A 1,153,433-nucleotide genomic window follows, 5' to 3' on the forward strand; every position below is an offset into this window, starting at 1 on the left:
ATAATAGATATACTAGGAGTATATATCCAAAGAAAACAAGGCAGTCTTCTGAACCTGTAAGAACGCCCAGGAAAGCTGAATGCCAGAATGAGCTGAAGCTTGTGAGAGATAAACAAAACAAAAATGTGTGCATTAGAAATGCAAGAAGCCAAAGAGGATGTAAGTCTGTGGCAAGGAGAAAGTGATGAGTTACCAATCAAAGAGAATATCTGTAGCTCAGGGTTGAACTATGGAGTCCTTGGTGCTCTCTGAGCCTTGTTGTTTTCTTGCAGATGTTTCATTGCCAGACTTGGCAACATCTTCAGTGTGAAGAGGGAGTGGGCCTTGCTCTCCGTTTATATACTGTGGCTTGCCCTGCTTGGATCTGGATATGTTTAGCCTATGGAAAAGATAACTGAGGAGAGATATGATAGCAGTCAGGTTGTCATATAGAAGAGGGAATGGATTTATTCTCTGTTGCTTGAGAAAGCAGGATTAGAATTTATGAGTTAAAACTACAGGGAAGTAGGTTCAAGCCGATGTCTTGAGGAACTTCCTCATAGTACAAGCTGTCAACCAATGGAAACAGCTGCCACAGCTGAGATCTTCTTCACTGGAGTTCTTCAAACTGAGACTGGATGGTTATCTGTCAGAGAAATTCTAGTGGAGGTTGGATTAGATAATCTCTAAAGTGACTTCTGACTGTGATTCTATGACTATTTAGCCAAGAGAAATGGTTGCAAAGTTTTGCAAGTTCTGAAAGACACCCTCTTGGTCTGGCAATTTTTGTGGATCCTTTTGAAAGAGGTGGAAGAATTTATGAGACAATTTATATGGAAACCAGATATCCTGCTGAAATAATTAGATCAGTGTTCCTTGATTTTACTATGACAGACTATAATGATAAAATTCCCATAGTGCATTGTGGAAAGCCATCATTTTGGGTCACCTGGAAATGGAAAATGCTTTTCAGAGTGAGGGCACCATAGGGAATTTACTTGTCCTTGCTAACCATCATGAAGCCTGATTTGACTTGTCGTTAGGATGCTTATATATCTTCATACTGATACTGTAATGTGGTTCTTGTTTTGCAGGGAAAATCTGTTTCTGATGAAGAATGCAGTCATACCCTTTTCTTTTCAATGACATTACAACAGTAGCTGAACTGTATGAAAAATGAAAGTGGTCAGGACATTTTGCATTTCCCTCTAGAAGTATCCATAAGTTCAAGTATTCCTCTTTGAAATGCTAGTGTTGAAAGTGTCATATTCAAGCTAATTAGGCACTAATGGGACAACTCAGTTTTTGGAGCTACTTAGGGTTTTTCTCAGAAATATGATGGGTTATTCCCTCTTGTCCTTTGTTGATCTCTGGAACTCAAAGGTGACAAGGTCATTGGATGAGATTGTCCCTAGGCAATCTTTTCCCTCCTGTTTTTAATTAAAAGACTCTTTAAAAATTAAAGCCTAATATGGCAGAGAGCACGGCAAATATCAAGGTAGGTGTCTATAGATGCATGGATGTTCTTAGTACTGTGTTGCCTACCCTTGGGTTGATCTAGTCCTTCAGTTGGCCTCCAACTTTTTCTTCCATCCACAGTTGATCTCCTACCAGTTGCTCAAAGCCAAGTGACTTGACTTTGCCTGCCTTGATCTGACTCTGGCTAACTGCATCTACTGGAACACAGAATTCCCTCCTCCTGTAAGCCTCAAGCCCCACAAGAATAATTCGCCTCTCATTAAGATGATAAGTCAAGTGGGAAATCCACCTGTCCTCCTTCATTGGATAAAAGAAACACAGTAGTAGAGAGGTTATTTTTCTTTCCCTGTCAGAATTAACGTTTTGTTCTTGTAGGAAGTACATTCCATCAATCAGAGAGGATGATGACCAAGTATGTTAGTTTAGAAAGATCTATATCCACATTTTATTGTGTTTTTTAAAAATCTAAAATAGTAACACAATTCAATAGTTTGGAAAAATATAAATGAATCATTTAAAAACAATGGAATGTTAAAAATGAACAATTTAATAAACCACCAAAACATATTTTAAGCTATAACCCCCTTAAGATGCATGTAGGTTACAATGCTGCATGTGAATTGGAGGGTCCCAGGTTCAAAGCTCCACTTGAACTCAGAATTTCCAAGCTTGTGGTTGTGGGGAATAAAGTTAGGGAAAACCTATCATGTATATTACTACATGCTCTGAGAAAAGACAAGAGGTCAGTGCAAAAAATAATTCCTAGTGCTCTGTGAAGGCAACAGTACAATACAGAGAAAGGCATGCAGCAATAGCAGTTAATTAAAGGCCTGGTTGAACAGATGCCTCTTAAACTGGACTAAAAACATTGAAGGCTCAGCACCAAGCATAATGGAACAAGGAGGGCATTTTACAACTAGGGTACTCATACTGAAGTACCTGCCCACTGAGGATGTCACATAACAAATTGCTTGAACCCTTCCAACAGTGGCACAAATTTGCAGAGGTAGCTGTCAACCATTGATCCATAATCCTAACCTTAATCTATTTGGCAGGGCAAAAGCTCAAGAGACACCTGAAATAAGTGGACATAATCAATTGCTGCACAGGTAGAAGCATTTTGGTGGGCAAGAAAGGAGCAAGAGCTGTATATGTGATACACACACACACATGCACACACCAAAGTAATACATATTTATATACAGAGTTTCTCACAATCACTTCACTGTTTGTGAAATTCCCTAAACTTAATCCTTGCTTTGTTATATTGAGTCCTTCTTTAGGCAGCTTAGCAGTATTTTCCCTTTCTGCTCTTAGCCAAGAGAGGAGGGAAAGAAGGAAAAATACTCCCCCCCCCCTGAGTTTCTTGGAAAGTCAGGGCCTTGTCACACTTTCCAATGTTTTTACTCCTTTCCAGCAAGCTCCAGTCCTTTTACCAGTCAGTCCACTCTGCAGATCAACTCTTCTGATTCTGCTGGGTCCTGCTGAGCCCTCAGTTACACCTCCCCGCTTCTCCAGGATCCTCTCTCCAAACCCATTGCCTGCTTTTTTTCCTTCAGTGGCTTCAGTCATTCTTGTCTCTGATACATATACAGCCCCCCCAGGCTACACAGAGATACACTGCCCAAACACAGCAACCTTTGCTTGACAAATCTGCTCCTCATAAATCTTGTTCTAGGAGGCAGACATTCCTGCTCACTAGTGTCTTAAGAACCTTCTTACTGTCTATGTGACCATTTTAATGCTTTTGGCAAAAACAAAAATTCTCACTTTGAGACTGAAGTATTCACCTTGAGACCAAATCATGGGACTGAGTCATTTGACAATTCAACAGCTTTACAAATCAAAATCCAAAATCCAAATCAGTCAATTAGAGATTGCAACATAACCCTTATTCCAAAACATCTTGTTGGGCCACATTTATTTATTTATTTATTTATTTATTTATTTATTTATTTATTAATTTATTCACTGCCCATCTCTACCTCATAGGGGACTCTGGGCAGTTTACAATAACATGCAGTTAAAATTTATAACCATTTCAATACAGCAAGACAATAAAATAAGAATATAATAAAATCTAAGTGGCAAGAGAATTTAATCAGTCAGTGAAAGTAACAGGTCCCTCACAATCACTTAGGGCGCTAGCCATCCCCAGGTATAACTACTCCCCCTCCCATTCTAAGCCTGTTGACAAAACCAGGTCTTTAGTCTTTTTTGGAAGTCCAGGAGCAAGGGGGGCTGTCTGACTTCTGGGGGAAGGATGTTCCAAAGGGCAGGAGCTACAGCAGAGAAGGCATGCTTCCGAGACCCCGCTAGATGGAATTATTTTACGGATGGGGTCCGTAACATGCCCTCCCTGCATGACCGGGTGGGGCGGGTTGATGTAATAGGGATGAGACGGTCCCTCAGATATCCTGGTCCCATGCCATGTAGGGCTTTAAGGGTAATAACCAACATCTTGAATTGGACCCGGAAGCAAACTGGGACCCAGTGCAGCTCACACAACAAAGGTGTTACGTGTGCAAATCTTGGAACGCCCAAGATTGTCCACATGGCTGCATTCTGAACCAGCTGAAGCTTCCGGATACCCTTCAAGGGTAGCCCCATGTAGAGCGCATTGCAATAGTCTATCTGAGAGATAACAAGGGCATGAGTGACTGTTCGAAGGGCCTCCTGGTCCAGGAAGGGGTGTAACTGGTGCACAGCACGTAGCTGCACAAAGGCTCTCCTGGCCACGGCTGCCACCTGCTCTTTGAGCAGGAGCCATGAGTACAGGAGGACCCCCAAGTTACGCACCAGGTCTGTCTGGGGCAGTGCAACCCCATCCAGAGCCAGAGATGTTAATGTCCCGGATACAGAAGAACCATTAACCCACAGCCACTAGGTCTTACCAGGGTTCAGTTGACCCCCAAGTTATGCATCAGGTCTGTCTGGGGCAGTGCAACCCCATTCAGCACTAAAGATGACAAATTCCTGGCATCCAAGGTGCCATTAATCCACAGCCACTCCATCTTACTAGAGTTCAGTCGAAGCCTGTTGCTCCCCATCCAGGCCCCCACAGCCCCCAGGCACTCGGAAAGGGTGGTCACAGCATCACTTACTTCACCTGGGATGGAGATATACAATTGAGTATCATCAGCATACTGATGATACCTCATCCCATGGTGACGGATGATCTCACCCAGTGGTTTCATGTAGATGTTGAAAAGGAGAGGGAAGAGTGCTGATTCCTGCAGCACCCACAAAGAAGGGCTGTGGTGCCGATCTCTCCTCCCCTATCAACACTGACTGGGACCAGCCCTGGAGGAAGGAGGTGAACCAGCTGCCCACCCCCAACTCCCTGAGCCGACCCAAAAGGATACCATGGTCAATGGTATCGAAAGCCTGTGAGAGATCAAGGAGAGCTAGGATGGATGCACTCCCTCCATCCCGCTCCTGCCAGAGATTGCCCATAAGTGCTACCAATGCCATTTCTGTCCCATAACTGGGCCTGAAACCTGACTGAAAGGTGTATAGATAATTCGTTTCATTCAGGATCCTCTGGAGCTGCAGTGCCACCACTTTCTCGACCACTTTCCCCAGAAAGGGGAGGTGGGAGACTGGGCGAAAGTTGTCCAATACGCTAGGGTCCAGCAATGGTTTCTTGAGGAGGGGGCACACCAGTATCTCCTTGAAGGCTGCCAGAAATACCCCCTTTCTCAAGGAAGTATTTACCATCCCTTGGACCCAACCACATGTCCCCTCCCGAGCTGCCTTCACTAGCCAGGAGGGGCATGGGTGTAGTTGACAAGTGGTGGCATTTACAGTCTGGAGGATCCTGTCCACTTCCTCGGGCTCAACAGGCTCAAATCGTTCCCAGATAACAGAGTAGGAACGTCCCCCAGGCATCTCCCCAGACACTGCCTCACACTCAGAGTCCAACTTGGAACGGATCTGAGCGATTTTATCCTGCAGATGCCCAGAAAACTCCTCAGCTTGGCCCTGTAGATGGATCTCTGGATCCCCTTTCCCCAGAAGGTGACGTGTAATCTTAAACAGGGCTGCTGGGTGGCATTCTGCAGATGCAATAAGAGTGGAGAAATACTGACATTTCACCGCTCTTACCACCACAAGGTAGGCCTTAATAGCAGCTCTAGCTTGTGTTTTGTCAGGTTTGGTCTTTGTCTTCCTCCAGCGGTGCTCTAGGCATCTCTTAATCCTCTTCAGAACCCTGAGCTCCTCTGTAAACCACAGGGAGTATTGGGTTCAATGGGATGAGTGAGGCTGCATGGGCGCAAACTTCTCCAAGGCCCTAGCCACTTCCCTGTTCCAGGCCGCCGCCAGGGCCTCTGCTGGACTGTGCAGCTGATCCTCGGGTATAACCCCCAGCTCCCTCTGAAACCCTGCCGGATCCATTAATCGCTGGGGGCAGACCAATTGAATGGGTCCTACCTCCCTGCGGAGGGGGGTGGCATAGGAGAATCTCAGGCTCATCAGGGTGTGACCTGACCATGACTAAGGGGAGAGATGTATTTCTCCCCTCAGATCACATTGCCATTGCTCTGACAAGAAAACTAAGTCCTGAATGAAGCCACTGTCCCGAGTTGGGTCTTGTATAATCTGAATCAGGTCCATGGCCACCATGGTGGTCATGGACTCCCGAGCTGCCTCTGAGGCCCGACCCAGAGATGGCAGGTTGAAGTCCCCCAGAACCATAAACCTGGGGAACTCCACCGCCAACCCCGAGATGGCCTCCATTGGCTCAGGCAGGGAGGTTGCTATGCAGCAGGGAGGCTGATACACTAGCAACACCCCCAACTGTTCCCGAGAACCCAACTTGAAAAACAGGGTCTCACACCCAGTCACTTGTGGAGCATGGCCCCTGAAAGCCATAAGGGATTCCTGGATGATAATAGCCACCCCTCCTCCCCTGCCCTGAGGTCTTGGCTGGTGCCATACTCGAAACCCAGCAGGGCACATCTTCGAAAGAGGAACACCTCCTTCCAGGCCCAGCCAGGTTTCAGTAATGCACGCCAGGTTGGCCCCCTCCTCCATGATCAAGTCGCCGATGAGGGGGGCCTTGTTGTTAATGGACCTGGCACTGCAGAGCAGTAGCCAAAGCCTAGGGCCTCCATGGGTCTGCTGACCAGGGTCTGGGTTTGAACACAGAGGGCTGGAACACGCCACTGGTAATAAATACCTGGGGCATCTTTCCCTTAGATGGCTCGCCCTCCAGTTCCCATCCCTGACCCGTCACCACTTCAATCCTCTGTCCCGCCCTACAGTCCCCAGAGTCTCGTCGTCCATTAGCCCCCAATCCTGGACTCCGAAGACCCCTGGTTAAAAATAAAGATTCCTCAATCCAAACATACACTCACTCCCACCCTCACATTCATTCAATCACAATGCGATGGTGGGCCCTTCGAACACACCAGCTCCTGCTTTCAGCGTTGTCAGGGCCTCACCATCTCCTGTCCACTCATTCACAGCCCCCCTGCTTCTCTCACTAGTCTGGAGGGGGTGCACCAGCCACTACTCCTCGCCCCCCTGCCTCTCACTCAGGGGGCGAGTATGTCCATACAGTCCTTCTCACCCAATAATCCGTACTCCCTCCCCGCCTCTCATGCCTGGAGGAGGTACCCCATACACCTGGAGGAATCTTCACAAGGCTAAAGATAACTGATGATAACTAAAAGGGTTGAGGTAGGGGAGATGGCCAGGGTTAAAACCCAGGGAATTCAGCTCTTAAAATTAGAATTCGTGCCCATGGACCAGTTCTACAGAGCGCTAGATACTCACTCAGTCCAATTATCCTGCGCTGTTGATGTAATTACACCCAATCTGTCATCTGCGTCTGTTGCCACCGGGTCCCATCGTCCCTGAATCTCCCATGCCACCAGCATCCACGTCTGTGTTGCCGGTTTCCGTATCCTGGTACCACCACGCTGCTGATGTCCCCCGGGTCCCATCACTGCTGGGCCCTGTTGCCGCCGGGTCCCGTTGCTGTTGTGCCCTGTCTCCGCTGGGTCTCATTGCTGCCAGGCCCCATCACTGCCAAATCTTCTGCACTGCTGGGCCCCATCACCCACGGGTCCCATCACCTCCAGGTCCTGTCGCTGCTGAATCTCTTGCGCTGCTGGCATCTGAGTTCCGTGTTGCCAATGTCTGCGTCCCGGCACCGACGAGGCTCGGTGAGGTCTCCCCAGTTCCCTTGAGTGGAACCAAAACCTGTCCTGGTGGCTCCAACCACCCCAGCTCCGAAATCCTCCAGCTCCAGCTGCAGCCCCGGTCCTGGGTTGCTCCGGTACAGTGCCCCACCAGGATGCACTGACCTCCACCATTGCTCCTTCCAGGGGACCCCTCCAATCCTACACCAGCCCATCAGGTAAGGGGATTATAAACCCCCAACCTCAGCAGGCAGGCAGGCAGGCAGGTTAGGTCGAAAAACCTGAAAAATTGGAGCCCGCACTGAAGAGCATTCACTCACGGCATTCGCTCACGGCCGCCATCTTAGATCTCTCTTGTTACTAACTGTTACCATCAATGCTCCATATCTAAGTCCTGTAACAATTACACAGTCAGAGAATTTTTAGCAATTATATCTGTAATCAATGTCCTGTACCCCAAAGAACTAGAAAGGAAAAAAGATTTCCCCCTCTGGAATGTTTTGTATTGTACAGAATGGATCTCTAGTAGAAATAAAGTAGTGGTCCTTTAACCACTAGATGTCACACTTGTTCCAAGCATCTTTGATGGAGCACCTAATTTAGCAGAAATTGCATATTCCAATCCAGTATAGTATAATTTAAAATATTGTGTATTGTGCTTATTGTGCTTAATCTTTTTAATATCACATATGTGACAGCACATAGGGAATGGAACTGTTCGCTGCATACATTCCTTAGTGCACCTATCTCTTCCTGGGACACTCTATAATTGTTGAACTACATCACCTTTTATTCCTGAACAGTAACTGCTGGTTGTGGATGATGGAAGGAGCCAACATACCATGTAGTTTCCTCTACATTTTATCCCAATACTATAATATCAGTCTCACTTAAGCTGCACATGACACACTCCTCAGTCAGTTATCCTGGTTCTACTTCTTGCCCTACATCCTGTTTTTTCCTCTAAAGTGTTGTTATGATAGCATTTTCAGCACAAGTCTCCTTATACCTTCAAGTTGTGTGTGTTGCAATTTACTATCACACAAAGACACTGCAACTCTTTTACGACATTTCTTTGACCTTGGGCAAGGGGAGGTGGGATATGGAATGCCGTGGTAGCTTCCCACTCAGAGCTAATTCATTGCCCAAGTATTTAGCTGCTTCAATCTAATCATATAATCGTTTAAAAATCTGCATTTCTGCACAGTTGCCAAAGCATTCTTTTAACTGAAAGAAAAGAAGCAGTGCAAAAAAGAAATTTAAACCCAAGGCACCTGCTTGCTCTGAAGCCTAAATAACTGGAACTGAAACTTGCATGACTCGTCATGTAGCTACTAGCTAGCCGACCTAAAACAGCAGCTTCACTTGAAATGGAAGTTACAATTTATAAACGGCTTATAGGACATATTTTCCTTACAAACACAGATGATAGAATACACGCACATTTTCCAGTGCTGCCAATTTCTTCCACAATTAGCACTGATAGATGGCACTAATTAGCACTGATATGTAAGCATGACAGATTTTGCAGCGCATAAAATCTTAACAGAAGTCTTCAATTCAGGAATTGCATTTGGGGGGGAAAGCAGTGCTCCCAGAACAAGAGGCATGCCAGATCAGCCACTTAGGCAGGCAGCCGGGGAACCTGCTTGTTTCAAGGATGCAGAAGCGGCTTTGTTAGAGGACACAAGGCTGTGACTCGGAGGAGGAGGTGGCAGAAAAGCAGCAGCGCGTAAAAGAAGAAAGTCCAAAGATAAAAAGTGGAACAAAAAGAAGATGGAAACAGCTATAGCCACTAGATGTCAGACCTGTACTTCACATGGTGGGCTTTGTAAGGACATGCACAACATTAATTTGCAGTCCTTTAGTCTGACATCTGAGGAAACGTAGCTGTCACATTTTCAGCCTTCAGCAGCGTCAGAATTAATGGGATGACGGGTGCCAGTTCCACGATGAACTCAGAAGTGAACCGTTAAAGTGGAGAAAGGGACGGGGAATGTGACCTACTTCCCCTATGCTTCCTGTGAGGTAATTCCTGGGTGAAAGTAGTAAGAAGTTACGCAAGCATCTGTACATTTTAATCTATGCAATTCTGTGATAGGAAGTGTGAGAAGCAGGAGAACTAGATCTAGAATTTAAATAGGTTGCTGGATATTTTGCACCAGGTTGGCAAAGAAATTTGTTTCCCTACTTGTGTAACCACAGCAGCAACAAATGGTCCCTCCTAGCTACTGGTGAACTAAGGAGAATTGAAAATAAAGGCTCAGATACTACAGTTCCTCTGCCCTGAGTTCTTTAATTCTAGGAGTCTGCCATTTCCACCCAGTTGGTAAATCTTGGGACTAAAAAAGAAAAAATACAAAGTAGATCCTGCAAGCTTGAATCTATGCAATCTTGTAGGGTACATGGCCTATAATAAGACTCCATGTGGTACATAGTTGGTTCCCCAAGTGGCTTCTGATGCAGTGATGGATCACACTCCAATTATTTTTATTTATTATAATTTAAAGGGAGATAGGTTGTTTTGGCATGAGCTTCTCTACTGTATTTTCAGTACACACCATCCAGGACACTCTGTAGGAATGGTTTTTCCTGTGACACTCTATGGAAGTGAAAGTTGGATGGAAATATTATTGATGCTTTTGAACTTTGATTTTGAGAAGACTTCTGAGAACACCATGGATTATAGAACAAACTAAATCAGTGTTTTCAGTTGAAGCAGAAATAATCAGGGTCAAATTATCATATTTTGGACATATTATGTGAAGACCCGACTCCCTTGAGAAGACTCTAATGCTGGGAAAGGTGGAAGGAAAGAGAAGAAGAGGATGGCCAACAACAAGGTGGGTGGACTCAGTTACAGTATCAATGATTGCCCCATTGGAATTGCTGAAGGACCAGATTCAGGATAGATCATGGAGAAAATCTATCTATGTGGTTGCTAAAAGCTGACAATGACTTGATGGCATATAATCAATCAATCAATAAATCAGTCAATCAATTTATTTTTTATATCAGCTTATAACTAATCATGTTTTTAAACTATTTGAATTATTGCAAGACAAATTTACCTCAAACCGCTGAGCTGCTGAGCGTGCCGATTGGAAGGTTGGCGGTTCGAATCCGTGTGATGTGGTGAGCTCCCGTTGGTAGTCCCAGCTCCTGCCAACCTAGTAGTTTGAAAACATGCAAATGTGAGTAGAGGTACTGCTTCGGCGGGCAGGTAATGGCGTTCCGTTTAGTCATGCCGGCCACAAGACCGTGGAAGTGTCTACGGACAAACGCCGGCTCTTCGGCTTTGAAACGGAGATGAGCACCGCCCCCTAGAGTCGGACACGACTGGACTTAATGTCAAGGGAACATTTACCTTTACCCTAAACTGAAAAACAGCAGTATACTATGTTAAAACTTCTTTTGAATTTGTAATTTGTTCTTGATGCATTAGTAGCTTTTAAAAATCCTAAATTATTGAAGATAATGGAGGGTGTTTTAGATGATGTTAAGTATGCAGTATGTTTTTATAAACATTTCAAGAGTACAATTATGGTGGATATTAGCTATATGCAAGAACTCTGCAATAAAGAGTTAATGTCTTTATATTAACAAACCAACAATTAAGGATTTTTAAAAATATGAAGTATGTTTTTATTATGTTAAAATGAAATTAACTGAACAAAAAATTGCCTTACCTATTTATTGGAAACCTCAGATATTTTTTTTAAATGGTTAAGTCATCCTTGTTATGCTGTAAGCATAAAAGTGTGAAATTGCTAATGTGATAGAGGCCCCACTAAAGCCTCATTCTTTTTAATGTTTATATTTTTTGTTAATATGGCATTATAAAGATTAATAGGATTTAAAGATGTGAGTATACTTTTGAATTACATACAAGCAATCTGGAATTTATCATTATATGAAAGGGTATGGATTTTTATGGGTGGGGAGGGAGGGAAGAAGCAAGAAGAAAGATTACTCTTCAATGTCAAAAGAATAATGTGACTTTATTGAAAATGTGAACAACATGAAGGGACAGTTTACCATGTTTGGTGAATATGTAAAAAAGCTAAAAATATTTGGATACAAATACGTATGTTAATCCAGAAGATTTTAAAGGTTAAAGTACAAGTGAAATCAGAGACTTTCCTTTTGGGATTAATGGACAGGCAATTAGGAAAAAGTCATGAAACTTTGTTTTTATATATGGTAACTGCAGCAAGACTATTATATGCTCAAAAATGGAAAGGTTCAACACTACCCACAATGGAGGAATGGCTGGTGAAAATGATGGAACTTGCACAGATGACTAAACTGATTTCCTTGATTAGAGAAAAAACAGTATCTACATTTATGGTTGACAAGAAACCAGTTACAGACTTTTTCCATGAAACAAACAAAATGCACTTATGATTTGTTGTTTGATGATTAGAAAAAAAAACCTGGATAATAGAAAAAAGTGAGATATTTTTGTAATCATAGAGTAAGAGTTGATTTTGTAATTGTACTTGGATTTGCTGCAGAGGAAATCAGAAGCTTCTTCTTTCTATTTATTATTTATTTATTATTCAAATTTTGCTACCACCCATCTCCCCCAAAAAGGGACCCTGGGCGGTTTACAATAAAATCAAAACTATAATAATAAACAATTAAAATCCTATAAAAATAAAACAATTTACAAATATAAAATACAATATAAATAAGTGTAAAATCCAAAAGGCTAGAAAATTCTAATCAGGTGGGAGGGACTCTAAGGCGCGAGCCAACCCCATGAATGGCTGCCCATTCTATTTCTTTTTGTTCTTTCTTTTTGTTCTTTTACTCCTTCCTTCCTTCCTTCCTTCCTTCCTTCCTTCCTTCCTTCCTTCCTTCCTTCCTTCCTTCCTTCCTTCTTTCCTTCCTTCCTTCCTTCCTTTTCTTATTAGTTTGTGTTAATTTTTATGTTTTTTGTAATGTTTTAAATAAAATTTATTGGAGGAGGAGGAGGAGGAGGAGGAGGCAGAGGATAATGTGACCCCAAGATTATAATCTCAGATTGATCATTTGTATTTACTTTCTTCCCTGAACTGGCTATCTATCAGCATAATGGAAAGACTGATCAATATTATTCCATGTGGTCAAGGCTTAATGATGTCTTTAAAAATTGAGCTGAGTGACTTTGTCTATATGTAAAAGAATACATTTCTCTTGTTTTCTTTTTTTGCCTGTTTTGTGCTCTTTTAGGTCTTTTGTGTGTGTGTGTTTCTCTATATTAAAGCATTTTTTTAAAAAAAATGAAAGCATGCTTCCTTTTGCTGATAAATAAACATCTAGTAATAACAATCATCTGCAAATAAGGAACTTTGAGCTTATATGGAACTCATGATCCTTTTCCTCTTCTCCCTTCAACATCTGCCACCAGTCTACTTTAAACTGGTGGCTGTTATGCATGCATTTCAAATAATGTTTTCAAATCTGAGTTTGGATTAGGCTATAAACTATATTAGGCAAGCAGGCAGGCTAGTGAGACAGACCATTCTCATCATCTTTCCTGCTATCATTTTGTACCCTCGACTACCACCCCTAAATCTGCCCCACAGTTCTACACCCTCTACAGCAGTATGCTGGCTGTGGAATTCTGGGAGTTGAAGTCCATGCATCTTAAAGTTGCCAAGTTGGATAAATGTTAGCAGCATAGGGAAACAAGGAGACTGCCAGAGGGGAAAGGTTTTAATGGAATATTTGGTTAGTGGATATCAGCCCCACTAGGTAGACCAGACCATGAAATCAACTCCACAGGAGGTCTACAATTACTGTCATTGAGCTCACCATAATGATAGAATCTTGCAAGTCTAATTTTGCTGTTCCTTCTCCTCCTCCTCCTCCTCCTCATAGATCAGTGAATTAGGGAGGTGTCTGTCTGAACCATTATTATCTGGATGTTCTGGACTTAAACAATATTTTAGCCCTCGTTGCCTTGGCAACAGAGTCTGCATATCTCTGCCATGGTCATCTTCCTTCCTCTCTATGTTGGGTAAACAGAGTTGGATCTACTTTTTTTAAAGTGGTTCCTCTTGCAGGGTTGTAGGGAACTTTGAATCAGGCTTCCCTGCAAGCAAGCACTCCCTTGAAACAAGCCCCTGAATTGCCTCACCACCAACCTGCCCTCTGAGCAGCAGGATGGTTGCTCTGCTTTGCTTCAACTGGCTGAAGTGGCTTCCGTACATGTGCGGAAAACACCATTTTAGAGATCAGACTGTTGATCGGGGCAAATCAGCCTATATTGGCATTCTATGAGGCACAGTGCATCGAAAGTGGGGTGAAACCTTGACCAGTGCATGCCAGCTTCATATATTCCCATGATCTTGTTGTTTGCCTTCCTAGGAATTGGTTAATAGAGAATGGGTCTTTATATTCATAAAATAAAATAAAGAGAAAATAGAAGAAATCCAGCTTGCATATGTAGAAAAAGCCAGGAATGTACATTCCCACCCTCCCTCCAGGCACTGATTACAGGGCTACCATTGTGCCTTTGCCTGCACAGAGGATAATAGGCTCATTTCTTCCTGCAACGTTCAGACTCTTGCCCAACATGTGCTACCCACCCATGCTGATGATGGGCATTTGACTGGTACAGATCATTTCTTTTCTCTCTGCATGTGTACATATGAGTGAGTGAAAAGGTCAAGGATAATGAAAACTGCTAATTAGAAAGCATCTGGCTATTCAAACTAGCCCCTTCCCTAAAGCATACAATACTTCCAATGATGTTCGTTTTCAACAGAACTTAGCCAATTTTCTGTAATATGATAATAAGCCCAATGTTCATTTGCCAAATCGTAGCAGATGTTTGGGGCTTTGTGATTGGATTCCCTGCAGAAGAGAAATCAGTCACCTTGATTTGGAGTTCATCTGAAGTGCAGTTGATTTACTTACAGGCAGAGGACGTCTTGTTTTCTTCAAACGCAGTGTCCCAAGCCAAGGCGGCAAGCCTCTGATCCCTGCAACAGTGTCTCAAGAGGCTATACAATTAGGTCAGATTTTCCATTCTGTTTAGACATCAGCAGCCCTTCCCTTCCCACAACTGTAGCTCTGACAGCAGGAGAAGGAAAAAGATGAAGAGTGGGTTGTGCGGATTGGCCAAGGGCCTTCCCAACAATCCACTGTATACCTGTAGATCAGTCACCACTTTTCCACTTGTAAGGAGGAGACAAAGATGGGGAAGACTGTTCCTTTCAGCATCCTTTTCAGCAGCACTGTGCCCTTAAATTCCGTAGGGCTTAGCAACCTTTTCCCTTAATGAAAGAGATCCTCTGTGTGAGGGTTCTTTGCTTTCCCAGGACTGGACATGCCACAGCATTGCAAATCTGTACACAATGCTTTATTGCAGCACACGCCTTCCCCCAACAACAGGCTTTTACTACAGGTCAACTCCACCCTTCTAAGACTTGCAAGTTGCTGTTGCCACATAAACAGGTCTTTAATAGTCGGTCCTTTATACTTTAAGAGTGAGTCCTTTATACTGAGTCTTTTAATACTCAGTTCCAACAAAAGTCTCACAGTCTATAAAGTGGCATACAACCTTCACCTCCTTCCAAACGCTTTTCCTCTAGTTGGGATGAGGTGCTGCGTCGGTGTGGTGGTGGTTCTTCTACTTGCTACTGAGCTCCTGGCAAAGCTCCAAGCAGGGCCGCAATGGGGGTGGGGGAAGCGGGGCATGTGCCCTGGGCACCGTGCTGGGGGGGCACCAAAATGAGCACTGGGGGGCACCAAAATGGGTGTGTGGAATCCATGCTTGCCCTGGGTGACACAGACCCTAGTTGTGGGCCTGGCTCCAAGCTCCAGGCAGGACTCCCACCAGGATATGCTCCTCACCATAACTTGTGGTCCTGGCAGTTGAATGATAGTCCTCTTGCCTGCTTGTAATAGCTGCCAATCTTCAGCCGTGGCTTCCACTTCCCAGTCTGTATGCTGTTTGCTTATCACCTTTCCTCCTACACACACCTCCCCACTCTGTCTTAGCATTTGCTTTTTTGAGCTTAGAGCCTGGGTGGGGTAAGGCTGCCTCTGGATGTTGGCATGTGCTTGAAAATGCCAGGGTGTGGCTCAATTATCACAGGCAGCAGGAATGCCGGCTTGGATGCTTGTAAGTAAAGTTGTGTGTGAATGAATGAATGAATGAAAGAAAGAAAGAAAGAAAGAAAGAAAGAAAGAAAGAAAGAAAGAATGAACGAATGCATAAGGGAAATGGGGGTGAGAAGCATTTCTGCCTGGCTGCAGCTACCTTTCCCAGCTTCACTCCGTCACATCCCCCCTTTCTCCCAGTGATGGAGAGCAAAATGCCCCACTTTCTCTGCCAGTAGTGGAGAAATGCAGGGACTCAGAGTCCTTTTGCTCGAAGGACAATGGAAGCCATGGGATTCCATCCCGGAAAGGGGGAAGCAAATACTGCTATTCCACTGCCATTCCCAGCAGGTCTTTAAGAACATCACATCTTGTCATCAAGTTGACAGCCTCTGAGGAATGCATCAAGTCCTTCTGGAAGCCACATGTAGTCCATGGCTGCAGCTTTTCCAGTGTTGCCCTAGGCTCCTAGTGCAGATTTTTCCAGTTGTACAGTAGTACTAGCCAGTCCTTTTCCCCCCAAGAGCATTCTCACTCTGATTTTGTCTTTCAACTCTTGTTCATGGCTTTTTATTTACAGAAGTGTAGATGGCTTTGGATATTATCAGTGCTTATCTTGAATTCAATATCTGTAGCCCAAATGTGCAAGACTCCTTATCCTAAACCTTTATTCCAAATTGCAGAAACTGGAAAAGGTTATGATGAACTACAAAATGCATCCTGTGCTTTCCTGTAGTCATCCAGTCCTGTTGGGTCCCAGTGCCCCACAAATAAATGGTAGGTATGCCTAACACTTTGAGTAAATTAATTGGGCATATCCTTCTTATGAATTATCTTTCATTTCCAAGAAGGTTGCATGAAATCATCACTCAGGAGATGACCCTTCTTTCAATTAGATTTGTTGATTAGCAAGAACTTAGTCATTTCAGAAGAAAAACTATTGTTAAAAAAAGTTAGAAATTATGGAGTAAACATATTCATTGGATTAGTCTTTGTGGTATTGAACTTTAACAGAACTGAAAGGCAAAACAAAACCAGCTTAAATATCTATTCCTGTTTGGAACACATATCTATATTGCATCAGATTTTAAAGCACATCTCCCAGATAGTCCTATGAATTCCTAGTTTTTCACTGTACATAAAACATATTTCCTTCCAACTCTGTTTCTACAAAAACATTCCAATAAACCTCATAGGATGATTATTTGCTGTTCCAATTAAAATAATTAAGGCTACCAGTAAAGGACTGTTTTACTCATCAACTGAGTGTTCCTTAATTATCCACATGTGAAATCTTTTTTATTGTTGCTTTATTTGAAAATCCTTAGTATCCAATCCATGCACAAATGATATAATAAATTCTGCCACTTTGGGATATTCATCATCTTTGCAACACTTTGGGAAAGAGGAGAAGTAAAGATTGTCAAATCATTATATAAGGGGGAAAACATCACTACAATATTGTGAAGGAAGCAGATACTCAGGCAAAAATGTGTATGTATATTTAAACAGGTGCTTTGCCACTTCCAGCCCACGCAACACAGACCTGTTCATGAATCAATCTGACCATTCATGCCTCAGTCATGGTTACCCATCATAAAAATATTTCATGGTTTTTTTTTCATAAAATAAACGGTGGGATAAAGCTACATAAATCATCTCCTGGGAATTAGACAAGGCCAGCATCATGGGGATAAGGGGGAAAAAGTAGGTTGGCCAGGCCATTGAGATGACTTTGAAAATAACTAATGAAGAAAAGCTCTTAGAAAAGGTTATTTATTTCATGCTGTTTCCCATCCTCACCTATTAGCATAATACATTACTTTTTGTTTGGTCTTTTAGATATAGGTAGGGTGCTATTTTCAGTTCATTGTCCTTATGCCAGAGGCAACCAGCATTTCTGGATTTTCTCACCTTAATTTTGTGGCATTTCTTAATTAAAGATTTTTTTTTTCATACAAACTGCTTCATTGACATAAGCTCTGTAGTTTTCTTGCTCCTCTAGGATTCCAGATTATCTGCTTGGCAAATTTGAGTCAATAGATAACATTCCAGCTAGATGTTGTTTCAGTGCAACTAAAGTTCCCCACGGTGGCGCTGCGGGTTAAACCGCTGAGCTGCTGATCGGAAGGTCGGCGGTTCGAAACCGCGCGGCGGGGTGAGCTCCTGTTGCTCGTCCCAGCTCCTGCACACCAAGCAGTTCGAAAACATGCAAATGTGAGTAGATTAATTGGTACCGCTTCGGCGGGAAGGTAACGGCGTTCCGTGAGTCATGCTGGCCACATGACCCGGAAGTGTCCCTAGGGACAACGCCGGCTCTAAGGCTTAGAAACGGAGATGAGCACCGCCCCCTAGAGTCGGACACGACTGGACTTTACATCAAGGGAAACCTTTACCTTTACCTAAAGTTCCCCACATGCTTAAACAAAGCTCCAAACTTTAGCAGCTTTTGAAGAAACTTATGCACTACAGGGATCCACAGTTTTAAGCTGCCATATCTATGAATATTGTCATTGGGATACATGCCTGGAACCATGGGTACATAACTTAGATTTTTTTTTCTTCCAAGTAATTACAATAGAGCTACTATTTCTGGGTTTTCAATATCTCCTTGCTGCTATCTAATAAAATTCTGGATTTCTGCAGCCCAGTTAGAATAACTTTATTTATTTATTTATTTATTTATTTATTTATTTATTTGTTTGTTTGTTTGTTTGTTTGTTTATTCATTCATTCATTTATTCATTCATGCATTCATTCATTCATTTATCTATCTATCTATCTAATTTATCCCTGCCCATCTCCTCCCATCGGAGGCCTCTGGGTGGTTTACAACAAGTGATTAAAACCATCAGAATAATACAACAAATAAAATACAGTAAAAATACTATAAATAGAAATAAAGAATAAAGAATATTTGTGAATACTCACAGGTTGGGGTTTCTCCAGTTGGTGGGATCGCTAAAGACTTTCCAGTAAAATTTGATGGCGACCTCACGAACCTGTCATTTTTTTTAACCAACGCAACAAATTATGTTCCGCGATACGGACATGGTTTTGCATCGGAAGGGGCTAAAATCTTGGCTATTGCCACAAAACTTAAGGGCAGAGCCGCGGACTGGTACGTACAAATGTCAGAGTCCGGAGCCCCAGCCCTGGCTACCGTCCACACCTTCCTGGCCACCTTGAAGCGGTACTTTGAAGACCCCCTGGCGAAGGAGAGGGCTAAAGGTGCTCTTAAAGAACTCAATCAGGGGCAGAAATCAGTCGCAGATTACGCCCTAGAATTTAAGGTCTTGGCAGGGAAGGTCCCTGAATGAAAGGAGGCCACCCTGATCGATATGTTTAAGGATGGCCTCAATCGAGAGGTGTTGCAATGGGCACTGTACAGAGATGATCCGGACTCACTGCATGACTGGATCTGTCTTGCCGGGAAGGCTGAACATGCCCAGCGCACCTTCATGCTGGCGACTAAGAGAGACAGGCATCCTCCCAGCGGGAAAGGGCCAGTGCCACAGTCGGGCCCGACATGGGACACCGAAAGACAACGTCGCTTTGCCTGTGGGCAATGCATCAAGTGCGGTAAGGCAGGTCACCGTGCGGCAGAATGCGACAAGGCTAGGATGGCGGATCGCCTACCTAGACTGACGCAGAAGGCTCCGCAGAAACCACCCAACCCTCCCCGACGGCTAACAGGGGCACTAGCGACCCCGGACAAAGAAGAGAACGTCTACCTCATGGGGGACGGGTTGGCCATCCCAGAGCAGCCGGCGGAAAACGCCTTCCACCTGTCCTAAACAGCTCCACTGGGCAGGTGGTGGAGAATGGGCGCAATACCACCAAGGTGAGTGCGGACTGTCCCATCCTGGCCGTAAAAATTGAACTGAGCTACTGCTCCAAGACCATCGAATCAGGGCTTTGGTGGACTCTGGGTGTTCCAGATGCCTGATCCACCCTAACCTAGTCTCTGCGCTAAATTTACCCTGTTTCTCTCTCCCGAAGCTGCTGATCTTCCAGCAACTCGATGGTTCCATGGTGGGGGGGGGGGGCGGCCACCCAGGGTACAGGGAATGTTACCCTACAAATAGGCATGCACAGGAAAACCATAGAATTCGTGGTCACTCCGGTGGGCAAGTCTATAGTGGTTCTGGGAATCCCCTGGCTAACTTGCCACAATCCCTACATTAACTGGAGGACCCGTACGATAATGTTTGAGGATGGGTTCTACCAGGCGCCTGCTAAGGGGAAATCCCTCACTTTGACTCTGGGGAGGGCTGAGATGGTCGACCCTCAAGTTCACGCTTCCCCCATGGAGGGGTTGCTGGAACAATACACAGACTTCACTGACGTCTTCGGGGAGGAGGAGGCGGACCAGTTACCCCCCCCCCATCGCAAGATGGACTGTGCCATTGAACTGCTCCCTCATGTCCCATTGCCTAAGCCAAAAATTTACCCAATGACACAAAAGGAATTGGAGGCGTTGCGGGACTTCCTCGATAAAAACCTCGCTCGGGGCTTCATTGAACCTGCAAACTCGCTGGTTGGAGCACCCGTTCTGTTCTGCGAGAAGAAGGACGGTACCCTAAGACTGTGTACAGACTATTGCAGGTTAAATTCAGCCTCCTTGTCAAACAAGTACCCCCTCCCCCTCGTGAAAGATATGTTGGCACACTTATCGACTGGAAAGGTTTTTTCCAAACTTGACCTCCGTGAGGCGTATTACCGCATTCGCATCAGGGAGGGGGATGAATGGAAAACAGCTTTTAACTGTCCCTTGGGCTCCTTCCAGTATAAGGTACTGCCTTTTGGTCTTGCAGGGGCCCCGGGGGTTTTCATGCAACTAATTAATGAGGTTCTGCATGACCATTTGTTTAAAGGAGTACTGGTTTATCTGGACGATGTCCTGATATACTCCAAAACTGAGAGAGAACATGAAAGATTGGTAAGACAGGTTCTCACCAAGCTTTGGCACGCTAAACTTTATGCTAAGCTTTCCAAGTGCGAATTCTATAAGTCGAGCCTGGATTACTTAGGTTACAGGATTTCGGATAAGGGTATTGAAATGGATCCTGCTAAGGTTCAGGCTGTTTTGAGCTGGGAGCGCCCGCGGACCCGGTGCCAGCTCCAAAGTTTCCTGGGATTTGCAAATTTCTACAGATCCTTCGCAAAAGGGTTCACAGAGATTGCCCTGCCCTTGACTGATTTGTTGCAGACCAAAGGCGTTGGGGAAACGCGCAAGGTAAAAAACCCAGGGGCCATGCTCAATTGGACTCCCACCTGTCAGGCTGTGTTCAACCGGTTGAAAGCTCTCTTTACAGCGGAGCCAATTTTATCCCATCCCGACCCCGAACGGCCTTTTGTCGTTCAGGCTGATGCCTCTGATTTTTCAATTGGGGCTATCCTATTACAAAAGGATTCTGCCGGACTCTTGAAGCCCTGTGCCTATCTCCTGGAAATTTTCCGAGACGGAAAGGCGCTGGCATGTCTGGGAAAAAGAGGCATTTTTCGTAAAAACAGCACTGGAGGCTTGGCGTCACCTCTTAGAAGGGGCGACTTGCCCTTTTGAGGTCTGGACAGACCACCCCAACCTTGAGGCGCTCCGCACGCCAAGGCACCTCAGCCCTAAGCAGATTCGCTGGGCTCAATTTTTCAGCCGTTTTAACTTTCAGCTGAAGTTTATTCCGAGGAAGAAGAATTTTTTGGCAGATGCACTTTCCCGACTGCCCCAGGATGCAGAGCCTGTCTCCAATGTCGTGGGGACGGCGCTCTCTGAGTCTCAATTGGGTTTGGCCACTGTCACCCAGAGCCGCGCTCGGGAACAGCCTCCCCCCCCCCTTGCGAACAACTCCAGCGCAGCCCACTCTGGGCCGCAGGCAACCACAGATTCCGGGTAGGTTGCGTGCAGATTTTGCCCTCGCATTAAAGTCTGATCCCTGGCTCCTTGTTAACCCTGACAAGGTTTCCATGGAACAAGACCTCGCCTGGGTGGAGGGATGTTTATACGTCCCTGACTCGCAACAATCAACTATCCTCAGCCGGTCTCATGACAGCAAACAGGCTGGTCATTTCAGGTTTCTCAAATCCCTCCACTTGACCTGACACCAATTTTGGTGGCCCTCGCTGAGGAAGGATGTCAAAACGTATGTGGCATCCTGCCTTGTTTGCGCAATGTCTAAGCGACCGTCTGGTAAACTCCAGGGGCTGCTGCAGCCCCTGGCTAACCCTTCACACCCTTGGGATGAAATCTCTATGGATTTCATCGTGGATTTACTGCCCAGTCAAAAGAAAACAGTCATTTGGGTAGTCAAAGACTATTTTTCCAAACAGGCTCATTTTGTCCCCTGTGCCTCTACCCCGTTGGCGCAACAGTTGGCGAAGCTGTTTTTGCTGCACGTGTACCGCCTTCATGGCTGCCCCTCTCACTTGGTGACCGATAGGGGCACACAATTTACCTCACGGTTTTGGTGGGCTTTTTTGAACTTAATTGGCACCAAGCAAGCATTGTCAACCTCCTGGCATCCCCAGACTGACGGATCTACTGAGATCCTCAGTGCCACCCATGAACAATTCCTCCACTCCTACATCAACTACCACCAGGACGACTGGGTAGATTTGCTTCCTTTCGCGGAGGTTGCATACAATAATGCTGTGCATCAAAGCACGGGACAAACCCCCTTCAGGGTGGTACGGGTCGGGACTTCATCCCCATTCCCGAGCTCCCACAGCCCCCGTCTCCAGTAGTGGCGGCCTGTGATTGGGGTTCTAAACTTGCAGACTCCTGGCCCGTCATTAAGGATGCCCTCAATGAGGCACAGACCTCATACAAACTTCAGGCTGACAAGCACAGGCGCCAACAGCCACCTTTTCGAGTAGGGGACCTGGTTTATCTCTCCACTAAATTTATCAAGTCACCTCAGCCTTCCAAGAAACTGCCCCCCAAATTTATTGGCCCCTTTCAGGTTACACAAATTGTGAACCCGGTCATGGTGCGTTTGGATCTACCTCATAATTTGAAGCGGCTGCACCTTGTGTTCCACTGCAGCTTACTCAAGCTGGCCAGTGACCCCTTCCGGTGGCATCCACACACTCCCCCCCCTCCATCCATCATGATCGATGGACAGCAGCACTTCAAAGTCAGGGAGGTTCTCAATTCCCACAAGCTTTGTGGCTCTCTCCAATACTTAGTGTGCTGGAAACACTTTCCCCACCCCGAGTGGGTCACTGCTCGCAACATTCAGCCCCCCAAGCTAGTCCGCAACTTCCACGTTGCATATCCCTCCAAGCCCACGGCTTGATTTTCTTCAGGGGGGTGGTTTGTCATGATCGCTGTTGCGATGTTTGCGACATCATAACGGCTCGCATGACAAAGCGCAGATGCGTGTCAATGGCTGGAGAGGTGCGGGCGATAAACCGGACAAAGAAGGTAATGGGGTTGGGAGATCTACTGAACAAACAAGGTCCCATCGCCCGGTAATCGGCCATTGACGCCCCTGATAAAGAAAGGATCAGGGCGAGGTTTGGAAAGGTGCGTCCGGGCTTTCGAGGAATATCGAGGTCTAATCGCCCAGTAATGGACCATTACCTCGCAGGAAGATAAACAGGGCGATGCTCGGGGCGAATGGGGCTGGACAACCTCTCACCTATCAAGTCTTGATGGCCTGTCACTCCGTGGAACTCGTGGGGCACACCCGGGGAGTGTGGGGGTGGAGTGCTGTTTGACACGAGACTATTTAATTCAACTTTTGGCGCGCTTCCATCACTGTCAGCTTTTTACTGGTGTGCATTCTATTCTAAATAAAAGCCAGAGCTTAAACTTGATTTAGAGTCTAAGTCTTTTATTTGGTCTTAGTCATTCCTTACACCAGGTCTGTCTGGGGCAGTGCAACCCCATCCAGAGCCAGAGATGTTAATGTCCCGGATACAGAAGAACCATTAACCCACAGCCACTAAGTCTTACCAGGGTTCAGTTGAAGCCTGTTGTTCCCCATCCAGGCCCCCACAGCCCCCAGACACTCGGAGAGGGTGGTCACGGCATCACTTACTTCACCCGGGATGGAGATATACAACTGAGTATCATCAGCATACTGATGATACCTCATCCCATGGTGACAGATGATCTCACCCAGTGGTTTCATGTAGATGTTAAAAAGGAGAGGGGAGAGTACTGATCCCTGTGGCACCCCACAAAGAAGGGGCTGTGGGGCCAATCTCTCCTCCCCTATCAACACCAACTGGGATTGGCCCTGGAGGAACGAGGTGAACCAGCGTAAGACTACGCCGCCCACCCCCAACTCCCTGAGCCGCCCCAAAAGGATACCATGGTTGATGGTATTGAAAGCTGCTGAGAGATCAAGCAGAGCTAGGATGAATGCACTGCCTCCATCTCGCTCCCGCCAGAGATCGCCCATAAGTGCTACCAATGCTGTTTCCATCCCATAACCGGGCCTGAAACCTGACTGAAAGGGGTCTAGATAATCCGTTTCCTCCAGGACCCTCTGGAGCTGCAAAGCCACCACTTTCTCAACCACCTTCCCCAGAAAGGGGAGGTGGGAGACTGGATGAAAATCCATGTGCCTACTCCATTTGGAAGATTCCCTAGCATTTCCTCAACCCTCTCTCCCATGAAAAAGGAGTAGAAGACACAGAGAAAGAAGAAGAAAGCCATCTTAGGCAGATTTGGGAAGGAATCAGATCTGAAATTTTAGAAAGTTGCTCCAATTAGAGTAAACAATTCTAACATGGATAACTGGATAGTCGGATTCCATATCTGATAGATTCATAGGCTCAAAAGACCCTTTATGAACGCCTGTGGGATGGAGAAACCCCTCTCTTTAGCCTGTGAAATTCTTAGGACGCAACAAAATCTATAAACTCCCTCTATTGTCTATCCTTTTATTCCCTTTATTATTTCTTTTACTATCCAGCCTCACCTATCTGTAGGACGTTCTGGTGATTCAGAAATGTGATTTCCTCTATTCCAGCTTTCCTCTTTAGATGAGCCCCATAATATCAACTGTAGGTATATAAAATGCTAAAGAACGTTCAAGTAGTTCCTTGTGAAATGAAGTTCAGATAAGGAAATAAGCAAATAGAGTACACTTTGAACATTGTCAGAACTGTCAGAATTTAACATGATTGTTACAAATTACACCACACTGCTCTGTTATTGTTCTCTTGAAGCAGATTGCAAAGCAGTATAAACTCAGGCTAGTGTACATAGATGAAAGCAGGCATCAGGTTTCCACCTGGGCACAGCAGTACAATAGCACAGAATCATCATCATCATCATCATCATCATCATCATCATCATCATCATCATCCCTAAACAGAGACAGAAGCAGAATAAAAGCAACTGGAGTCTGACCTTTGTTGTTTCTGGGTCGTTATATACCTACAGAAGAAATAAATGGCACAAGAACTGTTTTCTCCCAAGCAGAAAGGTTTATTTAGAAAAACTGAAATAAATAAAGGTCTAATCCAACTCACAGAGAGTATCCTTACAGAATTAATGTTCTATATAAGCCTCCTTTCTCCTCCGCTTGAAAGCTAGCCCTGAGCAAGATACATTACTGATTGACTTCTTTCCATTAATAGCAGCAAGACTTCTCTGATCTGCAAGCCACACTTTTTCTCAGTGAATGCTATCTGCCGCCTTCCTATTTTTCATCTTTTTCAACACACCCAGAAGAATTCCTCTACAGTAAAGATATTATTTTCTATCCCCCCACATCCACACACACCCTGCTCAGTGGCCTGCAAACCTTCTGGATCTCAGCTCTTACATTTCCTAAAACCAGTCTGGCTGGGAATGGTGGTGATTGGTCATTATCTTCTATGGGCATTTTAGCTTGGGCTTCCAGAGAGATGGGACCCATGGCTTCCACCCATGCTCCTATGGAATGACTGACCAGGTGTAATGCAGGCTGCTCAGGTATACAGAATTAGCATTGTTCCAGGACTTTTAAACATGCATTTAGCAGTCTTCTGTAAGTGCACTAAAGATGTCTTTGAAAGAAAGGACTGATGCTGTGGTTGATATAAACTGAGAGTATGGTTCTGCCAACTGGGTGTTGCTGATTCTGTCAGCAGTGAGTGCATTATAGGAGCTGTGCTGTTAACAAGAGATTTTGCATGGTCATTTTTAAATTGTTTTTATTACTTTGGGGAGAGCAGTACCATTTTGCATACTACATGGGCTGCTTCCAGGTGCTGCCAATCACAGTAACTGACACTCCCTTGAGCATATCAGTTTTGGATATATGGGAACTGAGCTGAAATTGACAAGACTTCTGCCTGTCTTCTCTAGAGAAGTGGGAGGAGATCACTCAGTGCTCCTTACAACCCATCCAGTGTGCTAATGATCTGTCACTTGATTTTGGGGGGGGGGAGGGAACATGGGTTAGTGATCTTCTGGAAGTCTGCTAGACCCATGTCAAAAAGTAATCTGGCGGAGAAGTTGATGGGGCTGAGAAGGGAGGTAGGTCAAAGTGGGAGGGGATTACTCAATGAGCAGAAAGAACTCCATCCCACTTTATCACCAATGTTCCTTCACTTCTACAATCTGTCAGCCAGATTATTTTTGGGCATAGGATTAGGAGTCTTTCAGAATTTTGCTAGATCCATGTTCAGAAAGCCTGAATGAGAAGTCATCAGCATGGATAACTTTCATGTCAGCAACCTGTCATTCAGGCAACTTGAAAGATGACTAAAGACCTTGTTCCAGGTATCTACCCAAGTCAACCAAGCTCATCCCATCACATGCCAAGAACAGTGATTAATAGTTGTTTTTGCTACCAACAGATGCCGCTGGGAGGGAGATGAAACACAATCCACCAATCACTGCTTTAACTTGTCCTACATTAAAACTGTAAGGACAGCACTAGTTGCTGACAGAGCTCAGCTATCAGGACAGGACAAATTATGCAGGCACACTTTTCTGCCAACAAAAGGAAGGGAGGAATGCATGATAATGTGGCTGTGAAGAAGAGCCCATAATCTACTAATTATCTATCAACCATTAATAGTAGGTTACAGTAATCTATCTAACAAAGTAATCTTTAGCCAACAGCTGTGAGAAACATTCAAAGGGGATATAAATCTCATCTGTGAAAATATAAATCTCTTTAGTTTTAGCTCAGAAGGTCTTTTATACATGCCAGAACTCAAAATACCTCCTTGAACCAGCACAGAATTCCAGATTCATCATGGATACTGACCAAAGCCAGAAGATGGCAATGCTGGTTCACTTTCCAGTGAAACATCTAACAATCCTGCTTCTGATTTCTCCCCATTTAACTCTGCCTTTCTCTTCTTTCACTTGCCTGATTTAGCTGGATCATTCCAAGTCACTTATACCATAAAAGAACTAGAAAGACCCCACTATAATTCCCAGCACCACTTCTCCCAGAAAAAATTCCTGCCCTCAAGTTTATTTAACTCAATTTAAGACCATGTAGCCCACAGCATATAATGGACCTGCCATTTGGTTTTAACATTGGAATATTCAGCATGCTCCCTGATGAGACATTTATGACTTTTTGGGTGAGCCATGTATCCCTCTAGCTCATCACAAAAATATGACGCCAACCTTCTGCTCTTGGCAGCAATTAGCATGCATGCATCACCGCATTTATGCTTCTCAGTGGGTTGCAAAGTGAAGTCACTGCTTTTATGAATCCCATAAATGAACATGCAGCCCAAGGGAAGTGATCCATTGGTACTACCTTGCATATGCATGTGGTGTCCTCCCATAGCCAAATGCAGCTCTTCCTCACCTCCCACCCTGCCATTTTCAATGTGCACTTCTGGCAACCTTTTATAGACTTTCTGCTGACACCAGGACAGAAAAGTTGATGTTTTATGGATTTGTCTATAGATCAGGGATGGGATATGGGATGAAGAGATAATTGTTTGTAACCTTAGGAGGGGGCGAAGGGTCACTAACTTTGTTTATACTTGTTATGATGAAGGTTGGAAGTCACTTCTTTATATATAATCAATACTGTTTAGTAGTCTGGATGATGGCTAGGCATTTAAATAAGTTAGATATGGATATATTAAACTGCAACCTATAAATCAATAAGACAGGAAGCAATCAAACTGTGCAACAGTAAAGTACACATATTAAAACAAGTCATAGCACCTAGCAATTTGGGTTGATTTAAAAAAAGTTAAGCTGGATAAGATCTTGGATGAGAGATCACTAGGAAAACCTAGGTACTGTGGGTAATCTAGATGGGGAATGAAAAAATCCCAGAGGAAAAAAATGGAAAACTACTACTATTTTTTATTGCTAAATAAGCTAAATGCATGTATCTATATAGATACTAGGAGTCACACTTGACACAAAGGAGTCTCTACCTTACTAAGTCAAGAAAAAGGCTTTGATATCCAATATAGCTTTAATACAAGGTTGCTTTCCTCATGCTGTCCAGATGTTTTGGAAAGCATCAAGTGCCATCTGGATATTTGGGGCTATAACTCTTTGATCGTTGGCCATGATGCCTGGGGCTGGTGAGTTGTAGTCCAAAATGTTTGGAAGGCATCTGGTTATCTAATCTTAATGTGGTGCATAGAATGTTGCACTAGATCATGCTGAGTTACAAGCCATACTGTGTACCCTCAAATAAGCTATTGGCTTGCTCCTAGTTTCAAGTGGCTTTCACTCAGTTTTGATTCCTAGTGACCACATGGACAAGTCCCTGCAGGTTTCTAGGCAACATTTTCAGAAGTAGTTTGCCACTGCAACACACACACACGCACACACGAGCCAAAAGTCTTCCTCCTTGGGTGCCTCAAAATGAAATGGGTTTACCCTATTTTGGCTGGCTTAAACTACTTGGAGAAAGGATAGAGTACAAAAGTTATAAATAAGTCCTTGAGCCTCCCAGCCCATTGCTGAGGTAGAACATGGTGCTGTAAAACATTTGTCCTGATCAAAACACCATTGGATTAAGTTACAGCTCTTCCCATTTCACAGATCATGGACTGGACTGAAGGTCAAACTATATGTGCAATGCCAGTTGACAAATGTTTCATTTAAAAGTCTGTTCTGTTCTTAAAGTGGGAGTGATGGGATTGGTTTGTTTTAGCACCGAGAGAGGAAAGAAATGAGCACCAAAGGAGAGCAGGCATGGCTCTCTCACGAACCCCGAGCCTTGCTTCTTAGTGCAACTACTTTCCTCCCTTTGTGGTTCGTGTCCACTATCTGGGGCAGTGTTTCCCTACCTGGCAGCTTGAAGATGTGTGGACTTCAACTCCCAGAATTCCCCAGCCAGCATGCTTGGGAGTTGAAGTCCACACATCTTCAAGCTGCCAAGGTTGAGAAATACTTACCTGGGGTGCCCGGGATTACAAAGAGACCGGATGCAGAAGGATGAGAGGATTCAGTATCTCTTTCTCAAGTGCTCCCTTTATTCTTAAAACCACTTCCTTCTCACTCCTTTGTACTGACAGATCAAACAATGCCCCCAAACAAACATATTCTATTCTGCTCAGCTCTATCACCCAAGTGGCCTATTGCAGAACTGGAAATTGCTACCCAGATTTCACTGAAGTAGTTTGATGATCTAGCTTTTGAACCAGAGTCATTCTCTCTTCCCACCCCACCTCTCTCTGTATATATGCATATGTATGTGAGTCTGTGCATGAGTGTAACAGACACGCGTGCACCCATATACATTTCATTCCATTTGTCAGGCTTCAGAACTGTTAGCATGGAGTAGCTGGATTATTTCAAAGTGCAAGGAAGCTCATTCTTTTCCCTGACAGCACTGAGCAATTTGTATTTGCTCCCTGCTCCTCTCTAGTCTCAGTGCAGGATTCTCGTGCTAAACGATTCTGCTTTCTTTCATTATTCAGCATATTAACTCAAGGTCATGCTCTGCAGACATTTGAAAGAGGTGACAGTCAACCTGTCAGTCACAGTTATGCTCAGAGGCAGATTGAAAGGAATTTCAGACTAATGGTGTGAGGATGTTAGTCACAGACCACTTAAGAGAGCATGTTCACATTTGTGTATGGAGGCAAGAAGGAAGTCTACACTGCAGAAGTAGCAAAACATCTGTGCAAAGATGCAAGGGAGCAGGTCAAAAGGGGATGCTGGAAAAATGTTCTGTATGCAACACCTATCTGTCCCTGCAGAATAGAATATTAAATGAATGCCCTACAAAAAAGATGCTAATTGGTAGCTTGGTTGGGGAGGAGAGAAGTCCTCTTATCCTTTGCATTCCTCTACCCCTGTGTTTCTCAACCTTGGCAACCTGAAGAAGTGTGGACTTCAACTCCCAGAATTCCCCAGCCAGCTGGAGTTCTGGGAGTTGAAATCCACACCCCTTCAAATGCATATGGAGGTTCAATTTCCTGCTACAGTGGATGGCTAAGAACCAACTGCATTTATTTATTCACTCTCACTGTTTTTTTAAAAGTGTAATCCTGCCTCTTTTCCAGGGACATTTAGCATGGCTAAAATAAAGGACTCATACAAATCTGAATGTTTTTCTTGGAAGACAGTTTCATTAAAATCGATGGAAATCCACAACTGCACAAGATGCTGGCTTATTTATTTACACTTCTAATTATCTGAAAAGTCTGCCCTCTTTGACCAGTGATGGGTCCTCTTTTTTCATTTTCATATGCTGTACCATTGCTGTACAATATAGCCATATTTCTATATTTCAAATTGTTAATTATTATTCCCTAAAATTCTTAGTTGATTAAACATAGTTTTCAAGTGTTATAGTTCTCTGGGGCAGAATTATCATATATTGGGCTAGTGGGCTGTGAAATCAAAAGCTTTGCTGGCAGGCTAAGAATTTTTCCTACCTACCACCAAAGAGAAAAACTGAACGAGCAGTGAATGTTCCAAGCACAGAGAGAATCTTTACTGCTAAACTTATGGGCTCTTTGAATCACTATCTATATTCTTTCACTCCAAAATAATTTTCCCTGGAAATGGTTTACGATGTTAAGAGGCCTCTCCTTGAGCCAAATTAGCAGGACCTTTTTAAGACTTTGGGAGGCCTGGGGACAAACGCTCTTTGAAGCACCCCCCGTTTCCCAATCACACACACTTCTTCTTGCAGATTCCTTCATCAGTGTAATTTATTCTCTCTTGTCCATCGAAATAAGTGGCCCAATCACCAGGAACATGTGTGAAATACTGTAATCATTCTTGCATTATATTTTAATGGATTAGTTTGCTGCCTTGCAAGAAAAGAAATACTGATCTATTGGATCATTTCAGATGCTGTATTATACTTTGGCTGTTGGGTCCCTTCCTTCTATAGGGCCTGGGGCATTTGCCCCCTTTGCCATCCCTGAAAAATTAAATGGAATGTTAAACATGTACAAGTTTTGAAAGAAGCAGAGAGTATCAGAAGGCATGGAGGAAGATTTTACCCCTTCTCTTCCTGTTACAATTTTGAGATAAATCCCTCTCCTTAAGAGACTAAGAAAGTCAATTCTTCTGATACCAAGCAATATGACAACATTTCTTAACTAGAGAAAGCTGATAGAGCTTTGGGAGTATGAGTTCTGTGTATTTCCTACTGAAGAGCTCCAAGCATACAATGCTGGAGGATCAGGGCTCAGATTCTGTCTAAGGACATGCTGTCCACATATCTTCTGTCACCATAATGGGTATAAACTTGTTCTTTAAATGTGTAAACTGGGGGACTTTTATTAAAAAAAATAAACACACCTATAAAATGGAGAGCCATGTTGCACATATGCCTTTGCAGAGGCCAAGTGTCTCCTTTGGCACATTTTTTCCCCCAAAGGGAAAGCATCAGGCAACTCTGCAGAACACAATCCTTGAAGAGACAAACAGGAATGCAAACATTCTGATGATGTTAGTGTTGACTATGCTCACTAATTCATCTTAAAGTTCTTTTTTCTGTTAACCACATACACAAGAAACATGCCTGTGTAATACATCAATGCTTTTCTTTGAATGACTGAGAACTTTTGCATTATTTTAATCTCATTAAGGTATTTATGGCAAAGTAGGATCTGCACTTGACTCTACCTTGAGAGGGTAATTGTGTGTTGCTAATGTAATGGCTGGAGCTGGTGATCCAAATGGAGGTATAGGAAAGGACACTATATGTGACACAAGGACAGCGTGAACAAGCAGAAGAGAAGCAGTTCCTGCTTCATACATGGGCAAAAGAAGAAAGAACATCTGGAATTTAAAAACTGCTTGAAGTTCCTTGGGACAGTAAAGAAAACAATAACTGTTTTTAAAAGGGCAAAAGAATGCATCAGTGAAAAGTGATTTTAGCTGTCATCTAGTCCAAGTCTTTGCTCAGTTCAGGAATCCACTAATCCATCCCCAAAAGGTGACCATCAAGCCCATGTCTGAAAATCTCCACTGAAGGGGAGACCACCATTGTTTTAGGCAGATTGTTAGACTTAAAAGCTCCTAGAATCAGGAAATTCATTATATTATTCAACAGAAATCTCTTTTTTAAAAAATGTCAGCCTATTAGCCCTTGACCTGCTCAATTTCAAAAGAGAACAGGTCTGCCCCTTTTTGCACATACAGTATCCATATTTCAGATGTTTGTAGATTGCTATCACAGAACATCTCCCCTTAGTCTTCTCTTCTGCAAACTAAATTTGCCGGCTGTTTTTGTTGAGGTTTTTCTACTAATAGATTAAGACTGCTATTGTGCCTAATCATTTTGGCCGGGTTAAAAGGTTGTATTAGATTGTCTCCTCTCACGTGCTTCATGCAAATCACCTGGGGGGGGGGAGGAAACCTGCCCGGACTTGTTCTCACTTCCTCTTTTTCTCTCTGCCGGCAATGTAGGCGAGCAAGGCTTGCTTCAAAGGGAGCTAAGTCCTTTAAATGTTTTGCTTTTGTTTTTGCTTTCTGTAAATAAATTATTTTTATAGAAATGCTTGGTGTGTGACTTTTTTGACCTCTCCTGGGCTAAAGGCTTTCCCAGCATCTGCCAACAGTTTTAACCATTCCTCATAGCGCTTGCCCGTCCTTGTCATCCTAGTAGTCATCCACTGAACCTGCTTCAACATCTCTGTTCCCTTTTGAAGTACAGTGCCCAGAACTATGCACAATGCTCCAAGTATGGTCTAACCAGCTCTAAGTGCAGTGGAGTAATTGCCTCCCATGATCTGGATGCAGTACTTCAGTTAATGTGGCCTAAGACTACAGTGGTCTTTAACTACTGCGTTATACTACTTTCTCACATTTGTTGGTGGTCCACAAGTTCCCTGAGAACTTTCTCACACACCGTGCCACCAAACTAGGTTTCCCCATACTCCTCCCTATTTAAAGTGAAGAATTACATGTCATTTAGACAGCTAACATCACCCAACAATTACAAAACAATTCTGTACAGGTCTACTCAGGAATAGGTCACAGTATGCTCACTATTCAGTGTCATGTTCATCGTTTCAATGTGTTTGTACATCGTAACGGTTCACATGCCAGAGCGCTGACGCGTGTTCCTGGCTAGGAGGGAGCTGCTGATAAACCTTATCTCTCTGTGCCAAGCAGGAATGTGTTTGGGTTATCTTTTTAATGTCAGGGTCTTTTTGCCTGTTGATCAGCAGAGCTCGGTAGGAGCACCTGGGAATGTGGGGTTGGTATGATTGAAGGGGGTGGGTGGGACGCTGTCTGTAATGGGGCTATTTAGTTTGACTTTAGGCGCGCTTTTCTCATTCTCAGCTTTCTTCCTGTTTGCACTCTATTCTGAATAAAATCAGAACTTAAACTTTGATTTTGAGTCTGAGCATTTTATTTGGGTTCAGGCAATCATTACATTCAGTGAAATTCATTCTCATCTAAAAGTACACAGGACTTTAGCCTTAGGCTCAATTTCTTGGAAATAAGCCCCAGTGAACACGAAGAGACATACTTTTGATATAACATTGCTCTTGTATCTATAGGATAATAAAAGAGATTAATAAAGTTGCTGCTACATTTTATCCAAAACTGAATTTAAGTTGGAAATAATTTTCAGAATTGCATCTAGCTTTTACGGCTTTCTGGGAAGAGCACTGCCAGCTAGCTCCAGAACAGTAGGCAACATCAGATTCATGTTACACATTTCTTTTGTGGTCTTTGCAAGCTGTCCATTGCCTTTTGAACCTACTTCAAGCTTCTGTTGCTGATTTACAAAGCCTTAAATGGCTTAGGCCCAAGTATTTCCTGGAGCATCTTTTCTGGTATGTATCAGTTCAGTCATTAAGATCTGTTCAAGGCAGTTGTTTATCTGTTATGGTGCTCTTGGTATGAAGCTCTCTGTCTTCAGAAGTTCTTCTGACATCTTCAGGATTGTAATTTTGTCATTTATTTATGACCTAAACAACAGATGATGTTTTGCTGCTGATCTGTCTGTGGTTTTATCGTACTGGTTTTACTGTATATTTTGCATTATTATTTAAAGTTGTAGATTGTTCTGTTAGTTCTTTATGAGTGACTGTGCCTAAATCCATCAAAAGCTTTATCTGGAAAATCTTGTATCAAGATCTGGAATGGTAAACTATAGATTTGTAGTCTGTTCATGAAATTCATGAAGCTTTTTAATGCTTACTCATTTTCTTTACTCTCTGGTAGAAACCTTTGGTTCTATTCTTAGATTTTATTTTGAAAGGGAAAAGACAATGTAAATTACATTTTCCCTGGCTACAAGGTATGTTAAAAATGATATCTTGCCACATCAGCTACCTGAAAGCAGCTGCTCCCTATTTTAAAATGAGAACAGTTGTATGAGTTCAGCTAAGAATAGCTCATGTGTAAACTTTAAGTGTATTGCAAGTGATGGGAAAACTATAATGGTAGTTAGGTACACTGATATAAATAGAGTGAATCAAGGAATTTTGCATTTAGTTTAAATCTGATAGTTTTGGATTTAGTAGTTAGTTTTATTAATTTATCTTTCATTAGTTCAATTTATTTATAGTAAAATAGACTAATAAGTTCTACATTCAGAAGCTTGATATGAAAAAATAAACCTCACAAACAGAATATAGCAAGAGAAGGTAGATCCCAAGCTTATAGGATCTTCCAGAAGTCCAGAAATTAGAGCTACATTTTCTTGTAAACTGAACAAAATCTCTTTCTAATTTTTATGCTGAGTGATTGCTTTTTTTTGCTTTTATCTTTCTATTTTTTATATATATTATTTGTTCATTGTTAAAAGAATTATGCTGTGAACTATTAAAGCTGCACTAAATCACATTATAGTGATGTGTAGGTAAATATGGGTTCTATATACACTAGCCATATAAAAAGAACTGTCATGTTCACCGTTTCAATGTTCCTGGTACATGGTAATGTTTCTTATGTCATTTCCCTGATACGTTGTAATCTCGGGAGGGAGGAGGATTCCACTTCGGGGAGTTATTATCTGTTGGCTGTTGGGTTGGAATGTGTTTGGGTTATCTCATCCGCTCAAGGTTGCTTTCCCAGGATCAGTGGAAAACGGTTACCAGCACCTGGGAGGGGGGTGGCTGCTGCAGTTGGGCGAGGGGAGGGATTACGTTTCGAGCCGAGGGTTTTTAGTTTGTATTTGGCGCGCTTTTATTCATTCTCAGCTTTCTCTGTATTTGCATAGGTAAAGGTAAAGGTTTCCCTTGACGTAAAGTCCAGTCGAATCCGACTCTAGGGGGCGGTGCTCATCTCCGTTTCTAAGCCTTGGAGCCGGCGTTGTCATAGACACTTCCGGGTCATGTGGCCAGCATGACGACTCGGAACGCCGTTACCTTCCCGCCGAAGCGGTACCTATTGATCTACTCACATTTGCATGTTTTCGAACTGCTAGGTGAGCAGGAGCTGGGATTAACAACGGGAGCTCACCCCGCCGCGCGGTTTCGAACTGCCGACCTTCCGATCGACAGCTCAGCGGTTTAACCCGCAGCGCCACCACGTCCCCCTGTATTTGCATACTATTCCTTTAATAAATCAGATATCATTAAGTACCTGCTTGTGAGTCTGTGTATATCAGGATAGGCAATCATTACAAGAACATAAAATATTTATAAAATGTATAGTTCACTCATTTTTTCTTATATAATGAAAAATACTTATTTTATTTCTTAGATCTTGGTAATACTTCATTTGTTCTGGAGTACTGGAAGGTGATTGCTAAGAATCTTTAATATATGACAGTGAAATATGTTACTACATTTATTTAATAATATTTCTCACCCCCCTTTTTAAAAAAAATGCCAATTTGCTACAATTAAATTTTGATTGAAACTAGAATTAATAACTTCAGAAAATGGAAAAGTGACTTTCTTCCTTTCAACTGATAAATGGTTGTCAAAAACTTGGGCTTTAACGGTGACAAGTAAAATTCCATTTTTCAGATAAAGCAACCAGGGCTTCGTTTCAACATCTGCATTTTATGACATCAAAAGAAACCATTCTAATATTGCAGAATAATAGAGTTTTGAAGACATCTGTAGAAACTCCTTTAATTATTTAATCAATTACATGAATGATATCAAGTAACTATAAAGATCTCAATTAGATTTTTGGATTATATGCGTGTTATTTATTTATATTCTGGTACTAACAATCGAAACTGGATAAGAGCAATGCAAAAAAAATTCTAAGAACAACAAATACAGTACAGTAAAACAACAACAAAAATGTACAGGTAAAGCAGAAGCATTCTATACCCTATGACTGATTATGTGCCTCAAGTCAGTGTTGACTCTTAGCAACCACATAAATTTTCTCCATGATGACCTGTCCATAATCTGGTCCTTCAGATCTTCCAATGGTGCACCCATTGCCACTGTAACTGAGTCTACCCACCTTGCTGCTGGTTGTCCTCTTCTCTTTCCTTCCACCTTTCCCATCAATAGAGCCTTCTCCAGAGAGCTAGGTCTTTCATAATGTGTCTGAAGAAGGATAACTTGAGCCTGGTCATTTGTGCCTCAAGTGAGAACTCTGGATTGATTTGATCAATGACCCATTTGTTTGTTTTCTTGGCTATTCATGGTATTCTCAGGAGTCTTCTCCAACACCAATGTTCAAAAGCTCAATACTCTTCTTGTCCTGCTTATCTAACAAAACAAACACCCGTCTGAACAGGAACATTTTGTTGCTATCATTATAAGAGAAAAGGCCACTCAAACCCTTAGGAAAAAGACCCCCCCCCCAAATTAAAATATAGCCTTTTCATTCATATTCTTCTACTGAATTACTGCCATATTCTAGGAAATAGACTGTTGACTATAATAATAGTTCTCGCTGGTTTTATCCCCTTGTCTTTCCCTTTTCCTTCTTCTTTCTGTTCCTTAAGATTTTTCACATTTCCCTGCTTACCAAGCCCTCCACTGCTCTTCATCCCCTACCAATTAATGGACTTGTTGTTGTCACTGTTATCTTGCAAGATTTAATATATCATGTTTAACTTCACCTTTAGAAATGTAGATTACTAGGTAGATATGCAGCAGTTTGAGATGAATGTGAACATGAATGATGATATCAGAACTCAAGTGTTGGAATTGAGAGGCAGCCTGAGCCACTGGCTGAATTTCAAAAGCAGTTTTCAAGAAATTAATTCAAATCTATGGCAAGAACAGCTTGTTGGGGAATGAGGGAGAAAGAAGGGAATGGGGATAGCTGAGAAAAGGAAAGGAGTAGTTATTCTTATTTTGAGGCATAGCTTCATCCATTGTTGGCATGTGGCCCATAAGAGATTACCTTTGAGAGAAAGTGGTCTTTGACAAAAAGAGATTCCCCATTCCACCCAAAGACACACTAATATCTTGGTCATTAATTGGTCATTAATTAAACAGGTTTGATCACCAAAGGATCAGGTAGCAAAAGATGTGAAAGACCTTTAGTTGAAATCTTGGAAAGCAGTTGGCAGTAATAGGCAATACTGTGATAGGTGGAGAATAGCCTGACTTATACAAAGCTCTGTGTTTCCATAACCAAGGGGAAAATATTGCCATTTCCATGGAGTTAACCTTCTCTGGATTAGATCAAGGTCTGTCTGCTTTCAATGAGTCTTTCAGATGGTTCTGAGAAGTCCTCATCTACTTTCAAGTTTTTTTTCTCCACAAAATCAACGTTCAGTGACAGGGCAGCTGTGAAGGATCTACATAGCCCTGACAAGTTTTTAGGTGGAAGAATTGCTTGGAATGCTTTCATCCAGGAAGATCTGCAATCTTTTCCCTACTTTTAGAGGCCCAGCTATATTTATAGGATGATTAGTGTCTCTTCTTAAATATGTCCTCTATTGGAGATACTAATTTATGCCACATTTTCCTCTTTTTTTCTTTGAATCTTTAGTGTGACACCCTACTTAAAATCATGCTCCAGAGTAAATGTTTGATGCCATTATGAAAGATTCTTTATATAAGCAGGTCTTTACACATAATCCTAAATATTACATTACAAAAGAAACATTTGCCATATCAACAAGAAACACTAGCATGAAAGCTACTCTACTTTTTGTAATTCCTGAAGTATGAATTGAAGTGGATGTGGACTGTACTTACATCTGCTCATCCTTCTTAAATTCTGTTTCTTCCATGTGTTGCAACCTTCTCTAAGAGTCAGAGACAATAAGGAAGAGATTTCAAAACGAACTGTTCTCTCAGTCATCTTCCCCTTCATTTCAAATATCGCTCTTGATGGTTTTTTGGGGGTGTTGCATAAAAACACAGCTCTGGAAGAACTTGGAGACAGGAAAGAAACCAAACCAAACTTAATCTTTTCCACATGCTCTCAAATGCAAATAATTTTACTTGCTTCCTTTAACAGTGATGCAATTCATTTTACTGACTGTATAGGACCCATAAAGACAATACTTCTTTCTACCTTCAATTTCCTGGAAAAAGGTAATGATAAAACACTCCCATATTTTTGCCAGGAAAGGTACATGGACATCTCTGTGCAATCACAAGAAGTCAGTTTGATTTAAGGAGACTTTATATTCACTTTCAAATTGCTTGGAACCATTTTGATTAAAAATAAATAAAAGGCAACGTACTTGTTGGGCATTAGCAATGGTGAAGTGTCTTACGGTCAGACAACTTTAAGGGTCCAATTTTTATGCACATTGTGGGGGCAGTGATGTTATTAGCAGAACTATGATGCAAAAACAAGTTTGCTTACCTCACACCTAACAGTGCCATTAAATGTTCCTCAGATCAATGTCATACATGAATTTGGAATGTCCCATTCAGATGGTTTTCAAAAGAAGTTAAAATATCAGTGAGAATTGCCTAATTGTTCCTTCCTCCCTGTCAGAACATGTTTCTGGGGGAAAAAAAAGTGCCCAGGCATCTGTAAGTGCTTTAAGGTAGGAAAGGTTAAGAAACAGGAGCAGCAAATGTTTCAAGAATGTTCTTTACTGTTTTAGGATATAATAGAATCTTGAAAGCTTGTCAGAGTTTCTCTCTTCTTCATCTTATGCCAAACAAAATCAAGGCAGGATTATTTTGAGTTTCTTTCTCATGCTTCCTTCTTTTCCAGCTCTGAAAAATCTTTTTTGGACCTCCTCCCATATCAGTTTGTTTATTCGTTCCCCATTCCTAGGGCCCAGGTTTACATACCATCACAACATCTAAGGCTTGATTTTTCACCCTCTGCCAGGCTTTTACGAAAGAGGTCACTACATATAACCCTGATGAGATCATCCCAAGCTGTTTGTTGTTCAGTGAGAATCACAGTACAAATCCATTGGGGGGGGGGCAGCTGCCTACCCTCCCTCCATAGCAACAGCCTTGCTTGTGAAATCTTCCTTGCCTGTAACTGGAGGAAGAGGTGGAGTTCCATGTGATCTCTTCATCAAGAAGTTGTGTTATGAACTATTCTCAGGATTTAAGTTCCTTATTAGTATGCTTTAATTAATTAATTCTAGTAAAGGTAAAGGTTTCCCTTGACGTAAAGTCCAGTCATGTCCGACTCTAGGGGGCGGTGCTCATCTCCGTTTCTAAGCCTTGGAGCCGGCGTTGTCCCTAAGGACCCGTCCATGGTCATGTGGCCGGCATGACTCACGGAACGCCGTTACCTTCCCGCTGAAGCGGTACCAATTAATCTACTCACATTTGCATGTTTTCGAACTGCTTGGTGTGCAGGAGCTGGGACGAGCAACGGGAGCTCACCCCGCCGCGCGGTTTCAAACCGCCGACCTTCCGATCGGCAGCTCAGCGGTTTTAAAACCAGCTGATAATTTGTGAGTTTTTCTCACCTTGGCTTTTTAATAAATATAGTCTACTGGAAATTGTACTTGATTAAATTATTTTATCTAGCCAGCAGTTAGTCTTAATGAAACCTAAAGCACTTGATATATCATTCCATAGTTTAAGGAGATTAAAAAATAGTTCAAGGAAAAGATCTTATTCTTTTCAAAATGTATAAGCTGTACATCTGGATCTAGATGACTTGTTGTTTATTAATCTGACAAATAGTGACTTTTCATCTGAACTACATGAAAAAGACATCTTGTAATCAGGGTTGAAAGAGCAGACTCCCATTTTTCATGATAACAAATTAGCAGGAGTATGTGGTGGAGTGAACCAAATTTGCAGAGTCCTTCAAGGGCAAAACATGAGTGGGAAGTTGGAAGGATTTAAAAAAATAAGTTTTAACAACATTTCTCAGATTTATATATGTTAATGTTATTAAAAGCAACAATTGTGCAATGACCCAGATTGACTTATCTCTCTCTATGACGAATATGTCCTATGAATTCAAATCTAAGTGGTTACCTGGCAATGTGACATCAACCAGTTCACCATATTACTTTTAACTTGATGGGATGACTAATACAGCTAATCTAAAAAGCAGCAGCTGAATTAATTGGAAGGAAAATGGAACTGAAGCAACAGCAAGAAGGGGAAACAATGCAAACATTTATCTCCTGAAGTAGTTACGTTTTCAAGGAGGAATAGTTCAATATATATTGTTAAAACAATTATGGAGATGGAGTCCCTCCTCAGGGGGAGATGGGCAGCGATAAACTTGATTAAATAAATACTGCCCTGCTATTCAAATATGCTGGAATTCATATTTGAAACTGGCGACCATTCTATATTCACTGGGGTATGTATCTATTCTAGAGGTGACGGACTCGTCCCTGGGGGAGCTGGGGGTGTTGACGACTGACAGGAAGCTCTGGCGTGGGCTGGTCCATGAAGTCACGAAGAGTCGGAAGCGACTAAACGAATAAACAACAACAACATGTACCTATTAAGATTGGCAGGTACACAGGAGTTATAATCTTGTGTGTGTGTGTGAGTGAGAGAGAGAGTGAAAGAGAGAATGCCTTGAAGGACCAGCAGATCTGAGTGAGCCCTGGGCAAGGTGATATCTACCCCCAGCTACCACTGGCTCCTGGCTTCTGTTCTATCCAAGCTGGTTGACTGCTCTGCTGTCCCTTTTCCCTTCTTACAGGGGAATCTGTGGCGTCGGATCAAAAAAGTCAAATTGGTGATTGCCACCACACAAGCCCTGCCTCTGCAACAAACATAAAAGGGATGGGGCTTCAATTGCATGGTGGTGGCCATTATCTTGACCATTTTGGCCTGCCCCATGGATAGCCTGACTCCTCAGCTATTTTGCACTTTGCCACTTTCTCCTCTTCATCTCCACCAGTTTCCCTCCTTGTCTTGTTAGCTCTTGCTTGCCATTGCAGCCTTCCTCAGTCTGCAGCCACTTCCTTCTCCTTCCTTTTCACTGGCACTGCTGCCTTGACTTCGCACCATCCTTGCCATCCATGTCTCCTTGCTGATGCACTTCCTCTCTTTCTGATGCAGGAATGAGAATCTTCCTCTGCTGGTATCTGGATGCTGTGCCCTGCTGAATGCATGACTTTGTACAAAGGTAGCACTGGATCTGAGAATGTGTGGACCATGTATGGCCTACACCTTTTTCTACAGCTCCTTATAATAATAATCCTATGAACTAGTCACGCTTTTTTTTAAAAAAATCATTATGTGATGCTAAATAAATATAGCAAAAGCAGTTAGCTCTAGTACAAAGGAAAATCGCAGCATGTTCCTCTTTCTAAAAAAGAAAACATCAAACAGCCATCAGTAGCGACTGAAACAGAGAGATGTCGCTCCACTTAATTACTCCTTCTTTAGCCTGTAAGAGTGATTTGGCTTTTGCAAACAGTGATGCTTGATTCCCATCTTCCATCCTTGGCAACAGCTGTTCCTCAAGCCATCAGCACAAGAAGGTTGCTTCCAGTAAAGTGAAATGGTGGTTCCCCGTTCTCATCCTATGGAAGTTTTATGAAATAATTATTTTGCTCTGTCTCCAACAACTTGGCTGTGATTGCTTTAGCAGTGAAAATAATTTGAGCTTTAAGAGGAAATTACAGTACTTGTCTTTTAACAGGATCCTGTAATGGTTGCCTATTCTAAAACACCATCAGACTCATGAGTAGGAATTCAAAGATATCTGATTTATTAAAGAATAGTATGCAGGATCACAGAGAAAGCTGAGAATGATGAAAGCGCGCCAAATTCAAACTAAAAACCCTCAGTGCAAATGAAATCCCTCCCCCCGTAGAATCTTCTCAAGTTCACAATCCCAGGTGCTCCTAACGGTTTCTGATGGTCTGCTGGAAAAGTCCTTGAACAGAGAAAATAACCCAAACACATTCCATTGTACTGATTTCACATACAGAGCTTGGCACAAGGTCTCACAGCAGCTCCCCCACAAACAGAAACGCACGTCAGCGCCATGGCATGTGAAAAGTTACGATGTATAAACTACATTGAATCAGTGAACATGACATACTGCCCCCCCCAAATGAAGAATACATTAAGCAGCAGGCTTCAAAGGATAAGCAAGGTGGAAACGGTTAACTAAATCAGGAGCATTAACATGGTGGGCAGACACCCATTCAGGATGAGAAAAGTGTTTCCATCGGACCAGATACTGCAGGGTGCCTCGAAGCTTGCGAGAATCAATGATGTCCTTGACTTCAAAGTGTTGTTGGCCATCAATCATAATTGGAGCAGGAGCAGGAGGTTGAGGGTGCCAACGTGGTGAGTGGTGCACAGGCTTAAGCAAGCTGCAGTGGAAAACAGGGTGCAAGCGTTTCAAATTCTGAGGCAGTTCCAATTTAACAGTAACTGGATTGACAAGATGAACAACAGGAAAAGGACCAATGAATTTCAGAGCAAGTTTTTTAGAGGGTTGAGGTGATTTGATAAATTTAGTAGATAGATACACCTGATCCCCAACTTTGAAGTCGTGTTGTAAAGAACGATGCTTATCAGCTTGAGACTTGTAAGCAGCCTGGGCATCAGCCAAAGCTTGTTGAATTACTGGCCAGAAATCAGACAGTTTAATAGCCCAGTCAGACACAGAACATGTTTGGGAAGGGGGCTGTGGCAGTTCAGGGATGGGAACAAAGTCGTGACCAGAAACCACGCAAAAAGGGGTTTGTCTGGTACTTTGATGCACAGCATTGTTGTAAGCAACTTCAGCAAAAGTTAACAACTCCACGCAATCATCCTGATGGTAGTTAATGTATGCTCTAAGAAACTGTTCAAGAGTGGCATTTAAAATCTCAGTAGAACCGTCAGTCTGTGGATGGGACGATGTGGACAGTGCTTGTTTAGTGCCAATCAATTTTAGAAATGATTTCCAAAATTGGGAAGTAAACTGTGTTCCGTGGTCAGAAATTAAATGGGAGGGGCTACTGTGGAGGCAGTAGATATGGTGGAGAAATAGGTGCGCTAATTGTGGAGCTGACAGGATAGATGCACATGGAATGAAATCAGCTTGCTTAGAGAAAAAATCCTTTACAACCCAAATGATAGTTTTCTTCTGACTGGGAGGTAGGTCCACAATGAAATCCATAGAAATCTCATCCCAGGGGCAGGATGGGCTGGCCACTGGTTGTCGAAGCCCCTGTGGTTTCCCCCCTTTTCGTTTTGACATGGCACAAACAGGATAGGAAGCAACATAGTCTTTTACATCATGTCTTAAGGTTGGCCACCAAAATTGACGGCGAAACAAATGCAAGGTTTTGACAAAACCAAAGTGTCCAGCAAGTTTATCATCATGGGAACACTGTAAAACATCAGCTCTTAAAGTTTCAGGCACATAAAGGTGGTGTTCCACCCATGCCAGACCATTTTCAAAAGAAACATTGTCTCTATTAGCTAGCAACCAAGTGTTAGATTTCAGTGCCTGGAGAAAGTCCTTCTATAACTGACAAGGAACTTGCACTTTCCGCTTCCCAGACTGGGCTGGGGGTGGGGTTGCCTGTGCATGGGTCTGGCTCCAAGTGACAGCAACCAAGCCCAGTTGTGGTTCAGTGAGAACAGTCCCAACCACATCTGCCACCTGGTCAAGGTCCTGAGGTAAACGTGCATGACAAAGCATCGGCCAGTTAGTTTTTCTTTCCTGGAATAAATTTTAACTGGAAGTTAAAGCGACTGAAAAACTGAGCCCAGCGAATCTGTTTAGGGCTGAGATGTGGGGTGCGGAGGGCTTCCAAATTCCTGTGATCAGTCCGAACCTCGAAAGGGCATTTAGAGCTTTCAAGGAGATGGTGCCAGGTTTCTAAAGCTGCTTTTACAGCAAACGCCTCCTTTTCCCAAACATGCCAATGGCGTTCTGTTTCAGAAAATTTCCTGGATAGATAAGCGCAGGGTTTTAAGTGATTTTTTGAATCCTTTGTAACAAAATAGCCCCAATAGAGGAGTAAGAAGCATCAACTTGGACCACAAAGGGGCATTCAGGATCAGGGTGCTGTAGAATAGGCTCAGCAGTGAACAGGGTTTTCAATTTCTCAAATGCTGCCTGGCATTCAGGTATCCAATTCAGCACTGCCCCAGGGTTTTTTCCTTTGTGTGTCTCCCCCAAGCCCTTGGTACAGAGTAAATCAGTGAGGGGTAGAGCAATCTCAGTGAACCCCTGGATTAATTGCCGATAGTAATTACTGAATCCGAGGAAACTTTGCAATTGCCTCCGGGTGTGGGGATGTTCCCAACTTAAAATCGCCTGAATTTTTGCAGGGTCCATTTCAATGCCCTTGTCAGACACCCAATAGCCCAGATAGTCAAGTTGGGTTTTGTGAAACTCACATTTGGAAAGTTTGGCATAGAATTTGGCATCTCTAAGTTTGCGTGACACCTATCTGAGGAGGCGTTCGTGTTCCTCCTCTGTTTCAGTGTAAATGAGAACTTCATCTAAATAAACCAGGACCCCTTTAAACAAATGATCATGTAATACTTCATTAATCAATAGCATGAAGACTCCAGGCGCCCCTGCCAACCCAACAGGGAGGGCTTTGTACTGAACCGATCCTAGTGGGCAATTAAAAGCAGTTTTCCACTCATCCCCAGCTTTTATGCGAATGCGGAAGTAGGCTTCGTGAAGATCGAGCTTGGAGAAAATCTTGCCCTTTGACAAATGAGCCAGCATGTCCTTCATGAGGGGCAGAGGGTACTTGTTGACAATAGAGATGGAATTTAACCCTCGATAGTCCGTACAGAGTCGAAGCATGCCATCTTTCTTTTCCCGGAATAACACAGGAGCACCAACTGGGGAATTAGCAGGTTCAATAAACCCTCTTGACAGATTTTTGTCAATGAAGTCCCGTAATGCCTCGAGCTCTTTCTGAGTCATTGGATAAATTTTTGGCTTGGGCAATTGAGCATTGGGGACCAACTCTATTGCGCAGTCAGTTTTCCGGTGGGGGGGGTGGGTAACTGATCTGCTTCCATCTCCCCAAATACATCTGCAAATTCTTGATATTGAGCAGGCAAGCCTTCTAAATGTGGCAAGTCAGGGCGCGGCGTGACAATTGCTGCCCTTCCAACCCCCGCACATGCAACTATCTCCACTGTAGGAGCTTGGTAAAATCCATCTTTAAAAGTCACAGTTCTGTGCTCCCAGTTTATATAGGGGCTTCGATAGGTCAACCAGGGGATCCCCAGGATTACCAAGGGATTGCCAACAGGTGCTACAACGAATTTCAAAGTCTCATGGTGGCTGCCCATTTGCATTGCCACAGTTCCAGTGAAATGGGTTGCCACCCCTCCCCCCTTGCTGTTGAACCATCCAACTGGGTGAAGATCAAAGGATGCTGGAGGCGGAAACTAGGCAGTTCCAAAGCAGCAACCAGATCAGGGTGAATTAGACACCTGGAACACCCAGAGTCAACTAAAGCCCATACCTCTGTAGTTTTTGTGTGGGAACCCAATTTCACTTTTACTGCTAAAGTGGGACTGTCAGTACTCACCATAGCATCTTCGCGCCCATCCTCTTCCACCTGCCCGCTGGCGCCCTTCATGGCAGGTGGCTGGCATTTCCTGCCGGCTCCTTAGAGTCGTCTTCAGACTCTCCTGAGAAGTAGATTACTTCTTCAGTGTCGGCTGTCCCTTTGGCTGTTGTCATTTGCTGTGGGGGGGGGGGCGATTTGGCCAGCGGCTTCCCCGCTCAATCTCCAGCTTTGGCTTTTGGGCAATCAGCTGCTTGTTGGCCCTCCTTTCCACATCGGAGACACTGACCCCTCACATAGCGCCAATCTCTCTCCTCATACCAGGCTCTATAGCTTGGCCCGGCAGCAGTCGCAGCACTTCGGGGTCCTCTCATGGTGGCGGGTGGTTTTTCAGGTTTTCTAGTTTGCATGAAGGTATGCTGAGTGTGCTCAGCCTTTCCTGCCAGACAGATCCAGTCATACAATGACTCAGGGTCATCTCTACACAACGTCCAATGCAGGATGTCCTGGTTGAGTCCCTCTTTAAAATGCTCTATTAGAGTTGACTCAGACCAGTCAGTGATTTTCCCAGCCAGAGCTTTAAACTCTAGGGCATAATCAGCTACTGACATCTGGCCCTGGGTAAGATCCTTCAGCGCCTTCTTAGCTCTTGCCTTGGCCAGAAGATCTTCAAAATGCAGCTTTAACGCCCACATGAAATCATTGAAATAATCAAGTGCAGGGGAGTCAGCATCACTTCACTGAACATACCAGTCAGCTGCTCGACCCTTCAACTTGGTGGCAATGGCAGTTATTTTAGCCTCTTCAGAAGGGAAGCATGCCCTAAACTGCCTCATATAAGTTTTAGCATTAGTTAAAAAGAAAGATAACTTTGTTGGATCCCCATCAAATTTGACAGAAAAGTCTCTCACTCTGCCTCCGCTTGGAGTGGAACCAGCAGGTGCTTGAGTGGTTTGGCCCCAGGTTACAGTAGCTTTCCCTTTTGGGGGTGGGGATACTGATGGCCAGGCTCTGAGGGTGGAGATTCATTCCGGAGCCATCTCCGGCCCCGCTCCACCGGCAGTCTGGATGGGAGGATGGGGGATGGTTGCGGGAAGCTGGGATCTCCTCCGCGTCTCCCCTGCCCCTCCAGTGACAAAGACAGGTTTTTCAACATGTACTCCATCGATTCTATTTTGGCTTCCACCACTCTTAGTCTCTCAGGGGTTTGACAGTCCCCTCTCCTCTGTGTGCCCAGTTTCCTCTCAGTTGACACTGTAGTAGATTCTTTGTCTGGGGTTAGTGGGAACCGATACTTCCAGGATGTCCACGGCATCCCTGGTTGGGGTTCCCCCACTTCATCCAAGGTGATCAACTCTGCGAGCAATTCGCTGGGTGCCGGTTGCTTTGGCTCTTCCCCGTTGTCAGATTCCTCTGCATCAGAATTGGAATTCGATTCATCCCTTGACAGGTCTCGGGATTCTGAAGGTTCTGTGGTGAGATTCAGTTCTCTGCTCTTGACCGTCGACTTGGGTATCAAGCTAGCCGTCTCCTCAAGTCCCCTTGTCATGGATTTTGACTCAGCCATCATTAACTATTTTCCCTCACAAGAGACTGATCTTGGTAGGAGCTAATGGTACAACTTTGGGCATTCTCAGCTTTATGTAATGGTTGCCTATTCTAAAACAACATCAGACTCATGAGTAGGAATTCAAAGATACCTGATTTATTAAAGAATAGTATGCAGGATCACAGAGAAAGCTGAGAATGATGAAAGTGCACCAAATTCAAACTAAAAACCCTCGGTGCAAATGAAATCCCTCCCCCCGTAGAATCTTCTCAAGTTCACAATCCCAGGTGCTCCTAACGGTTTCTGATGGTCTGTGGGAAAAGTCCTTGAACAGAGCACATAACCCAAACACATTCCATTGTACTGATTTCACATACAGAGCTTGGCACAAGGTCTCACAGCAGCTCCCTCCCAAACAGAAATGCGCGTCAGCGCCATGGCATGTGAAACGTTATGATGTATAAACTACATTGAATCAGTGAACATGACAGATCCCTTGTTCTAACATGGCATGAGACCAGATTCTTGCTTCCCAAATTTCTTTCATCTAAATCAGACCTGTGGAAAAATGACTTTCCAGCTGTTTCCAGTGGACTCTGACTTTGATCAACCTCATCCAGCAATGGCCAATGGGAAAAGGTGATATCACATGAAATTAAACAGCTGCCCCCCAATTTACTAAAGAAAGCCATGTGTTCTTTTTGCCCCATCTATTGTGTTTAAGTCTTCTTGTTGCTACCAATGGTTTGAATTCTTAAACGAAAAGGTGTTTTCTTTTTGAAAAAACATAATCCTAGTTGATTTCTTCCTCTAGTGCTAGTTGGGAATTTGATACCAGAATTATCCTCAGGAGAAAACTTTTCCATTCCAAATTAACAAAACATCTATTTTAAAAATTCTTGTTTTATGATATGCTCCATTGATACTGTGGCATTCTGCCTATGTGGGCATATTTTCTAACACATTATGCAAAAACAAGTTAGGGAAGATGCTGAGGATTGTAATTTTCTAATTTAATTCTGCCATTTCCAGTAATGGAAAGCCATACTCTTTCCATTTATCTTCATAAGTGACAGATGCATTTCATTAGGACTTCCTTAAATAATTTCTCATGACATTTGAGGAGTGGGGAGGAAGAGTGAGGACATCTCCACTTTGCAAGCACACCCGCATCAGTGTTTTGAAAGCTGTTAAACCCATAAATGATCTGCAGCAGAGCATTAAAAAGGTCAAATAAAAAACCATTTGCCTGGCATTTCTGAAATGTTGATGCCTGTTGAACAAATCGTGAAACAATATAACATTGTCTATGATGGGGTAATACTACACCAATAATGTTTCTATAATGCTGTTTACCATGAAGGATCTCTCTAGTATTTTGCATCTGAAGCAAAGAAAAATGCTTAGGTGATCACCCACACAGGAACCAACCAAGAGTGGATACAAAAACTACCATATCTGTAACGTTCAGTGTTTAGCTCCAGTGGTTATGCTTGTTTCATATTAATTCCAGAAGGTCAAACTTTTTCAGCTGAATGGTCACAGTTAAAAAAAAAAGACCCTAAAACAGACTGGTGATAATGGTGAGGCAGGATGTAATAAATATTTCTGTGAGAATTAAAAGAAAAAGGAAAAAGTGCAGAAAAGAAAAAGAAAAATAGAAAAGAAAAAAAATAATATAGAAAAGAAAAAGAAAAGAAATATATAAAGAAATGACTCCCCCCTTCATCACAACAAGTATAAACAGTTTTAGTAACTTACCACCTTCTCTTAAAATACAACAAATGATCTCTTCTTCCCATATCCCGTCTCTTATCTATAAAAAATCCTTAAAGCCTCATCATTTCAGTCCCGAAGTCAGCAAAAGTCCATTAAGGGTTACCAGAGATAACAATATATCTATTTTAACGTTGATCAAAGAAACCATGTTTATATTCCTCCTTTTTGCTTTTAACTATCTTTAATCCCTTCAAATAATGTCCTAGAATTGATTTTTTTTCGTTTTTTCTTTATCCCTTCTCACAAAATTCTTCAAAGCTTTAACAAGTCTCTTTTGTAAATCCAATATAGGAAAATTATCCCGGTCACTCTTTTGGTTTGTTATTTGTATATCCCTTTCAATTATTAAGACATTAGCTGGTTTCATTTGTACATCCAGTGTACCATCTTTTTTGATATCTTTTCTTGTAGCCTGTCATTTTTAAATCCACTTTCAGATCAGTCTAAGTCTTGTCCGGTAAAATGTGTTCCTCTTCCATAACATCTTTCAAACACAGTCTTAAAATTAACCTCTGGATCCATTGTTCAAGAACATCATCCAATGTTAAAGTATTTTGCCCCATTCTGTATTAGTAAATCAAATGTAAGTGTTCTCCTTTAATTGTAATTTTTAGTTCCTTTTAGTGTCCAACCTTCACAGTCCCATTCTACCATGTTTCTTTTTTAAGAATTCAAAACAAAAACATTTTCCCATCAGAAGGATTCTTATAATTAATTCCAGAATCTTATTTCAAATCCATCTGGACCCTTAGTCCATTTGTAACTTTCCAAAGTCAAAGTTCTAATCACCCCTTTGCCACTCATTCATTCATTCATTCATTCATATATATATATCCTTAAACTTTAAACTTTAAAACTTATTTTGCTAAGGGTTGAAGGAAACTTACCCAGTGTTTTCAGACTTGTTGATCCAAGGGTTCCTAATAGCTGAAAAACAGTTAACAAGCAATTTCCAAAAGTGATTAGAAAAGGTATGCAAACTCAGTGCCCTTTTAAAGGCACTGCTTGTGGTTTGAGCAAGATGACTATTCCCTCATCTGTGTGGAGCAGCTGTGGGTCATCTTAAGTCCTCTCTTTGTCTGGAGAAGAATTATGAAGAGCTGGTCTACTCGCTGGCTCTCCATTCTGCTGTGGTTGTCAACTCTGCTTTTCGCAGAGCCATCTTCAGCTCACCATTTCTTCCCCAGAAGTTCCCCCAGTGGCTACCCCTTAACTCATCCCTGGAATAGGTCTTCATCAGCTTCCCCATATCTAAGGTCACTGAGGTTGACATGCACAGGTCCTAATACATGATAGTGTAGTTTAGTATACATAAAAGTGGGGAAGCATGCAGACCCTGGCTTCCTGAAATACTTTCCAATCCCATAGTAATATTCTGTTCTAGATCAGAAGAAGAATGAAGTAGGAGGGGGTGGGGCTTATAATCAAGGAATCAGCAACATTCTGAGCTATTGCCCAAATGCCTTTTCCACAGGAATGCACTGGGGGAATTTTTTCCTCTGCAGTCCCCAACCACCTAGCCAACTTTTAAACTCTATCTTTCTTTTGCCAGTTTCTCAACTTGACACTAGTTTGACACCAAATTTCCTCCCATTTGTTCAGTTTTTGGAGACATTCCTTTGGGTGGGAAAAACATAATTTTGTCTCTGTGGTCCCAGCAGTTGGTACAACAGAAACAGACAGCTTAGATTTAATTGCAAATCTCATTCTTCTAAATGCATTTGTGGTATAACACTCAAATTTCTGAGTGGATATAAAATGTAAGAGTGGAGTTTGTCTTTCAAAATCAAGATCTGAACAGTAAAACCTGAAAAGCTTTATTTTTTAAAAAAACATAACCAAGAATTTAACTCAAGAATTCTAGCAGTCAATTAGGGAAAGTAATTATATATAATTAGAGAGAGAACTATTTTGTATTAAAAATGTAAGGCTAGATTGAGACAAATGCTAATTTCTTAACTATTTTTTTTATATTGTGCTTGTAATCACAGGAAAAGTTGTATTTTCAAGAACACAGGTCCATCCTCAATCACCTCTTTCAGAGCTAGGGGGAGCTAGAGGATGGAAGGTCGGGCTCTGCATGGCGGGGATACGGAAGGTCGGGCTCTGCGCAGTGGGGACGCATCCCTGGTAGGTTTTGGTCCCCGATCAGCCACCGGCCTCGCTAAAGGCATGGGAGAAGTCTGCTGATGGGTATCCTTCCCTCATCTCCCCAGGCTCTCCATTGACATGGACAGGTTCTTTAACAAACTCTCTAGGGATTCCATTTTTGCTTCCAGCACCTGCAGCCTTTGGGGGATTGGGGAGTCCCCTCTCACCTGCCCTCCTGGCGTCCCATCTGTCCATATCGTGGTGGATTCCTTCTCCGGTGTCAGTGGGACTTGGTATTTCCAGGATGTCCCAGACGTCCCCAGCTGCGGGTCATCCATCTCATCCAGGATAATTAGTTTGCTAGTTGAACTCCATGGGTGTCGGTCCTCCTCTCGACACCCCACTGGCTTCCAACTCTCCTGAGTCTGATTCTGTATCTGACGACTTGTGTGGAGGATTCAGGGCACCGGCCGGCTCCGAGGAAGTGTCTTGCCTTCTGCTCCCGGTTGCAGGTTCAGGAGCTGAGCTGGTGGGCTCCTTGGGTCCTTCAGTGCTCTTTGACAAATCAGCCATCATTAACTATAATCCCTCTCAAGAAGTGGTTCTTGGTAGGAGCTAACAGTTTTATAGGATTCTCAGCTTTATGTAATGATTGCCTATTCAAAATCACTATCAGACTCACACAGGATATCATGGATATCTGATTTAATAATGAATAGTATGCAGGATCACAGGCAAAGCTGAGAATAGTAAAAGCATGGGATGTCTCCCAGTAAAAATCCCAAGCAGTGTCCAGTCCCTCCCCCCAGAGTCAGTATAATTCCATGCCCTGCAGGTGCCACTAACGGTTCCTGCTGGTCTGCGGGAAATGTCCTTGGTCAGGCAAGATAACCCAAACGTGCATTCTTCACTCCTTGCATCGCAGCTTGGTACAAGGAACAGGAGCAGCCCCCTCCCGTTCAGCAACCCGTGTCAGCACCAGCATGGCATGGGAACAGGTTACAATGTTTTACAGGAACATTGGAACAGGGACCATGACACTTGGTTTAACTATTCAATTTTGTCCACAAGGAAACCCGCCAAAACTTGTCATTACAAAATTTCATGCTTAAATAAAATTCTTATTTCATCAATTTTTTGGCAGTTGGTGTTTTACTCATTCACCTGCTTTGCAGCTGTTTATTTTACTGGATGGCATACATTATGTTTCAGGTTTTAAAAAAAAGGAATTGGCTTTTAAAATGAATGATTGCAACATGTTTGTAAGCTTCCCTGGATTCATAGAAGTGAACTATACATTGTTTTAATATTAAGTAAGTGAGTAAAGCTTTGTAATAGACAGCAATGGCTGAGCACACTATTTACCAAGTAGTAAATTTCCAAATGGTTACAGTGTGATTTTCATTCCACTTGTCTAAGTCTACTGTCATATCACTATTGTTTTTCTTGTTGCTGCACAATTAATGTGTCATGACACTTTAACAACTGGTCACACTTAACAATTTTTGTCAGCTGTTTTTAATAGCATTTTTAAATTAAAAATTTAAAAATTAATATTTTCATTTTATTGTAAAACTGTGGCAGCCCTTGATAGCCAGTAGTATAATAGTTTAATAGATAAAACAAAAACAACAAAGCAAAACAGGAAATTATTCCAAAAATAGGTGTCTACTCAGAAAAGCTAACAGAAACTTACTTTCCCTTGGAAGAAAGTTTAAGGAGAAAGTGAACTCTAAAGAGTAAATGTGTGGTATTTGTCCTGTTCAGACTATGCAGCCAGACAAGGTCTTAAAAAACACACGTTATTAAATAACTATTTACAATAATGAAGTCCTTGGATATGAAGACTCAAATCAAAAACCCAACTGGGCACAACAGGCAGCTAAACAGGACTCTCTCACTGGACAGGAAGGCTGGATGAGACTGGAACAAAGTGCTCTGGAAACAACAGATCTCGAACTGGAACACAGTGCCGAAGCTATTCTGGCACAGAATCACTGGCAATATGGAACTGGTTTAGGACTAGACACAGCAACTAGAGCTTGGAAGCAGGACTCGAACTCAGAACAAGGCTAAACTTGGTTAGGAGACTTGGACTAGATGAAATTCTCAGGACTGGAATCTTGAAGCAGGACTTGGAACCTGGAGCAAAGTTGAGAACTGGATGCAAGACTGGACTCAGCTGGAAGCCCCGGAGTAGGCTGAATTCTCTGGGCTGGAAGCTTGGAACAAGGCTGGGAACTGGAAGCAAAGCTGGACTCGGCTGGAAGCCCCAGACTAGGTTGAATTCTCTGAACTAAAGGCTTGGATCAAGGCTAGAATCGGATGGAAGCCCCAGAGTAACCAGGGACCCAGATCCTGAACAAGATAGTTGTGAAATTTCCAAGCACGGCTGAGTCTACGAAATGTGGTTGCACAGGACTGAAGACAAGCGGTGGGATGGAAACCTCTCAGCTTGACTACGCTGCTGAGGAGATCGCAGAGTTTCAAGGCTGGATGCAAGGTGAAGGCTGCTGGGCATGGTTGATGCTGGTTCCTCGGTTGCAGCAGACGCAAGACTCAATTCCTCTTTGGAGTGGAGCTCAGGAACTGGTTCCTCTTCGGCCACAGACGCTGCCTCTGACGCCGGTAAGGACTCTTCTCCTGAAGCTGCAGGCTTGAAGGATCGATTGTCTCCGGCAGCTCGGTCTCTGTGCGGCTGCCTTTTATACCATTCTTTGGTGCGCTTGGAGTGTCCTGTAGCCAATCGGGCTGCTTTCTCCTGTGTGCGCTTTTCAGCTCGTCGTTGGTGCTTGCTGATTGGTGTATTCAAATCCTCCCCCAAATCTTGCCCAATCAGCACTGTGGATTCTTCTTGTGCTGCTGGGTCAGACTGGAGTTTTGTGTTCCCAATTTTGGGCTGATAAGTTGCCAATTCCTCCTCTGATTCTGAAGAAGTTTCACTTTCTGAGTCAGAGGCAGATTCTGATTTTATCCTATGCTACTGAATATAGTAATAATATACATTTGCTCACTGACTGCTCAAACAATTAAAATGGATATGAGAATCTGCCTGGCATTTTTATCTAGTCCCTGAAAACAGGGGAAATATTTACTCCTTTAAAAGGCTACCAGCAAAGCCTGAACAATTCAAGGCAGAACAGTTCAGCTTAAACACCCCCTCTCTCATATGTACCTGCATTCCACTTCAGCTGAACTGGTGCTTGGCTGATCAATCACTCATTTATACATGAGCAAACCAGATACGGAGACACTTCAAAGGATCCTCTTGGTTCAATAATCCAGAACCGGATGGAGCAAGCAGCTTTAAGCAAGGTAATATTAGTGCTAGTTTGTTCACCTTTTGATATGTAGCATGTCCTCCTCCATTTTACCCAACAACAACCCTATGCGTTAGGTTGGGCTGAGCGAGAGGGACTGCCACAAGGTCACCCCATGAACTTCCATTTTGCTGTTTTAAAACATCCTTAATTAATTTATCACCTATCTATTTAAGCTGGTTTAATTTTTCTGATGGATTTATTTATTTATTATCATTGGTTCAAAAATGTATTAGTGATCTGCTGGTTCAAATCAAATCCTTTTTTGCATTCTGTAATGCCTCCAGATTTCAGTAGATGACAATGCATGGCTACCTTTCTCTGGATTAAGAAGTTAAGCAGGCTTAGAGCTGGTTAGTACTTGGATAGGGACCTCTGTTGAATACCAGGTCTGTAGGATAGAGTGGGAAATCTCAGGAGAAGGCAGTGACAAATCACTTCTATTTTTTTTTGCCCCAAACTAAAGGGATGTGTTCTTGAAGTCACAAGGATTCATGCTTAGCTCAAAGGAGACTTGAGTAATTGTTCTTTGTATTATCTTAGTGGAAGTTTCTATTCCTTTTTTCAATTTTCTAACAAACAACCAAATCAAAAAACCAAAACAAGAAACAAACTTTATTTTCTTTATCCTGGTTTATTAATCATCTGGATAACTTCTTGAACTCAGTGGTACCATTTTTGGCTTGCAACATACATTCTGGATGGCATTCTCTTACTGTAGTTTTGAATAACTCCTAAGTATTCTAGAGAGATTCTTCCATTTTACCTTCCATTCCCAGCTTGCTTTTTGCCATTCCCCTCACTGGAAACACTTGGTGTCTTGACAGTAAATAAAACTACATTGGGCTTACTGTAAAAATGACTTCCAAGAAAGTCATTTCATCAATAAGTGGTAGCCATAGAGACATAAACTCTATATTGAACTTCATTGGCAATTTTCCTATTTATACATAAATAATGTTTGATGACACTGAAAGCTCAAATTATATGTATATCTATGAGAGTTCATATATGCATGGCCACCTAGCAACAGTTATTTGTGGGATGATCTGCAAAATGTTTGTATTGGAGGCAAAGAGGATTTTGTTGGCAAGCACCAACAATGTAGGATGACTTTTTGTTTTTAGAGTCCATGCATCTTCAAGTTACCAAGGTTGAGAAACATTGCTTTATATTATTGACTAATGATAGAATAAATGCTAAGGCAGCACTTGCTTTCAGACGTGGCACTGCTCCAAAACCTGGCATTGATTTTTCCATCATCACTTATGAACTCCAAGTACCATGCAGCTTAGCTGATTCCCTGTGGTTACAAAAGTCGTACTGATAAGGGGCTGCTTCTTCTGTTCTATTTATACTCACTCATAGGAGTTTCATTCCAGTTGAATCCAGTGTGATTTGCATTTGATTGAAACATTTAGGATTGCAATGTTAGATATATTTGCTGCATTCGAATTTATATTTTGGGGTGTGCATGTGTAGATAAAGGTATATACAGTATGCCACATTTATATGAGCATCATACCTTTGGCATATGTGTTGTTTACCTTACTCATGGAACCAATAATGCCCCTTCCAGTCTATCTTCTTGACACTGCTTTTTCTCAAGAGCACAGGCTTTTCTATGGGTGACTTTTATGTCAAGGTGGTGTTCTTTTTCTTTCTTTTTTTTTTGGGGGGACAATTATATCTTCCATATAGGGTCAAATACAAGATTTTTAGAAGCTGAAATAATATCAGCTTGAATTGTGGATCACTCTTAAGGAAAGGTACATGGTACTTTTATGAGCAGAGGAGATCAAGAACCAGAGATTGACGTAAGCGTTGAGAAACTGCCAAAAAGGGATTAACATTAGGCTGACAGATAAAATCAGCTGGCCAAATGAACAGTGTGCAAAGCAAGGAGGGGGCAAAGCAAGACAAGAAAGGGTTGGTTTATTTTAAAATATGCTAAAAGCATAGGTGTGAAGGAAATACGGTTCCAACTTATGGGGGCTATAGAAAGAAAATTGTGGGAGGGGAAGGAGAAGGAGCTTTGGAGTACATGTATTGGACACTTACTATTGTCTGAAGTTTTCATTTTTACTTGAGGAACTTAACTGGAAAGAAATCTGCTTTGTCTTGTGACAGGCCATTGGTCCATTTAGTGCAGCGTTTTTGTCTGAAAAACACTGATTTAGCACAATAGGACCTATATTTGTAGTGGTCCTCTGAAGTTTCAGGCAGAGTGTTTTGCTAGTTATACCTTCAGGACTTGAATCTGGGATATGCTGAATCCTGTGTGTTTTATCAAAGTATATTTTATAGGATTTTAAAATGATTCTATATAAGGTAGCCACCTCGCCTTTAGCAAAAGGCAGGGTAGGAAGAATGTTGCAAGTAAAATAAATTAAAAAAATAACTTTTTAGGAGGAAATACAGTCATGCTTTCCTTTAAGAAAGCAAAACTGGCAACCACAAGAAGATTGTGATGGACCACTTGCCATTTCTAAACAAGCTACCTGAATATTTGACAGGAACAACAAAGGCACCTATGAAAATCAAACTAATGTATTTACAGGATGAATGACACTACTGTAAATTCTTACGGATTCGCTTTCAGCAGAAAAGCAAAATTTATATCACTGAAAGAAGTGCCCAGCTTAGTCACCTACTTGCTCAAACTGCCTAAGACTGGAGGAATGAGGAGGTAGCATTAATTCCAGGGTCAGTGGAATGATATCTCATTTTACTTCCACTGATGGGCTTTATGATGAAAGGCAACTATTTATTCATTTCTTGCACTGTTTTCTTTATAAATGGAAATTAAATGATTTTCTCCTTGGAAATCCTGGAGTATGGGCACTGAGAGAAAAGGTGATAAAGCTTCCCATACTAAACCTTTTCAGACATATCTGCTTCATCCAATTCATTTGCCATGCATATTATTTTAAAGTCATATTATAGTTCAAATCTTTTTTTCACAGTAATTTATTTTGCAGTGTAGGATGATTCATCCTAGAACTACCATATTTGGGGCTGCAAAATCTAGATAAGCATTTGGTGGTTGCAAAGAATTTTGGTATCTCTTTGCTGCCATCCAACTGTCATCTGGATTTTTACAAGCCACATATGTAACTCTAGTTTATCCCCCCCCTTTCCCCCCCCTCCTTTTCTTTCCTCTTTCTGCTTCCATGCCTACATCTCTGGCGATTCTTAACTTTCAGTACTGTCCTCTTTCTACCCTGATTTTCAATTGTATTATCCCAAAGCAAGAGAAGTATTTGAGGTAGAGATGAATCATCCATTGGTAACCGGATTGCAACAAATCACTTATTTGTTTTATGCAGATTAAAATGGGGGCTTCAAAGCAGATTGAATAAAATGTTGGTCCCCATGAAAAAAATGTTCAAGGTTGACAGCATAGTAGTAGAAATATATAGCTCCTGAGCCATACAATTAGCATTCAGGTTTCTAATTGAGAACAGGAATGGTGCTAAATCAGCAAAACTATAAAGTTTATGAACCCCCACTTGATAATTTCTCAAACATGGCTGCCAGGCTGGCTGTAAACTCACTAGCTAGGTATCCTTCCCTAAAAGATGTCTACCCTGGCCTCTTCCTCTCTGTTCGCTTGTATTCCTGTCTCCCCTGAAGATTCCAGACTTGATTACAAGTTTCTAATGGTCAGAACAGGGTATGTGAGCAACATTTCAGAACTGATTTCCTGAATCCCAGGACAATAACAGTACAAACTGGAGGCTTGCCAGATCCACTGCTGCTGGCGTTTACTTATGTTATCCCCATTTATTGATTGCATTTCCTTTCTTGTTAAACTTTGCTTTGGGAAGGAAAGTTGCAGCTTTAGAGAATATGAGATCTGTGACAAAATGCTGCAGTATATACTCATTCTCTAACAAGAATGCACTTAAAGGAGCTAATTCATTTCTCCTCCTCATTATTTTCCTTTTTTTTTTTAAAGAGATACTCAAGAGATCACTCCTCCCTCCTCCCACCAGTTCTCTTTCTTTTAAAATATTGTGTGCTTTTCCACTTTTTGTGAGGTACTTTGAATATGGCAGATACCTCCCTGCTGAGATATCTGAAGGAAAATCTTCTAAGTGCCTAGAAACAGTGGTACAAAAAAACATAACATTCAAAACTCCATGAAGGCAACAATAAGATAATTATCCTCTACTTACTTAAAACTAAAAGTAGCAAAAAGCTGTTTGTAAACTGATTGATTTTATTCCCTGGGGTTTGAGGCCTCATGTCTGTTGCACTATTACTGTATGCAGGGGCCCTTTTTGATCATGAGACCCTGGTATATATATTTCTGCTGCACAAACCTGAGATGGAGGAGTTTCTAGATCAATGTTTTTCAAACTTGGCAACTTTAGGATGTGTGGACTTCAACTCCCCAGCCAGCATGGGGATACATGCAGAACTTTCTATAACGTTAATGAGAAAAGGCTCAGGTACAGAAAATGGAAGAAGAACATAACCAAAAAAAGGTAGTTTCTCAAAACTGTACAAACTCTATCAGAAAGGCTAAAACTCAGAATAAGTAGAGACTTTTTAGAGATAACAAAAATAATACCCCCCCAAGTCCTTTGTGTATGTTAGAAATAAAAGGAAATCCCAAGAAGATGTAAGTCTATTGAGACAAGAAAGTGGTGAATCAACAAGTAATGGTAAGAAGGCAGAACTTCTTAATTCCTATTTTGCATCTTTCTTCTCTCAGAGGGGAAATGGAGCCTTAACTGGTCATTCTTATGTTCCTGGGGGAATGAGGGAACTGCAGTTTAGGGTAGAAAAGGAAAAAGTAAGAGACAATTTAGCTAATTTAAATGAATTCAGATATATCACAGGGTCCTGAAGGAAGTAGTGAAAATGATCCCAGCACCACTCTTGGTTATCTGACTGGAGGGGAGCTGACGTCATCCCCATGTTCAAAAATAGAAGAAGGACTCAGGAAACTGCAGATGTGTCAGCTTGATCTGCATACCTGACATTTGTTGTTTATTTGTTCAGTCGCTTCCGACTCTTTGTGACTTCATGGACCAGCCCACGCCAGAGCTTTCTGTCGGTCGTCAACACCCCCAGCTCCCCCAGGGACGAGTCCGTCACCTCTAGAATATCATCCATCCATCTTGCCCTTGGTCGGCCACTCTTCCTTTTGCCCTCCACTTTCCCTAGCATTAGCGTCTTCTCCAGGGTGTTCTGTCTTCTCATTGCATACCTGACATACTTGTCTTTGAACAGATTATCAAGCAGCATGTTTATAAGCACTTGGATAGCATGCTGCAATTAACAGGAGCCAGCATGGGTTTGTGACAAACAAATTGTTCCAGACTAACCTTATCTCCTTCTTTGATAGAGTTACTGGCTTAGTAAATCAGGGAATTCCATAAACATAATATACCTGGACTTCAGCAAAGCCTTTGAAACAATTTCTCATGCTATTCACCTTAGTAAAAACATAAAATATAGGCTAGAGGATACCAGTCCTAGATAGACCTACACTTGGGTGAATGACTGCACTCAGTGTGTGTATCACTGGTTCCAATTCAACTTGGAGGGAAGTACTGCATGATATGCCACAGAACTCTGTCCTGGGCCCTGTGCTGTTCAACATTTTTATTAATGACTTGTATGACAGGGTTGTTAGTAACAACAGAAAAGAGGTGTCCAGGGACTGACTGTAGAACTGACCATGAACTACTCATCTGCAAGTTCCAAGTTAGCTAAAGTGGAAGAAGGAAGCCTACTATTTACCACAATATGATTTTGAGAATATACCCACCATTTTCAAGGAGAACATCAGGAATCATGTAAAAGTTCTGAATCTCATTGAGAGGGAACTAGAGAGCTATGCAATGAACTTAAAGAAATCACTAAGGATGAATGTGAAAAGAGACTGCCAAAGATGAAGAAACAGAAGAAATCAAACTGGATGTCAGAACCATGGAAAAACAAAGAAAGTCTTCCCAAATGTCTCTGAACTCAAAAGGAGGTTCCAATTTTTTAATTAGTATGATAAAGAATGATGATAGTAACTGATTCATACAGAAGATGGAAGAAGTATACTTGAATCAGATAGTAACTAATTTAAACAAAGATGGAAGGAGTATACTGAAATTCCGTAGAGGAGAGATGTCAACATCCAAGATACCTTAGAAAATGTTCCCTATGTACAAGAGGGACTAGTACTAGAAGATGAAGTTAGATGAGTACTCCACTCATTACCAAGGAGGAAGACTATAGTAACTGATGGAATATTTATAGAAATAAGGCAAGCAACAGAAGAAGAATCAGTAAAGGTTCTAACTGAATAATGCCAGCAAATCTAGAGAACAACACAGAGGCCAATCTACATACCAGTACCAAAGAAAGAAGTTTTAACAGTGTGCAAACTATTGTACAATATTCTTAATTTCTTATGCAAGCAAAATAATGGCTAGACTCATCCAATGCAGATTAGAACCTTACATGGAAAGGGAGATGCCAGATGTTCAAGCTGGCTTTGGAAAAGGCTGAGGAACACGAGACATTATTGCTGATGCATGCTGGATAATTGAGAAAGCCAAAGAATACCAAAAGAAGTCAGTATGTGCTTTATTGATTATAGAAAGGTCTTTGATTAACTCAAGCTATTTAACCTATATGCAGAATATACTGTATATTGAGGAAAGCTGGATTGGAAGAAGATGAGCTTGGTTATAAAATTAAAGGAAGAAACATCAATAACCTGTGCTATATTGATGACACAACTCCGATATCTGAAAATGCAAATGATTCGCAAGCACTAGTAATGAAAGCCAAGAAGCATGGTGAAAAAATAAGACTAAGATTAAATGTAAAGAGGACCAAACTAATGACAACTGGTACCACAACCAACCTTAGAACTGATAATGAAGTAATTGAAGTGGTAGATAGCTTCTGCCTTTTAGGATCAATCATCACAGTAAAGGAACCAGGAGTTAAGAATACACCACAAACTAGTACTTGGTGTGTCCCCAGGTACAGCGTGAAAGATGTGGTCTGAAAGATAAAAAAGCTTATCCATCACTGTTTTAGATAAATAATAAACATGGCCCTTGTTAACCTGATTCTTAAGTCCAACTTCTTCATTTCTAGGATGATCAAACCTAGCATGTACAATGCTTGCTGTGTAGTATTATTAATACAGTCCCATCTACACCATGTCAGCCCTTGTCTCTCTAGATAGGCAATTGAGGCTGTTTTTCTGCTATTAAACAAGCTCTAATAGTTGCAGCCAACAGGCTATCTATTATCATGAATGAGCGCAATTACTATCCCAGTCACAATCAATATTTGCTTACACAGAGCTGAGATATTGAAAGCATACAGTGTGTTTAAGTGGCTGTTACCATTCAGATAGTGGGGAAATGCACAGAGGCTGAGGGGAGTTATATTAACCAAGGATCACCTTTGACTGTGTTTCTACGTTCATCTGCAAAATGAAAATTGGAAAGCATCACTGCAAACACCAGGGTCTTTCACATTGCACGCGGCCAAGAATTAAAGTGGGGGGGGGGTAGAGAGAGAGAATGAAAGAGAATGACTGTGTTATGGCAGGGGGAGGGCATTAAAAGACTTTAAAAAAAAAATATGGACGGTAGAAATTTGACAACTGCTCTATTCTCTGTTCATTCTCTGCTTTCCCCTGCACCCTGCCCACCACCCAGAATCCAAATAGAATAAAATACTCTAATCATTAAGGTGATTGTAAATTGAATTATCAAATCCAGAACTATCATTCAGAATAGAATATAAATTTTGTAATGGGTGATAGAGCACCTCGAATGCTAAAATATATTGAGTTATTGTATCATCTCTCCATCAAAGAATTATAAATAAATAAAAACAGCCTAAACTGCTCACTTCAAAAACAGAAATTGAAGAGCTTGGATGATGGGATACTAAAACTTGCTTTTGACCATTTGATTCAACTTTAATTTCTCTTTTTGAAGGATTGAAATAGCAATGTTTCCTTCCCAAGTTGGGTTTTATTACTTTGTTTGCCAAAGTTATGTATGATAAAGTTAGTGGAAACTGTATGTGGCTAGAAATAAAAACAGGAACTTTCAGGGATCTCTTCAGGGTAGGGATTAGATTCAAAAAGTCAAGATAATTACTTATTATTTTTTTAAAAATCAACCATTTTAAATTATTAATTTAATAATAATTTAATAATAACAACCACACAATTGAAGCACTGCTCCTGTTTTTAAAATGGTCTCAGCTTCAATCGTATGGTTGCTGCTGGCATTTCCACTTTTTTAGCCCTCTTTGCAGACACACCTAATAACATCCGGTGAGTGATGAAGAAACAAATGAGAAGTTTATTTTGTTTAACCTCTTTTTTCATACTTGGCAGTAGCTCCAAAACATTTTCCCTAGTGATGCCAAGTCTCTCTCTGCCAGAGAAATGGATGGACCCACTTTTCTTTGGCAATGCCACCCCCACCTCTATGTGTTCAAATGGCTAATAAGTGCAGTGGTTGTATAACTAAACCTTTCTGATATAAATTGTGTCCCAGGTTATGAAATTATATTTTTAAATGACCATTTAGAGATATGGATGGAGATGAATTCTAAATCTACTTGTTCATGTCAAAATGTCTGTGTGACAATCCCAGTACTAAGATCTTAACTTAGAAATTCTCCAGACAGTCCGTTAGAAAGCTTAAAGAATTCCTTATTAAGGATCCGATTAACACAGGATAGTAATCAAAGCTCCAAGTGAGAATTTGGTGCCAAGACATTCAAAGTGATTCTTTCCTTCCTCTGATCTCACCCCTCCTCCCTGTCTTGCAAACAAGCTATTTCTCACTCTTGATTTCCCCCTCCCATCTCGGCAGTTCGTTAGAATGATTAACAGCCCAGGCGCCTTATCAGCAGCAAAGCGTCCTTGGTTGAAATGCCTGAGGCAAAGGAATGTGAAGCTAACACGGGTTGGTTCTCTGGGAATGCAGTGAATGTGAGAAGCCAGCTAACATGTGTAGAAACCTCTAATGGCAGGCAAACCAAGAGAAGGGAGTCTGACAGTCTGTCACTATTACATTTTATTCTGCCATGCATAATGTATATTATACTGCAAATGCTTCAAACCTATGAGAACTGGAAATGTAAAGGTCAAAGAACCTCTTGTACATGTTGCTTAGCAGTAAATCCAACTGTGTTCGTGGGGGTTAATCCCAGGCAATTGTTCTAAGAAATGTATCTTGATTGAGGTAGCAAAATTGCCCTATGAGTGCATCCATGCTGACTGACAAATGGGGTGTAATTGCTTCATCCCTGTTCGGAACTAGCATTTATCTTTTATTGCACCCTCCAAAATGTGTACTAATGCCAACAACTTGGTAAATGTGAGCTGATTTGTTACCATGGCATATGCTAAAAAAAAGCACAGATTAATTTATATATAGCTCCATTCCATGCTCACCTCTAATGTCCAGTTGTGTATGAATTCCAGATTGATTCTAATGCTTTCCTCTGTACTTGGACATGGATTCTCTGGGATATTAATTATGCAAGCATGAATTTCATCCTCCTTTTCTCCTTTTAATAAATTTTACAGATAGCAAACCAAAGGAGTACTTGAAAGAAAAAACTAAGGAATATCTGCAGTTATATCTGACTAGGTGTTTAGCTCAAATGCACATTGGACAAAGAGCAGTGGGGGGGGGGGATTTCAAGGGCTCCACCAGCCTTGTTGCCAAAAATAAGAATCATTGTGATTCATTAACTATATTGTGTATAATTTAGAGCAGTGTTCCTCAACCTTGGCAGCTTTCAGAGTTGAAGTCCACACATCTGAAACCTGATTTAGAGGGAATCAGACTTCTATCTCTAGTACCAGGTTAGTAAGAGTCAAAGGGAATCCATGTCCAATCCATGTCAGCTAAAGATTATACAAACCTTGAACTGTGGAAAGCTACAGGAAAAGAGCCATTTAAAATGGTAATGGCTGTACGTCAACAAATATGGCGGACTTCACATTGGTTTAATAATGAACTCAATTTACAAACTCAGGTCTCTCCCACGTTAAGGGTCTATCTCCCCAGCTCTTCATAATTCCTCTCCAGAAAAGGAGAGGACTTGAGATCACCCACATGTGCTCCATACAGTTGCTCCTCACAAGGAGACCACAAGACAATGATCTCTGGTGGGTTTAGAGGGAGACGAGGGAATAGCCAACTTTTTGCTCAAACTGCTTTGGCACCTTCAGAACGGACACTGGGTTTGCATACTCCTTTTCTAATCATTTTTGGATATTGCTTGTTAACTGCTTTTCAGCTATTAGGAACCTTTGGATTGATAAGTTTTACAGCACCAGGTGAGTTTCCTTCAATCCTTAGCAAAAGAAGTTTTAAATACAAGTTTAAGGACTTTGTTTTTTTAATAAACAGCAAAAGGGTAATCAGAACATTGATTCTGGAAAGTTACAAATGGACTAAGGATCCAGCTGGATTTGAAATAAGATTTTGGAATTAATTCTAAGACTTCTTCCCGTGGGAAAATGCTTTTGTTTTGAATGGTCTTTAAAAAAATGATAGGATGGGACTTTGAAGGTTGGACAATAGAGGGAAACAGAAGGAACAAAAGATTACAATTAAAGGAGAAGAACACTTAAATTTAAATTACCAATACAGAATGAAGCAAGATATTTTAACATTGGACATATTGAAGGATATTTTTGAACAATAGACCCAATTTTACGAGTGCCTGCCTTTATAGATAGACTATGGTTAAAAGATGCTAGGGAAGAGGAACATGTTTTACCGGACAATACTGAGATTGATCTGAAAGTGGATTTAAAAATGGCAGGCTACAAGAATGATATGGAAGAAAAGATGCTGCACTGGACATACAAACCAGCTGATGTCTTAATAATTAAAAGGGATATACAAATAACAAACCAAGAGAGTGACCTGGATAACTTTCCTATATTGGATTTAAAAAAGAGACTTCTTAAAGCTTTGAAGAATTTTGTGAGAAGGGACAAAGAGTAAATCAAGTTTTGGACATTATTTGAAGGGCCAGCTCCTGCTAACCTAGCAGTTCAAAAGCATGCAAATGCAAGCAGATAAATAGGGACGCGGTGGCGCTGCGGGTTAAACCGCTGAGCTGTTGATCGGAAGGTCGGCGGTTCGAAACTGCGCGGCGGGGTGAGTTCCCGTTGCTCGTCCCAGCTCCTGCTCACCTAGCAGTTCGAAAACATGCAAATGTGAGTAGATCAATAGGTACCGCTTCGGCGGGAAGGTAACGGCGTTCTGAGTCGTCATGCTGGCCACATGACCCGGAAGTGTCTATGACAACGCCGGCTCCAAGGCTTAGAAACGGAGATGAGCACCGCCCCCTAGAGTCGGATTCGACTGGACTTTACGTCAAGGGAAACCTTTACCTTTACCTTTTTGGTGGGAAAATAACAGGGACATGAAAGGAGCCCCCTCGGGAGTCCCCTGGGCAACGGTGATGTCACCAGCAAATCCTTTCAGTGCACACACAAATTTTGAAGGGCCTGAAGATCAAGATTGTTAAAAGTAAAAGGAAGGAATATAACATTAGTTTATTCAAACAAGGTTAAAATAGATATGTTGTTATCTCTGGTAACCCTTAATGGACTTTTGCTGACTTTGGGACTGAAATGACAAGGCTTTAAGGATTTGTTTATAGATAAGTGATGGGATATGGGAAGAAGAGATCATTTGTTGTATTTTAAGAGAAGGTAATAAGTTACTAAAACTGTTTATACTTGTTGTGATGAAGGGGGGAGTCATTTCTTTATATATTTCTTTTCTTTTTCTTTTCTATATTCTTATTTTTTTCTTTCTTTTCTATTTTTCTTTTCTTTTTTCTTTTCAGTACTTTCTATTTTTTCATTTTATTCTTTTTTTTAGTTTGCATTAGTTTTTATCTAATTGTGATTTTTAATAACATTGCTATAAAAAAATAAACTACTGGTTGGTGGTGATAAAATATGGGTCTAATATCAAGAAGATAGGCAAAATAAGGTTTTCCCCTAATTCTTCAGAAGTACAACTGCTAGCTGAAGAACAGCCCAAAGCTTTAAATACAGCTGAATTTATTCCTGAGAATAGACAACGTATCAGAGAAGGATATTTACATGGAGATGTTTATCGCTTTAAAAAAATCTTTCCTGTAATTTACTGTATTTCAGAATGAGTGATTTTATGGGATAGAATCCTTAATGTATTATGTGAAATAAATGTTTGAGCTGAAGTAGAAATTTGATGCTTTAGAAGAGAAAATGGCAGTGTTAAAAACCTTAGTGATTGATGCATATAAAACTAGCTTGATAATTCTGATAAACAATTTGCCACAGATGTTGACATTATGTTCAAAGTCAATAAAGATATTCAAGATGAAGTGATCTGTCTACATGATCTATTTCATAGATGTAATTTCTAATTTGTTAACACTGCTATGAAGCGGAGCAAGATCAGTTCACATCAGCCTTTGGGGAGAAATGTGTATGTAAGGTGTCTGTTATGTTTTACTTTTGTGGGAATACAAGCTTGAAATCAAAACTGCTTATTGCAAGGGTTTCTGTTTCCATTCAGTAGAAAAGCCCAGTCATATTGTGAGTCTTCTTAAAAAAAATCTACAGTATGGGAGCCATACTCATTTATTTCAGCAAGTTGGACCTTCAGAATGGAATGCATAGATTTTTCTTGGTTTTTTTAATGTTTCAGTTAAATTATTTTTTCCCTCTTTCTTGACCTATGGAGATATTTATATGCCTTTTTAATAACATGTATCTTTAGTTTTATGGAATTGTAAAATTTAAATGTCCTTCCAAGAAGACACTGATGCTTCTTATTTTTTTAAAATAAGAATCTCATATCCTTCCACATGAGAAAGATCTTTTATCTAGAATATATGTTGGTCAAGTATATATTAATTAAAATGAAAAATCTACTAGGAGTACAGAAATTTTGATTAATAAGTCTTCAAAATTTGTAGTGGAACATGAAAAAAGCAATACCAAAGCATTTTTTAAACTACTGATGAATAAATGTTTTTAAAACTGTATTTGCATTTATTAATTATTACGGTCCTACTAAGGATTATCCAGATGTCTTGCATAAGTGTTTTGAATATCTTTTTAGTTCAGTTGTGCATCAGATAAATGTTAATCAAGTTTTAGATATATCATTATATTGTAATACTTTTCCACTAAATTTAATTTTCATACAGGGAACAGATACAAAGTTACATGTTAGAATTTAATTTAGTGGATACATGGTGACTTCTTTTCAACTCTATATAAAGTCTGGTTCCATTTTTAGCTATCTCAATCTTCAGTTGATGAGACTGATAAATATAATATTGCAATATCCATTCATGTTCAACTATCATTATCAATAATAAATAATCATCCTATTTTTTCAAAATAGTTTTAAATACGGTACATCATTATTAAATTATCCATGTTTTATAAAACTGATAAAACAAGACTTTGAAAGGTTTTAAAAATAAACAGATTGCAAACAGTGGTTGTTTGGGATGGTTTTAAGGCATATATTTATGGTTATATTATTTCATATGCATCATAGAAAAAGAATCAAAAGTCCAAACAAGAAAATTCGGAAAATAAACTTTTGAGGAAATATGCAAGAAAATCTATATTTATGTAAAAGTTTTATATCTGCTAGATTGGAATTTACTTGCCTCTATGCACTCAATATAGAATAATCATTGAATTGTGTAAAACAAAAATACTGTTTTATAGGGAGGAATAGGGAATACATCTGGTGAATTATTGGCTTCTCAGCTGAAACAGCAACAACAAAATTAATTATGTTTTATAATTAATGTTCATTGCAAAGTATGCAATGACTCTGATCTAATAAATCAGCATTTAAAAAATAAATAAATGTGCTTGATTTTATAATATTGAGTCAAAGATTGCTGAGAAAGAAATTATTTAAAACAATATATCTCTTCCAAGTATCTCACATACCTAAGGTAATTATACAGCTGCACCTTTATTTCTTCACTGATACTATTAAATCTGAAAATAAGTGAAGCTCCCACCCTTTTTTTCTCCTACATTTTTGCAGTTTTATAATGAGGATTTTTGAATGAAGTATTACCATCTTCCTTTAATTAGGTTTACACAACTGAACTTGAAGACTAGTAAAGACACTGCTGATAGTGCAAATTATCATTTGAATTCTTTTATAAATGTTGATGCCAAAATGTTGGTGGTGTCACTGAAATGTAGACTACAGATGAGATTATCTTTGATTGTCCCTCAAGGACAATTTTGTTTCATGAAAGTTCAATAAGTCTCAGATAATATTAGATTATTAATTGATATTGTAAATATAAATTCAGAATAGTGGAATCAGTGTTGGTCTTGTTCAACATGGAAAAGGCCTCTGATCATCATCATCATCATCATGTTTAAATTCCCGGAGCAAGTTTTGGTGAAACAGTAATATCTTTTTTTTAATTGATTGGATTAAAACTTTAGTCCTTCAGCCAGTACGAAATTACCTTCATTGATGTCTTGTCAGGGGTGCCTTTTCTCTCCTCTTAAATTGAATTTGATACTGAAACTACTGGCCTCATTTATCAGGCAATTTAAGGATATTCTGGACATAAAAGTGGCTGAGGCTAAAAACAAAATGTTATTCCAGACTGATGAAGTATTATGTCTTATTGATAATTCTGAATGTTCTGTACTAAAACTCATAGATAGAGTAAACCTGGCTGGTGAATTTTCAGGTTACTCAATCAGCTGGTGTAAGCCGAATACATTCATTTCAATTCTTTTAAATACCTTGGAATTATTATCCCACACACATGTCTTTCTTGTAGCTGTAAATATTGATAGAAATACATTGTTTAATACTGATAGAAATTCATGGTTAAAAATTCTAATGAGCTTGTTGGGAATGATAAATGGTGTAAAAATGAAAATTATTTCAAGATTCGTATACGTACTGAGAAAGATTCCCAAGTTAATATCTTTAAGGTATTTCAAACAGATATGGTGTTTTTTCTTCCCTGAGAAGGTCAAGCACCCAATTAGTCTTTATCTAAATTTCAGTTATCATATGGGTTTTCTGAATTTCAGCTTTATCACAGGCATACATTTTGACTTCTATTTCTCCCAGGAATCAAAGTGATCTAGTTCAAAACCATTATGGAAATCATTAGAAAGTAACTATGTGATTCTTCAAATATCATGGCAGGCACTTGGTTCCTTTTTTAGAAAAAAAACTCCTTACAGTATTTCCAGTACTGAAGGTTGTAAAATATATTTGGAGGATGTTGGGATGGAAGTATTATTCATATGGGAATGTTCTTTAGAATAATCCTGATCTGAAAGTTGGAAGTAAACTTCTTTTTTTAGCAACACTCAAAGCATCTCTACCTATTCCAGCAAAAGGGAGTTAGTCACCCTGGAAGGAAACTAACTTTCTATCTATCTATCTATCTATCTATCTATCTATCTATCTATCTATCTATCTATCTATCTATCTATCTGAGGTTTATAGGCCACCCCAATCTGTTATGTCTGTTGGTCTGCCTGCCTTTAATACTGGATTTAAAGTTCTTAAACTAATCACAAACTTAGCATATGATGAGTTGGATGTGAGGGAGTGAAGTAGGGGAAGGCAGCAGAAATATCTTCCTAGCAATTTCAAGGACTTGCCAATGTCCAGAGGCAGCCTCACCCCATCAGGGTTTATCTTATAAAAAGAAATGTTAAGGCAGAGAGGGAAGGGTGTGTGTGTAGGAGGCAACCTGATACCAAATGAAGAAGCAGGAAGCAACCTCTGAAGATTGGCAGCAGGCAAGAGGACTGTCATTCAACTACCAGGACCACAGGTTGTGGTAAGCAGCATATCCTGGTGGGAGTCCTACCTGGAGCTTGGAGCTTTGTTGGGAGCTCAGTTGCAACTAGAAGGAAGGAACCACACTGAGACCACACCTCAACCCAACTAGTGCAAGAACTTTTGGAACAAGGCAAATGTTGTATGCCACCTTATAGACTTTGAAACAATTTTTTGTGCACTGAGTATTAAAAGACTGAGTATAAAGGACTGAGTAGTAAAGACGCAATTATGTGGCAACAACAATTTGCAAGTACTAGCAATAACCTGTTGCCGGGAAAGCTGAGGGTTGTAACTGTATATAGATTTGCAACACTGTGGTGTGTGCAGTCCCTGGAAGACAAAGAACCCTCACATTGGAATTATGAACTAATAGAATTCATAGGCTAACAGAGTTATTAATACTTTAGATCTAATTGTTAATCAAACTTTTAAACCATTTGAGTTATTGCAAGAGGAATTTAGATTGTCAAACAGCAGAATGTCAGTATATTCAATCAAAACATCCCTTGATATCACAATTTGTTCCAGGCACATTGGCAGCATATAAAACTCTGGATTTGCTATGTCAGCAAATATGTAACAAGACCATGTGGCCTAGAGACTGGAAAAGACAGGTTGATATTTATAATGAAGAAGGGAAATGCAAAAGAATGTATTAATTACTGAACCATTGAACTAATTTGTCTCCCAAGCAAAGTTTTTTTTTTTTTTTAAAGATCTTACAAAGAAGAATTGAACTATGCATGGAGAAAGGAATGCCAAACAAACAGGCAGGTTTTAGGAAAGGCAGAGGTACGTGAGAGAGGATAGCTAACATGAAATGGATAATGAAGAAAGCAATCTGTGAAGGAGTTTACCTTTGTTTTATTGACTACAGCAAGGCCTTTACTTGTGTAGATCATGGCAGAATTTGAACATATAGTTGACAGTGCAGAAGTGAAGGTGATGGATAGTTTTGTTTTCTTGGGCTCAAGAACAGGTAAAGATGGACAGTGTGCTGGAGAAATAAAGAGGAGATTAATCCTAAGGAGGAAGGCAATGACAAACGTGGACAAGTTCAGGGAGGATAAGAATATTTCTATCACAGCAAAGATCAGAATTGTTAAAGCAATAGTATTTCTAATGGTAATGTACAACTGCAAAGGTTGGACATGAAAAAGAGAAAGAAGATGGATGTCTAAAGTGTGGATCTGGAGATGGTTACTAAGAGTACCATGGACTGCAAGATGAACCAATCAAGAGAAAAAGCTTGACTGCTTACATGAGCCAATGGCCAGCAAGGAGAAACTTACATACCTTGAGCAATGTGATGCAAGTAGATAATGGAACAACAACAACAACAAAATTACAATGCCTGGCAAAATTTGATCGAAGTAAAAGAAGGTGAAGGCAATGGATGGATGGTATCAAAGAAATTACAGGGCTGTCCTTGGAAGAGCTACAGGTTATTACTGAAGACAGATTGAGATGGCAATCATTTGTCCATGCAATCACCAGAAATTGTCCCTAACTCAATGGTGTGTAACTATCTAATAAATTCAAAAACAACACAATATCTTCCTAGCAGGAGGACAAAATTCACCCCTTTCTACTTTATGTGTTTTCTCCTTAATGTACAACACATTAAAGTACTGATTTAAAGATATACCTGTCAACAGAAATAATGTGAGCCCAAGCTACCACTGAAATCCCTGAGTTTTAAAGTTAGCACTGCTGAGTATCTAGCCAGTAGAACAGAAGCTTAATTAGTAAGATCCAAGATTGAGAAACTTGCTTGGTTAATTCAAACAGAAAAGTAGGTGACTGTTTGCATCAACAGACACTAACACACTCTCTCATTTATCCACACCCAAAGACCTCTTGTGCTTTGTAAAATTAGGCTATACAAGAATGTCATACTCATTCAGGGATGGGTCCCAATGAAAAACAGCCAGAAGCACCCCTGGCAATCAGAGATGTATCAACACTCAAGCATACCTGCCTATTCAAGCAAGAGATACTTCATCACCTCAGGTCAAAAGGGAAGTTAGTCTGTCAGCTTTGAAACTAGATTTAAAACACGTAGCATTTAATGAGAGCTAGAAAAAGAGAATAAGTTCTTTTCATATTCATTTCTAGTGCTGTGGCTGATTTTTAAGTAGGTGTGCTGGCGCTGTAATACAGAGAAATGTGTCTTTGTAACAACAAAAGCTGGGTGGAGGCATAAACTCTCTTTCTGGAGAAAAGGAGAAACACACTTAAGCTAAATGGAAACAATCAGTGGCAAACACCCAGGCATGCTACCAAACTTCATCTGAATACATGTGGGAATCATAGGAGACACTACCCTTGAAATCTGGGCATGCAGAAGATCTAGATGGGTTTGCCAAAGATGTTTAATAAGGCTAAAATGGGGTTGAGTAGTTGTGCCTCAGCATGTTTTGGGAAACCCAGGTGTTTTCCTAGCATGCTGTGTGAACTAGGCTGTCACACTAAGGTGTAAGTTAAGTTCATTTGTTTGGACATAAGCTGTTATGTGAAGTTGGGCCTAGGATTTAGTATGTCACATGAATTTAGCTTCTGAGTATTGAGTTACACATACAAAACCTGACTCCTTTCAATACTTCATGCTATATACTGTATGTGATCTGAGAGCTACATAACATGCATACTTGAAGGGAGCAGAGCTGTGTTTTAAAAGCATATTCCATATGTGTGTGTTAGTCAAATTACTTTGAGCAATGCCTGAAGAGTCCTAATACATAGAACCATGTAAGTTACCTTGATCTCCTTGGCAAACTGGCATCATTCAGAAAATATTACTTTGTGACTGTTAACATGATGAGTATTATCCCCAAAGTCTTAATCTCTCATTACCTGCACTGACTACATGTTTCCTTATTAAATCACCACTTCTGTTCATTTATTTAAATTTTATTTTAAAAGATTTATGTGGCCACCCATCTTAAACACAATAACCCTGGGAGGCTCCAAGGACATAATACTGTAAACATAAAATAACCATATTCATTTCCTGGGCTCCAACCTCACCTTAGATTAATGCTTGGGGCTTCATAGGTTATTGCCTCAGATTTTGTGGCTGATCAAATGCTTTGTTTTTCTTACAGTGGCCAATTCTGACCATTTGGATGACTTTAAGCAGTTAAAAAGGTTGTCCTCCTTAGATCCCGGGGTTTTGTTTTCTTGGCTAGCAAGTTGACCTCACAAGTCTGTACTGATTATTTAGGTCTTGAGGAAGTGAATTTAAATGCAAGCAAAACAAAGAGTCAAGAGCTTGGCTCTGCCTTACTTGCTGCCATGTTCTTAATTAGAACATAAACACTGTCAGATTATAACATTAGCAGCTCTAATTGGCCCAACAAAACAAGAGACTAACTGTCACATTAGCAGCCAGATTGCTTGCTGGCATGATCACTGTTCAAAATACAAAAGCACTAATGGCTCTGATGGGTTGAGTGAAAGGAGTACGAAACAAACCCAGATTAATAAGGGGGTGGGGGTTAGTGTAAGGAACGTGCAGTATCCAGAGAGAAAGCAAGATAAGCAACTGTGACAAAGTGCACTGTTATTTCTGTATAGCCAATATGGGTATTTAGGCCAATTTTCATGGCTGAGAAACAGCACTTGAGGACATGAGAAGTCCGCTGTGTATTACCACTAGCCATGTTACAAAGTGGTGACTGTGTTGTTCCACTGAAATGATTGATTGATTGATAGGAATATGAAAAATAGCAGCGGAGACTGTAGTGGTAAATATATTGATCATGCTCCTCTAACTAAGTACAGTACAGGTATAGGATAAAGCAGCAACTGAAACTAACATATTACAAACAACTGTAAAAATCACCATACAAAAAAAGGAATCTCTTCACTGAAAGGCCCATAATGTGTAATAAAATCAACATTCCTACATTCAAGTTAACTTTTTTATTATTATTATCTTAAATTGTAATGGCACCACAGAGGTCCAAGAAATATATGTGTTTTAGTGTTTTTTTAAATCTAAAAAAGCTGACTCCAAGTATAATTCTTGTGGGAGTTGATTTAAAAAATCAGAGCTTCGTCACCTACTAAGAACAAAGTAAGCAGATGATAACATGGCTGACTGGCAACAAGAATGCAGACTGAATTAATGACTTGGCTGGTGACACTTGGCTATTATGTGATCCAATCCTAGGAATTTTTTTTAATCCATCCAGTGATGTCCAGTCCCTACAGTTTTCTCGGCAAGGTTCTTCAGAAGTGGTTTGTCATTGCCTCCTTCCTAGGGCTGAGAGAAAGTGACTGGCCCAAGGTCACCCAGCAGGACTAGAATTCACAGTCTCCCAGTTTCTAGCCTGATGTCTTAAGCACTAGACCAAACTGGCTCTCAATCCTAAGGATAACAGCGTACAATTATGCCAGTAAGAGAAACCTTAACCCTGTCCTATAGGTTTCAGAGAGTAAGGGAGAACAGTGTATTGATGCATATTGTATGCTCCATTGATCCTTACAATGTAGAGGCCCTTCTACTTTTCCACCCATTTCCTATTAGGCATTTCAGCAACAATAAAGAAAAGAAAACCTTGTCAGTTGGTTTATGTTCTCATGATTACTATGATAAATGTCTTGAAAGCCTTGATAAAAATTATTAGCAAATAAAAAATTTAAAAATATCCTTGAACTTGGTAACCATGGGTTATTCAATAATCCACAGTTTTGCATGATCTACAAATCCAATCATAATTGTTTCTGAGCAACATACCAACACAACAATACTATTGTAAATTGTTGTATCTCTTGATTAGAAAAAAAATAGATAATAGAAAAAAGTGAGCTTTTTTTAGTAACCATGTTGTTTGTTGTTTATTCGTTTAGTCGCTTCCGACTCTTCGTGACTTCATGGACCAGCCCACGCCAGAGCTTCCTGTCGGTCGTCAACACCCCCAGCTCCCCCAGGGACGGGTCCGTCACCTCTAGAATATCATCCATACATCTTGCCCTTGGTCGCCCCCTCTTCCTTTTGCCTTCCACTCTCCCTAGCATCAGCATCTTCTCCAGGGTGTCCTGTCTTCTCATTATGTGGCGAAAGTATTTCAGTTTTGCCTTTAATATCATTCCCTCAAGTGAGCAGTCTGGCTTTATTTCCTGGAGGATGGACTGGTTGGATCTTCTTGCAGTCCAAGGCACTCTCAGAATTTTCCTCCAACACCACAGTTCCAAAGCATCGACCTTCCTTCTCTCAGCCTTCCTTATGGTCCAGCTCTCGCAGCCATATGTTACTACAGGGAACACCATTGCTTTAACTATGCGGGCCTTTGTTGTCAGTGTGATGTCTCTGCTCTTAACTATTTTATCGAGATTTGTCATTGCTCTTCTCCCAAGGATTAAGCGTCTTCTGATTTCCTGACTGCAGTCAGCATCTGCAGTAATCTTTGCACCTAGGAATACAAAGTCTTTCACTGCTTCTACATTTTCTCCCTCTATTTGCCAGTTATCAATCAAGCTGGTTGCCATAATCTTGGTTTTTTTGAGGTTTAGCTGCAAACCAGCTTTTGCACCGGATATTGGCAATTTGGTCTCTAGTTCCTCTGCCTTTTCTAAACCCAGCTTGTACATCTGGCAATTCTCGCTCCATGAACTGCTGAAGTCTACCTTGCAGGATCTTGAGCATTACCTTACTGGCATGTGAAATGAGTGCCACTGTTCGATAGTTTGAACATTCTTTAGTGTTTCCCTTTTTTGGTATGGGGATATAAGTTGATTTTTTCCAATCTGATGGCCATTCTTGTGTTTTCCAAATTTGCTGGCATATAGCATGCATTACCTTGACAGCATCATCTTGCAAGATTTTGAACAGTTCAGCTGGGATGCCGTCATCTCCTGCTGCCTTGTTATTAGCAATGCTTCTTAAGGCCCACTCAACCTCACTCTTCAGGATGTCTGGCTCTAGCTCACTGACCACACCGTCAAAGCTATCCCCGATATTGTTATCCTTCCTATACAGGTCTTCTGTATATTCTTGCCACCTTTTCTTGATCTCTTCTGCTTCTGTTAGGTCCTTGCCATCTTTGTTTTTGATCATACCCATTTTGGCCTGGAATTTACCTCCAGTGTTTCTAATTTTATGGAAGAGGTCTCTTGTCCTTCCTATTCTATTGTCTTCTTCCACTTCCGTGCATTGCTTGTTTAAAAATAATTCCTTATCTCTTCTGGCTAACCTCTGGAATTTTGCATTTAATTGGGCATATCTTCCCCTATCACTGTTGCCTTTTGCTTTCCTTCTTTCTTGGGCTACTTCTAGTGTCTCAGCAGACAGCCATTTTGCCTTCTTGGTTTTCTCTTTCTTTGGGATGTATTTTGTTGCCGCCTCCTGAACAATGCTGCCAACTTCTGTCCAGAGTTCTTCCGGGACTCTATCTACTAAGTCCAGTCCCTTAAATCGATTCTTCACCTCCACTGCATATTCCTTAGGAATATTAGTGAGCTCATATCTAGCTGATCTGTGGGTCTTCCCTAATCTCTTTAGTCTGATCCTAAATTGTGCAAGAAGAAGTTCGTGATCTGAACTACAGTCAGCTCCAGGCCTTGTTTTTACTGACTGTACAGATGTCCGCCACCTTTGGCTGCAAAGGATGTAATCAATCTGATTTCGGTGTTGTCCATCTGGTGAAGTCCATGTATAAAGCCGTCTCTTAGGTTGTTGGAAGAGAGTGTTTGTTATGCAGAGTGAGTTGTCTTGGCAAAATTCTATCAGCCTATGTCCTGCTTCATTTTGTTCTCCCAGGCCATACTTACCTGTAATTCGAGGTGTCATTTGACTGCCCACCTTAGCATTCCAGTCTCCTGTGATGAAAATAACATCTCTTTTAGGCGTGTTGTCCAGTAGGTGCTGCAGATCCTCATAGAACTGCTCTACTTCAGCTTCTTCAGCATTTGTGGTTGGGGCGTATATTTGGATCACTGTGATGTTAGATGGCTTGCCCTGAATTCGAATTGAGATCATTCTGTCGTTTTTTGGGTTGTATCCAAGCACTGCTTTAGCCACTTTACTATTAATTATGAAGGCTACTCCATTTCTTCTGTGGTCCTCTTGTCCACAGTAGTAGATCTGGTGGTCATTTGATGTGAAGTGGCCCATTCCAGTCCATTTCAGTTCACTGACGCCCAGAATGTCTATCTTTAATCTTGACATCTCACCAATAACCACATCCAATTTGCCCTGGCTCATAGATCTTACATTCCAGGTTCCAATGGTGTGTTGATCCTTAGAACATCGGATTCGCCGTTCACCACCAGCACCGTCGGCCACTAGCCGTCCTTTCGGCTTTGAGCTAGCTGCGTCATCACGTCTGGGGCTAGTTGAACTCATCCTCTGTTCCTCCCCAGTAGCATTTTGACCATCTTCCGACCTGGCGGTCTCATCTTCCGATGGTATACCGACATATCTCTGGTTGTACTGATCCATTTAGTTTTCACGGCAAGAATACTGGGGTGGGTTGCCATTACCTTCCCCAGGGATCGCATTTAGTCTGACCTCTCTGTCATGACCTTCCCGTCTTGGGTGGCCCTTCACGGTTTAGCTCATGGCATCATTGAGGTGCTCAAGCTCCAGCACCACGACAAGGTAACGATCCTTTGCTGAAGTTAGTAACCATAGAGTAAGAAATAACATAATCATACTTGTATTTGCTGCAAGGGAAATCAGAAGCTTCTTCTTTCTATTTCTTTCTCTCTTTTCTTTCTGCACTTTTGTCTTTGTCTTTTTCTCTTTCTTTGTTTTCTTTATTCTGTATTACTTCTGTTAGTTTTTATCTTCTCTTTAAATATATATATTATTTTAAAATATTCTTTAAAAGCTACACTGGTGTTTTTAACTTGGACAAAGACCAGGCCAAAAAGGCAAACAACCTTTAGAAAATGTAAATTATTTGTTTTTCTCTTTTTTTCCTCTCTTTTTCTTTTGATTCATCTTTTATTATTTGAAAACTCTTAACAAAAATAAATAACAAAAAAGAAAATGTAAGTTATTATTTAGCCCAGTTCAGTGGAAAGTAACTTAAATAGCATTGCTCCAAATTTTAACTGAAATCTATGATGTTATTATTTTCTGATGTGTAACAATTACATTGCTTTCATTGATAGACACACAGTCTGTACGCAGAATCAGGGTTGATAATTGATAAGATAATGAACTCTGTTACCAAACCTAGAGCTATTTATTGCTATGATTATGTGAGAGCTGCTACAAAAGGCTTCATGAGAATTCTACCATGAAAATTCAAATCATAGCTAGATGTATATCATTTTTTTTTTTTTTCAAATTTTGTAATGGCAGTCCAGGATGGAAACTTAAAGTGACACTTTCAGGACAGCAAAACAGTAAGTATACATTATGAATAAACATAAACATAAATAAAGCAAGACCCAGTAAAATACCACAAGCAAAAATAGCAGAGTATGAACTTCCTTTTGCTTGAGCAAGATTATTACATCTCTTAAACTTCAGCACTTGCAATCTTATTCACCCAGAGGATTGATCCTGTTCAGTATATCAAAATACTGATTTTTTATCTTGTTCTCTGGGTCCAACATAGCAATCAATCATTCTTTCAGTCAAATTATTAGATCTCAGGCATTTACTTCTTCCCCAACACACAGCGTTCTGTTCTCTAGTTGGATCCTTAAGGCCAGTCATTGACATCTGGCATGACTGCACAAAGCTCCCTCTCTTTGGAGATCTCCCCTTCCCCATCTTCTTTGCATACTTTCATTTTTTATAGATGGCCAAAGTTTGGTAGACAAAGAATTTGATTTGCTATTCTCTTTCTCTCTCATAAGGAATATTCACTGGATCATTTTAAAAAGATCTAGACTACATCCCTTCAGCAAAGGATCGTTACCTTGTCGTGGTGCTGGAGCTTGAGCACCTCAATGATGCCATGAGCTAAACCGTGAAGGGCCACCCAAGACGGGAAGGTCATGACAGAGAGGTCAGACTAAATGCGATCCCTGGGGAAGGTAATGGCAACCCACCTCAGTATTCTTGCCGTGAAAACTAAATGGATCAGTACAACCAGAGATATGTCGGTATACCATCGGAAGATGAGACCCCCAGGTCGGAAGATGGTCAAAATGCTACTGGGGAGGAACAGAGGATGAGCTCAACTAGCCCCAGACGTGATGACGCAGCTAGCTCAAAGCCGAAAGGACGGCTAGCGGCCGACGGTGCTGGTGGTGAACGGCGAATCCGATGTTCTAAGGATCAACACACCATCGGAACCTGGAATGTAAGATCTATGAGCCAGGGCAAATTGGATGTGGTTATTGGTGAGATGTCAAGATTAAAGATAGACATTCTGGGCGTCAGTGAACTGAAATGGACTGGAATGGGCCACTTCACATCAAATGACCACCAGATCTACTACTGCGGACAAGAGGACCACAGAAGAAATGGAGTAGCCTTCATAATTAATAGTAAAGTGGCTAAAGCAGTGCTTGGATACAACCCAAAAAATGATAGAATGATCTCAATTCGAATTCAGGGCAAGCCATCTAACATCACAGTGATCCAAATATACGCCCCAACCACAAATGCTGAAGAAGCTGAAGTAGAGCAGTTCTATGAGGATCTGCAGCACCTACTGGACAACACGCCTAAAAGAGATGTTATTTTCATCACAGGAGACTGGAATGCTAAGGTGGGTAGTCAAATGACACCTCGAATTACAGGTAAGTATGGCCTGGGAGAACAAAATGAAGCAGGACACAGGCTGATAGAATTTTGCCAAGACAATTCACTCTGCATAACAAACACTCTCTTCCAACAACCTAAGAGACGGCTTTATACATGGACTTCACCAGATGGACAACACCGAAATCAGATTGATTACATCCTTTGCAGCCAAAGGTGGCGGACATCTGTACAGTCGGTAAAAACAAGGCCTGGAGCTGACTGTAGTTCAGATCACGAACTTCTTCTTGCACAATTTAGGATCAGACTAAAGAGATTAGGGAAGACCCACAGATCAGCTAGATATGAGCTCACTAATATTCCTAAGGAATATGCAGTGGAGGTGAAGAATAGATTTAAGGGACTGGACTTAGTAGATAGGGTCCCGGAAGAACTCTGGACAGAAGTTGGCAGCATTGTTCAGGAGGCGGCAACAAAATACATCCCAAAGAAAGAGAAAACCAAGAAGGCAAAATGGCTGTCTGCTGAGACACTAGAAGTAGCCCAAGAAAGAAGGAAAGCAAAAGGCAACAGTGATAGGGGGAGATATGCCCAATTAAATGCAAAATTCCAGAGTTTAGCCAGAAGAGATAAGGAATTATTTTTAAACAAGCAATGCGCGGAAGCGGAAGAAGACAATAGAATAGGAAGGACAAGAGACCTCTTCCAGAAAATTAGAAACATTGGAGGTAAATTCCAGGCAAAAATGGGTATGATCAAAAACAAAGATGGCAAGGACCTAACAGAAGAAGAAGAGATCAAGAAAAGGTGGCAAGAATATACAGAAAACCTGTATAGGAAGGATAACAATATCGGGGATAGCTTTGACAGTGTGGTCGGTGAGCTAGAGCCAGACATCCTGAAGAGTGAGGTTGAGTGGGCCTTAAGAAGCATTGCTAATAACAAGGCAACAGGAGACGACGGCATCCCAGCTGAACTGTTCAAAATCTTGCAAGATGATGCTGTCAAGGTAATGCATGCTATATGCCAGCAAATTTGGAAAACACAAGAATGGCCATCAGACTGGAAAAAATCAACTTATATCCCCATACCAAAAAAGGGAAACACTAAAGAATGTTCAAACTATCGAACAGTGGCACTCATTTCACATGCCAGTAAGGTAATGCTCAAGATCCTGCAAGGTAGACTTCAGCAGTTCATGGAGCGAGAATTGCCAGACGTACAAGCTGGGTTTAGAAAAGGCAGAGGAACTAGAGACCAAATTGTCAATATCTGCTGGATAATGGAAAAAGCCAGGGAGTTTCAGAAAAACATCTATTTTTGTTTTATTGACTATTCTAAAGCCTTTGACTGTGTGGACCATAACAAATTGTGGCAAGTTCTTAGTGGTATGGGGATACCAAGTCATCTTGTCTGCCTCCTGAAGAATCTGTATAACGACCAAGTAGCAACAGTAAGAACAGACCACGGAACAACAGACTGGTTTAAGATTGGGAAAGGAGTACGGCAGGGCTGTATACTCTCACCCTACCTATTCAACTTGTATGCAGAACACATCATGCGACATGCTGGGCTTGAGGAATCCAAGGCTGGAGTTAAAATTGCTGGAGGAAACATTAACAATCTCAGATATGCAGATGATACCACTTTGATGGCTGAAAGTGAAGAGGAACTGAGGAGCCTTATGATGAAGGTGAAAGAAGAAAGTGCAAAAGCTGGCTTGCAGCTAAACCTCAAAAAAACCAAGATTATGGCAACCAGCTTGATTGATAACTGGCAAATAGAGGGAGAAAATGTAGAAGCAGTGAAAGACTTTGTATTCCTAGGTGCAAAGATTACTGCAGATGCTGACTGCAGTCAGGAAATCAGAAGACGCTTAATCCTTGGAAGAAGAGCAATGACAAATCTCGATAAAATAGTTAAGAGCAGAGACATCACACTGACAACAAAGGCCCGCATAGTTAAAGCAATGGTGTTCCCTGCAGTAACATATGGCTGCGAGAGCTGGACCATAAGGAAGGCTGAGCGAAGGAAGATCGATGCTTTTGAACTGTGGTGTTGGAGGAAAATTCTGAGAGTGCCTTGGACTGCAAGAAGATCCAACCAGTCCATCCTCCAGGAAATAAAGCCAGACTGCTCACTTGAGGGAATGATATTAAAGGCAAAACTGAAATACTTTGGCCACATCATGAGAAGACAGGACACCCTGGAGAAGATGCTGATGCTAGGGAGAGTGGAGGGCAAAAGGAAGAGGGGCCGACCAAGGGCAAGATGGATGGATGATATTCTAGAGGTGACGGACTCGTCCCTGGGGGAGCTGGGGGTGTTGACGACCGACAGGAAGCTCTGGCGTGGGCTGGTCCATGAAGTCACGAAGAGTCGGAAGCGACTAAACGAATAAACAACAACAAGACTACATCCAGCTGTTCCTTAAATGGGAGGTGCAGAACCTGAAGTTCTAGAGCACACACTAGACTCCTCCAAAAATTGATGCTGCTTTATGATTGTTAGTGTGAAATGGGGGAATATATCAAATCTTTGGGAAGCAATCATATTAACTGCATCTACCTGCAGTTGAATTTTTAATTTAAAATAAATTAAAAGTAGGGATCCTTTTCCCTATGCTTATGGCCCCACCCACATTTCAGAGTGCAGCCCTCAACACACCACTCAAAGGCCAACCGTAGCCCTTCCTCCTTCTCTTCAAAAGCAGTTGGGTATCCCTACCTTAAATCATTGAAGAGTTTCTTACGTTTTGCTTTTGTTGTCTTTTCTATTCCCATAGGCACAATCAATCCATTACAATCTATTTGGACACATACATGGTCCAGAATGATCACTTGTCTCCAGAATATTTTCTTGTTCTCTTTGACTTAGTTAACAGTTACTGTAAGAAAATCTTATTTGTCTGTGTCATTATTCCTACCTTAGTAAAGACTATTAATGCCACAAAAGGGGTAGTTCGGTCACTGGAGATTTTACATTGAATTTTCTCTCTCTCGCCTTATGTATTAATGGGCTTAATTTTCCTTCTCTTTTTTGTGTCTCTCATGATACATTAAATCCTCTGATATTCCTTCCAAGCCTTACTAGTAAAGTCTTCTTTGATGTAGCTTTTGCTCCTAATGCCTCTTCCTATGTCTTTTCTGATCTTGGAATGTTACATATTAGTAATGAAATGCCGCTGATACAATGGGATACAATTATTATCTTTTGAATATGTTACCCCAACTTTGATGACATTCTCAAGACAAGCTGATATACAGAGAGGACATTCTCTGCCTCCTTGTATTCTCCACCTTTAGCCAGGACCCATGTGTTCTCATGTGACTTTGTGTCCAAAGAGCAAAGCAAAATAAAACCAAGTTTTTTTTAAAAAAAGGAAGAGGAGGTCAAAACAAGTGTGGAGTATTTCAGTCTGGATTCTTATTTCTTCTCACTACATTTATCTGGTTTTACCCTCCCATTACCATTCTCACTGCCATCAAAATGTAATTACATGTACATCTTTTGGGGGGATTCCACTGGTCGTACGTAAAAACACATTACTCTGAATATAATTCAATAAAATGTTGACATGAAGGTTCTTATCATAATTTACGGACACGTGTCTTTTTGTAATCAACAGATTTGGAATCTAAATGTATGTGTACATACACACACACACACATACACACACATGATTTTATTTGCTTTCAGGTTTCATAGAGTTACATATTTGGCATTAGAGTAGCTTTACAAAACCAGATATCAGGTCCCTCTGGAACTCCCGTTTGCTTATCCCATAATTCATGTAGGCATGGACATCTATTATCCTGAACAAGTTTTTCAGGGCCATGTTAATCCTGGTTAATGTTTCAAAAAAGCATCATAACTGGATGACTCCTAGTAATCATGGTTACTATACAGACAGAAGAGGCTTTGTGTTCTCAGAGATGTCATCACATAATGTCAGCCTTGCAGGGTAAACCAGATAGGAATCACAACCAGATGAGCTAATTCTACTTTATTGTAAAGCTACATTGACAGAATCTTGCAAGTCTGAAAGTACAATTTTCTCCCCACCCCTGCACATCTCCTTTACAGCCCAAGAAACTAGGGAGAGCCTCTTGCCCCACCCACTGTCCTGCTGTAGGCCGTGCTGTATCTTATCTGACCGTTCCTTGGCAGCATCTCTTTGCCCAGTCTCCCAAGGCCTTTCCCACATACCATTACACATAGACTATTCTGATTGGCTGAGTGACACAATGACCATTACATTGATCCATCACATGATCTCTTTCCAGAGAGCAGATGCTCTTTTATAAGAGAGAGTCCTTGATTTTGTGCCCTTGGCAGAATTTAATGCTGAGGTTATCCAATTAGAAGCAGCTCAGAATTCCATGCCTCCATGTTGGCTATAGACCTGTCTTAATTGGTGTATATGGTCCCACACATGCAGAATAGCACATGTTAAATTTGGATATTTGGGTGAACTGGTGCTTGCAAGGTGAGGGAGTTGTGTGTTACTGTTTTCATGGACAGATCACTCTGTAGTTGGCTTTAGACTGGCAGTTCATATAAATCCTGATCCAGTAGAGCCAGAAAGAGTCTGGAGAGCTTCCCCTTTTATCTACCAAGAGATATTGTAAGGCAAGAGGTATAACAGCTGAGACTGGCAAGGCAGGGAGTCCAGACCAGAGAGCGTTGTTTGGTAAACATACCTCAGCAACCACCTCCCAAGGCCATCAAGCATCCTACCACATATCCATTAATTTGGAAGGGTGAGAGGAAGAAGCCTAAACACTGAAGTATAGACATACAAAGCCTCATGTTTCTTTGCACTGCAGTGGGCATTCAACTGTTGTGCTTGGGACTTTAGTCTTGTCTGCAATAAAGATTCTAATGTAGGTGAGTTGTGTCTGGGAATCTTGCCAAGTCTAGCTGAGGGCTGAATTAAGGAGTAAGGATCTGAAGACCAGTGAGTAACTGGCAAACCTGGATCTGAAGCCTAACAAATACTACTGAAATGCTTGCTGATCTTTGAAATATGAAGACAGTTAAGGTGTTGTTAATGTTAGTATCACTTCTGAATGCCTGCTTTTCTGTCACAGAGCCAGACCAGACCTTTTGTTTAATAGGCAGCTGAGAGAGATGAATCAGGTGGGATGTCTGCTGGAGTGTAATTGGAGTAACTCTTGAGATGGATCTTACTGAGCATCAGCTAAGGTCTATTTGCTACCCCATGGCATGGGAAGCAATGAAGAAAATTTATTTCTATGCCTCAATTGTGTCTGCACAGAATAGCCAGTGTTACTTTCACATACTGTGTGGCACCTTCTCCACTAAGATATTGGATGGGAAGTGTTGGCACAATCAGTGGCTGAGTGTGAGCAATTCAAATATTGTAATTCTTTATGGAAGAGGTTGGATTCTTGGATTCCAATGTTTCTGGAACGCTGATTATCTTTATTTTATATTAATTGCCTAGAAGTTACCAAGATGTGGGACATGCAATAGAAATGAAAAAGGGAGTAGATATAAATTGCATAATAAATAAATCACTTGCAAGACTCTGATGTGTATAATTCTGTCTACAATTCTGAAGGAAAAGATGCAGATCTCATTCAAATATCTACCTCAGAACATAAGCAGATAAAATAATAAATAAGGGAATATAAAGTCAAGAATAAAGAAATAAGAGCAAGGAAATATGACCCATAGTCCAGGACTACATTTATTGTGAGGTGTTCCAGCATAATTGTCCTGTTCAGACTATGCAACGAGGCAGAGTTATATCAAAAATACTCTTTATTAAATAACTATTTACAATAAATAAGTCCTTGATATACGAAGACTTGAGTTCAACAAACCCAACTGGGCCACAACAAGGCAGCGGAACAAGACTTCTAACTGGAACTGAGATGCTGGAGGAGACTGAAGCACAAAAAACTGCTACAGCTGAAAACCCAGGTCTCGAACTGGGGCTGGTAACTGGAGTCTCAAAGCAAGGCTACGAACTGGAAACAAGGCTGGACTTGACTGGAAACTCTGGACTAGGTTAGAGGCTAGGAGTAAGACTGGAACTCAGAACAAGGTTAGGCTTGGCTGGATACCCTGGACTAGGCTGGGTTCTCTGGACTGAAGACCTGGAGCAAGGCTGGGAACTCAGAACAAGACTGGACTCAGCTGGAAGCCTCAGGCTGGACTGGAGCACAGATCCTGAACAAGATAGGTGTGAAGTACAGTACCTGAACATGGATAAGCACACAAAGCACGGTTGGATGAACCGAGGACACACAGTGGCACTGGAGTTTCAAGGCATGAAGAAGCTGCTTGGAAGATCATGGAGTTTCAAGGCTAGAAGTAAGACTGAGACTGCTGGGTGTGGTGAGCAGTGGATCCTCGATGGCAACAGAAGTGGGATTCAAGTCCTCTTCAGAGCGGAGCAAAGATGCTGATTCAGCAACAGACGCTATCTCCGATGCAGGTAGGGACTCTTCCATGGAAACTGGAGGCTTGGAGAATCGGTTGTCTCCAGCCGCTTGCTCTTCGTGCGTCTGCCTTTTATCCCGATACTTTACGCGCTTGGATCCTTCTGCAGCCAATTGGGCTGCCTTCTCTTTCATGTGCTTTTCTGCTCGTTGGCATGCACTGATTGGCAGATTTGAATCCTCCCCTGAATCCTGGCCAATCAGCGCCTTGGACTCTTCCTGTGCTGCTGGCTCATCCTCAAGTTTCTTTTTCCTGGTTTCAGCCGGGTAAGTTTCTATTTCCTCCTCTGACTCAGAAAGGGTTTCACTTTCTGAAACAGAGGAGGCTTGACTCTGACAATAATATAATATACAGTACAGCATATAACAGTGCCAAGCATGACCATGCAGCAGTTTATAAAATGGATTAAACTATGTGGTCTAAGCAAGTACACATGGGAAAATATTACCTATAAATCTAGGTTTAATGCAAGATAACTTCAAGGGTGATCAGAGTTCCCAAGTGTGGGACAAAACATATATGTAATGCCAAGATTGGACCTTGTGGAAAAAGGACATGGAAAAAGGAAATAAGGAAGGAAATAAGTGAGAAAAGCAGGACTTACTGCAGGAAGGAAAAGTACAAATCTGATACTTCTGAAAAAGTATCAGAAGATAGACTAATCTTCTAACAGAATAACTGGAGAGTGGATGTAAGGAAAGAATGTGGAAGCTTGGAACAGAGTGTAGTGATGGTGGCTTCACTGGAAAATTGGTGGGGAAGAATTAGATAGTTGTGTGCATGGTACATAGGCTTTATATTCCCGTGTTATTATTGTGTATGAAATACAGAAGTAAGGAAGCATTTGTTTTTGTCACTGAAGAATTACTGTATACTTTGTCCTGTTGTTAGGATGCAGTGGGATGATCTTTCTCATTTTCAGTACAAAACTTGGTAGTAATATTTCTTAACCTTAGGATGGTCTCAGCCTTAGCAGAAGTAAAAGAATAAGATAAAATAAACTTAAATCTTCTTTGTCCTTGGCAAAATCAAGAGAAATAAAGCCACTGAAAATAGGTATGGTTAATTATGGCTTGGAGTCTATATAAGCTGGTCAAACACTCCCCCCTCCCCCACCAAATGGGGCTTTGATGCAGACCTAGCCTGGAAGGTGCTGTTTATTTGCCACCATAATCTCTTTGGAATTCCCGGACTGGCAGAAGAGGCATAATGCCTTTCATAATTCCTCCTCCTCCTCCCCTCCCCCCTCTCCAATTTCTTTGGCTTACTATTTCTTACTCCTTTTCTGCACTTTGCATAAGGGAATAATATGAATGGGGCTAGCATGGTGGGTATGTGGTATATATGCATGCAGATAAATACCTGCAGCCCTGCCAAAATAAGATAGCAATGTTAAATGATGTGCTGCTATGATGACATCAGAATACTTCACTTTATCATACATTTAAAAAAAGAACTCTTGAATCTAAATCCTTATACACTATCTGTAATTATCTGGCACAATTAAAGTGCAGTTGTAGGAAAATACCAATCAATATTTGCAATTGCTTCTAATTTCCTATCTTGATATAGCAATGTACACAAACAAATTATGTCACTAGAAGAGACTATATGTACCTCAGGGTTGAACTGTTCACTGGAACAAAAAGGTATCAAACCCACAGAAGAAGTGCAGGTTTCCCACCGATACTGATGCCCCTGACACCTGCTCTGCATCATAGTAGAATGTAAACTGTAGAATATTGTTTTCTCTACCTTTCTCTTTTTAATCTACCTCTTTCTGTACTTACCAGTATTTTTAAAAATCAAACAAACTTTAAAAAATTCTAACTATTATAAACATTGATTTGCTGCAATCACATCTGCTGCCATTAGTCCTCATCCCATGTACATTGCGTGAAGAGAAGCTGCATATAGAATGGGATTGTGATGCCTTAATGATGAAGACATTACCTAGTCAGGTAATGAAACACCTGCAAGCAAGCAACCAAGCTCAGAGAGCACCAAGGGCTCCACAATAGAGTCTTTGGCACATCAAAGACTGTGATACAAGGGTCTTTATAATCCAGCCCAGATGACTGGCTTCTGGGTGGCAGCAAATGTGAGAATGGCTGGACATCTTTTATGGCTTGTGTAACTATGGAAAGTGAAGCTTGGAGGCAATTATCTCACCCTACCAGGGTAATATCTGGAGAAGCAAAAGTCATGCCAGTCACCTCCTCGATGGGCAAACTTTCCTGGTTGTGCAAAGAGTAAGATGCCTAAGCTCATGCTCTTAGATTCCCCAGTTTGAGGCTGTAAGTACCTTACAGGTGATTAACATTGTTTTCAGTTTCCTGGTTTGTCTTTGTGCCATGCACAAGCCTGTGACCAGCCCAGGGGGGTATAAGAGGAGTCGTTAAACAGAAAGGAAGCAAGGCAGAAATTGGCCAATTAGCTAATCTGCTAAACCGACATATAGCCTCCTTTGCTGTCTTGGGGCCTACTCATTCAGCTGAGTAGGAAAATGGAGTAGGAATCTTACCTGGTAGCTACGCAGGAGGATTATGATAGCAATAATGTAATAAAGTGGAATACAAAATTTCTCAGTTCAGAAAGCACTGCTGTGTTATGAGCTCAGCAGAGAACTCTTCAGGTGCAGGTCCAGCTACAACCATAAATCCTCTTGTCATAGTGTGATATGAATTATGCCCTCTTCTGTTTTGTCATGCAACCAAGCCAGAAGTGATGTCCAAACAAGGATTATGCTTTATAAATAACTGCATCACTGACCAACCAATTTCAACCAAGGGCACTTTTTGTTTTGTTTTTTATCCCTCCCTCTCAAGAATACTGAGTCACTGTTACTAATACTTCCAAAATATTTTCATATCAGTCTTTTTTATATGAACCTTATAAACCTCTTTCAACACAGTTACTGATAAAGAGTGATCAGACACTTCAATTGCCTCACTTTTAATTTACTATTTTATTGTTTAGAAAGTTACAGAAAAATCCTACTATGCATTGGATAAAAAATTAAAAAGGAAGATAGTATCTGCTCATATCTGAATAACTGGACAATCTATAATTGGATTACAAATTTTGTTTTTGAATTCTTGATTTTTTTAAAAAAATGTCTTGTTTCCTAAGAAGTTCAGATTAAGAATATGTGGGTGGATTAGTGTTTGGGATGTTTGGGTATTATTGTATTATTTTTCAGGATATTTTAAATGAAGCATGTGGTGGATATCTGTGGTCCCAGTATATGGAGAGGTGCAGAACATATTAAACTGGAATAATGCCAGAGTGCAAGAGAAGGTCTGAAAATGCAATATTCTGAGTGTTGACTCAGAAATAAGAGAAATTTCCTTTCCCTGCAGTGCTGTGAAAGGGGCATTTACACTTGCTTAAATTCCCTTTTTCAATCTGCATAATAAGGATATCAGCAGAATACAGTATTCTATTAGAATAAATGCCTAGAATAAATGACAGTAGCCTTAATAAACCTTGCAGGTATGGGTGTCCTTTGGCCTGTTAAGGAAGAACCCATGGAAGAAAAACAAAATATGAGTGCCATAAATATCTTGTACGGAATAAATGAACCTGAGCTGGGAATTGCCAAGGTTTTGTCCCGCAAAACATGCTTTGATAGAAATACATTTGCAATAGTGTGAAGCAACATTCTCTCAGTTCAGTTTGTAAAATGTTTTTGGCAGCAATGTACAGTACTGTAAGAACAGAAAATATATCTTTTCCCATCAATGTTTTCACCATAGCGGACTTCTGAGCAAGTTAACTGGCAGGCTTCTCCAGCCTCTGCTTTTACTCTTCACAGAAAGTAACTTCACCTTTTAACTAACCCCTTTGCAACTGATACATATATACACTAGATCCCCATCATGGCATTCATGGTTCCAATGCAGCAGTGGATATCTCCCCCTTTTGCCTGAATCACCCTGACCCACTCGATGTTACCATTTTCTTTTGACTTAAAGGGGGAGGGGGATGGGAAATTAGTCTGCTGCAAAGCAATGCCTCAGCATCAAACATCACCAAGCTCCATGCCAGAATTTTTTTTTAAGTCGATGTTGCTATAAATGGCAGCCATTTTGAGAGAATAGCCATTTGGCTCACAGTCACTCATGTCTTAGTCACCTCCCAGTTGGATTACTGTAACATGCTGTACATGGGGCTGCCCTTTAAAAGTGTTCAGAAGCTTCAGGTGGTGCAAAATGCAGCAGCCTGGGCAGTTACGGGTGCCAGTCATTTGGCACATGTGACATGTCTGCTCCACGAACTGCATTAGCTACCAGTATGCTTCCAGCTGCAATTCAAGGTCCGAGTTACTTATGGGACCATCTTTCCCCAGTGGTGTCTATCCATCCTCTTAGATCCTGCAGGAGAGGCCTGCTCCGGGTCCCACCACTAGAGAATTCCATGTAGTGGGACTTTTCTGCCATGGCACCCTCCATCTGGAATTTCATCCCCCCTGAGGTTAGACTTGCCCTGCCCCTGCTGGCCTTTCACAAAGCACTGAAAAGCTGGCTTTGCCATCTGGCCTGGGGCCCTGGAAGTATGGCTGATTTGAATGTGAGATGTGAATGTTCTTGGCAGATGTTCTATGTTATTGATGTTGGTTTTTTAAAACATTGATTGTTTTATCCTGTACATGTACAGTATACGAAATGGGCGGTCATATAAATTTATTAAATAAATAAGTAAATATTTATTAGTCTTTGGACATAAGCATTTAAAGGCTGGGGACATCTATCTAATCTATAATGTATGGATTAACAAAACAACTTGAATTCCTACCCCTGTTCCTAGAATATTTTTGCTTGTCATCCCGCTGTCAGGGACCAGGAGCTTATGGGAAGGGGAAACTGACATTTGTGGTACTGAAATAGCTACTTAATTTCTGATATTGTTCATAATAAAACTCATTATGTTTGTCCAAACCTAGAACGGAGACTGCCTTTATGTGTCTCTTCACTTGAACAGTTCTTGGTTTTTCATTTAAATTCTCAAGTGTTGTTTACAATATGAACTAAAAACAATACAAATTAAAGTCACTGCATGAAACCCAGAAGCAAACCAATAAAAAGCAGCAGAAATTGAATTAAACAAACAAAATAAGCAGAAGCAGCACTGAGTAGTAGCATTAATCATCAGCACAACTGGAAAAGTACCTGCAAAAAGACCTGCCAGGGTATGAGCAGAGTGGTTTCTATTGACCTTTAAGTCCTCACCATCGCTAGCCCCTATTTTGTAAGCCAAAGGTTCAGAAAGTATATTAACTTGGTAGGTTTGAAGGCTCCCTTTTAAAACAGAATTTATTTATTTATTTATATTTCAAATTTCGTCTCCACACATCTCCCTCAAAATATTGAATGGAGTAAATTGAATGGAATTTGCCAAATATTTCAGCTGAAGCCTTAAGTCCCTTGACTGTAGCTTGGCTGGAATGGAAATCAAATGGAAGTACCAGCTTGCATTGTACCTTCTACATTAGAAAGGTAAGACCTACCATTATATTATTATTTATAGCAGCCTTTCTCAAGCTTTTGACCCTGGAGGAACCCTTGACATATTTTTCAGGCCTTGGAAAACCCCTGCACATTCAGGCTCAAATATAGGCCAGAAGTTACAAAATTATTATATTCATTTTATGTGTAGGCGTGTATTTTAACAGTATTCTTAAACTGAAAATAAAGAATTAAACTTAACTCTTTAATGTGAAGTTACCCAAATTTGAAATAATGTTTTAAATAAATCACGATCTTCCAGAGAACCCCTAGTGGCCTTTCATGGAACCCTAGGGTTCCACGGAATCCTGGTTGAGAAACCCTGATTTATAGTGTCAAAAAATGCAGAAGTCACTCCAGTGCACAGCCTATTAATCTTCAGGTGGTGGGGGATTGCATGCATGTGGCCTTTTATGATAACTTCTACCAAAGGCAGATGAAAATTACACTTTGGCATTCAAGAAGATTGAGAGACAGAATTATTCTGTATAAGTGCAAAATGTAATACTGATGCCATGGTTTACACATTAATATTTGCCATTTGATAAGCTGTACTGATTTCTGCAACAGGCAAGAAATCATAATGGGGACAAGGAGAAAAAAGGCCAGTTTTTGCCTGAGAAAAACTACTAATATCAGTTGTGGAGGATCAAGCTGTCATTTTTAATTGACGGAAAAATTGTTATTCCTTGGTGATATTGACCAAAAATGCATATTTCCAGGTGCAGGCACTTAAGCCTGAAATTCTTGCAATATTTACTCTACTTCCTTTACTTTTTTTCTCATCACTGCTAAGGGGCAGTTGCTCCAAGAAGAAATAGGAAGGGAAGAAGTTTCTCTTGCAATGACCTACAGTTTTCAGTATTAGAGGATGACCAGCAGCAAGGTTACAGTGGTGGTGGGCGAATGCTGAAAAAGCTGAAGGACCAGGTTAGGGACAGATTGTCAGGGAGAAAATCTATCTATGTAATTGCTAAGAGTTGACATGACTTGATGGCACGTAATCAACCAGCCAATGCCGAAAGCAGATGGATTGGAGAAATAGAGTTTTCCTAAGGGCTACTGTGGATGTCACTTACCACATTTTCCAATATAATTGTAATTTACTAGTTGCTGGGGGAGAGTTAGACCACTTTGCTTCTTCTTTCCTACTCTCATTGGCTGCTATAATTGCCAGAGAAATCAAAAGTGAGGGAGAAAGATTTGGGCTAGGGTTCAGAGCTCTAAACAGCCAGGGCAGCTGCTGCCTTTGGATAAAGCATTTCAGCTTGAGAGTTTCACTCCCATTGCCATTTAGCAATGGTGAGCCTACTCAGTGAACCTCTGCTTTTAAAGTATTTATCCTTCGCTGCTGTAACAGTGCACTGTCTTCCTTACGCCTCTCCTGTGTTCAGTATGAATCACCTTATTTCTCCTAGACAGTGATTTATAACATTTTACAGTTCCAGCAACCAGAAGGGGTGAATTAAAGGCCTATGCACATTCTATGGTATTTTCTCAATGGGCTTTCTCTCGTTAGATCCATCTAATACTTTACTACAAAATTAAGGAAAGTATAAGATGGCAAATTCCTCTTCAAGGGATGTTTCATTCATCTCAAACAGCGAGCCGGTGCCGCCATCAGTAAGACCGGAGAGATGTTTTTCTCAATGGCTGGCTCTTCTCCAGTTCAAGCCTTCCCTACCGATTCTCTGCTCATTTGCATAATGAATTCTTCTGAAGCGGCTATTGGCTGCTGCGAGCCGCGCTCGTGCGTGATGTCAGCACTCACAGGGTATTGCTTGGGTTGTGGCGGGTAGTTGGAGCCTGTCAAAAATCTTCGCAGCGGCAGTCACCGCCGAGGAGGAAGAAGCGAGGCTGAATCGCCCAGCAAAACCCGGCTGTCAAGCAGCAAGAGGAGGGGAAAAAAGGAATCGCACGCAGCTCGCCGAGGTTCCTCACGTATGGCTTGTGGTCCCCATCCTTAGAGACTCCCGAAGAGCTTTCAGGAATTGACAGAGGGGCGCCCTTCCCGCCTAAAGGAGCTCCTCTGTCACCTGCTCCAAGCGAAGGAAAGCCCAGTGCTGAGGGAAAGGCAACGTAGTAAGGGAGTCTCCCCGCTAGCCAGGGTTGGTTCCCGCTAAATACAAGGGCGCCAGGGGCCGCCTCAAACGCCTCCCCCTTGGGCTACCTTCGTTCCAGTCCCGCTAGTAGAAGCCCTGCGAGCGCCCGCCTCCGCTTAGGACAGATAGGGGGCCGCGCGAGCAGACGCGGAGGGGAGCCCACGGCTTCTTGAGCGGGCTCGCCTGGAGACCGGAGGGCGCCGAACGACCCGATAAGCACCCCCTTCCCGGAGGAGAAGCTTTGGCCTGCCCGGTGGACGTGGGCAGAGGTTCTTCCCGACTCGGAAAAGGCTGAGCGTGTGCCCGAGTGGGGAGGCGGGGTTGCTGGGTCCCCTCTTCCCAAGCATTTCCCGGCCGGCGTGCAGGAGTTCTTCGGACCGCTGAAAGAGGCTGACGCGAGATCGAGGCAGGGGACCCTCTTCCGCTCCGAGTCCTCTCCTTCCAAGGGAGTCAGAGCGCGCCACGGGGATGGGACGAGACCCTTAGACGCTCGTCCGCTCGGCTTGCGAAGGTGATCCCAAAGTGTGCGCGACCGGTCGCGAACCTGGCTAAAAGGGAGGACTGAACCGGGGGATCGCCGGAAGGGGCAGCGGTTCCGACTGGAGGCTGGAGCGGGCGGAAGATCACTTTTTGTCACCTAGCCGTTCCCGCCGTAGCAGCCCGATCCCCTGATAATATGAAAGGCGCTGGTTTCCCGCCTTTCCTTCTGGCTGCTCTCCTTATCTTTGCCATGCAAGTGGGGGCCATGGAAGCGGGGAGCCCTCTCTCGGGCTCTCGCGCTGGCGGCCAGCAGCCGCAACGAGAGGCACCGAGTTTCTCCCGGCAGCAGAGGAAGAGCTTGGCGATGGATTTCATCGTGCCGTCGCTGTTCCGAACCTACCTGAGGGAGCTGGTGCTGGGTGACGGGGGCAGAGACGAACCCTTGGGAGGGTTCAAGGCCCACTGCAGCTTGGTGCTGGACTGCCCGCCGCTTTTGCGCACGGCTAGCTCCTGGCTGCCTAGAAGCGGAGCCGCGGAGCCGGCCGGACGCGCCAGAGCACAGTCCAAGGTGCTGAAAGCGGGTTCGGTGCGGAAGCTGCGCCGCGCCAAGCAGCTGGTGCTGGAAGTGGGAGAAGCCAACCTAAGGGAGGACTGTGCGTGGCGTTCCGAGGAAGGAGTCGTGGCGACGGCGAGCCAGCTCGAGTTTAGCCTCACCGAGGAATTCAGCTGGTGGATCCGCTCCGGGGAAGGCAGGCTGAGAATTCGGTTGATGCCCGAGAGGAAGGCATCTTTCCTGGGCAGGGAAGGCAGTCTATCAGCGGCCATCAGGGCGTCCCAGCCCCGCCTATTTCTCCAGATGGCCACCAGAGGTGAGCGGATGGTTGGTGACTTCTGCACCTAGATAAAATCAGCTTCCCTGATGTTTGAATAGGGGCTACCTAGTCTGTCTCTGAGGGAAGTTTGGGAAGCCTAGCTGGAGTAAAAATAACAGGGTGGGAGTTATCCTCCTTTATGTTAGGATGATTTCTAGGGGGATTTATAAATTTATGCTCTCATTTATCCCAGAAACCTCAACAAGACTTTACAATTCACTGTACTTCTTGTAGTATTAATTCAGAACCATCCTTTGGAAAGAGTTTGTAATTTGCTCTGGCATTTGCAGAAAGAACCTTTAAAAAATCCATTATACTTCTGACTCACTTTTGGCATTCTATATAGTGTTGGTTATCCTGAAAGGGAATAATATGATGAATACATAAAATAAATAAAAACCTGTGTCCCTCTTCCAGTTCAGTGTGCCTAAATGCCCCTTCCTCTCTGGTATGTAGCCCTTAGTGTTCGTTGGAGAGTAATGCACTGCAAGCTTAAAATGCTAACCAGTAAGCTATCAATTAACTTTTGTGTTGACCTAATTGTAGAAAGTTGAGCACATATAACATTCCTCTTTCTTTTACCATGAAAGAGAGATTTTTTACAAGAAGGAATAACCATCTGGAGAAATTCAGTGGGGTTTAGTGGAATTACTACAGTGTAATTAGGATATGAATAATGTTAGGATCTTCTATTTCTAGGTCAACCTTCACAACATCCTGATGCTCTCTAGATGTGTTGGACTACTCCCCATGTTTCCCAGCCACAACCCATAGGCCACCTTACATATTTGGAGGGCATAGGCTGGAAAAGGCTGTTCTAGATCAATGACTAACAGATGAATCCTATGTAGTGTTAGGCAGAAACATGTCTCACTGAATTCAGTGAGGTTTATACCCAACTTAATGTCCATAATTAAAAAAAAAAAAATCTAAAAGAATACTCATGTAGAGACTGGTAAGGTCTTGAATGTTTTGTGCCTGGAAAATGAGACGTGCAAGTAGAGGATATGATACTTTTTATTAACCATATTTATATGAAAAATCTATTTTTCAATGTTTTTTTTAAACTTTACCCAAGAAAGTACTTTACACAATGCCTCATTAGTAAGCAAGTATCATTTCTTTTTAACTGAACTTTACAAGTTATTCATTCAGAATAGTATAACTGAGATTCATGATTGCAAAAACCATCCACTGATTAAATTAAAATTAAGACTTGTCATTGGTCATAAACTTTTCCCATTAATTAACTGATCACAATTAGTATCTCAGTATTTTAGTGCAAATAGCTTAAACACATTGCCTACATCAGGAGATTTCTGCAGACTAATAGCCCAATTTAAAAAATTACAATATGGATCACTGGGATAGAGCTCAATTTTAAAAGCTGATAATATAAAATATCGCAGTTCAAATTTAGGTAGTCCTATGAACTTCAAATGAACTAAACTGCTAAAAAATACAAGCACTGAAACATAATTAGACTTCATGTAGCATTGCCAGACTTCATTCCTCCGTCTACCAGTTCTAGAATAGTTCAGTTGCTTTCAGTTATTTTAAATAAGTGAGATTGGATTAATGTACAGTGATGTGCAATCCAAATAGCGTGTTGAAAGTAGCAGAATTTGTTCAAGAAAAATGACTAGATACAGACAACGGCTATATTCTCAAGAGACAGAAAAATGTATACATGGTGAGGCTTTTTAGAATCACGCTTTTCAGTGTTGTTTTTCCTTTCTCCATTGTAAGCCAGTGTTTTCCCCCCACCCCCAAAGTTTTTATATCACCTAATGCTAGGAAGGAAATTTGCTCTGGAGCATGTGATGTTCCCTTAATCGGTACCTGCTGTGATGTTTGGTTAAGGGAAAAGAAACTCATGGGCCAAGGTTTCCTGGAGACTGTAAGGATTTTCATCCAACTATTCCAGCCCATGCAGCCCATGAATAGCTTAACTCAGAGGCAACTGACCTCTCTGGATAGAAAAGCTCTTCACTCCTGTTCTAAGAGATTGGCAAAACATCTCATATAAAGATTCAGTCGCTTTACACTTTAGCAGTATCAGACCACTGAATTAGGTATCTTCTTGCTTCAGTCTTTTCAGCTGGACCTCCTAATCAAGCTTTCATCTCTGCTTCTTCTCACAAGCTTCAGCACTGATATTGTCTGCATAATAGCTCCTTTTCTCCCCTATAATTTCACGTATTCCTTATAATACCCCATAAGTATATAAACTAATCATTATAAAACAAAACTCTGATTGTATGAAATCTCCAAAATGGAGTGCTAGAATATCTATGTTTAATAATTGTTAAATTTGTTAATATTTCAAAAGAAATCTAACTCAAAAGTGGTTAGGGAATGGAAACTGAAGCATTCAGATTCAATCCTATATAGGAGTGAATAGGTCAGGAAGTTTTAACTTACTGAAGTTACTTGTAGCTGAAACTACAGTTGGACAAGGAGGACTCCTACTCATGATTGGTGACCTTCAAGTAAGGTAAAGGTTTCCCTTGACGTAAAGTCCAGTCGAGTCCGACTCTAGGGGGCGGTGCTCATCTCCGTTTCTAAGCCTTGGAGCCGGCGTTGTCCATAGGACACTTCCGGGTCATGTGGCCAGCATGACTCACGGAACGCCGTTACCTTCCCGCCGAAGCGGTACCTATTGATCTACTCACATTTGCATGTTTTCGAACTGCTTGGTGTGCAGGAGCTGGGATTAACAACGGGAGCTCACCCCGCCGCGCGGTTTCGAACCGCCGACCTTCCGATCGACAGCTCAGCGGTTTAACCCGCAGCGCCACCGCGTCCCTGACCTTCAAGTAGATTCCTTAATAATATGCCATTGAAGCTCTGTCCTCAATCCCAGGAACATCAAGGTGGGATTTTAAGAAGGAACAAATCAGACCTGGACATTTTTCTGCTTATTACTTGTAACAGATATATAAATAATATTCTGATCTGTGTCATCTACTGTTTGTTCCAAATAACAAGTTAAGGCTACATATGCATTTGTGTGTGTGTGTGTGTGTGTGTGAGAGAGAGAGAGAGAGATACTATTAGGTATATTTCTAAGTTTTCTATCACTGATATCTACAGCAAAACAAGCCCATTATGTTAACAATTCTGTTTGCTGTATTATTAAATATGACCACACAAATTATAGTGCTACCAGATCTAGGCTGCAAAATCTGGATGATCACTTGGTAGTAGCAAAGTGTTAGAGTGTTCTGTACTTCTTTGCTGAACCTTTACCTTTACCTTTAGTTCCAGCCAAGCTGTTATAAGAATGGCACAGTGGACATCTTTCTCCAAAGTTAGCTTAGCTATTGTTCTGTTGCTCAAATTGATTGGAAACATGCCACAAATAATATACTCCTGGAATTAGCAGTGCAAAGCTTTTACACTGTGTTTGATAAGCATACTCTCATTCTCTTTGTAGTGAGTGGTTCATGACTGCCACTAATATCCGGTAGGCAAAGTTATTATTTGTCTAAGCCAATATTAAAATATTGTCTAAGGAGTGAAAAATTCATCTGAACTATGCTTAGGTTTCAAACGAACAAGTAAACGTCCTTGCTGCTTTATCCTACCACACATAGAAGCTCATAAAAAATGCTTAACTGAAGTTGTCTGTTCAATAAATCACTGCTCTATGAAGGGTGACCCTCAGTGTGCATAGACTGTATTTTTAAGCAGACAGTGAAATATTGTAAGAAAAGTAATCTTAAAGGATGATGAGCAATGCTCTATGAAACATGGCAGTAGAATATTCTTTCTTCAGAAAATGACAGTAAAAAGCTGTAGGCATGATAACTGAAGAACAGAAAATTTACACTAATATTTTTAACCTTTTTTCATGGTGACTTTTTAACACAAGGTTTATACAATTTTCTCAGATCATATGTGAACCAAGGATACATATATTTAAACGGAGCAAACTCACTGCTGTTTATCAGAGTTTAAACTGGCAACACATGTTGCTGTTTCTGAATGACAGAAGTGGGCTAACTTGAACACTCCAATATGCAAATAATACTTTGTGCAGGCTACATATTCCACATAACATTTATTTATATTGATATTGGATTAACCTCTTCTCCCCTTCTGAGGGGAGCATAATGTTTAAAAGAGTCATTTTTGTTTATTATTTATGTGGGTAGAAATGTAATTTGAAGGTGGATATAGAAGACATTCCCCAACTCAGTGAAAGTATGAACTTGGGTCAAGATCTATAAATCAACAGACCATGGATTTCAACTCTTGGTAGACCTTCTGACATAGTGCTGAAAACAACTTCACTTGCCAATTCAAGCACACAATTTGGCAAGTAATCTATAGGAGGTAATCTACGGATGGTGATAAGGATTTAACTTCTAAAACAGTAAATTCTCATTTACGTATTTAAAAGTGTATGGGTTTGGGAATACATGTTAAAGGATATGCATACTGAGTGTGTGTCAGTATAGTATAGGTACCTCCCAGTAGGTGGGATGCAGGAAACAGTATATTGGCTTGCAAGGTAATCTCCGTACTAGAGTTTGTAGGTTGCATAGAATAGTGGGAGCATGTTCAGAATTCATGAAGGATACAAGGATGACAAGAGGTTCTGAATATGGGACAGACAATTATTTTGGTAGTGTGAAGAGTGGATCTTGTGAAAAAATGGACATGGAAGAAAAGAAAGGAAAATAAACTAAAATGAAAGAACAATTGCAGGAAAAGAAGCTGTGTAGAAATATGCACATGTAAAATATGAAAAGGGATGCTTAGTAGAACGATGATGTGAAAGAGGCTGTGGATGAGAAAAAATATGTAAAAGAATTCTGTAAAAATTAAGATGACAGAACGGTATTATGGAAGGCAGAGAAATACAGAGCTATTTTAGTAGAATTTTTTTAAAAAAAGTTTTGGTAGTCAGTGAAACAGACTAAAGAGGGAACTTCCAGCAGAGTGAATGGAATTAAAAATAAAAGTGATGAAATTATTTGGGCAGAACTGAGCTGAAGGAATGCTGGAAGGAGTATAGGAGATTTCTATAGGAATTATAATGATATATTGAAGAGTAGAATTAATAATGCTATAAATGTTTGTGTCCATTGATGAAAATGAAGTCATAAATGCTATGAGAATAACAATTAGTAAGGCTGAAGATGTGCATGATATAACTAGAGAAGTGTTAAAATATTTACGTGGTTTGCTTATGGAATGGCTGTGTGACATATCTATGTTTGGTGGTTGAAATAATATTTTTATTGTTTTTAATGATTTGGTTTCCTTGGCCTTTTCTAAACAAGCTCCAACATCCGGCATCTCTCTTTCCATGTAGGCTCTAATCTTCTTTGGATGATCTGAAGCATTATTTTGCTAGCATGTGAAACTAAGGACATTGGACAATAGTTTGCACATTCTGTTAAGTTTCCTGTCTTTAGTATTGGAGTGTAGATGGACCTTTTCCAAGCTATGGCCACAGTGTTGTTCTTTAGATGTGCTAGCTTAACTTGATTAGAACTTTTACTGATTTTTCTTCTGTTGCTTGCCATATTTCTGTAGATACTCTATCAGTTCCTGTAGTCTTCCAACTTGGCAATGACCAGAATGCTGATCTAACTTCATCTTCTAATTTTAGATGTTCTTGTAAGTAGGGAATATCTTCTAAATCCTGGATGTTGACATCTCTCCTCTACAGAATTTCAGTATACTCCTTCCATCTTTATTTGATCATCACTGAATAATTTACAGCCCATTCATTGGTGTCCTTTAGCATACCTGTTAGAGGTTGGGATCTCCTTCTGAGTTCAGAGATCTTTTGGAAGATTTTCCTTGTTTTTCCATGTCTGTTTCCATCTTCAGCATCTTTACAGATAATATAATACTGCTTCTTGTCTCTTCTAACAACTCTCTGAAACTCTATTAAATTCCTTCCTGAAATTTTTGTATTTCTTGACTTTGGCTTCTCTTTTCTTCTTGGCAATTCCCATGGTTTATTCTGACTTCTAGACAGATTTCTGCTGTTTTTTTGATTTTTGGCAATCTCTTTCACATTCATCCTTAACAATTTCTTTAAGCCCATTGCATAGCTCTCTCATTCTCTGTCAATGAGGTTCAGGACTTCAAAGTGATTTATGTTCTTCTCCTTGAAAATGGTGGTTATATGCTCAAATCATTTCATGGAATTCAGTTCTACTTTTTCTTCTGCTTTTAGAACTTGCGACTGAGCAATTCATGATCTTTTCCACAGTCACCTCCTGGCCATGTCTTGGCTGTTATAATTGAGCTCTTCTACTTCCTTCTATGGAAGAGCTCAATTATAACAGCCAAGATGTGGCCAGGAGGTCACTGTGGAAGAGATAATTAATCGAGTTCTTCCACCTCCTTTTGAGAGTCAGTTTGGTGTAGTGGTTAAGGCATCAGGGTACAAACTGTGAGACCATGAGTTCTAGTCCTGCTTTAGGTATGAAGCCAGCTGGGTGATCTTGGGCCAGTTACTCTTTCAGCCTTGAGAAGGAGGCAATGGCAAACCACTTCCAAAATCTTGCCAAGAAAACTGCAGAGACTTGTCCAGGGATTTGCCAGGAGTCAAAAATTGACTCAAGGGCACATACACACCTCCTTCTACCAATAACATAGTCAATTTGATTTATTTGTACTCCATATGGTGATGTCTCTGTATAGACCATTGTTTTGATTGTTTGAACACTGTATTAACAATGAACACTTATAACCTACTTTTGATGATAACATTATCCCAAAGCAGAAATTACAAGAAAGGAAACTGAAAATTCACCGGAAACCTTCTATAAATTAGGGTTTTCAACTGGAGTACAGACCACAGATCAGTTGGGATAAAATGTTTTCTGAACTAGACTTGAGACCTTTTCAAGACCCTTGAATTTGATGGTTTTGGTCTTTAAAGAGTTGCAGAATGAAGTTTAGCAGAAGCTATTGTTATTCTGAAATGCTCTGCATGCTAGAGGTATGGAAGAAATAGTGACATATTTTGCCTGGCCATATCTTCTGGGCATATTTTCTTCTCTACATGTCTGAAATGGATTGCTGAATGCATTCATTGTATTCCATAGTGCTGCCAAAAGTTCCCAAGGTGGCGCCAAGAAATATTTAATATCACCCATTATAAGTTGGCCATGAAGTTGGAAAGAAAATGTGTATTTGTTTAGCCTGGCACTTGAGAAAACATATATTTAAACCATATTAACAGATGCTTTTGTACAGAACATCATACTAATTTAAAAAGATATGTTTAAGGCAAGTACTTCAAATATCAAACTGGGAAATACACACAACAATTAGTTGTATGGATGTATACAGTATTTGGTAATGTATCCATGGTAATGTTGTAGGACTTTTCATACTTCAATGCTAAATGAAGAGTAAATGAAGTAATATTTACCCTCTATGCAAATCCTTTCACAGTGTGCAGGACATTGAATCAAGAAAACAGCTGAATTTTTTCAAGGCTCATGTAGCTGCTTTATTAGATGTTCCTAGTTATCTGTGCATCCACTGGGAAAAAAGAGAAGCAAAGTGACCATGCATGCACAGGCATGCCAAAATAGCTGTGAGTAGCTTCTGAAACAGCTGGGTGAGCCTGGAAAAAGATCTTATTACCTTATTGATTCAAACACAGATGCTTCATATGTACTCATGCACAAAGTGAAGTCTCTTCTTTGAAGATTTTGCACAGCTCTACTTACTGATAAGATGAAGAATATTTTGCGTACATCTTTACTAACCATCTTCCATCTCTGCCAATGCTACTGACCCTAGATATCTCTAATTTGCTATTTGGGATCAAAAGAGGAGAAGGTACAATAATTAGGTTCTACAATCAGAATGCACTGTCAGCTCTCTGACATCAATACACACAAAAAAATCCCTTTGACTGGATGCTCTCCTAGACAGCCTGAGTCAAAGACATTAACTTTATTCACATGGCCCACTTAACTGAGGCAAGGGTGAGGTCAAACATGAAAGTCCAGTGAGGAAGGAGCAGGTTTTAACCTAAACTAGTTGTGGGACTGCTTTGGACCAAATTGCCCTTCCATAGTAAGCTGCATTGTGTAAAAGTGGGCAAAGTATAATGGGAGATAAATTATGTCTCTTTCTGCTAGACACATGGACAAAAGCCTAGAGTAGGACCCACAAATACAGGGCTTGTTGAGGCAGTTTCTATCTGTTGCTGCCTGTCCTTGGGAGGGATTGTTACCATAATCCTTTAGGGAAGGAATTCTTTCAGAGTTAATGTTCAGTCTTCACAATCCAATCATGTTTTTCTGTATGAAAGAATTAGACCCTAGGGAAGTTTCTCTCAGTCCAAGCCCTGTTGATTTTAAATAAGTAATTTTAAGCTCCCAACAGTCCTACTTCTCATTTCCCTCCTGCAAGATATCCAGGAAACACATCACTGGCAATGGAGCAATGGAACTGTGCCTTCAGAAGGCTTATCCAGATACCATTTCTGATTGCCAGTTGCACTGCCTGAGCAGCTGGAACACCAATGTCCATCTCTGCCAGCCATGATACTATTTCCTCAACAGCCTCTAATCTGCTCTTTTGTGTTGTTGCCTTGGCTTTCTAGGTACCAGTGGGATGGTGGAATTTTCCCCTTGGCTTCTATTGTTTCATATTAGAGGCAGCCACTTAAAACATTCTCCTTAATTGCTTTAGGACTATAGAGCCTTAGGTCTTGTTAAAGATTTTTATGATATGCGGTGGCACTGCAGGTTAAACCACTGAGCTGCTGAGCTTGCCGATCAGAAAGTCGGCAGTTCAAATCCGCGTGACGGGGTGAGCTCCTGTTGCTAGTCCCAGCTCCTGCCAACCTAGCAGTTCGAAAACATGCAAATGTGAGTAGATTAATAGGTACCGCTTCGGCGGGCAGGTAACGGCGTTCCGTGTAGTCATGCCGGCCACATGACCACAGAAATGTCTATGGACAAACGCCGGCTCTTCGGCTTTGAAACGGAGATGAGCACCGCCCCCTAGAGTCGGACACGACTGGACTTAATGTCAAGGGAAAAAAAAAAAGACACTAATATTCTCCATATTATATATGCTGTGATCTGAAGGGGTAAATGAGTATAATTTATCTGTTTCCAGAGGGGAATTTCTCCTGGGCAGAAAAGCAGGATATAACTGGAATCATAAGAAATAAGTATGTTGCTTTTTCTGCGAAGACTAATTGAGTTCAGTGGCAAAATAAAGGCTAACCAATTTAGTATTACATAGAATTTTGAGGCTCACACTCCATCTACTTCATTAGTACATGAAGTATAGTTCTGAGAAAAGAATGTGATATAGAACCACAGACTCACAGAGTTAGAAGGTTCTGTCCAATCCCTTGCTCAGTGTAGGAATTCAAATTAAAGCATATTTGACAGATGTCTCCCCAGTCTTCTCCCAATGAAGGGAAGCTCACCACATCAATAATTAGTTCCACTGTTGAACTGCTTAGACCAGTAAGAAGTTTCTCCTAATATTCAGCCAGAGTTTGTCTTGCTGTATCTTCAGATCATTATGGAAAGTAGAATCAGGTCATAGCTTTCTTTTAGGTGACACTTCTTCAAGTATCTGAAGTCTCTATTTGTAAGACATGGCTACCCCAGTGATCCTCCTCCCATGTCAACTGCAAAATTTCAAAGAGGTGCTTTAATTCAATGTAGTTCTCCATCCATCCATCCATTTGGAATCACCTCTCCAAAACAGATTTGTAAAATGAAGACCCATTCAGATGTAATGAATTGAATTAGGTGGCTATGAAGTGCTTCACAGATTCAGCTTTTTCCCCCCTGCTTCTTGGGTTGTGACAGTATTCCAGTAATATTCCCATACTTGGAAAATACTGTGGGAAAGAGGGTTGAATCATGTGATACAATATTGACATGATAACTAAATGAAGTCAGTGACAAGGGGTCCTTTCCAGAAAAGGGCCAAACTTGCCAAGTAGGTATGCTAATCCTCCTTACTCTCCACAAAACCCAGTGACCAGTGGTAGCAAACTTACTCTGAAGGTCAGTCAAAATTCTGCTCAGATGAGGCTAAGATTTACCAAAATGCTCTGTAGATCCTGGCATCCAACCAAACACCCTTCTGCTCCCTCATCTTGGACTATAACTGTGTGTATATAAAAGGGCCGCAACTGGGGAGGGAAGGCAACTGGGGCATGTGCTCCAGGTGCCATGTTGGGGGGGGGGGCAAGAGGAGTGCTGGGGGGGGCACCAAAATGAGTGCGGGGTGTGTGTGCCAAAATGGGCACAGAATCCAGGTTTGCCCCAGGTAACACAGACCCTAGTTGTGGGCCTGGTATATAATATATTCCAATCGAAGAGAATATTTGTAGCTCAGGGTTGAACTGTGGAGTCCTTGGTGCTCTCTGAGCCTTGTTGTTTCTTGCAGATGTTTCACTGCCAGACTAGGCAACATCTTCAGTGCAAGAAGGTGCACTTCTCACACTGAAGATGTCGCCTAGTCTGGCAATGAAATGTCTACAAGGAAACAACAAGGCTCAGAGAGCACCAAGGACTCCATAATATATTCCTTTCATGGGAATATACTCCCCTCACCTGATGAAGTCAAATGACTTACAATGAAAGCTTATGCAGCAATAATTTGGTTAGGTTTTAATGTGTCATGGGACTCTTTGTTGTTTTTGCTGCGAAAGTTTCACATGGCTACCCCTCTGAAACCTGATACCTTCTGCTAGTTTATCCTTCAAGCACACTTAATATGCAACCTAAAGAAATAACAATAGATAGATAGAACACATCATACACTGATGCTAATTCCTGAGAGTAGCCAGATTGAATATAGACTCTTACCTTGAGGCTGGAAGTTCAACTCTGCCATACACAGGCAGACAGAGCTGCTTCAGATGCTACTGATGTGTGAATCCCAGCATCCCTCATCATTGGCCAGGCTGCCTAGGGATGCTGGGAGTTGTAGCTGTTTTGGACGCTGTCAGCAATGGTCTCACAGTAGTGCAACAAAAAAGACATATACAGTCTTGGATGGATGGATGGATGGATGGATAAATATGACTCAAAGATCCAAAAGATATAGTAATACTGAAAACATGTGTTGTGTAACAGTATTTAGGAGCTACAGCTTGATGTTAAAGAAAATTATGTCAAGTCTTTTAGCCCCCTACAATTTTCAGCATGCTTGGAGAGAAGAAATGACTATAAAATCAGTTTATATCTGTAGTGCAAATATACCTTTAGGCTTACAACAGATGAAAATAATACTCAGTAGCCCCAATGGAACATTCATTGCATTTTATGACTTCAAACAAAAGTTCTAATCCTAACAATAGCAACAAAAATGGTGCTGGACTGAAAAAAAACATAAACCTGTCTAGTGAATGTTAGTGGAACAAATCAATTATTTTGTTAGGATATTTTTTTAAAAAATCAATATGAAACAATTATTTACCAGTGTTTTAAGAGAAATGTTTTTTTATTTTATTGGGATTCAACATCAGTTGTAATTTTACTGTGGACATCTGTTCTGATATATTTACCCTTTACCACTCCCACACCTCCCCGAGTCCTGCAGTGCTGCCTCATTGTGGCAAGGGGACGGAGTGTTTCTGGGAGAGATGAGTGAAGAATGTCGGGAGGGTATGCCAAGAGTATATATTCCCAGCAGGATCACCCAAAGTGTGAAGGTCATCCCAGCTGTCCAGCTAAAGAAAGTAGGCACCTACGCTGGGCAGCAGTGATATGATGCTGGAGGCAGATGATCACTTTAGCGACAACCACAAGTGACATGGAGAAACAAGGAAAGGTTTTTCATCTCTGATCTCTGAATCAGAAGGAGGTTTCAGCCTCAAATGGGGATGCTAAAGGATGCCAATCAATTAACTTTTTAAGTCTGGAGATCTCCAGTTGGGCTAATTATTAGTTACATGAACATTTAATCTATATGCACATAATGCATGACTTCAGTCCTTCTTGAATCCCATTAATTTTCATGAGAATTTAGAGTACATAAATATGTCTACATGCAGTATTCTAAATCACACAGGGCAACTCTGAGGGATCATCATGTTCAACTCAGATTCAAATTTATGATCTTAATTAAAGCTTAATCCAGTGATCCCACTGGTTCTCAGTGTTCTGTATGGAAGCAGAGTTCAAAAAGTAAGTTAAACATGAAGAATACATAAAGAGCAGTTTCTACTTGTCTTAAATTAATTCTGAATGTCCTAGCAGTGCCCTATTTTACAGTCTCTTCTCTATCAACCCTGTTAATACGGTTGACAGCTACCTCAACACTGACATAGGCTGTCTACCTGTGTAACATTGTAAATCAAGGCAGTTTTTTTCTCATTTACAAATGGGAAAAGGTGGCACAAAAAGCCCTGAAAGCTTTTCTAGAGGCAAAACATCTGCAGAAAAGAAAGAGGTTCCCTAAGGGCATCATGACTATTGAACTATCTCCCATAAGCTCAATACTTTTCAGAAGCAAAGCTGCTAATACGTTGTTTCAGATGCTCTAATTTGCTAAAACATCACCAATTCCACATCATGTTCTGGCTTGAAGGGGCTTCATCAATGATTCATATAGGACTGAACTTTCTTCATACCAAAGCTGGCTTTGAAAATTCCGACTCATTTAAATCTTCCTTGTTTGGAGGAGACGTCCCCATTGGAGTTGCACCATAAATATCTGGCTCCATTTAGTTAAAAGCCCAAATATTTCAGCAGCCAGAAAATCTAGCTTCTCTCTGAACTGCCAAGTAAAGTATTTTAAATGTAATGAGCCTTCTCTCCTCCTTTTCATGAGCAGTTTTCATGAACAATAATTTATTCGGCCAACTGTAGCCTTGTGTCCTGTTTGCAACCTGCCTAAATGTAGTTTATAGATGGCTCTGACTTATCAGAGTTATTTGCCGCATAATTTAGGAAAAATTTTTTTGGGGTTGGTAACTTATTTATTATTTATGTGAAGGCCATTGTGTATATTAATATTCAAAGTTCAGGCCTTTCCTACTGCATGTGTTTGTTTTTGTTTTAATGGCTAATGGTATGTGTTTGTTTTCGTTTTCTGAATCATGTATTTAGAAACATATACTTACACCAATGGTTTTGAAATTAGCTTTCCTGAAATACAATTTTATAGTTGCCTGAAATTCAATTCACTTTTGTTAAACTTCCCAGCAACAACCCAGTGTGCTATAATTTTGATAGACAATAATATATTATGCAGTGTAACAGCCAAGCTGGAGCTATGTTTAATATAAGAAAATAAAGGCAGAGTTTCTTTAAAAGTGATTACTTTAGCTTTGGCTATTTTGTACATCTGTTTCTGAAAATTGGCAGTCTCTCTTGAGACTGTTTTATGTAAATATTTAGTGGAAATATAATTATAGCTGAACATCAACAGATGATGTACGCAGACACACTGTTTAGAGGATCTGAAAGTTGGGCTCAATTTCTTTTAGTCTAAACTAGTTATCACATTTGGAAATTAAGATCTATGCTCCTTTGTCCAATGCATATTGGCTACACTCCAGTACAGCAATCTTCATCAATTTGGTGCTTTGTGGAAATGTGGACCTTTCATTTCATTTGTTATACCACAATATAATGGGAAGACAGCAAGCCAGAGAAGCTGCTGTATACTAACCTAGAAGTGTGTGTGTGTGTGTGTCTGTGTGTGTCTGTGCACCTTCAAGTCAGTGTTGACTCCTGGCGATTGCCTGGACAAGTCCCTGCAGTTTTCTTGACAAGACTTTTCAGAAGTAGTTTGCCATTGCCTCTTTCCTAGGGCTGAGAGAGAGGGACTGGCCCAAGATAACAGCTTTGTGCCTAAGGCAGGACTAGAATTTGTGGTCTCCTGGTTTTTAGCCTGATGCTGAACCACTACACCAAACCTAGAAGTAACTTCACTGTGACTCAATTTTGACTAGACATGTACAGTATACAATTATGCTAATGAGCAAGTGATAGAATTGGAATAAATGTTTCATTTCCCGAAAGAGTCTCTCAACTTTCTTATAAACTTATTGAGGACTTTTGTTTTATACAAAGGAAATTCAAGGGGAAAAATATTATGTCATAGGCAGCCATGCATAGATGAAAAGGGTCCTTTCTGAAATGAGCCACATTTGTCTTGCCTCTGTGATTCGGAAAAATTTGGTGGGAGAAAAATGTCCGGGAAGCGTAAATGCAGATTTGATAAGTCTGACCTTTTTTTCTTTTCAGAACAATAAATGTCAGAAAACTTAAAAGGACAAGGTGGAATAGCTGGAGGTTATTTATATGTTTTAATAATTTAGGGGGGAAAGTGCATTTTGAGACCTACATATTGATATCATGCTCTTCCTAGACTAGTATCTGGAAACACCAGTCTTGTAGTCACAATTATATACATTTCTACTAGGAAACAAAATAATAACATGCTGTATCTTAGGATTCGTTATCACTTTATGAATCAACAACATTGGATGTTGCTCACAAATGGAAGGAATCAGTAAAGACACCATAACAATAGACCTACAAAGATGACATAATCCCCATCTCCTCCTTTCTATCCACAATGCATACATTCACTGTCCAAAAAACCTGGTGTTTCTCCACAGATCTCTAATATTCAGGAAGATAGAACTGATAACCAAACACAGCCAATAATAGCTTTCAAAAATACATTCAACATGGACATAGATAAGAGGGGCACAAAAGATATGCTGATGTGGAAGAATATGTATTTTAATAGTAGGGTCTCATTCTGTGGCCTGGGTGCTTATTCGCCCAGAGTAATCATATTGCTACAACAATTGAATGAAGGGTTGATGTTAAGACAGCATACAATTATACTTAGCTGCAGAATATTATTTCATTTATATTCAATCTGTCTTTAGTACATTTAAAGCAACATTAATACAGCTGTCAAGAGATTTCCCATTTAGACAATAGATCTGTACCTTGCTGTACTGATGTTGCTGCAACAGGTGCCTTTATATCTATAGCTTTGATGGTAGACTTCATAGGCTTCATAACCTTTGCTAGGGAATTCTGGGACTTGTAGTTCTAATACAGCTGAAGGGTGGCAATGTATAGAAGGCTAGTCTATACATTTCTCATGCTGATGTAATTCTAGACAACCAATAATTTAATTCTTTTTATGCATGAATTAATATTTTGAATGCTGTCATGTATCTTCATAGTAAGTAATGTGCAGTCATGTATGCTTATCATTTTATTTTGTCTGCACTTGTCAGTGTAAGTTTTAAAAAAAGGGTCTCAAAACAAAATATGCATCTATTTTTGCTTTGATGAGAAGAATGAGTGTGTTTGTGTAAGTTTTTCAGAAAGCTAGTTCCTAGAGGGGATAAAGATCCCTTCTTCATTCAAAGGGAATGACTGATTCATGTTAGGATATCAATTGCTGCAGGTATCCTAGAATTTCAAAGTGGCTTAAAGTCAACTTACTGTTTATCCTGTTATTTTGGATTCCTTGAGGTTATATAGTCTGAGAATGTAAATAGATTGGAGAGGTGATATTTGCCATTTGTTCTTTTGGCCCTTCATTAAATCAGTGAGGGCTGATTGCCTCAGCACTGATTCCTTACAGTCCTGTATTTCATACCATTTTTCTTGACCCAAGCAAGCTTAGATTTTACACACCAGCCTTAATTATAACCATTTCCAGCTTAGATCATTAAGAAAGTGGTGGCCTTGCTACTCTGGATCCATATGAAAGGTACTGATAATTTCAATGGGGATCTTGGTTGAGAATGCTTTGGCCTCTTTGGAGGACACTTACGCTAAGAAACATAGGCTCTACTTGCTTTCTTGGAATATTCAACAGCTCTTGATAACCTTACCCATGGCATTTTCATGAGCTGCCTCTTAGGTTTTAGTCTTAAAGACACTAGCTGGCAATGGCCTGGATCCTTTTTGATAAGTAGTGTTAAGTAGAAGCACGTGCTGGGATTACTGGATGCTGTTGAAAGAGCAGGTCCATTGTCTGGGAATGTTTTCAAACTGTAGTTGAAAACTGTAGTGCCTGGGGGCCGTGGGGGCCTGGACGGGGAACAACAGGCTTCAGCTGAACCCTGGTAAGATGGAGTGGCTGTGGGTTGACAGCTCCTCAGTTTCCGGGAAATTGTCATCTTTAGTTCTGGATGGGGTGGCACTGCCCCAGACAGACCCGGTGCATAATCTGGGGGTTCTTCTGGACTCACGACTCCTGCTTGCAGAGCAGGTGGCAGTTGTGGCCAGGAGGGCCTTTGCTCACCTTTGGGTTGTGCGCCAGTTACGCCCATTCCTGGAGCGAGAGGCCCTCCGAACAGTCACTCATGCTCTTGTCATCTCCCATATTGACTACTGCAATGCGTTCTACATGGGGCTACCATTGAAGAGTATCCGGAAGCTTCAGCTGGTCCAGAATGCAGCCACACGGGTTATTTTTGGTGCCCCTAGATTGGCACATATAACACCTTTACTGCACGAGCTGCACTGGGTGCCAGTTTGCTTCCGGGTCCAATTCAAGGTGTTGGTTATGACCTTTAAAGCCCTACATGGCATGGGGCCAGGCTACCTGAGGGACCATCTCATCCCCACAACATCGACCTGCCCCACCCGGTCAGGCAGAGAGGGCATGTTGCGGACCCCGTTGATAAGAGAATTCCATCTGGTGGGGTCCAGGAAGCGGGCCTTCTCTGCAATTGCCCCTGCCCTTTGGAACATCTTGCCCTCAGAGGTGAGGCAGGCGCCTTCACTTCCAACCTTCAGGAGGGCTCTGAAAACCTGGTTTTGCCATCTTGCATGGGGCAACCCATCCATGGGGTTGGCTCGCACCTTAGAGCCCCTCCCACCTGATCATAATTTTTAACCTCTTGGATTGTATACTTATTTATATTGCATTTTATATTTGTAATTGTTTTTATAGATTTTAATTGTTATTATTATAGTCTTAATTTTATTGTAAACCGCCCAGAGTCCTCCTTTTGGGGGAGATGGGCGGTAGCAAAATCTGAAAAATAAATAAATAAATAAATAAATAAATAAATAATCTGTGGATGCTGGCTGTGGCAAAGGAGTATGTTCTAATGCACTACCTACAACTATGCCTGAACCAATCAGATTTAGCAATGGTTACATCCTGAAGAGTTTCTGGAAGTATAGGATGTAGCGGCAAGGCTGTTGACATACCTGCAATTACAGAATCATCTGAAATTTTTGTTGAAAGCTCTGCACTAGTTCAGTATTGCTCTGAACACAACTGAAGGTATTGGTGTTCGACTTTAAAGTCCTAGAGGTCATATGCCCAGATAATCTCTGGGATTATCTCTCCTATTATGGTTGTTAAGATCTGCAGGACAGGACTTTCTGAAGATATGCCTACTATATGAGGCCCTACCAGGCACAGAAGAAAGGGCTTTCTTCTGTGTTGCTTCTAGGCAATGGGGGAGTTGTTTGGGGTCTTCTTGCTTCCTTTAGAAAACAGGTACAAACTTCCAAGCAAACATATGGTGCTGTTTTTGAGAATGATCTAAGTAATTCTGCTTTAGTGTTTAAATATGTTTTTACTAAGCCATTTTTATTAATATTTTTTCCTATTTGCATATATTGTGTTCATATAATGAACAAATGATCACTGAACACTAAAACAGCAATATCTATTAAAAAAACAAGATTACAGGCCACTGAAATAGTGCTTTAAAGCTATGTCCTTTGGGATGAAAAGAATCCTAAATACTGAATGAGGATACCCTAAACACCCGTAGACATTGATGGGATCAGAGCAATACTGAAAGAGATACTGGGTTGATAGTGGATTATTCAATAAAATGTTAGCTCATTGTGCAGCAAAAGTAAAAAAGACAACAATCCATGCTATAAATAAAATTTGATTTAAAAATTGGCGATGTCAAAATGTCTTGATAATGTTGGAAGTCCTGGTAAATCCAGCATGCCTCATTAGCATGTAAATTGAGTTTCCCAGGATGCAACTATCCATGCTATTGAGGAAGCTGTTTCTTGCCACTCCCACTTCCTCCCTCTCTTCTCTTCTTCTCCACCGGAAACGAAGCACGTGGCCGTGTGCTGTTTCATCTCTGGGCACCATGCAGTGGCCTGGAATTCCCCTTTCTACATGCAGCTCTTAGCAGCTGTAGGGCTGAGAGATCACCAGGTATAGGTAAAGAACAGAAGAGACAAGGAACTTCATTTTCCACCAAAGATGAATGTAACTGGACCGAAGAATAAAGTCAGTAAGACCCTTTTTTACTTTACTTTGAACCTACTCTGTATAAGCATGTAATTCTTTATGCTTGGGAGGGCTGAGTGTGTAAGATCAATAACGTGTGTTTCTCTGACGTGCTCATTAAAGCTATCTAAGATAATGTTCTTTTTCTGTGCACACCTTCTCCACTATGCTAAGCTCTGCTCCATTCTGTGGTCCTAGCTGTCCACTAATGGCTTCAAATACAAGGCTATGACATAATCATACTCAGAAAACCAGGCACCATGTGTAGTAGTAGTTGCTATACTTAAAATTAAAAAAAAAATAGAAACTCAGCTAAACATAATTGGTAGTTGTCATCCCTTCAGGGTAGGCCAGATTAGGATGCCAGAGTTATGAATGCTAATCCTACTTTTATTATAAGGTTACAGTAACAGAAACTTGCAAGTCTGGATGTACTTCCCCCCTTCCTCCCTTTATCTTCATGGGAACTAGGGAGGGTCACATCTGAGATGCTTGCTCTAATTACATTTCTGCCCCAGACTCAATTTTTTTTACCTGACCATTGCCTTGGTTGGAGCTCTTCCTCCTGTTCCTCAAGGTTATTCCTACTTCCCAGTACAGTGGTGCAAGACATGGGGCCAGGATGCACGTCACTGTCTACTGAAAACAGAACCTCAAAGAATGCTCTTTTGGAACACCAAAAGGGGGTACTCTGTATTCATAAGTGCAGAAAAGACCAGCTCTAATGCAATTAAAAGGCTAGATCACACTCCTTTAACAAAGTTTAACCTCTGAAGGTTCGGAATCTCTGCGTCTTTCTGTGATGACAAGCATCTTGGTGTATGCCTAAATGTCTTTGCAATGGGAAGAAAATGATTAGCAATATTTTTCTCCCCAGCCCTAAATACTCCTTTCAACTCATTGTTTTCAGAAATTGTAAACAAAAATACAGTTGGCTTTTCTACTGGCAGAATGAAGCCACACCAGTGTCAAAATCTTCTATGATGTAATTCACTATATAGGATCATACTGTAAAGATACATGTTTTCTTTTTTAATTTGTTTTAATATATATCTAAAATACCATATGAAGATTGCATCCAAATATGTTCATGCCACACTTAGAATTCAGTTTTATGTTAAGTGCCACAAAAGGTAATCCTCTACCTTGCTCCTTCTGTAATTGGTTCTCAATGTTTAGTACGCTCTCTCCACAGTCCAAAAAACAATACAGCAAATGCACTTAAAAATCTACTTAATAATCTGAGGAATATTTGGATGCATTTTTGATACACAATTTTATTGTGTTTCCTTTAACACCATAATTAAGTAGAATCTACATTATAAATTCAGCAAAGAAATAAAAAGAAAATAATCAAGCAATTAATTTAGTAAAGTATTGAAGTTACCTTTGAGTCAAACTCAGCTCCTAGTGATTCACCTGGATGCAATATCGTAGGATTTTTTGGCATGATATGGAAGTGAGTTGCTACTGCCTTTTTCTGGGATGCTGTTTTTACAAATAATTCTCACTGTAACCTCCAGTCCTTCTTTTCTTAGATGATCACCATCCAAGTGTTAATCAGATTCAGCTTAGCTTTCCAGATCAGTTGTTAGCTAGTTATGCTTTCTAGCAGGACTAAACCATTCATTCCAGTGTGTTTTACTATGTAATCCTAAATTATTTTGTACTGTAGCACTAAAACATCCCATCCCTTGCTTTGAATTGGGGAACAATTCATTTTATCAAGTCTAAGCAAAAAGGTTTCTGCATTGTGGGAGATATGGAGGCAATTGTTCAAGAATGGGCAGGTGGGAGAAGATTAGAAGCTCCCTGGCCCTTGGATGGATCTACGGTATTTTTTTTTCCACATTAGTTGTAATACTTTTGCCAAAAATTAAACAGAGTATTATTTTTAATGTAATACAAAAAAATTGCTAATTTCCCATAGATGACTTGGAAACTATACAGGAAACCAGGGACTTAACCCTGTATCAAAAAGTCATCTGACATTAATTACTTATTATAATTAGCTATTTTCTTACTTTATAGAATAGATTTACAGTAGCTCTGTGATTTTTTTGCCAAATTATAATAGTGATTCCTTGTCATTGTTATTCATAGCCTTTCTCAGTATATAAAATGGTTTACAATGCAGACTTATCTGAGATTTGGAATAAGTTTAAATTGTTACTTGTTCCAATAAATGACTACATTTTCTTTTTAATTCTTTTCACTTAAATTGTTAAACAAGCAGAAAACAGGAGCTAGGGTCTTGATTTGTCAGTGGGGTATACTATAGTCCTAAGCACTTAATACAAGAGTAGGCAACCATGGCCAATGATGCAGTGATGCCAGAGGGGACTGGGGCCAGCAAATACACCACCTGAGCTTTTTTTTCCTTTCTGAGGGCTGGGGAGGGGGTTAAAGTGCTAAATAGATGTGTTAAGGCTTGCAGAAATATGATGACTGGGGAAAAACAAAAAATCTATGGAAAATCAATCAATTTGTAGCAAATCAATGTTAGAATGACCTGGGAGTCACAAAATGGTAATTTGGTGACTGCATTTGCCCCTGCTATCCATTGAAAATGAGAGAAAGAAGACAGAGACAAAGACAGAGACTAACCATAACCAATTTGGGCACAGGTTCTCCTAACCTAAGGTAGCTATTTTCAAGTATCTGAAATGTTGTCATAGAAGATGGGGCAGAATTTATTTATTTATTTATCAAATTTATATGGCCACCTAGCTCACAAGAAAGTTACTTTGGGCGGCACACAACAAGAGTATAAAACAGTTAATATATAAATGTTTCAGAGTTGTTCATAAAGACAGGGCAAGAAACCATAGATTTACATTACAAGGAAGTAGACTAATTGGATATCAGGAAACATTTCCTGATGGACTTCTGGTGGGGACATGGAGGACTGAACAGCTGTGTCCATGGGCTTAGCAGGTAGAGCTGACAATGCAGCAATTTTTTCAGGCTCAGACAGGTTTTCCTGAAGCCCAGGAGTGTTCTCCAGATACAGGAAAACACTTGGAATCATCCCATCTGTCCTCTGGACAGCTGCTTGCAGCCAGAAGATTGCAAACAGCATTTTGTGTTCGACTGATAAGAACTAGCGGGGATGTCACCATTTTCCAAGCTGTGCTGTGGCCTTAAAGGGACATTAAGACTGGCCTCCTCATTTCTAAATCACCCAATATATACATACATACATATATATAGTATGCGTACCCCAAGAGACGCTTTCTACAGTGAGGAGAAGCTGACTGTCTTGGTGCTTATTGTTATTTTGGGGATTACTTTTTATTTTTTATTTTTTGAAGTTTTGGACTTCATTTTCCTTCCAAATATTAAGGAGGATTAAGAGTAAATAATTGTCTTCCTGTTATTATTTTTGTACTAAATTTGAAGATATTAGCATTTTCCTACACATTGAATTGGCTGATTTGAACTTTCAGCTTTCTGCTTCTACTTTCCCTTGGGAACTGTCTGCTTATCTCACTTTCATTTTGTGTAAACACATTCCAGAACTTTCCTATTGTAATGATTGCCTACTCTAATAGACTCAGACTCACAAGCAGGAACTTAATGATATCTGATTTATTAAAGAATAGTATGCAAATACAGAGAAAGCTGAGAATGAGCAAAAGCGTGCCAAATACAAACTAAAAGCCCTCGGTGCAAACGTAATCCCTCCCCTCTCCCAACCGTTTCAAATTCCCCATCGCAGGTGCTGTTGACCATTTCTGTTGATGTCCTGGGAAGAAAACCTTGAACACACAAAATAACCCAAACACATTCCATACAGCTGAATACAGATAACAAACCCAGGAGAAGAAACCTCCTCCCCTCCCAACCGAAACACGCATCAGCAAGTTGACATGTGAAACGTTACGATGTACCATGCACATTGCAACGGGGAACATGACATACCCCCCCCCCCAAAAAAACCCTGAGACATTAGGGAGCAGGTTTCAAAGGGTAAGCCAAATGAAAGTGTCTAACTAGAACAGGAGCGGTAACATCACGATCAGACAGCCACTCAGGGTGGGGGAAATGCTTCCAGCCAACCAGGTACTGAAGGGCGCCACGAAGCCTGTGAGAATCAAGGACCTCCTTCACCTCAAAATGTTGCTGCCTGTCAATCATGATCGGAGCAGGAGGGGGAGGCTGCGGATGCCAATGGGAAGAATGGCTGACAGGCTTGAGCAGGCTGCAATGAAAAACAGGATGCAAACATTTCAGATTGTGAGGGTAAATTCAATTTAAAAGTGACAGGATTGACAACCCCAACAATGGGGAAAGGACCCACAAACTTTGGGGCCAATTTCTGAGATGGCTGTGGGGATTTTATAAACTTGGACAGATACACCTGATCCCCAACTTTAAAATCAGGTTGAAGGGCTCTTCATTTGTCTGCATGCAATTTGTAAGCAGACTGGGCATCAGCTAATGCTTGCTGAATTACCGGCCATGAATCAGCCAGTTGAGCAGCCCAATCAGAAGGAGAACAAGGTTGGGTGGGAGGTTGCAGCAACTCTGGAATGGGCACAAAATCCCTCCCAGAAACAACACAAAAAGGGGTGTGCCCTGTGCTCTGATGGACAGCATTGTTGTAAGCCACTTCAGCAAAAGGGAGCAAGTCAACCCAATTGTCCTGCTGGTAGTTTATAAATGCCCTTAAAAATTGTTCAAGGGTTGAATTTAAAACCTCCGTAGATCCGTCAGTCTCAGGATGCGAAGCAGTGGACAATGCCTGCTTGGTGCCAATTAATTTCAAAAATGATTTCCAAAATTGGGAAGTAAACTGTGTCCCGCAGTCTGTGACCAAATGGGAGGGGCTACCGTGGATCTGGTAGATGTGGATTAGAAAAAGGTGGGCCAATTGTGGGGCGGAAGGAATAGAAGCACATGGAATGAAATGGGCTTGCTTGGAAAAATAATCCTTGACTACCCAAATCACAGTCTTCTTCTGACTAGGAGGTAGGTCTACAATGAAAACCATAGAAATCTCCTCCCAAGGGCGGGATGGGCTCGCAACTGGCTGCAGGAGCCCCTGCGGCTTATCCCTTTTCTGTTTTGACATTGCACACACAGGACAGGAAGCGACATATTCCTTTACATCATGCCTGAGAGTGGGCCACCAAAACTGGCGCCACACCAAGTGCAACGTCTTGACAAACCCAAAATGCCCAGCCACTTTATCATCATGAGAACGGTTTAAAATTTCCCCTCGCAACTTCTCAGGCACATAGAGGCGGTTTTGCTTCCAAGCTAACCCACTGTCACTGTCAAAAGTTATATTGTCTCTGTTTGCCTGCAACCAAGTATCGGATTTCAGTTCCTGGAGAAATTGCTGTTGCAATTGAGAGGGAATTGATGCCCTCCTTCCAGCCAGCGAGAGTGAGGCTGGAGGCAGCTGCGCACGGGTTTGGCTGCGAGTGACAGCTTGGAGACCCAGCTGGGCTCCATCCACACAGTACCCACTATTTCAGTCGCTTGGACCGAATCTTGGGGTAAGCGAGAAAGAGCATCAGCCAGGAAGTTTTTCTTGCCTGGAATAAACTTCAACTGAAAATCAAAATGACTAAAAAATTGAGCCCATCAAATCTGTTTAGGACTGAGTTTTCGGGGGGTGCGGAGCACTTCTAAATTCTTATGGTCAGTCCAAACTGTGGGGCTTGGTAAAAGCCATCGGAAAAAGTCAAAGTCCTGTGTTCCCAATTTATGTAGGGGTTTTGTTGGACCAGCCAGGGAATCCCCAAGATGACTAGGGGACGACCCACAGGTGCTACCACAAACTGTAACCCCTCACAGTGGCTGCCCAATTGCAACACCACCGTTCCCGTGAAATGAGTCACCGGTCTCCCTCCCGCAGTTGACCCATCCAGCGGGGTGAAAATCATGGGCTGCTGCAGGGGAAAGCTGGGTAAGTCCAAAGCAGCCACCATGTCGGGGTGCATTAAGCATCATGAACACCCCGAGTCGATTAACGCCTAAACCTCAACGGTCTTAGTGCGGGAGCCTAACTTCACTTTCACATTCAGCGTGGAACAATTTGCACTCACCAAAACATCTTCACGCCCATCTTCCACCACCTGCCCACAGGCGCTTTTCAGAGCAGGTGGCTGGTGTTTCCCGCCGGCTCTTTAAGATGGCTTTCCTCCTCTCCCCCGAAGTAAGGAACCTCCTCCACTTTGGTTTCCGCCTTGGCTGCCTTCATTTTCCTGAGCAGTGAGGGCGATTTGCCTGCTGCTTTTCCTGGCCGATCTTCTGCCCTGGGTTTTGGGCAAGCAGCCACCCTGTGGCCCTCTTTCCCACACCAGAGGCACTGCCCTTTGGCATAACGGTGCTCCCTCTCCTCCTCCCAGGCACGTTGCCCAGGTTTCCCAATCGTGGCAGTGGATCGGGATCCCTTGCTAAGCGCCACGTGTCTCAACGACTTCTTACTGTGTGCGAAAGACTCATGGGCATGTTCAGCCTTCCCTGCCAACTGTATCCATTCATACAAGGTATCTGGGTCATCCCTGCCCAACGGCCACCACAGGACCTCCATGTTCAGACCCTCCTTAAATTGCTCTATTAAGGTAGACTGGGACCAGTCATCAACCTTCCCAGCCAAAGCCTTAAATTCCAGGGTGTAGTCTGCTATGGACCTTTGCCCCTGGCTGAGTTCTTTTAGAGCCCTCTTCGCCCTTTCTTTGGCTAATGGATCTACAAAGTGTAACTTTAATGCCCACAGGAATTCGTCAAAATCCTCAAGCTCAGGAGCGTCCGCCTCGTTTAACTGGACATACCAGTCAGCAGCCCACCCCTTGAGTTTGTTGGCAATGGCATTTATCTTGGCCCTTTCGGAACAGAAATACGGTCCGAATTCGTCCATATAACTCCTTGCATTTGTAAGGAAGAATGACAGCTTAGTTGGATCCCCGTCAAATTTGACTGCAAAGCCTTTAACCCCCGCTCCAGGTGGGCCCCTCGCCACATCTGGGCGGCCGGTCTTCCTTTTGGTTATTGGGGATCTCCACTCTTGAGGAGGGGACCTTGAAATTCTCACGCTGTGAGATTTTGGCTCAGCCCTGTGCTGTCTCCTGCCTCTTTCCACCAAGGAGGGAGGGGAGGGGGAGAAGGGGACGAATACCTGGTGCTTGATTCTCCTCTACTCCTCTCCCGGGCCCCCCAGCCCATTAACAATTTCTTTAGCATATATTCCATCGACTCAAATTTGGCCTCCAATAGTCTTATCTTTTCAGGGGTTTGGGAATCCTCTTTCCTTCCCCTGTCCTGCCTCACTACGATTGGGGACATCGGGTACCGCTGCTTCCAGGATGTCTTGGACATCCCTGGTAGGGGTCCCTGTGCTTCACCCCAAGTGATCAGCTCGCCTGGTGACTCTCCAGTGGGTTCAGGTGCTCTTTGCTCTCCAACCTCCTCTTCCTCCAGGCTGGAACTCGAAATCTCCTGTACTTCAGATAGTTCTCACGTAGGGACCCTCTCCATTCTCCTCACCATGGAATCAGGTTCCCCATCGCTTGTGTCCTCACTTCCACCGGTTTGGGGTTTTGGTTCAGTCATTGCTAGCACTACTCCCTCACGAGATAAATCTGGAAAGGGGCTAATGGTAAACTTTTAGATTCTCAGCTTTATGTAATGATTGCCTACTCTAATAGACTCAGACTCACAAGCAGGAACTTAATGATATCTGATTTATTAAAGAATAGTATGCAAATACAGAGAAAGCTGAGAACGAGCAAAAGCGTGCCAAATACAAACTAAAAACCCTCGGTGCAAACGTAATCCCTTCCCTCTCCCAACCGTTTCAAATTCCCCATCGCAGGTGCTGTTGACCATTTCTGCTGATGTCCTGGGAAGAAAACCTTGAACACACAAAATAACCCAAACACATTCCATACAGCTGAATACAGATAACAAACCCAGGAGAAGAAACCTCCTCCCCTCCCAACCGAAACACGCATCAGCAAGTTGACATGTGAAACGTTACGATGTACCATGCACATTGCAACAGGGAACATGACACCTATATGTTTGACTTTCGCTGGTTAAGCTCCAAGGGGGCACCATAATCTACTGCATGAGACATGGAAGACCTTAAAGAGACTTTTTCTGACTTCCAGCAAGATTTTAAACAGATTGTTCCTGACTCCTATCAAGCTTTTATGCAAATCATTCAGGACATCGTGGAAACTATGAGGTCTAAAATGTGCCATCAGGTTGGGGATGTAGTGGATGAAATTGAGGAATTCAACAGTGATAGAAATGTTTTTTCTAAGTGAGATTGGAATTTCTGTTGAGAAGCTGGATGAAGATTGGATACTAGAGCTGGAGAAATTTAAGGGAGAGTGAGATCTGCAAGTAATAAGAGAAACTGACTTTCTGGTAGAATGCCATGAAAAAGAAGGGGTAATTATGTATGGGAGGTTTTCTGAAGAGAAGTCAGAATTTTTAAAGGGGGCGGTTGGGCTGTTTGATTTTTTAAGAAAAAAGCTCTGGCATTATTGTGGGGATATGTAAATGCTCCAGTTTATTTTGAAGTGGGATAAGAGTTAAAGAATGTTTACCTGGACTGCTTTTTGGGTTTGGCTGATGTTATTTGTTTTTAAGGATTTGGATTAAGATTATTAGGGTAAAAAAAATGTTTATTTGGATGGTTTTGGGTTTATTAAGATCAATGTTATTAAAATTGTTATACTATTAAGTATAATGGCAGACAATTTATGTGCTTTTTAGTTTGACTTTTATTATAGTAGACAGAAATGTATAGAATAGTAGTAGGAATGGAATAATTAAATAACTGTTATTTTTGTGGGGATAGTTGCTTGGGAGGTTTACATGATTTTTTTTTCTTTACTTTAACATAAGGGGAGGGAGTAACTGTACTTAATGATTTTTATAATGTGCCAAGGTAGAATGATTTATAGAAATAATGTGGTTTGGTTTAATATACAGTAAGAGACTGATTATGGAAAACTTTTGTATATCCTTGCTGTTAAATTTGGAAGTCACAGCCTTCTGTAATGTTGAAAAAAAAATTTCTCTTGTGTTTTCACATCTTTTTAGTTCTTTTTTTCCTTTCTTTTTCTTTTTTTCTTTTTTCGTAGCTTTTATTTTTGTCTTGAAACTTAATAAAATTCTTATTAAAAAAAAGGAAACATTTCCTGATGATAAAAGTTGTTCAGCAGTGGAATGTGGACAAGTCTCTTTTGCTGGAGATGTTTAAACAGAGGCTAAATGACCATCTGCTGGGAATGTTGGAGTATCAGATTCCTGCACAGGGCAAAGGGTTGGCTAGATGTTTTCCAAATTCCCTTCCAAACCTCACATTTTATGATTCTACAATTGGAACATCCGTGCAAAAGTAAGTGGGGCATTAGGCAATTCCCTCAGATATTCATTGTTTAGTTAATCAGTTTTCAGTGGGATAATTAAATTGACCAACATGGCCTTTTTGCTTCCTCCTCATAATTCATATAATATGAGATCAATACAGAAACTTTAAATTATTAAAGGTAGAAAAATGTGTGCATATTTCAACTTGCCAAACTGCTTACATATCAAGGACTATGCTAGCGTATTATTATGATCTGACCTCAAGACCAAGTGTTCTCCTTTTACTGCATTCTTAATCAGAGGGCTGAATGGCTGAAACACACATGCCAATATACCTTGCTAGCACTAATGCATCCAAGACTTTTATGGCAGGTTCTAAAGCAGGAGTAGAGAGCATGATGCCTAGAGTCATCAAAATACCTGAGGCCTCTTCCTTTGGCATCTCCATGTTTCCTTCTATTTGACTTTAATTTTCAAATTCTTTGAGGTAAAGAGGGAAAACACCCCAGAAAGCTAGCTTGCTCAGGAAAAAAGACAAATGCAAGCTGGTAGTTACAGCTGGAATCATATTTATGCAGCTAGAGGAGTTGATGAAGAGGGGGGAACTGTTTGTATTCTGGCAAATGTATATGTTATGAACTGTATATGCTATGAAATGTCACACTCAAAAAGGCAAATATCCCTCCCATGGAAGCCAATGTGTGAGCATGCTCATGACAGGGTGTCAAAATTCTAGAAATAACTGCTGGTATTTCAGAGATCCCTGAAGACCTGGCTTTTCGCCCAAGTCTTTGGCAAAGGTAACTGAAGCCCCTTCAAACACTGAAGTGGTTTGCTTTGCTTGTGGCCCAGTTTGTGCCCTCTTTGTTCTTTGTTTTAATCACTTAAAACACTTATTACACAACACTTATTATTTTATTATTCTTTGTTTTTTATCTGTGAACTGCCCAGAGTCACCAGGAGTTGGGCGATGTAAAAATGTAATGAAATAAATAAATACCACAAAGAATGGCTAACTCTATATTTGTGTATCAAGTCATTTTTGCTATTTATACAATACCATTTGTCTAATACCAGTGAAAATGTACTGCCCTAGTCCTTGCAGTGGCCCAAGTCCATGGATCAAAAATTGCATCTTCCAGCTTCCCCAAATCTGGTATCCTCCAGATGTGTTAGGTCTGCAATTTCTCAGTACATCTGGAGGGTGCCATGTTGGAGAAGATTGTTATATTTATTCAGGAAGAGTATCTGGACCCAATTTTTTAAAAGTAACCAAGGGCAATGCGACCCCTAAAGTACATTGGAATGTGTGTTTGTCATGTAACAGGGATAAGGGGTTAAGCTTCCAAATAAAAACTCAAACTTCATGATTCATCTAAGGAGAGCTCTATCTTCCATTGCCATCCTATTTTCAGCCATGTTTCTCACTCGGCAGACATAGAAGTGTTAATTAAAGTTAAAAATGCTTACAATTTATATTATTCATTTTTGCAACATTTATGAAAGGCAGGACCATATCCATAATCAGAAGTGTCATGTTTTTTTCTCTCTATTGACTCAGGTGCTTGAATTGAATAGCTATTAGCATCACCAAATAAACAAGTATCTTACACAGCCTGCATAAAATATTATCCTACAAATTAATCAGATGTTCCTTTGGGGGAAATAAAAAGCCTTGCAGAATTAAAAAAACAACAACATGCAATGACTATATCTTTTCTGAAATTTGACTAACTTCTTCTGTTATATCTTAATCACCCAAATACTCTAACCACAGGATAACAAGCAAGTCTATTATTTGTTTTGCAATGGGATATAGCACCAAATGGTGAAGTTAGTTTTTTATGCTCAACTTACAACCCAAACAGACCAACACAAGCAGGGCAAGCCACGGTATATAAACTGAGAGCAAGGCCCACTCCCTCTTTGCACTGAAGATGTTGCCTAGTCTGGCAATGAAACATCTGCAAGAAAACAACAAGGCTCAGAGAGCACCAAGGACTCCACAACCCAAATAGATTCTAAAACTGAGTCAATTCTTCCCAAGAATGAGTGGTCAGTTGTCAAGAGAACCATGATTACTTGCCTGTTTCCTTCTCTGACATTATTTTGATTAAGCAAAGAAGAAGAGGACAAATCAGGATTTTACATCAGCGGTGCAACCATCTTTTATTTCCAACATATTTTTTTTTCTTTCACTGATGTAGAGTTTCAGCTTCATCACATGTTGTGAGATAACACCACTTTTCCCCTCTTTCTCTTCCCTGAAAATAAGTACCAGCACAAATAGTACACACAAATAAGTGTAATAAGAGAAAACACAAGGAAAGTAACAAAACATTTATGGTATGCATCTACTAACATTCAAGAGGAAGGCATAAAAAGCATGGGACATTAAACTCAGCCTTCTCCAACCTTATGTCCTTCATATAGTTGAACTACCACTAGCATCCTCTTCAGCCAGCATGACCACTTTGAGGATGCCTGGGATCTCTCTGAGATATACAAATAAGTTCAGAGAAAGTTATAACCCAGAAGTGTTGGGGATATGGGAGGCCTTGGAACAATGAGTATCTCAAAACCCAAATTTATAACTATCCTTAAACTGTGAGGTTCCCCCCACCCCCCACCTTGGAATGGATAATTATGGCAGTGATTTACAGAATTTTTAAATGCTAGTCTTGATTAATGAACCAGTGATCAATTTTGTACTGATTTTATTGTTATTTTACTGAATGAAAAACAGCCTTAGGAACTATCTGTGCCTTAATTAAGCCTTCAGTTCTAAGTTCCATTATGTTCAATGGGGCTGGTGTGTTTAGGATTGCGATCTTAAAGTGATATGTGAATATTTGTTTGTTTCTTCTAAGAGCTTGTATACCACGTGCTTCTCTAAGAGGGACCTCAAGGTGGGTAATCAAGAAAATCTCTATACTTAAAACAATAACTTTCAAATCCTTGTACAATTATTTAAAAATTAAAACAACATTTGATAAGTTAACTATTAAGGCTTTACCTTGGATTTGATTCCAAAAAATTGCTTTAGAGCACTTGGGGTGCAAACATGAAACCTGAACCTGCCTGAAAATCCCTAAAGCAATCACAGGGTTTGTGTGACAATGAAAGAGATCGTATGATCCCAGGAAAAGGGGAAAAAAAACCTGCTTTAAAAAGTTGCAGACAGGTGCTTCTTCACACTCCTATGCCCTTTGGTGCAGCTCTTTGGAACTGAATCCAAAGCATGGCAAGGATTCATTAACTGAAAATGTAAAAAAGCACATGGCTTATTAAATCATTTAACCAAAAACTTCCTAAAATGAGATGGTGTCATGCCTGACACTGAAGAACTTTCTCTGGTTGTAACCTATTTTTTAAAAGTCCTTGGACTGTATAAAGGTTTGTGACTGCTACTGTACTTTCCAGGTATGGAAACTTTTCTACTGCCAGTCTAAAATTCTCTCATTCTGACGTATAATGAAAGCAGCATTAAGTTATAAGATCTGAATCAATAACACTTTATTGATTGTTATGGGCAGATATTAACTCTGCAAACTGTCTTATGAATGACTTAGAAGTACTGAATTTTATTACCAATCCAGATAATTTATTTAAGTTTTGTTTTGAGAAGGATTGCAAAACAATGGCTGACACACAAATTCTATAGAGAAACTTCATTAGAAAACATAATGCAAGGAGGGGCCTTAAATAAACAAACTTGTAGAATATATTTTTTGGCCTGAGGCATAACTGCTATGCCAAATATGGATGAGATAGCTGTCACCCATCAACTCTGGCATGCAGCTTTTGTGAGATCCCAGATCCTGCTTGGTTTTTGAGAAGTAGCTGTGATCTCTAGCCTCTAAAACAATCCTATTTATTATATTTCTATACCACTTCCCTCTTGTAAACCTCAAAGTGCTTTATGACAGAACGATGCAATAGTATAAGAGTAGATTAAAAACAGTATAACAATAGCGTAGTTATTTAAAAGGTGTGGGGATTGGAAGGCAGACACAGAATAGAACCATTTAACCACTATTAATCCTGGAAAGGCCTGCCAGAAGAGACATTGAAGGACATTAATTGTGGTTGAAGTGGTCTGTGGGTTGTGTCTCTCTCTCCTGAGAGCAGGAATCTAACCTGAGCAAGAATTAGTGAAGCAGGTTTCATATCAATAACAGAAAGGAGATTAATTTACAGCAAATACGTGATAGGAATAAGCAGAGAGTAAAACCTAGCTAACTATACCTTCCCATGAAATACTGAGATAGCATGTGCTCTGTAGTGTGTGTGCCTGGGGAGCAAGATTAGTAAGCTTTTGGACAAAGAGTAGGCAGAGTGATAGATCACAATGGGACACAGAATTAAACCTTAACTCCCCTGCCACTACCATTTGTGGTCATAGTTCATGAGGTGCTAAAAAGTTAGTCTCGTTGGATTCATATGTCCAACAGAAAAGGAAATGGGAAATGGGAATGATTCCCTTTCTCTGATACCTGTCAGAGAACCCTGATGTACAGCCCTATTGAAATAAATATTTCACATATGCCTGGCTTCAATAAAAAGTCTATCAGGATATTGGCTTTGTGTGGAACACAGTTGATGTTATAGTTTGGGTTAGGCAGCCACTGATCAAAATCTGTAGAGAATAAACTGTTCTGGTTGGAAATCTGGCTCTTGTTACCTGGCCCCATCCCATGCATCTTAATAAGTAATGGTTATTTTTATTGATATATTCTGGAATTATACCTAGTAAAAAATTGTGGTTTCATTTCAAATGTAATCCCTAAAATTCTCTGAATAGTGCTAGGTATGTCTTTCTTTTGGCGTTTTTTTTTTTTTTGGAATGTCCACCACATATGGTAGATTGTTCCTTCAGCCGCATGGCATTTCCAGCATTTATTACTATATGATTTATCTGTTTTGACAATTATTGATGGACTTTTTACACAATTGTAGTATTCCTATTTCACAAGGGTATAGGAAGGAAGGAAGGAAGGAAGGAAGGAAGGAAGGAAGGAAGGAAGGAAGGAAGGAAGGAAGGAAGGAAGGAAGGAAGGAAGGAAGACGTATATGGAAAAACAATCAATCTTTTATTTTAGGGAACTCAGATTTTTGTTTTTTTTTAAATATAGGGTTTCTCACTGTTCAAAACAGCTAGTTATATAAAGGAATATTTCCATATCTGTCATGGGATACTATAAAATAATCTTACACATCTTCTAGAATGCAAAAGAAATTATGGGCAATTAACTATGTACAAAGAGCTCTCAAAAGCTGAAGTGAGTGAACAGACAACAAAATAGCAAATTCATATCAATATAAGTAAATTAGGCACTGCAATTTTTTTAAAAAAAATCCTTACATTTATTTATTTATTTATCAAATTTCATCACCGCCCATCTCCCTCACAAGGGGGTATTATAAGGGTATAGTATTTAGGAATTTGGGATCAATTATTCATTCACTCATGATTCTAAGTAGCTGCCTGTGAATAAGTTACATCTAATTTATAGAACAGAGTTGTTCTGTGAATAAATAAGATTGTTCCTATGCTCTCAGAAGCAAAAAAGTTAAGTCAAAATGTAATAATTGAAATAAGGATTAAAAATATCATGTACTTCAGTCATAAGGGTCATGTGGTATAGCATCATTAAAATGCCATTCTAAGATTGCAGAGGCCCAGTTTCAAAGTCTCAATCAGCTATAAAGCTCGTTGGGTGATATGGGGCTAGTGATCATTGTCTAACTGAGCTATCTCATTGGAGCCAAGTGTACAATTGCAAAGGGAGAAAATCCTGTATACTACCAGTGCTCCTCAAGAAAAGACAGAATATAATTGTAGTACAAGCCCCCCCCTGACAGACAGACAGACAGACAGACAGACAGACATCTACTGTATACTTATATGTGGAAGTTAAATCTACAGTACATCAGGCATCAGGTTTAAACCTTTTGTTTACATTAGAAGTTTGTGTGCTGATGCTTTTTTTCCCTTGAAAGCATACGGAGAAATAATTTACCATCCAAATGGTAAAAACCAAAAATATCTTTTGCTGCAGTTTCCATCAAAATATTACTTATAATATAAATTATTCTGTACTATTACAGTTGACAGTGTACTAATTTTGAACTGATTGGTAGATAAATAAAGCACAATTGGTTACAGCTAGACAACATGCTTCTGGAGTCATAGGATATGTTCCTATTTTTAATTCTCTGGCAGCGACTGATATAATAGAGTAGTGAAAGCTGTCAGCAAACATGCAAACAATATTTCCAGATTGCAAGCAGGAGCGATGCCAGCAGTAAAAACCAGGGTGGTAATCAGATGTGGAATGCCTTATCTTGAAGAAGCACAGCTTAAATGATGGCAGTGGTGGGAGATAAAGCATAAAGAGGTGATGAAGGTAAGGATGAACAGAGAAATGTCTTCTAAGGAATTGGAGCAGAAGACCCATGTGAAAAAGTTATTGCCTGCACTGCCAAGAGTGAGTTTCTGCCAGGTTCTGGACAGGAGTGATAGGAAAGATAAATTAAAAAGAATGGCTCTATGCCTACTTCAAGGCTCTTCACCTTAACATGAAAATAAATATACAGTATATTCCGTAGCGCCAAATCCATCCTGAAATGTTCAGAATTGAAGGGGCAGAGTTTGCCAAATTACATTGTTTTGGCAAATTGAAATTTCTTTTCTTTTATGTCATTGTTCAGACTGATGATTTTCAAGTTTAACTTGAGAGTTGTACAAGTAATCCAGAACTAGTTACATCTAGAAACTAATTGAATCTTGGATTTCTTCTCTGTGCTTCTCACTTCTCACTCCCCACCCCCCGCCACCATGGTAGTTCTAAGAATCTGTATAACAACTTCTCCTCCAGATGTGGTGGACTACAATCTCCATCATTCTTAGCCAGCATGGCTAAAGAGGACAGTGATTGGGCAATGCTGCTTTAGAGGATACTAGTGGTGTTCACTGAAAAATGAATATCATTGATTTACCTTAGAAACTTTCAGAAAGGAATACTTCTGTACAGTTCTTCAGCTTTTGAACATGGCAGCAAATTTAGTGTATAAAAGGGCCTCACATTTGACCATGCATTTCTTTTTGCAGCTTCTTATAGCCAATAACATAAATGGAAAGATTAAATGCATTAAGTAAATGTTATGGACAGATTATACTTTATCATATAAACAAATTAAATGTTTTAAATGGAGTTAACTGGTGCCGGTACAGTGACAGGTGTCAGTATCCAAGATTCCTTTCAAGAATATCATTTACAAAATTATATAAAAATGTGATGTAATGAAAATTATATACAAAAAGTGATGTAATGAAGGCTAGAAGGAAACTAAATTAGAACTTGTTAAGAAAGAAAAGGTAACTCGGAATCTTTAGCCAGATGGAGACCTTTTCAAGCTGTGTTCTTGGCAAGATTGAAAGTAATATTATAGCAGTTTATAAACATTCACCTGGAAGTCGAATGTTTGATTATAAACTGCTGAGAGTCGCTTGCCGAGATGGGCAGTGAAGAAATGTGAGAAATAAATAAATAAGTAAAAAGTCAGAGGTGACAATCAAGGCTCTTGTAAAGATGAAAAAATGTCAGACTCATCTATGTCCCAATACTTCAAAAGCCAGATAGTTAATAATGCTAGTTGAGTACAAGTATCAAAAAATGAGTTTGTGAAAAGGGAAAAGATCTATCAGGGATCAAATGATAATAACATCCAACCAATGGCAAAGTACCAGTGGAGAAAAAAAAGTTGAGGCAAATTGTAGAACCTCAGTGAAAGCTTTAGTTCGAAAAGTTATAGCTGTACAGAGACAGTGTATTCCAAAGCCTCCTGTTGGACAAGTTGCTACCAAATGGGATGAACTTTTGTGAGGTGCAAATGATAAGGTACTTGAAGAAGGTGGTGTTCATTTTTTTCATTCTAGGTAATACTGGGCAAGTATAATCAAATTTCACTTGACTTGACTTTCTCTGACCTTCTTTGATTTCCAAAAGCCACCTCTGGATTTGCTGAGGTAACATTGCTATGCATTGCCTTATCCAAACAAAACTAGAAAGGCAGAAGTCTTCTTTATATTTTTCAGTAATTGTCTCAGGAACAACGTATATATTTCTTACTCATGGCCCCTATTAGCTATATGTATCAGTAGTAGCAGGCAACAGGTCAATTCTAGATTGTGGGAATCAAAGGTTCTGAACTGTCTTTGCCCTGATATACTGGAATGAAAATATGAAACTAGCAATTGAGTTAAAATTAGTAAAATAGTTATTAGTTGTTGTTGTTGTTCTTAGTAAAATAGTTATTAGTTATTGTTGTTGTTCTTATCTGAAGCAAAAAAATAGAATAAAAAAGTATTGGTTATAATAAAGAATTAAAAAGAAAATTAACCAACAAACCTAAAGACCATATTTGAAAAATACCTGGGGTACATGCATGTTATCTTGAGGAGTATTTCAAACATTTTAAAAATTCATATTCAGTATTTCTATCCAAAATGACATTGGTACAATTGATAGTAATTCATTAGGAAAAAAATATCTATATAGCTAATCAATAATGGCCAAATTTCATTTTGTTCATAAAAACTCTTTGTTGTGTTAATTTTGCAACCAATACAACTTCCTAATTTTTTAAATACCACAGAGCCAACAGAAAATGTGCTTTAGTTTTCCAATATTTTGCAATAACAAATAGCAGCCAACACTATAAACATTATTATTATTGCTTCCAGTGAATATCACCACCTTTAGACTGGGTATTTTCCAATGTTTTGGGTTCTAACTAAGAGCTAAGGAATTGTGGAGGTATCTTTAGTTCCAAGCAGGGTGATTTTTTGCAAAGTGAGTACTGTCCATCTGCTGAATTTAAAATTTCCAAATATTTGATGAACAAACTTCCAAAATCTTGGTGATAGTGATTTTTATTTTTATTATTACTGTTGCTTTATTCTTATTTTGCTGACTTGATTTATGTTCATTAGGAAATGTAGATAATAAACTAACTAAATAATTTGTTATTTGTTGGAGCAATTTTTTTTCCAAAGACTTATTTTACTTTTGACCACAACTAAGGGTCAACTAATTGGAAGTTGTGTCATGCTCCCAGATCAAATGTTCTCAGAACAATTGACTGGACTCACATGCATATTTCAGTCAACACGAGTATCCTTGCAAGTTGAAGGGGAGGGGGAACATCGTTGGAGTGTGAAATCATTTTGTTTGGACTATCTTGTAATGCCAAGGTCATTTGCAAGGAGCTGTTGAAGATTGCTGCAGATGCTTAAGATAACTGGCATGAGAGGGAGGGGTGTATACCTGAGATGGGGAGTGGAGGGGAATTTGAATTCACTGAATATGTTTAATTGGGGAAAAGTGTGGGCTTTTCCATTCGCAACTTTTTCCTTTATACTAAATGCTACACACCATTAAAGAGAATTCTAAGTAACTGCTTATGAGTCAGATTTAATGAGAAGTTGAGTGTTCCAGTCATCACAAGTTGCTGCAAAAACTTAGTTCCAGGAGAACATTGGGGAATACAAGATTGTTCTATTTTTTTTCTTCCAGGATGCATCAAAGTGCCATTTCCATGGCTGATATTTTTTCCCTCCAAAGTAATTTTTTTAGAACAGAAACTAATTAATCATGTTCTGGAGGTGGTATTTAAGACTTTCAAGAGAATTTGTCATACTTAATATAATAGTTTTATATAACACTAATAAGATTTTTCTATTATTAAATAAAGTAGATATATAGCATTTTTCAAATATTGTTAGTAGTCTTGACTGCTACGATCTATATATTTTAGAAAGGAATGATTAAACTTAACTCATTTGAAACCAGGTTAGTATGTATATTTATTCCTTTCACAAAATATAGTTGAAAATGGGAAAAGTCGTAAGAACATCCATACCAGTCCAAATCATTTTTATTTTCCTCACAAAGGTTGCCTGAGAATTTTGTTTTGTCATCTTTTCCTCCCACACCAAATTTAGTCCTGTTTTGTTCAGTTTTTGGAGAATTAACTTGCTGATAGACAGACAGATGGACAGACAGATGGACGGAGTCCTAATCACCTTGACATAATTTCTTTCAAACATTTTCTTGGGTTGGAAATAATAAAAATTACTTGCTAGTATTTATTTCTCTGAAAGGTAATTTGATTAAACAACTCATTTCTCAATGTTGTTCACTCCAACTGCATTTCACCCCTTATTCTCTTTTGCTACATTCACTGAAGAATGTAGAGAATGTCCATATTCATTTCCTTTGCCTCCATGATTTTCATGGGATTGATCTTCTGAACAAGTTTTTTTTTAAAGAATATTCAGTTCAATCTAGACTTACCTATAAATGACCTGGTTGATCACTGGAAGAAGAGGTAAAAAAGCAAACACATGCTTTTGCTAGTGTATTTGGTTCTTCCAAATGCTTCTGTAAAGAGCAGTTCAAGCATTTTTGCTGGAGGGAAATGTAAAAACTATGCTGCATTCTTCCTTGTGAGGAATTACAGTATATGAATTCAGTTCTCTGCTTGCTCTTCATCTGCAACTACAAAAACAGGTTAGGTGTGAGTAGTACAGCAGTTTTCCAATACTTCCTGTAATCTTCAAAGCCTGTAATAATCTCCATTAAAGTTCTTGCTGCTTTCAGCAATTTAAACACCAAAATTGGTTTCCTTTACCTTGGTAAGGTAATAATTTTATCTATGAGTTGGTGAGAGGGTGGCAGATGTGTGAGGTTTTTAATACAGTTATACATGATATAATATACTTTTCTTGTTTGGTGGTATTACAATCAGTCCTTGTCCAAGCAGTACTGAAGTGACAAGAAAAATACAATTTCATATTCTTTCATTTTTTGATGAAAATGCCTGCCTAAGGAAAGCTATCATGCTGTGCCTCCTCTTTGATTATAAATGTGTGACAAATCATTGAATGAAAACAGTTCAGCAGTCATGTAATGGACTGTTAACTTGTGGATCTCCATAAGGAAATGACAATTCTGGCAGCATTTGATTTCTGTTAGATGAACATCAGAGCCTGAAGAAACAAACCTTAATAATAATAATAATAATAATAATAATAATAATAATAATAATAGGATTGCTGAACTAGCTCAGATAAATAAATAGCCATTAAAAATATTGGACTAATGCCGACTGTTTTTGAAATTTAATGTTTGCACACCGCAGTTTTCTTTTTCTTTTTCTTTTCCATTTTTGAAAATCCTGAAGCAAGATCACAGCCAGAGAGTTATCAAGCTAGAAGGATACAGAAATGTTTCAGCACCCTTGGATGGAGCAGAATGTTCCCTATCCAACCAGCTTAGGTTAACATGACTCAAATTATGTGTATTCCACAAATAATTATGATTCATCAACTGTGAGTTTCAAAGAGTAGCTTTGAGGAAGGGAAAGAACCAGACTGAGGAATCTCTCCAGCCTAGGTCCTATAGAACTCTAATAGCTCTAGCCAGAATGACTAGTGGAGAGAAATACCAAGAACTGTAGTTCTACAATATCTAGAAAGCTACAGATTTCCTATCCATGGAAAAGAATTTTGTATTCTTCATGCCATGTATTATTGAGGAAAACCACTATATTCTATAATTGCTAGTCCCAATAGCCCCTTGCTTTTTCTCTTTCTTTTATGCAGATAGGGTTGATCCTTCTTGATTAAATTAATCTTTAATTTGATATTGCAATATTTACTGTTATTTTTTTCTGAACTACTTTGAAACAACTAGCTGTTATCTCAAATGAGAGACTATCCCAAAGAGCAGGCACTACTACAGAAAAACAGTGCCTCCATGACCCTTCCATGCCTCATAGAGATAGGGCACTACCAACTGCTTCTCTTGGGCTAACTGAGTCAGCTAAATGGATTCCAGTTGGAAAACCTGGTCCTGAAGATATTTAGATGCCAAATCATATAGGCCTTTATAAGTCATAAACCACCCCTTTGAAATGTACTCAGAAGCCTATTGGAAGCTAATTCATGGCCCACACCACAGGAGTAATATGCTCCAGCTAAGAAATACAATGCTGCATTTTGAATAAACTGAAGTTTTTAGATAATCTTCAGAGAAAGCCATATATAAAGTTCATCTTGAGTCATACAGGCTGGTGATGATGAGGGCATGAATTACTGTGATTAGGTCAACCTGTTCCAGATAGGATCAGAAGTGGTACACCGACTGGAGTTGGGCAAAGCTTCCCTTCCCTGGCTGTTTCCTCCACCTGTCCAGGAAACAGTAGTTGTGAGTCCAGGTGACAAGTCATGGACCTGTTCCTTCAGGGGTAGTGGTTCCCTACTTAGAGACAACGCTGGGACAAAGAGATGCACAAACAGCAACACACTCTTGCTAGGGTTCAATTTTAGCCTGCTTTGTCCCATCTGGTCCCTGACAACATCCAGACACCTGGACAAGACATCAACAGCAACTCTAGCCTTGCCTAGGGTGCCAACTGACAACTGTGCATAATAATGAAGGATGCACCCCCCCCCCCCTGAAGCTTTTTCTTAATGTTAAACAGTGTAGAGCAGTGACTTAAAATTCAATTGAGTAGACATTGAGGATAGAAATGATGGAAGAAAAAGATTATCTTTGCTTGACATTGAATGTTGTGCATATTTAAAGTAAGAAACAATATGCCAGTCCCACAAGATAGACCAGATCAAGGAATCAACTTCACAGGAAGCCTAAAACTACTTTTATTAAGATTGGCTTTAATAACAGAATCTTGCAAGTCTGATTGTGCTATACCTCTTCCCCTTTCTTGTACTCTTGTGAATTAGGGAGGCATCTGTCTGGGCTGCTTACAAACACTATTGGCCTGTTGAAGACTTAAGGTATGATTTTCTCCTTGTCCTTTGGTAATAGGGCTCTCATATCTCTGTAAAGTACAAGGAAGTAAATATCCTATAATGAGTGGCATCCTCAGGGGGATCAAAATAGGCAAGTTGGCAATTGTGACAGCACGACCCAAGCCCTACCTTTTTTGTACATACATTGACGTCACACATACACATACTAATGGGTGGATCTTTTATCACACTGCTGTGACTGCCATCCTGCCTATGTAGGCTGGCCTGCAGATGCTGCTGCTTATAACAGTTTTCTCTTCCTCTTTTTATTTACGAATTTAATCATTCTTACAAGTTAAAAAAAAATGCAGGCTTCTTTCAAGAGCAGGGTTTTATATAAACCTTTCTCTGTCTTCCCCTTTTTCTTCCATGAGATGCTTACATTTCTCAAGCATCAAGTATCATATTCTGTGCACAAAATCACAATTATGGTAAGATTTTATGCTTCCCACATTCAATTTAATTGTTGAAATATATTGTAAGGAGTTTGGCTTACCATAAAACTGTTCTGGACTATAAGCTGATTCATCTAGTTGCAATTTTTCCTGCATATTTTAATACATGTTTTCTAGCACACATTTTTCAAATAGCATTCACTGGTAAAAAGCTACTTTTATGGATGCTTTTCCCAATGCATCATCATCATCATCATCTTCATCATCATCATCGCAATGCTTTGCAAAACTTGGGAAAATGTGGATATTTTGACATCTAATTTTTCAGTTTGTGCATAGGTTCAGTAACAACTAAATAGGTAACTTTACATGTGAACCAAATGCATGTCTCCTCCATTTCTAATTGGTAACCTGGTGGGATGAGTGTCAAGGCAAATTCAGTGTTGCTACTTAGGAACAAGAATTCAAAGAAATGTTATGGGTTATTATTGAAATGTAAGGGAGTAAAGAATGTTATGGGTTGATATACCTTTTTGTCTTGCAGTCAAATCTGATGTTGGATTCTTTCCTCTTCTTTTATATGTGTTGCTATACCGAATGCATACCCTTACATTTGCTTATTTTGAATATACAATGAAACTTGAATAACTACAGTGTAACCTGAGAGAGAAAGCCAGTTTGGTGTGGTGGTTAAGGCACCAGGCTAAAATCAGGAGCCAGCTTGGGCCAGCAGCCCTAGGAAGGAGGCAATGGCAAACCACTTCTGCAATCTTGCCAAGAAAACTGCAGGGACATGTCCAGGCAGGTGACAGGAGTCAACACTGACTTGAAGGCACTAAATAAATAAATAAATAAATACCTGAGCGAACATTGGAAAACTGCTGTAGGGAATGCGAAATTCTTCTTCAAGCGGTCAGACAGGGAAAAAGTTAAAGGAAGCCAGCTTGATCAGCCCATCCAGGTAACAGGAAAGAGATGACCTAGCCTCAGGAATACTCAAAATGCTGAGGAGCCAGTGGGGTGGTTGTGTTTCTTCTCTCAAGTGTGCTTTTAAAAGGAGGAGAGGGCAGCCTCTATTGTGTCTTTGGGGGGTTGTGTTTTCTCAAGGCTGGCTAAAAGCAAAGTAAGAGCAACAAGGCTGGATATAATTAATTGGGAGGGAAAACTGGGATCAATGAAGCTAGGTTTCTGGCAAGGTGTCACAGGGCTATGAAAAGAGGGACTTGTGGGAAGCAGTGGGGCCCAAACCATCACACCATTTGCATGTGCCCCATTACAACTGCTAGTAAATGGAGACATGCCCAATTTCAGCATTCCACCTTATACAAAATACAACCAGATTAACCTCAGTCATTGTAGTTAACAGCCTTGGGTAATTAGGTACTGAAATGAAGACATTAACCACTGATTCTTATCAAGCTGATATTCAGTAAGGAGGGAATAGATGATGCCATCCTTAAACAAAATATTTCAAAATGTGAATCCTTTAGGATTACTTAATTTCTCTTCTTAAAAGAGGACGATTGTTTGGTAGTTGGTATAAAGTACCGTATATACTTTATATGAAGAGTCTCCTTGGTTCCATGTCCTCTTTTCATTAACAGTATCTGAATTATTTCAAACTGAGATTTTGGAAAGCTGCTGCCAGTCAGAGGAGACAATACTGGCCTAAATGGGTAAATAAACTTTTTTCTATAAGGCTGATTCCTTTCTTCTCAGGGATTTCTCTTGCATATATTTATGATTACATTGCAAGAACAAAACAGAAATACTGTACTTTAAAAGAAGATGTTATGATACCACATAATAACTAGAAATATCCCAGGATTCTCCTGCAACCAAGACTTTTGCTTTTAATAGATTTTCCTGTGTAATGGAATTAGAAGTTGCATTCACATTTCTGCTGTTGAATGAAAGCACCAAATTGCTACAGGTTACAATGAAATTAGGGCCACAATTCTCCTTTGATGGCTATACTTTTGCAGGCCTCACAATTTGTTTGCAGGCCTCGCAATCTGTTTGCAGGCCTTGCAATCTGTTTCTTTCAACCTGGGATGAGAAGTACTGTAGTGCATTACTGTAATATAACGTCTTCTGACAAGGTGAAAAGGACACGGCACAATTTCCAGCTCCACTGAAGAGGGTAATAAGCCTAGGCTTTGTGCTTTCCCATAAAGTTATTGAGCTTCATTCCCAGGATAGACAATGTGGAAATCTGCTTCCCTGCAACACATTCCTATCTTTAATACCACTGTCCCATTTTGTGCAGCCAATCTCATTCAAAACCCTCTACCATATGACTGCAATGCTCAGATTCATTGTGCCCTGTACTCACAACTGCTCTTCATGCAAGTCAGTAGAATAAAATGACAAAACCAAGGACTTGAAACATTAATCTTGGAAGGTTCTTGACAAGATCATCGAGCTCAGAGTCACATATATGCTTTCTCGATGCTCCGAAAGGATTGTATCTGCTGCTGAACAAAACCAACAAGAAGCGAATTCACAAAGGCAACAATTTTTGTGCCTTGCTGCTCTCAGAGTATTTATTTATTATCTCAATTTATATGGCCATCTATCTCAAATTCATGACTCTGGGCAGCTAACAACCATTAGCAGTAGGAAGTCTTCTCTCTCTCTCTCTCTTTCTCCACAGACAAACATTCAGTTTCTAATATTTCTTATATATATCAGTTGAAAATCAGATTTTCAAAATAGGACTGCAACATTTTCAGTGGTGTTCACATATGTCTACTCAGAGGTAAGCCACACACATTTATAGAATGGGACTTATTTCCAGTTAGTATTTATTTATTTATTTATACTTCAAATTTCCATCACCGCCCATCTCCCCTGAAAAGGTGTGCCTGAATTCTGTTCTTAACTCATTGGATTAACTGAATGTAAACTTTTTGACAAACCTAAAAGCTGACTGTTGATTTGGAAACAAAAAAAAGCAAAACTGCTGAACAGCCCCCTGGGATAGCATGGTCTGTGGGTAGGTGTTGAGGGTTGGTACATTTTAGGATTCTCCAAAACTGCCCATTCCTGGTTTGACAAATTTTGCATATACCTATTTAGTAGTCCTAAGCTCTTTGGGGATTTAAAGTATTAACCAGAAATTCAAACAGAGCTCAGAAATAAAATAGGTGTTAACATTAATGGAATTATAGGAAAGTGGGGAGGGTAGCATAAAATTCTATTGTATTAATTATACACACATTTATGAACAGACCAGAACATTTAACATTCCTAATCTCATTTCTTTAATACATGAGTTTGCTGTCCTGACTGGTAACTTTAAAAAATTAAGTACTTCTGATATGATGCCATTGGATCATAGTAATAGGTTATAAATGCATAAGAATGGCAGTTTTAAGTTGCGTTTTGACTCTCTTGTTCATTTTGATGTAAGAATTCCTGGGAAACTTTCTCATCTTGTAAATCTGAACTCTGTTTTGATGCAAATGGGCAAAGATCTAAATAGATGGTTTAAAATTCTGAGAGTATTGGGAGTAAGACAAATGTGATTAAGATAAATTTAACTACAAGGTAGGTTTACATTTTGAGAGGCCTTCTTACATTTATTCCATCACATTCATTTAAACAAGTTTAAGGATATTAAATACATTCTTATGAATACTTTGGAAGACACTAGTGAGCCTCCATATTTTAATTATGACTTCACCATGTCCTGTTACACAACAATGGGCATGTCACCACAAAGGACCTCTGCATTTTTCTAGTTGAATCTTTTTTGTTTGGTCATTCGTTTGTGTAAGAAGCTTATTTTCTAATGTAGGAAATAGATCCATTCAAGACATCTTAATTATGGAACTCCCTTCCTGCAGAACTCTGGATAGTCCAAAGTACTGCAAGACAAATACTCATGTATGAGAGCTTTCTGCCAGAGCAGTGCTGGTTTAAGCAAGTATGGGATTGCTTTCAATTATACCCCCCTCCCTTATTTTCTTAATACCCTGCTGTCCATTCTCACCTCTGGGTTAGTTTGAAAGAGACATTAAAAATAAATAAGTAAAATGCCATGTATTCCCAAACTGAGCAATATGTGCATCTGGGAAGCTCTGCTAAATGTTTATACAGATGAAGATATATACAGAAAAGGTTATTTGCTGGGATGATTTACTCCATCACACCAACTGTTCAAATGGCTTAAGCAGAAGAAACTGAATCGGCTCTGGAGGTAGAAAGCAATCCATACAAACTACCTTATTACTAAGCTTTCTGGCTCAGAAGTGATCTAGATGGATGATGGTGAATCTTCAAGTATCTATTCCAGCTTATGTATTTTTCATAATCATTCTTCTTATACTTACACAGTTTCCTTGACCAGTCACCAATTGTGTTAGTAGCTTCTTTCATTTTTGACTGCTCAGGAAATATGATGTCTTTAAAATATATAACCCATGCATTATGGGATAGGAATGTCATGACATATAGGGGCATGGACATAACATTTATTATTATTATTTTGATTCATATTTATTCATTGCTTCCCAGACTTTAAAAAGCTCCCCAAAGAGCTTACAATAAACATTTCATTTGTATGCTTGTTATCCTGCCCTTGCTTCAAAGTCAAAGCAGTAAAATGGGTCTTCTACATTTTCTACCTACAATAAACTGAGAAGTAGGTTAGAATGAGAGATAGTGACTGCTATAGCCATGTTAAATCAAACTGGTGTAGTCATATCTCACTGAATACACTTCAATTCTGGTTTCACAGGACACATTACAAAATAAATGATGATTGGGGCTTCCTGTGCAAATGGCTGACTGAACGGCTGTGTCTGCTGGTTCAGTGGGCGGAGCGGACAGCGTGGTAACTTTTTTTGGGCTCAGGCAGGTTTTCCTGAAGCCCAGAAACATTCTCCGGATCAAGGAGAATACCTGGAATCATCCCATCTGTCCTCTAAACAGCTGCTTGCAGCCAGAAGATTGTAAACAGCATTTATTTTACATTCCACTGGTAAGAGTCAGCTGAGAGGCAGGGACTTCATCACTTTCCAAGCCACACTCTAGCCTTAAACGGACACTAAGTCTGGCCACCCCATTTCTAAATCACCAATTTGTATTTTTTTTAAGCATATGTACCCTAAGAGAGGCTTTGTACAGTGAGGAGGTGCTGGTTCTCTTGGTACTTAATGTTATTTTGGGGATTACTTCAAAAAAATTCTTTTAACTTTTGGAATTCATTTTCCTTCCAAAGGAAATTCCAAAGATTGAGACTAAAATAATTGTCTTCCTGTTATTATTTTTGTGGTAAATTTGAAGATATCAGCATTTTTCTACATGTTGAATCAGCTGATTTGAACCTTCAGCTTTTTGTTCACTTTTCCCTGACTGTCTGTTATCTCACTCTCACTTTATGTAAACACATTCCGGAATTCCTTCATATCTTTGACTTTCGCTGGTTAAGCTCCTAGGGGGTGCCATAATCTACTACTTGAGATGTGGAGGATTTCAAACAGATTCTTTCTGACCTTCACCAGGATTTTAAACAAATTTCTTCTGACTTTTATCAAACTTTTATGCAAGATATCCAGGATATAGTGGAAAATATGAGATCAAAAATATGCCATCAGGTAGGAGATGTGGTGGATGAAATTGAGGAATGTAAGAGTGATAGAAACTGAGATAGGGATTTTTATTGAGATGCTGGACAAAGATTGGATAATGGGGCTGGAGAAATCTAAGGAAGAGAGGGATCTGCAAGCCATAAGTAAAACCGATCTCCTGGTGGAATGCCATGAAAAGAATCTGGAATCTTTGAGGGGGGCAGTTGGGCTGTTTGATTTTTTTCAAGAGAAAAGCTCTGTGCACATTGTGGGGATGTGTAACTGCTTTGGTTTATTTTGAAGTGGGATAAGGGTTGAAGAATGTTCATCTGGTTTGCTTTATTCCCTTACAAAGATATGGAATTGCTGTTTTGAATTGTTTCTGTTTTTTTGGGTTTATTAAGATTGGGATTATTAAAATTGTTGTACTATTAAGTATAATAGCAGACAATTTATGTGCCTTTTAATTTGATTCTTATTATCATAGACAGAAATGTATAGAATAGTGGTAGGAAGGGAATAATTAAATATGTTTTATCTTTTGGAGGGGAGAACAAGGCTTAGGAGGTTTATATGAACTTTTTTTCCCTTTATTTTAATATAAGGGGGAGGAGTAACTGTACTTTGTGATTTTTATTACTCGTTAAAATGGAATGATTTATAGAAATAACGTGGTTTTTGGATAATATAGGGTAAGAGATTCATTATAGAAATTTTTGTATATCCTTTTTGTTAAAAGTCGGAAGCCACATTTGTTTGTAAATTTGAAAAAAAAAAATATTTTGTGTTTTTGCACTTTTTTTTGTTTTTTTCTTTCTTTGTAGGTTCTTTTTTGTAGTTTTTATTCTTTTCTTCAGACTTAATAAAATTTACTACAAAAAATAAATGATGATTAACGGACCACAGTGACTAGGTTTGCACAAGGTAATATGTCCAAACCAAGCAAAAACATTGGGCTCATTGACACAATATGCACAGCCAGGGATGTACCATGTTGGGTAGCTCGAAGGCCATACTGCCTTTTCTATAGCACACTGAGTGCAACGTTCCAGAAGTTGGCAGGCCACTGTTTGCTTTAACTTCATAATTTTAAAAACATTAATATTATATTTTATTTTTAATATATTATTTTATTTCACTATCCCATTTTGTGAGTATGACAGCCATAGAAATCCATAAATAAGTAAACAAACAAGCTGTTGTTTTCCTCACTATTGTCTTGGTGTCCTTTAAACAACAGAAGACCACCTAGAAGAGGGGAGTTGCCAGAGTAGAAGTCATAGACCTCTTTTTGGCAGAATCTTTTTGTACTGAGAGATTTTAAGGCCTTGAAAAAGCTTAATGGGCCAATTTTGCCCCTAAAAATATCCTCAAAACCATTTTCCCAGTGCTTTAGATATGGGGCCCCAAAGCTGTGTATTTTGTACTCATATTCTAAACTGTACTGAGAGATAGATGATTATAGAAAGATAGATAGATCTTTAGTTTTGGCATAATATTACATGAACTCAGCCACCGTAGTTTGTAATCCATGGTTTATGGGAGAGTGTATTGTATAAACTCGGCCATTTGAGGTTTATTCAGTACAAAGTAGGTCAGTAAATCATACGTTTAGCAGGAGGAGCAAATCTCATCCTATTGCAAAGACTTAGAGTAGTTTTTCAAACTTGGCAACAGGGCTGCAACTAGGGGGCAACCGGGGCATGTGCCCCAGGCGCTGTGCTGGGCGGGCGCCAAAATGAGCACTGGGGGGGGCACCAAAATGGGAGTGGACTCCATGTTTGTCCCGGGGGGCACAGACCCTAGTTGCGGCCCTGCTTGGCAACATTAAGACGTGTAGACTTCAGCATGCTGGCTAAGGAATTCTGGAAGTTGAAGTCCACACATCTTAAAGTTGCCAGGTTTGAAAAACACTGGCTTAGAGCAATGCATAAATCTACTTCGTAAGAAACCAACAGGCCTGTGTAAGGTGGCTGGGCATGGTGGCAGTTCCAATGGCTGGAAGAGATACTTCTTTAGTGGTACTGGAACTGCTGGAGGAGGCTTCGCAGGTGACATGAAATTAGTAGAACACTAGCCAATGTTTTTTATGCTGAGCAGATATTTAAACCTATGTTCTGCTGGTTAATGTCTGTCTAGTGCTGTTGCAAACTTCCCAACAGATCCGGAAAACATCAGGTTGGGAAAACTGTATAACACAGTTAAGCTTTATTAATAAAAAAAAATTAAAAATGTGATAGAATTTATCCATTTTTGTTCAGGCATGTGTTCAGTTTCAGAGTGGAAGAGTGGGAAATCTTGAAGCTGGTTACATTAGTTAGAAAATGTAGATAATATATACCAAGTAGAAAACATATTCCTAAAAAAGATACGCCCACTCCTCATTTAGCAACTACCTCAGTTAGTGACCATTTGCAAATACGACAGTAATAAACAGTAATTAAAAAATAATTTTCTGACCCATGTACAGTATGCATTTACAACTAAATTTTTGCAGCTGACAACAATGCATGCTGGAGTGAGAGTAACACGGGTGTAGCTGTGTGAAAGAACTTTTATCTGAATGAGACAGCAGCAACCACTGATCTTTGCAATCTCTCTCTTTCTCTCTCTCTCAGTCACGTCTTCACTTAGCAGCCATTTTGCTTGACGACCTGGTTATTGGAACAGAACTCAGTCGCTAAACAAGGAGTGGGTATAGTTTGCTAAAAATCTGTAGGTTAAGGCTGGCTCAACTTATATCTAAAACCAGAGTTCAGGGGAAAAAATGATCAATAAAAGTAAATTCTATACTTAGATTAACAGACAAGATTATAGCCCAACAGTCCACCCAGGGCTGGTATTGCGTGCATATTCATGTATGTGTATAATACAACAGTGTATAATACAATAAAAAAAGAAATTAGTACATAAATTAAAGAGACCCAGTTTGGTGCAGTGGTTAAGACATCAAGCTGGAAACCAGGAGGCCATGAGTCCTGCCTTAGGCACAAAGACAGCTGGGTGACCTTGGGCCAGTCCCTCTCTCTCAACCCAGTGAAGGAGGCAATGGCAAGCCATTTCTGAAAATGTTGCCAAGAAAACTGCAGGGATTTGTCCAAGCGCTTGAAGGTGATGATGATTGATGATGATGATGATGATGATGATGATGATGATAATGGACTTTAGAATTCAAACAGACAAGTATCTGCCACACAACACCCCAGATGTAACAACTGTTGATAAGAAAGACAAAAGAGTCTGGACAGTAGACACTGCAATACCAAGAGACAACAGAATAGAAGAGAAAGAACTGGAGAAAATCACAAAATACAAAGACCTGCAAATAGAAGTAGAATGACTGTGGCAAAAGAAAGCAAAGGTAGTACCAATAGTAACAGGCACCTTTGGTGCAATTCCAAAACATCTGGAGCACCACTTGAACACCATCAGCATTGACAAAGTCACCATCAGTCAATTGCCAAAGGCAGCTTTACTTGGAACAGCTTACATCCTGCGACGATACCTTTAACACCATCAAACAACAACACCTGCTATCCCAGGTCCTTGGGAAGGACACAATAGGTGGATAAAAATGCCAAATCCAGTCTAAACATCTGGCTGACTGTGCGACCAACCATAATAAATAAAATAAAGTAGAAGCAAGGAAAAAAGAACTATATTATATTAATATAGAACTAGGTCAGTCCTTTAACATATCATTACATCAACTAATATTCATCCTTGTATCTGGAAGAAAACTTTAGTATTTCCCATATTTGGCATTTGTACACTGGCTGTGTTCGAGCCTTTGCTGTTGTGTGATATATACCTTTCCCTTACCTGAAGCTATAAGGAATGTGTGAGAATGAATATTGTCACTTAAAGATGAAAATGATTCCCCGCTCACCATTGCTACGTTAAAGTGATGGAAACAACATAATGAATGCTGTGCTAGAAGTAAAAATGTCTTTGTTTGGAGGCATTTTTTGGCATAAAGTTCTAAATGATTAAAATGTTGCTTCTTTTTATCCAGAGCTGCTGGGAATTATACAGATATTATCTTTGAACTTGAGTTCAGTGGAGCTATGTCAGCAGCACATAGTATTTTATCACATGGAAACTACAAAACTGTTTTGGGGCCCTGCTCTAACATTATGGCTTCAGTCCTATCTATGCTTGCCTGTGAATAAGCCCCATTCCAGACAGTAGCAGTAAACGTACAATTGTTCTGAAAGTTTGGATGCAATGCAATTTTTTTTTTTTAAAGTGCTCCCATGGGTCTAGAGATTCGATTTACCACAAAACTTTTCTGCAAGAAGGATTCAGTATAAATCTAAAATTCTGCTGATGAAAACAGTTTATATAGAAAAGGAATTGCAACATAATTTGTTCTGAGGTCTTGGGGTTTGGAAGTCCATAAGTCTTCAGCTAAATTAAACAGAAGTTAAGTAAATCTTGATTTGGCTAGTTTATGGAAATCTAGATGTTCTATACTTTGACCATGGATTTTTTTTCCCAAGGTGACTCTATCACTTTGTCATGAAATAACTGTAGTCAGTTTTTCCTAAGAGTTTCCATCCATTTTTATCACATACAGAAAAAAAAAAGACATCTCTGTTTGTGTTTAGACAATGTTAACAGTTTCATAAGCAGGGTATATGTTTCTTTCACAGGAAGTTTTAGAAATATGGTGGTGATGTGCTAGTGCTGTATCAGATAGGCCAGCTTTCTGCTTCTTCTCTACTCTTCTGATAAACTATTTATTTATTTTATTTATTTATTCAATTTCTATAGCCACCCATCTCAGCAAGTGACTCATTTCTACAGTATCATTTCCAGTCAGCATCAATGTGTTTCTTAAAATAATACTTTAATATGCCTTCTGATCTATACTTTTAAAAGTAATAGCCATTTAATAGTACTTAACTAAATGAAAAAAAAAAATATTAGCACAAATTTTAAAGTCATGTTAAATGTTCCTTAGCCTTCCCTTAAAAAATGAAATATTTGTGCTAATATATAAAAGAAGTTATTTCTTTTTATTCTGCTTTTTAAACAGTGCACTTAAGTGAAGTAAATTACCTCTTTCCTGCCCATTCAGTTGTTATTCCCACTGCTTAGTGGAATAGTGAGCTGCATTCACCAGAAAAAAAAAATCCTTATAGAAAATTAGCTGCGGTTCTCCACAAAAGTGTAACTGGAAGACATAAAGGTCTATAAATATAAGATATAAAGATGGAGTAAATGCTGTAAGTTCTGCCTCTAAAAACTTATCTATGTATGCTGCCTCAAATCTTCATTGGTCCTTAGGGTATTTGTCCCCTCCTCTTCTTGCCATTATACTCCTCCTATCTCTGTAGGAGCCTGATTAACTTGTACAAAACTGTGTGGGGTTTTTTGGTTTTTTGTTTAAACTCCTTCCTTCTTTTCTTTTGTTTGCAATGGTAACACCAAGACCCAATGATAACAACAGTTACAAGGTGACAAAAGTGTAATTTTAACCAAAAAGATAAATAACAAATTAGTTATCTATAGTTTGATAGATCCAGAATACCTAGAAAGGTAACAGAAGCCCATTGTCTAAATAAGTTTATCAGTAACTTTTAAAATAATATAAATATAATAAATAATCTACTATTAAAGCATTTGGAACCTTTTCAATTGCGTACTGAATAAACATTGTTTTCTAGAGCAAATATGTCATAACCTGTTTGCACTGATCAGCTTTTAAGAGCCATGTCTCATATTCTTTCGCACTCATCTGCTTAATGACATTGCATGATGCTTTCAATAAATTTATCGTTACAGCCATAATCTAATCACGTTATTTCTATACCTGCCTGAAAATGCCAATTTGGGGTTAGAGCCTGTTTTCATTCCGCATTTGTTCTGTTCCATCCCAGCCAAAGTAACCTGATTTATAGTTTAGCCTTCTTGCTTGACCTCTCACATCCGCAAAAGTGCAAACAGGTTTGCATGTGAATGGCACTCTTTCAAAAGTTCTCTTGGCATTAGGCCATTTAGTACTGTAATCAATGAGATATACTTGCCTGGTGCCACAATGGAGTGTTAATTAGCTTCCAATTTAGAAAACAATGTGAATTCACAGTTGCTGTCACAGGGGAAAAGAGCAAAACTAGAGCAATCTAACAAAATGCTGAAAGATGCCAAGTGGTTAGAAACACCAATGCTCATTTTTACTTGTTTCCTCTCTTGATTCAGAGCTGGGTTTGAGGGAACACTACAAATCTGACAGTGGAGTGGCAGGTATCCAAAGTGTTTGTAATCTGAATGTGATGACATCTGTCAAGCTAATGCTGCTTGCATTCATAATTAGAGAGGCACAATTGGAACAAAATTGTGAAAAAAGGTGTTTTTGTATTCCATGCCCCTAAAAGATTGACTTGACATTTTGAAAATATTAATATATTGTGATCAAGTTGTTCAAAAAGTTGCAATTTAAATGCAAATTCAATAAAAATGCCTATATGCAACCTATACTGCAGTATTGATGCTAATGCAAAAATACAGTTATGTGTGTGCATAAATATAAATATAAATATTTAGGCATTAGACAATCTGATGCCCACCTGATGTTTCAAACTGTAGCTGTAAGCACCTTTAATGTTGCCCATTCTGGAATGCCTTATGGGAATTTCAGTTCAAAAGATGTATTTTGCCCAGGTTCCTTAGTGCTCCTGATTTAAAGTTGCACACTTTTGGTTCCATGCTACTTTTCCATACTGCCATCTTCTTTCAATTTTTATTACTGTAGATGTGATAACCTATGACCTTGCAACTTCTAGGTTGCATTATTGCTATGTGCTCTTCATGGCACATTTGAAAGTAATTTGGAAACTATAACTTGTACAAAATACTAAGTCAGAACTAACACTGGAATCCAGGTTATGAAACTATAGTCTCCCTTCTTTGACATCCACACTGTTTCTTAATTGTTTTATACCATTTCTCAAAGGTGAAGATGTACTAAAGGGCCAGTAGAGCAAAATACATAATGCTTACATTTATTCTCCCGGGAGATTATTTTAGAATATTTAAAAGAGATGGACCTCATTGCTTTGTCTGCCTACAAAAACCTAGGTATGTATTTCTAGGCATATAGGCATATCACTTTGTGAGATTCAATTCTCATGACAACCTACCTGTCCTTGATTTTGAACAATCCTATTTCTATCCTTTTATTATTCTGCATAGATATGTGTACATACATTTTCCAACAAAACCCCACATGCTTCCATTGCAGATATAGACAATCAATGTAAGGGATCTGAGACAAGTTAATAGAAAATATCCAAACATGGGTGGGGTGACAATATGAGAGATGTGTATTTGCTCATTGAGAGCTGCATTTTTAATGACAAGGAAAAGGTACCATGTAAAGTGTAGCCACTGATTTTTATTTAGTTGTCTCCTATAATTCCCTTACAAATGAGCAACTGAATGTAAAATGTCTACAGATGGCTGCACAGCACTCTCTGGAATTAGGCTTGAGGTAATGAGCAATTTCTTGCTTAATTCCTGCAGTACAGTGTAGAAATACAGAAACCACATGAAAACACCAAAGGTCAGAACCTCTTCAGGTCTGAAACAGGGACCTAACATGACAGTCTAAGTATAAAGCAAAGCAATCGGATGTTGCCATGTTAGGCACTGTCAGGAGTAATATTTTCTGTTTTATACTAATTTTTCCCCTTTTGCATCATTTTTTAACAGTAACATTGATGTAATGAAGTACAAGAATAATTCCCTAATTTTTCTGCATGCATGCAAACAATTAAATTTCTTCATTTAAATACAATTTCAATTTGATCAGTTTAAGACAACACATGTTATTAATTTCTTACCCATCAACAAAAGAGAACAAGCAAAAGATTTTCTGCTGCTTGTTTTACTGAAACTTCTAGATGTAACTCTAGTGAGCCTGCAAGAATTACAGTATAGCCAATACTCTCAGACCAAGATAATCCAGAAATAATACAAGATCACAGACATGTTTAATCATTCAGTAATAGCAGTAACTCCTTATGTTACAGCACACATAAAAATGTGATACGGTCTCACCAAATCAAATGTTTTTATATTATTGTGAAATAGCATGCTGGAATAACATGTTTTAGGGAAAAATTCAGCTGCAAACATCCTAATTCTGATGAACAAAGAAAGCTTTGTTTAAGCTAGGATGATGGCAGAATTTTGTCCTTGGAAGGAAGATTTGTGAAGATCATTGACTAGAGAACCACTGTAGGGTTGATAATGAGAAGGCCTCACAACTCAGTTTTAGGTAAGGGTGAAATCTCTTCTGTTCCTTTTTTAATAAAGTTCTTAATATGCCATTCTCTTAGATTTTAGTTCTGTTTTTAATTCTGAGCCTCTATTTAAATATAGTTTAATAATCAGAAGTATATTTAATAAATAAAGTCATAAAGTTAGAAGAAGCTTCCACTTAAACTCTCATAATGAAAGGAAGCCCGCCACCTCTCTAGGTAAGTGGTCCCATTATACAAGCAGAAGATTCAGGCAAGATGAAAGCATTTTTTAATATAGCCTGCTGCAAATTGTTAGTATTTGCTTCTGCAAAATATGGAGCTATCTAGCTCCTTCTATGTCTTTAAAACAAGGATTAGACCAATGCATGCAACAGACCATTATTGCTAGTTATATATTTCTTCTAGTACCAGAGGGAGTATGCCACCAGATACCAGTTGCTGGTAAACACAAAATGCAGAGTTGCTAATGTATTCATTTTCTGCTATTTGCATAGTGCTCAATACATGTATCCCCTTTCCTTATTTAGGGATCAGCAATCTGCCCTCAGGTTAATTTCAGATGTGTCTACAATAGACCCATTTAGCCTTGGTAGATTAATATTATATACAGTAATAATTGTTTTTGCTCTTAGCTACCATTTCTTTTTTGAATTATACATTTTGAACTGCATGTTTTAATGTTTTATATTGTGGTTCTTGTTAAACTGTGTTTGCCATCCTGAGTTGCTGTAGCAAGAGGGGTGACAACATAAATCTAAATAAATAAATAAATAAATAAATCCAGACACCCGGTAAAAGCTATATATCCTTTCCTTGGAGAGAAAGAGAGAGAGAGAGAGAAAGAGAGAGAGAGAGAAAGCAAGCTACTGAAAACACACAACATATATAATAGATCACTCAGCCCAAATAATTGACCAGCATCACATTCTAGAATTGGTCCTCAACATAGGAATAGAACTATGGTACCTGTAGCAACCTCAGATCCTTAGACAGTCTGAACACAAGGATCCCTGTTTAGCTGGACTACAACCACAAAAGGGTGTTTTTGCTTCCATAAAGGTTTAGGCTAAGCACTCATTCAAATTGTTTCACAAAGCAATATCTCCTCTCTTCCCCATTATTAACATGCATAGACATTCCCACATGGATTCATTTTGCATTGCACCAAGGCCTTGTCCAGAAGTTTCAGTAGCCAGTAGAGGTTTCTATGCATATGTTGCATATGTGAAGAAGCCTCTTCAGGATAGAAGAACTACTGAAGACAGTTTCAGAACACCACAAAGTATGTTCACAAGGTGAATATAATAAGCCTGTGTTGCAATGAGAACTGAGTTGTGTTTGTGGCAGGAAGCATCTCACAGAGGCAAAGTGCAACTGCCCGACAGACCTAGTGAAAAGGTCTACATTGTCCAAGGGAGCCAACAGGACAAAGTTCTGACCATGCGGTGACAGTTTCTCCTCTAAAGGCAGGCTTGAACCTAGATTGACAGGGATATCAACATTCAGGTAAAACTTGAACAGCCCTGACTTGTTTAAGTTCTTTACTCAGGAATGAGATGTTAAGTTTTCATATTTTACATCCAGATTAGGTTTTGTCAGAAAAGGCCTGATCATCACCTTTTCAGAGCAGACCTTTGAAAATATAGTGTTCCAATCATTAATGAACACCTTCTTGAGAAATGACTTATCAAGATAATTTTAAAGTCTCATTATGCCTGGAAATCTGCCTCTTAGGTTTGCAAAACAACACTACGCATTGTAGCTAGTCTGCACTAGTTGTTTGGTTAATGTTTGTGCAACTAGTGGAACATTCAGTCACAAGTAGAACTATTTTGAATTAGTTTCCATTACCATATATTGACTATAATTAAAATTTTATTTACCTTTTTAAATTTGGTAGCTTAATTGTGAAGCATCCTCATTAAGATGGCAGATGAAGGGAGTATTATTTCTTGTTCCTTTGCTGTTATGAACATTTAATTTTCCTTTTAGCTGTACATTCCTTCCCATACTCTTTTTTCTTGATTCTTTATTAAATCACAGCTTTTATTCTCATTGAAAATTTGTTTCTACCAAGATTTGTAGAGTTCATTGTATTCCAATGTCTGACTTAATAAACAATAAACATTTATAAATCTTACAAGCCCCTGCATCTAAAATATCTTGCTATAGTACTTATAGAGGAACATTGAAGAAGGAGTGCAAGAATGCTTACGTAAACATCAATTTAGCCCTGAGAGGGAAGAATGGGTAAGAAAGAAGCTCAAGGAAACTCCTTGTTGATTCTTTCATAAAAGAGGGGACAGAGGGAAACTCTGTCAGGCTTTCAAGTTTCTGTTATTATTCCCATTGTCAAGAAAGTAGAGTTCCAGTAGTCCTTGTGGTGTCTGTTTCCTGATCAGGCCTAAGTCAAAGGACTGACAGTCAGACTCTGCTCATCTAAAACCCCAAATACATGAATTCAACTATTCAGGGAAAGAATACAAAGAATGAACAGGTCTTCAAGTTTTGCTTTTTATATGCTTGTGATAATGGAACCTTATGATGGAACTTCCCTCATGGAAGGGTCACGAAAGACCACATGATAATTTTGGGGACTTTGCAGTCTTGATGGAGTTGGTTTTCCAGCAAGTGTCTGAATAGTTCAAATCTTTCCACTATTATTGCATTTCTCTTCCCTAAATATTCTGTAGTCTAGCCCAGGAATGGATTATCTAGATCCTCTGCCTGGTTTGGCAATCTTCAATACAACCCCCATAATTTTCCTTCCCTTATATTCTTACCCGAATGTTCTTGACTGGACCCTCATGCTAAAAATCCTGGATTTTAATACATTTATTTATTTATTTATTTATTTATTTGATTGATTGATTGATTGATTGATTTCTATAGCCGCCCATCTCAGCAAGTGACTCTGGGCAGCTTACAACAATAAAACTATAAAACAGTTAAAACAATTATGATTAAAACAATTAAAATACAAAATAAATACACATGGCTACCATTTATTTGCTCATTTCCTTCATGTATCATGTCACTCCTCCCCCTTCATCTGGCCTATTCCTTTTGAATGACTTGTATCCTTCAATCCTTGCATTATGCTCATGAGTTTCCTTCCATCAGGCTTCAATAATGCCTAATAAATTTTATTTGCCTTCCTACATTAAAACTTTTAATTCTTTTTATTTGCTCCCCATACCCTGTGCATTTATATATAGGCACTGGAATTCTTGGGTCATACATCTTGACCTATTCCTTCCTGCATTTACATGTTCATTATTGGCACCTCCACATCCTGCATCTTCTTAGACATACTTGGCACTGAACAATTTTTTGGGTTCTCTTCTCCCTCCTCCACAGGATTCAGTTTAAAGCCCTCTGAACCAGGACTGCAAGGCCTCTTCCAAACACATTCTTCTCAGTTCTCATAAGGTGCAATTCCATCTCTTGCCAGGAGTTTCCCATGTCAGAAATGTGTCCCACTGTCAAAGAATCCAAACCATTCCCACTGGCAGCTCAGCATAGTCAGTTCTTCCCTTCCAGTATTATTCCCACTTCCTGGGCAATGTGTAACCAGAAGGAGCAAAGAAAACACTATCTGTGCTCCCAGCTCTTTCACCCTCCAATCCAGTGGTTCATAGTCCCTTGCAATGACTTCAAGTCTGTGTCCAGCTGTATCATGAGTACCCATGTGAATCAGTACGAAGGGGTATTTTGTCATAGGGCTTCCAGTCCTATGAGAATCCTTCTGTCACAACCTGAACGTGTGCACCAGGAAGACCATCCACTTCATTTACTAAGCCGTCCAACTGACAAGACTGCAACTTCAGTCTCTCTCAATGCACTGATCTTCAGGTCAGAGGCAAGAATCCTTCCCTTTGCAGGATCTCTGTGATTCACTTCATGATAGTGGCAGTGGCTTTTTATCAAGAAATCCAGAAATGTAATCAAACTGAGTCTTTTCTTCTTTACTTTGCTTTATCTTTCCCTAACTAGCCTTTTCTTACTATTTATGTCTAGGTTAACTTAGTATCTCTTTAATTTCTTTTTGTAAATTTTATATCACTGTGAGCCTTCCAGAAGACCTGTGCTGTTTGTTTCCATTTATACAGCAGCTACTGCATTATTATGATTATTATGAGTAGTAGTTATTGAACACTACATGCCACTGATCTGTAAGTAGTTTCTCCATCATGGAATGATTGCTAAATCATTAGGGTCTAATGAATGATACAGTTTTATTGTAACGATTTTAGAGAAAAAGGCAAAAAAGGCTTTGGCAAGTATTTGCTTTTCAGAAGAATTTGCACTATGGGAAGTAAAATTATATCTTGGGCTAATGACATTCTCATTTTATTTACTGAGAAACAAATATACTGAATAACATAACTGAGACATGGTAAGATTTAATCTATATGATTTCTCTACTCTTTCTCTGCCTCCTCTATAATTTTTTAAAATATTACTATAACCTGACTTTTTTTTTAATTATTTGATTTGTTCAAGTGGAGACAAAATAGCCATCTGTAGGGAATGTGTTAATTTGATTCCTGCACTAAGCAGGAATTAGACTTAATGGCCTAAGTAGCTCCTTCAAACTCTGAAATTGTATGATAGTATTTTAACTACTTTGGAACTAAAAAGTACTTGTGTTTCATTTACAGAATAGTGTTTGTATTTCAAGCCCTACTTGAATATGACTAGTGTATGAGTAGTGATTTGCAAAGCATTCAGAAAAGGTGTTTTAGAGCAAACCAAGCATTTCCACATTAACTGCTCACATATAGTATAGTTTGTTGATTCCCATACATACATTAGCTATAGCCAGTGAGTCCTCAATAACAGGATGTAGTGTGGCCAGAGAAACAGAATGGGTGCCCACAAGTGGGCAAAAAAGCAGTGGGTGTGGAAGTGACTTCTGACTTCCTGCCAGTTTTCCCATTGACTTTCCTTGTGGGAAGCTGGCAGGGAGCATTGGAAATGAGTTTGTCAAATTTCAATCCCATGGGAGTAATGGGTCCTGGCCACAACTTTGCCAGATTTCAGTCTCTGAGGTATACAATGCCATCATCACCTCAGAAGAGTTCATACTTCCTGCTGACTTCCCCATTGACTTGTGGGAAGCTGTCAGGAAGCATTCTTCTTTCCACATATAATATAGGCTTGCACCATTTCCCTTCCCTTCATGACCCTCAGCAGAGCCCTGGTGAAGCCTCCTCCTCCTCCTCAGCTGATCCACAGACTGCCTGCCACTGCTGGGGGAAGGGAAAACCAAGGGAGCCATGGGCCGTGAGGAAAACTGCATCCCCGCTCCCCATTCTGGCATGTCCCCAAGGGCTCCTTCCTTCCAGGGAGGAAGAGGGCTTACCAGCAGGCATCCGAGTTGCTTCCTCACCCTTCCCTCACCACTCACCACTGTTAAGAGATTTCAGATTTTGCCCCCGGTTCCAAAGCAGCCAATCACTGCTCGTCCATTGGGCCTAGCTGCCAGTCAATTGGGCACAGGGGCCAGAGGGAGGTGGGAAAGATGTTAGGGATACACTCATGATGATCATGTGACCTCAGCTGACTGTGGTGGCACGGCAGTATGGTGGCACTGAAGCGGCCAAAACTTTGCCAAATTTCAATCCCATAGGAGTAATGAGTCCCAGATTTTGGATGCATTCTGTAAGTTAGCCCATTTGAGGTATCTTGGTTCAAAAATCGTTGCCCTGTGATGCACTGTTTTGCCCAATTGAAGGTTTCAAACAGACAAATAGACACAAGAGTTTTAGTGATGTATAGATTTGTTTTTTTTTTCCCCTGCTCGCTTGTACAAGAGTGGATTGGATTGGATTGGATCATCTAATTCTATATTTCACATTATCAAATATTATCATAAGGGACAATAATATCATCAATCTCTCCTAACATTTTGACTTGTATGGTTTAACTCAGATATTGCATACTCTGCAAATGAGTGTTTTTTTTGTGAGCCATTATTACTGCATTTCCCATTTTAGCTAAAGTGAGCTCTCTGGAGATTCTGAGGGAGCAAATAATCAGTACTATAATTTTTAACTGAGTGATGGTAACAGATGGTTGAGCTTTCTTTCATCTTCACTTCATGACTTTTTCCCATCTGATTTCAAACGCATAAGTGAATTAGTCCAGTTTGGCAATGAGGTCCAATCAGTATTATTGCTTAAAATATCCATGTTCATCGGGTTTTGTGCTCACAGCTACTCATTCACTCTCTGTTAGGGCCAGTGTTTGTGGTAAACTGCATACAAAAACCTGCGTCCAGATTTTTCTAGCAGAAGCATTCAAACAGATTGTTTTCTTCATGCTAGATTTCTTCATGCAGGTTATACACACACACACACACACACATATATATATATATATACACATACATACACACACATACACAGTATATATACAATAAAGGTAAAGGTTTCCCTTGACGTAAAGTCCAGTCGAATCCGACTCTAGGGGGCGGTGCTCATCTCCGTTTCTAAGCCTTGGAGCCGGCGTTGTCTTAGACACTTCCGGGTCATGTGGCCAGCATGACGACTCGGAACGCCGTTACCTTCCCGCCGAAGCGGTACCTATTGATCTACTCACATTTGCATGTTTTCGAACTGCTAGGTGAGCAGGAGCTGGGATTAACAACGGGAGCTCACCCCGCTGCGCGGTTTCGAACCGCCGACCTTCCGATCGACAGCTCAGCGGTTTAACCCGCAGCGCCACCGCGTCCCTTTTATATATACAATACATATACATATATATATACATTATGCCATATATATGTATATGTGTGTATGTGTATATATACTGTATATATAGTACCTAAATGGACAACTTTTATCTCTACTGAAGTTTATCTTAATGCAGTCCTGTGTTTCAGCTTGTAAATTGTAAATATCCTCCAATAGAAAAGAATATCTGTAGCTCAGGGTTGAACTGTGGAGTCCTTGGTGCTCTTTGAGCTTGGTTGTTTGCTTGCAGACATTTCATTATCCAACTAGTTAACATCATCAGTGTGAGTGAGTGTGGGGTTTGCTCCCTGTTTATATACAGTGGCTTGCCCTGCCACTGTTGGTGGGGTGTGTGGCTTTCTCCTTGGGAGTTTCTTGATTAGAGGATTGTTTTCTGCTTGATTATTAATCCCTGCTTATCTGGGTATAGGCTGCTGGAGAGGATGTGTTCTGGTCTTTTTGTTTCCTTGTTAACTTTTTTATTTTCTCTATGTGTAAATGGGGTTTATCTCTATGTGTCTATTGTTGGCTGATTTGTCTGAATGCCAAGCTTCCAGGAATTCCCTACCATTTTTGGATTTAGCTTGGTCTAGGATGCTCACAGTTTCCCAGTTGAAACTATGGTTGAGTCTGTCCATGTGTTGTGAGACGAAGGAGTTTTCATTGTGTCTTCTGACTGCTAGTTGGTGTCCATGGATGGGCTCTGCTAGTCTTCTGCCTGTCTGTCCTACATAGTGGCTGCTACAGTCCTTACACTGTATGTTGTAGATGACTCCTCTTTTTTCTTCTTGGGCTCTGGGTCTTCTGGTTTACTTAAGACGTTTTAGAGGACTTTAGTTGGTTTGTGTGCTATGGTGATTCTGTGTGGTTGTAATGGTCTGTTGGTTGTTTCTGATGTATGGTAGTGTTATCCTTTTCATAGCTTGTGTTGATTGAGTGGTCAGGCACTTTTTGATAAAGTTGCATGGGTAGTTTGTTGTAAAATGTTGCATAGGCAGTGTCATGTTCACTGATTCAATGTAGTTTATACATCGTAATGTTTCACATGCCATGGTGCTGATGCACATTTCTGTTTGGGAGCGAGCTGCTGTGAGACCTTGTACCAAGCTCTGTATGTGAAATCAGTACAATGGAATGTGTTTGGGTTATTTTCTCTGTTCAAGGACTTTTCCTGCAGACCATCAGAAACCGTTAGGAGCACCTGGGATTGTGAACTTGAGAAGATTCTATGGGGGGAGGGATTTCATATGCACCGAGGGTTTTTAGTTTGAATTTGGCACGCTTTCATCATTCTCAGCTTTCTCTGTGATCCTGCATACTATTCTTTAATAAATCAGATATCTTTGAATTCCTACTCATGAGTCTGATGGTGTTTTAGAATAGGCAACCATTATAGGCAGTCTGTTTCCTTTTTTGGTGTTCTGGGTTGCTGCAGTGCATTTGTACTCATCTAAAAATGTTCTTACACAGCTCCTCTTGTGGGAGGTTGGGTTGTTACTTTGGTAATGGAGCACTTGGTTGGTGTGGGTAGCTTTCCTGTAGACTTGTGTTTCTAGTTTGCATTGTTTCCTCTGCTGATGAGGGTATCTAGGGTGGGTAGTGTGTTGCTGTTTTCTTCTTCCCTTGTGAATATTATTCCTTTGAATATGTTGTTGATTGTTTCATGTGTCTTCTCTAGTTGTTCCTTTTTTATTATGATGGTGTCATCTACATACCGGATCCACACTTTTGGTTGTTTGTGTGGGAGTGCCATAGTTTCTAGACACTGCATTACAGTCTCTGCTATAAGTCCTGAGAGTGGTGATCCCATGGGTGTTCCTCTGATTTCTTGGTATATTTGTCCATCAAACTGAAAGTAGGTAGTGAGGCAGAGGTGGATGAGGTCCATGATTCTGGGTATTTCGATCTCAGTGAATTTGGCTAGGTCAAGTGTGCTGTGTAGTACTGCTGCCATGGATTATTTCACTAGTTCTGGATCCATGGACGTAAAGAATGCTGTGATATTGAATGAAACCATAATTTCACCTTCTTTTATTTCTAGGTCTTTTGATTTTCTGGCGGCACTGTAGTGGGAAATTGATAGCACATTTCCTCCATTCTGTGAGATGTCCAAGCTTTTTTGTAAGTTCTTTGGCTATTTTTTACATTGGGGTCCCTGGTAATGATACAATTGGATGAAGAGGTATGTTAGGCTTGTGTATTTTTGGGCGTCCTAGAAGTGCGGGAGGATGGGTCCATTGCTTTTCATTTGTCACTGTTTTCTTTTGTGATTTGATCTTTCTTGGTTAGGTCATTGAGGGTTCTCTTGATCATGTTGTCTAGTATCTTTCTTGGGTGGTGTTTACTGGGATGTAGGTTTCTTTGTCCTTTAGTAATTTTTTGGCTTTTTGTATGTATTGTATACTATCCATGAAAACCGTGGTTCGGCCTTTGTTTGCTGGGAGGATGGTGATGGTTTGGTCAAAGAACTCAGTTGCATAAGCTCTTCTTGAGATAAGAAATGAATTCCATCACCTGTTAATACTTCACTTTCTTTTCTAAATGGAAGATCTACCTAGACTTTATTCCTTTTATTCAAAAAATAGAGAAAGAAAACTGTTTTCTTGCTTTTTAAGCATTCTGGGCATTTCTTAAGTCTTCCTGAAACTTATAGGTTCAGACTATTCTATTATATTACTCATTATTTACATGACCTTTGCATGTCATGTACATGTCCTTTCAAAGTCTAAGCTAACAAGAGGGATTTGTACATGTCATACTGCTGTTTTAGTTCTCTCTCTCTCTCTTTCTTATGGAAACAATTTTCAATTTGTTTAAATGAAAACTTTAGAGACTTGAAAATGTGCATAGTTTTTTTTACAAAAAAATATTTCTTCTACATCCAAATTCTATTATTAACAAGTGGTAAAAAATGATGTTTCTTTGTATCATCAGAAATTCTTGAATTTTTATACTGCACATGCTTAAATAATTTGAAACTAATTGAGCAATTTGACTTTTGTTGTTATAATTACAGTTGTACAAAAATTAATGTTGGTTTTTAAAGCTGTACATTGGTTATATATAGGATAAATCAAACTCTGAAAACATGGGAGGAGAAAATAATTTCTTCGAAAACCTTTAAGTGATGGGGATTATCACTTGTGTTCAATGGAAAGGCTGGTCATGATTCTCCTACCCCTGAATTTAAATCTTAGAGTCCCATGCTTCTTTAACTAGGTTATACGCTTTCTGCCATGTTTCATTACAACAGTAAAAGAGCCGCAGTGGCTCAGTTGTTAAGACGCTGAGTTAGAGGACCATTAAAGTTGGCAGCTTGGCAGTTCGAAACCCAAGAGTGCGAGCCGTGTGACAGAGTGAGTTCCAGCCAACTTGCCCCAGCTCCTGCTAACCTAGCAGTTCGAAAGCATGCAAATGCAAGTAGATAAATAGGTACCATTTCAGTGGGAAAATAACAGGGACATGAAAGGAGCTCCCTTGGGTATCCCCCGGGCAATGGTGACATCACCGGCAAATCCTTTCAACACAGAAGCACCTTGGTAGGTGCTTCTGACACACACACACACACACACACACACAATTACAACAGTTCTGAGAAGACTTATGAACTAAACAATGCAGTGTAATGTTTCATTGCTCCCTAGCCCTTCAAGGGAACCTTACTGCAGCTTCTGGACCACCATTCATCCTAGAATGGTTGATATGAAGCATAATGTAGCATTGCCACTAAAGTAGGTAGTTGGAAACAATCACTTCAGTCTTTCTGGGAAGTGTCAAAAAGGGCACAGGACATGTAACCATGGAATCATAGAGTTGGAAGTGGTCATGTGAACCATCAAGCCTAACCCTCTCCCCAGTGCAGGATGTTGAGTTTTAAGTGAAAACAAAATAAAGACACACACAACCTCCTTGAACTATCAAGATAAGTTAAGGTAAGGCAATCCTTCCTGGAAGATTTTAGATTCTTCTACCAGAAAAAATATATATATATGTTTCCCATTTTCATGCAAGTTTAACATTTTTAGGAAATTTAGAATTGCAGCCCAGCATTAATTACAGTAACGCTCTCTCTCTCTCTGTGTATGTGTAAAATGTATGTCAAAAATTAACTATATTATATTATTGATGGAAGTTCACATAGAATTCTTCACTACAATGGCAACATATTTTCCTGTAATTTTGAATATTTTAGCAAAGACTGGACTAAGTGGTAGGATAATACAACCTGGAACAAAAATTTCCAGGGTTTAATTGTCAGCATACTAAATTCATCAAGGTCAAATTCAAGGCCAGATAATAACTTTAAAATGCTAAGATAAAATGAAGTCTCAGCTGTAGCCTCCTTGTATCAGTATTTCTTGAAGAGAGCACTGATAATGTCTTGTTCCCTCTTCAAGGCTCCACTTCTATCTGCACGCACTCTTGTCATGCCTGATTTTGATATATGGTAATTAATTTCTTGGGGCTCTTTATACTAATTCACCTGAAAGTGCAAGGATATTATCTTAGGATATCAGCTAATTAATCAAAGGTTACATGTAGGTAATTAATTAACAATCTCTTGTGGGAAACACATCTTTTTAGTACTGAGGCAGATAAGAATGCATAAGTAAATATATTTGCATGTTAAATAAATTCTCTTAAGAATACAGAATAATATGTACACAGTGTCTTTGCCTTTGGTAGAAATATTAAATAAAACATAGATTTTAAAACACCTGGTTACAACTAAAACAATGTATTTGTCATGCTTTGCTTCTTTTCAAATATCCCTATTTCATATGGGAGGTTGCAGATGACAGACACAAACATTTCTTGATTCTTCCAAGGCAGGTCAGAATTTCCTAGCCAAGTATGTTACAGTTTAAAAAATGGGTAATCTTCAGTACATTTTTACTGTATGGGAGATTCTGTGAGCACATAGAAGTAAGTGTCATATAAACACTACTACTGTGTAACTATGGATAAATAACCACTCAAAAGAATCCTAACATATATCCTAACCTTTATGCAACACAGAGTTTAGCACAGCACAGCCAAACTCCTGGAATAATCATACGGTATTTGTAATTGCTAGTAAACATTTATAATAGGGATACAGGCCTCAGACACAGGCAGTAAAACAAGGTAACTTGTCCTGCTTCCTAATGTGCGTCCATTAGAGCACACAGTCATTGTTTCAGAATTGCAGCTATGTAGTAGACACAATCCCAGCAAAAAGGAATACAGTAGTTTCTATCCCCCAATAATTGCATATGTGATTAGCAAATACACATGCAGACAGGTAGGTAAAGGCAATTTTTCCTACTTTAGTCAAATGTATTACTTTATTTAATTTTCCAAAGTTATCTAAACAAACTAGATAGTTCTCAATCTGTACAGGCATCAGATGTCTCATATTTCTATCTCTTTCTTTCACACCCAATCTATTCAGTAGTGCTGTTTTTAACAATATTTCATTCAGCAGCAAATTAACTGTCAAAATGATGATTTATGAAGAGGATTTGGGGAAACAACTTATATTATACATCATTTTTGCTGCCACAAATATATAAAGAATGCATCCAAAACAAGTTTATATTTTATAAAATTCCATTAACTGAGTTGTAAAAGTGAAATTTAAAATGACCAAGTAGCTGGTAGAAAGTAGGAAATGGTATGTTTTAAACATACTAATTCTGCATCAGGACCTGAGTTCTGGAATCTCAGAGGATAATAACATGCCATATCAGGTCAGACTCCTTCTCTTATCTAGCCTATTTTTATCAATTCTGACTGGACTGTCAGTAACAGTACAGGATCTCAGACCAGTCAGAGGCTCTTCCTATCTCAACTATCTGATTCTTGTACGAAGATATCACAGGCTGCCTACAGAAGGATCAGGTTCAAAACATGTATGCAACTTCTGCAGACTGGCTGACTGGATTGGCCAGATGAGGAAAATGATTTTTTAATTATTTTTTTATTCCTTATTCATGATTATTTTATTACCTTCGTATGCTGCTGAAACCTGTAGGCTCCTGATGGCTTACATGACAAAATACAATCAAAAGTTCATACTAAAAAGCAAAACATAGTTGAAGTCCACACATCTTAAAGTTGCCAAGGTTGAGAAATACTGCCTTATCCTATCTCCCTCAAGGATTTGGCAGTTCTGGAACCAACAGACACGAACACCAAATTATTGCCATACTAGCGAGCCTCATTCCTGCTTCCCTCCCATCCTAAAATGGCGTCTTTGACCCCTAGCCTCTGCTGTTCCCTCAAACTCCCTGCCTTTCTGAAAGATTGCAGTAACCTATTGCCCTCCACCTGGCTTTTACCTTCCTTGTAGTTTCCTCTTCCTGTTCAGAAGTAGACCAATGGGGGGTGTCTCCCTTTTATTTCATTCTCCCTTTTTAGATAGCCAATGGCAGTTCAAAGTGAAGCAACTGCTTCCCACTTCCTGTCACTTTTACTTTTTAAAAATGTTTGCCTGTGCATGGGAGTCAATGGCATTAGTCTAAAAGGGCAGATGAAGGGCTTTGCTTTACTTTGTTGACAGGAAGAATTTTGTTTTTATTCCTTAAAAGAAATCAGTCTGGAGAAGTCAGGGGTCTTGGCCAATTACTTGAGCATCTAGGAGAAGAAATTGGCATCTCACACTATCATGTTATTTTCCCAGTCCTAAATGATTGTAGAACTCTTAAGTTCACAATACCTTGGCTATCAATGCCAATACGGGTAGTCCTTGCTTAATGACCACAATTGGGACCAGAATTTAGGCCATTAAGTGAGACGTTACATGACTGCTTTGCTTAGTGACTGCAATTCCAGCACTCCCAGCTGTCATCATTAAGTTAGAATCACAAATCATTAAGCAGATGGAGTCCCAAGTAAGGAGCGCAGGGGTGCCTCAGTGGGGTGGGAAGGCCCAGTGCAGGCCACATGTGAGTTGGGGATGCTGCATTGTGATGCAAAGCTGTAACTATCCCTGGAAGCCTCAGCCACCCCAGCCTGGCCCAGCAGCACCTACGACTGCAGGGGCCCTGCAACTTCCCCCACCTGCCCATCTCCCCTCAATCTATGTCCTTCTGGCCACCCTGCACAGTGGCACTCATCATTGGCAGCACCAGGGCTGGGGCTGAAGTAAAGGCCCAAGACCTTTGGCAGTCTCAGCCAGCTGCCCTCACTCCCAGGTCTTGACTTCAGTCCCAGCCCCCCTCCTGCCACTGAGAAACACCACCTCAAGCCCCACATTGCTGACCTTTGCTGCCTTGCGCTGCTCCCAAGCCATGCCTCTCATTCCTTCCCCAAGCCATGCCTCTCATACCTGATGCCTCGTGCCTCAAGGGCATGAATTACGATCAAGTGACTACAGGGGCGCTGCAACAGCTGTATCTTCGGGCACAGGTCATAAGTCCATTTTTTCAGTGCCATCGTAAGTTTGAATGGTTGATGAATGAATGGTTGTTAAGCGAGTACCTGTAGTGGGCATTGCAAGCCATGGCACTACAAACCAGCTGACTAGTTAGGGCAAGAAGGAATATCTCAAAGCCGCCTTAAAATTGCACAGTTAAGTGTTTCTGGTGTGTCTTGCTAAATGCAAACAACAGTTCCTGTTTATATTAACATTAATTTGAAATACCTAGATATATTTTCTTTTCCATTGCTTTTGCATAAAAGTCTACCTACTGGAAGGAACTAATTCATTATGATCTTTACAGACATTTATTTCTTTTAAATGAATCAATTTATATAGCTGCCCTACTCATTTTATGAGTTAGATAGTAAACCAAAACAACAAATGCTTAGGTGTCTGAAAGTACAGGCTAATCCAAATCAACAGGAGGAAATAACTTAAACTAGATTTACAAAGGAAAATACTTAGTTTAAAGGCACAGGAAACTGTAACAATTTCACAATAATAATGTAAAGTCAGAAATTGTGTCTAGAGAAAAGGGGAAGATTGCTCAGAAAATACTGCATTGTAACAGGCTGTCAACAACACCATGTATAAATCCTTAAAAAAAAGAAGGAAAAATGAAGTAACGAAGAGCGACAATTTCAAAGAAAAATATTAATTTGGAAGCCACCATGGATTCCTTCACAGTTAAGTAGTTATAATGGGATCATTTTATTAATAACAGCATTATTAAATAGTTAAGTATCATTATCTCTAGATTAAAATAAATGTTACATATTATTTTACTGACCAAATAATCTTCAGAAGGCATGAAGCTCTTTTATGATTCACGTTTTCCCTATTTATTTCAATGTATGAACCAATCCTGCATGTCTAAATGGAACCTTCCTTGAAAATGAATGGCAAATTTGCATCCCTGGGAGTGATGTCAGCATTCTGGAATGTTGCTGCTTTGAAACACCTCTGAAATTTATAATATGGATGATGGCTGTTTCAAGGAATTGTTTTATGAGATTTGGAAAGCTAGGTAGCACAGAAGGTTTATTAACAGCTGAAATGGAAAAGTATTATTTGCTCACCTAAAAAGAAAGTAACTGCAAAATACACTTTATGGTCATGGAATTCAAAAGGAAGAACTACAGTACACCAGGCACCATATCAGCTTTCTCCACTAATAAGTGGAATGCCTTTTGTTTCATAAATGAAAAATGCTATTGCTATTGCTGTGCTCTTGTCAGGCAGAGCAAGTGAATAGTTACATGTGAACAGAGCCATATGGAATATTTACTGTATAATCAAGCATTTGTCAGCCACTTATTGGCAGCAACTGTAAGCTGAAAGGTGAAGGTGAAAGGTCTCCTGTGCAAGCACCGAGTCATGTCCGAACCTTTGGGGGGACGCCGCTTTTGTGATGTTTTCTTGGCAGACTATATCAGGGTGGTTTGCCATTGCCTTCCCCAGTCATCACCTTCCCCAGCAAGCTGGGTACTCATTTTACCAACCTCAGAAGGATGGAAGGCTGAGTCGACCTGAGCCGGCTACCCAAGAATCGTAAGCTACCAAGACAATTACTGCAAAACAGAATGGCTACAATTCAAACTTGGAGGTATCATGTCTAAGGTGGGTGATACTGAAAAAAAATTCCCAATATTCTAGGCCTATAAAAAATCATTATAAATATCCCTAAGCAATTAAATATCACTTCAATTAGGTAATGATGGTATATAGTACACATCTTCGAAAACTTTTTTGGGGAATGGTGTTTGATATTCATATTTACCAAACAAATATTTTCTTTGCCAAACATTTAATAGGATCTTGGATAATACAATACATGAGAATAAACATACTGTTTTGAAACATTTGATATGTGACTTTCTTAGCATTAAGGCAACCTGCAATGCTATTTGCACATTTTCCCATTATTCTTTTGCACATGAAAGCAATCTTCATGAATGATGTTTCTACTAGGGGGTGAGCAATCTGATGATGGTTAAAGGTCTCGCTTAACATTTTGCAGGAGATTAAGGGCAAGAAAGTAGGTAGGGGGACATCACGCATATGGCTAGGACTTCTTTTTCTTTTGCAAAGGGGACTTATTTTAGTTTTCACTTCAAACTAGCAATAAATTGCTCTCAGTTTTCAGCAGTCGTGATTAGAAGGTACTCTGAGGGTCACGAAAAGGGAAACTGACCACAAGTTGCCTACCTCTCAACTAAGCCACAATGCAGTTTGTTTGGATTTGGCTTAGCACAGAGTGCAAATCTAGCCATTGTTTATGATATAATTTGTCTGACCCCAACCAATCACGGTTTATTCATCAACCGTGTTTAACCAGCGTATAGCACGATGTGTAAACCTAGCAGCAGTGTCTGTAGGAGATAACAAGTCAAGATGATGGTCATGACAATGTGATGGTCATGTCACCCCTTTGTACAAACATGCAATGTTGATGCACATACAAAAGAAGTGAGGCCTTTTGCCCACCCCACCCCCCAACCCTAAGCCCTGGATGGTACTGGAACTGTCATGAGTACTGATGGTGAGCAGGAGGGGGCCCCTATCCAGGGGGGAAAATGCATGCGTAGTACTGAGGAGTTGAGCAGCCATTCGAAGAGACACAGAACAGACCCACCTTGACTTTTGGGGTTTATCTGTCTGGGTTTTCCCCACGCTTCTTCAGTTTGTTAGGATTTTCTGTCTAATGTAGCAGTAATACAACACTAGAGACCTATTCCTTGTCTCAGCGTGGTTCCTGACTGTTAGGACAGGAACCTAATTTGGGAGTGAGAAACCAGAGTTTTCATGACTTATTTTAGTTAATGTTCTTAGTTACAATCCTGATTATTTTAACCAAGTTGCCTCTAGATATGCTAGATTAGTTCCCTTATCATGTACCACCTTACATGATGACTAACAGATCTCCAGGGCAACAGGCTGGGGAAGAGGGGCTTAACCAATATGACATAGAATATGTATTAATTTTTTTATGGAGAGATGGAACTCAAATAACTTTGTGTGTATTGTCTGGATGTGTTCAAAATCTGATGACGTCCTTTAAAGTATTTTTTTTTTCTTTGCATTCTCATTCATACATGAGATATCCAAAGGGCATCTGCTAATAGGTATAAAGTTCATCTTTCTAATGTGTTATTTCCAGGACATGATGAAATGCACAGTGACAATGACTGAGTGAGCTAATCATACTGAATATTCCAAATAAAATTTTCAGGCATATTTAACTTGTAGACTAAATTAATGATGTTTAATTTAAGAGTTAACCAGGAAAAACATTATAAAAATAACTAATGCTGAGACAAATGCTGCATGAGCTCCAGCTTATTTGTTTCTACTTAGTAATTATATTATCCAGACTGCTAGTAATACAGATAAACTATGTTGTCATTTAGAAGAGCTACTATTAAATGGGATACTTAAACAGTAAATTCATTACTTCCTGATAGGAAAACGAGAGGAATGCACCCTGAGAGGAAATGCAACCATCAGAATCTAGCATCTTGAATGCATCTATATACTGTAGGTATACTAAAAACAAAAAAGTACAACCATCCAGTCTGTACATCTGAGACATCTACTGTTTGGGAACTGGATCTCCAGTTTGTGATGAACTTTACTATGATTGAATTTGTTCACTACTCTAAGCCACAGCATGGTTTGCTTGGTTTTAGCTTAGCATATTGTGACTTCGGCCATTGGTTACAAGCAAAGTTTTATGGCTTAGTTTCTTTTATGAAGCTGAACAACTGTAGCACAGCAAGCCATGGCTTAGTGCGATGCATGAACCTAGTTTATACTGACCCCTCTCAAGAAGAAAAGAGATGTGTTGCTTCTCTTGGGCTTGATGTGAGCAGATAAAATAGGTAATGTGGCTAATGCATTAGATTATTTATTATTGCTACTGTCACACTTCTTTGCGGGGTGGGAGTTGGGTTCATAGGATCTAACCTGACAAATTTCAGTATGAAGACCTTCATGTGAACTATTTTTAAAAAATGTGATGTAACTCAAATGGAAAAGCCTTCCTGCCTCTTTCAGCCATGCAAGTTAATCATGTGTCATATAGTTTAAAACAAATGAACAGATGTTCCCTCTTACCTCCTCCCTCTGTCTGCAAAAACTCCAGAAGCAAAGTTGGATTTTGGCAACTTAATTTATTGCTAGCCTTACAAGCTTATCTTCCTGCCTGTAAAAATAATACTTCAGCTACTATGTCAGTAAGTTTGTTCTAGAATATAGATTATAGTTTAAAGGTTTCCCTTGACGTTAAGTCCAGTCGTGTCCGACTCTAGGGGGCGGTGCTCATCTCCGTTTCTAAGCCTTAGAGCCGGCGTTGTCCATAGGACACTTCCGGGTCATGTGGCCAGCATGACGACTCGGAACGCCGTTACCTGCCCGCCGAAGCGGTACCTATTGATCTACTCACATTTGCATGTTTTCGAACTGCTAGGTGAGCAGGAGCTGGGACTAGCAACGGGAGCTCACCCCGCCGCGCGGTTTCGAACCGCCGACCTTCCGATCGGCAGCTCAGCGGTTTAACCCGCAGCGCCACCGCGTCCCTTGTAGATTATAGTTTACCTATGGCTAAAATCCTCCCCACCCCCTTAGAGTTAATCAATGGCATTAATTAAGCTTATCTGACAATCTCTTGTGACTAGCAGAATGTTGCTCTCCTCAGGTCTTCTCTTCATCCAGGAACTCTTTGGTAATCTTTGGTGTACCCTGAAACAGGTGATTCTTTAGCAGCCAGAACTGTCTAAATCCAACTCAGCTGTCATCGACTCCACCTCCAAAACTCCAACAACTCTAACTCTTTCCTGCCAGCTCATCAACCCATTGCATTACATTTGCCCCCAGAATGAGATCTCTATCCATGTGAAAACCCGTATCTGCTCCAGACTGACACTCCCAGATGAGTTTATCACCTTCATAGTATAGCTTGTTTGTCTTCATCATGTAACGTGATCAGGGCTGCAACTGGGGGGGCAACCAGGGCATGTGCCCTGGGCGCTGCACTGGTGGGTCACCAAAATGAGCACTGCGGGAGGTGCAAAAATGGGTGCAGAATCCATGTTTGCTCCAGGTGACACAAACCCTAGTTGCGGCCCTGAACATGATGGCAGACAGTGCTTAGCCACTGCTCCAGCCTGTCACAGTTACATTTATATCTTAATTCTCTCTTTCAATTTCATTGTTGCAATTATTCTGTGAGATAGGTGAAACTAAGAATTGATAACTGGCCCAAGGGCACAAATTAAACTTTATGGCCCACTAAAGATGTGAACCTGGATTTTCCAATCTACCATTCTAGCTGCCTCATAGCATTACAATTCCACAGACATTTTGTTTGAGTTGTACCTCCGAAGTATCTTTCAATTTTTGCTTCAGGTGAAACTCAACATCTGCTTAAGGATTTACATGCAAACATCACAGATATCGTCAGTCCTGCTGAAACTCTTCTACCTTGGCTTGAAATTCCTCAGCTGTTTTGCCTGAACGGATATCTTGAAAGTCACCCCAAAATTTTTCTTCAGATGAAACTGGTGGTAATTCAGTTCTGTTAAGCATTAAGCAATGAAGTAGATATCCTTAAGCTTGCTTGGTTGTAATACTTAAATCTCATCAACCAGCAATGAGCTATGAAAAGAAGTGTTTTGGATGATATAACATGATATCTTATGAAACATCCGCCACTAAATTCTTTGCACAGTAACCTAGGTGAAAGCAGCATGAATCGGGACATTGATGTGTGTTGCTGCTCCTTTAGCAGGCTTGGCAATTAAAATTAAGTCATTTTTGGAAGATGGTGTTACCGAAGCCACTATGGATTTGTCATTATGCGACATACATAATGTAGGGGGGGGGGGGAAGAGATAACCCGGGCTAGAATCTTCTAGTTCATTTACTGAGATACATATTTATCAGAATATACATTTGTGGGTAGAACCAAACCCATTAACAGTATCTAGACAGATGTTTAGGAACTCCCAAATAAAGTTCATTAAGGAAATTACATGCTATGATAGAAAACCTACACCTCTGAGCTTTCTGCCCTCGGGATGAGAGAAGAAAGGAAAAGAAGGAAATACTTTATTTTTATCATAGGAAACACAATAAAAGGAAGAGTGTAAGAGTATCCATCTCCAGTCAGGGGAGCAGAGCCAAGGCAAAGAGAGGAGCATAAGAGGGGAGTTCTTGCATAATATCTACCTATTTAATGCCCCTAATAGTCAACTGAATGAAAGGTGAAAAGGATTGATGCTCCTGGAGCTGCATCTCCACCATGTACTTACGATAATTTATAAATTGTTTTTTTTTCTTCTGAAGTCTGTTTGGACCATTAATAATGTGACAGAGAGGCTCTTGATTTATTTTTTAAAAGAATTTTCTGCATTACAGTTGTTGGAGAAATATGAGCCAGGATATGTACGCTAGTTTCAAATTCAGCAAAATCCTTTTTTCATCTTTCATTTTTCCTTTCCATGAATGGGTATCCTAAGAAGCTACAATCAAGACGATTCTCTTTTTATTTCCTGATGTGGGGAAGCACATTTTATTCAGTTTTTTTTAATGGAATAAAATATGTTCCATCATCTGATTCACAGAAAATCGAGTTCAAGTGTCTTGTATAGGTTTCAGAATATAGACTTTAACCAGCTTGTACTGTCTAGGTTCATCATGAGACCATTCTAAAATACTTTTCTGAATTTAAACTTTCACAGAGAACTATTATTAGGAACTTTACAATCTCTTTCTCTCCGTGTTATATCTCATTTTGGATGGCGCTGCTATTTTTTTGTACATTGCCTAATTATTAGTGCACTCAGCAAATGTGGCAAGAACAGAGACTTATTCCACTGGCATTCCAAGTTTATCTGATTTTTAAAAAATATTTTGTAGTTATTATCTGTAGAACATCTGAAGTTCTGCCAATATTTATTCAAATTCATGAATAAAGTTGCGCATTAGAAATGCTTGAATTGCCCATACTCCTGGCATTGTTCCAGGAGCCCATTCTATACCAGATGTATAATTTATCTGCAGAAACTGCAATGCGGATGAGCACAATTATTGGTGCAGGTCCAGCATTTTTGTCTGCCATGCCACATTGCTGTTAGAAGAAGTATATTCCGTGATGGGACACTTCATCCTGTTAGTATACATCACAGCTGCAGATATAGGCTCACAACATTACTTCAGGCCTACTGAAATACTCTCATTGATTAACTTGTAAGGTGAATGGAATTACTGACAAGTCATGCTGTTAGCTTCAGGCAAACAGATGCTTATCCAGAAAATATGCAGCAATCAGTTAAAAGACACAAGAAAAAGCTGGGTTAGTGTATAAATCTTCCATTTCACTCTAAATCTTGGTACTTCCCAAATTCATATATTACTTTTAAAAATTGAATATGAAATATTCACCAGGGAGGCATGAACAGCCTTATGCTATGAAAACTCTCTCTTGTGCATTCCATGTAAATGTGTGCAAAATGTTAATGAACGCATGTAACTCAGAGTTTTTTCCCTCAGTATATATTGTTGCAAAAGAGACTTGTTGCACAATGCTTTTTCCCAGTTCACAACCCCAATCACAGAGGGTGAATTGGGAGAGGGCATTTTGCCAGTGTTGTGGGTAGGAAGCTAATTTTTTGTATTATTTCTGTGGAGAAAGTTCAATTTTTTTTATCTTAGCTGCATGATTTGAAGTTTCTCTGTTCCCCTCTTCCTTGATTAAGATGTGTATAGTGCAAGAATTGATCTACTAGTCTTGCAGGATGTGGAATGCCCTTAAAACCAGTTATTATTCTGCCTCACTCTCCCTGGACAAAGACAGAGCAGCTTTGGCACTTGGTTGCAATTAAAGGGGGGAAAAAAGCAGCCTTTCTTCTTCAGAAAGATAGAAAATGTTCAATCACTCCATGCTGTAGCTCAACCAGGTTCATTTAATGATTCCAGAAAAGATATGATGTTCCCTTTGGAACTAATATGGCCATTGTTCTCCCCAATAGAAATGGACATTTCATTATTGCTGCTACACTCTTTTTATCCTGCCCCCCAAAGTTCGTTAAGCTGTTATGTAGCAGGGAAGAGGCAGGTATGGATTACTGGATGCTTATGCTTGTCATGCCTATGCACAAAATAAACAACATCAGCATGTTCATTTTTGTGAATGTTTTTTTACATGTTTTATGTTCAACAAGTGTTAAGGACCGATCAATAGCCAAATACATTTTGCACACAAAATATTTTGGTTCAATTCCAGTACCTCCAGTCCAAAGACTCCTTCTAGAGTCACTTGTTGAGATGGGCAGCTATAGACATCGAATGGATGGATGGATGGATGGATGGACGGATGGATCAAATGACAAGTGATGGAGAAAACATCTTCCTAAAATCCTGAGAAGCTGCGTCTTGTCAGAGTCCACAAACTGAATGGAATGGACAGTAGCATAATTTAGTATGAGGTGGCTTTCAGTGTTCCTACTATTGCCACAGCACCTTCTTCAGGGTCAGTCAGCATGATATTCAGGAAAGGAAAGTGTTTAAAAAGTTAGCAGCACTTAGAGGCAGGGTAAACGATAGTGGCGCTTTTATTTTTAAATTCTGCAATGGGGAGAAGAGCACAACACAAGCACGTCTTACTTCACCTTGTTATACTGTCACCCACTTGTAGCATTTTGATATAAGCTTTAAATACATTTCGTGGACATAAGCAAGCTTTAAAATCAACAGGACAATGCAAGCAAAGGGGAAGAAGATATAGAAACAATGGCAGAGGGAACATCGTGATGGTTTTAGAGGTCAGAGGTGGAGCTCTTAACAGCAGTGAAGAACAGTGCTAGACACAAGGATTCCCAGTACTTATTGAGTTACAGGCACTTAACAAAAGCCTTGAGGAGTGTAAGAATTTCAAACAATGTGTGTTTATGGTCAGCTTTAGCTTATGGTCAGTCTCCATCTGAGAGACTCCATCTCTTCACTGGCAGGGGAGGATCCAGTAAAGTTTAGGATGCCTTGGAATAACAGTGGAAAAGCAGGGAGGGAAATCCAAGGGTAGAGGGAGAAGAAGGAAGAAGAATATGGAGGTAGGCTTGTCCCATTTTCTAAACTACAAATTGGCCATGAATAAAACAAGGGAAAATAAGAGAGGCTTTTCTTCTTAAAGCTACAATAGCACAAAATGTAACAGAGTAAAAGACATACAGTAGAAATCTAAAATTTCCAAAACAATTTCCCCCTCTTTAGACAAAAGTACAAATATTAATTAATATTCTATGTTTTTTTTCTCTATTTCTCCTATTTTTAACAATTATAAATAATAATGTAGTGGAGATTTTGCTCATGCCATTACACTGGAGGCAAATTTCAGCAGATAGAGGGTGGAAGACAATGATATACTTAGATACACTCCTTCCTATGATGCCCAGGTGTCATTTGGCCATAAATCTGACAATCATGGTCCCATTATTTCAGTGGGACTCAAGAGTGGTCTATCTTGGGAATTCCTTTCTTAGCATGAATGGAATCAAGTATGTTCAGATCATTTGCATACTGAAAGAGCATTTGCAGGAAGGTGTTGCCATGTCCCAGTGCCAGAAAGCAGAGGGCAAAAAGGAGAATCAGCATCCTTCCTCTCCTTTCAGCATACAGTAAACCACCCTAGGCTAATGGGCCAATGCAGTGAATGAGATGCCAGTACCCGCCCAGTTAATACCTAGCTGGGAAAAGAAGAACAAACAAAAAACGCACAGTCCTTCTAAGTTCTTTTGGCATCCAATGGAGGCAACTGGAACACTGATTTAAAACCAAACGGGGCAGGAAAAAAGTCCTGATCTTACCCTAGTTTATTCCTCAGCTTTTCCCATGTGCCTGAAATCCATTAGAGACCTTTAGCACTTGAAACTGATCAGTGGGTAGGGATTCTGCTTTCTTACAGTAGCAAGCATGAATCCAAATGGGGAAGCACAGACAACAAACTGCTTTGAATCTGTAGGAAACCTTTCCACCTTGGTTGAAAGGCATTCTTTCACTTGAAGACTTTAAAGTAGATCCAGTCTCCAGGCTTGAAGTTGTGGCAAGGCTGGTCTGTATTTGGTAGCAAGCACTCTGGCCCTTTGGTGTGGAAAGCCTGGACAGCAGCTGTCGGGGCATGTCAGTACCAGGTAGTCCTTGGGTTACGAGGGAATTTCCATAGCTAACAATGTCATAAAGCATGATTTCACATGACCACATAGTTTAGCAACAGCAATCCTGAAGTCCTGGCTGCCGTCATACTCCCAGGACCAAGGGGGTCGTTAAGTGGGAAGAGGTGGGAGTCCCAGACAAGCAGGCTGGTGGGTGCGTGGGTGCTGTTGGGGGGGGGGGTGCCACGGGCAGGCACTATGGAGTGTTGGCAATTGAAAAGGTGGTGGGAATAGGAGTGACTTTCGACTGCCTGCCAACTTCCCTATTGACTCTGATTGTGGGAAGCTAGTAGGGAATGGCAGAAATCATGATCACATGGTTGTATCGCTCTGCAATATAATTGTGAGCTGGGCACCAAGCATTGCTATCATGTGACCACAGGGATGCTGTGATGGCCACAACTTTGTGGATCGGTCGTAAGTCCCTTTGCTCAGTGTTGTAATTTTGAACAGTCGCTGGACAAGTACTCATAACCAGAGGACTACCTATAGTAAGATTGAGGTCATGTAGAAGATGCATATTCATCTGGGCAACCACCAGGGATGGAGATGTAAGACCTCTGATTGATCTGCCATCAGGATCTTTTGGAGGCTCAAGTCAGTTTTCTCAGCAGGTATAATACACATGCTCATGAGGGCTAAAGAGAGAGTGCCTGGTCATTTTAGACCAGTCTCAGCACAGAACAAATATTTGCTATTTTTGCTTTTAATGTGCCATCCATTTTCTCATTGAGAATTTTTTGAGCTTGAGTGGCCATTGTAACAATCTCATTAGGGCTTTTTCCTTGCCACTCCGGTAAGATAGATTTTAAAAACCGCTGCAGCTTTGGCTGCAAATCCTCTACAGGAAGCAGTACTATCATAGGGGCAAATTGGTTTACATCAGAAAGTCCAAAGTGCTGCCTTATTGTGGATTTTAAGTGATTCATAAAATCAGCTGGGTCTTCCCCTTTTTCCTGCCTCTACCTCTGTATTCCATGCCAATCTGTATTAAGGGGATAGATGATCAAAATCTTATTTGAGATAGAATTTCTACATTCAGCCATGCCATCTGTGCTAGGAATTGCCTCTGGCCAATTTGCCTTTCTAAGTAACTGATCTTTGATATCATGGGGCATAATTATTCTTAATAATTGGCTTACATCTGCCCATATTGGCTCATAGAATTGGAAGACTATGTTCAGTTCTTCTTTGAATGTATTTGGTTGTTCATAGATTGAAGGAAAATTCCTAGTGAAAGCAATTAAATTAGCAGGAGTTCAGGGGTGATGCACACTTACAATATCCTGGGATCCTGGAACCTGTCTCATGGAGTATAGCATAGTCAATTCCTGCTCCAATTTTGCTTGAGACTGGGTAGTTATGCTTGGCCTTGCAAGGACAATGTTTCCAATTTCTTTTTCTTTTTTGGTATTAATTTATCAAAGATTATAATTACAACAGTAAAAAACTAATACAAACTAAAACATAGAAAAAGAAAAAGAAAGAAGGTGTAGAAAAGAAAAAAAGGAAAAACAGCAAGAGAAGGAGAAGGAGAAAGAGAAAAGAAGAAGAATATAGTAAAGAGAAAGAAAAGAAATGTATAAAGAAGTGCCTTCCCACCTTCATCATAACAAGTATAAATAATTTTAGTAACTTATCATCTCCTAATAAAATACAGCAAATGGTCTCCTCTCCCCATCTCTTATCTATAAACAAATCCATAAAGCCTCATCATTTCAGTTCTGGTGTCAGCAAAAGTCCATTAAGGTTACCAGAAATAACAACATATCTATTTTAACCTTGATCAAATAAACCAACTATATATTCCTTCCTTTTACTTCTGACAATCTTAAACTTTAGTCCATTCAAATAATGTCCTAGAACTAGATTTCTTTTCATTTTTTCTTTGCCTCTATTCATGAAATTCTTCAAAACTGTAACAAGCCTCTTTTGTAAATCCAATATAGGAAGATTATCCAGGTCACTCTCTTGGTTTATTTTTTGTATATCCCTTTTAATTATTAAGACATCCGCCAGTTTCTTTTGTATGTCCTGTGTAACATCTTTTTCCATGTCATTCTTGTAGCCTGTCATTTGTACATCAGATTTCAGCTCAGTCTTGAGCTTGTCATGTAAGACTTGTTCTTCTTCCATAACATCTTTTGGACATCGTCTCTTCATAGAGGCAAATGTCTCTGTTGACTCTATTAAAATTAACTTCTGAGTCCATTATTTGAAAATATGCTTCAATTTGTCCAGTGTTAGAATATTTTGCTTCATTTTGTAATTGTAAGTCAAGTTTATGCGTTGTTCTCCTTTACTTGTAATCTCTAGTTCCCTTTAGTGTCCAATTTTAAAATCTTATTATTTAAAAAAAAAATCAAAACAAGAGCATTTTCCCACAGGAAGCATTCTTTATAATTAACTCCAAAATCTTATTTAAAATTTATCTGGGCCCTTAGTTCATTTATAACTTTCTAAAATCAAAGCTTTAAAACCCTTTTGCTGTTTATTAAAAAAAAAAAATCTTAAACTTGTAGCTAAAACTTTCTTTAGCTAAGGACTGAAGGAGACTCACCCAGTGCTGTCAAACTTGTTGACCCAAAGGTTCCTAATAGCTGAAAAGCAGTTAACAAGCAATTTCTGAAGGTGATTAGAAAAGGAAGTATGCGAACTTAGTGTCCTTTCAAAGGTGCAGACTATGGTTTGAGCAAGATGGCTATTCCATTGTCTCCCAGAGCTCTAAACATGCCAGAAACCGCTATCTTGCAGTTTCCTCATGACAGCAGCTGTCTGGAGCACTTGTGAGCCTTCTCAAATCCTCTCCTTGTCCAGAGAAGAGTTATCAAAGAGCTGGTCTACTTGCCCGCTCTTCATTCTACCGCGGTCATTGGCTCTGCTTTTCAGAGCTACCTTCAGAGCCATTTCTTCCCAATGTTTCCAATTTTCTGACAACTTATACATTAAGCTGAGGCTTCAGCATTGGGAACAGAAGCTTGGAGAAGTTAGGGTTATAAGATGGTAGTCACCAAGAGTTCCACTTCCTTACTTGTTTTTTGGACAACTGAGAACAGAGCTCAACTGAGAAAGAGATAAAGGTCTCTGACCCTTTAATTAAATGGCAACAAAGAAGCAGGATTTTGCTAGGGCCAGTATGCCTTTTCCCTCTGTATTAACAGGCAAATCTAGCTGGAAGCTCCAAAACTGTTAAGAAAATTAGCAGCAGTTACAGGAAAGGCAAAAGTCAATGGCACTTTTATTTTTGAATTCTGCAGTGGGGAGAAGAGCGTAACACAGGCACCTCTCTTTTTATACCCTCACCTTCTTGTAGCATTTTGATACAAACTCCAAATACATTTCATGGACATAGTCGAGCTTTAAAATCAACATGACAATGCAAGCAAAGGGGAGGAAGTTATTAAAGCAACGGCAGAGAGAACATCATGATGGGCTTTAGTGGTCAGAGGTGGAGCTCTTAGCAGTGAAGAACAGTGCTAGACTCAAGGATTCCCAGTACTTATTGAGTTACAGGCACTTAACAAAAGCCTTGAGGAACGTGAGCAGGAAGAATTTCAAACAATGCAGGCTTATGGTCAAGTAAAGGTCAGCCTTAGCTGAGCTCCATCTAAGAAACTCAATCTCTTCCATAGTGGAGGAGAATCCAATTAAGTGGAGGATACCTTGGAATAACAGTGGAAAAGCAGGGAGGGAAATCAAGCAGGAATAAAAATATGGAGTTAGGCTTGTCCTTTTCCGAATCCCAAGCTGGCCATGAATAAAATAAGGGAAAATGAGAAGAGGCTTTTCTTTTTAATGTTAATTAATTAAAAAAAAAAGGGAGTATATCATGCTGGAACACTCCTTTCATCATTCTGGAACCATATGGTTGCTCCATATTCTCTTCTAACTGTTGTTTCCTGGCTACTATACAAATTCTTGAATAGGCAGGTTTATACACAGTTTGCTGTGGTCTGCATAGTTAAAAGCCATCATATCAGCACAAAGTAAAAACATCTATTTTTGGAACTGCCTTGCCTTTTCCATTATCCATGAAAAGTTAGCAATGAGATCTTGGATACTTTGGCAGTTCTACATTTCTGTGTAATGTTGACATTTGGATTGCAAAATCCTACTTGCATGTGAAATAAGCACAGTTGTTTGGTAGTTCGACTGCTCTCCAGCACTGTCCTTTTTTTTTTTTTTAGTATTGTTTCCCTTTCTGCTGGCCTCTGCTGTATTTTTTGTACTCCCTTACAAACTGCAAGTAGCATTTTATCTGCATCAACTTGTAAGACTTTAAATAGTTCCACTGGTATTTCATTAACTCTTAAAGTTTTCTTGCTATTTTCTAGAGTCTGTTTTATGTCACTTCCCAGAACATCTAGAGCAGTGATCAAACCCTTGCACATAATAGTGGAATACAAACAACTACAACACCAACAGGAAAAAAAAATACAGTGGTGTTCATACAGTGAGAAAAGTATCTCCATGCATTGGTGGTAACCAAAAATAAACTAGACACAACATAAAAAGGAAAAAAAAGGAAAAAAATCTAGTTAAAGAAACAGTAAAAAGTCCATTTAATATCCATTTAGCATCAATATAGAATTAATTCAGTTATTAAGCTTATCATTAAATCTGGACCATATGGAAATATATTGCTTCCTCTTTGCATGTTTAGAACACAAAGACTTTTCAAAAATTGATAATAAACTCATGTCCTGGTTCTGTTCCTTGGCATCAGGAGAATAAGTTTCCATTTACATGAGATTATTCTTTCTGACAAGCCCTAGGCTCAGTGGAGCCAAAGTTTTCCACAAAATAACAATTTATGTATTTTAGGAATATCGTTTAAAATCACATTTACACCTTTTCTATTATATTTCTGTCTAAAGTATTATTAACATATGTTATGATTTAAAACCAAAACAAAGCTATGCTCACAAGTTCAAATCCTCTGAGTTAAATAACCCTGTAATTTGTTATAATGCTGGCACACACACAAACAAAATCTGATGTCCCGCTGTTTTAAAACATTATCTGAGGCAACCAGTAGACATGAAATAATGTTTTCTGATTAACTGATTTCCTTAAAACCTTGACCCACTGATTTTCCAAGATTGGGTATATCTGTTCTTCATTATATAGTTACTGAGCTGAAAGTTATCTTTCATTCTGTTGTTTGTTTGTTTGTTTCCTTATAAAATTGAATTATTGGTTTTGTTTCAAGTGTTCCATCTCTTAAGGATCCTAATCTTGATGAAATATTATTTTAATTACAATAATACTCCTGAAACTTAATGGAAGTTTTTGCCATCAAATTATATCTACTGAAATTACATATATACATTTAGATGTATTTAATTCAACATATTGTGATGCATGTTTCCCCTGAGATCCAGATGGCCACCACTTAGCTGTTGTTTAGAAGAGCTGTGAAGACCTGGCTCTTCACCCAGGCCTTGGCTGAGGGAGAGTGAGACCCCTTGCTTATTCATGCTTGCCATCTTTTTTCTTTTTCTTTTATTGATTTTACTGTAATTTCTTTGTCTGATTGCTGTGAGCCATCCAGAGTCATTGAGAGTCCAATGGCATACAAGTTTTATAAAAAAAAAAAATATTATTATTAAATATATGCCCAAGTATTTTATAGAGTCTATATAAATTGTGAATCCTATTTTCTTGCAGTTTGTTGTTTATTCGTTTAGTCGCTTCCGACTCTTCGTGACTTCATGGACCAGCCCACGCCAGAGCTTCCTGTCGGTCGTCAACACCCCCAGCTCCCCCAGGGACGAGTCCGTCACCTCTAGAATATCATCCATCCATCTTGCCCTTGGTCGGCCCCTCTTCCTTTTGCCTTCCACTCTCCCTAGCATCAGCATCTTCTCCAGGGTGTCCTGTCTTCTCATTATGTGGCCAAAGTATTTCAGTTTTGCCTTTAATATCATTCCCTCAAGTGAGCAGTCTGGCTTTATTTCCTGGAGGATGGACTGGTTGGATCTTCTTGCAGTCCAAGGCACTCTCAGAATTTTCCTCCAACACCACAGTTCAAAAGCATCGATCTTCCTTCGCTCAGCCTTCCTTATGGTCCAGCTCTCGCAGCCATATGTTACTATAGGGAACACCATTGCTTTAACTATGCGGGCCTTTGTTGTCAGTGTGATGTCTCTGCTCTTAACTATTTTATCGAGATTTGTCATTGCTCTTCTTCCAAGGATTAAGCGTCTTCTGATTTCCTGACTGCAGTCAGCATCTGCAGTAATCTTTGCACCTAGGAATACAAAGTCTTTCACTGCTTCTACATTTTCTCCCTCTATTTGCCAGTTATCAATCAAGCTGGTTGCCATAATCTTGGTTTTTTTGAGGTTTAGCTGCAAGCCAGCTTTTGCACTTTCTTCTTTCACCTTCATCATAAGGCTCCTCAGTTCCTCTTCACTTTCAGCCATCAAAGTGGTATCATCTGCATATCTGAGATTGTTAATGTTTCTTCCAGAGATTTTAACTCCAGCCTTGGATTCCTCAAGGCCAGCTTGTCGCATGATGTGTTCTGCATACAAGTTGAATAGGTAGGGTGAGAGTATACAGCCCTGCCGTACTCCTTTCCCAATCTTAAACCAGTCTGTTGTTCCGTGGTCTGTTCTTACTGTTGCTACTTGGTCGTTATACAGATTCTTCAGGAGGCAGACAAGATGACTTGGTATCCCCATACCGCTAAGAACTTGCCACAATTTGTTATGGTCCACACAGTCAAAGGCTTTAGAATAGTCAATAAAACAGAAATAAATGTTTTTCTGAAACTCCCTGGCTTTTTCCATTATCCAGTGGATATTGGCAATTTGGTCTCTAGTTCCTCTGCCTTTTCTAAACCCAGCTTGTACATCTGGCAATTCTCGCTCCATGAAGTGCTGAAGTCTACCTTGCAGGATCTTGAGCATTACCTTACTGGCATGTGAAATGAGTGCCACTGTTCGATAGTTTGAACATTCTTTAGTGTTTCCCTTTTTTGGTATGGGGATATAAGTTGATTTTTTCCAGTCTGATGGCCATTCTTGTGTTTTCCAAATTTGCTGGCATATAGCATGCATTACCTTGACAGCATCATCTTGCAAGATTTTGAACAGTTCAGCTGGGATGCCGTCGTCTCCTGTTGCCTTGTTATTAGCAATGCTTCTTAAGGCCCACTCAACCTCACTCTTCAGGATGTCTGGCTCTAGCTCACCGACCACACCGTCAAAGCTATCCCCGATATTGTTATCCTTCCTATACAGGTTTTCTGTATATTCTTGCCACCTTTTCTTGATCTCTTCTTCTTCTGTTAGGTCCTTGCCATCTTTGTTTTTGATCATACCCATTTTGGCCTGGAATTTACCTCCAATGTTTCTAATTTTCTGGAAGAGGTCTCTTGTCCTTCCTATTCTATTGTCTTCTTCCACTTCCGCGCATTGCTTGTTTAAAAATAATTCCTTATCTCTTCTGGCTAACCTCTGGAATTTTGCATTTAATTGGGCATATCTCCCCCTATCACTGTTGCCTTTTGCTTTCCTTCTTTCTTGGGCTACTTCTAGTGTCTCAGCAGACAGCCATTTTGCCTTCTTGGTTTTCTCTTTCTTTGGGATGTATTTTGTTGCCGCCTCCTGAACAATGCTGCCAACTTCTGTCCAGAGTTCTTCCGGGACCCTATCTACTAAGTCCAGTCCCTTAAATCTATTCTTCACCTCCACTGCATATTCCTTAGGAATATTAGTGAGCTCATATCTAGCTGATCTGTGGGTCTTCCCTAATCTCTTTAGTCTGATCCTAAATTGTGCAAGAAGAAGTTCGTGATCTGAACTACAGTCAGCTCCAGGCCTTGTTTTTACCGACTGTACAGATGTCCGCCACCTTTGGCTGCAAAGGATGTAATCAATCTGATTTCGGTGTTGTCCATCTGGTGAAGTCCATGTATAAAGCCGTCTCTTAGGTTGTTGGAAGAGAGTGTTTGTTATGCAGAGTGAATTGTCTTGGCAAAATTCTATCAGCCTGTGTCCTGCTTCGTTTTGTTCTCCCAGGCCATACTTACCTGTAATTCGAGGTGTCATTTGACTGCCCACCTTAGCATTCCAGTCTCCTGTGATGAAAATAACATCTCTTTTAGGCGTGTTGTCCAGTAGGTGCTGCAGATCCTCATAGAACTGCTCTACTTCAGCTTCTTCAGCATTTGTGGTTGGGGCGTATATTTGGATCACTGTGATGTTAGATGGCTTGCCCTGAATTCGAATTGAGATCATTCTGTCATTTTTTGGGTTGTATCCAAGCACTGCTTTAGCCACTTTACTATTAATTATGAAGGCTACTCCATTTCTTCTGTGGTCCTCTTGTCCGCAGTAGTAGATCTGGTGGTCATTTGATGTGAAGTGGCCCATTCCAGTCCATTTCAGTTCACTGACGCCCAGAATGTCTATCTTTAATCTTGACATCTCACCAATAACCACATCCAATTTGCCCTGGCTCATAGATCTTACATTCCAGGTTCCGATGGTGTGTTGATCCTTAGAACATCGGATTCGCCGTTCACCACCAGCACCGTCGGCCGCTAGCCGTCCTTTCGGCTTTGAGCTAGCTGCGTCATCACGTCTGGGGCTAGTTGAGCTCATCCTCTGTTCCTCCCCAGTAGCATTTTGACCATCTTCCGACCTGGGGGTCTCATCTTCCGATGGTATACCGACATATCTCTGGTTGTACTGATCCATTTAGTTTTCACGGCAAGAATACTGAGGTGGGTTGCCATTACCTTCCCCAGGGATCGCATTTAGTCTGACCTCTCTGTCATGACCTTCCCGTCTTGGGTGGCCCTTCACGGTTTAGCTCATGGCATCATTGAGGTGCTCAAGCTCCAGCACCACGACAAGGTAACGATCCTTTGCTGAAGTTTCTTGCAGTAGTTTCTAGTTATTATAAATTAGAGCTTTTCCAACTGATAGTGCATTCAGAGTATGAACCAGGTTATAGTACCATTTTAATAATCTTTGGCAAAAACATTACATAATTATCCAAAAGGGCCATGTATCATCAGCACAGAGAAAGAATTTATATTCAGTCACCATGTTTTTAATGTCTTCAGACTGTCTAATGAAAGAAGCTAAGGGTTCAAGAACCAAACTGAAGATTACTAAAGACAAAGGACATCCTTGATGGGTAACAAGATATAGCCTGATGGATTGAGAAACAAATCCATTTGTAGCGACTCTACCCACAGGGTAAAAGTACAACACTGCAATCCAATAGATTAATTATAAATCTCTAACAATATAGATTCCAGTACATCTATAAAAGTTCTATACCATTCAACTAATTTAAATAAATTAGTAATTTGCTGTTCAGCTGCAGATATCTCCAATTTATATAACTGGGTATAAAAATAACAAACTTGGTAATTCAAACTTGATAATTAATAGATTTTGCCTCAGTACATAGCTGACCACCATTGTCCTGAAATCCAGTTACAAAATTTCACTGTACCAAGGAGAAAACCACATCCCCACCAACCCTGGCAGGGCAAGCTACTGTATATACACAGGGAGCAAACCCCACACTCAGCTGCACTGATGATGTTACCTAGTTGGGTAATTAAATGTCTGTAAGCAAACAACCAAGCTCAGAGAGCACCAAGGACTCTAACTTCAACCCTGAGCTACAGATATTCTCTTCTACTGGATGTTTTTGAGTTTCAAACAAGAATCACCAGAACATGATCTGAGATTACCATGGAGCCTATTGAAAAGTCTACAGTATGATCCAACAAACCAGGAGAAATTAAAAAGAACAATAAATGTAATCTAAAACAATTTTGATGTGCATGAAAAAGTGCATTCCCTGTGTTTTGGATTTCAAAAATGCCAAATATCTAAACGTGTATCCTTGCAATACTTTCCAATTCTGAGAAAAGATATGAGTTTTTTAAAGAGTATTTCCATCTATCTGAGATTCTTGAATTAAGTTAAAATCACCAGCATAAATTATATGCTGTTTAAGAAAACAGTTATGAAATATTTCAGGGGTATTCTTGGTGGGGCTGTAAAAATTAATCAGAGCAATAATGATATGAGCTAACATTACTATCAAGAAAATAAAGTATTCTTCATTGTCATAATGTTCATGGTCCACATCAATTTTAGGACTGCTGTTAAACATAATAGCTACCCCACAAACTTTATTTGAGCATCTACTAATATGAGTTTTGTCTAATCCAGCTCCTAGGCCTCAAATAAAGTTGTTAATTAGATAGAATATGTGTTTCTTGCAACATAATTATATCTGTTTGTATTTTGTTCCCCTTTTTATCTGAGTTCATTTATATTCCATCTGATTACTTTAAGTGCCATGCCTTCATATAGATAAAATATTTATCCAGGTCAATTTCACAGCCTTGCAGACCTCTCACACTGTAGTAAGCTTAATAAGTAGCAGATACATAAAGAGAAAGCTTTAAAAGAACATATATGGATGTAAATTAAAAGAAATTAAACATAATGCAAAAACATGATAAAAAGAGAAATACCACCTCAATTATACTAATATTAAAAAAATACCAACCCACCCCCTCCATTTAAACCTCTAACTTGATTTAATTTATTACTACCACCCCTCTGATCCTGGGAGTAAAGACATTAAAAAAGAAGCTTCTATACTCAAATAGTAGCAATGACAGAAGGAAGAGGGTTGCAACTCAATTGAAGAGTGCAAAGCATATTAGAATCCCACAGCAGCAGATGAGCTTGTACATCTTTTAAAATCTCTTTTCCAAAATAATAAATAGTTCACTTTGCAAAATTTTAATGAGTTTATCATGAAATTGTTGTTTTACTTTTAAGGACCTAATTCTGTTTTCATGAAAAGTGAAATGCTTCCAAATCTCTAGCAAATTTAAGAGCTTGAGTTTTCCTTCTTTTAGGGTCTCCATGAATCTCAGATATACCAATTTCCAAGCTTGTAAATCTATTGTGTATCGGTCTGGAAGTTGAAGTTTCACCATTAAGTCAAGACTTTTTACTTCTTCTTCCTGGGATAGTGATACATTGGGGTCAATATTCCTCTATCTAAGTACGTGGGGAGGTAGTCATTACCCCCTCCTCTCTGTTCAGGAGACCAGTAGAGTACATAATCTCTTCCTTCCTCTCCATTATCTGGAGTAGAGCTCTTGGCTTGAGATGACTGAGGGGAAATCTTATTCTTGATTTTATGAGGCATACTGTTAAACTAATGTTATATCCAAGTTGTTAAAGCAAATAGTAAGAGTTTGAACATTGCACCTGCCCTTTGGAACAGCATCCCCCTAGAGATCTCCATGGTCCTCACCTTGCCTGCCTTAAGGCAATCTTTGAAAATTTGGTGGTGCCCCCAGATCTGGGGCTAGGTGGTTTGGGCGGGTCCCCTTTTAGTGATGGGTGTAGTGGAAGTCTGTTGTATTTTTGGATGGTTTCCCTTCATAAGCTGGTTATGTTTTATGCTTTGTTGCATCTTGTTTTATATCTTACTGTGTTTTAGATTGTGAAACTGCCTAGAATTGTTTGGGAATTGGGCAGCCTAGGAATGTGACAAATAAATAATCAAAGATAAAGTCCTTGATTTGAATCTTCATATTAACAGATCCAAACTTTAAAATTGGTATGGGGGCTCCTACAGCAGGCATTTCTCTTTATTAAATTATATTTTCACCATTGTCTTTATTCTGCCTGAGAAGACATTAATAGAGACCTTTGTTCATATGGCAAAAATATTGTATCTGGATCCTAGTTTATCCATTAAAAAAGAAGTTGTGAGTTGACCTTCTTAGTGCACCTGATGCTTAGGCTGCTCAGTTACCAGAACAGCCAGAAACAGTAGTTCTGTCCTCTAACAGTACCAGATCCTTGATGCTCTTGTTATTTTATGTTAAACCAAACACAGCATCTGCAATTCCAAGCAGAAATATGCAATTCCGAAACAATGAGTATAGTATAAAATTCAAGTAATGCAAACAATTTATTAAAGTAGCTGATGGGAAAAAAATGGCAATGGCAATCAACAATATGAAAGTAAAACAAGCTTCAAAACCCAGCAAGGCATGTTCTGTCTCCTTTATCTACACTGTAGAAGACATTCCCTGAAGATCCCATCCTTATTCTTTAGAGAATGTTTGCTAATCTTTTCAGAATTAAGAGAAGAACTCTGTTTTGCATGCACAAGTCTTAGATTTCATCCCCAGACTTTCCCAACAGGTATGGCAAAGCCTCCGATTTGTAACTCTGGAGAGCTGCTAAGAGAAATCAGTATTAAACTACAGTAGATGGAGCAATGTGCTGACATGGTATCAGGAAGGTTCTTATTGCTAGAACAGGGGAACCTTTTTTGGTCAAATCTTGACCAAAATCATGAAGTGATCAAGCTTCTTAAAAGGATAGTCTTGCCAAGAAAGTCCAATACATTTAGAACACTGTTTTAATGTTTATCAAACCACCCTTAGATACTCATTGATATTCTTATTTTAAAAAAAATGTACCAAGAATGGTTTGGTAGGCCATGTTGCTTGGTATGCAGATTTGTTCTACAATATTCTTGGCAAGTATATCTTCAATAACAGATAAGTTGCACAAAACAGATAGTAGGCTACCAATTTGTAATTTCTGTCCCCACCACTCTTTTCCCTTGAAAGGACATTATAGTGACCTGTTAACTTTTTTTTGCAGGACTTAATATCATGTCACTCTGTATACCTCAATTCTTCAGATTTTCTTCTTTAAAATATCCAGTTTCAAGCATGCTTATCTTCTGTGGTGAAATAATTCAGATAATTAATTCACCTCTTTTTGTGAGGCACAAATTTCCCTTTCGAGTTATTTTTTCAACCAGTCTTCTACCTCTTCGGTAGAAATTTCTTTTTCTTAAAGTCAGATGTGAATTTTTTCCACTTACATATATAATGACTTCAGAGCAGTTAAACATTTATCTTTCACATTATATTTTGGGCATATTCTATTTATTTTAGCATATATCTCCTGCAATCTCATAATCATATTTTCAATTGGCTCTTTGGTGAGTTTCCTGTTTTGATGTTTTTAAGTTTTTGCTGGTCTTATTATTAATAGTACGCCCCTCAACTATTACTGGTCTGGAGTGTGATGAAAGTATGGCCCCAAGTTGCTGAATTATCAGTTATGGTTTCTGAAATTGAATTTGTCTCGCAATGATGGATAATCAAGCCAGGTCCATATAGTGACAAAAATATCCCCACAGAATTAAACTGAAATGTATTAAACACTTTATTTAAGATATAAATACAAACCTTCTGAATCTGCATAATGATCATGTAAACTTATAGGAGTGCAGAGTTACAGCTAACCTGATAAATTAAAGTTTGAATTGCTGATTTATATAAAATATGAAATAAAGAAATATAAATAAAATGTATATGAAATAAAATTTTGAATGACCTATATAATTGCATTGATAGAAATAAGATTACATAAAATTAACCTGAGATAAAGCAAGACATTGAAGTCAACAAACTTTACATTGCAAAAATAGTTTTAAAAAAGAAAAATCTCCCTCCAAATCAGTTAAAGGTAAAATCTCATTCAATCAAGTTCATTGATGGTGACTGAAGTGGTTTTCCTTCCCTTCCTCTTCAGTTTCCCCACCATAATTCCCAGCCTACCCTATAGCCCCAGGTGGCCTCCTATACAAGTATTAAATCACTCTGCTTAGCTTTTTTTTTTTTTAGATCAACCAAGGATGACTAGCTTCTTAAGTCCTATAGTGGGAGTCCCACTGACTTTTTCCTGTATTTACTTTGATTTTGAATAGCTAGGCTAAACCCTGACTGAATTTCTTTAGGAGTTTATAGGTTAAATGGAATATATCAGCTAAAATAGCAGTATGTTTTCTTATCCCAAGAAACAGTAGGCACTAACCCAGGCAGAGGGCCTTACTGGTGGATCTGGTAGTACACAATTGAGCACTACCATTTTCGAAAGTACCTGGTATCCCATAAGCCAGGGTTTCTCAACAAGGGTTTCATGACAGGTTACTAGGGGTTCCCTGGGAGATCACAATTTATTTAAAAAAATATTTCAAATTGGGGCAACTTCACATTAAAGAGGTAAGTTTTATTCTTTATTTTTAGTTTAAGAACACTGTTAATGCATGTATACAGGCCTACACATGAAATGAATATAGTAATTTTGTAACCTCTGGCCTATATTTGAACCCATTTCCATTTGGCCAGACAGGAAGCTACAGTCATGGAAGGGAAAGGGAAGAGAAAGAACAATCACCATGTCAGGTTTACAAAAAATTGGACAATCATTGGGGGTAGCAAAGAGTTAGGGCTTTCTCCATCTTGTCTGCTGCCATCTAGAGACTGTCCAGATTTTTTCAGACCAACCTGATAATTCTAAAACAAGCTGAGCTCCAAACCCTGATTCAGAGAAGATATTAAAATTCCCACTAATGCTGGCTGCTCATCTCTGTTGTTACCCTCCCTTCCAACAATCCCTCCCCCTATTTCTTTCCACATAATGCCTGCTTGTTAGTTGGAATCTTAACATGACTGTGGCTGGGTTCTTCAAACTACTCAGCTAAGATGTCGTAGTCTCTGAGTGACAATTTGAGAAAGAGACACATTTAATCATAGCTATAGAGAGCACCATCCTTATGAATTATCTGGGCTTCTGAAAGTGGCAGGTGCTAAAGCAATGTTGTGCACCACTGAATTAGTATAGTATAAAATTAGTATACAATTTGCAGACATGGTTGCAAAACTAAAACCCATTTAAGCAACATCTGGGAGTGGAAGGTCAAAACAGGCAAGATGATGGCCTTACAATCAAAGCCCAGGTCTTTGTCCCTGCATGCAGCGACAACATACAAAAGGGACAGAGCTTCTGTTACAATGCTGCAATCTTCTCTTTCTTCAGTGCAAACGCCTCTAGGTAGAAGCTTCGTTTGGGTGTCTTTTTCGTGCTATAAACTTGCCATTTTCAGAAGGATTTGATAAAGGATGCTCAACCCTGCCACTAATTAAAAATGGATCAGACCATCAGAAGAAGGCATGCTGAAGTGCTTTAATAGATAATTGGGATCTTAAAAAAAAATCAGATGGTGCTTTTTGTATAGTTTACAGCAGTTCATTTAACAATAGCATTAGATCAGTGACAGAGACAGCACATGTTTTGATACCCTTTTCGAACTAATATGAAAACAAGAATAGACTACTTTGTATCATTTTCAGTACTGGAGAGGAACAACAGAAACAAATTTGCTTGATATCTTTTGCATTGTTTTGTTTTGTGTTTTACACTAAGCTTATTTCAATTATGTATCTCTCTCCTTTCCAATATCTCTCTTTCAATTTACGAGAGCAGTTTGGTACTTATTTTGAGTAGAAGTTCCTTGGCTGAGGGGAAAAAAAAGAGGCTTAATGGTAATTACTGAAGTAAGTGTGTGACACTTTGCAATGCCTGGTGCATTTAAAGATGTGTTCCCTAAACTCTAGATTGGATGGTAATCTCATGTCGTTACATTTCCAACCAAGATTCAGGAAAGTGTGAGGGCTGTTCTTCCAAACCCTTGCTGCAGGGTGGTTAGGGAATTTCTTCTTTCCTTCCTGTGGAAGGAATAATAATGGAGGAGCACGCACATTGCAGGTTTCCTGATCATAGTTACAGGGGACCCTTCTCTGTGATTCATTTTATGATGGAGCTATCCCAGTATACTGAAAAATCAGATCATTGCTCAGGGTAGCTAAATGTTGGCCGCAGCTAAAGCTTAAAACATGGATCCAGCCAACTTGGTTTTTGCTGGTTTAAATCTGGAGATGCTAAGCCCTGCCATTGCATAACCCATTAGGTCCCCCATCCTTCTCCAACAGAGCAAATTCAGGCTGGTAATGCTTTGCCTTGCTGTCGCTGCCGCAAACTTCAGTCTGTGGACTGGGAGGCAGGGAGAATGGCAGAGAGTCAGCCATTCCAACCAGGAAAAAGGAGGTAGGGGGACATGCATGTGAATGCACATTCCTTCTGAACCAGGGTCATGGCAGCCTGAAAAACTTTGTTTGCAGGACATGCTGTGCTGAGCAGCTGCAGTGTGTGTGTGTGTGTGTGTGTCTAGAGCAGTGTTTCTCAACCTTAGCAACTTTAAGATGTGTGGACTTCAACTCCCAGAATTCCCCAGCCAGCGTGGCTAGTTAGGAAATTCTGGGAGTTGAAGTCCACACATCTTAAAGTTGTCAAGGTTGAGAAACACTGCTGGAAGGAGTGCTATATCCCGTCTTGTCCACCAAACTGAAGTGACTTTCAGCAGCAAAAAGAATAGAATCTGTTGGTTATCATACCTTTTGCTACAATTTTCAGGAGCACAAGTTCCTATTTTGTCTCTGTTTTATGAAGACTGTTTGGCATGTGCGTTTTGTATTCAGGCTTTCATTATTGATGTGAACCACCATTTTTGATGGATTGAATCCAATTTGCTGAAACTATTAGCTTTGGCTATGAATTATAGAGGTGTATCTAAGATTAAGTAGCTCTGGGGGGTGACAAATAAAAGCTATTTAAAATAAACTACCAAAGGTTAAATTGCTACCAAAGTGATGAGGTGTCTATATACATAGCAACGTGAAGAATAGAAGCACATGGTATGACTGGTGTTTTTCACATTATACTCTATTCTGCGAAGAAGCTGTTCTGAAGAAGGTTTATTGAATATATGAACAGCTAATAAATCCAGAAAATATTAAGATCAAACTATATATGACACGTAGCTGCATATATATTTCCTCTTCATTTTTAAGCAAGCAGAAACTAGAGTTTTGAGTGGAGGTAAGTAGCTGCTTAACCCTTTCCTTATTTATTCCTCAGTTATTTTCTATCTGTAAAATGTTTCTCCAACTGTTTTTCTTCTAAAAGAAAATTCGGTAGCTGGCCTCAACTATTTTCCATCTACTTGCCTTCTTGTTATATTTTGGTAGTGGCGGAGATGGGAGGAAAACAAATAATAATTTTCCTCCAAATCAATTAATCATCTAAATATTATGAATCTGGTACAGTGTAATATTCCAAGGGTCGCTAAAGCTGTGCTTTAAGGAAAGAAGATCTTAATACCCAGATCGGTGTTTCTCAACCTCAGCAACTTTAAAATGTGTGGACTTCAACTCTTATGCTGGCTGGGGAATTCTGGGAGATGATATCTACAAGTTTTAATGTTGCTGTGGTTGAGACATACTGGCATAGATGTTGCCATATCAGAAGTCAATGGGACTGGAGAGGCAGATTTCCTTCCTACTCAGTTTTGTCTCCTGCAGCAAGTATTACCTGCCTTTTTTAGGGATTGTGAGAGATAGTGAGGTCTAGTTGATGTCAAAATTGGATTTATTTTAGGCAATGAATGTGGTTTGTGGAGCACAAATAAGTAGGCAAGATTAGCCTATCTTTGTTTTTTCTTTCTGAGATATTCCATCTTTCACTAGCTACAGTCCATTATTTTATCCATTCTTTCCCTTTGTTCTGTAGCACTAAATTTGTACTGCCATACAATTATAATCTAATCACTTCTTTTGATTCCTAAATAATTTTGTATGTTCTAGCTTTGGACCTGCTTGTGTATGAATCTGCATCTTTTTGATCCAAATAAGGAGAAAATATGAAGTAATTTCCCCTGTAATGAAGTATTAAGACCCATATGACACATAAGTGACAGTTTTGTTCTGTGGAGAGATACAAAAGCAGATATACCAAATACAAAAGAGAAGGGGGGAGACTAATAACTTGTACAAGAAATCAGATAGAATACTGTGATTAGTTTAATCTTGTTCACTGTATAGTAGCATATTACTTCCTATCACCTTATGTGAAAGGATGGCTGTGGAGGCAGAACAACCTGTAAGAGGGAACTCTTACATCTGTGCCTCATTCAGATCCTTCAGAAAGGTTCTGGGTGAAGCTTAACAGGGGCTTTGGTGGAGGATGAGCAAGTCCTTTTGAAAAAAGGGGATGTGGCTGTCTCAGGAAAAGAAACTTAAGGATCATCTTGGTGGCAGGTGTGTATCTGAAGAAGAACAAGGAAGGAAGGAAGAAAAAAGCTAAAGAGTACAAGAGAAAAAAAGTACTCAAAGTCCAAGGAAAAGGGAAGAGCAATGAGTTCTAGGATAGCAGCTCCAATGGTGTGGCAACCTGGAAGAAAATAGGGGCAGAGTCAGCAATGAAGATTGTTGGCTGTAGAGTGCCCCTGAGGAACACCAAGCCATTGTGGAGGGCGCCAGCAATGCTGGTGGTTATTCAGAGGATGGTTCAAAGAAGACACTAAAGAGTCCAATATGGCACTAAAGGGAGATAAAATTCACTTTTTGTCTATGATCTGTACCATCCCTCCCAACCCCCAAATTTTAAATTGTACTGGACCAACAGCGGATTGATAGTGAACAATACAAGCTGAAAATTCACACAGTTAATACGTTGTCAGAGTACTTTGTGGCACCTTGAAGACTTACAAAGTTATTATAACATAAGCTTTTCAGGGACTGTAATCTATTCCATCAAATTCACAGTGTATTATTCTGTATCATACAACCACAGTGGGGATAAGAAAACAGATAGGTTAAAGAGAAATGAAGTGCAGAAAGCACAGGCAGTTGTAATTAATATAATGTTTAGAATTATTTGATCTGGGAATGAATCATTCCAGAGAACTCCAGAACATTCTGTATCATTCCAGACTTTGAAGGGAAAATCCTGAAGACTATGCTGTTCTTGGGAAGTGGGATTTCAGTGATTTTTGGAAGTAATTTCTCTGAAACAGATATGATTTGTGGTTTTCTGAGGATAGTCCAGCTCTGAAATAGGCCTGTTTCATCCAGAATGTTATGTGTGGAACACTTCTGGATTAGACGATTTACTTCTAAAAACTGCAAGAGCACTTCCTGGAATGACAAAATGCGAAGGAGGGTTGGCATAGTCAGGACAAAAAAGAACAGGGAGGAGTTTTCCAGAATGATCTGTCATGGATCAATGAATTTTTCATACTCCCAGTTATTAAATATGATTGATGGTTATTCACAATATGGTTGTAATATGATACCAAACTTTTTGGATAATGGATTTTTAGTAAAATAGGTGAAAATAGTAAATTCTATTAAAATAGGTAAACAATAGTAAATTCTAGTAAAATGAATGAACAATATGGCACATCACTGTGAATGGAGGAACAGTGATTAACTTTTGGTAGGGAGATTAATTAATTATTTGAAGGATTCATACAGTAATTATCACAGCAGACTACTTTGATTAATGCTTTGATTCTAAGCAGAAAAAGGCATATATTGAAAAACTGCATAAGACTTCCAGCCTAATTCACCTACAATAACAAATTCCTTCCTTTTTCATAATCACAAACGACTCACTTTTTAATATGCTTTTGCAGAGGGATATGAGGGAATGATTTGAACACATCAGAAATGGCTTTTGTATTATTTTGTATTATTAATTAAAGGTTGTTCAGCCAGACAGCATTGTACTTCAGCCACAAAATGTAATGCTAAATAATGATGCTTTTAAGCCTTGGTTCAGAAAGGTCATGTGGAGCAAGACAATTTCATTAATTATGTACAGGCTGTGTGGATGTAATAATGGAAAAACAAAAATATGAAGCATGGGAAGAGAAGGGAGGTAACAGTAGTTGCAGCCACAACAGCAGCTTCCCTGTCGTGAGCCTAATAACACATAGGAATGTGATCAGGGTTAGATGCTAAGGAAAGAAAGCATCACGTTGGTGTAGTAATTAGGATGAGAGGATTCAGCAGAGAGGCTTATGGCAATAACTTTTCATTTTACTCATGGGTCAGCAGAATCATCTGAATTTCCTGCTATTTGTGCCTGGAGTAGAAGTCAAGGAAAAGAAATATTAAAGAGGCTTCCGGTGGGAATGGTGGACTGAGCAGCTGTGCCTGCAGGTCTAGTGGGCGTAGCTGTCAATGCGGCAATTTTCTTTGGGCTCAGGCAAGTTTTCCTGAAGCCCAGAAATGTTCTCCGGATAAAGGGGAACACCTGCAATCACTGCATCTGTCCTCCGGATGGCTGTTTGCAACCAGAAGATCGCAAACAGCGTTCATGTTTGACTGGTAAGAGCCAGCTGGGAGGCAGGGATGTCACCATTTTCCAAGCTGCACTGTAGCCTTAAAGGACACCAAGACCAGCCACCCCATTTCTAAATCACCAATCTGTATTTTTTTTAAGTATATGTACCCCAAGAGAGGCTTTCTAAAGTGAGGAGAAGCTGGTTCTCTTGGTGCTTAACGTTATTTTTGGGATTACTTTTTAATTTTTTTTTAAAGTTTCGGATTTTGTTTTTCTTCCAAATATAAAGGAGGATCCTGGGGGTGCCATAATCTACTGCATGAGACATGGAGGATTTCAGACAGATTTTTTCTGACTTCCACCAAGATTTCAAACAGATTTCTTTTGACTTCTATCAAGCTTTTATGCAAGATTTCCAGGACATTGTGGGAAATATGAGGTCTAAAATGTGCCATCAGGTTGGGGAAGTGGTGGATGAAATTGAGGAATTTAATAGTGATAGAAAGGACCTTTTTAAGAATGAGATTAGGATTTTTATTGAGATGCTGGATGAAGATTGGATAGTAGAGTTCAGGGCTGCAACTAGGGTCTGTGTCACCAGGGGCAAACAGGGATTCCACACCCATTTTGGTGCCCCCCAGTGCTCATTTTAGCATCCCCCCAATGTGGCACCTGGGGCACATGCCCCACTTGCCCCTCCCCCCCAGTTGCGGCCCTGGTAGAGTTGGAGAAATCTAAGGGAGAGAGTGATCTGCAAGCCATAAGTAAAACTGATCTCCTGGTGGAATGTCATGAAAATAACCTGGAATCTTTGAGGGGGGCAGTTGGGCTCTTTGATTTTTTTCAAGAGGAAAGCTCTGTGCACATTGTGGGGATCTGTAACTGCTCTGGTTTATTTTGAAGTGGGATAAGGGTTGAAGAATGTTCATCTGGTTTGCTTTAAGGGTTTGATGTAATTTGCTCTTAAAGATTTGGATTTACTGTTTTGAATTGTCTTTGTTTTTTGAGTTTATTATGATTGGGGTTATTAAAATTGTTGTACTATTAAGTATAATAGACAACTTACGTGCTTTTTAATTTGATTCTTATTATAGTAGACAGAAATGTATAGAATAGTGGTAGGAAGGGAATAATTAAATATGTTTTACCTTTTGGAGGGGAGAAAGATGTTTAGCTGGTTTATATCAACTTTTTTCCTTTATTTTAATGTAAGTGGGAGGAATGACTGTACTTAGTGATTTTTATTATGTGTTGAAGTGGAATGATTTATAGAAATAATGTGATGTTTTGGTTTAATATAGAATAAGAGATTGATTATGGAAATGTTTGTATATCCTTGCTGTTAAAAGTCAGAAGCCACATCTTTTTCTAAATTTGAAAAAAAAATTCTCTTGTGTTTCCATACCTTTTTAGTTTTTTCTTTCTTTGTAGTTTTTTGTTTTTCTGTAGTTTTTATTCTTCTCTTGATACTTAATAAAATTTACTATAAAAAAAGAAAAAAATTAAAGAAAGGAAAGAAAGAATTTACTCATGCAGTTGAGTCCCACTCAGAGCTTCTTACTGATTCATTGTTTTCCATATAAAGATGATATTGATATGTGTAATGTGGGAATGGTATGTGGGAATAATAATTAGCACTTTGAATTGCACCTGGAAGGAAACCAGGAGCCAGTGCAGCTTACCCAACAGAGGTGTTACATGGGTAAACCTAGGGGCACCCATCACTGCATGTGCCACTGCATTCTGGACCAGTTGAAGCTTCCAGGTGGTCTTCAAGGGCAGCCCCATGTAGAGTGCATTGCAGTAATCCAAATGGGAAGTGACTAAGGCATGAGTGACCATAAGCAATTGTCACACCAGATGAATCTATGCAAAGGTCCCCCAGCCATGGCTGCCACCTGCACCTTGAGCAGGAGCCATGAGACTACGAGGACCCCCAAATTACACACCAACTCAGTCCAGGGGAGTGCCACCCCATACAGAAGCAGAGATGAAATATCATCTGGGCCTGGGGGGGGGCTGGGGGGGGTCAAAAACCCAGAGCCAGTCTGTCTTGCTAAGGTTGACTTGAAGCCAATTCCTCCCCATCCAGACCCTTACAGCCACCAGGCACTCAGCCAGCACTGCCACAGTATCACCTGTCCAGCTAGGGGTGGAGATATATAGCAGGGTATCATCAGCATACCGATGATATCACACCCCATACCGACGGATGACCTCTCCCTGTGGTTTCATGTAGATGTTAAAAAGGGGAAGTGAAAGGCAAAGGATCGTTACCTTGTCGTGGTGCTGGAGCTTGAGCACCTCAATGATGCCATGAGCTAAACCGTGAATGGCCACCCAAGACGGGAAGGTCATGACAGAGAGGTCAGACTAAATGCGATCCCTGGGGAAGGTAATGGCAACCCACCCCAGTATTCTTGCCATGAAAACTAAATGGATCAGTACAACCAGAGATATGTCGGTATACCATCGGAAGATGAGACCCCCAGGTCGGAAGATGGTCAAAATGCTACTGGGGAGGAACAGAGGATGAGCTCAACTAGCCCCAGACGTGATGACTCAGCTAGCTCAAAGCCGAAAGGACAGCTAGCGGCCGACGGTGCTGGTGGTGAATGGCGAATCCGATGTTCTAAGGATCAACACACCATTGGAACCTGGAATGTAAGATCTATGAGCCAGGGCAAATTGGATGTGGTTATTGGTGAGATGTCAAGATTAAAGATAGACATTTTGGGCATCAGCGAACTGAAATGGACTGGAATGGGCCACTTCACATCAAATGACCACCAGATCTACTACTGTGGACAAGAGGACCACAGAAGAAATGGAGTAGCCTTCATAATTAATAGTAAAGTGGCTAAAGCAGTGCTTGGATACAACCCAAAAAACGACAGAATGATCTCAATTCGAATTCAGGGCAAGCCATCTAACATCACAGTGATCCAAATATACGCCCCAACCACAAATGCTGAAGAAGCTGAAGTAGAGCAGTTCTATGAGGATCTGCAGCACCTACTGGACAACACGCCTAAAAGAGACATTATTTTCATCACAGGAGACTGGAATGCTAAGGTGGGCAGTCAAATGACACCTCGAATTACAGGTAAGTATGGCCTGGGAGAACAAAATGAAGCAGGACATAGGCTGATAGAATTTTGCCAAGACAATTCGCTCTGCATAACAAACACTCTCTTCCAACACCCTAAGAGACGGCTTTATACATGGACTTCACCAGATGGACAACACCGAAATCAGATTGATTACATCCTTTGCAGCCAAAGGTGGTGGACATCTGTACAGTCGGTAAAAACAAGGCCTGGAGCTGACTGTAGTTCAGATCACGAACTTCTTCTTGCACAATTTAGGATCAGACTAAAGAGATTACGGAAGACCCACAGATCAGCTAGATATGAGCTCACTAATATTCCTAAGGAATATGCAGTGGAGGTGAGGAATCGATTTAAGGGACTGGACTTAGTAGATAGGGTCCCGGAAGAATTATGGACAGAAGTTGGCAGCATTGTTCAGGAGGCGGCAACAAAATACATCCCAAAGAAAGAGAAAACCAAGAAGGCCAAATGGCTGTCTGCTGAGACACTAGAAGTAGCCCAAGAAAGAAGGAAAGCAAAAGGCAACAGTGATAGGGGGAGATATGCCCAATTAAATGCAAAATTCCAGAGGTTAGCCAGAAGAGATAAGGAATTATTTTTAAACAAGCAATGCGCGGAAGTGGAAGAAAACAATAGAATAGGAAGGACAAGAGACCTCTTCCAGAAAATTAGAAACATTGGAGGTAAATTTCAGGCCAAAATGGGTATGATCAAAAACAAAGATGGCAAGGACCTAACAGAAGAAGAAGAGATCAAGAAAAGGTGGCAAGAATATACAGAAGACCTGTATAGGAAGGATAACAATATCGGGGATAGCTTTGACGGTGTGGTCAGTGAGCTAGAGCCAGACATCCTGAAGAGTGAGGTTGAGTGGGCCTTAAGAAGCATTGCTAATAACAAGGCAGCAGGAGATGATGGCATCCCAGCTGAACTGTTCAAAATCTTGCAAGATGATGCTGTCAAGGTAATGCATGCTATATGCCAGCAAATTTGGAAAACACAAGAATGGCCATCAGATTGGAAAAAATCAACTTATATCCCCATACCAAAAAAGGGAAACACTAAAGAATGTTCAAACTATTGAACAGTGGCACTCATTTCACATGCCAGTAAGGTAATGCTCAAGATCCTGCAAGGTAGACTTCAGCAATTCATGGAGCGAGAATTGCCAGATGTACAAGCTGGGTTTAGAAAAGGCAGAGGAACTAGAGACCAAATTGCCAATATCCGCTGGATAATGGAAAAAGCCAGGGAGTTTCAGAAAAACATCTATTTCTGTTTTATTGACTATTCTAAACCCTTTGACTGTGTGGACCATAACAAATTGTGGCAAGTTCTTAGCGGTATGGGGATACCAAGTCATCTTGTCTGCCTCCTGAAGAATCTGTATAACGACCAAGTAGCAACAGTAAGAACAGACCACGGAACAACGGACTGGTTTAAGATTGGGAAAGGAGTATGGCAGGGCTGTATACTCTCACCCTACCTATTCAACTTGTATGCAGAACACATCATGCGACAAGCTGGGCTTGAGGAATCCAAGGCTGGAGTTAAAATCTCTGGAAGAAACACTAACAATCTCAGATATGCAGATGATACCACTTTGATGGCTGAAAGTGAAGAGGAACTGAGGAGCCTTATGATGAAGGTGAAAGAAGAAAGTGCAAAAGCTGGTTTGCAGCTAAACCTCAAAAAAACCAAGATTATGGCAACCAGCTTGATTGATAACTGGCAAATAGAGGGAGAAAATGTAGAAGCAGTGAAAGACTTTGTATTCCTAGGTGCAAAGATTACTGCAGATGCTGACTGCAGTCAGGAAATCAGAAGACGCTTAATCCTTGGGAGAAGAGCAATGACAAATCTCGATAAAATAGTTAAGAGCAGAGACATCACACTGACAACAAAGGCCCACATAGTTAAAGCAATGGTGTTCCCTGTAGTAACATATGGCTGCGAGAGCTGGACCATAAGGAAGGCTGAGCGAAGGAAGATCAATGCTTTTGAACTGTGGTGTTGGAGGAAAATTCTGAGTGTGCCTTGGACTGCAAGAAGATCCAACCTGTCCATCCTCCAGGAAATAAAGCCAGACTGCTCACTTGAGGGAATGATATTCAAGGCAAAACTGAAATACTTTGGCCACATAATGAGAAGACAGGACACCCTGGAGAAGATGCTGATGCTAGGGAGAGTGGAAGGCAAAAGGAAGAGGGGCCGACCAAGGGCAAGATGGATGGATGATATTCTAGAGGTGACGGACTCGTCCCTGGGGGAGCTGGGGGTGTTGACGACCGACAGGAAGCTCTGGCGTGGGCTGGTCCATGAAGTCACGAAGAGTCGGAAGCGACGAAACGAATAAACAACAACGAAAGGCTTGAGCCCTGGGGCACCCCACATTAAAGGGGCCTAGGACTCAACTTCTTTTCCCCCACCAATACTGACTGGAACCAGCCACAGAGGAAGGAGGAGAACCACCATAACACAGTGCCTCCCACTCCCAACCCCCAAAGCCTATCCAGAAGGATACCATGGTTGATGGTTCTGAAAGCTGCTGACAGGTCCAGGAGGGCCAGAATGGTTGAACTACCCCATCCTGAGCCCTCAAAAGGTCATTGACAAGTGTGACCAATGCCATTTCAGTACTATGCCCCAGCCTGAACCCAGACTGTAAAGGGTCCAGATAATCTGCCTACATTACACTATGTTATAATCTTAAAGAGAACTTTTATAAAATGATGTACCGTTGGTATATGACACCAGAAGGATTATCTAGGATGGTTAAAGGTACTTCAAATCTATGTTGGAAATGCAAACAACAAGAAGGGTCATGCAAAAAAGCTAGATGATTTTGGGTTCAAAAGCATACACTGATTCAGAGGATTTTAAAGATTAATATACAATTGAAATGAGAACTTTTCCTCCTGGGACTAATGGATAAATAGTTGGAAAAAAGTCATGGAATTTTGTTTTTATATATGATAACTGCAGTGAGATTATTATACACACAAAGATTGAAAAATCTGGCAATGCCTACAATGGAGGAACGGTTGGTGAAGATGATAGAATTTGCGGAGACGATCAAATTGACCTGTTTGATTAGAGAAAAGACAATATGTTTATTGCTGATTGGAAACCCCTTATGGACTTTTTGTGTAAAACAGAAAAAAAAATGAACTTATGATCTATGGTTTTGATGATTAGATATGATAGATTATAGAAAGGAGAGAGTCATGATGTAACTTTAGAGAAAGACATAAATTTATAATTGTACTTATAACTGCTGTAAAGAAGGTTGAAAGCCACTTTATATTGTTTCTTTCTTTTCTATTTTTCTTCTACCTTTTTTCTTTTCTTTTTCTTTTTGCACTTTAGCTTTCTCTTTTATTGCTTCCTTTTTTCTTTTTTCTTTCTTATTCTATTTTAGTTTGTATTAATTTTTACTCTTGTTTTTAAAATATTCAATAAAATTATATTTAAGAAAAAAAACACAGCTGGGTGGTATCCAAAGACTGTAGAAGAATGAAGATGGTTGATGAGGGACATGTCTTCCCACTACAGATGGCCTTGTCCTGTCAAACTGAGAGAAATTGCCAGCCTGCAAAATTAATGCCCTTAACTCTAAGTGGGGAGGGCTATAGCTATAGCTATACGCATAATAGGGTAAATTTTATCAGAGGCCAAAACCAAATTTTATTATTCTGCCAGTAAAGAAATAGTTGACCTAGTACTACTTGACCAGGCATGCATAAATGAAATCTCTGCTTTACTGTTTTGCTGCTGCTTATGAGAATTATTGCAGTAAGGTGAGAGAAAGGGGGATATTCTAGCAGAGACAAATGCCTCAGGTAAATGTCATTTGACATAAAGAATCTGCATTATTGGTAGAAATGCTTCTCATTTTGTTTATGCTGGAACAAAAAGGAAAATTCAAGAGTTAGACTTTGGGTGTGTTTTGTATTAGATTGTTTCCTGTGAATCTACAAAGGCCCTTGTAACAGACACTACCACATAAATCCCAATTTACCTTCATTTTAAAGTCTTCTGAGGGTCTTAAAGGAAAAATTATCACAGTAATTTTGTTCACTGCCTTGGAAGCAAGACAAGGAACATTTGCTCAATTGCTGATGTAGCTTAGGGATGACACAAAGACCAAAGCTAAAAGATAGGAAAGGAACATTCAGTTGCCTAAGCTATTATGTATTCCTTTCTGCCCTCCTTCCAATATTATAGTCTATAGCATAGGAAGAATAATGTGACTGTGGTCATGATGGATGCATATACCCATTGAAGAACTGAAAGGAAGGAAAAAGAACTGGGTGCAGGAAAGCTCAAACAGCTAATGGGGGAAATAGGTTTCCTCCCACAATAACCATCTAACTGGGATGGGGTGAAATGTTAGCCTGTAAATACTGACTTAATTCAGTTTTTATCTAAGTAGCAAAGCTCTTAATGGTGTTGAAATTCTTTTTTAATAGGACTGTGTGAAGCTTTGAATTGGGTAACTTGATTTGATGAAGCTTCAATCAGATTACCCCATCAAAGGAGGTTTGCAAATTGAAGCAGAGACCCGTTTTGAAGTAATAGATTGAATCAGATGGCTCTGAAGCGCTTCAGAGATTCAATGGCTTTTTTGCTGTTTGGGGTTTTTTTACACACCATTTATAATATTGCAAGTTCAATTCCATACATGGACAATGCTGGGGCAGGGAGTTGAGCAGTGTGATAAGCTCTCTGACATGGACATGAACAGCTGGCCTTTATCACCTCATTAAATGTTCTGCATGTCAGAGGTTGTTTGGCATGGCAAAGCTAGCATAACTTGGCACTTTATTCATTTTCTCAGCTCTCCACTTCTTTAATGGGTCAGCTATTAAAGCTGAATGGAAATACATGGTATGACTTTTTGTTTTTTAAAAAATGTTTTAATAAATAATCCAGGCATCCAACTGTTGATTATATATTAATTATTTAAGATCTCATAGAACAGATTTCATGAAAGATCTGAATCAATATTTAGGCAGTGGCTTCAATTATAAGACTTCTCTGCTTAACACATTCAAACATGATTTTCTAACATCTACATATTGTAAAATTAAGCTGTTTTTTCACATTTATCATCACTGTCATGGTTAAGTGGTAAATACGCTAGCAGCAGAACCTGGTTATGTTTCCCTGAGATTTTGATGTATGCATTTACAGAGTGATACAACATGTGTTTCTGATCCCATGATGGCTGTTCCATAGTCATTAGCAAACCAAATTTGGTAGTATGCCAAGTAGATAAAATTAGAAGAAGGATATGGAGCATGTAACTACTAGAAAAAAGTTCTAGCAAAGTTTACTTAAAAAACAAAACAAAATACTGATTTCCTTTTCTCATACAATAGAACAAATGCTACAAAATGAACCAGTATTTTATTGAGGGCCAGTAAAGTAAAGTTTTCAAATTGAAAAAAAATCAAATGAAAGCTGATTGTCTCTGTCGCCTGTGACTGAATCTCAAGTGGAGTCTGGAGTGAGCTACTGATATCTTTCTATGACCCTTCATCCTATTGAGTGGTACCTTGCCAACTCTTCCCCCTACCCCAGAAAACACAGAGAATATATGATATTTATTGCTAGGCTTGGAGTCTTAAAACTAAAAAAAAAAAGCATTGTTATCCTCTGAAGTACATCATCTGTTGTGAAAACTGAAAATGATGAGTGAGATTTGATGCTAAATTGGAAGTCCTAAGTTATGTATCAGTGGAACTGTGATTGAAGGAGTAATGATGGCCACTTAATGACTGATTGCTATGAACCTAGCTAGGGCATTTGACTCCTGGGATGCATAGGGTGCTTGTATGGCAAGGGGGACACAAAAAAGATGTAATAATTGAAAATTAGCCCTCAACTCTATGGAGACCTAGATATTAATGAACGCTATGTAAACTAGGAAAAAAAACCCTCCAAGCATACTTTTTAAAAAAAAGAATACTGTACTTGACTGCATCTCTGTTACTGTAAAATTATTTTGTAGGGGCATAAAGAGACCAGGACTGAAGTCAATTCTCCCTATGTTATGACCTAGTTTGAAACAGGCTGGGTTTCAAATGTTCTCTTGTATGTCCAAGATTCCCTTTGTTCTGCTTCCCTGTGTTTGGTATCTTCCTGTTTTTTTCTTCTTTGCCCATACGTAAATCTGCCACTGTTAAGTATATGCAATTCTTAGCAGTCTCCTTGTTGTATTCCCATATGGACAAAGCAAGCTTGATAAGGAATATATTGTATGTGTCTGTTAACAGACTGAAGGGCATTAAATCTTCTGCTCATTGTAAATATAAAGGATTATCAATCTAAGTGCCTAAACCAAAAGTATTTAAAATTTACTGTTTCAGCAAATTTTTTTGCTACTGAACAAATAGAAAGGAGGTATGAATCACCCATCATAGCAGGTTCATCTTAAAATATGAATGCATTTTTATCAGTACTTTTTGCAGTGTAAGGCAAATATAGAGGCAAGAATTTCAGCTATATACAGTACAACTATAAATCTCATGAAGACAAGTGCATTGTAAAACAATACTTCCAATTCTGAAGACACAAATTTCTAGGCTTTCTGATCACAGTGTTAGTTAGGGCATGAGGACAACAAAGAGAAATGAAAACAGCATCCAAATTCTGCCTCCCCACTACCCTCCCTTTGTAATTTCTTCATATGTTACTTAAGAAAAGGAACAAAAGTTTGAAATGAAAGTGAATTTTTATCTAAGCTGTGGTTATTAAATAAAAATTAAGTATTTTTTACTCTGTGTAACACACTTACAGAGAACAATATCACTGTAAATTTTAATTGATGCTTTTGAGCAGATTCATTATTTCAGGCCCTTGCTCTTTATTCAGTCACAAGTGTGTGCATTAACAAAAAGCCTTGCTAGAAGATCCAATTATGAACAGAGTTTTAATGTTTTTGTGAGCCTTATTTAAAATTAGATAAAATGCTGCTTTGTCCTAACAATTTCTTGGGAAAAATCAGAGAATTTTACAGAGTCATTTATTCTCACTAACTTTATATTAATTTGTTATCTGTCTGCAAATAATGAAGCTGTCAATCTTTTCACTGTGTTATAGGTTAACAACAGTGTTTAAAATGTAAATGTAGAGTAAGGCCCTAGGGGTGTTATTGTATGAGATGTTGAAGTAAAAAATATTAAGGCAAGAATTATGACACCATTTTTAACCTCCCTCTGCTATGTGACATGTTTCATTGTTTCAAACTTGTGTTGGGCTGGTGAATTCAAACCAGATGTCATTCAGACACTTGTTAGATTGCATGTTAGATGCAGTGTATAGGTTAAAGGGATATAAGTTGGTGTCAACATTGAATTAACACATGCTCTCATTACTTATTATAACTATATCAAGCAAACACAGCCTCACAATCAAGTTTTATTCTTTGACCTGACCAATTTTGTCTATTTTTTTTCATACTTTCAATTAAGAATAATAACTAAGTAACACTCATTTCCATGAAATACTCTCTCTGTATCCAAATGAAGAGCTTACACAGTTGATGAGAAACATAAAACTGATGGGACTATTATAGAGGAATAGTAAAGGTAAAGGTTTCCCTTGACATTAAGTCCAGTCATGTCCGACTCTAGGGGGTGGTGCTCATCTCCGTTTCAAAGCCGAAGAGCCAGTGTTTGTCCGTAGACACTTCCGTAGTCATGTGGCCAGCATGACAGTCACAGAAGCCGTTACCTGCCCAGTACCTATTAATCTACTCACATTTGCATGTTTTTAAACTGCTAGGTTGGCAGGAGCTGGGACTAGCAACGGGAGCTCACCCCGTCATGCGGATTCGAACCACCGACCTTCTGACTGGCAAGCTCAGCAGCTCAGCGGTTTAACCCACAGCGCCACCACATCCCTTATAGAGGAATACTTCTAGTTAAAAGGGGCCCTTGGCAAAGAGCCAAGATCCACTGATTCCACTTCTTTCTCTGTGGATATAAACTTACTATTATACACAACAACGTGAAATCACCACTGCCAGTTCTTTAGCTGGTGGCCTTCATTCACACCGAGTTCTTCCCAAGAACCTTCCTAGGATGTCATAATGTATCGGCATAATATATGTGCGAATCTAAGCACTGTGGCTTTTTGTAATTGACAGATGAAAATTTTGCCAACACACAGATTTTCGATGTGCAGCCCAAGGTTTTTTGGCATGGCACCCAGTGTGCCAATAACCGCTGGAACTGCCCATGCCGGTTTATGTCATATTCCTTCAACTTCGATTTTAGGTCTTGATATTTTGTGATCTCCAGTTCTTTGTCTTCTGTTCTACTATTCCCCGGTATTGCCACATCAATTATCCACAAATTCTTTTCAACCACAGTTCAATCTAGTGTGTTATGTGCCAAAACGTTATCAGTTTGTATTTGGAAATCCCACAATATTTTAACCCGCACATATTTTACTACTGTTTCAACTATATGTTCCCACCAATTTTTCATTACTGGCAAATTATAATTTTTACAGATGTTCCAGTGAATCATTTTGACAACTGTGTTATGTCATTGTTTATAGTCAGTTTGTGCAATCCTACTGCACAAGCTGAGTATATGCTCTACTGTTTCTTCTGCCTCTTTGCACAATCTGCACTTTGAATCATTTGATGATTTTTCAATTCTGGCCTTGATTGCATTAGTTCAAATAGCTTGCTCTTAAGTCGCCAAAATCAAGCCTTCGGTTTCTTTTTTTAACGTTCCACTTGTAAACCATTGCCAGGTTTTATCTTTAACCACTTTCTCCTCAATCTTTTGTAGAAATTGACCATGTAATGTTTTTCCTTGCCAGCATTCTGTTCATGTTTTTATTACATTATTTCAATATTCATGTTTTGTGTCCTGTACATTCAGTAAGTTCCAATTTTTAACTTGCATCAGTGCTTGTTCTTGAATGTCTTTTACATAATCAGCCAATGCATGTTCTTTGACAGTTTGTTTGACTTAAAGTAAACCTCTGCCTCCATTTCTGCGGGGCAGGTATAATCTATCAATATCACTATGGGATGTAATGAAAAGTGAATAGTTTACTTGTTTTTTGGTCCAAATTGTCCAGTTTAGCTTGTGTCCAATTAATAGTTCCAGCAGTGTATCATATAACAGGTATGTCCCAGGTATTGATGGCTTTGATGGTGTCTCCACCATTCAATTTTGTCTTTAACAATTTTCTCACTCTAAGTTATATTCTTTTCCACAAAATACTCTCTCTCTATCCAAATGAAGAGCTTACTGAGCTGATGAGAAAGATAAAACTGATGGGAATATTATAGAGAAATTGTTTTTTATCCATTCCATTTTATCCGATTCTTGGAAACTGCCTGGACAAGTCACTGCAGTTCTTGGCAAGGTTTTTCAGAAATGGTTTGCCATTGCCTCCTTTCTAGGGCTGAGGGAAAGTGACTGGTCCAAGGTCCCCCAGCTGGCTTTGTGCCCAAGGTGGGACTAGAACTCACAGTCTCCTGGTTTCTAGCCTGATGCCTTAACCACTACACCAAACTATAAAAGTACCTATTATAGAGGAATATGTCTAGTTAAAATGGGCCCTTGGCAAAGATCCAAGATCCACTGACTCAGCTTCTTTCTATGTGGATATAAACATCATCATCATCATCATTATTATTATTATTATTATTATTATTATTTTATATAATGCAATTCAAACTGATTCAGTGATTTAAAAAATAGCCTGCATTACCTTAGACTGATTTAAAACCTTATTCTCCTCAGTTTTGACAATCTAGATGTGAAATCCAAATATCTCCATATTTCCTTTCTAATTATTGGGAAAAAAAGTAAGCGGCTGTAACTTTTAATCTGCCTGATAGAATTGGGTGAACTTTTTCTAAACAGAAACAATATGTTAGGGGATAATATGTACTAAATTTCACACAAATAGACTTCAGTCCGTTTTTTCTCAGTTTCTTTTAATTTTAGGTAGACTTGTAAGTTTTTAGAATTGATCAGACCAAATGTAGCATGCCAGGTCTTTCTTGTAAACCATTCTGATTTTTTCCCCTCTATGCTTATTCCCCCTCTTTACATTTAAGAAAAAAATGTAAAGAGACATTTTTTTCTGAATGATTAATGTTTCAAGTCTGATAACTAAGCAAGCAGATTTCAGGTAAATGCACAAATGAATCTATAGTTCTCCCTTTGTTTCTATGTTAGCCTACAAAATAATACATTGTTTTATGATCTTACAGCTCCACAGTTCAGAGACTGATTATCTCTATAATGGAAATATTATTAGCTTATGTTACAGTGTCAGTTAAAATGACCTAAATGCTACTAAATGGCTACTAAATTCCTCATAGAGTTAATCAAGGGCTTCAGTTAAACTTAATGACAGCCTCTTATGGTGGACAACACTTTGGTCTTCTTTCTGGGGTCTTCAGTTCCTCTTCTCTCCTTGGGATATCCATGTAAGGTAGACAGATCCCAAATGTGTTGTCCCACTTGCAACTGGTACCAAAATATCAAGAAGTGCAAAAGATGATGGGTGACGCACAAAGATTTAGAATCCATAGAATGTAGGAGTTTGAAGCAGTCTTATAGGTCATTTACTCATAACACTGTTTAGCATACAAATCCCCTCATAGGTGGCCATCCAGATGTAGGACCTTACATGTCATCTCTTGGAGTTGGCCCAAAGTTCAAGTCTTCTGAGACAATTTTGAATTGTGATTTTTGTTCTCTAAAATAGCAATCCCCCTTGCTGGGTGTCATTGCAAATTTTGTTACTATCATGTTCCATTAATTAAGCCAAATTTAATTATTATGCTGAATAAACCTATGGAATCCCACTCAATATTCCCTTCCAGGACACTGCAGAACCATTTACAGGCATCCTTTAGGCCCATTTTTTCAGCCAATTGCAAATTCATCAGACCTCAGAATGATTTAGCCCACATTTATGTATCTTGTCCATGAAAGATCATAAGAGATCTTGCCACATTCTTGATTGAATTTAAGGAACTCTACATTCCTAGCATCCCCTTGGTCTACCGAAATATACTTTATCACGCAAAGACCTGAACACCCAGTGTTTTCCCAGTAAACATCCATAGCAATTCCTTTTATGATCTCATAGGCTCTTTCAAAACTGTTTCTTTTTAAAACCTTTCCTTCTCCAGGATCAGATGAATAAAGGGCATTTAACACTTGGCACAGTTCTGTGATATATTATTTTAGCATCTTTTCAACTCAGCCCTCTGATAAGGGAGTCCTGGAAGTCATTCACTCAGTCACAAAAGTACCTCTGCCTCTCTTGTTTCATCCTGGAATTTTCCAGTTTAGGAAGATATGTATCAATTTGTGCAGATATACTTCCTGTGTCTCTGTGTTCTACTCTTCTGAATTACTGTATTAATGAAGGTTCAGGAACATTTACATTATTAAAATTGTTCCAGAGGAACATCCTGTAATGGTATGTGGGAATGGTCTTGGAAGACAGGAGGGAGAGCCACAAATAGGACAACTGGCATGCAAAAGGTGTCTCAGCCCAAAGAAGTAGGGATGGCATGGGAAATGTTTCAGAAGGGACCCTCCCTAGTTTACTGCAGAGTAAAAGGAAAGGAGGGGAGAAATGCTTTCAGTCTTGCACAATTCTGTGAACCTTAACAACCTTACACTATCTTACAATAAAGATAGTGCTAGTACTCCAGGTTGTGCTTTTGTCTGGACTACCTTGCAGGGCTAACACTTCTTTTGATTTGGATGTACCAAAAATATCTATGAATCATCCAACTTGGTTTGGGATTCATAAATCACAAGAATCTGTTGTACATATTTTGTGAGAATTAGTTTCTAGTTCACAAATTAGTTCTGGAAGGCAAATTAGTGGAGTTTATAGTAACATGGGAAGAAAACAATTATTGCTTCAGTCTTTATCAGTAGACTCTTACCACTGGATTTACTTGAGAAAATCAATTCCATATCTCGTGACTTGACTTCTTTCAATTTTCATTCCCAATAAGTTCCAAACCAGTTCAGATAATAATTCAGAAAATGTTTTATCAATATTTTAATTCCTGATTTCAGCATGGACAGTAGCATGCTCAACCCTATTTCAGGATTGACTCAGAAATCAGCACTCTTGGGCACTTACATCCCTTCAGAGGGGATATTGATACCAAATTATGGAGATCCTAACTTGAGCTCTATTTTTCTTTGCTAAGGAAGTGATAGGAACAAGGAGAAGAAACCACAGCTTACCTTCACCTTCTTCCATTTGGGCCAAAAAGGAAAGGGCAACTGAATGTCAAAGTATTGACATTCAGTTTTGATGAATATTTGGTAAGTATACAAAAATTCTATCCATAGTTAAGCAGACTGTTAAGCAAATTTCATTCATGTACATAATGTGCTAACCCCACTACAATCTATTTTAAAAAAGAAAATCCTTTGAAAATGAACTTTAATTACTACTTGATTTACCAAATAGGCAAAACCTGAAATTATTATGAAGAAATTATTTCACTTTGAAAATGTTGAATTTAAAACATCCATCCAAATTTCCAGCTTCTGTCACTCAAACTTTAATTTCACCTTGTACATAAAAGGATTTTAGGGAACAAAGCATTATATTAGAATCACAACTACAGCAGACATCAAGGTCTAATTATAAAATAATGAGATTTAAAAGAACCACAAAAATGAGTATTTGCCTAAGAAAGAGATACAGTATTTTATAATAGCTAGAAATGCTTTCCTGTACAGCAGACTATGTAGCTTTCAGGCAACCATTCTAACATGATTCCTCATTCATCCATTGAGGAAAAGGTATATGTCTCTTTGTTTGGCCCAGGACTGATTGTTTCCTTTTTGCAGTCTATACTACACTTAGTAATCTTTTTCCAAATCTCTAGTACAAAGTTGTTTCTCTGAATCCAGCTTTCAGAGCCATACATGAGAAAGAACATTGCTTTAATTATTCTGATCTCGTCATTGAAATTTCCTTATCCTTCATGATCTGTTTTTCTTTTTCTTTTTACCTTAATAATGCTTCAGCAAAGGATCGTTACCTTGTCGTGGTGCTGGAGCTTGAGCACCTCAATGATGCCATGAGCTAAACCGTGAAGGGCCACCCAAGACGGGAAGGTCATGACAGAGAGGTCAGACTAAATGCGATCCCTGGGGAAGGTAATGGCAACCCACCCCAGTATTCTTGCCATGAAAACTAAATGGATCAGTACAACCAGAGATATGTTGGTATACCATCGGAAGATGAGACCCCCAGGTCGGAAGATGGTCAAAATGCTACTGGGGAGGAACAGAGGATGAGTTCAACTAGCCCCAGACGTGATGACGCAGCTAGCTCAAAGCCGAAAGGACGGCTAGCAGCCGACGGTGCTGGTGGTGAACGGCGAATGCGATGTTCTAAGGATCAACACACCATTGGAACCTGGAATGTAAGATCTATGAGCCAGGGCAAATTGGATGTGGTTATTGGTGAGATGTCAAGGTTAAAGATAGACATTTTGGGCATCAGTGAACTGAAATGGACTGGAATGGGCCACTTCACATCAAATGACCACCAGATCTACTACTGTGGACAAGAGGACCACAGAAGAAATGGAGTAGCCTTCATAATTAACAGTAAAGTGGCTAAAGCAGTGCTTGGATACAATCCAAAAAACGACAGAATGATCTCAATTCGAATTCAGGGCAAGCCATCTAACATCACAGTGATCCAAATATACGCCCCAACCACAAATGCTGAAGAAGCTGAAGTAGAGCAGTTCTATGAGGATCTGCAGCACCTACTGGACAACACACCTAAAAGAGATGTTATTTTCATCACAGGAGACTGGAATGCTAAGGTGGGCAGTCAAATGACACCTGGAATTACAGGTAAGTATGGCCTGGGAGAACAAAACGAAGTAGGACATAGGCTGATAGGATTTTGCCAAGACAATTCACTCTGCATAACAAACACTCTCTTCCAACAACCAAAGAGACGGCTTTCTACATGGACTTCACCAGATGGACAACACCGAAATCAGATTGACTACATCCTTTGCAGCCAAAGGTGGTGGACATCTGTACAGTCGGTAAAAACAAGGCCTGGAGCTGACTGTAGTTCAGATCACGAACTTCTTCTTGCACAATTTAGGATCAGACTCAAGAGATTAGGGAAGACCCACAGATCAGCTAGATATGAGCTCACTAATATTCCTAAGGAATATGCAGTGGAGGTGAAGAATAGATTTAAGGGACTGGACTTAGTAGATAGGGTCCCGGAAGAACTCTGGACAGAAGTTGGCAGCATTGTTCAGGAGGCGGCAACAAAATACATCCCAAAGAAAGAGAAAACCAAGAAGGCAAAATGGCTGTCTGCTGAGACACTAGAAGTAGCCCAAGAAAGAAGGAAAGCAAAAGGCAACAGTGATAGGGGGAGATATGCCCAATTAAATGCAAAATTCCAGAGGTTAGCCAGAAGAGATAAGGAATTATTTTTAAACAAGCAATGCGCGGAAGTGGAAGAAAACAATAGAATAGGAAGGACAAGAGACCTCTTCCAGAAAATTAGAAACATCGGAGGTAAATTCCAGGCCAAAATGGGTATGATCAAAAACAAAGATGGCAAGGACCTAACAGAAGAAGAAGAGATCAAGAAAAGGTAGCAAGAATATACAGAAGACCTGTATAGGAAGGATAACAATATCGGGGATAGCTTTGACGGTGTGGTCAGTGAGCTAGAGCCAGACATCCTGAAGAGTGAGGTTGAGTGGGCCTTAAGAAGCATTGCTAATAAGAAGGCAGCAGGAGATGATGGCATCCCAGCTGAACTGTTCAAAATCTTACAAGATGATGCTGTCAAGGTAATGCATGCTATATGCCAGCAAATTTGGAAAACACAAGAATGGCCATCAGATTGGAAAAAATCGACTTATATCCCCATACCAAAAAAGGGAAACACTAAAGAATGTTCAAACTATTGAACAGTGGCACTCATTTCACACGCCAGTAAGGTAATGCTCAAGATCCTGCAAGGTAGACTTCAGCAGTTCATGGAGCGAGAATTGCCAGATGTACAAGCTGGGTTTAGAAAAGGCAGAGGAACTAGAGACCAAATTGCCAATTTCCGCTGGATAATGGAAAAAACCAGGGAGTTTCAGAAAAACATCTATTTCTGTTTTATTGACTATTCTAAAGCCTTTGACTGTGTGGACCATAACAAATTGTGGCAAGTTCTTAGTGGTATGGGGATACCAAGTCATCTTGTATGCCTCCTGAAGAATCTGTATAACGACCAAGTAGCAACAGTAAGAACAGACCACGGAACAACGGACTGGTTTAAGATTGGGAAAGGAGTACGGCAGGGCTGTATACTCTCACCCTACCTATTCAACTTGTATGCAGAACACATCATGCGACAAGCTGGACTTGAGGAATCCAAGGCTGGAGTTCAAATCGCTGGAAGAAACATTAACAATCTCAGATATGCAGATGATACCACTTTGATGGCTGAAAGTGAAGAGGAACTGAGGAGCCTTATGATGAAGGTGAAAGAAGAAAGTGCAAAAGCTGGCTTGCAGCTAAACCTCAAAAAAACCAAGATTATGGCAACCAGCTTGATTGATAACTGGCAAATAGAGGGAGAAAATGTAGAAGCAGTGAAAGGCTTTGTATTCCTAGGTGCGAAGATTACTGCAGATGCTGACTGCAGTCAGGAAATCAGAAGACGCTTAATCCTTGGGAGAAGAGCAATGACAAATTTCGATAAAATAGTTAAGAGCAGAGACATCACACTGACAACAAAGGTCCGCATAGTTAAAGCAATGGTGTTCCCCATAGTAACATATGGCTGCGAGAGCTGGACCATAAGGAAGGCTGAGTGAAGGAAGATCAATGCTTTTGAACTGTGGTGTTGGAGGAAAATTCTGAGAGTGCCTTGGACTGCAAGAAGATCAAACCAGTCCATCCTCCAGGAAATAAAGCCAGACTGCTCACTTGAGGGAATGATATTCAAGGCAAAACTGAAATACTTTGGCTACACAATGAGAAGACAGGACACCCTGGAGAAGATGCTGATGCTAGGGAGAGTGGAAGGCAAAAGGAAGAGGGGCCGACCAAGGGCAAGATGGATGGATGATATTCTAGAGGTGACGGACTCATCCCTGGGGGAGCTGGGGGTGTTGACGACCGACAGGAAGCTCTGGCGTGGGCTGGTCCATGAAGTCACGAAGAGTCGGAAGCGACTAAACGAATGAACAACAACAAAACCTTAATAATGAGCTCTTCTGGGAGCCAGTTTGGTGTAGTGATTAAGGTAACAGGGTAAAAACTGGGATACTGTGAGTTCTAGTTCCACCTTAGGCACAAAGCCAGCCAGGTTACCTTGGGCCAGTCACTCCCTCTCAGCCCTAGGAAGGATGCAATGGCAAACCACTTCTGAAAAACCTTGCCAAGAAAACCACAGGGACTAGTCCAAAATGTTGCCATGAGTTGAAGGCACAAAACAACCCCCTCATCTATGTTTTCCTTACTTAGAGTTAAAAAAGTGGTGTCATCTACATATTTTAAACTGGTAGCATTTCAGCCTCTAATTTGGACATTAACTTTTCATCTCTTCCTGCCTTTCTTATAAGATGCACACTATAAAACAAATATGGGGACAACATGGATCCTTATCTCCCTTTCCTCTTTTGAACCACTCTCTTTCCATATTTCTTATTTACTTCTTGTTTTTGTAAAGGTGCTTCAGGAGAATAAGCATATATTCTGGCCTTCCCTAAATGATCTCCAAAGTATTGTCTATTGTGTGATTTTATTTTATAGGCTAAGGGGAATGATCTGAAAGGTCATATTGCAGCTGGCATTATTTTCTGGAAAGAAATTGGAGATCAAATAGGAGTTATGTATGAATCAGATGAGGCAACCTAGTGCTGCTCAGATGTTTTGGGTACAGCCTCTGTAATTCCCAACCATTAAGCACGGCAGCTGAAGTTTATGAGAAATACAGTCCAAAATTTCTGGAGGGCAACCAGCTTCCTTCCTCTGTGATATGATATACGATGAGACTCAGGGTGGGAGATGTTTGTTTCTTTCTTAGATTAATGCACCAATTAACCCTATTTGTTAAACATTCTAAACAGGTAGTATTTTGATCTGGTTCTAATTTAATTTATTTTATTCCCCCCCACACACAAACATATGCACAAATCATTAATAAGTAATCATAGTCACAAACACATTGAGAAACTTTGTGTTTCTGGATGCGGGGTGATGTGAGAACCTCTGGAGATTGCCAGGCAGAGAAAAGCTGCCTTAGAAGACTGCATTTCATATCATAGAGAAGAAGCTGGCAGTACAGTGTTTTAATAATGATTCAGAGATGGTATTATGTATTAAAGAAAAAGAAGGTAGGAGGAAAGCCGTGCCTAAGAGGGCTCATTTATTCTTAATACTCACTTAATTCCCACTTCCCCTGCTACTGATTTTCCTGGGTCTCCATCTCTTTCCAAGTTGTTATCACTTTTGCATGTTTATCCATAGCTTCATTCCATCTTGTTTCTGTATTAAATTGCAGGATTTGTGCGTTCATTTTGGGGGGTCTACAGCCCTTGCATTTACATGACTATTTAAATTAAAGATTTTAAGGCCCAACTCAAAGGTCAGACCCAAATGATTTTGACTTTGAAAGCCCTTCATGATGTGGGGCCCTGAAACTGGAGGGGATTTCTGGGCTTTGACTAAGCACCAAGGACTCTACAGTGTAACCCTGAGCTACAGATATTCTGTTCTGTCAGAAAAAAAAGGGTATTTGGATGGTGGGTAGGAAGGATCCTGGGAGGCCAGTAGAACAGTAGTGAATGATGGAGGTATTTTGCCTTTTTGGAATGTGTGTGTTTGTGTGTGTGTGTTGTGTATTGTAGCTAGTTTGCTTTGCTATATATTTTTGCTTCTATTGAGGGCATGTGATTATTTTATGAGAGCAAGTATTTTACCCATGTGGATATGTCTCTGAGCATCATTGGTTTGATTTTTGTTAAAGTGATATTTTGTTACGCTTTATAAGAGGGAAATGATTTGATTAGTCATTTGGGCTCAATCCCCTTATACTGATTTTCTCAGTAAAATAATTTATTTTTAGCATTAATTTGCCTACTGTGAAATGAACATTGGCAAAGAAGACAGTGGACTCAAAACAATGATTTGTTTAAACTTAATACCTAACTAAATTCTTGGACAAACTACAATTCCTTACTAACTTACTGGTTTATCTTTGGATACATGAATGCTTTGTAGCAGGCCTGTTCCTTATGGCAGCTATTTGAGAGCATCTATAACGACTAGATGAATAAACACAAAATAATATTCTCTCACAATTCCTAATGTGCTCACTGACCTAAAATGGCTGGAGAGCTCTCATGTAGTTTATTAGCTAGTAAATGCTTTTTCTTTTTTTTTTTATTCTTGGTGTTAGAAATAGCACTTCTTACATTTACCCTGACTATGGACATTTTGACAGTTTGAGTTTGTAGCTAATGTGTGAAATGGAGCAAGAAGTGTCATTCCTTTTCTTTGATATTTTTAGTTGGTTTCTAGGAAGCTTCAACCTATTGCCAGATACTATACTAATTTATCCATGTGGTCTTTAGCTGTACTGCTGTTTCCTACCATTTCTTGATAAGTGAAAAGTGAGACAGCACTGCTATCTTAAGGGTGTGTAAACGCAGTTGCAGTGAGAGACTTGGGTTGTTAAATAACTTCTTCAAGAATCATAAAGATACATGAATCTCTCCAGATTTACTTTTAGTCAGGTTGATTGGTTGTGTTTGCATCCAGAAGATATATCACAACAGCTGTGTTGATAAGGCTCTTAAGGTGTTCATATTAGGTTCTCATATTTGATTTTCTAAAGCAGATTAGCTTTAGAAAATATAGCGGTGGCATTTTTTAGCTAAGATACTAAATAAACAGCAGCTCAGCAAACAGTTGTGGAGAAAGGTGAGCTCCCCTCAAACCTTTAAGAGGGAATATATTTCAGGAATTGTACCACAGCCAACTATTTATGTGAAATATGCATTTAACCTTGCACAAGTGACACAAAATTTAGAAAGATTGTACATACTTCAAAAACAACAACATGTGCTTGCATATCTTCTTTCTGTGTGGGTTACACCCTTCTTTCTGAGTTCCCCAGCATCACTTTCTGACCATTTGTGTCAACAGAACAGATATTCTTTCTAAAGCTGAATCTTGTGAAATAAATATGCATTTTGAATTACTTCCTCATTGAGACACACAATGTGTAAGTGGCCTTCAGTATTTCAAACTTGTCTCCTTCCAGGCCTGTTTCAATAGTCCTGAGGGTCTAAATCATGATTCTGTAGTTCCTGCTAGAAGGCACACAGTTAATGAAAATGCATCTAATATTGAGTGCATTTTACAGATTTTATTTCCATTCTCTAAAATCCTAACTGCTCCCTTCATTGATATATTGCCTGGAGGCTTTGCCCTGTATTGAACTAAAAAGAAAAAATATATATAGTATAATCTGCTGTCCTTTTCTTTATTGTGTAATTCTCTTTCTCTTGAAATATGATCTACTTAGTCCTTTTTACTATTTTTGCTCTATTACACATTCAGATGTGCACATATGTATTTGCTATTATTTCTATTTAATTCAGACTAATTTCACCAGGGTTACTTTTCTTTTTTCTTCCCTTGCAAGATGCCTCTGTGCCATTAATGGAACCCCTGTCACAATTAAGATAATATATACATAGCAGTTAACATTGTACATTACTTAAAAATAAACTTTTTAAAAGCTTATTTACATTTCTTTCATGTAATGTAAGTGCTTTGGGCCTTCTTTCATAAAATGATTCAAGAAGGCCCAAAGCACTATAAATAAGGTTATTGCTTTCACCTACACATACTACTGTTTATTTATTTTTTTAATGCTGCTTTTTACAGCTTATTACACTGATCTCATGCTCTCTGTTTGGACTCATCTCAGAAGTAGTAGCAAAAAGATTTCCTGATTGGTTTCTAACTTGGTTGCATAGGCAACTGACTACTATTGCAACGTCAGCCCACGCAGCTTATCTAAACTGACTGGCACCAGTCTCTTACATTCCAAAAACGGAATTGTTACAAACCCTAACTGACGATGCCAGAGATGGTCATTTGAAGCTCTCGCATGCAAAATTTATGTTAGGCTACAGAGCTACGGAAATCTCTTTGAGGTTCATGGCAAGTTATACTATAACAGTAGCTTGTTGTAGTCTGGTTTACTGAATAAACCACAACTGGCTGGGATCATGCATTATGTTAGATCATAATCAGTAGCTTATAGATCACAACACTCTTTGCATTTAATCTCCAAAAAAGGATTTCAGAGAGTACTGGAGGGTGAACACAGCACCTCCCCGCAACATCTAAAAACAACAACTATGCCTTTTCTAAGGATTGCATAACTACTCGACCCAGCTGCTGTGTGAGCTCAAGAAAAGGTGCAGCTACTTTAAGGTGTTGCAAACAGGTGTTAGGATTACTCTCCCATATGTTCCAAAGCTGCTTTTGAAGAGTTAACTGCTACACAACCCTAGTGTTGACTACATGTTTCTTTTATTTGTTAATAAACTGGATCAGGGATTTTATGTCAACAAAGGTGTTCATTCTACTGAATACTGCAATAAGGAATTCATTGCATACCATATGTTTTGGGGAGCAATAAGAATGCTTTTACTCTGCAGACACCAACTGATTTTTAAACAGAGTGGTTTTTGAGTGGAGCATTTGCGTGAGAATCCAGGTGCAAGACTTATTTCTGCTACCTTTGGATTAGCTCAGAAAATAACCTCAGAAAATAACCTGGCTAGTTTCCAAACACTGAGAAATCATTGGCTGATTTCTGAAAGACTTTAGAAATAAATTGTCTACTCCAAGCCCTCTCTAACCCTCTAATATTGTCAAACTCTCATTTCCTATCAAATATACTGACTTTAATTATTGGTAGTGGCAGTACTGTGATGGAACTCAAAGGGAAGGAAATAAGAAAAATCTCTGAAACTGCAGCAGGGAAGGGAGGATTCTCCCCTTTATTTTATGGCTAAAAGAATCCCTGGGAAGTGTAGTTTTCCCAAGGCTATTACGATGCTATTAGCCCTGGGGGCAAAAAACCCACTGTTTTCTAGGAGCTACTATTATTCCTCTGTTGTGATATGGTTGGCAGAAAGGTGAAGTGAAATGATGCTTCCTTCATTCTTGTTCTACTTGCTGCCACTTGTTTGGGAAGGAGAAACATGATTTATGTGAGGCTGGGTGTGTGGAAAGGGATGAATAGGAATTTTTTCTCTGGAACTCCAAATCATAGAGAACAGAACAAGTGGTTAGCCAAAGCATCCTGAAATGTCCTATTCTGGGCTTCTGTTTGTTTTGGTGTGTGGGGAGCCCTGGGAAACAAACCAAGCCTAGAGAAAGATACAGAATGAGTGGCTAAGGGTTGCAATGGAGTCAACCAAACAGACATTTGTGATGTGATGTTAGGGTTCTGTTTATTTATTTAGTATTTATTAGATTTATATAGCTGCCCAACTCACGCTGTGACTCTCAGTAGTGTACACAGTCAAAAAACAAACAAAAACAAATATTCAAAATAATTAAAAATCAAAACCATTAAAAATACAATTAAAACAGTTAAAAAATAAAATAAAATCATGGGAGAGTGCATTCCAACTTCAGCGCAGTGGAATCATTTAATGGGCTCCACACTTCCATGGAATCCCCAGGCCTGATGACAAAACTGACAGGGTTGGGGCCACTCTCACCTTTTGGGGGATGATATTCCAAAGGACGGGTGCCACAGCAGAAAAGGCTTCCCCCCTGGGTCCTGCCAAATGAAGCTCCTTGGCCAATGGAACCCACAACATGGTCCTCCTGCTGGACTTGATGGGATAGATAGATGTAACCAGAGTGCTGCCATCCTGTTTAAAGGAGGCAGTGGTTCTCCCACTCCTAGAAATGTTCTTCCTAGTACCAGAGAATTACATCAACTATCACCCATTCACAAAGAACTGGAAGCAGTTGTGGTGCTTGAAAGAGCACTATCTGTGCCGTTTGCAGATGTTCTTGAGAAGACTGATTATCTCATAATTTTTCTGTCTAGGTTCGTACTTGGCTTTCCAGGCTAGAAACTAGGAGACTGTGAGTTCTAGTCCTGCCTTAGGCTGGGGTACCTTGGGCCAGTCTCTCTCTGCCCTAGGAAGAAGGCAATGGCAAGTTGAAAATCTTGCCAAGACAATTGCAGGGACTAGTCCAGGCAGACAGCAGGAATCAATACTGACTCAAAGGTAGACACACAGAGTAATGAGCACTCTGATAGATCACTTCCTTTGAGAGAGAGACAGGAGGAGTGCAACTTTATTGATCCTACTTGATATCTCAACAACTTTTCACGTAGCTGACCATGATAGTCTTATGGACCATCCCCAGAAGATGAGTTGAGGGAACTGTATGACATCCCATTCCTGTCTGCAGTTTCAGAGAGTTGGGTGACTATACCTCTGCACTCTGACAGTTATTTTGTGGGGTGATACAAGGCACCATGGGTGATAGGTTGTTCTCTAGTGCTTTTTAACATCTATATGATATTGCTCGAACTGTTATATAACACAGGCTGTGTCTGTGATTCTAGGATATGTAAGTATCCCTTGAAGAGAAAGACTAGCTGACATTTACTGAACTTCCTTTTGATTTGTTGGTAACATGTTGCAAGCCATTTGGAGGTCATCTTTTTCTTTTCTGGGCACAGCTGCATTTGATGCAACTTCATGCATAATAGACAAGTTTAAGTCAGGCCTTTAATAAAATGGAACAGATATCTATGTGTAGGGTTATTCTTTTTCATCAAGTCTGATATTGGCAAAAGTGCATGGCAGGCCCAACAGTTGGAAGGGAAATCAGTAGAATAAGTGGAACTGTACTATCAGCATTCATTTTCATGGAGTAAACATACTGTCTGGGCTGATTTTAATATAGCAGCATCACTTTCCTACACACTTGAAAAGTAAGTCAAAGTCTACACATCTCTGAGGCTACTGAAAGCTGCAAGGGCAGGCCCTTGACTAACTTCACAGATTAGAAAAGACTACTCCCTTTAAGGTGGGAATGCAGGTGCTTGATCCCCCTCTCAAGCATGGAATGGAGATTGTATCCATCCTCAGACTAATCCATGGAAGGTTAGGGTAGGGTTCAAAGCTGCTGCAACCTAAGGCTCAGGAACCTCCTCCATGCTCATAGGTTGGCACTGCTACTTTTAGCTTGTTTTCTGCACTTCATTAATATTGATTTATTATTATATATTATTATAATGATTATAACTGTATAAGAATAATAATTTTATTTATTTATTTATTTATTTGACAAATTTTATCACTGTCCATCTCCCCCCCCCCCAAGGGGAGATTAATATTCATTAATATTAAAAGCACTGAATCAACAATTTGGGAAACTCCAAAGGATAAATATCTTCAAGGAGCTACCAGTTTATCTCACATACACAACCTTGCAAATTACTGGTACACTACTGTTATTTATTATTATTATTATCATTATTATTATTCCAATGTATAGAGCATTTTTTCAAAACAAAATCTTTTCAAAGCATCTTGCGTAGTAACATTTGAAAGAAACTCTTTAATCTGCTTGTCTTCTCTTAATTCTGAATGCATTTAATAGCATAACGATATTAGTTCTGCAATATTGTTCTGTAATATTGACCTTACAATTAAAAAAAATCCTAAAACTTGTAAATAAATGCAACAAAAGTAGCTATAAATGAATAATATTTAAGACAATCAACATATTTAAATGTATTGTAAAATTCATAAATCTTTTTAAAAAAAATCTGAGGTAGTCAAAAGAAGAGTTTGATTTCTTTGCTGTCTTCACTCCCACAGAGTTAAGTTTCTATGTTGGCTCATGGCCTATCATTGACTGTTTTGGGGACCAACTCAGCATATTATGGAGTTTCTTGCTCCATACTACTTTATCTGAAATTGGAGGAAAACGTGACATATGTTTGCAATGCTGGGACTTCGAGGTAGCCTGTTTTTCTGTTGGCTTTATTCTGAGTGCTTGAGTGCAAGCAAGTCCTAGCTTAGCAATTGCTACAACCTAACTGTACTAGAGAAATGAAATACTACCTTGGAATCTTAATCCTTCTAGTCAGTTTCACAATCACTGATGGGGCAGCTATTCTGGTCTCACCCTCCCTGTTTCTGGGCTCAATCTATTGCTTTCTCATCCTAATTAGTTATTGTGAAAAGTGCTTAGTTGCAAAAAATGCCAGTGTTGTCCTTCCAGGATCATGGCTAGCAGAGGTTTTTGTTAGAAACTGAATGAATTTTTCCTTCACAGCTGCATGGACTTTCCCATGACAATTGCTTTTTTCTTTCCCTTTGTGAAAACATATGGGCATACACATAGTGTACTGAAGAGATGGGGGAAGGGCACTAGCAATTTATTTTCTTTTTCTTCTGTGTGAATTGTGGGCAAAGAGGTTTTTGTTACTCCAGGAGCTATGACAGCTCAGGGGATAAGACTGCTTCTTTTTTTTTTATTATTTAACTTTCCTTTGGTCAGCTGGAGAGAGAGAGAGAGAGAGAGAGAGAGAGAGATCTAAAATAATTCTTGCCTTTTCTTAGTATTTCAAAACCAACAGAAGTGAACAATTTGAAAATCATCTTAAAAGTCATTTATTGCGAACTGAGGAATTATAAAAACTAAATAAAATGAACATTTCTGCTTTTAAATGGAAGAAACAAAACAAGATAAAAACCCACAAAAAATGTAGTTAAAACAAAAATTAACCAGGACACAAATCAAATGAAAAAGGGAAGAATAAAACTTCAGGTGTATACACACATATAAATGAATGCATATGTGATCTTAAGGAGAAATGAAAACATTTTAATCATTTACATTCAACGTTTATATCAAGAGTAACATTTGAACTCACATAATTAGGAAAGCATTGTTATTATAACTAACTAAATAAATGGTAACCAGATTGAAATATATTCTTCACTGTAGGTTTTTCAAAGCTCTTTGCTGAGTTAAATTTTTCAGCCAGAGCAATTTCTCACCTTTTTTAAATATCACTGATTCAGTGAAAATGTAGTTTAGTTTTCCAGAATTTTGTGATAACTAATCAAATAGCCAATGATAGAAACTGAATCTGTTTATGTTTCTTAGAAAATCTGGGTAATAAATCAATGGCATGATTCATTGTGAAAGGGTAGACAGGTGGCTGTAAATTTGTTCAAAAACTTTTGATGAACAAGATTGGCTCATTGGATATTGCTACTAAACTTAATAATACTTACATCTGCTATCACAACATTAAATAAGGTTACAATTTATATAGTGTGATTTTTAAAGGACTGAAATGTGACATAAGGAATATTTTTATGATCAATTCACATTGACTTAGATGTAGATATATGTGTGCGTGTGTGTGCGTGTGTGTGTAGATATGTGTATGTGTGTATAAGTATATAAGTATATATATATATATATATATATATATAATTCCTTGTGATGTTTTCCATTGAGATCACTGAATTCAAATAAAAAATCATCGAGAGATTTCCAGAAATCCTATCACGCTTAATATAAGAATTTTGTATAATTCTGATAAGATTCCCTTGCTTTTACATGAATTAGATATATGTCGTTTTTCATATATATATATATATATTTTAATTCCACCTTTATTATTTTTATAAGTAACTCAAGGTGGCGAACATACTTAGTACTCCTTCCTCCTCCTATTTTCCCCACAACAACCACCCTGTGAGGTGAGTTGGGCTGAGTGACTGGCCCAAGGTCACCCAGCCGGCTTTCCTGCCTAAGGTGGGACTAGAACTCTCAGTCTCCCGGTTTCTAGCTTGGTGCCTTAACCACTATATATTGTTAATGGTCTTCATTGATGGGTTCCAGATGGATACAGAGAAATGACTGAATTTGGCTCAATCATTGACTTTTATAAACTAACTATGGAACACTATCCTGACTATATACAAAACTGATAGCTTTACTTTAGCAGAATCTAACCTGTACCCTGGATTAAACATTATTTGGGAGGATTTGCCATCCAAAAACCTCTCTTTGCAGCTATTATGCCAAAATCTTGATTGTGAAAAATTTGGGTGAGGCATTTTGGTTAAAGAAACTAGACAGAAATACGTAATACATAATTTTGCATACTTTATATACATCCCAGCCTCTCTCAGCATGCATTCATGGAAAAAAGTTTCATTAGAAATGATTCAAGTTAAAGTAAATCCTAGGTATACTTACTGCTAATAACATTTGCTAATGTTTCCTACAACTTCTTTGATTCATTTTCTAGCTCTATGCACACTTTCTAAGTAGAGAAGAAATGCTTGTATAATGCTGTTAAATCTACCTGCTTGATTGATGGATTAGTAATTTCAGCAATGGAGCCTTATTGAAGAGAGATCAGTAGATAATTGACTGTCAGACAGATGGGCAATGTTAAGGTCAATTGTTGCTGAGAATGACAAGTGCCCAAAGGAGCACTACTGCTAATAATAGAATAACAATATCTTTAACTTCATGGAATTAATCAACACTGCCAGTAGGTAGAGGGAGAAAGAATGAGCTACAGAAAGTGATACTCCCCGCCACCCACCCACCAGCAGGACATTCTGGATCATTTTTCCCTTGAGGTATGTGAAGTATAAGCTTGTGGAGAAATATGAGAGTATTTGTATAGGTGGAAGTATGAGAGTAATATGGCTGTATCCCATGAACAATTATTTTCACTGTTTGTCAATTGATTCTGACTATCTGATATGATTTTGAATTAATATACTCAAACATACTCTTCAGCAAAGGACTGTTACCTTGTCATGGTGCTGGAGCTTGAGCACCTCAATGATGCCATGAGCTTGTCATGAGTGCCGTTGAGCTGAAGACATCAGCACAACGGCACACATGACAATAACGAGGAAGCAGAGGAAGGGGCTCAAGATAAGCATAGCACGCACAACAACAGCCACAGACTCTAGCCGGAGGAAGCAGCCATCAGCTCACAAAGGAGAAAGAAGAAAAGACAAAGGCTAAGCGGATCGCGAGGCACACCCAAGCTGTTAGCACAAGCGCAACGGAGATCGCCCAGCTGACAGCAATCACCGGCTGAATGAGGAAACCGATGATGGGCGATCCCGGGGTACCAGCTGGGGCCTCGCAACCCTTCACCTACCGGCAAGGCAGCATGCAGGACAAAGGGGGGATGACGTAACCCAGGGTGAGGGGGCGCTGACCGGCGCGGGGTATTTAAACCCCGCACCGGCGCGCTCCTCTCACTCTCAGCTTTCGCAACTGACACTACGTATGAAATAAACCAGAACCTGCTCTCCTTTGAATCAGCGTCTGTGTTTTACTCTGCGGTAGGCAGTGCATGACAAGCTAAACCGTGAAGGGCCACCCAAGACAGGAAGGTCATGACAGAGAGGTCAGACTAAATGCGATCCCTGGGGAAGGTAATGGCAACCCACCCCAGTATTCTTGCCGTGAAAACTAAATGGATCAATACAACCAGAGATATGTTGGTATACCATCGGAAGATGAGACCCCCAGGTCGGAAGATGGTCAAAATGCTACTGGGGAGGAACAGAGGATGAGTTCAACTAGCCCCAGACGTGATGACGCAGCTAGCTCAAAGCCGAAAGGACGGCTAGCAGCCGACGGTGCTGGTGGTGAACGGCGAATGCGATGTTCTAAGGATCAACACACCATTGGAACCTGGAATGTAAGATCTATGAGCCAGGGCAAATTGGATGTGGTTATTGGTGAGATGTCAAGGTTAAAGATAGACATTTTGGGCATCAGTGAACTGAAATGGACTGGAATGGGCCACTTCACATCAAATGACCACCAGATCTACTACTGTGGACAAGAGGACCACAGAAGAAATGGAGTAGCCTTCATAATTAACAGTAAAGTGGCTAAAGCAGTGCTTGGATACAATCCAAAAAATGATAGAATGATCTCAATTCGAATTCAGGGCAAGCCATCTAACATCACAGTGATCCAAATATACGCCCCAACCACAGATGCTGAAGAAGCTGAAGTAGAGCAGTTCTATGAGGATCTGCAGCACCTACTGGACAACACACCTAAAAGAGATGTTATTTTCATCACAGGAGACTGGAATGCTAAGGTGGGCAGTCAAATGACACCTGGAATTACAGGTAAGCATGGCCTGGGAGAACAAAATGAAGCAGGATATAGGCTGATAGAATTTTGCCAAGACAACTCACTCTGCATAACAAACACTCTCTTCCAACAACCTAAGAGACGGCTTTATACATGGACTTCACCAGATGGACAACACCGAAATCAGATTGACTACATCCTTTGCAGCCAAAGGTGGTGGATATCTATGCAGTCGGTAAAAACAAGACCTGGAGCTGACTGTAGTTCAGATCACGAACTTCTTCTTGTACAATTTAGGATCAGACTCAAGAGATTAGGGAAGACCCATAGATCAGCTATATATGAGTTCACTAATATTCCTAAGGAATATGCAGTGGAGGTGAAGAATTGATTTAAGGGACTGGAAGTAGATAGGGTCCCGGAAGAACTATGGACAGAAGTTCGCAACATTGTTCAGGAGGCGGCAACAAAATACATCCCAAAGAAAGAGAAAACGAAGAAGGCAAAATGGCTGTCTGCTGAGACACTAGAAGTAGCCCAAGAAAGAAGGAGAGCAAAAGGCAACAGTGAAAGGGGGAGATATGCCCAATTAAATGCAAAATTCCAGAGGTTAGCCAGAAGAGATAAGGAATTATTTTTAAACAAGCAATGCGTGGAAGTGGAAGAAGACAATAGAATAGGAAGGACAAGAGACCTCTTCCAGAAAATTAGAAACATTGGAGGTAAATTCCAGGCCAAAATGGGTATGATCAAAAACAAAGATGGCAAGGACCTAACAGAAGAAGAAGAGATCAAGAAAAGGTAGCAAGAATATACAGAAGACCTGTATAGGAAGAATAACAATATCGGGGATAGCTTTGACGGTGTGGTCAGTGAGCTAGAGCCAGACATCCTGAAGAGTGAGGTTGAGTGGGCCTTAAGAAGCATTGCTAATAACAAGGCAGCAGGAGACAACGGCATCCCAGCTGAACTGTTCAAAATCTTGCAAGATGATGCTGTCAAGGTAATGCATGCTATATGCCAGCAAATTTGGAAGACACAAGAATGGCCATCAGACTGGAAAAAATCAACTTATATCCCCATACCAAAAAAGGGAAACACTAAAGAATGTTCAAACTATCGAACAGTGGCACTCATTTCACATGCCAGTAAGGCAATGCTCACAATACTGCAAGGTAGACAGCAATTCATGGAGCGAGAATTGCCAGATGTACAAGCTGGGTTTAGAAAAGGCAGAGGAACTAGAGACCAAATTGCCAATTTCCGCTGGATAATGGAAAAAGCCAGGGAGTTTCAGAAAAACATCTATTTCTGTTTTATTGACTATTCTAAAGCCTTTGACTGTGTGGACCATAACAAATTGTGGCAAGTTCTTAGTGGTATGGGGATACCAAGTCATCTTGTCTGCCTCCTGAAGAATCTGTATAACGACCAAGTAGCAACAGTAAGAAAAGACCGCGGAACAACGGACTGGTTTAAGATTGGGAAAGGAGTACGGCAGGGCTGTATACTCTCACCCTACCTATTCAGCTTGTACACAGAACACATCATGCGACATGCTGGGCTTGAGGAATCCAAGGCTGGAGTTCAAATCACTGGAGGAAACATTAACATTCTCAGATATGCAGATGATACCAATTTGATGGCTGAAAGTGAAGAGGAACTGAGGAGCCTTATGATGAAGGTGAAAGAAGAAAGTGCAAAAGCTGGTTTGCAGCTAAACCTCAAAAAAACCAAGATTATGGCAACCAGCTTGATTGATAACTGGCAAATAGAGGGAGAAAACGTAGAGGCAGTGAAAGACTTTGTATTTCTAGGTGCGAAGGTTACTGCAGATCCTGACTGCAGTCAGGAAATCAGAAGACGCTTAATCCTTGGGAGAAGAGCAATGACAAATCTCGATAAAATAGTTAAGAGCAGAGACATCACACTGACAACAAAGGCCCGCATAGTTAAAGCAATGGTGTTCCCCATAGTAACATATGGCTGTGAGAGCTGGATCATAAGGAAGGCTGAGAAAAGGAAGATAGATGCTTTTGAACTGTGGTGTTGGAGGAAAATTCTGAGAGTGCCTTGGACTGCAAGAAGATCAAACCAGTCCATCCTCCAGGAAATAAAGCCAGACTGCTCACTTGAGAGAATGATATTAAAGGCAAAACTGAAATACTTTGGCCACATAATGAGAAGACAGGACACCCTGGAGAAGATGCTGATGCTAGGGAGAGTGGAGGGCAAAAGGAAGAGGAGCCGACCAAGGGCAAGGTGGATGGATGATATTCTAGAGGTGACGGACTCGTCCCTGGGGGAGCTGGAGGTGTTGACGACCGACAGGAAGCTCTGGCGTGGGCTGGTCCATGAAGTCACGAAGAGTCGGAAGCGACTAAATAAATAAACAACAAATACTCAAACATAATTCTGACCTAAAGAGGTGGACTGAGTAGGAATTACTAACTTTACAAAGCTGCTTCAGTGGTCATTTTTCAGACATTGTACTTTCAAAAAACCAATTTTATATTCTGTTCCAGTAACTCTTATGAAATACAGAAGATTCCAAGTGGTCATTGGGAGCTTTAGCTAAGCTGATTGTCCTAAAATTGTTCTTGTTCAAATAGGAATTCTTTCTGAAACACACCATGCATTTTCCACACTGCTATACCCTGATCAGAAAAATCAATAATGGTGGGCAAGCTTTCTGACCTTATAGCCAGAGGACAAATAATGATGGGTGCATCTAATTTACAGTGCTACACTGCCATTGATCATGGTGTCTCTGTTCCTCATTGACCAAAGCAGCTATAGATGGCTGCCGTGTGTAAAAGCTGCAGATACAAACTCAAGAGTGGAGAGACCTTTCATTTCTAAATAAAGTTACATAAAAAGTCAGTGCATTCAATATTGCCAAATTAGTATCCGAGACAATATAGTTAGGGCTGAATCTTTTATTCTATTAACTTACATGTCTTGGTGTTATAGAACAGGACTTGAGTGAACAATATGAGGCTCATATGCATTCTCCTGAACCCCAAAATTGCATTTTCAAAATTAGCTGGCAGAATAACATGATTTTGGCTCATTTTTCTTCTGATTTAAAGAGGGATTTGTTTCTGGGAGGCCTTCCATGCCCATCCTCATCATTAAAACACCCAAAAAAAGATGAAAAATGGTTTGAAACTGAGACGTTTTGGGGGTATTGCAGTGACATCCACAGGGGGAAAATGGTACATCCGCATTGTGTGGATGAGATGCAAGTGCCATCTCTTTTGTTTTTGCATTGTGACATTACATATCTCTACCAAAGAGGTGGTGTTTGCATCACAATTTCACAATGCTGCTTTTGTCATTTTAATGCAAGTGCTGGATCCTGCAGAGACCTCTGGGGTACTAGATTGTTTTAAGAATAGATAATGCATTTTAGAGGCAGATTAACTCCATTCTCTTCCTTAACCCCTCTGAAAAAAGCCAACATGGGTCAAAAAATTAAGCACCAATACAGTTTTTCTATTGTTTTTCCATTTCCAATTCTTGTACAGATTTCTATACATGCTTAGATTGTTGTGGCTCTGAGTACTTTCCCACCCATCTTCTGGATACTAATAAGTAGATGCACACTGAAAATAATCTGCTATCACTGAATGTTTGTGGTTTGCCATATATGCACATGTGCATATTGATAAGTCCTGCACGCACAGACACACACAAATGCAGAATGATTGTATATAAAATGGAAACAAGATTCTTTCCATACAATGATTTTCCAGTGTTCAAGAGTGCAAGTCTGCATTGGTAAAACCCAGCACAAAAAAAATAAATAAAATAACCCCCAACAAATACTTCTCAGTTTTTTGCCTATTATGTCAGAGGGTATCTTTGAGTTGACAAGACTGGGTCTCTCACAGTTAGATCTTAGGATTTCTCTATTAATTTTTACTCAAACAAGGCAAAATGTGCCAGTCAAGTTACTGCTCTTATTTGAAACTACCAGACTTCTCTATCTAGCTATAGATGTTTCTGCTACATTTAAGGAAACCTCCCATCTAAATTTTAGGACAAATATTACCTTCCTTAACATGAATATCTTCTTAAATGTTTGTCCATAGTTTCTATCAAGGAAAAAAAATATGTTTTCAAGATATTCTTACACTGCATATTTCATCACAGATACATCTAATTTGTTTCTTTATTAGCATCAATTATTGATCATCAGAGATGGTGATTATCATGTTTTTTTCCATCACTGGTTCAGTTTCTTGGTGGGCTTTGAAATGTGTCATACCAGTGCAAATTTAGTAAAACATCTCAGTGGAAGGAAAGACTCAAGGCTGCTGATGCAAGTTTTCCTTCTTTATGGTTTTGTGTCCCCTGGGACTTTAAGAGAGCAAAGGACTGCACCTGTACTGCATAGAGAGGGAAAAAAATATGCTGAAGGAACAAGGTGTGGGTATTGGTGGAAGGAGAAAGGAGGTTAAAGAAGTTAGATGTGTGTAGAGGAGGTGAAACTAAAACAGTTGGTGGAGTGAGCACTGACACTCAGAAGCTACTACAGCTAAGAAAGGAATAGCAGAGCCTAACAGCTTCCCAGCCAGTCAACAAAAAGTAATTTTTTTCCCCTCCTACAAACTGATAAGGACTCAGTGATGGAGAAGCAACTCAGTAAAAGAGAGCAATTACCAGGCTACTTTGAACTTCAGCTGGACTTGCTGAAGTATACAGGCTGGAATGGGAAGGAAAATGTAGGACTAAGGTAAAAGGACATTACACCCTGGGTAAAAGGAACAAAATTCCCAATCCTCAAAGGCAAAGGCTAGGAAAGAACTGGGGTAAGATTGCCTTTATTGCTAGAAAAGGTGGGCAGTTAAATATTGGGTAAAAGGGAAAAGTTGTCACTTGGTTAAGGATTGTCACTTGTCACTTATAGCTATAACACTGTCACTTATAAATATATTATTAGGCACAGATAAGTAAAGTTCTATATATTAGGTTTAACACATTAGAAGTACTGTATATATCTTGTGTACATATCAAAGGAAAAACATTCAGCCTCTGGTCTGTGGCTAGTACCAAAACTTAACTGTAACCCTCTCACAGTCTGAACTCTTACTTCCCGAGTAATCAATCTATCATATTTCTATCCTTTTAAATTTAGCTATACTTTCTACAGTCTTTTTCTTCTTTCTCTTTCATTCTTCAAATGATGACTTATTAGTTAGTTAACCACATTGTTTGGCAACACCAGTATTAGTTGGTTTGATTTATTCCAATTCTTGTCAGTGTCAATTTAAGACATTTGTTTTCATAAGTCAGTTCCATCTTCTTTCCACACCAGTCTGAAATGTGTAAAACAAACATGTGTGAAAATTTACCTTTACACTTTTTTTCAGGTGAGAACTATAATGCAAAATTTAGAAAAGTATATATTCTGAAAAAGTCTTCTAGTCCATTTATTAGTTCAAAAAATGTAAACTGGCCAAAATCCTTAATTTTTACTAATAGCATATATACATTGTACACTTACCCTGGGAAAATGGGGAGTGAATTTGCTGCTTTATCAAATTAGTTTTCAGAATTATTTGGGGTAATTGAATTTATATAATGTTAGTCTATATTTGTAATGGATTTTCGTAGCAAATTTGGAACATAATTTGATTGGCTGATGTTTTATATTAAGCTTCATGTTTTTTTTTTCCTGTGACAGGTATGTCTGTGTATGTGTATGTATGGTAACACTTGGGCAGCGTTGCCAGAGTTGGAAAGCTAAGCAGGGTTAGGCCTGGTCAATACTTGAATGAGAGATCAACAAATGATATTGGGGCTGGAAATTTGGAAAAAATATCTTGGAAGAAGGCAATAGAAAATAATTTCCATAGTATGGTTAGGTACATGGATATGCACATGAAGAGACAATCAGTCTTTATTTTCATAATATTTGTACGTTATTAATTTTATTTAGCTACATAGAACATAGAATATTGGGGTGCCAGTTCATATCCACAATAGTTAGCTTTCTATCTGGAATCTGTAGAGGCATAGATACATAACAGAGTTTGAAGTGAATGGAAAATCAGGAGGTTTTCAATTTTACAGTACAATTCTATATTGGTTTTATACCAGTTTCACAAGCATGGTTTCCCCTAGACAACCCTGGAGCTACAGTATAGTTTCCTGAAGGTTCTTCAGATTCTCTACTTACTATGGATAGACATTGGATTATGGATATTTAACTAATAGTTAAACTAATGTTCCTCCGCAAAGGATCGTTACCTTGTCGTGGTGCTGGAGCTTGAGCACCTCAATGATGCCATGAGCTAAACCGTGAAGGGCCACCCAAGACGGGAAGGTCATGACAGAGAGGTCAGACTAAATGCGATCCCTGGGGAAGGTAATGGCAACCCACCCCAGTATTCTTGCCGTGAAAACTAAATGGATCAGTACAACCAGAGATATGTCGGTATACCATCGGAAGATGAGACCCCCAGGTCGGAAGATGGTCAAAATGCTACTGGGGAGGAACAGAGGATGAGCTCAACTAGCCCCAGTCGTGATGACGCAGCTAGCTCAAAGCCGAAAGGACGGTTAGCGGCCGACAGTGCTGGTGGTGAACGGCGAATCCGATGTTCTAAGGATCAACACACCATTGGAACCTGGAATGTAAGATCTATGAGCCAGGGCAAATTGGATGTAGTTATTGGTGAGATGTCAAGATTAAAGATAGACATTCTGGGCGTCAGTGAACTGAAATGGACTGGAATGGGCCACTTCACATCAATTGACCACCAGATCTACTACTGTGGACAAGAGGACCACAGAAGAAATGGAGTAGCCTTCATAATTAATAGTAAAGTGGCTAAAGCAGTGCTTGGATACAACCCCAAAAACGACAGAATGATCTCAATTCGAATTCAGGGCAAGCCATCTAACATCACAGTGATCCAAATATACGCCCCAACCACAAATGCTGAAGAAGCTGAAGTAGAGCAGTTCTATGAGGATCTGCAGCACCTACTGGACAACACGCCTAAAAGAGATGTTATTTTCATCACAGGAGACTGGAATGCTAAGGTGGGCAGTCAAATGACACCTCGAATTACAGGTAAGTATGGCCTGGGAGAACAAAACGAAGCAGGACATAGGCTGATAGAATTTTGCCAAGACAATTCACTCTGCATAACAAACACTCTCTTCCAACAACCTAAGAGACGGCTTTACACATGGACTTCACCAGATGGACAACACCGAAATCAGATTGATTACATCCTTTGCAGCCAAAGGTGGCGGACATCTGTACAGTCGGTAAAAACTAGGCCTGGAGCTGACTGTAGTTCAGACCATGAACTTCTTCTTGCACAATTTAAGATCAGACTAAAGAGATTAGGGAAGACCCACAGATCAGCTAGATATGAGCTCACGAATATTCCTCAGGAATATGCAGTGGAGGTGAAGAATAGATTTAAGGGACTGGACTTAGTAGATAGGGTCCCGGAAGAACTCTGGACAGAAGTTGGCAGCATTGTTCAGGAGGCGGCAACAAAATACATCCCAAAGAAAGAGAAAACCAAGAAGGCAAAATGGCTGTCTGCTGAGACACTAGAAGTAGCCCAAGAAAGAAGGAAAGCAAAAGGCAACAGCGATAGGGGGAGATATGCCCAATTAAATGCAAAATTCCAGAGGTTAGCCAGAAGAGATAAGGAATTATTTTTAAACAAGCAATGCGTGGAAGTGGAAGAAGACAATAGAATAGGAAGGACAAGAGACCTCTTCCAGAAAATTAGAAACATTGGAGGTAAATTCCAGGCCAAAATGGGTATGATCAAAAACAAAGATGGCAAGGACCTAACAGAAGAAGAAGAGATCAAGAAAAGGTGGCAAGAATATACAGAAGACCTGTATAGGAAGGATAACAATATCGGGGATAGCTTTGACAGTGTGGTCAGTGAGCTAGAGCCAGACATCCTGAAGAGTGAGGTTGAGTGGGCCTTAAGAAGCATTGCTAATAACAAGGCAGCAGGAGAAGACGGCATCCCAGCTGAACTGTTCAAAATCTTGCAAGATGATGCTGTCAAGGTAATGCATGCTATATGCCAGCAAATTTGGAAAACACAAGAATGGCCATCAGATTGGAAAAAATCAACTTATATCCCCATACCAAAAAAGGGAAACACTAAAGAATGTTCAAACTATCGAACAGTGGCACTCATTTCACATGCCAGTAAGGCAATGCTCAAGATCCTGCAAGGTAGACTTCAGCAGTTCATGGAGCGAGAATTGCCAGATGTACAGGCTGGGTTTAGAAAAGGCAGAGGAACTAGAGACCAAATTGCCAATATCCGCTGGATAATGGAAAAAGCCAGGGAGTTTCAGAAAAACATCTATTTCTGTTTTATTGACTATTCTAAAGCCTTTGACTGTGTGGACCATAACAAATTGTGGCAAGTTCTTAGTGGTATGGGGATACCAAGTCATCTTGTCTGCCTCCTGAAGAATCTGTATAACGACCAAGTAGCAACAGTAAGAACAGACCACGGAACAACGGACTGGTTTAAGATTGGGAAAGGAGTACGGCAGGGCTGTATACTCTCACCCTACCTATTCAACTTGTATGCAGAACACATCATGCGACAAGCTGGGCTTGAGGAATCCAAGGCTGGAGTTAAAATCTCTGGAAGAAACATTAACAATCTCAGATATGCAGATGATACCACTTTGATGGCTGAAAGTGAAGAGGAACTGAGGAGCCTTATGATGAAGGTGAAAGAAGAAAGTGCAAAAGCTGGCTTGCAGCTAAACCTCAAAAAAACCAAGATTATGGCAACCAGCTTGATTGATAACTGGCAAATAGAGGGAGAAAATGTAGAAGCAGTGAAAGACTTTGTATTCCTAGGTGCAAAGATTACTGCAGATGCTGACTGCAGTCAGGAAATCAGAAGACGCTTAATCCTTGGGAGAAGAGCAATGACAAATCTCGATAAAATAGTTAAGAGCAGAGACATCACACTGACAACAAAGGCCCGCATAGTTAAAGCAATGGTGTTCCCTGTAGTAACATATGGCTGCGAGAGCTGGACCATAAGGAAGGCTGAGCGAAGGAAGATCGATGCTTTTGAACTGTGGTGTTGGAGGAAAATTCTGAGAGTGCCTTGGACTGCAAGAAGATCAAACCAGTCCATCCTCCAGGAAATAAAGCCAGACTGCTCACTTGAGGGAATGATATTAAAGGCAAAACTGAAATACTTTGGCCACATAATGAGAAGACAGGACACCCTGGAGAAGATGCTGATGCTAGGGAGAGTGGAAGGCAAAAGGAAGAGGGGCCGACCAAGGGCAAGATGGATGGATGATATTCTAGAGGTGACGGACTCGTCCCTGGGGGAGCTGGGGATGTTGACGACCGACAGGAAGCTCTGGCGTGGGCTGGTCCATGAAGTCACGAAGAGTCGGAAGCGACTAAACGAATAAACAACAACAAAACTAATGTTCAGCTGATGTTAAATGAAGTTAGTTTAGTTTAATGTTTAACTAATAGTTAAACTGACTTAAAATCAGTACAGATCTGAAATGAAAGCATCCCAATTTTTATTTGAAATTGAAATTTGACAAATTGTTGAGAGGTTGAGAGGTCTTCATTATTTGTTTTGTCTGGGTTTACCCTTAGGGATCACTGTACATTTTTACCCTTTGTTAATACCTTTTTTTAACATGTCACCTGTCCAGAGTCATACTCATGAGATGAGTGGCCATATAAAATAAATAGTATCTGAATAGCTCACATAGTAATCTGAAGTATTTGAGAAATGAGTCTGACCATTTTATTAACATTAGAAATGAATTTTGAAAAAAATAAAAATGATTTAGATTTTGTGTAAAATATATGCACAAGGTGGGCATTCAGTTTCTCTCTTGTCTGGAAAACCATACCTAGCTATATTAAAATGTTTATGTGTTCAGTTTCATGGCCATCCATTAAAGTGCAGACCTTAGGGCATTTGGAGAATGTAAGGATCTTGTTCATCTTGTAGTTAATCTCCAAGGTCTCTTCTTTAGAGTATGAAGCAAAAGAGAATAAAGCTCTTCTCCTACCTACTCCTGTTCTTCCTCCTGATTGGTATCATACCAGTCTAGTAATTTCTCCTCTAGATGTTTTGTGTGTATGTTACTAATTATTCCTAGCAAACTAAGAGGACAATAATACATAAAGTGATATTCTTGTTACTATACTTCATGGTTCTATTGCAGAATAGGCTACAGAACATTTTGGAGGGCTGAACATACCAAGGGATAAGATCCTGATTAACAGATAGCATAAATGACATTTAAAAATTAACTTTGCATATAGAACCCTTCTTAGAAAGATATCAACAGAGATAAATAAATCAACCACATACAATATACATAGGTGCCTGAAGTATGAGACCCATGCATACATCCTATTGCTAATTCTGGCCACTTTGGGAAAAGAGGGGATAGATTGCTGAAATGCAGAAAATTTTCTTTAAACAGACATACCTTTAAAACCTTCTCAGCGGTAAGAAAAGTTTGATAGCAGAACCAATTCCCCCCCCCACCCCCCCATGTGCACCAATGCTACCCAGTCAGCTACCTGGGATACTTTGATTTGGATTTCTAAACTGAGCAGAGGCCTGGACCAGTGGCCTAAATTTAGTGTATGATACTTTGAAATTCTAGATTAAAGAAAGTAAGAAAGGAATACAGAGCTAAATTTGAGGAAGGATAGAAAAAGAGCACCAAAGTACAACTGAGAGCACTGGACATATTCTGAACATGTTTTGTTATCACCACTGAAAAATTGAAAAACCAAATCCAGCCCATTTGAGCTACTTTTCACTCTTTGTGAAAGTGTAGCCAAAGCTTTACTGAAAGTGGTTTTTATAAATGTACAAAATCTATTAAAAGGAGATACAAACTTGTTCGTGTTTAGAATTTTTTTTTAAAATCTGGTTGTAATAGAAAAATTAGGCAAGAAAGGAAGGCAAATAACCAATATCCAAAAACATACTAGACATAGTAAATAAATCTGGTAGATTCATATGGAATAGCAAGGAACAATGAAGCTTTCTTAGAGCCTGCTAAGAAGTTCCCCATTTCTCCTGGATATGAAAACATTTTGCAAATAAAATTTCACAGAATTTCCAGCTAGAAACATGCCCACAGTGCCCATTATATAACTACATTTGAATCTAATTTTCTTAGCATTGTTTAGGCTATTTTTGTACTTCTTACGCTTCATTGGGGTGGAATTATGTAGCTAATTAATCTAGTTTCACTGTCTGGTGCCCACTGCAGTGGCTTGAGTAGAAATGCTTGGCTGCACAGAAGGCTAAAACCTGGCTGTTGCTGTTAAGGGAAAAAAATGCATCCACTCTCTCCCTGTCTTTGTTTCTTAATAATATACAAAAAAAAAGGTGTCCATTATCTCCCTTACTAGTATTACACGTTTCTGTTGACTATTTCTCCATTAAAAAAAGAACCCTCAAAATAAGTCCTCTTTACTTCTAGCACAGTAGATCTGGTTGCTCCTTCCCTCAGTATACAAAAATTTCCTGCACTGACCCCACTGAAAACTGAAGGGGCACAAAAGTACAATCATATGTTAGGTAACACTCACATAGAAAAACAATAAATTTAGGTCTATTTCAGTAAGAAAAATAGGTGTGTACAGTCTGGAATATTTTATCAATTATGTAGATTTCAAGTTGCATGTAATTCAACTTGATCACAATGTGTATCAGCATATACAGAAACCCCTAATTGTAGACTTCCTGCAGAGGACTCCTATACCTGTAAGATATCCATAAACTCCATTCATTAATAAGCCACTTCTGCAAATTTGGATAGTGGGATTAGTATGTTAGGGAAAATTACTTATCCCTGTGTTTTGTAATTTGCTTTGCATTTACTGTAGATTAAAAAAAAAGTCTGTTCTGTGAGTTAAAAGAAGTTGATTTTACAAAGTGAAAAATGTTCACAAGGACTACCTTTCCCAATGAAGAATAATTTATTTTATTTATTTGTCAAATTTTTACCACCGCCCATCTCTCCCCAGAGGATGATAAAAATAGAATAATGTATTTGATATATGTTTCTAAAACTACCTTTAAGACTAGGGAATACATTGGAGGAACACTCATAAATAATGCATTTGTCAACTGAGGGAGGGAAAAACCATCCAGCTTTCATATTGTTATCTCAGCTGATATTATTAGTGCTGATTTGTGCAGAGGGAGATAGCAGGAGATCATCTAAGCATAAATACAATGATTATTGCAATGGTACTGTTGACTGTTTGGTTGAATACATGCTGTATCTTGGTAACAGAGCAGCAGTAAAAAAGATAATTCCACATGTTGACGGCACAATCCATCAGACAGCGCACAAGAAGGGGAACGTGTAATATTGGAATGTCAAGACCAAATTAAAGAATATGGAACCATATACTGGGCTCTGTACCATTTTTCTCTCACTAGCAGTATCTGTAGGGAGAAGGTGGTACACTCCAGTGCAGATATAAGGCCCTCATAAACAGACACACCCCTTAGAAGTAGTGTAGCTGTAATGGCTGGGATCCCCAGTATTCCAACACTGAAAGTAGCTTGTAGAAGGTTACTAGTGAGTTCACAGAAGAAACAAGAGTCTGAACTGGGAATTTCCTGATACAAATGTGAAGTCTCTTTTGTAGATATAGGGGAATGTTAGGTCCTTCTACAGATCCATCAATCTCTTCCATCTTTTCTTTCTTCCTACTCAACTCGGTCCTCATTCCTTCTTCAAATTATAAATAGGGAAGATGACAATAGGAACATGTACTATAGAAGGGGTAGATAATCAGGTGCCCACCAGATGTTTTGGAGTACAGCTCTCACAACTGCTATTGGTCATATTGCATGGACCTGTTAGGAGCTGAACTCCAAAACAAGTGTAATCTTTGGAGGACATCTGTTATTGACATCTGTTAATTGTAAAATTATTCAGGAAGATATTCTAAATATTTATTTTGTAATGTAGGAGTCTTGTATTAATTTATTTATTTGCATTTCCTTGGATGTCTGCTGCTAGCTGTTTATATTAGCACCTTTCAATATTTTACCAAACTTTTTTATTTGCCAACTAAAGAGCAACAGACGTGCAGTCCACGATAGAAGATTAATGAATGTAACAATGGCCTGTTAGTCACAAGGCAATAAAATATTATGATCTCCATTTGTAGAGTTGTTCAGATATGAAGAACTGTACATCACATCTTCTAATTTACAGAGCTCCAGACTCTATTGCAGATTGAATCTTTAAAAAGCAAAGGAGAGAGGAGAGGCCTTGGCTGAAATTATTTTTCTAGTAATTTCTTATTAGTAATCTAAAAGAAAATCAAATGGGGTATGTGTTAGCTAATCCAGATCCCCATGAGTCATGCATTAACAGATAACAATCTAGTTAGATATGACGATTAGCACTATGTGAAAATCAAGTTGACCTTTGCCAGATAGGTTAAATCAGATAAAACTTTATCTAGCTTTCACTAAAATATAAATAATTCCTACTTTGGAGAAAGGACACTAGTGATCATATATTAATTTAGCAATTCCATTATCCTGAATATGCATACTATTATAATCTATCTATACACATACACACAAGGACAAATAAAATTTAAAAGGGAAAAAACAGAGACTGTCTGCTGGTATGAAATGTAGAACTAACTCTAAATTTACCTAATAAATTTAGGTACATTTAAATGCATCCTTCTGCCCCAGTGAAGGCATCAAGACACTGTTTGGACAGAGTTTGCTGAATATTCAATCATGTTGCCTGGTGGCTGCAGTCTCATTTGCCCTATTATAGTTACAGATACAGGAGACCATACGAAGACGTATGTCAGTATGTGTGATAAAGAGTGAAATTTTCAATGAACAGCCACATGATTTCTAAAAGGCACGTTGGATTGCTGCCTTCTGATTGTACTTTTTTAAAAATCTGTGTCTTAATAAAGAAAACCAATTGGACATTGCATGATCTGTGCCTTATTTAGGAAAAATCACTCCTACAGATGCATGTTTAAAAAAATCGCATACAAGAATGATGGATGAGGCTGAGATATATTCATCAGATCCAATTTTCAGTATAGATTTTCAGGACTACTTTGAACAAACCATTAAGCCTGTGTTTTTGTGGAGGGGATTTTAGTTGTTCTGTACACCTCTTACATACTCATACTAGGACACTGATGGCCCCTGAACATCTCTGCCTTTGCTTGCCTCTTTATTATAAAAGTTAATGAATTTAGCCACAATAGCCTTAATTGCTAAGCAACCTTCCTTTTTACATGCCATGACAACTCTCTATAAGAGGCCTGCACAACTCATGGAAGGGAAAGGGCCACACTGATACAATTATTAAAAATAATTGTGGACCACAAAGGAATAGCTGGAGCATCAATCTACTGTTTGATGGCTAGTGGTGCAGTGTGATGGCAGTGATAGAAGTGAGGCTCGGAAGTGTTGGAGGTGCTTGGCAGAGTGTCTTTTGGGGCACAGGTGGCTGTGAAAAGGCAGTGGATCTTTCCTGGTGGTGGTGATGTTTGGTGGCAGTGGTTTTGTTAACTTTTAAAAAAATGTTGGTGAGCCACACAAGTCCTGGGGTTGTAAACTTTGTTAGGTTAATGAATGGCCTTTGATTCATGAGTTGTATGCCTCCATGAACTGCAGCATTCTCAAGAATAGTGATTATGGGTGTGTTTACATAGAGCCATCCCAGGGTACCCTGGTTGATGAGCCATGGCGAGATCAAAGAGCCCAAGGATGGATGTATCACCTGCATCCCATTTCCACTGCAGGTCACCTACTAGCATGACAGAAGCTATCACAACACTAAATCCCGACCTGAAACCAGACTGGAATGGGTCTAGATGCCCGATTCAACAATTCTTGGAGATAATAAGGAGAATGAAAGTTGCTTTCCCCCCCTTCATTAAGAATTCTTATAGAATGTAGGAGATGATGTCAATGAAAAGTTCTGAGTCCTTAGATCTAGACATCTCTCTGTGTCACATTATAGGGCAGGGAGAGAGTCTCAAAGAGGAAAGAGGTATAACAGTTCTATAAGTGATACTCAGCGTAGAAACTCAAGAGTGTGTAGGAAGTGCAGTTGACACTTTGTAAATTGTAGTAATTCTCTGGCTAGCAACAAGAAAACCTGAAACGGGGCAAGCAGGATGAAACTAGATAATGAAGCACATCATTGATCTAAACTTAATCTGCTATAACAGCTTTTGCAAATGCTAAGAGGGGTCTTTTCCTTGCATTCAATAAGTCAAACAAAGATCTCTGCCAATATCTGAATACAGTTACAGGCCTCTGGCACTATAGCTTTCTGCAGACCAAATGAAAGCTATTTACTCATTATTGTTTAAAATGAACTCCAGTTGGAGAAATAGTCTTGAGGTTTTGTTTTGTTTTTAATTCAGTCTGATAATAAAAAAGAGAACAAGCCCAGCCAATTCTTTTAACAAGGAACATCTCTTATGAAGTATCTCCGTTGCTCATCCTGAAAAATGAACACGCTGTATCGTATTTCTCCAAGCTAATCTAAAAATTTTGGAGATAATATAAAATCACAAAATGCTCATTTAGAGAGAATACTTTGCTGTTTTGATACATACAGAAGCTATGTAGGGTAAAATGTTAGCGAAAGCCACTGGAAAGTTGGACAACTTTTAAGAAAAACAGTATAATGCTTTTGTAGTTATTGGTACACAGTTCTGAGCCTCATTTACTCACAAAGGAATATGACATGCAGCCAGACATGGAGAATTGTGGAAATTAAGATTGATCGAATGCCTGTAGTTGTTGAGCCTTACTCACTTTTTGTACTTTGCCATGACTTTTCCAATGCTGTCTGCTCCCAGCATGCCTGCTTAACTTGCATCAAAACTGACATTGTTATTTTGGATGATGGTTGTTTTGCCTGTGCACACTGAAGGGGTAAACAATGGACAACAGTCTGAACTGTAGAATAGTCAAGATGAGAGTATAGACCAGGAGTAAAAGTGGAAAAATAAAAGACAGGTCCAGAGAACAAGCAGATACACAGACACATGGGCTTGGAAAATAAATAGGAATTGGAACAAAACAGTGCAAAGGTAGACCTTGATTCTCAAACTAGGAATAGAGCAAACCTTAGAAAGGGGATTTGACTTAGGTAAGTGATCCTGCCTAAGGTGGAAGGAATGAGACTGGAGAGAGGGAACCAGTGGTTCCCAAGGCTAAAGAGGGATGCTATGTAACCATGTTTCAATCAACCAACCTGCAAAGCATGTATAAATCTGGAAGGACAGGAAGAAGAATTCCAAAGTTTGAAATTTGGGGAATAGCTATGTACAACTCTGACTTCTTAGTTCTGCAGTGGGCAATCAAGTCTTATGTTTGAGCCTTCCTTCTTGTCAGTGATAAAAAAAAATTCTAATCTAGCCAAGAGGTGAGTACCTGGAAACTTGACATTTCCTGCCAGGCCCAGGGGTGAAGCCCTGTGTTAGGTAGGTGGATCCAGAGGGACAGCCTGAATAGATGAACCAAAGTTCAACCTATGGAGATAAACAAAGAATAGAGCTGGAACGTTCCTTCCAAGGGGGCTCAGTTATGCACCATACTACAGTATGTGCACATTGTATGTATGTGTGCATAGTGCCATAAAATGTTAGTTAATACTAGAGAAACCAAAGCCTGCAGTTCCTCCCACTGCTTTACTACCTGCCAAATTAACAAGGACTATTTTCCTTCATTGAAGAAAACATGGATCAGTGCTAAACATAATAGATCCTTATATGTGTTCCTTTTAGGTTGGCAATAGCCAGCATAACTGATAAATGGATTTCCAATCAAACCCTAACAACCTTTCAATAAAGCTTAACACCATGGGTTTTAAGTTTTAAAACCAACCAGACTCTAGCCCCTGACTGGTGAGAAAATACAGGAGTTTGAGGAACAAAGCACCATCCTGGTGTGTCCAAAATACAGGTAGTCCTTGTTTAGGAACCACAATTGGGACCAGCATCTTGGTCATTAAGTGAAGCAGTTGCTAAGTGAAACATCAAATGCACTTATGATCTTACGTCAGCTTTCCTTTGCCTTACAGACCTGCAAATGCGACGACTGGTTGTAAAGTTTTATGTATATTTTAATGTAATTTTTATCTGGCTATGTTTTAATGCTATTTATTGTAAACCGCCCAGAGTCCCCCATTGGGGGAGATGGGCAGTGATATAAATTTAATTAATAATAAATAAATAAAGTTACTTTTCCATCACTGTTGTAACTGCAAACAGTCACTAAATGAGGCAGTTGCTAAATGAAGACTACCTGTAAATATAGTAATTCTGCTTACATTCCCCTCCCTAGATAAACAGAAGGGATAAACATTCGTTAGAAAGACCCAAATTCAGCTCCCATTCTATTGCCTATTATTACCACTCTTAGAATTTGGGTTGGTGCCAGAATCCCCAGAGGAGCCCAGGAGAAACTAATTTGAAGTACATGAATAACAAATGAGAAATTGTATGTAGGGTTTGTGCTATAGCTTACTGCTATCCTTGCATACATTCCCTACTTAATGTATCGCAGGGACTCCTATGATACTCCACTTGAATTAGTTTTACTACTTCTTATTATGCTATACCTTCCCAGTTCATTTTTGAAAAAAATAGCTAAAGTTCTGAAGATGATTTGAAAATCATGGTTCTAATATTACTCTGCGTTGAACCAGCATTATCCTCTTGTTGTTAAATGATGGCAGAGTCAGTAGCGGAATGACTGGACTATGAGTTCTTAGACCATTGCTAGCAGAGCAATCATCTTTATTAGCAATACTGCCTAAGCTAATGTGAGTGAACATAAATGCCTAGAATTGCAGGATGCAGGGATTCCCAGTTGAGTCCTTAGAAAACAGAACACTGACTTTGACTAAAAATTAAATTGGGTGTAATGTAGTTTCCTAGAGCTATTGGCATTTTATTTATACCTGTGCATTAAGCATATTTAATTTACAGCTGCCTAACTACTGTTTGGCTGCACTGCTGATTGGATGATGCTAATGCAGCGACTTAATCAAAATTAAGGGTAGGAGTGTCAAGGGAAACACTCAGAAGCAGCCATGTCAGAAGCAATTGGTCAGTTGAGTGATTTGTTAATGCTACAGTACTTGAGAGAATCTTAAGAAGCAAGTTGCTACTAGCACTGCAAGGCCTGCTTTACACAGCATGGGAGTGCTGTGGTACAACAGAATGCCAAATGGTAACAAAAAAATTAACTATATTTCATCCCAAAGTGAACTTCCCACATCTACTCTCATGGAAGACAACTGACCTTGTATAGTGATACCCTGTGTGTGTGTGTGTGTGTGTGTGTGTTTACACTTTTGAGTCAATCTTGACTCCTGGCAACTGCCTGGACTAGTCTCTGCAGTTTACTTGACAAGATTTTTGGAAGAGGTTTGCCATTGCCTGCTTCCTAGGGCAATTCTGACTTTGTGCCTAAGGTGGGACTAGAACTCACAGTCTCCCAGTTTCTTACCTGGTTATCTTAACCACTACACCAAACTTGTTCTTGTAGTGACACTAGTTAAAAGTTTTGGGGGAGGATGAGAGACATTGCCACATAGGAACTAACACCCCATATGACTATCTCCTGGCATGAGCACCATGAGGAAGGGGACATGGCAGCAAATAGGAGAGCCAGGGTGGTGCAGTGATTAAGATATTGCATTAGAACTGGGGAGAACCAGCTTTAAAACACCTTCAGCTGTGGAAGCTCACTGGATGACTTTGGGCCAGTCATGCTCTTTCAGCTCAGTCTACCTCCCAAGATTGTGATTGTGGCAGAAACATGGAGGGGAGTGTTAGATACATTATCTTCAGAATCTAGAGAAAAGGCGGGATATAAATCTAACTGATAAATAAAAATAAAAAATCCAAGCGCTTACTCCACATGACAATTGGGTTATTTAAACTGTAAAATAACTAAGTAGCTATATTTAAGCAAGTTAGTCATTTTGTTTATAATCTTGGTATGCTACAGTTTGACTGCTACTGTGCTAAGCTAATATCCAAATGGATTAACGTGTGCAGTAAATCCATTTAAACATGACCAGGTACATGCAGAAAATATGCACAATTACTGTATTTTTCCAGGGGCCATAATTTCATTTCATTTCATTTCTTTAATAGTTTAGTTATCTATTTATAGTTACTTATAACTATTTACCTTTACCTATCTATCAATCAATCTATTTACAACTACTTTATAGTTATTATAAATAACTGCTTATAGGTATTTCTTTATAGTTATTTCTTTAATAGTTTTATTTAATAATTGACTCCCAAATTATTCTGGGCGGTTTACAACAAGGAACCAATATATAAATAAAAGGATGTAAAAGATACAAGTGACTAGAAGAACAAAGTACAGGTAATCCTTGCTTAACAATCAAGGATTAGGACTGCCAACTCCATCACTAAGCAACGCAGTTGTAAAATGTGCCATCATGTGACTGTGCCGACCTATGACAGCAGCTGCGGCAGTCCCAGTTGCTGTTGTTAGGCGAATCCCGTGTGGTCGCAGCATCCCATGGCCACATGATCATCATTTGCAACCTCCTGCTGACTTCGCCATGGACTTTGCTTGTCGGAAACTGGCAGTAAAGTTCACAAATGGCAAATACATGACCAGGGGACACTGTGACCATCATAACTGCGAGCCAGTTGCCAAGGTAGGCCACAACTATGAGGAACAGTTGTAAGTCCCCTTGTTCAGCAGCATCGTAATGTCAAACGATCACTGAATGGGTGGTTGCTGAACAAGGACTACCTGTATTCAAAACAAGGCCAAAGCAAAAGAAAAGAAAAAACAAAGCAAATCAGGCAAAAGGACAAAACACAACTGGCCTGTTCCCAAGGCCTGAGAGAACAACCTGGTCTTCTAATAGTTTCCTGAATGAGATAAGAGTGGGAATCACATGAAGCTCTGTGGGGAGATTATTTCAAAGAGCAGGAACAGCAACAGAGTCAACATGCTTCCTGGGTCCTACAAGATGACATTCTTTAATTGATGGGACCTGGAGCATGCCCACCCTGCTGGACTATACCACACTAAGCTTTGTCTTCCTTTGCCCATGATATAAAAAAGATATGACTCTCCCTTTACTGGTTGTACTATATTTTTTTGTTCAGCAACTGTGAGAAAAGCAGCCTGCTGAAATGACCTGATGAATGTAGCATGACCCTTTGGATATTGCTATCCTATTTTAAGCAGAAAGCATGTGGCATTTTTGAGCCCCACAGTAATACCTGCTTTTCTTTGTGAGAAGGAAGCTCTGAGTTTTTCAGGAACTGAATGTTTAAAGTGTGGAGAACTGTAAGGTATCTAAAAATCTGTTTTTTTTCCCCCGCTGTTGTTAATTTTGTCTAACATTACTTGATCTAACCAGAACCTGGAGTTTGAAAGTCAATACAGAATACAGAAATTACCTTTTTGTGAATGAGTTAGGAAATGAAAGTATTGGAACATAGCTCTGTAATATGATTTTTTAATATATTTCATTATTATTGCCTGGAACCCAGCCATTGATGTTGTACTGGCAGAAATGTTATTTAAATTATTTAAAGGGTTTTTATTTATTTATTTATTTAGCAAAGCATCTTTCTGATGTTTTGCCAAACCATTAAGCCTTTTATTCATTAAAATGACTTCTGGCTTGGTTCCTTCCAGTTGCGCTAGCAGTAATTTTGGCTATTATAACTGATTGGTTTAACACAACCAGGAAGGTGGAATACTTATTCTGTGGCAGTTTTAAGGTATTTGTTGCCCATGAAGATTTTGATTTCCTGTTGGTCTGTGCGGATATTCACTGATGTAGGGGATATTTTGCTATTCTAGTCTTGATGCAAGAAGAATAGGCTACTTCTTTGCAGCAGGAATTATGTCATGAGATAAAGAAACCTTTGAGGGTTTTCAGTTTGGGAATTTTCAAAATGGCTTAGCATAAGGAAAAAATTATTTGGATTTTAAAGGAAAGATATAAACTCATTTTAAACTATAAGTTTAAAAGTGTTTCAAGGCTCTTTGTCTACTCTGGTTCTCAACCAGCTGTGTCCCATCATTGTGTGAAAGGCCAACTGTCAGCTCTGAAGCTGACAATAGATAAGGGAGCTTTGGGCACCCTTCTGGGGTGACAAGGTAGTACCAGGAAAACTCCACATATGCTAAGATAGTTGGAAAAAAAAAAACTTTGCAGGCACATACCTTATGGAGGGGCTCACGGTGCACATTTTCTCATCTCATCTCATCTGTTAGGTTTTATTTTTTTATTTTTATTTATTTTTATTTATCAAATTTGTCACTACCCATCTCCTCCCACCAGAGGGACTCTGGGCAATTTACAGCAAAAGTAATTGATTCAAACAATAAATATGAAATACAAATACAATATATAAAAATATAAGTACCATTAATAAATAGCTATAAAGATAGAAGTAAAAATAAAGTCCAGGTGGCAAGATATAACACAGTCCATGTATGTGAGGAGCACTCTAGGATGCCAGCCATCCCCAAGTGGAGCTACTCCCTTCTCCGCCCCAAGCAAGATGGCAGAGCCAAGTCTTCAGGTTCCTCTGGAAGGCCAGGAGCGACGGGGCCAACCTCACCTCCAGGGGCAGTGTGTTCCACAGGGCGGGAGCTACTGCAGAGAAGGCCCACTTCCTGGACCAATCTCTTAATAGATTTCCTAAAAAAAACTATAACTAGTTTTGCTGGAAGTTACTCAGAGGAGGGATGTTGTCAGAACTGGAGCAATCCAGAAGCAATAGCTGATGGCATCTGGATTCATCCTCCTGACATGGGTTTTGTAGTTAGCTAAGTAGAGAATTATAGCACAGCAGTAGAGATAGTGCGGCAACAGTTTCAACAGTGTGGGAGCAGGCTTGCATTCTTGCAGATTGTAAAATGTTGTTTGAGGGAAACTCTATCACCGCCTGGCACCATCTGGGAAGATCAAAGGAAAGGACAAGAGTGGTGAAACAGAAAGAGCACATTAGAGACTGGTAGCCACGGCAATGAGGAAGGAGGGGGAAAGGAGAAGTTTTAATTCAAACACTTTGGGGGTGAAGCCTTATTTGTGACTTAAACAGAGTGCTGGTCAATTCTCCTTATTAAAGAATCTTTGTATATCCTAATGGCTTATACTGTGGATTACTGCTAATAAGGTTGCAAGGGCCATGAGCCTCATAGATGTTTTGCCTTCACTCAATTTTTTTAGTACAAGAGTTCATGATCAAGATTCCTTGAGGTCTGTTTTAGAGAGTGTCAGAGAAAGAGGTTGTTTCTCTGATTTATGACATTCTGGGCACCACTGAGAAGAATCAAGACAGTAGCCTTATGATAGGAAAATAGCTGATGCTACTGCAAGAACCTAGAACCCTGGCCTTTGGGAAGTGGACGGAGATCTGGAAGGGGGAATTGGTCAGAGATACCTATCTCCCCCTTCCCTGAGGGGGGGCACTCTTGTCCTCCCCCCATACCTCCCATTGCCCATGATCACATTAGCTCCTCCCCCTCAAAGCCCACCATCCCTAGATCAGGAAAGACCTCCACTATCACCATCACTCCACCATACACCCAATCAGATGGCTCCTCAGCTATACATCTCTTCAGTTACCCATTCACACCTCTTCCATCCACACAACCAATCTAATCCCTATTCTATTCTCGGTAGAAATGCAGGGGATTTCACACCAAAGCTCCAGCCCAGAGAGCACCCCTCCCCTACGCCATAAGCATTCTCATGTAAGGCTTGTTAATTTTGTATTACATTTTTGTTATTGTCTTATTTGAAATCTGTTCATACATGCTGCAACTTTTATTACGATCAATAGACCAGAACTAAGACCAAAGTAAATACAATGTATGGCCTCAAGAACCAATAATATAGTACATAAATACAACACAACCCTAACCCCATGCTGTGAAACCATTTTTCTGTCAAGAAGTTTGTTCTTCATTTTAATAAGTACTGACAGAAATGTAGCCACCAATAAAGCCACCCTTGGAATTTTATCTTCCAGTGAATATTGACTTAAAACTGACCAGATCTGCTTAGCCATGCAGTCAATATATTTGTAATCAATTATTGGTGGGCCCCACTATAAAAACTGCAGAACAGAAAGTGCTACAAAGACTCTACTGCCTATTGATTACATTAACAAATCCACAAAGACAGAGGAGTCCCAGCATAACTTTCCTGGAGTGCTTCTGAGGGGACTATTTTCAGCCTTGCCCAAGTAAAGACGGTTTGATAATGAATTATACAAAAGCTATCAGTATAACCAGCTGGTTAAAAAAGCATTATTTTTCCAAACAATATGCCCAAACAATTTGGTGAATAGGATTACCAAGCCTGGTCCTACATAGAGATTGTAAAGGGGAATATCTCAGGCTTTTCTTTATTATTGCAATTGCTGAATTATACTCCATTTTATAGAGAAAAGAGGAGAGCCAATTTGGTGTAGTGGTTAAGGCACCAGGCTGGAAACTAGTCCCGCCTTAGGCACAAAGCCAGCTGGGTAACCTTGGGCCAGTCACTTTCCCTTAGCCCTAGGAAGGAGCCAATGGCAAACCACTTCTGAAAAACCTGCCAAGAAAACTGCAGGGATTTGTCCAGGCAGTTGGCAGGAGTCAATGTTGACTCGAAGGGACCAAAAGAAAAAAGAAAAATGCAGTGATATCATCAGTCAAATACCATTATTATTTGCTCGTATCATGACATCAGTTTAAGTTCATAAGCTGTGGTTTTTGTGTGATGACATTACATGCATATTCTCATCAACCCCCTCCCCCCTCACACCATTAGCCATAATGTATCCCAGTCCTTGTAAATCAGCAGAAAGTGGACTTTCTAAAACATTTTCAGGAAGATTTTCTACTCTGAATGGAAAGATTAATGTAAACATTTATTGGTGGCTCTGAGTGTGCAAAAGTCAGGGTATCCTACAGAGAGTAAAATAGTACTTTGAATGTACAGACATGCTGAGATGCTATTACATCTGTTGTAGTCCCTTTAATTCTACTTCTGCTCTAGCAGCAGCTGTAAGGACAGGCACTCTGTCTCTGCCTCCTGTGGTCAGGCAGATTGAGGCTGGAGAACTAGTTCAGGAAATGTGCTGGTGAGAGCAATTTAGCCTGTGTTTCATTTTCTTGATGCCCTCTCATCCCACCTTCATTTGCTGGCAGGCACATCAAAACAAGTTTAGGATAACCCTAGAGTCTGAATTCAAACATAACGTTAAGGCAAGGATTTGGTAATTGTGGGTTGCTGTTGTTTGAACAGGGCACAATTAGCTTAGAGTTAGGTGTGAATATGTCTGATGGCACTATTTTTTCCATCTTCACTCAGGTACTCTGAAGTATTACATGTGAAAGCTTTACTTCAGATTGGAATAAGGTTCCTCAAACCTGTCAGATTAATTCAGAACATTTAAAAAATTCTTTTCTCCAAGGTATTTCTTCATGGTCTTGGTGTGGGAGGGTGGGCACCACTATGATGACCACAACTATAGGACCAGTCATAAGATATACACATTTTAAGAACCATGTTTTTAGATAGTATTAGACTTACTTGTTTTATTACAAGTGCAGTATAAGCTGAGTGTGAAATTAGTAACTCTAATTAAAACCAAAAAACTATATTTAGAGCATTATTTTGGATACAGAAGCTTTGACTTTTTCTATCGGACAAGACCAAAAGTTCCTAGGTTCATATATGCTACTAAGTCTTGTGTGGTTACTTTTTTTTTAGCTTAGGTATTGTATTGTATCCAGTCATTGGGATTTGGAAATTATATGGTTTATGGTTTAGTGGGCTGGGTAAAACCAGTTATTTGTAATTTACTTAATGACCATTATTAAGCAAAGCACAACTTAGCTCAATACATGTTCACACCAAAACTGCCAGAGCGCTTCTTTCAAGACCCTTTATCTATTTCCTTCATTTACGTCAAACAAGAATGATTCCTGCCTTATATCTTCCCAAATGGTACATTTTCAGCAGATGAGCATTACTGCAGTTTCTCTTACCCACTTTTCTTTCTATGAAAATGAGGTGAGCTGTGGACTGTGCCCTTCAGACCACAGATGGGGAGACATATTTTAAGTGCTCATTCACATTCTCCATTTAATTCACCCTCATTGGGAAGGAGGCTGCACTAAACCTGTCTTGCTGTTATGTTTTCGGCTTGCAAATCTTGCTGTTATTTTGAATCTTGCTGTTATTTTGTGGAGGGCTATTCAGAAATTCAGTCATGGTTCTTTAAAAGATGTGTGAGTGATTTATATATTGGCTTCCAGAAGTATGGGTTTCAGGATGAGACCGGAAGGCAGGGAAGGGTAAGGTTTAGAAATAGAATTATAGATTGGGAGGAAGTACAGTAAGATCATCTTCTTAACATGACAGTTGTGCCCAGATAATTTTCCATGGACCTATTTTTCCATCTTGTAATCTAAGAGTCACTGTATTTGTTGATGCTTCTTGAAGTTCAGCTTGTGCAACTTTTTGTAAGAGTTTTTTTCCAACCAGATATTTTTATTTCATTTTTATTCAGAATATCTGTATACCTTTCCCATTAATACATAAAGACATAAATAAGACTCAGAGCGGCAGTTTCCGAATGTATTAGCCCACAATTCTCAGAATTCCCAATCATTGATCATGCTGCTGGGAATTCTAAGAGTCATAGTCCTGATACATATGTAGATTACCAGACTGGAGATGGCTATTATAAAACATTTAATAATGTGCTTCCCTAGACATCAGCAGACAAAACACATTGATTTCAGAAATTACTTTCAAGAAGACCATGATACATGTTGGAATTGAACTAGTTGTCATCTAATGCAGTATTCAGGAGGGGGACAATTGTTCCCTAACACATATTCAGAGAAACTAGACAGAAATGGGAAAGCAAATATGAATGACTGTGGGATTAAGCTCTAACTTAATCTAATTTTCAAACAAACTGTGGCTAGCTACTGATAATAAGTTATATTCTTAAGACCACTGAATTGGATTTTTGAGCAAAATCAAGAGCCAGTTTGGCTTAGTGGTTAAGGCAAAGGGCTAGAAACCAGGAGTCTGTGAGTTCTAGTCTGGCCTTAGGCATGAAAGCCAGCTGGGTGACCTTGGGCCAGTCACTCTCTCTCAGCCCAACTCACCTCACAGGGTGGTTGTTGTGGGGAAAATAGGAGGAGGAAGGAGTATCAGGTGTGTTCCCTGCCTTGAGTTATTTATAAAAATAATAAAGGCAGGATAAAAAATCAAATAAATACATAAATAAATAAAAATATCCTTGGACAGCAGGTATGTTTCTGAGATAGTATTATACACACACACTCACAATGATAAGGAAAAAAAAATGGAATGGCTCTCAGTACTACTGTTGATAGCACTGAAGTTATTCATCCTGGGGTCACACACCCAGGAAGAAATGGGTATATTTTTATTCTGTCTCATGAACCACTTTTTCCCCCTGATTTGCCCACTATTTTACAGTTTGAGGTTAAAGGCTGCCATTTCTGAACTGTATCTTCCTTGAAAGTACTTTATGTTCTAAAAAAGCTTCAAACTGAATTTAAAAGGAATTTTAAAATGGTGGTTGAAAGTGTGTGGCTGAAAGATACTGCAAACTGATGGCTTCTTTTGTGATGTGGAACGGCTCTCACGAGACAAGATTCAAGGAGCCAATTTCCTACCATGCACTTCAAACTTGGTTTTCTCATGGGGCTCTTTCAGTGGAAGGATCTCAGTTCTGAAAGAGAAAAAAATAGTTCTGCCTTTATCTGCATGTAAATGATTGCTAATCATATAGACTGTAATACAGATGTGAGGAATTGTGTGTGTGTGTGTGTGTATTTTTCATGTTCTAAGTGCCTTTTTCTGTCTCAGGGAGCAGTTTGGATTCTACTGGTATGTGTAATGGTTGCCTAACCTAACAAAGCCAGACTCACAAGTGGGCTCTAGGAAATCTGGTTTATTGAAGGATTAGTATGCAAGTACAGAGAAAGCTGAGAATGAGCAAAAGCGCGCCAAATACAAATTAAGAACCCTCGGCTCAAAACGTAAGACCTCCCCCCACCCAGCCGTTCTAACCGCCCCCCCTCCCAGGTGCCAGTAACTGTCTTCACCAGTCCTGGGAAAGCAACCTTGAGCATTTGAGAAAACCCAAACACATTCCATTCCCTCAACCAAGAGATAACAGTCCGGGCTAAGGCAGCCTCCCTTTCCTGCAAATCAACCACGCAATTAACAACTGACACATGAAGTGTTACAAATCAAATAACTGACACGTGAAGTGTTACAAATCAAATACGTGGTTAGCAAATGACATGTGAAGTGTTACGATGTACCAGGCACATTGAAACAGTGAACATGACAGTATGGTAATTGTTGCCAACACAAATTAGGCACATGAACCAATTGAACATGGTTAGGTGATGCACCTACTGAGTCTCAATTTGAGCTTACAAATCCTCTGAATTTTTGTATGGCTTCTCATACAAAAGACCAAGCAGGGCAGGAGAAGTGTGAGGCCCCCACCTAACAACCACAATCAGGACTACCAGAACTGCCATTGCTAAGCAGTGTGGTCACATGATGTTTCTACTTTTAAACTACTACTATAATTTATTCAATTTTGATGCCGCCTGGTTCCAGTTGACTGGAGTTTGTGGAGGTCGTTGAATTATTGACAGGGCTGAGCCTCTCTTATGAGACACTAACCCTTGATTGAGAGTGTTTCCATGGTTGTTGGCATACTGGCAATGTCCTTGGTAGTTTAGTCAATCTTCTTCTGGCTCAATGGGCCAGATCTCAAACCCCAAAGCTTCTATTTTGCAATTTGAGATATTTGAGCTGTGCAATCCTTAGGAAAAAGCAACTTTTCCATGGGCAGAAATATCCTCCTTCTGGCTCCATCCTCCTTCCCTTCAACTGCAATGCCTTTAGAGTACCATAGCTCCTTTACCCTGGACTTTGTGCAGCCACCCTGCTTTGTTTTTATTTACTTTTGCCTTGCCACAAACTAATGCAGTGAAATGAAGTAAAGCCAAGGGAGGTCAGTGGCTAGAGATTCATTTGCATCTTCTCTTATTGGGCCAGCTAGAGGGAGCACAGATTGGTTCTGGCCATTCTTACAATGGCTTCAGTAAATGCAATTACAAGCTATTGGGGGAATGCTCCTGAGGGCTTGGTGTGGCTATGGTGGTCATGTGGAAGGGCCCTGAGCTTTTTTAACAATGAAAAGCAAACCCAAAGCCCAGCTTTCCCATTCTGCACCAGGACCAGGCTTCCCCTTAAGTTAAAGCAATGTCCTGTATAGTACAATGCCTGAATCCAACCACTGTTAAACTACTGGTATAAAATGCCCCAGCCAGTCAGCAGCATAGCAGACTGTTTGCTCAACAACCAAGAACTTTGTCCATGCCTTTAACCTTTTATTCTCTCTTTTAGGGTGTCATAAAGAAGAATTAATTTTTGGTACTATTCTCTCTCCCATGATGTTGAAAAGCAAAGAATTGTCATTTGCTCTGAGAATAAATGTCCTTGCCAAAATGTCTACATGTTTCATAACACCTTTCTTTTTCCTCCCCTTGAGTTTAGGGTTGTCTAAATCCCTTCCCGCTGAAGTAAAATAACTTGGTTCTTATTTCTACTACCCAGATTCTGTACTCTTCAAAACGAATTTCCCAGAGTGATCACCAAAAGGTCTAAAAAAGTAAGATTACAAATGGCTGAGTTAACTGCTCCAGATGACCTCATCAGTCATCATCATGCAGCCTCAGCACAAGTCTCTTCAAGACAGGCAACCTGTCATGAACAATGACACTTTTTTAGGGAGCCCTCCTCTCTTGGCTGTTTTATCTAATCCTCAAGAGGGAAGGTGCTCTTCGATAATAGACCTCATACAATAATCTCAAGGAAATCACTACTGGCTGCCAACAGATTTTAAAAAAAACAAACTGGTTAACTGTTTTCTTGGAGACAATGTAAGTTTTCAGTCCTGAAAGCTACTTACTATCTGCAGCAGATGTTCCAAATGATTTTGTGATGATGCACTTAAAAACATTTTTCAAGAGAATGGATTAAAGTAGAGTGCTCCAACCTGGTGTCCTACGGTTGTGTGGGACTGTAACTCTCATAATCCCCAGTCAGAATAACACCTCTGCAGTCCAATTCATCTGAGGTTGCCAGGTTATAGAAGACTGGATTAAAGCAATCATGTCTGGCATATTTCTGCTATGCACACAGTTCGAGTATGCATGTCTTTGTGAGTTAGAATTTCTTCCATTCTCAACATTTATAGTCTTTGTGCCACCAAGTATATGCATGTAGACTCTCTAGAGGCTGTTTATAGAAGAATGGTAAGGAATAAAGCTATTGCTTCAGCATGGATTTAGTCAACTTGAAGGTAAAATCTGTTCTTACTGTTGGCCATTTAATAAGGCTCAGAGATCTACAGATAATAGTTTTATTTAACCAATTATCCTACTGTCCTGAATAAGACTAACAGCTCTGTGCATCAAGCCACCTCTTTGAAAATGGTTCGAAATATTATTTATGAAATAAATAGCTATGAAAAAATGGTATGTATATACTTTTTAAACTCCTATCTTTTTATACCAGCTATTCCCTGACGGTTTTGTCTACTCAATCAATTTTTGCTCCTCTGGCTACATGCCAGATTATGACCTATCTTTAAGTTCCCCCTATTTTATAAGAGTTAACCATGACTGCATATTAATTAATTAATTTGTTTAATAGGCTGTCAAGGAGGATGGATTTGATCTGAAGATGTGTGATTCAGAGATAGCATAATGCAAACTGAGTGTACTGGCAATGCAGAAGACCATTGTGTTTTGAGGAGTTTAAGTGACTTTTTTTATTTCTCCTTCATATTAAGAAAATTATAGACATTTAGAGTTCATTCTGAGCTATGTTTAACCTGCTTATTTTTCACTGTTGCTTGAAAAGGCGGGGGTGGGAGGGAGAAGAGACAACCCAAAGATTACTTACATTAGCACTAGCTTATCTGTATAGCTTCCCAGGCTCTTAGATTATGTCATAAACAGGTGCCCCAAACCCTGGGAGCTATCTAGTTAAGGTTGAGTCCTGCAGTCTCAGTACCATGGAAACAGGGTCACAAGGCTTTAGGACCAGACTTTGATAAAAACCATAGGATTGCCTCTTGAGTTTGGAGCTTCTGCACAGACATAGGGCTGAGTACTCTGGAAATTGAGCTGCTCTGAGGTATATTTGCTGTCATAATTGAGGGGCTCCTGACAGCTGACAGCTGATGAGAGATTGGGTGTCATCTTGCTTGGGGTGTTATGGTTTTTATGTTATGTTTTTCGTGTTTCTATTTAATCTGCCTAAATTGTGTTTCTGTTTAAATCTGTTTGCTTCAGTTAATAATAAAGTTTAAAATCTCTTTACTCACCAGTGTGCTTAATGTCTCTGGATCTAAAAGAACCAATTGTGTGGACACCTGATCACTGCCTGCACACTGGGCAAAACACAGTTTGTGATTTGAGATTTGGGGGCAAACTCATTTGAATTGAGCTGCTTTGAGATTCAGTTTGAAAGAAAAGATTCATCCATAGGCTATACTGAGGAAGCATTAAAATGCTTCTTCCTCCTCCTCCTCCTCCTCCTCCTCCTCCCCCTCCTCCTCCCAACAAAATCAAGATGGAATGAAAATAGCTGGGAAGTAAACTCTTCACAGGATACTAATACTGTCTGGATTTGGCTGGATACCTTCAACAGTTAATTGTAATATATACACCTAGCAGGAATGAGGGAAGGACAGCACAGCAGGCTCCAAGTGATCCAGCAAAGAACAAAATTGTGCTGAATTCATTCAGCAAAACTGTTTAAAAAGTAAAAGCTTACTTTTCCACTTGCTTTTCTGGAAGGCCAGGTATGTCATGGGTATGCCATGAACCTGAAAAATGACCACAAACTTGCCTTGTGTAGTGCTGGGTTTTGCTGCTACTAGGATGCAAACTTGGTTTCCATGGATGCTAAGTTGGGCAGGGCACACTGGCAAAGGCTGAACTTTTCTGGGCAAGAGTCAGAAGAAACTACATAGAAGAAGAAACTACACAATTTGCAAGCTTAGGAATGACTCCTCATTAATAGAAGGACCTGGTTATGTTCTGTGATAGTTAATTAGCAAAGCAGGCTAATTAACCTGCAAAGATAGTCTAGCCTTGGAGAAGGAGAATGATACAGAGCAAGTGGCTTCGTAGCCTTGTTACACCCTAGTTTTAAAAACACTAAACATTTAGGCTTCTATTTAAATATGTCACACACATTTAAATATGTCACACTCATGCAGAATGTGAAAGTAAGGTTTGACCCCAGAGTGGTAGTGGACTGTTCAGATATGAGCCATATTGAGAGTGCTGAAAGCTCAGTGTTCATAAGGGTAGCAGATAAGTACCTCATTTTATTAGCACAAGAAAACATTAAGTCAAGGCTCTGATAGGCAGAAAGTTTAATGAGATGATAAAATTCTTTGGCCAACTAGTCTAGATAAAGTCAGCAACATAAATCTGCTTCAATCGGGTGATTTAGCTAAAGCTTCATTGAATCAAAGCACTCAAAGCTTTCTATAGCCCTAATTTTTAATAATATTGTCACAACATGGAAGTATAGAAAATGGCCTTTTGCCTTGAATTATACTAAGATCTTTCTTGATTTCTGGTTAACTAAATGCTGCCTCTTCCTGTATGTTTAGGCTCTGAACAAATAGTGGTTCAGAAATGTTACTGGGAAAAAAAGTCTGTTATCAGATGAGAATAATATCCATATGTAGTGGGCCCAGCTAGGTCTCTTTTCTTTGCTATTATCCGTAAGGCCCCAGGAATATATGGTGCTCGTAAGAAGCCACCATGATCACAAAACGTATGCTTTGGTCACTCACACTGGAACAGACTGCATTTCTTCAAGCAGCACCAACTTCCACCTTGCCACCTACAGCAGCTTAACACAAAGAGAAGACTTATCCCTATACACAGTCTTTGAATTTGTGATAAACTTGGGATTTTTTAAAAAAATAAGCTTCTTGAAATCTGAGTAATGTTATCTTAGTGCTCAAAGGAGTATTACATAACTTGTAACACAAAATGAGTTCTCACTGTGATACTTCTACTCAGGAACCTTTTAAGTTCCTGCCAGTGATAATGCCCCTAGAAGGTAGTAGCTGGAAAGGAATAATCCTATTACCTATCAGTGTACCATAAAGCCAACATCAGGGAGATGGGCAATGATAAAGTTTGATTGATAAATAAATAAATTACGGGGTAGCATTGATAGTACCCTTAGCTGTGACAATAGGTGAAAGATAGGCCATTCATGGTTTAGTATTAAAAAGGAGCCAGTTTGGTCTAGTGGTTAAGGCAATGGGCTAGAAACCAGGAGTCTGTGAGTTCTAGTCCCACCTTAGGCACGAAAGCCAGCTGGGTGACCTTGGACCAGTCACTCACTCTCAGCCCAACTCACCTCACAGGGTGGTGGTTGTGGGGAAAAGAGGAGGAGGAAGGAGTATTTGGTATGTTTGCCACCTTGAGTTATTTATAAAAATAATAAAGGTGGGATAGAAAATAAATATTTGCATAATAATTATACAAATGTTTATGTATAGATGCATGCTTAGAAATTACAACAATGAGAGCCAGTTTGGTCTAGTGGTTAAGATGCTGGGCTAGAAACCAGGAGTCTGTGAGTTCTAGTCCCACCTTAGGCATGGAAGCCAGCTGCGTGACCTTGGGCCAGTCACTTTCTCTCAGCCCAACTTGGTGCAATGTAGACTAGCCACCTCGTGGTGCCCCCCAGGCAACGTGGCTTGTCACAGCTAAATAGTCTACTCATCTGGCTGCTGGACCTCACAAGGATTAAAATTACAACAATAATTTTAATAGAAAAGCATCACATTTCCTGAGTACTATTGTGACCAGGTAACCTGTGTGTCCATTAGCATCTCTGTGTTTTAATGATTCTAAAGCAGTTTTAAGTTTCCTCCTCTTTTTTATTGTTCTTTATTGTGAAGTTAGTTTTGGACCAGCCAATCCTTCAAATGCTTTTAAATAGAGGATGATTCTCTAGTGGCCTTTGAAATAGAGGACTAACCACTGAAAAATAGGGACATGTCTAGTCATGAGAAAGAACAGATAAAGTGTAAGAACTGGATGTCCAACTGAAGCCACCTACTCCCTTTTGGGGGACAAGAAAGAATATGCTAGTGACAGCAGCCAAAACCTGAGAAAAGGAATATTATGGATGGCATTTCAGTACATCAAAGAGATTGTCTGATCCTCCCTATCTCTTTCCTATAACCTCTTTTTCAGCCTGTAAAAAAATGATGTGGTACCATAATTTTCTTGTCTACAATTTCTGTTTGTAGTCAGCTTGGAGGTGGCTATCTGGGTGAAGATAAGAGCTTTTCATGTTTTTACTCAGGTGTTTTATGGCCTTCATTTCAGGAACACTTACAAAACTTTCAGGAGAAATGCTTCTATGTATTTAAATTTCCCACAGCTGGAGTCAGAGGAGATATCCTTTACCTTAAGCAAAGCAGAAATATTGCAGTGAAAACAGACAACTTAAGTACGCTGGAATCTTTCCCAGTCAAGGGAACATGAACAAAATTTTATTGTTGCTGCCAAGACAGCTGGGTTTTAGATGGAAATAGAAATCTCATCCTTTTGCTCTTTTGTGGTGTAATACAGTTTTTCTGCAGATAACAAATGGCTGGTATTCCTTCTGCATCTTGTGAGAAGAAACATCTTGTGAGTTCGTTATCTTTTTTGCTAAAGTATTTCTTAGCCCCAAAGCTTAATGCTATTAATAAATGGTATTAAGCACACAAAAGGCATGAAATTCACAAGTACAGCATCCTACATCCATTACAATTTGTTTCCACTGTGCAGATGTAATACTTCAGAGCGTTCTGTAGTGTTAGCGTTAATAGGCTGAACTTTTTCAGTTTCTAGAAATTAAACAGGTCACAGAGAGCATTCCAGGCATCCTATCTTAATCAAGCAAACTCTCAGTGGCTAAGTTTGGTTGCTCACTCATTCACAGCAACAACAAATAATCATTAGGTTGGCTATTAGGCCACCATTTCAGGCTTCTGGCTGTGTCTGGTTCTTTTGCCAATATGGGAAGTTTAATAAAACTGTTACATATGACCAGCAAAGCCGTAAGGACTGTTGTTGTAATTTGGCCAAAGAAAGCAAATATTTATTTAGAACCTGCATAAAAAAACGTTTTAAGAGGTTTGAAGTCTTTATGAAATGGGGAGACTTCTGATGTAATCCAACAATTATGTTAGTATTTATTTATCTATCTATCTATTTATTATTCAAATTTAATTACTGCCCATCTCCCCCAAAAGAGGGACTCTTTTGAATATTTTCTTCTGGCTGTCCATTATGGGGTCGGCAAATCTGTCAAGTTAGGATAAAGAAGGACTGCAGCTTCTTTGCACAGACCTGATCTAGATGGAAACATTTTCTCCTCTCAGCAACAAAAATAACACTAACCACAGCAGTAATTAAACACAAACTATGGCAAAACATTCATGGATTTCCCCCATTATACTCTCTATGAGAATTCTCTCTTCTTATCCATGTGTCTTGAGTTTACAGATTTAATTATTTAAATATACACATGGATATTTGCATTAAATATAAATAATAATAGGTTCCTGGGAAAATGCCTGATATATTTTTCTGATTAAAATTCTGCTGCATATGAACAGGAAAGGCTTTGGAATCCATCCATCCACCTCTGGCTTTAGGCCAGTTTCATTCATATTGTTTCCCATACACTGAATCCATACCTTGAAATCCATAGAGGTTGATGCTTGATGGAATGTACTTGATGGAATGTATACTGTAAAATATATGAGGTATATTCGTTAACATTTTGGGAAAATGGTAGCTATTTCGAGTTAGGTTTTTTTTGAAGTCACAGTAGTATGAAAGATGCTGTCTTAGATCTACAGATAGAAAATAAGAGATAAAAGCAGTATCAACCCATGTTTGCACAGGCATATAATGCAGGCACTGTAGTGTAGACATTAAAAATCCTTTTAAAAAATCCTTTCTCAGTAGACTGATTCAGAAAAAAAAAGTTGATATTTCTACAGTCCTTTTTTGACTCTGTTTTGGAATATAGGTAATAAAAGCAGACATCTGTTCATAAATTATCTCTCCTTTCCTGTTCCTCTTTTTTAAACTTCTGATTTCCACTGAGTGGCTATATGCAAAGAGTTCATGGTTGAGACATTTCTGATCTATTTTCTGACAATCCAGTGGCCAACCTTCTTTTCCATCAGTAACTACCATATTTTCTGTAATGTATGAAGGAATTATTCAGCCATAGCATAGTCACCACAGAATCTGGGGCTGCTGAAGTTTGGCTTTAAAAAAAAAAAAAGCACACACATAAATATTTCATGAAACTATATGATGTTTCAGACTGAACATATTCAGTCAATATTATAAGTCACTTTCCCAAAGCATGTTTAAGAAATGTCATGTCATCTGCTTCCATGTATTAACTGCTACTCATATATGCTTCCTTCTCAACAAGAGTTCAATACCGTTTTTCTGACACTCATAATATTGTTTGTTTGCACTCCATGAAGCTTTCAAAGTTTGACATAAAATCATTGTAATAATACTTTAACATGTTTTCTGACTAGAAAAGATGAAGTGATGGGTGGTAACTGAACATTTTGAAAAGAAATTGTAAAGTAAAGAAGGATATTTGAATCAAAGTTGGGGTCTGATGGATCGGGCCAAAATATGTGACTTTAAAATTATCAGGAAAAGTTGGGCACTTTTCTGCCCATTCATTGCAAATGAAACTAAACATATGTTTAATTCTGATATCAGTAATGTTTTAAAATATTTAATTTGGGTTCAATTTTATCTGAGTAACAAATGTTGGATTTTACTTTGTCAGTTAATGCCAATTTATATTGAATCCAACAGGTAGCTAACATGTTTATCAGAGAACAAACTACAGATTGATACAATAAGTAAGGTCGGGGAGCCCAGGAGTTTCCATTTTTTTCCTTTTGTGCAGATCATTATATTATCACAAGTCTTTGTGGACCACTGTGAGTTTTATGGAGTCAGCAACATAGTACCTACAGACACCATAGTCTATTTGACATCCTCAATATCCATGTGACCCTAAAATTAAATTATTTTGTGTAAGACAATTAAAATTGCTGTCATCTTGTGAAATTACCACGTTTTGCAAGGTTTTGGTGTTTTCACCTAAAAATTGGGAAAAATAGCATCTAATGAGATTTCAGTCTTTTTTTTTAAAAAAAAATATTAGGTATCTGCACTATTAATAATTTGCAGCATACTTGTAGACCAAAAAATGGCAATAGGCCATTTCATTCTCTTCTTAAAAGAAATCAGAGAAGTGGAGATAAATTTTTAGAGACTTGAAAAAATTATGCTTCCCCTTGAGGCTATCATGTTCTTCCAGGATAAAGTTATGCTTCCAGGTGTGTAACTTGGGGGTCCTTCTGGACTCACAACTCCTGCTCGAAGAGCAGGTGGCAGTCATGGCCAGAAGGGCCTTTGTGCAACTCGGTGTTGTGCATTAGTTACGCCCTTTCCTGGATCAAGAGGCCCTCCGAACCGTCACTCATGCCCTGGTCATCTCCCACATAGACTATTGCAATGCGCTCTACATGGGGCTACCCTTGAAGAGTATCTGGAAGCTTCAACTGGTCCAGAATGCGGCGACACGAGCAGTTATTGGTGCCCAAAGATCAGTACATGTGACACCACTGCTGCGCAAGCTGCACTGGGTACCAGTTTGCTTCCAGGTCCAATTCAAGGTGTTGGTTATGATCTTTAAAGCCCTACATGGCATGGGACCAGGTTACCTGAGGGACCGTCTCATCCCCATAACATCAACCCGTCCCACCCGGTCATGCAGAGAGGGCATGCTACGAACCCCGCCAGTAAGGGAATTCCACCTGGTGGGGTCCAGGAGGCGGGCCTTCTCTGCAGTGGCACCCGCCCTCTGGAACATTCTGCCCCCGGAAGTGAGGCAGGCCCCTTTGCTCCTGGCCTTTCGGAAGAACTTGAAAACCTCGTTCTGCCACCTCGCTTGGGGTGGGAGGGGCACCAGTTCTTCTTGGGGGTGGCTAGTACCATAGATCTCTCCTCAGTGAATAAGATCTTCACCTCTTGGATTTTATATCTATTTTATCTTTATTTATTGGTCTGTTATATGTAATTTATATGCTTTTAATTTTGATTTTATTGTAAACTGCCCAGAGTCCCCCTTTTGGGAGAGATGGGCAGTAATAGAAAATTGAAAAATAAATAAAAATAAGGATGAAAAGGGAATCATTGTTATGTAATCTGATTCTCACACTTATGTTACATTTTATGTGTGATCTATTAATATACTTTTGTACTGTTCCTGATCACATACACAGAACATGTGTAGAGTGCTACAAAGTGTAGGATTTATTCCTGCAATCTGCAAACATACATAGGTTTTGAGAGCCAAAACTGCAATCTTGTTCTTTCTCACACACTCATAGTTTCTGATAATCAATATAGACTGAGAAATATGCTTGATCCTTCTTTTAACTGTGAGACAAGTGGTATAGTAATTAAGGTGTTGACTTAGGACAAGGGAGACTCAGGTTCAAGGCTTTGGAGAAAAATAGTGTTTGAAGCAGGGTGACTACCAGAATATTAGGAATGATCTAGTAGTCTGCTGTAAAGTGAAACCTATTGTAACCCTTATCTCTCAACACTCCCATGATGCTCTTACCTAAGTGTCCAAGGGCTCTGAAGCATTTATTTTGATTATGAAAGTTCACCATCAGCCCTGGAAACTCCCCGGATGTCATTATTTATTCATTCAATTTGTACATTGCTCAATCAGTCAAGACTCTTGGCAGTTCACACAAGCAAAAAGACACTCAACAATATAACTCAAACATCCATGATAAATAATTAAAATGAGAAAAATAGAAGCATTTATTTTTTTGCAAATTTATATGGCCACTCATCTTAGTCAAATAACTCTGGGTGGTTAACAAAGCATAGCAATAATATATTAAAATATAATTTAAAAATTAATAGCAACAGGAAACCAATCACTGAGTGGCTTCTGCTCACTCTTCATAAGTTTCAGAAGAGTTTGATTTTTAAAAGCTTTCATAAAATTAATAACAGTTTTTCTATCAGCCCAACCTACCTCAGAGGTAGGGATAAAATGAAGAGATGTCTTTGTGCAAGCTACCTTGAGCTCTAGGAGGAAAGGCAGGATATTACTTAAAAAAATTAAAAATATACATTATTTTGTGGGAACCTTGCAAATTAAGAGCCTAGCCAAACTAGGGACAGAGGACTTTCTGAGCGAAGTAGAAGCCTGTCAGTATATGTACATTTACTTGCACACTCTGTCATGTACACATCTAGTATGGACACAGCCAGGGAGAGTCATTTCTCACTTGCATGCACAATGGTGCACAGTTATAGTAATGCTCATTTCCAGGAAGAGAGGACAGAATGAAGTTAAAAGTAGAGAGTTTTCCTGAGGCAAACAGAAGGAGCTCAGAGCTGTCCTATTCCTTATAACTATCAGAACCACACCTCATTCCTTAAGCAGGCTGTTCAGCACCTCTCAGCAGCATCAGGGATCATCTGCAAAGTGCTTCATTGAAAAGGTCTCAGTGATGGATTTGTACAGCATACTAAGGAAGTAGATCTGGGTCAGGCCAAAATCATAGTCGAGCTAAATGAAATATGGCCCATGGATACTAGTAAAGATCCATATGGAAATTAGAGGTTTTCATTTCTATTACACAAGCAAAAATTCTGTACCCCTGACCTAATAAAAGGATTCTTGTAATTCAGCTTTTTTGAAATATATTGTATCTGCAGTTCCATTTCTACAGCCATTCTTGGAATTATCCATGTGGAAATGAATATAGAAATACAGAAATACTTCTACCACACATCTCTGGCTTTTATTTAAACAACTACTTGAGAGTAATTTTATTATATATACCTTAAGTTGTCTATATAATTGAGAGGAATAGGACAGAAAACCTTAAAACTATAATTGATGTTTAGCACTTTATTTAAAATAGCTACTTCCTATATTTTTCACACTGCACAAACCCATTATTCAAAGGATAGATTTACAACAATGCTTAACAAAATAAACTGAAATTGAACTATGGCCAAACATATTTTTTTACAAAAGTTTTGAATTTATTTCCTAGGAGTTAGAAATATGGACATCTCCAAAGCATTAAGTTTACCACATTGTATATAACAGCTTTCTTCAACTCAGTATTCTCCAGTAGTTTCCAGGTGTACCGGATTACAGAACTACAAGTTTCCTATATACCCTATTAATGTGATAAAAGCCGTAGTCAGATACATTTGAAGTATGCCAGGTTGGGGAAGACTGATCCAGAACTTTTAAGTCTTCATTCTGTTAGGCAAGGAATTAGCCCTGATCTTTGCATGGTTGATTGATTAATTGATTGATTATGTGCCATTAATTTGTGTTGATAGTTGTTCTCCAGGATGATCTGTCACCAGCCTTGCTCTTCATGTCTCCCAATGATGCCCCCAGTACTGCTGTAACTGAATTCAGCCTCCTTGCTTCTTTTTCCTTCCACCTTTCCCAGATTATAGACTTCTCAAAGGAGTTGGGTCTGTGTATAATGTGTCCAAACTATGATAATTTGAGCCTGGTCATTTTTGCCTTAAGTGGGAACTCTGGATTGATTTGATCTGTGATCCATTTGCTTGTTTTCTTGGCTATCCATCAGTCTTAAAACCAAAATTCAAAAGCATCAACACTCTTTTTATCCTGCTTCTTCCATAGAATATCACAGGGAAAATCATTTTCTCATAATTCTGATCTTTGCGAGTATAGATATGTCACATTACCTGAATATATTTCCCAAGGCCTTTATTGCTACCCTGCCAAGCGCTACTCTGTGACATATTTTTTTACTGCTGTTACCTTTATTGCTCACAGTCAATCCTAAAAGGTAGATGCTATCTTATAATACATGATTAATATCCTGAGCTCTTTTACAAGAATGTTGTAGGAAGTACTGAGAAAATTCTTAACCATTTCTAGAAGCCAGAAAAATGCTGTACATGGGACAAAGTTCTGTTTCCATGTCAATGTTATATCTTCATAAAGGCCAGCATTCCATTGCTAAATGTAAGAAATATCTAATAATAAGGAAGAACCCTCCATATGAGAGAAATATTTTAATTCACTTTCCCCTTTGAGCAACAGGAGATTAACCAAAATTAAAGTAGAGATATAAAGGTCAGTATAAATTATAAATCCTGTATAATTTACTGACAGAGCAGTATTTGAGTCTCCTAGGTTTTTTATATTGTTGTTGTTGTTGTTATTATTTACAAAAGTGAATTACAAAAGATTTAACAGATGTTTTTATTCAAATTCAAAACCAGATATGCTAAAAGAGTCCATTCAGATCTGCCAGAACAGTCACTTTGGTAGATATCACATCACTCCCATAGAAATCCATACTTTTATTTTACATTCATGGATGCCCTTCTATCTATAAATTACAAAGGTTTCAGTCTCCCATTTACTGTTCTTAGAAGCACTGGAGAGAGCAGAGCCAAAACTTTTTAATGCTCATTTTAACGCCTCTGGCATTGGAGACAGGGAGAAGAAGGAATATGTCAGACAGGAAAACAGAAACTGTTAACAGTAAATGGATACAACCAACCAAAGACTAACGGATCATGTATATTGAATATGTTACGTAGCATTATAAGCATACTAACAAAATGTTTACAACACTTTCACAATACCAGTCTTGGAATATTTTAGATATTTGAAAGCAGTGTTTGCCTTTTATTTTTCCTTAAGACAGAAATGACAAAAATAATATTGCTATAAAAGAATTTAATTTAAATTTATAGATAATTTACATATTGTCTCCAAGGTCTACTGTGTCTTAGCCAGCTCTTGATTGCTAAAAATTCTGCTCTCATTCTCCAAATTGGCAATTGTTTTCCTGGAACCAAAAGGTGAGAGGACACAGCAACAGGGGAATAGTCAAATGGGTGGACAAGGTAGCTTGCAGCCTGGGGCAGAATATTTTGCCAGCTGTTGCCAACATTTCTCATGGGGGAAATTTATTTGCATATTAGAAGTATGTTTCTCCTTTGACAACTCTCCTATTAGATTTGGAATACTGGGAAGTGTGTGTGTGTGTTTGTGTGAAGTTTGGCTTTCTCTTTGGCCATTGCCATTTCAAGGAACATAAACATGTTCATAAGAAAAAGAATCTGTTTTCCCTTCTTGCAATTTTTGCAGGCTGTTCATAGCTTCTGCTTCCTCTGCTTGGTACTGTTTGGAGAAGCAAGATAGAACATTTCTCTGTTGCAAGGCAACCAAGTCCCACATACTGGAACATTATGTCAAAAATTGTGTATCCCATTGAAAATAGCCCAATGAAAAGGAATTTCAGTGCAAATGTTGCTATTTTGCATTGCATTATTCAATGGTATGGGGTTTAAAATACACACCCTACTGTGAGGGAGTGTCAACCCACTTATCTGGCAGTGAAGATGCAATCCTACCTCTACCTGCCTCCATGCAAGCAGTTTCAAATTTCTTCATGAAAGGATATAAAATACTATCAAAAGCTGCAGATAAAATTTTAGCTCAGCTTGATCTGGGAAGATGACTGAAGGAGAAGCAAACATACGTCTCTCCATAGACTTTTCTATCTAATTGTTCATATTCACTTCTGAATCGTAAATATTTCACTGAGATATCTCACTGCTAGGACAGCAGATATAAGCATTTCATCAAGTAGCTTTCTCAGAAAATGGTTTAATTGTTAAGGATTCATATATTTTGATCTTTGAATATTATCTTTTTGTTAAAAGTAAAGAATGATGTGCTAAGCTACACAGATCCTTGAGTATATTTTATTTTTTTATATCCAATTATGAAATGCTCTGATTATTGTCTTTCTGTAGCAAACTATTGCTTCTGTCAGTATCCATGAATCTCTTTGTTACGGGATTGACCAGACTTCACTCATCCGGGTCCCTTACATGTGTTGGATGGGAGCTCCCAGGACACCAGGGTGGAGAAGGACGGGGCAGGCAATCTTCATGTGCCAGTAAAGTATGCACTTCAGAATCCAGCCCTTCTCCACATATATTCACTTTACTTGTTCTTATGTCACTTTACAAAAGGGCTCCCTCTGTGGCTTTCCTGTGTGAGCTCTCCCATCCTTCATATACCACTGCAAGGTTAAACTTGAGAATCTGTTCTTAATATCATCACTGAACTGAAAAATCAAAGTCAGCTTTTATCACCTAAGTCCAGTCTTTGGTGGAAAGAAAGACATTATACAAAGAGAAACATAGGAATGGCACATATGTAGGGAGGGTTTCCGGATTCTCTGCAGCTCCACTGCCACTGTATCTCTCCATGTTACAGAAGCTTCCCTGCTAGCTTGTCATAAAGATAGAAGTTGAATCTAACAATGGGAGTGAGGGCTAATTATGTCAAATTAGGTTTCTTTGTATTGCTATAAATGGTTTTATGCAAAGGTAGCTGGAGTTACACAGCATTCTGAGCTACAAACTAGCTAACTATTTTTCAGGCTAGCAATTATTGAAACCCAGTCATTGTCATTAGTTTATGGTGAAACATGTAATGCAAATCCAAGAAAATAGGTTAATTCCTTAAATCATGGTTAAGCTTACTTTGTGTAACTATGGACAATCATAGTTTGCAGAAACAGCCTATTAAGTGTCATTCCAAGGATAAATATCAGCCTGAAGGAGATACAAAAGAGAGAAGTGAGAAATTGGAAGTTTAATTGCTCTAATGGCATCCTTTTGACATCTTTCTCATGTTTCCTGCATTCACAGTTGGGGAAGGATGAGTTGTCCAACAAGAAAGAAGTAGTGGCCATATTCCTGTACTATTGAGCTGCAAAAGATATGGCAGGGGGCATTGGGTAGGCCTTTTCAGGAAAAGGAAGACCTCCAATCTTGTGGTGATCTCAACTTTTGACCCTGTTACTGCATCCTGTAGACCAGTTGCTGGCATTAGTCTCAGGGTGTTGATGACTAATGCCAGATTTGTTTGCAATAAGGCCCCTTCAATCATTACTTGGTGTTGGTAGAAGAAGCAGACCTGGCATGGATTACCAAAACCTGGTTATGTGAGTGTGACAGTGTTGCCTTGTCAGAAATCTGGACTGCCAGGTTTTGGGTCAGAGACAGAATCCCTCCCCAAGCTGCTGGAGTTGATCTCTAGGTTAGTAATGGAGAACTCCCATCTTTTAGTACTAGGGGATTTTAGTCTGTGCATCCTGGGGACTGGCTCTAGCAAGGCTTACAAGTTCACATCCTCCATGGCAACGATGGGCTTGTCTTAAGTGATCTTGGGACCAATCCATATTGGCTATCACATACTGGATCTTGTTTTTGTCTCTAGGCAGTTGTTTGATGAACTGGAAAAGGAGGGGATTTCCATCACCCTGTTGCCTTAGTCAGATCATTCCCTGATGTGGTTACAATTTAGAGCCACCCATGACCTATGTAGCACAGTGGGACCTACTTGGTGGATCCACTTGGTTTCCAGCAGGTATTTGGGGAGTTTCCCAGCTTTCTGGCAGGTAGTTCTTCCACTGTCTGGTACTCATCTGGCAAGAGGAAGCACACCCAACACTGGACAACATTGACCTTGAGCAACCTCTTCCTGGAGATCAATTCCAATTGGCAACTTGGTTTCTCAGGCCCTTTGAGAAATAAAACTCTAGAAATGATGCCTGGAACACTGGTACATGGAGACAAGAAGCCAATCTGACCAAGCATGAGTATGCACCCATGTTTGGGCCTACATTGTGATAATAAGGGAGGCAAAATGTGTTTACTTTTTCCTTCCTGTATCAGAAGGCTGTTGTTTGACAGCCTTATTTAAAGTAACTAACTCCCTTTTAGAAAAGAGATGACATGAAGATCTTCCATCTGACAATTCTGCACAGCATTTTGCTGATAAAGTCACTCAGATTCAACAAAGCCTTGATTCTGAATGGGCCAAATCCTTATTGGTGGCACCAACTTATTGGGTTACCTGGGACAAATACATAAATATTGAGCAGATGAAAACAGCTTCTACAGCCAATGACAGAGTATTGTCAAAGGAGAATCTGTTTTTTCTTAACTTGGTGTCTCCTGCTCTTTTGGGACTGTATAATCCAATCATTTGCAGAGTTGTAGTCTCTGCACAGCTGGGAGACACCAAGTTGGCAAAAATTGGGATAATCCCTAAAGGCTTGTATGGCAAATTTATGGCACTGAAATGCAGCACAGTGTGAAGGAATCTGCTTTATGTGCCAGATCACAAAAGACTAAAAATAAAGTGGAAGTGAGAACACTCTGAGGTCAGATCTTACTCCTAGAAGTTACAATTTCAACCACAGGGATATTGTTTGCAGTTTTGTAAACTCCATTAAAAGTAACTTACGTTTTGTGCACTATACTCCTGAATGTGTTTGTGGATATAGAGAGGAAGAGTATTATTTCTGATGCTGGCAGTTATATTGCATTTTCCCAACTGATGTATATTTACATCTATTAACTATGCTGACATAGCTTAATATATTCGAATTATATCTGTGTTTTGTATATTTCATTAATTAGAGTTTCCTACTGAGAATTATATTTGTCACTGAACATCTGAGTAGACGTGTCTGTATGCAAGTTAAATTGATAGCTGCATCCATCTCATACTCCACACTGGTGGATAAGTGGCATTTCAGTATTTTTATAGGTTTCAGTTTTTATCGGGTTAAAATGAAAAAGATGATTTGCATGTCTACAATGGCAATGCTTACATGGTGCTTGAGAACAAAGTTTGTAAGATAGAATAAAGTACCCAGACATTGTCAAAATATATTCTGAAAACATTATTGCAATATATGGTATTAACACTAAGGCTCAAACTACACTATTACTATCTAATTGATTTGGTATTTTGATGAGAATATTTTTCTTAGCTGAGTTCTAATTAGACGAAGGGCACTTCCACAAATGTCCCAACTTCATTGCCCAGAACTCTCAGAAACATTTTCTTATGTTTGGAGAATGGTCTTCACTATGTCCATCCTCACCTCATCCAATACTCAGCCAACCAGCATGCCCTTCAACTGACCAATTGGGAAGTGCAAAAATCATCAGCTAGCCAGTCTTCTGCCCATTCTCATTGTTATTTGCTGCATTTATTTTTGTACCATTAAAAAAGGAAATAGAGATGATTACTGGGGGGGGGGGGGCTAAAAAGCTGACCTCCTGCTCTATTTAAAAAGCAAAATGACAATGAGGCAAGAATTCTTGGCAAAGGAGAAGTGCTGCATGACTATCTTCACAGCATTTCTTCCTGTGCTACAGCTGAGCCAGAAGTTTATCAATGCAGCTCTAGAAAGGCTTTTGAAAGGCTTCCTGAGAGCCCAAGTTTGGATCTCAGCACAAATGTGGAAGGGACCTACCTATGTGCCAGCAAGCACAGAAGTATGATGCAGAGATATCTTGATGATGTGTTTAAAAATGGGATTCAAATCAGCCATGTGAAGATAAAAATAATAATAAAAAAACAAGCAAACAGAAGCAGCCATTTCCTTCTACTGATGTCAGCAGTCCTAAAGACACATAATTATTGAATGACTTCTTTAGTCTATTTAAAGCCTTTAGGAACCTGTGCATTCATAACGATACAACTTCTTGATCATATAGAGCCAAGCCATGTATATTCAATCACCATGCCATATATGTAGACATTTCCATTGAGGCCAACTGTAGAAGCAAGGCTGGTACATTTTTGCCTTTCCACAACTTTGGTGTGTATGTAGAAGGAGCCCATCTAAAATGCTTGCAATTAATACAATCATATAAGAATGCTGCTTAGACAATCAGGTTATCTATGTGTTCTTGTTATGAAGGACCATAAGCCAAATTTACTGTTTGGTCTGTTTATATAGATAGTCTTCAGTCAGCTGAAAAGCTGAAAGAAATTAATCTTATTCAGAGTAATGCTTATGAATAGGATACAAAAAACAAGAAAGAAAAGAAGAAGCATTTCAGTCCTGGTTCCAATTTACTGAGATGATTGTTTCATGAAGTCATTAGATGGTAGCTCTTCTAGTTTTGAAAGGCTTTTTCATTTGCCTTTAAGAGCAGTTATTTTTTTTAAAAAACAAAATTAAACTTCTTTTTACAAACCTTACTTAATTTCCTACATTTGTATTTATTTTCAACCAGTAAACATCTACAATCACTACCCCTGCCCCCTGTCCATTCTATCATGGAAGCAGATTTCTGGATGCCACAACTATCCCTTCTGAAGAACTTTGCATGCATAGGAAGATTTGGGTGAGGCAGTCAGTAGCCATCACTCAGTATGCCACAGATTTTTTCTTTATATATGCACACACCAATGATCAGCTGAACATTGCTACCAGCTGCTATCACTTTGCTGCTTACCCTTAGTGCTGTTGACATGAATTATTTGTTCTAACAGGTGGAATAGAAACTATGATACACCAACTCTGGACTGAATAATGTTGATTAATCGGTATTAATACTTAGTTTAGGTAGATGTTTCATCTGCAAGGTATGTTTACATCAATAAAAGGTGAAACGTACTTTCCCTATATTCTTTTTGAATCACTATCCTCTGATTTTACTGGCAGATACCAGCATTCCAGAATCGCCAACAAACACTCCCCCACATCCTTTGGATTTCACTGCCTGGAACTTGTCCTGGGTGATGAAAGATTCCTTCCCTTCCTTCATTCCAAGAGGGCAATGCTGTAAGTACATCATTCTATATTCCTGATAATTTGGAACTGATATTAATATAATTGACTTCCAGAGGTGAAGATCCCAGTGATAAAGGTGTTTTTTTCAAAAGTATGGCAGAAACATTAATGATTTTAGGTGAGTTTTTAGCATAAAGCTTGTGTTTCTTGCCTTTACTTGTGTGAAAACAATATGAAGATCTACACTTTATCTTGTTTTAACAGCTTTTATCAGTCACTTTACTAAACTTTTGAAAAGCCATGAAAAGGCAGTGATAGGTAAAACATTAAGTTCTGGTGATCTCCAAAGTTCATCATTTGGAGGAAAGAAAATGTCCTACCCTGACAACAACAACAACAAAAAATATCTAGCAAAATATCAGTTGGGCTTCATTCACAGTTCTTAATACAGCTGTGCAAAGCATTGAAAGCAAAGATGTTGCCCATGCATGTGAAGAAACCAAGCAATTGAACTTGCAGAAAGTACCTGTGATAGCTCTCTAACAGTCACCTGGAGCCTTCCAGAGGATGTGGCTGCTTCAGTGCTACAATGCTACAAAGAAGTTACTTCTCAAACCACCCCTTCCAATACTTTGCACAGGCCTAGTTCTTAAAGCACTAAGAAACTGATGTAGGCCAAACTGATTACATGATAGTCACCATGAACTATGTTCTTTCACCATAACCCACGTGAGTTGAGTAAGCTTTCATTCTATATTAACTGCGGTCAATGATGCTGACTATTTAACTTGGATGTATATGTGTTAAGAAAAATGATGACATCAGGAAACCTCTTACAGTTTTCTGACATGCTACTGAATGTATGAGTCATAGAAGTACTGTACAGGTAGTCCTCGCTTAACAACCATTCATTTAGTGACAGTTCAGACTTACGACAGTGCTGAAAAAACTGACTTACAGTGGGTCTGCACACTTACAACCATTGCAGTGTCCCTGCAGTCTTGGGCACTTGGCAACTGGTTTGCATTTATGACTGTTGCAGCGTCCTGTGGTTACACGATCGCCATTTTCGATCTTCCTGGCCGGTTTCTGGCAAGCAAAATCAGTGGGGAACTGCGTGATTTGCTTAATACCCATGTGGTTCCCTTAATGCCTGTGGTCATTTGCTTAATTTGCTTAATGACCACTGCAAAAAAGGTCATAAAATCAGGTCAGATTTGTTTAATGACCACTTCACTTAGCAACCAAAATTCCAGTCCCAATTGTGGTCATTAAGCGAGAACTACCTGTACATAGTGATTTCATTTTACTATATTTGGCAGATTTGCCAAATGTAGTCCAGGTGATTGGTGGAGTCATTACTCTCTGCAAAAGAGGTGGGGGGCAATGGAGGGAGAGGGGGAGATATGATGGAGAGAGGGCAATCACCTTATTTTGATTGGTATATAGCCAGTGCTTGGCATGTGGTCTTTTCCTGCTTTTTTAAAAACAAAAAACAGTAAACATTTAAAAAACAGCCTCCCTACTCTTTGTGAGAAGAAAAGGTGAAGAAAGGAAAAACCTTCTGCAAGGCAATAATAGGAGAGAAACTGAGGGCAGAAACTGAAAAGATAGAATCATGGATTCAAAATGTTGGAAGGAGCTATTTAGGGCTCTGAATCCAGTTCAGTTTGACTAAGTCCTGTTCAATCCAAAAATGCAAATGAAACATTCCCAGCAGACAGTTGTCTAGTCTGTGTTTGAACACATCCAGAAAATCCACATCTACCCCCAAATTCCAAACAAAATGGAGGAGCCCTGCCTCTATCGTCTTTCCTTTGAAATCATCCCACCTCAATAAACAGGATGAATTTAGGGCAAAGCTAATATCTGGCACATCATGACTTTCTACTGGATAGAAACATAGTTATTGAGAGCCTCCAGTTTCTGTACTTATGAAGATGGGTATTTTATTTATTTTTGTTGTTTATTCATTCAGTCGCTTCCGACATACATCATATTTACATAGCCACCCATCTCACAGATTTGTGACTCTAGGTGGCATACAGTAAAAAAGGCAATAATAAAAGCTAACAATTAAAAATTAAACACAATCAAATGTACTAATAATGGAATAGCAGAGAGAGTTATTGTTATGGGCAATAAAGCCATCTCACTAATTCACCACTGCCTTGAGACTCCCAAGCCTGTTGGCACAACCATGCTTTAAGGGAATTCCTGGAGGATATCAGGGATGGGGCCAGTTTCACCTTGTGGGGGATGATGTTCCACAGGGCCAGTGCCATGGCAGAAAAGGCCCATCTCCTGGGTCCTGCCAGATGAAACTCCCTAGTGGATGGGACCCACAGCATACCTCTTCTGCCAGACCTTATGGAATGGGCAGATATATTTGGGTGGAGGTGGTCCCTCAAATAACCTGGCCCCATGCCATGACGGGCTTTAAAGGTCAAAACCAGCGCCTTGAATTGCATCCAGAAGTAAACTGGTAACCAAGGCAGCTTGTGGAGCAGAGGTGTCACATGTGCCATTTTAGGGGCACACATAACTGCCCGTGCCACTGCATTTTGCACCAAGTAAAGCTTCCGAATACTCTTCAAAGGCAGCCCCATGTAGAGTTCATTGCAATAGTTTATCTGGGAGGAGACCAGGGCATGAGTGACTGTGAGCAGAGCCCACAGTCCAGAAATGGGCACAACTGGTGCACAACATGAAGCTGTGCAAAGGCCCTCCAGTCCATTACTGTCAGTGAGTGTAGGAGGACCCCAGATTGTACATCAGGTCTGTTTGGGGCAGTGCAACCCCATCCATTACCAAAGATGGCATAGTCCCTGAACTGGAGGGCCCCAAAAGCCAAAGGCACACAGTCTTGACAGGCACCAGGATAGGGCATCAACAGCATTGCTTAATTTGCCAGGGGCAGAAAGATATAATTAGGTATCATCAGCATACTGATGATACGGCACCCCATGGTGATGATGATCTCACCCAGCAGCTTCATGTAGATATTAAAAAGGAGAAGTGAGAACACTGACCCTTGTGTAACCCCACATAGTAGGGGCCAAGGGTGGGATCTCTCATCCCCAGTCACCACTGACTGGAACCAATCCCAGGAAAAAGAGGAGAACCAGCACAATACAGTGAGGCCTGCCCCCAATCTTTAGAGCCAGTCCATAAGGATACCATGGTTGATGGTATCAAAGGCTGCTGAGAGGTCAAAAAGAGCAAGGATGGAGGCACTGCCTCCATCCCACTCCTGCCAGAGATCATCTAAAAGTAAAACCAATGCTGTTTCCATCCCATACCCAGTCCTGAATCCTGACTGAAAGGGGTCAGATAATCTACTTCATCCAGAGCTCTCTGATGCTGCTGCATGACCAGCTTCTCAATCACCTTCCCCAAAAAGGGGAAGTGAGATACTGGGCAAAAATTGTCCAGTATGGTGGATCCAGTGATGGTATCTTGTGGAGGGGGTGAACCAACACTTCCTTAAGAAGCAGAGGAACAGCCCTTTCACTCAAGGAAGAATTCACCACCATTAGAACCCACCCACACAACACCCCCTGGGCAGCTTTAACTAGCCAGGATGGGCATAGATCTGTGATGTGGCTCTGAGGAATTTTTATATAAATTTTAAATATTTTTCTATATTTTATATGTCATATTTATATTTTCATGATGTATTTGTTTTTATGTTTTTAATCTCTTGTTATTTTAACTAAATTGTAAACCAGCCAGAGTCAAACTATGAGAAATAAATAAATAGATCTAAAGAGCAGGTGGCCAAGCTAACAGTCCTGTCCACTTCCTCAGGCCCAACAGGTTCAAACCAATCCTAGATAACAGGGCAAGAATCTGCCCTGGGCACCTCCTTAAGACCTGCAAGAAGGCTGGTGTCCAGCTAAGAATGAATTCAGGTGACTTTGACAGATGCTGAGAAAATTCCTCTGCATGGCCCTGTAAGAGGATCTCCAAGCTCCCTCTACCCAAGAGGACTCAAGTCATCTGAAACAAGTCTGTTGGGCAGCTAACTGCAGATGCAATAAGGGCAGAGAAGTATTTTATTTACTTATTTATTATTCAAAATTTGCCACCGCCCATTTCCCCCAAAACAGGGACTCTGGGCAGTTTACAATATTATTACAATATTAGTATAGAAGTATTACCACTTCACCACCCTTACCACCACAAGGTAGGCCCTAATAGCAGCTATAACTCCTGTTTGGTTGAGTTCCTCCCTCATTGTGTGCCAGCAGCACTCTGGACAGCTCTTTTCTTGTTTCATCTCCCTCAATTCATCCATGAACCATAGAGAATGATGGGATCGATGAGAGGGGGCAGGTTGCATAGGCACAGTCCACTCCAAGACCTTGGCAGCCCTCCTGTTCCAAGTGGCCACCAAGGCTTCAGATGGACTGTGCAAGAGACCAACAGGGTCAACCCCGAGCTCCCTCTGTATCAGCCTTACCAGGTAAACCAGACAGGAAATGTTGCCAGATAAGCTAATTCTATTTTATTGTAAAACTACATTAACAGAAGCTTGCATGTCTGAAAGTACAATTTTCCTGCTGTCACCTTTACAGTCTGAGAAATTAGGGTGGATCCCTCCTGAGCTTCTTGATCTGCCCACTATGCAGTGTGAGCTATGCTTCCTCTTATCTGCATCTCTTCATCTGGTCTCCCAAGGTCATTCCCACATACCATTACAGTCTGAAACCCATCAGGGTCCATCAGTCGCTGTGGGTGGACTGATCTAATGGGTCCTGCCTCCCTGCAATGGATAGTGGCACCAGAGAATCCCATGGTAATTAGGCCATGATCTGAGCATGACAAGGGGGATACTAAAAGTTCCCCCAATACCAGATGCCATTACTGCTGCCTTGACAGGAAAACCAAATCTAGTGTGTGGCCACTGTCCTATGTCAGGTCCTGGGTGACCTGGGATAGGCCCATGGCTGTCATGATAGCCATGAACTCCTGAGCTGCCTCAGACCCCACCGGTAGTGAAGGGTCTGTACATATGAAGGGTATGTGCATATGAACAGCCTAGAACCAGCTTATTTTGCTTTTTAACAAAGTGCAGCATGCATTCAACAGATTTATACAGAGCTGAATTCACTACCTAGGGAAATAGTTATTTCTGACTTACTAATTTGGGGAAATTTGCTAAAAGTTGCAATCAAATTCACAAACAATGGGGAATAAAATTAGCTCACTAAGCACTCTTGGATCATAAGCAAAGGGAAAGAATTCATTTGGGAAAGAACATTAAAACAGATTAACAAATTTATTTTACTTATACCCAAATAAATATGAAAGCATGTGGACAGCAATCATTTAGAAAATGGCTTGGTCAGCACGCCCATCTCATTGTATGGCCATAGCACATTGCTTCTAAATAATCTAATCTTAGGTTAAAAAAGACTGAGAGATGGGAAAGGTAGCATTTGTTATATATAGAAGGAAAGCAGTAAAGAAATAATCAAGTGAAATAGCTTCATGGTTGCAAACGTTTAATCCCTGGAAACATTTTAGGGTATGGGGATGAACTTGATAGTTAAAGAAAGAAATCTTAAACAAACAAGCAAGAACAAGTTGTAGCATTAATCTTCTCAAAACTATAGAACACAAAAAAGGTTTCAACCCCATGTTCACAAGGCTACACTATAGAATCTCAAATTTATTTCAAAACTTACATGAGGCCAAATTTCCCAAACCCCTGTGGGTATAAATCAGAAACTTATTAAGATGTTTTTTAATAGCTCTGTGGTAGTCATGATATAGAGTCTTAATGAAGAATTATAGTAATCCATTATTAGGTGCAAACTGTATGATTAAAAATAGATTTGAAAATAGCCAACTATCAAAATTTGTCCAAGATCTTAGGTAACAGTTTGGCTTTTGATCACTGAAACTGATCTCAAAAGCAATTAACGTGCTCTACTTCAGAAACTTGAGTAGTCAAGAAGATGGCAGATAACCCCATGCCAAAGATGGTACCAGTCTATGGATAAAGCAAGTGTTATTTGGGGGGGTGGGGGGAGAGAAGGGTGCTCTGTCTTGGTAGCAAGATAGTTAGGCTTTCATGGAAAACAAAACAAAACAAAACAAAACAAATTCTGTTTATGGAAGTATAGGTTAAGCAGTAAAATAAAGAATAGATAGCACTGATAAGATTTCTTAAGCCAAATCAATGAGCTTTGGCAGTGAATACATAGGGGATCCAAAGACTGGACAGGAAAATGCCAGATGAATAGATCTGAGGATACATGCAGGTTTTCAGATCAAACTCAAAAAGCTTAATAAGTTTAGATAATGCAAAGAACAGTGCAGAAAACAATACAACCATACATCTTTATTACGATCAAAGACCAGCATAAGGAGGGTGGGGTATAGTCAGTTAAAAGCACAGAAGATACATTAAAACAACAACACACTACTCTTCTTGGACATCCTCATCAGCAGAGGAAATGAGGACAAGTTAGAAACGCAAGTCTACAGGAAAGCTACCCACACCAACCAAGTGCTCCATTACCAAAGCAACAATCCAACCTCCCACAAGAGAAGCTGTGTAACATTATTCAGATGAGCACTTACACACTGCAGCAACCCAGAACACCAGAAAAAGGAAACAGATAATCTGTACAGCATCTTCCAGCAAAATGGATACCCACCCAACTTAATAAAAAACTGCCTGACCACTCAACCCACTACAACCCAACCAACAAAAGCTATGAAAAGGATAACACTGCCATACATCAGAAACTTCTCAGAAACCACCAACAGGCTGTTACAACTGCATGGCATCACCGTAGCACATAAACCAACTAAAACTCTTCAAAACTTCCTAAGGAACCCAAAAGACCCAATAGCCCAAAAAGAAAAAAAAACAGGAGTTATCTACAACATACAGTGCAAGGACTGTAACAGCCACTATGTAGGACAGACAGGCAGAAGACTAGGAGAGCGCACCCATGAACACCAACTAGCACTCAGAAGACACAACGAAAACTCCTTAATCTCACAACACATGGACAGACTCAACCATACTTTCAACTGGGAAACTGTGAGCATCCTAAACCAAGCCAAATCCAAAAATGCCAGAGAATTCCTGGAAGCTTGGCACTCAGACAAAGCAGCCATCAACAGACACATAGAGGTAAACAACAGTCACATACCATTCAAAAGAGACAATAGAAAAGCCAAAAGACCAGAACACCCAGATATGTAAAGATTAACACTAGGATTAACACCAGATGAACAATTAAACAGCACAATGTACCCTAATCAAGGAACTATTAACTCAGTCAATCAACCAAGCAGCAAACAACAGCACAATCAAGGAACTCCCAAGGAGAGAACAACACCTCTACCAACACAAGCAGGGCAAGCCACTGTATATAAACAGAGAGCAAGACCCACTCCCTCTTTGCACTGAAGATGTTGCCTAGTCTGGCAATGAAATGTCTGCAAGAAAACAACAAGGCTCAGAGAGCACCAGGGACTCCACAGTTCAACCCTGAGCTACAAATTTTTGCTTCAATAGATACATTAAACTCTAGTATAAAAAGCTGAAACACAGAAGTCTAGAAGAAAAGGAAAAAGAAAAAAAAGAAAATCTAGAGGGAGCTGTAGGGGCATTAGATGGGTGTATGGGAGCATAAAGGTTAGTATATCTGTAAATACAGTACTCTAGTGTGATAAAATAAATGCTAGTTTATGGCACCAGTCATCATCTGATGAATTTTAAACATTGCCGCACAGAACCTGGCAACATTGTATGTTGTAGGAGGGCTGGTATCTGGCAGCAGCAGGGAGGGGTAAAATCATCCTGAGCGCCCTGGGTATTTATACAATAATGGGAAAATGAGGCTAGTATAAATGTCTCTATAATACAAGCACTGGAGGAGCACATACTCTATTGTATCTATGTGACCAGAGTCACAGGGCCATTGTCTCTACAGGAAGATTAAGGAATCTTCCTGTATTGGCCTTCAAGGACAGCTGAGGGGAGGGCATGACATCATGCCAGGGTAAAGGCCCTCCGATGGCTGGGTACCTTGAGTGTAGTTACGTATGTCCTAGGGGAGGCAGGATACCTGCTGGATTCACTGGCAATAAAGGCTGGGGACCTGGCTAAATCCAGTTGGCACTCTGGGTCTGCTACACTCTGTTTAATGAGTGCTTTTGCCTGATCATATCCCATGCTGAGTAGTAGAGAAGCCCAGGGATGAGATTTTACAGAAAACAATAATCATGTCTTGACTGGAGTTTTTTGTCATTGCCTGTGCACCTAACATAGAATAGGAGGCCAGAAAACAACAACTGTAACACTTACTGCTAATGGTTGTTGTTCTTCCATTAACTTTATTGATGGCAAACATTTAAATCTTGCTATTTTCTGGCCAAGTATCAAGATTGGACAATGTTGCTGTTGTTCATCCATCATCGCCAATGAAGACGTCAACACCATTTTTTCCCCAATCACCTTAAGACTAGATATGGTGTGTTTAGTGATTACCAATCAGGCCAATTTGGGCACAGACTGTTCTCACACATGTTGGACAGACATGTGTAGGCACTGCAGTTGTTGCTGTAGTGGCTCTGGTCTTATGCAGCTTGCACTTATGTTGTGCTTTAGCAGTGCACCTTGCTTTGTAAGCTTGACAGCCGTTATGGATGAGGCCACACCAGGTAGGGCAGTTTTGTGCCAGCATTTCCCAGGTGGTTGTGTCTATATCAACTGACATCAGGGAGGCCTTTAGTGTGTCTTTGTAATGTTTATTCTGCCCTCCATGCGAGCATCTTCTAGCAGAGAGTTCCCCTGTCCATCTCATACAAGGCGACTCTGGGTGGTGTACAAGAATGGTAGACATGCTCTAGATAAAACTTCAGTGTCAGGTACTTTGTCTTGCCATCTGATGCCTAATATCCCGTGAAAACAAGTCATGTGGAAATGATTGAGCTGTCTTGCATGCCTTCGATGCACAGTCCATGTTTCACAGGGATACAGAAGGATAGTAAGTACAACGGTTCTGCAGACCTTCAGTTTTGTTACTGAGCCGATTCCTTGGCATTCCCATACAGTGGAGTGCAGTCTACCAAAAGTAGAGCTTCTCTTTGCTATTCTACATTAACTTCTGCATCAAAAGTCACTGCTCAGGAAAGGGTACTGCCAAGATAATTAAACTGGTTCATTGCCTGTAGTTTCTACTGTTGATTGTGATTTTGGGTTCTGTGTACAGTCATGAGGAGCAGGCTGGTGTATGACTGTGGTCTTTTTGATGTTGATGGTAAGTCCAAAGTTATCATAAGCCATGGAGAATTTATCCATACTGACTTGCATCTCTGGCTCTGAGCCAGCATTCAAGGTGCAGTCATCAGCAAAGAGGAAGTCTCTCAGAACAGTTTCCTTCACTTTGGTAATAGCTTGAATGTAAGTGTTCACCTCTCTGCAGGATTTTAATTTTCCTTCTGGAAAATTTCCCTGAATCCTAATAGCTGTATTTTTTTTTAATCCATTCATTTGTGTCCAATTCTCAGAGACTGCCTGGACAAGTCCCTGCAGTTTTCTTGGCAAGGTTTTTCAGAAGTGGTTTGCCATTGCCTCCTTCCTAGGGCTGATAGAAAGTGACTGGCCCAAGGTCACCCAGCTGGCTTTATGCCTAAGGCAGAACTAGAACTCATAGTCTCCCGGTTTCTAACCTGATGCTTTAACCACTACACCAGACTGGCTCTCTAATAACGGTAATACTACACCTTAATTATTCACAAAGATGGATGGTTAAGAGCAGTGGCAACTCCTTTTGTTTTCCTGGCTGGGCTGTCTTTGGAACAAAATAGAAACTAAACACAAATCCTGAGCAAAATCAGGAAATATCAGCTGATCCATGTGTCCAGAAAGCCAGAATAGCTGTGCTGTATTACCATAGTGAAATATTGTGATACAAATACTACACTGTTATTTGTAATGCTACCTTAAATTCAGCTACATAAAGATACTCCCTAATTATAGACTTAAATAAAATCAAGAGCCAATGAGGTACCAATAATGATTTGATATCTCTGTCTATAATCTAGATTGAGCTATTACATGGATCTTGATATACCATTAATAGGGATCAATGTGCTTTTAATCCACTTCGTGTCTTTTTGACTCATTATTTTAAGAATTTTCTTGGCTTGCTATAAATCAACATTTGGAGTAGACATTTTATTTAACTCTACATACACAATGTTTATCAGTGTCCAGTGTCTTAAAAATATATATTTTTATTATTTTGAACTGATTGTCATCCATCTTGGTAACCTGGTGTCAAGCAGAAAGATAACATTAGATCAACCTGTTATTTCAGAGTAGGCAAGGATATTTCTCTTGGTAACTGTTCTGCTACACCTCATTTGAATTCCTTTCAGATCATTTTTAAAAAATAAATAAGTGAGAAGATGGCATGTAGCAAAGCAAAGCACTGGTTTCTAGCTGCTAGACTTTAGAATGATTTACAAGAATGCTTCTGGGCTCCACATGGCCCCACAGACATTCATAGAAAACAAAGATGGTGGATGACTTCAACCTCAGTCAATTGTTTAGAATTATATCTAATAATAATAATTTTGTGTCTTTAAGTCAGTCCTGACTCCTAGCAACTGCCTGGACTAGTCCCTGCAGTCTTCTTGGCAAGGTTTTTCAGAAATGCTTTGTCATTGCCCTCTTCCAAGGGCTGAGAGAGAGGGATTGGCTCAAGGCCACCAGCTGACTTTGTGCCTAAAGTGGGGCTAGAAGTCACAGTGACCTGGTTTCTAGCTTGGTGCCTTTAACCACTACCAGTCCACAAAGAAAGGAAGAAAGGAAAGGAAAGGAAAGGAAAGGAAAGGAAAGGAAAAAAAGACAAAGGTAGAATGGTTAGATTTTGGAGAGCATTCTGGAGGGTTTAGAGGAGGGAGAGAGATGGGAAGCAAAACCACAAATTTGCTTTCTAGTAAATGGAGTTTTGTGACAGTCATTTTTTGAACTGGCATACCTCATCCCCTATCAGCCATCTTCACCCACAACAAGCTCTCAAGATTGCAAATAGTCCCTCCAGCTAAAAGGGTTCCCCATACTTATCTTCCTCCGAGTATACAACTGATATAACCCTCAAGTAAATAACACAATTGACATGGTTGCATATCTTTTTCCTATTTATCCTACCTCTTTTTCTTTTTCTTTCTTTCTCTTTTTCTTTCAGAGTAGCTTTTCCCATCTTGTTGCCATCCAAATACATTGGGGGTAGAGCTTCCAGAATTTCCACCCAGCAAAGCCATTTTGGTTGGGAATTTGGGGAGTTTTATTCGCAGGATTCTAGATTAGGGAAGGCTGTTTTAGATTCTAGATGGCTTTAGATTTTAAACCTGAGTTTTTATAAAGTGTATTCCATAAAGAAGATATTATATTGCATTTTGTCAATGCCTAGCAGACTGCCATGCATTACGGAGGACTATGATTTGCCTATTAAAATAGTTGTGTAATCAAGTGCTCTGCTTCCTGGAGGATTCCTTTTCCTTGGCTTGTGACTATTATCATACAGAAAACAGGAAGCAAAGTTAGTCATTTCAAGCAACAGTATTAGATACAATTATTGTATAATTGTTGTACTTGTCATGATGTGGAAAACAGGAAGTTAGCTCACCATCCTGACAAAGAATAACAAAAAGCCAAGTGAATCACGGGTGCTATCCTCTGCTCCCCTGTGGTAGCTGAATTCATAAGCAAGACTTCAATAAATGATTTCAATACAGATCAGCCATCCTACTGGCCAGGGAATGGGCTTTTGTGAAATAGGATTATTTCAGCATTCCTCTTGGAACATCAAGGTAGATGTATCTTTTGCTAGCCTCTTGTGAGGAAAGATAAGGTGAAAAAAGGCTAATAAGATTTATTCACCCCAAACCTCTAATTATCTGCTTGAGGGAAAAAGGTTGACCTATCTGTTTGGAGGCATCACCTATTTTTCAAAATGTATGGGGTTTTTTTAGTACTGTGCAATGCATGTTCTTTCAAAGGGTGCAGAGTCTTTGCTCCTTGTTTTTGTATCTGTTTGAATGATGCAGAGATGTTAGTTTCATCCCAAGGTAGCATTTTTTCCTACTCTACTAGGGTAGTTTTTTTTTTAAATTCTTTTTGTTATTTGCCATCAGCTGCTTTATCTTCCTCAAAAGCACAGATCAGGAGAAACATGAAACATGACCCAGAAGCCTAGAAGAGAATATCACATACCTTCATTTGAATAAATAATGCATCATCAACAAGTGCTGTTCAGAGTTTTTAAGATGTATCATTTTCTTATTAGCATATACCTTTATTTCTTGCCATGTTATAGAAACTCCTTCTGAATTTTTTATTTGAGATCTACGTTTTTAGTTGTTAAAAGGTATATTTGGCTAAAATATCTGCTCAAGGCCTTGTGGAGTATTTATTTTATACCAAAGGTATCTCCATTTCCATATGAGACCCAACAAAACTGTTTTCTAACCTATCAGAGCCCTGTTGCCTGATTATATTTATAAGTGAGGGTTTAATAAAGCTTTTATTACAATTTTGTTTGCCTAATAGTCTGATGAGACCCTTCTTATTAAATGACTGGCAGTGCTGAGCTAAGGAAATATTAGCCCTTTAATTGCTTTTTTCCGTGTTCTAGTAATTGATCGATGTCTTGGACCCAAAGACAGAGTAAATTTAATTTTTTTACCAGATCTCTGTCCCCCAAATTAATTTCTACAAGTCAGAGTGTGAATATTCAATGCCTAAAACCTTGATAACATTTCTAGAACCACATATTATGGTCCCAGAGAAAGTCATTAGTTTTCATTTAGGCTGCAGAAGGAATACTTTAGTACCATCTCTCACTGTTCATGTCCTCACTGCACTATGACAGTGTCACCTGTTTTATTATTAGCTATGCCAGTCAAAAATGTACCCTATATATTCAGAGATAGCATATGCCTTCCCTAAAGCCAATCTTGAGTGATCTCTTGCCATCCATTTGTAAAGGAAGTACATTGCAAAAACTCTGACTGCTCTCAAAGAGCTAAGCAGAGTTGGATCTGGTTCATGCTTGGATGAAAGACCAGAAGCAAATCCTAGGACTGGGAAGTTGAGAAAACTTCTCAACCATTTCCGTATTTTGCCAAACAAACTACAAGGATGTGTCCATATTATCACAGGAGTCAAGCTTGAACTGAAGGAGATTGTACTTTTACTGGGGTCTGTAGAAGTATATACATTTCAAAGTAAACAACATGTCCCCAGAAGAACAACGATAAATCAATAAAATCAATAAGGTAAAGCAAAGCAACTTAAGATTAATATATGTTCCATCATTTTCAGAATATCCAAAATGTTCAATAAAACCTGGGGGATAAAAGTTTATTGTAGATAAATTTGAACAGAAAGTACATTGTAAGAGAGAGGGAACTGATCTATCTGAATTCCCTGGAAAGCTGGTTCAGGAAGTTGTATACTGGATGCATTTTAACAACTAGCCTAGAACTGGAGCCTCTGCTCTTGCTCTATCTTTTTGGTCCTTCATTCAGGCTTGGAAAGATAATTCCAATCATTTAGAAGATGCCTTCCAATAGAATTTTGTCTCCTGTAAAATAAAATGCATCATCACCCTTCCTATAGGCTAAACACCTTAAAACCAACGGAGCCATAAAGAAATAGCAACTAGCATCTATTAAAAAATAAATAAATAGACAAACAAACAGAATGATTAAAATGCCCCATCCTTGAGGGGAATATAAGACAGTGGAAACAGGGCAACTGAATAAAGCTCTATCTCTAATCAGGTGCAATAAAGGGTGTGCAAAAGTAATGTTGATGTTCTGCAGGTGATCCCTGTTTCCTAGGCTGTTAAAGGAATTAAATATTTATTTATGTACAGTATCTATTATTTATAGTATTCAGACTATTAATTCTCGCCCTCAGTAGCTTGCATCAATTAAAAGACAGTAGAAGAAAAAGGCTTGCCATCAGGCTTACAAACTAAAGATAAAAGCCTCATGTGAGGGGTATGGATAATAAAATCAACCTCAGTTCTTATAGACTAGCACAATTTGGTATCTTACCAACCACTGTGTAAGTAAGGAGAAGGCATGCCAACCTCTTAACTACAACTCTCAGTAGTCAGTGATGAGGGATGTTGGGATCTTTGATTCAGCAACATGTGATCTTCAATGTGTCCCTCTAGGGCCTTTGGCCAGTGGATGAGATTAGTATGTGTTGCTCTCAAATTTTCAAGTCTTAGGGTTATGTCAGTATGGTCTGAGTTTTCTGTCTGGAAGGAAGATTAATTCCTTGTGACAGGAGCTAGATGGCACTATCTTGAAAAATGTGCTGCAGTACCTTGGCTGGTTCACCCTACAATTAAATCCTGGGCAACAGGGATCATTGGAGTGAGCCATATGCTAAGATGTTCCATTCTAAATATTCTGCTCCTCATTCACATTTTATTTTTTAATTCAGTGGAACAGAACAAGCTCCACTTGAGAGGAGGCTGGGAAACAAGTGGAGTTCTACCCAGAAAAAGCTAAAGAATCGAAAGGTTCAATATATAACTGGAGATGTAGTTGAATAAAACTTGTGGATAATTGCATGACCTACCTGAAACTAGCTCATGTGATTAAGCTTACAGCTGGAAGAAGGCCACATGGACAGAATTTTCAAATAATTCAGAAATAATAACAGATATTGTATTGTATGGGTACACTATAGAAGCGTAGGTATAAAAAATAGAATTATCGTAATACATTCCCTGACACACTGAGTAAAAGGCATCCTCTTCCAGGTTAGACTGCGACTTGCCCTATCCTTTAGCTCAGTTTGGAATCAGGCCCAGCGAACACAGTAACTGCAAAGAAACTTAGCTGCTTCCTCCCAAAACACAGACGCAGTACCTTTGCTTGCACTGACTGTCATACATTTAACTCCTGTTGGGAAGAAAATCAGTTGAGCAGCAGCAACAACAAAAACAACAACAACATTAATGAGGCTTAACACATTTTGTGTTCTTTCTATATTGAGTTAATTCTGCATGTTTCCACAGCTACTGGCTTACATGATACTCAAACCCAGCCATCTATTTTACTTCTTGGCTCATATAAAATAATTATCAGTCCACTCTTCTGTTAAGTTTATCATAATATGATAAATGATGCAAGATCATAGTACTGCTCAGTATAGCCAGACAAACTGCACATTCTATATCTGTGACCTCTACATGTGGACCGATGTCCAATATTTCACAACTTTATAGACTGAATGTTCTTGGGTTTTTTTCCTCTGTGTAACTTCCACATTTTTAAAAACATCTCCTCATCTTCTCTGTCTACACTATGCTTGCTTGGTTAACTTTGCACTGTACTGTCACATTCTGTCTGATTTGTTTTAAAGTGCATTATTAATAATGCATTATTTGTTTTTAATGGTTTGTTTGTGACTGTCATTCTTACGTCTGTCAGTTAGTCAGATATGGGGTTGTCCCTGCTTATTCTAAAAAGTAGATTGTACTAGAGATCCTGATGGGTCCCAAGCCGTCTACAAGCTTTTTGCTATGCACATAAAGTAAGAATTTCCTTCCTAAGCAGGAATTTCTTACCAAGTAGAGCTTTTCCAGATCAAGTCCTACAGTTCTGTCATTATTAATTGCACCATACAGACTAAAATAATCAAGCAAATAGAGTTAGTTCTGGTTTAGATGGTGTGTGTTGATAAAATCACTTACTTAAGGTGAACAACAATGCATGATCTGTAATAAGATGGATCAAAGATACTTGCTGCTCGTGGCAAAAAAACAAAGATTGTGTCCTTCAGTTCTACCTTCAAAAGTGAATTGAACAGCAATTGATTTTTTTTTCTACATTGTCAATGAGACAGTGTTCATCCCTGCATTAAAAAGCAGCAGGCTAGTTTAAGAGAATAAGACCATGTGACGCACAGGTCTTTCCTCCATCGCCTTGTTGCCATCTTCCAGCATCTACTGCTTTTGACTGTTCTCTTAGTCTGTCCGATTATAGGACCAGCTCTGGTATGTGAATAGGCTCAGTTAGTGTAATAGCAGTTGTGTTTCTATAGGATTTCTAATTGCAAGTATATGCATCTGGGAGTCTATTTGTACCATCCGTTAAATGCACAGAAATGTGGTGTAGAGACCATACAGCTTGCTTTCTTGGGTCTGCTTCATTTCTGAAGGCATAAATGCAGTTATTCCTTTAGAGTCTGGATTCTCATGCATCCATGCACACATCTAGCCACAAAAAAATAGTAATCTTTTCTCCGTTATTTTAGCCTCTTATACCTAAACATAAAAGGCCTGTTGGATTAGACCAAAACCCTTTCTAGTTTCCTTCTGTTTTCGTGATGGTCAGCCAGATGTCTCCTGATAAAGAAAGCATTAGTATAGTAATGCCTCCTGCTCACATTTCCCAGAAGATGAAATTCAGAGGTAATTTTCCATACCATGTAACTGAAGTTGCTTACTACTACAACTCTCATTTCTGGTCATTGAGTGTTACTGTGTCATCGATACAAATTATTTTAGGGGTTTAGAATTGTTACCCCCAGCAATTATACCAAGACGTCTACACACATACATACTATTTGTTTTCTCCATTCCTATATTTCTATTATGCATCAATTGTATTTATGTTGTTTTTGAGGATTTTTCATGTAGCATAACACCACCTTTCTCCAAATGACTCCTTGGCCTATTTTTATAATTTTTATAATAAAATCAATATTGGGATGATTTTTTTAGAAATGACACCAATCAGAATAATTCATCAGAAATTACAGATTTTTTTCCGTTATCCAAATAAGTTTGATTTGGATTAGCATGTTTATCTCGATATTCATAGTCTACTCAAGTATTTGGACTTACTTCATGTGACAAAAAATCTAGCCTATTTCATGAGGCTTTAATATTAGTCAAAGAAACAAAAAGATTTGATTGAGTGGAGGAAAAAAAATACTTTTCCTGGATGTTGGAAATGGGCAATAAAATAATATGCAATTTTAGTGTACCTGCAAGCAAACATCATGTAACTTTGAAACCTACCTAAAAGTGTAAAATATTCCAGCCCACTCTCTACCTCAACTCATGTAAATTTTCCGTTAGCAGTCAGTTTAAAAATGGTTCTGCCATCTTTTTTTTAAAAATAGATTTAAGCCTAAAAACCGTACTTGGTTTTGTACAGACCAGCCTTATTCCAAAATATTCTCTAGTGCTTTACTGAATGAAATCCCTTCTCCTATTCCACCATCTCTTCAGCAAAGGATCGTTACCTTGTCGTGGTGCTGGAGCTTGAGCACCTCAATGATGCCATGAGCTAAACCGTGAAGGGCCACCCAAGACGGGAAGGTCATGACAGAGAGGTCAGACTAAATGCGATCCCTGGGGAAGGTAATGGCAACCCACCCCAGTATTCTTGCCATGAAAATTAAATGGATCAGTACAACCAGAGATATGTCGGTATACCATCGGAAGATGAGACCCCCAGGTCAGAAGATGGTCAAAATGCTACTGGGGAGGAACAGAGGATGAGTTCAACTAGCCCCAGACGTGATGACGCAGCTAGCTCAAAGCCGAAAGGACGGTTAGCGGCTGACGGTGCTGGTGGTGAACGGCGAATCCGATGTTCTAAGGATCAACACGCCATTGGAACCTGGAATGTAAGATCTATGAGCCAGGGCAAATTGGATGTGGTTATTGGTGAGATGTCAAGATTAAAGATAGACATTTTGGGCATCAGCGAACTGAAATGGACTGGAATGGGCCACTTCACATCAAATGACCACCAGATCTACTACTGTGGACAAGAGGACCACAGAAGAAATGGAGTAGCCTTCATAATTAATAGTAAAGTGGCTAAAGCAGTGCTTGGATACAATCCAAAAAACGATAGAATGATCTCAATTCAAATTCAGGGCAAGCCATCTAACATCACAGTGATCCAAATATACGCCCCAACCACAGATGCTGAAGAAGCTGAAGTAGAGCAGTTCTATGAGGATCTGCAGCACCTACTGGACAACACGCCTAAAAGAGATGTTGTTTTCATCACGGGAGACTGGAATGCTAAGGTGGGCAGTCAAATGACACCTCGAATTACAGGTAAGCATGGCCTGGGAGAACAAAATGAAGCAGGACATAGGCTGATAGAATTTTGCCAAGACAACTCACTCTGCATAACAAACACTCTCTTCCAACAACCTAAGAGATGGCTTTATACATGGACTTCACCAGATGGACAACACCGAAATCAGATTGACTACATCTTTTGCAGCCAAAGGTGGCGGTCATCTATACGGTCGGTAAAAACAAGACCTGGAGCTGACTGTAGTTCTGATCACGAACTTCTTCTTGCACAATTTAGGATCAGACTAAAGAGATTAGGGAAGACCCACAGATCAGCTAGATATGAGCTCACTAATATCCCTCAGGAATATGCAGTGGAGGTAAAGAATCGATTTAAGGGACTGGACTTAGTAGATAGGGTCCCAGAAGAACTCTGGACAGAAGTTCGCAACATTGTTCAGGAGGCGGCAACAAAATACATCCCAAAGAAAGAGAAAACCAAGAAGGCAAAGTGGCTGTCTGCTGAGACACTAGAAGTAGCCCAAGAAAAAAGGAAAGCAAAAGGCAACAGTGATAGGGGGAGATATGCCCAATTAAATGCAAAATTCCAGAGGTTAGCCAGAAGAGATAAGGAATTATTTTTAAACAAGCAATGCGCAGAAGTGGAAGAAGACAATAGAATAGGAAGGACAAGAGACCTCTTCCAGAAAATTAGAAACATTGGAGGTAAATTCCAGGCCAAAATGGGTATGATCAAAAACAAAGATGGCAAGGACCTAACAGAAGAAGAAGAGATCAAGAAAAGGTGGCAAGAATATACGGAAGATCTGTATAGGAAGTATAACAATATCGGGGATAGCTTTGACGGTGTGGTCAGTGAGCTAGAGCCAGACATCCTGAAGAGTGAGGTTGAATGGGCCTTAAGAAGCATTGCTAATAACAAGGCAGCAGGAGACGATGGCATCCCAGCTGAATTGTTCAAAATCTTGCAAGATGATGCTGTCAAGGTAATGCATGCTATATGCCAGCAAATTTGGAAAACACAGGAATGGCCATCAGATTGGAAAAAATCAACTTACATCCCCATACCAAAAAAGGGAAATACTAAAGAATGTTCAAACTATCAAACAGTGGCACTCATTTCACATGCCAGTAAGGTAATGCTCAAGGTCCTGCAAGGTAGACTTCAGCAATTCATGGAGCGAGAATTGCCAGATGTACAAGCTGGGTTTAGAAAAGGCAGAGGAACTAGGGACCAAATTGCCAATATCCGCTGGATAATGGAAAAAGCCAGGGGGTTTCAGAAAAACATCTATTTCTGTTTTATAAAGCCTTTGACTGTGTGGACCATAACAAATTGTGGCAAGTTCTTAGCGGTATGGGGATACCAAGTCATCTTGTCTGCCTCCTGAAGAATCTGTATAATGACCAAGTAGCCACAGTAAGAACAGACCATGGAACAACGGACTGGTTTAAGATTGGGAAAGGAGTACGGCAGGGCTGTATACTCTCACCCTACCTATTCAACTTGTATGCAGAACACATCATGCGACATGCTGGGCTTGAGGAATCCAAGGCTGGAGTTCAAATCGCTGGAAGAAACATTAACAATCTCAGATATGCAGATGATACCACTTTGATGGCTGAAAGTGAAGAGGAACTGAGGAGCCTTATGATGAAGGTGAAAGAAGAAAGTGCAAAAGCTGGCTTGCAGCTAAACCTCAAAAAAACCAAGATTATGGCAACCAGCTTGATTGATAACTGGCAAATAGAGGGAGAAAATGTAGAAGCAGTGAAAGACTTTGTATTCCTAGGTGCAAAGATTACTGCAGATGCTGACTGCAGTCAGGAAATCAGAAGACGCTTAATCCTTGGAAGAAGAGCAATGACAAATCTCGATAAAATAGTTAAGAGCAGAGACATCACACTGACAACAAAGGCCCACATAGTTAAAGCAATGGTGTTCCCCGTAGTAACATATGGCTGCGAGAGCTGGACCATAAGGAAGGCTGAGAGAAGGAAGATCGATGCTTTTGAACTGTGGTGTTGGAGGAAAATTCTGAGAGTGCCTTGGACTGCAAGAAGATCAAACCAGTCCATCCTCCAGGAAATAAAGCCAGACTGCTCACTTGAGGGAATGATATTCAAGGCAAAACTGAAATACTTTGGCCACACAATGAGAAGACAGGACACCCTGGAGAAGATGCTGATGCTAGGGAGAGTGGAGGGCAAAAGGAAGAGGGGCCGACCAAGGGCAAGGTGGATGGATGATATTCTAGAGGTGACGGACTCGTCCCTGGGGGAGCTGGGGGTGGTGATGACCGACAGGAAGCTCTGGCGCGGGCTGGTCCATGAAGTCACGAAGAGTCGGAAGCGACTGAATGAATAAACAACAACAATTCCACCATCTACCAGACTCCAGAACTATACTTTTACTTAAGCCATTGTTACTGGCATGTGCCATTAAGATTCTACCAATAATTGCTGAATCTTTCCCAGCACTATGTACTAATCTAGTTTTGATTATGCATCATATCTACAGTCCTTGCACCAGGGAGCCAAGTAATTAAGTGGTCAGTATATCTATCTTAAACTCAGCTGTCTGTGCCTGATTATAATGTTGCACAGTACCCAGAGTTCTATATCTCTTTCATTTTTGTGAGAGGATATAATCTCTAAGGATTCATTTCCCTTTTCTTTGAAAAAACTGCTGACTTCCCCTAGACTCTTATTCTGCATGAAGTAGGAAAATTACTGTCATGGACATGGGATGCCGTAATCAGATCTTTAAGGGTCTGTTCCCACAGTCTCTCTGCTTTTCTCTACTTTCTTGGCCTCAGGCAAACAATCAAGAACCCATGCTGCGATCCTCTGTAGGAGATGGAATGCTCCATACTTAGACTTCATAACCTCTTCATTGTGTTTGTTTATCTATAATGTTATGTTAGTTATTTCAGAAAGGGGGAAGAAATGACTGTCTTGGCTTTCTTGCTTTGTTGTTCAACTCAGCTTTCTGCTATTATTACCCTGATATTTGTCAGTTAGGTTCCTTATATACTTCTAAGCTCAGCTTCTTTAGAAGCTTGTCCTATCTCCCAGATTCCTCCAAACTTCCTAATTAAGTCTACAATAGTGCTTAAGAAACTCAAACTTTGATATGCTACTTTTCCTTGACTAATGTATAGATTGACACTTAGTTATCAGCCACCTTTTGTTCTTCCCAAATATTCAGATGCTGTTCCCAACCCATGCAATTATCAAAATCTGAATATTTTTAAAATCTATATTTTCGAGGAAATCCTTTCAAAATGTCTGTTCAGCATTTGTGTATTTTAATGCAACATCTAAGGATGATAAAATTTATGCAAAAATATAATGAAACAGATTATAAGTAAATGTATTTCAAAGTGCTATGAACTGGTAATATGGTTTAATCCATTCACAGATATTAGGCTTCTTGAATATATCTCCATTTACTATGGAAATAAAATATAAGCAACTGTACTGGAGTGGATTAAATACTTATTTAGTTTTTCTGTTTCCAGAGTGGCCAACCATCTACCAGTAGGAGCACCCAAGCAAGATATGAAGTCAATGGCACCCTCCTCTCATGTTTTCCAAGCAATTGCTATCAAGTGGCTTGTACCTGGCATTACAGAGACAATATGTAACAATGATGAATAGTAGCCATCAATAGCTACTATTGATGTTCAATGACTCTTGTCTAATTCACTTAAAAACTCAGCCAAGTTTGGGGCTATCAATATAACTTTAGATAGTTAATCCCACAAGTTTATTATACATTGTGTAAAGAAGTACTTCCTTTTATCTCTCCTGAATTAACTATCAGTTAGCTTTGTTGGGCAACTCTAATTTTAGATAATTGAGAAAGGGAGAGAAAAATATCTTCATCATACATGCATGCATACTTACATACACATTCATTACAGCCCTAAGGCCAGATACAATTAAAATACATAATAGTAACAATCATACACACACACACATACACACACACACACGCACACACACATACATAGACACACATACAAAAAAAATAATTAGTATGATATGATCTAAAATTAGTTAAGAATAAAAATACTAAAATAAAGCAAAATAAAATACTACGTTAAGAAATTCTAACCTAAGTAATGGTGTGGCATATTGTGCAGATAGTAGCACAAAACTGGGCAATCTGGGATGATATTTTCGGGTCCTTGTCCAAATGAAGTAGCATTAAATAGAAATCACATTCCCTCCCTGGAAATTTCTTCAATATCAGATATGTAAGGATCTGTCTAGAGCTCTTATATAGGGAACAGTATAATAACATATGGCTTAGGGTTTTTATTGAGCCATCACCACATGGACATAATCAAAGGTGTGTAAGAGTACCCTTAAAACATCCAAAAAGGACTGCTGAGGGCAGTGCATCCAGCCTGGCTAAGGTGAAAGCTTTAAAATAAGCTGGAATGGACCCTTTTGAAAGAAAATGACAAATACTGGGGTGTAGCACCTTACTTAAATTTGTTTGGAGATCTACAGTATATCCCAGATTCGTTGTTTAAGGGCAGTTCTAGCATTATCAATGTAACGACCAGAACACTCGAGCATTCATTCAATGACAGTCCATAACCTTTTGCTTATTTATCTGTTTAATGAAGCGTAGCATTCGATACAAGGTAGAAGTTGCGAATGGGATTTCCCGCATGTTTCTACATTTTAAAATTACAGTAATGTCAAATCCACCCCCCCCCCAACTGCCCATGAAAATGTGTGCCCTCCCCTTCATCTGTCTGTAACAGTTTCTTCATAATTGACCTTGGTGCAGGGAGGCACTAACCCAAACAAGATTATTCTCACTCCAACCATGAACCCCTCCCTGCAGTGAGCTGTGCAGGCTGACACGGGTTGCTGGAAAATGGATGTGAGTCCGATAAGGTGTTCTGCAAACAATTGATCTGGGAGTGTGACAATCAAATCCTAATAAGCGCACACTTTCCATAGAGAAGTCGAGCAATTTAATTTTATCTGAGGCTTTTTTTAGCCATGATGACTTAAAATGATCTCTAAATACCAATGGGGCTAAACCTATAGGAAACAGAATTAACTTTAGCCAGAATGTAAGAAGAAGGAACCATGCTCTGGCATCCAATGAAACTGTACATATTTCTACCTGTAGAATGGTATTTTTGATACTTTTTGGTACCATCAATATGGCTCTAATGAACCTATTCTGAATGGTTTCAATAATATTTACCTTTGCAAGGGGGCAGATTTGAGAACCATAGAGAAGCTGAGGGACTACCTTAGCTTGAAAGACCTTGCAAACTGCAGGAATATAATGTACTCCCTTTGAATGGTAGAATCTTGCAGTAGCTGACGAGGTACATTGTGCAACACTTACCCGGTGAAGAAAATGAGCGTTCCAGGATAAGGAAGCATGGAACTGCACTCCAAAGTATTTATAGGTGTGCATCTGTTCAGTTGGAGTCCCATTTATTTGCCATTTGTGAATCTTATAATGGTGTCGGACAAAAACTAAGACTTTAGTTTTCTGATAATTTATTGAAAGTTTTTGATCTGTGCAGAATCAAGCTAGTGCCCTAAGTGCTTTTCTCATTCCCACTTGTGCAGTAGACATAATGACTACATCATTGGCATACAGTAGTGCTGGAATTGCATGATCAGCCAAAAGAGATGGATGATAGCCTGAAACAGCAAGCACTTGAATTATTGGATTTAGATACAAATTGAAAAGCAATGGAGCTAATATGCAACCTTATCTTATATCTCTATAAGTTGGGACTGCTTTAGATACTTGTCCCCAGGGGGTGCATCTAATTTTGAATAAAGTGACTGAGTAAGAGCTAGCAGCCTTTTGTCAATCGTGGAATGTCTCAGACTATCCCACAAACTCTCCCTTGGTATTAGATCAAGAGCTGACTTAAAATCAACAAAGGTTGCAAAAATGGAATCACGAGAAATATTTTTCTGCCAAATGGTGAAGAACGAACAATGATCTAGTGCTGAATGCTCCTCTCTAAATTCAGCCTATTCTTCAGCAATATTTTCATTTTCTACCCAATCCACTAACTTTGAATATAAAAATATGGCATAAAGTTTATTTACTGTGTTTAATAAACTGATAGGCCTGTAGTTTGTAGGGTCAAGTCTATTTCCTCTGTTTTTGTATACTGGTACAACGATGGCCTGATTCCAGTCAGATGGAAATTGTCCTGTTATTAATGTGTGTAAATAAGGTGGCCAAAACTGAATTTTCCCTTATTAATTCTGGGGGGATAAAATCACCTCTAGATGCTTTACCTGGTTTTAATTGGACAATAAGTTCTTTAACCTCAGCTATGGATACTGGTGGCCAATCTGGGAGGTCATTACAAGATGGAATCACATCCAAGATTACAGCAGATTCCATTTTAAAGATGTTATTAAAATGATCCTCCCATTTATCTGCAGATATTTGTGTAATAGGGCCAAAATGTCTATCTGTAAGAGACTGATTTATTAAATGCCAGAACCAAGTGGAATTATTGAGTTTTACTGCTAAAATTACATTATTCCAATTCTCTTTTATATCCTGCCATTTCTTTATCTTGAAGACATCTTTATATATATTTGAATCTTAAGTAATTTTGAGGCATCTGAAGAATTTTCCTGGTGAAAAGTATTGTGTTTAAGAGAGCCTTTTTAGTTTTAATGCAGTCATTGTCATAACAAGATTTAGATCTTTTATGTGCATAAACACAATTAGCTGTTGTAAATGGGGCAGTGGGCTACTTCTAATGATTTGAGATTTGTTTTAGAATCAAAAAGACAAATTAGTGGAAAGTGGTCACTATCAGGGTGAGTTCCAATATAAAAGTAAGCTATATGACATACAAAGTTCCAGGAAATCATAATATAATCAACCATACTGGCCCCATTTGGGAGCCAGAATGTAAACTCCCTTTTTATGTCACCCCTGACAGTTCTATTAAGTATAACTAGATCTAAACTGTCCACAAATTGAGCCAAACAAAATCCTGCAATATTACATTTTTGGTCTTTAGATTGTCTGGCTGATAAATAGGCCACATCAGTTTAAGGGGCATTGGCCACTTAAAATGAGTTTGCAGAGAGGCATCAGATTGGCCAATATGTACATTAAAATCACCAGCTATTATTATGATAAAGTCTGGGTATTGACATGATAGCAAATTTACATAGGTATCAAACTGATCCCACAAATTATTTCCCTATGCCCATAAACTGGGGGAAAATATACATTAACCAGTAATACAGTGTAAAATTTAAATCTCAATAGGAGGACTAGAGCTACATTTGAGCAAGACTGCAGCATAAATACTGGGACATTGAGTTTAACAGAAACCATAGAACTCAGGCCACCTGATGGTCTACCCTTTTTTGTACTGGGAATTGCATTCAAAGTAAAGGGAATATATCTAGGTATTAATAGATCCTCCATAGCCCATGTTTCTTGAAACAAAAGAATATCAAAAGAAGAAATATATTCCATAAATGAAACATCTGACATCTTTGCTTTCCAGCCTGCAACATTCCAGGAAAGGATAGAGATGCCCCCTTCTACAGGATAGAGTCATTTAGAGTCTGAGGGTACTATCAGTGAATTAACTGTACATACAGAGTCTTTCTTCTGGAATGGGGCCAGAGTTGGAGTTTCATGTAGTGTTGCCTGTTGTAACACCATCTGAGTTTGAGGGATAGCTTCCAGTTGGATGATTTTAGGACTTCCAGTAGTAGTATCCAGATCTAAATTTGGGGGAAGAAAACTACTAGGTTCCAAGGGGTGTAATAAAAGGCCATAATGTGGAAAAGGTCTAAGATCCAAAAAGCATAGTTCAGCATTTGTCGGTGGTATGGGAAATACTTCCTCCTCAATAGTTAGCAAGGTCTGGCACCTCCAGCAGGCTCCCTATTCATCCCATAAAGGCTGGAACAATTGTTATTTGCATGGCAATTTCCATCCATTTCATCGTCCACTGAATAATAACAATTTGTGTCCATATTTGGAGACACAAGATCAATAAGTGGTTCTGCTGTAGCAATAGTGACCAGTAAGATTTTCTTAAGATTTTCCAGCTTATGTATTATATTATCTTGTTTCTTCCTGGTCAGAGAACCAAAAGCACTGATAAGACCGGCTTCAGCTGGATCTGATACATCTTCATTTTGTAAGAATGGCTGATTCCCACTGCTTTGCTTTTTCAAGGTCGTATGTGGGAAGCAGGGCTTGCTAACCTCTCTTATAGTTTTGGAGTGGGTATGAAGTCAAGATGAAGCAAAGCCAGATAAAATATTAACTTACATCGCAAAAAGCTCTGATGGGGAAAATTTGAAATGATGCTAAGTACGGTCTCATCTTAAATAACATTAGTGGAATAGTAGATTGATTAAAAGGTAGCAAAATCCATTTTTGGTCTTGTACAGTAGGAAGCCATTCAATAGCACATAGATCTGTCTGTAGTGACAGTGCAGCAGTTGCCCTAAAGAGGTTTTGAATCCCAACGTCCAGTATTGAGACTATTCAGGGAGATACAGAGAGCGACCTGCTGCATCTGAAGTAAATGGTTTTGCCTGCAGGGAATTTCCTCTTTTGAATCCAGAGAGGTGTTAGTCTGTATAAGACCACCACTCTTTACTTTATCAGAGAGTAGGGATTTAATAGTACAGTCATTTGGTTGTTGCACACTTTTGTCAGTTTGTTTTACTTTAACAACTTGCCCTTTATCGGAGCACATGCCAGGAATGTCTTACTTTGCCGGAGCCTCTGCATTAGTTTTAATGGAGGCAGCAGGTCCGGCTGCGTATTTTTCAACAAAAGCCTCAAAGTCTTTTTTCAGCAGATCTACGTCATATTTTATAGCTGACAGCTGCTCAGGTAGTGAGATAACAGTTTGAGCTGTAAGAAGACATTGCTTTGCCATAAACTCAGTTGTATTTGCCCATGGCAGCCTCTCCAAATTCTGATTTTGTATCTTATTTTTAAACTTATTTTTATTTCCCTTGAAATTATTAGGTGAGTTATACTGGAGACATACAGTGAGAGTCGGAGAGAGAGTCCAAATTTTATTTAGCTCTTCCCTGACAGATAGTGAGAGGTCTAACAACTGTTGTTGTTCCAGTTCTGTTTAAAAGTCCAATTCAAGCGATTCAAGGGCTGATATATCTTCATCCATATTCTCAACATCCAACGTTATTTTAGATACCCCTGTCATGTCCATGGAGATGGTAACTACGTTTATGAAATAAGCAGATACTGACTATTTGGGAGATAGGATAGATCTAGATGAAGTGTTAAAATACACAGGCATGGCACTAAAAAAGATACATATTGCCAAAGACATGGTTTTCCCAGTTGTAATGTATGGCTCTGAAAGCTGGATCATCAGCAAGAATGAACAAAGGGAAAAAAGAGAAGTCTTTGAATTGTGGTGCTAGGGAAAATTGTTGAGAATATCTTGGACTGACAGAAGAACCAATCTTTTAATAATACATGAAACCAGACTGCTCGCTGGAAGCGCTAATAATGAAGCTAATGCTTAAACAGTTTGGACACATAGCACAAAGGCAAGTGTTACCGGAGAAGGCCCTGATGCTTGGAAAAAAATCGTTTAGAGATTTGCTTAGCTGCCACACTGATGTTCTGCAAGTCCAGCTATTTTCCCAGGACGTGGGATAATGTCTTTGTGGAGGCCTGGGTGATTAGTTGTTATTTAGTCTGTCTGGATGCTTAGGTTCTTCTTTACCTTTTAAAAAAAATTAAGTGTAAGCCACCCTGAATGATTTTGGAGTCGGGCAGCTTCTAAAAGAAACCAATAAATCAGTAAACCAATGCAACTGAAAAAGAAGCTGCTAGAAGAGAAGGTGGCTAGATACTATCACTGAGCTTACAAGAACTCAAAAGGCAGTTACTAACAGACATTCCTGACAAAGTAATGTCCATTGGGTCATAAAAAAGTTAGAAGACACTGAACAACAGCAATCACGTGCTTCCTTACTCAGCTTTTTTTTTAAATTAAAAAGCCCCAATCACTGTAACCTTTTCTCCATTTCTTTAATTGTTTTGGTTGCTTTCTTCTGCAGCTTCCCTGCTTTACAATATCCTTTTGGGTGTGCTGACCACAACTTTAGACAGTATTTGGGGTTGTCACAGCATTGACTTATATCACTACGTTACAAATTTGACAGTTTTGCTTTCAGTTGTTTTGCTAACGATGCGCAAATGGAATTTACCTTTTTAATTTTGCCACTGAGACAATTTTTTCATTGAGCTATGCAGTCTTTCCTGGCCTGTCTCCCCAAACTCGGTTCCCATCTGTACATATGTGGTTACAGTACTTTGGGTTTCACTTTCCTGAAGTCTCCACTGACTGACAGCTTACACAGTCAGAAAATTTGTCTTAAGACTAGCCAGTGAAGCCATTAGTGGACAGCTAGGACCACTGAATGGAGCAGAGCTTAATACAGTGAAAAGATGCTCACAGAAAAAAGAATATTATTTAAAATAGCATTAATGAGCGCATTAGAGAAATATAGGTTATTGATCTTACACACTTAGCCCACCCAAGCATAAAGAATTACACACTTAGACAAAGTAGTTTCAAAAGTAAGTAAAAAAAAAAAAAGAGTCTTACTGATTTATTTGGTCCAGTTACATCCATTCAGAAAAATGATTGTTGTTCTTCTTTCTTTCCCTAAACTGAATTAACTCTTAGCCCTCATTGCTGCTAAGGGCTGCATGCAGAAAGGGGGAACCTCCTGATTTAGACCCATGCATGGCGCCCAGATATGGAAGGAGCAGCCACATGGTGCTTCATTCCCTGATGGTGGAAGAAGGAGGAAGAGGGACAAAGGAATGTGGGAGGGACAACAAACAGCTTCCTCCAGAAGCACATAGAGAATTTGCATCCTAGAGCGAACTCATCCACATGCTAATGAGGCATGCTGATTTGCTGGGACCTCCAACAGCCAGAATCTCCTTCCTTGTTGTTTGATCCTATTTGTTCTCTCTGATCCTCTGGGGAAATAGAGAATAAGTCCAGTCCTCTTTCTCTTGACAACTTTTCAGATATTTGAAGATTGCTATCATATTTCCCCTCAGCCATGTTTTCTGCAGGCTAAACATACCCAAATCCTTTAACCATTCCTCATAGTACTTGGTTTCTGGACTTACTCCAATTTGTCACTGTCTTTTTTGAACTACACTGCCCCGAACTGGACACAGTACTTTGAATAAAGTCTGACCAAGCAAAGGAGAATGGAACAATTATTTCTCTTGATCTGGACTTTATGGTCCTGTTAATGTACTCCAAGATAGCATTTGCTTTTTCAACAACTGCTTGGCCATATTTAATATCTACAAACAGAGTAGGTTTTCCTCATACTATACTCATACCTTCCATGTTTACACAGATGCAGAACTTCACATTTCTCCATGTCAAATTCTATCATTTCAACTCAAGACTGTCTACAACATTCTGAATCATGTCTCATATAAAGTGTTAGCCACTCCTCCCAGCTTTGTGTCATCTACAGAATTGATTAAGTTTACCTCCCTCATTCAAGTCATTGATGAAAATCTCACACACTAGGCCTAGTGTCCTTTGGAACTCTACTCAATGCTTTCTTCAGAAGTGGAGCCATTAATGAACACTCATTAAACGCAGACGTTCAACCAATGGTGAGTCCATCTAACAGTAGTGTCATCTGGCTTATATTTTATCATTTTATTCGAGAGTATATTATGAGGCATTTCCTCAAAGGGTTTGATGAGGTCCAGGTATCTGATCTACTATTTTTATGCTATCAAGGATGGAAATAAGGCTAGTCTGGCACAATTTGTTTGTGACAAATTCATTCTGGCTCCTGTAATTCAAGCAGGCCTATCCAAGTATATACCAACATGCTACTAGAAAATCCTTTTAAAGATCTTGCCCAACATAGATGTCAGGCTGATTGGTGTGAATTTTCCCTGTTCCCTGTTCCTTTTCTCTTTTGAAGGTGAGGATGACATTTGCTCTTCTGCAGTTTTTTCATGGTTCTGAGATAACCTTTGCTACTTCCTTCAATAACTTGGGATTTAATCCATCTGGCCTAGGAGATTTGGATTAATTTTAATTAGCTAAATTCTTTCTCTCTCCTTGACACAGATTCTCCAGGAGTTCTCCAAGATTATCTAAAGTAGCCCTGCGATCACTTCTGCTACTTCCTTCAATACTCTGGATATAAAGTATCTGGCCCTGTGGACTTGAATTTGTTTCAGTTGGTTAAATTCCTACCATCTCCTTATTTATCCTAAGCTGCAGTTCCCTTGTTCACCTACTGGCTTAACAATAGCCAGTTTATTTAGACAGCCACTAAATAAACATTAGATGTTCTGCCTGCTTACTATCAGCCATTACCGATTTTACCACTTTCTCATCTCAGTAGACTTACACCCTCTTTGGATTTCCTTTCCTTTCTAACATACACAAATGACCTTTTTTTGTTTGTTTGTTTTTAGTATCTCTTGCAAACCTGACCTCATTGTGAGCCTTTCTGATAGGGTTCTTACAGTTTCTGGAGTCTATTTTGTAATTCTTCTTTAGTTATGTTCCTTTCCTTCCATTTCCAGTCCATTTCCATTTTTCTTTTCAGCATTTAAAAAGCTCTGCATGTGTCCATTATGGCTTCACCTTTTTCCCACTGTTTCTAGTATAAATATACCAAAAAGAGTATAGAGATACAAACATATTTACATAAATTCATATAAATAGCACAATCAGTATATCACACACTGTTATACAGAGTTGTCCAACACATAAAAGCAGTTATATTTTATGATGTTTCTTTGCAATCGAAGTGACTTATAAGTCAAAATAAATAAATAAAACATTTATCATCCTCATTTATGGCATTTCTTCTTAATTCTGCCTAGATCACAGCTAAATCATATCTGGGCACATTTATTCAGGACTGATTTGTAGATTTGGACAATAAAGGAGAGTTCAAATCATTATTTAATTAGTTTCTAGAATGTAACTACTTCCACAAATATTCAAAGATCAATCTACAACAGATTTTTTTTAAATATGTATATTGTGCAATCAAAGTGAATGCTATGTTTAATAACAGATTTTTAATGCATGCATTTTTTTCTTTTTTCCTTTTCTTTGTCTTTGTCTTATTTTTTGTTGTCTCTATGTGTATACTGAAGCTATAAAATAAATACAATATTTCAAATGCATATTTTTAGTGAAAATTATAAATACCATACAGTCTTCATCTCTTCCTGACAACATTACCAAATGCTATGTATTAGCAAAGTTGTGTAAGATTCAGTGAATTATTTCTTGTAAAAGTTAATTCAAATCTTCTGCATAAGGAATGAAATAAAGTCTTTTTAAACAGTTTTAGGTACTAGTACTAGTATAGTCTGGAAATTCTTTCCATCCAAATTTCATCCTGCATTTATTGTTCAGTTTAATTGGCACATACTAGTGCATTAGACTTCTTTCATTATTCATTTGTTAATTTCCAGTTTTGAACCATACCTTCTCCCACCTTATATTTAATGATGTGCAATTGACCAAATTGGGACTGATATAACTCTGCATGGTTGTGTTGTCTTCCTTCCTCCCTCCCTCCCTCTCTTCCTTGAATTAGAGTGTATTTAAATATTAGAAAAGTACTGTAAAAGAAGACCACTACAGTGACTGATAGAGTCCTACATATCATGACATCAAGTTAAAGCTCAGGGGACAAAAAGGGCTTTTGGGAGTATGTTCAGAACAAAAGGAAGTGAAAATAATTGGTATACCAGCTGTTCAGTGAAGATGGTAAAATCTTTAAAAAAGTAACAAAGAAAAGGCAGAAACTACTCAACTCCTATTTTGGCTCTTTCTTTCTGAGAAAATGGCATTGTTCCATCAGGCAATTGGGAAGAGAAAGACTGAAAACTGAGATTTATAGGAACATGGACAGGGAAGATCTATTTACGTGGAATGAATTTAAAACTGCAGGGCCTTCCAGGGCCTTCCAATTCCTTCCTATGTTACAGAAAAACTTTCTGATGGCCTCATTGAAGCCTTATGTATTATCTTTTAGAAATCCTGAAATATGAATGAAATACCAAATGATTGGAAGAAGGCAAATGTTGTTACTATTTTCAGAAAGGGGGAAAAAGAGGATCCAGGGAACCATACAGCAGTCAGCCTGACACTGATAATGAAAAGATTGTAGAGTAGATCATGACTTGATCAGTCTGTAAGAATCTTGAAAACAATGTGATGATCATCAGAAGTTGGCATACTAATTCTGTCAGACTAAATCTTTTTTTTTCCCAGCACAAAACTTATTTAGTAGATTTGGGATTGCTGTAAATATAACTTGCTTTCAGCAAAGCATTTCACGAAGGATCACATGACAGTCTGATTATCAAGCTAGTTAGGTTTGAACTGGGTCGTATAAAAATTAAGCAGAACCCAAAAGTGAATTAAGAAAAAAAACATATGCAAAGAGTGTTTGTGAATGGTCCCTTATCAGATGGAGGAAATATCCATGAAAATTCAGTCCTTGCTGCTGTATTGTTCAAGATTTTTATTAATGGCTTAGATGAGGTGAATATTTTTAAATTCACTGACTACCAAAATTGAGTGGGAGACCTAATATTTCAGAAGTCAGAAAAAAATTCAAAACAGTCTTGGTCTGTTATAAAAATGGGCTGAAAACAACAAAATAAATGTTCAGAGAGAAATAAATTTAGGAAATACACAGGTACAGAATGGGATTAGCTGGCTTGGTAATAGTACCTGTCCCAATAGAAGAGGTAACCCCAATAGTACTTGTAAAATGGAAACTGGAATAATATTTGATTAGAAATATGAGTCAGCAATGTGATGTGGCTGCAAAAAGAGTAAATCCAAGTTTAGACTGCATCAGTGGAAATACTTTTTATTTTTATTTTATTATTTATTTTCTATCCCGCCTTTATTATTTTTATAAATAACTCAAGGTGGCGAACATACCTTAATACTCCTTCCTCCTCCTATTTATATATAATATAAATATATAAAATTTATATAATATAAATATATAAAATATTTATATCATATAGTTTCTAAATATGGAAAGTAACAGTTCACTTTATTCTACCTCACAGTATACTATACAGTCAAACACCACTTTGAGTAATGCATATAATTTGACATCACACTTGAAGAAGAATTCAGAGAATTGAGAGAAACTGAATTTGGAGAAATGAAAACAGGCTCAGAGAAAAGCAACAAGGATTATCAGGGGACTAGAAGCTGAAGCCTTATGAAAAATGATAGAAGAAACTGGAAATGTTTAGCCTTAAGAAGAGAAGAATATGGTAGCATTCTTCAAGTGCCTGAAAGGATTTCATGTAGAAGAATGCCAAGACCAGTTCTTTATTACCTCAGAAGGCTGGACCCGAATAATGAGAAATGCAGAAATGCAAATTCCAGTTGAAAGTTAGGGAAAATGTTCTAATATTCTAACAAGAACAATTTGACAGTAGAACCAATTATCCTCAGAGATTGTTATGAGTACGGATGGTGAGCAGGAGGGGAAAACGCATGTGTAGTTTAGAGGCTTTGAACTGTCCTTCAAAGAAACTCAGAGCAGACCCGCCTTGAGTTTTGGGGTTTATCTGTCTGGGTTTCCCACGATCCTTCAGTTTGGTAGGATTTTCTGTCTACTATAGCAGTTAATAAACACTAGAGACAATCTCCTCATCTCAGCGTGGTTTTTTGCTTAAGTCAGGACAGAGATGGTTGAGCTCCTGTTCGCTGGATGTGATCAGGCAGAGATGATGATGATGATGATGATGATGATATTTTATCCTGCCTTTTTAATATATAACTCAAGGCAGCAAACCTAATATTCCTGCCTCCTTTTTTCCCCACAACAACCACCCTGAGTTGGGCTGAGAGAGAGTGACTGGCCCAAAGTCACCCAGCTGGCTTTCATGCCTAAGGCGGGACTAGAACTCTCAGTCTTCTGGTTTCTAGGCCAGCACCTTAGCCACTACACTAAACTGATTGGACAGTCACCTGCATGGACACTTTAATTTGGATTCCTACCTTGAACAGATGACTGGATTTAATGCCCTTGGATGCAAAGGAAATTTGGGAACTGGTTTTCATTATGGAATTAATAACTAAAAAAGAAATGTGTCACTTCTCTGTCATGAATTAAAAGCTTATAGGCATTATAAATTAAGTATATAGAGGTTAGACAGGGTTAATAGAGGTCCCAAGGCTGACTGAGCAGAGTTCTTCTTTCAAGAAAGCAATTTAACAGTATCTCCTCCCTAATGCATATCTCTGGATATTTATTTAAAAGGTCATAGTTTACAAAAAATGTCTTAGCATTGTCTCTCTTGCTTTAGTTATACAAGCATACAGTTCCAAGAGGCAATGAAAATTACAACCTATTGGTCCTTCTTTTGGAAGAGGACAGTGACAAACCATTTTCCTAACACTGCCAAAACCTGCATAGAGAATATCTTTACCTTTTATTGCTCCTTGCAGTAAAAACCTTGTGCCATATTTTGGCCAGGAGAATATGAATTTGTCAAGAAAGATAGCTCAGACATAATCATGAGCCACTAACATCCTTTTCCCAGCATACTCCACAAAATCCAATAAAAAATCTTAAACCCTACTGTTTCAACCAGAATTTCTCAACTTTTCCAAAAATGTTGGGTTTAAGCTCCCATGGCCATTCCGGCTGAAGGATTACAGAAATTGAAGGCCAAAATATCTGGAGTGATTAGAGGTGGAAAGGCCTTAGTAAATACAAGTCTATTAGAACATGGATATGTAGTTAAATTCAGAGACCCATCCAAAACTTTCAACATCTAGGTAGAAGCTTGTAATCTTTGCACTGGCTTTGATAATCTTTCAGAAAATTAGATTATTTGAGCTTTCTGGATGGCTCACTACTAATTTGTTGGTTGTTTTACATAGAGATATTGATTGATTATGTGCCATCATGTTCATTTTGACTCCTGGTGACCACATAGATAGATAGATTTTCTCCATGATGAACTATTCCTAACATGTTTTTTCAGGTCTCCCAACAGTGCACTCATTGCCATCATAACTGAGACACAGAAATATATACTGTGGTACTAATTTTTCATATACTGTAGTTTTGAGAGTCTGGCTTTTAACTGTTACTGAGATATTATTCAGAAATGTTAGAAAAAAATGTATGCTTGTTATGGCACATTTCAGCAGCTGTCCATAATCATCAGGAAGAAGTTATAAATCATGGTCAGCTTATACATTAGATTTGTGATATATATATATTTTTGAAGTGTTGGACATTGTGATCATGTAGGGGCCTTGAAGTGAGGGAGGGCAGATTTCAGTTGTGAGGAGGGAGAGTAGTATAGTGGGAGGAATTGGGTGGCCACTGTGGGGGTAAGGTGAATTGCAATTTATTGCTGGTCTCTGCTGCTGGCCCAACTGCCTTGTCCCTGGTTCCAGGAGTTTGGATGGCTGGTTATCTTGGTCTTAAAATTCTGGTGGTAATCATCAAATCGATTTCTAACAAAACCACATTCATCCATATTTTGATGATGGACAGGTCTATGGACTGGTATGGTGAAAAAACCTGGCTGGTTGAGGGTGGGAATGTAGCCCTCTTAGAGTTTACACCCCTGGGGGTTAGGTGCTTCAGCAGCTACAACACCATTGCTATGGAAAGGCAATTTAGGAATTACCAGAAGTCCTTTTGAGTTGACAAGGTGTTAATGTCTGTAGTTGGCATTGGGCTGTAAGGACCAGCTGGGGATCCTGCTTCTGTACCACTCACTTTGCTACCTGGCAGGATCTATCAGGCCCAGCCCAAGAATGACAAAGAATCAATCCAGCCAAACTTGGTTCTTTATTTGCTTATACCGTATAGACAGAATCTTGCCAGACTGAAGCTAGTCTACCTAACCTGAGGGGAAATAACATGGGAAGGCTCTAGGGCAGGGCTATTCTGAACCTCTTAGTCTTCCCACATTCCATTTCTGGACTGTGTTTTCTCTTATCTTGCTCCCCTCCTTGGAATGTGCTCCCTCCTTTCTGAGAACCAGCAGTGTTACTGAAGGCCATCACAGGATCACTTCCTGAGTTTCTGGGCCTAAACTTGGTTTTGGAATCTCCCTGATGGTTAATGTTGGATAATTTCAAACACCATTCCTGGGGATAGGGTCTGGGAAGAATCAGGAGTTCATGGCATCCATGGCAATGAACAGTATTAGAAGATTAAGTCAGATCAGCATTCTAGCCATTACCAAGTCAAAAGACTATAGGAATTAGTGGAAAATCTACAGAAATACATCAAGAAACAGAAGAAAAGTCTGTAAAGGTTCTAACCAAATCATGCCAGCAAATCTGGAGAATGACACAGTAGCCAACTGGAAGAAGCCAATCTAAATACCAATGAACGAGACTTAACAGAGTGTATGAACTGCCCTGTCCCAAGCTTGACACACACCCACATCTATACCCACAAAGGAGTACAGTCCAAAAGCTTTTCTTGGTTGTAGTAATTATAGCAGTGGCAGGCTGGGCATGTATGCAGACACACATACAGTCTCAAATAGTCCCCAAATCCCTTGGAAACTTACAAGCAAGATCCCAGTAAGCAAAAGTTCCAAGCAGCAGGCAGAAGCATCATCAGGGCACAGTCCAGAAGTTGTAGGGTCATTGTAGGTTGTCAGATGGTCTGGGTTCAAAAGCACAGAGTTTTCATAGGCAAGAGACAGGCACAACAGACAGAGGTTCCAATAAATGGAGTGGTTGTTCCTAACAAAGGATTGCTTGCTAGTGGTGGCTTTAAAATAGTACCCCATCAGGTGCAAGCAATCACTGGTGGGAACACCCTTGCTTCTCAAGAAGCCATATAGACCTCCTCTGTTCTGCCCTTCACTCAGCCCTATGTGCCTTAGGACTGGGAGGAGGTCCTAGATCAGACCCCTCATCTTCTGCTGCCACAGGCTCTGCAACCAAATCAGACCCAGGTGTTTCCCTGATGCTCTCTGAGGCAGGTTGCTGTTTCACATGGTCCTCTGAAGTAACCTCCTCCTCCTCAGACTGAGGACTCTGAGCTGGCCATTACACAAACTATTGTACAATATTTGTAATTTTTCATGCTAGCTAAATAATGCTTAGGATCATCCAACACAAATTAGAACCCTAGATGAAAAGGGAGGTGCCAGATATTCAAGCTGACTCTAGAACATGAGACATTATTGCTGATGCACTCTGGATAATTGAGAAAGCAAAGAATGCTGAAAAGAAGTAAATATGTGCATCATTGATTATAGAAAGGCTTGGGTCAAGCTGTGGAATGTGCTTAGAAAAATGGAATACCAGAACATCTCATTGTCCTCATGTGAAACCTATAGAAAGGTCAGGAAGCCACAATCTGGACAGAACATAGTGAAACAGACTGGATTCAGATTGGCAAAGGAGTGAGATAAGGCTGGATACTCTCCCTTTATTTATTCAACCTGTATGCTGCATAGATGTATATATATCTTGAGGGAAGCTATAATGGAAGAAGATGAGAATGGTTTTAAAACTGGAGGAAGAAACATAAATAACCTGCGCTATGCTGATGACCCTACTCTGATAGCCAAAAATGCAAAGGATTTGCAAGCTCTAGTAATAAAAGTCAAGGAGCACAATGAAAAAATGGGACAGAAATTAAATATAAAGAAGACCAAACTAATGACAACAGGTAGAACAACCAGCCTTAGAATTTATTTATTTATTTTATTTTATTTGTTTTATACATTTATTCACCGCCCATCTCTCCCCTACGGGGGAACTCTGGGTGGCTTACAATAAAATAAGAATTGAAAATGAAGTTATTAAAGTGGTGGATAGCTTCTGTTTTTTAGGATCAGCCATCAACAGTAAAGGAACAATCGGTCAAGAATTATGCTGCAGACTAGTAGGACAGCCTTGAAGGCCTTGGAAAAGGTATTCAGATGCTGTGATGGTACCTATGAAGATCAGAATCATGCAGGGAATGGTTTTCCCTGTAACACTCTATGGAAATAAAAGGACTCTGAAGAAGCAGGATAGAAAGAATATTGACACTTTTAAATTGTGGTGTTGGAAAAGGCTCCTGAGAATGCATGGATAACCAAGCAAAGAAACGAATGGATCACTGAACAAATCAATTTGGAATTCTCACTTGAGGCACAAATGAGCAGGCTTAATTTATCATACTTTGGACACATTGTGTGATGACATAGCCCTCTGGAAAAGTCTATAATACTATAATGTAGAGAATAAGAGGATGATTACCAGCAAGGTAGATGGACTCAGTTACAGCAGCAGTGGGTGCAATTTGGAAGACCTGAAGGACCAGGTTGGGGACAAATAGTTCTGGAGAAAGTTTATCTATGTGGTCACTAAGAGTTAACACCAATTTAATGCACATAATCAAACAAATTGTGATGCATGGTTCTTTGTTTTGATTTATTATGTTATCAATGATACCTATTTATCCTGTCTGTTTTTAATCCAAGTCATGGATTTGGGGAAATGGAAATCACTCATAGTTGGTTTGATTGGAGCAGTTTATAAGGCCTGAAGCCATTCAATCAATAAAATAACGTCATACAATCAAACATCATGCTATCTCTCAATATGTGGAATAAATTTCTGATTAGAAGAAAAAGTAAATGGTACAAAAAATAAAAAAGAACATTGGGGAATTCAGGCTATATTCTGTTATAAATTCAGTCTCAAACAGAGTAAGAACAGAGACAGAGCATAAGAGACACTTAATATCTTCAAGAACTGATTAGACTGAATGTTTGAAAGAGAAAGCAAGATTTCTCCTCTGTCCTCAACTCTGTGTTCCAGAAGTTAATTAACTTGGTGGGCACAGAGATTGTTTCAATAATCTGGATTTTCATAAGTAACCTACAACCCTCCCCATTTGTATGGGGAGAGAGGGAGAGGGAGAGGGAGAGAGAGAGAGAGAGAGGGAGACCATATGTATGTAGATGACAACATACAGACTTGCTACAAGCACAGAGCTGATGAGCACATGAACTTTGGGAGAGAGGACAAAGTGTGTTCAGCCTATGTAGTTCCTGGAAATATGAAAGGGGCTAATGTCTGTCCTTCTAAATATATCTTACAAATTTGTTTTCTGTAGCCACCTAGTATGAAGAAAAAACTAAGACACAGTCATGGAAAGTAATAGTATATGGGAAAGGAAAGAAGAAGGAAAAATGCAAAAAAGTTAATTTGTTTCACTCTTTTGTTATGCAGGTGACTTATCTGAATTAGATCACAGAAAGGACAGGGGTATTAACGTTAGGATTAAAAGGTATGTTGCCTCCAAGAGAAAGGGGTGAACATCATAAATGTAGACAGGCTAGAAAGAAAAATTAGATGTTTAATAGGGAAACTAACTGAAGTTTTAAAAATGTCTTGCCTGGTTTTGCTATTGTCAACTTCAATTATTTGGGTTAATTTTATCCCAGGACCAGAATAATAGATGTCAATGAAAACTTCAAAGGACACACTTTCTCCCCTCAGCCCCCAAACTCTGAATTTTCTGATCTAACTGAAGACTGAAAGCAAACATAACTGAATCACCAGAGAAAGAGAGAGATTGAGAGAGTGCCTATCTAAGAGCCTTCACCATTTCAAGGGAAAACCTACCGCATTCCTTTTGAGTAAACTTCCTCACTGGCAAAAGGAATAACATGCTGTGTTAAAATGAGTTTGTCCTGCATACTCTTTTATCTGTTACTCCTTTATTTGTTTATTTGGCCACCCGTCTCACACAAAGCGACTCTGGGAGGCTTACAATAAAACCCACCATCAAAAACATTAATTAAATTAAAATTAAAACAATTAAAACAGTAAACAAAGATAAAAACAAAACCACAAGCGGGAGAATTTACACATTTTTGTTCTTGTGCTGCTCTTTGTATTAGTCATGTCAATAAGAAGACAAACATGAGAAGAACTTCATAGGAGTGAGGTATTAAAATTACAAAACTATTCAACACTTATATTTTTGGCCACCTCCTCTTGCACTTAAAAAGCAAGGAAGAACCTTCCCTAAACTTTACTTCTAGTTAACCTTAAATATGTCCATTCTCAGTAGATGCTTAAATGGAATCATGGAGGGAAAAAACCACCATCATCTCTGTTTATATAGCATTGTTTCATAATGCAGAATGATCAAAAAACAAAGGAGGAAAGGAATATATCTCTTTGCTGTTGACAGATAATGATATATTCTGACTTATTATTTGCAAAATCTTAGAACATTCTCTTTCTACTTTCCTTTTTCCCCCCAGTTTTTGACTGCAATTTTGAATCACCCTGTGACCTAGAATATTTCCCACCAATGAGGGACGGCCATAACAGATTCTGGCACAGACTAGCTGCCAACGAACTCTCACAGCTTCATTTTCTGGATGGTCCAGATAGAGATTACTCTGAAGATTCTACAAAAGGTAAGAGCAACAAAATAAAAATCCATGTAAAACAAAACAGAAGAGTGGAAGTCTTTTGGTTTTGATCAGGTTAGTATTTCAGTTGCTTGGGAAGAAAAGGAAAGGAACTTTTGGTGACTTTACATTCTGTTTCTTAACAAATGTTGGTGTCAGTGCAATAAATCTGCTGTGAAAGCCTGCAAAAGACCCCTAAACTTGGGGCTTAATTTTAATGGAAGACAGGCGAACACTGAAATAAATAAATTAATTAAAATTAAAATGTAGAATAATAAGAATAACTGCATACAGCTTCATCCATTACATTTTAAATAAGTAGAAGTGCTCCTTATGCAATGTGATAATCTGTCAGGGTCAGTCTCGCTTCGCAATAAGACACAGACTCACTTAATGGGTATTAAGGATTTCTGGTTTATTGGAATGGTGGCTGACAGAACGAAAAATGGGAACGGGGTGTGTGGTGTGGAGGTGCCCATTTTATACCCTCTTGTATGGCCCCGGGCTCCTCCACCCTCTATTTCCCAATCCCTCTTGATGGGACCCTTGATTGCTGCATGGGCGTTTTCCCGGTGTCTTCTCTTGTCCTCTCGATTCTGGTGTGTCCTCCAGGGCATCAGGTGTGGCTTATCTCTGCTCATCTGATGTCCTTCTTTTCAGCTGTATATGGGTCCATGGGTGTGGGTGCTTTGGGTGCTTGTTTTAATCCCTGGTTTAATTATCTTCTTCCTCTATTCCTTGATGATCATGATCTACGTTGTGAGGCTCTTTGTGCCTTGCAACAAGGTCATGACATGCTGCCCCCCAAAGATGTCTTTATGGTGCTGGTTTCTCTGGGTATGCCTCGTGGAACTGTCTAGCTAGTTGTCTTGCCATGACATGTTGTGCCTGGACCCACTCTGGGTGTGGGAAATGTTTCCATTTAACGAGGTATTGCAGCTTACCTCTTTGCTTTCTTGAGTCCAGTATCTCTTGTACTTCAAAATGTTGTTGGTTGTCTATCATTACGGGTGGGGGCGGGGGTTCTTCCGTATGCCATTTGGATGTGCTTGTTGGTTTCAGTAGTGCGCAGTGGAATACTGGGTGGACCCGTCTCAAGTTGTGGGGCAGTTCCAGTTTGAAAGTAACTGAGTTGATTACCTGTGTGATTTTGAAGGGTCCAATGAATTTCGGTGCCAGTTTCTTTGAGGGTTGTGAGGTTTTTATGAACTTAGTGGAGAGGTAGACCCTATCTCCCACTTTGTAGTTCGGTGCCTCTGCCCTGTGGTTGTCCGCATATTTTTTGTACGTGGTTTGTGCGTCTGCTAGGGCCATTTGGATGATTGGCCAGGTTGTTGCCAGCTGTGCCGCCTAGTCATCTGGTGAGCAGGGTGGGGTCTCTGGTTGCAGCAGTTCTGGTATCGGTACAAAGTCCCTTCCGTAGACCACCTTAAATGGGGTGTGGCCAGTGCTCTGATGTACCGCATTATTATAGGCTACCTCTGCGAAAGGTAGTAGGTCTACCCAGTTGTCCTGTTGGTAGTTTATGAATGCCCTCAGGAACTGTTGAAGTGTTGAGTTTAGGATCTCTGTAGATCCGTCCGTGTGTGGATGCCATGCAGTGGACAGTGCTTGCTTAGTCCCGATTAGTTTTAAAACTTCCCGCCAAAACTTTGACGTGAACTGTGTGCCTCTGTCGGTCACCAACCTTCAGGGGGCGCCGTGGATCCTGCATATATGTGTTAGGAACAAGCGTGCCAGTTGTTGTGCGGAGGGGATGGTTGCACACGGGATGAAGTGTGCCTGCTTTGAGAAATAGTCTTTTACCACCCATATCACTGTTTTCCTTTGGCTGGGTGGGAGGTCCACAATAAAATCCATGGAAATTTCTTCCCATGGGCGGGAGGGGCTAGCTACTGGCTGTAGCAGCCCTTGGGGTTTCCTCCCTTTCCGTTTGGTGGTGGCACATGTGGGGCAGTTGGTCACATAAACTTTCACGTCTTTTCTCAGGTTTGGCCACCAAAATTGCCTCCTCGTTAGGTGAAGGGTTTTTACGAACCCAAAATGTCCCGCAGTCTTGTCATCATGTGATCTGTGTAAGATTTCCCCCCGCAGTGATTCTGGCACGTACAAGGCTTTCTCTTTCCAGGCAATGCTGTCCTTGACAGATACATGGTGTCGGTTGTTTTGCAACCATGTATCTGTTTGTAGTGCTTGTGTGAGTCTTTGTTGCCAGTTCGGTGAAATTGAACGCCGGCTCTGATCGTTCCCTGTCGTTCGTGCTGGCGTGCGCTGATTCCTTGTCTGGCTGCGCGTGACAGCTGGGCAGCCCAGCTGTTTCTCGGTCCATACTGTCCCCACGATGTCGGAGGCTTGCGTGTCGTCCTGTGGCCATCGGGAGAGGGCATCCGCCAGAAAGTTCTTCTTGCCCGGTATGAACTTCAGCGTGAAATTGAACCGGCTGAAGAACTGAGCCCAACGCACCTGCTTCGGGCTGAGCCGTTTTGGCGTGCTGAGTGCCTCCAGGTTCTTGTGGTCCGTCCAGACCTCGAAGGGGCAGGTGGCCCCTTCCAGCAGGTGCCTCCACGTTTCCAGAGCTGTCTTTACTGCGAACGCCTCCTTTTCCCATACATGCCATCTCCACTCTGTTTCGGAGAATTTGCGGGAAAGGTAGGCGCAGGGTTTTAGATGGTTGTCGGAGTCCTTTTGAAGCAGGATGGCTCCGATGGAAAAGTCGGAGGCATCTGCCTGCACCACAAAAGGCTTGGTGGGGTCGGGGTGTTGTAGTACTGGCTCAGCTGTAAAGAGGTTTTTTAGTCTCTCGAATGCCGTTTGACAATCAGCTGTCCAGTTTAGTAGCGCCCCCGGGTTTCTTGATTTGCGCGTGTCCCCCAAGCCCTTAGTCTTAAATAGGTTAGTTAGTGGTAAAATAATCTCTGCCAGCCTTGGGGTGAACCCCCTGTAAAAATTGGTGAATCCGAGGAGGCTTTGGAGTTGTCTCCTCATGCGTAGGCGCTCCCACGCCAGTATGGCTTGGACCTTGCTTGGGTCCATTTCTATTCCTTTAGCTGAAATCCTATACCCTAGATAGTCAATTTGTTTCTTGTGAAACTCGCACTTGGAGAGCTTGGCAAACAGCTCTGCCTTGTGGAGTTTCCTGAGCATTTCTTTTACCAAGCGTTCGTGCTCACGTTCCGTTTCCGTGTAGATTAATACATCGTCGAGGTAAACCAAAACCCCCTTAAAAAGGTGGTCATGCAGGACCTCATTAATTAACTGCATGAATACCCCCGGTGCTCCTGCCAGTCCGAATGGGAGCACCTTATATTGAAACGCCCCCAATGGGCAGTTGAAAGCAGTTTTCCACTCATCCCCCTCCCGTATCCGTATACGGTAATAGGCTTCCCTTATGTTCAGTTTAGAGAATACCTTACCCTTTGCCAGGTGGGACAAGATGTCCTTTATTAAGGGTAGGGGGTATTTATTTGAAATGCTTGCTGCGTTTAATCCACGGTAATCTGTACAGAGCCACAGTGACCTGTCCTTTTTCTCACGAAAGAGGACTGGCGCTCCCACCAGAGAGTTTGCAGGCTCGATAAAACCTCTTACCAAGTTTTTGTCCACAAAGTCCCTTAATGCTGCCAGCTCCCGCTGGGTCATGGCATATATTTTGGGTTTGGGTAGGGGTACCCCCGGGACCAGTTCAATGGTACAGTCCGTTTTCCTGTGGGAGGGGAGTTTGTCTGCCTCTTTCTCGCCGAAGACGTCGGCGAAGTCCGCGTATTTGGTTGGCGGTCCCTCTGGTAGTGCCGTCTCTCTGTGTTCTGCAGTCGTCATTGCCCCCCCCCCCATGGCCGCTCGGGGGACCCTGTTCCCTGAAGGTGCTTGATAACGCCCGTCAGCAAACTTAATCTCTCTGGTTTTCCAGTTGATGACTGGGTTTTGCTGCATGAGCCATGGGATCCCTAGTATGAGTAGGGGTTGCCCCACCGGTGCCACAATGAAAGCCAATTTTTCCTCGTGGCTGCCGAGCCTTAGCACGGTTTCTCCGGTGTATTGGGTGACCGGGCCCCCTCCCGCTGCAGATCCGTCGAGCTGCATGAACACCAAATGGTGCTGAAGTGGATAGCAGCGGAGGTTAAGCGCAGCTGCCAGGTCTGGGTGCATTAGGCTTTTGGAGCAGCCAGAGTCAATTAGTGCCCAGACCTTTTCAGTCTTATCCCCATGGGTGAGGGTGACACGGACGTAGAGGGTGGGGCATTCCTCACTCACCCCTTTGTCGTTGCGCCTGTCACTGTTCTCCACCTGTCCTTCGGCGCCCCTTAGGCCAGGTGGTTGTCGTTTCCTGTCGGCTCGTCGGGATTGCTTCCCTCCTCCTCTGAGCTGTAGGGGAAGTGTCTGGCTCGGTACTCCCCCTTCGCTGCTGGTCGCTTTCTTGGCAGTGGGGTTGGTGCAGTTGGTTCCCTCCTCGTGCTCTCTCTGGGTGTCGCTTTGGGGCATGCTGCTGCCTTATGGTCTTCCTTGCTGCATGTGAAGTACTGCCCTTTGGCGAAGCGCCGGTCCCGTTCCTCCTTCCATGGTTGGGGTCTCGCCTTCCCCTGCCTTGCAGCTCTGCATGGGGGTCTCGCTGCCTCCATCTGCTGCGCTTCCTTCTTGGCGTGGAGGAACGTGTCGTGGGCGTCCTCTGCTTCCCCCACCAGCCGGATCCATTCAGTCAGGGAGTTGGGATTGTTGCGGCAGAGTGCCCACCAGAGAACGTTTAAGTTAAGTCCTTGTTTGAATTTCTCAATCAGAGTTGATTGAGACCAGGTGTCCACTTTTCCGGCTAGGGCTTGAAACTCCATGGCATACTCTGCCACAGAGCGCTGGCTTTGTCTGAGTGTTTTCAGCACCCTTTTAGCTCTTTCTTGCTCCAGGGGTCCCCTGAAGTGCAGCTCCAGTGTCTGCAGGAATTCTGTGCTGTCCTGCAGCGCCCGGGCGCCTGATTGGTACAGCTGGACATACCAATCGGCAGCCTGACCTTTTAGCTTTATGGCCAGGGCATTCACTTTGCCCCTTTCAGTTCTGAAGCAGGGACCCCATTCCTCGAGGTAATACCTCGCGTTCGTCAGGAAAAATGAGAGTTTGGAGGGGTCCCCATCAAACTTTATGCCAAAGTCCTTGGCAGCCATTCTGGTTTGGCTCCTGGTCTCCTCTGGGCCGTGCAGCGTGCTCCACGGGGGCTGATGTGGGTCGGATTTCTTCCGTCCTCTTGCGGTATCCGTGTCTCTCTCTGGGTCTCCTCGCAAGTCAGTCGACCCGTCGCCCGGGTGGGGGGGGCGGGACGTTCTCCATCGGGTGGGCTCCTGGGGCCGGGCTCTGCTGTCGCCGCCGCCGTACGCCGGGTCATCTCTCTGCCTCTCGTCCGAGTGCGCCTCCAGTCGTCGGGTGGGCTCCTGGGATCAGGCTCCACCGCCGCCGCTGCCGCCGAGGTCGTCCCGCCATCTCTCGTCTGGGTGCGCCTCCGATCGGCGGGTGGGCTCCTGGGATCGGGCTCCGCCGTAGTCGCCACCGTCCGCTGGGTATCCGCTCTGTCTCTCATCCAGGTGCGCCTCCGGTCGTTGGGTGGGCTCCTTGGGCCGGGCTCCGCCGTCGCCTCCACCGCGCTCGCCCCACCATCTCTCCTTCGGGTGTGCCTTCGTGCTGCTGCCGCCGAGGGGTCCCTGCGCTGCCATCAGCTGTTGTAGCATCAGCCGTATCGCCTGCACCCCCTCCTCCAGCGCGTCGAGCCTCGCCGCCATCTGCAGACTCCCACTGGTGCGCTCGCTATTCTGCTTGCCCTCGCCGTTGGCCGTCGTGGAGGACGGACCTTCCCTTGGTCCCTCCGGGGTGCCAGGCACTTCCTCGGCTCCGTGCACCCTGGGTGGCGGTTCGTCTCGCACTTCCTCCAGGGTCGCCTGCAAGCCTGGAGAGGGTCCCCTCATCTCGCCCCCAGTGGCCCGCGGTCTCCGGGGCACCGGGGTGGTTCCCTCCCCCTCCGCTTCCCCCGAGCTGGATCCCATACTTACCGGGGTGTTACACCGCCTGGACCTCAGCCACATCCCGCCCGAGGGGAGCGGGGCTTCGTCGCCGGGTGCCGAAGGGTTGTGCTGCCTCGCTCTGTGGGTTTCCATACCTAGCTGGGTCCCTCACAAGCTTGTTGGATAGGTGCTAGGTAAAAAAATTTTGGGGGGTTCCCGTTTTTATGTCAGGGTCAGTCTCGCTTCGCAATAAGACACAGACTCACTTAATGGGTATTAAGGATTTCTGGTTTATTGGAATGGTGGCTGACAGAACAAAAAACGGGAACGAGGTGTGTGGTGTGGAGGTGCCCATTTTATACCCTCTTGTATGGCCCCGGGCTCCTCCACCCTCTATTGTCCCAATCCCTCTTGATGGGACCCTTGATTGCTGCATGGGCGTCTTCCCGGTGTCTTCTCTTGTCCTCTCGATTCTGGTGTGTCCTCCAGGGCATCAGGTGCGGCTTATCTCTGCTCATCCGATGTCCTTCTTTTCAGCTGTATATGGGTCCATGGGTGTGGGTGCTTTGGGTGCTTGTTTTAATCCCTGGTTTAATTATCTTCTTCCTCTATTCCTTGATGATCATGATCTATGTTGTGAGGCTCTTTGTGCCTTGCAATGAGGTCATGACATAATCCACCTAAACCACAGTTATTTCAGTTATAGTGAGTTTGGACAATCTCTCAACAAACTGATTTTATTATATGCGAATGTAGTTATTGCTGGAATCTTGCAGATGGGACAAAGCATGGCAAAATTAAGTAAGCAGGCTTTCATAGGATAATTGCAATAATCAAACACCATGAAAATTTGAATTTCCCACAACATTATTTTGCTATCAGAAATCTTTTTTTTCCTCCTAAAACATCTTAAAGATTCCAGATCAACAGCTGATTATGAAATAACAATTCCAGTTCTGGAAGCATGCATATTCTGAATTCTAGAAGATGCATTCAAGGTTCTTCCAAATTTAACCATCATCTTAATTGCCACTTTAGACAAGGGGAATTGCTGCCCCATGGTTGTTGGACTTGCATGTGTCGTCCCATTTACACAGCCCTATGTGAACTCAATTTCTTTCTTTATTATCTGGCTTAATTGCCATCACCTCAGGAACTAAAGACTGGATAACAAACAATAAACTCCCTTGAAGAATTCTCTTACTTTTCAGGGCTGGCAAAACTCATCTTTCTCAGCCACCACTCTGTTTTTTGTAACATATGTATAACAATCATGTACCTGGCATGTCTTGGCAGTACAAGTTTTTAAAATGTTTTAAAACTGTCTTTGCTCCTGGCTCCTACCATCATACCTACATCAAAAATCTGTCTTTCTGAATTGTTTTGTTTTGTTTTAATTTTAAGATAAAGGAAACAGTCACTTCCCTTCAGGAGGAAAAGAAATCCTTCTTCAAATTTCTGTTGTTAGGACTGTTCATGAATTAAAAACAATGAAAAGCAGAAATGGGTTTTTCTTACAAAATAGACAAACTACACAATTTTGTTGTATCCCCAGTTCTATAAAGGTTAGAGAGTAGCTCTTTTCTTCTGTAATGAAAGCTAGGATTTTGGAGATTTACTGCTCACTGGTGGAGGCCCTGAAGACAGCAGAGTCAAAGGTTCTTCTTGTAAACATTTCAGTAGAAATGGTGACTTCAAAATACTGTCTGAAAAGAGAAATATTTTATTGAAAATACGTTGTGCAAACTCAGATCAACCAAACTGAGAGTTTGCCATTAATAATTCTTACCCAGTGAAGTGAACTCTGACAGTGTTCCTTCAACTGAACTCCAGTCTTATGATCCAGCAAGAGCTGTTTCCTTTTGTGCCTTTTAAAAATTACTTGGAATTTTTGCTCCTTCACCTACCACTTCCAATTCAATTTTAAATCATTTTTATTGCAACTATTTGGCAGAGAACCCTTATGTGTGGCCTCCTTTAATCTGGAATTATCAAGCACTGCAATTTCTACCCATACTGCTTGCTTCCTGGAAATATGATTCCAATTAGATGCCTCCCATTTAACTTTCATTCATAGATTGTGAATAAAAGATGTAAGTAAGTAGGGCATGGAGCTACCCTGGGAAAGCATCTTTGGTTGCATCTACAACTGGGTGACTTACAACATAGGCATTGTCAATGAATCAAGCAGTATCTGTAGTTATGAAGATTTTAATAGAAAGGGTTATTTAAATTTCCAGGTTAAAGTTCTTATAGCATAAACAAGGTTAGAGAGCTCTTTCTTTCATGAAATTTAATGAATTCTCACAAAATGTGATTCTTCTGAACAGCATTCTCTTGGGTCTTAATTTGTACCTCAGGTTCTCAGCTCTGAATTTGTATTTGGTATGAGATACAAGAGACTACCCCTTCAGACTGCGGAGTGTATTTCTTTTATTGCTGGATGAATTAAAAATGTCTAAGTAATAACTCTCCTGAATTCATTGATGGTAATCTTCAAAAGAAAGAAAAGGAGGGAGGGAAGGAAGGAGGGAAGGCAAGCTGGTGACTAAAAGTCCATTAAATAACACATGCAACCAAACTCTTGCTTATAGGCATCTGTATCTCAACTTTTGGCAGTTACGCCTAGGACAACAATCTTTTGTGGTTCTTCCAACCATACTGAGTAAATTAATTCCAGTTACAAGGACTGAACAGGATCTTGTATCACTTCCACATGTCTCAGTAAAAGGAATGAACTACTGCATCAAAGGCCACTAGGAGGTTGAGGAAAATCAACTGGGAAGCGCTCCTCAGTCTGCTTCTGATTAAGGTCATCAGGACATGGCAGGTGGACATGTAAAGGGGACCAGTGTGCCCATGGACACCTTCCTTGATACCTGCCAGGATCTTTATCCTACTTGAGGTTTGTTTATATAAAAGAAACTAGCACACTATTAAACAAAATGCCAGATTGTACCATTTGATCGTCATTAAGTGACTCTGGGCCACTCATTCTCTTTCAGCCCAATTCTCTTCAGAGATTTCTTGAGGTAGGAGAGAATGGAAATATCCCATGAATAATATATTGAGTTTCCTGGGAAAAGTAATGTATAAAAATATAAATAAATATGCAGCTTGAAAGTGAAAATGAAAAAGTCTGGCATTCCAGGAAAGAGGGGAAATAATTTAGTATATTTGATCCTTCCACCCCCACCCCCCACCATTATGAACACCACTTCTGCTTTGTTTCTCTGGATACTGGTTGCATATTCACTTTGCCCCTTAAATTATTCACTCATCTGCAATGTCACATATGCCCTGGCAGTTTGTTTCTGCAGGCCCCATCTGTAATCCTGGAATTAAGCCAAAAGAAAAAAAAAGTTCATGATCTCAGAGAATCTCTCCCCTCATCTGAGATCATCGTCAGAGCTTCTTCACATAAAGAACCACTGTGGGGTAAGGAGAATTGGAATTGCTATAAATTGTTGACTTTGCTTATTCCCTGAAAGAAGTAACTTGTTTGCTTATTTTGTTTGGCCTCCTGATGGTTTAGCACATGTTTAAGTACTATTTTTTCTAATGCCGTCCTGAATCTTATATTCCCAACTGGTTATTCTGCTACCTGTCTTTATTAATTTATAGCTCCAGGTATTTTGTGTGGAATTTTTTGATGGTTGGAAATGTCCTGTGTTAAAATATCTAGATGCATACAAACAAATCCCAGAAACTCATTATAATTTCTGTTCCACTTGCAGAGTGATTGTGAAGCAGATGATAAAATGTATCTTTAACCACTTTAAATGTATTCAGAGAAATTATAGATGATTTCATTTGGTTCCAAAGCTGAACTTCGGAAAGAAATTCTCCAGATTTACTGTACTCCTCCTAGGAGTCATTAGAACTATCAGTTTAATTAATAATAGATTCCTTTTTTTTTTTTTCTGAGCATTAAATTCACTTTGGTCCAATTCTACAATGGCCAGGATTATTTTTTAAAAAGAACAAATATGCCAATGCACTTTCATATAACTTTCCATAATATACAGTTTTGTAAGTTTTTAATGTATATATTTTTACAAGGAAATTGGTTTATTAAATTTATATACCTTCCATCTCACTATAAAAGTGAATTTTAGTTATGATAGTGCTTTTTGTATATTATTTTTATAAATAAATATGTGTGTTTTGTACATTTCTTGTTGCAACTAACAGATCAACATTTGGTTGATTCAGAAAAAAAAAAGCAGACCCTGCATCTGCGGGAAAAATGCTAGGAAAAAAAAAAGTATTTTGTACATTTCCTCCTAATATTTGGGTTTCAGGTCCTAGATCAACTGCAAGGCAAGGCAAGGCAAGGGACGGCAAGGCAAGGCAAGGCAAGGCAAGGGACAGCAAGGGACAGCAAGGGACGGCAAGGCAAGGCAAGGCAAGGCAAGGCAAGGGAAGAAAGTGGTGGTGATCTTTGAAGATGGTTTTGCTATGATCTGGGCCTAATTTAGAATAATTGCCTGTATGCTAATTTAGGTTCTAGGGACAGGTTGGGGCTTCTGCTTATGTATTAATATGAAAAAGTGCTATAAAAAACACCACATTAGAGGTAGAATATTACAAGTATGGGATACACACACACACACACCACAACACACACAAGAGGAACAAGTCCAGGCTTCTATATTCTGGCTTCAGTATTTAATCTATATTTTCATGAAGAAGAATATGCTAAAAAATTGGATCAAAGGAGATAAAACTCTTACAACTTACAATAAACTATCAGTAAAACCACAATGACATTATTTAAAACTCTCTCCTTAGAATGGCTAGAAATGTCTTCATGGTTTCAATATCCACAAAAGAGCAGTGTTATCCAGAAGGAATTACAAAAACAAGATGGTAAACTCAAAGACTTGACTGAATTAATCAGTGTTGAAATTCTCCTGGTTAGTTGTTCTGATGGATTTTATCCCCATGGCCTGGAGACAGGGTCCAGAAAGATTCAGGATTTCTTGGCTTCCATGAGCATGTGCCAAGTAGTCTGGGGCCTGACTTATGCACATAAACCTCATTGTTCTGCTTTGGAGCAGTTGTTGGATGGTGTGACAGAAGATATTTCTTTCAGTCTTTTACCATGGTCAGATCACTTCCTGATATAGAAGAGATCAGTTGCTACTTGGCGCTTCTACCTTCTGGGCAGGAGGGGGGGCACTGATTTAGGTAGTCCATCCAAGGTGACTGATAGATCCAGGTACATTCCAGAGGATGCTTGGAGATTTTCCCAGCAACTTAGCAGGCATTTCCATTGGACTCCTGGTCAAATGGTGGAGATAGAAGAGGACTAGGATGTTCAATGGGATTGTTCCCATGTGGTCTCCCAGTGCAGATTCTGAGGTGCTGTGTGGAATATAAAGATACTTTGGGAGATGTAGTGGCAGAAGTAATATCTACACCACTACTTCTGCTGGTGTAGGAAGACTAAACATGAATTTGAGCCAGTACTGGTTAAAACTCATGTTTTAACCCATACCAGGTGATTAAAGTAACAAAGCATTTGCATTTCTCTGTCCTAATGTCAGGAAGTTGTCATCTGGAAGCCTTGTTTAAAGTTATTCCTTCCTTCTAGGGAACGATGAGAGATAAGGTCAACATTTTGAGATAAACCTGCTCAAATTCACCATCTTGACTCTTCATAGGTGGGATCTGAAATGATAACTCAGGCAACATCATATAGCATTATCTGGGATTTTCAGCTTGCCAGTTCTGATGAAATAGAAAGGATTTTCTAGCATGAGTGTTCCATCTGTGGATGAAATCCATGCCTTTTCCAGCTCCTCTGAATAGCCTGCTTGGGGGGCAGGGGTGGTAGTGAGTAGTTGGATCTGAGAAGTAGTCAACATCTCCTTGGGGTAGAGGCTTGTGCCAAATGCCAAAGGCCTCTGGAGAAGCCTTCCCTGGATGCAGATACTTTAGATAACTATTGCCTGTTGCCATCTTTCCTTTTGGGAGAAAAGGATTAAAATGACATTGGTTACTCTACTGGATGACTTTTGTTGGGACCTGGTTTGGAGAACTGAATCCCTCTTGATCCTTCTTGACCTGATGTCATTTATCATGGTATCCTTCTGGATTGCCTACAAGGATTGGGGATTGGAGGGACTCTGTGAAGGCCTGTATGAGGGATTGGCGGGACTCTGTTTCTTTCTAAGTAGATATTTGCTGTGGAGGAGAGAGGAAAAGTTAGTTTAGTGGACTAACTTGATGTTAGTTCATTGATCCGTTATGGAGTTCTACAGGGATCAATTCTCTTCCTACATTTTAAGATCTACACAAGTCTGCTGGGGGATGCTATCAACTGGAATAGAGTAAAGTACCCTGTACCCTGTACCCTGTAGAGTATCAGTATGCTGCTGAAACCTGATATAGCTATGCTGGGCTGGAGTCAGCCCCACTAAGTAGATCAGACCATGAAATCAACTCCACAGAATGTCTAAAGTTACTTTTATTGAATTAGACTATATGGTAATAACAGAATCTTGCAAGTCTGATTGTGCTATACCTCCTCCTCCTTCCTATAGTTCAGTGTTTTCAATAAGTCTCTGCCTAAGCTACTTCTGAATGTTATCTGGACATTCTAGACTTCAAAACAAACAAAAATGCTTTAGCCCCTTTTGTTTAGGCTACAGAGCCTGTATATTTCCATCAAGATAATCTTTCATACTCTCTACAACTGGGCTGGGCTGGATATGCTGTGGATTCTTGAATTGGTGCCTGAAAACTGTGGGGACCTGGATGGGATGAACCAAGCTAGACCCATTCTGCTGGACTGGATTGGATGGGTAGAAACAACTGGGAAAAGATGGTCCCTCAGGTAACCCGGTCCCAAGCCATGAAGGGCTTTAAAGGTGATAACCAACACCTTGAATTGCACCAGCAATATATAAGGGCCAACCCATAAAGATTACTCAGAAACTGCAGCAGCCCAAAGATTGGTGGGAAAAAGTGATTACAGATAGTCCGCATTTAGCAATTGCCTCATTTAGCAATCATTCGCAGTCACGACAGTGATGAAAAAGTAACTTTATGACCAATCCTTGCATTTATGACCTTCACAGGTCTGTAAAGCAAAGGAAAGCTGAAGTAAGATCATAAGTGTAGTCACGGTTTCACTCAGCAACCGTTTTGCTTAATGACCAAGTTACCAGTCCCAATTGTGGTCCCTAAATGAAGACTATCTGTACACCCATGTAATATCTATATGGTGCTGTAGAGGGCATAGGGATGGGCCTTGAAGGACAGGAGGAAGAGCCGCTACCAAGGCAATTATCAGTTGGAAGGGCTTGAGCCCAGGCCAAGAAAATAGCCCGTAAAATCATCTGAGACAAGCCGTTTCCTAGTTCACGAAAATAAAGTGAATAACATTCAGATTTGCAAAATTCTGTTACTACAGCTGTTACAATAAAAGTAGTCCTGACCTATATGGCATTGGTTTATTAGTCTGGTCTACCTTGTTGGGGTGACAGGTGCTATCAGCCCACTAGGTAGACCAGACCAGGAAATCAACTCCACCAGAATGCTTGTTGTTTATTCGTTTAGTCGCTTCCGACTCTTCGTGACTTCATGGACCAGCCCACGCCAGAGCTTCCTGTCGGTCGTCAACATCCCCAGCTCCCCCAGGGAGATTGGCTATAATAACAGAATCTTGGAAGTCTGATTATGCTGTGTTTCTTTCTCCTCCTTATAGGACAGAAAGTCAGGGAGGTCTCTTCCAAATGCGATCTCATAGTTCTGGATTGCAAAAATGCTTCAGCTCCTTTTGCCTCAGTACTGGTTCCTGCATATCTCCATCAAGATCACCTTCCTTACTCTCTACAGGTGCATGATGCATTGGCTTCCAATAGGATTTCTTGATTGTAACCTATGAAGCCCTACAAGGCTTGGATCATAGGTTTTTGCGTGATCACCTACTCCAAGTAGAAATGACCTTTCCAGAAAGCTTCTCCTGGCTGAGTGTGCTGAGTGTCTTCAGCTTTTGTGAGGTGAGACTGTTTGGAACCAAGAGGCAATCTTTCTCTGTGGTGTCTTTCCCTTGTGGAATAGCCAACTCCCTAAGGTTAGATTGGTGCCAACTTTGGCATCCTTCTGCATGAATGGATCAGAAGGGAGATCTGATTTAATGGATTTTTTCTGTAGGGTTTTTTAATCCAATGTCTCTCAAGTTTGGGATGGGGACCTGGGATTATTGCTTCCATTCTATTATATTGTTGATTGATTTTATTTTCTGCTTTAACCGATTTGATTTTTTTTTTTGCTTTTACTTTTTGTAAACCACCATGAGTCACAAGATTCAGTGATCTATAAATTCAGTAAGATAGATAGATAGATAGATAGATAGATAGATAGATAGATAGATAGATAGATAGATAGATAGATAGATAGATATGCATTTTAGCATATTTCTTTGAAAACTTCAGTACAAAATTTGGAAAGTATATTTCAATCTAAGTGTTGTCTTGGGAAGTGTGAATAATTAGGTAATTAAAATGTAAATCAAACTAATTTCTCTTCCATCCCACCTCTGCCATGTATGCAGATCAGTGTTGCCATTTTCACTAACTGAAAAAGTTCCCAAAGCTTTTTCTCCAAACAGTGGCTATCCTTTCATCTGAGGGATATGTATCTCCTGTTAGCTTTTTAATTAGATTGTGAGGGTTAGTCCCCCATATCAGAAGGTAAAGTAAAATATAAAGAAGAGCATGGTTTGCTGTTCAAATGTTTCCTTTTTGTTTCTTTAACTACTGAGATATAAAGGTCACAGGACCGAATGTACTTGGCAGAGAGAATATTAGCATTCAGAGACAATGACTTATTGGACTGCAAATGCTTACTGACTTTAATTTATGATCCTTTTGACAGAGAGAGATGAGGGAAACCCTACAGGATAATATAGTGATAATCCTGAACAAAATATTATATATTCACCCAACCAGAGAGGATAAATCAAGCTGTGTGCTCACAAGAAAATAAGCAGCAAAGAAGAATCAAGCTTTCTAGCATGAATACAATGAGAAATAGCCGAATAGATAAAAGTATACACAGAGATTAAGAAAGCTCATGTCGCGTAAGCTTCATTGATCTCATTGACTACAAAGGAAAGAAATACTACCAAAGTTTCTCTCAGTTGTCACATTTTGGAGGGTCGTCGTATATTTTGATAGCACTCTCAAGACTATTCTTTCGTTCCTATGTAGAAAGAGATGTGAGTTGCCCAGATAAGCAATGGATGACATTGCCATCTACCTACCTAGGTGTATTTACAAACAATATTCATTATTCAGACTGAAAAAGTCTTTTAGTGATTTCTTCATGGTCTCAAGGGCCATTAAAAGTTCAAGACAAAAACAAGGAGGTCCATAAAAATTCAGAAAACTTTGTTGTATTTTTGTGTAGGTGATATAAAAAAGTATGATCCAAATATCATACAGTATACTTCCTGTATCAATATACTTGGAGTTATTTGAATTTAATTTGTTGATTGAGCTGTTTCCCTTTTTTTTTCCCTAGTAGGACAGTTTTTAAAATTGCCATTCATATAGGGATTGAAGTTTTTTTCTCCCAAAGTACAATCAATGGATGATGTGTGATTAGATTTTATCCCACACAAGAAATTCAAAAATGCAAAAAATACTTTTCATCTTCTCTGCATTTTATTCTCATTCCACAGAAAAGGACAAATGAACTGAATAAAATGCATAGAATTAGCATGGCTTTTTGTTACTTGTCAAAGTTTTCAGAAAGAGAAGAGTTGAATAGATTGTTGTAAACATAAGGGACTGGATTCTGTCTCATAATGTCTCCTGTTCAAAATGAACAATTCTTCCAGCTGTACAGTATATCATCATGGATTTATATTCTAACTTTTATCAGTACAGCAAAAAATAAAAAAGCTACCCAGAGAGAAATATGGAGATGCAGAATATCTGAAAGAAAGATAAAAGGATATTTGATATCCCAGCAGGGACAGAGCAAAGGTGTTAACATAGGAACAGTGCATTTGACTGTCAGTACTGATATACAGTAATTACAGAGTAGCATAGATAAAATATTTGCAATAGAGATTGTTTAGGGGCATTAGCTTAATCAGTACAACACTTCAAGCATTTCTGGGTAGTACTTGTTCTCAATCATTACCTTTTTCCAAAAAGGAAACATTTCTTTCTCATAGATTAATGTATTGCAGATAACATGTACACACTGCAGTAGGCTTGTATATATTTCATAGGCATCCATGGACAGGACAAGGGGAGCAAATTATGAAATGTGTTGCAAGTACAAAAGGTGCTGGCCTTCGAGGTAGGCCAGGTCAAGGAAACAGACCCCACGAAGACTAAAGAAACTCTACTTTATTACTTCAGTATATAATAATAGGAACTTGAAAGCCAGGCAGATTTTTTTCTTTCCCTCCCTCCCCTTGCTCTTATACCAAACAGAATCAAGGCAAGGCAATTCTGAGCTGCTTTCTCACTCCTTCCTCCCTTCCCCTGCTAATTCCTTCAAGCCCATCCCCATACTCTGATACAAAAGGCTGGGAGTTTGATGATGTGATGCATGTTTTGTCATTTTTTTTCCATCATCAAGGTATGTAGAAATTGTCTGGTAAATGTATTCCCTATATTTTGTTGCTTAAATGATTACTGTAGAATTCTTCTGAACAATTTTTTTGTGTGAAAAACATGATGAAAACAAATGTAGGCTATTTTAAGAAAATACAGATAACAGCTTTTGATTGGTTTCCATGGATTGCTAGAAAATTATGCAATCAATGGGGCAAATAAAGGTAGAAGCAAAATAATATTTTACCCCATCTCATCAGCACCACAAATTGCAGCCCTTTTATTTTCTCTTATAAAAAGACAGTAATTGCCATAATATTTGGGTCACAGTTTCTGTGTAGACAGTTTTTGTCCAATCTGAACTATATTTCAAACTTGTAGTCTTCAAAACTTCTCTTGTAGAATTCAATGAAAACTAGTAGGAACTTTTTGGAATGTTAAAGGTATTGCAATTTGAGGTTAAAGCCTACAACCAATCCAAGATGAGAGTACTGTTAGGGGGAGGAGGAGAAGTTTCATGTCTAATAATTATAGTTTAATAAAATGCTATTTTTCCACAGAAATTCCTGTCCATAAAATCTGAAATATAAGCATTGCAGAGTTCCTACCAATACCAGGGCTTAGAAGTTCAGATTCACTATCTATTGGTAGGGCAGAGGAGTTTCCATCAGGACAAGTTCAGCTAAAGTTTGACAACACTGAAAAGGTGTTGGGCAGAAGGATCCAGTCAACAATGGAAAGCTGTTGAAATTGAAAAGTAACTTACAATTTCCTGCAAGGCTGAAACTTTCTATTTATATTTATATTCTGTTCATTTTACTATACTTGATCATGTAAGACAGCTTTCTACAACATCTCTTCCATCTATAGACTCTTATGCCCCTCCTAGACCTGCTGCCCCACCCCACAAAGAGCTCTCTATTGAGGCAAAGTACTCCTTCAAACCTTTGAACAGTACTGCTCCTTAATTATATAAGGTCAAGAACATCATGTTCACCCCATGAGCATTTCACCAAAATTGACTTTCCTTTTGAAAAAAAAAAAAGTATTCAAAGCTAATTCTCTTTCATCAGTCAGAATTATTATTATTATTATTGTTGTTGTTGTTGTTATTCTGTGCTGTAGTCCATGGAACACAAAACATGTATTTCTGAATATTCTGATACCTGCATGGAAAGTTAGTGGGGAAGTATGCTATTTTTAAGCCACTATAAAAGATATATTGCTCCTAAGTAATTGTTTACAGCCTGTACAGAAAGATAAATAGGAAGTGCATCTTGAAACCATAGTATGGTTATAAAACCCTTAAAGTTAAAATATCCTCAGGGGAACTGGGAAGATTCAAGAGCTGACATCATAAGGCAGGCAGCTTTCTAATTTAAGAAAATGGGACCAAAACCATCCCAACATTTAATTTTGGGCTTTAATTTTTTTAAGAGCAGAAAATGATTACATTAGCTTTAATGTAGTTAAAGTGACCCATAAGAGGGCCTGCAGCTAATGACAACAAACTGTTTTAGCATAATCAAGGCATACGCGTAGGTCTCTTTGGAAATCTTTATATTATATTTTGCTTTAATTCATGAATTGCATGTGGTGTTCTGTATCATTTTCATGGGTTCTTAAGGGCTATAATTATCACAGTGATTATGTTTTACAAATAGCACTGGCTGGTCTTGTTTAATAAAGCTAATTGGACTTATATTTAGGCAGAGGGCCAAACTTCAGTTTTATTCATTTGACATTGTTAAACCAGTCTACTCTGGTGAGTTGTTCATTTCATTCACTAGGATTAGATTGTGATGATTGTGCTAAATAACAGAATGATTCACAAAGATCAAAGTGAACCAAGTAATTAGAAACTAAAGCTGGTACTTTAAGAAGCAAAGTCCATGATCAGCAATGACATTGTACAATGTCACACAAAAAGTTCTAATGATTAATGAAACCATGACAATGTTGGGTATCTTTCCTGATCTCTGAGACTTCTTCTCCAGTTAGACATGGATCTGAAAATTCAAGAAAAAATGTAGGTGGATGGAGGCTAAGCTGTAAGCAAACACATTTTGTGACTTCACATGTTCAGCTTCAATCTGCAAGTCCTGGTATTTCGTAATTTTTTCCAATTGCTTTTCCTCAATCCTAGCATTACCTGGTATAGCAACATCAGTGAACCAGACTTTCTTCTTTTCAATAACTGTTATATCAGGCATATTATCAACAAAGTGCCTGTCTGTCTGGATTTTAAAGTTAAAATCCTTAACCCTCTCATTTCCAAAACTTCAACTTGATGGTCCTAGTGGTTCTTGCTATATTCAAATCCAAATCTCTGGCAAAGTTTCCAATGAATGATTTTGGCAACTCAGTCATGACACTGCTTAGAGTCAGTTTGTGAAATTTTGCTGCAGCCACTGATCAAATGGTCAATTGTTTCTTCCTTTTCATTACAAAGGTGACATTTACTGTTGTCTGTTACATGATGAATTTTCGCTTTTGTTGGCAAAGCTTGTTCTTGAGCTGCTAAAATGAAGCCTTCAGTTTCTTTCTTTCTCCTGATCTTAACCAACTCCATGTAGGGTTTTTATCAGCTTTTCCTTCTATATCCTTCAAGCATTGACCATGCCTTGGCTTGTTCTTCCAAGACCATGCCTTGGCTTGTTCTTCCTTAACAAATAGGGTTTTGATTGTTTCTTTTCTATACTCAGCCTTCACCTTTGTTGCTTTCAAAAGCTTACCTTGATTGATTTCCTTCAATAAGGGTTCTTTGCTTTTCTTAATATAGTCATCCAAGCTATGTTTTTCTTCCTCCACAGTTTGTTTCACCTGTAGGAGTCCTCTGTCCCCTTTGGCTCTTGGCAAATAAGCTGATAATATCACTTTTTGGGTGTAGAGCATGGTATATTGTTATTAGTTTTTTTGTTTTCCAATCCAAGTTTATCAAGTTCCATCTGGGTCCAGTCAACTATTTCTGCTGTACAGTATATCATATAATGAGGACTGTCCAGAAATTGATTGCTTTGATGATGTTTCTACATCATTTAGCTTTGATTTCAAAATTTTTCAAACTTGTTTAATATATTTGACAGAATGTTTTTTTTTTACTTGGTTCTGTAATAAATCAGAAGTTTCCAAAACTGCCAAATATTTGTAGCTTTCTTCTAGTGCTACTGTCTTTATCAAATCTTCATTGTCAGGCTGTACTCCATCATTTCAACAATTTTGCCTGCCTTTATGGCTATAGTTACACACTTGTCGATGCCAAACTGCATTCCAATATTTTCGCTGAATTCTTTGGTGCTTTTTTTTAGCAAGGAATCCAGTTCAGCCTTCATTTTTTCCAAATAGTTTTAAGTCATCCATATAGAGTAAATCTGAAAATTTTACTCCTTTTCTAGCCAATTCATATCCATAGTTTGTATTGTTCAAAATTGTTGTCAATGGGACCATTGATAGTATAAAAAGTAAAGGTGAGAAACAGTCACCTTGGAAAATTCCATGTTTGATTTTGACTTCTCCTAACTCTTCCTCATTAGCCATCAGCTTCATTCATCAAAACTTCATTGAAGTATCCATAAATTGCTGAATGTTTCTGCTGATTCCAAAAAATTGAGACATTTCTCAATCCAGCTTTGAGGAACAGGATCAAATGCCTTTTCATAGTCTAAGCCATTTTTTTTTCTTTTTTTCGAATTCTTCAGAACCAATTTGTCAATCAATAACTGGTCCTTCATTCCCCTCAAGTTTTTGCAGCACCATTTTTGTTCTATAGGAAGCAAATCATTCCTTTTCAGATAGCTATAAATCTGATTTGAAATTATGCCTGTAAGTAGTTTGCATGTTGTTGGGTTATGGGTCTGTAGTTTCCAGGCTTATTTCCCTTCTCCTTGTTCTTCTGAATTCGGAATGTCCTTCCAGTTGTTCCCTTCATTTTCTGGTGTTTCCAAAACTATTCATCTGGTCTGCCAATCTCAAAGGTAAAGTTGTCAGTGATTTTAGCCAGAATCCATGGAGTTCATCTGGTCCAGGAGCACTCCAGTTTTTGACCTTCTTTGATTGCTTTTGTACCATTTCCTCAGTTATTCTAATGTCCTCCATGCTGGGTACTTTCACTCTGTTTTCAACTAGCTTGATCCATGCTGCATTCCTATTGTGACTCCTGTTGTTTTCCCACAAACTTGTCTAAAATTTTAGGCCTTTTTTTTTTGGTCAGGCTTTTCATTATTTGTGGTTGATTCTTTCCCATTTTCAAGGGTTTTGTAGAATTGATGCTGATTTGCTCTAAACTGCAAATTCTGCTGGCATTGAATTATTAAATTGTCATCTTGCTTGATCTTCTCTACAATAGCCATGACTCTTTGTTTCAATTGTTCTATAATCTCTGCAATTCTTTTATTCTCCAGATTGTACTTTATGCACAGGCTAGTTTTGATTTTCTTATTCTTCAAATTTCCTTGCCTCACCTCAATTTTTTTCAAATTGCCCAAAACCATGTGGATTTTCTTTATCTTCAGTTCCAAGTGAGTTTTCCATTTAGGTTTTCCCTTCTTAATGGCTTTGTTCCTTCATATTTTTAAGTCCCAATTCTTCAAGAGTTACATAGGCTATGGCATACATCAGCTGGTTCATTTGGGTCAATGTTTCAGTGGGAATAATTTTGACAGCTTTGTTAATATTCTTGCCTATTTTAACCAAGGTCTTCTTATTAATTTGATTCAATTTTGGCAAACATATTATTTCAGCTTCTTTCATTCACTCCTTGATTTTTCCAACTAGTTCTTTGGTAGTGCTTGCAGTTCTTTAACAATTTCAGTTTCTTCTCCTTGTTGTTCTTCATTAACATCAATAGTCTCTTCACTTTCTGTTGTTTGTTGCTCACTCTGCAAATTGGTATTATTGGTAATTCTGAATAAACCTGAATTTTGAGTTGCTTGTTTTTGAATTGCTTCCAGTTCAGCATTGGTAAGAAACTTATGTTTCAAAAAAAATGTGCCTTTGGTTCATATGTGTCTGCTCATTAACCTCTAAATCCAGATGTCTTTCTTTCCAAAGCTGGGACATTTGCTTTTGAAATCCATGTTTCAATGGTTCCAATTAGTAGAAACATTCCATAATTGAGTAGCTTTCTTCCTTTGATCAAATTCTTTGCTTTCAATTGCCTTCCAGTAGCCTGTCAGTGCCATGCCCTGGTTGCCTAGCAGAGGGGGCTGAGTCCTATAGCATGTTTTTCAATGAACGCCCAGGAGCCATAGCATCCAATATGTCTCTTTTTAATCCGGGCAACAGTTGATTTGGCATGAAATTCGAATTGCATATTCTCTACCATATTTAATGGGTTTTTTTGGAACAGATTTAGTCTGACTCTTCAGCTAAGACCTGTCTGATATGATTGCACCTGTTTAGCATAGCCCTTAGCATCACTAGAGCATGCAGGCCCCCCCACCATGATGAAGTACGATGATGATGATGATGATGATGATGATGATGATGATGATGATGATGATTGGTCACACAGTCAGCCAGATGTTTAGTCTGGGTTTGGCATTTTTATCCACCTCTCAAGTCCTTCCCAAAGACCTGGGATGGGCAGATGTTGCTGTTTGATGGTGTTAAAGGTATCATTGCAGGATATTAGCTGTTCTAAGTAAAGCTGCTTTTCCAATGTCATCATCATCATCTCTGAGTTTGTCTGCCTTTTCTGAAATCTGTGAATGTATTTATTTAATACATACGTTTATATACCACCTAATCAACTCAGTTTATAAGAAACAAACAAAGCCACAAGTAAAAATATGTTCCCCTCCAGCACTTTATAAAAGCCTTGACTAGAAAATGTACACAGTGCCAGCATAAAAACTAACAAAAAGCGAAACACCTAAGGCATTTCTTCCTTATCTTTGCCTTTCATTGATTTGGCTTAGGCTTCTTTCCTGCACTTTGCATAGCACTGCTTACCTCAAAAGAGTATAGCATGATGTACGTATGTATTTATATGTGCATGCATGAACAGCTCTATTTTTTTAGAAGCTCTTAAGGAAAATGTTGTTGTATGCAGAATTTATGAAGTGGTTTGATAGACAGTTTATTCTTTTACATCTCACTACTTCAGTATAGGTGGATACATAAATTCTAAGACGCAGCCATATATGTTGATGTAACTCTGTTATCATTTTAGCTAACTCTTCTCTTGCAGCCTTTAAGCAGTGAGTATTTCATCAGTCCTGATGCTTTCCTATTTGAAAGCTGGGTCTATTATCTCTTGTACTTCCCTTTCTGGTGAAATTGGTTCCAGAATACATTCTCTCTCTGCTAGTGGGTCTAGTATTAATCAGAATGATGCAAACTTAAGAAATGTGCACTGTGGTATTATGACACAAACCATCTCTTTTGTACTTTTGTTCCAATGGTGTTTGCATGACACATATTTTGTTACTCCCCCCTGCCCAAGGATGGCTATGAAAGTTTCTATTATTCTACAATCTCATTTGCAAAGGGCTTCAGTATATTTTTTCTATGTAAAGATCTATGGCCTCACATCCCTATGTACAGATGGTAGAGGTGGCGATGGCTTCTATTAAATCTCTTCTATGACTTCTCTTAAGATATCCTACCTTAGATATAGTTTTTTTTTCCTGTGATTTCTCTATCTTCTAAAGTTAAAATAAACATGCAAACATTCTGTTCCATGCAGATGATATGTTACTGATGTCTCATACCCAGGGAAGAAAGAAAAGATTGTTGTGTAGGTTTAGCTCCTACAGTATTGTAAACTTAACTCCCTGAATTTTAATAAGACCAAGGCCAAGGTGGTTTTCTTTGGGAACAAATGGGTTAGGCATAACTGGAGTCTGGATAGGGAACATGTAGACCAGGTTAAGTGCTATTTGTATGTAGGTATTGTCTTTTCAGAAACAGTGTCATGAGTGCCGTTGAGCTGAAGACATCAGCACAACGGCACACATGACAATAACGAGGAAGCAGAGGAAGGGACTCAAGATAAGCATAGCACGCACAACAACAGACACAGACCCTGGCCGGAGGATGCAGCCATCAGAACACAAAAGGGAAAGACAAAGACTAGGCGGATCGCGAGGCACACCCAAGCTGTTAGCAAAAGTGCAACGGAGATCGCCCAGCTGACAGCAATCACCGGCTGAAAGAGGAAACCGATGATGGGCGATCCCGGGGCACCAGCTGGGGCCTCGCAACCCTTCACCTACCGGCACGACAGCATGCAGGACAAAAGGGGGGATGACGTAACCCAGGGTAAGGGGGCGCTGACCGGCGCGGGGCATTTAAACCCCGCACCGGCGCGCTCCTCTCACTCTCAGCTTTTTTCGCAACTGACACTACGTATGAAATAAACCGGAACCTGCTCTCCTTTGAATCAGCATCTGTGTTTTACTCTGCGGTAGGCAGTGCATGACAAACAGGCTCCTAGCATCTGCATTTTAAGAGAAGCTCATTAAGGGCCATAGCCCGCCCCAACTCCACATTGCACCTTACCAACCACAGCTACCCTGGATCCCCAACTCCAATTCTCAAGGTATATAATGCCAAAATAGTCCTGATGATAACATGTCATGTGGAGCTATGGTGACTTATAAATTATCTGTTATTGGAGCAAATGGAATCCCCCTTCCTAAAACGTATCTTGGGAATAGATAAATCCATTCTAGTTTCTGCAGTTAGAGCAGAGGTAGGAATACCCTCCCATACTTGGATGTAGACATCCCTACTGTACAGAATTTCAGTATACTTATTCCATCTTTCTTCTCTGAATCAGATATCAGTATTGATATGGCCACCCATCTCACCAATGTAACTCTGTCCATTGGCATCTTCAGTATACCAATTCAAAGTTGGAATCTCCTCCTGAGTTTGGAGAACTTCTGGAAACCTTTCCATGTAGTTTCCATGTCTGTTTCCATCTTTCATGTCTTTACAGATGTTATTGGAATATTGCTTCTTGTGTCTTCTAACAGCTGTCTGAAATTCTTTGTTTAATTCCTTCTTGATCTTTGCCCTTCTCAGCTTTGGCGTCTCTCTCTTCTTGGCAATTTCCACCATCTGTTCTGACATCCAGTGTGGTTTCTTTAGTTTCTTGGGTTTTTGGCAGTCTCTTTTTCACATTCATCCTGAACGTTCCACAGTTTCTTTGGTTCTCAATCAATGAAGTTCAGGACTTCAAAGCAACTCCTGATGTTCTCCTTGAAAATGGTGGGAATATGCTCAAGATCCTTCAGCAAAGGATCGTTACCTTGTCGTGGTGCTGGAGCTTGAGCACCTCAATGATGCCATGAGCTAAACCGTGAAGGGCCACCCAAGACAGGAAGGTCATGACAGAGAGGTCAGACTAAATGCGATCCCTGGGGAAGGTAATGGCAACCCACCTCAGTATTCTTGCCGTGAAAACTAAATGGATCAGTACAACCAGAGATATGTCGGTATACCATCGGAAGGTGAGACCCCCAGGTCGGAAGATGGTCAAAATGCTACTGGGGAGGAACAGAGGATGAGTTCAACTAGCCCCAGACGTGATGACGCAGCTAGCTCAAAGCCGAAAGGATGGCTAGCGGCTGACGGTGCTGGTGGTGAACGGTGAATCCGATGTTCTAAGGATCAACACACCATTGGAACCTGGAATATAAGATCTATGAGCCAGGGCAAATTGGATGTGGTTATTGGTGAGATGTCAAGATTAAAGATAGACATTTTGGGCATCAGCGAACTGAAATGGACTGGAATGGGCCACTTCACATCAGATGACCACCAGATCTACTACTGTGGACAAGAGGACCACAGAAGAAATGGAGTAGCCTTCATAATTAATAGTAAAGTGGCTGAAGCAGTGCTTGGATACAATCCAAAAAACGATAGAATGATCTCAATTCGAATTCAGGGCAAGCCATCTAACATCACAGTGATCCAAATATACGCCCCAACCACAGATGCTGAAGAAGCTGAAGTAGAGCAGTTCTATGAGGATCTGCAGCACCTACTGGACAACATGCCTAAAAGAGATGTTATTTTCATCACGGGAGACTGGAATGCTAAGGTGGGCAGTCAAATGACACCTGGAATTACAGGTAAGCATGGCCTGGGAGAACAAAATGAAGCAGGACATAGGCTGATAGAATTTTGCCAAGACAACTCACTCTGCATAACAAACACTCTCTTCCAACAACTTAAGAGACGGCTTTATACATGGACTTCACCAGATGGACAACACCGAAATCAGATTGACTACATCCTTTGCAGCCAAAGGTGGCGGTCATCTATACAGTCGGTAAAAACAAGACCTGGAGCTGACTGTAGTTCTGATCACGAACTTCTTCTTGCACAATTTAGGATCAGACTAAAGAGATTAGGGAAGACCCACAGATCAGCTAGATATGAGCTCACTAATATCCCTCAGGAATATGCAGTGGAGGTGAAGAATAGATTTAAGGGACTGGACTTAGTAGATAGGGTCCCGGAAGAACTATGGACAGAAGTTCGCAACATTGTTCAGGAGGCGGCAACAAAATACATCCCAAAGAAAGAGAAAACCAAGAAGGTAAAGTGGCTGTCTGCTGAGACACTAGAAGTAGCCCAAGAAAGAAGGAAAGCAAAAGGCAACAGTGATAGGGGGAGATATGCCCAATTAAATGCAAAATTCCAGAGGTTAGCCAGAAGAGATAAGGAATTATTTTTAAACAAGCAATGCATGGAAGTGGAAGAAGACAATAGAATAGGAAGGACAACAGACCTCTTCCAGAAAATTAGAAACATTGGAGGTAAATTCCAGGCCAAAATGGGTATGATCAAAAACAAAGATGGCAAGGACCTAACAGAAGAAGAAGAGATCAAGAAAAGGTGGCAAGAATATACGGAAGATCTGTATAGGGAGGATAACAATATCGGGGATAGCTTTGATGGTGTGGTCAGTGAGCTAGAGCCAGACATCCTGAAGAGTGAGGTTGAGTGGGCCTTAAGAAGCATTGCTAATAACAAGGCAGCAGGAGACGACGGCATCCCAGTTGAACTGTTCAAAATCTTGTGAGATGATGCTGTCAAGGTAATGCATGCTATATGCCAGCAAATTTGGAAAACACAGGAATGGCCATCAGATTGGAAAAAATCAACTTACATCCCGATACCAAAAAAGGGAAACACTAAAGCATGTTCAAACTATCGAACAGTGGCACTCATTTCACATGCCAGTAAGGTAATGCTCAAGGTCCTGCAAGGTAGACTTCAGCAATTCATGGAGCGAGAATTGCCAGATGTACAAGCTGGGTTTAGAAAAGGCAGAGGAACTAGGGACCAAATTGCCAATATCCGCTGGATAATGGAAAAATCCAGGGAGTTTCAGAAAAACATCTATTTCTGTTTTATTGACTATTCTAAAGCCTTTGACTGTGTGGACCATAACAAATTGTGGCAAGTTCTTAGCGGTATGGGGATACCAAGTCATCTTGTCTGCCTCCTGAAGAATCTGTATAACGACCAAGTAGCAACAGTAAGAACAGACCACGGAACAACGGACTGGTTTAAGATTGGGAAAGGAGTACGGCAGGGCTGTATACTCTCACCCTACCTATTCAACTTGTATGCAGAACACATCATGCGACATGCTGGGCTTGAGGAATCCAAGGCTGGAGTTAAAATCGCTGGAAGAAACATTAACAATCTCAGATATGCAGATGATACCACTTTGATGGCTGAAAGCGAAGAGGAACTGAGGAGCCTTATGATGAAGGTGAAAGAAGAAAGTGCAAAAGCTGGCTTGCAGCTAAACCTCAAAAAAACCAAGATTATGGCAACCAGCTTGATCGATAACTGGCAAATAGAGGGAGAAAATGTAGAAGCAGTGAAAGACTTTGTATTTCTAGGTGCGAAGATTACTGCAGATGCTGACTGCAGTCAGGAAATCAGAAGACGCTTAATCCTTGGGAGAAGAGCAATGACAAATCTCGATAAAATAGTTAAGAGCAGAGACATCACACTGACAACAAAGGTCCGCATTGTTAAAGCAATGGTGTTCCCCGTAGTAACATATGGCTGCGAGAGCTGGACCATAAGGAAGGCTGAGAGAAGGAAGATCGATGCTTTTGAACTGTGGTGTTGGAGGAAAATTCTGAGAGTTCCTTGGACTGCCAGAAGATCAAACCAGTCCATCCTCCAGGAAATAAAGCCAGACTGCTCACTTGAGGGAATGATATTCAAGGCAAAACTGAAATACTTTGGCCACACAATGAGAAGACAGGACACCCTGGAGAAGGTGCTGATGCTAGGGAGAGTGGAAGGCAAAAGGAAGAGGGGCCGACCAAGGGCAAGGTGGATGGATGATATTCTAGAGGTGACGGACTCATCCCTGGGGGAGCTGGGGGTGTTGACGACCGACAGGAAGCTCTGGCGTGGGCTGGTCCATGAAGTCACGAAGAGTCGGAAGCGACTGAATGAATAAACAACATGCTCAAGATCATATCTACAAACAGCATACCTTGCTTTTAAGATTTGTCCATTGGCAGATAGAGCTTGATCAGTTTTGACAACTGTCTGATTGTAGTGAGTAAAGAGGCCTTGAAGGACAGAGGAAAGATCTGCTACCAAGGCAACGATCAGATAAACAAGATGAGCCCAGGCTAAGAACGTGGTTTATGAAAAACCTCATAAAGATAGGAAGAGAAAGGAGTGGAAGCACATTCAGACTGGCAAGATTCTGTTGGTATAGGTGTTCTAATAAAAGTAGCTTTACTGTATTTAGTGTCTTTAGTGTCTAGTGTTAGCTTATAGGGCTAACTTCAGTCAGAATTAAGGGGTAGGGGCTGTCTGAGACTTTCTTGGCCTGAGCTCAAGTCTCATTTATCTGATTGATAAACTCTAATTGTTATTTGGTTACTGACTGCATTGTACCCATGTACTGTCTTTGCTATATCATTTCTAAGCATGAAAGTAACACTGTTTCTCTTTTTGTTTTTCATGTCCTGAGTAGTAAACAGTCTGTTCTTCTATTTGAAAGTGTCCAATTCCAGTCCATTTCTATCTGTAGATGCCTAAGGCATCAATTCATTTCATCTTTTGCTGTGCTGAGCTTTCTCATGATCATACGTCCTATGTTCCATGTTCCCACTATTCCTATATTTGCAGCTTTTCTTTTTCTGCATGGCAACACCATCAACTAGATGACTGGAATGCTTTAATATAGCCATTTCATGAACACCATTTATACTCTGAAAGATCCTCAGCTCTTCTTCAGTAGTATGTTAAGTGCCATAATGCACTGTATATTCTCAACCACTACAGGAATGGTTTACCACTGCCTTGTCCTGTGCAGTATGAACTGATGTCTTTACTGCTGTCACTAACATGATAATCTGCCTCCAGCATCCTCTTGCATCACTACTAATATAGGGGCCTGCTTGCTTTAGCTGGCCAGCTGGGATGACAATCACACCTTGGATGACCCTGTTAGGAGTATATGGACTTGGTATATACTTCTGGCTTTCTTCCTTCCCCTTCCTGCCATGATGAGGCAGCCTATGAGGACTTGGTGAGGGATCCATTAATGAGAACAAATCAAATTCCACCCCCTTAGGGGGGAGGTGGGTGGTGATAAGCGTGGTGACAAATAAATAAATCAAATAAACAAACAAACAAACAAACAATACAGTATTTTTCTTAGGAATAACCAAAAATCACAATGTAGAGACCACATTTTTAAAATGATTCTTTCCAAACAGCAGGATCTAGAGCTGATTATTGGGATCCCACCCTACCTCCCTGCCACCACCCTCATAGTTTATAATGCAACCTGTGGATGGAAAATGCAGTTAGATTCTAATTTAGTAGACATTAAGGCATACTAAATGAAATACAACTTGCATTATCCAGCAGTAGTGAATACTAAATTCTCTCATCTCAGATCTGTCTGCTGCTGGATATCCTTGGACTAGAATGTAACTACAAGTCTCAACCTACTACTACTACTACTACTACTACTATTATTATTATTATTATTTAAATAATATGCCTATTTGAAAATGTAAGTAAACATAGTAAATTATTCCATTTTCAGAAGCAGTCAACTTACTGAATCTGGGGCAATTTATATCACAGTTGAAGACCATGTCTAATAAACCTTTAATGCCAAATATCAATTAATTTGTACATTCTAAGTAATAGACTATTGAAACTACTAATACTGGAAAATTTTCTTGTGACTTGTCACTATTGTATTTTTTTTTTAAATGTTGGTGTGTTACACCCTAGCTCTTAAATCTTAAGAATCTTTATTGCTGCTGTGACTAGATAGCTTAAATGCCAGTATTTTATTGGAGAATTAAGGCAAATTTTATGCATTATTTATTTGTTAAATTTATATTACCGCCCTCTCCCCCGATGGGGAGATTACCTAAGGGAGGCAGCTGGAAATGAGCTGGGGGAGGGGCTACTGCTACCACAATACTTCTGAGAAGGAATTTAAATTCATGATTTCACTGCTGCTGTTCAGTTTAGATTTGTGTTAAGGAAGAAATGACAAATACAGCCATTCTGCAGAGGAATCTTATTCATTCTGAAAAAATAAAATCTTTCCCTCAGTAGATCCATTTTTACAGAGGGAGATTCAACTGTTTGAGATGCAGCACAAGGGACTAATACTCACTCATGAGGGAATGCTGACTTCCACCAGGAGGACTTCTATACGTTGCTTCACATGTTGAGTGCCTGAGGAGGGCATAGATTGCAAGTAACGCACATGTATAAGTAAATCATGCTCACTTCATTGCTTGAGACCCCCATAATTTTGTGTGAGAAAAGACACAACTAGAGTTTCGTTATCGACATGAGCTGATGACTCTGGCTTTTGGAAATTCTGGACCAGGCATGCTGTACTATGTCACTCTTCCAAAATCATTTTGCCTTGAATTTTTTATGTTATGGCATAGGCAATTTTGAATTTTCCACATAAAACCAACATGTTTTGGGCAACAAAGAATAATCTTGTCTGCCTTTGGTTCCAACATAAACAAAATCACAGTAATCTACAAATTAGTGAGCTGTATAATAAGCAACAAATCTATCTTGATTTAGATTCCCACCCAGGCTTGCATTTAGCATTTGTTCCAGGTTCGTTTTCTCACTGCAAGAAATTTAATAGTTTAAGTATTTTGTTTATTTTGTTGTTGATGTATTCCTTTGGTTTCTGATCATCATCAGGGATGGTTTTAGCAAATGAAATGTGTTGCCAGATGCTTCCGTTCCAAAAGTGAGGCTTCCTTAAAAATTAATTATTTGTCTTTCTGTCTTCTATAATTAAGCAAGGGTTCATAAAACAAGGCCAGAATTTTCTTTGAAAACTAGTTGGTAAATGCTCATGATAAATTTATAAATGTATGCTGTATATAAACAAATGTGAAGATTGCCAGGGTAGCAATGCCGTCCTCATGAAGAGGTGTTTTTTAAATGAAAATGAATTAAATCTAGCTTGCAATGATAGAGTGCAATGATAGACTGGAATCCCAGTAATTCTGATTCCAAATTGTGTTTCTTAAAATGGCTTCCTGTGGATGTTTTCCTGTAACTGGTGTTATACTTTTCAGGGCCATGGAGGCCGTTAGAACGTGGAGACCTCATTCTCACTCACAGTGAGTCCCCATCAATGTTACACTGTAAGCAGAAAGTAGTGCTCCTTTGGATTGTTGTTAAGCTCCCTACAAGAAAACCAGTGTATCAAGTTCACAAGCCACAGCCCAGCCATTTCACTTCTTGATACCTGAGGGAGATTTTTTTTTTTAATGTAGAAAAACACTGAAAAAATGTTTTGTGTGGTTTGTTGTTTTTGTTTGCCTGAAGTTGGCATAGAGTATTGCTATATATTGTGCTGGGCATATAGATATAGAGTTACAACAATTGTGTGATCCCTGCCTTGAGGAGGGAAATTTCAATAATTGAAATTTCGATATGGGAGGAAACAGAAGTAGATAGATTCTAGTGGGGAGAGGTAAACCAACAAACATTTCAAGTAGACAGCCTCATAGCAAAGGTGAGTCTTTCTGAGGGCTTTGAAGAAAGAAAAGCAATATTATACACGCAGAATATATATCGGGTCTAGCAGTCAGAAGACACAATGAAAACTCCTTAATCTCACAGCACATGGACAGACTCAACCATACTTTCAACTGGGAAACTGTCACCATCCTAAACCAAGCCAAATCCAAAAACGCCAGAGAGTTCCTGGAAGCTTGGCACTCAGACCAAGCAGCCATCAACAGACACATAGAGGTAAACAACAGTTGCATACCATTCAGAAGAGACAATAGAACAGCCAAAAGACCAGAACACCTCCTCGCCAGCAATCAACACCCAGATATGCAAAAATCAGCACTAGGATTAACACCAGATGAACAATCAAACAGTACATTATACCTTAATTAAGGAACTATTAACTCAGTCAATCAACCAAGCAGCAAACAAGCCTCGGGTCCAGTACTTGTGGTGCCCTGGTTGTATTTTTTAAATGTTATTGTTGTCTTGTCCAGGCAGTTATGTTTTGTTGTCTTGTGTTTTTAATTATATTTTTGATATTTTGTAAACTATCCAGAGTCTTCTTGGAGTCAGGGGGCCTCAATAAATCTAATAAATAAATGAATATCATTCAGTCTCTACATCATTCTGTGTGTCTGTGTGCCTTTAAATCAGTGTTGACTCCTGGTGACTGCCTGAGCAAGTCCCTGCAGTGTTCTTGGCAACAGTTTCATAATGGTCTGCCATTTCCTCCTTCCTAGGGCTGAGTGAGAGTGATTGGCCCAAAGTCATTCTGCTGGCTTTATACATAAGGCGGGTCTAGAACTCACAATCTCCCAGTTTCTAGCCTGATGCCTTAACCACTACACCAAACTGCCTCCCACCACATTATTCCCACCACATCATTCCACTTTAAGACTATAAATCCAGTCTTAAAGATGATTCAGTGAATTGGAGTGGATGCAGTGATTTATGTGTATGCTGTGATGTTTAAAGGACAGGTTTCATTTTTTTAAAACCTACCTTTGGAATTTGCAGTTAAAATGTACTGTGCTCAAAAGTCATGATAAAGTGAAATCCTGAATGCTCTTATGAAACTTGCATATGTTTGCATGCTGTCTTCACATTTTTTTTTCCTAAACTGCACACTTAAGAGAATATTGCAAAGGCGGATTTTTGTTTTTGTAAATATTGGATTTTCCAAACTGCAAATTTCCTAGCTTTAGCTGGTGACGTTTTTGCAACTTAAAAGTACTAGAGACTTTACTATTGTATATTATTCCGATTATGAAAGTGAATGGAGAGCTTTCGAGATTAAAAAAAATAATTGACGCAAATAATTATTTGTCTATATTCTTCTTTAATAAAATAAAACTTAAAAAAAAAAAACTATTCCAGTGATAAGGAGGAAAGCATTTAATTATGCATTGTTCCTTCTTAAAATTGCTGTCCAGTTTGATACTGCATACAGTGGAAAGTTTAGTTACAACAAGCCGAGCATTTGTACATTGTTGCCTTTACTGGACTGGGAGGCCCTGCTCATGGTTACTCATGCCCTGGTCACCTCCTGATTGAACTATTGCAATGTGTTCTGCATGGCCCCACCCCTGAAAACCAGAAGCTTCAATTGCTCCAGAATGCAGCTGCATGGGTAGTCATGGTGCATCTTGTTATGCCTACATAACTCTGCCACTCCGCAAGCGGCACTGGCTCCTGATAGGCTTCTGGGTGCAATTCAAGGGGCTGGTGGTTACCTTTAAAGCGCTCCATGGCCTAGGACCAGGTTACTTGAGGCACCACCTTCTCCCAAGAATGTCTGCCCACACACACACTCCCACAGGGAGGGCATGCTCAAGGTTCCTTTTAAATCTTATGGGGCCTACGAAGCGTGCCTTTTCTGTGATCGCCCCTGTTCTCTGGAACCTCTCCCCAGATATGTAAGCACTGGCTCTCCGCTCTCTGGCCTTGATGTGTGAACACCATAAATCCCTAGCCATAATAATACAATTCACACTCCAGTTCAGCACCCCCTCCCACCTGGCGACACTGAGTCTGATCCCAGTGATAAGAAACTAAGGGAAGATGCTCCAATAAGGGGTTCTGTGAACTTTTTGATCGGAGGGATCTGACAGATATATGACAGGTCCCAACTCTTCTTGTCTTTAGGAAAGCCTTTAAGAGCTGGCTTTCCCCCAGGCACCAGGGGCTGGTTGAGTGAGAGTCCCCCACTGAGGTTTGTTTTGTTCTATGCTTGGTTGCCATTTTACCTTTTTTGCTTTTTGCTTTTATATTTATGTATTGATTGGTGGCTGGTTGTTGTTAGCTTTTATTTTTATTATTATTACTATTATTGTGTGCTTATGCTGTATGCTGCCCAGAGTCACACTGTCCAAGGTGGGCAGTCTTATACATCTATAAATAAGTAAGTAAGTAAGTAAGTAAGGGTACTTGGGTTTAAATATATACAGTATATTTCATTGCTTTTCTGTTGATCTTTATTAAAGACTAAAAAGCACTTAAACTGCTTTTTAAACACTTAAAAAGTGTACTTTACTTCAGGATTTTAAAAAAAAGTCTCAAAAGTAGCTTCTTTTTAAAAAAAATTAAAAATCATAATTCCTAATATTTCCCATGATTGAGAAGTAAGTTAGGTCTCTTTTGTGCATTCCCATTGTCTTTAGTAACTAGTATATAGTAGATGGCCACTAGAGATCATTGCAGAGACCTGTAACTGTGGTCCAATGTTCTTCCACCCTCATCAGAAACTCATGCAAAATTCCTTGTTATTTTGCTGAAGCAAGAGGAGAAGGTTATATTCTTAAAGAAAATAATTGCAGTCAAGGTACATGCCTATACATTCACCCCTGGCAACCAGTGCAGGGCAATGCGATATTACCTGTTCATATCCCTGTTTGTTTCTGAAGTGTTCTTCACAAGCAGAACATTTTGCCCAAGGTTCTTATTTAAATTAGGCAAAAACTGATTCCAGTTTCTTTTTTTCCTCTTTCCACCTTGTTTGCAATGGAACCTCAACACTTATCCTAAGCACATGCCTATTAAACAAAATCAATTCTTTCTCTTCCTCCTGTCCCCAAGCACAGAAAACAAACTACAGTGCTTCTTCCCTCCCTTGCCCTCCATTTCACACTTAACTCTATGGGTGCTAAAAAGCCTTTGACAATCCAATATGTATATAATTATGCCAAGCTGCACAACAACCTGGCCTCCAGACATGAACCATACCATTGGAAGTAGAGGACAGCAGGAGGCACAGCAGATAGGAGGCTATCTGGAGTGGGCACACAAGCTCAGAATCAGGACCCAATGTCACACCCCTAAGCAAAAAGTCCAGGAATGACCACATACATATATTCATACACACACACACACACACACACACACACTAGTTTGGATGAATGGGATGAAACTGAATAGATAGCATCTCTGTTTTTTCCTCCAACTTGTTTGAGTCCTTAATCAGGCCAGGTATACCCAGAAAAGCTAATTACCAGTTGAAATTATTAGATACATTTGCATATTCAATATCTGTGCAGAATCTTTGATTATTTTCCTCATTGTTCTGAAAAGTAGACTCCGCTTACTTGTTAGTACCATTTTATAGTCTCAATATTTGTTTTATCAGTTGTTTTAATTTACAGGTCGTCTTCACTTAACAAGTGCCCTGTTTAGCAACCATTCAAAGTTACAATGGCACTGAAAAAGTAACTTTTCGATCAGTCCTTGCACTCACAAAGGTCACAGCATCCCTGCAGTCATGTGATTGAGATTCAGGTACTTCACAACCAGCAGGTGTTTACGACTGTTGCAGCATCCCACAGTCACATGATTGCCATTTGCGTGCTTCATAGCCAGCTTCCAACATGCAGACTCAATGGAGAAGCCAACAGCAGAATCGCAAGTCATGGTCACGTGATGTCTTGCTTAACGACCGTGTTGCTTAGTGATGGAGTTGCCAGACCCAATCGTGGACATTAAGCGAGGACTCGTGTGGAGCAGAGTGGTAGGTGGCAGTATTGCAACCCGAGTTCAATCCCAGCGGAAGCTGGATTCTCGGGTAGCCAGCTCAGGTCGACTCAGCCTTCCATCCTTCCAAGGCCAGTAAAATGGGGGCCCAGCTTGCTGGGGAAGGTGGTGACTGGGGAAGGCAATGGCAAACCACCCCGCTCTATAGTCTGCCTAGAAAACTTCGCAAAAGTGGTGTCCCCCCAAAGGGTCAGACATGACTCAGTGCTTGCACAGGGGACCTTTCACCTTTCACACCTGTACTAGAAAACAGAACTGTTTACAAAAATGTTATTTCAATTTTTGCTGTATTCGAATTAATAGATTACATACACAGTTAAACAGATCACAATAAGTTTCAGTATGTGTTGGCAGTGATGACTCCACCTTTTAGCCTGAGTGTTTTCTACTGAACATGGCATTGAAGAAACCACAGTTTGGCATTATACTCTGGATTAAATTCTATTCATTACCAGTCCTGTACTGATTGGAGCTGGACCCACTCCCTGGAATGCAAAGAGCACAGTCACTTGAGTCTATTCTTGTTCTCTTTGCAGTGGGAGAGGACTAGCACACAATTGTGGCATTGGGTAGCAAATAACAACGGGATTGTACTTGTTATACATGCTAATGGTGTGTCCTCTAAATAACCGTGCTTATTGTCCATCCTAGAGGTGATCTAAGGAAAAAAAAAAACCAGAGCCCCTCTAGATACTCAAGTTAATTAAAAAAACAAATGCACATTATAATGAGAATGACTTGATGAGAGGGATGACTGGCAAAAATTAATTAACTTGTTGGATAATTGATAGTAAGCCATTTTTATCACCCTAATCCCACAGTTTCTTGTGATGGAGCTGAATTATTATGCTCTGTAACTAAAATAACCTTATTAGTCACAGTATACACTGTTGTAAGCATAGCAGACAACAAATCACTTCTGTTCTTTTCTCTGGCTGAAATGACCTTAATACTTTTTTCCTTCTTCCCCCAATTATGCTCTCTCGCCCTTGCAACAGCTTTGATTTCTAATCACTTAAATGTCTACCTACAAGCCTGCAGAGATAACCAGAAGCTATCACTTTTAATAAGATAGATTTCTTATTAGCATTATTTAAAAAAAAAACAAAAAACCCATGATTGGCTTTTCTATGAGTTCTCCAAAGTTCAGAAAAGACCAACATGAGCGAACTCCTCTGTCATCTTCAAACTAGTTACATTTTTCTCCTACTGTACATCTGCTTCTCTAAAACTTAAAAAGCTGTAAGGAGGCAGGAGAAAATAGTAGTTGATTTGCTAATAGTAAGAATAGCTCTTATCACCCTGGAGAAGGTTTATTCCTGTGGTCACTAAGAGTTGATACTGACTTAACGGTACATAATCCACCAAAAGGGCGATTCTAAGCTTTTGGCCCTTTGTCTTTAAACATCTGAGCATACTTATACATTCCAGGGTTACAGGCTCAGTGATGAGGTGGGTGGCCCTAGAAATGTAAATTATAATTAAACATTTTTATTCCTTCTGGTAAATCAGTCAAGAAATAAAAGTAACTACACTTTGCAAGGTCAACAATGCAGATTCTAGGCATGCTGCGATCTTCAGAACAGAATATGGAATTACTAAGATTTTATTTTAAAAAAATCAGGTCATTAAGTAAATAAAAGTGTTAAAATTATGCTTAGCAGAGTTCTTTTTCTGTTCATGCATAAGCAACTTAGAAAATACTTTTACCGTTAGCCTTTTTCATTTTTCCCAAACTGTTGGTAAATTTATGAAAATATGACATACAGTATAAGGAAGGAGGGAGAAGCAGATGAGAAAGCCAGTGATGAAGATCATGATCAGATCCCAAGAAGTACTGTGACTCCCTCCTACATTTGTTAGTCTTACAAATTCCCAAAATCTCAATTCCAGCAAAATTCTATTAGATTATTGTTTCAAAGTCTCTTCCAATAATAATGAGTTGGAGGGTCATTTATACTGTCTTTATTAGCTAACTCCCACACACAGCCTCCTGTTCTAACTACTTGTTGAATAAAACAAACTACTTCCAGGGCCAAAGGTCGTACTTCCCAGCAGAGGGTGTGTGTGGGAGTCCTCTATGTTATCAACTTTGTCCTCCTGACTCATCCACCTAGTTCCACCTATTGATACATCTTTCCTCTTTTTTTTTAACTAACAAACAAACAACAGACAAACCTTCTCCTTCTCACCCCCACAGTTTAAACATAGTTTTGTAAGTGTTTTGGTCTTTGTATGAGGCGACCTGCCCAAGTTCTGACTTCATTTGTTGTGGTAGTCATAGTTTCTCCTGGGTGTGATGATGAATCGCTCGGTTCCTCAGTCCTGTTTGTATCTGATTCCAAATTGTCTCTCCCCTGGGACCCAGATGGTGGAATGGCTGCTTCTTCTGCCAGCTGCTGTTGGTCCTGGTTTTGTACCTCTGCCTGTTGGTTGTTTATGCGCAGGTGTTGTCAATTTCTCCTGAGTACCTGGCCTTCAGGGGTCACGTGTTCACCTGTTTCTGGACCTCAGCTTTCCTCCATTCCTTGTTCTCCTGTCCATTGGGCTGTATCCATACTTGCTCTCTACTATGTAGGTTAGGTAGGTCTCTAGCCATCCTGTTGTAATAATGAACCAGTCTTATTTTTTGTTCTGCCAGAAGCTCTGCTCAACTATTGTGACCTACCAGCTGCAGCAAGATCCCCCTCATGGGAAGTAATGTTTTAGTTCTCTGACCCATGAGACTCTGTATGGGGCTTCCATCTAAACCCTGTGATGGGGTATTCCTGTGGTCTAGGACTGCTAGGTATGGGTCTGCTCCCACTTTCTTGGGTTTGACTAAAAGACACTTCGCAGTCTTGACAGCTGATTCAGCTTTCCCATTGCTCTGAGGATAGGCAGGGGATGATGTCTGGTGGTCAAATTCCCACTGTGACCTGAGTGCCCTAAATTCCTTGGAAGTAAATTGCAGACCATGGTCTGAGAACACCACATCGGGTGTGCCATATCTGGCAAAGTGGCCCTTTAGCTTTCTAATAATTGTCAGAGACCTGGTGTCTGGCACAGAGTCTATCTCACAGAAGTTGGAATAATAGTCCACTGTTATGAGGTAGTCCTTCTCTTGCAGCTTGAATAGGTCTACCCCTACTTTTTCCCACATTCGAATTGGTACCTCATGTGGATATAGTATTTCCTTTTGCTGTCTGTCTCCTAGGGAGCTGCAAATCTCACATTGCACCATGTAGGCTTTTAGCTGATCATTCATACCAGGCCAGTATATACATTCTCTTGCCCTTCTCAGGCAACTCTCTATTCCCATGTGTGTTGAATGTATTCTCTTCATAATGTCCATGTGCATAGCCACTGGGATGATAGCTTGGTTTCCTCTAAAGAGGCTGCCATCTTGTACACTAAGTTCCTCCCTCATGGGGACATATGGTGTAGCTTCCACTGGCAGCTGATGCTTGTTCTCCAGCCAGCCGGCAAGGACAATTTGTTTAACTGTCTGCAGCTCCATGTCCTGGGCTGTGTATTCCTGTATTGCTTGTAGGTGTGGCTCTGGAATGGGTAGATACTGCAGCATATTTATTGATTCTATGTCCTTTTCTACCAAGCCCTCTTCACTAGGATCCAGTAAATATGGTCTGCTCAAGTTATCTGCCACTACGAGTTGGGAACCTGGAAAATATTGGATGCGCACATCATAATTTTGAAATCTCATTAGCATTCTCTGGAGTCTTTTTGGAGTACTCAGCAAGGGTTTTTGCACAGTGGCTTCCAGTGGCTTATGATCCGATTGGACCTGCACTGTCTGTCCAAAAGTAAGCTGATGAAAGCACTCCACCCCAAAAAGCACCGCCAACAGTTCTTTTTCAGTTTGGGCATACCCTTTCTCAGCTTCTAACAGTGCTGTCCTAGCAAAAAGAGTTGGTTGTTGGTTCTGTAGTAGGGCTTCCCCTAGCCCTTTTCTGAGGCATCACACTGTAAAACCAATGGCTCACCTGGGCTGTAGTGTTTTAGCACAGGTGTCTTAGTTATTTTGTCCTTTATTTTATCGAATGCCTGCTGATGATTCTTTGACCATTCCCATACAGTTTTCTTGTGTGTCAGCTGTCTGAGTAACTGACAGTTCTTAGCCAACGCTTTGCAAAACTTTGCCAGGTAGTTTGGTGAAAGGTGAAATGTCCCCTGTGCAAGCACCGAGTCATGTCTGATCCTTTGGGGGGATGCCACTTTCGCGACATTTTCTTGTCAGACTATAGAGCAGGGTGGTTTGCCATTGCCTTCCCCAGTCGTCACCTTCCCCAGCAAGCTGGGTACTCATTTTACTGGCCTCGGAAGGATGGAAAGCTGAGTCGACCTGAGCCAACTACCTGAGAATCCAACTACCTGGGATGAAACTTGGATCGTGGGGAGAGTTTTGGTAGCAATACTGCCACCTACCACTCTGCACCACACAAGGCCAGGTAGTTTACCATCCTTAAAAATCTTTGAACTCCTTTTATATCCTCAGGCCTTGGCATCTTTCGGATGGCCTTAACCTTCTCTGGATCTACTTTCAACCTCTCTGCTGTCAACTGGTGGCCTATGTAGGGTACTTCTTTCAGTCTCAACCTGGCCTTATCTGGGTTTAATTTGATATTTTTGTCCCTACAGCGCTCCAAGAAGCGGCATAACTTTTCATCATGATCCCTTGCAGCTTCTGTTTCAGTATCTCCCTCTCCCACATTCAGGATATCATCTGCAATTATTTTCAAACCAGGGATGTTCTCCAAGTCTTGGGTTAGTCTGTGCTGGAACACTTCTGGGGCAGGGCTAATGCCCATTGGCGTCCATAGCCATCGATATCTGCCAAAAAGAGTTGCAAAAGTGGTCATGTAGCTGGATTTCTTATCCAGTTGTATGTGCCAGAATCCGTTCTTTACATCAAATAATGAAAAGACCTTGGCATGTGATAGATAACATAGTACTTCCTCAATAGTGGACAAAGAACAATGGTTGCATTTTAATGCCTTGTTTAGTGGTTTCAGGTCAATACAAATGCACAATTTTCCCGACTGCTTCCGGACAATGACCAAGCTGCTAATCCAGTCTGTGCTGGTCTCTACCAGTGTGATTATGCCTTTCGCCTGAAGACTTGCCAGTTCCTTCTTCAATGGTTCTGCTAGTGCTCTAGGTACTCTCCTAGTGGGGTTCTTTACTGGCTCCAGTCTCAGAGTTCCTGCCAACTGTCCTTCACCTTCATCTCTATACTCCTTTGGTATAGTTTCCACAGTCCAGGCTCTGGGCCAGTTTTCATCTCTGGTTTCCACTGCCTGAAGGATATTGTCACGATGCACCTGAATCAGCTGCATGATCTGAACTGCTTTGCTTCCCAGCAGTGGTCTGTGGTCTTCTCCCAGATAATGATGAATTCCAGGTGATACAGTTTATTGTTCTTTGGATTGCGGATCTTTAGCCTACATTTCCCAAAGGCTTCAGGGTACTCTTGTTGTACATAATGAGTGATTGGCCACATGGTTCAATGTCCATCTCAGTATCCACCATGGCTAGTGGCAATGCATTGCAGGTGGCTCCACAGTCCAGTTGGAAATGAACAAGGTGTTTGCCTAACAGCATTGTGGCAAACAAGGCAGTGGGGTATGTTTCTTTTGTCCCAATATTCCCCACCATGTGGACATCGTGTTCCATGGGTCCTAAACTGAGGGTTAGGACATCCTCATAGTCCTCTGCCTCAACCCCATCATCCTGTATTGTTCTCACCACCAGTCTATACAGTCTCTTCACCCCCTTGCACTGGCTTTGGAAATGATTATATTTACCACATCTCTTGCATTTCTGTCCATATGCTAGGCATCATTCTTTTTCCTTTTCATGCTGTTTTCCATAGTATATGCATTGGATCCTCAGTAATTGGCCCTGATGTTGACTGTCCTGCTCCTTGTAGGGGCCGGACTGGTGGTGGACCACATGCACTTGTGCCTCCTGTGTGCCTTCTGGTGTCCTGAGCCTGTCCTTTGCTGCTTCTGCTGCTCTCCCCACTTCCAAACACCGAGCCAATGTCAGATCAGGCTCCTGCAACAGTCTTTCCTGGAGATGTGAATCCATAGTCCCACAGACAATTCTGTCTCTGATAAGGGAGTCTCTGCCCCAAAATTACAGGTTGCCACCAGAGTCCTTAGCGCAGTAACATAGGCATCTAGCCTTTCCTCAGTGCCCTGCTGTCTCATAAAGAACTGGTAGCATTCCATCGTTTCATTTTGTTTGGGTATGCAGTAGTCCTCCAGGCCCTGTAAGAGCTGCTGCAACGTGCTAGTAGGACCAAACCTGAGCAAGCTGCAGATTTCCCACGCCTTTTCACCGATCAAATACTGTAACGTCGGAGTTTTACCTCCCTCTCATTCGTCTGTAAAGGCAAGGTCCCGGTACAGTGCAAACTCCTCTTTCCAATGCTGCCATGCCTGAGCAAGGTTGGGAGCATTGAAATCCAGTGGTGCAGGGGGCTGCAAGCTACACTCCATGCTTCCTGAAGTTGTTTCTTAGTTTGGCCCTTGCTGCTGTGCTAATCCTCCAAAGTGGGTTCAGTTGTTAACTTCTGACACCATGTTTCAAAGTCTCTTCTAATAATAATGAGTCAGAGGTTAATTTATACTAACTGTCTTTATTAGCTAACAACTCCCACATACAGCCTCCTGTCCCAACTACTTGTTGAATAAAACGGACTACTTCCAGGGCCAAAGGCCATACTTCCCAGCAGAGGGTGTGCCTCCTCAATCTCAGTCCTTCCTCTGTGTTACCAACTTTGTCCTCCTGACTCTACCACTTAGTTCCACCTATTGATAGAATTATAATGACTGAAACAGGGATATAACTGATCTCTGTTAGAAAGCAAAGCCGGCTTCTTTTTCAGCTAAAGAATTTTGAGATAAATTCCCCTTCTGCTGAGGCACTCTGCAAACCACTCTTTGCAAATACTCCATATTGACATAAATATCTCACATTGACCAACTATAACAATAATATTTAATGTGCTACATGTTAGTCTTAGATATTACTTAATGATTGGCATGTAATAACATTTGGTGAGGGCAACTTTCATGCTTCTGTATGCCCTACATAAATAATATTCAGCTCTTTTTTCAGATAAACCCTTGGCTTATCCTTGACTAAAAAAAAAAAAATTCTGTTCATTACTTTTATGATCTTAATTGTAGACTTTCTCTGAAAGATCATTTGATCACGTAGATATAGAAATGTGAAGAGGAGGTCAGGTATTGTGGTGAGCCCAGATTCCACTCTGAGGACACTTCACACTTCATGAAGTCTCAATCATAGCTTTGCTTTGATTCTGATTGTGCATTTAATACCTTATAATATTTCATAGTTGACTGGAAGTAATACTTCACAGCTATCTTTTAAACTCTAATAGTATTTATTAGTAGACAGCATAATGACATCAGACAAAAGAAAATTGTTTCTGGAAAGATGTAAAGGACCAGCACATTTTAAGTTTAAAATCAAAATTATGTTTTTCAAATAACATTTTAAATTTTTATTTTATTTTTCTTTGTTTAATTATATATGGCCCTTGTGCATCTAACTTGAAAAATGACTAATGCTTACTATAATAATATAATTGTATAATCACTATTACTCATATTTTTATAATTCTGCATGAATTCTAGATAGCGGTTTAATAAGCTATAATGTGGTGTTAAAGTAACTTAAAATTTTTCTGGACATTAATCCTGTGATAGAAGTGAATTGTTGAATTGATTTATAAAGAAGAATGCAAGCTCTATAGATTTCAGAAGTAGTCTCCTGGAATGTGGAGAAAACAAATAGCTTTCCCCCACCCATCCCATCATTCCACTTGGCAGGGCTGAATTTCTCCATATGCCCTTATTGCTGTTATAGATTGTTTCAATTTTAAGTATTATTGCTTGAATTTGTTTCTTTATTTTCACTTATTTGACTATCTGGCCCCTGATTCTTGGTGAATTTTTCATTTCCATATACTGTAAATAAGCTAGTATGATGGGTTTGTTTGGTTTTAAGATTTAGTACTTCCTTATTTTGACAGTCAACTACCACCTTGCAATGAGTGAAAATAATCAGTAGACTACCTATACCTTCAAGAGATGATGTCTTCAGTATGAAGCATCTTGGCTGATGCCTTTTACTCTATTGCATGACCCACCTATCAGGTTTATTCCCTGCTTAGTTGCTCTTCTATTATGTCTGATTTTCCCAAATAATATTATTTACCCATTGCTTCTTGTTCTGATAGATAAGTCGAGCCATTAATATTCTCCCTGCCCACACCCCAAGAGTCTTATAAATATTTTAACCTATAATTACATTCACTTTTATGTTTTATTGCTGTAAAATTTAAGTGCAACTGATTTCCTCTAGAAGCCATAAATTTTGCCCATTCTTATCACCCTATCATTTCCTTTCCCCATCCTGAACAATACAATTTGATTATTTGACTTGCGTTCCAGTTTTAATCATATATATGTGCTGATTTTCAGGGGGAATTGTTTCAGGAATGGTTAATATCTTACTGTGTTGAGGTTAATAAGCTGACAAGACTGACAGAAAGACCTGATTAGTTTAAAGGTAGGTAAAGCCCAAAATCTCCATTGCAAATTTCATAAGCAAATTGTTCTATTGTAAGAAAAGTAGTTTTGAGTTTCTCCAGATGGAAAGTGTTGTAAGTGCAAAGTATTATCAGGCTGTGTGCAAGTGATATTGGATTATTGTCTTTCTTGCCAATAAAAGGGTAGTGAGCAGAAGTTTGTATTGATGCCATCAAGTACATTTCTAATAACATTAAATCTTTATCTCCATGAAACCAAATGAGATTTCTCCAAACATAGCTACCTATCTATATGCAATGAGCCCTGTGCAAAGACCACTAGGCTATTTTTAAAATAGTGAGCAATCACCACAAGGAGCCTAACAGACTGTGCATTCTCCATAATTACACCCAATTTTCCAATTGAATTAGTTCTTGATTTAATTCCTTTGCTTGCATCTGGAAAGTCTCAGCATCATGCAGCTGTTGCACTTTGAGAGCTAATTGTTGCTGAACAGATTAAGAATAACCCAGTTACAATGCACTTCAGAAACTTGTTGAAACCTGGCCCAGTGCTGGGGGACCTAACTTTCACGTCTTGCTTCCGTTTGGGTAGCTGCTGAGTAGGGAGGGGTGCACTTGATAGCTGTCTTGATCACCCAAATGTATGGTAAATATGTTGATGTGAGAAGAATTAAAACTGAAAGAAAGATAGGCATGCTGAGATTCAAAAGCTAATACAGAAATGTCAGAGTCAGTTAAGTCTGATGATGTGGAAATTGTTGACAGGCAAGGTTAGTTGCACTGTAATTATAAATACTTGTTGTAGCAGAGAGAGGAAGAAATGTTCTGTCAGTATCACATAGTCCTCTGTCATCACTAGGTGACAGATGAATGCTCAGCACCCGATTTGGATTGTCATATGAACTTTTTAGCAGGTGTTGTTGTATATGATTTATTAGCGCCAGGCAGAGAAATTCTCCTGCATTTTTTCCTAACAATTCTCATTTGATTTCATTAAAGAAGATTTGCTTTAGAAACTATTTCAGCTGAGAAGCGGATTTGAGAGAAGTCTTCATTAGTACAGTGATGTGGCCAAGGCATGCATACGAATGCCCTGTCTTAGGGGCAGTGGCTGTAGCTTCCCTGCCTTTGGGCTTTTCAGTTAAATCCCAGGAGAAGGCATCATAATTCCTACTGCTGAACTTTTCTCATAGCAGTACTAGTATCAACACTACCGGGGGATACTGTTCCTTGGAGAAATGTGGATAAAACATCCACCTACATTTCTTTGTCCACAAATTTGGTGGAGAACTTTGAAAGAACATTGTGCTCGACTCGATAATTAACTGCATCGATATTAGTCTCATTAGCTCAATATATTTTATGAAGGATTCTGAATCCAGATGAAATGGATATTTTGCCTCATTATTCTATAAATTTATTGTTTGGAACTCAGGTTCTGACTTCATATTTTCTGCCAAATCAAAGGTAGTCAGATTATATAAAATAATGATATGTTGGATCTATACATCTGAATAGATGAGCATTGTCAACTGGGGAAAGAGGGGGATCCAGAGGTAACTGCCTTATGCCATGCCCATTAATTTGTCTGTTGGCTGTATCAGCATGTTGCCACTCATAGCTGACCTTCCACATCAATTATTCCTTTTAACTAAAAGTGTCAGGGGTTCAACCTGAGATTTTTGAAGATAAACCATGTACATTATCACCGAATTAAAATCTGCTGTTGAAATGAAGCTGAGGACTGATCAACGATGCTAGAGATGAACACTGATGAAATCTAGTGTAGTGAATAGCAAAAGCACAATTGTCAGCTGACTCTGTTACTTTTCTTGTTTTTTAAAAGACTTTATTAAAGTTTTTAAAATTCAGATAAAATACCAAGTATAGAAAACCTTGAGGAAAGAACTAAAAGAAAAAGAACAAACTAAAAAAGTGCAGAAATATTTAGAAAGAAATACAGAGAGAGTGACTTCCGACCCTCTTCAACACAGATATGAATACAAATATATAATATTAATCTCTTACTCAATAAACATTATTTCTGTCAAAAATAACAATTTAATCATCAAAACCAAAATCAAAACTTCATTTTTTTCAGTTACAAGCAAATAGTCCAGAAGTGGTTTCCACATAGAAACAAATCCAGTCACAGTATTTTCTCTTATCAATGCTGTCAATTTTGCCATTTGCACCAGCTCCATTAATTTCACCATCCATTCTACCCTTGTGGGAGTTTGTGCATCTTTCCATCTTTGTGCATACAAAAGTCTTGCCGTTTTGTCACATACAGAAATAAAGTCCCAAATTTTCTTTCAAGTTGTTGGTCCATCAAACCCAAAAGAAAAAGTTCTGGTTTCAATTGTATGTTCACTTTAAGAATCTTTTGGATTGTAATACATATTTGCTCCCAATATTTCTTAGCCTTCCCACAAAAGGTACCTTCACTTTGGGAGCATTTTCAACACACACTTGATACCCCTTTATACAACTTTGACAACTTATCAGGAGTTACAATACATCATTTTGTAAAAAATCTCTTTCAACTTATAGTTCAACATGAATTTCGTTGTCTGCAAACTTTGATTCCAGTTCACAACACATTCTCCCTTACAAGCAGTAGAGGATGGTTATTCTAGGTAAAGCAACTAAAGGATATAAAAGCAGCAAGAAATATCTAAAAAAAAAATTGTGGACTCTGAAACAGATACAGGATTCCAGGCAAAGACTTAAGAGTTTAACAGCCCTAGAGCTGTGCTTTGAATGGGCGAGAAGAGCAATAAAAAAGATAGGTATACCTTGCATAATGGAAAGAAATCTCAAGGTGCGTTGTAGTTTCTTAATTGTTCTCAGAAAAGACAGGCTGTTTTGCACAAAAGAGGATCCCTGAATACCATTAAGGTGCTTCTGGTGCTGCTATAAACTTTTTAAGTAGTAGGAAGAGTGATAATGCTTCAAGACAGCTGTTTTTCTCACTAGGCACAGACTGGTCAATTCAGTGGTTTTCTTTGTGGGTTTACTGGCAAGGTTGTAAATCTCATCAGGTCATTACTGTCAAATGCTGAAAAATACCCTTCAATCTAATTACTGGAGGAGGGTGCATACCTCGTTTTTAAATCAGTCAATAGCTTAAGCTCATGAACAATAATTACAGTTCTTGTTCCTGGCAGTTCTACTGCCTTTTTCCCAGCTAACTTCCTTACCCAAAACAAAACTGATTTTTTTTAAGCCAAGGCTAAAGAGTAATTTATTTTAACTATATTGATTTTATTGTCATGTTTTGTATTTTAATTGTTGTAAGCCATTTTGACTGCCTATATAGATAGAAAGGTGGGGTAGAATTGTTTTAAAATAAATGAATAAATAAATAAAGCACTATGTATAGGTATATGAGAAAGATGTCTAGCTCCACAGGGAAGTAGATGTGAATACAATCTATATAAATTCTGCTAAAAAAAATACATTTGCTATTATTTACTCTCCCTAACTTAGCTGAAGAAAATCTATGGGTACAGCTACAGATAATGAACATGCAGCTCTGGTAATCAAAAAGGATTCTCCAAGTGGGTTCTAGCATAAGTCATGGGGAAGTAATATACAGGCCCCAGAATTTCTGGGGAAATCAGCCAGAAATTGTTGTCCCCTTGAACAAAAAGGGATAAAACAAATATGAGCATACATATTGTAGTACAGTTATGTGAAAACAGAGGAAAACCTAGTCATGATTTTTTGTAGGTAACAATGATTAACTAGAGGACTTAGATTTAATGGATTAAGCTCCCATTATTAGACATTAATGTATTAGGAGACAGAATAGATATGCTTGCAGTGGGATAGTAAGGACAGTCCTACTAAGACTCTTTCTGGGAGAATGTGGCTTCAGTTGGGTTTAGGGAAAGTTGGATGATCTGATAATTACCAAGTTGGATAATTATTCTATAATTCTAAGGGAAGTCTAGATAGTTAGACAGACAGACAGACAGACAGGGATATATGCAAGTTTCTTTTCCTCAGTCAAGCTTTCCCCTAATTTCAATTAATAGTTTCATGAATGGTTACTTGCAATAGATGTTTGACTTATAAATCAGAGTAACATACATCTTCTTGTTGAGTAATCTGAATATAAACATTTACTTTAAAATGATGAAATTTGTATTACTCCCCTGTAAGTAAACGGTTGACATTTTAACTAGGTGAATTTATGTGACTGTTAATTATATCTTGCTAATGTTTCATAAACTCGATGGAATGTAGATTGTTTTATGAAGTACCATGATCTTGAATGTGATTTATTTTCTTTGCAGTGCCCTGTGTTATACCCCATAGCCTGTCTATTACCAAGAGTTACTTTTTTATAATCATGAACTAGAGAAATTTCAGTTCTGCTAAATTAAATATTGTGAAGGATGCAGGGAGTTGAATATTCATCAGACTTGTGGCACATAAAATGGAAATGGGAAAAGAATGTGTTATTCAAAAACATGATGAGGAACGATCTGGCAGAACAAGACAATACTGCCACATAGCTCTCTTCATTTCAGCCAAATTTGACTAAAACACTGAGATACTGAAAACTATGTAGTAATGGCTTGGTTGACTCACTAGCAAGGAGGAGGAAGAAAAGGAGAAGTTGTTGTTGAAGTTGTTATTTTTGAAGGCTGTGATTGGCACTAGAAGGGCAGGTAGAAAAACATGTTTATCCATGTAGAAACTGTCATAATCTAAGCTGGAGTCAAAATGTTGAGCTTAATTTGAAATACAGCTGCTTTTACAAGGCAGGCTTCCTAAATTTAGGCACCCTTCAGATATCTGTCAGTCCCAGAATTCCCAGCAATAAAAATGGCATGCTGTCTAAGCCATTCTGAGAGCTCCTCTGTCCACAGAGCACTGGCTGCACCTAAGCAAAATTACCATACCAAATGTGGTCTCTACTGCATATGTGGGGTCAGATACCCATTGTGACAGGTCGTAATAGAAGACATGACATCTGCTGATGTTTCTGATGGCAACCTCAGATGGGCCATTATAATAACTGGGAAAAGGAGTCCAGAGTAATCCAGGACTTCACATACAATCAGCTCAGCTGGCTCATTGGGAGAGACTGAGAGGCTGGTCATAGCCAGGAAAATAGTTCCATTCATTTGGAATCATCAAACTGTGAGATGGCATCCCTTTATACCTTGTTCAGTCTACCCAATGGGCAGAAGGAATAAATCTGAGGAACAGGAGGAAGAGCCACAACCAAGACAATGGTCAGATAAAAGAAATATGAGTCTGGGCAGAAATGTAATTTGAGAAAGCATCTCAGATATGACCCTCTCTAGTTCTAATGAAGATAAAGGGAGGGAGGGAGCACATTCAGACTTGCAAGTTTCTGTTACTGTAACCTTATAATAAAAATGGTATTAGCTTGATGTCTTTGGTTTCCAAGTTTGGTCTTCCTTGGAGGGCTGACATGCTACCTCCCCATCCTCCAATACTAGCCTGCCTTATACAGAGTAGCTGAGCAGATACAGCTGGGAGTGATTAATTCCTACTTTTCTCCCAGCAGCATCTCCAAATCAGGTCAGTATTTTTATCCAGTTTTAAATCCTGGATAATAAATGAATTATGAGCTGCTGACCTGGCACAGAAGTAGGCAGGGCCTCCATCACTTTACCTTGATTTCCTTGGTTAAGTTACAACCTGAAAGAAAAGGAGACTAGCCATCAGCATGCCCTCGTTTCCCAGCAACAGATAAGTTGTAGGCTTCCCTGATATCCCTTTCTGCCAATCAGGAGCAGTCTGCCTTTGGAGTTACAGTGCTGGTGGCAACCATCCCAGGACAGGATTTCTTTTACGTCTCAAGCTGAAGAAGCTTTTGAAACCCTGAGCAGATTACCTCTGCTACAAGTACATGGCCAAAGGTCAGATCCTGTGAGGAGTGCTGTTTTTCACAGGGGCAAATAGAAAGGCAGACTGATTCTACAGCACAATTGCAGTGTCTACCTGAGCCAAACGTTATTTTAAATCTCCACTCACAGGGTGGGTGGCAGAGCTGATACAGCTCCAGACTATAAAGTCAAGATTAGTTCCATTGTATTTCATCCCATGCAACTATAGCTACAAGTAATCAGTCCTGACTGGCAATTGCCATTGCTGACAAAAAGAACTATCAGAATGGTAATAATTTTGCTATTAAATCATATAAAAGCTGTTTTTCTTCTAAATTTGGTTTTTTGACTCTAGCTTTTGGTGTTTCAAATGCAGAAATCATCCATTTTGTTAGAGAGAATTAAGACATGTTGGACTTTTAAAAAAATGATACTAACATTAAAATTGATAACTAAATTATAATGTGATATAGAATAGCAATTATTTTTATGGAAAATGAAAATGTGTGGCTTGGTCCTGTACAATGAAGTAAGTTACACTGAATTCAGTGCAATATAAGATTGCAGCCTAAACTACTTCTAAACTACTAAGATTAGAAATAGTACAAAGCAGAGCAAAATAGATGACATTGCTCATGTGCAAATTGTTCTTGTTTTGCAATTAACATTCTTCTTTTTGGAAACATTTTTCAGCTCATTGTCCTAATGTGATTTTGCAAGGATCACTGAATCCTTGTTTAACATATGGAGGGATAGATGAATATAAACGTATCGATTTTAAATTTCGAAGCATGGTAGTACAACAACATGCTACAGTCATGCAAAGAGTAAAGAGAACTCCAAAACAGAGGTTTCATGAGTTCTCCTGACAGTTGGTTGTTCTTTTTGAATGACCACTGTTATTGCAAGGATGATACAAAATAGTTCATATAAACTCTATATCAAATCCAGCAACTCCATCTTTAAATCTTGATCTTAGTCTTTTAGAATTCATCCTGGACCATGGACCTTTGATGCACCCACAATCAAAGCCTCTTTTTCCAAAGTTATTAATCCTCCCAGAACCCAGTGGAAGAAAAAGGCAGATGGTCATAGTTTTTTGTGTTTCTAGGGCTTCAGTCATGATAGTTAGTGTTAAGGTGACTAAACATATCAGCTTGTGGGGAAAAAAAAGTTCCTTAGAATGATGAACATGTTCTTTTTTTTTATTTATAGCTTCAGTCTATGGTGAATGTTTTATAGTATCCTATAGGTACAGTGACTGGGGAAGGCAATGGCAAACCACTCCACTATAGTCTGCCAAGAAAATGTCGCAAAAGTGGCGTCCCCCAAAAGGGTCAGACATGACTCGGTGCTTGCACAGGGGACCTTTCACCTTTCACCATAAGTACAGTGACCATATGTCCTTTATTATAAAGGACAGTCCTTTATTTCAGAAAACTGTCCTTTATTGGAATATACATTTTTGTAAAGTTTTTCTTGGTTTTGCTCTTGCATTTTCCTTTGTAAAGCAAAGTTATAAACATAAACATTTTTTTTTTATCCTTATGAACCTCTTTCAGATTTGCTCCATTTTCAGCTTTGTCCTTTATTTTTTCCAAGAAAATATGGTTACCAACAATTCTGACATTCATTCCTCTTTTATATATTTAGAATTCAGGATATCACTTTTTCTCAGATGAGTTTCCTGTGAGAGATTTATGGTGAGCACAAATTAAGCGCTTACAGCTTTCAACAGTAGGGTTTAATTTTTTTTCTCTTTACATACTTATTAAAAGAACAAGACTGTATCTTTCGAAAAATCTCTCCTCTAAATGTTATAGCTATATCCCTAATAGCAGTGTGGAATATGGTCTTTAGCTAGCAGGTGATAGTCTTCATCACAGTTCTGTGAAAACTTCACTCGCTGTTTTATGTTCACTGAACTACTCATGAAAAGTATGTTCTTTTTGACCAGTTAGTTTCTCTATCTAGAAGAGCATGACAGTATTGCTTAATATTCTCTATTGTCATTCCATAATATGAGATCTCACCATAATTCCTAGTAGGAGGAGGAACATATTTGGACTGTACACATATATCATACACAAAACTGACACCTGTTACACTGAGATTGCTTTCTGTTTGCTTTGTCCTATGGAAGTCACTGTCCTGCTGAGTAGCAACATCTAGCTGACATTGGCTAGATCTCAAAAACTTAAGAAGGGTCAGGCTGGTAAATAGGGTTGTGTAAAGCATTCAAAAGAAGTGCTTTGAATCATCTGGGAAGTAGAGGAAGCACCTCCTTTCAAATAATTAAAGCAGCTATGTCATTTGAAAGACTCACAGAGTTGCTTTAAAGCTGCTTCTGGCTGTCTCTGCATGAGAAGCAGCCATTCAGGTCTTGCAATTGATGTGGTTGGTTTAAACATTCAAAGAGAGGTGTTTTGTTCTCATTCTCTCACTTTGCAAAACATACCATTCAAATACTTTGCACAGCTGTACTGGTTAGTATTTGGACGAGGGACCAGCAAGAACTACCGGAGCTAAACTAGGAGGTCAGAAAAGGTAACCTGGAAGAAAACATTGGTAAGCTACTTCCACATTGTTGCCAAGAAATGTACATGGCTATGTTTGTGAAGTATCCATCTCAACTGCAACCCGAAGGTAAGTAACAGAGAATTCAGTGGGAACTTTTGAAAACAAGGGTAGCCCTCTTTCTGTTCCTGCCTTTTGTCAGTATAGATGATGACTCAGCGTGAAAAAGAGACAGAATCCCAAGAACTGTATATTTGAGTGTGCGTGGTATATAAAGTCATTGAACATTTGCAGGAGGATAAAAAGAATTGCCATACTGATCAAAAGTCTAACATCAGCCAGTTCCACATTACGTAACTCCATTGTTAGTTGTTTACTATTTACATTGTTAGTTCCAGCAAATTAGCTAAGCAGATTATTTCCAAAGAAGACAGCGATTCAGTTTAAGAAACAACTCATATTTTATTCATTATCTCTTGATTCTTCTCTTGGGCTTTTATGTCTGAATCACTTCTCACACAGCACTTTTGGATGCCTAATCTCCCTTACAGCTCACTCTCCACTAAAGAACACTTTCTTTAATGTTAATGTAACCCCTATGCTGACTTAACATTATACTAATTTGCATTTTAGCAGAATAGTATTGGCATGCATATTTTCAGTTTTGTTTTTATTTTTCTGCTACAACCAAGCTGCTACAGTGGTTGGGCAACATGTGGCTCATTTATCTTTCAAATTCTCATGCAGGAATCAAGTCCTTTCAGCACACTGCAGCATACTTAATGCTGAAATCTTCTTAAAGTGTTTTTCTCTAATGCCAAAATGAAAGAAATACTGTCTTAAGTTCTGTTAGCCCTAGCAATACTGAAATCTGATCTGTTGTGTTATTTTAGATACAGTGCAATGAATGTAGTAAAATAGACATCATCAGCATTGTTTTTCAGTTTCAGCCAATGTTTCTCTAGTTTTGGCTTGCATTGGTTCTTGGCCATTTGCATATAGTAAAGTGGAAATTAAAAGTGAATTTGGCCAGGGATGAAGCAAGTGGTAGGTGTGCCAAACTCTAGAGTGGGTCACCTAAACTCATTTTGCTTAGGGTCTCAACTAGTTATTTCCCAGGAACTTTTGAAACTTCATCCAATTGTTTCTTTATTAATTTTATTGGGCTTATAGGCTGCTCCAGTTGTGGATGACTCTGAGTGATATATATCCAAACATACACAAGTTGGATTAAAAACCATAACGCATTAAAAAGCTACTGAGAACATTAATCAGTTAAACCAATCACCAGAAAGAAAGAAAGAAAAAAAAAAACAAGGCCAATTATGCTAAGGCCATCTGATCATACCTTCTCCAACATAGTATTACCCAATTTATGTAGGCAGGCATAGATTTTTATTTATTTATTTAAACGAGTTATATGGCTGCCCAATCTCATGACAGTGGGTAGTGCACAGGGTTAAAACAACACTTAACCAGCTAAACCATGATGCCCAAGGCTAAAACAACTTATAAAACCCAATTTATAAAAATAGAATTACCAGCAGAGCACAGCTAACCTCCTGGCCTAAGCACCTGGGGGAACAGCCAGGTCTTCAGTGCCTTATAGAAGGCTTACGGGGTTGTGGCTATCGGAATTTCCAGAGGGATGCTGTTTTACAAAATAGCTGTTGCCACAGAGAAGGCACAACTCCTGGGTCCAACAAGTGGATACAGTTTGGTGGAAGGGACCCACAGCATGCCCCCTCTGCTAGATGCGGTGAGTAAAGCAGAAAATATAGGAGACAGGTGATACCACAAATAGCCTGGCTCTATGTCTTGCCCCACATAGAATTTGGTTCACTACCGGTTTTTAATGAATACAAAAATTTTCTTCAGGCAAACTAAAATGATAATGTGATGTTCTTTGCATACCTATATTAATTCTGTTCTGGCAACTGTTTAAATAATGGAGTAAATCATAATACGCAAACTAATAAACAGTCCAATCATTCTGATACTGATTTGGTGAAAGATTTTAGATCATATCATAAGACAATTAATCTATAAGGATCTTGAAAATCATGTTCACAAACCATGGAAATAGTAGTTCCGTCTCATTCTATTATTCAGGCCCTGCTTCAAATACCGTGCCCATTTCTGGGCATCGGACTTTCAGAAGGATTCAGAGAAACTGGAGCAAAGAGTAGCAGAGATGATAAGGGAACTAGAAACTAAGTCCAAGAAAGAAGATTGAAGGAGCTGAAAAAATGTAGCCTTCAGAAGAATGAAGTCTTCAAGAACCTGAACAGATGTCCCAGAGAAGAATGACAAGATTCTAGCCCCTCAGAGGGCAGGATCCAAAATAATAAATTTAATTATTGGAAGGCAAAGTTGGATGTCTGAAAGACGACAAGACAAGACAAGACAAGACAAGACAAGACAAGACACAAGACAAGACAAGACAAGACAAGACAAGACAAGACAAGACAAGACCATTCCTAACAGTCAGAACAGTTGAAAAGAGAACCAGCTACCCAGAGAGGTAGCAGGCTCCCCTCTGTTGGATGTATTCAAGCAGAAGTTAGACAGCCATCTGTCTGGGATGCTTTAACATGGATTCCTATAAATTAAAGCATTTGGATTTACATTCTTAAGTGCAGGAATTTGGATTCTTAAGTACAGGGATCTATCATTTCATCATTTAGTTTCCTGACCAGCTGAGGGCTTCAAAAAATAATAGTAAGTCTAGGGTTCCAGTATTTTATATATTCTCCAATCACTTGAGGTAAAAGCATTACAAATGTAAAAGTATCCATATCCAGGAAGATCTGCCCACAGCAAGGGAAGTGATTGGCCATTCCTTTCCTGGATCAGAAAGAGGGGAGAGCACAGCAGCAGGGAAATTGTCCAATAGAAGGGTGTGGTGGCTTGCCATTCAGACTGAACATCTTACAAGCTGTTGCCAAACTGTCTTAGTCCAGACAAGTTTTTTTTAAAGGCAGTTTAGACTTAAACTGTCTTGAGCAGAGGACAGGAGCAGCTTAAATGATAAGTGCGGATATGCCTTGGTAGGCTATTGGCCTAATCTAACAGTTTGTTTGTTTTTAAATATCATTTTGGAGTTTTTTCTAATGTTGTAACATAAATTATGCATATAAAAATAAGTTGTCAATTTTGAGAGTAGTTTTAAATTGATATAGAGGTAAAAGATGGAAGACCAATGAAGAATGGAAATAAATTCATTCCTATCTATATGTCTTTCCAAACTTATAAAAGATCTTATAAAAACTATATTCTGTGATTTTCCACCATCAAGTAGGATTATATATTTAAATGTATAAAATGTATATAGAATACACATACACACCCTCACACACAGACATACCCCTTTGTTTAGATGGGAAGTTCTCTTAAGAAAAATCACTGGTATTGGATGCAAAGGAGTTTGCCACAGTGAAACTTGTTTTTGTGTATACAAAGTATTGTAGGTGTGACCTCAGAGCTCTAGCTTATGTCACAAATAAGAACAAAGAAAACTTTGATTCAAGAAACAAAGAGCATTTGTTTATTTCAGTGCTACTACTCAATGATCTACTGCTAGCTGACAGGAAGATGCATAGCTTAACACTTTTTTAAACAATTATCTAGATGGGTTGAGTACTAAATATTGCATATTTAATAAACACTACAGACTGATGCATAAATCCTTATCTGTTGATTTTGTTTTCTTTTCAGCATCTCTAGCAACATTTATTTCCTTATAACAAATAAAGCCAGACTGAATCACATCCTCCTCTCTCACATTCTCTCTGCGTTCCAATTTCTGTAGCAAAGTATTTCCAAACCAGAATAAAGTTGCATTGTATGTCTCCAAAAAAATGAAATGAAATGAGGCATAATGAAGAAATAACAATGACTATTAAGCATATTGTGAAGTGATAATAGGAAGGCTCTACTATATAGCTTTCTCTAATATGTCTTTTCTTTCTTTTTTTAATATAATTTTTGTTGAAGACATTTTTAAGATAAAAGTAATACAAATATTAGAAAAGAAACAAAGAAAATAAAGAATAGTGAATAAGTAAGAAAGAAAATAGAAAAAGAAAAAGAAAAGATTATAAAGAGGCAGCTTGCAATCTTTTTGACAGTGGTTATAAATACATTTATCTTTTACACTCTCTCTCTCTCTAAGGTTTCCTTCTTCATAATTTCCTTCTTCCATAAGCTACCCTTTCCAATCATGAAACACATAAATCACAAATTCATTTTTTTTCTTTTTTCAGCAAAAAGTCTATAAGGGGTTTCCAGTCACTAATAAATGCAATGGTTGATCTTTCTCTAAGCAAACAAGTTAATTTGCCATCTCTGCTAGTTCTATCATCCTCACCAACCATTCCTCCATTGTGGGTATTTCAGAGACTTTCCATTTTTGTGCATATAGTAGTCTTGCAGCAGTGATTATATATAAAGATAGTCTTCCATGGTTCTTTTCTAGTTGTCTGTCCATTAATCCCAACAAGAAAAGTTCTGGTTTCAGATGAACCTTAGTCTTTAAAATTCTTTGTATCAGTGTATGTATTTGAATCCAGATTTTCTGGCTTTTTTACAGTCCACTTACAGTCCACTAGGCATGATAAAATGACCCTTCATGTTGTCTACATTTCCAACATAAGTTTGAAGTACCCTTATACATTCTGGCTAATTTTTCTGGAGTCATATATCAACAGTACATCACTTTGTAAAAAATCTCTTTTATTATTTTTTTTTTATTTTATATCCTGCCTTTATTACTTTATAAATAACTCAAGGTGGCAAACATAGCTAATACTCCTTCCTCCTCCTATTTTCCCCCCAACAACAACCCTGTGAGGTGAGTTGGGCTGAGAGAGAATGACTGGCTCATGGTCACCCAGCCGGCTTTCATGCCTAAGGCGGGACTAGAACTCTCGGTCTCCCGGTTTCTAGCCCATTGCCTTAACATAATGTGAATTTCAATCCTTTCAACCACACATTTTCCCACTGTTCCAACATGTTATGTCCAAAATTCTTAGCCTATTTTATCGTACACTCTTTCACTTGTTCTTCTTTCATTTCAAATTTCAATAAAAGTTTATACATTTTAGCAATTACAGGTTCATTGTCTGTACATAGTTCAACTTCAACTTCTGTTTTCTGCTGCTCAATTCCAAATGTCCTATTAACTACCTTAAATCTTTCTCTTAACTGTGCATATGAAAACCATTGAAAACCAAATCCCTCTGCAGCCAACTGTTCTCTTGATTTCATCTTATATTCTCCATGTTCTTGTTCTAACAACTCTTGACAGATTAACCCCTTTTCTTTCTAAATGTAAATAGATCTTTTCACCATCCCAGCTCCAAGCTTATTAGTTCTGTGGTTCTGCCACAGTGAGAAAATAGATTTGGACAGATAGAGAAGTTGTTCAGCAGTTGCTTCATTGCATGCCTACATTGTATTGTCCAGAATTCTCTCAACCCATTCTTCAGCCTACTTTCAAGTTTATGTAAATTATCTGTTGATGAAGCCAATCCAGAGCTAAAAATCAACTTTTATTTCACTGCAAATCAGAAGGGAAAAGTTCCTTCTCCAAAAATTCTCTCCCCCAGCAAGAAGTGGATAATTCTTTCTCAGTCTTATCTTCTCTCACACATGTACACTATGATTGCTAGATCCTTTTTGGTCACTTGAAGTTATCATGCCTTTCACATGGAAACTATAACAGATTTTTTTTTTCTTTCTTTTGGTGCCTTTGAGTCAGTGTTGACTCCTGGTGACCACCTGGACAAGTCCCTGCAGTTTTCTTGGCAAGGATTTTTGGAAGTGGGTTGCCCTTGCCTCCTTCCTAGGGCTGAGAAAGAGTGACTGGCTCAAAGTCACCCAGCTCCTTTGTGCCTAAGGTGGGACTAAAACTCATGGTCTCCAGGTTTCTAGCTTAATGCCTTAACCACTACACCAAACTGGCTCTCAACAGAATCATACCAGAATCAAAATGGACAGAATCTGAGGGCACCAAGGTTTAGGGCAGCAGGATTTCTTGCCCACTCCAGAATGGAAGGGAGTGTGGTAAAGCAGCTGTGGTGGATGTGGCCTAAAACGTGTTGGTAAACATCTAAGTCATATTTTCCTTTTTTTTATTAGCTGCCCAGAGTCACTTGGTAAATAGGTGGCCATAAACATTGATTGATTGATTGATTGATTGAATAAAATGCTATAAGCATTTATGCCAGCAACAAACCTTTATTTGGCCAAGTGATACTGATATATGATTAATATTTAGACAGCATCAAATGCTCTTCCAAAGTATAGTCTCGCTACTTAATATTTTGAAGCAAGTCTAGATGTTTTTCATCAATTAGATGCTGAAAATTAGAAGATTAGATGTTTCCAGTCAATTTTATGGATCGTAGTTGCACTTCCTTTCCTGATGACTGTGGTCCAGTCTCATTGTTAAGCATGCCCATGCCCTAGGAGGATGAATGTACTGATACTATCAAATATAAAATATTTTATAAAACATGAAACCAATTAATGTTGCACCAAACTCTCTGTGGATTATCACCTTACCTCTGAGGTACCCTTCCTTATGCATCTTTCCTATTTAGTGCTACTGAGGAATATTCATTTCTAGATGTTTTTTTCTGTTGCTTGTTTTCATAATCAACTTCTTACTAGTATTGCCTTGTCTGTGTTTGCTTGTGATATATTCACCCAATAAACTTATCCAATACAATATTTATTTTCAGCATGGAGATTGTTATGGGAATATTCAAGCTATATGTCAGGAAGGAAGTCATTTTACTTATTATGTCTCAGGAGATAAATTGCAGAATACCAAAGAGGTCTGTTTCTGACAGTATTGCTTTAGGACAGAGTAAGTACTTTGAAGGAGGTGATTCTGTCTGTCCTTGACACTTTTGATTTAACAGTTTAAGCTCCTAAAGACTGTGATAGGCACGGAATATCTAAATTCATCCATTTTATTTATTTATTTGTTTGTTTATCAAATTTCTCTGCTGCCCATCCCATACACAATGACTCTGGGTGGCTTGATTTTGTGTGGAATCACAGCAGGTCTATTGAAGGAGAAGCTGAGTGAAAGGCCAGGCTAACAGAACTATAATAAATGAATTCTTTACTTATCAAAAACACCCAGTTGATTCTAGTGGACAGCTTCTTGAACCAGAGCTGCTTTCAGCTTTTAAAAACATACATGTGATTGGGACTCCAGAGAGATAGGCACAGTTAATAACACAAACCAACCCCTCTTAATCTGGAGATCCCTTTGCATTTAGCAAAGTGTCCCCTATATACAGTCGGCATTTATTTTACTGACAAAGTTTTTGGCTCACACATTTCACACAGGAAGCTTGTTATTACAGTAAAAATGGGATGGTTCCTGAAATGCTATTAATATAACTTCAGTGAGCCATCAGTGATAATGCACGACCCTTACTCCCTTTCTGTGGTTCTTCTGAATAATATCTGTTGGGAGTCTTTAGCTTTCAGTATGCTGAAATGGAAATTGAGATAGGAACAGAAAGGCCACTGGGCAGAAGAGAAGAAAAAGAGGCAGTCTACAATGAATGTCTGAGTGTCAGCACCTGATCATTCGAGCATTCACACAATCACAGTCAGGAGGCTGGGATTCCTTTAACTGTTTCAATGAAGCATAATTAACGGTACAGAAGGCAAGCTGCAAATAAAGATTTCCCGCTCAAACCTAACTTAAAAACTACATAACCTTAGTTAGTCCCCTTTCCTATGAAACCATGTCACCCCCACTCCCATCCAGATGGTATTCCTGGCATATCTCAACCCTGTGTCCTTGATGTCCTCCATAGCCATAATAAACCACTTCACACTCCAACTTCACATCCCCTCCCATCTGGCGACATGGATTCCATTCCTTAGAGAAGGAAATGATGGTAGATGCTCCGATAAGGGTTTCTGTGAAACCTTTGATTGGGGGGATCTGACACTGAGGCTTGTTGCAAAGGTATCAAGCAGGAGTGTGCATTGGCTAATGCAGGAGGATTTGGGAAAGATCAAGAATGAACTCGATCTCCCAGAATAGACTTCATCTGAATCTGAATCCCCCAAACATACAGTAATTCATAATTCAGAGGCACCCTGAGGCACATACTATGAGCTGGATCACAAACTAGTCAAGTCTTCTTTGAGTCAAAGAGTATGGAAGTGATTTGCCACTTCTGGGATTTTTATTTTTTATTATTTTGAAGCTATGAGGTTGGTCTGACCCTGCTTAACTTTTTGGATCAGCCAAGGTCAGCTAAGTGCTTAGCCTGGTCTATCATGTTGTGCAAAGCCAGCCACAGTGAATTATATTAGCAGGATTTGTCAATTACAGTTATGGTGCTCTGGGGGAAAGGAAGTTGAGAAATTCATTGCACAGTGTTCTATAGGTCAGTTCCCTTTGCTAGTTTTTTTCCCCCAGCAGCAGGAATATTCAAGGAGTTTTGGTGAAGTCTGTGTATATCGAAGGAATGTGGTGCTTGCCTGGATAATGCTGTGTGCTCTCATATTTTTTTCCTCTCCTCTGTATATTTTTCCATATCCATTATTCATCCAAATCATTATCCTTTCTGTAACTTTTACTAACTAAGCAGAAAATGAAAAAGGTCATTTCTTTCATCATAGCTCACTTTGGAAACTTTTTTTGCGGGGAGGGGGGGTTGAAATGCTGTTTTGTTGCCTAGATACAAATACCAAAATTCTTCCACTTAACAAAAAACACTGCATATATATTTTGGAAATTATGCAGCTGTGACCACATCTATTCTGAAAGTTCTTTTGACATAAAGTATAAAATGTCATAAATAAAGATATATATTTTTATTCTTTCTTTGTTTTATATAGCTGCCCATTTCAGTGACTCTGGGCAGCTTACAGTGGGCAAAAAGAATACAAAACATAGTATAAACCAGAACAATACATGCAGCAGCCAAAAGACCAAACCAATCTAAACAACATAGCACATCACAGGCTCTAACTAACATTCTGATTCCTGTGCTGAGAACATAACCATGTTTTAAAGGCCTTGCAAATGGCTGGCAGGGTTGGGGCCAATCTAATCTCAGGGGGAATGGTGTTCCATAGCGCAGGGCCAGCAACCAAAAAGGCCTGTTTCCTGAGTCTTGAAAGACAACATTCTTTGACCATGGGACCTTGGTATGCTTGTCCTAATGGATCTAATGGGATGGGTAGAAACAACTGGGGAGACACAATCCCGCAGATAACTTGGCCCTATGCCATGAAGGGCAACCAGCACCTTGAATTGCACCCAGATGCACACTAACAATCAGTGCAGCTCATGGAGAAGAGATGTAATATGCACACATGGAGGTGTATTCATAATTGCCCTCGTTTTTGCATTCTGCACCATCTGCAGCTTCTGGATGCTCCTTAAGGGCAGCCCCATGTAAAACACATTGCAGTAATCCACTAAGGAGATGACTAAGCAGAGCTTCCAGGTCCAGGAAAGGGTATAACCGATGCACAAGACAATGTTGTACAGAAGCCCTCCTGACCACAACTGCCACCTGTTCTTCCCCATTTAGAAGAACCTCCAGGTTGTGTACCAGTTCCGTTTGGGATTGTATTACCCCATTCAGAAGAAGAGACGGAAATTTCTTGGATCCAGCAGGCCCTAAAACCCAGAGCCACTCAGTCTTGCTAGAGTTGAGCTGAAGTTTGTTCCACCCCATCCAAACCCTCAGAATCTCCAGACACTGAAACAGAACCACCATTGTGTCACTTGGTCAGCCAGGGCAGCGATGTAAAGCTGGGTATCGTCAGCATACTAATGATACCTCACCCCATGTCAGTGCATGATCTCATCTAGCAGCTTCATCTAGATGTTAAACAGGAGTGGGAACAGCACCAATCCTTGAAGCAGAGGCTGTGAGCTAGATCTCTCCCCCATCAACACCAACGGGAACCAATCCCAGAGGAAGGAGGAGAACCAGCATAACACTGTGCCTCTGACTCCCAATCTCTGAACCAGTCCAGAAGAATACCATGATTATGGTATTAAAAGTTGCTAAGGGGTCAAGAAGAGCAAGAATTAATGCTCTATTCCCATCCCACTCCCACCAAATTTGTGATCCAAAAATTTCTTATTCTGAAACCTGTAAACTGATGTTGCACAAGAACCTCTTTATCTGAAATTTGTCAGGCTTCGTCTGGTCTGTAATTTTTTTCCATTTCAGATAAACATGAAAAAAAAGTCACATTTATTGTTTTCCAATGATAGCCAGTAGGAGACACAAAAGTTCAGATTTAATAGTCAAATTCCAATTTGGTACTAAAAAATTAAGAATTTGGTGCTTAAACTGCACCAGCAAAAACTGTAAAATCATAGAACTGGTGGTGAAGAAGTCAATACTAGGGCAAGAAGTGGATAATATAAAAAGTGTAGAATGACAAATGCCATGGATAGAAATAAGAGGATAATGAAGACAGTATAATGCAGTGCAGACTTTATAGTACAGTGAAGCTAATCAGATTAGAGAAAAAATCTGAAGCAAACAACTATTATTTATATTTTTCTGAATCTCTCATTAACCAGGGTCTTCTGGGTGATATTCAATTTAAATAAATAAAAACTCTGATAAAATAAAATCACAAATCAATATAGTAATCACGGTAGGTCATTTACAAAACAGAGAGCCTAAACACTACATAAAGCAAAACATACAAACAATACCAATATTTGCCCTGTTAAAATTATGGTTAAAATATGAAGATTATGTGGAAAAACTGGAAACAAGAAAAGAGTCTTTACCTGGTGCCAGAAAGACCCTAAGATAGTCCCCAGGTGAATTGATCAAGGGATACTGCTCCATTGCCAAGATTCAATATAGTGGCAACATGCAGATACTGGATAGAAAAATTCAGGACTTCAGTACATTTTCCCGAGAGATTCTGGGAACTGAGAGGTGAGTTAGGAGACAGAATTAGGAAGGGGAAGAAAAGCTGATATGCAGACATGGGGTGTACTCTACATGGGGCTGCCCTTGAAGAGTATCTAGAAGCTTCAGCTGGTGCAAAATACAGTGGCGTGGGCAGTTATGTGTGCCCCTAGGAAGGCACCTATTATACCTCTACTCTGTGAACTGCATTGCTAGTTAGTTTGCTTCCAAGTGCAATTCAAGGTGCTGTTTTTGACCTTTTTGACCATGACGTGGCATGGGGCCAGGTTATCTGAGGGACTACCTCTCCCCAATTTCATCTACCCATCCCATCAGGTCCAGCAGGAGAGGCATGTTATGGGACCCATCTGTTGAGGAGTTCCATCCAATGGGACCTAGGTGACAAGCTTTTTCTGCCCCTGGCACCTGCCCTCTGGAACATTATTTTCCCCTCCCCCTGAGGTGAGATTAGTTCCCTAGTGAACTTCCAGAATTCTCTCAAAACATGTTTTTTTTTCAGCAGGCCTGGGGATCTCTTGGTAAGAGGGACCTGGGAGTTGGTTATATTATGTGTAAGATTCTGACACATTCTCTCATGATCTTGTTTATATTTATGTCAAATTGTTTTAATGGTTTTTTAAAGAATGTTTTAATTGTTGGTTTTAATTGTTGGTTTTATTTTACCCTGCCCAGAGTCACATTTGTGAGATGGGCAGCCATATAAATTTGATAAACCAACAAACTTTAGGAAGCTTGTCCATTGTACCTACCAGAGTTTGCAAAAATTATTCTTTCAAGCTACTGAAGGGCCAAGATTCAGAAAACAAGCTGCAGGTTGTAGTCTACAAACCTGCAGATAAAAAGCAATGAAGGCAAGCTGTGGTAAGCTTAGATTTTCAACAAGGTACTGTGTGCAGTACAGTAATAAGAGAAGGATATCTGTCTGAGCTTATACAAACTCCTAAAGCAGTATTTCTCAACCTTGGCAACTTTAAGATGTATGGACTTCAACTTCCAGAATTCCTCAGCCAGCCTGGCTGCCTATGGAATTGTGGGAGTTGAAGTCCATACATCCTAAAGTTGCCAAGGTTGAGAGACACTGTCCTAAAGACAGTGAAAGAAGAGTTTTCCTCCTTTGTGTTTCAAGAGACAAGAAAACATAAATACCAATAAGAAATAAAAAGTGCAAAATGCCAAAGGAAACAGACCTCAGTGGATGTCAAGGGTCTGGGTCTGGTAACTAGAATGGGTTTTACACCTTCCTCCATGGTGTTCTTTACTACACTTTGCAGTTGAAGAGGCAAAGCATTATCCACTTTTCTGAAATGCCACAGCCACCTGAACATTTCGGAGGAATTATTATTTTGTCCGTTCTAATAATAAAAATTAATGTATAATTACCAGTTTTTTGCCTTATATGACCAGTGTTATACTATTTCCCTTTTCCAGATAATTTGAGTCTTTGACATCAAGATTGTGAGAAAAAAATTTAAGATACTGTAGTGGTGGAGGCTATTCTCATGACAATAGTGGCTACAACTGAAATATACAAACCCCGCAAAACTGTGGTGAAGCTGAAAGGGGATTATATTATTTATTTTCTGGTTGAAAGACCTTCAGTGTGAATTTAGTGGTACTAGAAATACAAGATTGCTCTGTCAATTTAAATTGTGTTTGGCGTGACATTTACAGCACTTCATGTAAGTATACAAACCCTCTGCACATGTGTATTCTAATCTGAGAAGTGTAGAATACATTAGGGAAGAAATAAAAAAAAAACTTATTTACACATTACATCAGCTACCTTGAAAAGCAATCAATTATATAAATGAAAAAACACCATAATAATAAATCAGTAGAAGTAAACATTGGAGTAGAGTGTTTAGGCAATTTTTTTTCCACGTCTTCTTCAGAAAGTTATAACATTTCAGGAAGTTATAACGTTAAAGCAGAGTATTTATCAAACTTATGACCTGATCATCTGACTGTGTATTAAAGATGCTCAAGGAATTCTGCCTTTGTGATTTGTTATACACAATTATCTGATATGAATATGTTATGCACAATTATCTGATAAAGTATCTACTTAAGATTACAAATCAGGTTAAATGTTTCAAAAAGCTAGAGTCATCTCAGTAAATCTTGACTCCTAGAGATTACATGTACACATCCTTGTAGTTCTCTTGGCAGCCACAAAGGAGGGGTACATGGACACACACAAAGATAATATTTTGAGAGAGGGTTTTCTAGGGAGAAGAATCCAAAGATGATACCAACCAGAGACTGGCAGATTTGCCTGCCCCTGTCATGTCCCCCGTTGCAATGCATACATACATCACAACGGGGAACATGCCTTTCAGGATAAGGGAAGGAAGGAGAGAATCAGTGCTAATCCCTTAAGCACTGAAAGACAAATACAAATAAAGGACAAAGGAGCCATACCATTGCCCTGATCCGAGAAGCCGTCATCCTATCTCCCTGACATCTCTGCATTACCCAGGGGGACACATCTGTGCCGGACACAGGAAGAGGACAGAGGTAATCAGCGCTAATCCCCCTGATCGCCCATTGAGACTCCAGAGCAGGACTTTGGGACAATGGGGGGTGGAGAAGGATCAGGTCCGCACCGCAGTATTTACCGGCTACCTTGCACGCCATGTGCTCATTCCCATCTTTTTCTGCGTATGCATACTATTCCTAATAAACCGGAAATCCTTAGCCCTGACTAAGTGAGTCTGTGTCTCTTTGGGAATAAGGCAACCATCACATAAAGACGGGAATCAAAAATTTTTTTTTCTGCCAGCACCATTCCGGATTTCATCTGTGAGGGACCCAAGCTGGCGATGGAAAGACTCAACCCACGAAGAGGTGGCTACCAGAGGACCGGCGGCGGGTCACCCGACTCCACAGCACGGGCGATCGGTAAGAACCCTACTCCCAGACGGCACGAAGTACAGGAGGGTTCGGGATCAAGCTTGGAGGAGGAGGAGACCAGGAGAAGCAGGACACTCGAAGCCACCAGAGAGTCGCAGGACGAGTGGGTCACCCTGGATGAGACAGCGGGATCCCTGCCCGGAATGCTCGGGGCGTCTAAGAAGCCACAGGACCAGCTGTCCCCAACAATCGCAGGAACTGAGGGAAGGCGCCAGAGCGGACAGTCTGAGGAAGGCTCCCAGACAGCTGAGCGGCTAAGCATAGTGGAATCGAGGCTGGAGTCGATCGAACAGCTGCTCTTGAGATTGTCGGTTGAGTGGGAATCCCAAGGAAGGGGTGAGCTGGAACCAGGTACCAGAAGCTCATCACCCCCCCTCCCATCCCTGAGACGCGACAGCCAGGGCGAGGACAGAGATGGCAGGAGGCTGAGGTAGCGCCGGGCAGAGTTCACCTCGCAGAACCCGCCAGGAGGTCATCTTCCCCCCCTCCCCCCCTGGAGATGCGACCACTGGGAAGAGGCTGGAGCCGGCATGAGGCGGAGGCAACGCCGCCCGGAGTCCGGCTGAGGGAATCCCCACACCGAGACCGGAGAACCCCAGCAGCCCGAGGCACGCCCAGACGACCAGATGTGGTTTGGAGCCCACTGGGAGCGGGAGTGAAAGACCTCAGGGTCAAATTCGACGGGGACCCAGCAACATTATCCTTCTTCCTGATGAACGCAAAAAATTACATGGAAGAATTTGGGCCATATTTCCGCTCGGAAAAGGGCAAAATTAATGCCATTGCGAACAAGCTCAAAGGAAGGGCAGCTGACTGGTATGTGCAGCTATGCCAGGCAGATGCCCCAGAGATCGATTACTGTGACGAGTTCCTCTGGGCACTAGATCTGCACTTCAGAGATCCCTTAGAGAAGGAGAGAGCGAAAAGATCCCTAAGGGGAATCAGCCAGGGGCAACGATCTGTGGCAGATTATGCCATGGAATTTCAAGCACTGGCTGGAAAGGTGGAGGACTTGTCGCAGTCTACCCTAATCGAATGTTTCAAAGAGGGCCTGAACTTGAACATTCTGAGGTGGGCATTATGCAGAGACGACCCAAACACTCTAATCGAGTGGATACTGCTGGCTGGTAAGGCGGAAAATGCCCAGGAAACCTTCCTACAAGCCAAGAGGATGGAGCAACAAGCAGCAATGGCAAAGGGACCCCGAACCACTGCAGGACCGGTGAGACCAACACCCCAACCCTGGAGAGAGGAGAGGGAGCGACGGTTCGCCAAGGGGCAGTGCCTTCGATGTGGGAAAGAGGACCACAAAGCGGCATCATGCCCAAAAACAAAGGCAGTTGACAGGCCAGGAAAAACGCCAGGCAAACCACCCGCAGCACCCAAAAAGATCCCAGCAGCCAGTGGAGAGATCAGAGCAAAAAATCTACCTTACTCCATCGAAGAGGAGGAGAGCGACCAGGAAGAACCGGCGGGAAATGCCAGCCGCCTGCCCTGAAAAGCGCCAGAGGGCAGGTAGAGGAGGAGAATGGGTGCAGCGACATCTGGGTGAGTGCCAACTGTCCCACCCTGTACGTAAAAGTTAAGCTAAAGTCCAATGAGAAGTCAATTGAAGTCTGGGCCCTAATAGACTCAGGCTGTTCTAAGTGCCTAATGCACCCGGACGTGGTTGCCAATTTAAATCTCCTGTGCTTTCCACTTCAGCACCACGTAGTTTTCACGCAATTGGACGGTTCGGCAGCGGGAGGGGGCCCGGTCACCCAATTCACCAGAAAAGTGGCGCTGCAGTTAGGCAGCCACTGGGAGAGAGTGAAATTTGTCGTGGCACCAGTGGGCCACCCTTTAATCATCTTGGGCATTCCATGGCTGGTACGAAGGAACCCCTACATAAATTGGGAAACCAGGATGATCACGTTTACAGACGGCTTCTACCAAGCACCTACAGGGGACCGAATTCCCCATGCTGCAGTGGGGAGGGCAGCATCTACAACCACACAACTGGCTGCAGCGGCCCTGGAAGGCTTGCCAGACAGGTACACAGAGTTTGCAGATGTGTTCGGGGAGAAAGAAGCAGACAAACTCCCACCCCACAGAAAGACTGACTGTGTGATAGAACTGGTCCCCAACACACCCTTGCCAAAGCCCAAAATCTATGCAATGACCCAGAAAGAACTGGCAGCATTGCGGGAGTTTGTGGACAAGAACTTAGCACAAGGCTTCATCGAGCCCGCAAACTTGCCAGTTGGAGCTCCAGTGCTGTTCAGAGAAAAAAAAGATGGGACATTAAGACTCTGTACGGATTACCGCGGATTGAATGCGGCTTCCATATCCAACAAATATCCTTTGCCCCTAATCAAAGACATATTAGCACATGTGACAAAGGGGAAAATATTCTCTAAACTGGACTTGCGAGAAGCCTATTTTCGCATACACATAAGGGAGGGGGATGAGTGGAAGATGGCTTTCAATTGCCCACTGGGATCATTCCAATACAAAGTGTTACCATTTGGTTTGGCAGGGGTACCAGGGGTATTTATGCAATTGATTAACGAGGTCTTGCACGAACACTTGTTCAAGGGGGTACTTGTTTATTTAGACGATGTATTGATATATTCTGAGACTGAAGAGGAGCATGAACGCTTGGTAAAGCAGGTGCTCAGGAAACTCCGCAAAGCCGAGCTATTTGCCAAACTCTCTAAGTGCGAGTTTCATAAATCTCAGATAGACTATCTGGGCTACAGAATCTCTGAGAGGGGCATCGAAATGGACCCTGGGAAAGTCCAGGCCATCCTGGCATGGGAGCGTCCGGGCACTAGGAGGCAACTACAGAGTTTCCTTGGATTTACTAATTTTTACAGGGGGTTCATCAAGGGACTAGCAGAAATCGTTTTGCCCCTAGCTAACTTGCTCCACAACAAGGGGTTGGGAGACACGCACAAAGCACGAAACCCAGGAGTGCTACTTAACTGGACACCGGAATGCCAAAGGGCTTTTGATCATCTCAAAAGCCTGTTCACAGCCGAACCGGTGCTACAACACCCCGACCCCACCAAGCCCTTTGTAGTCCAAGTAGACGCCTCCGATTTCTCGATTGGGCGCTCTTGCTTCAGCGGGATTTAAATGATCAGCTGAAGCCTTGCGCGTACCTCTCCCGCAAGTTCTCTGAAACAGAACAGAGATGGCATGTATGGGAGAAAGAGGCTTTTGCCATCAAAGCTGCCTTAGAGGCATGGCGACACCTCCTGGAAGGGGCCACCTGCCCCTTTGAGGTCTGGACGGATCACAAAAACCTGGAAGTGCTCAGTACCCTGAAACAAGTACCCAAGCAGGTTCGCTGGGCTCAGTTTTTCAGCCGCTTTGATTTTAAGCTGAAGTTCATACCGGGGAGGAAAAACTTCTTAGCTGACACTCTCTCTAGGCAGCCCCAGGATGCCAGTCAGGCATCAGACTTTGTAGGTACTGTGTGGACCAACACACAGTTGGGTTGCCAAGCTGTCACGCGCAGCCAAACTAGAACACAGCACACCCCGGCACAACCGCCTGCAAGGGGAGGGAGATGCATATCAATTTCATCGCAGTTGCAACAGCAGTTCATACAAGCTTTAAAAACGGATACATGGTTGCAAAACAATAAACACAATGTTTCTTTTGTGAATGATTTGGCCTGGAAACAAAATAGCTTGTACGTGCCGGAGCAATTGCGAGCAGAGGTTTTGAGACGTTTTCACGATGACAAAACGGCAGGGCATTTTGGCTTTGTAAAAACCTTACATCTGGTAAGGCGACAATTCTGGTGGCCTACACTTAGGAGGGATATAAAATAATATGTTGCTGCTTGCTCTACGTGTGCTATGGCCAAGCAAAAAGTGGGTAAGCCCCAGGGGCTATTGCAGCCAGTGGCAAGCCCCTCCCACCCTTGGGAGGAAATCTCAATGGACTTTATCATAGACTTGCCACCTAGCCAGCGGAAAACGGTCATCTGGGTGGTTAAGGACTACTTTTCAAAACAGGCACATTTTATCCGGCACATTTTATCCCATGCGCGTCCATTCCCTCCGCTCAACAGCTGGCATGGCTTTTTTAAAATCACATTTACAAATTACACAGTACCCCCTCCCACTTGGTCACAGATAGGGGTACACAATTTACTTCACAATTCTGGAAAGCATTTTTGAAGTTAATTGGCACCAAGCAGGCATTGTCCACTGCTTGGCACCCCCACACGGACGGCTCTACGGAGATCCTTAACTCCAACCTGGAGCAATTTTTGCGCTCCTTCATAAGCTACCAACAAGATGACTCGGTAGACTTACTCCCTTTTGCTGAGGTGGCATATAACAACGCAGTGCACCAGAGCACGGGTCACACCCCCTTCCGGGTAGTCTATGGTCGAGACTTCGTCCCAATCCCGGAGTTGCCACAGCCAGTGGCCCCGCCTTGTTCCCCAGATGACTGGGCTGCTCAGCTAGCCAACATTTGGCCAATCATTCAGCTGGCTCTCTCCGAAGCCCAAGCAACCTACAAGCGGTATGCAGACAACCACAGGGCTGCGCAGCCAGATTTCAAAGTGGGAAATAAGGTCTACCTCTCCACTAAGTTCATTAAGTCACCGCAGCCCTCAAAGAAGCTAGCCCCCAAGTTCATTGGCCCTTTTCCAATAATGGAAATAATCAACCCGGTAACTTTCAAGTTAGAATTGCCACACAACTTGAAATGCATGCACCCAGTGTTCCACTGTGCCTTACTGAAACTGGCTATCTCCTCAAAGTGGCATAACGAAACCCCCCCGCCTCCTCCCATCATGATCGATGGGCAGCAGCACTTTGAAATAAAGGAGGTCCTAGATTCCAGAAGGCTACGGGGCACCCTTCAGTACCTGGTCTGCTGGAGACATTTCCCTCACCCTGAGTGGGTGCACGCTCGGGATGTCTCAGCGCAACGGCTTGTCAAACGCTTCCATGCAGTGTATCCTGCCAAACCAGCGCCTTGAAGTTTTTTGGGGGGAGGCAGTATGTCATGTCCCCCGTTGCAATGTATACATACGTCACAATGGGGAACATGCCTTTCAGGATAAGGGAAGGAAGGAAGGAGAGAATCAGTGCTAATCCCTTAAGCACTGAAAGACAAATACAAATAAAGGACAAAGGAGCCATACCTTTGCCCTGACCCAAGAAGCCATCATCCTATCTCCCTGACATCTCTGCATTACCCTGGGGGACACACCTGCGCCGGACACAGGAAGAAAACAGATGTAATCAGCGCTAATCCCCCTGATCGCCCATCAAGACTCCGGAATCACACCTTGATCGCCCATCAAGGCTCCGGAGCAGGACTTTGGGACAATGGGGGGTGGAGAAGGATCAGGTCTGCACCGCGGGTATTTACCGGCTACCTCGCATGCCATGTGCTCATTCCCGTCTTTTTCTGTGTATGCATACTATTCCTAATAAACTGGAAATCCTTAGCCCTGACTAAGTGAGTCTGTGTCTCTTTGGGAATAAGGCAACCATCACAGCCCCTACTGTTGCCTACTGAAGAATACACTCCTCAATTTAGTGGTGTATAACCGTGACTGCTGCAGGTTGCTACATCTCATCAAAAGTTGAGATATCATCAAGAGGGAAATGTGACTTTCCCAATCTGTGGTCTTCCAGCTGTATTAAAGCATCACTCCCAACACTCAGCCAGCATGGGAGTAGTAGCACAACATATCTGGGAAAATACCAAGTTGGAGAAGGGAGAATACCATGTGAATCAAAAGAAAAAGAAGCATCCAGCTCTCAAACAAATGATATACTATAAATATTTGATGTGGATTTCAACAGCATACCAGTTTGTATACAAGTAAATCATAACAGAATCATTTATTTGTTTATGTGATCTATCTGCTGCCTCAATTCAAATGGACTATCAGTGGTATCCTGATTTTAATAATAAAATAATAAGATGATAATAAACAATACATACATACATACACATATATCAGCACTAGCACTGATGGCTCCACAATCACTTCCCAAAGGTTTTTCCAAAGATCCAGATTTTTACCAAGTTGTGGAAGGCCATGAGGGGGGACCATCCTCACCTTAGGGGACTAGCTGTTTCAAAGGACAGGAGCCTCCCTCCTTCTCCCACCCTTTAGCAGGTGCACCTCTTTGAGAAAGCTGGTCTCTTAGAACAGATTGTGTATCCCTTACAAGCAGTAGAGCAGCTCACTCACTGGCATTTTTGTGGATACAGTACGTTGCATAAATCTGTCAGTTTTCAGCATGTTGAAACATTTGGAAGGTATTCCTATTTTGAAGTCTTGGGGAAAAATGCACTTTTAAATATTATACTTAGGCTAAAATCAGTTTTATTGGGTCATATAACTCATTCAAATATACCTAAAATATTCTCAAAGGGAAGTAGGCCAGACATAAATCTTCTGTAGAGTTTCTGTTTTAGAATAATTTTGAGCCAGGGTATCTGATGGCATGGAATTAACAACCTGAACCCACAAGTGACTACATAATCCTAGGCATGTTTTCTCAGAGATAATACATTATGTTTATGCATGGGGCTACAGTTTTAATTAAGCTGAATATGTGAAAAGAATTCTGAAGTTAGCTGTATCAAATTCTTAAGCACCATACACCAGGAATTACCCACACAGACACACACTTCCAGCTTAGCTTCTAGGCGTGCTGAGACTCATTGAGCACAACTCCCAATCAAATAATTTTTTGACCAAAACTTCAGACATTAATAAGAAGCCAGTACCTACAATGCAGGTACAATAGAACTACATAACGACTTTTTCAGTAGCTGGAATTACTTGGCCTAAGTTTCCTCAAGGAATAAGGTGTTGTTTCTACTAACTAGCTCCCTCTGATTCGATGCCTCCATGCATCCTTTAACTGGTTCCACTAAAGCCCCACATTATTCTGGCATTTGTTTCAGTGGGACTGAACTGATTTAAATCCAATTTTTTGGCTAAAATATTTTGTCATTCATAGAGGAAGGTCACAGAGAGTCCCTGGATGGAAGGCTGGTCTCTATCACTGTTTAACAACAGAGTCATCAAAATGAGTGAAAGTAGGAGCAACTATCTTCCTTTAGGGAATTACTATAATCATTTTTGTCATACAGTGTTGGCTATAAAAAATAAATCAAAATTTATATTGGGACAATATTTTTATCAGGTCAACTCAAATGTCACAAAAATGTCACATTTTCAAGATCTCCAGTTCATCAAACAAAAGCTGATGGAAGTGGAAGGGAAAAGTTGATTTAATACTGAAGTCTTAAATTGCTTAGAGCTACAAAATGGGAGTTGGCTGTGTATAAATTTTTAAATAAAAATTAAAAAAAAATAACTGCCTTCAGTATCAAATCATAAGGACAGAATGACAATGCCTGCTGGCCCCTTAAAGCCTCATGGGAGCAACTAGAAGTACTATTTAAAACTTAAATTAGCTTCAGAGTTGTTGTTTTTTTTAATAAATAAGAAATTCTGGGCTCTTGCAGAAACCCACCATCCTCAACTTTGCCACAGTTTTGCATGGTGTTTGAGTGTTATTGCTCCCTGGGATTTGAGCGTATGAGGAAAGGAGAAAGTAGAAAGCACATTCTTTCCTCTTGATCCACAGGGGAGTGAATGAACAACCAGAAGAAACTTTGAAATAATCTCTGGACACTATCTTCACAACAAGGTGAAGATAGATTAGAGTAGGTAGTTTTCTCATCAGTCTTTCCAGTTTAGGATCATGGCACAAGGAGAAAAAACAAGGTCAAGATTCTGCAACACTGGTCTGTACTAAAGCTGGAAAGGAAGTGTTTGGCAGGTGCTTCATCAATCTCATCAGGATGGCATCAAACTAGAACAAAAAAGGTAGAATGGGAAAATAACAGAACTGAATATGCAACCAAGGACTAGAACCAAGAAGGCAGAACACAAAGGGAAAAGCAGGAGGCCAGGATGGGGACTCAGTGTTTCACAGCAGAGACACCAATAGGCAGTACCAAAAATATCAAATGCTTCTCTACCAATGCACTGAGTATGGGAAATAAACAAGGAGAATTAAGGAACTTAGGGAGATAAATATATGATGGGATGGGATGATACTTATCTCTGAAACTTGGTGGGATAGTGCTCGTGATAAGCAAACATCACTGGAAGAAGACAATTAATTCAAAAAGACTCAAGAGAAAGGTTGGAGGTCTTGCACTGTGCATAAAAATATATAGTTCTACAGAAATTCAGGAAACAGAACATGGAAAACCTTTTGAAAGTATTTGGGTAAGAATAAAAAGAAAGAGGGAAGGAAAAAATAACATCCCTTTGGAAGTTTGTTACAGACCACTTGAATGGGCAGAAAGTACAGATAAGGCCTTTGTGCATCAAATGAACATTTAACTCTGTCAACAAATTCCTGGGAATCAGGGAGGTGCCACACTGAGCTTCTTCCTAATACTTTCTTTTTTTCCAGGCTCAAAACATACTTTAGCATATTTTGTTTTTTAACAGTTTCTGAATAATTTCCTCAAAGTCCCTTCCATGACTCCCTACACTTGGTATACAGCATAGGCTTGTAAAAATACCTGTGGTGGGCACTTTTAAATTTTAACTTTTATGGGGAGCCTGAAATGTATTAACTGAAATAATGAATAATATGTTAGACAGATTGATTCAGGGCTGTCCAAGCTCTCTTTACTTGGTTTCATCACCCTGCCCTTCTGTAGGTGTGAATGTAATAATTCTATGTCAGTGTAGTGAAATACACACTCTGAAGCTTTCAGGGTTTTAATTAACCACATAGGTGGCCAAGGAGCAATATATATTAAAAATTTTATTAAACTCACAGATAAGAAATGGCATTAATCAGCTAGAGAATTCTTGCCCCAGCTTTCCTTAATGGAACATATTAGTCATTAGATCATTACAATCAGCCCAGTATAAGGAATTCATTATCTTTAGCCCACTGTTTTGTTAATGTAACATTCTTATGAATTACCCTCCCTTTTAGACAATCATAAATTTAGACCCTCCTTTTTTTTCTTTCTTTCTTTCTGTCTCTCTCCCTCTCTTTTGTTTTATGTCTTTCAAAGGAAAAAGGCCGTGTTAAGTTACTAAGGATATTGAGCAAGGCACAACAAAATGAAACAACCAGGCAGTGGAATTAGCTTTGACAGTTTATGTCATGTTTTGATTTATATTCTTGCAGTTTTTGAAGTACAAAAGAAATACTGATTTTCAGAACATGTATTTCGTCTTGTATATTCACTCCCTCCTGCAGGATTGACATTAGCTATTTAACTGAGGTGTAATTTAGGCATACAACTGAAACCTTCATTCAGATTCACACATTTCTTGCTTTCCGAGTAAGAATCATCATCATCATCATCATCATCATCAACATCAACATCAACATCATCAACATCATCATCATCATCAACATCAACATCAACATCAACAACATCATTGTCATCTGCTGCTGCTGGAAAAGATAGGATTCAAGAATGTTTCTGATTATTAGTATACTGAAAGGCTGGTCCTCAGGATATACATGATGACATAATTTGGATATTCAAAAATGCATGATGAATTAAAAGTAGTAAAGGATAACTCATGTAGTTAAAAATAGGTAGGGAGTTGATTTACTGCTATGTAGCACAGGAAATTCTATAGCTATCTTCAAAAGAAATTCTCTGAGTACTTTACATAAAATAAAAGCATAAGAACAATTGAAATACAAATAACAGTCAGAAATTACCTCTGCAAAGTAGACCACAAACAAAATCTCAGGTTGGGTATATTCATTAAATATAAATAAGAAATATAAATAAATATCTAAGAGTAGATACAGAAATTGACAGTCCTTGAAAGTCCTTGAAGGTCAAATAGGGCATGGAACAGAGGTTTGGAGAGAGATTAGATAGACAGACAGACACTGGAACCAGTTAATAATTTACTTGTCTGAGTTTCTGGGTGGTTATATAAGACTGCAATGGTGTAAGAAAAGGTCTCTTTGCTAACACCACTGACCATTACTGTAAACAATTATTTAATTGTAAATAATACAATAAATACAATAAATACAATTGTCATTCAGGAAATTCTCTCTTCTACTGCCCAAACAGATGCTTTTCAAATGTGGAGAAAATTCTGTTTGCCATAATGTCAGAAAATGGGGTGGATTCTATGAAGACATATTACAGTAAATGCCAGGGAAGTCCAGTATCATTATATGCAAGTTAATTTGATTTAATCTGTTGAACTGAATTTAATCTGTTTTCAGAATGGGGAAAATGATGAACAAAGAAATCATTCTTTGAGAATATTAAGCCACAATAAAATTAAATCCAATTGAGCCACAGTCCAAACCAAATCAAAACCCCTGCTCCATACAAGAATCCAAATTAAAGTATCCATGACAGATGGATATCCAATATCTGCTGCAAAAGTAATACGGAAAGTCATATTTATCTTTTTTGCAGCCACATCACATCGCTGCTATTCCAAGATCTTTTTCACAAATGTTTTTACTAAGCCACATGTCCTCTATAGACGTGCAGTTCAATTCTACTTCCTAAATATGTAACTTTGCTTCTGTCCCCATTAAGTATCATTCAATTATTTTCACCCTATTTCTCTAACTTATCAAAATCAGTTTGAATTTTGTAATCTTGGGTATTGGGTATGACACCCATTTTAGTGTCATGTGCAAATTTGATAAGCATTCCTTCCACCTGTCAGTCTTCACACAGACCATGCTAAAACTGAAAGCCTTCAACTCTTAATGAGATATTTGTAATGCAGAAACTAGAAAAGCTGTTAGAGTAAAGAAAACTACTAACTACAAAACTGTAACACGGAAGCCATATATGTAGCCGATCCAAGGTTCAAATCTCACATATTCTCCTGTACATGAGAGGTACAGAAGAAAGAAGGGAATTGTACCTTCATGTTGACAGAAGACAACTATTGTAGTGGCTTTTTCTAGCATGCAATAAGATTCTTATCTGGATGTGCAGTGTGTCTGGGAGTGTATCCATAGTGGGTCTATGTACACATTCAAAAGGGGCAAGACTTGCATAATGACACTCCTTTCACCATCTTGCTGATTTTGACACACACACACACACACACACTGCAATGCTGTTGTCTTAAGCTGAGTTCAAGGCTAGAGCCTAGTCAAGCTGTGCCAAACTGAGTGTTTAGGAATTTCTGTCAAGGTCTTCTCAGTAAGCACAACACAGATCACATAACTAAGCAGGTGTTTCTTGTTCAGTGTTGCCTTCTATCCATGCTGGGGCAGAAGGCAGGCACTGCAATTGGTTCTTGAAGATTTATTTATTTATTGATTTATATTGATTTAATTTGCCACCCCTCTCATCAATGCAATTCTAGGCAGCTAAGATGAAGTTAGGATCTGATGAAGTTGTACACCTGTTACATCTGAGAAAGAAAGTTGATAAATATACAATTGTGTGTGTGTGTGTGTGTGTTTGTCTATGCATGTATATATCCTTGTCATTATCTCTTCTTCTCAAAGAGTACCAGTACACTGAAGAAGGATATTATTGATGAGAGCTGAATAAATAAATCAACTACCTAATTAAATTTATATCCTTAAGTAAATAGGTCATCTCATTAACTTAGTAAACAGAATTTGACTAGAGACAGCTTGTTGCCCTGGAGGCAAACTTAACAATTAGCCTATTAATAATCTGTTTTGCTTCAGCAAGATTCAGAATTTATTTATGTGAATGTAATTTAAAAGAAAGCAAAACAAGGTTTCTTGGGGAGAGAATTCCATGACATGATGAGCAAGTCTTGAGTCTTTGTTATTTAAATTCCAGTCATTCTGCTTACTCTTGGAACTTGTGCACACAAAAATGTTACTGATAGAAAATGAACTTTAAACTAAATGTTTAAACTAACACATGATACATCATCTTGAAAAAAAAATCCAAAAATCAGTTCAAATAATCAGGATATTTGGTTGTTATGGTGAGTGCCAGTCTGAGGTTTTCTTATCTATCTGATTGGCATACTGTAGTACATTTTCCTTTAAGGAAAAGATGAGTGAGATATATTCTTATACTTTTCTCTGCTATCAACTTATCAATATTCCTTGACGTTACCTCTTCACTCTACTAAAAAAGAAAGACCATCAAGTTATCTGACTGAAATTTTCCACAGATACACTGTACCTGACCATAGGTTGTATTTTCTCTGTCTCAAAAGAAAAAAGAGACACTATTTAAATGTAACATCAGAAACTGAAATTGTGACATCTTAACTGCAATCTAGTTTTCCAATGAATATTATCCCATTCCATTGAGAAATGCAATATTATGAGCATTTTTAAAAAACTGTTTTAAAGTCATGCAGCTCAAAAAACCCTGCACCAATTTCTATGTAATGAGTCATACATCCTCCACTCATTTTATCCTGGCTTTCCTTCAAATATCCTCTTATTTTGATAATATTCCCCCACCCCACTCCAAAAAAGTATTCCGTTCAATTATGCAGTATATTTCCCATGCTAAATCATTGGAAATTGAAGTTCTTCAGATTCATACTCCAGAATTCCGATGGGTTGAGATGGACTAATTATTGTGGAAGACATTATTGTTTAAGCATGCCATTTGCCACTTAAAATGTTTTATTTTGAAACGGACACACTGTATACTTACTGTAATCAAATACTTAGATGAATATTAATACCCCTTATGAGTGTTACAGAAAAATATTACTATTTTATTAGTATATTAATATTAAGATACTTGCTGAGCTTTGTAATGGGAGGGCCTAATTGTATAACTAGACATGACTGAAGGTTCTAGGGCCTCATTCCTTGACTGGTGAGAAAGGCTGGTGTCCAGATACCAGATACTGCACATCCTTATCACTTATGCTCCGTAATGAATTATAAATAATACATCCCAAGGCACCTTTGTAGTGTCTTCACATTCAAGATTTAGGGGCTCATCAGAGAATTGTTGTCTCACCTTAGTTACCAAGGAAAATCCTATTTATTTATTTTATATCCCTCCTTTATTATTTTTATAAATAACTCAAGGCGGCGAACATACCAAGTACTCCTTTCTCCTCCTATTTTCCCCACATCAGCAACCCTGTGAGTTGAGTTGGCCTGATACCAAATATTCCTTCCTCCTCCTATTTTCCCCACAACAGCAACCCTGTGAGGTGAGTTGGGCTGAGAGAGAGTGACTGGCCCAAGGTCACCCAGCCGGCTTTCGTGCCTAAGGCGGGACTAGAACTCTCAGTCTCCTGGTTTCTAGTCCAGCACCTTAACCACTAGACCAAACTGACTCTATCGTTGCCTAATGGTGCTACTGCACATGCAATTCATATGATAAGTGTGTAAGACCCCCAAGGCTTAGGGTCCAGCAATTTGCTACATTCAATAGAATAATAATAATTTGATTCCTCTCCAGTTGTTTTGGTAAGTTCTTTGAGTGAGTTTTCTACCACATTTCTTGGTGTCACAAATAGGATGGGAAGTTCTGGTATCAAGGGTGATGCAGAGAGGAGGGCACCCCATGTCTCTTTGATAAACAAGTCTAGGTGCTTGCTTTGCCTGGCCCAGGGTCTCCTATCCTGAACCCACCTGGAGATGTTTGTTTGTTTGTTTGTTTGTTTTGTCTTTTTGCTTTGCCATTTGCCACTTGAAATGTTTTATTGACGCAAGCCATTGGAGTAAGGGAGCTCTGCACTTTAACCTGGAGTGAGTTCTGGTTTTTGTAGGTATTTGGCTCTGCATGCTAACTTGGAGAGAACCATGGAAATCGGTGAAGTCTGCTTATGAAGTTGAAGCAAGTTCTGGTTTTATATGTATGTGTGTGTATGTGCGGGCTCTGCCATGAATTTGGAGTGAATTCTACAATATGATTGTGGAATAAAATATTTATGATTTTATTGAACTTTAAATTGTTTTATTGTGAACTGCCCAGAGTCCCCTGTATGAGGGAGATGGGCAGTGATAAAAACATTATAAATAAATAAAATATATATTTTTAAGTCAAGAGCACTTTATTCAATGTGAAAAAGTTGCTGTTTAGCTCTGCAGAGCTGAGCTGTATGGTACTGGCTTTTATGTGTGAGCTGTTGTGGTTTGGTGCAGTTAATACAGAGAATCTGCACTGGATGCAAGTCTGTCCTCTGCACTAACATAAAGCAGAGGAGTATATCTTGCATATTCCTGCTGCAGACAGAAGGCTTTTTCAGTGATTGGATCTTGGATGTTAGAGGTAAACATACTGCCTACTGTCAAAACTTTTAGATGCCAGATTGAATAATTTTAATAAATACAGACATCATAATTCAGAACAATGCTCTGGTATAGTTTCTGTTGTGATGAATACAATACTGAAATTACCCTAACATTAGAACTGATGAAGCATGGTATAAAAGACTTCTAAGTAAGCAAATTTCCATTGGGTCAATATAAATAAATATATATAATGGTGTTAGTTACATATCTTCAACTATAATATGATGATTCTGAATAGTTGATATATAAAAGCCCTACCCAGGTATTAGGAATTTCCAGCATAGTGTTGACTTCAGTGTTCCTGGTAATCCTTGCCCTTTGTCAGCACTTCTTTCTGCAGAAGTGATTATAAGGGTGGACGTAGAAGGAGACTTTCATGACACTTCTTGATGAACACAGGAAACCTGAGAGCCAGTTTGGTGTAGTGGTTAAGGTGCTGGCCTAGAAACCAGGAAACTGTGAGTTCTAGGCCTTCCTTAGCATGAAAGCCAGCTGGGTGACCTTGGGCCAGTCACTCTTTCTCTCAGCCCAACCCGCCTTCAAATAGGTAGGATGGATGGATGGATGGATAGATAAAGGTGGGATAAAAATATAATAACAGTAAACCTGATTAACCCATTCTGAGTGAGGCGATGTTATACGAAATCACTGGGATGAGTCTTATTGGGAATGCTCATCTGATACACACTAATTCATTTGATACCTGAATAATGGCAAAGTCTGGGAAAATAGGATTTTTAAGCAGAATGTTCTTCTAGGGAAATTACAAAGGATTCACAGAGTGCACCTTTCTAGTAAACAACTGGAAAGTTCCACCCTTCTTTTGCTTGGTAGATTATAGGATAGAGAGAAGTTGTGGGAAAAAGAGCTAGCAGAAAAAAGAGACCCGCTATCATCCAGCCTGATGGAGGAGCATACTAAACAGAGAGGTTACCTAAGCGTGAATGACTGGGGAGAGGGCTGGGGGGATGCTGGGGGGACTCCTCATCAGCCTGTGTTGCTTGGAATCCAAGGTTCTTAACTAGGGTTTGACTAAATGGAAGTCTAGGAGATTTCTAGGCTCATTTTTTAAAAGGGCTTTATGGAAGGAAACAATCCTCCCTGGATGCAAAATATTTGAGAAACCAGCATGGAAACAACTGTTTATTTTTTCCCCCAGTTGTTACTCATATGTGTGTATTTCTTGTTAATTCAAAGTTGAAGTGCAAATTATTGTGTGGTACTTTCCAATTTCTCAAGTGCAGTAGCAGGTGTTAAGGAGGTCCCCAAAAACTGTACAGCATTATCTTACACATGTCTATACCAAAATAAATCCCTTGCTATCTTAAATATATATAGAATAGCAGCCTTAATTTCCTTTGTACGAGAGCACTTTGAAGGCATAACATTTCTTTTAATAGCTGTTTTATTTATAACTATATAAGCAGAGAAATGTAAACAGACTTTTGCATCTGTAGCTCCACACATTTTCACAAAAGCAAACAATATTTATTTTTTTGTAATCCATAGACAGTAACTGATGCTTTTTTAAAATACATTTTAGCTTTCCTATTCTTTGAATGTGACACATCCTTCCAGTTGAGCAGCAAGTATAACTATGTCTGTAAAGCATTTTGCAAGGAGCTGGTGCTAAATGAATGTTAGTGACTGGCAGGAGGAATGTGCCTATGAACATTTTACTCCCCCTGCTCATTTGCCTATAATAGCAGCCAAACATGCTGAATTATAGTAACTGAAGCCTTTTTTTTTTCCTGTGATGAAATAAAATGATGAGGACAGCTGGCTGCATCTGCATATTTCACTGCAATGGCAATCTTTCCACATATTTTTTTTTCTTCCTTTAATTTTATTTAGAAATCAGAAATCTTTTGCCATATGCTATCCCTTTGTCTCCTAATTCCCAATTAGCATTGCCTAGTGCACAGCTTGCCTTCTTTTTCCTCCCCATAGTGATTATCATAATAGTGTTATAATTCTGCTTACAATCAAAGTTTTAGAAGGACTTATTAGATTTGGGGTGGCTTCTATGAAAAAAACATTTCCCAGCTGTTAAAGGAGACACTTGTAATTTCTAAGATGTTCTTCATTCTCCTTCTTTCATGTTATTAAACAGATTCTAGTATGGGTCTAATAACCAAGACTGTGTAGACTTGCTTGGGGACTTCTTATTTTAAGCATTAACATCTGTGCCTGATTAGATACAGTCTAATTTTGCAAAAAGATGGTTCTTCTTTTTTCCCCTAGTCTTAGATAATCAACTTGTTATCTAGATAGCACAAAATAATTGCCTGCCGACATGAGTGCTGCAGAAACAATGAGATAATGGGAGCTGGTTGGAAAGACAAAAGCTTTTCCTTAATAAACACAGAGAGAGACTGTAAGAGACAAAGGGAGAGATAAATCTTTGTAATGGTTAATATAGGAGCAGGCTGTATCTCTGAATACATTGATGGGTTGTTCTAAAGAAGAGTGTTCATCTGATTTCTAACAGAATAGGTGAACAACGGTTTGAGTGTTTGTAGTTAGGATCAGTTCATTTTCAACATGATTTTATATTATGTTTACTCTGAGGATTGTACATACAACATCCAAGGAATCAGAATGTAGCTTTAGCCAATGAAGCATTTCAAAGGCATGTCTTATATTGGGACTTAGAATTAATTTCAAAGGGCTTCTATATAGAATGAAGCTTTTGATATGTTTTGAACTCATCCATTCTTCGTTTTACGTTTGATGGGCTCCCGTATGTCTATAATGATGAAAAGTTAACAACTCTGCCTGGATTTTGATTATTTCAGTCCATTCATGCCCTAGAGCAGTGTTCTCAACCTCAGCAACTTTAAGATGTATGGATTCAGTTCCCAGAATGCTGGCTGGGGAATTCTGGGAATTAAAGTCCACACATCTTAAAGGTGCTAAGGTTGAGAAAGACTGCTCTAGAGCCTAGATACTGTTACTTTCCCATGACCATAGGTGTTATGAGTACGGATGGTGAGCAGGACAGGGCCCCTATCCAGGGGGTAAAACGCATACGTAGTTTAGAGGCTTTGAACTGTCCTTCAAAGAAACCCAGAACAGACCCGCCTTGAGTTTGGGGGTTTATCTGTCTGGGTTTTCCCACGCTCCTTCAGTTTGGTAGGATTTTCTGTCTGCTATAGCAGTTTAATAAACACTAGAGACATTCTCCTCATCTCAGCATGGTCTTTGCTTAAGCCAGGACAATAAGGCCTGACAAAAATGTTTTGGGTTTAAACAGACCATATTTTTCTACCTTACTTGTGCAGTATTGCATAGTGAGATCCAATACAGGAATCTACATTTACCTGTATGGATGGAAAACGTGTATCAGGAGGAAAACTGCATTCTGACTCTATGATAGATTGTGTCCTTTTCTTTTCTGCTGGCATTTCCAACAAGGCGGCATCATTGCCAGCTGCCATCTGCCAGACCTGCCCATTTAAATGTCCTTTCCTGTCTCACAGTACAGTGGTGCCACTAGCTATTTAGAAGCAGTTTCCTAGATGCAATTTTGATTTGCAATCTGGGGGATCCCTGTATTAGATGCAAGGGAGCTCCTCCCCCACTGTTGCTTTTTTGGCTTTCCAGGTCATTGCAGTTTCTGCCCTTGCCAGTTTCTCAGTGGGGAATACTAAGATTGCAGCCAGATTACCACTGCTTTTGTGACATCTATAAAACAATTGGCTTGTGTTTGCCTGCATTCTCAGTCCAAAGACAATTGTGAACTGAGAAAACCAGTTCACATAAACTAGCATGTTTATGCTCAACTCATCATTAGATTGTTGCCATCTGCCATTGCCTCTTTCTGCTTGCCCAGTCTCTTAGGAAAATAGCTGGAGCCGTGGCTGTCTTGATTAATTAATCAGGGTTGATTGCTATATAATTCCTGGATTAGAGTGCTCAGGAAAGCTTGTTTTTTTTTTCCTACTACTTCCCATCAGGACAAGATTGTGGGGGGAAAAACTTGCAAAATGATATTGATGTTACTGTATATATCAGGATGCTAGCTGTTGTCTTAGAAGACAGGAACTCACAAAACAGGATGGCATGGTAGTCCCAGAATAAGAACTCATAACTTTGTTTATGGAAACCCTAGCCATATCCTCTTAGCTTGCAAAAACCTGGCAAAAGAGGCAGTTGATTTTTTAAATAGGAATTTTATTAAACACTACACTTAATACAAACTAAAACAAAGGATGAAAAGAAAAAAAATAGAAAGTGCAGAAAAGAAAATAGAAAGAAAAATAGAAAAGAAAGAAAAAATAAGAATATAGTAAAGAAAAAGAAAAGAAATATATAAAGAAATGACTTCCCCTTTCATCACAACAAGTATAAACGATTTTAGAAGCTTATCACCTTCTCTTAAAATCCAACAAATGATCTCTTCTTCCCATATTTCATCTCTTATCTATAAACAAATCCGTAAAGCCTCGTCATTTCAGTCCTGATCAGCAAATGTCCATTAAGGGTTACCAGAGATCACAACATATCTATTTCATCCTTGATCAAAGAAATCATCTTTACATTCCTTCCTTTTACTTTTATTTATTTATTTATACCACACATTTAGTCACCGCCCACCCCACTCAGAGAGCGACTGAGTTTAACGATCTTAATCTTTAATCCCTTCAAATAATGTCCTAGAATTGATTTCTTTTCATTTTTTCTTTATCCCTTCTCACAAAATTCTTCAGAGCTTTAACAAGTCTCTTGTAAATGCAACATAGGAAAGTTATCCAGGTCATTCTTTTGGTTTGTTATTTGTATATCCCTTTCAATTTATTAAGATATTAGCCAGTTTCATTTGTATGTCCAGTGTAGCATCTTTTTCTATATCATTCTTGTAGCCTGTCATTTTTAAACCCACTTTCAGATCCATCTCGGTCTTGTCCAGTAAAATGTGTTCCTCTTCCATAACATCTTTTAAACACATCTATCTATAAGGGCTTAAAATTAACCTCTGGGTCCATTGTTCAAGAACATCATCCAATAAGTCCAATATTAAAGTATTTTGCTCCATCCTGTATTAGTAAGTCAAATTTAAGGGTTCTTCTCCTTTAATTGTAATCTTTAGTACTTTTTGGCAGGGCCACAACTAGGGTCTGTGTCACCCCGGGCAAACATGGATTCCGTGCCCATTTTGGCGCCCCCCCCCGGCACTCATTTTGGCACCCCACCAGCGCTCATTTTGGCACCTCACCAGCACAGTGCCCGGTTCCCCCCCCCCACCAGTTGCGGCCCTGCTTTTTGGATCCCTCTAGTGTCCAACCTTCAAAGTCCCATCCTATCATGTTTTTTTTTAAGAATTCAAAACAAAAACATTTTCCCATCAGAAGGATTCTTATAATTAATTTCAAAACCTTACTTCAAATCCATCTGGACCCTTAGTCCATTTGTAACTTTCTAAAATCAAAGTTTTAATCACCTGTTTGCTGTTTATGCCAGGAAAAAAATTAAGTCCTTAAACTTGTATGTACAGTGTTTATTTATTTATTTAGTCATTCATTTGTTCATTCATTCTTATCCCACTGTACTTATTTTTTATAAATAACTCAAGGTGGTGAACATACCTAATACTCCTTCCTCCTCCTATTTTCCCCACAACAACAACCCTGTGAGGTGAGTTGGGCTGAGAGAAAGTGACTGGCCCAAGGTCACCCAGCTAGCTTTCATGCCTAAGGTGGGACTAGAACTCACAGTCTCTTGGTTTCTAGTCAAGCACCTTAAAACTTCTTTCACTAAGGATTGAAGGAAACTCACCTGGTGTTTTCAGACTTGTCAATCCAAAGGTCCTAATAGCTGAAAAGTAGTTAACAAGCAATTTCCGAAAGTGATTAGAAAAGGAAGTATGTGAATCCAGTGTCTTTTCAAAGGCGCTGACCATGGTTTGAGCAAGATGGTTATTCCCTCGCCTCCCAGAGCATTAAACCCTCCTGCAGTCTGGAGCACTTGTGGCCGATCTCAAGTCCTCTCCTTTTCCAGAAAGAAATTATGAAGAGCTGGTCTACTCACCAGCTCTTCATTCCACCATGGTCATCTGCTCTACTTTTAGCAGAGCTGTCTTCAGTTTGTCATTTCTTCCCCAGAAGTCGAGATGGTTGATTTTCAGAAACTGTAAAAACAAATAGTTTGTCATTTCTAAAAAAAAATGAAAGCTAATGATTTTATCATTTTTTGGCAGCTACTGGATATTCACTGAAGCCTTTGAAGATTTTGAATGAGGATGTTGAATCATGTCTTGGGTGGTCTTTAGGCTTCCCACCTTCCCCATGGGTCAAGTAACTTTGGTGTTTTGTTCACAGTCTACCAGGCTTGTCCTCTGAGATGTAACTGAATCACCACAGACAGCACAACCTGTCCAGAACACATACCTGAAAATCTACTATACCTGATGTATTGAGAGATACTATATGCTTTGCTTAGGATCTGTTACACTTTTAAGTGTTGAAGTTAATTTTCCTTTTTCAGTTAGCAAATACAGGAAGAATAACACAAGATAATGCATTTTCCCTTCTCTTTTTACTACATACTGTTAATTTGCATTCTAGAACCCACTTTTAGAGGAGGTAATTATTTTCAGTGTTGGAAAATAGGAGTGAACATCAGAAGAGAAAACCTTTTGTTTCTAACCTATACTGTCAGGGAGATAAACCTGGCTTGAAATACTCTCAATGGATTATTGGTTTTACAGGTAGGAATGTTTTTTATTAAAATACAGATGATCACTGAGCTGACTAGTGCTTTGGAGAATTCTGCTTGTACGAATGGGAACAAAACAAAGGGCAGCGTTGCACTGATGTGCTTTCCTTCCAGTCTCTTCTGACTTCCATTCAGATGCTTCACCAAAGCATCTTTGTAGAAGTAGGGCATATTCATAAATCATGCAACTTTGTAATGACTAACAGCAGCAACAGAAAAACAAAAAGCAGACCAAAGAAGGAGGCATTCTGACCTCTAGAGCCTTTTCCTCACTATTGGTTTAAATAGCTACCCACCCAGCCTTCAGTCAACAGAAAATTAGGCCAGTGTGACTTTTGCTGTTCACCCTGCCTCTATTGTCTCTGTCCACAATTTTGGCCAGTCACCTAATGTTTCTCCAAGTGTAAAAAATAATAATAATAAAATCACATCTTGAGGCTGTCCTTGGATGATGTTGCAATAAAGGAGAAAATACTAATTTAACACCAGTGCAGCCAAGGATGAGGCAAGTGTGTGACACTCATGGTTTGGGGATGAGATGAAAGCAATAACAATAAGTATTGGGTTATAGAGTTGGGACACTTGTTTTGAGATTTTTCCAGTAGTGCTCACCTACAGTGGTTCAGTTCTAACAGCACTGGCTTTATTATGAATACTTGATTACACTACCAGCAAGCTTTTCTTCTTAAATGTAATGCTGATTCCACAAGGACACAATGCTGAAGACATTAATATATTTTAGCAGTTTGCAGCGCACATTTCTGATAAAGTTGTAGCTCACAAGAACAAATATTTGCTGAATATATAAGGTTTCAATTGATTTTTAAAAGCTAGGCATTCACACCTCTTGCATGAATGGCTGAATCTGTCAATGTTGCTTTCCCCCACATTCATTTTTTAAATCAAATTCTTTCCATCTTGTTTATGAAGAAATGTTGTTACAAGCAAAATTCTCTCCCATACTCACGCATGGAACCTTTACAAAAGCAGTTCCCATAATAACCTGTGATGCTGTGACTGTAATTGAACATAAGGGAAGCTACTGATGGGCAATTGAGGTAAATCTCATGAGGCTGAATGTCTCCAGAAATAGGAGAAGCCAATGTTTACAATTCATTGCTGCATTATAGTTCAGATCCCTGCTGCTTTTGCTCATTTATTTTTAAAAGAGTTTATTTTCCCCCCCTAAAGTGTTGCTGTCACTTCAATTTAGCCCCCAAAATGAGGCTTTGTAAAAACACTCCCCCCACCGCCCTGAATCTGGGGATCAGTAGAAAAGTTGCTGTGAGGATTCGTTCATGAAGGACAATAGTGGGGGCAGGGGGGTATTAGTCCCATTTATCATGTTCTTTCCCAAGGCTGTGCTAAGACATCCAGATGAGGAAGCCGAATATTTGGAACAGCATCCAGGAGAACAGATTGCAAAAATGGAAATAATAGAAGATGCAATTCTTTGTTACATGTACATTGCATGGGAAAATTTGCAGTACCCTTCAGGATAAGCAGAATTGTTCTGCGGCTGTATCAGCTGTGGGTTTAGGATTTAGCTAGGACCGAAATCACGGGAATTTCCTGTGCATATAATAAACACCTGCAAGTCAATGGGAGTATTCACATGCTATGATAAGCTAGCACTCTTAGTGGAACAAGCAATGTGCTGTTTAATCACTCCCACTTCTCCCGCTGCTTCTCCTTCCAAACTGGCACAGCTCCATGTGTAGTGTCTTTATCAGGATGTAAAGCTCAGAACTCTAGTTTGATCTTTTCCAGGCAAGCCAGAATCAGGACCCATGAACAAATCATGACTTCTGGGTCAGGCATGGTCTAAACTACTGTGTACAGTCTTTCATTTATAATGCTTTTATGTTTTCCCATACCTCTTTCCCTATATATATTTAGCACAGAATATGTATGCAAAAAGAAAAATAGAATTGACCCAAAATGGTTGGGGTCAAACAAAATATAGCCTGTTTTGTTTTGGCTTACTGCAGTGTGACAGACCATGGTTTGTGGTATGATATATGCATCCAGCCAATTGTGGCTTTGTCAAGAAACCACTGTTAAAATAATGGCTTATTATGGTGTGCAGAGACAAAGTATTTTGATTGATAACACAAGGGAACACGAAACGAAACAGGCTTTCTTCCACCGTCCAATAAAACAACAACAACAACAATAACCTAACAACAACAACAATTTTATGTTTTTGAACAGCAGTAAAAAATGTCTTCTCAGTTTTGGAAATTTTATGTTTGTGCTTTGGCATCTTTTACATCTATTTCTGAAGGTTCACAAATGTATTATCTATAACCACTGATCTGCAGTAGCATCAATATAATGGATAAAGGGCTTTTTAACTTGCCCTGATTTATATGCATTGATATCTTCAGGGAATAATTAAACTCATCTCCTTCATATCAAGGCCCTGAGCACACATGTCTATTCAAATCAAAAGAAGCCATGTACTGTATGTTCCATAAAAAATTCCAGTACAGCATTGTTTGTCTAAGTGCATGGTCAGCCCCAATTCACTGACCATCTTGTTTCTTTGACAGTGGAAGGGAGAGTGCAGTTATTCATTCCACCGTATAGATAATGTGACATTTGAACCAGGACATCCACATGAATACTTAACAGCTTAGAGCCTCTCTTTCATTTAATTACTTAAAGTCTGAATAAGGGAGAATGAGGAAAGGTATCACTCAGTGGAACCTCCATGTATTTGTATATTCAAGCTTTGTTTCGTGATTCGTCATTTGCCTGTTGGAGAGGGAAGGTAGTGCTTTCTCCGACCACCAAAGGGCTTCAAAAAATGTATGAACTGGGGACCCAGCATTTAAAAGTTGAATAAGGTTTTGTGATTAAATCTACTTGAGCATGTCTAAGAAAACATAGCTGCAAATATAAGGGCCTTTCCACACTGCAGCATTAAGCTGCTCAGTTCCCATGATTAAACCAGTAGAATATTAAGCCACATTAAGAAATCCTTTTCCAGATTTCAATTCCATCCTTTGCTTTGACCATGGTGTTGGCCAAGTGTTCTGTTTAGACTGTGTTTACCATGCCCCCTGTTTGATGGATTGCCCTGCTGCTTTACACCTCCCAGCCATACTGGGAAAGCAAGCTCCAATCACTTTCTTTTCCATGGGTAGATCTTTGAGAATGTGATTTCCATTGATCTTTTGTACCACCCCTCCCTGTTGACTCTCTCTTGAATCTGGCACTTCCAATTTGTCCCATCAATGGACTGGTAAAACCTTAAAAAGAGAGAGAGAGAGAGAGGGAACACACCATAGGTTTATCATTTTTCCAGTCACTTGAGGTAGTGTAAAAAAGTGGCAGAATTCTTTTCAATTACACCTAGTGTAAAAAGAAAAAGAAAAGCAGGTCAATTTCACTGGTCTACTGTTCTTTCACTAAACTTGCTAAATGGAAAAACAGAAATAAAAAGGCCCAGCCTTTCACCATGTCCATGGAGGGCTGCAACCAGGGACCCAAGAGGGCAGGGTATTCCGGCTACCGCACACAGTAGCCAATTGAAATAGAGGTGTCTGCCTATAATGAAATAAAGTGCAGACAGAGAACTGGACAGCACAACTTGCATTGCCATATGTCATAAAAGAGCATCTAGCAAGAGCCGAAAACTGGATATATCTATTCTATTTTGCCACCCATTATGTCAAGTGATCAGCAGTGGGTGAGCTGTATCATAATGATCAGGTTAATCTCATCTGCTGCTATTCTCCTATTGGATCCCTAAGAAATGGTTCTTCGCCCAGACCTTTGGCAAGGGAGAATGAAGCCAGTTTGGTTTATGTAGGTTCATTTCTTTTTCATTCCCTTCCAGTTTTGGTCATATTGGCTATTTTTGGTTCCTTTATTCTATCTATTATTGTATTTTTTTTTTCTTGTTGAAATGTTTTTTTACTTATGAACCACCCAGAGTCATTGGGAGTCAGGCGGCATGCAAATTCAATAAATAGATAGATAAATAAATCTGGACATAGCATTTGTTGTCTTCATAAAGCAAGCAAAAAAGGAAAAAATAGTCCCAAATAAAAGTGACTTAGGTCCCTTTGTGATTCTATTGTTTGCCTCTTTTTAACTTAGGATATGAGATAGAGTACGGTGTAGCAGGAGGGGCACAGGAAAGAACCTAGAGATGACATTGTCCTACAGTTAGACACCCTATTCTTCTTGTAGTGGTATTACTGGTATATGTTTTCCCATAGTGATGCGCTGAAGGAGGGCAGCAAAGGCAGTGGAATTAACCACTTGCTTTGCTTTTCATAGGCTCCACCCACATAATCAGGACACACCATTTGGTGTTGGCTTCAGAACACATGCAATAGAAGCAAACTGGAATTTTACACCAGTATAGTTTTCAAGACAAGGATGGGTAGATAGCATTCTAACTCAGCAGCAAGGAAAAGCCCTGGATGTGGTTTCTGAATAACAGGTTGCTCGACCTCACAGTTCATTTCCATTCCTTTCAGATGTCCAATCAACGCTTTTGTCAGTTTGGATATATATTGCTAGTTACAATAATGGTGTTGGGGAATGCAGTACAAATGACTTGCAGCATTGCCTTTAAATAAGATAGCACTTCTTGCTGTCATGAACCAACTCAGAACAAATTGAATTGTATTTCCTCATTTATGTTATATAGTATGGATGGCTGAAATGGAGGCAAGAATAATTGTAGCCAAGCAAGATAAATATTATAAATCAAAAACTACCTTGTGCAATTCTCTTTCACTCTGGCAAATTAGAATGTCAGTGAACTAAAGATAATTTGCTCAGAGAGCTGGTGGAATGATGAGAAGTCAGAATATCCCAATCCATCTCTCATTAGATAATTTAAGGGAGATTGGAAAGTGACTGAAGATAGTTAGAAGAGTTAGTTGCATTATACCAAGATAGTGCTGCACCCTACTTCCTCTTACCTGAAATGGAAATCTTGACTTTGATAAAGGAAGGATTTCTAGAATGACATATTTTAAAATTCTTTTTTTGGAGTTTAAAGCCACACAGAATTATTACAGTGCTGCTTTTCTAATCAATAAACCACTTTTTTTCTATACCGGTTAGTTGTCCATAAGTATGTTAAATACATTATTTTAAAAATTGTAGGTAAACCTGGAATTGCTTTAGAATTCTTTACATCTCCCAGCCACACATCCCAGGAATTCTAAGGCCAGAATGATATAAGTTGAGAACGTATTTCTGCTATAGTTGTCATAAAGCTGCAATACCTTTCCTTTGCAACTTGGAAAGGAAAGGATGGAAAAGCCCTTGTCCTCCTTATATCAGTGTACTACACAAAGAGACACAGGCAGCATTTACCATGCTGTGTGGAGCCTCATTGAGATCTACAAGCAGCTTTTTCCCACATAAAAACTATATTAGAAGTTGACAATTTAGGTGAACAACTAGAAAGGACAAATTAATGTAGAGGAGGAAACAAGATTCCTATAGTTTTAAAAGGCTGTTTAGAGGAAAGGATTTCAAAATTTGCATCTTTTCTCATGGACTGCACTTTGTTTATACAAGTGTTCAACATACCAAACACCCTCTTGTTTGTTTTTTTTGTTTTGGTATCCTAATAGTGGGAATAAAACTCAAAAGCTGCATGTATCCAATCAACCACTTTTTATTCTAGCATGCTGTGGGAACTCAGCCTGTATAGATAGTTTATGGAGAGCATCTTCTATAAGCCCAGAAAATTGGAGCTGGTAAACTATAAATTAAGGTACTTTCAAGTCAAGCTTGATGCCTAATAATTTCATGGATATATCCATGTAGCATTCTTGGCAACAGTATGGAGGTGGTTTGCCATTTTTTTTTTTGACCTCCCATTCTAGCCAAAAGTCTTTGTATTCTCTGGAGGTCTCTCATCCAGATACTAAGCAGGCTTGCCCTGTTTAGCTTCCAAGCCCATACAAGATCAATCCAATGCTGCTGCCTGTTGAGACAAACCATAAATTAACCTTGAGTAAATATGCCATGCAAACGTAGCCCAAATGAGAGGGTATAACCTGATTTAGAATTCTAGTAACTCAGTAAGGAATGCTGTGAACTAGTCTGATTTGCTTTTAATATTTCTTTTTCAAATAATGCAGTTTTCTAATTATGTGTGATTCAACATTACCAAGCATAACAACTAGTGCAGAAGTGAGATTAAAGTTTGACATGCAGGAAATTTGTCCTGGCTGTTATCTTGTGTTTGATTTGGGAAATTAATTTTGTGTTTGGCTTGCTTTTTAAAAGACTAAACAAACAACTAAAGATTCTTGTTGCTGGCAAGCTTGATACCAGTTGCAACTCATAAAATGTATATTAAATTGTAAAAAGCAAGGCAAACATGAAATTAATTCACCAGATCAGATGAGTGTACCCTGCAATAATACCAGAAGTCTATAGTGAGCTAGAGAGAGGGAGAGAGATGAATAGAATATGTAAAAAGGAGATCCAGGGTGAAGGCAATTAGACAGATTGGTCTTGTAGTGATACTATAAATTATGTATTTTTGCAGGATTTGGTGGAATCACTTTGGCATTAGAGTTTTCAAATTACAGGTTCAACCCTCTGTGGGGAAGGATAACAGAGGCCTGGGAATGAAATTCTAGAAGAGGAAAGAATCCTGAGGTAAATTAAGTCTTACTATTAGCTAAGGTGGGGGAGTAAGTTCAACCACAAATGTGTCCCCCAAGGAACACATAAAACAGCTGTCAGTGATACATATTTTGAGTTCCTGTGAGACTCTAAACTGTAAATTAACCATATACAACTGAAATGTAGTCACCTGGTCAGTCAGTCAATGTATTTGTCATTTGAAGACAGCTCTAGAAGTTAGGGCACAAAGTTCTATGGATGGAAAAGAGATTCAATACCATTTGCATACATCATAGTAGAGAATCAGGTAAGAACTATTGTTGGAGGTGTAAGAAAATATGCTGAAGTGCAGAAGCAGAGCAGGATTTACAGTGAAGTTCTTGTACATGGGGCATTATATGTTAGTATTTGAGTGAAACTCAACTGATGCTTTGAAAGCACCTGCATTGAATACACCACAGCATTTTATGGGTTTGAAATATGAGCACAGTGTAGGCATCAATATAAAGTACTTTAAGGGTGGAGTAATAGATGATACAAATACCATAATGTTTTACAGCCTGTAGCACTGCAGTTACAGATTTCACTTATTACTTTGTTTATGCCTATTAAATGCTTGTGAATGAGCAGATCCACATCGAAATGAAGTTGAAACATTTACTTTGGGTTTTCCCAGTCCCACTCCTTTATACACGTTAAAAAAAGATCCAACAACAACAAAAACCAACCCCATGGCACCCCCACAGCAGAAAAGCTAAGAGCGCTGTACTGGACAGTACTCTTATTGTAGAAAGGAACATTTTGATAGCTCCAGTGACACTGGATGAAGACACGTCTTTTTCTCACTCTTTTTTAAAGTACCCTCTCAGTATGCTCTTCCATGGCACACAAAAGAAATTCAGTTGCCTCAGCCCCACTTGTACACAGACAGGCTTTTTTTCCCTCTACCCATTAACACTGCTGAATGTTGAAATCAATGTTGAAATCACCATCCTCGATAATATTACCAGACTGAAGCCCACTTTATTCATTAGTTACCCAACAGAATATTCACCATATTACCTTGGGTGGGAAAAACAGAACATTGATGAAAAATAGTGTTATGAAAGTGAGTTGGAGAGTATCACAAGGGCCTTGTGAGTGAATCAGAAACAACAGGGATAAAAAGTGCTCATGTAGCTTGACTCCGAGAGCCAGTTTGGTGTAGTGGTCAAGGCACTAGGCTAGAAACTGGGAGACCATGAATTCTAGTCCCATCTTAGGCACAAAGCCAGTCACTGTCTCTCAGTCCTGGGGAAGAGGCAATGGCAAACCACTTCCAAAATCTTGCCAAGAAAACTGCAGGAACTAGTCCAGGCAGTCAACACTGACTTAAAGGCACCCCCCGCCCACAAAAAAGTATTGACTCCCAGGTTTATTCTAAAAATAGTCATTGTTGAATATTGAAGGTGAGAAGCACAAAGTAAGAAGTCAGAAGCTCCAATAAGAAAGGGGGGGGGTGTTTGAATGTGACTACCTCAACTTTATATTGGTGAAAGGAAAGAAAGTACTGTTCTGTGTCATAGCAAAGTATTATTGAAGAAAACCAATGCCCATGACACCCAAAAGTTGCTACTGCTACTGCCTTTCAAGTAGTTTTGTACTTATGCTAGCTGCTTGCGTTGTTTATATTTCCTATATGCAGATTGTTACCATTCAGTTCTTAACCTTCTTTACTTTTAATGTGTGCATACTAATTTGTTTGGAACTATAAGGTAGGGTGGCTATCCTACTCCCTCCCCCCACAGTACCTGGCTTCCTTTTTTCCCATTACTACATCACAGGCTTAAACATACAGGCTTATGTATACTTTCATGTCAGCACAAGGGTTCCACTGTACATTTAGATGCAGAAGCCAGCAGTGCATAAATCCCTAGTTCAGGCCTAGGAAAAATCTGTGTGCCCCTCCCAATTCACTTTTCAGAACTCTGAGATTATTTGGAGGCATAAAAATTGGATTGTTCTTACAGGAAGCAAAGTGAACATTGGAGTAGTAAGTTCTGTACATAGATTCTGAAAAAGATACTGTACCAATGAATATTCTACTGTTTCTACTTCCTCAGAATTACAAGGACTTACCTATTAACATAAGATTTTTTTTTTTAATGTCCCATTCAGAACTGTTGAAAGTAGGACATAAAATAGGCAAGAGTAAATTGCCCAAAGATGTTTAGGCTCTGGATGTATAAGTCTGTAAATTAGGCCTAATACTAATCTCTCCTCTCTCCTTCGTATCTCATGTGGGCTCATAATTAAAAATAATTTCTTGCCCAAGTAAGGATGAGCAATCAATAGATTAGGTCACATTGATCCCACCTTCATAATCTTGCCTGAGAATCAGGACTTCTTGCTTCTCTTTTGACTTTTCCTTTCCTCCTTCATAGATTGGCCACTGCACTTCAGTCCTGGTTAAAGCAAAATGAGAAATTGTGCTTTGATGTTGGTATACAAAACAAGATTTTAAAAGTCAAATCACTTCCCATTTCTAATGCAGGAGGAAAGGGATTAATATTAGTTAATTAGTAATTAATATTGCTACCATAGGTGAGCTGCAAAACTCAAGAAGACACTGTGGCATCAAATAGTTAGGTTTCTGTATCTTTTCTGCCATGATCACATGGCCACCCAGATTTTTTCAGAATAGATATTGTGGTCCTAATTTACATTGAAGGCAACAAAGCACTAAAGCCAATGTGTAGATTCCATGGCTCCCTTGGATGACTTCCCTTCCGAGAAGGAGGTGGAAGAGCAGAAGATACTGGAAGAGGCTGGCAAGTTTCTCAAGAACCAGGGCTTAGCTCAGAGACTTTCCCAGAAGCATCTTTTTCTGTTCCTGACTGCAGGCCAGAACCTGATATAGTGACCTAGCCTCCAAGGCCATAGAAGTGTCACTGCCACTATATTTTGTGTGACAGAGATTTTGTCGGAATAGGAGTCTACGCAGGGGAAATTATCCACCTGGCAGATTCTGCAACTAGCTCTGCTTTGCTTTGACTACCTTTGGGTAGAGTCCAGGAGCTTCTGATATATAAGCTTCTGCTGGAACACCTGTAGCTGTACTTCTGCTCTGTGCCTTGTACTTCTGCTTGCTGTGGGGATTTTAATTCCTTGATCTTTACTAGAACCTAGGTAAAGTTCTTCCACTTCAGCCACTGAAATGGCTAGCCCTGAACCCAGATCTTGTGGACTTGGACGCTGGACTGACCACACTTTTTTCTAGTGATTATTGTGTTTAACTTAGAGTTGTCTACTCATGCCTCTTGCCCTCCTTATACATATAATATAGGAATAGGACAGCGCAGTATGGAAGGGAGGGAGGAACAAAGAAAATGCATGCATACCTGACGCTTATTCCTAGCTTCTGTAATTATAAAATTATAAATTCCCCACTAGCAAGTTATAGCATGTTCTGGTGCCATATAGCAATAATTGTGCTAAAAATAGCAGTAATGTAGCTCATCACCTTACCTACCATCACTGAAATAGTATAAAGACCTTCCTCATTGCTGCTGTTTTGGCACAAAATACTGTTATTTTCCCACAAGTCATGAGTGAGGAAATGATCTCTATGTCCAAATTAAGCCATACCACTAATATTCTACTGCTGCAGTGCTAAAATAGGAGAGAGTGTACTTGCCAAATTCTCTCCTGTCACAAGTATAAAAGACACTGGAAGATTCCCAGTTGTTTTTTTAAACTGTCAACTCTGCCTTGAGGGCTAAGCCAGGCTCTGTCTGCAGTCAAGCTGCTGTGCACATAGTGGATTAATTCTAATACAGCATTAAGAGGCTATTAACTGGAATCAGAAAATTAATAGAGGACATAGCATTCGAACAGATAGTCAGGATTTCCATAATAAGGGAACTCACTTAAAAGGGAATTAGTGCACACAGCTTTTCTAAATCAAATAGCTAACCAGAAAATAGCACGTAGGTTGCTTTTTAAAAAAAATAGTAATTTTATTAAAAAGTACAATTAAAAAGATAAAAACTAATACAAACTTTAAAAAGAATAAAAAGAAAAAATAGAAAGTGCAGAAAAGAAAATAATAGAAAAGAAAAAGGAAAAGGAAGAACATAGTAAAGAGAAAAAAAGAAATATATAAAGAAATGACTCCCAACCTTCATCACAAGTATAAACAATTTTAGTAACTTACCACCTTCTCTTAAAATACATCAAATGATCTCTTCTTCTCATATCCCATCTCTTATCTATAAACAAATCCTTAAAGCCTCATCATTTCAGTCCTGGTGTCATAAAAAGTCCGTTAAGTGTTACCAGAGATAACATATTTTAACCTTGATCAAAGAAACCAACTTTATATTCCTTCCTTCCACTTTTTACAATCTTGATATTTAGGCCTTCAAATAATGTCCTCAAACTTGATTCCTTTTCATTTTTTCTTTATCCCTTCTCACAAAATTCTTCAAATCTTTAACAAGTCTCTTTTGTAAATCCAATATATAAAAGTTATCCAGGTCACTCTTTTTAGTTTTTTGTATATCCCTTTTGTATATCCCTTTTAATTATTAAGACATCAGCTGGTTTCATTTCTATGTCCAGTGTAGCATCTTCTTCTATATCATTCCTGTAGCCTGTCATTTTTAAATCCACTTTCAGATCAGTCTCCATCTTGACTGGCAAAGCATATTCCTGTTCCATAACATCTTTTAAACACAGTCTATCTATAAATGTAGACACTCTTAAAATTAACTTCTGGATCCATTGTTCAAAACTATCCTTCAGTATGTCCAATGTTAAAATATTTTGCTCCATTCTATATTAGTAAGTCAAATTTAAGGGTTCTCCTCCTTTAATTGTAATCTTTAGTTTGTTCTGGTTCCCTCTAATGCCTAAACTTCAAAGTCTCATCCTATCATGATTTGTTTAAGAGAATTCAAAACAGAAACATTATTTCAAATCCATCTGGATCCTTAGTCCATTTTTATCTTTCCAGAATCAAAGTTCCAATAGCCCTTTTGCTGTTTATTCCAAAAGAAAAAAAAATAATTCCTTAAAATTGTATTTAAAACTTATTTTGCTAAGGATTGAAGGAAACTCACCAGGTGCTATAAAACTTGTTGATCCAAAGGTTTCTAATAGCAAAAAGTAGTTAGCAAGCAATTTCCGAAAGTGATTAGAAAAGTAAGTATGAGAACCCAGTGTCCTTTTGAAGGCACTGACTGCAGTTTCAGCAAAATGGTTATTCCCTCATCTCCCAGAGTTCTAAACCCACTGAAGACCATTGTAATGCAGTCTCCTCATGAGGAGCAACTGTCTGGAGCACTTGTGGATGTTCTCAAGGCCTCTCCTTGTGCAGAGAGGAATTACGAAGAGCCAGTCTACTTGCTGGTTCTTTACACCACGGTTGTCGGCTCCACTTTTAGCAGAACTGTCTTCTGTTTACCATTTCTTCCTGGAAGGTTCATTAAAATGAAAAAAGCACATAGGTTGCTAACGAGTTCAGTGTTCAAAAAATCAACAACATGTGGTGGCAAATGTAAAAATATTTATTTTGGCTTCCATCATAATATAGTAAATTGGGCTTTTATGGTGAATCATATTCTGGGTCCTCATTATTTAAACTATGTACCAAGTCTTTCCTGTATTTATGCTCTCAGAAGCTCCCAGGAATTTATAAAGCATTGTGGCACTTTATTATAATAAAAGCTTTGGGGATCATGGTCTACTTCATCAGATACATAACTCATAGAATCACAGAACTGTGGAATTTGAAGAGACCACAGGGATCATATAGTCCCACCCTCTGCAATGTGCAGGAAAACCAATTAAACCATCTTTAAGAGGTGACTGTCCAGTCGCTTCTTAAACCCACCTCCATAGCAGCAGTGTCCACAGTGTGTGTATTAAAAAAGGCAACATGGCAATCAGAACATTGCATTCTAAGCCCCACCTCTTGCTACAAGTGTACAACACAAAAACATTTACAACAGGGGTAGGGCTTGGATCACAATGCCACAACAATTATTTTGCCTGTTTTGACCTCCTGCAGATACTCCATGCACCAGACCACACTAAAAGCACAATTGACTCACCTAACTTAAATCTGTAACTGTTTCTTTCTCTCTATCTTATACTTTACTGCTGCCTTCCCCAACTGGGTCTTTGCTGAGAATTCAGGGACCTACAGCTCAATACATCCAACCTATCTGGAGGGAATTGGGTTTGGTATTCACTGCATTAATGTTTTAAATCAATGGAGGATATATAGCTAATGCCCAATCCACCAAATAAATAGTGACATGGGTAGGAATAACTCTGCTTTCACTTAAGTGGGGTTTTTGCAGCAGAACATAATGGTGGTTCCAATAGAAGAGAATATACTGTATGTAGCTCAGGGTTGAACTGTGGAGTTGATGCTCTCTGAGTTGGTTGTTTGCTTGCAGATGTTTCATAACCCAACTAGGTAACAGCATCAGTGCAAGTGAGTGTGGGGTTTGCTCCCTGTTTATATACAGCAGCTTGCCCTGCCAGGGTTGGTGGGGGTGTGGTTTCCTCCTTGGTAGTTCCTTGATTAGGGTATTGTTTTCTGCTTGATTGTTTGCCTGGTGTTAATCCCTGCTGATCTGGTTGTTGGCTGCTGGAGAGGATGTGTTCTGCTCTTTTTGTTTTCTTCTTAGGCTTTTTATTGTCTCTTTTGAACATTGTGTAAATATGGTTTATTTCTATGTGTTTATTGATGGCTGATTTGTCTGAATGCCAAGCTTCCAGGAACATCATGATGGATTAGATATTGGTCCGATTACCAGTCTTGCTGCTTAAACCTATCCTATTAACTGGAAACCAGGTAAAGTCAATTGTGTAGTTAAGGAATGGCATCAATGCCTACTGTGTATGAGTCTTGAACCCAACTGGGGAAAAAAAAGCAATTAATAAAATCAATAATTAAATAATGGTGGAAGACACAATGTTGTTCAAGTTTTTTTTTTTTTTTTTTAATCTGACTAATCAACTGTACAAGGCTGGATTCTTTAGATTCACAGGGAACATTTTCATTTCACTGGTGAATTTTACGTTTTAATTAACTGCAGCTCAGTGATTATCAGCTGCGTTGTAATTCATTACCAAGTCATTTAGGAATGGAATTATAAGAAAACTCTCTGAGGCTATGAAAGAAATAGGAGTATTTCAAAACATGACAAAGGAAAAAGGGAATATGGACATTTCAGTCTTATCTGGCTAAAGAGCCATTAGCCCTTCATTTAAGTAATTCTGGGAGAAAGAAGTTCAAGTAATTCACAGAACTCCCTCATTAATGAATTCAATAAAAAATGAGGGCTGGAGTTTTGCTTATTCAGTCCCCAAAGTTCTACATTTCAATCCCTCTTTATCCTGGCATTAAACATGATTAAGAAAACTGATCTTGCTTTCTTGGTTGCATGTTGCAGTTGGGGGCTTGATGGGAGTTAACACACCAATAAAGTTATAACTAATTTTTAATGGTGTATTCATATATAATATAGTCTTTGTTAGAATGATTTCTTCAAGGAAGATCTGTTTCTCCTTTCTTGATTGTTTTTTCAAAAGCGAAGTAGTGAATAGTGAGTTAAGAAGCACTGAATAAGAAGAGAATATCTGATCTTCAGACCTGGCCCAAGTAGAAGAGACAGTAGCAAGAAAGATTTGCTTACAGAAATATAATTTGCATCTAAAGTGAATGTTTGAGATGGGTGTGGGTCTTCTACCTAGAGGAAATTTCTGAGGATTTGGTGGAAAGCAAAAAGTTTGATGAATGGTAAATTTATCTGCATCTCAATTTGGAATCCACAAAAATCATTAACAATTTGATATTCATACTATGCTGTGGGTTTTATTCTAATTTCACAAGCAGGGGCAACCTCTCCATGTTCAGCTATAAAATTATCTTTTAAAAACAAATAATAAGCAGTTTGGCAGATAAATTGATCTATTTTTTTTTTCAAAATAGGCAGAGTGGAGCTAGACTCTCCCTTCCAGTTTGTACCTCTCCAAGCAGCACAGAGAGGCAGCCAAAAGAAAACAGTTTAAAAAATGTGTTAAGGAAAGCTGCATGCTAATAATATAAACAAATGTTTATGTTTTTATTCAAGAAAATTCACACACTAATGTAGAAATTAGATGGAATGGACTTAATGGTTGAAATCAATGTATACTGTATCTGAAATGGACTAGAAATAGATTGAAATTTGAGGTGAGGGTAAACCAAGAAGTTCCTTGAAAGAGAAAGAACAATTTCAAGGGAACGTGTTTTTTTTCAAATGTAACAAAGTAAGTGTGACTATCCTTTTTACTTCTTATTTATGGATTTGTGGCAGGGATCCAGTTGGTGGCTTCCAGTAGCCATTTTGTTCCCTTGTAGTTTACTGCATCATGAGAAATATCAAGCAAGATATTTCTTTGCAAGATGGGAGAGGGGAGCGGAGATGCTGTATGCCAAGATTAGCTGCTATTTTTTCTCCACTGAGGCATTATTGTTACAGTGCTATATCATGAAGAAATTGTGTCGTTCCAGGAGCATTCTGGGCAGTAAACTACAGCCACCATTTAGTAGGAACAAAGACAATTTTTGCAAAGTTTAGAAAAAGGAAATCAAACTCAGGTAACCTACACCAGTGAGAAGTGCAGACCTAAATACATTTTTTAAAAAATCGTACTTCTAAAAAAATTAATGAAAAAACTTCCCAGCTGCCACACTTTTCACTACCTTCCATCATGTAGCATTGAAGTGGGGCATTCCCTCGCAGCCTTACTTCTCTGGCTTCTGGTGTTCCTTGGAAAATGCCTACCCAGTGGTATTCATCTGACTTCATTAACAGTTTTGGAATTAGGCATTTTAAGGTGGCATATTGTGGCAAGAAGAAAAGGCAAAGTAAGTTTTTACAACTACAGTTTTTCTGCTACTTTACATAATTTTGGTATAGATAATTTTGTTTCCTTCATTATCATGGCTATAATTCTCATGCTGTTAGCCAACATGAACTTTCATGTGAAAGAAAGGCAAGATGCAAAATGTTAAAATAAATATAGCAGAGTGTTGCAGTGGTTAGCGATAGATTCATCAGCAAAGAATGATAAACCATACGGCACTAATTGCATTCTGTTTATTGTGCCCTTTGCACAGAGTTAATTTCATACTTGTTTACTGTCTCTTAATACAATAAGTATGCTGTCAGCTGGGTACTTCTTCTCCTGTGTGCTAGATTAATTAGTTGCTGACATGTTAGGTGTCTTTTCCTTTTCTGCAAACTGTTTACATTACAACAGGAAGTCAGTGGTTGAGTATTGTTTTGATTGTAGCAGTCCAGTGGTGATTAAGGTTATAGATGTTAATTTTATGTCTTTTTAAAAATTCCCGCTGACAATTCTATTTTAGGTCACATTCTGTAGTTAACTCACTGAAATTTTCCATTCTGCTGTCTGATGAACTGCACAAAGTATGAATAAAGGTCCATAGATAACTCTTTGAATAGGATCAGGGGCGGGGGAAAGGAGGGAAGTGTGCTCCTCCAAATCCTGCTGAATTAGCATCCCTGACCTTGAGCCATGCTAGCTTATTGGGGGTTGTAATTCAGTAACGTTTTGGAAAACCACAGCAATTCCCCTAGCTGGAAAAAAAGGATCTATCACAGGTGGCTTGACCAGGAATATGCAGGCTATTAGTAGAAGAAATAAATTAATGACCTGTTGGATATTCCTCTTTCTCTGCTGACTTGACTCAACATCCTCAAGATTTCCCTGCATGGAAAGTCATGATCTATTAAAATGAATGTTTATAAAAATTCTTCATCAAGGCAAAGAGGGCAGGGAGAGAAAAATGTGGTTTTTCTTCAAACTATGGCTGACCACCTTCTAGGAATGGAAATTGAGTTTTTCAAGTACAGCATGTTGTTAGATTTTACTAGGAGTTTTCATATAGATTAGGTAATTCCTTTTCTGTTTTACTCCACCCAAGGAATATTTCACATTGGAAACAATTTTGCCTTTAACAGTGGGTGGGGGGATGGATGGATGGACACTTTAAAACACTAGCTTGTTCATACTTTCCAGGAAGCTTTGGGAAAGTCCCTGGTACAAGCTAGCAACCAAACTTTGATTTGAAGACTCTCTTTACACTCAGAATAGAAATGGGTAGATTAGAAAACCAACATTATTTCTTCCTTTCTTCAGACTTCAGACCACCTTGCCTGATGCAGCACTCTTAGAAATGCAGGAGTTTGTAACTGTTTTGCAAAACTTATCATTGGCCTAATAAAAGCATTGTGTTTATGGACTGGTGGTTCTCCTCTACCACTCCTCCCCTCACCACCACTCTATAGCTAGTATGGTTATACTGTTTAAGGGTGGGTTAGATAGAATCCTTGTAATATTTATTTATTATTTATTATTCACATTTCTATTACCACCCATCTCTCCCAAAATATACACAAATTTAATAAATACATTATTTTTATAAGAAAACCAGACATATCTTTTAAACTTTTCTATGATTATTGCTCTTTACAATTTTTTGGGGGGGTATGAATTTCACTAATAATCCTGGTTTAGGACATAAAATCTTATTTATCAAGAGGATTCTTTACAGAATATTCAGCTGGGAGATGCTTCTGTTTTAAAATATACCTCAAAATTAGGAAGATAATCCTTGCTGCATGTATTTCCTTCTATGTGCACTACTCTTGTTCTTTGGAATAGTTTACCCCGACCCTTTCAGTTTTATAAAAGCTGTAAAACTTGGTTTTCTTACCCTACTTTGCATTGTGTCTGGATGTTTATCGTTCCTCAGTGGCCATACTGTTATTTGTAACTTTATTTGCTATTCTTAGGGGCTTTTTTTTCCTGTAATATTGCTTTGTTATTTTAATCTTCTTACTGAAAGAAGGAAATGTAAGCTGCTCAGAGCCCCTCTGGACTGGAGCAGCATATAAACCCCAGCAAATAAATAAATTGATCAATATGTATATAGTAGGGCTGCAAGTCATCCTGTGTCCATGTACAGTAATATACACAAGTCTTTATTATCCATATAAAATGCAATATGACATTTAAATTTTGAAGTAACTCCACCTGCCTCTATTTAATCATATGAAAAATATTTATGCTGATGTGATAGCAATGAAACTTAGAGAATTATTAACATTTCCATTTAAACATGTATTAGAAAGATAGCATTTTTATTTGGTTGTGCCTAAAATATCAACAGGCTTTGTAATTCTTCAGAGACTAATATGTATATTATGGCATACTCCATGAAATTGTATGTCATAAAAATGTGTTAACTTTTAGGTTGCTATGACACTTTTTTATGTAGAAAATATTACATACATGTCATTATTAGTATTCACTACTAATTTCTGTTTTCCTAATTATATAATGATCTATAGTATGGATCCCTTACTTATTTGTAAAAGAATACCACATTCATACAAGACATATTTTACTCCTTATAGCCTAAGTTAGCAAAAGAATGTTAAGCCTAAAACTGTGGCTTCTCTGTAGCTTCCTATTTTATGATTCTAATGAAAATGCTTTCACATGTTCATTCCAGTTCTTCAAAGCCAGTTTGGTCTAGTGGTTAAGGTTCTGGGCTAGAAACCAGGAGACTGAGAGTTCTAGTCCCGCCTTAGGCATTAGAGCCGGCTGGGTGACCTTGGGCCAGTCACTCTGGCCCAAGGCAGCATAAAAAAAAAATCTAAAAAATCTAATCTAAAAGTCAATAACATAAAATATTTTGCTTTAATTTTCCATAAGGCTCCCAATGGGTATTGCCTTTTTAAACTCTAATCCATTTATTCTCCTATAAAGAAGTATTTTGTTGTAACACTTCAAAAAAAGTTTCAGTTAATTAAAGGCAAGAAAGCCAAAACAAGAAAAACAGGGATGAGTATATGTGTACATTTGCCTTGGGATACATTGGATTCAGCTGAATACCATCTCTTGAGGCAGAGTTAGGGAATCCAGAATGAATTTTTATTTCCTCAGGATAGAACCAACATATCTGAATTTACTTCATTCTCTTTTTGGACTTCAGCAAAGCTCCATTCCTGTAGTGGAGGTCCTTTGAAGCACCAGGTGCAGCAAAAGTTGCCTCCGTGCAGCCAAGGAAACAAACAAACCTTTTATCTTTTATATAAAGCACCACGGTAGTGGATTCAGTGGCTGACTAATCTTCTGTCAAATCAGACTGATTCTTGCAAACAGGTCACAACTGATCACTCCAAATGTGGTGCCTTTGTAGAAAGCCACAGAGATGACCTTGGAGAAATTATGCAGTGCCAGTCTCCTCTGTCTTTGTCACTAATAGTAGAGACTCCTGAGACATCTTCAGATCCATCAGCAGACAAAGCTATAGTGTTTTTCCTGCTTCCATGTAGTCATGTATTTTTTTTTTTTTTGCAATGAAAGCAGACTGCACAATTGGTATGTGCTGCTACCTCTAATACCAAGCAGCTACAAAAATGTTCATTAAACCTGGGAAATAAGGAAAGCATCAAAAAGAAACTTAGGCTGGCTCTGTCCAAACTTCTTGGAGTGTAAGGAGAGAAGGGAAAACACAGTGTTTCAGGATTTTGTTACTAGAGCCCATATCAATAAAGTATTGTTCCAATTAAATCTGTGGAGTCTGTTTCCTGACTTGGACTTCCTCTAAGGGCCTACAGTCTTGTGGGTTGAGATGCATAGATCTTAGGTTTAAAAAGTTCAGCAGAGTGGCTCCATGTAAATCTATCTGTCACTACCAATTTCTCATCTTGAAATGATGTGTTTTGTGAGGTTCCCACTGATGTTCCCCTTATTCCAGTCTTGGAATGCCCCCAGTCCAAGTAGTATCCCTAGATACAATTGCAAGGAGTTCAGGCATGGTAGCTGCTTGGTATTAGAGGTAGCAGCACATACCAATTGTGCAGTCTGCTTTCATTGCAAAAAAAAAAAAAATACATGACTACATGGAAGCAGGAAAAACACTATAGCTTTGTCTGCTGATGGATCTGAAGATGTCTCAGGAGTCTCTACTATTAGTGACAAAGACAGAGGAGACAGGTAATAAAAGAAAGAAGATAGAGACATGGCACAGAAGAAAGAATATGGCTTGCACTATCAAACCAAATCTGCCTTCTTCTGCCTAATACCAAAGGGGCAACCTCATTCCCTGGTCAACTCTTAGCAACCTCATAAACAGACCTTCTCTAGGATGATCTATCCCCAACCTGGTCCTTCAGGTCTTCCAACAATGCACTCTCACTGCCACAATTGAATCCATTTACCTTACTGCTATCCTTCCTTCTCTTATCCTTCCACCTTTCCGAGTATTATGCACTTCTTAGGAGAGCTAGGTCTTCACATAATGTGTCCAAAATATCATCATTTATACTTAGTCAACACAACTCCCTCCTGCCGCAATCACAGGTTGCTGATCTCTGCAGCTGTATGATGGAAAGTCCAGTCAATGTGGGTTCCAAAGGGCACTGGTACCCAACCAGCAAGTCCTTCCCATCAGGAACATGTAGAAGAGATGTTATCACTGGCCAGGCCCCACCCCATGATGACAGTACACTCTTGGGAGGATCAAGGAACTGTTCCACTCAAAGGATCCCTCCAAAGTACTGGACTAGGCAAATGGCATGTCACCCTTTTCAGCATGATGCTGTCAGCCAGCTGGCCTTGCTGTACCTATCTCTGCTTAGCCTCCCAACCAACGTTCTCCTTTCACCATTGCCTTTGTCATTGCTGCTGCCAGCAAGCTTTATTATTTTACTGCCTTTCTATTACCTTTCCCATCCAATTCACTGTAATAAAACAATAATGCATTTTTAAAGGCAAATGGCCGAGACAGAGTTTGACATAATATGAGTAATCTTGCTCTATCACTCATCTCCTGAAACATCCATTTCCTTTAATACCAATAATTTTGAAATGTTGCCAACAAGCTGGCAACACTTAGGGGAAAAAATGAAAGTGAAAGATTAATTCATTTATCTCCTAGTGGATACTACTGAAATTAGGGACTACTAAATATATTTTAACGTCAGCTATATTAATTCCTTTGAGCTTTTGATTAAAGATTTTTCTGCAACAGGCTTGAAATGACACCAAATTAATAAACAGCAATGTAGCAAAGAGCAACTCATTAATGAAAAAGGCTATTATGAACCAATTGTAAATAATATATTTGGAAGGAAATACTTAAACATTAGAGGCCCAGGAGAAGATTATTTAGGATTTTCATTATTGTTTTGGAGAGAAATTAAGAGCTAGGTTATAGACAAAGGGCATTGTTATTTAAAACAAAAACAAATTAAAGTAAACTGCCTACTGTGTAGTGTTGCAAGCAAATATATGCCCTTTTGCTCCAACTCTGTAAGTGGGTGCATTAAAACAGAACATAAATGATCCAACAATGTGCAAAATCTATACATTCGGCTTAGAATCTGATTAAGCATATAAAGAAAAAAATGCAAGTAGCAACAGAATGAGAAAGCACATACACACACACAGCAGTGTTGCAGTGATGAATCAGGATGGGGAGGACAGAAAGATTTATCCCACTGTACTTGCTTGCAGAACTTAATCCCATTTCCCACAAGGTTTTCTGCCTCTGAAGGTAGATCAAGCAATACAGAAGAAGCACACATCTGATGTAATATGCAATATCACTGTGTATCAAATGCATATAAACATTCTCAGCAATGACACAGAATAAGCAAGATGTAATACTAATTATCACGTCTACATTATCTTCAATAATATAAAATAGGTGTCAACGCGTCGTGAAGGATATGTCAAATAGAAAGATGCTTTAAAATTGTTAATAAGTCAGGTCAATGTGAACTGATTTGATCTGCAGATATGTATGGATTCATATATTTACCTATCAGCTTGACCACTTCCCAAATGTTCCTGGACAGTTTTAAAGTGTCAGTCAATCAAATCTGGTGCTCTAACTGATTTAAAGAGAGCCAGTTCTGCCAGTTTTGTGTTGCTCGTTCTGTCACCAGTGACTCCATTATAAGTTTTCCACTGCTTCTGCTAAAAAGGGGTTTGGGGTGGCTGTACTTTCTATGGTTTCCATAAGTGCCATTTTCCCATTTTCTCCACTGCCATTTTGAGCACTCCCTGGGTTACTTCTGAGTGGTGCTCGCTGTGGCCACTTGCAGTTACACTTCTGTTTGTTTGCAGAACTTCTTGATCTGGATATATGGGATCTGGGTTGAAACTGACAAGGGTTCCAGCAGAGGGGCATCAGGTGAAGCGGGAGAGAAATCATTCATTCTAGAGGAGCACTAAAGCTATGTCCATAAACAGCCCAGCTGATAGGTTGCTGCAACAGAAGAGGAGGCATGGAGTGAAGTGGGATAAAGCTCTCCCGGTGTAGTGGGTGTGTTTTCTTTCCATTCTGCACCTATTCCCCCACTACAGGCCAGTCAGCTAAACATTTCAGAGCAGAGGAGCAGTGCTCAAGAACTGTAGAGTTCAAAAATAGCCTGAAGGAATGGTCAGCAGTGTGTCATGCCATCAGCCTGTTCTTTGGGCAAATTGAAAGTTGTCCAAATCATTTGCCCCACATTTATCCAAGCCTACTGCACCACATTCTAAGGACCCTGATTAGAGTTTTTTCTTCCACTAGGATGTGACAGTGAGTGGAAGTGGAGACAGATAGGAGAATTCTCCAGCCACTGCTGTTAAATTATCCCACATTAAAAATGTAAGGTCAGGGCTAGTTGCCAGCCTCATCACAAGGCAGAATAGAGTTCAGCCATCAGGGCAGCACAATTTATGCTGGCACACTTTTCTCCTGAGTCAAGTATTGGATGAATTCATGTGATCCAGCCATGAGGAAGAGCCCTCAGGCTCCCAATTCAGTCAACTGCACATTCTAAACTTAGAAGAAAAATGTCTTGAGGGCTCCTCTTAAACTCACATGTCAAATTCTACTGACAAACTTTTGTTTGCTCTCTTTGTTCATTTGCTCAGTGAGTTCACTGCTTGGAACCTGGCTGCCTTATATGCCTCATAAAGTCTCTGCTTACTTAGCAGCAAGCAGCTCTTCAAGAGATGACCTTTTGTGCCTTCACAGCAAGGCACATACTCCCCCAGAAGACATGGCTTCTCAGTTTTCACCTCCTATGGAAAGCACTGGTAAACCTTTGCTTGTTCTCCCACCCAACCGGACATAGCTGGTAGAGAGTAGGATAAGTGACCTAAACTGATCGTTAGTTTCATGCCAAACAGCAAATTCTGTGTTCTTAAGAATGTTGTTAGCTTTGCTTCCAAATGGTCTGAACAATAACTGCAAACTGCATCGTAATAATAGATTTCTTACTGTACTGATAGCGTAATTCATAATCATTTCTGGCATTCATCTCTCCCACACTGGTACTGTAGAGGCAGGACCCCCCTTTTTTTATAAACACTTTAATTAAAGAGGTGATGATGGCAAAAAGTTAGATTGCCTGAGATTGTAAAGGTTCTTTCTGTGATAAATGATTCAATGTGTTAATCAGATTCACCAAGTGCATGTTTCGCCTTTCCTCGGGGTAGTTAGCATGGACAACTGCAGGGTCCCAGTGCTTGCACTGTATTTAATTAAGTGCATGGTCAAAACATGAGGCCAACAACATGCTTGATAAAACACGATGCTGCTTTCATCTAAGGTTTAATTCTCAAGGTACTTGAATGTCAGGAGAAAAATCTGTCTGAAGCCGTGGTGCTCTTTCTCTGTTACTTGTTCACCCAGGAACATCCCCAAGGGCCTCGTTAACACAATACCCACTTAAAGAGTCAGGAATCTAAGGAAGTTAAACAAGACTTGTTAAAAATAAAAATAAAATATGTACAGGCTTATATGATTATCTCCCAGATATCTTTTCACAGCAGCTATATTTCTGGAAGAAAACCAAAAGCTATTGAAGACATTAGGAGCCAGTTTCCAATTTGGACCCAAAGCCTAGTGAAAAATAAATTGATTGTGTTTTTTATGTTGTTGCTAAATGCTGACACCCTATTGTCTAGATTTGCAAAAACGATGCATCTAATCTTTCCGATAGGTCTCAGTAAACAAACCGCATTTTACTTTGTCTTTCCAGAGCTTCTACATTGGGGTGCATTTGTACAGTAATGGCAGATAATACATTCCATATTCTGGATGCATTCAAACAAAGCTGTCCACTGTAAGGGGCTTGGTTATGCTTAGACAGATTCCAAATTAGCAATGAATTATTCAGGAATATGGGTAGGTGCAACTTAATACCAACTGAGATAAGGATTATAGTACATATTGAATAGTAATATGTATCATTAAGATGTAGTTAGTTGCATACCCATCACATTCCCAAATTGGAAACCTATAATGATTGTCCACAAAGATTTAAACTCCTCCTACAGATAGATTTTAGAAATGGCCTGTGCAAAGCATCTTTCATGTGAAATAGCTCACCATTGTTCACAATCCTGAAAATGAGTCCTAATCATAGTTTGGTGAGTGTAATAAATGGTATAGGATTTTATATCTACATAGGAATGAATCATGGAGAAGTAGCTCCCACACCACAAAAGATGATAGGCAGACAGACAGACAGACAGAGGGGATGCCCATCTATTACATGGAAGTATTGGACTCCAACCTAAATCTTGGATATCTGAGTTCAGTTTTGTCCATCATTTCTTGGGAAGGTTTGGCCAATTCATATGTTCTCAGAGTCCTTCATCTGTAAAATGCAAATAACAGAACAAATGAAGGCACTATAGAGATAATGCTATTTCATTATATAAAGGTACTACTATAAAGGCACTACTAGCAGAGATGGCAAAATTAACTTATTTGCTTAGAGAAAGATCAGCTATTACATTTACTAGTGACAGGAAGCCCCTTATGACTTTTTGCTGAAAAAAGAAAAAAAATGAAATTGTGATTTTTGGATTTGATGATTAGAAAGGGTAGATTATGGAAAGAAGGAAATTCTGATGTAACTTTAGAGAGAGGGTAAAATATAAATGTATGTATAACTGCTCTTAAGATAGGAAGCCACTTCTTTGTAACTTTGTTTTTTCCCTTGTCCTTCTTTTCTTCTTTTTTTATCCTCCTCCTTGTCCTCCTCCTCCTCCTTTGTATTTTTTTTTCTCTCTCTCTCTCTTTCTTTTCCTGAATTTAGTTTGTATTTGTTTTTACTATTGTAATTAAAATTTTAATTACACACACACATACATACATATACACACTTACACACACTATATTATATATATCACTATAAAGATACTAAAATATGTTATTTTTGTTGCATTAATTTATAATTATAAATTATAATTATAAGGCTATGAAATACTTCGAGTGTTCAATATGTTGTTGCAATAATTCATTATTACTCATGATTACTGTAGCAATATGTTGCTCAGTTACACTTTCAGTGTTACCAAAAATGATACATAACATGCTCAATTAGTGATAGATATTATCCAAACTGTTAGTGTTTTATATAACAAAGTACAGCACTCTGTTAGTCATGGATGTCATTCTGTAATATAAATCTTTAAAACTTCTGGTGGGATGTCTATTAAGTTGCATATTATCAGGCAAACCTGTGCTTGCACACTTTGTCTGTGATTGCCTCCCCCATTTGCTTGTTGAAGTATAGTAACCTGGTGACAAAACCAAAGTCAACCTTGACCTCAACATTGGATTCCTCAACTTGAATACAATTCTGTTTCCAAGTAGGACCACTTAAGAATTGGAAAAATCAGCTGTCAGTGAAAAATATCGCAGCACTCCTTGGCTGATGCCCAGGGAGGAAGCTGAGGATAAGCTCTTTCAAGTATACACCTAAAAGGCTTGCCACTAACGTTCTGTTTCATCAGATGTAATCAACAGTGTTTTCCTGGGACAAAACAGTTGCTTTGTTTACTGAGTGATCTGGTACATAGGTAATGGTCAACCAGCCCTCCTCTTCCCCCTTATTACTACTGAAAGAATTGAAATAAAAAGATAAAGCAAATTATAAAGAGTTAGACAAAAGTTATCCTGTACAAATAGTGATGGTTCCATTTCTAAACTTGTTTGACAGACACCTCTTGACTAATATGTGAACTGCATTATAAAATATAAGAACAGTACAAAAATAGCTTAAGAATTCATACTCTGAATGTAAAAGATTCAATTCCTAATACTCTGGATTAGTCCCAAGGATCCTGGGAAAAGACTCACTCAGTCTCTCTTGAGGTTTGCTGCTGCCAGTCTGATGTATATTGAACTGATTCATACAATAAGCTAAGTTAAAATATAGGTGGTTTAGGTTGGGTTTAATGTGTCATGTGAACCTAGCCATTTGTAGATGGTTCAGTTTGTAAGTCCAATCATTATCTGAATAAAAGAACTAGTTGTTTCACTCATTAGCAGTTACTTGAATTGCTTAAACAGACACCTTTGTCTCCATGGATAAAGATGCCCTCAACCCCAGACTCAGCGAGACTTCCTAAGAGTAAGCATGCATTAGTTTTTTTGATGATTGCAACCCTGTCCAAAGGACTCTCTTGAGCTGTTTGCTTTTGGCAAAGAAAAAGAAAATCAGTAACTTAATATGCCAAGGATCTCTTCCCCAGTTTCCTCAGCCTCTGTATACAGTACTTTCTTGAGAATAAGAGTCACTGACCTCATCAGGACTTACTACAGAATAAGCATGCAGAAGTCTGTGCTGCAAGTCTTCCTGCATATTAACACGTGTGTACACAGGCATCTGAGAGAGCACTTTGTGTAAGACAGAATAGCTGGGTTGTCTATATGCAGATGGGAGATCAACTATTTTTACTAATTGGCACCTTATTTTACCAGAAGTTTTAAACAGTGTCCATTAATTCAGTTAATGACTTTTTTTTCCTCCTCTGTTTTGGAAGGACCACACACAGAGATTTCTATATACATATACAGATGTGTTAGTGGCTCACATTTATTATAAGGGGAAAAAAAACTCTTCAAGATTTATTCCAGCTGGAGTTGGCAATCATAATTGTCAAAGTATGGATGCTGAGTAGTGTTCTTGTTTTCTTTGCTTGTAACCCTTTTTCTCTCTAATCTATATTTTGGTGTCTTAAATTCAGGTTCATCCTCCTGTAGTGTTTAAAATATTAACTCCACAGGAGAGGAGCTCTGTGTATGATTTCATGGTAGTAAATCTTGAACTTATGAATTGTATTATTGAAATGACTGATATCCCTGAAAGATCTAAAGAGTTTGGTTATTTTGGTAAATTCTAATTCTATATTCTAGCTCATACAGTGAAGTGGAACTTCATGAATGGATGAGCTGTTTGCCAGTGGAAGAGGCTTGCTCAGGAAGTGATGAGTTATTCACTAGAATTCTTCAAACAGAGGCTGAATGGTCATCTGCCAGAGATGTTATAGTGAATCCTGCACTGAGCAGGGGGTCACACTAGATGGCCTCTAAGGTCCCTTTGAACTCTGTGATCCTAGAGTTCTTTTAGCTGCTGTACAAACAGTCAATATCTGCCTATGTTCTTTTCAGACTCAGAAAAGAGAAACACTATATTAAGATGATGTTTTCAGTTATATCTTCATTGACACTGTTCTTCTTCCAATAGGAATAGGAAATTCCGATACATTGAAATTTATCCATATTTAACAGGATTTGCAACTGTCTTGAATGAATTATTTTAGAGAAAGACAAGGGTTTGGGGTTTTTGCTTTTTAATGTACAGCTTCTTTCAGCTAACAATATAGGAAATGAATTACATTTGATATGTAAAATAAATTTGTCATGGATTTCTACTGTAGAGGATTTGAAAGATCTATAAAAAGAGATTCTGCACATAACACAGAGAGCAGCACTAAATGAAGTCCCTTGACATCCATCCTTCTCTTGTCAAAAATTGGGATAGTTACACAAAGAAAGAGAAATACTTTACATTTCATATTTTAAAAGTAACTAAGAATGCCATTGTTCAGTGCTACTGATAAGGTAAGGGATTCCTGTCCATGCTGATCTCCCTCCTCCTCTCATAGAATCATTAGGCTGGAAGGGAGGTATTCTAGTTGAACCTCCTGCCCAGGGCAGGAATCCTCATATAATTTCTGATACATGCTGTCCAACCTTTGTTTGAAAACCTATAATGGTGGAGCACCCATGATTCCAAGAGTCAGGCTATTCCACTGCTTAATAGCTCTCAAAGACAGGAAATTCCTCCTTAGCTTGAGTTTGGATTGACCTCTGTAAAGCTTCCACCCATTGGTTCTTGTCTTATGCTCAGGAAAATAAATCTATATCCTCTTCTCTGTGATAGTCCTCCAAGAATTGAAACTGTTACCATATCTCCCCATAGCTTTCTTTAGGCTACACATCCCCAGTTCCTTTAACTGTTCTTCATAGGATTTAGCGTCTAATCTTTGTTGTTCCTCTCTGCACACTTTCCCAGTCCCCAGTGGCTTTCTTGTATTATGGCAACCAGAACTAGACATGGTGTTCCAGGTGTAGTCCGACCTGAAACTATCAGAGTGAAACTATCACTTCCTGTGATCTTGACACTATACTTCTACTAATGCCACCCAGAATAGCATTTGCTCTTTTGGCAGCTGCAGCATTCTGGCTCCTGCTTAATCTGTGGTCTACCAGAACACCCAGCTCCTTCTCACAAGTACAACTGCTCAGCCAGGTTCCACCTATTTTGCACCTATGCTTATGATTTTTCCTACCTAAGTGCAGAACCTTACATTTCTTACCATTGAACTGCATATTGTTGGATAGAGCCCAATATTTAAGTCTATCAATATCCTTTTGAACCTTAAGTCTGTCTGCTGCGGGATTAGCAATCCCCTGCAGCTGTCTTTCACTTGCAGATTTGATAAGCATCCCTATCACCTTGTCTAAGTCAGTTGTAAAAATGTTGAAGAACATTGAGCCTAGGACAGAACCCCGGGGTACCCCTCTGCATGCCTCCCTTCACATAGCCATGGGTACATTAAGGACCTTACATTGGGTATGATTGTTCAACCAACTCTTAATCCATCTGATAGTGGAACCACCCACCCCACATTGTTCCATTTTATCAAGAAGGAAGCTATGATCAACTTTATCAAATGCTTTATTGAAGTCTAGGTACCCAACATCTACAGCATTCTCTTGATCTATTAATTGTTTTGTCAAAAAAAGCAATAAACACAATCTGTTTTTAAGAAACCTATGCTGGCTTCTGTAATCCATCTGCAACACCCACACAAGCCCAGGCTTCCTCACTATCAGGTTTCCCCCACTCAAGCAGATACTCTCCCTATTTGCACAATAGGGAGAAAGATCTGTTAATTTTGTGTTGAATATTGTATGTTTTTGTGTGGAGGACTATAAGTCTGAAACTACATTACAATAGATAGGCATTCATAATATATAGCATCTATAGAAATAAGATTCAGGTTTGAAATATAGAACGTTGCTCACAATATACATACCAATCTTTAGTCTAATATCCCATTCATGCAGGGAAATACTGCATTATATTGTCTTTTTATCTTTCCTGGCCCACTTGAAAATGGATATAGGGTGAAGCATTGCTTAATTGAAATATAGAATTGTGCAAATCTGTGCATTGAATTTCATTATAATACAGTATGCCCAATAGAAGAGAATTTATGTAGCTCAGGGTTGAACTGTGGAGTCCTTGGTGCCCTCTGAGCTTGGTTGTGCACTGATGATGTTACCTAGTTGGGTAACGAAACGTCTGCAAGCAAACAAACAAGCTCAGAAAGCACCAAGGACTCCACAATATGTCTATTCAGTGCTTCCCTGAGAAAATTAATACAACTGTATTGCTATGAAATAAATGTTAAAATGAAATGATAAAAATGAATGACTCAAATAAAAGAACTCTTTTAACTCAGCAAAATTATTATACACATGTTCTAGACTTCTTTATATGCTTAATTCCTTAATTATTTTTTTCAGGGTTTTTGTACCATATGTTAGTAGACATGTGGCTTCAAACCTATTACGAGTAACCTTTCTGAAGTCAAGGAATTAAATTTGATTGATTGATTGATTGATTATATGTCATCAAGTTGGTATCAACTCATAGCAACCACATAGATAGATTTTCTCCATGATGATCTGTCCCTAACTTGATTTTTCATGTGTTCCGTCACCACTGTAACCAAATCCATCCACCTTGCAGCTGGTCATCCTCTTCTTCTCTTTCCTTACAGAATTAAACCTAATCCATTTTAATTTCCCTCTATTTTACAGTACATGTAAACACCCCAATTAGTTGTTTTTCTACTAAATAACTACAACATACGGTATTCTGCTCCTAGTGCCAAGCCAAATTGCCATCACGTAATATATAACTAAGCTGAACCAGAAGATGGTTATTAAGAAAATATACAAGGAAAGCATGGAACTCAAGTGGTATGAGCCAAGCTCCACTCTCAGGATTGGCTCCTGGGGTGAAGTCTACTCCCTGGTGACACTGAACCCCTGTGGCTGCTCTTGAACAGCCCAAACTACTACAATTTAACCATTTTCCAGAATTTTTGAAGTAAAACATTAGCTATGTTGGGTAAACAGGATCCTGTGTATGCCATACAATCCACTTCACAACCGAGACCAGCATTTTAGTGGGCCAGATATATTTTCTGAATTCTCATACATTAGCTTGACTCAGCTCTCTGCAGAAAGAAATTGATAATCAATGTTCTCTTATACATTTTTAAAGTTCTCATTATTAGACACTAACATGATCAAGTATCCTTTGAATCAGCAAGCTTATAATTATCAGTTATTCCAGCCTTTGGAATGTATCTGCTAGCAACTGAAATCAATTTGTTATTTTTTGCAATAGCTATGCATCACATATTTGCTCTGCCCAAAGCAACAGTATGGAATACTTGCTAGCTAATTATTTCCAAGTGCTAATTGTGCCAAATGCCCTCCATTCCTTTTTGACCACCTCTGAAGCAACATTGTGAGGAACTTCTTCTCTGGTGTGAGTTTTTTGATGTGCTGCTTCCTTATACATGGCTATTTTTGCTTCTTTCAACAAACATTAATTCTTCACAATAGACCACTACCCATTACCCTTCTACCTGTATTTGAATACCTTAAAATTTCTCCATCTATTTTCTGTTGGCGTTTCTGCCAGAGTTCTGGAAAGCGTTTGGCCTGAGAGATCAGAAAGAACACACCAGGCATTTCTATAAAAATAAGTGTATTTAAAGAAAGCATAAAACATAAAACAGTTTCCTCATCCAGAGGGGCTCAAAAGCTTCTTAAATACAAAGAAACATATTTGCAAGCTCATACACACGCACATTGCTGAGCAGGAAAGAGGCTGCAAACAGGAGGAGGGCTCTGTCAGAGCTGGCTTATTTAAATGCAAATTTAAGCAAGCAAGTCAGGATGGTTTCGGTTTCCCATATAAGGTCATTTGGACACTTAAACCTTGTTAACCAAATGAGGCCTGACCTCATCACCCTGCCAAACACTTCAGTAAACTATTGGTTACCATGGTAACCAGGCTACCTGGCATCTCTGTGAATTGCTCCTTGCACAACAACCTGAAATACCAACATTTTCCTATCTTAGTAAACATTCTATGAAAGTACACAAATGCTCTAGTGCTTTACAATGTATGTATAACTTGCACTTGTTCATCCTATCTTCCTTGTCAAATGCAGCTACCTTGGTCTTTGATGCATTAATTTTCAGAGTCATATTCCTTGTTGCATCATACAATCTATTTAACATTCACTGCAAATCTTTCAGATTTTCAGCCAACAGAATGTCATTATCTATGTACAAAAGCACATGTCCACAAGTGTCCCTAATGAATAAACCTATAACATGACCACAGACTTTCCTTATACATTTATTCCTAAGAGGTTTCTTACTTCTAGGTAATGCCTATCCAGTACATTTTGTTTTAGACTACTTTACAGATGGGCTATTTTTAAGCATCTTATAATATCCAGCCAGTCATTTCCTGCCCACTTGGTTTGGTTCTGCAATTTATGTTGTTGCTGAAGGATAAATGGCTTTCATTATCCTCAGTGAAAATTCATTTAGCTGCCATCTCAGCATTAATAGCAACTTGTTTCATATCCATCACATCCATAAATGTTGAGCAACTCTTTTTAACCTTTATCCTCTAGATTTGCCCTTAAATACAGTGTCTTTGTAATATTGTCTCAACTTATTCTTAAAGACTTCGAGCTCTTCAATACTAGTTTTTAATCTTTTCAGTTGGCCTTTTTGATAGCTTGTCATGTCTCCTCAACCAGCTAGTGAAATATGTGTCATCCCCATTGTTCTACATACAAGCTTTGTTATTTTCTCCCAAGTGTCTTATTTCCTCATGAATCAGGATGTTTGACTCCTAATTTTCTTCGCTAATCCTACTGGGCCAGTGGAAACATCCATACATTGTTTAGCTGTGCAGAAGTGCCTTACCTTTGATCTTGATTGCATCTAACCTTTTTTGCCTGTCTGAAACTTTTTCACTTGTAATGAAGGACATAATTATGATTTACCTGCTTCTTCTCTGCATTTTTCCCACTGGGTTGCTGATGTTTCTACTGGACCGCTGCTCTTACTTGTACCACTCCTGATTTGTGGCCACTCCACCAGAACAATGGCAATGTCCATGGCTTTTGCATATCAAGTTTCCCTTTCTGACCTCTGTAGAACTGCCATTTAATCCTTACCAGCCATGTTTATAAAACATTGTTGCCTCAATGTCTACTTCAGGGCAGATGCTAGCTTTGATCACACGGTATTGTCATCTATCTGATTGTAAGAATGCTTGTCCTGGTAGGCTTGCTACTCTCCCAGGTATGTGATGCTCCACAGTTGTGAAGGGTTACAACACATTGATTACCGGCAACTATAATTCAAGTGTACATTCACCCTACCTCACTTTCCTTTCCCAGTACAGGTGCTGTTCTTTTACAGACACAATGGCAGGAGTATTTGGTGGATGTGTTACATAAATTTTGGGGGTGGTTTTCCCACCAAAAATATCAGTAGAAAATGTTCTGGAATGTTGTTCTGCCCGAATAAAAGCCAGATGACTAGACAAAGTATCACAGTTAACGGATAAGTAACCACTCTTTTTTCAGTGATTTCAGCAGTCTTCTGAGGCAGATGTGATTAATTCTACATGTTTTAGAGCTTTAATTTGTGTATGTTTATGTTTGTGTGTGTGTGTGTGTATTTCTAGAAGGTAGGAGGTTATTATTAAAGCATATGGTGGTAAATTCTGCAGAGATGACAAGCTAAATATTTCTTTTTATGCCTGTTTATGAGAAAACAACCCAATCTAAATTTTATTCATGTTTTCTTTCAGATAGAAAGTGCTCTTTGATATCCACATCTCATTAACAGATCCAGACATTACACTTTGTCTGCCCCCATGATAGTATGATAGATGAGGGAGCTGTCAGTTTGTTCTGGCTAAAGGGTAGTATCCTAGCTTCAAGGTCAATAACTATTAGCAGATTCAAAAGGCCAAAAACTTTTCACCCAGTTTTGTATTAATTGACCACTGAGTGAACATCAAGTGGTTCTGACTATGATTAAGCACCTTCAAGACAATGTCAGTTCTTGGTGACCACATGTGTAGATTCACTCTTGAATGATCTGACTTCAAGGTCTGTCAGTGGTGCAGACATTGCTGTGGAGTCCTTGGTGCTCTCTGAGCCTAGTTGTTTTCGAACGTTCACACTGAAGATGTTGCCTAGTCTGGCAGTGAAACATCTGCAAGAGAACAACAAGGCTCAGAGAGCACCAAGGACTTCACAGTTCAACCCTGAGCTATAAATATTTACTTTGATTGGCATTCATTGCTGTCAGAATTGAATCCATCCACCTAGCCACTGGCAGTCCTCTTCCTGTTTTTCCTTCAGCTTCTCTAAGCGTTATGGACTTATGAAAGGAACTGGATCTCCATGTGATATATCTAAAATATGATAGTGAGGGCCTGGTCAATTGTGCTTTACATGAGAATTCTAGTTTAATTTCTTCTCTGATCTTTTTGTTTTCCTAGCTGTCAATGGGATCCTTAAATGTCTTTTCACTTATGCTTACTTTTCTGCCAACTCTTGACAGTGATGTATTGTTACTCATATATCTTCTTAGTATTTGCTTTTTATGATTTTCCAGTGATAACATGAAATAAAAGTCCTTCTGCATTTTTCTGCATTTTAGCAATTTTATGGTGAGGTAGGTTTCTATAGACAAAAGTCTATTTCATCCAAAATTGCATCAGGAATATCCTCTTTTAGTCTCTTTATTTGTTGGATATCTTTAGAAACTTTCCCCCTAAATTAACTTTGTCTATATTCTTTAACTCACCGCAACTGATACAGAGGAATATATTGCTTCTGATACTGGAGGTAATTAGCTATTGCAAGTAGTAACTACTGATAGCCTTATCCTCCATGGATTTGTCCACACATTTCAATACTGCCAAGAATATTTGAATGTGAAATCAAATCTTTATTATGGTAATAGACCAGCATAAATATTAGAATGAGTAAAATGTTATATGACCCCATTTTCACCCCCTCCATGCTTCTGTATGTCTGAAAGAGTATGTATGTGCTGTGACTGTGAGTGTGTATGAGAGAGGGAGAGTTGGTGTGTGTCTGCCTGTATGAATAACATATCATATTAGGTTGAACTGAAGACCCAATCAAGACTAAAACATTTAAGTTAATACAAATTACAGTAAATACATTTATTTCTATCCTTTCTATACACGTCTGTCACCTTATCTGAATAAGACTCAGCCAAGAGAATTGATGTTTCAGGTAATAACAAAACCCTTTATTGTGGATTAGATGCATTTAAAATGAGAATGTCAGAACAGACTGATGTATCAATAAAAATTAAATGTTTATCTCAGGGCAGCTTTATTTAAAAACAAAATAAATGTTATCATTCTGATAAACAGAGAGAGAGTCAGAATCCCAATCCCCTTTACAGTGCGTAGTTTCTTTCCAATATTCCACTTGGTTGTAAAGAATAATGCAGTTAGGGAAGCACAGAATATGGCCACTAAAATTCTTTCCAACCACTTAAAAATAACCCTGCTCTAGGTGACTTCACCAAAAGAGAGGAGAGAAGGTTCTTCAATCAACAAATTCTAAGAAGCTGTCTAACTGCTTCTTCCATAGCAATGCATTGGAGATTTCTTTTCTGGATTTTTTCCCTACCATCTCCAGCTGGATCTAGTCCACATTCAACCTCAGTCTTTCTTTTGCCACCTTCTCTTAGCACACCAAATTTGGTTCTGTCCTGTTCTGTTTTTGAAAAATAAAAATTATCTAGATGGACAGAGTTCTGAATCGCTTTACACAAATTATTTCCCACATGCCAATGGACTGGAAAGAGTACAGTCTTGCCCCATGTCTTGTGCCAGTCAGCCCCAAGGTTTGCAGGAAAAGCATGTTGCAGATGCTGGGAAAGCCTTTAGCCCAGGAGAGGTCAAAAAAGTCACACACCAAGCATTTCTATAAAAATAATTTATTTACAGAAAACAAAAACAAAAGCAAAACATTTAAAGTACTTAGCTCCGTTTGGAGCAAGCCTTGCTGAGCTACATTTCCAGCAGAGAGAAAAAGAAGAAGTGAAGAACAAGTCCGGGCAGGTCCTCCCCCCAGGCTATTTTGCATGAAGCACGTGAGAGGAGACAATCACTTGCAACCTTTTCACCCGGCCAAATGATTAGGTATAATAGTAGCTTAATCTGTTCGTAGGGAAACCTTAACACTCCCCTTTTTACACTACAGATTAAGATGCAAACCAATCTTCTCTGACTTTATATGTCTTTCCATTCACATTACCATTATCTCCCCTTTGGTTTAACAGAAAGCTACCATTCTTCTTCCTGTGTTTTTCCAAACCTAGGTAATTGGTCACAACTCCAAGGCTTTTTAATATGAAATGGCTTTTTATGCAGGCTTCAAAATCAAGCCTTTGTTTTTCTGTTGATGTGAATAGCAGCAAATCATCAACATAAATGCACAGATACATACAGCCTTGTTTGTCCTTCTTCATATATACACAGGGATCTGCTTTTCCTTTTTCAAAACCAAAATTCTGCAGTTTTTCATCTACTTTTTGGTTCCAGGATCTAGCAGCTTGTTTTAACCCATAGATTGACTTCTGCAGTTCACAGACTAGATTCTCCCCTTTTTCATAGCCAGGGGGTTGCTGCATGTATAATCTGTGGTCTAAATCACCATAGAGAAATGCAGTTTGAATGTCATAGTGGTTAACTGACATTCCCTTGAGTGCAGCAACTTTTAACAGTAATCTAATTGATTCACCTTTAGTAACTGGTGCAAAAGTCTTGTCAAAGTCTAAATCTTTCCTTTGAGTGAACCCTTTTGCAACCAACCTTGCTTTATATTTTTGGATTTTGCCATCAGCATCCCTTTTCAGTTTGAAAACCCACCTACAACCCAGACAGCGTTCATTGGGAGGTAGATTTACCAGTTTCCATGTTTTATTTTCTTTCAAGGATGCTAACTCCTGTTGCATGGCAGAATGCCAATTTTGTGCAATCTCAGGTGGTAAAGCATTCACTTGTTCTAAAGACTCAGGTTCTGTGAATATGTGAAAAGCCTTTACTGTTTCAGCCTGAAAACGTGATGGAGGAACGCCTTTATTACTCCTATGAGATCTGCGAGGTAATACAGGGCTTAAATTTTGACTATCACTTTCCTGAGAAGCATCTGTCTCATCAGACAGATCTTCAGTTTGCTTTTCTGGTTTAATGTCCTCATCAGGCAAAAGATCACCATCAGCAAGTCCTTGCTGTTCTCTTGTGGTGGTCAGTTCAACTGGAGAGCTAGAATTTAATCTCCCCCAGTTTTGTTCAGCAAAAGAAGCACTTTTGCTAATTATTAATTTCTCTCCCATTATGAACCTGTAGCTCCTCTGGCTTTGTTCATAGCCAACAAAGATGGCTTTCTTTGTTGTGGGGCCTCCTTTCCTTCTCTGCTGTTTTGGAATGTGAACCCATGCAGTGCTACCAAACACTCTAAGATGGCTTACCTTTGGTTTCACACCATAAAACAAATGGAATGGAGTGTCCTGAATCATAGAGTTATACAACCTGTTCTGAACATAACAAGCAGTCGATAAAGCTTCTCCCCAGAACTTAAAACATAACCGTGAATCTTTTAACATGCATTCCATCGCATTTTGCAAGGTTCTGCCCTTTCTTTCAGCAACACCATTTTGCTGAGGGGTGTACCGGTTAGAAAGAATTTGTTCTATCCCTTTTTCCATTAGGAACCTTCTGAATTTGTGAGAAAGGTATTCTCCTCCTCTATCACATTGGAGTGCAGATACAGGCCTAGGGAATTTTCCATTTGCCCATGTCACAAAACTTTTAAATTTCTCAAATGCCTCATCTTTATGTTTTAAGATGTAGATAAATGTGTATCTTGAGAAATCATCAATGATGGTCATTGCATACCTTGCTTGTCCAAGACTTGGAGCAAAAGGACCAATAATATCAGAGTGTACAATTTCCAAAGGTCTAGTTGTAACTCTGTCACTGTGCTTACTCACAGGAGCTTTTAGTGTTTTGCATTCTTTGCAAACTACACAGTCTAAGTACTTATTACAGGGTTTTATCTTTAGGTCAGCACACAGCTGTGGCATTTGTGCTATATACTTGTAATTAGCATGACCAAGTCTCCTGTGCATCAGGTGTACACATTGGTCATGATATGGAGTGTTGCCAACTGCAGCCTTGCAGCTTGGCTTCCTTGCATTTTGCACAATGTACAAGGAGTCTTTTAACATACCAGTAGCACACAATTTCCCATTTTTACGTATCTCACAACCATTTTTCTTAAATGTTATGATATACCCTGTTGCAGCCAATTGTGCCACAGATAAAAGGTTTGATTGTAAATTTGGCACATACAACACACCTTTTACAGTTTCTCCTAAGCAGGATAAATACAAGTCACCTTGTCCCATAATTTTGGTCACAGACCCATCAGCCAAAGATACACTTTGTCTTTCAGTTTTAGACAGTGACACAAAAGAGCTTTTACAATTACATAAATGACAACTGGCCCCAGAATCTAACACCCATACATCAGAATTACCCTTCTCAGCAACCTGTGCAATTTGGGTTGTCTGAAGAGCCTTCTTCTGTGTTGCCCTTGTGTTCTTCTGCTCTGTCTTTCTACTCTTGGGTCTCATGGCACAGTCTCTTTGCAAATGTCCAGCTGAACCACAAGTGAAGCATCTCTGGCTTGCTAGCGCTGTGCCCTCAGGTTCCTTTCCCTTCTTTTCCCTCATTTTCTGGTCTTGCAGCTTTCCAGAAGAGATGGGGGGGGATCTTTCCTCTCTCTTCTCCCATTCAGCGAGTAAGCGCTGTGTAACATACGATGGGGTGAGGTCTGCTTCAGGCATAGCCTCCAGGGTACAAATCAGCATGTCCCACGTTTCATTTAGTGAGGACAGGAGGATATAGGATTTTGTGAGAGGTGTAAATTCCATTCCTCTCTCCTGCAACTCAACAAACAGCTGCTGAATATAATGCAGGTGCTCAGGAAGGCTTTCTCCTTCTGCAAGGTAGGCTCTGTACAGCTTTTTCGTCAGAGTAACTTTACTCCCTGCTGTTGCCTTTACATATAAGTCTCTCAAAGCGTCCCAAAGTTGCTTTGCAGACTGCATGCCTCGCACGTGGACTAGCTGATTGTCCTCAACTCCCAAGATAATGGTGGCTCTAGCCCGCTCATCCTGTCTCAGCCATTCAGCATTGGGATTTTGGGGGGATTGCTCACCAATTGGCAGCCAAAGATCCTCTCTGCGAAGATACATTTCCATCTTCAGGGCCCAATTCAAATAGTTGGTCTCTGATAGGCGCTCCAGAGGCATCGCTGAGGGCTGGGAGGTAGCCATGGCTTCTTCCTTCTTTTGCAAGTCACCTCAGCTAGCTTCTAAGTCCTGCAGACCGGCAGTTGCTGGAAAATCTCCAGGTGGCTCCAAAGAAAATCTTCACAGGTCTTTGCTACCTGCCTTTAAATTGTGCACGAGGTGTGGAGCTGACCTCTCTTTTCTCTCTGGGTTTTACTGCGTTGTTTACTGGGCACATAACCTGTTGCAGATGCTGGGAAAGCCTTTAGCCCAGGAGAGGTCAAAAAAGTCACACACCAAGCATTTCTATAAAAATAATTTATTTACAGAAAACAAAAACAAAAGCAAAACATTTAAAGTACTTAGCTCCGTTTGGAGCAAGCCTTGCTGAGCTACATTTCCAGCAGAGAGAAAAAGAAGAAGTGAAGAACAAGTCCGGGCAGGTCCTCCCCCCAGGCTATTTTGCATGAAGCACGTGAGAGGAGACAATCACTTGCAACCTTTTCACCCGGCCAAATGATTAGGTATAATAGTAGCTTAATCTGTTCGTAGGGAAACCTTAACAAAGCAGGTTGCTACAGAAGCATGTACTGATGGGGAAGAGTCAGAGCAGGTACAATAAAGTATCAATAAAACAAAGTTACTGATGGTAAAATAAGATGGAAACCAGGAGACTGTGAGTTCTCGGTCTCCCTTAAGAATGAAAGCTGGCTGGGTGACTTTGGGCACACTCTCAGCCCAACCCATCTCACTGGGTTGTTGTTGTGAGGAAACAGGAGGCAGGAGGTTTAGGTATGTTGTCTCTCTCTCTCAGTAAATAGGTGGGATAAAAATATAATAATAATAATAATAATAATAATAATAATAATAATAATAATACAGTCCATCAGAACTCTGGACACAGGAACATGGATAGGATTGTCTCAAGAGGATGCAGAAGCATTTTGAGGCCTTTTGAGGGCTGTCCACATTGGTCCTGCTGCTCACTCCCCTCCCTCCACAAGCAGCAGTCTGTATACCATTGAGCAACTGTTGACTTCTGCAATAAGAGGCCCATTAATTTGGCACAGTAAATGTGCCGCTGAAGTCTGAGGAATCTAGTGATTTAGCATCTTGTGATGTTTTGTGGGAGTGGGTGAGGGTGAGGGTCTATGAATTGTGAGGAGGCACTGCCTCAGACTTCCTTTGAGTTCAGAAGAGAGAGGTCAACAGTAGGGTACATGGCAGATTCCATGCAGGCTTTCATAAAAATCAGCAAATATAAAACAGTCCTCTGGCTGACAATGAACAAGTCAATGATGTGCACCTTTTTCTATAGTAATCAGGCTTCTTGTGTTCTCTTTTCCTGCAGGTTCATTCTTGTATCTTAATACATCAGAAAATATGAACTTCCTCCTTTTGAGCCCTTGGCTGAGAAGCAGTAGTGAAGACTGCATGGTACAAGTGGCTGTCTACAAATACTTCCAAGCAAGTGGGAAGTATGTTGCTCAGGTCCTCCATGCTAATGAAAGCCACATCAAAACCCCATTGATTCCTGGCAGAGAAAAACATGGGTAGGTCTCTTTCTTTTTCCCCCACCTTCCAATACTACAATTTCGCTCTGGAGCTGTAAAATTGAGCTGGATACTTGTGTCTATGGAGCACTTCCTAGTTTCACCTTTCATTAAGGAACTCTTTTGATCTAGATTATTTAAGAGAGAGGAGAAAGGTTATTGCATAGGTCTGTCACTGGGAGATGTTATTACTATGTCTACTCTCATTAATCTATTTGGATATATTCATACTTGACCATACTAATTCACACACACACTCCAATGAGTAATTACATGAGTCCTTTTTGGGAGATGGGCGGTGATAAATTTGATTAATAAATAATAAAAAATAAATAAATTACAGCCCATTCTTTGCTTTTTATTCATGAACATTCTGCATTTTTCCTGATTAGTTACATACAGTGTTACGTATTTCTTCTTTCATGCTGTTCTGCCAACTGATATGTAATAACTGAATTCAGTATAATTTAATTTCCTAAACCTCAGATATTAGCATGGGAAAAATACAAGTTCTACAGTGTTAAGCTAATTCTTGCCTGAAGACACCATGACAAGTCAATAGTTGGAAAAAGTAATGCATCTTTACTTATTTGATAATGTTCAGAATGGGTTCATACATTGCATTGAACATTATGGGTTAGTGTGCTCCATAAACCCAGCTCCTGTAGTTAGTAAATCTTTGTTTATAACTTCATATTGTACATGAACCCAGCTATCATGAGTTGTGTCACAAACCCTGATTAAAATAAGCTATGGCTTACTGTAGTTTGTGAACCCAGTCCTACTAGATGTTATTGGGGTGCTCAGTAGGTATTTAGATAATCTGGCAGATAAGCTAAATCTTCCATAGGAAACCACAGTTTTTGGCTTCTGCATTTTCAGAACTGGGATGTGACCATTATTTCTTTGTCCCCAGATGTCTTTCTTTTAATATCTTCTTGCATAATATCTGAAGAACTTTGAAGCTTGAGTCTACTTTTGTGTCACCTCAGTTGTGCTAATCAAGGTTTTAACCAAGTTTGTGGACCAATAGGGCTTTGTTTTTTTATGGTTTCTATGCTGTAAAAAACATGAATGCATTCACAAAATAGGGTTTGTTTGACTATTACTTTTCACTAATGTGCACAGCATAGAGTGTCATGGGGGGAACATCTTATATGCTATCTTGAAGGCCTGAACAAAAGATGGGATGTAACTTTAACATATACACAAACAAAAAACCCCAAACAACTAACGTATTACTTAGTAAAAATTTCATCCATAGAATGGGTTTGGGAGTGGTTCCATGGGGACATAAAGCCCTTTTGGTCTCCTGTGAGGTCTGCCTTGATGCTGCCTTGACACTCCCCAGACATGCTGGCTGGGGAATTCTGGGAGTTGAAGTCCACACCTCTTAAAGTTGCTGAGGTTGAGAAACACTGGTTTAGAAGAATGGACTGCAAGCAATGGCTGATGTGGGTTAGTAATCCATGTGGAAACTCTGTACAGAATTTCAGTTTGGGGCAGGGGGGAATCAACACACATACAGCAGTACAGTATGTGCCTCTTTTCAGACCTTTAAGTCTGCATGCAGTGAGCAGGGGCCAGGCCAGCTTTGTCTCCTTATACATTCATTCTGTGCAGGAGAAGGCATCTACAAGAAAACTATAACCTGACAGTGGTTTGAAAAACAAATCTATTTCCTGGGCTTGGCTTTATGTAGAGTTTTGCTTTATTTTCAGGCTGGTCAGCCAAAGAAAAGAAGCCAGAATTCTGGCTGGCAGGAGATCAAATTCAGCTGTGGGAACGGAGGTCAGCCAAGTTGCTCAGCTGAACAACTCCAGTGTCTTCTGTTGGCAGAATGTCTAAAGCAAATATCCTATTGGTAACTCTATAGAGACTGGTCACAAATAAGTCTTCCTCCCTCTCTTTTCTCACTTCTTAATATGTATCAGCCTGCTCTTTAAAAAGGTAATAAATAGCACTGGCATATTCCATTTAGGGTAGAAGATGGAAGATGGCCCTGAAGGACATTTTTCCCCTTCCTAGCTGATGCAGGGATGTTTAAAATGGCAACTGCTGATATTGACTCATACAAAAGCAAGTGTAGCCTAAAACATCAGTTTATGAGCTTTGCATCAATTTTTTAACCAACTGAGAAATCACAGTATTACTTTTACCTCTTAATCTCTAGTCATGCCCCCTTAGTCATACTTTGCCCCAAGGTTGGGAAGTTACCAGCTTGTTTTAACATAATCTACTAGTGCAAAAGTTAAATAAATTGTAAACCTCCCAGAGTCCCCTTTTCAGGAGAGATGGGCGGTGATAGAAGTTTGAAAAACAAACAAACAAACAAACAAACAAACAAATACATGACAGACCTGTCAGTCAACATAGCTCAACATTTTAACTCCTCTTGATCCATAAATAATTTTGGTATGCTTGCAACTTAAAAAAGTATTTAGGGTGTTGTTTTTAATTGTGAAGAATGCTCAGGCTTTCTATCAAGCAGTTTGCTCTTTCTGGGCTATGGCCAGGTAAAATATCTTACTCCAGTTGTGTAATTAAGATTAATTGCCAGTGATGCCTCAATTTGTCAGCCTTTCTGTGTGTTCTTTTGGATTGTGGTTAGGGGCAAAACAGCAGGAGCCTATTTTGAGCAAGCTGATTTTGGATGCTTTGAAGTATGTTCTTTGTTTAATTTAGATTTAATTTGAATATATGAACAGCGTGCATCCCTGATATTCTGATTAAAAAGTTTACATTCATAGTTGCAGAATGCATATTGCAAAGAACAATTTAAAACAGCTGTCAGACTTTTTGTTTGCTTAACATGGCAAACTACAGAGAGAATAATTGTACTGATGGCCTTGCTAGCTTATTCCTGAAAGAATGGAGGTTAAAAGTGGAGGGAAGGGAGGGAGGGAGGGGATTTCAGACAAAGGAGTTGATTCATACAGCAAAAATATCTGGGATATTAAAAGAGTCATTTAAAATTAGGTGCATGGTTTTTTAATTAAAAAATAGTAGATGCTTAGGGGTACCATGATTGGGATCCTTGCATACTGGGTGAGAAGTTTAATCCTTTTCTCCTTTGCTAGAAAGCAAATAAAACAATATACCAGTGTTACTCTTGGTCAAGTTAGTCACTGATTTCAGTTAGGAATTGATTCTAGTTAGGGAATCAATTATTATTATTATATTATTATTATTATTGCCAATTTACTTGTTGGTCAGTTCTCCTATAGATTGTTTAGAAATGGGAATTGTGGCAGGTTTTTTTTTATCCCTTATGAATGTTATAGATACAGAAAATTTGTCCTTATCAGATTCTGATAACTGATAACTTGGTTTAACCAGTAAACCAAGAAATTTAGAAAGTTTTGCATATCTCTAGGTCTATGAAATAAGGAGAACAAAGTATCCAATGCTAGATGGGACTTTGTTTTTGCAGGATCCTTGACACTGTACTTGTATATCCTCCAAGAACTTGTAAAAAAAAAAAATAGATACCATTATTTAATATAAAGCACACAAAGGATTTTGTAGTGCATTTTTTAACAAATATTTTAATGCAAGTATCATTTTTGTGATTTTTTTAAAAAGATGTACTTAGAAATATTTAAATGTTCTCTTCATAAAACATATTTCTAGATATAGTAGTTGCACATACTTAAATGTTATCATCATCTGTTCTTGAGACTAAGTTACATCTTTTCAGGACCTCATGCCATCCCCTTCTTTTCAGTGGATATAAACCCACCCTGGAACACTCTCAGAAAAGTGCTATAAGAATTGCAAAAATTCTATGGACTCTAACCAAATATGGAAAATGCAGGAGACCAGTGCAACCCCAGCCTGTGTGCTGTCATCCTAAAATGGTTTGCATTGTTATAACGGTACTTCTTTCATGGTGTGAACACCTGCTTGCTAAAAGTAATTGTTTATACCTGGGTTCCTCAGTCTAGTACAGTCTAGTACAATTGCAATTATTCTCCCAAGAATGTATGGGATTTGTTGTCTAACACATCTGGAGAGCAGTAGATTGGGGAAAGCTGGTTTTTGATGTGATGTTGATGTGTGTTTGAGCCACAGGGTAAACAGAGTCGATCTTAACTTGAAATAAAAATCCCATTTCTCCTGTGTCATGGATAAGAATTTATCACACAAGAAAAAGTCCACTCAATTGCCTTCAGATCAATAGACTGCCTAAAATTGTATTAGATCAGAAATGTCTCACTAAGCAGAATAAAAAGATAGCTGGTAAGTTTAAGTGGACCCCCAGTAATAGAAATTCCACAGTGTGAGTGAAGCCATAGAAAAGGTCCCTTCCCTTACCCCAGTCAATTTTAAGTCCCCCATTCCATCAAATCTGGGCACTGATGGTAGTTGGGCTGCCTTAGTTGTATTAGGTTTTGTTGATAATTTTAATTGGTGTATCAATTTTTGGCAAACCACTTTGAGTCCTTCAGGAAGTTGGTTTGTCTGTAAATAACTTTATAAATAAACATTATTAGGACTAAAAGAGAAGTTTTCTCTACAGATTTAGTTTACTTCTCTGCATCTTGAGCTAGGTTTTCCTATCAAAATGAAAAACAAACTAAGAACAGAGGTCTGGTATAAATATTTTGCTGGCTGAATAATTTCAGCACATGCTGAAAAGGAAGAGTTTTTTTTAACCTTACAGTATTCATTCCAAATGTAATGAATAATAAATAATAGGAAATAAGCAGTTATCAAGTACACAGAGGCATCTAAGGTTCTTCAAACACCAAGTGATGCCTTTGCCAATCAACAAGTGATTGTGACCCTTGCCTGGTGTCCCAGAAATACTAGTATAGCTGGCCTCTTTATCCTTGCCTCTTCTCCCTGCCCCTAAGAATATTCAGAGACCCTGGGATATATTCAGAGGTATTCAGAGGCAGAGATAACTCTTATTTGTATTGTAGGTTTAGGAAAGTAACCAAAGGGAGCAGATGTGGAACATTATTCTCACTCAAAGTGACACGAGGCTCATGTCTCTTGTGAGCTTTGAAAAAAGTGATCCACAACTTCCCCTATTTGTCCATTCTTTCCATTTCCAGTATTAGTTTGCTCTCTCAACTGACTGTCCCTACCTTCCAAATAATTGCATGGCACTATTTACTTGGAACATCTGACAAATGTCTGAGTTTTTGCTTTCCACAGCAGATGTAGGAAACAATGCAAGAAAATGAACCATTGCAAAGTAGGAATTTAAGTCAGTGTTCCAGGGAAGAAAATCTTTGCAGCCTGGAGTGGTCTTTGGGAATCACAAAGAAGTTCTCACTGAGATCTTTAGTGCTGCATCTATCAGATTTCCAGTTGTATAGGTTAACAACAACAACAACAACCCAACAGAATTGCCTTTCTGCTCCCAGTGAGTATAAAAAAAGAGACAGACTGGTGTGATTTAAATGAAGTCAATAACTGATTTAGTGGAGTAAGAGTTGGGGGGAAGAAATGTCACGTCTTCTCCTCAAACACTTATTAAAGTTGAACCAAGCCTTGCGTGGATGTTCAATTTGGTAGATTAATGACAGTCTGTCTGACTATACCAGCTGAAGATATAAGCAGGTATCAAGTATCTATCATTGTGCCTACTGTTATTTACAGGACAGAAAATAGATGGCCTTTTGGCATCCATAATAAAGAGTTTGTTTCTTTTTTTCAGGAGGATTAATTTTGATTGATGAGCAGATTTGCTGTTATAAAAAGTCTTCTCAGTGCAAATAACAGCTCCTGTGAACCCTGGTCCTTGGGGATTAACGTCCATGAGAAACTGTAAACAATTTAATGGAGAATAGCAGCTTTGGAAAGAGTATAATTAATTCATCTGTACACATAGAGTGGTGGGGCATTAGCCTGTATTAGATTTTTTTTTTTTTAAGATTTCTTCAAAAATTCCAGAAGGCATTATTTTTTATTTGCATGCCAAAAAAGAAATACCCTTCCCCAGCGATATTTACTATGAAATTAGTCATCTTTCTGCTATTCTTTTCATGTATGCAATAGTCAGTGCACATTTGGAATCCTTTCTGGGTTGCCACATTTTAAGAAGAAATTAGAGAGATAAAAGATGAGAGTATGTTTGATAATTGCCAGTTTCAAATATTTTAAGATAAAGTAGACTTTTCTCTGTTGTTCCGGAGGGCAGAACAAGAACTAATGACTGGAAATTGCAAGAAAGCAGATTTTTAGCTAAAACATTAGGAGAACCATCCTAACAATAAGAACTGCTCATCCACAAAACAGAATGCTTTGGAAAGTAATTGGTTGGTTCTCTTTTATTAGGAGAGGTAAGCAGAGACTGGATAACCATCTGTCAAGATTGCTATTGTTGTATCATGCATTGAACAGGGATGGTTTCAATTAAACTCTTTTTTCATAGATTCTCAGAACATTAGAGATGGTTTTCCAGTGTTCACCGATTCTAAAACAAAAACATATCTCAAAAATCTCATGTATTTCCTGATAGATGAAATGAATGGAATCAAGTTATTTCTTGTACACATTTGTTCTTAGAGCTTAGGTGAATATTAATATAAATTGTGGTATAGGTAGATTGTGTGTGTGTCTGTATATATGCATATGCATATGTACATACCAGTTTTAATAACACTTGTCCGAATAAATAGCACAGCACAGCATCAGCATATGTTTGCAAGACTCTTAATCCTCAGGTGAAAGTTCTCCTGGATTCATGGAAGGGTACTTCCTCACCATTAAGCAGACTGAGGCAACAACTTTGATCCTACCCTTCTTCCTGAGCACTTTGGCTACTCCTTTACTCCCACTCAGCAAAAACTGAGCTTTGTGGGCCAAACTCCTGAGCTGCTCTCCTTAAACTAGAAGGTGTTATCTCAACAGGAGCCATGAGCATCAATTCAGATGCCAGTTCAGTTTGCTTTGGTCTGTGGAACTGTCCTTTCATGCTTTGCTTCAAGCAGCTCTGCCTTAAGGACGTAGCTTACATTTGCCCTGTCAGGGGTAGATAATATGGTGAATGTCAGTATCAGTGTGCCCTGGATATCTCCTAGGCTGTCAACTCTAGGAAATAAATCTACCTTTAATTTTTTTTTTTTTTTTAAAAATGCTTTAATTTTTAAAAGAGAGTAAGGAATATTGTAAAGCAGAGTGCAATCCTGTAACATCACTTTTGTTTACCAGAATGTTTATGAACCACATATAACCTGCAGTCATTTTTAGAAAATAAAAATAACGAATGGCTACAACCTGATGGTTTGTTGGGAATGTTCCTCCCTGCCAAGAAAGAAAGAAACAGTGGAATCATGAGCAGCACTGTCAATGTGTGTTTTGTGATTGGCCATATCTACTGTGGCAGTCATTTTGTAAGCATAATCCCAACGCACTCTCTAAAATTCAGAAAGTGTCCACTGATCTGAAAAGTGTCCCTACACACTTAGTACAGCTCATCTATCATAAATATAAGCTATGTCTAAGATACATTTCCCTACTTCTATCATATTGGGACAGGTTGTTCATTTCTTCGCATGAATATCTGTCAAGCTTCTGGATGCAAGCCCATTCCAAGTAAAGCAAAAGAAGAAAATAACAGAGTTTAGATTTCCATACTTCTTAAAATTGCCAAGGTTGAGAAACACTAGCTTAAATTGTAGGTCTAGTGAAACAGACATCTTGAAAAAAAAAAGGTATATTGGAGGAATACTTGTTTGTCTCCAGGGTGCATCCCAGCCCGGCTAGGCTTCAGAAGAAAGGAGCAATCTCAGGTTCTCTGATTTCAAAAGGAAGAGTTGACTCCTTAACATCTCTGTCAGTCAGGCTCCTTAACAGAAAGAGAAAATGTGTTTCACTGAAATTAATGCACTTGAACAGCAGTGTGGCAATAAATTAATTTCAGGTTGGAATTTCTCACAACTCAAGTTGTTCATTGTGTCATCAAGTGTCTTTTTCTCCCATTAGCCTGAATTACACATATTAATATCTGATAAGGTCTTCGCAGTTCATATCCATTTACAGGAGGAAGAAAAAGAAAGCATTGTCAGATCCTATTATTTGATTGGGGTTAAGCCAACCAAGCAAAGATTTTTGCAGAGACTTTGTAGAGCAGGGATTAAACAGTAATGTGGCAGAAGAGGAAACTGTTAAAATCATATTAAGAGGAATTGCTCTCTTTATTCCATGAATGGCACTCTAAAAATGGTTTGCTGCTGCCATAGAATTGATAAAATATTCTGCATGTGCAGAGATAAAAAGTGTCTAAAGTGTGCATGGTTCAAAAACATCTGATTACCCACAGGTATATTCTGCACCTGTGTTTTAAATATTTTTTGGAAAATTAGATGTTATGGAGAAAAATTTGGGCCCTCTAAAAAACTGAACACATTTAACAGGATTACTTCTATTTTTTCTATATTTCATAATGTATTGGAAGGGTATTTAAAAGTATATATAGTCCTCATTTAGTGATTGCCTCATTTAGTGACCACTCACAGTTATGACAGTGATGAAAAAGTAATTTTGCGACCAACCCTTGCATTTACAACCTTCATAGGTCTGTAAAGCAAAGGAAAGCTGAAGTAAGATCATAAGCACAGTCGCAGTTTCACATGGCAACTGCTTCGCTTAATGACCAATTTGCCAGTTCCAGTTGTGGTCGCTAAACAAGGACTACCAATAATTGTAGCACAAAGAGCAATCTATCCATTAACTAATTTTTGAATGGTTGGAATGATATTAGGGGGGAGAAATGGCAAAAGCAGACACAAAAGACAATTTGGCAAAGCGATTAAGGTGCTGAACTGGGACAACCCAGGCTCAAGTCCATTATTTGCCATGGAAACTGACATGGTAACTTTGGGCCAAGTATGCTCTCTCAGCCAAATCTACCTCACGGGGTTGTTGTAGAATAAAAGGAAAGGAGATCCCCATATGTGAAGGCTATGGATTTGTGAATGTGAATGTGAAGGATATGTGAAGGATATGGATCCCCATATGTGAAGGATATGGAAGGGATTACATAGTCCTGAGAAACAGGGACATATGAGAAAGATGCTCAAAACAACATTGCCTTGATTTTGTTTGGTATAAGATGGGGCAGAGAGAAACTCTGAGAGGCTTTCAGAGTTTTATTATTCTACCCCACATTAATAAAAAGCATTCCTGGTACCTCTGCCATGTCTGTTCCTTGACCTTGTTCCTTAACGTCAATCTTGAAGTTTCTTTCTCAAGCTTCCTTCTTTCCTGTACTGGAGCTTCTCATCTTCTCTGATGCATTTCAGTGTATCAACTCTCCCTCCAAACCCCTCCCTTTCTCCCCCAATAGGGAAACAAGCTTCAATGTGCAGCAGGTGACATTTAGACATTCTTCAGACAGGAAGACACAAATGAATGAATAGCACACATACTATTTGACTCACAATGATGTTTCACTCCCTGTCCATGTTGTTTGGAGTTTTCCCTGCCAACTCTTCCAGCTAAACATCCATGCAAATCTTCTATGGCTGTTTGCTGTGGTTGTGAAACCTCCTCTCACCTCACCTGATGAGGACCAGCCTGGGCTGAAAGAAAAGGATTGGGGGAGGGGAAGAGAGTAGGGGGAAGGAAGGAAGGAAGGAAGGAAGGAAGGGTTCTTCCCACTTAGCCCCCCCTGCAGACTCCTTGTCCTAACAGCCAGGAACCACGCTGAGACAAGGAACAGGTCTCTAGTGTTTTATTACTGCTAAAGGTAAAGGTAAAGGTTTCCCTCGACGTAAAGTCCAGTCGTGTCCGACTCTAGGGGGCGGTGCTCATCTCCGTTTCTAAGTCTTGGAGCCAGCGTTGTCCGTAAGGACCCGTCCGTGGTCATGTGGCTGGCATGATGACATGGAATGCCATTACCTTCCCGCCGAAGCGGTACCTATTAATCTACTCACATTTGCATGCTTTCGAAGTGCTAGGTGAACAGGAGCTGGGACTAGCAACGGGAGCTCACCCCGCCGCGCGGATTCAAACCGCCGACCTTCTGATCGGCAAGCTCAGCAGCGCAGCAGTTTAACCCGCAGCGCCACCACGTCCCTTATTACTGCTACATAACAGAAAATCCTAACAAACTGAAGAAGTGTGGGAAAAACCCAGACATATAAACCCCAGAGGTTAAGGCGGGCCCGATCTGTGTCTCTTTGAATGGCCACCTAATTCCTCAGTACTACGCATGTGCTTTACAGCCTGGATGGGAGCCCCCTGCTCGCCATCCTCACTCATGACACTCCTGTTTACTTTCCCTGTTTCTTTTCTCTGAGTAGGAAAAGCTACAGTTGATGGTAGGCAGGCCTGCACTCATATTGATGATATCATCATCATCATCATCATCATCTTCATCATCATCATCATCATCATCCCAAATCAATCCACTACAGGATGAAGGCCTCTTAATTGAAGGTTAATGACCGTAATCTACCATGCTGGTCCACTGCAGGTTAATAGATGGATGTTTTTTAGATTCCCAGTCTAAGACTAGGAATTTCCCCATTCCTTAACTACTGTACAAAGCTGGCTCTCATGTTGTACATGGATAGATAGGCAGGCAGACAGACAGACAACCTCTGGTAAACAAGCTAATTTAATTACTCCCAGAGTATCTAATACTGTCAAATTATTCCATACTGCTACCACATTGTATTATGCTGGAGCTTAAATTTACTTTGAGCAGTCTGTTTATACAGATCAATTTTCTAAGGAGTTCTTTTTTTATAAAGATTGCAGACTAAACCAAAGCAATTATATTTTCATAATTTCTGAGTATAATTGCAACTATATAGTCAAAGCACTGTCTGGGAGGCAGAAATAAATGAATAGCACACATACTATTTGACTGACAAAGGATTGCCAAAATATTTACCAAATTAGTCCAGTCTGCTTCTTTATCCACAAAGGTACTCATTCTTTGATCTCATGAGAAGAAAGAAGTTCTCTAGACTTCAGTCAAGATGTACCTTTTCCATACTAACTGTAGGATGCAGACATTCCTATAAACACTCTAAGCAGTTTTTCCTGTTGTTAAAAAATTCTGTATTAACCATTTTTGGAAGTTTATACTTGATATTTATTTAAATAGTTGATGTAAGTTTCTCCTTTAGTTTACAAAATATATACTAGTAGATCTTCCCACAAGCATTGCTCACCAGACTTTATAATGGCACAGATGCTAGTTTTTGTCTTTCTCTGATCAAAAAATTGGGGAAAAAATCTGGAAAACAGTTGCATGCATACAAATATCACAATTAAAAAATCCTGTATTGGAAATGTACACATAAAAAATTAAAACATAAAATGATTTGTGTACAATAGAATTTAATGTTATATAAACTTAGGAAGGCTGCAGACAAAACTTCTGTATTTTACAAGACTTTGTTAAAATAAGCAATTTTCTACAACAATTGTCTACATTTTTCATGCATAGGAAAAATGCTTGATGTGAATGTTGCCTTACTAATCCAAGAAGCAAACCAAATGAATTTTTAGCAATTCACACATCCCTATTCTTCAGAGATATTCATGCTATTGATTTGTGGCATAAAAACTACAGCTTCAAGGAAAAAGAAATGCAATTCTTCCCTGGGAAAAACCACATATGTTCGTAGCAGAAGTGTAGAATTATAGCATAAAAATTATTGGAGGTAAAGAAGGTTGCCTCTCCTGACCCTGCTTTTCCAAAAGCTATGCCAAATGTATCTGTTGGGAGGGGGGATTTTTAGAAAAAGAAACAGAATATGCAGTTGAATATGACTGGGAAGGGATTGGACAATATATTGGACAATGTATTGCTTGTGAAATTAATCATGTACTATTTGTTACATGGTTTACTTGCATCCACATTAGTGGCAGTCAGATGTTCTTTTCTTATAGGCATGTGTTTGGATAGCGAAGTGGGGAAGGCTTGCTGGAGGGATGGAAGAGAGCTGGCACTATTTTTATCTCTTTACTAGTCCAGCTGGATCAAAGGAAGGATCTGCTCTCACCTAATGTCAAGGGTATTATCTAATTTGACAGCAACTGTTTCTGGTCGTAATTTGTCCTGAGTGCCAACCAGCCAGGTTACAATGAGATTGCTGATCACTAACACAGGCATGCACCTATATATGTATCCAAGAGGTACTGGAGGATGCTTATGTTCAGCAGCAGGAAACAGTGTGACATTGCTCAGCAAGAAGCCCAGGTGTAATGGTTGCCTATTCTAAAACACCATCAGACTCATGAGTAGGAATTCAAAGATATCTGATTTATTAAAGAATAGTATGCAGGATCACAGAGAAAGCTGAGAATGATGAAAGTGCGCCAAATTCAAACTAAAAACCCTCAGTGCAAATGAAATCCCTCCCCCCGTAGAATCTTCTCAAGTTCACAATCCCAGGTGCTCCTAACGGTTTCTGGTGGTCTGCTGGAAAAGTCCTTGAACAGAGAAAATAACCCAAACACATTCCATTGTACTGATTTCACATTCAGAGCTTGGCACAAGGTCTCACAGCAGCTCCCTTCCAAACAGAAACGTGCGTCAGCGCCATGGCATGTGAAAAGTTACGATGTATAAACTACATTGAATCAGTGAACATGACATACTGCCCCCCCCCAAAAAAAATGAAGAATACATTAAGCGGCAGGCTTCAAAGGATAAGCAAGGTGGAAATGGTTAACTAAATCAGGAGCATTAACATGGTGGGCAGACACCCATTCAGGATGAGAAAAGTGTTTCCATCGGACCCGATACTGCAGGGTGCCTCAAAGCTTGCGAGAATCAACGATGTCCTTGACTTCAAAGTGTTGTTGGCCATCAATCATAATTAGAGCAGGAGCAGGAGGTTGAGGGTGCCAACGCGGTGAGTGGTGCACAGGCTTAAGCAAGCTGCAATGGAAAACAGGGTGCAAGCGTTTCAAATTGTGAGGCAGTTCCAATTTAACAGTAACTGGATTGACAAGATGAACAACAGGAAAAGGACCAATGAATTTGGGAGCAAGTTTTTTAGAGGGTTGAGGTGATTTGATAAATTTAGTAGATAGATACACCTGATCCCCAACTTTGAAGTTGTGTTGTAAAGAACGATGCTTATCAGCTTGAGACTTGTAAGCAGCCTGGGCATCAGCCAAAGCTTGTTGAATTACTGGCCAGAAATCAGACAGTTTAACAGCCCAGCCAGACACAGAACATGTTTGGGAAGGAGGCTGTGGCAGTTCAGGGATGGGAACAAAGTCATGGCCAGAAACCACATGAAAAGGGGTTTGTCCAGTACTTTGATGCACAGCATTGTTGTAAGCAACTTCAGCAAAAGGTAACAACTCCACCCAATCGTCCTGATGGTAGTTAATGTATACTCTAAGAAACTGTTCAAGAGTGGCATTTAAAATCTCAGTAGAACCATCAGTCGGTGGATGGGACGATGTGGACAGTGCTTGTTTAGTGCCAATCAATTTTAGAAATGATTTCCAAAATTGGGAAGTAAACTGTGTGCCGCAGCTAGAAATTAAACGGGAGGGGCTACCATGGAGGTGGTAGATGTGGTGGAGAAATAGGCATGCTAATTATGGGGCTGACGGGATGGATGCACATGGAATGAAATGAGCTTGTTTAGAGAAAAAGTCCTTTACAACCCAAATGACAGTTTTCTTCTGACTGGGAGGGAGATCCACAATGAAATCCATAGAAATCTCATCCCAGGGGTGGGATGGGCTGGCCACTGGCTGTAGAAGCCCCTGTGGTTTCCCCCCTTTTCGTTTTGACATGGCACAAACAGGACAGGAAGCAACATAGTCTTTTACATCATGTCTTAAGGTTGGCCACCAAAATTGATGGTGAAACAAATGCAAGGTTTTGACAAAACCAAAGTGTCCAGCAAGTTTATCATCATGGGAACACTGTAAAACATCAGCTCTTAAAGTTTCAGACACGTAAAGGCGGTGTTCCACCCACGCCATTTTCAAAAGAAACATTGTCTCTATTAGCTAGCAACCAAGTGTTAGATTTCAGTGCCTGAAGAAAGTCCTTCTGTAACTGACAAGGAACTTGCACTTTCCACTTCCCAGACTGGGCTGGGGGTGGAGTTGCCTGCACACGGGTCTGGCTCTGAGTGACAGCAACCAAGCCCAGTTGTGGTTCAGTGAGAACAGTCCCAACCACATCTGCCACCTGGTCAAGGTCCTGAGGTAAAAAGCATCAGCCAGAAAGTTTTTCTTTCCCGGAATAAATTTTAACTGGAAGTTAAAGTGACTGAAAAACTGAGCCCAGTGAATCTGTTTAGGGCTGAGACATTGTGGGGTGTGGAGGGCTCCCAAATTCCTGTGATCTGTCCAAACCTCAAAAGGGCATTTAGCGCTTTCAAGGAGATGGCACCAGATTTCTAAAGCTGCTTTTACAGCAAACGCCTCCCTTTCCCAAACATGCCAATGGCATTCTGTTTCAGAAAATGTCCTGGATAGATAAGCGCAGGGTTTTAAGCAATTTTCTGAATCCCCTTGTAACAAAATAGCCCCAATAGAGGAGTCAGAAGCATCAACTTGGACCACAAAGGGGCACTCAGGATCAAGGTGCTGTAGAATAGGCTCAGCAGTGAAAAGGGTTTTTAATTTCTCAAATGCTGCCTGGCATTCAGGTGTCCAATTCAGCACTGCCCCAGGGTTTTTTACTTTGCGTGTCTCCCCCAAGCCCTTGGTATGGAATAAATCAGTGAGGGGCAGAGCAATCTCAGAAAACCCCTGGATAAATTGCCGATAGATATTACTGAACCCTGGGAAACTTTGTAATTGCCTCCGGATGCGGCGACGTTCCCAACTTAGAATCGCCTGAATTTTTGCAGGGTCCATTTCTATACCCCGGTCAGACACTTGATAGCCCAGATAGTCAAGTTGGGTTTTGTGAAACTCACATTTGGAAAGTTTAGCATAGAGTTTGGCATCTCTAAGTTTGCATAACACCTGTCTGAGGAGGTGTTTGTGTTCCTCCTTAGTTTCAGTGTAAATGAGAACATCATCTAAATAAACCAGGACCCCTTTAAACAAATGATCATGTAATACTTCATTAATCAATTGCATGAAGACTCCAGGCGTCCTTGCCAACCCAAAAGGGAGTTCATTGTACTGAAATGATCCTAGTGGGCAATTAAAAGCAGTTTTCCACTCATCCCCAGCTTTTATGCGAATGTGGAAGTAGGCTTCGTGAAGATCAGGCTTGGAGAAAATCTTGCCATTGACAAATGAGCTAACATGTCCTTCATGAGGGGCAGAGGGTACTTGTTGACAATAGAGATGGAATTTAACCCTCAATAGTCCATACAGAGTCGAAGCGTGCCATCTTTCTTTTCCCGGAATAACATAGGAGTCCCAACTGAGGAATTAGCAGGTTCAATAAACCCCTTTGACAGATTTTTGTCAATGAAGTCCTGTAATGCCTCGAGCTCCTTCTGAGTCATCGGATAAATTTTTGGCTTGGGCAATTGAGCATTGGGGACCAACTCTATTGCGCAGTCAGTTTTCCGGTGGGCGGGGGAGTAACTGATCTGCTTCCATCTCCCCAAATACATCTGCAAATTCTTGGTATTGACCAGGCAAGCCTTCTAAATGTGGCAAGTCAGGGCGCAGCATGGCGATCGCTGCCCTTCCAACCCCCGCACATGCAACTATCTCCGCTGTAGGAGCTTGGTAAAATCCATCTTTAAAAGTCACAGTTCTGTGCTCCCAGTTTATATAGGGGCTTCGATAGGTCAACCAGGGGATCCCCAGGATTACCAAGGGATTGCCAACAGGTGCTACAATGAATTTCAAAGTCTTATGGTGGCTGCCCATTTGCATTGCCACCGTTCCAGTGAAATGGGTTGCCGCCCCCCCACCTCGCTGTTGAACCATCCAACTGTATGAAGATCAAAGGATGCTGGAGGGGGAAACTAGGCAGTTCCAAAGCAGCAACCAGATCAGGGTGAATTAAACACCTGGAACACCCAGAGTCAACTAAAGCCCATACCTCTGTAGTTTTTGTGCGGGAACCCAATTTCACTTTTACTGCTAAAGTGGGACTGTCAGCACTCATCATAGCATCCTCGCGCCCATCCTCTTCCACCTGCCCGTTGGCGCCCTTCATGGCAGGTGGCTGGTGTTTCCCACTGGCTCCTTAGAGTCATCTTCAGCCTCTCCTGAGAAGTAAGTTACTTCTTCAGCATCGGCTGTCCCTTTGGCTGCTGTCATTCGCCGCAAGGCTCTATAGCTTGGCCGGGCAGCAGTTGCAGCACTTTGGGGTCCTCTCATGGTGGCGGGTGGTTTTTCAGGTTTTCTAGTTTGCATGAAGGTATGCTGAGCATGCTCAGCCTTTCCTGCCAGACAGATCTGTTAAGGTTTCCCTACTAACAGATTAAGCTACTATTATACCTAATCATTTGGCCGGGTGAAAGGTTGCAAGTGATTGTCTCCTCTCACGTGCTTCATGCAAATAGCCTGGGGGAGGGGAGAATCCTGCCCGGACTTGTCTTCTCACTTCTTCTTCTTTTTCTCTCTGCTGGAAATGTAGCTCAGCAAGGCTTGCTCCAAACGGAGCTAAGTACTTTAAATGTTTTGCTTTTGTTTTTGTTTTCTGTAAATAAATTATTTTTATAGAAATGCTTGGTGTGTGACTTTGTTGACCTCTCCTGGGCTAAAGGCTTTCCCAGCATTCTGCAACAGGTTATGGGCCCAGTAAACAACGCAGTAAAACCCAGAGAGAAAAGAGAGATCAACTCCACACCTCATGCACAATTTAAAGGCAGGTAGCAAAGACCTGTGAAGATTTTCTTTGGAGCCACCTGGAGATTTTCCAGCAACTGCCGGTCTGCAGGACTTAGAAGCCAGCTGAGGTGACTTGCAAAAGAAGGAAGAAGCCATGGCTGCCTCCCAGCCCTCAGCGATGCCTCTGGAGCGCCTATCAGAGACCAACTATTTGAATTGGGCACTGAAGATGGAAATGTATCTTCGCAGAGAGGATCTTTGGCTGCCAATTGGTGAGCAAACCCCCCAAAATCCCAATGCTGAATGGCTGAGAAAGGATGAGCGGGCTAGAGCCACCATTATCTTGGGAGTTGAGGACAATCAGCTAGTCCACGTGCGAGGCATGCAGTCTGCAAAGCAACTTTGGGACGCTTTGAGAGACTTATATGTAAAGGCAACAGCAGGGAGTAAAGTTACTCTGACGAAAAAGCTGTACAGAGCCTACCTTGCAGAAGGAGATAGCCTTCCTGAGCACCTGCATTATATTCAGCAGCTGTTTGTTGAGTTGCAGGAGAGAGGAATGGAATTTACACCTCTCACAAAATCCTATATCCTCCTGTCCTCGCTAAATGAAACGTGGGACACGCTGATTTGTACCCTGGAGGCTATGCCTGAAGCAGACCTCACCCCATCGTATGTTACACAGTGCTTACTCGCTGAATGGGAGAAGAGAGAGGAAAGATCCCCCCCCATCTCTTCTGGAAAGCTGCAAGACCAGAAAATGAGGGAAAAGAAAGGAAAGGAACCTGAGGCCACAGCGCTAGCAAGCCAGCGATGCTTCACTTGTGGTTCAGCTGGACATTTGCAAAGAGACTGTGCCATGAGACCCAAGAGTAGAAAGACAGAGCAGAAAAACACAAGGGCAACACAGAAGAAGGCTCTTCAGACAACCCAAATTGCACAGGTTGCTGAGAAGGGTAATTCTGATGTATGGGTGTTAGATTCTGGGGCCAGTTGTCATTTATGTAATTGTAAAAGCTCTTTTGTGTCACTGTCTAAAACTGAAAGACAAAGTGTATCTTTGGCTGATGGGTCTGTGACCAAAATTGTGGGACAAGGTGACTTGTATTTATCCTGCTTAGGAGAAACTGTAAAAGGTGTGTTGTATGTGCCAAATTTACAATCAAACCTTTTATCTGTGGCACAATTGGCTGCAACAGGGTATATCATAACATTTAAGAAAAATGGTTGTGAGATACGTAAAAATGGGAAATTGTGTGCTACTGGTATGTTAAAAGACTCCTTGTACATTGTGCAAAATGCAAGGAAGCCAAGCTGCAAGGCTGCAGTTGGCAACACACCATATCATGACCAATGTGTACACCTGATGCACAGGAGATTTGGTCATGCTAATATCAAGTATATAGCACAAATGCCACAGCTGTGTGCTGACCTAAAGATAAAACCCTGTGATAAATACTTAGATTGTGTAGTTTGCAAAGAATGCAAAACACTAAAAGCTCCTGTGAGTAAGCACAGTGACAGAGTTACAACTAGACCTTTGGAAATTGTACACTCTGATATTATTGGTCCTTTTGCTCCAAGTCTTGGACAAGCAAGGTATGCAATGACCATCATTGATGATTTCTCAAGATACACATTTATCTACATCTTAAAACATAAAGATGAGGCATTTGAGAAATTTAAAGGTTTTGTGACATGGGCAAATGGAAAATTCCCTAGGCCTGTATCTGCACTCCAATGTGATAGAGGAGGAGAATACCTTTCTCACAAATTCAGAAGGTTCCTAGTGGAAAAGGGGATAGAACAAATTCTTTCTAACCCGTACACCCCACAGCAAAATGGTGTTGCTGAAAGAAAGGGCAGAACCTTGCAAAATGCGATGGAATGCATGTTAAAAGATTCACGCTTATGTTTTAAGTTCTGGGGAGAAGCTTTATCAACTGCTTGTTATGTACAGAACAGGTTGTATAACTCTATGATTCAGGACACTCCATTCCATTTGTTTTATGGTGTGAAACCAAAGGTAAGCCATCTTAGAGTGTTTGGTAGCACTGCTTGGGTTCACATTCCAAAACAGCAGAGAAGGAAAGGAGGCCCCACAACAAAGAAAGCCATCTTTGTTGGCTATGAACAAAGCCAGAGGAGCTACAGGTTCATAATGGGAGAGAAATTAATAATTAGCAAAAGCGCTTCTTTTGCTGAACAAAACTGGGGGAGATTAAATTCTAGCTCTCCAGTTGAACTGACCACCACAAGAGAACAGCAAGGACTTGCTGATGGTGATCTTTTGCCTGATGAGGACATTAAATCAGAAAAGCAAACTGAAGATCTGTCTGATGAGACAGATGCTTCTCAGGAAAGTGATAGGAGTCAAAATTTAAGCCCTGTATTACCTCGCAGATCTCAGAGGAGTAATAAAGGCGTTCCTCCATCACGTTTTCAGGCTGAAACAGTAAAGGCTTTTCACATATTCACAGAACCTGAGTCTTTAGAACAAGTGAATGCTTTACCACCTGAGATTGCACAAAATTGGCATTCTGCCATGCAACAGGAATTAGCATCCTTGAAAGAAAATAAAACATGGAAACTGGTAAATCTACCTCCCAATGAACGCTGTCTGGGTTGTAGGTGGGTTTTCAAACTGAAAAGGGATGCTGATGGCAAAATCCAAAAATATAAAGCAAGGTTGGTTGCAAAAGGGTTCACTCAAAGGAAAGATTTAGACTTTGACAAGACTTTTGCACCAGTTACTAAAGGTGAATCAATTAGATTACTGTTAAAAGTTGCTGCACTCAAGGGAATGTCAGTTAACCACTATGACATTCAAACTGCATTTCTCTATGGTGATTTAGACCACAGATTATACATGCAGCAACCCCCTGGCTATGAAAAAGGGGAGAATCTAGTCTGTGAACTGCAGAAGTCAATCTATGGGTTAAAACAAGCTGCTAGATCCTGGAACCAAAAAGTAGATGAAAAACTGCAGAATTTTGGTTTTGAAAAAGGAAAAGCAGATCCCTGTGTATATATGAAGAAGGACAAACAAGGCTGTATGTATCTGTGCATTTATGTTGATGATTTGCTGCTGTTCACATCAACAGAAAAACAAAGGCTTGATTTTGAAGCCTGCATGAAAAGCCATTTCATATTAAAAAGCCTTGGAATTATAATAACCTAGGTTTGGAAAAACACAGGAAGAAGGATGGTAGCTTTCTGTTAAACCAAAGGGGAGATAATGGAAAGACATATAAAGGTGTCAGAGAAGATTGGTTTTGCATCTTAATCTGTAGTGTAAAAAGGGGAGTGTTAAGGTTTCCCTACTAACAGATTAAGCTACTATTATACCTAATCATTTGGCCGGGTGAAAGGTTGCAAGTGATTGTCTCCTCCCACGTGCTTCATGCAAATAGCCTGGGGGAGGGGAGAATCCTGCCCGGACTTGTCTTCTCACTTCTTCTTCTTTTTCTCTCTGCTGGAAATGTAGCTCAGCAAGGCTTGCTCCAAACGGAGCTAAGTACTTTAAATGTTTTGCTTTTGTTTTTGTTTTCTGTAAATAAATTATTTTTATAGAAATGCTTGGTGTGTGACTTTGTTGACCTCTCCTGGGCTAAAGGCTTTCCCAGCATCTGCCAACAAGATCCAGTGGTACAATGACTCGGGGTCATCTCTACACAACACCCAACGCAGGATGTCCCAGTTGAGTCCCTCTTTAAAACGTTCTATTAGAGTTGACTCAGACCAGTCAGTGATTTTCCCAGCCAGAGCTTTAAACTCTAGGGCATAATCAGCTACTGACATTTGGCCCTGGGTGAGATCCTTCAGTGCCTTCTTAGCTCTTGCCTTGGCCAGAGGATCTTCAAAATGCAGCTTTAACGCCCAAATGAAATCATCGAAATAATCAAGTGCAGGGGAATCAGCATCACTTAATTGAACATACCAGTCAGCTGCTCGACCCTTCAACTTGGTGGCAATGGCAGTTATTTTAGCCTCTTCGGAAGGGAAGCATGCCCCAAACTGCCTCATCTAACTTTTAGCATTAGTTAAAAAGAAAGATAACTTTGTTGGATCCCCATCAAATTTGACAGAAAAGTCTCTCACTCCACCTCCGGTTGGAGTGGAACCAGTAGGCACTTGAGTGGTTTGGCCCCAGGTTACAGTAGCTTTCCCTTTACGGGGTGGGGATACTGATGGCCAGGCTCTGCAGGGTGGAGATTCATCCCGGAGCTGTCTCCAGCCCCGCTCTGCCAGAGGTCTGGATGGGAGGATGGGGGATGGTTGTGGGAAGCTGGGATCTCCTCTGCATCTCCCCTGCCCCTCCAGTGACAAAGACAGGTTTTTCAACATGTACTCTATCAGCTCCTTCCCAAACAGAAACACGCGTCAGCGCCATGGCATGTGAAACATTACGATGTATAAACTACATTGAATCAGTGAACATGACACCAGGAAGAACCAATAACAACAACAAGTATTTAAAAATACTTAATTTTTAAATACTGATTTTACATTTTATATAATTGTTTATATAGATGGTCTTTTTTTTTTAAATCTAAGCCACCCAGAGTCACTTTTCATGAGATGGGCAGCCATATAAATTTGATTAATAAATAAAAACAGCAGCATCTGGTTCACACCAAGTGGATTGAGCCAGCTAGATAACATTCCTGCAGTCAAAAGAATTATCCTTCACATACCAAGTTACCCAACTGACCACCATTTCACACAAAAAGCACTTCCTTTTTTTTCAAGTAATTTTATTGAACATTATAATTACAGTAGTAAAAATGAATACAAAATAAAAGAAAGATAGAAAAATAGAAAGCAGGAATAAAAGGTGCAAAGGGAAAAAAAAACTAGGAAAGACATAAAGAATTGAAAGAAGCAAGAAAAATAAGAATATAGTAAAGAAAAAGAAAAATATATAAAGAAGTGACTCCCAACCTTCATCACAAGTGTAAACAATTTTAGTAACTTTTCACCTCCTCTTACATTACAACAAATGATTTCTTCTTCCCATATCTCATCTCTTACCTATAAACAAGTCCATAAAGCATCAACATTTCATTGCTGGTGTCAGCAAAAATCCATTTAGAGTTTCCATAAATAACAACATATCTATTTGAACCTTCATCAAATAAACCAACTTTATATTCCTTCCTTTCATTTCTAACGATTCTTATAAGCCTTTTCAAGATAGTAGCAGTATTTGTACTTTTTGCTCAGAGAGCAGAGCTTAGATATTACTTGAATCTGATGCCATACAGTAAAAAATGCATTCTAAACTCAGAGTGCAGCACTTGAACAAAAATATGCTAGCTGGCTGGCAGGCAGGCTGAAAATGAAAAACCTGCAGGATTCGTGTTTATTGGATACCAAAGCTGTCCTGTACTCAGCATGTTAAATAGCAAACCAGTAGATGAATTTATAAGGTTACTGCTAAATTTGAAAAGAGGTGCTTTTAACTTGACTTAACTTGATCGCACTAACAGATGGCAATCAATCAATCAATCAATCAATCAATCAATCAATCAATCAATCAAGGGCCTTCTGACAGCTAGGACAACATACATGAAGGCTAAAAGCTGCTTTCTTAAAATAAATTTTCTCAACAGTTTTAACTTTAACATTATGACTGCTTTTAAATGATGATTCCAAAATAGAAGCTAGATGAACCTCAAAAATGGCAAAATTGAGCCAGAAATTTGAGAAGAAAAATGTTGACACAATGCCCTGGCATTATTTCATTAGTCATTTCAGCATGCTTACTTGGAGACAAGTCTCATTTAACACGATAGATATTGCTCCTAATTGAGACATGCATATGATTGCATTGTTCATCTTGGAATTCCCACTCTCACCCACTCCTGCGAAAAGTAGCACTGGACATCTTATACTCTTGGGTGAACCTTTAATAAAACATCTCTGACTTTTTGGAAGATCTTCTTTTTAAGGGAAACATCCACATATTTTGTTAACATTCCAAGACTAAGAATAGGGTGAAATACAAGAGGACCTTTGACTTTTTTTTAAAGAGCTTGCTTCCGATGTTATCCTTTCTTTTGGAAGGTACCATATTTAACCCTGAACCACCTGACTAAAATGAAGAATGAACTCTATAAAATGATGAATTTTTTTCATAGATATTAAGTTCCTCTCCAGTGTAAGATGCTCATTGTGAAGGGCAAAGAAAACAGCCAGGTTTTTTTTGTTTTTTTTTAATGGCAGCCATTTTGAATTTGCACAGTTTAGAAAAGAACATAGATGAAAACTTTCTGGGAGGGAAATCACAGCCACTTGAAATTCTCCAAAAGAATTTTGCCTTTCCTCCAAAATATAGCTGAAATAAAATAACCAGTTTCAAGATAGGGAGAAGGTCCGAAAAATGACTCCTGTCAATTTGCCACAACACCAACACAACTTATGCCATTCAGTGCGCTCACCCCCTTTTTGAAGAGGGAGACTATATCCAAGATATTATTTTTTATATTACCCTAAAAGGGAATGGTGTGATGGGTATGTATAGATGAAAGTGGTGGCTATTTTTCTCTTTCTCTTTCTCTTTCTTTCTTTCTCTTTCTCTGCATGTATGTGCGTGTACAGGAGTTTCTAGCCATAACTGAGTCTTGGTGCTTGCAAATTAGAAATTGTTTACTGAGTGTTATGTTTGTAAGTTACTTCACTATGAATCATTGGATGAAGAATATTTGGTGTGAATTAGTATTCCTGGTTAAGCGGGCTACAATACAGAAAAAAAGAAAATCCCCTTATATCTTCTTGTTATGGAAATATTATTATGCATAATATTGCAGGAATGAGCTCTCCACAATTCATTGGCTGCATGTGGCCACTTTACCCAATTTTTGCACCCCCCCCCCAAGAAATCATGTTACTGCATTTCAGTAGTAAACTACTAAAAAGCAATAATACGACTAGGTCTTAGGGCTGATGGCATGCTAAGAAGGGATGAGTCCAGTTATTACTGTTGGGTGTGCTGTTCTCTTAAGCCTCAAGGTGTGAGAGAATGGACTACAAAGATACCTACCTCTGAGAAACTTGCGGAGATTACATGAAGACTTTTGATTGGCCAAAATGGAACACACATCACTACATTCCAAGTTCCAAAAGAGATCCACTTGTTCAAGTAACAGAGTTAACAAATCTTCAGATTTCTGGTTTCTTGGCACACTACCTTTTGAATGAGAAAAATATTGATTTTAATGCAGTAAGGTCATTCCCAGCTGATAAAGATTTGTATGCCTTGTATTCAGGTATGTATCTCAGTCAAAAGTATAAACTGGCTTTCAACCATACCTGCATGATCCACTTTCTAAGAAACTGTTTTAAATAGTTAATGCTTCTGTTCAGGTAATCCAGGTGGGATTATATTTAAGTCTGTAACACCTCAGAAAAGAAAAGGTACTTTAAAAAAAAGAAAAAAAAAAAAGGTAAATTCTATTTTACACTGCAAGGTATCTTGTTCTTGAATGGAAAATAACACTCCAAATTATTTAATATTATCTATGGATTAGATAGAGTTAAAATCATGACTAGTATTATCAGTAAAATCATACTGGAGCTAAATAATGTCATAGAAATGGTGATAGCTTTAGATCGTAAGATATCTAGAAGAAATGTTGATCAGTTCAGGTCTACACTGGTTTTAATACATATGGGGAAATGTAATAATGGTTTTCAAATATTTAACAGAGACTTTTTGAAAACTGAAAATTGTTGTCTAGTATTTGTGTTGTCTGTGCACATTCACAGAAGGTTGGACCTGAACTTAATAATATTTAGAGCATAGTCGCTGAAATAAATTGTTTATATGATTAATGGAAGTCTCATTGACTTTACTGAGCTTATCTCTAAACACAATTAAATTGGGATACATCTCATTATGATATATGATGCATAGATTCATAGGTATTCTCAGCTACTTAGTTTTAGTTTTAGTCTTATTTCATAGTGTAATGGTTGCATCTAATGGTTCTGAAAACCACTGACTCAAATATCTTTTGTTGAACTGTGAAATAATCAGCCCTGGAATTGAAATAAGCAAGCAGGTATACCTATCAGAAATTTCATTTACTATGGATTCAGTTCTATTCTTGACTGAACACAAGGTCAGAATTTTGATAAGATCAGTGCTTAAAACACATACACCGTGATGAACAATGAGGTTTTCTGTTGCAAAAGAGGATAGATCCATCGGGTGTGCCCAAATTGTTTAAATGGTAAGGAAAAAAATCTGTATTGTTTTCCACTGTTTTTTTCTCACAGAAGCTGACAAAAGTGCTTTTATGTGAAGGCTCAGAAATGTCTAGGCACTCCTGCTACTGTTTGTAGTGAAGATCCAAACTTGTGGGTTGTGGTGTGGGAAGGAATCTAGGCAGTTAAACTGATTATATTCTCGTATAACAGTTATCAACTATACATTTTCTACATTGAGAGTTATCTCTGTCAATTTCTGTAAGAAACACAAATATTGGTAATAAAGGATCTTTTATATTAAAATTAACAGAGTTTCTAAGGAGATCAAGGGCTGGGGAAATTTCTGTCTTGACTACATCTACTTTGTTTTTCCATCCTTACTGTTAAATATTAGTTGTTTTTACGACTTTATTTATTTTATATTTTTTGTAGACTGCTCCAATCATGAGATTCTGAGAAGTATACTACATGGTAGAAAACACAAACACAACAGATTAAATAAAATAATATACATACCAAGATGGAATATTCACAAACCATTCATTAGGGCCAAAAGCACAGTGGAATAAACATGTTTTAACTGCTTTGTGGAATATATGGGATAGTTCCACTCACACTCCACAAAAGATATTCCAGAGCATGAAAGCCACTAAAAATATAAATACAGATCCAAGAATAATCACTCCTCATTGGTGGATAGCTGCTCTTGCAAACCCATTGTAACTGAGTAATCAGTCCAGGAGCTGGAATGAAAGAGTTCCTTAAAAAGAACACAGACTTAGTGCAGTTTAGAGATATTTCCATGCACATAGTCATACAATGATTAAGTACAACCCCTACCAAATAACATACCAAACATTAACTGAGAAATTGTCTCAGCAAGGAAAATGATACCCCAACTATTGTGATGAGTAAACACAAAAGTAGGGCACAATTTTTTATTTATTTATTTATTTATTATTCACATTTTGTTACCGCCCATCTCCCCCAAGAGGGACTCTGGGCGGTTTACAGTAAAATTCATACCACAACAATAAACATTAAAATCCGATAAAATAAACAATTTACCAATATAAAATACAATGTACATAAATATAAAATCCAAGTGGCTCTAAGATGCCAATCCGGTGGGAGGGCTCTAAGGCACAAGCCACCCCCAAGAATGGCTACCCACCTTCCTGCCCCAAGCAAGACGGCAGAGCCAAGTCTTCAGGGCCTTCCTGAAGGTCAGGAACGATGGGTCCTGCCTCACATCAGGGGGCAAGATGTTCCAAAGGGCAGGGGCCACTGCAGATATGTCTCAGAATGGAGGAAAATAAGCATGGCTTTCAGAATTTTCTTAATCTATGGATAAATGTAGCAAATACACAAGCTACAGTTGGGTTTTTTATATCCTTCTTTTCCTTGAGAATGACCCCTTTGGTAAGGTAGTCTGTAATTAAATTTGATTGATTTGATTGATTATGTGCCATCAAGTCATTGTCCACTCCTAGTGACCACGTAGGTAGATTTTATCCATGATGATCTGTCCCTAACCTTTCTTTCAGATCTTCATCACCTTTCAGGTATATTCATCACTACTCTACCTGAGTCCATCCATCTTGCTTCTGGTCACAGTCTTCTTCTCTTTCCTTCCACCTTTCCCATCATTAGAGCATTCTCTAAAGAGCCAGGTCTTTGCATAATGTGTCCAAAGCAGGATAATTTGAGCCTGTTCATTTGTGCTTTGAGTGAGAACTCTGGGTTGATTTGTTCAATGATGCATTGGTTTGTTTTCTTGCCTGCCCACAGTATTAGTCACAAAATGACTGCCAAAGGGAAAGGATGCCAGAAGTTGAAGAATATTATTATTTTACATTATTTATAGAGGCTTCTAAAATAACAAGAAGAAAACCTGCTGAAAGAGTTGTAAAGAGGAATAAAAGTGGAAAATCAGGGCCTAATTTCTGAAAACCCTATCCATGTGCATACATGCACACAGACTTAAAGGGAAAAGAACAAAAAGGTGCAGTGAGATATTTGTTCTTGTTAGTTACTGATGGATGGCAGGGTACTACTCAGATTGTATTAGAAGGTGGGGAGTTTGGCCTTGCTGTATTCACAATTGCCATAACTCATACCACTTGGCTCCAAATCATTTTCTTTCCTTTCAGTGGCAACTGGAAGTTCACCTGATCAATCCAGCATCTTTGTCCTTGCTCACCATCTCTTGTAAGCAGCTAAGGTGGAAACCAAGAGAAAGGATGAAATTCATGGGTAAAACTTAACACTCAGCATCCTTGGGCAAATCACAAAGTCATATTAATTCTGTAATGCCCTGGATATAGAGTTGTTATGATGGCTGCATTAAGTGAGGATTCACTTTCTAGCATTCCTCTCAGTGGCTGGCAGTTTGAAAAGGGACTTACCTAGTCAGGCGCAGTTTTTTTTTTAAAAAAAAATCCCCAGTTTTAAACTATACAGTTTTTTAGGCATGTTTGGGAAAATTAAAAGGATGCCTCAAGGCATCGTGGGCCATTTGCACTGATGTAGGATTGGTGCTGCATCATGTTTTTCATGATGTCTGAGCTCTTCTGCAGTTACATTGATTAGCCTATTTTTTTAGCTGTAATGCAGGAGGAAACACTACAAAGATATTTTGGCAGCATCAAAAGTGAAACTAAGAGGCCATATACAGGGGCATTCACAGGAGGGTTCAAAAAAGTTAGCAGGGTGGCCATGCCCATGCAACTGAAGCCCCACAAGGTCACAAAAGCAGGCTTCAATCACATGGACATGGCCACCCTCTGGCTTTATTTACATGCCCCCCTCCCACTATGGACACCTCTGACCACATTCCACCTTCCAGACTCCACTTTCCAGGAAATCAAGGCATCTTGGTGCCTCATTATTTTTCTGTTATAAAATCAGATGATTTTAAAATAAAATCCCCTTCTCCTTGCTGAGGTCAAGCACTGTGGCACCCCATGCCATCGTTTCATGATGTCTTTTAAATGGAATGATTGGGTTTCTTTTCCCCCCTTCCTGCAAAAAACAAGTCCTGAGAAACAACAAGGAGAACTGGAGGCCAAGCACTGAATGGGTGTCCATGTCTGTAATTACTCCTCATTGAGTTGGACAATTTCAAAGCCCATGGAGAGGGCAGCATGAAAATGTTTCTGATGATTTGGAGCAAAAAACAGGTCTCTTGTAAACATGCCCTCAATCATTCACAGCACTGTCCATCAGTCTTGCTCTCACATTACAGCTGTTCTCCTGCAAAGTCAGCTCACTGAGTCTCCCTTCAAATCTGGAGCCAGCCTGTTGCCTCTTTTTCCATGAAGCTTTTCTGCTCAACAGTTTGCTTTGTGCTTTCTTAAAAAAAAAATAGTCACACAACTTTTTCTTGCATTTTACTTCAAGTCATTCTGAAATAGTTTTAAAATGAGAGGTAAAGAACAGACCCGCTCATGTACCATTCAGTGGCTCTTAACTTCTCTTCTAACAGTGTGAGAATCATTTGTGACCTCTTTTCTATATCATTTAATTCTCTGAGTCACTGAGCATCATACTAATTATTTACAAAAGAAAAAAAGAAAAAAGCATCTAGTAGCCACAAGATTAAAAAAAAATATATCAAAAGAAGAACAATCAAATGCAGCTTTTTTCTTGCCCCTTGTTTAATGGGTTTACCAAACCTAATTTTCCAGCTGAAATAACAGCAGTAAAGGTTGACTCTGCTGAGAATAAGTAGAGTTCTGCCTGGTTTTGCTGGGTTGGAGACTATCAGTCATGCGATGGGATGAAAATGCAGAGAAACACAAAATACAATATTCTGCAATTCATATTTCTTGGTAAGAACTGCTCTTTCTACCCCATTCTAGCAATCAGTACAAGTCAATTCCTACCTAATTTTCAGGGATGAATGAAAATACCGGCAATAAAACTGATACTTTTTATGATTTAAGTGTTTGCTGATATATAAATTATCTGATTAAATATCTGGTCAGCATAATTTAAATGGTAACCCAAATGGAGTCCTCCCACATATTGAGGCTTGTTAGGGATACTTCTATTTATTTCTTTATTTACTCACAGGCTGCCAGTGAAAAGAGAGAAAAGGACTTTAGTCTGAAGCAAGGCACTATATGTGACTGGTGGGTTGTGTTAACCTTGGTGGTTACAGATTATGGAGACTTGCATTGCACAGATCTTTGGCTGAGGACAAATGGGAAAGAACCTAAAACCTGGCTCTATAGGAGCAAGCAGGACTTGTTATAAATCACTTTTTAGAAAATGGCCAGTGTGGTTTTTTGTGTGTGTGAGAGAGGGAGAAAGAGGGAGAGACTAGCTGTGTTTTGTGCCTTTGAGTCAGTCCTGACTCCTGGCAACTGCCTGGACAAGTCCCTGCAGTTTTCTTGGCAAGATTTTCAGAAGTGGTTTGCCATTGGCTCCTTCCTAGGGCTGAGAGGGAGTCACTGGCCCAAAGTCACCCAGCTGGCTTCAGTGCCTAAGGTAGTACTGCAACTCAAGTTTCCCACTTTATGTTCATCACTTAAATTCAAAATGCACTGAGCACAGTCTCCAGCTTTTCTTTATTGTAGACATGGCAGGAGGATAGCCATGTTAGTCTGTGGTAGCAGACTCCTCCTGCTCTTCAGCTTTTTTTTTAACTGTCTCTGTTCATTATTTTCTTGAGAACAGCTTGACTTACAAGTATTTGCAGGTGATAAGCCTTATCTCCTTCAGATTTTTCCTAATCAGACTAATAGGTCATGGCTGGTTTTTATTTTATATATTTTCTTGTTCAGCTGGCAATTCCATTCAATCACTGGATCTTGTGGATTTTCAGCAGGACTTAAATCTCATTCTAGAGACCTTACCCAGTTTTAAGCATAAATTTAGAAAAAAAAACCCTATAATTTAGCTTTGTCTTTATATCTGCTTTTTTCCCTATCCTTGAACTTTAGTTTTGAAAAATGGTAAACTGTGCTGAGTGAGAGCCAGTTTGGTGTAATGGTTAAGGCACCAGGCTAGAAACTAGGAAGACCATGAGTTCTAATCCCACCTTAGGCGTGAAGCCAGCTGGGTGACCTTGGGCCAGTCACTCTCAGCCCTAGGAAGGAGGCAATGGCAAACCACTTCTGAAAAACCTTGGCAAGAAAACTGCAGGGACATGTCTAGGCAGGTGACAGGAGTCAACACTGACTTGAAGGCACCAAAACAAAAAACTATGCTGAAGATTGGCAAAATTCCTTTTAACCAATTTAAGAGTTATTTAGTATCAAAAACCAATTTGGAAATGATATGATTTAATCTAATTGCTGTTTGGTTTCTTACCTATTTGTTAGATTAATATCACAGGCTTCCTCCAAAAGTTCAAGGCAGCATATATGGGGATTGTGAGCTGGTGAGATAGATTGGGCTAAGAGAGAATCACTAGCCAAGGTCACCCAGTGAATTTACATGGCTAAGGGTGGACTTGAACCTGGGTTTCCATGGTCCAGCCAGCATCTTATCACTACATTACACTGACTGTCTTATGATCCCTTTAATCATCTTTATATCCTGCAGTACAAACTATAGTTCCTGTACTGAACCGAAGTCATGTTCTCTGCATCATATCCAAGTCACTTTACTGCCTGCATTCATCCAAGCCAAGAGGCATTCATTATTCATTGAATCTCAAAGTGTAAAGTTATTTTGCTATTTGAGGCACCACACACACAAGTATCCCTCTCTTCAATGTGGCAGTAATAAGAATCAATAATAATAATACACTGAGTAATAATTTTATGCAAATTTAATGAAACCTAAAATCCACTGTCTGAGATAACCACCTATCTCCCTAGGACCAACAGTAGGGCTGATCTGGCCTCATTTTCACTAAAGGCAAAAACTGAGATCTGAAGCAAAGATGGCTATAACAAAGACTGCAATACTAACCATAAAGTGAGTGATGCAAAATATCAGGAATAGCTGGTGAAGTGTTTCAGCAAAAGTCTTTCCCCACTACTGAATTAAATTATTATCGGCTTATCCTTGGATTGTCAGAATACAAGAGCAGCATGAAATATCCTACCCCACTTGTCTGTCCCTGTCCTGCCTTTATTGTATCTGTTCTGTGTGACTCCCAAGTGACCCTGTCCTGATTATATGTGTGCAGTCCATGATAGGCAAAGTGATTGCTGAGCCTCCTGTTTTTGCTACCCTCCATCTTCAGCAGATCCCAAGCCAGGGGGGAATACATCTGCCAATCACTACACTGCAAAAAGAAGAGGTATGTTGACAGGAGTCTCTAGGCTCTTTTATCTGCCCCTCCTCCTAGATCCCATTCTGTCATGATGCAAGTTGATTGCTGAGTGGAAAACAAAACAAGAATCCCACATGTAGGTTTTTGTAGGGGAGAGCTTTCATTTAGGATTTCTCTCACCTTCTTTTCATTTTTCTATACAATCAGCAACTGCTGACCTTCTATGTTGAGAAGTGGGGCAGTGTTGGCTCAAGATATCTCTGTTAGACCATTTTACTATTGCTGTATTTCATTTTTATGCTATTTTTGGCCCAGGGTGACATTATCTGCCATTATCCTGTGCAGCTCCTTAGGGGGCAAATATAATGGCAATGGAAGAAGATGACTGGAGCTGGAGAAGAGGGGAGGAGGCTGTGCCCACATCAGCCTGAAGTACCCAATATCACCTCTCAGTTCACTCCAGCCACTGGTCACCTGACTTCCCTCCAATGACCGGGATGGCAAAGAGTAAAAGATTGAACATGCCTTACAACTGCAGTTTTGAAATAAGGGAGAAACTACCACTTTAACAGCAGCATATATATATTATTTTTAAGTGCCAGGAAGCATTGCTGATGGGATGGGGAGTTTGCACCGATCAGCAAGCACACAGTTCCCCCTGGTTATCAGCATCCCATTTCATTGGTTGATTCAATGGTTAAAAATATAACCATTCACTCTTTTATTGTCATGACAATGCTCACTGCAGCTTTCAGAAAATTAAAAATAGGTCATAAAAGATAATAAAGCAATAAAAAAGTAAACAAAATGGGAAAGAGAGACAACAGACCAAAACAACAGCAACTTAGAAACAGGTGTATTAATCTCCTGCCCAGCAGTTCCAGTTTTTGATGGAGTAAGATCATCTTAGCAAGGGAGTGGAAAACTAGATGGCAAGACATGTCAAGCCTGCTTCCTTAACAGTGTGAAAGGGAGGTTGCAGGATCTTTTCCCCATAATTTCCCTCCCATACTTGGACTGTTTTAGATACTTTTGCCACTTGGATTTTTTATTTTTTACTCTTATTTATATTATTTATTGCTGTAATTTTATATTGTATATTTTATTTATTGTATTATTGTTGTTTTAATTGATTATTGTAAACTGCCCAGAGTCCCCCAATGGGAGGAGATGGGTGGGGACAAATTGGATGGATGGATGGATGGATGGATGGATGGATGGATGGATGGATGGATAGATAGATAGATAGAAAATAATCCACTGCCAATGCTCTACCATGACAAGCTGTAACGGTTGCCTATCCCAAATACTCACAGACTCTCAAGCAGGGCTTGGTAATATCTAATTTATTTAAGAATAGTGAGCAAACACAAAGAAAGCTGAGAATGAGCAAAAGCGCACCAAATACAAACTAAAAACCCTCAGTGCGAATGTGATCCCTCCCCCTTCGTTCAACTGTTTCAAATTCCCCATCCCAGGTGCTCCTAACGAGTTCTGCTAATCAACGGGCAAAAAGGACCTTGAACACAGACGATAACCCAAACACATTCCATCCCAATGAATAGAGATAGAAAGCCTGGTACAAGGTCTCCCAGCAGCTCCCTCCCAAGTGGAACGCACATCAGCACCATGGCATGCGAAACGTTACGAAGTACATTGAACATTGCAACGATTAACATGACACAAGCCATTTGATCAACCATAACAATTCCACTCTAAAGAAAGAACTTAGAATGGTACTCATTGTCATGCTCATGTCCTTTTTACATGCAGAAGTTCAGGATTTCACCATGCAGTTATCAGGCTATTAACTAGTGCAGGTAAATCCAGAAAGCTCTCCCTATTTCTAGGGAAACCCACACATTCATTTTCTCACGGTCTCGAGCTTTTGGTTGCTTCTCTCTTTCATATCCATATCCTTGATCGTACGGTAGCTTCATTTAAAAAGAAATTTTTTCTTGTGCATGTATCTTACTTCTCCCTCCAAGGAAATCAATGGTGTTCTCTAATTGAATTATAAAAGTTTCTGTTTTCAAACTAATCTTTATCCATCCTTCAATTCCTTGTGACTTTTGATGCCTGCATTTTAATTGCCTTTAAACAGGAAGCTTCACTAAGCAAAGAAATTAAAACCTGGTGTTCTTTCCTTTTTTTCCCTTCTATACACTTGACTTAATCAATACATTTGTACAGAGGATAAATATTTTATTAGAATTGTTTTAATCACTGGTTGGGATAACAGATGTGGGCTGCAAAAATCCAGATGACCATTTAAATACTAGCAAAGAGATATAGAAATCTCTGTCTCTTTGCAATCATCTCATGGTTATCTGGGGTTTTTGCAGTTCAGGTAAGACATCTTGTTTCTATGTGTATCAAACATTTGTCTCTTCCGTGGCTCTGAAAATGTTGCCAAGACTTTGCGGGGACTTGTCTATGAATCAAACTTGACTTGAAGGCATAATTTTCCATTTTTGGCTAGGGCAGCCAACTTTGTTTCTGCAACAAGGATAAATATACTGTATATTTAAAAATATATATATCATAAGCTCACTTTTAAGAGTTTAAGCATTTCCTACCATACAAAGGCAGTGATAAAACTGGACTAATGTGATAAATTTCATCTTATCGTATGATTATATATATTAAACCATAAGAATTCTTCTAGCAAAAAGACTTGGGACCCTAACCTGTGTCTTTTCAGGATGGGATACATTTTTTAAAGCAAAAGGGCAAGCTCTGACCCATTGATTGTAGGGAGTAGTTCTATGTGTATGTGTATGTGTATGTGTATGTGTATGTGTATGTGTATGTGTATGTGTATGTGAGTGTTTTGGGAGGCTTACACATTTACACTTAACTCAAGTTTAGTAGTAATACCAACAGTACCACTATTTATTACTAGCTTAGCTACAAAAAGTTAAAAACAGAATATCCAATTAACATTTCTGATTCCTTTGATCTACATAATCACTGTTAAAGAAAATCCCTTTAGCCATACTTATGTTTGTGATCTCATGGATAAATTAATGTTCTAAAAAATCTGCTAGTGTGTTAGTTTTAATGAAATGGAATGGAGAGCAGATTTAGAAGCCCTTAGGTTTTCAAATAGTTACAACTGTGTAACTGTTCAAATTAGAAATGATTATTTGATATCAGTGTCTGAATTTAAACATACAGTTCTTTTAGCATACCATGATCTTTAAAGAATGTAACTCATGTACAAGAGTTTTGGACAGATGCATAAAAGTGATTTTAAAATCTGTACATTCAGTTGTACATTCAGAATCACTTGAACATAATATGCCTGCAATAACTGACCAGAAGCTGTGGTCTCATGGACATGTGCCTGCAACAGTAATTTAAGTGGAATATTCCCACCAGGGCTGAGCACAGATCCATGCCGCTCCTTCCTGTACTTCCTTCTGTCAGGAATCAGATTCAGAAGTATAATCTTATTTAAATAAAACCATAGGTCCTTTTTGCATCCCTACCATTAGATTGTTTACCAATGAAAGATAGACCAGAAATTTATTAATAAATAAACTGTAGTTTAATACATTTTTAATCCTTTATCAAGAACCAGTTTGATGGAGTGGTTAAGGCATCAGGTTAGAAACCAGGAGACCGAGAGTTCTAGTCTCACCTTAGGCACAAAGCCAACTGGGTGTCCTTGGGCCAGTCACTCTCTCTCAGCCTTAGGAAGTAGGCTCTGTAGTTATTTGGTGCCAAATTGTCCTGTCTTATTAAAAGCTGTGTGTCAAACTTGATCCGTCCATCCATCCCTCCATCTTGTAAGGCCACCTATCTATCCAATGAAACTCTGGGCAGTGAACAGACACTATAAAACATCAACAATAAAGCAAACAAACAACAAAAAACTGGGTCAAATTCCTCTCATTAAAAACACAAAATACCTATGATACGCATCCACAATGGAGTTCTCAAACTAACAGTCTGGCGCCAATTCCTGAGGGAAGAGCCAGATCTTCACAGCCTTCTGAAAGTAAGGTTGGGGTTGTTTGTATCTCTGAGGTGAGGCTGTTCCATAGAGTATGCGCCATGACAGAGAAGACCCACTTCCTAGGCCCCATCAGGTGACATTGCCTCTCCCTCCAAGGGGACCTGGAACATGCCCATTGTGCCAGAAGTGATGAGATGGGCAGAAATTATTGGGGAGAGGCAGTTCTGCAAGTAACTTTTCCCCATGCTATGTAGAACTTTAAAGGTGACAACCAGCACCTTGAGTTGCAGCTGGAAGTGTACTGGGAGCCAGTATAGCTCACTTAGCAGTCATGTTACATGGGCATACCATGGTACGCTCAATGTGCCTCCTCAATCTGGACCAGCTGAAGCTTCTGAATACTTTTCAAGGGTAGCCCCATGTAGAGGACTTTGCAGTAGTCCAACTGGGAGGTGACTAAGATATGAGTGACCATGATCAGTGCTTCCTGATCTAGGCATGGGTGCAACTGATGCAAAAGATATATTTCTGATTTCTACCACTGATCTTGAAAAAGGCTAAACAGAGTCAGAACTGATTAGAGACTATTCAGGAAGAAGGCAGTGGAGAACTACTTCCTTACTGCTGCTAAAAAAAAACCCTACTTACCACTTGAATATGTCCATGAATTCACCAAAAGTTAAGCCTGACCCAAGGAAATTGGAACTTTTAATTTACCTTTGCACCATTTCACCTTTGCACAAATATGCCTTTGCCTCTGTTCCTCTACTTTTTTTTGTGGTTTTAGTTTTAGGAGCTGGTACTATATATGGGGCTAGAAGATTAAAATAACTTAGATTGACTTAAGAAAAGCTATCAAAATTTACTAGGAGTCTTTGATCAGCTGGAAATATTTCTGTCTCTTTTCTGGGTTCCTCAAGGTTACATCTTACCACTTCATAAAGCCATCCCTGTTCTGGGGCATGTTGCAGTAGGATGTGACAGAGGACACAAAAGAAAGAAAAGGGAGTTGGGAGAAACAACAGGGCTTACATACAGCTAAGTATCATAACAGATGACTGAGGGCTTCTTAGCATAGAAATGTAACATGACACAGATTTTAAACCAGATAGCCAGCTGCGTTGCACTCAGGTTTGATTTAAAAGAGAGTGAGTGGTCAGGGAAGGGAAGGGATCCCAAGTGAGAGGGCAACTATCAGAAGAGAAGCTGGCCAGTACTCAGATGGAAGGTGCCTTGATCACACCTCTGGATACTTCCACAGCTGTAACACTGTTGAGAAACAGATTGATTGTGTGCCATCAAGTAGGTGTCCACTCTTAGTGACCACATAGTTAGATTTTTCTCTGTGACAGTCTGTCCCTAACTTAGCCCTTCAGGTCTTTCAACAGTGCACCCATTGCTGTTGTAACTGAGTCCATCCATCTTGCTGCTGGTTGTCCTCTTCCTCTTTCTTTCCACCTTTTTCAGCATTGTAAACTTCTCCAGAGACCTAGGTCTTTGTATAATGTTTCCAAAATATGATAATGTGAAACTAATCATTTGTGCTTTGAGTGAAACAGAAATAGGTTACCTGACCTAATTGCCCCCTAAAGAGGCTGAGAATTGGCACAGAGTTTAAATGTTTGTTGTTATGGTAGGACCCTGTCTATTTAAGCAGGAAAAACTACTGTTAATGAGGAACACATACTGATGACAAAAGTCAGCTTCAATTCTGGGCTGGGAACTAAATAAGGCCAGTGCTGTGTGATCAATGGGGGAAGATTGAAGTTTTGGGGACACACTAGCATCAATTGGGAATAGGGCCTGGTTATGCCTAGAGTAATAAATCCTTCTGCTAGTCTTCCATTGAGTCTTTTCTATAAATGCTATGACTCTGAGGGGGGATGGTGTCCTTCAGGGCAAGATTAGGCATTTGCTGGACATGATTAGATGTTAAAGATCCTAAAGAGGCATGGCAAATAACTTCCAGACCATCTTAACTATTTTAATCTCTCCTGTTTGTTGTTCATTGAGGATTAAGCTATCATGATGAGGTACGTAACTGGATGCAAATATTTATCCCTTCTGTTTTGAATGTCAGATTAGTCATTCTTTTCCAGTAAAAATGCCCACACCATCTCCTATTTCTCCATTTCAAAGATCCACCAGATTTCCAGCAAAATTAGGAACTGCTTATGCAGGCTTGATTATAGGTGGAGGGAACCAATGAAGGTAACTTTATGTGTAGTAAATAATTTCTTCAAGGGATTCTGATCTATTATGGAAAACCATATTTGAAGATGTATTTCTCTACATGTGGACATCCATTTGAATGTTTAACTCTTATTTTCATTTTTGCTGAAAAAGCTTCAGGATACAGAAAAGATGTGCCTTTGTTTAAATCTTAGAAGTAAAATCAGATTGTCATGTATTAAAAGGTGATATATTCAAAATTAGTTAAATTTTTATTTTTTTAATTTTTTTTAATTTAGATTTCTGGCTAAGCTGGAATAGAACCCAAGCAGCATAAAGCACGTCAGACAGGCTTCTTGGTTCTACATAGGTGGTTTCCCCCCTCCCCCGCTTTTTAGGAAGAATTATTAGTGGCAATATCCTAGAAAGAGGTGGACAGAAAATTAGGATTCAGGACTGTAACATAGGGGGACCATGTCAATACATTTAGTTTGATTCTGCAGTAAATAGCAACGCCTCCCTAAAAAAAGAAAATAACTTTGCTTTCCTATAATAGGCTTAGAAAAAGAAAATATCTTGTATTTATTTATTTGATTTCTATAGCCGCCCATCTCAACAAGTGAATATTACTTAGGACATGTGATTCTTAAATGGAAAACAGCATTTCTCTGCATCTGAAATCATTACATGTAATTAATGATAGATCTGTCAAGCTGTTAAAAGATTTTGCAGATGGTTTAATTGTGTTGTTTTAAGTGACAGAACTATTCAATTAATGGATTAAGAAGCAGAAATAGAATAATAGCACAGTGCCTCTTCAAAGACTGTTTTAATCAGAGCAAGATGTACCACCCAATAGTAGTTTTTTGCTGTGGTTTAAATGATTTGTTTTGCTTCTCTAGCACCACCATGTATGGACTCTTTATACATAGAATGGAGCTGATACCACAATATGCCATATTATACAGATAACAGTCTTTAAATTAGGAGTTGTTGAAACACAATCCTCTGTTTCTCTGCTTCAGGAGTGGCTAACTCACAGCCTCGCCATCAAAACCCATTAAAGCCCCCAGCAGCCCAAGATTTCACCAAAATTAGAAACACTCCACTCCTGCTCTTAACCTCCAATCCAAAAATGGGTCAATTTGGAACAATTTTAAAGAACAGGAATGTTACCAATTTGATTTGCAGAAGCTTTCAGTTCTCATTCCCAATCTAACTCTTCACTTAAAACCCCCAAATTTGTCCAAATAGGATTATAATAGGCAAACCATTTCTCTTCCTAACCCCAGCCTATCAGAGATCTCTTGTTCCCATTCCAAATCTGAAATTCCCTCAAAAAGGGGATGAAACACTCTGGTTGCCTCCACTTAATCTCTTGCTGCACTGGCTTTTGAAATGGCTGTACATTTATCAGGATACTGAACAGACAGAGATCAACATGTTTCCCAGTTATGCAGAAAACGTTGTTTTCTCAAAAGCCAGTGAGACACCTTGTTTTCTTCCTTGTGAAGAAAAGATCCATTCTTGACTCTACAAAAAAATTATCTGCCCTAAGTTCAGAACCTTCTCTCAGTCTTTCATAATAAATAATCAGATCAAGCACCCTTTTAGATTTATTACATTGTCATGTGTTTACTTGGGTCAGCTTACCCTTACATTGTATATTCTAAAGAAATATCGCCACAGTTTTCCTGTAATCTTTTATCTCATTTTTATTTATTTATCTATTTATTTATCTAATTTATCCCCGCCCATCTCCTCCTGTCGGAGGCCTCTGGGTGGTTTACAACAAGTGATTAAAACCATCAGAATAATACAAAAAATAAAACACAGTAAAAATACTATAAATAGAAATAAAAAATAAAGAATAAAAAATCCAGGCGGTGAAGCATCTAAAACAGTCCAAGTGTGGGAGGAGTGGTCTATAACAACCATCCCCATGTAGCTCTATTCCCCTCTCCACCCCAAGCGAGGCGGCAGAACCAGGTCTTCAGACTCCGCCGAAAGGCCAGGAGCGATGGGGCCAATCTCACCTCCGGGGGCAGCATGTTCCACAGGGTGGGAGCTACTGCGGAGAAGGCCCGCTTCCTGGACCCCGCCAGATGAAATTTATTCATGTCACTGAATAGGATTACTTTTTTCCATCTGGATCACATTCATTCACAATGTTGGACAATTGTTCCCAAAACTCATCCTCAGTTCTTCTATTATCACCATTCACTTCAGTATACAATGCAACTATTTCCAATCTCCAACAGAACTTTCATATGCTCCATAATATACTGTTATTGTTGTTCAGTCACTTCCACTTCTTTGTGACCATCTTTTTCACTGGAATTAGTGCCTGCTTCTTAGAGTTCTAATACACTCATGGCCAGTGATAGTATCTGGCCACCTTATCTTTTCTTGGCCACTTTTTCAAATGTCTCTGATCTTTCCTGGCATCAGGGCCATCTCTAATAACTCTTTCTTCTGATCATGCATCCAAAATATTTAAGCTCTAGTTTATTAGTACTTCCAGTGAAGAGTCAGATTTTCTTTCCTCTGTTGAATGAATAATAAATTTCTTCTTTCAGACCTAGTCAACAATTTTCTCCAGTACCACAATTCAAAGGCATCAATTTTTCTTTATTTAGCCTTTCTGATGATCCAGTTTTCACAACCGTATATTACAACTAGGAAAACTATTGCCTTGACAACGCTGTATGTATCTTTGTTGTCAATATGACATTTCTACAGTTTAAAACTTACTCATCCAAGCAGCAAATATCTCTTTATTTCATAGGACGATCACCATCCTTGTGAATTTTTGAGCCTAGGAAGATAAAATCTGTTACCACTTCAACTTATTCTCTGCCTTGTTTGCATTTGGTTAATTGATTATGTGCAAACACATTAGTATTAACTCTTAGTGACCAAACTGGTAAACATACTCCAGGATGATCTGTTCCCAACCTGGGCCTTCAAGTCTTCAAAGGATGCACCCATTGCTGCTGTAACTGAGTCCATCATACGTTGCTGCTGGTTGTTCTCTTCTTCCCTTTCTTTCCATCTTTCCCAGCATTATAGATTTCTCAAGAGAACTAGGTCTTCATGTAATATGTACAGAACAAGATAATTTGGTCATATGTGCTTCAGGTTAGAACTCTGGATTGATTTTTTTCTAGGATACATTTGTTTATTTTCTTGGGTATCCATGGTATTCTCAGGAGTTTTCTCCAATACCAAATTTCAAAAGCATCAATACTCTTCTATCCTGCTTGTTCAAAGTCCAACTTTAACTTCCATACAATATCAGGTGAAAAACCATTGCCTGCACAATTCTAATCTTTGTAAGTATAGACTTCTCGTGGCATCTGAATATCTTTTTCCAAGGCCTTTATTACTATCCTACCAAGTACTAGTTTGTGGCATATTTCTTGGCTGTTTATTCCTTTATTATAGTCCCATTTTTTTCACTATGCTCCTTGACTTTCATTACTAGAGCCTGCAGATGATTTGAATGTTCAGCTTTCAGAATAGTATCATTGACATTGTTGTTGTTTATTCGTTTAGTCGCTTCCGACTCTTCGTGACTTCATGGACCAGCCCACGCCAGAGCTTCCTGTCGGTCGTCAACATCCCCAGCTCCCCCAGGGACGAGTCCGTCACCTCTAGAATATCATCCATCCATCTTGCCCTTGGTCGGCCCCTCTTCCTTTTGCCTTCCACTCTCCCTAGCATCAGCATCTTCTCCAGGGTGTCCTGTCTTCTCATTATGTGGCCAAAGTATTTCAGTTTTGCCTTTAATATCATTCCCTCAAGTGAGCAGTCTGGCTTTATTTCCTGGAGGATGGACTGGTTTGATCTTCTTGCAGTCCAAGGCACTCTCAGAATTTTCCTCCAACACCACAGTTCAAAAGCATCGATCTTCCTTCGCTCAGCCTTCCTTATGGTCCAGCTCTCGCAGCCATATGTTACTACAGGGAACACCATTGCTTTAACTATGCGGGCCTTTGTTGTCAGTGTGATGTCTCTGCTCTTCACTATTTTATCGAGATTTGTCATTGCTCTTCTCCCAAGGATTAAGCGTCTTCTGATTTCCTGACTGCAGTCAGCATCTGCAGTAATCTTTGCACCTAGGAATACAAAGTCTTTCACTGCTTCTACATTTTCTCCCTCTATTTGCCAGTTATCAATCAAGCTGGTTGCCATAATCTTGGTTTTTTTGAGGTTTAGCTGCAAGCCAGCTTTTGCACTTTCTTCTTTCACCTTCATCATAAGGCTCCTCAGTTCCTCTTCACTTTCAGCCATCAAAGTGGTATCATCTGCATATCTGAGATTGTTAATGTTTCTTCCAGAGATTTTAACTCCAGCCTTGGATTCCTCAAGACCAGCTTGTCGCATGATGTGTTCTGCATACAAGTTGAATAGGTAGGGTGAGAGTATACAGCCCTGCCGTACTCCTTTCCCAATCTTAAACCAGTCCGTTGTTCCGTGGTCTGTTCTTACTGTTGCTACTTGGTCGTTATACAGATTCTTCAGGAGGCATACAAGATGACTTGGTATCCCCATACCACTAAGAACTTGGTATCCCCATACCACTAAGAACTGTGTGGACCATAACAATTTGTTATGGTCCACACAGTCAAAGGCTTTAGAATAGTCAATAAAACAGAAATAGATGTTTTTCTGAAACTCCCTGGCTTTTTCCATTATCCAGCGGATATTGGCAATTTGGTCTCTAGTTCCTCTGCCTTTTCTAAACCCAGCCTGTACATCTGGCAATTCTCGCTCCATGAACTGCTGAAGTCTACCTTGCAGGATCTTGAGCATTACCTTACTGGCATGTGAAATGAGTGCCACTGTTCGATAGTTTGAACATTCTTTAGTGTTTCCCTTTTTTGGTATGGGGATATAAGTTGATTTTTTCCAGTCAGATGGCCATTCTTGTGTTTTCCAAATTTGCTGGCATATAGCATGCATTACCTTGACAGCATCATCTTGCAAGATTTTGAACAGTTCAGCTGGGATGCCGTCTTCTCCTGCTGCCTTGTTATTAGCAATGCTTCTTAAGGCCCACTCAACCTCACTCTTCAGGATGTCTGGCTCTAGCTCACTGACCACACCATCAAAGCTATCCCCGATATTGTTATCCTTCCTATACAGGTCTTCTGTATATTCTTGCCACCTTTTCTTGATCTCTTCTTCTTCTGTTAGCTCCTTGCCATCTTTTTTTTGATCATACCCATTTTTGCCTGGAATTTACCTCCAATGTTTCTAATTTTCTGGAAGAGGTCTCTTGTCCTTCCTATTCTATTGTCTTCTTCCACTTCCAGGCACTGCTTGTTTAAAAATAATTCCTTATCTCTTCTGGCTAACCTCTGGAATTTTGCATTTAATTGGGCATATCTCCCCCTATCGCTGTTGCCTTTTGCTTTCCTTCTTTCTTGGGCTACTTCTAGTGTCTCAGCAGACAGCCATTTTGCCTTCTTGGTTTTCTCTTTCTTTGGGATGTATTTTGTTGCCGCCTCCTGAACAATGCTGCCAACTTCTGTCCAGAGTTCTTCCGGGACCCTATCGACTAAGTCCAGTCCCTTAAATCTATTCTTCACCTCCACTGCATATTCCTGAGGAATATTCGTGAGCTCATATCTAGCTGATCTGTGGGTCTTCCCTAATCTCTTTAGTCTGATCCTAAATTGTGCAAGAAGAAGTTCATGGTCTGAACTACAGTCAGCTCCAGGCCTAGATTTTACCGACTGTACAGATGTCCGCCACCTTTGGCTGCAAAGGATGTAATCAATCTGATTTCGGTGTTGTCCATCTGGTGAAGTCCATGTATAAAGCCGTCTCTTAGGTTGTTGGAAGAGAGTGTTTGTTATGCAGAGTGAATTGTCTTGGCAAAATTCTATCAGCCTATGTCCTGCTTCGTTTTGTTCTCCCAGGCCATACTTACCTGTAATTCGAGGTGTCATTTGACTGCCCACCTTAGCATTCCAGTCTCCTGTGATGAAAATAACATCTCTTTTAGGCGTGTTGTCCAGTAGGTGCTGCAGATCCTCATAGAACTGCTCTACTTCAGCTTCTTCAGCATTTGTGGTTGGGGCGTATATTTGGATCACTGTGATGTTAGATGGCTTGCCCTGAATTCGAATTGAGATCATTCTGTCGTTTTTGGGGTTGTATCCAAGCACTGCTTTAGCCACTTTACTATTAATTATGAAGGCTACTCCATTTCTTCTGTGGTCCTCTTGTCCACAGTAGTAGATCTGGTGGTCATTTGATGTGAAGTGGCCCATTCCAGTCCATTTCAGTTCACTGACGCCCAGAATGTCTATCTTTAATCTTGACATCTCACCAATAACTACATCCAATTTGCCCTGGCTCATAGATCTTACATTCCAGGTTCCAATGGTGTGTTGATCCTTAGAACATCGGATTCGCCGTTCACCACCAGCACCGTCGGCCGCTAACCGTCCTTTCGGCTTTGAGCTAGCTGCGTCATCACGACTGGGGCTAGTTGAGCTCATCCTCTGTTCCTCCCCAGTAGCATTTTGACCATCTTCCGACCTGGGGGTCTCATCTTCCGATGGTATACCGACATATCTCTGGTTTTACTGATCCATTTAGTTTTCACGGCAAGAATACTGGGGTGGGTTGCCATTACCTTCCCCAGGGATCGCATTTAGTCTGACCTCTCTGTCATGACCTTCCCATCTTGGGTGGCCCTTCACGGTTTAGCTCATGGCATCATTGAGGTGCTCAAGCTCCAGCACCACGACAAGGTAACGATCCTTTGCGGAGATCATTGACATAGCATGAGTTATTCAATTCAATTCAATTTTATTACAGCCCTAATAAAATACTAATACTAAAATAAATCAAGATAAAATACTATTATAAGAAATTCCAAACCTAAATAATGGTGCAGCATATCGTATAGATGGTAGCATAAAACTGGGTGACTTTGGAGGATATTTTTGAGTCATTGTTTGAAAGCAGTAACATTAAATAGAAATCACACTTCCTACCTGGAAATTTCTTCAAGATTGGATATATAAGGGTCTGTCTAGAGTCCTTATATAGGGAACAGTATAGCAGCATATGGCTTAGAGTTTCTATTGAGCCATCACCACATGGACATAACCAAAGATGCACAGGAGTACCTTTAAGACACCAAACAAGGACTGCTGAGGGCAAAGCTGGCTAAGATAAAGGCCTTATGAAATTTCAAAATTGTAATGGATTGTAAATAGGAGACTGGAACGAACCCTTCTGGAAGGAAATGATAAATATTGGGCTGTAACACCTTACTTACATTTGTTTGTAGATTTATATCTCAGATTCATTGTTTAAGGGTGGTTCTAGCATTATCAAAACCTAAAGAGCAGACTTTCCATAGAGAAGCCCAGCAACTGAATTTCATCTAGGGCTTTGCCTTTTTGATTCTAAAACAGATCTTGAATCATTAGAAGTAGCCCACTGCCCAACTGACATTACAACAAAGGGGCGAGTACAGAACAAATGGTCTCAAGGTCTGGCTAAAGTTATGTCTTAGCTTTTGACCTGCTATGATAATGACTGCATAGCATAAGTTATTGATCTTTCTTCCTCCAATCTTAAAACCACATTCTTCTTCTTCCAATCCAGCCTTTCCATATAGGACTCCAACCTGCATTGGATGATGGTAACTATTATTATGCTAGCATGTGAAGTTATAGATATTGTGCAATAGTTTGTACACACTGCTAACTGTCCTTTTTTTTTTTTTGTATTGATATGTAGAGTGATCTCTTCCAATTTGTTGGCTATTTTGTCATTCTCCTGATTAGCTGGCATAGTTGGTTAGAACTTTTAATGAGTCTTCTTCTGTTGCTTGTCATATTTCTGTAAATATGCCATCAGTTTCTATAACTTCCAACTTAGTAATGACCATTGCTGATCTAACTTTATTTTATAGTATTAGATCTAACGTTATTTTATAGTATTAGAGGTTCATGTAAATAGGGAATAAATATAAGATATCTTGGATATTAACCTGCCCGCTGTACAGAATTTTGGCATATACCTTACACCTTTGTTTGATCTTCAAAATCAGTTAGTATCTGTCCACTGACATCTTTTAGCATACCAATTCATGGTTAGAACCTCCTTCTGAGTTTGGAGATCTTTTGTAAAACTGTCCTTTTTTTTCATGTGAGTGATCTGACCATGGCAATGGACTCATGGGAGCGTCCTCTAAAATCAGATTACATTGCAACTGCCCCAAGATAAAAACCAAATCTAAAGTGCAACCCCTGGTGTGCATCAGGCCTTCAATAACTTGGGACAGATCCATGGAGGCCATGAACTCCTGAGATGCCCTGGACTCAACATTACCTGGTGTTAAATTGAGGTCTCCAAGGACCAACAACCTTAGATTCTTCAAATCCAGTCCAGCAACAGTATCCCGCATGTTTGACAGTGCTCTCACTCTGCAGCAGGGAGGGTAATACACGAGCAGCTATCCCATTTGTTCTTTTAAATATTTTGTGTATGTTTGTATCTCTCACATGGCTGGCAAATTGCAGAGCAAAACACTTGGTTGCCAAGATTGTCTCTGCTTATATAATTCTGTGATCATTCTTGAGAGACCTGAGTTGAAATACCCATCTGACATATATTTTGATTAACTGTAAACTTTCCGTTTACTTATACTACATTGTCTATAACACACCTCTCTGAGGAAAGTTAAGCAGGATGCCTTAATAAATAATAGCTCTTTGCAAACTCCAAGCAACGTGATTCAGGAGTCACTTTGCAGTCTTCAGATCTGAAGTGATGGTTGCCTTATTCCCAAAGAAGCACAGACTCACTAGTTAGGGCTAAGGATTTCTGGTTTATTGGGAATAGAATGCATACACGAAAAAAGACGGGAATGAGCACACAGCGTGCGAGGTATCCGGTAAATACCTGCGGTGCGGACCTGATCCTTCCCCACCCCCTATTGTCCCAAAGTCCTGATCCGGAGTCTTGATGGGCGATCAGGGTGCGATTCCGGAGTCTCGATGGGCGATCGGGGGGATTAGCGCTGATTGCCTCTGTCCTCTTCCTGTGTCCGGAGCAGGTGTGTCCCCCGTGGTAATGCAGAGATGTCAGGGAAATAGGGTGATGGCTTCTCGGGTCAGGGCAAAGGTATGGCTCCTTTGTCCTTTATTTGTATTTGTCTTTAAGTGTTTGTGAGATTATCACTGATTCCTTCCTCCTTCCTCCCCTTCCCCGGGAAGGCATGTTCCCCGTTGTGATGTATGTATACATCGCAACGGGGGACATGACAATATCTGAACTAGTATGGAAGTTATATTGAGCAGTTTACCTGTGCAAACAATTTTCATATGAGTGCTGCAATCACAGTCCGCATTGTGGATTAATTAATGGAAAACCGTTCAAGTTTTAACCTTGCTGAATTTCTCTGTGAATTTCAAGTAGAGGCGCTTTGCTACAAACAAGGGCTGAGATATTCAACTATGCCTCTAGCAAATATAGTATTAGCAATAGATTTGGATAGATGAGTTCCACTTATTTCTGCAGTAAAATAAAAGTAAATTTAATGTGTTGCCATGTCTTACCAACCATGATATTCTTCCATGTACTCCTAAAACCTATTGCAGAAATTTAATGCTCTGGAGTTCCTTTGGGGAAATTCTCTACATCATATTTCATTCAGGAAGCTTTACTTGTCAGAAAATAAGTTTAAATTTTCCAGTGTAAGATTATGTTCAAGGCATATTCTATGTCTTGTGTTAATGAGCGTTAACCTGTGCCTACTGGAAACTTGCTCTTGTAGGCTAACTTGGAATTAGTGCATTTGCTTCCTTGTATATGTTAAAAAGTTGTAGGATCTAACCACACTGGAAAATATGGAATTTCTCCCCCTTCTATATTAGTAACTAGGTTATTATCATGCCAACATGCTAACAAACTAACATGGGTGAATCCAAACTTCAAAATAGCAAGGCAATAATTTTTATGATTTTTTTTTAAAAAAGGTATTGACAATTTGCAATATGAATATCATTTCCCAGAAAGTGCAGAAAGGTAATATCTTCAGTTAAAACTTCTTTTGATATCCAGATATGAGCCAGCAGCCCTAAGGCCCGTCTTGCATAATTAGTACTACAAATAATACTAGATGTAATAACATTATATTTAACATAAAGCAAACCTTTATTGTGGCCTTTAAGCCAGAAAACACTATACAGAAATGCATACACCTAAATAATAATAATAATAATAATAATAATAATAATAATAATAATAATAATAATAATAATGGCAATGAATCAGGCAACCTGCTAATATACATCAGAGTCCAGGTCAGAGAGCAGAAGTGACAAATAAGCATTGTAATCTCTGCCAGGGTATTTCTTTAAAATGGGATAGATGAATGTCATACAAGTTTCCCTGTAAAAAGAGCAACACAGAACCTCAGGGACTTCATGGGACTGCCCGCACGTGGGCTGTTGTAGAGGAATATTGTGACTCCTCACAGGTCTGTGGAGGGTGGTGTGTTCAACCTGGCCAAGGTAAAGGCCCAGCAAAATTTCAGACCCGGAATGGAGGAAAGATAGGACGATGGCATATGCCCATTTGAAAAAGTCCACAGATTGTGGGATTAGATACTAGGCGTAGATGAGTTTGGGAATCAGTATCCCAGATTTTTAAATTTTTAAAAAAAATTATTTTATTTTTATCCCTTTATTATTTTTATAAATAACTCAAGGTGGCGAACATACCAAATACTCCTTCCTCCTCCTATTTTTCCCACAACAGCAACCCTGTGAGGAGAGTTGGGCTGAGAGAGACCGACTGGCCCAAAGTCACCCAGCCAAGAAGAAGACTGGCATTTTCAAATCCAAATTGGCAGAGGCTGTCCAAAGAGAGACCTAAAGAGTGAAGTTTGCTATTAGCTCATGTTAGCTGGGCTGATGTAAAATAGTCTCTGAAACCAGTGGGGGCAGACCCACAGGGAAAAATATAATTTTAACCAGAAATTAATGAGATAGTACCAGGCTCTAGCACCCATGGAAACCAAACCTAGTTTTTTCCATAGCCTCTCCCTTGGAATCAAATCAAAAGCTGATTTGAAATCCACAAAGGCTGAAAAAATGGTGCCTTCAGGCAGTGGTGTGTGTTTTTCAGCTAAATGGTGGAGGACCAAACAATGGGCCAAGACTGAATGGCCTCCTCGAAATCCTGCCTGCTCCTCAGCAAGCATATTTTCACTCTGGACCCAATCCAATAATTCTAAGTAAAGGTATTTTACATATAGCTTTCTTATTGTGTTAAGCAAGTGAACAGGTCTATACATGGCAGAGTCAAGTTTATTTCTTTTATTTCTATAGAAAGGAATGACAATGGTCTCATTCCACGCGGATGGAAAATGTGCTGTGCTGTTAATACAAGTAAATAAGGCAATTGGCACTGAGGCCCACAAATCTTTATTTTCCTTTAGTAATTCTGGAGGGTTTCAGTTGTACAATGAGATCCTTAACAAGCATTCCATTTGGGAGGTACACTACAATGGGGGAGCACAACTGGGTTATTTGGTAGTTCTATTATTATCTACAAAATAATAAGCCTGTAACATTTATAAATGTTTATTAAATCACACTAAATTGGATGTTCAAGGAATTGGAATGCCCACTAAAGGAATATAAATGGATATATATTGAATATAATGAATTCAACAAAATTATCATTTTAGACACTTATCACAAAAAATGATACTCCAAGGTTGGATGGATACTCATTCTTCATCAATTATGCTATGTTGAAGAACTTTTCTTTTTCTATATTTGAACAAGCATTTTACTGCCAAGAATTCTAGCTATTTATTTGGAATGCATATTCCAATTTCTCTCTTTTTATGATTTTATGCAAATGGACCAAAATGTTAATAGCTTGACATTTACTGGTGGTGTCCCATTCATGTACTTACAAAATCTGACCCTGCTAGGTATGACAAACTTGCCTGCTGTGAAAATTACCTGCAAAATAGACTCATTGCCATAAACAAAGAATGGAACCTCTCTTTGCTTTTGAGATGAAGATCCATAATGGCCGACAGGCCATGGTTTATATCACCAAACACCAAGAAAGAAACTGAAGTATTGCTACACTGATTGCCAAGGCTGAGATATGCTATAGGGAACAGCATTGCTGAAGCAACTTCTTGAAAATAAGTCCCTGCCAGGCACTTCTTTAGAATTGCTGTTCTAGCATCTATAAGTCTGTCTGTACAGTTAGAGATGCTGTTTGGTAGACCCAGCTCAGGTATGATATCCACAGGTAGAACCGAAGAAGTGAACAGCCCTTTCCTTGTCTAAGCTGCCCTTAGAATTGCTAAAAGTTGCTAAAAATTGCTATTTGGGAAGAATCCTTCACACTGACTCCTTCAGGCTATCCAGTGCTGTACTTTCCTTTCAAACCATCAACTGAATCAACATCCCCTGGAAGGAAAATGAATAAGACCTTTCTCAGAATAGGAACACTACAAAATAAATTTCTTATGACCAGCAGCTGAACCTTGGATGGGGCTCTGAGAAATCAGGCTTCAAAACTTGGAGTTTCAGGTTGTTGAGTACTAGAAAAATATCTGTTTACCCTGCTTGTTGGTCTTGTTTGATCAACTGTCTGTTTCTTTATTACCCTCCACTCACTGTGCTTGACCCCAGATTTTGTGAAGACAAAATGGAAAAGACAAAAGGGAGGTGCATGATGCAAAATAATTGGTTGTTTTTCTGTGCTTTGTAGTAGGACAGGATGTGTTGCCAGATTGAGAAAATTGTAAACACCACATGGTGGCTATTGGAAAAATATTTTTCCATTTCAGTGCTTCACTCAGAAGGCATTAGGCCTTTTACCCAATTCACTGGCCTAATTACACATGCTGCTAAGGGGCATTGGTGTAGAAAGTATGTACTGTATGTAGCTTTTATGTCCATAGTCGAAAAAGCTCTATTTGGCAAAACTCAGGCAAGCTCATTTAATTTCTTTACATGCTGAACGTTCATCATTCTTCCCATTTCTCTATTTGATCCAGGACAGTACTCCCATAAATATGGCTATTGCTAAACTGCATGAAAGCTAGGATTAGAGGATTAGATGACCCCTATATGCAAGAGCATTTACCTGAAATGAAAACCATCATGTGCAAGCATCCAAAAAGAATATTTGAGATGTATCAAGATTGTTTTCCCTCGTAAGCATTGTACCAAGTCTACAAATTTATTTTGCGGGTAGATTTTATTAACTATAATGAACCTCATTTAAGCGAGAGGCCTTAGGTGTCTAAAACACATTTACATGGACCTTTCCTTCTGAGGTAGGTTATTCTGATGTTGCACATCTGGCTGTTTCAGCCTTCATGAACCAGGGACTCCAGATTGCCATGGTGCCCTGCCAGTCCCATAGTACTGGTGTAATCTGTATTATTCTAGCAACTGGCTTTCTGCTAGCATCCAGCTGGGTGTACTGGCAGCTGCCTTGCTGAATGCTCTAGCTATACCAAGAGCATGTTAGGGGGAAAAGAAACTATTAGTTTATTTCATCAATCACCCCAACCTTTTCAATTGTTATGGTACCAATCCTGCACCATTTGCTAATTTGTAACTTGTAACATGTATTAATTCTGATGGTGTGTGTGTGTGTGTGTGTGTGTGTGTAGCTTTTCACATTGGTAATCTGCAGGCCTGCTTCCTTGCCTGTTAAAAGCAACAGGAGTCAGTCAATGGATTTCAATAGATGCTGGGTCTGGCCCTGAGCTGCCAGCCCAAAGTGCAGTCATCCTTTCAGATATTTCATTTTCCTAATGTGCTGTAAAATATGTGAAACCAGGGACTGTGTGGGCTGAGAGTTTTCACTTCCTGCAGCTTTAATGTGAACAGCATGTGGCAGATGGAGAACTCAGTGCTAAAACTGTGGTACAGCTATTCCACCTAATGCAACCCCCTTTTGTTCCCGTCTTGTCTGAAAGAATCACAATACTATGATGTCCATCTCCCCAGGCTAAGTGCAGTTTCCATTCAGTGAAATGATACAGCAGAAGGGAAATTTTTTCATGTAAAATTTCACTAGTTGTCCTAAATTTGCTAACTCATGGCAGATGTAATATTTTAATAGGTCCATTGGCTTTGAATAGATGGACTAGGAATAAACATACCTACAGCCCAATGCTTTTCATAAGGACTCAGGAGAAAAACCTGTTGTGTTCAACAGAGTAGTTTACCCCCATGTAAGCAAGGATAATATTATACCCTTAGACCTTCCATTCCCCCCACCTTGATTTTAATTAAACCCACTGCCAAAACTTAGAATTTCAGTAACAGCAGAGTAACTATTTTAGATATCCCAAGTAGAATGTATTTCAGTTAAACACATTATTTCAGTTCGCACACTGATGTCTTCATTTTAGGAATGTGCAGAAGCCTTCAGGAAAATCTCCTCATCCTGACTTAACTTAGAGTAGCTGATATTTTGAACCAATAAGGCCTGAACTGCTAGTGGCTGAAACTCTTGATTATCAAAAATTGGTTGAATAAAGTAAGGTGGAGGAAGAGAAGCTTTTCTTGCTTCACTGAATTTCAATTTCTGCAAAAATGTACTTCTTTATTGCATTTATCTCTTTCTTTTCATCCAAAGAACTAAAGATAGCATTATTTTCTTCTTCATATTTTTCATCACACTGTTCCCCTCTTAGGTAGGTTATATTCAGAGAAAATAATTGGTCCAAAGTCATGCTGTAACCTTCATGGCAGAGTGAGAGTTTCAACTCACATCTTCTAATTTCTCCCTTTTTACTTTTTTAAATGTTTGCTTTAATATTTGTTTTAAAAAAGAAAAGGAGAAAAAGGAACAATTAAAACATATTCTGTATTAGAAATAATTCAGCCTAGTTTCAAAAGAAATCATTAAACTAAAATAATATTCATCAGTCATACCAAAAAAGAACCAACTCCAAAAGTGAACACATTTGTAATTCAGGGTAATATCAAGGTAGTTCTGTCTTTCCATCACTAAAGAGGAATCTCTTTTACTGCTGACCATGTTTAATAAATCCATATTATATAATCATGTAATCTTCATTTAATGATACATTCTTAAGTTTTTGATGGTTTGATTTTACACGTCATATGTAATAAAGTTAAAAGCCAGCCCTTTTTAAACATTATCTGAGGCATCCAGTAAATATGGAAAATAACCTTTTGTTGAATTAACCTCATTCAACATCTTTAAGACCCATGGCCATTTTTTTGTTACTAAAGAATATTCCAACTCTGTATTCAACGGTTCTTGCAAATAACTAATTTTCACTACAATGATATTCTTTGTTTATAGAAAATATGTTAGATTTAACGTCCCCTAAGGCCTGTTCCAGTATGGAGAGCAATAGGGGAGTTTTAGATGCTGCATTTACATTTATATAAATGTAAAATTGTTGCTATTATATAATTTTATTGTATCTGGCCTTAGGGCTGTAATAAACGTGTTGTTGTTGTTGATGCTGCAAGTCCAAACTGATACGTTTTAGTGGACTAGGCTGCCATTTTGGGTTTTGTGGGGTTTTTTGGGCAATCCAAATTTCTCTTACAATAACTCAAATGTTTTAAAAGTTGATTGGCAATAAATTGACCAACAGTAGTAAGACCTATGTCCATGACAAAACAATAACAATTCAGACTGGGAATATTCCAAAGTGTAAATTTGTTATGCGCTAATCCTTCACCTGTAACTGATATGCTACACTAGGTTTTACAAGTTAGATGGTTTTCACCTGATCCCAGAACCAGAACAAAACTTTACATTGAGCAAAATCCATCAGAAAGTTCATTTTCCACATAGCCCACTGAAATGAGCAGTAAGAAAAGCGGAGTAACGTTTCTTCTTGTTTTTCATGCTGCTCTCTTCTGTATTGATGAGGTCCTTATTATTTTTCTTCTCATAAAATATATCTTTCAATCATGAAAGTTTGCTGATTAAAAGCACGGCCTTCATTTTGCCAACTTTCACTTTCGTATGTAACCTTTAATCACACATTGATTCAACTTGCCCTCATCAGGGATCACCGCCTCATTCTTCGATGAGGCATAGGATCACATCATTACAACGATTAATGGACAGCCACATCTTCAAACTCAACTGGTTTTTAATTGACAGATGTTTTGTTCTACTAATCTGCTGTCTCTTCAGGCAGAGACAAGAGAGGATGTCAGATGAATAGTTATAGTCCTTGTCACTGACATATGCAATGTGTGTATATATAATCTCTCTTGTATCTATCCTGTGCTGTAAGTCTATCTGTGCAGTAGTACAGAATTTTAATTTTCACACTCTGCTTCCCTTCAAGTGTTTCAAGCCACTTGTTTTTTTCTGCTCCTTTTTAATTTCATGTTAAGACACTGTATTTATCTTCATTTTCCAATGAGATGGGGTTATTGGTGCTTCTAGGCAGACTTTTCCTACCCATTCCAGTCAAAGGCATTGCACAGCTCTTACATCTTCCCTTAATTGTTTTGTGTTTGGGTAAGGAAAGAAGATGGAAAAAGTAGTAACAAAGCATGGGATGATTATAAATGGCTATCCTCTAGTTTCAGACAGCATAGGACCTGATAGAAATATATGGTTCCATATTAGTTAGGTTACTTAATTCAAATAGAAAAGTGCTTTCCTGATATCATCTAGATCCTCTTAATTTTCTTGTCCTCCACTTCTGTTACAGCCCTTATGCTTATTAACATTAGCATAACCAAATTCTTCAAAGTAGCAGTGATCTCTCTGTGAGGCACCATCTATGTCTTGATTAATTTGTTAACAGTTATATCACTTCCTATCCCAAGAGGAAATGCTAATTCCCCAAATCTCCCTTCTGTGTTTTTGTCTGTGTATGTTTTACACATTGCATTATATTCAGCTACACTTTCTACCTTGTTACTAACACTTTATTAATTGACTGAAAACTTCCAGGCTTTTGGTGCTATTTACAGACCAGAGACAGAATGACTTGACAGGCAAATGTAAATAAATGCCCTCAAGTCGTCTTCTCAGCTACACTGTTCTATGGGGTTTTAAGAAATATGTGAACTGATATTATGGTACATATTTTTTTCTTGATCAGATCTTTCTGGCAAAGCCTATCATATCTGTAATAATATCCATTTTATTAATAATGAGGGCTGTGTCCTGATGTGACATGAAGCCCCAATCTGGCATGGAATGGAGAAAGTCTGGGTGGTGTTTAACTCACTCAAGGTCAGATAAAGTAGTTGTACTACTTCTGTCCCAGGGGTATGCACAGGGTGCGGTTAAAAAAAAGTCAAGGCTGCAATGGTGCAAACAAAGCTTTGACTGCCTTTTATGTGTGTCACATGTTAAAACTAGAACTATATGGCGGCAAGAGCTGGACCATAAGGAAGGCTGAGAGAAGGAAGATAGATGCTTTTGAACTGTGGTGTTGGAGGAAAATTCTGAGAGTGCCTTGGACTGCAGGAAGATCAAACCAGTCCATCCTCCAGGAAATAAAGCCAGACCGCTCACTTGAGAGAATGATATTCAAGGCAAAACTGAAATATTTTGGCCACATAATGAGAAGACAGGACACCCTGGAGAAGATGCTGATGCTAGGGAGAGTGGAGGGCAAAAGGAAGAGGGGCCGACCAAGGGCAAGATGGATGGATGATATTCTAGAGGTGATGGACTCATCCCTGGAGGAGCTGGGGGTGTTGACGACTGACAGGAAGCTCTGGTGTGGTGGTCCATGCTGGTCCATGAAGTCACGAAGAGTCAGAAGCGACTGAATGAATAAACAACAAAAAATGCCTGTCTTTTCCCCATCTCTTCTCCTTGTAAGCAGTATTCTCACCTGGTCCCAGTTTGGTATCTATTGACTGTGTGTTAGAGAGAAAGAGAGGAAAATCTGATGGGACTTATTCCCTCAATATTAGATGATGATGATGATGATGATGATATCCATTCAATCATGTCTGATTCTCAGTGATTTTATGGACCAGCTCACTCCACTTTTTCTGATCTTGTATAGCTCTTTTAGTTGTTTAATGCTCTTTCTGGTGTCAACTTTGATGGTGTCTAGCCATCATGTTTTTTGGCAGCCTCATTTTATTTTACTGCTGACCGTTCTGAGCATAACCGCCTTTTCCAGAGATTTTGATCGCATGACATGGTTGAAATAAGGTGGATTACTTTAATGATTAGTTTAACCTTAGCACAATTTTTTCCTTAGTCTGGTGAAATGTTAAAGGTCCTGTTAGGCATTTTAAAGTTTCCCTACATTAGATAATTGGAAGGAAGAGCTGTGTTTTGTGAGATTCACACATGCCAGATCTGTTGGAATTATCAGGGATCAACTCAGCATCTCTTCAGCAAAGGTTCATTACCTTGTCGTGGTGCTGGAGCCTGAGCACCTCAATGATGCCATGAGCTAAACCATGAAGGGCCACCCAAGATGGGAAGGTCATGACAGAGAGGTCAGACTAAATGCGATCCCTGGGGAAGGTAATGGCAACCCACCCCAGTATTCTTGCCATGAAAACTAAATGGATCACTACAACCAGAGATATGTCGGTATACCATTGGAAGATGACACTCCCAGGTCGGAAGGTGGTAAAAATGCTACTGGGGAGGAACAGAGGATGAGTTCAACTAGCCCCAGATGTGATGACGCAGCTAGCTCAAAGCCAAAAGGACGGCTAGCGGCCGACAGTGCTGGTGGTGAACGGCAAATCCGATGTTCTAAGGATCAACACACCATTGGAACCTGGAATGTAAGATCTATGAGCCAGGGCAAATTGGATGTGGTTATTGGTGAGATGTCAAGGTTAAAGAGAGACATTTTGGGCGTCAGTGAACGGAAATGGACAGGAATGGGCCACTTCACATCAAATGACCACCAGATCTACTACTGTGGACAAGAGGACCACAGAAGAAATGGAGTAGCCTTCATAATTAATAGTAAAGTGGCTAAAGCAGTGCTTGGATACAATCCAAAAAATGATAGAATGATCTCAATTCGAATTCAGGGCAAGCCATCTAACATCACAGTGATCCGAATATATGCCCCAACCACAGATGCTGAAGAAGCTGAAGTAGAGCAGTTCTATGAGGATTTGCAGCACCTACTGGACAACACGCTTAAAAGAGACGTTATTTTCATCACAGGAGACTGGAATGCTAAGGTGGGCAGTCAAAGGACACCTGGAATTACAGGCAAGCATGGCGTGGGAGAACAAAATGAAGCAGGACATAGGCTGATAGAATTTTGTCAAGACAACTCACTCTGCATAACAAACACTCTCTTCCAACAACCTAAGAGACGGCTTTATACATGGACTTCACCAGATGGACAACACCGAAATCAGATTGACTACATCCTTTGCAGCCAAAGGTGGCGGACACCTATACAGTCGGTAAAAACAAGACCTGGAGGTGACTGTAGTTCAGATCACGAACTTCTTATTGCACAATTTAGGATCAGACTAAAGCGATTAGGGAAGACCCACATATGAGCTAGATATGAGCTCACTAATATCCCTAAGGAATATGCAGTGGAGGTGAAGAATAGATTTAAGGGACTGGACTTAGTAGATAGGGTCCCGGAAGAACTATGGACAGAAGTTCGCAACATTGTTCAGGAGGCGGCAACAAAATACATCCCAAAGAAAGAGAAAAACAAGAAGGCAAAATAGCTATCTGCTGAGACACTAGAAAGAAGGAAAGCAAAAGAAAGAAGGAAAGCAAAAGGCAACAGTGATAGGGGGAGATATGCCCAATTAAATGCAAAATTCCAGAGGTTAGCCAGAAGAGATAAGGAATTATTTTTAAACAAGCAATGCACAGAAGTGGAAGAAGACAATAGAATAGGAAGGACAAGAGACCTCTTCCAGAAAATTAGAAACATCAGAGGTAAATTCCAGGCAAAAATGGGTATGATCAAAAACAAAGATGGCAAGGACCTAACAGAAGAAGAAGAGATCAAGAAAAGGTAGCAAGAATATACAGAAGACCTGTATAGGAAGGATAACAGTATCGGGGATAGCTTTGACAGTGTGGTCAGTGAGCTAGAGCCAGACATCCTGAAGAGTGAGGTTGAATGGGCCTTAAGAAGCATTGCTAATAACAAGGCAGCAGGAGACAACGGCATCCCAGCTGAACTGTTCAAAATCTTGCGAGATGATGCTGTCAAGGTAAAGCATGCTATATGCCAGCAAATTTGGAAAACACAAGAATGGCCATCAGATTGGAAAAAATCAACGTATATCCCCATACCATAAAAGGGAAACACTAAAGAATGTTCAAACTATCGAACAGTGGCACTCATTTCACATGCCAGTAAGGTAATGCTCAAGGTCCTGCAAGGTAGACTTCAGCAATTCATGGAGCGAGAATTGCCAGATGTACAAGCTGGGTTTAGAAAAGGCAGAGGAACTAGGGACCAAATTGCCAATATCTGATGGATAATGGAAAAAGCCAGGGAGTTTCAGAAAAACATCTATTTCTGTTTTATTCTAAAGCCTTTGACTGTGTGGACCATAACAAACTGTGGCAAGTTCTTAGCGGTATGGGGATACCAAGTCATCTTGTCTGCCTCCTGAAGAATCTGTATAACGACCAGGTAGCAACAGTAAGAACAGACCACGGAACAATGGACTGGTTTAAGATTGGGAAAGGAGTACGGCAGGGCTGTCTACTCTCACCCTACCTATTCAACTTGTACGCAGAACACATCATGCGACATGCTGGGCTTGAGGAATCCAAGGCTGGAGTTAAAATTGCTGGAAGAAACATTAACAATCTCAGATATGCAGATGATATCACTTTGATGGCTGAAAGCGAAGAGGAACTGAGGAGCCTTACGATGAAGGTGAAAGATGAAAGTGCAAAAGCTGGCTTGCAGCTAAACCTCAAAAAAACCAAGATTATTGCAACCACCTTGATTGATAACTGGCAAATAGAGGGAGAAAATGTAGAAGCAGTGAAAGACTTTGTATTTCTAGGTGCGAAGATTACTGCAGATGCTGACTGCAACCAGGAAATCAGAAGACATTTAATCCTTGGGAGAAGAGCAATGACAAATCTTGATAAAATAGTTAAGAGCAGAGACATCACACTGACAACAAAGGTCTGCATAGTTAAAGCAATGGTATTGTCATGAGTACTGATGGCAAGCTGGAAGGGGCCTCTATCCAGGGGGGAAAACGCATGCGTTGTACTGAGGAATTAAGCAGCCATTCAAAGAGACACAGATCAGACCCGCCTTAACTTTTGGGGTTTATCTGTCTGGGTTTTTCCCACGCTACTTCAGTCTATTAGGATTCTGTTTTATGTAGCAGTAATAAACACTAGAGACCTACTCCTCGTCTCAGCGTGATTTCTGACTGTTAGGACAGGTATTCCCAGTAGTAACATATGGCTGCGAGAGCTGGACCGTAAGGAAGGCTGAGAGAAGGAAGATCGATGCTTTTGAACTGTGGTGTTGGAGGAAAATTCTGGGAGTGCCTTGGACTGCAAGAAGATCAAACCAGTCCATCCTCCAGGAAATAAAGCCAGACTGCTCACTTGAGGGAATGATATTCAAGGCAAAACTGAAATACTTTGGCCACATCATGAGAAGACAGGACACCCTGGAGAAGATGCTGATGCTAGGGAGAGTGGAAGGCAAAAGGAAGAGGGGCCGACCAAGGGCAAGGTGGATGGATGATATTCTAGAGGTGACGGACTCGTCCCTGGGGGAGCTGGGGGTGGTAACCACCGACAGGAAGCTCTGGCGTGGGTTGGTCCATGAAGTCACAAAGAATCAGAAGCGACTGAACGAATAAACAACAACACAACCCAGCATTGTCACATAAGCATAAGGGGGTCACTTTAGCAAATCGTATCTTTATTGTGCTTGTGGGATGTCACATGGGTCACCTGACTTCCTATTCCTCCTCGGGCTTGGGGATTAACAATCCCCATTACCTGGTGGGCAGACATGCAAGCAGGAAGAGCTGCAGAATGCAGCTCTCCCCTTTTTCATCATCCAGTGATGATTAAATGCTTTCTATTTTGAACCTACCTGTATCCAGATCTACCGAATAAAAGTAAGCTATCTCTATTTTCCTCATCCAACTACAGTGTGAAGACTGAATTTATTTCTGAACATAATTAAGCTTCATATGCGAGTTCCTTTTTGGTTCACGCTTCTACTCTGCCAGATTGCTGTTCACTGCTTGGAGTTCTTTTATTAACCTTTAAGAACTCCATCAAGATCAAACTGCCAGATCAAGCCAAGATGGACTGGGTTTTTCCAAAGCCAAGTATCTGACTACAAAGAGAGTTAGATTGTCTTCGCACAGACTGATTAATAATACTTTTCAGGATGTGCTGGGGGTAGGGGTTGTAGCTACTGGTAGAAAATGTATATAAAACAGTTGTCCTGAGGAAGTGTATCTGATGAAATGTTCAACAAAACCATTTGCCATTTCTGCAGATGTTGTAGCAAATGCAAAATTAAATGCAGACATCCTTGTGTTTCTCAGGCACTGGCCGTTGGACTACACTGGCTGATTTTTATAGTGTATACGTTTTTAGATTAAAGTTTGATTTATCTTCCCAGCTGCCACTTTCCTACCATCCCTACATTTTCTATCTTTCAATCTAGAATGAGCTGACTTTTGAGCCCTACTCAGGCCTTCTATATCTGGAACACTGAACAAGTGAGTCTTTTGGATAATCCTTCCCTCATCACTTAAATGGTGTTGGTGGATGCAGATGGTTGTGCATTCAGCTAATGCAGGATCCTGGCTTATACAGAAGACAACGCACATATGTGCCTTATGTGAGAAAGTTTAACTGTGGCAGGCATTTGTACTCCAGTTGTGAGTGTCTGCAGCATCCAACATAATTAAAATGATGTTAAATGGGGATTTTCTGGAGTGCAGAGGTATTGAAGTGCAGAACAGGGCTCTAAATGCACTGATGGAAGGCTCCAGTGATCCAGGATTCCTGCCTATCTCTTATGATGTCAATGGGCAATTAATATATAGGTTGGGGTCCAGAGTGGCAACCATTTCCATTAGCTTCTTCTCATGATGCTGCGCTGTATCAATATCAGGACATTCCACAGGAATTCTTCCTCAATAGCTAGCCAGACCCCCAGGTGATTTAAACTCCCTGCTTCTCCAGGCTACCATCATCCCTCTTGGCATTTGTCACTTTGCATTTGCTCACTGTGAATTGGTGGCACTGATAATTGTTTCTTTATTTTGCCTTTAATTAAACAGGACAGAAAAAGGAACAAGAAAGCAAACTAGCCACACACACACAGAGAGAGAGAGAGAGAGAGAGAGAGAGAGAGAGAGAGAGAGAGAGAGAGAGAGAGAGAGAGAAAGACTTCTCATACATGTATGATATATAATCTATACTGGTAAGCGATTCATTCATAATTCACAAGTAACATCAAGTCTTCAGTGCACTGAAGTAATGGGTATCCACAAATATCTTTCTAGTGTTGAAGGACAAGTCTCTTAGCAATAATAAGGATATGAAGAATCCATTTCCATTGTCTGGATGGCAATACCAGTTACATGGAAATTGACAACCAGTGTCACTGGCTATCTTTTCTCTGCATCTTTTTTCCCTTTTGCCTTTTTTTCCCACTAATGTAGTTTCAACTTTTTTATTTCATTTCTCCTTCTCCACATACGTTTTTCTCCTAGCTTCCCCACCCTCCAGCTCTTCTTCTGTGGTGGTTTGATGTTTTTTCCCCCTCAAGCTATGGCCGTTCTACTGTTGTCATTTTCCATTCCTTTTTCACATAATCAGTGCTGAGAAAGGGCATCAGGAGAGGGTCTCCAGTGACTGGAGAGACAAATGATGCTTTAGGCTACCTTATTTTTTGCCAAATTCAACATAGGCCCAGATTTATTTATTTATTTAGAAAATTGGTATCCTACATTTTAATTGCTTTTAACGAGACCAAAGCAAGGCTGAATAAAAATTAAAAAGCACTTAATAAAAACCATACTTCATTAAAATAGTTACAATTAAAATGAATGATTTATTTAAAATATGTTTTAAACCATGAAGCATTTAAAACTCTATGAAGCTAAGATTACAATACTACCCAGATTGAAACACACAGCAGTTCCAACCATCCAAAGTTCTGAATAAACAGGTATATTTGGAAGAAGCTCAGGAGCAAAGCAGGTTAATATGTGAATTAGTCATGGGTCTTTTGGGACTGTGCAAGAGGATAAAATGACATTTGTGTATGAAAGAACAGGCAAAAGAAGGCCTTTGAAATGACTGCAGAGATTTCTGTGCATTCCTGGAAGATGATGGGGCTAATGACTAGACCAGTGCAAAATGACTCAGTTTTGCTTCAACAAAGATGTTGACAGAGACATTGATTCTCCTACTTCTGCCCAGAGCCTCTTGAAACTTCTGTGAACACTGCTGGAGAAAGTGAGAGGAAAATATGATTTCACAGCTTATCTCAGAGTTCCCCACCATCATTCACCAAAGCCAGAACTGACTTCTGTAGTTCCTGTATTGTGCAGAGCAGATCAGAGCAAAGCAATGTGGACACTTTATGGAGCTCTTAGAAGCAAGAGGACCACTCTTTCACAAAGTGAAGGATGGCTTCATCAAAGTAAAACACACAAGGGATTTGCAAAGCCCAAGTAACTACACACTATGCTGAAAACATTGCACAACTACCCTTCTGTTTTTGTGTGTACCAGGCATTTGTTGCCTTGATTTAGATTAAAACTACCACATATATGGAAGGAAGTTTATTACACTTGGCCTCTTTGGGTCTTATTTCAAAAATACTCATCCAAGTGGATGTGCAGGGATTTTTAAAAACTCCACTGGTACCATAAGGCATTTGAAAAAACACACAGAGAAAGACATATGGTAGATGGCAGTAAATGATTTCCACCCCCCATCCCCGCAAAAAAAGAGGCCTGTGAGAAGAATTATCCTTCTTGCATCTCTATTTGTATCAACCTGATTATGACCAGATTGCAGTGTGCTTAGTTTAATGCAAACAACACTCTACATGTTTAGCATATTGTGTAGCTTTCCCATTGACTATAATTCTAAAAATGCTTCTGTTTCAACATTTTAATTATTTGGTTAGCAAATGATAGCAAATATTTAACAATTGAATGGATTGTTCATTTCCATTCTGTTTCTAGATGGAGCAAGCTGAAGACAATGCATTTTTTCACTTTGGGAGATTTGAGATAAAATTTCAATTTGGTATCATTATTCCTCTCTTAATCTTGCTTAATCATTGTATTTTTACTCATAGATGTCAGTCCCCCAAGGCATCTTAACAGAAACAGATGATCTATGATGTCATTTAAAACATATTCTGAGATGTACATTGATACCTTGCAGATGGCATGCAGCTTTTTTCTTATATCCATTTACTGCATTGTTTGGACTGTTCAAGGCATTAGGAGCTGGGATGATGGAAATTAGCTATCTTATGTTAGCCAGTGAGCCTAGTTCTGACATATTTTATGCATGCCTATTTTCCCCATAATTTAATAACATAACCTTTCTGAAAAGAGATGTAACTAGAAACACACATGTTCTAAATGCAATCTAGACCTCAATAGGTACTTCTACTCCATTTTACTTAGTGCTAAAGCTTTATGTTATATGTCAGTTTTATTATTTCACTTTCAGCCACTGAAGTTTTTAAAATGAAGTTAAGATTATTTTTCCACTTCGATTAAGGATTGTTTTTCTTTTGTGTTAGATACTAATAGTTAATCATATTCAAAAGTTGTAGTTATTTAGATATTATACATTCCGGTGATTTTTATCCAAACGCAATTTGCAAATATTAGTACTACTGTTATGTAAATGATCCCAGCAACTAAAAATTCACCTGTATGATAATTAAATTAACAATGATTAGCTGAGAACATTAATGAATGCCCTCTCATGCTTAATTCGCATTCTGAGCAAATTTTAGAAAATTAGCATTGTGAAATCACATTTCCATTTCTTTTTGCTTTCTTGCTTTCCTCTTTAGCTTAGATTATTATTCAATTTCTTTATGAATGCATGACCTGGATAAGGATGTATATATCAATCAATCAGTTCTGCTTTCTTTCAAATTCAATTTTTAAATCTCAAGTTCTTACAATTTTTTGTTCCGAAATATATAAATATCCAAGTAAGCATCTTGCCTACAGGGACTATCCAGAATTCAGTAAATGCAGCTACTCCCCACATGGGGAACAGAGTACCATATTGTCACATGCCTATTGGAAATGTCTGTTATATTCAAAGACATGGCAGCCTTAAGTCAGGACCACAAACATAGTTGAAAACACAGATTTACAAGCAGACTAAGCTCTCAAAGCTCTCTACTCAGGTTTGACGTAATTTAGCTTCCTCCCATAATGTTTCTTAACTTCATGTTCTAACTCATTTATGAAGAAATTTGTGAATTTAGGTATATTCTTACTGAATAATAGAAACTCAATTCTCATTAATATAGCTGGATCCTCTTTGGTAGACTTACTCAATCCAACCAAGAACCCTTCTGTTGTAGACTTTGGCAGATATACATTCATGTCTGCTTAAATGATCAAAAGGATTTTTTCTGTATCATCCTTTGGAAAGGTCTCTTCTTGTGTTGCATGTCATATCTCATTCAGGTAGTCTTCTTGATTCTAATAAGACATTACAGAGAAAATAGTTCTTTTCGTTTGTTATATGATAGAAAACCAGAGAAAGACAATAGCTCCTAAAAGTTCTCAGAAGAGGTGGATCCTAATCAGAAACTCCCAAATAGTTCTTTGGTGATGTAGCAAGTGAGCAGAAATGTGAAGGATATTAACCTCTCTTGCTGTACTGAAACCCATTTTTAGTGACTCAGACAGAGTGTCAGTTGAACAGAAACTAGGATTTCTAGAAATTTATAACTTGTGTACAGTACTTTGTATACAAAAGTCTCCTTTGCAGTCCTCTATTCTCAGTCTGACAGGCCTCATAGCAAGCCTTTGCTTGAAGTACTATATGTTTACACTATTCTACAGGTGGCATTATGTCACCCATTAGGTGGGAACTGATGGACTTCTCTGATGCTCTTGTATTGGGTAGACAGCATTCAAAGGGGTATACAGCCAAGGAATCTGAATGACCATTGCCACTTCCTCTATGAACTTGTCCATAAAGCATGGGCAAGTCAGTCCAGGTCAGTTGTTGCTTCTCTTGTCTCTTTAACATGAGGAAACTGAGCAGCCAACCCTGAAGTAGCATGGAAGTGAATTGTATGCCGACTGTAGCCAAGGGCTGCTACAGAGGAGGAGGAATTGTCTTGGCTTTTTCATGATGCTACAATCTATTGGGAAAGAAAAGTTTCCACAACTCTAACAGGCAAAACAAAAAACAAAAAAACCCCATAATTTTTAAAGTTTCCTTAGAAATCCTACCTTGTTCAATAGGGCATGCTCCTAGCAAGAACACACACGATTCCAGGTTTTTAATCACAATTCTATGCACATCCATTTAGAAATAAACCCCCTTGTTTTCAAGGGGGCTTATTTGCAGACCAGATAAGTGGTTCCAGGTTATCCAAATGTTCACAGCATCTTATAAGGTGTGGGGAAACTGTGGCTCTCCCAGTATTTCTCAGCAACATCAGCAGGACCCTAGACTGCTTGGTCAAAACTTAACATTTAAATACGGCTACCACCTTCCAGAGACCGCTATATAAAATGTTTCCAGAGTTCTTCAGACAAGGAATGCCAACATGTATAGCCATTCAAAGGTTCAGCAGATCCCTGTGCTTATTTATTAATTGTTGCCCTCCATCTCTTCCTAAATAAAAATTAACTTTGATGGCAAGGGAGATGTTGAGAATTCTCCATGTAAACTATGCTATAGGTTGGAAAAGTAAGCAAGTTGTTCAAAGCAACAGTCTCAAAGCTCAGGGCAGATGAACTGTAGAATGACAGAGGAGATGGAAGGGAAATAAAGACAAGCATGCTATTAATCCTCAAATAATTTCCAAGGGGCACAAAATGTGTTCTAATTTTCATTAAGTTAGTTATTGATCTTTACATAATGGCTTTTTTTCTTCCTTCAGTTTTAAATCTGTCCCAGCAGCAGTTACTATTGCTCAATGTGCACATTTGAATCTGAGGTTAATTGGCACTGGGATTTTGTAAAAGAAAATGGGCCTAAGTTGCTTCGCTTTGCTAAAGCAATTTTTTTGATAAGGTAGTTTCTTGTGTTCTACAGCCCACTGGCAACACCAGCATTAATAAAGTAAGAGAAATCACAGTGTCTTGACAGTTCTTTCAAGCATTGACAAGAGCTCTTGGGAAAAGTGCCAGTTTTTTTACAAGTTCTTACCTTGTCTCATGATTCCTTTCTTTATCTGCCCTGACATGAGAAAGGGAAGGGGAAGGGGAAGAGGAAAACGAAAACAAAAACTGAGGGCCAGGAAGACTTTGCAACTCTCCTATATATATATTTTTTTCAAAACCTTAAATATCTTTTTTACCACAAATCTGTAGAGGATGGAGTGGCTGATTGGTAGAACTAGGAGTTATCCATCTTTGGGCAAGCATATTTAGTTATTATCAAACTTCTTGGATCCAAATAACTTTCCTGGCTTTATGTAGCACATGGTTTGGTTTGGGTGAGTGAAAGATACTATGTCTCATCATCCTAAGCAGCAAAATGTACTCAACAGTCTTTGCAGCCAAAGCATATAAGTGCATCTCAGAATTCAAAAATGCCTTGTTGCTTGCAGAAGAATTAAATTGAAGAGTAAACTTTTTAATACTACTTTCTAACCAGGAGGTTGCAATGGCCTGGATATACCAGTTTCAGGATACTAAACTGCCTAGCAGATATTGAAACATGGTTTCCATATGGGACAGTCACATAAAAATCCAAAGTTTCCCAGTTCATGTCCTGACAGTTTGTATTATCTTAAGAACACTAAAAGAAAAATGAAAAAAGAAATCTGCTGGATAAGCTGTCCCAAAATCTGGCTTGCAGTTTAAATTATCTTCCTCTGTGAAGAGGCTTTTGTCTTTAAACTTTATTCTAAAGGAATAAAGCTAGTCTGAGTTAAGCTAGTGTATGGGCAGGGAATAGCCTGATTCCATAAAACAAAGGTAGATATAAAAGAAGATAAGGTAAGTGAGCTACAGGAGCAAATAACCAGGAAAACCAGAAGTGCACAGAATACATGGCAGCAGCAATTGTATATGTTGGATTTCAGTTCCCATTACTGGACTTGAAATGGAACATATGGGAGGGCACAAAGTTTAGAAAAGCTGATTCAGCAAGTTGTTTGGGCTGAAACCAAAGTACTGCTAAATCCCAGTTTGAGCAAATTTCTGTTATTAGATATATTCATTCATTATGGATTTGGATTCAGGGTGATCAGAAAATTTGCTTCCTCTATATATAGAGCCCTGCCCGGTACTACAGTAAACAGCAGAATGTTTTGGGAACAAGCTTATAGAATGGAATTTGAAGCTGCTGCTAATTTTGGCAGTAGGAAAGTGCAGGGAATTTCTTTTCCACTTCCACCAAATTTACACATCCCAGTTAATAACTAATCAAAGAGAGGAATAAAAGTTCCAAGCTATGTTCAGTGTGGCTTAGACACAGATTTCACTGAAGTGACCTTGAACTACTCTATAATACTGCTGTATCTAAGATGTCTCCACCTAAGGAATGGGAATAATAATTCTTTCCTCTGAGGGACACAGCAAGAATTCATTAAGACTGATTAAGCAAATTGCACAGCACAAAGCTTGAGCTGACTCCAAAATTATCTGTCTGCCGTAATATTCTACAAAGTGTGAAGGAGGGATGAATTGAACTGAGCACTTTAGCCAACTTCATTTTTTTCCCCCTCTTGCAGGCCCAGGGGACTGAATTGTTTGAAGCAAAGAAATACGCAAGCTGCCTTCTAATTAAAGCAATGCTTAACATACAAAGGCTTTCAATGCTGAAACTTTTGGGTACAATAATTATTCCCAAGGCAAAGCTGATATAATTTTTCACTGCAAAAACTATGCGCTTTACTGAACTGGACCACTATGTAACAAGGCTTAGAAGTGCAGTGGTTTTAATTGCTCCATAGAGACTAAGGTCTTAACTTTCAAACATCTTGGCATACCAGAGCCATTAATAAACAAAAGACTGGGCCAAGCTATTTAACTCAGGGGCTGGAAGAGCTGAGCTCCAAAATGATATGGAACCACTGAATAGAAAATTTGCATTTCAATATGTTGCCTTCAGATACCACAAAACAATGTGCTCCGGGCCACCACCGTCAGTGCATTCAGTATCTACAGCAAATCTAGGAATTCATCCAAACTGTGAACTTTTTACTTTTCTCCAAAACATTCTGGATTCCTTCCCCATTATTACCAGAACACAACTATAGATTTGTCATACCTGAATTAAATTTCAATTTGCTCATTCAGAAATGTTCTTGTCTTTTCAAACAGCTGTCCAAAATTCTTTGTTAAGTTCCTTCCTGAGATCTTTGTCTTTCTTGGCTTTGGCTTCTCTTCTCTTCTTGGCAGTTTTCCACCATTTGTTCTGATATCCAATTGGCCATCTTTTTTTGACCCATTTCTGCAGATGTCACTGAGAACACATGATTTCATTTTAAAAGAAATATGGCTGATTTGTTTTGCATCCCTTTCTTCAGCAAGATGTTATATAAACGTACTTTTACAATCCATTGCCACCAAAGAATATTGCAGCCAAGATCTTATGTCTCTCTATTAATTTACCCCAGATATTATGAATTTGGTAATGATGGGATTATTTTTAATGGAAGTGTTTAAGCAGTGATTGAATGCTGCATCTGCCTGGGATTAGGGGCATTGTATTTTGTGTTGTTGATCCTTTGCTGAGCTTCACAAATGACTCCAAGATCCCTTCTAGCTACTGTATATGACGATGATGATATTATTAAATTGTGTGAGTGTGCATGCAATAATTTGAGACTTTTTAAAAATGACCTATGATTGGTAGCCATGATGTGACACATTTAGATTTCCTAATCAGATGATCAAAGCCAACCCATAAACTTTTAGTGGTCTGACAAAAGATTGCTCAGTATTGTTTCTCTCATTTATTTATTTATTTATTTATTTATTTATTTATTCTCTTTCCCTCTAGGTCTTGTTAAAAATAATGTATTTTCCTGAGTATTTTTAAAGGGGGAAAAAAAACAAAAACTTAAGTCTTCATACTTCTCAGAAAGCCTGCTCTCATCAAAATTTCTTCATGGTTCTGTACCACAGAAACTTAGTGTTTAGTTCTACAACAATGCGAACTTTGTAAATGTTTGTTTCTAAATTATTATGACTAAATAAACTGCCCTGTTTTAGATTATTCACTTCCACAAATTCAGGATTGGTTTAGTGAAGTCAGCATTGTCAAGAATGTTTCTTCTTTCATTCATCCCTGCAAAATAATAACAGGTAAAACCTCAAACATATTTTCAGCTCCCCCAACAAAATGGTGGGGGTTGATATTTTTAGTCCATAAGAACATTTTTTTAATAAAAGAAAAAAAATAAGTGGAACTTAGAAAGTAGTTTTGTAGTAGATTTGTATAGTTTCTTTGTAGTTCTTTTTAATAGTAAATTTTATTAGGTTTTAAGAGAAGAATAAAAACAACAAAAAACAAGAAAAAAATTCAAATTTAGAAAAAGATGTGGCTTCTGACTTTTAACAGCAAGGATATACAAAAATTTCCACAATCAATCTCTTATTCTATATTAAACCAAAACACATTATTTCTATAAGTTGTTCCACTTTAACACATAATAAAAATCACTAAGTACAGTTACTCCCCCCCTTATATTAAAATAAAGGGGGAAAAAGTTCATATAAATCTCCTAAACATCTTTCTCCCCTCCAAAAGATAAAACATATTTAATTATTCCCTTCCTATCACTATTCTATACATTTCTGTCTACTATAATAAGAATCAAATTAAGAAACACATAAGGTGTCTACTATTATACTTAATAGTACAACAATTTTAATAATTCCAATCTTAATAAACCCCAAAAACAGAAACAATTCAAACAGCAATTCCATATCTTTGTAAGGGAATAAAGCAAACCAGATGAACATTCTTCAACCTTTATCCCACTTCAGAATAAACCAGAGCAGTTGCAGATCCCCACAATGTGCACAGAGCTTTCCTCTTGAAAGAATCAAACAGCCCAACTGCCCCCCTCAAAGATTCCAGATTCTTTTCATGGCATTCCACCAGGAGATCAGTTTTACTTATGGCTTTACTTATCACTCTCTCCCTTAGATTTCTCCAGTTCCATTATCCAATCTTCATCCAGCATCTTGATAAAAATCTCAATCTCAGTCTTAAAAATAAACTTTTTCTATCGCTGTTAAATTCCTCAATTTTATCCACCACATAGCACACAGTTCTCAAGGGAAAGTGAGAACAGAAAACTGAAGGTTCAAATCAGCCAATTCAGCATGTAGGAAATTTTATTTATTTATTTATTTATTTTTTCTGCTGCCCATCTCGTACACGACGACTCTGGGCTGTCATGAGCACTGATGGTGAGCAGGAGGGGGCCCCTATCCAGGGGGGAAAATGCATGTGTAGTACTGAGGAGTTGAGCAGTCATTCAAAGAGACACAGAACAGACCCGCCTTGACTTTTGGGGTTTATCTGTATGGGTTTTCTCACGCTTCTTCAGTTTGTTAGGATTTTCTGTCTAATGTAGCAGTAATAAAACACTAGAGACTTATTCCTCGTCTCAGCGTGGTTCCTGACTGTTAGGAATTATTCAAAACAATACATCATTGTTCCATGATCAGACCAGACCAGGATAGTTCAGAGAAGTTCTCACTGCAATTGGAGGGGTTTCTCCAGGTATCATATTATCTTCCAATAATCCCCATCATAATGTGATTCTGTTCTAAAGAGGGTAGCTTGACCAATCAGCCTTATGTCAGTAATGAATGGTCTAGGAGGCCCTTTATGAAAGCTGTTTGTGTTTAATCTTCAATCCACAATGCATTCAGCTCTGTATCACTGCAGTGAGAAAGCATAAATTCACCTAAACTCTTAAAGCCTCAGCATGATTTAGAATTCAGTAAGCTTTGATCTTTACCCATAACCTACAGGACTTTAAAAAAAAATCCAAGTATACAAGTTATCATTAGTCATAGGTCACACAACACTGAAGTTTTATTGAAGTGATGCTGCCTGGCCAAGGTATGCTTAATATCTACCCAGCAGCTAGAGGAATAATCAAATTCAGAAACCTTTGCAATAACAATTACCATAGTCTACAAGGGGGAGAGGGAGGAAGGCTGGGGGACTGAGCTTAGTTTATCCCAACAATATTGTGGAAGTCCCTTATTTCTGCAAAGGGGTTAAGAAGACAAACTGAAAGTTATATAAACTCCTTGCCCCTCATCTTCAGATGAATGTCAGAACTTCTTTCATCTGACATTTTCAATCCCACAACTCTGCACAAGTACTTTATCTGCAGATGATGTATCTTTTCCTTCTTCTTTCATAGACTCTCTGTTAGGTTGCCAGAATGCAAGGTAGCCTAGAAGTTTTGTCCAGGAACTCACTATTTACTGGAAGAGTGCATGTCTTGCATGGAGAGGTTCCAGGTTGCAATGCAGGCATTCCCAGGTAAATCTAGAAGAGAAGATAACCCTTCCTGAAACCAAGGAGCACTAGTACTTCCTGGGTGAGGTAGACAGAACTAAGCTAGATGAACTGGCTCTGGGCATTCAGTGGTTAGTGACAATGCCAACACTTCCATTCAAGTAGGAAGAGAGCTAGAATCTTCCAACCTGAGAAAAAGAAAATGTATCTTATAGAAAGATTTTTCTTTCCTTTCTTGTTCATTTGTGAGGAGACAGTGACAAAAGGTGAACTGATGGAATTCATTAAGCTCAGCTTGGACTCAACTCTGACCTGGAATAAAAAGGAATTTAATATATTGCAAGGAACACACAATTACTACACATAACATGAGTAGGTTCAATTTTTAGTAAAAGGCAACTTTCTCACATCCTCTTCTTTCTAAATAAAATAACTTATTTGGTCAACATTCAACATTGTTCCATCAGTCCGCTTAACTTCGTTACACATCCGTTCCATGTAACTTGTATTGCAGCATCTTTGCTTCTTGCAGAAGAATCATAAAATTGCAAAACAGGTGCTGTACTTAGAGTATTCTTCAGGTAATTTAGACCCTTGTCACATGCTGAAGTCCTATGCCAGATGGCATCTTTGCAGAGTGAGGTCTTCATAGTTGTGATGTGGGCAGCCAGACTAAGAATTAATTTCAAGACTTGATTTACGATTCCCAAGATCTTCTAAATCTTTTTCTGGCATGTCAGTTTTGGCATATCTACAATTGTCTTTAATTTAGCCTGGTCTGGTTTAATGCCACATGTTTTATTAATTCTTTCCCCAGATTCTGCATTTCTTTAACATTAAAACATTTACTTTTATTTTAATATGTGAGGACCAGGCTGTTTCTAGAACCACTTTTAACCGATAATCATGTTCTTCCTTTGTGGCACCACTCACAAGTATGCCATTCATGTATCCCATGGTTCCTGGAAGGCCTGCAACCATTTTTTGCATGATATGATGAAGCATGTCAGACTCCCTGATCAAAGGTTCACAGAACCCTCTTATCAGGATCGCTTCCATCTTTTACACCCCGGTGTTAACAGACTTCATGTCGCCAGAAGGGAGGGGTGCCAGATCTGAGTGTGAACTGGATTGTTATGAAGACATATTGCAGAGCAGCCCCAAGGCCATCAGGGGCAGAGGAATCCCAGAAGAGCCATCTGGCATGGGAAGGGGGGTTGCATGCTTTAGTAGGTAAAAAAGTAGGGGTGTAGATTAGAGGCTTGTAGTTTTAAATCTTGCTTTGAGCGGGAATTCTCCATTCGCAGCTTTCTTCTTGTACTAGTCAATTTGCCTCATTAAAGCAGTAGAAAGAGCCTGGTCTCTGGACTGTCATTGAATGAGTGCTTGAGTGTGCTAGTCGTTACAAAGCACTTCAGGAGCAGAACATAACCCAAAGGATGTGTGTTTAAAGTTTATTGACCATACGGAGCTACATTAAACATTCAGACATGTCCCTTCTCTGCCCAATGGTATATGCCAAAACCTGATTGATACCTTCAGCTTGGAAAATATATTTGTACCTGCCAGTTCTGCTAGGAGTTCCAGTCATGTCTGGATGTGATAATGCTCTCTCTGAGTACACTTATTTGAGGTCCAGGCAACTTCTCAGACATCCATATTTCCGGTGAACTATATCCATAGAATGAGCCCATTCAGCTGGTTCTTTAGCATGATGAATAGGTTCTTTTGTTTCCATTCTGTCCAGTTCTGCTTCCAGTTTGTTCTCAGTGCTACTGATGTATTTCTCATAGCATGTACTAACTGGTTGTGCATCTTTATTAAGAGTAATGTGCTAAGTTGTTAGGTGACATCCGGTTCCATAAAAGACATCATCATGTCTGCTTAACCATGGAGGTGTTTTTTTTTTTCTATGATATTTCTATGTTGACTAAGTCACCATGATGGACTGTTATAACTCTTATACATTTTTCTGGGGCCAGGAGGGTTTTTCACAAATTTGGTACTATTAATACTTTTATATCTTTCCACTTCAAGGTAAGTTCACAGCCACTCAGTATGGTTATTGGGTCCTCATTATATTACTTTAGATGCATGATTACTGGGTACAAGTCAACTTAGGATTCAATCTGTGATAGCCATATTCAATTACTGGATTGACTTGGGCACCAGTATCAATCTTATAAGCGATGGGGATTCCATCAGTGAGTATGGTTCAACCCTGCCTTCTTTGATATCTCATCCAGTCCTTGGTGATTGAGCCTATGAAAAAAAATCATGTTTTTGAGATTCATACTCCTTTGGCCTTTCTGTGTATACTTCTTAAATTGTTCTTATAGTTTTGCACATTTTAGCCATGTGGTTATACTGTACATACTCGTGACACTTTGGCTATTATGCTGGATACTATTTATAGGCAAGGTTCATGTTGTAGTCGTGGCATTATTTACATACAGTTTGCTCTGTTTCCAAGCTTTTTTACCTGTTGTTGGTTCCTTTGTTAGTGCCAAAATCACATTCCTGACTAAGAACTGCTGGTGCCCTTTCATTCTATAAATCTTTATCTTGGATGACAGCCAGGAATATTACTGGGATATCACAATTACTATGTGTTATATTTTCAGTTCTGAGTGAACAGCTTCTGCTACTTAGCATACATGCATAGCATATTCTAGGGACTAGTTGATTTCCGTAAGCAAGCATCCTAACATTCTCTTGTTTCTTATGTTCAGAACAATGTCACCTTTGATCAAATATTCAATCAGTGTACCAAAGTCACAAGACTTACTCTTTAGTTTCAGATCTGTTACAAGTTCCTCAGGTGACTTAATCTCCTTTCTGTAGGCATGAAGTGAAGACAAATTACATTTTTTTCACAGCACACAATAGGCCTCAAATTTCTGCAGTAGGGCTTTAAACTTATTTCTTTCTTCATCCTTGAGTGTAAATATATTTACACATATCAAGGGCATCTGCTCCAGCCACTGTCAAGAGGAGTCCTCTTTTTCATGGCAGCCAATTACGCTCAAGTACTATAGAATTTTTTGTCGAAAATGTTGGCACAGACCTTCCACATAGCCAGCAAGGTTTAATGGTAGCCTCAGAGCATCCATTTAAAAAAATGACACCGTTACCACTCACTTAACACCAGAGGGTGATATTCTTTAGTGGCTCTCAGTAATAATGCATTTGACCTTCTACCCATGTGTTGGCCATCTATGATTTTACTCTGCTGTAATATTTGCATTTTCTTCTTTTATAACAAGTTATAAGGTGGTGATGGTGGTAAGTTGTAGGGTGTTTTTGTTGCTATATTGTTTCCCAAACCTGGATCTCTTGCAAGTTATCACCATGCACAGGAATTTAGCTTCACTCATGAGACCATGTGTTGTTTATTTATGATGAGGTAGAACACAAGAGATGAACAGTCTGTGTTTATTAAGATCAATTTGGATTCAGCTCTAACCTGGAACAAAAAGGAGCTTGACCTCTTTAAATAAACATACCATTATGACCCATAACAAGGGTAAATACAACTTCTCTGCAGTGAACAACTTCTTTGTTTCAAATCTAGAAGCTCAACTGGAAAAGACAGCTACCAGACAGCTTGCGAGAACCCAATGATTTGCATGACAAACACTAACTCTGCACAAGCCATGCTAGTTATCTTTACTTTCCAGTTCAGTTCAAAGTGCTGTTTTAAGTTTTGAAATACTTAGCAGCTTATGACCTGGTTACTTCAATTATGATGCTATTATGAGGCTGTTTGAGGGACGCGGTGGTGCTGCGGGTTAAACCGCTGAGCTGTCGATCGGAAGGTCGGCGGTTCGAAACCGCGTGGCGGGGTGAGCTCCCGTTGCTCGTCCCAGCTCCTGCTCACCTAGCAGTTCGAAAACATGCAAATGTGAGTAGATCAATAGGTACCACTTCGGCGGGAAGGTAACGGCATTCTGTGTCGTCATGCTGGCCACATGACCCGGAAGTGTCCTATGGACAACGCCGGCTCTAAGGCTTAGAAATGGAGATGAGCACCGCCCCCTAGAGTCGGACACGACTGGACTTTACGTCAAGGGAAACCTTTACCTTTACCTTATGAGGCTGTTTGGTCCCTCCAAGGTTTTGTTCTCAGGTCTATTGTTTAGAATGACCCAGTTGGTGGTTCATTGGGTCCTCATTATATTACTTTAGATGCATGATTAAGGGGTACAAATCTGCCCTTTTTGTGGCTGGTCCCACAACCTTTGGCTACATACAGTGTGGACAACCACACTGAGGTACAATGTCTGTATCCCCAGTTTTATCAGAGGCAACCTAGCTACCCTTTATGACAGACTACCCAAAAACAATGGCCATTGCAAAGAAGTTAATTTTGGAAGGCCAAATTAAAGAATTGTTTAAGAAGGAGGGGGGGAAGGCAATAAGAGGATAAGGAGAAGTTCAGGAGAGAAATTGAGTGATGAAAGTATTAAGGAAACACTAAAGTTAGTTTGTGCTTTGGTATGCTTTTGGGAACCCAGTCACTGTCTTAGCAAGTTCTATGAATTGGTCCATTGTGTGAATCTGTGCTATGGTTAATTCTGTTAGCATAGAATGTTATGTGAACATAGCAGTTCTGCTTTGCTAACACAGCTAATGTGTTACTGCAGCCAATGAGTTAGATTCTCCAAGTTCCCAGCCAGCATGCATGCTGGATATTCTAGAATGTAAAGCCCCAAAACATTGTGGTTTGGAAAAGTAGTAGATGCAGGTTTCCTGACCTGTATCTACTACTGAACTTTTAATACAGATTTTAGTGTTTCAATTCTTAATACATGATATTTTAGCATGCAGTTTCATCTCCTGTCCCTTCTGTGCAGTTATTGAAGACCTCATGACTAAATCCCCAGGCCAAGAGTTGTAGCCTATATAGGACTTTCTATGGAACACTTTATTAAACCAAATGCTCTTGCTTTTCTTTAAATGAAATATTATACAGAGTTGTTAATGGAAAGTGACTGAGAAGTAATTGTGGGAGGGGGAGGACTGTTTTTAAGACATTGGGACTTTTGAAGTTTACAAAAAATACTTTTAAAAATATACTTGACTTTTCTCCTTGCCAAAAAAGAAAAAAAAAAGGACTGGTCTAATTTTTTTTGCAAAATATGCATAAAACAAGTAAGAATATTCCGCCTTAAACATGTCCAATAAGCTAGAAGCGGCAGCAAAGCCAAAATTACATTAAGCATTTCTTACAACAATTTTTATTTGTTATATATGATATCACTCCACTCAAACATCCAAAGCTGCTTTTGTTTGCAGCTGAGTTCCATTCAGAATAAGGAGCAAGCAAAAATGCAGAATGGATTGATTCTGGAATGCATCAGAAGCCATGAAAAGATTTGGCAGAAATCTTCTGTAGTCTGATAGGAATTAGATATCCTATTGTTATTATTTATCTAAGTCATCAAATGTGTCAGGCCAGTGTTTTTAACTGAGTGTAATGAGTCAGGATGATGCACAGCTGAATGACTGACTTGGGGGTTATAACACCAGCATGGCACATTATTCCAGAATTAAACAAGGCAACATAGTTCTTTCAGACTTGAATGGATGGAGAAATCATTCATGATAATTTCAAGCTCTTCCTTTTTTTTATTTTATTTGCCAGAGTGGTTGTTTGAATTCATTTTAGACAGGTAAGGATGCAAACCAAATCATGCATTACTCTCACTGTCTAGCTGAATGTGTTTTGAACAAAGAATCATTATTTCCTTAGAAGAGAAACTGGAATATTATCCTTATTTGATTTAGAAATTGGGGAAGGGCCACAGTTCAGTGGCAAGCTTATATATCAAAAGCCCCTGATATAATTCTATATTCCATATTTATTTGAAAAGAAGATGAAAGATCCCTCCCCAAATAATTATCTTCGGAATGGGAGGGTAGCCTTTCATGATAATAGAAATGGACAGTAAAGATCTGAGGAGAATGTTGAAGCACCTTGTGGCAAATAATAAAAGCAGTTAGCTGGCACTGAGGACCAAGAAAGGGAGAAACTGCCAAAATTCTTCTTGGCAGCTGAGGCAGCTGTAAATTTGATTTGCAAATAGAAAAAGGGAAAACTCTTTCTCCAATACCATTAGTATTTCCTCCCCATTTTCCACCATCTTCCTATGGAGTAAGATGGACAAAACCAATCATTCCTCAGAGAGTAGTCATTGAATTCAGTGGGCTCACTGCAGAGTAGTGCATTGATTTATGATTGCTGGATTCAATTGTCTACACAGTCCCTCTTTTCTCTATTAGTATGTGCATGCACGTGTGTGAAAGAGATAATTGTTTGTGTGAGAGACATTATTGCGTATATATTTGCTACTGGGGAAATCATTTTGCATTAAGAGTGCCCTATTTTAAAGGGAATTGGCTTTAATTAGTAATTATCAATTCAGTAAATATTGGTGGACTTCTTTGTTCTGGCATTCCCTTGAAGAGTGGCTTCTGGCCAGCATATTTGTGTGTATACATGTGTATCATCCACCTGTATACATTTGGTAGGAGGAAAAATGTGCAAGATGGTTTTAGGCTGAAGGTGGAATTCCACTTGACAATATAGGGAAACTGGAGAAGGGACAGGATTTGTATTTATGTTCCGAATCTGTTTTTCCTCTAAAATCTTTTTCAGAGATTTGTCTTAAATTCAAGATTGTCTTCCTCTCAGATAAATACAATAAATCTAGGTAAAGATGGGCAAAACTCCCATCTAAAATCTCAGATTTACAAAGCCACTAGTCAATTCAGAGTTAGAAGAAATAATAACCTAATTGGCAACCTTCTGGGCCTTCTAAATGGCACTTAAGCTTATTGACCTGGATGCAGCTATTGTCTTAGAAGGAGGCAGTGCCTGGTTGATTGTGTTTGGGCTCAGAAGTTAAACAGGGTGGACCTGGTTAGTATTTGAATAGGAAATCTTGGGCTCTGGGATACTCACAGGTGTCAAAAAAGTCAAGATGGCAGTCATTGCAGTGTAATCAAAGCTCCACCTGTTTTTTAGATGCACACAAAAATCAGGTGGAGCTTTGATTGCACCATCACAGCCATCACTTTGACTTTTTTTTTTTACCATACCCTGCAGACAGGCCTGGCTAAGGTTATAGACTAGATCGGAAAGTTTAAAACAAGATCACCAAAGACAGTGGCAAACCATTTTCACAGTATTGCCCCAATAATTGCATGGCTGCAACCATATGGACACCAGGAACTGAGCTCAACTTCCAGGCTTCTTTACCTTTTCATGCAGCTGTTAATTATGGTTTAAACTAAGGAACCCAATTTTGCTCTTTGGAAAATTCCAAGAAAAATAGAAATGAAAGGGGTAAGGTGAATCTAAGGAAATCTTTTACCAACTCTCATCTGTTGGTAGTCTTCCAGGACCAATAGAAATCATGTCGCATTTTCAGCCCTGGTTTTAAAATAATGCCTGGGATTAACGTTTGGAGGAAAATGTTGTCAATGCTACCTGGGGTTTTGGTACAATCTGAAAATGTCAGCAGTTTGACAATTATATACACTTGCTCTCTTTTTTTGCAGGAGGTCATGTAAATGGGATTTAACCTTTTATTTCATAATGTCACAAGCAGAAAAATTTGTTCCTCAGGATGCCCAGAGGGCTATGTTCTGTTTTGTCCAATTTCAATACAATTTGGCCCAAAACATTGTACTTCCCATCAAGACATAACATCTACTTTTAACCCCACTATGGTAGCTTTCTCACTGTTTGCAGCCAGCACCATTCTGAGCAAAGCATGTTGGGTGTTGTCTTTTTCATACAGTCTAAAGAGGTAAATAATTGTATTAGAATTTTTTTTTAAATAGCATTTAAAGGGTTTGACTGAAACTTATGTGTAAAACAACCAAGAGACTTTTGTGATTTATTTTGTGCTTTGTGACCACAGGAAAAAAATGTGCTTTACAGAGGAGAACCTTGAACATTAGGTATGATTCTGTAGTTATTTACATAGCCACAATCAGAAACAAACGTACTCCATCTGTTTCTGCAATAAAAAGCATCCGTAGTTATTTCCTTGCCCTCCTAATTCAGCAGCTAGGAATAAAGACACAAGATACTCCCAAATCAATTTGAATTGTCAAAGCCTTATTTCAATTATATGTGATTTGAAATGGACATGATCTACGCATGTCTGTGGGGCTAGAGATTCAGTGACGCCATGAACAGTATTTACACAGCAGATCTCACTGACGAGCAGCACATCACACCACTTCAGAAGCAGCCATTGATACTCACTTCTACACCTTCCCAAACACAGAATTTAGGCCTACAATTATGTGCAGTACCAGAGAGGGGCCCTTCATGGCCTCTGTCCATGTAAAGATAGCTCTTAGCCTTCTTAAAAAATGGGGTCTGGATAAAGTAACAGAGGAGATACTAAAGGCCTCAGCTATGCACAGGCTGGAGCAACAGCCTCTTCAACCACACTCTTTGAGTTCACAACAGTTTAAGGTGTCTTTATTCTTTTTTAATTATATGGTATTATTTCAGCTTCCTAGGGATAGAAGGTCAGTATACTTTTTAGACAGAAAGGAAAGAACTGCCCAGTGAATTCTTCAGTGGGATCTCCAAGGTCTGGATATTTCTTTGTTATGCCAAATTTTACTTGCAACACTTTCTATGAATACTCAAGTCATAGGAGTCATTTTGAAATGGCAATAGAGACATTTTGTAAATATATATACACACACAGAGACACACACACACGAACCAGTTCCTTAGAGTCTTCGGCTGGGCTAGGGCACTTCCAACTGTGCAGATCCCTACTTCTACATTATCGCTTCCTGTTGTCTTAATTAACCCCATCGTGATATTGAACTTTAATCCTAAAGTTGAGCATGCTATCCAATGGGGTTTATTTTTGGAGCAAGGGACTTTCTGATGGAGTGGTCAGGCCCAGGCTTTTAAGATGTTGGAAATCAACTGAAGCTTTCCCAACAAGAATTTGAGTAAACTTCCCTGCCATTCAACACCTCCCCCTAGTTCCTATACTGTATGCTTGCAAGTTGAGATCTAGACTGAAGTCCAAAATATTTCTGAATAGCTGTTGATGGTATGTATGTCATTTCCCCTGTGAATGTAGAAGTGACTTTGCATTTAGTAATGATGCTTTTTTCCCATCAGGTCCAAATCCGTTTTCAGCTAAATTTCTTTTATAAGTTTTCTTCACAGTTCATTGAATTTCATTTTGATTGGATGTTTGATCTCTATTTGCAGAAGTAATAACAGTAAGAATTTTATGGTGGCTTTCATGAAACCTTAGGTCTGAAAAAGACATAAGCCTGTCTTCACACTTTTTATTACTTTTTTTTTTCTTAATTCAAAACCAGCTTACAGAACCTTGGAGAAAGTCATCCATCATTTCACCACTAGAAATAGAGCTTATATGTATAGCCAGGTTGAGAAAGCCTATTTGGATCAGCCTCAATTAGACTGATCTTTATATTTGCCTTTGAAACTAAAGGGAAAACATAATAAACAAAGGAAGTCTGAACTATTCTAAATGTTATATATTCAATATGGATAATTACCTTCATAGGTCAGGTTAGCATTCAAGGCTGAGCTTTACCTTTTCTTTTTCTTTTTCTTTCTTTCTTCCTTTCTTTCTTTTTCCAGGCTAGATATAGGGAAATGCTGTCTGGATTTTTTAAAAATCCAATTGACTTATTTCAAAAAGGATCTTTCCTCACAGAGAAAAAGATAATGCAAGGGATACCTTGTGTTTCCAACATTGTGTACAGACAAAAAATCTCTAAACACTTACAGGTCTACATTATTTCTAGACCACAGGAAAATGGATGCTTGAATTTGCCCTGCATGCATTTTAGCAAGACAACCACAAAAGGAACAAGAAAATCAATATAAACAGGAGGAAATGCTGAAATAGTGAGTGTTCTTTTAAATGTAAAGCCTCTCAAAGTGAATCAGAGTTGTCTCTGTTTGAGCGTTGTAGTCAATACATGTATTATCTCTTCCTAAACAGCTTTGCTTGCAACTAGCATTCACTGACTGCCCTGGGGCAGCTGGCTAAGATGGTAGGTCCTCTAAAGCAGGGTGTATGCTTTCTTATTTTTATTTTTCTGTCCCCAAGGGCCTCTTGAGGCAAAGCTCTTACATGCTGACATCATCAGAGAGGAGGTGACCAACATTTTGGGTTGGGGGTATTTTAAAAAGGAAAAATAGTATAGGAAACACCTATTTTGCTTATTATTTATTGAAAAATAAGCCTGGAAAGTCACATTACTGAAGTTTGCTCTTGAATTTGGTGCAATAATCTCCAGAAGTTCTGGTACCACAAAGGCAGGGCCAGGTGCTGTCAGCACAAACGTACCAGCCTTCCTCTACAGTCTCTCATGCAAGAGCTGAATATGTCACCTATGTTACAGATGGGGAAAAGTATCATTCCATTACTGGAGCTAACTAAGCATCAAATGCCAACACAATCAGGTTCTGGATGTAGAATGATACAGGCTGGGCACCCTCTTTCTTTCTACCGGACAAACTCAGAAGGCTGCGTTATCTCAGCAACTGTCACTGTGAAGAGGCATCAGGGAAAACTGTAGAAGTTCATGTGGATTTGGGAGAGGAACTGAAAGTGTTGTGCCAAAGGCGAGTGAAATGAGGCAGCCGGGTTGCAACACTGCCAGACTTAGAGCAGTTAGACAATCATTACCTTTCCCTGCCAGGTTCGGTTTTTTTTAAAAATCTGCTAAAATGATTGATGTGACTGGGCCTGGCGAAGTACGTTAGTACTGTGCAATAATTTCTGGTAAAATGGAAGGCTTTTTATAAAGGGAAACACTTGGAAGATTGCATAAATTATATGGGGCATATGAATTTTAAACATGGGGATTGACATGTTGGCAGGTGCTGTGAGTTTTCCTTGTGAGTAGCATTTTTTGTGATTAAAACTTTCTCTTTGGAATCTGCTGCTTTCTTCTGCTTTGGGATCCATATGATGAGGAACCACTTTTGTGAAGCGAGTTTCCATTTACTCTGGCTTCTGGATAACGTGTTATGGCCAGTCAGGGTCAGCCTTGGATAAAGCTGTATTTCTTTCAGTTACTGTAGGGCCATATAGAAAGAATGCTGCTTTTTAAAGGTTAAACAGCAGCTGTGAGGAGCAGGAACAGGAATATGCATTAACACAAGTTCTTTTTAACCTTTTTCTTAACACTTTAGCCCAGCAAAATGCCCTTACTTTCCCCAATCTGCTATTCAGCTTCCTTTCCAAATCAAATAGCATTTTGGGGATGGGGTTGATGGGTAACAGCTCAAAGATTCACAGTACATTAGCAGAGGGTGCATGGCCATCTGTCAGAGATGCTTTAGTGGATTCTACACTGAGCAGAGGTTGGACCAGATGGCCTCTAGGGTACCTTCCAAGTCTACGATTATATAGAGTAAATACAGCCAACCTCCCACAAGAGGAGCTGTGTAAGAACATTATTCAGACAAGTACAAACACACTGCAGCAACCCTGAACACCAGAAAAAGGAAACAGACCCCCTATACAACATCTTCCAACAAAATGGATACCCACACAACTTTATCAAAAACTGCCTGACCATCCGACTTCCAGTGGGGACATGGCAGTCTGAACAGATGTGCCTGCAGGCTCCATGGGCAGAACAGACAATGGGACAATTTTGGGGGGCTCAGGCAGGTTTTTCCTGAAGCCCAGGAGTGTTCTCCACATAAAGGAAAATACCTGAAATCACCCCATATGTCCTCTGAATGGCTGCGTTTGTGTTTGACTGACAAGAGCAGCCGGGAGGCTGGGACATCACCATTTCCAAGCTGCGCTGTAGCCTTAAAGGGACACTAAGACCGGCCACCCCATTTCTAAATCAACCAATTTATATTTCTTTTAAGTATGCGTACCCTAAGAGAGGCTTTCTACAGCAAGGAGAAACCAGCTCTTTTGGTGCTTATTGTTATTTCTGTGATTAATTTTTTTAACTTCTTTTTTAAGTTTTGGACTTTGCTTTCCATCCAAATACTGAGGAGGGTTGAGAGTACATAATCATCTCCCTGCTATTATTTTTGTACTAAATTTAAAGATATTAGCATTCCCCTATACCCTGAATCCGCTGTTTTGAACTTTCAGCTTTCTGCTGCTACTTTCCCTGGGGAACTGCCTGTTATCTTACTCTCACTTGTGTAAACACATTCCGGAATTTTTCCATGATCTTCCACTTTCGCTGGCTAAGTACCTAGGGGGCACCACAATCTACTGCGGGAGACATGGAGGATTTCCATCAGACTTTTCCTGACTTCCATCAAAACTTTGAACAGGTGCTTTCTGATTCCTGCCAAGCTCTTTTGCAAGGCATTCAGGATATTGTGGAAAACATGTGTCATCTGGTTGGAGATGTTGTGGATGAAACTGAAGAATTTAACAGTGACAGAAATGTTTCTTCTAACAGTGAGATCTGGGCTTCTGTTGAAATAACAGAATGGATGGATGAAGGTTGGACAATCAAGTTGAAGAAATTTAAGGGAGAGATCGAGTTGCAAGCCACAAGTGAAATTGTCTTTTTGATAGAATGCTATGGAAAAGAAGGGGTTATTATGTATGGGAGGTTTTCTGAAAAGATGTTGGAGTTTTTGAGGGGGGCAGTTGGGCTGTTCAATTTCTCTATGAAAAAAAGCTCTGTGTGCATTGTGGGGATATTAAATGCTCTGGTTTAGTTTCAAGTGGGATAAGGGTTTAAGAATATTTATCTGGATTGCTTTTACAGTCTGGTTGATTTCATTTATCTTTACCTATTTGGATTAAGATTATTAAGGTATTAAAAAAAGAAATAATAAATGTTTGGTTTTGGGTTTAATATGATTAAGATTATTATAACTGTTGTATTATCAAGTACAATGTCAGACAATGGATATGTTTTCTTAGTTTGATCTTTATCATAGTAGACAGGAATGTATAGAATAGTAGTAAGAAGGAAATAATTAAATAATTAAATGTTATTCTTGCTGAGGGCGAGTTGATTACGAGGTATACAAACCTGTACACACACACACACACTTCTTTTAACATAAAGGGAGGGAGCAATTGTATTTAGTGATTTTTATATTGTACCAATGGAATAATTTATAGAAATAATGTGATTTTGGTCTAATATAGAGTAAGGGACTGATTGTGGAAGATAGTTGTATATCCTTGCTGTTAAAATTCGGAAGTCACCTCTTTTTGTAACTCTCACACTTTTTAAGTTTTCTTTTTTTCTCTTTGTAGTTTTTTTTTGTTTTTCTGTAGTTTTTATCTTTGTCTGAAATCAAATAAAATTCTTATAAAAAAAACCTGCCTGACCACCCAACCCACTACAGCACAACCAACACTATCTATGAAAAGGATAACACTGCCATACATCAAAAACATCTCAGAAACAACCAACAGACCATTACAACCTCAGGGCATCACCGTAGCACACAAACCAACCAATGCCCTTCAGAACATCTTAAGCAAACCAAAAGACCCAGCAGCCCAAGAAGAAAAAACAGGAGTCATCAACAACATACACTGTAAGGACTGTAGCAGCCACTATGTACTGTAGGACAGACAGGCAGAAGACTAGCAGAGCGCATCCACAAACACCAACTGGCAGTCAGGAGACAAGATGAGAATTCCATATCTCACAGCACATGGACAGACTCAACCATAGTTTCAATTAGGAAACTGTGAGCATCCTAGACCAAACTAAATCCAATTCTGCTGTAAAATATTGGATACAAGTTTATAGCACAATAAATTATTCTGAGGCAATAACAACCACATGTTCTAAATATGATTGCCATGTGAAAAACATAGATTTAAATTTAACCTGCAGAAGGTGCTGGGGGATGTCATAATTTATGCACAAAGAAATGTCATCCCTTCTATATACAGGATAAAGCTGTCATACATCAACCCTTCTACCAATACTTTTTTCTGGGGGTTCCATTCCCACAACCTCCAACTGATGTACTTGAAGGTGTGGCTAGATAAGTTTTTTTTCTTAAAATGAGTAACAGCTATGCTTCTTTGATGTAATTTTACTCAGCAGGTATTGTGATTATCTACTTGTAATCTCTATGATTCTCTGCACCTTTGTCTATTTTTTTTCCTTACCACAGAGAACCCATTAAGGAGAAAAGAACAGCACAATCTCTGTAGAGATATAAATAAGAAAACATACAACTCAGCATAGTGCAACAACTATATCTACAGAAGGGGTCTGATATTGGGGTGGAGTGGATAATGTGTTGGGAATGTCTTCTCTCTACAGCCCATTCATATCCCCCATGATAAATTGTTTAAAGAACATTTCCTCCTCTGTTATATTTTGTCTTGTTTTTTATCTCCTATATTTTTCCAACCGCACCCCAGACAGAAACAGGAACAAAAGAAAAGGAGATTGGAAACTGTTCAGTGTAATCTAAAGCACTCCCCCCCACTTACCTCTCTGGTCTAATTTTCAACAGCAACTTAATTCTTCATTCTTTTCTCTGTCAGAACAGCTAAGTTGTCTTAAGCACAACACTCTCTGCAATTCTCTAATTAATTATGGGATTCTATGTGTTCTAGTTGTTTCTTACTTGTGTGATCCTGATCTAACAAAATGCAAAGCTTGAATTTTAGTAACAGCAGCAATGGCCACAGACCTCAAAAGAGGTGAGGAAGGAGCTACTGCTATGAGTTGGTGGTTCTGCTGAGCACTTGTGTAGGCAAGTCAAGGAGGTGTGGAGGTATAGAGACATGGCCTAACCCTTTCTCTCATTAAACTGATTGGAAGGAAAGACAGAAACACTGCTGGAGGTAGAGACACCAGACACCACTAGCAGGCAGCAAAGAATTAGATGTCTCATCTAGAATTTTGCAGTAGGTAGTCCTTCAGGAAGGGTACTCAAAATCAAAATGGAAAGGTCTTGGAATAGAAGTTATGAAGGGTAGGTCCTTGGTTGTGGAGAATGTTCTTCTCCTTCCATAATGCTAACAACAGGGTTATCCAATGAAGCCAGATGATGGGAGATCCAGGACAGACAAAAGACAGTACCATTTCACACAGTGCACAGTTAAACTGCATCAACAAGATATAGAGAGTACCACAAAGTTAAAGAGCTTTAAAAGTGGTTTAGACACATTCATAAAGGATAAAGCTGTCAATGGCTACATAGCATAATAGTTACACTTTACCACTAGGATGCCCTGTGTCTATGGGTTTCCCAGGATCATGGGTTGGCCATTGGAGGGACAGAATGCTAGAAGAGAGAGGTCTTTGGCCTGATCCAACACAGGTGCAAGATCCTCCAGCATGATACTCAAAAGCAGCTACTTCAAAATATCAGGAAGAAGTAACCATAAATTGGTAGGGAACAGCTGAGCTGGAAATATATCAGCACTGCTGACATTTTGAGGATATATAACTCTAGAGTTATTTTCAAAACTGTTACAGAATCCTTGTAAGGAAGTGCCCTAGATGTTCAATATATGTCTTGGAAAGAAAGATAAAATCCTGGCATCTCTTTTAAATACTGTTGTGCAAGTTATTTTCCTATGGAGCTTTGCTATTCAAAGAAAGAAATTCAAGTGTTTTAAAGAAGTATTCAATACTGAATAAATTTACAAGGAAGTAACACAGAGCAAATTTTCAGTAAACATGCAATTGTACTGCATAATAGGATAGTTCCATTATTGCAGCTATTGTTAATATATGCATTACTAATTAAATATAATAGTTATTCTGGAATTACGTATAAATCCAACTGCTTTTGGAATGGAAGTTCTGGGAAACTCCAGAAAATTGCATTTTTCCTTGAGACTATGCTGACCTGGCTGTTCTAGGGGTGGTTCTGAGTTTTCCCAAAGTGAAATCTCTGAAAGCAGTGGAGTGGATCACCATGTTCTGGACATAGTCCATCTCTGGCCCAATTTGGCTGGAACAGCACATTTGGAACACCATGAGCCAATTCTGGTTTGGAGCATTACAGGTAGTCCTCACTTAATGACCGCAATTGGGACAGGAATTTCAGTTGCTAAGTGAAGCAGTCATTAAGCAAATCTAACCAGATTTTATTACCTTTTCTGTGGCGGTTAAGTGAATCACTGCAGACAATGAGAAAACCATTGTCATGAGTAAGGATGGCGAGCAGGGGGCTCCCATCCAGACTGTCAAGCGCATGCGTAGCACTGAGGAATTGTTCAGCCATTCAAAGAGGCACAGATCGGGACCGCCTTAACCCTTGGGGGTTATATGTCTGGGTTTTTCCCACGCTTCTTCAGTTTGTTAGGATTCCTGTTAAGTACTAGCAATAAATATTAGAGACCAGTTCCTTGTCTCAGTGTGTTTCCTGGTTGTTAGGACAACCATGTGGTTCTTAAGCGAATCATGCAGTTCCCCATTGATTTTGCTTGCCAGAAGCCAGCCAAGAAGGTTGAAAATGGTGATCGCATGACCACATGATACTGCAACAGTCATAAATGTGAACTGGTTGCCAAGCACCCAAATTGTGATCACATGACCACAGAGACACTTTGACGGTCATAAGTGGGCGGACTGGTCACAAGTCAGTTTTTCCAGCACCATGATAAATCCAAACTGTCAGTAAATGAATGGTTGTTAAGTGAGGACTACCTGTAACCTCAGGAAAATTGTTGGACTGCCTTTGGAACAGCCAGATCAGTGTGGTCCAGAGGAGGAATAGAATGCTGCATCCCCAGAATTGTAGGATTTGCATACCTCTATTATTCTGTGATATATAAGAAGGTATGAAGGGTCCTGCTAGACCAGAAAAACTTCATTTGGCATTCCATTCCCACTAAATGTCTATTGAAAGGACATAAAGCAGGACATAAAGGCAATTTCCTTCTTAAGTATTTATTTAATATTATTTATTCATCAGATTTATCAGATCAAACATATCAGCCTTTTCTCCAGGTGCTCAAAGCCGGTTTTGTGGGGATAGCCCATTATTTTATTCCCACAACAGTCACTCTGTGCAGTAGGCTGGGCCCAAAGTAGCCTTCCCATTAAAAAATAAAATTAATTTAAGAATCTAATATTTTTTTTTCTATTTGAATGGTTAACTGTATTTTAGCAGAACACACTCTTGGCTGAGAGTTGTGATTGTTAAAGGTGAACCTTATCAGCAAGGCTTTCTTTTCCACAATCCAATCAGTCTACTGTAATCCAATTGTTTACTGATTCCACAGGTTTGACTCTAATCCAGGTGCTTCCATTTGCTTAACCTTGAATATATAGATAACCCAGTCATCCATTCTGCTGCAACTGCACCTGGGAAACTTCAGCATTTGACAATTTTGTTTTTCCATAGCATTTCATTTTTTTCTTTTTCATAAAGACACAAAATGTTGTTGTTCTTAAAATGCAAATTTACACCAAGCTGTTCTTTCCCCCTTCTCTAGTAACTTCATTTTGATATAAGCATCACTTGAACTTCTCTGCAAGCATCCCTTGTCTCCACATGCCCAGTGGAAGGAAATCAACAAAGGGTTTGATAATTTGCACTGATGCTTTGTAGGGCATGGGACTCCGCCACTTGAATCACTCTCCCCAACAGGTGGCCTCCTTCCTGATGGGATGAGAAATTGTTAATTTTTCTTCCACAGGGAATGTTTATATTCATCTCCAATTGCAGTTGCTGCAGAACCTAAGGCTTGTTCTAGAGAACTTTGAAGTAGTTCTTTTACAATGACTTAAATCATTAGCATAATGAGAGTAAACCAGCTCCAGACAAGGAATTGGACATCTGCTGCTCAATTAGACCTAATTTAGATTGTTTAGATGTGATTTGTATCAGTGACATGCAGTGTAACTCAAAGTTATTTTGCTGTCTCTTAACTTTTGATTTCCAGCTCAAGGGACCCAACACATTTATCAGCGGCCCCCATCATAAATATTATTAGTCAAGCTTGAATAAGGTTATGAAAAAATAAGCACATTACAATCCTTTTAAAAGCTACTAAAATTTAGACTGGTGTTTCCTATCTCTTCTCCATATGGGCTGGACTTTAGCTCCCGAAATCCCTAGCAGCATGGAGGAGAATTATGAAAATTGAGGTCCAACTTATATGGAAGAAACAAATAGGAAAAATTGAAGAAAAAAAGAGTGACCCCAGTAGGGATGTCCTGGGAGGTCAAAAAAGTCATGATGGCACTGACAACAACACAATTAAAGCCATGCCCACCTCGGCAGCACTTATACTAAAACTGGAACAATGCAGAGATTAGTGTGTCCCTTGCACAGAGATGACATGCTAATTCCTGAAGTGCTCCATAAAAAGAAAAAAAAACCAATGTGATCAAAGCCCACATCTTTTTTAGGTGCAGCACATGCACAGTGCACATAAAAGAGGGGTGGGGCTTTGATTGCATGCTTGTGGCTGCCATCTTGATTTTATACTGCCCCCCATGGACACCCCTGATCTCTAGTATTTTTAATCAAATCCATATAGGCAGGTGACTTCATTTACAGTAGTAGTAGTAGTAGTAAATGCATACACTGTATGCATTTTCCTTCACTGTCTTCCTTCCTTCTTAACGTTACTGAAAAATAATTCTGTAAGTCAGCTTCAGGTCTTCCTGTTCTCAACAGAACTTTGACTGGGTAGCGGCATTCCAACATATTTTCTTGGATGAAGCTCAGTGCTTAGATTCTTTTTGATCTGGGTTCAGACATGGCTTTTGGAATGGGAATAGCCTTTATCACCATAGCAGACGGCCAGTGCTAGAGACTCTGGGTCTGTCTTAATTCTGCTCTCAGCCCGAACCAGTTTTGGACGCCAGGTTTCAAGGAGATAGTTATAAATGTATCAGGGAAGGAACTCCGGCTTTCTAAATCCAATTTCTGTGAGGGTAAGTTAAAAGAGTGCTTTTTATTTTAGTTTGAAGGAGGACATATTAGAGGGCAATATGATAGCCACCTACAAATAGCTGAAAGTTTGTGATGCACAGAAGATGGAACAGTCTTATTTCCTGCTATTCGGTCTAATCTTGGTTGCCATAAACTAATTGGTGGAAATTGCAGGGAAGTAGCTTTCAGCCTAATATGAGAGGAAACCTAACAGGGAAAGATTCCCGTGGGAGGTGAAGGGTGCTTCCTGCTAGAAATTTAAGCAGAGGCCTGGCAACTACCTGTCTGGGTTGTCTTACAATAGTTGCACCTACACTGCAAATACTGCATTGGAATGGCGGTGGACTAGACACTCTCCAAGATTCCTACCAAGTCTATTTCAAAATAAATAAATACAATAAAAATATAAATGTTCCCTTTCAACTGAAGGGTGATGTCTGATATAGTATGCTGTGATTCTCTGAAGTAGAATTCCAATTTAGCAGTTGTGTAGGATCCAGAGTTTGTACATATGTATGTAGTCCATTAAAAATGTCTGTTTAGACCACTTTGGTTATCCATTTTACATTTAAGGTAGAATTTAACATTAAGTACCAGACTTAGATCAATGCAATCCCTCATATTCTAAGTGGTATCTTGATAAATACCTATTTTGGACTTTTAATCATGCTTTCCACCAGCTTTCTGCAAACTTTAAAGCTTAGATCTACTTTGTTATTACCTCCTTCATGATTTAGAGCCAAGCAAAAAGACAGGTCATAAACATTCACATTTGTAATATTTATGATGCATCAGCATGATACTGCTTTCAAGTCATTCATATGTTTCTATACACTCCCTAAGAAAGAAAACACCTTGCAAATACAGTTGAAATGATAAGCCTTCTTATTTTTCTGCCAATTAAATCATTTATTAGAACTACAATCAATATTAATTTTACTTTGCAGAGTTAAAAATATGAGAATGCCCCTGAACTAGATCTATTTTCATGCAGTGTGACTTGTTAACTACCACTTGCTCCATTTATTTTCTGTTCTAAGTTCCTACCTACTTTATCTCCTCCCTTTAATTAAACATGAGTAAACATTTTATGAATCTTACCAAATATTGAATGTAATTATTTCCTGTACTAACAGCCATAAAGAAATGTTCATGCTTTCTTTAGAGGTAATATTGAAAACTTAGCATCAATGCCACTGGAGAAATCATGAATAACATATTTTTTAAGTATAGATCACCACTATTAAGTATGTACACACACAGAGAGAGAGAGAGAGAGAGAGAGAGAAAGGTGTTTGGAGGTTTTTTGGACTGCCACATGGAGTGAAAAACTTAAGATCTAGGACATCAAGAGGGCACTTGTCTGATCATTAATTTTGGAGGCATGATATATGTAATAATATAGAAAACATGACATTCTAGGTCAAAGTAACCATCAGTGTGTAAATACTGACTAGACATACTAGGGCTTTTAGAAAGAAATACTTTGGACCTTGCATGACCACAAATCTCTACTATTTGTTAAAGCAGCCTGTCCTTTTTAGTCTTCTACACAAGCCTTAAAAATGCAGCTGTTTTAATCAGTTAACTCCTATGACACTTAAAGCAGCCACACTTTTTTTCCCAAGCTGCTTGTGCTCACACAAGATTGAAAGCAATTCTTCTACACCATTTTTGAAGTGTGTACAGCCCTAGGATGGATTTTGGGATTAAAATAATCAAGACCTGCTGTTTTAAAGTTTTACTGCAACTTTAAAAGCACATGAAACTAAATCAATGTCCCTGTGGTCTATTCTTGGCCAGGAAAGGAGTATAGACTGATGGAAAATATGCAGAGACCTACTTAACATAAAATGTCTGCACTGCTGGATGCACCATATCACATAAAAAAGAAATTGAATGAAAAGTAATGCCTCTACCTCCATAATTTAATTTAAATAGGATATTTTAATAAGTGAAATAGAAAAATAATATTTGACATGAACTCTTGTTTTCTGTAGAACAAGATGAGTGAGATGACTACAAGCTATGCAAGGATCAGTGAAAAATCCATTTTTTTTCCTTTGCAACAATTTGCTGAATATCAGAGATGTTTAAATTAAAATTATGTGAAGTAGTGTGAATTTCTACAGCAGGTGGCTGCACCCAGCTCACCTTTGTTGATTCCAAAAAGCTAAACAGTCAGTTTTTCTTAATATTTGGAAGGGAGACCATACAGCTATACTGGGAAGTCAAGAAAACATCCTCAAAAAGAACAGTGGCAAACCTCTTCCATAATCAAGTCATGAAAACTATATGGACATGTTCATGAAGTCACAAGGGTCAAGCTTGATTTTAGAGAAAAGGAAAGCCAAATTGTAAGCCTATAACTTGGCTTACCATTTTTAAAAAACAAATCAACCTTGCACTTTCTGTGTGTATGATACAGCACTGAATACTTGGCATCAATTCCACTCATTTTATATCATCATTCTACCTTCTCCAACCTTCACCCCCACTTTAGAAAAGTTGACTTAGTTGTTTAACATATTTATAGATAACTGTATAAGAAATACTTGTGGTGATGGTAGAGGTAATGCTTCTGGTGGTGGTACATAGTAGATGGTAAGGATGTGAGTAAATATGTCCTTTTGTATACAGATGGTATCATGTTGTTGGCTGAGAACCCAAATGCAATAAAAGTTTAAAATGTATATAATGAATAAGGAGTGCAGATCTCAAAATTTATGAATCAGAGACCAAAGTTGCTGATATGCAATCAGGGTGAGGTTAGGATTTCTAGATCTCTCAGTTGAGCAGTGCCTTTCTCTGATTTGATTCTGGTTGGTTCATCATCAGCTTTGGCCACTCCAGTGAAAAAATAACCTGGCCACAATGGTGTGTGTATTGATAATGTCAACTTTATACCATTGGAATGTGCCACACACACAAGAGACTATCCTTAAGGTTAGCCTAGGAAATGCAGCTAGTACCATAGCTAGATTATGAAATAGACTATCATAAATGTATTACATCAGTTCTGTACACCCTGCCTTGGCTTAAAGTTTTCTACTGAGCAAAGTTGCAGGTACTTATAAAGGAATACAAAGTTGTGTCAAGTTAAGATCCTGGATATCTAACAGAAGACTGTTTCCTGTATATACCTACTTGTTAGCTAAGGTTTAATGAGAATGCCCTCATCCAGTTATCACATCTGCCAGGGACCTGATATGTAGGGACTCTAAAGAGGACATTTTCTCAGTAGAGAAAAAGGTAAGATTCCCTCCCTCTTCAGCTACAGTTGATGCTAAGCCTCTGAAGGTTTTGGCAGAGCTTAAGCTGTATCTGTTCACCAAAGCTGTTCATTAAACTGTTCCTGTGGGTTTGAGTCTTGCTGCCCTGTGTTCTAGAGCTTATAATTGGACATGGTTTTTAAGTCATTGTTTTGAATGTTTTTTTTTTTTTAAAATACTAAGAAGAGGGCTTTTACAAATATATAAATAAAATTTAAAGAAGTAGTTGGCTATTGAAGTTGGGAGAAAAACAGTAAAAAAGGGAAGATGAAAGTTAGGAGATAGGAAAATTAGCAAATGATTACTAAGTTAACTTAGCATGTCACAGCATTCATACAAGGTTTATAAAATATTTGCTTAACAGCATTATCTACACAATATTCCAGCAAGAAGGAACTCAGCTGAAGTGGATTTAGCCTGACCTTTTCTGACAGACTCCACATAATCTAATATTTGCGTAATCATTCACTTGTCATGCTTGACAGATATTTATAGGCTGATAACCTGGGATATCACCATTTTCCCTCCCAAGTCATAAAATACAGTATTCTTATGACAAGGATCTTTCTCACTGTACATTTTCCTGAGATAGATTTACAAAGGTAAGATCAATATTTGTGCAGTATCTTCTTTAACAGCTCTTTCTAGAGATCTGCCTAAGAATCAAGGGAAGAATTTATGACTCTGCCATCCCTTATATTACAATCTTTTCTGACTGGTCTTCATCCGTACAATGTCATTCAATACCAGGACCAGAATTAGGAATGTTAATTGCTTTCTGGCACACTGCCTATTGTTTCTTCTTCCCAGAATGCTTTTCACTGGCCTCTCACCAGAATGTTTTTTCTTGGAGATTTTCTATATTGGATTCACCAGTATTCTCACCTATATTGTTCAAGGCATGCTTCTTCTGTCACGGCAATAAAAGTAGTGAAAGAGGTGATGTAAGATTAATATAAGCCCTTCCTTGCTTTTAAAACTGCAGTGTTAAGGCAGCAGTTCCCAAACATATGTTCTAAATTAGCATTACTGCCTGATTACACTAGTATTTCTCGTTAACTTCAAGGAAGCATAATTTGGTGGAATATCACAGTTCTCAGAAAAGGCTTTTAGTGGTAAACTGAAGGAGTAAATCTAAAGTACTTTATTTAATAGATGGAAGGATTTGCTGTTTGTATTCTGAATAGGAATTCATTAGTCCAAATCCTGCATTCATTCAGCTTATTCAGCTTTGCAGTTCTTGGGAGCAGCCCTTTTTGAAGCTCTCCTAATTTCTGTATTATAACTTCGGAAGAGAATAATTATATTAGATTATTTGAAAGCTGCCTGGACAATATTTTATTCTCAAGGTGGCAAATATAGTTTCAAACTCATTTTAAAATAATCATTTGTGCCCAGTATTGTTTTTAAATTTTTAAAGGAGAAAATGTCCTAGATATCATGGTATTCCCTTTTACATATTGAATTGTTTGTAAATCCTACAGTTATTTCACCTTTTTTGGTTCATAGCAGATGGACTTTCTTGTGATGTTCACACATAAGCATTTATTTATTTAATTGCATTTATATAGCTGCCCATCTCATGTAGTGACTCTGGGTTGCATATGTAATAAAACAATCCCAATGCATAAAAAACCATTAAGATACATAAAAAGCATAAGGCAATTCTGAAAAGTTGGCTATGTCTAAAATGAATGGCAGACTAGTCCTCAGTGTAGTTTAGTTTTTCTCTGTACCTGCACTTAAGAGTTATATAGCCCACCCCACACAACACTTGCCCTAGTAGCTTTATTCATTGTGATATGGCTTTCTAGATTCACAAGTGTTGTTTGCTAAATGAAAAGTAACACAAGACTCCAGTTCTAGGCTCACAATGCCCAGGGAGCTTTGGAACTGGTGGTACAGAAAACTAGATACCAATAAAAGGTGGTAAAGGAAGACCAAACCAAAGCAATTTGCTTCTCTATCTTTGTCTCATTGTCTTGGGCCCATTTGGACTTGTTGTGCCTTTTTAGCTTTTTGGTAATAAAATACTGATTAGTGCTTTATTTGTTTATTTATTTATTTATTTATATTTCAAATTTCTGTCACCGTCCATCTCTCCCAAAAAGGGGATTCTGGGTGGTTTACAATCAGAATTAAAACACATAAATTACAAGGTTTTACCTTGTAGACCAGTGATTCTCAACTCTGGGAACTTTAAGATGTATAGGCTTCAACTCCCAGAATTCTCCAGAATTCTGGGAGTTGAAGTCCATACTTCTCAAAGTTCCCAGAGTTGAGAAACACTGTTGTAGACAGTAATGTGATTATTCTCATCCCTAAGAAACAGATAATAGCTATTATTTCCCCCTAAGAGGTAAGATCTCATGCACATGAAAAATAAGCAGCTTGTTCGGGGTCTTGCAGGGAAAGGACTATAGGCAATTTGCAGAATATGGACTTTTAGCACTCAGCCTAGGAACTCCATTGGCTTCTAATAGTTTTCTTAAAGAGAACAGAGAAAGCATGTTTATGTACCTAACAGCTTTGAAGGCAAAGGTGAACTTTGTTTTCTCAAAGTGGTAGTTTGGGTGGACTTCTGAGGAGGTTCTGTCTCAACAAATGATTGTGTATAATTGATTGTGTATAAGCTGGCCCTCAATCAGCCTTCTGCACACATTTATGCTAAGGATGTAAGTCTTTTTCTGCATTAAGATGCTTATCTTAGCTCCACTGCATTGAATAGATGAATCTTTTAATGAAGCAATATACTTCAAGTATATTGCTGAATTGGATCCAGTTTTCACATTCACACATGAGGAAAGGGCTCTTTCCATCCATGGAAAACATTTGATTCAGCAGAGGAACATCATTTTAAGAACATGGAAGGCAATTTTTATCAATTTCCCCTTTCCTGGCAGCTGTTTCTGCCTTATGAAAATCTGCTCTGGTGAAAACCCCTCACCAAAACATAAAAACAGCTGCAGGAGGAGGACATTGGTCAAAATTGGCTCTCTCATTAGTTATTTTGTACAGCTGCTTGCTCCTGAAACTGAAGCAGAGTCTAAATCTTTTAGCCCTGCTCCATGGTGGTTGAACAATTATATGCCTGTAGTCTCTCTCTAAATGTGCTGTTAGGCTCAGTTCCCTTCAGTAATAGGTGATGTTTACAATAGCTGGAACCAAATATGAACATCCTATGAAGAGAGAACCACAGATAGCTTGGTAAACAGTTTACAAAGTTTGCGCTTCTTGGTCTCAGAATCTGACATCTAAGCATCAAATTCAAGACTTCTAAGCAAAGCAAAGGAACATAAACAAATTTTCTGTCAAAGGTAGCATCCAAGCCATTATTTCCATCCCCCGTCCCTTGAAATAGATGCTATAATTAAGAAAGAAATAATTACGCATTTGTAGAGCCATCCTGAGCACCAGAGTTCCCTTGGTAGATAGGTGGCTTTCAGCCACTCTAGATAGACCAGACCAGAAAATCAATTCCAGCAGAAGACCAGAACTACACTATATTGAGACATACAATAATGGAACCTTGCATGTCTGAATGTGCTGTACCCAGCCCTGCCCCCCCTTCTTATACTTCAGTGAATCAGGGAGACGTTTGCCTGAGCCACTTCCAAATATTATCTTGTTTCCCAGCTGAATGCTTCAGCTCCCTTTGCCTAGGTAATGGTTCTTACATATTTCTGTCAGGTTCTCTGAGGTTTCAGCCAGCCTCTGACTCAGAAAACTAAACTCTTTCTGAGTCAGAAGGGGAAACAGAAACTTACCAGGCAGAAACCAGGAAAGCAAAACCCAGAAATGACTCAGCAGCATGGGATAAGTTACAGATGCTGATTGGTCAGTCTTCAGAGGAGGATTTGAATCCTCCAATCAGTGCGCATGAAAGACATGCTGAAAAGCATGTGAAGGAGAAAGCCACCTGATTGGATGCAGAAGGGAATAGGTGCACAAGGGATCAGCATAAAAGGGAGATGTGTGAAGAGCAAGCTGCCAGAGACAACCGATCCTTTGAGCATGCAGCCCCAGTGAAAGAGTCCTTACCAGCATCAGAAACCTCGTCTGTAGCCGGAGGAGAATCGGTGCCTGCATTTCCTACCGAAGAGGACCTGTATCCTGCACCCGCTGCCACAGAGGATCTTCTCTCTGCTGAATCCTCAGCCTTGCATCCAGCTTTGGGCCTCACTGCTGCCATTCTGTGCATTCCAGGTGTGCTTCTAGCCTTGCTTCAAGCTTTCAGCCTTGTCCAAAATCTCCAGTCCAGTGTTATCATACTTTCAGGTCCCAGCCTTGTCCAGAGTCTTCAGTCCAGTTTCATCATGCTTCTAAGTTCCAGTCTTGCCCAGGATCTCCAGTCCAGTCTAGCCATGTTTTGGTGGCCCAGCATTGTTCAGAAACTTCAGATTTATCTTAAGGGTTCTCAGCCTTATCCAGAACGTCCAGTCCAGTCATGTTTCGAGCTCGCCGCCTAGTCAAGAACCTCCAGTCCAGCCTAGTCATGTGCCAAGCTTCCAGCCTAGTCTGTAGCCAAGCCCAACCTTGTTTTGAGTTATCAGCCTTGCCCTGAGTCTTCAGCCCAGTGTACCCAGTCCAGCTTGAATCACCCAGTTCAGTCCAATTCTGCCTCCAGAACCAAGCCTTGCCCAGTGGTTCCAGTTCGGTCTCGCCTAGCTTCCAGGTGCCAGCCTAGTTTGGGTGGTGTTCCAGATCACGGACAATCATCTCAGTTCCAGTTGTGCCACGTGTCCTAGCTTCTTCCAGTTCCACAGCTCTGGTCAGTGAACCCCGCTTACCTGTTTTGCCACAGTCTCCTCCTGCAACCTTGCCGGCTCTTCCGTTGTTGCCTGGGTGGTCTTGATCAGAACCAGCCTACCTCATTGATCACAAGGACTTATTTGTAAATAGTTCTATTAATAAAGAGTTGTTTTGATAATAATCCTGTCTGGCTGCCTCATAGACTGAACAGGACAGGTTCAACTTCTTTATTCTCTACAGTGGCTATATAAGTTTAATTAATAAATACTAAAGCAATACCTGGAAAGCAAAATAGGAATGTCTAAATAAGTAACACAAATAACAGTACCTAAATAAATTTAAAAGGCACTTATTCTATGGAAGCATACATGATGATAGTATTATATTCTCACCCTGGATCTTGCCTAGCAACAAACTGAATTAACTTTGGTCCAAGACTACAACAATGTGGACACACACCAATAGAAGTAATGGCTATAGAGGAGGCAGCCAGCAAGGATGCATGGAGTAAGAGTAGAGGGATTAGCAGCCCAGGCCTGCTGTTGGAGACTAGGAGTTCTCTGCTCAAGCTGAATACAATAGGCCTCTGCTTCTTCCACAGAGGAAGAAGACTTTAACAGCTGTACCAAACCAACTAGATTCACGTGTTGTAGCTCCTAAAGTTCAAGCAGTACACTTTATATGCCAGTTGCTGGAGTGCAACAGTGAAAGATGACTTCTTCCCTTATATGCTACATGTGAGCTTCCTGGACGCTTCTGGTTGGCCACTATAAGGCAAGATGGTAGACAGATGAAACCAGCAGGATGATTCTTATGTTGTATGGAAAGAATGTAATCTTGTTGGATCTCCTGGGCCTCACAACAGCTTAAGTTGAAGCACCGTACTGGATTTTTATACTTTTAGATTATTGTAAGTTTTAGTTTAATACATCAAATGGAGTGTGGAGCTTCATTTTTAGCTGGTGCTGCTTTTATCATAATTAGATTGCTTTTATGAAATTGTTGTTTAATTATTCCAGTTGCTTGAAATGATATCCTCTTCATTATAATTATTGTGGGTCACTTTGTGAAAGGTTAAACAATGAGCTATAAGAATGTAAATAAACAATTGGTTTCAGTGAGTGGTACTAAAGAGGCAGATGCCCATCTCAAATAATCACTGTCCGAGCCAGTGTTTCTCAACCTTAGCAACTCTAAGATGCATGGACTTCAACTCCCAGAATTTCCCAGCCAGCATGCTTGGGAGTTGAAGTCCACGCATCTTAGAGTTGCCAAGGTTGAAAAACACTCATCCAAGCCCTTTAATAGGGTCTTTTAACTCTGTAAGGTTGCAGTAGTTGTTTTCTTTCTTTCATTTGTTTGCTTTTAGTTAACCTAAATATACATTACTTCTACACACCACAAATTAAGGACAAGACAAGACAACCACATCTCTTCAGGAAGACATGTCCATGAATTTAGCCTCTGGGGAAATTCTCAGGCGTTCCAAATATTTTATTTAGTTCTTTCATTTTGTGAATGACCGTATCAGACAACAAAGGCTTAAGCAACCCTTAATCCTGAACACAGGTGGACAGAACAATCAATATACATTTTATACAGGTGCACATAGAGGACATGGGTTATGACTGAAGTTCCCAGGAGACAAGACTATAATAAAATCTGGTCTGAAGCTATAATGAACAGCTATAACATAGTGTGTTGGAAGGAAACAAATGACTCTTTGGGAATGGGTCAACTATGCATTACTTTTTTTAAAAAAATCATTGCATCAACTATTTGATGGAGTTAAAGAAAGCTCATTTATATGGAACCATAAGAGGGTGCTGCTGAGCATTTGGTATAATTCAGATGTGTCAAGAACTTAAGCTTAGGCATGAAAGAAGACTGTTATAGAGGAAGAGTTACCTTAAAAAATGATCTACAAGAACACTATTCTTGGTTTGTATGGAGTACACTCTTGTCTCTGTAAAGATTCTGGTAATTAAACTATTGATCTATTCAGTGGAGTATTTAGTAATTTAGTAGAGCCAAAAATTAATTGGTGAAGATCTCAAGCACTTTCAAGCTTTTTTATTCTCCTGAAGAGCAATTTATTCAATGGCAGGATTCATCAAGACTAATAAAATAAAAGCAACAACATTGTAATCATTAAGAAAAGTTTGTCAATGCATTCTGATTTAATGTAGCTGACCTTCAGTGTGCCAATCTGCCAGATTTACCTTGGGAAAGCTAATTAATTCCTCTTTTTCTTCCTGCCTGAATAGCATTGCTCTCTCACAGATCTCAGATTTATTAGATAAATTCTGAAACTGGCATGATGCATCTGTGGCCAGTTTCCCTTGCAATTTTGAGTGGTACCATAATACTATGACAATCAAATCTTCCCCTTTGCTGGCCTCATCTCTTCCCAAGATCATGCTTTAAAGTCATATCCCTTCACTTCCTACAATGGAATAAAAGTAGATTTTCCCTGCTAATGTAATATTATTCTCCCCTCCCCCCATAGATCCAAAGTGCATAAAATAGATAGCACTTATGGAGGCAAATCAAGTGATCTATTGTGGATATGACAAGAAGTATATTTGGGACACATTAGGAGGCATAGGCACACACCCCATCCTATAGTCACAGGCCAACCCCCACCACTGTTTCTCTTCAGAATTTTTCTTCTCTGTTAATGTGTTTCTTTCATTCCTTTCATTTATATAATCACCTCTTCCCCTATTTCTGAAACTTCTAACTATTACCTTCTTAAGTTTTCAGCTGGAGAGAGTCCAGTTTTATCTGAAGAATAGGGGGCAACTCCAAAATTATTTCTGGGTAGATACAAGATCCCTGCTCTTCTAGCATATAGCATGCCAAAAATAAGATAGCTGGGGTGAAACTGGAGCCTTGTGGATTATTAGCCATTTTCCTTGTATTTGTTTTCAGTTTCCCTGGTTAAGTAAAATACAAAGTTCTCCAGCAGCTTGTCAGCTTCAACGATCCAGCTCTACAGGACCTAACTAGCTGCACAATCACAGCAGGATCTGTCTTCCTCTTCTCAGGAGCTATTTTGGCCCTAATATTTTCCTGCATATTTCTAATTATGTTGCTCAGTTAATTGTAAAAAGTTCATAACTCATATTTTTGATGGGCAGCCATCCTCCCATATATTTCTTTGATTCACATTATTTTTAACTTGCAAAATACTTGCGAGAGAAACCAGCCTAAAAAAGCTAAGAAATAATGCAATTACAGAGTTATGTCAAGCCCTTGCACCCTATACTACAGTGCCCAGACTTGTGGATATTTTCCCACAGCTGGTGGTTGTACTAAAGAGGGACCAGTACCAAAGCCAGAGGAGCAAACCAATCAACATGCCTATAACAACTGTCATTGCCACAAATGTAGACAATAGAGTTCAGTAGGGAGACACAACAGATGCAACAGAAGCAGGATGGGGTTGGCAAAGCAGACAACCAATTTGTATTTTGTGTCAACACAAGGAAGGGAAGATAGCACTTTAAATCAGTAGTGGGAAATGGCTGATAACTATGTGACTGCTTAAATGTGGCATATAGTTGTTTTATGTCCACTTATCTCTCCAGGAGGCAGTCTTCTCAGTGAGAGGATTAGATATTTAAAAACTCCTTTCTAAGTTCTTCATAGGAACTCTGCCAAATATACCACTGGGGTAGTTATTCCCATTAGCATTCACCAACTAAGGACTTGTTCATCCAACATTACTAACAAAATTAGCATCTAGTCTAAAACTCTATAAGAAAAAAAAGCAGCATTTGGGCCTTGCTTCTGATTTTTGGCTACCATAGGCTAACATGGCTTTTCTCCTACAATGTTGTGGTGAAGGGAAAGCACCATCCTTTTATGAGTAAGCCACAGGAGCAGAGTATGAGCATCTGCACACCCTGTGCCTGCTAAGCATTAAGGCTGCTCTGATGAAGGAGCAAGTGTGGGGGCTGGAGAAGGTTGAGGAACACAGCAGATGTCAGAGGACAACAATGAGAAACATACATCTGCTGTATCACCCTTATCAGGCCTGTACAAAGAAACTCCCCCACCCTTCTACATAGTCTGACTTTGACTCAATTCATTGCCCAGCAGAGAAGACAGTTGGTTCTTCAAGCTGGAAAGTCTTTCCCAGAGGAAAGAAGGGTGAGGGTCAGAGACCACACAAGTAAAGAATTGCTTATATGCCCACAGCTGAGGCTGGAAGGGCTATTGAAACTGCTGGTGTGAGAGCAGAACAAAAAGCCTCAAACTGCTGCTGCCAGATCAGTTGACTTCCTTGGTTAGACATTTCATTTGGAATACTATTCTGAGTTCTTCGTTTGGGTTGTTGAGGCTCCAAGAGTCTGCTTTCAGGGCCTCTTGCTGAATGCTCAAGGGATGGGAGAATAAACTTCAGCAGCCCAGCGGTTACTTTCTGTTACTTGCTAGTCAGCTTGCCACCTCTCAGTTTACAAGGGTTGCTGCCACAAATGTCTTTCAGTACTTGTTGCCAGGATCTGCAATCTGTGCCCTGTTCCTGAATGCTCAGGACTTATATATTATCAGTTATATTTCATGTATTTATTTCAATTTAGATGGCTGCCCATCTCAAATTCATGATTATTAGGATAGGTGTGGCTTTAAACAAACATATAGACTGTTCATGCAGAGGCAAAAAAGTTAATATATGGCACCTTTTGTCCGTGCATATATACTCAAGGATTGCCTCTCAGGGTTCAGTTTCTGTAGGTTGATGACTCACCGTTGAAAGTCTTTCAGATTCTTAGCAAAACCTTAATCTCATGGTCTTTGACTGATGCAAATATCCTGAACAGCTAGTTCTTCTAGCTGACAAATGCAAACATGAACGTGGCCAAAGCCTCCATTTTCCAATGAATCTTTCCCTTGACAGGATACTGAATCAGCATCTAGGTTTTTCTCCATCCCTATAACCAGGAATTGCTATTCCCAATGTTGTACTAGCCCATTACCCTGGGGTTGAGACCGCCCAGAATATCATATGTGTTGCTCTTGGTGTGATCTTGGTTGGTCAACCACTCCTGGGGATGGTAACAGTGGTGTTGAATTGCCTCCATTTGTACACGATCCGCCTGACAGTGGACTGGTGGAGTCCCAACTCTTCGGAAATAGCTTTGTAACCTTTTCTAGCCTGATGAGAATCAACAGCTGTTTTTCAGAGATCCTCAGAAATCTCCTGTTTGAGCCATGACACACTTCCACATGCCTGTGTTGTGAAGATCAGACCTTAATAGTCAGTACCTAGAATTCTGTTCTTGAAATAAGGCAGGACCTCCCACATTCACACTTGATTATCATCCCATTGATTGAAACACCTGACTCTAATTTCCCCTTCAAATGATTCATCTAAAGGTTCACATACTTTTGCCACACACAAATATGTAGCTTTGGATCATTTTCCTCAATAAATCAACGAATAAGTATCATGTTTTTAACTTATGTGTTTAACTGGGATTTCTTTACATAGTTTTAGGACTTGTGGAAAACAGATCACATTTTAGGTCACACTGATGTAGAAATACTGAAAATTCAGAAGGGTTCACAAACTTTTAAGCACCACTGTATATATTCATCCAAGTGCATCACTACTACTTCAGGACCTTCAAGTCTAGGCATTTGAATACTGAGAAACAAGCTGAGAACTCATGAAACCTTTGAGCAGAGTAGTTGCAGAACAAGATATGGTCTATAAGTGAGATTTTATTCAGCAATATCAACCATTATTTCTGGCAAACACACTCCTAGCTATGTTTGCTCAGGAAATGTACAGGTTAGAGCAAGAGGCCTTAAGAGTCAATACATCCTAATGTTGATAAAAAGGTAAAGTGTATATACTCCAAAGCTGCAAGAAAAACAAAGAGTGACAATAGTAGTGGCCTCTGGGTGATGATCTCTACATCTAGGATATATTGAGCTGATAATGAAGATAGAGTATCAAACCCAAGTCCAGAAGCATCCCTCTGCCTACATAGTCCCGAAAACAAGACAAGTGATGAAATAGCTGATAGAGGTAGTCCTCAGTAAGCAACCACTCGTTCAGCAACCATTCAAAGTTACAACAGCATTGAATGAGTTACAACCAGTTGACTGGTGGTTACAACCAGTCCTCAAAGTTCCAGCTGTCCCCAGCACCCTTACAGTCATGTGATCACGATCTGGGTGCTTGGCAACCAGCTTGCACTTATGACAATTGCAGCATGCTGTGGCCACATGATAGCAATTTGCAACCTTTCCTGCCAGCTTCCCACAAGCAAAGTCATTGGGGAAGCCATCAAGGAAGGTCACAAGTTGCTTGGGTAAGTCTTCCCACTTGTGCACCCTCCCTTAGCCCCCCTGTGCTCACAGTGTGCCTCGCCGGCCACCTACACACCCTTGCTCAACCTCCCCAACCCTCACTGCACTCGCGCTGCACCTACAGGCCACTCACGTACCCCCTCTGAGCCTCACTGCATTTGCTCTGCACCTCCCCAGCCACCTGCACCTCCCTGGTCACTTGCACACCCTCCCGGGCCACTCACACACTCTCTCCCACCCAGCAAAAGTTACCCCATGCCCTGCCATGCTCACGCCACACCTCTCTGGCCACCTGTGCACCTCCTTGCTCCCTCTCCCACCCGGCAGCAGCCACTTATGTGCCTGCCTGCTGGACTGCTTGTGAACCACCTGGGACTCACAGCTTCCTGCCAGCTTCCCCGCTGGACGGTCAGGCCCAGCCCAAGAACTGCAGAGAATCAATCCAGCCAAACTTCAGTTGTGTATTTTGTTACACCATGTAGAGAGACTTTTGCCAGACTAAAGCTACTCTACCTAACCTAAGGGGAAACAACCTGGGAAGGGTCTAGGGCAGGTCTACTCTGAACCTCTTAGTCTTCCCACGTTCCATTTCTGGGCTGCGTCTCCTCTTACCTTGCCCTCCTCCTTGGAATGTGCTGCCTCCTTCCTGAGACCCGGCAGCATTACCGAAATCCACCACAGAGACATCAGCTGGATGCCAGATTGGGAAGATTCATGTAAGATTCTTTTTCATTGCCCATTAGTTTTTCTGATATTGTGGGTTGTCTCCTAAATGTGAATGATTGGTAAAGTCATTTTTTCCTTTTTCAAAAAGAGGAATTCATCAATGTAACAAGCCACCAGAGCCTACAGGGGCTATGGCTTGTGCTTCTTTAAATGTGTGAGAGAAAAGTTGTACAGACATTTGTTGATAAATAGAACGACCTAACCTTGTACAGTGGTCCTTTATAAAACATAGTGTGATAGAAGAGCTCCATTGGATCTCTCTGAAATTATACTATAAAGAAGTTTTGGTTGATGGTCACTCTAAATCCCCTAAGAGTGATTGGCTGAGGCCTTTTGATGTCAGGGCAAATTTCACCCAAAATGCTGTCAGCACACCATCTCCTGGTGTTGTTAAGCAAGTTTACTGACCAAGCCATAATGCCTGATTCATATAGCCTAAGTCATGTATCACAGTTTACAAATCAAAGTAGCTGGGTTCCCATAAAATGCTAGGCTATGAACAAACCACATGCTAAACCCAGAATCTGGGATGAGAAAGAGAATCACAGACTTCAAGAAGATATTAATTCTATATTTGGAAGACTAAAAGAAGCCAACTGAAAGCTTAAAGTAGATGTTTAACTTGCCCCCGCCCACCATCCCAGTGAGCTCTTTGGTCTTAAAGGGGCAGAGTGCAGTCCTTCAGGCACTGACATTGGAATCTCTCAGGAATCCTGGTGAAGGATAGAAAGCAGATTTTGGCTCCACGAAGAGAGGCAAGGTCGCATCTTGTCTTCTTTCTTCTTGGTAAACTTGGGGTATTTTTCTGATCATGGTCTTTCAGGACTCAAACTGCATCATAGTGTAAGTCCTAGTGTGGGGGCCCTTTAACTATGCTCGTCTCTTTCCCATACCTGATGCCCTCCAGATTTATTGGGAGGGCAGCTTTTAAAAGCTTGGCTAGGCTGACTACTAGTTCTGAAGGTAAGATGACATGGATAAGCATTCATGTGCATGCATATCCATGTCCAACCCTTTGCAATAGCCTTTTTTAATAATACTTAGGAGGGGATGCGAACAGGATAAAATTGTGCACTTCCTTTAAAGTGCCGACAGAGAACAATTCTTCCTGGCAAAATGGAAATAAGCTTAATTACAGTTGGAGCACATAATACAATGTTTGGGTATCCATATGGTTTCTTATTTAAGTAGCTGCAGTACATCAAGGCAATGCAAAGGAAGAATATTTTTCTTATCCCTGTTGCCCATAAAACCCATAATAATAATGTTCAGTTTAGCTCTATAAGCAGTGCAGATTTCAGGTAACCTGGCTCAATTCCGACTTCTGTTAAAAATAAAATATGAGGTTCAGACAAATTTGAGAAGAAATAGTGGTTCTATAAAATCTATTTGATTTATAATGTACATACTTTCATATTGTTTCAGAGTTAGGTAGGATTATCTTCTGTCTTTTGGATAAGGCTCATTCCTTGACCTAAAGTCCATATGAATTAATTACTCATCTAATTCATTAAGTTACTGTTCTAAAAGATGCATTTCACAAAACAGTAGCCTATATCCAGAATAGCCTTTCCAAAAGGTGTGAGATGGATAATAGACAGGTGGTATCACTTCTTGAAAAAAGGATTTTCAATATTAAATGGTTATTTTATTTACAGTAATGGACATGTATTATTTGCCCATAAATGCAAACCTAATTTGACATTTACAGTACATCCCCCTTCAGCATCACTGGGAATCTTCACCTTTGCAATAGCAATTCATTTTGAATTGGTCTCCTGGACAATTCTATTAAACAGTTCAATTAATTCAAAACATTCCCAGCTTCAGACTTAGTGATGACTGCAAAATAATACAATAACATGTTCCTTTGTCATTAATGCCATTATAGTTATTTTCTTCACTTCAGACAGTGTACTCCTGCTGAGAGTTATCAAGCTTAGTCTGAAGTATGTTTAAAACAGTAGCCCTAAAGTTTCTTGTTATATATGGAAAATATTTTATGAATCATACAGTATTTTGCATGTACTGTACAATCTCAGTTTCTTTTGCAAAAATATAGGGATTGATTTAATCTATCCATAGGCCATTATTTAAATGATTTACCCTCTCTAGTGAACCAAAAACCTTCATAATGTAGCTAACAATAACATCAAATAATATTAAAAGGGCAAGATGAAATAATGCATAATAGAAAGAACTAACAACTTAAGTAAACTTAGAGTCAGCAACTCAAAGTCAGCACTGCATGAAAATGCAACAATAGCACAACATATCAAATAGCACAACTAAGGTAGAGTCCCATTCACTCAGGGATACACATATACACATGCATGCGCACAAAAGCTTTTCTAAGCTTAGAGCACCAAATGGATAATGGTAGTATGGCTTAATTCTGGGGACAGGTTCCTTGAGCCGTATCATCATTATTGAAAGGGATAAGTCTTGGGAAACTATGTATCAGATTTGAAATGATGTGACAATTTGGAACTGGAACAACTCCAAGGAAAATCTTAAAATACAGATTTTTAAAAAAAAAATGCAGTTTCTAATCTAAATTTTGTGAGTTAGTGAGAACTGTGAAGCCAGACTCCTAATGGCTTCTCCAATAAACTATGGCTTAATGTGATAATTGACTGGATACTATAGATTAGTAGGTAAGATGTGAGATGGATTCTAATAGAGAATTTACATATTCAGGAGAAGAGGACCTATTGCTAAACAACTTTTACTATGGTTAGGCTTAGCCAGCTTCAGTCTTCTACATAGTTGCCTCAAAGTATCAACTTGGATATATCTAATATTCTTTCTTCAATAGATGTATATCCCACTTCCACAAGTCAAAGTGCTATAGGTTGAACGGAGAAAAAATGACTGGACCAAGTCAACATCCATGGCTAAGAGGGGACCAAGAACTTGGGTGTCTCCTGTCCCAGTCTACCATCATAAGCATGGCACTACACTGGCTATCTAATCAAGAACTGATTCTTGCACATTTACAAGTCAGGAACTAGCCACAGTCACTTCTTGGCACTGAGTAATGTGCATTTCATAGAATTATAGAGTTGGAAGGACCCACATAGGCCATCTAGTCCAACAACCTGTTCAATGCAATAATTCAAATTTAAGTAAAAAATAGGTTTTTTGCCTCTGTTTGAACATGCCTAGTGAAGAGGAGCTCACTATCTCTCTGGATAATTGATTCCATTACTGACCTGCTCTTACTGTTAGAAAAAACTTCATCACATTTAGTTGGAATCTGCCTTCCTATAACTGAAATCCATTATTCCATGCTCTGCACTCTGGAACAAGAGAAAATAAGTCTTGACCTTTTTCAGTGTGACTGTCTTTAAGGCATCTGAAGAGTATTGTCATATCATATAAGTTGTAACTCATATTCAGTTTGCAGTCAGCTATTATTTCTTTTACACAAGTACCATTATTGAGCCAAGTATTTTATTTTTATTGCCTAAGTCCTTCTTGCCTAAGAAGAACTTTGCACTTGTCTGTTAAATTTCATTCCATTATGTTCACTTCATTTTTGTAATCAATTGAAATTGTTTTGAAATATATTCAGGTCTTCTAGGGTATTAGCTATATCATCCAATTTTTGTGTCATCTGCAAATCTGAAAAGTATTCCATCAATAGAAATTTTGAAGAGTAAAGGACCTAAGATTGATCCATATGAAACTTCTGTCCGATTTGATGAGGAATCATTGATGGCTGCTCTGAGTACAATTTTCAAGTCAGTATTGTATCCATTCAATGGTCATGCCATCCAGCCTATGCATAGCTAGCTGGCTAATCAGCATATCATGGAGTACATTGTCAAATGCTTTGCAGGAGTCAAGAAATACTATATCTAAACATTACCACAATCTATTATTTATTTATTTACAATTTTATATACCATATCCAATCACTAGGTTTCTGGGCAATGTAGAGATCCAAAAACAGAATATAAAATAAAATAGGCAATTGTGTTCCAAAAACCATAATGTGGGCCAAAGGCCCATTGGAATAAAATTGTCTTCAAGGCCTCTCTGAATGCAAGGAGAGTTGGGACAACCTGTACTTCCGGGGACATATTTTCCATAGCGTAAGAGCTATTATAAAGAAGCCCTGACATCTTGTTCCTACCTCTTGTGTTTCATAAGGGGGCATAATTCTTAACAGGCTTTCTTTAGATGACCAATAAAAAAAAAAGGTCAAATTAATCTGGCAAGATTTGATCCTGACAAATCATTACCGCATTGCTTACAGACTGATCACTGTATAATGTCCTCTAGATTCTTAATAAGTATCAGACTGAGCAGACTATAATTTGCTGGATCTTCCTTTCTCCATTTTGAAGATAGGGACATTTGCTCATACCCAGTCCTCTGGCAGTTCTCAGATTCTCTGGAATTTCTCAAAGATAATGCATAAGGGACTAAGGAACTCAACCTAGGAAGCAATTCGTCTGGTCCTGGAAATCAGAACTCACTCAATGTAAAGTGGTATTGGCTTGACCATGTTTCTGTCAATCTGAAGTTTTACTGTAGTCCTGCACTTTCATCCTGCTATTCACAACTTCCTAGTAGAACATATAACTTTTGTGAGAGAAAACCTAACCAAAATAGGAATAAGTAGCTCTGCCTTTTCTTTAGCATCTTTCCATCTTTACTGAGCAGCTGGTAAACTGATTCTTTTATTTTCCCTTTATTTTGAAGATACCAAATTATTTTTGTTCCTTTCTTCATTCTTTGCTAACCTTAGCTTATTCTAAGCTTTTACTTTCCAGACACCAGCTCTACAGTTTTAGGCTACCTGTCTGTGATCTTCCTTTGTCTTTGCATCTTTTGTACATGAATATTTTGTTCTGGTTGTCAGATCTTCACTAACTGTTTGTGTAGCCACATTGGCTTCTTCTTCTTATCCTTCCCCCCACCCCATCATTGGAATTGTCTCTAATCTCTTTCTTTAGGAACTTCCACTCAACTTGGGCTCTTTTTCCCATTACCTTCATCTGCCATGCAGTCCTACTGGTGGCAATATTACATGGTGAACCACATCTCTTCCAGCATCTGTCAGCTTTTATTTCAGCTTCTTTTGAACAGTGTCTTGGAATAATGCTACTCTGAATTAGTGCTAAACCTTTTGCAGCTATTAAAGCGGATACAGATAGGGGAGGCATGTTTGGATAGGTGGCAGATTGGCAGATTTAGCCACCTGTCAAAACGTGCTTAGGTATGAAAGGGCCAAACCCTCCCTTTGCCCAAAGCAAAACAGCTCTGGAAGACAGGGCCCAGAGATGGGAGGAGAAAGGTCATGCTTCCATCAGCATAAAATGGCCACTAGGTGCTGGGCAGATCCCACTTTTGAGGGCTTGACTGCACAGCCACCAGAACAGTCAATGAAGCCAACAGATTCCAAAGCAAAACCTTTAGTGGAGTAAGCAGGAAAATACTTCTGTAAGTCATCCATAGCTATACAGTCTTAAAGTTACCTCAGGTTTAGGTTGGCGATCACATGAAGCCAGTGTCATGAGGACATAGTAGAAAATAGGTTCATAGACCAAGCTGAGCCATAATATAAGTAGAGTGGTTTCAGGTCAACATGATATTGTTGCATATTCAAAAAAAACTTGATTAAAATAAGCCATAGCTTAGCATGATACATGAACTTATCTGTTTAGCCCCAGTTCTCCACTTGTAAATAATATCAGAATGAAGTATTAATTACTTCATATTATCACACTATATCTAGGCTTGAAAACACTCTAGAAATAATGGTTTTATTTAATATTCTTCTGGCACTTTGCTCCCTCTTGGTTTCATGGAGCACAATTTCATTTCTAGTAAAGCTCACTTTGTAAAATCAGGTGTAATTAGGCTCATGTATACAAGGAGAAGAGGGGTCTGAAGGAGGTGAATCTGAAAAGCAACCAAGCATTAAGAATGCATTATAAAAAACTAATTTATTCGCACTTCAGTTATGCAACCCCACCTTTGGCATAATTACTAAAATATGTTATAGTCGTGTGAGTTGCCTTGTTCTTTTTCTTCCATAGAAGTTGAAAAAATGATTTTATTTTATTTTTTTACCATATGCAGTTTTACTTCTGAAGGGCAAAGGCAGTAGCTGGCGCCACAAATGCTTCAATGCAGGAAGTGTACACAATTAGGTGGAGATTATTTTGCATACACCCTTAAGAAATATTCTTCAAAATATTTTAGCAAAATTGACATTGAATACCCAAGTTATGATCCTCAGCCTGCTGTATGTGGGCTTTGAAGAGGGTGTGTATGTTTTGTCTCTTTCCCTTGAGGTGAAGGGCTTATGAACTTGTGGAATGGATGCTGTCTTCTGCAATCCTGCCAGCAGGGAAGAATTAAGATGAAAAGGTTAAGACTGAACGAGAGGTTTAAATAGGTGCCTGAAGTAAGTGATTTCCTTTGGGGGTGGTGCAGGAAATTTTCAGAGAAGAAAATCCTGGGTATTTATCAATTTTTTTCCCACCAAAACAAGAGAAATTTGAAGGAACACAAGCAGTGGACAAAATAGTTATTTTCCCAGGAGCCCCAGTCTCTGCACTTTTGCCCCACTGACTACTTTTCCTCCTAGGAAGTAGGACGGCTATCAGAAGGGCTGGTTGCCACTTCTTTTTCAAACTACAGTTGTGGTTCTTATTGCCTTATGTAGATTCCCTCTCTGATCTCTCTCTCTGTGTGTGTGTGTGTCTGTGTGTGTGTGTGTGTTTCTTCCCTGTTCTCTAAAGATGCTGGATAAGGGTAATTCAGCATAGAATATATTGCAGTAGTAGAGTTAGAATGTAAAAGTTGCTAAGTGAGACCAATTCAAGGTTGGTCACAGCTGGCATTGACATGCTGCTTCCAACCTTTAAGCCAGCCTTGCTCAACCTTTTGACCCTGGAGGAACACTTGAAATATTTTCCAGGCCTCAGGGAACCCTGCACATTCAGGCTCAAATGTAGGCCAGAAGTTACAAAATTACTGTATTCATTTCATGAGTAGGCCTGTATATATGCATTAACAGTGTTCTTAAACAAAAAATAAAGAATGAAACTTACCTCTTTAATGTGAAGTTGCCCAAATTTGAAATATTTTTTTAAATTGTGATCTCCCAGGGAACCCCTAGGGACCTCTTGAGGAACCCTGCTTGAGAAACCCTGCCCTAGACTGAAGAAGGACCATTTGGTATTTGGAGCATATTCATTCTCAGAATATCCATTCCTCAACTATATACAAAAATATTAATTTTAAATAATTGTTATGCTCCAGTTCATTAGAAGTTAATGTCGGTTCCATTGTATCAAAAGTTTACAAAGAATTTTTTTTATGCATTCTTGGGATGAAAATATCTCCACAAATCATCTGCAGAGAAACTCTAAGCTGACTGAACTTTAACAGCTTCACACTGAGTACCAAACAGCAGCAGCAGCAACAAGAACAATCACAACAACAAAAAGGCAGATGAGAGAACCCTATTTGGAAATTTCAACCAAAAGTGTAGGTGAAAAAATTCTCTAGTTTTATGTCAGCTAAAGTTGGAAAATTAGGGTTCAGTGGCTCTTGGACACTCTAACCAGTGTTGTGGCCAAGAGTACCTCTACACAGCTGCGGCCGTTCCTAAAAAAAAAAAAAATGTTGGCCACAATCACATATGCCCTAATCACATACCAGATGGATTACTGCAACATGTTCTAGGTGACTGACTTTAAAATATGTTTATGTTCCACTACAGCCAGGAGGTTGTGGTAGCTAGAAGATACCCAAGATCCATTTCACAGACCGTATCAATCCTAGGGGACATCACCACACAAGCTTCCCATTTATTTCCAGGCATATTTCCCTGCTGATTATCCAAAAAGCTAGTATATCTGGATGCCTCTTTAACCTAGGCAAAGCCGTGGCCACTTCCATCTTCATTTTCAGTGTAAAAAAAAATAAAAAATAAAGGGATGAAGAATCAGCAGTGATTGGCGCCGTATGTTTCTCCCACACCAAAACTGCAAAATGTTTTTGGCTGGAATATCCAAACGTTTTGGTTTGCTGCATAAACAGAATTGGGCTTGGATAATCCATGAAATGTAGTTAACAAATGACAAAAACTTGAGTCACAAAACATTCTAAGTCCCAAATATACAGCGATCTGATCAGGGCTGGAAAAATGATTGCTTGATATTTGGAGCCCTGATCGTACCCAAATAAACAAATCCCATGTGGCTAACTGTGAAATGTGAACCAGGTCACAGTCTTATTCAGTTTAGAGTTTGGATTGTTTTAAACTAGCAGGTAGTGCTACAAATAGTTTTTGGCACACTTCTGTTTTTTAAACTCTTACTTCATTGCAGTTTATTGTTGTGTCGTGATGATTTTGTTATATGTATTTGCGCTTAATTGCTGTAAGAGGCCTTGAGGGCTCTTATTAAAAAAAAAAAGGCAGGACAGGAAGTAAACCTTTGAAATATAATTCATTCAACAGATTACACTTTAAAAGATAGTACAAATTAACTCAAGTGAGTGATTCATTCACCTTTAGATTGCAAAAGGAGACCCGCCAGCATTTTCTACAGACACCACCAATTCATTTTCTTAACTAGATTTTCATAAAGAGCACTGTATGCTAAATATATGTGTTCAATCTCAAAGGATTGGGGAGAAATGTGGTTTTATTATATTTAGTTACAGTATTCAGGTGATTTTCTGCCACTAGACCAGAGATACTTTTTGTTGTTACAGTAAGGAAGGTGATAGAAGCATGCTGACATTTTTGGATCAGCAGGAAAAAATGCCTGTGAAGCTGTGGCATTTGAAAAGAGCCATCTGTTTTGAAGGGCTGCAGCATATTAGATATTAGGTATAGTTTTTAAAGAATAGAAGGGTGTTTTTAAGTAAAAGTTTTCTGAGGCTTGAGCAAAAATAGAGTAATTTAGAGATTAAGAACCTCATAAACTTTCCCACACATAGCCATTTTTGTGGCAGACTCCAAAGATCATCCTTTCATGGCTATTTAGAACGTTTAGCACAATTCCTTCAAAATCTCATTTTTTTTGAAAATGGTTTTCATTCTTTCCACATAAGCACCATTCACTTCTAGATATCAGCCAAAAAATTCAACTTTTTCTCTGTCCATCTTATATTTCAAGCCACCAGTATCTGTGTCAAGCTCCAAGGATGGAGAGCAAATGGATTCTGAAAGACCTGTGTCTCCCCATGCCAGCTCATGGGCTTCCCAGCTGTAGTGAAAACATGTTAAAAATGTGAAAACTTTTATATCCAAATAATCATCAGATGGAGAGGTGTGTGCTAATGTTCCATGGCAAAGAAAATATATTTACTTTCTTAAAATATTTATATACTACCCAATGTAATAAAATCTTACATATATAAGAGTAAAAAAAATCCTCAAACAATAAAAACAATGCCAGAGCAAACGAAAATGGAAAGTTATAAAGATAGAATTTTAACCCGTGGCGCCTATCCTGGGAAAGAATGTAAGTCAAGTTATAATCTTCTGTATAGTCAGCTATTTATTTTTAAGAGATCCTTTTCTAACCTTGCATCTGGTCATGCATTTATTGATGTTTAAATGTATGTACATACTGTCAGCATTAATAAGAGGACAACTGAGCCCATTTTTTTTACTATTTTCTTGACCTGAAGCAATATAAATGACAGTTCTTACATCTCCATAATTGTTCATAACCTGCAGATTTTTGATAGTATACTTTTGATTTTGCTATTGATTCAGTAATGACATGGTGCCAGGTTTCCTTTGAGTCTTTTATTCACAACCTACTAGTATGCAACACAATGGTGGATGATGCTTCCTACAGTATTTGGGAAAGTTGGCAGGAAAAAAAAATAGATTGGGGAAAGATGATCAGGGATTTTGCAACCATTCAAAATTGTCCACAGAACTGGGGGGAAAAAATGAACTAGATTGCAACTGGACAATATTAGGCATCCCCCAGATTAATAGCTGTCCTTTAAAGGATGAAGAGGACACTAAAAACTTTTTTGTGAGGTTTGGAAGAACAGCTAGAAATGGCCAGAAGACAAGTGGCTGACATTATTAGCTGTTTACTGGGAAAGCTTTAAGAGCATATAGCAGCTTTCTAGCAAGAGATGGAGAAATGGGAGGCGCTGGAAAACATGTAATTCTGCAAAAATATACTGTGACTCCAGATCCATATTGGCAGAGTTTCAGAGGATTATGATTCTGAGGAAGGCATTTGAGAATTATGGGCTAGTTGTTGGGTTTATGTGAAGAATGACTATAACCCAAAGCTCAAATAAATGTTAGAGGAAATAGTCTGTGATCAGGTTTTCATAGCTGTAAGATGAAACTGTGTGTGTGTGAGAGAGAGAGAGAGACAGACAGACAGACAGACAGACAGAATTTGCAATAGCTGCAGTAGCCTTTTCCCTGTGAATCCTGCAGGCAGTGCATCTTAACAATCCTCCTATCTCAAGGACTGAACAAAACCTGTATTCCATGAGGCCCTCACTCTGCGGCATTTCTGCCAAGACAACTGAAGTAAAACATGGCAATTAGTCATGTATTTTTTCTTTGGGGATTTTGTCTGAGAGGCGGGCATTCGCTCTGTAGAAATTGGCCTCAGAGCCACATATTCTTTGTATGAGGATCAGTTGCTCTTAAAGGCACTTGTGCTACAGTTTTTAAAATGAATCTTCTCTCCCGCCCCCCACTCCCAGGCCTTCTCCTGCCATGAATTCCAGCAGCATAAAATACCTACCTGGCATTAGCTCTGAAAGTTTAATATAGTTTTGATGGTAAACTATGGGTGTCCAGAAAATTTAAAAGTAAAGTTTATTGCATCAGTAACTCAGAAACACAATTTCTAAAACTCTTGACACATTTAGCCAGAGGGTTAGTGGTGGCAAAGAAATAGAAATCATTGTTGAGGGCCACCATGCATCTGGAACTGAAATCCATCTGTCTTGGAAAGGGTAAGGGATGTTTTGCATGGTACACAGATGCTCCAGCATCTCAGTGCAAATCATCTCTAAAGCTAACTCTGTCTTCGCTTCTGAAAAGAATAATTCTCTATTAGGATTTCCAGATGGCAAATCAAGCTACTTTTGTTGTCTGATTTTAAAGAGAACTAGCCAAGGGTGGTATTTGGACAAGTCTGATGCTCCTTTGTCCTTGATTCTTAAATCACATTCTTATTTTTACCTGCACAGAGAAAGACAGTGGCACTCACCTGGCAAAAGTATTTCCTATTTTGTTATTGGTAATGAATCAGGGGCATCCACAGGGAGATGGTCAAAAATGTCTAGATAGCGTCCACAACTGTACAATTGAACTGTGATACATGTAGAAAATGACAGAGCTTCAACTGCATGGTTGTGGCTGCCATCTTGACTTTTTAGACCCTTCCCCCTCTGCAGACCACCCTGTAATGAATTAGCACCTTTCCCATTTGATACAGGTTGGACCATGGCCTCTGCTTCCATTTTTAATTGCAGATTCAGGGCGTTTCAAAGTCAAATTGTTAGTATTTCTAAAATATTCATTTTAAAATGTTACATTTTTAAAAACTTTCTATTTTGTTGCTTCTCTAATTCCTCTGCACCCCTGATGTTTTGCTCCAGAGCATCTTTAGCATATTTGTTAACTCAGCTCTAAGTTTGTGATGGGGTGAATGCTGTGGAAAATTTTGCAGAACACAACTCACAATGGCATTTGTATTTCTGACTGCAGCTTCCCCAATTTGACACATTTTAATTCAGAATGAGGCGGGCTGAAGTCCAATACAACTAGGAGGCACCAGCTTAATGGAGAAAACATTTAAAAAATGTTAACCATAGACAGAGCTGGTATGGTGTGGTGGTTAAAGTGCTGGAGTAGGAGTGGGGAGACCCTGGTTCTAATCCTCCCTTAGGCATGGAAGCCAGTTTGGAGATCTTGGGCCAATCACTCCCACCCAGCACTAATCAATACCAGGCTCTGCAACAAGCCAACTGCAAAACATAATCCCTTGTCACATTATGCATTGCATGAACTAGGCAAGCAAAGCAAGTGGACCCTGCAGCCTAGTGGGACAAATGCAAAGCACAACAACAAAAACAATGATCAGAGAACAACAGCAGCAACAACAACTTACCATTTCAACCCAAACTACAGCTAACTTGGATGGGGTTGTAACTGAAAAAGCAGCTTCTATTGCATTTGTAATAAAGCATGTTCATCAAAAATTCTAGAATTTTTGAGAAAGCACACATTAGATGGTTTCAGTGATAGGTGTTGATGTAATGCCTTATATGGTCTTTATTTCAGAGAAACATAAAGTCCAAGCAAACTTTTAAAAAAGACAGTTGGAACATTTTCTGTAAGATGGTAATAATGTTGATCATAAAGTTATTGTTATTGAAATGACAGGTGCCTAATTCTGCTTGCTGGAAAAATAACAAGGGGGAACAATACTCTATATTAATTATTACAGCTGGAATTATTCTGCAGGTTTTTCTGGCACTGCTTTTCTGCCACCTGTCCTTTTGTTTGCTTACAGACGAGCAACTGCAATAACCTAAGCAAGAAATCTTATTATTTGTTTTTATGAAGTTTTCTCAATTTGGTGACCCAAAGGAATCCATGAAGCAACAGTAATGATCTCAAAGAACAGATCCTGGGAGGAGGGGGAAAACAACTCCAGAACTTTCTTACTATCAGTTGTCGCTCACTGATCCTTAAGCAACTCTCCAGCCTGTATATTGCCAAATAGAGTAAAATACTAAGCAAAGCAGAAACTGCATTGTAGTCCTGGGATTCTAGGTAAATCATGAACCTGGAAGGAGCAGATTCAAGGAACTGAAGCAGAGATGGAGTTGTTACAGCTTCATCATGGGACTGTGTCACCATTTATGGATGGTGACGAGTTTGCCAATATTGGAGCCAAAAAAGACAAAATTAAAAACAGAAGTGGTATAGTAGTTATCTCTAGATAGTAACTATAGAGATAACCACTATGCTACTTCAGCTTTTAATTATTCATATTTTTTGCTCAATTATTCTCTCTATGATCCAAACCTTTCTTAAAAAATCTTAAGAAAATCTCCTACGATTCTACTACAGTATATATTTAATTAATAAAGAGTGGTTAGTTTTTAGTCCTAGAATTTTTTAGCACTGGAATTAGTTTGAGTTGAACTAAACTTCCTCATCATCTGAAAAGGGATGAGAAGGTTCATGGAACATCAACTGTCTCTTCCAGCTGCTAGCATAGAAAGAAAGTCCTTGAGTGGCCCCACATAATAGGGCTAGTCTAGGAACTCCCTCTCATTGCTCATTTTACTTTTCATACCCCTGCAGCTATAGTCTGTTATGCATCACACTGATCAACTCATCATGGCTTTTATTTTTAATTATTTTTTTCCTCAAAAAATGACATCCATTTAGTGACATTTGTGATTGCTGGAAATATTTCGAGAATTGTTCCTTTCCATTTGGCCAGGCACTCATGGTTGTGCATTGACAGCATACTGTACAATACACAAGTGGATACCTGGGATAGTAGCTGAATAGGTCAGCTGTGCTGTGGAAATATAGCCATGAAGAAAAATAATAGTGACTTTCACAAGTTTGTTAATATTGCTCATATTTATCTCATTTCACTGAAATTGATAAATAAACCTTTTTTTTACTAAAAAAGGATTTTCACTAGAAGGGGAATTTGTTAATTGCTGGTCAATGTAGGATACATAATTACTTTGTTCATGGATCTTGTTATTCAGGTTCATAAGTTCCATACCCCCACCCCACCCCCAATGGCTAATTTTAATTTTAAAGCTAATAATAGTGTTGGGAATGAGATGCCGTTTGCTTGAGTGAGAAAAATGCTTTAGAGGTGTAAGGCTGGGAATTACAATTACCACACAGTCCCTGGAGAGAGATGTGTTACCCTGAATCTAAATACCAGATTCACATGGGCTCAGATGATGATGATGATGATGATGATTAAATTTAGATGCTGCTCAACTCCCAGCAGGTAGTGAGGGCGGTATTTCAAGCATTCCTGGGTGTTCTATAGTTCATAGCTCCATTCATGGGGAAGCCACACTCAGAGAGACCAAAATTCTGCTGATTTTAAACTGCACAAAGAAATCTGCAAGAGATCTCTAACCACAGCAGTGTGACAGATCATGGTAATAAAAGTATCACTAGCTGGTAGCATCCATTCCTAGTAATATCTTAACTCTCCGCCAAGCTTTATTCTTTTTCCACAAAAAGCAACTAGGCTTTTTAGTGGAATTCAGTAGAAATGAGGCCTTGGGGGACTGTGTGATGGGGCAGTTGTGGAATGGCTGCTTCTGGAAATGTGCTGCTTGCCAGCTAGCTCTTCCTTACCATATTTGTCCTCTCTTATTCCTTCTTGTTGTGTCATGAAAACAGATGGGTGCTTCTTCAGGAACGGGTTGGACATCTAGAACAGCCTTTTCGGATCTCCTTGGAATATACTGCTAGTGGGAACAGGAGTATAGCTGCTGTCGATTCATTTGCAATGAAGAATTGCAGCACAGGTAAATATGGCTCTCTTTTTTTCTCTTCTATGTTAGGGTATTTTGCTTATTTGATATTATTGGAGCAGGAAACAGTTCTTTATGGTATAGAATTTTGGCTGTAGAAATAACTGGTTTGTTCATTTTTTTCAGTGCCTTTGTCCTCAACTTAAAGGTATCAGCCCCATACTTAATGTTTCCTAATTGGACAGTTCACGATAGTAATGTTGCTTGGGGCACTTTGTCTTGTTCGTGTTTTGCTTATGCGTGGTGTCTTTTATGACTGTACTGGTAATATACCTTGATGTAAATCACTGTAGAAAGGCAGAATAGAAATAACACAAATAAACCCTTATGCTGATATAGTTGCTGTAATTGTGAATAATCAAATGTTACTATCTTGTTCCTTCAAGTTTCTGAAATATCCCCATCTATTCTCTTTTAATACTAAGCATTTTAGTGCTATCATACAGACTTTGAAGCTCCCAGCATCAGCTTACAAACATCTTGTACATTGTATTCTTTTTGGTATGCAAGACAGCACTGGGGTCTTGTTAGGCAGCTATGTTTTGTGTCTCCCCACTTGTCTGTTCTTTCTTTGAGTATCTAAGGCATTCCTGTAGTGATCTGCTTTAAATCAAAGATTGTCATGTGCGCCGTTTCAATGTCTTTGATGCATCGTAACGTTTCGCATGTCATTAATTGGATGCGTGTTTCAGTTGTCTAGGGAGGATGGGAACGATTATCTTTTGGCTTTGCTTTGGAATGTATTTGTATTATCTACTGCGCTCAAGGTTACTTTCCCAGGCTAGCAACTCTGACGATTGCTAGCACCTGTGCCGGGCGGGGCTGTTACGAGGGAGGCGGGATACGTTTGAAGCAAGGGTTTAAGTTTGTATTTGGCGCGCTTTTACTCATTCTCAGCTTTCTCTGTATTTGTCTCTAGTACTTTAATAAATCAGATTTCATTCAGCATCCTCTTGTGAGTCTGAGTATTTGGGGCTAGGGCAATCATTACATAAAGCTGAGAATCTAAGTTCCTAAATCCGCTGGCCCCTGTCCAGGAAAGACAAGCGTCTAACCCTGTGAGGGAGAGAGCCCGCGATGACTGAACCCGACATCATGATGATGGAGGAAGGGGAACCGGACTCGACCGTGAGGCAGTCCGGCCGACCGTCCCAGGGTGGGGAGCTGTCAGCCATCCGAGAGGAGGCGAGCTCCGAGTCGGAGAGTGAAGCCGGGGGGCTGAAAACGGCCCCAGAGACCACCGTAACTTCGCCGGGCGAGCTGCTCACCTGGGATGAGACACAAGGAGATGCCACGGCAACGGGGGGTCCCTCCTGGAGGCAGAGATACCCATTATCCCCCAACGTGGTGCAGGTGCAGCCAACGGAGGGCTCACCCACTCCGGATCGGATCCGAGTGTTGGAGTCCAAAATGGATTCGTTGGAAGCTATATTGAAACAGCTGAGCTTGGATGTGACCTCGTTGCGAGAGGTCCGAGAAGAATCAAGCCAAAGGCATTCAACCCCCTCTTCCCAGGGGCTGTCCCCGGAACGGCGACGGGTGGTGCGGAGGCGCGAAGGGGACCAGTCGGTCCAGATGGAAATCGCAGCATCGCCAGGGCGATCGCCCCGGGGCCCCGTACCGCCCCGAGCCAGGGAAACACGAGCCGCGGCAGCACCGGTGGTGGGGCGCAGCGCGGCGGGAGGCGGCATGCGAGACTTCCCTGTCAAGTTTGATGGGGATCCGACCAAACTCTCGTTCTTCCTGACGAACGCGAAAGCCTACATGGAAGAATGGGGGGCGTTTTTCCAATCGGAAAAGGCAAGGATCATCACCATTGCCACCAAACTGAAGGGGAGGGCGGCAGACTGGTATGTCCAGATGTGCCAGTCGGAGGCGCCTGAACTGGAAAGTCTCGAGGAGTTCCTCGGGGCGTTGAAGCAACACTTCGAGGACCCCTTAGCAAAGGAGAGAGCAAAGCGAGCCCTGAAGGAACTCAAGCAGGGGTTCAGATCAGTGGCCGATTATGCTTTGGAGTTTAAAGCGCTAGCTGGGAAGGTGGATGACTGGTCCCAAGCAACCATTATCGAGCTCTTCAAGGATGGCTTGAATACAGAAGTGCTACGCTGGTCCCTGGGGAGGGACGACCCATACACGCTGTATGAGTGGATCCTGCTGGCGGGGAGGGCTGAACATGCCCAGGAGATCTTTGCCCAGCGGAAGACCGCCAAGTCGGGGCGGGAGGTGAAGCCCAGCCGCCCATCGACCACCGGGGGGAAACCGGGACAACGACCCTGGGACGAGGAGCGGGAGAAGCGATACGCAAAAGGCTTGTGTCTGAGATGTGGTAAGGAGGGGCATCGAGTGGCAGCATGCCCAAAAGCGAAGGTAGAGGAACGGCCCGGAAAACCGCCAGGAAAGTCCCCTGCATTGCCGAGGAAACAGAAAGCTGCGGTGGCTGAAACCGAGGGAGACGATGTGATGTTCTTCGAAATTGAGGGGGAGACCGAAATCCCGCAGCCGGCGGGAAACGCCAGCCACCTGCTCTAAAGGGCGCCGCTGGGCAGGTGGTAGAGGACGGGCGCGAGCCTCCATCGGTGAGTGGCACTTACCGCATACTCATGGTGAAATTGAAATTGGGCTCCCAATCCAAGACTGTGGAAGTATGGGCCATGATTGATTCGGGGTGTTCCCGGTGTCTTATGCACCCCGACGTGGTGGCAGCTTTGGAGCTCCCCACGTTCCCTTTACAGCGACCCATCGCTTTTACTCAATTGGATGGGTCCGTGGCAGGGGGCAAACCGGTCACCCATTTTACAGGGCATGTAGCCTTGCAACTGGGCAGTCACCAGGAAGGGTTATCTTTTGTAGTGGCTCCGGTTGGGGGACCATTGGTGGTGTTGGGGGTACCCTGGTTGGTGCAGCAAAATCCCCAAATAAACTGGGTCTACCGAACTATCACGTTTAGGGATGGATTTTATCAAGCGGCAGAGGGGAAGGGTGCCCCAGAGGAGATGGTGGGGGTTGCGGCAGCTGCGACTCCGCCTTACCCGGCCTCTCCTCTGGAAGGCTTGCCGGCTGAGTACAGGATGTTTGCTGATGTATTTGGTGAAAAGGAAGCTGACCAGTTGCCTCCCCATCGAAAAACGGACTGTGCCATAGAACTGCTACCCAACACTCAATTGCCTAAACCAAAAATTTATTCCATGACGCAAAAGGAACTGACCCTGTTGAGGGAATTTGTGGACAAAAATTTGGAGCGCGGATTTATTGAGCCGGCGAATTCACCCGTGGGGGCGCCGGTTCTTTTTCGCCCAAAAAAGGACGGCACATTGAGACTTTGTACGGATTCCCGCGGATTAAATGCCGTCTCAATTTCCAACAAATATCCCTTGCCATTGATAAAGGACATGTTGTCACATCTGGCCAAGGGCAAGATCTTCTCTAAACTGGATTTAAGAGAAGCCTACTATCGTGTACGAATCAAGGAGGGTGATGAGTGGAAAACTGCATTCAATTGCCCGTTGGGAGCCTTCCAGTATAAGGTGTTGCCGTTTGGGTTGGCTGGGGCCCCTGGGGTATTTATGCAATTAATCAATGAAGTTTTGCATGAACATCTGTTTAAAGGTGTATTGGTGTATTTGGATGATGTATTGATTTATACGGAAACCATGAAAGAGCATGTAGCTCTGGTAAAGAAAGTCTTGTGTAAACTCAGATCTGCTGAATTGTATGCAAAGCTATCAAAATGTGCCTTTCATCAGACCCAAATTGACTACTTGGGGTATAGGATTTCTGATAAAGGTATAGAAATGGACCCTGCCAAGGTGCAGGCTATCATGGACTGGGAGAGTCCCCGCACCCGCAGGCAACTTCAAAGTTTCTTGGGGTTCAGCAACTACTACAGATTGTTCATCAGGGGGTTCGCTGAGATTGCCTTGCCCCTAACGGAGCTGCTTCGAACAAAAGGGGTGGGAGATACTAGGAGAGTCAAAAATCCCGGAGCGCTGTTGAGGTGGACGCCCGCTTGTCAAACGGCGTTTGAGCGGCTGAAAGCAGCGTTCGTCAAAGAGCCCATTCTACAACATCCTGATCCCTCCAAGCCTTTCGTGGTACAGGCAGATGCCTCCGATTATTCTATTGGGGCATTATTGATGCAAAAAGATGAGGCAGGATGCCTCAAACCCTGTGCCTATCTATCCCGCAAATTCTCCGAGACTGAGAGACGCTGGCATGTTTGGGAAAAGGAGGCATTTGCAGTGAAAGCTGCATTAGAAGCTTGGCGGCATCTATTGGAAGGGGCAAATCATCCCTTCGAGGTCTGGACTGATCATAAAAACTTGGAGGCTCTTAGTACCCCTCGAAAACTGAGCCCTAAACAGGTTCGTTGGGCTCAATTTTTCAATCGCTTCAACTTTCAGTTCAAATTTATTCCAGGGAAAAAGAACTTCTTGGCTGATGCCTTGTCCCGGCAACCTCAGGATTCTGGGGCGGCGCCAGATGTGGTGAGCACCCTCTGGACGGCGCCCCAATTGGGCATGCAGGCTGTGACGCGAAGCCAAACACGCGCACAGCAACCGCCTACCACAAGCGCTGCTCAGCCAAGCACTTTGTCAATTCCCTCCCAATTGCAACAAACGTTTCTAAAAGAGCTAAAAACTGATACTTGGTTGCTTGCGAATAAAGATACTGTTACTTTTGACAGAGGCTTCGCTTGGAAATCCGACCGCCTCTACGTTCCTGAAACCCTCAGGAAAGATGTGTTAACACGTTCCCACGATGACAAACTCGCAGGTCACTTTGGGTTTGTGAAAACCCTGCACCTCGTTCGGAGGCAATTCTGGTGGCCCACATTACGCAAAGATGTCAAAGACTACATTGCTTCATGCACTGTCTGTGCAATGTCCAAGCGCAAGGTGGGCAAACCCCAGGGACTGCTGCAGCCGGTAGCAACCCCCTCTTCCCCTTGGGAAGAAATTTCCATGGACTTTATTGTAGAGCTTCCACCCAGCCAACGCAAAACGGTCATTTGGGTGGTCAAAGACTATTTTTCCAAACAAGCTCACTTTATTCCTTGCGTGTCCATTCCGTCAGCACGTCAATTGGCCCGCCTGTTCCTTGTACACGTGTACAGGCTACACGGATGTCCCTCCCGCTTGATTTCGGACAGGGGTACACAATTTACCTCACAGTTTTGGCGGGCTTTTCTCAAGCTGTTAGGCACGAAGCAAGCCCTGTCCACGGCTTGGCATCCTCAGACGGACGGGGCCACTGAGGCTGTTAACTCTACTCTGGAGCAATACCTGCGCGCTTTTGTGAATTATCAGCAGGACAATTGGGTAGACCTCTTACCATTTGCTGAAGTGGCTTACAACAATGCAGTGCATCAAAGCACTGGACAAACTCCGTTTCGAGTGGCTCTGGGTAAAGACTTTGTACCTATCACTGATCTCCCACAACCTCCTGCCAGTGCAGTCACTACAGATGATTGGTCAACACAACTCGCTGACTCTTGGCCAATGATTCAACAGGCATTGGCTGATGCACAAGCAGATTATAAACTCTATGCTGATCGGAAGCGTGCCCCACACCCTGCATTCCAAGTTGGGGACTCGGTTTACCTTTCTACCAAGTTTATCAAATCTGCACAACCTTCAAAGAAACTGGCACCTAAGTTTGTGGGTCCTTTCCCGATCGTTGCTCAGATTAACCCTGTGACTTTTAAACTTGACTTGCCTCATAACCTGAAACGCTTACACCCTGTTTTTCATTGCAGCTTACTCAAACCGACTATTCCTTCTGATCGCTGGCATCGGCAACCTCCACCCCCCACCCCCATCATGATTGATGGTCAGCAACACTTCGAAGTTAAAGAAATCCTCGACTCTAGACGCCTTCGCAATACTTTGCAATATTTAGTTCGTTGGAAACATTTCCCTCATCCTGAGTGGGTCGCTGCACCAGATGTGGCTTCCCCGGTTCTAGTGGCCCGTTTCCACTCCGCTTATCCCTCGAAACCTGGTCCCTAGGGGTATTTTTAGGGAGGCGGTATGTCATGTGCGCCGTTTCAATGTCTTTGATGCATCGTAACGTTTCGCATGTCATTAATTGGATGCGTGTTTCAGTTGTCTAGGGAGGATGGGAACGATTATCTTTTGGCTTTGCTTTGGAATGTATTTGTATTATCTACTGCGCTCAAGGTTACTTTCCCAGGCTAGCAACTCTGACGATTGCTAGCACCTGTGCCGGGCGGGGCTGTTACGAGGGAGGCGGGATACGTTTGAAGCAAGGGTTTAAGTTTGTATTTGGCGCGCTTTTACTCATTCTCAGCTTTCTCTGTATTTGTCTCTAGTACTTTAATAAATCAGATTTCATTCAGCATCCTCTTGTGAGTCTGAGTATTTGGGGCTAGGGCAATCATTACAAAGATTCCACAGTGCATGTTGAGAGAATATACTTAAGACAACTTTTTCCTCTCTTGTATTCTCAAGAGGGGTTGGATTTTGACATCCGCACTCCCCAACCCAGCATGACTATACTCGTTGCTGCTTATGTAAAACTCATCTGGAGAATATAAGGTGGCAAAAGGCTCAGATTCAAAATAACAAAGCACATAAGCAGGGAATGCAATCTAATAACTTACTACAGATGAAGGTTTCATCTGTGTGACAGTTCTGGGTTTGGAAGTGTCTGTAGGCCTCAGATTCCATCACTTGCTGATGGTAATTGGGAAAGGGAAGAAGTCCACTCTGACCACTGGTATTTCCTTGACTCCTCTACTTTTACAGCACTTCCAGAGGTCCAGCCTTTCCATCTCCAACTCCTCTAAATCCTTTTGAAAACACACTCCAAGTTGATTTGGGCTGATTTGGATTAGGCAACCCTGGCAAGCTAAAGATGGAGGGATATACTTCTGGAAGTAGAGGGATAAAATAATCCCTTTATGCCATGCAAGACAAAAATTGGTGAGAGATGAGTTGGAAAGGAAATGCAAAACAAATAGTTGTCAGTTTCAAGAGCTTCCAGTGGCATTGCTAGATATCTCACCCATGCTCATAGTCATACATAACAATAGCGTATATGCCCTCTCTCATCCTTCCCCTTGCTCTCCAGATCTCTAATATTTTGTTTTGTGAATGTTCCAGGTTGTCTAGCTGTAAGCACCACTTTAACCCAGCTAGAAGTTATCTTTTCCCTCTCCTCACTGACTGCCTTCAAATAGCATTTCCCACTCAAGGTTACTACTGAGGTATATTGCAATTGGTTGCAACAACAAACATCTACAGTAGTTGCAATGACACTTGATCACCAGGGAGCCAACTTGGGTTAAAACCCTGAGCTCTTCTCTTTCTTTTGGAGATTCCTTAGACTTAAGTTGTTTCAACCATTTCCCACAGAATTCTTTCCCATGTCACTCTGGTCATTTCCCTACCACGGAACAACATATATCTGAGTTCAGGGACACATGCAGTAGATTCTTCTACAGTACTTTACATTTCTCGCTAATACTGAGAAAATTATCTAGCGTGGAGGTTTAATTCTGGATGAATCCCTAATTGTTTCCAATGAACTGGCTTAAAAACCATGCCATAGCATAGCTATTTTTCCTCCAGGTTTTCTCTCTCACAAAGAAAAATAACACATCCATCTATCACTTGTGGTATTAAGTGTGTAAAGGCACTGTGTGAATTACACTGCACTTCAAAGCTCAAGTGGGAATTGTTACCTAGTTTGTTTAGGTAATTTTACTCCTATCCATAGGGACTATGAAGGCTTCCATTAGTAGTCTGTGCAGTGTTTGCTGGTAAATCCAGACTGGAAATTTGGCCAAGGCAACTGTAGGCATGCTAACAGTCCTAGCTGTTTTCTGGCAAACTCATATCTAGAAGAATGTCTGCCAGTGAGGACTGTCTAAACAACTGAACAAAAAGATCAGTTTTGTTAGCAAGCAGAGTCTGGAGAGAAATGTTTGACCTTTTAAATATGTGGTGTTTGCTGTTTCCTGAGGTCTCAGCTCTGGCTGGACAAACCGCATGTAAATGTATTTTCAAGAAAAGTATACGTATGCTGCTGTTGAGTGCCACCAGATCAGAAACACAGCAGTGGAATTAAAGAAAAGAAAAAAAAGAAAGCCATCATTTATACAGCTAGGTGGCAAAACCTGTCCAACCTTCAATGACCTTGACAAGCAAAGCAGGCTTGGAACGAGTTAGTAAGTAGATGAGAGTCTGCCAGGGAATCCCATAATTATAAGCAAGACTGGGAAGTAGGCAAAGCATCCCAGAAGATGATAGCAACCCATTTGCATTTTATTGCCAAGAAGGCATGTGGCATTATTGGGTTTTAATTGTTCACATTTTATTTGGAATTATTAGCTGCCTCCACTGCTCTTGTAGAATAAACTAAATGAAGCAGTAGGGCTAGGCAAAACTTTTAAGGGGTGATTAGCTTTGACTAAGCCCCTTCAAAGCTCTTTTACAAAGGACCCCTGCCCTAAAGAGCAAAATGAAACCAAATGCATAGAAACCATTTTTGGCTAATGCCAGAAGAGGCGTCTGAAGTGTCACCAAGTCCCTTGTTGTAGCCAAGTGCATCATCTCTGAGTCTCAACAATGCAAATAGTGTCAACTTCATGTAGCAAAGCACCACATCGAGGCAATGCGTGGTTGTCTCATGTAGTAAACTAATCCTAAACCCTTTCAAAACTATCCTGAACTTTTGCTGGTGAATTATCATTACAGACCTAAATCTAATCTTCTCTTCTGTTGAACCAAACCTTTCTTTGCTAGGGAATTTCAGTGTAACTCACATTGTGTGGTATTGACATAATGTCTTGCTGAGGCAAAAATACCCTGTCCTGACTGGCAAACAAAATATACTGTCTTCATTAGTGGGGAAAGGGAGAAGGATCTGCATCAGAATGTTTAAAAAATATGGACTGGGATTCAGGTAAAAGCCAACATTGTGTGATCAAGGGGGACCATTGGAGTTGCCAGGGTATTCTGGTGCTGACATACCCAGCAAATAAGGAACAGCCTCTGTTTGGTATTTACAGATTAAAATGAGAAGTGCATTGAATTGTATGTGTATTGCGTGCCCAGAATAATTGGATTTCTGGAGTCCCATGTTCCAGTGGGTCTTTCAGCTGCTGAGAGAAATGGGGCTGAAGGAGTAACTGAAGAATGTTTTGCTTTTCTCCAGTACAAAATGTCTGCTGGATCCTCCTTCCAGCAACAGCAGAACTCCAACCTGGCACATTTAATTAAATAACTGTTAATTATGCAGTGTAATGAAATCACAGCAGGTGGCAGTACTTAGCCAATCTTGGCTGAGCTTAGAAAGGTTAAACAGGGTTGGAAATGGTCAGTATTTGAATAGGAGACAACCAGGAAATTCCACATCTGTAGGCTAGCGGGAGATATTAAAAAAAAAAAAAATCCCAGAAGGAGAAAATCACAAATGGGAAGAAGGCAGTGACAAATAATTATATTGTTGCCAAAAGAAATGTGCCTTTGTAATCACCAGGACAAAATATGCCCTTGTTATCACTAGGGCGAGAAGATAACTGTCTTTTCAATATAAATTTACAGGTATGCAAGAATGTTTGACAAACAGAATGAAAAAGGATAAGATGGATCCAAATTCCAAGAGCTCTTAGCTGTCTTTTGCTTCAATTCATTAACAGTTCTGATGTTTTTTTTTCTTTTTCTTTTAAAATACATTTTCATCCTTTTTCATATGGAAGTAATGTTCTGATAGAAGGCATTGCATCACTGAGTAATGAAATTTTCACTAATAAGTGAACCTGGAGCAAAGAATGTATTAACACTTTTCTACCACTGAAATATGTAACTGGTTTTATTAACATCCACCCAATAATTTGTCCATTCCACAAGTACAGTAATTGGTACAGCGATATTTAGTAATTGATGGCAATTTCTAGTAATAAAAGCTGAGTTCAGTTCCTGAGAAATGTATTGACTTATTAATGGCATGTAATGGTTTTCTTAGAAATACTTTCTTTCACTTTGAGTAATTAATTTACTAAAACATTTTATTCTTCCTCAAAAATTTCTAATTAAAATAAAGTACCTAGAAGTAAGCAGCTAAATGATAAGTAATTGATTTTGTTCAACCTCAGCCAACTGGACATAGCAAAGGGGTGTGTGGGGGTCTTTCTGTTCTTTGAATAGGAGAAACAGGATACTTGTAAAATGTGCATAACACTTATATCAAACATCTTTTTATATATGATTTTTATTTAAACTTTTTAAAAAAAGAAGATAAAAACTAATACAAACTAATATAAAGTTAGGAAGAACAAAGCAAAAGAAAGAAAACAGAGTAAGAAAAAAGTGGAAGAAAAAAAAGTTATAGAAAAGAAAGAAAAAAGATACGAAGACATGGCTTCCAATATTCTTCACAGCAGTTATAAGTATAGTTATATTTTAACCTCTCTGAAATTACATCATAATACTCGTCCTTCTATAATCTTTCCTGTCTAATCATCAAAACCATAAATCACAAGTTCTTTTTTTTTAATTTATATGCAAACAGTCCATAAGAGGTTTCCATTCACCAATAACTGTAGATAGTATCTTTTCTGTAATCAAAGAAGTTAATTTATCCATCTCAGCAAGATCTGTCAGTTTCACCCACCATTCCTCCTTAGGGGTGGTATAGAATCTTTCCATCACTGTGCATATATGGAACATCTTCTAAAAACATCTTTTCCTCAAATTCTGAAGACTCATGTCCCTCCAACGGTAGCATGAAGATACCTTGCTAAGTATTCGTAAAGGTTATGTCTTAGTGATATTACCTGCACGTCATCCCCAACTCATCAGAAAGACAGTTACATTTATCTTTAGCTGTTCCAGTTTAAGAGTAGTCACTTTTCTCATGCCTGGCACAAATCTTGTACAAGCAATCTATGGTGCCTGATCATCACTGTTGGTAATGAGTTATTTGAGGAGTGGGCCTTAGCTCTTGCTGATCACATTAAGCCAGAATGGGCATGCCCCTCCCATCTGGTCACTCCATACCCATTTAGCATGTGCTGATTTATTCCAACAGGAATAAATAACACTGGATTCAAAATAAATAAATAGCTATTATCCTTAAAAATGGACAATAATCCTTGTAGAGGTGGCAGGGAGAAAAGGAATTTACTGTATATCTCTTTGTTTCAGAGAAAAACAAAGGATTTTAAGGAATTGGAAAGGAAAGAGAAAGAATGTGTGTATGTTTGATCTACCCCCTTTCACACCACAGATTTAAAAGTAATCTCCTTTTCAGGCTTAAGAAGTCTGGCTGCAGTTCAAAAATGACCTGGCTACAGTTGAATTTCACTTTTTCATGTTAACTTGCACAGAGAAAGGAAGGGGAGAGAGAAAAAACAAGGCTCTCCTGGACAGGTATTTTAGGTAAGGCAGGAGCAGCTCCCTGGGATCAGAAACCTGGTGGCCCTGGCAGGAGAATTTAGAAGGTGGGGATGGGGCAGGGGAAAAACTTACTTCCTCCCAGCCATAAATACAATACACAGTCAAGATTAGCTTTAGCATGTTTTGTTTGGGTGTGTTCAAAAGGAACCTGACTACACTGGTGCAAAACACTCGCACAAAAGCAGAGTAAGTTTTAACAAATGACTAAGCCCTCCATTCTGGCCAGCTGTCAAAACACACCTCCCTTTCAACTCTACCCCATCTTAAAGAGAGAGATTGGTGGATGTTATTCTTGCTAGATGGTGATGTTCAGCAGGAGGGCAGATGAAGCCAGGGGAATCCACCTAGCACTTTCCTTAACTTGTCCCACATTAAAACTATAAGAACTGCTCCGCTCCTTGGCCTTGTTACTGAGGCAGAATAGGACTTAGGGCAGTTCAAAGCAACCCTTTTCTGCTGCCTCACAGAAGCATTTTAAGACAGCTGTGAGGAAGAGCTCTGAGAGGAAAGGAAACTCTCAGCTTCATGAGTTCAAGATTAGAAATGTAGCTGGAAGGCTGTATTGTGGAAATGCTATTTTACAGAGTTAACATTGAAGTTCTTTGACAGCAATCCTTTTAAATGTAACTCTGCTTCCTAAGAAGCTGCAAGCAACCAAAGCCATTTCTAGCTTTTAAGCTAGAATTTGAAGAGATAGCTCTGGGAAGCCTATTACCCGGCAGTCATAGATTCACACTCCCTGCAACACAGCATGTTTTCCCCATAGTACGTCAGGGCATAGGGAGTACCTTAACTATAATGATATGGCTAAAGTGCTATATTGTTATAGCTAGGGCAAATACATGGCATCAGAAACTGGCTTCCAGTCTAGGACCTATAGCGAACTTTCCCAACCTGTAATCCTCCAGAAGGAATGGTCCCAACCCATTTGAAGGACACCAGTTTAGAAAAATCTGAAGTATCTATAGTATTTCAAGTAAGACTGCTTAATGCAGACTTGGATGAAGACAGCCAGGCAGAGCACTGTGTCAGAAAAGGTCACATGAAATATATCACATGAATCTTTCTTATTGGTGGCTCTTTTCCACATGTGCCAGAAATTTTAATATCAATGCATATTAATATATAAACCTATAAATTGCGAACTTAAGTTTAGGGCTATTTAGCTCTCAGTCAGCAATGTATCTACTTTTTTAGATCCAGACATGTGCCATTATGTCTGCATATAGCATTGTTTGAGACATGAATCTGGCCCCTAAAGGTCTATCTTTTAGGAGTACAGCCATGTTAATCCATGGTGGCAAAAAACAAAACAAAACACCTATGGGAATATCTGTCTTTTTTAAAAGAGAAATGATAATTGGCCATGCTTATGTTACACCAGTGGACAGATTAAAATGCAGTGCTGCTGAAAATCAAAATATTAAAGACCTACAGACTTGCGGCGGGGACATGGAGGACTGAACAGCTGTGCCCGCGGGCTCAGTGGGCAGAACTGACAAGGCAGCAGGTTTTTCAGGCTCTGGTAGGTCTTTCCTGAAGCCCAGGAATGTTTCTCTGGAAAAAGGAAAACACCTGGAATCACCCCATCTGTCCTCCAGATGGCTGCTTGCAGCCAGAAGATTGCAAACAGCACTGGTGCTGGACTGGTAACAGCTAGCCGGGAGGCTGGGACATCACCATTTCCAAGCTGTGCTGTAGCCTTAATGGGATACTAAGACCAGCCACCCCATTTCTAAATCACCCAATTTATATTTCTTTTAAGTACGCATACCCTAAGAGAGGCTTTCTACAGCAAGGAGAAGCTGGCTTCCTTGGTGCTCATCGTTATTTTGGGGATCAGTTTGTTTTTAAAAAAATCTTTTTACATTTTGGACATTGTTTTCCATCCAAATATTAAGGACAATTGAGACTAAATAACTATCTCCCTGTTATTATTTTTCTACCAAATTTGAAGTTATTAGTATTTTCCTACATGTTGAATTGGCTGTTTTGAACTTTCAGTTTTCTGCTTCTACTTTCCCTGGGAAACTGTCTGCATATCTCACTTTCACTTGTATAAACACATTCCAGAATCCTTTCATATGTTCGACTTTCTCTGGTTAAGCTCCTAGGGGGCGCCATAATCTACTGCGTGAGACATGGAGGATTTTAAATAGACCTTCTCTGACTTCCACTGAGATTTTAAACAGATTCTTTCTGATTCCTACTAAGTTTTTATGCAAGGCATTCAGGACATTGTGGAAAATATGAGACCTAAAATGTGTCATCTGGTTGGGGATGGTGTTGATGAAACTGAGGAATTTAACAGTGACAGAAATGTTTCTTCTAAGAATGAGATCTGGACTTCTGTTGAAATGCTGGATGAAGTTTGGATTGTTGAGTTGAAGAAATTAAAGGGAGAGAGCTGGGGATGAAGGAGTATGGCGGCAGGACGAGTGATGTGAGAGCTCGAGAATATTCTCATCTACAACGCAGGACGAAGGTGGCTTTGTGGAGTCGGAGAGACAGGCAAACCACGGGGGCAGCACTGGAAGAAGAGCTCTGCTGATGAAGAGCTTCAGCGGCTTTGGAGCGGCAGGCAAAAGCTTTAACTTTCTTCTTGTCACTTTCATTTTCACCGTAAAAGAGCAGCCGGGAAGCCAGGAAGCAAGAACTGTAGAGCCTGTGTGAGTAGCCTAGCTTTCTAGGCAATTCTGCTGCCCCCTTCACTTTGATGAAAGGAACAATAATTACTGACTAAATAAAGAAAAAAGAAGAAACTTCCTCAGTAGGGGGGGGGGGACTTTACAACTGGGGGGGGGAATCTTTATTATAAGTCCTTGCTGCGATAAGGGGAAAACTGATTTATTTAATTAATTCGTCACGCCATATTGTAATATACTATAGCTTTATATAAATACTTAAGCATATTTTGTGCTGTATAAGTAGAAATAGATATTGTATATTGTATATTGTAACATATAAACAAATAGTGTATTAGGATTAATAGTTAAGATAAGCTAAAAAATTAAGGATATTTACAAAACAAAATGAATACAAGAAGACAGATTAGGAGAGGCTCAGAAGTGGGGGAAGGTGAATGGTTGAAAGCCATGTTTGAAGACTTTACACAGAAAACAATTCAAAACATCACTCAAAATTTAACTCATTTATTGGGAGAGAAAATTGATGGCTTTGAGAAAAGATTAGACCATAAGTTAGAGACAATGGACAAAATAATAAAAGCAGATATCCAAGAAGTAAGAGAAAGAGTGGAGAAATTAGAATGGGAAAAGGACACTGAATTAGACTGTTTAACTGTGTTAGAGTTAAAAGAAAAAGAATACTGTATTAGGCTTAGAGGAGTACCAGAAAAAAAAGAGCCAGAAATTAGAGAAATAGTGATTCAAATGCTTGCCAATTTAATTGACTGGGATGAAGAAAAATTAGAAGAAAATATAGAAAAAATATATAGAGTTAACTCGAAATATGCAAAGGTTCATAGGAAACCAAGAGACATAATAATTGAATTTGCAAGAAAGAGGACAAAAGAATTGATAATACAGGCCTCTTATGGTAAAAAAATTAACATTGAAGGAGTGGAAATCATGATACTGAAGGACATACCACTGAAAATACTTATAAAGAGAAGAGAATACTTTTTTCTTACTGATGTCTTAAAAAGAAATAAAATTCCCTTCAGATGGGAAATTCTGGAAGGAGTTAATGTTATGTTTAAACAACAAAGATACAAATTGAATACTATCTCAAAAGGGCAGGAATTTCTTAAAAAACATAAGAAAGATCTGGAAACAGATGCAGAGGGGAGTGACAGATTTAAAAGTAAAGAAAGTAAAGGAAAGTGTCTAGATTCTGAAGACCGCAGTGTAGAAGAATTAGCTTCTAGCTCTAAAGAGTTTACAATACTTCTCTCAAACGAATGAACTAAAATGCCTCTCCTGGAACATAAATGGAGCCAACTCCCCAGTTAAAAGGAAAAAAGTTTTTCATTATTTATATACATTGAAACAAGATATTATATGTCTTCAGGAAATGCACATTGCTAAAAAAGATGATAAATATTTGATAAACAAGAAATTAGGAAATGAATTTATAGCAGCAAGTGAAAAAAAATGGAATTGTAATATATGCAAAGTCTCATTTAAACTCTAAATTGATAAGTACTGACAAAAATGGAAGATACATAATAATAGAAGTGGAACTGCCAAGCCTTAAAGTATTAGTGGTTGGAGTATATGCCCCAAATGATAATCAGATTTTTTTTTATCAAAATTTACTTAATGTACTTTCTGAACTACCCTATAATAATTGGATTATGATGGGAGATTGGAATGGGGTTACTTTACCTATCATTGATAGAAAGTCTGAACAACAAATTTTAAAAAAAATCAAGAAAAATTATCTGTCTTTTTTTGATATGACTGAAAATTTGGCTATTGTAGATGCCCAGAGACATAAAAATGGCTTGGCCAGAGATTATTCCTTCTAGTCAGATAGATTCAAATCGTTCTCCAGGATTGATATGATATGGCTATCTAAAAATCTGGCAAATAAAATCTCTGACGTAACAACACTCCCCAGATCCTTCTCAGACCATAACCCGATTCAATTGAGCATAAAACTCCACCCAAAAAATTATAGGTGGAGATTAAATTAAACTTTGCTGAGAAATAAAGAATTTGTAGAAGATTGCAAAAAGAAACTAAAGGAATTCTTTGAATGGAATCTAAATAAAGAAGTAAGTATTGGTACTGTGTGGGATACTAGTAAGGCCTATATGAGAGGGTTCTTTATGTATCAAAATAGGTGTTTGAAAAAGGAAGCACAACAAAAAATTCGAATAATTTTAGATCAAATTAAGTTAAAAGAAAAAGAGCTCCAATTAAAGCCATCTGATGAGGAAATAAATCACCAAATAAAAATTTTGCGACAACAATTAAAAATACAACAGATGAAATTAAAAGGAAACTGAGATATATCAAACAAAGAAACTTCAAACATGCTAATAAAGCGGGTAAATGGTTGGCATATAAATTAAGAAAAGATAAGGGAAAAAAAACCAATACCAAAATTCGAGAAAATGGGGAAGAATTAGTTGACAATGAAAAAATTAAGGCATTTTATAACTTTTTTACAAATTTATATAAGAAATATCAATTGACAAAATTGAAAACTATTTGCTAAAACACAACTTAAAGAAAGTAACTAAAGATCAAAAAGCAACAATTAACAACCCCATTACAACACAGGAAATTATAGATGCTATTAGAAAACTGAAAACAGGCAAAGCCCCAGGACCAGATGGTTTTTCTGCAGGATACTATAAATATTTCCAAGATCAAATACTACTACCAGTTAAGGATTTATTGAATATGATTGTATCAGGAAATCCAATACCTCAGTCTTGGTCTGAGGCAAATATTATATTAATTCTGAAAGAGAAACAGGATCCGACACTATGTAGAAATTATAGGCCTATTTCGCTACTGAATAATGCCTACAAAATATTTACATTAATTCTAACTGAAAGATTAAAAATTATATTACAAGAAATAATTGACCATGACCAAAGTGGATTCCTACCCCGAAGACACATAAAAGATAACATAAGGACTACCATAAATATAATAGAGTATGCCCAAATTCATAATGAAAAACAGATTATGCTACTCTTTTTAGACGCAGAAAAAGCCTTTGACAATTTAAACTGGAATTTTATGCTTAAAAGCTTGGGATTTATGGATTTTGGCGACACATTTATAAAGGCAGTCAAAGCAATCTATGTTGTTTAATCGTTTAGTCGCTTCCGACTCTTCGTGACTTCATGGACCAGCCCACGCCAGAGCTTCCTGTTGGTCATCAACACCCCCAGCTCCCCCAGGGACAAATCCATCACTTCTAGAATATCATCTATCCATCTTGCCCTTGGTCGGCCCCTCTTCCTTTTGCCTTCCACTCAGCATCAACATCTTCTCCAGGGTGTCCTGTCTTCTCATTATGTGGCCAAAGTATTTCAGTTTTGCCTTTAATATCATTCCCTCAAGTGAGCAGTCTGGCTTTATTTCCTGCAGTATGGACTGGTTTGATCTTCTTGCAGTCCAAGGCACTCTCAGAATTTTCCTCCAGCACCACAGTTCAAAAGCATCTATCTTCCTTCTCTCGGCCTTCCTTATGGTCCAGCTCTCGCAGCCAGATGTTACTACAGGGAACACCATTGCTTTAACTATGCGGACCTTTGTTGTCAGTGTGATATCTCTGCTCTTAACTATTTTATCGAGATTTGTCATTGCTCTTCTCCCAAGGATTAAGTGTCTTCTGATTTCCTGACTGCAGTCAGCATCTGCAGTAATCTTTGTGCCTAGAAATACAAAGTCTTTCACTGCCTCTACGTTTTCTCCCTCTATTTGCCAGTTATCAATCAAGCTGGTTGCCATAACCTTGGTTTTTTTCAGGTTTAGCTGCAAGCCAGCTTTTGCACTTTCTTCTTTCACCTTCATCATAAGGCTCCTCAGTTCCTCTTCACTTTCAGCCATCAAAGTGGTATCATCTGCATATCTGAGATTGTTAATGTTTCTTCCAGCAATTTTAACTCCAGCCTTGGATTCCTCAAGCCCAGCTTGTCGCATGATGTGTTCTGCATACAAGTTGAATTGGTAGGGTGAGAGTATACAGCCCTGCCGTACTCCTTTCCCAACCTTAAACCAGTCCGTTGTTCTGTGGTCTGTTCTTACTGTTGCTACTTGGTCCTTATACAGATTCTTCAGGAGGCAGACAAGATGACTTTGTATCCCCATACTGCTAAGAACTTGCCACAATTTGTTATGGTCCACACAGTCAAAGGCTTTAGAATAGTCAATAAAACAGAAATAGATGTTTTTCTGAAACTCCCTGGCTTTTTCCATTATCCATCGGATATTGGCAATTTGGTCCCTAGTTCCTCTGCCTTTTCTAAACCCAGCTGGTACATCTGGCAATTCTCGCTCCATGAATTGCCGAAGCCTACCTTGCAGGATCTTGAGCATTACCTTACTGGCATGTGAAATGAGTGCCACTGTTTTATAGTTTGAACATTCTTTAGTGTTTCCCTTTTTTGGTATGGGGATATAAGTTGATTTTTTCCAATCTGATGGCCATTCTTGTGTTTTCCAAATTTGCTGGCATATAGCATGCATTACCGTGACAGCATCATCTTGCAAGATTTTGAACAGTTCAGCTGGGATGCCGTCGTCTCCTGCTGCCTTGTTATTAGCAATGCTTCTTAAGGCCCATTCAACCTCACTCTTCAGGATGTCTGGCTCTAGCTCACTGACCACACCATCAAATCTATCCCTGATATTGTTATCCTTCCTATACAGGTCTTCTGTATATTCTTGCCACCGTTTCTTGATCTCTTCTTCTTCTGTTAGGTCCTTGCCATCTATTGTCTTCTTCCACTTCTGTGCATTGCTTGTTTAAAAATAATTCCTTATCTCTTCTGGCTAACCTCTGGAATTTTGCATTTAATTGGGCATATCTCCCCCTATCACTGTTGCCTTTTGCTTTCCTTCTTTCTTGGGCTACTTCTAGTGTCTCAGAAGACAGCCACTTTGCCTTCTTGGTTTTCTCTTTGTTTGGGATGTATTTTGTTGCCGCCTCCTGAACAATGTTGCAAACTTCTGTCCATAGTTCTTCCGGGGCCCTATCTATTAAGTCCAGTCCCTTAAATCGATTCTTCATCTCCACTGCATATTCCTTAGGAATATTAGTGAGCTCATATCTAGCTGATCTGTGGGTCTTCCCTAATCTCTTGAGTCTGGTCCTAAATTGTGCAAGAAGAAGTTTGTGATCTGAACTACAGTCAGCTCCAGGTCTTGTTTTTACCAACTGTATAGATCTCTGCCACCTTTGGTTGCAAAGGATGTAATCAATCTGATTTCGGTATTGTCCATCTGGTGAAGTCCATGTATAAAGCCGTCTCTTAGGTTGTTGGAAGAGAGTGTTTGTTATGCAGAGTGAGTTGACTTGACAAAATCCTAGCAGCCTTTGTCCTGCTTCATTTTCTTCTCCCAGGCCATGCTTACCTGTAATTCCAGGTGTCCTTTGACTGCCCACCTTAGCATTCCAGTCTCCTGTGATGAAAATAACGTCTCTTTTAGGCGTGTTGTCCAGTAGGTGCTGCAAATCCTCATAGAACTGCTCTACTTCAGCTTCTTCAGCATCTGTGATTGGGGCATATATTTGGATCACTGTGGTGTTATATATTTTTTTCTTTTAATATAAGGGGAGGGAACAAGTGTATTTAGTGATTTAGTGTGCCAATGGAATGATTTATAGAAATAATGTGATTTTGGTTTAATATAGAGTAAGGGATTGATTATGGAAAATTGTTGTATATCCTTGCTGTTAGAAGTTGGAAGTCACCTCTTTTTGTAATTTTGAAAAATTTTCTCTTGTGTTTCTACACTTTTTTAGTTTTTTTCTTTTTTTCTTTGTAGTTTGTTTTTCTGTAGCTTTTATCTTTTCTTGAAACTTAATACAATTCTTATTAAAAAATATTAATGACCTATAGTATAGGTACCAACAGAATTTCTATTCCTACATTGCCTCAGCTGGAAACTGAGAGTGATCAGAGCTATAAAGAATCATTCTGCTTTTTTTAATGATCGCATATGATTTTCAATTTGTCCATGCCCTTAAATTTAAGCCTATCCTAATCGAAATGCTTTTGATTCAGTAAGGAGATAATGAAGTCCCTTAACTTCTTTCTCAGCATCAAATTTATTTTTATTACCATTAATTGGGGCCATTTAGTTTCATTGGCATTTTAACTGTGTAGATCTACTGAATTGGTAGAGCACAATACTTCATTGAGAAGGAGGCTATTTCAAATCCCAAACGTAGTTTCACATTAATGAGAGAATCTGTGCAATCAGCCATTTTGTTGGTAGACTGTATTCTGGTTTCATAAAAAGGAAAAGATTCTGGAAATATTGATAGTACAATGGAAATGAAATTACAACACAATCCTGTAGGTCTACTCATGTGTAAGTCCAATGGATTTCAGTGCTCCTATCTGGGAGTAGTGAATTCAACATCCAGCTGAATCAGATACTCATTCCTGCAGCTGGAATCAAGCTGTAGTTCTCCCAACTTTGTGTGAATTCCATTCAAGGAGAAATGGTTTTGTGAAATGGTATCTCTTGCAGCTTTCTTTCCACACACATCTCTTTGGGAGTAAAATCCTATTCATCCATTTGATCAGGACTGCTCTGTTAATACCTAATACACCATTTTTCAATGCACACACAATCGAAATACCATTTAAGTATTTGGGCTTGCTTTGTTGGAGTTTTTATGTTCTTCTGTTTTCAGATTTGAAAAGAAAGTCATTTTACTGAGCTTTTTTCAGTCACTATCCATTCTTTGGAGGGGAATTTAGCCCCCTCTCTCTTTAAGTAATTTTTATTATAAAATGATTTTACATTGGTTTAAAAACCCATAGAAATGTAAAAGAAAACACAGGAAAAGAAGGAGAATATAAAAGAGTAAAAGAAAAAGATAACGAAAAAGAAAAAGAATCTAAGGAAGTGATTTACAAACACAGTAATTATCATCTCCAGCCTCTCAGATTATGCATCATGGTTCCCTTTCTCCCATAAACAAACCTTTTCAATCAATAAATCCTGAATTCAGCAGTTCATTTCTACCATTTTCAGCAAAAAGTCCATAAAGGGTTTCCAGTCTTTTATAAAGTATTCCTCCATCTCTCAATGTAAAGAACAGCTAAAACTATCTCCCCACCCTGCAGAAATAAATACCTGTTTGGTTGCTCTCCCCTATAAAGAGCAATCTGCTGAGTAGCAAAGGAGGTTATTCTTTTTTCTTTTTGTGATAGTTATTGTTCTGGATTTTGCAGCATTTAGAAATCACTTCAGGCAATGGCAAATGAAGTGATGGTTGCTTCACTTCTGCTTTTACTCTTGCTCCCTCCTCAAATGAAGCTGGAACAAAACAGAGTTCAAGATAGTGACAAGGTTAAGCAATAACCCTTGTGAGTTCACTGGGAGAGGCAATGTTATGGCTCTCATGTACTAAGGAGTGTCATCTGACAGGGCCCAGGAAGACAGCCTTTTCTGTCATGGCACCTGCCCTTTGGATGTTCATCCCCCCTCCCCCAGAGAATAGATTGGCCCCAACCCTACTGGCCTGTCAGAAGGCTCTAAAGACGTGGCTTTGGCGTTGCACTTGGGCCTCTGGTTGTGGTGTAAAGCTTGTTCAATGGTTATATTGATTGTTATGAATGGATTGTAACTCTGCCACTGATTATGTTTTACAGTTTTTGAACTTGGCTTTTAATATGGTTTTATATGTTTTATTTGTATTTTTTAATGTTTTTAACTGTTGCGAGCTGCCTAGAGTCACTTATATAAGATGGGTGGGCTATTTAAATTGAATAAATAGATAAATAAATGTACTCCCTGGTAAGTAATAACAGAAGGCTTTTATTTCCAGGTTAGTAGTAGTAATTATAAACTCGTTATCAGAGTCAGGTTTAGAAAACTGGCATATTTTACTCATATAAAGGAGATGTTTGCCCCTGTGACTCCCATGCCATAAAGGATGTTCAGCATGTCCTGTTGTACTGTAATTTCTGTTTGAACCTGCGTGAGGTATTAATTCAGCCTCTCTACCAGTGGTACATCTCCTTTTAGTAGACCATAAAACCACTACCACCCATAATATAGCCAAATTTTGCCTCACTACTACAAGAGTGAGGCAACAAATATTGTCCAATAAAACTGCATTTCTTTGATACCTTTAAACTTTTCTCCCCTCCCCTTTTCTTCCTTTCTTCTTCTCTAACTCATTTAACATCTTTTAATTGCCATTTTAATGTACTGTATATTTAATGTATACAGATATATATATGTATGTACATTGATCAAAGACCTCAGTTAAGCTTTATCTTAAAAAAGGAGATGTTGTTTAAAGTACCAAGCCAAGTGCAAGGAGATGCTGTGCATATTGAGTATTTGTGTACACTTCGTTGTCCCACCACATTACTACTGACCATTTTTCTTTTTTAACCATCTCTACTGTTATGGAAAAAGTGGTGGATATATTTGGCAGGGAGTTTATCCATAATGCAAATGGTTTGCCACATCAAGTGGTAGTTGAAAGAATTTTGGATTTCAAGTGCCCCCATGTCAGCCTTCAATGTAGGCCTGGACAAGAAACAGACATTGCAAGAATTCCAGGAATACTACTTTATTGTTGTAGAGTATAATAACTGAATCTTGAAAGCCTGTCTCAGTTTCTCTCTGTCACAACTTATATTAAACAAAATCAAGGCAGGGCTATTTTGAGTTTATTTCTTACTCTTCCCGCTTTCTTTGGACTGAGTAATCTTCAAGTCTCTCATTTCTTCCCCAAGGTCATCTCTAAAATCCTTTTTTATTCTTCCATGCTGCTGATTGTTTATGTGAATGGTATTCTGTTTGCATCTTTCATGCAAATTCAGCTAAATGCACCTTGTAAATTCAGTTTTGCCCTTCCCTCAAGTCTTGCCCCTAAGCCTAGCCTTTGCTCCTAATCTGTAATATGAAATTAATGACATCTGGGAAAAGGGGATTTAGTAGGGGGAGGTATCTTCCTTAAGTCCTACTCTTCATTAACATCATCTGACTCACGCTGATAGGTGGGGACTGAATTTAATTCCTGAATTTCCCATCCCTAGTATATACTATTTGATTAATGTAGAGGTAAACATCATGTTCCTATTTGTGATCCAGTTGCTGTTTTCTAACTGAAGCTTGTATGTGTAAGGGATGATCCTCTCTCATTTTCCCATATGCTATGTTGAGATGAAAATATAATAAAATATAACCTCAAAGTAAGACTTCATTAGCAAAGTTTCTGAATAGGTAGATTGAATTCAGTAACAGAACATGACAAACTTTTCTAATTTCAAAAGACATTAAGTGCAAGCCAAATCAGTAAAATCACTTTCCTTGGTTTGGATTTATTTTGCCTTTTTAATGGTACTCACCTTTCTTTGAATTACCACTACTAGTTAATTGCTTAACTGAGAGTAGGCATCATTCTGAATCAGGCATGGATGGTACAGGAAATGGGATGGGGCAGTTTAGAAATACAGGACTAACTTCCTGCTAGATGCTCTACCAGACACTCTGCCTTTGGTTTGGTTTCATTGCTTTAAAGAACGATTATGCTCATTATGTGGCTCCGTGTCCATAAGTCAAAGCATTAATTGGATGACCTGATTCCCCAAATAACTTTGAAGTTTGCAATCTTCTCCTTCTCTAGAGTTTCACTTGTCTTTGAATCATGTGCTCTTGGCCTTCTCCTTATTTGAAATGGCTAAACATTTTCTTCTCTGTGGCTACACTAATCTAACAGCTTGTCTTTCACGTAGTCTAATGTCTGGTTTGGTCTAACAAGCATTAGATAGATATTTGGCCAAATATGAGAAGAAGGGAAAAAACCCTCAGAAATGATGCCTGAAGTAGATGGTAATCTACTCAGAAGTAAAGCTAAGGATAGGAAAGCTGAGCAATGGAAAGGATATGACAGCAATATGGCAGCAATGATATGACATGGCTTCTTCTTCTGTTCTTTGTAGCTGTCCTACTTTTTCCATCATGTAATTATACATTCTTGTATTTCTGTCTTCTTTAGTGGATCTTCATGTACAATTTACACCACAGGTATACCTTTTTTTTTTTCAAAAAGAAGAGTGGTCCTGCAGACTCTGAAACATGGCCTTGGGACCTCTAGTTGTACATCATTTTGTGATGTGAAGAAGCCATCTTCCACAAGCAAGTTGATAATTGCCTCTGCACATTTGTTCTTGGATTGTCTGCAAATCTGTCTTTGCTGATGCTTTTTAGAGATCATAGCTAGCATGGCACACCTCTCCCTTGAATTTCCATGGCTGGTCATTTTCATTGCTCAGCTTTCCTATCCTCAGCTTTATTTCTGAGCAGATTACCATCTACTTCAGGCATCATTTCTGAGGCTTTGGGGTTTTTTTCTTCTTCTGATATTTGGCCAAATACAAGGAACAAGCAGACCGAAGCCAGTGGGTTAAGAAAAAGGTCAGAAGCCACTGGTTGGACATGCTTTTTTGCTTATTCCTGCTTAGCTTGTCCTGTTCCTTTTTTAGACTTGTATTCTGTCGGTCTTACATTCTAAATTATGTGTCTTGATTATATCTTGAACAATTACTAATGAATAAAAAAGGAAAAAAAAACATAATAGACTTTATTTGACTTCCAACTAGACTCAACAGAATGACAGCAAAATTGATTAAAAGATAGTGTTCTTAGGCTCAGTATAGAACAAAAGCAGCACATTAGATAATCAAAACCCTCAATGCACTTCTTTGGACTTAATCTGTTAATGGGCAAGATGACTCCCAGGGTTCTAATTTAAGAATGTACTTTGGGTGACACCTTTAAAATACATTTTTTTTTTTTTTAGGTTCTAAGAGGAAATTTACCCTTACCTTGCTGTTTGGTATGATCTTCTATCATCACTGTTCTCATTTTACTAAGTGTCCACATTTATTTTTAGGAAATAGTACTGCAAGTGTTTTGAAAATATGGTAGAGAGATAGAAAAATGTTTATCTTAAGGGATAGGGAACTAGGTTTTAAGTTCTAACATAGAAGACTAGAAATATTATATTCCTGTTTTTATATAATTATTCTCTGATGACATTCTCTATAGCATTTCTGCACTGCTACATACCTTAGCAACAACAACAAATGCAGAGTGTACATAGTGGGACACAACATAAAAACTGAAGAAAATGAAAAGTCTAAAATTGATAGTTTTCATCTAGAAAAATGTGGGTATGCATTCAAGTTGCATATTTTATAGTTTTGTTGTTGTTTACTAGAGTCACTCCTAGGTAATAAATGAGAAGTGTGCAGCGTGGAATGGAAAATATGAGGGCAGCTAAATAGAATAAGAAGGGATATAAAATCAAATCAAGATGCTTGAAAAACTGGGAATCAGCTGAAAATAAACACAGGATGAAAGTGAAGAGAAGGAAAAATAAAAATGAGTTATGTGAATCAAATAATTGTGGAACCGTTAGATAAGAAAGGCATTTGGTAAGTTAGTATGTTTTCAGACAGGCAAGAATTGATTTAAGAAGAAATTTCTAATCAAATAGTCATATTTGAAAAACAATTTGCAAACAACAGTTGCATAGTCAGTAGCTAACTGACTGAAAGCTCATACAAAAAATAGCTGATCTTTGATTTAATTAAACAAAAAACTAAATACAAAAGCAATCAGTTCACAAAAGTGATTAACTAAAAGGCCAAATCGAAAGGAGGGAAAATAAGATTATCAGATGAAATTGGCCAATTACGTTTGGAAGAATTCTCTGATATCAGAGCAAAGTATTACAGAAAAGAAACAAAAAGATTTGAAAGGGCTCTATAATGGTAGAAGCAAACTAGATTGTGGTGAGTAATGAGGGAACAAAGCCTTATCAGCTATAGAACAAAGAGAAAGTAAAGTATCCCTCCAACTTCCCCACCCCCAAGAAAACAGGGAATGTTTTTTTTCTAAACCTGTTATGTTATCATATGAAGGTTGGAAGTACAGTAATGGGTCAGGCACAGGAGACATTGCCTATAGAAATTGGCTTTTTTTTTCTTCCCCTCCCCTTGTGCAGAGCAGAGAGATTGGAGAGGAAGAGATTACAAGAGAGTAAGCAGGCCCACAATGGGGAATACACTGGGCTGTTTGCATAGCACTCTCATGGTTCCCGGTGCAACCACATTGCTTTTGATGTGTATTCCCCATTGTGGGCCTGCTTACTCTCTTGTAATCCCTGTTGGTGTGTGTGTATGATCCTGAGGATCAGCAGCGGAATTTCAGAAGAGCTTTGCCATTGAGAGAGAGATGAAAAAATCACGCCAGCAACTTCAACAAATATAAACTGTATTTACAAAATAGATAGTAAAAGCATTTTTACAGTTCTGCCTCTCTCCACACAGGGAGACAAACTTTTTTTTACAAGCAGGACTTACAGTAGCTGCATTTGAAAAGCAAAAAAGCAGAAGCGGAGAGCAGGACACAGAAGCAGGAGAACATTGACCTTTTTCTAGGCTACTAACCATTAGTTACCATAGTAACTATTAGCATATCAGTTTGATATGAAAGACAAAGGATCGACTTTTTGACCTGGCACGCTCAAACTTTTTGTCTCCAGCAAGAACCCACCAGAACTTTTTTGCTTTCTTAATTCCTAAGCTATATAAAAAATGAAATAACAACAATCGCTTCCTCTCCAATCTCTGCTCTGCAAGGGAGGGAAAAAAATAAAACAGGTCAGACACAGGACATGTACTGACTATAATGGTGATCACGTGGCTGAGGGTAAAGGTCGAAAATGGTCATAAATTGGTCATAAAGTTATTTTTTCAGCCCCATTGTAACTTCAGATGGTCACTGTATGAGGCAATCAGTAAATAAGGACTACCTGTAACTGATTTGGTGTCTCATCCTGTACAGGATTTGCCTTTGCAATTCACCAACAGTTTCTTTAACAACTTCAGAAATGCTACTGAGTTCAAACTTATTCATTCTGCAAGCATCACAAAAAGTTTGGATATTTATATCAGTAATATTAATCCTGCATTCTGGTCTAGTTCCCAAATATCTCTACATAAAATGGAGTTCAAATACTTAACTCCTGTAACCTCCTTCTCTTTCCACCTTTCCCTATGATATTTATGGTTTTTTGCAGTGATTCTGCCAATCTTACTATGCAGATAAATGAGTACAAATACAATGTGCAAGTTGATTACCCCATAATATTACTATTATTCCTATTATTGATTTATATGGAACTACTGGTAAGCCCAAGGCACTAAATAATCAAATGTGCATTATATTCATGTACTTTCATTAGTGAAACACTGAAGCAGAGAATTGAGCTCTGAAAGATTTAAAAAAATGCTACATTTTGATTATAGAGTCAAGCAACATTTCCTGTATGTGCCCTTAGTGACACATTGGAATTTAGTAGCTTATATTACAAGAAACAAATTGCCAAGTGCCTTGATGAAATGGGGATTCTTTTGCTCAGCTAGAAATAGCATAGTTGCTGTTGTTCCTGTTGTTGTTATGGAGTTGGTATCATACTTCTACTTTGCTATCTATCCTATTTCACTCCCCACAACCCCCACATCAATTGATATGTTATTGGTAGCATTAGTGCTACCTCCTACATATTGTCTGTCTCTGGCACTTACCCATGCTATTCTTCCACATATTGTGACATATGGAGAAAAAAGAAATATGGTGTACATATGCTTTATTACAAATAAGATCCCTGTGTGTATCAAGGGAAAACTTTTCTTGAAATGCAGTTAGGCTTGATTTACAATCAAGCACATTGTTTATTTATTTATTTTGCATCTACTTAGCTTGGTGTATGTCCTTCTGTTTTCCCACATCTCAAAGTATAGTTATAGAGAACCTTAACCATAGCAGTTCCAGTTGCTATTCCTAATATTAATTAACCCAGAAAATATATCTTGGTCATCATGAAGCTCAGAAATCATTTGGGTGATTGTTTTCTGCCAGCAGTCCAACTGGCAGAATACAACTGAAGGGGGGCAGGGAAGATTCACTACTCTTTCTCAAAATACCCAGAGGGAGAGGAATTGCTACTTGGTTTGTTATCTCAGCACATAGAGGTTCATGGCTACTATGCAGAGAGCAGACCCTGATATGAACATGGATAAAGATACGATTGACACCCCTCCCTGATTTCTGACACTCCAGAATCAAATAAGCTGCTACTCTGCTTCCTATGAACTAAGGAGAATTTGAGAGCATTTCCCATTGACAAAGAATTGCTCTAGTCCCTTTAGCTGCAAACTGTCAGTCTTAAATGTCTAAGGCAGAGAGCTCTAAACTTTTCAGCAGTGAAAAAGGTTAGAGAAGGAACTGTCCTAGTTATAATTGCTACTGGACTAAGGCAAATAACTAGACACTACAAAACTGAGCTGAGTAATCATGCTAAAAATTGATGTCCGATGCTGAACAAAGGCAATATGCATTGCCCTTTTCTTCCCCAACAGTATCTTTTAATTTGAAATAATACCTCTTGGTGTATTTCAAGTATATATGTAGCCAAGGAGTGTGCAGATAGTATTTGATGACTTGCTAAAAATCATGCTAAAAGTCTTTTGCAGGTGTTGGGATGAGCAAATGTTAGATTTAGGAGGGAATGAACTTCCCGTTCCAAAACCAAAAGCTCTCCAAAATAAACAAAACATATGCTTAATAGCCATAGAATGTTGGAATGAAGTTTCCAAATTGATATTCATCTATCCAGCCAAATGAATAAAAACATTATAATCTTAAAGGGCATATTATATGACAGTTTGTTTAAAAATTGGAATCTTCTAAAAGCAAGGATAAGTAATAGAAATGTGAATAATGAATAAAAATAAATAAAATAAGTAAGTCCCTCAATGTCACCATTAGCCTCACCTTCAAATGTTTTTTATCCTCCAATGACAACTGTAATAAAAAACATTTAATTGCTAGATATGCTAATATGACATATCTGGATTCAGAAAACAGATTAAAAGAACAAAAACTGCTCAGTGAAAAAAGCAATCTGCCATGGTAAATGTATCTGCAAATAACTGGAAAAATAAAAGTGATCTTAAAAAAGATAGAGGGACCTTAAGAAAGATGACAGAATTTCAAATGCTTATACAAAATCAGTATCATTTATTAGGACGAATTTATAAATTGTTATTGAAATATGATACAGAGACAGAACAAATTAAAAATGGTATGATAAAATGGATGCAAAATTTGAGAGAAGTAACCACAATGGATGAATTGGGAAGAGTTACAGGGGAAAAAAAATAAAATAAAATTAAGTCCAAGCTACAATTTAAGGGAAAACTGCTACAAAATGTTTTACAGATGGTACATAACTCTGTCAACAATTGCCAAGATAGACAAAGCATACAACAACAAATGTTGGAAATGCCAAAACAAACAAGGAACATTTTAACAAATGTGGTAGTTTTGCAAAATATTTTTAAAGTATTAGAAAGAAATATATATAAATATTCAAAAAATCTTAAAAATAAACTTTGAACTGAAACCACAGATATCATTATTAGGTATAATTCCAAAAAACATAAATGAAAAACATCACTATTGACTAAGATATACTGTATGTTGACAGCAGCAGGAACAAACCTGGCCCAACATTAGAAAAGTGATACCTTGCCCACAATATCAGATTGGGAGATAAAAATTGGAGAATATGCTGCAGTGGCAGAATTGATAATGTATATCCATAATAGAAGTTTAACCACCTGTGATCTTCAAACAGAGGCTAAATAGTCATCTTTCCCAAATGTTTTAGCAGATCATATGCTGAGCAAGGGATTGGACTAGACATGCTCTGTGATTCCTTTCAGTTCTGTGATTCTATGAATGTCTATAGTCTTGGCTCTAAAGAATGAATGTGATGATATAACCAACCACACCATCCTTACAAAGGTGGAGGACCAGGCACAAACTATCATGGTATGGATCCAACCGCAACAGAAGGAATTGGTTATAAGGACAAATACTAAGCGATGTTGGATCACATCTCCAAGAATCATTGTTCACATAAGGATAACTATACAGTACATCAGATCTAGCTTTCAGCAGTAACAGCTGGCATATCTTTCAGAAAATTAAGGAATAAGTGAGAGAAGGAAAAAAAAAGACATAAAAGCATTTTAGTCAGTTTACAAGTTAAATCACTGCATCAATAAACAAAAACAAACAAAAAAGCAAAATAGTATGAAAATTGTTGTAACAGCCTTTTTCCTAACATTCTGCTATATCAGAAAGAACATCAATCACCCTGCATGAGTTATTATAGTCTAAACTCTTATGCAAGAGTCTCCCAGTTCTGCATTTTGACTTTCTGCTGCTCAACAGTGCTTTATCCTTAGCAGTGTAACAATAGAGATGTTCAGATTTGATTAACATTACTGGTGTAGGCTTCTGTTGTCTGTTCTGCCTCACATTCAAGCTAGTTAATGAGTTGTGAGAAAAAGTTAATTTCCCACCACTGCAACCTCAAAAAAGATTAGTGCTAGCTTTTCTGGTGTAGTGAAGCCAATAAGCACTACGGATTTCAGGTAAGGAGTGAGGAATAGTAGCTCTCCAGAAATATCAGATCCAATTAAAAAGCTGTAATCTTAACCATCGATCCTTAATCCACACAGGCCAATTATGCAGAACATTTGTACTCTGGCAATTAATTTTAGTTCTTTGTGAACTCTAAATGAATGAGGTTTGTTTGGTTTTTTTGCTTTATTAATTTCTCAACAAACTGGATCACCTTGCAATCTCCTCATTCTTTCTTTAATACCTAAGTTTGCTCTGAGAATCCTGTGCAGCTTGTGTGGGCTCATCGGTTTATTACTTCTGGCAGGGATGGGCTCTTGATAGTTTCATCTTAGACCAGGTCAGGGAATTTTCCTTGCTCATGATGGCTAACCTTCCTTTTTGTTTTTAGCCATAAAACTCTATTGACTATCTTAATCGCATCACGGAAGCCTCAAGGCAGCTGTATATTCCAACAAAACAGCAGCTCTCTCTCTTATTTATTGCCTTCTGATGTTCTCACCACCTCATCAAACACCTTTAAAATATCAAATTGGATGGATGTGCTCTTCTTTTCTTCTTCCCCATAAAAAGAAAATGGCAGCTTAAATAGCAGCAAAAAAGAACAGTTTCATATGTTAAATGTCTGTTTCACACTTCAGAGTTGCTGGAGCATTGTTAGGAGTGAGGTGAATCCTTTGGGCTCTACTCTGTATGTGAACTATTCATGCAACAGGGTTTTTCATTCCCACATTCTTTCAGAATGCTCCTCCTTTGCCAAATCTTTTCTGAAGAGTTCCCCAAATTCTTGTAACAAACTTTAAGGGTGCTCCAGAAAGCAATGGCAGAAGCCATACCATAAGTAGTTCCCTTTGTATTATCATACAGACAGGATTGGATAAAGCCTGTTTTACTTACAATGTAAGTAAAAATTCATTAGAATGTTTCCTAACAGAGTATTTCTGCTTGTTTTATGTGTAATTGTTTTTCTTCATTCACAGAGTTCTATGTAGGGTTCAGACATTGTTATCTTTCCTTTGTAACCTTCCTTTTCCCACTGTTGCTTCCTTCCCCTCCTCCCCCTTTACAACAGAAAATGGAGAGAGAGAGAAAGAGAGAATATTTGCACATTAAGCCCGAAGGGATGTCTGAAAACATCTATGGCCTTAAGTTCCCCACAGGCAAGACCCCAGAGGTCAATCTAATTTGCATCACATGTTAATAAGATTAGGTACTTTGACCAATTTCTTTTCCACATGGTGTTTTAGAGTGGCTTCTGCTTATCCTTGTCACCATCCCTTTAATTAATTTTTCCATGGAATTACTGGTTTGACAGTTTGGTTTGTCATTTATTATTTCCTGTTTTGTAATGACTGTAATTCTTTTTGTCTCTCCATGATTTACTTGTTTATATATTTTTATGTTGTTATTTATCACCATTATGCATTAGCCCTTTCCCCATTTTATTTTATTTTTATGAATAGTTAGCATCTACAGAGGGAAACAAATTCTTAAAAGTCCTGCAAGCAAGCAAATGAGCAAAATGGGCTGATTTCTAGTGTTTGGTGGGAGGGGGAGTTCTTACAAGACCCACTAGCAAGGAAAGGCCTCAGTCACTCTTTCCTAGTTTTAACTGCTCAGGGCTCATTCTCATATCCCCCAAACCATGGCATGAATGTCTCTAGTAGCTTTTTTTTTAATGCCATGTTCTTATGACATTGCCTTCATCTCTTCCCCAACCCCCAGCTGAGGCAATTTAAAGCTGGATTCAGCTGTTCCAATTTCATAGTAGTGTTTTCCCTCTTCTGACAGAATTTTTGCCATGGTCATGATCTAGCACACTTCACTAACAATGGTGGTTAATGACTCAGGAAGAGTGTGGGATCTGCCCATCTCATCTTGGCCACTTTAGGCTGCTGTATACACACACAAACACACACACACACACACACACGAACATACACCTCTGATCACTAGGCAGGGTCTTCTTTGCTATTTTAGCTTGGGTTGCTGGAAAGTCTGGATGTCTGTCCACCCACTAAATGCCTGATCAGGGCTTTCTGACATCCTTATTTGGTCTTACAAGGATTCCTTATTATTTATGGGTGTATGTTCTTTTGAAAAAATGCTAGACCTCTTTGGTAAACATGCCTCCACAGAAGGTTGATTTAAACCAGGAAAGAGAGCTAGTTTCTATCATCAAAGAGTGCATTACACAGCAGCCCCTGCCCTGTAGAATACCCTTCTCCTAGGATCTGGCAGTTCCCCACTCTTTTAGCCTTCCAGAAAGCCATAAAGGGCTGGTGTTGGGAATAGGGTGAGGTTGGAGCCTGGGGATTGTATTGCTAGATGGATCAAGGAATGTTAGATATGGTGCCAAGTTTTTGTTTTTACTCTTTTTTTGGTTTGTATTATTGTTGTGGACCATCCAGAGTTCTGTTTCATAAGATTGGCTGCCAAATAAGTTGTTAATTAAAAAAAAATTACAAGTTTTCTGTTGCTTCTGCTAAGAAAGTTTTGTGTCACCAGAGAGTGCTATTGTGCCAACTCCACTGGCTACTTCTGACTGTTGCTGGTCACAGCCATGTGCTGCTAGCACTGACATTGCCTTGCAGTACTAGTCAAGGACAGAGTTCTCTCATTACTGAACACGCCTTCCCTTTCAGAAAACCTGTGTAGAGAAATAACCTGACTGACACCTGTCTGCACTTGCCCATCCCATCTCACTCTACTACACATTAAGTAGAGTGACTGATGGTTGCTTTTCCCACTGGTAGATGACACTTGGTGGAGGAGAAACAGGGCCAGGGAAGTCCATGAGTCGCTTTCCTTAATTTGTCCCCTGTTAAAACAGTAAGAATAGGACCACTCACCAGCCTTCTTACTTAGGCAGAATAGCATTTGGCAGTGATGGCAGCTCAAACTATGAAAGCATATTTTTCTGCCAGCTCATGGATTGGAGGACAGCAGTTTCAGGTGGCCATGAAATGGTTGCATCCCAGATCTTTGAAAAGATTAGAGATCAAATAGGAAAATGCTAGAATGCAGCCATTCACATTGTGGTTTTATTTGCTGTTCAACACCATAGGATATCTCAATGATAAAGAAGCAGGTTTGGCAAGAGAGATCACAAATGTTATGACAGTATAGTATTCTGCAGACTCAAGGGTGAATAGAAGCCACTATAACTCAGTAATGGTGCAAGGTCCTAAGAAAGCTGCATGGAACTTAACAGCTCAGAAACCATGTTGTTGTTTATTCGTTTAGTCGCTGCCGACTCTTAGTGACTTCATGGACCAGCCCACGCCAGAGCTTCCTGTCGGTCATCAATGCCCCCAGCTCCCCCAGGGACGAGTCCGTCACCTCTAGAATATCATCCATCCACCTTGCCCTTGGTCGGACCCTCTTCCTTTTGCCCTCCACTCTCCCTAGCATCAGCATCTTCTCCAGGCTGTCCTGTCTTCTCATTATGTGGCCAAAGTATTTCAGTTTGGCCTTTAATATCATTCCCTCAAGTGAGCAGTCTGGCTTTATTTCCTGGAGGATGGACTGGTTTGATCTTCTTGCAGTCCAAGGCACTCTCAGAATTTTCCTCCAACACCACAGTTCAAAAGCATCGATCTTCCTTCGCTCAGCCTTCCTTATGGTCCAGCTCTCACAGCCATATGTTACTACAGGGAACACCATTGCTTTAACTATGCGGGCCTTTGTTGTCAGTGTGATGTCTCTGCTCTTAACTATTTTATCGAGATTGGTCATTGCTCTTCTCCCAAGGATTAAGCATCTTCTGATTTCCTGACTGCAGTCAGCATCTGCAGTAATCTTTGCACCTAGGAATACAAAGTCTTTCACTGCGTCTATGTTTTCTCCCTCTATTTGCCAGTTATCAATCAAGCTGGTTGCCATAATCTTGGTTTTTCTGAAGTTTAGCTGCAAGCCAGCTTTTGCACTTTCTTCTTTCACCTTCATTATAAGGCTCCTCAGTTCCTCTTCACTTTCAGCCATCAAACTGGTATCATTTGCGTATCTGAGATTGTTAATGTTTCTTCCAGCGATTTTAACTCCAGCCTTGGATTCCTCAAGCCCAGCATGTTGCATGATGTGTTCTGCATACAAGTTGAATAGGTAGGGTGAGAGTATACAGCCCTGCCGTACTCCTTTCCCAATCTTAAACCAGTCCGTTGTTCCGTGGTCTGTTCTTACTGTTGCTACTTGGTCCTTATACAGATTCTTCAGGAGGCAGACAAGATGAAAACAACATCTCTTTTAGGCGTGTTGTCCAGTAGGTGCTGCAGATCCTCATAGAACTGCTCTACTTCAGCTTCTTCAGCATCTGTGGTTGGGGCGTATATTTGGATCACTGTGATGTTAGGTGGCTTGCCCTGAATTCGAATTGAGATCATTCTATCGTTTTTTGGATTGTATCCAAGCACTGCTTTCGCCACTTTACTATTAATTATGAAGGCTACTCCATTTCTTCTGTGGTCCTCTTGTCCACAGTAGTAGATCTGGTGGTCATTTGATGTGAAGTGGCCCATTCCAGTCCATTTCAGTTCACTGATGCCCAGAATGTCTATCTTTAATCTTGACATCTCACCAATAACCACATCCAATTTGCCCTGGCTCATAGATCTTACATTCCAGGTTCCAATGGTGTGTTGATCCTTAGAACATCGGATTTGCCGTTCACCACCAGCGCCGTCGGCCGCTAGCCATCCTTTTGGCTTTGAGCTAGCTGCGTCATCACATCTGGGGCTAGTTGAACTCATCCTCTGTTCCTCCCCAGTAGCATTTTGACCATCTTCCGAGCTGGGGGTCTCATCTTCCGGTGGTATACCGACATATCTCTGGTTGTACTGATCCATTTAGTTTTCATGGCAAGAATACTGGGGTGGGTAGCCATTACCTTCCCCAGGGATCGCATTTAATCTGACCTCTCTGTCATGACCTTCCCGTCTTGGGTGGCCCTTCACGGTTTAGCTCATGGCATCATTTAGCTCACGGCATCAGAAACTGTATGCCCCTGAATATCAGCTGTTCAGAGCAGGGTTCCTCAACTGAGGAATTCTGGGAGTTGAAGTCCGCACAGCTTAGATTTGCCAAGGTTGAGGAACCCTGGTTTAGAGAATGGAACAAAAGCAGAGCAGGGCAATTACTTTAATATCTTGCTTGTGATTTTCCCATGGAAGAAACAGGATATATTGTATCACATGAGCAAAAATAACCCATTATTAACTGGGTGACATCCATTTCAAAGATGATAATGTAAATCTTCAGCATAACTGTGACAAATATGAAATAAGTCTTGAACTGATGGAAAGGATAGAGGTATCAATCATCTACATACTAATATATTCATCTTATTAATCAAGATCCATCACTGGAGAAAGTAGGAGAGAAGAGAGAGAGATGACATGAATTGTGAGTTTGAAATAGGATTCTGTAATCATGTTTGGGGAAAGGCAGTTTACCATTTAAATTAGTGGGTCTTCAGTTCTGTACTGAAAAAAAGGGTTATTCTGTGCTGATTTTGTTTCACCAATACATGCTGTGAAAAAACTTATTCTTTTCTATTCTCATGATTGAAACTTTCATACATCAGAGTTTTCTCTAGTAAGTAATAATTCATAGCAATAACAGGCTTGCTGAAGATGCTTAATGGCTTTTCTGGAAATGCTCATTATTTATTTGAAGAATCATCCTGTTCTAAGAATGTTCCCTGGAGTGCTATAATTAGCTTTCTCTGTTGTAAGATGGGAACAATGACTATTGAAATGGGGCAGAAAATCTGATAGAAGGTGTAAGGGTTGAGAGTAGATCAGCTGTCCTGGCAGTAAAATGTAGTGGTGCTAAAAAGAAGAGAGCGATAAAGTCCCTGACCTTTTGAAAGGAGAAGCAAACTACATTGCAGTGTTAAACACATTATGAAAGGAGCCTTGCATGCATTTGGAGTTGTTTACCACTCCAGATTAAAATTATGACATGTAGGAAGAAAGGAGATGTAAACCTTTTGTTTTCACTATGGCTCTAATCCAGAGCAGGAAAGCATTATTTGATTCCGTTGAAATGCTACCCATTGGCTGTAATGGGAGTTTTCCTCCTGAAACAAACATTAGATGTGATGGGCTCCAAGACAAATTGACCAACGAGGGTAAACATTCCTCCCCACCCTGTCGTCCCAACTTTAATGATATTTTTATTGATAAAACAAGCATGAGACAGCAAATCATTTGCTTAGTGATAAGTCTAGGTTTTAGTTAAGCAGAGGGACACAAGTGAAATACAGACTCACAGCATTCACATCCGCTACTGAACAGGTCCACACTCTTTTATAAGAGTTGATAGGTAGCCTTTTTTCATTCCAAATATTTAATATATGTTTCAGATGCATGTTTTAACTAGTATTAGTTAATAATCTTTAAATTCTATTTGCAGAGAAGATTCCAGGATTTTTCTGAATATAAAAGGCATTTTTACCTGTTTATCTATTTACCATGTTTACATATAAGAAGACAACCATAGATAGATCTTTGATAATTTTCCCTAGATCATTTTATTCATTTTACTCATGTGCTTTTAACTGAAAGTTGTTCTGAACATATTATCAGTGATGAATATATATTATCAGTACCATGAACAATTATAACAACTACCCAGTAGACCTGGGTTACTACTGGATATATTCCTTGTAATTTAAACAGAGACTTAACTTCTAGATTTCACATCCTCTAAGAATTTGAATAATTAGGGTTATTTTTACCCTCATATACTTTAAGGAAGATTCTTCACAAAGTATTTATGACAAGAAAAAGAAACCAGCATAAATTGAATTGCCTTTAAATATTGGATTCCACTTTCCTGTTAGAGTTGCATTGAACAGCTATGTCACAATTTCATTATTCCCCTAATAGATATGAATCACACATTTATCTTACTTAATTGTTTTGCAGCCAGATGTATGAGGTGAATAATTTGTTAAATCACTGTAACTACAACTTACAGTAGCAATGGACATTATCCACCAGAATGTCTGTTCAACTTGATGAAATTAACACCGCTGTACTATATTGATAAGCTGCATTAAAAGTAGGATGGAGATAGAGTAAAGATTTATAGTAATTCCAGCCTTTGCCCTGGACCTTAATTTGTGTCTGTGTATCCATCTGCTGTTAACTCTCATTCCAAATCTGATTTAAGATCACCCAATGTAGTGTCAGTTCCAACATAACGAGCCATTAACAGAAGCAGCAAATTATATTTCTTTACATTATATAAGTCAATACGTCATCTTTATTAGAAGCAGTTAACACTAAATGTTGTTTATCTAAAGTCAGCCCAAGTTTCTTGGTTATAGGTTTGTCATGCTTTTATAATTTTAAGCAGCTAATTGAAGAAATGCTGTTGGAATCTACAGTACTGTGCACATTTTTCAATATGTCCAATTTTAATTAGAATTAGCCCTAACTTTGTGATGAACTAATTTACAGTGAATTCACTGGTTATATTATTTGTATGCTAATTAGAATTATTACTTGATACTTTGAACTTTTGAAATTGCTATAATCTGTTTACAGGTTGGGAATTATCACAGAAATTGCCATTTATAGCATTAGGCATTTTTCGTTTGTGAAGCCCAAACTGGGAATGATAAACTTTCTGATACATAGATATTCTCTATCTATGTTGAACCAACATAAAACAGCAAAACACAGAGGGAAGACAGTAGAGCAGTGAGATGACAATTAGCTTATTAACCCTTGCTAAATTTTACAAATTATAGAGCAAAATTCTGCAGGGCTTAGGGAAATGTTTCTGTCAAAGAATAAATAATTCAAATAAACTAAATTTGAATGCCCTGAGAATTTTGTTATTAAAAAGTTATGAGGTGAGAGCAGGTATCCCCCTCTCATTAACAATAGAATAGAACATCAGCTATGATTTCAATGGCTCCAACATCACAAAGACAAAGTTTAGCCACATAAGGAATTTTCTTCGATTTTCCTAAACTACCGTAACTACCATGGGGAACACATTAAAGTCAGCAAAGGATAAAGCCCATCTGAATGTTGGAATTGAAATTTGGTCTAAATATTGGGCTGGTCTTAAGTGCATGGTTTGATGTTTCACAAAAATATCTCTTGGCAGGTAGGTGTGATCAATTTGACCTTATATACCACAACTAATGCCTGTTGCCTGTGTGCTTCCTTGGCATTGTTGAACCCTAGCATCCAAAGCACATTGCTAGAAAAGCCATAGTATTTCAGTTCCTGAAGGAGTAATCTTCTCCGATTTGAGTTGTAATTCTCAGTTTATGTTAGGGAGACCAGAGACCTACTTGATAAAAGGATAACCTCAACCAAAATGTAAATATGTCTAACTGAAGACTGATTTGCACTTTAGTAACACCAGCTTCCTGACAGGGTGCTGCATTTGGTACCTAACAGGCAACCTTGAAAAATGTCAGGCAAAAATTTGGATTGCATGTGCTCTGAAGTCACTCCGTTGTTATTCAGCTCCAACTGAGTCCCATACAGGAACCGCACTCAAGCTCTAGCTATGAATAAATTTAGTGCAGCAGGTATACACTGTGTGTCTTTGGTGAAATGACAGGATTTTGTACCTGAGGCTGATCTTAAGGCATTTTGAGTTACACAGTCCAAATGAGCACACCTACTCCTGCTGTTGAAAAAACCATTCCTAAATATTTAGATATTTTAACTTGTTCCATTTCATGCTGCCCTGCAATAACTGTCATGTTCCAACTTTGCCAGGAAGAATTTTTGCCTCGGAATAATTGATCTCTAAGCATCCTCTCTGCACTATACAACAAGAGAATGCAGGGTCTTTCCATCCCAGCTGAGATCAGTGACATTATTATCATGTCATCTGTGTACAGTTAAATAGAGTTATGTCTGTTTGCTAGCTTATAAGGTTGGTAATCAAGCTTGCTTAAGTGGGCTGCCAATGAGTTTATGCAATAATGAAGAAGAAAAGGTACCAAGATACAGCCCTGTATGAAACCATACAAGAATTTCCTTTTTAAGACCCTTAGATGCAGTGCTCCTAACTTTTGGTCATGAGTCTTCACAGACTCCCAACAATAGAAGCAAGAAATATTTCTTGATAGAAGACGACTTCCAGTTTAGATGGTGATGTGAGAAACTGAGCCTTGTAATACCTCCTCTGATAGAAGGATTTCAGTTTGCATCATAGCTTGCTGAGTCAAAAGCAAACCTGAAGTCAATAAATGCAACATACAGTGTGGAGTAGGTCTCATGATAGATTTCTCAACTAATGCTACAGAAACACAGCTTGATCCAAGGGGGAACATCCTGCCATAACCCTGCTTGTTCCTCCTTCTGTATATGTACAGACTCAGGCCAGTCCAGTTATTTCCCTTCTAGATGCTTTCCATATATTTTGCCAATTTAGAAACCGATAGGGCAATAATTCACTGGATCTTCTCTTTACCTTCTTTGAAAATTGGGATAATAGTACCTAGACACTGCTCTTTTGGGATCTGAGCAGTGTGGTCAATAGCGGTAAACAGAGAAGCCGATATAGCCTCCCCTCCTACAAGTTCCTATTTTTATAACTTCAGCAGAAAGAAAATAAAATCCAAGCCTTGCCATATTTTAGCTGCTTGGCTATTTCAAAGCACATTTCAGGGGGCATTGTGGTGAGGAATTGGCCAAAACAAAATCAGGTGTTCCAACATGTTATGGCTTTATTTGCTCACATACTGTAATTGGTTCAAAAATGTGAACTTAAGGAACCTTTAGTAGCAGTCAGCTGCAGAAAAACCCTAGCATGTTTTCAGTGGATTGGACAACCACATGAGATTAGAAATAAAGATATGCCAAACTGCCACAATCCCCGTCTTAGGTTAGACACTTCCTACAACACCTTGACGTATGAGGCTTGGAGAACTGAACCGCCATGATTCCATATTCCAGTTCTGAATCCGAGATGAATAGCCACGTGGTATTGTGCAAAAGAAAAAGAGAACTTTATCCTCTTATGGTGGATGTGTGAAAAAGCCAAGGATACTATAAATATATTTAAGTTCTATATGAACTAAAATGGAAATGAGATCCCAAAACAAGTTTATTGTACTATGTAAAATATATTAATCACTCTAAACTTCAAATATCTATTGCTTAAAACTGGAGCCAGAATTCATTTTGCAAGACAAAGGAAATCTGTTATGACATAAAATGAAATAAATAGCCAAACCCAGTCTCAGATATGTACCTACTCGGTACTTGTGGATAAGGGAAGAGTTGCCTGCTGTTTTCCCCAAACCAGTAATTCCCAAATTTTACTTGAAGTGTGTAGCAGATTCATTAGCTCAATAATTGAGTAATTAAATAAGCACTTGGACAGGAGTTTTTACTAAATGTCTGTTAGAGTTTACTGCAATGCTATTTAGCAATGTATCTTTAACTGTAGCTGCTTTTATCTGTTTGTGCTTAAAGATGATTACACATTCTCTTTCAATCACAATATCGTTAGGAAAGTGGTTTCAACTACCAGATAATATTTTGATTTTCTAGCTAGACCCATCACATCAAAGATGGAGCACTTTGCTTGACAGGAAAAAGTAACAGATGGTCTCCCCAAAAAAGCAGATTTTTATTTATGCTCAATACGTGAGCTCTGAAAAGTATTGAATCCCAAAATCTTATTCAAGCAGATATGTAGCTAGTTTAGCTAGGTTGACTATATTGTTTTTATTTAGAATTCTATATGTGTGATTGAGGCTTGCTTTACCTGCATTTACTCTTTCCAAATAAACTCATTTTTATACCTACAGATTTGACTTAAATTCTCTTTTTGAAACAATTCTCGTGAAAACCTTCCCTACATGCAAAACTGCATGGTTACACAGCTACCCCTTGTGTCCTCAGGATGTTCACAAGATTTTCTTAATTTCTGAATTGCTGGGCTTTGGGCACAATCCAAAATACCTTCTTTCTGAGTTTTTCTCCCTAGTGCTGAGATGAAATAAATCCTTGATAAAAGAATTGAGAACTACCCAGTTAGACAGAAAGACCTAAGATAGATTCAGACTAATTGCTGGCAGTCTGTTGCAATTATCTTTTATTGTGGAACCCTTGGAAAAAAGCATGATAAATTGCTAACATTTCCTATTCCCTGGAGAGAGAAAAAAAGAACTTTGGAACTTTGAAACACAGAGGAAACTCTGGTTGTGGAAAATTATTTTTGTGTGTACATGTCTTCCAGTCAGCGTTGACTCCTGGTGACAGCCTGGGCTAGACCCTGCAGTTTTCTTGGCAAGATTTCAGAAGTGGTTTGCCATTGCCTCCTTCCTAGGGCTGACAGAGAGTAGCTGGCCCAAGGTCACCCAGTTGGCTTTGTGCCTAAGGCAGGACTAGAATTCACAAGTCTCCTGATTTCTAGCCTGGTGCTTTGACCACTACACCAAACTGGGTCTCAGAAAATTCTTTATCCATTCCCATATTCAGATAAATTGCTCAGTCCCTTCTCCATTCATCTAATTATCCATCCATAGATATGTTTATCTGTTTATATGTGTGTGCAATATGTATGCATATATACACACATATGCACACACATACATCCCTAACATTATACTGATTTCACAAGAAGCATTTATAATTAAGTTTTACTCATTCTGAAATTGGCTGTTTTATTTTAATAAATGAAGCAAATTTGTGAGCAGAAAAGGGGTCACAGAATGAGCACCATTTTTCCTTCAGCCCTATTGAAAGATACTTGAAAGTGGGAAATTTAAACTAGCTGCTCTTTTCACAGATGTTTCCTTCTTTGTGATTCACTAGGAGTCAGTATTTTTGGTAGGCAACAGTGGAATCTCTAATGAAAAATAATCACTTTTACAGATCTGCTTTTATCCAAGAAGTGCAGTGCTGAGCATACAGTACTTCTAAGGAACAGGCAGTGTTTGAATCGGGCTTCTTAAAAATATAAAGATACAGGATGCCATTCCATGAATCCTATCTTTCAATCTGAGATTTATTTGTTTGTTTGTTTGTTTGTTTATTTAACCTTCTTTCGTTTATATAAAATGTCCAAGCCAAAGATACCCCATCTGAAACCAGACCCAAAAGATTAAAAAACACTCCGTACTGTGATGGAAAAACTCACCTAAGAACATGTCAATGATTGAAGAGGATCTAATGATTGTTTTATTGAAGCTAGCAGGTTACAGTGTCATTGGATGCTGTTCAGAGCAAAGAGCACCAGAGACTGGTCAACCAAGTTCTTACATAGGGGTCCAGAAACTGAAAATAAGCATACCATTGACCATTGACAAAGCATTGTTTTACAACTGATAAGAAATACAAATAGGGTTACAGAGGAATCTATATGTCCTTCTGTCCAGAAAGAGAATACTTTGTAATTTAGAGTATTTCGCTTTTGAGAATTGTGAATGACAGTCAAGCCAATTGTTATGCTAACAGTTTAACCCTCCATCCCACTTTGAACAGGGTGAGTTGTAAACAGAGCCATTATCAGTGTCTTTGAGAATGCTGCAGTTAATGGAGACATACTGTTTGTGAATCAAAGGCCACTTGTTGATGTAACAAAGGTTACCAACTCCAGGAGGATAGTGTCATGAGGGAATTATTGTGGCATGTGTATAAGGAAGATGGTTTAGCAATTAAGGCTACTGTGCTATTGATTTTTACATTAAACAGACAACAAAGGAAAAGATATTCAGGGACCATCAATGATTTAGGCTGAGCCTATAGAACAGTAAAATTTCCCTCCCAACATACTAATGCTTTTAGAAGAATGGAGGTCTTGGAAATTAACAAGTGTTCATTTTGATTTTGAACTTTCTCTGTGGACAGATCAGAGAAATGATCCAAGGTCAGAGCTCAGAGAGGAACCATTACACAAAATCATTTTTTTTCCTGAATTATTGGATCAATTTCACAACATTTTAGTTGAACAATTACATCCCTACAACTTTAACACTTGCATTACTCAGCAAGAAGGAGAATATCAAAACCTCATTTTGTATGTTATTGTTTTGATTTTGTAGCTATATTAGCATAAAATGTGCTAGCTTACCCAGTTATCTGGGAGCAGTTTGATCCTGTTGGACCTGAGGAAGTGGACAGGATCCTATGGACAGTAAATGCCACCACGTGTCATCTAGACCCATGCACCTCCTGGCTGGTAAAAGCAGCCCGGGAGGTGACATGTGGTTGGGTCCATGTGATGGTTAATACATCCTTGGGAGAGGGGGTGTTCCTGGCTACCTTTAAAGAGGCGTTGGTGCACCCCCTCCTCAAGAAGCCATCGCTGGACCCTACTGTTCTGGACAATTTTCGTCCAGTCTCCCACCTTCCCTTTTTGGGGAAGTTGGTTGAGAAAGTGGTGGCTTTGCAGCTCCAGAGGGTCCTGGAGGAAATGGATTATCTAAACCCCTTTCAGTCAGGTTTCAGGCCCGGTTATGGGACAGAAACAGCATTGGTCGCACTTATGATCTCTGGTGGGAGCAGGATGGTGGCAGTGCATCCATTCTCGTTCTCCTTGATCTCTCAGCGGCTTTCGATACCATCGAACATGATATCCACCGGGTGAGGTATCATCAATATGCTGATGATACTCAATTGTATATCTCCATCCCGGGTGAGGTAAGTGATGTTGTGACTGCCCTCTCACTGTGTCTGGGGGCTGTGCGGGTCTGGATGAGGAACAACAGGCTTCAACTGAACCCTGGTAAGACGGAGTGGCTGTGGGTTAATGGTTCTTCCGTATCAGGGACATTATCAACTTTGGTTCTGGATAGGGTTGCACTGCCCCAGACATACCCAAGTGTGTAATCTGGGGGTCCTCCTGGACTCATGGCTCCTGCTCGAAGAGCAGGTGGCAGCCGTGGCCAGGAGATCCTTTGCGTAGCTACGTGCTGTGCACCAGTTATGCCCTTTCCTGGATCGGGAGGCCCTTCGAACAGTCACTCATACCTTTGTTATTGTCCTGACTCCCAGGAAACACTCTGAGACAGGGAACTGTTCTCTAATGTTTTATTGCTAATACATAACAGTAATCCTAACAAACTGAACAAGCGTGGGAAAAACCCAGCCATATAAACCCCGCAGGTTAAGGCGGTCCCAATCTGTGCCTCTTGGAATGGCTCACCAATTCCTCAGTGCTACGCATGCGCTTAACAGTCTGGAAAGGAGCCCCCTGCTCGCCATCCTTACTCATGACAGTTATCTCTCATATAGACTATTGCAATCCACTCTACATGGGGCTACCCTTGAAAAGTATCTGGAAGCTCCAGCTGGTCCAGAATGCAGCCACGCGAGCTGTTTTTGGTGCCTCTAGAAGGGCACACGTGACACCGCTGCTGCGCGAGCTGCATTGGGTACCAGTTTGCTTCCGGGTCCAATTCAAGGTGTTGGTTCTTATGTTTAAAGCCGTACATGGCATGGGGCCAGGTTACCTGAGGGACCGCCTCTTCTCCCGTCCCACCTGATCGTGCAGAGAGGGCATGCTACGGACCCCGTCTGTAAGAGAATTTCATCTGGCGGGGTCCAGGAAGCAGGCCTTCTCTGCAGTGGCACCCACCCTGTGGAACATGCTGCCCCCGGAGGTGAGATTGGCCCCATCACTCCTGGCCTTTTGGCAGAGTCTGAAGACTTGGTTCTGCCGCCTCGCTTGGGGTGGAGAGGGGAATAGATCTACATGGGGATGGCTGCTGTAGACCACTCCTCCCATACTTGGACTGTTTTAGATTCTTTCGCCACTTGGACTTTTTATTTTTTACTCTTATTTATATTATTTATTGCTGCAATTTTATCTTGTATATTTTATTCATGGTATTATTGTTATTTTAATTGATTATTGTAAACCGCCCAGAGTCCCCCGACAGGAGGAGATGGGCGGGGACAAATTGGATAAATAAATAAATTAATAAAATGTTTAATGCTGAAAGCACTTTGATAAGACCATTCAGGAGTGGCATTTTACCTGGAGTTCATTGGAATGACAACAGAATGAATTCACATGAAAACTGGAGAACTCTTTTCTCTTAGCATGTGGGTGATCGTAGCTCCTGGTATCATACTAATATATTTCTACCAATTTTATAACCATTTATGTAACCGAGCACCTGGGAGGAGGGCAGTCTAACCTATATAATTTTTCAGACTATTCCAGTAATACATGCCAGGCTGCTAGTGAGTTATGATTGTGCATGTATGTATAACTATTTTTTATGAGACTTACAAACACTTCAGTATTTTATTTTCATTTGTGTGTGTGTGTGTGTGTGTTTAGTCACAGAATCATGAACAAGATTCCTTAGGCTGAAATTTGGAGAGAGGAAACAAAAACAAGAGAAAACAGCATGAGTCAAAGCCCCAACATTTGCATAATGCCCAGTTTTTCTTTCCTACCCTGCTGCTGGCTTGTTTGTCATCCAGTCTGAATAAGATTGTTGGAAAACTCAAAATGATTATGTGACATTTCAGTTGCTCCCAATGAAGATATATGAGCAGATGATAGCTTTCGGAAGTATTTTTCCCCTTCAAGGACCAACATGGTGCCTATTTCAAAACAGTCCCATTTCATTATTGTCATTGATAAATAACATTTGTTTTACATTTCACCATAATTTGTGGATATGATTTAAATATTTTGTAGGAGATAGAATTCCATCCTGGAGTTTCAGTTCCTTTTCCAGGATATTTCGAAGAACAGTGTTGGGAGCTGGAGAAGGGGACAACCTTATCTTGACATGAGTGCTAAGGCACACAGTGGTAAAATGGGTTGGTAGTAACCGTCTAATTCTGTTTTGAAGTTGGTGCAAAAGAGATGGAATACTTGCATTATAGATGCACACCACAGAATTGCCAATCTTGTTTTACTCATAATTTACAGTATTGAGCACTCACAAAACAACATCCTATCAACTTCTTGTATTTTTTCTGTTCTGTTCAGCAAGCTGAACTTTTTTCAGAAGAAAGAAAAGGTAGCAAAATATACACACTATTCTTCCATTATTTTAAAAGGGTAGAGGTCTAGATGAGGGCAAGTGACCCTACAACAGCTCCAGTGCCTTTCCTTGAGCTGTGCCCATCCTGCCATCCCATTTTTATTTTTGTAATAATGTTAAAATACTTTTCTAGCTATTATTTTTAAAATGTAAATATTATTAAATTATCACTTAAATATGGCTGTGGTGATATAAAGTGTTTGTGTGTGTGTATTATAGTTCTTAATGAAGCACTATAGCATTGTATTCAATTAGTCTTTTTAACACAACTTAAAATATTACTGAAAAATAAATTTGGTGACAGTTGTACACTAGAAAGCCTATGAAATGTATCCTGAGTTTGAATTGCTGCTCCAATGACTTGGATGTCCTCCTTGCCCACAGCAACCATGTTGCATATACCCCCCGATGTTCACAGTATGGTGAACCTACAGGAAGTATTGTATGGAATATCAATTACAAATTCATCTGGACCTTACAGTGGGAGGGCAATGCTTATTACTACTAGGAATACCATTTTGAAACAAGTCATGGGGTAGATGAATTCCATGTACAGAGGGAACAGAACAGATTATAGCATGCATTACGGTTTTTGTTGTGAAAAAAATCCTTAGGGTATTTTCTGATTGGCTGTTTCATATGCTGGTTTGGACACCGTTAAATATTTCCAACAGTGCCATAACATGATGCTGTATTTGGAACAGTGTAACTATTGTGGGTGATTTAAAATGGCTGGTTAGAGATCTAACCACCCAATGGAAAGATTCTGCCTTATCAAGGACAAGTCCTGTATATAATATTGGAGGTTCTAGGTATTGATCTTGAGACTGGGAAAGAGAGATGGGCGGTGATATAAATTTGAATAATAAATAAATAAATAAATAAATAAATAGGAGACATGAGATGAAATGATTTTTTAAAAAACAAACAAACAAACAAAACAGCAGAAATATGGACAAATACTAGATATCTGACACACCTAACCAAGTGTCTCTTGCTCCTTGCTTTTTTCTAAAGCCAACTTGAACATCTTCCATCTTTCTTTCTATGTAAGGCATTGGACAATCCTAAGTATTATTTTGCTAGTATGTGAAATTAAGGCTATTTCACATACTAGCAAAATAATACTTAGGATTGTACAGTAGTTAAGTCTCCTTTCCAACTTCTTCCAATCTGTTGACCATTGTGTTATTCTCCTGTTAATATCTAGTTCAGATTCTGCCTTGGTATTCTCTTCTGCATGAAGTCTGAAAATGTAAAAGTTCTCAATGCTAATACATTCAACACTGACGTCTAAAATGATACACATTACTGACAGAGTTTTGTGATTTATGTTATCACTCATGGGATTTGTAAGCATCTAATTTACTGCATTAATCAGTGAGCATCAAATCAGTTTGCAAAATGCAAGTAAATCAGATTAATTTGTCAGCTTAATAGTCAATGTAATTTTTAATGTAAACTTGACATTAAGTTTAATTTCCATACCATTAGCAGTTGAGAAAGTAACATCAGCTTAACACTTCCATGATGCTTAGCAAACATTAAACAAGCATGCTGTATAGACTACTGCAGAATTTGGCAGAAAAGGCTTTTTTAGAGATATTGTAAAGGATCTAAAACTAGAGGATATAAATCCATAACATCCTCATAGCTTGCAAGGGGGGGCTTAAGTTTATCATAATTTAGAAATATAAATTTTGCTCAAGCTCTTGATCCACCTAACAAAATACTGTGTATGGCAGCTTTCTCCAACATTGTGGCTTTGTTGTATTGCTGCTCCCAGAAATCCCAGTCAGTCAAGCCAATGGTGCAAAAGGGGACCTGACACTGACTGATAGCAGGACATCAGAGGTTCAGATGGAAGCTTAGAGACAAGCAAATTGACTTATTTCTAGTCTGTGGCATACAGTACTCACACACTGTACGTTCACTCACAAATCCATTCAATCCTCTTTCTCTATTCAACCATTCCCCTAAAAATATTACAAATATTCATGGACAATTGCACTTATTTATTTTATTTTATTCCTTAGTTAAAAGCTCTTTTTGAACACTTAGGAGCTCTGGGTGAACTGCACATTAGAACAGGCAGTACAGATCTGCCATGCAGAGAATATTGAATATTCTTCCTAGAATCTTTCCCTGTTCTTTCTGGAAATGCCAAGTGTCAAAACTCAAATCTTTTGTGTGAGTAGCATGTCACCTCTCCCAGCTAATGGGAGCCTTTCCTATAAATCGTTTCTCTACCCATGAAAATCCCTGATGCACTTATTTCCTCTTTGTTGAAGGCAGGGGATAAGATGAAGCAATAAATGACGGAGTTACGACCCAACTTTTTTCTGTGTGTTTTGTGTTTTGTGTCGCAGAGTTCCTTTTGAGTATAGGAGATATAATGCTGTATATATTAAACAAGCTTTCCACTGTGCATGCAGTGCCTTTGTACATAGGTGAAAGGACAATGAAACTGTCATGCATGTAAAAGTAAAGTCTCCTTTGAGCCAAGTTTGATTCTTGCTGGCAATATGGGTAGACCCATGTGATTTTCTTGAGAATAATATGAAAGTATCTTGCCATTGCTGCCTTCTGAATTTTTTTCTTGTTTGACTTTCCAGTGTAACCTGAAAAATAGGGATTTTCTGAAGGTGACTCATCAAAATACTGAGTCTAACCCAAATTTGCGGTTCCAAGAACAGCCAAGGTCAGCTAAGAGTTGTCACTAGCTTGTTTCTGTACATGTAGAGCTATTCATTTGTCTGCAGTTGATTTAAAGCAAGAAACCTACATATTTAGTCTTAAGAGGCTGTCACCTTACAGGAGGGAGACTTGGTCCAGAGGTCTATAAATCCTGCATGCCTGTTCTTCTGGTGCTTAACATCCTATCTATCTATCTATCTATCTATCTATCTATCTATCTATCTATCTATCTATCTATCTATCCATCCATCCATCCATCCATCCATCCATCCATCCATCCATCCATCCATCCATCCATCTTGCAATGTGTTGCTGCCTCTGGGATAGGGGCTCATTGATTTCATCCTTGACAAATGCAGAGACAAGACATTTCCATCATTTTTGTGATATTTCAGTGACAGAATCTTCAAAATTATGCAGATTATTAAAAAGTAGTAGGAATTACTCCTGGAGCAAGGAGGTTAGGAAAGATTCTGTCAAAATGGAGCTTTGGGCTTTGAGTACTAATGCTACTACATTGAAATCTACCACTTGCTGCTGATCAAAGAAACATTTTGCTGAATTGTATGACCAATTTAAGAGTCATTTCTTTAGTTTCAGCAGAGATTTCAGGCGGTTAATTTTGATGCTGCCATAACTTCCATAAACTTAAATTTTCTATGCATTATGGATTAAGGTCTACAGCACAGAGATGCAGCAAGTATGATAATATTGGTCTAGAGACGCTCATTAAACTTGGTGCATTGCTTCCATTTTCTATTAAATGAGCATTGTACTGGGAGAAGGAATGAGTGCATAGGAAACTTAGGCCCTAGGCCTAGAAGTAAACCTTGTCAATCTCAGTTTTATTTGACTTTTATAGAGTTCATTTGTATCATTAAAAGGTATGTGGTTAGTTGGGGTGAGGGGTTAATTTTGGTGAAAAGAACCATTTTAGCTTTTAAGAAGGGTTAAATGATTCCTTTCAGCATCAATTAACTGAGAACATTTCCAAATGGCCACCTTTCCCATCTTCTAACTCTTCTGAATTCATTTTAAAAAGCTCTCAGAATTGATCCAGACTGTGCTGGCTGCCTCTGATCTGGAGCAGGAGATCCAGGCAGGACTGACCTAACCAAGAAAAATAGTTGTTAGTCTCTTGTCAGTTTCAAGATGTTCCATCAATTTTGCTGAGTGCCACCCACCACCACCATTTTGCTCACATCTACAGCATTAGATATTCTCTCTCTCCCACCCTTCCTCCCTTTCCGAGCTGTCCTCATTCAGTGAAACAACTGAGATATACTAGAATTGGTTACAGTAGCAAGCTCCAAAGAAACAATTGTGCCAAGGGCAAAATGCATTAGCTGAAGAGTTTTGCCCTCTCACACTTACTGTGTGTGCAAATTGTGAAGTTTCAAAATGTGTTAAGGTATCCCTAGAGTCTTTTAGAAGTCTTAAATCCAAATAGTGGAGCTCCAGAGTTGTGCCACCAATCAGCAAAAAGCTGGTTTTCAGGAAAATGAAATAAAAACAAATAGCAGCTGAGAGAATATAGATTGCTTGGAATGTAAAGCATCAGAGGTAGAGCAGAGGCAGCACCACTGGGGCAAAAAGAAGGCTTCATGAGGGGTGAGTCACTGCTTGTTTGCAGAGGCCAGCATGAAACAGTATGGTTTGCCCCACAGCAGCAAGGGGGGGGGGGCAGAGGCCTTACATAACAGCTCAGAGAATTTCAGATGCAGCAGCCACGTGACGGGTTTCCAACTGAGATCATCACATGTACCAAATCAGGACTAGTGCATTAGCCTAAAGGCGGCAATATTTCGTCCATTGATACAAAAATATCTTGGGAATCAAAGGATATCACTGTATGCTATTAAATATAATTTTATTAAATAAAAAAAAATCTTTACTGAAAAGCAGAGCCATTTCACTTTGCATGTGTCTGTTAATATGTTTGTTTTTTTTCCAAGATCATATCTATAGCAATGCAGTTTGGGAAACCTATCCCACATAGAGTGGCTCAAATCCTACTTTCTTCCCTCCAATCTTTTTCTTGTTTACATTTTCTTCCCTTTTCTCCTCTCTTGCTCCCCTTTGTTTCTCTGCCCAGCCCAGGGATCATGCTTACTTGCTCACTCTCTTCCCTACTCCTTGCTTACTCCTTGTCTTCCCTCTAGCAAGAGTCCCACAGCAGGACAGCCAAACCCAATCCTTCTCCTTCTTAGCTGCTTCCTTCTTCTTGTTGGAGATGTTGACAAATCAGCATGCCTCATTTTAGCACGTGTATGAATTGCTCTAGGACACAGACTCTATGTGCGAGGAAGCTGTTTGTTGCCACTCCCACTTTCTCTCTCTCTCTTCCTCCTTCTTCCACCGACTGAGGAGGCAGCAAGCATGCTGCTCTCTCTCCCTCCATTATGGCCACATCCTTGGGCCCTGAAGAAGGATATTTCCCGTTTTCTCCATGCAGCTCTTAGCAGCTATGAGGCTAAGAGTTCGTTAAGTTTAGGGAACAGAAGAAACAAAGAATCTTCATTTTCCACCAAAGATGGATGTAACTGAACCAAGAATAAAATCAGTAAGACTCTTTTTACATTTAAACTTATTTCGTCTAAGCGTGTGATTCTTTATGCTTGGGAGGGCTGAGTGTGTAAGATCAATAACCTGTATTTCTCTAACGTGCTCATTAAAGCTATTTTAGATAATATTCTTTTTCTGTGCATGGCTTCTCTGCTGTGTTAAGCTCTGCTCCATTCAGTGGTCTTGTTGTTGTTTATTCGTTTAGTCACTTCCGACTCTTCGTGACTTCATGGACCAGCCCACGCCAGAGCTTCCTGTTGGTCGTCAACACCCCCAGCTCCCCCAGGGACGAGTCCGTCACCTCTAGAATATCATCCATCCATCTTGCCCTTGGTCGGCCCCTCTTCCTTTTGCCTTCCACTCTCCCTAGCATCAGCATCTTCTCCAGGGTGTCCTGTCTTCTCATTATGTGGCCAAAGTATTTCAGTTTTGCCTTTAATATCATTCCCTCAAGTGAGCAGTCTGGCTTTATTTCCTGGAGGATGGACTGGTTGGATCTTCTTGCAGTCCAAGGCACTCTCAGAATTTTCCTCCAACACCACAGTTCAAAATCATCTATCTTCCTTCTCTCGGCCTTCCTTATGGTCCAGCTCTCGCAGCCATATGTTACTACGGGGAACACCATTGCTTTAACTATGCGGACCTTTGTTGTCAGTGTGATGTCTCTGCTCTTAACTATTTTATCGAGATTTGTCATTGCTCTTCTTCCAAGTATTAAGCGTCTTCTGATTTCCTGACTGCAATCAGCATCTGCAGTAATCTTTGCACCTAGGAATACAAAGTCTTTCACTGCTTCTACATTTTCTCCCTCTATTTGCCAGTTATCAATCAAGCTGGTTGCCATAATCTTGGTTTTTTTGAGGTTTAGCTGCAAACCAGCTTTTGCACTTTCTTCTTTCACCTTCATCATAAGGCTCCTCAGTTCCTCTTCACTTTCAGCCATCAAAGTGGCATCATCTGCATATCTGAGATTGTTAATGCTTCTTCCAGAGATTTTAACTCCAGCCTTGGATTCCTCAAGGCCAGCTTGTCGCATGATGTGTTCTGCATACAAGTTGAATAGGTAGGGTGAGAGTATACAGCCCTGCCGTACTCCTTTCCCAATCTTAAACCAGTCTGTTGTTCCGTGGTCTGTTCTTACTGTTGCTACTTGGTCGTTATACAGATTCTTCAGGAGGCATACAAGATGACTTGGTATCCCCATACCACTAAGAACTTGCCACAATTTGTTATGGTCCACACAGTCAAAGGCTTTAGAATAGTCAATAAAACAGAAATAGATGTTTTTCTGAAACTCCCTGGCTTTTTCCATTATCCAGCGGATATTGGCAATTTGGTCTCTAGTTCCTCTGCCTTTTCTAAACCCAGCTTGTACGTCTGGCAATTCTCGCTCCATGAACTGCTGAAGTCTACCTTGCAGGATCTTGAGCATTACCTTACTGGCATGTGAAATGAGTGCCACTGTTCGATAGTTTGAACATTCTTTAGTGTTTCCCTTTTTTGGTATGGGGATATAAGTTGATTTTTTCCAGTCTGATGGCCATTCTTGTGTTTTCCAAATTTGCTGGCATATAGCATGCATTACCTTGACAGCATCATCTCGCAAGATTTTGAACAGTTCAGCTGGGATGCTGTCGTCTCCTGTTGCCTTGTTATTAGCAATGCTTCTTAAGGCCCACTCAACCTCACTCTTCAGGATGTCTGGCTCTAGCTCACCGACCACACTGTCAAAGCTATCCCCGATATTGTTATCCTTCCTATACAGGTTTTCTGTATATTCTTGCCACCTTTTCTTGATCTCTTCTTCTTCTGTTAGGTCCTTGCCATCTTTGTTTTTGATCATACCCATTTTTGCCTGGAATTTACCTCCAATGTTTCTAATTTTCTGGAAGAGGTCTCTTGTCCTTCCTATTCTATTGTCTTCTTCCACTTCCGCGCATTGCTTGTTTAAAAATAATTCCTTATCTCTTCTGGCTAACCTCTGGAATTTTGCATTTAATTGGGCATATCTCCCCCTATCACTGTTGCCTTTTGCTTTCCTTCTTTCTTGGGCTACTTCTAGTGTCTTGTCATGCGCTGCCTGCCTCTGAATAAGACTCAGACACTGGTTCGTGGATCAGGCTCTGATTTATTCACAGCGCAGTTACAGCGTCGGAAGAAAAAAGCTGAGAGTGACAGGAGCGCACCGGTGCGGGGTTTAAATACCCCGCGCCGGTCAGCGCCCCCTCACTCGCGGTCACGTCACCCCCCTTTGTCCAATACGTTGCCCTGCCGGTGGGTGAGGGGTTCCGGGGTCGCCCATCATCAGGTTTTCTATTCCTCTGGTGATTGCTCTCAGCTGGGCGATCTCCGATGTATTGGCGCTGATGGCTTGGGTGTGCTCCGTGATCCGTTTAGTTATTGTTTGTTGGCCGTTAGTCGTTGTGGGTTGATGGCTACTTATCTTGAGCCCCTTCACCTATTTCCTTGCTATTGTCATGTGTGCCATTGCGCTGATGACTTCAGCTCAACGGCACTCATGACATACTGCCCCCTTTCCGAATAGTGCTCCCCCCCGGTTTTCCGGTTTTTTTTTTTTTTTTTTCGGTGGAGCTGTCAAACGGCACTTTTTTTTTTTTTTTTTGAAATTCCCGCTGGAGTAGTTGTCGCCCCTCCCTTTGCCCCTCCCTCTACCACGTGCCTTCCCAGGGTGTGTCCATGGTGTGCATGCCCGGGTCCCGTCCTGGTGTGCGCATGCTCCAGCCACACCCTGTTTGTTTGGCTCAGTTCGGCGAGGAGAGAGGCGTGGCTGGTCGGGTGCTTATCAGCTCCAGGTAGGGCCCTTCTTTTTTCAATTTAAAGTGCGTCGCCTTTGTTGTATCTCCTGGGCGTTGCCCCCAGGTTGCCCTGTTGACTTGCTTGCCACTCCCCCGCGGCCGGGGGGGCGGGGGGAGGGTGCTGGCGAACGCTTGTCATCACCTCGTGGGCCCGGGGCGGGGGGAGTGAGTCCCGGGGGGGGGAGGTCCACCCAAGTCACGGGCTTGGGGGGGCCCTTTCCCTTGGGGCACGGGAGGCGGGGGGGAGCCTGCGGGGGGGGGGTTTGGCTTGCTGACCTTGGTTGTGGCTTGTCGGGGTATGCCCGGTGAAATGCTCTGGTTAGGTCAGGCGCGTTAACGTTGTGCGCCGCCACCCATTCCGGGTGGGGGAAGTGTTTCCACCTGACCAGATAGTGTAGAGTTCCTCGTTGCTTGCGGGAGTCGAGAATGTCCCTTATCTCGAAGTGGTGTTGCCCGTCGATCATCAGCGGTGCGGGCTGTGGCGTGCTTGGGTGCCATCGGGAGGTGGTTGCCGGTTTCAGGAGGCTGGTGTGGAACACCGGGTGGAGTCTCCGTAGGTTGTGTGGCAGGTCCAAGCGTATTGCTACCGGGTTCACTATTTGCGTGACTCGGAACGGCCCGATGTACTTAGGCCCCAGTTTTTTCGAGGGTTGGGTTGACTTTAGGAACTTGGTGGATAGGTAGGCCATATCCCCCGCTTGGAACGTCGGTTGTTGGCGCCGGTGCTTGTCGGCCTGCTCTTTGTAGGCTGCCTGTGCATCCTTCAGCGCCGCCGTGATTACTGGCCATGCATCCGCGATCTTCCGTCCCCAGTCGCTAGCGTCCACCTGGGGTTCCGGGGGTTGAGGTAGCTCCGGTATGGGGACGAAGTCGCGCCCCGAGACTACTTCAAACGGAGTTTTCCCCGTGCTCGTGTGGACGGCGTTGTTGTATGCGACTTCGGCGAACGGGAGCAGTTCAGCCCAGTCGTCTTGGTGGTAGTTAGTATATGATCGTATGAATTGCTCTAAGGTGGCATTAAGAACCTCTGTGGCTCCGTCCGTCTGGGGGTGCCAAGCCGTAGATAGGGCCTGTTGGGTCCCCGTCAGCTTTAGGAAGGCCCGCCAGAATTTGGAGGTGAACTGTGTGCCCCTGTCGGTCACCACACGTGCGGGACATCCGTGTAGCCTGTACACGTGGATGAGGAAGAGTTTGGCTAGCTGTTGTGAGGATGGGACCGACGTGCAGGGGATGAAGTGGGCCTGCTTTGAGAAGTAGTCCTTCACCACCCAAATGGCCGTTTTCTTCTGGCTGGGTGGGAGGTCCACTATAAAATCCATAGAGATTTCCTCCCATGGGCGGGAGGGTTCTGCCACCCGTTGTAATAGCCCCGCGGGTTTGCCTGGTGCCCGTTTGGCCCTAGCGCACGTTGGGCAGGACGCCACGTAGGCTTTTACGTCTCGCCTGAGCGCGGGCCACCAGAATTGACGCCGTGTTAGGTGTAGGGTCTTGAGGAACCCAAAGTGTCCCGCTTGTTTGGCGTCGTGTGACCTATGCAAGATCGCCTGGCGTTGCGAGTCCGGGACGTAGATTCTGCCTTCCCCCCATGCCAGGTCCTGTGCCATCGTTACCTTGTCGGGGTTTGCCAGGAACCAGGGGTTGGTTTTGAGGGCGGCGGCGAGGTCCATGCGCATTCCCCCTGGTAGTTGCGGTTGGCTTCTTCCGGTCGCTGGTTGTCCCGCCGTCGGCTGCGCCGTAGAGTCGAGCTGCCTCCGCGCGCCGCTTCGGGTGGTCACGGCCATCCCCAGTTGCGAGGCGGATAGGACCATCCCAATGGTGTCTGGGGCGGGCTCTTCGTCTTGGGGCAGTCGGGAGAGGGCGTCGGCCAGGAAGTTCTTTTTGCCCGGCATGAACTTCAGCTGGAAATTAAAGCGGCTGAAGAATTGGGGCCATCGGACCTGTTTTGGGCTAAGGCGTCTAGGCGTTCGTAGGGCCTCGAGGTTCCGGTGGTCAGTCCAGACCTCGAATGGCTGGGTGGCTCCCTCGAGTAGGTGTCGCCATGTCTCTAGCGCTGATTTCACCGCGAAGGCTTCTTTCTCCCAGACGTGCCATCGCCTTTCTGTCTCGGAGAACTTCCTTGACAGGTAGGCGCATGGTTTCAGGAGTCCCGTGGGGTCTTTCTGTAGCAGGATGGCTCCCAGGGAGAAGTCTGAGGCGTCGGCTTGGACCACGAACGGCCGTTCTGGGTCCGGGTGCGCGAGGATTGGCTCCGTAGTGAACAGCGCTTTCAGCTTGTTGAATGCGGTCTGGCACGCGGGAGTCCAATTCAGCACTGTGCCTGGGTTCTTGGCGCGTCGGGTGTCCCCCACCCCTTTGGTTTTGAGGAGGTCCGTTAGGGGGAGGGCTATCTCTGCGAACCCCCGGGCGAATGACCTGTAAAAATTCGCGAATCCGAGGAAGCTCTGTAGTTGGCGTCTGTTGCGGGGGCGCTCCCAGTTTAGCACCGCTTCAACTTTTGCGGGGTCCATTTCGATGCCGTCCCCGGAGATTCGGTACCCCAGGTAGTCTAGGCGCTCTTTGTGAAACTCACACTTTGTAGGCTTGGCATAGAGCTGCGCCCTTCTGAGCTTGTCGAGGACTTGCCTGACTAGGGTCACATGTTCCTCGTGCGTTTTTGTGTAAATGAGGACGTCGTCGATGTAGACCAGGACCCCTTTGAACAGATGTTCATGCAGTACCTCATTGATGAGCTGCATGAACACCCCAGGGGCCCCCGCGAGTCCGAAGGGCAGTACTTTGTACTGGAAGGCGCCTAGGGGGCAGTTGAACGCCGTCTTCCATTCGTCCCCTTCCCTGATTCGGATGCGATAGTACGCCTCGCGAAGGTCCAGTTTGGAAAAGACTTTGCCCGTGGACAGGTGGGCGAGCATGTCCTTCACCAGGGGTAAGGGGTATTTGTTGGACAGGGAAGCCGCGTTTAGGCCCCGGTAGTCGGTGCAGAGCCGTAGGGTGCCGTCTTTCTTCTCCCGGTATAAGACGGGGGCTCCGACCGGTGAGCATGCTGGCTCTATGAATCCCCTGTCAAGGTTTTTATCGATGAACTCCCGGAGGGTTGCCATCTCCTTCGGGGTCATCGAGTAGATCTTTGGTCTAGGTAAGGGGACGTCGGGCAGTAGGTCGATCCGGCAATCCGTCTTGCGGTGGGGGGGTAGTTGGTCAGCTTCTGCCTCTCCGAAGACCTCGGAGAAGTCGGCGTATTGTTCCGGTAGGTCTGCGGTGGTAGCGGCATTGTCTTGTGTGGTCGCCTCCGCTCGTCCTACAGTGGGGTTGGTTCTGCCCGCTGGAACTGGTGCTCGATACTCGCCGTCGCCGAATGTGAAGGTGCGGGTCTCCCAGTTGATCCGCGGGTTGTTTGTCGCGAGCCATGGCATCCCCAGGACTGCAATGGGCCGTCCGATGTGCGTGACGACGAACGATGTGCGCTCGGTGTGCGTGCCCATTTGCAGGGTGACCGGCTCGGTTTGTAGCGTGGCTGGTTTCCCTCCCGCTGTGGAGCCGTCCAGCTGGTGGAATGCCAGCGGCGTGGGGAGGGGGAAGCAGCGGAGGTCGAGTTTGGCGACTAGGTCGGGGTGGATGAGGTTTTTTGAGCACCCCGAGTCCACTAGTGCCGCGGCCGTGGTGGCTCCGTTGCCGGCAGAAAGTTTGATTGCTGCCATTATTACGGGGCTTTCGTCGTTCCGTCGAGGTGGTCCGCGCTGCTGTCCCACCGCCTGCCTTGCCACGCGTTTCAGGGCAGGCGGGGAGCTTTTCCCGCCGGCTGTTCGGGGTCTGCGTTATCCTCTTCCCCCCAGTAAGCGTCCCAGCCTTCCTCTGGTGTCGCTGTGGCCACGGTCATTCGGCGGTGAGGGGGCGGCCCCAGGTTGAGTGGTTTGGGGCTAATTTTCGGGGTGGGTTTGGGCGCGCTGGTCGGCGGTCGGTTGGCGAAGCAATCCACCGTCTTGTGCCCTAATTTGCCACACCTCCCGCAGGGCTCCCGGTTGAATTTCTTTTTTGGGTATATGGGGCCGGCCATCCCCACGTGTGGTGCGGGTACCTTTTTTCCGGCATAGTTTGTGTCTTCCGTGGTTGTCATGAGGAAGGTGCGGTGCGCGTGTTCGGCTTTCCCCGCGAGGTGGATCCACCCGTGTAGCGTTTCTGGGTCGTCGCGGTAGAGGGCCCATTGGAGAACGTCGCGGTTGAGCCCCCTTTTGAACATTTCCAGCAGGGTGGTCTCGGACCAGTCGCTGACCTTCCCCGCGAGGGCTTTGAACTCCAGGGCGTAGTCAGGGACCGTGCGTGTGCCCTGTTTAAGTCTTTGGAGTGCGCTTTTCGCCCTTACTTTGGCTAGGGGGTCTTCGAAGTAGTTTTTCATCTCATTGATGAAAGCAGGGAAGGTGGCGAGGGCGGGGGAGCTGGACTCGTACAGTTGGACGTACCAGTCCGCCGCCCTGTCTTGGAGTTTGATCGCCACGGCGGCGATCTTGTCGGCCTCGGAGTCGTAGGAGTGTCCGTGCCTCCACATGAACTCCCTAGCGTTCGTGACGAAAAACGAGAGTTTCGTGGGGGTCCCATCGAAGAAGATGGGGAAGTCCTTTGGGGCCCGGGCGTTTTGCGCGGCCCCGCCTCTCGCTTCCTGGTGTGTGGTGTCGTCCGCCTGTGCCGTCTGCTGACCCTCCGCTGGCCCGTGGGGGTTCGGTGCTTCGCTCGGGGTGTGGGCCTGTGCGGGGACGTCGTTGGGTGGCGCGGGGGGCATAAGCGACTGGAGCATGGTCCGGAGTTCCGTCAGTTGAGCCCGCATGGCCGCAAGTTCAGCTCGTGCCTCCTCGTCCACAGCCCGCGCCGCCGCTGGGGCCGGTTCCGTTGGCGCGTCCTCGGGGGTGGGTTGCCGGCGGGGTTCATCGTCCCTCTGCCGCGGGTCCGCTTCCTCCGCCGTCTGCTGGGTGTCTCCGTCGTCCTCCTCCGTGTTGACCGCCGTTGGGCTGTCGCTCCACGCCCGTTGCTGGGGTGCGATGTGGGGCGCGGGGTCCTCCGCTGGTTTCGGAAGTCGTGCTGCTCCCTCCCGCGGTCGGGTTGCCTCCGTCGCCATCTCCCCTTGGGGTTGGAGCTGAGGCTCGGGTCGGGTGGGGTGGGCGTCCATGGCTCCGGGAGTCCGCGGTGCCTCTGGCCTTGGTCAGTCCTCCTCTGTCTCTTGCCGCACGGCTCGCCCTCCTTGCCCGCGCCGCTCCGGCCTCATCTTGCTGGTCTTCTCGCCGTCTACTCCTCCCGCGGCTCGTTGTCGTCCGGTGGGGCTCGGCGAGGCTGAGTTTATGACTCTCAGCTTTATGTCATGCGCTGCCTGCCTCTGAATAAGACTCAGACACTGGTTCGTGGATCAGGCTCTGATTTATTCACAGCGCAGTTACAGCGTCGGAAGAAAAAAGCTGAGAGTGACAGGAGCGCGCCGGTGCGGGGTTTAAATACCCCGCGCCGGTCAGCGCCCCCTCACTCGCGGTCACGTCACCCCCCTTTGTCCAATACGTTGCCCTGCCGGTGGGTGAGGGGTTCCGGGGTCGCCCATCATCAGGTTTTCTATTCCTCTGGTGATTGCTCTCAGCTGGGCGATCTCCGATGTATTGGCGCTGATGGCTTGGGTGTGCTCCGTGATCCGTTTAGTTATTGTTTGTTGGCCGTTAGTCGTTGTGGGTTGATGGCTACTTATCTTGAGCCCCTTCACCTATTTCCTTGCTATTGTCATGTGTGCCATTGCGCTGATGACTTCAGCTCAACGGCACTCATGACATGTCTCAGCAGACAGCCATTTTGCCTTCTTGGTTTTCTCTTTCTTTGGGATGTATTTTGTTGCCGCCTCCTGAACAATGCTGCCAACTTCTGTCCAGAGTTCTTCCGGGACCCTATCTACTAAGTCCAGTCCGTTAAATCTATTCTTCACCTCCACTGCATATTCCTTAGGAATATTAGTGAGCTCATATCTAGCTGATCTGTGGGTCTTCCCTAATCTCTTGAGTCTGATCCTAAATTGTGCAAGAAGAAGTTCGTGATCTGAACTACAGTCAGCTCCAGGCCTTGTTTTTACCGACTGTACAGATGTCCGCCACCTTTGGCTGCAAAGGATGTAATCAATCTGATTTCGGTGTTGTCCATCTGGTGAAGTCCATGTATAAAGCCATCTCTTAGGTTGTTGGAAGAGTGTTTGTTATGCAGAGTGAATTGTCTTGGCAAAATTCTATCAGCCTGTGTCCTGCTTCGTTTTGTTCTCCCAGGCCATACTTACCTGTAATTCGAGGTGTCATTTGACTGCCCACCTTAGCATTCCAGTCTCCTGTGATGAAAATAACATCTCTTTTAGGCGTGTTGTCCAGTAGGTGCTGCAGATCCTCATAGAACTGCTCTACTTCAGCTTCTTCAGCATCTGTGGTTGGGGCGTATATTTGGATCACTGTGATGTTAGATGGCTTGCCCTGAATTCAAATTGAGATCATTCTATCATTTTTTGGATTGTATCCAAGCACTGTTTTAGCCACTTTACTATTAATTATGAAGGCTACTCCATTTCTTCTGTGGTCCTCTTGTCCACAGTAGTAGATCTGGTGGTCATTTGATGTGAAGTGGCCCATTCCAGTCCATTTCAGTTCACTGATGCCCAGAATGTCTATCTTTAATCCTGACATCTCACCAATAACCACATCCAATTTGCCCTGGCTCATAGATCTTACATTCCAGGTTCCAATGGTGTGTTGATCCTTAGAACATCGGATTTGCCGTTCACCACCAGCACCGTCGGCCGCTAGCCGTCCTTTTGGCTTTGAGCTAGCTGCGTCATCACATCTGGGGCTAGTTGAACTCATCCTCTGTTCCTCCCCAGTAGCATTTTGACCATCTTCTGAGCTGGGGGTCTCATCTTCCGATGGTATACTGACATATCTCTGGTTCTACTGATCCATTTAGTTTTCACGGCAAGAATACTGGGGTGGGTTGCCATTACCTTCCCCAGGGATCGCATTTAATCTGACCTGTCTGTCATGACCTTCCCGTCTTGGGTGGCCCTTCACGGTTTAGCTCATGGCATCATTGAGGTGCTCAAGCTGCAGCACCACGGCAAGGTAACAATCCTTTGCTGAAGCATAAACACATTTACATATCTCCATATTACACACAACGTGTTTTTCATACAGAAATCAAACAGCCCAACTGTCCCCCTTGGAAACTCAGGCTTCTCAGTAAAAGAAAAAAACTCCCACAGAACAGAACCTCTTCTGTCCCATAACATTCCATCAAAAAAACAACTGCATATGTGATTTGAAATTCAGTCTGTTCTTTTAACTCCTTCAACACCAAAACCTGGTCATCCAGCACAAGAGCTTCAATTTTGCTGTCGGTAGAAACATCTCCTTCTTCGTCATAAACAACTTCTTCCACAACCAACTCACCCAGATGAAACATTTTAAAGGTGATATTTTCTGCAATGTCCTGAATATCTTGTAAAATAGTTTGACAGGTATCACAAAAGATTAAACAGATCTTTTTAAAATCACAGCGAAACTTCCAACAGAACTCTGAGAAAGTCTCCTTGAAATCTTCCATGTTTCAGGCAGTAGATTATGGCATCCCCTAGATATTTAACTGGCAAACATACAAGTTAATGAGTTTATAGAAGATCTCCAAAAGTTGTTGATACAGGAGAAATTATGCTAACAAGCAGCTCTCAGAGAAAGTGAGCAGAAAACTGAAGATTCGAAACAGCAGATTCAACACGTAGAAAAATGTTAAATCCTTCAAATTCAATGCAAAAATAATAGCAGGGAAACAATTATTTATTTTCAATCCTCCTAAATATACAAATGGGAAAACAAGCCAAAGCTTTAAAAGATTTGAACATTAATCTCAGAAATAACAACAAGCACCAAGAGAGATTGTTTCTCCTTGCTGTAGAAAGTCTCTCTTAGGATACATAACTTTAAAAATACATATAAATTGGCTGATTTAGAAATGGGATTGGCTCAACCTAGTGTCTCTTACAGCTACAGCACGGCTTGGAAATGATGACATCCCAGCCTCCCAGCAACTCGTACCCAATCAGCATGAACACTGTTTGCGATCCTCAGGTTGCAAGTCGCTGTTCCAGAGGACAGATGGGATGATTCTGAGTGCTTCAGGAAAAAACCTGCCAGTGCCCCCCCCCCCCAAAAAAACCCTGCTGCTGTCAGTTCTGCCCATGGAGCTCGTGGACACAGCTGTTCAGTCAGCTATGTCCCCACCAGAAGTCGGCAACCAACTGTTATAGATGCTTTAGTTACTGCTTCTCTATCCACTGCTGGCAGGAGAAGGGCAAGGGAGATCAATAAGTAATACAATACCAGTTACCTCCTCCTCTATAGCATCCTCTATGAAGTCTATGTGGTCATTAGCAATATGCCATACCAAGGTAGGTAACACACATCACTCATCTAAAACAGTTTTATAGAGATATTGAGATGAAGCTGTTATAATAAAACATACTCAATATGTGTTGGCCCTGATTTCTTCCTTGCCCAGCTCTAAAAGTGACTATGATCTGCAAATAGGTTAAGGTTACAAATAAGTATACATGATTTTTTAAAATTCAGATTAGGTGTTTGAAGTTCCTTCATGCTCACTAATTGTACTTGTTTCCCATCAATCATTTGCCTTTCATTTCTAACTATGTTGTTTCTGATTTGTGATCTGAGGGGCCACCATGTCCACTACGTTTATACTGCAGGATGTCTCAGCAAATACAAATGCAGACAACTTGTCTTGGAATGATGGATCAGGTCACTGGCATTCAACAACCTTGCTTCTGGGTTGCTTGGGATCAACAACAATAAACCCTTGGAGCTCAGCACGGTGGATAAGCAGCACTCTTTTGGAGCATGAAGTCTTAATCAGTGCTCCAGGCATTCAATTAGAAGCATAAATACTGCACAGTTATGTCCACCAACAGCAGCTTTCACTGAAACCAGAATAGGCACTGATTCCCCCCACCCCAGAAACCAAGTTGAAAGGTGGACATTCTGCAATAACAGCCATAAATCTTTTTGGCAGGAAACCTGCCACGCATGACTGATGCGAATCTTTTTACCTGCCTGAAAATATTTCTGAGCAATTTCGTTCTACTCAAGTTTGATTCTCTTTGGTGGCCATCACTTCATTTTATGTGACATAGAAATTGGGTCCACGAAGGAAATGATTTGTTCTATTCACCTGTGCTCATGTGGCCATGGAATTAACTACAACCATTCTGAACTGGCTGATCACACAAGGAAATTTTAATCTAACCAGTGGCAAAAGCTTCACTTGGCTTATGCATAGCACATATAACAAATCTGCGATAAGGCAGCATGATATGTGTTCACCAAGCCATAGGGTACACACAGTGGGAATAGCAGAGGGTTACCTTTAACTCAGAACTGTACTGAAGCAATAGTGGGACAGATAACCCTCTCTGTTGTGGCACAGTGCGGAAGTTCTGCCCAGTCAGTCGTCTGAGGAAAAGATATAGAGACATAAAGGACTGAGAAAAGCAAAACACTATCACAGAACTTGCTGTCAACATCTGGCAGCCTCAGAAAATGCCAATTGCATACAAGGCCCAATCCATACCCACAGCTGCCTACCTGTCCAGTGGCAAAAGGGTCATTAACAGAATGAAACCTTGCCATAGTTTCCCATAGTAATGGCTCACAGAGTGCCAGGAAGGACTGGTAGAACTGGGCAAACCCTGTGTTCTCCCAAGCTAACATGATTGCATGCTGCCAGACCCAATCATAAGATGCTATGACAGGGTTACTCACATGCAGCGGACTAGGCCTGTATAAGGAGCCTGCTTTCTGCCATAGATAGCTTCTTTGCTGGCTCTTCATTTATCCATGCAGAGGCCCAAACAAACTTATGTACTAGCTTTGCTGATACTGAGTTGAGAGTAGTAGTTTAGATTCTCATAAGTAAGCTCTCATAGAAAAGGAGGGCCTACAAGTAGGCTGGTATCATATGCCGCATTTGCTTGTAAATGGAGGTGATGGTTGTCAGCTAAGGTGGAAGTAGGCAGCGGCCTACTTGTTGAGGTTGCGTTGTTGGTTTACTAAAACCCAGTATAGGCTGGTAAAGTTGAGCTGGATTAGTTCATGGGCAAGCAGGAAGATTGCTGAAAAGAACTGGGCAGTACCTGAAGAAGCCTGCTGAAGAGGAGGTGGCAGCAAGAGACCATTCTACTCAGCATAGAAAGTTCTTGGTCCGTAGGATTTTAGCCATAATCTGACCATGTTTGATTTAATGATTTTACAAAGTGGGACAATTACTGCTACAGTGGTAAAGTCTGTATGAAATAGAAAGAGACTAAGACTAAGGGCATAAGCAGATACCTGTACTACTCAAAAATCCATATGGGCAACTAATTTGTTGCAGCTATAAATTGTGGGCAAAGTCTCCCTCCTGTAGTACCTGTACCACCACTGGGACAGTAACAGTTTGACCAATAGCTCCAGGTGACAGCTAGCAAGAAGCTATAGAGCTAAGAGAACAAGCTTCACGAAATGAAAAATTCTACTTACAGGAATTTGGAACATTCTTTCTTTTCTGTGCATTTATTTCTGTTAAGATGAGTATTCTCCTTAATACAAATTTATCACATTTGTATTAGATACAATAACACATATAATGTCCAAGTCTTCCTTGGCAAGAAATGATGTTCCAGAGAGGAGCTCCTGATAATGTCTTTGTTAGCACTGCCTCCCCCTTCTAGTAGTTGTTCCTCCAGGTATTATTTTAATGTGGTGAAAGTGGGAAAGAAATCTGGCGCCTGCTGTTCAGTTTTCCAAAGCTGATAATCCTGACTGCATTCCGGATGCTACGGACAGGCACGGAGTCACATGCATGTCTTACTGTCGCCTCTCCTTTCTCTCCCTTTTGGGTTGCCTTATATTCTTTAGGGGACCTGTGGGCAGGAGCAGGTGTCTCTTTTGCTGTGGCTTTTCTACCTCACTAAAGATTTTGATTTACCTGCAAAGAGTGTGATTTCCCCCCCCCTAATGTGGGGTAGGGAGACTGGTCAGAAAGTTGGGGAGGGATGGGAAGCTTTTCAGTGCTTTTTCTTGAACTCATCTTTGGCCCTCTGACCATGTTGGGGAGAGGGTAAAGCTGGGCAGGGGCTGACAAAGTGGATGTTCTAATGCGGGATTTGCTGGAAGGGAATTTCATCTAGGAAGCCTATAGTCTATAGTCTGCCAAGAAAACATCGTGAAAACGGCATCCCCCCAAAGGGTCAGACACGACTCAGTGCTTGCACAGGGGACCTTTCACCTTTCATTATTTTAATACCTTCACCAAATGCATAAGGGGATAAAACATATAGTACCTGCAATATCCAGTATGATATGCCATGGCTCCCCCTGCTCAGATCCTCCTTATCTCACTTTTTATGCAGACGTAGGTGGAATTTGAAATGTTATTCATGACTGCCTAGGTGCATTGCATTCACTCTAAAAACTGTGAGTTAGCAGAAGCCAAATTCAACATTATTGTGGGATGCTGACTCTGATTTCCTTCAGACTGAGAACAAACATGCCAATTGTGGAAGCAAATTACCCCTAATGCTTTGTTATAAAAATATCTATTGTTTGACAGATCCACTTCCAGAAAGATCACTCAAAAATCCATGGTGTACATAGATACATAAAAAAGTAACATTTCTCTCTGTTCAGGCTCCCTGCCACAACTTGGAAATGTCCATGTAGTTTTTTCTGCAGCAATACCATTTCTCTGCATTTTACCATTCCCTTAATCCAGGATGCTTTAAAGAAAACCCAGTGTAATCTACAGCCCTGGCCTTAAAATAAATAATGAAGAGTGACCTTGTCTTAGCAACCAAGGGGTTTTTCCACACACTAGGAAAAGTCATGATTATTCCAAATCCAACTCTGAGTTTATTTCAAACCAAGTTGCAAACCCATATATCTCTAGGATTACAATTCCCCAAACATCTCATGGATATTGGGCTATTCGCCTGCTTGCCTTTCTCAAAGCCCGTTATTGTTGCTCTGCAGCAGCAGTGCCTGCAGGGGAAAGGATAAAGTTCTAATATCTGGCTTGTTGCTTTTTTATAAATCAGTAGCAGTGAATGAAATACTTTCCCCAGCAACCTCTGTGTCTTCCATAGAACCACTGAGGAGGAGGAAGATTACAATCCCCTTTCTTTTCCTCCCCTGCTAGAACAGCAAAAGGATTAAAATGTGAGCCACTTGGAGAGGCTGTGCTACCCTACTGGTTGTCTGGATTTGTGCAGCCAAGGTATGGTTGGCCTAGGGATGTCTGTGGATAAGTAGACAATTGGTATTGGGAAGAATAAAAGAGGAAATGCTTCCATTACTCTCTATCTTAGGTTTTAATATGAACTGGAATCAAATCTTATTTTCCTAGTTGTCTGTGGAACGTGCTTGGATTTGTCTTGGGCTTGAAGGTATCTAGGGAGCCAAGACACATCTGCCATGCTGTGTTATGCAGACAGTGAGAGTCAAAGAAGCCATAATTCTTAAATATTAGCTACTACTGTAGTGTGATATCAGGCCAAATCATCTAGCAGAAATAGAGGAGTGCAGAATTAGTAGGTAGAGGGAAAAAGTGGCTGGGGAAAATATTAGGAAACAAAGGAAATATTAGGAAACATTAATGGCTTACAACATGGACAGTGTCACTGCTATTTACACTATATGAAATCTATTTCAGAACTACACTGAAATCCCTTCAAAACAGACAAGAGCCCTGTTCTCACAACACACTTAATCTAGTCAGCCATTAACGCAGTCAAGTCTTCTTACCGATTCTGGCGGCACACAATCATACTAATTTGGTCAAATGTCACTATTCTGAGGGTACAGATTTTTCTCACCAATTTTCTCCAAGAAATACCTGGCATCCCAGAAATCTTTGCCCCAGTGGATGTGGAAATGAAAGAGAAAGAGAAACAGTAGTCCTTCATACAAACCTTACAGTTCCTGGATCCTGGCTTCCTAGATGAAATTCCCTTCCAGCAAATCCCGCATTAGAACATCCACTTTGTCAGCCCCTGCCCAGCTTTACCCTCTCCCCAACATGGTCAGAGGGCCAAAGATGAGTTCAAGAAAAAGCACTGAAAAGCTTCCCATCCCTCCCCAACTTTCTGACCAGTCTCCCTACCCCACATTAGGGGGGGGGAAAATCACACTCTTTGCAGGTAAATCAAAATCTTTAGTGAGGTAGAAACGCCACAGCAAAAGAGACACCTGCTCCTGCCCATAGGTCCCCTAAAGAATATAAGGCAACCCAAAAGGGAGAGAAAGGAGAGGCGACAGTAGGACATGCATGTGACTCCGTGCCTGTCCGTAGCATCCGGAATGCAGTCAGGATTATCAGCCTTGGAAAACTGAACAGCAGGCACCAGATTTCTTTCCCACTTTCAAGTAGCATTGTTTAGGGCACTGTTGTTTACTTAGATTAAGGAGCATACACATTAATGTTATCAGAACTTAGACACAAGAGGATCTCCTGAGGGTCTTCTCATTTGGAGTTATTGCTGGCTGTAAATGGTTGCAAGAGGAATGTCAGCAAGCAGCCTGCCAAAGTAGTGATGGCTTGGTTGGCCTCGCAGCCAATCCCTATTAGGAAGAGATTTTTACTTTCTGCTAACACCCTGGCAATAAATTCCATAATGCCTTTTCCAGCATCCCTATGCAAACAACAAACCCAAATGTTATTTATAATGTGCCTCTTGCTGGGGTGCAGTCCAACTGCAATAAAAAATTATCAAATGAGAAGTAAACAGCCATTAAAATTACACAAAAGGTATAAAATCAATATGTACCATAAAAACCTTATAATCACAATGAAAACAAAGCTAAACAATTATAAAAACTGAAACCGACCATCTAACTTTATTAATAATATTTACAGTAAAGTAACTCTACCAACATCTACATCCCAGGCAAAACTCCTGGTAATTCTCCATTTTCACAAGGTACAGAGGAAGCTGGGATTTATAGGCCCAGTTCTTTCAATTATGCAAGTTTACTCAGAACAGAAATTGGCATGAAACCTCACAGAAAAAAACAGTCCAGAGTTTAAGATGCTCGGGCATAAGACTACTCAAAGTAAGCTACACCCCTCCCCCCCAAAAAAATCCAGTTAACTGCAAAGAGTTGGAATTGTATTTATCTGTTTGCTATCATTGACTGGTCATCTCAATTTCTACAGTCCAGATGTGGTAGCCCTACAGAAGTAGCGCATTCAGAGTCTTGAGGATCAAGGCTCAGTGTAGGTCGTAGGAAATGAAGGAAGTTAGGTTCACAGTCAGAATGTAAAACAAAATTGTTGCTGATATTGCCCATCTCTTAGGTAGAGGCTTTTGAAGACTAAGCTTCCTAGGTGATGCTAATTATTCTAAAAGCAGGAGGCATGGCTCCTTGGAAGAAGCTCCAGATTCTTGAGTAGACTGACTTTAAGTTCATGTTTTTGCCCTTTGTGCAATCAGGATAAAATGTGGAATATTTGATAGATTCTTAGTGTAGGTGATTATCTGAGGATGAAATTCTTGATTTGTTCTATTTTCCAGGTATAAAGGTAAGAGTGGGAGAAAAAGAAAGTTTCTTCAGTTTTGAGGTGTGTAGGTGGTTTATAATATATTTCCCTTGTTTTCAATGCAGGTCTGTCTTTTGCTGCTGATGGCTGTTAATTCAACAATGTGTTGTTAGGAGGTATTCACTGATTACTAAGCAAATCACAGGAGAAATGACACATTTTATGGGTATCCTAGCAAACACACAAACATAAACAGTAAAAGGCACCCTATTGGTGTGCCATATTAATAGGAACTATTGTTCAAGGTTGCTTTTGTAGCTAAACAGTTATTTTTTTCCTATGGAACAATGGAGATAAATATTAATCCAGTAGCAGCTTCTACAAATGAAAAAAGGTGTGTATGAGATACAGGCAGTTTTATGCTCTCAATGTCTAATTACAGTTTTAAGGGAGCTATCTATAGTGTAATATGCTGCCAACAGCTTCCAGCTCTTTTAGGAGGTACGCTAGCAAAATATTCTGAATTGTTTAGTGGCTCTCAATCAAGGATTCAGATCTAGAGCCACATTTTAAACACTAAAGGTTCTGAATGACTATTTCAAAAGCAAGACTTTGCCTGCTTTCCAGCTATGGATTAATTCACACAATAAAGTGAATCGTCTTCGGTGATATTGGAATCCACTGAGAGTCAGCCAGAGGTCATTTATTGGAGAGTACAAGACTAATCAAATGCCCAAACTAAGGCAGAAATCAGACTGAAACGTGTTCAGTTGATCAGCGGTATTCAATAGTGTCTGAAGTTGCATACTGACCATTTATTTGGGAATCTTTCTGAAACTTTGTACTAGGTTGGTAGTTTACATAGCATGTGGGGTGGGGTGGGGTGGGGTGGGGTGGGGTGTGGCAGCTAATTATATATTTTGGTTGTTGTCTGACAGTCCTCAGTCTATTATCGCTTTTGGAACCAACACGCCCTGTTCAATGTGCTTAAAGAAAACCTTTTGCCTTTTAACCACAAGGTGGCAATAATGCAAAGATCTCTTTCAGTGTGGATAATGAGTCTGCAAGACAGCCACAGTTCAGGGCAACATTACTCACCTGACTAAGGTGCAATAACTACATGATTCACCTTTTCAGTGCTTAGGCAACACCCTCCAGCCATTGCAGCCACTCACTGGAATAGCTAGAGAAAGCATTCAGGAGGTGCAGGTGCATCTTCTCAGTGTTAGAACATGTGCCAGGGGGAGTTGTGAAAGCTTTGCTCTTCGGAAACAAGAACTGCTCTGCCTGAAGCGCTGTGGAAACGAAATACCCCTGACTGGCCCAGAGTCATCAGTGAGGTCCTCTAAACCCGCTTCATGTGCATTTTTTGCCAAATGTGGCCTTACTCAAGCTCTCTCGCTGGCAGCGTCCAAGAGCCCTGCTGCTTCCTGGACATTTACTTCTGTGGGTGCCATTTCCACTTGCTTCTGGGAATTGTTCAAGAGAAGGAAGGCTTGGAGATTTTCCTGGAGCAGGTTTTAATCCAATGTCCAGTTTTGCTACAATTATAAAAGACATTCTTATTCCCTCCTGCCTTTTTACTCATCCTTGGTTTTTGGGGATTGTGTTTACTCCACATTTTTCCTGGTGCTTGGAATGTAAATCATGCCAATAAATACTGTGAGAGCTTTTTTTCAGAAATGATTTTGATCCATCAGCCCTCCATCAGAGTAGCCCACTGCAAGTAGACCACCATCATTACAGCTGACGCAAGGTTAAATCTTAGAAGTAAGTAATGACACTGTAATAATGGAATTAAAATTAACACCCACATACTCATTGTTGGATCACCATTTTAATGCCAAGATTAAAACATCAATTCTACCACTGATTCACAAAATATTTGGATCTGATGACTTGCTAGGAAAGCAGAACCCCAAACGTCAACAACATAATAAAGCTCTGATTTGTCCCCAACAAGATAGCCTCATTATAAATGTTGAGTTACTCCAAAATATTTAGCCTAAAAGACCTCATAACCAATCCACTAATTAAGTAAGAAAAATGCTAGATCATTCAGTGGTTGATCTAAGTAACAAAATCATTGGTATACGAATGATAGTGGACCATCATTACTCAGACCTAAGTCTTACTTAGACATGGACTGGACTGTGTACCAAGCTGAGCCAAAAAGTTTGTTAAATCCTTCTGGGTGGGAGGGGGCAAGAGGAAGAAAAATACTTTATTTATGAATTGCACTATATGGAGAAAGTTGATCTTAAATTTGCACTGCAATCTGAACTTTTGCCGAGTTAGACTTCCTAAATGATAGTAATTCTTAGTGTAGTTTTTGTTCATAGCTATGAGTCATTTTCTCTTAAAATCAAGAAATGGAGAGAGAGAGAGAGAGAGATTATTTCTCCACAGATCTCAGTGCAGTATGAATTAATTGTCTATTTGAAGCCCAAAACAAAAATGGGCAGGCAAGACCTTAGACCCCATGGGGGAAGGGAATTTGTGTCCTGAATAATTATGTTGCCTGATGTAGAATTGAGTGCAATTCAAGAGTTTCAGCATGTGTAAACTACTGGCTGGTCCAGTAGTGCCTCTTTTCCATTCTTTCTATTTATTTGCCTCTATAACTCCTTCTATAGAGCATAAGACCCAAACACATCAGCTAAAAACAGAAAGAGCTTCAATAGAAGCATAATTAGCCTCCATGGTGGCATTTGGCATTAGTGTGCCTGAAAATAGAATTTTAATTTTATTTGTATACAAGGAACCACTGGAAATAACTGTGAAGTGTTATCTCATAAGCCCTCCTCACATCCTTTCAAAATAATTAATTAAGAAGCATCGCAGCCTGGTATTGTGCCTACTTTCCATTACTTTTGGCAAAAACAGCATTAAAAAAATAACTTGAGCCCTGGAAATCCACAATCTGGTTAAATGAAGCCTTCCTTGGTCCTTCTAGAAGCTCAAGGGGGATTGTTGATGTTTTCATTTGCTCTATTTTTGCATTAAGTCTCCAGAAGTCTCTAAATCAGAGATGTTTAAAGACTGAGCACAAAAAGATTGCATTGGTTCAATTAAACACAACATTTAGGGTGACTTGGTGGTTATGGTTCTTGGGTTTTTATGATGATGATGAGCTATTGACTTGCTTGGGCAACCTTGAGCATATCTCTTTTATCACTCTTTGTTTTCCATTCCTGACATCTTTTCAGCAAGGTAATAATAAAAATAGATTAGGGTAACCAGAAGCTAAGTGTTATCAATAACAGTCCTTATAAAAGTGAAAAAGAGGAACAAAACATTATCAAAAGGAGTTGAAAAGTTCACAGTGACATCACATTTCATTGCATCTTCCAAGCAATCAGGTAAATTGTTGTTACTAAGTGTATTTCAGCCTTCTTCAACATGTTGCCCTGCAGATGTATTGAAAAACAAACCCCATAATCTGCAGGATACATAATCAAAATCCATGATAGGTGGATGTTAGATAATAGGAGTTAGCACTGAATACACCCAGGGGGCACCAGGCTCATGAACTCATGTTCATGAGTCAAGCTCAAATCGAAGGAAGCTTTGTTTTATTTCCTCTGTAATAACCGACATTCTGTTGACTTTTACAAAAATATGATAATAGTTTCCTTTTTTTACTACAAGATTTAATCTTGCAGTATATTTACTTTTATAATAGTATTTATTCTTGTAATATATCTGGTTGTACTGTTTGCTAGTTGAGTTCAAACATAACACAAACATAGTTTTGTGTCAGTGATAGTTAAGAAACCTCATCTTACATCCAGCATCTGGCGGGGGGGGGGGGGTGCACATGCAGCAGGATCTGGAACTTCTTTGTCTACTTTTGTTTCCAACTGGAGGTGTTGTGGAGGTGTTAGGAGCTGCAGAAATGGGACGAGGCGGCGGGGAGACAGAAGTAAGCTCTCCTATCCTTCCAGAACTGGGAGCTACTGTGTGGAATTCTGCTCAGCAAAGGCTTTCGTAGACAAAAGAAAGCCAGGATTCAAAAATCTGCTGTACTCATATTGCACCAGGCTACTGAATTAACCCATTTTCTGGGTGAATCCAATTTTGCATGCTGTGCAAATAAAGCTACTGGTAACTAAGCTAGTTAAATATGTTCTGTGACTGTAGCCATTATATCTGAAAGGGGGAAACATGTATCTTACTTCCGGCCTCCAAATTAATATCGCAGGTTCCACTTCTGCTGGTACAAACACCATGAATGCTTCTTGTTTTGGATTCTGACTCACTTATTTTGGGGGGAAATGCTAAATGGATCATCAACCCTTATATATACAGTACATGCAAGGCAGAGAGTGGAAAGAATGTAAATCAGAGTATATATCTAAATTCAAAATCACTGTCAATACTACATTACTCTTCATGGGATGCACTGTATATTCTAGATGCTCCTTGCACTAAGTTTTCAATAACTTAGCATAGCTAGTTGGTCATAGATGTGTGATCAGAGTCTTTGAGAATGGATCCCTAACCCCAAACAGTAGTACGTTTCTTCTTTCAAGTTGCAGTTTGAAGTGCAATTTGTTTAATGCAACTATTTAAATAATAATTTATACAACTGCTACCCAGCCATGTTACAATTTAATGACTAGAGAAATTTATGGATGCTGCAGGCTACATAAATGCAGCTGTAAATATGTCTCCCATATTTTTTTTTTTACTTTGAATTTATTCAAAGTCATTTATCCTTCCCATCTGCTTTTCCAGTTATCTGCAAGACATGATCTGGGCAAGGCCCAATAATTAGTCTCCTGGGTTGTACTGAGTGGGAGCAACAGTACTGGAAAATGAAAAAGCAAATGATATGCCCATTTTTAATATTAAACAAATAGTTCCAATTAAAAATTAAGTATTTGACTCTAAGTAAGTTAAAGCAACAAAGAATTTGTACCGAGCTTTTTCTTTCAATAATTTTTTTTACCATCTAACTGTTTCCTGTGCCTTAATCACCCCTTTTGCATATATGTTCTGCATATATCAAGAGAGCAGAATAGCAATTTATTGGAAGAAATAAATCCTGATAACTCAAAAGTGTAGGTTGCTGCTGAATGGATACACTAAAACCATATTACAAGTGTGCCATCTATGTGTAATGCATACCTAAGCGCATTCAACAACTACCTTGTCAACTGTGATAAACGAGCAGACAAATGTGGTGTGTTGTTTCACAACAGTAGCTGTAGAAATTTTCTGATGGCTGATTGAGAATGATGGTTTTTAAATTATTGTATTCAGTGGTCACTGGGACTTGATCCAATGCTGAGTTTGCCCAGAATCAATCAATGTGAAGCATCTTGCTTAATCCCAGTGTTGCTTTACAGATATTCTTTCTGCTTAGCTGTGAAAGACCACTTTTGGTTTGTTTTTATCCAACCATATCTCAACCTTTATTTCCAAGAATTTCTGTTCATCAGATTTATGTAATGGACAATGTTCAAAGTCACTGTAGCCTTCAAGCAAGAAGGACTAAAGATGTTATTCACATTCTGCTTCCAGTCTTGTAGATTTTGAATTAGAACTGTTTAGTGATTCTCTGACCCTGAGCAAAACACAAGGACAAAGCTGAGAATAATGCAGAGTACCCTGTTTAGAAAGTAAGCCCTTTATTAAGACAACTTTGTTGGCAAGGGATTTTTTTTCCCTTCCCAAATTGCATTGCAGTGTAAAATCATCTCTAGAAAAAAGTGGCTGTTTTTCTACATGCTTCATTAATTTTTAGTTTTGTCAGGCAACATAAATAACAGTATCAAGAGCACATCTAACTGAATCACCAGTGAGCTCCAAATCCCTGTGGTAGAAAAGAACATGGTGTAACTGTGTTGTTTAGCAAGGTTGGCTGAGTCAGGCAAACAATGGCTCATTTTGCCAAGAGGGTTCAAATAACATCCTTTTTAAAAAAAAAAAATGTTGGCATTGTCAACATGAAGGATTTGCAACCCTGATGTGTTTCTGATGTGGAATCACTCAAACATGGTTCCATTTCATTGGAAACACAGGGAGAAACTGAAAGCAAAATGAGGCATCAGATCTCTCAAATGTAGTGCTAAAGTCTGGCTGAGTAATATATTGGCAGCACAATCCTGTAGGTGTGTGTGTGTGTGTGCGTGCGTGCACATGCCTTCAGGTCAGCATTCACTCCTAGTGACTGCCTGGATGAGTCCCTGAAGTTTTCTTGGCAAGACTTGGAAGTGATTTGCTATTGCCTCCTTCCTAGGGCTGAGAAAGAGTGACTGGCCCAAGGTCACCCAGCTGACTTTGTGCCTAAGGTAGGACTAGAACTCAGTCTCTTGGTTTCTAGTCTGGTGCCTTAACCACTACATCAAACAGGTTCTCACAGATATTTACTCAGAATGAAATCCTATTCTGCTGAATTAGAAAAAAGAGATCATTGGGACCACTGAGGCCATTGAGTCCAGCCCCCTGCTCCATCAGGGACTCCAAAAAAATCTGTAACAGATGGCTTTCCCACCAGTTGAAGATCTCCTTAAAGGAGAGTCTACCACTCCTCTGGGCAGTTAGTTCCACTTTTGAATTGCTCTTATTGTTGGGCTTTAAAAAAAAAAAATCAACTGAATCTGCCTTCTTACAACTGCAACCTTTATTCTACATCCTAGTCTCTGTGATGAAAGTCTTGATCTTCCTGTGAGATAGTTCAGATATTTGAAGATGTCCCCATCTCCCCGTCTTCTCAAAGTTAAATCCCCAGTTCTTTTTATTAGACTTATACATATTTACCCCCTGGTATGTATACATAGGATTGAACTTGGTTTAAACTTGGCTTATCATATTTTCTGGGGAATGGATATCTCCAGCATTATCTGTGCTTTCATATGTGCTGGAGTATTATATTATCATAACACACCCCTTCTAGCTCTTCTAATATCACTCACAAAGCTTCAGCTAATTTTGTTGCTTTGTCACCAGGCTGAAAGTCTATGAAAAAATCACTGGCTTTATTTTAACCATAGTGAACTATGAGGTTTGATATTTTAATTTGTCCCTGTGTCCCATAAACAGATATGACACTGATAAACTAATTGTATTTCACCCGTGTTTGCCTATTGAGTTAGGTAGTGTTTTAAGGAGGAAATATTCAGGTTGTTTATCTGAGTTTATAGCTAGATAGCTAGTGTATCGTGACCAAAAATAAGCATTTCTCCCAAGGAGGATTTCTGCACCAACTGGTTTTTCTCATTCTCTATTCCTTTAAAATTGTTTCTTTAATGTACAGCAAACACTGCATTCTTTTCTGATAAACAATGTTTTGACATTGTTGAGGCAAACAATGCCTTTAAAAAGATGGAACCTGATGTCATAGAACCTTAAATGGCCTTTGAGGACAGTTCCCAATCCATTTAATTAAATTATTAACTAAGACTTACTCTTCCCTGTTCTTTTAAAGAGAGGGAGGGTGATTGGGAAAGAGAGAGAGAAAATAAAATGCTGACTTATCCAACAGGGTTTTTTTCTTCTCTCTACTGCCCCTTATTATTCAAATCCAGTATTAGGCAAAGGTGACTTAAGAGCATATCTCTCCCCCCAGTGTCACAGGATCATACATCCCACATACTTAAAAAATAATAATTTGGTTAGATTAGCGAAGTTAGCAATACACACATATTGTTACTTAATGTAACCCCCATATACCTGTTGATACACCACATAATTTTTAAAAAGCCGGTGTAGAATGAAAAGTACACTGGAGGAATGGAATGTAAAATATTAATTCATTAAATATTTATATATTTATATTTATACTGTATTATTTTAGTGATATGCTATTTTTATCGTCTGTAAACTACTCAGAGTTGTTGTATACCAGAATTGGGCAGTAAAGAAATGTGACAAATAAATAAATAAACTTCCCGTAAAATCTCTGACTATCTGTGCAATCCATGTATCTTCTGTTTGGGGACTCTGCTTGCCTGAAGAACCTTTATGATGTACCTAGATAAGTAAGAACTTGCTAAAATAACATGAGATTAGAGTCAAACAGTATGGTTTAATCAGACCATCTGCAGCAGGGGTAACTAAGTAACTAGTGTATAGATAGTTTGCCTCAGTTTTCTATGGATGCTAAATTCAGTAATGCCATATGGTAGTTAGGGAGAGGTGAAGACATATCATGTAGTAAATGAAGAGTTGATAGATATCACAAGCCAGAATTTCCTTTGCCTGCCTGACCATTGACCTAAAATTACAGTTAGCATATTAATCATGGAACATCAAATAATAATTTGCAGCTGTGAATGGGTCATTAAAAATCTGGTTTCATGGACCAAATGATCATATTGCTTCATTTAACTCACATAATGATTTGGATCCAGAGAATCTGAAAACAGCTGTGTGTACAAAAGATCTTGCATAACTTTTTCTGCAGTATCTACCATCTACCATAAAGATAATGCTTAATGTCTGAAGCTAAGTAGGATCACTTAGTATTTGGATGAGAAATTGACTAGGAATTCCAGAACTGCTGGCTAGATTGAGGTAGATATGCTGTTGGTGGTGTAGATAAAATGAAGGGTGCTCCCATCTGTCTTCACTGTTCAGAAGAAAGTTAGAAAATAAGTATAACAAAAGAATGACCATGATATTGATATTGATAGTAATAACAATAACAATAATCATTTGAATTCTGTGGACTTGGCAAATTTGCTTACCAAGATGTTGAAAAACCCTCAACAAACTTAAATGAAAGTTTTCAGGTCTTCTGGGGGAGGGGTATGGTGCATTTTGCGTAGCAGATGACCACAGCAAAGACCAAGGAACTGGTCAGTAGACTGGATCCTTGAGGTCTCTCCAGATAAGGAGAGGACAGGAGATCACCCACATGTGCTCTGGACGACTGCTCCTCACAAGGAGAACATAGGACAGCAGTTTTCCATGAGTCTGAGCACCAGGAGATGATGGGATTAGCCATCTTGCTTGCAACTATGGCGAAGCCTTTTAAAGGACAGTAAATTTGCAAACCTCACTTTCTAATCACTTTCCAAAACTGCCTAGTAACCATCTTAAAGCAAGTTTTCCAAAAAGCAAGCACCTGCAGTTAAAGTGCTAAACCTCTGGAGAAGAGCTAGACTAAATCTATCAAAAACTCCAGATTTTATTTGCTGTCTTCTGAGAGATAGTAACTACAGAGAGAGAGAGAGAAAGCTGGAATAAACAAGTAAAATTAAAGCTATAAAAATTATTGGACAGTTTTTACTTTTATACCTTCACAGAATCCATAGTTCACTTTTGACATCTCCAGCTTCTTTTGCTTTGCAGGGCTATTAGTTTTAAAGGGACTTAAGCAACTAATATAAAGAGTTATTATATTGTTCTCTGAACTCTATTCATCCAGATTAAAAAAAGAAAAGAAAAACACTTTTTTTTTTGCATCTTCTCTTTTTCAAAAGAATGAGTTCCCTCCGTAATGCAAGCATTATGACAGTGGAAAAGAAATGCATAATCAGGCTGTCATGTTCAAGAGCAAAACACCTCTCCATGATTACTGTAACAAGCAGAAGAAGCTAAACAACTGAGAAGTTAAACATCTCTTAATTAAGTATCTGGGAAAGGCACTAGATCACAGAGCACACCCAAACTGCCATTTGTGAGGCAAGACCAGCAACCATTAGTTATCAGTCAATTACACTAGGATGGATAATCCAGTGCCCTCCAGATGTTACTCTTGACAGAGCCAATGGGGAGGACAAAAGGAAATGTCTCTCTCTGGTCCTGGTGATTTCATGGACATGGCAACAATTTGGAAGCAGTTTGCCACTGCCTTCTTCTGGTTTTTTTCTCCCAATTTCCCAGTCCGGGCTATAGCCAAAATATTACCTGGCCCTGGCCCTGCTCAGCTTTCAACATCAGCCAAAGTTGGTTAGCTGTGCCAGACTAATTAAGCTGAAATTCAAAATATCTGTATGGCATGACATTGCCTGTCCCTGAACTATACAAACCAGGCCATCAAAAGATGTGTTGCAGATTCTTCCAAGTGATTGAACTCTCACAAAGCAAGAGAAAACAAAGGACACGAAGCATAAATCATGAACATGGTATTTTCCCCTTGTTCACACTCCCCATCAACATCAAGCAGATTAATGCCCATCCCTTCACTATTCTTGCTATAATCTAGCTATCACTGTCAGCTCTCTTTGCTGTCCCCTCCCTTCCAGAATCTCTTTTAAAAACCATTGGACTCTTCCTTAAACTTCCTTACTGTTCTGCCCATAACTTTCTAAAAGGGCGGTAGAGTTAAATTTATGTTCACTTAGGTCGCTAGGAGTCAAAAATGACTTACTGGCACACAATCAATCAATTAATCAGCAAAAGGAAACTGACAATCAGGAATTAAAACCGTATCTACTATCAGTGTCAGAGATGTTCACAGAAACAACTTTTTATTCTTACTGATTTAACTATGATCTAAATATGCAACTGTCTTACAACAACAAATATGTAATGATACTCTTCCTTGAGCTTTTGGAGGGGAAGCAGGATATAAATCTACCAAATCAATGACAGTGGTGCCAATGAGATTTTTCTACTTAATAAAATTGTCATAGAGTTGGGAAACAATTTTCACCCATGGGATGAATTAATGTGTTAAATTGCCTTTCCCTGTATGTGTTTGGCCTCAGTAAACATCATCTTTTTCTCTTAAATTGGTTGGGCTTTTTTCATTGCTAATCTGAAATGCTATGTACCCATCCTTGAGTCAGCAGAAAACAATGCCTCCATGAAATCTATATTATCATTGCTAATCTCTGTCTGGTCTCTGTTCCAAGTCACTGTCATTACATGTCTTTCCTCCAAGGTGACAAAGCCTCACAGCCTTTACATACCTTGAGGCCAACCTTGGATGGTATAAAAATAAGAGGAAAAATACCACTTTGACAGCAGTATAGTTGATGAAACTTAACCTTGTCTTACTCATGGATGGAGAATGAGATAAGGGCAATATCAAGAGGTCTCAGCAGAAAAAATATATATTGCCAGGACATCTGTGTCCCAAAGTTAGGTGGAAATGGGGACTTGGCTAGAGTACAATCCAGAAATACCCAGACAGTGTGAAAGGGATTTTGTTTGTTTGTTTCTTTCTTTCTTTGGAGATGATTCTTCCTCCACTTAGGTTTTTAAAAACATTTCTGTGCATCTGTAAACCGCCCAGAGTTGCTTAAGATGGGCAGCTATATAATTTTTTTAAAATAAAACAAATAAACCACAGGGCTGCTTGCTCTGTTGCACATAAACATGAACATGTAAATACTTGAATTCATATTAGAAGTATGACTCATGGACTTAAGATGAAATGAAGGCAAGTATCATGGAGAAATGGTACAGAAATGATGGAGAAAAGATGTTGCCAGGGCACATCTTCAGGTGCAAGTGGGACAAGTCCTATTAAATGCAGAGATGCATTTACCATCACATCTAGCCTGATTAAAATGTGCGTATAGAATGGAAGGCTGAATTTCTTTGCCCTTCTAATAAGTCTTAGGTAAAGCAAACCAGCCTGGGATGTAGATTAATACTTGTCTCATTTTTGTCTTTTGTATTAAAAAAATTATCTAACAAGGCAAAGGGGTCATATTGTTTACATAACTGTTAGTATTCAGTTATTTTCACTAAAGTGTATTTAAAAACTATATATCCTGAAGCTAATATGGAAATGAAAAATGGCAATCATACACACCTCAGAGAAAATGATTGGGTTGGTGGGTTTTTTTTTTAAAGGAAAAACACAGTGAGAGCATATCATTGATAAATAATAATGAGAGTGAAAGTAGCACTCATAGGGAAAATAGCATTTAAACAGCATTGAGGAAACAGCAGTACACTTTGAGAGCTGACAGTGGAACCTCACATACACTGCAGGTTTTAGGGAAGAGAGCAAATCCAGTGTATCTTCTGTATAGCCTCTTTCCACTGTCTCAGACAATTTTGGATAAGTGGAGGTGGGATATTAGTGCACACACATGCCTTAATTTTTGAGAGTCAAGAATTCAGCAGGAGGAGGAGGAAAAAGAAAATGGGACTCAAAACCCAGGCTGACTAAATGTTAAAAGAAGTCACATACAAGGGAAAAAAGGAGAAAGGGGGTAAGAAGCCTGCCAGAAGGTAAAGACAGATAATAGACCAGGAACAGGTGAAAAGGAGAACTTTCTCTCACGCAGTTCTGGTCTTAGGGCTAGTGGTAGACAGAGCCTCTAGAAGTTCACAGAAAGGGAAAGGTAGTGGGAATGTATGAGTAGCAGTTTGCCAGTGATTCTTCACTGGGCCACCCCAGCATGTGCCCTACTTCCTAAGCCACGATTCTCCTCAAACCAGTTCAGAGAGTGGGCATTGGTATACCACTACTTACTCTGATCTGGACCCAACTCATCGGGTGAAGTTGCTAGCTCTTCCAATTCAGCAGAGGCTGTTCCAGGAATCCAAAAAGGCAATGATTCTGAAGTCTAAGGAGGCAACATTATTTTAGGGTTAAGTTCAATTCTTAGAAAGTCTAACAGGCCCCTTAGGGCTGTAACTGCAAGTCCTGATAGGTCTCTGCCAATGTCACAGGATGGGCTCAGTTCTAGTCTGTTAAAGAGAGGCCTGGCCTCCGATGACTCAAAGTTACACTCTGTGGTAAGGAAGGCCTTGCAAAGAGGGTGAGAGCTGAGAGCTAGCCACACATCTGCTGCAAAGTCCCATTAAGTGACTTCAGTGAGGGACAGAAAGTCTCAAAATCATTTTTTTCTTCTCTCCCTGGCTAGCCAAAAAAATTGGCTTTTATGTCTGCCCAATGTATTATTGAGGGGATCATTCCCTCACCCAGGGACAAGTTCACAAAAGCTTTCTCACTTCTGATTGTTTTAAGACTGTCCTTAAAATATCCCCAATTGCTTGCATTAGGTGTGATCAGCCTTATGTCTGTGTGCTTGTTCCATTTCCCCACAGTCGAAGTTTTATCCTAATAGGCAGCAATGATATTAAATCTGAGCTTCAGGTCACATCTGCAAGTGGGAGTGTAAGGGAAGAAAGCTACATCATAAGCACTGTCATATAATAGCCTCATGTTAACTCCAATACATGCCATGATATATAGGCTTTTCCTCTTGTATAAGCCTAAAATGGTACAGTATTGGGATTTCAAGCATGAAAAACCTCTAAGGACAGGCCTAAGAGGTTTTCATGCCTGAAATTCCAATACTGCACCATTTTAGGCTTATACAAGGGTTCAATTGCATTGGGGGCTTTGTTACAATACATTATAGGGGTGCCTTGTTACAATACATCACTCCCTGTCTGTATTTATATAGGCAACACCACTACCAACCAGATCTTCAGCTGAACATTTTCTACAAAATTTGCTAATTTACTTTGGTGGGTTTCATAGCCTAGCTAGACGAGGGAGTTAAAAGGGCCAGCTATAAAAGAATTCACATAACACTGAGCCAAGTCATAAAACCATAAATCAGTCTGCAGCCTTCCATCAATGTTGCAAGGATCAGGCAGAGGCATCCAGGATTCCAATAAGCCATTCACTGGTGGGGGTCTTGTCTGGTCATCAGGGAATCACAATACCACCAACAAACAATTCTTGTTATCGAACTAAAACCATGAAGCAAGTTGTTTCAGCAATATTTCAGCCTTCTGAGTAGCTTTAAATGCCACAGCCATCTGCATTCCCCACCCAAGTGCAAACAAAGTTCAGTAACCTTGATTTTTGCTGGGGTTCAATTCTCCAAAGCTTTAAGCCATTCATCAGACCTTTTAAACCTGTAACCACTCTTTTGCCATGCTAGTCTTGCCATGGCTCCTTCCCGTTGCCTTCTGCATTCACAAGCCATAGGAAGTTCACATCTGGATCCTTAGCTTTAGCTTCAGGAGTAATGAAGCTGACATCTAGTTTTTCAGAAGCCACATTCCTCAGCCTGGACCTCTTTTGAGAACAATAATATCTCGGGGGATTGGCCTTCACAGTAGGATACATTTAGAGGAATAGCCCTAAAACCACTTTTTATACTTGGTTGGTCTAAGGGTTTGAGCCTATTCGTCTAGTTTGGAAGAGCACAAATTAGCTGGTGAGATTTTATGTTCATTGAAATAATTATGGGAGCATCATGGAAAAGAAGTGCATGGGCAATACAAATTATCTGTAAATAGTGTGTGGGTCTGTGTGTGTCTGTGTATAGATTTCACATTTTTAAAAATCTGCTACAGTCCTGAGCCGCATTCTCTCAACCAAGTTATATGCCATTTTTTCTCTATTTAGCTTTCTGTTAGAAACTATACAATAACCACAAAGGATTATAGGAGTATAATCACATACGTACAAAACATTTCAATCTCTCTTCCCTGACTAGCAACAATTCTCTCCATATTTTATTTCAAAATGTATTCTGTATTTTCATTCCACTGAAGTATCTGGAGACTCAGTTATAGATGTTGTTTGTTCGTTTAGTCGCTTCCGACTCTTCGTGACTTCATGGACCAGCCCACGCCAGAGCTTCCTGTCGGGCGTCAACACCCACAGCTCCCCCAGGGACGAGTCTGTCACCTCTAGAATATCATCCATCCACCTTGCCCTTGGGCGGCCCCTCTTCCTTTTGCCCTCCACTCTCCCTAGCATCAGCATCTTCTCCAGAGTGTCCTGTCTTCTCATGATGTGGCCAAAGTATTTCAGTTTTGCCTTTAATATCGTTCCCTCAAATGAGCGGTCTGGCTTAATTTCCTGGAGGATGGACTGGTTTGATCTTCTTGCAGTCCAAGGCACTCTCAGAATTTTCCTCCAACACCACAGTTCCAAAGCATCGATCTTCCTTCTCTCAGCCTTCCTTATGGTCCAGCTCTCGCAGCCATATGTTACTACGGGGAACACCATTGCTTTAACTATGCGGACCTTTGTTGTCAGTGTGATGTCTCTGCTCTTAACTATTTTATCAAAATTTGTCATTGCTCTTCTCCCAAGGATTAAGCGTCTTCTGATTTCCTGACTGCAGTCAGCATCCGCAGTAATCTTCGCACCTAGAAATACAAAGTCTTTCACTGCTTCTACATTTTCTCCCTCTATTTGCCAGTTATCAATCAAGCTGGTTGCCATAATCTTGGTTTTTTTGAGGTTTAGCTGCAAACCAGCTTTTGCACTTTCTTCTTTCACCTTCATCATAAGGCTCCTCAGTTCCTCTTCACTTTCAGCCATCAAAGTGGTATCATATGCATATCTGAGATTGTTAATGTTTCTTCCAGCGATTTTAACCCCAGCCTTGGATTCCTCAAGCCCAGCACGTCGCATGATGTGTTCTGCATACAAGTTGAATAGGTAGGGTGAGAGTATACAGCCCTGCCGTACTCCTTTCCCAATCTTAAACCAGTCCGTTGTTCCGTGGTCTGTTCTTACTGTTGCTACTTGGTTGTTATACAGATTCTTCAGGAGGCATACAAGATGACTTGGTATCCCCATACCGCTAAGAACTTGCCACAATTTGTTATGGTCCACACAGTCAAAGGCTTTAGAATAGTCAATAAAACAGAAATAGATGTTTTTCTGAAACTCCCTGGCTTTTTCCAATTATCCATCAGATATTGGCAATTTGGTCCCTAGTTCCTCTGCCTTTTCTAAACCCAGCTTGTACATCTGGCAATTCTCGCTCCATGAACTGCTGAAGTCTACCTTGCAGGATCTTGAGCATTACCTTACTGGCATGTGAAATGAGTGCCACTGTTCGATAGTTTGAACATTCTTTAGTGTTTCCCTTTTTTAGTATGGGGATGTAAGTTGATTTTTTCCAATCTGATGGCCATTCCTGTGTTTTCCAAATTTGCTGGCATATAGCATGCATTACCTTGACAGCATCATCTTGCAAGATTTTGAACAGTTCAGCTGGGATGCCGTCGTCTCCTGCTGCCTTGTTATTAGCAATGCTTCTTAAGGCCCATTCAACCTCACTCTTCAGGATGTCTGGCTCTAGCTCACTGACCACACCGTCAAAGCTATCCCTGATATTGTTATCCTTCCTATACAGGTCTTCTGTATATTCTTGCCACCTTTTCTTGATCTCTTCTTCTTCTGTTAGGTCCTTGCCATCTTTGTTTTTGATCATACCCATTTTTGCCTGGAATTTACCTCCAATGTTTCTAATTTTCTGAAAGAGGTCTCTTGTCCTTCCTATTCTATTGTCTTCTTCCCCTTCTGTGCATTGCTTGTTTAAAAATAATTCCTTATCACTTCTGGCTAACCTCTGGAATTTGCATTTAGGGCATATCTCCCCCTATCGCTGTTGCCTTTTGCTTTCCTTCTTTCTTGGGCTACTTCTAGTGTCTCAGCAGACAGCCACTTTGCCTTCTTGGTTTTCTCTTTCTTTGGGATGTATTTTGTTGCCGCCTTCTGAACAATGCTGCAAACTTCTGTCCATAGTTCTTCTGGGGCCCTATCTACTAAGTCCAGTCCCTTAAATCTATTCTTCACCTCCACTGCATATTGCTTAGGGATATTAGTGAGCTCATATCTAGCTGATCTGTGTGTCTTCCCTAATCTCTCTAGTCTGATCTTAAATTGTGCAAGAAAAAGTTCGTGATCTGAACTACAGTCAGCTCCAGGTCTTGTTTTTACCGACTGTATAGATGTCCACCACCTTTGGCTACAAAGGATGTATTCAATCTGATTTCGGTGTTGTCCATCTGGTGAAGTCGTCTCTTAGGTTGTTGGAAGAGAGTGTTTGTTATGCAGAGTGAATTGTCTTGGCAAAATTCTATCAGCCTATGTCCTGCTTCATTTTGTTCTCCCAGGCCATGCTTACCTGTAATTCCAGGTGTCATTTGACTGCCCACCTTAGCATTCGAGTCTCCCGTGATGAAAACATCATCTCTTTTAGGCATGTTGTCCAGTAGGTGCTGCAGATCCTCATAGAACTGCTCTACCTCAGCTTCTTCAGCATCTGTGGTTGGGGCATATATTTGGATCACTGTGATGTTAGATGGCTTGCCCTGAATTCGAATTGAGATCATTCTATCATTTTTTGGATTGTATCCAAGCACTGCTTTAGCCACTTTGCTATTAATTATGAAGGCTACTCCATTTCTTCTGTGGTCCTCTTGTCCACAGTAGTAGATCTGGTGGTCATTTGATGTGAAGTGACCCATTCCAGTCCATTTCAGTTCACTGACGCCCAAAATGTCTGTATTAATCTTGACATCTCACCAATAACCACATCCAATTTGCCCTGGCTCATAGATCTTACATTCCAGGTTCCAATGGTGTGTTGATCCTTAGAACATCGGATTCGCCGTTCACCACCAGCACCCTCGGCCACTAGCCGTCCTTTCAGCTTTGAGCTAGCTGCGTCATCATGTCTGGGGCTAGTTGAACTCATCCTCTGTTCCTCCCCAGTATCATTTTGACCATCTTCCGAGCTGGGGGTCTCACCTTCCGATGGTATACCGACATATCTCTGGTTGTACTGATCCATTTAGTTTTCACGGCAAGAATACTGGGGTGGGTTGCCATTACCTTCCCCAGGGATCGCATTTAGTCTGACCTCTCTGTCACGACCTTCCCGTCTTGGGTGGCCCTTTACGGTTTAGCTCATGGCATCATTGAGGTGCTCAAGCTCCAGCACCATGACAAGGTAACGATCCTTAGCCGAAGCAGTTATAGATAGTTCAAAATAAATTCTTCAAGAATAATGACACATGTATTTTTAATAGGAATATTATCATTTTTAAGTTAGTAGTTTTAAAGCAAATGTGCCTATGCACAACTAATAAAAACAGAATTAATAATTCTAAGTATCTAACAAGATAGGTTTCAATTTGACTAAATTGTTTAGAAAATAATTCCAGTAAGCTCTTTAATTTGCAAAGCAGAATTCATTAGTGTTGTGAAGCCATCCTGCCTTCAAAGAATTCCAGACAGCAAGCTGCTATTTCAGACATTCAGATCAACATCTTTTCTTAGCTTCAAGCAGGAGCATATATATGCCACAAGGCAATTCCCCCAAACCCTTCCCCTATTGTAGAGAAAAAGTTTTTCTCTGTTTAAAATCAGGCAGATGTTGAATAAGAGGCTGGAAAGAGTGGGATTTACTATTTCCCTTCAGTCTCAGATTTAAATTGGAATTTGCAGAAAACAGGATTTTCCAGGTAACAAATTAGCAGAGAAATAACATCTGTTCCAAGGCTAGTTTGGTCTTTAGAGGAATAGGGAAAATTTACCTAAGAAATGTGCTAAATTTAATTTGTTTTATGTTTCTGGTAGATAATACTTTCTGGTCTCTGATATTTATGTTCTCTGTACATGCTCTGTAAATTGTGGTGTTTTTATGCATCTTGGAACCCCTTTAGCAGAGTTCCTCTAAATTAGGGGCAACCAGTATCATTTTATATCTGATCAGAGCCTTATATTTCTGATCTGAATAATGATACTTTTTACTTCCTTTGCCGCTGAATGGTTACTTAAAGCTAAACAGGAACTTCTGCATTTTTCCCTCTTTTCTTTTTAATAAAATGTGATTCTGTTTTATTTTGTGAGGTTGATCTGGCTCTCAAAGGCAACGGGGCTGATTTCCCTAGCCACACACCTTCAAGCTCCAGATTCAGGAAGTGGTGGAGTAGAATTTATTTCAATTTTGTCATCTTTTTGGCTTTGTAGTGCCAGTCCTTGCTCTCTCTCACACACACAGGCTGTAGTTAGGGGGGAAGACAGCAAGTAAAGGCATCTTACTGCAAATTAACTGGTGGCTGTAACTGTAAAGTACTCCTGCAAGGTAGGAGGCAGAGCTAGGGTGGGTAGACCCAGAGGGTTCCTGGAAGAGGAGACTGAGATCTCCAATCTTTCATCCTATGGGCTCAGCTCTGCTGCTACTATAAGTTATACTGCTAGCATTTTTTTTCCTGAATGAGACTATCAAGTACATAATTTTGCCAGATACACATTTTTTGGCCCATAGCTTTCTCTAATTGAGAGCACTGCTTGAAGCTATTCTGGCGAATATACCCCTGGTTGTATATTTTATTTATCTGGAAAAAGATGTTTCAAAATTTGAGTGGATGAAACTTTCAAAGAGTAAGTGTGTTTCAGATCATGTATGGGATTGATTTCGAAGTGTGAAATTCATATTAAACTGAATAATTCTTTCCCCCTCTCTAACAGAAAAGTACAGATAGATGACAGAAAAGATTTTAGTGATTGGGGTTTGGTTTGTTCTAAAAGACCTTTTCTAGTTGTTTGTAGGACAACACTGTAGCAACTTCTATGACCAACTGTTTTCTGCTGAAATACTATGGAATGGAAAGGAAAGGAAAGGAAAGGAAAGGAAAGGAAAGGAAAGGAAAGGAAAGGAAAGGAAAGGAAAGGAAAGGGCATATAAGATACCTGGATTATTCCTATGGAAAGGCAAAGCCATAAAAAGAGAATCACATGTAATGAATACAGTGAGAGATAATTTCATCTGTGAATCATTCTGTATCAACCAGTAGTCAAGCTCTGTGTTCTTTAGCAGATTAACTGACTTTGAGTTGTGATGATTATGGTCTTTTGGTGGAGAATGAAACCTAGCTAAGTATACTGTGCAAAGCATGATGGAGAGATTTAAACAGCACTCTCTTTTCTTTTTCATAGGACCACCTTCTGCCTCTAAAATGGCTCTTCAAAGTTCCTTCAACTGCTGGAATGGAACAGTGATCAAGTTGGGACGGGCGTGTGACTTCATCAGAGATTGCGCAGAAGGAGAAGATGAGGGACAGATATGCAGTAAGTCAAATCAGCTGCAAGACTTCAGAACATTGCCTTGCTCTGCAGTAGTGAAAACTACCTCAGTCCCACAAGGGAACCTGAACGGGTTCTTTGAACTCAACACTAACCACGCATGAAAAAACCCTTCTATTGCCACACTCAAGTAAACTGGGGTTTTTAGTTTTTTGGACCAAAGGAGGAAACTGCAAATGCTGCACCTAGCTTGATCCGCATAGAACCAGTTGTAAGGAACTTGGGTCTATAGTATAGGTTCTCCCTGTCAGCATCTAATCTACAGTCATAATTATGTTTGTAACTCAAAGACATGGGGGCAAAAAACAAAAGGTAGCTTTGGAAGATGAAGCCATCCAGGAGGAAATGTGCTTGGCCAGAAAGTCCAAATTATTGACCTGTAATTCAGTACAAATTCTGCCATGCTATATAAACAATTTATCAAAGCTGAATTTTTCCAGAATCTGTTTTGATCAGGTTTTTGCTGTGTAATAGCTTTGCCTAACCTGTGCTCATGGCTCAACATGCCTGGAGGGCACCAAGATGGGGAAGCCCATGTACTAAATAATATACAGTACATTTAGTAGATGTTAAATAAGGGAAGGCAATTGAATCAAACCTGAAGGTGGGGATGGAGTAGAACACACAAAACAATCCACCTTCACTGTGTTCATTAGAAGGATAGGAAAGGGTTATAGGCATCAGGACATTTTGGGTTAAAAGATATTTGTAAGTAACAAAGTCTGTCTGAAGGTTGAAAATGGAACCAACATGGAGTCTACAAAGGTTACTGTAACAACAGAGGAAGAAAAAAGAGAGAGAGAGAGAAACAGACAGGAAGGATAAGCAGGCTTCAGTTATTACATAAATCCTGAATTATGCCTCTGAAGCAGAGTGAAGCGTGGTGATTTAGGTTTCTCACTATGTGTGGGAGGTAGAAGTGTGTGAAATAAGATTAGAGAATGACTTTTCCCCTCATATCCTCTTGTTGAGAAAGGAAATGAGTTGCATGCATTTTAGATGAAACATGAGCAAGTAGCTGCAATGTCTTGAGAATTCTCTGGAGGCTTTTTATGATGAAAAGGGGCCAATTTATTTGAAATGTGCTGGTAGGTATGATTCAGCCCAAAATTACCCACAAAGGAAACAGTAGGAGAGTATTTTGTAATACTGCAGCACTCTTCCTCCATAAACTACTGAAAAGCTGTCTATAAATTGAGAAGTTACTTGCACAGTCATTTTTGAATGACTGGACATGGTGAATATATTCTTTCTCCCTATAGAAATGCCATTTTGGTTTACTAGACAACCCCATTCTCATACCATAACAGTGTTCCCACAAAAGGCAGGTCTTGTGTTGTTACCAAGCTATGAAAGACCTGGCAATAACACAAAAATGGTGTTTAGCCTCCACTCTCCCTACTTGTGGAAGACCTGAGGCCTACTTCTTCAATTGGCTTTTTATTCCATTTTAATATATTTTATTGAGGGAAACTAATCAACAAATACAAATACATGCAACAGCATTAAAGAGTCAACAGGACCTCAAAATCAATAAGCACAGCAACAGAAAAGGGGAAAAAGGTATAGGAATCATATTATGAACAGAACAGACTATTCATTTGATTATGAATTTAATATTAATGTATTTGTAGTAGGTTTTAATTCTGTTTTATCTTGATTTTGTATTGTTAGAATATTCTTGGTCACATTGATCATACTTTCAGATATGAAAAAGGGATGTAAATATTTATATGAATAAAATGATTGCAATACAACTATACTGAGGTTGGAAAATATGATGCAAGTCTATTGTTTTCCAATCCCCAGAGAGATCAGTACATTCTGGTATGCATAGATGGTGAGATTGGGTATTTGAGACTGCTTTCAATGGCAAGCATGCACATGGTATTCAGTCATTGGGAGTCAGGTGGCATACAAATTTAATATAATAATAATAATAATAATAATAATAATAATAATAATAATAATAATAATAATAATAAAATGTAAGTCTCCAGAAAGACAGACATGCTAAGCCAACAAGACTAAAAATGTCAGGTCAAGCTTATCTCCCTTCTACTCTAAGAAAACGGTGAGCTCTAGCCAGATTGTGAACTTTTCCTAAGAATTAGTAGGCCAGCTGTTGGTCTACCATCTGAATATCTATCATATGATACTGATGCCAATCTATAAGTATGTAACAAATTATGTCTACTGTTACTTTTGATAAAATGGGGCAGTGATACATGGATATAGAGGGAAAGAAGCATGTGTATATGTGTGATATATCTGAGATCCAATAACTACAAGAAAATTAATTCAGACCCCCAGTAAGAGATATCTGTCCTTTCCATGCACTGTGCTCTTTGGCAGAGACTGAAAAAGAAAAAGCAGAATGGAAAGAGGAAATGGAGGCCCAACCCACTGCTTCCTTCAGCCCTACCAATCCCACAGATTGCCTCTAAGAAAAGATGGCCTTCTACAGAGCTAAGATTGCCAAGACCTGCTTTATGCAAACAAGCCAATATTATAAGCCCTATCTCTTTGTTGATTGTTTACACAAATCCTTGTTAAAAGAACAATATTCTCATTTTTTGTCCCAAGCCAGACAAAAGAAAACAAAAAACTCCAATTAGCTGAAAATAGAAATGAATATTTCCAGTCTTTGGCCATGGCAGGAAGGAGATAGAAAGGAAAAATGATGACTAGTGTGATATTCAGATATAGTCAGGAAGCCCATGGCTCCATTGTTACATATGGATAGAGAGTCAGTGTAGCATGGTGGTTAGAATGTAGTAAAATTAAGGGGAAGTAAATTCACGTCTTCGCTCACCCATGAAACTCATTGACTGACATTGGCCTTAGCCTACCTGAAAAAGTTTTATGAGGATAAAATTCAGGAGGAATCATATACAATTGTTTGGACTCTTTGGATAGGCTGACCATACAACCCATTTTGAATGGGACAGTCCCGTTTTTTCAACATTTCCTGACCATCCCATTGTTTTAATATAAATGTCAATTTTGTCCTGTTTTTCAAAAACGTTGGCGCCGTTATTGGGAAAAGCGGAAAAAATTGAAATTGAAATTGAAAAGGAGGCTGACTTGGCAGTAGTTCTCAGTCCGGTAGGAAACCTAGAGCGGGAACTGCAGGAACAGCTGATTGACGGTGAGAAAGAGGAAGAGTCACTGCCTCCAATCAGTGCAGTGGAAGACGGTTGGAAAAGCCCACCCAGCAGAAAAGAAGCCGATTGGCTCTCAGGCCAAAACGGCGGGAAGAAAATAAAATAAAAGAGTGTGCCAGAGAGGAACAGGTTGTCGGGAACAACTGTTCACTAGACTCCTCCGTTCCTGTCCTCCCATCCCAGCTGGCTGCTGTCCTCAGCCCTCCTGCACTTCTCCAGCCTCCTGCTGCCTCGTTCCTGTCCTCCTGTCCCAGCTTGTTGCCACCCTCAGTCCTCAGCATCTCCAGCCTCCTGCTGCCTCCATTCCTATCCTCCCATCCCAGCTTGCCACCGCCCTCAGCCCTCCTGCAACCCCTCCGCCCAACCTCATCCCTGCACCAGCCTCTCCAGACTCAACCACTGCCGTACCTCCCCCTCCTGCACCTTCCCAGCTTACTGTCGATAACTGTTTTAATCGTCTTTTTTGTGAATACGGAATATTACATAAATTTAACCCCATCCCGTTTTGCCATCCCAATGTCCCGTTTTTGTCTCAAGGAAATATGGTCAGCCTATCTTTGGAGGAAGGGCAAATTATAGAAAGTTGCACGTTTTAATTACAGTATAGCATATTTATCACCAAGTTACTAATGAATATTTTAGACTCTTATTCAGTTATAGTTTTTGGAGAGAAATATTATGTATTATTATATAAAAGAATTATCTCTTTTTTATTTAAAATTCTATAGAAACCTTTTAGTTAAAAAAGCAAGGAGTGATGGGCCATCAGTTGTGACTCAAAAGATTCTTGGTGGGTTTATTGATTAAAATCTTGTTCATCACATTCCAGAATGAATTTAAGAATATACTTGTGAGGGAAATTTAATTCTTGTCTGAGAAGGAATATTGTATATGTGTCATTCAATTTGTCATAATGCATTTGATAGCTCTGCTTCTATATATGAATCCACCCAAATTTACAGATGAGAACCTCAGAAAGGTACTTAGTGTGCATGAAGTCTGTGTAAATCTATTCCTCCCTTCAGTTATGCTTATTAGAGTCTGGTCTGTGCAGACTGAAAAATAATCATGTCTGACGCACAAGTTTGTTGTTGTTGTTTATTCGTTTAGTCGCTTCCGACTCTTCGTGACTTCATGGACCAGCCCACGCCAGAGCTTCCTGTCAGGCGTCAACACCCCCAGCTCCCCCAGGGATGAATCCATCACCTCTAGAATATCATCCATCCACCTTGCCCTTGATCGGCCACTCTTCCTTTTGCCTTCCACTCTCCTTAGCATCAGCATCAGCTCCAGGGTGTCCTGTCTTCTCATTATGTGGCCAAAGTATTTCAGTTTTGCCTTTAATATCATTCCCTCAAGTGAGCAGTCTGGCTTGATTTCCTGGAGTATGGACTGGTTTGATCTTCTTGCAGTCCAAGGCACTCTCAGAATTTTCCTCCAACACCACAGTTCAAAAGCATCTATCTTCCTTCGCTCACCCTTCCTTATGGTCCAGCTCTCGCAGCCATATGTTACCATGGGGAACACCATTGCTTTAACTGTGTGGACCTTTGTTGTCAGTGTGATGTCTCTGCTCTTAACTATTTTATCGAAATTTGTCATTGCTCTTCTCCCAAGGATTAAGCGTCTTCTGATTTCCTGACTGCAGTCAGCATCTGCAGTAATCTTTGCACCTAGGAATACAAAGTCTTTCACTGCTTCTACATTTTCTCCCTCCATTTGCCAGTTATCAATCAAGCTGGTTGCCATAATCTTGGTTTTTTTGAGGTTTAGCTGCAAACCAGCTTTTGCACTTTCTTCTTTCACCTTCATCATAAGGCTCCTCAGTTCCTCTTCACTTTCAGCCATCAAGGTGGTATCATCTGCATATCTGAGATTGTTAATGTTTCTTCCAGAGATTTTAACTCCAGCCTTGGATTCCTCAAGACCAGCATGTCGCATGATGTTTCTGCATACAAGTTGAATAGGTAGGGTGAGAGTACACAGCCCTGCCGTACTCCTTTCCCAACCTTAAACCAGTCCGTTGTCCCGTGGTCTGTTCTTACTGTTGCTACTTGGTCGTTCTACAGATTCTTCAGGAGGCAGACAAGATGACTTGGTATTCCAGTACCACTAAGAACTTGCCACAATTTGTTATGGTCCGCACAGTCAAAGGCTTTAGAATAGTCAATAAAACAGAAATAGATGTTTTTCTGAAACTCCCTGGCTTTTTCCATTATCCATCGGATATTGGCAATTTGGTCCCTAGTTCCTCTGCCTTTTCTAAACCCAGCTTGTGCATCTGGCATTTCTCACTCCATGAATTGCTGAAGTCTACCTTGCAGGATCTTGAGCATTACCTTACTGGCATGTGAAATGAGTGCCACTGTTCGATAGTTTGAACATTCTTTAGTGTTTTCCTTTTTTGGTATGGGGATATAAGTTGATTTTTTCCAATCTGATGGCTATTCTTGTGTTTACCAAATGTGCTGGCATATAGCATGCATTACCTTGACAGCATCATCTTGCAAGATTTTGAACAGTTCAGCTGGGATGCCATCATCTCCTGCTGCCTTGTTATTAGCAATGCTTCTTAAGGCCCATTCAACCTCACTCTTCAGGATGGCTCTAGCTCACTGACCACACCGTCAAAGCTATCCCCGATATTGTTATCCTTCCTATACAGGTCTTCTGTATATTCTTGCCACCTTTTCTTGATCTCCTCTTCTTCTGTTAGGTCCTTGCCATCTTTGTTTTTGATTATACCCATTTTGGCCTGGAATTTACCTCCGATGGTTCTAATTTTCTGGAAGAGGTCTCTTGTCCTTCGTATTCTATTGTCTTCTTCCACTTCCACGCATTGCTTGTTTAAAAATACTTCCTTATCTCTTCTGGCTAGCCCCTGGAATCTTGCATTTAATTGGGCATATCTCCCCCTATCACTGTTGCCTTTTGCTTTCCTTCTTTCTTGGGCTACTTCTAGTGTCTCAGCAGACAGCCATTTTGCCTTCTTGGTTTTCTCTTTCTTTGGGATGTATTTTGTTGCCACCTCCTGAACAATGTTGCAAACTTCTGTCCATAGTTCTTCTGGGGCCCTATCTACTAAGTCCAGTCCCTTTAATCTATTCTTCCTCTCCACTGCATATTCCTTAGGAATATTAGTGAGCTCATATCTAGCTGATCTGTGCGTCTTCCCTAATCTCTTGAGTCTGATCCTAAATTGTGCAAGAAGAAGTTTGTGATCTGAACTACTGTCAGCTCCAGGTCTTGTTTTTACTGACTGCATAGATGTCTACCACCTTTGGCTGCAAAGGATGTAGTCAATCTGATTTCGGTGTTGTCCATCTGGTGAAGTCCATGTATAAAGCCGTCTCTTAGGTTGTTGGAAGAGAGTGTTTGTTATGCAGAGTGAGTTGTCTTGGCAAAATTCTATCAGCCTATGTCCTGCTTCATTTTGTTCTCCCAGGCCATGCTTACCTGTAATTCCAGGTGTCATCTGACAGCCCACCTTAGCATTCCAGTCTCCCATGATGAAAACAACATCTCTTTTAGGCGTGTTGTCCAGTAGGTGCTGCAGATCCTCATAGAACTGCTCTACTTCAGCTTCTTCAGCATCTGTGGTTGGAGCGTATATTTGGATCACTGTGATGTTAGATGGCTTGCCCTGAATTCGAATTGAGATCATTCTATCGTTTTTTGGATTGTATCCAAGCACTGCTTTAGCCACTTTACTATTAATTATGAAGGCTACTCCATTTCTTCTGTGGTCCTCTTGTCCACAGTAGTAGATCTGGTGGTCATCTGATGTGAAGTGGCCCATTCCAGTCCATTTCAGTTCACTGACGCCCAAAATGTCTATCTTTAATCTTGACATCTCACCAATAACCACATCCAATTTGCCCTGGCTCATAGATCTTACATTCCAGGTTCCAATGGTGTGTTGATCCTTAGAACATCGGATTCGCTGTTCACCACCAGCACCGTCGGCCCCTATCTGTCATGAGTAAGGATGGCGAGCAGGGGGCTCCCATCCAGACTGTCAAGCGCATGTGTAGCACTGATGAATTGTTCAGCCATTCAAAGAGACACAGATCGGGACCGCCTTAACCCTTGGGGGTTATATGTCTGGGTTTTTCCCACGCTTCTTCGGTTTGTTAGGATTCCTGTTAAGTACTAGCAATAAATATTAGAGACCAGTTCATTGTCTCAGTGTGTTTCCTGGTTGTTAGGACACTATCCATCCTTTCGACTTTGAGCTAGCTACATCATCACGTCTGGGGCTAGTTGAACTCATCCTCTGTTCCTCCCCAGTAGCATTTTGACCATCTTCTGAGCTGGGGGTCTCATCTTTCGATGGTATACCGACATATCTCTGGTTGTACTGATCCATTTAGTTTTCACGGCAAGAATACTGGGATGGGTTGCCATTACCTTCCCCAGGGATCACATTTAGTCTGACCTCTCTGTCACGACCTTCCCGTCTTGGGTGGCCCTTCACGGTTTAGCTCGTGGCATCATTGAGGTGCTCAAGCTCCAGCACCACGACAAGGTAACCATCCTTTGCTGAAGATACACTGGGTACCAAAGTGAATTAAACTGAATAGCACTCAAGAATTCAAGGTGCTTGACATTCTATTCTGATTTAGCCTGGGGCTAAATCGGCAACTTCTGTTGATTTATAGAATGGAATCCAATTAAAAAAGAATGAATGTGGCATTTCATTTAAAAGGAAAAAATCAAATATTTTTCTAATGTTTTCCAAAAACATTATCCAAAATTATTTTGAGGGGCAGAAAGGAGCAGAGGGAATGCAGTCCCAAAGACTCTCTGTCAAAAATGAGCAGCGCCTTCTTTCTACTGGCTACATGACCTCAGTCAGTTGCAGATCATATCCTGTAGCCAATGTCATGGTGCCTCTTGGCGAACAGCACTTGACATCACAGAGGACAGACAGTAAGTTTGTGTTATCCTCGTGTACAATACTGATGGAAAGAAATATAGTAATGTAGGTAGTTCTAAGCTGGTATTTCCAAGGAGGGCTGGAAAACTCCAGCTTGAAAACCAATCAACACTATGTAGACATGAACTAATGGTTTGATTTGGTATAAAGCAACTTCCTTTGTTCTTACTGCAAGGTAGTTGGATTAGCAACTGCTGCAAATGATGGATGAACTTGGATTATTTCTTTGCTTTAAAATAATGTCCAAGTTAGTGTGTAGCAGTGGAACATGCTCCAAATCATAAATAGCTGCCATGCCCAAGGGTTCTGTGCTTATGGAGCTGTTTAGCATGATTGATATCCTCATTTACTTTTATGACAAAGATCATTTGTGTGTATATTTCTTTATATACGCAGATTAATTCCCTCCACTGGATAATTGTTCACAAGATTTGTGTGTATGGCTCAGCACTAACAAAGGTCTGGCTTAAATCATACGACACTTTGAGGGACACCTAATTTCTTAAGCTTTGCTCTGAGATCTTGGAATAGATAGATGAATGGATGGATCAGTTTTGTTTGGATTGCATTTGGAAGTCTATTGAGCTAACCTAAACTGAACATCCCAGGCTATGTATAGACTACAACAGTTATCCTTCAGAACTTTTATCAGAATGGTATATATACAGTAGTCCACTTTCCTATAAATTGTCAGAGCAGAGAGATACAGATACTACATTAAGTCATGCCCCTGTGTATGGAGTTTTACACACCCACTCTTAGAGGAGGGAATTCTCTATTTTTTTTACACAGTGTATATCCTGTATGTGAAGGTCCATGAGTTCAATTCCCTATTGAACCACATTGAACAACATCTGCCTAGTTATATCTGGAGTCCCAATAAAGAACAAAACTGGATACATAGTGCCTCCTGGTGGTCAGTGTAACTGAAAATACCTTCAGAATCTGGACTTCTTGTATTAAAAAAATCAGCAACTTATAAAAATACTATTTTGGTGAAATATGCTTAGAAATCTGTAATGAGTTATAGAATCATTTCAGAAACACGTATTTCCATATACATTAATTTAAAAACAGAATAAATGGATTTATAAATGAATAGATGCAAACTGGAAATAGCCAAACCTGTCCATCCCTGTGGATCAATGGATGAACAGATGGATAGAAATCTTTTACTTTATGTCTGTATGTACCATTTAATATATGGCTATTGTAGTACTACAGAATTTTGTTGTATGCTTTATTTCCACACCAGTACCTTCAAAGTGGAAAAAATGAAATAACAGCAACCTCATACTATCATTTTAGTTGGTACATTTTCTTCCTCTATAGAAGTGACCTTGGGCACCTTGATATTAAGGCAACAAATAAATGTTTGAGTATATAAACAATATATCATGTTTTTGGAGGTGAGTGAGATGTGGAAATCTGGTTGTCCACTATGAAGTTTAAGAAAAAGGCAAGCTGAGATGTAGGTTTTATTTAACAACACCTTAGCAGGAATGAAAGGAACAGAGTAAAATAACAATGGAAAAGAGTTGGAGTTCAGCAGAACTTGAGTCCTCTGTATGCACATTAGTATTGATTCAGTTATTGCTTGGAATGCAATTGCTTATAAATCCATCCTTTATGCACAAAAACTTTCTTAAGAGGGCAAAATGTTATTGAATAAATATAAGTTTTAAAATGGCAAACTTCCAAAATCTTCAGGTCAAATTGAGGTCCAGTGTGTAATAAAATGGTTCCACAAGTTAAATTTAGCAGTAGCTCAGTCTCTATAGATGTCTTGGGGGGGGAGGCGGGGAGGGCAGCACTGGGGGAAAAAAACCAGCTTTCAAATAGTACTATAAGCAGTAGTATCCATAATGATCTCCAGCACTGTGATTCACAGCCTTATATGTGCTCCAGGGTTCAGTTGGCCACTCACTTCGGAATTTAGTTCTACGTATGTAAATATATGAATGGATTAACTGTTTGCTACACTACAAAGTAAAAGGCAGTCCTTGTAGGCCTGGTCCTTCTTTGATCCCTCTGGCAAATTGTTCACTTAAAATGTCAAGGACTCATCTCAGTTATCTATAAACAAATACAATCTACATCAAAGGCACCCCTTTAGTAGAAAAGATATCCTATGTTTATCATGGAAGCTACATGAAATTTTTCCATCTGAAGATAACAAAACTAGAAAATTAAAGGAAAATTCTAATTTCCCAATTTTCATTAATACAGTTTATTGTTACTGATCATTTACTGTAATTAATATAACATCTGAAATTAAGGAATAATTTGAAAGTTGAAGCTGCATATACAGTTAATGGCTGATGATAACAGTATAATTATTAAGAACATAAATTATATGAACTATTGTATATATCCCCAATCCAAACTTCATCACAACTTTATGGGGTGGTCTTAGGAAAAAAACTATTTTTAGGCCTCACCCATTTATAACTGAAATATGAAAATAATCCTGACCCTATCTTACACAGTTGCCATAAGGTCATGATTTGTTACCTTTAGTCTCCAGTAATTGTTAGGCTACAACTTTTCATCTTCCACAGCCAACATGGCCAACATGCCAATATTCAAGAACAATAGGAATTGTAAACCAATATTACCTGTAAGAACTGCTTTGATAATGCTTGAGGCTTAGGCTGAAAATGTTTGTGAAGGTTTACTATCTATCTATCTATCTATCTATCTATCTATCTATCTATCTATCTATCTATCTATCTACCTACCTACCTACCTACCTACCTACCTATCCATCCATCCATCCATCCATCCATCCATCCATCCATCCATCCATCCATTTCTACACTGCCACAATCTGAAATACACTTTCTTTCTTTAAGAAAACTATGATACATTCTTTTTGCTGCAAGAACCAGGAAGAAATGTCAGGGTTTCAAAAGGTAAATAATGAATATACTTTCCATTTTGTCCTCAGGAATTATTGACCAGTTCTCTGTCTCTTGTAATTCTTTCTCATGCAGAAAAACTTCCTACTGGTTTTTATTGCTCCTTTGAAGATGGAGACTGTGGCTGGACTCAAGGTTCATCAACTTCCCCAAAGGCTCAACTGTGGCACATTGGGAATCCAGAATATCACCCTTTTTGTTCACTGAAAGGTAGATCACAGTAATGTTAGACAGTGAGGTAAACTGACTGGTATATCAAAGGAATTAGGGTAAGAAGGGGGTGATACTGTGTTGAAAATTTCTTCATTTTTTCAGCCATTCTCATTCACTTTGATAGTTGGGTTTGTTGGTTTGTTTGTTTTTGCAACAGGAGTATTTTGTGAGAAATCAGAAAATACTTTTCTGGCACAGTACTAGTAAGCAGAATCAACATGCAACAGAAATGTATGCATTTTTAAAAAAAAAAAATAGGACTTTTATAGAAAATTATCCTGCTTAAGATCTCTGCAGTGTTGGTAGATTGGCAGCTCTTAACTGAGTAATTAATGGAGTACCTTGTCAGAAGCAACACCTCATCAAATTTGGCTGATTGCTAAAGCTAAGCAGGATTGGCCCTGGTCAGTATTTGGAGAGGGGACAAGTTGGGAGTTCCAGGACTATTCCAGACTGGGAACTCAAAATAAATAAAGCATTAAGGTGAAAGTGAACCATTTCTGTAATCTGCCAGGAAAACTGCGTAGATGCAGTCTTCAAGAATCAAGCTCAAAGATGTCACTACTGTTTTTACTAGTCAGTAATATTAATTAACTGGAGAAAAAAAAGAGAGAGATTGTTTCATTTCCAAAGTTCAGTAACTGGGAGCATCATATTACCATTCTTTTAGTGTTTTCTCCAAACTGGGTACCCTCTAGATATGCTAGACTATCCTTATCATAATCCACTACTCCACACCAATGAGTTGCAGTTTAACAGATCTTGAGTCTTCCTTGTTGAGGAAGAATGCTTTATAAACATAGAGATTATCTCAGCTTCTAGCTTTGGTGAGACTGCATTTCTTCATCATTTGCAGTAGAAACATTTCACTTAGAATCATTAAAAAAAAAGTAGGTGCTTTTGATACAAATCATATGAACAAAACAAATCCCAAGCCAAGGATATACATTATATGTGAAGGAAACTGTGTTTTTGCACATGATCTCCCAAGAGAGATCTAAGAAAAATAAATGAAATTGCATTATTACATCCAAAGAATATTGAAAAATCCCTGTATACTATGAGACTGCCTATGTTTGCATGTGCAGTTTCACATAAAAGGTTATCCCACAGCCCTTGCAACACAGAGACCCCAGCAGATTGAGTTGCTGCACAAATGTTCCATGAAAACTTTAATTAATTTCACTCTAATAATAAATGTATCTTTCCTCCATTTTTCTCTCCAGAATGTGCACTTTTGCTTAATACCAGTGAGACACCCATTGCAGAGACAGTTATGGTGACTAGTGCTGTATTTCCAGCTCCAATGAAAAATTCTCCCTGTGAGGCAAGTATGTTTAGATAAGTTTAAAAAAAGAAGATGCAAAAAGTGTTCCTTGCAATTTTATGAATGTTTGTATCAGCCTTTAATTTGAAAACCCTGGAATATAACTGAAGAAACTCATCTCCAAAATCATACGGGTCGATATTGAATCTGTGCAACTTCTCACTTTACATAGCCAAGACCTTTGTGACCACATGCATGCCAGTTTTTCCCATGCTGTGATTTTATAACAAATTTTTGTAGGCATGCATATTGGAATCTTGGTTCAATCAGGGTGCTCAGACATATACCCATAAGTGTTCATTTATACATGTGCATGATTATATGCCATTGCCATATGAGTTAGTGTTTAAAAAAAAACAGTATAACTCATAGCATTTATTGCTGCCTTCCAGTGTAATGATGGCCACCAGTTTGGATTGTCATCTTAAAATGGAACTAGACAAATTGATGGAGGATGGGGCTATCACTAATAGTTGAACTTGATTGCTGTAGTAGTTCCTAGTCACAAGCTCTATTCCTTAGGCATGAGGTGCTCAGGACCAAAACCAGAAGACAACTATTGCCCTCCCATCCATGGCTTGAGTTTCCTGAATGCCTCTGTTGACTATTGTATGGCACAGAATTCCAGGCTTGAGCAGCATATATCAACCAAAGCAACTTTAAGATGTGTGGACTTCAATTCCCAAAATTCCCCAGCACTGGATTAGAGGAATCTTTGGCCTGATCCAGCAGGGAACTTCTTACGTTCTTATTCAGGGTGAACACTGATTAATCCCTGGCTATTTTCACTGTCATCTCAGTATCAGAAATTAATGTCTAATTGAAGAGAATACCCAACACAGTGGTAGGAATGTTGCTGGTCATAAAGTATTTGATTTGAATAGGGAAACAGAAGCCATGTGAAAGCACCAAACTGAGTTTGAAATGAGAGATACCTGTAGGCTAATATCTGCCACAGCAAATGTTTGTTTTTAATTTGCTCAGGGTTAGGAGCACACTAGATTAAATAGTCAAAGCTTTGGTTGCCAGGATCATTCCTGCCTTGGAATTAGTATTTCATTCCTGCAAATGGACAGATTCACTCAACTAAAAAGGAGGAAGAACTGTCATATTTGCCCTTTAGATGCAGTTACTGTTGCTGATATAAATCATTTATGCTCTTTAGCAGTGGCAGGCATACAACCCAGCTACAAGGAATATACTATTAAAATTGAGAACTGCTTTACCACTAAGATACCAGAGAGATTATGACAAAGGAAATACTAGAATATACTGTACATACACATTCTGGATTGTATTTTTGTAACTACATAGTGCAGCATGTGTTCCAAACAGTCTAGTTTTCTGAAATCTAGATTGCAGAAATAATATCTGCTTCATTCTTATATTCCATGTATAGAATTTTGAATTAGAATTTACACATACAGATGCTGCATTTTTGCTTTATGTCCAAACCAGCAATGGTAAGTTAGGCCTTTAGCTTCCCCTTTCATCCTCAGCTGCAGTGATTTTCTCAGATTATAAAACTTTTTGCCTTATTGTCTGATTGTATTTGTGCCCAGTGGACAGCTTCTTTCAGATAATAAGGCACTTGCTACCTCCATCCAATTGACATGTTGACACAGATACTCAACTTGTTCCCCTGCTGTGTCTTGCCTTTATCCTTTTTCTTTTAAAGAGTCTCTCTTTTCCTTTCCCCCAGCCAACAGCACGTGCAGGTTCTAAATATTTAAAAACTTCATTTTGTCACACCCCAGCGAGTGTGACTATTTCTCATAATTTGTCTGCTGTCAAAGGCTGGATGAATCATTTCCCAAGACATATTTTTCCTTTGTCCATAAACAAGGTGAATAATTAAATTTTCATTTAAAAGCAGATCAAGGAAGGAAGGAGATCAGTGACATATACTACTGCCTTGCTTCCCTAACTTTCCATGATGCTTCTGAAAATGTGCCCATACAGATCCAGCTTTGTAGCTGAACTAAAGATTCAACAGACTAGCTGTGTGTGTGTGTGTGTGTGTATGTGAGAGAGAGAGAGAGAGAGAGAGAATGAGAGATTGCACAAAACTCTCCATTCTGAGCAAGTCCTTGCTTGCAGCTTCAAATACCTTTTTATTTGAGCAACCAATGTGACTGGAATAATTCAACAGCACTACCAAGCCTGTTGCAAGGAGAGAATCAAGTCTTTGCCCCCTAATTATTCCCGAGGATGGGTACAAGTGATCATGCCTATAACAGAGTAATCATTACAAAATGTGACTGTGAAATTATAATGTTACTTCTCCAGATTTCCTTCTTCTCTATCATTCCTTTTTCCCAATCAGTCTGCCTTAAATTCATGTTCAAATTTCTGTCTGTCTTGCACACAGGCTTTTTTTATCACTAACTGTTCAAACTAGCTTTTCAAAATCAGGGCCTGTTTTTAAGCAACTGGAATTTTCCACCAGAGCTGAACCTGGTATCTCATTAAGAAAAAATACATTTTACTGATAATCTGATTAACCTTTCTTGTGAGAAAATGAACAGGAAAGACTTAAGTCCTTTCTCTGTATCTGCAAAAACATCGAAGGCTCTCTTTGAGCTCCAGGAAAATGGGTCTTTATATATTTCCAAGAGTATATGGTGAGACCATATTTAAGTACTCATTCCAAATTGGATAGCCCCATAAGGTAAGATAAACATGCTAATCAGAAGTCTCTGCAGATAGCATTTGCTTCATATTTGGATCCTAAAAAATCAACACATCTGAGATGGGAAGAGGAACTTTGCCCTAGGTCATAATATCAGATGACAGCGTAAAATGAGATCTGACGCTTCCATCCATAGCATAGGGTACAAGGGAAACTTTGTATAGCATAGCATAGGATGCCAGGGGAAACTTTGTTCATATAGCTCACTATAGTCTACTCTGATTGGCAACATCTGTCTAGAATCTCAGGCGATGGCTTTCTAGAGTCATCTGCTATTTGAATGTCCTGATTAAATATGCTGGTAATTTTACATGGACTTTTCACATCCAAAGCATGTGTTCTACCACTGAGCAATCAGGAGATACATTGAAAGTGGGTAACATGGCACAAAAATGTTATCTTCTACTGCTTTCTAGAGCTCAGCATAAAGCCGACATCCACACAGAATGCAATAGCTAAAGAGGAGACTAAATTTAGGTGGGACAGGTATTTTTAATTTGTCCTGTATCCGATCCAAATCTCCATGGAGTTCTGCTTCTACTACATACAGTATGTTGGGAAGTTAGCACCATATCTCCTACAGGCTGGTTTTTGTTTTAATGTAGTCTTTGACACTTGCTTTTTTAAGCTGTTTTCAAGCAGAGACTGTTTATAAGATGAACACTTGAAAACAATGACATATTAAGTGAATTGAACTAAAACAGCAGCAAAAAAAGTGACAGCAGTAATAAATGTTGCAATAAATAGGCATCCAAGGGAAGTGAGAAATGTTTCAAATTTGAAATATTTTAAGCTCAAAACCATTGTGAACTCAGAACTCTCTGTTTTGAATTCTAAACAGCTGTCCCAATCTTTCCAGGAGTGTTCCAATACTACTCTCATTATGGAAGTGTTCTGAGCTTGAAATGACTTCGTTCTGAGCTCAAAACACTTATGGAATGATCAGAACAATCCAGTAAGTTTGGAACAACCTATTTAAACTAGATTTTTTCCTAGCTTGAAATATTTTGCATACGTCTATATAAAAAGAGACCAGAAGTCTTAAGTCTTTAAGGCAAAGTTAAAAAGAGTTGATCAGGGAGCCATATATATAACCTGTGGTGAGATCTGTAAAGATGGAGCTACCATAAAGCCAGTTTGGTCTAGTGGTTAAGGCAATGGGCTAGAAACCAGGTGTCTGTGAGTTCTAGTCCCACCTTAGGCATGAAAGCCGGCTGGGTGACCTTGGGCCAGTCACTCTCTCTCAGCCCAACTCACCTCACAGGGTTGCTGTTGTGGGGAAAATAAGAGGAGGAAGGAGTATTAGGTATGTTCACCGCCTTGAGTTATTTATAAAAATAATAAAGGCGGGATAAAAATTTAATTAATTAATTAATTAATAATAATAATAAAAATCCTTTCTTTTTGCCCACTTACTTAATAAATCTTACCCAGAGATCCTCAAGCTAACAGCTGTTTTAATGCATAACAAGTTCATACCTAGCTGGGTTATTTTATTCTAAGCCATTCTGGGCATTGCAGATGAGCACATACACTCAGTTTCATGCTCTGATTGCCTGATTCTTGCAAACATCTAGGAAGTGAATCCTGAACCAGTTAAAGTTTCTAAGACATCTTTAGCAGGCAGCTCCATGAAAGGATTAGAGTCACAAAATAAATAACTGGTTTAAGGTCTCCCTTCTCTGGATATGAACATTGCTAATAAAAGCACTTTTGACAACTGATATCTGTGAAGTGATCATAGATGGCACCACTGATAGCATCAAGCAGCACACTTTGCCTAGAGAGGTGCAGTCTCATTCAGCAACAATCTCACTTTTCCATCACTTGACATCTCACCAATAACCACATCCAATTTGTCCTGGCTCATAGATCTTACATTCCAGGTTCCAATGGTGTGTTGATCCTTAGAACATCGGATTCGCCGTTCACCACCAGCACCGTCGGCCCTATCCACCCTTTCGGCTTTGAGCTAGCTGCGTCATCACATCTGGGGCTAGTTGAACTCATCCTCTGTTCCTCCCCAGTAGCATTTTGACCATCTTCTGAGCTGGGGGTCTCACCTTCCGATGGTATACCGACATATCTCTGGTTGTACTGATCCATTTAGTTTTCACGGCAAGAATACTGGGGTGGGTTGCCATTACCTTCCCCAGGGATCGCATTTAGTCTGACCTCTCTGTCATGACCTTCCCATCTTGGGTGGCCCTTCACGGTTTAGCTCATGGCATCATTGAGGTGCTCAAGCTCCAGCACCACGACAAGGTAACGATCCTTTGCTGAAGATGATATAGATATAGATATAGATATAGATATAGATATAGATATAGATATAGATATAGATATAGATATAGATATAGATATAGATATAGATATAGATATAGATATAGATATATGCTCTTAATCCTTCGTCCCATAAAACATGTTCTGACCTTCTTGTCCCATGGGAAATGGAGTGATCTAAATTTGTGTTAGGTCAGGGCTAAATACATTCTGCTGCAGGTTCTATTTCACCCTCCATATATCTATCATATGATTAAGGTTCTGCCCAAGTTTTATGAATGTGGAACTGTCATTATTGAATCAGGATATTATTGTTAGAAGGCAAACATTCAGACTTCTTTGGTCACTAATTTCTTCCTCAACAGATAATGGAGGAGGCTTCAGCCTCTAGCATGATAGAATATTAATTATGAACCAACAATCAGTCTACCTTTCTATGTATGGTTTTACCTCTGCTAGAGGAGAGAGGAAAACACCATTGCTCTTTTGCATATATGAAGCACACAGGCTGCTGTTTTTAAATCAAGCATAGCTTAAGTAGTGTAGGTGTAAAAGTGAACTCTCCAAACAGAGTCTCAATGCCATTCAGGTGGCAAAACTAATCTTATAAACTGTATGAAGTATTGTTGATGCTGCATATTTTCTTCCTCTAGGATTACTTTTGCCAATAGTGCCTGATAGACAGAATTGTAATGCATCCATCCAAGATCGTTCTTAATTTCCTATCTTCTAAGGAAAGAAGATAGGAAATTTACTTATTTTCTTATTTACTTATTTCCAGTCTAAGTAAAGCATTGGGCTCTTACTAATCCAGGGTTTCAGAAACATTATCATGGCAGCATGCTCAGTAGGGGCGGGGTAGAATAGTAGGTTCACAAGTATAACAGATGCAAAGATATCCCATAGATATAAAATGCCCTAGATTGGCCTTTTCTAACAAGCCAACAACTTGCATGCATTTTCTGGCAAATGATTTCTATATTATGTAGAAATTAACTTCCTGGCTATACTGTACAATTGCTAGGGATGTTGTACAATCCAGGAGCCCTCTGATTTCATAATTGTAATGTTAAGGAGCATCTTGTGTCTGGTTAAATGCCAAGGGCTTCAGGGTAAGCATTGGTGCTCTTGCAGTTATGCTTCGGTGTGATTTATTTTAACCCTGGACCCAAACAATGGATTCTTCTCCTAATTCATTTTACAGACAATGTAAATATGTGAATATTCAGCCAAGTCCTTCTTTCTGACTCCCATAAATAAGTGAACATCTTTTTTCTTTAAGTATTCATTCTCTTCCACCTTTTCTGTTTTTCTTTGAGTTGTGCTGCTGCACTCTGTTGTTGCTTTTTATTGGTGGTGGGTTTATATTTTTTCTTAGAAATGGATTGATGTAATGTTGGAAATCACTATAAGCTTGCTTTTGAAATATTCTTAGTAAATATGGAAGGGGGGCCTAAGATGATTTGGGCTGAGACAAGAAAACTGTTACACTGTCTAGAAAGAAATGCAGGGCTTTGATTTCCAGGCCAGCCAGATTATATAGAAGCTACAAAGTGTGGTGCTGATGCTATTTCCTGCATACAGAAGGAACAAGAATGGAGCTCAAGGCTAAAGCTTTATAACTTTAGCTTTGAGTGGCTGAGAAGGTAATGCAACCAGTGTAAGCCATCTCTGAAATGATTACCAAAGTAGCTATTCCTATCCATTGCTTTGCACCACAACTCCTCTTGGGTGTGAAATAAGGAATATCAGAAAAGGAAGTGGCATTTACACTCCAGGAAATGCAAAACTCTTCTCTGGTATCTATAAACTCAACTTTAGATTACTTTGGGGGAAAAGAATGAGCACAGATTGGAGCGAGTCACATGCAACCACTGGACAGGTATTTTCAGCATTTCTTCATAGTACCTGCTTCAAGTGAGTGGTGAACACGATGCATTTGACATAATTCAGGTGGTTGCTCTTCCTTAACACTCTGTTTTAATTGATCTTGTGTGCATTTTTTTCTCTTAGCTTCAGATATCATGGCTCCTCCAAGGCACTTTGCTTGGAGATGTCTCCCTTGTCCTTGTTGAGAACAAGACTGGAAAAGAGCAGAGCAGAAAGCTCTGGCACTTGGATGACCAGAAAGGATTGGGAGCATGGGAAAAGATGATCAGACCTCTCCCTGATGTTTCTGACAGGTAGGAGATAACATGCTGCTTCTTCATTCTTATGTCTTTTAATTCATTTGGAATTCTTGAATAACTGTTGCATTTGGGCTGAAATGGCTGATAGTAAGTTAGCAGTTAAAAGCCAAGCTTTTCTCATTTTAATTCAGATTTAAGCTTTTTATTTAAAAGTAGGGTAGTTTTTAAAAAAGCAAATTTCATCCACTTGGGCTTGGTTGTCTGGTATTTAATGGGACCAGTACAGTCATGGACAGAAAATGCTGTGACTCCACTGCCATTGTTCTGAGGACAATTCCTTTGCTTCCCTATTTGTGTGGAGAGGAGTATCAAATATGGTTGCCCATCACTCATTCTCTATTTGTTCTTCCTGCCTGCTGATGATGAATGCAGAGTTTCTTTCTGAGCCACTGACTGGTTTCATGATGATTCAGTTCAAAACTGCTTCCTTGACCTGAGCAGTCATTTCAGGATATAGGCTTAGTATCTTTCTGGCATATGATGCACCTTTGGACTGTCTTAGAAAAGATAAGAATTCTGCTCCCTTGCACAGGTTTTTAAATGGACTGAAATCATCAACACACCATAGCAGAAGTGAAGTAGACATTATTTTGATCACAGAGAGAATACAAGAGGCTTAAAAGCCCTCAGCTATTCAATATGGCACCAGTCAGCCCCCAAGGCACATGTCCTGTCACACAGTAAGCCAGTCTGTCAATGCTCAAAGCAGCACAAATACATGCTGTTTTATAAGATAAAGACACATACTCTTAATTGCTAATCATAAAATATTGATACCTTAAGAAAATAATAAGCAAAGCAGATCTAAGCAGATCTCAGACTAAATGTTGCTAGGTCTGCATGATAAAAGATACTACACCTTTTACCACCAAAAATTTATATTAACCCTTGGGAATCCAAAACAGCTAATTCTATACCTTTTTCAAGATACAAAAGTCTTCCACAAATACCAACACTAAATGAAAATCAAACCCCAACCCACTTCTGAAAATTCTGATAAAGTTCTCTTGTTCTCCCATCTTTAGGACATTTTTATCCCCCCTCCCCAAGTGGCTGGGTGGGGGGGAAGCTTGGCTGAAATTTTGTTGTTCTTTTTTTTTTTTTGAGTGGTTCAGTATTCCAAGAACAGCCTCATTGTGTTTGATGCTCTTTTAATAAGAAAATATGAGGATCTAAGGCTTTAGTGTTTGCTTTATTGATACATTTAACAGCTGAACAGAAATGGCTGGTATCTTTCAAACCACCAGTTTGTAAGGACTAAAGCTGAAGAAGTGGGAACTAACAGTTCTCATGCTAGAAAGAACTGTTATATAATTTCCATTGACTCAAAAAGATGAAATAAAAAGGCCTAGAATTTAAAGTGGCATAGAGATGATAGACAGACAGACAGACAGACAGACAGACATAGAAGAATGGATATGTACTTTTCTGTGATTTGTAGGAGGCACATATTGTACAGCTTCTATCTTGTCTGCAATAAACAACTTTCCTAGTTGTCTTGCATCTGTGAGCTTCTCCTGAAGCAAATTCCTGAATACTAGATGAAGTATCTGGAAAATGAAGATGTATTGCCTTGCCTGTCATGAAGTCTAATACAGATTTACTGGCTTTGCACCCCATGGGATTTTACCTTTAGTAGATTCATGGCCATTTTGGTCTTTTTATGCTCCACTCTGTTTCCCAAAAATTTGCATTTCTCTTTCCCTCTCCTTCATATGTTCTCTCTTACTCAGATATGAACTTCCTGCAAAATTTGATAGATAATTCAAACATAAGACTCTCCCAACTAGTCAGGTAGTTTTCTCCTTCCATCTCTCACTGAAGATAGCAATCAACAAGAGTGATATAGTAGTTAAGATCCAGCACTTGGACAAAGTCTACCCTCATCCATTGAAGTTCATTGGATTACACTGTGCCTGTCACTTTCTCTACACACTCACAAAGTTGTTATGAGGAAAAATCAGAGGAGACAGTGCTGTGTGTACCAACTTGAGCTAATTGAACAAACTGATTATGTGCCATGAAGTTGGTGCTAACTCTTAGTGACCAAATAGATAGACCTTCTCCAGGATTACCTGTCCCCAACATGGCCCTTCAGGCCTCCAATGGTGCACCAAGGCCACTGTAATTGGGTCCATTCACCTTGCTGCTATTTTTCCTCTTTCCGTTCACCTTTCTCAGCATTATAGGCTTCTCAAGAGAGCAGGTCTTTACATAATATGTCCATAATATGACAATTTGAGCTTGGTCATTTGTGCCTCAAGTGAGAATTGAACAAAGGCAGGATAGAAATCTATTAAATAAAAATAAGTAAATAATAATCAGCTATTTCCCTATAAAAGGAAGGATTGGTTAGAAGGTGCAGAGGGATCTATTTGCCTCAGAAATATTTCTATATTCCTAGTTGTCTTCTCCAACACTAACCTAAAAACATGGGAAACCCCTGGGTAGTTAAACCCTTGTTGTAAATAATACATTTATTGTTTGCATCTCAGCCTTAACTCCCTCATTCATGTTAAAAATAATGCATATCATTATAAGGGTGCTTTGCATCTTGAAATACTATGCAGAAAATGTATTTCATCTTCCTGACTCTTGAAATAGCATAAAATGGGCTAATACAAAAAGGATCCTGTTGCTGGATATGAAGTTAATGTACAATATAAAACTATCAACATTGTCTCCTTTTGCTGTTCTTTGTTGTCTTTTATCTCCATAGTTAAGATGTAGTGGCTTCATTACATTTAGTTGTGTTCCGTTTTGCAGTAGCCTTTTTGAATTCAGCGTTTGTCTAGCATCATTTGTATGTTGCCAAGGAAACAATTCTCCCTAAGCTCTATCCATCTCATATGCTTTACTTGTGAGGCTCTGTCCTGACTCTCACATTCTGTACATGATTTCACTGCTTTCCTTCTAACTATTTGTATGGTCAAATGCGCATTTATGCATCTTTGTATGTGATTATCATATAAATGCTTTTTTCAGATGCCATATTCAGCTTTTTCTTATAATAGGAGCTTAGTATGATCTATGGAGAGCTCTAAGGAAAAATAAAACTATCTGCAGCATTCAAAATACATTCAGCTGAACCTGAAATTGAAGTAGATTATCTAGTAAGATAGTGATCCCAAATATTCAAAGAAGTGTGAAAGAGAAAGGATAAAGAACAATTAAATCATTTTGAACGACCAAGTGAAAGCCTAGACCTAAACTTGATAAAAATGTTGCAGCAAGACTTGAAACAATTTGTTCATGCTAGAAAAAACTTAAATCTTACTGAGTTGAAACCATGGAAATATGAGCCAAAATTCCTATACCATGGTGGGTGAGACTGATAATCAATAATTGGTTGCAGTTATTGCAGCTACAGTGGTGCATCTAGTTACTGAATCGAAGGGGGCAATTACTTTTTCATAATGGCACATCACATGTTGGATTTGTTTATGAAATAAATTTTAAAAGCACCAATTTTTGGTGCTCTTTGTTCACTCAAGCTCCCTTTATATACAGTATCACCAGGACCTGACATGAACATTCAGTGGCAAAAAGAAACATGGCAAAAAGAAATATGAAAAAGCTCATACTTATTCCCAGAATTGTACTAAACAGGCCTGACCCTGATTAGCTCCCAAACCAGACCGAGCCTTTCAAACTGATGTCAGATATTTTCTTAGAAACTTCTTTATGCTTTCAGTTTCATTAGGCACCAGACACCTGAACAAAATAAGAGGTTTTTTAGTCCGAGGCTCACAAATCTTTTTCAGGGTGCTTTCATAAGCCTCTGCTTCTTTATTTGTATATTCGTTAACACACTTATCATAATTCTCCACTGATCCATGACCTAACAGAAACAAAACCCTTCAGTACTGCCCTGGTCTTGACCACTCAGACAAGAGGAAATAAATACTGTTAGAGAACTAGGGACCTGTAATTATTCCAGATTATATGCTAACACAGAATAAACAGCTGTAATAGAAATGGAGCACAAGCATTTCATTATCATCACAGCCATGTTTTAAGCCAGGCTCCACTGTACTTCTGCTGGTTTTTGAATAATTTTTTAAAACCTGGATTACATGTTTTACACATTCACATTTGTGAACGTCTCACATGGCTGCTCTGAAGCCAACATTCATTAAGAATGCAACAAAGTTGCCTGATTATTCCTCAGCTGTGAGGTGCATTGAGAACACTAAAGGAAACATTTGTGCTACCCATCACAGTAGACATACTTATGTGTTTGGGTTCAGAACTTAAGTTTTGTTATGTTACTTAGGTTGATAAGAGTGGAGAATAGTACTTCTAGAAACCAGGGAGGCTGTAAATTCTATAATCTGAATCAAATCATTAAAAAAAAAGGAAAGAAAGTGCAAGGTATAAATGTAACTATTCAGTTTCAATATATTACGATAAAAGATCAGCCAAAAATAGTACAATTAAGTATAAAATTCAGAACATAAATAACATATCCCAATAAACAATAAACATCCATTTAATCATACAATCTTTAACTCGTTCAGTTTCTGAATCATATTTCAACAACATTTGGTAGATAAGACCCAGAAAGTGCTCTGAGTTTTATATAAGATTTTCAAATTCAATCAAGTCCCTAAGTATTCCCCCTTGATTCTGCAGTTCTTTTGATACCATACTATTTATTTGAAGGTGCTGAAAGGTATTGAAACCAGGTGGTTCAGACCATTATGAAGAAAAAGAGTCATAGATTTTATCTTTGTCTTATTAATAATCAAATCTTGCAATTTACAGTATATGAATTATTTTATCTCCATTGAGCAGATTTCTTTATATTTTCCTCACCATGAAGCAAGAAGGGATGAATCTGGGCTATTTATTTTCCTATATTTATTCCAAACTTGCAGCATGCTGCTTATTACTGCATAATCTCTTATTGATCCATTTCTGTGCTGTCAGGATCTGCCATGCCCTGGATGGCTACTTTGTCCTCCACTGTCATGATCTTGCACCCTAGGTGTTCTATGTATATGATATCAAAAGGGGGGAGGAGGAAGAAATATGGACAGGCTTGCAAACTTGCTGATCTTAATTGGTGGAAGGTTCCTTAATCTTTTCCCCTCTAGTAGTTCCTCACTTGGTTTTTCTCTCAAGGGAAAAGAAAAGATAAATGTATGGAAGATAGGTCTTGTAATCTCTGCTTACTGTATTTTCAGTTCATGATGGCAGGAATTGGTAATACAATCAGGGAATGGATATATAAATACCAACTCACAAATGAAACAAGAATGTTGGACTAACAGACATCTGATTCCTGATCACGTGCCACATTTCGATTTTGCTGTATAGAACAACAACAAAGCTACATTGCAATTCCCCTGACCTGAAAATATTTTTCCCTCCTATAGATATAGATGGCCTTAAATTCATCATTCCACAGAATTAATTTCCCTTTCCTGTGCCTTTTTAGCAGATTGCTAAGAACGCCTTTGGCCCAGGAGAGATCAGAAAAGTCACACATCAGGCATTTCTATAAAAATAATTTTATTTACAGAAAGCAAACATATTTAAAAGCTTCTGCATTCTTACAGGCTTTCAGTGAGAGCTGCTTAACTCTCTACATGCCTACACAGTAAAGAAACTGAAACTAAAACAAGTCCAGGCAAGTTCTTCCCCCCAGGTGCAAAAATTAACATCTGAAAAGAGGACAATTAAATTCAACCTCTTCACCCGGCCAAAATGATTAGTTACCATAGTAACCTTAATCTGTAGTAGAAAACATATTAACATGCCTTGCCCCAAATAATTTTCTTTACAAATAATTAACTCCCACACCAATTTATTTTCTCAAAATTGTTACTTTCTTCCAAACTCCTGGAAATGATTTCTTCGTCAATCAAGGAATATCCAATTTGTTGTGTTAGCTCTCTTTCCATGAGGTCCAATCCTATCTGCAATGTACTCAGTGCAGCCAGGTTCTTTGTACTTCTTCCTCCAGCTTAAATTGAAATGGCCGCAAGAATAATGACATTTAAAATACTTAGCTGGCCCACTGTACACTTTGTGGCTATATCAAGTTTATATTATCTGCTAAACTTAATTCATTTGTTTATTTACATTTCTAGGTAACCAGAATAAAAATGCCACATCATAATAGCCTAGATGCCATTTTAACTGTCTGTCCGTCTGTCTGTCTGTCTGTACGTCTGTTTGATGCCATCCAACTCTGGGCAGATCACAATACATTAAACAAGGAAAAAGTAATATAATAAGGATCAGCAGACCACAAAAATCAAAGCTAGAACTGGAGAAAAGAAAAAAAGATGGCAAACCCAGCAGATAACCCAAAACATCCATCAACATCTAACATCCAGCAAAGGGGGCTCCAGCCACCCTAGTCCAAGGCTTGGAAGAATAATCAGGGCTTCATCATCCTTTGAAATGTGAGCAGGGTGGGAGCTATCTGGATCCCTGGGGAACCTCTTTCCAGAGGCAGGTGCTATAACAGATTTCCTGGGCACACTTCCTGGGTCCTGATACATGACATTGTTTGACTGAAGGAGCATGCCAACCTTGTCAGCTTGAATTGGCTGGAGATAAGCAATACCCCAAACAACAATGGCCTAGGCCATGTAGGGCTTTATAGGTCATAACCAGCACCTTGAATTGTTCCTAGAAATAAACTGCAATCAGTACAGCCTGAAGAGCAGTGGAGTCACATGGACATACCAAGGCATGCCAATAACTGCCCATGTCATCACATTCAGACCAGTTGAAGCTTCTGAATGGTCTTCAAGGGCAGCTGTACTTCCAGGTACAGCGCACTGAAATAGTCAAGCCATGAGATAACTAGGGCATGAGTGACTGTCTGAAGGGCCTCCCAACCCAGGAAAGAGTGCAACTGGTGCATAGGATGAAGCTGTGCTAAGGCCTTCCTGGCCACAGCTTCCACCTACTCATCAAGCAGAAGCTGCAAGCCATTAAAACTCCTAGATTGTGTTAATGTGACATTCTGAGACTGAAGATAGATTACACTTCCACTGCCACCACCACTATTCCATTCCAGTTTGCCATTTTAAGGGTAGAAAGAGTCTCAGCCAACCGGATGTCTTAAAAGCAAACACAATCTCAAAACTGAAGATGGAATTGGACAGGAAAAATAATGGGAGGGTGCTGGCCTTGGAGAATAGACTAGAATGGAACCATAGAGTTGCAAGGGACCTCAATCTAGTTTTAAAAATCCCAGAAAGTGTCTGTCTAGCCTTTGTCTGAACACATCTCCGGGTAACTGGTTCCACTATCATACTGCTTTTATTGTTAAAAAAAGTAGTTCTAACATTCAGTTGGAATCTGCCTTCCTGGACCTGAATATGTTATTTCACATTCTGCACCTTGGAACCAGGGGAACTATTCTTAACCGTATGACATCCTTTCAGAGATTTGAAAACTATATCTTTCGCATATCATAGATCTTTGAAGAGGAACCTTTCCATATTATATTTCCCCTCAGAAGATGGTTCAGCATGTTGTGAGGACAGTTCACAAGGAGCGCAAAATGCCTCATTTTAATATGGCCGAATGACTTACCAGTTTCCCATTACTTACAGTGGAGACTTACTTGTGACTGTAGTCTTGGCTTGAAATGCTGATGTTGTCCATTTCAGTGGCATCTCATTTTGAGACAGTCCACTATCATTTGAAAAGAGCAGATAAGGCAGCTTTCAGATAGATTGGACAAATGGTCTTCTTTTTATAAACAATTAAATAAGGGTTCATAGTCAAAGCAGCATAGCCATCAATCTTTTAGAAATACAAGGTAGTGGCATGGGAAAGAAAAACTCTGCTGATTCACCAGGCACCTCCTAAAAGGGATTTTCCCCTGATCCATTTGATTTTAGGACTCTACTGCAAATGTCTCCAGCTTTGTGCTTGCAGATATATTGGATAGATGTAGTTGGATTCCCATGGAGCAAAACCAGCTGACTACAAAGGGCAATATCAGCATCCTTCTTTTTAAATCAAAGGTAGAAATAGTATGTGTGCAAAACTGAGAGGCTTTTCTTTTAATGGGTTTATTTGCCACATCGGTCCCAGCATTCCAGTTGGAATTAATTCCACTGCATTCAGATATGTTGCTAACATTCAATTCGTTTTGTTCTTGGTGAGCACTAGCACATCAGCTGCTTTTCATCTGGCCCCACATTTTACTCAGAAGTGAGGAGAAATAAAAGTCATTGTTTAATGCTTTCCATTAATAACCCAGCGTAGCATGAAACTAGCAAGAGCTGGGGCATATCGCTACTCATTACCTGTAAGGCAAATTGAATTTAAATGGAATCATTTCTGATGGGTAGAACTGAAGAAAGTCTATAAAAATCAGAACTGGTTTTGAACCACAAAATTCCCATATGGCTTGTCTCTGCAAGCTCTTGCATTCTTATCACAAGAATCTCTAAGCTAATTGCAGTGCTATGGTGTTGAGGTTTGATGTGTTTGGTTTCACACTGTCCAGGCTTTGCTGTATTGGAAAAGTAATGTGACTTGATCTCTGGATGCAGAGAAACTAAAGGAAGGAATGCTAACAACATTCTCATGTGTTGATATTTTGGTTAGTAACTGGATCTTTACAAAGTAGCTTATACCGTATTAGATTTTAAAACAGAGACCTTGATCCCTGGCAGTCCTGGCTTCTGAGGCTTCAACCAGGAATTGTTCATAAATATTAAACCTATCATCTCAATAATAAGAGCTGGAAAATACTTACATTTTCAAAATGAAAGATGATTTTTTCAACAGATAAGGCAAGTCACTTTCCCATATTTCTCATGTACAGTTCCTCATCTGTGAAATAGGATTAACAGAATCAGCTTACTTAAGGCTGTTCTGAGTGAAAGCACAATAAAGATGTTAAAGCATTTTATACAAATGCTAAAATTTAGAATGGGTGTAATTTTGGATGCCACTAACAAAATAAAAATCTACTCGTTATAATTGGAGACCTGGCAGGCAGTTCTTGACTAGTATTATTAGTAGAATTGCACCATTTTTCTATTGATTACAGTTCAAGGAAGAATATTTTTCTTGCCATCCCTTTTCTTAGCACTGTTTTTGAAAAATTAACTTCTATGTTTTTCACAGCTCAGTAGCTTCAATAGCACTCATGTCTCCCCTGAGAAAATCCAAGCCATTTAAAATCCCATAGGCAACCTGAGCACATACAAATTATGCCACCAGTCATATCAGACTACAAGTAGAAATCACAAGCCAAATCAGAATGAGGGTAGTCAGAGCTACATGGGGGGATGGGATTATTTGAAATAAAATTAGACCCAGCTGAATAACATCTGTTGAAATGAGGTTCTTTTAGTTTGCCAGGAGAAAGCAGTTGATAGACTTTACATCTTGCCCCATTTTGACCCCTACAGTCTGCCATCTCCGAATTAGCAGAGTTTTACCCTATCATGAAATATACCACTCTTCCCCACTTACTGAACCTGGAGTTGTATGTATATTATTTGGGAAGAAGAAATCCAAATGGACTGGAACCACAGCTTATGAAGTTCTTTTTCAATCTGAGCCAGAACCAGGGTGAAGATATGGACAGCTCTGGCTATCTGAGGAAACTCCATTTAAAAGTTGGGAAACATCATGTGCATGTGCTCTATTTATCTCTGTAGGTCTCTGATTCACTTTTGATTGTCTTACTTTGAGTGTATATGAGACTGTTATGGCTCTCTTTAGACAGCCATCCTCAACTTTAAAGGAGTTTTGATTGTAATGATTATGGAGCAATTCCTGGATTGTAGCTTGAGAAAAGCTGCATGATCCTGACTGAAGTGCCTGCAAACCAATATTAAATTGCTCAGATATCCGAAGTCTTATGGTCCAAACAGTTATTAAAGGAAAGGTGGTAAAAGGGCTAAATACAGTAGCTACCAACCCAATTCTCCCCTTGGAGGGAAAGGTCCCTGCTAGCCCAGAGCTACAAGAAAGTAAATGACTAGGACAAGCTGCAGATAGTAGTTCTAAAATAAACTTCATTTAAGTGCTTGCCAAAATGCACTATCATCAGCAACCTTCTGTGACTCAAGAGACTAATATAGACATTATGGTATGCATTTATTTGGTGAATTAGTTACTTAAAGCATTTTAACCTATCCTTCGGCATCAGATATTAGGATGGAGAGTATAAATGAGGCTTTAAAAAAATAGAAAAATGCAGTATAAAACAAAAAACAGTATATACTCATAAAACAGCATTATAGGAAAAATGTAACAGAATAATAGCAAACTAAATCAGCTACCAAACACTAGGCCAGGAATCAAAGAACTGTGAAACAGTTTCTAGGGTACTTTCTCTCACACTATCCATTCATATGAGAACACAAGTGAGATTCACAGTGTAGTTGTTCAAAGGGAGGGAAGAGTGAGAAATGGCACAACCCATGTCATCCAGCCTAGTTCCTGGCCTACAAGGAAACTAAGGACTGAACAGGCTCCAGAAATGGTGGAAAAGTCTTCTACTTCTTAGGCTGCATTGGCTTCTGCTTTTTTTTTCCCCCTGCAATACAGGAGTGAGTGAACAAAATTGAAAAACATATAATGCAAAACTCAGAATATTTGTTGGGTCTTATTTACAAGTTTTTTTTTAACTGAAATACAATTCAAAACCCAAACAAATCATTATTAAATGGGTGACAAATTTAAAGAAGACAACTGCTATGCAACAATAGAGATAGTAATGGTTTTGAAATCTCAAATTAATGCAAGGAACTTCAATATTCATTTGCTCTAATGTTAACTCGAAATTTTAATTTAATTTTTTATACCGTATAAATCTATTTTCTATTTTCTTTCTAGTTTTCTAGTTTTTCCTTATTTCCTCTTGGTAGCATTTAGGGGCATGAAATACCTCCAAATTATTAAATAATTTTTTATGTTTTAGTTATACCAGATTAGTTTGAAAATGAATAAAAGCAAGCCTCACCAATGCTTAAGAATAACCATATGCAATATATCCAGCAGTAAAAACCCAAACCTACTTAGTATAGTCACTGATGTGCAGGACTATTCTATTTCTATTAAGTTATAAAGTTAAGATTTGGATTTGTTATTGGCTGGATCTGAAATTGTTCTATGAAGGCTTATCCTTGAATATCAATTTCTGTTCTTGTGTTTTATACATGTAAGGATTGTCTATATTCTGTGGATAAAAGTAGATGTAACAGTCTTTCTGTCAGCTATCATTCATCTGTATTACATTTATTGGCACCATTATTATTTCAATTATTTCATTATTATTTTTCAACATATAGGTGTCTGCCCTAAATTAATCCTTTACCTGAAACACTGAATGAATTTTAATAAATGCACATAATGTCCATTTAATAAACAAAGTTCATAATTCAGTAGAACTCATAACAATGATGTCCTATGTGAGTTGTATCCTCAGCTATTCATATTTCATAAAATCCTGCAGAGCAATCATCAGAGCATGATTTATGTTGCCTTCTACAAGTTTTTCTTACCCATAGCTAGTCTCATTATCATGGCTCAACGCTTTGATAATTCTTTCATGCTTTTAGATAGCATTTTTAAGTAGAAATGAAATAGATACGAATGCTGTAGGCCCTTGCTCTAAATCAGAGGGGGGAAATGTTGTCAGTAGAAGTGGCTTTATGTTTTGGGAGACATCCTCCACACATGGAACAGAAAGGAGGAAAACAGTGGCAGCATAAGGAGTGGAGGCCTAAGTTGTCCTTGCTGTCTTGCCTCAAATGTAGAGGCTACATGTTCTAATATGCCCTTTCAGAAAGGACTTAATATTTTAGAGAAACCAATGGCATCATTTTACCTCCTTGAACCAGTCCTCGGAATGTTTTCTTTGCAATAATCCATCAGGAAGACCAACTTGTTTCCACTGCATTTAGAAGTAGAGCACCTGAAACGCCTAAGGGACTGTCTCATCCCTGTTACATCAACCCGTCCCACCCGGTCATGCAGAGAGGGCATGTTACGGACTTCATCTGTAAAAGAATTCCATCTGGCAGGGTCCAGAAAATGGGCCTTCTCTGCAGTAGCCCCGGCCCTCTGGAACATACTTCCCCTGGAGGTGAGACAAGCCCCATCACTCCTGGACTTTCAAAAAAAACTAAAAACCTGGTTTTGCCAGCATGCCTGGATCAGGAAGGGGAATAGTCATTCCTGGGGATGGCTAGCCCCCTAGAAGGGCCCTTTATACTCACGGATTGATACAGAATCTTTAGCCTTCTGGATTTTATCATATTTTATATTTTTATTATCTATTTATATTTATAAATATTATCTATTGTTGTTGTTGTTGTTATTATTATTATTATTATTATTATTATTCAATCCCAGCAGAAGCTGGATTCTCGGGTAGCCGGTTCAGGTCGACTCAGCCTTCCATCCTTCCGAGGTCGGTAAAATGACTACCCAGCTTGCTGGGGAAGGTGATGACTGGGGAAGGCAATGGCAAACCACCCTGATATAGTCTGCCAAGAAAACGCTGCAAAAGCGGCATCCCCCTAAAGGGTCAGACATGACTCGGTGCTTGCACAGGGGTCCTTTCACCTTTCATCTTCACCTTTATATTTATATTTATGGTATTTATAATTGTATTGAATTTTATACTTTGCTTTTGTTGTAAACTGCTCAGAGTCCCTCCTTTTGGGAGGAGATGGGCAGTGATAAAATTTGATAAATAAAATAAATAAATAAACACCAATTTAATGTGACTCCCTTAATGGATTGCTTGGCATTTTCAAATAAAGGAATGGAGATTCTCCATGTGATGGCTGGTGGCTATTGTAATAGAACTTAGATTGGCACCTACCCTTCTGCCTTTAGGAAGGGCCTGAAGACCTGGCTGTGCCATCATGTCTGGGGGTCCGGCAGTAGTGGTGAGCCTTGGCAATGACCATAATTAAAAGGGGTATGATTTATATTCACCAGCTAACTGTGGTTATGTTTTACTGAATTTTTAATCATGGTTTTAGGATAGCTGTATGCTATTGTGCTTATTTATTTTTTACTGTTTTTGTTGTTTTAATTGTTGTGAGCCACCCGTAGTCACACTTGTGACATGGGCAGCTATGTAATTTTAATAGCTAGCTAGCTAGATAGGCAGGTAGATAGCTGGCTAGATAGGTGATAGGTAGATATGCCTGGAGGTAAGTGAGGAACTTGTTGATGGGATGGGGTTTTCTGTATGATTTCACCCTATTACTAATATAACATGTGCTCTGGCTCTTATTAGAATGTGATTATTCACCACACTTTTCACTTTTAGTTCTTCTGTATTTATGAAAGTAAAAACAAGATTAGTTAGGAAATGGCTATCTTTGATTGGCACAAGGATCTATCCTTATCTGAACTGTTACTCTCATCATAGGGCTTTATGTTGTATTAATATGATGAAATTAAAAAGTCAACAATATGGCTTTAATTTATTTTACTTAATCAGACCAACAGGATATCCATGTGATGGAAATCCAGGTTGTTAATTTAACTGTTAAAATTCAGGTGAACTCATAAGTGGCATAGAATAAAAGGTGACCTTATCAGGAAATTGCAATGCAGCTACGAGTATGAAGACTTGAACTCTATAGGGAGTATTTCAGAGGAAACGAGAATTAAAGCGGAAGGTATTTTGCAGCGGGGGACGTGAACATTTTTAAGTACTGTATCCTCTGTTTCTGAAATATTCACTGTTACAGATAATTCTTCAATAGCGATTTGCACCAGGGATTTTTTTTCATCCTAATGATTATGTCTATATATGCATGCACATGGATGTATGTGCACATGGATGTACACATATTTGCATAAGAGTATGTATGTGTGTGCATATGTGCATTCACATTCATGTCCAAATATTCCTAGTAACCCAGCATAAAATATACCAGTATAAAATATTACTAAATAAGCATGTAGCTAAAGGTTAAGACCAAAGATACTTCCTTGTGTCTACCAGTTTGAGGGTCTCAGGTGTTTTAAGAAAAATACAGCTTAACAACATTGTTTCTTCTGCTAATTTCAGTATCTATCCCCACATAATGCACATACGATGTGTCAATTTGCTCTATATGTACAAAAACAAGTTTTAACAAGTCAAGAATACCTAAATTCAAATACAGCTCCTGGTGCCTATACGTTCATATCCATATACAGTAGTTTTCTTGGCAACAGTATGGAAGTGGCTTTTATTGTCTTCTGAAATGTTTTTTCAACCTCCCAGTCTGGTCTACAAGTCTGGGGTTTCTGTTGATCTCCCACTGTGACATATTGATAAAACTCATAAAAAATAAACGTTGATGTCATGAGTACTGATGGCGAGCAGGAGGGGCCCTCTATCCAGGGGGGAAAATGCATGCGTAGTACTGAGGAGTTAAGCAGCCATTCAAAGAGACACAGATCAGACCCACCTTAACCTTTGGGGTTTACCTGTCTGGGTTTTTCCCACGCTTCTTCAGTTTGTTAGGATTTTATGTCTAATGTAGCAGTAATAAAGCACTAGAGACCTATTCCTTGTCTCAGCGTGGTTCCTGGCTGTTAGGACAGTTTCTGAGCATTTCTGATTGGCATTGCAGAAAATCACATTTCTGTGAAAATAAACACCAAGTGTAGGTTCAAGACTCCTTCTTATGGATACAGCAAATACCTTTCCTTTACCTACCAAACTGGTGCCATGGGCCATCTAAAAAAAAAAAAGGAGCAGCATAGCACATTGGGTCACAGGTGATCCCAAGTGGGCAGAATCAATAAGTAATGCCAGAAATTATACACCTGTCCTTACCCTTGTGGTTCTCAGTTATTTGAAGATAGTTATTTGAAGCCTTATGTGCATCAGCATATATACTTTCACATGTACCTGAACTAAACACCTGCTTTTACTCTCTTAAAACAAATGGCTTGCTTGATTCCAGGAATGTGTTTTATTTGTCCTCCAGAAACCAATACCTTCCAAATGTGTTGACTACAACTCCCATCATTCTCAATCTGTATGGTTGACACAACCAAGGGGCACCAATTTGAGTCTGCACTTATGAAAAGTTGATACTTTTCAGCTTAAGGCTAGGCTGAGTGTACCAAGAGCAAAGTGCTTTTATGATGACTGGTTGTCTTGACTGACATTGTCTGATTGCTTCTCTTATTCTTTACAGATTTTGGCTTCAGATTGTTGCATCCTGGAAAGCTGGATCAGAAGCCATCATTGCCTTTGATAATGTGTCTCTCAGCCTGGACTGTTATCTGACAAGTGAGCAAGCCTGTGATTAGCTTTTAGATGGATATAGTGCAATGGCTGCCCCTGCTTTGGCTGTCCATATGTCTTGCAGTAGAATAAATGCTTCTCATTACCCTGAAGGAACTTGGAATGGAGGTGTAACTCACATTTCCTGCTTTGGTGCTTCCCCATAACTTGAAAAGTGAAGGCAAGGTGTCAGCCCTTCAAGATAGACCAGACTAGGAAAAAAGGGTTATGAATGCTAATACTACTTTTATTCTAAGGTTGCAGTAAAAGAATCTTACAAGTCTGAATGTGCTTCTCCCCTCCTCCCTTTATCTTCATGAAAATTATGGAGGGTCATGTCTGAGATGCTTTTTCAAATTACATTTCTGCCTCAGACTCAAATTTATTTTATCTGACCATTGCCTTGGTTGCGGTTCCTTTTCCTCAAGGTTATTCCTTCTTCCCATTACACAAGGTGACCCCAGTGTTACTATGGGTTTTGGTCCCAAATCTTTCTGCATTTATTGTTGTTGAATATGGACAGGAAGTTTCAGTGGTTTTCTAGGCAGACAGCCCTAAAAGTAACATCATATGATCATATAACACTTGCTAGAGAGTTTTAGGATTCTAAGTAAGTCTCCATCTCAGTGGAACCCAAGTGCAGTGTAACTTAGCTGGAGTAAGATTACTTTGCCATCCTCATTTCCCACACAACTTCATGTGTATCAAATTGAATAAGACCTACTGAATAATAGCAAAGTGTAAAACGTTATACATTTGTTACATTTCCTTAGCTCCTGATCCTCCAACCATTGAAATCATCAATAATGTTCTTTTTATGTATCCCTTTAGCCAGTCCCTCCTCTGATATAAACACACTATATTTATTCCTTAGCTATTTTACGACCACTCTCCACAGCATTGGCCATCTGTGAACCTCTCCTTTCTTTTTAATGAGTTCCATTTTCTTGCACTTTTTGTGCACTAATGCAAATACAGTTGAATTTTAGCACCTACTGTTATAAAGGAATATATCTTTAATTATTAATAGTTGTTGCAATGCATCCAAAGAACTGTACTCTACCATTATGAAAACCATATAAACATTCTGTAACTGGACAGTTAAACAGCATCTACTGGATTTTTTCAGCAATAATAAGTATGTCCCTTCACCTTCATAGCATTTTCAGTATTTTTCCTTCCTTCCATCCTGTTTTCTCCCTACATTTATTTCAGACCATGCCATAGCAACAATGGATGCCAGGCTACCTTTCCTTTTAACTCCATGTGTATTCTGGTTGCAATCACTTGGCCTAGTTTGATTCACCAGATGTTGCTCTCCTCACTTTTTCAGGCCAACACACTAGCCCTACACAATCAAAAACCAAGCTGCTTTTTGTGTTTCAGTCAATGAAGAGAAAACATCTCGAGACAACAGACCAGATGCAGACAATCTGCCCTATGAAAGAGGCAGGGGAGAAGGACATTTTGAAGAAAGACCAACACAGGTTCCTGTTCCAGTTGGCTCTGGAGGTAGGATATTGGCTTCTTCTTGAGAATGATTTCAGAGAGCTTGGAGTACTCACAAGAGTGCAAGTTTCCAATGCAATGTTGCTTAGAAGGCAATGAAACAACAAAAAAAGAAATATTGATCCCAGATCACCAAAACCAGTATCAGCCAATAACAATTAAAGTGAAATACCAGCCTGTGTACAAACATTTTTAAAGATTATAGATAATTAATCAGTATAAATGATTAAAATGCTCAACTGTTCAAAAAGAGGAAGACTGAACTCACAGTAATAAAAGAAAAATATTCTGAACTAAAATGGACTTCAGGAAGAACTGAGGGATCACCTTATATGTAGGAAGAACTGAGGTAACCCTGAATGGAATTTTTCAATTCATTCCCTGGGTTCTATCTAGGATATATTATTATTATTATTATTAGTAGTAGTAGTAGTAGTAGTATTACTACTACTACTACTACTACTACTACTACTATTATACATTATATGTAGCCTGACTACCAGCAGCTCTGGGGGGTTTATAAATTATTTAAAACATGAAAAACAAGACATTAAAAATGACAGGAAACAAAAAGAAGGCCGGAGATGACAGGATAACAAACTGGCTGGAAACAAACAAACAAAAAAACCTTGGTTAAAAGGAGGCTTCAGTCATCCTCATCAAAGACCTGGGCAAAGACCCAAGTCTTCAAGCCCCTTTGAAACACCCACAGTGTGGGGGCTGTTTGGATCTCAGGGGGAACTTCATTCCAGAGGGCAGAGGGCACCTGTGCACACCCATTAAGAATATCTAGATATTAATATCTTTAAGATGTGTGGACATGCTGGCTGGGGAATTCTGGAAGCTGAAGTCCACACATCTTAAAGTTGCTAAGGCTGAGAAACACTGACCTAGAGACAGATGCTTAGGAACCTAAAGTGTCATGAGCACTGATGGTGAGCAGGAGGGGGCCCCTATCCAGGGGGGAAAACGCATGTGTAGTACTGAGGAGTTAAGCAGCCATTCAAAGAGAGACAGATCAGACCCGCCTTGACTTTTGGGGTTTATCTGTCTGGGTTTTTCCCACGCTTCTTCAGTTTGTTAGGATTTTCTGTCTAATGTAGCAGTAATAAAACACTAGAGACCTATTCCTTGTCTCAGCGTGGTTCCTGACTGTTAGGACATCAATCCTAACAAACTCTACTACTCCCATTGAAAGAGGGAGGAACAAAAAAAAAAGGAAGAGACATTTGGGAAAATGTCTTCAGAAAACCAGGAAATTCGGCAAGCCATTCAACAACTGGCAGCAGCATTGCAACAACATCAACAAGTAGATCTCCAGATCAACACATTACAAGCTGCCATGCTACAGCAGTTACAACAACCAGCTCCGATTAACCCACAACCGGTGCCAGCAGCAGCAGCAGCAGCTCCATCAGTAGTCTTGAGATCCCAGGGCAGTCTACCAGAGAAGTTTGGAGGAGAAGCAGGACAGTTGAGAACCTTTCTCACACAGTGCACAATGTTTTTCGACAGCAGACCGGCAGAGTTTCCCACAGACAGAACCAGAGTCACCTTCATTTTAAGTCTGCTAAAGGGCCCAGCAGCCAAATGGGCTATTCCCATGGTGGAGAACAATGACCCAATTCTCAACAACTACCAGAATTTTCTGGCAGGGTTCCGAGCACACCAATCAGAGAGGTCACTGCCAGCTGGGAAATTTGGAAGCTCAAGCAAGGCAACAAGAGGGTGGGAATTTACATTGCTGATTTCAAGCTGTTAGCAAGAGATCTGGACTGGAATGCGAGTGCCTTGAAAGACCAATTCAAACAGGGGCTGGATGAAGAAATTAAAAATGAATTAGTGCACCAGGAAACACCAGCTACCCTAGAAGGTTTATATCAACTGTCTGTGGTTGTAGATGCCAGGCTAGAAGAGCTCAGACAGATGCAGCCGGGGAGAAACAGGGGCCTCAGAGCACTTCCAGGATTTCCAGCTCTCTCTGCAGCATCTCTTTACTCAGGACTAGGGGAGCTGATGCAGATCGGGGCGAGCAGGAGGCTTATTTCCAAGGCTGAGAGACAGAGAAGGAGAGAGAGAGCCCTCTGTTTCTACTGTGGAGTCCAGGGGCACATGATGAGAGCTTGCCCAGTGAGAAGCCAAGCAAATTTCATAAGAGCCCCAGGGCAAGCAGCAGAACCAAGAGTTACCTCCACCTTGACTTCCATCCAGGGAAACTCCGTCGGTCTCCCTCCACAGAGCTCAGCAGGGAGACCATCAATCAATTAAGAAGGGCTCATTCTGAGGATTCCAGGCAATCCTTTTACTACTTACCAGTCATAATGCATGTAAACCCAGAGCACCAGGTCAAGCTAGAGGCCCTCATGGATTCTAGAGCTTCCACCAATTTTATTGATGTACAGACTGTACAAGACCTCAACATCCTGACCATAGAATTGCCACATCCCATAGAAGTTGAGACCATTGATGGCCAGCCCCTCAAGGCAGGGCCGATTAGAAGGTTCGCAGATCCTGTGCAACTAACAACGGGAGACCACACTGAGTGGATCCAACTTTATGTTACTGCATCACTTAACGTGCCTATAGTCCTGGGCACACCTTGGCTGAAGATCCACAACCCATTGTTGAACTGGACTATGGGAGCAATCTCCTTCCCAGCTAAGGAATGCCAGCACCACAAGATCCAAGCCGCTCTTCTCTCTCCAGCAACCAACGCAGTCACGGAAGCAGGGGGGGTCCAGTTGCCAGCCAAGTATGCAGATTTCACAGACGTTTTCAGTGAACAAGAGGCCACAGCACTCCCCCCCCCCATATAGGGACTGTGATTGCACCATTGAGTTGATACCAGGAGCCAAGATTCCAGCAAGGAAACAATATCCCATGTTCCCCAAGGAACTAGCCACCTTAAAGGATTACTTGGATTCTAATCTCCAAAAGGGTTTCATCTGACCATCTACTTCCCCAGCATCTGCTCCTACCTTCTTTGTACCAAAGAAGCCTGACCCATTGGCACCAGCAAACCAGGAGGCACCCATGAGAGTGGTGCATGATTTCGGTTCCCTCAATAAAGTCACAGTCAAAGAAAATTACCCACTCCCCCTAATATCTGATCTGCTGGATCGCTTACAGAAAGCACGCATTTTTACTAGGTTGGACCTCAGGAATGTGTACAATCTGATCTGGATGAAAGAGGGGCATGAATATCTGACTGCCTTCGATACCAGGTTTGGTAAATTTGAGTACCTTGTTTTACCCTTTGGCTTGTCTAATGCAGGAGCCATATTTTCCCAATTTATGAATCAAATTTTCTCTGATTTACTAGATAAGTATCTAGTCATTTATCTAGATGGCATATTAATATTCTCTGAGGATGCTACAACTCATGTAACCCATGTACGTAATGTCTTACAAAGACTGAGAGAGAACAAGCTGTTTGCCAAGCTAGAGAAGTGTGCCTTCGATTTAACTGAATTACATTTTCTGGGCTATAAAATATCAACAGAAGGCATATCCATGGATCCTTCTAAGGTCCAGGCAATCCTCTCTTGGCAATCCCCCTGAAATGTGAAAGATGTACAAAGGTTCCTAGGGTTCTGCAATTTTTACAGGAGGTTCATAAAAAAATGTAGTGACAGGGCTAAACCCCTCACACAGCTTTTGAAGAAAGGATCAAAATTCATTTGGGGGGAGAGGGAGCAAGCAGCCTTCCAAGAATTTAAGCAGCTCTTTGCATCCCAGCCACTTTTGAAGCATCCTGATCCCACAAAGCAATTCATAATGCATTCAGATGCTTCAGATTTTGCTATTGCGGCTGTTTTATTGCAATATACTAACAAAAAAGAATACATTGCTCCCTTGTGCATTTTTCTCCCGCATGCTCTCACAAGCAGAGAGAAACTACGATGTTTTCAACAAGGAGTTGCTAGCAATTAAAGCAGCATTTCAAGAGTGGAGGCACTGGCTAGAAGGTGCAACCTTTCCTGTGAAAGTTTGCGCCGATCACAATAATTTACAGCTTCTACAAAACACCAGATCCCTCACCCCACGCCAAATCAGATGGAGCCAGTTTTTCTCCTGTTTCAATTTTGTTATTTCTTATGTCCCTGGGGCGCAGAACCGTTTGGCAGATGCCGTGTCTCAAACCATTCAGGCAACCCCCGCTACTCACCAGGAGGTACAGGCTACTATATTACAACCTCACAACTTTCAGCAGTCTATGAGGGGGAACCAGACAGAGATTTTAGCAGCAGGCAGACAAGCAGAGGACCTATTTACAAGAGTCAGAGCTCAGCAGCAACAGGACCCATATGCCAGGGCCAGGATGGATGACCTCCAGAGGGGCCCGCAAGACACTGCCTCCCCATTTAATGTGGAAGCAGGAATCCTCTGGCATAGTGGGCAATTATACATTCCCCCCTCATTGAGGGAAGAAGTACTAAGACTTTGCCATGACCATCAAACGGCAGGCCACAGAGGTGTTTTCAAAACTCTCCATAGAGCTCTGAGAGACTACTGGTGGCCTAAGATGACTGCAGACATAAAGGGTTATGTTGGTTCTTGTCATACCTGTAGAAGAGCCAAGCCTCTCCCAGGGAAGCCCACGGGACTCTTGCAACCCCTACCCACCCCCAGTAGGCCTTGGGATACAATCTCCATGGATTTCATCACTGATTTACCCCCAGTCCAGGGGCTGACTTCCATACTAGTGGTGGTGGACCTTTTCACTAAAGTGGTGCATTTTATTCCTTCCAAGGGCTTCCCATCTGCGCAAGCCACGGCGCAGTAGTTCATGGACCATGTTTTTAGGTATAGAGGCATGAAAAATCACTTGGTGAGTGGCAGAGGCCCTCAATTCACTTCCAGGTTCTGGAGGGCCCTTTTCCAGTCATTAGGGGTCCAGATCCACCTATCATCATCATATCATCCGGCTAATAACAGGCAAGCTGAGAAAATTAACCAATGGTTACAGCAGTATCTCAGGTGTTACACCACTTATCAGCAAGACAATTGGCCAGCCCTGCTCCCCATGGCAGAATTTACTTATAACAACTCTGTGCAATCCTCTACCAAGATGTCTCCTTTCCAAGCACTCTACGGGGTTAACCCTTGGGTGTTGCCCACCTCCTCCCAGCAGGGAGCTGTTCCAGCCATGGCTGATTTTCTTAAAGAGCAACAAGCCGCACAGGAGTTGTTAAAGGAGCAGCTGAACAGGGCAAAGAGTGCTTACAAGACAGCTGCAGATGCTCACAGACAAGAGGGGCCAGCGATTGTGGTAGGAGACAAAGTGTGGCTCTCTGCCAAGTTTTTGACCTCTACCAGGCCCTCCAGGAAGTTGGACTCTAAGTTTGTGGGCTGTTTCACTGTGGTACAGCAGATAAATCCAGTGGCTTATCGCTTAAAGCTGCCAGCATCCATGAAAATCCATCCAGTCTTTCACAGAGCCTTGCTAGCCAAAGACCCTCCCCCAAGTACCTTACGATCGCAAATGCCCCCCCACCTCCAGTAATTGTGGAGGGGGAGGAGGAATACGAAGTTGAGGAAATTCTGGACTCTAGGAGGAGGGGAAGGGGCATCCAATATTTAATACACTGGAAAGGGTACCCTGAGGAAGAGCACATGTGGGAAAATGCCAGAGATGTGCATGCACCAACACTGGTTCAACGATTCCATCAGCTTTTCCCTGACAAACCCAAGCCTCGCACTCTACCAGAGATTCCTCACTTGGCTGAGCAAGCAGAGGAATCCCAAGCAGAGGAGTTCGTAAGTTGGTAACCTCCACCCCCGCCAGAGGCTCTGAGGCCAGAGAGAGAGGAGGAGGGGGAGCCGCAGCCCTCCACCTCCGGCTTGCATTTCCCAAGGGGGAGGGGGGAAGAATCTTCTAATCATCTAGCTATTTTCCAGCAGCAGCCACCTGGGCCAGAAGCATTATCAGACCTGGAGAGCAGCACTGATTCGTCCTTGGAGAAGTTTTCCTTTGAAGAATTTCCATCATTGCCCAGTTCCCATGGGAGCTTGGAGGGGGAGATGCACTCTTATGAGACTCTGGAGGGGAGGGGGCTGAAATGGAATGTAAATCTGGAGGGGAGGGTGATGTCATGAGCACTGATGGTGAGCAGGAGGGGGCCTCTATCCAGGGGGGAAAACACTTGCGTAGTACTGAGGAGTTAAGCAGCCATTCAAAGAGACACAGATCAGACCCGCCTTGACTTTTGGGGTTTATCTGTCTGGATTTTTCCCACGCTTCTTCAGTTTGTTCGGATTTTCTGTCTAATGTAGCAGTAATAAAACACTAGAGACCTATTCCTTGTCTCAGCGTGGTTCCTGACTGTTAGGACATAAAGGACATTTTGATATGGAAGTTACAGCTCTGACAGAAAGGTTGTTTCCCCCATCTTTCTATCCTCCTGGTGGGAAAAAGTGATGGAAAAGGAGGTACTGCGTTCTTGTAAAAACCAGAGTGAAGAGAGAACTTAAGAGTATGAGTTCCAATTAGAGAAAATAGCAGTGATAAAGAAAGAAACAAAGAGGAATTTGCTTGCTAGCTCTGTGTACTCCCAGTGTTGTGGTGGACAAAAGTGCAGAGTCAATGCTGCTGGATCTGCCCCACCACAGACCAAAGGCCTACTTTTTCCAGCAGGTGATCAGACAGACAGACTGCTGCAGGGTCACCTCACAAGCAAGATTTTAGCCAGGAGTGTTCAGATTTGTTGCTCAAAGAAAACCTACTCTTTCTGGCAATCTAAGCTAGACAAATATACAGGCCAGTTTTTCCCTGAGCAGTCAACCTAGGAATTCACATAATGTATTGATACATAATACCAATAATAATACTGTAATGTATCAACAATACATCATATATATGTATGTCACTCTCTGTGTGTTAGTTTCACCTGAGGGAAAAGTATTTGTGGTTCTTCTTGGGCCCTTTTCTTCCTCTTCCTCCAACTCCTCCTCCACTTTCATTTAATTGTAGCATGTGGTGCACCCAATATACTTTCAGGTTATAGCACTCTCATCATCCCCCGTGGACTTTTGTATCTCAGAACAATGTAATACCTCCAAAGACAGGGCTGCTTTAAGAGGATCATAGCATACTATATACAATTGCATTAGGCTTAGAAAAGTCAGGAGACCATAAGCAGGGCAACCTCCCACTTCTCACTCTTCCCATCCCTGTGCTGTGCCTGCCACAGCAACAGTCCCTGCTTTTGTCCATCCACCAACCTCTTGCATTTGACCTCCTCCATTCCTGGCCCAGCCAGCACTATCTATTTCCTGCCTCCTTCCCTGAATGTACTGTATGAGGTGGAGCAGGAAATGGAAGAGGAGCAGGAAGGAGAACAATGATAACAAGGATGCAAAGACTGAAAGGCAGCCTCTGGCCATCAGCAAGCAATGCAGAGGAAGTGTGTGCTCCTCCTGCCTGCCTGGTCACCCAATGCCCCCTGAAGCCCAAGACTCTTCTCCCAGCATCTGGTATAGAGAAGGACAGGAGGACATATTTAGGCTGCATTCCAAGTGGCTACTAAGTGGTCACAAGGAGATACAGAAAATTCTTAACTTGTCTAGTTTATTCCAGCCCAGATCTAACAGCGCTAGTAAAAAAAAAGATCCCACAAGTATGTGTATGAGTGAAAGAGAAAACAGAGGATATTGTATGTGCCTAAGAGAGAAAAGTGTGAGAGAGGTGGAGATTACAAACAGAGAAAGTGGTGTTTATCAGAGGGAGGTGCTGCTTACTTATGTATCTGCATACATACATACCTATCTATCACACTATTTCTTTTGGGGTAAGCAACTTATTTAGAGTGCAGAAATATAGCAAGAAAAGGTAACCAAAAAAATTAAAAGCATGAGATATTGTCTGCAGGGAGATTGATCTAACTTCTACAGGACTTGTGTACTTTCTTTTCCTGCAGCCATTCTACTTTTATTCTCACCCTTCTTTCTCTTTCTTCTCCATGACTATTTTCCCCCCAATCCTCTCTTTGACAGTACCAAAAAATGGTCTATCCCAAACTCATGACACTCTTGTCTCCTTCCCTAATTCTTTCAGCCTTTTATTTAAATAATGAAGTTGATCATGCTTTTAGATTTATATGTATTCCTGCTCCAGTTGTACAAATGAGTAGACATATGTTTAAAGCTTGCATTTGAATCATATGAGACCTTTTTCAAAGCAGGTGCTCACCAAGCAGTCTGCATTTCCATCTCTTCTGGCCAAAATATATCCAAACTGACCCAGTTTTATCCCAAATATGCTCATATTCTTCTATGCAAAGTAGGATCTTTAATCTAGAGAGTCCTTGCAAGCCAACATGAATGGGTTGCCAGCACCTCATGAATGCAGAACTACATGCAGCATGCTGACAGCACATTTAGGATACATGATTGGGTATTTTCTCTTATTTGTGGTAGTTGTGTTCTGTTCCTTGATGGTTGCATGTCCCTCATCATAAAAGTGACAGTCTTGCATTCCTGCTGGAAACCAAAATTGATTTGGCTACAGCTCTGCAGGGGCCATCTGCCTTCAGTTTGAAAATAAAGCTAAAAGGCACAGCAAGGGGGCGAGATAAGTTCTCCAGCACAGCAAAATCATCTATTTACTTCCCTAGAACAGCCTAATTACTTGTCCACAGGATAAAACTAGATGTCAGCAACAAGAAGGAGTAAGCAGCAAAATAACATCAAGAGTTACAGATAAGGTACTTATTTATTTATAAGTTATATACTAGCTACTCTTCAGCAAAAGCTCCTAGAACAGTTTGCAAGAATTAGAAAAGGTCAACAAATATCAAATAATAAAACACACCATAAGCAAAGCCGATCAAATTCTAGCACAAAATAAAGTTCAAATAAACAACCCTGAAAGCAAATATTTCATTGTGACTTACACTGACATCTGTGCAAGTTCACACAGAAGAAACAGCTGGGTAGAGTCACGGCTTCCTACACAGATGTTCCCTAAAGCCTCAAGGTCTATTCTGAATCCTTCTATAGTCTGAAGTGAAGTGGTTGTCCCAGAAAGATAGCACAGCAATCTCCTATGCTTTTTATATCAGTTTCTACTCAACTTGAGAAGAGAACATTTCCCTGATAAATAATTTTACAGGAGTGAAGTTCAAGGGAATTCATGGATAAGGTGGACTATGGTATTCTGGTGTTTGTTTCATTATGAGATGGCCAAAAATATGTGTATAAATCATCTTCTATTACACAATAATTTCTTTAGTCAACCACAGCTTCAAGAGAAGACATTATGAGACAACGTCTGGGCTTTTTCAGTAGTGGTGCTGCTATTAAGCAGGAGTCTTGCCCTTAAGAAATAGCTGGAAAGTTTTTCTGAAATGTTTACAAAAGCCATTTGTGACTAGCTCTGATTTGTTAGGTCTTCCAGTCAAAGCATGCATTTGGATCTAGGCTTAAGAGGCATGTCTTCAAAGTTTGACAAAAAAAGTCAAGATGGTGGCTACAACAGTGCAATTGAAGCTCTTCCTGATGCACATAAGAACATTGATTGCACCATCGTGACATCCCTGATGCTTAGATATGAAACAGCAGCCAACACCATAAGATGCCTTTATCCTGTTAAAGTCTCTGGTCAAAGAATCCCAGAATCTGACAGGTCCCTCTCAAAATAAGCCAGCCATTAAAAAGAAAAAAGAAAAAAAAACCAAGTATATCATCATAGCATGATATTTTAATATTGATGCTACGTATATTTTCCTTCTCCATGTTGAGTCATGTTCTATGAACTTTTTGTAACATGGCAGCTGTAGGCTTTGTCAAAAAAGCCTGTAGCTGCCATGTTACAAAAAGTTCATAGAAGCTGACTGACAGGTGCATTAAAATGAAAAATTGATGTAAAAATTGATTCTTAAAATAAACTGTTCATGGTTGTCTGGGGGAACATGCATGTCTTTTCCTCTCAGTTTTTCTGAAGTCTGACATAATAAACGTTAATAAATGAAAGCACTTTAGGAACAAAAACATTTTCAGCCCTATTCTATTGCTCCTGGGGAGAATGATACTGCAGGTACAGACTGTCTTGCTGTTCTATAGCAGCAGTGTAATATGACATAATACAAAATCCATTCTGAATAAGATATACTGTTGTTGTTGTTTATTCGTTTAGTCGCTTCCGACTCTTTGTGACTTCATGGACCAGCCCACGCCAGAGCTTCCTGTCGGTCGTCAACACCCCCAGCTCCCCCAGGGATGAGTCCATCACCTTTAGAATATCATCCATCCATCTTGCCCTTGGTCGGCCCCTCTTCCTTTTGCCTTCCACCCTCCCTAGCATCAGCATCTTCTCCAGGGTGTCCTGTCTTCTCATTATGTGGCCAAAGTATTTCAGTTTTGCCTTTAATATCATTCCCTCAAGTGAGCAGTCTGGCTTTATTTCCTGGAGGATGGACTGGTTTGATCTTCTTGCAGTCCAAGGCACTCTCAGAATTTTCCTCCAACACCACAGTTCAAAAGCATCGATCTTCCTTCTCTCAGCCTTCCTTATGGTCCAGCTCTCGCAGCCATATGTTACTACGGGGAACACCATTGCTTTAACTATGCGGACCTTTGTTGTCAGTGTGATGTCTCTGCTCTTAACTATTTTATCGAGATTTGTCATTGCTCTTCTCCCAAGGATTAAGCGTCTTCTGATTTCCTGACTGCAGTCAGCATCTGCAGTAATCTTCGCACCTAGGAATACAAAGTCTTTCACTGCTTCTACATGTTCTCCCTCTATTTGCCAGTTATCAATCAAGCTGGTTGCCATAATCTTAGTTTTTTTGAGGTTCAGCTGCAAACCAGCTTTTGCACTTTCTTCTTTCACTTTCATCATAAGGCTCCTCAGTTCCTCTTCGCTTTCAGCCATCAAAGTGGTATCATCTGCATATCTGAGATTGTTAACGTTTCTTCCAGCGATTTTAACTCCAGCCTTGGATTCCTCAAGCCCAGCATGTCGCATGATGTGTTCTGCGTACAAGTTGAATAGGTAGGGTGAAAGTATACAGCCCTGCCGTACTCCTTTCCCAATCTTAAACCAGTCCATTGTTCCATGGTCTGTTCTTACTGTTGCTACTTGGTCGTTATACAGATTCTTCAGGAGGCAGACAAGATGACTTGGTATCCCCATACCACTAAGAACTTGCCACAATTTGTTATGGTCCACACAGTCAAAGGCTTTAGATTAGTCAATAAAACAGAAATAGATCTTTTTTCTGAAACTCCCTGGCTTTTTCCATTATCCAGCGGATATTGGCAATTTGGTCCCTAGTTCCTCTGCCTTTTCTAAACCCAGCTTGTACATCTGGCAATTCTCACTCCATGAATTGCTGAAGTCTACCTTGCAGGATCTTGAGCATTACCTTACTGGCATGTGAAAGGAGTGCCACTGTTCGATAGTTCGAACATTCTTTAGTGTTTCCCTTTTTTAGTATGGGGATATAAGTTGATTTTTTCCAGTCTGATGGCCATTCTTCTGTTTTCCAAATCTGCTGGCATATAGCATGCATTACCTTGACAGCATCATCTTGCAAGATTTTGAACAGTTCAGCTCGGATGCCGTCATCTCCTGCTGCCTTGTTATTAGCAATGCTTCTTAAGGCCCACTCAACCTCACTCTTCAGGATGTCTGGCTCTAGCTCACTGACCACACCGTCAAAGCTATCCCCGATATTGTTATCCTTCCTATACAGGTCTTCTGTATATTCTTGCCACCTTTTCTTGATCTATTCTCCTTCTGTTAGGTCCTTGCCATCTTTGTTTTTGATCATACCCATTTTTGCCTGGAATTTACCTCCAATGTTTCTAATTTTCTGGAAGAGGTCTCTTGTCCTTCCTATTCTATTGTCTTCTTCCACTTCTGCGCATTGCTTGTTTAAAAATAATTCCTTATCTCTTCTGGCTAACCTCTGGGATTTTGCATTTAATTGGGCATATCTCCCCCTATCACTGTTGCCTTTTGCTTGCCTTCTTTCTTGGGCTACTTCTAGTGTCTCAGCAGACAGCCATTTTGCCTTCTTGGTTTTCTCTTTCTTTGGGATGTATTTTGTTGCCGCCTCCTGAACAATGCTGCCAACTTCTGTCCAGAGTTCTTCCGGGACCCTATCTACTAAGTCCAGTCCCTTAAATCTATTCTTCACCTCCACTGCATATTCCTTAGGAATATTAGTGAGCTCATATCTAGCTGATCTGTGGGTCTTCCCTAATCTCTTTAGTCTGATCCTAAATCGTGCAAGAAGAAGTTCGTGATCTGAACTACAGTCAGCTCCAGGTCTTGTTTTTACCGACTGTATAGATGTCCACCACCTTTGGCTGCAAAGGATGTAGTCAATCTGATTTCGGTGTTGTCCATCTGGTGAAGTCCATGTATAAAGCCGTCTCTTAGGTTGTTGGAAGAGAGTGTTTGTTATGCAGAGTGAGTTTTCTTGGCAAAATTCTATCAGCCTATGTCCTGCTTCATTTTGTTCTCCCAGGCCATGCTTACCTGTAATTCCAGGTGTCATTTGACTGCCCACCTTAGCATTCCAGTCTCCTGTGATGAAAATAATGTCTCTTTTAGGCGTATTGTCCAGTAGGTGCTGCAGATCCTCATAGAACTGCTCTACTTCAGCTTCTTCACCATCTGTGGTTGGGGCGTATATTTGGATCACTGTGATGTTAGATGGCTTGCCCTGAATTCGAATTGAGATCATTCTGTCGTTTTTTGGATTGTATCCAAGCACTGCTTTAGCCACCTTACTATTAATTATGAAGGCTACTCCATTTCTTCTGTGGTCCTCTTGTCCACAGTAGTAGATCTGGTGGTCATTTGATGTGAAGTGGCCCATTCCAGTCCATTGCAGTTCACTGACGCCCAAAATGTCTATCTTTAATCTTGACATCTCACCAATAACCACATCCAATTTGCCCTGGCTCATAGATCTTACATTCCAGGTTCCAATGTTGTGTTGATCCTTAGAACATCGGATTTGCCGTTCACCACCAGCACCCTCAGCTGCTAGCCGTCCTTTCGGCTTTGAGCTAGCTGCGTCATCACGTCTGGGGCTAGTTGAACTCATCCTCTGTTCCTCCCCAATAGCATTTTGACCATCTTCCGACCTGGGGGTCTCATCTTCCGATGGTATACCGACATATCTCTGGTTGTACTGATCCATTTAGTTTTCATGGCAAGAATACTGGGGTGGGTTGCCATTACCTTCCCCAGGGATCGCATTTAGTCTGACCTCTCTGTCATGACCTTCCCGTCTTGGGTGGCCCTTCACGGTTTAGCTCATGGCATCACTGAGGTGCTCAAGCTTCAGCACCACAACAAGGTAACGATCCTTTGCTGAAGAAGATATACTGCAAATGCTTAAGAAGCCATATATAATATGAAGAAAAGTTCTTTCTTGCTAGATCTGATCCCACTGATTCATGAAGCAGCATTTGAGATGGACTTTTTATTTTGAAACTCCTAGACAAACACTCTGACTCATGAAGTCAACAGGTCCTGCAGCATCTACCTTTGGAGCCTTTAGTATGGCAATTACAAATCTCATCAGGTATAATAAGTCTATTTTGGAAAAAGACATAGACAGTAGCAACATTTTTAAAACTTAATCAGTATTTACAACTTTAATCTACATTCTAGCAAATGTTTTGCAATGCAAACATTTGCCATTCATGTTAGAATATGAAATAGTGATGCAACTGTTGCTGCAGTTCAGCAGGCCATTCCTACACAGCAGGAATGTGGTTTGAGCAAAGGGGCTGACTCGGTTATCTCCTCCTTCTTCCAACTCAAAAGTTTCTTGCGGGACTCAAAAATGGTCAAGTGCAGGGAGAGGACTTTGTTTGTTTGTTTGTTTGTCTATCAAATTTATATAGCCATGCATCTCATGCATGTGACTCTGGATGGCGTACACCATTAAAAGACAAAGCTAAATAATCAACATAGTTCAAACACAACCATTAAAAACCAGTTAAAAACTATAATAACAAAAAGGGGAGAGTGCATTCTAAACTTATATGCAATGCAGCCATTTAACAGGCTCCCCACTTCCATGGGATCCCCTGGCCCAATAGCAAAACCAAGTTCTGAGGACCTTCCAGAAGACCAATAGGGTCAGGTCCAATCTCACCTTGGGGGTAATGACGCTCCAAAGGGTGGGTACCATGGCAGAAAAGGCTCTCCTCCTGGTCCCACCAAATGAAGCTCCTTGGTTGATGGGACCCACATGTCTCTCTTGCCAGACTTGCTTGATGGGACAGATTGATGTCTACATTGTAGTGCCACAGTATTGCTAAACACTTTGGTTCTGCAGAACTGTGTTGTATGTGCAACAGCAAAAGGCACATGCCCAATGCATAGCTTCTTCACACCAGGCTAACGTACTTTCCCAGCTGCAAGCAGCCGTGAGGTCAGTAGGCATCATAGTACATGGTTGCCTTTTCTTATTCTTTTCTTACACAGGAATTGCCTTTATACTCTGGATGAAGCATCATGCATTTGCCTTGCTTCCCAGGCCTTCCCTGTGCTCTAGATAATTTAAATAGAGACTGTGCAACACTGGCAGGTACAAAGTTACGTTGACTCAGAGCAGCATTGTTAAATATTGATTGTTAACTGTAACACTGTGGCCTGCCTCAGCCAGCTACTGTATATGACCTTTCAGCTATGAACTGCTTTTGAAATCATTGACATTATACATGTTGTTGTTTATTCGTTTAGTCGCTTCCGACTCTTCGTGACTTCATGGACCAGCCCACGCCAGAGCTTCCTGTCGGTCGTCAAAACCCCCAGCTCCCCCAGGGACGAGTCCATCACCTCTAGAATATCATCCATCCATCTTGCCCTTGGTCGGCCCCTCTTCCTTTTGCCTTCCACTCTCCCTAGCATCAGCATCTTCTCCAGGGTGTCCTGTCTTCTCATGATGTGGCCAAAGTATTTCAGTTTTGCCTTTAATATCATTCCCTCAAGTGAGCAGTCTGGCTTTATTTCCTGGAGGATGGACTGGTTTGATCTTCTTGCAGTCCAAGGCACTCTCAGAATTTTCCTCCAACACCACAGTTCAAAAGCATCGATCTTCCTTCGCTCAGCTTTCCTTATGGTCCAGCTCTCGCAGCCATATGTTACTACAGGGAACACCATTGCTTTAACTATGCGGGCCTTTGTTGTCAGTGTGATGTCTCTGCTCTTAACTATTTTATCGAGATTTGTCATTGCTCTTCTTCCAAGGATTAAGCGTCTTCTGATTTCCTGACTGCAGTCAGCATCTGCAGTAATCTTTGCACCTAGGAATACAAAGTCTTTCACTGCTTCTACATTTTCTCCCTCTATTTGCCAGTTATCAATCAAGCTGGTTGCCATAATCTTGGTTTTTTTGAGGTTTAGCTGCAAACCAGCTTTTGCACTTTCTTCTTTCACCTTCATCATAAGGCTCCTCAGTTCCTCTTCACTTTCAGCCATCAAAGTGGTATCATCTGCATATCTGAGATTGTTAATGTTTCTTCCAGTGATTTTAACTCCAGCCTTGGATTCCTCAAGGCCAGCTTGTCGCATGATGTGTTCTGCATACAAGTTGAATAGGTAGGGTGAGAGTATACAGCCCTGCCGTACTCCTTTCCCAATCTTAAACCAGTCCGTTGTTCCGTGGTCTGTCCTTACTGTTGCTACTTGGTGGTTATATAGATTCTTCAGGAGGCATACAAGATGACTTGGTATCCCCATACCACTAAGAACTTGCCACAATTTGTTATGGTCCACACAGTCAAAGGCTTTAGAATAGTCAATAAAACAGAAATAGATGTTTTTCTGAAACTCCCTGGCTTTTTCCATTATCCAGCGGATATTGGCAATTTGGTCTCTAGTTCCTCTGCCTTTTCTAAACCCAGCTTGTACATCTGGCAATTCTCGCTCCATGAACTGCTGAAGTCTACCTTGCAGGATCTTGAGCATTACCTTACTGGCATGTGAAATGAGTGCCACTGTTCGATAGTTTGAACATCTTTAGTGTTTCCCTTTTTTGGTATGGGGATATAAGTTGATTTTTTCCAGTCTGATGGCCATTCTTGTGTTTTCCAAATTTGCTGGCATATAGCATGCATTACCTTGACAGCATCATCTTGCAAGATTTTGAACAGTTCAGCTGGGATGCCGTCGTCTCCTGTTGCCTTGTTATTAGCAATGCTTCTTAAGGCCCACTCAACCTCACTCTTCAGGATGTCTGGCTCTAGCTCACCGACCACACTGTCAAAGCTATCCCCGATATTGTTATCCTTCCTATACAGGTCTTCTGTATATTCTTGCCACCTTTTCTTGATCTCTTCTGCTTCTGTTAGGTCCTTGCCATCTTTGTTTTTGATCATACCCATTTTTGCCTGGAATGTACCTCCGATGTTTCTAATTTTCTGGAAGAGGTCTCTTGTCCTTCCTATTCTATTGTCTTCTTCCACTTCTGTGCATTGCTTGTTTAAAAATAATTCCTTATCTCTTCTGGCTAACCTATGCAATTTTGCATTTAATTGGGCATATCTCCCCCTATCACTGTTGCCTTTTGCTTTCCTTCTTTCTTGGGCTACTTCTTACAGCGGACAGCCATTTTGCCTTCTTGGTTTTCTCTTTCTTTGGGATGTATTTTGTTGCCGCCTCCTGAACAATGCTGCCAACTTCTGTCCAGAGTTCTTCCGGGACCCTATCTACTAAGTCCAGTCCCTTAAATCTATTCTTCACCTCCACTGCATATTCCTTAGGAATATTAGTGAGCTCATATCTAGCTGATCTGTGGGTCTTCCCTAATCTCTTTAGTCTGATCCTAAATTGTGCAAGAAGAAGTTCGTGATCTGAACTACAGTCAGCTCCAGGTCTTGTTTTTACTGACTGTACAGATGTCCGCCACCTTTGGCTGCAAAGGATGTAATCAATCTGATTTCGGTGTTGTCCATCTGGTGAAGTCCATGTATAAAGCCGTCTCTTAGGTTGTTGGAAGAGAGTGTTTGTTATGCAGAGTGAATTGTCTTGGCAAAATTCTATCAGCCTATGTCCTGCTTCATTTTGTTCTCCCAGGCCATACTTACCTGTAATTCGAGGTGTCATTTGACTTCCCACCTTAGCATTCCAGTCTCCTGTGATGAAAATAACGTCTCTTTTAGGCGTGTTGTCCAGTAGGTGCTGCAGATCCTCATAGAACTGCTCTACTTCAGCTTCTTCAGCATTTGTGGTTGGGGCGTATATTTGGATCACTGTGATGTTAGATGGCTTGCCCTGAATTCGAATTGAGATCATTCTGTCATTTTTTGGGTTGTATCCAAGCACTGCTTTAGCCACTTTACTATTAATTATGAAGGCTACTCCATTTCTTCTGTGGTCCTCTTGTCCACAGTAGTAGATCTGGTGGTCATTTGATGTGAAGTGGCCCATTCCAGTCCATTGCAGTTCACTGACTCCCAGAATGTCTATCTTTAATCTTGACATCTCACCAATAACCACATCCAATTTGCCCTGGCTCATAGATCTTACATTCCAGGTTCCAATGGTGTGTTGATCCTTAGAACATCGGATTCGCCGTTCACCACCAGCACCGTCGGCCGCTAGCCGTCCTTTCGGCTTTGAGCTAGCTGCGTCATCACGTCTGGGGCTAGTTGAGCTCATCCTCTGTTCCTCCCCAGTAGCATTTTGACCATCTTCCGACCTGGGGGTCTCATCTTCCGATGGTATACCGACATATCTCTGGTTGTACTGATCCATTTAGTTTTCACGGCAAGAATACTGAGGTGGGTTGCCATTACCTTCCCCAGGGATCGCATTTAGTCTGACCTCTCTGTCATGACCTTCCCGTCTTGGGTGGCCCTTCACGGTTTAGCTCATGGCATCATTGAGGTGCTCAAGCTCCAGCACCACGACAAGGTAACGATCCTTTGCTGAAGGACATTATACATACATTACTGCTATTACAATCAGCCCCTGGAGTTACAACCTTTCCCAATAAAAAGTCCATAACAGTTTCTGAGGCTGCAACATTAGATTTAGAGACACATACACACACTACGCCTACCCCTGCACACAGAGTCCTGGATTGACCTTGCAGATGGATTCCTATGAATTCAAAATGGAACCCAAACTAAAAAATTAATGATCTAGAAGAAATATAAAAAAAATATATTGGAAACAAAATCTAAATAGTCACTACTTTTATTTTACAAATTCAAATTCTTCTTTAAAGAGGTTTGGAGGGGAAAACCACTTTTATTTTTGAAATACTTACTGTTTTCCTTGCTTCTTGTTCCTTGTGTCTACAAAACTTGTAATTGCCTCTGTTTCAGCTACACAAAGAAAACAGAGCAACAAAAACACCATTACATGAGAGTGCTCTTTTTATTTATTTATCTATTTATTTATTACTACATTTCAGTGTTGCTCTAATCCAAATGCCTCTGAGTGATGTACAATAGAAGTGGAGATTAAAAACAACAGAACAAACAGAAAACAATGTAAATCATAATAGTGCAATCCAACAGGAGCAGATCTCAAACTTACTGTTCCCCCAAATGCTTTGTCCCAAAAACAAAATTTCACCTCTCCACAGAAGCACCACAAGGAAGCTGAACAGAGTCCTGTATGTATGGGAGCAAATTATTCCACAAAAGTAGACTATTTCTAGAAATAATACCTTAACGTCCAGTTATTCCTACCCTCAGTTTCCTGTCCTTTAGACAGTAACCTGGCTAACATTACCTGTCCTCTTAGCCCACAGCTCCTATGCTCATTCAAGGGTCTTCACTGAAAATCTTTATGAAAAACTTTGTGGACATCTAAGTAAGAGCACTGTGTAGAGTCTCTGGGGTGAGGTGCATTATAAATCAAATAAATAGTATTTCAGCCGAGTCACTTTTATCTACATGTCTGCACGCTCTTAACACCCACTATTTCTGCCTCTCTCTCCCTCTCCAGGCACAGTAGGTAGCAAATGGGATGGGATGAGGGGAATGTCAGGCCTGCATCTTCTGGACTTACTAGTAATAGCCCTCTTGAGCCCTTGGCAATGGTAGGTCTCTTCAAAGTCTCAACAGGCCAGATGGAAGGGTTTGGTCTGGCCGCTGGCTACTGGCTGGGCTAGCCATTAAGTTATCCTAACAAAAGTATGTATGTATGTCCCTTCAAGTCAGTGCTGACTCCTGGACAAGTCCCTGCAGTTTTCTTGGCAAGATTTCAGAAGTGGTTTGCCATTGCCTCCTCCCTAGGGCTGAGAGAGAGTGACTGGCCCAAGGTCACCCAGCTAGCTTTGTGCCTAAGGCAGGACTAGAACTCACAGTTTTCTGGTTTCTAGCCTGATGCCTTAACCGCTACACCAACTGGCTCTCCTAACAAAAGAGGACATAATAAAAGGAAGACAGCATGAAAAGAGGACAATGGTGAGAGTGAGGGTTTTTTTTAACAATTAAATATACTCCAACTAAACTGTACAATGAAAAAGAATATTAGATGTGCACTCACCAAATCTATATGGACTAGTTTTGATGCATATTCTCTTTCTTGGTAATGCCCAGCAACCTTCTGTTGTCTAGCAAAATTTTGAAGAGCGCCCTTTCCCGTTCAGTAATGTTCACATCACAGTGACACAGGATGTAGGACACATGATAGTCATGCTTTTTACTGGTCATGATAAACATATGTCTTTTGACTACTCTGAATTAAATGAAGTTTTTGTTTTAATTTTATTTTGGCATTTTAGATAAGCTAGATAACTAATGTCCTTTCTAGAAATGCTTGCTCATAGGTCTCTGGGGAAAACACTAAAATTATTTGGGATGAAACTGAAGTGAGAGAATGCTGAAAGAAATATTCTAGAGATCTGCAAATGATAGTCAAAGAGCAGAATTGAAAAGATTGCTATGAATATAAGTGCACAAGAAAAAATGATAAAGGAGACGTAGCTACTGTGGGAATATTGAAAAACAGTAAGGCTGCAGATGTAAATGTTATAACTGGAGAAATGTTAAGATATGGATTGATTTACATATGGAGTGGCTGTATGTCTTTTTTATCATGTGTGTGAAGACTGCATCTCTGACTGACAGGAAGAAAGCTGTTACTGTTCCCCTGTTTAAAGGTTAAGATAGCAAGAATGAATGCAAACACTATAAATACTGTATAGTAGATAGACCTAGAAAGGTGTTCATTTAAGTTCTCAGAAGGTCACAGACAGACAGCGTGATACCAGATTTGTCTGTTACCAAAACAACAGACACATGGAAACCATTCCTCCTGGCCAAAGAAGATTGGCTTCTAGCCCATTTTATTTTTTCCTATGGGTGGAAGAAAGAAGCAAAGTAATTTGAACCCTGAGTAAAACCCTAAATGGGCTTGTATTTATTAATTTCAGATTAGTCGCTGGAATCCTTTCATAATGGCTTCATTAACTTTTCTATAGTAAATGCCCTTATCAGAAGCTCTTGATATTCTGGAATATCTGCTTATGTGTTTCCACTCCAGTTTCCTTAGAGAAGTCTAACGAAAAGTCTTTGGCAGAATTCTGATCAAGAAGGTGCAAGTGCAAAATTTGAGAAAAGCAGGGTGGTTTTATGCCAGACAGGGGTTGTACAGACAGTTTTTGTCCCCTCAGCAGCTGATTGATCAACGTATGAACGTGAGAAGAAATATTTACTTTATCTTTGTTGATTTAGAGAAAGTGCATGCTTAAGTAAATCAGCGTGAATTATGGAATATTTTGCTTGCTGAGTAGAGTTAGAGCAGTATATGATGGAACTAAAGCATGCATAAGAAAAAACGACATTCTTAGCTAGTGGTTCAACACTGAGGGGGAGTAAGGGAAGGATATGTGATATCCGCATGATTGTTTAATAATAAGGAATGCTTGTGTCATGTGTTGGTTGGGGAGGTAAAAGTATAGCTAGTTTCTTATGCAGGTGATGCTGTGTTGTCGGCTGAAAAACCTGAATGATTTGCAGGAAATGTTAGACAGATTGTATTATGAATTGAGGAGTATGGATCTGAAGATTAATATATCAAAGACCAAGGTAGTTGTGTTTGACAGGGAAAATGGAGTCAATATATTTGCCAACAATAATGGCAAAAAACTGGAGCAAGTAGATGAATCTGTGTGCCTGTGTAGAATGTTTATTGAAGATGGGATAACATATGGAGAAATTTTAATATACGTAAGTGCTGGTAGAAAGATAATGGGGACTATGTGGTCTGTTGCAGGGATTTAATCTTTGTTGAAAGAAATGAAAAGAACTGTGTATAAGCGTGTGCTTCTGCCCACTTTATTATATGGAAGTGAGAGTTGGGGCTGTCAGAGAAACATAGGAATAAGTTGCCCAACCTCTCATTTATGTTGTTAATTAGATAAAATATTAAGAGAAACAGAGAAAGAAAATTACAGCTGAAACTATGAGGCTGGGATCTGTAACCATTTCTTTTCTGCACCATCTTCTCCATTCAGAAACAAGTTTATAGTGCTCTAATATGTATTATTTAATCAACTTTATCTCAGGCTCTTCTTTAATAGGGCTTCCTATAAATAATTCCATATCATCTTCTCACCTCTTGACTGAGCAGCAAGGTACTATACAGAATATCTGCATTTATGACCGTTAGGGAACATCCACATGTCCCCCTAACTTTAGCTTAAAAATGCCCCACTAACCATTCTTTAAGGACAAGTTCTCATGAGTACAGCTAACTTTGGATTTCTCTGATCTGATGTGAAAGAGTTTTCCAACACAAGCTTCACCATTTGCACAATGTGTGGCACTTTGGTCACAACCAAGCTGAACTGGCAGGAGCAGCTAGAACCTTGTTTCTGCTGTTGTGAGCATGCCAACTCCCCTCAGGTGGCCTACAAATGGTTGTGGCAAGCAGGCAGGTTGTGCTCCTTCACACAACCTGCTGGCCATTATTAGTCAGTAAAATTACTTCTTGCAACTTCACTGTCTTTGAACTCATGTTTAGTCTTCCGTCCCATATCTTCCGTGTATGGCACTGAAATGGCAAGAAGTAATTTTATTGCCAAATACATGCCATTCAAACTGTCACCGAGGGATCTGGGAGGGAAGAATAAATGTGACTTCAGAGATACTGAAATTGCTAGAAAATGTTATATCTAGCATTATATATATTTAGTGTTATATCTGTGCTGGATGTCAAACCCTTGGCAGCTGCTTACAACCAAAAAGTAAGGTTTTCATAAAGTCTTTTAATCAGATTTATGGGTAAGGAAATTGGCAAATGGATATGTTTAGCACCTAATTTAACTCTAGATACTGTAAATGGGGAGAACTTTCTTTAACTTCTTGCCTACCACCCATGGATGGAGTGAGACATGACTGTTTTCCTGATAAAGGAAGAAAGTGAAGATATTCTGACCCTTAAAATCTCCCAAACTCTTAAGAATCAGACCAATTTCCTTTGTTGTTGTTGTATTTCAAAAGGTAACATAGATATTGGTTTGAGGTGCCTTTTTTCCTCTTAAGCTGCCTCAGACTTAAAAATACATTTTTTAAAAAGGAGGCCTTTTGCGCCTCTTACACTAACAACTTTCCTCTCCCAGAGCCATTGTTATGGTTTTAGAAGCAGAGGGAAGCACAACACTGAAAAATAAGTCTCAGTATCACTGCTAATGAAGAAAGGGTTGCAGCTTATTTTGGAGGGCAGGAATGTTGCTTTTAATTAAAACAACCCATAAAAATGATAACATTTGAAATAATAAATGAGTACCTTGCATTTAAATTTTAAAATAGAGGAAAAAGTTGGCACCATGATATGGCCCTGAGGAATTTATATTTTATATAAATTTTAATTTTTTTTATATTTTGTATTTATATTCTTATGATGTACTTGTTTTTATGATTTTAATCTCTTGTTATTTTAATTGAATTGTAAACCACTCAGAGTTGCTTGTGGGATGGACGGTGCAGAAATGTGGGAAACAAACAAATAAATAAATAAAAATTGTTCCTGTGTATATGGAAGGATGCCCGGAATCACTGAAGTGAGAGGCTTCAGTTTTGATCTCTATATTTAGATTGTACCTACATTGTCTATATGATTATATAATTATGCATAATTTATGCATTTCAGAGGACTGGCTAGTTTTGCACAGAGATAACTCATCGTTGTAAAATATATTTTATGGGGAAATCTAGAAAAGACTTACCGGTCTTCTCTTCCCACACGGTTACACTGTGCTCACTTTGCAGAATGAACTATCAGGTTTTGCTTTGAAAGAACCTGCTCACAAGTCAGTGCCTGCATTTTTACTCAGTAGAACAGAAGGGCTGGCGATAAATAAATAGGTGAACATATCTGGACAGCACAGGTGAGATTTGTCTTAATAATTCTGTTCCTCCTCCTGTGTTTTCAGTGTTTCCTGACTAGAGTCTACCCAGGATTCAGATAATCTCATATAATTTTCTCCACAAGTTTTCCATTGTCCTCTTGTAGCAGTTTAGGTTTCAGGCACTGATATTATTAGATTGAAAATGATATGTCCTGCAATATCCAAGCTAGCTAAGCAAATGTTAGGAAATTGTTCTTATTTTATTTCTTGCATGATTTAAGTTCACACATTATTAATCAGAAATAGAAGGTTTCTTTTCTGTTCATATAAATACAACTTTCTCAGAAGAATTCATGCACCCAACAGAATAAAAGGTCATGCCACAATAGAAGCAATGTTGAAAGTCATAAAGTTTAATCTCTTGTGAGAGCAGGACTTGTATTTAATATCTGTCCTTATCAAAAAGACATTACACCAGTTCTAGTGATGGGCATTCTTGAATATATGACAAATAAGAATTGGAATTTATAGCAATAGGTTCCTAGATCACCTGTGCATCATAATAAATAAGTTTGTCTTAAACAGTAATCATATTCATTTCCACTTTATGTTGATTTTTTGTTTGTGCTTTTTTTCTTTTTTCTTTTTTCTTTTTTTTGCGGGGGGGTTGCCTTTGAGTCAGTCTTGACTTCTGGTGACATTTTCAGAAGTGGTTTGCCATTGTCTCCTTCCTAGGGCTGAGAGAGAATGACTGGCCCAAAGTCATCCAGCTGGTTTTATGCCTAACACAGGATTAGAACTCACAATCTCCCAGTTTCTAGCCTGGTGCTTTTAATCACTCCACCATTATACCCTGCTTAAATACTAGATTTTACAGATAAATGAGTAAACTCATTAAACAATTAAAATAGGCTTTTATTTTATTTTATTTATTTATCAAATTTCATCACCACCCATCTCCCTCAAATGGTTTTTCCTATCATTTCCTTCCAATCTATTGATGAGTTGTCAAAATCCATGTCTTTGGTTAATCATTATGAGTTTCATTTACCTCCTGTGGCCAACATCAGTTCTGACAAGTTGCTTTGCATTTTTTGGATATTGTTGTTATTTCTCTTTCTTACCCGCTTCCTGGCTGCTCCCTTCCACCTTCTACCTGCAGAACTGGCTTTCACAGAGTCTGTCAGAGGGAAGATCCTGTTTCAGATGGCACATGGCATTTTCTGGGAAAGACTGTGAGTCACATGAGTTAATCAGATGAAGGAGCTAAAAGGAACAGCAGAGCAAATATTAAGTACAATAAAATTACATTTGTTGGCTCTTTGCATGCAATTATGCTAACTGAACTGTTGGCATAATGCAATAAAGATGTCTGCAGAATAGGGTTTCTATATAAAGTGGCAGTTAATTCAGTCAATGAACAGTTCTAATCCAAAAAGCACTTGTGGTGGAAGTGTTAGAGCTGTTAGTCTTACATATGACTTCAGCTGCCTAAGGGTTTTCCCCACTACCATACTGCAATGGTATCCATCCATCCTTGAGTTGGCAGCAAACTATATCAGCATAAAATTTTCTGTTCACATTGATGATCCCTACTCTGTCTTTATTGTCTTGGTTCCCAGTAACCGCCAATCAGCTGACTTCCCTCCAAGATACTGGATGACAAAGCTAACAGATTTTACATCTCTTAAGAGTGCCCTTGGATGGTGACAGGATAAGGAGGAAATGCTGCTTTGATTCAATTCAGTTAACAGTGACTGCCTCACTCTTGGGCTGGGGAGAAGATGAAGATAAAATCATTGAGACAGTGGTGAAAAGCCATGTTGCCCAATGATGATTATGCAATAGTTAAGTGGCCTAAGAATACTGTGTGGTTAAAGGAGAATAATTCATTTTTTAAAATATTTAAGATAACCAAGGATGATATGCATGGAAAGACAAATCTCAATGCAGAAACCCAAGAAGGACAGACTGCATCTCTGTAGGCACTACATGGAATATAGATTCTATTTAATTCCCATTTCATCCAGGATCAGGAATGGAGGTTTTGCTCTTAATGAAACAATAGTCCCAAGAAGTACAATAATATCCCTATGGGTATGCATAACAACCATTAAATTATATTGTCAAAAGAAATGCCAGGATGGATTCTGAGTGCTGACAGTCCCTGATGATACAGCTACTAGAAATCAAGTCTTTCTTCTTTGTATGCCCCTATCCTAGTTACTCCTTTTGTGTATGCAGTGGCCTCTCCCAGTCTGATGACCTTCATATGAATTGAAACTGCTACCTCCAGAATTCTCAGCCTGGTTAATCTTTAAGAATTGTCCCAACATATCCATTAAATGTTCAGCAATAGATGGTGATTCTGTATGTATAAAATGACAGTTATATCTGCATATATATGACAGTTAAGTGCATATATAACTATTATTTTACAACACTCCCTGAGATATGAAAAGTATTCAGCAGATTAACTCCATCTATGATGTTCACCCTACAGGCCCAAAAGAGATCATTACATCCTATAGAAAAGTTTGTTAAGCTTTAAGAATTCATAAGTTCCTAGAACAATTTGCTAAAGGAAAATACTACCTGAAGAACTGATGAAACCCCTTGATGGCTTTCAGTAAAAATTGAATAAATATTTGCAATAGTTGCTTTGGCTACAGAATGCCTTATTTTCAGAAGGATCTTAGGTTGAATCCTCCCTTCAACAAATATGTTCATCTCCAGTAAAATGAGGAGATCAAGGAGTGGTGCTGATTTGTCCAGGTTATAATTAAAGCAGGCATTCCAGTAGAAGAGAATATCTGTAGTTCAGGGCTGAACTGTGGAGTCCCTGGTGCTGTCTGAGCTTGGTTGTTTGCTTGCAGATGTTTCATGATCCAACTAGGTAACATCATCAGTGCGAGTGAGTGTGGGGTTTGCTCCCTGTTTATATATAGTGGGTTGCCCTGCCAGTGTTGGTGGGGGTGTGCTTTTCTCCTTGGTAGTGATTAGGGCATTGTTTTCTGCTTGCTTGTTTGTCGGGTGTAAATTCCTGCTTATTTGAGTGTTGGCTGCTGGAGAGGTTGTGTTCTGGTCTTTGTGTATCTTTCTTAGCTTTTTTATTGTCCCTTTTGAATGGTGTGTAAATATGGTTTACTTCTATGTGTCCATTGACGTCTGATTTGTCTGAATGCCAAGCTTCCAGGAATTTCCTAGCATTTTGTTTTCTAGAAGGAAGCAAAAAGAGCAGAACACATCCTTTCCAGCAGCCAATACCCACATAAGAAGGGTTTAACACCCAACAAACAATTAAGCAGAAAACAGTACCCTAATCAATGAACTACCAAGGAGAAAACCACACCCCCACCAACCCTGGCAGGGCAAGCCACTGTATATAAACAGGGAGCAAACCCAACACTCACTCACACTGATGATGTTACCAAGTTGGGTAATGAAATGTTTGCAAGCAAACAGCCAAGCTCAGAGAGCACCGAGGACTCCAGAGCAGACATTGTATGCTTTTTATCTCAACCATATGCAATCACATGATTCATCCAGGAAGAGTTGTAACTGTCCCTTAGGGAGCACAAATGGTCAGGTAAATTCTTCTCCCAACTTCTATTCTCTTTGTCCTTCTTCCTGCTATTGTTACTCCTTTTTTCAGAGTGTGTCTATATATGTGTGTTTTTCAAGTGACTGAACTCTGAGGTTCCAGAGATGGTGCCTCTTCAGTGACCTTACAAGAGTCACCATCAGTATTACTCTAGGAATGAGTTTACCAGTTGTGGTACCTGCCCTGCAGCATATTGCTGTAGTGGCTTTTTTTCATACAGAAATAGAAATGGGTGTGGCATCAGCAGCGGCTGGGACAGACTGTGGGGTGAGTGAAGTGAGTGAACAGACCAGATGAGAAGCTAGAGCCAGGTTACAGAGGAATCAGAGGAGGAAAGAGCAGAGCAGAGCGAGGAAAAGCAAAAACACCCTTGGAAGTAATTAGCATGGCTGTGTTGATTCAACAGCATGCATCAGAATGGCATTAGTGTAAAACAGCGAGGGCCTTCTCAACAGATAAGCAGGATATAAATCACACACAAAAGAAATAAATGAAAACCACAACCAGCCAGTTCACTGTCGCCTGCCTCTGTTCTACTGGCATGCTCCTGTCCATTCACACATGTGCCTCTTCACCTTTTCTTTTTCTATTTGTCAGCTCAAATGGTCTTTCTCACTCCTAATTAACAGAGGTCAGTTCTTTATGTAATCAATGTACATGGCCACCCAACTTGCCAATTAAGAGTTCTTCAGATTACATTCCCCCCAAACAAGGCTTGGGGTGTGGATGTCTCTAATGCCCTGCGCAGAGAGGGCTGACATGCATGACTCATTTAACTTCTGTGCAATTTACTTCACTGCCTTTGGTCTCCTTTTGCTCAACTAAGAAAACCATTTAATTTCCACAGAGCAGAAAGACCCATTATTTTCTTCATTACTGTGCTTCTTCCCAGTCTCTCCGTTTGACTGTTTATTGCTAAGTAACAATATATTATATAGATATAGATATAGATATCCATACAGGCACTCCAGCCTTTGTGCAGATCCACTGCAAGCTTGAAGGCCATTTTCCACATTTCCTTCCACCATTAACCTCTGTCCAACTTATTGCAAAAAAAGTTAATGTGCTAGATCCCACTCCATTGCACACAGAGATGCCATTAAGCAGGAACAACACAAATGAAGTTTCCTTCTTTACTGTGTTAGATGGTTGTTTTGTAAATTATTGAGATATGTTTTGTCTAGCTGTTTACAGTGCATGTCTGGGACACCAAGAGCACGAATCATGCTTTTTTCCCAGGAATTGAGTGGCATCTCTTTTTATTATGGCATTTCTAGCAACAAAATTGGAATTAAGAGGATACACATAGAAAACAAGTAATAAATAATTTAATTGCATAGATCCACATTTATTTATTTGTTTATTTAGTGTGTGTGTGAGAGATGCAAATAGTGGCTCCCTGCTTCTCAGAACTTGGAGTGATACTTTCATTCCCAACCTCACTCCCAATAAAAATTGCTTCTCCAAAGTTTTGGTTTATGGGTCAAGGTGTTGATACAACAAAATATGCTCAGCTGATCAATCTTACTTGTCCTAAGTGTGCAAAGTTCTTTACAAAAAGCTAGGTGGAGTTTTACAGGTGCACCTAGAGCATCTTGATCTCCTGCCACTCCTCCCCCCCTCCCATTTTAGTTCTTCTCACATGCAGTGCAATCTGCACATGGCTATATTATGAACTGGTAAAAGCTGAAGCAGACCAAATCCAACTCAACACATTCAGTCTTTCCTGTTCCTTTTTCTTTAACTGCAACCTCAGCTTTCCATGACTCAACCACCCTCACTTTCCACATAGATCCTGGAAGTTCACTGAGCACAAATTCTTGTTCGGCCACTTGTGATGTTGTCCTGTCATGCTATGATATTAAATTCTTGCCCCCCTGCATTTCCAGGGAGTTCTCCTGTATATAGAATCTAGTGCTTTATTTATGGGTAGTCCCATTTCATTTTGAGACCAATATGTATGAGATCATCCAATTTGATTGTTAACAAGAAGAGGGTGGGTCAGATTGGTATCTAACTACTGTATTGGGTAAAAGGCATCATGTATCTGAGAAAGTTTATGCCACCAAAAAAAAAAACCATTCTAAGTTTTTGCAGCAAAAGACAAACATGGTTCTCTCTTGAGAAAACATTTCAAAGTTATATTATGTTTTGCATGGGATGGAGGGAACTCTGTCAGAGAATGAATTTTGCTAGGTAGTATTAGGTTCATGCAATATGTAATTATGTGATACGTTTTACCTTCTCTAATCTTAATAAAAGCTTTTCTTCAATAAATCTCCTTAATTAACTATTGGCTCAGAACTACTTATGTTAATGCACTTAGACCTGTGAGGCACAGTTAAGATGCCTGTTGCTGTTCTCCTTACAGTTGCACGCTCACATTTTTGAGCAGCGAAATTGCTTTCTACTCCAGCTGAATATATGCGTCTTTTCTCCCTGCAGGTCTGATTAAGTTTTCTAAAATTAATCTTAAGATACTTGCAGTTGTTTAAGCTCCTCTGTACATCAGGCATGCTCGATTTTGCAAGACATTCTGGATGATGAGCAGGAGTGCCAGACAGTTATTATTAACTCTGATAGCTCCCTGGAAGTCTTGATGCTGAGAGGCAGCCTGGTGCCTGGGGGCTGTTGTGGGTAACCATATGTGTCAGGCACTGCTTTAATGTTTGGCTTACTACTTTTTTTAAAGAATCTGGTAAGCCATATGGGAGGCAGTTGGGCTGGCTGCAACTTAATTTGTTCCAGTACAGATAATTGTGCTCTTACATTGCCTCCTTCAGTCTCTGGCAGTAGCTTTTCAACAACTGGGAATTACGTGAATAGACTCCAGGGGTTACTGGCATGCTAGTGTATTGCAGCATCTTGTAACTTTGATCCTTGGCTACTTGCTTTTCCAGTACGTTGTGCTGAGAGGGGAGTTGTCAACTAGCTGCTCTTCACCACCAACTTGTTTCTGGCCTTCCCTTGATTCCAGGGCACATTTTTTTTCCAGATGTTTGGTGGTATCCAAAATATAAATCATGTGAAGCTGATTAAGAAATGTAGGGCACAGATCTGAGAATTCTTAAAGCATATAAAGTGATGTAAATTATGAGTATTGACTTCAAGTGACAAATAATCCTATGGGGAGAATTTATTTCAAGCCACCTCATGGGAAAGGGTGTTTTTGTTTTACATGCATATATTCATGCATATATTTATCAATTACATTTGTATACCGCTGAATCTTTCTGGAATTTCCAGATGTTTATGAAAAACCAACAGTTAAAACATCCACAGTAACACAAACAGTTACACAGTTAAAATATCCATGGTATACACTGAATAATTTAAAGTTGTAAATACCGTAATCCTAATAATCTTGATGGAGGCATTATCATCTAATCCAGCAAAAATAATAAGACAACAATCACAGTAATTGATGGTGAGTAATTACCTTCCAATGGCACTTCAAATGAGCGCCATCTTTACCATCTTCTGGAATGTTGTTAAAGAAGGGACAAGTCTGATTTCTGAGGCTTGGGACCATAACAGAAAAATAGCAATTGACCCTCCTTATTTCACAGAAGTAGGGAACAACCAGCAGCTTCTCCTAAGATACATGACTGGTCAATTCTGGCTACAAGTTACTTAGGGAAAAAGTCATAGAGAGTTTTATAGGTGAAAACCACCACCATGAATCATACCCATAAATATACTGTATATGGAATACATTTACTTTAGTCTTCTGGCTCATCTGATTACATTTGGTTTCAAAAATCTTTCCACGTAGAAAACTAGACATCAAATGAAAGGGTTCTAGTTTTTTTTTCCCCCTCTCCTTAATGTTTAGCTTTGTGTGTACAGTACCTGTGTGATTATGGTAAGACCAGCTAGTCTTACTATACACTTACTAACAGAAAGGGGAGAATAGTCGCATACAGTATTTGCTTGTGGGCTCAGATCTGTTTACAGTGCATGTCTGGGACACAGTGAGCACAAATCATGCTTTTTTCCCAGGAATTGAATGGCATCTCTTTTTATTATGGCATTTCTAGCAACAAAATTGGAATTAAGAGAATACACATAGAAAACAAGTAATAAATAATTTAATTACATGGATCCACATTTGCTACAGGATTGAAAGGAGAACATCTTGTATAGGATAGTCTGCAGGTCCATTGGAAGGGGTTCTTGGCTTGTTGTAATTATCCCACCATGCTGGGGTTGGCAGCATTACATTAATGGATCCAATACAAATTTGTGGTGTCAGATGGTATGCTGCTATAGTGGACATATGAGAAGGTTTCAATTTACTTACATTTTCAGCAGGAAAAAGGAAAGATTTGAGTTTTGGTGCAAGATAAAGTAGTCCTTATATAGCAGACGAACTCAGATTGGCTGAGACATCTCTGTGCTTAACTATTGACAAGGAAGGATAAATAGTGATTTGCTTCAGTTGCTGCAGATATGAAAACAAGTGAAAATGCTTGTTACAATTGAGTCTTCCATCCTAAAATATCAGAAAAGTTGTTTTAACTGTGAGATTGGATGACTTGGATGAGAGAAAAGCTCATCAACTAGTAGTACCCTGAGATCACGATCCACTGAGGACTTTGCACAGGTGGAATGAATATAGCTTAGCTGGTTGCAATATTTCTTTGGCTGAAACCTACAGTTTCTAAGTGACAAATTACATTACAGTCTTTGAGCATCAGCTTTAATCCCCTTAAAATAGTACATTTTGCCAGGGCTGGCTGTAGGGGCAAGCAACTGCTGAAATGTTGGGCTTGTTTCTATTCAACTACTCTATTCAACTGATAATACAAATAATACAAATAATTTGTCTTCTTTTTTTGTGTTAATGTGCTTGCATGTATGGGTCTCGAGATGACATTCAACCTTTTTGCCCAGTGAATGAAGAGTGGTTCTGTGAATGCTTACCATCAGATTCATGAATGGAAAATTATCATCTTATACAAGCCATAAAAAGGGCAACAAATCCAAACAAACCAGGAAGGACAGAAGACAACCCTTACCTGCAGTGTGTTTTCTGGGAGGCTAGCTTGCACCTGGATTTTTCAGAGTTGTGCCTGGCTGAGGGACAGTCCGCCCCTTTTTGCTATATCAGTATTTCTTCTGAATAGTTGAGCGGTTGATTATATATTCAGCAACTTTGTTTAAATCTAGCTGGATTTTGCAGTTTGTAGGCATGCCTCAGATAATAAGAGTATCCAACTGATGTGGTATCCCTTTGTTCTGCTAGTACCCAACAAAGGGAAACACATGCAGTCGCCAGTACAATGCAGAACAGCACTATGGTTGTCTGCAGATGGAAAATGCTACACCAGAGTCTCTGGAGCAAGTTAAAGGGGTTCCATTTCACCGCAGCTTCTTTCATCTATGGAGATCAAAAGCTGTGCTCTAAATTGAATTACCCCAAACTGCCATAACACATGGCGACCTATAGAAACCAATTTGTATGATGTTTTAATGGCTTGTGTGTGACACCCTGCAGATTTCTTTTCCCCAGTTCTTGGTGGGAAGACTGAAAAAAAAAATCAATAATACACCAAGGAGAAACATCGATTTTTACTGGAAATGACCTCTTCCCTCTCCAAGGTACCATAGGCAGTGTTTAAAGGATCGTTGGATATTTGATATGCTTAAAGCTTCAGGCAAATGCTACATTTAATAAAGCTTTTAGATCAATGTGGGTTCTATGGAAATTTCTCGGTGGAGGGAAGGTGAATTAAATCAGTCTTTCTTTCATATTTGTATTCAGACTAAGACTTTATAAACCGCATATACATATTTAGTGGTTTAACTTAATAAGGGGATGGTGCACACACCTCTCCAAAACAAGTAGAGAAATGGTGTCCCATCTAAAACTACTCCCAAATCTCTCTTTCTGACTTTTCCATCTGATATGGAATTCTGGGAACTGGGAATTACATGACTTTGTTTCTACAATAGAACCAGTGCATTAGAATATCTCCATTTTAATTTTTTTCCCCAACCCAAAAAATGTTGGAAAGAAATTATGTACAGAGAGTCTCAAGCCTCTCTGTCTGCTGATCTGTCTGTCTGTCTGTCCGTCCATCCATCCATCCATCCATCCAGAGGCTAACTCTTTCAACACTGAATGAAATGGAATTAAAAGTAGGGTGGCAGAAGCCAACAAAAGAAGAAGTTATTTCTTTCACTTGGTAAAAATAGTACCACACCTTGAGGAGGATATTAACCATTTTCCTTGGTCTCACCTGCTACTGTTGCCAGGCTTAGATGGTGAGGTTCACATTACGGTGCCCTTCTTTTCTGTGGCAGTTTTAATTTGGATGCTATTTTATTTTCCAACTACCCAATAATCCCATTTCCTTAGGTGGTGTCTTAGTCTGTACACTATGGCATATAAAAATGTATGTTAAAATAAAAGGCTGATGGTATTGTCTCCCTGAGGTGATTGGTTTCCCTTTGCCTAATGTAGGACTAGCCCCATTCCCACCAGGTCTCCAATTCTTTATACTGGTCAATGTCCACATCGGCACACTCCTGGGGAGGCTTCACAGGGCAAGGCAGAACAATACACACTTCAGATGGGGGAGGCTCCAGGTTTCCTTCCCAGCATCTCTGATAGTATGGACACCTCAAGTCCCAAGAAGCTGCTGTCTGCCAGGAGACAGCAATACTGGATTGAGGGAATCAGGGGCCTATCAGCAGAGGCCCCTTCATAAAAGTGGATCCCTATTTAACATTTCAAAAGGAAAAGAAAATCTAGATATGTTTGAATTACACCACAGCCCCTGCTGGATATTACATCCAGACATTTTGCTGAAAATATTTGAATACAAATGCACATATACAACCATGAAAAGTTATCTTTAAAGGTAGAATTTGAAACGATGGGGAAGGCAATGGTCTTTAGAGGTAGAAAAGACACCTCCACAAAATTGTGGTCTGGCTGACATCTTGTGGCCACAGGTGACCAGTCCTGTTCAGAATAAGGCATACATGAGAGCCATTAATTAAACATAAGAATAAGAAAGAAAAATGGGAGCAGAGACAAATTAAATCTGAAAGGAATACTGAAGGTATTGTGATACCTCAGCTGGATTTGTCTAACCTCCCCAAAGATGCTTCCGCAGAATTGTTTTTCAAGAAATGTTTCTTTGGCATCAGTACCAGGTGATTTTGTAAGAATGCATCAGAGAAATAATTCAGTCATTCTGCCAATGGCCCAAGGCTGCTTAGTGGTTGCTATTTACAGCATTTATATACACATGCAATTAACACTACCACTAGTTTTGAAATAATTAGTATGAATAATTGGGTATAGTTTTTAATTTTTTATACCTCATTGTTTAATAAGCTGCCCTAATTATACAGCTAATATAAAGGCATTACATATCATTTAATACATTGTAATAAATTATTCAATAATTGTATTAAATATAAATACAGATTCAGATTCTGAGCTGCCATTTCATCTTTTCAGGTTAGTAGGAAAAAATGTTAAATTCTCTCTGGCTTGGAGGTCATACATGTTTAGGAGTACAGGTTTGTGAATATGAAATGTTGTCATGCATCTTTTAGCATATTCTTATTTTATGTTTGGGCAGCTATTAGTGTCAGAAATAATGTAAAGAATATAAGCACTGTCAGACTTAGAATGTGAAGGATGAGGTCATGATATAGGAAACTCATTAGTATATGAAACAACAGTTAAATTGTCCTTAATTCTTAATGAGATATAGGGATAAATCTTCACAGTTTAATTTTTCTTGTTTTAATCGCTCTTGCTGTGTGCTTTTTTTTTTTTTTTTAAACATTTTTCAAGGTCACTTGCTACCACCTGAAGGAAAATGTTTAATTTTTCACCAGAGATATCACAACTGTTTCTTAGTATTCCTGGTATAAACTTTTGCTTCCTCATTTTATTTAACATATGCTCTGTTACAGCTGGCCTAACCCTACTGGGACAGCGAAGTGTTAAGACTTCAGGATTGCTGGCAGGATATCCCTCTGTTTTTCTGATTAGCAGTTACACTGAGGAACATGAATTTCTGTGGGAGGGCAATACTTTTCAGAAATATTAAATTGGCTAAGGAAAGGTGTAAATAGGAAATGTAACTTGCATTCTGTTTCAGAATCTTTACCCCATTAATTTGAAATTCCTAGATTCTTCCACATGGTTTCTCATTCCTTCCCTTGAGGCATTATGAAACTAGGAACATCAGGAGTGCCTTTGAGATCCCACTGAAGTTAATGCAAAACTCCCATTTATATAACAGATCAGGATTCCATCCTTTACAGCTTGATGCTATGAGCGATCTTGCCACAGCATAAGGCTATCACATAAGTATGTGATAAATTGCCCCCTTCAGCTCTAACACTTAGTTGAGAAATTATTAATCACCGTATTAACATCATTTGCCCGATGGCATCAGAGTCATGAAACCCTGGCTTCTAGGTCTTGAAAATGTGGACAGCTTACTTTTGTAAGAGAAGGGAGTGGATTCAACATTAAGAAAACCACAGAAAAACAGATGCAATAATCAGAATATATAAAGCATGTACTGTCTTTGTAAGAGCTTCTAAGATACTTTTGGTCCTTCCTGAATGTGCTAAAAATTATTTCACTAATATATCATAATGATGTGCTGTACAGGACAAGCCTACCTCAGTGCAATAGACATCTCAGCTTAGGACTGGGAAGTCCAAAAGCCACAAATTCTACTCATTTCTCTGTCTCATGGGCTTTATCTCCCATTTCTGGAACAGAGGTATGGACAAGAAAGTTCTAAGCCTTCACATTAGGAAAGCCATTATTGAAGGTTAAAAAGCAGTTAATTTTATTTATTTATTTATCTATTTATTTATTTTCTATCCTGCCTTTATTATTTTTATAAATAACTCAAGGCAGCAAACATACCAAATACTCCTTCCTCCTCCTAATTTCCCCACAACAAGAACCCTGTGAGGTGAGTTGGGCTGAGAAAGAGTGACTGGCCCAAAGTCACCCAGCCAGCTTTCATGCCTAAGCCAGCACTAGAACTCACAGTCTCCTGGTTTCTAGCCTGGAGCCTTAACCACTAGACCAGACTGGCTCTCAATTATCTTTGTATCTCAAATTATTATCTCAGTTATCTTTGTACCAGTTCTCCAAGAAGGGCGAAATGATGCACATATAGTTCTCACATGATTTTCTATTCTGATTTAAGTTCCTTCAAGTCTTAGGACATCCATTTTGTCCATTAACCCTCAACTCCTAAAACAAAAAATGTGTGTGCGAAATTTGGCCTACCCATTGGTGCGGGCTCTATGGATTGAAAAAGAGGTATAGTTGTTTTCCAAGCTGTACATTTTACATCCTTGATTTTGGATGTTTTTATCATAACCTTCTACTATAAGAGAATAGCAAAAGCAGTAAAACAGTATAACGCTATGACAGCAATACAAAAGCCCTCAGTAAAGCACAGTCCAGTCCTACATACATGTTTTCTGAGAGTAAAATCCACTGAACTCAGTGAGACTTAATTTGGAATGATCACTTTTAAGGTGTTCACTTCAAGTGTTTGGAGTACACATCCTGACCCCACCCATCATTCTTTTGGCTTTGGAGGCCTGACATGGAACTGTCCTTACCTGAATGTTAATACAGCTTCCCCCACAATCAGGAAACCTGTTTTACTGGGGCCTAGATCACACAGAATGCTGTATTTGCATTCAGGTAAATTTGAATATAATTCCTTTTCAGAATTTGCAACTGAGCATGTGAAGGTCAGGGAGAATAAAGGACATTATCTACCTACTTTCAGACCCTCAGATGTTAAGACTCCAAGACTGCTGGCAGGATGTCCCTCTGTTTTTCTGATTAGCAGTAACTGAGGTACACGAATTCCTCATGAATTGCACGAACATGAAAAAAATTGAAATGCAAGGCATAATAGAGGGAAAACCCAAATCATACAAATATAGCTAAAAACAATTGTGATTAAGTTTTAGTTGCTTAACGCTGTCATTTTCTCCATCAATACAGATAACAAATTATTAGGGGCTAATAATTTGTTATCTGTAGATTTTACATTTACTGGGGAGCATTGTGGGATGATTCTTGCAGTATGAAGGACAGGCTTAACCTATGTCAGGATTCCAGTGACTCCTTCCTTCAGTTTTCTCTGTTTTTTTCTCTCAGTAGTCTATATCTATTGAAGATACTCAATCCTTATTGAGTTCCTTTGGGGGTATCTCTCATTTCTGTTTGTTTCCTACATATATTTTGTATCCTTCAAATCTCAAAGTTCCACCATGTTTGCTCCTACCATCAGTTCTATCCTGCATGTGCTTTGCAGTGTTGGGGCCCTCTTTATTAAATAATGAGAGCACATGGCATATTGGAACACTTGAATCTATACTATGATTGTGAGGTTTCTTCCTCAGCAGCTGAGGTTATCAACAGCTGCATAATAATATATTTGATACTGAGGATATACTTGCATGTGTCTCTTTCAGATAATTGGATGTTTACCACCTGTGGTGCCAGTGGGGCACAAGGGCCCACGCAGACCCAGTGTAATGATGCTTATAGGACCTCCAATCTTAGTGTACTGGTAGGAACAGAGGAACATTTTCCTGGCGTACAGATGTGGAGAGTTCCCGCAGCCAATACATACAGGTGAGCTTTATTTTACTTATTTATTGAACCTTGATATCCTATCTTCAGCCTTAAAAAGCTCCTAGACTGACTTACAGAATAATATGAGCAAGACAGTTGATACCCTGAGGCTGCAATGTGAAAAAAATAAGGTGATATGGAAAGAAAGGGGGAAGGAAGACAGAAAGGTACTCATTCTTCATGTTTTTGTTTCTTATAACAGTCACTACAGTATGTTAAAAATGAATTGGCAGAAAATCTACAGAGCTTGATCAGTAAAATCTATTCTCCCCAAACATTGCTAAGCCCTGAAATATGAAAATAATGAAGAGGCTAAGAAGCTTCCTTATTGCCATCAAAGGGTAGAACTGGATTTTATCAATTATTTTAGAGACTAAAAAGAAAAAAAATCCTTACTCCTGAAAAATATAGTGTGAACTAATGACCCTAGATTTTATCCTTGGCCAGTTTCATTTAAGAGAGCTAAATTAGCCTGCTCTGAAGATCAGACCATGGCTAAGAGGTGTGTGTTAGCAATTTGCACATTACAAGTTTAGCAGATATGAACAGACATATTAAGGAATTCTCGTATTCATACTGCAGTATGATTAGAGCAGTAAAGCCTCTATCATAGTTTAAGGTGAGAATTGTGCAGTTACTCATGGTGTTAAATATGAAATGTCTATTCTTACGGGAGCAGCACACAGTATACAAGAATACCATAATTTCTCTGGCAGTGCCAGGAAATCTTTTTGATCCCATTACAATGAAATACTGAAATCTTATGGTAATCCTGCACAAGGTTTTGTGAGATCACCAAAATCTTGCAAGATCTCATGTGAAAACTCTACTATGTTGCAATATTTGGGTTTTCTCCTGTGATGCCTTTGTAGATTTCTGTAATTTTCTCCTTCTCCTTTGGAGAGGGGGGAGTTGTCAAATTTGCTATTGCATGAGGTTGATGACTTCTAATTTAGAATCTCTAGATATCAGTTGATTGTGAAACTGTCAAAGGGGTGACAACCTGGCTGAATCCTAAATGCTGCCCAGATTCAAGTGTGAAGGGTACAGTTGTTACATTGTTCAGAAACACTGATCACAATGCTATGAAGTTCAACCCATTTGTAGGTGCTATGAAGTTTCATCATTTGTAGGTGAAAAATTGCCAAGAGAGTCACATTTGGCTGATTTTTAAAGAAATAAAAGTAATGCATTATTAAGGCAACACTGAAAAGATTGAGAAGTTTGGGGTAGGTGTGTGCGAATCAGTTTATTCCAAACTATGCCATTTCCACATGAGTTAATATATTTGATCACACCTGCAATATTTTTAACCTTTTGTTTTGTTTTTCCAAAATACGCATATTTGTTGTATGCATATCCTACAAAACATATTTTAAAAATGCATTCTAACCTACAATGTATTTTTCATAGGCATACTGGTACATTTCTGAGTCCTGAACTATATCACCAAATTCTGAATTTTAAAATCAAAGAATACTTGTACAGAAAATGGAATCTTGCCTAATATAGAAGGTCATGAAGGAGTACCAAGGGCTGCAAAGGAATCTGCAGTGGGAGGCAAGGAGGAAGAAATGTTTTGATGGCACAATTTTGCTTTTAACATTTTTTAAAATATAATTTTTATTAAGAATTTTAATTACAATAGTAAAAACTAATACAAACTAAACTTACAGAAAGAGAAGAGAATGAGGAAAAAGAATAAAAAGTGCAGGGAAAAAAAGAAAGAAGAAAAAGAAAGAAAAGAAAAAGAAAATAAAGAAAAAGAAAATAAATATATAAAGAAGTGACTTCCAACCTTCAACACAATAAATATAAACAAATTTAACAACTCTTCACTCCCTATAAGGTTACAAACAGATATCTCTTCATCCCATGTCTCATCCTTTATCTATAAGCAAATCCATAAAACATCAACTTTTCAATCCTGGTGTCAGCAAAAAATCCATAAGGAGTTGCCAGAACTTTGCAAAAAAAAAAAAACCCTCTTATTTTAACCTTGATCAGATAAACCAACTTTATATTCCTTCTAACAGTCTTAATCTTTAATTCAATCCAATATTGTCATAGGATTTGATTTCTCTTCAATTCTTCTTTATCCCATGGCACAGATTTCTTCAAGGGTTTAACAAGCCTCTTTTGTAGATCCAATAAGAAAACATTTTCCAGGTCATTCTCTTGATCTGTCATTTGTAGTCCCACTTTTGGTACTTTCCCTGTCTTGTCAGATAAAATTTGTTCCCCATCTGTCATTCCTTCATTAACATCTTTTAGACATAGGCTAGCCATAGAAGTAGACATCATTACTGACAATGTTGATGTTGTAGTTACTAATTTATGGCTCCATTCTTCAGAGATCTCCTTTAATATTTCCAATCTTATAACGTTTTGTGTCATTTTGTAAGTCCCAGTATTAACTGATATCAGGAACAGGTCTGTATTTCTTTTTTCCTATGCTTAGAATCTTTACTCCCCTCTAGTGTCTAACTTCTCAAATCATCACTTAGGATAGCCAAAACAAATCTGTTTCCCATGAGAAGCTGTTTATTTTTTATAGTTAATTCCAAAATCTTATAGTAAAAGTCAATATTCCAAATTTATCTGGACCCTTAATCTGTTTATAACTTTCTTAGATCAAAATCTTATTTAGCTTTTTGCTGTTTATTTCAAATTCTTTTTTTTTAAGCTTATAATTAATTTTTCTTTTGTTCGGAGTTTTTTCATAAACACCCAATGAAGACTTTAAACTTGTCATCCCAAAGGTCTCTAATAGCTTTAAGACGGTTAACAGGCAATTTCAAAAGTGATTAGAAAGTGAGGATTGCGAACTTAGTGTCCCTTAAAAGGTTCCGGTGCAGTTGCGAGCAAGATGCTAATCCCATTGTCTCTGACACTCAAACCTGTGGAAAACTGCTGACCTGTGGTGTCCTTATGAGGAGCAGCCATCCAGAGCATATGTGGGTGATCTCCCATCCTTTCCTTATCCAGAGAGGTTCCAAGGAACCAATCTACTCACAGGAAATCCCCACAATTTTGCTTTTGTCATTTTGATGAAAGCCTTCAATCCTGCTGATGACTCTGAAGGGCTATCTCTGCATATTCTATGATTAGATAGATAGATAGATAGATAGATAGATAGATAGATAGATAGATAGATAGATAGATAGATAGATCCCCACAGTCCCCAAGTTACCCAATAGTGGTTTCAATAGCTGAGATACAACTTGGTGAAATTGACAAGCAAAGGCCCCAAATCTGCTCAGGTGTCCATTTATAGGGAATTTTTTGCTAATGAAAAAACTAATGATGTTTCATTCAGCCATTTAGAAAAGAATGACTTGCCTGTGGGATAACAGGTGGGAAGAATTTTTCAAGTCTGGCATGTAGTATGTGCGCATATAAAATATCACCCTAATGTAAAAGAGAAGAGTAGTAAATTATATGCACAGAAGTCTCATTTCTTTAATGTTAATGCTGGGGGAAGAAACAAAATTCAGTAGTATCCCAAGGCTGATTTTGTTCTTTGATACACTAGCAAGTAGATCAAAAGTTACAGGTCATCAATATACTGTCTAGTTTTTTTTAATGGGATGTTGTGCCTTGTGTATTTCATTTTTTAATGCTTAATTCTTCTTATTTTAGAGATACATTGAGTCACAACATCCTGCACAATAGCACATAGCAGCTTATTTAGGACACATGGAAACACTTTCCTTTGATTGGCTTCTCTGCCTGAGAGCATTTACTGCAAGTGGCTTAACTGATTTGATAAGAACATTTCTCCAAGTCAATTTCCCTAGCAACTTTTGATTGTTTTTGTTGTTAGATCCCCAGCACTGCTGGCCTTGGCTCCCTTCATGATATCAGCTGAAGCTCTTTGGTCCTTCGAATACATCAAGCCATGATGGGGAGTAGGGTATGATATTGGACAAAAGGAGGATTTCCATTTTGGCTAAAGTGGGACAAAATGAATGAGCATTTTTTTTAAAGGGGCATCCCTTACAAAGGAGCAAAAAAGGTAAACAAATGAATATGAAACAAATTGCCCATGTGGCACATTTTATTGGTGACTCCCCCTAAGATTAAGGTTCTAGTGTATCTTCTAGGGAATGAGCTCTGCTAGATTCCATATGGACATCAATGAGAGAAAGGGCTGGCAAGTGATTGGGCTGGCGATCTAGCACCATGCTTTGGAACACCAATTAATAATCTTCTATAGCAGTGTTTCTCAAGCTTGGCAACTTTAAGATATGTGGACTTCGATTCCCAGAAATTTTCCAGCCAGCATGCTATACTATAGGCTGCTTGTGGTATTAACATTTCCAAAATAACATCCTCTTTTTTTTTTTGCATGCATGCATGCATGTCCGCAGGCCTTTGTACTTGTTGCCTACTCCTTGATTTTCCTTTATTCTATTCTTGCCAGGGAATGAAAGCAGAATCAGTTTCCAGGTACTTAGTGGGGGTAGAAGATTATTTTCTTATAGGCAAAGGCTTAGGATGTTGGTGTTTTTTTTTTTATTTGGTTTGGTTTGGTTTTGGCCAGGAAATGCCCATCATCAATGACTCCTTGCAAACCAGAGAAATTTCTCCCAGTTTCCAGCTCAGTCATATCTTTAGCTTTTTCCAGAGAAAGTCATATCTTAAAGCAGAGTGAGGCTGATTTGGGGTGTCAGGAAAGGGCAGAAAAGCATTGCTTTTTAAGGTTATTGTTGGAGGCAAAGTGCTTGGAAGATTTTCTGCCCGATATGCAAAATAACATGGTCAACTATGGGTCCTGTGCATTCCGATGTATTTTGGGGTGGAAGCGCCACTGGCACCAACCGCTATCACAGCATTCATGCATTGCCCTCTTATATAAACTATGTTTGTTTATAATTAATGGACTAGTTCTCATTGCTGCTTGAGGTTTTCATCTCTTAATGAACCAGGGGGAGAGGAGTGGACATCAACAACAACTGCAAGAATATTAAGATTTTCAGCATTGTGAAGGGACTTGAGCTCCATGTGGTTTACTAATTGTAATCCTTTCCCTTTTAGTTTCACAACATAAAATCCTTTTTCCCAACTGTAGCTCAGATTAACATACAATACAAATATGCAAACATGTATACAAGTTCATGATTGTTAAACTGTAATAGTTTCTTTTCAAGAAACACTTTGTTTTTATACCATCACACAATGCAGAAACCTGGCCCTCCAAATTACTGTGTACAGAATGTTGGAGGTTTAAGAGTTTTGAAACAAAATGAATACATGTAATTCATAATTGCCCCCCCACACACACACACACACACTAACTATATATGAATTGTCAGTCTTGCCTCCTAGTGTCTACATGGAGAATTCCATGCAATTTTATATGCATTGCAGACCAAATATTCTGTAGGTATTCCTCATTAGATCCTCAAGTATATTTTTAATAAAACCTTTGCTAATGAAAAGTGCTTTGATCAAATGAAATGTGATTCTCATTTGCTATTAACAATAGCTTGGATTAGGAAGATGAAGACTCCCTTGAGTTGAACTGGATTCTTGGTGATTATATGAATATGTTCATATAGTTTTCTTAGTTAACAGCAACATGGAAGTGATTTGCTATTCCCTTCTTTCTGGATGTTTTTTTTTTTTCAACTTCCCAGTTATGATTTCATCCAATAATAACAAGGTCTCATCTTGCTTCGCTTTTTGGCCATGTCACAGGGTATGTCCAAGCAGTTTAGTTTCTTGGGCTTCAAGCTTTGCAAGCATGATATACAGCTTCTAATTGTTCTGCATGTCAAATAGGAACAGTTTTCTCTGCCTTTTCTTCAGATTTCAAGAGTACACAAGCATCATTTTTTTATTCTGAATTCCAATTTTCAGTTCTAGCCCACTCTAAGCATGTATACAGGTGCAGATTACTTTACAATTTTAGCATACAGGTGTTCAGTTCTAGACCTATCTGCTCTATCTAATTCTAGAGTTAATAAAAGACTTACAGATATTAGTGGCAATGTTTCCTCTTTTAGTCAGACAAACTGGCAGCAGGTCTTGGTCTAGCTGGTGACCTTTGACAAGTAAACAGTTTGATCGTCTCTTCCATCATCTTCAACCCAAGCAAGGGTCCTCTGTGAAAAGCAGATGAGGCCCTGTGCTGGTTCTCTTCCACTTTAGAACACTTCATGGACTTCACACCATTTACAAACTAAAAAGCTTTCAACAGTGCAAGCACCACCTAATCCATTTTAGGATCACTCTCCAATCTTTTTCTGGATTGAAGCCAGCAACCCGTCTTCAACAAACACTAGAGCTCACTAAGTCCATATTAGGCATTTTAGCTGCCAGCCATCACCTTCAGTTTGAAGCTGCTTCTTCCCATAGCCTTCCTGGCTGTTGTTTAAGATTTGCCCCATTGCCACTCCATATCTGCTTCCACTCTCTCTCCTAAATCTAAACTTCTCACAGCTCCTTGTCAGCAAAGTAAGTACAAACTTTGTACTTACTTTGTTTGAGTGTCCACATGGATGCATGAAGAGCCAAAAGAAAGCTGTGGCTGAATGCAGACTCATCATAGGCTTCAACTGTTAGTGAAGTGGCAAGGCCCAGATAATTGATTCTGTCACAACAGCAAAAGTAAAGATTCTGTATATTCAGATCCAGCTCCTTATGGTTATTGCCAAGGGCCTGGTGGATACTCCTCGGTACCAAACCCTCGCTTTTGAAATGCATTCCCAAGGAAGGTGTGCCTGGCATCCATTCTGGTTTTGTATTTTGCACCAGGTTAGGATTTTTTTTTAATTCTCCCAGAGTTGTTAACTTTTAATTTTAATGTTAGTACCACCGCCCGCTCTGTTACCAATGTTATTCCTGCTGTTCAGTGGTGACAATAGCATGGAATTATCAAGTTTTTATGTATGTATTTTTAAACTTTTTTTTAACTCTGTGTAGCTCTAACAGGTGCTTCTATGGGAAAGAGAGAATTCAAGGAAATAAATGCAATAAGCCCAAGGGAGGAGAAGGTTAAGACCTCCATTTATTAATGGTTTTTATCCAAATTTCTCAGAGCCCCCCCTCCCCAATTTTATGGCAGTCAGTCCATGTCCCAAGACAAGCAAATTGCTTTGACATAAAAAACACCATGTTTAAAACTTTTACCTTTGCTTCTTACAGCATGGTTTAGTGTTCCTCAACACATAATAATGCAGCAAGCATAGGCTTCTTTTGCAAACTAGATCCCCACTTCTGTAACCACAGAATCCCTCTGTCAAAAAGACCATTTTATACATTCTTGTTGCTTCAACCACTGTCATTCATTCCAACAAGATGATAATTGGCACTATAGGAGCTGTGCAAATTTGCCATCCATTATCAATGGCAGAACAAATACCCTCTTTGTAGCTATAGGCTTTGACAAATGTGTAGAATTGTGACCTGGAGCTTTCTGTTCTTCTTCCTTCACAGCTGGTGAATGAGGCACTGAGAGTGTCTCTCTGGGTTCCTGACTTTATTGCTTATATGCAAAATCTACTCTTACACAGAAAAATATGGCCTCTAATTGCAGCCAATTAGCCCTGCCAGCTTGCCTTGCTCAATAGCGCACCTCATTAGCCATTATAGTTTCCTGCCGAAAATCAGCTCAATGGCTCCTATTCCTCCTAGCATCTGTTCAGGGGATCCTATCCCGTGGCTATCACGTCCTCTCTTGTGTCTGTTGCTGCCTTATTAAAGAATGATAGCTTGGGTTATGGAAAGTGACACATGAGCCTCATTGGGTCAGATTCCAAGAATCCCCTCTGCTTTATGAGCCATTTGGAGCTAGGAAGCCAACCTTTTCAGCCAAGCCTTGCCAGGATCTGATCATCTTGGAAGAGTATAGGTCCTGGGCCTAATTAAAACTGTCACTGAAATATAGCCAAGATGAATCACTTGCTCATCAGCAAATGCAAGGTTTGGAAAAAGGTGAACCTGAAAAAAATAAAATTCTGTACCAGGAAAATCAGGTTATTCTGTGGGAAGAATAAATAATTCTGGTTATATTTCTCTTATGACCTTTGGTGATGGTTTTTTTTTTTTCTTTTTTTCTTTTACCTGCAGCATCTCAGGCTATGGGGCAGCTGGTGGCAAAGGGAAAAACAGTATGATGAGATCATATGGCGTGAATGTCGTGGGAATATTTACACTCAAGAAGAACGACACCTTATATATTTTGGTGGGGCAACAAGGAGAAGATGCTTGTCCTAGTGTAAGTGATTATCCTTCCCACTAAACCATTTATCATGATGACTTTTCTTCCTGTTGCTGTGCAGCTGCTAAAATCTTGGCATCTCAAGCTTCCCAGCCTCTGTCCTTTTGATTGTAGCTTGTTCTTATATCCTTCCCAACATCCAGCAAAAGTATCTGGCTTGGGAGAAACAGCCTGTTCTGATCAGATTGTGCCCCTACATGCACATATTGCCTCTACTCTGTGCCAAGTGCCACTGCAGATCAATCATTCCATCTGCCATCCTCACTGTGCACAGCTTATCATCATGTCAGCCCATGCATTTTCAGAAATTTAAAATGATGCCCACCTTTTGCCAAGTCTGTTCCTCTGAATGGGAATTTGGTTTCTGGTATAAAATGCTGCTGCAGCATCTGGATAAACTGTGTAGTGGAGAAGGGGGAGAGAATGGATGTGACTGCTGATGGATTGGATATCAAGCAAGGAGCTTGTGCTGCCAATTGTTCATGCTCTCTTATCCAGTGAGCACAACTCATCCGTTCTGGGGACTGTGCATGAAGCATCTTGAAGGAGAAACTGGAAGCCTGCTTGGTTCTAGAGCACCAGGTATGGCAGCACCAGGTATGGCAGCTGGATTCCTGCAGGCTATGCAGGGGGGTGGGGGGATTGATCTCCAAACAATGCTGAGAGTTTTCTACTTCCCAATGAACATGAAATGCTTTCTTCATACTTATGATTAGCACAGAGTAATGTGACTTAACTGAGTTATGAGTATGATAGAGTCAGGCAGATTTTTTTTTCAAATATATTTTTGAACTTGGTTTATTTTTCTCATATGAGAATTCCAAGATGTAGGAAATATAAAGTTATATCTTTTTAAATTGCCCAGCCTTTTGCTTTTTGTATTCTTCAGGGCTCTTGTCTTGAACATCTTTTAGATAGCTAAAATCCAGACACTGGTTCCTTATGCTGTACCTGAACAAATGAAATAGGGGGTCTCCACTGCAAGTGTTAGTTGTACAGTATCAGAAAAAAATAGAGATTTGAATAGAGATCCCTGCTTCCTCTTATAAATGAATACAAGAGGTTGATTGTTCCTTTGGAACCAGACACTTTTGTTTATTTTGCATCTGTGATCTGGGCATTGCAGCATACTCTAATATATGGAGTCATTAAATTATAGGCCACTGTAATCTTAACAAGAATTTATTGAGTGGTAATGTAATCGAGGCAAAGATATTGCATTGCCTTTGTGGAAGTAGCTTTCACTTGGTTGGATTGTAATCAGTTATGTATTTGCTGTGAAGCGTCTTGCATACGTATATGTACACAAAATACACATGTATTTTATATAGATAGAGATAGAGATAGAGATAGATATAGATGAATCCAGCTGTGATCTATCACTTTCTTTGAGTCACTCCATTAAATCATTTGATTAACCATCCCTTTTTCAATTGTGAATTGGTGCTAGCAGATGTTTTTTATGGCCCCAAGTGGCCCTTGACAGACCAACTCTGATGAATCTCTTACCGATCAACAAGTTAAACTTTAAAGATATACATTTAGGATAAAGTTAGTATAGATTAGGCTCTTTTTTTCTTCTTTGTAAAGGTTAAATGATTGTATCTGATTAATAATATAAATAAGCTACAGGGTAAGAATAATTCATATTTTTCTGCCTCTGGTCTGAAATTCTTATTGTGAAGCATGGGCATGAGGCCAAAGGTGCTTTTCTTCTTTTTATAGAATTGTAAATTGAATTGATCCAAACAGCATGGCATTGTCTGATATAGTCAGACAATACATCTGAAGCAGAGGCCAATTCATGCCTGTGCACCACTTGATAACCTCAAGAGGAAGAGATGTCTGAATAAACAAGGAACAGTTTGAAGTTATGGACATGTTCCCTTATAGTGATTTTCAAGAAATTAATTTTCTCAGTCATCTGGCAGCCATTATGTATCTACAGCAGCATCTGCAGTAGGGGTGAAAATTTGCATGAATGCAATTGCAACATCACAGTCCAAGGTCTGTCCCTTTTGTATGTGTGATGATGTGGCATGCACAAACAAAAGGTACAGGGTTTGGATCCCAATGCTCTGCCTACCATAGTACAGATTTTGACACACACCTGCCATAAAGGACCATGGGCATATGTCAAATCAGTTACAAAGCATTCAAGAAAGTATATGAATATTCTTGAATATTTGATCACTATTCAGAGGCAGAATGATGGGTTATGATGAACAAATGAACCAACCTTACTTAGTTATTTATTTACTTATTTACTTACTTATTTCCATTTATATACCTGCCTATCTCAAATTCATGACTCTGGGAAGCTAACAAGAATTAAAAACTATACAAAAACATGGAATAATATTTTTGAAAAAGCAGCACAAATACAACCAGCTCCTGCCTGCATGGCCAGTTCAAGAATTAGGCAAGCTGTAGTCCAAAACATCTAGAGGGAACTGGGTTGACTATCCTTAGAGGGTTGGACTATGAGTACAAATTCCTGTTGAAGTAATTGTATTTTCAACATAATCTAATCCCTCATACATGGAAAGTAAGGCTTGCATGTCACTCTAAGATCCATGAAGAAAATGCGGAACATAAGTAAGCATTTTAATATTGTTAAACATTAAGCAGGTTTTTGTTCCAACATCTGAATAGGCTCTGGGGTGAATGCATTCAGTCACAGGTAATTTCTCATTATTATGTTAGAAGTTCACTAGAAATAGAATATATTCTTCTGTTTTATGTTGTGTCTATTCTGGCAGCAAAAGTTTATTAACAGTATTTATAAGACAACCCCATCCATATGGACTAAGAGCCAATCTAAAGTATACAGTTTTTGCTTAGTTCCTCTCCACGCGAAACATATTTCTTATTTTGTGTGTTGGGCTACTTTCAGAAAAGAATATATTGAACTTCTGAGCCTCACCAAACAGATAGGATGCCAACATAAAAGGAAATTTGTGCTGTTTCCCGACACAGCTAGGGTTGAAGCAAGGTCTTCTTGCTGGGCCAAGGGGCACACTGAGAGACCCAACATTCATAACTCTGCCACCAGTGTCCTCTCTGAGCTGAGCATCTTTGGTGCATTAGGAAATCATTTCTAATAATTAACTTTTGATGAAAAATCTCTTGAAATATTCAGGAAGGCCAAATGTTTACTGGCAGGAAGAAGGGGTTCTTTTCTGATAATCTCTTTGCAAATAGAAATACACCATTGCTTGCGAGAGTTGCCTAGCACTTTTCTGTACATTCCAAGGATAGAAGATGGGGTGACACCTCAGTCTGTTGCTGCAGAATGTCCCACTTCATTGCTTTCCAATGTATCATGCTGTATTTGCTGAAATAAAAACAAAAAACCTATCCAGAAGTAAAATCTCTAGCACGGTCCTTTTCCTGCTAAGCTAATTACAAACTGTTCCTTATGCAAAAGGTCATTCAGCCACAGCCTGAAATGGCCAAAAGCTAAACTTGGTAACAATGGTTGAATATTCCAGGATTTAACATTCCAGTACAACGGAGGATACCAGATTAGGGAAAACAGCTCTTTCACCTTGGAACTCTTCTCATTCTACTCCAGGTGCAGGCTAAGATTTAGCTGGGAATAACACAGATTCAGTAGCTCTGGGTTCCATGGAGGGAGGCCAAGAGCAGGCTTCTTTGTCTGAATCTGTCCACTTGGTTGTATTTGCAGATCCATCATGCCATACAGAAAGTCTGCCGCGGAGAGAATAATGTGATTGAAGACGAAATTAAAGCCAATGGAAGCGTCCAAGAATGGGCAGGAGGAGGAGGAGGAGGAGGAGGTGCAACTTACGTATTTAAGGTATTGGTACATTAAGAAATAACTTTTATTCTGATTGTGGGCTGCTCTTTTGGAGGTAGAGGGTTGAATTTGATACGTTTTTCAGGCAGAGTATCTAACCCTGGGTTGTATTGATTGAAGAGGGTAGGCAGAAAAAGTGAGGATGTCAGAAACAGAAAGAGTAGCCCTTTAGGAATCTGGCTTTGGGGAGCTATCTCTGAAAGAATGTAAACCTTGAAACCAAGCCCCTGGGTCCTGCATTTTCCGCACCTTCCCTCTTTCTATCACAGCTTCAAGGAAATCATTGTTCCTATTTTTTCTTAATAACTTCCTTTAGTACTGTGCCCAAAATATTATCTGTTTTTGGAGAGTTTGGCTTGTTGCAGTTTCTTCATAGGAACCTATCATAGGAAAAAAAATGTAAGGCTATCTTGAGGGTCAAGATCAGTATTTAACATTTGTGGGTGGTTAAGAGCTGCAAAGACATCTATATATGAACAGGTTTGGGGTTTTAAGGGTTGCCTGCCTCTTTTTTATATCGGGATATGCCTTCATCATAGCTTGCACTACAGCTTTTCTCTGTTTCCAGCTCAAAATGGCAGAAAACTGTCATAAGTTTTCATCAGTCATGGCCAGGGGTTGACTTCCAAAGAAGGGGACTTAGAGGTGTTTCCAACCCCAGAGCTATAGGTTAGCCACCTCTGCAATAAATCATGGTTTTATCATGACAGCCAAGTCTGTTTATAATCTTACTGAGTAAAGTGTATTTATTTATTTATTTTTATTTTATTTTATTTTTCTATCCTGCCTTTATTATTTTGATAAGTAACTCAAGGCGGTGAACATACCTAATACTCCTTCCTCCTCATTCATACACACACACACACACACACACATACACACATATACATACACACACACAGACTTATAAATAAATGCATATATTTATATATTTATAATATATATATATTAATATATTATATTAATATATTAATATATATTATGATATATGTTAATATTAAATATTATGTTGTATATATATTAAATATTATATAATATTATAAATATTAAATAATAAATATAAATATATAAATGTGTGTGTATATATATATATATATATATACTGTACATTTATAATATATAAATATATATATATATACATATATACACATACATACATACATACTTACCAAGTATACCCAGTTGGTAAGAAATTTATTGTTTTCAGCTGAAATGGGGAAAAAAACAGCACTGTTTTTTAAAATTTTGTGGAATTAATTCTAAGCCCCACAATTCTGCAAATGCAGAGAGAGCTTTGCTAAGAGCTGTAGCTTATTCATTGTCCTCAGATTCCCTAAATCATTGCACTCATAACTGAGAATGGCAACAAGCCAAGGTAATGATTCTCAGCGCAGTATCATCCTTTAAAGAGCTATTATGTTTTCCCACAAAAAACTGGAACAGTGTAGAGGCCACCAACATCTCTTTTTGCATATTGTTGCCCAATACAGCTATTCTTTGCTCCTGTAGTATATGATAGAACTGATTACCTCCATTAATCCTTGGCATACAGATACAATAAATGACCATAATCATGGACAGATCACTTCCTCAAGTCCATGCGGGCTAATTGGAGTGATTAAAGCAGCCTGCTCCATGTGCCTGATGGATCTAGCAACTGGTTTTTGTCCCCATCATGATTTGCATCTACTTGAAGCTCTCACCTATTGGTACAGGATAAGGTACTATCAATATATTGATGACATCCAATTACATCTTTCTCCCCTGAGCTGAATGGGAGATGTGAGAGAAGTCCTGACCCAATGCCTGGACACTATCAGTGCCTAAACAGGGAGAAGCAGGCTCAGACTCAGTCCAAGCAAGACTGGGTAGCTCTTTGTTCCAAGGACAGCCAGTTCTGGGGTGACACTAATTTTAGCTCTTGAAGGGGTTGTGTTGAAAGAAAAGGCTTGCAACCAGATGGCCCACCAGGGTACATAGCTTCTGCTGGAAAAGCACTGCAGACCATGGCCAGAAGGATTTTTGCCCAACTAGATCAGAAGATAATGAAGACAGTCACTCACACCCTTGACACTTCACAGTTGGATTGCTGCAATTTGTTCTGTTGCCCTTGAAGACCCCCTGGAAACTTCAGCTGGTGCAAAATGCGGTTGCCCATGTGCTTACAAGACAATTACAGTATAGTCATGTAACACTTTTCTTATGGGAGCTGCATTAGCTACCAATTCATTTCTGAGTACAATTCAAGGTGCTAGTTAACATCTACAACACTGGATATGACTCAGTGCCTTGGACCTTAGTGACCACTTATCCCTCCTAACTTCTGAATAGAGAATGTCTGCAAAAAGTACCTCCTTATCAATAGCTACAAGTGAAGGGAGCATGGAGGTAAGCATTCTTAGTGGTTGCTTCCATCTTCTTCCATCTTTTGGAATGGCTTAGCCGTCAAGGCAAGGATAGCTCCCAATCTTATAGCCTACTGGAGAATGATTAAGGCCTGGCTATTCCAGAAGTTCACAGCTGAAATCAGATCTGTGACCACCATTGACATTGCTATTGCTATTGTTTTGTGGTTTTATTGTGTAACATTGAATTGTTATCTGTATTGCATTATGCATTATTTGTAGAGGAGGGAGGCAGTTTATAAATCAGTCAAATAGGGAATTGTCCATTACATTCTAAAATTGCTTTTTCTGCCCACCATTGGATTCTTTGAATCCTTTAAAACCACAGCAGCAGCATTTCAAGAGTGAAGCCAGAACACCTACAACAACAAACACCCACACATCAAGATTGCCAGTAGATGCACAGAAGCAAGTGCTGTCTGATCTATTTTACAAAAAAAAAAAAAAATAGAGTTCATCTGTAAATTGTGGGTGACATCCAAACAAAAATTTTGCCTGCTGCATCAAAAGTGTATTAAGCCAAGGTTTGTTAAATCTAGGGTACATAAAAATGCAATAGTAATTTTATATCAATCTATAGTCCTATGGGGATTATGAAATACAGCTAGCATGTAAGGAACACACTTATTATTTACACACCTGTCATAGCTAAACTCTAATTTTATTTCTCCCTTCTACTTTTTCAGATGGAGAATGGAAAGCCAGTCCCCTTGATCATTGCAGCAGGAGGAGGTGGCAGGGCCTACAGGGCCAAAGCCTATACATCAAACCACGAAAGGCTGGAGAATGATATATCTATTCCAGGGTTCAATGGGAAATCTGGAGCCGCAGGTAAGAAATGTTCTCTCATTTGTTCCTAGCTCTTTGCCAGGCCTAACAAAAGAGTTGGTAAAAGCCATGGGTTGTGATCCACAGAGGAATATCCAAGCAGTCAGAGCATAGGTTTGGCATCGGCTGATCAATTTCCACTGCCTGAAAAACAAGGGTTGTCTGTTGAAAAGCAGCTGTTGGTGTCCTCAGCCTGGGAACTGCTGTAGTGTCAATTCACCAGACCAAGCTCCCACTATCCATATGGCTCTCTCCTGTTTGTTCATAAAATTATTTGGACCACAGCCATTAACATTAGTGAAGAAGGATTGTTGGAGCACTATTGATGTGAACTTGGAATCTACAGCTGTCAGTTTCTTTCCATACCATTTTGCAGAATTATTCATATTACTTTGCCCAAATTACAAATATTCATGCAATTTATTCAAACAGAATGGTATGCTTCTGAATATATACAGTGCTTCAGAAGCAGAAAAGGCATAAAAGATATTTTGTCTAATTAATCAGAGTGGTTTCTTCCACCAGAGCCTTGAAAACAAATAAACTCAGAGTGAAGATTATTTAACGCAGATTAGCCATCCTTATAGCATATGGCTGCTGTTTGCAGATTTACTAGATTTAAAAATCATTTTTGTATAAATATATCCTGGTTCTATTATTGACGAAATAGTAACTATCCCAAATCAACACAGCTCTGAATTTTTGTTTAAAAAAATGATCCTCATATAGATTAGCATTGGATTTTAAAAATGCTTCTGCAAAGATGTATTTTTAAAATAGGGATTTTTTTTTTTTGCTCATTCTTTCAGAGTCCTGATTGTACATACCTAGTACATACTAGAGCAAGATGTAGGGGAAATTTGTTTTTAAGAATAATTGCCATTATCCTTGTTACTGACTGTGGGGGTAAAGGCAATATATGGTCCTTATTCTTTGGTTCTGTGCTGAATGAGAGTGATCTTACAAACACTTCCAGATGTCCACACCAGCTTGTTTTCATGATCTTTATTTCTAGTATAACAACAGTTTTTTTAATGTAATAGGTGTTCTATTCAGTCAGGGCTTCTTCCTTGTTTCTTCTTTTTTAATTGCCCAAACTCCTTCAGAACCTGAATGTAAAAGGTGCGCACACGGTGTGGCATCCTGTCTGCAGTAATGCGAAGGCTCTCTGAGACCGATCAGTCCAGACCTCTGATGAGAGCTGTCTGCTGCTTCCCTGATTGCAGGATCTTTGGGAGACAGATGTGCTCACTGGGCATGGTCAAAAAGATCACGATAGCAGCCCAGACGGTGCTATCAAAGCTTTGCCTGGGTGGCTTGTTGGTTCTTTATGTGCGCTGCATGTAGAAAAAACAGGTGGGGCTTTGATCGCACTGTCATGGCCACCACCTTGACTTTTTGACCATAATCTGTGGACACCCCTGTTGGGAGAAAAAAAAAAAGAAGGTATGAGAAAGAGTGAATGGAAGTTCTAACAACTCTGAGCACATTCCTTCCCATCACCAGCATGGGGACACCAACAGATTTCTCCAAGGATATGCAGGTTTTGACAGCTCTACACCAAAATGAAGACATAGACATTCCAATAATCTTGTGCAGTGGATGTAAATGTAGGCAATAAAACGTTTACGAAGTGTGTTGCAGAGGGACAAAGAAAAATAAATGCCAGTTTGTTACGTGGGTCTTTTGGCTAATAATAATAATAATAATATCCATAATAATAGTAATAATGCAGCCATAATAACAACAATAACAATAACATATAATAGCAGCCATGAGGAGAAAAGATTGAAGGAAATATAAACATTGTACTGCTAGAAAAACAGACACATTTGTTACGCAATCTTTGTTCCCTGTTAAGCAGAGTTTTTAAAAAATGCAATGTTATTTGTTAAATTTATGTTCTGCATCTCCTGTCAAAGTTACTGCAGAAAGATAATTATTTCATGGGAACGCAGTGAAGAACAGGTCTTATGCCCTTACGATTGTTTTGGTCCAATCCAGTGTCCCCCAGATGTATTGAACTGTGTTTCCAAAATGCCTCCAGCCCAAGAGCTTGCCTCTCTATAAATGCCAGGACCGCTGCTCCTGTACGCCTTAGACAGATCAGCTTGTGATAAAGTTTCAGAGCCTCAGTGTGTGTTGTCTGTTGCTTATTTTAATTTTTAATGCCATTTTTCACATTTTTTTTCCAATGGCAGCTTGCATAAACATTTTGAAAACAAGGCCTCAAATGTTATGTCTAAATCATTTGCATAAAAGTACATTGACATGGAAACAAATGAAATGGGCTAAAAAATAAGTTCAGCAATAACAATAAACAGTAATAAAAGAGCAGGAGTGAACCCACATGAAAATATAATTAAAAACCCATAATGCGGGACTAAGTAGAGAAAAATGGAAATTAAGTTACAAGGCTTGGGAGCATTAAAACGTACTATATTTACCTGAAAGGAAGACAAGTCCAAATTTAACGAAGAGTAGTTAGACAAAAAGTGACCCTATGCAACGCACGTCTTCCCGTTTTGTTAGGATTGCAAACGCTTGTTGACACTGTTGCTTGCAATTTTCTCTAGTGTGAGAGCAAGAGAAAGCAGCATGAACACCAACTGCTATGCCATACAATTAAAAAAAAAAGACATTTGTATTTATAGATGTCTATTTTAGCCAACAGGAATACAAATTCAAAAATACCTTTCAGTGTTCTCCACCAAATTCATGGGCAGATAAACCGTGTGGGGAATGAAAAATTCTTCGATTGCTTAATTTCTCAACTCCTCTTCAGCGGCAACAGTGGTGAAAAGGTTCACTAGGAAAAGTTGCTGTATGATCATTTGGTTTGGGGTTGAAGTGAAGCTTCAGGACACTGGAGAAGCAAGGGTCCAGCAAAAGGCAGGACATTTCCACCTAACCTCTAGCTCTCGTAACAACAAAAGCAATCCAAAAAGTCACACTCAGTTCATGAGCATTTCTCCCAGGTTCTCTTCTCCTTTGAAAGCATTTCTATAGGAAATTCTCTTCTATCATCTTAAATAAGACCTGTAGGGGTTTAAAAAAAGGATAATTTTTTACCACCCATTCAACTTAGGCAGGAGGAAATAATGAACACACACACACACACACACACACAACTAACAGTAGACTTGGTCCACGAAATTCAGCTTCTGAAACAGGCAAATGTGCTTTACTCAGACTTAATACTTTCCATGTACTTTTACACCAATTAGCGGGCATTTATCTCTCACATACACGGCGAGGTGTAAATGATTTGGATGGATCTATTTATAGATAGGTCCATAAACTATGAATGTAACTGGCTCAGTAACATCATATAGACTTCTCCCAGGGTGTGTATATCCTAGGACTGTTGTGTACGGTCTGTAATCCAGATAAACAGAATTAGGTTTAAGTGTCAAGGTTTTGTTGCACTTAGAGAACTGTCAAATGTGTACGTACAGGCTTGCAGACTACACTACAAAGCCCAAGTAAGTTTCTAGCCTTTGTTAGGAAACGTGTACCAAACTCTTCCTATGGGAGACTTGATTTTATCCTGCTGGGGTCTGCCTTCTGGGGGCCTGCAACAAATACTTATGCGAGCTACTTTTCCTTCTCTTGGACTGCAGGTGGTGGAGGCGGCTGGAATGATAGCACTTCCTTCCTCTGGTCGGGAAAATCCTTGCTGGAAGGTGCTACCGGAGGAAAATCCTGCCCCCAGGCCATGAAGAAGTGGGGGTGGGAGACAAGAGGGGGTTTCGGAGGGGGTGGAGGGGGGTGCTCCTCAGGTGGAGGAGGCGGAGGATATATAGGTAAAGTGGCTTCGTGTTCAAGGTGTCCCTTTCCCTCCCTTAGTGCTAATGCTCAGCAAAATCTTGAAACACTTTTTTTTCCTATAGCTGACGTATCTATATGTATACTTACATCTATCTGTATATTGAACGTTACATAATGCTGCATATTTATACAGGGTGTCCAAGACTCTGCATGGTTGTGTTATACCAGTCTGATTGTCCATTGCTAGATTTTAAATTCTGTGGATAACTTTAGCTAAAGGGAAGGAAGGACTGCTGTGAGGAGCTTCTGGTGTTCAAAAAGCAAGAGCTGTGTCAGTTTTCACAGCTTGTCACTAAGATGCGTAACTACGCTAGAAAGTGGTCCTCATTGTTCTTTGCTTTTTATCTCCAATTGTGCCATGAGCATTGTGCAAAAATGGATGTCTACTATAAATTATATCTGATTGATTTCAACTATACATTTTTAGGATCTTCACTGACAGACATTGGCATGGAAGAATTGTGTGCAGAATTCTTGACCCCCTGTGTATATATAGCCTTTTAACACTAGATGCATATAATATCAAATATATTTTAATGAAAAAGCAGCATAGAGAAAAATCATCTTTTATGTGTGCATTGTGAAGGTTGGTGTATATCCCCATGGTTTAAATTGGGGGAGAGACATTTCTTTGGCATTACTTTGTAACATCAAATCTCTGCAAATTACACAAGTAACTCTGTCAAACTGCTGTAATACCCATTGGCATTAGCACACGTCCAAACCTGTGGCACAGCCCATGTGGCAGAATATTTGGCAGAAGCATTCAAAAGCACCCTATCTGGTGGGGGAAAAAAAAAATCCCATGAGGGCATGCCATCAACCTTCCAGATCCTGCTGCAAATTTTTAAAAGATGGTGACACGTGCTTTATGTTTCTAAATGACAGAAGAGAACAAATCACACAAACTATTTGGTGGTATGGATGTGGTGGTGTCAAGGAACTGTTTTCATTAAGAGTTTTTTGTACCATGAGCATCCCTCAGCCCGAATTTCAAGGGATTAAGCAAATACATCAGGCCTCTTAGCTTCCATGCAAATGGATTGCCAGGAAATGTAATATCATCATTGGTATAGAAGGCTTACAACAATAGATCTTAGTGCTGGGTGTCAGATACTGCATAGGTTAAAATTGTCTTCTCACGGAAAACAAAAATTTTGCAAAAAATTACTTATCTTCAAACATTTTGAGCATCCTGAATCTCACTTCTTCTCACCTATGGGTGATTTACGATACTTTCTGTTATTAACCTTCTCTTTGGCTACAAATGAGGTTGATGTGGTAACTACTGTGCTTGTATTATAATGAGATTATCATTTAAAGTTGATTGTTTGAATACCAGAATGTGAGGACCAGCTCCGATACATATTAAAATATAGCAGTGAATTTAGAAGAGCTTATAGAAAATCTTGTTCTCAGCACATTGTTGAGTGATGCAAATGGTACAGATGACCCACTCATATATTTGAGAATCTCAGAGGAAACTAACAAATATTTACAACATTTCATTTAACTGCATACATATTATATTCAGAAATCTAGTGCCCTCAAGATATTTTAGATTATAATTGCCAATAATCAGGAGTGATGTTATAATCCATAAGTTTCACCAACACACACTCTCTCATATGCACATTCTTTCTCTTGGGAAACATAGAATGACATCTCCTGTATAAATATTTAAATGTACAAATGAATTGGTACAAATGAATTCTACTCTTGAAAGAGCACCTCTTGGATTGGTAGGAATGACTGGTTGGTAGATCGATTGGCTTGAATACGGATCAAATAGAGAAAGAGAAATGAAGCTGCAATGCACAGTTTAATAACCCAGGATCAGATTAACATATGCTGCCATTTCAGAGTGGTCTTATTAATCCCTATGTTTCCATACTGGATAGATTGTTGTATATTTAATAAACTAAAAAAGAATAGTTTTCTAATTATTGCTACTCACTGTGTACCAGCTTAACTTTTGCATATTGTGACATTTCCAGTCTTTCAGTCAAATGACTGTTCGGAGATTATGTTCTGCCTTGTCTCCTAATTTGTCATCTTTGTGGCTGGGACTGTGCTGAAACATTCAGTTACTTCATTAATAACACAAAAGTCTTGCTAAACTGAAATTCTGAATGTTAAAAGTTCAAAGGTCCATTAAACTGCAACCCATATGGAATTTATTGGATATTTTGCCAGATGATTGCTTTTTTCTCTGTTAGATGCTTTTTATTTTGTAGTGTTGATTATTGGTATAATTTATTTACCTGCATCTGACAAATACCAAAAAGGTAGCCATGTTGCATGAAAAAAATATTTTGTGTCACCTGAAAGATATATTGTGGCATAAACTTTAGAAGGTCAGACCACTTAATCAGATCTATTCCCACTGGTGATGAATAGACAAAGCATATTTGAAGAATAAACAAATTCCTGAAAATGGATGAGTACTTTATGTAGTATACAAGCTATTCTACATTTTATGGGACTCCAAGTCTGTAAAGTTGAATTTGTAAATGCATTCCAATTTGCCAACTTTGTATTTATTAAGTACAATAAGTTTACAGTCCATGATAGACTAAGATAAGCCTTCTTTTGAGAATGCAAAATGAACAACCAAAAGAGAAAGTTACACACAGGCCTTGCCCTCGTGTCTCTGTCACTGGAGGGGGCACTCACAAACCTTCATGTACTCAGAGTTCCTGATCATGAGCAGTTTCTTAGCATGATCACCTTAATTTATGGTGGCTTGAAGTTGGAATACCCAAAGTGGATTGTTGAAATGCTTCTTGATTTTTTTTCTGAGTGATCCCATTTTTAATAAGGATATAACTTACAGCATCCACTGAAACTCAGTATGCTGTCATCACTATGCCGATGGGTTATTACATCAATTGGATTGAATACTGTGTTCATTTGTACTCAAAATAGATTTTTATCTCTTACTTCTTGACTTTTTGGCCTCATTATTCAAAAATACGGTGTGTTGAATTTTCTCAGCATTCATGAGGATACTGTATATCTATATCAGGCTACTCACATAAAGCCCACACAAAATTATGCTACAATATATTATTTACCCTTGAGGTGCCACAAGAGTTTTTGTTGCTCTTTAATGTGCATTAGCTCAGCCACACAAAAATATTTAAGCTGTTTTCCAATTCTGTAGGTGGCAATGCAGCAGAACAAAATGACCCAGAGATAGATGGAGAGGATGGTGTATCTTTTATTAATAGCCAGTATGGTTCACTCTTTACTCCTGCATTAAAAGGTATTTTCAGTTATTTATTTTATCACGTATACAGATAAAATATCAGCAGTATGTCTTCTGAGACAGCTTGAAAACATTCCAGTTGTTAAATTAGATTAATTTTTAAAGAATCTGATGCTGTCCATATTATTCAACCACAATTCTCCTAATACTGAATTATTATACCCCACAGATATGCTAGTTAGGGACTATAGGCCTAACACATCTAGGGCAATACCAGGTTGGGGAAGTTATTTCTAACAGAGGTGGGTGGAATCTGGAACAATTCAGACAAAGTATCTTTCAGTGGAGATGGAAAACAGAGTGGGGGTAATTTTGCATTTCCTCTTCTGCATATGTGCATTTGTAGTAAAATCTGCAGACAAGAGGAGTCACCATGCAAAGACAATTTGGGCATAAATCATGAGGCAGTATCTGCAAGTAGTAATATGATATTACAACTGAAAATACGGGGCTTGCTTTCCACCCCCACCTCCAATAACCAAAGCCATTTACCCATGTTGACCACTTTAGATTTGCTGGTAGTTTCACAATTATCCTACTTACTGTTCTTTTATTTAGAGGGCTTTATGAACTTTTGACCTACCGTTCCCATACAAATCAATAATTGTTCTTTCATCTACTCTCTAGTGACAGAGAGGCATGGTGAAGTCAGCATTAAGCTATATTTGAACTGTAGTCACTGTGATCATGACATGTGCCACGGGGATATGAAGACTCAGGAGGTTGTTTGCATTTGTGGCTATGGATATGTGTTGGCTAATGATGGTGTCTCTTGCATAGGTAAGACATTGCATAAGAACAGACATCAGAATTTTGCTCTTTGGCTGTATTGGACTACCCCCAGCCAGAATCCAATGCTGATTTTAGATTCCGGGTGCAGCAGCAGAACAAATTTGTAGGGCAGCAGGTTGTGGAAGTTCCTTACCCTTTAATTGAACATTTGTGCAAAGATGCTAATTCCAACTCTTTAGTAAATGCTTAGATACCTACCTCCACATGGCACTAAATTTTTAAGTGTGCACATCCAAGCCATCTTCTTTACTAGTCCAAGAATATGTGGGTCCATGCTTTCCTATAGATATTGTGCAACCACTTTTTTTGAATGGGAAGATAATGGGAAGAAAAGTTGAGGACAACTAATGTGTTCTGTTGTCATATTTATATTCCAGATGAACTGATCCTGCCCACCAAGAATCCTCCTCTTTCTTTGGTCTTGTCGGTAGTCACTTCAGCTCTGGTTGCTGGTCTTATTCTAGCCTTCTCAGGCATCATGATAGGTAAGTTCTTTGTTCACTCCCAACATATAAATTACCCATGCAAGACATTGATTGATTGATTACGTGCCATCAGGTTGGTGTTGACTCTTACTGACAACAGTCTTCTCCAGGATGATCTGTCCCCAAATAGGATCTTCAGAACTCCCAATTACATTGCCACTGTAATTGAGCCCACCCATCTTGCTGCTGGGCATCATTTTCTTTTCCCTTCCCCTTTTCCCAGGAATATGAACTACTGAAGGGAGTCCTAGCATAATACATCCAAAATATGATAATTTGAGACTGGTCATTTGTGCCTCAAGTGAGAATTCTACATTGAGTTATTCTATGGTCCATTTGTTTGCTTTCTTTGCTATCCATGATATTCTCAGGAGTTTTCTCCAACACCAAAATTCAAAAGTGTCAATGCTTTTTCCATTCTATTTCTTCCCAGTCCAACTTTGTGGAATATTGAGCAATAGTTTGCACTCTCTGTTAAGTCTCCTTTCTCTGGTATTGTATGTAGACTGACCTCTTCCAATCTCTTGGCTACTATGTCATTCTCCAGATTTGCTGGCATAATTTAGTTAGGACTGTTACTGATTTTTCTTCTGTTGCTTGCCTCATTTCTACAGATATTCTATCAATTCCTTTAGGCTTCCACCTTGGTAATGATTGGGATGCTGATCTAAAATCATCTTCTAGCGCTAGAGATAAAAAGGGAATATCTTCTAAGATACCTTGGATATTGACATCTTTACTGTACAGAATTTCAGTGTACATCTTCCAACTTGGTTTGATCTACTTTAAAATAGTTACTATTTGTCCATTGGTATCCTTTAGTGTACCAATTCAAATTTGAAACCTCCTCGTGGGTTTGGAGATTTTTTAGAAGACTTTCCTTGTTTTTCCATGTCTGTTTCCATCTTAAATGTCTTTACAGATGACATTGTAATACTGTTTCTTATCTCTTCTAACTGCTCTCTGAAATTCTTTATTCCTTCCTGAGATCTTTGTCTTTCTTGGCTTTAGCTTCTCTTCTTTTCACAATTCCCACTGTCTGTTCTGACATCCTGTTTGCTTTCTTCTATTTCTTGATCTTTGGGAGTCTCTCATTCATCCTTAATAACTTTGATTTCATTCCATAGTTCCTATCAATGAGGTTTCCTATCAATGAGGTTCAGGACTACAAAGTGATTCCTGTTGTTCTCCTTGAAAATGGTGAGTATCTAGTCAAGATCATACCATGGAAACTGTCTAGCTTTGTTCTACTACTTTAGCTTGACTTGGAACATCCACGTGTTCCACAGTTAGTCCCTGGCCTCATTGCTATTATAATTGAGCTTTTCTACATGTCTGTATCAATAATATAATCAGATTTTTGTGTACTCCATCTGATGATGTCCATGTATGTAAGCATTGTTTTGGTCGCTTGAAGACTTGTTAGCAGTAAAGAAACAAATAAGTCAGACTGATAAGTCAGTCTCCTACTTTATTTCTTTTTCCTGGGCCATATAGTCCAACTACATTTTTCTCCTTACTATTTCCAACTTTGGATTCCAGTCTCCAACCACAGGGGACATCTTACTTGCATATGTTCTGTCAATTCCAGCTTGAACTTGACCATAAAATTCATCAAACTCCTCTTCTTCTGCACCAGTGGTTGAGGCATAAATTTGGATAACCAATATATTAAAGGGTTGTCTGCAAAATCTAATTGATATTATTTGGGCATTGATCTCTGTTATATCCTTCCTGACCATGAAAGCAATGTGATCCTTCTTTGTTTTTCATATCCTGAGTAGTAAACAGTATGAACTGAAGATGTCCAATTCCAGTCCATTTCAATCACTGAGGCCTAAGATGTCAATCTGGTAGATTCATTTCATCTTTCATTGTGCAGAATTTTCCCATGTTCAAGCTTCTTGCATTCCATATTTCCACTGTGACTTTGTCTTTGCAGCTTCAGGTTTTTTGTTCTGCATGACAGCATCAGCAACCAGAGATCCCAAAAGCTTTAATCTAACTGCATCATAAACACCAATATTACTCTGAAAGATCCTCAGCTCTTCCTCAGTAACATGTTGAATGCCAGCTGACTTAAGGGGCCCATCATCCGGCACTATATTGTCATTCACTTTATCTTGTCTATCTATATGGTTTTCTTGATAAAATACAGGAGTGGTTTACCATTGCCTTCTCCCATGTTGTATGAAATGGATGCCTTTGCAGTTGTTACTAAATAATAATCTGCCTTGCTGCTACCCAAAATATGTACCTGCTTGTTTTAACTAGTCAGCTGGGATGATGTTCATAGCTTGGGTGACCCTGCTGGGAGTATATACTCTTTCTGTCCTGTACACTCCTGGTGTTCTCTGCTTATCCCTTCCTGGAACATACTGTTAATATGTTTTTCTACTACAGATTAAGGTTACTATGGTAACTAATCATTTTGGCTGGGAGAAGAGGTTGAATTTAATTGTCCCCTTTTCAGTTGTTAATTGTTGCACTGGGGTGGGGAGAAGAACTTGCCTGAACTTGTTTTAGTTTCAGTTTCCCTTCTGTGTAGGCTTGCAGAGAATGTGCAGCTGAGAGAAATCTCTCCTCTCAGCAAACAGCCTTTAAATATGTTTGTTTTATGTAAATAAAATTATTTTTTATAGAAATGCCTGGTGTGTGACTTTTCTGATCTCTCCTGGGCCAAATGCTTTCCTAGCACTCTACTAACACATACACCCACCTTTGCCACAATAAGGCAGCATAGCAGGACTTGAGGGAGCAATGCGGGTTCTGCTATGTTTTGACTCTGTAATTTGGTGCCCTCAAGATGGTCATGCTTGGTGGTATTTCTGTGACTGTAATCCCAACAAATTTCAGTGGCACAAGGTTGGGAAGGCTGCTGTAGGTGATCTATCCCTGACCTTAATTGATTAAATGACATGGAAAAGATAGTACTTATTTCAGTTATTTTAAATATTGATGCAAGTTAGAGCCAGTTGTATAAGGAAGATTTTATAATTGATTGCAGTTTATTCTAGGATAATAGGAAGCTGCCTTATACCAAATCAAATCAGCAACATATCTATCTATATAATTTTCTACATGGATTGGCCCCAGTGTTCCAAGATTTCAGGCTAAAGTTTTTAATTCCCTACCCAGGACCTTATGTTTACAAAGCATATGTTCTCCCACTGAGCCATGGCTCTTCTGGTTTCACATACAGAAAATTCACCGGTCCGCAGGCTTTTAAATAACATCAATAACATATATATTCTTTCTTTGGCTGGCACCATATTAATCACACAGTACTTTCAGTAAGCAATTTGATGTGTTTCTATATGAGCTATGTTCATGATTTCATGTCAGCCAAAAAGTAACTTGAGGAATGTATGACAAAATGTGGCATCTTCATTGCAAGTAAAACTGTGAGCAACAACCTTAAAACCATTCAGATATATTCTTCACTGTGATCCTTATAAAACTATACAGAATAGGCCAGCTCTATAATTCTTCTTATTGTGGTTGGGAAGGTGAGAATGTGCAACAGTGATTTGACTAGGATCATCTTATGGAATTAATTAGAGATGCAAGACTCAAACCTAGAAAAATAGGGTCTTGTTACTTTGGACCATAAGATACAATTCCAGGACTGGATCAGGCGCATGAGCTGATAGATAGTCATCTCTTCTCCAGATAGCCAATAGATTAGATGCAAATTCTGGAGCCAGAGCAAATAAAATAATTAATAAATACATTTTAATTACATCTTTAGAAATTAAAGAAACACTATATGTGTATGTGTGCAGACTGATATATTTTCTAGCTGCTTCCCCCTCGCCCCCCAGACACTAACTTCTTATACACTCTTCACAAGATTTTGAATGAATATTTCATTTGACTTTTAAAAGCCACCAACCTGTGTTGGGACACAATATAATTGGTACTCAAATCCTGTCCCACTTCTTGCATATTGCGTAGTAATTTATCCATTGAAACGGAAATATGTCTCTACAGCAAAATCCATAGTACAGCACAGGGTTAAACTGCCCAGAATCAAGAATGTGCTGTGGGAAATTTTGTGCCCAGTTCCAATTACTCTTTCAAAGTAACTTTTTACATGTCCAATTAATTTTCATCTACATTCCACCTCTCCCCCGTCCCCACCCCAACACATAGCATGTATTGCTCCCACAGGATTTTGAAAGGTTAGAATGGAGACTAGCTGAAGTCTGAAGTCCATATAAAGTTATTTATTTCTTTTAAAAAAAAAACTTAAGAGCTTTGCAAAGCCAAAATAGTATTAGAAAACTAGCAATGAAAATAGGCTCAATTTTTTTTAAAAAAAACACTATTGGCATTCTTTGCACACATGCCCTTATTTTCTGTTCTGTATTAATTAACTCAGAGTTCAGATGAGAAAATACTTATCAAAATTGAGGAAGGGAGCCCAAACCCTTGCATGTATTGCCTGCTCCCACAAAGAAGTGAGCAGGAATATCATTTCAGTTTCGCTAGGTGGGAAGGGGGGGAAATGCATTTTAGGAAAGGGCAAGGTACATTCATCCTGCAATAGATCTGAATCTTTTTAAGGCTCTTTGTCATTCAGAGAAGGCCAAGTTTAGAACATTAGTGATAGTTAATACCTTCTATCAACCTGATAGGCATATAAAGGTATTCAGGGCCCAATGCAAATTTGAGAGCATCTTGGAAACAATCTTTCAACAATGGGAATGATAAGCATTAAAAATTTCTAACAGCACTATAAGACAGACAGACAGACAGACAGTATCATCTTATCCTAAGGATTCCAGGACTCTATGAGAAATTATTAAAGATGGTAAGTTCCTACAGTGAGTCTCCTGGGTCTAGGTTTTGGGCTGCTGAGAGCAGTAGGCTCTTTTGGAGAGTAACAACCAAAAATAGAGTTCAAAGGATATTCCATATCACTGGAAACAGCTTTCAGGACTTCACAGAAAAAAACAGAACATGAGATCATGCTCAAAAGCAAATGACAAGCTGGACCTCTGAGGTTCAAAGGAATAACAAAGAAAAAAATTGTAGTAGTTGGTAACTCCCTAATCTGATATGTGCCAACTAGACAGGCTGACTTATGAAATGTGCTGTCTCTTAAGAGCAACTGCCAAGATACTTCAAGACAGTTTTAAGGTATCCTTTCCTGCTCTGCCTTGTAGGGGCAAACAATGTGACTGATAACCATTATTGTCACATCACCCCTGACTCTTGAACATTAGAAAGAAAGGTGAATCTGCCAGTAAATAGTTCCACATTATTACTCATTGATTAGATCCAGCTGGACCCCAGTTGTGGACACCACACTGTAAGAAGAATTTGACAATAGAGTCTGCAAAGGGCAGCAAAGATGATAAGGAGAATTATAAAGGGAGGCTGAAGTAACAGGGAATATTTAGCCCGGATAAAAGAAGGCTGTGGGCAAATATGATAGCACTCCTCAAATACCTGAAAGGATATCATACAAAAGGTCTGTTTATCATATTCATTTCCAGTCAGGTAGAGATCATAGAAAACATCTGTCAGATCTGTCATCTCAGAGTGTAGAACAAGAAATAATGGTTTTAAGCTACAGGAAGGTAGGTTCCAGCTGAATGTCAATAATACTTACTCCTTATATTAAGAGCAGCTTGACTGTAAGACCTATTACTGAGAGGGAGTATGAGTTCCTCTGCATAGGATGTATTCAAAAGAAATTGGACAGCCATCTGATCAGAGATGCTTTAACTTCAACAGCCTAAATTTTCCTACCTAACTCTATGTTGTTGTTGCAACATCTCAACTAGAGCACAACTGCTTTGAGCATCCTTGCAGATGACAGTTGGATTCAGGTTTGAGATAAACATCTACCTAAAACAATAGCTTTAGCAAGATGACTGCCTTTCCCAGGAGTGTGTTTTCAAGGAACTGCAATACTATTTCTTCTAGCATCTCCTCATTCTGAGCTGCTGACAAACAAGCCTTCCAACTTTCCTGTTTCTGGGAGGGCTGTCACTAAAAGATAGCAGCCACAGAGGTGGCTTAATAGCTATCTGCAGCATTAGCTGCAAGGGGTTCTGGTTGCTAAGAAACTCTGAAGCACTTTGGACCTCTCTTCTCCCATTTGATTAGGTACATTGAAGGGCTGGCGATAAAATCAGTTTTTATTTCCATTATAATTATGATAATTTGATGGTTCACTGCTGAATGTTGATAGCAAACTATTGAAGATCTCAAATCTTCAGCATCACAGAAATCATGTGCAAACTCTGGATTAGTCACCTCTGATATAAATGATTAGAAGCCTCTAGTCATGCCAGACCCATTATATCACTGGACAGCGGTCCACTTAAAACCTTTTGCTTCATCCTCAATATCTCACAAATAGTTATTGGTGAGTACATAGCCTTGTTCTACAAGTCTCACCCTTGCAATCAATCTGAACAGACAGTCCCCATGTATCTTCATGTGTTTTTAACACTTTATGGCATTTCTCAGTCCCATATCTTATTCTCTTTTCTAGTGTATCGGCGGAAACACCAAGAGCTTCAAGCTGTGCAGATGGAGTTACAGAGCCCTGAGTATAAGCTGAGCAAGCTGCGTACCTCCACAATTATGACAGACTACAACCCCAATTACTGCTTTGCAGGGAAAACTACTTCCATTAGTGACCTCAAAGAGGTGCCTCGGAAAAATATTTCTTTGATAAGGTAAACCAATCTGCCTGCCTTCTTTATGCTCACACCTACTCTACTAGAAATGTGGGCAAGCCGATTCACATGTGCACCTTTTGCATGGTCTCAGAAGTCACACAGTAATCCTTATTCACAAGCTTCCAAAATTGTACTTTTAAACAAAGTGGAGAATAATTGAAATTTGAATTCCTAGTCTGATCTAGCAGTTCTTAAGTCTGACTGTTAAATCTACTTCCTGTGGTTGACTGAAAGGGTTAGCTTAGAATTCTAGGAGTTGAAATCTACCCATCTTAAAGTTGGTGAGGTTGAGAAACACTGCTTTAAGCTTAATACCTTATGAAGAGTTATTGGCAGCTGCAAGGTCATTTTGACTTGTAAACTTACAGGGTGATAGTGCCTGATTGCTGGCTTGCCATGTGACCCTGATTCATGAAGAAAAGCAAAACATCAACCACAAACCTCAGAGCCTTAATCAAGTGTCTGGAAAGTACAATACAATACTGTACAGGCACTGCTCCTAATGTATTGTATCTAAACAGGAGGGGCATGAGAAGCAAAGCAAAAACTTTACCATGTGGCTTATTTGATTCTTGATGGGGAAGCTTACATAGGATCGGCTAGAAGGCGCAAGCTTTTCTGAAGACGTCTTAGAATCAGACTAAACATCAAGTAAAAGATATAGGTATAAGATGAGCCCTACTGGCAGAGTCCAGCCATCTCTTCCCACAAAGCCTATTAGATACCTGTGAAAGTTTCACAAGCAAGATACACATCCAGTAGTGTTCCACAGCAAATAACATATAAGTCTCTTAAGCAGGTGAGAAGGGTGGGGGAATTTGTATTGGGAAAATATAGCAAAGGGAAAGGAGTTTTTACAAAAGGAAAAAAAAAACTTCCTCTAATACTACTCCATTTGGGCTCCTCAGAAGATGCTTTCAGTTTTTTTAAAAAAAAAATCTGGGAGGAAATGCCTATCACACACACACACACACACATGCGCGCATATACAGAGAGAGGGAATGAGAAAGTCACAGATCTACTGGTTTCTTCTGATTTTTAGGGCAACTTGCTGATGAAGAGAGGTGCTACCCTGTTTTCTGCCAATGATGTCCTGAGTTAAATATTGTTAGTAAATGCCACAGGATAGTACAAAATTATAAAGCTTCTGGCTCTTCTGCTTGAACTGTGCTTAGTTTCCCATCCTCTCCAGACCACTAACTTTGACAATTATCCTTTTTATTTTGCTTTACAGCCAGCATGCACAAAATAAGCTGATATTTTCCTTAGGGAAAACCAGCCACAGTAATGTTCACCTTGTGAGAAGCTGCATTCTGAAAATATGCAATATTCTAGGAACAAAAGTATCACTATTTAAAAATAAGAGCAAATCAAACCCTAAAACTTCCACAGAAACTGGCTTTAAGTTAGCTATAATGGCATGGCTAATCCTGTACAGTTAAAGGTTAGAGGTCTCAGATCAATTCTCCTACAGCCAATTGTATCTACATAACATAGCTCCATCTCCTGCCTTGCTGTAATGGCCTACTGCTGCCAGGCACCTTCCCACTAGCCCTGATATGAGAGAAAGATAGGGTTCTCACAACCAATCTACATTAGTGGCAAGTAGAAGATTTTTAAAAATGTTAATAATGAAATCAACTCTATAGTTCCACTTCATGATAGGACAGAATTGAAATATACTGTATAATTAGCAGAATCAGACTTTTCTTTCTCCTTTCTGGTTTTAAATAGGCATGTACAAAACATTCAGTGACAAAGGAGATTAAAAATATAGATCATGACTTAAAAGGATTTCCCATTTTAAAAAAAAGAAATAAAAATATAAAGCTTTAGATAGACTACAAGGAGATGCTGGTCTGCTCTCAGTTTAGAAGTAATTGTGCTGTAAAGAGGTGGCAAGTTGCATAAAATACACCATTATTGAGCTTGTACAGAGAAAATAAATACCGGGGGGTGGGGGTGGGGACACAGAAAAGTCCACCTCTTCTTCTACCCTCTTTCCCTTAGTTTGTAGAATAAAAACTGGCCATAGTTGCTTGGACTGAATTCGTTTTTTTGATATTGTATTTTCCCTCCATTGCCTTTCTTGGAAGGGGGCTATCTCTGATGTTCCCTGCTTTGGGTTTCTTGTTTTTTTCCTTGCTGTTTCCTGCAGTTTTGAAGTGTGATTTTTATTCTCCCTGTCTGCAAAAGCAGCCAAGCTTTACAGTTCCTACACAAGGGGAGGGAACTCCCTTTCCCCTTGAATACAAGCAGCCCCATGTATTTAAAAAATGCCTGAAAAAGTTTCCAGATATTTCAACTCAACGATCCCTATATATGTTGTGCTTCTGAACCTATAAACTACCTCCTGGGATTTGGATGCTGCTGCACATACAATATTTTTTACATCTTTATTAATTGCATTCTGGAATGAACAGTGACAGAAAATCTGTATAATGAGCACACAGGAGAAAATGCATCATAGGAAAGTGTATGATTTATTTATTGGTTCATTTTTTAATTTTCCTAAATAATTAACCCTCAAATCCTCTTTATTAAAATTGTCCAGTGTCTAGAGCAATAATGTTTTGGCCCACAGTTAATCTACAGTGAATCTTACATCCAATATAAAATGATTTCTTTCCACTTTAAAAGCCTAACAGGCTAAAACTACAACCAGAAGTTTGTAGCCAGCAACTGCAAGAGCAGTTGACACAGACATCAACGTGGTCACTTGGATGGATGGCATATGTCAGGAGGGACACAGGATGAATTTGACTTGGTTCATGCTTCTGTACCACTCAGCAACTTTTTAATGCCATCAACTGTAGTTTAATCCTGAATATCTGGGTTGGGAATTAGTGGCACAAGATGAAATGACTGCATGACACAGCCTCCATCCAATTCCAAACTTCTTTGGTATCTTCCACTTGATCCAGTAATATGAAATGCCATGGGCCACAGGCTGAACAGAAGATAATACTGTGAGACATCTCTTTGCTCCTTGTAGCTTTTATACTATAAGGTCCCTCCTCCTTGGTTCCATCTTCTCTTTTGATGTTCAATACCTTCTTGAAGCTGGTAAGATTCAAACTTTGGTTAAACATGCAGGATGCAGATGGCCTATTTTTCTTTTCTAATTGTAAAATAAGCAAAGTAACAATCCACATAGGGTCCACAATGCAAAGAAATATTTAAATCTTTCTTATTAGCTGCTTGCTTCCTGAAAACTGACTCTGTTCATGGAGGCTTAAAAAAATGGGGGGGGGGGCATTTTCATTGGTGCCAACATTGACAAGTTCAGCTGCATTCTACTTATTAATTGTATTGTTTAAATGGTCCCTGAATGGAACTATTGGAGAGAGGTGTTGTCATGAAGCAATCACAATGTGCATATTGTAATAACATTAATTAGGTTTTAAGATGTCACAAGACTTTGTGGGGGGGTTGACATTGTTGACACTGCTTGCTGGTTTGTTTTTCTTACATTGCAAAAGACTAACATACCTACCTCTTTTGGAAACTATGGCATCCTATTTCCCTACTTCTCCTTTTTCCACCTAATTCACTGGAGGCAGTAAAAATAATGAACCAAAACTGAGCGTTATGATTGATTAGATGAGAACCAATAAACTGCCAATTAATACCTCATAGTTTCACAATATTTTTAGGCATATCCAAGAGTGCCTTCTACCAGCCTTGGCTGGCATGCCAAGTTGTGTCACTTGCATCTGTAATCTAGCTTTTGTTACCCAGATTTTGGTAATTTCTAAATTATAGAATTATAGAATAATATACCATAATATATTATCCTTGGGACTTCCATGGGAAAATGTGGAAACTGCAATTATTTCAGATAACTGGGAAATAGGCAGTTCTCCTGTGTTTAAATATATGCACTGTCTTGGTTCCTGCTTATTTCAGGATCCATTTAAACTACTGGCTTATCTTTCAAGGTCTGTACAGCTTGAAGGAATAACAAGATCTAACATTTCAGGGGAAAAGATTCTAACCTAGCTTACATCCTGCTATGCTAGGGGTTTTTTTAACCTGCAAGGATGCTTTACTCCATAGAATATTTAAAAATGGAGATCACTTATAGGCATATGAAATAATGCATCCATTCTAGCATTGAAAACCATGACTGAGTCTCATACATTTTAAACCTGAAAAATGCAAGCATATATTTTTCATACTTGATAGGGATACACAGATGTTGTTCTCCATCATCAAATGTTGCCGCTCTTTTGTATATAACAGCTGCTGGTTATCTTCAAATGACTGAAGAAAGGCAAGCAGTGGTATGATTATGTGGGCCTAGTGAAACTGGCTCCTCTTTTTAATATCTCTTAGAACCTCTCTTGAGTAGCTCCTACATCCAACAGTAGTATTGAATTAAGAAATATCACACCATTTACATAACAGTTCATTGCAGTTAATGGAACAACAGGTCTTTTCCATTTGAATATTCTATAGTATATATTCAAGAGCTGAACACTTTACAACATAGAGTATATTGTATTAATTGGACCATTAGATTATATTAAAATCTTCTTCCCTTTTCTGATCTTGCCAGGGGTCTAGGCCATGGAGCTTTCGGGGAAGTGTATGAAGGTCAGGTGATTGGGATCCCCAGTGACCCCACTCCTTTGCAAGTGGCTGTAAAAGTAAGTGGGGAAATCATTGGTGGGACAAGTCTGCCTGGTGGGACATATCTCATCAAAGAAAGACAATATGGCTAGGTTCATTTTCTAGTTTCTCTGAGGGAAGAAGAATGAATGTATTCCTGATTATGGATACTTGGAGGTGGGAAGAATCCAGAACTGTCACTCAGATAATTATTGCTGAAGTTCATAAAAATTATTTAATGTTAATTTACAGGCATGTGTTTGGAACTCCAGTTCTTTAAAGTATAACTGATCCCAAGCAGGAAATACACTACCTTTGGCTGTCTTCCCTTCTCTAGCATCCTCCAGATGTGTTAGCGTTGTGGTTCTCATAACTTCTATTTCTGTGGCTAGTGTCCATGCTGGTTGGGAATTATGACCATTGTAATCCAACACCTATAGAAGCTACCCATTTGGAAGGCTGACTAGTACTTTTCCTATTCTGCATCCATATTCTGCCAAGGTTCACCACCCTAAGTTGTAGATGATGTGCTTACAGAAAGCTGACATTATTCTTCTTATAATAGTAGAGTGATGGAGGCAAATGTTTGTGGCCATTACTGTCTGAGACAAAGTTATTAATCCAGAGTTTTTCTGATAATATGGCATCTTTCCCAAAGCCGGCTGGGTGACCTTGGGCCAGTCACTCTCTCTCAGCCCAACCCACCTCACAGGGTTGCTGTTGTGGGGAAAATAGGAGGAGGAAGGAGCATTAGGTGGGTTCGCCACCTTGAGTTATTTATAAAAATAATAATAAAGGTGGGATAAAAAAAATCTAATAAATAAATAAATAAACTTGGAGTTTCCAAATGGTGTTGGACTACATTTCCCATCATTCTTTCCAGAAAGCTAAATAGTCATCAGTAATGGGAGTTTATAAAGATTCAAGAGAAGCTGGTCTATCAGAAAGGAGGCATTTCTTAGATGGCCTAGAATTGTCTTTGGAGCGGTAATTAAAACACTTTCCCCACTTCACTTTCCTTCTCTTCTTTCTTGACTAGACATTACCAGAAGTTTGCTCAGAGCAAGATGAGCTGGATTTCCTGATGGAAGCTCTTATAATAAGGTGTGTTAATTCAAAGTGATCATCAGCTTTTCCACCTCAAACGCACGTCTACCAGTATTAAAAGCACTGGTCATTTTCCCCCTCCAGCTTTTATACAGATGAAATCACATACCATGCAGTCAAATTGTCCAAGGAATCATGTTTCCATTATTTTCTTCAAACCCTTGCTATCAGCCTATAAGTTATATCAGGAACATCATCCACAAGAGATGGGGCTGAGACTATCTCCTAAGTGTATCACTGAGACTAGTTTGTTAAAAAAATCTCTTTAGATTATGAGGAACCCCTGAACTCACAGAGTAGTAAAGAATAGCATTTTTGCAAAGCGCGTGTTGGCTTCCAGTGACAGCAATAATTTTGTAGCTGCCACCAAAGTATCGTAAGACTAACTATCTTCACTATTGTCCCAAAATTTAGAGAGGAAAGGAGGAATAAAGTACCTAGAAACTATAGATAATACTGTTAAAGTGCTCATTTGTGGGGTGTGGGGAGGAAGAGTGTCATTTCATTTCATTATTTTATTTTATTTTTCCATATTAAAAAAATCACTGACCAAAGAATTATTTTTTGACTTGCAATATTCTTCTACAGTCCAATCCGACAGCAGTTTACTTTCAACCACCAGACTACATCGATCAGACTTAACACAAATATTGATCTGCGACTTTTGTAATGTCCACTGTGGCTAAATGTGATGGGCTTTGAAGTCCAACACACCAGGAGAGCAAGAGGACTAAAGAAGGCTGGGTTAGATAAACAACTCACAAGGCTCAAATGTGTGTCTTTTACATTAAAAGTTTGTTTTCCTTAATCTTCCTTTCAGCAAGTTCAACCATCAGAATATTGTACGCTGCATTGGGGTGAGCTTACAGGCTCTGCCTCGCTTTATTTTGCTGGAGCTCATGGCTGGAGGAGACTTGAAATCTTTCCTGCGGGAGACACGGCCAAAGCCGGTAAGAGAAAAATAATAGTTCAGTGTAGCCTCAGCCTCCAGCTCCCCTTGAAAGTTTTTCCTAAATTAAATGTAGCCTAGATCTTTTCTGCTAATATGGCAATGTTTGCTTAAAAAAAGACTTGGAGCTGCAGTGCCACCATTTCCTTACAAGGATTTTTAGTACTTTGATGAATTAAATTGAGCAGGTCTTATGTTGTTGGCAGGGCAGCTGAACAACAGGTTGATTAGGTGAACAATTCACCAGCAATTACTCTGAAGGAAAGCTGATGTAGCATACATTTAGGAGCAACTTTTAGCACATAAAGTGACCAACTTTAAATCTGCTACTGTTGACGTGTTGCTGATTCAAAGAGTAGCCTGTACTAAAAGAGATGACCCTACTACTACTCTGTAATAGCATGGACAAAGGGGGGGGGGCAAATTCAGCACTGACAAAGGGAATTCAGGGAAGTGACAACCCGGAGGGCAGTAGGTTGGTGAAGGCTATTTTATCAGTTGTCTCAGAAATTGTTTCCATGTTTGCCAACTAGGATAAAAGACTATTTAGAGTGGACTATTGCTGGTGATTCCAAAGTTGAACTTTCAAGGTACATAGGATTATTTCTCATGCATAACAAAACAGCACTGCTTATATAAAATCAACAAGATATTATTCCATTGTTAGGGTTGAAGTGTCGCCTCACAATTTGTGTTGCTGTCCCTTCTCCTGCACTGAGAAATGTACCATAAGAATTAATTGAAAAAGATACCAAGATATCTGAAGGTTGGTTGTCTGTGTTGATAACATAGTAGCATGTTGTTTTTAAATTACTATAGAGTCTTTCCCATTACTGACCAGCACCTACTACATATAATTAATTTGTTTCTTTTGACATGCAGAAAATTTACAGTATTTAGTGAATAGTGTCTGCCTTATCAAAATTCATTCAATAAATAATGGTTCTGATAGCATTATAGTTCAACCACAGGGAAAAGAAAAACAATCCAACAGATTTTTAATCAACAAAATAGATTAATGGAAAGTTGTGCCATTGGAACCACTAAAACATATTGTATAATAGAGTTTTAAATGGATGTGGTAGAAAATGTAAGAACTTTACTGAATACTACCAAAGATCCATGTAGACTGGCATCTTTTTTCCAATCACAGTCAAGCAAGTTCTTGTAAGGAATTAACAAAGCAGTCTCAGAGGCAAAACTTTCCACTTTCACTCCCTCAATAATTAGTATACTGTCTCTAAATATAAAGGTTCCCTCATAGAGATCCATAAATCAACAATTCCTTATTATTTCAGAATGGCCATCCCCCATACCTCTAAACCATGATATAACACAAATTCTAGGAAGGAGGAGATGAGGCAGAGGAAAGCAAGGATGAGGATATTTAGGATGGAATATTATGCCTGAAATCAACCAACCTAGTGATTAACTATTGTCCATTAGCCAAGTTTCTCCAGCTCAGAGCTGTCTGTCCTTTCTGAGCCAATGGTACATATGAAATTTTGAGAGCTATTATGAGCACCTTCATAACATGGCAGCCATGATGGATGTGCCCAGTTCCTACTTACCAGAAGACAAGCTGGTCAGATTTCTCTAGCCTTACAGGTTGCTCTCTACCATTCTAGCACACATTTCTGGAAAGGTGGGCATGCTTCCAGACAAAGGAGTTTTGCAGCATCCATAGTTCACAATTTATTTATGAGGTTTGTGAAATATTATCCTTCACCTAAATTGCTTTGCATGAGAAAGGAAAAGTATGGGGTCCCTTTCTATTGTTTTTTTTCCCCCTAAACATGCCTCCAAAGAATAAAGCTTATGTTTTAGGTTTGTAACATGCTACTTTCCTATTTATTTTCTAATTAAAAGAATTATTTAATTAAAATCAGGTGGAATATGGGGCAAAGAAGATATATACAAGCATATTAGAATATGTGTTTACCACAATGTCTCTAATTCTTATCACTGCTTATTTTTCTTTAGTTTTTTTCAATTTTTAAAAGGTTCATCTTTAAAAGTTAAAGATCACTGATGCAGTTCATCAGCTGCATCAATCTAAGAATATTGTTTAAAAGCAAGCACAACGTATTTCTTATTTTCCAATAGAAATACTTTTAAATGTGTGGAAGACTGCAGTCAACAAATGTATTATTAGGAAATTCATTTTGAGGAAATAAAATTGAAGATAAAATTGAGCATAATGTTTGATTATAGGATGGGCATAGATGCAATTGCTCCTGATATTAGATAGAAAGGGCCACCCCATACTTTTCCTTTCTCACGCAAAGCAACTTAGGTGAAGGATAACATTTCACAAACCTCATAAATCAATTGTGAACTATGGATGCTCCAGTTTTATCAAACTGGAGGACTCTCCATTGGTTGGTTGATTGGTTGAATGTTAGACAATTGTTGGTTGTAGGTTTTCCTGCAGCAGACTAACTGGACCATCTCTCTAGAATTGTTTGAAGTGATTTCAGACAATCAACCCATCCCTATCTTGAAGCTCTCTCAACTCCTTAAATCTTACCATCCTTTGCCAGCTTGACCATGCTGGCTAGGTAGATGGGAGTTATAGCCCAGGACAGCTAGAGGGCACTAGGATGGAAAAGGTCAATCTACACAGTCTTTTTGTATGCTGACTACTTACCTGGACCATTACCAAATGTATAGATAATACCTTTTAAATATGCATGCTTTTAGACAAAAGTAAAGGATGATTTTGTTATTGATTGTTGCTGGTCAGAACAATGCAGCAACAACTAACAAAAACTAACAAGAACCAGAATTTTAAAAATACTAATCCAGTAATTTGAAGAGAAGTAGTTTCGTGAACCCAGGTTCACATATACAGTCACACTTTATTTTACTTTTTCAAATTTATGGGGTTTTAGCATATTTAACTTTCAGAAAAATGCATCTGAATTTGCTGGAGGTGAATAAACATACATAGAATTGCATAGAGGATCTCTGATTTTTTTTTTTCTTTACCTTCTCCCCCTGTCCCCAAAACAGCAAGGGAAATCTTTGAACTTGCTTCAAAAAATTGAGAGAGGAGGTGTTTGGCCCAGTGGCTGTATTCTTGTAAGATGCCACAGGGCCAGTCCTCTCACCCTTACTGTTCAATACTTATCTGAAGCGGCTAGGAGAGGTTTAGAGCATGATACCATCAAAATGGTGATGAGGTGCACCTTTCATAATTGCCACCTTGCACCCAGCTGGGGATGGCATCAAAGTCTTGGCAAGATTCCTTGTTGTTTATTCGTTTAGTCGCTTCCGACTCTTCGTGACTTCATGGACCAGCCCACGCCAGAGCTTCCTGTCGGTCGTCAACACCCCCAGCTCCCCCAGGGACGAGTCCGTCACCTCTAGAATATCATCCATCCATCTTGCCCTTGGTCGGCCCCTCTTCCTTTTGCCCTCCACTCTCCCTAGCATCAGCATCTTCTCCAGGGTGTCCTGTCTTCTCATGATGTGGCCAAAGTATTTCAGTTTTGCCTTTAATATCATTCCCTCAAGTGAGCAGTCTGGCTTGATTTCCTGGAGGATGGACTGGTTGGATCTTCTTGCAGTCCAAGGCACTCTCAGAATTTTCCTCCAACACCACAGTTCAAAAGCATCGATCTTCCTTCGCTCAGCCTTCCTTATGGTCCAGCTCTCGCAGCCATATGTTACTACAGGGAACACCATTGCTTTAACTATGTGGGCCTTTGTTGTCAGTGTGATGTCTCTGCTCTTAACTATTTTATCGAGATTTGTCATTGCTCTTCTTCCAAGGATTAAGCGTCTTCTGATTTCCTGACTGCAGTCAGCATCTGCAGTAATCTTTGCACCTAGGAATACAAAGTCTTTCACTGCTTCTACATTTTCTCCCTCTATTTGCCAGTTATCAATCAAGCTGGTTGCCATAATCTTGGTTTTTTTTGAGGTTTAGCTGCAAACCAGCTTTTGCACTTTCTTCTTTCACCTTCATCATAAGGCTCCTCAGTTCCTCTTCACTTTCAGCCATCAAAGTGGTATCATCTGCATATCTGAGATTGGGCAAGATTCCTAGATGGGATAAAACTGGCTGCAACTGAACCCAAGCAACTCAGAATTATTGTTTATATATCTCTGTTATTTGCTGGCTCCACTGGGGTGTCTCAAAGGGATGACACTGACCCTGAGAAAGCAGGTTTTGTTTTCTATCTATATCTATCTATCTATCTATCTATCTTTCTATCTATCTTTCTATCTATCTATCTATCAAATTTCACCACCGCCCATCTCCCGCCAAGAGAGGGACCTCAAGAGAGGTTCATGTATTGGGGTGAAGATGGAGGTTCTCCTGGTCTCATGGGTACCACTGGATGGGGAGCTGAAAGCTTGTGGCCAAAGGGCCTTTATCCAGCTATTATTTTTCTACTAATTGCAGCCATTCTTGGAGCAGAAGGACCTGTCTATAGTGACTCACGTGTCTCAACACTCAGCTGGACTTTTACAAAATGCTCTACATGGGGCTGCCTTTGAAGAACAGTGGGAAATTGAAATTGGTTCAAAATGCAGCAGCCTAATTCTTGATTGGTGTGCATCTCTATGATTATATTACACCTATCTTGAGGGCCCTGCAACGTTTACCTATTGTTTTCCAGGTGCAATTCAAACAGCTAATGTTGACTTGTAAAGTCTTGTATGATTTGGTCCCAGGGTGCCGGCAGGACTGCCTATTTCATCCTGCGTCAAGCAGTCTGAGGAGACCCTCCCAGGAGAAGCTGCTGGGGGTGCCAGTTCTGTGAGTTGAGGGAGGCTGAGGCCAGAAAGTGCTGCTTTTCCATGGGGCCAGTGCTTTGGAACAGCCTCCCTCTCAAGGTCAAACTGGTACCCTTAGTGATGTCAGGAAGCTGATGAAAACCAAACTATTGCAGAAGGCATCTGGAGTATTATACCACTGGTTAATTGTTTTGTTGTTGATGATGGTGATGATGGTGGTGGTGGTGGTGATATTTTGGTTTTGTTCAATATAACTTTATAAATTATGCTGTGGAAGCTGTATTTTTGTACCATGGACACTTTATTATCGTGTATGCTGTGTGGCAAATCAGTGGCACAGCCTCTATTTGAAAACCCTGAGTAAAGGAAAGAATACAACCTCCATGGATAATTAGTTCCCAAGTCTGACATTCAGTTGGACTCTGCCTTCCTGTAACTTAAATCCATTATTTTGTGTCCTGCCCTCGGGGTGATAAAGAAGAGGTCTTGACCTTCTGTGCATCATCCTTTCAGGTATTTGAAGAGTGCCGTCACATCCAGCCTCAGTCATTTGTTCTCAAGGCCAAACATTCCCAATTCTTTATCTTCATAGTTTCTAGTTTTGCAGGGCATTCTCTAGTTTTGGTATTTTACAAGGGAAAAACAAAAAAACAAAATAAACTCATTTCATTGCGAATGAAACTTTCTTTAAGTGATCATTTTCCCATCAAACCCAGCCTATGATAAAGGCAAACCAGAAAAATCAATTCTCACCCATGTGAGTTTTAGTGCAAACATAAAGCCGTGGTATACACAGGGAAGAGAGACAGGTCTATGAACGTCTTGAACTGCACAGACCAGGGCAGGCAACCTTTCTGCAACTGTTGGATGCAGTTTCCCACTAAGGAGTGTGGCAGCAATGCAGTGGTATCGCCAGAGAGTACAGCACTCCTTGGAAGAGGAGAGGCAGCCAAGAGTTTGCAATCAGAATGAGAGATCAGAAAGGGTCTCCAGGAGCAAGGGAGTCTTTCAAGGGAGTTGAGCGAGAGAGGAGCGCAGGGGAAGGGGAACGCTGAAATAAGTGTAACATTAAACCAAGTCTAATAACCATTAGAAATCCAGAGAGGTGGCTGTGTAGGTTGCATGATGACTTGCCTCCCTGGTGTAAAGGTTGCTCACATCAAGCACCATCTAGATAAGCTGCTGGATAGTGCGGAGAAGGCAGTAATAATGATCCACACTGGCATCAACAACATTGGAAGATATGATTGGTCAGTCTTTGACAGCAAATTTACACCACTGGGTAGAAGTCTGAAGTCCAGGATTGTCTATGCAGCATTCTCAGAAATGCAAATTCCATGTATCTCAATGCATGCATGTAATGATAGTGTCTGGCACAGGGGTTTAGATTTGTTAGGCACTGGGAAACTGTTTGGCCCAAACCAAATCTCTACAAAAGAGACATACTTCCACCTGAACCAAAATAAAACCAAACTGCCCATACATAACATCAGAAAGGGACTAAATCAGCTTTTAGATACACCTCTGGGGATAAGCTAACAGGTGATGGATAGCATCTAGTTCAGAAAGGTGGAGATATTTCAGAAAATACTTTAAGGGGTAAAGCCAACACTGAATGTGAGTTAATGGGTGGATATGACAGGAGATGAAAAGACTACCATAAGGGTCATGCCACATTTGAGAAAGAACATGGTACATAGGTGTCCACATCAATGCTAGAAAACTCTGAACCAAAGTCAGGTTAGGCACTGTTAGAAAAAAAAATGTGAGTTAAGATGCTCATATGTAAAGCTAGAATTAGAGTGTTGGTATTGTTTTATTTTAGGGGGTTGGATGCTTTTTGAAAGTAAAATAGGTATGTTAAGGCTACTGCACCTTATTTTCATATAATCTCTGTTTACACAAAGATTTTGCCTCAAAATTCTGGTGGCACAATTTTCAATAGCTCTGGTGGCTACAAAACGAAGCTGAGTGATGCCTGCCGTGATGATAAACTCACAGCTTGCTCAAACCACCCTCTATTTTTTTTAGTCAGACTTACTATTCTTCCTTTCACCTCTCCCATGTCCATTTCAGCTTAATTCAGAACATTTTTAATAGAAAGAAGATTTTATTCCTGAAAGAATATGATACTAATAGAGGTAGAAATATCAGACTGTTCATATCCTTGGGACTGAAATCTAAGAAGCTCAAAACATAACAATCTTCTAGGCAGTTAAAAGCTTTCTGTGCACTAGAAAAGCAATTGGGAGAGGTTTGGGGAAGAAAAGCATTAATTTCCTTCCGTTGTGTCTTGCAGCTTGATGCTTAGAGCAGTGATTATGCTGAACAATGGAATCAGTTTGTTTTGCAGTCACCTTTTGGAAAGTTTGACCTAACAAGGGAAGGTGTTGCTTTAACGCTTCCCAGCCTATTCCTGAAAATGGCAGCTACATAGTTTCTAGCTGGCTGCCTCATTCTGTCATCTGGGTGAAGCAAGAGCAACCAAGAACTGTTAAGTGAATTTCCTCAGCATTTCAAAGCTACTCCTGCAGTCTGCATCTCTGTTCAAAATGGGTGCAAACTCTTCACATCTCAAACAAATTACTCTGTTAAATTGCCCTTGGCGGAGAAAGAGCATCTACTTCAGCAGACATAAAAGGCAGTACAGGAGGTTTTTTCCCCTTAAACCAAACTGTGACAAGAACTTTACATAAAACTTTACATAAAACCTATATAGCCTATTTTCAATGCTCCCTCCTCCAAAGGCCTGCTATGCTGCCTCATCATGGCAAGGGAGGGGAGTCTTCCTGGGAGGGATGAGCAAGAACATCCAGAGTGTATGCCCAGGAGTATATATTCCCAGCAGGGTCACCCAAGGTGTAAAGGTCAGCCCAGCTGCCAAGCTAAAGCAAGCAAGCAAGCACCTATATTGGGCAGCAGTGATACAGCAAGATGCCGGAAGCAGATTATCACTTTAGGCAAAGGCATCAATTCACACTGCAGAGGAGAAGGCAATGGTAAACCACTCCTGTATTTTCAACAAGAAAACCACAGGGATAGGAAAATATAAAATGAATGACAATATAGTGCCAAGTTATGGGGCCCCCCAGAGAACCAGTCTGGTCTAGTGGTTAAGGTGCTGGGCTAGAAACCAGGAGACCGAGAGTTCTAGTCCCGTCTTAGGCATGAGAGACAGCTGGGTGACCTTGGGCCAGTCGCTCTCTCTCAGCCCAACTCACCTCACAGGGTTGTTGCTGTGGGGAAAATAGGAGGAAGGGGTAATAGGTATGTTCCCCACCGTGAGTTATTGATTAAAAAAAAAATAAAGGCGGGATAGAAAACAAATAAATAACATGCTACTGAGGAAGAGCTGAGGATCTTTTGGAGTACTAATGGTGTTTTTGACATGGTTAGATTAAAGCCTTTGGGACATCTAGTTGCTGATGTTGCCATACAGGAAAAGAAAATCTGAAGCTGTGAAGATAGAATTACGGTAGGAACAGAGAATGTAAGAAGCATGAACACAGGAAAACTCAACACAGTGAAAGATGAAATGAAACAGCCACAGTTGACATCTTAGGCAAATCGAGATGGACTAGGCTTAGACACTTTCAGTCAGAAGATCACACTATGTCAACCTTACCATGTAAACCAGACAGGAAACACGACCAGATAAGCTAATTTTACTTTATTGTAAAGCTACATTAGTAGAACCTTGCAAGTCTAAAAGTACAATTCTCCCTCTGTCACCTTTACAGTCCGAAAACTTAGGGAGGGTCCCTCCTGACCCTTTTGCTCCACAGGCTATTGTTCTGCCGAGTGTCCAAGCAGTGATCAGGTGCTCAGACAATTGGTTCTTTTAGATCCAGAGACAATAAGCATGCCAGTGGGTAAAGAAACTTTAAGCTTTATTATAAACTTAAGCAAACAGAGTTAAACAGAAACACAGTTTAAACCAGAAACACAGTTTAGGCAGATTAAACAAAAGCATAAAAAGCATAGCATAAAGAAAGAAATCATAACATACCTAAGCAAGTTGATACCCAATCCCTTTTATGTTGCCAGGAGCCTCCTGACCAAGGCACCAGGGATGCCCCTAAGGTAGCAAAATTGTTCTACAGCACCCAGTGCACTGGATCTGTACAGAAGCTCTCAAACCCCAAAAGTGAGCCCAAGAGTTTTTATCAAACTCTGGCCCTCAAACCTTGTGACCATGTTTCCGTGGTTGCAGGCTATGAGATCTGACCTTGACTAGGAGGATTCCCAAGGCCCCAAAACACCTGTCTATAATATCATCCAAAAGCCTGGGAAGTTTTATAGATCTTAACAAAACAATCTGGGGGTTTTCTCTTATCTCTCTTTCTCCACTCCAAACAAAGATATGTTCCGGAGGGCTGTTGGGGGAGTGGACTTACAAACTTTCAGTCTTGTGGCTTTATCTCCCCCCTTCTCATGCCAAGCAGAAATAAAAACAAGCCAATTAAACATCAGCATAACTCAACATAAACTCTAATCTTCTTTGTGTGAGGGAGAAAATCAACATATGTCACTTAACTCCTCGAAATAACAATGGTCTTCCGCATTGCCACTACAGCTATGCTGTCTCTTACCTGACCATTTCCTAGGCAGCATCTCTACACCCCATTTCCCAAGGTCTTTCCCACATACCATTACACACTATTTACTATTCAGGACATGAGAAACAAGGAATGGCACTGCTTTTATAGTTAGGAAGAGTATAGCAAGAACAGTACTTGGCTACAATGCAATCAGTTTTGACTATTTTGCTGTTAAAAGGAGTTGGAAGACCTTAGTTATTGCATCAAAGACATGGCAATATGCTGTCCATGGGACAGATCATGAGCTGCTCATGTGCAAGTTCCAAGTTAAGCAGAAGCAGAGGAAAAGGAAGAAGGCAGCTAACCAGTTTTCACATTATGATCTTGAGCATACACACACCAATTTCAAGGATAACATCAGGAACTGCTTTAAAGTCCTAATATATACCAAGCAACAGAAGAACAATCAGTAACAATTCTAACCAAGCTATGCAAGCAAATCCTGAGAATGACATGGTATCCTACAGATTGGAAGAATATCAATCTACATCACAGTACCAGAAAAAGACTTAACAGAATGTGCAAACTATCATACAATATCCTAAAAATTCACATGCTAGCAAAATAATGCTTAGGATCATCCAACACAGATTAGATCTCTGCATGGAAAGGAAGATGCCAGATGTTCAAGCTGGCTTTAGAAAAGGCCAAGGAACATGAGACATTATTGCTTATGCATGCTGGATAATAGAGAAAGCGGAAAAATACCAAAAAAGGAGTGAATATGTGCTTCACTGATGATAGAAAGGCCTTCTATTGTGTCAATTACAAAAAGCTGTGGAATGTACTTAGAAAAATGGGAATCCCAGAACATTTCATTGTCCTCATGCAAACCAACAGACAGGTCAGAAAGCCATAGTATGGACAAACAGACTGGTTCCAGGTTGGCAAAGGAGTAAAATAAGGCTCCCCTTCTTTATTCAACCTATATGCAGAATATATATTGGGGGAGGCTAGATTGGAAGAAGATGAGTGTGGTTTTAACATTGGAGGAAGAAATGTCAATAATCTGGACTATGTTGATGACACTACTCTGATAGCTAAAAACAAAAGATCTGCAAGCTCTAGTAAAAAATCAAGGAACACAGTGAAAAAAGGGAACTAAATTTAAATATAAAGAACAAACTAATCACAACAGGTACAGCAATCAGTCTTAGAATTGACAATGAAGATATTGAAGTGGTAGATAGCTTCTACTTTCTAGGATCAACCATCAGGAGTAAAGGAACAAGCAGTCAAGAAATATGCCACAGACGGACACTTGGCAGAGTAACCATGAAGGCCTTGGGGAAGATATTCAGTCATAATGTGTCTATAGCTTCAAAGATAAAAATAGTCCAGGCAACAGTACTCTCTGTGACACTCTATGAAAGTGAAAGTTGGAGTTTGTAGAAGCAGGATGGAAAGAGTATTGACACTTTTGAACTATGGTGTTGGAGAAGACTCCTGAGGATACCATGAACAGCCAAGAAAACCAAGAAATGAATCAACCCAGAGTTCTCACTCAAGGCACAAATGAGCAGGCTGAAATTATCAGATACATTACATGAAGACCCAGCTCTCTGGAGAAAGCTCTAAAGCTGGAAAAAGTGGAAGGAAGGAGAAGAAGGGGATGACCAGCAGCACTGTGGATAGAGTGGCCACAGATCCACTGTTGGAAGACCTAAAGGACCAGGTTAGGGACAGATCATCATGGAAGAAAATCTGTCTACTGTATATGGTTGCTGAGTTGACACTGACTTGATGGCACATAATCGATTTTCAATAGTAGAAGAGTATTGAATTGTCCTACAATGCTATTCTCAGAGAAGGACAAGTGGCAGGAAGAGAAGGGCAAAAAGCAGGTGCTGTGGCAGAAGAATAGTTTTAGTCTGTTCAAATGTTTGCCTTTCCAAGGAGATATTGCTGGGTATAGCTATGAGTTACTACAACTTTTAGCTGCACAGTTTTCTTCTCAAGCTTGGGAACCCAACATGGGATAGCTATATTTGCAAAAATAAAAAAATTCTCTTTCAAATCTTTATCTCTTGCAGCATAAACAAGTCTGCAGTGCTCGATGTCTGCTAAAATCCATTTCAAAATATTACTCATTTGAAGATGACATTAAATAGTCATGTATTATATGCATATAAAAAAAATTGGAAGAGTAAATCAAAATGTGTTATTTGAGAAACATGCACAAAAGAATCCACTTTAGAAAAAAAATGAATAAAGATAAACATGACTTTCCTTTCAGTTTGTTTTTGCTTTAATAAAAATATTGCATTGGCAGGACTGAGCTAGTTGGATGAAAGGTGGGAGTCCCAATCCTATCTCCCAGAAGTCCTGCCCTAGTGTAGTACATTGGTAGTTACTGCTGCAAACCCTTATCTTCCATGGGATGCCTTTACTTGCTATACTCCCTCTTAACCCTGGCATATGAAGCAGATATGGATCTCACAGCCTGTAGCCTTACTGGCAAATATCAGAAAAATAAAGCTGATAAAAATGAAGTAAGTTCTGTAATACCACCTCCTAGCTCTATACAGTGAGGCATGAGACTATGGACTCTACACACACACACACACACACACACACACCCCTCTTCTTCAGAGATAAAACAATTTCACAGTAAATTTACTTTATTTTAAAAAAGTAAAAATAGAAAATGCAAAATTTTCTTTTGCTGCTTTAAGCAGTCACTGGTAAACCAATCAGCAGCAAAGGAGAAAAATATAGAGATGTTCAAAACAGAGAAAGTGGTTTGAGAAGGATCTCTCCAAAGAAAAAAAAGATAAAGGATAATACAAGATTGGAGCAGATCACAAGCTGGGATAGATCTACTAATATGAGGGATGTGTCCCAAGATGTATCAAACATGCAATAACTGACCTTCCACAGCTCTAATAGACAATATAAACATCTTAAAAAGCAGATTGAAGATAAATATCCCTACCCTAATACTAACTAGACATTTACTTATGTCTACCCAAGGGACAATTCCTTGAATCAGAAGTTCCTGCCTGATTGACTTTTATCTAGACTTGCTTCTTGGTCTTCTAGAAATCCTTATCTTTAATTGGGGGATGACTGGTGCTGTTAAGACCTACTTATTTAGCTCCTCCGGGGATTCTGTTCTCCATTTTTAAAAAAAAAAGATAAGCTATTTTTCCTTTTAGCAGAAGTGGGGGAGGAAATCTGCCTGCATACATGAGGTGGAGAATTTCACACTCAGGGGCAGAGGCAGGGTGTACTGGCATTAGGATGAGAAACAACAGTCTGGAGCATTCTGAAGTCAGTGAACATGAATGTGGAAGTTCTTGTCTGATCATTCTCTACAGTACTGAAATACTTAAGTATTTGACCCTTCACAGTCATCCATTCTCAAGTTCAGTTCTATCAGACTGCCAGAGTTTGTTTTATGGCCATATTTTCCTGCATTTGATTTTTCAGGTTCCCTAAAAGGAACTGCACACTCCTAGTAATTATCTTACTCAGTGCCGGGTTTGCAAATGTAAATGTTTTAAGAAGGAACATAGAGACATAATGTTTCTATTTTGATAAGCAAATCTGAATTTGATGTGAACTGAGAATTATGAGGATTTAGGGAATTTAGAAAGGAATTTGAAGAGATGAGGATGTTTTTGTATCACAAAATAAGGCAGGTCAGGGCCAATTGAATGAGTGTTTTTGAAGCTGTCCAATAAAAATTGCTTTTTGTTTATAATCTCCTCTGGTCTGACATCAAAATCTAGAAATGCCACATATCATGCCAGAAATAATTTCTCCTGTGGTCTCTGTTGATCTATCAGGATCTGATTTGGAAGGAGACTGTACCCCATCCTCCCTATGCCGGTCTTTGACCATAATAAAGATTTGATTTGATTTGATTTGATTTGGAAGGAATCTGCCTTTCAAAACAGGAGATATGCTCATTCTGGCAAATAATTCCTTGGGTAATTGAAATGGGGGGAAATATTTGAGAAGTGTTATTTTTATTGTCTAGTTTTATGCTGCCTCTTCAGGAATTTAGGTTTTGCAATAAAAAATCTGATCTGAGCACTAGAAAATTACAGTTCCTGATGCAATAGATTCACATAGTTGGAAGTTACTTCAAAGGCTTTTCAGTCAACCTTTTGCTGATTAGAAAATTAGTCCCTTTATTCATGCTTACTTTGCATAGAATTGTTTATTCTCAACAGAGAAAGTAGAGAAAATGGGTTGCTCAGAAAGTAAGAAGATGATCTCTATGAAAAGGCAATGGAGATCAAGACCTTAGGAAGAAGCATGTAGAATTGCAATAATGTGACCTAAAATGTGCTTTTTTAAAAAAAGTGTACACTCAACTTTGTAGTAAGTTAGAACACCTAATTAGAAGAGATTGTGTGGCTGCCCATTTTTAAAAAAAATCTTTGTAAGCCCTTTCTAATTGTCTAAATCAGTAGTAATTCATATTCCTGAAATAGCTCCTTGATTCTTCCTTTTAGATCCATCCCTCCTCCCTAACGATGCTGGATTTGCTCCATGTAGCTCGTGACATTGCTTGCGGCTGTCAGTATTTGGAAGAAAATCACTTCATTCACAGGTTAGTAGGAGAAGCATTTGTTGTTGAGGGACTATTCTCTGTGTCTGGTGTGTGGCTGACTGGCATCAGGCTAAGTATTCAAGCCACCTACTGACAAGAATAGTTGTGTACTACCACCCCCTAGAGGTGTACTGCTTTGAACATAAAAAAGAAACTGAAGTATTATACTTTTTAAATTTATTGGATAGATTTATATCCTGCCTTTCCTTCAGGAGCTCAAGATGGCCTACATAGAAGTTCCTCTCTTTCAAAGCAAGTTTGAAGTCTTGTACTGCTGGATTTTCTGTCTTGGCTTTCTGATACGAACAATGAGTGTGTTCAATAATTAATGAGTTTTGTACTTAGTTTTTCAGTGAGTTAACGGCTACTCTGTCTAGGATACCACTTCAAAGGTGTATTTGAATTGCATTAATTCATTTTTAAAACAGCCAATTGTTCTTTCTCTAGAGACATTGCTGCTCGAAATTGCCTCCTTACTTGTAAAGGTCCTGGAAGAATAGCTAAAATTGGAGATTTTGGGATGGCCCGGGACATATATAGGTAAGAAATATAACTTATATAAGGGAATATATGGCATTCCTTTATATATAATATATATAAAGGAATGTAGGCTTCCACAGGATTATTTCATTATATGCTTTAGTCTTTTTCAGATATTTATATTTTGATGTACTCAGGAGAATGTGTATGCTGTCTTCAAATGCCAGCTTAGTACCTAAACTTCTATGTTCATTCTGTGGCATTTCCTTGGCTTACTTTTATTGTTATTTCATTAGCCACTCTCGGTACTGTATTGGCAGCAAACCTCGCCAACCTTCTTTTCTCCACTTTTCCCACACCGAGCAGCAGGATCTTATCTTGAAGCTTTATCCTCCTTGGTGCTGACCTGACCTATACACTCCTCCACTACAGTCTCTGTTTACCACATATAAAAAGGGTGATGAAGGGTCAGGAGAATCTAATTACTCATTCTGGAATTTCTCCAAGGCACCAGGATTAATGATTCTGCAGTTGCTAAACAGGAAGACTTTAATGACACACAGTGCAGTACATCTTATCCATAAGGCACCATTGCTGTCTTCACAGTGCCCTCTAATGTCAGGCTGGAGAATTACTTCACCACATGATTCTGTATAGATTCTGGCAACAGATCAAAAGCTAGTACTTTTTATAAGCAAGGCTGGATATGGGGATTTTCTTGAGGTTTTGCAAGTTGAAAACTTCCCCGTAAGAACACATTCTTTGCAGTAAACATGTAAAACATAAAGAGTTGAATTGTTCGGGATGTTATTCATTCCGGGACAATGAGGCCTATTATATGTTGGGCTTATAGTATGTGAGGCAACTAAGGCAAGTCTACAATTCCTAGTATTCTTTTAGGCTGTGCTGGCTAGAAATGGCGAAAGTCATAGTCCCAACACAACTAGAGAGCTCCAGCTTTGGAAGGCTGGTTTACATAGTCATATCACTTATAATACCTGCATGAAGCACCATACTGTAGCTAGCTAGGACTGAAATAATCATCTGTGCAGGTTTTACTCAAATTGGCCCAAGTTGCAAATGAGGTAACCCCATTTCTTTCTATCCTTTGTCAGATGAGCCCAAACCAAGACCAATTTTGTCACATGACAAGACCACTGAAAGACAACATGACAAGAGCCATGATCAGATCTGCTGTCCTATGAAAATAAATAAATAAATGACTTTAAGGTGGGGTAGGAAATCCAGATCTGAACTAAAGCATTATTGCAAGGGGACATGGCTTTTGCCAGCCTGGAATGGCACAGTATATTGGAGTGGGTGGAGCCAGAAAAAAAAAAAAACTAGATTTGGTTTGATTTCCTGTAGATTTAAACTGAATTATAAGTACATACAGTTAGCATCATTACTCTCCAGTTATGTATTTACATACTTATCAGATAAGGAGACAAGTTTTTCTCCAAGATGTAACTGAGGGGGAGATCTTTTATTCTCTGATTAAGAATAGCAAAAGCTATTGAAAAGAAGACTCTTTTGGAAATAGAGGTTTGCACGAGAGGTGCAAATGGCTGCAGACCTTCTGCAAGATCCCTTTGAAGAATAGCATGAAGCTTACTTGCTGCTTGGGAGGGCCTGGAAATTTCAACTCTTTGTAACCCCTACTTGGGGCTTCTTCCCATTTCCTTTCTGCTGAGTTATATGGTGCTCCTGCCTTGCTTCTATCCAGTTTTCTCACCTCTTCCCTGCCCTTCCCATTCAGCCACCACTTTACTATGTATATTTTCCTTTTCTTCTCTCTCTTTTCTTTTTCTTTTTCTTTTTTTGCACCTTTTGCCATTTTTACTGGAAGAAAGGAGGGCAGTCTGAGTGTTAAGTTAGTTTGTGTGTTGTCTTGTGTGATTTTGTGTAAGTAGTGTGCTTATCTGTGAGAAAGAAGGGCACAATAGAAAGGGATTAATTAACTTGCAAATTTTAGACTGTTCGTTTTCATTAATAATTAAAGTAATATTATTTGTGTGGAATGTGTCATGTGCAAATATTTATTTGGGGAGTGGGGGAGGAATCTCCAGGACTGGATTCATATGGAGTTGGCCTATCTAGATGGGAGTGGGTGAAGTGGCGAGAAGTTGAGAAGCTGAGCATTGGGCCACATTTTGCTTTTCTGTCTATTATTCCCTTGTTATGAGGATCACCCGAGACTTAAGACCATCTTCCTTTTTGGTAAATGCCTTTAAAATGTCCTCTTCTACTACATTAGAGATTTAATTTGGTAATAATTTTATAGATCTCTAGGGCACTTTCTAAGATTTGGGTTCTATATTCTATCCTAAAGAATAGAGATTCAAACCCTCCTTCTCCACACAATATTCCTGATTAAATTCTACTTCTACCCCCAGAGTTTCTGTTTGCTCTGTGGGAGAAAGCATTCAACCTCCCACATGATAGAAATGCCTGTCTCTTGCCCCCTGGCCTTCTTAGAACAGGTACTGTACATCCCTGGATTTCTCACCTGACTATATATTACAATTATTGTCACAGTTTGGCTCCTCATACTCATACCGTTGCCATAGAAAAATGGAAATATTGCTTAAAACAAATTTAAGGGTGCCATTATATTTAATAAATAATTATGAATGCTATTTACGTTGTTTACAAAAGTAAAAGGAGGATGTTCCCTTTTTTTCTTACAAGTGGGAGAATTTGCCATATTGTTTCAGAAAGAAAGCCTTACCACAGCCATCAGCCCTGCTCTCAGAGCCACCCACTTCAATCAATTGCTGAAGGAGCCAATACTTAACTCTGGTTAATATTCTTGTCCTCGTCTGCAGAGCCAGCTACTACAGAAAAGGAGGGTGTGCAATGCTGCCTGTCAAATGGATGCCACCTGAAGCCTTCATGGAAGGGATATTCACATCGAAAACAGATACCTGGTAGGCTTGCTCAGAATTTTCCATCCATTTTGCAAGCAAACAGCTGCTCAGAGGTTCAAAACATCCCTATCCACTTCCTTTTTTTCTGCTGGAAGCAATGCTTTTTCATGAAAAGTCCTGGGCTTCATCCCGTGGTTCTTTTAGCATGGCTCTTTCTTCTGCCAAATAATACAGTGTAAGATCCATGCCATAACTCCTTAACAAACTATGGGAAGAAGTAGATCCAAAGCCATCCCTAGGGAATAGTTAGAAAGCATGCAACTGTACAACATAAAGGGGGTTGCAAGAATTGTTCCCCAGTTTAGATAACTTTGCCCAGGTTTCCACATATAAACCTGTGATTCTCTTTCTTGCTTTTCTGTGTCCAGGTCATTTGGAGTGTTGCTGTGGGAAATATTCTCCCTTGGATATATGCCCTATCCCAGCAAAAGTAACCAGGAGGTCTTGGAATTCGTCACAAGTGGAGGAAGGATGGACCCACCAAAAAACTGTCCTGGCCCTGTGTATGAAATCTTTCATGCTCCATAAGTGCAACTCATGTCTTTAGCTTCTGAATTCTTTCTGCTGTGGATATGTGTACATACAGTCAGTCAGACAAGCATGCATGTCACCTGTCTGAAAAAGCAAGGAGCATTTGAAGCAACTGGTTGCAAAGTGGAGAACTCCTTTCCTTGGTACCAAGCAATCAGCATTCAGTGGGCACTGAAAATAAGCTGTTTGGGGAATTTCTTTCTTATTTTCTAGAAATTTGTGGTACTGCAAAACTTAAGTTCACCCACACTTGTTAATACATATGCAGGTGATGCCATTTTTGGCTCAGAATCAGCATCTCGAATAATGGATTCATTGTTAGGACATAGGATGGCTGTTGTTAGTCTCAAGAGATGCCCATTTTTGATGAATCGTCCCAGCCATTGTAGCCCATCCTAACCAATAGCTGCTCTACTGTTCAAAGTTCTTATTCTCTGGCATTAATTCAATACTTTATTTATTTATTTATTTATCAACTTTCTCTGCTGTCCATCTCATATATGACAACTCTGGGCGGCTTACAGATAATAAAATAACAATCAGTAAAAACAGTACTTAAATACCTATAAAAATACTGGATATAAAATGTAAAATTCAAGATGGCAATAGTTTTGTACTTGGCACGATCACAGCACCAGCCACCCCCAAGACTGGCTATTCCCGAGGTGGCATAGCCATGTTTTCACCTCCTTCCAGAAGGCCAGGAGAGGGGGGGCTGTCTTACTTCCGGGGGTAAGCTGTTCCACAGAGCAGGTGCCACAGCAGAGAAGGTCCTCCTCTGGATCCTGCCAATTGGCAATCCCTCATGGACAGGGTCCATAGCATGCCCTCTTGTAAATAATCTAAATGCAATTTATCTAATAGTAGATAACTGTATAGATGCATTGTACAGATAAGCTCATGCTTCTAAGAAATTGATAATCAAGGATTCCACATTTTTTATTATGTAGATGGATGTTAGAGAGCCAATTGTTATAGTAGTTAAGGCACCAGGCTAGAAACCATGAGACTGTGAATTCTAGTCCAGCCTTAGGCACAAAGCCAGCTGGATGACCTTGGACCAGTCACTCTCTCTCAGCTCTAGGAAAAAGGCAACAGCAAACCACTTCTGAAAATCTTGCCAAGAAACCTGCAGGGACTAGTCCAGGCAGTCACCAGGAGTCAACTCTGACTCAAAATTGCACACACACACACACACACAATCACAAAATGTGTGATTACTTGGGCAATAACCCAATATACAACTTAATCTAGTTTAAGTATCTAGTTTTAGCCAAGCAATTCTGAATGTCATTCTGTTGTTATCAGCCAAATTGCAGCTATGATGCTAATTGATGAGGATCAAAATTTCATTTTTGAATGATAATATAAATTGAAGGTTAATAGAAATCTGATTGCTATACTGTTTCCCTTTATGCAGTGACAAACTGAGGGACTACCTAAATCATTCCACTTTATTGCCATTCACCATTTTTCTCCTTCTGCTATTGTAGATATCGAATAATGACCCAGTGCTGGCAACACCAGCCTGAAGACAGGCCACACTTTGCCATTGTACTGGAGAGGATTGAATACTGCACCCAGGTAACACTTTCTCTCAGGCTCCATCACTGTGTGTGATGTGATGCAGAGAAAGACAAGAGGAAAAAAAGTCCAAGCCTACCAACTCTAGTATAATGCAAATGTCTTTTTCTCAAGTTTCAGGGCTCGCAGCCCTCATTTAGCAAGGCAAGTGGGTAATGCAAATAATAGTTTAAGGAATAGCTCCAACCATCTCATAACCACCTAAAAAGTAGGCCATCCATGTCTAAAATGGGTGGTTAGCTTTGGTAGATACTTATTTCTGATGCTGACCCTAGCCCTTTTGTTCTTGAGTAGAACATATTTGCATGGGTTTATAAGTCTTTGGCACACCTGGAGATATTTGTAGTCAGTTCTCACAAAAGTACTTTTTCTTTCTTTCTTTTTCTTTTTCTTTCTTTCTTTCTTGATTGATTGATTGTTCAAATTTCTATCACTGCCCATCTCCCCCCAAAAAGGGAGCATGTCTTTGTTTGGCTGTTAGTGCGGGCACAACATGCTGCCACAATAGAAAAAGCTACATTCTAAGAATATGTTCCACGATCAGGTGCACCCACCCTACATTATTTTCTCTTACATATTTAATGCACCCAAAGTGGCTAATAGTTTTAAAACAGAACCCAACATAATCAAAGTTGTTATATTCCCAGCATGTTTCAAAGACAGTCTTATCACCATTGTCATGAGTGCCGTTGAGCTAAAGTCATCAGCGCAATGGCACTCATGACAATGACAAGGAAATAAGTGAAGGGGCACAAGTTAAGTAGCCATCAACCCACAACGACTAACGGCTAACAAACAATAGCTAAACGAATCACGGAGCCACCCAAGCCATCAGCGGCAATACAACGGGGATCGCCCAGCTGAAAGCAATCAGCAGAAGAATGGAAACCTGAGGATGGGCGATCCTGGAAACCCTCAACCAATGGCAGGGCAACGCATGGGACAAAGGGGGGTGACGTGACCGTGAGCGAGGGGGCGCTGACCGGCGCGGGGTATTTAAACCCCGCACCGGCGCGCTCCTGTCACTCTCAGCTTTTTTCTACCAACGTTGTACCTGCCCTGAAATAAACCAGAACCTGATTTGCAAACCAGCGTCTGAACGTTATTCAGAGGTAGGCAGCGCATGACATAAAGCTGAGAGTCATAAACTCAGCCTCGCCGAGCCCCACCGGACGACAACGAGCCGCGGGAGGAGTAGACGGCGAGAAGACCAACAAGATGAGGCCGGAACGGCGCGGACAAGGAGGGCGAGCCGCGCGGCAAGAGACAGAGGAGGACCGACCGAGGCCAGAGGCACCGCGGACTCCCGGAGCCATGGACGCCCACCCCACCCGACCCGAGCCTCAGCTCCAACCCCAAGGGGAGATGGCGACGGAGGCAACCCGACCGCGGGAGGGAGCAGCACGACTTCCGAAACCAGCGGAGGACCCCGCGCCCCACATCGCACCCCAGCAACGGGCGTGGAGCGACAGCCCCACGGTGCTCAACACGGAGGAGGACGACGGAGACACCCATCAGACGGAGGAGGAAGCGGACCCGCGGCGGAGGGACGATGAATCCCACCGGCAACCCACCCCCGAGGACGCGCCAACGGAACCGGCCCCAGCGGCGGCGCGGGCTGTGGACGAGGAGGCACGAGCTGAACTCGCGGCCATGCGGGCTCAGCTGACGGAACTCCGGACCATGCTCCAGGCGCTTATGCCCCCCGCGCCACCCAACGACGTCCCCGCACAAGCCCACACCCCGAGCGAAGCACCGAACCCACACGGGCCAGCGGAGAGCCAGCAGACGGCACAGGCGGCCGACACCACACCCCGGGAAGCGAGAGGCGGGGCCGCGCAAAACGCCCGGGCCCCAAAGGACTTCCCCATCTTCTTCGATGGGACCCCCTCAAAACTCTCGTTTTTCGTTACCAACGCTAGGGAGTTCATGGGGAGGCACGGACACTCCTATGACTCCGAGGCCGACAAGATCGCCGCCGTGGCGATCAAACTCCAAGACAGGGCGGCGGACTGGTACGTCCAACTGTACGAGTCCAGCTCCCCCGCCCTCGCCACCTTCCCTGCTTTCATCAAAGAGATGAAAAACTACTTCGAAGACCCCCTAGCTAAAGTACGGGCGAAAAGCGCACTCCAGAGACTTAAACAGGGCACACGCACGGTCCCTGACTACGCCCTGGAGTTCAAAGCCCTCGCGGGAAAGGTCTGCGACTGGTCTGAGACCACCCTGCTGGAAATCTTCAAAAGGGGGCTCAACCGCGACGTTCTCCAATGGGCCCTCTACCGCGACGACCCAGAAACGTTACACGGGTGGATCCACCTCGCGGGGAAAGCCGAACACGCGCACCGCACCTTCCTTATGACAACCACGGAAGACACAAACTACGTCGGGAAAAAGGTACCCGCACCACACGGGGGGATGGCCGGCCCCATATACCCAAAAAAGAAGTTCAACCGGGAGCCCTGCGGGAGGTGTGGCAAATTAGGGCACAAGACGGCGGATTGCTTCGCCAACCGACCGCCGACCAGCGCGCCCAAGCCCGCCCCGAAAATTAGCCCCAAACCACCCAACCCGGGGCCGCCCCCTCACCGCCGAATGACCGTGGCCACAGCGACACCGGAAGAGGGCTGGGACGCTTACTGGGGAGAAGAGGACAATACCGACCCCGACCAGCCGGCGGGAAATGCTCCCCGCTTGCCCTGAGACGCGTGGCGAGGCAGGCGGTGGGACAGCAACGCGGACCACCTCAACGAAACGACAAAAGCTCCGTAATATTGGCAGCAATTCAACTCTCTGCCGGCAACGGAGCCACCACGGCCGCGGCACTAGTGGACTCGGGGTGCTCAAAAAACCTCATCCACCCCGACCTAGTCGCCAAACTCGACCTCCGCTGCTTCCCCCTCCCCACGCCGCTGGCATTCCATCAGCTGGACGGCTCTACAGCGGGAGGGAAACCAGCCACGCTACAAACCGAGCCGGTCACCCTGCAAATGGGCACTCACACCGAGCGCACATCGTTCGTAGTCACGCCCATCGGACGGCCCATTGCAGTCCTGGGGATGCCATGGCTCGCGAAAAACAACCCGCGGATCAACTGGGCGACCCGCACCTTCACATTCGGCGACGGCGAGTATCGAGCACCAGTACCAGCTGGCAAAAGCAACCCCACGGTAGGACGAGCGGAGGCGACCACACAAGACAACGCCGCTACCACAGCAGACCTACCAGAACAATACGCCGACTTCTCCGAGGTCTTCGGAGAGGCAGAGGCAGACCAACTACCCCCCCACCGCAAGACGGATTGCCGGATCGACCTACTGCCCGACGTCCCCCTACCTAGACCAAAGATCTATTCGATGACCCCGAAGGAGATGGCAACCCTCCGGGAGTTCATCGATAAAAACCTAGACAGGGGATTCATAGAGCCAGCATGCTCACCGGTCGGAGCCCCCGTCTTATTCCGGGAGAAGAAAGACGGGACCCTACGGCTCTGCACCGACTACCGGGGCCTAAACGCGGCTTCCCTGTCCAACAAATACCCCTTACCCCTGGTGAAGGACATGCTCGCCCACCTGTCCACGGGCAAAGTCTTTTCCAAATTGGACCTTCGCGAGGCGTACTATCGCATCCGAATCAGGGAGGGGGACGAATGGAAGACGGCGTTTAACTGCCCCCTAGGCGCTTTCCAGTACAAGGTACTGCCCTTCGGACTCGCGGGGGCCCCTGGGGTGTTCATGCAGCTCATCAATGAGGTACTGCATGAACATCTGTTTAAAGGGGTCCTGGTCTACATCGACGACGTCCTCATTTACACAAAAACACACGAGGAACACGTAACCTTAGTCAGGCAAGTCCTCGACAAGCTCAGAAGGGCGCAGCTTTACGCAAAGCCTACAAAGTGCGAGTTTCACAAAGAGCGCCTAGACTATTTGGGGTATCGAATCTCCGGGGACGGCATCGAAATGGACCCCGCAAAAGTCGAAGCGGTGCTAAACTGGGAGCGGCCCCGCAACAGACGGCAACTACAGAGCTTCCTGGGATTCGCGAATTTCTACAGGTCCTTCGCCCGGGGGTTCGCTGAGATAGCCCTCCCCTTAACGGACCTCCTCAAAACCAAAGGGGTGGGGGACACCCGACGCGCCAAGAACCCAGGCACAGTGCTGAATTGGACTCCCGCGTGCCAGACCGCATTCGACAAGCTGAAAGCGCTGTTCACGACGGAGCCAATCCTCGCGCACCCGGACCCAGAACGGCCGTTCGTGGTCCAAGCCGACGCCTCAGACTTCTCCCTGGGAGCCATCCTGCTACAAAAAGACTCCACGGGGCTCCTGAAACCATGCGCCTACCTGTCAAGGAAGTTCTCCGAGACAGAGAGGCGATGGCACGTCTGGGAGAAAGAAGCCTTCGCGGTGAAATCGGCACTAGAGACATGGCGTCACCTACTCGAGGGAGCCACCCAACCATTCGAGGTCTGGACGGACCACCGGAACCTCGAGGCCCTACGAACGCCTAGACGCCTTAGCCCAAAACAGGTCCGATGGGCCCAATTCTTCAGCCGCTTTGATTTCCAGCTGAAGTTCATGCCGGGCAAGAAGAACTTCCTGGCCGACGCCCTCTCCCGGCTGCCCCAAGACGAAGAGCCCGCCCCAGACACCATTGGGACGGTCCTATCCGCCTCGCAACTGGGGATGGCCGTGACCACCCGAAGCGGCGCACGGAGGCAGCTCGACGCTACGGCGCAGCCGACGGCGGGACAACCGGCGACGGAAAGAAGCCAACCGCAACTACCAGGGGGAATGCGCACGGACCTCGCCGCCGCCCTCAAAACCGACCCCTGGTTCCTGGCAAACCCCGACAAGGTAACGATGGCGCAAGACCTGGCATGGGGGGAAGGCAGAATCTACGTCCCGGACTCGCAACGCCAGGCGATCTTACATAGGTCACACGACGCCAAGCAAGCGGGACACTTTGGGTTCCTCAAGACCCTACACCTAACACGGCGCCAATTCTGGTGGCCCGCGCTCAGGCGAGACGTAAAAACCTACGTGGCGTCCTGCCCAACGTGCGCTAGGGCCAAACGGGCACCAGGCAAACCCGCGGGGCTATTGCAACGGGTGGCAGAACCCTCCCGCCCATGGGAGGAAATCTCTATGGATTTTATAGTGGACCTCCCACCCAGCCAGAAGAAAACGGCCATTTGGGTGGTGAAGGACTACTTCTCAAAGCAGGCCCACTTCATCCCCTGCACGTCGGTCCCATCCTCACAACAACTAGCCAAACTCTTCCTCATCCACGTGTACAGGCTACACGGATGTCCCGCACGTGTGGTGACCGACAGGGGCACACAGTTCACCTCCAAATTCTGGCGGGCCTTCCTGAAGCTGACGGGGACCCAACAGGCCCTATCTACGGCTTGGCATCCGCAGACGGACGGAGCCACTGAGGTTCTTAATGCCACCTTAGAGCAATTTATACGATCATATACGAACTACCACCAAGACGACTGGGCTGAACTGCTCCCGTTCGCCGAAGTCGCATACAACAACGCCGTCCACACGAGCACGGGGAAAACCCCGTTCGAAGTAGTCTCGGGGCGCGACTTCGTCCCCATACCGGAGCTACCTCAACCCCCGGAACCCCAGGTGGACGCCAGCGACTGGGGACGGAAGATCGCGGAAGCATGGCCAGTAATCACGGCGGCGCTGAAGGAGGCACAGGCTGCTTACAAAGAGCAGGCCGACAAGCACCGGCGCCAACAACCGACGTTCCAGGCGGGGGATATGGCCTATCTCTCCACCAAGTTCCTAAAGTCAACCCAACCCTCGAAAAAACTGGGGCCTAAGTACATCGGGCCGTTCCGAGTCACGCAAATAGTGAACCCGGTAGCAATACGCCTGGACCTGCCACACAACCTCCGGAGACTCCACCCGGTGTTCCATACCAGCCTCCTAAAACCGGCAACCACCTCCCGATGGCACCCAAGCACGCCACAGCCCGCACCGCTAATGATCGACGGGCAACACCACTTCGAGATCAGGGACATCCTCGACTCCCGAAAGCAACGAGGAACTCTACACTATCTGGTCAGGTGGAAACACTTCCCCCACCCGGAATGGGTGGCGGCGCACAACGTTAACGCGCCTGACCTGACCAGAGCATTTCACCGGGCATACCCCGACAAACCGCAATCAAGGTCAGCAAAACCAACCCCCCCCCCGCAGGCCCCCCCCCGCCTCCCGTGCCCCAAGGGAAAGGGCCCCCCCCAAGCCCGCGACTTGGGTGGACCTTCCCCCCCCCGGGACTCACTCCCCCCGCCCCGGGCCCACGGGGTGGTGACAAACGATCGCCAGCACCCTCCCCCCGCCCCCCGGCCGCGGGGGAGTGGCAAGCAAGTCAACAGGGCAACCTGGGGGCAACGCCCAGGAGACACAACAAAGGCGACGCACTCTAAATAAGAAAAGAAGGGCCCTACCTGGAGCTGAGCAGCACCCGACCAGCCACGCCTCTCGCCTCGCCGAACTGAGCCAAACAAACAGGGTGTGGTTGGAGCATGCGCACGCCAGGTCAGAACCCGAGCATGCGCACCATGGACACACCCTGGGAAGGCACGTGGTAGAGGGAGGAGCAAAGGGAGGGGCGACAACTACTCCGGCGGGAACTTTGAAAAAAAAAAAAAAAAAAAAATGTGGCGTTTTGACAGCTCCACGGGGAAAACCAAGAAAACCGGGGGAGAACACTATTCGAAAAGGGGGCAGTATGTCATGAGTGCCGTTGAGCTAAAGTCATCAGCGCAATGGCACTCATGACAATGACAAGGAAATAAGTGAAGGGGCACAAGTTAAGTAGCCATCAACCCACAACGACTAACGGCTAACAAACAATAGCTAAACGAATCACGGAGCCACCCAAGCCATCAGCGGCAATACAACGGGGATCGCCCAGCTGAAAGCAATCAGCAGAAGAATGGAAACCTGAGGATGGGCGATCCTGGAAACCCTCAACCAATGGCAGGGCAACGCATGGGACAAAGGGGGGTGACGTGACCGTGAGCGAGGGGGCGCTGACCGGCGCGGGGTATTTAAACCCCGCACCGGCGCGCTCCTGTCACTCTCAGCTTTTTTCTACCAACGTTGTACCTGCCCTGAAATAAACCAGAACCTGATTTGCAAACCAGCGTCTGAACGTTATTCAGAGGTAGGCAGCGCATGACAACCATCCAGATGCAGTGGGTGGTCCTCATGGAGCTGCAGATCAGAAGTACAAGGAACTTTCTGTCTCATAAACATCTTTTCCACCCAGTCCTAACACATCTGAAAAAAGTTTTTTTTTTAAATAAGATACTATCATTTCAATATTCCATTAAATACAAAATGCTGTTTAGTAGTGATCAGCAGTAGGGTTGTGCACACTTCAAAAATTATTTGGAAAAAGTGCTTTGAATCATGCATGAACCCAGCTCTTCTCTGCTATTCTTAGAGCAACTTAACTAGTTTCATGAGCCTAAGAAAAAGGTGCTGCTGCTTTAAGGAATCCACTCATTAAACTTAGTGTGACTTCCACATGAAGACATGGCATCCATCTATTTTTTACTCTTATGAAAGAATAGTTCCTCTGTCAGTCTGATTTTCTGCCTAGCAATTCTATTCTGTAATCATGAATTCTAGTATTATTAGAAGGGAGAGAATATCTCTGTTTATGACCGAAAAATATGTTATTCCACTAGTGTTTTTGAATATCATAAATAAATAAATATATGTTGAACTACTCTCTCTCCTTCCCTATAGGATCCTGATGTCATCAATACGGTTCTGCCTGTGGAGTATGGCCCATGCATTGAAGAAGAAGAAAAGGTTCCCGTGCGTCCTGAAGATCCTGAAGCAATTCCTCCTCTGTTAGTGTTGCCACAGCGAGATAAAAAGGGTGCTGAACAGCTCCTGCCTTCCCCATCCTCTCTCCCCTTTGCCATTCAAGCAGGAAAATCTCTCATGAAGGCAGCTGCTGTTGAGCCAATTACCCAGGCTAACATCCAGGCTTCCTTAGAAGGGGGACATGTCAACATGGCATACACTCAATCAATTCCTGCAACAGAGCTCCACAAAACCCGGGGGTCCAGAAATAAGCCTACCAACCTCTGGAACCCAACATATGGCTCTTGGTTTTCAGAGAAGCCAGTTGTCAAAAAGACTTCTCAGCTGGAAAAAGAGGCAGCAGAGCAGGAAGATTCAAGGCATGAAGGCAACTGTACTTTGGGGCCCAGCATAATGGCTGGAAGGCTGCCAAGCTCTTCCCTTCTTCTAGAACCATCTTCACTGACAGCCAGTGTTAAGGAAGTGCCTCTCTTCAGGCTCCGCCATTTTCCCTGTGGCAATGTTAACTATGGATACCAACAGCAAGGCCTGCCCTTGGAAACCTCAGCCCCACCTCTGTGCCAGCAGTTACAAGGACCCTCACCTTAGGAACCAGCTGAACCAGCCTCTGGTCTTCTTGACTTTCTTCCCATGTGACTCATGAGGCTTGGCACAAACTTCAGTGTCAACCATATAGCAAGCACGAGAACAGAACAGAATTCCTTTCTGTTATGTGCCAATCTGCTCTGAAGTGCCATCACCCTTGAAGCTTTTTTTTTTAATCTCTTAAGAAGCTTCAATTTGTCAGAGCTCCTTTCTATACACACCTACACAATCACACCTATAATCACACATAACTGAGACAACAGTCACTATTACAAGCAAGGCCCTGCTCTCAGTTGCATAATATCACTTGCATGGTTGTTTGCTATGCCCTTACCTGTGCACTGCTTCCTCTTAGTTGTATATGTGCCATTTCAAGACTCGCTGACCAAGTGTTTAATGTTTAGGGAATTTCTACCCTGCCAAAGGCAATGTTTTGGAAGTCTTCATGATGTCAGAGAAGGTAGGGAAATGTACTCATGCCCAAGGCAAAGTCAGATAACATGGACTCTGAATTCAGAGCTCATACTCAAATAGCACATCAGCCACCATGTGCCTGCAAAACTATGGACACTAGCAACAGAATAGCTAAATGGGTCAATGTCACTCCTTTTGTTTCTGGGGTGGAAATTGCAGGAAGTCAAAGAACATGACCAAATGCAATGGCAATGCCTTGGCAAGGCAGTGAAAACCCTCTCCCTTTCCCATCTATCGTGATTGTTGGTTGGCAACGTTTGAGCAGTTAAAACTAACACTTATCTTTCAGCATGTGTTCATGTCGCTGACGGATCTGCCAAAACGTGGCAGATGAGGAAAGGATTATCAAGATAGTAAAGGCCAGATTGTATAGCACTAAAACTGTCATTAAGTCATTGTCGTTATGTCATTGCTGAGGGCAGAGCTTGGCAATCAGTAAAAGAACAGAGTGCTTTGGTATGTACGTCTAATTTTGCCAGTGTGTGAAGATACTAATTATTATAATATGCATAGTAGTATAGGAAACAAGCCAAAGGCTTTTATGGAACAAACATTTTGGAGAAGGGGATGTTAGAAAACCTCATTGCCCAATTCTCAAAGCTATCTACACATCGACTGATAAATCAGGACTTAAAACAACAATTATATTAAAATTCAGCACATTCTTAGTTTCAGCCAGCATACCATAGAGCCATAATCCAATATGCTTCACAGCTTGTGAGAAATAGCCATTAATGTGACTTGAACTGAAAAGGTTTAATAAAATATCTTGCTTTGTCCTAGGATGCCAAAATTGTACCTACACAATATCGACTGGGGGGAAAATGAGAGAGATGGCGATGCCTGTGGTATGAGAATATTGATACAAACGAAGATGTTAGCCTTGTTCCAAGCAGGTAAACTAGCACATTGAGCCAAAGTTGCTACTCAGGTAACTTTCAATCAACTCTGTAGTTTAAGTGAAAAAACTAATATTTTATCTGGCTATACTGACCCAATCTTTGAATCACTGTAAAGATAAATAAAGGCCAATTTGTGCCACCTTGCTTTAAGAGCCTAATATACTTCTTGAACTAAATAAATGCAGCTATAGTTCTGTGCAATTTACATTGCATAATGCCACTGATTTCATTAGGCTTTTTAAATGAAGATGAGCAATAAAATAAAAACAAATGTTATTGACAGCGGATCTTGGTTTGCTGAAATAACAATTAATCAATGGAAATTGCCCTGAATCTTTAATACTAAATTGCACAAATGGAACATTTATTAACCAATCCCATTTACAGAATATCTTGCCCCTGCCAGGAAATAGCCAAGAATCTTAAAGGGTAGCTTAAAGTGAGGTTGGGTTTCTCTCTGCCCTGAACAATCACCTATTATCGTTTTTAAAAAGGCACCCCATGCTCTGTAGTTGAGGCAGGGAGCTTAAGTATGTGGGTCCTCTGCTTGACATTTCTGCTTGCACATAGCAGAAGTCACATTCTTTGTGAGAGTGGCTCCTTAACACTGGTAAGACCAGCTATTACCAAAGCAATCAACAGTTACATTCTGTCCTGCCTTCACAAGAGGGGAGCTGCCAGCCCCCTTAATTGCAAGACCATGAGAAAATGGATGAGTTTTTCACCATAATTCCTTCTACTTGAGAGTCTCATCTGAAAGTAAGGTACTTACTGGAATGAGTATGAAGCTTCTCTCCTGCACGTCTGGGCAAGAAACAGTTTATCTAAGGAACAAATCTCTCAAAGCCAGTAGTATTTATTACAAGGAAAGTTGAGGTTGCAACACAAGAATTCTAGCAAGTACTTTACTTTCAAATAAGATGTTTATATATAAGTAATTATGGTGGCAAAACCATTATCTATTTTCTCACACTCTTAGAATAATCAGCTTGCTCTGTGAAGGTGGGACAGAACATATCTGCTGATCATTTGGTAACAGTCTTATCACCGTGATTCCTGTTTGAATTAGCTCAGGATAATTAAAAGCAGAACTCTGGATTCTGTAAAGTACAGAATACAAGGACTTTCATCAGCTGAAGCAGGCTGTGGTGTTGCACTGGCCTTACCAAACTTCATGTCATAGCTTATTCATGCACATCAATGTAGCTGTGTGTGCTGTACCCTTGTTAGCCTCTTCTATTAGTGAACAACAGCACTGGCCAAGAATTTCTCTGGCATTTTGTTTGTTAACCCAGCATTCATGGAAAGCTCCCACAAATCAGTAGCCACCCTTAGTCTCTCAACAAAAGGCCCCCAATAGTGTGTAATTTTGCACCCTTGAAAATCACTGTACTGAGATGATGTTGCTTAGGATTATTGTGTATAAAATAGGCAGCCATGTAAGTTTTCTAAATAAGTAATTTATCTTGATGCTTGCAAAGCTTACAAATCTCATTATGAAGAGAATCTTGGTCTTTCAACAGCAGTTATTTATAGATGACATGGTTGCAGAAATAGCTTACAAGCCTGTGAGGTATCTAGCACAAGTGCATCATATCAAGCGTTTGAGTTATATAAAGAATAGCATCAAATGCTATGCCAGGAAAAGCAAATAGACCACCAGTCAAGCTGTAAGACCATTACAAATACATGAGAATCATGCTGATCTAGAGAGAAATGTTTCCCCAAGAGTGACCCCAACCTAGGCAGAAGTCATTTTTGATAACTTATATGGGCCAATCTGGCAAGGTTTGGGAGGAGCTGAAGGAATGTATCACAGTCTGCCTTTTGGCTGATCAGAGATGCAAAACTCTTTCCATGCATTAGCTCTGAAATCACATGGAAAACATACATTAATGTTTCCCTCCATGGAAGTCTTACTGAGAAAAGCAATGAGCAAAAGAATGCATGTTGTTGCTGCAGCAGCTAAAGTCTTGATTTTCATACGCACACCCGGCACGATAGTTGCACTGCAGCAGAGGAGAACCCCCACCACCACTACCACATTCCCCCAATAATTACAGTTGGGAGAAAAATAAACAAGTCATGGGGGAAAAAATGAAGCAGAGGCAGAATCTCTGCAAAACTGTCATCCCAAAACTATTCACACTATGAATAAACTGAGTCATTTCTCCAAAATCTGTCTGTGATGGCTGCCTCCAAAACATTGTCATATTTTTGCCTCAAGTAATAAACTTAATTAAATGGCACTATTAACACCACTGGGAGGCTCCTCCTTTTAGAAATACCTTATACAAGGGGGATAAAATGAATTACAAATTACACTTACTGATTTACCATAATGCTACCAGTCAATCTCCTAGTTTTCATCCCAGTTACTTTTGTTCTTTTTCTGGGAGGAAGGCAATTGACCATCATCTTTATTTTCTACAAAAACACATGAAGCCCAGAGTCTTTTGCTGAAGTTAAGATGGAATTGGAGATTGCTTTGCTTTGCAGTGGCAGCTTTTCAAAAAAATTAACAGGTGTACAGCAAACTTAGTAAGCACCATGAGAAGTGTCCACTGGCCCAGTGGCACCCCAGGTATCATACTAGGAATCCCAGTCTTGGACTGTAGCTTCCATTCGTTCCAGGGCTCATTAGCTTTGTACAACGTATTAGGAGGACAGCAGGTTAAAAAAAAAACACAACTAGGTCATATTAGTGGGTAAATGGACTAAGAGAAATAGAAGGTATGCTACTGGATCCATAGTTGCACCCACATTTGTACATCCTATTTTTGGGTCCTGAAATTCAGGAGGAATATTTTGTGGGAAAGGAAGTGAAATTCTAACACAGGTGCAAGGGATGTTGCAAAAGAAAATGGTAGATTCAAACAGAGCATCTTTTTGTCTATTTTATCAGGAAAGTTAACACTGCTGTAGGTGGAAATTTCACATTGCTTCTTTCCTGTGGTATTAGATGCATGAGAAGTCAGATAGTAAGCATATTGCAAAACAAGCCTGTTTTTAATGGGATGTGCTTTTGAAGTGGACATGTATAGAAGTTCAGCAACACACAAAGGAACATTTCCTTTCACTCTAAATCTACAAGGTTTAGGGAAACATAGTTTTGCTGGGGTCATTTTGCAGTGCACGACAGCTGTTCTACTTTAAGAATTTCCTTTCAGGCATCTGTTTCCATAAGTGAAGCCATCAAGCTATGCCAAAACATTGGGCAAGTACTACCATTTCAAGGGTCTTTTGCAGTTACACCTGGATGTCTCAACCCTCTGTGCCTGCCTGTCTGTATCAAAGCGTTGTCATTAGGAATGTGATTCATGTTTGTACAGAAGCTTGTGCAACATTACTCATAAACCAAGGGCCTATGCATTTCAGGGATCCTTCTCAAAATCAAATACTAATATATGGTCATTAAGTATTTTCTATTGTATTTGTATTGTAATCAAGTGTAGTGAAGCTAAAGGCATGAAAATAAAATGACTGTAAAGGAAGGTCTGTGTTCAATGGCGTATTATCTTCACAACTAAAAAATTGGTGTTGCTAGAATATGAAACAGTAAGTTTGGTCAGTAAAGAAAAGGCAGGCAATGGTTGAACACCTAACAATAATTATAACAAGGAATGAAAGTTAGGATTCTAATAAAAAACTTGCTATTAACTTAAGAAATCCTAACTTGATCAACACCCAGCAAAAGTCTGATTGAACTAGAATACCAGTAATTCAGGCTATGGGGGCTAGAAGTTGCAATCTGTGTTGGTTAGAGGGAAGTATTCACTTAAATGGGATGGGACAGCTGTTCTAAATATACTATTAAAACCTTGCAGATCTTAGACCTGGTAGCATCACATCATGGTGAATAGGCTTTAATCTAGAAAAGTTGTTATTTGGGTCTTACTAGATTAATAGACAGATGTAAACGAAACTATTACCATTTTTTCACTACCATGTTATTCTTTGGTGATTATACATGGCCCTCATAGATTTATTTCCCTTCTAAGCTGCACCTAAACTTAACATAATTTTAATAGAATTGAAGTCACAAAGGTATTGTGGGTGATTATTTGAATGATGATAAAAAGAGAGTAACTCTTCAGGAACACCTGCAAGGGCAAGCGGGGAAAGTGAGGTCAATTGTGTTTAGCCAAGCATCACACCAGAGTATTTTTTGTTGAAATGTGATCAGCTATATTTTTGACATTTGCTGAAATGTTCTTGATCAAATGCACCTTTATGAATTATAATCAGTGACTTAAATTACCAATGTAATTTACCTTACTTTACAAATATTATGTTTGGCATCAAACCACAAAGCTACCTTTTTATTGTTATTAATTCATTTATATAGTATATTTCCACACAATGTCCTAAAGGCAGCTTAGTCTTGTAAGTTTCAATCTTATACCTACTTTCAACAATTAGAATTATTGCTGAGTAGACATAGATTGGAATACAGTGTAAAATACCAAAATCTAAAGCAGTCCCATGCTGTAGCATAATAGATAAACAACTCATCCATGTCAAGTAAAAGCTACTTATGATTAGACAGTTTGGTCTAGTGGTTAAGATGCTGGACTAGGAGCAGGGAAGCCTAAGTTTTAATCCTGCCTTAGGCATGGAAACTAACTGGGCAACTTTGGGCCATTCACTTTCTTTCAGCCCTAGGAAGTAATGGTAAACCACTTCCAAAAATATAGCCTAGAAAACTGCATGGACTTGTCACTGTAGTTGCCAGGAGTCAAGAGTGACTTGAAAACAAGCAAAACAAAAAACAAAAAATAATTACCATACACGGCTTCAAGGACTACTCAAAATTTCCAAGAGATTCCATAAAAATCCAGTTTGGTTCTGAGTATTTTCAATGTAAGGTTCTATTTCTCTCAGACTGTATATAAAGTGTGATGACCAGACTGAAATAAGGAACCTTCAATCCTGGACTGAATTACCAGGAGTAAGCCCAATGGAAATCAGTGGGAATTACTCTGAAACACAAATACACACATGGGATTGCACTGTTAGCCTTCCAAGATTCTTACTGTACGGCTTAGCATTTATTTTCAGAAGTATCATAGTGGCAACATCTTTGTGGTTATGATTCACTCTTTCAATCTTTAGCATGCATTTTATTAATTTAATTTAGCTTCCCAGTACACCGACACTGGTTAGACATTAGTTGGCAAATAAGAAACTATACTTAATCTAGTTTGGATCAAACAAGCAATGACAAAAAGTTAGCACTTCAGAGTTGAAAGGCTCTATAAGCATAGGGAAAGTAATACATTATAAAGTCATGGCTTCTGATTTGCTTTGGCACACATGCAATCATCTTATCTGATGAAACCTGAAGATAGCTACTGCATTCCATTGGGTGTACATCCTAGGGCTGTTTACGTGCTTTGAAAATAATGCGGAAAAAATGCTTAGGGTCTGTCACAAGCTCAAGCCTTTTCTACCATTCATGAATGCAAGTCAACTTTTTCAGGGTTCTGCATAAGTCTGAAAAAGAAGTTGCAGCTGCTTCAAGGAATCCACTCATTAAAGTCTGACCCAAAGTGTTCATCTCTAGTACAAGGCATGTACACTTGCATAGCAATTATATGGAAGGTTTTGCATAACAACAATTTGTCTAAAAAACTCCTACACTAAACTGGGAATAAGTTACACTAAACTCAGTGGGGTTTGGGGGGGTTGTTATGTATAGAACTGCACTCATTAACATTCAGTGAAACTGAATAATGTGATTTAAGCAAACTATTATTTCAATCACCAGAGTAATGGTAATTTTTATGGGAGATAAACTTTACAAAATACAATGATAATGTGTGAATACTGCAAAAATATACTAATATTTGGTCACAACATTATTGCACCCAGAAGTATCAATACATTTTTACTCTTTAATTATATTATTTCCCTGGAAGCTTCATTAGTCAAGGATGAGGAAGGTGAAAGAGAAATATAAGCCAACAGATACAGTACACAAGGAATGAATAAACATTTTTATGTTCAATATCAAGACATCTATGGACCACATGAAAATCTTAACAGGGTTTCTCATTTTGTGGGCTCAGTGAGAACATGTGGAATTTCGAAAGCATGCTTTGGGCAATATTATGAAACAGATACTATAGTAGGAGTGGCCAATGAAAACAGACTTTACCTGAAGGCAAACGAAGCCCTACACTATGCTGGATCTCTGTCGAACCCAAAGGCACTGTTGGAAATACAAATAACTTATGAGACTGGAACAATATAGCATGCTAGATTGCCATTTATTGTGCTTGATTAAAAGAATATTTTAAACCAAGTGGGGTAAATTGCCTAGTGAGCACCAAGGAATATATCAGTGACTGCAGTGTTGCTCTTGAGCAGTAGGTTGGGATTCCAGGCTTTACAGACACAAAAGGAAATTCGAAACATCTGCTTTATTATGTATTACTGCTGGTGGCACCTCTTCTGGAATCATAATCAGCTGCTTCTTTTTCTAGGCTTCACAGTGCTTAATACAGCAAGCTGTTTCACACACACACACACATGCACAACTCTTTGGAAACAGCCTCATGAGCCTAGAAAAGGATACAGCTGATTAGAAGAGAGGTGCTTTGCACACACACTCGTGTACACTAAACACTTGTTTCAAAGATTTGCACAGCCATGCTTAGTAATAGTTCCTTCTTCTTTAAAACAATGAGCATCAAATTTAGACTTCTATCAACAGAAACCTAATGATGAAATAAAATTTAACTATTAAGAAAGCAAATGTTGGGCCAGGAAATATCAAGCATCAAGATGCAACTTCATCCTTAAATTTAACAACTACTTTTTAGATGATCTTACAATTAAAAATAAGCTTATAGCCATAATGTACTACCACTTCCCTTAGTCAAAACTATCCATTAACTATAGAGTAATACTGTAGCTATTTCATGAGAAATATAGGTCAGGAAAATTTCTTCTAGCAAGCTGAAAATATCACAAACATTTTATATAGATTAAATTTTTAAAAAACCCTTAATGTTCCTTTAAATTGTTGTAGTTTTAAGTGCAGTTTCACAAGATGCTTCATTTTCAACAATTAATCCATTTTCTGGTTTCTTTGGCTTTTCATTAATATATTATGTATAATATATATTAAACTCTTTCAAACAATTATAGGGTAAGCATTTTCCTATTAATATCAAATATTTTGTGGTTAATTATTTAAAGCAAAAGCATGTTAGAGGGAAACCATCCAATGTTTTAAAGATGTTTTATATTTCTTTTAAAGGTATACCAAAACGCAGTGTTGTGACCATCCTTTTCTAATAAAAAATGTCCATAATGATATTTTTTGCTAAATGTATTCTGGACGCAGGCAGCAAACTATAGGTTGCACATCATTTTTTTGCATTCAAGTTGGCATCTGTTGGCCTGTGGGCTAAGTAGTCAACTGCTGTACAGCTGAACTCTCCTCTGGCTTATTATTGGCTGTGAAACAGCCCAGCACCTGCGGCAGACAAGGAGAAGCCTGCAAATACAGCAATACATCCACAGAGTTTTTGCGATTTCTGTCCCCAAAAGGCAATTGTGATCAAATCATCCTGGGGTATTGAAGATGAGAATGCTGTCACTCACCAAAAGCGACTTCCTTCGCACCTGCCATGGCAAGATAGTGCATGTTTTCTGAAGCAGGAGGGGTTGTACATGCAAGCACACACGATTTCTGCAGGAACTTAACACTTATTGATCACCCCAGCGACAGTCTGGAGAGCTTTGCTACACAGCTTGGGACACCCATAAATGGTGAAATGCTACAGGCTACAGCCTCAACCTACCAAATGGTTTTTCTAAAGGATCAGAGAAAAGACCTTGAGAGAGAGGAAATAAAAGTGCAAACTAAATGTCCCCAAAGGCTTTTTGAAAGTGCTTCTGGCATCCTTTTTTTTTTTTTTAAGCATGCACATACATGCACGCACGCACACACATGCCCACACACACACAGAATTTTAAAAGTGCTTTTGCTGGAAACCTGGGGAATAGGAATAGGAATACACACACACACACAAACACTTCTATGTAGTACCAAATAAGCAAATTCCTCTCTTCAGGCTTTTTTCAACTGATCATTTTGGGCTTTCAGGGAACTGTCTAAAGCTAACAGCTTCCCAGAGTTCCTTCCCTGCTGCTTTTCTACCTCACTGTTATTTCCAGAGAAAGCAATTTAACCAGTTATTTAACAAGCCATATGATCTCTTGATGCATTATAGCTTCACTAGAATACAGGATGAAAAGCTCATTTTGAAGGGACAAAGCCTGTCAAAAGGGAGCTAGTTCAAATAATGGTTATTACTGGAGTAACAGAGCAGCTCAAATCCAAGATGTTTCTAATACAAGAAGTATTCAAGTAAGAATTGTTTTATAGTGAAAACTACTAAGATCTCACTCTTCAGTCACTGCACACTTCCAAGCTGTGTACATCTTAGAGACGGGAAGCTTTAGGACATTAGGTAAGACAGGGCTCCATGCAGGTAAAAGTCAGATTTCCCTCACATGTTTTTATTTGTTAAATTCTCATCTCAGGACTGGGGCAATTTTCTTCAACAGATGTCATCAACAAGTTTCATTCCATTAATCCCACGATAAGTTACTCGATTTGGACGCACCAAGACTCCATACTTTGGCTTGCAAGTGAAATATCGCTTGTCACCCACAGAGCCATCATTCTTGCCCTTGGCACTGCGAAGTTCCAGGCCAAGCCAAATGCCTGGAGCAAAATCGGTGGGCCCAATGTAGCGAATTGTGCCCATCTCCCTGGAGCTCGTCAGGAGGACCTGAGAGCCTTCATGCAATTTCACTGGGCCTTCTGTGCTTGTAGTAGTAGTGTTGCTCCAACTATGTCGTAAAGAAGAATTTTTTGATCTGGACAGAGAAAAAGAGGCAACGGTTTTTATTTCCTTTTGAAAATAAAAGCAAGTAAAATAAAAAATGCAGCAATACACAGCAAGATGGAATCAGCCTCCAATGTATTAAGTTAAACCCAAGGACCTCTTTACACTAATTGATTCTAATCCAATTTCCAAAGCAAAATATATGTTTAATTGGCCTACTCTTTGATCAGTTTACTATATTTCTATTCTGTCATTGTTATGAAAGGAAGAAAGCTTTTAAATCCTCTTCTTCATTCACTTTAAGCTGAAAGTCAAGATTTAAGCAAGTGTAACCCTTCCCTCTCAATGCCCATATTAGCTTTGGAAGAGCTAAATTTCTCAAGCTGCTGTATAAGAGGAAAAAATAAATTCCTCCCCTGTTACAATCCCAATAATTATCAGTTTGTCCCTTGACAAATATGCTCACTGTATTTTAAAAACAAGCATGTTAAAATCAAGTCACTTCCAATGTGGTCTAAGCAAGGCTCCAATAAAAAGCAGTAGGAACTATGGAGGATGGGAGAGGCATAATTTTAAAAAATGTTAGCCATTTTAGTCTAGCATGACCTGGCAGGAACGTGGACAATGATTTTCAGTATAGACTTGGTTTTTTACCATCCTGAGTTATTCAACTTCAAAATAGACTACAGTTATTTTTAACCACTATCAGCCACTGCAGCATGAAAATTCAGAGATATGCAGAACATCATTAGCACTGTTTTTCTTACAGACATTCAGAAATAGAGATGGGATACATGCATACATATAACAAACTGATTCCTTAATCATGAAGATTTATGCCTCCACAAACAAAAGGGGATTTTAATTCTTCTAATCTCAGAAAGTTTGGAATATTATTCAAATTCTGTTCTCTTTTCTGTAAAGTCACTTACCTGACAAAGAAATTTCTCCTGTTTATCTCTTTTTGTGAAGCTGCAGAGGTTGTACTGAAGCTTCGTTGGAAACCTGAATGGAAAAAGCAGAATAAGCTTTTAATTTAACATACAGTACATTTCTATGGTGGTCTTGTCACTATGGCCCTTCAGCTATTTTGGACTATGAAGTGGGAGTGGTGAGGAATTTTAATCACCTTGACATCTGTTGGGAGACAAACTATGCCAAGCAGGGTCCTTCTGGGAAATTTCTAACATGTTGTTGACCATTTTCTTCAGAGGATGGAGGTAGGCCCATGAGGATCATCCATCCTTGACTTGATTTATTTATATTGTTATATATTTATTTATATTTCAAATTTCGTCACTGCCCATCTCACACAAAGAGTGACTCTGGGCAGTTTACAATAAAACTAAAAATAAATACAGATTAAAATACAATAAAACAGTACTTCTTAAATAAAAATGTAAATGTAAAATATAAAATCCAAGATGGCAATATTAAAAGTTCTTAATTAAAATTCATATTACCCAACTGAAAAGACTTAGTTAAGGAAGATGAAGAAAGAGGAACATTAAGGGAAAATAATAAGGCAGTGCTAAAGTTATTAATTTTAAGGGAAACTAAAACAAAACACAATCCACCTTATCTTATGTTTTAATCAACTTCGAGTAGCAATAAATAAGATGTACTGGCAGGAGAAGCTTAGCAGAAAATCATGGTCAGTGTAGGTGGGAATTCCTGAAAAAGGAGATAGGAAAGGCACAATTTCCAACAATTCTAATGGGAAAAAATGGAGGTCAGCAGAAAAAGCCAGTAATGAGGGCTACACAAAATGCCAAGTGAGGATCTATAAACAAAAAAAGGCATATACTGGAGGCAGAAAACAGGATGGGTCACAAGAAGATGACTTGTAAGTAGCTGTAGCAGTAGACAGGATGTCAGCAAAGCTAAAGCCCAGAATAAACCGAGGCTGGCAAAAGATGCTAAAGCAATGAAAATGGTTTATTTAAAGCTCAAAATAAAAGGGAAAAAATAGGATACTAACTGCTTAAGACAACAACATGCTAACAAATAGCAAAGGAAAGCTACGTAGCTTCTTTTGTTTAATCATTCCACAGGGACGAAGGTTAGGAGTGAAGCTTGGACATGACAGAAACATGAGCAGGGAATATCTATTTCCTATGAATAAGCTTAAATCTCCAGATCAATGGTATCCTCTAGGGTATTGAAGGAACTGGCTGCCAGTGTGGCCAAACCTGTTATCTGTAAATAATACTGGAGAAGTTCCAGATAACTAGAAGAGAATAAAATCTCTATCTACAAAAAGGAGAAAAAAGAGGATCCAGGGAACTACAGACTGGCCAGTCTGACACTGATGCCTGGGAAGGAGACAGAGTAAATCATGAAGATTTGCACGTTGAAAACTATGCACTAAGTACCAGAAGTTAGCATGGATTTGTCAAGAACAAGTCTCTTCAGACTACCATCTCATCTTCTGATGTGGTAACTTCCTTAGTATTTGTAACTATATAGGTGTACTTTCAATGAAGGTTTTAATAAAATTCCCCCTTCATATTTTGATTAACAAGGCGCTGCGGGTTAAACCGCTGAGCTGTCGATCGGAAGGTCGGCGGTTCGAAACCGCGCGGCGGGGTGAGCTCCTGTTGCTCGTCCCAGCTTCTGCACACCAAGCAGTTCGAAAACATGCAAATGTGAGTAGATTAATTGGTACCGCTTCGGTGGGAAGGTAACGGCGTTCCGTGAGTCATGCTGGCCACATGACCCGGAAGTGTCCTATGGACAACGCCGGCTCCAAGGCTTTGAAACGGAGATGAGCACCGCCCCCTAGAGTCAGACACGACTGGACTTTACGTCAAGGGAAACCTTTACCTTTACCTTTAAACTGTGCTGGTTGGCATGACAATTACATGACAAAACAGCTGGCCCAAAAGTGTACTTATCTTTTTTTTTTAAATATTTTTATTATAGTTTAAAATACAAAGATAAAACATCCTGCCTATGCTGTGGATTGGTGCCTCTAAAAGAGACACTGGATTTGTCAACTTCCTTCCTTAATTAGCTTAGGAAATTGCCTATTATTGACTTTTTGGATTTTAAGAACCTCTGGAATGGCAAGTTACGTTACACCGAGAGATCTTCCTTCTACCCCTGATGAAAGAATTACTATGTAAGTTTTAAGATTAACAAGAAAAACTTTTACTTTTGGGAAACAGCAAAAGGAGAACTAAAATGTGGACTTTGCAAAGCTAAGGGGCCAAATGGACTAGAAAGTGTATTTTCTGTAGGAGGTTTAACAGATTTGTTAAATATACATGAAGATTTTGAAAGTAACTGAAATAAATCCTCTCGTGGGAATGTTTTGGTGATTAGAAATAAACATATGATAAGAAGAGACTATGAAGGCTGGCTAGAGGGAACTAGAGAGAACTGAAGATTACATTTAAAGGGGAAATTATTTTTTAATTATGGAGTATTGGACTTTAGAAGAATTCAAAACTGCCTGGGAACAGTGTACACAGGATTTACTTTTAAGACAGTTAAGAAAAAAGTTTTTATTGAATAAAACAGAGATCGAGGCTGATTTTAATGTGGGTTTGAAAGTGGATTTAAAGATAACAGGTGACAAGAGAAACTAGAAAGGATGTTAACTTAGATTTGTAAACTGAAACTGATTTGAATGTTGTTGATATGAAAATTGAGTTAAAATGCTTGCGTCCAAGAATGAGTTGGAAAAAGATGCTAAAATGGACTTACGAAAGATACCAGCTGATATCTTAATAATCAAAAAGGACATACAAATAATAAACTTGAAGATTGACTTGGAAAGCTTCTCTATTTTGGATTTACAAAAGGACTATCTCAAATCAATGAAGATGTTTCTGAGAGGAGAAAAAGAAAAACTACTGGAATCGTTCCTGAAAGGAGATAAAATGACAAGAAATCAATCTGTGGGTCCTTCCTTGACAGGATTAAAGAACAAGCTTTTTAAAAGTAAACAGATTTATAAAGTGAACTTATTTGACCAGGGTTAAAATACATATGTTGCAGTTTCTGCTAGTCATTAATGGGATTTTCTTTGACCAGGATTGAATGATGAGGTCTTAAGGATTTGAATACTGGGGAGGGATTTCTTTTGTTTTACTTTTTTCAGTATGGGATAAGTTGGTCTATGCAAGTGGATTTTCTGATTAAGCTGAACATATACATGTTACCATCTCTGGTAGCAATTAATAGACTTTTTCTGATTAAGACTGAAATATGAGTTTTTATAATTTGATTATTGTAAAGGGATGAGATACGGGAAGAAGAGTCCTTTTACTAGAGAAAGGTGTCAAGTTATGGTGATTGTCTATACTTGTCTGGAGGGGGAATCATTTTTTATACATCTTTTTTCTTTTTGTTTATTTTCTTCTGTCTATCTCTTTTTACTTCTTTTTCTTTACTTTTTATATTTTTTTCAAAATGGTACTTATCAATGAATCCTCATCAAGCCGGAGAGCAGTATCAAGTGAGGTGTCCCACAAACTGGAAAGAGCTATCAAGTTCCACTAAGTTCTGTGTTAGTCTGACTTCAAGCACTCTGTCTAATTCTGGGCACTGCTAAGAAGGATTCAGAGAAACATTCAAAGAGCAATGAGAATGATACGGGGATAGAAATTAAGAAACTAGGTTAACTAACTTAATCCTGAGAAGACTGAAGAAGGATATGACAGCATTCTTGAAATAGTTGAAAAGATGTCAAACAAAAGAATTGTTCTCCATCCAGCTTCCAAGTATAAGACATGGACTCATGAATTTGAGTTACAGGAAGGCAGATTCCAATTGAATGCTAGGGGACAACAAAAAGAAAACAAAAACAAAAGAAAGAAAGAAAAAGAAAAAAAACTCCTGTCTTCCCAATTCATTCTCACTTTACATCAAATACAGCAAGAAACTACAACTTCTGCAATTTGCATAAGTAATAGAAAACAACAAAATCAGATCCATGTTCTATTCTTACCAGGGAAAGAATTATTCATTTTACTTGATGAAACATCTGTGAGAGATTCTAGTGATCCTGTTAGCCTGCAAATGAAATCATGTATTATTCTCTCGCTCAAGATAACAAAAAAAAAAAAAAAAGCGGGAGGGGCAGTGTAATTTTCTTCCTTTACTCTAGCACTGGCAAAGATCCTTCAGTGTATAACAACATTCTCCGGCTGGAATTTTCTGAAATCAGAATGCAGTCTTCCCCAAACTAGTGCCCTCCAAATGGATTGGACCTATAGTACTCATAATCCCAAATCAAGATCCTTTCATTAGTTGAAGAAAACTGATCCAACATACTCAAGAATGAAGTGCTGGGACATCACTGCAGAAAAACTGGTAATGGAAGGCCCACCTGGAAATGGGACTTTAGAACAGATAAATACACTTTCCCTCATGATTCACACTGTCCTCATTATTTACATTCTCCAGGTACAAGAGGGACGGAATAAATATCTATTAACATTCCCTAAGTAAGTAAGGCATTTCAGGGATCAAATACTCTGCCAGCAGCATATCCAGCCACAAAATATGTATCCTCCAGATCAGCTTGTAGGAGTCTTTGAGCAGAACTCTGTTTTTCACCTGCTGTAGTTCAGTTGCTATTAATCCCTAAACACTAATCATTCCTAGGGATCCAGTATTCCAAGATGTGCAAAATACGTAACTTAGACACAGATTTATGACACTAGTGGAAGATTTCCATGGTTCCCAACCCAACTTCTTGTCCAGCTAAGAGCCAACACAGATTTTTTTAATTGGCATTTCTACTTTTGTTCCCTCTTTTCTCTGTAAAGGTGGAATCTATTGCCTTCTGCTAAATCCATGTCACTCTTTTATTCCATTTGTTTCAGTTTTAATCTCAATTTTCCACTGCAGGTTCTCCAAGACACTCACCAACTTAACTCTGTTTTAGCCACAGTCTGTGCACTCTTCATTTGGCATCATTTCCCGTAATTTTCACCCCCGAAATATTTTCTCTTCTACCCTCTATGCCAACTCAAAGTCCCTCTCATTCACCAACACTGAATGCTTTCTGGTACCAATCATAGACTGGTTCACCGTATAGAGTGATCCCATGTGAGTTATCACACTACCAAAAATTGCTACCAAGGTGCCCTTAGATTTTATCTGTCTGCTAGGGTACATCACTATATAGTTTAATAGTAATCTAGCAAAACTTGTGTTTGAGTGCCATCAAATCAGTGTCAACTCTTAATGACCACATAGATAGACCTGTCCCCAACCTGGCCCTCAGGCCTCCCAGTGATGCATCCAACACCTTTGTAATCAAGTCCATTCACCTTGCTGCTGGTCATATCCTTCTTTTCTTTCCTTCCATCCTTCCAGGCAAAATAGACTTCTCAGGAGAGCTGGGTATTCACATATGTGCAAAATATGGTAATTTGACCGTAGTCATGTGGGCCTAAAGTGAGAACTCTGTGTTCATTTGTTCCATGATCCTTCCCCCCCGCCTGGCTTTCCATGGTATTTTGAAGAATCTCCAATACCAACATTTAAAAGCATTAATACTCTTTCCATCCTGCACATTCAAACTCCAACTTTCACATCCAGAGTGTGTCACAGAGAAAACCACTGCTTGCACAATTCTGATTTTTTTAAGTGTAGTCCCATCATGGCATCTGAATATCTTTTCCAAGGCCCTTATTGCTGCTACCCTACTAAGTGCTAATCTGTGGCATGTTTCTTGAGTGTGTTTCCTTTACAGTTCATGGTTGATTCTACATGTTTTGTCCGATGATCTCCAATATAGATACATGTTGTTTTGCTTGTTTAAAGATGTGTTAGTAATGAAAAAATTAAATTGGCTGAAACTGACAAGTCATTCTCCTGCTTCATTTGTTTCCAAGGCCATATAGTCCAACTACATTTAATTCCTTACACTTTTCAACTTTGGCTTTCCAGTCTCTAATCATAAGCATTACATCTTGCTTGTAGGTTCTGTCAATTTCAGATTGAATTTGACCATAAAATTTATCAACCTCTTCTTCTGCATCAGTTGGTGGAGCATAAACTTAAATAACTGTCATATTAAAGGGTTGTCCTCAAAGTCTAATTGATATTATTTGGTCACTGACTGCATTGTATTCAAGGACTGTCTCTGTTATATCCCTTCTGACCATGAAAGCAACACCATTCCTTCTTTATTTTTCATGTAGAGTAGTGTCAGCCTTGCAAGTTAGACCACAGGAAACACAGCCAGATGAGCTAATTCTAGTTTATTGTAAGGTTACAATAACATAAACCTGCAAATCTGAAAGTAGAACTCTCTCCCATCCCCTTTTCATTGCCAAGAAACTAGAGAGGGTGTCTTCTGAGCCTCCTGCCTTACTCACATTTCTATTTATTTATTAAATTTATATCACCGCCCATCTCCCCCAATGGGGGACTCTGGGCGGTTTACAATAAATAGCATTAAAACATAGCCACATAAAAATTACATAAAAATATACATAAAAACAAACATAAAATCCAAGTGGAGATGGATCACTAAGCGGTGGTATGGTGCCAGCCATCCCCAGGTGGAGCTATCACGCTCCCCCTCCCAAGCAAGGCAGCAGAACCAAGTCTTAAGTTTCTTCTGGAAGTCCGAGAGTGAGGAAATCTGTCTCAACTCTGGGGGCAAGATGTTCCAAAGGGCGGGCGCCACTGCAGAGAAGGCTCGCCTCCTGGACCCCGCTAGATGAAATTCCTTTGCTGATGGGGTCCGTAGCATGCCCTCCCTGCCTGACCGGGTGGGACGGATCGATGTTATGGGGACGAGATGGTCCCTCAGGTACCCTGGTCCCATGCCACGTAGGGCTTTAAAGGTGATAACCAACACGTTGAATTGGACCCGGAAGCAAACTGGTATCCAAGGCAGCTCACGTAACAGTGGTGTCACATGGGCTGATTTTACAGCCCCAATAGCTGTCCGCGCAGCCACGTTCTGGACCAGCTGAAGCTTCCGAATACTTTTCAAGGGTAGCCCCATGTACAGCGCATTGCAGTAGTCTATATGGGAGATGACAAGGGCATGCGTGACTGTTCAGAAGGCATCTCGGTCCAGGAATGGGCATAGCTGACACACCACCCAAAGATGTCCAAAGGCCCTCCTGGCCGCGACTGCCGCCTGCTCTTCGAGCAGGAGTCGCAAATCCAGGAGGACCCCCAGGTTCCGCACTGGTTCCGAATGGGGCAGTGCCACCCCATCCAGAACCAAAGATGACAACTTCCTGGAACCCGAGTAGCCATCAATCCACAGCCACTCTGTCTTACCAGGGTTCAGTTGAAGCCTGTTGTTCCCTATCCAGGCCCCCACAACCCCCAGGCACCTGGAAAGGGTGAAGACCGCATCACTTACTTCACCCGGGATGGAGATATATAACTGGGTATCATCAGCATATTGATGATACCTCATCCCATGGTGACGGACGATCTCACCCAGCAGTTTCATGTAGATGTTAAATAGGAGAGGAGAGAGTACCGAACCCGACAATGGAGGGGTCAAGGGCCGGATCTCTCCTCTCCTATCACCACCGATTGGGAACAGCCCTGGAGGAAGGAGGTGAACCAGTGCAAAACTACACTGCCCACCCCTAACCCCCTGAGCCACCCCAGAAGGATACCATGGTCAATGATATCGAAAGCTGCTGAGAGGTCCAAGAGAGCCAGGATGGATGCACTCCCTCCATCCCACTCCTGCCAGAGATCATCCATAAGTGCGACCAATGCAGTCTCCATCCCATATCCTGGCCTGAAACCTGACTGAAAGGGGTCCAGATAATCCGTTTCCTCCAAAATTCTCTGGAGCTGCAACGCAATCACTTTCTCAACCACCTTTCCCAAAAAGGGAAGGTGGGAGACAGGGCGAAAATTGCCCAGTATAGTAGGATCCAAGGATGGCTTCTTGAGGAGGGGGTATACCAGTGCCTCCTTAAAGGCAGCCAGAATCACCCCCTCCCTCAAGGGTGCATTAACCATCGCCTGGACCCAACCACAAGTCACTTCCCAGGCTGATTTTATCAGCCAGGAAGGGCATGGGTCAAGCTGACATGTGGTTGCATTCACAGTCAGGAGAATCTTGTCCACTTCCTCAGGCCCAACAGGATCAAACCATTCCCAGATAACAGGGTAAATACATTCCCCTGGCATCTCCCCAGTATCCGCTTCACACTTCAAGTCCAACTTAGAATGGATCTGAGTGATTTTATCCTGCAGATGCTGTGAAAACTCTTCCGAATGGCCTTGTAGGTGGGTCCCTGGATCTACCTGACCCAGAAGAGATTGAGCTTCTGAAGAAACAAGGCTGTCGGACAGCAACTTAGCCTGTTGCAGGCTAAGTTGCCTTTTATCTGACCATTCCCTTGGCTGCATCTCTTCACCCTGTCTTCCAAGGTCATTTCCACACACCATTACAAGTAGTAAGAATATGATCTTTTGACTGAAAGTGTCCAGTTCCTGTCCATGTCAATCCAGTAATGCTAAGATGTATAGTCAATTTATTTCATCTTTCACAGTGTTGAGTTCTCCCATGTTCATGCTTCTTACAGCCCATGTTCCTACAGTAATTTTATCTTTTATCTTTGGATTTTCTTTCCCTTTATGCTAAGTAGATGTTGTGAAGGCTTTAATCTAGCCACATAATAAAAACACAAATAATACTCTGAAAAATCCTCAATTCTTCCTCAGTTGCATGTTAAGTACCAACTGACTAAAGAGGCCCATCATCTGGCACTCTATCATCAACCTCTTAACCTTGTCTATCCATGTGGCTTTACTGATAAAACACAGGGTAGTTTGCTGCCTTATCCCAATCAGTATGAAATTATACCTTTGCCATTGTCACTAAAGTGATAATTTGCCTCCTGAATCTTCCTATATTGCTGCTATTTGCTATAGGTGCCTGTTTGTTTTAGCTGGGCAGCTGGGATGACCTTCACACCTCGGGTGACTCTGGTGGGATACATATTTTTGGAATACACTCCTGCATTCTTCGCTCAATTCCCCCAGCAACACCCCCTCCCCCTGTAAGGCAGCTTAGCAAGACTTGAAGGTGAGCCAAATTAGTACAAAATGTTTACCATCTTGTTTTGAGTTTTTAAAATTGTCCTTAGACTTCATATACCCTAATATAATGTTGTACATCATTTTGGGGGGCCAAGGGCCAACTTAGCTTCTCAGTGACATATTGGAGTTTGCACTCCAAAAAGTACATAGAACAGGTCTAGGACAAAATATATCTCATTTAACATAAAGGACACTATGATTTAATTAATTAGTTATAATTAACATGGTTAGACCCTATGTAATCAATCATTTTTATTTCTGTCACTTTAAATATTAAAATTTGGTAGCAATTTTTGGAGAACTCCAGGCCTGTATCCAAAGCTTTCAGGGTAACAAAGGAAGACACTTTTTTACTGTAGATAATGAAGAGTTATTCTTAAACAAAAGAAACAATTTACTTAACTGTTTCTTTTTAGAAATACAAAACATCTACACCTAGCTCAGAATTATTTAAACACACTGGGTACAGTTTCAGACTGAGAACTTTTCTCAGTCTTACCTGCAGATGTCACAGACCAAACCCAGAAATTTTTGCATGTGTTCTACCACTGAGCTATATTCTACTTTGTACTATTAGAAGTTAAATGAAGATTTCAAAAATCTTTCTTTCAATTACTAGATTCCATATACTAACATCAGATGCACCTGTTTGTCTAAAAAGAAGGCTCAAAATACAACTCAACTTTATTGATTACGTCACATTACTTTTGAAGACTTACTAGTTTCTTTGACCAAGCTTTTATCAGAATAAGGATGATCTAAATGTTGGCAAGAATGATACTGACCCAAGCTTCCCTCCAGCTGGAAAAAGATTCTGAATGAAAGTAATACAATGAAAAATATTTGGTGCTGAAATCACACACTATGATGCTTACCTCTGCACTCTAGACAGTGGTGCAAAAATCCCGTATCTGGGGAGGCATCTGAAGTACTGTATGCCTGCAACTGAGCCATCATTCTTTCCATGAGGTTTATCCAGTTCTATACCACACCAAAGCCCTGCAACAAGAAATACATTCTTTCAAATGGAGTATTATTGTTCATTAAAAAGAAGTGTTTCATTTGAAAAGAAATGCTCCTAGCACTTTGCATCTGCAGGACCAAAGGAAGGGAAGGCTGTTTCAAATAAATAAATCACCTTCTGTAAACTATTAAGGCAACAGTGTTCTCTCAAAATTTGTTTCAACTTGTATTTTAGCATTTAACTCCACTGCTACATACAAAGAAGCTGATGGAACAAAGAGCGGAAAGTGAGATGTCAGGTGCTAAATACTGCAATTCAGTGTAGGAAGAACAATAAAGCTTTAAAATCAGAGTTTTCAATTTAGAGGAACAATCAATGCTTCAGAGGCAACAGTGACATATCTGCAAGTTTATCAGTGACTGCAGTTAAATAAGTTTTAGGATACTGTATTTTAAATTATCTCAGCTCAAGTGAGATGCTACAGAGTACAATCTTCTTGAAAAAAGAGCAGACATACTCAGTTGTTGCTGCTGACTAGCAACTCAACTTTCTCAGTACATCCCTTACGGCACTCATTTTTTTCTATTAATTCTTCCAACATGCTATCAGGTGAAAACATAATGTCTCCATCTACTCTGTTATCTACTCTGGTAGAGTAGATAGAGCAGAGTAGACTATCTATTCTATCTGCCCTTTGCCATATGCTCTTTCATCTATTAAAAAAAACTGTGGTCCATTTATTTATTTATTCATTTCTACCTCACCATAATCAAATAGCAGTTTACATAGAATATAAAACAAGTTAAAACATCCAAGGTCTAATTAAAATCCCAAGAGGGGCCATCCAAAACAGCATGAACAAGAGATAATAATAAACAGCTAACCAAGCTAAATGTACATCAGAGTTCCAGATGACAAAACCATTTAAACACCAAGCAAGTAAAAGCACTACGGTATCATGATTGATAGCATTTTAACTTAACATTTCAAGGGATCTTTTCAAAATAAAATAAACAGGGGACTAACTGTTCTGCTCCATAACTATCTATAAAGCCAATAATTTACACTCAACACAAAATTAAATTTATTTTATAATTTACTAGACAAGATATCTTTATAAGGTTTTTTTTAATCCATTCAATGGTGTCTGATTCCAGGAGACTGCCTGGACAAGTCCCTGCAGTTTTCTTGGCAAGGTTTTCTAAAAGTGGTTTGTCACTGCCTCCTTCTGAAGGCTGAGAGAGCGTGACTGGCCCAAGGTCATCCAGTGGGCTTTGTGCCTAAGGCAAGACTAGAACTCGTGGTCTCCCGGTTTCTAGCCTACTACACCAAACTGGCTGTCCTTTATAAGGTGGCTTTCACTAAAATACTGTATGCTAAGCACCTTGTTTGTGCACATAGTTTGGCCAATAGGATATTCACCCTCTTACTTTTTTTCTTCAAATAAGACAATTGCTTCAATGTACAAGGGGCTGCTTTTGAAAACTATTTTGAAAATTAGAACATGAAACAGTTCTACCCAGGGTTAGGTCCTCTCCACTGTGTCTCTGTGTCCCATTCTGGCATATTTCTAGACACAATTTAAATGCTCAGTTGGAGAAATTCCTTCATCATTTCCAACAGGGAAAAAAAAGTTGGTGAACTTGTTGCAGAACAATTTCTTCAGAAATTATCCATTAATACTACATTGAGTTTTAGGCAGTAGCTTACTTTATGTTAAATATTACATTAATTGTTACTATTGCTATTTAGTGTAATTGCTATGGGTTTTTATTGTAAATCTATTATTTTATTAACTGTACAATATTTAATTGATATTCTATGTTGTTTCTTATGGAAATCACATTACATATTTTAATGACAGCTGAAAGGCAAACATGTGATAAACAGATAGTAAAATTTTCACTCTACAGAATCTATCCTTAAGCTGCAGATCAACCAATTTCCAAACTAGTTTTCTGAATTTTATCCAAATTCTTCCTTACAATTCAAGCAGAGAACTTACCTGCTGCAAACATGGTTGTCCCACAGAATCTAACTATTCCAGTTTGTCCTACCACCAGTACTCTGTCTCCAGTCTGAATTTCCCCTTCATCAAAAGCATTTTTCTTCACGGATAGAGAAGTATTGTTTCCTTCTGTTCAATTGGGTTCACAAAATGCAGGAGATATACAAATTACATCAAGTAAGAAAATACCTATTAACTCATTATTCACATATAGGCTCATCACAGTCATTTATGCTGTTAACAGAACTAAACAGGATTAGAACAGCTAATACATTATTATCCGTATGCATTTTTAAGTTTAGCAAAGCCAGTACCTACAAAATAAAGGGAATTGAGATTGGTACTGTTAGAGAGGCTTATATCACAGTTACTTTATGACTCGCTTCAAATATGTGAAATCTAAACAAATTCAGCCAAAGAAATTATCTTATCTCCTGTGCTACCATTTGTGATAGATAATCTATTTTCTTCCACAGCAGCCCTAATGATTTTTAGATACAACCTATTTCCCAGGATTGCACAAAACATTCAGATGCACCTGTCCTCATAGCATCAAAGCAGCTGTGTCCTCTGGAAAGCTAAGGTAGCTGCTTTGAAAGCTGAGTCTAGTTATCCTTGCATGCACAGAAACCACAATTGTAGCATTCTCTGATATTGTGAGAACATGAGAAAATTTGGGAAAATTACTTCTCTTCCATTATGTATTGAGTAAACCAGAAAGACGAAGTTTATACAGAGTTTGCATCAGAAGGGACGTCGCTGGGCTGGTGGTTTCAGCACAACTGTACTTACCAGATATTCCCCTGCCGCTTCACTCACACTTCCAGGAACAACAAAACTTACCTAGAAAATCTCAAGTATTATAGATTTTAACAGTTACATTAGAAGATGTTTAGATTTATGCTGAAGTTTATGCTTGCTTCCCATCTCTCTATCCTTATAATGGTCTATTACAACAACTAATTGAGCAGAAATTATACCAGCCATAGATTTGGATGAAATAGGATGGTCTTTCCTGTTTTCCTTCTTATTATTTATGGAATTCCATTTCTTGGGACAATTCAGCTTGCTGTCTAATGATACAGTTGAAGATGAAGAGCTACTGAATCCAAGATATCTTGCTAAAAATAATAAAACGTAAAGTTACTCATCTAGAAGACACATAAACAAACACATGAAAGGAAGTATCAATTTGTCACATTTTTCATTCCTCATGAGCATAAAGCTAACTGCTCATGATGGACACCACTTAGTTTTTCAAGCCTATGTTACTGGTGTATAATACTTGTAAGCCTAGAGCATAAATGTAAAAATAATGCAGCCTTAAGTAATAAAAGATCTTGGTCCTTTGCTTTTGATAGCTAGTCTATTAAATCTTTGATGAGAAACAGGGGGAATGACATTTTGTAGATGAATTATGAAGTGCATGGACTAGTGCCTACAGCATGCTGTTATGCATCATATTAATATTAAATTCCTGTCTATAAAATAAGATTGGAAGGTAAATCACTTTCATTTCAATTTGTGAAATGTTGATGTATAAGCTCCTTATCAAGATTTATGTCTGTCTGTCTCTTCTTTTTATAACTTCCTCTTCTGGCACATTTCATCTGACACTAAAGATTTTGATGCTTAAGTCTCCAGTTATTCATCCAAAGATCTGGAGATAATGCTAATTTCTCTTTCAGATACAAATAGTATTTGGGCTTGAGGATGTACAAGTACCAATGTGCAGAAAATATCACAAAGAACTTCCAAATAGCTGCCGCTCCTTGCAATATGTACCCTTACTGGAAGGATCACAATCCGTATGATTATCAGATGATCCTGCCCTTGAACTAGTATTTTGCCAAACATCTTGAGATCTTCAGCAAGGCTCAAACATCTTTACAAAAGAACATCCCATTTCATCAACAAAATTTTCCACTATGAAATGTGATGAAAAATTACAGTGCAGTAAAAGGGATGGAGCATTTCCAACAGCAGAGAGACTAGCATCAAAGGACCAAACATTTCTACCAGTCGCACCCCATTCTATTGCTCTAGACCTTAATCAATTCTGCTGTCTTAATGTTAAAATGGTAAATTATAGAGGTTATCTGAGAAACATTAAAAGAGTGGAATACGAGAATCTGAAAGTGTAACTCTTTTTAGCTCCACAAATGAGGAAGGAACTGACAGAAACAAGTCTGGCACTCCGCCAGTGCCAGCCAAAGTGCATGTGTGAACTTTGTAAAACTCACGTTTCCTCCTTTTTAAAGTATTCTTTTATTTCTATGTGGTATTTAATTTATTCTCTTGTTTGATTTTAGCATGCTGGATCTATTCAGATTTATTTATTTATATTTTATCATTTATTTATTTATACTGTTGTATTTCACTGCATTAGTTGTATGAATTGGCTTGGGATCCTTAGCATGTGTTTGTTTATGAACACTATGATTACTTACAATTGTCTGTGCATTTAGGATTATTGTGTGTAGTGTCATTTATTGGAGGGCTCTTCCTCACAGCCCCATTGATGTACTTTCCTCCTGCCTTTTCCTCCATTTTGAAAACTGTTGCCTCCCTGTTGTCCTGCCTCAGGAACAAGGCTAGTAAAGTTACTGCCCTCACACGAAGGCAGCCGTTGCTGCTGTTGTTGGGTGCAACAGCATACCCTCCAGCAAGCTCTTTGGTGAGAGCCCAGAGAGGCAAGGGCAGTGACTCAGTCTGGGCCCAGCATTTGAGATACACAATGAGAAGAATGGGCAAAGGCCCCTAGACATGCCTGACAGCCTCTCAACCAAACTATCAGAAGGCGGACTCAGTACCAATTTGTTGACAACCTGCTTTGCCTTGAAGCATCATGTCCACCTCTGCCCATATGCAGACTGCCCACAGCGTTACCACCACCACCCATGTTTTCTCTCCCTTCTATTCTGTGGGCAAGTACAGCAGCCACCATCTAGGAAAGCCAAAGAAACTGTGCATGCTTTCCCCAGCTTCTAGGGGAGATTGGCTTGATAGCACCTACTTCATTAAGAGTTCCAAGAAAGCATAGCTTGGCGAGGGCCAGAGAACTACCCCTTATGGAGGACTCCCTAAAACCAATGGCTGTCATGAGCACTGATGGTGAGCAGGAGGGGGCCCCTATCCAGGGGGGAAAACGCATGCGTAGTACTGAGGAATTAAGCAGCCATTCAAAGAGACAGAGATCAGACCCGCCTTAGCTTTTAGGGTTTATCTGTCTGGATTTTTCCCACGCTTCTTCAGTTTGTTAGGATTTTCTGTCTAATGTAGCAGTAATAAAACACTAGAGACTCAGCGTGGTTTCTGACTGTTAGGACAATGGCCACTTTTCCAGCACATCCTTGCTAGGAGCTTACCAATGGGAATATTGATCTTGCAGAAGATCCACATTTGGTCTTCTACAAAGTCAATACTCCCTTCACCAAACAAGCTAAAAAAGAAAATAGTTCTGTTTTGGCTGCTCTCTCCACAGCTAAAACAGAAATAGGCACAGAGGCACAAAGCCCAGCAGCTGGCTGTGACAGGATAACCCTTCAGTGGACCAGCCAGAGTCCAGCAAGTTACTGACCTCTGAAAACTATTCTTCCACATGCATTAGAATGTTCACATAGGAGATTTTCTTCTGTTTTCCCATGGAAAACACCACTTTCTTGCCAGACCACCTGGACTGGCTTCATTCTGTCTCAGCAGCAAGATGAAAGATCATCCGTGAAGATATATCCTTTGAGAAAGTTAAGTGGGCTGTTTCAGAGCCAGAGCAAGAAGGGTGTGTGGATGAGCTCTGATTTGTTGTGAACCATAGAAATCAAATTGACTATATTATTGCTAAAAGAAAGTGGAGGAATTCAATAATATTAAAGGCACGGCCAGGTGCTGACTGTGAAAAAAATCATGAACTGCTCAAGCACAAGTTCCAAGTTAAGCTACAGAAGAAGAAGAAAGCCAACCACTTTCCACAATATGATCTTGGGCATATACCCATCATTTTCAAGGAGAACATCAGGAATTGCTTTGAGGTCCTGAGCTTCATTGATAGAGAGTCAGAGGAACTGAAGAATAAACTTAAATAAGTGGTTAATGACTATGAAAAGAGATTGCCAAAGATCATGAAATCAAACTGGATACCAGAATAAAAACCATGGGAATTTCCAAGAAGAGAAGAAAAGCTAAAGCCAAGAGAAATAAAAGTGCAGGGAGGAACTTAACATAGAGTTTCAGAGAGTTGTTAAAAGAGACAAGAAGGAGTATTACAACGACATCTGTAAAGACACTGAAGACAGAAAGAAATGGAAAGACAAAGAATGTCTTCCAAATGATCTCTGAACTCAGGAGAGTCCAATCTCAAATTGGTGTGCTAAAGGACACCAATGGACAGGTGGTAACCAATTCAAAGAAGATCAAACAAAGATGGAAGGAAAATAATAAAATACTATACAGTAGAGATGTCAACTTGCAAGTTACCTTAGAAGATATTCCCTAATTACAAGAACCTCTAGTATTGGAAGATGAAGTTAGATCAGCATTCCAGTCATTACTAAGTCAGAAGGCTACAGGAACTGATGGAATACTCACAGAAACATGGCAAGCCACAGAAGAAGAATCAGTAAAGATTCTAACCAAGCTTTGCAAGGCAATCTGGAGATCGACACAGTGGTCAACAAATTGGAAGAAGTCAATCTACATTCCAATACCCAAAAAAAAGGAGACTTAACAAAGTGTGCAAACTATTGTACAATATCCTTAATTTCACATGCTAGCAAAATAATGCTTAGGCTCACCCACTGCAGATTAGAACCCTATATGGAAAAAGAGATGCCAGATGATCAAGCTAGCTTTAGAAAAGACCAAGGAATGTGAGACATTATTGCTGATGCACACTGGATAATAGAAAAAAAAAAAGAAGACCCAAAAGAAGACAGTATGTGCTTCTTTGATGATGGAAATGCCTTCAATTGTGTCAATCACATCAAGCTGTGAAATGTGCTTAGAAAAATGGGAATTCCAGAGCATCTTATTGTCCTCATGGAAAACCTATAGACAGGTCATGAAGCTACAGTACAGACAGAACATGGTGAAACACACTGGCTCCATGCTGGCAAAGGAAAGTCTGTATACCATCCCCTTATTTATTCAACCTATATGCTGAATATATATTAAGGGGGGCTGGATTGGAAGATGAGCGTGGTTTTAAAATTGGAGGAAGACTCTTCAGTGACCCGCGCTATACTGATGACACTCTGATAGCTGAAAATATAAATAATTTGGAAGTTCTAGTAATAAAAGTCTAGGTGGACAGTGAAAAAAACAGGACTAAGATTTAATATGAAGACCACCAAACTACTGCAACAGGTACAACTAGCCTTAGAACTGACAATATTGTCTTCTGCCTTTAGGATCAACCATCAAGAGTAAAGGAACAAGCAGTCAAGAAATATGCCACAGACTAGCACTTGGTAGAGCAGTCATGAAGGCCTTGGAAAAGATACTCAAATACCATGACATATCTATACCTACAAAGATCAGAATCATGCAAGCAATGGTATTCCCTGTGACACACTATAGAAGCAAAAGTTGGACTCTGAAGAAGCAAGATAGAAAAAGTATTGACACTTTTGAACTCTGGTGTTAGGAGAACACTCCTGAGAATACCACATACAGCCACAAAAAGAAACAAATGGATCACTGAACAAATCAACTCACAGTTCTCACTTGAGGCACAAATGATCAGACTCAAATTATCCTTTGGACACATTATGCAAAGACGTAGGTCTTTAGAGAAGGCTCTGATGCTGGGAAAGATGGAAAGAAAGAGAAGAAAAGGATGACCAGCAGCAAGGTGAATGGACTCAGTTACAATGGCAATGGGTACAGCATTGGAAGACCTGAAGGACCAGGTTAGGGACAGATGATCATGAGGAAAATCTATCTATATGGCCATTAACTCTTGGTGACTTAACAGCATATAATCAATCAATCAATCAATCAATCAATCAATCAATTGGTTTGGCCATATCTTGTGGAGAAGTAGAATACAAATGGATGATTTCAAATTTCAGTTTATGCAATGTGTGTTATCATTTGATTCAAAAGCAATTTATGGCTAAAATAAGGATGAATTATTATTCACATTTTAGCTCATTAGACTTCCAGCCAAGCACTCCTATGTGTAAATAAGTGCCACTGAAAAAGAATTTTACATCCTGGTATAAGCAAACAGGATTTTCAAGGAGTGGAAAACCTTATCTAAAATTATTAATACAGTACCATTATAGATTTCTCTTATTCAGACCAAATATAACAGCCAAAAATATCTGAAGACATTACCTTGTTTACCTGGTGCAGTTTTCTTTCCTTCTTCACTGCCTAGATTTGTGGAGTTGGAAGTACCATCTTTTTTTGATAAGCCTGTAAGCCAAACCAACCAAATGGATCACTGAACAAATCAACCCAGAGTTCTCATTTGAGACACAAATGATCAGACTCAAATTATCCTTTGGACACATTATGCAAAGACCTAGGTCTTCATAGGCAAAGACCTATTAAGCCATCATAGTCAAAGTAACAGATCCAAAACATCTTTGTACATATTCTCTGAACCTTTACAGATACAATGAAACAGGTAAACAGATATTTATACAAATTTCCCTCTAAAGGAGAATGAAATATTGAAAGACTCAGTGGTAGACTACTCTGTGGAACAACCTCATCCTTCAGGTGCATGTAGCCTCAATCTTTCTTGCATTTCACAAGCCAGTAAAATCAGTATTATATCAACATGCCTTCGACCCTCAGTTGAAGAGATCTCAGAGATACAGTAGCAATGTGTCTGCTACTAATTAAACCATAGGAGATTTTTTATTTTTTCTATTTATCTAATTTGTCCCCGCCCATCTCCTCCCATTGGGGGACTCTGGGCGGTTAATTTTAAGCACAGATCTTTCATATTGTATCAAGTTGTAACCTGTGATTTGTAAAAGCACTAAAAACATTTGAACCACCCAAGCCTATTTTTTAAACAGGCATATAAAAACATTCTACAACAAAAGCAGTTATTTGCCAAAAGAGTAAGTAAGAAGTATACTAATCCTCCATGCAGAAAAAATAATAATGCTTAGCAATATTGCATTTAGCCTCTACAGATAGACCTCATTTAATGACCACTCGTTTAGTGACTGTTCAAAGTTATGATGGTGCTGGAAAAAGTGACTTACGGTCCTCGCACTTATGACCATTGCAGTGTCCCCGCGGTCACATGATTGTGATTCAGGCACTTGGCAACCGTCACACATTTACAATGGTTGTAGTGTCTCATAGTCACGTGATTGCCATTTGCAGCCTTCCCAGCCGGCTTTCAACAAGCAGTGGGGAAGCTGGCAGGAGGTTGCAAGCCAGTCATGTGATGTCTCACTTAACAACCATGACAAGGACTGCTGGAACTGCTGTCATAAGTTGGCATGGTTACATGATGTTTCGTTTAGTAACGGAGTTGACAGTCCCAATTAGGATTGTTAAGTGAGGACTACCTACATTCCATACTAAAATACACAACCTGCCAGAGTTAGCAATGAACAAAATTGCAGAAATCATACTGTATAGAACTTTATTTTTCATCAGCTAAATCATGCCTATTGGCTTAATCCACCTTTGTTGTTATATTTCAGTACTGAATGATGAATGTAATCTATTACTAGATTTTCAGGGTGGAATCAGTTCCAAAAGACTAACAGGAATAAATGTGTTTATAGATCAACAGACCAATATTTTATCTTGTAGGAAAAAAGTAAATCTGATGAAATAATAATTTTAACTAAAATAATTTGAATTTTCAAATTAAAAAAAACAAAATATTTCCTTTAAAAATAACTGCTAAGAGAAAAGGAAGTATTTTAAAGTATTTTAAAAACCATTAACATATTTCTATTAATTAAGAGAATCTTCATCACCAAGTTGAGGAGGAGAAAAAAAGTTAGTTTCTCCATTAAGGAAGAACAAAAGTTAAGGACTGAGTAGATTTATTTTTATGTCATGTATAAGGTATATGTATGAATGAAGGGCCTACCAGACTAATGCAATAAAAGGGAATAGAAAAATACTTTCAAAAGAACAATAATTTTTTAAAAGTCTTTATGTGCTTCCAGTTGTAAGGCAAAAAGTTGGGGCACAAAGTGGCTTCCCCTTTTTAAAATTTTCTTGGCCCTTTGATTTCAATGGGCAAGAAAATAAAATATGCCAGCTCAAACACTGGTGGACTTTTTCTCTTTCTGGAAGAATGCTGGAGCAACAAAAGAGCTTGAATCTGAAATTCCAAGCAACCTTCATCCAAACTGATTATACAATATGCATATGGACACAGATGTTGCAGGGGTTTTCCACTGGAGCAATGGGGAGACTCTCACTACAGACCTTCCCTTCCTGGAGAGAGTAAAATCTAACAACAGGGAAGGAAATCAGCTGTATCAATATCCATCTCCTCTGCATGCTTAGGATTGCTCCCAGTCTTCAGAGAAAGCTATCAAAAGCTGATATTGGAATGATAATATTGGGACTTCCGGTGGGGAGATGGCGGACTGAGTAGCTGTGCCCACGGGATTAGTGGGAGGAACTAACAACGCGGCAATTTGGGGGGGGGGCTCAGGAAGGTTTTCCTGAAGCCCAGAAACATTCTCCAGAAAAAGGAGAACACCTGGAATCGTCCAATCTGTCCTCCAGACGGCTCCTTGCAACCAGATCGCAAACAGCATTTCGTGTTCGACTGGTAAGAGTTGGTTGGGAGGCAGGGCTGTCATCTTTTTCCAAGCTACGTTGTAGCCTTAAAGGGATACTAAGACCATTCTAATTCACTAAATTTATGGGGGGGGGGATTAAGTATACATAACCTAAGAGAAGCTTTCTACAACGAGGAGAAGCTGGCTCTCTTGGTGCTTATCGTTATTTTTGGGATTACTTTTTAAAAAATTCTTTTTTAAGTTTTGGACTTCATTCTCCTTCCAAATATTGAGGAGGACTGAGAGTAAACAATTGTCTTCCTGTTATTATTTTTGTACTACATTTGAAGATATGAGCATTTTCCTACACGTTGAATCTGCTGATTTGAATCTTCAGCTTTCTGTTTCTATTTTCCCATGAGAACTGTCTGCCTAGCTCACTCTTGCTTGTGTAAATACATTCTGGTACTTTTCCCTATCTTTGACTTTTGCTGGTTAAGCTCCTAGGGGGCGTTATAATCTACTGCTTGAGACATGGAAGATTTTAAACAGATTTTTTTCTGACTTCCACCAAGATTTTAAACAGATTCTTTCTGACTCCTATCAAGCTTTTATGCAAGATATTCAGGACATTGTGGAAAATATGAGGTCTAAAATGTGCCATCAGGTTGGTGATGTAGTGGATGAAATTGAGGAATTCAACAGTGACAGACATGTTTCTTCTAAGAGTGAGATTGGCATTTCTATTGAGAAGCTAGATGAAGATCGGATACTAGAGCTGGAGAAATTTAAGGGAGAGTGAGATCTGCATGCAATAAGTGAAACTGATTTTCTGGTGGAACACCATGAAAAAGAAGGGGTCATTATGTATGGGAGGTTTTCTGAAGAGAAGCTGGAATTTTTGAGGGGGGCAGTTGGGCTGTTTGATTTTGTCAAGAGAAAAGCTCTGTGCACATTGTGGGGATATGTAACTGCTCTGGTTTATTCTGAAGTGGGTAAGAGTTAAAGAATGTTTATCTGGATTGCTTTAAGGGTTTGGCTGATGTTATTTGCTTTTAAGGATTTGGATGGTTTTAAGGATTTGATTTAAGGCTACTGTTTTGAATTGTTTTTGTTTTTTGGGTTTATTAAGATTATTAAAACTGTTGTACTATTAAGTATAATGGCAGACAATTATGTTCTTTTTAGTTTGATTTTTATTATAGTGGACAGAAATGTGTAGAATAGTAGTAGGAAGGGAATAATTAAATAAGTGTTATCTGTTGGGGAGGAAAAGTTGTTTAGGAGGTCTATATGATTTTTTTCCTTTATTTTAATATAAGGGAAGGAGTAACTGTAATTAGTAATTTTGACCTTGCTGTTAAAAGTTGAAAGTCACATCTTTCTGTAATTTTGAAAAAAAAAAATTCTCTTGTGTTTTCACACCTTTTTAGTTTTTTCTCTTTTTGTTTTTTCGTAGCTTTTATCCTTGTCTTGAAACTCAATAAAATTCTTTTAAAAAAGGAATGATAAGTTTGAAAGAAAATGAGAACTTGAGAAATCAAAAATGGGTATTAAAATTAGCAAGTTGAACTATTTCAAAATAGTTTCTTTTTTTTAAATGTACATGATTGTGTATTAATACCATGTCTTAAAAGTTTAAAAGAAAATGAAAATTCCTGAAGGAGAGCCCCAAAGAATCCAGAAGACCAAGAAAAGATCGGAGAAAAGATCAGAGTACTTGCCCAGTGCATAGAGCACACGCTTTGCATTAAAAGGTCCCAGTTTCGAGCTCTAGGGCTGGAAAAGACTCTTATCTAAATCCTAAGACAGCCACAGATGGGTAATGTCTGTTAAATACGCCAGGGCAGCAATATAATTAGAACAGGAGAAAACATACATTAGCTCACAATATCAATGCATGTTGGGTTTATTCCTAATTACTCTTTGAAAACCTAACGCTATAATCGTTTTTATTGCTTAAGTCTCTAAGAGCAAAGGCTGCTTACAAACTGTGACTTTAGTCCAGAAATTGCTCTTCAAACTAAGCATAAAACACTCTCATGCTTACCAGAATTCACTTTGGAAGTTATGTGGGTTACATCAATTTTTCTGGATTTGACTGAAGGCAAAGGTCGTGAAGAGGAAGCTTTTGTACTTTTCTTGCGTTCAGAAATTTTACTTATTTTAGAGAGTGGTGCAAAGATACCTGGCAGAAAAGATACATGATAAGTACAACCTGTTTTTATGAGGCTTGAACAGTATATTCAAAGAAACTAGAAGCTTTGATGTGTGAAGAAAATTTGAAAGCAATTAAAGTGATAGGTAATAACAAACAATAAAACATAAGCAATAGGTGATCAAACAATAAGTTGCCTAAAATGGAAATTTTCTTGTGGAAAATTTTGATCCTGGAAAACTCTCCAGCCTGTTAACAGTACAGGAATTGCATTCTGAGCATTTAAAAGTTCTTATGCTTACAATACAGCTTTAAACACACATACACATATACACACAGATCCACCTTCTACCAGGACTTAAACACTCACAAACATTCTCTCTCACACACACGTTTGATATATGGAAGTTTACTTATCCTGATGAGTTGCAATACAAGGACAAAACTGGTCACCTAGTGCCTCCTAGTAGTCAGTAGCAAATACAACAATTTATTAAATATCAATTTTAGATGATCTACATAAATTTGTGGATATAGCCAAAGTACACAGCAGTATTGAAAACAGGAATAAGAAATATCAATCTAAATTACAACACTGGCATGCAGAGGAAGCAAATATCAGTAACTACTTAAGGACTAAGCTGGATAGTTTTCAATGATTGACTCAGATAATACAAGACAAATTTTAAAAAAATAGCTTAATACGAGAGAAATATGAAGACGTTTTAAAATGAAAAGCAATACCATGTTTTGGAGCACACTTGAAGTACTGCACTTTTCCAACAGTACCATTGTTTTTGCCATCAGGTTCATCCAATTCTACACCAGCCCATTGTCCTCTGGCAAATTCCGTCATGCCACAAAATCGTAATATGCCAACCTGAAAAAAAGTGTATTTTCAACTATGCTGAAAAGAAGCTGAATGTGAAAACAGAATATTATGTTCTGAAATTATTCTAATTCAAAGAAAAAGCTAAAGCATAGAATTTGTTTATTCTCTATAGTTGTTCACCCTAACACAAAATGGAAGGCTACAGGTAGAGGAGCAGTTCAGACCTCATATAAAGCATTATGTATGAACTCTTCCACAAATTGCACTGACAGGAGAATAGATTTCATTTTGAACAGGAGAAACTTCCTGAAAGTATAGCTTGACAATGGAACCATCACCTGGAGGGATGGGAGAATATATATATTTATATTTATATTTGGTGGCAGTTCTTAAGCAGAGGCTAGAAAATATTATGGGAGGGATTTTTTTTTATTTCTGTCTTTTACTCTGTTACATTTTATGCTATTACAGCTCTAAGAACAAAAGTCTCTTCTTATTTTCTCTTGTTTTACTCATGGCCAACTTGGGATTTAGAAAAGGAAAGCCTGCCTCCATATTTTCTTCCTTCTTGTCCCTCTACTCTTGAATTTCCCTCCCTGATTTTCCACTGTTATTCCAAGGCATCCTCAACTTTACTGGATCCTTCCCCACCACTGAAGAGACTGAGTCTCTCAGATGGAGCTCAATGAATGACTTTTGCTCAAACCTAAGGACATATGGTTTGAAATTCTTCCTATTTACACTCAAGGCTTTTGCCTATGACTCAATGAGTACTAGAGATCATTGTATCTAGCCCTGTCCCCGATTAAGATCTCGATCTCCTGACCCCCAAAGGCCACCAAGATATTCCCTCTGCCATTGTTTCTATACTTTCCTCCCCCTGCTTGCATTATTGTATTGATTTTAAAGCTTACCGATGTCCAAGAAACGTATTTAAAGCTTTTATCAAAATGCTGTAAATGGGGAAGAGGAGTGATAAGGCAAGAGAGTTGTGCCTGTGCTGTTCTTCTCCCAATTCCAGAATTTAAAATGAAAGCACCATTTCCTTTTTGCCATGCCTGCAAGTGCTGCTAATTTTCTTAACAAAAGCCTTCAAGAGGGAATCTTCCAGTGCTCCATTTCCTTTATCCAGGAAGGAAGCTATTCCAGCAACTTGCATCTTCCATTTTAAGGCCTGAGTGAATGAAGTTCAATTCCCCTGAAGACTGTAATTACCAGGCTGTAAAGGCCTCTGAAACAGCAGGTGAGGTATCTTTTCCAGGCCCAAAGCAGGTGGTTGACTGACTTCTGCAGAACTGACAGTGCAATGTGTGGAAAGCCTTGAGTCAGAACATGGCTAAATGCCACTTTTATTTCCTCCTCTGCTACTTAGTTTTATGTAACTGAGACAGTCTTCTCATAATACCAAAGAAGGGAGGAGCACTCCAGCTAAGGGCTATGATAGGTATAGGGAAGCACAGCACTTGGAATTAACAACAAAAGAAACAAACACCTGACCTTTTTGCAAGGATGGTGATTCTCCCCTGTTCAGACAAATTATGGTAACCATACTGCCCCATCCTCTGGCCTGCAGGTGCTATCCTTAAATGATGGATCAGCAAATAAGATTTCTCTCATCCATTATTTAATTATGGATAAGGCTCAATCTGGTTTGTACCATTTAAATTTGGATCGGACAGTTGTTGTGTATGCATGTAGATTAGTCTTGGTGCCTCCTCACTGCAGCTTCAAAACAGATCAGAGTTGAGAAGAGGGAGTAATTAAAGGCTATAGGAATTGTCTTTCTTGTTTCAGATTTGCTGCTCATGCAGTGCCAATCTAGCGTGCTTGACTGAGTATTGTGCACTAAGGACAGTACAGGAATTGTGCCAGACAACCACCCACCTTACTACTCAGCACTCTCTCCAACCAAGCTGACAGTGATGGTTGCAGACTTGGTCTTGAGGATTTCCAGAACGATAGTTCTGGAGGAATTCATTATCGAGGACAACCATGATTGGAGCAGCTCAAGATTTTGTGACAACCATAACCACCATGGTTCTGCCCAACTTACTGCTGTTTAGCTCAGGTAGTAGGGTACACTCAAATCTATTGGGCAGGACAGTGGTCTGAACCAAGAAAATTTAAATCTGTTCCTTTGTTACAGTGTGACCATTTCTTGTTCTAATTTATACTTGCAGTAACTTCCTCTCTGCAGAGCTAAAGTACCAATTTGAATGATCCAAACTGAAAAATAATGGTTTATAATAGATTCTAGAAAGTTTGAGACTTTGTGGCTCAAATAGTGATGGATGCTATTTTTTAAAACCTTAGTCACCCTGTGAAATCCAAATATGACCTGTATAGTTCACCCAATCACTTCTGGACATCCTCCACCATTGTGCAGAACCTTGTTCAGCCTTATTATACATTCCAGCTGAGAACTATGAAACAAGGTAGAAGACAACTAGAACACACATGGTAGAAAACTCATATTAAATTTGATCCAACACCTGTCAAGCCTTCAGTGGCAGTGATGAAATTGAAGAAGTGATCTTTTTTCCTCTACTACTAAGTCCTCTCAGTGATGTCAATTAGAGCCTGTCCAAGTGATTCAGAGTCTTCTGGAATCTGGTTCAGAACAAGCTCAAATCACTGTGATACCTATCTAGACACTTTGAGGATAAAATCAGTCATATTTGTCATGACTTTGATTTATGAAGTCTAACTCTGAATTAGAGACACAAGTATCCTCTGTGGCATGAAAAGTCTTTTATTACTTGAGAGTGGTGCACTATTACTAAACCTACTTGGACAGAGCTTGCTACCCTAATCCACGTCCTGATAATCTGTCACTCTAATTACTTGAATGCATCCATACATGTGACTGTCCTTGAAGACAGTCCAGAAACTTCAGTTAATTACTGCAGTGAGAGCACTGACTGGATTTAGGTATAGTGAACATATTATGCCAATTGTATACAATCTTCACTGGATCTCAAGTTCATTCTTAGTTCCAGAAAGCCCTTCACTTAGAAAGCCCTTCACAGCTTGTGACCATAGTATCTGAAATAACGTCTTTTCCAGCTTGTGCCCTATTCATATCCTAATATATTCAGAGTTCTGTTTTATAGACAGAAATGCGGAATTTGGTCTAGTGGTTAAGGCGCCAGCCTAGAAACCAGGAGTCTGTGAGTTCTAGTCCCACCTTAGGCATGAAAGCCAGCTGGGTGACCTTGGGCCAGTCACTCTCTCTCAGCCCAACTCACCTCACAGGGTTGTTGTTGTGGGGAAAAAAGGAGGAGGAAGGAGCATTAGGTATGTTCCCCGCCTTGAGTTACTTATAAAAATAATAAAGGGAGGATAGAAAATTGAATGAATGAATGAATGAATGAATGCAGAGGGTTGGTGAATGGAACTCAGTAGCTGGCCTTTTCAGTTGTACTCTCCAAACTCTGGGGTACCTTCCCCAGTGGTTGTGCCTGGAACCAATATTATATTCTTCTCAGCACCCAACAAACATGTTTTTATTCTCCCACATTTTAATGAATTAATGTTTTACTGTTAAAAATGTATGATGGATACAAACACTTTACTCTGACTGCTGTTCTTATTGTCTTGGTGTTTATATTATCATGTGTTTTATTATTATAGTTTGTTCTGCAGCTTAACTATTATTCCAAACTTTAATTTTGTGATTTAAATGTGTTGCAAAATCACCCTGGAAAAAATGGTTTTGAAGGTTAACATACATATTCTTCAGAATGAATGAATGAATAGTAAATGGCATATAAAGCCTCTTCCAGTTCTATGACCCTGTAACTGGATGCTTACAATATCTAAAAATATAATTTGTTTATGTTTGAGGCAAATGCTAAAATTCTCAAAATGCTAACTTTGGCTCACATAAATATATCTGCATAATACAGCACATTTATACAAAATTTTAACATACAAACCAGCAATTTCAGATTGTTAGTCACTAAATAAAATTGCATAAACTATCAAACATGTCAAATTATAAGCTTATAAAATTTATCCAAAAGAGCCTATTATCTGATTTACACAAAGTTGAATTCAATTCTGCCTAAAAAATTTAGCTTCTTTCAAAACTCTTACTGGAATCATTGTGATTTTTGCTTGACACTTTATTAAAAGCTAAGAATTAATTTGCCTTTGACCAGTCTCTAGAAATAGCATCTAGGGTAGCTATGAGACATATAATCTTCTAACAAATCAGAAGTATGACAGCTCTCTGGAGTTCCAGGTACTGAACTTCTTTTGGCAAACTTGTTTGCTTTCCAAAGTATAGTTGCATCAGACAGAATTCTTTTTAAAGGTAATCAAGCACAATTCACATTTTTTAATTAAATCTTAAAACTGATAACGTTAATAGGAGTAACATATGGATCCTTAAAGTTTGCAAAATTTATTTTGAAGTGCAAAGTATAGTGCAGTTTTATAAGATTGGCAATCAACCTGATACTATGTTTGCTAGTTAGCTTTGGGACAGAGAACAGCTGCATATTCCTTAGATGGGCAAGGATAGTATAACTTTTATGTACTGTATCCAAGTGAAGCAGTTACAGATGCTCCTTAAAAAATTAAATTTTATTAGCTGATGTGACAGAGCTACTGGGAGAATCATTTAGCCCACTGCAAGTCAACAGCCCTACATATAAACCCAGAAACATTGTCAGTCCAGTTAACTTTCCTTTCCCAATTGCTTATTAAACCTACCTTTTGTCCTGCAATGACAACACGATCTCCCAGTTTTAGACCAAGGGATTCAAGCATGTCTTTTCCAGTGAGATTATCATAATTTGGAAGCATTACATTGGAAAGTTCACAAACCAGAGGAACTGCATCTAAAAGCATCTGCTTGATTTCTTTAGCACTTGCTGCTGCATCCGCCATCTCCAGTGGCATGTCTACTGGATCAGGAACCACATCAGCTGGTGTCTGCCCTTTGTCATTCTGTGGAATAATAACCACCAAAACAAGGGAGTGAATTCAGACACAGTATTAATCCAAATCAAAACACAGCTATTAACATACTAATAACTATTAAATAACTAATAGCCAAAGCTTAAACAATTTTTATAGAGCAGAAATGAAGATTGATGATGATGATGATGATATATAATATATCATCATGATCATCAAAGGCAACTGCTCAGATAGATCCCGAAGTTTTATTGCTGGCATCAAGGAATTTCAGTTATTCAGTTACAATTACATTTGTACTTCAGACAAACAGAAGTACAAATGTAATTTACACATAATTATTTTCCTGTGCATTTTTGATATATCATGTTTCCAATATAAAACTATGCAAAGCATTTTTAAACAATCATTGTAATTCAAATTCAGTCAGGTAAAACAAAAAATTGGTAAAATTAACATCTCACCCTAAAAGCAGGGTTAGCACCATGTTCCAATAGACACTTTACAGCTCCAGAACACAAGTTGAAGGCAGCAATATGCAAGGCAGTTCCAAAATCAACGTCACTGCAGGTGGCATCAACATCTACAATTAAGAACCAGGGAGATAGGGATATAGGGGCAGATATCAATGCTTATCCTTAATGACATGCTATGGGCAAATACAAACTTACATTAGAAATAGCAATAGAATTCTAAGTAGAGATAAAGAGGTCAAACAGTAAGTCACCTACAGACAATATCAATTTGCTTGAATGCAATCCATGTATCAGATATAAATAAATAGCTATTTATTTAGCTAGCTAGCAACTTTAAAACAACCTAAAAACACTGGGATCAGAGAAGCTGGGATGTGAGAATTCAACACTGGCAATAACAAGAACAAAAACTGGTAGCAAGAAAGATTCCCCTCAAGCAGGAAAGAGAGAGGCCAAGTTGAGGGGGAAATTTTAGCAGGATCTTTGAAGGAAAAAAGTCCCGTTAAACTCTACCTCCCCTCCCACAGCTATTTTTCCACTGAAATCATCTAAAAGTACAGAGGAAGAATTGATCCTTAAAAATGCCTGAGAACTAATCATTGGCCCTGTTCCCACACCATGGTCAGGAGATAAGTGTGATGAGGCTGATAAATTAACACATCAGTCAAGTATCTCGACAAATCACAGAATCAGTTAAATTCCCTGATCTATACAGGAATCCAAATTAAAGCATCTATCGCAAATGGACGTCTAGGCTCCAGATAAACACAATCAATGGAGGGGAGCTCACTACTTCTCTAGGTAACTGCTTCTATTGCCAGGCTGCTTCCCTTGTCAAACTGTTCTTCCTTTAGAAAACCCTCCTTTCAATTGGAATCTCCTTTCTTGGAATTAAAATCCACTATCTATGCCTTGTTCCTAAGAATGACAGAAAATAGGCCTTAAGACTTCATCAGCATCACATTTATTCTTGTACTTGAAAAATTGTCTACTTCCTAGTCTGATTTTCAAACTAGCTATACATCCATTTAATAGTCATACCATCCAGCATATGCTCAACTGGCTTGTAATCAGAATGTCACAGGGAACTTTGTCAAAATAGCACCTAATTCATTACTTCCATTTATACAGATTTTTTTGGGATGGAAGTATTGAATATGGACATTTAACTTTTTTTTAAAAAATCTCTCCTTAAATATTGCAAATATATCCTACCAAATTATGTTTTATTTCGCTTCGGTGTAGCTTGCTTTCTCTTTTTTATTGTTAATCTTTTATCAATGTATACTTATGTATATTTTAAAAGATTGTTCTAAATCATGTGGATTAAACAATGCCCTGGGAATAATCAGTATTTCAACTATTTGTATCTATTAGGCCTGTACAGGGCATTTGAAAGGGATTCTTTACAAAGTGCATCAATGTGAGCAAAGCACTCCTCAAAGTATCAGATCAGTTGTGATCTCCAAAAGGCTAGGGACAGGCACTTTGAAACCTTTCCCCAGTTGTCTCCACATGCATATTTATATTTCATGCTCATACCCAGCTAGTCCACTTTGCTGGTATTCCCACAGGAAGTGTTATGCATATGCTGACAATTTAGATTCACCATTTTTTTAAAGGCAAATACAATTTTTTTCCTGTTAGGACAATTTAACTCGGAAACCTATGACAGTGAATTGCACACAAAGTATCCAAAGGGAGCTCTCAGTTGCACAAAAGTGGTCTCTATATTTAAAGACAGGGTGAACAGTGATAAAAGGGAACAAAGCTAATATATTGATCTGAGCTCCTTCTTATGGATAGAAACTACACACACATTTGAACTGACTGAAAGAAGATAATATTTAGGCTGAATCTGCACAATGCAACAACTGCAGAATTATTAAACTTCTAATACAGGTGAGCACTTTATTTTGCTTCTACCACTGGCCAACTTCCAGATTCTGTTGCATAATAAAACATTACTTGAGATTGCAAAACAAGAATCTGGCAAAGGAATCCAAGGATCATTTCTCTATATTTTCAAATGTCAATTCCCACATCTGCAACCTGCATTCCTGGCTGTATGCCATTATGAAAGTATTATTTTTTTTAATGCAAATACATATCCTTTAGTTTGATAACATTTATCAGACATTTGCATGGCTGAAACTTGTAAATGGGTAAGGGAACTATAAGTTCTCTACCTTTCTGGACACAATCAACTTAAGTCCCAACAATTGCACTTCAATGGTTTAATTAGCATAGAGAAATGCTACTCCACAAGCTTAATTACATTCTATTTACAGATAAAACCCTTGGATATATTTAAATGAATGCCATGAATCAAATAAAACAGATTGTTGAAACTTCATCCAGATTTTATTTTCCTTGGTTAAATCTTTTGGTAAACTTCTCTTTTACATAAACATTTCTCCTTTTCTTTAGACAAAAGAAGAATATGTGGAACAAGGTGCAGCAAACCTTTTTAGCATCAGAGAAAATATATGTTACTGGCAGTCCTAGTGGCTGTTAACTTTACGTAACAACCATGTTGTTTCTGATTGCTGATATTGGTCGACCACTGAAGAACTTGCTCAAAGTCATCCTCTATGAGCCAATACTCCCTCTATGGAAACCTACAGGCTTTACAAAAACAAATTAATCTTATCAAACAGCGTGAATGGTTGCACAGGGAAGATATTCAGCAGTCTGGGCTCACAGGGAATACTCTTCTGTGTGATTGCCACCACATAACTAATTCACACTGTCAGCCCCTTACAATATGGCTAACCCTACACTATCAACTGATATGTTTGAGGAGAGAGAAAGAAGTGAAGAAGTGAGAGAGAGAAACTACTGGAGAAGTGAGCTGGAATGCTTATAAATTTACTCATCATCATCCACATCACTCAAAGCAAATAAATAAGCTACAAGAAGCTGGTAATATTATGCTATTGACGCAGGGAAGCTGGATTTATCAGTATGGTACAAATTCTGAAAAATGTTGAAGAAGAACAGTGTACTTTTCAGTTTGGGAAGAAACAAAATACAGAACAGGGAGCAGGAAAGAATAGTCTGTTTCATCTGTTTTAATTCAGTTTCAAGCTGAAAGCCAAAGTAAAAAATTATGAATATATTAATTCTTCATAATTCTAAGTGATGAAAAGAAAAAAAAAACAATTTGACATGAAACCTCGTAAGATGGTCAGAAAGCAGTCATTAATTCCCATATTCCAGAAAATCAGTATCTTTCTGAAAATAAACGGGGGTCAGTGGAGAAGATAAGACCTGAACTATAACTATGACTGAGCTATGTAGAGGAAATGTTTAAAATTAATAAATAACAAATATAGAAATAAAAAGAATGTGATGTCAGCATGTGCTGCATCTCTTGTCTGAGAAAACTCCATTGAGCATGAACATGAAAATGGCCATCTCAAGGAAGGGGAGATGTGTTGTCATATGTTACTAAGAAAACAAAGAGGGATACAATTTTCAAAATGATCAATATGTTGAGCATAATATATGAATGCCATTTTTTATCCCAGTTGCCTTTTTATTGATTTAACTTGTAATTTACAATGTAATATATCTGTACACCAAGAAAATTTCAAGTATATGGTAATTCAAGTTTCCATTTAAAATACTTGCAATTGATCTGGAATGTTAGGAACCGACAGAGTAAATAGGAATTCAAATATTTAGTATGGGAAAAGTGTATGTATTTCATAAGTACTGATTATATATACATATGCATATACATATACATATACATAATTTCTAGTATTTCTTTCCATACTCATTGTAGGATATGTATCTTACAGTTAAATTATTTCACTTTTAAAAGATAACTATAGATATCTTACTAACATTAGTATGTTCAGCTTAATACAAGGATGGTAAATATCAATGATCTGGCTATCTAACCATTGTAAGGGCAAAACATTTGCATTTCCCTTTCTACCCCTTCCAGTTGCCAGTAACAACATAGGCAGGAAAACCAGAAAGCATGAGGACATTAAGGTGCTGCAACTGAAATAACTGTAAGTCATTGATAAGCAGGTGTGATTATTTGGGCTGTTTAGCCACTATTATTACAACATCAAATTATGTAACTTTGTCTAAGTCTAAATTGTCCCCACATTCAGGTAGACGTAGTTTTGGAAAGAGTCCTACTGACAAGGGAAAGGAACGTTTTATTTATTGGTATTACATCTGGCAAGACTTACCTTTTGGTTTTGCATTTTTCAAAATGATAGTAATGAGTTCTGGAACATCAAAATAGGCAGCATAGTGCAAAGCATTCATATTTGTCCAGCGACTCCTCAAACTGATATCTGCACCCAAGTCAATAAGGTGAGAGGCAAATTTTGCAGCTGTTTCCACATCCCCTGCAAAGCAGATATTTTGAAAAGATAGCTTACATGTGATTTTGTGGTTTTCCTGATAGGCTTTCACAACACAGTAGATAATGGAAGGCTATGTCCAAAGAACATTGGCAAGTTTCCACATAGCCAGTCCTTACGAGATGTTTCCTTACTAGAGTTTGGAGGTTAGTCAGACTACCATGAGGAAAAAATGAGGAAAAAAATCAAGAAAGCTTTATAGTACTTTTTATATCAGCCTTTCTCTCTGGATCTGCAGGGCTGCAGCTTCCATGGCCCATGACTGAAGGTGATGAAAACTGTTATCCCAACTCATCTAGAGAGAATCAAATTGGGGAAGATTGTTCTACAGATACTTGCAGCAAAAAGATGCTTGGATTTTGCCTTATTTTCTATAGAAAAATACAGTTCCTCATACACATTTTATGATATGCCATGCAGCTTCCAATGTTTGGATTTCAGTTAAATTGTCTAATACAGCAGAAGCGCTGCAGGATCCTCTGCATCTCATACAAGAAGAACAGACCTACAAGCAACAATAATTCCTCCCTTGCACAGGTGCTGGAATTACAGTTGCTGTGATAATAATAATAATAATAATAATAATAATAATAATAATAATAATAATAATAATAATAATGGTTTACACATCACTTCTCACCATTCTAGGTCATGACAGAGGGCTAATGGATAACCAGCCAATGGTAGTGTGAGTCCCATATCAATGAAGCTATGCCAAAAGACATCTGCCCAGAATATTAGTGAAATTATACATATGCTGTAACTTCAGTAGACAAAAACTATTGTTTTGATTTATACATAGCAATTAGGACTAAAACTATTTAGTTCAACTGTTAAATTATTTAACAATATTTCACCTGTACCATGTACTGACATGTTGTTCCATTATTTACTAGGATTTTTAAATGATAAAACGTAATTTTTTTGTCTGTTTCCACCTCATTAATTCTGAATTGTTGCTGTGTGGGAGGCCACAAAGCTACAGAATAGAAAAATGGAAATGGAAATCTGACTATTTCAGCTTAGCAACAATTTAATTTAGAAAATTTGGAGAGAAAAGGCAGCATACACACAAATTCTGTGATTACAGTACAGTAAGTATGCACAAGTCTACATGAATTTTAAAGCAACATTTGAGGTATCAGGACAACTTAACCTATCATCCATCCAAAGCATTACAGGAAACGATCCAGTGATGCTCTGATGTCACTAAGGGGCATGACTTTTGGGCAGGGGGGGCACTGAAATTCAGTCAAGCGATTTTTGTGGTGCCTGAGTACAAATGAGGTACTGGGTACAAATGAGGAAGACAGGTGGCTCATGAATGGCCTAAGAAGGTGGCGGTACTGCTGCAAAAGCTCCAAACTGTTCAAAGGAGTAGAAGTGGTCCCTTTTTGGCCACAGAGGATATGGAATTTGCAATATATTAGAATCTTACAGATAGGTCATTTGAAGAGGCATGACCATTCATTTCTCTCTGTATTGGCATGGGGCAACATAACTAGGGAAAGATAGGAAAGACAACTACTACTCCTGCTATAAAAACTAGCCACAGAAAATGTCCAGTTCCTTTCCTTACCAATACCATGAGCTCCTGACTTGCAAGTATAGTGCAGGAGAGTCATGTCAGTCAACTCATCTCTGTCATTCACGTTACAGCCTCTCTTAATGATCTGTTTAAAAAAAAAAAGATCATTTATGCTTCTGATGCAGCAACTCTTATTTCCTGGAAGGTAAAATATATCATTCTCATAGTGATGCCTAAGAACAAATTACTTTTTACTGTACTGCTAGAGCAATTAGCTGATACATTTCATAGCAATGGTGAGATAAACACCTGGGTTCATATGATTATCAATTTGCATTTCATCAGTTCAATTTCTGTATTCTGTGGAATACTAAGTTACTTAAATAAAAAAACTTGCCAAAATTAGGTAAAATTAAAAAGATATGTAGCCCTTAATGCACTTTTTACAGAGCATTCTGTTCTTAGCAGATCATGAAAAAAGTTACTTAAATTTCTAGCCAATAAGGATGCAGATATAACAACACATTTGCTAACATTGGATTCTAAATAAAAGTTGAAGAGATATTTCCATATATTAAGTGAGGACACAAAATAAAAATTGATTAAATTTATAGATATACCGAGGAAATCAATAAATGCCTCACCTCATTTCCTATCACATCAATGTTTTGCTGAACTTGGGGAACCCACTGTCTTAAGATAGCAAATAATTCAGACACAGAAGTTTTGGGGTTGAAAAGAATTTCCCGGCATGCTGCGTCATTTGGATCAAAAAAGGAGAACTCTGCAGGAACAAAAGAAAGATTTAGTTGCTAAAAAATATCCAGAAAGATTTTAAAAACACTTTTAGTCAAGATGTTGGCTAAGGATGCAGAGTTCAAGTGTAAAGCATCTGGATGACCCACAGTTGGAAAATACTTTTTTATGCAACCAATAAGGGATTCTCTAATTTGATGAGAAGCAGTGACTGTTCCAGATAGGGTTTTTTTTTTCCACAATTCCCTTTTTTCATTCACAGTGTTTTATGATATATTTAGATGTGGCAGTCACAATGTGTTACCCTCTCATATTTTCCTACAAAGAAATTCTTTCTTCTTAGCACAGAAAATCCATTAAGGTTTAACAAGTGGCATTGAAAGTGGATCCACAAATAAAAGGCTACAAGAATGACATGGAAAAAGATGTTTCACTGGATATACATAAGAAACCAGTTGATGTTTTAAAAATCAAAAGGGAAACACAAATAATGAACCAAGAGAGTGACCTGGATAATTTTTTTTTATATTGGATTTACAAAAGAGGCTTGTTAAAGCTTTGAAGAGTCTTGTGAGAAGGGACAAAGAAGAAATGAAAAGAAAGCAAATTCTATGACATTATAATGGACTAAAGATTAAGACTGTTAGAAGTAAAAGGAAGGAATATAAGTTGATTTATTTGATCAAGGTTTAAATAAGATATGTTGTTATTTCTGGTAATCCTTAATGGACTTTCTGCTGACATTAGGACTGAAAAGATGATGCTTTATGGACTTGTCTATAGATAAGAGATGGCATATGGGATGAAGAGATCATTGGTTGTAAACTAAGAAGGGATGAAGAGTTACAAAAATTGATTATACTTGTTGTGATGAAGGTTGGAAGTCACTACTTTATATCCTTCTTTTCTCTTTATTTACTATATTCTTATTTTTCTTTTCTTTTTTTCTGTCTTTTTCTTCTCCTTTGCACCTTTTACCCTATTTTTCTTTCTCTCTCTTAGTTTGTATTAGATTTTTCTATTGTAATTAAAATCATATGTATGTATGTATGTATGTATGTATGTATATAAAATCCATTAAGAAGTATGAGATCAAATGACTGCACTAGAACTTTCCTGGAAATGCCTACTATAGTTTTTTTGATATTCAAAAATATCACTATACTTTTATTGATATTTTTTAAAAAATCTAAAGAATTATCTGTGTTTGAGGAGATGGGAATGGAACTCTTTATGTGGTAACATACACTTCATAGCATAATAGAGAAAAATAAGTTACAGTGCAGTAGAAAAACACTTTTGACCAAATTACTATTGCACGGAGTTCCCCCTGAAGAGAATGCACTTGTATGTGTGGTGGTTGGGGGGAAGGAATGTTTTAAATTAAACAGCAACTATCTGAGGCTGCTGGTAGGATAAATGACTCTCTTCAAACAATTCTAACTATGCAGAAACAAAAATGGGAGAAGAGATCTAGACAATTTTAGGTTCCTTCACTCTTGGATTCAACAGCAAGCACCTCTTTTTAATTTTTAAACAAGAATCTATTAATGGGAAGCATCTATGGATTCAGCTGTCATAGGAGTTCTATGTGTTAAGCCCATAAATATTATAATTAGTTAAATAAATGGAGGACTAGACTGCAACAACAGGGAGGGCAAGAATTGACATACAAACATTTTAACTTACTTTCATAATCCAGAATCTGTCATTAGGAACAAAGCTTCTCATCAAAAACCTAATTAAGATATCTCCAACATTTTGTTATCTATTCAGAATTTAGTGTGTTTACATCTCACTACATTTGTTGTCAGTTAGGAATATTTAAGGATGTGGCTTGAACAAAAATCTATCAATATCAACAGCTCTTGGAGTGAATAAACAAATTTATTGACACTAAAAGAGCTGTACTGTTGAAGTTAATTATTTTTATGGCACAATTAAGTATTTTTAGTGAATGCAGAGTTAGGACAGTCATCATCACAATGTCTAACAGGTAAACTAAAAACTAACTACCATCCCACTTGGCTCAATAAAGTTTTTTTCTAATTAAGCAGATTGGCTTGGCAATTGCCTTATTCTCAGCATAAAGTAGGACATCACATAGAACCAGATAAGAATGATCACTGAGAATGGGAAAGACTCTGTAGCATTTCCCATCTTTTCCAAAATGGGAAAAAACAATTGCAGCAGTCTTCCTCAACCTGCTCTCCTCCAGATGTGCTGGACTACAATTCCTATTAACATGGCCTTCTGCATGACTTTTGTATATGTGTATATTAAATTTGTATATTAAGTCCTTTTCCCACAATGGACTTCAAGAGAAGAACCAGCCTTTTAAACAAAATGCATAAAAGATGGGCTGACTAAGGTTATGCCAATCAGATAAGCTTGTTGAGCAGCTTAAGAAAATGGTACTTAAACAACAGGAACTTAACTGGGAATATTTTCAGAGAAAAAGATTTTAAATGTTTAAATCCATTGCTTTTCCACTATAAATTACAACTGGAATTGCAACCAACCACCATGTTTGAGAATCTGTTGGTTGTATTATGTGTCTGATATATAGCTGAATTAGCAGCCTTCATCCTTCCCCAACCCTCCATCTTGAAGCAACCAGATATTCTGTTCTTTTCTTTTTGCATTTCTTCAGTGCTGAAACTGCTGCTCCTTCTTGCTTGCTCAGCACCTTTTTTTTTAAGCTTGAGCAAAAGAACTTTTTTTTAGCTTTGTGCTCTTATCACGAATACAGAAAATCGTTATCTCTATTTAAATCGTATCTCTATTTAAATCATTGTAATATTATTCTGAACTTTCTTCCCAAAAATGCCAGCAACATGAGACTCCGGGATTGCAACTTAATGTCCTTTGAGATGCCCATTCTCTATTTATTTTATAGACAATCTTATTACAAAATCAAATCTAGTAAATGTCAAAATCCTTAACTTATCATTTTCAGAAAGCTTCTAGAGAACATACTTGATTTATACTGTTACAATGCAAAGCATTTTTTAATAATAATAACAATTCTTCTTACTTTGGTAGACCAGAATTCTGTACATTTTGAAAAAGGACAAATGAATAATAAGAAAGAAGGGGCAATTGCAAACAACCCTTTCCCCTTTATGTATTTTCCTTTCTTTACCTTTTAAAAAATTGTGTTATTATTATAAACTTGCCTTCCTGACTGTGTCAAAATTTTCTGTGACAAGGAAAAAATATGGAAAAAACAGTAGATACAGATGGGTAGCTAATAAATGGTAGCCTACCTCACATCCCCAGATGGACCTTGATGGCCTTCACATTACTATACCATGTTTTAGGTGAGATTTTGAAGAAGCCTTTGAAAAGTTCCTATCTGCTCATACTTAATAAGCTTATTAATATACATGTACACACACACCTAAACATAGGATCAAGTACACAAGCTATCATTTCATATACTACAAAAAGCAAATCTCATTTTCAGGAAATATGAACAGGTTATACTAAAATGACTTTATATGTCATGCAAGGAGAGCCGTTTTGCTTTTAAAAGACGTGTACAGTTCCAAAACTTTTGTAAATTCTTGGATATTTAAACAGAAAATAATGTAGTAATATGTAAAATGGGGATGAATACACAGAACGGCATACCAAAAAAAATACAAATATTCCATCTGTAAAATGCCAGAAAGTGTAAATCTTCCAACAGAGTGCTTTAAAAAAGTCTTAGGCTGAAGCAAAGTCATCCATTGAGCTTTTATAATTCTAGCATGCCATCCTTCCCAGCTCAGGCATCCTGCAAGTATATTTCCATATTTCTCATACGGACATTACTTTAATTTATTTTAATTCAAGGATAAGAAAAAAGTTATTTTACAGTGTTTTTAACTGAGTTCTAACACAACTCTTAAAATATTTTTTGCTTTATTGTTTTATTTGGTTAAAAGATTTTTTAAAAGCACATTTTATTTGCTTTTTTACAGCCACAAGAAAGAGTAGAATGAAATAGAGCTTATGAGAGAAAAACGAGTCAGGAGGTAAAAGTGAAGATATTATTAAAATTGCTAGAGGTGGAATGATTTACAACTAGTACGATAAGATGGGCTTAAAGAGGATACAGTCCTTCTATTTGGGGCAACATTAACCTTGGAGTAAAATGCTGAAAGAACATTTGATGAAGTATATACTGTGGAGAGTCAAAATAAGTAATTTAAGATTTTAAGCAGTGTTGGACAATAATATGAATTGTGTTGCATTTTTATAATGGTCCATACCAGACCACAGAGATAATGATAAAAGATAAAATAGCAGACAAAAGCAACTCAACAAAAGTTGATTTCAATTTTTTTCCGATCTAGTGTATACCTTTAACACACCATCTGGACAGGAGACCTGAATGAAATGAATAAGGATTAAGATCACTGTACTATAAGTGTTAATCCATTCACCTCAAAAAGCACTGCATCAACTGCTAATACTCAATTTCAACTGATATAAACAGAGAAGATAATTTAATATGTATGGATTCTCCCTTCAGCAAAGGATCGTTACCTTGTCGTGGTGCTGGAGCTTGAGCACCTCAATGATGCCATGAGCTAAACCGTGAAGGGCCACCCAAGACGGGAAGGTCATGACAGAGAGGTCAGACTAAATGCGATCCCTGGGGAAGGTAATGGCAACCCACCTCAGTATTCTTGCCGTGAAAACTAAATGGATCAGTACAACCAGAGATATGTCGGTATACCATCGGAAGATGAGACCCCCAGGTCGGAAGATGGTCAAAATGCTACTGGGGAGGAACAGAGGATGAGCTCAACTAGCCCCAGACGTGATGACGCAGCTAGCTCAAAGCCGAAAGGACGGCTAGCGGCCGACGGTGCTGGTGGTGAACGGCGAATCCGATGTTCTAAGGATCAACACACCATCGGAACCTGGAATGTAAGATCTATGAGCCAGGGCAAATTGGATGTGGTTATTGGTGAGATGTCAAGATTAAAGATAGACATTCTGGGCGTCAGTGAACTGAAATGGACTGGAATGGGCCACTTCACATCAAATGACCACCAGATCTACTACTGCGGACAAGAGGACCACAGAAGAAATGGAGTAGCCTTCATAATTAATAGTAAAGTGGCTAAAGCAGTGCTTGGATACAACCCAAAAAATGACAGAATGATCTCAATTCGAATTCAGGGCAAGCCATCTAACATCACAGTGATCCAAATATACGCCCCAACCACAAATGCTGAAGAAGCTGAAGTAGAGCAGTTCTATGAGGATCTGCAGCACCTACTGGACAACACGCCTAAAAGAGATGTTATTTTCATCACAGGAGACTGGAATGCTAAGGTGGGCAGTCAAATGACACCTCGAATTACAGGTAAGTATGGCCTGGGAGAACAAAACGAAGCAGGACACAGGCTGATAGAATTTTGCCAAGACAATTCACTCTGCATAACAAACACTCTCTTCCAACAACCTAAGAGACGGCTTTATACATGGACTTCACCAGATGGACAACACCGAAATCAGATTGATTACATCCTTTGCAGCCAAAGGTGGCGGACATCTGTACAGTCGGTAAAAACAAGGCCTGGAGCTGACTGTAGTTCAGATCACGAACTTCTTCTTGCACAATTTAGGATCAGACTAAAGAGATTAGGGAAGACCCACAGATCAGCTAGATATGAGCTCACTAATATTCCTAAGGAATATGCAGTGGAGGTGAAGAATAGATTTAAGGGACTGGACTTAGTAGATAGGGTCCCGGAAGAACTCTGGACAGAAGTTGGCAGCATTGTTCAGGAGGCGGCAACAAAATACATCCCAAAGAAAGAGAAAACCAAGAAGGCAAAATGGCTGTCTGCTGAGACACTAGAAGTAGCCCAAGAAAGAAGGAAAGCAAAAGGCAACAGTGATAGGGGGAGATATGCCCAATTAAATGCAAAATTCCAGAGGTTAGCCAGAAGAGATAAGGAATTATTTTTAAACAAGCAATGCGCGGAAGTGGAAGAAGACAATAGAATAGGAAGGACAAGAGACCTCTTCCAGAAAATTAGAAACATTGGAGGTAAATTCCAGGCCAAAATGGGTATGATCAAAAACAAAGATGGCAAGGACCTAACAGAAGAAGAAGAGATCAAGAAAAGGTGGCAAGAATATACAGAAAACCTGTATAGGAAGGATAACAATATCGGGGATAGCTTTGACGGTGTGGTCGGTGAGCTAGAGCCAGACATCCTGAAGAGTGAGGTTGAGTGGGCCTTAAGAAGCATTGCTAATAACAAGGCAACAGGAGACGACGGCATCCCAGCTGAACTGTTCAAAATCTTGCAAGATGATGCTGTCAAGGTAATGCATGCTATATGCCAGCAAATTTGGAAAACACAAGAATGGCCATCAGACTGGAAAAAATCAACTTATATCCCCATACCAAAAAAGGGAAACACTAAAGAATGTTCAAACTATCGAACAGTGGCACTCATTTCACATGCCAGTAAGGTAATGCTCAAGATCCTGCAAGGTAGACTTCAGCACTTCATGGAGCGAGAATTGCCAGATGTACAAGCTGGGTTTAGAAAAGGCAGAGGAACTAGAGACCAAATTGCCAATATCCGCTGGATAATGGAAAAAGCCAGGGAGTTTCAGAAAAACATTTATTTCTGTTTTATTGACTATTCTAAAGCCTTTGACTGTGTGGACCATAACAAATTGTGGCAAGTTCTTAGCGGTATGGGGATACCAAGTCATCTTGTCTGCCTCCTGAAGAATCTGTATAACGACCAAGTAGCAACAGTAAGAACAGACCACGGAACAACAGACTGGTTTAAGATTGGGAAAGGAGTACGGCAGGGCTGTATACTCTCACCCTACCTATTCAACTTGTATGCAGAACACATCATGCGACAAGCTGGCCTTGAGGAATCCAAGGCTGGAGTTAAAATCTCTGGAAGAAACATTAACAATCTCAGATATGCAGATGATACCACTTTGATGGCTGAAAGTGAAGAGGAACTGAGGAGCCTTATGATGAAGGTGAAAGAAGAAAGTGCAAAAGCTGGTTTGCAGCTAAACCTCAAAAAAACCAAGATTATGGCAACCAGCTTGATTGATAACTGGCAAATAGAGGGAGAAAATGTAGAAGCAGTGAAAGACTTTGTATTCCTAGGTGCAAAGATTACTGCAGATGCTGACTGCAGTCAGGAAATCAGAAGACGCTTAATCCTTGGAAGAAGAGCAATGACAAATCTCGATAAAATAGTTAAGAGCAGAGACATCACACTGACAACAAAGGCCCGCATAGTTAAAGCAATGGTGTTCCCTATAGTAACATATGGCTGCGAGAGCTGGACCATAAGGAAGGCTGAGCGAAGGAAGATCGATGCTTTTGAACTGTGGTGTTGGAGGAAAATTCTGAGAGTGCCTTGGACTGCAAGAAGATCCAACCAGTCCATCCTCCAGGAAATAAAGCCAGACTGCTCATTTGAGGGAATGATATTAAAGGCAAAACTGAAATACTTTGGCCACATAATGAGAAGACAGGACACCCTGGAGAAGATGCTGATGCTAGGGAGAGTGGAAGGCAAAAGGAAGAGGGGCCGACCAAGGGCAAGATGGATGGATGATATTCTAGAGGTGACGGACTCGTCCCTGGGGGAGCTGGGGGTGTTGACGACCGACAGGAAGCTCTGGCGTGGGCTGGTCCATGAAGTCACGAAGAGTCGGAAGCGACTAAACGAATAAACAACAACATGGATTCTCCATTTTCAAGACATGCAAACCATCACTTAAAAACAATTGGTGGATAATATGAGATTTTCTAAAAGTCAAATACAAAGACCAAAAACAACATATCAACTGACCCTGTGAAACTCTTGGACAACAATGTTTATTGAGCTGTTTTTATTGAGTTTTTTGGAAAACAGACAATCAAATGACTAGGACAGTAGACTGCAGTCTACCACTTTAGTTATCTGCAATTTCAGAAGCTGAAATATGGTTAAAAGAACATTCATATGTTGACAGACTACTTCCAAACCTAAAACAATTGATACTACAAGGGCAATGGATATTTCTGATGTAGGCGCTGCGGGTTAAACCGCTAAGCTGTCGATCGGAAGGTCGGCGGTTCGAAACCGCGCGGCGGGGTGAGCTCCCGTTGCTCGTCCCAGCTCCTGCACACCAAGCAGTTCGAAAACATGCAAATGTGAGTAGATTAATTGGTACCGCTTCGGCGGGAAGGTAACGGCGTTCCGTGAGTCATGCTGGCCACATGACCTGGAAGTGTCCTATGGACAACGCCGGCTCCAAGGCTTTGAAACGGAGATGAGCACCGCCCCCTAGAGTCAGACACGACTGGACTTTACATCAAGGGAAACCTTTACCTTTACCTTTACATCAATAAAAATTTTATGGAACTTTAGTAACTGATCTCTGTTTAGTTCAAAACCATTTTGGTAATTACAACAGACGATCTTCAGAATCTCACCAAGGTTTTAATGCACCAATCCTGCAGAAATCTAGATTGCAACATTCGTAACATCCACTGTCTATTTACCTCAGTAGTGAAACTCTCAGATTCTATCCAGGAATATAATAGGACGGTTCATCCATAAAGGCCACCATCATTTCCTGAATTTTAACAAAATATAAGTCTGATATTTACAAGAAATTTGGATGAACATAATTAATCTGGATGAACTGCTATCACCAGAATACAATTCTTGGATTACAACTAACTTGATAGTTATTTCCCACCCAAAAGTCACATTTCTGCAAGTTGAGTGGTTATATAAATCTTTAAATAAATAAATGAAATATCCCTGAAATGACCAATTAGCTAAACCAGTTTAATGCCTTTTAACATCTGAGATCTGTAATGCTTCCAAAGTACATACACCTAAAGCTGACTGGAATAGACTCTTAATTCTGGAAGCTTTTAGATCACTGGTAAGGAATATTAGACCATATTTTGTAGCCCCTGACAACAGAAGAATTCTATGCAGTCTTAGAATCTATGGTCCAAAAAAGAACATCACAAAAAAGAGGCACGCTTGTCAGCTAGCCAAGAAGGCTAATTGTTTTTTTTAGAAATATAAAATGAGGCTATTTCGGAATTAGTTATGGACTGCATCTGAACTTAAAACAAATTGAGTTCTGGAAAATACTTAATGCTGATATGAGATCTCACTTTACCAGAACAGAAACAATTTTTTCCCAAATAGATATGTCATTTTAAATCTATCTTTAATACAGGGGGAGATAATTATATCCTCTAAAAATTTATCTTACACCCACTTGGTATCCTATTACAGATAACAAATTAGTAGCTATTCTTACCACTTTACCTTTCGCTAAGGTTCAGGTATAGATTATATGGCAAATTATACAAAATAAAGCTGGATATGTAGTGCCAATTTTTGTAAAATCTTTTATTATAAAAACTGACCAATCATATCCCCACTGAGTGGAAAGTCAAGCACATGGAGCTTAAAAGCATGCTTAAAAGGTGCATAGGGTTTTGTTTTTTTTTTAAGTGGGAGTAGGTAATTGCCCATTAATTAAAGAACAATTACTTTGATAGAGATTGTGGCTGAGATATATGTGCAAATTTCTTTTAATAAAATTAGAGAACTTGGCAGAGGTTAATATATTTTCAGAATAGCAAGCAAAACATACAGGTGTGCACGTACCCTAATGTTGGTAACTTTTATTTTAAATAATTTATTCAATAAATATGCACAGATCAGGAAGGGCAAATTATTTGCTTTCTTTGTTCATATTAGGGTGTGGTATTCAATACAATTTATATAGAATTTCATCAGAGGATTTTTTTTTCCTTCTTCTTCTATATTTTGTCCATGCCTTATATTTTAGAGGAGGCCTATGCCTCATTGTGTCCTCTCTAAACATAGTCTGAAGCTCTGCATAAATTGGTCTTCACACCACAAAACTATTTTTTAGTCACTCTAGTTCTTAGGATTAAGCAAATGGCTACAATTCTTTTTGTTCTCAGTTTCATTCTTAGATTTAGTTCAGTTTAACAAATATATATTATTTATTATGTATTATTAGCATAGTATTGCTTAACTTTGTATTAAATTATATATCTTACTATTTATTGAACAGCCTTATTTAATTACAATATGCTTTAATTAATTGCAATATATGTAAATATGAGAGAATTTGTTTTTATGAGAGCTTATGACTAAACAAAACCATTTAGTTGCCTGCTGGCTTCTAGCCTTACAACAAGAAAAGATGCCCAAGATGGAAAGAAGTTTTACTATATTATTATTATACTGTATCAGTTTTTTCACATGACTAGCTTATAAAATATTGTACAACAGGCTTTCATGACACTTGTACAAATATTTCATATAGCACTCAAAATTGTTCCTGATGCCCTGGTAGGGAAACAATTTTAAATGTTTCACACTAAAATACTACCAGTTCTGTGGGAAACCCCATGATATTCCAAGATGCGTGTTATCTTGTGAAGAGGAACATGCATATTTTATGCACTATTTACATAATAAAACTATTCTGTCAGAAAGATAAATTACAGTATCTAGCATATAGCACATTGTAAGAAAAGAGAATTGTAATATTTTCAAAGAGAATGCTAATTCATTTTATTTTAAGTTCTGAGCATTCCTTTGGAATCAATCTCTACTCATTCAATATTTTGAAAACAGCTCTGCAAGTTCTCTCCTTCTATAAATATTCTTACCATATTCTGAAGGCATTGGTGCAGCAGAGACTGAATGTGTGACTGAATCTTCAGAGCCTGAGATAAAATACTGGTGTCTTCTAGTCAATGAAACTCCTTCTTCAGAAGGGTCAGGAAGATCCTCTATGGTCATCTTTTAGAAAGCCACCTTTGGCTAAAAAGAATTTTTTTAAAAATGTCCCATCAACTCGACCCATGACTCTAAACATTCTTTGCCAGTGTAATACTTATTTCTATTTCTTACAGATACACTATGTAATAATTAAGAGATTCCAAATATTTTGAATACCATGTGAACTCAGAAGTTGTTGCATCATCATACAAATCATTTCATCACTTCTAAATATTAGAAATTTGTCACAAGGTTTGAGACGAAACTAGAAGGCAGTGGAATGAAACTTAGCAAGGCATTATTAATTGAAAATATGGTACAGGGTTAACATGTGTTCTTATAATATAAATCCAAATATAATACTGCATATGGTCCTAAGTCTGAAAATTAGTTTCCTGTGGTTTTCTAAATAAAAGTTAGTTCTCACCTTGCTTGAAAATTATGTAGTATATGGCCAAGAACCCACTTGCTAAAGGTATAAAAATATAACATGTGATCAGATATCCATCGTTTCAAAGAGAAGACTTCTCTGAAGTACTTATTTTTTGTTCATGTACTCTATTCCTTTTAATAGTTCCTGCCAAATCTTTCAAGAAACATTTGTTCCAATTAATCTGAAATTTAGAAACTATTTGTAGAGAATTGGGGAGCAGAGTATAGGAAAGATTTCTCGAAGGACAGTCACTTTTTCTCCCTCCCAGAGATTTGCTAACATTAACAGCATTGCATTTTTAATATTTAATTAAATAATATTTACTTTTCAATGGAAGAGACTTTAAGGCTTTTAAGTAATGTAATACTTTTTCCCAAACGTGATTTTATAGAAATAAAGACATATTAAGCTATTTTTGTTTATTGTTTTCTGTGTATTTTTTTAAAATGCAACGAAACTTTAAAAAAATAAACTCATAAAAGCTTTCTTTGTCATTGAACAGTATTTTCATGTTCTTTATGGTATCAAGGATTAATATGTAGGGATGATTTTAAATAGAACGAAGGATGATAGGATGGCTACTATCCATTTGTAAACATAGAGCTATTGTTGATCACCTGAAATCATTATTCTTTGTGAACATATACCAACTAATCTGTCAGAAATTACTGTATGAGCCAACCTACAGCATTTGTCAAGATGAAAATGCTTTCAAATAGTATTAAAGTCAGACTTGCATAGATTTGATGCAGCTAAAATTGAAGGGGTTGTTTCTCATTCATGGGAAAAGAAAAATAATTGTACTGTTAAGTGCCTAAGAACCAATTCTATGTAACGGTTAAGGCACCAGGCTAGAAACCAGAAAGACTGTGAGTTCCAGTCCTGCCTTAGGTATGAAGCCACTGGGTGACCTTAGGCCAGTCATTTCCTCTCAGCCGGAGGAAGAAGGCAATGGCAAATCTCTTCTGAAAATCTTGCCAAGAGAACTGCAGGAACTAGCCCAGGCAGTCACCATGACTCAACACTGACTCGAAGACCTCCCCCCCACCAACAAAAAATAACTGTTAAACACACTAAAGAAGACATACCACTCTTAATACAATACTTCGGCAGCATTTCACTATTCAGCTGCTATTATGCCAAGATATTTCAGTTGCGGAAAATATTTCCATAGCACAGCATAATTCCCAGAACATGAACACTTCTGCTGTATACAGGTAGTCCTTGGTTAACAACAGTAATTGGGACTGGATTTTCCATCACTAAGCAATGCAGTCATAAAGTGTGACATCATGTGACTGCATTGCTTAGTGACAGAGATCCCAGCATTCCCCATAGCTGTCATTAAGTGAGGGTCACAGGTTGTTAAGCAAGTCCCAGGTGGCTTGCAAGCAGGCCAGCAGGCAGGCAAGGTGCGGCATGCCACACAAGTATGGCAGGGCCAGCCACTGCCAGGTAGGAAAGTGTGCGCAAGTGGCCAGTGTGAGCACAGCGGGGCCGGGGGTAGCTGCTGCCAGGGGGGAGGGTGCAAGCAACTTACTGGAGCAACTTGTGACCTTCCCTGCCAGCTTCCCCAGTGACTTCACTCATGGGAAGCTGGCAGAGAAGGTCGCAAATGGCGATCATGTGACTGCGGGATGCTGCCAACCATTGTTAAGTGTGAGCTGGTTGCCAAGTGCCCAGATCATGATCACGTGACCATGGGGCTACTGTGATGGCTGGAACTTCAAGGACTAGTCATAAGTCTCCTTTGTCAGCACCGTCGTAACTTTGAACAGTTGCTGAACGAGCAGTTGGTAAGCGAGGACTACCTGTATTGAACAGAACTTTGAGGTATGGTTTACATAAATGCTCATGAAAAAAGGAGGGGGAGGGCAAGACTCAGAAAATACATTTTTTCAAATGGAAAGTTTTCTCAGCAGCAAACAATAGAATACTTTTGTCCTTTTATTTTTATCATTTTCATGGACTTAAAAAAACATAAGTTTCTCTAATCTTTTGTTTGTTTCTTTTATGATTTGGCAGAAATATCTCTAAATTTATATCAATTTATTTCACAAACATTCTATGCATAATATGAAAAGAAAATATTTGAAAATTTATTTCCATTTTTCTTTTGGGGAAAAAAGGCCTGGGATAAAGCAGAAAACTCCCCCTTTTCTTTTCAGGTGTCTTGGAATGCATATATTCCGTTTCAGCACTGCCATCGCGTGATCCTACATTGCCTGATTATTCAAAGTTAAATATAGAAAAATATACTAGGACTTCTGAAAAGCACTGTTTTTCTACATTTTTAGAGGACAGTCCTAATTAGCTTGATTCATTGCAATCTGCTAACTTAGGTAGATCTGGGTCAATGACTGTAAAGCATCTGAGAATTATATTCTTTGGACCTCACAAGACAATGAGTCAATTTCAGTGCATTGCAACAATACATAAAGCAAAATTTGCCAGTAAAATGTATATATACGTGTGTGTATGTGTGTGTATATATATATATATGTATACACACACACACACACAAACAGCATTAACTCAAAAAAGTATTAATATTCCTAATTATGTTTAATTAGAACCTGTCATTTTTTAATTCTTACAAATACTTGGAAATGCCTATTTTTAACCAATAAATGAGTGAAATGATATATAAAATGAGAAGGCAACCTCCATTTATGTCCTTTGACCTATTTTTTTTTTTATAAGATTCCAATTCCACTGGTACTTTAAAGGCAAATTTTTCAACATTCTACATAACTTTATTTACTTATTTAATATGTTTATAAGACCAGCAACTTCCCTGATAGACATATTATATCACAATTCTTTACTTCAGGATATATCTAGATATTGTGAGCTATATAATTAAATCAGGTATCTCAAAAGTATGATGCAGAATATTGCACATATTTCAGCATAAAATCTTAGCGCTCATCTCTCAAACCTGAGTGGAATGTATATTTGACAAATTATTGACTTTGAAAAATGACTTCTCTCTGGATTATACATAACTTCAGAACACGATCTTACCATTCTGTTTACTTTTAGTCTACCCTACTCCTTATGTCTACAATCCTTAAAGTTCAAAATGGCTTGAATTCTGTAAACTGTGGAAGACTATTCTCATGTGCAGTTCTGAAGATAATAAATTGGGATTCCTCATTAGAATAATTAATTACTTCCAGGTAAATTTGAGAATGATAAGGAAAGGCCCCTTTGGTGGCCATTTTTTCATTCCTCTTTTATAGTATTGTACACTATCCAATATCTCTGAAATGGTAAAATTATTTTAATTTCTAAGGCTGTACACTCACCAATAACTCTGGGTAGATTATAGAAATATTTACTTAAGTTACCAAAACATAGAGTTCGTAAATTGTAAATACAGTAAGCATTATTTATTAGCAAAAAACTACTTCAATAATACTTGACAGAGCTTCATAAGTTCATTGTAGCAAAAGAAAAGCCAAATAAGACTTTGACTTTTATGGCACATCTCCTGTTGAACAGCGCTCTGGATTTCTATTTCTGTATAGAACAGCTTCACTTTCAATCTGTCAGATGCTTGTCCCTGATGGATTTGGCTATGAGTCACACCTTCCTTTGAAACAAGTTTTGGCTTTTCAACACACCAGCAGCATGTAGATTATCTGGAGGAAGCCAAGCCATATGTAACTAGGCTCAGATTCTTCACTCACTGGATATCTTTCAGTGAGTTGGTTCACTCCTTGGAGGATAGTATAATAAATTCCACATCTTAAATGTGCTAGCCCTATGTCTACTTGATTCCACTTAGTTAATGACTAAAGAATTCAAAGTCTGCTGAAAAAAAATGGGTCTATATGTTTCAGTAGTTGTGCATGTTTTAGGCTGTATAGAGCATAAACCACCATTAGGTCTTATCATGCACTACTAAATATAGCACAGGCTTTACCAGCTGCAACCAACACTTCTGTTAAAAAGTTACAGCATGATGCATGTGCCTGTAAAACCAGTATTCTATATTGTGATAACTGCCAAGAGTTGTTTGGTTGCAATGGGATATAAATTTAATACATAAACAATAATAATATCTAATTATTCTCAGGAACACAGATTTCTAATTTGACATGAAAGGCATTTATTAATCTTCATAGGTTAAGATAAGTTTCCTGTCCTGATTGGTATTTCTGGAAGTTCCAAAATAAACATGATAAAATAATGTTACAGAATCTACTCATTTAACAGAGGGAATATTGGCAGAAAATTATTAATCAACAGAAATTCTGGCCACAGAAAGTTTGGTCTGTTAAAGAAATAACCAAAATAGGAAAGAAGTACTAGGACTGAAAGTACTAGGACTAAAAGCTGCTCTATCATGCTGCTTTATACATGTGACAATATTTCCATTAACTCAAATTAAATCCTACTTCACAATACACAGAGGAAATACTACAGGTAACTGCAATGTCACTCTGTTTCCCTATTCTTATTTTGCAGTTTTAGTTTAAAAGCCCCACTTTGAAGATGTTACAGTTATTAAAGCTTATTACTCAGTGAAATTGTTCCTTCTTTCCATATCTTAGACAGGCAAGGAAGCGGGGGGGGGGGCTGGGAGATCAAGTCTGATTTAAAGTCTTGGGCCTTAATAAAAGAGGTAAGAGCCCAACAGTTTGTACAGTGAAATTCACAGATGCAGTTGACTAGCCGAAACGGGGAGACCTCCTTCAGAGGAAAGCATACCAGCCCCCTATCCCACTTCCTAAAGCCTCTGTTACATAACGCTCTTATATATTCAGAGGCGCATTCCAGCTCTGTCTGCCTTTGCTCCCAACTCTCTTCCTCTCTGCCCCGCAGCTGCACGCAAACAATTCATCTCTCGCCCCCATCTTGCTACAACCCTCAGGCTGGCTCCCGAAATCGGCAGTTACACCGCACGCCACCGGCTTCCCCGCGCCACCCGGCGCACGTGCACCCAGGGGGCAGTTCTCCTTTCAGACGTTCTGCTCCCACATGACATCACGCCCCTCCGCCGACCCCTTACATCACAAAGCTGGGCTGACACATCCTCGCCCTCCAGCGCGTCATTATGCCCCCGGCCCACAGCCACCCACCCCCGCCACGCCTCCACTTTGGGGAATGAGGACCAGCCCTCCGGCGCGCTGTGCTCCGAAGTCTTTCCAGACAGCCCGCACGAAGGCAGCAGCAACGACCCCTCCGCCCTCACCTGCCGTCCCCTCCGCAACTGCGACTTCCCGACGCTCCAGAGAAGCGAGGGAAAGGACCCCGCCCACCGCACAAGCGTCGGGAAAGGAAGATGCAGGTAGTCCGGCAGGCTTCCTACGCCCCGCCCCCAACCACCCCGTGCAGCAGAGCAGCTGCATCAGGCTCCTCCCCCTCGCTGACCTTTCTTCCCCCTTCCCTCCCACTCCTGTAATCTGCTGTCCGGCCTAGCCAATCAGTACCGTTAACCCCGCCCCTTATCTGAGGTCTTTTACATATCAAGGAGTCCTGTGACTGGCCTTTGCCGTCCGATGCGCCTTTTGCCTGGCTTACCTCTCAGGGAAAAGCACCTGGAGTCACGCCCACATCCGATCTCCCCCTTATGTTCTTCAGTTTGATGAGGACGAAGAAAGAGGCGCGCATGTGCACATCTCGATGAGGAGGCTGCTCGAGCGGCTTCATCGGTTCGCGGCAATCTGTGTCTTGATTCAAGGCTGATGACGGGGAAAGACTTTCCCAGCGTCAGAAGTGTTGCAAAGCGTAGGCTCATAGAGGGATAGAGAGGATAGAAAGTCTAAAAGCACTTTGCTTTGTAACTGTATCTAGTATTCTTTGATTACTACATCTCCAACACTTATTTTTTGCCTTTTTTTTAAGGACACTAAATAGGATGCAGTAAGGTGTTCTCTTTCATAAAGATAGCTTCATCTTATTGCCTCATATAATACTGTAACAAGAAGCATTTTACAGTGCAGCAAAGTATGCATGTACTGCGGAGTAAAACCTTTAGATGGGGCCTTTGAATAAACCTGCTTACCATTGTGCTTTTTCTTGTTTATTCATCCAGTCGCTTCTGACTCTTCATGACTTCATGGACCAGCCCACGCCAGAGCTTCCGGTCGGTTGTCACCACACCCAGCTTCCCCAGGGACGAGTCTGTCACCTCTAGAATATCATCCATCCACCTTGCCCTTGGTCGGCCCCTCTTCCTTTTGCCCTCCACTCTCCCTAGCATCAGCATCTTCTCCAGGCTGTCCTGTCTTCTCATTATGTGGCCAGAGTATTTCAGTTTTGCCTTTAATATCGTTCCCTCAAATGAGCAGTCTGGCTTTATTTCCTGGAGTATGGACTGGTTTGATCTTCCTGCAGTCCAAGGCACTCTCAGAATTTTCCTCCAACACCACAGTTCCAAAGCATCGATCTTCCTTCTCTCAGCCTTCCTTATGGTCCAGCTCTCGCAGCCATATGTTACTACGGGGAACACCATTGCTTTAACTATGTGGACCTTTGTTGTCAGTGTGATGTCTCTGCTCTTAACTATTTTATCGAGATTTGTCATTGCTCTTCTCCCAAGGATTAAACGTCTTCTGATTTCCTGGCTGCAGTCAGCATCCGCAGTAATCTTCACACCTAGAAATAAAAAGTCACTGCTTCTACATTTTCTCCCTCTATTTGCCAGTTATCAATCAAGCTGGTTGCCATAATCTTGGTTCTTTTGAGGTTTAGCTGCAAGCCAGCTTTTGCACTTTCTTCTTTCACCTTCATCATAAGGCTCCTCAGTTCCTCTTCGCTTTCAGCCATCAAAGTGGTATCATCTGCATATCTGAGATTGTTAGTGTTTCTTCCAGCGATTTTAACCCCAGCCTTGGATTCCTCAAGCCCAGCATGTTGCATGATGTGTTCTGTGTACAAGTTGAATAGGTAGGGTGAGAGTATACAGTCCTGCCGTACTCCTTTCCCAATCTTAAACCAGTCCGTTGTTCCATGGTCTGTTCTTACTGTTGCTACTTGGTCGTTATACAGATTCTTCAGGAGGCAGACAAGATGACTTGGTATCCCCATACCGCTAAGAACTTGCCACAATTTTTTAATGGTCCACACAAGGCTTTAGAATAGTCAATAAAACAGAAATAGATGTTTTTCTGAAACTCCCTGGCTTTTTCCATTATCCATCGGATATTGGCAATTTGGTCCCTAGTTCCTCTGCCTTTTCTAAACCCAACTTGTACATCTGGCAATTCTCGCTCCATGAATTAGTGGAGTCTACCTGCAGGATCTTGAGCATTACCTTACTGGCATGTGAAATAAGTGCCACTGTTTGATAGTTTGAACATTCTTTAGTGTTTCCCTTTTTTGGTATGGGGATATAAGCTGATTTTTTTCCAATCTGATGGCCATTCTTGTGTTTTCCAAATTTGCTGGCATATGGCATGCATCACCTTGACAGCATCATCTTGCAAGATTTTGAACAATTCAGCTGGGATGTCGTCGTCTCCTGCTGCCTTGTAATTAGCAATGCTTCTTAAGGCCCAGTCAACCTCACTCTTCAGGATGTCTGGCTCAAGCTGACTGACCACACCGTCAAAGCTATCCCCAATATTGTTATCCTTCCTATACAGGTCTTCCATACATTCTTGCTACCTTTTCTTGATCTCTTCTTCTTCTGTTAGGACTTTGCCATCTTTGTTTTTGATCATACCCATTTTTGCCTGGAGTTTATCTCCAATGTTTCTAATATTCTGGAAGAGGTCTCTTGTCCTTCCTATTCTATTGTCTTCTTCCACTTCCGCGCATTGCTTGTTTAAAAATAATTCCTTATCTTTTCTAGCTAACCTCTGGAATTTTGCATTTAATTGGGCATATCTCCCCCTGTCACTGTTGCCTTTTGCCTGCCTTCTTTCTTGGGCTATTTCTAGTGTCTCAGCAGACAGACATTTGGCTTCTTGGTTTTCTTTTTCTTTTGGATGTATTTTGTGGCCGCCTCTTGAACAATGTTGCAAACTTCTGTCCATAGTTCTTCCGGGACCCTATCTACTAAGTCCAGTCCCTTAAATCTATTCTTCACCTCCACTGCATATTCATTAGGAATATTAGTGAGCTCATATCTAACTGATCTGTGGGTCTTCCCTAATCGCTTTAGTCTGATCCTAAATTGTGCAATAAGAAGTTCATGATCTGAACTTTAGTCAGCTCCAGGTCTTGTTTTTACTGACTGTATAGATGTCCGCCACCTTTGGCTGCAAAGGATGTAGTCAATCTGATTTTGATGTTGTCCATTTGGTGAAGTCCATGTATAAAGCTGTCTCTTAGGTTGTTGGAAAAGTGTATTTGTTATGCATTGTGAATGCTATTGGGGAGGAACAGAGGATGAATTCATCTAGTCCCAGATGTGATGACACAGCTAACTCAAAGCCGAAAGGAACCATTCCAGGTTCCAGTGGTGTGTTGATTCTTAGAACATCGGATTTGCCATTCTCCACCAGCACCATCGGCTGCTAGCCATCCTTTCAGCTTTGAGCTAGCTGTGTCATCACATCTGGGACTAGCTGAACTCATCCTCTGTATGTATGTAATGTCTATGAGCCAGGGCAAATTGGATGTGGTTACTGGTGAGATGTCAAGATTAAAGATAGACATTTTGGGCGTCAGTGAACTGAAATGGACTGGAATGGGCCACTTCACATCAAATGACCACCAGATCTACTACTGTGGACAAGAGGACCACAGAAGAAATGGAGTAGCCTTCATAATTAATAGTAAAGTGGCGAAAGCAGTGCTTGGATACAATCCAAAAAATGACAGAATGATCTCAATTCGAATTCGGGGCAAGCCATCTAACAGCACAGTGATCCAAATATACGCCCCAACCACAGATGCTGAAGAAGCTGAAGTAGAGCAGTTCTATGAGGATCTGCAGCACCTGCTGGACAATACGCCAAAAGGAGATCTTATTTTCATTACAGAAGACTGGAATGCTAAGATGGGTAGTCAAATGACACCTGGAATTACAGGTAAGTATTGTGCTATTAAGTTATAAATTTGTGCTGGCTCTCCTATTAGATGGAATGAAACTACAGTACTCTTATTCTTAGATGAACTAAAACTATCCCTATCCTATTCTTATCTCCTATTAGATGGAATGAAACAGCTGTGGCCACAAGCAAGTGCGTTTAAAGCGGAAGAGCAACAAAATGTTCTCTCCCTGTTTCTATGAAGTCTAAGGACTCCTTGCTGTTTCCACCCTAGCTTGATGCCCCTTGTTGCAGGCCTATAAATCACTTTTCCTCTTGTATTAGAGAAACTATAATTCTGGTAAGGCCCCTAATGAAATGAGCAAACAGAGACAGGTATAATGAATGACACATGTTGACATGCACAAATATTACTGCTGCATTGTGATGCACTTTGCAAAGCACCCTTTTTATCCCATTGCACAGCCCTGTGAAGGTTTTAGCTTTAAAAATAACCAATGATGCAGCATTTAGCAGCCAATATTTTATTTATGTTCAATTGTATGTGCAAAGGGGGGAGGAGCCCAATGCACTGCTACCCTCTGTTTCTTTGCTTTGCCAATTTAGATATAGCTCCTTGTCTTGTCTTGTCTTGTCTTGCTCTGATGTAGAACTCTACATTTAATTGGGCAAATGTTCCAGTTGTCTTTTGCTTTCCACCTTTGTTCAGCTATTTCCAATGTATTAGCAGATAGTCATTTCACCTTCTCATGCTTTTTGCATTTTGGGTTATTTTGTTTACTTCACCTTTTATGTCATATATTTCAGACCAGAGTTCTTTAGGCATTCTATCTTTCAAACATAATCCATTAATGTATTATTTATCTTTGCCAAAAACCATACAGAATACTGCTGAGGTTGTATTTGGTGTTGTGTTTACAAGGTGTCGCAAGTCATCATAGAACTGTTAGCTTCCAATTCCTTTGCCTCTGGTAGAAGCACAAACTTGTATTATCATAAAATTGATTGGTTTCCTTGGATTCCAACCGAGATCAACCTGTCATTTTCAGGGTTGCATCTGGACACTGTTACCCTTTTGATAATGGATAGCCCTTAAAAACATGGGTCTATTGGCCAAGGTATGATGCCTTAGTATATGCAGTCAGCACTGACAATATAGGACAGATGGACCAACAGTATTTCATACATTTCACTCAGTCATAATTCATATTAGGACAATACTTTTATTAGCCTAACTGCAGTCACAACCTAATGAGCAAGTTTTCAAGTTCTCAAACGTTTTTCATCAACCAAAAGGGTAAATAAAAGATCCTAGGGAAAGAGGAGAGAAAAGAAGTGGCTGATATCTACATTTAAAACTCTTATTAACTTGAACCATTAGGCAAAGCACCTAGTTTCTCTAGTAAGTGGAAAGCAGAAGTAGAGGAACATTTTTATATTGATAAAGTTGGGGTAATGTTATGTGGTGTGCTATGTTAAAGAAGAAAAATCACTAAAAGCCAACTTAAGTAATATCTCATAGTTGGAGGAAGTACATCTTCAAAGAATAAAGTTTCAGCTTCAAGTGGCATGAAATTCTTCTAGTGTTTATTGAAATGGCTAAATTTTATATTCTTGGAGTCATATGAAAAGCAAACAGCTGAACCGGATATAAGGAAAAAAGTCATATTACAGCCAGTTCTTGGTCTTTTTGAGTTCTAGGTAATCTATTAAATGCTAAAACTATCTAATTTCTCTGTACTTCCTGGTGTTTGTTTGTCTATTTAATTAATTATGGTTCAAGACCAGTCATAAATTTAGCAGGTACAGTAAATAAAAGGATAAAAGTACATGAAAATCCTGAAACAATACTAAGGAGGAAATACTAAGCAAGTTCTAAACAGTATAACAACTAATAGGAATTTTGCAACCTAATAGGTTTCAGATAATTGATCAAACAAAAAAAGAATGATAACCTCATAACCACAGGAGCACTTGAAGCTATATGTTTTGATTGCCATTAGGAATATACGGACATTGTAATATCACACATGATACAGATTCAACCTCTGTATTTGAGCCCAGGCGTGTGTGACTGGCTGGTTGTCCTAATGGGTAGCACCCCAGCTGTGCCTTAGAAAAGACCTGTGAAAAGCATGTTTAATATTTAAGAAATATTGAGGGACAGTAGAAGATTATGCTATAGAAAAGAGTGTGTAGGAGAACTGTGTTAGTCTAGGTGGCAAAAAATCAGAAGTCTGGTAGCACCTTTTCTAACTAACCAATTTTATTAAATGGCATAAGGTTTGGTGAGCATTTTAGACAGATTATCATTACCTTTTTAATTAACAATTCTAATGTGTTAAAAACCACTGTGTTTGTTGAGACTTCTGAGATTCCTTAAACCTTTTGATGTATCTGAGTTCAGCAACCTCTCATTCAGTGGTGCAGTTGGTCCTGCTTTTCCAAAACAGTCACTTTGAGGTCTGCCATAAAGTATTGTTTGTCATATTTGTCAATTTGAATATGCAAGTCCCAAATTAATGTGCTTTAATTCAGTCAGCATTTTATCAAGGTCAAGGGCAGATAGTGCTATCAAGGAAAGGCCTCAGTATACCAAATCGTTATTGATTTGTTTCCTTAGGATAGATCTAAACCTATCTAACAAGGTTTCATGGATCAAGGAGGTTCCCCAAAAGACTTGCTTCAGCCAGAATATTAGTTGGCAAAATCTTACTCTGAGTACTTCTGAGTAAGATGAATTCAAAGAATTGAAAGAAGGTAATTAATAACTATGTGGGTTTCTCTGACAGTCTGAAATATAACATAATTTTACCACCTACTTTTTGAGTAGGAAGCATTAACTCCCAGTTTTCCTTAAAACCTGCTGGGCAGCCAGGATTTTTATTAGTTGTCAGTAGTTAGAAGAAAGGCACAATCAGGTTGGTAACTTGCCTAGCTACTTAGAGCAGGCATTGACTTCTATGATACCATAGTTTGCAGGGAAAAAAAGGGTTGGGCCCAAATATATAGCAACCCTAATTGCTGATACTGGAAATACGTGTCTTATTGGATACTAAAACAAGAGCAGACCTGTCTACTGAAACTAAGCATGGAGTAATGTTTCTCTATCTTTAGTTTCAGTACATTGTTCTGGAACTAGAATCTGCCTTTTAGGCATGCATTGTTGTGGCTTTAGCAACATGTACTACCACATTCACCACATGGAGTCACCTGTGTCTTATAGTAGATCAATACATCATTTCTGATAATTTCACAAAGGCACATCAAGTATGATAGAAGCAAGATAGGACTTTTCTATATCCTTATTGTAATCAGACTTGCCCCTAGTTTGGTACTGACCCTGTCTTGTTTGTCCACATTAAATATAAACTGTTACTTTTCCAAACTGAATATTGTATTCAAAGCACAATTGGATAACATTTATCCTGTGAACCTCTGTTGTGTGAACTCAGCCAGTCCATTTAAAATAATCTGTATGCTACATTGGTTCTATATTTCAGTTGGCTCAGAGCATTTTGAGAACTAGTTTTTTTATCTACTCAGGCCTTCCGCCTCTCTGGCCCAACTTTCTGATGGCACATATCGATTCCAGTAGCCACCAAACATTTTGTGTGACACAGATTTAAGAAAGATCCTTCAAGCAGCCTGCTTTGACAGCTATCTTTTTCTAGTTAAATTTGCCTTGTTTCTGATAAAGTATGACACATTTTATTTTTCTACTGTCAGCTTAAAGGAACAGCTACCATAATATTTAGGTTTTTATTTATTACATTTCATTCTGCATTGTCCTTTGGGAGTTTAAGGTAGTGTACAGGGGAGTCTTCCTTCAAATTCTCCTCACGGCAGCAATCCTGTTGAGTTGGTTGGGCTGAAAAAAGAGTGTTTAGCTTAAAGGGAGCTCCATAATCCAGTGGTATTTAAATCTCGGTCTTCTCAAGCTTATATCTTAACCATTTCATTATACTTCCCTTTGCAATGTACATGTTAATGCTGTTAGTAATAACATAATTTGAGTAATAAATTATATATTCTAGTGTTATTAGTATTAGCATAGTCAGTTTGGATGCTGGCAAATGGATTTGGCACAAACACAGCACTGCTTCTGGTTTCTCTTCTGCTAATGAAAAAAAATCACAAAATTCATTTTACCTAAGTTTAAAACGCATACAAATTGGCATTCAAGATATTGCTACATTTTCTTTCCGCGGAACTTCTTTACACTCTGATCAGTCAGAAATACAAGGTCCGGGCACATAAGAAATAAGGAAGAAACTGACTTTTTCCTTTTAACACAAAATCTACATTAATGCAGATTTTCTGATTTACATTTAAGGGGTACAAGCTCTTGTATGTGAGCTTGCAGCTGCTAAGTTACTATGAACTCCACTGTGTGCAGACACCGTGAAAGTGAGATGCTAAATTCACTGGCTAGCTACTTGTACAGACTGAAAAACTGCTTCACAGTTAAGCATTTCAGCATACCTTCTCCACTTCTGTCTAGTCAAAGACTAGTATTACAGACTATTACTGACATGCAGAAAGAGGATCCCACTGTTTTCAGCACACTTAATAATATCTTTTTCTCAGAATTTCCTATTCAAGGCACTAATCTCAGCATAAATTTCAGTTTGCACTGCAGGTAAGTCTCAAGTACCTGTAAAGTAGGACTGGAATGGTTATATTAGCATTTTTCATTATCTTGGCAAGCAGGGAGCAGGTAGATCAGTAGAAAGTAAATTATATTTCAAAATCTCTTAAGAGAGATCCCAAGAAAGTACAATACCATTTCAGAATAGTATATTGTGGAGTACTTTGAATGTTGTTTTAGATACGCACGCTTTAGATTCACCTCACATAGCATGAAACTTCTTGGGTATCTTCGATAATTCATATCTTGCAACATTTTTGTAAGAAAAAGATGTATATTGATCAAATCAAAAGCCTATCTATTTTATATCCCCTAACTAGGAGATGGAATGAATAAATAGCTATAATAAGTGTCATTAGTAGTACAATACTCCATCGGTTTGTCTAGTCCTCTTTTAAAGCCTTCCAAGTGTATAATTATCTCCATGTCTCTTGCTAACACTACACGTTACATGGATTATACAGCATGTGAAGGAATTCTTCATGTTCAGTGTCCCATATGTTCCACCATTAAGTTTCATTGAATGACCCTGAGGTCTAGCATTATGACAGGGGAGACAAACCTCTCCTTTCATTTTCTCCTTTTCATGATCAACTTAAACCCATTGCCCTAGAAATAATACTAGGTCCCCAATATTGAATTCTTTCTAAGGTCTAATGTCATCCACAGCAATTCTGTGAAGTAAGAACGGTAAATTAACCAGGACACTGGAAAAAATAACTAAAGATTATTCATAATAATCCAAGCATTACATGAGAATAGATCTACCATGACAGTGAGACATTTCAGTGGCTTGTTCTTGATCAAGAATCTTATCTGTATTCAGACAGACAACACCTCTTGTTTGTACTGGCTGTAAAGTGATTGGGAACCCCTCCAAGATCACATAAAGGGCATTTTCATTAGACTAATCAACTGCACCTGGTTGCATTAATCCAGCCTTTGGGCAAGAGAAGATTACTGAGCGTCTTTTGATGCCGAGAGACATCACTCTGGTGAATAATTCATAGACTCCCATGGACTGCTGCAGGTGTTCTTGCACTTGAAGAAATCAAAGCAGAGCTGGGGGAAAAAAGTGTATGCTGAATTGGGATCATTATTTAACTCTGAAAAATAGAATTATGCAGAACAGCATTATCATTTTGGAAACTTAAAAGGGAGAAGAGCTAAAACTATTCAAAGCATTCTTGGAGAAAGTCCTCAAGGAAAGGAATATGCGCACATGCTGATCTTGAGGTCAGATAAATCTGAATGGCTAAGTAAACTTTTTTAATGCTGCTTTCTTTTGGCATTGTAGATTGTGTTTCTTCCTAATTGACATTAGCCCTCCAAGGTTATGCTCAGTCCTTTTGGGTGACCATGCTGTAGCATTTTGCCATGCAAACAGTATTCTTGGAACTGACTTAAAACTGCATCTGTGTTTGGAATTTCAGACTGCTGAAGAAAGTTTAGAAATGAAACACAGTGAGAACACATTGCAGTAGACCAAAAGTCAATTTGTGAAATGCAATGTGTAACAGGAATGTCCTGTTACAAATGCAACAAACTAGCTGTGGGCTACTTATCCTAATTAGCTTAAAGCCTTCTTTCTGGTTGACATCTGTTAAGGCAGAAGCAAGATGCATAAGCACCCTTAATCCCCTAGCTCAATCTAAAATGCCAGTGATTTTTTTTCATAGGGGAAATTGTTAAAGGGGAGAATGCACTGACCGAGCTGGGGCTGGAGGTTCCTAATAGCTACCAGGGCAAGCTGCAAAGCAGTGGTTCTTCAAGATGAAGTTTTTCTCAAAAAATGCCAGATCCCAACATCAGCTCAACTTGTAAGTTTTCATTCCTTTTTCATCTTTGCTTGATCAATTGGCTATCCTTCAGTAGTAAAGAAACTTAAGAAGACGGAGCACAATGGGGTGTACTCCTTCACGTAGTGATATTGTTAAGAATCATGAAAAACATGGAACAAAGTTGATGAATAAAAGAATTCAGTTAGTTGATCGGGGAGGTGAAGGTTTTTCATTCCCTTTGCTGATCAAAGGCTCCTCTTCTTATGATACTGAACGGATAAGACAGGGGGAGGCTCAAGTTAAAGATAGCTTCTTCAAAAATTTATCAAATGAAGAGAAGGATGTTAATTTCTATTCCTCCTCTGAGGACCCTTTGCTACCTGAACTGGACCAGGAAGAGAAAGAAATTGAAAAGGTAGTCTCAGAGACTGAGATAGCCATTTCTGAATTGATGGAGTCAGACAAATATATAGCAGAAGCAATTATGGTCAAAAAGCAAATAAAATGTGAATCAGAAAAGGTTGATTTTACTGTGGAAGATAAAAGTGAAAGCAACAAAAATCAAAACCTCAAAAATGGGAAGAAGCAAAAGAACAGGCAGGGAAAACCAGGCCGGCCTTGCAAAACTAAAGAGAAACCCAGTCCTTCTATATGTAAGCCTGAGAAAAAGATAGATTTCCCAGATGCACTTGTTAAGGCCCATCAAAATACATATGCCTATCTCAATCCCAGTCTTTCCAAATATGAGGCTATCTTATGCATGACCCATCAGGTCATTGAAACGCAACTAATTGTGCAACAAATGGTGAACTTTTTGCTTTTTCGTTTTGATGAAATCAACCACCTTTTAGAAGAAATGACTGAAGATGGAGAAGATCTTCTCAAAGAAGTAGGATGGAACCTGGCTTGGCCAGCTGGCAAAGAAAACCCAAAAGAGCAGCCAGATCTTTTGCAACAATTACTACAATATACAGTCAACAAAATGCAGTTGTTAAATGGAACTGTGGCTTCTTTAGCCTCTGATGTCCTACAGGAATCTTGCAGCTTTTTGCAGTCTGCAAGTAGCCGCTTAGAAGAAAAAATGAAAGCAAAGCAACATTTTGATGAACGCTTGCTCAGGATAATAAAACTTCTTGAAGAATCTGCAGCTGGATCTCCCTATCCTTACCTTGATGATTTGACTCTTTATTCTGAAGACAGTGGAATAGGCATTGACAGTGAATCAGTGAAAGATTTAAATCTTACTAATAAGCATGGAATGGAAACGAATTGTGATTCCTATTCACATGTTCAGACATCCCTAAATCAGAACAGAAAATCAAGAGAAAACAAATGTCCATGCAACTCCAGGGATGGTATAACCAAGTCCCATGACTGTGGGCTAGAAAAACAGTTTAAGAATATATCTTGCTCACCTCCACAGACTAGGAATGCAGTGTTATCATCTCAGGTAGCATCAGAAAGTGGATCTACCTTTCTCCAATGTCAAAACATCTTGAAAACTTTTAACTCTGGGCACTGTGATATAACCCATGAAAGTAATAGCTTCAGACAGAGTGAATTGGCCAGTATTTCTTCCACAAATGAAAACAGTAGTGCCAACAGTTTATCTGAGGAAGAATATGACACTATAAGTCTGCCTGAAAAAGAAAAAAATATTTTATTTAAAAGATCTACATCTTTTCCTGCAGCAAGAGAGAATAGAAAGAAGCCTTCCACCAAACGAATAGAGAGCCCAGATAATGAGGAGATAATACTCAAAATGAAAGATGCCATTAGTGAAAAGATAAAATTTGTTCCAGCTACAAGTGGACAAAGGGGGTGGGTGGAAGATGAAAATGGAAAAGAATTTCCAAGACCTAGTACAGCCTCTGGGTGCCAGAAGACACCAGTTAAACAGAAACGGTCTAGGTCTGAGGAGTCTCTGAAAAGTCATGCTGAGGACCCAACTCTTTTGGAACTTCAAAGGACTCAAAAAGATCTTGACAGAAGGCTAGAATTATTTTATAAATTAAATAGAAAAGAGGAAATCAATGATACATTGGAAACACTGAATCCAAAAGAATTGTGTGACCTACAAAATTTTGAGCATGTTACTCATAGACCTTCCACCAATAAACTGAGAGCATCTTTTGCTAAAAATTTCAGTATAGTGCCTGATCCTTCATGTAGATACAGTGAAAATGTAAAATGTAGAAAATCTGTCACAAGTGACATGTCTTCAAAAGATTTGATATCGAGAAAAGAAAATTATTCTGGGACACCCAAACCGAACACTCCTCGTAAATCTGTGAAAAAGTTAATAGAAACATTTAGCTCATCTGAAAGTCTGGTGAAACCCACAAGCTTAAGAACATTGGGCCCAATAAAATGTGTCAGAAAGTTTGGACTTCGAAGTATTTCTCCCAACCTTCCACTTCCTAGAGGACTTGTGCCCTTAAATCACAAACATAAAGTTTCACCATTGGAAGATACCAGTTGCAAAAACATCAGAACTAGTCGTTGTACTCTTAGTAGCAATAGCTCACTTGTACTTGCAAGTAGCTGTGATACAAATGAGGATTCTGGTGAGGTTGATATGGACAACTTGCCTCCTCCACCTCCTGAAATGTTAATGGACATTTTATCTGAATCAACTGAATCTTCAGAAGATGTAAAGACAGAAGAAAACTACTTGGAAGTGGCTGATAAGACTGCCAAAACAAATGAACAGTGCACCACTAAGAAAATTACTCAGATTTCTCAGCGGATGAAACTTTCCCTCTGTTCAATTGACCTGTTACCAAATAAGAATCTTACCAATCCCCCAGTTGCCAACAAAGCACCCAATAATGGGGTGGATACCATACCAAATAAATATTTTGTAGAGTTGAATTCAACTTATATGTCTGATTGCTGCAAAAGGGATCATGAAATAGAAAAAGTTGCAGATCTGTATAAACAGTCTTGTAAAATAATACCTCTTCCAAATCCTAAAGAAACATTAGAACAGAATGGGAGCAATCCAGGAAACAAGAATAGTAGTGAATCTCCTCTAGCTGAAAAGCGAAGTTCCCCCAATTTATTAAAGAAAAATGAGAAAATGTCAGGTTTTATCAGCCGAGTATCACCAGTAAGAATGCCACCTTCATCACCTCCCAATCAGAAGAGGTTTCCAAGTCCATCAGTTTATCACAGACCTATTCATCAAGTTTCTTCTCCTACTCTGCATCAACAATCTGGACCCTCGACTCACTCCAAGGCAACAAACCCCCCAATACAGAGGAAGGTGGTTTCCCCACCAACTCAGCAAAATCTCTCTAATCCTCCAGTGATACGCAAACAACAAAGCCCCCAGAGTCAGAAAGTGTCCAGTCTACCACCCCATGACCAAGAAGCAAATGCACCTCCTTTTGCAACTACTCCATCCCCGTCTACTTCCCCATCTCAGTTGCATAAATGCTTACAAAACAATATGGACTCCAAGGATGAGCAGTATTCTGCCTCCCCCAAGATTGTTAGCAATGCTCACTCAATATTTTGTCCAGCTACTTCCTCTTTATTTGAAGCCAAGCCAGTGGTGTCATCAAACATCAACCCAATGGGGGTGGCTGTGGCCCAGCCTGAAGCCTCAACATGTGCATGGAGAAATAGCATGCAGCTCAGGCAATTTGTGGACCAACAGAGGATGACCATCAGTGCTGCCAGTCCTCAGCCTTTCCTCAGAAGGAGCTTCTCTGACCACAGGCCTGGATTCCAGCTTCCACTGCCATTGTTTGTTACAGCAGAGAGTGACCCTGTGCTTAACCAAACAAGGTAAGAAACCTTAATTTCAAAGCCTTTACACTGCATTTAGATGTACAGCCTGATTGTCAGGATCAGCTTGGTTTATAATTCATAGCTCCTTTCTGACAAGCCATCATTCCCATGAGTAAAGTCTTGTAGAATAGGGGCACATCTTCTTGGGGCATATCTGTACATTGGTTTTGATAGTACATAACCATCCTGCCCTAATTTCTGACATGTTCTGAGAGCCCAGACAGGCTGACCTTAACATTGGCCAGGCTGCTTCCTGATTGAGTTTCCATGTGATGCTACTGGGAGAACTGATTTCAAATTTCTCATCTTTGAAACTGACTGGATGGCTATAACTCTTTTCTGGGTGGCTACATTTCACAAAGTTATGCTGAGGCTAAAGCTCTGAACTTCTTGGAGAAAAGGTAGTGTGCTGATGTAATAAACATATGAACAAAGATAGAGAAATTTTGCTTACCACTTGAGAACATTCTACTTTCAGTCAAGTCATCTCTACTTTAGTCAAGTCATCTCTACTGGCCTATGTGTTTTACATATATTTGGTAGTCTAAATTCGTCTTGATAGTTTCATGTTCTTACTGTTTTACCAAGGCAAGGCTAATGCAGTGTGCTGGGTTTTCTTACTGTTTCCTTACCCATTATTACTGATCATTCTGGAATCTTTTTGCATGGAGCATAAGTTCCAGTGCTTAAAAATCTAAGAACACTAGTAGACCTCTAGTTGACATTGAGCAAGCAATGTATGCAGCATCTAAAAAGGCCAGTGCAGTCTTTGGCTGCATCAGCAGAAGCATTGCATCCAGATCATGGAAGGTAACAGTTCTGTTGTTCTCTGTGCCGGTTAGGCCACACTTAGAATAGGATGACCAAAATGGTTAAGGATTTGGAGATGTTTAGCTTACAAGGGAGGTCTAAGAGGAGATATGATAGTGGTCCAGGAATATCTTAAAGTTTGTTGCCTGCAGAAGGGAGCAAATTTATTCTCTGCTGCAACTGAGAAGATAAGGACTAGCAGACTGAAATTAAAAGAAAGATATATTCATAAAAAATAGTAGGAATTTCCTAACTATCATCGCTGTTGAGAATGGAAGAATCTACCTAGAACTGTGGTGGCCTCAGTCTTATTGGAGCCTTTCAAGTAGAGATGAAGAAGGGCCATCTATCAGGGACACTTTAGTGATTCTTGAACTAAGCAGGCTGGACTAGATAAGTGTTTTTCAATCTCAGCAACTTTAAGATGTGTGGACTTCAGCTTCCAGAATTACCCAGCATACTGGCTGCAGAATTCTGGGAGTTGAAGTCCGTACACCTTGAAGTTGCCAAGGTTGAAAAACAGTGGACTAGATGACCTATATAGCCTCTTCTAACCTATACATTATATGACTCTGTGCATTTTATTTACCCATCACATTAGTAAAAGCAGCAAAGGAGGCATGAGACTACTATTTATAGTGGAGGCTCTGCTCATCCTGTAACAACCAGTTAAGCCCTCAGGGGAAGTCTACTAAAGCTTTCAATCTAGGAGAGAGATTCTGTACTTATTGCTTCTATTATACTACGGGGCCACTTTTTTTTTTAGTGAGAAAAGAGCCCTTAGTTTATTTTTGTTTTTAATCAGCTGTCTTCAGCCTTGGATTCAGCTTGTCAGCTTTTAAGCAAATAAATGAAAAAAACCAAAGCTATTTGACAGATCTTTATGTCAACAAACTGGGTAGCAGTTTTCTATGGAACATATATACTCCCGTTAAATTCTGCACTACAACAAAGAGATGTGTCACTGATCCCAAATTAGAATCCTAATGTCCATTACAGTTTCCTGACAGTTTCCTTCCTCTGAATAACAAGGGAATGGAGTTTCAGAGTTTTAAGCTAATGGAACCAGCAAATCTCTGGTAATGTAATGGAAAGAAGAGGTTGATTACTTTGTTCTTCTGAGCTTGGTCTTTAGTTAAAAATCAGCTCTGAAGACACAACATGAAGAAACACTACAAAACCATATAGGATTTGAGCATGTATAATGGGGGAAAAATATTTATTTTAGGCTAATGATGGATACCAGATTAAAATCTTCTACTGGTATAATGGTTGGACTAGGAGCCAAAAAGGAATGCTAGTCAAATATTTCACTTAATGTTAAGGCATCATATCCAAACACGCCCAGAGCAAATTGTTGCTGTTGTTTCCAAATTCTCAAGACAGCAGTCTTTAAGCTCTGGGAATATGCATCCAAGTTACTGGGATATGGATATGAATAGAAGTGTTCTGTAAAACTCTCTTTTGTTATTACTAGTATTATTTTAAAGTTAAATCTGTCAATAAAAATTAGTTCATAATATAAAACAGATTACATAAAAAGTCCAATGGGTGACTTTAAGGACACATACAAAACTTGGATGTAGATGGATGCCTATACACAACTTTCTATATATTTATATAGATGCTCTGTGTATTTTTGGAGTCTAAAAAACTGTTCCATGTACCCTAATTCCCTTGTTTTAGTTTTCTAACCATATTTTGCATCAGTAGTCCAAAATACATTATTATGGTTTATTTTATTATATGTGAGTATTCATCAGTACATGTAGGCATTTTGCTATATAAGAGGTATAAGAGATGGGACCTTCCCTAATAAAATTAACCTGCCATGCTGATAAGGATTAAAGATAATTCTTAGGAAGTGTATACCTGTAGAAGGACACACAGGGTAATTGTGGTAATACATAACTGCAGGAAGAGGAATTGCTAGGAGCAGTTATGATTAGACGACATGAGTTTAGTATCTAAATCATTACTTACCTGTGAATTGCAGATTGTGATGCAACCACGAGGGTTCCAAAGGAGTTTCATCAAGTTTTGTCTATCTGCACTGTGATTTTTCTGTTTTATGTGCTGCTTTTAGGCTATGTGAGTCTTGAAACTGTGGCTGACCTTTTCCATGTAGCTTCTCTGCCTAGTCTTGCCTGTAAAGAGGAAAAAAGTGTTCCACTGCCATCCAATTTCAAGGCTGTGATCATTTGGGACTGATGCAGCATCAGTGTGAAAGAGAGCTGAACTCATATATGTTCCTAGCAGTGTAGCCACACAAGAAGACAGCTAATACTTATCTGTGTATAAATTGGTACATTGGCTCCAGAGAAAACACTGAAGTGATGAAGGTGGAGATATGGCAGAGTGCAACCTGGCTATAGCTGAGAGGAGAGGGCTGACCAGTGCCTGGCCTCTCTTCCTTTCAGGTTGTGGCCTAAGCAAAGGATTCAGCGGGGCACCATTCATCCTTCTCAACAATGTCCACTGGGTAACTCCAGGAAAAGTATTGAGGTAATTCATTCACTGGACTCTGTATTTAGCAGAGCATGTGCATGTGAGTGAAACTAAGCCCATTGTGAATGTCTGTGCCGTTCTGGAGACAGAAACTTCAGGTCCAAAAGGACAAGTAAAGTTCAGCAAGGAAGCTTCATAGCTCAGCAGAAAGTCTGCGTGTCTGAGCCCTCAGGCCTCATGGTGAGCAAAAAAGAAGTAAAATACAATGTTCTTCCTGTAGGAAGACAGATTCAGTTGCTTTCTCTTTGGCAGTAATCCTGTAAAATAGGTCATATGGCAGGCAGGATGATAAATAGGGCACAGCCAGATGGCCACATTAAAGTTCTCTATGCTAGTCTTTGAGTTGTCAGAAAAGCATGCCAGTATGAAGTCTGCTGCCCCAGTTGCCGACCCTGTTCTGCCACAGTAATTAGTCTGGTGACTGGAGTTCTTTTAGTTTAATGCAAGACATATTAAAGAAAGAAATTAGTGGATTTCCCTGGCTTTGTTCTTCTTCCAAAATATAGAACCTGCCAGTGAAGAAATAGCCACCAATCATTCTCCCTAAAGTGGCCAAGTGCAGGTAGGTGTTTAGAATGGTGTGTTTAACTACCTGTCAAGTTGCATGACTAACAGTTCACCAGTATGGAGGTCCTATCAGTCAAGTTATTTCTGAACAGAGATGTGACACTCAAAGAGTGCTACATCCATGTGCAAAAATAGCCAGGCTGACAGGTTGCAGGAGCAGAGGAGAGGCACAGAGTGAAGCAAGAGGGATCAATAGGTAATGAATTAGCCCCACCCTTGATTCATCTGCAGTGGAATGATGATCCTGGCAGTGTGTCCAGTTCTGTTCTTGTGCCTGGAAAGAGCCAAAGGATGGTCTTGGAGCCAGAATGGAGTAGGAACAACGGCACTACCTCCCACCTCCCCTTCAAAGTAATAAAAACAATGAAAAGTATGGCCACACAAAAAACTTTTCTGGCAAAAGCAGGAGAAAGCCTAAATGTATCCAGTGGTAACAGAATAGCAGTACAGCTGGCCAAACTTGATGCTATCCCTGTTGTTTTAGTGTCTGATCTTTCCTGCATCCCTGCCGAAACAGGCATGCAGGGCAGATCCCAGAAGCAGGAAGGGGCATGCCCACAGCAGTTTAAGGTGGCTAATAGGAACTGGGGCAATCCTTCCCTTGAATGCATTAATAATCCCATTATTGGTGAAGCATGTTTGGTTGTATTGGCAGGCAAAATTGTGTAAGAAGAAGAGGAGATATGCTACTCTAAAACTGAAACACCTAAGACAATTTTAGGCTGCCTCAACTATAGCTTGGGGATGAGATGAAGGCAACAACGTAAGGACTGGCATAAAAAAGCAATTACTGGGGCATGTTCATGCTGTGGTTAAGAGGATGCGATGATGAGCCCATAATGATGTACATACTTTTGTCATTTTGATGGTTCTTTAAAGGTAGTACTCAACTATGAATTTGGATTTTCTTCATCAACCATCATAACTCACTTTACCTTTTACTGAAGATACAGTGGTAAATTCCCTTCTTCATCGCCCCTAAAAAATTTACCAGAAGCATGTATGTCAATTTTAAATAGGATTACAGTATGTATCCTATGATTCTACCAAAATTCAGGAAAATTGAATGACACATTATTGGATGTAAAATTCAGCATTCTGATCATCTCAGCTTGCCTAGTCATGGTAGAATGCTTGAAAAAATTTATATTGTCTGTTAGTATAGATTACATCTTTCCTTTAGTAGCTCATATATAGCACTTCCTCCTACCATTTTTTCCACAACAGCCCTATGAAGTGGGCTGGGATGAGAACACAACTGACCCAAAATCAGTTAATAAGCTTCCATGACTTGACCTTGGATCTCCCCAGACCTAATCCAGCACCTCATCTACTACACTACACGGACCTCTCTAAACACTTCTGGGCACAATTACTAATAATTCTAACACTATTGTAATTTTACTGCCTTTCAGAGCTTCCTGACTTTTCACATAAAAAGAATACTTTATTTTAAAAATCCAGTCTATGAATGTGTGTTTAATTAGTGTATGCTTTACACAAGTCACTGAAATCTGATATTTGGGATGAAAAATGTTTGTGCTAGGAATTTATGTCTTCCAGGGACTTTTACTGATATTTTGTTTTCTACAAAGAAATTGGAATTAAAAATGAACTGATAATTGTGTTCCTTTCCTAGATTAACACATCTTCTGTTATTTTATCTGAAATATTAAATTTCACTAGGCTTTTTTCTTTTGCAGCATGGAAAATGGCCTTTTGAAGGAAGGAGGCTCTTGGAAAAGCAAGTACTTCTTTGAGGAAAAAGGAACGGGCAAGTCATCTTCTTATCCTGAACTCTACATTGTGGGCCAAGGACTCCAGAAGGCCTAAGTGGAAGTAGTAAATCCAGAGGTGGAAGTCACAATCCAGACTAAATATTATTTGTGTGTTGGCCTATGGAACATACATTCCTTTTACTAACCATATTAAAGAAGCCAAGATATTGGGTAGAATTTGACAGCTGAACATTGTGAGGTTCTGAAAAGCATCTGGAGCCCACAGCTTAGAAAATGAGTATTCAAAATGTGCAAAGGTCAGTATTTGCAAGCCAGAAAGCATGTAAAGTGCCAGACATTTCCTGCACAACACCTAATTCTAGACAACTCTAGTAGTAAAGGAGTAAAGCCCACATAGCTTAGGGTATGACAAGAGAAAGCAACCCATGAGAACATCTTGTCTAAGAATCTCCTTAATCATATCTACATTTATGAAAGCTTGTTGTGGGCACTCAAAAAAAATGGCCGCCATGGGAGTGGGCTTGCCTATTCAACAAAAGGCTGCCATGGTAGGCACAGCCAGTTGCAAAATACCTATTTTACTAGAAAACAAAAAAGTGGTTGCTCCTTGCCACCCCCTCCAATCCACCCAAGGTGCTCCCTACCAGCCCATCTTACCTTTGTCTTCTTTTCTGTGCATGTGGGCATATCTCTAAATATAGTCAATACTGACTCCAGTATTGACTATTTTCTATATTTTCTGTACATGTGGGCATATTTCCAAATATAGTCAATACTGACTACAGACATTCACCTTTTTTATTCCTATGGGTTCTACATATATCAGAGGCAGTCTTGTAGATCAAATGATGCTAACAAATGGCACTTCCCATTGCCCCATGCCAACAACCATGTTTATAAATTAAGAACAACAATGAAAGAATTAAGTCAGAGTTTCCTGAAGTCTGATGAGCACCAAGGAGGTGTCCATAATCATACTAATCCTCATGGTCACTTTCCGTCTTGATCTACAGCAGTATCTTCTGATGGACTACAGAAAGCTTAATAGAGAAGTAGCAATGTCTGCTAAAATATCTGGAAGTGGAACTCAACATTGTAGGAAAACCTTTGTTGGAGGAAGATAGATGATAGATAGATAGATAGATAGATAGATAGATAGATAGATAGATAGATAGATAGATAGATAGATGATAGATAGATGATATCTATTACTAAAACAGTGAGTTCTGTCTGCAAATGAAAGTAGATAGATCATAAAGTAAAGCATAAATAACTGATGAGCTATGCATTGGATTAGTAACCCCAAAGCAGGTCTTAGCCCTGGTGATGATTCCATCTTTGGCCAGTCCATACATACTGCAAAACTAGGTCATGTATCACCTAGTTTTTGACTGTATATCCGTGTATTCTAATTAGCTATACAACTGAGTTTTGCTTTATTCTGTAGTAGCATCATTAGTATGTAAGGGACTAAAAATCAAGTAGCTGATGCACAAGAGTATAATTATAGTTAATAATTATCTCTTTAAAGTCTGCTTTTTCAGAGGTAACCTCAGTCATTATATAATCTCATTGCTTCCATGTTTCAGGCTTCATCTTGATTAGATCAAATGTGTCACATACAATCAGACTTTTTTTAGAAGCTCTAAGATGTGGATTTGACAGAAGAGATTAAGGCACAATAAACCAAATGTTTCTTACATTCCGTTAAATTTGATTTGATTCACAATGTGGAATTGCAGACAGAGTAGAATTTCATTGCATTAGTGTTGATGATGTTGTTGGATGGGATACATGATTTAAAGCATCCTCTCCCAACATTGCATGCACCAGATGGATTGGACATCTAGATTATTCATTTCCAGTAAGCCCAAAACAGTATAAAATCCAACAGATCTAGCGGGCACCAGCCTGGGAAAGTTGGTTTAAAATAGAAAACAGCGTACTTCAAGAAACATGCAAGCCATAGATTTTATTTTTCAGGAAGAAGAATATAAGTACAAACATCTGCTACTAAACCATTTTATAAGGATGATTTTTTTTAAAAAAATTGTAAAACTATTTTAAAAAATTATCTTAGCGGTTATGCATATTTTTTAAAGATCACTTCCAGTTTTTTCCACATGTATATGATTGTGAACATGACTTAATAAACCAATTATAAATACAACTTGATAATCAATATATTTGTTGTTGGTTTTTAAATCTACTTTAAGAAACCTTACAATAGAGGAAATTCTCTTTTTTATTATTAAGTCTCTGTGTTTTAGACAGTGTTCATGTGGTTTTAAATCAAGGACTGATTGATCCAAGTGTTAGGCTGAAACTAAAGGCTTCTGTTGCATAGGCAAATGTTCACATCTTACCTAATGAAACCCTACTGTCAGTGTGGACTTTACTGTAGTGTCAGAGGCATGCACAGGTTTTCACTGCCTTCCTTAGAAAGATTGTCCAGCAGTTGATGCATGAAGAGAGGCAGGGCTTGCATCACGATGCTGTGTCGTTGGGTCAGGCAGCCTATGCAGTAAATTGTATAAATAAATATCACACTGACATCCCATCCTTCTGTCTGGGTGCCACACTATGGCTCCTTAAGTTCACATGTCAAAGAACAGTTTGCTTTGCTATCTTTGCAGTTGTAATTTTCTAAATCTGCTATCAAATGTATCAGCTCTTTAATGGAATCAGCAGAGGAGTTTGGAAGATTGCTAGAAGGCAATGAAAAGCTATCCCTGTTCTCTTGCCAAGAAAACTACATGGATGTGTTCATGAAGTCACCTGGAGTCAAGCTCAACTCAGTGACTTGACTTGACTTGAATTACAACCCAGGGTGCTGGTAACCCTGTTTCTGCTCATATTTCAAATCTTCATATGGACAACAGACATTTGATGGTAACAGAGGTGTAACAGATTGAGGCAGCCTATGCATTTCATAAAATAAATGTTTCATTTCAGCACTACTGTTTGCAAAAATATAAATGCTATCTTGGAGTGGGGGAAAAATTCTTTATTTGTACAGTGTATATCCAGTATGGTATGTTTAATTAGAGTAATTACCTACCCACATTTAATGAGTCCCAATAGGACAAAAACAGTCATGTGGTGCCTCCTGGTGGTCAGTGAAACTAAAAACCCCACACAGCTTATATACACTGTGTAAAAATAAAGAAGTTTCCCTCCCCACCATTCTGCTTTAAGGGCAGAAGTCATAACCCTGTACATGCGGTTATGACATAATACCTGTATCTCCCTGCTCGGAGAGCTTAAGGGAAGGTGGATTATACATACCATTGGATCATTCTTTCTGATGATGTGGCAGTGATGTAACCCGAAGTGGTGGAGCCATAATATTGGCTTTGGAAGGTAGGAATTAGTATATTTTTTACAGTTAGTATTAAAAGATGTGTTAAGCCTACTGTAAGCTTAATGCACCAATTCCTTTCATTTCCCATCAGTGTAATTGAATAGTTTCCTGCTGAACTGGGATGAGCTTAGTTCTGCAGGTTATCTACCATTGCCTTGGATTATTCCAGGAACCCACTCAAATATACAGATTTTTAAAATTCATCATTCTGAGATTCCACTTTTCTTTTCTGATTAAGTGCGCATCCAGGCAGTCTATGAGGTGACACAAAGGTATGCCACCACCAGGGCAGCAATGGGGGCCATCCTGACAGTTTAGTGCCAGGCAAATAAGGTGCAGTGACTGATGTGTTTCCTGCCAGCAAAGAAATAGCCATTAATCGCTCTCTGTAAAGTGAGGTGGGGCTGGGTGGGACATGACCGAGGTGGTGACACAGGTTGGGGTGGGCTTCTCTGCCTCCCCTACTTTCCTGGGAAGCTTCCATTCAGTCTGCAGATAACCTGCAAATGATCTCTCACTCATTTTTTCACTATCTTGCTCACTCAGTCTGTTCCATGCACTTTGTCTGGCTCTCTTGTTCTCACTTCTGCTTGCATTTCTTGATCACTCTTCTGTCTCTCACTCACGTGTATTTCTTGATTCCTCGCTCATTTCTTGCCTGCCTTTCAACCTTTCTCTTGCTCTATAGCTCACTCCTGTCTGATTACTCATAGTCCCTCACTATCTCTTTTGTGTTTTTGTGAGCTGCCTGACAGTCACTGCCTGTCAGATTTTTATAGTCAAGGGAGATGTGAAGTAACACACTAGAGCACTATTGCAAAAATTGCCCTGTTCTTCTGACAAGGTGTTTCCCAATTTCTACAGATTTCTTTTAAATTGTGTGCTGCATCTTTTTGCATCAAGTATAGAAAGACCAACCACAAACTCATCTCTCCAAATTATCTTACCATATTTCCTTCCTCCCTCCCTCCCTCCCTCCCTCCCTCTCTTCCCTTCCCTTTCTCTGATACCCTCCGTAGATATTATACAACTTCACAAAGAACTCAAGAACACATTTCTATTCTGAACCTCTGATAATCCAGAAAAAAAGACACAAGTTAGACCAAAGAGAAAAAAATCCTGCACGTAGTTATTCCAGTTGCACAAATTTAGTAAGGTACAAGGAATAGGTGACTTCATGGGGAACGTGGCATTGAAGTAAGAGAAGGAGTACTATGGATATATTTTGGAAGACAGTTCCAGAAATAAAAGGAAAGCAAGAAAGAACCATGTTGGTGGGAATAGAAAAAGAGAAACCAATAGATCTAAATAAGGAATGGTCACCAACAAACATGATTTGAGATATAGAAGATCAGGGAAGAAAGATGTTTTCACAGGATGCAGGAGTCAATCAGAAGTCAGTATAGACAGGGCAGCATTTGCCCAGAACAAGGAGGCAACTGGATAACTTTGGCAACAGAATGATGAATAAAGAAGGGAAGTGTGTAGAAGATCAGAAAGAAGAAAAGAGAGAAAGAGACAACCAGCAGGGAAGGCTGCAGTAGCTAAGGAAAGTTTAGAGAAAAACTACAGTATTCAAGATGAAAAATTTGGGAAACAAACTTTATACCAAATTACCCCGATTGCTTCTGCAGTTATAATAAAAAGGTTTTTTTTTGCTAGCTTGCATACCCTGCTGGGTTAACTCCCTGCTGAATTTCACTGAGAACCCAACAAGCAAGGAAAAAAACAAAATAGGGGTGGCTTCTGTCTCTCTCTCTCATTCTCTCTCTCTCTCTCTCTTGTGCTTTCATTTTTCCAGATTAAAAATATGTTCATAATCTATTTCTTTTTATATTACTTCCATTAGTAATATATCCTTTGGAAATCATCCTTTTCAGGACAATACCCACACATCCTGTAGATAGCTAGCATTTTAAGCCAGAAAAGTATGAGCCTTTGTGGCCTTTTCCTCAGGATGCTGGGCCTGTTGGCTTCTTCAATATTCAGACAAAGCCTGTTCATTTGGGAAGCAATCAGGAACTTTTTTTTTTATTTTTAATGGGAGATACCCTATGGCTTGTGCTGCTAACATCTTCAGCATTTGAAAATAGAATGAAAAGTGTGAGTTTTAGCCTACCCTGCAGAGCTTTGGGCCTACCAATTTTCAACACGATGTAGGGTACCCATTTTACAGACAAGGGACAATTCAGGGCTCACCTACCTTTCATACTTTGATCTGTCATTTGAACTGAGATGAATGTATAATTGTAGCATTATGGGTCCAAGGATGTGAAATCTGCAGACATAATTCTATTCCCTGGCACCATCATACAAGTCAAATTTAAGGGAAGATGGACAAAGGGTCCATGCTGATTTTTGACAATTTTAAACTCATTTTGGGATGGATCTATGTGTGTGCTATGCAATCTTTGAAATGAAGCAGAGTTTGAAAAATGTCATTGTTCATTTTCAGGGTAAGGCAAAGCAATAAAATTTCTATGGCCATCACCAGATCACAACATTATTTTCAATATAAGAATTGTAAGTGAAGCACTTTGACTATAACTCTATCCATTATTTCCTGGTAGTAATTCAGATTAAACTCAGTCATGCATAGAACTGTACTATCAATATCCTTTGTACAGGCTACAAGACCCAGCTCTGCCACTGTGATTGGTTTCTGGAAAAGGTAAGGACTGTGTGAACACTGGAGAAATCTGTTAATTTCAGAGCCAATTTATCACTGAGCCCTTAAGCAGTTCCCTCATGTTTTCTCCAGTTGCCAAGGAACAGTATTATGCAACATAAAGTTCAAACTAGCAACTGAAGCAAAATTGATCTTAATGAAGAATGTGAATGATTTTTTAAAAATTGTGGATTTATTTTTTACTTATTAAATCCAAATTAAAATAGGGTTCTGCATTTATTTGGGATAAAACATATGCAAAACTATAAAAGTTACTACACATTAAAGCCACTTTCCAAAGTATGAGTAGCATTCAGTATCTAGTTATGCTTGTTCTTATTTTAGAAATAAAAAAGGATTTAGTTCATTTTATTAAAGGTTGTTTCCAAAATGTTAGTGAGTTTAAGTCTCCAGTTTCATGGTTAGCCAGAAGGATATATCTGATTTTCACAATAAGATAACACTTTGCAAGTTTAATGTGGCTCTATAGACAATATTATATCAGGGAACTTAACACACAGTGAGACTCTTCATTGGCTTCTCATCACATTTCATTACCTTGTATGAAAGTTTATGGGGTGTCAGCTGTGCAATAGCTGTATTGGCACAGAGGCCATATATGCCCTGCTTAAATCATGTAGCTTGGACAACATGAAATTCACTATGCTGAGATCTAAATCAGACATACAGGATGTGGCCAAAATGTTTTTATTTCCTACCCCTTCTAGGTATGGAAGCCCTACCTTTCTTTACATCTGGTTCAAGAAAGTGGGATCCTAAGTGGGATTCTAAGACAAATGCAATATCATGCAACCTCCTTAATTTGAATTGATTAATTATGTGCCATCAAGTTGGTGTCAACTCTTAGTGACCACATAGATGGATGTTTGCCAGGACAATCTGTCCCTAATCCTTCAGATTTTCCAGTGGAGTACTATTGCCACTGTAACTGACTCCATCCACCTTGCTGCTGGTCATTCTCCTCTTCCCTTGCACCTTTCCCAGCATTGTAGTCTTTTCAAGAGAGCTAGGTCTTCACATAGTGTATCCAAAATATGATAATTTAAGCCTGATTATTGAGTATGAGCCATTTGTTTGGCTATCCATGGTATACTCAGGAATACTTAACTTTGAATATATTTCTTTAAATGAATATGTTTTTCCATCATGGTAATAACATTTTACAATAAGATTCCATGGCAAAAAAATCAATGATGGTAAGGTGACCATGCAACCCCATGGTTTGGAGAATAACTGGGTACCTTGGGACACATTGCAACAGAAGCCTTGCATGGAGGGCAGACCTTTTGATCTTTTAAGTTGTTTCCTCTCTTGTGATTTCTTTGCTAAAAATGGTTCCACAGTACCGCCTTCATTTTACTCTACGGGGGAACATCCGATGTATCTGTATAGTTTTCTTCAGCAACAAGAGAGAAAGAGGTGGAAAGGAATTAAAATTTTATCTCCTCCCAGTTTCTTGCAGTTTTCCAGTTTCTCCTGTAGTCTGCAGCCTTCACAATTGCTTTTTTAAAGGGAAAAGACTTAGGGAGAAAAGTGGATGTCACTGAACATATTCTCCAGTTTGGCCTTGAAGAGAGAATGTTTGCTCATACCTGCATATCTGGCTAATGGTTGAAATTCCAGGTTCAGAAAACATGTTCTTCCTCTGTGTGTGTGACATTCTAAACCAAGAGCAGCTCTAAATTCAGCAACAGGTGGGGAAGGATTGTTTGGATCTATTTATAACTGTCTCCTTCTCCGGTGGCTGCTTAGTCAGACCCAGAGGGATTGCTGAACTGGTCAGTCTGTTTCTGGTCATCTCTTTCAGCCACACTTGAATGATCAACTTTGTATCTGGCACCAAATACGAATAAGGCCCATAACAGCACTAATAATATGGACAGTGTTCATCCAGATTCCACCAACACTTGATTTCCCATCTCTGTCTTAAAAATAGCATCCAAGCAGATCCTACTGGCATTTCAGAATAGGGAAAAGATTTTGTTATTCTCTCTTAGATATTTATACATGCAGGAAGTTTTAAGCAAGCTTCTCAGCTTAATTATCATGCCTACAAATGAAGGCAGACCCACTGGGAACAACAATTGCTCATAAAGAAATTCTGCAGAAGGGTGTGAAGGTTTCAGAGACAACCAGGAGAAAGATCTTGGTTACATCGCCCACACAAAACATAGGCCACTTGCTTAATATCAGCTATAAACAAGTATGTGTAAATAATACGTTTCAATCTTTTTCTCAGGTGTTATGAAGGAATAGAAATAGGGGGAAGCATAAGACCCCGCACTTTTGCAAACTGGTAATTTTTGGAATTTGGGTTTGCTTTATCTTGGTATTGTGAGAAAAAAGACTCTAAGGTGTTTGGTATCCAAATCAGGCAGCACCAGCCTCTCAGCTAAAGAGTTGGAATACACGCATTCATTAAAACTTTCTCAGAACTAAAATGGAACAAAATTGGATTACATAATGTCAGGTGTCTTTGCTGAAGAGACTGAGGACAAATCTTACAAGATATTCCCTCCTCCTTATGTTATTTTTAAGTTTAAAGGAGTCCTTTCTAGCCTCCTGCCCTTGAAATTCAACTCCAATAACTGCATTTATTGTGATGTATTGTGATTGCCATAGGAAGAGGATTTATACCTCCAACCAAGTCACTTGATTTGGAAATTCTACCCCCACACACACACCCGCACACATACACATACACACACACAAATTTTGAAAAGAAATATGGACATTTTTTTAAAAAAAACTGCTAAGCAGGGTATGCACAAGGTCTTCAGGATTAGACGCTATGGAAATAGCTATTAAGATCCCCTTCTTAAAACTCCCCACTTTAGCCTTTTCCACACAGCAAATCTGCAGGCAATCCTACATCTTTCCATGAAGTTGTACATGAAATGGCATGGAAAGATTTAAGACTGCCTGCAGATTTGTTGTCTCAGATCGCAGTCTGGGGAGCCTGAATGTCTTTGGAGAATAGAGAAGATGGTTCCTACCTCAAGCCAACACAGCCAGACTCCTTTTCCATCTAGCCCAGTATGGGCTGCTCTGATAGCTGGATGTTCTCCACAACCTCCAGAAAAGCTCTGCTACGTCATTTGCTACCTGTTCCTTTAAAAAGTGTTTGTTCTTCCCCAGGTGAGGGTCCCTTCTAACACATTTCATGCATATACAAACCGCATGTACATAAATTCTGAACATAGAGTTGGAACCTCAGTTTTGCCACCCTGAATAATGTAACTCATTCACAGAGAAGTGCTTCAATAATTGCATATCTCAGATGTGATTTAAAAAATCATATTTTTCCTTAATATATAAAATGTTAGTCTTGCCTATTTGGTGCCCTAGAATTCTTATAAATATGTGTATTTGATATTTCAAGCATTGTTTGTATTAGGTGCTGTATGATACCATTAGACAGCATACATGTGGCTTAGTTTGGTTTGGTTTTCTCTCCCTATTCTTCAATCCTTCCTTCTCTTGATTATTACTTATTTTATTATTCCCTTTATCTTTTCTTTCCACTTGGAGGTTCAAGGTGATCAGGACAGAGTTTCTATTTTATCCTCATAAAGTCCTCTGAGGTAGGTTGGGGTGAGAGATATTGACTGTCTCAGAATCATTCAAGGTGCCATTTCACAGTCCAGAGACCATTTCAAAGTTAATTTGTAGGAATGAACAAATAGTTGAGAGCCCAGTTTTAAATTCTCTATTCAGTTTTAATACACATTCACTGTAAGAAAAATATTAACTATATGCTCTTATATATGGCTATATGGCTTATTCAGGGGGGAAAAAACATAGGATGTAGTAGCACAATAATGAGTCAGATAAAGCTGGCTAACCAAAGATTTTTTCTACTTTTCCCCACTGTGAATTACACCCTTATGTGCTCTGTGTGAGTTGAATTACACTCTTATGTGCTATATGAGAATGTGTCTGTGTGTGTTTATATGCATGTATGTGTGTGGGTATGCATTTGTGTGTGTTTATATGTATAATGCTGCTTGCTGTGTCCTTGTGAAGGTTAAACAAGAACGTTGGAGTAGAAACTGGCACGCTCTGTTTGTCAACAGGGTAAATCTAGCAGAGGCTGATGAAACCTGAGCATTTACACAACTCTTGCCAACTAAAACTGCCCCGTTCTTGACTGATCGTTTTGTGGTGGTGTTCAGTAAGTGTGATTGTGATTCATACTGCCTGTGCAGGTTATAGTGGTTCTATGTTTTAAATGTCTATTGCCGTGAAACTAGAGAGTTGCCTAAGAAAAGGACATTGAAGAGAGTGAAGAAAAGTGAGGCATGGATGCCATAGAAAACAAGTCTTTTCAAAATGGTGGATAGAGCATATCTTTATCTGGTCTACATTAAAGTATTATATATACTGTATATTTATATCAAAGTCAAGTGCTCAGTGATACAGAAAAGTGAAGTGGGAATTACCGCCCCACAGCAAAATTCTCCTGATTCTTTTCTTGCTCCTGCTCATTTAATTTGATGAAAGAGAATTGCATTTCTTTTGAAAAAGAAGAGACTTTTTGTGAAATTCTCATAGATGGACTCTGGTGTTTCCGCACTTACTAAGCAGCCAAAGATACTCTATTTTTCACTGTACGATCATCTTTTCAGGTGGCCTGTAGCTTCCTTGAATTTCTAAGCGCCAACTAAATCTTAAGGGAAGACATCAAGAAGGAACTCTTCCCTCTGGACTTTTTCAGAATGGGGCCCATAGGCAGCTAAGGAGGGTTCAAAGTGATGGGAAAATGGTGTGTTACAAAACACAAGGAGCGCCATCACCTTAGGTGTCTGGCAGAAGCTGCGATGAAGCCATATGTCTTGACATCTCTGTACAATGACACAAAATATATTTGCATCTTTTATGTAGTGGCATCATGACACATATAACGCAAGATGTTCCCCTTGATTCACCTGGCAGCTGCCCATGCCAGCCAATAGTAAACTTAGAAATAATTCCTAAAAATATTTTCAGGCATCCTGAGAATGAGGTAGCAGAATAGGGACCTTTTTTAGTCAGTAATAAAACTTTAGAAATTGCAAGGTAAGTTTCAGGGTAGCAAAAGATGGGATAGAAAACTAATTAGTTAAAAAAAAAACAAATTCCCAGAACCCCTGATCAAAAAAGAAAGCCCCAGGCAATAGAAAATCAGTTCCTCCTCCTCCTCCTCCTCCTCCCCATACTTTTCCTTCTCTCTTTCTCTCTCTCTCTCTCTCTCTATACACACACACACACACACACACACACTGCATATACAGTGTGGATGGGTTGGTGGGTATCTGTGCCTCACCCTATCTTGTTATGTTTACTGAGACCATGAAGGAACCCTTTTAGAAGAGAATCAGTAAGGAGGGAGCATTTACCAATTCTCCTTTGCAGACCTTGGTACACCTTCTAGCCCCACCTGTTTTTCCTACCCCTAACCCTGAGCAATCCTTTTATTCTCAGGAAGGATTCCAACCCAAGAAAGGGAGGCTCTTTCCTGGTTTTGTCTTCTCCTTGCACTTTTCAGTTTCACTTTGCATGCTTTTTCAGAGAGCATTAAAAAGGGGAAATAAGTAAAAATGAACTTCCCCTACTTCCATCAGCAGGAGCATCCCCTGAGCAGAAATCTACTTATGGGAGATTGGGGCTCGAACTACTGCTGTTTTCCTCATATATGTATAGTCAACCCATCAGGAGTACAATGTGAATTCAGGGAGGGAAGAAAATTTAACCTAGTCTTGCCCAGATATGTGTGATCTTGAGAAGATCCAAAACTGCTATACACTTAGAAATTGCCAAGAGTTTTTGAACATGAACCTAATACATTTATGGAGCAGAGACACTCTTGCTTTCCCTTTTATTCAATTAAACTGAACACCACTAAAAAGAGTTGCTCTACATTGGTGTCAAATTCCCACCAGTGCAACTCCGCATTAGTGTTATTTGATGTATAGTTTTGGTAACTCACTCCAGTCCAGAGAATGTGGGTAGCATAATCACATATAAACAGCATTTCAAATTAATTGACTTACCCCAATATGGATGCCATTAAACAATCAGCAGGAGAGAATAGGATTGTTTTATCTGCCTCGCAGAACAGCAAGAGGGAGGCGATCTCTCAAACTTCCAAAACAAAAGAGTTTTAAAGCATGGAGTCTACCACAGAAAAGGTTGTCACCGAGTCCACACACACCTAACCTCTCAAGAATGGGGGACTTTCCCTCTTGAGGAAAGCAAACCCTCTTGAGATGTTCTTACTAGACAAGCAGATTCAGTCCTGGAAAGGCTGTGCCTGAGGAATCTCAAGGCTACACCATATAGGGCCCTGAGGGTGATGACCAGCACTTTGAATTCTTTTTGAAGCCTAACTGATAACCATGGCAAAAAATATCAGAAGTGGTGCTGCCCTGCAATAGTAGGACTGCTTCACCGGCAGCACATTTTGGACCATTGCAACTTCTGTAGAAAGTAAGGAAGCTGATGGAAATATGCAGGAACTGTTGCCTAAGCAAAAGGGTCTGAAGCATTTTAAAGTCCAAAACAGCCAGATCACATTCAGAATCAGCTCAGACACCTCCCTGATTCACTGAACTGTAAGGAGGAGGAGGAAGTACAGCACAATCAGACTTGTAAGATATTGTTGTTATAGTCAGTCTCAGTTAAAGTAATTGTAGACATCCTGTGGAGTTGATTTCTGGTTTGATCCATCTAGTGGGGCTAACAAGCTTCTGAATTTTCTCCAAATATTGCAAATATTGGCCCAAATAAAGCATATCATAGTAATCCAACTATGTTGTGATTAGGCCATGAATTACCACTACCACCACCACCACTCCTGACAGTATCAAGCTGGTCATTCTCAAAACTTGAAAGAGTTCTGGAATATATAGGCTTTTGGTCTGATTCGGGAGAGCACTTCATTTGACCTTACATTTATGCTAAGAGAGGAAGCTTTGTGTATTTCAGACATTCATGAGAGGCAACCTAAAGCATTCTAAGGGCACTTGCAAATTCCTGGTGCTGATTACTGCTAGTTTAGACAAAATACCCAGGGTAATTACATCTGTTCCTTGAGATAATCCCTCCCACCTCACTCCCAGCTTGATGTAGAGACAGCAGGGAATGGCCTTGAAGGACAAAGGAAAAATCCATTACCAAGGCAATGATCAGACAAGTGCGGCTTAAGTCCATTCAAAGGAACTAATTTGAGAAAATGCCTCAGATAGCCCCCACCCTAATTCACACAGAGATAAAGTGAGGGAGGTAGGAAGCACATCCAGACTTGCAGGATTCTGTTCCTATAGCTGCTCTAATAAAAGTAGTTTTTGACCAATACAGCATTGATTTCTTACCCTGTGGGACTGACACTTAATGCCTTTTGAACACAGAGGATCAAAAATGGAAATGCAAATAAAAGCAGACTAAAACTTTTTTAAATGATTAAAACATTTTACTTTTTAAAAGATATTAATCTAATGATGATGGACATCTATGCAATCTCAGCAAACGACAGCTCTCCATATAGAAATTCTGCAGGGATTAATTTTGACTTCCAGTGTTTCAGAATGAGTGTGGAAATTATTGCCAAAGGCTGGTGCTTCTAGAGTATAACCAGACAATTCTAGGTGTTGCAAACCACTCTACTGTATTACTAAAGGAAGTGCCCTACAGATACTTTGCTAATTAAGTAAGGAGAGGCAGATTCAAAAACAATAAACGGAAAATAGTAACAAGTTATATAATCTCCGGTTTCTAACATAATATCAGATAAATAAAATTTTCTTGTTATTTCCAGATAGCAACCAGACCTACCTGGCAAAAGGCACTGTATGGCTGTTCCATTTTTTCCTCCTTGATGGGTTTTATTATGCTAAGGGGAAAAAACAATGAAGAAATGAGAATATACTACACCAGTGTTAGTGGATGATGTCTGGAAACTGTATCTTCTTCTCTATGACAGGTCAACTAAATGGGGGAAAAATATTGTCTGGAAGTGTCTTATGCATTTTGTGCCCACCATTTACGTTTCAGATTTCCTCTTCCTCCCTTCACAAACTTTTCCAGTAACCATCTAAGAGTAATTTCACTAGGCAGTTTACATGACAGTTTGGAAGCTGCCATTAACTGGCATTTGCTCAAGCAGGAAAAGCTCAGGCAGATATGTTTTTGGGGTCATGTAATCCATCCTTCCTAACTGGCAATCCATAGTGGTAGAGGCAGTATTATGGTTTAAAGTTTACCTCTATCACTTTATCACATAATTTTGACAAACATGTATTACATAAATAAAATCCTCTTTTTTATACATACAAAAGTTACAGCTGTGCCATTTATGTATTATTGTCACTAATAAAATCTCTATGGGTCCAAAGTTGAGGAGCTTAAACCTTAAAAAAAAAAGGTGATTTAATTCTACAGCAAAATATATTATATACATTTTCCATTGTAGATTATTACTATAAGCTTTCAACAGGAGTCTCTTACACTTAAAAAATAAAAAGGTTAAGTAATGGCAAGTTCCATATCTTTGTCCATCACTTCATTTCTGTTCTCCCTTGAAATGTCACACTATAATTGTCCCAGAGACAGTATCAGGCTTTCTTCACTGGAGATCCATATCCAGAAGATCTTGAAAGAGTTTGATCACATGCTGTGGTTGGTTGGAAGCATATTCCTCAAGTTTCAGCCCCATTTGTTTGTGCAAGCTTTTAGCCAATTTAGAGACCACAGTTCTCACGTTGCCACTCTTCCCAGGTAATACCCCATTACCAATCATGTTATTCAGGAAATACCAGAGAACAGGAAGGATGTGACGTTCTGCGACTTGAGGCTTCTGTGGATAAGCAACAGCCACAAGACCTGCAAGCAGAAGATTGGAGATCTTTAAGCAACTAGATTGTTGCTCACTTTTATGATCACATTCACAGCACTGACATTTGAAAAGCTGTAAAGAAATTTTGCTTTTCAATGAACAATTGTTTATTTGGTTATGTTTGCAATTATTCCCCTCAAATAAGCATGAATACTATTGCACAATGTAACATTAACTGTTATTTATTTAAATGTAAACCTCTGCCTAGTATTTCCACATGTTGATGTTTAGATGTAAATCTGTCCTTTTTTAAAAGGGAAAATATTTCAGGAGGATATTCTGCTATCTGCTTTGGTAATAGTGGCATTTTTCTTCTTCTCATTGTTGCGTTTCCTCCATTCCTTGATTGCTTACATAGGCAATCCTTGCCAATTGGTCGGTATCAATGGACCATGGCAGGAGAGACATAAAGTGGTTTGAAGGGAAAGAGCGAACATGGGGTCATCTTTTCTAATAAAGTTGTCAACAGCTGAAATAAGATTTGTAAACAACAAGAAGATCTTGCAGAATTGCTAGAAGTGTTGAAATTAGTCCCTATGGAAGTATCCACAAACATCTTAAGTAGTGGAATATAAGGTCTGGCTGTTCTAACAAACTTTTCAGTACTTTAGGCTGGTACAATGCTAATATCACTGCTATCTATTTGAGATTTTGACTATTGACAGGTTGCCACAAACTGGTGTGCAAATTGTGTGCTACACTGGCACGTTGCATGAGGGGCGAGCACCAGTTGCAAGTTAGGAAGAAAGTCATTATTCAGGTGAAACATGCAGCTGAATAGAAAACAATGCGCTCTGTGCTGAGAAGGCCACACATTGCATCTGATCAGAGTCCGGTCTCACCCACTTTGTTTCAAACGCCATGTGGCATGGTTACATAGAATGAGACCATCCGAGAAAGAGATGCAATTTCAAAAACACAGGCCCACAGACTTCGTGCATGTACAATCAGCCACAGAGACCAGTGACAGAACCTATACCCATGATTAATAATGAAATTTGGAAACTTAAAAGCTGGGAAAGTCAAAATATTTAGAAACAAAAACTTATATGAATGAGATTTGAATCTAAATTATGTTTTATTTTTGTTATTTTATTATTTTTGACATTTTGTGAGTAATTTCTGTTATGTAACTATATTTAATAAATTTAGAAAACTAAGAAAGTGTTTTGGGGCACTAAGTGGAATTCTGCAGAAGGGCACCTTGTATGTGTGCAGCAGCTCTGACTACTGATATTTGGTTATTCTTTAAAAAAAAAAAGAACTTTAATTAAGAACTTAGTTTTGTTCTTCATTTTATCTTCTGCATTTGTTTGCATTACTGTGATTTTCCTTCAGCTAAGGTAAAAAGAGTGGGATAAATATCCTCAGGTTATTTCACATACACTAGGAATATGGAACACCTTTGTATATGTCAAAAACACCAGCCTTTCCCAACCTGATGCACTTGGCTTAGCCTCCCCGAGAACCTGAAATGTACCTTCCATCTCTTGGACAGGGGGAAATCACTTGCTAAATTTTGGATGTTATTTTTGTTGTGGCTTCTCACTTCAGCTGCGAGCCTGATGGTGATTTTAAGGAAGTTGCTGTCACTTAGCCTGCAATGTGAGATAACAATGACCTACCTTATATGGTTGTTAGAATTACCAAAACCATGGATGTCAAATGCATTGCTCATTGTAAAAAGTACAGAAATGCTAAATAATAATTTCTGCAACATCCTCTGGACATTTCTTGCCAAGTTTCCATTAATATTCTGGTCTATGATGATTATGGCATAGTTCACATATGTATTCAAGAAATATAATTGTTTATTGTTTATTCACATAGCTGGGAGGACAGTCTATTACATCAAGTGCTGTGTACTTAAAATATAAACTGTGAAAATATAGCTATAGATTAAGTCAAAAGAAAAAGTAGATATGCACAGTCCATACAGGCTTTAAAAAGAATGTTATTTTCTTCCAGAACATTTCATAAGCAGTAAAAATAAATAAACAAACAAACAAACAAACAGAAGTTGGGAAAGTGTACCTCCAATAACAGTTCTGTGCTGCTGTTGTTATATCACTTCATTTATACTGCATAAAATTGGGGATTAGAGGAATAGGGTAAATACTTACTGTTTTACTATAAAACCATTTGGTAATTTTACTAAATGGAAGCTCTGCTGATCTTAAATTACCATTATTGCAGTTCTGTGGCTTCAGTGCTTTTTTTTTTCCCCCACAGGAAAAATTACAGCTCTTGAAGGCTGCCTGATTTTAGTGACTGATTTACAGCATAATAGACAGCTGGTTTATTTATTTCATACACAGAGCTATCTAAAATGACCATATCCAACTTCTAAGCTGCAACCCAAAATGGTACTCTATGGATCAAACACCAGTGATGCCAGTGATCTTTTGGTGATATCTGATGAGGATGCAAGAGGTGCATCTTGAGTCCAGCTATGTCTCAGTGGCCAACGAAGAATGATTGTGATAAGCTTTGGGACACATATTTTGAAGAAACTAGTTTCAGTTTGGGGGGTCTGATATAAGCATTTTGTGATCTGACCTCAACTAGATACAGCTGTGGATTGGACATCTGGCTAACTTTTGCTTCTGCTGTCCAATAGATTAAAGAGATTGTGGCAGTTGGCTTTGGGGTGGGGGCACAGATACCAGTTCTCAGAAATCATTCCAGGGTTGTCCAAATGCCTGAAAAGGACATAACAACTCTAGTCTAATAAACCATGGTTTATTTTACTGAGAACGTTCTACCCACATCCTATCTTCTTCCTCTCATTCCTGTTAGGAAAAACATGCAGAGTTTGTTAAATCATGGTTGCCTATCTAAACCTTTATACTGTGTTTTAATTCAGATTCAAAGCTTAAATCAGTTTCTTCATTCAGTGGTTTCTTCAATGTGTTCCAATTACTTTAACCAGAACTGTAAGTGCTATACTAAACATTCAAAGAATAGAGGGGAAGGAAAGTCCTAGTGGAAACAACATCTACTTATTGGATCACATCTGAACTGTAGCTAAAGTGGAATATTTGATTCTACCAAATATTCATAAAACTGACTCAGAAATTTGTGGAGAAACAGTTTTGCTTTGCTGATTTTTGGCATCTTTATTTGGAAATATACTCAACTAAATTCAGTGGATCTCACTAACTGCCCTCCAAAAAATACCCTCAACAGAAAGAATGGGACATTTCAATCTCTTTGGAGTAAATCATGTATATATTTTGGCAAGATATTCTTCTCTGTTTTGAAGAAATGAGCCCAACTGATTCAATTCATTTTGATGCCAAAGTTTTCAAAGTGGCTGTCCTGCCAATATGTTCCTAGGAACAACACCTCTATGACTGAGACATATCTGTGCTAATAGGTCAGAGATACTCCAGAGAAACTGCTGGCCCATATACTCAATAAGCAGTCATTCTCATTTCAAGTTTGAAAAGTTGTAAATAGAAATATACTGCCTTGAGCTGTGAACAAAGGAGCCCTTTGTCTCCTACTGTTATCTGAATTATTGTTCAGAAAAAACCTCAAACAGTGTCTTTTCTGACCTGCCAGACGATCCGTGATATCCTGCAGAGCCCGGCCAGTGATAAAACGCACCCTGCTGGCACATATTTGAAGCAGCAACAGGTTATCTGAAAGGGACAAACATATTGTTTGGATGGAAACCATTACCAACCAATGAAGAATGGATGTGGGAGGTTACAGAAGTTATCACATAATAAACAATGAATAATTTCAGGTTTTGTTGTACTTGAATTGAGAATAATTTATTTTTGCAAGTTTTGACTTGGTCCTACAACCTAGTAGCCTTCATTAATATATGCCAGTCTTCTCCAACTTGGCACTCTTCCAATGTGTTGGGACCGCAATTACCAGAATTCCCCAGTAACTAATTTTGTCAGTTGAAGGCTTTGAAAAGTACTGAGCTTGAAGCAATATGACTACAGTATGAAAATCTTGTCTCTGATACTGCATCTGTGTCAACTTGCAAACAGAAGTAACAAAAAGGTAGAATCATAGCATTGCTTTTGTTTGCAAATAATCTAACTAGGCATCAGTGTATTTTGCTTGCCCAGATATTCCTTCTCAGTGCATCCAAATGTAATCAACACTCCCATTTTCACCTTGCAATAATCCATCTCACACTATTAAAAGCAAACTATTTTAAATAATGATATTTTTAAAAACATACTGAATATATAAGCATTTTTTCCCACAAGCGAACTGCCAAATGTTACATATCTGTATTGGTTGTACTGAGATGAAGTAATCAGATGACGGCAATCCTGGATGCAATTTTGAGAAATCAAGGGAAACAAGCTTGGAATGATTGTCAGTAAATGGACAGTTTGGTGGTTGCAGTGAAAGAGTAACAGCAGTTAGACTAGATTCTGGGTTACAGTGAAGCAAAGCAAGTGCCAACAGTTAGGGGACTCAAAAAGTACCAAATAGGCCACTGAGATATGGCAAAGGCAGTCTACATGCTTGCACAAACGATTCCTCTCTTGGGACTCTTCTACATGGCCATCAGCTTTGCTCTCCCAACCACATTGCATTTTTGCACTGCTCTGCAGTACTTACCAAGATTCTTCATCTTCCTTTCTTTAAGCTGGCCAGCATTTGCTCTAGCTGGCCAATGGGGGAGTGTTAAAATGGCTCTTAGTCCCCTTTTCCTTTCTTTATTACTTTGCCATTCTTCTTTTTGTGCCAAGGCCAAAAATGTAAGTTTTAATTGGCCACTGCATAAAGGGATGGTAAATCCATTCCTCAATGCATCTGTTGAGGAAGGATGGATGGTGGCTAGGTGCATTAGCACCTTGGAACCTGGAAGGGGGGCAATTTAGAAACCAGGAGCTGGGAGTGCCCACTGATGGAAAACCACTCATCCTTCAGTTCTCAAGAAAACACTGCCAAACTATCTTTGGAGCATTTCCTCTGAAGTAGAAGCCATTAATTAGGAGCTTCTGAAGCCCCACAGATATCCTACAAAATTTGGGGATGGGATAAGGGGGTGGCAACAATCTCAAATCTGTGAAGTTCAAAATCAGTTGACCTAAGATGCAACCGATATAAGATATTCAGAGAGAAGCATTCCCACTGTATTTAGTTGGTCCACTTAATTCAGTATGGTTTATTTCAGAGCTGCTCCAAAAGTTGGATACCATTCATATACAGCCCCTGCAGGCTGTCTCACATTTGACATTAAATGTGATAGAAGGGGGAAATTTAAAAAAAACCATGGACAGTAATATTAATTGTAATCTTCATGTAATTTTAACTACATTTAAATATAATCACATGCAATTTCTGAACAGGTCCCATCTGTTCCTTGGTTCTGCTTCAGTCTTCTTTTGACAGTGAAGCCTCCAGCATGCTCCAGATTGTACTTCTGATGTACTCAAGCCAACATCCACAACACTTCAAGGTGGAGTATATTTAGCAACCTTTTACTTAAAGTTCTTTCAGCTATTATGCAAGTGTTTGATGCAAAAGGTGTATGACCCATGGTTCTTCCACACCAATTAGTAAAGAGTCATGAAGTAGCATTGGTGGAGTTTCCTTAGGACTGTGAAGTTTATTTATTTATTTTCTATCCCACCTTTATTATTTTTATAAATAACTCAAGGTGGGGAGCATATGTAATATTCCCTCCTCTTCCTATTTTCCCCACAACAACCACCCTGTGAGGTGAGTTGGGCTGAGAGAGAGTGACTGGCCCAAGGTCACCCAGCCGGCTTTCATTCCTAAGGTGGGACTAGAACTCACAGACCCTGGTTTCTAGCCTATTGCCTTAACCATCAGACCAAACTGGCCCCAAATAATTAGCAATACCTTTAGAAGTCTTTTTGGGGGGACTGTAAGGCATTTGTATGTTAGCTAGCTCTTGACAAGCCAGGATCTGGCATTTAACCTGAGCCAGGTTTCAGACTTTTTTTCTCCCATCTGACTTTATTGAATAGTTAGCATGCTTAGTTGATTTTAAATGCAATCTATCCCAAGCCGTCATAATGGAGGGACATGGTACAGCAAACAAATACACATTAATGAAATGTGACAAGGCTTGTTTGGTTGGTTAGTCTATATATATATATATAATACACATTAATGAAATGTGACAAGGCTTGTTTGGTTGGTTAGTCTATATATATATATATATATATATATATATATATATATATAAGGTAAAGGTTTCCCTTGACATTAAGTCCAGTCGTGTCCGACTCTAGGGGGCGGTGCTCATCTCCGTTTCAAAGCCGAAGAGCCGGCGTTTGTCCGCAGACACTTCTGTGGTCATGTGGCCGGCATGACTAAACGGAACGCCGTTACCTGCCTGCTGAAGCGATACCTATTAATCTACTCACATTGGCATGTTTTCGAACTGCTAGGTTGGCAGGAGCTGGGACTAGCAGTGGGAGCTCACCCTGTCATGTGGATTCAAACCACCGACCTTCCGATCGGCAAGCTCAGCAGCTCAGCAGTTTAATCCGCAGCGCCACCGCTAGCTTGTTCCTTCCCAGATTATACAGCCAAGAAGAATCAAAGAGAACAAAGTAGCAAAGAGCAAAACATCCACTTTCTGATCAATGCTGTCCACTTTCAGATAGCCATGAGGAAGAGGATGATGTGTGTGCTGAGCCAGGCAACTCTGTTCTTTTAGTGATTAATGGAAAGTATTACCATTTGCTGCAGCAGGATGAACAACTGCTTTGAAATGCTAATATCACATGTGGAGAAGTGGGTGTTAATTATTGATGATCATTGCCCCCTTATTAATATCTTTAAAGATTTTAGTTCACTTGTAAAACTGCCTTTCAAAACTCATTTTAAAGCAAAGCACAATGTTTCTCCTTTGTCTTCCAGAAAGATGTGCTGTACATTACAAAACTTCTGAGAATCATGAAAGCCCCAATAATGGGAGATTAATTCAGAGCTGCTTTCTCAGAAGGTCAAGAAATGGGGAGGTGCAATGTTTGACAGCAATGTTTTTTCTTTTTACCTATTGCAGCCAGCCTCCACAAAGTGAGGAATCAGTTACCAGATGAGAAACTCAAATCCTGAAACACAGTGGGAGGACACATACCTTTTGAATTAGTTTTGTTCTTGCATCCATTCAAACAGGACCTTCCTGCAAGTATAAATCTAATTGTATATCTTAAATGTATTGCTAATGCTGATTATTACTTTAAGCTATCTTGCTTGCTTGCTCTGACAGAAGTGGGGGATTTTCTCCACATCATAATGTGCTTATCTCAAGCGGATAATTCTGATTCAAATAGCCTTTTCATAAAATCAGTAGAAGGACGGTTGCTACATGCTTTATATTTTGCTGCATAGAAGACAGTACCAAGAAAGAAAATGAATATATAAAGTAATGAAAATCAAGCCCAGGAAGGGAAAAGTGTCTTAGGAAATATCCATAATATATTACAATCCGTTAACCACATTTATGAAGCCAGTTATTAAGAATTCATTATATTTTTTCAGATCCAAAGACTTCTGTCCAGTAACATCTAGAAACAGTGATGTCCAAGGTTCATACAACCCATACTTATAACTGACATCATGAATTCCCCTGGAAGACAAAAATATATATACACATACTGTCCTCTTGTGGTGGAAGGTCCTAAGGCATCCATAGATAGGGTAAGCAGTTCCCAGCCCAGTCAAGGAAGGGAAATAATTTTATTCCAAACTCAGAATTTACCCAAAGAACTATAATTTCCAGAGTCTCAATGATCCTGATCCATAGAAAGCCCAATATCAGGGTTATTTTTCTCAGAAGTAGTGCATTGGGTCCAGTATAAAAGAAGCCAAAAATTTAGATAGTTCAAAGGAGAATACTCTCTGTGCACACCTAAGTCTCTAGCCATGTATAGGCAACTTGTGCACATGTTGCTAAACTACAACTCCCAGCTTCTCCCAGCATTGGTTATGCTTCCTAAAGATGCTGGGAGCTGTAGTTCAACAATATCTAGAATGACACAAATTAGCTATCCCTCAGAATTAGAACACAGGAAAATTAATTTCTGATTCTAAATTCAGTGTTCATATTCTTAAATATAGGCACAGAAAAACTACATGATTTGAATACAAGTAAATCTACTAGGGCATCTGTATGTTAGTAATAAACTACAGTAAATCAGTCCTGATTCATGAAATTCTATAGTATGTCTGTCCTATTCACCCTGTATAGTATTTTCATATTGACATAAATCTATGTGGTGTGGAATTTATAGCAGTCCTTGGTTGTGTAGTTATTGGCAATTGCAATTTCTGCCTATGGGGAACAATGTTTGAAAGAAGCCGTCATTTAGACATGGATTTATGCTTGTTTGTTCTTCAGAAATGAGCTCAGTGATCCATAAATTTCCTTTGAAGAAGAAGAGTATGCATTGGAGATATTTATGGATTACAGACAGGCGAATGAGCTGGATAAAGCTCATAACTTAGGGCTTCTATGAAACCAGCACAGAAGAAGCTTATTTGGGAGATTGTCCTCACATCAAGAGCAAAATAATTCATGGGCTACATTCACACAACACATATAACCTTGTCCTTGAAATTTCTAGATTTGCACAATACATGGAACCATAGACTAACCAAAAAACCAGCTGTCAGAACCAAGCCTGCCTCGCCTGCCTCTGACTCAGAGTCAGAGGAGGAATTGGAAACTTACCAGGTTGAAATCGGGGAAATGAAACTCCAGGATGAGCCAGCAGTGCGGGAAGAACCCAAGGCGCTGATTGGCCAAGATTCAGAGGAGGATTTGAATCCTCCAATCAGTGCGCACCAAAGATGGGCTGAAAAGTGCGTGAAGGAGAAAGCAGCCTGATTGGCTACAGGAGACTCCAAGCACACCAAGGATCACAATAAAAGGCAGCTGCGCGGAGACCGAGCTGCCGGAGACCACCAATCCTCCAAGCCTGCAGCTTTGGAAGAAGAGTCCTTACCAGTGTCAGACCCAGTGTCTGTTGCCAAAGAGGAACAAACGCTGTTGCTCCGACCCAAGGAGGGAGTGAATCCTGCATCTGCGACAACAGAGGAATCAGCATCAGCCATGCCCAGCAGCCTTCACCTTGCATCCAGCCTTGCACCTCCGCGATCTCCTCAATGGCATAGTCACACCCTGAAATTCCAGCACCGCCATTTGCCTTCGGCTCTCTGTTACTGCACTTCATATGCTCACCCGTGTTTTGGGATTTCACATCTATCTCGTTCAAGATCTGAGTGTCAATCCAGTCCAGGGCTTCTAGCTGAGTCCAGTCTTGCTTCAAGTTCCCAGCCTTGCTCCAAGCCTCCAGTCCAGAGGATCCAGCCTAGTCCGGGGCTTCCAGCTGAGTCCAGCCTTGCCCTAAGTTCCAAGTCTTGCTCTAAGTCTTCAGTCCTGAGAATTCCGCCTATTCCAGGTTTTCCAGCCGAGTCTAGTCTTGCCTTGAGTTCAAGTCTTGCTTCAAAGATCCAGTGGCCATGTCCAGACCCAACCCAGTCCCAAATTGCCAGCGACCCAGTGTCAGAACAGCCTCCGCGTACCGTTCCAGTTCGAGATCTGTTGCCTCCAGTGCACTGTGTTCCAGCTGCACCCAGTCTGTCAGTCCAGTGAGAGTCCTGCTTCACTGCCTGTTGTGCCCAGTTGGGTTTTTGTATTCAAGGACTTAATTATCGTAAATAGTTATTTAATAAAGAGAGTTTTATAAGACCTTGCCTGGCTGCATAGTCTGAAGAGGACATCGGCTTCACAAGACACAGTAAGCAATGCAAAAGCAAACCAGGGTTCAAACTTACCAAGCTTAATGTTTATTATTATTATTATTATTATTATTATTATTATTATTATTATATTGTTTTTTATGGCTGCATGGTCACCATGTGACTTGGGATGGCTAACAATCAATAAAACATCCACATTAATAATTAAAAACAAAAAGCATTATGCACATGGATAAAAACCCTAGAAAACAAATAGCCATTGCGTTAAACAGGTCTACCTAATATCCAGTTCCAATGCTTAATGGAAGAGCCAGGTCTTTAACATCCTTCAGAAGGCCAGCAAGGTTGAGGCCATCCAAATTTCAGGGAGTATGCTGTCCCATTGGATAGGCAGTATAACAGAGATAGGTCCCATTAGATGGCATTGTTCAATACAGTGGATCCAGTGGATGCCCATGCCTTGTCTATATACATGCTGTAAACGGAGCTTAGGAATAGAGTAGCAGAATGGAGTTTCACATTGGATTGCACGTAGGAGGCTTTTTTTTTTACTCTTCAGATAAAAATGATCATAGAAAAGAGATGGCTTAATTCTTCTGCTAGCACTGAATTTTACATGATGGTATTCCACTTCTGTAATCTAAAATTATATTGTTAGCTTCTTATGATTCTGCTGCCTAGTTCTAATGCTTATGCAGATCTGGCCTCTCAAGCAAACTTGAGATTCCAGACTACCCTGCAAAGAACAATATAAGGAGAGCTCCATAGCTATAGCACTCATGTCATCTGGGTAGGATGTGTTTTCACTGCAGTGTCAGCTTTTAATGGGGCATAGTTTTCCACAAATCTGCAATACTCTATTACAAAGGCCTTTGTTGTTTCAGATCCAATACTGCATCCATCCATCCCATATACGTACAATTTCTTTTCTTGTAAGAATTTAGAGGAGGTGAAAGATGACAGTTTTACAGAACCAGAAAGGAGGTTTTTTTTATACCCAGCAAAAAGAGTTTATTTTATACCTAGCAAACTGAGAGCCAGTTTCGTGTAGTGGTTAAGGTACCAGGCTAGAACCCAGGAGACCGTGAATTTTAGTTCCTGCAGGAACTTACCCAGGCAGTCGCCAGAGTAACACTGACCTGAAGGCACACACACAAAAAGTACAATCAAAGCAGTACAGTTAAGAAAAAACAAGCTATTAGGTACTCTTAACTATAACTGGGGGAGAGATTTGCTCCAAATCGTTTCCTAAACTTATATGTGAAAGTAAATGCATTTATATACTGAAATCTGTAGCTTGGGAGGCTTTAGGTGCAATTCGTAACTCAAAAGATGTATGTCCCAAAATCTATACATTAACCTAGCACATTCACAGTCCACCTTCTTTAAAATTCTTTTATGTCTCTTTCTCAATAATCCCTGGTGGGCTGAAAGATATGATATAAAAGCAAACACAAAAATACACAAATGTGACAGGTAGATAGCCATTACCTAAATAAGTAATCATTGTGTCCAGAACCTTTACTGCTGCACTGTAAATCCCAGAATTCTTTGAGTTCAAGTTGTCCATCACTATAGTCACCACAGAGAACAGGACTGGATTTAAGCCATTTTTAAGGACTGGAATCATAGAGACAACTGATTCTAACGCATACTGGTTCACTTTCTTGTTGGAATCCTGAAGCCTCAGTGTAAAAGTATCGAAAATCTGTTCACATTAAGAAAATAAGCAAATAAATTCTACCATAAACAACATACACAGAAATATGGGAATTATTCCAATGAGTTATGAGACAGTACATGAAAACTTGGTTTTAATAGATTTTTCCAGTGAAATATCTCTTTTGTATTTACCCTCATTTATCAAGTGTTAATAGGTCATTTGCAACAAATCAGACCCTAAATCTGTGAGTACCTTGGCCCTCACTTCCCTTATCTGATGGTCATTCACATTTTGAAATTTTGCACATTTTGTTGATTGGGATCAGCAGTACAACATCTATAGTAATTAAGAAGAAGTGGTGATTATTTGAGTTCTTGATAAGATAGAATATTCTACTGTACATCTCTGAAATCATATCATATTAACTGCCCTTCTAGACCTCTTGTAAATATAAAACATCTCCCAGAAAACTGGAATTTCTACTGCTCTTATTGATAATTGTGCAGAAAATGGTAGGAAACTGGATAATTCCAGTTATCATCCTCCAATTCATTCACCAGGGCCATATTTAGCATAGAGCATAGATGTGACAGTAAAACTAAGCCTGCTAATGTGTAAGGTACAAAAGGATAATTTAAATTTATTAAGGAGGTTATATGGTATGATAGAAAGCCTGCCTTTCTAAGTTTTCTGCCTTCAGGATGGGAGAAAAGAGGCAGAAGTATTTTATGTTTCTATGGGAAGCAATTTTAAAGTGAGAGACTAATAGTATCAGTCTCTCAATGAGATGAAAGCAGAACTGTTCTGCTCCTGATGTTTTAATAGTTAACCAGATAAAGTGGAGCTGGATCTCCAACAAAGAGAGCCCATGTGCCTCAACTATTATGAATAATTCTTCATAAAAATAGCAAATTAGAGAAAACTAAAATAAGCCTAAAATTAATTCATCTGGCTAGGTACTAGGGTGATATGGCCCAATGCAACTTTAATAAATTCATATTTGACTTAAGGATACTGGCATTCATAACTGATACCTGCACAATATTTGAGGAGACAAACTGAGGGTTGTTCTTGCAATGCTCAGCTAGTAAGGCTATTCCATCTATTCGTATCTGAAATTCCTTTGCCATAAGCAGCTCCTTCAGCTGCTCCATTACTTCTATGCTGCAAAGTGAGGAGCAACGAGCTGTAGGCTGCGAGAGGTTAAGAGCATCAGAGGTAGACCTGCAGTTGAAAATTAAACAGCTTTTCACCATATTTCTCAACCACATTATATTACAGTAAACAGTTTTATCTAACATTGAAAGGCAGCACAATTTGTGGCATGCCTAATACATCATTCAAGTTAAACAATGTTCACTTAACCTTCTCTAAGTCACTCCAGATGCAAGATGGCTGAGTCTGAATCACATTCAGAATAGAATGGTAAATTAGGCAAAGGTGGAGTTTAATTTATTTCCTTTACTTGACAAATATATTGCCACCCATTCCTGAATGATTCTGAGCAACATATAAAAGATCTAGCTAACTAATTATATAATATTACAAAACATATATGCAATTAAAAACAATGCAACACAATAAGTAGCATTTTAAAAAATCTCTAAACACTCTAAAAGGCCAGCGGTGGCTTGTTCCACAATAAAAGCCTCATCTCCCAGAAAACTGTTGATGTTTAACACATCTACAGTGAGACCTGCAAAAGACCTGAGGGTGTGGGGCGGGTTATATAGAAGTAGGCAGTGCTGTAGGTTTCATGGACTTAAACTGTGTAAGACTTTCTACAACAAAGTAAGTGCTTTAATTAATCTTGGAAATCAACTGACAAGTGTGGGTGTTTCAGTACAAGGGAGACTTTGAGAACTTCACTTTGCAACCACATTCAGGGCTAGCTGCAATTTCCAATATGTCCCATTAAAAGTACCTTACAATAAACCAAATTTGAGATCATTGTGTAACTGATACACATCTCTCTTCCCCAGGCAGGGACACAACTGGTTTATCAACTCAGCTGATAAAAGGGCACCTTTGACACAGATGTTATGTGACTTCCAGTGTCCACACTGGATTCAAGAGGACTTCAGACAGTGAACCTGTTTCATCCAGAACAAGCATATCATGTGACCCCTAAAGACTGTCCCATAGCAACAACAACAACATCTTGGCTGAATTCAGCTTCCCCTTATTCTCTCACATTCAGTCCCTTGCAGGTTCTTGAGAAGTCAATCCTGAATGTGCAGGAAAGATCAAGTACAGTTTAATATCATCAGCATACTCCTGATAAAAGGCTCCAAACCTACATATGTCCTTTCCAAGAGTTTCACAGACATACTAAATAACATCAACATTCATTGCAGGAATCTGCAGGATAATTCCAAAAGGGTGGAACTGATGTTTGCCAATGCCTTCTTCAGAGAGCACCGAAAGTGATGAAAGTGGAATCTCCACAAAGTGGTGTCTCCAACTTTTTGGCTTCAAAAAGGTAATTATATATTATAATTATATAACAACAGTTGAGGTGAGAGGTCCAGAAACATGAATGGGGACTAACCCTACCATCTCTCACCTTGCGTAGATCTTTTGTCAGACATCTGTATGCTAAATCCAGGATTTAATTCAGACTGAAAAGGTCCAGAGAATCTATTTCCTCTATCAGTTTTTACACTGCCACTGCCTCCTCCTTCAGCTCAGTTAAACACTGACCTGTAACGGCTGAAATGGGCTGAGGAAGCTTCTTAAGCAAAGATCTCACCACCAACATCTTTAAGGTGGTAAAGGCTTAAAGTTATCCACTGGTAGGTAGTCAGTAAACATAATTATGAAAGAAACCCACTGTTTCTTTTCTCCCATCATAAGCATGGCCTAGGCATAATAATAATACCCACAGTATATTATATCTGATTTGATGCATCCCTAGATCTGCAACATAGTTCCTTAAGCTTCTTGCCTTCACACCTCACTATGGGTGATCATAGGTTCACACACAAAAGAGGCAACTCTCAGAAGCCACCATATCAAGCATTGGAGAAATATCATTATTGCACATTTCAGCTAGACTGATGTTAAGATGGTCAACTGGGTTAAAGAAAGCATGCCCAGAGCCACTTGGGATCTATTAATGTCTAGATGTGTTCCAATCTAATCTGATCTCTGCCCTGCAGAGGAGAACATGCTGCAACAGTCTAACCTTCACCACAGAAAGACCAATCTGTCACGTTCGCCGTTTCAATGTCTTTGATACATCGTAACGTTTCACATGTCATTAGATTGATGCGTGTTTCATCTTTCACAGGAGGATGAGAGGGGTTTATCTTTTGGCTGTGCTTTTGGAATGTATTTGGGTTATCTCTTGTGTTCAAGGTTGCTTTCCCAGGCTAGCACTTCTGATGGTTGCCAGCACCTGGGACGGGCGGTGCTGCTGGTAGGGAGGCAGGGTACGTTTGCACCGAGGGGTTTAAGTTTGTATTTGGCATGCTTTTGTTCATTCTCAGCTTTCTCTGTATTTGTCCTAAGTTCCCTAATAAATCAGATTTCATTTAGCAACCTCTTGTGAGTCTGAGTATTTGGGCTGGGCAATCATTACATAAAGCTGAGAATCTTAAGCTCCAAACTCCACTGGCCCCTTTCCAGGAGAAGGCAAGTTGGTCCAACCCTGTGAGGGAGAGCGCCAGCGATGACAGAACCTGATATCGTACTGATGGAAAGTGGGGAGTCGAGTGAAGGGGAACCGGACTCGACCGTGGTGCGCCCCGACAGACCTCCCCAACTGGGGGAGCTCTCAGCGATCCTGGAAGAGGCGAGTTCTGGTCGGAGGGCGAAGCTGGAGGCATGAAAACCACGCCGGAAACTACCGTGACCACCCCGGGTGAGCTGGTCACCTGGGATGAAACCCGAGGGGATGTCTCGGTCGTGGGGGGCCCATCCTGGAGACAGAGGTACCCACTGTCCCCTACAGTGATCCAGGTGCAGCCGAAGGAGGGTTCTCCCACTCCGGACCGTATCCGGGTCTTAGAGTCGAAAATGGACTCGTTAGAAACGATCCTGAAACAGATGAGTCTGGACCTGAGTTCGTTGAAAGAAACACGGGAAGGATCAAGCCAACGGCATTCGACCCCTTTGTCCCATGGGCAGTCCCCGGAGCGGAGAAGGGCGGCACGTCCGCGGGAGGGTGAGCAGGCTGTCCGAGTGGAATTAGCATCGCCGCCCGTACGGTCGCCACCAGCTCCTGAGCTGCAGCTGGCCAGGGAAGTGGAACCCACCGAGCCCTCGGTGGCGGGGCGCAGCCTGTCAGCGGGCGGGCTGAGAGACTTCCCTGTCAAGTTCGATGGGGATCCGACAAAACTCTCATTTTTCCTGACTAATGCTAAGGCATACATGGAGGAATGGGGGTCACTTTTTCGATCGGAAAAAGCTAAGATCATCACCATTGCTACCAAACTAAAAGGGAGGGCGGCAGACTGGTATGTCCAGATGTGCCAGTCGGAAGCGTCCGAACTGGAGAAATTCAATGAGTTCCTTTGGGCTCTAAGGCAGCACTTTGAGGATCCCTTGGCGAAAGAGAGGGCGAAGCGTGCCTTGAAGGAACTCAAGCAGGGATCGAGATCCGTGGCTGATTACGCACTGGAGTTTAAGGCACTGTCCGGAAAGGTGGATGACTGGTCCCAAGCCACCATCATCGAGCTGTTCAAGGATGGCCTGAATACAGAGGTGCTGCGCTGGTCCTTGGGGCGGGACGACCCGTATACTTTGTATGAGTGGATCCAGCTCGCGGGACAGGCCGAACACGCCCATGAGGTGTTCGCCCAGCGGAGGACAGCGAAATCGGGGCGAGAGCTGAAACCCAGTCACCCGCCGAGCACCGGGGGACGACCCGGGCAAAGATCCTGGGAAGAGGAGCGAGAGAAGCGGTATGCGAAGGGACAGTGTCTGCAATGTGGTAAGGAGGGGCATTGAGTGGCGGCATGCCCAAAGGCGAAGGGTGAAGAACGACCGGGGAAGCCAACGGCGAAGTCCCCTTCCCTGCCGAGGAAACAGAAAGCCGCGGTGGCCGAAAGTGAGGGAGACAGTGTGCCGTTCTACGAAGACGAGGGGGAGACAGAACTACTGCAGCCGGCAGGAAACAGCAGCCACCTGCTTTAAAGGGCGCCGCAGGGCAGGTGGTGGAAGAAGGGTGCGAGCCTACCTCGGTGAGTGGCAGTTACCGTATTCTCACGGTGAAGTTAAAGTTGGGCTCCCGATCCAAGACCATAGAAGTATGGGCTATGATTGATTCAGGGTGTTCCAGGTGTTTGATGCACCCCGATGTGGTAGCGGCTCTGGAGCTACCCACATTCCCCTTGCAACGACCCATCGCCTTTACACAGTTGAATGGGTCCATGGCAGGTGGCAAACCGGTCACCCATTTCACGGGTCCAGTGGCTTTGCAGCTGGGCAGCCATCGGGAAGGGTTATCCTTTGTGGTGGCGCCGGTGGGGGGTCCCTTGGTGGTTTTGGGAGTGCCCTGGTTGGTCAAGCAGAATCCTCAGATAAACTGGGTTTATCGGACTATCACCTTTAAGGATGGATTTTATCAAGCACCGGAGGGGAGGGATACCCCAGAGGAGGTGGTAGGGGTAGCGGCAGCTGCGACTCCACATTGCCCGGCCCCTCCTCTGGAAGGCCTGCCGGTGGATTACCAGATGTTTGCTGATGTGTTTGGAGAAAAGGAAGCGGATCAACTGCCCCCTCATCGGAAAATGGATTGTGCCATTGAACTGGTGCCCAACACTCAATTGCCTAAGCCAAAAATCTACTCCATGACGCAAAAGGAATTAACTTTGCTTAGGGACTTTGTGGACAAAAACTTGGCTCGTGGGTTTATCGAGCCAGCTAACTCCCCAGTGGGGGCGCCGGTCCTCTTCTGCCCGAAGAAGGATGGGACATTAAGACTCTGTACCGATTTCCGTGGGCTAAATGCAGTCTCAATTCCCAATAAATATCCTTTGCCATTGATCAAAGACATGTTGTCACATCTGGCCAAAGGAAAAATCTTCTCCAAACTTGATTTGAGAGAAGCCTATTACCGTGTACGAATCAAGGAGGGCGATGAGTGGAAAACGGCATTCAATTGCCCATTGGGTGCATTCCAGTATAAGGTGTTGCCTTTTGGTCTGGCTGGGGCCCCTGGGGTGTTTATGCAATTGATCAATGAGGTACTCCATGAACATCTGTTTAAAGGGGTATTGGTGTATTTGGATGATGTATTGATTTATACTGAGACTATGGAGGAACATGTATCTTTGGTGAAAAGGGTGCTTGGCAAGCTCAGGAAAGCAGAGTTGTATGCTAAACTGTCTAAATGTGCCTTTCACCAAATGCAAATTGACTATTTGGGGTATAGAATTTCAGATAAGGGCATTGAAATGGACCCTGCCAAGGTCCAGGCTATCGTGGATTGGGAAAGCCCTCGCACCCGCAGGCAACTTCAAAGTTTCCTGGGGTTCAGTAATTACTACAGATTATTCATAAGGGGGTTCGCTGAAATTGCCTTGCCACTAACGGAATTACTTCGAACCAAAGGACTTGGGGATACTCGCAGAGTAAAGAATCCAGGGGCGCTGCTGTGGTGGACGCCAGCTTGTCAAGCGGCGTTTGAGCAGCTCAAAGCGGCTTTTACCAAAGAGCCAATTTTACAACACCCTGACCCCTCTAAACCTTTTGTGGTTCAGGCTGATGCCTCCGATTATTCCATTGGGGCATTATTAATGCAAGCTGATGGGGCAGGCTGCCTCAAGCCATGTGCCTACCTGTCCCGCAAGTTCTCTGAGACTGAAAGGCGTTGGCATGTGTGGGAGAAGGAGGCATTTGCAGTGAAAGCTGCATTAGAAGCTTGGCGGCATTTGTTAGAGGGGGCAAATCACCCTTTCGAGGTGTGGATGGACCATAAGAACTTGGAAGCTCTCAGTACCCCTCGCAAATTGAGCCCAAAACAAGTCCGTTGGGCTCAGTTCTTCAATCGATTTAATTTTCAATTGAAGTTTATTCCGGGGAAAAAGAATTTCCTGGCTGACGCGTTGTCACGACAACCCCAGGACTCCGGTGCAGCGCCAGAAGTGGTCAGCACTCTGTGGACGGTGCCCCAACTGGGTATGCAGGCTGTGACGCGCAGCCAAACGCGAGCGCAACAGCCAACCGCCGTGAGCCCCGGACAGCCGACTGCTCTGTCAATTCCTTCCCAGCTGCAACAAAAGTTTCTAAAAGAGTTGAAAACTGATACTTGGTTGCTCGCAAATAAAGACAATGTTACTTTTGACCGGGGTTTTGCTTGGAAATCTAACCGTCTCTACATCCCTGAGAACTTAAGAAAAGATGTGTTGCTCCGTGCACACGATGACAAGGTAGCGGGACATTTTGGTTTTGTAAAAACTTTGCACCTTGTTCGGAGGCAGTTCTGGTGGCCCACCCTACGCAAGGATGTCAAGGAGTATGTTGCCTCCTGTTCTGTCTGCGCTATGTCAAAGCGTAAGGCGGGTAAACCTCAGGGGCTGCTGCAGCCTGTGGCTACCCCAGCTTGCCCTTGGGATGAAATTTCCATGGACTTTATTGTTGAGTTACCACCCAGTCAGCGCAAAACTGTGATTTGGGTGGTCAAAGACTATTTCTCTAAGCAAGCCCATTTCATCCCATGCGTGTCAATTCCTTCTGCACGCCAGTTGGCCCGCCTGTTCTTAGTACACGTGTACAGGCTACACGGATGTCCCTCTCGCTTGATTTCGGACAGGGGCACACAATTCACTTCACAATTTTGGCGGGCGTTCCTCAAACTTCTGGGAACGAAGCAAGCCCTGTCCACGGCGTGGCATCCACAGACGGACGGAGCCACAGAGGCTTTAAGTTCTACGCTTGAGCAATACCTACGGGCTTTTGTGAATTACCAGCAAGACAACTGGGTGGAACTTCTCCTTTTTGCTGAAGTTGCCTACAACAATGCAGTTCATCAAAGCACTGGTCAAACCCCATTTCGTGTCGCACAGGGCAGGGACTTTGTACCCATCCCGGATCTACCGCAACCTTCGGGTGGGTCGACCTCGCCGGGGGATTGGTCGACACAACTAGCAGACTCTTGGCCGGTGATTCAAAAAGCATTGGCTGATGCCCAATTGGATTACAAACATTATGCTGATCAGAAACGTGCCCCTCATCCTGCCTTTCAAGTCGGTGACCTAGTCTATCTATCGACTAAGTTTATTAAGTCCTCGCAACCTTCCAAGAAATTGGCACCTAAATTTGTGGGTCCTTTCCCCATTACCGCACAAATTAACCCTGTAACTTTTAAACTTGACTTGCCACATAATCTTAAACGCTTACATCCTGTTTTTCATTGCAGCTTGCTCAAGCCAAGTAATCGTTCTGACCGATGGCATGATCAACCTCCACCTCCAACCCCCATCATGATTGATGGTCAACAACACTTTGAAGTTAAAGAAATTTTAGATTCTAGATGCCTACGCAATACGCTGCAGTATTTAGTTCGTTGGAAGCATTTCCCTCATCTGGAAAGGGTCGCTGCCTCTGATGTAGCTTCTCCTGTTCTTGTTGCTCGTTTCCATTCTGCTTACCCCACTAAACCAGGTCCCTAGGATTTTTGGGGGGAGGCGGTATGTCATGTTCGCCGTTTCAATGTCTTTGATACATCGTAACATTTCGCATGTCATTAGATTGATGCGTGTTTCATCTTTCACGGGAGGATGAGAGGGGTTTATCTTTTGGCTGTGCTTTTGGAATGTATTTGGGTTATCTCTTGTGTTCAAGGTTGCTTTCCCAGGCTAGCACTTCTGACGGTTGCCAGCACCTGGGACGGGCGGTGCTGCTGGTAGGGAGGCGGGGTACGTTTGCACTGAGGGGTTTAAGTTTGTATTTGGCGTGCTTTTGTTCATTCTCAGCTTTCTCTGTATTTGTCCTAAGTTCCCTAATAAATCAGATTTCATTTAGCAACCTCTTGTGAGTCTGAGTATTTGGGCTGGGCAATCATTACACAATCTAGGGCAAGAGTACATCCTGCCAGTTTCCTTCAAACACAGCTGGTTGTCCCCTTGACTTAATATAAGATCAGGGATGCTATCCTTTTTGCTAGAGACCAAAGCATCATTCAACAAAAAGAAGTATCAAGAGTTGTGGATGCTCAGATGACCTTGGTAGGTATAAGAGGTGGATAGGGAAGTTATTATGATTGAATGGGTTCTCCCTCCCCTCACAGGACTGCCTCTTCTCTGTCCACAAAAAGTCCCTTTGCTCTTATTTTTTTGATAAAGGACTGGTGCCTTTATCAGGCTAAAAATCTCATACCCAGGCCACAACAAGAACAATAAGAATATTAAATATACAAAGAAAATGGGGGTAGGAGGAGAGGGAGTCTACTGAGAAAAAGAATAATTTGTAAATTTGAAAAGTAAATTTAGAGAACAGAGAAAGGAGGAAAGCTCTCTGTTCTTGGTTGTGCAAACGATTTCAAATTATTAAAAACACAGAATCTAAAATGTTCCTAAATACTTCCTTAGTTAAGAATTGCCAATTTCCCGCCCCTTCCCCCAAAAATCCTGTTCTTCTTTATTCCTTGCTGCTCTGTTATTGCTGCTGGTCTTGCTAATTGCTAAAATTTATGATTTCATGCCCCAGCAATGCCATCCAGGTGAGGTTAGTGTCTTACACTCACTGCCCAGCAAGATGGCCTTCCACCAGGCATAGAGCTCTGCAGCAAAGGGCGAGCAGGCAGTGTGTGTGTCCAAAACATTCCTCCCCAAACCATCAAGAGCTCTCTGCAGCTCGAGTGGGAAGACAAATGGTAAATGCAGCTGGCAATTTGCTTCCTTGAGATGGCAGACTTTGAAGAGGCCTTATTAGCATTCTAGGGAAGGGAGAAGAAGATTAGCATCCTAGAGAGGGCTAGGCTGCAAAGTTGGGGTGCCCACTAAAAGGCAGCAAAGAGACACGGTCAAATAACTCTTCACTGGCATCTACTGGCTACTTGGAATGTGCCGCCTAGAGACAGAAACTCTGTTCTAGGGGACAGACAAAACTTTTCACAAGTAACAATCTTCTCTCCTACAGTAAATTAAGGGTTTTCAGCAACAGCATAAATTATGAGGGAAATGGAAAACATCATGCATCCCAAGCAAATGAGTTATGTTTAAAATGGAAGCAAAGGAAAGGCTAGGGAAAGGGAACGAGCTTTCCCCTTGACTCTAGCCTTTCAACATGCAATGGAATATAACAGGTACCTGTCAGCCTTGTGGGGCAAGCCAGACAGCAATCACAACCAAATAAGCTAATTCTACTTTATTGTAAAGCTACATTGACAGAATCTTGCAAGTCTGAAAATACAGTTCTCACCCCTGTTCCCTTTACAGCCTGAGAAACTGGGGAGAGTATCTTCTGAGCCTCTTGCCCTGCCCACTATCTAGCTAGGAGCTAAGCTGTCTCTTATCTGACCATTCCCTTGGCAGTGTCTCTTGGCCCAATCTCCCAAGGTCTTTCCTGTTGGAATGATCAGGGATCAACTCAGCATAGTCTCATAAGCATAAGGGGGTCACTCTAGCAAATTGCATCTCTATTGTGCTTGTGGGATGTCACCTGATTTCCACTTCCTCCTTCTTCTTGGGCTTGGGGATTAACAATCTCCATTACCCTTCTGGCACACATGCATGCAGGAGGTGCTGCAGGAATGCAGCCCTCCCCGAACTATCCTCTGCTACCAAGAACCAGTGATGATTAAGTGCTTTCTACTATGAACCTACCTGTATCCAGATCTACTGAATAAAAGTAAGCTATCTCTATTTTTCTTCATCTAACTACAGTGTGAAGGCTGAATTTATTTCTGAACGTAATTAAACTTAATGTGCAAATTCTCTTTTGGTTCACGCTTCTACTCTGCAAGATTGCTGTTAGCTGCTTGGAGTTCTTTTATTAACCTGTAAAAACTCCATTTCCCACATACCATTACAGCACCTGAGCTTTTTTCAAAGAAAATTTACAGCATGTGTCCCAGTGACATGCCCTGTGTCTTTCCAGAATCCAGATAATCACAGAAGCAGATGATGCTCCCCACCTTACCCTTCTCCTGAAGACAGGCTGTCCAGTGAGATGGTCAAACTGCCACTCTTTGATCCTCGGTAGCTTTTGGCAGAAGGAGCATGGGAGGCCTGATCTTCTGTCCCCTATACAGGTCAAGTCACACAGTCATTTTAACATTCTGATCAATTACACACATCCCACCTTTTCATACAAACTGATTTGTCCATGATGTTAAACCATAATGTGGTTTGGCTGGTTTGGTCTAAGCGTGTTATACAAAACCAGCCACTGTGGCTTGTAAGCCATGGTGCAAGTATTGAGTTGGGTGAACTCTGCCAGTTATGGTGTATTTAATAAAGTAGAGTAAGGAAACAATGGTTTTACTGCCACAAGTGAATGCAGCCAGAGTATTATTAGTTCTTTATGTCACTTCTGAAAAGTACCCAATTGTGCAGTTAATGCCCATGTATTGTATCAGATCTTCTGATTCCCCCTTCAGTCTATACATTTCCAAGGTAGTCCCTGAGCTTACATACTCACTTTCTGTTTAATTGCAGCCATGACATCCCGCAGGTCATGTGACGGTAGATTTTGTTTCAAATACCCATCAAATTTTGAATGAGACATAAGCATGTTCAGCATCTTCCGGCCATAACATCTAATGGAAGAAAGGGAAATTTTATGAAGATCTCTGGAAAACAAAAGTCCATCTTCATTCAGGAGACAGCATGTCCTGCTGTTACCTTGTGTCTTGATGGCAGTCCTGAGCCACCTTGACTAATGTCTGCACTAACAGTTCTGTACTCTCCCGGTTGCCCGAGAGCAGTTTCTCGGCCCCAATTTGTTCCATGACTGTCAGTAAGTGTCCAGCAGCACATTTTCGAATAAGGGGGTTTCGGTGGCTGCAACGAAATGATCATAACTGTCAGAAATAGGGCATATTTTGTATCCAAAGTAGAAAGCTGCCAAGCTGTAGGCTGATGGCAACAACTGTTCTAGCGCACCTTGATCAACAGCACCAGCTTCATCTATTCTACACTGTAAGCTTTTCTTAGAGTATGAATGGGAAAACTCTTTCCCGTGCAAAGGACAGGAATCATAGTCTGCCATGAGCAAAGGCAATTTCCAGCATAATTTACAGGGATGCATAGCATTCTTTCTGTTTTTCTCTGCCACTCCACTTCATGGACAAGTGGTTTAAAGAATAAGCATGGGTCCAAAGAGCTGCAATGCTAGGTCAAATCTCTGGTTTCCACTTATAGGTTCATAGAGAAAGATTCAGCCATCTTCTTGCAGGGATGGGAAAAATTTTCTACCCAGATGCTGCTAAACTACAACACTCAGTGCCCTCTCCATCATGGCCAATAGTGAGGGATTAGGAGCTGTAGTCCTACTACTACTACTAGGAGCTGTAGTCAGCTACATGTGGAGGGCCACACATTTCCCCAAATTACTCTAAGGAATAATTCAGAATTCCCTCCTCCAGCAATTGCCTTCTTTTTTGCAAATACTAGCACTTGCTGCTCATGCCCATACACCAGCGCGGATCAAGACTGCAGATGAAAAGGCAAAGTACATACCTCAGTCCATTGGCCATGAGGGCTGTCATCGCTCGTGAAGGAGTCACACTCTGTGCCACGATACCTAAGGACTGGTCAGCTGCTCTCTGGATGAATTCACTGGTATCACCGGCCTTCTGGAGCAGGACTCGAGAAATCTCTTCAACTTCTTGATCCATGTGCCTCCTCATGGCTTTGGACAATTCAGCAAGTGTCCTGATAGCAAACCTAGACACTTTAGACCGTAGGTTGCTAACCTGATAACAGAAAGTCATATGATCTTATCTACTTTTGCAAATTGTAAAGAACAACAGCCAAAGGACAAACACAGGGCCAATTTCTTGTCTAAGTAAAGACTCAGAAGTCAACAGTATGCCAGATCCCTAGACCAGATGTCTAAAAATGGTGTTTTCTTACTTCTACTTCTACATATTGCTTCTACATACAGAACTTTATTGAATATGTATTTAATTTTTATTGTTAAGTTCCATGAGAACTTGTACCAAGGGGTTGTATGTACAGTACTTGACTAAAAAGCTATTATAAACCTCCCAACTCTAGAATATTCCTTGATACAAGAAACAGAAAACCTATATTGCTGGGTTCCACGTGAGAGCCAGATCTTGCCTTGCCTTTATCTTCACTCACACTTTTAAAACTCCAGAATAAAGTCTATATTTACAATAATTTTAGAGAAAAGTGGGAGATCATAAATTATGCCAATGGTTTCCCAGTATTTGCTGTAGACAGAAGGCATAATGGCCTTTGAAAACTCTGCTGTTAGCAGCCTATCAGCTGTTCAAACAATGAACAGTATGGAAATGGCTTTTGTGACTTTGCTTAGCTCTTGCTTTTTATTAGAAGGGTTTAAAATGAGAGCAATAAAACCTCTCCATTAAGTGGTCAAATATTGTAAACAGGAAGGCTGCTGCAAGCAGCTCCATGAAATTAACTCCCAGGAATGCAAGAATTGGCTAGCTCACAGCATCCAGCATGAATTCTATAGGAAGGCCAAACAGTATTTAGGTCTGGGAAAATGCAGGTGCTGGGTAGGTCTGTGTAATTTAGGTATTATTTCTCTTTTCCTTGGGAGAATTATAAGAATCAGTGAAATTCAGTTGGTAGAATAGAGAGAATTAAGACATTTGTACTTAAGGTACAGCAGTCTTTCCTTCAGAAGGCCTGGAACTCTATACTACAGTATTGTGGGGGATCTCTGTGATAAAAAATGAACGTTTTGCCGAGAATGGTATTTTTGCTACAGACAATACCTGTTTTGACAACAGATGTACCATTTAAACAATGGCAAAAAGATATATCTAAATTTATATGCCAAGGGGGGGGGAACACAAGTTAAATATAAAGTGTTACAAGATTCAAAGGAAAGAGGAGGATTGGATTTACTAGATTTGAAACTGTATTTTGCTGCTTGTTGTTTGGTCTGGATGAAAGAATGGATGTTGCTGAGAAACAGGAGGCTTTTAGTGTTAGAAGGTCATGACCTGAGGTTTGGATGGCATGGATATTTATGGTACAATAAAGTTAAAGTTAATGTGGATTTCAAAAATCATTTTATTAGACGTGCTGTATTGCGAATATAAACCCAGGTTGTGCCTGAAAACACCCTTATGGATCTCAGCTCAAGAAGAAGAGAAGAGAAGAGAAGAGAAGAGAAGAGAAGAGAAGAGAAGAGAAGAGAAGAGAAGAGAAGAGAAAAACAGCAGACAAGGACAAATGGTTGACATATCAGATATAATTGGAAAACCATCAGGGAGAATTTAAAATTAAATCAAGAGAGCAATTAAGAGCATAAGGATATAGCTGTCAATGGTTTTCCCATTTACAGTTACCAGAAAGATTCAAAATGGACAAAAAGATTTATGGTATGGAGCAAAGTTAGATAAAATTTGAAGTACAATTGTGCACTGATAATGAACATGTAATTGCTAAAATGTTTAAACTTTTGTTGAAATTTGAAACAGAGGAAGAACAAGTTAAAGAATGTATGATAAAGTGGGCTAATTTTGGTTATAATATATACATGGACTATATGGGAAAATATTTAATTTTAATTTAATGTATTTAATTTTTTATCCCGCCTTTATTATTTTTATAAATAACTCAAGGCGGCGAACATACCTAATACTCCTTCCTCCTCCTCTTTTCCCCACAACAGCAACCCTGTGAGGTGAGTTGGGCTGAGAGTGACTGGTCCCAGGTCACCCAGCCGGCTTTCATGCCGAAGGCAGGACTAGCACTGTCAGTCTCCTGGTTTCTAGCCCAGTACCTTAACCACTAGACCAGACTGGCTCAAATTTTCATATTTCATATTTTGACCAAATATGTGGTCAAAAGGGTTGAAATTTACATTGTGTTATGATCTTAAAGAGAATTTTTATAAAATGATGTATTATTGGTATATAATGCAAGAGAAATTATCTAGAATGATTAAAGGCGCTTCAGGTGTATGTTGGAAATGTGAACAACATGAAGGGACCTTTTATCATGCTTGGTGGACATGTAAAAAAGCTTAAAAAATTAGTTTTTATCTTCTTTTTAAAAGTTTCAATAAAAATCCTATTTAAAAAAGAAGAAGGCCTGGAACTCTATGACTGCATACAAAAATTTTGCCCATTCATTCATTTATTCATTCATACATACAATTTAGAGCTGTCCAGTTCTAAATTACTCTGGGTGGCAACAACAAACAAAACAGCCCCAACCTACCCTAAGGCCTGAGAGAACAGTCAAGCTTTTAATGACTTTCTGAACATTATTGGGATGGGAGCCATATGGATCTCTGGGGAAATGCTGTTCAGAGGGCAGCTGCTGAGACAGAAAAGGCATCTTTCCAGGTCCTGAGAGGTCCTTTAATTGTTTAATTAAATTCATCAGGATCTTAATACTAAGCTGTAATGAATGAGTTCATACATCACCCCAAGCATAAGCATCCACCGGGGTGGCAGGGGTGGGGGCAAATGAGCAAACTTGCATCACAACATTGCACTGCAAGCCATATTATTTAAATATTTCTTGCAACATCAGGATGCAAATACGAGAGACCAGGCTTTACATCATAATGTCACAAGACACATGATTTTCATATCACTGCAGGATGCACTGAATGCTATGATTCCGAGCCAAAAACAAATAAATTCTGTTATCATGCAGCATTATGTGCAAGCCAAGTCTGTGAAGGAATGGTTCCTTGAAACCGTGGATAACCTTCAGTAGCAAGGTGTTTGGTAAGACAGTATTTATTTGAGAACCTTTCCACTACTACTTTTTTAGATCAAACTTCAGTTTTGATACACAATGGGTTAGTTACCAGAGTACATACAGAGTGCAACTGTACAACATGACATAAATATATATAAGACTAGCTTTGTTTAATGCCTAAGAATGTATGCTTTCACAGATTTGATTGCATATAAACAAATTAAAAGTAAAACTTGCCCTTCATCCAGTTTCAAATACACATATGCAGAGGATTTCTCCTTTTCCTAACCATTGTTTTATGTCCTTCATAACCAACATGATCTGGAGATCCAGATTCCTAAGATTTATTTATTATTTATTTTGATGCCTTTGAGTCAGTGTTGACTCTTGGCAACTGCCTGGACAAGTCCTTGCAGTTATCTTGACAACATTTTCAGAAAGGGTTTGCCCTTTCCTCCTTCTTAGGGCTGAGAGAGAGTGACTGGCCCAAGGTCACCCAGTTGGCTTCATGCCTAGGCAGGACTAGAACTCACAGTCTCCCGGTTTCTAGCCTGGTGCCTTAACCACTGCACCAAACTGGCTCTCATAGATTCCTAAGTACTAAAACCAAAATGTTCGATTTCTTTTTCTCTCTTTTCTGACAGATAATTTGCCAGTTTTCTTTTACATATAGAATGTATTTATTATATAAAATTGTGGCAGTGTCCATGCCATATATCTTACATAGAAGAAGCCATAACTCAGTGGAGAACATATGCTTTCTATGCAGAAAAACACCTGTGGTTGCATTTCTAAACCTGCTTCCATTAGACTTGACAAAAAATATATGCTTTCACAGTTAGACATGTTTCTTAGGCTTCTACTTAGCTGTCTAAGATCTGGGAAATTTGTCATGAGTAGGCTACCTGAACAAGCATATCCCAGTCTGCAAAATACAATGATGCTCCATTTCTATCCACTATCTAAAACACAGTTGAATACTGTGTAGAGTGGATGTTCACAGCAGCAAGAACAAATTTTATGCCTTAAAATCCTAACTGGTTTGTGAGAAGAGAGGCCTTTCTCAAGACAGGCCTCTCTTTTTTTGTTCATAGACGCCTCCCCTGAATCAAAAGGACAGTGAAGCAACACAGTTAGATGCACCCTCAGTTATTTGAAGGACTCCCTTGATCATATGAATCTGAGGAGAGGAGAGGACAGGAGCAGCAGCAAATGTTTTGCTCATCACTGGGAAAAAAATTGCAAAGAAAGCTGGTTTTGAGATCCTACACCAGAGCCAACTACAGTATGGGGGTAAAGAACGTATACAGCATATGCTTGATGTATCTGTATATATCTATACCAGGATGCACATCACTGAACCCAGTCCTAAGGTAGTAATAGTGACTGCAGAAGAGTCCCAAATGGCCCCATAGACTGGGGAGGAAGGAAAAAAAAAATCACTGGCTTGCAAAAGCTAGACACACTCCAGACACAAAAAGATACTCTAAAGTAGCCTTCCTTCAACTAGAGCTGTTCAGATATCTTGGGACTCAACTCTCAGCATTCCACCTGATTAGAAATATGAGGACAGCAGCAGGATGGGAAGGTGCTGTAAAAATGTGTGTAGGAAATGTACAGCTCTGTTCAATTCTGCACTTCAGCCTACTGAACCATATTCATCCATCCATCCATTTTATTCCTGCTGCAATCAACTGGACTCTGGGAAGTTTACAAGAATTTTATAAAGCAAATAAAATAATAAAACACCCATAGTTTTTTTAAGTATGTTAAAATCAAAACAGTAACAATCGACAATCAACTTATTATTCCCAGGTTATTATTATTATTCCCAATTTATTATTCTCAGACCCTATAAGCCTTCTGAAACAGCTTCCAAAAAGCTAACAAGGTGGGGGAAGTCTTAATTGTACAGCACAGGCACAGCCACTGAAAACGGCGCCTCTTGAGTTCCAGCCCCTGTCACTTTGCAATGGTGGAGGTGGACCCTTGTATCTGCTGGAATGCATGGATTTTTACACTTCATTCTGCTCCATTCTCCCCATCTTTTGCTCCTCTATCGCTCTCCTCATCAGAATAAAGTATACATTATATCAAAGCATATTTTTCAAAAACAGTTTTATACAAATACAGATATGTGCACATTTGATTGCTTTGTGTACCTTGTTTTCATGAAATTTTACTCCCATCCTGGAGATAATAAAAAGTTTATTAATTAACTTTTTTTTCAGTGTAGATAAATATAAATAGCACATTGGGCAGACACACAGGTGCACAAAAGTATGAAAGCTGCTTGGAGGCACACTGACTAAATAGAAACAGATTGGAAAGCATCAGGTAATCCACCAGAGAAGATTGATTGCACATACGTTAAATATTCATTTCCCACCTCTTTTGTAGCTGCCAAGGAAACATCATGAAGTCTACCCTGCAGAACTTCTGAATGGCAGGTAGCCAAGCATATGATGTTGAAGAGTCCTTTTTCCTTCAGGTGCCTGAAATACAGTTATCAGAAAGATGGAAAGAGAGAAAAAGAGAAGAGAAGTCATTAGTCTCACCTGGCATTTTGCAGAAAGCTCATTTCTCACAGTGGTGAGAGGGTGTGAAAATGAGATATGTCACAAAAGTCACTAGGTAGGACTATAGAAAAGCAAAGACTCTGAATTTAACAGAAGTTCTCATACACAATGGATTTTAAAACTACTGGTGGGAAAATGTCTTTCATCACCAGTGTATACGCCAGACAGAATCTCCTGCAAATTCATCTGAATAAAAGAGGATGTTTGATCTGTTAGTACCGCACAATAGGTTCCATTCTTGGAAAAGGCTGAGACCAATGCAGCAGGTTTCTCTCCTCCAGGAGAGAAAGCTTGCATTCCACCTCCCGCTACTTTGTTTTTGTTGACCCTAGTATGCTCCCCAGCACCATCTCTCTGCATTAACAACTGCGCCCTCCAAAGTGAGCTGCATTTTCATGTTGTTGCATGGCATTCTGGGAGTATCCTCAGCAGAAGCATGGGGGGGGGGAGTTAAGTGCAGCTGTGTAATCTAAGGCCAGCCCCTTTTAAACTGTATGTGCAACATTTATTTAAAAAGGGACAGGGCCTTGTCATGCAGTTGTAGCACCAACTTCACTTTTTTGATCCCTCCTATAGATGTCTCTGCCTCAGCTTCTTCCTCCCCTAGACTGGCCAGTCCCACCAGCTGCCCTGTGAGGGAGCACTAAAAATTACAATTACATATGGAACCCATCCCTCTTCCTTGTTTTTCCTTCTCTGCATTGGCTTTTTGTGGTGAGAAAAAAATAAGCAGTGGCCACATTAACTGGCCACAGTGCATTGCAAAGCCAAGTCTCAAAAGAGCCACAGAGTTATGGGGACTCACTGCAAGGTACCATGATGCCCTCACTTGGGAGAGGAGGGGAGGGGAAATCGCAGGAGGTGGAATGAGGCATGAATTCTTGACATAGGGGACCTACCTGCTCTGTACCTACAGAAAAAAATGTTGTAAATCTATCCATGCTGCCTTTCCTCCTGGGTGCAGGGTGTGAAGACTACCAGAAGCCTCATAGTATTCTGAAGACACAGAAGTTACACCTATGTGGTTTTGGGGAACACACGCATCTGAGAAAATTGCCACCCTTTCCCATTGTCTTTTTTTCCATTTCCCCCATTTTGAAGAAGTTTCCTCTTTTGAAATGAAACATAATTGTATTGCCCTTCCTGTCCAACCTTCCTTTATGCAGAAATTACAAATATTAACATTTTGGTTCTTTCTGCAATGTGTACATCCTGCATTAGGTCCTGAGCATTACAGACTTTCATCCAGATTAGAAAATAATGTTCTTCCTTTCCTTACCAATCATTGCTACTGAGCCACTTCAGAGCATCGATTAACTCATGTTCTGGGTGAGACAATGGCCTTATTTCAAAGGCATCCCTATTTACAAGGTCCTCTTCCCATTCCGGAGAGTGCTGGAGATTCGCTGGCAGGGAATTAGCTGTAAACGTAAAATAACATTCAAAGCATATCAATGGATGTATATACGAGTCACATCCTACTGAAACACGATAGTTTTGCAGGGTTCAGAATAGGAGAAGTAGACTCAGCAAATTCATGTCTTTTCCTCCCAGGTGTTTCCTCCCTGGTTCTTTCAGGGATGTGAAATAAAACCCCTCAGGACTCAAAGATGGAGTTGCCATTGTCTGCCACCAAAGCAGCAGTCATATCCCAGCAACTCAGGTTGCAGGTGCATCCTCACAACAGCTCTTCTGGCCTCCTAGCTTTTGTCTTTCCAAAAGTAATAATAATCATCATCCCTGAAACAGACAAATTGTTCCCTTACAACTTTTCATCCTTCAGGTACACTAGACTACAATTCTAATCATCTCCAACTAGCCAACCTGCTGACTGGGGGCCAGGAAAGATTGTAGGGCAACAAATCTGGAGAGTTTCAGATTGGCGAAAGCCATCCTCTTATCTTTATATGGCTGCTTAGTGTTTTTATTTTGCCAGGAATCCTCTCCATCAGACTGGCAGACAGCTTTGCAGCCCTGAAGTTGCCCAACTGGGCTAGCTGCTGCCTAACAATTTCACTGAACCAAGTTGTCCCAATACAGAGAGACACAGAGGGTCTAGCTCTTGCCCAGTAAGGTCAAGCAAAGGCTTGATGTGGCATTACAGCCAAATTGACCTGAGTTATGTGCTGCTTACAAGGACCTTGAAAATACTGACTGGGCAGATTCCTTGATCCTGTCTCAAAAAAAAATGCAAAGTTGTTTCCCCCCTGCTCTTCGTCATTCAGAGGGTAAAAGGAGGAACTAGAATACAGGAGATATGCCCTCAAGGAAACCTTAACCTAGCAGGCAGGGACTACTTTCCTGATTTCTAGCAGACACCAAAGCAGATCTGAAGCTACTGGGAAGGCCAACTGGGACATGTATGCTGTCCCTCAACATTGCGCAATAACCCTCAGGTAGAATTCCTGCCCGTAAAAGGAAGAACTGTGCCATACAATTAAGAGCATTGCATGATGCATATGTTTTGCTGGATGTGTCATTCAAAGTGCAGATGAGAATTGCCAATTTGAATGCCCTCCTGTATCAAAAAGGCCTCTGCAAACGTTGAAATCAAGAATGACAGAAAGGTGCCTATCCTAGGAAAAGTGCTTTTCTGAAAATATCACCTGAATCCTTTCAGCCATGTTTGTTAGCTTGATGGAAAGGAAAATACTTTCAGGCTGGTTTTCTAAAGCAGAAGAAAATTTGTGTGCATGTGTGTTTGTCTTGTCCTTGTAAAATCATCCCTCCAACAGTGAGATATAAATCCTAAGAGGAGACAGGGTGAGGGACCTCCTCCCATGGGGGTATTTTAGACCAGTAAGCAAGGAGTTGGAGAGTGATAGAAAGATGAACAACAGAACAAACTTCAACAGCATCTCACAGCAATGAAATCGGCTCAGAAACAACACGCAAAATATTCTAAATAAGCTCTACAGCATCCTGAAAATGAGGGAGGAAAACAAAAGCCCCTTTTGGAAAGAAAAAGAACACAGAAGACAAGTTTTGGCACAGGTTTAAATAGACGCCTTTTTCCCCCCCCCTTACTGAAAAGGTAGCTTTCTATTTTCTGGGATTTTTATCAAAAATAACAAAGCATTTGAAACTTGCCATTCATATCTGTTTCAAATAAGAATTTCTTGATTGTGTTGAACATTCTTCTAAAAACTTTATTACGTTTAATCTTCTTGGGACAAAATATTAAAATAATTCAGCATACAGTACATCCTAGATGTGCTAGTTATTTGGAGTCTAGGTGCCTAGGATAGTTTAGGATAGCTTTTTTTGTAGTATATGTTTGTGGTCATCAGATTGTTTAAAATGTACTATTTATAAACACCTCAAATCCCCTCCTGTGTTCTTGAAATCATTTTTCCCCCATTTGGACCCTTCTAATAAATACTGGATAATAAATTAATGTTGGGAGAGGCAAAGACACATTTGCAACAGTGCTGGGGGGAAAGCAGACAGAAGAGACACTGAACTACATCTTCTTTTCCCTTCTCCATATTGTTACACTTTTGTTCCTCTGCCTATACCAAACACAGGGAATTGCTTTCTCTGCCCACCACCCTTCTGTGTTTCCATGTACAGCTCTGTTTGCATTTAAGCATCTCCTTTTCCAGACTGTATCACCATAAGTTTATTATCTCACTTTTCCCATTTACAGTTTCACAATTTTTTCACCAGCATCATCTCTCAGTTGTGTCCTGTTCCCCCTTCAATCTTCTATGCAGGACCTTTGTAGCTCTCTTGCCTCTGACATGCTGAGGACTGTAAGCAAGGTTAGAGGCTACCACAGACTGGAAGAGATGGTGCCAAATTCATCTGCATCTCTGAATCCAAAACTGAAGAAGAATAATTCAAGCATAGCCATAGACATTCAACTTCTTCCATTCACATATTCCTTTGGCAAGCCTGGTCAGATCTTTCATAATCTGGTGTCCTCTGGCTATCTTGCCATGCTGGCAGGAGATTCTGGGACCTATAGTTCTAGTTCCCTTAAGGAAGACTACCTTAGATGTTCTTACCAACACTAGAAAAGGCCACAAACAATGAATATTTGAAACCCCCTAGGAGGTTCCAATAAACAGGGAAGGGTCTACAATCAGCCTACTGATCGTACATTTTGCAAACCTAGTTTTACACATAAAAAGACCCTAAAATTGCAAAATGGTTTTGCATCTTTTTCATAGCAATTAGCATGCTGCTTCAATAAAATAAAATGCTATTCTGGTTTTGTACCTCTCAAGAAGCTCCAATCTCTTTCAGCCTATGCAGTCTTGTGCCAAATGTTAGCATCATCACTGAAATCAAGTTGATTGGCCTAAAAAATTCTTTTAAGCATAAACCACCCTGTCAAAATCCAAATGAGAGATAGCATTGATGTCATGAAGCTATCTAACATTATAATGCATAGAGCAGGCACCTTCTTTGTAACTTGTTTCTAAAGAACAAATGTATGAAGTCTATGAAGTCCATGAAATCCTTTCCCATTAATATTATAGCAAAAGGAAAAGAGGTACATATAAGAGGCTGGCAGAATTTTTATGTCACACCTGATGCATGTCTCAAGAAACTGCTCTCTTGGCTGATAGCAGGGATGCTGGGCAAAGAGGGCCGGTTCACTCGTTTCCTTAAGGCCATTCCGACAGAAGCTTTGCAAGGGTTTTTCAGGTTGAGGGTAACAGGAATGGCCCCATTGTTGTTAAGCCAGCTGGATCCTGTAGAAGGTAATTTTGGGAAGTCAGTGAAGGATGGAAGAAGAAACATCTGCCAGAACATACCATGGAAAGAGAAGACAATTCATCCATTGCACTGTTGGACCAATGGATGTTCACATTAGTAAAAGATCAACACTATTTTACTATCCTCATTAGGGTGGTATTCCAGTCTTATGGATTTTTAAATTATTTTTTAATCAGAAAAAAAAATCTTAACTGCTTATGATTGTACCACCTCCTGATACACCAAGACACACATTATCCTTTGCTGTATGTAGCTGTTAAGATAAAGTGATAAAGAAAGTGGAGATTTTTTAATGCAAATCACTCTGGTTTCACTTTTTGACAAGGAAGATGCTCCAATGTCAGCATTTAAAATACAAATTTCCCCACTGTAAGCTCTTTTTAAAAGGTTCTAATCACTATTCTCTATCTGTAAATCTCAGTCACATGTTCTCCTCTCCTCTCCTCTCCTCTCCTCTTCTTGATGAGCTGACCAAAGATTTAGTTTGATAATATTTTTGTGCTATGCCTTAAAGCAAGGGGTTCCTAAAGTTTTTGCCATCACACCTCCCTTTAGTGTAATCTTAATGTACACACCTCCCCTAAAAATCCAAACACCAAAATGAACACAAATGAATAATGAGAACAATACAAGGAAATTTTGGGAAAGATGGATTTATTGTAACAATATAACTGAAAGGTTCTTCACACCTTCCTTGGACTCTGTCTGCGCTTCCCAAGGGAGATACACCTCACATTTGGGGAACCCTGCTTTAGAGCATCTTATTTCACTTCTTTTCTTTCATCTCCGTTTTAGAGGTAAATCCTGATTGTGACTTTATCTGGGAGCCTCACTGGTTATCTTTTTAATGTGACCCAAGTCCCACTTAGAAGTGGAAGAAAAAGAAAACATTTAGGGAAGGAGGTCGGTCCATAGAACTGGGTGGATCTACAGTATGCAATCAGGTAGTTCAAGCCCTCTGGTAGGGCAACTTCCACCCATCTTTTCCTGCTACATATCTTTTTTTTTTACTTGCCCCAGCCCAAGGGGTAGAGCCTGGTTTGCCTGCCACGCTTCATGTCATTGTAGCAAATGCCTCCACTCCTTTCTCCCTGCCTCTTTCAAGGAACATCAATAATAACTCAACACATATACACACAAAATAGTTCAACAATAGTTTTAAATTATGCCTACATATATCACTCTGGCATTCCTTCTCATGTGAATCAAAAGGTGAACTGTTTCAGATTTCGGAGAAAGGAAATCGTGAAGCTACTAATTAATCAGGGATGCTGTCTTAATCAAGCAGAAGCTTCTTAAAATGTTGAATTAATCAGTGTATCAACCAAAGATGATAGCATTTTGAGCTCAATAGGATAACCTCCATTCCACACATACTGTAGGTTCCAGGGGATCACTTTAAAAGGCATCAGACTGAGCAATCTGCCTGAAAAAGACCCCCATTTCCCCCTAGTTCTGAGATGCCATCCCCACACCAAAAAAGTGACCGGGCACAACAGTCTGGATTTGGCAGAGTGCTGACTTGCACCTTTCCCTGAAGCAGCACAGAGCATTGCCAACATTTCTTACAAATACCCCCAAACTTGTAATAACACCGTTCATGGAAGCAACACTGATGCTCTTTCTGAAAGCCTTACATCTTAAGAGCACGCAAAATGGAGAAGCACTTTCTACAAAACAGTTTCCCTCTGTCATAATTTCATTGAAATTAAATATTACTGTGCAGCTTGCGATCCTAAAAGTTACCCATAGTCTCAAGAGCTTTCCACGTGGCTCCTGGAGAAACTCCAAAGATGCCAGCAAATTGAAAATCGTAATGTGCTTGAAGGGGCAAACCATTAAATCCATTGAAAGTTATCATGTTAGTATATTTAACTAATTTAGTATAATTTTAATTGGGGTGAAGTTAAAATCAACTTTTGTGCTGGACTCAAATACTTTTTCAAATTCTGGGTTGCTGGGAGGATAATCTATTGCTGGACAGACAGCGCTACTGTTGCTGTTTTGAAATATGTGGTTTGGGCAAAACATGATATCGGATCCAGCATTGTCCCTGACAGGGACTCTCTATCTTTTGTGGATATAGAAGCCATAGAAATTTACCTGATGTCAAGAGTTTTTCTTCCTTTCCAGCATCTTTCTTCAGAGTAAAGGCCATCTTATCTAATCTCAACCCTACATAAATACAATCTTGAACCTTCCGAATCTCACGCCACGCCACAGTCCAAAGGCCTTATTCGGGAAAGAAGAGTTCTGAGATTGCCCAGTACCATACCTTTAGGGGTCTTCCACCTCTTCCTGCATGCTAAAGTTTCTTCATGCTAGGGGAAATCTCTGATGATGCAAAATTCCATTCAGAACCCAGTGTGATGGGGCCAATACTGGCACACATGGGTTCCAGGAGCCCAGTGGTATACTTTCAATTGTTTTAATTAAAAAAAACTTTTGAAAATTCAATTTTAGCTGGCATTATTAAGAAAAAAGTGGTGTAAAGCAGCTACCACTATCAGAATTTAATTTGCCAGTACAATACCCAGCTACCATTCTGCTGGTCTCTGCAGCTTCAGATCAATCACCCAATATGCTTACCAACAGTTTCACCTACTTTTCCCACTGCTATCTAGGGCTCCATTTTAATCCATCGTAGGGTCACTAGAGGGCACCATGGGCTGGGGGGAGGCTCCTTACCCTTGGCGCCAGACCAATTCTGTGGAGACTGGACAAAACAAGCCATCTGCAAAAGTAGATTCCTTTTCAGGAGCCACATACCCTCCAGAGCATTTCTTGGCTGTTGTTCCTGGATTTTTGTGGATCTTTCCTTTTCTCTCTCTTTCTCTTTCTCCTTTTCCTTTTCTTTGCGCAAGAACTCTATCTCCTTTAGCTGCTTCTGACGCATTTTCTCCTGAGCTGACTTGGATATCGTCACATGAATCTGGGCACAACAGAAGCATACACAGTTCATACAAATTTAGCTGTGCATGTGTGCACGTGCAGACAGAAAGAAAGAGAAACTTGTACACAATAGCAAAGAGACAGGTCAATCTGTTATGTTATTATTCATCTATTATAACTCAAAATAAGTATTTTATCAGCATGAATGAAAGTTTCACACTCTTAATTTTTCGTTGGATCTAACCCGGATAGGTAGCCATGGAAAGTTCCGTCAATTCAGCAAGTATCATTCAGGTTGGGCTTTTTAAAAATGAGATTCAAGCCACATTAGACGTGAGTCATGACTTGGCAAATTCTCCCACTAGATCTCTCAGCATCCTTATGAGCTTCTATAAAGGTGCACGGCGGAGAAGCGCTGTCAGAAGAGATGTGGATTCTCGATTTAAGCCTGAAGCTAATTGCAAAGCAGAGAGGGGAAACGCACCATATGGAACAGAGGTACCTGCTGAAGTTCCTTTCATGCTTAACAGCAGCTGTGGGACCAGGAGCCCAATTTACATTAGTGAAATGGTGCAGGATAAAAAGCATTAAAGCCTAGTTCCTAATGACACAGAATCAACCCAATTTGTTATACTCATACAAACACACCAGCTGCTTTTCAAAGAAAAAACATAAGGAACCCTAATCCTGTATTCCCCTTATCTAATTTTATTTGCCATCCTGAGTTGGAATTACTAGACAAAGCTTAATTTTGAGGCAGATACTGAAGCATAAAAAATATCAAGGGAGGCTGTACAACATCAGAAGAAATAAGGCCAAGAAAAAGGACCTGAAGCATATTTTTAGATAAGTGATTTCTGATGACATATTGTTAGTTTGGGGCTGATATTAAGCCCATACTGAGTCTAAAGCAGTTTCAGCCCCCCAGACAGAAAAGTTTAGCAAGCACAATGCTGAATTGATTAGAAAGAATCTGACTTGGGACAGGCAAAATACAAGAGATGGATTTTAGTATATCAGGACATATCCTTCATAATCAGTTTAGCAATGTCTTGAACATCAAAGGCCAATGTTGCATCCACTACTCCACATTTATTATAGTTACCACACTTTTTCAAAGTGACATGTATTCTTTTGGATTCTAAAAATGCAATGCTTTATTTATGTATTCATTCTGATTGCTGTTGCTGTGTGGAATATGAGTGTGTAGATATCATATGGACTTTGTTGATATTCCACAGTAATTAATAATAAATGACTCCAATTTACACATTCAGAGTGAAGCTGTTTATAAGCATTTTGGTAAATCTTTGAAAAAAACCAATGTGGTGTAGAAGTTAAGATGCTGGAATAGACTGGAGACACCCAGCCTTTAGTCCAGCCTCTGCCATGACTATACACTGGCTGATTTTGAGTCAGGCACTGTTTCTCAGCCCAGCCTATCTCACAGGGCTGTTGGTAGAGGGAAAAGTTAGAGAAGAGAGCTGTCTTGAGCTCCTGGAAAAAAGCACATTATAGAAGGGAAGGAAGATGGATAGATGAATGGATGGATGGACAGATGGACAGATGGACAGATGGATGGAAGGAGATTCCATTGCTGTACAACTCCAGCCAAGGTCAGCCCTATCATTAGGCAAAATGAAGTGTGGGGAAGCCACCAAGTTTTTCATTATTTAATTCATTATCCCTGCATTTCTGTTGGAGAGGGAAATATGACTTAGAGTACTGTGCACCAGGTGTCAAGAGAAGTATCCAAAAAGTCAGGATGGTGGCTTTTCATGTCTGAAGTGCATGCAATGTACATTTTAAAAAGGGTGGAGCTTTGATCACATTGTCACAAGGCCATCCTGACCATTTTTATCACTCTCCCAGGAACTCCTGCTCTATACATGACTCGAATTATATAGATTCCATGTGCTACCATGTTAATATGTTTTCTACTACAGATTAAGGTTACTATGGTAACTAATCATTTTGGCCGGGTGAAGAGGTTGAATTTAATTGTCCCCTTTTCACGTGTTGATGGTTGCATTGCCTAAGGGAGGAACTTGCCTGGACTTGTTTTAGTTTCAGTTTCCCTTCTGTGTAGGCTTGCAGAGAATATGCAGCTGAGAGAAATCTCTCCTCTCAGCAAACAGCCTTTAAATATGTTTGTTTTATGTAAATAAAATTATTTTTATAGAAATGCCTGGTGTGTGACTTTTCTGATCTCTCCTGGGCCAAATGCTTTCTAGCACTCTGCCAACATACCATAGATGTGGACATTCAGGGAGATATGCCCACAGATATGCAGCAAAGGGTCTTAAACAGCACTGACTCTTGCCAGGGGATATTTCTGTCTTTATTTCTATATGTGATAAACAGGAATAAAATTACTTTTCTAATTTTCATGGACCAAGACTCACCCAAGCATGCGTGTTGCATGGATATTTCAAGCTGTCATTGGCAAAAGCAGTGCTTTCATAAATTGTTCTACTGTATGGGGAAAGGTCCACCTCATAGGACTGTGGGCATATTAGCCTCAATGCCCACATCTATGGTAGCACATGGAATCTATATAATTTTAGTTAGCCTGAACACCATATCTCTTTCTGACACACATACTACTCCCTTATCTCTGTATTATTAGGAGGCATCAGATTATTTTACAATGTGTGGTTATTTCTTCCAAGCATGATGGCTGAGCTCCTGCCTCACTTGTCCTGCCAGAATCAGTTCTGGGCTTAGGCCCAACTCCCTCCATCTCCTTCTCCTCCAGAAATTCCTTTCCTAAGCTTGAGGGCTTATCTCTGGGGGAGATTCACCCCATATTCCTCACAATGACAACCCTAGCCTGACAATGCCAGCTGTGAAATGGCAGAGCAGAGCCTATCAAGCTCAGCTGTGAAGCCCTCCTTCAAAATAACATCCCCAGTAGCCCTTCATGCTGTTATGGGTCCTTCCCATAATATTTTCTTTACTTCTTGCTGCTGAATGCCAACCTTAAAATTCACTTTGGCCTTCACTCCAAAATGCAAAAAAGGGGAAATGGACACATACCCTTCCATTGCTCTCTTTCCACTCATCGTCTTTTAACAGGTGAGGATTTGAAAGCAGGCCTCCTTCTTTGGCCAGACTGAGGGAGGAGGTGGCCAATGGCAATAAGGATTCCAGTGGTCCTCCAGCAACCTTTAAAGCTGCAGGCAAGCCATTTTGGAAAGCAGGTTGAGACACTTCAGTTTCTGACAAGCCAATTAAAAAAAAATAAGGAATATATTACTGGTAACTGTGACTATGTACAAAATTTTAAAAAGTGTTTGTGAAGACAGTGAGAGCCAAGAAATCACATCATGTATTATTTATTTATTAAGTATTTATTTATTCAATTTATATAGCTGCCCATCTCAAACCAGTGACTTTGGGCAGCTAACAATCATTAAAAAAACCAGTCAAACAATTAAAGCAATACAAAAAAATTAAATATAAATACAGCCAAGAGATATTAAAATCCATCGGTATCAGCACAACCATGAAGCAGAACAAGGGGGAACTCCTGCAGATTGAATAAATCACTATAGATGAAGTTAAAGGGCTCTTCCTCATAGGTTAAAGCATTATACCAGTAAAAAATCTGCTGTCCCCATGGTATCCTTATCCTGCCATAAGCACAATGTCAGAAAATGGTGCTGTCCTTATTTATGGGGTTTAGAGAACAATAAGATCAGGAATTGGTGATACCTCTGGCTTTCTTTCCATCTCCTCCTATCAAGCTTCACCCCAGCATGAAAATATCCACAAATCACTTTCCTTAACACAGAATTGACTGGGCTAGGGAGGAAGTGAGTTTTGACAGAAGGCTAGACGGGCAGGGTTAGACACCTGTCAAAACTCAATCTGACTTTGTGCAAGTATTTTGCATGATGGTGTTCAGAGCAAGCCCAGCTGATAGAGTCCTTTCAGACACAGATGTAATGCAATTCCAGAAGAGCACTAAATCCGTGTCCAAAGGAGCCTCACAGGTCTGGGAAAGGCTGTCGGTGACTATAAGCAATTGATAAGGGAATTATTAGGAATCCCTCTACCTCTGTTTCTTTACTTGTGAATGTCTACAAGCATGGAACCTTTTATCTGACCCAGAGGTAGGTTTCCATATACTGTATGTTTACTCTGATATCATTACTAGATTGACATAAAACATTTTTCAGTTGCATCACCTGGGGTTTAAAAATTTAAGCTTCCCAACCATCAACTCCATGGGAAGTTTGAAATAAACTGGTTATTTCTCTCCTGTGCACAGAGTGACCTGCTCACACTTTCTAACTGTTAGTTCCAGGGGATAATTATTTCTGTCAATATTCTCTCTCTCTCTCTCCCTCTCTCTCTCTTTCATTCTCATGCTCAGTCTCTCTCCCTTCCCTCAGCTCCTGAAATAAAGAATAAGTAGCCTCTTTCCTTCCTTCTTACTCTTCTGTCAAGAACTGGCAATTTGAATTATATAAGGAAAGTTTTTTGTTTGGCAGTACAGCAATGATTTATTCCCTGGACTGATAATCACAACCTAAGGGCAGAGTTCAGATGCAGAACATGTGTGTTCTCAGATTCCAGGCTCAGTTCCAAGGCAACCCATCTGAAATCCTGGAAGGAGCTGCAATCAGGCAGCGCTGACCCTATTGAGCTAGACAGGCCAATACTTTGATCCTATAATAGCACAAATAAGTCAAAGCAAGACAGAATTAGATAGGAGGACAAGTAAAGATGAGTCAGTTAATTAATGGGTTAATATACTCTAAAGCTTATATTACCTAAGAAATGTGAACATATCAAGGTGTTTCTTACATCTTCAAGGTCATCCATTAGCTACTGCATTTGCTTGGGTGGCTGAATGCTCCAATGATCCATTCTCTTTGCACCTACAGCTGCTTATATACCTAGGAGCCCCTTCCAAATGCCAACTTGGGAAGGTAACTGAGTGTGCAATTTGCAAACCTGAAGAGCTTCAAGGATTCAACTTTCAAAAAGTCTGGATCATAGTAGGTTCTTCCCATCCTGAGATAGCTAAGCACGAGAAACTGCTGTCTAAGCACATTTAAAATCCAGCCAAGAGGACAGGACTTCCTACCAGTACGAACAGTTTGGCAGCGGATCCAGTTACCCAGAGAAGTGGCAGGCTCCCCTTCACTAGAGGTGTTCAAATAGAGGCTAAACAGCCATCCATCTGGGATGCTGTTTGCCCAGGCCTTTGGAGAAGATGATTGATGCCCCTTTCTTCTTTTCTGTTCCCCTCTGGATTCTTTGCCATCATTCTTTTGTCTTGTGCTGGTTTTTGTTTTTGTTTTTTTGCATTGTTTTGTTTTTAAATGTTTTAACAATTATAAACTGCCCAGAGTCACTGGGAGTCAGGCGTCATATAAATTTAATAATAACAATAACAACAATAACAATAACAACAATAATAATTTTTTATTATTATTATTATTTTAGTCTGCATAGAACAGGGATTGGACAATGGCTCAAGTGGCCTTTCAATGTATAATTCTATTCTATTTATGCCTAAGGTCAGGATAGAAGCAGAGAAAAGAGTAAATCAATAGGAACCACAGGAAACTGTAAAGACCTCAGACAAAAATAACAAGAGGGCTGCTTTCCTGTGTGTAATGGTTGCCTATTCTAAAACACTCTCAGACTCATGAGCAGGAATTCAAAGATATCTGATTTATTGAAGAATAGTATGCAGGATCACAGAGAAAGCTGAGAATGATGAAAGTGCACCAAATTCAAAGTAAAAACCCTGGGTGCAAATGAAATCCCTTCCCCCTTAGAATCCTCCCAAGTTCACAATCCCAGGTGCTCCTAACGGTCTCTGATGGTCTGCGGGAAAAGTCCTTGAGCAGAGCACATAACCCAAACACATTCCATTGTAATGGACACAGATACAAGGTCTCACAGCAGCTCCCTCCCGAACAGAAACGTGCATCAGCGCCATGGCATGTGAAACGTTACGATGTATAAACTGCATTGAAACAGTGAACATGACACTGTGTTACTGTAATCCCAGCTTAAATGCTGTATGAATGGTTTACTGAAAACAGCAAAGATATTAGATATGCATTCTAAAGCTTTTGCCTGCTAGATATTGGATCTAAACTCTAGATTTTGGATCCAGATGAAATACAGCCTGTTCATCTTTGTGAAGAAATTAAATTGCATCATAAAAGAATACAGCTAGTTTAAAGTAGTTACCACAATAAATTCTTTCTCAAGCCATCCCTGCTGTGGAACAATTATCAAGGCAAGCAGCTTTACCCTTTGAAATTAACACCTTTGACCAGGCAGTCACCCAGGGATAAAATGTGACATTTCATTTCAACACACAACAAGGGATGACTTTCCAGCTGAGCTTTTTGTACCAGTGAGAACTAAAAAGGATCTGCTTTAAAAAGCAATGAACTCAAGCTACAAGCCAATCATAATTTACACAACAATGTTGTTTTAAAAATCTATAACATATTTTCATGTGTTTAATTCATTCCAGCCTGGAGCACTTTTACTGCTAAAGCTGCCATGGAAAAAAACTATCATTTTCCTGTTCAGCAGATCAGTAATATAGTTTCATGTGTGCCTGTACAATAACACAATGCCGAACTCTATGACAATAGAGATAGGTTCTCTCAACTTCATTAATTTTTATTTATTACATTTACATTTATCTACTGCCTTTCTCCCTAGAGCTCACAGTAGCATAGATGATATATTTTCATAACAATCTTGTCAGGTAGCTCAGACAGAGAAATAAAATTAAGATATTACATAAGTAAAAAAAATCCTAGTGTTCAACTTGGTAAGATGCAGATGGGAACACCCAGCCAACCTTGGCTAATCTTGAAAAAACTAATCAGGGTCCAATCTGGCTACAACAGGTAGAAAATTATCCAGAATTCCAGGACTAAAAGCTAGACTGGGATGTTGAAAAGAATTTGCTAAAACAAGGCAATGGTACACCATTTCCACATTGTCATTAAGAAAACGATTGTACATGGGTGTGCCCAAGAAGTTACCAAAAGTTTTCCTTTTATTAAGGTACAGTTGAGTGTTTTCATACAGTCAGTTCTGACTGACCCTATCAATGAGAAGGAGTTTGGCAGTTGTCCATCCTTCCCACTTTATGGTGAGAAAAAAAGAGGGAATTACCCACTCACTGCCCAGCAGAATTCCATGAATGAGATAGGGCATCTCCACTATAAAAACCTTACTCTGAAGCACTTTTAACTTATCCTGAAATCCCCAACCATTATTTAAACTCAAATAAATATACTATCTGTACCTACCCAGTGGTTTTTGGCTGTTGTCTTCACCATTATCAGGCTCTGACAATGACCTTAAAGACAGTTGGGAGGGGGAAAATGAAGAAATGTAGGGATTGAATTGTCTTTCACAAAAGAAGGCAAACATAATAATTTAACATTTATAAAGGGCTTTTAGATGCTAGAAGGGACTTCACATATAATAACTTTTTGGCACTCACATTTTGCAGGGAGTGTCTGGAGGAGGCCAAGAGAGTAAGGCCAATCAAGACAGTGAAATGCTGAATTCATAACTAGCTTGCAGACACAGGCAAAACTGAGATTTGAACCAAGAATCTCCTAACCCGTTCTTCAGCTATTGTATGATGCCATAAGCATCAGGTGTCCTATCACAAGCTGCTGCAAGCAAGAACAAGAGAGGACATCAGCCTTGTGGGATTCTAGAGGCATTTGGTTTCCACTATGAAAACGAGAAAGACTTTTGGTCTCATTCAGCCAAAGTCTCCTTTTGTTCAGAATTACTTAGAAATGTACTTAGTTATCCATTGTACTGCACTGTAACTCATGCTTCTGTTCAAATGAGTGAGATTTACAATGGCATATTGCTTCATTAAATCGAGAAAGTTTACACAGGACAATTCATAACCTACTGGAGAAACCTTCTCCAACCTAGCATCAGCATGATTCAGATGTGTGGGAACTGTATAACTCCCGGAATTCCCAGCTAGCATATGGACTTGCAATGCCAGTATATCTGGAAGGTGCCAGTTAGAGAAGGCTGTCTTAAAATCAACCAATGAGGTTTTTTGGATGTGACTTTGAAAGAAAGCTAATGGGAACAGCAGAAAGGGCTTACCTTGTTCTGGGACACTCATCTATAGTAAGTGGAACAGATTCTATCAGTGACAAGCTTGGAAACGGTTCTGCAGAGTTCTGAGAATTTTCTTCATATGCCTTTGCTAACTTGGGAATGGGTGGGATCAAGGCAGCACCTAAGGACTTTCTTGGGTTCTCATCATAACCATGCAGAATCTACAGGGAAGGATGGGAGAAAAAAATAACTTTAAAGCTCTGCTCAAAGTCACTCATGCCTTAGTCACTTCCTGAATAGACTAATGTAACATGCTATACACAGGGCTAACTTTGAAGAGCGTCTAGAAGCTTCAACTGGTGCAAAATGTGGTGGTGCAGGCAGTTTGTGTGCCCCTAGAATGGCACACATTACATCTCTACTCTGCAAGCTGCATTGGTTACTGGTATGCTTCAGGGTTCAATTCAAGGTGCTGTTTTTGACTTTTAAAGCCCTACATGGCATGGGACCAGGTTATTTGAGGGACCACCTCTCCCCAGTTACATCTACCTTTCTCATCAGGGCCAGCAGGAGGGACATGTTACAGTCCCATCTAGAGAGTATCACCTGATGGGACCCAGGAGATGAGCCTTTTCTGCCATAGTATCCGCCCTTTGGAACATAATTCCCTCTGAGGTGAGATTAGCCCCGACCCTATTGACCTTCAGGAAATCCCTTTAAAATTGTTCTTTCAGTAGGCTTGGGGATCCCATGGAAATAGGGAGCTTGTGAGATAGTTCACTGTGTGGGGGATGCTGGTCCATTCTCCTGTGGTCTTATTTATATTTGTGTTTAATTGTTGTTTTAGATTTGTTTTTAACTCATTGTTTTATTGTACACAGTCTAGAGTCATGTTTCTGAGATGGGCAGCTCTATAAATTTAACAAATAAATAAATAAATAAATTCTTAAGTGCATTGACTTATTGCAGTACAGGTAGTCCTCACTTACTGACTGCCTCGTTTAGCAACTGTTCAAAGTTATGATGGTGTTAAAAAAATCAGCTTTGCGACCAATCTTCACATTTACAAATGTTACAGTGTCCCATGGTCATGTGATTGCCATTCAGGCAGTTCACAGCTGCTGCACATTTACAGCCATCACAGCATCCCGCGGTCACATGATCACCATTCATGTGCTTCCCAGCTGGCTTGCAACAAGCAGAGTTAATAGAGAATGCAGAAGTAAAATCTGTCCTGTTCAGACTATGAGGCGTCCAGGCAGGTTTATTATCAAAACACTCTTTATTAAATAACTATTTACAATAATAAGTCCTTAAGTTAAGAGGTAGACTGGTTCCAATCAAGACCACCTGGGTAACAACAGGGGAACTGGCAAAGTTGCAGGAGGAGACTGTGGTACACAGTAGAGCAGAATTTGCTGGCGGGAGCTGGAAAACTGGAAGAAGCTAGGGCACGTGGCACTACTGGAACTGGAGACGATCATCCATGATCTGGAACACCACTCAAACTAGGATGGCACCGGGAAGCTGGATGAGACCGAACTGGAACCACTAGACAAGGCTTGGCTCTAGAGGCAGGACTGGACTGGACTAGGTGACTCAGGCTGGACTGGATACTTTGGGCTGAAGACTCGGAACAAGGCTGATCACTCAAAGCAAGGCTGGACTGGGCTGGAGATTCTGGGCTTGTCTGGAAGCTTAGCACATGACTAGGCTGGACTGGAGATTCTGGACTAGGCAAAGGGCTTGAAACACAACTGGTTCACTGTGTGGGGGATGCTGGTCCATTCTCCTGTGGTCTTATTTATATGACTGGACCATAGGCTCCGGACAAGGTTGAAAACCCGATTCACAAGATAGATCTGAAGTTCCTGAATAACGTTGGGCAACCGGGATGCAGCTAGACTGGACTGGAGATCCTAGGCAAGACTGAAGGTCAAAAGCACAATGAAGCTGTACTGGAGACTCTGGACAAGGCTGGGATCTGGAAGCGCAACAAGGCTGAACTGGAGATTCTGGGCAAGGCTGAGGACTTGGAGCACAACGAAGCTGGGCTGAAGATTCTGCACATGACTGGAAGCTCAAAGCTAGGCTGGAAGCGTGCCTGGAATGCACAGAATGGTGACAAAGAGATCCAAAGCTGGACACGAGGCTGAGGTTGCAGGGTTCAGCAGGGAGAAGATCCCCTGTGGCAGCAGTTGCAGGATACGAGTCCTCTCTGATAGGAAACACTGGCACTGATTCCCCTCTGGCTACAGACGAGGTTTCCAACACAGGTAAGGACTCTTCTGCTGGAACTGCGAGCTTGAAGGATTGGTTGTCTCCGGCAGCTTGTTCTTCACACGTCTGCCTTTTATGCCAATCCTATTCCCTTCTGCAGCCAATCAGGCTGCCTTCTCCTTCACACACTTTTCTGCACGTCTTTCACTCACACTGATTGGAGGATTCAAATCCTCCTCTGAAGACTGGCCAATCAGTGTCTATGACTTTTCCCATGCTGCTGAGTCCTTTCTGGGTTTTGCTTTCCCGGTTTCTGCCTCATAAGTTTCCATTTCCCCTTCTGACTCAGAAAGAGTTTCATTTTCTGAGTCAGAGGTTGGCTGGAACCTCACAAAATCATAAGCTGTGGTCACATGATGTTTCACTTAATTACCATAGTGATTCACTTAATGCCTGAATGGGAAGTGAGGTCATAATCCCATTGTAGTCATGTGATTTTCTACTTAGCAACAGAGTTGACAATCACAATTGTGGTCGCTAAGCAAGGACTACCTGTATTTATTGATTTTATTGCAGTAGACTCCATTTCTCTTCTCTAATTGTCTCATGATCAACAACCGTTTGTGGTAGTTTAGCTGATAAAGAATGGCTGATTCAAAGTCATTTAAAAAGGTTGGTAGCTGGTTAGGATTTAAACCCCGATCTCTGCTTAATGGGATTCTTGGTCATTAGTTTATACCCCTGTGAGTTTCATGGTTCCAAACAATGATTCAGATATGGACATATGACCTAAAAGAAGCTTAAAAGGGTATGGAATCATAGAGACCATTTGAGTGGAGTTGATTTAAATATTCAGTTTGGAGCAAACTTATGCCAAATCTATGTCAGATAACAGTTCAGAAAGAAGAACCATAAAATCAGCAGCTCATAACAAAACCATAAACCCAAGCCAACTGAGGGACCACATACCAAAGACTGAAATGGAACAAACTTACATTTAGGAGAAAGTATCAGGTAAGGCAGTCATTCGAATTAGACAGACAGGCTTCAGGAATTTTTCTGCACCTATTTTGCCCTGCTCTAGAAGGTGCGAGATCTGTTTCAGAGCTGTCCAAAAGCCTGCCAATCCTGCTTGAAGCTCACTGCTGTCTTAAGCTTTCTTTTGTCTGACTCAAACCTTCTCAAGGGCTTCACCTTGTCAAACAAGCTCCAACTGGCCATGAGGAGGCAAGTTATGCTTATAGGCAAGAGATATTAATGCAAGAATCAGCAACTGATTTGACACGTCACTTGTCCCTACCACATATGCAGAAGTTCTTGCAATTTATTTTGACCTGTTGATAGGAATATGTTTTCAAGCACAGCTACCAACAGCTAAATAATTCTCCTTTAATATACAAATCAGTAATGGCATGGCTAGTCAGTTGCCTAAGAGCCAATCAGATCATTCAGAAAAATAATGTAGGATGCACCACTTCATAATGCTAGTCAGAGCCACATTATGTTCTCATATATAATACTTTCTTACCCACAGGAGGTAGTGCAATGGAAGAGAAAATACCAGGAAAATTGGACTAATCTTACATTTGCTTTTCCTTGAAAACAAATAAATCAAGGGGAAAATAAGGTGTTTTCTTCCCCAGTTAAACCAAACTCTGCTTCAGGAGGTAGCAGCGCTTGGTCAACATTGTCAAGCTCAAAATCTATGCAGGTCAGATCTGAGAGACTTGAATACTTGAATGAGAGACCACCAGAGCTGTGGCCTAGACTGGAAAATCAAAAGACATTCTGAAATAAGGCACTGGCAAGCACTTCTGTACCATTGCCAAGAAAACTGCAGGGATGTGTTCGGGAAATCAGCAGGACTTGAGCCCAACTTGAAAGGGTCAAGCTAAACTAATCTCTATTTATGCAGAACCTACATTTTTCAGTTACACAGACGTCTTCAGGAAGCAGAAAGATAAGAGAAAAAATCTGCATAGCCTGAAAGTTGCAGTATTTCCTTGTTTTCTAGGTTTTAACTCTATTAATGTTAGCTGTAGAATAAGAGCTCCCTCTACTTGTTTTTCCTGTCTTCTTTGCCCTCAAAGTTTCAGCTTCTGACTCCTTTTAAATTCTTCATTTTTTAAAACTTTACTGGAATAAATTTAGCTCTCACTCTCCAGGATATATCTATTATTCCTGCCAGGCAGCCTTGAGTCTTGGCCAATTTTGCAATTCTTTTGACCTTCCATCAAAGTCTGCTTTTCAGAAAAGAAGTCTATTAATTTTTTGCATTAGTGCTCCTCCTGCTGGCCCTCATCAGCTTCTCAGCCTAGATGATAAGGAGCAATCACAGGATCCTTGGTCCTCTCCAAATGCCATTTAATAATTGTCATAGCTAAGTTACTGCACGTTATTAATTTCAGAAGAGTGTCATATCTCATTGACTGTGCTATATAAAATATAGACAGTCTTCCCCAGCAATTATTGCTGCATCAGGAATGGATTTCTAATGCAGTGCAGCTCACTTTGCTGATTCCCTAAATAGGCTGGTTTAACTTCTTATTCCAATGATACCAAAGCAAGAGAACAAGAAGGGGATCTGTTGAAAAGCTGCCAACCCAAAGCTTCCCAGGAATTGTGCTCTAATATTCCCAGCAGCTACATCAACTTCCTGAACCTGATGTCCCCACCCCCATGATTCTGCAGTCTGGGAATGATAGGAGTTGTAGGGCATGGGACCAAGGAAAGTTGAGCTGCCCCTTCTCTGGAACCAATAATTAGCAAGAGAACCAACAATCCCTAGAGTTAAAAGTTTGTTTATTTTGTCTGTTTCTATACTGCATGCTCTCAGTCTATAGGCCAGTCCTCAGCGCTCTGTTGATGTCTTCTTTTGTTCAACACAAAAGGAAACAGAGGTGGCTTGTTTTTGTTTCATATTAAAAAGAGTTAATTCTAGTAGTTCAGAGCCAAGACAAATAGGACTGTACACTACTAGCTATATTCTACAAGGATTTAATGCTATATGAAGGAAGTAGAGTTAAGCAAGGACAGCTTAGCTTCCATTATCAGGAGGTCAAAGCATGGTCCTAATGGGGAGTTTAGGGGCTTCTTTGGCTGATAGCTCTGTAGAATAATGGATTTCACTTACAGGAAGGCAGAACTAGTTCAGTGCTAGGGGAAAAAATAAGCCTTCCGAAAGGTCAGAGCAGTTCATTTGTTAATACAACTACAGAGAGATGGTGGGTTCTCTTTTTTGAAAGTGTTAAAGCAGTTTCAGCAGGAGATTCAAATCTGTGGTCTAAATGGCCCCTTATGACACTATGATTCCATGATTACATTTTCCCTGATCTCGGATCTCACTAGAACCTGCTGATTTTTTTCCTTGAACATACATTTCTGCAATTTTCAGAACAATACAACCTGAATTTCACACACACACACACACACACATTCAAATCCTCATTTTTAATAGCAGTTGTATAAAATAAAGCAAGTTATTTTAAAAACTTCAATTTCTTAAGCACATGCAACATATGTTTGATGTATACCTGCTGGGTGGATGTTGTCAATTCTGGATTAACCCCTTCAACCTGTAAAGAGCCTGAACCATTCTCCCTCACATGTTGCTCTCTTTCCTGAGCAATGTTAGTCTCTGGGGTGGTCGGTATGCTCTGAATAGGAGGCATGGGCTTGGAAGTGACCAGAAGTCTTTGAGAAGCAGATCTGGAAATGGCTGGTTTCAGGGCAAGTGCCTTGGGAACAGCAGAGTCCAGCAAGCCTGCAAATGCAAAAGATAACAAATGTGACTGTGGGAATATTTGTAGGCTAATGTCAAACTTCCGTACAGTATCTCTCAGCAGCACCAAACTGATTGCAAAAGGAATTTTCACTTGTTTTACAGATCAGTTTTGTCCTACAGCAGATCATTTTCAACCCCAGAAAATGCCCTGAGAAAGGGCATGGTGCATACTTATCCTGCAGTTATCTCCATGCATACAGAGGTCAAGGTACCAGGTTCATCCAACCCTTGCAATAACCATGGGCTCCCAGAAGTGAATCCATGGAACAGCTGTATCCTGTTTCTCAATAAGTGGCAACTGGGCCTCCCTCCTAACTGGAATGGGGAAGGAAAGATCAATACCTTTCACAATGAGCTCAAAGGCACAAGATCTAATGGTATGTCATACCTAAAATAGTGAAAAGGAATCCAGTAGAGCAGTAAAAAGATCTTTGGGCATTACAATTTTAAAGCGGGCCTGTAAAAAAAAGGGGGGGAATACAACCAAAACTGCATCAGGTGCATACAACAAACTCACACAAAGCTTGGACACACAAGTAACATGCAGCAAAGAGCCAAAATTGGTAGTTATACCTACTGCATGGATCTGGCAAGAATTAGTCCTCATTTCACTTTAAGCAGCCTTCAGTGTTGATTTGAAAATAGTCAGTGTGCAAAATGGCTCTCAGTTGCCCACATATTGAGGTCAGTAAACCAAATCAATTCTTTATTACAGTCATAGACCAGCATAAAGAAGACAGTATGTTATGGCATCACCCAGTAAAACACTAGAGAAGAAGCTGCACTACACAGCACATGTTGTCTGGCACACTTCTTTTAATTTTAAATAAATGCATTATTATTTTGGGTCCAATTGCCTTGCAGATATATGTTGTCAGACTGATTGATAATTATGTGTACTAATAGCAGATTTTAATTACTATGTATTTGTTCTCTCTAATGATGTAGCTTAACTGATGTTGAGCTTTAGACCACGGAGCCAATGATTCGAGAATTATGGTTTCACTGGGTAAGTTACTCTGGCTCAGCCTCCAGCTGTAAAATTAGAATGGCAACTTATGCAAACAAGGCTGAAAGCTATATTTGATTTAGAGCAATTATATATAAAGGTAACTGATAATGTATTCTTATCAGGATCCATCATACCTTTTTTAGATGCCAGAAGGCCTTCAGACATTCTTCTTTTTTTGAGCTTGTCCTTGATCTGAGCAGTCTCCATGGCTGCACTGTTCACCTCCAACTCACTGAGACTGTACTTTGGCTGGGCACTAGGTATCTGTGAAGAGTCATCCATGACCGTGCTATCTGTATTCTTCTGAAGGCCATTTGTACTCTCCCAGCTCTCCAGACAGGAAACATCTGGAGGTTCTCCTTTGCTTCCCCACAAACATGATTGCTTTTTTAATGAACGAAGAGATGCTGTGGAACAAGTTAAGCAGAGTAGCTCGGTTACCCAGCCTGAAATTTACTTATCCAAAGAACTAGGAAGTCAGGGGCTTTGATTAAGAACGTCAGAAGCAAGGATAGTAAGCTGATCAGATGGAAAACAAGATGTGGCTCCTCTTCCTTTACTAATCCTGTATACAGTAGTAAGACATTCTGAAAGATTTAGCTTACCTTGTAGGGATGGGAAAAACAACAGCTACTGAAAGACCTTAGAATTTGCAAAACTATTGAATGGGATAGAGAGAACACTATCTAGAAATCAAAACAGCAATATCATGATGCCAACATCTCTATATAAAATCCCAATGTCTTTGTGTTTATAATATGCCCCTGGTTTGAGAGCAGATAAGCATTATGTAGTATATTGTTGAGCTGCTCTTGACACTTTTTCCATGAGCTAGACTTAAATTTGCAAACATCACACATGAAAGGCTGACTGGTTCTGCTTCTCCTCCCAGACTAAGAGTATTCAGCCAAACTGATTCTTCTCTCAAATTTTCTTAATGCTTGCAAGTTCTCATAAGATTTCACCCATATTATACTGAGAGCAGCTGCCTTCTGGCTTCATACAGTGCCACAATTACTGCCTCAGACTGCAGTCCCTTGGAGATCTGCATGTGCCTAAAAGTCACTGGGTACACACAGATTGGGCAGTAAAACACATACACAGCTCTGCTGGATATCAGACAAAATCAACTTAAGTCTCATTTCGTACTTATCAGGCTCATAAACCACACCCATATCTAGACTGCCAATCATACCCAGGGCAATGTCCTCACCCTCTTTTGCTGTCATCCATCCATTCCCATGGAGCTGCAAACTGGAATCAATGCTTCCTCCTCTAGATGGCTTGCATCCAGATTTTAGTTTGGGAATGCTGCCACAATATATTGCGACCTGAGTTTGGTACTTGGCTATAAAATAAATAAAATAAAATAAAACTCAATGATAGACAGAAGACAGGAGAACAATCATTTGCTAATCCTTCCATTTCTGTAATGAGTACTTTATTGTAGTTCATTTCTTCATTTCTTCCTGTGGTCAGACTCCACGTTTTTCATTGTAGGATTCTTTCTGCTTTAAAAATATTGTTGTAAGAAAATATATTTTGTCCATGCTGACACTGTAATTTGGGCTAATTTGGATTCCTAAGCGGTTTTGTGAGCATGACTGGTTTTGCTGGATTTTTTTTTTTCTTTGAGAAATGGGCAGCCACCTAATGTTGCATTAATAAAAGCAACAAGAAGACAGTGGTAGAACAAGAAATAAATGCTCTTGTCTGCAACATTTGCGATTGAGAACATTCAGAGAACTGCCTGTATTATACTATCAAGCCTCCTTGGGTGGGAGATGGTGTTCACCCACCTTTAAACCCTGACTATGTTAGCTAGAGTGCAACAACATCTAGAGGACACAAGCACCCCATCCCCTTAAGGGAACAGACTAAACCAGTGGTCCACAAACATTTTGGTCTCAGGACCCCTTCACATTCTTAAAAATAATTAAGGACCCCAAAGCACTTTGGTTTATGTGGGTCATGCCTATCAATATTTACTGTACTAGAAATTAAAAGTGACAAATGACTTTGCAGACCCCCTGAAAGGGTCCACACTTTAAGAACTGCTGAACTAACGCATGAGGAGAGTGCAAAGAGACTGTTTAAAATGCGGGCTCAGGCTTCAACATGGGAAAGAAGATTGTCATTTTACTTCAGGCACCAACAGTCCTGTAATTAGCCCCTATAACCTTTTAAAAAGTGGAAGAGATCAATAGTTATTATCTCCTCCAATTTTATTACGTTGTACTTTTTCTGCCATGAATAGAACAAACAAGTAACACTTGCACAACTTTCTCTTGTGCAAAGATTCCTGTGGAGTAGTCCCAAGCTGGGAAAAACAATTCAACCAAAAGTAGAAAGCACACATGATACTTACTAGAGAAAAGATGAACTGTTTGAGGACTTTCTGTCCTTTCCTTCTTGGTTGTTCGTTTGGTCTTTCTCTTCAACTCAGTTTATTCTTACTTCCTCCCAATTGACGGATCTCACAGGTCTCGTTTTCCCCCAGACTGCTACCTCTGGCCCAGCTCTGACACATTCATATGCTATTATATCCTTCTCAATGACTTAGGGCTCATCCATGTGCTCTGCTTGCTCTAGGGCAGACACCCACTAACCATTTCTTTAGCACATGAGCATACACTATTGTCCTCAACCTGATCCTGTCCTATTATGAAGGTAATCTCTCCCATCCCCTTGCTCTGCTTTGGAAGTGAGGTTTCCACTTCTGCTGGCACAAGCCTTGCCAAGTGGTCTGTCTGCAGTGAACTGTTCTGAAGGAAGTTTAGGGGTGGAAGCATGGCCCATTCCTATTGGATCCCTAAAGCTCCTGCAGGCATACACATACCCTGCTAGTCTCTGGTCCTTGGTTTTCAAGGCCATTCAGCTTTGGTAGAAGAAGTGTCAGCTCTCCCACTGTGCCAGAAAGCCATATCTACCACCTCTCTTGCCAGCTCAGGGCATGCCAACTCCAAGTGGGGAAAGGCAGAATGTGGGTCATTTAGATGCCAGTTCTCCTGGCACCACAAAGACCTGCTTTCCCCCACATAACGTCTTCTTTACCACAGGGCTGCCTCCAGAGGGTCCTCCCCCATGGTTCAGCTGATGAGTGTGCCAGCAGAAGTGGCAGCAAAAGAGCCTTCTCCATCTCTCCTCTCTCCTTCCTTACTTCTAGTGTGGACAGAATGTTTGCTCTCCTCAACTGCTGAGGCAAAGCAGGGTTTGGAAGTGGAGTTAGCACTTCTTTAGTCCAGCTTTCTATCAGCACTTTAGTGCTGTTCTGAGGAAGAGCACTCAGAACATCATTTGTTTGTTTATATGATTTATATGGGTAGTTGATATAGGGTTAAAATCATAAAAACAACAAATAACAAAACACAACAATACAGCACAATTGAGGCCAAGTTGCAGTCTCAAAGCCATTAGTAGATGGGCTTATCCCATGCTGTGGCCCAATGTTCAGGGGAAAAGCTAGGCATTTAAGGCACTATGAAAGGCCACAAGGTTGGAACCATCTGGATCTCGGGGAACAGGCACTGTTCCAAAGGGCTAGCACTGTGACAGAGAAGGCAAGCTTCCTGGGCCCCACTAGGTGACATTCACTCATAGAAAGGACCTGAACCACATCTGTCTTGGCAAGTCTCATGGATGGGCAGAGATGATAAGAGACAGGTAATCCCACAATAACCTGGTCCTGTGCAATGGAGGACTTTATAGGTAATAACCAGCACCTTGAATTGCACCCAGAAGTTTATAAGGAGGCAGTACAGCTTGTGAAGTTGTGGTGTTGCATGGGCATACCATGGTACACCCATAACTACCCACACCATTGCATTCTGGACCAGTTGCAGATTCCTGAGGGTCTTAAGGGCAGCCCATGAAAAGCACATTGCAATAGACCAAGGCATGAGTGACTGGGAGCATGGTTTCCCAGTCCAGGAATAGATGTATTTAGTAGACAAGTTGAATTTGTGCAAAAGCCCCCTTGATTATGGCTGCCACCTGATCTTCCACTAGGACTTAAGAGTACAAGAGGAACCCCAAATTGGGCAACAGTTCTGTTATGGGAGTGCCACCCCTTCTAGAACTAAAAATGGAAAGTTTCCCAAATTGGAGAACTCCAAATCCCACAGCCATTTGGTCTTGCTTTGGTCAAGCTGGTGCTTGTTCTGCCCCATCCAGACCCACACAGCCTGCAGACACTGGGAAAGAACCGTGAAAACATCACTTCGTCAGTGCAGACTACAGATGTACAGTATAATTGGGTGTTATCAGCATACTGGTGATCCTGAGCCTGTGCTGGTGGATGACCTCATCCAGCAGCTTCATGTAGAAGTTAAGTAAGAGTGGAGAGTGGAGAGCCCTAGGAACCTCACAAAGGACTAGAGCTCCCCTCCCCTACTAACATCAACTGGCACCAACACCAGAGGAAGGAGATCACTGCAACACGTCTCCCACTCCTAAACCCTGGAGCCAGTTCCAGAAGGATACCATGATCAGTGCTGTGAAAGATCATGAAGGATCAAGTTGGAGGCACCACAACATCCCAGCACAAGTTAACATAAGTTGCTTGTGACTTATATGCTCATTACATTCATGTTGTCTTGAGATCTATAATCATATTGACTTTGAATGTAAGGTGCATTATATGATTTCCTTCTTAGAGGCTTTGAGCAATTCTCCCTTCTTGATGCACCAGTCATTGCATATCCCTGGCTTTGCCTCAGAATGGCTCCACTCAGGGCAGAATTTTCAGGAAGGGATCAGGGAAACTCACTGTGTGAGTGGACTTCTATTCTGAAAATTTGCAGAAAAGCTGGAAGGAAGGAAGGAAGGAAGGAAGGAAGGAAGGAAGGAAGGAAGGAAGGAAGGAAGGAAGGAAGGGCTTTACCTGCTGTAAAATCATGTGTTGCCATGGGTCTGGAAGAGCCTGGGACACCTGCACACTTTTATTACATTTTGCTGGACCCAGAGCTGCTGTTGCTTCTTTTCCAGAAAATCTGTTTCTGTACAAAGGGACAGTATAAAGGTCACCATGTGTGGCATGATCGTTATGACTCTTATAGTCTTATCTGCCAGTGAAATCTTTAAATACACAATTGTTGCTATCAATTATTTTGACTGTTTTAGCCAGAAACTGCTGTGGCATTTTTAATAGGAAGTAGTGCATAAATTTGTTAAATAAATAAATAAAATTAAGAACTGAGGACTTTTTCATCCATTTAAAAAGTCCGACACAAAAATAATCTTTCTATTTAAAATCATGCAATGGCATATGAGTATTAATCAAGCTGCAAATGCAGAATAGGAAGTTAGGAACAGGTCTCCGTGGTGGCAGGGAATGGAATCCGGTGGTAAGTAGATGTGGATGTGAAACTGGAGGTTTGATGAGTTGCTTGCAATGAAGACGCTTTCAATGGCCCGATGGAACCTGATAAATCAGAGACTCTTTGGATCGGTGCTTCGCCAGGATGACACCTGAGAAGTTTTGCCTGAGAAACCTGATGATGGTGGAGCTTCTAACACCTCAGAAAGAGCAGGTTTATAATTTGTGAGTTCCTAAATGTCCATAAAGGCCTAAGAGGAAATTATCATCTTCATCTGGTATTGTATAGCAGATATGTCAACAGGGACAGCTTTTTCTAGCTACAAAGGTACATGTGCTGGTAACCTCACATTAGATGCTGGGTTATTCTAGTGTGCTCTGGGTGGGGCTACCCTTGCTCTTTGCCTGGAAGCTGTGGGTGGGCAGAACACAGGGGTCAATGTGCTGACTGGGACACCAAGTAGGCATTATATTATTGGTTTTAGGCATTGGTATTGGTATTAGTAAGGGACGCGGTGGCGCTGCGGGTTAAACCGCTGAGCTGTCGATCGGAAGGTCGGCGGTTCGAAACCGCGCGGCGGGGTGAGCTCCCGTTGCTCGTCCTAGCTCCTGCACACCAAGCAGTTCGAAAACATGCAAATGTGAGTAGATTAATTGGTACCGCTTTGGCGGGAAGGTAACGGCGTTCCGTGAGTCATGCTGGCCACATGACCCGGAAGTGTCTATGACAACGCCGGCTCCAAGGCTTTGAAACGGAGATGAGCACCGTCCCCTAGAGTCGGACACAACTGGACTTTACGTCAAGGGAAACCTTTACCTTTACTATTGGTATTAGTATTGGTATTAGTAATTGAATCAAAGATTTGGCTTTTGGCATATACTGCCTGCTGCAATCCAGAACCAGAGTAAATTGCAGATGGCCTTCCTTCCCACAGAACCAGATGATCACTAAAATCAGCAAAAGAGGCCCTGCTGCATCTACCTGCCCATCTGGCTCTTAAAGACAAACAGGCCTTTTCTGCAGTGGCACTTACTTCGTGGGCTGCTCTTCCTCCGTGTCATTCAGGAGACACATGCCGTATCTTTTAAGTACTTTGTTAAAAACTAATGTATGAATCCAGTTTTTCCTTTCCTTCCATATTTTTAATGCTTTTATGCTTAGTGGTTTGTTATTTTGTGTTACTATGCTTTATATTTATTTTAAACTGAATACAGTGTCTATAGTTTTGGACATGATATAAAATCTGCAAATAAATACAATATTACTTTACTACATCTTATTGCAAAGTTTTCAGCCAAGAACCATTGCATCAACAATTTCAGAGCAGTGCAAATTCCACAAGATCATTAGGTCACAAACTTCACATTTCTCTTGGAGGTGCAAATCAGATCAGTTTATGCCCATTTTCAGAAAAATCAAATTTATCAGTCTTCTGCATACATCAAGGCTGCCCCAAAACATTTTTCTGTCTGAAGCAAATGACAAGATACCTTCTCAATTAATCCTACAGATGGGTAGTTGAATGTTATTATGACACTTGTCTTGTGAAAATACCCTTTTGCAACTGAGAGCAACAAAATAGCTTGGGAAGTATTAGACAAAGTGCCTGAAAAAAAACATGGTTCTGCCCTCAAATTGAGGGAGCAACCTGGTGGCTATTGCCACCATTCTCTAGCATCTATCACTTTAAGTAGCCACTTCACACTGTCTAATGGTAGCAATGGCCCAGGTCTAAACCATGCTTTAAGAATATGTAAGAGCAGCAAGACAGTGATTGATTCATGACAAGATTACAATATTGTTCCATTCTTTCTCCCATAGTCAGATTTATTACAACAGATTTGCCTGATCTGAGCCCTAGACCTGCATTCAGGTTATGAAACTCCTAATCCACAGAACCCACTCAAAAAAATTGCCACCAAACTAATTGTTAATGTGGCAGGAAAGGAAAATCATTACATACCCAAGGAATCATCAATAAACAGTATTTAATTGACTTGAATGCAAATTAAATTAATTCATGTTTATTTGCAGTTGTGTGACTCTTCCACTTCACAAAAATGGTAAGAAAATAGTATCATGTGGTGATTTCAAAATAAGTGACAAATGTCCTGTGGAAATGGCCCACATGAAGCAGTCATTTGGTTAGAGAGACTAAATTCTACAGATATTAAGAGAATATGGAAAGAACCACCAATGTTCATTTCAATGGTAGGCAAGCTTGATTATTATGAGAAATATGAGCCATTTCCACAATAAATCAACCCGATCAATAACTGCAAGGGGATTGGCTTGTGAAGACAAGAACTGGGAAGACAAATTGAGTGCTTCATGCTTGCTTAAACCATGACAGTAGAATGTGAACCTGGGATAGGACAATCAGAAGTAATGATTCATTCTTCCAATAAAAATGAAATATTGAGAATGTCTCTATGTGTGCTTCAACATGAAATCAGCCAATTAACTGTAAATTTAGATTACTTGACTACATATACTTTCTTTCTCCATTTATCATGCTATAACCTGACAGCCATTACTTGGGCCTCTTCCCTATGCAAGATTTCTCTTCTTTTGCACTTTGCTCCATGAATCACTAAATTTGATCATATGGAGGATTAAATAAGATAGTTTCAAATGCCAAGACAAATTGAATGTTTTATGCTAAAAAGCTGCCTGTTTCAAAAAGGAAACTGCACTGCACTGAAAAGTTTCTAAACAAAGTTCCTGTTATCTCTTCTTTAGTCTTAAGGATAGTGGTCACATTTCCAAGCAAATCAGTCATCTGTAGTTGCTCACTTCTTTATTTTTTAAAGAAGGTTATGAGGCTTCTTTAGGGGTCAGAGGCATTCTCAAAAATAAAGGTAATTCTGGGCGGTTTACATAAAATAGGAATAAAACTTTAGTTAAAATACAATAAAACAATACAATAAAAACAATCTTCTTAATAAATGTTCCAAGAGGTAGATGGTAAAAAGTTCTTAATTTAATTTCTAGGGAGCAACTTTAGGGTGCTAACCATCCCCAGGGTTGGTTACCCCTCTTCACACCCCATGCAAGATATCTGAGGTAGGTCTTTCCGGAAGGCCGGGAGAGTGGGGGCTCGCCCCACCTCTGGGGAAGAGTATTCCATAGGGTGGGTGCAACAGCAGAGAAGGCCCTCTTCCTGGGAACCACCCAATGATGTTCTCTCAGAGATGGGCCTGCAACATGCCCTCTCTGCCTGACCAGGTGAGACAGGTCGATGTGATGGGGATGAGACGGTCCCTCAGGTAGCCTGGCCCCATGCCATGTAGGGCTTTAAAGGTGATAACTATCACCTTGAATTGGACCCAAAAGCGGACTGGCACCCAGTGCAGCAACCACAGCAATGGTGTTACATGTACCATGTGAGGGATTAATGCAGCACATCCAACATTGGGAGCAAATTACTCAGCACATCCTGTTTTCAGATTGTGTAGAATTGTAATTACCTTTTGAAATGCCCAGCTAGAGTTTTCATGACTTACCTTTGTTTTAAAAAATCCAAAGTAGAGAATTATTAAAAATGCAAACTCAACAACAATGAATCTATTACATCTAAAACTTTATACCTAGCATTAAAGTACAGTACAATCCAGTAATACATTACTCATTAAAACTTTCCCATAAAGGAAATTGTAACCTTGTTTATGTTCTTAATTCCTGAACTCCCAAAACAAAAGATTCTTTAACAGAGTAGCTATATTAAGATGTTGCATACAGCAAGTTACAAAGCCACAAAGCAACCACTCTTGAGAATGATTACAAGCAGAAGCATGAACCTGAATAAGGGTGGGGACAGGCTGACTGGTTTTTAATCTAAACTCTTGCTGTAATTGGACACTTCTATGGAGTGGCGAGTTTCGGACATTGCAAATTATTCAAACACTGTGCCCAATGTTTTCAGAGTACATATTGTTACTGCCTCCACTAGAGCTGTGGCCAAGATACACAGATTTCTGAAGGGTGGCTGATGGATTATTCAACAAGTTTTCAGAGTTAAACGAAGATGCCAGAACAGAAAGTATATTCTCATTCATCCTTCTGAGGAACCATGCAGTCAATGTCATGCTTCTTTTCACTTCAATGACTTTTAGATCAGATTCTTATCATGAAGAAGCTCATAAATGTAACAATTTCCATTACCTCTCACTACCCATTTCAAAATTGAATCCGTCTATGTGTCACTGTTTTTGTTCTTTGTGAGAAAGAGGGCAAGTTCACACATACACCTTCTTTCAATGTGTACATATTCAACATTCAGTAATGATGTGCAGGTATGTTCACCACAAGTACAGCCCCATCATATGCTGAATATCAGGTCTCCCTATTCACCAAGAATGCTTTCTGTTCTTTTAAAGCCACTCCCATCATATTGGATATGTATTTAATATAATTCCTCAAAGCTGAACCAGGCAGATCAGTAAATAGGCAACGTTTAGTAGCTCAAGTACAGGATAGATACAGTTATATAGGTTCTGAGTACTTAGGGAAATTTTCATAGTTGAATGTACCACTGAAGCACTGGAAGCAGTGAGTGTTTTACATTTTGACATCTGCATGAGTGAAGATCTTTTTGTTCCTAGCTAACCTGTACAGTCAAGGTCAGCACAAAATGGTCCTGAACCTGATTTCATCACTGTCTCTAAGAGCTGGGGCCTATACCTTCTGGCATTCAGCCCAACATTTACTTGAGAACCACCCTGTGCTTTAATATGCCACTTCTTTGCGAAGTTTTCAGTTGCCTCTCTAGTCTATGTAATGGACTAACAGAAGGGCCAAAATCAAGTTCCCACCTGATTACCCTTTCCATTACAAAAAGCTGGGCCATTTGTATATTGTCTTCATGATTTGACTTTCCTACCCATTACTTTCTGCATGACTCCACAAGCTGAAACCTCACTTTCAATGCTTCATAAGTTCATGTTCATTAAATTATTTCTGCAATGGGCTAGTTAGAGTTCATCTAAAAATATATTTCACTTACACTGAAAACTGCAGGGAGATCTTTTTTTTCAATGTTTAGTCTCTCCTGATTATTTCCTACAGAATGTTCTTGCACTGTACATAGGAGAATAAGATTTCAATTTCGGACATAGTGACTATAATCCAAGATAACAGTAGGGAGACAGCTGTTTGCTGCTTAATGGATAAGGGGACCATCTGGCTATCAACTTTGCTTCGCTGAGTCATATGCACCATCTGTAATCACTGTGAACTCACTGAAAAGACAAGAAAAAGGTGGCTGAAATCCAAACTACATGCATTTCCAGTTGGTTAAGTCCTATGAGCAGGCACCATTTCATATCTTGTGTAATGCTGCTGCTTAAATAAATGTTAAATAAGCATAATGCTATCCAGAATGCTGGCCCAGCCATACTAATCAATATAGCCATCCCATTTACCAAGCAGAGAGATTGCTTTGGGAATGACCCAGAATACTTTGGTATGTAAAACTTTTTTTTAATCTAAGGGGAAGGAACAAGGTGTATGTGTAAAAAGGAAAGATAAGGAGGTCGACCAGTCAAGAACGAGGAAGAAAGAGTGAGTTGAGCATTTTAAGACAGTATGTGTTCCATAAAAAATAATATTGTTTGTATAGTCTGAGGTTGTACAGAAGCAGCCTACTGCTCTTGGATTTCTTTAAACGCAAATTGTACACTCTTAATGTTATAAGAAAGGCAAGTTCCAACAGGCAGAGGCAATAACTGGTGGCATTCACAGGGGCCAGACCTAAGGAGCAGTCTATGTAGGAGTCCAGGCTCAGATGACAAGATGCATCATTTTTTGCTCCTCCCATTAACTAACAAGAAGCCCAATAAATCATGAATATATAGATGAGTATATGAGTATATAGACATGCCTTAGATTAAAAGGAAGAAGAAAAAATTGAAATCCATAATTGGGTAATATACACATATTAGGACTAACCCAAATGACTAATAAAAGAGCTAAAGCGAGTTTTTTCAATATTTTTTAACACAGAAATTTAGACTAACATAATAACAAATTGTGTATCTTTTTATCCATCGGCTTTTTCCATAACCAGGACAGAGAAAACCTGTTCCAACTTCTTCTCAGAACCTATGAATGTGCAGACAGAAGTAATAATGCAGCTTTTTTGCCAAAGGTGTATACGAGCCAAGATTATAGATCAGTAGTTGTGTTTTGCAATTCAAAAGTTGACTTGAGACAGTCAGTTTAAGCATCCTGAAAAGATTAATGGATAACTATATTCTGATAGCACAGAAGCACAGTTTGATGGAGACTGTCTGGTGTAGTGGTAGTGGCACTAGTCTTGCCTTGGGCACAAAGGCAGCTGAGTGACCTTGGGCCAGTCACATTCTCTCAGCCCTAGGAAGGAGGCAATGGCAAACCACTTCTGAAAAACCTGCCAAGAAAACTGCAGGGACTAGTCCAGGCAGTCTCTGAGAATTAGACACAACTGAACAACAACAAAAATAATAATCTGATAACCTTAAAATATGTATAGTCAGGGTCTAAAGCACAGACCTGCCACTTGGGTTTAACTAGTCTAAGGCAACAGATGGAGTAGACAGTCTGGAACTGAGACCATGCTCAAGGGGTCAATGAATATTTAATTAATTCTTCCCCCACCTGATTTCTTCCAGATGTGATGAATTTCAAATCCCAGAATCCTCAGCCAGGATGGCACCAGATTGGAGAAGGATGAATGAATTCATTTTGCCAAGAGTAACACATGGAACCAAGGATTACGTCACATAAACTAGACTACAAGAAAGAAAACAGGATGCCACAGAAGTTTAAATTTACTTGATCCTTTATCAGGGAAGGGTAAAATATTTCACACATATTAGGTGAGTGATCCAAGAATGATTGGAACATCTCTCAATGTTCACATCTCCCAGTGTAACTTCTGATTGCCTCACAATTCATGAGGCCAAAAGAGATTATTCCAGACTGGCCAACTGCTTAGAAACAGCTAACCAGGCTCACCCTATTCATTAAGGATAGATTGATTAGTTGATTAAAAATTTACCATGTTGGGGAGAGAATTCCACTAAGTGTCGTGTCCCTGGGGTTAAAAAAGTATCAGTCCTTGTGGTGCGCTATTTACATGTTTATTTACAGAAAAATGTGCAAAGAACAATAACACGCATAACACTCTAGAAGTTGTTGGTATATAAAGGATACAAATTCCATAGAGAAACCAACGTCCATAATCCAATAAACAGTCCAGTGTACAGTAAATCCAATATCCAAATACAGCAGTTAAATTGTCAAACAAACCAGCAGAGTAACAGGAAGACCTTTCACAAATGAGAGAATGCCTATGCTTTGCTTCCATATTTATGTGGCTGCTAGCCAATCAAATAACATCCCTGATATACCAATCTTAAATTGCTCAGATATTTTGTTGTTCCCCTTACCCACCAAACAGAAGATCAGGAGTCCTAGGGCTGTTTTACCTTTTTGCCCTCATCTGCTTCTTAAATGCTTTTCAGTACTTGGAGGCAAGAGATTCTAGGCCAAAGAAAGGTTGTCTTCTTCATCTCTCCAGCTCTCCCAAGCAGCTTCTAGCCTCAGAGCTGAGACACACTCTACTGAGGTAGTAGCAAGCACCAAGTCTTCTCTCCGGAGAGGGAAAGAGTACCAGCAAACATCTCTAATAATGTCCTGTGGGAGCATCTGCCTCATAACCCTAGGGAGCTGAAAAACTCAGAGCTTTCTTGTCAATGGCAGGAGAATGGCACATCTAAAAACCTTCTCAGGAATTTCCAGAAGGAAAGAACAAGCTTTGTCTTACAGATCTTGGAGCCTGTATCTATGAGTCAAATTGGCTCCTTCAAAACAGGCCTGGGATTTACTATTTGTACTAGGGAGGCTGAAAGCTGTACACATGCACAAAATAATACTTCACTCTCTGGCCCTCATTCAGTTTACTTGTTTTACTTATGCAGTGCTGACACAACAGGGATTTCCAGAGAAATTTAAACTCTAAAATTCAAGAGAGAGAAATAGCACATGAAGTAGAGATGGAGGGGAAGTAGAAGAAGAGTCTGGAGTTCCTTCATTCACTTAGACTTCCTTAAGGGATCAGTTACAGTAAGGCAGTGTTTCTCAATCCTGGCAATTTTAAGATGTGAGGATTTCAGCTTCCAGAATTTCCCAGCCAGCTGGCTGGCTGGGGAATTCTGGGAGTTGAAGTCCCACACTTCTTAAAGTTGCCAAGGTTGAGAAACACTGAAGTAAGGTATGGAAACCAAGAGACTTTGAGGAACAGCTTGAAAGATGTAAGAATGAAGGCATCATACAGACATTCAAAGAAACAGTTCCCAGCCTTAGGAGCTATATGAGAGAAAGGCTTGAATCTTTTGAGGAAGCAGAAAGTACCATGTGTTTGCATTGCCAAAGTGCAACAAACAATACAAGAAGAGTGGCATCTCTGCAATGTTTCTCAACCCCCCTCAGTAAATAACCAAAGGCATTGATCCATATTGTTGGACTATCAGAAATTGCAAAATTATTATTTCAATAACACAGCCATCAAAAACATTATTGCTCCTTAACTGCTTTGCAGTTAATACTTTAGTTATTATTTAGTTATGCAGTTAATTAGTAGTAGTCCTGGTATCTATAATTCTGGGAATTTTCCAAAGCATTGAATTGGAATGGTTAACCAATCGTGGCATTGGTTTCAATGGGCAAGTTTTATATTCAGTTTCTGAAGGAGAGTCCAAGGAAATAAAAAGCTTATGAGATTTTTGGTAGAGCTTCCTATTTCAAGGCAGTATGACTTAAATTACCCTTACTTATTTAAATTCTAGGTTGCTTGAACTCTAATAGAGAGACATTTTACATCATCTACTGGAATGTTGGTCCCATAGGCTAGAAACTCCTATGTATATGCAGGATTTTCTTTTCCAGAAAGATGCCATAGGTTAGCCATAATGCAAAGTATCTTCAGGAACTATCTTTCCAGAGAGTGGCTGGGCTTCAACTCTTCGCACATTTAACAAAAGCATTTGGCCATATTTAAACAGATTTGGTTTACTGAACACACCAGAGTAGTTCACACATAATATTAATTGACAGTTGGTGGATTTGTATATCACATTAAGACAAGAGCAAGCACACACTGCCTAGTGTAACTTGTGATTTTTAAGTGACAGTTCTACCAGGGCAAGCCTGTAATCCTGGATGCTGTAAGTGGAGAAGTTAAGTCTGTTCTGGGGTGGATAATCTGTGCAGCACATGGAAGACAGACCTCTACTACAATCTTCCCAGCATGGATCCTTGATGCGTTAGACTTCAACTTCCATAATCCTCAGCCACAGTGGAGAAGCCTATACATGCACATTTTCACCTGATTGTTTTTCCCTCTAGCATTGTACTTCACAATTTATGCAGCTTAGAGAAAGATAAAATTTTGGCTGGCTGGTAGATTACTCTGAGAGCATTTTCTGCCCTATCATGCATCTACTGCACTGTTACTCACTTTCACAGGGGGAGATGCCAATATCTAGCTATTTCATCTGCCACCAAAAGTAAGAACTTGTCATGTCCTCCTCAACTCCACTCTTACATTACTATAGCACCAGCACCTTGGAGCAAGGATCTCTTGGATGGCCTTTTTTCAGTTCGTTTGTTTGTTTGTTTCTGTTTCTGGAGGATTTGTATAGCTCTCATCCCGGGAAGCCCTATACTGGATCTGGAACAACATGTATCCCTTAAATCAAAATTAAAGGCCAAATGGCTTAGGGGCTGCGTGACAGGCTCCATAGGCTGTGTGCTTGCAGCAGAGTAAACAGCTTTACAGGAGAGGGCCAATCCCTCAAATAGCAATGAAGGCAGTCCTTGTCACTCACCTGCTCTAGCCTTTCATGTCAAGATCCTGAACAAATGTGACGTCTGTGGCAGAGCCTCAGAAGCTGGACAGGAGTGCTCTCCTTTCCCCTTAATAACTTAAGTCTTCCTCAGCAGCTTTCAAAAGCTGTGGGTATCTCTCCAAGGCCAACCCTCTTCGGCACTAGGCTAATAAGCTCGTACCTGCAGGTTACACATGCAGGGCAGCAAACAGTGTCACCTACCGTGAACAAACAAGGCTGCATAGCAACCACTTTTTCCAAGGAGTCTTGAGATATGGGTGTGAGGAAGAGATTTTGCTGGCCTGTCTCTCCTGGGGGTTTGCATGACAAGCACTGGAGTGACCTTAGAAGCACCCTAACTCTGCAAAAGTCTCAACAACAATAGGAAAGGGGGTTGCGTGTGCTGGGAGCTGGTAACATGAGGAAACATGCATCCCCAGCAGAGTAAAGATGCTTTAAATTCTCAGGGGTTTGTAAAAGAGAGAGAAAAAATCCTCCTCCTGCTTGCTGAGGAGACAAAATAGCCAACTCACAGCCTTTCCTCATTCGTGCTTTCTTTTAGGTAGGAATTACTGAGTGGGTTACAGTTCTGCCTAGGGGACAAATTGTTTTGCAGTTCTCCTGTCATATATTCCACAAATAATCCTGTGAAGTAGATAACATGAGAGATTGATGACAATGCCTCCATTAGATCAGTATTTACCACTTTTTGCATAAAAGTTTAGAATCAGAGTTGGAAAGGACATTAGAAGTTATGTAATCTAGCCCCTTGCTCAGTACAGGATCCAGTATCTACTTCTGGCAAATGACCATCCAGCCTCTGTCAGAAGACCTCTAGCAAAACTGAACTCCCTAATTCTTGTGGCAGCCTGTTCCACTGGCTGACAGTTCATTGCAGTGAGGAAGGTCTTCCTCACATCTAACCTGAGTGTACTTATTTGTAGTTTCAACCCATAGGTTATGGTCCTGTCCTTTGGGACAGTCAAAAAGAAGTCCACTCTTTCCTCTATGAGACAAGTCTTCTGGTATTTGAAGATTACTGTCTCCCTTCAGTCATCTCTTCTGTAGGCTAAACATACCTAGTTATTTGATTCCCCTTTCCAATATACCATGACTGAGTATGCACGTTGTATTATATGGTAATTTTTATAATCACAACTGACTGGGTTCCCACATAATTACGTTGTCAATAACACAATTCCTGAATTGGAATGGAATTGATCTGGAAGACCAAACCCATTTGTTTTCAGTTAACCCATAACCATCCCAATTCTTTGCATATTTCTAGATGTTCTCACCCCACTTCCCCCATCTGTTTTGCTAAAGCAATGATACGCATTTCTTTTTTCTTTTCCACCATGTAGCTATTGCTTAACATCCTGGAAACCGTTTCTGAGAACCATGTCCCATCCACCAACCCACACAAATCAGTGTCACCACTGCTTGGCAGCATGAAAGGACTGGAAATCTTCTGAGCTAAAAATTGTCATGTTTTTATCACGGCAAGAAAGATGTTGCCCTGTATAGACCCATAAGCCAAAGATTCTCCATTTTGTGGCATGAGATACAAGGCTTTTTCAGTCATGGCATCATTGTTCTAGAATCTGTCCCTAAGAAAGCCCATCTCAGCCGGCCTCACTCAGTTGTTTATTTTTAAAGCTTATACTTTACACATTATTATTTGAGATAAAAATATAGCTATCCTACACAAATACACATGGGCGTATTTGTGCCTCTCCAGAATTAGTTCCTACTTAGTCATTTGTTTTTGGCTTCTAGGCTAATTAGCGCTAGCTCAGGGAATTGTGTCAGAAATAACAACAGCAACAACAACAACAAAAGAGAAAGGAATGTCACACAGTAGTTCTGTTTTCAGGTAGGTCATCTGATTACTTCATCGTGAGAATTCTCTCATCCTGCCTCCCCGCTCCCTGCTCCAATCGATAGTATTCTGTCTATAGGTCCTTAAAGGGGCCAGGTGGCTTGATGGTTTTACAGATCTACATAGCAACCCTGCTGGTTCCACTTTAAAATGCAACCGGCATTGATCTATTTTGGCTCTCTGCAGATTCTTGCAACATTCCCCTAGTGCGCAGTACTGTAGCTAAGGTGAGAGAACAGGGTGAAGTTAAAATGGATTATGTCTGTTTCCTCCTCTCTTCCACCAGGAACCAGTTGCTGCCAAGCACCTGGGTTTCTTTAAGCAACTGCTTTGTGGGAAGGGGAGGAACTACTAGCAATTTCCCTTTTTTGTTGCTGTTGTTGTTATAAGGCAACCATCAATGTACTGTTCCTGACACAGTCAATTCTCATTATCTATGGTAGTTATGTTCTATAAAGTTGCCACGAATTAGCAAGTGCTGAAACTTCACCTGGGAATGTGCACATCTGGCAACTCAAATGTTTTGCTGCTCTGCATGCCTGTGAATAACCACCAAAGCACCACAAGTATTGATTCTGCAGTTGGAAATCCATTTTAGTGAGTAAGCAAATTTGCAAATATGGAATCTGTGAATAATGAGAATTGCCTGTACCTGTTTCTAGATATACCTGTCTATACATCTTGGGTATGTAGTGGAGAAAAACAAATCTAACAAACAAAATGGAGGCTGCGCTCTTTTTCCTCCCTGTGTTTTGGACATGACCAGGGTCAAACCCAACTCCTCTCTTTGCCTAATCCAGTCAGACCCAAACTGACCCTCCCTGCCCCCAAATAAAGCCCCCTGCAATCCCACCTAAACTAAAGAATAGAAGCCTCCTCACCCACTCACAGTACAGCCCAAGGGCAGACCTAATATGAGGTTTCAGATGGCTTCTGACTCAGAAAACAAAACTCTTTCTGAGTCAGAAGGGGAAATGGAAACTTACCAGGCAGAAACCAGGAAAGCAAAACCCAGAAATGACTCAGCAGTGCAGGAGAAGTTACAGATGCTGATTGGTCAGTCTTCAGAGGAGGATTTGAATCCTCCAATCAGCATGTGAACGACATGCAGAAAAGCGCCTGAAGGAGAAGGCAGCCCGATTGGCTGCAGAAGGGAATTGGCACACAAGGGATCCACATAAAAGGCAGAAGTGCGAAGAGCAAGCTGCCAGAGACAACCAATCCTTCGAGCTCACAGCTTTCACGGAAGAGTCCTTACCTGCAGCGGAAGCCTCACCTGTAGCCAGAGGCACCAGCAGTGCCAGCATCTTCTCCCTCCAAGGAACTGCCTTCTGTACTAGCTGCTCCAGAGGATCCTTTCCCTGCCACCCCTGCCAAGCACAGCCTCGCGTCCAGCTCCGGACCTTGCCACCACGTTCCAGAGTGATCCAGGTTTGCACCCAGCCTTGCTCCTAGCTCCCAGTCATGCCTAGGGTTTCCAGTCCAGTCTAGGCATGCTTCAAGCTTTCAGCTTGGCCCAGAATCTCCGGTCCAGTCCAGTTGAGCTTCAAGTTCTCAGCCTTGCCTAGGATTTCCAGTCCAGTCCAGTCTTGCTTCCAGCCTGCAGTCTTGCCTCAAGTCTCCAGTCCAGTTCAGTTGTGCTCCCAGTTCTCAGCCTTGCCTAGAATCTCCAGTTTAGTCCAGTCTTGCTTCTGGCTCACAGCCTTGCCCAGACTCTCCAGTCCAGCCCAGCCTTGCTTCTAGGAATCAGCGTTGCCCAGACCCTCCAGTCCAGCCCAGCCTTGCTTCTAGAGACCAGCATGGCCCAGACCCTCCAGCCCAGCCCAGCCTTGCTTCTAGGAATCAGTGTTGCCCAGACCCTCCAGTCCAGCCCAGCCTTGCTTCTAGAGACCAGCATGGCCCGGACCCTCCAGTCCAGCCCAGCCTTGCATCTAGAGGTCAGCATGGCCTTCCAGCCCAGTCCTGCCTGGCCTCCAGAGCCACGTCTTGTCTATTGGCTCCAGTTCATTCTTGCCTAGCCTCACGTGTCAGCTTGGTCCCATCTGTGTGTCAGCTCACAGATCCTTACCTCCAGTTCCTGCCTTGCCATGCACACTAGCTTCATCAAGCTCAACATCTTCGATCAGCGAGTCAATTGAATTCTGCCCCGCTGTTCTGCCACAGTCTGACCCTGCGTCATTGCCTGTTCTTCCGTTATTGCATGGGTGGTCTTGAGTAGAACAGTCTTGCCTTATTATTTACCAGGACTTTATTATTGTAAATAGTTGCTTTTAATAAAGTTTTGATAATAATTCTGTCTGGCCGCCTCTTAGTCTGAACAGGACACCTAATAAGGGAGTTGCAACATCGTAAGCTGAGACACCCCAATCTGTGTGGCTACCTCAAGTCCCATCTCCTTATTAATGGGCTTCCCCAGCAATGCTGCCCTCCTAAAAGGGCCGCTTTGCCTAACAATAGAAATAACTTCAGGGATAGAGACAAGGCCCTGCTTAGCTTCCTCAAAAGTTGCCAGCAAATCAGATCCCAAGGATTCCCTGCTTTGGAGCCTTCAACTTCTACAAAATTTTGCTTTTCTATTGTTCTGGCTCCCTCTTTCTTGTAACGCAGGCACCCAACAGTCAGTGCTGTGTAATTATCAGTGCAATAAACATGGTTCTTCTCCTCAGTGTTATGCTCTGTACTTCTGAATTTTCCATGACAGGTATCATCCCTTCCTCCAGTCTAGCCGCCAAAGCAACTTGCATGATTACAGCTACTGGCAAAAGTACCAGCTTATAAAAATGCTAGCATGTTACCTTTTACCATCACAGGTAGCAAAAGGCTTTCAATGTAACAGAAGGATGGTGCTTTGACAGTGACTATAGGAAAAGTTCACTTCCCCCCCACCCCACAATAAATAAATAAGCGCACAGAAACACAGATTGGACGAGTAGGTTATTATATTTCTTTTTGCAAGTGGAGTAGAGGGTGAGAGAATGTTTGTTGCTTTGCAGTCTCTAGTAGCTTGGAACAAGGTAGTGATTTAATGAATTTTTGCACTCCTTGATTGCTCAGCTAGAGGGAGAGTACAGATTAGCTCCGTATTCTTTGCCTGTTCTCCATGCTCCAGCTTCGGAATGACTTGGAGGGACTGAAGAGTGGAAACTGTGCTGTCAGAAAATGCCTTTGGTGATCAGCAACACTGATTACTTTTTAATTATCTTGCTGCTGGTTATAGGAATTGTTTTGTTTGCTTTGACAGATTGTTACTTCCGGTTATTGGAAGGTTCCCCCCACCTCCCAATGTTTATTATGTTAGATATGCATTTTATAGCCACTTTGCCTCTTTTTGTAGAAGGCTGCAATCTTATGTGCATGCATATGCATCATCTTAGGTACAAGTCTTCTTGAGTTCAGTTAAGGCTTACTTTGGAACAGACACACATAGGATTTCACTCCTAATTAAAAGAAATAAACAGCACCAGGAGGGAAGAATACACGTTCAATCAATCAGTCTACTTCTCATACCACACACCGTTTAATAAACCTGGAGCAACAAATGACAATTAATTACATAGCATGAAAAGCCAAATGGAGTCCTTCAGGGAGATTGGGAAATGGCTGTGCCATCTTATTATATAGCAAAACATGAGATCAACTTTTGACAGAAAGAAGCATTCTGGAATAATAGATTAAAGAGACTATATCTAATACTTACTACAGAACTAACAAGGAAAGTCTTCATCTTCTTTGATTTTGCCCATATTCTAGCCTCACAACCAACATTTCCCTGCTGTAATAGAAAGTTTGAACAGTTGGCTGAATGTATCTGCAGACATTTGGACAATGGGGGAATAAAACAAAAGGAGTAATACGTTGCAGTAGGCAGCATCTAGCTGACCTTGGCTAAGAGCTAAGTAAGACTGGACCTGATTAGCACTTGGGTAGGAAAGTACTAGGAAATATTAAGGGTGTAGATCAGTCTGCAAAGTTGAAAAAAAAATTCTGAAGAAGGTAGTGGGAAATCACACCTGTTTTGTTGCCAAATAAAATTAAATGGAAGCATCTTTGAATCTTCAGCAGTATAATGGGAAGGGTTTTACCATTCTCCAAATACAATCTGCAGTTCCTGGGGGATCAAAGGATGGATATTGAAGGTTATTTTACACTGCAAGAAAGATCCCTGTTTATTAAAAGTGTGAGAAGGTGTATTTTCATTCCTATTCTCCTTCAGAGTCTTATTCCAATTTAATCTCACTTTTGTTTGTTTATGCTATGTTTTAGACAGTGAAAACACAAACCTGAATTGTTCAGGGAAAATAAAATTCCCATCCATGCATATGTTTGCTTTATCTGTTCATTCCTAATTCATGGAAGCCACAATTCTGTATGATCCAGCTTTTGATATATTGATATAAATATCCTCCTCCAATTGAATTTGCATAATATAACCATGGTGAACTAAACACTAAACAATTGCATCTGGTTTATACTTCAATGGGATCATGTTTTAATGTATGTTTTTATTAACTGATTTAACTGTTGCACTATTTGAAAGGTACTGTAACCGCTTCAAGTTTTTTTACATTAGAATTGATGCACATATCTTTTACGTAAATGAATAATCCTATATTTGGCAGAAAATTACCCTGGATATTGCTAGTCTCTCTCCAAAAGCCAAGCAGTTGTGAGAACAGATGCCTATTCTCTTACATAGCGACATGTTTGCCTGAGACAGGTTACTGATGGACATTCTTGGAAAAGCACTAATATCAATGTTCTTGATAGATTGGCAGAAAAATAACCTATTAGCTGAAATATCAAGCAGAGTCCACAGTTCCTATTGTAGAAAACATTACTGATTTTTCCAAAAAACTTGTTCTTCTAGTTTAGATCAGGGCAGAGATAAGTCAAGAGGGTGTCCATGACTACATGACCCAAGCTATCACCTTGATCCCCTGCCTCCCATGGATATCCCTGGCTCAGCGATCTTTAATTTGAGTCCAGGGCAACTTTTCATCAAGGGCAATCTGTGGCAGCAATACAGTCAGAGCCAAAGCCACTAGCCATGGGTTGCCAGAGGTCTGAATTAACCTTTGGAAAAGGGCTTTTTGCAGCTCTGAAGATGCTCATTTCTGTTCTAGATTTACTAATGCCTTTCCCCAAAAGAACACACAGGAAAGAAACAAGAAACCTTTATACTGAGGTGATGAGGTAACAAAGCAGCCAAGTATGTGAAGGAAAAAAATGGGAGGATGAGAGAAGAAATAATGGGAACATTACAAATTCCCCTCGGGAAGCAAGCAGCAGCTCAGAGAAGAAAAGTCTTTGCAAAGAGTGGCAAAAACTGCTATGTGATTGATTCCTTCTAGTATTAATCATAGGGAAGAGGGGAAATTTTACCTTTCCCTCTTTTCTTATTGCCTCCCCCATCTTAGTTTTTCTGATTCTCCCCATGCCCATGTCCCTCTACCGAGGATCACTCAAACAGTGGAACACTGTTGGCAGGGACAGGGAGTGGGGAGAGGAAAGACCAGTTAAACTACATTGGATTTACATTTCACATTAGATTCATCAACTGGCAGAATGAGCTTGTCAAGTCCTTATTCTCCACGGATCATTGACCAAAAACTAAACTGAGTAAATACAGCAGGTTCAGTGATGAGAACCAACTGAAGTATAGGGGCTGTATAAGACATTCAAGGGTACCTTTTCCACCAATTATGCTTTAATTGGCTTGCCCCATGATTGACTTATGGGCACAGAAATCATATGATCTGGAGAGAGCCTCATTAGGCTTCCTCCATCATTAATCCAGTTAATTGTACGTATTGTCTTAAATGCACAGTTAGCTTAGCTTTGCAGCCAATTGCACAGTGCCAATGTCTCTTAGAAAGAATGCATTCACTCTGGCTAAGACAGAAGGGGAGAGAGGGAGAAAATACACTTTTAAGCAGTTCTAAACAGTATTAAGCTTGGAACATTAATAAACCTTCAGAAATGGTTCCCAGTTGTCGTTTTGAGATGTAGCTAGGACATGGCCTAAACCAGTCTTTTATATCCAATGTTTATTATGCAACACTTTTTGTTTACAAAGCTATGCTTAAAAGTAGGGGATGTGAAGAATCAGGTTTCTGAATCATTAAGGATCCCTTCATGAAAATCTGACCCCTGCAGGCTGGACATGAAGTCCTCCTTAGGAAAGCTAACTTTGGAAAGTATTGTCTTTTAATTCTTCTTCAGGATAGCTCTAATCCTTCATATCTTATCTGATTTAATTGCTGATTAACAGCACACCATCCTGCATCATTAGCAATTTTGGATTGCCAAACTTTGTGAGTCTGGGAAAGAAGAAGAAACAAAGACAGACCTTGAAATACTATTTTAAATACAGCTCTTTTGATGGCCTTTGGCAGGCTTTCTCCACATTGTTCCTGGCACTACTTGAAGTCTCACTGCCTGCACAAAAAAAGTTAACAGCACATAAACAAAAGCACCATTTCTCTCCTGTGCCACAACCTGAAAATCCATGAAAAGGGAAACTGAAAATTAGGCTCATCTGCTCTTTTAACTAACTTCAGAAAAGGAGGCTCCCCTAGTTGGGAAAATCAGACAGAACAAACTTTATTAATACTAATTAAGGAGTGGTACAGCAAAATGTAAATATAATGTTGGAAAAAAGTTTTGAAGATTTTGAGAAATGATTGAAACAAAATTTAGATAAAATAAATGAGAAAATAGATGGGGAAATAAAAAAAGGTGATTGAAAGAGTAGAAGAATTGGAAGTAGAGAAAGAAAATGAATTAGACAGAATAGCTCTTTTAGAACTAAGAGACAAAGAATTCAGTTTGAGGTTTAGGGGTATACCAGAAGGAAAGGAAGATGAGATAGAGGAAATAATAGTCCAAACACTAGCAAACTTACTAACTTGGGAAGAAGATAAGATGGAAGAGGAGATTGAGAAGATGTTTTGTATAAATTCAAAATATGCACAGACACATAATAAACCTAGAGACATATTGATTGAATTTTCAAGGAGAAAAACTAAAGAGATGATATTACATGCACACTTTGACAATAGAATTAGAATTAAAGGAAAAGATATTATTGTGCTCAAAGAAATACCGATAAGAATTTTGAGAAAAAGAAAGGAATATGTAGGTTTAACGGAAATGTTGAAAAGAAACAACATACCATTTCGCTGGGAGAAATTAGAGGGGGTAAGCTTTACCTTTCAGGAAAGGAGGCTTAAGTTGAATTCAATGCACAAGGTTAAAGAATTTCTAGGAAGATACAAAAAGGTTTTAGACCATATTAAGACAAATATCAAAGAAACTACAGAGAAGAGTCAGCCACAACTTCTAAAGAATATGAAGAATTACTGGCGTGATGGGTATTAGTTAAATTACTTGGAATATCAATGGGGCAAATAGTCCCCAAAAAAGGAAAAAAAACTTTCACCATCTTAAAAATTTGAATAATATTATTTGCCTTCAAGAAACACATATTAAAAAAAAGGATGTAAAGTATTTACTGAATAGAATTGGGTAATGAATTTGTAACAGCAAACGATAAGAAAATAAATGGTATAGTAGCATATGTCAAATCTTATTTAAAACCATGTTTGCTATTTTCTGATGATCAAGGGAGATTTTTAGGAATTGAAATTGAAGTTCAAGATATGAAAATAATTGTAGTGGAAGTATATGTACCCCATAAAGACACAAGGTTTTTTATGAGAATTTAATGGAAGAATTATTAAAATATTCTTATACCAGCTGGATATTAATGGGTGACTCAAATGGGGTTACGATACCAGCATTAGACAGAAAATCAGAGAAATTAAAGATAAACAGGGAAAATTACCAAAAATTTTTTTTGAATTAATGGAAAATTTAGCTTTGATAGATGCATGGAGACATAAAAACGGTTTAATGAAAGACTATATTTTTTTTTTCTGAGAGATTTAAGTCCTTTTCTAGAATCAATATGGTATGGGTAACTAAAAACTTAGCAAATAAAATAATAAAATAAAATTTTACCAAAAACATTTTCAGACCATAACCCAGTGGAAGTTATACTTATGAGGATTTCTAAAGGTACAAAATAGAGATTGAATGAGAGTATTTTAAAAAAAGAGGGTGTAATAGAGGAATGTAAAAAGAAATTAAAAGATTTTTTTGATATAAATTTGAACAATGAAGTAGATATTAGAACTGTTTGGGATGCTAGTAAGGCTGTAATGAGGGGACATTTTATATCTTTGAACCATAAAATAAAGGAACAATATCGACAAAATGTTCAATTAATAATGAATCAGATTAAAATAAAGGAAAGAGAATTACAAGAAACATCAGATGAAAACTTAATATATCAAATCAAACTGTACAACAACAACTTGAGCTTATGACAATAAAGGATATGGAAACAAAATTATGCTATGCAAAACAAAGAAATTTTCAGTTTGCTAATAAACCAAGTAGATGGCTGGCTTACAAATTAAGAAAAGAGAGAGAAAAAAAAATGATTACTAGAATAAGAGACAGTGGGGAAGATGTGGTGGATAACAAAGGAATTTAAAAAGCATTTTTCACTTTCTTCTCAAAGCTATGTCAAAAGCAGGAAATTTCAGAAGAAAAAAATTGATAAGTATCTTAATAACCAAAATCTTCCCAAATTAACACAAAGTCAACAACTCAGTATTAACGGCCCGATTACTAACCAAGAAATTATAGATGCGGTAAAAAAACTTAAAATAGGAAAAACACCGGGCCCTGATTGTATATCTATGGGCTATTATAAATTATTTTTAGAACAAATTTTAACACCACTTAAAGACTTAATGAATTCGATTCTGATGGGGTCCAAGATACCCGAGTCATGTTCTGAAGCAAATATCACTCTTATCCCAAAAGAAGAACGAGATCCCACTTTAACTAAAAATTATAGGCCGATTTCGCTGCTTAATAATAATTATAAAATTTTTATAGCAATATTAGCTGAAAAGATTAAAAATAGTCCTTCAAGAAATTATAAATAAACATCAGAATGGCTTTCTACCAAAAAGACAAATAAAAGACAACACAAGAACAGTGATAGATATTTTGGAATATGTACATCATCATAATGAAAGCCAAATAGCCTTAATATTTCTGGACACTGAAAAGGCCTTTGACAAATTAAATTGGAGATTTATGATCAAAGTATTGGAGAAAATGGAGTTTGGAAAAGACTTTACAACAGGGATCAAAGCAATTCATTCATCACAAAACGCTAGAATAATAGTAAACGAAGAAGTAACAGATAATTGTAAAATAGAAAAGGGAACGAGACAGGGATGTCCATTGTCACCTTTATTATTCATTCTTGTCTTGGAAGTTCTTATTAGAGAGATAAGATTTGATAAACAAATAGAAGGGATAAAAATTAAAAAAACAAGTATTTAAATTGAAAGCATTTGCAGATGACTTGGTGTTTACTTTACAAAACCGATTAGATTCGATAGACTATTTATTGAAAAAAATAACAGAATTTGGAGAGGTAGCAGGATTTAAAATTAATAACCAAAAAACTAAAATATTGAGTAAAAATATGACCCCAAAACAACAAGAAATTCTAAATGAAAAAATTGGCTTTACAATAGAAAAGAAAATTAGATACTTGGGTATAATACTTTCAGCTAATAATAATGCATTATTCCACAACAACTATGAGAAAATGTGGTCTGAGATTAAATTAGATTTAGAGAGGTGGAGTAGGTTACAATTACCTCTTTTAGGAAGAATATCTGCAATTAAAATGAATATATTACAAAAGATGTTATTTCTGTTCCAAACAATTCCAATTTTGATAAATGAAAAAAAAATTAAGTTATGGCAAAAAGACATTTCGAAATTTATATGGCAGGGAAAAAAACCAAGAATTAAATTTAAACTATTGCAAGATGCCAAAGACAAAGGAGCCCTGGGATTACCTGATCTTATGTTATATCTGGAAGCTTGTTGTTTTCTATGGATCAAAGACTGGTTAATATTGGAAGATCAAAAACTTTTACAGTTAGAAGGACACAAAATTAAATTTGGTTGGCATGCTTATATCTGGTATGAAAAAGTAAAATTGAACAAAGAATTTAATAATCACATTATTAGAAAAGTAAGACCTGGGACAAATACAAAAGAAGATTACTTCCAAATATACCAAATTGGATATCACCATTAGAAGTCCTATCAAGAAGAGAAAGCTTAGGGGACCAGACTAAATGGTTAAGATATAAAGATCTATTAAAATTCGATCAAGGTGGTCTGCCTATTCTAAAATCTCGGGAAGAATTACAAAATGAAGGCCACACGTGTAATTGGTTTAGTACCTCCAATTAAACGAACGATTCAAGTTAGATAAAAAGAATTATAAATTTAAAAAAGAAGAATCAGAATTTGAAAAACAACTATATTTAAATAATGATCATATTATTACAAAAATGAATAAAATCTTGTTACAAACAAATCAAGAAAATGAACAAGTTAAAACATGTATGATTAATTGGGCAAGAAATATTGGTTATGACATTCCATTAGAAAAATGGGAAAAAATGTGGACTAAGGATTTAAAGTTTTCATTATGTTATAATTTAAAGGAAAATTTTTATAAGATGTTGTTTAGATGGTACTTGACACCACAAAAACTAGCAAGAATGTATAATAACACTTCAAATACATGTTGGAAATGTCAGCAAATGGAAGGAACGTTCTATCGTATGTGGTGGACTTGTAGCAAACCAAAAAAAATTTGGGTACAGATTCATGATATGCTTCAGAAAATTTTTAAGAAAAAGATGGGAAAAAAACCAGAATTTTTTTTTATTAAGTCTCTTTGATGGCGATCAACAAGAAAAATATAGTAATTTGATGCTTTATATGATCACAGCAGCCAGATTAGTATATGCACAGTATTGGAAAAGGGAAACTATTCCAACAATGGAAGAATGGATAATAAAACTTATTGAATTAGCACAAATGGCAAACTTAACATGTTTAATGAAAGATAATAATATTTTGAAATTTAAGGAAATGTGGCAACCAATTTTAGATTACCTGTATGCAACTGATGAAAATGAAGCAATGATATTGGGTTTGTATTGTAAAGAAGCGAATATTTTGAAATAAATAGTAAAATAAGAGTTCAAAATTATCAGGAGTTATATTAGGGGTTTTAATGTATATCTTTAGCTAGTTTAGTCGGAAACCTCTTACTTATATGATTTGTATATGTTGGCACACCTATTTTCCTTAGGAAAAAGAAAAGTTAAAATCATAAGACATTATAGCAAGATGTGTAGAAATGTATGTTGATTTTTTTGTTAATTTGTTTTGTTGAAAGATCTTTTTGTATATATGTCTTGTAGAATTTTTTTTTTGTAGAAATTTTTAATGAATAAAATCTTGCAATAAAAAAAAAAAGTCCAACCTCCTACACCCTGAAAGGTTCACAACACCTGTCCCGTCTTGGGCAAGGCGCACACAAATACACAAGAGGTTGTTGCAAACTTTTACTTATAGCAAGCAGCAATGAAAAGTTATGGGCAAACACATGCACGTAAAAGCAACCAAGTCTCCACAAGTCCAGCAAACTAGCCTAAATAAAGAGTCCAGAATCCAAGGAACAGACACAAGAGTGCTCAGGCAAATCCAGAAGTCCAAGGCATTAGCAAGGTTGTCAGCCGGTCCAGGTTCAGAGTCAAAAGGCGAGGCTCAGAAACTCAGAGTCCCAACAACAGCCTTGAGCTCATAGCTCTCCTTAAATAAGAGCACTCCTGGCGGAGCTCATTTAGGAGGGCGAGACTGCTTCCTAGCGAGTAACCTTGCTGTCTTCCTCCATTCTGCTCTTCTTTCTGATCTCCGCTCGTGCATTGGGAGGGGGTGGCAATTCCGAGTCTTCATTTTCCGAGAGCGGCAGCAACTGTCCCTGCTGATCGCTGGCCAGCCCCGCCTCCTCTGCCTGCTCAGGCGGCTGTTTGTCCAGTGACCCCAGAGCTGACTGCTCGTCCTCCAAGGTCCCTTCAGGGGCGGGCTGCCCTTCTTCGTCTTCTGACTCTGAATCTGAGCCCCCCCCCTCCGTGACAACACCATCCCCGATAGATGACTATCCAGCCTCTGTTTGAAAACCTCCAGTGAAGAAGAACCCCGCCTCCACATTGGCTGGGGAATTCTGGGAGTTGAAGTCCACACATCTTAAAGTTGCCAAGTTTGAAAAACACTGGTCTATGGCATCCTCAGGTGGCCAATAAGGAATAGTCAGGTTCCTGCCCCCAGGGCCACAACTAGAGGGGGGCATGCAGGGCATGTGCCCCGGGCTCCATGCTGGGGGGACACCAAAATGAGCACTGGGGGGGCACCGAAATGAGCACTGGGGGGGGTGCCAAAATGGGCGCGGAATCCATGTTTGCCCTGGGTGACACAGACCCTAGTTGCGGGCCTGCCTGCCCCTAACCTTTCTTCAGTAGGAGGCACCTTGACTGCCTGTCCCAGCCTGTGCCAGAAGAAGCTGGAAAACACTTTTTTGGAAGTGAGCAGGTAAACCCAAGTACAGGCTGCTGTTAAGCCCCATACAGCTGAGCAAGATCAAGGGAGCAAGAACTACAGAGGCTTCATTATAGTATCTTTAATGCAGGTCTTAGGGTAAATACAGAATCCTGGAAATTGCAAAAAGATTTTCCATCCCTCACTGATAATGTGTTCATTATGGTAGAGTCTCTCTAAATGATTTGGAATGATTCTTCCTAGGTTTCTGAGTTGCCATTTATACGATAAGCTGCTTATGGACTCCCCTTCTATCTCATGATTGTTTAAGTTTATTCTCCCTTTCATTACTTTCCCAGTCTCCCCATTTTCTCTCATAGGGTCTGAGGCAAGTTGAAGGCAGCGTCCATCTATGTCAGTGTTTTTCAAACTTGGCAACTTTAAGATGTGTGGACTTCAACTCCCAGAATTCCCCAGCCAGCATGAAGTCCACGCATCTTAAAATTGCCAGGTTTGGAAAATACTGATGTATGTCTTCTAATCATGGTTGCTAAGGCACCTCCAATCCAGAGTAAACAACTTATAGAGACAAACCCATTACAAAATACATTCAACACTGCCTAAAGTCACCTAAAAGTGAGATGGGTGGCTATATAAATTGAACAAAGAAATAAACAAACACAAACACACCACGGTATACAATTATTCAAGGCCTGGATTAGAAAAGGACACAATAACAAGCAATCTGTGGACAGATCATGACCCATAGCAGACATTTCACTCAGATAATTGCATGTATTTTCCTTGACACAATAACTCTACAATATATCAAACGTAAGAAATAAGATTGGTACACCTCAAATATCAAAAAAGCAAGTGATGCCCAATCTCAAGGTTTGTAGTCTGCTCAGTGAGATTAAACAGGAAAAAAAAATACCTATAGGAGGTAGATCACTGTCTTCATAGCAGAAACAGCATCGTTTTGTGGCCTGCCTGAGCATTGTACTATAATCTTTCTGAGTTGCCAGCTGTAAAAATGTGATCTGCTAATGATAATGTATCTACACCAACACTGACTATTTGCGTTTTAATATTTAAGGATTAAAACAGTCTTTACATGTGGGTTTTTTTAAAAATATAATTTGATTTTGTTTATCTCTTGAGAGGTTGGCTTGTCTCCCAAGAAATAACTGAATCCACTAGCCATGTGCCTCTATTCTATATAGCCATGAAGTCGCACTATTGAAATTATTTTACTTTTTGCATTTTTTATCTTATTCATTGCCAGAAAGGCTGCACTGGTTGTGACAGCCCTACTTTTGTCATACACAGGGTTAGAGGAGAATGCCAGGAAGGGTGCTCCCTGGAAAATAGGTGATAGTAGCAGAAATTGCTATGCCCTTACACAAAAACAGAAAGTGGAGCCAGGGTGTGAAGATCTAAAGGACTGCTGAAGAGAAGTTTGAGATTTCAAGCCACCTCCACTACAAGTGGTTAGAATACTGGACAAGGTTTTTAGAAACTGGAACTCAGATCTCTAGCCAAATACCAAATGCACTGGGAAGTAGAGTGTCAATTTAGCCTAATTTGCAGGGCATTTGTGAGGTAGAGAAAAACCTATAGGTGTCCACTCAAATTATTGAGAGGAAGAATAGGATTAAAAATGTACACATTTACATTGTAGGTACACACTGCAGGATTCAAATATTTTGATTGCTGAGTGTTAAACTGAAATACCTCAAAGAAAACTTGTTCCTGACTAAAGCTCCTTATGAACGAATCTGCCAAGTAGTTGTCATAAGTTCCTCACATGTGTAGAACCAACAGAGAGTTTGGCACTAACTGCCTCTATGCTTTCTAATCATAATGATCCTTGCAATACACTCTTTTTCATTCAAGCACACTCAGCCTGGCTGGTAGGTTTCCAGCTGCTACAGTGCTTAAAGCATCACTTCAGAGCAGTCAACAAATCCTATTCAGCTTTGATTTTCCTAGGAAAATTCAAACTACTTGGCAGAAGGCCATTACTACAAAGCAAAAGGGGCAGAGAATACAACAAGAACATAAACCTACCTCCTCCTGATTCAGGTAGCCTCAGGTATCACTGGGAGATTTGGTAGATTTCAAAGAGGGGGCAGGTCTGAACCTGGGGTACTGCACTCTTCTCAATATCTATCACCCCTCTATGACCATCATCCTTTTTCACTCTGGAATTTTTGCTGGAAGCAGAACCTTGCTATCACTTAGGAAGGCATTAAATCTAGCAGCACATAAAGAGATTCATTAATGCATTAGGCAAGTCTGATCTGATTGGCTGCTTTTTTAGGACTTTGGCTCACAAGCCACAAGCAGATCAGTGGACCAGGTGACTTGCCCGGTGACCTGCCACCACATCTTAGCTTTGAAAGAGAGAGAGGAAGGAATCCAGTGCCAGTTTCTAAGTGCCTGAAGAATTCACAATCAAAGAAACAAGTAAGGAATCTCAAGGAACTGTGGCTGACTTTTGACATGGGAAACCCACATAAAACATTTCCCAGAGACACTAACTTCCCCCCTGCCATATTTTTAGGGAATATATGGATCCCAAAACAAACAAAATTTGTTCTCTTATTTCACCCTTTATTTACTGGTACTTTGGCTGCCCCTGTTTTTCTGAACAAAACTAAGAATCGTTTGAACCAGCATAGGTTAGAATTCAGCAATCTCTACCTGGTTGTGAAAGTGAAGTATGACAGTTTCCGGAGCATGGTTCCTTCTAGCTATGATGGACGACATTCCATCATCACCAGCCAACACGGCCAACAACCATTCTGTTTTGTTTATAAGTGGGCTTTGTTTTTAGGAACTAGACCCTGGATCAAAGGCAAACTGGTCTAAGTCCTGGATATTCTGAAAGACAACTGCAATGTTGTATCCATTTTGCAAAGTTTCATTATTCTTGCTCCAAACCTAAGTTGGAGTTCAGAAAGGGCTGATCTGCTAAGGATGCAGATCCACAGAAGACTCTGCTTTGTTTAAAAAAAAACAACAACAGTTCCATCGGTTCTGTGATCCCATACTGTAACTTCAGTTAAGATTAACAGATGATCCAATTTCTTGCTGGTTCAATTATGATATAACCCAGATCACACATACAAAAAAACAAAACAAAACCCTATTGTTTTGCAAGACTGAAGCTCAGCAGAGCTGGAGAGCAATCCATTTTGCATTGCACGCACGCACGCACGCACCCCTCACAGTTTCTGAGCTTCAGCCACACAAGGAACTCTCTTAAGGGGAATGCTGGCTTGATTTAGCAGGAATGAAATTGACAAAAGTTCTGTTTCTCACTTCTTCTTGGTAAGGGATGAACAGAAGTGGGTTTGGTTTGGCGTGGTTTAATTTCCTTTTTCCTTTGGGGTGACGTGAGGGGTGGGGGGAGTTTGGTCATTCCAGGGAGGTGGAACTGGTGACAGTGTGGAAAGCACCTTACAATTTGCTCTAGATCCTGAATGTCATGAGTACTGATGGTGAGCAGGAGGGGGCCCCTATCCAGGGGGGGAAACGCATGCGTAGTAGTGAGGAGTTAAGCAGCCATTCAAAGAGACACAGAACAGACCCGCCTTGACTTTTGGGGTTTATCTGTCTGGGTTTTCTCACACTTCTTCAGTTTGTTAGGATTTTCTGTCTAATGTAGCAGTAATAAAGCACTAGAGACCTATTCCTTGTCTCAGCGTGGTTCCTGACTGTTAGGACTGAAGCCTAAAAAGTAAACATTTTGTTTAGAACTCATAATCCCTCCTCCTTACTTCAACCATTGGGGGGCGGGGGGAAGCACCTGGCTGCATAATTAAGATCCTGTCACTTGTACAGCTCTCAGTGGGATTTTCAACTGGATTATCGGGCTGCTGCAGGGAATTCGCTGCTGCTGCACAATCCTGAAAACAGATTCAGATGCTTTACTGAATTGCAGGGAGATGCTGCATTCACGCTCTCGTGAGTTCTGCAGCAATTCTTCCAAATCAAATCTAAAGCATTGACCAGCTCGAATCTGTGATACTGGAGGCAGGGTGTCTGCAGGGTGTCTGCAACATATGGTCAAAAAAATCAAGATGGCAGCCACAACAGTGTGAACAAAGCTCCACCTATTTTGTGTGTTCCATTTCGTAGCCAGATAACTTCTCTCTATAACAAGCCCCTAGCAAACATTCAGAGATTATTTATCAACCAATCAATCATACTTCTACCCTGCTGCAATCAAAACTGCTCTCAGCAGCTTTCAGTTTATATAAGCAAAAATTAAAACATTCATGATTAGATTTTTGGGGGGAAGGGGGAGGTTAGCAATTTCTTTTATTTCCTTTTTGTGCAGAGGGGAATGAGGAAATGTTGTTGCTCCAGAAGAGACAGTAGCAGTAGTTTGGGCAGAGCACATGATGATCCCACATGAGGAGCGGGGTGGTTGGGCAGATGCCAATGCATCAGTCATGATGCAGATGATATTACTTGTACGTCCTTGCATCAGATGTCAAGGCAAAAGTATATAATTGCATCATTGGTGCAGTGAAGTCATGATGCACATTGTTATTTTGACATAATTGGTTCCTGTTATGGACACTTGTGTCAGGGCATCATCAGTTTTGTGTTTTGTTTTGTTAGTACCTGTTGGTCAAGGGCACTGATTAGCTATTGAGTTCCTGGCACATTCTCAGCATTCCCGTTCCAAGGTAAGCAAGAATGAAAATGCTCTGAGGTCTACCTCTAAAGAGATTGGAGAGTTTGGGGAGAAGAAACAGTGACATTTTGAAGTGATATTAAAGGCGTATTGAAAGCTAATGTAAAGAAGTAAAATAGGAGGGAAAACCTTGCTGTTGGATGACTCAGAAGATTACAAATGCAAGTTTTCAGACTTTTAAGTATGTAAGTCTATATGCTAAAAACTGTATACCAGAGTACATGCCAAATTTCAGTTTTAATGGCGAGTTTTGTTTGCCTCCTTTGACTTGGTTTAACTGGTTTCCCAAGGATCATTTTGGATGAAAACAGTGAGGGAAAGAACCTTCTTTGCATGTTCTGTTCAAAGCTAACAAATGTAGAAATGCCAGGTTTTGTAAGTTAAAAAATGCTACCACAGATGTCTAGTTTTCAAGTTCAGATAGGCTTGTGTATAAAAAAGATGAAAAAGCTATTCTGTAATGACCTTCATGCATCACAACAGGAAGTGGGTGTTCCTTTGTGTTGGGCAGGTTGCACAAGTGATGGATGCCATGTTTTCCCTTCTGACAATAGCCTCTACCTCCCTGTGGGAGAACGTATTTAACCTAGCCCAGGATACTGGGGATAGGACTGGCCTAATTAAAATGGAACAAGAATCCCTTAAACCTAAAGTTCTGCACAGCACTATTGGCAGATTGATCCTGGGTGGGGATGGGAGACACCATGGCTTAGTTCTGAATAGGTTGTAGATTGGTGATGCCCATAGTCTGTGGAAGAATTAGTGACAAACATAACACAAGATTTCAAGTCCAGTTTCAAAATCTCAATGCCTTTGATCCTAAAGGGTCTGGCTGGGAATTAAGGGAGCTGTCATCCCCAAACATCTGGAGGTTGAAACTTGCCTCAGAATACAGCCCAACTCTTTGAACAGAAAGAAATTGCTGAGGAAAGTAGATCAAATGCCCCACAATGAGAACAAATACATCAGGCTACCTCTACCTACCATAGCATCCCAATCCTGGATTTACTCACAGAAATTTAAGCCCATGATGTCTAATCTTAATGAAAACAATTCCTGGCACACTCAATTAAAAGTTTATGTTTTAGCTACTGCAGTCTCCCCCTTTGACAAATCTCTCGCTAAATTTCTTCTTGCTGATCTCGCAGTTACTTCTGGCTTTGTAATCAATAACATTTAATTTCACCAGGTTTCATAAACAATGCTGACAAGGAATAGCAGCAACTCTGTGATCAGATAAACACCCCAAAGGCAGAGATGGGTAGATAGTGATCCCCACTGCAGTGGCAATCAGTAATCCACCTTGCGCCATGACAGGCCCAACTATATATAACCAGAAATTAGACAGGGAGGCTCTACAAATCATGACATTTTTAGAGTTATAAAACTCCAAGTGTCAGGCAGAGACTATTCAAGGACTAATTGGAAAAGGAGAAAGGAAAGAAGTGTTACAAAGCTCTTCCTAAATTTCCTGTAGTGCTAATTTCCCCTCAAGGAAAGGATTCCTTGTAGAAACAAAGAATATCCAGTAACTGTAAAGCATGGGGAGGTTCCAAAGTTTGCAAGACTTTGTTTACTGTACAGTCCATGTGTAAGAAACTGTGTTCTTGGTCTACAAGGACACTTGATTGCTTTCAAGATCAGAATGAGTTCCATACTGTATCCTGACAAAGAAATGCTTCATACTTTGTTGCTTCACACATTATTCTTTTACAGATGAAACTGTCACTTTAATGGGCAGAACTGTAGCTCAGTTGTGCTTCATATACAGGGTTCGATCCCTAGCAGATCTAGAGTGGATTGGGACATCTACTGTCTCAGACTCTAGAGCAGTGTTTCTCAACCTCAGCAATTTCAAGATGCTGGACTTCAAAACTACATGCTGGCTGGGGAATTTGGGGAGTTGAAGTCCACATATCTTAAAGTTGCTGCAGCTGAGAACCACTGCTCTAGAGAACTGCTCTTAGGAACACAGAGGGGATTGTTGCAGATGGGATAGCTGTTCTGCATAGCAATCCAGTATATTAACAGCCTGCAAGAACATATGGGTCTCTGGACTGTTTGCCAATAAATTGGTGACATCCCAACGAGCAGAACTTCCTTTTCCAAAACATTGTCTCTGATATCATTCAACCTGACATGGCAGGTATGGAACTAGAATCAGTCCACCACCACCACTGCCCAATCCTGCTGTAGACAGCCTGAGTTTCAGATCCCACACTAAATCATGGATTGGGCTAGATGACTTCCCAAGTCCTTTCCAATCTAATGAACCTATTTTTCCCCCAATAGTCTTCCATACTTCTGTGATGAGTCTATTGCATGTTGTAAATTCACAGGAGGAATGCTGAGCAGGCCTCTTCCATTTTTCAGCTTTAAAATGAATCCAAGTCATTTCCATGCCTCAGAGTAACAGGTTGACCTTGGATGAGTGGCTGCTACCTCACATGAAGTAGGCACATTTGAAAGCCCTCCTTCTCTACAATTCTCCTGCACTATTGAAAACCTTGGATCTAACTGGAGAAGCATCTATTTTCTCCCTGCAAGAGCAACCACTTCAACAACCCAATCGCCCTAACCCCTTTGGCAGTGGCAGCAGAAGGGAGAAAGGGTATGAGGAAAGCAAAGGGGGTCAAGAAGCCCCATGGAATGACAGAGCTCTAATGCAGAGGTTAGTTAAAAGAGTCACAAAGTCTTTGTCCTCAAGAAAGTTATGTAGGGTGTGTCTGCCTGACCATTTCAATTGAACTTACCTTGATAAAAATGTAAAAGTGACACACATGGTCTTTCCAGCTGGATAGAAGAGGCTCTTCACCCCAAACTCATTGATGCAGGCATGAAAGAGATTCTTGTTGATCCCAGTCTCTCACAGCAACTGTTGCCATGGTTATAAATCATTTCTTATTGCCCTCCCTGGTCAGTAGCAGAATATTAAGAATGGATTTACTGGGTAAGCACACCCAGGCTGGTTTCTTTCTCTGAGTGAAAGTGGGTAGTAATAGACTCTAGTCACTTTTATTGCCAGCATTTCCAAATCCAATTTAAAAAATAAAAGGAAAAGATCTAAAGGAAATGAAACCAGGGCCACCGATCAGCATCTACAGACATGTGAATGAAGAGGCCCATGCATTGTTGTTGTTGTTCCATGACCAGAAGCAGTAGGGAAATGGGAAAAAGAAGGATCCACATGTTCTGTGTGGAACATAGAGTAAGTTTTTATTTTAATACTAGTGAGTAGATTGGCAGCTGCCTGATTTGGTTACATGCAAAGAAATACTTAACTCGGGGAGACTTAGTCTTGAGTTTTTCTTTATCTTGTACTTCGAAGAATTTAAATTCTATTGTTGTTTAAACAACAATAACAAAAGTCATGCACAAATTGGAGGTTTTGGGTCTGGCTAAATGGAAAACACAGGGATAATCCTGTTATTTTCTGAAACTAAGGAAACGTAGAATTTCAGGTAGACCTACCAGTATTGAAATTTGTATTGTGCTCTAGCTCCTTTGGAAGGAAGGAGACCTCAAGCAGCCAGCTGTGGCATTCTGTACATTTTGTGTATCTTATAGAGCAGTTGCAACTGCAAGAGTAGGTATACAATACAGGGAAAGGTAGAGATTGTAATCCAAATGGATTGCAACAGCAAGGACAACAAAGTTGGGGAGAAGCAGGGACAACTTGTAGGAGAGGGTCAAAAAAGTCAAGGTGGTAACCATGACCATGGATTCAAAGCCCTGCCCCTTCTGATGTGCATCAAACGTGGAGTGTTCCATTTTGTTTTACTTTTACTAGCAGGTTTTGGCCGGATTAATTTCTTGGATTTTTTAAAATTATCTTTTTAAAATATTTCCACTATTATGCTTTCTTAAAGCAACAGCATTATGCCAAGAAAAGGAGGAATACCTAAAATAAAATTTTAAGCTCTGACTTTACTGCCAAGACCAGACATACTCAAAAGGAAGCTGAGATTCTCACAGTGCCAAATTCCATGCTGGATTTTGCACTGGCAGAACAACCTGATAATGTGAATATAGTAACGACCCTAAATAATGTTTCTAAAACATCACTCCAGTCATCAAGGAAACCAAATGTTCAGCATATAAGTAAATGTTTAATAATGAAACATTTTTAGATCCCAAAGGGCTCTGCTCATCCTCCCTACTCTCACCTGCAGAGACTCTGCACTATCCACGCTAATTTCCTGACCAATTAAGCTAACAAATAGAAATACGAATTAGTCACTACCAGCCTCTTAAAATGAAAGTGCTTGTTGTATTTCTAAACATAGGATGCATCCATAAAAATCAGGTGTGATTTGCACAGTTACAATGATGCATGAATACAGGAGAACTCAAGGGAAAATTCCCCTTCTCCATCCCACCTCATCCCCCCTGCCCAAGGAAGTTAGGGTTCTTGCTTTTTAATCCTGGGGGCTTGCAGTGATTGCAGGTCATGTGATTAGAAAACCAGAGGTCCATTGCATTTGGCTCTCCCAGGTGGTCCAGAGCTATGTACACCCCAGGAGTCTCATTTACTCAGCTAGAATGTAGAGAAGCACCAGGGAATTAGGGACTTGCATAAAGCAAGTGTCAATTCAGAGGTAAGGAACAGGGACAGAGTATTTCTCTTCTTCTTGTTAGTTTGTTTCTTTTATCTGATGCCCCTGGATTGTGAGGAACAGCAAAAAAGCAATATTTGTAGAGCAGGAGAGTATTAAACCAAGAAAGAGATGAAAGAGCTGTGGAAGCTTAGAGTTCCCTGAAGCTTAGAGTTCCCTGAAGTACACAAAGGACCTGGTTGGTAAGAGAGAACATGTGACTGTTCTCTTGTACATTTGCATGTAGAAGATAAGTGTTGCTCTAATGAGTAAAGGCACTGCAACATTTTCAGCAGCTGCAAAGATGGTGAAAAAGAATGCTTTTGAATTGAACATTTATGAGTAAAAGAGGCTCAGGCAAGTGTGAAGCCTCTACAGCCCACAAAATTCTTTAATTCCAGGTTTGACATCTACTTTGTTTATTCTTTATGTACCCAATATCTTTAGAGTAAGCCTTAGATGGCAGGTAAAACTAACAGAAAAACTCAGCTCATTTTACTTGTGAAGATACTGATATTTCCTAATACAGCCAAGGCAGATCAGTGGGTGGCTGCACCTGAAAGATCTGGAGAAGGATATTTGGTTTCCCATCTAGGTTTGATGGCTGGAACTGGGAAGGTGGGTTAAGACAGGATATTTTTATTGCTGGAATTCGGTCTCTGTCCTGTTCTGTTGACCAAACAAGTGCAGGTATAGAAAGCTTTGAGTAGTTATTGAAAACCAAGTCAATCTAATTCAGAGGTTTCAGTTATTACCAGTTACAGAAGCCAAATATATATTTTCCTATTCATTAGTCTTCAGAGCAGGAAGATCCAGAATCGAGATCCAGAACCCCTGCCATCACCTGAAAATTCCAGGTAGAGATCTTGTCTTGGTGAAGAACTTTGCTTCTTATCCTCTAATTATTGTGCGTTGCATCCATCATATTTCTATATAGGAAGTTTTAGAAGTATGTCTGAGATTTTCATTTAAACACTTAAATACCCTGCATTACTCAATACAGATAGCCACAATCTGAAAACCAATTTAGAGAATCAAAGCAATTTATTAAAGCAATTTTAAAAGAATAAGAGAAAATGAATCAAATAAAACAACTAAAAATTATCCATACTACAGATCAAACACTTTTTGGAATAAGAGCCCATCCAACTGTAGCTTATTCAACAAATGCTGGTTATGCAAACATAGCTTAAAACAATGAGTGACCTTAAAACGATGTATGGACTAGTCATAGCCCTGACTAGGCAAAGGAAGAGCAAAACGTAACAGGACAAGGGCCTGATATGTTCTTAGCATAATGTTAGAATGAAGGGCTTTTTAATCTGATTCTGGAGGCTGAATTGAAATGCTGGATTCCCAGCCAGTTCCTGGATTCCACTTAATAAAAAGCCATGCATCTGAGAGACCTTTTAGGAAGAAATGTTTGGAACAAAAAGTTATACTGAAATGTGACCAATGGCCAAATGAACCTGCTAAGCTAATTTATTAAGTGGCAAAAGTGCCTTAAAGATTTGATCTTATTTTCACCAAGGCTTTTGTCTGATCAGTTTAACTGCAGCTATATGAGACTAGGTTTATGATGCAAAGACAGAAGATATATGAGAAGATAGATTTCCCAAGCTTGGTGTACTGCAGAAGACAATCCATCCAGCTCAGTTAGGAAAGAGAACATACTAGTCCTAAACTCACTTACCTATAGGCAAGAAAGCCTAAGATGTTATCACCAAGTCCTCTTGCTTGTAGCTGCCATGTGACCCTTGCTTTGCAGCCTTTCCCAAAACAAAAGATGAGAAGTCCAGATGCCAGGGTGATGTCACTAAGAAAAGCAAATTAAAACCCATTCCTTTGTAACGAGTAGCTGAAGAACATTAGCCCTGTTATGCCCAGTAGGGTATATAGCAATGTAGGCAGCATGGGGTTCATGTGGTTGGCACTGAGCCCCATCAGCCCTCCATGAGCCACCCCACTTCCTCGTTTCCCAGTCACCTTGTGTTGAACAGGGAGCTTTGAAGGGGTTTCCATCAGCATTCACTTAAAGATAACTGAAACTTCAATTGTACAGAGAGTTCTGCTCAGGTTTACATGAACACAAGTATGAAATTCCATCCAACTTTGCTGCTTAGTTTTGAACAGAACTAACTTTGCATTTAAATGTATTGCCTCTGGCGAGAACAGTGTGCTGTAGTGGTGAAAGTGTTGGAGTAGGACTGAGGAGATGCAAGTTCAGACCCACCCTTGGTCATGTAAACCCTCTCGGCCCACCCTACCTCACAAGGTAACTGTTGTAGGGATAAAATAGAGAGAGATCTGCATGGAAAGTGCCTTGATCTCTTGGGAGAAAGGTGGTGTATAAGTTTTACAAATATGTAATAAAACATCCAGAATTATGTTTCTGTTCAAGACTGGAATTCTTACTCTTATGATTCAAGGAGACATCTTTGTATTTTACCTGTTTTAAGCGTTTATTCCTATGCAAATTTTTTTAGCATGGCTAGTCAACCAGCAGGCTGCCTGCAGCCCCCCAGCCTCATTCTGGGGGGTCCACAGACCTCCAGGACTGCACTGCTGAATTTCTGAAGCAAATGAACATTTTTTTCATTGACACTATTTCTCAAAGTTCAGCTGTGCTAGCCTTCAACTCTCCTTATCCCCAGTGAAGACAAAAAGGGCTGACATTTTCAGTCCCATCCCCTCCAATTACCTAAATATCCCATTGTTATCCTTGTGGTCCTTGAAGACTAAGAAAACCTTTTTTTAAAAGTGCAGCCTCTGGCCATCAAAAGGTTGCCAATTCAGGCTTTTGAGGAAGTCAAAATATACAATGTGTAAGAATACTATGGAAAACTAACAGGCGCTGATAGGCGGTTCCCTCACAGCCTATATATCTGGATCCAGGCAGCAACCTGCAAAAAGGGGACTTCATATGCAGCTGCCATAAATCAGGCAAGTGGCAGTTAGGGGATGATGGTGGAAAGAGGGAGGATGGAGGAGAAAACAGGAAAAGGCAACAGAAATAGCGGGGTGGTGGTTGTGGAATAGGAATGCCTATACTAGTTGTGAAATGGTACTGGAAGAAGAAACAGATCAAGGTAGAGAATGCTATCAATGCCCAGTGGAGAGCAATATGGAAAAAGCTAAGGCCAGGAAGGGAGAGCCAGTCTGGTGTAGTGGTTAAGGCACCAGGCTAGAAACCGGGAGACTAAGAGTTCTAGTCCTGCCTTGGGCACGAAGCCAGCTGGGTGACCTTGGGCCAAGTCACTCTCTTTCAGCCCCAGGAAGCAGGCAAGGGCAAACCACTTCTGAAACCTTGCCAAGAAAACTGCTAGGACTTGTCCAGGCAGTTGCCAGGACTCAAAACTGACTCACAGGCATGCAGATACACACACAGAGAGAGCCAGGCAGAAAAATATCTGAGCCGCATGGACAGTGCAATTCCCAGGTTCATATGACAGGGATGGAGAATCTATGGGTGTCTGGATTTGCAGACCTCCAATTTCCAGCAAGTCTAGTCTAATGGCCAATATGAGCAATGTGCTACTCACACAGTAGAATAGTAGTTCAGCAACCTCTGGAAGAGGAGGAAGGCTAGAAGTGGACTGGCCAAAAGCCCCAGAGTACAAGGGGTTGTAGGAGTATTCTATACTGTATAGAATAACTGCTGTGCCCAAATCCTGATCTTGTTGCAAGCAGGAACTCATGGAGAAGCTACTTCTTTCAATCTGGAATGCACCAGACTCCAAAACGATAAACCTTGTTGAGCTGGGGGTACTCTTTGTGGAGGAAGGCAGCATTCCGGCCCTTAGAGAAAGAGTTAAATTTTAAATCCTGTTATGGAACATGGATTGTTGAATTGAAAGCTATGTTTCCATTCTGTTTATAGATGAACAGTCTTGTTTTGCTTTTCCCCATGGAATACATATTGCACAACTATTTGGATCACAATGCTCTTAAATGTAAAATTCTTCCCACAGTGATGGCAATGTTAACAGGTCAACATTTTAAGTTGATCAGGTCTCATTTGTTAGTCGACTTACAGCAGTATCAGCTCCTCTCATGGGCTTAGCACTACCACAATGTTTTCTGAAAGCAATCAAGAAGTAATGATATATAACAGAGTATTAATGTTGCAAGAACCAGCTTTATGTACACCACGGTACTGGCACCTTGTATCATTTTGCCAATTATTTACAATTATTCTGCAGCACATATGTGACACCCAATGGCCATTTTTAGAATTATATTTCTAATGCATTAATAAGGTTTTAGAGGACCCATTGGGCATCGAGGGAGCTGGATGTTAAAAATTGATTCCCTAAAAGTCAATAAGTAGAAATAGAGCCCCCCAAAAGGAAAACCAAACCAAACAAATGTATTCATTTATTTATATTATAAATTTATTACTGCCCATCTCTCCCCTGCGGGGGGACTCTGGGCGGCTTACAATAAAATAGTGTGTCATAGTATATGACAGTTTGGTCTAGTGGTTAAGGCAATGGGCTAGAAACCAGGAGATGGTGAGTTCTAGTCCTGCCTTAGGCATGAAAGCCGGCTGGGTGACCTTGGGCCAGTCACTCTCAGCCCAACCCACCTCACAGGGTGGTTGTTCTGGGGAAAATAGGAGGAGGAAGGAGTGTTAGGTATGTACGCCGCCTTGAGTTATTTATAAAAATAATAATAAAGGCAGGATAGAAAATAAATAATCAAGAGTAAAGATTTATAAACCATATGCACTAGAAAGCAAGATGCATTATACAAATGTGTGCATACTCAAATTTTATTTATTTATTTTTCAAATTTCTATTACTGCCCATGTCCCCCCAAAAAGGGGGACAAATGCTTTCTCCCCAGTACTTATTAGATTTATGGACACATACACACACCCCATTTGTTACAACGTTGGGTGTGAATCTGTGACAATTTCTGAATGCAAACTTTTATATCGTATTTCATCCTAGATGGGGTTTGTTTTTTAAGATAAAGATTCTCTTGAGCCAAGTTCAACTCTCTTACTACAGAACACACCCATGTAATTTTTATTACAGCAATCAGAAATGGTTGGTCATTGCCTTTGTGTGTGTGTGTGTGTGTGTGTTTTAATTTTCCAGTCTAGTTTCTCACCCTGGGAATTCCTGTACTCTCCCATCCAAATACTAACCAGATCTGACCCTCCTTTTCAAAATCAGCTAAGGTCAACTCAGTGCTGCTACCTGCTTGGGTTAGATTTATTGTCTTATGTGTATCTATCACAAGACCTAAGAGAATACATTCTTGTCTAACATTCCCATTTTTTTAGTTGCAATTGCTGCAGTGGCTCATAATTTTAATAAATTAAATCAATCATATTTACAACTCAACTTCAGTTGTAGCCCCTGCTGAAACACCAACACCCTGACCTAAGGAAAACATTTAGCCTTGATTTCAATATCAGTATCAGATCAGATCAGATCAGATCTGTAAAAATCAGAGGACAACGAAGTGGTAGAGAAAAGTAACTCTTTGCCATATTTCAAGTTCATTATCATAGTAAAAGCAAAGCAAATCGTTATTATGGCCTTTAGGCCAGAAAACACAATAAAAATACATAAACCTAGTAATATGTATTTCCTTTTCCCTTTGACCTCAAAAACCAAAATCTATTTACCTGGCTAGCACTGTACAGGATGTAATAAGTAGTTTCAATCCCACCATGCTAGTCATTTGATAGATATCCATGATCAACATTTCAAATATGCTTGCTGGGCTCAAGAGGTTGGGGAACTTTGACCTTAGTCATGCAATCTCTATGTACAATTGTTGCAACCAACAATAGCAAATAACTTGCTTTCATCAACATTCTTTTCTTCCAGAGTAAGACTAAAATAGATGCATGAAGCCTCCCTTTGGCTTAATGTATCCATTTGGTCTGTAGCTCAAAAGATGAAAACTTAAAATGCAAAAAACTTCAGTCCTGCCTCACCAGGGACATCTCCACATCAGCAGACTATGGTCCTTAAAATTCCAAAAGTGTCAACTGGGCTTGGCCCAAAGTAGTTGAAGATCTTTGGACTACAATCTCCCATCTGAATGGCAGGGAATGATACATTCTTTGAAAATTTACTGACATGGAAGTCTTCATGGTGTATCTGGAAAGCCTTAATCAATTAAAACTATATTCATATATGGGTTCTTTGGTTTGGCTTGGCATTATATGGGAACCCATCTCATTTGCTTATTAACATTGAGTATACCATTACTTAAGTTCATCTTAAAAGTAACTTAAAAGACAGAAGTTTCAGAATTGCTCAAGAAATTTATCCAAATAGTCATGCCATCACCCCTATCAATGTCTATCCTAGTTAAGAGTTTTCTAAGAGTTGCAATGCCTCTGTATTTTAAAAGTACCAAACTGAGGGAACCTGTTATACCACCACATCCTATATATTTTTAAAATATTACCTTTTGAATTGTGACCGTTTTCCCACCCACAATTAAATGCACTGCAGTAGTCGTATTCCAAGATAGCTGATCATCAGAAAATTCAATAAAACTTCAAGCAACCAATGAGCCACTGTAATTAATATTGTTTACAGCCCCAAATGATTAATTTTCAAAAATGTCTGATTTTGATCTTCAAGCCTATGTGACTCATTCCATCAGAAGTGAGAAGTTAATCCCTCCTTGCAATGTCCACTCAGCTGCTATTTAAGTTTAGATGCACAAAGCATATCCACATTCCATACATCTTCCTGTTTGGCCTTCAGTGGACAGAAGGCCTCCAAATTAACTTTTTATGCTTTATATTCTACACAACAGCTCAGCTGAATGATTTTTTTCCCCCGATCACACAGACCTCAGCAATGTGAAACTGGGCCACTATAAAAGAAGACAGCAAAAAGGCACTTCACATACAATAATTTACAAGGGAACTCAGGATAATCAGTCCTAGGCCTTTTAGGGAATGGGGAGAAGGAAGTCGTTCAGGGGGGAGAGAGGAGTGTTTCCCCTCCTAGAGCTCTTATTTCATTGCCAAACCTTAGCTGTCAGACCTTAAACAGGCTCTTGATGTCATGTTCATTGTTTCAATGTGCACTGTACATCGTAATGTTTCACATGCCATGGTGCTGACGCGCGTTTCTGTTGGGAGGGAGCTGCTGTGAAACCTTGTGTATCTATGTTCACTTCAATGGAATGTGTTTGGGTTATGTGCTCTGCTCAAGGACTTTTCCCGCAGACCATCACAAGCTGTCAGGAGCACCTGGGATTGTGAGCTTGGGAAGATTCTACGGGGGGAGGGATCTCGTTTGTACCGAGGGTTTTTTAATTTGCATTTGGTGTGCTTTTTCCATTCTGTTTTCTTTGTGATCCTGCATACTATTCTTTAATAAATCAGGTATCTTTATGATCCTGTTTATGAGTCTGATGGTGTTTTAGAATAGGCAATCCTTACACTTGAGGGTTAACAAGAGACTTCTATACTGATATTCCTCTATCATTTCAGTGCTTGTTTATTTACACAATACACCGTGAGAGGTAATTTCCAGTTTCACATGTTCAATAATTCAGTTCCTTTTTCTCTCAGCCTTGCAGTATATATACACTAAAACTGCAATTCACTTAAGAATACTATGGATAAAGATGCCGTTATCCCACTTGCATTCAGCAATACTACTACTAGGGCTGTGCAACCATCTAGATTCAAATGGTAAAATGCAATTTGGAGAATGTGTAAACACTCATGTAGCACCTGTCAGAAACACCTTGAAGCAGCTTTTCTTTTTCTGGTTCACACAGCTGTTCTGAACAACTGGTATGCAATCACAGGAAAAAGTGCATTTGGGGTAAGGTGTTCCCAGGTGTCACATATGTACTCTGAATCCCATTTTGCCTTTCAAATCTGTATTACTGCAGCTCAGACAATAAAAAACCACCATTAAGTTGCAGAAAAGGAAAAGAAGAGTACAGGTAGTCCTTGTTTAATGTCCACTTGTTCAGCGGCCAAAGTTATGATGGCACCGAACAAGAGGTACTTACAACAGGTCCTTGTAGTTATGGCCGTTGCACCATCCCCGTGGTCATGTGATTGTGATTCAGGTGCTTGGCAACCGGCTCACAATTATGACACTGCAGCATCCCACAGTCATGTAATCACCATTTGCGACCTTCACTGCTAGCTTCCGACGAGCAGTCAATGGGGAAGTCAGCAGGAGGCTGCAAATGGCAATCAAAGGACCACAGGGTGCTGCGGCTGTGCGGGATTTGCCTAACGATAGCAACTCAGACTGCCAGAACTGTCGTTGTAAGTTAGCACAGTTACGTGATGTTGCACCTTATAACTGTGTAACTTAGCAAGAGTTGGTAAGTTAGGACTACCTGTATGATGCAACAAGGCAGCTCTAAAGAACTAGAATTTCTTCCAAATACGGTAGCTTGCTCCATGAGAGCAAAAAAGGGCTTGGTGCACCTTCAGTACAAAATTCCAGTTACAAGCATTTCACTATATTCCACACATCACAGACTAATACTTGATAAAGACAATGTATATTTATTCACTTTACAAAGGAGAGCAGCATTAGGTTGCAACAGCTCCAATTATAGACAAATTAAACTGTACATTATACCAGTGAATGGCTCAAAAACTTAACCAATTTTACTCTTAAAATTGTTTATATCACTTCAGCTTAACTGAGCTAATAACCCCATTCTTCCAAAGATTAAAAATTCATAATAAAAGTTTACGTTTTGTGTAACATTATTCACAAGTCTCTGCCCTCCCCATTTTCATTATTTTTCCCCTTCCAAAGATGAACTCTCTCTGGGTCAGCATTAAACTTATATACAAGCACAATTAAAACAAAAAGTTAGGATCAAGCACAAGTCTTCTTTTTTTTTAAAGTACATGAAAAATGATGATTTACACACACATATAAAAGAAGTCAGTTTAGTCTTAAAACCTGGTTTGCAATGTATCATTGCAAGGGATGAATAATTCTCTTATGAGAGAATGGATGTTGTTGTGGAGGAAAGAGGAAGAACTACCAAGAAATTCAAAGTAATGTTTTTGAGTCTTACAAAAATATTTATTTTCTTCCAAAAATTGTAGCAAGATGCCACCTAGGAAAGTACTTAACTAAAGCAGGTTAAAAAGATAGAGTGGTCTTCAATCCATGAGAATTTGGAACTGATAAACAAAGCTGCAACAGGGGCCAACAGGGCTCGATAAGCTATTAGACTTGAGCTGTGAAATGAATGTCCAGGTAAAAGAGATAATTTGCTTGCTATGTGGAAGAAAGATGTTTCACTGTGATCCCTAGAAATATAGAACAGAGGATCAAGAAGGATGGCATCATTATACACTCCAGGCTTGGAAACAGTTTTCCAATATGCCATCAGACATATTAGGGTATCAAGTGTGCACTCCCTTATGTGACGCAAGTGGCTTTCAGCATGGCAATCAAGAAATGACACATTTTGGTAGCCAGCTCCAATAAGCTTTCTTTCTTTAAAGGGTATGCTATTCTTCTTCACTTTCATTTTCTGGATCCAAATCTGAGTCTCCATTGATTTCTTTTTCTATTGCCATCTCTTGCTCATCGTCTGACTGTTCATCCCTCTCATTGTTCTCCTCATCTTCCTTCTCTTCATCTTCATCCCAGTTTTCCTGAAGGAGAGCATAACAAAATATGCAGTCACTGCAATCATTTAATCATTCCACCTCGTAAGTATGAGAAAGAAAGTCACTGAACTTTACTTACATCTGAATCTCTGTCTGCAACCATCTCGTCATCTGAACCATCCTCTGATGATTCTGTGAATAAAAAACACCAATGTTTGATGTAGGCTTTCTCCCCAAATAATTAATACATGGAAAAGATGGAATTAAAGCCAAATTCAAATAGCTAGTCCTCAAGTTGTTAATCCAGAAGGCTACTGTTGATTCAAATCATTGATAGGCAGTTTAAAAATATAGAATAAATATGTGTCACCTGATCTCAAACCAATAAAAGCAATACTTGGGGCTTATTGAGGCAATTTATGATCAGAAATAGACTTTTTTTACAAATAAACCCAAGAAAATTAGACCCAGTGGGACACTGAGACAGCCATAAATGCAAGGATTGGTCACAAACCTGTTTTTTACTCAATCATTGTAACTTCAAATGGCTGCTAAACAAGGCAGTCAGTAAGCAAGGACTACCTGTAATCACTCACAGTACTGAGGGAAGTTCTTGGTTGTAGAAGGTTTATGCATATTTTTTCTCTACATGTTCAGGTTCTGCATAGAAGATTTGTGTCTATTGCACACATGCCAAAAATTTGTACATCCCATGAATTATCTGATAGGCCTCTCTTTTCAGACATCCCACTGAGGACAGAGAAATACATTTTTTCTCTATTCCCCAAGCATTCAATTTTAATTGAAGATTCAACTGAAAGATGCTCAACTAAAAACAAAGAACCAGAAAGTATACAGAATACACTGTCATATTTTCTGACTGCTCCAAAGTGTTTTCTACCAAAATTTGTTCTGCTTACCTTCCTCATATACTAGCTTTGCAGTCTGATCAATGTCGGGCACATCCTGAGCCTGTTCTAATGCAGCCACCTAAAAGAAGGTATTTGGTATCAACAGGGATTGTAACATCTAACTAGGCCTTTCAGCTTGCATAGATTTCAGGTTATATTATACCAAGTAGGTACAATTAACTATGTATGATTTTTAAAAAGTGCTACTCTGTACCCTACTGCTAATTTGTCAGATAATAAAAAGGATTAATTAAAGTAAAATAAGACAGATACTTTTAAAAAATAACATTTTCACAAAAATAACATTTTCACAGGTTTAGTAATACTTGTTCTGCCCCTTTTTGAATTGTAAAAGCAACATTTGTTCTATATTTTCAGTAAAATATTATCACACACTATTGTATCAAACATACCTTTCCAAAAAACTCAGAATACCCTTGTTAGTCTGTAGCAAGTAGGCATATCACAAAATAATGATGTCACTTGACATAAACTTTTTAATGTCTGTCACTAGAACCCAGATTATCTTCTTGGTACCAAAATGGGGTCTAACTAACTAAAACTTTGGTCTAAATAGAACAATTAGCCTGCAACTAAAAGTGATGGTAAATTCAGACTCTGTTCAGTGCTGCTATATAATCAGGATGATAAGTAAGTACACACGTTCTAAGGGGAAAAAAATCTGGAGAGAAAAAGGTAACTGAAGCTCCAGCCCAAATATTAAAAATAACTGCTGAAAATCCACAGCTTCTTTGCTGGCATTAACAGATGGTTTCTCTACTCAAAAAATCAAATTGTTTGTTTCTGTATTAGTAGGACTCTGCAACATCTGCAACGAACTACAAGTTCTATATTTCACTACAAGAGCTGAACTGAATTGATTTTGACATCAGCAAGAGAAACAGCAGCTGCTACTAAATTACACGGAACAATGACCATTGAACATAAATATGTTTTAATGTATGAATTTTCCAAGTAAATGTCATTACAGAGTTTACTAAGGCTGTTCTATTTAATTTATTGGATTAATGTCCTACCTATCAATAAATACATCATTAGGTAGTATTATGGGAACATGAACACATAATGTTCTCATGCTTTAGCATTTACCTGAAAAGATGACGACTCTAAATTTATTATAACTCCCTCTCTGAAGATTAGGACAAATAAACTTTGTGCACCTTCATCACTGTATTCTCAGTGAATCTGTAAAACTTCAATACTGAAAGTAAACTATACAGGTCTCCAGTGGGGAAAAAAGGCTTTTTGATACGATGCCCCCAATTAAAGGATGCAAGTTCCCTAGGTGTTTTACCAAAAATCTTTTATTTTTCCTAAGCTGGTTTATCTTTTATGAGGATTGTTAAATCACCAAGATGACAGAAATTTTTCTGCAGCCTGAAATTCTGTCACGGGGAAGCTACCCTTAAGGTTGGGAATCATCTTTTATATTTGAAAGTTATCCATGATAACTCTACTGTTCTGCAAAGAATTCTTATACTTGAAAAGCTTTCTAAGCAAGAATGCTACAGCAGAGATCACCTGTAGCTTCATTCTCCCCAAAAACAGTCTGAGAGGGTAATCAGAGTTCCTTCATATTATTCTCATAAATTCTGGCACACCTGCAAACCTTCCCACATTTGACAGCAGACCTCATTGTTATCAGTAATATACCCCCACTCTATGTTCAAACCATACTCTTTCTGTGGAGCAACATCATCAACTTTTACTTACTTGGGTAATAATAAGATATAGTTTCCCATGTAAGCGAGAGAGCTTCTGCAAAGTTTTTACTCTGCTTTCCATTAACTCATATAAAGTTCCAAGCTGGGAGGCTAGATCTGGCAACTGTTAAGGGGGAAAAGAGAAGAGAGAGAACAGTCAACAGAGAACCAGGAAAGACACATGTAATTGTAGTCCTAGGCCATTTCTATATTAAATATACAAATGTGGATTTATTTAAATTTCCAGGTAGTCCTCACTTAATGACTGCCTTGTTTAGCGACCGTTTGAAGTTACTATGGTGCTCAAAAAGTAACTTTTCGACTGGTCACACCGTCCTTGCAGTCATGTCATCGAGATTTGTGTGCTTCATAACCAGCAGGCGTTTGCAACCGTCACAGCATTCCAGTCATGTGATCACCATTTGCAGGATTCACAGCTGGTTTCTGGCAAGCAGAGTGAATGGAGAAGCTGGCAGCAAAATCACAAGTTGCTTAACAACCGCATTACTTAGTGACAGGATTGCTAGTCCCAATTCTGGTCGTTAAGCGAAGAGTACTTGTGGTCCTCACTGTCATGCACTGCCTACCTTTGAATAATGCTCAGACACTGGTTCGGTGGATCAGGCTCTGGTTTATTCACAGCGCAGGTACAGCGTCGGGAAAAAAGCTGAGAGTGACAGGATCGCGCCGGTGCGGGGTTTAAATACCCCGCGCCGGTCAGCGCCCCCTCACTCGCGGTCACGTCACCCCCCTTTGTCCAATACGTTGCCCTGCCGGTGGGTGAGGGGTTGCGCGGCCCCGCTGGCGTTCCGGGATCGCCCATCATCGGGTTTTCTATTCATCCGGTGATTGCTGTCAGCTGGGCGATCTCCGTTGTATTAGTGCTGATGGCTTGGGTGTGCTCCGTGATCTGTTTAGCTATTGTTTATTGGCCGTTAGTCGTTGTGAGTTGATGGCTACTTATCTTGAGCCCCTTCTCCTGTTTCCTTGCTATTGTCATGTGTGCCATTGCGCTGATGACTTCAGCTCAACGGCACTCATGACATACTGCCCCCTGTCCGAATAGTGCTCCCCCCCGGTTTTCTGGTTTTTTTTTTTTTTCGGTGGAGCTGTCAAATGGCACTTCTTTACTTTTTTTTTTTTTTTTTTGAAATTCCCGCCGGAGTAGTTGTCGCCCCTCCCTTTGCTCCTCCCTCTACCACGTGCCTTCCCAGGGTGTGTCCTTAGTGCGCATGCCCGGGTCACGCCCTGGCGTGCGCATGCTCCAGCCACACCCTGTTTGTTTGGCTCAGTTCGGCGAGGAGAGAGGCGTGGCTGGTCGGGTGCTTATCAGCTCCAGGTAGGGCCCTTCTTTTTTATTTAAAGTGCGTCGCCTTAGTTATTTGTGCTCCTGGGCGTTGCCCCCAGGTTGCCCTGTTGACTTGCTTGCCACTCCCCCGTGGCCGGGGGCGGGGGGAGGGTGCTGGCGAACGCTTGTCACTGCCTCGTGGGCCCGGGGCGGGGGGAGTGAGTCCCGGGGGGGGGGAGGTCCACCCAAGTCGCGGGCTTGGGGGGGCCCTTTCCCTTGGGGCACGGTAGGTGGGGGGGCCCGCGGGGGGGGGGGTTTTGCAGGGGACGGCTTGCTAACCTTGGTTGTGGCTTGTCGGGGTATGCCCGGTGAAATGCCCGGGTCAGGTCAGGCGCGTTAACGTTGTGCGCCGCCACCCATTCCGGGTGGGGGAAGTGTTTCCACCTGACCAAATAGTGTAGAGTTCCTCGTTGCTTGCGGGAGTCGAGTATGTCCCTTATCTCAAAGTGATGTTGCCCGTCGATCATCACCGGTGAGGGCTGTGGCGTGCTTGGGTGCCATCGAGAGGTGGTTGCCGGTTTCAGGAGGCTGGTGTGGAACACCGGGTGGAGTCTCCGTAGGTTGTGTGGCAGGTCCAAGCGTATTGCTACCGGGTTCACTATTTGCGTGACTCGGAACGGCCCGATGTACTTAGGCCCCAGTTTTTTCGAGGGGTGGGGTGACTTTAGGAATTTGGTGGATAGGTAGACCATATCCCCCGCTTGGAACGTCGGTTGTTGGCGCCGGTGCTTGTCGGCCTGCTCTTTGTAGGCTGCCTGTGCATCCTTCAGCGCCGCCGTGATTATTGGCCATGATTCCGCGATCTTCCGTCCCCAGTCGCTAGCGTCCACCTGGGGTTCCGGGGGTTGAGGTAGCTCCGGTATGGGGACGAAGTCGCGCCCCGAGACTACCTCGAACGGAGTTTTCCCCGTGCTCGTGTGGACGGCATTGTTGTATGCAACTTCGGCGAACGGGAGCAGTTCAGCCCAGTCGTCTTGGTGATAGTTAGTATATGAGCGTATGAATTGCTCTAAGGTGGCATTGAGGACCTCTGTGGCTCCGTCCGTCTGGGGGTGCCAGGCGGTGGATAGGGCCTGTTGGGTCCCCGTCAGCTTTAGGAAGGCCCGCCAGAATTTGGAGGTGAACTGTGTGCCCCTGTCGGTCACCACACGTGCGGGACATCCGTGTAGCCTGTACACGTGGATGAGGAAGAGTTTGGCTAGTTGTTGTGCGGATGGGACCGATGTGCAGGGGATGAAGTGGGCCTGCTTTGAGAAGTAATCCTTCACCACCCAAATGGCCGTTTTCTTCTGGCTGGGTGGGAGGTCCACTATAAAATCCATAGAGATTTCCTCCCATGGGCAGGAGGGTTCTGCCACCCATTGTAATAGCCCCGCGGGTTTGCCTGGTGCCCGTTTGGCCCTAGCGCACGTTGGGCAGGACGCTACGTATGCTTTTACGTCTCGCCTGAGCGCGGGCCACCAGAATTGACGCCGTGTTAGGTGTAGGGTCTTGAGGAACCCAAAGTGTCCCGCTTGTTTGGCGTCGTGTGACCTATGCAAGATCGCTTGGCGTTGCGAGTCCGGGACATAGATTCTGCCTTCCCCCCATGCCAGGTCCTGTGCCATCGTTACCTTGTCGGGGTTTGCCAGGAACCAGGGGTCGGTTTTGAGGGCGGCGGCGAGGTCCGTGCGCATTCCCCCTGGTAGTTGCGGTTGGCTTCGTCTGGTCGCAGGTTGTCCCGCCGTCGGCTGCGCCGTAGAGTCGAGCTGCCTCCGAGCGCCGCTTCGGGTGGTCACGGCCATCCCCAGTTGCGAGGCGGATAGGACCGTCCCAATGGTGTCTGGGGCGGGCTCTTCGTCTTGGGGCAGTCGGGAGAGGGCGTCGGCCAGGAAGTTCTTTTTGCCCGGCATGAACTTCAGCTGGAAATTAAAGCGGCTGAAGAATTGGGCCCATCGGACCTGTTTTGGGCTAAGGCGTCTGGGCGTTCGTAGGGCCTCGAGGTTCCGGTGGTCGGTCCAGACCTCGAATGGTTGGGTGGCTCCCTCGAGTAGGTGTCGCCACGTTTCTAGCGCCGATTTTACTGCGAAGGCTTCTTTCTCCCAGACGTGCCATCGCCTTTCTGTCTCGGAGAACTTCCTTGACAGGTAGGCGCATGGTTTCAGGAGTCCCGTGGGGTCCTTTTGGAGTAGGATGGCCCCCAGGGAGAAGTCTGAGGCGTCGGCTTGGACCACGAACGGCCGTTCTGGGTCCGGGTGCGCGAGGATTGGCTCTGTGGTGAACAGCGCTTTCAGCTTGTTGAATGCGGTCTGGCACGCGGGAGTCCAATTCAACACTGTGCCCGGGTTCTTGGCGCGTCGGGTGTCCCCCACCCCTTTGGTTTTGAGGAGGTCCGTTAGGGGGAGGGCTATCTCTGCGAACCCCCGGGCGAATGACCTGTAAAAATTCGCGAAGCTGAGGAAGCTCTGGAGTTGGCGTCTGTTGCGGGGGCGCTCCCAGTTTAGCACCGCCTCGACTTTTGCGGGTCCATTTCTATGCCGTCCCCGGAGATTCGGTACCCCAGGTAGTCTAGGCGCGCTTTGTGAAACTCGCACTTTGTAGGCTTGGCATAGAGCTGCGCCCTTCTGAGCTTGTCGAGGACTTGCCTGACTAGGTTCACATGTTCCTCGTGCGTTTTTGTGTAAATAAGGACGTCGTCGATGTAGACCAGGACCCCTTTGAACAGATGTTCATGCAGTACCTCATTGATGAGCTGCATGAACACCCCAGGGGCCCCCGCGAGTCCAAAGGGCAGCACTTTGTACTGGAAGGCGCCTAGGGGGCAGTTGAACGCAGTCTTCCATTCGTCCCCCTCCCTGATTCGGATGCGATAGTACGCCTCGCGAAGGTCCAATTTGGAAAAGACTTTGCCCGTGGACAGGTGGGCGAGCATGTCCTTCACCAGGGGTAAGGGGTATTTGTTGGACAGGGAAGCCGCGTTTAGGCCCCGGTAGTCGGTGCAGAGCCGTAGGGTGCCGTCTTTCTTCTCCCGGAATAAGACGGGGGCTCCGACCGGTGAGCATGCTGGCTCTATGAATCCCCTGTCTAGGTTTTTATCGATGAACTCCCGGAGGGTTGCCATCTCCTTCGGGGTCATCGAGTAGATCTTTGGTCTAGGTAAGGGGACGTCGGGCAGCAGGTCGATCCGGCAATCCGTCTTGCGGTGGGGGGGTAGTTGGTCAGCTTCCGCCTCTCCGAAGACCTCGGAGAAGTCGGCGTATTGTTCCGGTAGGTCTGCTATGGTAGCGGCGTTGTCCTGTGTAGTCGCCTCCGCTCGTCCTACAGTGGGGTTGGTTCTGCCCGCTGGAACTGGTGCCCGATACTCGCCGTCGCCGAATGTGAAGGTGCGGGTCTCCCAGTTGATGCGCGGGTTGTTTGTCGCGAGCCATGGCATCCCCAGGACTGCAATGGGCTGTCCGATGTGAGTGACGACGAACGATGTGCGTTCGGTGTGAGTGCCCATTTGCAGGGTGACCGGCTCGGTTTGCAGCGTGGCTGGTTTCCCTCCCGCTGTAGAGCCGTCCAGCTGGTGGAATGCCAACAGCGTGGGGAGGGGGAAGCAGCGGAGGTCAAGTTTGGCGACTAGGTCGGGGTGGATGAGGTTTTTTGAGCACCCCGAGTCCACTAGTGCGCGGCCGTGGTGGCTCCGTTGCCGGCAGAGAGTTTGATTGCCGCCATTATTACGGGGCTTTCGTCGTTCCGTCGAGGTGGTCCGCGCTGCTGTCCCACCGCCTGCCTCGCAACGCGTTTCAGGGCAGGCGGGGAGCTTTTCCCGCCGGCTGGTCGGGGTCTACGTTATCCTCTTCCCCCCAGTAGGCGTCCCAGCCTTCCTCTGGTGTCGCTGTGGCCACGGTCATTCGGCGGTGAGGGGGCGGCCCCAGGTTGGGTGGTTTGGGGCTAATTTTCGGGGTGGGTTTAGGCGCACTGGTCGGCGGTCGGTTGGCGAAGCAATCCACCGTCTTGTGCCCTAGTTTGCCACACTTCCCGCAGGGCTCCCGATTGAATTTCTTTTTGGGGTATATGGGGCCGGCCATCCCCACGTGTGGTGCGGGTACCTTTTTGCAGGCATAGTTTGTGTCTTCCGTGGTTATCATGAGGAAGGTGCGGTGCGCGTGTTCGGCTTTCCCCGCGAGGTGGATCCACCCGTGTAGCGTTTCTGGGTCGTCGCGGTAGAGGGCCCATTGGAGAACGTCGCGATTGAGCCCCCTTTTGAACATTTCCAGCAGGGTGGTCTCGGACCAGTCGCTGACCTTCCCCGCGAGGGCTTTGAACTCCAGGGCGTAGTCTGGGACAGTGCGTGTGCCCTGTTTAAGTCTTTGGAGTGCGCTTTTCGCCCTCACTTTGGCTAGGGGGTCTTCGAAGTAGTTTTTCATCTCATTGATGAAGGCAGGGAAGTTGGCGAGGGCGGGGGAGCTGGACTCGTACAGTTGGACGTACCAGTCCGCCGCCCTGTCTTGTAGTTTGATCGCCACGGCGGCGATCTTGTCGGCTTCGGAGTCGTAGGAGTGTCCGTGCCTCCCCATGAACTCCCTGGCGTTCGTTATGAAGAACGACAGTTTCGTGGGGTTCCCATCGAAGAAGATGGGGAAGTCCTTTGGGGCCCGGGCATTTTGCGCGGCCCTTCCTCTCGCTTCCGGGCCTGTGGTGTCGTCCGCCTGGGCCGTCTGCTGACCTTCCGCTGGCCCGTGGGGGTTCGGTGCTTCGCTCGGGGTGTGGGCCTGTGCGGGGACGTCGTTGGGTGGCGCGGGGGGCATAAGCGACTGGAGCATGGTCCAGAGTTCCGTCAGTTGGGCCCGCATGGCCGCGAGTTCAGCTCGTGCCTCCTCGTCCACAGTCCGCGCCGCCGCTGGGGCCGGTTCCGTCGGTGTGTCGGCGGGGGTGGGTTGTCGGCGGGGTTCATCCTCCCTCTGCCGTTGGTCCGCTTGCTCCGCCGTCTGCTGGGTGTCTCCATCGTCCTCCTCCGTGCTGACCGCCGTTGGGCTGTCGCTCCACGTCCGTTGCTGGGGTGCGATGTGGAGCGCGGGGTCCTCCGCTGGTTTCGGAAGGTATGTTGCTCCCTCCCGCGGTCGGGTTGCCTCCGTCGCCATCTCCCCTTGGGGTTGGAGCTGCAGCTTGGGTGGGGTGGGGTGGGCGTCCATGGCTCCGGGAGTCCGCGGTGCCTCTGGCCTCGGTCGGTCCTCCTCTGTTTCTTGCCGTGCGGCTCGCCCTCCTTGCCCGCGTCGCTCCGGCTTCATCTTGCTGGTCTTCTCGCCGTCTATTCCTCCCGCGGCTCGTTGTCGTCCGGTGGGGCTCGGCGAGGCTGAGTTTATGACTCTCAGCTTTATGTCATGCACTGCCTACCTTTGAATAATGCTCAGACACTGGTTCGGTGGATCAGGCTCTGGTTTATTCACAGCGCAGGTACAGCGTCGGGAAAAAAGCTGAGAGTGACAGGAGCACGCCGGTGCGGGGTTTAAATACCCCGCGCCGGTCAGCGCCCCCTCACTCGCGGTCACGTCACCCCCCTTTGTCCAATACGTTGCCCTGCCGGTGGGTGAGGGGTTGCGCGGCCCCGCTGGCGTTCCGGGATCGCCCATCATCGGGTTTTCTATTCATCCGGTGATTGCTGTCAGCTGGGCGATCTCCGTTGTATTAGCGCTGATGGCTTGGGTGTGCTCCGTGATCCGTTTAGCTATTGTTTATTGGCCGTTAGTCGTTGTGAGTTGATGGCTACTTATCTTGAGCCCCTTCTCCTGTTTCCTTGCTATTGTCATGTGTGCCATTGCGCTGATGACTTCAGCTCAACGGCACTCATGACACTCACTTAACGACCACTTGTTCAGCAACCATTTGAAGTTGCAATGGCACTGAATGAGTGGTACTTATGACTGGTCCTCGAATTCCAGCCACTGCAGCACCCCTGTGGTCATATGATTGCGATCCAGGCGCTGGGCAACCAGCTCACACTTACAAGGGTTTCAGCTTCCCGCAGTCATGTGATTGCCATTTGCAACCTTCCCACAAGCAAAGTCAATGGGGAAGCTGGCAGGTAAGCTTGCAAGAGGAGCCCCACTAAGGAGTACAAGATCCCAGGTATCTTGTACTCCAAAGCTCCTGCTTGCCCAGCCACACACCCTCCTCTGCCCAGCCTCACTCCATAGCACTCACCCACCTGGTGGCCTGCTTGCAAGACACCCAGGACTTGCAACTTCCTGCTGGCTTCCCCATTGACTTTGCTTGTGGGAAGCCAGCAGGAAGTTGCAAGTCACTATCACGTAAGGTCCTCACTTGACAACCCATGATCCTTGCTTAATGGCAATGGAGACTGCCAGGATTGCCATTGCTAAGAGATGCGGTGACATGATGTCATGCTTTACAACCGCATCACTTAATGACAGCAATTCCGGTCCCAATTACTGTAGTTAAACGAGGACTGCCTGTACCTGTATTAGCTGCCCAACTCCAATGGGCTCTGGATGGCGTACAAAAACATTAAATCAGACAGCCCAGACTGAAAGGATCTAATGAACAACAGAATCAACAAAACAAAACAAAACAAGGGCCTTGGGGAAATAATAAACATCAACCCCAGGCCTGGCACCAAAGCCAGGTTTTCAAAGCTTTCTGGAACCCTAGGAGAGAGGGAACAGTCCTTATCTCGGGAGGAGGGGGGGATACTGTTTCAGAGGGTTGGGACTACAACAGAGAAGGCACGCCTCCTAGGACCTAAAAGATGGCAATCTTTAATGGAGAGGACCTGGAGTGCACCCACTGTGCTGGAACGTACTGGATGGACAGAAATGATTGGAGACAAGTGGTCTCCCAGGCCCTATGCCATACGGGGCTTTATAGGTAATAACCTGTACCTTGAATTGCACTCAGAAGCTGACTGGCAGCCGATGCAGCTCACGTAGCAGTGATGACACATGGGAATACCAAAAGGCGCCCAGTACTGCTCGTGCTGCTGCATTTTGAACCACTGTAGCTTCTGAACGGTCTTCAAGGGCTGCCCATTGTAGAACGCATAGCAATAATCCAATTGTAAGGTGACCAGGGCATGAGTAACTGTCTGAAGGACCTTACGATTGAGGAAAGGGCACAACTGGTGCACAAGATGAACCTGCACAAAGGCCCTCCTGACCACAGCAGCCACCTGCTCTTCAAGCAGTAGCTGCGAGTCCAGAAGGACCCCCAACTTGCACACCAGTCTTCAATGGGGAAGTGCAACCCCATCCAAGACCAATGATGGTAACATTCCTGATCCAGGGGGTCCAAATAGCCACAGCCACAACCACTCAGTCTGGTTAGGACTGAGCCAAAGTCTGTTCTGTCCCATACAGATGAGAACAGCCTCCAAACAGTGGGTCAATACATCAACAATTTCACCTGTGTCACTCAGGGTTGAGATATAGAGCTTGGTATCAGCATACTGATGATACCTTACCCCGAACCAGTGGATGACTTTGCCCAGTGATTTCATGTACATGTTGAATAGGAGAGGGGAGAGAGTTAAGCCCTGAGGCACCTCAGACATGAGGGGCCATGGATGCAATCTCTCCCCACATCAGCACTGACTGGAACCAACCACTGAGGAAGGAGATAGACCACTGGAGCATAGTGCCTCCCACACATTAACCTAGGTGGCCAGCCCAGAAGGATGCTGCAGTTGACAGTATCAAAAGCCGATGAGAGATCATGGAGTACTAGGATGGATGGATACACCATCCCCACCATAGCTCCACCAAAGGTCATCAGCAAGTGTGACCAGCGCTGCCACTGTACTGTATCCTGGCCTGAAGCCAGACTGAAATGGGTCCAGATATTCTGTCTCCTCCAAGATCCTCTGTAGCTTGCCCATGCCCACTCCTTTCAGCTTGAGATCTAAAATGTATTATATCCCTATGACAGATATAACATTGATGACACAAATATTAATTCATGAATTTTGTTCTGGGTTTTGCAAAGGAGATTCTACATCCTGTTGTCTCTCGCCTATCTTACTGCACAATTTTTAAATGTGTCCATTGGGCAACTAACTCAAGCTAGGCTACCGTGCATTAAAACTTACCTCTGCATCCTACCACAAATTTGTCAACTTTTTCATCTTAAAGGCAAAAATTATACTTTCATATTATACACGTAATATCAAGGTCACCTAGTATCAGTGAACTTTGGAATAGGGATGAAATATGTTATACAATGCCCACTGTGCAGGGAATTCACCTAAAACAAAAGAATTAAAGAAGCACAAATTCAAGATGCGGGGGGTGGGGGAGAATTGTATACAATGACTGCAGAAGGAAAAGGCAACTCATGAAAACTATTTTCCTCTCCTGTCTGTCTAAGGTCTGTCTAGCAGATCTGAGTCAGTTCTCCTTTTCTTTAGCAATCCTATATAGTACAGTCACATTAATCAGCAGGCAAGAAGCAGGAGTGGATGGGTCTGGAAATGCCTTCCCTTCAGGCATCCATTAGATGAAACCAAAATGGAAAAAAGCCCTGGGTATCAGAGTACTTACCGTTGAAAGATAGGATGCATGCAGAGTCAGAACAGGCTTTAACCATCGAACCATTTGTGAAGCACTAGAAAGTTAACAGCAAAGACCTTCACTTATTGACACGGGTCAAAAAAAGTATAAAAAGACTTCTTATGTCAAGATGATAAATTTAAGCAGCATATGCAAGGATACACAGATAAATAAGCTGTCATGCACCAGGGATAAATAATATTATAGATAAAAATATATGTGGCATAACCTTTATCAGCTATATAGTTCACAGGCATCAGCAAAAAGAGCATATGGGTCATCTTATTTTTCTAGAACAAGATGAATATACAACATAAGACTATATAAAGTCAGTATTATCTTTTTTGACCTTTTAGAATTTCAGGCATAAGGCAAACATTACAGCTCTAATCTATAGTTATATAATTCAATACAGATTTACAGCTTGAGAAATCCAGTTATTAAAGTAAATGCAGCTCTTAAAGCAGTGGCATGTTTTTCAGGCTCCTGTAGAAATCTATAAAGTTGAGCTGGTTTAATGAGCAACAAAGTGCTGTGCTTCCACAAATTCTAAGGGGTTTTTCAAGTCATCTTTGAACCATGTACTAGTTGTATAATTTTAAATTAAACAAACGAATCAGATACACAAACAGCAACCTATACCATATAGCTTTCAAGTGAACGAACAATACAGCTCAATATTTTAAACAGTACCAGCTATAACCGATAAAGGTCACTGTATATATTATCAGACAGAAGTTTAGATAATCTATGCTCACCTGTATGGATGACCTTGCAGCCTTTTTGTGAGCTAAAACAGAAGTGGAGAAAGTAAGGACTGTGGTGCATTCAGATTTTGATATAAACTAAAAAAGTGACTAAACTTTTCATTACTTTATGTAGTATTAGCACAAATAGTTGGCAATACATGTTATTGTTATTATTTCTAGAAAAGTCTAATTACCAGACCACGCATAGCATACAGCAAATACATATAGCAAATCAGATCCTATTTCTCTGACTGACATCATTGAATAAAGATCTTCTTTTACATTTCACAAAATAAGGCCTTTGGAATAGGCTAATTCAACATGATTGCTTGTAATGTAGTATATTTGAGATAGTGGAATGGTATCAAGTTGAAATACCAGATTGAATCCTGTGTCTATTTTCATGAAGGAGTGTAGGTGTGTGAGAAATTGATCTGAACTGATTCAAATTAATGAAAGCATTCTGACATAGAAACAGTCCTGTTTTCAAATTCAGATCACTTCCACTATGATCAAAAGAAAACCAGAATTCTGGAGAAGGTCAGGACAGCCATTTCAAGCTTATACTGTTTCAAATTTGAAATGTTTTGCATACTACTAGAAAACAGGAGCACACACGATATAGCACAATGAGACAGCTTGGTATTCAAGAGATGTCTTAACCAAACTTATTATGGAGGTTCAAGTACAAACTCTTGTTTGATTCCTGCACTCATATCTGACCAGCAGGAAGAGCAAGACCAAGTGTTCTTCACTGATCTGAGTAATATACAATGAATTCAATGTTAATTAACGTCCTGAGTATCAAAGGGCAATCTCCTCATCTATATGTGTTGGGACAACCACTCAAGAACAGAAGAACGAACTGCACTCATGTGGCAGAATATATTGTATGAACAGATACTGCACGTCTGGACTGGATAGTGTCACACATTGGGGGAGACGGGCGTTGATATAAATTTAATTAATAAATAAAATAAAATAAAGTCTTTGTAATACCTCCAGTGCTACTTGTAGCTCTTATTTATCAAGAGATTCAAGATACAATTTCTACTATCCACATTCAACCTAAGACCTTTAAACCCTTCTACATACATACACACATCCCTATATCTCCCAGCTCAAAGATTATTTTGCCAGCTCGAGTCTGAGTTCCAGAGGTGAGATGGAAACACATCATGCGTAGTAGCTCATTCTGTGTGATGGCTCCAAGTCGTACAGTTCCCGTTCACTTTTGAAACTTCCACAGGACTTGGCCTGACTCAGTTAAGCACACTTCTCACATCTCTTGGTGCTTTTCTAACTGAGTGCCGTTGCCTTATCCAGTTCATGTGGGAACCACCTTTTGTTGAGTCGACCCAGAGGTCTTCTTTCTGGTATTTTTCCATATGTAACATAAGCTGAAATCTATCAGAACAAACCCTTCTGCCTCTATGGCTTGCTTTGAGGGTTTCTCTTGTACACCTTCCTTCATATGTGCCCATGCAGAACTTCACACAAATACATGTGTACAAGGTACACAGTATATACAGGAACCAAATGGCCACAAAATCAATATATATAGTAACTACATAATAGTGTTGATAACAATTTAGTGACAATAATTATTCGAACGTAAGTAAAAATAAAACAAGTATATAAACTAAATAAACTATACAATGAGGTTTTTTCCCCTCACAATGACCATTAATTCACTTTAGTACTGCATCACACTGAAGAAATGTTTACCTTGTGATATATAAATAACCAGTAAATTTCCATTAAAAGTTAATCTTCAAGACTGACTTCGACAAGGCAAGGCAAGCCACAAATTTGGAGAATCAAAGATTATCTTTTTTTACATGTACTATATCACAAATACACCTGTTTATTATGTAATTAGCATAATAAGCTAAAATTTCTAAAAGTCCACTGAAAAGCTAGAATTACAGTAGTTAATATTAAATCTTTTACCTCGCGCAGTAGTGGAATAACAGCATACACAGGCATTCTGGCTACTGTTTTCTTTATTACTGCTTCCTTCTTGGTTTGAAGCACTTTCTGTTAAAAAAGAAAGGGATTAATGATGGAACTGTGTTATTAATGATGGAACTGTGTTATAAGTTCAAGACTGACACCCAAACTACCAGGTGCCAATAAAGGTGAGGCCTCATGGATCTCAGAAGGGACATTGTTCCACAGGGCATGCATGACTACTGAGAAGGTGCATCTGTTAAGTCCCACAAGACAACAAAGGGACCTGAAGTAGACCATCTTTTCCAAATCTTACCAGTTGGGCAAAAGCAAAAGACTAAGATAGTCCTGTAGATAACAAGAACATAATGGGGTTTATAGGTGTCAACTATCTCCTTGAATTACACCTGGAAGCCTACCGTAGCCAGTACAATTAACAGAGAAGCAGTGTTACATGGGCAAAGAGAAATGTGCCCATACCTACTTGGGTGGCTGCATTTTGAACCAGTTACAGCTTCTTAATGTCTTCAAGAATAGTCCCATGTAGACTGCATTATAATAGTCCAAACAGGAGGTGACTAGGGCACAAATGACTACTAAAAGGGCCTCCTGTCTAGGAAAGAATATAATTGGCATACAAGATGGATCTGTGCAAAAGTGTTCCTGGCCATGCCTACCACTTCTTCATTCAGAAGGAGTCAGAACAAAACAACTCTCAAATTATGTACCAGTACCTGGGGCAGTGCAGTGCCACTCTGTTGAGAACTGAAGATGGTAAATCACTGTGACTGGCAGCTCCTTGAAACCAAAACTATCAAGCTTGGCAGGATTGAACCTAAACCTGTTCCTCCCCTTCCAGATCCTTATAGCCTCTAAGCACTGAGACAGGAACTCCACAGCATCACTTTTTTGGCCAGGAATTGAGATGTAAAGCTGGGTATTATTTGTGTGCTGATGATATCTGAACCAGAGTCAGTGGATAACCTTACCCAGAGGCTTCACATAGATATTGAATACAAGTGGGGAGACCATTGAGCTTTGTGAGACCTGCAAAGCATAGGTCTCGGCTAGTCTCTTCCCACCAACCAATACTGACTAGAACCAGCTGTGAAGGAAGGAGAACCACGGTCAAACAGAGTACTGTACTAAGCCTTGGATGGCCACATGGATGCAACAGCAATACAATACAGCCCTAGAGAATCATGACAACTCAAGAAAAAAGAACAAAGGAATGTTTCAGATCACTGGAACAAAAAGGCAACTCCACATGCATGGTATGGGCAATTTCAAGCTGTTCCTGCAGTTAGCAAAGAATCAAGAGAGAGAGTGACGTTCAGTTCCCATTTATGAGTTGACGAAGTAAAGCAGCTATGCACGTTCTCTGTGGCACTTCCCTGCTTAGTTAGATATACTGCCACTAAAGTGATGCTCTCAAATTTTAGTAATAAGCCAAAGAAGAGGAATGGTTTGAGTTCTGCTTGCTGAGGTACCAGAACTACCACTGAATTGCCCATAGTCAGAGGTATCACCTTCTGGGTCAGTATGGACTTGCCAGTACAGAGACATCAATAATGACAACTATTGAGAAGCAATTAAAGGAAGTAGAAAATTCAGCATCCACCACCACTGCAGTGAATTCATTATGTAAAGCATAAGATGACTATAGAAGCTATGACCACAAGCTGGATTAAAGACAACGTCTACGAGGCATGTCTGTAACATCATCATCTGAAGGCAAGTAAACTGATTCTGGCCTAGAGCTAAGGAGACAGTGCCAGCAAAACTGAATGTAGGATTAAAAACTTGATTTTTAAGATAACAAGGGGAATACTACTGTGACAAACATGAAATGAAAAAATAAGAAACATAGTTTCGTAACTAAATAAATCCTGCATTCCAACTAAAAGTTCTGCTGAATTAGAAAGTAGAAATTGAATGAATAAATAATGTAAATGTTTTTGCATTACTAAGTGGTATTTCCTCATGGCATCAAGCAAGAAACTTGAAATTGATGGATTCCTGCATAGCTCAGTTTTCACATGGAAAAGCACTTACTGTAAATGAGGGCTGTAACTCAATACACTGCTAGGTCCAGTACCCCAAACTTTCCAGAGGTAAAGGTTGCACTTGGTGAAAACAGGTTTTCACCAAGAAATGCAAAACAATGCCCATTCTGTTTGATGAATAATCATAAATATTCAACATTTACCAAAACGTATTTCTTATTTTTTCATTTCATGTTTGTCACAGAAGTATTCCCCATCCCCTTATAAAGCAAGTTTTTAATCCTAATGTAGATATAAAATTTAGTTTCAATGTTTTCCTTCAAGAAGTGGCAATGTAAGTGATTTTGAAAAATTATACGTCTAATTTAGGCCATTTAGACAAGTAAGAAGCAAACTTCTTGGAAATCTTTTAGTAAAAGTATTTTGATGTCACCATTCTGTAACACTTGCTGTGTTGCCATAAGGAAACAAAACACTCTAAATATAATGACGTTTCAAGTTATGAAAATTTTGTTATTATAGAGATCCTCCCCAACCATCACAACACTTTTAATACTCACATTTAAAATCACAGGATCACTGCTTTCCAAACCCTGAACTAAAAGTACTGCAAAATTGTCAGTCTGTGGAAGGCTTCCAGATGGCTGTTTTACTTTCATCACATCAATATCCATAGCACTAAGGCGATCTTCAATACTCTCCTAGACATTAAAAAAAATTACACAGCAAGAAAATTCAGTTAGTATTTTTTGTGCCACCTACTGAGGTGCAAATTTCTTCTTTCTAACACTATAATTGCATGTAACAAGAAAAATCACTCATTATGCTTCATGGTTTGAGGGCATGGTAAAATTCAGGGATAATTGAGGTTAAGCGTAATTCTGAATTTAGCAACTGTCATGTTCACTGTTTCAATGTGCAATGTACATCGTAACATTTCACATGCCATGGCGCTGACGTGCGTTTCTGTTGGGAGGGAGCTGCTGTGAAACCTTGTGCCAAGCTCTGTATCTGTGTTCATTTCAATGGAATGTGTTTGGGTTATGTGCTCTGCTCAAGGACTTTTCCCGCGGACCATCAGAAGCCATTAGGAGCACCTGGGATTGTGAGCCTGGGAAGATTCTACGGGGGGAGGGATCTCCTTTGTACCGAGGGTTTTTTAGTTTGCATTTGGCGCGCTTTTTCCATTCTCAGCTTTCTTTGTGATCCTGCATACTATTCTTTAATAAATCAGATATCTTTATGAACCTGTTCATGAGTCTGATGGTGTTTTAGGATAGGCAATTATTACAGCAACCCAATCCCCAAAAACAAGAGCAATGTATTACAATTTTATCCAATGTTCACTCTAGCTATAGGTAATGGGACTTGTAATCCAATACAGTCAGAGAAAAGAGGTTTGGTCAAGGCTTGCTGCCACAGAGTACATTTCCATCACTAACAGAAAAATCAGTTTTGACTCCTCAGTTATTGATCTACATAGCACCTTTCTTGTGCATGTTGTATTCTTTATTTCTTATTCGAGACAATGATTGAATCTAGAGCCAGACTTACTCTACTGTTCTCCTTCCAGTCAGAGAAGAGATGGAAATGAGTAATGCCCTTCTTCCCACTGGAGAAAGGGATGGCATTGACTTAACAGCCACAGAGGTTTCTCAGAATATTCTGGGGTGCATATTCTGTTCATGTGGAATTATACCCTTGGACTTTACTACTGCCTGCACGAAAAAAGACGATGTTTGGAATGTACCTAATATTCTCCAGTGGTAGGGATACTTTCTATCAGGAAAATCTATGTATTATTTCTCCTCTCTGAGGAAACTAAAGATTCTCAGAACCCAGCCTGAAAATTAATTATATTAAAAACAAAAACATTCAGTAACTGCTAATTTACAATATGCAGTGTAACAAAACAGATGACTGAATATCCAACAATTGGCTTGGGTTAAATGTACAATACTGTATAGAGACCAATTTACCTCTTGGCCATCTGCGTTCCTTTTATTTTTATCTCTGCATACTGAAGATTTCACAGCTGCACTGTGACCAGGAATCCCAGGAACTAACGTTTTGACCTCTGAATTGATTACAGGAGTTTTCACCTAATTTTAAAAGGAAGAAAGATATTTGTATTCATCCAAGTACAACTGCCTCTATATTTCCTAATAGTTTGATCAAACTGAGAATCTGCACAAATAATTCATTTGAAACTCAAAACTTTTCTTTTGTAAAAATTGCATTGAACAGCTAATTCATATACATGACACTTTAACAATCCTAGGGAAATTCCCAAAAAACTTCCGTTAGTAGATTGCATGTTTATACATAGTTATCATAAATTCATAAATTTAAGAGTGGCCCAATTAAGGCATCCATAAATACAAACCCGTTATCAATTCTTCATTAACTCTCTCGCGCACACACACACACACACACAGACACACTTGTTCAAAAACATGCTGTGGTAATTATTGAAAATGCAATTGTATACTTCATCCTCCAAAACGTACAATCAATGTTCTATAGTGCAGATTAAGGGTTTTGTTCCAATGATAGGAGGTAAAAGCTAGACAAACTCTGATGAATTCTTTAGATGTATATTGATTTAAAGGGTGAAAATATGGTGAAAACATGCCTCATCTTCCCAAATATTTTTATGGCCTTTCTAGCAAAATTCATAGGACCTTCCATTATTTTCTTGTATTTAACCTGCACTGAAACATTATGAAAGAATAAACTCCCTGGAATTTATATGCCTTTATTCTCAAAGAAACACAACACATTTATATTTTCAGTTATGGAATACTACCAGAAGCCCCACAGTAGCTATTTTACATAGTGAACTCCTACAGTGGCTACACATAGAACTGCTGATTCCCACTGTGGCACACAATTTACATACTATGCATAATCAGCTCAGTTTTCATAAAAAATAGATGTCCCTTAAAAATTCCAACTTTGCTATCTAATTGTTGAGGACTTGCATCCTATTTTCTTCAGAAATACCCAATGTTATATATATTATTACAGATACTATGGATTATTTCCAGAACAAATTAGTATGTTAAAATCATGATTATATGGATCACATTTAAGAGACTTCAGATAGAACCAACATAAGCTGACTTTGGGCTTCACCCTTAAATAAAAGTTAGTTGTTTCACAAATCAGTCCAGACAGTAAATGTACACTATGAATTTAAGAGATCCCCCTTCCACAAAATGATCCATTGAGGTTTTACTATACAGTGCAGAAAGTTATGAAAAAAGTTGTTATATTCTATAACAGCAAACCAAAGTGCATTAGACAGCAATTCTTTTCTACCAATTATTCTATCCAATTGATGTGCTCAGCCAGCCAAGAGAAAGTGTCATCAGAGAAATTGAGTGATAAGTGAATCCAATAAGGAGGTCATCACAGCACATCCAAGGATCCATTAGCATTCTCTGTCCCATGGATTAACATATCACAAGCCATGTAGCTAACTTATAGCACTGATTTGTTCATTCACATAACCATGCAGGTAAACGAAATATGAGTAACAATAGATGAGATGTGTAGCTCAGGGTTGAACTGTGGAGTCCTTGGTGCTCTCTGAGCTTGGATCTTTGCTTGCAGACATTTCATTACCCAACTAGGTAACATCATCAGTGCTAATGAGCGTGGTGGTGTTTGCTCCGTTTATATGCAGTAGCTTACAAATGATCAAGCAAAAAAACAATACCCTAATCAAGGAACTAACAAGGAGAAAACCGCAGCCCCACCAACACTGGCAGGGCAAGTTACTGCATATAAACAGGAAGCAAACACCACACTCACTAGTACTGATGATGTTACCTAGTCAGGTAACAAAATGTCTGCAAGGAAACAACCAGGCTCAGAGAGCACCAAGGACTCCACAAATATGAGTAAACAAAGCATGAAAACATCTTGTATGCACTTTTAATGCAATACAGATGTTTAACCCAATCACCAAACACTGAATACGCTGAATATTACTGAATTAAAGCAATCAAAGTAGTTTAGGTTTACTCATTTACAAAACATCTGTATTTAAAGAAAACACATGGGATACTGTTATATGTTTATCCCTTTAAACTGCATTGCATTTCATAATAACTGATATATCTAGTTAGGGAACAAATATGGATTTCAAATCTCACCTTTGTTACACCCATTTCTGTTTTCAGGGTCAGGGTCTTCTGAATGTCCCTTACAAAGCAGATGTGTGTTTCTGTAGTATTCAAAGACTATTAAAAGAGGGTGACAAAAACAATTTTAATGCCTTTGTGGGTCTTTTTTTTTCCTCAGAGCACATTTTTCCTCAGAGCACATTAAACAATTAGCCTATACCGTAATAGTCCTAGCAAAGTATCATTACCAAATAGCAAAAAAAACCCTGTGTATATATAAAGTGTGCAAGTTTAAGAATATATATGAAATACTGTTTTCTTTTTCACTCTGAAACCAGTATTTCTTGAAGAGAACCCATAAAATAAGATTTCATTTAGAATGCACATTACTTAAGAGAAAATTAATTTTATTTAGAACTTCAAAAATTCTCCACTGTTAAAATACCAGCTTGAAATTTAAGAAAGTCATACGTACCACTTTCTCAATAACAGGCTGTAAGGAATTCCCATACACAAGTAGTAATGATTCTTTATCTGAACAAAATGCAGCTGCTAGGATAGGGACTGGCTTTGGTGTGGAATCACTTTCTTCTCCAGGTGTGGCTATCTGGATTGTACATTTGGATATCAAGGGCTTTTTGCAATAGCTACAAAAAAGCAGTTTGTTGAACAGATAAATATTGCAACATTTATACTGTATATTTATTACAGACATTTGAGTTCCTACTAACTTTACGATTTCACTATGAAATAATTGAGTATCATTTAATATTTAGTAACCGCAGTACGAATAAGCTTGGATGCAAACCTATGTAAATTCAGTTGAGTGGGTACGATCTAATATTATATGATGCAGTAGGTTATATAAGGCATTTGTATGGGCAGTTGCACCCCTACCAACACAAGCAGGGCAAGCCACAGTATATAAACTGAGAGCAAGGCCCACTACCTCTTTGCACTGAAGATGTTGCCTAGTCTGGCAATGCAACATCTGCAAGAAAACAACAAGGCTCAGAGAGCACCAAGGACTCCACAGTTGCTATACACACAAACACACACACACCTTGCTGAAAATTAGGCAAAGATCACATCATAGCTAAGAAAATTCTTCAGATTGCTCACCACTAACTCTCAGAATCATAACTGGAGCTAGAAATCAACATGGACTGACTGAAAACTAGAAGCACTATACACAGAAATGTTAGAGGAACACCATGCCTCCTATTTTCTAGTATGTTAATAAAAATAGTTATTGGGCAAAAGTGATAATCTAAGATAAATCTATGACCATCTACCTCAAATAATCCAGTTTTACAAAGTTTCATCCACTTGTCACAATCCACCAGTGGAATTGGAATCTATTGATAAAACGGATGTCTTTGTGTCTGTGCTGTCGTTCCACCCCCACCCCACAAAAAACCCTGCTGCAGCAAGTCAACAGAGTTTCTGATACAGATATGGGTAGGAGGCTTATCAAATGCAAGGGGAAGGAAAGGAAGAAGGTTCTTATGTAAATGGAATTCCAGTTGATTTATAAGGAATGGAACTCACAAGTCATCTGCTTTAGTTTGTAAAACATTTAGACACACAAATGAATGGTTATTATTACCAGTTAAATTTTATTACAGATGAAACTTGTCTCAGTAGTTCTCTCTACAGGTTTTTAAAAACAGATTAAACATATAATAGTTTTTAGAATCCTAACTTACCCATTCAAGACTTGCTCAAATAAATGCAACCGTCCATCTCTGCATACCACTGCTATCTTCACTGGCTGAAAAGAATCATTTCACCATCAATTCAAAATATGGCCAAAATCCAGTATATCCAATTTTTTAGTAACCATTTATCTTAAACAGAGTGAGTATATTTAAAATAAAGTCAGCTTAAATATATTAAATGCCCTCAAAAGAGACAGACTTAAATCAAAATTTCCTATTTTAAAATTCATATTCATCAATTCCTGAAACAACTGAACATCCTCTTTTTCAGCTCAGGAAAAACTTCATGCAATCTAGGAGCATAAACTAAGGCTAGACTCTTCAGTGCAACACCTGTAGGCCTCAATACACCCAACAAACACCTCCCTTGGGTCCATCAGACTCTCCACCTCACAACATTAACAGAAAACGTTTCATACTGCAAAGCAGAGCACCCAACCTTCAGCATCATCTATTTCCAAGAAGGCCACTGGCATACACCCTCTCTGGCATTCCAAACAGACTGGAGGAGGAAGAGGACTTTCAGTTAATGGTGCCATAAAAGTGGCCACACCTCTTGGAATGTTTCAGCCAAACAATTTAAATGAGCTGATTTCTAACAGTTGTTTTAAATATTTTAAGAGACTGCATCCTGAATTTGACTAACCTAGAATATATACCTGGTAATTTATGCAATTAAAACATGCACTGATTAAACAGTACAATCTGGATGCTGGAGCAGCCTCCAAGGAACCTGCAATTTTAGCTTCCTTTAGAGATGCAGGGCTTGCACAGAAACAAATAATTTTATAAAGAATTAAAAAGTGAAAAGAGAGTCAATATTATATATCTTAACTGTAGAACTGAAAACGTGAATATCCAATTTTGGACAATCTATGGGTCCAGGTCATATTTAAGAAAATGTGAAATATACTTACAATTTCAAAATGAACATCATTAATCTTAAAAGTTTTTAGTGTTTATTGGAAACCACAACGACTGTTTAAAAAAGAACGGAAATCAAGATTTTTTTAATGCTAGCGATATAAGAAATTTGAAGGTTCTTTAACTCATATGATTTGGACTTGTTCTATAATAGTCTTGCACTGGTTCTCTATCTCTACAAATATTAATACAATTTTGGGAAAAAATATTATAGTTAAGGATATCATTTGATGTGATATTCCTAAAATGAGGAATTTGCTGTGTAGTCTAGATTTAATTATAAGCGTAGCAATTTAATTAACGTTTGTCGTATTTAGTTTATAATAAATATACTTTTTTCTTCATATTATAATTACAATTTTTAATTTGTTTGTTCTGGTGACTTTTTGTCCCACTGAAAAAAAATAAAGACACTTGGGATAAAACGGATTTTAGTTTTTATCCAATAAGCGTTATCTATAAGACCATATCCACGAGAGAGAGAGATGGACCCTAAGCCTCAGTCCAAAAACATACAACAAGCCCAACAGTTAACAAACAGCACAATGTATCACAGTAAGTAAGTAAACGCTTATGCTACCTCATTTTAAGAAGAGATGTGACATTTCTAACTCAAAACGTTCCAAAGTTAAAACATTTTGAACATTCTAAGCAAGAAACAAAACAACTTCAAGACTTTTATTCTCAAAAAATGAAACAAATGTTCACTGAGAGCTTTGTTGTGACTGAAAAAACATCGTTTTTTTCTGAGCATGAAACAAAATACATTTTTAAAAATTTCATGCATATTCATAAGTTTAAGTACTTCTCTTCATGATTCATTTCAACAGAAGTACCAGTTTAGATGGATATATGTAAAGCCAAGTAAAGAACTGTTCTTGCTATGGCTTGTTTGGGAAACTCTTGGTTAACTTTCTTTTCATTCTTTCTGACATTATTCAGATTTTGGGCAATGTAGATAAAAAAAACAGAAATAAACCACGATTCCCTTTTCAGACATAAAAACCAGAATTTATAAACCAACTATAACTATGATTGCAGGTTATTTATTACAAAAGGACTATGGATTCTTTTTGGGGATGATTTACTTATCACATCAAGCCAGAAACCCACAGACCACATTGACATGATTATGTGTGATCCAAATCACTGTGTTTGAGAGAGATAATAATTCATTCTTTTCATTTCCACCATTTTTAAAATTTTATTTAAAATTATATAAATGAAAATGGTGTAAGTAAAAATATATAAAAACAGAAGAAAACAAAAAATAAGGTATAGATAGTTATCCCTATTGAAATTTAAATTGAACTTACTGGTTAACACAGTTGAAATCACTAACAGAACTATAAACAGTAACCAATATATTAAATCAAAACCAAAAATTATGGATCAAATAGAAATATGATTCTATGAAAAAGAAAACCCAAATTTAAAGGTGGCACAAAACTGAGATCATTTATTCATTTTAATTTGCCTTTAAACCAGATTTTTAAAAATCACTGGCTTTTAATTTACCTCGATAGTTACCTAAAGTGGTTTCCATTAAGTTGCAATAGAATATCAATATTGAAAAAATAAGCTACATTTCTTACCTGTTCTTTGCTTTCTGATATTGTCAAGTCAATATGGATTGGTTCATCTGTTACTGTGAAACTCATCACAGCATTCTTTTCTTTCCTGTCTGATCTCACCTGCCTTGAGATAAGCAGGACATTTAAAAAAAATTGAAAAGGCATGTGAACAAAAATCATTTTGAAGAATGTAAGAACATAAGCAGTGCCCTGCTAGACTGGACCTCTGGCCAATCTAGTCCAGTAGTCTGTTCACACAGTGGCCAACCAACTGCACAAAAAGCACACTGGTCTCCAAGCAGATGGCCTTCAGAGGCAGTCATACTGCCATCAAGGCTAACAGCCATGTATCCCCATGTCATTCATGAACTGGTCCAGCCCTTTTTCGAAGCCAGCCAAGCTGGTAGTCAGCACCACATTTCATGGTAGCAAATTCCATGAACAAATTATGAACCATGTAAAGAATTATTTTCTTTTCTCTGTCCTGATTTTTCCAAGATTGAATTTCATTGGGTAACCCCTGGTTCTAGAATTTTGGGAATGGGAAAATAGCTTCTCCTTGTCCGTATCTACACCACACATAGAACTCAACTTGTCAAAGAAGCCATTCATGCTTGCTATGAATAAAATAATCACAAAGCAGTATGTAGAATATTCACAGAATATCCCAGAAATTCTCTTCTACAGTGATCTACAAAGGTCTCTGTTAATTTTATATTATACTTATGCACTGCAATGATCCAACCTCATTTATATCATATTTTTATTTCTTACTTTGGGACAAAAGGTTATTATCAAACAATGATAGTTAAGAGTTTGAAAAAAATACATACCACACACTGAGTAACCGGTCATGCATTGCTCCAGATAAGAAATAGAGTCCTGTAATTCCATCAAAGGGTTGATTTTCACTTGGAGGCCGTACTGTGATAAACATAAGCGTTGACACTGCTGTAGCATGTCCTGTGAAATGCTGAATGAGAAATGTCATTTAGACTGATCAGGGAAACACAGCAGTCAAAATGAATAGAAAAATCCAAAGTTGAGATTCTACATCCCAACAAGAATCCATTAGCTCAAAAATAGCATCTCACAAGATAGGTTTTTTTTTTTTTTTAAAAAGGAGGGATTGAATTTAGCTTCAGGGTGAAAAGCAACCTGGATGGAAGGGAACCCTTTTCAGATGTAATCACAACCAGGAATTTAAGTCTTCTGTTGAGATAAATGAAGAGTGAAGTTGATAATTTATTTTCTACCATAAAGAGTGCAATTACTTCTGTTGAGCTGCCACAAGTCTTTTAAACACTCAATTTCAGCAGATTCAGTTATTATCACTCAGTGATATTACTTCTTTCTATCAATCATTCCTTCAAGTTTCCATGGAAGATAACATTAAACAGTATTTGGGTTTAAAAATCAATCAAACGACTAAGAATAACAAGAAACTGGTCAACATTTTTACCCAAGATGTGCTACTATCTTGGAACAGAGGCAGCCCTCTTTCCACTCCTTTGTATTTATAGAGGATGGGATCAATATTCAATTAGACCAAACTTCTGATTGCTGTATTTTCTAAATTTGTTAAGATTATCTTCTAATCAAAGTAATTAAGATGTATTCAAATTGAGGTAAGCCCACTTTTGATTTTAATTGGGGCAACTAAATATGGCTTTGGTGTTCCAACACTCTTTAACAAAACAAGACAAGAAATGGCTTTTCAACGACTGAAACTGAATTTGTGGTATATAGCAACTGATTCTTACTATTCCTGAACTGACCCATCTACTGTATGTCAGTGTCTTGTAAAGAGGGAAGCACGGTCAAATGTACAATTAGCCTGAAGTATATGGAATTTCTAGAATTAACTATTCACACTTAAGTACAAAAGGAGGACTAGCAAACTTAGGGAAAAACTGCTGACACACCCATCTGGAACTGCAGTTACTTTGCACTGAATATTTTTTTAAAACTAGGAAATGCAAATTTGTAGGGAGAGTGGGAGTATAAAACCTCTATATTCTGTAGTTTCATATGAGAGTCAAAGATAACTGTGGAAACAATGATGGTTCTGTGAGATCATGATCAGCCATGGCATCTCACGTACATATTATGATCAGGAAGCTATAGCTAGATCCATGGGTTTTATATGTGTCAACGTAAACATGTATGGTCCTGGACTGCAACCTTTGGCCAATGCATTTGATATGGGTATTCTACAACTTTGCTGTACAACATGGTATTGTAGTATCTTTTCCTCTGCTGTAATCAATTCTAGGTATGCCACAAATAAATTGTCCCCTGATGAACATTACTGCATTTTTGGTGCTTTTTGGGAAGGGAGGAACATTACCATTTTCCCCAATTTTTTGAAGAGTATATAATGATGACTATACCATGAAAAATTGACAATATTTATTGGAGTCCATAATTGTGGAATTTATGTATTTATTTATTTATTTAAGGCACCTCTATAAATACTTATTTATTATTTATGTTATGGCGTAAGTACAGTAAATAAAGTACTGATATAATTTTTCTTATTAAATATTAGAACGTAACTGCAAAAAATATGTCAAAATTATGGACTGTGATGAAGAATATTTAGGGCCCTCTTATTCTTTGACAAGAACAAATATTTCAACAAAGAAAACTACATGAAGCTGCAGGAAACAAGGTTTTTTTTCAGATTGGGAAAAGAACAATTTCCATTTGTAGACTAGGCCATTAAATAATTTTAAGCAGTTGAAAAGGAGACATCTTTCACAAAATGTTTCATTTAGTCATACCATTTGGATCCTCCAGATAGCATTATACCAATACCCATCTTTATCACAGAAGTACTTACTGTAATGATAAAAATAATTATCTTTTCAAAAATAGTGGGTTCAAGTATCGGTAATGCTTTCAAAATTAACAGAAACCAGACCAGACATCATCCATGGGATGTATATGGCATGAGAGTTTTCAGGAACTCAGATTAACAACACTGCCAAATACAGCTGCTGGCAGTGCTCAGACACAGCCAAGGAATTTGATGTCCTCATTCAACTGTCAGCCAGCTGAAACCACATTTCAAAAGTATCATCACAGCACACTGACCAGCAGTCTCCAACTATACTAATGATATTATTAAACAGGATGAAGTAAAGCAATTCATTAAGGAGTTAACAACATTTAGATTCACTGTGACCCCAAATACATACTCTATAGACTTCTTTGGTCTCCAGGTCCCACAGTTTGATAGTTCGACCTGCTGAAAGTAGTACTTTTCCATCAGGACTGATGCACAGTGAGCTCACACTGCTGTTATCTCCTTTCCATTTGCTAGGAAATTTGAGAAGATTAAACTGAAAATTAATTCAGACTTATTTAGCAAACCAGACAAAAAATAAGAAAAAATATAAATATACAGAATGTTATAAGATATGGGAAATTTCTAAGATACGGGAAATAGGACCTTCAATATCCTGAATTACTAAGCCTTTGGTTTAGAATCTAAACCGAAACATTCCTTGGACGGGCAACTTCTGAGCAGCTAGAGAACTTAAATCAAAGAGTGAAGGTACATGTTAAGATGCTTTTATATGACAAAGCAAATTTATATTCCATTTTCATGAAACATAATGAAATTAAATGAAAATAAAATATAAATAACCAGTATATAGGCCTTGACGTTTATATTTTTAAAGAACTATAGATATACTCATGCAACATAATGAGAGACCTACTGTCAATGTATTATTAAAATTAAAATCCCCTCTGGATTACGGCAATGTGCTCTACATGGGGCTGCCCTTGAAGAGCATTCAGAAGCTTCAGCTGGTGCAGAATGCAGCTGCCCGGGTAGTAAGTGGAGTCGGATATTCGATACACGTAACACCGCTGCTACAGGAGCTGCATTGGTTGCCAGTGTGCTTCCGGGTGCAATTCAGGGTGCTGGTTGTCACCTTGAAAGCCCTTCATGGCTTGGGACCAGGTTACCTAAGGGACTGCCTTCTCCCAGTTGTCTCTACCCATCCAATTCGATCTGGTAGATTAGGCATGCTACGGATCCCATCAGCCAAAGAATGTTGGTTGGATTGGCGGGGACTAGAAGGGGTGCCTTTCCAGCCATAGCGCCTGCCCTCTGGAATATTCTCCCTTCAGAGATCAGGATGTCCCCGACCCTGCTGGCCTTTCATAAGGCCATGAAGACTTGGTTATGTGCCTGGGCCTGGGGCTCCGAGCATGGCAATGGTCCCATTTCTTGGCTATATTAACATGTTACATTTCTTACTTGGCAGCCATGTATATTTATTTTGTACTTTAACTGTTTTAATTATAAATGTTTAATTGTATTATAGTTTTTTTATTGTTGTAAGCCACCCAGTCACTAGTTGAGATGGGTGGCCAGAGAACTTGAATGAATGAATGAATGAATGAAGAGCTGAAATCATTGAATTTGTGTTTAACTATTATGTATTCTGTTTTTGTCAACTGATAACAAAAAATTAATGTACTGTAGCTCTCACAGAAATGAATAAAGTCAGATTCATTATTGAAATATTATAAATATTATAAAACATCTCAAAACTGCATGGATATAAATTTTTCAGGCATCTGAAACATTTCAACCTCTGGTATACAGCTTATAACCAAAAGGCCTCTTGATTATTACAAGTGACTGGCATAGCTTATGCAGCCACATCTATTCTAGTATTTCTGGTGATGCTTAATTTGGAAACAGTAAGTTGTAGTGCAGACAACAAACACTCTTTAAAATAACTGATACATAATACAAAATACAATCAGATTCAAACTTTTGTTTCTGCTGGTGAAAGGTAGGAAGATGATTAGCCAACTCCTTATTTTCTGCAAAAATTCTGCAATAGTGTAGGGAATGGTTCTCTAGGATGAAAACAACTCTTCCAATCAAGCTTTTCATGGATGGAAAAAGCCTCTTGATTTGATGACAAAATCTGAATCCAATCCTATATATATTACTAGAGATATATTACTAAAGTCTAAAATAATATCTAATCTCCATAAAATTCATCTCTATAAGCAGTGAGACTAGATCCTTGTTACTAATATAAACTGTGTGTGTGTGTGTGTGCACACACGCGTGCACACGCGCATGCAGGCATTTGAGTCAATCTTGACTCCTGGCAACTGCCTGGACAAGTCCATGAAGTTTCCTTGGAAACATTTCTGGAAGTAATGTGCCACTGCCTTCTTCCTGGGGCTGAGAATGACTGGCCCAAAGTCACCAAGCTGGCTGGCTTTGTGCCTAAGACAGGACTACAGTAGAACTCACTGCCTCCTGGTTTCCAGCCTGGTACCTTTAAGCACTACACCAAACTGGGTTTTTACTATACACCTTAATACCCAAATAATCAGATACTGGACTGGTAATTAAACATGTGATTTCCCAATTAATTGAAGAGTTTTATATTGCAGTATTACTTGATTGGTGAAAACCAGTTCAGCAGAATAACACCAATACTATGGGAGCTGCACTGGCTACCAGCAGGCTTCTGAGTCCAATTCAACATGCTGGTTATTACCTATGCCTTTTATGGCTTAGGATCTTAGTACCTTTGGGACTGCCCACAGCAGGCAGAAACTGCCTGCCCAATAGATGCAGGCTGTAATGACTGCCTATCCAAATCAACAATCAGACTCACATAGAATTCTATGGAAATCTAATTTAATGATGAATAGTATGCAGAATCACAGGCAAAGCTGAGAATACCAAAAGCGCGGGATTTCTCCCAATTAAACCATAAGCAAACCCAGTGTCAATACAATTCCATTCCACTGCAGGTGTTGAAAATGACTGCTAGCAATCTTTGAGTAATGACCTTGGCCAGGCAAGTTAGTCCAAACATGAATTCCTTCGCACTCGCATCATCCAGCTTCCTGCCTGGTACAAACTAACAGCAGCAGCTCCCTCCTGTTCAGCAACACATGTTAGCACCATCATGGCATGGGAACTTGTTACGATGTTTCAGGACATTGGAACAGGAATCATGACACAGGCTTTAGAGGGTATGCTGAAATTCCTCCTTTCTTCCAAAATGTTATGTGAGTCCAGAAGGAGGCACTGTTGTTGTAAACTGCCTGGTATCAGAATAGCTCTTCCCCCTAAACATGTAGGAAAGCTTTTTCAGGCAGCCTTTGAAGTGGAGAATACAACATGATTTGTGGCAACATTCTACTGATGTTTCTGTTTCTGATGTGCCAGGTTTATTATGTAAGCCAACTAGAACTGCTAGGTGAGGAGGCATGCAAATAAATAAAACAACACAAACATCACAATTTGCTTCTCTCAAATGATTCTGGCTGTTTTTGAAGGTTTTTTCCCCAGACTTCCCAGGCACTGTCTAGGGATAATACAAATGATGTTATCTACTCCTACTATATCATTTAGCTGGAATAAGTTCACTAATTCTGTTTTTTTAATTTTAATTTATTTTAATTTATTGTTGGATTTATATTCCACCCTTGTTCTGTACCACTCAAGGTGGCATGTATATTTCTGCCTCCTATTTTCCCCACAACAACTAAATCTGATGTTTTGGTGAACTCTTTTACGTTAGCAGTATGCTACTCTGTTTGGGTAAGGACACCTGTAATTTTGAGAGCATGTACACAATATGACTGCTTTGAAAGCTATGCTTATTCACAAACGGGCTGTTACAAACACCCATTCCACCCATTTAATTCCATTTAACTGAAGGCGATGCTCTTCTCAATGAGAGCTTTGTAGAGCCCTGAAAATATACAGTATGTGATACTAAAGCCTGATAATTAGTTTCCTAACATGCCAGCTTATTTAATGTTTTAATTCAATTTGTATTATTTATATTTTATATCTAGAGAGATTTGAAAAGTATTATGCTGTCTCTACTACCACTACTTTTAAAAGCTATTCTGTCCAAACCAGCTCTTATTTTAACATTGAGAAACTGAGGAAAAAATGTGTTTAATTCTGGACTTTTCCTGCTACATACTTACTATGCGATTGGATAAGCTTTAGCTCCTCACCCAAGTTATTAAATTTTGAGGACATCCTGCTCAGACAGCCAAGAGGAAACCATCCTCACTGGGTATCAGAAGTGAGTGAAACCAACTGGATATCATCACAGCAGAATATTTTTTTGTTTGGAAGTACCTGAAGACTGCACTTTAGAAATTAATAAAATAAATGAACCAGACCAGCTTATTTATGCAAGAAGTCTGTTTACTGTTTTATTCTTCATATATAACCAGCAGTTTGAAGAACAGTTTCTATACAAATTCCCCCATTTACTGCTTACAAAAAGTGAAGTTCATAAACAAATGAGCTTTATCTACCAAACAAAGGGTTCAAGTTATAGTGCTGGATTTTACATTATATCTCAAAAAGATGTCAGATATAATGTGGCTTTCCTCTCTTGCAACTTTAAGGTATTTTCTTTTCAAGACAAACTATAAGCAAATGTTACACCTTGATTTAAAAATCAAGTACTAGATACATTCATGAAGCCCACAAGATGATAATTGCATATTCAGGATGTCATAATGCTAGCTGAGTTACATTTAATTGTTCCATGGATTGAAAACATTTCTAAAATTAAATAAAGGAATTGTGCTGCTGAATAAAAATTAAATTAGGATCCAAGCACTTTAAATGAAAAAGCAATCAAAATCATATTGATTCAGAAAGATCCCATCTAAGAATGCAAACAGGCTTATTCGCAATGAATGGATATTTATCTGAAAACAGAACCATACAGGAGTTGCAATAGCATGGCAAATGGCATAGCTCAGATATGACAGCATGAAACCTCAAAACCAGGGAATGCCAAGGAAGGGAACATCTAGCACACAGTCTACAGATTGTGGCTTTCTGGCATCAGACAATTATATCAGAACTGATCCAGAGTTAGATGAAGCTTAAATAAAATGTAAATTCAACTTAGCTAAATCTGCCTTTGAAAGATACACTTGTTTTTAGGATTGACTATACAAACTTAACGGGACGCGGTGGCGCTGCGGGTTAAACCGCTGAGCTGGCAATCGGAAGGTCGGCGGTTCGAAACCGCGCGGCGGGGTGAGCTCCCGTTGCTCGTCCCAGCTTCTGCACACCAAGCAGTTCGAAAACATGCAAAATGTGAGTAGATTAATTGGTACCGCTTCGGCGGGAAGGTAACGGCGTTCCGTGAGTCATGCTGGCCACATGACCCGGAAGTGTCCTATGGACAACGTCGGCTCCAAGGCTTTGAAACGGAGATGAGCACCGCCCCCTAGAGTCGGACACGACTGGACTTCACGTCAAGGGAAACCTTTACCTTTACCTTTACCTATACAAACTTAACATCGTTAACATCGTGTGTGAAGTTCTTCCTTTTTGTTTCTTTCCTGATTTTAGCTTATTTCAACAAGTCTGAGATTCTGAAGGACCACCTGTCTCCCATAGTGTTTGCCCATCCTGTTTGATCCAACAGAGCTGGCATGCTCCAGGGTCTTCAATTAAGCTGCAAAATCGGATGGGACTTAGGAAGCAGGTCTTCTCCATGTCGCAGTGCCTGCCTCTGTAACAACATCCCCCAAGAGGTCTGTACTGCCCCTAACCTGGCCTTGTTTAGTGACTGCCTCATTTAGCAACCATTTGCAGTTATGACAGTGATGAAAAAGTAACTTAACCACCAATCCTTGCATTTATGACCTTCGCAGGTCTGTAAAGCAAAGCTGAAGTAAGATCATAAGCACAGGCAGTTTCACTTTTTAGGATTGACTATACAAACTTAGTGGAATTTTAATTATCTTCTAATATCATCATAAGCTCTCCTCAGCATTACTTTTTATGAAAATTCCAGCTACCTTGAATAAAAAAAGAATCTTATGCACACAGATCTAAGAAGTCCAATTAAAATAAATGTATAAAAATGAAGAGGCAGTACATATGCCGTGGAACTTTGAATTCTGGCTGTTGCCTGACCCAAAATTCTTGTGTTAGGAAAGAAAAACAGAGTGTGAGAAACTAGAGAAGGAAACAAGGAGATTAGGAAGAGAGATGTTTACTCTAAGTTACTGATCTAATCTTTCCAAGGATAATAAGAATTCTTATAGGAAATCTATCATAGCAGGGGAGAAATCACTTCTTTCTTTTCCTCGACAAGAAATAAGTAGAACACCCTGTTGACAAAACTTCCACCCCTACTTGCCAGTTCCTGACACTCAGGAACATTATAGGCCAAGTATGGCATTAAACAGTATATGAGAGCATAACAAGAGCTATAGATCAGCACCCTACCTCCAGATAACAAAGAGAAGCAAAGCAGGGGACATATTCAAAACACCTTCCTACTCATGTTAGACATCAAACAGTAATCAGAGGCCACTTGACTCCTTTACTCAAGATAATACAAAGCCATTATAACTGGTAACCACAGATACACTTATCTTCTGTAAATAATACCCTTTGAAAGACAGCTATTTTAGGAGCCATAATTTCCTTTGGTGATGGCAAATGTTGTGAGTTAACATCGTGTGTGAAGTTCTTCCTTTTTGTTTCTTTCCTGATTTTAGCTTATTTCAACAAGTCTGAGATTCTGAAGGACCACCTGTCTCCCATAGTGTTTGCCCATCCTGTTTGATCCAACAGAGCTGGCATGCTCCAGGGTCTTCAATTAAGCTGCAAAATCGGATGGGACTTAGGAAGCAGGTCTTCTCCATGTCGCAGTGCCTGCCTCTGTAACAACATCCCCCAAGAGGTCTGTACTGCCCCTAACCTGGCCTTGTTCAAGTGAGACCTTAAAACCTGGTTCTCGACCCAGGCCTTTGGTTAGATTGAGAGGTGGTCTCTTGGTGTGAGTGCTGTATGTCTGAGACAGTGTTTCTTCCTGATGTCCATAATGTTCTTTCTTCATTATTATTGTAAATTTGCTTTTAATATTATTTAATAAGTAAACAATCTTCATTTTAGCATTCGGAGAAGAAAAAACTTACCCATTCTTTACATCTTATTCAATTCCACCTGAGCTAAACTGATCTGATGATAGCAAAACAGAAATTCCAAAAATCTTATTATCTAGACCAGACTCACCACTTCACTTTACATGTCTGTATGTTCCATTCCACAATATGTTTGTCATCTGAACAGCTATATAAACAACCATTGTCCTGATGCCACCGTACACAGTTTATTTTGTTGTCATGCCCATTCTAGGTAAAAAAAAAAAAAAAAAAAGTTATCAGAAAGTATCATGATACTTTCATTGAACTAGTTGATCTTCTGTGTGACCAAAATGCTTTATAGTATTATACGATAACCATGTCAAAGGATACTTATAGGTACTCTGCTCTAAGCTTTAGAGTTTGTTTTTTGTTTTAAAATGTTACCCTCATTTATTCGTACATATGATCATTCCTGCATCATTTCCTAAATGATTTGATATATATTTAAAACTACTGCTCACAAAGCAGAACTTTGGGGAATATTATCATTTACAGCTACTCCTTGTTTAGTGACTGCCTCATTTAGCAACCATTTGCAGTTATGACAGTGATGAAAAAGTAACTTAACCACCAATCCTTGCATTTATGACCTTCGCAGGTCTGTAAAGCAAAGCTGAAGTAAGATCATAAGCACAGGCAGTTTCACTTAGCAACCACTTCACTTAATGACCAAGTTGCTCATCCCAACTGCTAAACGAGGACTACTTGTATTACATTTTTAAAAATGCTTATTTGTAATCATATACCCAGGGATGGACATTCTTCCCTTCCCCTTCCAAAAATACATTAGATTTTTTCTTCTGAAAGATTTATTAATTTAACTACACTGTTATCTTTAAAGGCCCAATAAATGTCCAAACTACAATTTCTGTTGTAAAAGTTAATACAATGCACATATAATTTAAAGAATAACCACACTACAGTTTTCATTATTTTGTTTTGAACAGTTATTCTAGTTCCACAAGCATTATTTAATAACAGTTCATAAATACCGCAGTCTTCTCCAGATATCAATATATCTTCCCCAAAAATTCAAGAAAGAAACAAACTACAATTTCAAGTAAAATGTAAGAATATAAGGACATGGGTACATTAGCTGTTTAACACCCTCAGTGCCCTCTTTAAAACCCACAAAATCCCCCTCCCAATCTAGGCCATGTTCTTATCACATAGAAAGGTTTAAAGAGGCAAAGCCAGTAACTTAAACTGCTGTATTTCTGAAAGCACCAATTTTACCTCTTAAGCCTCCCCCAAACAGAAATATATGTTTGAGCATCTTTTTTACATTGTTGTAACACTCCCAGCATGTTTTGAGTTGGGAGGACTATAAAAACTGTGAAACAACTAACTCCAAACACTTTGCTAATGTTGTAATACCACCACTCTGCAGCCCTCAAGACAGATTTAAAAAATCACACTGCTGTCCCCAAACAGAAAAAAATCATTGCATACTTGAGCTATTCTTTAACAATTTTAAGTAAAATGTCTCTTAAGAGAAAAATAATGTTGCTGCACGTCATACTTACTAGTTTACTCTGTAATTCTCCTTTCACTGTGCTGTATAACAATATGCTGCCAACAGCAGTACCAATAGCCAAAAGATCTAACTGTTCACCTGCTTCTACAACTTCAGATTTCCTCTTCTTCCTTTGAGGACCTTCCTGTAAAGAGATATGAAACAAAAGCATATTCAGGGGTATGAACACAGAATCTTCATGCCTTTGTACACTGCATATACTTGTACAAGAGTGCTGAACTGCTGTATCTGCCAACACAATCCAAACTCAAGCCTAACAGTTATCTTTATCTCATTAAAATCCAGCTAATATAAAGAACCTTCGTTTCCACTAAGCAAACAACATGAACATTCATCATGCACAGGGTCAGTGACCATAATAAATATTGATTTAATCTGATAGTCATGATGAATTAGTAGACAATGCATTTTATAACAGCCATCGTATTAATAGTACTTAGGCACAATTCAAAATACTCAAATCCAGTTATCTTTTTCCAACCTAGGAGGTGCCTTGCTTTACTAATAGTGAACAAAGTCTTTCTGCAATGTTGGTTGTTTTATAATGAGTTCTTGGTTAACTTCCTTTTTCTTGCTCTATATCTAACGGAATCATCACTCTCTTTCTGAAGCTATTAATTCCCCATGTGTATTTCATTCTCCTTTGTAGACACAGCCTCCTGCTACTGTTCGCCACGGGTCTACAAGGCCCCTTTTTCCTAAGTCCCTCTGCACTGATCACAACCCTACTTCTCAGCTCCCATTATGATTTAAAATTACTTCTATCTCTGACCTGCAGCTCCAGTTCTTAAACTCATGTATAATTACTGTATGTTTGGAATTAAAAACTATAGAAACCACAAGAATTCTACTTTCTAGTTCCCCGAACACCCAGTAAACTACAATATCTGATTTCAGAGATTTTAGATTAACCTATACAAAAGTTTATATGCATTGCTTCAAACACACCAACGCTACAAATCTCATTTCAAATGTTGTCTCTCAGCTAAAAGGTATAACCACATTGACCTGTTTCAGACATATCTCCCAAACCCAGTTTGGCTGTTAGGAACACAATTCAGGCTCTTCTGATTCCACGTCTTGCTCATTCCAGTGTCTTCTCTAGTTTTGTAGTTTGTCTCCAAACCAGAATTGGAAACCACAACTTGAAATAAGTTTTCCACTCTGATTTAAAAGAAAATTTACTTGCCCAAAATGTTGTTTCCCTGAATCAGACATCATAGCAAATTATGGTTTCTGCATGTTTGTGAATTACAATGTGAAAGAATCATGTCAGGAGCTATAATAATTGTATCACCTTTTATATTAAAGCAGTATCACACAGTAAAACAAAAAAAAAATACACAGCTTTCAATTTTATGTTCATACCATTTATACAATGATATAATGTATAACAATGGTGTCATCAAAATGATTTAAGGGTTTATATCTTAAAAAACACTGAATAAATGATATAGAAAACAGAGTTGATGTAAAAGTCACCATGTTAGAATAATACTACCTGCATTCTTGATATAATATGTATACTTTTTCAGGCCCTATTCCAACTCTGCAGATCATCAGAGCCCTCTAGAACATTTTACAAGTTTCAGATTTCTACAGAGAAGGCAGCATCAAGTAAGGCTCTCAAAGAAAAAATAAATAATTCTTAGTTAAACTAGACATCACTGGGGAAATAACACACCTTGAAATTAAGCACTAATTTACCATTCTGTAAAGAATGTCAATTCACAGGATCACCTAGTCTTAGTAGCACAGAACTATGAGAACTGCAGTCCAACAGTAAATGGAGGGCAATATAATGACTATTTGAGACTAAAGTATAATGGAAATTGTATTGAATTGTGAACATGGAATTAAAATACTGGATTTTAAAATTTGTACAAGGATGAAAAGTTTTCCACAAATAAAAGAAACTTTGCATTACTGAAAAGATGTGGTAATTGGATAAACCTTTAGATATGCTACAGCTTTTAAGAAAGTGAGTAATACACAAGTAAAGTTCAAGTAACAAAAATTGGGAAACAAGGCAGGAACATGCACTCCTTTCCTTCCATTACAATCCTTTCCTTTTCTGGGATGTCTACTGAGCAAAATGATCCTTTTCATTTACATGAAGCTTCCCTTACCAGTAACAATACATAATTTTATTATACATTTTCATTCACTCTCAAGCAAACACATACAGGATTATAATCTCAACAGAGCAGCAGTACTCCCACAATCTCACTCTATTAATAAATACTTTATTTTGCCATTTTATTTCTACCTATTGAAATAAAAACAGATGTATATGGATACTGAATTAGTTTGATGTCAACTCTATCCTTGAACCCATTTCTGATAAGCTTGAAAAACTAAAAAGGGTAGTTGTGACTGCTAATAAGCTTTTACATATATTCAAAAGCATTTTAATTGTCTGAATTCATAAACAGATACTATAAATTACTTTTAAATATTTTTTAACAATTAAATATGTTATTTCATAACATACAGACTGTCAAGTCTGGTGAAGTGGAGAAGTATTCAATCCTTTTCAAAGTCTTATATATTGTATGAAAAATTAAAAAGCACAACTGAAGGAGATGTGTGTGTGTGTGTGCATGCATGCACGTGTGTATATAGGAGTCTCAGATACAGTCAGGCAGCCAATCAGAGAGGGTATACAGGCTTTACACTCCAAATTGGATCTAAATTGGAGTAACTGATGAGGTCAATTAGGGCCACAACTGGAATGGAGATCAAACCTAAAGTTGCCTTTACAAATTCCAGCCTAAAAACAAAACCCACTTCTAGCTACACATTTCTTGATGGCACTAAAGCTGAACAAAATACCGGAAAATGGACTATGTGTATGTGCATATAGATGCACACATCGTATGTGCCACCCCATGCCAGAGTCATTAACTGAATTGTGGAAAACCTGAAACGGACCCCAGATTCGCAGCACAGCATGTGCTTTGTAATGCTCAACTGGCTAGACGCACACTAGGTTTCGACATGACTTTCTTTTTCGTAAGATAGATGCTCCTATCTTCCCAACTTTTAATTTTGTATGAAGTACCCGGTGGGGAAGGAGAGAGAGAACTAAATTCCTTCTTAAAGGGTGGTTAGGCCACCGAGTCACGGGTGGCATTAACCCTGACGCATTTTAAAGCCGTGTCTTCTTTTCTTTTCTCCAGCCTCCATGAGATGGGGAAGGGGCGGAGCCAAAAGAGCACACATGTGCTGCTTTGGCCCTGAAGAACCCCGGTGGGGATCGGGGCTGCTAAAAGGAGAGGCCTGAGCCGCGTTCAGAAAAGAGACGCGATCCGGGGGGGAACAGATCCGTTCTCACCCACCCCTCCGCGCTTGAGAGAGCAGGGGACTGGGGAGGGTCCCAGCTGCGCTGGCTCCAAATGCACGTTAAAGGGGAAAAACCAGGCACGGGTTGCTGTGATTTTATCCCAATTGTGGGGAGAGCTGACTTTTCCCCCTTCTTTTTCCCCCCGCTGCCCGTGAAGTGACAGGCCCCGCCTCGCTGCTGGGGACGGGCGCTTCCACATGGCCGGGAACGGAGGCCCAGGCCCCGCAAACGCAACTCAGTGTGTTTGCGGTTGGTGCCGCCGCCAGGCAGGTCCACCCCTTGAATACCTTGCTGGGAGGCGGTCGGCCTCCTCCGGCGCCCGGCGGTGCCCAGGCCAGGCAGGTACAAGCAGCGCTGAGGTGGGCAGAGGGCACGTACTCGTGGTGGAGGCGGCTGCTGGCCGTCTCCCACACGCGAAGTCGCCCGTCCGGCCCGGAGAGGGCCAACAAGCGCCGCTCGTGGGGGGAAAAGGCGCAGGGGCTCCCTGTCACGAAGATGGGGGTCTCGAAGGCCGACGCCTGCTCCCGCTCGCCCGCCGAAGCGCCCGCGCCTCCTGCTGCCGCCATGGCGCTCGCTGCAGGCCCGGCCCTCTCTACTCCCAGCAGGCAGGCATGCAGCCACGTGGTCGGCCCCCCGCGCAGGCGCAGTTTCCGCCTCCCGCCCCACGCTCGGCCTGCCGCAGCCCCTTCCGCCCTTCATCCGGACGCGCTGCGCTCCGTCATCCTCCGCCGGAATCCACAACATGTGTGAAGTCCACACATCTTGAAGTTGCCACGGTTGAAAAACATTGGTCTAAACCGCACCAGCAACGTGGAGAAATGAAGCTGTGGAGGAAGGCAACGCAAATGTCACTTCTCCGTTGTTGCTTGTTTTTGTTACAATCCTAAATTCATTTATTTGGAATAAACACCAGGGATGTATAAATCCCAATCAGCAGGATGTACAGTATATCAGTAGACATTGATAGGAATGTGCTTTTAATTCCATTATTTATTCCTCACGTTTATATCTACTGTCTCAAAACCGTCGGTGGTTAAAAGAATAGACCTATCATTCCTGTGCTTCAAAAATCTGACCTCTGCAGCCCAGGTATGATAGACCTAATACAGTTGTCCCTCTTCTCACAAGAACCTTTTCTAGATTAGGCTAGAAAAGAACACTGAATGAATTCACGTATCAAAATACTTGCAGCTTAAGATGCTTTTCTGAATGCTTGTTTAAGGACTTATTTTCCCCATTAAACTGGAATAAATGTGCTTCAAATTTTACTGTCTTATTTCTCTGGTAAGCTTGCATTTGTGGAGTCCTTGGTGCTCTCTGAGCCTTGTTTTCTTGCAGACGTTTCACTGCCAGACTAGGCAACATCTTCAGTGCCGCACTGAAGATGTTGCCTAGTCTGGCAATGAAACGTCTGCAAGAAAACAACAAGGCTCAGAGAGCATCAAGGACCCCACAGTTCAACCCTGAGCTACAAATATTCACTTGGATTGAAACTTACATTTGACTGCTGAGGCAAATCAAATATTTAATCTGGCTTTTTGAAACCAGGAGTCATTTTAAAACCAAAATTTGAAGTAACAATAAAGCTTTACTTAATCTTTTATATCAGTCATAAAGATGCCTAACCTTGTAAATGTTTAAGTTACAGATACATTTCATTTGCATTTATTTTTATTCCTTTTATTGCTATAATGTATTGAAAGAAAAACCTATAATGTATATATAAATCAATCTATAGTAAAAAGAACAAAAACTGTATAAAAGCGAACTCAATTTTTAAACCAAAATTTGAACCTTGACCATATGGAATAATACTGGTCAATTCTTCCATTAGAAGAGAATATCTGTAGCTCAGGGTTGAACTGTGGAGTCCTTGGTGCTGAGCCTTGTTGTTTTCTTGCAGATGTTTCATTGCCAGACTAGGCAACATCTTCAGTGCAAAAAGGGAGTCCAACTGTTGGATGACCCAAGAGCTGGTATTTATTTATTTTTTATCCCACCTTTGTTGTTGTTGTTATTATAAATAACACATGGTATGGTGGTAAAGGTGCCAGACTAGCAGCAAGGAGATGTAGGCACAGAAGACAGCTGGGTGACCTTGGGCCTTTTACTCCCTCTCATCCCTAATCAGCATCAGGCTCTGTGACAAGCCAACTGAAATACAAAAACCCCTCACTGCATCATGTATGGATGGCTTGCTTGTGGGCAAGCACAGTGCAGATACTAGTAGACCCTGCACTCAAGCAGGACCAATCTTAAGAACAGCAACTGCATGTCCCAATTTAAATGCAAAACACAATCACAGAATCATTTAGGTATCTGAAACTAACCCCTGCTCAGCGCAGGGCACCAAATTAAAGCATCCCCCCAGATGGCTGTCAAGTCTCTCTATATCCAGTGAGAGGAGCATATTATCTCTCTGGGTAACACGTTCTACTGTGGAAGTGTTCTTCCTATTGGAAGGCTTTTTAAAAATCCAGTAAGAAACTCCCATCCTGTGAGGTAAAGCCACAATTCTATGTCCTGCACTTTAGCATACTGGAACTGTTCATCCTCTATAAGACATCCTTTTACATATTTAAAGTGTGGTATCTGTGTTATTTCTTTATCCTTAGGAAATAACATGGATAGCATGTTTTAAATACTTACAGCTCCTTTATTCTCTCATTAAAAAAATATTTGTTTTTAAAGATCCTCAAAGAGTTAAAACAGAAAAAAGAAGTATGAAGAAAAATGCATTAAAAGTTACAAAATGTAAAATTACATAAAGAATTCTAGACTTTTCTCAGCAATAGATAAAACACGTGTTATACTTACTAATAGGAAACTAAGTATTATCTACCCAATCTTTAAAAAGGACAAGCAGGAATCTGCCAAATATTACCCAATTAGCCCTATTAGCTTTATGCCCTGCAGCTCTTGAATAAATTGGATGATTGAGAGGAAGAAATAATTTTCCAATACAGAACAGGCAGGATTCGTAAAGCACAATGATCACTGTGTCACTGTAAAGCAAGGTTTCTCAACCAGGGTTCTGTGGAACCCTAGGGTTCCATGAGAGGTCACTAGGGGTTCCCTGAGAGATCACAATTTATTTTTAAAAAAAAATTCAAATTCAGGTAACTTCACATTAAAGAGGTAAGTTTCATTCTTTATTTTTAGTGTAAGAACACTGTTAGTGCATATATACATTGAACAAATACAATGTTGTAACTTGTGGCCTATATTTGAGTCTGAATGTGCAGGGGTTCCCCGAGGCCTGAAAAATATTTCAAGGGTTCCCCAGGGACAAAAGGTTGAGAAAGGCTGCTCTAAAGGCTCTTATCCAAAAATAGACCAATGGACATACTAAACAACTCTATGTCGCATTCATCAATCTTACATCTGCCCTCTGCCTATCAATTGGTAGGTCCCAATTATGGGAGAAATTTGCAAGGACAGACATTGATAGGCACCTTTTCAAACTAATAACTGAATTATATACTGATATTGTGGCCAGAGTAAGAATAAGAGTCACAAAGTTCTTTGTCAGATCTCATTTCATTGGAGAGAGGAGTCAAATAGGGCTGTTTACTTGCTCCTTTTTTATTCAACTATTATATCAATTATATTTAGTGGCCATGAAGTCAGAAGGTTTCTTCTCCCCCACTTGTGGATGGAAAATTTCAATTTTAATATATGCCAACAAAATGGCTTTCATTTCCTCTACCGAGATTGGCCTTAGAAGATTGTGGCCAAATTAGATGATTATTGTGAAAGGGAAAAACTGAGAATTATAATAAAAACAAAGTTAGTGGCCTTCGATAAAAGTAATATCAAACACAGATGGACAATAAAGGCCCAATAAATAGAACAATGCACCTCTTTTAAATATCTAAGTATCACTTTTGAGAAGTCCTTTATATGGAAAACACATTTATCCACTGTTTTAGAAATTGCCCAACTTACAATGGGCACTATCCTGAAGTTTTTCCACTCCAAAGGAGGACAGCTGGTAGCCCTGCACTTAAAATATTCCAGGGCAAGATGATAGCCCAGATGTTGTATGGGGCTAAGATCTGGGGTGGGATGAGAAGGTTAATGCCCAACTGGAACATAAGGAAGATTTTGGGTCTCCCCAAGGTATCCCTGCTGCTTATCTAAGGAAGGAGGTAGGGTTACCTTCTATCACTGTTAAAGTAAATCTTGCACTGTTGGGGCATTATAAGAAACTTTTTATCCCAGTATCACTACTATAAAAAACATAGAAGCCTCTCCCATTATCTGGTTAATATTAGCAGTGCTCCACTGAGAAAGGCTTTTACATCCTTTCAGCTGCAGACCATGCCTTCAGCACATTGAAGGGAGATTTTGTAAGCACCCTATTGAACATCTTGGTCCCTGTGGTGCCAGTCAAGTAGAGAACAGTACTCACTATATCCTCCACTGCCCCATTTACAATGAGATCAGAGCCAAATTATTAATGGTAGGTGAACTCAAGGGTGTGAACCTAGAATGACTGAATTATTTTCTTTCAGATGTGTTTTCAACTGTTTGGAGTCAGGTTGCTACTTTTAATGCTTTGTTGTCATTAAGCTTAAAAAAATTTAAGTTCCTAACTGTAGCCCTTGGTTTTATCGTGATCCTATCTTACAGTTAGCACTTTTTTATATCATGCTATTTTATTGTTATTTTGCTGTATGTTTTTTGTTGTGTTATGACCTATAAGTTATAACAGTGAACCTATTTACTTAATAAATAATTTACAAATTAATAACAGAAAAAAATTGCTATTCTTTTAAGTCACATTAATTTGGAACAAATAGAATCATACAACAGTTTGGGGCTTTAAGATATAATAGAATCAAAAGCAGAGGTTGACACAAGTAGCCAAAATAAGAATTACCAGGAATTTTAATTAGTCTGACACAGTCCATCCTTAACTTAATGGCGAATCCACAAAATCTGGTATTTTAAAACCTTATGCTGAACGAACCCAAACTTCAGATGTAGTAGAAGACTATCTGAAGAATTATGTCCAATCTCCAAACTGAGTATCAGATTTATTTATAGATATTTATAGGTTTTTTTTACCACAATACATACTTTCAAAGCTTAACCTGCCATTCCTCCAATGAAGAACTGAATGTAATTTCCAGTGAGAAGCATATAGTATCCTGTGAAAGGTGAAAAGTCCCCTGTGCAAGCACCGCATCATGTCTGACCCTTTGGAAGGACACCACTTTCACGATGTTTTCCTGGCAGACTATAGCGGGGTGGTTTGCCATTGCCTTCCCCAGTCATCACCTTCCCCAGCAAGCTGGGCTGAGTCGACCTGAGCTGGCTACCCAAGAATCCAGCTTCTGCTGGGATCGAATTCAGGTCATGGGGAGAGTTTTCAATTGCAATACTCCTACCTTACCACTCTGCATCACATGGGGCAATATATAGTATCTTACCAGTGGTTATCTTCTATAAAGCCGACTCAATATACTTTGCAGGAATTATAAGGGTTGGGTATACTTAACAGGAAAAAAACAACTGTCTTCACACGACTTAATTCACACAAGTTATTTTCTAGTTCCCTTGCTGCTTTTTTGAATCTGTTCCAATTTGTTTGAATCTTTAAAGCAGCCTTTCTAAAACTTTTTACCCTGGAGGAATGACTCTGGACAGCTCACAATACACCAAACCAATATAAAAATAGTATAACAGAAACAAACAAATAACAGAATCAGGCTCGGACAAAGAAAAAGAAAGAAGAGCAAAATGGCAAACTCTAAAACATCCTACCACAACTAACATCCAATAAAGGCGTCAATTTCCTTTTTTGGATAGTCAATAGCTGAAATACAAACAAGGAGCAGAGTCGGTTGGCAACTATAATTAGCCTCCTGAATAAACAAATAAATAGTCGATCAATCAAAAGAAAAGCTCAAAAGGAAATGGAACGAGAGGCAAGCCCAAAGATAATTTACTACAGTAGAAGAATCAAGACACAGCCCAACACGAAATCGCTGGAGAGCCACGTGGGACTAATTCGGCGCAGGTCATTTACATCATCGCTTCCGCGTTTCTTCCCACGTGGCTAAAGGTCGAATGGTTTTATATCCAAACATCCGGTTCCCAATTACAGTTAATAGTCCTCCATATGCGGGGCAAGACCACTATATATACGTAGAACTTAAGGCAAAAAAATTAAAATGCTTAAAGTCGTAAAGCAGAAGGCAGACTACTCCACTCCGGCAGGGTATGCATGTAAGTTCAACGAAAGAAAACGTTGGGTTTGTTGTGTTTCTTCCATTCTGAGGACCCGCGTGATCTAGATTCGTTCTTCGGAAGCACTGGAACCCCTGGACACGGTTTTTAGATTATTACTGCGTGAAATTCAGCAGACAGATTTTCCCGTCACGGAGATGCACACTGCAGTGAAGAAAGCAAAGCCGGTTAAACTTCTGCCTCTCTTGGAGAAGGGTAGAGAAGCACAATTCAACAGGTACCGAGAGAATAGATACTTTAGGGAGGAGCCCCATTTCTTCCAAATCTTTTAACGAACGGCATCCTTTCATCCTCCTCCTTTCGCTTAGTATTTCTATTAATATCTACTCTCTCTGCCTTTTGCCCTCCATTGACGATTCCGTTCATAACCGGAAGCTGAAGTAGAGGAAAGCTAGTTCTTCTGAAAGGCCTCTTTGATTGCGATCGGCTCCGCAGCAAGCCCGGGAAGGAAAACTCCTGCCTGCGCCCTGCTTCGCCTTGTGTAGTGGTGCGAGCTGCCTCTAGCTTTAGGGGAGTTGCCGAACGGTGGATTCCATTAAGACCAACAGAAACTAAAAGAAAGCGATTGGTTTATTGGCGGCATCCAGCTCTCCCCAAAGGTCAAGGGAAAGTACCGAAGCCACGATGGCGTGCTGGTGGCGAAGGCTGGGTTTGCGGGTACTGCAAGGAGGGACTTGGGCATCGCTCCGGACCAAGATGAGAGAGGATCGATCCTTACGCGACGCTGGGAGAAAAGGGCGCAATCTCCGGGCTGTAGTGCCAGGGACTGGCATCAGTCATTCCAAGGCGCACCAGTACCAGCTGCAAGGAGCGCCTAGAGTCGACTCCCAAGGCATCAGTCGCCGGGTGTTTTGTAGCTCGCCAAGGGACAGAGACGGAGGGGATGAGCCACAAAGGCAAGGTAGCCCTAAATCGTCGTGGGACTCCGTTAGGTTGACGGAGACGGGCAGGGCTCGGAGAAGGTCGTTGTCGCCTTTAGAAAGGCTGAGCCAGACGATTCCCGAGGAGCTCCTTTCTGCGGAGATCAGAGCCCTGAGAAGCGCGCAAGTGAAGGGGTCCAAGCCGCAGGAACGCGAAACCGGCGTCGCAGAAGAGGAAGGTTTTCCTGGGGCAGATTCCCAGCTGGATCGAGGCTCGCTCTCCGAGAAAATCCAGAACGTGCCTTCCAAGAACTGTCCCTTCCGAGTTGGGGAGCTGATTCTAGTACAGGCTTATCGAAAACACGGCTCGGAATTGAAGACTCAGTGCCTGCTCTCCGATACCGGAATGTGTAATACGCATTTCGGTTTCATTAGATTCTCAGCGATCGTTGGCAAACTCCCCGGGCAGCTGTTCCAAACGTCCCGGGGTGAAATGTTGCTAATTAGGAGGCCGTCATTAGAAGAATACGTGCTGCTGATGGATCGAAAACCTGCCATCATCAGTCCGAAGGTAAATATTGTTAGCACTCCCCAACTCCCATCCTGGGGGCTGCCAAATATGTTACAGTTCCCATTGTTTCAGCTGGCTCCATTGAGATCTTGTGGGCCCATTCTGAGAACAGGACTGATAAAATAGGCCTTGGTTTTTTGGGACCCAACAAGACTTTTTTTTCCCCCCGAGTCTTTTTTAATTATGCCTGACATATATACAGTATTTCCTATTTTTTCCTTGGCTAGGGATTTAAAGGACATCAGACTTTCCCTACTTTTTTAGCCCAGCTCCTGAACGAATGATATTAAAGGCAAAGCTGAAGTACTTTGGCCACACAATGAGAAGACCGGATACCCAGGAGAAGATGCTAATGCTGCGGAAAGTGGAAGGCAAAAGGAAGAGGGGCCAACCAAGGGCAAGATGGATGGATGCTATTCTAGAGGTGACGGATTCAACCTTGGGGGAGCTGGGGGTGGCGACAACTGACAGGAAGCTCTGGCATGGACTGATCCATGAAGTCATGAAGAGTGGGACGCGACTGAAAGAATAAACAACAACCTGTATGATGCCCCTTGTATTCCAATGATCCTTTCATTTCAGTAGTGCAGTGTTTCTCAGCCCCAGCAACTTTATGATGTGTGGACTTCAATTCCCAGAATTCCCCACCCAGCATGCATGGGAGTTGAAGTCCACACATCTTAAAGTTGCTGAGGTTGAGCAACACTGCAATAGTGGGTCTAAAGCTGAGAGAAAGTGATAGATGTATGGTATCCTTACTGCTTCATCTTATTATTTAGGACATCTTTCCCCAACTTGGACATTCTTCAGACCCATGGACTTCCCTTCCTCCCGGAATTCTCCAGACAGCGTAGCAATTGCTGAGAATTTGCAGAGTTGAGAGAGAGAGAGAGATAAATATATAAATATATATAAATATATATAAATATAAGGTGCCTGGGCTAATTTAGACTGCAAACTGAGCTTGCAGTGGGGCCGACAGATTCTAGCTGGACTTACTTCTATGGCTACACATATAAGATTATACTCCTGATGTCTCTGGAGGAGTTGTGTGTGAACAGCTGCTCCAGCTGCTGCCGCCCAGATATACTGAAGACTATCTGCATTGAAGCTGGACAGACTAAAGAAAAATCCCCTCTCAATACTGTTTGAATAGTAGCTTTAAAACGTCTGTCATCTTTGTTCTTTTAACCAATAGGATGCCAATACAATGCTGCTGCTAATGGATGTCACTCAAGGGGACACAGTATTGGAAGCTGGTTCTGGTTCTGGCGGTATGAGTTTATTTCTATCAAAAGCAGGTAAAATGTCAGTTTTTGGAGAGGCTTTTCATTATTAGTGTCAGCTGACAGAGCTCCCATCTCTTTCTGTTTCTTTATACTAGATCAGACTGTTTGTCATCTTAGTCCCACACTGACTGCACAGCTTTTACTGGGCTTCAGGCAGAAATTCCTGCTATCTTTTTAATAGGAGAAAGCAGGGGTTAAGACCAGGATCTTCCAGCACAGAACATAGTCTATTCTTCTTGTGATTATCATGCCCCAAATTATTCTTAAATATAATGTGGGGTTTGGGGTTTTGCCTTAGCTGTTTTGATTTGTAATCCATGGTTTATGTTTTAGTATGTTGTCTGAACATGCCACTGTAGTGCTATCTGAAATGAATAGAAAATAAAGTATTATGCACCTTTTGGTGGTAATGCCACATTGAAAATGAAATAAGAGAATCAAGATGCTTTTCAGACATACTGTCATGCAATTATTGTGTCCTATTCATAGAATTTTTCTATGGTGTTTCCTTCTGTAACTTTCCCATGTTTTCCTATTATTTCTTCCTCATGTTTTTTCTTGCCAGTCCTACAGTTTGGTGAAATAAAGCAGCTGCTTAAGGGCTAAAATAGGGTAGGTGACAATCTGGAAGGTAATCTCCTATTGCTGACATCCCTGGAGAAAACTGCCATCCTACAGATATTATTCTGAAGGGTCATTTTACTATATATTGCCATGAGGACTTCTCCAATCAATGGCTGTGGATCACCTGGCTAGTAGCTAGCCAAAGGTGAATGACAGGACTGCTAAAATTAGGGAAGGGGGGTATGGGAGGGAGCACAGTTAGAAATGATAGCAGCAGGAGGAAGAGTGATAGGCTAGCCTTAGTGGCAGATCTTGGGCCTTCCTTGGCTATTTTATTATTTTCTATATCATTTATGAAACCATTTATATAAAAAGGAAAATCATTCAGTTCAATTATATTCTGTTTGTTTTCAGTTGGGTCACAAGGACGTGTTATAAGTTATGAAATCAGGGAAGAATATCACAAATTGGCAAAGAAGAATTTTTGGCAATGGTGTGATGCATGGCAAATAGGGCATTCTAAAGAGTGGCCCAATAATGTGGATTTCATTAATCAAGATATTTTGACTGCAGCTGAAGATCTGAAATCTGTAACACTTGATGCAGTAAGTACTTGTTTTCTAAAATAAAGTCATAATTTCCTGTTCTAACTCCTAAGTGGCTTAGAGACTTAAAATAGATAACACCACCTTTAGCACCATAAAAAAACACATTTAGTTTATCATGACTAAGCCATAATCTAGCCAGTCTGACATTATGGTTTATGAGTTTGTGCTGCTATAAACATTGAGGTGCTTTATGCCAAAACAAGTGTACTGGCACAAGTCTTAGAGTACAATAAGTATGTCTAATACAAGTACCCATTACAATGGATACTTGTATTACACCTTGTGTTTCACTTTAAATATTATTTAAACGGGTTTTTTTTTCCCCTTTGGAAGGTAGCTCTGGACATGCTTTCCCCTCAGAATGCTTTAACTGCAGTTTTCCCAAGTCTTAAACAAGGCGGGGTTTGTGTTGTATACTTTACAAAGTAAGTATTCATTCTTTAAATCTCCATGTTTGGTTTTCAGTGCCTAGAGAGTACAGTTGTGCAAAACATTTGAAAGAGCACCTCTCTTCAAATTTTTAAAGCAGACAAATCTTTTGCAAGACTAATATCGCTGCCTTAAAGCTGCTTCTGGTTCCCTCACATATGTGTACATGCAGAACCACTTCACTTTGCAGGAAAGAATGCAGTGAAGTGGCTGTGATGCACATGTATATGAAATCAACTAGGAGCAGGAACCACATGAATTTTGTTGCTATACATTCAAACTCTCACACGTTGTGAAACATCTCACTCAAATGCCCTACCCAGTTCTCTTAAGGTAGCTTTATTAAACTTAAATGGTGTCATGCATTTGGTATCTAGATGCAGTCATTAATCATGCTGCATTTTCAAATATCTGAATTAACTGATTATGGCATGGTTCAATTACAGTAAGCATGATGCATGATTATTATATCATAGAACTGTAGAGTTGAAAGGAGGTCTTTTAGTCCAACCCCTTGCCAGGTGTGGAATCCCCAGACCACCCCAGACAAAATGGGTGTTCAACCTTAGTTTGACTACCTCAAGTGATGATACACCCACAATTCCAGGAGACAGGCTGTTCCATTGCTTAATAGCTCTCATGGTCAGGAAATTCCTCCTTATTTGGGGTTTGGCTGTCTCTCTGCAAAGCTTCCACCTGTTGGTTCTTGTCCTACCTTCAGTTGCTGTGGAGAATAATCTATATCCTCTTCCGTGGGGTAGCCCTTCAATTATTCAAGACTACTATAATGTCTCCTTCTCTTTAGGCTAAATATACTGAGTTCTTTTAACAAATCTTCATAGGATTTAAACACACTGCAGCTGCCAAAAAAAGAAAAAATACAGGAAAAACAGCTCCCTTTCTAGTGTGTTTATATGACAAACTAAGCCAGGCTCAATATAACTTTACAAACACCTCCTGGATAACAAAACAAACTAAAAGCCAACTCTGCTTTAGCAGTCTCCTTTTTCCATGGTCCTCCAGAGTGACAAAAAGCCTGTCTACTCTGTGAATTCAGAACCCCTCCTTTAACTTCACTCTTAAATGTGTTTAACAGATTCCTCTGACCAGGTATTATCATATTACCAGTGTATTATCCATATTCTCCAGGCCCATCAATTTGTTCTAGCCCCTTTCATATGAGATCCAAACGTTCATTTGATACAGATTGTTATAAAGCAAAAAAAAAAAAGCCCTCCTCTCTGCAGTATATACTATTCAGTCTAACAACTCATTGAGTTCCATTCAATCACTGAGAGAATACAGTAAGATCTATAAAGATCTTTTAAAAATCTAAGAAACAGCAAGTGCTGAGAACAGATTGGAACAGATTAACTACAGCAGCTAAATTTAAAAATCCTATCTGGTTCTCGCGCTTAGTCAACTGCCCTGTTATGGGTAGACATTCAGGTTTTATTTGCAAAATCCTGCTGATATTTGGGAGAATTACTTTTGGAGCATTTTAAATGTAGAATTATTAAATTACCAAGTGGTGCTCCCCCACTGTAATGTACTGTACCTCCCAAATGGCTGCCTGTGCCTATAGCCAAGGTTAAGGATTTCATTACATCTGAAACCTGGGAAAGCTCCTGGAGGGGATTTCATCCTTCCAGTTGCTAAAGGAAAATAAAGGTTGATGGGCCTCAGTGCTGGCTGATCTATTTACTTATATTAGCAGCACAGCACATTTTCCATCTGAATAGAATGAAGCCATTGTCATCCTTTGTTAAAATTAAAAAAAATAAACTTGACCCTGCCAGGTATAGACCTATTAGCTTGCTTGACACAATAAGCAAGCTGCATGCAAAGTATCTTTATTTAGAACTATTGGATTGGGTCCAAAGTGAAAATATTCTTCATGAAGAACAGGAAGAATTCAGAGAAGACCATTCAATCTTGAAACATAGTCTGGTCCTGTACCATCTGGCTGAAAAATACTCACCATCCAAAGGTTCCCTTTTTGCAGCCTTCATGGATTTCAAATCAGCTGTTGATTTGCTTCCAAAGGAGAGGCTATGCAAAAAACCACACAGTTCCTCATTGGATAAAAGATTCTTATCCAGATTCTTTATTCTAATCTCACTGAGAGTTTAGATGGTTCCCCTGGGAGAGTTTTTCTGGAACTGATATCAGAGAGGGGTAAGGCAAGAGTGTATTTTAGCCCCCTGTTTTTCAATCTGTATATTAACTCAATAATACAAGCTCTCATGTCTGCTTATCACCCTCCGATGTTAGCAGATTGTGCAATTCCAGCTTTGTTGTATGCAGATGACATATGCAATAATTTTAAGTTTCCCAGGTGAGAATGAGAAGGGTGCTGAGGGCTTTGGCTTCCTTTTACCCAAAAGAACAGCTTGTAATAAATTAGTAAAAAAACTAAATTTCTCATGATTTGGCATGATTTCGAGAATGGTGGGTGCGGCCTTCTCGCGAGATTACAGAAGGCCTCAGAAGCCTTCTGAAGCATCACAAGAACATGGCGCGCTATTTGGACAACAGCATAAGCAGCCTCGGGGAGAAGGCTTGGCGTAGCCAGCAGCTACCTTGAATAGGGCCAGGCCGAGTGTGTTGTCAGCAGTGGGAGAAAGCAAAGGTCAGCTGGGTCTGTGGAGTGTAGGGCAGCAGGGGTGGCTGGGGCTTTGCACTATGGCACTAGGCTGGCTGGCTGGCCATGGCATGGGGCTTGAGGCATTACTCCTTGGTGACACTGGGGCTGAAGTAGAGGCCCAGGGGCAGTGGGGGACAGCTTAGACTGCTGAAGGCCCTAGGCCTCTACTTCAGCCCCAGTGCTGCCAAGGAGTGCTGCTGTACGGGACGGCCAAAAGGGCAGAGATGGAAGGGGAGATAGGTGGGTGGGGGGAGTTGAAGAGGAGACAGAGGAGGCAGTCCCTTACCTTATCAAGGCTTGGGGCTGGGAGGGAACAAGCCAGGAATGGCTTGGATTGGGGTGAGTCCTCGACTAATGACCAATGGGATTCACTTAACGACAGCAACGGGTCTGTGTGGATTGCCATTGCTAAGCAATGCAATCATGTGACATCGCGCTTTACAACCGCATCGCTTAGCAACAGAAATTCCAGTCCCAATTCCTGTTGTGACTCAAGGACTACCTGTCCTAACAGTGAGAATCACACTGAGTCGAGGAGTAGTTCTCTAGTGTTTATTACTGCTACATAAACAGAATCCTAACAAACTGAATAAGCGTGGGAAAAACCCAGACATATAAACCCCAAAAGCTAAGGCAGGCCTGATCTGTGTCTCTTTGAATGGCTGCTTAATTCCTCAGTACTACGCATGTGTTTTCCACCCTGGATGGGAGCCCCTTCCTGCTCGCCATCATTACTCATGACACTACCTGTACTTAAATTTCACTTAAATATAAGAAAGAACACCATATGATAAGATACGTATAACAGTGGAACAGTATCCTTGTGGTGGTTGAGAATTCTCCATCTGGACAGACACCTCTCAATAATGGTTTAATTAGTTTTCTGTACATTTCAGAGAGGTTGGAAGAGATGATCCTTATGCTCCCTTCCAACTCCACAATTCTATGATTCTGTCTTTAACCAAACTGAAAGGTAAGGTTCAGACATCATGCTAAGATGTAGTTTAACCCTTGTTTATTAAACCATAATGGTTGGATTTACATGGTAGTCTAAGCCAAAGCAAACAATCCACATTATGGCTTAACATGTATGAACTCAACATGTCTGCAGTTGTCTAAACATTTACTGAAAAATGAACCTCTCTAATAACTGTGGGACTAGACTGAATAAATATGCATTAAGATTGGGCTACAAGATAAATTCTATCTTCTATACATTTTTAGAAATTCATTTGCGATACACATAATTGCTTATTTCTCTACCAGTATCACTCAGGTTGTTGAACTGATTGAAGCGGTCCGGATCAGGAAATTAGCCCTTTTCTGTGAAAAGATTTTAGAAGTAACACATAGAGATTGGCTAATATGCCCAGCTACTTGGGAAAAGAGAAATGTTTTTAAAAATATAGCATCTGAGCTAAACATCGATAATGAAACCGTTTGTCATTATGAAAATGATGTCTCTGCTGAAGAGAGAGGAAATGAAGGTAGGAAATAAATTATGGTGGTTTCTTTGTAATAGTAACTGAAATACTGTATCCTAGTCATGTGTCTTGTTCAGAAGATGTGGATCATAGATTGGATTTGTTTCCTTCTTAGCTTTTTTATTGTCTCTTTTGAATGGTGTGTAAATATGGTTTATTTCTATGGGTCTATTGATGGCTGATTTGTCTGAATGTCAAGCTTCCAGGAATTCCCTAGCATTCAACCCTGAGCTACATACATTCTCTTCCATTGAAATTATGAATGAAACAAACTGCATTAAGACTTAGCCTGATGTCTGACATTGCTTTCCTTGAGGGATGACAATGTGAAATAAAATTCACATCCTCCTATGGGAAAGGAACAGGAAAAGTGGCTAAGGTGCCTAGAGCTGGGGAGAAAAGAAAATGAGGTTTGATACAGGGATGGGATGTTCCATAGCAGATCTATTTCAGGAGCAAATTTGAATTAAAGGATATTGGTCATTTACATATTTTATTTTATCTCAACAGCTCTTGTTTCTGCCAGTGTAAACCCACCTTACATTGCTAAACCTTTCCCATATCAAGTTGGTCAAACAGGTAAGAATGACTTAGCAAAAATTTTATGTTATACATTAATTATTACTGTTATTCATAAGCACTATGAAAGCATTTTTAGAAATGAGAAATGAATAATAAAAACACTATGCTATTGTCTACTAAATCATTAATTTTTTTCCCCTTCCATATAGTATTCCTTGTAAAGCTGAGGAAATTCAATGTGCTATATCCAAACACTGCTTCAGATGGTAATCTGCCAATTTGAAGATTGTACTTCATCAGAAATAACACATTAAATTGTCTTCTGCTGTGTGTATGATTTGGGAAACATTGAATGTGTTTTACATTGACTAAGATACAGTATATTTCAATACACTATTGTGTTTAACAAAATAAATAAAATAAACTTAGACAACAAACATTTTGACACATATTTTGTGTTTAGTTCAATTAATTGCATTTTCTACTCATTTCCAAACTTGTTGAGTTTTATTCTTCATTTCCAGTAAACCAGTCCATGGATTTATCTCGACTATTTTTTTTCCCATTACTAGGTAGTTCATTAGAATCTGTAAAAAAAAAATAATGGAAATATATGAGAGCTTAGAGTGTCATTATGGACAAACCAGCATGTTTTTTGTATAATTCAGAACAGGTTATGTAAATAGGAACAGTAGAATGAAAAACCTAACTAGCAAAATAAAACTGAAAAGGCTTTCCAGTGAACTATACAGTTACTTAAAATACTTCCTGTTGTTCTTGCCTTCAGCTCATTACCTCTTATGTTCTTGGTGCATTAGATGTTCTTTCATTACCAACTCCTGGGTTCTATCGCATAGTAAAAAGGACAACAGATCAAAGGCTTTTGCGTTACTTTTTTTTACAGCTGTATCAATGTTGATATTTTTGTTTGGTGCCAAAACCATCAATAAGACTTTATGGAGTAATCAAGAAGTCATGAAGAATGAATGCAGATTGCTTACTGACCTAAAAAATCATGCCTAAATCTAAGTAACTTCAGTATATTCAGTGTCCCCAGCATAAGGATTCCATGGTTTACTATGTAAATATATTTCAGAAATTAAGTTAATGAATTTCGCAGAATATATCCAGAACTGTACACTTTTCGCAATCCATTTCATTTTTACATTCACTGTATTGGTACCACTTACACACTTCTTCATCCTTAAGTTTGTTGTTGTTCTAGATTTATTAGGAAACAAACATTGCACCCTTATTCAAAATAAATGTAATACTACTTGCTTGGAAATTGATAAATGGTTTTGAGAAGGAATCAGTTAGGTTTACTTTTCTGCTAAACTTTGTTAGCTTTGTGCAAAAAATTATAGGTTAAATTATACAAATTCACAATTTAAAATGAGAAGCATTTACGTATAGTCATACTTTTCAAGTACAGAAACAATGTGAAACTTCTACGTGAATTAAAAATTGGCAGGAAAATAACAGCAATACAGGATGATGTGAACACAACAGTCCCCTTGTGCAGGCATCAGCAATAGATTCTATTTAGGGCAATGGATGTAACAATAACTTATCTAAAAGGCTTCATAGTTGTTGAATCAATAGGTTTATCACTTTTTTTTAATCCATTCAATCATGTCTGCAAGTCCCTGCAGTTTTCTTGGCAAGATCACAAGTATAATGTGAGTATTATTGAAATCATGATTCAGCTAAGGCCTGTAGACTCGAAAGCAAGGTTTTACTCTTTTCTATCAATTGCGAATCACAAATGCAAACAAGGGATCAGCAGTTTATGGAGAAAAAAATAAAGCTTACATTCTTATTTATTTATATTTAGTTCTTTTAGTTTCTATATACTATTTAGGCCATTTATATTTAAATATTCCATACATCTTGAAGGGGAATAATTTTTCCATTCATAAAACTAATAAAATTCTGCTAATCCCAATAGAATAATTATTTCCCACTTTGTTTTTGAGAATGTGAATGTTATCTAAGACCTTTTCAAGCAGGGCAATCAACCAAATCTGATTGAACCATTTTTCAAGTGACAAATTATCCAGATATTTCCATTAGTAGGCAATGATTGACTTTGCTACTATAAGCAGGTAAACAGTGAGTTTTTTGTTTTAAAATTTTGTATTCCTTTCAGCCAATATATGTATTAAGCCAAATTTTAGTGAGAGGTCTATCTTTGGTTATTGCTGTCATTTTGTTAAAAACCTCCAAAATTTTGAAATTTTACTGCATTCTCACCAAAGATGGAACAAAATCACTTTTTGATTGCAAACCCTCCAGCATCTCATAAAGTAATTGTGTACTATATATGAAATTCTTATAGAGGTTAAATGCCAGCAGTGTAAAATCTTCAGGGATAGTTCCTGCCTTGAAGCAGTTAAGAATTCCCTGGACTTCCACAAGGGCTGCCATATTGCATCATCTAACTGCTTGGCTACATTTGACTCCTAAACTTGTTTCAAACTTAGTGCAGGATTATCTTTATTTCCAAAAATGAATACATTTTAATATTAAACCTTTAAATCAAAGGCTTAAATTCTTCCAATACCATTTCTCCACCAAATAGCAACTTCAGAAAAAAAAATTGTATGCATGCTAAATATGCAGCTTTGGCTGCTGCTGAGGTGCTTTTTTATATCTTTACCATGTACAGGATTGTGCTCTGAATATTAAATACAACCTGATTCTGTATATCAAAATGGAATTCCCATCATTGGCCATTGTGACTATAGCTTTAGAAAGTTTGACAGTATTTTACCCATTCTGTAGTATTCATGTGGACACAAAACATTGCCAGTGAGAGGGACATGTGAAATATGTGATCTCTAAACATACAGCCCTTTTGACTTCTTGGCTAGAGGTAGATTAGAAATTTAAGCATTACAGTAATAAATTTATTTCTATGGACACTTATCCTACCTCGGGAGTTACAATGATAAGATGGATCAAAGAGCATTTTATCAGCAGTATCAGGCAATCCAGGAGTGGTGTGTTGCTCCATCATTTCCAGAGTGTCAGTGGAGGAAGAGGATGATAATCCCAGCCTTATATATCGTGTTTTTTTCCCACAAAGCAAACAGTCTGCAGGTGTGGCATTGGGTCCTCGAGGCAGCTGTACTTCACTTCTGCAACTGTTTCTTATAGCTCCACTATGATAGAGAGAACGTTCTCGCTGCCATACATAATGTGTTGAAGCAATTGCCATTACCTGTGTCAAAGAATCTTACCTCAAAAGGACTGCATCAGAACTATCAGATAGCAAATATTGCACAGAAATCATAAAAGCTAGTGGGCAAGACTGATTTTCTTAACGAACAAGAACATCATTATATATATTAAAAAAACCTGCTATTTATTAGCAAAGTTGGGCTAATAAGTATAGAGCAAGGGAAAGAGTAAAAAGGAAGGAACTACTTCCCCAAGAGTTCTAGATCTGTGTTCAGAAAAAGCCCAACTAAAAGGTCCAAAGTGCAGAAGAGGGGTTGCAAGGAGCATTGAGAGCACTCCTTACAGCTTCATCCCATGCCCCTCTCTACCTGTGGCTAATCTTTTGGGCTTAGGCTAACAGGCATGGAGGAGGGGAATGGAATGAAGCAAGGTGTTGTAAAGGTATAGCAGCACTGGCAATGAATGGCTGTCACTAGCTATATCTGGAAGTTCCCCATGGAGTAGGCAAAATGGCACTCTCCCCAAGTAATAGAAACAGTAAAAAATAAAGAGTCATGTGAAACCCTTTTTTGGCAGAAACAGTGGAAAACTTATAATGCACTCACTGATAACAGAACCAGCAACAAACAAATGGCAGAACCCAGTACTTTTTCCCAATTTTAAATTGAGGTTCTGTGCAACATTCTCAGGAGAGCGCTAAAACTATGATTCATAAACATCTTGTCCTGACTCCCAGGAAACACTGAGACAGGGAACTACGCATGCGCTTAACAGTCTGGAAAGGAGCCCCCTGCTCGCCATCCTTACTCATGACACATCTTTATTATAATTTTATTTATTTCTTTATTTTACTGGGTTTATAGGCTGCTCCAGTTGTGAAATATTAACATACTGATATTCAAAAGAGTGCTAAATCTGTGTATATTGGAAACCCATTTAAGACTTGTTAAGTTATTTGGAAATGCATTACAGTATATGGGCTTAAGCTCTGGAAGCCCAGGTACTAGACAATTCTGCATCCCAAGTCAAAACAGCTAAGGGGAGTATCTAGCATCTGGACAAGAAGAGACATACAACAAAATAGCCAACAGATCCCAGCCCCTGCCCACCACATCAACCACATTGTTAATGAAGTGTCCCAGATTATCTACAGCAAAAATTGTATCAGACGAAGAGGGAAAACACTACATTAAAAGTGTAATAGCTAATGAGAACTTTAAGCTGCCTCAGCTATGGGCTGAGGATGAGAAAAAGGCAATGTTACAAGGACATGTCATATAAAAATTGTTATGGGGACATGTTTGTGCTGCACGTAGGGGACATGAAGATACAGTAAGCTCATAGAATTACAGTATGACAGCCTAATCCTATGTAAATATACTTTTGAGGGAGATCATGACTTCAGTGAGGTTTACTTCAAAATAAGCATGAAATGGATTGTTCTTAAAGCTAAGATCAAATTATGTACTGTGCACTGTCTTCATAGGTTATTTCGTATTTTCGAATAAGTGCTAGTATCATGTTTTCTGAAATGTGCACCCACTTTGATGAAGATCAGTTATTCATTAGAGTGCTTTGAAAATATGATAACAACCAGCAATTAAACTGAGTGACAATAATTTTGAGGGTGTTTAAAAATAACTACTAGATCGTTGAAAACAAAGAATGGTGCTCTATTTAAAAACAGAATTTGCTTATTATAATTCACCTATCCTCTTTCTTTCCTGCCAACCTAGCAGTTCGAAAACATGCAAATGTGAGTAGATTAATAGGTACCGCTTCGGCGGGCAGGTAACAGCGTTCCGTTTAGTCATGCCGGCCACATGACCACGGAAGTGTCTACGGACAAACGCCGGCTCTTCGGCTTGAAACGGAGATGAGCACCGCCCCCTAGAGTCAGACACGACTGGACTTAATGTCAAGGGAAACCTTTACCTTTACCTTTTTATCCTCTTTCTTAATACATATAAAACATAATTTTCTTACCTCTTCACAACAGCGTCTGCTTACTATAGCCCTGTATTCCATCTTACTCCATAGTTCATCCCTCAGAGCCAAGAAATCGGGGAAGAGTTTTCTCCAAGCTTTTCCTAAAGCCCATGGGAAAATCTCATATTTTGACTCTTCATCATCTTCTTCAACGGTATTTGCAAGGTACCTACAATAACATGCAGTATGGCAGTTAAATATAACTTTAGTCAATTCTTTACCATTGTCCCCCATCTTTTTTCTTACCTCTGACCCCAAGTCATTACAGATTGCTCAAAACAATTTAGTTTGGACAAATGTGACTAAGCTTATTTTTTATAGTACGAAAATAGGTTATCATTTCTGACATTTGCTTATCTTAACCTAATATTCAGAGTTCTAATCTCAGAGCTATACACAGAAAGGAAGTCAAAAGCCAAAATACAGAATTAGATACAAATTCAGCATCCTGAAAATTCCAGCTTTTGAAGAAATGAAATTTCTAAATCTTGCAGCTTCAGAATGCAGAAACAGGCTGAATGCAAATCAAGCTAGAATGCCTTTTGCATAATTGATATTTCTTTTATGCTTGCATTTATTTAAAAGATTTATATGGCTGCCATCTTACACAATACAACCCTGGGAGGCTAAAAACAATCAGATCAATATAAATACATTATAAACACAAACACAAAACTAAAGACCATCACACTCTAATGAAGGTACCATAACAACAACACATCAGCTGCCCATACCAGCTAAGCTCAAGTCCCAGGCCAGCACCTGGGGGAAAGAGCCAGGTCTTCAGGGCCTTCCGGAAGACCAAGAGAGTAGGGCCTTCCAGATCTCAGGGGATAGACTGTTCCATAGGGCAAGTGCCACTACAAAGAAAGCACACCTTCTAAGTCCTGCCAGATGACATTGTTTGATAGAGGGAACCTGAAGCACACCTATCCTGTTAGATTTGGTGGGATTGGCAGGTACCCTCAAGGAGAGATAGTCCCACAAGTAACCTGGCCCTGTACCATTTGGGGTTTTAAAGGCAGTAACCAGCACTTACTTGGAAGGCAACTGGGAGCCACTACAACTCACACGGAAGCAGTATAAAATGGGCAAACTTTGGAGCACCCAGAAGTGCTCCTGCCACCGCATCCTGGACCAGCTGAACCTTCTAGGGGGTCTTCAACAGCAGTCTTGCATTGCAGTAGTCCAGTCAAGAGTTAACCAAGGCATGAGTGACCATGAACAGGGCCTCCCAGTATAGGAAGGATGCAATTTGTGCACAAGTTGTTTTTGTGCAAAACCCCCCAGCCATGGCTGCTACCTGCTCCTTCAGCAGGAGCCTCAAGTCCAGGAAAACAATGCCCCAACTCTCTCCCAGGGAGTGCTACCCCATTAAGTGTTGACTCAAAGACTCATTCTGCTTGATAGCATTGGGTCATAGCCATTCTTCTAGACCCTCACATTCTCTGGGCACTCCAACAACGTCACTAATCCAGCCTGGGGTGGAGATACACATCTGAGTATCATCAGCATACTTATGATACTGCACCCTATGCTGATGAATGACATCACCCAACAGCTTCATGTAGAGCCCTGAGGCACCCTGCATAAAAGGGGCCTATGGCTAAACCTCGCCCCCCACCCCCGGCACCAACCAGAACTGCCCACAGAGGAAGGAGATGATATTGGACAGATTTCTTTAGCACTGAATTTTACCTACCCTAGTATAAAATTTTTATGTATGTGTATGGATAGAGCAGAGGCTTGGCAAAAATTCAATGAAACAATTGTTATAAAACAAATTGTTGGCTATCTTAAAGTACTTTGGAATCTGAGCATTGTAGAATTTTGCTTATTTTATTCACTTATCAGGATAATGATTGCATATAATATAAAACAGTTTATATAATTTATATTCTATATTTATTATATACTATAGTTGATATAATAAATTATTATATAGGGCTGTAAAAATCCTTAGACATAGGTGCTTCTCAGTTTGCAGGAAGCACTTTGAATCAATAAAGAGGCTGCAACTTTTTGCACAGTCATACTTGATTTAAAAGCCTCTTCCAACTGTCTTTGTTTATATATCCACAGCTTTTTGTTTCAACAGCACAGGCAGAGTTGGAAGCTGGAAGCCACTTATGAAGCAGCCAAGGAAACCTGGAAAAAGACATTTCTGTTTTACTGATTCAAATACTCCTGTGTATTGCAAAGCATCTTTTCTGGCAGATTCGCACAGCCCTATGACATTGCTATATAGTACATTTCTGGATTTGTCTTGAAAGTATTCAGCCATCTTAAATCCAAAGCAATCTGAGACAAATTGGGGTAGTCCTGAACTTTGCTAGTTCCTCCGAAAAGTTTTCTTCTTTTAACCAATGTACTGTAAATGTTCTCCCAAACTTTCTGTGGAAACTGTCAGATGTAAGTGGGGGATATTTATTTGACTGACAGCTATATCATCTAGTCAAGGAATTACTTTATTTGGGTTCTCCAATCACTGTGCTTTTGTTTAGGGCATAGGAGGAACATTAGAACCTATTCCAGGAATCCCTCTGTTCTTTTTGTCTGTCAGAGAAGAGCCCATGCACCTGTATTCTATGAGAGATGGGGGGGGGGATTACTTACTTATAGAGATTTGTATAGTGCCTTCTCATGATATTTAATACATGATTAGAGAATAATCATAATAACAGTGTTTAATTTGAATTCAGTTCAGTTCAATATAAATTGGATCCTGGACTAACCCATTACTTCCTGGAGGACAACTCTCAACTAAGAAAAAGTTATGTACCCAGATGCCCTCCATGGAAGAATGACTAACCAAGTTGTGGGAGTAGGCTTTGATGTTTAGAATAACTTCATGCCTTAAAGTAAACCTGGCACAGAATTCAACTCAAACTGGAAAACATTTCTGGACTACAACATAATTCATGGATTTGTACTACATTCCGAAGTGGGGCTTTTCTATGTATAGAGCATATATTTCAATTTTACAGGTGTCTAAATCAGGACAAATTCTTAGTACTGTTAATTGAATTATTAATTCAAATAATTGAATTATTTACATTGTGCTTTGTCTTGCTGGATCTCTATACTTTTTTTCCTCTCTTTTGGACCATCCATTCCTTCTGAAGGAAAAAAACAACTTTCGTTTGGCTGCTGTACTCTGTTTGCTGTTGGCTGAAAAGCTGCAAAACATGTCTCTCCTCTGTTCCCCTCCTGTCTCCTCCTCTACCTGTGTCAAGGTTGCAGCTTTATTGGCAACTCTGCTGTGTTGACTCTGGGGGTAAGGCTCAAATGGAAGGGAAAGAAGGCAGTATAGGTACCTGCAAATTTTTCAGGCAGCCTGCTCTTCCACATCCCTCACTCCCTTTGAAAGAAAGAAAAAAAATCAACAGAGTCTTTGATTTTTTTTCTTTTCATGAGGTTAGTGCAATTTCAGTGTCTTTATCATACTGCGATAAGAAGTCAGCAATGAGGTTTTGCTGTCCAGCTCAATGTATGATATTAAATCGGTATGGTTGTAGAGTCAGGTACTATCTGATCAGATAAGAATTGGTATTCTTCATTTGTTCCAGCCAAGTGAGTAAATATATAGAAATATACAAGTGAGTAAATTCACAAATATATTTAGTTATTTATAACTAATGATATACTGGAAACTATAAGGTCCACAACATTTTTGCATTCCTTGTTGATTTTTTGGTATTTTATTTTTCTATTCCTTCTTCTTGGCTATTTTGATTTTATGGTTGTTTATATACCTTCTTTAATGTCTAATAAAAATATTTTTAAAACCCTTCCCCAGTCATCTGGAATAGTCTTCTTTGAAGGAGTTAGGCAATCAGAGAAAAGAAAGAAGTTTACCTAGCTTCTCAGTAATTTTCAGGAGTTTCCAGAAGACTAGCCAGTTTCTAAAGTTAAAAACACTGTTTTGCCATCAAATCAACAGTCTGCCTTTACTGTGGGCAATTTAAAGATGGGTTCAACGTTCTCATTTTGTAGTGGTTCTGCTGAGGTGAAAGGAAACTCTTGTGCTGTTCAATTGCATAATTGTGAGAGGGGTGCAGGCATGAAATCTTCCAGTCCAGCCAGATTTGGCTGGCTTGATAATTATAATTTGTTACTTAATAAAGGGAAATCACCACTTTAAAAAAGTTGCGTATTCTTGATTTAGTATCATGCATGAAGCTAGGCAATTGTTGCTATTTAATAAATTGTGGTAAAGCAAATTCCATAACACACTCATGAGTCTTACCTATCAACTAGCATTCTAAGCATTGCTTATAACTACTGCCAACATCTGGCTTTATCCTAATTAGCTTTTCACTTAGACTGATGCAAATTGAGCAAAAAACCTTTTTGGTCCAAATATTGGGTTTTTAAAATGTATAATTATCTAAGCTTGTACTTATTTATCTGAAATTTAGAAGGGCGTGGTTTTGGAATAGGAAAAATTTTCATTAAGGTTTTTTTTTCTTCAGTTGTAAACATATATTGATTTTTCCCAATGTCGTCATTGATGAAGTCACCAAAAGGTTTGGAAAATGAGATGAAATGAAGTTTTCACCTTATACTTAAGGTGAAATGTGAAGCCCATCCAAATCACAAAGGTTAAGCACCTCACTGGGACAGAGAACTCCAAGAATATATATCAAAAAGAAATTGAACCTTAGGTAATCATTCTAGTAGAGAATTACTAGGGCCCTCCTGTCCCTGGTCTTTCTTTCCTGAACAATGTTACATAGCAACACTAGTTTTTTGTTTTTTTCCAATGAACATAAGATATAAATATTTTCATTCTTAACTTTCATTTTAAAATATTAGAAATCTGCAGAAATCAGCCATTCTTCTACTTAGTTTTGACAAACAAGCTGGGTTCACACATCATTTTACAAATCTATATTTGTACCAGTCTATTAGTCCCAAAGTGCTCCAAGAACACCTCATAAATACCTATTTGTTGGAGCAAGAAAGGATTTTTTTCTAACCACTCTTGTCTCAAATAATAAATGCCCTCTCTTGCACTTTAATTGCAATCATAATGTTTAGAGTTACTTACAGAGCAACAAAGAAATTAAGCCTGGTGTGTTCATTTATACTATAGCCAGCCCTCTTGAAATAAACAAAAGTCATTGCCAAAAGATACTGTTGAAAGAAAGTAGAATATTAATGTTCCTCTTTTCTTTTTGTCCTAAAAATGACAAAAATATGATTTGATAAAATCAACAGAAAAAATATTTTTATCAACCCAAAAAAGAACATTATTACCAAACACAGTGTGGTTTTAAAAACCAAGTGAATCATGCCTCCCCTTAGATTATTTAGTTGTGCACTGCTACAGAAACCCTGCCTCATGTTCTTACTGTCCTAACTTCTCATTAATAGGACTTAAAGTAGGACCCCAGATATAGATCATAACTAATAGCAGGGCTGCAACTGGGGGTGGGGGGCAAGTGGGGCATGTGCCCCGGGTGCTGTGCTAGAGGGGGCACCAAAATGAGCACTGGGGGGGTTGCCAAAATGGGCACAGAATCCATGTTTGTCCTGGGTGATACAGACCCTAGTTGCCAGCCTAACTAATAGGTACGTTTATCCAGGATCAAGTAAATTTTCAGTTATTCTGGAAGTTTAGAACTTTATATTATAATATCTACACCTTCAGCTGGACCAGTGAACAAACAGGAAGCTGATGTATAACTGATATAAAGGAAAATGGGCCAGTAAACTGCAACTACTGGCCTTCCTCTTGTGCTGCAGAGTGAGGTGCTGCTAATTACATAATAGCCTGTCACAGAAGTTGTTAGCATACCATGCAGTGTGCCACTTTCTCCACAATCCTGTGGTGTTGTGTTGGATGCCAATACCTATGGCTGCTGCTCAAAAGTACTCTGTTGTTTTCTAAGCCCTAACAGATGCGATGCAGCAGAACTCAACTCTCCAACAATATTTTATTAATATTGGGTGGGTTTTGAACAGTTAAATATTTTGTCAGATGTTTAATTCAGCAAATGAATAAATAAAGCTGTAAGATGCAATTATTTAGGCAAGCATCTAAGCCCAAACTAAAATCCATCTCCTGCCTTGCTGCTTGGTTAATATCTGTAATGTTTATAGATCTGTGTTCTTCTTTCCAAAATAAAGCATTCATCCTGCTTATTAGAAAGGACTGTCCAGCATGCATATATTAAGAATTGGTCCCACTTTCTCATTTACATCCTAGTAAGAGTTATGAATAAATTAATTCTGTTTAGATTTATAAAATGTTGATTTGTATTATTAAAATATTGATCTACCTAAGTCATATCTAATCACATTATTTTTAAACTTTGATATATGTTATTTAAAATAATAATTGAATTGTTAAATTGAAATGAACAAGGCATGAAACAGTAGGGTTTGGCAGATGACAACAGAATATAAATACTCTGTTTTTTAAAGTTTTACTGACTTAAAGACAACAAGCCTACCTTGTCTGCAATTTTACAGCAACAGTCCATCCACAAGAAATCTTGTATCAAATCATCATCTACAAAATAAGGCAGCTGTGACAAACTAACTATAATCTCTGGAAGCATTCTTTGAAATTACCCTTTTAACAATCAAATTATTTTTTTTTTCATAATTTCTGATTTTGAGGTATAAAGCCACCAGCTATTTGGGGGGGAAAGGATGCTGTCTCTAAAGAAAATCAAAACCAAGGAAAAATGGTATGAACACAAAATGGAAACTTTTGTACAGTATATGGTTTTATGAGCCTCACCTCCTAATTCCCAACTTCCACACAAATGAAGGCTGCAGAAACACAGTCATTACTATCACTGAATTCTGTAAATACAGGAGATTTTTATTTATATTATATTTTGGTTCCAATGAGAACCAAAGCAGAGTGTTGAAGAGTTCTAAGTTTGTGAGAGTTTAAGTTACCTCTCTCACACACACACATAAAATCAGTTTGCATATTTTATTGAAATGTGAATTATGTAATGTGTTTGTGTATTAGGTGTGTATGAATGACTTGATAGCACATAATCAATATACATACTGTATGTATAAAACTATGTATGTATATGCATGTGTATATATGTGTATATATATGTATATATATGGTAAAAGGTGAAAGGTCCCCTGTGCAAGCACTGAGTCATGGCTGACCCTTTGGGGGGATGCCGCTTTTGCAACATTTTCTTGGCAGACTATAGCGGGGTGGTTTGCCATTGCCTTCCCCAGTTGTCACCTTCCCCAGCAAGCTGGGGACTCATTTTACCGACCTCGGAAGGATGGAAGGCTGAGTCTACCTGAGCCCACTACCTGAGAATCCAGCTTCTGCTGGGATCGAACTCGGGTCATGGGGAGAGTTTCGGTCACAATACTGCTGCCTACCACTCTGCACCCCACGAGGCTGTTATGTGTATATATATATATATATATAGAGAGAGAGAGAGAGAGAGAGAGATTACATTAGTGAGTACAAAGAAACCTACCAAACAGTTTAAAGAAAGCTGTCATTTCCTGACGCTGAATAATTAAACATGAACCTTTTGACTGTTTTGGCTTAATATTATGATTAATAATGCTTTTTCCAGAGGTCTCCCGCCAGTCTTTAACCTTAGGGCGTTTAAGGGCAAGTGTCTTTTTTTGCTGATATGATTTAGATTCACTTGGTTTTACATGAATGGTAATAGTGGGAGGCGTCAGACAGCAACTCTGGTTATGTTTCATTTTCCTAAATGAAGTTACCTGTTGAAATAAAAATAAATTGTTAGCTAAAATGAAAGTTATGGAAAGGATATCATGAAAAATACACTATGAATAAATGTATCTTTATTCATACACTATGAATAAATGTTATATCTTTATTTATACACAATGAATGTTATATCTTTTCCACATTTTTGCTACATAAAATACAATATAATTGTACATATATTAGACTCATTTCTGCAAGGTACTACAGTATTTGTTGCTTTAAAAGGTTATATACTGTATAAAAGTCAGTGAGTAATTTTAGTTAACTTATTGATCATTCAGTACAGTTACCAGTGGATGTAAGTAATTATAAGTTTGAGACAATGGACCTCACCACTGATATTATCAATACTGTATTGATATATGCTAATTTGCAATTCAGTGACCTGTTCCAGATAAAAAGCAGAATTACCCAAGTTCCTAATGGTGGTAATTCTATACTGTTATATTTTTGGACAAAGTGCACAGCCACTGTAAATAATTCAAATATGAACACATTTCACAAGATAAATATAAATTATGATAATGCATAATCTTCCTCATATACATTATTTTATTGAGAGTATCTGATAATGCATTCTGAAGGACTTAATTAACAATTTGGCCTATGTACTGCATCACATTATATATCAGTTTTACATGTCCTTATATAGGTTGTTACTGGTATTATGAAAAAAAGTGAACAAGCCAATTAACTTTGTTGTCTATTTGCCCTTCCTCTCCTGGGGTTCTCATTGCTGCCTCTGTTACAGGAGCTGCATTGACTGTAGTTAGTTTCTAAGTGCAACACAAGGTACCGGCCATCACCTTTAAAGCCTTAGATGGTTATCCCTGCGGCTGCCTTTTCCAAGCTGAAAGTGCCTGCTCAGTAAGCTCAGGGAGAGGGGGCTTGCTGCAAGTCTCACCACTGAAGAAATTGCCATCTCCAGGGATCTTGTAGTCCAGCCTTCTTGGTGATGGTCCCTGCTCTATGACTGTCTATTTCTGGACACCCAGACTACCCCTCCCTATTTTGTTTCCACTGAGCCATGTTTTATGGCTCTTTGGAAGGGCTTTTGTGGATGAGTAAGATCATACTACCCCAAAATGGTGGTGCATCAGACTGTTGCAATTTCTATGGATGGATTATATTATAAATGTTAACCCTATTTGATGGTGCACTGTAAGCTACTCAGTTTTGGAAAGTAAGTAAGTAAGTAAGTAAGTAAGTAAATAAGTATATAGTTGCCTCCACTGAAATAGCCCTCCATCCTCTATAACTTTGTTATCTTCAAATGTTTTTACTGACACAACTAATTTACATATTTGGTAGAAAGGGAAGGCAGTTAGACATGAACTGCAAGTGAAAAGCACCAATCATATTTCTTCCCAAATTGTAGAATAACTTAGCTGTGTATTTTAAGGCAAACAAGAAAGTAAAATGGGAAAACTTATTCAATACATATTGTTTGTACATGCTACTTAAGCTGGGGTACTAGCAATAAAACATTATCTTTCTATTGCATTTTTTTTTTCTGTTCAGCTTCTTTTGTTCTGGGATTCTGGACTCTCTAAAATAGGGAGATAATAGATGGATTTTGAACTAGATGGCAAGAATTTCTAATCATCAACTGTTTTACAGTAATAGCAACAAAATTACTCCTCTAGTAAAGCAGTTTAGAGGTACCTCTAGACTAAGGTTTTACTGTGCAAAATTGTCTTGTTTTGTTATCTTCCATTAGTAATTGTACTTTGTTTTGTTGTTCCTTTTCTTCTATCTGTGTAAGCAATCAATTATGAAAGGGGGGGGTATTTATATTGATATGTATTTACATTGTTACTAGTAGAAGGTGCCTCTCTAAAATTACCCCAGGAACAAATTTATGTGTGGAAAGACTGTGAGTCACATTCATTTCTGGTTTCATAACACAGTACTGTTCACACTATGTTTTAATTCTAGATATTCTGCAGATCCCATAAATTTGAAATGTGCCTGCTCCTGTTCTATATCATTTTATGACTTATGTTTCTAGTTCTTAACTTCCTTTTTGTACTATGTAGGTTCCTATATATATTTTAACTCTCTCTTCTAACTAGTAAGCTAATCAGAAAAGCAGCAAAGTTGTGCCAAGTTTGGTTCCCATCTTATCTACGTTTCCTTCTATCCTACAGGTTTTAGTTTCTTACAAATTTAATATATGCCCTTTTGAATCCCTTGGCCAGAATAGTCTTTAAGGGACACAATTGAATAAAATAATTCAGTAGTCTATAGTAATTTTACCCAAATTGATTGCCTTGGATAGCTCAGGATTGCAGCTTCCAGAATTCCCACTCAAATTCTGAGTTGCCTCCCCAATATGCTGGGGTGATACTGGATTGGGAAAGTACCTTCACATAGAATGTTCAGTCCATTCTACAAATCTTAGTAGTTTTAAACTAAGATTACAAAATAGATTATAAAGCATATATGTTGACTTAAAAATTATTAATGTAAATATTAAAACTGATTTCAATACATCCATAAGGAAAAATTAATAATCATAAGATCAATTCATTAAGAAATATTGATTATATAGGCTACATTGGCATGAAATACTAAGCCAAAAGCTACATATCTTACTTTCTGTTACAATTGGTTCTTTAGATTTTCAGTGTCACCCAACTCAAACCAAAAAGTGTAACTTTGATTCTCATAAATGCAAAATGATGCCTGCTTCAAATTTGGATGACACAATAAGCCTAAGACTCAGAGCCAGAACTACAGGGACACATGTGACCAAAAACAAAAAAAGGGCAGTGTGACTGCTTGTTAACTGGATCTTTTGGCTTATTGCATTATGGGAACATAGCCATATGTATTTATAAGTGCATCATTAAAAACTAAATAACAAATGTGGCATTGTCTTCATGACAAGAAAAGTATGTGACACTTTTGCTTCTGTTTTTGAATTATTTCCTTATCTCTTACATTTCTGAGAAGAGGTGAAAATATTAAGTATTTAGGAATATCTTACCTAGATTTAAGTGAACTCACACCATGGTGTCCTACTTACCTCATCTCCTGCCAACTAGTTTTGGCAATGGAACTGAAGCACTGTGGGATGGTTTAATTGAGAGCCTGCAGTATACAAACATGATAAATATATAAATATTTATTATCCGGTGAAAATAATAACTTTCTGCTTTCATACTTTATTTTTTTGCTAATTTGAGGTCTTTCCTACTGCAGTTGACTTTTCTGTAGCCTGATTTCAGAATAGGGAATATATAACTTCCCTGACATGTTATGGAACTAAAAGTGCTGGGAGTTGTAGTTTAGCAATGTTCCCATTTGTGCTTTAATAATAATTTTTAAAAAACAGTGTGGTAGGTGGACCCAAGGAAATGTGATAGCAAGGTAGTTATCAACAGCGTAAAAATGATACAACTAAGTCAGAAATGAACTCTCCAAAGTGAGACGTGCACCTTTACTACAGAACACTTCTTTGCTGTATTCCAACTAAATCCCTTGTGAATGAAAGTAGAAGACAATCTCAGTGACCATTTGTATTTTCTCATCATCTGTTTTTCAGCTCTATTGCCTTTTAAATCCTCAGGCAGAAAAAAAACAAGTGTTGAGGAGAGTGTATTTGCATGGGATATATCATGCAAATATACTATAAAGCAATGTATAAGAGTGGTAAAAGAAAAAAAAATCTCAGCCTGTACCGTTTTTGAGACTGCTGATTTGGAAAGCCCACTTGGAAAAAGTATTCAGCTGTGGCCACTGTTTGCCTTTTCAAATGGGTTCCAAAAGTGTTGGGGCTAGTAACTGGCTATGTTTTTTTAAAAAAATATGAAACTATAAAATGTGTTAGCTTGTATCCTTCAGTGCTTGCGAGGGCTTCTGTGGATGCAGCCTGCTGCTTATGGTTATTTTTGTTCAAAAAGGCATAGAGCTTATTTCGAAAGATGGCCTAACACCCACACGCATATGCACCTAACCCTGCCAATTAATTAATATTATAATAAAGGCAGGATAGAAAATAAATAAATAAATTTATAAGTAACAACACCGTAGAATTTCCCCTACCTGAAACACCTTATGGGGGTTGAAAAATAAGCTCTCCCTAATCTTTTAAAGAGAAAAGTATTCCTCCCCACACCTAGTGTTCTCCCTGTAGGAAGTAGGAGTGCTGAAAAGGGGCAGAAATAATTTCAGAAATGGCACCTTCCACCCTAAAAATACACATTAAAATGGTGGCCTTTCCCAAAGAATAAAGATACTTGTCACAGAAAAGGGCTTGAAGTGATCAAATTAGGCCTGTGCTGGAATTTTTTTCTGTTAGTTTTTTTTTTTTTTTCATCCTCAGAGTCCTTGAGGCAAAAACTAACAAAGATTTGTGTTTAGTAGCATCTAGTTATTAAGAAAACAGGAAACATCCTCCATGCCATTTTTTACCTCAGGCTTAAATGCCCTACACTGGGAAAGGAAAACAGGATGGGTCACCGCCTTCCTCAGCCAATCAAAAATCTCCTCAGACTGACATTTTCCTTCAGTGTGGAGCACGTCATCATCTGGGGAGGAGCTACTCTCCCTCCCCATTAATTTTCCATCCAATTGGGACCCAGGCATCATAACCCTCAGCCAATTGAAACAAAAGGAACTTATCAATCCATGCTCCTAACCCAAGAATAGTTTAGGTTTAAGACAGTGGGTCAAAGCAGAACATAATCAGAATATTAAATAATCAGCTAAAAGAGATCTTGTTTCTAGGATGGGTGACAGAAGGAAAAAAAACCCTATTCCTCAGTCTTAGGTCTAAGCTGCAAATGTGTGCTAATACTATTTATAAGGAGACAACTTTTAAAACATAGATATCACATGTGTTATCTACAGCTCTGCACAGATCAGTCATTTCAAAATATCTATATAGTATAATATATATAATATACAGAACTATATAGAGTTCTAGTCCCACCTTAGCATGAAAGCCAGCAGGGTGACCTTGGGCCAGTCCCTCTCTCTCAGCCCAACTCACCTCACAGGGTGGTTGTTGTGGGGAAAATTGGAGGCAGGAGTATTAGGTATGTTTCCCGCCTTGAGTTATTTATAAAAATAATAAAGACAGGATAAAAATAAAAAATAAAAATAAATAAATAAGTAAATAAGATGCCTGGGTTGTGGTTTAAACAGACTTATGGAAGGTAATTCTTTCTTTGCAAAATATAAGGAAACCTGTCGTGGTTCCTGTTCCAATGTTCCTGAAACATCGCAATGAGTTCCCATGCCATGCTGGTGCTGACATGGGTTGTTGTCCAGGAGGGGGCTGCTACTGTTCCTTTGTGCCAGGCAGTGAGCTGGATGATGCGAGTACAAAGGAATGCATGTTTGGGCTAACTTCACTGGTCAAGGACATTACCTGAAGACTGCTAGCAACTGTTAGGAACACCTGCAAGGGGATGGAATTGTACTGATTTTGGGCGGAGGGTTTTGATATTGCTTGTGAATTAATTGGGAGAAATCCTGCGCTTTTGGTATTCTCAGTTTTGCCTGTGTTTCTGCATACTATTCATTATTAAATTAGATATCCATAGAATACCTGTGTGAGTCTGATTGTCATTTTGAATAGGCAAACATTACAAAACCATTTTTTTTCTTGAAAGGTACAGAAAAGATTAAGCAAGCATTTACAGATAATGGTAATCTTACCCCAATATAATTTTGGTCACTAAAAATGGCTCTACATCGTTTATATCTCATCCCAAAATAAATATTTTCTGTGAATTTCAGTTTTCAGAATTAGCTGGACAGCAGGGGGCAGCAGAAGACTGCTGTCAAACTGCTAATTGTGTTTCTTGCATGGATCAGATTGCAAATACTGTATTACATATTACGGTAATTAAGTCACTAAATATTGTGAGGTCATTTCCAGATTAATCATTTTTATTTGTCCATCAGGATTCTTGAAAAATCTTGACAAAGAATTAAAATGTAGAGACATCACAATGCAAAACAAGATAAGTAATACCAAGGACATGGTTTTCCTACACTTACTCACTTACTACTTACTTACTTATTTATATCCCACCTTTATTATTTTTATAAGTAACTCAAGGCGGGGAACATACCTAATACTCCTTCCTCCTCCTATTTTCAGATAAATTCGGTGCACATTTCTAGTTAGTATTTTGCTTGAAAAAAATATTAATAGGATCAAGAAAACCAGGGTTACTTGAGTATACTGCTACATTTCCCTGAAGCCAGGGACTTGCTAGACTATGTCACTCAGCCTCTTCCTGCTTCTGTACAATGCTGTTAATCAAATTATCACAGATTACCATCATGTGACCCAAATAAAGCATGCTGGGATGCAAGGTGAACATTTTTTCTAATCACAATCCAGCTGAAAGCTGCTTGAGACTTGAACATATTTGCTATAGAAATAGTTCACAAATTTAAGTAGATGTTTAGATAACAGCATGATTGGATTCTCAACAGGCAGGAAAAGTTACTTCTTAGTATGAACACATATTGTATATGAGACTATTATCACATAGATGAGTTATTCTGGTTTGAATTTATCTTCTTTCAACCAATCATAAATTTAAAAAGCAAAAGTTTCACAAATGAATATGCATACCCACTTAACACATGCAATTTCCAACAGATACTATTTGGTAAGCCTAATGGAGACTTCATGAAGATTTCATCATCTGTTGAAGAGCTTGGTTCTCTTCATTGGCCTTTTATCCATTTATTTAATCCGGAATTCAGAGATGTGCAATGGTATTGGACCTGAAGGTTTGACTCATAAATTCTATGTTCAGGATCCAATAACAGATAGGTTGTATCTGCATAAGCAGTAAGAATTTTAGATCACTCTTCCAGCACATCAACAGGCACTTGTTCAAAGGAAAACAGACAAGGAAGCTTCATTGTTAGAAGCTGAATCTATTGAGAAATCTGTAATGCCAGGAAAGGTGGAAGGAAAATGATTCAATGGCACATAGTCAGTCTAAATGATAAATAAATCTCAACAGTTGCTGATATTGCTCATTAGGGTGAGAGGCAAAGATGTATTTCATCACCTGTTTTTTTCCCCATTGGAAGTTGCCCAGAATCTTGATAACTCATGTTAAGAATATCTACATGTGTTTAGATATACTTAATCTGCATTTCTAGTTTCACTAAAGAAATTATTAAATTAAGTAATTCAGTATACCCTTTTTGCCTAGTGCCATGAAACAAATTAGAAAAAATTATTTAGCAGTAAGCCATTAATAGGCAAACGATTTTAAAAAAGCACTAAGCTTACTTGGTGCTATTACAGATAGTAATACAACATAGTGCTGTCAAATTTTAAAATCTGCATTTTGTATGTTGCATTTATTATTTAAATGTGTATTGTTTGCTTTCCATTATACTTTTTTTTTTGCTGAAAGGTTATTAGTGATAAATGACAATAACTTGGTTCTCTTGAAGTCATGGTTTGATCAGGGATTGAATAATCCACAATTGGCTGAATTTACATATAACACAAAACAATAATGGCTTGGTTTACATGGTAAGGCTACCCCATCCCCCCAAAGTTGTAAGTTTCATGCAATGGACGAACCCAATTTGTGTATTTAACTATGACTTTTTAAATAAGGCAGGAAAAGCAGGCAGAACATGGCTTTCTAAAATTTTAACTCCTTTGCTAGCAGTGCTCATATTTTTTTGTGAATGTGCAGATGGGAAAACATGGGGCAGGCTACATGCACTTGGTCCTGGGTCATGTGACCAGAAGGGAAGCCATCTTAGAATGGAGTTGTTGACAACATTTGAGTAGCTCTCTGGTGATGCATTGGGGGATTTTTCCAAGAATTCTTTATCACTCACTCACTCACTCTAGCTGTACATCCCACATTCGTGACCTGGGCAGCTTACAATTAATTACAATTTTCCACAGTTCCTGGTCTGATCTGGTCCATTTTTATGGTATCTGCTTTCTCCCTGACTAAATTTAGACCCATTCTTGTCAAGAGTACTGATGGTGAGGAGGGGGCCCCTATCCAGGGGGAAAAATGCATGCGTAGTTTAGAGGCTTTGAACTTTCCTTCGAAGAAACCCATAGCAGACCTGCCTTGATTCTTGGGTTTATCTGTGCAGGTTTCCCACGGCCTTTCACTTTGGCAGGATTTTCTGTCTAGTAGAGTAGGATAATAAATCACTAGAGACTCAAGCTACCATCTCAGTGTGGTTCTTCACTCTAAGATAGGACAATTCTGTTCAATTTTCAGAGTATCATGCTGAAGGACAAAGAATAAAAATACTTGAAACCCTTTGGGGGGTGGTTGCATTGACTTAAAATTTTTGAGGGGATTGTTGAAGGTGTGTGTGTTTTGCCTTGGGGAGGGGGGATTGAAATTACATGGCTTTGGAGTGGGACATTTATCTGAAATTTGGCTAAATGAATCTACACAGAAGCAATAGTACTACAAATTTCACCTAAAAACACAAAATGCTACATACGTAATAAATAACCACCCAGAATCAGAGGAATCTCTCAAACGTATCTATTTGAAACTGGTAGTTTGTGCATACTTCAATGTCTTCCAGATCAAAAGGTAACAAAAGTAATGACCTATCTCACTTTATTCCACAATTCTTGCCCTAAATTTGTAAATATTAGTATTGGCAATTCCAACAAACCCTTAATTATCTGTGGGGGGAAGGCAATGGCTGACAAGATGTGTGGGTTCTAACAGACCTGAAAAAAAGTAATAGAATCATGGGGTTGGATGGGACTTTGGAGGTCTTCTGTCCTAGCAACAAATGTCGTATCACAGATATATCTACACAGGTTCTTCATCACTAAAGCAATAAAAAATGATTGTCTGTTCTCTAATGTGTTTGTGAGCCTGTGCAAAGTAACAAAATTTTCTGCAAGAGAAATGAGTCTGATTGTACATATATAAATACGATTTCATGTATAAATATGGAAAACCATATACCTTAAACTGTAACTTTACTGAAAGTATTGCTAACAAAAAAAAATCCCTAAACCTTTTCTTGTTTTTACAAAGATGGGTAGGGGGAACATATAGGGGATTTAATTTGCAAAGTAATTTAGGGTTTCACAAATCTGGAATGTGTACATACTGTATTTTAATATTTCTATGATGTTTCTGCCTGCAGGGAAGAGATACTTGTATATTCATGTTCTTTTGGCAACACCATCCAAAAGAAAATGTACTATTTGTGTACTTTCGTATTTCTTAAATGATTGGCTGGGCTTTAGCATCTGCTCTGCATGAAAACACTCCCCCTTTTTATCTAAGCTCACCTCTAGGATACTGACCACAATGAAATATGGATACTGTAAATATGCAATGATACACAAGCAGGTTGTCTTTATGCAATAGGACCTTTTCCCCAACCCTCCATTCTGTTCTGAACGTTTCCCCAAATTCAGCAGATATTGGGGTGCTGCACAGAAAGCTATCCCTATCCATTCTACTGAAGCAAGCAGTTGCAACAATGGAGAACTTTAGGCTGTACCTGTTACCTTGCGTTGAGATAGGATTAACAAAGTTAGTGGCATTTAAAGTGGTATCTTCATTTTGGAAATACCTTGTCTGCAACTGATTTACTTTAACAGTAGATACAACTTGAGAAAAATGTGTAAGATTGAGGCAAGTTAACATGCAAATAAGAGACATGAATACAGAATCAAGAGGTTTAGTTGTATTTATTCCTAAAACTCAGTATTCTTCCAAGTTGGCAGGACACAACCAGCTTGGATATGATATTCTGCATCCACAAGATGGGTTTTAAACAATGTCCATTCACACATATGGAAAAAAGTCATTTATACAGTTTGTTCAAAAACTATCCTGTGAACTATTTTTATATAGGAATCTAGCAGTCCATCCACATTGCACAAGATTGTCTTTAAGCAAATTGCTTACATGACAGTTTGATGGAACAATGGCAGGAATGAAAGCTCCACACAGTAAGTAGAAGTTACTTAGAAGTAAAAGTATGGAAAAATACTACTAAAAAGTGACACCAGCTTTACAGAAAGAATGCAGAAAAAGGGACTGTGTTCTTTTTACACAAGTATTGAATAAAAAGAGAGGTGGGAAGACAGACTATAAAGTAATATTTTAAATCATGCTTAATACATTACACCTTCCATTCTGGTTATACAGAAAGGATATACACCCATGGCCAAAATATTTAAAAGAAACTGCAGATGACACATCATTGACCTTTAAATTGAACCTATGGCATGCCAGAGCTCATATATCAATGGAGATTTTGTATTCATGGACCAGTTCTAAGGACTGATCATGATCAGTCCTTAATACTCGCAATACATTATTCTTCCAGAAATGTTGTTTACAAGAGAAAGATGGTAAGTGTTGACTTTAGCCATTATATTATTCATTTGTTTCAGAGATATTAGAATTGCACTGTGATCAGATATTAAGAAATGACAAGAGGGATATCAATTACAGCATACCCATAAGTAAAAAGTTACTGCCTTTCAATAAGATTTTTGCATGCTTAAATGGGAAGTGATGTAATAGCAGTTCTTCCAAAAGAATGTTAAACTCAGCTGTACACATTATTCACATAAAACGTATTTTGGACCTCCACATGTTATTCTGAAATAAGGGAGCAGCTGTAAAAAAAAAGGATCATTTGTTTTACATAAAAAGGCTGGCTATGCAAATATTTGCTTCCATCTTCTCAATTCCTAATGTGGCTATCAGCATAATTTACTTATAAAAAATCATGTTGATAGCCACATTAGGAATTGAATTCACCTTTTCGCAGTCAGATGAGAACTTTTTATCACTGCACTGGAAAACCATAACTATAAATTAGTCATTATTCTGGAGGTGACATTTGTTCAGCTACTTGGCACTGCACCATTCTTATAACTAAAATCTGAGTCCTATGATTTTAAAAGAGGAAAATAACACTACTGTGTTTTCAAATACTCTTACTGAATGTTTATATTAACATCAGTATCAACCTTTCACCCACATGGCAACTAGTGTATGCTTTTAAGGGCTAATGAATTTAAAAAAAAAAATTGGAATAACCAGTCAGACTTCAAATCAATTAAACAACTTTACTAAATGAAAAAAGCTACATTTAATATGTGTTTGAAACAAAATGGAATTAGAAAAGAGGCTTAAATTTAAAGAACTGTTCACTTAGAAATCACTTGCATAATATGTGCTATTTATAAAATGCAAGTTTTGAATCCTCAGTGTAACATTTGCAAAGGCAAGATTAAACTTTTACATTTATTGTTGCACACAGAATAGTATAAACTGGAACCTTCCCTCTTAAAGCTTACAAATTTCTCAGTGTTCAATAAAAATTTGTAATCCTATTCAATGAAATCTTTGCCTTTCAATTTTTATTCTCTTACAAACTTTACACGTCTTTACACTTATATGAATCCTTAAAAAAGGAAAGCGGGAAAAGAAATACTGCATCGACTCGTGATCAAGTACAGAAATTATTGCTACTATACATACACTACAAAGCAAAAATCTCTACGTGAACATGAATTTTGATCATGAAAATCCAGAAGATATAGTTGTTTATGACATAAGCCTTACAATCATGTAGACATATTAGACAGTTCAACCACCATTAGCCATAGTTACCCTAATGCTTATTTATCAATATCCATTTAAATAAACCCTCCTGGAGTGCTGGCAGGGAACATAAGGGAAGAGGGCTAGTATTTCAAGGCCTGTCAGACAGGGATCTTCATGTCTATTGAGAAATGCAGAATGAACTTTAATGCAAGTATGGCATTATCAAGAAGCTAAGCATGCTGAAAAATGTTTCATGCTAATAAAATCTAATGCAAGATATTACATGACCAACTACTAAGTAATACCACTTTTGCCCTACCTTAGTTGAATGAAGTGCCATTGTGAGTATAATGTTAGTTTAAAATGGTGCAGTGCACGAAGTGGCAATCTAAGATAAAAAGCAACAAGCTTTGTCTCATGAAAAACACTGACTTCTAGTCTCTTTGGAGAAGGAAAATTACTGTATGAACTAGCTTGAGCTTGGTTTGTCTTTAATCACCAGACTCCTATGAGAGGGGCAAACACTTAAGTCAGGAAGATTACTGGAAAGAGGAAGAACAGCAACAGCTGGCTCCCCAAATCCAGAGTTCATTTTTAGCCAGGGAACGTAACTAAGATACCTTGCCATCATTCTAGCTACAAAATAGAAATAAAAGCAGTCAAGCAACAGTAAGATCACGTTACACAAATGAAACATCATGCTCTCATCTGATTTAACTATTACATTAAGCTTAAATTGGGATGTTGGTCAACTTTAAAACTGACATGACTATGCAACCAAAATAATTTGTTTAGATCTGATTTTATGTTGATTACTGGAACTTGGTGTATACTTATTACAATACAGTGTTGCACATCTGTCAACTAGAAAATATTAAAGATCCTTTACCCGTCTCTTTAAGTTAAAGATGTGACATCATAAAGGTTGTCAAATGGCTGGATGGTTTTACAGTGCACACTTATTATATACTGTATATATGGAGTTTTGTCCTTTACAGATCTGATTTTTCTACTGTATTCCTTTCTTCACCTCTTCTTCGGCGGATTAGCTGTGCGAGGTGGAGTGACTGGACGTCCAGAGTTCAGTCCACCATACTGGTACTTTGCTTTCTTTTCAGAAGGTTTCAGAATCTTAAGAGGAAAAAGTGTAGTTCAGTCTCTTTGAACTTAGGAAATATTTTACATGTTAAAAAAGCATTTTATGTCACAGTAAAATGGCTGTCATGACTGAAACTACATCAACCTCCACTTGGGGAAAATGAAAAGAATAGAAAGCAAATCACTTGCCCAAATCATAAATATATGGCAAAAAGGAGGACAGATGACCTGAATATAAACCCACTCTTCTGAATCTCTATGCCATTGACAGGGATTACATAACCTCAGACTCTTTTCTCTCACCTTGCACATCCATAAGCCTTGCTACATTATGGCTACCAGATCTGATGTGCAATATTAACTCAGTCAAGAGTGTTTCAGAGGAACAAAGAAATGGGTTATGCTACATTCATAAGGAGGACCGAGATGACACAACCTCCAGTTACACATTCTGATTTCCTTATCCACTATGTACACAATTAAGGAGATACCAAACAAGAATTTAGTTTTGCTTAAAAAGATTTTGGGGTTGTCATTACCCATGAACCAGAAACTGTTGTTTGAGAAAATTTCCAGTTTGCTAAATGAACAGAATAAATGATTTCCAGGCATTGAGTTTTTGGACTCTAGAAAAAACACCTAGAGTTCTGGAGATTTATCTGGAGTTCAGAAGAAATCAGGCTGATTTGGTCCATGCTCCAATCCCCATGACTGACTTGGAGATAGTGTATTTTTGCTCTTATATATAGGCTGCGTACAATGAAATTGTAAGTGCAGGCAAAACATTTTGTAACAGCAGGGTTCACCAATATCTATGATATCGCTAAAGTGAAATTAAAAAATCAGTGAAATTACTGATTGCTGTGGTATCAGAAATAAACAAATTTTACTTTATTCTTCCTCCTGGCCACATGGAAGATAGCAGAAAGATGGGAGCTTGGAGTTTTGTAAATGACAATCTCTGCACATAACACCAAGCCCCGTTTAACTGTTTTTTTGCACAAACTGGACTATTATTTTACATACTGTACATTAGCAAGAAACTCCACTGACAGAGCCCAAGCTTGAATTCACGCCTCCAGGAAAACATTTTTCTTGGTTTCTGATATAATGGACATATAATTACTGCTTTCCAACAGATATCATAGCACTTACAATCCGAAGTTCTAGTCTTCAATCAAGATTCAATTAAATATTATCTTAAGCAATTCCAGTAATTTTTTTCTATTTTAGTGTTAGGTAGGCACATACTAATGCTTTTAAATTTATGACTTATGGTTAATTATCTTGAAACACAAACACTGAGATACTTAAAGAACTAGTTTATCATACCTGAAAAGAACACATTAAAGTTTCATCCACACTCATCATGCCACCAGCATTGTCAAATTCTCCACAGTAATTAGGAGCAGAAAATAGAGTAACCAGCTGTCGTTTAGCGAAGAATTCATAGCCATCTTCAACCACCTGTCAATTAGGAGAACAGAAAGCCAAGATTAATATAATTGTAAATATGTGTAATTTTAGATTGCAAGTTATGAAGTAAATATTTCATCTAATAGTTGAAAACATAATCCAAAGTACATGAGCGTACAGTGTGACAATAACTATGATTCCGTGCAATAATTCCACAGAAACAATTTGTGTTCAATAGGGTATTTTTAATCATTAATAGAAGCAGATAGTTATCTGTAATCCAATTTACACTGTGTCAGCTACATACCAGAATACATTATATGCAATAAAAATTAAAAAGCTTGCCAAAGCCTAATTCTCTGAGAATAAAAAATAAAGTTCAAATTTAAGTAGTAATGTTTTCATACCTGATGAGCTCGACAAATCAAATCCAAATCATGTCTGTTCAAGAATTTGCTGACCACATCAGCTCCAAAAGTAAAGGAAACTCCACGGTCATTTTCACCCCAGCCTTGCACATCCTTGTCAGGATCAGACCACAACAGATCACAGAGCAAGCCTTAAAGAGGAGAAAAGTATACATTTATTGGGGCTTACAAATGGTATTGTTGTTGTGTTGTTGTTATTATATTTAAATTTATTTATACTGCATAAACATATATTCTTAATTTTATACATTTACCAAAGCTACAATCATTAAGCACTAACTTACAATCTACTGGTTTCAAATCAAGTTCTAAAAAGTAATACGATTTAATTAGAAGCTAGTTAAGACACAAACAATCCTGAGAGCCCAAACTGATAAACTATAATGTTTGACTGGGTGGCATATACGAATAGCCCATCCCAACCTTCTTTAAAATCTAAAAAGCAATTTAATATATAGGGTTGGACTAGGTTAGTCACAATTAGTTCTCCCTGAATCCAGTGGGACAAAATTCCCATTGTCTGGATTCAAGCCACAGTATTAAGTAGGAAATTTCTAAAGTGCATTTTCTACAATTAACTTTTTTAATAACAAATTTCTAAACTCCCTCTTCCCTAAGACTCTACATGGTGTACATTAATTTCTAAACATTACAGTTTCAGGTTCAGATTATTAAGTACTTTGAGAATATGCTACTAAAACAGCAGTTGCAGAAGCATATTCCTAATACTTAAGAAAGTCTCACCTGTGTCAGGAACATCTGTGGGTCTCATAATTCTTCGGATCTGTTCCATTGACTGCAGATCTGGTGACAATCCTGTCAGCAACAAGAGATTTTAAGTTTATTGTGAAAGATGGTCAATGGCATTTGCTTCCTACAGTTTTCAATGTAACAATCTAGTTAATCGGTCTTATTTATTGGATTTTTGTAGTCACTTTAATTACTAGTGTTACTAATACTGATGTTATACTTTTAAATATAGTACCACCACCACTTTTAACATGTTTGAGTAACAGGAATGGAATTTTTGACTGGCCCATTTCCAATACGTTATAGATAAATATAAAACAAAACTCTTGATGGAAAAGTTATGGTTCAACATTCAGGCATGAGAGTGGGAACATACAAGCTTAGCAGTCTGAATCTGATTATTTTGGTTTTTTTAACAAACATACACAAAATCATTCAACATTTTTAAGCTCAGAACATATGGTTCATGTATTCCATGCTCAAAACCAACAACAGGCATTTTAAGAACTGTGTTTTTGGCAAGCACCTTTAACAACCATAGCCTGTTTGAACTGTGCTGTCTTAAGTGTTCTGGGCAATGGGCCTGGAATGCTATCTTGAATTATCTTGTTTGGGCTGCAGTACAACAGTAGGGTCATTTCCCACAACTATTTGCTTACACTGTGTGGGGTGATCTTGAGGGAAACAGGGTTAAGCAGCATGTGGCATTCTGAATCCGAGACTGCCTCAGAAAGGACTAGTAGTGCTACAAGGGATTGCTGTGACTAGACAGAGTGACTGCTACCACTGAAACTTCACTAGTAAGTATTCAACAAAAGGTTGCCTCTGAGGCAACACTTCCTTAATGGTTTTAGTCCTAGTGTGCTGTTGCTGAAGCCTTTTTTAAAAGCAGTACAGAAGAACCAAGGAAACAGAGAGAAGAAATGGGGGAGGAAAAACAAACACAAAGCAAGAATAGGGATAGAATATACGTAAGATATGGAGACTTGTATTTTGTTGCAAGTTTTTCTGATACTTTGGTATGTGAGACACATCCAACGAACATTACATGAATCAGCAGATTTGTGCACTTGCAACACACTGAACATTTATGCTATACTTTAATAGTAACTGTATATAGAGTTGTCTCCACATAGTGATTATTTTCATGGTGGGGAAAAATGCTGAGCACAGAAAATCTAAGCATTTATTTTGAATTACATTCCTAGACTTAAGGCAGTTTACTCCACTGAATGATTCAAATGAATCGACTTGGTTAGTTCTAATACGGTCCCTAGAAAAATGTCCTCAATCCTAAAACATTTTGCTATCTAGAATATGCACAGATCACCTTAAAACAATTTCATATAGTCAAAGTGATTACAAACAAGAGTAAACAAAGAAAAAGTTAACACACTACAGGAATCTAACATTCCTACAAATACACTTGTGGAGGGAAATGCAGTAATGGATCTTTTGACTTCTACTTTTAAAAACTATCACTATTTCTAAATCACACTGAATAGTGCTTTGGAAACCAAACATCCTTTCCTAACTGTCAAAAGGCTATAAGGAAAACTAACACAAGACTGTAAGAAAAAACCTTTTAAAATAACCTAGCACTTATGGACCCAAGTAACAGACTACCTACATAGATTTGGTTTTATTATAAAGAACTACAAAATTTATTAGAATAGGAAATTAGCAGCTAAAATATTTATTGGACATGTTATGATATAGAAAGAACTTTTACCAGGAACATTAAGGGTGCAAATATAAATGCTAACTCACATACACCCAAATCAAATTCAAAGAGTGTTATTTCTGAAGAAGTTTAAAAGGTACTGCATTCTTAGAAATCAAGCCTGTCGATCCAAACTTTTATAAAATTTTATAAATTTTTAAATAAAATTGTATAAAGATTTATAAAAGCAACACCAGGAAGATGTATAGTTAAGTGCAGCTACTGGTCTCTGATTCTAACAAATCAAAAAGGCTTGGAATACAATAATCAGTCTGTTTCACAGCTGAGTGGAAACAAGCAAAAAGACTACAAGTAAACTATATTATAGGCCAGTACACAGCTCTGTGTGCAAAGCTAAATCTAATGCTACGGTAGTAAGACTTCATTTTGTGCAAAGTGATTATGCCTAGACCTAGTTCTAGAGGATTCCTTAATTATCCAGCACAGATCTGAAGAATATGAAGGATACACAAGATGGAGAATTTGATGTCTCCATTCCACTCATGAAATGAGACCACTGAATACAATTCTGTGCCTGTGTAAATAAATGCTATAGGTCAGGTAGAGTATACAATTTGACACTGAACTGAGGAAACAACACTGAGAATGCATCAGTATTCTTTAAGTGAGACGAAAAAACCCTCAATCAACAATTCTAGACTAACTTGCCCTCATTTACTGTTTTAAATCATAGTCCATACATGTTGCACTGCTTATTTTAAGCCTAATTCTCACCATAATAGTTTGGTAAAAATCACCAGCCATGAGAACAAACCTCCATTCACCCACAACTCTTCCAACTTACATGTTCATATCTATTCTAAATAGGAGAGCCAGTTTGGTCTAGTGGTTAAGGCAACAGGCTAGAAACCAGGAGACCAAGAGTTCTAGTCCCGCCTTAGGCATGAAAGCTGGCTGGGTGACCTTGGGCCAGTCACATTCTCTCAGTCCAACCCACCTCACAGGGTTGTTGTTGTGGGGAAAATAGGAGGAGGAAGGAGTATTTGGTATGTTCACCACCTTGAGTTATTTATAAAAATAGTAAAGGCGGGATAGAAAATAAACAAATAAAATGGTCCCTCAACCATTTGGAATAGTGCATGGAAGCAGGTAATATTTACCGTTCCATCAACATTACTTGTTCTGCTGATGGAAGGCTATATTTCACTCTGTTTATTCCAAAGTTACATATTCATTAAAACAAAGGGTAAAGAGCTTCAAAAGGGTCTCTCCAAATGGGAGTCAAGTAATGGGTGCAATTATTACAAATATGATCTAATGTAAGAAAGTGTAAAAGTAATAGAGAGACAACTTTTCATATCATGTTGATGTGGTCAGATCTATCAAGGATCTACAAAGCAGAACTTGGGATTGCAGTGGGTTACTGAACTCAATTAAAGGTAAACACAGTGTGAAACTGCTATGAAAAAGATGAATTCCACATTGGAGACCATTAGGAAAAAATGAAACACAGCTACCAAAATAATTCATAGAACATAATGCTATCAGGGATTTCTAATCATGATGGCTATAGTGCCTCCAGGATCACAGGCAGAATACCTCTCAATTCCAGTTGCTGGAGAACATGAGCAGGAGAGTACATGTGTGCTCATATATTGCTTATGAACTTCCCACTGGCTTTTGGCTGCCTATGATGGACACAGTGCTCAAGTACATAACCTTTTGAACTGATGCAGCATGGCTCTTAAATCCATACACAAACCCTTCAAAGTAAAATTTCTTAATCACATGATTAACAGCAAAAAGCTTTTCCTTCTTTCAATGAGCTTTCCTTATCAATGAGGGAATGAGATAGCATTCCCTCAAAAATCCTTAATGTGTGCACTGGTTCACATGCCAAGTCTGCGTATCACTACTGCATTTTCTAGGAGTCTGACCACTTTGGTGGGTTAATACTGAACCTTTATGGAACAACTCACGTAAGACTCCATCAGAAATTGTCCAGTCAGTCTCTCTCTAGGAACCATAATTCTTAATTTGATCTTTTGGTATAAATTCTTTCAAGATTTGACTAATGAAGCTTTATGACTATATAGTACTATTCACAACTTTATAGGGACTGGTATTTTCATTTTACTGACAAATACTGTCTTTTATATACTTATTCGAAATTCAGTTTCCCTAGCACAAAACAAAAGAACTCTATGGCATCTTAAAGGTAGTTTTTCTCTTCCTGAGTTCCTGCAAACTCTTTTCTTTAGACAAGAAAATGTAGGTAAGTAGAACAAATACTAAACAAAGGGTGCCACTTAACCCAGGACTGATCATTTAACATGCCCACTAACACTTCATAAAAGGAAATCTAACTATGCTGGCATTATCATGATCACATTTCCCCATTTGTCTTTTGTTGTTACTGTAAGCTAGTTTGGGTAGAAATGGAAACAAAACAGCTATTTCGAGTGCCTATGGATCCCTGTTTACCGGAAGCCAAAGAGAACTTTGTAGGCTGGATGCAGCCTCTAATAACCCTCCATTTGGAACATTATCATGCCCTTTGAAAAAAAAAGTCCATATATTTCCAGTTGGTCTTGCAGGATGGCAAGGCTGCTCACTGGGACTGTTAGTTTCTGAACTGAATTCAAGACACTAAGAACATTTTTTCCAATATGTATTGAGTCTGATCCTCTTCAGACAACCTACCTTGGGTGTCATTGCCAAAAGTATTGTTAAACAAATGCATTCCTTGCAACTGCATTTTAATGGTCATTCTAATTCCAGGGAAAGATGCATTTTTTAAACACTCACAAGGTCTTTGAAAATCTGTGATTTTGTTCTTTTAAACCAGTTTATGTTGTGTAAAATGTTCCAATCATATCAATATTTTCTGGTGATTTTTAAAAACTGCACCTTTTACAAAACTGTTATTTTATACAACACTACATATTAGTTGTCTGTTGTTATTGTTTATGAACTTCCCAGACAATAATTTATAAAAATATGGCCTTAGATATAGTTAGCAAATAAATAAATAGTACTGATAAATCTGCTAGGCAATATATTTTCAATTTATACAAAATTTATCTGGGATGGAATAGTCCTGATACTGTTCATTTTTCCTTCATCCAACCTTGTAACTGCTAGGTACCTGGTGTTTGAGGCAAAGTCACATGTTTGTAAGGATTTAGAACAGACTTTCTCAACCTAGGTGCACCCCAGATATGTGAACTTCATCTTCTACAATTTCCTAACTAGTAGGGCCACTGATAAGAAATCTAGTAGTTAAAGCCCATCTGGTGGGCACCAAATTCACATCAAGCAAGTTCTGTATCAGAAGCTGGAATTCTGATCAAGCTATTTTTGAGCTTATTTGGAACCTGCTCATATTAATTCATAATATTAGGTTATGGCATATTCCTTCAGGTTCATTTCCCTCTAACTGAGCCAAGTGGCTTCCTAAATATAGGCTTCTACCGTGAATGGCTCAAAGAAAAGTGCTTACCATCCCAGGAGAAATGTGGATGGACTTCTTGGTTGGTTCTTTCTGGAGGTTCATAGTCTCCTTGCTGAAGTCTACCTCCCCTTTCAGAAAGTTTTTAGGCACTGTATGTGACTGCTTTGTATTCTTCAAGGAGTCATGAAGTTGAACAAAGATGTTCTCTAAGCCCACAAGACTTGATCTGGCCTAGCAAATGCTCCTCCTTCTTGAAGTACAGAAGCATTTGGCAAAACTGGCAATATCACTGAAATACTGTAGTTATTGAGATGGGATTAAGTAATTTCAATTCCAGTTCACAACAAAAGTTACGCTGCCTTAGGACTTCTAGCCCGTCTCAACTGACATACACTTTGGTGGCCTCTGAAACAAAGCCCAGATGCATACCTTTTGCCTCACAAGTCCTAGCTACAATATTTGCAAAGTGGCTTGAAGGATTAGAAAAGAACAAATGGTAAATGATGCAGCAAAAATTAAGAGTGTAAGGCCTAGAGATCAACATACCTATTTGGCTTCTTCAAATTTATAACCTCTGCCTTTCTTCAGGACTGGGAAAATGAATTAAAACCCCATGCCCTGTTGGCAAGCTTTATGCTCCCTCCTGAGGGAGCTGAACATTTTCTTGGACAGGTTCCTGGAAAACGTTGATATTCTAGGAGACAGGTTGATCATGTAGTTCACATTTTTTTTGAGAAGAAATCAAACATTTTTAGTATTATTTTTTTATTAAACTTTCAACAAAGAAGTAATTTCATCAATATGAAAATGGGGTTTTCCTTACCTCCATGGCAGCAGAAAATCTTCTCATCTACTATTGCTGCAATAGGCAGACAATTAAAGCAGTCCGTAAAGGTCTTCCAGAGTTTGATATTAAATCGTCGTTTACCTAATAAAATTGGAAGGATATTCACACTGTAGCATGACCACTCAAAAAGTTATATAGATCACTTGAATTCCTCAACTACTTCACTAAAATGTTGCTGTAAGAGGATGCTTCACAAACTTGAAGAGCCATACATGTTTATCAAGCATTTCAAAATACTGCAGTCATTTCATAAGAGAGAGATAAATTGGAATCATTTACAGAAAGTTTTACTTACATTCATCATAGAATCCATAGATGCGATTTATACTAGCACACTCATGATTTCCTCTCAGGAGAAAAAAATTCTCAGGATATTTGATTTTATATGCAAGTAACAAGCAGATAGTTTCCAAGGATTGTTTGCCTCTGTCCACATAATCTCCCAGAAAAAGATAGTTAGCTTCTGGTGGAAATCCCCCATATTCAAATAATCGAAGTAAATCTGTATACTGGCCATGAATATCACCTAAAACAATTAAAATTTTGTATTACAAGTTATCATGAAGCTTCTATCAGCTTACAGTTATCCAAACAACTGAAAGTAATTGTTTTTTTTAAAAAAAACAGAATCTTGCTTCTCAAATTCTCCAATGATTAATATAAGTTCTAAAGGTGACAGATTCTGCATATCTCAATTTTCATTTTGCAAATAATTTCTAAACTGTTTTGTTCATTAGACTGCATATTTCTTTTTCTATCACAGCACTGTAATGTGTTCCAATGACACTACTGTGTGTTACCTGAGGGTGGGATGCAAAGTAAAATTCTCTGAAACAGTGTCCACCCTATGAAATAAAGTTGTCCCAAGATCTGGATGGCCCCACTTTCCTGCTGTTTAGAAGACCTGTAAAGACCTGGCTCTTCACCCAGGTCTTCGGCAAGGGAGAGCGAGACCCCTCGCTTCACTGAACTTGCCATATTTTACCATTATTTATGTTTTATTCATTTTATTGTAATTTCTCTGATTGTTGTGAGCCACCCAGACTCGAGAGTTGGGCAGTATACAAGACGACGACGATGATTGTTAAAATAGGGCATCTTCCTTTCCTTTCCAGTACTTTTTCACAAGCCTGCATAAGAGTATTAAATGTTCAATTGTTTGTAATTGCTAACCAGTCAAGATAAATCATGTGAATAATATAAGAAATATGCCAATTTGTCCTTAGCAAAACCAGCACATAACCAAATCTAAGTAATCAGAACTGTGATATTATCACACATGTAAATTATAAATACAATCTATTTAAGGATACAAGTGAATAATACTTTGCTTTGAATATGATGCCTCTCCCACATTCATACCACATTCTTCATATCCATATTGTAGACAGGCCTTTTGCAAAGATATTTAAGTATTTGCTTTTTTTTTTTACTCAACTACAATTTATTACTACGTCAGAACTTAGACAATGTATGTTGAATTATAATGTGTCAAAGCACATCAGCTTCAAATCATGGCTCACATCCTGGCTGGTTAAGATAACGCATTTAAAATTAATTGTAATTTAACTTGGACATGGCTACCTGAAAATGAAAGCAAATTCTTCTCATTCTGTTCCTCGTAAGAGGATGAAAGAATAGAAGGAGAGACCAGCACATGGCCATAAATACTAGGCACAGGAGGATTTCAGCTAAATCGGATCAATCCTTCAATCTTCCTCACCAGCAACCTTTATGATATCATAATGTTGGCATTACCACCTCACTCTGCCAGCAAAATAAACTTCATCCTATTTTATTATATTTTATTTATTTGTGCCTTTGAGGCAGTGTTGACTCCTGGCAACTGCCTGGACAACTCCCTGCAGTGTTCTTTGCAAGGTTTGTTCCAGAAGTGGTTTGCAATTGCCTCCTTTCTAGGGCTGAGTGTGTGTGACTGGCCCAAGGTCACCCAGCTGGCTTTGTGCCTAAGGTGGAACTAAAACTCACCATCTCCCAGTGTCTAGCCGGATACCTTACCCACTACACCAAACTTGATATCTCATGTTAATATATCTGCTATTTATTAGTTTTTATTATGCTGCATACATGAATCCTAACTTTTATCGAGTTTTGTTTTTTAAAAAAAGAATAAGGACTTAAAGATCTGATTACATTTAAGGAACCACCTTTTTCTAAGTTTTATTTTCTAAACTATTTTTTTTACATGTTGTTTATTTGTTCAGTCGCTTCCGACTCTTCGTGACTTCATGGACCAGCCCACGCCAGAGCTTCCTGTCGGTCGTCAACACCCCCAGCTCCCACAGGGACGAGTCCGTCACCTCTAGAATATCATCCATCCACCTTGCCCTTGGTCGGCCCCTCTTCCTTTTGCCCTCCACTCTCCCTAGCATCAGCATCTTCTCCAGGTTTTACATATTAAGTACATAATAGGTGTTTTAAAATTAATATTACATAATACAATTAAGATAGTAAATGTCTTTTTTGCACCATCGGCATTTGGGCAAACCTAATTTAAAAAAAAACAAGCCCTGCAAACCCAATACATTTTAAATGTAACTTAAGGTTAAGTATTTTCTAATACTTGTACTATGTCACTCTACATCACAATCATTCTGACTACTTGAAAAGATGAATGTAAGTAATAGATTTCTACTACATATTAATTTAGGAAAATGAAGGTTATTCTGAGAGCTATTACAGTGACATTCTGCCACACCTTCAAACTCTCAAAACTGTCTGTCATTCACAGTATTTAGATCAAAAGACAAAGCTTCTTCAGGAGATTCAGAAGACCCCAAAGACAAAGATTCAAAGTAACTGCACAGAATGCTATACATTTTAGTTCTTAGTTTACCTTTTAATTTCTATTCCAAAGACTATATTTCATTTTAAAACTAAGATGACTACTTAGGCAACCATCTTTTCAGATTGAAATGTATTGCTGTGCTTTATTCTTTTTATAACTTAAACACGTTATCAACACTGGAAAATTTTGTTATTCAATTTAGACTTCTTTTAAAAATATAATAAAAGAAATCAGCACATACCACAGATCTTCAGTGGTGCCTCTAGCTCCAAAAGAATGGGCTGGCTAAGAAAAATTTCTCGCGATTTTATACACAAACCCCGAACTTCAGCTTCTGTCATCTGCACAATCTTTCCAGGGCGACATCCTCGCACTGCAAGTCAAAGAAATGTTAAAATTCTGAATCTCTTAAAATGTCAAGGAAAAATAAATCAATATCCCCTGCTTATTAGGTTAGTTATGGCTGCCATACTCCCTACTCTTCCACAGATATATTAATGTAGGGATAATAAATGAGTTTTTAAAGCTTGTTCAGAAACCATAGTACCCCTCTGTAGGAGTTCCTTTAATTTATCTTAGTCTGCAACTACTGCAGTCACTAAGTTAATTCTTCTGTATTGCTCCAAATAATAATACTATTTTCAACTTGATCAAGGTGTTTGGAGGGAGTGCTAATAGAGTTAATACCCAGAGAGCTGCCAGAATGCAGAAATTTCTCCTTAGAGTTATAAGGATGTAGCCAAAAAGGTTTCTTCAATTTCTGAAAGAAAAGCTTCTCTCTTTAAGGCTTTGATGTTTGTCACACTTTCACAATAAAATTAAGAGCCCCCCCACACACAAATAAAAATGGGGAAAGGAATACTTGACATAGTTTCAGACCTCACAACTGAAACTTGAAAAAAATCCCATTTTGTGAATCCGTTACAATCCCTATGACCAACAGATGTTAATCTAACCCAGACATTCCAGCACCCCAAGCCATTGTGGTAAATACTGATTTACTGGGCTCGAGGAAACATAATTATGCAGAAATCATTGTACTATTTTTAAACCAAGATTCCCAAAAATGTTGTTTATAATTTTATTAAATGGTAATTTTTATTTAATTTTTTAATGTCCTGGCTTCAAAATCAACTATTCTCCTCTTAAGCCTGTGCCTTTTCCTTTCCACCAAATAGCGGGGAGCCAGCCTCTCACACAATTAGTAGAACTAACAGTAAAGATGTCACTGTGACCCATAAACCTGAATGCAGTACAGCTGGCTTTCTTATAATTAAGTAATGACCTTACATAATGCAAAAGGGAGTTTTAAAGGACTAATCTTCCCTTCCTGCTTCCAAATAAATCCATTTCAGTTTCTTCTGGCCAAAGCTACCCTTTGTTTTTTCTTTTAATTAGGCCACAGAAGACCAAACAGAAAGAGTTCCCTCCCCTCCCTACTTCTTCTGGTATGGAAAAAGGGGAAGAGGAATCAAAGTAAATCCCACAAAATTAGTGTATCAATGGCAAGCCATGGGAAAGATTATGAATGCCATATTCATAGTTCTTCCTAAGAGAATGGGCTACCTAAAGCAGCAAATTGTACATAAAGTAAATGCTAATATTATCGATAAACCATATCGAAGTGGATATGGTGGCTCTACTATACAAATAAAAAATTAGACTAAATAGCTAATATATTCTAGATTAAAATGACGTATATCTGAGATCCCATTTCTTCTACTACTCACTCTCTGAACACAGTAAGTCTTATGCAAAATGGCTAATGGAATAAAGCACTACAGGATCCAGAGTGTTTTCTATTCTGGAACTCACACCCTTCTTTGCTTCACATTAAATACTTAAGACAATTTATTTTTCTTTTAACCTTGCCAATTTCAACTTGGAAAACTGCTTTTGGGGTTTTTACCCAGAATGCCTCAGAGCAGGCATTTATGAGAGCATCCCAGTGTATCAAAAATTTCAAATACAGCTATTGCCCTGTGGGAGTCTGAGCTAATCTAGAAGTGATTTGCTTTTGTTCTCTTTACTCAAGTCATATTTTGAGAGCCAGTTCTCAGATGTCATAAGCAAACATCCTAATACTGGATCAGTCCACTAGCAAGACAAGAGGAAAAACAAGAGAAAGGTTGAAACGGTCTCTCCTGTCCTCCCACCTCGGCTTCTAAACTGCTACACAGTGTGAATAGGAGAAACAGACACAAGAATGCTGATTGCATTATACACAGCAGTCACTGGAATTTTCATAATAGCATCTTTAGCTTTTCTACAATAAATGTACTTATTAGTTCTTATATGCTTGGGTGATACCTGTTCCCATTCCAGATTGCCAAGAGAAGACCGACCATCTTGTAAGAATGAAAACTTTAATTACAAACTGTATTGCCACCAAATTGTTTATTCCAAAGGAAGAAACCTTTTCCAGTTTGTGAAAGATCATAGACATAATAAATTAAGCAGTCTTTGATGTTCTAGCTCTTAAAAAAATTGAAGGGAAATGGCATATTTTATATTTTAACGTCAATTCAAAACTGTGAACATACACATTTTTAAAAGAAAGAAACTATGAACAGAAGTTGTATGTTTCATTGCAAGTAATGCAATAATTGGTTTTGGAGTTAAAAAGTGTACCTCAAGAAAACCTGAAACAGTATGACCAACCACTATCTTTCAAAAGCTATTCCCTTTTTCATGTACAACACATGGTTATAAGGGAGATCTCCCCACCCCCAAAAAATTCTTCTGGTGGCCAGTTACTAAACAGTAATGAGATGTTTTTGCAGACTGTCACATAGGAAATGTGACTCTGATAAATCATCAACTAACAGGGAGAAGTTAAAAACTACTCTAAGTGCCTATGAAGTCAAATATGATAGCAGGATTAAGGGACCCCACGCTTCTGAGAAAAACAGACATTTGTTCAAACATAAAATGTTTACTACTGAAGCAGTATAAAATTTTCAGAAAATTTTTCATTGGATTATTCGATTTACTTGTATTTGTATTAGCATGTTGGATATAATCAGTAAACACTTTCCTTACAAAATGCACCAAAAGATTTTTATTAGCTGGGAAAATAACTCAAGGTTGTATTTTTAGATATTGAAAGTTTTCCATAGAAAACTACAGAAGCGAAATCTGCCACAGTACTCTTTAATAGCTAATAGCCAACAAAGAATGTTAGGACGCCTAAGTGACTGATAATGCTTCAGTAGGTTAAATAACCCCAGAATTAAACAAACCATTCCATACTTACTTTTATTTATGTATCTTAGATTTCTATCCTGATTTCCCTCCCAGAGCTTAAGACAGCTTACATGGGGATCTCATTTATTTTATGCTTTATTCATAGGCTAACCATATTTCCTTGAGACAAAAACAGGACATTGGGATGGCAAAACGGGAGGGGGCTAAAAACGGGACACTGGGATGGCAAAACGGGGCAGGGCTGGGAAACGGGCTGAATCGGCAGGCAGGAACTTCTCCGGTTTTCTCAGGCTGGGAATCTTCTGATTCCTTCATTTGCGAGAGGCAAGGCTGGGCTGCAGAGTCTAGTGAACGGTTGTTTCCAACAAGCCATTCCTCCTCTGGCTGTGCTTTTACGTTCTTTTCTTCCCGCTGTTTCAAGGCAGGAGCCAATCAGCTAGCCCTTTGATCACTGCCTAACAGTTGATCCTGTTTTTTTCCTTTTTGGTTTCCCGCCAGGTTGAGCTCTGCAGTTTTCCTGCTGTTTCTGCTGAGCTCCCCCTCCTTCCACTCAAAGTCAGTCTGCATTCTGACAGGTTCATGGGAACTTCCAAATTTTTAAGTAAGGTTTTTAAGAACATGGGACAAAATGGGTATTTATATTAAAACAATGGGACAGTCTGGAAATGTTAAAAAAATGGGACTGTCCTGTTCAAAATGGGATGTATGGTCAGCCTATTTATTCATATTCAACAGCAACTCTGTGAAATAGGCTAGGCTGGGAGGAAGTGACTGGCCCAAAATTACCTGGTAAGTTCCATGGTTAAAGGTGGATCCGAATCTGGATCTCTCTGATCCTGTCATGAGTACTGATGGTGAGCAGGAGGGGGCCCCTATCCAGGGGGGAAAACGCATGCATAGTACTGAGGAGTTAAGCAGCCATTCAAAGAGACACAGATGAGACCTGCCTTGACTTTGGGGTTTATCTGTCTGGGTTTTTCCCACGCTTCTTCAGTTTGTTAGGACTCTGTTTTATGTAGCAGTAATAAAACACTAGAGACCTATTCCTTGTCTCAGCATGGTTCCTGACTGTTAGGACAGATCCTAGTCAAATACATTGTGTACACAATTATTAGGCAAGTGAGTATTTTGACCATATCATTTTTATGTGTATTTTCCACCTCCAAGCAGTATAAGCCTGAATGCTTATTGGATAATAGCATATCAGGTGATGTGCATTTGTGTAATGAGGGAGGGTGTGGCCTAAGGATATCAACACCCTATATCAAGGTGTGCATAATTATTAGGCAGCTTCTTTTCCTCAGGCAAAATGGGCCAAAAAAGAGATTTAACTGACTCTGAAAAGTCAAAAATTGTAAAGTCTTTCAGAGGGATGCAGCACTCTTGAAATTGCTAAGATATTGGGGCGTGACCACAGAACCATCAAACGTTTTGTTGCAAATAGTCAACAGGGTTGCAAGAAACGTGTTGAGAAAAAAAGACGCAAATTAACTGCCAAAGATTTGAGAAGAATCAAACGTGAAGCTACCAGGAACCCATTATCCTCCAACGCTGTCATATTCCAGAACTGCAACCTACCTGGAGTGCCCAAAAGTACAAGGTGTTCAGTGCTCAGAGACATGGCCAAGGTAAGGAAGGCTGAAACTCAACCACCACTGAACAAGACACACAAGTTGAAATGGAAAGACTGGGCCAAGAAATATCTGAAGACAGATTTTTCAAAGGTTGTATGGATGAGATGAAAGCGACTTTGACGGACCAGATGGATGGGCCCGTGGCTGGATCAGTAACGGGCACAGAGCCCCACTTCGACTCAGATGCCAGCAAGGTGGAGGTGGGGTACTGGTATGGGCTGGTATTATTAAAGATGAGCTAGTTGGACCTTTTTGGGTTGAAGATGGACTCAAAATCAACTCCCAAACCTACTGCCAGTTTTTAGAAGACACTTTCTTCAAGCAGTGGCACAGGAAAAAGTCTGCATCTTTCAAGAAGACCATGATGTTTATGCAGGACAATGCTCCATCGCATGCATCGAAGTACTCCACTGCGTGGCTAGCCAGTAAAGGCCTCAAAGATGAAAGAATAATGACATGGCCCCCTTCCTCACCTGACCTAAACCCTGTTGAGAACTTGTGGGCCCTTCTCAAACGGGAGATGTACGGTGAAGGAAAACAGTACACCTCTCTGAACAGTGTCCGGGAGGCTGTGGTTGCTGCTACACAAGTTGATCGTCAACAGATCAAGAAACTGACAGACTCCATGGATAGAAGGCTTATGACCGTTATTGCAAAGAAGGGTGACTATATTGGTCACTGATTTTTTGTTTGAAATGTCAGAAATGTTTATTTGTAAATTTTGAGTTATTATTCTCACTTTAACAGATGAAAATAAACGAGTGAGATGGAATTTTCGTTTTTCATTTAGTTGCATAATTCTGCACACTAATAGTTGCCCAATAATTGTGCACACATAGATATGCTCCTAAGAAAGCCAAAGCCTCACTTTTACTTTCTTAAATATTCAGATTTGAGGTTTATCAACATTTTGGATTGACAGAGAGCACTGTAGTTGTTCAATAATGAAATTCATCCTCAAAAATACAACTTGCCTAATAATTGTGCATGCAGTGTAGAGCTGTATACTGTATCTTAGCATGAAAAGTAAATGGGAGTTATACATCAAACTGAAGCCACCTGTTTTAAAGTTTAAAATCTAATTACAAAAAAAAAAAGCAAAAACAAAAAAGGCTTCAACACCATTATTCAACCTCCTATAAAATTTTTTAAAAATATTTCTACAGTATTCTGGAATCCAGATGGATTAAGACGAGCATACAGAAATAATTATACTCATTCAAAATGTCAGAAAAATAAACATCAAGCTTTAAGGGTCTTAAAATGCAGGTAGACAAAAATGAAACCTTGTGAAATGATTTACAATGGCATCATATGGCTATCAGAAATCAACTTGAGTTTAACAGGACTTTCTCTCATGTTAGCTTTACAGGACTGCAGCCTTGCCCTTCATCAAACTAAATTTTGTATTAGTCAATAGAAAAATTATCTTATTTATACAATAGTTAAAATAAACAAAATTTATACTCAAGTATACGTTTTGTTTCTATGAACTATCATTATTTGGTATCACCAACTCATATAACCCCTTCCAAACTACTTATGAAAAACTGTTTCAGCAAAAGCTGTCACTTTTTAATGGACTAATATAGGAGTCTCACAATACAGTTCTTGATGCTAAACTATATCTTAGCTCTTTCTTTAAATACCTGTACTGATGAGGTTATTTTCTATTGCCATTCATAATGGCAGATTAATATATGGGTTTAATTCTTTTCTGTTGCATACAACACAAAGACTAATCTTTGAATCTAAGCTACCAGCTATAGAACAAAAGTGAAAATAACCCAAAGATCTGCTTTATAAATAACGCTGACACTAGTCCTAAATAAATGAATACATACATACATACATACCTATCCACCTATGTGAAATATCTCCAAAGTTAATATATTCTGAGAGGAGTACAGCAAGACAATGTAGGGTTAATGAGGATAGCATTTATATTAGAAGCTTAAAAATTAAGTTTCAGGAAAACAAAAGATTTCCATAATAACAAACTTCAAGGGAAGCTCTGAAGTATAATTCCTCAAACTGGATTCTAGCTGACAATGGCGATAAAAAAATTGTAAAATAGATTTTAGAAACAATTCACAGAAAGTGCTCCTTTTAAGCAATTCTCTCTTAAAACTGAATCTTCAGCATCAAAGTATCCCCCCACCCCCAAATCCTTGGATTGAGAAGTTTGGCTTTTGAGATGAAATACTTTGGAGCAGCTTTCCAAAGGCTCTGAGAAGACAGTGTAAGCTTCCAAAGATGGCATTCCGAAGGGAGCCATGTGGAGGAATTGTTCGCCAGAGAAGCTGGGTCCGAAAAGCACTCAGCAAAGGCAGCAAGGTGCTTCTGCTTTGCCTGTGGTGGCTGAGCAAAAAAAGTCAAAAGGTCGGTATGGGGAACTGGGAGAGGAGGCAGCTGGATGAATGAATGCGGGCTGGGGGCCTGGATTTTGCTATGGTGGCTTGGCATGGTACAGCTGGGCTTGCCACCCTGTAAGGCAGGGTGCAGGGCTTCCAAAAGGGCTGATAAGGGGGGAGAGATAGGTGGGGGGGGAACTGAAGCACCCCTGCGGCCCTAAGTGTGGGCGGGCTGCCAAGAGCCCAAATTTTGATCATGTGACACTGGGGGGTGCTGCAACAGGCATAATTTCGGGCACAGGTTGTAAGTCCATTTTTTCAGTGCTGTAGTAATTTCGAGCAGTCACTGAACAAATGTTTGTTAAGTGAAGACTACCCGTATAACACTACATAAAATCCAGTTGCCTGCCAAAAATTAATCTGAAAAAAATCAGGAACGCTTTATAAACTGGATTTCCTAAAAGTGAAAGCTACATCTAACACTGAGAAGTAGAACATGTGTTACTGAAAATTAACAACCAACAATGTATATTCTTTTATTCAAAGGATGATTAAATAGAATCTTTTGAACAGAGATTTAAATCATTCAAACTGAGTATTCTTTAGATCATAACTTTTCAAAATTCTACATTGTATTTAATGCTGATGAGAAATGGGGAGCCACCTTGACTTATTTATAAAAAAATAATAAAAGCAGGATAGAAAATAAATAAAAATTGAAACATGTATGTCACAATTTTTATAGTTCCATACGATAAAGGTTGAAAGTCACCTTGGAAATCATCAAATCCAGCCCTATGCCCAGTGCAAGAAGTCCTTACTATGGCTTCCTGACAAATGGCCATTCAGCTTTTAATAAAATACTTCTAATGAAAAAAAAAGCCAACACCATTGCTGAATAGATTTTCCATTAGAATTTTTTTTACTATCAAAATCTCCTTCCTTGCAATTCAAACCTACTACTCTTTCTTGTCTGTTTTCTGTGTCACACTCACCAAGTCCACCCCACCTTCTATCACGTTTTCTCAGTCTTCTCCAGGCTAAAAATACCCAATGCTTCCCACTACTCTTTTTAAGTATTTACTTAAAGCCCCTCATCGTCTGGGATGATCTCCTCAGAACATGCCCTTCCTAAAATGAAGCAGCCAAAACTGGATGCAATATTCTAGGTATGGTCTGACCAAGTGACAAGAAAGGGACAACTACGTCTCTTGATTTTGGCACTATACTTTGGTGAATGTGGCCTAGAGTTGCATTTGCTTTTTCTGTGTTGCTGCATCATGTTCATGTAACTCATATTCAGTTTGTACTCCACCAGATTCTTTTTGCATATCGTTGTCCACTAAAGTGTCTCCCATCCCATACTCAAGCCATCCTATGCTGATTTTCAACTAACATTCTTAAAAATAACTGCTTATTCACAACCTACATGTAAGATAATTAAATACGGCACATATTTGATACTGAAATGGACTTTACTTGGGTATTCACTAGTCAGACCATGACTTTCTCAAGAATACAGAAACAAATGGCAGTTTTAACAAGCAACTCAACAAAAAACAAACCATATAGCAAAAAACCAACAATACACACTGAGCAGAACCTCCCTGAAATGCTCAAGAAAGGCATGCCTTCACTATACCACAGAAATCTTACTAAATGAGTTGCCTAATATAGTTTTTCTTCATCTGAAATACAAGTGACAACTGAACTTTGAACATAACCTACCGCCCAGAATTTCCATGGAATAATTCTAGAAATCTCCATGGAGAAAGGCTAATGAAACACTTGTCTTTACCATCTTCAAGAACTGGGTTCCAATCCAACCCAAGGACAATTAGCAGCCAAATGAGATAAGACATGTGCTCTGACTATGCTACCTTTATGGAGCTCATACAGGCAGCAAATTATTTTGTTCAGGCTGGCTCTGTATGGGTGGATGTTTAAAGATGTGCTGGCCTACTTTGAGCAAAACTGATTTTAAAATGTGAAAAATATGCATGCTACTCAATACTGTATTCCAATCCTACATACTTGTTCAAAAGTGGCTATGCAAAGCTTCAGAATATTTCCAATCCCTAAGGTAAAGGTAAAGGTAAAGGTAAAGGTAAAAAGTTTCCCTCGACGTAAAGTCCAGTCGTGTCCGACTCTAGGGGGCGGTGCTCATCTCCATTTCTAAGCCTTAGAGCCGGCGTTGTCATAGACACTTCCGGGTCATGTGGCCAGCATGACGACTCGGAATGCCGTTACCTTCCCGCCGAAGCGGTACCTATTGATCTACTCACATTTGCATGTTTTCGAACTGCTAGGTGAGCAGGAGCTGGGACGAGCAACGGGAGCTCACCCCGCTGCACGGTTTCGAACCGCCAACCTTCCGATCGGCAGCTCAGCGGTTTAACCTGCAGCGCCACCGCGTCCCTTCTAATCCCTAAGCTAAGTACCACATATACATAACTCCCTGTGGTAAGAATACAAAGAAACACAAACCCTTCCTCAGATATTCGGAAAGACTTCTCACTCTTTTCCACGTGAGCGCACTTCTGAAAGGAAATACAATGCACAGCAAAGAGTACCCTGGCCTTGCACCAGCGTAAAGGGCCAGACACATTGGACAGGAATAGTCATATGCAAGAATAGAATATTTACTCTTGTGCAGATTTAAAAAACCCTATTAGCTTCTTTTTAAAAAACAATCTGTGTACGGCTTATGTTCACCTTCACAAACTTGTTATTTTATTATCCAGTATTTCAGAAGAGACAAGGAAAAAGTTACTTGTCAAGCACTATCAAGAGAATTTACAGAGAAAAGAAATCTGAACTAGCAACCTCCTTGTTCACCAGCATGCTAGCTTTAAGACAGGGTATCTAATGACTTCCAGGTGTTCCATAGTACCATTCTTACATTCCCTTCCCACTGGCCATGCTGGGTAAGGATAATGGAAGATGAAGCTCAAAGCATTCAGAAGAGATTACCTACAATGCCTACCCTCCCCCAGTACAAAGTAGGAAGTATTTTTTTAAGACAAAATACTGAATCAATTAAATTATGCACAATGAAGTCACAGCAAAAATGTCTCTAAATATTTCTAGGCTAGAATCCAGCACTTTGATTTTGGAAGTTCTGCCATTATCAGAGTTCATTCATAAAACCAGATTTGTGCTTTTTACACAGCATTTAAACATTTATAATAATACAAGCTGTAGAGGACATGATTTATGAAGTGCATCCTTGAAAGTACATTTTATTTTATTAACACAATACAAACTTTCAAAGCTAATTTGCCACACAGCAGGAAAAAAAACATGCGCATGTTGCCGAAAGCAGATTTCAGACTATGTTTACATACATACATACCGGAGTAATTCAGATACTCACCGGATTTGTACAAAACACTCAGCCATATTATATCTGCTGCAAAAAGTATGGTTTATTTCCTCTTAATAGTGGGAATAATGAAGAAATCATGAATAAACACTAAAAAACTAGATTATGTTGCATTTTAAGTCCTACAGTAACTCAATTCTTGTCAGAAGCATCAATGAACTGTCCTTGTTGATACCTAATTCTTAAAATGGCTCAATATGTTGATACAAACATTACTACTTGTTAGGAATAGGATTTTACTTAACAAGGTGGCAATAATGCCTTTAATAAAACGGCACATTCCAGTAGTCACTATGGAATAAGTTCTGTATCTCATAATTATTTCAGGTATCAGAATAAAACACAGCTAATTTGAACCATAGTAGTGTTCTTAACTATTTGCTCATATCAAGCCCTTGAAACAAATTTCTGAAAGTAGAAATGGTAACTTTTTAAAAAATGCCAACACAGTATAACCACTGATATTAAACTTGAAAGCAAAACCGATCTTTACCTTTCTGTGTAAAATACACAGCCAGCTAGACCAACATCAAAGGACATCTTTTCCTTCTCAAGAACCAAACTAACCAAAATCTAAATGCTAAAAAGTTCTGATTCAGATAAAACAGCATAATATTATCTTTAGCCCTATACAGCACAATGGAAAAGGAGGCAAGTCTTTTTTCTATTTTCCCTGATCACAATTACATACCATAGTTAATGTTTCTGGATGGCTACAATCCTGAACAAAGCTGCTATAGGACAGTGCATATGTTGCATCTGGCATATATTTAAGAATAGCCCTGCTGAATCAAACCAGAAATCTCTCTAGCTCAGCATCCTGTGTTTTATGGTTATCAATTAAATGGCTTTAGGAAGACCACAAGCAAGTAATAGCTTTGTCTTGCTATGACAGCCAAAAGAACACTGCCTGTGAAAAGAAAAATTACATACAGCAATCACAGTTAATAGCTATTAAAAAAACTATCCTCTAGGAATTTAACTCTTTGAAGACCATTTAAATTAGTGGTTATTGACATACTGTGACAATGAGCTTAAAAAATTAATACATACTGTGAAGTAGTTTTTTTCCCTACTCTAATGGGCAATTCCATGGCATTCTGAATTTAAAATTATGATACAGAATTTCCTGAGTTTCTTCATATCATGTGTATGCTTATAATGCTCCTCCCTATTCCCAATTATACCACTCCATACTCTTCAGTTACCCTCAGACAAGTGATGCTTCAGTATCTTGAACATTTTGATTACCCTTTTCTGCTCTTCCAAAATAGGACAATCAAAACTGTAGGACAAGAAAATATTGAAGTTATTTTCCTGCTGATATTTATATCTATCAGTGGTGGTAGGAGCACTTGGGGCTGTGACTCCCAAGCTGGTAGAGTGGCTCCAACAGATCCAAGGAACAACATCAGAGCTTTTTGTCCAGAAGAGTGCAGTGCTAGGAACAACTAAGGTACTGTGCAGAACCCTCAAACTCCCAAGCCTCTGTTAGAGGACCCAAGGTTGAGGAAGACACATACCACCCATGGGGGTGAGCAGGGAATTTTATATAAAATCATCTTAATGCAACACCATTCACATCAAATCAGAGTGCCATCAGTCTTCCTTTCATAAAGGAGATCCTTGAAGGAAAAGTTTCCTAATTTCTCAGACTGTACCTTCCAACAGGCTGTATCAGCTATGAATGTGAAAAGTAGTAAATATAGAAAATAAATATGTTCACTGTTCTGAATTCCTTTTCAAAGCCAAGCTTGGAATAACATTTTTAGCTAAAATGTCTTGCTGTTAATTATCTTCAGTTAGCAGTAACAACTCACAACTAGTCACTTTATTTTCAGTATAGACACATTACCTTTCATTCAAAACATTTAATTAGTATCCCAAATATAAATTGTTGCATCAATCCAAAATCCTTAATTTGCTTCAGACTGCTACATGCCTGATAACACTGTCACTTTTTCTTCACATAGCTGAGGGATTTAGTAAGCTGGCATGGCTTGATTCTGTTTTTCTGCTTCCCTTAGCCTACTCATGTCTAAATCATGTGCTATGTGATGCCTATCCTCAGTAGATGGCATCTTGTCCCTATCTGCAACCCCAGAACAGCTGAGTTAGGCTTCTAAGCAACACTATTTAGAAAATACAGGTGGTGCCAATTGTGTTGGCTCCTCCCTATTATCAAACAGTTCACTCACAGAACCTAGAAATTTGCATCTGCAAAGCAGGCTGTTAAGCTTCTATCACAAGCAGACTCATGCAGGAAAGCTAATCGTAACAATCATCAATGAGAGTTAACAATGACTAATTGGAAGTGCACCAACATTCTATAGATATGTTACACTTTAAGTTACGCTAAAGTTTATACTATATCATGCATTATTTATAGTAAAGCAAATAAACAAATATTGTAAACTTTTTTCTACTGGAACTGAAATTACATTTTTATAGTAGAAATGACTATGTTTTGGTTGAAATTCAAATGAGCTGTTTTATTCTCCCATGTTATACAGTCCTTTAAGTATTTTATCCAATGTAAAAGCATCTAAGTAAAATGCAGAATTTTTAGGTGAATTACGAAGAAATATAGGAAATTCCAGGAAAATAGAACCAGATATCTACATGCATGGCAAGTAAAAAGTCAGATATGATTTCTAAATATATCTCAGCAGCTGTAAAGTGGAAAAAAGTTAATACAAATTCTCGATATAGTAAAATATTGGGTAACCATGAAAAACTCTTGAATACTAAGCTGAAGTAACACTAAGGTGGTGATTACACACTACCAATAGAGAAAGGCTGATCAATAATGTTAGCAATATTGTACTCCACAGTGCTAATAGCGTTATAGTATATATAGGTATATATGGCATTACAGCAGCTAAGAAGATTATAGCATCAGCTTTCATACACAGGGGTCCATTTCACCTGCTAGATGCCAGATAAAACAACCCATTATTTAGGCATTAGTGCAGAGAAGTCTAATACAGGGTGGCTACCCTTTACAACGGCCTACATACTGCTAAAGGTCCGTAGCAGCTATCGGGGTGTGGTGGGGTAGAAGCCAGCGATAGGGGGAAAAAAACCCAGCGGCTCCTACTTCTACCTACAGTACGCTTTTCTAGCTGACTCGTCGCTGTAGTAAAACGAGAGGTAGTACTGGCGGAGAGGAAGAGCGCGAAGGAGGGCTACCCAGAAAGCCTGCTGGAGAGGTGGGGAATCTTCCTGTTTGGGGAGCTCTGCAGACCCAGCCTCGCTTCGGGAGAGGTGGCGGATGGGCGACAGAGGGCCCCCGATGTAGGGAAGCGCTGCCGTTCCATCCACGTTCGAGCAAAGAGGCGGAACGTTTAGCGGGGCTTCCATCGGAGCGCGCGGGCTCGGGAAGGGAGCTGCATTCACAAGACGAACAAGGCCATTCGACCACCCTCTCAGCCACCTCCCCCGAAAGCAGAGGACCTGTGTTCGCGCACACGCATACTACACCCCCCACCCTTAAGCGCCCTTCGCCGAGATCCAGGCTCCCCGTCTCGCTTCCACCCTTGAGGGGAAGAAAGTGAAGAACTTCGCTCCCCGCGCTTCAGAAATACTGCCTCGTCTCTCAGTAAGGGAGTCAGATCCGCCCACCCCTCGGCGTGCCGCCGAACGCCAGCGCTCACCTTCCAGCAGCCTGGTGATAAGACTGTCCACATTCAGCTCCCCGTCCGCCATTTTGTAACCAATGGACTCGTCCCGGGCGGAAACACAGAAGGCGCTTCACCGAGGAGGAGGCGTTGTGGAAAGCAACAGCTCCTTCTAAGATCCCTCCCTCCTGGCCGCGGCTCAGCCCTCCCGAGCGCAGTCCCCGAAAGCGCCCAGCCCAGCGGGGTCCCCCGTCCTACTTTCTCCTTCCCCAGCGCCGCGGAGGAGGGAGGGGGAGCGAGAAGGCGACGAAAGCGAGACCGCTGATCCTCCTCCTCCTCCACACCCTCCTGCCTGCTTTAGGCCTCTCCGCGCAGGCGCTTTGATTTCTTTCCACAAGCGCGCGCCTCTTGTCAACAACTGCGCGGGAGTATCGGGTTCGACTCCGAAAAGCTGGAGCGGCTTCTAGGCCACCTCCCCACAGGGGAGCTTGCGCAAGCGCAATGGGCTCAAGGGCCGCCGCACATGGAGGCGATTTGCTCTGCACCGCCCTTTCCCTTTTTTGCCCCCGGCTTTAGTATCCTGGTAAGTGGAATGTGGGGCCTAAGCATTAAAACACCGACTTGGAGATGGAGCTGGCTTCCGCAGTGCTCACCTGCTGCAGAAGAGTTTATAGTTTTTCAGTATTACTCGCTCTGATTCCAAAATGTATCGGAAAGACCTGAGAAGGAAATCTCGGTAGAGCCAGCATCGCAGCTGATGATTCCCGTCTAAAGTTTTACTCAAGCTTGCGTACCGATCACTCAGAAACAAGCTCATGTTCTTTATTGCTTGTTTTCGGTAACTAATATTCCTTAGGTAAAGGTTTCCGTTGACATTAAGTCCAGTCGTGTCCGACTCTAGGGGGCGGTGCTCATCTCCGTTTCAAAGCCGAAGAGCCGGCGTTTGTCCGCAGACACTTCTGTGGTCATGTGGCAGCCTTGACTAAACGGAACGCCGTTACCTGCCCGCTGAAGTACCTATTACTCTACTCACATTGGCATGTTTTGGAACTGCTAGGTTGGCAGGAGCTGGGACTAGCAATGGGAGCTCGCCCCATCATGCGGATTCGAACCGCCGACCTTCCGATTGGCAAGCTCAGTGGTTTAACCTGCACCACCAACACGTCCCTAATATTCCTTACCCTTAATGTTTTTTCAGACAGAGTTTTGAACAGAATCTTCTTTTCTGGCTTTTCGAAAGATACTTGTGCTGAGCATTAGATAACCCCCAGGTTCTCTGGAGAATGGCAGAAAAGTTGGGTACTTTCATGTGGGCGCAGACTTAACTGAGATGCTTTGCAAGGAAAGTTGTTTAAGTAGAAAAGTGCTCTGCGTGCACTCAGTACACAATCTTAGATGTTTGGAATTCAGAAGTTACAACTTCAGTTGAATATTTTGTTAGTAAAAGCCCATGTGCTCTTTTTATTCAGACATCATACCAAAGCTTCCAGTTCTGCAAAAACTTTGGCTGGGATGCTCTTTACAGAGAGGATAGGTAAATGCTTGTCTTCTTCCCCATAAGCTTTGGAAACATTTCCAGTGCCTATAACACTACTGCTATATGTGATAAGATCCAATTTATATATTTGGAGATTTTCCACCATTCTTAAATGTAGCACATCTGGTACACTTTTCTTCCCTGCTCCACATTTTTCTTGAATTTAAACATAATGTGGATGAAGAGCTGCTGACTGTTTTATAGCTTTTCAACTGACCTAATCAAAATCCTGCCTCAGTATGGATTTGGGATACATTTTTCAGATGGGCAGCACAGCTTCTATAAAAACAGTTATCTTCTTGATTGCAAAAAAATAATAAGGGTGACAATTAGAAACCTTTAATTTTAAGAAACTACAGGTAAAAATGATTTGAAATCAGATATTTTGGAGAGTTTAAGAAAACCCAGTCTTCAGGAAAGTAATGTTAAAGGACATTTTTCTAAACAGAAACCTAGAAAGAGGCCATTTAGTCCATGAGTCTACCACTGTCCAGTAAATAGTTTCTTTCTTGAATTTCTCTTGTGATGGTTTCATAGATGCATCTATTTGGTTTTATTGGCAACAAAACAGTTTGCCTTTGCTTTCCTGTTCATTGCTGGATACCAAATTTTAAAAATCCCTGATTGATACTTTAAAAAGAAGAATCTGTCCATACGTACTTGACTTCAAAACAGTCTCCTTCCTCATTTTGCAATATGAGGAAATCATGTTTCCATTTAACATTTATTTCACTTATCTATAGAAGGGATGCTTGATAAAATTGCAGAAACAGAGTCTCTGCAGGATACAAAGGGTCTTTGCTTCATGTTACCTCTACATATAATCAAGACCATGAGAAGCACCATGAGTATAAGGCACTCCATTTATTGCCACAGCTAGCCAAAACTCATTCATCCTTGCACAACCAAAGCCAGCAGTGCACGTGTACAGTATCTGATAAACAGAGGCTGCAGGATAGACAGAGGCTCCTTATGTGTGCACTGATCTAATGAACACATGTTAAGGGCTGGGCCCACCGGAAGCTACAATGGCTCCACTGTAAATCTGTACAATTAGGATGACATAAGGATCATTGGGGATCCTGTGAGCATTACTGTTGAGGTTGCTACATTGGAATTTTCTCCCAGTGTTTTTATAAGGTTGCTGGTGATGAGTGAGAGTAAGTGTTGCAATAGGCACTGAAAAGCACTGAAAGTATGCTTAAAGAGACAATTTTATGTTAATACTGAAGTTCTGTATTTTGAAGATAGTATTCTGACCAGTTCTCACATTAATTCTAAATGAGGGCTGAAAAGACTTATTTACACATTTGAGCTTCCTTGTCTTCTCTATGATAGCATAAATAGAGTTGTGTATCTGTCCTAACAGCCAGGAACCATGCTGAGACAAGGAATAGGTCTCTAGTGTTTTATTACTGCTATATAACAGAGAATCCTAACAAACTGAAGAAGCGTGGGAAAAACCCAGACATATAAACCCCAAAGGCTAAGGCGGGCCCGATCTGTGTCTCTTTGAATGGCCGCCTAATTCCTCAGTACTACCCATGCACTTTACAGCCTGGATGGGAGCCTGCTGCTCGCCATCCTCACTCATGACAGTATCTGCAGGGAAATCAGTTTCATTTCTACTATTACAATAATTCATGTTAATCTTAGTGCACATACATAATTACATGGAAGTTTTTAACAGTTTATAGGTATGAATTGGTCTAAAACATACTTTGTTCACTAATTCTGTAAATAATAGAGTTGAACAATAAAAGAGAAATCAAGAGAAAAGAAGAAATTAATTCAGTTACTAGAGAATAAGATGGCCACAATTTTTACAACTCCAGTGCCTATGAATAGGTAATGATGGTATTATATAGCATTGTAAGATATATCTGTTAATATGCCGATAGTTGACACACCTATGAGGGCATAAATGGTCAGTTGGGATGTGGCTGAAGTAATGTAAATGGGTGAGGAATTTCATTAGTCCAAATAATTTAATAGAAAGTTATTGGCATGGTTTTTCTCATTACTATTTACTAAACAACAAGTATCAGTAATGTACTTTTCTACACAAACTTTAAAAATATGGTTCTATCTTTTTCCTACTTTTACGTGTCATCTTTTGTACTACATCACTTTTGAGGGCTATTCAGTGTATGTGTGTGCGTGTTTAAAATTATGGTCTCTCCTCTTCATCTAATTCAATTTCTTTTAAAATAGTCATCCTTCAACCCAGGAGAAAAGTAAATGCTGTTTTTTGTTCTGTTTTTTAGAGACTTGTGGATACTGAGCATAATATGCATTATGGTAAAGTTTGCTTTGAGGCAACTTGATTGCTGGTGACTTCTCAAGCATATTCACACAGTTTTCATAGCAGCAGTACAAAAGTGGTCTGCCGATACCTTCTTCCAGGATGTTCTTTTTACTTACCAGAATACTCTATAGTTGCAGGACTTCCTGGTGGTCTCTCATCTAAGTAATAACAAGATTCAACCCTATTTAACTTTCTGAGAAGAGCCAGTGTCTAAAGGATTAGGTTAAACATCCCCAGAAGGCCTTTAATGCCAGTGCCTAGAATTGCAGAATCATAGAATAGTGACATTTGAAGGAACACAAAATATCTCTATTGAAACCCTCTGCAATATGCAAAAAATGAATCAAACCATTCTGAAGAGTTACCTATCCAGTCTTTTCTTTAAAATCTCCAGAGAGAGAGAACACATAAACTCCATAGACAGACTGTTCCACTGTTGAACAGATCATATCATAAGGAAAACCTTCCTTATATTTAAGTGAAATTTAGGTAGCTACAACTTGAACCCATTACTTCTGGTCCTAATTGCTGTGGCAATGGGAAATAGGTGCTTATCTTCTGTATGGCAGCCTTTTATATATCTGAACACTGATTCCAAGCCTTTCCTCAGCCTTCTTTTCTCCAGACTGAACCTTCAGCCTGTCCTCATATGCCATGACCTCAGTCCTTTTATCATGGTTGTCCCTTTTCTGAACCTGTTCTAACCTATCAATAGCCTTCTGAAAATGCAGTGCCCAGAGACATGCACAGTACTTCAAGTGTGCTTTCACCAACAGAGAGTGCAGGGGAAGAAGGACTTTGCATATCTTTGATACAGTATTTCTTCTAATGCAGCCCAGAACTGCATTTGCCCTTCTAGTACCTTCTTGCACTACAGGATCAGTTTGTTGTCAGTTATCACATCCAAGTCAGTTTCTGACATGCTTCCAATCTGTGAATCCCCCCGTCTAGTACTTGTGTCTTACACTGTCCCTTCCTAAATGTGATACCTGAAAGTTTTCTCTGTTGAGGAACACCTTATTTCTCTCAGTGCAGTTTTCTAAATTGTAAAAATTAGATTGTAATCAGTGTGCAATTATGTCAAGCTGGGTGTTAGCTAGATCTCCCAATTTTGTATCATCTGCAAATTTGATAGGATCCCATCAATCTCATTACCCAGGTCATTAATAAAAATGTGGGCTATTACTGGGCCCACATGAGATCCCTGTATAGATACTACTCTCCAACTTGATATAGAGCCATTAATGCTGATTCTCCAAGTATGTTTAATCAGCCAACTATGGCTGTATTTAATTGAATTTTTACTTTTAAATTTTTTTCAATACTTTAAGCTTTTTAAATAATAGAATGTTAATAATTTTAGTCATATTATATAAATATCACTGCATTGAAATCTGCATCTAAATAATAAAATGTATCACGATTTATCTTCAGCAAAGGATCGTTACCTTGTCGTGGTGCTGGAGCTTGAGCACCTCAATGATGCCATGAGCTAAACCGTGAAGGGCCACCCAAGACGGGAAGGTCATGACAGAGAGGTCAGACTAAATGCGATCCCTGGGGAAGGTAATGGCAACCCACCCCAGTATTCTTGCCATGAAAACTAAATGGATCAGTACAACCAGAGATATGTCAGTATACCATCGGAAGATGAGACCCCCAGGTTGGAAGATGGTCAAAATGCTACTGGGGAGGAACAGAGGATGAGTTCAACTAGCCCCAGACGTGATGATGCAGCTAGCTCAAAGCCGAAAGGACGGTTAGCGGCCGACGGTGCTGGTGGTGAACGGCGAATCCGATGTTCTAAGGATCAACACGCCATTGGAACCTGGAATGTAAGATCTATGAGCCAGGGCAAATTGGATGTGGTTATTGGTGAGATGTCAAGATTAAAGATAGACATTTTGGGCATCAGCGAACTGAAATGGACTGGAATGGGCCACTTCACATCAGATGACCACCAGATCTACTACTGTGGACAAGAGGACCACAGAAAAAATGGAGTAGCCTTCATAATTAATAGTCAGGTGGCTAAAGCAGTGCTTGGATACAATCCAAAAAACGATAGAATGATCTCAATTCGAATTCAGGGCAAGCCATCTAACATCACAGTGATCCAAATATACGCCCCAACCACAGATGCTGAAGAAGCTGAAGTAGAGCAGTTCTATGAGGATCTGCAGCACCTACTGGACAACACGCCTAAAAGAGATGTTATTTTCATCACGGGAGACTGGAATGCTAAGGTGGGCAGTCAGATGACACCTGGAATTACAGGTAAGCATGGCCTGGGAGAACAAAATGAAGCAGGACATAGGCTGATAGAATTTTGCCAAGACAACTCACTGCATAACGAACACTCTCTTCCAACAACCTAAGAGACGGCTTTATACATGGACTTCACCAGATGGACAACACCGAAATCAGATTGACTACATCCTTTGCAGCCAAAGGTGGCGGTCATCTATACAGTCGGTAAAAACAAGACCTGGAGCTGACTGTAGTTCTGATCACGAACTTCTTCTTGCACAATTTAGGATCAGACTAAAGAGATTAGGGAAGACCCACAGATCAGCTAGATATGAGCTCACTAATATCCCTCAGGAATATGCAGTGGAGGTAAAGAATTGATTTAAGGGACTGGACTTAGTAGAGAGGGTCCCGGAAGAACTCTGGACAGAAGTTTGCAACATTGTTCAGGAGGCGGCAACAAAATACATCCCAAAGAAAGAGAAAACCAAGAAGGCAAAGTGGCTGTCTGCTGAGACACTAGAAGTAGCCCAAGAAAGAAGGAAAGCAAAAGGCAACAGTGATAGGGGGAGATATGCCCAATTAAATGCAAAATTCCAGAGGTTAGCCAGAAGAGATAAGGAATTATTTTTAAACAAGCAGTGCGCGGAAGTGGAAGAAGACAATAGAATAGGAAGGACAAGAGACCTCTTCCAGAAAATTAGAAACATTGGAGGTAAATTCCAGGCCAAAATGGGTATGATCAAAAGCAAAGATGGCAAGGACCTAACAGAAGAAGAAGAGATCAAGAAAAGGTGGCAAGAATATACAGAAGACCTGTATAGGAAGGATAACAATATCGGGGATAGCTTTGACGGTGTGGTCAGTCAGCTAGAGCCAGACATCCTGAAGAGTGAGGTTGAATGGGCCTTAAGAAGCATTGCTAATAACAAGGCAGCAGGAGACGACGGCATCCCAGCTGAATTGTTCAAAATCTTGCGAAATGATGCTATCAAGGTAATGCATGCTATATGCCAGCAAATTTGGAAAACACAAGAATGGCCATCAGATTGGAAAAAATCAACTTATATCCCCATACCAAAAAAGGGAAACACTAAAGAATGTTCAAACTATCAAACAGTGGCACTCATTTCATATGCCAGTAAGGTAATGCTCAAGATCCTGCAAGGTAGACTTCAGCAATTCATGGAGCAAGAATTGCCAGATGCACAAGTTGGGTTTAGAAAAGGCAGAGGAACTAGGCACTAAATTGCCAATATCCGCTGGATAATGGAAAAAGCCAGGGAGTTTCAGAAAAACATCTATTTCTGTTTTATTGACTATTCTAAAGCCTTTGACTGTGTGGACCATAACAAATTGTGGCAAGTTCTTAGTGGTATGGGGATACCAAGTCATCTTGTATGCCTCCTGAAGAATCTCTATAACGACCAAGTAGCAACAGTAAGAACAGACCATGGAACAATGGACTGGTTTAAGATTGGGAAAGGAGTACGGCAGGGCTGTATACTCACCCTACCTATTCAACTTGTACGCAGAACACATCATGCAACATGCTGGGCTTGAGGAATCCAAGGCTGGGGTTAAAATCGCTGGAAGAAACATTAACAATCTCAGATATGCAGTTGATACCACTTTGATGGCTGAAAGCGAAGAGGAACTGAGAAGCCTTATGATGAAGGTGAAAGAAGAAAGTGCAAAAGCTGGCTTGCAACTAAACCTCAAAAAAACCAAGATTATGGCACCCAGCTTGATCGATAACTGGCAAATAGAGGGAGAAAATGTAGAAGCAGTGAAAGACTTTGTATTTCTAGGTGCGAAGATTACTGCAGATGCTGACTGCAGTCAGGAAATCAGAAGACGCTTAATCCTTGGGAGAAGAGCAATGACAAATCTCGATAAAATAGTTAAGAGCAGAGACATCACACTGACAACAAAGGTCCGCATTGTTAAAGCAATGGTGTTCCCTGTAGTAACGTATGGCTGCGAGAGCTGGACCATAAGGAAGGCTGAGAGAAGGAAGATCGATGCTTTTGAACTGTGGTGTTGGAGGAAAATTCTGAGAGTGCCTTGGACTGCCAGAAGATCAAACCAGTCCATCCTCCAGGAAATAAAGCCAGACTGCTCACTTGAGGGAATGATATTCAAGGCAAAACTGAAATACTTTGGCCACACAATGAGAAGACAGGACACCCTGGAGAAGATGCTGATGCTAGGAAGAGTGGAGGGCAAAAGGAAGAGGGGTCAACCAAGGACAAGGTGGATGGATGATATTCTAGAGGTGACGGACTCGTCCCTGGGGGAGCTGGGGGTGTTGACCGACAGGAAGCTCTGGCGTGGGCTGGTCCATGAAGTCACGAAGAGTCGGAGGCGACTGAATGAATAAACAACAACAATCAAGATTTATAACACTACAGTTAAAGGGAAAAAACTGGCTATGTTCCAGTAAACTTTTTTTTTTACCTTAGTCTCTCATGGAACGCTATCAAGTTCTCATGGAACCCTAGGGTTCCACAAAACACTTCTGAAAAACCCTGCCTAGACAGGCAGCTTCAAATAAAATTCCATCTCTTTGGTTTTAGTTGTTACGAAAGGTCCGTAGACCAAAATTTAATTAAAATTCTGAACTGCAAATATCTGTTCCATAAGTAACTAGGAGAAAGGGGCAAGAAACCATGTATGCTCCCTCAGGTTCTTTGGAGGAAAGTCTGAAAATAAAGCCTATATAAATAAGTTAAGGTAAAGGTAAAGGTTTCCCTTGACGTAAAGTCCAGTCGAATCCGACTCTAGGGGGCGGTGCTCATCTCCGTTTCTAAGCCTTGGAGCCGGCGTTGTCATAGACACTTCCGGGTCATGTGGCCAGCATGACGACTCGGAACGCCGTTACCTTCCCGCCGAAGCGGTACCTATTGATCTACTCACATTTGCATGTTTTCGAACTGCTAGGTGAGCAGGAGCTGGGATTAACAACGGGAGCTCACCCCGCCGCGCAGTTTCGAACCGCCGACCTTCCGATCGGCAGCTCAGCGGTTTAACCCGCAGCGCCACCAGAAATCATGCTGGGTAGAGGAGGATGGGGAACCAGTTTGGTGTAGTGGGAGATTGTGAGTTCTAGTCCCACCTTAGGCACAAAGGCAGCTGGGTGGCCTTGGGCCAGTCACTCTCTCTCAGCCCCACGAAGAAAGAAATGGCAAGCCGCTTCTGAAAAACCTTGCCAAGAAAACTGCAGGGACTTGTCCAGGCAGTCACCAGAAGTCAACACTGACTCAAATACACAAATAAAATAAAAAGGGAGGATGAAGTTCATTTTGTTGGCAGAGTGAGGTTGTAATGCCAATATTATGGTATCATAAGGTTGCTGGTAAGGAAGATTGAAGGACTGATCCAATTTAGCTGAAATCCTCCTGTGCTTAGTATTTATAGCCATGTGCTGGTCTCTCCTATTCTTTCATCCTCTTATGAGGAACAGAATGAGAAGAATTTGCTTTCATTTTCAGGTAGCCATGTCCAAGTTAAATTATGATTAATTTTAAATGTGTTATCTTAACTATTCAGGATGTGAACCATGATTTGAAGCTGATGTGCTTCGACACCTCATAGTTCAACATAGAGGTAATCCTTGCTTAATGACCACAATTGGGACCGAAGTAGTCATTAAGTGAGTATGACCCGATTTTATAATCTTTTTTGCAGCAGTTGTTAAATGATTCACTGCAGTCATTAAGTGAACCACATGGTCGTTAAGTGAATCACGTTCCCCATTGATTTTGCTTGCCAGAAGCCAGCTGGGAAGGTCAAAAATGGCAATCATGTGACCAGTGATGCTGCAATGGTCATAAATGTGAAATGGTTGCCAAGTACCCAAATTGTGATCATGTGACCAGGGGGATGCTGCAATGGACAGAAGTGTGAGGACCAGTTGTAAGTTGATTTTTTCAGCACTGTCATAAGTCCAAACCATCACTAAATGAATGGTTGTTAAGCAAGGACTGCCTGTACATTGTCTTAAGTTCAGTAGTAATAAATTGTGGTTGAGTAAAAAAGTAAAAGCAAATACGTTTAATCTCCTCTTCCCAACCTGGAGGTTAGGTGGGAAGAAAAATGTACTATTTTAAAACTTGTTATTACATTTGAATGCAGTTTTGTTACTGTATTACAGGGATTAGCAATCCACAGCCTGCATGTACTTTACCAGCACTCCATTTTGGCATGAAGCCTTCTAGAGTTAGTAGGAGCCAAAATATTCAGACTTTGTTTGCTTCTGGATAATTTTTAGGATGTTTTAAGGGACAAAATTTCACCTTTAAATTACCCATCTCAGCAAAATGTTGTATCCCTCTCAATTTTAGTGACATCATGACATCACTGGTTGCAGCTGGAGGAGATTTTTAAAAATGTATGAAGTGTGACTCCTGGCTACAAGAGAGTTACCCACTCCTGCTACATTAGCTTTTTATCAATGGCTGCTGCCTTGATTCATTTATTATTTTCAAATTTTTCATTTTTTCCTCGCAGAGTCATTGAGAGTCAGGTGGTGTGCAAGTTTAATAAATTATTATTCTTGCTGATGTGGAAATGTAGGATTACAATGAACTATCCTATCTTAGCCTCTATTTCAGAGAGTTATATTAGCTGTGCTAATATAAGCTGTGGGATTTCAGTCCCTGTTTCTGATAGAAAGTCAAATTTAGAATTTCTTTACTTAAAAAGCAAACCTTTTTTTCATACTTCCCAGCTAAGCACAGCATTGAGGAATAGATAGATGTGTTTTCATTTTAACGTGGATATGTAAACAGGAGAATAATTTATTTTGGAAAAAACAGGTTCTGTGAGTTTTTAGGCATTTAATCTTAGTCTTGCTAGTCCTAGAAAAACCAACAGAGAATATGACTATGCTTCCTGAAAGATACTTTTGAGAGGCAAATGGTGGTACAGAATAGTTGCTCACCATGCTGCAACTCACACAACTGAAGCATAAACTTCACATGTACGTGGGAAATAAAGTTTACACACTGCTATGACACACCTAGCACAATTAGTTGCTTTATACCTCCACAAATAAAACAGAAGGATTACTTACTACATCTTCATTAACATTTGGTGGTACCAAGGAGTTAAATAAAAAAAATTCAGTAGCTGGATCTGGTCTAGCAGGATGGGTAGTGCTATTTTCATTCCAGCTATAAGATACAGACTCCAGACCCATCATAAAAGCCTACTACCAGTCTGTAAGGCAGTAATCAAAATGGGGCATATTGGCCCTATTTACAGGATACATGAACTGGGTGATATGGGTAGGGATAAGCATAAGCAAAGGCCCCCGCCCTCTGGAACATCTTGCCCGCAGAGGTGAGGCAGGCCCCTTCACTCCTGACCTTCTGGAAGGCCCTGAAGACTTGGTTCTGCCGTCTTGCCTGGGGCGGGAAAGTAGGTAACCATTCTTGAGGGTGGCTCGCACCCTAGAGGCCCTCCCACCAGCTTGGAATTTTATACCCTCTTGGATTTTATATTTATTTATTGCATTTTATAATAATTGCAATGGGTTTAGTTTTATGAGATTTTAACATTTATGATTGGAGATTGATTTTATTGTAAACTGTCCAGAGTCCATCGTTTGGGGGAGATGGGCGGTAATTAAATTTGAATAAAAAATAATAAAAAATATTGTGTGACCCAATCTTACCTGAAGTTCAACTAACTACTCCCATGTTGTGAGAACTACTTCCTGGAAGATTTAACTATCACTTTTGACAATGATAATTGAGGCAAAGTCTAGAGCAATGTTTCTCAACCTTGGCAACTTTAAGATGTGTGGACTTCAACTCCCAAGCATGCTAGCTGAGGAATTCTGGGAGTTGAAGTCCACACATCTTAACGTTGCTGAGGTTGAGAAACACTGCTCTTGAGAGCATGCAAAAACAGGGCTTCTCAAGGCAGTCCATCTCTATGGTCAGTGCAGTATTTTTTTTCTCTCTCTCTCTCTCACATGCAGCTACCTTTGTAGTGAAAAAGGGACCAAAACCAGCAGGAGCTGAACATTTTTGCAATAGTGCTAATGCTGAATGTGCCATTGCATTTTTTAATTTCCTGAAGGGGAAAAGGATAAAATGATAAGAAATGAGAATGGAAGTGCCAACCTCCTAGCTTCTTTGAGTACTGATTGACTAGGAGAGGAGTGCTTCATTTATTCATGTCATGTGGACAGGACCAGAGGAAGACAATGAAAATGGTGAAAGAACAAATATTATAAAGATTGAAGGAGACAATAAAGAGATGTGATAGTAGTCAAACATTTTAAGAGTGTCAGACTGAAGAAATTTGCATGCTCTTGCTCAAGAGGGTAAAATATGAACCAGTGGATTCAAAATATAAGAAAAATATATTGATTGAATAAGAACTTCCCAATGGTATTGAGCTGTTCAACATTGGAATAGAGTGCTTTAGATGGTGGTGAGCAATTCTCTGTTGGAGTTGCTTAAATAGAGGATGGATAGTCATCTATCAGATATGCCATAGTAGTGAATTTTTGGTATCAGCAGTGAGTTGGAAGAGAAGCTTTTTGATCTTTTCACTTCTGTAATTCTGTCAGGGAAAATACATGGCACTTGCTGGCAAATAATACCTCTCTGTTGAATAGAGGGAGATCATCACATTCCTCTGGCTCATTGTTACTGGATCATTGATCCCCAGTAACTCAATATCGATTTGAAAATTGCACTGTGAGTTGATTCATACTTGACTTACTGGCTTTGTGATTGATCCTGAGTTGAAATAAATTAAGGAAGACTTCACATCCACTGTCATCCTCATCTTATTTTCTCAAATAGTTGAACGTTTTTGCAGGATTCTTTTGTATCGTCATAAAGATATTAACACTATAATGTTAAAATATTAATAATGTATTAAATGTATAATGTAAAATATTTATTGCAAACAAAACATGAACAATTTGACCATGCTTGAAAGGTTGTGAAAGGTGGAATATATGATAATTCTTTTATGATGTCCTAACAACCAGGAAACACACTGAGACAAGGAACTGGTCTCTAATATTTATTGCTAGTACTTAACAGGAATCCTAACAAACTGAAGAAGCGTGGGGAAAACCCAGACATATAACCCCCCAAGGGTTAAGGCGGTCCCGATCTGTGTCTCTTTGAATGGCTGAACAATTCATCAGTGCTACGCATGCGCTTGACAGTCTGGATGGGAGCCCCCTGCTCGCCATCCTTACTCATGACATATGCTTTCTGTAATGACACCACCAACCATCTTGATTTCAAGCTTCCTAGAGCATAATCATGATTAATAAAGGTTAATGTTCAAAAGAAGCAAGTTATTTTTCCACATATTTCAGTGAACAAGAGTCATTTAAATGACTTCCCTATTACCTACCTAGATATCAATAGCAGGAAAAAAGGAATGTACAAATCCAGAAACTCAGAGATACCAATGAATTTCCTAAACTAGCCTTACCTTAGGCAAGCATAATCTAGATCTCTTGAACTTAAACACCAATTAGTGCTAGTTAAGGATTAGGAGAGTTTAGATTCAAGACATCTGGAAAGCATCCAATTGAGAAAGATTCCCCTAAATGTTTCCATAGTATTAGAAATGTTTCAATTATTTCTTATTTTTAACATCCTCCTCCTGACCACTCTCATCCCCAAACTACATTAATGAATACAGAACATCTTTTATTTTGTAGCTGTTTTATATTTTTAAAGTAATTAATTATGCAGGATAAAAGAAGATCCATCAAGATAAAATTATTGATTACATTTCTATACTGCTGCAATCGTGAGACTCTCTTAGTAATCAGATCAGTAGCATAAAACATTAAAGAAAACAGTCTGGGCATTACCAGTACTTCTATATTCTCCAAATCCCTCCCAAAAATATGAAACCATTCTACAATGATTTTCACTTCTGCCAACCTCATGACGTACTTATCTCTTTTCCTCCAGCTGACCAAAAAGAGAGTGCAAAGACCATCTTCCAATCAGTATTTCATCTCCTGACCAGTCATGGAATAAAACAAAAATCCCTTCATCTCTGCTCAACACAAAAAGGAAATAAAATCATGCTACCACCCAGTTGTACATGAAAATGTGTAAAAACCTGTGAAGTTGCTATGTAGGAAGCTATCATAGAGAACATTGTTCAGAATTATGCAATATTTTGATCAAACTTTTTTCATATTTGCCTGTAAAACAATATTTCCATTTAATAATGATCAGTTATACATGTCTATCTAGAATCAGTATGGAAGATTCAAGAGAGTAAAAAGCATATAATTTATTTTTTTATGAAAACAAATAAGAGCATCAATTAATATATCAATGACAATAACTCAGACTTTGAAATTGGAAGATCACATACTTTTAAACAGTTGAACAATAATCGACAACTGAAGAGAGACTTGGAAAGAGAGGCATTGCATGTAGATATCATCATTTTTATCCTCTTTTTATAACTCATATAATGGAGATAATGAATAATGGAGATAAAATTCAGAAATGAAGTTGATGACACTATTGTTACATGAAAGATAAATTATTTTAAATTTTAATATTGACTAAAGTCTTCTGTCTTTACAACTTTAAAATGTAAGGTACGCTTTGAAAAAAAAAACAAATTTTTTTTCAAGCCAAACATGAAAGCAAAAAATTCATCAAATAATGACTGTAACAGAGAGGAGGGAATGCTATCAGTCTGGTTATGAATGTTAGTTCTTTAACCCAGGGGGAATGATATCATCAGCATCAGCATCAGCATCAGCTTTTCTAGTTCCTCGTACAGATGGCATTTATAGCACACTAAATTCAGAGTTCAAAGTCTCCGGGTTTAAAAATCCACAGCTATTTTTCAATACAAAACTCTACAGATAATAGACATAGATGATTCCGAAGTCTATTTTTGAGAATTCTACCAGCCTTGTCCACTGGCACCCAAGACAGAGGAAAGAAGGTTAAGAATCATAGCAGCTCCTTAGTATAAACCTTGCAGTTTCCTTGAGCCTGAATCTGTTGCAGAAATAATGAAAAATTTGCTGCACTTGAATATTATGTATATTCTGTCAGATGTGGCACAACCTATGTTTGTAGTTTATTCATACCGGCCTCAAAATTTATTTTCCTTTTAACACCAGTTGTCTTCCTAAAAGAACCTAGAGGGTCGGAAAGAGTTGCTATCTCCTGAGTACAGTAATTACTTGCACAGATATGTTGTAGGCAGCCATGGGTCAATGGCAATTTTGCAAAATTTGTGAGAAGGCAAAAATACTGGTAACAGTTTATGTTTGTAATGGGCAAATATAAGACTCTAGCCACAGCCAGGTCTCCCATCTTCTCCTGGATCTATTCATTCCATTTTCATCCTGCTTCTTATCCAAATAGGTGGCTTGCAACTAAATCTGTATACAGTATTGAAAATAACATGGATTGTTTCCCCCATATATGGCAATAAAAGCAAGTTACAAAACAAAAACCTTTCCATCCTAAAACCAGCAGGAAACACAGAGCACAGAACATTACATCATTGTAATGGAGCAATTAATCCAGTCATAGCAATTCTAAAACAACAAATGCTTTCTGGAAAGAGCTGCAGCTTTAAACTGAAAACTGGAGGACAGAACATCAGAAGAATTAAGAATTATCACAAGCCTTTTTGCTCATTTAAATGTTGCTTCAGCCTATAGGTAAATCTATCAGTGGTACTAGCAAGGAGCGACACAAAGATTGATACAATCAATTCCTGGGGAAGGTTGAATGATTGCTATTCTATTTAGCATTCTAGGAACCTGCCAAGTAGACATACATTAATTATGGTCTCCTTCATACTTACTTCATTCTTGGTAGCTGTGTTTGCAGAACATGCTAATCTATGGTTAACTGAATCCTGGGTTAACTGAATTAAATTGCTACCAAAGGAGTAACCATGTCAGTCTTGCTGCTTGCTGCAGTCTTGTGGCATCTTAAAGATGATTGTAGCAAAGTGTAATTGTTCATGGTCATATTCTACACACTTGATGAAGTAGACTATAATCTAAGAAAAATTATGCAGTAATAATGTCACCAGACTCTTTGCTGGGTTAAAGAGGAAAAATTAAATAGGAATATCAGTAGAATTATTGATGGTTACTAATCAGTAGAATTATTGATGGTTACTAATGTCAGTCATTACTTTAGTGCAATGTTTCCCAACCTCAGCAACTTTAAGATGTGTGGATTTTAACTCCCAGAATTACCTAGCCAGCAATGAAGTCCACACATCTTAAAGTTGCCGAGGTTGAGGAACACTGCTTTAGCTACGGACATATCAATCTGGCTGGCTGTGGATTCTCTACTAATTGTAAATTCCTTATTCAAGCATGGATCCTTAATAACTAAAATGCCCCTCCTCCCATGTATGAGAGCTAAATAATAGTAGGCTCCAGGAAATCTCAAGATCTGGACAAGTACAGGTTTTTGAAAAGAACTGAACTGTTGCAGAAATGGCCAGAATAAAAGGTTGAGACGAGGGGGGCGGATGAAAATCATGGAAGGTAGTTTGGACAGCTGAATAGGATCTGAACTGGAGTGCTCTATGCTACAACATTTTCTTGGGGGTAGGGGGGAGGTGGGGATGACTCCTAAAAAAAAGAAAACTACCATTGCCTGCAAGGCATCCCAACACCACTGAATTCCATTTCTCACATTGTTGCTGGTATCTTCTAGAAGCTGTAGATGGAATTAAATAATAAGGAAGGATACAATCAATTACTGTGATTTCAGTACTGTGATTTCAGTATTGTCAAGTAAAGTTTAGAGCAGTGTTTCTCAGTGCGAAATTCTGGGATTTGAAGTCCCATCTTAAAGTCACTGAGGTTGAGAAACACTGGTTTAGAGCAATTACAGTGATCCTAAGGAATATGCAGTGGAGGTGAAGAATCGATTTAAGGGACTGGACTTAGTAGATAGGGTCCTGGAAGAACTATGGACAGAAGTTCGCAACATTGTTCAGGAGGCGGCAACAAAATACATCCCAAAGAAAGAGAAAACCAAGAAGGCAAAATGGCTGTCTGCTGAGACACTAGAAGTAGCCCAAGAAAGAAGGAAAGCAAAAGGCAACAGTGATCGGGGGAGATATGCCCAATTAAACGCAAAATTCCAGAGGTTAGCCAGAAGAGATAAGGAATTATTTTTAAACAAGCAATGCACGGAAGTGGAAGAAGACAATAGAATAGGAAGGACAAGAGACCTCTTCCAGAAAATTAGAAACATTGGAGGTAAATTCCAGGCCAAAATGGGTATGATCAAAAACAAAGGTGGCAAGGACCTAACAGAAGAAGAAGAGATCAAGAAACGGTGGCAAGAATATACAGAAGACCTGTATAGGAAGGATAACAATATCGGGGATAGCTTTGACGGTGTGGTCAGTGAGCTAGAGCCAGACATCCTGAAGAGTGAGGTTGAATGGGCCTTAAGAAGCATTGCTAATAATAAGGCAGCAGGAGACGACGGCATCCCAGCTGAACTGTTCAAAGTCTTGCAAGATGATGCTGTCAAGGTAATGCATGCTATATGCCAGCAAATGTGGAAAACACAAGAATGGCCATCAGACTGGAAAAAATCAACTTATATCCCCATACCAAAAAAGGGAAACACTAAAGAATGTTCAAACTATCGAACAGTGGCACTCATTTCACATGCCAGTAAGGCAATGCTCAAGATCCTGCAAGGTAGACTTCAGCAATTCATGGAGAGAGAATTGCCAGATGTACAAGCTGGGTTTAGAAAAGGCAGAGGAACTAGGGACCAAATTGCCAATATCTGCTGGATAATGGAAAAAGCCAGGGAGTTTCAGAAAAACATCTATTTCTGTTTTATTGACTATTCTAAAGCCTTTGACTGTGTGGACCATAACAAATTGTGGCAAGTTCTTAGTGGTATGGGGATACCAAGTCATCTTGTATGCCTCCTGAAGAATCTGTATAACCACCAAGTAGCAACAGTAAGAACAGACCACGGAACAACGGACTGGTTTAAGATTGGAAAAGGAATACGGCAGGGCTGTATACTCTCACCCTACCTATTCAACTTGTACGCAGAACACATCATGCGACATGCTGGGCTTGAGGAATCCAAGGCTGGGGTTAAAATTGCTGGAAGAAACAGTAACAATCTCAGATATGCAGATGATACCACTTTGATGGCTGAAAGCGAAGAGGAACTGAGGAGCCTTATGATGAAGGTGAAAGAAGAAAGTGCAAAAGCTGGCTTGCAGCTAAACCTCAAAAAGACCAAGATTATGGCAACCAGCTTGATTGATAACTGGCAAATAGAGGGAGAAAATGTAGAAGCAGTGAAAGACTTTGTATTTCTAGGTGCGAAGATTACTGCAGATGCTGACTGCGGTCAGGAAATCAGAAGACGCTTAATCCTTGGGAGAAGAGCAATGACAAATCTCGATAAAACAGTTAAGAGCAGAGACATCACACTGACAACAAAGGTCCGCATAGTTAAAGCAATGGTGTTCCCCGTAGTAACGTATGGCTGCGAGAGCTGGACCATAAGGAAGGCTGAGAGAAGGAAGATCAATGCTTTTGAACTGTGGTGTTGGAGGAAAATTCTGAGAGTGCCTTGGACTGAAAGAAGATCAAACCAGTCCATTCTCCAGGAAATAAAGCCAGACTGCTCACTTGAGGGAATGATATAAGGCAAAACTGAAATACTTTGGCCACATAATGAGAAGACAGGACACCCTGGAGAAGGTGCTGATGCTGAGTGGAGGGCATAAGGAAGAGGGGCTGACCAAGGGCAAGGTGGATGGATGATATTCTAGAGGTGACGGACTCGTCCCTGGGGGAGCTGGGGGTGTTGACGACTGACAGGAAGCTGTAGCGTGGGCTGGTCCATGAAGTCATGAAGAGTCGGAAGTGACTAAACGAATAAACAACAACAGTGATCTTGCCTGACTACTTATAAGTATTTGCCTTTAAGTTCATTTGAAAAGTGAACACAGTTATTTTTTAAAAACTGGGGAGAAAGTGCCAAGGATCTGTTAGATAGATGTTGTGTATTTATGAATACTTAAGGAGATGTAGTGTTTAAGGCATCAGTCTAGACACTGGGAGACTATGAGTTCTAGTCTCACCTTGGGCACAAAGTCAACTGGGTAACTTGAGCCAGTCACTTTCTCTCAGCCCTAGGAAGGAGGCAATGGCAAACCACTTCTGAAATCTTGCAAAAAAACCCTGCAGGGACTTATCCAGGCAGTCGCCAGGAGTCAACATTGACTCAAAGGCACACACACAAGTGCCTCCAGATGTCTCAGCATCAATCATTGGTACCATTTACTAGCGTTGCCTGGCTACTATCTCACCTAACATCTAAGGCTTGAATCCTGTTTGTTAGATTTGCACATTTATCTTTCTGTTAGGGTGAATGAAACATGAAATCAGGTATCACAACAATGTAAAGTAGAAATTGGTCACTGCCCCCCCCCTACCAATATCTCTTTAAGACCTGGATTATTCCCTATTAGCAGAATTTACATAATTATACGCTATGATATCACTTATGAGCTCAGTATTCATCTTTTCCCAGTACTACTAGATTTTATATCAACATTATTAATAGCTCTGGTTTGTTAAAGAATTGTGCCTCCAATTAATATTTAGCAGATAGTTCTGTGGGTCTACAAGCTGGCAGTTTATTTCAATCTTGCATCTGAAGCTACAGTCAACAGAGTGTGAAATGTGATTATTTAAACACTGCAGAGTGTGAAATGGAAAGACCATGCTGCTCTAAAACAGGATGCCCACAGTGCTGCAAGTGAGCATCCTGGCTAGCTATTTTTATTCAGACTAAACTTTTATGTCAAATATAATAGTAATTCCATAACACCTTTATTTTATGAACCTATTTCCAAATAAGATACCATGGGTATTTTATCCCTTTAAATTATGTGGTTAAATATTACAATACTTTAAGAATATTCAGATGTGTTCTGCATACATCTGACAATTCTCGCTCCATGAATTGCTGAAGTCTACCTTGCAGGATCTTGAGCATTACCTTACTGGCATGTGAAATGAGTGCCACTGTTCGATAGTTTGAACATTCTTTAGTGTTTCCCTTTTTTGGTATGGGGATATAAGTTGATTTTTTCCAGTCTGATGGCCATTCTTGTGTTTTCCAAATTTGCTGGCATATGGCATGCATTACCTTGACAGCATCATCTCTCAAGATTTTGAACAGTTCAGCTGGGATGCCGTCGTCTCCTGCTGCTTTGTTATTAGCAATGGTTCTTAAGGCCCAATCAACTTCTCTTCAGGATGTCTGGCTCTAACTCACTGATCACACCATCGAAGCCATCCCCAATATTGTTATCCTTCCTATACAGATCTTCCATATATTCTTGCCACCTTTTCTTGATCTCTTCTTCTTCTGTTAGGTCCTTGCCATCTTTGTATTTGATCATACCCCTTTTTGCCTGGAATTTACCTCCAATGTTTCTAATTTTCTGGAAGAGGTCTCTTGTCTTTCCTATTCTATTGTCTTCTTCCACTTCTGTGCATTGCTTGTTTAAAAATAATTCCTTATCTCTTCTGGCTAACCTCTTTACTATTAATTATGAAGGCTACTCCATTTCTTCTGTGGTCCTCTTGTCCACAGTAGTAGATCTGGTGGTCATCTGATGTGAAGTGGCCCATTCCAGTCCATTTCAGTTCGCTGACACCCAAAATGTCTATCTTTAATCTTGACATCTCACCAAAAACCTCATCCAATTTGCCCTGGCTCATAGATCTTACATTCCAGGTTCCAATGGTGTGTTCATCCTTAGAACATCGGATTTGCCATTCACCACCAGCACTGTTGGCTGCTAGCCGTCCTTTTGGCTTTGAGCTAGCTGCGTCATCATGTCTCGGGCTAGCTGAACTCATCCTCTGTTATTCCCCAGTAGCATTTTGACCATCTTCCGACCTGGGCTCTCATCTTCCGATGGTATACCGACATATCTCTGGTTGTATTGATCCATTTAGTTTTCATGGCAAGAATACTGGGGTGGGTTGCCATTACCTTCCCCAGGGATCACATTTAGTCTGACCTCTCTGTCATGACCTTCCCGTCTTGGGTGGCCCTTCATAGTTTAGCTCATGGTGTCATTGAGGTGCTCAAGCTCCAGCACCACAACAAGGTAATGATCCTTTGCTGAGCCTGAGATTTATATAAAGGTAAAGCCCTTCCATGATCAGGCAGCAAGGTAGAATGGGACTTGCCATTGAAACCTCACAATCTTCTAAATTAATAGCCTCACTAATAACTCTATTCCTATAGCTTGCTAAACCACAGTTAACTTAATCAGGGTTTAGTTAATGAGCTTAGTTGGTTAGATCTGCATATAAACTAACCATGCAGGCAGGAATCCACAACATGCTCATGTGATTGGTTAGTCTGTCATTCAGACAATGTGTATGGCAGCCTTGATCCTGCAGCTGAATTTTTTTGAATTTTTTCTCCAGGGTTCTATAATATATGCTCTTTATAAACATGACTCTTTCCAAGTTCTGCTTTACATTGCTGGAAGAATATAGTTAAAATAACATAATTTTATCCATATATCTGGCCTTTAATCTTGGCCAATAGATACTTGTGAGCTCCTGCTAGCCATGCCCGAGTTAGAGGCCTGGAGTCTGTGACTACAGACTCCAGTGGCTGTTATTTTCAGAGCTGAATTATTGGAAGCTCCTGAGAGTCCTCCTACAAATGATAGGACTGTGAACCCTTCCTGGCAATGTGCTTTTGTAGGGAACAGGACATGGAAAACAGAGGTGACTCCATAATATATGTGATATTGCCTTCCAAACAATGTGACTAATGCACAGATGAGCCAACTAAAACATGTTCCTTGCATGCAAAAGGTCCTTGGACTATTCAGACCATGATGGGAGAGCTGCTACTAGTGAGTGTATAGAAAATGATAAACTAGATAGCACCAATGAGGGACGCGGTGGCGCTGCGGGTTAAACCGCTGAGCTGTCGATCGGAAGGTCGGCGGTTCGAAACCGCGCGGCGGGGTGAGCTCCCGTTGCTCGTCCCAGCTCCTGCACACCAAGCAGTTCGAAAACATGCAAATGTGAGTAGATTAATTGGTACCGCTTCGGCGGGAAGGTAACGGCGTTCCGTGAGTCATGCTGGCCACATGACCCGGAAGTGTCCTATGGACAACGCCGGCTCCAAGGCTTTGAAACGGAGATGAGCACCGCCCCCTAGAGTCGGACACGACTGGACTTTACGTCAAGGGAAACCTTTACCTTTACTAGATAGCACCAATAGTCTGATTTAATATACATTAGCTGCTCATGCTGGAAAGACATTTCTATCAATGGACTAAGTCAACCCTTTTAACATTACCCAAGTAAAGTGGATTTCAGTGGCTGGTTTGGACAGTTCCTACTCTTTCTCCAGCTTTCCATTTAAGAAACCTTTTGGAGAAGAATGTGGGGCAACAGTATGTTGTCAGATGTGGACAAAATCTAGTAAAATTGTAATAAGTTCCATCATTTTTGGAGTTCAAAAAATGTACTATATTCCTATTGCCATAATAGATTTATAAGTAATACAGTTAAGAAAAATGCTAGAAATCGCCACAGGAAAGCCTTGGGAAATGAAAAATAATTAATGTAAATGTTATTTCAAATGGCAACACATCAGAGAAAGACAGATGTAAGCATTAAATGAACACGGGCTATTAAAAAACTAAAAATTACTGATTATTCCATGCTTAGTCATGACTTCATGGCTCGTTGAGTCATGATTATAGCCAGAATCTTGATTATAGCCAGAATCAAAAAATCAGGGGATTACAGGGATATTGTTTTTTTCCTATGGTACCCCAAAATGATATTATAGATGTAAATTATAAACAATATATTGACATAATTAGGTTTTTTTCTTCCCTGTATCTGCTTCTGCTGATTACATGTTAATGTAATGCTGGGATAAAAATTTTAAGAAATAGGAACAGGAGGATACTAGAGCTCTGAAGAAGGTCAGGTCTCTATTTTTACATTTCTTCTCACAGCATTGTCACCAGAGGTTCAGTCCTCCTTCCATTAGGCCTTTTTTTCTGATGGATTGGAAGAAACAACTTGCAGGTCACAAGTTGTTGGTTCTTCAGCTAATTGGATCTGAGATCACAACAGATGCTACGATGTCTGGGATCACAAAATGCCTCAACTATATTGAGAGTGGCAGTTTGCTTGTAAATTGTAGTTCTGTCTACTTATCATTGATCATAGCATAGCAAGCTTTACTTCAGGCATGGTTTTCATTCTTATAAGTGAATTTAGTACATTTGAGTTAGCCTATGAAAAAACCAAAAACAGTTCAGACACAGTGAAATATAAGCTTCATTTTCAGGCTCAAGGAAGTTAATAAAACCTAAATGTTCATCCTCAAAGTAATTTTCTTTTTCAAAAGCTGCTGCTATAAAGAAATGAAAACATGCAGGTGGTGGGGTTGGCATACACAGCATTGGAATGAAGGTACTTAACTATATTCATGTCAGGATTTGATTTAAGGCTGTCATGATGCTAGGCCTTTTTATGTTAACAAATTGCACAGACCACTTTTTATCTGAAATTCTCTCCATAATGATTAAGCAAGCAGCTGAAATACAGTGAGGTCTTGTGATCATTAGACACCTGAAGGCAAGTAAGCTTAATTTTTAGTTAATTATATTCTGTGCCTTTCAGCTGCTACTCACCCTAAGCAATATTAAAAGCTGATCCCATTTCTACTGATCTATGTACAGCATGTGAACTTTTAACTTATAAGGAACATTTGATCAGATAGAATGGAAAGGCTTGCATATCACAGATCAAAGCTATAGCAGCATGTGAATATGTTTTGTCATTTCAACTAGCAGCTGAGAAATTGCTGAATCTGGTTATTTCAAGATTATGTGATATGGGTCTTTGGTTATAAATTTAGCTACAGATGATTTCACATTGGTAATTTTGATTGTAGCATATAAGATGTTTAATTAGCCCACTGGCTTTTAAATCCAACTATATTTGTTTTCAATCTCACAGCATTTTATATATTTAAAAAAAGATTGCATATTCATTTTCCTTGCACTGTGCTTATTTGAAGGATATGGGTTTGTTGTTACACAGTTATCTCCCTGAATGAATAAAATATTTTTACTAGTAAACAAACCTGCTTCCTATATTGGAGTAGTCTCCTTTTTCTTTAGACTGACTGTAACAAGAGAAATTAACAAATGTAGCTTTTGCGGCATAAAGAAAAAACTGTAATATTATGTGTAAGGAAAATCTGCATATCAGAACCACTACCAGAAAGCAACAATTTTGCAGACTCCAAAACTCATTTTTTACTTCTTTAATTACTATCATACACAATTTCTAATCTATTTGAACTTTTTAGATAAAACAAAATCAGTGCTATGACATGGTAAAATCTTGTTCACAATACTAATGTGGGGAAAATAATGTACACTAGAAGTAAGCAGACTTGGCTGTTCTGTGATAGGACTTCAAAGTTCACCAACTGAAGTTTGGTGCAAAATAGTTTAACTGAAGCACACGTCTAGCCTTCAGCAAAGGATCGTTACCTTGTTGTGGTGCTGGAGCTTGAGCACCTCAATGATGCCATGAGCTAAACCGTGAAGGGCCACCCAAGACGGGAAGGTCATGACAGAGAGGTCAGACTAAATGTGATCCCTGGGGAAGGTAATGGCAACCCACCCCAGTATTCTTGCCGTGAAAACTAAATGGATCAGTACAACCAGAGATATGTCGGTATACCATCGGAAGATGAGACCCCCAGGTCGGAAGATGGTCAAAATGCTACTGGGGAGGAACAGAGGAGGAGCTCAACTAGCCCCAGACGTGATGACGCAGCTAGCTCAAAGCCGAAAGGATGGCTAGCGGCCGACGGTGCTGGTGGTGAACGGCGAATCCGATGTTCTAAGGATCAACACACCATCGGAACCTGGAATGTAAGATCTATGAGCCAGGGCAAATTGGATGTGGTTATTGGTGAGATGTCAAGATTAAAGATAGACATTCTGGGCGTCAGTGAACTGAAATGGACTGGAATGGGCCACTTCACATCAAATGACCACCAGATCTACTACTGCGGACAAGAGGACCACAGAAGAAATGGAGTAGCCTTCATAATTAATAGTAAAGTGGCTAAAGCAGTGCTTGGATACAACCCAAAAAACGACAGAATGATCTCAATTCGAATTCAGGGCAAGCCATCTAACATCACAGTGATCCAAATATACGCCCCAACCACAAATGCTGAAGAAGCTGAAGTAGAGCAGTTCTATGAGGATCTGCAGCACCTACTGGACAACACGCCTAAAAGAGATGTTATTTTCATCACAGGAGACTGGAATGCTAAGGTCGGCAGTCAAATGACACCTCGAATTACAGGTAAGTATGGCCTGGGAGAACAAAACGAAGCAGGACACAGGCTGATAGAATTTTGCCAAGACAATTCACTCTGCATAACAAACACTCTCTTCCAACAACCTAAGAGACGGCTTTATACATGGACTTCACCAGATGGACAACACCGAAATCAGATTGATTACATCCTTTGCAGCCAAAGGTGGCGGACATCTGTACAGTCGGTAAAAACAAGGCCTGGAGCTGACTGTAGTTCAGATCACGAACTTCTTCTTGCACAATTTAGGATCAGACTAAAGAGATTAGGGAAGACCCACAGATCAGCTAGATATGAGCTCACTAATATTCCTAAGGAATATGCAGTGGAGGTGAAGAATAGATTTAAGGGACTGGACTTAGTAGATAGGGTCCCGGAAGAACTCTGGACAGAAGTTGGCAGCATTGTTCAGGAGGCGGCAACAAAATACATCCCAAAGAAAGAGAAAACCAAGAAGGCAAAATGGCTGTCTGCTGAGACACTAGAAGTAGCCCAAGAAAGAAGGAAAGCAAAAGGCAACAGTGATAGGGGGAGATATGCCCAATTAAATGCAAAATTCCAGAGGTTAGCCAGAAGAGATAAGGAATTATTTTTAAACAAGCAATGCGCGGAAGTGGAAGAAGACAATAGAATAGGAAGGACAAGAGACCTCTTCCAGAAAATTAGAAACATTGGAGGTAAATTCCAGGCCAAAATGGGTATGATCAAAAACAAAGATGGCAAGGACCTAACAGAAGAAGAAGAGATCAAGAAAAGGTGGCAAGAATATACAGAAAACCTGTATAGGAAGGATAACAATATCGGGGATAGCTTTGACGGTGTGGTCGGTGAGCTAGAGCCAGACATCCTGAAGAGTGAGGTTGAGTGGGCCTTAAGAAGCATTGCTAATAACAAGGCAACAGGAGACGACGGCATCCCAGCTGAACTGTTCAAAATCTTGCAAGATGATGCTGTCAAGGTAATGCATGCTATATGCCAGCAAATTTGGAAAACACAAGAATGGCCATCAGACTGGAAAAAATCAACTTATATCCCCATACCAAAAAAGGGAAACACTAAAGAATGTTCAAACTATCAAACAGTGGCACTCATTTCACATGCCAGTAAGGTAATGCTCAAGATCCTGCAAGGTAGACTTCAGCAGTTCATGGAGCAAGAATTGCCAGATGTACAAGCTGGGTTTAGAAAAGGCAGAGGAACTAGAGACCAAATTGCCAATATCCGCTGGATAATGGAAAAAGCCAGGGAGTTTCAGAAAAACATCTATTTCTGTTTTATTGACTATTCTAAAGCCTTTGACTGTGTGGACCATAACAAATTGTGGCAAGTTCTTAGTGGTATGGGGATACCAAGTCATCTTGTATGCCTCCTGGAGAATCTGTATAACGACCAAGTAGCAACAGTAAGAATAGACCACGGAACAACAGACTGGTTTAAGATTGGGAAAGGAGTACGGCAGGGCTGTATACTCTCACCCTACCTATTCAACTTGTATGCAGAACACATCATGTGACAAGCTGGCCTTGAGGAATCCAAGGCTGGAGTTAAAATCTCTGGAAGAAACATTAACAATCTCAGATATGCAGATGATACCACTTTGATGGCTGAAAGTGAAGAGGAACTGAGGAGCCTTATGATGAAGGTGAAAGAAGAAAGTGCAAAAGCTGGTTTGCAGCTAAACCTCAAAAAAACCAAGATTATGGCAACCAGCTTGATTGATAACTGGCAAATAGAGGGAGAAAATGTAGAAGCAGTGAAAGACTTTGTATTCCTAGGTGCAAAGATTACTGCAGATGCTGACTGCAGTCAGGAAATCAGAAGACGCTTAATCCTTGGAAGAAGAGCAATGACAAATCTCGATAAAATAGTTAAGAGCAGAGACATCACACTGACAACAAAGGCCCGCATAGTTAAAGCAATGGTGTTCCCTGTAGTAACATATGGCTGCGAGAGCTGGACCATAAGGAAGGCTGAGCGAAGGAAGATCGATGCTTTTGAACTGTGGTGTTGGAGGAAAATTCTGAGAGTGCCTTGGACTGCAAGAAGATCCAACCAGTCCATCCTCCAGGAAATAAAGCCAGACTGCTCACTTGAGGGAATGATATTAAAGGCAAAACTGAAATACTTTGGCCACATAATGAGAAGACAGGACACCCTGGAGAAGATGCTGATGCTAGGGAGAGTGGAAGGCAAAAGAAAGAGGGGCCGACCAAGGGCAAGATGGATGGATGATATTCTAGAGGTGACGGACTCGTCCCTGGGGGAGCTGGGGGTGTTGACGACCGACAGGAAGCTCTGGCGTGGGCTGGTCCATGAAGTCACGAAGAGTCGGAAGCGACTAAACGAATAAACAACAACATCAGTCAGGAGAAGGGTACAAAAAAATTTCCAAGGCATAGGATATACCATGGAACACAGTGAAGATAGTCATCAACAAGTGGAGAAAATATGGCACACAGCAGTGACATTATCAAGAACTGGATGTCCCTCCAAAATTGATGAAAAAACAAGAAGAAAACTGGTCCAAGAGGCTGCCAAGAGGCCTACAGCAACATTAAAGGAGCTGCAGGAATTTCTGGCAAGTACTGGTTGTGTATTACATGTGACAACAATCTCCCATATTTTTCATACTGTATGTCTGGGCTGTGGGGTAGGGTGGCAAGACGGAAGCCTTTTCTTACAAAGAAAAACATCCAAGCACAGCTACATTTTGCAAAAATCTACATCAAGTCTGAAAAAAGCATACGGGAAAATGTGTTTTGGTCTGAGGAGACCAAGGTTGAACTTTTTGGCCATAATTCCAAAAAGTATGTTTGGCACAAAAACAACACTGTGCATCACCAAAAGTACACCATACCCACAGTGATGCATGGTGGTGGCAGGATTATGCTTTGGGGCTGTTATGGACATTGCTGATGGAGAGGGAGGGGCCCTCTCCAGGGGGAGAAGTTCATGCGTAGTTCTGATTCTCTTCAGCTTCCTATCAAGAAATCCCGAAGAGAACTGCCTTAACTGTCTGAGCTTTTCTAGTAGGAATCACTGATACTTTCTCAGTTTAGCAGGATTTTGTACTATAGGGCAGAACAATAAACACTAGAGCTAAAGCACCTGATCTCAGCGTGGTTCTTAGTCCTATATCTTGACAGGGGCCACTTTTCTTCAGCTGGAACTGGGGCTTTAGTCAAGGTGGAGGAAATTATGAACAATTCCACGTATCAGTCAATTTTGACACAAAACCTTCAGGCCTCTGCTAAAATGCTGAAGATGAAGAGGAATTTCACCTTTCAACACGACAACCACCCAAAGCATACCTCCAAATCAGCAAAAGAATGGCTTTATCAGAAGAAGGTCAAAGTTTTGGAATGGCCCAGCCAGAGCCCAGACCTGAATCCAATTGAAAATCTGTGGGGTGACCTGAAGAGGGCTGTGCACAGGAGGTGCCCTCGCAATCTGACATATTTGGAGCGCTTCTGCAAGGAAGAGTAGGCAAAGATTCCCAAGGCAAGATGTGCCATGCTGATAGACTCCTACCCCAGAAGACTGAATGCTGCCATAAAATCAAAAGGTGCTTCAACAAAGTATTAGTTTAAGGGAGTGCACGCTTATGCAACCACGTTATTCTAGTGTTTTATTTTTTTCCCCCTAAAAGATTTCAGTTTGTTTCTCAGTCAAATTGTACAGCTTGTATGTCATATTAAAGGTGGAAAAAATTCTGAAGTGATTTATCTTATCTGTAGTTGAGGCAGAAATAAATTAGTTCAGTGGTTGAAGGCAGACAACAGCATACAGTCACAGAGGTGAAGAGCTGATTTTGGAACAGTGCAGAGAAGCTATATGAAAATACGTTTCTTCAACTGGCTCTGCCTCTATATATTTCAGGCAGAGGTTTAAATTGGCAATTTTCAATAAGAATGCATAATTTTATCATGATATTACTCAGTGTTTTGCTTCCATTGAAGTTTTTAAAGCAGTAACCTGTGAAGTTATATGGCTAATGAATTCAATCTGATGATGGCCTGAATCTTACAAAAAAGGGACGCGGTGGCGCTGCGGGTTAAACCGCTGAGCTGTCGATCGGAAGGTCGGCGGTTCGAAACCGCGCGGCGGGGTGAGCTCCCGTTGCTCGTCCCAGCTTCTGCACACCAAGCAGTTCGAAAACATGCAAATGTGAGTAGATTAATTGGTACCGCTTCGGCGGGAAGGTAACGGCGTTCCGTGAGTCATGCTGGCCACATGACCCGGAAGTGTCCTATGGACAACGCCGGCTCCAAGGCTTTGAAACGGAGATGAGCACCGCCCCCTAGAGTCGGACTCGACTGGACTTTACGTCAAGGGAAACCTTTACCTTTACCTTTACTAACCTGTGAAGTTATATGGCTAATGAATTCAATCTGATGATGGCCTGAATCTTACAAAAAAGTTTTAATGGTAGAGGGCATTAATGGAACACACCATTCACCCACACAGGATGCATATATTGAGTTTCTCAGCTAATAGTCATTAATGGACCATTATTTCATGATCTTTGCTTTCCTTCTTGCTTTTGAAAGTTTGCCTTGTTCTGTCATGATCAAAGGTATTTTGTATGAGCTGAATGTACTGATATGTTTGAGTATCATTGAACACTGCAATTCAATGAAACAGGAACAATTGTTAACTTTTTTCTTAGACATTCATGATTTCAATTTATAAATCTGAAAGGAGGCCTGGCTAAGCTGCCAAATATAATTCATCTGAAGTATTCCATTGGTAATTAGTAAATAGGGCTATGCAGTGATCTGGATTCAAAGGAGAAAAGGTGATTCAGAGTCTGCTTAGGGATGAAGATTGCATCAATTGGCACCTCTTTAAACCAAATGTGTCTTTTCCTGGAATTGCACAAAGGAAAAGATGCAGCTCCTTTAAGGAATTGCCAACAGGTGTGGCATGAAGGTTCCGTGCATTCACATTCATTCCCTATACAGTCCTTTTGGTAAATACTTAGCAAGTATAAAAAATAAAAATAACCTTATACAATTGTTATATTGCACCACTTTTCCTGAGTCTCTGTCAGTATACTGCATATATCTCCTCACTAAGAAGAAGTAGCCAACAGTCTATTGGCTTGCAAGGTAGTTTCTAGATTAGAGATCATAGCATGCATGGAATAGCATGAGCATGCGTGGGACATATTGCCCCAAAGGTGCTAAATGATATGGTATTGTCCTTAGCATGATAACACTGGTAATCCTTCCTTCCTATTCCTCCTTTATCTTATTAAGATGTTTTATGTGAAAGTCTTGATTGACCATGGCGTATGGAAGATTGCTGCTTAGAATGTCATAGAAGGTAAATAATAAAGAGCATAAGGATACAAGAAAAATAAGAGATTATGAATGTGTCAAGAGTGAATCTTGGGGAAAATTGCTCTGGAATTAAAGGAAAGTAATAAAAGGAGAATGAAAGTAGAATGACTGAGGGAACAGAAGGTATGAGTTGTGTAAGGAAAAGTATTAGAAGACAGATTAATCTTCAACAGAATTAAGTGGACATAAAGAAAGAAGGTGAGGAAGCCACTTGATATAGTTTGAAAAGAATAATGAATTAAATTATGGAACTGAGTGCTATAAATGTTGGTGTCCAAGAAAATAATTATGAACAGCTTGAGAATGTTGAAAAAGGTAAGGCTGTAGGTTTAGACAATGTTACTGAAGAACTATTGAAATGTGGATCCAATTTGCTTATGACATGGCCTGCCTGACATATACCTGGCAACAACAATGCCTGACAATTTTAAGAATGCCATACAAGGGAAAGGTAGGGAAAATTAATGGAAAAAACTACTGGGGATTGATTTGTTAGTGTGCCTGGTGTGGTGTTTTGCAGCATTTTTGTTGAAAAAGAATACACAGTGACAAGAAGCAAAAGCTGGGAAGTGCAGGGGAGCTTTAAACCAGGCAGGAAGTCTGGCATCCAGATGTTTGCCATAGTCATGGAGAAATGTGTAAATGTGAGTAAGAAAGCTTATTGTATGTTTGTTGATGTGCAGAATGTGTTTGATAAAATAAATAGGCAGATATAGGATTGAAGGTTGTTACTGAATGCAAGAAGTGTGTGTATGAGAATAAATAGAATACTTAGTGAATGGTTCAATATTGAGCAAGGAATAAGGTAAGAATTTCTGATGACCCTTGGTTTTTAACATATTTATGTGGAATCCTTGGTGCTCTCCTGTTTTTTTTCTTGGGCTGTTGGGTCTTTTGGGTTGCTTAATATGTTTTGAAGGGTTTTAGTTGGCTTATGTGCTACGGTGATACCAAAGTAACAATCCAACCTCCCACAAGAGAAGCTGTGTAAGAACATTATTCAGATGAGCACTTACACACTGCAGCAACCCAGAACACCAGAAAAAAAAAAGAACATCTGCACAGTATCTTCCAACAAAATGGATACCCGCTTAACTTTATCAAAAAGTGCCTCACCACCCAACCCACTACAACTCAACCAATGGAAACTATGAAAAGGATAACACTGCCATACATCAGAAACATCTCAGAAACCACCAACAGACTGTTACAACCACATGGCATCACATGGCAAATTTTGATACAAAAGTAGTGAATAGTATAGGACAGTGTTTCTCAACCTTGGTAACTTTAAAATATGTGGACTTCAACTCCCAGATTCCTCAGCCAGCATGCATGGGAGTTGAAGTCCACAATCTCAAAGTTGCCAAGGTTGAGAAACGCTGGTATAGGGTTTCTTGCAAGCAACTATTGCTTGTTGAAAGAAGTAAAAATGACTAAGAGCATGTTTCTGCCACCTTTGTTATATGGAAGTGAGAACTGGGAATGCCAGGAGAGAGAAAAATTAGTTGAATGCAGTAGGAATGCATTGCTTAGTATGGGTGGTAAAACAAGAGAGGGGCCAAGAATCAGTGGGCAATGAATGCAGATGATTGACTGTAAAAGTGAGTGATCAGTATAAAAGAAGTACATTGACATGGTTTGGTCATATGAGGAGAATAAATGAGGATTGAGATGCAAAACCAATATAAAACCAAGAGTGAAAGAACTGATAGGAAGGGAAAGACCAAGAAAGTTGTGGTTAGATGGAGTTGATGAGATTTTCAAAAAGAAGATTTTTAAAATGTAGCTTAGGAATTGGTATATGGGTGTGGTGGAAGTAATGACAAAGTTATGGAAAGTTACAATAAAAGATAATGTTGTAAGCTACATTTAACTCTATTTTCCTTTTTCTCATTCCATTAATTATTTTTGCTTGCTATTTCTTCTTTTTCTTCAACTTGCATAATTTCACATAACCCAAAAGAGGTATGTACCAATATACTATATGTATGAATGTGTCATTTTTATTAAATTTATGCCCTGCTTTTCTCCATATATAGGCAGTTGAGATAGATTACAATATGAAACACAACAGTAACATTAATACAAAATTGAAATGTAAAAAAAAGAACATCAAAGTTAAAGTTAATAATTATAATGATATTAGGGTTGTACAATGCTTCAGATTCAAAAAGAAAAATATGTTTTAGAACAATCACGTAGCACCCATCTCCAACTCCTTGAAGCTGGTACATTTTTTCCCAGGATCCTGTGGCTGCCATACATGACTGGGAAGACATGCTTGGGTTAAGAAGTTGCAAACCATTGCAAATTACATACCCCCATGAGATCCAAAACAACATAATTTGAACGTCAAGCAATGCACAGTACTATTTATTTCTTTGTTTATTTAATTGGCATACTGCTAGCTTCAACCAATGCAGTAGTTTTCACAGTCAACACAATAATGTAAAATCGTATAAAGTCAACACTATAAAACAATATCAGTATAATTCTATAGAATTATGCAAACTATAGTGTCACCCTAATCCTGCATAGAACCATTTGGCTACAAATAACCTGTGGAAGAGCCCTGTTTTCAAGTGTTTCCTAATAGATGCCAAAATGCAACCCGAACCTCAGATGTTGACCATAGAAAATGCTGCCTTTGGGCTGCCATCCACTCTTTTCCATTTGAAGTGAGTACATCAAATGGATTGGGTCCACTTGGAGTAGGTAGGTCTGAAAGTACCTATGAACCAAGACAGGTAGGGCTTTAAAGGTTTAAAGCTAGCACTTTGAATTGCCCTTGAAAGCCTATTGGGCCAGTACAGTACCCACAATACTGATGTTATGTAATTGTAGTGACTGTAGCTTCCAAGCAGTCTGCAGAGGTGGTTCTGTGTAAATCACATTGCAATGATCCATTTGGGTAGTGATGAAGACTCCATTCACTGTCTCCAAGGCCTCCTGCTTCAGGCAGAACTACAATTGGTGTACCAACCAAAGCTGGTAGAAGGTTCCCCTGGCCATGGCTTACACCATTGCATCCAACAGTCGCCATGTTGTAGGCCTGTTTCTTCAGGGGAGTGACTGACAGAGTTAAAACTGGATTTGTATTTTATTCTTTTTGGAGAAACAGTAGCTCTATTTTGTTCAATGTCAACCTGATTTTTTCCTATCCAGGCCCATATAGAGGCTAGACAGCAGGTCAAGGTTTCCATCGCATCCCAGCCCCAGCCTGAAGTTGAAACATACAGTTGGGTATACTGATGACAGTTCACTTCAGACAGATAAACCAAGTGGTTTCATGCAGATGTTAGCTGAAAAGAGAGAACCAAACCTGGTGCTACCTTTCCCAACCAGCTAGAATCGCTTGCTCAGGAAGATGGGAAACCAGTGTCCCCAACTCCCAATGCTCCCAAGTGGTCCACAAAGATATTTTTGCAACAGACATATTCTTAGTTCTGCATTCTCAAGACTCCTGACCTTTTCTTTTTCTTTAGGGGCAGAAGGCCTTTTAGGTTTACTTAATTATTTTTAATTATTCTATCTTTTTTCCTTCTGGTATATGAAACTATATGGGCAGCTTTGTTAACTATCATAATTTTTATCTTGTGGTAGACCTCAGCATAATCACAAAGGAATCTGGTTGAACCCATATATCTTCTCATTTCATTGGAAAAGCCTTTTATATAAAATCTTTTCAGAAAATGTTTAATTTTGATTATACTTGCCATCATATTAGCAAACAGCATCTACTAATCAAAATAATGCTTTATTGGCCCACCTTAGATATAAAGATTGATGGATTTGTTTGATGAACTATTGGGAGGGGGGGAGGGTAGACATAAAGAACCAGAAGTGAAAACAGGGATTTTTTTTTCAACTGCCTAACAACAGTTACTATCTGGAAGGAGCAAACTAAGCAGACGCACTGTCACAGATAGCTTTCCCAACCAAGGCAAGAATGCAATTATTGGTATTTCTGTTGAAATCTCACCAGTGAACATCTAACCTTGCTTCTGTAAATTAGACAAGCACATCTTATTCTCTTTTTTGTTGCCTCTCCTTTTTGGTAATTTGCTAATGAATAGGTAATTTAATAAAGGCATTGTAAGATGTTAGTGGGTTACCTTAGAAGAGTTGTTTATAGACATTTTAGTTTTGGATTAATTCCTTCCTATGTGTGTGCACACAGGCACACCTGAATTATATATGCCATTAAAATATGACTCAAGTAGAACATTATTTTCCAAGCCTCTCCTATAAAAGAGTAATCTCGCAGTGTTCTAAAAAAGTAATAATTCTTTCTATTGTTTGGCAATATATACATAATAATTAGCATAATAACCAGCTTGTTGATAAATGAAGCAAGTTTATTAAGCTTTCACCAGTCAAGTTTTGACATGCAGATAATCACAATAGTATTTTCTTCTATTCAGTCTATGAAGCAGGAGAAATTACTGTAATTAATTAAATACATTAAAAGTTAAAATGAATAGGTAGTTTAGTAAAGGCATGATTCATTAAACTTAGGATCACTGAACTCATTCAAAATATGAAGACAAATATAAAGGCACCTCATCCTATGGGAGTGAATTCCATTAAAAAATAATTGTTGGTTATGTAAAGAAATGCTTTTGTCGTCTCCTGGATCTGCTACCAAATCAGCTTAATTGGGCACTCTCAAATTGTTGCTCCAAGGGAAAAAGGAGAAATATTATCCACTTTCTTTAATCTTTGTGTGGTAAAATAGCATTTTTCTATCTTGGTCTAGACAAACAGGATTTGTAGAATTTGGGGGTGTTTTCTACATCCCCTTCTAATCTCTGAAGAGCTAAATCAAATGCTCATTGAGAAATGAGGCTGAAATAATTTGTACTTGAATTTCCTGTTCATCTGCTGTACTTTAATCAAGATTAAGTACAACTGTCACTGACAGCCAAACTTCTACATCACCACCATTTTTCACTCTCCAACCTGCAATCCTCTGCAGATCTGCCATCCTTGAAAAGCTGAGAAAACTTAGGGAACATCATGAGCCCTACATGTTTAGAAAGTATCTCTCCATTCCAACCACCAGAGTGATGTGCAACCATGGTTATGGCTATTGGGGAAAGTATCTGGATGCAAAACTGCAGGCACGCCTATCACTTCTCCTTCAGCAGTTTCATGATGCTTCTAACCAGAGTAGAGCGGTTGATCTAGCTTCCCCTCATAGCAGCCAGTCATATTCCCCCCACCCCCAAACAACCAGAAAAATGTACAACATACTGAAACCATAGTTGGGGCAGGGGCCTAGCAATTTATTTTACTTCCCTACTGCATGATGTTGGAGGTTAAGGGGAATTTTGTTGCTCCAGGAACTGTGGCAGGATGACTTCTTTGTCTTCACATATGAGTCAGCCGTACTTGGTTGACTCATGATGTATATATTGCAAGTTGAAAAGGGACTGGTACAAAAGTCAGTCAGCTGTTCCCAACCTGCCTGTTTCAGATGTGTCAACTTCAAACTCCCAGAATTCTTAGAAATGTCCATGCTAGATGGAAAATTCTAGAAGTTGAAGTTCATACATCCAAGAATGTCCAAAATGGGGAAGGCTCTAATATGCTTACAGGTGTCATGTGGTAAATGGTTGTAAGAGAAAGGACCTCTATAATGGCTGCCTCTTATTTGTGCAGTAACACCCCTAAAATGGCTTATTGCTGTTTGTAGTAAATTACTGGTTTTGGAACCAGGCAGAAGCATTTTATTCTCTCCCTGTGTGTGTGCTTGTATGTGTGGCAGAGAGAGAGCTTACTGTAGCAGTTTCACTCTCTAGGATTATTTTAGTTCATAATCTGTAGATTAAGTTGTTTTGGTGGCTTCCCCCACCTCCCTCTATATTTTATAGAGCTACTTTGAAGACATGTACCCTTTCCTGATTTTATGTTTTAAAATTCTTTTGTTATTATTTTTACATAATTGGAAAACAGCTGTCGTTGGATCACGAATAAAATGAAGATTTTTTTAATTTTCCCAACACTTGTATTTAATAATATTTCAATGCTGTTTTTATTGTGTTATTGCTGGTGTTCAATTATTATTCTATTACTGCACTTTGTCAGTTTAGTTTAGTTCTAATTCTTGGAAATAGATAGTTTTACTTACAAAGTGTTAATGTTTTCTACTACAGATTAAAGTTACTATGGTAACTAATCATTTTGGCCGGGTGCAGAGGTTGAATTCAACTGTCCCCTTTTCTAATGTTAATTTTTGCACCTGGGGGGAAAGAACTTGCTTGGACTTGTTTTAGTTTCTGTTTCCTTTCTGTGTAGGCATGTAGCTGCTCTGAGAGTCTGCAAGAATGCAGAAGCCTTTTAAATATGTTTTGCTTTCTATAAATAAAATTATTTGTATAGAAATGCCTGGTGTGTGACTTTTCTGATCTCTCCTGGGCTAAAGGCTTTCCCAGCAATCTGCCAAAACAGAGTCATTTTGGTGTAGTGATTGAAAGCATCAAGCTAGAATCTGGGAAACTCTGAGTTCTAATCCTGCTTTAGGCATAAAGCCAGCTACGTGACTTTGGGTCAGTCACTTTTTCTCAGCCCCAGGAAAAAGGCAATGGGAAACCACTTCTGAAAACGTTGCCACAAAACCTGCATGGAATTGTCCTGGCACAAAAAAAAAGAAAAAGATCTTATTGAAGGTGCAATGGAAATATAATTGGTGGTGGGAGTGAGGTAGGAATAGTGTGTTGTATTTGTATTGTTTTAATCTCAGGTATTGAGGAGTTATATGCTGCCTCAGGGTCAGCTGATTGGAGTGGCCCAAAAGTCCTATAAATAAATAAAGTATTTTCATGTACTTATGTCATTCTTTTCTTCCAAGGAATTTTAGGTAGTGTGCATATTTCTCACTTTACAAATCTGCATTGGGTAGGTTAGGTAAGGCATAGCTGACCCAAGATTATTTAGGGAACTTTATGAGTGAAAAGAGATTTTAACCTGTTCTCTTATCCTGTATTTTATTTAATTAATAAAGGACAAATTTGTAGATGGGAGGGGTTTAATTAAGTACTTATGAGATATAATTATGATGCAAATATCAGTAAAGAATGGGGAAAATAGAACATTGGACATTAACTTCATATTTTTTAATCAGTGAGACTGCTTCTGAAGGAGCTTCCCAACAAAAGGAAATATAAGAAATATATCATTTATCCAGTCCAGAAAAAAACAATTTTATTCTATCAGTTTATGCTCCTATTTCATCTTGAAGACCACATTTGTTAGATAGATGGACTAATGTAAACAGGTTCCTGTAGCAACACAGGATTTCGGGTCAGGAAATACTGTGGTAAGGAGTTAGACTAAGGAGCCAGCAATGTACTTTGTTTACTTGTCTTAGAATTTATTATCCATAACACAATCATATGCACAGGGCTTTATAATCTACTTTGTCCACAAGGCAATCCAGTTAATGCTACCAGTCAAAGCCTGTTGTCTGTCTATTCTTTAAGATATATTCTTTTTGGGGGTGGGAATAAGAAAAGGGGCGGTATAAAAAAGTAGTAGGGAAACATGGGAAACATTTCCCTTTGTGGTAAGGAAATTGTTTATGTGACTGTGTGTACATACAGTATATGAACACACACACAAAACTTGACCAGAAGTGCACACTCTGGAAATTAGCAGTGCAATACCTACATTTTACAGATCAGGACAGAGTAGAGATTTCATCAAAGGCCATCCCATGAGTTCAGTTTCTAACAGCAGTAAAGCAAACTAGTAATTGGATCACACTAGGTTCCTGAGGATTTATTCGCAGGGAATTTTCTTCCAGCATATTTTTTTTTCTTCCCTTCAACTTCAGATATCATACCAAAAAAATTACGAACCAGAGATGGCAACCTTGTTGTCATCTGTCCTAAAATAAGCCTGACCAATCTTCCGTTATTCCGAAACAGTTCTGATGAGTTATCATTGTAAATCTTTTTTTTAAAAAGGAGTAGGTCCAACAGCATGGACATTTAGTGATAGAGACAATGCAAAAAGAGTTTAATTCAGTACCACCTGACCTGGATGGAGTACCTGGATGGAGGAGAGATTTAGGGAAGTGAGAGGTAGCCTCAAATCAAAATTTTGCAAGCCCTATAATGGGTAGGCAACCTTTCTGGATAGAAGTCCTTTTGAAATTTTCAGGATGTTTTTGATGGTTGTACTTGAAAAATAGCTGTTGTGGGAGATTTGGCTCTTTGCAGAAAAGCTAATGGTGGACATTGTTGTTGTTTATTCATTCAGTCGCTTCCAACGCTTCGTGACTTCATGGACCAGCCCACGCCAGAGCTTCCTGTCGGTTGTCAACACCCCCAGCTCCCCCAGGGACGAGTCCGTCACCTCTAGAATATCATCCATCCACCTTGCCCTTGGTCGGCCCCTCTTCCTTTTGCCCTCCACTCTCCCTAGCATCAGCATCTTCTCCAGGGTGTCCTGTCTTCTCATTATGTGGCCAAAGTATTTCCGTTTTGCCCTTAATATCATTCCCTCAAGTGAGCAGTCTGGCTTTATTTCCTGGAGGATGGACTGGTTTGATCTTCTTTCAGTCCAAGGCACTCTCAGAATTTTCCTCCAACACCACAGTTCAAAAGCATTGATCTTCCTTCTCTCAGCCTTCCTTATGGTCCAGCTCTCGCAGCCATATGTTACTACAGGGAACACCATTGCTTTAAATATGCAGACCTTTGTTGTCAGTGTGATGTCTCTGCTCTTAACTATTTTATCGAGATTGGTCATTGCTCTTCTCCCAAGGATTAAGCATCTTCTGATTTCCTGACTGCAGTCAGCATCTGCAGTAATCTTCGCACCTAGAAATACCAAGTCTTTCACTGCTTCTACATTTTCTCCCTCTATTTGCCAGTTATCAATCAAGCTGGTTGCCATAATCTTGGTTTTTTTGAGGTTTAGCTGCAAGCCAGCTTTTGCACTTTCTTCTTTCACCTTCATCATAAGGCTCCTCAGTTCCTCTTCGCTTTCAGCCATCAAAGTGGTATCATCTGCATATCTGAGATTCCTTATCTCTTCTGGCTAACCTCTGGAATTTTGCATTTAATTGGACATATCTTCCCCTGTCACTGTTCCCTTTTGCTTTCCTTCTTTCTTGGGCTACTTCTAGTGTCTCAGCAGACAGCCATTTTGCCTTCTTGGTTTTCTCTTTCTTTGGGATGTATTTTGTTGCTGCCTCCTGAACAAAGTTGCGCACTTCTGTCCCTAGTTCTTCCAGGACCCTATCTACTATGTCCAGTCCCTTAAATCAATTCTTCACCTCCACTGCATATTCCTTAGGAATATTAGTAAGCTCATATCTAGCTGATCTGTGGGTCTTCCCTAATCTCTTTAGTCTGATCCTAAATTGTGCAATAAGAAGTTCGTGATCTGAACTACAGTCAGCTCCAGGTCTTGTTTTTACCGACTGTATAGATGTCCGCCACCTTTGGCTGCAAAGGATGTAGTCAATCTGATTTCGGTCTTGTCCATCTGGTGAAGTTCATGTATAAAGCCGTCTCTTAGGTTGTTGGAAGAGAGTGTTTGTTATGCAGAGTGAGTTGTGTTGGCAAAATTCTATTAGCCTATGTCCTGCTTCGTTTTGTTCTCCCAGGCCATGCTTACCTGTAATTCCAGGTGTCATTTGACTGCCCACCTTAGCATTTCAGTCTCCCGTGATGAAAACAACATCTCTTTTAGGCGTGTTGTCCAGTAGGTGCTGCAGATCCTCATAGAACTGCTCTACTTCAGCTTCTTCAGCATTTGTGGTTGGGGCGTATATTTGGATCACTGTGATGTTAGATGGCTTGCCCTGAATTCGAATTGAGATCATTCTATCATTTTTTGGATTGTATCCAAGCACTGCTTTAGCCACTTTACTATTAATTATGAAGGCTACTCCATTTCTTCTGTGGTCCTCTTGTCCACAGTAGTAGATCGGGTGGTCATTTGATGTGAAGTGGCCCATTCCAGTCCATTTCAGTTCACTGATGCCCAAAATGTCTATCTTGAATCTTGACATCTCACCAATAATGGTGGACGTACCGAGTCACAAAGCATCCATTTAAAAAAGGAAAACTACTCCCATAAGCGCTGCTGCATATAAATCTGATTCTGGAAGCTAGCGCCTTGCTTTAAAGCACTTTGGATTCCTGTTTTATTTTAATTAAAATAGTACTTAAGGGTGGGGAGGACAGGGAGCCTGGTAGACACCAATGGAGGTGCCTGATAGGCAGCAAGCTGCCTACCTCCGCTTTACAGCATTGCTTCGCTGTTGGAAAAATAGGGGGTGTCTGATTCCGGTGTAATTTAAATGCTGCTGTTGATTTCTGCTGTTTGAAGTGCACTTTAACGTGAGTGCCCTTTTTCAGTACTCTGCTGTGAAAACCTGTGGAGAAGGATGGCCATCTGGTGTACAACCAGATGACCATCTGAGTAAATTGGCCATCCCTAGGCCGGTTGTAATACTTTCAAGTTGGGCATCATCCCAAAAGAAAAGACATGAGAAGGCAAGTGAATCCTAGAGAGTCTGAGTCAAGAAAGAAGATCAGGAAAAGGTTCCAATTAAGGTTTTCAAATAAACCACTTGGAAATGTTATTTAGATGCAGTGGGTATCTTTTTAGGGATATCTGTTGATTTTAGTGGATGTGATTTGGCTTATTTCAGCCTTTGTTTATTTTCTGTAAGTATGTTAGTTTCAAATTAGTACTATTACAGTTGTAGTTACTATGAATATTAAGTGTTATACATGTTTTATAATCCTACTTTCCCATAGATTCCATTTCTCTCTCCCCTTTGTGTCTTTCTTTCATTGTCAGTACTCTGGTCATAGCAATATCCTTGAACTGGCAGGAAGCTATGCCAGCATCAATCTCTTTTTAATGGAATACTTACCAGTGCAAGGGTGTAATGGCTCTGCCTAACCAACAGCTGTGGCTCAAGAAGCAGAAACGGTCTATTATTGGTTAATTTGACCTTCCCCAAACAGTGGGCAAAAGAGGAGTAACCCAAACATTCTTACAAGTACATCTTTATTCCAAGGTGCACATTTATCAGGCTTTTCCCATGTATCTTTGTTGGCAATCTAGTGAGAGAAGCAGACCATGCATTAATCCAGTGCCCAAACTTTCTTCAAACACTGCAAACTGTACACAGATAAGATAAAAAAGAGGAAGAACACTATTGCTCCTGAGTGTGCAGAACCTCGTTCAACTGATACACATGTAATCCTAGTATGGGAGAGTATCAACCTTACTTTTCACTTATCATACTTACATTATGCTATATATTTGCACCCTGCTTTCAGTTGCTGATGCAAATTAATCCTCACTTGGTTAAGTTCATATTCCTGCTATACAAAACACTGGTAAATATTGGGCTGTTGTAAATATGAGTCTTTGTTATTGACATTTATCTGTAAGGCTGAGCAAAATTAATAGTTGGTTCCAAAAAGGAATACAATGTACAGCATACCTTTTATTGTCCTTTGGGATGAGGATAGTGAGACAAAAATTATTCAGTAGCTGTTTCATGGCTGAGTATAGTACCAAGTTACTTTCAGATTTTAATTAATAAATCAAGAAATTAACTCACTCACTTTATTTTTTCAATCTTCTATGGACCATTGGAATATGATCAGTAAAATGTAGTTTCAGATTGGAAGACCATTTTGGCACTAATTGAATCACTGGTAAATAAATGAATTTGTGCTGAGCTTCAAAAGACTGCTGAGATGACTCTGACCTTACACTTCCTCGCATGCAGCAGCTAATTTAATGACAGATTAACTAAATGACAGGTTGATTAAATAACATCTAATGCCAAGATTGTAATAAATGAGTGCTGAACTATGACAGAATCTTTCACTAGAAAGACTCTTAATTTAAAGGTAAGCAGTGAGCTGGCCAGCTTTGTGTATATTATTAAACTATTCAGGGTAGTAAAAACTAAAAGTGATTGTGAAGAGCTCCAGAAGGGTTTCTTTAAGCTGGGTGAACCAACTAGCAAATGAAGTTCAATTTAAGTCTAAGGTGATGCATATTGAGGCAACAGCCCCTGCCCCCTGCACCTTCCTATATATATATTGATGGGTCTGGGGCTGTCTGTAACTAAGGAGGAAAATGTCTGCTTAGATCAGTGAAGATGTCAACTCAGTGAACAGATCAATGAAGATGTCAATTCAGTGGACAGCAGTTGAGAAAAATGGCAAATTCCATGGTAGTAATCATTAGCAAAGATACTGGAAATAAAATGCTAACCTTGTAATGCCTTAATGCAAATCTATGGACAGTTCCAGTCCCCATAGTTGAGAAAAAGAAATACAGCTGAAAAGTACAGTGCAGAAGAGGGCAACCAAAACAATCGGGGTGATTGATTCTTGGGATAAAGGAACCCCCAAAAGCTCTTGTTTGGATCTTTTTAGCTTGAAAAAAGGGCAACTGAGGGGGAGATATGATTATGCATAAGTTCATGGATGGCATGGAGAAAGTGGAAAGGGAAAATATTTTCTCCCCTCTCAAAAGACTAGGACCAAGAACCATTCAGTGAGGCTCATTGGAAGGACATTTAGAAGAGAAAAAAAAACACTTCTTCACTCAGTGCATAACTAGCCTGTCAAATTCTTTACTACAAAATGTGGTGATGGCCTAAAGAGAGGATTGGATAAATTCATGATTTATCAAAAGCTCTTTGTCTTGAGATGCAATGTTACCTCCAGGTTGAACTTTCCCCCCAAATGCTAGTTGCAGGGGAACAATGGGAGAAGTAGGGTCTGTCTCCACCTTCTGCTGCCCAGCATCTCAGAGGCAACAGCTGGCTAGTCATTGTGAGAAACACAAATCTGTACTAAGATGGGCCTTGGTCTGGTCCAGCAGGATTGTTTTTTAATTTAATTTTATTTATATCCCACTTTTCCTCCAGGACCTCAAAAGGGTGTTCACAGCATTCCATCCTCCATTCTTTTCCCACAGTCCTGTGAGATAGATTGGGCTAAGAGAAAGTGACTGGTCCAAAGTCTTCACTGAACATCCATGGTTGAAGGTGGATTTGAACCTGGGTCTCCTCAGTCCTAGTTCAACACTGGTTCTTCGGTTCTTCTGTTCAAATATTTTAATCTCAAAGCCACCCCCCCACCCCAGTTAAAAAACATAGAAGAATAAAAATAATGACCTCTATCCTGGTGAGGATTGTCCATTCTGTTTTTTAAAGCATTCATCCAGCCTACAGTAGGACAACCGGGGAAGGATGACAGTGATGACTCTGGCAATGTGTGGATGGATATCTCATAACAAGACATGAACAGGGCAGAGCAATTGCAAAGCAAATAAGTGGAACTATTCTATGGGATTTTTTTCTTACCCGTGTTTGTTTTAATGTGTGGGGAGCTTTCTTCCCTCTATCTTTTTTAATGATGGGGATTAAATAATGCATTTAATGCATTCCTGGACCTGGAACATTTTGCAGACTAAGATTGTCTTGATGGTCTCACTCTGTATAACTCAACCGTAGGAATAGTTTTACCATGTAATTTACTGTTCATATAAACCAGCTGTTATTTTTCCAAGCACTGGTACAGAATGTACAACTTAGCACAAAATAACTAAGTGACCTCTGTGAGTCAAATAACAACAACAACCCTGCTTTGTTGTGTCCAATACTCATTCCCAGTTTTTCAGCCCTGCAGCCCTCTTTTCTGTCCTTGGCAGTAATTTCCCTTGCTCTCAACATATTCAGAAATGGTCATCCTGACTACCACCCATTTGCTTTTCTGGATTATTTATCTTGGGCAATGGGAGGCAGGGGGGAAAGGAGAAGGTTTTTCACAGCTGCCAAATATCCCAAACTCACTGAATGAGACAAATGCTTTTATTAAGCTCTGGGGCAGCATGCCAAGCACAAGGAGTCTGGGAAAGATACAAGGGCAAAGCAGCTTTTCCCTGAAGCAGGAAGAAAGAAAGCTGGAAGATGAAGAGAAGCCATGCACCAGACTAGGCTTGGGAGATGTTGCTATAGCTAAATATTCATTGCCCTTTTCTCGTACAGTTCACATGCATATTCATTGGTCACAATTGTCAGATGGTCTTTGCTACTGATCTTCTGTTTGTGCTGATTCTATTTCACATTGTAGACAATGGTCTTTTGTTTCCCTCAACACAAGCAATCTCTTCCTGACCGATTAGTGATACCTTTGAAGTTCATGGTCTCTTTGATCTACTGTTCAGAAACAGTTTTTTTTCTTTCTTCCTTTTTCCATAGCTAGTTATATGGACTGCCAGCTTTGCGTAAAACTGAAAGCTAGCAGTAGACTACTATGTACTCCTACTTAGAAGTAAGCACCATCCAATTCAATATTTTTTCCCAATTAATGTTATATAGTAAAGGTGCACAACCTAATGCACCAGACTCATGTGTGGCCCCATGAGACTTTAATGCTGCCCCAAAGACCTCCAGATATGGTTGCCAATTTGTAATGTTTAACGTGACAGAAAATAAAGTTAACTGGAGGGTACTCATAAACCATATTTAATTACATGTAGGTGAAATTACAAATTTGATCTGCTCTCATCAATTATTCTTGGAGTGTGGAACTTGGCATGTCATTCAAATGTCAAGAAGATATTTGGTTAGTTTTAGCTATTTTGGGGTGGGGGATAATTAATTCTAGCTATTTACCAGGTTGTTGCCTCACAGTTTCAGTGGCGAAATGCAGCTTAATACAGTAAATTTTTGACTGAAAATATTTGGTCTTTGTATTTAGTGCCTGTGAACTCCTATTATTATATATAGCCTTCATATTTAATGGACGGGGTTTGCACTATTTAATCCACTAAGCAGCTTTTCTATGGCCCACATTTAGAGCTTATCCATTATTGTCCATATTATGAACAGGAGCCCCCTGCTCATTTCAGAAGCTGTTTATTGTACATCTATGCTAAGGTTTATTTTCGCTACAGTGAAATTTTAAAATGGTGGCTTTCACTGTCAAGTCAATCTTCACAGCAGGAAGCATAGCATGAAGCTGCCAGGGTATCTTGAAAGCCAACAAGATGGCAATATTACAGTTTTCTGAAATTTATTGTTAAGATATTTTACATACAGTTATACCAAACAGCATGGTGCTTATTGGAGTATAGTGGAGATCTGAAATGTCTCATCTTCTTTAGACCTTGAAGTGACATCAGCATTAGTTTTTGGCTATATTGAAATCCATTCATTTCCATTTACCCCACATTCTATAATTTACTGACACTGACATATCCAAAACAAAAAGAGAGCAACTATGTTTTCTCCATATTTATTATTCTAATAAAATCAATCACACTAAGTCCAGCTCTTAAGATCTGCACAGTGTAAGTAAAAACCTAAGGATATTTTCTGATAGGTAGTAAATGGATTGGACAATAAATCATCAGATGAAGCACATACATGCAAAGATACATATCCATCACATTATTCCCTTTAGGAGTAAACAATATTATGCAAAGCACAGAAAAGGAGAAATAGTAGGCGAAAAAAGAAAAAGGTATGAGATAAAGAGAAATAGAGCTAAATCTAGTTTATTTAAGGCACCTCTCAGTACCTTTCTGTCCCTGCAAATCAGCCTTGTTTCCACCGTATCCATATACACTGATTCATAGATTACCTTTTCTCCTTTAATCTTTTCACCCATCTCTTTTTGTGGATCTTATCAACTCCAACCAACTATGACTCACTAAATCTTCCCCTTCCTCTCAACCCATTCACTCTTCATTCAGATCACTGTTTTGCAATTTATCCTCATTCTGATTTTATAGTGATCACTCTTTGTATTTAGCGTACATTCATTTACTACCCTTCCATTCCTGAACCTGCCTGTTCTTATTTTACCTTTTACTACACACCATATTCTTAAGTAACCCATTCCCACTGCAGTTAGCAATGTTTCTTCTGATATACCCAATTCCAACTTCCATTATACCAAAGTAAACAGAAGCAAATTCTTATACACAACTAGATTTGATGCTTTTGGTAAAAATTCATACTTTACAGCAGACCATATACTACCCATTATCTTTCTATTAATATTTACAATGCTAAAATTTTCTTCACCCATTTCACCACCTTTAGGAAATGTTTTATCAAGATACATGTTTACTTGTTCTACTTTTTCAGCATTTATGTGTAACATGCACCCATTTGAGCGATGTTCCATATTAAACTCAACTATCTTGGTCTCTAATACCTTAATGTTAAAATTCATATGCCTTGTTGCATAATACGATATATCTCATATTCACTAGCAATCATTTGTATTTTAAGCCAACAACATGACTTAATCTGCATACAAAAGTGCATGCATATTCACATTTGCAAGCAATACAACTCTACCACAGACATTCCATGTATATTTATATAGGAATACGTTAAAGAATCAAGGGGACATCACACATCCTTGCCTTACAGCCTAGTCAGTGCTGAACCATTTTATAAGCATGCCATTATTCTCATATATGCTTTACATCTATCATATACCACTCATTGCATTCAGCAGCCAACCCTCCATTCCATATTTGTGTAGAATAATTTGCTTTATCACATGGTTTATCTAGAGTATATCAACATATGTACAATAAACTTTGTTTCTCACATTCTTATATTTCTCAGTACAAAAACCTGAACTGTACACCTGGAAAAGCAGTAATCTGGTCTGTACATCTGCTTGGCATAAAGCTGAATTTCATTTTCCAAATATTGTTTGTTGTTAGCTCTTGTACCCTTTCAATAATTTTTCTTTCAAATACCTTCTCAGGCAGACTAATCACTTTGTAGTTTCTGAATTGACTGCTGTTATCTATTCTTTTTCATAAGGGAACAATGACGGCATTCTTTCAATCATCAGACATATATGTAGTCTTCACACACATATTAAATAAGTTGCTCAGCCATTCCGTAAGTAAATCACATCCATAGTTTAGTATTTCTCCAGTTACACCACCTACATCTATTTTTTTTTCCAAATAACCTCATGATGTTTATCAGATCCTGATCATCACTCTTTTTCTTGGACACTAACATTTTTAGGATTCATTTCAGTTCTACTCTATAACACTGGGACTTGTACTATCTCCTTCTGCATTCTACTTTCACTCTTTCTTTTCTTTTCTTCTATATCCATCCAAGATCCACTCTTGACACTACCAAAATTACTTGCCCACATTCAGAACTTCTCATCAGTGTTGTATCTTTTACTAATTATCACAATTTTATATCATGAACTATCATATCAATCATTTTTTAAAATTTATATTCATTCTTTTGACATCTGGATGTATGACTGGCATGCTTAAACAATGTGCTCGAAACAAAGAGAACTTTTCTAAGCAGATGCTCACAAAGCAGTTACAAGTCTTATTCATTTTTGGGTCTCCAAATGTCCCAATATTTTTTTTTTCTGTGCTCTCTGGTCTCATTCCCACCCCCTGAGTGAGACAGACTTAAGTTGTTCTTTACTGCCCTGGTGTTAAAGCAGTATTTCCCCAGGAGTACCCTTAAAATATATAAAATATGCTAGGCTTTGTCATTCATTACGGTACGTTGGAGAGGCAATGAGGCTGGATAGCGATTGGCAATTATGAAAAGAAATTTCACACCATTCTACTTTTCTGCCAGTTCAAGAATAGGTAAAGAACATTTCAAGTTTAGCAGTAGAGAAAGGCCCAGAGTTTGGTTTGTGGTGTTGTCTTCTTAGAAAATTGATGTGGAGACAGAGCATTTAAGCTGTGTTTCTCCTCCACTCGACCTATTTATAAATAAATGCAAACCTAATTTCCAAAGGAAACTAAACCAATATTATTTTATTTTTATTTATTCTGTTCATGTCCTGTATTTTCACTCAATGGGAATAACCAAGACAGTTAATAAAAATGAGAGCTGTGCCCCTGGAACCTTCCTCACCACTCAGAAAAGTAAAATGAGCTTAGCCATACTCTGTTCCTATCCTATTCTTTAGGATGACTTTCCCAATTCTTCTGCATCTCATGCAAAAAAATTTTTTTTTCTTACTCTTGCCATGAAACAAAGCTTGTCATAATCCTGTGGTGCAGTGTTACAAAGTCAACGGTAAATTATGGGCTTAAGCACTAGTGGTCCTTCCATTAATTCCATGCCTTACTACATTTATTGATTGCAGTAGCACTGGTTTTGAAGTGAGTTATTACTCATTGGGAGAAACTGTATCAGAATTTAGCTCCAAGGCGTACAAAAAACCCTGCAAAAGTATAGAAAAATAAATTACAAGTTTGCTTGCAAACCTACTCAGTTTTTTGACCCTGACTGAACAAGAGAGATTGGCTATAGTGTGGTGTGCTACTGTCAGAAGGACAAAGAGAATATGAACAACGAAGTTGTAAGCACAAATACACCCTCCAACTATTAAGCGAGACCCTGAAATATATATGGTCATTTGATCTCCATGTTTTGCACTGTTTGCTGCAGAGAAGTAGCCTTTGAGCTGATCTGTCATTTCTAGCTATTTTATTTAGGCAGGAAAATTTGGACGTGTCTGCACAGTATTAATCCAAGGCCAGCAGTTCAGTGATATTGCACATGCCTTGCATCCAGAAAGCCCCAAGTTCAAACCCAGGGATCTACAGATAAGAGTGAAAAAGGGACTCTTTCTGTAACCATGGAAGGCGACTGCCATTCTTTGGAAATAGCTTGTCCAATATTCTGTCTCAGCTTCTATACCTGAAGTACTTTCAGTCTGCACTCACTCCACCCCAGATTCATGAGAGCTATTACATCAGTTTGTTTTTCCATTTCATATTGGGCCCCCTGCCGGATGAGAAGCGGTGTGAAGAAGCTCCTTGGGTGGTTGTGTAAACAGCTCCCAAAAGTTCATTTAGCATCTCATTATCAGCCTTACCTACATCACACGTAGATAGGGTGGTTATGCAGACATCACAAATGGAAGGCAGGCAGGCAGGCAGGCAGGCAGGCAGGCAGAGGAGGACAAAATTAATTTTGTGAGAATAGATGTAAATTTAGAAACAGTTGTTAGACTTTTAAGAAAAATTCTTTGAAGATTTGGACTAGCATTAGCCTTTGTACTTCTCTTAATTGATGGGTAACAATCAAGGTTCCAGTTCTCCTTTCTTACGTTTCTTTACTACAGCTGGCATTAACTTTGAATATTTAACAAAGATTCAGATACTGCTTTACTGAAGGTGGGGAAAAGACAACAACACCAAAAGGCAGCTATTCTCTTCTCTGTTGGCCAAATTAAGCAATTTCTGGGGAGTAATTTCAACGTTCAAAAGCATATCTAAACACTAAATATTGTTGGTTATTACCAGGTGTCATTTATTCTTTTATTAGTCAATTGCTGAAACAAAGGGGGCTCTTTTTAATCCCTGCACAAATATTTGGATTCACAGTTGGCTTCTTTGAGAACTTCCTGATTTCATTCAACTAAAGTATTTCCTGGAGAACCTTGGTCTTGTTTACAGTGACCTTTCACTGTGATTATAGCAGCTCAAATAGTTGTTCCTTTTGTTCATAGAAGAAGCTCTGTTTCCCAACAACTGAAAAACAAGCAGAAATTCTCAGCATTTCTTTGCCCTGAAAGGTATAGCTGTATCTCCACAATTGTGGCATTCTGATCTAGCTATGTGAGCTCAAGATATTTTGCCCCAGCTGCAAAGTTCCATAAAGAGGAACCAGGGAGACTGGCAGTGAAAAGCTTATGTCAGCACAGGATGAGACGTTCTCCATTATCCTTGATAGCAAGTTAGATTAAGGTTGTAGGACAGACTATATTGTGGCATGTATAGTTCTGGCCTCCTGATATCTCAGTGTCATTACCTCCATTCCAACATGTACTACTTGGAGCAAGTAGTTAACTTTGCCCAATTTGAGGGCCATCTTGTCATACAACCCTTTCAAGATCAAGAGACTGTCAAAAGGTCTCTTGATTTTGAAAGTGATTTAACCTTTTATAAAGGCACTCCATTCATACTATTTACTTATCTAGGCTCTGTAATGATATATTACCACCCATGCTAAGAACTTCAGTATAACAGGCTGTGTGAGATATGACTAGAGAAAGCACACAGATGCACTAGGCAATATATCATACAATGGTGTGGAAAATTATGTTGAATGAATATACTTCTTAGCCAATACGTGGGGCTTATACAGTTCACATTATTTTATTTATTTATTAAATTTATGTCACCACCCATCTCCCCCATATAGATGCCTGATATGCACCATATGCATAGACATCCCTGATGACTTGGACTTTCACTCCATGCTTTTTGGCTTTACTCAACAAGTTGACAATCAGACTAAATTGGCCTTTATCCATATATGATTCTGGCAACTACCCTGAGGATGCAAACACTAAGCAATAAATGAAAAAGAAAAGAAAGAAAAAAACCCTGAACTATTGCACTATTCTCCCTTGTGATCATCCTTTTCCTTTGTCAATTTGCAATTCAATCTCATAAGTAAAAATCTTGATGTCATCATAAAACAAACTTCCCATTCTTTAAAAAAGTGTGTTTTGATTATTTAAACTATGAAAAAAAAACTCATTCCAAATAGACTAGGATTTTTTCAGGTACCTGTGATGTGCATGAGTTGACTTTGTATACTTTTTGCTGCTTTACTAAACCTTTGCCAATCAGCGAAAAGCCACACTGATCATCAGTCTTGTTTACTGCTTTGAGTAGGTTGTTTGCTGCTTCTTTCTTTTTTTAAAGAATTTTATTGAGTTTGAAACAAAGAAAAAAACTACAAAAAGAAAAAAAACTACAAAAAGAAAAAAAGAAAAACTAAAAAAGTGTGAAACACAAGAAAAAAGAATTTTGAAGATTACATAAAGAAGTGACTTCCGACTTTCAACAGCAAGAATATACAGCAATTTCTATAATCAATCCCTTACTCTGTATCAAACCAAAATCACATTATTTCTATAAATTCTTCCATTAGCATATATACAAATCACTAATGCAATTACTACTTCCCCTTATATAAAAAAAGAAAAATAAATAAAATTCCCTTCTCTCCCCTATGGGTGGTATGTGTCTTCCTCAACCCCGGGTCCTCTACCAGAGGCCTGGGAGTTTGAGGGTTCTGTGCAGTATTTTAGCTGTTCCTAGCACTGCACTTTTCTGGACAGAGAGCTCTGATGTTGTTCCTGGGATCTGTTGGAGCCTGTCTGTCTGGATCTGGAAGTCCCACAGGATCTTAGCCCTGTCATTCTCCACAACCTTCTGTGGAATCTCCCATCTGGACTTGGGACGGTCTAGCCCATACACTGTGCAGATGTTCCTGTACATAATGCCAGCTACTTGGTTGTGCCGTTCAGTGTATGCTGTTCCTGCCTGCATCTTACACCCTGCCACTATGTGTTGGGCTGTCTCTGAGACCTCTCTGCAGTCTGCACTTTGAGTCCTGTCTAGTGTGGCAGACCCCTGCTTCTATGGATCGGGTGCTTAGTGCCTGTTCTTGTGCTCCTATGATCAGTGCCTCAGTGCTGTCTTTTAGTTCAGCCCTTTCCAGCCACTGGTAGGATTTCACAGTGTCAGCCACCTCAGTTATCTGTCAATGGTACATCCCATGCAGGGTCTTGTCTTGCCATGGCACTTCCTCTACTTGATCTTCCTTCCATGTCTTCTGCTTCCTCAGGCATTCTCTCAACAGCTCATCTTTAGGTGCCATCTTACTGATGTACTCCTGGATGCTCTGGGTTTCATCTAGGACAGTGGCTTGGACACTCACCAGACCCTGCCCTCCCTCTTGCCACCTGGTATACAGTCTCTGGTGTTGGACTTGGGGTGGAAGCCTCAGTACATTGTGAGGAACTTCTGGCTTCACATTGGCAGCCTCCATGTCCTCCTTTGGCCAGCTCACTATACCGGCAGGGTATCTGATGACTGGCAGGGCATACATGTTGATGGCATGGATCTTGTTTTTCCCATTGAGCTGGCTCTTCAGGACCTCTCTTATCCTTTGGTGGTACTTGGATGTTGCTGTCTTCCTTGCCTCCTCATTGTGGTTCCCATGTCACTGTGGGATACCAAAGTAGTTGTAGCTGTTCTGTATGTCTGCTATGTGGCCTGCTGTAGTTCCACCCCATCAGTCTTAACTATCTTCCCTCTCTTTAGGGTCCAATTCAGCACTGCCCCAGGGTTTTTTTACTTTGCGTGTCTCCCCCAAGCCCTTGGTACGGAGTAAATCAGTGAGGAGCAGAGCAATCTCAGCGAACCCCTGGATAAATTGCCAATAGAAATTACTGAACCCTAGGAAACTTTGTAATTGCCTCCGGGTGCGGGGACGTTCCCAACTTAGAATCACCTGAATTTTTGCAGGGTCCATTTCTATACCCCGGTCAGACACTCGATAGCCCAGATAGTCAAGTTGGGTTTTGTGAAACTCACATTTGGAAAGTTTGGCATAGAGTCTGGCATCTCTAAGTTTGCATAACACCTGCCTGAGGAGGCATTTGTGTTCCTCCTCAGTTTCAGTGTAAATGAGAACATCATCTAAATAAACCAGAACCCCTTTAAACAAATGATCATGTAATACTTCATTAATCAATTGCATGAAGACTCCGGGTGCCCCTGCCAACCCAAAAGGGAGGACTTTGTATTGAAACGAACCTAGTGGGCAATTAAAAGCAGTTTTCCACTCATCCCCAGCTTTTATGCGAATGTGGAAGTAGGCTTCGTGAAGATCGAGCTTGGAGAAAATCTTGCCCTTTGACAAATGAGCTAACATGTCCTTCATGAGGGGCAGAGGGTACTTGTTGACAATAGAGATGGAATTTAACCCTCGATAGTCCGTACAGAGTCGAAGCATGCCATCTTTCTTTTCCCGGAATAACACAGGAGCCCCAACTGGAGAATTAGCAGGTTCAATAAACCCCCTTGACAGATTTTTGTCAATGAAGTCCTGTAATGCCTCGAGCTCCTTCTGAGTCATCGGATAAATTTTTGGCTTGGGCAATTGAGCATTGGGGACCAACTCTATTGCACAGTCAGTTTTCCGGGGGGGGGGGTAACTGATCTGCTTTTATCTCCCCAAATACATCTGCAAATTCTTGGTATTGAGCAGTGAAGCCTCCTAAATGTGGCAAGTCAGGGCGCAGCGTGGCGATCGCTGCCCTTCCAACCCCCGCACATGCAACTATCTCCTCTGTAGGAGCTTGGTAAAATCCATCTTTAAAAGTCACAGTTCTGTGCTCCCAGTTTATATAGGGGCTTTGATAGGTCAACCATGGGATCCCCAGGATTACCAAGGGATTGCCAACAGGTGCTACAGCAAATTTCAAAGTCTCACAGTGGCTGCCCATTTGCATTGCCACAGTTCCAGTGAAATGGATTGCTGCCCCCCCCCCTTGCTGTTGAACCATCCAACTGTGTGAAGATCAAAGGATGCTGGAGGGGGAAACTAGGCAGTTCCAAAGCAGCAACCAGCTCAGGGTGAATTAAACACCTGGAACACCCAGAGTCAACTAAAGCCCATACCTCTGTAGTTTTTGTGCAGGAACCCAATTTCACTTTTACTGCTAAAGTGGGGCAGTCAGCACTCACCATAGCATCTTCGCGCCCATCCTCTTCCACCTGCCCACTGGTGCCGTTCATGGCAGGTGGCTGGCGTTTCCTGCCAGCTCCTTAGAGTCATCTTCAGCCTCTTCCGAGAAGTAGATTACTTTTTCAGCATCGGCTGTCCCTTTGGCTGCTGTCATTTGCCACGGGGGGGGGGGGGCGATTTGGCCGGTGGCTTCCCCGCTTGATCTCCAGCCTTGGCTTTTGGGCAATCAGCTGCTCGATGGCCCTCCTTTCTGCATCAGAGACACTGATCCCTCACGTAGCGCCTATCTCTCTCCTCATCCCAGGCTCTATAGCTTGGCTGGGCAGCAGTCGCAGCACTTCGGGGTCCTCTCATGGTGGCTGGTGGTTTTTCAGATTTTCTAGTTTGCATGAAGGTATGCTGGGTGTGCTCAGCCTTCCCTGCCAGACAGATCCAGTTGTACAATGACTCGGGGTCATCTCTACACAACGCCCAACTCAGGACATCCCGGTTGAGTCCCTCTTTAAAACGCTCTATTAGAATTGACTCAGACCAGTCAGTGATTTTCCCAGCCAGAGCTTTAAACTCTAGGGTGTAATCAGCTACTGACATTTGGCCCTGGGTAAGATCCTTCAGCGCCTTCTTAGCTCTTGCCTTGGCCAGAGGATCTTCAAAATACAGCTTTAACGCCCACATGAAATCATCAAAATAATCAAGTGCAGGGGAGTCAGCATCACTTAATTGAACATACCAGTCAGCCACCCGACCCTTCAACTTGGTGGCAATGGCAGTTATTTTAGCCTCTTTGGAAGGGAAGCATGCCCCAAACTGCCTCATATAACTTTTAGCATTAGTTAAAAAGAAAGATAACTTTGTTGGATCCCCATCAAATTTGACAGAAAAGTCTCTCACTCTGCCTCCGCTTGGAGTGGAACCAGCAGGCACTTGAGTGGTTTGGCCCCAGGTTACAGTAGCTTTCCCTTTACGGGGTAGGGATACTGATGGCCAGGCTCTTCAGGGTGGAGATTCATCCCGGAGCCATCTCCGGCCCTGCTCTGCCAGAGGTCTGGATGGGAGGATGGGGGATGGTTGAGGGAAGCTGGGATCTCCTCTGCATCTCCCCTGTCCCTCCAGTGACAAAGACAGGTTTTTCAGCATGTACTCCATCGATTCTATTTTGGCTTCCACCACTCTTAGTCTCTCAGGGGTTCGAGAGTCCCCTCTCCTTCGCATGCCTGGTTTCCTCTTAGTTGACACTGTAGTAGATTCTTTGTCTGGGGTTAGCGGGAACCGATACTTCCAGGACGTCCCCAACGTCCCTGGTTGGGGTTCCCCCACTTCATCCAAGGTGATCAACTCTGCGAGCAATTCGCTGGGTGCTGGTTGCTTTGGCTCTTCCCCATTGTCAGATTCCTCTGAATCAGTATTGGAATTCGATTCATCCCTTGACAAGTCTCGGGATTCTGAAGGTTCTGGGGTGAGATTCAGTTCTCCGCTCTTGAGCATCGACTCGGGCATCAAGCTAGCTGTCTCCTCGAGTCCCCCGGTCGTGGATTTTGATTCAGCCATTGTTAACTATTTTCCCTCACAAGAGACTGATCTTGGTAGGAGCTAACAGTATAACTTTGGGGGATTCTCAGCTTTATGTAATGGTTGCCTATTCTAAAACACCATCAGACTCATGAGTATGAATTCAAAGATATCTGATTTATTAAAGAATAGTATGCAGGATCACAGAGAAAGCTGAGAATGATGAAAGCATGCCAAATTCAAACTAAAAACCCTCAGTCCCTCCCCCTGTAGAATCTTCTCAAGTTCACAATCCCAGGTGCTCCTAACAGTTTCTGATGGTCTGTGGGAAAAGTCCTTGAACAGAGCACATAACCCAAACACATTCCATTGTACTGATTTCACATACAGAGCTTGGTACAAGGTCTCACAGCAGCTCTCTCCTAAACAGAAACATGTGTCGGCGCCATGGCATGTGAAACATTACGATGTATAAACTACATTGAATCAGTGAACAAGACATAATGTGTAGTTGGTCTGTCTCAAGCTGTGAGAGCAGCTTCCTCTTGACTATTGTTGAAGCGTTGGGTAACTAGCTATTTCTCAGTCAGTGTGGATGCAGGTCTTCTGTCCATCATGCGTTTCATATATCCCCTCTCATTAGGTCTGCTGTTGAGGTAGCATTCCATCAATTCCAGGTTCTCTTGTCTCGTCCGTGTATGGTTTGTTCCAGTAGTCCACTTATCGTCAGATTGTCCTGGTTCCCCAACATCTGACGTGGACCTTGTTAATCTGGTCTATGACCGAGCCGGCATGACTCTCTTAGTTTGTGTCACTCTCATATTTGAGGTAGGCAGGTGAAGCGTTAGGGGGGTTTTGCCCAAGAACCCCTACTGGTAAGGTAGGTACAGTTGGGATTTGAACCCCAGTCTCCAAAGGCGGCATTCTAACCACTACATTATCCAGTTGCTATTCTAAAAAAAGAATATATATATATATAAATCAACTTCCCTCCCCCATAAAATATTTATTTAATTATTTCCTTCCTACTACTATTCTATAGATTTCTGTCCACTATAATAGAAATCAAATTATAAAAACATATAAATTGTCTACTTTTATAATTAATAATACTACAGCAATCTTAACCCTATTAAACCTAAAAACCAAGCAATTGTTATTATACCGTATGAATACCTTATAAATCTTACAAATCAAGCAAATCTTTAAAAAAAAGTCCAATAATTCTTAATCCAAATCATTAAAGAGAAATGAAATCATAATAGCCTCATTATCAATCCAATTACACATTCTTAAATTTTTACCGCACTTCAAAATATACTAAGACATTTACATGTCTCCCTATTACACCCAAGGCATTTTTCTTGCAAAAATCAAACAGATCAACTGCCCCCCTTGCAAACTCAAACTTCTCTGCAAAAAAACAAACAAAAAAAAACTCCCAAAAAGCAGATTCTTTTCTCTCCCATTGTCAGAACCAAGCCTGCCTCTGACTCGGAAAGTGAAAGTCTTTCAGAGTCAGAGGAGGAATTGGAAACTTACTGGTCCGAAACCAGGAAAATGAAACTCCAGGCTGAGCCAGCAGCGCGGGAAGAATCCACGGCACTGATTGGGCAAGATTCGGAGGAGGATTTGAATACACCAATCAGCATGCGCCAACGATGAGCTGAAAAGTGTGTGCAGGAGAAAGCAGCCTGATTGGCTACAGGAGACTCCAAGTGCACCAAAGAATGGTATAAAAGGCAGCCGCGCAGAGACCGAGCTGCCGGAGACAACTGATCCTCTAAGCCTGCAGCTTCAGAAGAAGAGTCCTTACCGGCATCGGAGGCAGTGTCTGTGGCTGAACAGGAATCAGTGCTTGAGCTCCACTCCAAAGAGGAATTGAATCTTGCATCCGCTGCAACCGAAGAACCAGCATCAGCCATGCCCAGCAGCCTTTGCCTTGCATCCAGCCTTGAAACTCTGCAATCTCCACAGCAGCGTAGTCAAGCAGAGAAGTTTCCGCGCCGCTGCTTGTCCTCAGTCCTGTGTGACTGTGCTTTGCATACTCAGCCATGCTTTGGTATTTCACGACTATCTCGTTCAGAATCTGGGTTCCTGGCCACTTCAGGGCTTCCAGCTGAGTCTAGCCTTGCTTCCAGTCTCCTGCCTCGCTCAAAGTTCCCAGCCCAGAGAATTCAGCCCAGTCTGGGGCTCCCAGCTGATTCTAGCCTTGATCCAGGGTCCAAGCCTTGCTCCAAGCTTCCAGCCCAGAGAATTCAGCCTACTCCGGGGCTTCCAGCCGAGTCCAGCTTAGCGTCCAGTTCCCAGCCTTGCTCCAAGTTCTAAGTCCTGCTCCAAGACTCCAGTCCTGAGAATTCTGCCTAGTCCAGGTCTTCCAGCCGAGTCTAGCCTTGTTCCAAGTTTGAGTCCTGCTTCCAAGCTCCAGTTGCCGTGTCCAGACCCAATCCAGTTCCAGATTGCCAGTGATCCAGCGTCAGAACAGTTCCAGCACTCCATTCCAGTTTGAGATCTGTTGCTTCCAGCACACTGCGCTCCAGTTGCATCCAGCCTCCCTGTCCAGCGAGAGAGTCCTTTTTCGCTGCCTGTTGTGTCCAGTTTGGCTTTTGATTTGAGTCTTCGTATCCAAGGACTTAATTATTGTAAATAGTTGTTTAATAAAGTGTGTTCTTAAGACCTTGTCTGGCTGCATAGTCTGAACAGGACAGCCATAACATTCCCTCAGAAAAACAAACCTCCTTGTAATCTGCAGCTCAGACCATCTCTTTGACCCCTTCAGCACCAAAATGTAGTCTTCATCTGGCATTACTTCAGTCTCGCACTCAGTA

The 1,153,433-nt window shown here is 39.7% G+C and overlaps 8 protein-coding genes and 3 non-coding genes across 14 annotated transcripts; 3 read left to right on the top strand and 8 right to left on the bottom strand.

The window, feature by feature from the left end:
* Positions 1 to 94,944: 94,944 nt before the first annotated feature.
* ALK (ALK receptor tyrosine kinase) lies at positions 94,945 to 788,887 on the top strand. Its single transcript, XM_063289507.1, has 29 exons — positions 94,945 to 95,617; positions 272,976 to 273,095; positions 313,539 to 313,697; positions 441,028 to 441,229; positions 560,612 to 560,739; positions 649,638 to 649,769; positions 660,887 to 661,021; positions 662,251 to 662,351; positions 669,340 to 669,509; positions 684,674 to 684,768; positions 686,149 to 686,274; positions 723,652 to 723,814; positions 731,891 to 732,038; positions 735,733 to 735,864; positions 738,956 to 739,100; positions 742,721 to 742,903; positions 746,095 to 746,196; positions 746,827 to 746,979; positions 747,369 to 747,476; positions 753,988 to 754,174; positions 758,739 to 758,829; positions 759,831 to 759,895; positions 760,719 to 760,848; positions 774,664 to 774,761; positions 775,209 to 775,301; positions 778,070 to 778,171; positions 778,540 to 778,674; positions 780,196 to 780,286; positions 788,071 to 788,887. Exons 1-29 carry the CDS (start codon positions 94,945 to 94,947, stop codon positions 788,740 to 788,742), a joined length of 4,839 nt encoding a protein of 1,612 aa, XP_063145577.1. The 3' UTR covers positions 788,743 to 788,887.
* A 9,318-nt stretch (positions 788,888 to 798,205) lies between these two features.
* On the bottom strand, positions 798,206 to 852,321 carry CLIP4 (CAP-Gly domain containing linker protein family member 4). 4 transcript variants are annotated; one of them, XM_063304520.1, is made up of 16 exons: positions 852,257 to 852,321; positions 846,509 to 846,662; positions 835,680 to 835,819; positions 835,087 to 835,180; positions 833,331 to 833,492; positions 829,105 to 829,223; positions 828,434 to 828,670; positions 823,627 to 823,762; positions 822,775 to 822,912; positions 818,344 to 818,424; positions 812,988 to 813,128; positions 812,005 to 812,136; positions 809,911 to 810,034; positions 803,940 to 804,004; positions 799,915 to 799,987; positions 798,206 to 799,013 (listed from the first exon to the last, which is right to left on the bottom strand). In XM_063304520.1, exons 2-16 carry the CDS (start codon positions 846,639 to 846,641, stop codon positions 798,692 to 798,694), a joined length of 2,097 nt encoding a protein of 698 aa, XP_063160590.1. In that variant the 5' UTR covers positions 846,642 to 846,662; positions 852,257 to 852,321; the 3' UTR covers positions 798,206 to 798,691. The 4 variants fall into 4 exon arrangements, with proteins under 4 accessions (XP_063160590.1, XP_063160599.1, XP_063160581.1 ...); XM_063304529.1 differs by having other exon boundaries at positions 818,353 to 818,424; positions 852,140 to 852,298; XM_063304511.1 differs by having other exon boundaries at positions 852,140 to 852,297.
* A 10,236-nt stretch (positions 852,322 to 862,557) lies between these two features.
* PCARE (photoreceptor cilium actin regulator) lies at positions 862,558 to 866,235 on the top strand. The gene has a single exon (XM_063290240.1). The coding sequence runs from the start codon at positions 862,558 to 862,560 to the stop codon at positions 866,233 to 866,235; it is 3,678 nt and encodes a 1,225-aa protein (XP_063146310.1).
* A 20,198-nt stretch (positions 866,236 to 886,433) lies between these two features.
* Positions 886,434 to 944,209, bottom strand: TOGARAM2 (TOG array regulator of axonemal microtubules 2). Its single transcript, XM_063289629.1, has 19 exons — positions 944,185 to 944,209; positions 940,516 to 940,650; positions 939,437 to 939,709; positions 938,040 to 938,269; positions 932,332 to 932,507; positions 931,500 to 931,549; positions 927,235 to 927,416; positions 924,073 to 924,235; positions 921,114 to 921,278; positions 917,855 to 917,996; positions 916,386 to 916,491; positions 910,799 to 911,034; positions 909,962 to 910,120; positions 909,759 to 909,876; positions 909,258 to 909,361; positions 899,204 to 899,393; positions 897,998 to 898,214; positions 890,344 to 890,430; positions 886,434 to 886,770 (listed from the first exon to the last, which is right to left on the bottom strand). The coding sequence occupies exons 1-19, from the start codon at positions 944,207 to 944,209 to the stop codon at positions 886,514 to 886,516; spliced, it is 3,015 nt and encodes a 1,004-aa protein (XP_063145699.1). The 3' UTR covers positions 886,434 to 886,513.
* Positions 944,210 to 986,680: 42,471 nt separating this feature from the next.
* WDR43 (WD repeat domain 43) lies at positions 986,681 to 1,028,805 on the bottom strand. Its single transcript, XM_063304550.1, has 18 exons — positions 1,028,490 to 1,028,805; positions 1,024,846 to 1,024,980; positions 1,023,408 to 1,023,526; positions 1,016,539 to 1,016,659; positions 1,014,169 to 1,014,308; positions 1,013,357 to 1,013,459; positions 1,010,826 to 1,010,890; positions 1,009,592 to 1,009,763; positions 1,009,147 to 1,009,233; positions 1,006,963 to 1,007,085; positions 1,005,544 to 1,005,684; positions 1,002,978 to 1,003,064; positions 1,001,034 to 1,001,065; positions 1,000,267 to 1,000,330; positions 990,413 to 990,526; positions 988,688 to 988,757; positions 987,907 to 987,959; positions 986,681 to 987,812 (listed from the first exon to the last, which is right to left on the bottom strand). Exons 1-18 carry the CDS (start codon positions 1,028,766 to 1,028,768, stop codon positions 987,666 to 987,668), a joined length of 2,052 nt encoding a protein of 683 aa, XP_063160620.1. The 5' UTR covers positions 1,028,769 to 1,028,805; the 3' UTR covers positions 986,681 to 987,665.
* On the bottom strand, positions 1,008,329 to 1,008,406 carry LOC134488684 (small nucleolar RNA SNORD53/SNORD92). Its single transcript, XR_010067003.1, has one exon. It is a non-coding gene; the product is annotated as a small nucleolar RNA SNORD53/SNORD92 (small nucleolar RNA).
* Positions 1,016,344 to 1,016,428, bottom strand: LOC134488685 (small nucleolar RNA SNORD53/SNORD92). Its single transcript, XR_010067004.1, has one exon. It is a non-coding gene; the product is annotated as a small nucleolar RNA SNORD53/SNORD92 (small nucleolar RNA).
* On the bottom strand, positions 1,020,391 to 1,020,468 carry LOC134488683 (small nucleolar RNA SNORD53/SNORD92). Its single transcript, XR_010067002.1, has one exon. It is a non-coding gene; the product is annotated as a small nucleolar RNA SNORD53/SNORD92 (small nucleolar RNA).
* Positions 1,028,806 to 1,034,878: 6,073 nt separating the features above from the next.
* On the top strand, positions 1,034,879 to 1,043,814 carry TRMT61B (tRNA methyltransferase 61B). The gene is given in 8 exon segments (XM_063304561.1): positions 1,034,879 to 1,035,891; positions 1,037,090 to 1,037,192; positions 1,038,159 to 1,038,349; positions 1,038,686 to 1,038,777; positions 1,042,695 to 1,042,915; positions 1,043,423 to 1,043,491; positions 1,043,644 to 1,043,702; positions 1,043,704 to 1,043,814. Coding segments are annotated over 8 exon segments (1,587 nt in total). The 5' UTR covers positions 1,034,879 to 1,035,084; the 3' UTR covers positions 1,043,749 to 1,043,814.
* Positions 1,043,815 to 1,043,891: 77 nt separating this feature from the next.
* SPDYA (speedy/RINGO cell cycle regulator family member A) lies at positions 1,043,892 to 1,059,468 on the bottom strand. The gene is made up of 7 exons (XM_063290254.1): positions 1,059,382 to 1,059,468; positions 1,056,085 to 1,056,340; positions 1,055,071 to 1,055,129; positions 1,053,663 to 1,053,748; positions 1,048,607 to 1,048,778; positions 1,046,372 to 1,046,660; positions 1,043,892 to 1,044,021 (listed from the first exon to the last, which is right to left on the bottom strand). Exons 2-7 carry the CDS (start codon positions 1,056,320 to 1,056,322, stop codon positions 1,043,942 to 1,043,944), a joined length of 924 nt encoding a protein of 307 aa, XP_063146324.1. The 5' UTR covers positions 1,056,323 to 1,056,340; positions 1,059,382 to 1,059,468; the 3' UTR covers positions 1,043,892 to 1,043,941.
* A 6,557-nt stretch (positions 1,059,469 to 1,066,025) lies between these two features.
* PPP1CB (protein phosphatase 1 catalytic subunit beta) lies at positions 1,066,026 to 1,094,991 on the bottom strand. Its single transcript, XM_063304573.1, has 8 exons — positions 1,094,643 to 1,094,991; positions 1,080,648 to 1,080,779; positions 1,077,893 to 1,078,123; positions 1,077,574 to 1,077,678; positions 1,071,607 to 1,071,678; positions 1,070,842 to 1,070,993; positions 1,070,351 to 1,070,485; positions 1,066,026 to 1,069,051 (listed from the first exon to the last, which is right to left on the bottom strand). Exons 1-8 carry the CDS (start codon positions 1,094,692 to 1,094,694, stop codon positions 1,068,947 to 1,068,949), a joined length of 984 nt encoding a protein of 327 aa, XP_063160643.1. The 5' UTR covers positions 1,094,695 to 1,094,991; the 3' UTR covers positions 1,066,026 to 1,068,946.
* Positions 1,094,992 to 1,153,433: the final 58,442 nt, after the last annotated feature.

This window comes from Candoia aspera, chromosome 1 (assembly GCF_035149785.1).
Source record: "Candoia aspera isolate rCanAsp1 chromosome 1, rCanAsp1.hap2, whole genome shotgun sequence".
Lineage (NCBI taxonomy): Eukaryota > Metazoa > Chordata > Lepidosauria > Squamata > Boidae > Candoia > Candoia aspera.

Excerpts from the sequence above, each read along its gene's own strand:
- CLIP4 (XM_063304520.1), bottom strand. The coding sequence starts at position 846,641 with ATGACCATAGAGGATCTTCCTGACCCTTCTGAAGAAGGAGTTTCATTG. Across the intron at positions 828,671-829,104 it reads GTGCTAACCCTGCTTTTAGG|AATGACAAAGGGCAGACACC; the intron begins GTGAGATGTTAA and ends ATTATTCCACAG. Across the intron at positions 799,988-803,939 it reads AATGAATAATTCTTTCCCTG|GTTTCCAACGAAGCTTCAGT; the intron begins GTAAGAATAGAA and ends TTTTCCATTCAG.
- PPP1CB (XM_063304573.1), bottom strand. The coding sequence starts at position 1,094,694 with ATGGCGGACGGGGAGCTGAATGTGGACAGTCTTATCACCAGGCTGCTG. Across the intron at positions 1,077,679-1,077,892 it reads CTATGGATTCTATGATGAAT|GTAAACGACGATTTAATATC; the intron begins GTAAGTAAAACT and ends CAATTTTATTAG. Across the intron at positions 1,070,994-1,071,606 it reads CACAGATGTTCCTGACACAG|GCTTGCTCTGTGATCTGTTG; the intron begins GTGAGACTTTCT and ends CTCCTCTTTAAG.
- SPDYA (XM_063290254.1), bottom strand. The coding sequence starts at position 1,056,322 with ATGAAACATAACCAGAGTTGCTGTCTGACGCCTCCCACTATTACCATT. Across the intron at positions 1,055,130-1,056,084 it reads AGCTTTCTTTAAACTGTTTG|ATGATGATTTGATACAAGAT; the intron begins GTAGGTTTCTTT and ends CTTATTTTGTAG. Across the intron at positions 1,046,661-1,048,606 it reads GCAGACGCTGTTGTGAAGAG|GTAATGGCAATTGCTTCAAC; the intron begins GTAAGAAAATTA and ends TCTTTGACACAG.
- PCARE (XM_063290240.1), top strand. The coding sequence starts at position 862,558 with ATGGGGTGTACTCCTTCACGTAGTGATATTGTTAAGAATCATGAAAAA.
- ALK (XM_063289507.1), top strand. The coding sequence starts at position 94,945 with ATGAAAGGCGCTGGTTTCCCGCCTTTCCTTCTGGCTGCTCTCCTTATC. Across the intron at positions 560,740-649,637 it reads AATGAAGAATTGCAGCACAG|GACCACCTTCTGCCTCTAAA; the intron begins GTAAATATGGCT and ends TCTTTTTCATAG. Across the intron at positions 742,904-746,094 it reads AGGAGGCGGAGGATATATAG|GTGGCAATGCAGCAGAACAA; the intron begins GTAAAGTGGCTT and ends CCAATTCTGTAG.
- TOGARAM2 (XM_063289629.1), bottom strand. The coding sequence starts at position 944,209 with ATGGCAACACATGATTTTACAGCAG. Across the intron at positions 916,492-917,854 it reads TGGCTCAGTAGCAATGATTG|GCACCTGAAGGAAAAAGGAC; the intron begins GTAAGGAAAGGA and ends ACTGTATTTCAG. Across the intron at positions 898,215-899,203 it reads TCTCCTCAAATATTGTGCAG|ATTTTCGATACTTTTACACT; the intron begins GTATCAGTTATG and ends TAATGTGAACAG.
- WDR43 (XM_063304550.1), bottom strand. The coding sequence starts at position 1,028,768 with ATGGCGGCAGCAGGAGGCGCGGGCGCTTCGGCGGGCGAGCGGGAGCAG. Across the intron at positions 1,010,891-1,013,356 it reads TATCAGAAAGCAAAGAACAG|CCAGTGAAGATAGCAGTGGT; the intron begins GTAAGAAATGTA and ends GATTCTTTTCAG. Across the intron at positions 1,001,066-1,002,977 it reads TTATTCCACTACTGCGCGAG|CTCACAAAAAGGCTGCAAGG; the intron begins GTAAAAGATTTA and ends CTTCTGTTTTAG.